Source organism: Schistocerca gregaria, chromosome 1, assembly GCF_023897955.1.
Source record: "Schistocerca gregaria isolate iqSchGreg1 chromosome 1, iqSchGreg1.2, whole genome shotgun sequence".
Classification (NCBI taxonomy): domain Eukaryota; kingdom Metazoa; phylum Arthropoda; class Insecta; order Orthoptera; family Acrididae; genus Schistocerca; species Schistocerca gregaria.
In genome coordinates, this window is record NC_064920.1 from 292,640,804 (window position 1) to 293,786,459 (window position 1,145,656).

General features: G+C 42.3%; 3 protein-coding genes across 13 annotated transcripts; 1 reads left to right on the top strand and 2 right to left on the bottom strand.

The window, feature by feature from the left end:
- The first annotated feature begins 5,242 nt into the window (after positions 1 to 5,242).
- Positions 5,243 to 82,451, top strand: LOC126341671 (beta-1,3-glucosyltransferase). 2 transcript variants are annotated; one of them, XM_050001790.1, is made up of 11 exons: positions 5,243 to 5,533; positions 6,883 to 6,939; positions 26,021 to 26,115; positions 26,204 to 26,280; positions 36,698 to 36,809; positions 36,894 to 37,021; positions 46,107 to 46,287; positions 49,574 to 49,709; positions 49,788 to 49,941; positions 58,265 to 58,538; positions 81,398 to 82,451. In XM_050001790.1, the coding sequence occupies exons 1-11, from the start codon at positions 5,521 to 5,523 to the stop codon at positions 81,554 to 81,556; spliced, it is 1,386 nt and encodes a 461-aa protein (XP_049857747.1). In that variant the 5' UTR covers positions 5,243 to 5,520; the 3' UTR covers positions 81,557 to 82,451. The 2 variants fall into 2 exon arrangements, with proteins under 2 accessions (XP_049857747.1, XP_049857748.1); XM_050001791.1 differs by having other exon boundaries at positions 5,384 to 5,533; positions 26,027 to 26,115.
- Positions 82,452 to 98,605: 16,154 nt separating this feature from the next.
- Positions 98,606 to 630,863, bottom strand: LOC126341697 (carboxypeptidase M). Of its 4 annotated transcripts, none has more exons than XM_050001792.1 (11): positions 630,776 to 630,863; positions 266,631 to 267,028; positions 215,022 to 215,155; positions 196,587 to 196,723; positions 184,392 to 184,579; positions 173,733 to 173,801; positions 147,311 to 147,487; positions 135,681 to 135,799; positions 133,196 to 133,372; positions 128,674 to 128,766; positions 98,606 to 99,271 (listed from the first exon to the last, which is right to left on the bottom strand). In XM_050001792.1, the coding sequence occupies exons 1-11, from the start codon at positions 630,778 to 630,780 to the stop codon at positions 99,110 to 99,112; spliced, it is 1,659 nt and encodes a 552-aa protein (XP_049857749.1). In that variant the 5' UTR covers positions 630,781 to 630,863; the 3' UTR covers positions 98,606 to 99,109. The 4 variants fall into 4 exon arrangements, with proteins under 4 accessions (XP_049857749.1, XP_049857751.1, XP_049857752.1 ...); XM_050001794.1 differs by lacking the exon at positions 630,776 to 630,863 and adding an exon at positions 382,462 to 382,595; XM_050001795.1 differs by lacking the exon at positions 173,733 to 173,801 and having other exon boundaries at positions 630,776 to 630,861.
- A 199,083-nt stretch (positions 630,864 to 829,946) lies between these two features.
- On the bottom strand, positions 829,947 to 1,050,508 carry LOC126341744 (organic cation transporter protein-like). Of its 7 annotated transcripts, none has more exons than XM_050001803.1 (11): positions 1,050,437 to 1,050,508; positions 897,272 to 897,421; positions 877,507 to 877,735; positions 877,325 to 877,428; positions 872,447 to 872,601; positions 869,836 to 870,004; positions 859,899 to 860,126; positions 854,506 to 854,720; positions 848,633 to 848,814; positions 845,003 to 845,139; positions 829,947 to 831,137 (listed from the first exon to the last, which is right to left on the bottom strand). In XM_050001803.1, the coding sequence occupies exons 2-11, from the start codon at positions 897,412 to 897,414 to the stop codon at positions 831,050 to 831,052; spliced, it is 1,650 nt and encodes a 549-aa protein (XP_049857760.1). In that variant the 5' UTR covers positions 897,415 to 897,421; positions 1,050,437 to 1,050,508; the 3' UTR covers positions 829,947 to 831,049. The 7 variants fall into 7 exon arrangements, with proteins under 7 accessions (XP_049857760.1, XP_049857757.1, XP_049857756.1 ...); XM_050001800.1 differs by lacking the exon at positions 1,050,437 to 1,050,508 and adding an exon at positions 960,176 to 960,330; XM_050001799.1 differs by lacking the exon at positions 1,050,437 to 1,050,508 and adding an exon at positions 950,462 to 950,513.
- Positions 1,050,509 to 1,145,656: the final 95,148 nt, after the last annotated feature.

Here is a 1,145,656-nt window from a genome sequence, read left to right on the forward strand (position 1 = left end):
ACACAATTCTCTTGTTGCCATGTTAAAATTTGCTTCTTTTGCCAAAACTCAGCGGAGTTTACGCGGTCTCACCTCACTAACATGTTGTGCAGACGCGATTGTCAGAGAATTCTGAAACAGTGGTTTATTAAGTGAAGAACTAAGGAAAAGTAACATCAGCATAGTTTGGAAAAGCTCATTTTCGATACAAAATAAACGTTCAAAAACTTCAGTTACATTGTTCCAAAACCCATAGCATTTCTCGTTTCGCTAGCAACTTGATGGCCCTTAAAAACTGCACTATTTCTCCGAAAAAGTCTGTAGTTATTGGAATAACACGGTAGACATAAATTTTTGCACAATAACGATATGGAAAAATACTCTCCTCTTTGTGTGTTATCATTTGCCAAAATATCGTTTCGGTATCTGAAATCGTTTATGAGATATGATTACTGTTGTGAGTGTTTCATACTGGCTTTATCGCTGGCGTGAGGCGATCGCCAATGAGTGTGCTACAGCAGATGAACTTTGTCTAGAGTGGTGACAGATGGATACCTCTACCCAAGTCTAAAGTAAAGTTAAATATGTTAGCTTAATTTCATGCACAACATGTTATGTTATATGCACCAAACGAACCTCTGTTTTTCAATGGATATTTTTCCGAATTTCGCGAAGTGTCATACTTTCATGTGAATACCATAATAACTATGGCCATTAAAGAAATGATGGACACACCATTATGAACTTGACATATAAAGCTATAGGTAAAGCACAAACGAAATTCTTTTACCAAATTGTTTCTGTAAAATCATTTATGAAAGACTACAGGATGCGTTCCTCGATTCTGGCATGAGCCTCCCCTTCCAAACAAATCAATGGACTTGCCCAGCGCTTCAGAAGAAAACAGATCACTGTGCATCGGCCATCATATACCGCACAAACCATAGTTACTGATTTTCCAATTCTACAATCAGTTTTTGCTCCCATGTAAACGCAACTGGTTTTGGAACGAACTTGGGCTGCCGCGTTTCGACTTGTATTTAAAAACTTCCGGCTAACATGGATGAAATGACTTTTTGTACAGTGAAGGTTAAGTAGAAATACCGGACTGGGGCTGTTTACACGTCATCTAATTGGAGAGAAACTGTGATTTGCTGACTAAATCATAAATTGTAATAGCTGTTTTCCAGGCGCCATATGTAACTAGGCTAGAAAATCCGCTTCAAACATTAACATGTAAACATGACAGCGAAAAATGGTTTCCGAAATTCGGTTTACGCCTTTTGGAAGATGCGTCACAAGTTTACATAGGGAATGAATCAACATCCATTGGTAACATTGAGATGTTAAACTCAGAAAGAGGATAATGTGTTAGTATTATTCACTGCATAGGTTTGGGAGTAATGTTTTCCAGGATGGAAAAGAAAAGGATAGAAAAAAAGACAAAAGAAGAAAAGGCTAATATCTTTGACATCCTTGGGCAACTTGTAGTACAGTTTTATTCCATGTTAGAAAATGCTGTCTTCAGTTTTATGTACATTCTTTCTTGGTAAAGTGCATTCTAGACATTATTTCATGATCATGTACTGAGCTGTTTTTGCAGGAGGCCTAATTATCAGTGTTATTTTTGATGTGTGCAAGTGATTAGTAAATATACTCAAGAGGTGTAGCTAAAGTCCCTGTTTCAAACAGATCTTTACAGTGAGCACTACTGCCACATTTTATTACTATCTTTATGAAATTTTCCTATTATTTAAAACTGTGCTCATATTTTGTTCACTTGTTTACCAGAAAAGAATTCCATGGCTAAGAACTGAATGAAGATATGAATAGCATGTGACTAAAACAAACTGTGTGTTACAGGCTCATGGCAGTGCTCTAAGGTTATAACAGGTCGTTACTATTTTGTCTGTAAATATCACTGTATGTTTACACCACTTCAGTATAGAATCAATATTCATTCCCAGAAATTTTTAAGGTGTCATCTACACTTAATTTAATAGTGCGTTTTCCCTCTTAAAACCGGTGTTCATGACATTTGTTTCTTTTATGTTGCACTTCACTTTATTGCATATTGGGCAATTGTAAACTTCTTTGAACGTCTCATTTGCTTCTTTTGGGGACGTTTTCATGTGTCCTCAGTATTGCAGTCATCAGCAAGGAGAATTATTTTTTCTTAAAATATTACTGGGAAAGTCATAGATACATGTCAGGAATAGTACTGGTTGTAATACGCTACCCTGAGGAATGCCTATATTAATGTATCTAGATTGTGTTAAGTGTTTCACTTAAAATTTACTTGATGTTTGTGTTGTCGCTGTTGTTTGTGTCCTATTATTTTATTTATTTTATTTTATTGAGAGTTCTATTGATTCTGATAGCAATGTAGTTGCAAGGATATGGAATGAGTCAGTATTTTTACAATGTTAGCAATACAGCAGCACACAATATGGTTAATTCATAACAAGACTCATAGTATCAAAATGCTACACTAGACTAAATAAAAACATATTACATACATCAGAATTAACACTTATGTGTACACATTCGGATTAGCAATATCAGAGTATTTGAGCAACAATATAACATCACTGCAACAAATAGTTTACATTTATACTTACATTGCACGACTAACTCGACTGTATAATAGAAACTTGCTCCTATGCACTAAAAAATTCACTAATTGAATAGAATGACTTTTGTATTAGCTATTCCTTCAGTCTCCTCTTGAACTTTGGCGTTTCAGGAGCAAGACTTTTGATGACACTGGGTAGAGCATTGTAAATTTTGATGCCTCTATAATTTACTCCTTTCTATACAAGAGTATAGTTTGACTGGTTACTATGAAAGTCCTCTGATGACCTGGTGTTGTGACCATGATATTCACTATTGTTTTTGAAGAGAGGGCGGTTTTTATTAATGAAACATACAAACGAGTGTATGTACCAAGATATCATTGTAAATTCCTATAGTCTCCTAAGCAGTTTCTTGCATGAGTGCATTGGTTGCACACCACTCATGATACGTATATCTCTCTTCTGAGCAATGAATTTTTTTTTAGCAAGGGCTGATTGCCCCAAAAGATCATTCCTTAAGTCAAAAGTGCATGGAAATATCCCAAATAAGCAGCTATTATGGCCTCCTTATGTGTGGTCAATGTAATTATGTGTGAGGCAAATATTGCAGAATTTCTAGATCTAGGATATGTTTGGATCAATTTAGTTTGTAGTATATGTACACACCCTGCAACTTAGCTGAGTCGAATTGCTTAATTTGATGTCCATTACATTCTATATGTATATCCCCCCGTTCTTTATGTGCCATGTGAAACTGTACATAATGAGTTTTTTTTTATATTCACAGAGAGTCCATTACAGTTAAAACATTTCAGAATTTCATCAAATACACTGTTCACAGACGTTTTACTGTTGTTCCCTATTGCTTTGTCAACAAGGAGAGAAGTATCGTCAGCAAATAGGCTGAACTTTCTGACTGACGTGGTACATTGTACGAGGTCATTTATAAATACAAGAAACACTAAGTGTCCCAGTACCGAGCCTTGAGGCACTCCAATATTGACTGTACCCCACTTGTATACAGCTGGGATTTGACTACTGTCAGTAATTATTACCCTTTGTTTCCTATCTGTAAGGTAGGATTTAATCCATTTCCCCATTATTCCATTTAACCCATAGTAGTCTGCTTTATTTAGCAGAATTTCGTGGTTGACACAGTCAAAAGATTTGGATAGGTCACATAAGACTCCAGTTGGTGTCAGTTTTCTGTTAAGATATTTGGAAATTTGATTGGTGAAAGTGAAAATAGCGTCATCAATTGACAGACCTTGCCCTGAAACAACTGACATTGACTGAGAATGTTATGGCTGTTCTGGTAATTAACAATTCTCCTGTATACCAGTTTCTCAACGATCTTTAAAAAACTTTTGAGCAGGGATGTTGGACGGTAGTTCGTTACATCAGTTTTTTCACCTTTCTTGAAAAGTGTTTTCACATGGGCATATTTTAATCTAAATGGAACAATACCTCATTTTAGGCATTCATTAAAAACGTGACACAAGACTGCAATGCTTGAGTATCTTAGTTGAAATATTATCAACCCCACAAGAGTTTTTTTGACTTCATCTCTCTGATTGTCTTATTGATCTCACTAGTTGTTGTGGGGGTGATCTGCATCTGGCAAACTCTGGCATTCTTAGTTTTACACAGAAGGGCTATCGCATCATCCACTGAGCATTCACAGCCAATTTTTTCTGCAATTGTTAAAAATGTTTATTGGAGATTATAGCAACTTCCTAAGTTTTTTTTACAATATTTTCATCCTTAATTCATTCTACGACAGTCATGTACTTTACTTTTTTACCGCTGTCCCTTTTTATAACTTTTCAGATGGTTTTTGATTTGTTTAAGAACTTTCAGCATTGCAGCGCGTCAGCAATCGTAATTATCTAAATAAATTATGAATAATCCGCCTCGATTGCGAAAATTCCCGGTCTGATGAAGGCGTGGTTATCCACGTTGAAACCTGGGTAAACACCGGGAATTTTCGCAATCGAGGCGGATTATTCATAATTTATTTTGATTTGTTGTTTATGTTATCAATTTCAGATGTTATGTAGATAGTTTTGGATTTTTTATTACTCTTTTTATAGTATTTCAGTACAATCTAAAGTCCTCCTCTTTGATGGGATCATTAGATAGCCTTAGGGATGCATATAAATGTCTTTTTGTTCTACAGGAAATTCTGATCGATTTAGTAATCCAGCGTTTCCGTTTTGCGGCCCTGGGGCTGTTTCTCAAGATTATTTTTGGAAATACTGTTTTAAACAATGACACAAATTCATTAGAGAACAGATTAACTTTTGCATTACTGTTCCTCTCAATAAAAACAGGGGTCCAGTCGATCATCTGTAAGTGAAGGTAGAAGATTTCTAAGTTATCATTATTGACTGGATTGACAGATTTAAAGGAGTGTTTCGGTTTATCACACAGTTTGATATGATTTACTGTAAGCAGCAGATCATCATGCCAGACCATCATGACAGACCACTAAGAATTTGACTCACAATAATACTACTGCTTCTGTATGTGTACATGAATATATTGTCAATTAGGCTTTTACAAGTACTAATTGCTCTAGTACTACTGACATTAGGTTAAATGTTCCCATCAGGTGCTCTAGTTCTCTTCTGCTGTTGCGGTACTTATAGTTAAGAAGTTAATAATTTCTTGGTAATCACAAAAATAATGTAGCGGGTACATGTTTCCGGGTGATGTAATGGGTGCACATACTATAGTTAACTACCTGTACCGTAGGAAAGTTCTGTGCCTTAAAGTCAGTTTAAAAAAGAGAGACTTGAAACTGCGCTACTAGTTTTCGTTTTCTGTGTGTGCCATCTTTTCGAGTGCAGATCATTGAAAAACCTCGCGAACACAACGGCGTCCGGCGAAAACGTAAACAATGTGAATTGTGAAGTTTTAAGATGTGTTGTAGCAGTTAACTCGTGTAGTCCTGTTAGTGAATATGGCTATTTACGGTATGTGCCCAAGCGTTCGTTCAGTGCTTATGCTGCGGTTATAGAAAAATATAGCTCTCATCGCGTTTATTAGTGGTATCACCAGACTAAGAGCAACGATTCAAGTGTGTTGTTTCTTGTGGCATGACAATACCTGACACATGTAATGTTTGACTGTACTCGTAGAGTCTCACAAAATGTAATGATACCGTGTTAAATAAAAACTTTGTTCATATTTGGAGGTTTTGTTTTCCTTTTTGATTCTGAAATTATATAAAAAAACTGTAATATCTGATTGTGGAAAACCTGTAACAGTGGTCAGTAATATGTACTACAGCAGATGACATATTTAGAGGATACGCCACCAATTATATGAAGTGCCGTCACATTGATGCATTTTCCTTCATAGCAATAAATAGTTGAAGAAGCTGATAGATATGCCGCTGTTTCATTGCTTGTAAGCCGGCTGTTGTGGCAGAGCGGTTCTAGGCGCTTCAGTCTGGAACCGCGCAAACGTTACGGTCGCAGGTTCGAATCCCGCCTGTGGCATGGATGTGTGTGGTGTCCTTAGGTCATTTTAGGTTTAAGTAGTTCTAGGCGACTGATGACCTCAGATGTTTAGCCCCATAGTGCTCATCGCCATTTGAACCATTGCTTGTACTGGGGACACATCACAAAAGTCTGTCCTTAAACTGTTTTGTATATATATCTGTAATGACATCTGCTAAAATTTAGTAGTTGTAAAGCTCCCTTTCAAGCGAACTTTTAATATCTTAATTTTGAAGTAGTTTCTTAATTGTTCTGTTTTTCTAATGGCTTGATATATAAAATAAATGACTGTGGGAAGAAAGGGTAACAATGCTAAAATGCAAAGTTAATGAAGAGGTTTTTGTGTGTGGAAATTTGATTTCTTGTAACATTTGTGATTGTACAGATACCTCAGCAAGCAAAATGTAACCATGTTCATATTTATTAAAGATTTATTTCTTAGTTTCTTAGTATACCCGAGGTATAGTGAGATAAACTGTACAGGAAACATTTACACTTTAGAGACATAAAGGTTTGATGGTAACAAAAGGTTTATAACTTCTCCTATTAATTTCGGTTTGTCTGTTTGAGAAGTTATGTGCCTTCGAGTTCAGGCATAAATTGTTGTTTATCATCATTTAGTTCTCTGGAAGTTGGATTATGCCATTTGTGCTCTGTACTTCAGAGCTGCCACACTCCATTCTGAAAAATAATGCTAGTTGTCTATAACCCAGTCCTGTTTCAGTCAATCAGATTTTTGGAGATACTGTGTTACTTTCTTATGTTCTGTAACACACTTTTCTGAAAACCAATTTGTGTTTTCATCGATATATTTGTTTCAGGTATTCTGACACTTGTTGTGGTACTTCTCAGTGCAGTGACCAGAGCATCTAAACTATGTGAGTTGTCTTCGTAGCATGCATATGGTCATGTTTGTTTAAGATGAGGCTACTACTGTTCCTGCACAGACCATTTAAAAAACTGTATTTGCTTTGCCCCAGAGTATTAATAATGTATGAAACATCAATAAACATTATTGAAACAACTGCCCTGAGATAAACAAAATATATGATATGCAGCAGTAAGTGGAAAAACTGAAATGAACTGCTTTATTATCAGTTGTTAATGGTTGTAATCACAATAAGAAATAGAACTTCTGGAGAGTTCACAATGTTGATCCTAATGTGAACGTGCGGTTCTTGGCGCTACAGTCTGGAGCTGAGAGACCACTACAGTCGCAGGTTCAAATCCTGGCTCGGGCATGGATGTGTTTGATGTCCTTAAGTTAGTTAGGTTTAATTAGTTCTAGGCGACAGATGACCTCAGAAGTTAAGTCGCATAGTGCTCAGATTGGATTTCTGTTTTTCATTTCTGCACTGCTAACGTTGGTTATTGTGTAAGGTAGATGATAGAATAGTACCAATAAATGACTGATCTTTCTCTCTGGCTTAATAATCATTGATGAAAATTGATTTTACCGACAAAAGAGAGATAGGTGAGAGGGATCATTTAAACACATTTTCTCATTCATCATAGTGCTGTGAAATCAATGAAATTCCCTGTCTTATGTTTCTTGTGTTATGCTGACCCAAATATTTTGCATGTTTATTTACATGCATGCTCTGTGAACAGTGACTTCCTTCATTTATGGATGCATCTAGAGCTTATGCAATATGGTTATTTTAGTTTCCCATTTTATTAGTGAATGAAATTCTCTATTTTCTGCTTTGAACTGATTTTTCTACTATTTTCTGCATTGAACTGTTGAGCTACATTGATAATTAATTTTCCAGATAAATGATACATCTGTAATATGTTCTAAACAGTATACCACTCTTGTGAACTACATAATCATGTTTAGTATGGTACTGCAAATTACAGGAGGGAACATACAGATAAAAATAAGGAATGATATTCATTCACCTGCGAATACTACCTAGAAAAAGTGTTACAATGTCTATGAGGGAGTGCACTTGGGTATCTGTGTGTGCGTGAAAGTTTGCACTTGGATTAGAGGAAATAATGACAGCTATTGCTATTTTATGAGCTGTTAGTTTTAGCAGTAGTCTTATTTGTTAATGGCTAAACGAACTAACTTTTTATTTTCGTTTTTTAATTTAAGAAACAGCTGCTCTCTGGGGGGAAAAAAAAATCACAATAATAGCTATAACACTTGTCATCAATCAGTTTGAGAGGAACAGGTCTTAAATTCCCATCAAGTCATCAAAGTGAAGAGTTTCCAAATTTTACCTAAATAACTTAAAGCTAAGTGTCGATCTGAAAAGAACACTTCAATTTCCTAACTTGCCGTTGTTTTATCTGAAACAGCACCATGTCTAATAACTTCACAATTGACCAGTGGGCAAACCTTAATGTATGAATCTGAAAATGGAGTCTGTTTAACTATCACAAAGTAAAAACTGAAAATGCAGAAATGAGAAGTGAGGGTTTAATGGCAATTTAAGCAATTCTTATTCAGACTTTTTGTGTATTCTCTGGCTCAACTGAGGTCAATTCTGGGATGGTTTCATACACAGGGCCACAGCCAATATTCTGTCCTGTCCTGGTCAAAGATGAGGCTGCACTATCTCTAACAACTTCATTGATGACAGGACATTTTCTCCTCCCTTTAGGGTTCAATAATGTGTTAATCACTATGCCTGGATGAGGTATCAGGCTTTGCATTGATGTAATCTGTCAACAACCTAGAACATCTGTTACTAGATTACTTAACAGTTTCATTTCATTGTATCACAACTGTCAAGAACACTTACAAAAGGCAGTAATAACATTTATATACAAAGAAAGGTAAGGCTCAATATATGTAAAATTGCAGCAGTTTTTCTAATGTAGTTTAGTGGAATCCTTGTGTCTCGTGGACAAAGTATGTAAATGAATATAACCTCCATCAATTCACCGTTTGGTTCTCAAAGTGTGGTAAGGATGACTTGACTAAATGGCAGATGAAACATCACTTAATAAGTCAGCAATGCTTACAGGAACAAGGACTCCAATGGAAATCTTTTCTCTTTATTTTGATGATAAATTAACAGATGACATTGTGTTGTACAATAATGTGCACATGAGGAACATTTGTGGATAGCTTGGCATATCTCGTGAAGAGAGCCATCTGCTGTGGGCTGCTAGCCTGCCACGTGTGGTCTGACCCAACTGGGGCTGTCTGCTCACTGGTCCGCAAGCCTGCCTGAGTCCGGTGAACTTGTGGTGGCAATAGGCTGGCCTGTTCTAGCCTATCAATTGCAGCCAACCAATAACTTGCAAACAGTGACCAACCCCAGGCTACAACAATCACTCCATATGGTACATCTGTGTTTGCACTTCAGTGCCCACCTCTTCTAAATCTGGAAGAGTCATAAAATTTTATGTCCTATGCGAGTGTACAGCATAAACTGAGGCTACAAAAGCTATTTTGCTGTAGCTTGCCAGTCACACACTATTTTGGGTTTTTGTACAAAATATGTAACGAAACATAATCTTAAAAAATACATTCTTTATAAAAAACTCATGTTTATTGTAAGCTCTCTGCATCAGATTCAGCATGGAAAAATAATGCATTCAGTCTTCAGTAATGCAAAACAAAATTGTGCCGTTTTACAGTTTGAATGAGAACCACACTAAATAATTGTTTGTAAGTACCGGTAGAATGAATTCTTATTTTAAACACTTGTACTCCTTTTCTTTGAACAGTAAGTCCTGCACAACTAAAATTTTCTCACACTGCGGCAGTAGAAGCAGGAACAGCTAAGTTCCTGTGTGACAACCTACAAAGGGGTCAAAAGGTATGCTGTTGTAATGTGCACTGGGAAAGCAACACATCTCGGCCTGTGTTGTCTTTTTTCCAGTCAGTATTCTATGCTCCAATACATGGCCTTTTCTCAATGAATCTAAAATCACATCAATAAAATAATAAACCTAAAAGAATCCATACTTGTATCACCACTTTGCACACACAAACCAAAATATCTCCTTATGAAATATTTCACAGTGAAGTCCTTAGATAAAAAGTTATTTTTAACTAGATGCATCAGATTCAGATTAACCCCTAAGCCTTCATTGATGGAGGTTATATTTGTTTTTTTTTTTTTTTTTTTTTTTTCCTTTGATTGTTATTTCAATGCTCTTATGAAGGGGTAGGCTAATAGTGAATAAAACTATTCTTTGGCCTGAGATTTTATGTGCTTAAAGGACATTACAAAATACATTAAAAACCCTTGAAAATATTTTTTTTTTCCATACACTTTGGTGAACAATTTTTATAATTGACCCTTTTAGTTGATTTTATATTACAGTTAAAATATAACCAGTGGTGGTAATGGTTGCTGTTATTGTATAATGGTGATGCATCAAAAGGATAATGTCCATGGCGGAGGTGGAATAATGATGATGTCTGTGGGACATTGTGGAACCGCAGGAGGGGAATGGGGGGGGGGGAGGAAATAGTATGATGCTGTAATGCAGAATGTTTTGAGTACAACTGGAAAAATGACTGTCTAATGACTGCTGCAAATTCTGGTGCCCATGGCCACAAAACCTCCCTTCTCCCTGAAGATACTTGCTGCTTTCACTTCAGAGAACCTGTGTTCTCCCACCTCAGCATGTTTTGCTATGCTTTGTTTCCTCACCACCACAGATCCAGTCGCTAGTGCCCAGTAGCAGCATCCTCGTCCGCTCTGCAGCTGAATGCACTGAGTTCCACAATGCACATACAAATGTCCAATGTCAGCTGGCTTATCTTGATGAGTTCTATCATATATTTTGAGACATAGACATACATCCATGTAACACTTCTGTCAGAGACATGGCTCAAACCAAGTATTCCCACTAGCTGATAAATCTAGACAGTTATGTCTTTCTGAGAAACAAGAATTGTACCAGACAAGGGGGTTGAGTTGGAATGTACATACACTCTGATTTATCAACATCCATGCTACACACATCCAACAATAAAGAAGATAAACAAGTGGTGTATACGTTCATAGATATCAAATACCCTGATATGTGTCCTCTGTAAACCTGGTGAAGTAGGCTGGTTTTCCTGCTTCGAAACTGCTTTTACAAGTCTCAAATCGACCTACAAGCATATAGTTATAGCTGGTGACAGTACAGTAGTCCTTCCAGTATAAAATTTAAGAGGATGCTTTCTTCTTCAAATGTGTCATTACTTCAACTTTATCTTACCCGTCATACAAATAGTAATCATAGTCTCAAAGGTATATTTGCAACTAAATCCCTAAACAATGTTGTTCATACCTCTCAAATATCTGCACCTGGCAAGTCTGCCAGTGATATACTCTCATGATATACTCGCTAGAATATCCCAGAAAGAAACAATGGCTGCTCATGTACCTCGGTTTGAAACACATTAATTTATCTTGGCTTGTAACTGAAGGCCAAGAAATAGTTTAAGGGACTGTCTTCTATTCCCTTCTCATACATAAACTAAAACTCCATGGATTTAATAGAAAACCTACTCACCTTTCTGGTGAATATGCTCCCCTACAGGCTGGAAACGTTAGAAAGAAACCCACACCTTGGCTTGGCTAACTGAAGGAGGGAAACAGCTCATGAATCTCAAAGCCTATGCACTTTTTGTTTACAAAATTGCTCCCCACATTTGAAAATCACATTGCTTACATGCAGAAGTGAAACAGAGTCAGTCAAGCTGTGAGAAATGCAAAACTCAGGCATCCCCATACATGAACCGACAACAGAAATAAACCAGCTGTCTTAGAGGGAAATCTGTGTGGTCTTGGTATAGGAAAATTAAAAGCTGCAGCTGATCAAATTGTTTCAACTGGATGACTGAACTGGCACTTCACATTATGGGCAACCAGAATTGAACCACAAATGAAACAAGAGATTCAGCAATAACTTCATGGGGGTAAACAGCTGTAGCCACAAAAAAGCCTATCTAAAGCATGTAACCTGCAATGCCATCAAAAAAAGCCTTAATGCCTATCAGATCACCATTTGCTGGACATGATGGCATCACAATCCAAATGGTGAAGCTTATTATTGGCCCACTACTGCCCATCCTCACATGCATCTTTAACCACACCTTAACCAGGAGTGTCTCCTCTGGGACCTAGGGACATGGACTAGTTAAGCCACTACCAAAAAAGGGTGTTGCCACAGCACCCTCTAATTTTTCCCATTCTTCTTGCACTGTCCAAGGCCTTAGAATATGTACTCCACAACCAGCCAACAAACTATCTAATTACAAACAACCTCCTACATAAATACTAATCTGGTTTACATAAACGTCACAGCACAACATCTGCCGTAATAAAGGTAACAGATGACATGAAGCTTGCCATGCATGCACAAGAGAACTATCACATGCTTTTTAGATTTGAGCAAAGCATTTGACAGGGTCAACTTTGACATTTACTTGCCAAACTTGGCAGTCTAAATTTCGCACCCATTGCAGTGCAATGGTTTTGCTCATACCTGATCTCATGCCAGCAATGCATTGTGTCTAGCACCATAAAGTCACACGGCAGGTAATATCAGACATCCCCCAGGATTTGGTATTATTTCTTATACTCTTTTCATTGTAGGTTGGTGATGTGTCATAAGTTTTGTTCTCCTGTAAATACCACATATGCAGTAATGACCTCCTGAGTGAAAATCCAATAAATCTGAAGACAGCTATCAACAATCTCAACACTGACCTGTGTTCACTATCAAATGGTGTGCAGGATATCAACCCACCTGAAACTCAAGCGGTACTGGTTGTTCATTCTAAGCCCGTTAGCCAGAATAGTCAGGAATACCTACCATCTTTAATCCAAAATGGGACAAGTATCAACTTCTCTCTTTCAGCAAACAGTCTAGGAGTAAAAATAGATGATTATCTAAATTGGACTGAGTGTGTAACTGCAGTGCGAAAGAGGGCTTCAGCGTCTCTACAAGCCCTACAAAAATATAAAAATGTCTTACCTCTTAACCTGAAAGAGAGACTTGTCCAACACTTATACATTCCATTATTGATTACAACGATGTTATCCTGCAAGACCTTTCTCAGGAAAGCTCACAGCACCTGAAACTGATTGTGAATGCCTGTGTTCATTATATCTCTGATCTTCAGCTCTCTGATCATATGTAACCATAATATGCACAGCTAGTCTGGTTGTATCTAGACAAGCACAGAAATTTTCATACCCTATGGCTTATCGAAATAAGCTGTTCCTCTTATCTCTCCTTGGCTCTAATGCTCTTGTCTGAACAACATGGCTGAAACACCCATCCCCATCACAGCAACATCCTTTCTGTCCTACTCCATCATTCAGCTATTTTCTCAAAGTCCTTCTCAGTAGCAGGAACCAAACTCCAGAATAACCTACCGCATTATATTTGAGAACTGAACAACATCTCCAGCTTCAGGAGACAGTTAATGGCTTAGCTACTAAAGTAACATTTATGAGTATCATTGTTCCTATACGCACTCATTACCCTTGTATGTCCTTTCCAACCCGACTTTCCTCATTTCCCAGTATATGTAGCTGGTGAAGTCTCCATAAATTTGCTTTCTCCAGAACTCGCTATTTCATAAAACGTACATTTTGTATGACTATAAATTCTTTTTATATCTGCCACTATTATTATTATTATTTTTATTATTATTATTACTACTGCTATTGCCATACTATTATTACTTCTGTTATTATTACTACCGCTATTGCCATCACTAGTACTGTTATCTCTATTAGTAGCAACAGCAGCAGCGGTACAAGTAGTATCAGTATTGTCTAATCAGTTAATAGTTAGTATTATTTACTCCTATTGTCGCTGTAGACTGTCCGCGCCAGGTTAGCCAAGAGCGCTAATGTGCTGCTTTCTGGACTCAGGTAGGCACGCCAGCCTCAGATCAAATCTGTCCGGCGGTGGATGTGGTTTTTAGGTGGTTTTCCACATCCCACTAGGTGAATACTGGGCTGGTCCCCACGTACCTCCTCAGTTACACAACTTACAGACATCTGAACATGTCCACACTATTCCAAGAGTTACACTAGACGCAGACAGCTCGGGTACACTAATTCCATCCCAGGAGGTACGGGGTAGCAGCAGGAAGGGCGTCCGGCCACCTCTTAACATTAACCTTGCCAAATCCGTTCCTAACCATGCTGACCCTGCAACTGCAGGATAAAGACATAAGTAAAAGAAGCAGCAAAAGAAGATTGTCACTATAGGCACTCAAATCATTATAATACTATTTTTCATATTAAAATAGTTATTTCTAAGGAAACTATGATGTGGAAAAGATGCTATATGTGTGAAACCCTGGTCCGATGTAAAAGAGGATCAGATGGCCCTAATCAGATCAGGTTAAATAAAGAAATAAAATGAGAGTGAAAGATAAAAGTAACCAGATTTGTACCACTGTTCTAAAATTTCAAAAAGTATATGCCACCATTAAAATTGGCGTACTAACGAGGTTTGTACTGGGTTTGAAATATATTGACAGGCAGAAAAGAACACATTATCCTTAATTAAGACACTTTCACAGAGACAGGTAATATTGGTAGCAATCTCAGACTTTTGACAGATGACGAGTTTTGCTATAAGGCACTATTATTCAAGCAAAATTAAAATAACTTACACTTATACATGTAGAAATGTCAACTTAATACTGGTATTGGCAACTTATTCTTCATATAATGAAATATGAAATTTCGCAATTAGTGAGATATTATAGTAGTGTTTGAGTACACAATTAACATGCCGTAACTGAGAGTAAAAGTAGTAGATGATGTAAATGGAATGATCACATAGGCTCAGCTAAAGTTAAAAAAGTGGCAAGCTATAGTGAAAAAGTGCACTTAGCGTATGGAACAGTTTTGTTATGAAACACTTGGATGGCGTGTTCTGAGATGATTTTTAAGTTTTTATGGGAATGCTGTCAGGTTTCTCGAACATTTTCATGCATGTAATTATGTAATGATTGCTGTTTAGTGTATAAAATTGACTGATGGCCATTGTATGTGCTACTATGATCTATAAAGGATCACATTTCCCCCAAATGCAGCTGATTAAATAGGTTATGAAAAGTATGTATCATGACATTTAATGTCTCCTACAGCTATCTGAAATTGGTATTGATACATCTGCCTGAAGAAAGATTTGATGTTAGGAGAAAAACTGCCTCATGGAAGAGGACTGTGGTTTATTTGTCAATAACTATAATATAATGTGAATAGATAAAAATCTCACTTATCAGTTGATGACAGGAGAAACCACAGAAAAATGTGGAAGTGTTTGAACTTTCATAACCAGTGACTTCTACCTTCTGGAAGAAAGATTGAAGGGAAGGGAAGATGGATGAAAGATAAGGACTGGAGAGGTTTAGGATCTGGGAAGAGTTATGGAAAAGTCACTCAGAACTCCAAGTGAGGGGAGACTTTCTGGATGGGATGGAAGGAAAGCTGATTGTTGGTACCTGCAATAGATGAGATTTGAAAATCTGAGAACTTTAAGATGGAAGATAGCACAATAAGCAAGACAAAGATTACTGAAAAAAAGTCAGTTAGAGTCAAAAGCAGTGAAGTGTATTATGGAGCTAAGCATTTCAGAAAATAAACAGTGAAAAATATAAAAGAATGAAGAAAAGGAATAGTTACAGAAATGCTAAGACTTTTGGAATTAATGTAAAGTGGCAAGAACCAGGCGCATTTTGTAAAGCCAGTTCCCACTTGCAGAGTTCTGAGAAACTGGCGTCAGGAGGGAGAATTCAGATGATGCGTGGTGAAGCAGGTGCTGAGGTCATGAGTTTCATTTTGTAGAGCATGCTCTTTAACAGGATATTGTTTGTTGCCAGTACGTAATCTACGTCTATGCCCATTCGTCCTTACTGATCACTTGGTGATAGTCATACCTTTGTAGCGGGTTAAACAGCATTTACATAATAGCTGGTACATAGTGTATCATTTTACAGGTGGCTCTCCTTTTGGTAGAAGATGTTTGTCCAGTCACACAGTTGGTGTTGGTGGAGTTGTGAGGGCGCATCACACAAGTCTTGTAGTAGGGATGGTCACGGGAGCATTAGAGAATTACACCTATGAAGAATTTTTTTCCAATAGCTACTTTGGGGGGTAAAAGTTCTTACTCATATAATAGTACAAATAAAGCTCCTCTTTCTCATCAAGACAAGCCAATCAGAACCAGTCGACCACCATGTCGTCCTCTGCCAGTGCCATCATTCGGATGAGGTATGGTGGTGCATGGGGTCAGCACACCACTTTTCCAGCTGTTGTTGGTTCTCTTGACTGTGGAGTTGCTATTTATCATTCAAGTAGCTCCTCAGCTGGCATCACAAGGCTGAGTGCAACCCATCCCAGTCCTCCACCAGGAAAACATCCATGACATTACTGTGAATTAAACTCCTGCCTTCCACATAACAGCCAGACCTACTGACCACATATATATGTAGGCAGACAACTCTTATGATAGGGCAAGTGGTATTTGAAGGAAAACTGAACTGTCTCCACATTACACATTTTGATTGCCAGGATTTGTTAAGCAAACATCATACATTGACAATATTTCCAAACTTTTACAAAATCACAGCATTTCCTTCATTACAAACACAAGAGCTGTTGGTTTACTCATCTTCATATTTAGCAACCTATATCATATATTGTTCTTCCCCTGATGATAGATTCAGACATAAGGCATGCTACACAGAGGCTATGTAAGAAACAGGTTGCTTCGCTGAGGCTCCATCTTACTGCCTCTTCTATCAAAATATGCACCTCATGGGCATCTTCAATCTTTTTCCCTGTCCATTGTGTGTAATTTGGTTATCAGTTTTAAATTATCACATATTTATCAAGTTTTTTTGGTGTGGAAAGACAGATTAAAAGCGTCAGTAAAATGTTCTCTGGAAGCCCATTCCTTAAAGGACTACAATTCTCTCTCATATGAAAAAGTATTAAAATAAATACAGTGTAAATATGCAGTCATTTCCTGAAATTACTCTTGTATCTCATATTGCAGTCCCTATAAATTTTAACTTTTGCATATACAAATATGTAATGTACTGTTATTTTCTACTTGCTATTATTGTCTACAGAATTACTGTGATATGTGCTCCAACACATTCCTGAACAAAGATATAAAGGGGGGCGGGGGTGTGGACAAAAATATGAAAACACCAGAAACACAACAATTATAATGCCTAATATGATATAGGAAAAGCTTTGGCATTTGAAACATCTTACAGTCATCTCAGCATGGTAAATACAGGTGCTGTATATGGTTTTAAAGGGAATTTTATACCATTCTGCCTGCAGAATAATGGAAGCTTCAGCTAACAATGATGGAGGTAGATAACAATCACATGCCCTTCTCTCTGAAGTAGGCCACAAAGTCTCAGTAATATTAAGATCTGATGACTGATTGCCAGGAGAGATGTGACAAGTCATACTCATGCTCACAAAACCAGTCCTTGATTATGCGAACTGTGTGAATAGGAGCCCTGTTCTCATGGAACACAGCCTCACCATTGGGGAACAGACATTATACCATGGAATGGATCTGATCAGCCAAAATGATCACATAATTCTTGGCAGTAATGTGACTTTGCAGAGTAACCACAGGGTCCATGGAATGCAATGATGTCGTTGCCCAGATCATCACCAAATCCCCACCATGTTTCTTTCTTGGCAGCAAGCAGTCTGCATTGTAGGGTTGGGATGGTACCCACCAGATGTAAACTGGGCCAGAAGTCAGAAACATGCTCCATAGACTAGGTTTTATGATTTGGCATCACGTCGTTTTGATTAGGTCATTTGCATCACTGATGTGTGGTTTTGGAATTCCAGCTTGCCCTGCAAATTCCAGCTTATGAATCTCCATTTGTGATGTTTTAGTGCTACGATTTGTGAGTGCGATATTTAGTTTTGCAATGAGTTTTGCGGCTGTCATTCTCTTATTTCTCACAGAATCTTCTTCAATGACCATCTGTCACAATCACCCAACATGCACTTTCATCCACATATACCGTCTCCATAAATAAAGAGACTTATTTTCAGTGTCATGGTTGCCACTTTATAATGTAATTTAAAAAATAATATATGGTAATAATGAGAGAAATTTTCCAGCATGTCAGACAAGCGCAGTAGGCTGAGCTATGTCTGTAATTTGTAATAACTCCAAAGTACACAGGTGGGCTTCTTGGGTTTTTATATATTGCATTACTACTTGGGATGATGATTCCAACAATTTTTTGTTTGTGAAATAATAGTATATTCTTCCTTCTATGCACATCGAAATTACAAACTTTTTGCTTATTCTCACAACCAAAATGGTTCCCTCCTGCAGGTCTGGGGGTTAGAATAGGCCCAAGGTGTTCCTGCCTGTTCTAAGAGGTGACTAGAAGGGGTCTCACACATTTTGGCCTTTATGTGATGGTCGCCTGTAGGGTTTGAACTCCATTCTTCAAAATTTTCTCAAAGAGCAAGCCAATTGGGGAAGGCCACCTTACATGGTGCTAGTGTCCATAATGCGTTGAGACCTCTCACATACTTCGTTGACGTGGATTTGCACTTCCGCTCATTCTCCAGCAGTTGGGTTAGGTCACCCTCCTGGGTGTGTTTTCCTCCATCCTCTGTGCAGTATCGCTTTCTGCGCTGTCAGTGATAATGGACTTCTTAGCTCGTTTGCACCTGATATCCAGCACGGTAGCCAGTTGGTTGTGGTGGGGCCACTTTGTACCCTGTTGATTGTAGCCCCCTGACCACAGAGGGATCGCTGTATGCCAAGGAATAGATGCCTGTCACCCTGGGGCATCGGGACTCCTGGCAATGGCCATCCTGCCAGGTTGCCTTTGCTGTGGCTGGGTGGTGCCTAAGTGGGAGGCCCGTAGTCGGAGGGGTGGGGGGTGGGGGGGGGGGCATCACAGCAGAAGCATATGCCATGAAGCATAGTACGTCATCTGTTGCTAGTGGTCAAACACCAGCAATCTCTAAGCGGTCAAGGTCTAACTTAAGTGCTAAGAGATATGCCCCCAAATTGTTCTCCCCCCCCCCCTCCCTCTATCCCCCCTTCCCCCACCCCCTGGCCACACCATGGGAGGAACACCAGGCTACGGATGGCAGTGAAGCTTATTCACCCTGGTATCTCGTATGTACGAGAGTTGACAGGGAATCGTTCTTGTCAATGAAACCTTAGTTTTTTGTGGATCGGTTACAGAACAAGTTTGGGGAGATGGAGTGCTTTTCCAAAAGGCAGTCAGGGTCAGTCTTGATCAAAACAGCATCCTCTGCCCAGTCACGGGCACTACTTGCCTTTGAAAAGGTGGGGGATGTTATCATGCCCCATAGAAGCTTAAATATGGTCCAGGGTATCATATTTTACAGGGACCTTCTTTTGCAGTCTGACAATGAGATACACGCCAATTTAGAGTGGAGAGGTGTCCATTTCATCCAGTGTGTCCACCAGGTCCGAGGGATAGTCAGGTTGCCACTGGTGCCTTCATCTTGGCGTTTGACAGGGAACACTACCTGAGAAGGTCTAGTTGATGGTCTACCGCTGTGACGTAAATCCATATATCCCTCCCCCAACGCAGTACTTTAAGTGCCAGAAGTTTGGCCATATGTCTTCCTGCTGTACTTCCAGCGTCACCTGTCGGGATTGTGGATGTTGTTCATATACCAATACTCACTGTGCCTGCCCCCCCCCCCCCCCCCCCAATCTGTGTCAACTATGGAGGGCACCATTCGCCTTGCTCGCCAGACTGCAGGATTCTCCAGAAAGAAAGGAAAATAATGGAATACAAGACCCTGGACCAACTGACCAACACTGAGGCTAAGAGAAAATATGAGAGGCTACATCCTGTGCATATGACATCAACCTATGCCACTACTACAACAACAGTTCTACCATCTTCCAGTCTGCCACGTACAGCTGGCTCTCTGAGCCGTCAGACTCCACCTGACCTGTTGATGGTGGGGGGACGTCAGTCACCACTTCACAGCTGGAGAAGGGATCCCTTGGGTCACTCCCTTCCCAGGATCCTACTGTTGACAAAGATGACACCCGCCTGTGGCTGGCTGAAGCAACCACAGGTAGCTAGTCGTAAGGCTTCACAGTCCTCATCAGTCCCTGAGACTGAATGAGTGAAGCCCTTCCAGCCGGACAAACTTAAGGAGCAGCGAGAGAAACCTAAAAAGAAAAAGACCCTCAAGAACCAAGGCACTGTGGTGGCACCCACACCACCACTACCTACAAGCTCTTTGTCTGTGGATGAGGTGGAGATTCTGGCACCCGCTGAGGACTTAGATCTCACTGGGCCCTCAGACACAATGGATGTCGATCTCACAGATAGTCATCTGGTGGCAGCAGGTGACCCTGAGGCGTAGACTACCTCATTGAGTGTTTCATGCCTTCCCAGTCTCATGATCACGTAATCCTCCAGTGGAACTGCAGCGGTATTTTCCACCACCTGACTGAGCTACGGAAACTGTTAAGCTTTACACTTGCTAACTGCATTACCCTCCAGGAAATCTGGTTTCTGGCAATGCGGTCCCCTGCCCTCCACGGCTATAAGGGATATTACAGAAACTGTAGCGACCATAATAGAGTGTCAGGTGGAGTTTGCATCTATGTTCTGAACTCAGTATGTAGTGAACCTGTGCCCCTTCAAACCCCTCTTAAAGCTGTGGCTATCAGGATAAGGATGACACAGGAAATAACTGTCTGCGATGTATATCTTCCTCCAGATGGTGCAGTACCCTTGAACGTATTAGCTGCACTGATTGAGCAATTTCCTTAACGTTTCCTTCTTTTGGGAGATTTTAACATGCATAACCCCTTGTAGAGTGGCGCCATGCTTACTGGCCGAGGTAGGGAGGTCGAAAATTTACTGTTTCTACTTGACGTCAGGGTGCAGTCATGGCCTCTAGTCCACAGTTTCCAGTTTTCAGTCGCATAGTCATGTGTCATGCATTTCTGTCGGTGTTGCACCATTCATCCTGAACCAGAACTTTACCTTAATGATGATCCACTCACTGTATTGGAGAAATATCAATTCTTAGGACTGGTTTTTTGATGCCCGATTGACTTGGCTACTTCACGTTCGTCAGCTTAAGCAGAAATGCTGGCAGCACCTCAGTGCCCTCCGCTGCATGAGCAACACCAACTGGGGTGCTGATTGCTCTATGCTGGCTCTACAGAGCCCTTGTTTAATTCCTTCTTGACTATGGGAGTCTGGTTTACAGTATGGAGGCATGCTCAGCATTGCATTTATTCGAACCAATGCACTACTGTGGTGTTGTTTGTCTAGAGATGGGAGCTTTTTTAATGAGTCTGGTGACCAGTGTCCTGGTGGAGGCTGGTGTCACTCCATTGAAGGTTAGGCGCACACAACTGCCTGCCAGTTATGTTGTACACATTTGTAGTTCTCCTGCGCATCCATATTACCGTCTCCTTTTCCCAACCACGGTGGTTCATCTCCCACATCAGTGGCCCCAGTCAGGGCTTACGATTGCAGTTTACGTCCAGTCCCTTCTATCTGAACTGGAGTCCTTCCCATTACCACCTCTCCTTGAGGTCCATTCTGGTACACCTCCATTGTGTACACCGAGGGAACTGATTCTTGTGGACCTTTCGCATGGCCCTAAGGACTCCACTAATCCTGCAGCTCTCCGCTATCACTTCCTCCCGATTCTCGACATGTACCGGGGCCATGAAGTGGTTTACACCGATGGCTCTATGGCTGAGAGTCACATAGGCTTTGCATATGTTCATGGAGGACATATTGGACAGCACTACCTTACCAGATGGCTGCAGTGTTTTCACTGCAGAGCTGGTGGCCATATCTTGTGCTCTTGAACACAACTGCTCATGCCCTGGCAAGTCATTTCTCCTGTGTACTGACTAAGCCTACAAGCTATCAACCAGTACTACCTTCACCATCATTTGGTGGCATCCATTCAGGAGTTCATCTATGCCCTGGAAAAGTACTGTCATGCAGTAGCGTTTGTGTGGACCCCAGGACAAGTCGGAATCCCAGGCAACGAGCTTGTTGACAGGCTGGCCAAACAGGTTACGCGGAAACCACTTCTGGAGGTGGGCATCTCTGAAACTGACCTACATTCCATCTTAACACCGCAGGGTGTTTTGGCTTTGGAAGATGGAATGGCATAACAGTACGCACAACAAACTACATGTCATTAAAGAGACTACAAATGTGTGAAGTCTGCCATATGGCCCTCTTGCAGGAAATCAGTTGTCTTCTGCTGGCTCCGCATTGGCCATATGTGGCTAATGCTTGTTTACCTCCTCCATCATGAGGACCCACCTCGGTGTTGCTGTGGCTCACAAATGACAGTCGTCCACCTCTTGCTGTACTGCCCACTTTTAGCCACTCTGCGGCTGACTTATAACTTTCCCAGCACCCTGCCTTTGGTGTTGAGCGACAATGCCTCAACAGCACCTTTAGTTTTGCGTTTTACTTGTGAGTTTGGGTTTTATCATTTGATCTAAGTTTCAGTGTTTGTCCTTTGTCCCTCAGTACTTTTAGGCTGGACGTTTTAATGTGTTGCAGAGTGACTGGCTTCTCCGTTTTATCCTCATGGTTGGCCACCCTTGGTAATCTGCTCACTTGTTTTGATCTCTTCTGCATGTTTCTTGCATGTCTCTGTGATTTTCTTGTATGATTTTATCCATTTTAGTTTTGGTTGCCCTTCTGTCCTTCTTGTGGCTTTCTCCTTTCTTCCAGCTGTTTTATGTGTGTCTCGATTATTTTACTCCCACCCTTGTGGAATTATTTTAATTGGAACAAGGGACCAATGACCTAGCAGTTTGGTCCCTCCCCCCCCTCTTTTAAACCAACCAACCAATCAAAATGGCTACCACCAACTATGCTCTGAAATTAATGTGCATCTACTTTCATTCATTAACATGAGAGCAAGTTCTTCCTCATACTGAGGAACAGGAAAAACATCTTATGTTTTTTAACATTTGAAAATAAAAATACATGACAGTAGGTGTAGGCTCTATGTTCGGCTACCGCTTCACATTTTCATTTTGAAGAAAATGAAAACATAAAAGCAAGAAATGCAAAAGGTACATCACACACATTACGATTTCAGATGATATTTGCCCCACTTTCCCTGTATGGGGTAGAAATCTTCGACATGGTGCCTCTTGAAACACCAAACACTTTTGTTACCTTTGTTTTGGAAGGATCCACTATACAAACAGAAAGGTTTGCCCACATTTGAATTTGGTTAGCTTCAACATAATGCACTCACATTTACACAGAATACCATTCTGACCACAACTGACACTTGCAACACATTTACAGTGTTGCACAGACACCTTTTATGATCAAATACAACAGCACCACCTGCATGCTTGGCTAACAACTGCATTTATCTTCAACCACGCATTTCTCATAGTGTTTCTGTATTTTTGTCCAATCTTTGTATATCACTTGTTACATGTACATAAGTCTTTTAACATGTGGCTGGGAAACATATGCTTTAGGTCATGGTACTTTTGCATTTGTCTCAGTTGAAAGAAACATAGATTTACTCAAAAATAGCAGAACTGTATGTGGTCCACTTATTTGCACGCATGCCTATATGTTGACATCTTTTAGCCAAAGTTATTAACTCCCCAAACAGTGCAATTACATAAATCAGCATGTTTCATGAGCTTATCAGCTTTGTAAATTCGAACTGGTAAAATATCTGCCATACTCATTTAACCAGGTTCTGTGCGATTGTTGATTACTAAAAGTAAATAAAGATGACATTGGTATGAAACCTGAGGATCCTACCACACACATGATGAGGTTTTCAGTGTTTAAATCCACTTTGGCCTTTGGCAATGTGAAGCAGCTCAAAACAATGTGTATTTCTTCAGTGCCTGCATGGCCTTATGAGTAATAGTCATATATTTGTAGTATGATGCTATTATTGGCATTTAGTGTCCTGTACAGTATCTGATCAAAAGTATCTGAGCACACCTATGTAATGTGAAATTGAACAATAGATGCCGTGGGAGGCAGACCTGCCAGTATGAAAGGAGGTGGGAAGTATTGTCTTGTCAACAGAGAATCAGAAATAACAGAATGGGTTGGTCAGGAGAGCACAGTGACTTTGAACATGAAGTGGTCACCTGAGTAACAAATCCATCAGAGGCATTTCAAGGCTTGTAAAGCTGCCCAAGAAGACTGTTGGTAATGTGATTGTGAAGTGGGAAAAGAAACGAACAGCCACAGTTAAAACCAGACCATGCAGACCTAATGTACTGGCACATAGGAACCATCCACCATTGTGGTGGATGGTTGTCAAAGCCTGGATGAAATCAGCTGAAAGAATCACTCATGATTTTCAAACTCCTACCAGTAATCCATCCAGCACATTGACAGTGCATAAGGAATTAAAAAGAATGGGTTATGATGTCCAAGCAACTCCTCATAAGCCTCACGTTTCTGTAATCAGTGCTTAGCAATGTTACACTTAAGAAAATGCTAAATGCAGAGGGATATTAATACATTTTACAGCATTGTGTACTGCCTATAGTAGTGCAACACTTCGTAGATGATGATTGTCTGTATCAGTGTGATAATGCACCTGTTATAAAGTGCCATCTGTGTGGCTTTAGTTTGTTTATGATAACATTCCTTAATTGAACTGACACGCCCAAAATCCCAATCTGAACCAAGTGGAACACCTTTGGGGTGAGTTAGAATGCCAGCTTCCCTCCAGATCCCAGCATCCAAAATCCTTACTTTCTCTGGTTTTGGTTCTTGAGGGAGAATGGGCTGCCATTCCTCCACAGACATTCATATTTCTCATTGTAAGTGTCCCCAGCAGAGAGGAAACCACCAAAAAGACAAGGGATATACTCACCTCATATTAATGTCCACTAATTGGTATCTAGAGACTTTTGGTTAGATAGTGTATATACACAAACCACATGGTTCACATTTTTTTAATAGTACCATATAGGCCTACTGTCCTTTCACATCACTATACTTTTACACATCATACTGATTCTCATTGTTTGGCACCAACCATTCTATTCATGATGGTGGTTTGAAAAGTTCTCACAATCACCACGAGAGGTCAGGCTTAGCGCAACAAGTTGTTCACGTGATATTCATTGGACTGTTGCCTGTAAATATGTACTGCACTAGTGCTCTTGGAAGAGAGCTGTGGTGGTAATGTGGCTGTGTTGTTGTTCCTGCGTAGTGAATTGTGAAGATGGAAAAAATTGAAATTCAAGCAGTGATTAAGTTCTTCGTAAAGGAAGGTAAGAAAGCAAAGGACATTAATGCCGATTTCCAGAATACACTGGGGGCTCTGCACCTTCATATTCAACTGTTGCCAAGCGGACAAATGAATTTAAATTTGGTTGGGTGAGCTTAGATGGTGATCCGCTCAGTGGTAGGCCAAGATGTGTCACTACTCCAAAAATCATTGCAAAAGTGCACAAAATGATTATGGAGGATTGCCAATTGAAAGTGTGTGAAATTGCTCACACTTACCAGATGTCATCTGAAAGGGTATATCACATTTTAATGGAAGAATTAGAAATGAAAAAATTGTCTGCAAGATGGGTGTCACGACTCTTGATGCCCACCTGCACACATGTACCATTGCTATGGCAAAATGACCCAAACTAAGGTATGAATTGTTGCCACACCCAGCTTATTCATCTGATATTACTCGCATCAGACTTCCATCTCTTCCCAAAATTGAAAATTTTTCTTTGTGGTGAAGATTCACTTCAAACGAAGAATTGATAGCCAGAGTTGACAACTGTTTTGCAGGCCTGGAGGAAACTCATTTTTTAAATGGGGTCAAGGCACTGGAGAATCGATTGAGCAAGTGCATTAGTGATATATGTATGTTTTTTCTGTTCCATTCCAAGAACTTTTCAAACCCCCCTCGTATTTATCTAAAATTTTCAAAATGGAGTCATTTATGCAGACATGTTTTCCAGCTGCAGATGAGGTGGTAATTCTTATAATAAGCCAAAAAGATGATCATCACTCAGAAATGGCTAATAATCTCAGAAAATTACTCCAATCTGAGGAGGTTAGTATATAACACTATTGTGAGCAAATGTTGCTAATATTGTGCACAGACGGCGAAATTATGAAGATTAATATATTTTTCTTAACAGCCCAAATTAAAAATCCATCTGATGCACGAAGACTTTGACCATCCTGGAGCATGGACAATTATTCCAGTTTTGAAAGAGTGAGTACTTCCGCTTGTTATTTTAAATAGAAAACAATGTTCTTAAATGTGACAGTGCTCTTGTAAAAGAGAACTTGAGTCAGGTGCAAAAATCAGAAGTGAAATCCAGTCAATTAACATCAGTGTGTAATTGTACATTGTGCTGTTTTATTAATTTATGTATTGTCATTGAACATGAATGTTTTGCATGATTCAGTCATAAATATGACACAGTTGTCCAAATATTAAACTAGTTTACTCTTTTCTATCTAGATACACTATCTAAACTTCAAGTCTAACAAAATTAAACATGAGAGGAACATTGGGAAGAATTTTACCAAGGAGTCTCAATCAAAGAGCAAATTAATTCATTTCATAAAATTATCATGTAACACAGTGAGCTGTATTATACTAATTGTTTTGCAACAAACACTAAATGTATGTGTTAGCAATAATTTTTGCAGTTCAGACAGAAAGTAACAGTAATAATGATACTGACTATGGTTAGTATTCCATCATGGTAAACATAATATTAGGAAATGGGAATGGGGAGACTGCCTGTATACACAAAAAAAGGAATCAAGTTCCAGGCCATAGACATTAATAAGTACTGCACTGAACTGCTCGTTGAATATTGCACTTCAATAATAAACTTGAAAACACAGAAGTTAGCGGTTCTGACAGTGTACAGGCCTCAACATGAAATGCTTTAAACTTCATTAAGTAATTAGAGTGGGTACTAATAACGATCAGTAAAAATGAGTGGTAAGTGATTGTGCCATGGAAATTTCAATATTGATTTAATCTCAGATAGTTCTGATCTAACCATGATGGTCAAATGACACCAATAAGACATCCCCCCCATCCCCACCAGGTTTAGTGAAGAGAGAAGTACAGTTTCACAGAAATATGAATGCTGGTTGGCTCGTTTCACTATTAAGAGAAGCTGAACTTACTGAACAGTGTCATCACAAATACAAAAACTGTTGACTATACACTAAAAGTTCAAAATACCAAGGAAAAAACAAAGATTTTTTAGAACACAAAAGGCACTTTATGTTCGACTCCTTGATGACAATAGCAGCAAAACAGGTGCTTTTAAAATCAAATCTTTTGCCAAGAAATTCATTGAATTCTAACAGTAGCTGAAAACACAAGAACAAAAAAATGGCGCATCTGAAACAGATCAGCTAAAGTTACGTAAATGGGTATTGTATACCTGACCAGTAGCAAACTGTTTTGCCAAATTAACCATTAAAGAGATGAAAAAATTGTTAGGTTAGTAGAGAACAGTAAGTTTTCGTCATGATGGTCCCCAATTCACAGCATCCTCCTTCCACGACTTCCGTCAGGCCAACGGTATCAAGCATATCCATAGCCCCCCTTTCCACCCTTTGTCCAATGGCATGGTGGAGAGGCTTGTCTGCACTTTTAAACATCAATTGACTAAGCCGGTCGACACATCTCCAACCACGTCGGCCCTAACCCTATTTTTGAGCACCTATCGCACTACGCCAATTGACGGACGCAGTCTGGCAGAGCTCCTTCATGGACAACAGCCGTGGACCCTGCTCCATTTGCCATTTGCTGATGCCGTCCTCTCCTGCCCCCACTGCCTGCCCTCACAGCGGTATACGCCTGGCACGGTCCGTGAGTACGGGCGCAAGGCGGGTTGGACACGCGCCACAGTTGTCGCGGCCCATGGGCGGCGTGTGACGTCGGTGCAGACGTCGAAAGGGTTGGAGCGCTGCCATCATAATCAGCTCTGCCCTCATGCTGCCACGCGACTCGTGCCACCGCCTCTTTCCTTACCTCCTTCGGGTACGGACGTGGTCCTCGAGTTACCGTGGTCCTCGAGAACTACTGCTGGGCTGTGTTGTCTAAGTAAAGTAATACATTTGCCAAACACTTCATGTCATCCCATGTACTGGAGAGTCCATCAAATTCTTTGAGCCAATTTGCTGGATCCTGACATGCAGCTGACATGATGCTGTTTTGTAATCTGTCTGTCTCCTGAATATATTTACAGTAGGAATGATGTAAATCATGTATTCCAATTCCTGTCCAGCTTTTGCTTTGCCTAGTTGAAGCTATTGTGATGTAATTTTTTGAAGTACCCAGCATCTGCACTGAGCCATGTCACAATGAAATCTCAAATATGAAGGCACGATCGTCAGTGAATTTCAGTTCTTAGTACTGAAGGCACAATTATTATTGACACCAAAATACAGCCAGAACAGAGCTGAACTCTTCAACACAGAGTGAAGCAGTTTATACAAACATTAAATATTCCAGAATGCTGCTACTCATAGAAACATCAAATATTTGAGAGGATACAAACATGAACATGAAAAACAAAAGGTATGTGAAGAACCTTCCACAAATGATAAATTCTAAAGGACAAATAATTACTACTGGTCTGATTTAAACTGGGAATCCACAGCATATCAAGAAGGAACAGTAACCACTACATCCCACTTCATGTGCCACAGCTTGTGGCAATATTCCACAGAAGCAGCTTACGCTGGCTTCTTCTGCATGTTAATTTATAACTTCTCAAGTGTTCATCAAGAAAATCCTCCTTTATGATGGAATTTACAGAACCCATACATATATAAGAGATTTATAGGAAGGTATATAGGTGAGGTTAATTGGTTTCTCATTAAACTTCTTTTTATTTATTTACTCTCCTTTTTAGTTCTAATTTTATGTCAATTTTAGTACCATCTACTTCCTCCCAAGCCATAAGCACATGAGCATACAGCCATCTCTAATACCCACCACATCATTTACATTCACATCCATGCAAGTTCATGATACAGTTTAAATAACTCGTACATAATCAGGGCTGATGTGATATATTTATACTGTGTTTGTATTAACTGTAAGTGTTGTGGGATTAAAAGTGCATAAAAATATGGCTGCAAACATTTACAGTAAATAAATGATGAAAAAATAATGTAAGAACTGGAAAAATCACATGAAAGTGAACCCATTTGATTCAGAATGCATTGTGCTTTATGGAACATTTGTAACCGAAGGAAGATTTTTTTCAGTTCTACAGTGTCTATCACAGTCATGATCATAAACATTCCACTCAGAGAGAAAATTAAGTGCTATGTTTATGCTCTTTGTTTCCATGAACAGTGCTTGATTCATCACTGGAAGAGAGGAAAGAGAATTATAACTATAGTACACATACTTTCACATTTGTTGGTGCAGATGCACACCATTAAAGTTTGCTTTTATTTATCTGCTGTTAGTGACTAATGACTTTATTTGGAGAATTAATTGTATTCCATTGTTTAAAAGAATAGCATTTGTGGTTTATATCATAGGGAATTTCTTCGGATATTAAACCAAGAAAAGCTCAGCAAAGATCCATTCGTGGAAAATTGGAAATGAGAGTAAAATATTTGAGCAGCTATTATTGGGCTGTTACAGGCAGGCAAGTGGAAGAATTTATAATAAGAGAGGTATAAGTAGAAAAGTATGTAAACATGTAGGTACAGTTGGCTAAATGAGAAGTTATGAATTAACTGGAAAGAAAACTGAAAAAAAAATATATTTAAAATCAGGAAAGAAATATCTGAAGAAAACATAGTCTGTGGTATGAAAAGGAGAAAAAATTGGAAAATTAAGAAGAAAGGATAGGGCAAAACACCAAGAGGGCTATATGAAAAAAAATAAAAGACAGTTATGTACATGCTCTGAGGATCACAATTGTGAGCACAACAGAGAAATTTGTGAATGGAGGAAACAGGTGCAGGGCCCCATTAAAACACGAAGAGATAGCACTGTTTACCAACTAAGACATAGGTCATGAGTTAAACTTTTCTCTTGGAATGTTTTATTAGGATATGAAAATTAACCTAATTACAAGGTGACAGTGTTTGATGTATTGCCAACTTTTCAAGTTAGGGAGAATAGGTATCTACTCTCACTAGGTCCAGATCTAGGAAGGGGAGGAGAAACCAGGGTATCTGCCCCAGGCAGCAATTTCACGGGGCACCAAATTCATATTCTTGAAGAAGCCCTGTTTCACAAAGCACCTCACATCCACTGCACATTGGCCAATCAGTTATTCATATGATTTTGAAACACATCCCATTTGGTTTTTGAACATTACATTACATTAATATTTGTCCCATAGACCATAAATACGACATTTTGTAATAATTTGGAACTTGTCAGTTTAACAAAGCTTTCTTTACACAACACTTTTTTTTTTTTTTAACAGTTACTACTTCATGTCTAAAACTTTATCTATTGAGTAGAAAGAGTTGTCATTCAGAAATTATTTTCATTTGTTTTTAAATGCTGATTGACAATCTGTAAGAACTTTTAATGCTGTTTAAGAAATGACCAAAGATTTTTCGACCAAGCAAGGTGGTGCAGTGGTTAGCACACTGGATTCACATTCAGAAGGACAACTGTTCAATCCCACATCCGGCCATCCTGATTTAGGTTTTCCGTGATTTCCCTAAATCACTCCAGGCAACGGCAAATGTCGGAATGGTTCCTTTCAAAGGATATGGCCGACTTCCATCTCCATCCTTCACTACTCCGATGAGACCGGTGACCTCACTATCTGGTCTCCTCCCCCAAAAAACAACAATCACCAAAGATTTTTGTGGCAACTTAATTCACCCCTTTCTGTGCCAAAATCAGATTTAATGCAGAATTGTGAAGACCACATTCTAAGTTGAATGCTGAACAAAACATAAGTTGATTTTTGAATGCATGAATAGTGTACATGATGTCTCTGCCAGGAGAATGCCCATCACATCTAGAAATAAAAAGCTTCCCCACAGACAAAAGGGGATGGGCTATATGAATTTATCTGAATAAACCATAATGGGTGAATGCTAATCACTTTTCGTTTATTTGGATGATTTAGAGTTCAAATGATGACTGTTGTTATAATTATAAGCGAAATCCATAGATTCAGACTACCAGAGTGAAAATAAATGACTAACAGGAATAGTAAATAAGAAAGAGTACATATTATCTTCTTGGTGCATCCAAGAAATTGAAATTTTGATAGAAAATTTTTGCCAGATCGCTACACTACCAGTTGTACAGTCCCTGGTTAGCAGCCCCTGTAAGTTCTGTTCCCAGAATAGTGTAAAAAAAAGCATTGTATGAACATTTAATAATGTCGAAATGGAGTATAAACATGATATAACTGAACTGTGATGCTGGCAGGGTTAGAGAAGTTAACTGGAGAATATGTTTTGACAATGGCAGGAATAGTTACAGACTTAGTGATGACAAGATTGTTTGGGCAAAGAGGAGAAATGAGGACATCACACAACTTATGTGGAAGAATATGGCGATTCCAAATTTACATAAAAATTTCGTACTACTACTTTTTGATCTCGTACTTGAGAAACTGGAGCTTATGAATAGAATGTGATACTGTCTTCTAACATAAACCTACTACGCATTTCATATTGATACTTCATGAAATATGTTGTCATGTTATTTATGTACTGGGTGAAAATTATTGAACTATATGAAATAAAATCATCAACCTCTGAACGGTTTGCATTAGGACATGCAAACTGCATGGTTGGTCACAGGGCATGATGGGAGTTAGTATGGTTTATCGATGAAGCCCAATTTCATGATTGAGCAGTCTCTTTACTGTCAACGGGTGATTGTGTAGTGTGCAGTGTCCAGTTATGGATTAATCGGTGCGATATTCCTTGAAGGCATCTACATCTACATCTACATGGCTACTCTGCAATTCACATTTAAGTGCTTGGCAGAGAGTTCATCGTACCACAATCATACTATCTCTCTACCATTCCACTCCCTAACAGCGCGCAGGAAAAACGAACATCTAAACCTTTCTGTTCAAGCTCTGATTTCTCTTATTTTATTTTGATGATCATTTCTACCTATGTAGGTTGGGCTCAACAAAATATTTTCGCATTTGGAAGAGAAAGTTGGTGACTGAAATTTCGTAAAAAGATCTTGCCGCGAAAAAAAACGTCTTTGCTGTAATGACTTCCATCCTGATTTGCATATCATATCTGCCACACTCTCTCCCCTATCACGTGATAATACAAAACGAGCTGCCCTTTTTCGCACCTTTTCGATGTCCTCCGTCAATCCCACCTGGTAAGGATCCCACACCGCGCAGCAATATTCTAACAGAGGACGAACAAGTGTAGTGTAAGCTTTCTTTTTAGTGGACTTGTTGCATCTTCTAAGTGTCCTGCCAATGAGACGCAACCTTTGGCTTGCCTTCCTCACAATATTATTTATGTGGTCTTTCCAACTGAAGTTGTTTGTAATTTTAACACCCAGGTACTTAGTTGCAATGACAGCCTTGAGAATTTTACTATTTATCTTGTAACTGAATTCCACTCATGTGGATCACCTCACACTTTTCATTATTTAGCATCAACTGCCACCTGCCACACCATAGAGCAATCTTTTTTAAATCGCTTTGCAACTGATACTGGTCTTCGGATGACCTTACTAGGTGGTAAATTACAGCATCATCTGCGAACAACCTAAGAGAACTGCTCAGATTGTCACCCAGTTCATTTATATGGTTCAGAAACAGCAGAGGTCTCAGGACACTTCCTTGGGGAACACCTGATATCACTTCAGTTTTACTTGATGATTTGCTGTCTATCACTACGAACTGCGACCTTCCTGACAGGAAATCACGAATCCAGTCACACAACTGAGACGATACCCCATAGGCCTGCAGCTTGATTAGAAGTCACTTGTGAGGAACGGTGTCAAAAGCTTTCCGGAAATCTAGAAATACGGAATCAACTTGAGATCCCCTGTCGATAACGGCCATTACTTTGTGCGAATAAAGAGCTAGCTGTGCTGCACAAGAGCGATGTTTTCTGAAACCATGCTGATTACATATCAATAGATCATTTCCTTTGAGGTGATTCATAATGTTTGAATACAGTATATGCTCCAAAACCCTACTGCAAACCAACGTCAATGATATAGGTCTGTAGTTAGATGGATTACTCCTACTACCCTTCTTAAACACTGGTGCGACCTGCACAATTTTCCAATCTTTAGGTACAGATCTATCGGTGAGAGAGCGGTTGTATATGAGTGCTAAGTAGGGAGCTATTGTATCAGCGTAATCTAAAAGGAACCTAATCGATATACAATCTGGACCTGAAGACTTGCCCGTATCAAGCGATTTGAGTTGCTTCACAACCCCTAAGGTATGTACTTCTAAGAAACTCATGCAGGCAGCTGTTCATGTTTCAAATTCTGGAATATTCCATTCGTCTTCCCTGGTGAAGGAATTTCGGAAAACTGCGTTCAATAACTCTGCTTTAGCGGCACAGTTGTCGGTAACATTACCATCGGCACTGCACAGCGAAGGTATTGACTGCATTTTGCCGCTTGTGTGCTTTACATACGACCAGAATTTCTTCAGATTTTCTACCATATTTCAAGACAATGTTTCATTGTGGAACCTATTAAAGGCATCTCGTATTGAAGTCCATGCCAAATATCGCGTGTCTGTAAATTTTAGCTAACCTTCGGGATTTTGCGTTCTTCTGAACTTCGCATGCTTTTTTGTTGCCTCTGCAACAGCGTTCGGACGTGTTTTGTGTATCACGGGGGATCCGTTCCATCTCTTACCAGTTTATGAGGTATGAATCTCTCAATGGCTGTTGCTACTATATCTTTAAATTTGAGCCACATCTTGTCTACATTTGCATAGTCAGTTTGGAAGGAATGGAGATTGTCTTTTAGGAAGGGTTCTAGTGACACTTTATCTGCTTTTTTAAATAAAATTATTTTGCGTTTGTTTCTGGTGGATTTGGAAGAAACAGTATTGAGCCTAGCTACAACGACCTTGTGAGCACTAATCCCTGTATCAGTCATGATGCTCTCTATCAGCTCTGGATTGTTTGTGGCTAAGATTTCAAGTGTGTTTTCGCAACCATTTACAATTCGCGTGGGTTCGCGGACTAACTTCTCAAAATAATTTTTGGAGAAAGCATTTAGGACAATCTCGGAAGATGTTTTCTGCCTATCACCCCTTTTGAACGAGAATTTTTGCCAACATATCGAGGGAAGGTTGAAGTCCCCACCAACTATAACAGTATGAGTGGGGTATTTATTTGTTACGAGACTCAAACTTTCTCTGAACTGTTCCGCAACTATATCATCGAAGTCTGGGGGTCGGTAGAAGGAGCCAATTATTAACTTAATTTGGCTGTTAAGTATAACCTCCACCCATACCAATTCGCACGGAGTATCTACTTCGACTTCACTACAAGATAAACCACAACTGACAGACACAAACACTCCACTACCAATTCTGCCTAATCTATCTTTCCTTAACACCATCTGAGACTTCGTAAAAATTTCTGCAGAACTTATTCCAGGCTTTAGCCAGCTTTCTGTACCTATAACGATTTCAGCTTCTGTGCTTTCTATTAGCGCTTGAAGCTCAGAGACTTTCCCAGCACAACTACAACAATTGACAACTACAATTCTGACTGTTCCTTGATCCAAGCATGTCCTGTATTTGCCATGCACCCTTTGAGATTGCAGCCCACCCCGTACTTTCCCAAGGCCTTCTGACCTAAAAAACCGCCCAGCCCACGCCACACAGCCTCCGCTACCCATGTAGCCGCCAGATGAGTGTAGTGAACTCCTGGCCTGTTCAGCGAAACCCGAAACCCCACCACTCTATGGCACAAGTCAAGGAATCTGCAGCCTCTGATTCAGACCCTCCACCTGGCTCTGCACCAAAGGTCCGCAGTTGGTTCTGTCGATGATGCTGCAGATTGTGAGCTCTGCCTTCATCTCGTAAGCAAGATCGGCAGCCTTCACCAAATCAGATAGCTGCTGGAATCCAGAGAGAATTTCCTCAGATCCAAAGCGACACACGTCATTAGTGTCGACATGTGCCATCACCTGCAGCTAGCTGCACCCTGTGCTCTTCATGGCATCCGGAAGGACCCTTTCCACATCAGGAATGACTCCTCCTGGTATGCACACGGAGTGCACACTGGATTTCTTCCCCTCCTTAGCCGCCATATCCCTAAGGGGCCCCATTACGTGCCTAGCATTGGAGCTCCCAACTACCAATAAGCCCACCTTCTGCAATTGCCCGGACCTTGAAGGCTGAGAATGATCCTCTGAAACAGGGCAGGCAGCTGCATCTGGCTCAGCCAGAGACAGTGCCTGAAACCTGTTTGTCAGACACACCGGGGAAGCTTTCTGATCAGCCTCAGAGGACGTCCTTCGCTGCCTGCCACGCCTTGGAATGATCTCCCAATCAACCACAGGCGAGGGCTCAGCCCCACTGCGGGCAGCCACAGCGGCAGACCGATCTGGGGACAGATGGGACGAGGTTGACATCCCCGTGATACCCAAGTTCGGCTCCTCACAGTGGTGACTACTGAATGGTACGTTAAGGTTTTGGAAGATGATTTCATGCCCATTATTCAAAGTGACTCTGATTGTGACAAGATGTGGTTCATGCAACACGGAGCTTGACCCCACCGAAGCAGGAGAGTGTTTGATGTCCAGGAGGAACACTTTGGGGACTGCATTCTGAATCTGGGGTACCCAGAGGCCACTGGCATGGGCCTCAATTGGCCGCCATAGTCTCCGGACCTGAACACATGCAACTCCTTTCTGTGGGGCTATATTAAAGACAAGGTATACAGCAATAACCCCAAAACCATTGCTGAGCTGAAAACAACCATTCAGGAGCTCAGCAACAGTATCAGTGTTCCGACACTTCAGCAGCTCATTTCCTTGAACATGTTTGTATTGTATAGATAGATGTATAGATAGATGTGGGCTACGAAATGAACATATTTTTGAAAAATCAATGTTTTAAATTTTTTTCATATTTTATCTCAAATGTTCAAAGGGGGGGGGGGGTCAACATTCAAGATCCAGGGGGACTGGCTTTCTCAGAGTGAATCACACCTGACTGAGGTGCATGGAGAATCAGCTGTTGTACCAAAACAGTTGCCATATGTTGCATGGCCTCATTCTACCCCCCCCCCCCCCCCCCCCCCATCCCCCCTTTTCTCACCCCCCCCCCCACCCCCCCCACCCCAAACTGTGCAATTCTGATGAGATGACAAAGACACAATTTCTGTCAAGCTCGTTTTAAAGAAATGGATTTTATTTAACTGACCAGAATGAGAAGGATGGTTAAAAAGTGTCTGTTTGAGACACATATTAGAAAAGTCAGGCTCTCTTTTGTAGTTGAGAGAATGGTGACACACACACATACACACACACACACACACACACACACACACACACACACACACACACACACACACACACACAACACATCAGAAAAATTACTCTATCACACAAACACTCTCTATTTGTTTTGATTTGATCAATGGTTATTCTTGCATTCCCTTGTAATTCAATTTCTTCCTTTTTTTCTTTGCAGCATAAGCATCATTCATGGACATAATAGCTCATGGCTGTTCATCTGTGACAGCAGAACACATATAGTCTTGCCTGCTTTACTGGATCTTCTTAGTCATTACAATTCTTCAGAGGTAAGGCACAAGTTGACATAATATGAAATTCTTATACCATTGGCATTTACTTTGTGTTTTACTTTGCAACTCTTAAACTTTTAGGAAACGTGGATAGGACATGCCTTAGTTGATGAAGAACGTACAATAATTCATCATTTTGCATCCAACGATGGATTCAAATATCCACTTTTTGTTTCTGGATTTGCCATGAGCACTGCACTTTTGAAAAGGTGAGACACCAGAAGTGATACTAATAATGTATTACATTTAGATGTTATAGCAATCTCCTTGTAATAAATTTGGAGGTATATCATCAGCAGTAATTATAGAATTTTGTGTAGTTGCCTTGATTTGAGTGATACTTTTTTCAATGACAGTTCACTATGAGTAAATATTTTTCATTGAATTGCACACAAAATGAAATATGTCACTAACTTTAGGTCTTCTAGCAGCACCTCCTTTACTCTAATTCTTTTCCCCTTGTTCCATCACAATGGCATTACTTTTGACATTAAGTCCACTTATTTACTGGTTTGAGTCTGTTCTGCAAATCTTCGTATTTTGTGCTACTCTTTCCATCCCACTGGCACATTGGTTATTGTCTTGCTGGTTTAGAAAATTGCTATTTGAAGGAGGGCAGCTCGAATTCTAATATGGTGATTGTAACATTGCTGCTTCCAATCAATATGTAGATTAGTTAAAAATTTTACTTATAGATTGCCTTTTCATCAACGACTAAGTTGGGAGCTTCACAAATCATAGAATTTTTAGAGCGGGAAACAATACTTTTATAATTAATAATTTTTTAATAATACTTGAAGAAGTCAAGACTTTTGTTGATTGTTAAAGTCTGTTCAGTGCAGATACACTAGATTCATTGCTTTTTGGATTTTGCTGCATTCTTTAGCAAATCATCCATGTTTACTTTTTTAAATAAAAATCCAACAAATATATCCAGACAATAATCACCTTGTGGTGTTGCTGTTGTTCTTGTTATGTCTGTGCTTGCTACGATATGGGAATTCCTCTTCCACACATCCAGGCAATTTTCTTCATTTATATGTACCAAACAAAAATACCATACAAGCTGCAACTTCTCACAACTAACAGCAACTCCATTAGAACTTCAACTTTTAACTGCTTTGGCCCTTGTATAGGAAAGTAACAGATCATGATGACAAATTATTCTTACTACGAGGGTCATTCAGTAATTAAAGAGAGAAATTGGTTTGGAAAAAAATCATTCATTTTTACAAAACTATACTTTGTCTACTTTTCAACATAATCTTCTTGAACATTTATGCACTTGTTCCAATGGGCTACAAGGGTTTTTATCCTGGCTGCAAAGAACTCTTTATTTTGATGTTTCAATCAATTTCCCACAAACTTTTTCGCAACCTCATTGGCCTGGAACCTGTTCCCACACAATGCCTCCTTCAGTACACAAAACAAATGGAAATCACTAGGTGCTAAATCAGGACTGGAAAGGGGATGAATCAGTATTTCCCAGCCCATTTTGTTGATGGTTTCATGAGTTAGTTGAGCAATATGAGGACGTGCATTGTCTTGCTTGAGTATCACATCTCTCCTCTGAGATCAATGATGTGTTTCTCTCATGGCTGGCTTCACCTTGTTTGAAAGCAAACCCAAGTAGTATTGGCTGTTCATTGTATGCTGCTCTTCAAGATAATCACGAAAAACTGGACCTTCGGCATCCCAAAACACCGTCACAGCTTCAAAAGAAGAAAGAGTTTCTTTTCATAACTGATTATCTTTATGTAGGGAGTGGTCAGTTTTATCTTGATTTCTGTAAAGAAATAAGTGTAACATTTTGTTTTATAGATTTCTTCTTTCATTGTTTTCAGTGTCGCAAAATATCATAAGTTGTGGTACAGCATAATGTCTGATAATGTAACTGAATTTGTTTTAAACATCTCCTTGGACTTTTTTCAGCATTCATTGAGTATTTAGTACAGAAAAGCAGTATTTGTACTATGGTACATAACATGTTTTCAAAGACAATTTTGGAAAATAAAATTTTTTTCTATTAATTCTAAGAAATCTTTACTCTGTCCATTATAGAGTACTTTAGTATACAACCCATTTCATAATTTTGAGAACATAGATCAAGTTCGGTGGTATTTATTATGTTTTTCCTATATAAAGAAAACCCAGCGTTGTGAGACTCCTGTAGATCTTCCACTCTACAAATATGAAAGGAATGAACACAGATACAAAAATGCAACAACATCATAAAAATTACAATATATTGAGTAATTCAGTAAATATCATTTATCACCCACTCCTATATGAAATCTAAGGTTGTTACATTGCACCATCCATATTTAGGTTTTTTTAAATTTTTTGCTTTAAATCTATTGATGCAAATGTTTCCTTCGAAAAAGACACAACCAATATCCCTGCCCATCCTACACATTGTAAGATACTTCAAATTGTTTGAAATGGTATTTCAGACAATTTGTAATTAGGGTGATGATCATGATCAGAAAAACATCATCAGCCATTTATCATGTACAGCTGGGTACTGGCCTCTTCCACATCTCTCTATACATTACAATCTTCAGCTTTCATCAGTAATATTTATCCCGTTTATTTGTTTATCTCATTAATATATCTTCCATTAGTCATCCTGTAGGTCATTTCTACTATCAAGGAATTTATGGTACCGCACTCCGTGGAATTTGAATCCCCGCCAGACGTAATGGACGTCGAAGACCCATAGAGGTCTCTGCACCATTGTGCCGTAAGCTGTGGCGGCGCGCGCCTCCTGGCCCGCTTTTAGTGTGAGGGCGCCACAGTGGAACATGTGGTCCCAGCGGCCAATAGCGGTGCCCCCGATAGCGTACTTAAGTGCCGGCCTCTCGCTCAGCCAGTCAGCCTTATCTTGCTTATGTCAATTTACACCTCACTTTGCACTAGGCTACTTACTTCATGGTTTGTGTACAAGTGTACGTGTTTGTTTCCTTGTGACTCTGTTGTTCGGTCTTGTTGTATTCGTTCTGTCCTTTGTTGGTCGTGTCCGTCTTCTTCTGTTGTGTTGTTGTTTGTGGGCCTCTCCATGGGTCCCGCCACGCTTTTTGTCATTGCTACCCTGCGACCGTCCTGGTCGCAGTTACAACATTTTGTTGACTATGTAAACGGTGGTCGTTGTTTGTATGGAGGCGAAGTTGGTCAGTCTGTTGGAGCAACAGCAGCAGCTCATGCAGCAGCAGCAGCTCCAGTTAGACATCTTACAAAAGTCACTGCAGTTGCGTTACCACACCAGCTTCAGAGTCCTCGGGTGTCTGATGCTTTCCCACGTCCGCCATCATTTCCACCCTTTAATGACGCTAAAGAGGACTGGGAACCTACTTACATAGCCTGAAACAACATTTCACGGCTTTTTAAGTCACAGGCAACTCCTTGCAGCAGTCGTTTTTGTCTTGGGCCTCTCCAGACATGTTATTTCTTCACCGCAAGTTGGCACCATTGTCTGATCCTGTGGCTCTCTCTTTGCAGGAGATCTGCCTTTTGCTGACAAACTACTATTCCCAGCCTCTCGGCTGGAGTTCCACCAGTACCATAAACAGCCTGGTCAATCGTATCATTCCTGGGTTATGGACTTGCAGGGTCTCAGCAGTCGATGCGATTATACGTGCACCAATCAGCAGTGTAAAGCTTCGTATGCGGACTCCCTGATCCGGGATGTGGTGGTTCAGCTGGCTCTCGACCCTGAGGTCCGTACTGCGGCACTGAAACTCGACAACCCCTCCTTGGAAGAGATGTTCCTCAGTAAGAGGAAGGACTCACTCTCTGTTAATGAATGAAAGCAGATGCACATTATTTTAGAGCGTAACTGGTGGTAGCCATTTTGGTTGGTTGGTTTAAAAGTGAGGGGGAGGGACCAAACTGCTTGGTCATCGGTCCCTTGTTACAATTAAAATAATTCCACAAGGGCACCACCTGTCCCACAGGCTCTCCGTGGCCGATGATATCCTTCTGTTTTCCATGGAGTCAGATGCCCACCGGGTGGTCCTCCCTCTGGATTTGCAGCTTCGGGCGCTCCGTTTGTTACACCGTGGGCACGGGGGTATGTCCCGTATGAAAGTTTTGTTTTGCCAGCATGTGTATTGGCCCGGCATTGATGGCGATATTGAGCGCCCGGTCCGTGGGTGTACTGTCCGTGCGCAAGCCCACCCAATCATTTGCACCCTGGCTTGTGCCACGCCGGCCCTGGGATCGCATCCATATCGACTTTGCTGGCCCGTTTTTGGGGTCCATTTGGTTACTCATTGTTGATGCCTACTCCAAATACTGATATGTTGTCTGAATGGCATCCACGGCTACAATCACAGCCCTGGCGCAGGTTCTCACCATTTAGGGTCTGCCCCACACGTTAGTCTCTGATAATGGTCCACAATTCACAGCATCCTCCTTCCACGACTTCTGTCAGGCCAACGGTATCAAGCACATCTGGTAGTCCCCCTTCCCACCGTTCGTCTGATGGTGTGGCGGAGAGCCTTGTCCGCACTTTTAAACAACAGTTGACTAAGGCGGCCGACACATCTCCAACCATGTTGGCCCTCACCCTGTGTTTGAGCACCTATCACACTACGCCAATTGAAAGACGCAGTCCGGCAGAGCTCCTCCATGGGTGACAGCCACAGACCCTGCTCCATTTGCCTTTTTCTGATGCCGTCCTCCCGCCCCCACTCCCAGCCCTCGCAGCGGTGTGCACCTGGCACGGCCGAGTGGGCCCACGAGTACGGGCACAAGGTGGGTTGGACACCCGCCACGGTTGACGCGGCCAATGGGTGGCGTGTGACGTCGGTGCAGATGTCGAAAGGGTGCTGCTACGGGACTCGCGCCGCCGCCGCTTTCCCTACCTCTTTCGGGTACAGGCGTGGTCCTCGAGTCACCGCCCCAGCCCCAGGTTGCCGTCTCCCCACGTGCCTGCCGCCGGCCCTCTCTGCCTCCGGGTGGATCGGCGGCTCCCTCCCCTGCCCTGGATTTTGGATTGGCTCTCAGGGATACCTCAGGCATCCCTTCCTCCCCGCCACTAGCGGTTCATACACCCAGTTCCTCTTCCCACTGCTGGCCACCTCGGCACCGTCTGGAGCATTTCTGCCCCTACGTGCAAGTTTCAGGGGGGAGGTATCTGGTGCCGTGCGCCGCGGAATTTGAATCCGCACCAGACGTCATGGACGTCGAAGACCCATAGAGGTCTCTGCACCATCGCGTCATAAGCTGTGGCGGCGTGCACCTCCTGGCCTGCTTTTAGTGTGAGGGCACCACAGTGGAACACGTGGTCCCAGTGGCCAATAGCATACTTAAGGGCCGGCCTCTCGCTCAGCCAGTCAGTCTTATCTCGCTTGTGTCGGTTTACACCTCACTTTGTGCTACACTGCTTGCTTCCTCGTTCGTGTATGAGTGGACGTGTTTGTTTCCTTGTGACTCTGTTGTCCGCTCTTGTTGTATTCATTCTGTCCTTTGTGGGTCATGTCCATCCTCTTCCATTGTGTTGTTGTTTGTGTGCCTCTCCGCAGGTCCCGCCGCGCTTTCCGTCATTGCTACCCTGCGACCATCCTGGTCGCAGTTACAACAGAATTCAACACACAATCTCCTTAGTCCATCTCACGTCATCTTGTTGGACTCACATTCAGGAGGAGTGACAGTTCTCTGTCTTGCCATCCACTTAAACCAAATGCCAGGATGACTCCTTTGAAAAGGACATGGCCAACTTAGTGTCCCCATCCTTTGCTAATACAAGCTTGTGCTCCATCTCTAATGACCTCATTATCTATGGGACATCAAATTCTACTGTTGTTACCATTATTTTGTCTTGGTGTGTGTTCAGCCTACCTCCATTTCATTTTTGTAGCAGTCACTACTAGGATCTCAACTCATTCCTTTTCTCCTGTCCATTTGCTCATTTAACTGTACCTTTTTGTGATGCCTAACATGGATCTTTCCATTACACACTAGACAGAGCTCAGTTTTTGTACTGTTTGTATGATTAACATCCATTTTTCATTTCCCTATTTTAGTACTGGCAGTATACACTAGATATAGACCTTCTGTTTAGAACCGAGCAAGGTGGCGCAGTGGTTAGACACTGGACTCGCATTCGGGAGGACGACGGTTCGATCCCGTGTCCGGCCATTCTGATTTAGGTTTTCCGTGATTTCCCTAAATCACTCCAGGCAAATGCTGAGATGGTTCCTCTGAAATGGCACGGCTGACTTCCTTCCCCATCCTTCCCTAATCCGATGAGACCGATGACCATGCTGTCTGGTCTCCTTCTCCAAGCAAGCAACCAACCAACCTTCCGTTTAAGGTACAGTGTTAATGTACTTTTGAATGTAGCATTCAGTTTCCCAAATGAAGTTCAAACCATTTTCACACTCTTGTTTATTTCTTTAAGCGTCCATCCACTAGATGTTTTTTTTATTTATTTTTTATTTTGTATACAAATTGATCACATAGTCCTATAATTCAGTTACTAATCTTGATTATTTTTCTCCTGGGATAGGGATTGTCTATTATTTTGGTCTTACAGTAAGTAGCCATCAGTCGAGTTGCCGCATCCTTTGCTGAAATTCTTCTAGGTCATAAGCAAACTGAATGACGTGACCTGAAAATAAAATAAGGTTCAGATAAGATTCATTTATGTGTATTCTTTCTTCAGCCTAGTTTAATGATTTGAAGACTTCGACCAAGCCTGCAGAATATGACCTTGGTGAAATTGAGTAACCTTGCTTGATTACTCCATCATTTCTGGACTTTCATGTCCTTGACATAATTGACTGGAAGCAGTAGATTTCTTGTATGAATACTTTACTGAACTGATGTTTGTGGATTCTGTTTCACAGATTTGGTTTTGACACAGACACTTTCTCATGGTTTACACATCATGTGCAAAGTAGCAACTCATACATTTTTGTTGCTAACTGACAATCTGTAGATTTCTAAAGGCATTTAGTTTTTTCCCTTGTTAAAGGCTTAAGTTTTTTTAGTCAGTTAGCAACGATTATTATATAATCTTATATACAGTTGACAAAAGGCTCGTGGGTCTGGAGTTGTTTACATCTTACCTGCTCCCAGTTGTGTGGAGAACAACAATTACAGCATTGTTCCAACTATCTGGTGTGATCATCTTGTGCAAATGGTTGGTGAATAATTGTGCAGTTTTTGCTATCACCTCTTATTCTTCCACTTTTATTATCTATACTGTTATCCCATAATTCCAAAGAGGTCTTCTTGTTTCCATGCACTTAATTACTTTGTTTATTTCTTATGGTAATACATCCGGAATCCACTTATTCTCATAGTCTATTATTTGAGTGTTCATTTTTCTAGGTGTCTTCTGTAGATTGTTGAAGAAATCTTTAAACACCTTTATGATGATCTTTTATTTCATTGTAGTAATGCCATGTTACTCCCCAGCATAGGTACTTATTTCATTTTCTTCATACTTCAGTTGTTCCTGATTTCTCTCTCTTCTCATTACACTTTCTGATGTTTTCTTTTTAATACTTGTGAATAGTCTTGTTCACATCAGCCAGTTCTGTCTTACTATTTTTCCTCTTCTTTATCTGTTTTCATTCACTAGAACGTTTAACATCTTTTTCTTTCTTCAGTTTCTTCTGCACCTAATTTATTGTGTCAGTGAAACTGGTTTTATGCTTAATAAGTTTAAATGTTTCTTACTTAATGCCCAGTTTAGCATTGCAAGTATTGCATCTTAGTAGCTTGTGTTCGATAGAGACAATGGACTGACCAACACGTCCTTCATGGTTTGTTTGTTGTTTGAAGTACATAGTAAATCTCACTTTAGTTCGCCTAAATCCTTTTCAGTTTGACTTCCTGCCTGAGTAATTCTTGAAAATTATATGTAGGAAGTATATTTGGCTCTCCTCAGCAAATTCCAATAAAATGTCTTATTCCTGGTATAGAATCCAAAATTCCTGCTGAAGAATGTTTTTCCACTCAGATTGCACTTTTGCATTAAATTCACCCATTACTTTTATTTAACTGTTCTTTTTAGCTGCTCATAAATATTTCCAAGATTTTCATCTGGGTGTGTGGTTGTTAGGTATAAACTTGTTCTATTAACAGTGAATCCCTTTTGTTGATTTTTAATACTATCTTGTTGTTCTGCCTGAGATTACTTCTCTAACAACAATTTCATCTTTATATTTATTGTTAATGATAGAATCCATTCCTGAATACCCACCTCAATCTTTGCCTGTACAGTGAAAAGCATTTTCTGACAACAGCTTGATGTGATCCACTTCCTTTCTTCATATCTCTTAGCCCAGTGATATCCACATTATATTATTTACTTCCAATTGTAGTTCCAATATAGTCCCAAGTGCCCTGCACTTTATGTTCCCTCTATGGACTGTGATAAAAGTAATCATGATGTTTTGTTTTAATAAAGGTATAGGCACATCCGAGGCTGGGTGTGTCCTGTGTTAAGAATATACTTGCTGGGTTCCCACAGACCACTACTTCCAATCTGTCTGACCCAGACCAAGACATCCCAGGAGTTTGCACATAGCAATAGTTCCTCCAACAGCCCTATCCACAGTTCACTAACCTGCCATGCTGACATTTTTGTGGGACAGATGTTCAATGCTAAATTTCAGTAGAGTAAGATTTACAGCAGTTACATCCCTCTCCAAAATGCTGAGGCCATACATTCACACAAACAAGTTGCATCCTGAACAGGTGCTGGAAAAGGATCATCTTGTCATGGTTATTCAGAGACAGTCACATATTCAATCAGTTTTCTATTGCAGGAAGTAATGTGATCTGTCTGGAAGGCTGTAGATGTCTCCTTTCCAGACTGGATGCAAAGCAGGCTCCAGAGCTCTGCTTCTGTGACTGCTCACTAGACTGAAGCTTGCTTTGATCACTATCACATTGAGCTGTGGTATGAAGGGCTAACGTACATGGGATGGGACATCAGAGAGGTGAAGTTTTGTGAGACACACTTTGTCTTCTTCGTCTGCTGGGACCTGTCAGACTTGGGAGGCCATACCAGTTACAGTGCCTCTTCCAGTGTAGATCTCAGCTTCATGGGAATGTGAAAACTTCTCAACCCACACTGTCAGTGCTACAATAAAGGAATGTCCCTGTATCATGAAATTAATTGTGTTAAATGTCTTCTTTGGGTGCCATAGAATGCCTGGAAGTCTGTATGCTACAAAAAGACAGTTATATAGACTTGTGTCCTCACCAGCAGCGAGATCTCAAACATGTGATTTTTTAACATTGCATTGTTATAATTCTATTTTGTTTCTCTTGTAGGCTGGGACAGCGGCTTTCTGAAAATGAGACTTACCAACAAAATTTTGCCATTGATGCACAGTATGAGTTAGCTCAGTTTGTGTGGGATGGTGGCAAAGGACCAGCTTTGGTGGATACTCCATTCCTGTGTTCTAAATATCGTTCTATGTGTGCTACATCTCCAAGGCTCATCAGATATTGTGTAAGAACATACTGAGCTATTCAAGTTAGTTTATTATACCACTCAATAAAATGAGAGCAAGTACAATAATTCTGTTCTTGTAACTGGGTAAAGTCAAACACTTCTATTTTAAGCCCAGTGCACACCATTATTAACATGTCATAAATATCACTGTTTGTAATGCCACTTTACAGAAGAAAACAAGTAGCTTCCTCAGATTTCAGTGGGTTCAAATTTAAACGTTTTTATCATATTGTCCTCGTGACTTTCTTGATGATGATATCATTGTTACTCATATTTCCATCTGAGTTCCAGAAGCAGATGTTTTTCCCCCACTGTCTCTATTTTGGAATTTTCATATAAGGTTTTCACTAGTTCCATAAAGTGCTAGAAGTATCCCTGTGAATTCATAATTATAAATAAGTAATTTGTGTGAATGCTCTTGAAGACTTCCAAATCTGTAAGAGGAAGATGCATATGTAGTTTTTGTACTGTCTCTTTTCAGATACATGTTTATAAGCACACAAGAGTGGCACATTATGAAATATGAGACTTTTCAGAGATTCAGATTTTCTAAATCCCCTTTCTATATGCTCATATAACCTTTACATGTTTCAGGTTATCTCACATTTTCATTTGTGAAATGAAGAAGTTTGTCATGTTGAAAGACTTGCTGTTCTAGTAGGTCAGTGTTTGTTTGTCACTTTATAGTGTGTCATGTTGAAAGGCTTAATAATGCCAGTAGGTCAGTGTTTATTAGTCTCTTTTATATGTTCTATTCTCTCAAGGTGATCTGTAAATTTGTTAAGACAAGTCAGGGAACGCAGTGTTGTTTCCATGCATGCAAGTTATTTCTGATTGCAAAAACTATTTGATCTCTTCTTATTGTTGCCCCTTTCTTGGGAAAGGGCAGCATTAGAAACTGTAGAGGTATGGGTAAGGACGAGCACAACAAAAATTTGGGATAGAAAGGTAAACTAATTAGGAACTGTTGCAAGGACACTCTGAAGGAAGGGCACTGATCTGTACAGGAAAGGAAAAACAAATAGATGTAGCATCTGATTTGGTTCAATGACTTCTTAAATGATATGATGAGAGGAAAAATCCTGAAGGAAAATCAGTGATCAGAAAGGGACATGACTAATGATGTGTTATGTGGTTAGTAGAATGAAATGTAAAAACTACAATCACATGGTACAATTTCATTTTGTGTGTGGTTATGTTGCAGAATTGATGCCAATGTCCTAATAAAACACAACTGTAATCTTTTAGGTCTCTCACATAAAGGAAACTAATTATAAGCTGGACTTCGTTGTTAAAAGGTGATACACAACATGAAGGAAGAAATAATCTTAGGACCAAAAGGAGTTCAGTGAAGAAACAATAAGGGGAAAAATGGGCAAATAACTCAAAGAAAGAAAGGAGATGAATGCAAAGATAAAAAATATTGGAGAGAAAGAAAAAGTTTATGAGAAAAAAACTAACATTGAGAAGTGGTACTGATATGGCTGGAATGGGAGAAAAGTTCAGTTTCAGCCTCTATATTTTACATAAAAATAATTTCCATCTGGATTTTACCTCCTATTTATGATAGGAAGCAGAGTTATTTATCTTAACACGGATCATAAAAAATATTACTTAAGATAGGAAACTGGTAATGTCCAGAGATTCAGAACTAAATTAAATTGTTTTTGGTTTAGGACATTTGACATCACTGTTATCATCACAGTTTATTTAAAAACAAGTTATTAGACTTGTGATTCTAAGTGGACAAATTTCTGTTATAATTGTAGCAAACAAAAATCATTGTAAATAAGCAGCCTCCACATAGTGCATAACCATTTCTTCATCATTCGTCAATTTGCTCATGTAATTGGTAAAAGGTTATTATTAGAGGAGCAGCAACTGAATAGCTTAGATGTGTTTAGAATAATCAGTGTCCATTAATTGGATAAAGTTTTTTTATTTAAAATACAGTTATCTCTTCCAAACCAATTGCTCATACATGGATAGTGCACATTTCACTTATTTTCCGTTTTTCCTGGCTTGCATTGTTTTGCTTTCTTGTATGCACTTGCTGTGTGAAACATACTACTTTGACATGAAAGAAATGATGCAATATACATTACTAACCTATTTGCAACTGTGTATTAATACAATGTTGTTTTCCAATGCAGTCTGTATTCTTATGGTGTGACAAGTTTAAACAAAATTAGTCAATGCAGTGACAGTGGACAAGCAGTTTCCTACAGGTCTGTTATTGCACTACACCAGAAAATGTGATTTACAGTGTCTCACACAAATGAAACAATGCTGATGCTGCATAATAGTGTACTTACCAAATATGTTCATTTAGAACTGGTTGCCCATAAAGTAGAAGACAGCTGAATCCATTTTCTTTCATTCATTTTACTATGCAAAAGCTTTTTTTCTAGAAATTTATTGTGCAGCTATTCATTGGCACTGCCTTTTTCACCCATCAGCAGAGTACAGGAACACATACATACTAAATTTCTCATCCAGTGCTACTGACTTTATCAATTTTGATGTAATTTGCTAAGGTCTAAGGATGCTGAGGACAAATAGTCACCACTATTAAGCCACAGCAAACAGTTTCTTAGTAATTTGTGCAGTCTCATTTCTTTCCAGTCAAGGTAGTATACTTTGTGGACTTGCATGTAATCCTTGGTAGAATGTGTGCTTAACTCCACTAGTATCCTTTGGTAATGTTCATTACACTTATCACAATTGAACACTTAAGTTTGTTTGGATTTTCAGACATAGTTCAGATAACACCATACATGCAACATTACAGAATTGGTCTACATGTCGGTTTTATGCAGAAAACATTTTTATAAGGGTTACATCCAAGCTCACAAAATATATGTTTCACACACCATCACCTGTAGAAAATTCAGAAACTAAAGAAACTGCATAAGAAGATCTCATAAGTGGATGTAAACAGCAGAGCCCACAGACTGTGAGTTGAGGAATATCTAAATGTACACATGTAGAAGCTAGCGTAGATGAAGTCACTCCCGGTTCCTAGGAGCACTTTATAATTCTTTTTTATACATTGCCTGTGCCTGAAGAAATATGAACAGTTGCATAGACCATAGAGCTATGAACAGTTGCATAGACCATAGAGCTATGTGGGCAACTGTATATAATGTTAATTATAAGATACAGTGTAATGAATTATCATTTGAATTAAGATAAAAGAATGCTTTCCCTGTGTGTATTTTTTTTAAAAAAAGGTGTTTATTACTGTTCTGAGATTGTGTTTCTTTCCAAAACTCAATTTCAGGGAGATGCTGTTTCAAGAAGTCACATATATTTTGCTATAAAGACTTGCAGTAAGTTCCACAAAGATAGAGTGCCAGTAATTAAGAAAACATGGGGTAAATTCACAGGGTATATGGAATTTTACAGTGATGTAGCAGGTGAGATAAAGTTTTGTCTACTCTATACTGTCTAAACAATACTTGGAGTTAAGAGGCATTATATGTGATGTTCTTCAGATCAGAATATACCCACAATTAATCTTGGAGTACCCAACACAGAAGTTGGCCACTGTGCAAAGACAATGAGTATAATACATAATGTTGCACTTCAGCCACAAAAGTATCCAACTGTGAAATGGATTGTAATAACAGATGATGATACAATATTGAGGTATGTGTATCCAGATCTTCAGTTTAATTAAAATAGCACTTTGTGGAAAGCATTACATTACATAAATTAATTTTGAAATTTTTTTAGCATCAAAATTAATATAAACACAATTTTCCAACTGTGTTTCATATGTTTTACTATTTAATTGTTTCACTACTCATTTGTTACTCTTGCCTCTTGTGCATGGTATTTTGCCAAGCTATGTATGGTTCTTTTTTCCTCCATCAGTCTTCTAACTGGTTTAATGTGACTTACCACAAATTTCTCTCCTATTCCAACCTTTTAGCTTCCTCTACAGTTTTTACATTGTAGAGCCATGGAAGTTATTCTGTGGTGCCTCAACATGCCCTAACATCATTTCCCTTCATCTTGCCAGTGTTTTCCATATATTCCTTGTGGCATCCTCCAGAGATTGTGGTGCCACGCCAGAGTCAGCAATGCAAATCGATACCACAGACATCCCCCTCAGCATAGCAGCCCTCTCATGCTGAGGTCAATATAGTATGTGTTGAGCATGCAAGAGCTCTGCCCCAGTTCCAGACTTTGGCTACACCAGTCAACATCCCCATGTAGGGCAATGGCAGCTAAATGTGGAATTTTGTACTGCGATAGAACTGTTCGTTAACTAGTGCATCAATTCATGCTTTGCTAGTCAATGGCAGCTGTAAATTACCCAGTGCTGTTTTGGGAAAGAACTGTGTTAAGTAAATTTTTCTATTATTTATGTAATAAAGTGAGCTAATACTTAATTTGTTCTAGTTTCATGTCTTCTGCCGGAGGAATTAAAGAACCCATAGTAATGGCTGGACAATGTAGTTCTGTCTGGTCGCATCATTCCTTTCTTTTCTGATTCAGTGGAGAACCACCTCAATCCTTACATTATTAGTTTACCTAATTTTCGTCATTCTTCTGTAGCACATCATTATAAAAGATTCAATTCTCATCTGTTGTGGTTTTCCCACAGTCCACGTTTCACTACCATATGATGCCGTGCTCCAAAAGTACATTCTCAGAAATTTCTTCCTCAAATGAAGGCCTATGTTTATACCATACACTTCTCTTGGCCAGGAATATCCTTATTGCCAGTGCTAGTCTGCTTTTTATGTCCTTCTTGCTCTGTCCATCATGGGTTATTTTGCTGTCTAGATAGCAGAATTCCTTGATTTTTTCACAATCACTAAGTCTGATGTTTGAGCAACATGGATACATGAGCTGTTAAGCTGATTGTGTGATAGTACTCACACCTAACTGTCCTTGCTAGTCTATGAAATTATGTGGATGATATTTTTCCAAAAGTCTCATACATACTATACATAAACTTGAATAGTTGTTTGGTTACGACTTTCCTTAATGATTTTAGAAATTCTGATGGAATTCTTTGTGTTATGTATTAGGTACAATATTATGACAGCTGTATAGTGAGTTACAATATTCTTTACATCTGTCATTATAATACTGTACAATATTACAAATATCCTTGAGACACTCTATGGCTGAACTAGAGTGCCTTTGTATGTTCTTCAGATCATTGTTACCTCCCTAATACCCATGTTTGTCTTTTTCTCTGTTTAGAGACATCCATTCCTCTCCAACTGAACTGCCTGCTATAGCAGTCCTTATCACAGTACCCACATCTTTAGTGAACTTCAAATGTATCTTATCATCCCTTAGAACTTTAGTACGTACTTCCTTCCTCATTTACTCTTCTGCATAATTCTCATGATCTTCAGTCTACTCTTCAGCATTACTAAAAGGTGATCTGAGTTTATATCTGCTCTTGGGTTCACCTTACAATCCAGAATCTGATTTCACAATCTCTGTCTGACAATGATATAATCCAACTGGAATAATCTCAATCTTCAAGTCTTTTCCAAGTATAGCTGCTCCTCTCGTGATTATTGAATAGTGTATTTGCTATAACCAACTGAAATTTATCGTAAAACTCAATTGATCTTCCCCCTCTTTAATTTCTGTTGTTGTTGTGGTCTGCAGTCCAGAGACTAGTTTGATGCAGTTCTCCATGCTTCTCTATCCTGCCCAGGCTTCTTCATCTCTGAGTAATTACTGCAGCGTACATTCCTACTACCAAGCATATATTCTCCTGTAAATCTTTCTTCTATTTCTTCTCCTAAAAGTACATTCCAATCCTCCAAGATCATTAGATTATCATTTCCCTTTACATATATGTATTACCTATTCAATATCCTCATATACATTTTGTCTGCGTTCATCTTCAGCTTGCAACAAGACACGTATACCTGAACTATTGTTTGTTTTGTGTCAAATATGATGATAACAACTCTATCACTGAACTGTTAACAGTAACTCATTCTCTAACCTACCTTCCCATTCACAATGATTCCCACTCCTGTTATACCATTTTCTGCTGCTGTTGATATGACCCTATATTCGTCTTACCAGAAGTCCTTGTCTTCTTACCATTTAAGTTCACTGACTCCCACTGTATATTGTATATGTATGTGCATATTCCTTTTCAGATTTTCTAACATTCAGACTTCTGACATTCCATACCCCAACTCATAGAACATTATCCTTTCATTGTTTATAAAATATTTTTTTCATGGTCACCTCCCACTTGACAGTGATCTGGAATTCTGAATGGGGGTCTAATCTGGAATCCTGTCAATCATCATGGAACTTTTTTCATTTATAGGCCACATACCCTGTGGATACATGTTATTTGTCTTTAATACAGTGGTTTCCATTGCCTTCTGCATCCTCATACTGTTGATCATTGCCGATTCTTTTGCCGTATAGGGGCAGCTTACCTCCCCCAGGGGCAAGAGAATGCCTTGAACCTTTGCAGCTCCTCTGCCATTTGACAAGGTTATTGAATCTTCAGCCATCAACCCATGGCATTTTGGTTACTACTCAAATGTGCTACACCTAGACAACAGGCCTTAGGTAGCCATAAAAACTATCTGTATCAGCAATATAGAAATGTTAATTGGAAGTTCTTGGTAGAAAGTAACACCTCACTGAATAATTTAGGGGCTGAGTCATCAATATGCACATGAATAAGACTTCATTTGCAGTTGGTTCTTGGGGTGACTGGATACCTCAGTGATGGGGCTGGAGCCTTCAGACAAATCCAGAAGACACTTCTAAGAGCATGACACACATTTTGCTAGAATTATTCCCACTACTAACCAACAATTAGCTTTCAGGCCTCACAGAGTGATCACTGAGAGAAGTGGTTTGGTCTTTAACTCCACTGTCCTCAAGGAGGAGAAGTATGTTACTCTCCACAACATGTGACACATCATGAAACCCAGATAAAATTTCATGACATGTTTTGACATCTTATGGTGAGGCTTCAGCTGTTGCCGGCTACACATCTCCAGAGCAGCAAGTTACACATCGGACTTTTCCTGTTTCCTTGGTAGTGTATTTCATAAATCTCATGCATGTTTTTCTCTTTAAGAGATTTAATCTTGTTGTTTTTAATTGTAAATGTAAATTCAGGCAGTCTGTAGTGTAGTTTCCATTTCTTCTGAACAGCAAGTTATAGAGCTCATTAAACCATTCAGAGTCCATTGATCATACATCAGGAGGGTATCAAGTTGCATATTTAGGTTATTTAGGTTTCTCTCTTTTTTCAGTTAGTATTGCTAGGATGGGTAGGATGTGAGAATGGTGTGTGTGGACATAGAAGGAGCTGGCCACGGTCCATGAACAGCTGAATGCAGCTGAATGTGCGTTTGGCTATGGCCGTCCACCTTGAGGTTGCTGCCTCGGGGTGTACAGTGGCAGAGAATTTGGCACATCACATGAGATAGATCAGGCATTGTATGCTTTGCGCAGGTGCTCTTTTGCTGAAGCACCTCATAGAGTACCCAGCATGGTTGGCAATGCATTTGTTTGCACAGAGTGGAGGATCAGTGTGGAGACTAATGGTCTGGCATTGCTTGTTCACTGTGAGATTGAAAAGTCTGCCTTTTCTTGAGCAGGGTCCGAGCAGGCACGCATGGGGAAGAGTGTGTTAGTTATTGGGAACTCCAACATTACATGTGCTACGGAGCCACTAAGGGAGTTAGCATTCAGTGCTGGAAAGAAAGCCAATATGCACTCCTTATATATGACGGGAGGCCTCATCTGAGATATGGTGGAGGCCTTGCCTGCAGTTATCAAGAATCCAGGATGCAGTTTTATGCAAGTTGTGGCTCACATCAGCACCTATCACGTGGGTGCTGAGGCCATCCTCAGTCCATACAGATTGCTAATTGAAGTGTGAAGGCTGCTGGCTTCACACAGGGGCTCAAGTGGTGCTCACATCTTGCAACATTGTTCCCAGAGTTGATCAGGGTAGATTGGTTTGGAGCCAAATGGAGGTCTCAATCAAAGGTTTCGTCAACTCTGTGATGGTCTTGGCAGCAGAATTATGGCCTGCATTAATGTGTAGGGAATTGTAGGATTCCCTTGACAGGCAAAGGGTGCAGTACACAAAGGTACTAGCTGCTCAGGTAGCAGAGTATTTGTGGAATGCATATGGTTTTTTTTAGACTAGGCAGTAGTTCGAGTTACTCCAATAAATAATCATTGGACAGTACACAGATAGCAAAATCACACTGTGTTCAGAGTAAAGGCACTTTGATTGTCAAAATTTTGTCAGTAAATTATCAAAGTATTCATAACATAGTTCCTGAATTTGTAGCCCTCCAGAAACTTCTCATACTCAAATTGTTCTTGGCAGTAGGGGCTGGCTGAAACCTGAATTGGAAAGCTCTGAGATATTTAATGAGTCAGTCAGGGAATGTATATTGAAAAGACAGATTAAACACTGTAGGAGGGGGAGTGTTCATTGCACTCACTCCGTCTTCAGGCCACGAGTGGCCTACCGGGACCATCCAAACACCATGTCAACCTCATTGGAGGATGCGGATAGGAGGAGCGTGGGGTCAGCACACCGCTCTCCCGGCCGTTATGATGGTATTCTTGACCAAAGCCACTACTATTTGGTCGAGTAGCTCCTCAATTGGCATCACGAGGCTGAGTGCACCCCGAAAAATAGCAACAGTGCATGGCGGCCTGGATGCTCACCCATCCAAGTGCTGACCATCCCCGACAGTGCTTAACTTCAGTTATCTCATGGGAACCAGTATATCCACTGCGGCAAGGCCGTTGGTGTTCATTGCAGGTGACAAAAATACTGTTGCTCTTGAGTTTGAATTTGAGTGTGACAGTAAAGTTTATTGGTCATATATAACAGTCTAGATGCAATCAAGTTAATTGTTGAATGTTGTTACCAGACACCCGATTTTGCTGAGACAATTTTAGAGTCATTCAAAGAAAGTCTATGGTCAGTAGTGTACAAATACCCAGATCATGCATTACTAGTTGGAGGTGACTAACCTACTGAATATAGGCTGGGACATCTGTGGGTTTGTTATAGGGGGTAGAGATAGAGAGTCTTGTGAAATACTTTTGGATACTTTTCTGAAAGCTGTCTTGATCAGCTTGTTTGACAGCCCACATGCAAGAGCTTGTAGCTTCAGACAGCTGACCTTATGGATGGCATCAGTATGGAGATGGGGGTTTGGAGAGGTAGTGCTCAAGAGCAGAGAGACCATGGGTATGTGGGATGTTTGTGTAAAGGGATGTAGCATCTATGGTGACAAAAAAGGTTTCAGGTGGGAGAGGAGTGGGAATGGATTTGAGGCGTTCTAGGAAGTGGTTTGTGTCTTTGATGTAGGATGGGAGTCTGCGGGTGATGGGTTGGAGGTGGTCTACCAGAGCTGAGATACTTTCTGTTGGGGCTTTGAAGCCTGCCACAATGGGACGGCCAGGATGGTTCTCTTTGTGGATTTTGGCTAATAGGTAGAAGGTAGGGGTACGTGGCTCAGGTGGAGTGAGTAAGTCTATGGCCTTGTGAAAGACCTTGGATTTTTTAGGATGGAGAGAATGGGATCCTGGATAATAGCTTTGTAGGTTGAGGTGTTGGAGAGTTGACGCAGTCCTTCTGCCACATACTCCACACGGTCAAGTACCACAGTTGTGGAGCATTTATCTGCCAGGAGGATGACAATAGAGTGGTCTGTTTTCAGCTCCTTAATGGCACGGGATTCAGCTGGGGTGATGTTGGGGGTTGTCGGGATGTTCTTCAAGAAGGACTGGGAGGCAACACTGGATGTGAGGAATTCCTGAAATGTCAGCAAGGGATGGTTTGGGGGGAGGGGAGGAGGATCTCTTTGAGAAGGCGGTCGAAACTGTTCTAGACAAGGTTCAACACTGGGTCTAGTATTTGGTGGCTGTGTTTGGATAGTGAAGTGATATTTCCAGTTGAGGTTCTGGGTGAATGAGAGGAGATCCTTAACCAGGGCAGTGTGGTTGAATTTAGGTGTGGGGCTAAAGGTTAAGCCTTTTGATAGAACCGATGTCTCTGGAGGAGAGAGGGATCTGGATGAGAGACCCCTACCTTCTACCTATGACACAAAATCCACAAAGAGAACCATCCTGGCCGTCCCATTGTAGCAGGCTTCAAAGCCCCAACAGAAAGTATCTCAGCTCTGGTAGACCAACACCTCCAACCTATCACTCGCAGACTCCCATCCTACATCAAAGACACAAACCACTTCCTAGAACGCCTCAAATCCATTCCCACTCCTCTCCCACCTGAAACCTTTCTTGTCACCATAGATGCTACATTCCTTTACACAAACATCCCACATACCCATGGTCTCTCTGCCCTTGAGCACTACCTCTCCCAACGCCCACCCGAAGATCTTCCAAAAACCTCGTTCCTCATCACACTTACCAACTTCATCCTCACCCATAATTACTTCACTTTTGAAGGCCAGACCTACAAACAAATCAAGGGAACGGCCATGGGAACCAGGATGGCTCCGTCCTATGCCAACTTCTTCATGGGCCGCATGGAGGAGGCTTTCCTGAAGACCCAACAGCTGCTTCCCCTTGCCTGGTATAGGTTTATAGATGACATCTTTGTGGTCTGGACTGATGGTGAAGTAACACTCCTTAATTTCCTCTATAACCTTAACTCCTTTTCGAATCTGAATTTCACCTGGTCCTTCTCCAAAACCCAAGCCACCTTCCTGAATGTTGACCTTCATCTTGTTGAAGCTCACATCCACACCTCTGTCCATATCAAACCCACAAACAAACAACAGTACCTTCACTTTGACAGCTGCCATCCATTCCACATCTAACGCTCCCTTCCCTACAGTTTAGGTATTCATGGCAAACGTATCTGCTCCAGTGACGAATCCCTCAACAATTACACCAGTAACCTGACCAGTGCTTTCCTCTCCCACAAGTATCCTGCAGACCTTGTCCACAAACAGATCTCCAGTGCAATACATTCCTTCCCGTCCAACAATAATGTTCCTACCCCCAGACCACACAGAAGCATCCCCCTTGTCACCCAGTATTATCCTGGCCTCGAATACATCAACAAATTACTCCACCAGGGATATGACTTTCTCAAGTCAGCCCCTGAAATGAGATCATCGCTTGACAAAATTCTCCCCACACCACCCAGAGTTGCCTTTCATCGCCCCCCTAACCTCTGTAACATTCTTGTTAAACCCTACAATATTCCCAGACTACCTTCTCTACCCAGCAGTTCCTACCCCTGTAACCGACCCCGCTGCAAAACCTGAAAACCTGACCCATTCATCCCCGCCACAACCACCTACTCCAGCCCGACTACTGGTAGAACATACACAATTCAAGCCAGGGCCACATGTGAAACTACACATGTCATTTATCAGCTGACATGCCTGCACTGCACAGCCTTTTACATCGGTATGACAACAACTAAACTGGATGAGCGCATGAACGGACACAGACGAACAGTCCGCCTAGGAGATATCCGATACCCAGTAGCGGAGCATGCCCTCCAGCGTAATTCTTGGGACCTAGGAACCTGCTACACTGTATGTGCCATTTGGCTTCTCCCACCCAACACCAGTCCCTCTGAACTGTGGAGATGGGAACTTGCACTCCAACACATCCTTTCATCCCGCCATCTCCCTGGACTGAACCTACGTTAAACAATCTCATTCCCATTTACTCTTCAGTCTTCTCCTCTTTCCCTTTCCTCTTTAGCCATTCACAACCCTACATTTGATATATGAGCCTACCAGTATCCAAAATGTTTATTAAGATATTTGAAAGATACTGAACCTTGGCAGTGCTATGCTACGTTCATATTAAACTCTTACAGAGCTTGCACTGTTCAATTACACATAATAATACTTCTCTGAAGGTAGCTTAGCTGCTATTTCACATGTGTCATTCCTTTTAATCCTGCTAGTGTCATCATCATAATATATGTTTTCAGTGTCTCTAGGCTACAGGAGCTATTGAGCTGTTTCAAATCAGATGTACCATTCCTGCTGGGAGAAAGATATGGATTTAACATTCATATGCCACATGGAGGCTATAATTATGTGACAGGAGGAGGTGGCATGGTACTCAGCTTAGCAGCTGCACAGCTTATTGCCAAATCTACCAAATGTCAATGTCCTGACATCTCGACACCAGATGATATGTTTCTTGGATCATGTGCCACTAGGCTGGGAATACCAATAATTCACATTCCAGGATTCCACCAGGTTTGTATCCCTGATACTTGTGCTACGCATTGATGAGTGTTGTGGTTATTCACAGCAAAAACACCAGTGCACTGTGTTATTTAAATGTTGTCATAGCAGCTCAGAAATGAATTTAATTCATGTCCAAAATATTTGTAGTTGAAAAGGAAAACTTATTCAGTTTATGAAATGAAGTTGCCACACTAAGACAAATGAGTTTTTCACTTTCTAATTTTGTGCCAACTTGATTTTGAACTGGAAAATATTTTCTTAGAGAAAGAAATTGTTTCCTGGGTCTCATCACTTGACCAAACAACTGTGTTGTAAAAAAGTCTTCTTTAACACACATGAAGTCAGTAATTTACGTTACAGGAATTCACTGGCTTAGTATTTTTAAAATTGTTCCACATTGTGGTAATTTTTTTTCCTAATTTGAACAAAAGAAAGCAGCAAAGTCAGTATAGAATTCCACACAGATTTGTAACTGTGGAAATAATATGATATGAAGCAGCAACACGTCATATAGTTTCTGAATGGTATTTTAAGGTGTTATTTCTGCTGTAAGAGCCACATATCTTGCATTATCTGTGCAGATGTCCTCAGTGAGAATTTCTATGTCACCACACTAACAGCTATCAGCAAGACAGCAAGCACAGGATGGACAAGACTCATGATGTGAAATTTAAAACATTCATGGCATATAGAGTCTCCCATGAAACATCATACTAACTGGCAGATATAAGTAACTTACTGCCATAATATTTCAGTTCAGCATCCTCTGGCCGTCTTCAGGTGTATACTGGTGAAAGTGCACTGAGCTCCCTGTTGAAAACTGCACTGGTGCATGAATGGTATATCGAGTAGTCACTGCACATGTGTTGCTAGAGCCCATGTTTGCCTGCTGCAAGTCTGCATTGCTGGAGCATCCTCCTTGATATCAATTTGACCATCTTCACCTTGGACTTCAGTCATGTCTCCACTGATTTCTTAACAACAAAACTCCAAAAGTTTGAAGGATGACCCACATTTTTTGTATCACTGTATTTCATCAAGTGACCAATCGTATTAAGTAGTTTGCAATAGTGGATTTACTGTCTTAGAGTGTGCCATTTGTGTTCCATGATGTGCTCCTGTACATACATGTCATTTACACTACACAAGGTATCCCAGGGGGAATGGTCATTATTCAGGGGCATGACAAAAACTGTGATTCGAAGCAAAACAGTGTAGTAAACATGGGCTCTAAAATGCATACTGTGAGAGCTATGAACGTTTGTTCAGTAGAAGAGACATGTTTCCTAGTTGTGGAGATGGACATTTTTTTCTTGTTTTAGTCCATACTACCATCTGTCAGAATACTGAAAGAAAAGAGCTTTCAGTAGAAGAGATGGTTTTCAAAGTGCCGAATATGAAAGAGTGCTCATAGTTATTAAGGGCTGATACTTTTGATGGAGGCAAAAAGATCACATTAACCATATGTTTAGTACTTTGGCTATTTTCACAGTAATTTTTCCAAAATATGACAGGTAGGCTGTCGTCTTTCAAAGGGCTCATTCTTTTGCTTGTTGTGCCATTTATATGACTATAGTAATTTCATCTGCTAAATGAATATCCATTTTTTGGGGGCATAATTTGGTAGTATTCCAGTTCTACTTGCAGCATCTGACACTGTAAGGGAAAGGGTCTTCAGAATGACCATTGTTTGTGCTAGAGGATGGCAACTAGTTACCTGCAAATACAGTCTGTATGAGTAGGCTTTTGAAATATTAAATGTCCAAGTGTATAATAAGACACCTAAGAATGGCAAACATCCTCCTTTCTCTACCTCCATAGTAAATGTTGTGTTTTTTATGTATGGGTGTAAATGTTGAAGGTAGTCTCAGATAATATCCAAACCGTTAGGCCAAACTATGAAAATGTCACCATAATATTGTCAAAATACTTTTGTTTTTAAATCTGCTGAGCTGAGTGCAGGCTCTTAAAAATCCACAAGGGAGAAAAGGATTCCTCATGGCAACATCATCAGATTGTTTATAAAACTCATTGTTAAATAAAAGGTACTTTGAGGGGAGAACGACAATGCTGTTATGTCAACACCTAACCTGTTGCTAATGAGACGTAGCAAGTCCACTAAAGGCACTTTTGTAAAAAGGTAAACAACAGCAAAACTGACCAGTAAGTCACTGCTTCACAGCTTAAGTTACTTACGTCAGCTATTAAAAGGAATAGAATTACTTTTATGATGTGGACATTTGCCAATAATGGCCTTGAGTAAGGATACCAAGTGCTTGGACAAATCGTAGATGGCTGTACCAATACTGATCACTATAGGTTGTAGAGACACACCTTCTTTATGGTTTCTAGGCAGTCTGTATAGCCTAGGTGGAACTGAACCATGTGTTTCAGTCTCTTTGGTAGAGAAGTTAAATTCAAAAGTTCTGCTGTTTTTATCCTCACATGATTAATAGCAAACCAGCACTTTTATTAAAAATGCTAGACATACAATGAAACTAACAATTGACAACTGGGAACATAATTCGGAATGATACAAATGAAGAGTTCCTGAGTGAGTTCTTCAAGGAAATTGGAAAGCCACTCATTAATAATTTCAACAATTATTGTGAATAACCATTGACAATCTAAGCCCAGCAGCACATAAATCTCAGAATGAGACTCCTTGAAGGTAGCACAGATCCCAAGTTCAATCAGTGGTATGCTGTCCCAGAATTACAAAGTCTAATGGGGCCAGGGTCAGAGTAGAGGACTAGCTTCTGGTGACTGCTTAGTGGTTCATGGTGGTGCTTCTGCAATGATCCCTGGGACTGATGTTGCAGCTGGAACCACCCAGTCTTTAGCGGACAGTTGCTTAAATATAGATCAGGCAGATGCCTACTTAATTGGGGCTCTGATGGACATGTGATCTGAGCAAGCAAAATAGTTCTCCACCTGTAGTGCCATCAGTGGTGACACTAACACCATGGTGTGGTGATGCTGGTGGCATGAATTTTCTTGGAGCTGTTCATAGGCTTGGTTCTAAATATGTGAGAATCTGTACATCGGCCAGTATGTTTATATGCGTGCAGTGTGCCGTTGCCTGTGCTGCTGCCTATTGTGGATATGTTAGTGCGGCAACCCAATGATCTTGGGTGCAATACCGGTAGATACAGTCACAGGACATTGCAAGTAGGATGCTAGCCAATCTTATGGAACACTAAGTCACACAGTAAAACATTGTTCTTATTCACTTAGTCATCCCATGGTATGAGCGTGGTAACGGTACCTTTGTCCACTTTGCATACTACCACATGTACGTCTGCTCATATGTTTTCCAGTCAGACAATGCATGGAATCCTATTAAAGAAAGACTTCGTGCTCTGCCTGAGCAGCATCATTCTGCAATTTTGCTGTGTGAAGACAGTCAGCCTGATAGTGAGTTGGGTGCCCACAGTAGCACACAGGCCTGTAGCAGACACACATGTGGTCCAGCAGTGTGCACAAAGTGACAACTAGCTGCTTGATACATGCACCGGCATGGTTTGAAACAGCAGAGCTCAATGTTCGTTCATTAGTATATACCTGAAGATGGCCAGAAGACTCTGTGCCAAAATATTGTAGCAGCAATTTATAGACATCTGGTACTTGGCTTGAAATTTCATGGAATAAAACACATGATATCATCACATTTGACCATGGGCAGGTTGTGGGGGTCTCATGCATGGGAGACTCTATCTTTGAGGTTGTGTAGATACTGGTTGCAGTTGTGTCAAAGATACACTGTGAACATCTCAAAGAGAACTGTAACTATCAGAGTCAATATGTAGATGACAGGGATTGTTGTAGACTATTGCAGACAGAAGCAACGGTTGAGACATCTGTTCCTCTTGTTTTAACTCGTGGTGTGATGTTTCTAATTAAGTCCACGGAGACTGCCAGAGAAGGTGTTGTGACTCGCCGATCTTTCAAAGTGCCGCCGTGCAGTTACGCGCATCTTCTACATGCGGCACTGCCTGCCAGCCATGCAGCAGCGGCCATAACTGGACTCGGTTATGATTTGACTGTTAAAGTGTACGCACGTTTTACTCTGTTTACTTGATCTGTGACTTTCATGTATTGCATCTTCCTTGAAATATATTTGTTCAACTTGAAGTTATTCCACTTGGCGACAAGGTAGTGATTTTTCTCTTGCATTATTGACCCACATGTTTCCATTGGTACTTTAGAGCAAGTATTGCAAGGTCTCATAGAACAGCAAATGCTTCTCACAAATGTGATTCGTGATTTCATCTTGGCATCAAATACGGGGCGTCTCTCGTCGTCGTCTCTATCTACTTTTCCCCCTTATGACGAGATGGCGGAAGATTGGTCTGATTATGAAAAATGTCTTCTACAGCACTTCTTGGCATTTCATGTCACAGATGAACAAACATGTAAGTCTCTGTTCCTTTCATGGATTTCACCTCAAATGTATCGGTTGTCGTCGCAATTGGCTCCTTTGAAAGATCCTGCATCTTTGTCCTTTGCTGAAATGTGCTCACTTCTGTCCATCTATTTTCAATAGCAAACACATGTGGTAGCCTCTCGTGTTGCCTTTTATCATTGTCAAAACAACCAAATTAATCCTATTGTGCTTGGGCTGCTAAACTTCACAGCCTCAGTAGAAAGTGTCAATTTGTTACTGAAGTTCACAAAGAATCGTACGTCAATTCCATGGTATGGGATGCAATTATCCGATCAGTGCCCCACAAAGAAGCTAGGCAACATGCCCTTCAGTTGGCAAATCTGACTTTAGATGAAGTCCTATCCATTGCTCAGTCTTTTGAAATTTCTCACACCGCTGGAGCGCAAATAGAGGCATGGGGTGACGTCGGGGAAATACAACCTCTGTGCGATGTTGACGAAGCGTGTGGCGTGTCCCTGCTGGCCGACGTGGCCGCAGTATGCCCCCAAGCACAGCCTCGGCCTAACCATAAACAAACCTCTGAGAAGCTGCACCAAAACTCACGGCAACTTCCTTCATGTCTGCGGTGGTTTATGAAACATTCATGAGAAGATTGTCCACAACGTTGGGCCATGTGTCACAAATGGAAAAAAAAGGGTCATGTGTCATCCGTTTGCACATCCAACTGCATACATAATGTTCATGAACATGACGCTGATTCTGATTCTGTGTTGTCTGTCAATTGTACCTCTTCCCTTTCAGGAAAGTTATTCCTCACTCTCCAAATACTTGGTCGAGATGTTTGCATGCAGGTGGATGCTGGTCCTGCTGCCACTATCATCAATTCTCAGACGTATCTTCAGTTGGGTTCTCCAATACTGTCACCTGTCACTAGACAATTATGGACTTACAATAAACAGAAGATATCTCTCTTGGGACAATTTGATGCTGAGGTATCTTACAAATCTGTCGTTCGCACTGTTCCCATATTTGTGGTCGACCATAGTAGCGCTCAGAATCTTTTTGGTTTCGATGCCTTTTGCATTTCTGGGTTCTCCATAGATGACTGTCAATATCATCTCTGATGCTATTCCTTATGCTCAGTTGGATTCCTTGTCGACGACATTTCTCCTGGGTTAGGCCGTGCAAATGACTTTGAAACTCATATCACGCTCAAAGCCACTGCTCGGCCTAAGTTTTTTTGGGTTCCGCCCATTCCTGTGGCCCTTCGTGATCAGGTCAAACAGGAGCTGGATTGTCTCACTGCTTCAGGGATCTTGCTTCCTGTCACTTCCAGTGAGTGGTCCTCTCCTGTCATTGTCGTTGCTAAGCCAAATGGTGATATTCGTCTCTGTGGCAATTTCAAAGCCACTGTAAATGCTCAGGACCTGAAGAATTGTTCACTAAACTTGCTGGAGGCTAGTATTTTTCTAAACTTGACCTGTCAGAAGCATATCATCAACTTCCTGTCGATGCTGCTTCCTGGCAGTTTCTGGTCCTTAACACACCTTTCAACCTCTATCAATACCAATGATTGCCATTCGGGGTTGCCAGCGCCCCTGCTCTCTTTCAGCGATTCTTGGAACAATTATTGCTCACTGTCCCTGGGTGTGTAAATTACCAGGACGACATTGTTGTCACTGGTTCCACCACTGACAAACATCTCCAAATTCTCGGCACACATTTTCATGTCTTACAGACTGCCGGTCTTAGTGTAATCTTCAGAAATCAAAATTTTTTCAGGCATCTATCACGTACTTGGGGTTTCAACTCTCTCGGGATAGTACTTGTCCGCTTTGGCATACTGGCGCTGCAATCGATGCCCTTCCTCGCCCTACATCTGTTAAGGAACTGCATGCCTTCTTGGGGAAAATAGCGTACTATCACAAGTTTTTACCGTCTGCTGCTTCGGTGGCTCAGCCGTTGAATCTCCTGTTGCATAAACATAAAAATGTGCCTTTTCACTGGTCCGCGTCATGCGATGCGGCTTTCCAGAAATTGAAGACTATGCTGAAACAGGCCCTGTGCCTGGCTACTTATCAACCTGGCCAACATCTTGTTCTTGCCATGGATGCCTCTCAATATGGGGTCGGTGCAGTCCTTGTGCACCATTTTTCTGACAGTTCTGAACAACCCATTGCTTATGCCTCCAAAACGCTCACAGATGCCCAACAAAAGTATTCTCAAATTGAAAAAGAAGCTTTAGCCATTATTTATGCTCTTCATAAGTTTGGTGTTTTTCTCTATGGATCCAAATTGCATCTTGTTACGGATCACAAACCACTTGTTTCCTTGTTTCATCCATTAATGCCACTTCCCGACAAGGCTGCACACCGCTTCCAGCGTTGGGCTCTTTACTTGTCTCATTTCAATTATGAGATTCATTTCCGGCCAACGGCTCAACATGCAAATGCTGATGCACTGTCTTGCCTTCCTATGGGTCCTGATCTGGCATTCGATAAGGACGAAATTTTGCGTTTCCACCCGAATGTTGCCGAGCCGCGAATTGTGGACGGGTTCCCCATCACCGGGGACCGGCTGGTGGCTGCTACGGGTTCTGACCCTACCCTCTCCCGAGTTTTATGCTGTATTCAGAAGGGTTGGCCAGATCGTCCATCCACTAAGACTATGCTTTGCGTTACTGCCTCACGGCTAGGGATGGTGTTATCCTCCTTTCCACTGAAAATGCTTCGCCGCTTGTTGTGGTACCTGTGTCTTTGCGTGCTTCGGTCTTGTGCCTCCTTCACCAAGGGCACTGGGGTGTCTCTCACACAAAATTTCTGGCACACTGTCATGTGTACTGGCACGGCATCGACTTGGAAATCGCACACATGGTCGCTGGCTGCGGCCCTTGTGCATCACAGGGCCACCACCCCGAAGTCGTTTTTGTCACCGTGGCCTTCGCCTGAGAAGCCCTGGGAGCGTATTCTTGCTGACTTCATGGGACCTTTTTTAGGTACATATTTATTTATGTATTTTTATTTATTTATTTAACCTGGCAAGATTAGGGCCATCAGGCCCTCTCTTACATCTAACCAGGCATTCTACTTATTTTACATTCATATGTTTTAGTAGGCATGTTAAATGACATCTAATACAAAAAGTGAAATAAACAATTAGAGAGGTACACCTGGAAAAAAACATTATTGAAAAAGATTTTAGATAGGAGTGCTGGCAGCAGGGAGTATGAGGGAGACGCATGGTGAAGGGAGGAGAAGAATAGAGAGACATGATAAAACATAATTAAGGAAATATAAAGGAAAAGAAGATTGTGTGGCTAATAGAGATAGATGAAGAGGAAGGCATCTCAGGAGCAAGATAGGAGATGCTAGCTTTGCTATTTGACACATGAGAGGATTGGCCTTGTACATTAATTTTGTGGAGAATTTTATGAGGATGATAGTAGGAAATGCTTCAACTTCTTCTTAAAAGCAACAGGAGATTGAATTTTCCTCAAGGTAAGGGGCAGTTTGTTCCAGAGGCGGACAGCGGCAACTGAGAAGGAGTTTGCAAAAGTTTTTGTTTTGTGAGTGGGCACAGTTAGGATACCAGATAAGAGTGACCTTGTGTTTCGATTATGATGGCATGACAAGTTTTTAATCTCTGAAGCAAGGTACTGGGGTGCTTGCGCGACGAGGAGTCGGTGAAGTAGACATAGAGTGTGGTAGTCACGCAGTTTGTCCGGCCACAGCCACCCTAGCTCAGAGTATGAAGCACTAACATGATCATATCGGCGAATGTTGCAGGTGTAACACACACAGGCATTCATGGTTAGCTCTAGCTGTCTTTTGTTTTCACTACTCATGCCTTGTTGAATCATGTCACAATAGTGGAGGTTCGGTAGAACGAGTGCTTGCACGAGCTGGCGTTTCAAGTCCTGTGGAAATATGTTCCGAAACTTTTTGAGAGCATAGAGACAAGCAGACGTCTTTCGGCACACTGCGACTGTATTCTCCGCCCAGTTGAGATGCTTGTCCAAAGTTACACCCAAGTTCTTCACTGTTTTCTGATATGGTATTGGAGTACCGTCGAGCAGAATAGGAGGTAGCCGTTCGCGGAAATCTGGTCTTATTAATTTCTGATGGGCTATTAAGATTTCTTGCGTCTTTTTTGCATTTAATTTAAGCCCCAGGTTTTTCACCCATGTCACTACTGAAGACAGATCATCATTCATCAGAGTGATTGCAGTGTTTACATCTTCAGGTCTGACGCTTAGGTAGAGCTGGAGGTTGTCAGCATAGAAACGATATTTGCAGGAGGACAAAACCGACGAAATATCGTTGACATATAAAGAAAACAAAAGTGGTCCTAAGATTGATCCTTGTGGCACTCCTGAAGAAACATGTTTCCAGGAAGATTTTTCATTTACGCAGACAACACATTGCTGTCTGTCTTTTTAAGTAGCTTTCCAACCATCTCATTGCACTATCAGAGAAATTAAGCTGTTGCATTTTTCTGAGCATTATGTCAAAGTTAACAGTGTCAAAAGCTTTGCTAAAGTCCAGTAGCGTCAATATTGTTGCCTTTCCATTGTCGATGGCATATTTCAGGTCATCAGTTACTTTAATTAGAGCAGTGTTTGTGCTGTGATGTTTACGGAAACCGGATTGAAATTTGTCATATAGACTGAATTCATTCAAGTGTTCAGTGATTTGGTCATGAACAATATATTCAAGTGCTTTGGAAACAGCAGGAAGTATGCTAATTGGTCGGTAATCACTAGGCAGTTGGGGGTTTTCAATCTTAGGGATGGGTCGAATTATGCTTCTTTTCCATGCAGTGGGGTGTATTCCGTTCACAAGGGAAAAATTAAATATGTCAGTTAAGACAGGTACTAAGATATCGGCAACATTCTTAATCGTGGTTATACCGATACTGTCGTTGCCTATTGCATCAGAAGAGATTCTCATTATTGCATTTCTTGCCGTATTTGTTGTTACATGTTTTAGATGGAAGGTATCGTTGTCAGTTATCCTGTTTGGGGATTCTTGTGGACGGTAATTATCAGCCGTGCTGGTATTCAGAGGTGCGGAGAAGAATTCATTTAATTCGTTAGCTGACACATGAAAAGTAGTTTCCGATTTTGCCTTTCCGACCCCCAAGCTACGGAGATTCTTCCATAGAGTCGTGGGTGTCAGATCGCTGCGTACAATGGAGCAAGTGTGCCTGATTTTGGCATTCCGAATGCATTGTTTCACTCTGTTCCATAGCTTTCTATATTCTTCGAAACGCTCGGGTTTCGGATCTGCCTTGAAACGCCTGTGGGCAGCATCCCTATTAGTCATCATTTGACGTAATTCAGCTGTCAGCCATGGAGCAGGAGATTTTCTTACACGGACTGTGCTCACAGTTGCATGTTTGTCATAGAGGGCAGTGAGTTTATCACCAAGTTCATTAATTTTGCCGTCGATTGTAGGTTCTCAGATTATTTGATGCCATGAGATTTCTGAGCAATCGGCTGTTAGAGCGTCAAGGTCAATACGTTTCATGTTCCTATAAGTTATGTAACGCGATTTGATCCTTGGGGGCTGCACAGAGTAGGCCAGGAATATTACATCATGTGCTGAGAGGCCAGGGGCCGATGATTGACCAACATCTCTTACTTTGTCAGTCTGTTTCATTGCGATTACGTCTATAAGAGTATGACTGTGCGCCATATGGTGTGTAGGTTGTAATGGAAGAATGTTCATGCTATTGCAACTAAACAATCTTCTTAGGTTTATTGCGGAGGGAGTGTCTCTTATCAGGTCTATGTTCAAGTCACCCATTACGATGACATGTTCATATTGACACTGAAGTGAATGTAATTCCAACTAGAAGGAACTCATTGAGCTTATTTTTGGCGGCTTGTACACGACGCCAGTCAAGAATTTCCGACTTTGTAAATTTATTTCAATGAACATGAATTCAGCCTCTTTTTCTTCAGCAGGATTTGACGTACATAAGACTTTTGCTTTGAGATCTGTTCGTATATACGCGCCGACCCCGCCAACTCGCTTTTCTGATCTGTCTGCCCTAAGAAATGTGTACCCGGGGAGATGAATAGATGCAGAGGATATGTGTGGTTTCAACCACGTTTCGAATAAGAGGATTACGTGGTAGTTTAGTTGGTTGAAGAGGAGGCTAAGTTCTTCGCAATGCGCAGGTAAAGACTGGATGTTGCAGTGAGCTGCTAAAAGCTCTGACGCGTTCCGCTGAGCAGCCTGGAGTAGGGTGGCAGACTGGTTTGTCCCTTTGTTAGGCACTACCTGCCGCAAGGGGCACTGGCCAGTGTTTCCGCCAAGTGACATAATACAGGGGTGTCCGAGATTTTGCGCGCCCTGTTTGTGACTCCGCGAGTGCCGAAAGAAAGGCGACTGCAAGAGATTTCCTGAGGTTGCGGGAGTATAGAAAATGGATTAGTGGTATCGGTGCAAGGAGAATATGACCAAAATGGTGACGGCTGTGTGTCACTGAGTATCCTATGTCGTAAGAGGAGAAATGTAATTAGTGTATTTGAAACAGCTTAGGGTGGAAATAAGGGAAAGGGGAGTGATATAAGAGGCCGATGCTGCCAGCAGAGAGAAGTAAGCTTAATATTTAATAGATTATCGTAGGAAGCTAGAATTAAATTGAAATTTACTAAAGTGATACTGGTAGTGATTATCGTAGGAAGCTACAATTAGATTTAAATTTGCTAAAGTGATACTGATAGTGATTTTTGTTATAAACAATTTAAACCGAAGAGATGGGTGACTAATGAACTAAAGGAGAGGCTAATAATAGCAATAGAACTATTACAGAATGGAAGAGAATAAACTGAGAAAATGAAAAAAGTATTAGCAGTAACTAAAATTGAGCAATGGTTAGAGCTACAGACACAAAAAAATAGTAAAAAGTTAATACAGTTACAAAAAAATTCGTTGAAGGTACAAATATGAGTATAATTAAAAAGTTAATATGATTACAAGACTATATCTGAGTATAGGGCTGTTACAATTTGCAAATGGTGTTAAGTTTGCACTTTTGGCTCGAGTAGCTTCACTTAATACTATTCAGTTCTGTCATGTTTGTGACTGTCTTCTTTCCAGCTGCTGCCTTAATGATTACTCTGCCATCCTAAGTCCACACATTCTGAAGACCGAAATGGGATATGGCACTGTTTAAAATCTTTAGCCGCTCTTGTGTCAGATCTTCCCTTATTGTAAGCCCTGTCCTTGCTAACTTCTTCTTCTGGCTAAAGATCTCAGCCCTTTTTCGGTACGACACAAATTTCATTATTATTGGACGAGGTTTGGTAGCACCTGGTAGTTTTCGTTCCACTCGATATTGGCTTCTCGTTATTGATGCCTACTCTAACTTTCCTTTCATTGTCCATTGCACATCGCCTACCACCGCGGCAACCACCAATACTCTCGCTCACATTTTCTCTTTGGAATGCCTTCCATCTACGCTTGTTACTGATAATGGTCCGCAATTTGCCTCTTCCGGTTTTGCGGATTTTTGTGCCCGTCATGGCGTCATGCATGTCACAGCCCCTCCATTCCATCCACAATCAAACAGTGAGGCTGAACAACTGGTCCTCACATTTAAGGCTCAGATGAGGAAACTCCTGACTTCTTCTGCTGATGATGCGCTTCTCCAATTTCTGGCTCTTACCGTTTCACCCCCATGGGTGACTACAGCCCATGGGGGTGCTCTTACATGGCCGACAGCCCCGCACACTACTTCATCTTCTGCGGCCTTCCACCTCACGGCCGTGGGTATCTTCGCTTGGCCGGTTCACCACCAACGACCTTGTATGGATACGGGGATATGGCAGGCGGCCAAAGTGGAGTCCTGGCCACATCTTACGACACCGTGGCCAACGCCTGTATGAAATCCAGTCGGACAAGGGTTTTGCAGTGCGTCACTCAGACCAGCTTCGGCCTTGTGTGCCGGCAACACCTGTACCGGATGCCGCTACACCACCTTTGGCTCTAGCTGACGCTCGGAATACTGGAATCTCTCATTACTCACAACAAAGTCCTCTCACCATGATATCAGTGCCAGCACAAGAACTGACACCATCAGGAGATGTGCCCATGCAGAAACCAGATGAACATCATCTGTCGGAGCAACTCTACTCGCCTCCTCCTCCTACGGATGCGGACACATCATCCATGTCTACTGTTATAACAACCGGACTTGCCGCAACGGGCAGATTGGTGCACGGGGCCCTATCTGATTTGACCCCCACGTCTCCTGTCATCTCGACCCGTTATCATTGGGGACACTTCCGTCCATACGGGAAGCCTACTCCTCGAGACTTTATGGCCAGTCAAACAACACCTATGGATGTTAGCAATCTACAGGCCACCTCCATCAAGACCTGTGCAAAAAATTCAAAGGGGGAAGACTGTTGTGACTCGCCGATCTTTCAAAGTGCCACCGTGCAGTTATGCGCATCCTCTACATGCGGCACTGTCTGCCAGCCATGTAGCAGCAGTGCCACCGAAGCGGCCAGCCAGCCAGCCAGCCAGCCAGCCAGCCAGCCAGCCAGCCAGCCAGCCAGCAGCCGCTAGACTTGGACTCAGTTATGATTTGATTGTTAAAGTGTACACGTGTCTTACTCAGTTTACTTGATCTGTGACTTTCATGCATTGTGTCTTCCTTGAAATATATTTGTTCAACTTGCAGTTATTACAGAAGTATATCACCTAATGATGTATGGAAGCTTAAAACAGGACAGCTACAATACCCTTCAAAATGACTTTATGGTAGGAGTGTCAAAATATTACCAATGAGCTGAAAGTAGGTAGTAATGTCTGGAATTCATTAACAGTGGCTATGGGTCACAGTGTAGCAAATTACTCGTGAGTTGTATGTATGCTGGACAGCAACAACTGGTGAGCAACTAAACTGTTCAAATCATATCTTTCCTGTGGGTTAGGGAAGCTACCAGCTTACATGTAAACCCATACATAGTACATGAGCTTCCATTTCTTCTTCTTTAGAGCTCTTGAGGTGTCCTGCATGTACAGCATCACCATTCACTTGCCCGTGACTCATGAACTATGTCAAACTGGTTTGGGGTTGCTCCACAACTGCGATTGCAGTTCTGTGGAATCTCAGGTCCTCTAAATGATTCCCATTGAGAATATATTGCATACCATCATGTGAGATTTGTGTTTCTTTGACTCAACACGAACCAGTCACTGTAAGCTCTGGATGGAGTTTGAGTGTTCATGGATCAAAATGACTATTCAAAGCTTTGTTGTCTCATAGACTGTATGCCTTGATGTATTACCATCATCATTATCGTCATCATCATCACCACCATCATTATCAGGGTGGTGCTACACAATACTACAGTAGGTGTAAGTATAAGGCAATATTCACAGCTGTATTCCCATCATGTAGCAAACGTCTTCAGCTGTTGGCCTAAATGATAAGTTTAAGGTTCAAGGAATGTTGTATTCCATTGTATTTTTTTAGTGGTACTCTTGTCTACAAAAACAGCTTATGCATCTCTCTCTCTCTCTCTCTCTCTCTCTCTCTCTCTCTCTCTCTCTCTCTCTCTCTCTCTCACACACACACACACACACACACACACACACACACACACACACACACATTCTTAATCCCAGAAATCGTGCAGTGGGTTGTTATACTTCTATATGGGACAAGTCACACTTATAATTTGTACAAAGAAACAAATAAGCCGTCTTCTGACCACACACACACACACACACACACACACACACACACACATATATATATATATATATATATATATATATATATATATATATAAAACAGAAAGAAACTTCCACATGGGAAAAATATATTAAAAATAAAGATTCCAAGACTTACCAAGCGGGAAAGCGCCGGCAGACAGGCACATGAACAAAACACACAAACACACACACAAAATTACGAGCTTTCGCAACTGGCAGTTGCTTCGTCAGGAAGGAAGGAAGGAGAGGGAAAAATGAAAGGGTGTGGGTTTTAAGGGAGAGGGTAAGGAGTCATTCCAATCCCGGGAGCGGAAAGACTTCCCTTAGGGGAAAAAAGGACAGGTGTACACTCGCACACACACACACATATCCATCCGCGCATACACAGACACAAGCAGACATATTTAAAGGCAAAGAGTTAAGGGCAGAGATGTCAGTCGAGGCGGAAGTACAGAGGCAAAGAAGTTGTTGAAAGACAGGTGAGGTATGAGCGGCGGCAACTTGAAATTAGCGGAGGTTGAGGCCTGGCGGATATCGAGAAGAGAGGATATACTGAAGGGCGAGTTCCCATCTCCGGAGTTCGGATAGGTTGGTGTTGGTGGGAAGTATCCAGATAACTCGGACGGTGTAACACTGTGCCAAGATGTGCTGGCCGTGCATCAAGGCATGTTTAGCCACAGGGTGATCCTCATTACCAACAAACACTGTCTGCCTGTGTCCATTCATGCGAATGGACAGTTTGTTGCTGGTCATTCCCACATAGAAAGCATCACAGTGCAAGCAGGTCAGTTGGTAGATCACATGGGTGCTTTCACATGTGGCTCTCCCTTTGATTGTGTACACCTTCCGGGTTACAGGACTGGAGTAGGTGGTGGTGGGAGGGTGCATAGGACAGGTTTTACACCGGGGGCGGTTGCAAGGGTAGGAGCCAGAGGGTAGGGGAGGTGGTTTGGGGATTTCATAGGGATGAACCAAGAGGTTACGAAGGTTAGGTGGACGGCGGAAAGACACTCTTGGTGGAGTGGGGAGGATTTCATGAAGGATGGATCTCATTTCGGGGCAGGACTTTAGGAAGTCGTATCCCTGCTGGAGAGCCACATTCAAGGTCTGATCCAGTCCCGGGAAGTATTCTGTTACAAGTGGGGCACTTTTGGGGTTCTTCTGTGAGAGGTTCTGGGTTTGAGGGGATGAGGAAGTGGCTCTGGTTATCTGCTTCTGTACCAGGTTGGGAGGGTAGTTGCGGGATGCGAAAGCTGTTTTCAGGTTGTTGGTGTAATGGTCGAGGGATTCAGGACTGGAGCAGATTCGTTTGCCACGAAGGCCTAGGCTGTAGGGAAGGGACCGTTTGATATGGAATGGGTGGCAGCTGTCATAATGGAGGTACTGTTGCTTGTTGGTGGGTTTGATGTGGACGGATGTGTGCAGCTGGCCATTGGACAGATGGAGGTCAACATCTAGGAAAGTGGCATGGGATTTGGAGTAGGACCAGGTGAATCTGATGGAACCAAAGGAGTTGAGGTTGGAGAGGAAATTCTGGAGTTGTTCTTCACTGTGAGTCCAGATCATGAAGATGTCATCAATAAATCTGTACCAAACTTTGGGTTGGCAGGCTTGGGTAACCAAGAAGGCTTCCTCTAAGCGACCCATAAATAGGTTGGCATACGAGGGGGCCATCCTGGTACCCATGGCTGTTCCCTTTAATTGTTGGTATGTCTGGCCTTCAAAAGTGAAGAAGTTGTCCTTCACCTATACATCGACTCGGCCAATGAACACACCCGTCAACTCCTATCCCAAATCAAAGTCCTCAATCTTTCCTCTCCCGCATCCACACCGGCTGTACATAGCATCCTCCTACAGGCCAACCGCAAATTAGAACAACATGCCACCCTCCACCTCAAAAAACTATCCAATCTCCTGGTTTCCCACCTCCGGAAAGGCAACTCACTCACCCTCCACAACCTTTCCAACAAACCTCAACCTCCTCTCATTGCACACAGACCCAGTCTCTCCCATCTACTCAATCTCCCACTTCCAGCTCCACTCCCCCCAACACCTCAAAATTCTAGTCAACACAATCTGGAACCACAACACCCCAATTCAGTAGTTAACCTTTCCTCCAAACCCCTCTCCCAATCCGAAACCTCTGTCCTATCCAAAGGCCTCACCTTCAGCCCCACTCCCAGGTTCAACCAAACTGCCCTTGTCAAGGATTTACTGTCCTACACTCGTAGTCTCTGCTGGAAATATCACTTTGCCACGAAGAAAAACAATCCTGATCCCACTCCTAATGATCCAACTCCCCAAGACACTATCCAAATTGAACCCTGCCTGCAACAGTTCCGTCCTCCATCACAACGGGACCCACCTCCTCTTCCCCAAAATCACCCTCTCCAAACCTTCCAGGAATTTCTCACTTCCAGCCTTGCCTCTCAATCTTTCTTGAAAAACCTTAATCCTACTCCCAACATCACCACAGCCGAATCCCAGGCTATCCGTGATCTGAAAGCTGACCGATCCATCATCATTCTTCCGGCTGACAAGGGTTCCACGACTGTGGTACTTGATCGTCGGGAGTATGTGGCTGAGGGACTGCGTCAGCTTTCAGACAACTCTACGTACAAAGTTTGCCGAAGTAATCCCATTCCTGATGTCCAGGCGGAGCTTCAAGGAATCCTCAGAACCTTAGGCCCCCTACAAAACCTTTCACCTGACTCCATCAAACTCCTCACCCCACCGTCACCTCGCACTCCTACCTTCTACCTACTTCCTAAAATTCACAAACCCAAACATCCTGGCCGCCCCATTGTAGCTGGTTACCAAGCCCCCACAGAACGTATCTCTGCCTACGTAGATCAACACCTTCAACCCATTACATGCAGTCTCCCATCCTTCATCAAAGACACCAACCACTTTCTCGAACGCCTGGAATCCGTACCCAGTCTGTTACCCCCAGAAACCTTCCTGGTAACCATTGATGCCACTTCCCTATACACAAATATCCCGCACGTCCAGGGCCTCGCTGCAATGGAGCACTTCCTTTCACGCCGATCACCTGCCACCCTACCTAAAACCTCTTTCCTCGTCACCTAGCCAGCTTCATCCTGACCCACAACTTCTTCACTTTTGAAGGCCAGACATACCAACAATTAAAGGGAACAGCCATGGGTACCAGGATGGCCCCCTCGTATGCCAACCTATTTATGGGTCGCTTAGAGGAAGCCTTCTTGGTTACCCAAGCCTGCCAACCCAAAGTTTGGTACAGATTTATTGATGACATCTTCATGATCTGGACTCACAGTGAAGAACAACTCCAGAATTTCCTCTCCAACCTCAACTCCTTTGGTTCCATCAGATTCACCTGGTCCTACTCCAAATCCCATGCCACTTTCCTAGATGTTGACCTCCATCTGTCCAATGGCCAGCTGCACACATCCGTCCACATCAAACCCACCAACAAGCAACAGTACCTCCATTATGACAGCTGCCACCCATTCCATATCAAACGGTCCCTTCCCTACAGCCTAGGCCTTCGTGGCAAACGAATCTGCTCCAGTCCTGAATCCCTCGACCATTACACCAACAACCTGAAAACAGCTTTCGCATCCCGCAACTACCCTCCCAACCTGGTACAGAAGCAGATAACCAGAGCCACTTCCTCATCCCCTCAAACCCAGAACCTCTCACAGAAGAACCCCAAAAGTGCCCCACTTGTAACAGAATACTTCCCGGGACTGGATCAGACCTTGAATGTGGCTCTCCAGCAGGGATACGACTTCCTAAAGTCCTGCCCCGAAATGAGATCCATCCTTCATGAAATCCTCCCCACTCCACCAAGAGTGTCTTTCCGCCGTCCACCTAACCTTCGTAACCTCTTGGTTCATCCCTATGAAATCCCCAAACCACCTCCCCTACCCTCTGGCTCCTACCCTTGCAACCGCCCCCGGTGTAAAACCTGTCCTATGCACCCTCCCACCACCACCTACTCCAGTCCTGTAACCCGGAAGGTGTACACAATCAAAGGGAGAGCCACATGTGAAAGCACCCATGTGATCTACCAACTGACCTGCTTGCACTGTGATGCTTTCTATGTGGGAATGACCAGCAACAAACTGTCCATTCGCATGAATGGACACAGGCAGACAGTGTTTGTTGGTAATGAGGATCACCCTGTGGCTAAACATGCCTTGATGCACGGCCAGCACATCTTGGCACAGTGTTACACCGTCCGAGTTATCTGGATACTTCCCACCAACACCAACCTATCCGAACTCCGGAGATGGGAACTCGCCCTTCAGTATATCCTCTCTTCTCGATATCCGCCAGGCCTCAACCTCCGCTAATTTCAAGTTGCCGCCGCTCATACCTCACCTGTCTTTCAACAACTTCTTTGCCTCTGTACTTCCGCCTCGACTGACATCTCTGCCCTTAACTCTTTGCCTTTAAATATGTCTGCTTGTGTCTGTGTATGCGCGGATGGATATGTGTGTGTGTGTGCGAGTGTACACCTGTCCTTTTTTCCCCTAAGGGAAGTCTTTCCGCTCCCGGGATTGGAATGACTCCTTACCCTCTCCCTTAAAACCCACACCCTTTCATTTTTCCCTCTCCTTCCTTCCTTCCTGACGAAGCAACTGCCAGTTGCGAAAGCTCGTAATTTTGTGTGTGTGTTTGTGTGTTTTGTTCATGTGCCTGTCTGCCGGCGCTTTCCCGCTTGGTAAGTCTTGGAATCTTTATTTTTAATATATATATATATATATATATATATATATATATATATGCACAAGTGATACTACAGGACATTACAGAATTCATATTTCCACGGATACGATTTCAGTTAGTGCCATTCACATTTATATAACACACTCAATATATTTAAATATTCTTCTATGGAGTAAAAGCAGTGATGTGTTAAATATGCCATTCTAAAAGTTTAAACTTCAATATTTGCTTCAATTTTTTTGGAAAATTTCTTATAAAGTTTGATTAACATATGGAATGTACCTTTCTGCCTACAGAAGTGTTGATCTGCATCAAATACAAATTATGAATTCATTAGATATGTTATGTGGTAAGAGCTGTATAGGTGAATCAGTATTTTGCTGCAGAATGGTATTGAACGTGCTGCAATAAACTAGTGCTGAAACCGTGCTTGAAACCTGATTATCAGTATGATTAAAGGTAAAGGAAAATGTGTTGTCTTTCTGGCATCTAGTTGTGACATTATTATTAGCAGTGCTGAAGTAATAATCTGACCCAGAAGGCACAGGATGCACGGAGAATACTGTACCTGTAGTCAGCACTCAGCAAGATAGCAACAAATTAACATATTGTAATCTGCAGTAGATGCTCCATTACCTGCTGGTTTCTCTGTATGATATGAAATTGTCATGTCATTTGATCTGATCTGATCTGATCTGATTCTTAATCCCAGAAATCTTGCAGTGGGTTGTTATACTTGTATATGGGACAAGTCACACTTATAATTTGTACAAAGAAACAAATAAGCCTTCTTCTGACAACACACACACACACACACACACACACAACTCACACTGACACATGACCACTGTCTGTGACTGCTGAGGCCAGTCTGCGAGCAACTACAGATAATGGGAGAAGCAATTCGTGTGGTGGAGATAAGGTGGCACCAAACCAATGGGTTAAGGCTTATGGATCCCAGGAAAGCCCCCTCCAAGCAACTCATGAGAATGTTGGCATAGGAAGGAGCTTTTCTTGTTTCCATGGTCATACCCCTGAGCTGTTTGTACGTCTGCCCCTCAAAGGTGAAGTAGGATTGGTAAGTATAAAGTTGATTAAGGTGAGCAGGAAGATGTCATAGGTTTGGAATCAGGTGAGTGCTGACTGAGGAACTGTTCAGCAGCGGACAGACAACTTACATGGGGGATACTGGTGTTAGGGAGGTGGCATCAGTTGTGATAAGCAAGGTGTGTGGTGGGAGTGGGATGGGCACAGATTTCAGACAATCTAGGAAATGGTTGGTATCTTTAATATAGGATGGAAGTCTTTCTACTGTGGGTTGAAGGTGCTGATCAACTAAGGCAGATAGTTGTTCGATGGGTTTTTTAAAGCCAGCAACTATAGGATGGCAGGATGGTTGGGTTTGTGTATCTTAGGAAGCAGGTAAAAGGTGGAGGTGTGTGGTTTGGGTGGGGTAAGTATTTCTGGTTATCAAGTTGTTAGTCCTTGTGATGGGCCTAAGAGTTTAAGGGGGAGAATGCAGGTCAGTTTAAAGCACAGTGATGGGATTTTCATGGCAAATGCTGTATGTAGAGGTGCCAGACAGCTGGTGTAGATCTTCACTAGGCCTAACTTACTTCTATCAGTTAAGTACCACAGTGGTACAACCTTTGTCTGCAAGGAGGATAATAATGATGTCATCAGCTTTTAGAGAGTACATTGGCTGGAGTGAGGGCAGGTTAGTGTTATGTTGTAGGGACCTGAGGAAGGTTTGTAAAGCAATGCTGGATGTGAGGAATTCTTAGAAGGATTGTAAGGGATTATTTTGAAACAGTGGTAGTGGATAAAATTGGGTTCATGGTCAGAGCTGTTCAAGGTAGAGTTCAAGGTCAGGTTTGCTGTTGGAAAGGTTTTGGGATTGGGTTACAAATTGATATTTACAGTTGACAGTATGTGTGGAGAAAATTAGGTCATTCACCAAAGCAGCACCAGCAAGTTTTCCCTAATGTGGGGTTCTGGGTTACTTTTCTGAACTCTACCCCTTTTCCTAAACCTCTCCAGTTCTTTTCCTTTACACATCTTCCTTCCACTTCAACCCTTCTGCCGGAAGAAAAACCACTGTGTGGGTTGTTGTGCTGCCACATTGTGAGTAGATTTTTTATCTATCCAATTACATTAAATAGCTAAAAATATTATAGTATACAAGAAGACATTTATCCTGGTTATTTTAGATTTACTTTAAAACATTCTCCTGCTGTATAGAAATATTTCTTCTGAAATAATGTTTTTATTTTTGCCTTGAATCCTTGTCCAGTCAACTTTAAGCTTTCAGGTAGCATGTTGTGTAGAAATACTCCCCTACACCTTGCGCTACTGTGTCCCTTCCATAGCCAATGACTAACTACAGATACATGGTCAGAAAGACCAACCTTATGATGCTGAATGTCTTTTTTTTTTAATTGTAAATTTTAAAGAATAGAATGCACCTTTTGTCACTATAAATATTAGGTACTGGTAGGATACTGAGCTCCATAAACAGATGTTTAATGGTGGAGGACAAAGGAGCTTGCCTCATTATCTTAACTATTCTTCACAGTATCTCTTTGTGAGACATCTCAGATGCAATGTAACAAACCAAGGATCTCTTGTCAGAATCTGCTACGGGCTCCACACTTGCTTAATCTGTCACTGATCATTATGCTGATATTTCATGGTGAAGAATTGATTCTGTCTGTATTATGTGTTCAATTCATTTTGAAACTGCTAGGCTGTTGATAATCTTTTTTTCTCATACAACTGTTTGATATAGTTTGCCACAATGATGAATTTTTTTGTAAACATACAACATGAGCCAAAACATTATGACCACTGCCTGCCACGTGGCTGTATGCTGCCTGGTGGTGCTGAGGACACATGATGTGGTAAGAAAAGTATATGAGCAGAGCAGAGATGAATGGGGAATCACTCTAGTGATGACAAGTGGTGCAAATGTGCAAAATCGCTGACATAGGCGACTTTGACAAAAGCCAGATTGTTGTGGCCCAGTGCCTGAGAATGAGCACCTCGGAAACAGTGAAGCTGGTAGGCTGTTTGTGTGCTACTTTTGTAAGCAACTGTGGAAAGTGGTTGAAGATTGCTGAAACCTCGAGCAGGCACAAGATGTTGGACACCCATACCTAATCACAGAACATGATGACAGTGTACAGATCTTGCACAAGCAAAAGTGCTTCGGAGCACCCCGTTCACTGCACAGTGTTGAACATAGTGTTCCACAGTGTAGGACGTCTGTGTGTTCCCATGCTGGCCCAACAACATTATCAATTATGATTAAAGTCAGCATGGGATCTGCGAACTGGACTGCAGATCAATGGGATTGTGTTGCTTTGTGTGATGAATCTCATTTATTGTTAAACCAAGTTGATGGTCATATCCAGAAATGCTATCAACCAGGTGAATGGATGCTTGAAACATGCAGCGTACTGTGGACCCTGGCTGGTGGGACCTTTATTATGTCATGGAAGACATTCACCTGGGCTTCCATGGGACCAGTGGTAGTAATTGAAAGTACCATGACAGCTGTGACTATGTGGAAATTATTAGGGACCACCTGCAACCCATTTTCTTGATGTCTTCCTCAACAGCAAAGTCATTTTCCAGCAGGATAACTGTCCATGTCAAAAGGCGAGAATCATCCTGCAGTGATTTATGGGGTACAATAAGGAACTCATATTGATGTCTTGGTTATTAAATTTAGTTTATTTGAACCCGATGAAACCCAAATGGAATGCCTTCAGGTGCCTGCTCTGCATCCAAAAACCAACTGCCTGTAAATTATGGGTAGCGTGTGACCTGTGCATAGCATCTGGTACCATGAACCTCTGGAAACATAAGAAGTGCTTTTCAAATCCATGGCATGCAGAACCACTCCTGAATTGTGTTGCAGAAATGAATCAACATATTTTTAAGGAGATGGTCATAATGTTTAGTCTCACCAGTGTATATAATAAGGAAAAGACAACCAGCTTTTGAAGTACATTGTTATTTTTCAGGCTCGTGCAGAAGATTACACGACTGATTATATAGAGTCTCATCAGCCCATTTCCTTCCACAAACATTGGCTTATAGACCCTGTACATATATATCGTGAGTGGTTTGCAGCTGCAGATGTGATAGATCCAGCTAGTCAAAAGTTACACACTGAACTGTGATTTTGTGATTATGGTGTCCTATTAATATTTATAGCAAATGTACAGTTACTAATGAAATAAGTCAAAGGCATAAAACATGTGCCACTTTGGAATATGTACCTCTAGGATATTCCACCATTGAAAGACAATGTAAGCTATGAAATTTGTTAGCTGTTTTGTTTTTTCTGTGAACTGACCTGCTTTGGATTTGCCTTTAAAAATGTGTTCTGTGAGTCCACAATATATAATTCTTGTATCATTCTTTACACCCTGAAATTGTATATCTTAACTCTCTGCCCTGCTTTACTTTACAATGATCAGTAATAGTAGCACTGATGCTTTTGTCAATAAATTTTGCTAGATTCAAGGACATGAATCAAAAATTTAACCAACTTGTAATATTTTAATAATTAGTGTATGTAAATGTGAATTTTGTAAATAATGCGTTTGTAGTTTTTAAAATAACTGTTTACGACTATATTTCATTATCACTGTACATGATATAGCTATTTCAATGCATGAACAAACATTATTGTTAAGCTCTTTGGACACAGATTTCTTCAGAGATTGGAGTAATATTTGATGTATGTTAGAATGTCTTATAAATTGATGGTAGAGTATTTTATCAGACTTGTTTTGGATGTTTTTTGCGCATCATTGGTGGTATCTGTATTACAGAAGACAAATATTTCTATAATGTATTATTTGTAACATAGCTTTACGAGTATGTCGTTTACTATGTTCTGTAGTGCAACTTGCCTCATATTTTCCTTTTGTATAAAATTTCCTTGGCATTAAGCTCAGAAAGTTATTTCATACAGCCTAGACCATATGGTATATCTTATGTGTGCAATCCCACTTGGAACATGAAAGTTAATTACGGAAAGTCAGTAATAAAGTTCAGACTTAAACTCTACAGTTATAATGACTTGATTCTTCGAACTTTTGTCATCATCCATAACATGGTAGAGCACTGTTGACATTGTGCAACTTACTGTCACATACTACTTTCAAGCAATATACGTATAATTCATAAATAACATTATTCTCAGGTGAAATAACTAGTACTCTAAAGTGGCTTATTAATTCAACTTTCTGCATAATATGTTATTATAAGTACAGCTTTTCTCAACATGAAAGATGTTTTAGAAATTGCAATACTGTACTAAGCATGGTCCTATTACAAATGAGTTGTTATCGCACTCCTCCAGCCTTTGCATTGACATACCCAGCTAGTTACGGGGGACCTACAGGGGGTATACGAAAATATGGAAACGCCCCAGGAAATTCATGCTTGAACATAATGCAGATGCTAGCCAAGCCTGCAGGTTGTACTTGATCACAAATGGTACCCGTGCAATATCCTCAATATGTGGCAAGTCTCAGTCAAGGCCAGAACAGTGTTGTGTGTAGTTGTGAGTTGTGTCAGAGCTCAGTGGATTTGAATGTGAGAAAATTGTTGATGCTGTTGTGGTAGGTGCATCCATAAACAAAGTAGCCAAAGTTATGAGTGTTTCAAGACACACCTTATCGAAGATTTATAGCACATACAGGGGAAACAGGAAAACATCTTCGCTAAGTCACGACATGGATGAAAGTGTATATTGCGTGATTGTGACATATGGTCCCCAGTGGCCGAGCGGTTCTAGGTGCTTCAGTCTGGAACTGCACAACCGCTACGGTCGCATGTTAAAATCCTGCCTCGGGCATGGATGTGTGTGATGTCCTTAGGTTAGTTAGGTTTAAGTAGTTCTAAGTTCTAGGGGACTGATGACCTCAGCTGTTAAGTCCCATAGTGCTCAGAGCCATTTGAACCAAGGAACTGCAGAGTGAGCTGGAATTCCAAAACTACTCATCAGTGATGCAAATGCCCATAACAGGAAAATTTGGTGCAAAAGTCGTAAAATCTGGGGTACAGAGCCAAGGAAGAATGCCATTTGGACAGATAAGTCTTGTTTAACAATCTTTCAGATTTGTGACTGAGTTTATATTCCAAAAGTGAAGTATGGAAGAGTTCAGTGATGATTTTGACAGCTATATTGGGGTATTCCATGGACCCCATCCTATGGCTACTCTGTGAGGCTGCCAAGGATTATGTGACCATTTTTGATCATCAAGTCCATCCTAATGTTTGTTCCCCAATGGTATTGCTGTGTTCCAAGACAACAGGGTCTCTTTTTACACAGTTCACTTCATCCAGGACTGGTTTTGCAAGCACAAGTATGAATTGTTGCATGTCCTGTGACCATCACATTTCAACATTATTGAACCATTGTGATCTACTTTGAAGAGGAGTGCGTGGTCGCTATCCAACTCTGTCATAGACATTTGAATGTGCTATTGTTTAACAGGAAGAGAGGTATAAGATTCCCTTGAAAACCAAATAAGACCTGTGTTTATCTATTCCAAGATACTTGGAAGCTGTTTTGAATGCCAGTGGTTTTCCTACACTGTATTAGGAATGTGTTGTTTTTTTATGAAGATGGTATTGTCCAAATAACAGATACCATTGGCGATCTTGCAGCTCTTGAAGAACGAAATTACAATGAAATCCATACCATTAGCTGCTTACAGACATTGATAAATATCAACGGGAGCAGTTGAAAATGTGTGCCCCAATCGGCACTCGAACCCAGGATCTCCTGCTTGCATGGCAGATGCTCTATCTGACTGAGCCATTGAGGACACAGAGGATATTGCAACTACAGGGACTTATATCTGGCACCCTACCCATAAGTCCCACATTTCCAACTGACTATCCACACACCATATTTGTAGTGCCCCTGCCAACTAAACTCATTACTCGCAGCAGCCAATCTACCAATTCCTGTTAGAGTTTGAGCAATGTGAGTGCATCCACACTGAAGAAGATCATTGGCTGGTAAGCCGATCTCTATATGAAGATGTTCTTTCTTTCGGCCAATGATCTTCTTCATTGCAGATGCACTCACATTGCTCAAATTCTTACAGGAATCGGTAGATTGGCTGCTGCGAGTAATGAGTATAGTGAGCAGAGGCACTACAAGTATGGTGTGTGGATAGTAAGCTGAAATGTGGGTCTCACAGGGAGTGTACCAGAGATGTGGAGGAGGAGGAGATTAGTGTTTAATGTCCCGTCGACAACGAGGTCATTAGAGACGGAGCGCAAGCTCGGGTGAGGGAAGGATGGGGAAGGAAATTGGCCGTGCCCTTTCAAAGGAACCATCCCGGCATTTGCCTGAAGCGATTTAGGGAAATCATGGAAAACCTAAATCAGAATGTCCGGAGAGGGGATTGAACCGTCGTCCTCCCGAATGCGAGTCCAGCGTGCTAACCACTGCGGCCAGAGATAAGTCCTTGCTGTTGCATTGTCCTCTGTGTCCTCAATGACTCAGTCAGATAGAGCATCTGCCATGTAAACAGGAGATCCTGGGTTCGAGTCCTGGTTGCGGCACACATTTTCAACTTTCCCTGTTGATATTTATCAATGCCTGTAAGCAGCTAATGGTGTGGATTTCATTGTAATTTCATGTTGTGTTTTTGGTGTTTTCATATTTTTGTCCACCTTTGTACTGTTCAACATGGACTTTGAACCATGGTGGAACTCTTGATGGGGGATGAACCTTCATTGCACCAAAAACATTTTCTATGGGTTGGCTTGAAACTTATTCAGTAGAAATACAGTAAAAATCCTTTGGCTACTACTTGACCTTTTCCTCTAGTTTAGCTAAACTACCATACAGTTTCTGGAGCTAAATGTTACAATGCAGTAATTAATACACTGGATTTAAAGCTGAGAAAAGTTGTTTCAGTTATCTATCCAATTATCTTGATTTTTGTGTCCTAAAATCACTTCAAGCAAATTTTAAGATAGTTCCTTGAAGTATACAATAGCTGTTTTTGTTTGGCATCCCTGTCCATTCAGAGCTAGTGCTACAGCACCTTGGCACCTTAAACAGTACCATGACATATGAGTTGTCCACAAATTAGTGGGTTGGTGGGGAGTAGTGGGGTGCACTTACTACCCTCACCCAGAAGCTGAAGAACAGACTTTTTATTCTTTACAGGATCTTGATACACTTCTAGAAGTGATTATCTGTGATTCTGCTAAACATGGAAAATTATGTTGTTTTCTTTGGTGCTGCTGTGTTTTTGAACTAACTTAAGCTCAACATATGTGAGAACCTTTGTAGAACAATATTGAAAGAGAGCCCCCAATGTTTTTTCTGTTGATGTATCGTATCCACTATTGTTGGGGCCAGACTTTTTACATGGAGATTATTAAGTCTCACATGGCAAATCATTGGAGCAGCCCCTGAGGAATGTTATCATGCCATACAGTAGATATGCTTGTTTTAATCACAATGAAACTTTTTTTTTTTTTTTTTTTGCAAAAGTCTCTTGTTTGAAAGGTAAGGCTTGTTTTCTGAAACATTAATGCATGCGTTAGCTCATAGCCCTACGTGTTGCTTTTCTGTGAAAGCTGTAATTTTTCTGATTTATCAGAAAGATACATCATTTAAAACATCTTATAACTTCTGACTCTTCAAGCTTCCCTGATGGATACGTTGTAAATGTTGTGCAAATTCCTCAATATTTCCTTGGAGAAACTGTCTGACACCTTCATGTGACCTTGCTAGCAAGGTTGCAACGCCTGAAGATGTCAGACAGTTGCTCCAAGGAAATATTGTGGAATTTGCACAACCCAATCCAACAGCGAACCTGTGAAGACTATTTACATGTTATAACTTCTTTATTACATTTTTTCTGAATACCTTTAACTTTTCCGATTGTGTAATCAGTTATTTTTTATGCTTCCTGAAACCATTTGTAGTGGCTGGTGAGACCCAGGATTGGCCCTGGGTAGGTGCAACCACGGCCTCTGACTTTACAACAAAAAGTACTCCACATCTTTGTTAATCCTTTCTTGAAGACCTTTAAGTGGTCTTGGAACTGTAATTTAAACGAAACGAGCTTGGTTTTATTACATAGTATGTAAGTTGACTGTAACAGAAGTATTATCTAAGAAGATTCTCAGTGAGGTGATTGATGGGATTAGCTGCATTGGTTGGAGCTGAATGCCAGTGACCGGTATCAATGCCTTCCTGAATGCTACCATTGTTAGACAGCAGACATCACCTTGTTTAATAGGCCTAATGTATTAATTAATAAGATGATTCCAAAATCAATGACACACAACATTTCAGTGATATTTATCTCGACATACCACTTCTGTTCCCGTAGTTGTAGATGGAATCAACAGTGTTATATACTAGTTGACATTAGTATTAGTCGGAAATAATTTGATATTAATTGACATCATTTAGTCTCTATTGATTCACGTAGTCTCATCAAACAAGCTTGAGATTATTCTTAAAGTGCACATATTACATGAGCACAGCATAAAAACACTTTAGAAAAGCATGTGGGATATAGGGCATTCACTATATTTTGTAGTATGATATAGTGATGTACAGTATGGGGCAGCTGATTACCCTGACAGTGATTCTATGCCTCATTGTCAACCTGATAATACTACATCAGTGCAGGCGGTAGTGGAAGTAGTCAGGGCAGAAAAGAGTCCCTTTCCCCCCACCTTCTTTTGTTGAGTGGTACAATGAGAAGCTTAAATACAAGAGAAAGTAAATGACACTCAAAGGACCAAAAGCTGTGCTCCATAATCAGGTGTGATGTTTGAGCCTTTTTCATTAATTTCTAACAGAGAAGATCATATTATTTGCGTCATAAACTGAAACTTTAATTACATAAAATCGCCTTTCCTACATTCATAGTTTAAAAAATGTCTAACAAAACCTGTACTGTGCTGCCCCTTGGAGCCATTTGAGTCTTGGGGATAGCCATTGAATCTCTGGGATATAGTAAGTTTTCTGTGTCTCCTAAAAAAATTTAATTCTTGTTGCATTACACATATACAAAATCACCAACTTTCTGACCTTTGGTACAACTGAGATGCTTCCCCATTTCAAGTACACTTATTATTGACAGAATATTAAATTATAGCTGAAAGAAAGAAAGAAAGTTCAGGGAAACATATATATAATTGATTATAATGTATGAAAAAGGTAGCAGATTCTATATCCCTTCCTTTATAATCACACTAGCGAGTATCTGGTGTTGCCCGACTATGTGTTTATTCCAGTTCTATTAGTCCAACTCCTCCTTCCCCCTCTCTCTGTCTTCCTCCTTCAGCATCCTCTCTGCCAATCTCCTTCTCTCCCCTCTCTCTATCTGCCCCCCCCCCCTCTCCTTCCCCGCGTGCTATCTCAGTTTATCTTTTCCTGGCCTTCTCCTCTCTGCCCCTCTTCTCTCTCTCTCTCTCTCTCTCTCTCTCTCTCTCTCTCTCTCTCTCTCTCTCTCTCTCTCACACACACACACACACACACACACACACACACACACACACGCTGTCTCTCTCTCACCCTCCACCCCTTTCCCTTTCCATCGGCTACATCCTACTCTCTCTGTCTATCTGCTCCACTCCGCTCTCTCATTCCATCTCCTCCTCTTCCCTTTCTCTGCAGATTTTCCCCTCCCTTTCTCTGCCCATCTCCTCACCTTTCCTTCCTCTGCCCATTTCACCCTCCCTCTCTGTCCACGTGCTCCTCCCTCATATCTGTGATCATATCCTCCTCCCCCCTGCCTGTATGTCCATTTCTTCCTTCTCGTTTTATCTCTATGTTATCACTGCAAATCCAATAGGAAGTAGCTGGTCCTCACAATATTTCTTTCCAGATCGTAAGTAATATGTGTAACAAGTTTTGTTACCTGATTCGATTGTTAGGAGGATTCTTTACCTACAGCTTTGCCCACATACACACATCACATATATTTAAAATAGTCCACAGATATTTGTATGCATATTTCACCTGTATCTCTAATAAAATTCACCCTGATATTTCGTTTTCATGTAGTTCATTGTTTATGATGTCATGTCTCTTGAGCAATGTGTCACACAATGATATACTCTTGTAGGTACATTCAGTGGGCAAATGAATACTGTATGTGAAATGTTTTGTGAACAGAGTTAGTATTGAAGAGGTAATAAATTTAAATGTCATGCATGGTGCATCAGTTTTTCTTGTATCTTAGTGATTGAGATGAAGTCATATGTCCTGAACTTTTGTACAACGATATAATTTTGTTGGTACATGAGTCAGTGAATACTGTCTGCAAAAATGTCAAGAATAAATCAGTAGTAGATAAGTAATAACTTAAAAGGTCATGCCTGATGTGGCAGTTTTACTGCATGGACAGGGAAACATTTTCAAATAGTTAATGAATAAAGCATGGTATTCGTGCATTGTGGGTTACTACTTTTTCAGTCCCACTCCCACACCTTTGATAGGCGGGCATATCTTATTCCCTCTGCAATAAGTGATATGTGTACCAGGCTAGGTTCAAATCAGTCCTGTGGCTTAGGAGGAGTTGGGGAACATACATACATACATTTTTATGTTATGTATGGATTTCAAAATCAACTGGTATTCTGAAGTTGCCATTTTCTCATGTTGCCCACAGACAAATATTGACTTGTTCATATAGTGTAATGGACAACTTAGTAGCTTGTGGTACAGGAATGTGACCTACACCTGGATGAAATCCACTTGTTGGTTTAACAATACTGGGCTGGTGTGCTGTCCAGCCTGAGAGTGGTTTTTGAGGTGGTTTCCCAAGCTCATTTAGGCAAATGCTTGTCTGGCCCCCAAATTATGCATCACAAAATATGGTACACAAACAGTTAAAATACACTAAGGCATACAAAAAATGTTACACAATTCACAGATGGATGGTAGACATGAATTGCCTCCCTCATGTTATCTTGATAAATGTGATGTCAGGAAGAGCATCCAGCACACAAAGTTAAATAATAAAATAAAATTGCCAAAATCCTGAACAATTTAAATGACTTAATGCTGCTTGCAGCTGTGATTTTTTTCTTTGTTCATTGTGCAATTGCACAATTTAGGTTTTAACAGTTTTCAAGTATCTTGTTAAATGGAAGCAATGTAGTCAGTGTTTTAGCCATCTGTTAAAAGTTAAATGTAGTAACAAGTCAGAACTTAAAATGTGCTAGAATTAATAAAACTTACTTTACGCATATTAATGGCACATTATTCCATATAAATCTCAACTCTTGATTATATTTAAATAGTGTCCAGTGTCACTGTGTGTAAGAATGCGAGAGTTGTAAGTGTTATAAAATTGATATCACAAGAGCCGTTAGAACACGTGCATGTCACAGTTGTGACATAGATTTCATTTGCTATCCTACTCCACTTACAAACTATGATTGAACAACATTTAATGTGGGCTACAGAAATACTGTTGCAAAGAAGTTGTTCATATACATGTAGGTGCTATACATGAACATACAAAGACAATATGTATTTGGTGTCCATAGATGACACACACAGATGTTTTCCATCATGTGGACTGCAGAGTAATAAGAGAGATAGATTCAATTGAAATAAAAGGCCAAGGTGTATAGTTTCCCAATCAAATGTGCTTTTACATCAATACAATGAAATAAAAAATAAAACTGTAATTTGTCGTTATATGCCTATATGGTTGCCCATATTTGGCTATGTACACTGTCTGGTCAAAAATATCCTGATACATATTTGAGGACATTAATATGATTTTCACCCACCCACTGCCTTTATGAAGACTAGAACTCTGCTGGGGATGCTTTCAATTCTACAAATAATTAGCATGATGCTGAGACAAACAAGCACTGTCTCTGAAATGTTTCTAAACTCCATGTAACACAATGCTGTAAAATGTGTTCGTATCTTTCTGAATTTATCATTTTCATAAGTGCAATAATGGTATCACATCCAAACCATGAAAAACACTGCCATACTGTAAAACTAGCTCCTCTGTACTTTCCATGCAACTCATTTCCAGTCATCCACTGTCCAGTGGCATCAGTCATTACATCACCTCAAGTGTTACTTAGATTCACTACAGAAATGTGTGTTTTATGAGGAGCTGCTCAACCCTTGTGCACTATTATTTTTAACACATTCTGCACAGTCATAGAGCTGAGATTGCTAGTAGTGTTTTGGAGCTCAAATGTGATTCCCTCTTGACTGTTAACAGACAAGATGGCGGCAAATAGTAATGGTAAAGTTCTTAGCTTACACAAAAACTCGTGTTTTGATGGGGAAAAGTGTAAAAAATGTGGAAAAGTACTGAAAACCGGAATCACATGCAAGGAATGTAATAACTCGTATCATTTTCGATGTGCAAAGGTGGACTCATATGTGAAAGAAAATAATGAATTTATAACATGCTGGAACTGTAATCAGTGCTGCATTCAGAATTCAGATAACTGTCATAAAGCAAAAATTTGTGAGTGTAGATGTGAATTATCTGTACTAGTCGGCGATATGGTAAGTGAAATCCAGAGCCTAAAGGCTGAAGTTAATCTCTTAAATAAGAAGTTGTGTGCATTTGAACAACAGCACCTGATGAACGAATGTAGGCCTAAACTAAAAACCAAGGAAAGCTTTCCTGTCGTCGTTACTCAAAACAGGTTTCAAATTCTCGATGAAATAGTGGAACAAGAACAAGTTCAGTCCATGCAAATTAGAAGTAATCCTTCAAGCAGCAAAAAAACTGTCAGTGATAAGTTCAGAAAACACCAAGTCCCAAACTCGTGTGCAAAACGTTAAACTGAATGTAAACAAACCGTCCATGGAAATGGAATCTGTGAAATTACACGCAAGAAATCGTCCCTAGAGAAAAACAGAAGAAACGACTACAATCAGAAACACAAGCAGGGCCAGATGCTATTATATGGAGACAGCCATGGACGTGAAATAGTGCAAAACATCACAAATAAGCAAGACAACTTTGCAGCGGTGGGCCACATCCAGCCTGGAACCCCTCTTTCTGCTGTAGTGAAGCCGTGCATGCAGGATTGTGACTCCTTCTCATCCAATGACTGTGTCATTATAATGGGAGGTTCATATGATGTAGCAAGAAATCAAGCAAATGATGCAATTAGAAATATGAAAATGGTACTGGGTAAGTTAAATGACACTAAAACAATTGTTGTCAACATTCCACAGAGGCATGATCTTATGAAACAGTCTATTGTGAACCGGGAAGTTCATAAAACAAATGACAGGATTAAAGCTCTATGTAGTAAATTTCAGAATGTGTCTCTAGTAGATGTCAGCTATCTAGAAAGGGAGCTGCACACATCTCATGGTTTGCACATGAACAAAAGAGGCAAAAAGATTGTTAGTAGCAAAATTATTGAGGAAGTCAGGCAACATTGTTCACAAAGTGATGAAAAGAAGTCCATTGCCATGGGGTGGTACAACCCACCTCAGCAAAATCTGCCACAACACCAGCCACCGCTGGCAAGCCAGGGAAACTTAAAGCCTGCTGGCCGCATTGCTTGTCCAAAATTATCCTCTAAGGTCCAGCAGGTAAAACTCAGCCTTAAAATCAGACACCAGAATCTTGGTAGTCTTAGAAATAAGCATAATGATCTAGATGTAATTTCACGGATTGACAAACCCAATATATTAGTTGTAACTGAACATTGGTACAATGAAGCTCTGATTAGCATTAGTCAACCATTGTGTATGAAATTCTGCACAGCCTTCTGTAGAAAAGACAAGACTGGGGGAGGTGTAGCAATTTTCACTGTAAATGAAAGTCATTTTAATGTTATTGATGTGAGTACCTTCTGCTTGGAAGGAGTCTCAGAATTTGCTGCAATAAACCTAAAATGGGCAACCTGCAGCAAATACAGATACCTTTTTTGTAAATCTTTCTGACTTGCTTGTATATATAGAGACAACATTTTCTGGGCCAAATGGTGGTCATATAAATATTATAGTTACAGGGGATATAAATATAGATTTATTAACAAATGATGTCAGCACCAAAAAGTTACATTGTCTGTGTGAAGAATTTAACCTGACCCCACTCGTCTTGACGACATAATAACAAACATGACCCACCTATCCCACAGTACATCGGTTTTAAAACTAGCCATCTCAGATCACCATGCAGTACAGCTTAAATTGGAGCTCCATGAGCCCCCCACTGTCACTACAAAGCAACAGTTTGTAACTAAAAGAATAATGTATAATGACAACATAAATAGACTAAACTGCATGCTAGCACAAATAAAATGGTTTGAAAATAATAGCTTTTCATATGATACCTTTGCTACTGACTTCTATTACTGCCTTGATAACACATGCCCAGTTGTAATCACAAAAATGAAACAAACAAAAAATATAAACAAAAATATTTGGGTAAATAGTAATGTCACTGAAGTGAGGGAAAAATTAAAACTACTCCACAGTGCAATGCTGAATAATAGAGAGATTCCTGAGGTAAAGGAAGCCTTCAAAATATATCAAGCACACTATAAGGACTTACTCTCACAGACTAGGAGCAACTATGTTGCAAATAAGCTTCAAAACTCACACAACATAACTGCTGGCATCTGGGCAGTCATAAACAGTTTTAGAACCTGCAATGACAAATCCTGTATGGACTTTACTATTAACCACAATGGAATGCTCATAAAAGACCAACTGGAAATTGCAAATATTTTTAATGAATATTTTTCTTCCATAGGGGAACCCATAAATGACCAACATAAAAAAAATGCACTACAGTTTTAAAGGTAATACATGTGACTATAGTATATATCTAGCCCCCACAAACTGTGCAGAAATGATGGGCATCATTAGCTCTCTAAAACCCTCTAATTCAGCTGGGCATGATGGCCTAAATACTAATGTTTTAAAAGCCTGTAGCCAAAATGTCTCTGTACCTGTGTCTGAAGCAGTCAACAATATAATAGAATCAGGCACCTTTCCAGACAGTCTCAAAATAGCACAGATAACACCCATTTTTAAGAAAGGTGACAACAACAAAATAGAAAACTACAGACCAGTCTCAATCCTTCCTGTCTTTTCCAAAACAGTAGAGAAAGGCATATACAGTAGGATTATAAACTTTCTTAACAAACACAACCTGATGTTCGAAAATCAAAATGGATTCCTAAAAGGTAAATCAACTAGCACTGCAGCTGCTCAACTAATTGAAGAGGTGACAGGGGGTATCGAAAGCAAGGAACATGTGGCAGGTGTATACCTAGACCTGCAAAAAGCCTTTGATTATGTGAACGTTGACATCCTATTAGACAAGCTATGGAAAATGGGCATTAGAGGTGCTGCTTATGACCTAATAAAGTGTTATGTGAGCAATAGAAAACAATTTGTTCTACTTAAAACGAAAAGTGGTGTCTACAAATCAGAGACCGTGCGCATAAAATATGGTGTGTCCCAGGGCTCGGTGATGGGCCCCCTTCTGTTCTTGATCTATGTAAATGATATTAAATACTGTACTATAAATTCCAAAATTGTTCTGTATGCCGATGACACGTCCATTGTACGTAAAAAGGAATCTTGTAATGAACTAGAGGCTGAGTACAATAATGTGACAAAAGAAATTGTTCAGCTTTTTAATGAAAGCCATTTAAATGTAAGCACCAGTAAAACATGTTTGATGGAGTTTAACAAAAGTAGTTTGAATACTGAAATTAAATTATACATGGGCAATGAACTGGTAAAGAAAGAGTCTAGTGTAAAATTCCTTGGCATAACAATCCAAAGCAACCTGAAATAGGACACACATATTGACTCCCTAGCAACTAAGTTGTCAAAAAATATATTTACAATCAGTACTATTAGCAAGTTCTGTAGAGACACCGTAGTCCTAAAGACTGCATACCATGCTCTTTTCTCCTCTCACTTGAACTACGGTATTGAAATTTGGGGGGCAACAACCAAAGCTAATCTAGATAAGCTACTCATTCTTCAAAAAAGGGATGTGAGAATAATCTGTGGAGCAAAATATAGGGAATCTTGTCGCAACTTGTTTCCAACACAGAGGTGTTAATTGTTATAAACACATACATTCTAAAAGCCATATTGCTTGTGAAAAGACTGCATCCAAATACTTATTCAGATTTCCACCAGTACAATACTAGAAATAAAGAAAGATTTTACATTGGCAGCCACAGAACAGCACTTTACGAAAGGGGGCCTCAGTACACAGCTATAAAATTAGCTAATGCACTGCCTTGTGCAGTCATGGCCTTTCCTACAATTAAAGTGAAACATCAACTTAAGCAATTTTTAGTAAAACACCCTTTCTACTCATTAGAAGAGTACCATACTTATATGAAGAACAACAAATGCTTTGTGAAATTATGTGAATAGAAATCAGTAAACATCTTATTGTAATTTTGTTGTAAATTAATGACGTACTCAGAAGAATGTGTCTAGCGTATTGTACAAATAACTTTAATCATTACTGTTTCTTTGTACATGTGCAGTGTACCATTCGATGTTGAATAAAGCTATTATTATTATTATTATTATCTTTGGATTTCAGTGATTTTACTATCAACCTCTGCAATGCTTTAAGATCCCTGTTTATTGGCGTATGAGATCTGGATACCTTTAATCGAATAATATGCATTTATGTCTGGCACCATGATGACCAATGTGCATCCTGTGGCCCTGCAACATCTTGTCACAGAACAAGCTCAATATTGTTGAGAGACACTGAAGTTGCTGTGATACTGATAATGGTCTAAGACCAAAATTAGGGAATTGTACAGTAAATAAAGAAACAACTGACAGCTACAGGTGTAGTATTCAATCATTTAAACAATTCATCACAGCTGCAGACACAGTCTCAATGAAGAACAGATGCTTAATAAGTAGATTATTTACAATCTGTGCAAACCACTGGGGAAAGAAAGAAAGACTCAGAGAAATATTATTTTAATATATTCTAATTTGTATCTTTTATTGAAAAGTTGCCCCTAATTAAATGATAAGCAATTTCAATTTATGGTAGACTGAATTAGGATGCTGTAATGGTATCTGGAATGCTCATATAATTGATAAAACCTGTTGGGTTCGCTCTGCCAGGGTAAACATAAACCACCAATAGTTATGTTTATGGGCAGAGGTTTGAATTTATTCAGTAACTTTGTCTTTCAAAGTCTTTAATAACCTATGTGATTAATATTGCTAAGTTACTCTTTCCAACAGTGTTATTGATCATTGATGTTTGTGTATTGTATTATTCTCTCATTTAAAGTAACCAAATTTTTTTCAGGTGATGGACTCCATGTATAAACATCACTAATGTAGGAAAAGACAGATTGCTACTTACCATAAAGAAGGCACGTCAAGTTGCAGTCAGGCATAACTAAAAGATACTCTCATATAGCTTTTGGCTACAGTGTTCGTGAGTAAAAGAGACACACACATACACAATATTCACACATACACCTGTGTGTGTGTGTGTAGTTTTTACTGGTGAAGGGTGTGGCCAAAAGCTATAGGTGAGTGTCTTTTTCATTGTGCCTGTGTGCAACTTGAGAGGATTTCAAAATTATTTACGTGTGTGTAAATATTGTAAAGTACACCCTTCTCAAAAGACTAAAAGTTTTTTGTGTTTAAATTTGACATACCCATCTTCATTACGGCCATTATCTATCTCCTTAATCATCATCAGTGCATTGTCAAAATGTGTTAATTAGTGCCATGAAATTGTTTTCATTTATTCTAACATTTTTTTGTTACAGTCTATTGTTGCATTGTTTTTATAATGATTACTAGTTACGTTTAAATTTTGAACATCCTCAAATCAAATGCAGTACCAAAGCAATCCATCAGTTTTATGTATTATGTAAAGTCTCCATAAGTCAGCAACATATGCTACAATTCTCTGTTCTTTACAAAGTCTGTAGAAAAATGCTACATAATCTGCCTGGTGACATCCCTAGTGTTCATCAAGATAGTTGGAACTATAATTCATATTAAAATTGTTAACATGGTTTCATCTCTCATACAGCTTTCTACATGTGAAGAATGACAAGTCATTCATTGATTCATATTCCACAGTAAGTTTTGGTAACTTCTGCTATCCCATTGTCACACCCTTCCTTCTTCCCACCAAACTACACTGATTCATATATGGACTCACACTGATGAGTAGTTTAACTCACACTTATTATTTACATTGCCTTATGCGTACCTATGCCCTGTCATTTTTCAAATGTTCTTTGCTTGTCATATTTAGCACTATTTGATGAATTTAACTGTCTGTACTTGAAAATAAAGAGTTTTTGCCTTTACAGCAGCTCGGAAAACATGTTGTCGTACTTACCTCTCTATTCTCTTTAATGCTGTCTTGTCTTATGGTGTCCTCCTGGGTATACACACAAATGTTCATTACATGAGTAACAAGTAACAGCAATTACATTGCTAAACCCTATTTGTGCTAGGTTTTCAATAGTAAGAAAGAAAAGAAAAATATTTTTCAAATTAGAACAAATTAATAGCCAGAAGGGGAAATATGACATACTTTTCTAATAAATAAGTGATAGACTGATCACGTCCTTTAACTTTTTTCATATTGAATGCCGCTATCACATGGGCTTTTCACAATGCATTAAATGGTTTTGACCTGCTAGTGGTCATCAGATTAAAGGTACATTCTGCAAGCAGTTTCCATTGCATTGTCAGAAACCAGGATCATTGAGGTCCAATATATTTCAAATAGCAGTCCACACAGAGTCCAAGTAACAGGAGGGTCACGATAAATCAACAGTAACAGCACATGGTGATACAGATTCATATGCTACAAACAGGCAAGTGTTGCTCTGTCATTGCACTACCAACTATATTCCCCTGGATCATACCATGGTGATGGTGACACTTGCACGTGGAATGAACAGCAAACTAGCAGGCTGGTACATTAACAAATAAAGACTACACTTGCTAATCTCTGTGTTGGATCATTTCAGAGTTTTCAATTTCAAATAAAGATATCAAAGTGGACAAACATATCAGCAATAGTATTGGTTCCTGGCATCAAAATATTTTACAACAGTTTTTGTATTTAATTTAAAGTCTAAAATCAGTCAACTTGATCTGATTTTATGGTAATCAAATATGTGGGTTACTTTCTCATAACAGGCGGTAAGACATCAATCACGCAACGAAAATGTAGCACAAAAATTTTAACACTATATACTTCTTTTCATTCCTTCATCCTTCCATCAGTTTGTTCTTTGTCTCTATACTCATAAAATGTACTCATATTATTCTTTAAGTAAATACTATAAATGAATTGAAGATTCTGTATGCGAAAAATACATAGCATTATTGTCTTTTTTTCTTCATGTTCTCTTTTGAGGGGAATGGAAAAAAAGTTGAGCAATAACTTGTGCATTTCTAATTGAATGGTCAGTGCATCTGACTGCCATGCAGAGGACCTGAGTTCAATTTCTGCTACTTAAAGGGAATTTTCATTAGTGGGAAAACTGGAACAGAGTCGTCTATGCCTCTCAATGTCAACCAAGGAGTATTTGAATGAGAAGTAACAGCTCAAGGTCTGGCAAGCCAACAATAGCTGAGAGATCAGGGTGCTGATACCATGCCACTCCACACCGTATATGAACGATGTCTTACTATAGAGGATGACACAGTGGCTTTTGTTTTAATAAATTATTCAGTCATTCCACAAAATGAGTTTAAATGTTGACTGATTCCAGTTTCCTGCAACCTGCAAAGATATTTAGGTGTGCTTTATGTACATGAGCCAAGTATGGATAATACTTGCAAGGGATTTCAGCACTACAACTTTGAAGTCTAGTATTCAGGCAATTAGAATGTCAGTTACCTCAGATTCTTGAAATACATGCAGGTCTGTGGGAGTCCTTTTGTGAAGCAAGCATGCTCTGCAGTTTGCACAAAATATACAATGGCTAATTCTGAAAATGAATTGATGTGCGTAATGTATAAAGGTGTAATGCATGCATGAAGCAGGTGATAACATATATCGTGCACATTAGGAATAAAAACTGCCTTACCTTTATTTTACCTCAAAATTTAATCATCAGTAATTTACATTGGCTGAAAAAAATCTTCCAGAATTGTTATTGTCACATTCAATTTGTAAAAATGCAGTATAACAACAGGACATTAAGAAAATTGAAAGTGTAAGTAACTGGAATTATTATTTTTAATTGGGGTTCATAAATACAATAATACATAAAAAATATAATACAAACATGTTTTTCCAGAAAGAAATCAGTACATAGAAGTAGGAAGCTGAATTGTCCAGGTTCTGAACAAACTGTTTGCTCAGTACACCATGTGATGCACATCTGTCCCAAAAAAATACTGCTTCTGTGTCCAGAAGAGCAAATGAATTATTTACAATATTCTTTGAGGAGAGAGAATAAGACTAGGACTTACATTCACAATAATAAATTTTGAAAATATTTCCAGACTTAGTTCATAAATAGGGCACCAGTTTTCTCTGGATTTAGTAATCTGTAGAAACACACTTCATGTAAGTATACATATCACTTGTACTTTTGTCATACACAGAACTATGAAGGTGGGATGTACAAAACTTGTAGCAAAATCTTGTCACTTGTTCTTTTGGTATTGTCAAGTATGATGTGGAAACACTTATAGTCAGTGTGAACTTTGAGCCCTCAACTCAGCCAAAGAAATTACTGACAAGGTTGTTGAAACCAGAGCTTATGCTGGAAAGGAAGCCACCACCATTGCTTCCAAGGGGTTTACTGATAGGCCCACTACTTGGGCGGTGAAAGTAGGGTCCTCCAGAATGGTGTGTTGGCCTGTAGAAGTTGTCTTGGCGCTGTAAAAGGTTTGAAGTGATTTGTCATATAAAGAAAATGTGTAGCATACATTCATAATAATTATAATGATGAACACTGTGGTTCCAATTTAAAACTGTAACTAAGAGAAATAATTAATAAGTATTATCATAATGGATAATATCTGATTTACTGCTTAGTTAACACTATAACTGGGCAAACGAAATTATGTACACAACAAAGTGTTACATTAACTTAAACATAAAGACAGGAGAATGCAAGGAGAGAAAGAGTAGGGAAAAATAATGACAGTGGAAAAATTATGAGACGAGTATGTCTTTGTAATCACAACTTGTAGAGAAAGCTCTGGCTCAAGTGGCCAGTTAGAGACACAGTGACAATAAGGAAAGGTTTGTGACAAAAATAATACTGAAGGTCTGTGATTAGTTGTGATCTGCAGTCTTATAAATAGATGTTCCTACAGCATATTTAAGCTTGTCAGAGAACATGCACTAGATCAATGACTGACTATAAAGATAGTTTAAGGGCAATCCTATCAAGTCAGCACATGATTTTACTATCTTGGCAGTAACACCATCATATGCAGGAGAACACAATTTCTTAGTGAACTGTTCCAATTTTTTATCTTCTTATGGACTGTATTTTTAAACTTGCAGTGCCTGCACAACAATGTATAATACACAAGTATATGGTTGTACATTAGTGCTGAACAGCAGTAAGTTGTGAGTAGTCCCATTTGCTACAATTGCACTACTTAAATACATTTCTTATCTTTTTCGTCCTTGTATACATATAGATGAGTAATCTCTTATTTAGTAATGTGTGACTAATCTCTTGATTAAGCCACTGTTCACAGAACTTTATACACTCCTGGAAATGGAAAAAAGAACACATTGACACCGGTGTGTCAGACCCACCATACTTGCTCCGGACACTGCGAGAGGGCTGTACAAGCAATGATCACACGCACGGCACAGTGGACACAACAGGAACCGCGGTGTTGGCCGTCGAATGGCGCTAGCTGCGCAACATTTGTGCACCGCCGCCGTCAGTGTCAGCCAGTTTGCCGTGGCATACGGAGCTCCATCGCAGTCTTTAACACTGGTAGCATGCCGCGACAGCGTGGACGTGAACCGTATGTGCAGTTGACGGACTTTGAGCGAGGGCGTATAGTAGGCATGCGGGAGGCCGGGTGGACGTACCGCCAAATTGCTCAACACGTGGGGCGTGAGGTCTCCACAGTACATCGATGTTGTCGCCAGTGGTCGGCGGAAGGTGCACGTGCCCGTCGACCTGGGACCAGACCGCAGCGACGCACGGATGCACGCCAAGACCGTAGAATCCTACACAGTGCCGTAGGGGACCGCACCGCCACTTCCCAGCAAATTAGGGACACTGTTGCTCCTGGGGTATCGGCGACGACCATTCGCAACCGTCTCCATGAAGCTGGGCTACTGTCCCGCACACCGTTAGGCCATCTTCCGCTCATGCCCCAACATCGTGCAGCCCGCCTCCAGTGGTGTCGTGACAGGCGTGAATGGAGGGACGAATGGAGACGTGTCGCCTTCAGCGATGAGAGTCGCTTCTGCCTTGGTGCCAATGATGGTCGTATGCGTGTTTGGCGCCGTGCAGGTGAGCGCCACAATCAGGACTGCATACGACAGAGGCACACAGGGCCAACACCCGGCATCATGGTGTGGGGAGCGATCTCCTACACTGGCCGTACACCTCTGGTGATCGTCGAGGGGACACTGAATAGTGCACGGTACATCCAAACCGTCATCGAACCCATCGTTCTACCATTCCTAGACCGGCAAGGGAAGTTGCTGTTCCAACAGGACAATGCACGTCCACATGTATCCTGTGCCACCCAACGTGCTCTAGAAGGTGTAAGTCAACTACCCTGGCCAGCAAGATCTCCGGATCTGTCCCCCATTGAGCATGTTTGGGACTGGATGAAGCGTCGTCTCACGCGGTCTGCACGTCCAGCACGAACACTGGTCCAACTGAGGCGCCAGGTGGAAATGGCATGGTAAGCCGTTCCACAGGACTACATCCAGCATCTCTACGATCGTCTCCATGGGAAAATAGCAGCCTGCATTGCTGCGAAAGGTGGATATACACTGTACTAGTGCCGACATTGTGCATGCCCTGTTGCCTGTGTCAATGTGCCTGTGGTTCTGTCAGTGTGATCATGTGATGTATCTGACCCAGGAATGTGTCAATAAAGTTTCCCCTTCCTGGGACAATGAATTCACGGTGTTCTTATTTCAATTTCCAGGAGTGTATTTTACCAAGTAGTTTTGTGATTTTTAAGTGCAGAGGAATAATTAGTTTATCTACAAACAATTTATTTAAAGAGGTATTTAGTGTTTCCAATCTCTACAGAATAATTGGAGTTGAGATTTCCAGTTAGCAAATAACTAATTGTTTGCAAAATAACTATCTCAGTTTAAAGCCCTTCAGTTACTATTTGTAGTCAAAATTTCATTAACTCCAAAAACCTTCTATTCAAAAAGTTACTTGTAATAATAATTTCCACTTCCCAGAAGATATTTTTGCTTTATTTACCTTTAAGTTTGTTTAACTATAAGAAGTAATGTTATAATCTTTTATCCTAATTTTTTCTGATGTGGAAAATACATTTGGTGTCAATTAAGAGAGTGAGTAAATTAGGAAAACTGTGAGCCTAAGAATTTGACATGAAGCTTGGTAAAACCCAACAGATGTATACATGGTGTTAATAAATTGTTCACATAATGATTTTGTTCATAGCTGTAGTTCAACAGCTACAGAGTAATTTCAATAAAAATAACAAGTTAGTCATCAGCTGTACAAAAATATAAATTTATTAGTTTTACAGCTACCTAATACACAGCTAAACCAAATTATTATTTGGTTCACTAGAACACCATCAGCAATAAATTTGACCTTTGTTTCTTTGTGAACTAAACTGTAATTAGAGATTTCACTAATTATTCCTATACATGTATATAAATAATTGGCAACCCCATGATTCTGACACTTGGTTGGAAATAAGTCAGCAGAATCATTCTGTTATGTTATGAGTAATATCCCTGTGTGAACTTCCTTGAGTCAATTCTAAGCAAGCATCAAGTTAAGCAGGCCATACACAATCAAACTTATTTGTCAGATTCATTCTTTTTAATGGACAGGTTTCTCAAACAGCCCCAATACACTGTACATCAGTTTAACCTCACCTTTGAAGCTGACTCTGTTCATGTCATGAAGTATTTTGACATTAGCGTGAATGGCTACCAATTCAGACAAAATATTTCTTGCTTTTACTTTAGCACTGTGTATAAAGAAGAAAAAGAAAACAAGTTGCTGATCAAGTGAATGGTTGAAATTGAGAGAGAAATATACACATGAAAATCTGCTAAAGGATATATTACATTCAGAACCCAATGACAACATGAGCTTTCTCCAAATGGAGAATGAACAAAATATGAACACATGGAATATCAGACCAGCTGTATGACTGCAAACAGAACATAGTTTGTCATTCGCAGTGGAGAGAAATCTCCAGATATAAATTAACTTTGGACATACCCTGAGGGAGTGTTATACAACCATTACTATTCATAATATACATAAATGACCTATTGGGTGACATCAGAAGTTCCATGAGGATTTCTGCAGATGATGCTGTCATATACAGAGAAGCAACACTAGAAACGGCAGGGAAGCCTGCAGAAGTTTAATGTTTGGTGTAAGGATTGGCAGTTGACCCTCAATATAAACATCTATAAAGTATTGCACTTAAAGAGGCAGGAAGATCATTATTGTATGTTTACGCCCTTTCAGAACAGTTGATGGAAGCAGTCACATCCATAAAATATCAAGAAATATAAGTATGTAGCAACTGAAAGCAGAATAACCATATGCAACTAATCACAGGTAAGGCAAATGCCACATTGAGATTCATTCAAATAATCCTTGGTAAGTGTAGTCCACCCACAAAGGAGGTTGATTACATATTCCTTGTTTGATCAATACTTGAATATTGCTGCTAAGTTTGCAATCTGTACCAGACAGGTTTCAGAGAGGAAATAAAGAATATCCCCAGAAGAACAGTGCATTTCATTAAAGATTCATTTAGTGAACCTGAACATGTCACAGATATGCTGAGCAAACTCCAGCTGCAAGGGAAGTGTTCTGCTTCACAGTGCAGTTTACTGTTAAATTTCCAAGAATGAATGTTCCTAGAAAAATCAGCCAATATATTGCTTCCCTCAATGTATATCTCATTACAAGACCATGAAGGTAAAATTAGAGGGATTCAAGCTCATATACAGGCTTACCAACAATCACTCTTTCCAAAAACCATTCATGTTTTGAACAGGAATGGGGGAAATGACAGTGCTACACAAAGCCCCAGTCCACACTTTAGGGTCTCTTGTGGACTGTAGATGTAGAGGTAGATATAGATGTAGATGTATGAAAGTGAAATATGGCCAATAAACAGCGCAGACTGGAAATAACAGAAGCTTCTGAAATGCGGTGCTACGAAGACTACAGGTGATTTGATTCATACTAAGCTGTTGGGCACAAGTAAACAGACCAGGTATAGTGGAGAAACAAAAGTTTATTGAATATAGTTTCCACAAAAAATATTGTCCACCATGAAACGAAAGAAAGGATGATTCTTTAATAAGTGAAACCAAATTAGTGCTAGTCCTATAGTACGTGAAACAATATAAGTGATTGTTCATAAATAACAGAGCCACTTATACTTTCAGAAGCAGAAAGTGAATAAAGAAGTTGTATGCTTGAGCTACAAAAGCTTGAATCAACACAATCTTAAAGTATTGAAGCTGTGCATTAGAAACAGTAAATTAATTTTGTGTAGTCACACACTCTTGAATGAGCAGAGTCTTAAAGTCCTAATAACTTTAGGTTAAAATTGAAAAAATTAGTTTCTCATGTAAGGTTTAAAACCAAAATCTGCTTCAAGCTTCATTCAAGAAGAATAAATACTTAACAGCTATTATGGTGTACTATGCTGAAGAAGCATTGAGAGCCAACAGTAATGAAATATCTAAGCCTGACAAGGATAGAAACTTCCAGCCTAATGCTATCTTGTCAGCTACGGGAACAACAAAACAATTATATCAAGTCTTGATGAGCACCTCGGTGGTCATGTAAGAGTCCCAGCAATTTTCCTGTGAGAGGAAATGGAATCATACATGAAAGATAACTTTATCAAAGAAAGATGATTAAATTATTTACAAAAAATTATTTTTTCACAATTTGTAACAATAATTTATCTGATCTTAAAGTGGAAAGTGAAAATTTTGTGATAAATGCAAACATTTACTCCCAAAGAATTGGAGCTAATTGAATAAAACATTCTCAGTTTTCCAGCTGCATCAATTCGAATAAAATCCTTGAGCTTTTGATGGCCATCTCTGCCATCATCGTCAGGAGTTCACTGACTGCCAGGGCATATAACTGGAGCTAATGTTAGTTCACAGCCACAGCACAAACAAGGTACATTGAAATAACTTGTTAGTTAGGTTATGTTCAAATATTCCGATATTTTTGTAAAAGTAAATATTAAAACAGTTGATGTACAATGTTGCTGTGATGTATTTTTTCACTGCAACAATATAGTCCTTTTCAACAACTATGCAATATGTTGATTTATTATTTGAGTGAATATTACCTGCCATAAATCTGCTACTACTTAACCTGACACTAGATGTTTCATCAGAAGCAAAATTAAAATTCTTAATTTATGTGATTCTTGAGCAAACAGTATTCCCTCTATGTATCACAGTTTACAGTTACCTTAAGCTTTTTATTCAGTTTTGTCTTCGACCCTTGTAATTTTTTCCTATTTTTGCAAATATTCATAGTCTTCAGTTCAGATACTTATGAAAGACAACTGCAATTACCTTCATAGATATTGCACAAGGCTTTTTTTACAGACTTATACAATTTTGTTCTGTCAAGTGAGCAACAGTAATCGAGTCATCCTGGAGCCCACAAATACATAATTGATACTAATGTTACAATAAAGTTCATGACAGACACTACAGTAACTAGAATCATGATTAGCAAAATCACTTATAGTGACCAGTCAAAGTCAAGATCAGTAATACTACACAAGAGATGGTGTAATGAATGTGTTCTAAGAAAATACTGTATTACAATCAATTACTACATATTCCTCTAAACATTATGAATAGAATTACTGCACTGAAATGTTGGCTTGCTACTTACTACGTACCAAGTCAGTCAGTCAATCAACAACAAACATACAATAAATCTTTAAAAAATTTGTAACAATTCTGTTTAAATATTAAAACATTAATACTCTAAGATTTTTGATACTTTGATATAGAGAGTCTATACTGCAAAAGGACTGATAACATAACTGAAATCTTTTTTATATGCTGTACATCAACTGAATTGTGTTAAAAATGATATGTGTCATGTCTTGCAGATATTGTTAGAAAGATATTTTCAAATGTGAACCAAAATTGAACTATAGATACTTATAAAACTGGGAACATATTTACACAAGGAATAACAGAAATAAAATGTGATGAAGCATCACAGGTTGGATACTACTTACAGGTTCAATAGTGTGCTAGACATTAGGGAAGAGAAACGTATCCTCAACCAGTGATGCTGGTGCCACCAGCTGAAAACATAACAGAAGTGCTATGTGCAGTGTGCTATACAGGATTAGTACCAATAGAGCCGTCTAAAACTATTACATGCAAATGTTAGATTACAGTTCACAATACATGTCTATGTGACTACATACACTACATTGTTGGAAAACTTGTGATCACCATGTCACTGACCTGCTATTCATTGTTAATATTGATCACTGTAAAATTAAGTTGTTATTTACAGTCATCATGCCATATAAATATTTATGTGTAATATAAATGCCCAAAATAGACTCTATCTACACAGAGATCAGTCATGCATGTTATACATAATGTTCAGTCAACCTTGCATTTTCTGATCCCAAATAATTTGTTGCTCATGTTATGAACACTAGAGTGCCCAGTCACAAAAGATTTCATCCTGAAGTGAACTAAATGAAATGTGCCTCATCTACACACTTTTAAGTAGAGCTTACACTAGGAATGAAAACTATAACATTGATGTATTCATCTGACACACATTGCATGCAGGACACAGGGCACAGTGCTGTGTGAATGACATATTACTACAAGGGGCAATCAAAAAGCTTCTGTTCAAATGCTGTACTGTCCAGAAGCAGTAAGCCAATCAGGCAAAATTCCTATAAAATCAAAGAAAGCACAGATCCTAGCGTCACAAAATAACATCAAGAAGGTGCTGAGCTGCACCAATGGAAAGAGCGGGAAGTGACACACCTCCAGGAAGACAGAGTCCAGTGTCCCCTGTCAACACTGACTTAACCAGCTGCCCATTGCTGGTCGGGCCCCAGTTCGGTCACAGACCTTGAGAGTATCAGTACCAAGTAATAGGAAGATGATACTTATCCTGTGTTCTGCAAGTAGTAATAGTGTGTCAAAGTAATTGCGTGTAGGAGGCACTGGAAACACATGAAGCGACCTCATAACAATAAGTTAAGTTATGTTTCTTCTGTTAATAGAAATATAGGTTTCTATTAATTTGAAAATATTTTGTACACATGATTTTGGATTCTTGCCCCCAGCCATTGCAACTTCTTTCCTTCATTGTATATGTCAGAGCTAACTCCCACAATAGCTGACACAACACTACCAATGCACTAGTTTGAAGATACTTGATTGCTAAAACATTGTCCTGCTGGATGAAGAAGTCCATAACTACTCGCTGCACATCCTCATCCAACAGGAATTGTCAACTCACCATGGCCTTTTTAAGGGACCAAAGTCATGATAATTACATGGAGACGGATCAGGATTATAGGGTGGGTGCTCAAGTGTCTTTCACTTGAGTTGATGTAACTTCTACTGGCCTCCCTGATAGACCAGCATTTGTGTCGAATTGCCACCACCACAGAACTTGGTGCACCATTCCACAATGGTGGTTTTCAACATACATATTTCCCCATACATGTTCTTGCTTCTCTAATGGATGTCCACTTTTTGATTGCCCCTTATATTATCATTTTTATATGGCTTGTGCAGAGGCAAAGTGATATGGCTTACTCAGTTTATTCATGCAAAGGCCAACACAGCTTTTCATGAAGACTCATAGAGTACAGGAACAGCTACAAAGTGGCACATGTATTAGTTAACTGTATCAAAGGAAAATTCACTTGGGAAAACTATAAAGCTATCTAACAGAAAGACCGGCCAGTAATTACATACAGGAAGTGAGATAATTGGTAGTGCCAATAGAAGAAGTACAAAAACTATCCAGACTTTCATAACTATTAGTTTTTCCTCAAGGAGGAAAGAGGGATAGGTCAGGGGAAGTTAGAAAGAAGACACTGAATGAGAAGGCTCATCTGTTGTTCCTGTGGAACATTTCACCCAATGATTTGTTTTATGTGAACAGTGTATTTAATCTACTAAGTTTCAAGTTTCTTTGCTTTGATTTTGTAGCTCATATCTTCATTTCTGTGATTTACACTTCATATCTTTCAGGATTTTCATTTTTATACTTTGCAATCCACTTCAACCTATCCATCTTTCTTCTTGGAGGCAGAAACTGCTAGTCCTGAAAATCAGGGTAGTTTGTTGTACTATCTGTATCTTTTGACAGTTCTCAGAATTTTATTCTCTGAAGGTAAGTGATGGTCAGTTGTTCCATTACCCAATTTCATGTTAGTCATTTGACTAAGAACACAGACTTTACAGCTTAAGTATATATAATTATAAACTATACTTCTGAAGCTTGTCTTTGTGTAATCAGTCCTGTTTATAGGTCAGTTCTTATTAGGTGTAACATTTACTATAATTCCTCTTTATTCTTTTTAGATGGGTAGTTTGGAACACTATCACACTCTGATAACATTCTTGCTGGATCTGCAGTTGACTCATACAGTATTCTTGACATGAAATTTCAGCAGTCCATCTGGCTGCTATCTTCAGGTGAGATGGGCTGGCCGGTGTGACCGAGTGATTCTAGGCACTTCAGTCTGGAACTGCACGACCGCTATGGTCACAGGTTCGAATCCTGCCTCGGGCATGGATGTGTGTGACGTCCTTAAGTTAGGTTAGATTTAAGTAGTACTGAGTTCTAAGGGACTGATGACCTCAGATGTTAAGTCCCGTAATGCTCAGATCCATTTTTTTGAGAATTCTGTGTGCTAAATCTCTCTGGAACAGCTTCCTACCATAAATAGTGGTCCTTTTATATGTCACAGAAAACCAACAGTACATGCTTCAAAAGCTGTTGCTGCTGCAAGACAGTTGTTTTTTTTAAATATTAGATAAAACAGTTGTCCATATTTTATCTAAAGGATAGCCCATGTCTCTATAATATTATCTGCTAGTCAAACTTCAATTCATTTCTTTAAGAGAAAGTCCTAGTAGCAAGACACAAGAACAACTGTGTATCATCATACATCATTCTCTGTTCCTTGGTTAGACAGTGCTCTGCCTCTGCAGATTCCTCAAATTCTAGTAATTGTGCATGGCAATGGCACTCAATAAATCTGCCATGAATGGTGTAAATTGTCTGGCTGAATTATGTTTTCCCACAGTGGGAAAGGTTTTGTAAGTGGTGCACTTCCTCAATCTTAGATCCTCTTTAACCAAGCCAAGGTGCGCTCCAGTCTTGGTTGGCACACAAAAGAAACTTCTAATATTACATATTTCTAAATACTTCCTGTATTTGAAAATATACTTCCAGCATATGATAGGAAAGCAACAAATCTGCATTTATGTTCTGCTGATTCCAGTGAAGGCCCAAGGCAATTAAAATAATCTGAGAAATGCCTGAGCATGTCTAGCCCATGTGGCCTCACCATTAATATATCATCAATGTTTCTCCAAAAGTAACAGCTTGTGGTATGTGTATTGTTGATTTTCTGTGATATAACAGGGCCACTGTTCCAGTGAGACTGAGCAAACCGTATTTCCATCTGAAGATGGCAGGGAGAAGGGTCACTAAAATGTTTGTCTCAAGCTGACTGATGATCCGACAGCAGACCTGACAAGAATGTAGTCAGTTAGTACAGACCTGACAAGAATATTATCAGTTAATACGCCAGGAAAGTTCACATATCACATGATCATTCTCCATATATAGTTAACTTTCCAGCACTGTTCATAGAAATTTATATCACAGTTGAAATTCATTGATCTGTAGTTCTTGATAGTAAATCTATTCAGCTTAATCTATATTAGATGTGACTTTCCTTTGCCATTTTTGGACGTCTGTTGCTTTTAGTGGTATTGCTCATGGAACTAGTTGTTTTGTCCAAAATGATTTTTTACAATATACTATGTTTCATTTTGTTCATTTTATTATTTTCACAAGTCCCATTTCATGTCTCTTTTGTTCTTATGTATTATTTCTATATTTATGTTCCTACATATCTTTATCAAACTTTCTCAAACTGGCTACATCCTTTGCAGACAATGTCAAGAAATACCTCTCTCTCTCTCTCTCTCTCTCTTTCTCTCTTTCACCCCCCCCCCCCCCCCTCTCTGCTTAGTCAACTCTTTTCTGTAAAGAAAAAAGTGCTTCTCTCCTATATGAAATTTAAAAGTGACCTGTGGCTCAATCTACTGATACTAATTTTTCCTACTTTTTGCATAATGCATCTCTGTCTTTACAGTTGAAGAGCCTAATGTTCCCTGTAAGAGACCCAAATAGGCTATCCAAGATGACGAATCATATTGGTTATGTTTTTGATGGGATGCACATTTATTAAACAAAATTTTAATAAAATATGAAGCAAGTAGTGGTTTTCACTCAGTGCTGTAAATAGACACTGTTGGCAGTCATTCTCAGCTTAATGAACAGATAGTGCACCACCATTTCCAAGGCATATTCTCTATTAAGTGGAGCACTGCTTCATCCAGAGATGTTCTTTTGTTCAATTCTCATTAGTCTCTTTTAGAAGTGAACTCATTTACTGGCAATTTTTGGTCAACATTGAGATTTTAACTGTGTGGTTTACTTTTTTGATGAAGTAGTACATTCAGTCAGATTTTAAAATTATTCAATAATGCAGTAGAGGATGTAGATAGAAGTAAACATGGAAAACCATATTATTAACACTGTGACTGTACAATAAGGACCAACTTATTGTTACTTCCAGCTTTGCAATAAGGCTTCACTTTATTGTAGGATGCACCTTTAAATTTGGTACAGTCATTTACTGTGGATGATTGCTGATTTCAACATTCTCAAAGACAAACAAGAATGTGTACTACTGGGAACAAATCTGAAACAAATAAGTTGTATTCTAGATCTGTTTTACCTAGTATAACTTTGACAGATAATTTTAACAGCAGCAACACTCTTTGCTGCAAGATATGAACTAACAAAAGTATGAAGGACTAGCAACTATATGAAGACATGCATACAACAGATTATGTACAAGCTGACAAAAAAAGCATACTAAGATGAGTAACTACATTGTGTACTGGTACTGTAAATGACAGAATGAATACCATACTCATAAAATTTTTTGTAATGGACAACTTTTCTTCCATGACTGATGATGTTTTGGAAATACTTCTGGGAGAAATCTGTAATTAAAAAACATGGACTTGTTGAACTGTATTTCTGAAAACAATAGATTTCCAATGTCCTTAGAGGCAGCTGGTAGATGGTTGCAGAGGAAGTCAAGTAAAGATGGGAGACAGCCGGAGGACTTCCAGAAAAAGCTACAACTTGAAAGCAAAAGTACATACTTTGTTTTTCTTTGCAATTGCTGTAGGAGCTATAATGAAAAATGTTATGCAGGAACCTATGTTTGTAGGTTACGGAAACAAGACAGAAATGGCTCCTAATTATTAGAGAGTTCAATGTCTCTACAGGAAATAGTGTACACACTGATGCTCAACAGAATGATAAAATGCACATTCTATATCACTAACTGACCACTACTCTTAGGGAATACAGCACAATAGTAGCTTCTTTTGGTGTCAGAAGAGCAACATGTGGCCCTGTGGGGGCATTTCCTGCTGGTGGAAATGTACTAACAAAACACAGGAAATGCTTTGTATTCCTACCAAGTCCAATGCATGCATGGTCATGCCATGTAACCTAGGCAACAGGTACACTTTGTGTGCATGACTAACTCATGCAAGGACGGAAAAGCAAATTTCCAATCCTTTAAAATGGTGACCCATCAGGTAAAGGAACCAATTCTAGCAGAAAACAATGGTACTCCAGAATCACTGGAGCTTGGCATTGGGCTGATAGCCCAACCTGTAAAAATCAGATGTTATGAAATCTTATGAAGATATAGCCAACTTGACCTGTTTAAGATAAACTGTCAGACGGATGTGAGAGGACACAAGGGGAATTGGTATTCAGAACAGGAGCAGTCCATCATTAAACAGGGGAGGACGAGATAATCTTCTACAGAATGCTAAGGCTCACAAAGGGATGTCTTGCCAATGAGGATGATGGTGATATGAGTAGCTTCTTTCAGAGTATACAGTCTTCTACTGTAAAATCAATTTATGTAATGATGCACTGACTTTAAGCATATCATGTTCCCATTCCTGCACATTCAGTTACTGTTTGGTGTACTTTTTATCTTTCAAGTCAGTGCAGCTGTAATATTGTCTGTGAAAATAATACTATCCATTCTTTTGATAATGGAAAATGGAAAGCTTGAAGTAAAGGTAGAACACAACAATAGTAGAAGTGCCGAGTCACTGAGAAATGCATAAACAAGACAAAAAACTTCTCTAGCTTATGGATGCAGCCTTTTTCAAGCCAACATACAACACACACATTTGGCTATACACCAATTTTGCTGAAGGACTTACTAAGGCACTATCCCCCCTCCCATTCCATTCTACGGGGTTACTCTAGAATTGGCTCCTCAGTTTCTCTACCATTCCACTCCCACAGGAAAAACCAACCCTTAAATCTTTCTGTGCAATCTCTGATTTCTCTTATTTTATCACAATGACCATTTCTCACTATGTGGGTTGATGACACTAAACATTTTTCAATTTCAGTGGAGAAAGCTGGTGATTGAGATTTTGTGAAAAGATCTTGCTACAGTAAAAGATGCCTTCGTTTTAATGATTGCCACACCAACTCACTTGTATCCATGACACTCTCTCCCCTATTTCATGACAATACAGAATGAGCTGTGCTTCTTTGGACTTTTTTCGATGTTCCATGTCAATCCTACATGGTAAAGATCTCAAACTGCACAGCAGTACTCTAACAGGGTATGGAGAAGCATAGTATAAGTAGTCTCTTTAGCAGACCTGTTTCATAGTCTAAGTTTTCTGACAATAAAACAGTCGTTGGTTTGCCTTCCCCACTATGTGATAGTTGCAATTTAAGTCATTTGTATATGTAATTCCTAGGTATTTAGTTGAATTGACAGTATTTGAAGCTTTGTGATTTAACATGTACCTGGAATTTGATGCATTTCTTTTCATACTCACTCTTCCTTAATCAGAAAAAAGTGCCAGTTTTTGTACCATACAACTGTCTTATTTGAATCATTCTGCAGCTGGGTTTGATCATTGGATGGCCACTGTGGTCAGAGACAGTATTTATGTGTGTGTGTGTGTGTGTGTGTGTGTGTGTGTGTGTGTGTGTGTGTGTGTGTGTGTGTGTGTGTGTTGTCCTTGTGTGAACATTGGGTAAAGCTTGTGTGAACATGAACATAGGCTTGTTTTCTATTTCAGATGAATGTATTTTGGCCAAAACGTAAAATGTGCAACAATCTCTTCATTGTACCTGCCTGTGAGTCAGTGTCTTCAGTGAGTAGCATTCTATCCTTCTCATAATGTAGTTGTTATTGCATCCTGCACTTTCCATTCACATAAATATAATTATTTGAAAAGAGTAAGAAACAAAAAATTTGCCTAATAGATGCAAATGAGTATCACATCACATGAATGGCAAATAGCAATAAATGATATTAAATTCTAACAGCAATTACTATGGTATGTTTATTCTAATCTTCATGCAGTGATGGAGATATTTATGAAGATATGGCAGAATGTACTCACAGTTTTACCCCAGCTGCTAACATATATTTTATTACATGGTGTGAAATTTTCTTTCTTGATACAGAATGCTTGTTTGTACATTGTTTACTATTTATAATTAGTTATTAAGTTGGCTGGTAAGTCACAGACAGCAATAGTGTTCTGTCTGCTGGTTGGGATATGGGCTTCAGTTCAGTTGTGTTAAATACCAATAATAGTTGAAGAACTTACATACCTTAGTGCTTGAACATAGTTTCCAGACAGTCTTGTGAACCAGCTCGAGTAAATTTGAAGTTGTACCCTCATTTACATTAGAAACACACATGTCAAAAAATTTTAATGCCTGTTTGGAAACTTATTCAATTCAAGGAGAGGAAGTGATAAGTTCATACTGTTACTGTTAGTGTAAGTCTTATTAAATTTTACAGAATGCAATTCAGAGATATAAAGAAAGTGACTCTATGCTACATACAAAATATGCAAATCATTTGGCAATAAAAGAATAATGTTTTGACAGGAACATAAGATAGTGCTAAGACTCTCTGATAATCATAGCTTTAAAAGAAGTTTAGGACTTGAAATGAAAGACTGCAAGTGATATATTGTTGTAGAACAACCATTAAAGAAATGTTGTTGATGAAGGATGGCAGGTAGTTGAAAAAGATAGCAAATGACATACATAAACTGCAGCAAGTGCAGGCATAACACTGGTTATTGCTATTTTGCATAAGTCAAAAATTGCACAGAAATTATTCAGATTATTCATTGTAATTGCTGACTTGTTCTTCCTGGATTACCACAAAGATTCAATGTATTTTTGTTTTTAGTCAGAAACTGTCAAGATGTTTGTCATTAGTTAATAGGTGTTCCCTTTAGTTGTTTGTATATTTGAGAGATATGAATAGTAAAATAGTGAGCCATCTTAGTGAAATGGAATTACTAATAATGGAATGTCTCCACATGTTGTACCACTGTCTTTCTAATGTTATTATGTTCAGTATCTATTGCTACACTGATTTAACAACACTTACACTGATGTTAACATCATGGGTAGGTCAGTTATGAAAATCCATTGTTTCTTACATTTTGATATTTTTTCTGTTAATTAATGAGGTTACAATTCAGTCTTGATATTTGCAGTGCTTTTTATCTTCAATTGCTTTATTCTGAAGCATGTTCAAGTAACAGCATGCACTGCCAGTAGAGTTTAGTAGTCCATGCTGTGTCTTCTGTCATGAATGGGACAATGCAGCTTGAGTAATCTTTTTAGACTGCCAGCATGCCATGAAGGGTCATTCGAAGTGTAGACTGTACACACTTTGTCAATTTACCCTATGAAGTGTTATGAGCACAGGAACTGGCCCACAAACTTGATGCTCACCATTTGTACCTTCACTCACTGCTGTGTCCCACAAAACATTGAAGATCAGGCTCACAGTGATTACTGTGCTCAACAACAGCAGCTGATGATCATTATCTACACATTATGTCTCATATGCATCCTGAACAGAATACAATACAGCTGTGTTTTGCCATTTTAGAGGCAACTGGTAGTCCTGTGTCTACCTGTAGAGCATGAAATAATCTCCATACAATCAATTTAGCCTCTAGGAATACAGCTGTCAAGATGATTTAGTGGTGTGACACATTCAGGAAGGCAGCAGATCCCTGTCTGATCATACAGTGTTTGGTTTTCTGTGATTTTCCAAAATCTCTTAGGTGAACAACAGGATGATTTCTTTGAGGAATCACAGTTGATTTCCTGTCCCATCTTTCCTCACCCTAAGCTCATGGTGCATCTCTAATTATCTTGACATCAACAGGTCTTTAAACCTTAATGTTCCTTCCTTCCTTTTAAAGGAATTCATTATGAAGAAAACTACAAACCCCAGTAGCAGCTTGGTGCATGCAGAAAGTTGTCAATGGTGCACCCAGAATCAAACCTGAGTCAGTGGTATTGGACTCTCTTCACCAGTGAATGCAAGATTTGCATGATGCTTGGTTAATGTCATAGAAGAGTGAAGAGTCATTCAGATAATGCATGTTTGTCTTCTACAGGTGCAGTAGAGATCTACCTGTAAGGCAATTCCAGTCATGGCGCTACTCTTGTACAACAGTCCTAATATTTTTAGCCTCAACAACTTTAACAACTTCAGCCTCCAAAATTCAGATGGTGTGGCAATGATCAACTCCCTTGTCAGCCGTGACAGCATCACAAAGGTGTGTGAAAATAGCATCAGCTTTTTGAGAACTGTCTGGGTGTAGCAAACAACTTTTATAACTGTATTATCTTGGAAGATACTGCCCAGTTGCAATTTTTCGAAGCACAAGAGCAAGATCTCTTATTATCTTTACTTCATCCCTAATGCTGCTCAGATCATGGAACCTTTAAAGGCTCTCAGGTTGAAAAATTTTCGCTCTGTCCGGTCATCTGAACAAAAAATGACTTTCCAGACATTAAGAAAAGGTATAGATTTTTAGTTCTCTTTATTCCTACTAAACCTGTTTTCCTGATGGTGAATGCTTTCTCCTATGGAATGGGGTGGTGCTGTCCTACAAGATTGGTACCATGGGCCACCCAATTGTGTTCACACCGAAACTGATTAGCAAAGCTTAGGTAAATTCTAATCAACTAATCAACTAGAGCATTGCCAAGTTTTGTCAGTGTCATTATGGACAAAAATGTTTTACTGCTAATGGACCGCAAGCCCCTCATCAGGTTATTACACCCAGCCAAACCTGTGCCCGACCGGACAGTGCCAAAATTACAAAAATGGGTGTTTTCCCTGGTCAGTTATCATTATAGATTTTCTATCACGCCACAACACACCATGCTAGTGTGTATACTTTATCTTGTCTTCCTATCAGATCAGATGCAGAACGGATTCTCCTGAGGAAGCTTGCTTCCACATTGACCATGTCAATTAAGCCACCATTGAATCACCATGACCATGGGGCAAAATGGGGCTCCTTTGCCAGTTCATTCAGTGAGGCAGGCCTATGGAAGGATAGGAATTAAGCTTCCCACTGAGTCTCATTGGTTTTGGTTTTTAGAGCAGGATACATTTTCAGTCCAGAATAGAGTTGTGCTCTTACACACACCAAATCAACAGGCCTGGTTGCTGTTCCTGGCATCTCTGTGGCAGGAGAGGTTGGAATTACTTCATAAAAGACATTGAGAAATCATTTGTATGAAGCAATTGGCTAGGTGGCACCACATGTGGCTAGGGATGGACAAGGACATTGAAAACTTGATTGTGCATTACAAGGAGTGCACTGAGAACATACCTGCTCCCCCCTGGCAATTAATTCAACATCAATTTTCCAGGGAAATTTTGGGGTTCACAATGGCTTGTTGTCATGAACACTTTTTTCCAAATTTCCTTAATGTTGACCAGCACAATTCAAGTTTTAGCAACTATATTCTGTCAGGAAGGATTAGCAACCATTGTATCTGGTAAGGGCCCATAACTCATTTCAACAGAATTCGTATCTTTCTGTAATGCTAATGGCACTCCCCCCATATCAGATCAGCAGTTTCCTTATCACAATCTAGCTGTAAAGCAGAGCAATCAACTTGTTTGTACCATCAAAGCATTAAATTCGAAATTAAGGCTGTCTCACTCCAAGGAAAATGCTCTGCTTCTGTTCTTATTGACATATTGTATGATGCACCTTGGAGATATGTTCCTGGCTGAACTTCTACATGGCAGGTCTCACCAGACTACACTGCATCTCCTCTTTCCTCCATATTCTCCAGGTGCTCCTTTGTCCCCCTTGAAATTCCAAGCCTATGCCATGGTGTATTTCAGGGATTTTGGCAGTGGTCATTTGTGGGGACTTGGGATCATAGTCTGACTTGTACGTATACCGAGATGCCCATTGACCAGGACTTGCAAATGTCATCACAGGACTGCTTCCACCAAGACAGCCAGAAGGCACATACCACCTCTGGTTTTTCTTCTGGTTTTTCTAGGGGCCTGTGCAGTGAATCCTGGAATGTGGGTCAACTATGTCTGCACCCAGCTCTTGGTTTAACCTCATCACCCTGCCTCCAGCCCTCCCCACCTTCATCATGGCCCCTCATAGTACACCACAATGGTGAGGCATCTGATGTGGGGGGGAGTGTGGTATCATCAATTTGTACTTCATGATGCGTACTGCCAAATGCCCACAGCTCACAACGTCACACAGCCAATGACCAGCCATTCCTGGTTCATACGTAGTGTAACCAACTATATAGTGCAGGCATAGCCTATGGACATAGTTGCCACCATAGTAATGCAGCAACACCTTGCTCGTGTACCCATGTCAAACAGCAGCATGATGATACTGCACCAATCACACAGTATCACATCATTATAGACTCATTGACACCAGGCATACCCCTACACTGCCAGGCTTTGTAAGTGTATATGGAACCTCATACCAGGCAGTCTCATCTTGGACTTCACTGCTGCTGGTATCCCAATGCCATGCCATTTAGTTTGCCCTCATCTGTATTTCAACTTCACTTGGAAATGGACTATTCAGGGATTTTTACTACTTGCCACTTTAGCCATCAGATTCATCTACTGACTTTGCTGATTCTCATCCCAGTGACAGTGCTAGCTCCATCATTGAAGTGTTGTATGTATCTTCACTTGTAGAGGAATAAACCTTATTGATTACTCATGCCTTCCATTATTTGTTGTTGTCCCATTTACAGATACAATAAATGTTGTGGAGAGCAAGCCTAGAAGAATTCAAGCGTATTATAGCGCATAGGTTTGAGCAACATGTTATAAGTCATTACTCTGCAGCATATTTTGATTTCATGTATGTGCAAAGCTATGCACTTTTGAACAGATATCCTTTATGTTTAAGTTTCATACAGCTTTTTTCCCCATATTCTAAGCCCACATAAGTCTGCAGACTGCAGGTGGTGCAAAAACATTTTTAAGCAGTTTTTGCATTTGTTTTTCAAAAGCACTTTATTAGCAATTTTTCTATTGTGTACTGTCTCAAATATAATACCAGGTTAAGTCCAGTATTCTTCCTCATACTGGTATAATTTAATTTCACGTAAATTATGACAGGTTACATTCTTTAGGAACTTAAAGATGATAAAAGAGTAGGGACTGACTCCACTGTCATGCTTCACTACTGTACACTGAAAAATGTTGAAAAATACATTTTTTCATCTGTACTAAAGAAGAACAGTAAAAAGTGAACTGTATCTTGTAATTTTCTTAAATGTTTTTGTGTATTTACAAAGCAATAAATGAAAGAGAGTAATAAAAGTAGTCGATTAGTATTTCATTATTATTTTTTATTTAAAATGGTAAGAAAAAGGAGTCTTACATTATATATAGACAAATTACAATAAATATAATTATATACCTGAATGGTTTTGGAAATGAAAAAGATCAGAGTATTATAGTTTTCATTTGGTACAATAGGAAGATCACATACAACTATATTTTCATCAGAACTATGCTGCATGTAATGCAATGAAAAAGAGTGTGTTGTGCAGTTCTGAAGTAATCCAATGCAAGATGTGAAACTAAGTATACATTTTGACTGCATGAGATAGTTTGTAGTACTGAGTAAATGCAAAGAAAGACAGGCATGCCGTGAATGAATGTACTGCATAATAAATTTTAGTTGTTCATTTGTACACCTTCTCTTTAAGTTTTCATAAAAGTCACATGCATAGTAACATGAAGATATCATTATGTCATATTAGAAAAAGAATATCAAAACAAAAGAAATTCCACAATGGAAACAATTACCAAGGCAACCTCTCATCTGAAATTAATTGATGGGTGGCACACAGACACATGCAACAGTACAGACATGTCACTAGCTTTCAAGCTACCACTTGTTTTCCATTGTAACTAAACACTTTCACGTAAAACAGAGACAGTGTTTTGGTGTCTGTGTGTTAAGTGCAGCATGAACATGGAAAAACTGTAGTAGTTAAAAAGCTGGTGACATACCTGTGATGTGATGTGTATCTATATGCCACCCTCAGCTTCAGGTAAGTGGTGCCAACCCCATTTTTTGAAAGGAAGTAGAAACATGAAGAAACAGTAAAGATAGGTAAAAGGTATCCTTGTTGTGAAATTCAATTATAGTTTGCCAAACTGAATCATTTAGAAATGTTAACTGCAAAGAGGAGAGATTACCACACAGCTTAGTAATTGAGCAATAATAAAGTGCCCTGATTAGACCCTGTGGATTGAAGAAATGTTCTGAGTTTGGCAGTGTCTTATTTGAAGTACAAGAACAACAGCAGTAGGCTACTATGCAATTAACTTTCACAGAGTTTATAAAAGTCAGGTTAGCTGATCGTTTAGTGTTGGACCACAAAATGCAGAGACAAATGAGTGGACTACAATAAAATGAGAAACAAGGGTGTAACAATTCAATGTATAAAATTAAAAATTAGCAGATAGATAGATAGATAGATAGATAGATAGATAGAGAGAGAGAGAGAGACAGAGAGAGAGAGAGAGAGAGAGAGAGAGAGAAGGAGAGGATGAACCAACACAAGTAGTATTTTAAAAAGCAAGCAGTGTATACAGAACAGGGAAATAAGCACGAATTTGTAGAGAGGACAATGTTTACCATAAACATATGAGAGATAAAACAAACAATCGAAACCCCAGGTTGGATATCAACAATGTAAGGAAGAGATAGATAGCTACTTACCAGAATGATTCTGGTCCGAGCTTCCAGAGTTGGTAGTCATGTGTGCATGAGGTGCTTACTTGTATGAATGAATTGTGTGTGTTTCTCTTTCCTTTTCTGATGAAGGCTGTGGTCAAAAGATAATATGTAAGTGTCTTTTAATTGTGCCTGTCTGCAACCTAATGCGTCACTTTATGGTAAGTAGCAATCTACCTTTTTCTTACATTGTACATGAAAGATAAATTAAATAAAGTGTGAGAAATGCATAACAGCTTGAAAGGAGGAGAAAAACTGAGGAGACATCAATGTCAGCATTAAATGAGATGTATTGGATATTAGTAACAGCTGTAACAATTGAGCCATAAGGGACTAAAGTTGATGGAAATCATTTTGGTGGTGGATAGCATGTCACATTCTTGTGATGATGGGGGACTGATGACCTTAGCTGTTTAGTCCCCCTTAAACATCCCAACAACCACCACCATCTTGTGATGACACACATGACTTTCTTTTAGCTTGCGATTCATGTTCATTTGTCAGAGACATTTCAACAGCATTTTCTCATTTAAAAAGCTGTTGGTTGGTTCTTGATCTTATATTTTCTTCTTGCCCCACTCATTGCTCATTGTGTTAGAACAATTATTTGTCCTTCTGTTTCATCATAAGTACCTTCAGATTTAAATGATCATAATATAACACTTGAAGTTTGTGACAGACTGAAACTGCAGATACAATCAAATCCACATGCAGAATTTTACATTTTCTGAATGTACATTACCATCTGAGGATGGGCTCTCTGTAGATACACAGCTTCCATAGCACCTTTATGTCCATTCTACTGCTCACAGCTCTAGGATGATAAGTAAATCATTTATTGCATTAGCAAGAAACTTATTCTTTGCTGTTTCTTGTCACTGTATGAATGTCACCCATTCTGTGTGTAGTGGGATTTTATACTCTGATTCTGAATGATATTATTTCTGTTGCTACCTTCATACACAATTTCTTTGTTATTGCAGAATATCTTTATCTCATTACTAATAGTTCTAGATTTTGACTATTCAAAATGCAGCATCTACTTCTGAGCACTCTTTATCTTGAGTAAATATGAACACATTTGCATGGTTTCATACTTTTTCGAGGAAGAGCTGACAGACTCAAAAACTCATAGAAACATGTTTTATTTTATTTTATTTTTTTCCAGAGTTGTAGCATAGTAGTAGTAATCAAGTAGCAGCAGGAGAACAAACTTATAAAAGGTATTACATATGCAAGCTTCTTTGGAGCCAGTGGCTCCTTCTTCTGGCATAAGGGTTAACAGAGAAGGAAGAGGGATGAAATAGGACTGGTGAGGTTTAGGAAAGGGGGTAGAATTCAGAATGTCACCCAGAACCCTGGATCTCATCCAACTGGGAGTTCTGGATGATGTTTCCAAATTCTACCCATTTTCCTAAAATTCACCAATCCTTCTACTTCACTCCTCTTTCTTCCTCTTCAATCCTTCTGGCAGAAGAAGGAGCTGGTGGCTCCAAAAGTTTACATACGTAATACATTTTGTGTCTCTTCTCCACCCACCACTTGGTGAGTACATTTTTATCTATCCAATGGATTATATTTTGCAAAAATGTTTATTTTTGTTGATACTGTAACAATACTGATATTGCTTTGTATTTCATTTGTGTTTACACTTGTACAAAATATTTTTTATCTCATGCTACAAGTGAAAAGTATGCTAGTCATGGAGAAGTTTCCTCCATGGAAATGAAAGTGAAAGAGAATGGAACAAAGAGTGTTCTATATAGGTTACCTATTATTATCACCAAGAAAAATGATTTTGATTGAGGACTTAATGTCATGTCTCTCTTCCTCCCACTTATTTTTCTATTATGACTTTTAACTCCTAAAAGCAAACTGCTAATTTTGAAAGCTTGCACAAGGGAGTTTGTATTTCATTTCTTTCATCTTGCCTTTTAACTATCTTTACTGTACCACTCTAAATATTGTCTTATCAAATCAAACTATTACATGCATGGACTGCAATGAATATTTGCTGTCAACCAATCTGATAAAAATATATTCTTGCCAACACAGATACACCTTTGTTATGCATGGTACAAACAAATCTATCTTTGTGCTAATGAAATTCAGATCTGCACAACTAGTTGAGATCTACAGTAATCTCTACAATTACCACTTCCATACTATTCACGATATGTTAAAACTGTAAAATACAAAAAAAGGAACATGAACTCTTTTAATTTTGGTAAGATTAAAATATAATGATTTAAATGAATGACAACGTAGTACCAAAGACAAGTTGTTCCATCAGAGTTACCTGCCCTATCACATTAAAAATTAACATTGTGATCTCACATTAAGTTATATTTTTACAGAAAAAAAGGTTGTCAGTCTTCCGAGAATAAAGCGTACTCACATATTCAAGTTAAAATTAATGTCTAGGCATCATCACAACTCCAAATTAGTGAATATTTCTCTCATTTTGATCCCAGAATTTAGTGGAGAGAATGTGATGAGTTCAAATAAAGCAATCCACATACTAAATTAGATTTAGTCATTTCTGCAAAATTAACATCTATGAGGGAAAGAATTGGAACTATAACATCTGTCATATTTTTAAAATATTATGTTAATGCAATGTTATATACAAGTATGTTATTTCAATGCTAACCATAACAGGCACAAATTTTAGAATAGTACAAGTGCAGTGTGCATCTCATTAATCAAATGTCATAATGGTGACTGTAATTGTGTCTACTGTTTCATTCTTTTTCATTCTTAAATATGTTGACAATGAGTATCTATTGTAGTTGTTTTTCTCTCAATTTCTCCATCCTATTGCTCAATTTTTTTCCCCCACAGTGAATTAACTGTAATTTGTGTGTGTGTGTGTGTGTGTGTGTGTGTGTTTTTTTTTATGAATCTGATTAAATGTTTTTATTGCTTTCTTTCATCATCTTTTTTTGTTAAATTGTGTCTTCTTTCACGTCATACTGGATATAAAATAAATTTCTACTCAACTAGTCTACAGTATATTCTCTACTTAAATGTAGTGGTTGTGTGTTCTAAATATTTTTTGTCATTATTTCATAAAAGGAGAAGCTCAACAAAAGTATTTACAAATTTGATATAAATATACCAGATTTAAAAATTCTGACTTTGTTGTCCTTCACCATTACAAACAGTTTCCATTTTTAATTTTTACATGCATTCCAGCATAAAATTATCAACAAGGCATTTATTCTACATTTCAGTTTACAATTACTGCATCTCTTCTTAAATTTGTTTCACAAAAATATAACAGTTCAAAAATTGTGGTAAGACAACCATTCACTAGCTGTGACGTATTTTAAAATTAGCTTATTACCCGGGACCAGCCCGGGCTGGTGTTGCATGAGCCCTGAGTGCATGTAGGGGTGAATCAACAGTGTGGTGGTGGTCTCAATACAAGGTGGGACTTACAGGACCAGTAGTACACATTTGACTATATGGCTGCAGTATATGCATTTGAGTTCTCATAAGTGGCAGGACACTTAATAAATGTTGCTCACTATGTAGACAACAATTGTGACTGTGATGGCCCTTATGTTACATGAAAATAATATCTAATGAAAATATTTTACCCACCACTTCAAAAAAATACAGTGCAGTCAATTGGTCTACTTTAATATAAGACAGAGTTCATGTATAAGATCACTTGCAGATGAATCAATCATGCAGCAATGAAGGCACATGTGGGATGCTTTTCTCAAGATCAATTATGTGAACTTAATACATAGTTAAAAATTATTTTGCAGGATGTTGGCACCATATAATCATGTAATTGCTATGAGTACCATAAATAAATCAGTAAAAATGGAGAAAATTCTTTGTCTTGGCAGCATACATCCTTATAAAATTAGTGAAAGAAAGTTCCTCACACTGATTCATTATTAGCTCTCTGTACCACATGGTGATGTGTAGACCAGCAATGATGAACTTTTCTTCACTAATTTTATAAGGATGTGTGCTGCCAAGACAAAGAATTTTCTCCATTTTTACTGATTTATTAATGGTACTCATGTTTTTACTAATCTTGCATTACTCCTTCATTTAAAAGGCAACCACTTTACACATATTTCAGTTCCGCTGACCATGCATTTCATTTTGCTCTCTAACTCATATCTGATGTAAACAAACTAATTTAAAGTATTGCTTCTGAAACTTTCTGTGGTACAGAGTTATGATTGCTTTTCAAAATACATATTTCCAATGTAAAAGCACCACTACTGAGAGCAAGAAGCATTGGCAGATAATTTTCTACATGCAGCTGTGAGAGCCCCAAACAATTCTGTAAAATATCGCAAACATGTTACTTAATTTCAGGTACATTCCAGACCTATATATGTATCCCTATAACCCTTTTCATTTGGTGATTAAAACTTTGACTACTGACATAAGCCATGAGCTCTCTTGCATAAGTAGTTAAATAACCTCTGCAAGAGTAGTAAGTGGGCACATAAAAACTATTTTTAAAGCAAAAAGATTCAAGAAAATTGTCAGAAGCCATAAATCACTAGCCAATCATTTGACTACAGGAGAAAACTAGAAAAAGGAACGAGTAGAGATATGGCAGAAGGAAAGTAAGTCACCTACAAAATAGATGCAATATGGAAACACTGCATGACAGAATGAAATTGCAGTACTGAAGTTTAACACTCCATTTTAAGTAATACATAAAAATTAGCCCACTCAACTTTACAAAGTATTAACTATCATGGGTAGAAATGAGTCTGAAGTAGGAAAAAAAAATTAAAAAAATAAAAAAAAAAATGAAAAAGAGAGAGGCTGGAAACAAAAATCAATGTGATGTATAGGACATACAATCATTCTTTATGAGGATAAGTGTATCACCAAAGTATTATCACAAAAAATGCTAATATTTGGCAACACTGCCATTGCATTCCAGTGAAGAATCACTTAATTAAATTTGCTGTCAAGACTATGATTTTCCATAATCAAAGGAGCCAGAAAGACAGATAAAGCACATGAGTGGAAGATGTGACCTGAGATATAAGAAAGAAGTTATAGTAGATGGAAAATAAGAGTAAGATTATCTGAGTGCATCATTGTCCCCTTATGATGTCAAGAAACAGTTGTAAACCTGTCCTATGAAGAAGCGAAAAGATCAAGTTTTTTTGATGAGGTTAGCTTTGTCTAAGACAAAGATCTTTAAATACTCAATACAACTAACTATTAAATTCATTGTCAACAGCTGCATTATCAGTGTAGTGCTTAAAGAATTACCTCATGTTATACTGACCGTATTGATTTTCCATGATAAACTATGTAGCACTGATCTCATTGCTTAGTGAATCACTAGAGTAGGGTTTATCAATTGCTTACTCTGCTAACTAACATTCTTTCATTATATTGTGTTCTGAAAATAGGTCATATATTATATACTGCTGTTTACAGCCTGCAGATAAGGAAAGAAAGAGAGATAACCACAGCAATGACAGCTATATCAAAGCAGAGGTAGAAGAAAAAGTTAACAAACATGTTTAAGAGTGAATAAAACATTTGAAAGATGTATGGAGTACATAATAAATAATGGATATGGCAGAGACATATTTGGGGAACTGGAGCAATAAACCCAAACATTGTGGCCCACTTCCCTCTATTACTGGTGGAATGAAATGGGACACTGTTTGAAGCACAGGACTCACATTCAGGAGGAGTGGGAGTCAAATCACTGTCCTCCCAGCTACATTTACATTTTCTTTGGTTTCTTAGAAAAAACATGGTTGATTTTATAGTCTATCCTCATCAATTCCAAACTTGAGCTTCTTCTCTTATAATTTTATTACCAACAGGATATTTCATTCTAAGCTTTCCTTACTTTGTCCTTCATCTGTTTCTTCCTTTTTTCTGTAATTCATCGAACTTCATCTAATTTCTTTTTGTATGTGTATCAATCATCATGTTCTTTAATTTTTTGCCTCTGCTTTATTTAGAAATAGAGACCAAATGAGTTTTTCCATTCATTAATCACTACAAAATGTTTCTTAGCTGGTTGTCTTTAAACAGGGACAATAAGCAATAATTTTATGTTAGAGCTAATTTTGTCATTATTTTTTATCTATTTTGGTTTTAATTTATAATAGCTCATTCTTATTCCTTGTTCTTTACATCTGCCTTGTTATGCAACAAGAAAGAATAATAAGGAAAGAGAGAACAAAATCTACCAATGAAAGTAAGCACAGTAAGCTTTAAAAGACACTAAATTGTGCCAGAACAGTAATATAATCAAACACTTAGTGTGGAGGATCATGTGACCAACAACAGGCCATGATATGAGTGCCAACTGAAACTGACATATAAAAACATTCTTGCTGAGAAACCTCCACAATGATAGTATGCTCAAGCATTACATGTAAAAATTAGAGAAGACTCTCAGTTAATTTCATTGATGCTTGAATAGTTCTAGCATCATAAAGAAATGTTTTGAGCTATAATTGTTTCTGCGGAGAAGGTATTTCACAACATTAACAGTACACCCACACAAAAAATGAGGTTATATTTAGTAGTTTATCTCAAACCAAATTCTTCAGCATACTGTGAAAAGAAATGAGAGTCATATGCTATAAAGCCTTTGTATATACTGAAGTTTTACTGAAGAATGGAGAAAATACGGTATTTCTTGGTACTTCCATAAAAACCCATATTTCTGAAATTTGTCTGCTTATTGTCTGTTCAAAATATTTTGAGTCCTCTTCGAGAGCATTTTTTCAATTGATCTTCAAAATGACATATACTTCACCCTATATCCTTTGCTATTTCTTCCATATAATCATTCATCCATTTTCCTCTTTAATTATTGTATATTGTTCCAAGTTCCACCTCTGTTTCTGCTGTTGTTTGATGTCTTGTTGAGCTTACAAGATTGATATACCTTGCATTATATCAAGTTTGTCATTATGTTTGTTCTACACATTTAAAAAAAATCATAGTGACATACTCATGCTTTGATAAAAACTGGAAGGAGAAAGCTGAAACCATTTTCATCTTATTCTGCTTTTCATCTATGATTTCTCTACTTATCTTTGTTTTACATACTCTTTCAGTCATTTTACTTAACCAGGCTACAGATTCACCTAACAAGTACGATGCTTTCATGAAATACTGCACATAATTCCAACAAATATTCTCTCTCTCTACCTTTTCTTCATTTCTATCTCCTCATTTTTAAAAAATCTTATCATTGTCTATTCCTTGAGGATATTCCCAACAGAATTTTTGGATATATAATTTGGATGAGTTCTATTTGTGAATTCATGGTTTGTATAATGTCACTAATAAAGAGTTACATAACTTTATGTGTCTCTTGAAGCTGTTGTTTCAAAAATGTATCACATATATCATATAGAGTTACAACTACAACACAAGACTCTTTTCATAGTGCAAGATAAAGGTAACTAATCAATGAAGAGTCCAGCCCAGCATGGATTATTATGATAAATGTTAGAGATGAACTGTGTAAGCCACAGACATGGCATAACAAATGTTATTTTGGTAACATGGAAAGTGAATATGTGAATGGCAAATGAATGTGTGAAGCTGTTCAGTGTACTAGTTGCAGCAGCCTTTGATATAATTCATAGTGCTGATTACTGTCACATCAAAGTTCTGCTGCCAAAATTGTGTCACCTTTGCAGATGATAACTTATTTTTTATTTTTATTTTTATTGTTTTATTTTTGAAATGTAAGGGATTGGCAGCATCCCACAGCAACCTTCACAACCTTCACATTTTCAGTGATCTTTATCCATTTTTCTTCATTTGTGTTGTAACATTTAGTAAACATTATCTGCCATATCTCTTTCAGGCTATCATTTTTCCTCAGTTACTTCTTACCTTAATAAGTTATTACAGTCTACATTTATATAATTATTTTATTGGTGTTCTTATTTTTTCAGCTATCTGTTTATTTATTCTTTTTCTGTGACCCTAAGCTTTTTATTTGTTTATTGATCCATTGACATCGGAACAATTAGAAAGTAAATATTCAGTCTCGTTGCTTGGTCTTCTGATTTTCATATGAGTCCCAGTATGTAACTTGGTGATAGCGGCTGTTTTCAGGAAGCATTCTTTCTCAGCTAACAGATGAACTAACAAAACTTTCTGTCTAAACTTTTGCCTCAGCTTACTAGCTCATCACCATGGCCACCCTTTATATAGAAAAATTATTTTATGCACAATGTCATATTGCTGCAATACAGCAAAGTTGCCTGCATACTGAGCATATTACTGAAGAAACCATGATATGACTAAGATAAATTATGTGCTAAGGCCACTAGACACACCAGGAAAGAAGTGATGGGATGGTAGTAAACGAAATGTTGGTTGGTATTTGCCCCAGCTTTATTTTCATAAGAAGCTGGGCTGTAATATGAGTAAGGTGAAAGACGTAAATCATCTGGTTCTCCCCTGTCACCTCCAGTTGTCACTACACTTCCTGGGAGCCTTGGAGGAGCAGGAGCTGCTGCCACTGCTACACCACTTTGGGTATCACCTTGATAAGGGGGCAATGGTCGTGGAGACCCTTTTCTTTGCAGATTAACAACTGGCCCATCACCTACCTTTGCAGGATGCAATGTAACATTGAGAAGTGTTGGATGCTGTTCCACAACTGTGAATTCTAGCTCACGAGGGATGTAACCATCAGCATAAACCTGAAAAGAAGCATATTATCTTTTAAAAACTATCTTGTTAATAATACAATTCATTTTACTACTGCTTTCACAACTACTGAGTAACAAGTGGAAAATGAAACATTATTTCTATTTTTCCCATGCCTTTGCGGTATCCAATGTTCAAAGTTCTTGTTATTCTCATACACAGGTGTTGTGTACTTTCCGCTGTATGGTAAGAACGAATGTTTTCTAAGATCATGTGTAATCTGCTAAGCAACCTCCATAATGGGTGGTCACTTGATGATGCTTACCAAATTGTTAATTATGCACAAGTGAAGGGACATATCACTGAGAAACATTTAATGTAGTATACAAAATCAGCTTCTTCCTACTGATATGTTCTTTGACTTGTTTCTCATCACTAATGAGAGTCCTTCATGTTGAATGGAGCTCTTGAGAGATTGTGTTGGAGGAACAAATTGACAATTGATCTGTCTTTACCACTATTGTAGCTTTCTGTTATTTTACGAACTCTGTAAATGTCTTTGTGACTTATAGTTGAAACTATGGTTTGTAGTAATTTACCATCTTAGGCTAAATGCTTCATGACTGAGGTTTGAAACTTATGTCATATTTAAATGATATACTCAAGTTACCTTCATTAGCAATGTTACACCTGTATAAAATATCAAGAAGAATAATCAATTTTTGAAAATATAATGTAATTGGACAGATTCAATAGTCTTCTTACCAAGCTTATAAAAGGTATTATGAATGTAAGCTTTTGGAGTCAGTGGCTCCTTCTTTTGGCAGATATGTTGTAAGGGGAGGAAGAGAGGTGAAAGAAAAGGACTGGTGAGTTTTAGAAGAAATAGTAGAGTTCAGGAAAGTCACTCAGAAATCTGGGTCAAGGGAGACTTACTGGATGGGATGAGAAGGGAAGACTGATTGTTGGGGACTGCACCAGATGAGATTACTACTAAATAACTGTGCATAAGTTAACAAGAGCGAAAAACTAAGGGCATTGTATGTGATAGAGGTGGGATGGGGTCAGTGAAAAATGGAAAAGTCAGAAAATGAAATGTGTAGAATACTAAAACAGAGTGAAGAAAGGAAAGTTACTGTGAAGAAATGCTGATACTGGAAAAATTAACATAAATTAAGGCCACATGGGTGGTTAGGACCAAGAACATGTTGTAGTGCCAGTTGTCACCTGTGGAGTTCAGAGAAATGGTGTCTGGATGAAGAATCTGGATGGAAAGTATAGTGAAACTGGCATTGAGTAGTTGTAGTGCATGTTCTGCAACAGGATATTGTGTGCACTCTTTGACTATGTCCATTCACCCTAACTGATAACTTGATCTTAGTCATGATGATGCAAAAGTCCGAACAATATGTACATAAAGCTGGTATATGACATATGCCATTCCACAGGTGGCTCTCCTTTTGACAGTATGTTTTGCCACTTACAAGGCTGGTATATGTGGTGGTAAGAGGATGCTTGGGGTAAGTCTTGCAGGGGATGGTCACAGGAGTAGGAGCCATATGGTAGGGAAATGAGTCCAGAAGGAGCATAGGGTCTGACAAGGATGTTGCGGAGATTGGGAGGGCGATGAAAAGCTATTCTAGGTATGGTGGCAAAATCTCAGACAGAATGGACCCCATTTCAGGGCATGATTTTAGAAAGTTACAGCCTTGTTGAAGTAGCTGATTAATACATTCAAGGTCAGGATAATACTGGGTGACATGTGATGTACTCTTAAGTCATTTTTTTCAAGAGGTCAGTAGTACCAAGGTTGGATGTGATGACTTCACAGGAACTATTCCTTTCTTCACTCTGTTTTTGTTTTTCTACACCTTTCATTTTCTCACCTGTCTATTTTTTGGCGTCCACTTCCCACCTCTATCACATACTATGTACTTAGCTTTTCACTCTTATTAATTTGTGGATGGTGTTTTAGCGGTAATCCCTTTCTTCCAAATGACCCTATCTTCCACCTTTAAGTTCTCAGGTTTTCAAATCTCATCTGGTGCAGTCCCCAACCATCAGTCTCTCCTTCTCATCCCATCTGGTAAGTTTTCTCTGACCCAGAATTATGGATGACTTTTTGAAATTTTATCCCTTTTCCTAAACTTCATAAGTCCTTTTCCTTCATCCCTATTCCTTCAGCTTCAACCCTTCTGCCAGAAGAAGGAGTCAATGACACCTAAAGCTTGCATGTGTAATACCTTTTATATGTGTTCTCCCACCACCAAGTGGTGAGTAGATTTTTTACCAATACAACTGCATTACACGTATATGAAAGGTTTTTCTTGTGTTTGAGATGAAAAGTATAAATATTTGCAACGAATGGAAAGCAGTAAAGTATATCAAAGAATAATGTTTGTATCCCCTGTCACTACTCTTCCTCCATCAACAATAACACTGTTTACCTCCACATTGTTAATGTTTGGTTCCTTTGTACTTTATTAAAATAATCTCAAACCATTTTAAATTATGGAACTTCATAGCAGAAATTATAAATAACTACAGCATAAGCAGAAGTTTGCAATCAAATACAGTATTCTGTTTCAAATCGGTAGTATTCTGGTTGGACCTCTTTAGAAAATATAAGCAAATATTACATTTTGCCTCATAAAATAATATCATTTATAGTTTTTAATAACTAACAGGCATGTCTGTGAAATGGGAAATTTTGAAACCTCCACCAGTGAAATAAATTTATTCATAGAGATGTCGAATAAACACAACTTGAATTTACAATACCTGCAACTTAAAATGACCGTCACTTGAATAGGACATCACAGAGGTGGTCACCATTTTCCTACACACATTTCCATTCTTTTATGGAAGTTAGCCATCACGCCTTGCAGGACTGATGATGGAATTTGATTAACTGTGTCGCAAATTTGATCCTACAGTTTCTGGATGGTATGTGGTGGGTCACTCCAGAAGATCTGAGATTTAAAATGACTCCAAAAGAAGAAATCACATGCCAAATTGTCAAGGGATCTTGGAGGCCAGGAAATGTCCTTATTCTTGGGGATGAGATACCCAGAAAAGACGTTCTGTACTGCATTAATTGAATATTGTGAGACATGGCATGTGGCCCAGCTTATTCAAAGAATATAATTTGCAGTTACAGGAAGATCAGCAAGCTGTTGCACTAAGAAATGGTTCACTATGTGAACATAGCATTCTGTATTCAAAGTAAGAGTATTTCTGTGATCATCTTAAAAAAATTAGGCCCTATGATTCCAAATGATGATATGCTGCACCACACTGACACTTTCTGACTGTGAAGTGATGTATCATGAAGCATTTCAGGATTTACTGTTACAGCAGTAGCAATTTTTATACATGAAATATTAAATGAACTACATGAAGGAGACAAGGTAACAGGCACCTTCCTGGATATGAGTAAAGCTTTTGTTACTGTGAATCATACAATTCTATTCCGTAAATCCTATCTGAAAGACAGAAACAGTGTGTCAAACTAACTTATAAAAGGAATGAACTGTTGGCAACAAGCAAATCAATCCACAAGATACTTCAATATGGTATGCCCCAAGGAAGCATATTGGGGCCTTTACTGTTTCTTGTGTACATTAATGATTTAATTGAACCCCAAAATGCAAGGTTATAAGCTATGCTGATGTGACATCTTTTGTCGGGGCCATGATATGCTACAAATAGTACTGAAATCAATATAATTATCTTACTGCAAATAAGTTAATTATAAATAAAGAGAAGACAGTGACAATGCAATTTAAGCTTAGCGATAGTCAGAACACAAACAGAACTCTATTTACACCTCCATTGGCCCTTAGCTACACAAACAAACACAAATTTTTGGGTATAATTGTTAATGAACACCTGTCATGGAAAGAACATATAGACTATATTTGTAAGAAAATCAGTCCAAATGTGTATCTACTGAAAAAGGGTCTCAGCCTTCCTGGAACATGATAGCTTGAGACAAATATACTTTGGAGTGGTACATCCGCATCACCAGTATAATACTGAGATATGGGATAGGGCACGAGCTGTCTATACAGACAGCATGCTGATGGGACTGAGGCATGACATGCGAGATTTTAATGATCATGAAATGCACACTGCATGCCAACATAGCTATTGTTGTTTTTATAAAATGCCTTCATGGCAACAGTAAGTTGTTCACTTGTTCAGAACACCATCTCGACTAAACATTGATATCAGGATCAGTGGCAATGATTTGTTGCCCAGATAGCACCACTCCCATTTTCTGATTCCTAATGCAACACACTATTTCCAAGGTTGTCAAATTGTCCATTGCACTGCTGCATCTGCTACTTCTGTTCGGTTTGGCATATTACTCACAAAAAGTGGAATAATATTATGTGATTGTCAGCTGTTGATCTTTTAAAAATAACCAGCTTTACCTGAAGTGTTCACATTAATTTCACTTATATAAACATTACTTACTTCTAATTTATATACTCCAGGAAGCAATATTCTCCAGAATTCACCATACTTTGTTGTTTGGAAACCAACATCTCGAGATTTTATTTTTAAAGATGCTTTCTCAATTGGATTGCCATTCTCATCCATAACAAATCCATGAATGCCTCTGTGAGCTTCAGCAAGAAATTTAACGAGTGACTGAAAACAGAAAACAATTAGTAATTATTTAAAATTATCTGATAAATGAAATATTAATTTTTAAACACTGAAGTCTGTAGCTATATATGATCATAGTTACACAAATGTTGATATTATTTTAAACAGATAATATTTGTCTTGGCAGATAACAGATCCCATTTGATAAATGTCTGAGGTGCATGAAAGAAAAAGTGTGAATTTTTAAAACTGGTCCAGCAACAGGGGAGCAGATCAATTTAAGTATGTTGGTACATCAATTATGATTTCAGTTCTGATTCCTGGATATCAGTACTCTTAAACAAGATGCCTGCCTTATTCTGCTGTGCCTTTTTGGAGCCACAGGTTATTGTGACTTTACTACCTAACACAGAGGGTTTAACAGATGTACTTCATATGTTTACTATATTTCAAGTTTAAAATCTAAGAGTATAAATGTTGTTCACTTCCAGTTTACTTATTTATCATTTACACTCATGTCTGGCTAGGAGTCAGTAGAAGTTTTTTTATTAGATGTTTTGGTCTGATGTATATGTCAGTGTCTCACAAACTGTCTCATTATTGTATGACAATATTATGAAAAGGATAGATTGCAACTCACCATACAGTGGAGATGTTGCGTTGGAGACAGGCACAACAATAATTCTTCTGAATTAGACAACGTACACACACACACACACATTCACAGAAATGTAATATGTAACTCTCTCTCTCTCTCTCTCTCTCTCTCTCTCTCTCTCTCTCTCTCTCTCTCTCTCTCTCTCTCACACACACACACACACACACACACACACACACAGACACCACTGTCTCCATGTGACAGGGTGTGTGTGTGTGTGTGTGTGTGTGTGTGTGTGTGTGTGTGTGTGTGTGTGTACGCGCGCGTGCGTGCGAGAGAGAGAGAGAGAGAGAGAGAGAGAGAGAGAGAGAGAGTTGCCTTTGTGTGAATGTGTGTGTGTGTGTACATTGTATAATTCAGAAAGCTTATTGTAGCAGCAGTCTTTTCATTGTGCTTGTCTGCAACTCAGCACCTCCACTATATGGTGAGCAGCAAACCATTCTTTTCATAAGACTGTCACCATTCCATCCTGGTTTTTCCATTGTTTCGTTGTTATACTGATTGCATGTTTACCAAGAGTATTGTTGAAGGTTGATTCATTTCTGGGTGAGGTGTCATATTAGTAAATACACACATTTTCTGTGTTCATGCAAAGAGTCATAGATGCCACATGTACACACTGAAAAATGAAGAACTCTTGACAGGAAGGAGGGAAGGAAGATTGGTGTTTCATGTCCCATTGAAGGCTAGGTTATTAAAGACAAACAGCAAGTTTGGATTCATGAAGGACATCTGTAAATGTATGGTAATGGAATTTAGCATAAATAATTTAGAGAAACTGCAGAAAATTTGAACAGGGATGATCCAATGGGGATCCTAGCTGAACCTTGACCACCCAAGAACAAACTGGTGTGTTACCACTGCAATGCCTATCTCAGAGAAACAGAACACAATTAGTAATTACTGGTGTGTTACCTCTGCAATGCCTATCTCAGAAAAAGAGCTATAAATCATAGTTCTGGAGGAGAAAATTTTCAGAAGACAAGAAATATTATGCTGTAGTTAGGAAAAGTAGACATTGTTGTGAAAAAACACAAGACACAAATTTCAATTAGCCCAATTTGTTTCTCGTAGGAAAGTTGCAGGAAATGTAGTATGGAAAGAGGGAAGATTTTACTGCTAACCATGTAACACAGACCCCTGTATTTTCAAACGCTATTTTGACAAACACTGACATTTTGTGATTCCTACAAATGAAAAAAACTAACTTTTCATAATAAAACATCTTATTATCTTGGACATTCAGTAGTGAATTACAAATAATTTCAACTCAACAGCCTACATTTCCTTATGAATGGTGAAACATGTGACCATTTTGAGAAATAATTAAACAGTCTTCCCAGAATTGTAACTGCAGGTCATAATATAACAGATTTGTGACAAATTGATATAAATTTTTAGGTAATACAGATGGAAGTATAGACTGACATGCTTACTAAAGCACATCTGAAAAATCACAAAAAAGTAAATCACAGCAATTTTGCTCATGATCCTGGTTTTAAATAGACTGCCAAATGGTCAAGCTGGTAAGTCCAACTTGCTACAACTTTTCATTTTCCTTTACCAAATGGAATCTGGTTTCTGTATGTAACATTTTTGTGAGCTACATTTCAGCTCTCTCCTGCTAAGACATCACTGTCTGCATTTATTCAGTGACAAATTTTATAATTACATACTCATAAAATAAATTACCATTCTATTTTCTTCCCAGTAACGAGGCAACTCAGAGGCTCTTGGGTACTTGCAGCAAGATAATTCCAGAGTTATTTCCATGCAACCATACCATACATAGTTGAAGTCCTGCATACCACCTACAAAAGAAATTGTCAAAAAATATAAGCTACTACTATTACTAAAAATTTTAGGGCATTACAGTTGTTGTATGTCTATGTATGCTGCGAACATCAATTTAACCTGAAACTTTTGCAAGTATAAAACATTTAAGAACAATATATAAAATTGAGCATTATTACATGACTGTCTTTTGTTCAAAAATATCTATCTTGTCTTTTCTGTTTACCTTTTTGGGAACAAGAAGAGTTACAGGAAATGTCACAATATTGCCTTTCTGATATGACTTCATTAATAAATTCAGTCAGTTGATCTTATGATGTGTTAACAAACCATGTTTAGTGTTCAGAAGAGTGGCTATCTAACTTGAAGAAAAATTAAAACTCATTAAAGTTAAACTCCAATGCTAGGTTAAAAACACAGAATTCTCTGAGATTTTATGAAATTCTTGAAATTCCTTGAGATTTCCCTGATTTTTCCAAGTAAAATGAGAATTCCAAGTTTTCCAGGTTTCCCAGCCAGTGACAAACCTTTAATTTTCTTTGTGGAGGTGTGTCTTTTGTGAAAGAGGTAGGCCAGACAGTCTCTGCCTAAACTTCAGGTATGGTTAATTAGATAAAGGCGGGAGGATTGGGGGTGAGTGGAATATCGAATGGAAAATATGTTTGCAGACTAGGACTGGGGGACAGTGCCTCTCTGTGAAAGCCTTTGTGACACCTTTAGCATGCTAGACAAGTTCTTGTCTCTCCCAATGTGCTGTCACCAGATGGCCATGCTGTATGGGAGGGATTTTTTGTTGTGGAAGGGATAGCAGCTGTCGATATGTGGGTATTGTTGGTAGTTGGTGCGTTTAATGTGGACAGAGGTGAGGATGGAACCATCAGAGAAGAAGAGATCAATGTCCAGGAAGATGGCCAGCTGGGTTGAGGATGACCATGATGATGGAGACGTTTGTATGGGTGCATGATGGCAAGGTCTTCAGTGCCCATGCAAAGAAAGATGGAGGCAGCTGCCAAGAAAATACCCAGAACAGGAAGATAAAACAGAACACAAAACACAGGTAACAAAGGTTGGAAAACTATGTACATACCCTCACTGAAGCATGGGACAAAGTACCACGTCAGTAGTAAAACATGAATGAAGAAAGTGGTAGAAGGAGCTAAAACAATATAGCAGATGAAAGTGGCTGGCTGACCACGAGGAAAAAAAGGGAGGTGCCAGCCACTCTGCAATACACTAAAATCTCCAGCCTAAAAGTTTAGGCTAGAGTCCAGACACAAAGCAGAACTTTAAAACCCTAGTTACACTCATCTCATCATCAGCTAAAATAGAGGGCAGAGCCCCACTAATTTTTGGTTCTGCCCTTGCATCACAGTATAAAACGCACTCTGTTAAAATGTAGCGGACAGAGATGTGCACACCACAAGCATCACAAAACGGGGGATCCTCCCCCAGTAATAGAGAGCTATGTGTGAGAGGACAGTGCCCAATCTGAAGATGCATGAGAGTCACTTCATCCTGCCTGTGCAACTGGCAGGAGGAACACCATGGCCAAGCTGTTGACTTCACCAACCGCAACTTACTGGCCGTCACCACCAGTCTTTCTTCCTCCCACGACTGCATGCACTTCCAGTGGAGTGCAGAAATGACAACCTGCAAGGGAATAGGACTGTGTGCCACATCCTGACTCTGCAGGCCACCTTGGCAGCCAGATTGGCCTGCTCATTGCCTCATATTCCGACATGACCTGGCACCGAGCAGAATGACACCTGCTTACCCCATCATTGGAGCAAGTACAGTTGGTCATATATCAGTTGTACCATCTCAGCTGGGTACATATTCTGCAATGATTGTAAGGCACTAATGGAGCAGACAAGAAACCAATTGCCCAAACTATAATGCATGTGCTCCAGTGCCTTCAGGATCGTGTGGAGCTCCGCTCCGCGAAAACAGTATATTCATCAGGCAGGTGAATCCTGGTGATATGATCAGGGAACACTACAGAACAGCCAAGGGAATTCCCTTGTTTGGAGACATCATTGTAAATGACTGTACGGTAAAACTGTGATGCACATCTAAAATGTTAGAAAGCAGAGATTGGAATGTAAAAGCTGGCATACTATCTTACTATATTTCTTGAAGTTAGTCAAATCTAAAATAAGTATGTGTCTCTGGTGGCGTCAAGGTGGGAATCTGCTCCAACCTCAATGTAAAACATTAAGACCAGCCACATCCATTGCAAAAAGGCAATCCTGTACACGAATCCCATAGGGCCTTGTTGCTCGTTGCCATTTATGAAAAAGCTGTGCCAGAGGAAGCTGAGCAACTTTATGGTATGGAGGTGTGTATGTTGTGGCCTTTTTTGTATGCCTGGTGCACCATAAGTATCTGTTGCCACATATGGTGGCAGTTCACCAGCCTCTGCACAGAGGCTTGGTATGGGGCTCGTTCTGAATGCCCCAGTGGCCAACCGAATCCCTTAATGGTGCATAAGGTTCAACATCTTCAAATAAGAAGGTGTTGCAGACCCATACACCATTCACCAATAATCAAGCCATGATTGCACAAAAGCCCTGTGAAACTGGAGCAGACAAGTCTTGTCTGTTCCCTATGTACTGTGGCTAAGACATTTTAAAATACTTAAAGCCTTAAGTGACTGTTGTTTCAGATCTCTAAGAATCAGTAACCATGTAAGCTTAGAGTCAAAAATGAGCCCCAGAAAACTCACTATATCTTCAAAAGTGAGGACATTGTCCCTCATCCTCAACTAAAGAAAGTTTAAAATTGAATGAGTACAGAGAAAGAGAACACACACGGACTTCTCAGTGGAAAACTTAAAACCACTCTTCTGCGCCCATTCATCCAAGTGTCTAAGAGTAATTTGCAAATGATGAATTGTCATTGTGAGGCTTGAAGAAGAGCAAAACACAAATAAGTCATTCACAAATGAAGAACACTGTACAGGACTTTTCACTATGGACACAATGCTATTAATAGCTATGGCAAAGACAGTCACACTTAAAACGCCACCTTGAGGGACACCATTCTCCTGTTCAAAGTGATCAGACAGGACATCACCGTCTTGGTATCTAAGATATTGTGGCGAGAGGAAGGACTGAATAGGAATGGGAAGACAACCATGAAAACCCCACTTGTGAAGCAGCTCCAGTATGAGACGGCTCCAAGTGGTATCGTAGGCCTTCTCAATGTCATAAAACACACGTAGAAGTTGATGAAGGCATAAGAAAGCTTGCTGTATAGCCGCCTCCAAGAGGGTAAGGTTATCAAAGGTGGAATGAAACCTCCTGAACCCACACTGAGAGTGACTAAGGAGTTGCCGGGATTCTAAGCTCCAGACAAGGTGACGGTTGACCATTTGCCCCAAGATCTTCCCCATGCAACTAGTGAGGGCAACACTATGGTAACTGCTTGGGCATGTTTGGTCTTTCCCAGGTTTTAAAAGAGGAATTAAAACTGCCTCACGCAATGAGTCAGGAAAGCAACCTGATGCCCAAATGGCATTAAAAAGTGTGAGGAGGATATCTTTGTTGCACCTGGTGAGGTGCCATAGCATATTGTAATGGATCCTGTTGTGACCAGGGATGTGTCACAAGCCACAGGCAATGCATAATGATGCTCCCACATTCAGAATGGGCACTTACAAACTTCATTAGAGGTGCACTGGAAGTCCAAACTACACCTCTCAGCAACTGCCCTATCGTGTCAGAAACCAGGATCCTGACTGGCTGTAGCAGTAACTGTGGCAAAATATGCCGCCATAGTCTGGGCAATGTTGATCCATGTGGAGAGTGCCGTTATTCATTACAGCAGCCATGTGGCACCTCCCTCCTCTTGCAGAAATTCTCCTGATTTTCTCCCACACAATGGAACTTTTGGTGAAACGATTAATGGTGTTCAGGAACTGTTGACACAACCTCTTCTTGCTCTCTCAAATAATTTGGTGACATTTTGCTCTTGCCACCCGAAAGGCTGCAAGATTCTCAGCAGTTGGCTGACACTGGAACCTACGCAGAGCCACCTGGTCCTGATTGCAGAGCGACATTCAGCACTCCACCAAGGGACAGGTTACCTCTTCTGGTGGCCTGTGGACTGTGGAATGGATGCTGCAGTGGCATGGTGGACCATTTTGGTAATATGATCCACCCATACCTCAACATTCACATAGTGTTCGAACTGGGCCAATTGGCTCTTAGGGCCCATGCCGTCTGGCAGGTGAATCCAGATCAAGAAGTGATCACATCCGTGCAGGTCACTGATCACTTTCCATTCAGCACTGCGGGCAAGAGCTAGAGAGCAAAGCAAGAGATCAATGGCAGAGAATGACCCAGTCATTGTGCAGAAGTGAGTGCTCTGTCCTGCATTTAGCAAGTATGCACAGGGTGACAGGATAAGCCTCTCAATTGCTCTAACTCTGGGGATAGGTAATTGCAGAGCCCCAAAGCACACTGTGTGCATTAAAATCACCACAGATGATAATGGGTGGTGGAGCTGTGTAATAAGGTCGGTGTGGGCCTCTTCGTCAAGTGCATCATGCGGGGGCTAGTAAAGGGAACATATTGTCAATGGATGATGTATTTGCACAGACATAGCAATGGCTTAAAAAGCTGTTGCAAGGGAGAGAGGCAAGGAGAGGCAGTCTGTCCTGACGAAAATACCTATGTCTCCTTTAGCTCTCACTCCATCCTGGTCATCCTTTTTGTGGAGTACATAGCCTCATAGCTCAGTGGCATATTATGGATGGAAATAAGTCTCCTGGAGACACAGACACAGTGGTCTACCCTGAGGCAGTAGACATAGTTCCTCCATATGCATCCTGAACCCCTGCAAGTTCCACTGAAGTATGGGAGCCACTAGGAATGGGGTAGCACCTTCATCCTGCCTTTCCAATGAGGTGGGGAGACTGCAGCAGGTGGAGGGGCAGTTCTGGGGCGAGATGATTGCCCCAAACATATGTCATATTCCATCAGCTCTGGGGAAGAATCAGATGAAGCATCAGATAAAATGATATTGACATGGTCAGATGGTTTACCACGTGATTTTACCTGCTGTTGCTGCTTTACAGGAGCTTTTTGCAGTTTGGTGGGCTTTGGTGGAGATGATGTCAGATTGGTAATGGCCATCCTGGACTTCTGAACAGCCTCAGCTGTTGGAGGCACCAGGGGCTGGTCTGAGTTGGCCACTGTACCTTTGTCTGCTACTCAGGTAGCAGCCTTGCTGCCTTGCAAGTGCACTGACATCTGCAGGTACTAGTGCCAACACTCACCACCTGTGTCTGTGTAGAGGCATCTGCTTTAGGAGTAGGCTTCTGAACCATTGCTTTTGGAGTAGGCTTCTGAACCATTGATGCAAAAGATGTAGCAAATGTGGGAGGCTGCATGGAATTTTAAATCTTTTTGGCCTCACCATAGGGATACACTTGGTTGTTTTTATTTCACGGACTTTGAGTTCCTCTAAAAAGATTCAGTAGTCCCTACTCCAAACAGGGTTGTTTCCAGAGCAATTGATACATTTGGCTGCAGACGAGCAACCAACTACTTCATGAGTGGCCTTACCACAGTTCCCACAAGTTGCTTTGCAGTTACACCCTAAGGTGGTATGCCCAAAACAGTGAAATTTAAAGCAGTGCATTGGGGTTGGGAAATAAGGCCTCACACTAAGGTGAAGGAAGCCAGCCTTAACATAGTCATGAAGTTTTGTGGTACTGATGGTCAGGATAAAGGAGTTGGATTTGATATTACCATCAACCCTCTTCATGATCTGCTGCATGTCAGCTATATCTTCCGGAGCCCACTCACATTGCAATTCCTCCTGGGAATGTTGAGTAGATCCTGGCATGTCAAAACAGCCTCACTATAATTCAAGGTGCTATGCAGTTCAGTGTCCATTTCATATTCCCCAAAGCATTTAGCAGTTTGGAGGTTAGCTGCCTGCTAGGAATTGGAAGTTCCCATCAGGGAAGCACTTCACCTATTTTAAAGAGCCACAGATTCCCTCCAAACCCATTTGTATACATTAGGGTGAAACCTTCACAAAACTACCCTCCTCCAGTATGCATTCTGTTACTAGAGACTGGACTTGTCAAAGAAGTGCCGGGGACTGACTACACAAGCCAACTTCATAGACTATGTGTTGCAACCTTCTAGTGGCCCACCTTTTCCACTGGGAGGAGGAAAATAAGATTTTGGAGGATCCATTTCAGTCCCATAAGCAGCTAGGGAAGTAAGGGTGCACTCAGACAGAGCCCCGCATGCCTCAGTAAGCCTTATACAACTGAGGTGTGGCAGGTTCCCCAGAGTTCACCTGCTAATGACTGTTACACCTCAACAGCCATGCATCTCCTCAGCATGCAGCACACCTTGAGACAGAGAGGTTTTTTATAGAGGTTTATTCTGTCTCTGCGATTTGGGTGGTCAAGCCAAGATCCCCGTCCCCTCAGACTCACAACGTTCCACTGCCATGCTGCACAGTGTTCACTGAAGCATGCCCATAGCTTACAATGACAGGAGACTGGAGGCACTTACCAGGCCCCAGCTCAGGAACTCTGGGGTTGCCAAGCCCATACTTTGCAAACGAATGGTGAGCCCCTGAGGGCTGAGGATGACCAGGTGAAATGGATGGTAGAAAAAAGTCTTGACATTGTGAAAGCAATGAAGATGGGGTGTCTTGGCCTTGATTCCAGAACATGAAGATATCATCAATGGACTTGAACCAGACCAGAGATTTGGGTTTTGGGGGCTAGGAAAGTTTCCTCTACGTGGCCCATAAACAGGTTGGCTTGATGAAGGTCATTTAAATACATCAATCCACAATGATCCACATCAGTGTACTTGAGAACTGGCAAGTGTGATGAAATGTGATCATTCCACCATCGTGTGACATTTGCAAGCAATGGGGGTTCAAAAATTAGGTGTACAGGAATCACATGCTCTAAGCCAAAATCACAAATATCAATGGGTGCCCATATATGAACTGCTACTTGCTTGTCATTCATTGGCTCTTGAGCAACACCAACCATTCCTGTCATGCATCATTACTGGTGACAAGAGAGGGTCTCTGTATGCTAACATAAGGAAAAGAAAGGAATGGTTGAGCCCAAACAAAGAAGTAACCTCCATACAAAGACCTACACACATCCACAAAAGATAATGTTATGCATCTGGTGGAACAGGGATGGTGCAGTGTACTACAAATTGATTCCACTGGGTGTAACCATCACTGCTGACATTTATTGTCAACAACTGAAAGGTCTTGCAGATGACCAGGAAGACTTCATGAAGAAATGCTATTCTACAATAATGCCCACCCGCTTTCTTCTAGAATGACAAAAAACACTATACAGTAGTTGGGTTAGGAAGTTGTTCTGTGCCATCATTTTCTCTGTGTTTCATTTCTCTTATCTGGATCTCTTTAACTGTTTTTGAAAGTAAAATGTTACAACTCATATTAAAAACTACATACACAAATTTAAGATTAACAGAGTAAATCCATGAAGATAAGAGTGTAGTAAGTACCAACAATAAAGATGTGTAAATTCTTTGCATATTTTTGGAAAGTGCCAGTGGGCTACAGAAACCTACTTGGATCACTGCTGCCCAGTAAATTAGAAAGATACTGGTCAATGGCAGTGTTTTGATTGGTAATGTATTGTAACTTGACTAGCCTCCTAGACATTAAATTAATGAATTAAATTACTTTGTAAATGAAATAAGTAAGATTCTGATTCTAATACTGATGGATCACTCCTGCCTATCATGTATTGAACAGATTCCAAATGTTCATATATTCTTATCATAACAAGATAATCTGTGTTCATTACATACAAAAATAAGTATGAAGAAATTTAAAACAGATTTATGCATTTAAAAATCCTTGATTAGTGCATCAGTGATTAATGTTATCACTAGGGCCCGGATTTTAATTACCTAAAAAACAGTGAAATATGCAAGCATTTATGACCTAAAACTTACATAAATATGACCTCAAAAAATAAAATATGACTTAATAGAAGTTTATTTAAAGCATTCTTGTTTGTTTATTTAATTTTTAATTCACCATTAAGTAATTCAAAATGCACTTCTCAAAATAATGTAAGTATAGTTCTTTCTTTCTGTAGAGCTTGTGGCTACTTTGCACCTCTTTTTTGAATGCTGAATGTCTTATTTTCTAAACACAAAGTACAGTGAAAAGATCATCTATCAAAACAGTAGAGCAATGTTTTTATTTCTACATAGTATTTAAAGTGTTTCACATTATTTAATACCATATGCCAATCTTCAGTTTCTGCAAAGTTGCACTGGATCACAAGGTGCATTTTCAGGTTTTCCATTGTCAAAGATCTACGGTTGTCGCTGAGGATAGTTTTGTACCTGGAAAAGCTCCTCTCCACTTCACAAGATGTCACTGGAGTGTATTTGAAGGCAGCCAGATCACTGAAGGAGTTCAGCTTTGTTTCAGTACCTTCAAATGTTGCGGCATTCCCTGAAAGGCTTGCACTAATTTTGCACAGTGTAGAATATCCAGGATTCCGTTGGAGAACACTTTGCAATTTGGTTTTCACTTTGTCAGCCACATGACCACGAGCTCGACCCAACTCACTCTGCACATGTTGCACAATACTCAGGGCCTCACATAGCTGAGTGCCAACAGATTCCAGTCGTTTGATGACTTCTGACATCACTGAAAAACAGGCATTGATATATGCCAAGTTTCGAGACAGTGTATCTGTAAAAACTTCTTTCACAATTTTGATAGCACTTGATTCTTCGCTATCAAGCTCACAGAAGATTGTCTTTATTTGGGTGTAGTTGATGCAGTAATACTCAGCAGCATTAAGCCAAGAACCCCATCGTGTAAGAACAGGTTTAGGTGGGAGGGGCATTGAAGGTGCCTGTTCGTTGAATTTCTGCACCCGTAGCGGAGCCTTCACATATATTTTCTTGCCATGACATTAATTTGTCCATGACAGGGTAATATGATCGCACCTCTTCAGCAACTCTGTGCAACACATGTGCAAGGCAAGTGGCGTACACCATACTGGGGTAGAGAATCTGAAGCCCTTTGGCTACATTAGCCATATATGACGCACCATCTGTTACAAGCAGCAAAACATTGTAATTTCTAAGACTTTCCCGGCGATTTGCTGACATCTCATAAAATCGGGTGTACTGCCGGTGGTCCGCGTCTTCCCAACACGATATTTCGACGTCGTAACTCGGCGTCTTCATCAGGTGTTCCCTGAGACTGGTTGGCGAGCTGACCTCGTCCCATATTTATGCCTGGGAGGTGTGTGGTGCTCCCTATGCCGTCCGCGCCCGCTGTGGCCATTTCTGTCAGTAGTATCAGTCTCTAGGCGCTTCCTCTTCGGTCCGCGCCCATTGCGGCTCTCTTCTGAGGTATCGGACATCCCAAGGCGTTCCCTATTGGGTCCGCGCCCGATAGGCGCGATCCTAGCACTATCATGGCTCTGCTCAAGCTCCTTATGCTGTCCGCGACCACAGCGAGTTTCCCTCGGAGCACTTTGCTTTAGGCATGTTGAACAAGGCAAAGACTGTATTCAAACTGGTTACTGGGAACATCTGTGCAACTGCAATGATTATTACAGCAGAAGTCACCTTTGTTGGCTCTGAGAGCGTATTGTCGACTCTAAGTAACAATGTTTTTTGTTCATGAAACAACTGTTGTGGTACACCGATTTTCTGCTACAGTCCTGAGAAATAAAGCTGTGTACTAATTTATCTGCTTATCTTTCATAACAGTTTGTTAAATATCATCTAGTGAGCAACATATTCATTTTCTTATTCATGTGTCCTGTAAGCTACAAGAAAAACGGTATATGCATTTTTGGCAAAAGGTGACGGAAATATGACCTATTATATTAAAAGTTAGCTGCAATATGACCTATTACTTAAATTTGTCGAAATATGACTTTATATGCACAATCAAAATACATTTTTCGACACTAAAATGCCTAGATTTGTGTATAAATTGTTCTAAAATCCACCCTATAGTTCACAAAAAATATGACTCATCATTAAAATCCGGCCTTAGTTATCACACAAATTTTATTCCTGGTTCACATATAACATAACTCAAGCAGTAGATTAATTTAAAGAGTATTGTGCAGATTGCATTTTGCACCCATGTTCATTCTTGAGAAGAAATTTTAAAACAGAACCAAGCACAACACATTTTGAATCAAATTAACCTTTTTTAAATGAAGGAACTATGACACTTTATAGATGTGAAAGATACTCATAACATATTGATTCAAATGGATTATTTTCACAACACAACTTTGGTATAATGCATGTAGCTCATTTTATAAAAATTAATATGGTGTTAAATCTAGAATCACTGAATGATTTAAAAACATTAATTGCTTTGTCATTGCAGAATGTGATCCACAGGAAGTGACAAAATGTCACTTCTTGAATCAAAGATTGCTTGTTCTGTCCAAAGACAGGAAATGGCAGGACTAAATAAGACTGTTCAGGAAATTAGTTAAAAATCAAGTGTGAGCTGGGATACATGAAAACTGCACTCAAGAAAACTGTAGAAAAGATGTTAAATGTATGGGAAAAAATACATCACCTCCCAACATAAATAAAGATCATCAAGGAAGAAAAGGGTATTAAAGTAAAACCAAGGTCATTCCTAATAAAGTGCTGCTTTCACAATATACAGAAATTCTTAGAATCCAACATGACACAATAAGCAGCAGATCGTCTAAACAACATGGGACGTCTGTCCAAATAAATTTATCCACTTATGTTATGTATTTGAATGCATATAAATGGCTAAATGAGTGTAATGTTTACTGTTGTAAAGTTTGGAGCCTATAACTTAAACGAATAATGTGATTACGAAACTGGTGAGTTGAAATATTTCTTCGTTAGCCATGTGTATATGTTCTATTTTTTTAAAATCCCTATTATTTATTTGTTTCCTGGACTTTTAAGTGTGTTTTTCCTCTTGGATTAATGCCTGTTTTGTGATTCAATGTAACTGTTAAATGTATTTCTGAAATATCTATTACTTATGTATCTTCTGAACTCTGTAGTATGTATTTTCTGTCACACTGATTATCATTATGGGAAGTGATGAACACCATCTCTTACATTTAAACATCATAACATTCCCCATCATCGACCATCATATCATCCACTTCAACTTGTCTGTTATTACATGTACTTTCTGTACAAAATATGAGGTACAGGACTGACAAAAATACAGTACAATGCAATACAATATAATGAGAAAGGATAAGAGGATTTCTCTCTGCCTATATCCTCTGACATCTCTCTTATTTGAAGATTCTGGGTGATTTCATTTAATTCCCATGCAAATTTATTTCTCCATATTCTTTTTTCATGTTTGCCAGATAAAGGAACTTCTAGTTTCGAACACTAGTGTCTGTGTTAGCTTTCTGTGTGTTCTCCTGGGAGCACAAATGTTGTTTGATTCAAGCTTCATAATGAGAATATTTCTTTCTATAAGGAATCATCTGTTACCTGTTAGTGGATACCATGCTGCACCATTAGTGATACCACGACTGAACGAAGGTGCACCAGGTTTGCAGGCACCACCTAACCGCATTACAGGGTGGTTCTCAGAGTAAGTAAGAGCCAAATGCCGGAATACATCATCATCTGGTGTTAATGATGGTGTTGATGCATAGCTTTGAAACACTGTAAAAAAAATAACATCACTTGTAATTCAGGAATTTCTTGTAGTTTTTTAAATGTTATAAAAAATAAAGAAATAGTAAGGTTATATTTTGAAAAACTCTTTTGCTCAGTTACAAGTAGTTAAAGTAAGAAATATTCGATTCATTTCTCATCTCAGGAGACAGTTGTGACATCTATTAACAGCTGAACTTGCACAGATTATAAATTGTGGTGTTCCTCAATTTAAAACTATCTAAAAAAGCAGAAAGAGAAATTATAACAGAAAAATGGATACTAGAGATGGTAAATGACATGATGAACAGAACAAAAATTTGAAACTATCATTGCTTAGAGCTAAAACCTTATATACTTTGTCCATTGCACTATTTGGATTACTTATAGTTACTGAAAAAATACCAAATATAGGGCAAGAACTTTAAAACCAGGATTGGCATGATTCAGTTGGAAGGTAAGTTTAGGTACAGACATACATATAGGCTCAACAAAAAATTTAGAAAACCTGAATATTAAATAAGAACTTATAGATGATGGGCTGCCCCGGAAAGAAAGTGACAAGAAAAATACAAGAAATGTGTGAGGTTGAATGGGTAATACCAAAAGAGAAGTATTGTTTATTGCTTATGGGATTTTATACCCTTACCGTAGGAATTAAAGCAAGCACTAATTTCAATGCACGTTTAATCATAAGTCTATTTAACTGCAAATCTATGGATATGTGGGGAATAAGATAGACTGTGTAGGGTAGGGATGGAAAGAACACTGGTAGGTGTATGAAAGCTCACAAGTGAACATATACGAGGCCTGTCTAAAAAGTATCTGACCTTTGGCAAGAAAAAATATTTCGAATACCTGACAGGTTGGGACCTAATCCCCTTCAAAGCAAGCCCCTTGTGCCTGCACACACTCAGCCCACCAAACCTTCCACTGCTGAAAACAACTCTGGAAGTCTTCTTTCGGAATGTTGTTCATCTCTGTTGTTGTGTTCTGCATTGTCTCTTCTCTATTCTCAAAATGGGATCCTTTAGGGACGTCTTCAATTTTGGAAACAACCAAAAGTCACAAGGAGCCATGTCTGTAGAGTAGGGAGGTTGGTGAACGGCTGTAATTCCATGCTTGGCCAAGAAATTTAGGATCAAGCAGGATGAATGTGTGGGGGCATTGTCTTGATGCAGTTGCCAGTTTTTCGTCATCCACATGTCTGGTCTTCCATGCCGAACTACATCACGGAGTCACCAGAGAACATCTTGATAGTAAACATCACCTTGATTTTGCTTCGCACCTGCTGCACTTTCTTCGGCCTTGGAGACTACAGATGCTTCCATTGCGACAAATGTCTTTTGTTCCTGGGTCATACCCATACACCCATGACTCATCTCCAGTTATCATGGTGTTCAGAAAACTAGGATCAGTGTTGGTGGTGTCCAGAAGGTCCTGTGCAATGTCAAAATGGAGGTCTTTTTGTTCCTGTGACAACATCTTGGGCATGAATTTTGCAGCCACTTGGTGAATAATCAAATCATCATGCAAAATTGCATGTGCAGAATCTTTACTCACTCCAACCTATTGGGCAATCTCCCACATGGTCAAACGACAATCTGCCATCACGAAATTTTGCACCCTCTCAAGAACAGCTGTACTTCGAGCAGTTTGGAGCCTGCCAGAATGCTGGTCACTCTCCACTGATGTACAGGCATTTTTTAATTGGTTGAAACATTCCTTAATTTATGTTGCACCCATCACATCTTTTCCAAAAACCTGCTGAATCTTACGAATTGTTTCACTTTTTAGAAGCACCAAGCTTTTAGCAAAATTTGATGCAGTATCTTTGCTCAACACATTCAGCCATCTTGAGAGGATCGGTAATCTGACGAACACATTGTGTAGCACCTCACTGAGTGACTGACAGGAAGGTGGGTACAAAATTCACGCATGGGCATAAAGGTCTCTTCCTTTACTGTGTACATTGGTACTGTGCTATCGTCTCTATTTTGCATGGGAAAATCAAAGGTCGGATACTTTTTAGATAGACCTCAAAGGGTTCTGTGGTTATCTAGTTAAAATATGATGGGAGAAATATGACATGGTAGAGAGAGTTGAGTTCTGCTATGTGATATCTAGAGATTGTATTCTGAATGACAATGTTATCTCGAGAGTGCAAACACATATTGGGTGCAAAGTACAAATAGTCAAACAAGACACAGAAGTCATAGGTTATATTTCAGAGCTTGTTCTGTAAATTGATTATGGAAATTCACAGTGCTAACCATGTCATGTGTCAATTTATACAAATGTCTAATTTTATAACAGCCTTCTTCTTTGCTGGTAAACAATGCATGTGCATATGTGTGTGTGTGTGTGTGTGTGTGTGTGTGTGTGTGTGTGTGTGTGTGTGTGTGTGTGTGTGAGTGTGTCTAGGTGAGTGGGTGGGGGGGGGGGGGGGGCTCTTTCTTCCTTTATTTTATCTTCTGTTTATAATATTTCCATGAAAGATTGACACACTTTTCTGTATATGTTCCTTGCATTGTTAAAAACATTTTTTGCATGTCATTTTCTGTGAGGCTTCACACAAGCTCTGTCATTTTGGAATTCCAGAAGAATGCAAGAAGTCACTCCTCCACTGTCACTAAGTGCATTGGTGTTAATGTAACCTGTCACAGCATAAAGACCCAGTTAAAATAAAAAACAAACATGCAATAATATGCAGATACTACCGTAGCTTAGTGATATAAAGCAGTCTTCCTTCTATGGTGTCAAGGTAGTAGGTCACATCAGTGACAGACCCGGAGTAAATGCTATTGATTGGCTCCAAGAATATCACTATATCTTATGAAGACATTTAAAGGATTATGTGGGTTATGGACATAGTTATAATTATCGACTGGAGTATATGAGAATATTTTATTACCAGGCATAATACAAGGAAGCTGCAGCAATGACTGAGTTGTACATTTGTTGTTACATGACACATATGATTGAATATTGCTGCGAGCAATACTGCAGGCAATGTGGAATAGCAGTTAGCACAGCTGGATGCATGCTGCATGTCCCCAGTTCAAACCTAATCACCAGCAAATATTTTTTATTTAGTATTTATAATTTCTAGAATATTCTAAAAATTTCTTTGTTTGTAATGTTTGCATAGTCTGGAGTATTCAATGTCTGTATAAATAGCAGCATACTCTGTCCAGGAGTCAGTTCTGCCCTTTCTGTAGATTGATTCCATAATGAACATGATTTCACTGCTATGTGTCGTGCTTCATTTGTGTTAATTGCAGTTACAAGATGACACTGTCTGGTGGAGACACTGAGTACATCAAAATATGCATATCACTATGGCTCCAGTTAGTCAACATAAAAGCCACTCCTACACAGACAGGAACCAGTATATAAGTAGTAGATCATTCACAAAGTCCATATATTCAGGAACCCAGCGGATTCTAAAACAGCATTAAGTCAGATCCACTTCAAGCATCCATCAGCGTTTTTCAGAGATGCTAGTCAGGGTCTGAAAGGATTTAAATGAATTGCCAACAAGTGAAATGACATGATGTTTTTGACAAATGTGCACTTTTATTTGTATGGAACAACCCAGCAGTGGTTCAAGAACAAAAAAAAGAAGTTCAATAGCTGAGGTAAATTACACGTCAAGCTGAAGAAAACTTTTGTTGACAATGAACAGCTAGTCCACTTGGCAGAAGAACAGGAGTCAACATCATTAGTGAAATGACACAGTCTTATAAACAGAATGTTTGGGCCCTATGCAACATTGTGAAACTGAATATGACAGAAGTTGACAAGATCTCACACTCAAAAGGCATTGCAGAAGACATGTACCATACTTTTGTGGTAAGGAATGTTAAAACAGAGAAATTTATCAAATGGTGCCAGTATATTGAGGAAATGCAAGAGAAAAGAGTCGGACGAAAGAAGTAAGACTAACTTCCAAACATTCCACGTGGGAAAAATATATCTAAAAACAAAGATGATGTGACTTACCAAATGAAAGCGCTGGCAAGTTGATAGATACACAAACATACACACAGAATTCAAGCTTTCGCAACCAACGGTTGCTTCATCAGGAAAGAGGGAAGGAGAGGGAAAGACGAAAGGATATGGGTTTTAAGGGAGAGGGTAAGGAGACATTCCAATCCCTGGAGCAGAAAGACTTACCTTAGGGGGAAAAAAGGACAAGTATACACTCGCACACACACACATATCCATCCGCACATACACAGTCACAAGCAGACATTTGTAAACGCAAAGAGTTTGGGCAGAGATGTCAGACGAGGTGGAAGTACAGAGGCAAAGATGTTGTTGAAAGACAGGTGAGGTATGAGCGGCGGCAACTTGAAATTAGCGGAGGTTGAGGCCTGGCGGATAACGAGAAGAGAGGATATACTGAAGGGCAAGTTCCCATCTCCAGAGTTCTGACAGGTTGGTGTTAGTGGGAAGTATCCAGATAACCCGGACTGTGTAACACCGTGCCAAGATGTGCTGGCCGTGCACCAAGGTATGTTTATCCACAGGGTGATCCTCATTAGCAACAAACACTGTCTGCCTGTGTCCATTCATGTGAATGGACAGTTTGTTGCTGGTCATTTCCACATAGAAAGCTTCACAGTGTAGCCAGGTTAGTTGGTAAATCATGTGGGTGCTTTCACATCTGGCTCTGCCTTTGATCGTGTACACCTTCCGGGTTACAGTACTGGAGTAGGTGGTGGTGGGAGGGTGCATGGGACAGGTTTTACACCAGAGGCGGTTACAAGGGTAGGAGCCAGGGGGTAGGGAAGATGGTTTGGGGATTTCATAGGGATGAACTAAGAGGTTACGAAGGTTAGGTGGACAGTGGAAAGACACTCTTGGTGGAGTGGGGAGGATTTAATGAAGAATGGATCTCATTTCAGGGCAGCATTTGAGGAAGTCGTATCCCTGCTGGAGAGCCACATTCAGAGTCTGATCCAGTCCCGGAAAGTATCCTGTCACAAGTGGGGCACTTTTGGGGTTCTTCTGTGGGAGGTTCTGGGTTTGAGGGGATGAGGAAGTGGCTCTGGTTATTTGCTTCTGTACCAGGTCGGGAGGGTAGTTGTGGGATGCGAAAGCTGTTTTCAGGTTGTTGGTGTAATGGTTCAGGGCTTCCGGACTGGAGCAGATTCGTTTGCCACGAAGACCTAGGCTGTAAGGAAGGGACCGTTTGATGTGGAATGGGTGGCAGCTGTCATAATGGAGGTACTGTTGCTTGTTGGTGGGTTTGATGTGGATGGACGTGTGAAGCTGGCCATTGGACAGATGGAGGTCAACATCAAGGAAAGTGGCATGGACCAGGTGAATCTGATGGAACCAAAGGAGTTGAGGTTGGAGAGGAAATTATGGAGTTCTTCTTCACTGTGAGTCCAGATCATGAAGATGTCATCAATAAATCTATACCAAACTTTGGGTTGGCAGGCTTGGGTAACCAAGAAGGCTACCTCTAAGCAACCCATGAATAGGTTGGCATACAAGGGGGCCATCTTGGTACCCATGGCTGTTCCCTTTAATTGTTGTTATATCTGGCCTTCAAAAGTGAAGTCGTTGTGGGTCAGGATGAAGCTGGCTGAGGTAATGAAGAAAGAGGTTTTAGGTAGGGTGGCAGGTGATCGGCGTGAAAGGAAGTGCTCCATTGCAGTGAGGCCCTGGATGTGCGGAATATTTGTGATAAGGAAATGGTATCAATGGTTACAAGGATGGTTTCCGGGGGTAACAGATTGGGTAAGGATTCCACGCGTTCGAGAAAGTGGTTGGTGTCTTTGATGAAGGATGGGAGACTGCATGTAATGGGTTGAAGGTGTTGATCTACGTAGGCAGAGATACGTTCTGTGGGGGCTTGGTAACAGCTACAATGGGGAGGCCGGGATGATTGGGTTTGTGAATTTTAGGAAGAAGGTAGAAGGTAGGGGTGCAGGGTGTCAGTGGGGTCAGGAGGTTGATGGAGTCAGGTGAAAGTTTTTGTAGGGGGCCTAAGGTTCTGAGGATTCCTTGAAGCTCTGCCTGGACATCAGGAATGGGATTACCTTGGCAAACTTTGTACGTGGTGTTGTCTGAAAGCTGACGCAGTCCCTCAGCCACATACTCCCAATGATCAAGTACCACGGTCGTAGAACCCTTGTCCGCCGGAAGAATGACGATGGATCGGTTAGCCTTCAGATCACGGATAGCCTGGGCTTCACCAGTGGTGATGTTGGGAGTAGTATTAAGGTTTTTTAAGAAGGATTGAGAGGCAAGGCTGGAAGTCAGAAATTGCTGGAAGGTTTGGAGAGGGTGATTTTGAGGAAGATGAGATGGGTTCCACTGTGACGGAGGACGGAACTGTTCCAGGCAGGGTTCAGTTTGGATAGTGTCTTGGGGAGTTGGATCATTAGGAGTAGGATTAGGATCATTTTTCTTCGTGGCAAAGTTATATTTCCCACAGAGAGTACGAGTGTAGGACAGTAAATCTTTGACAAGGGCTGTTTGGTTGAATCTGGGAGTGAGGCTGAAGGTGAGGCCTTTGGATAGGACAGAGGTTTCTTATTGGGAGAGAGGTTTGGAGGAAAGGTTAACTACTGAATTAGGGTGTTGTGGTTCCAGATTGTGTTGATTGGAATTTTGAGGTTTTGGGGGGAGTGGAGCTGGAAGTGGGAGATTGGGTAGATGGGAGAGACTGGGTCTGTGTGCAATGAGATGAGGTTGAGGTTTGCTGGAAAGGTTGTGAAGGGTGAGTGAGTTGCCTTTCCGGAGAACCAGGAGATTGGATAGTTTTTTGAGGTGGAAGGTGGCATGCTGTTCTAATTTGCAGTTGGCCTGTAGGAGGATGCTGTGAACAGCCGGTGTGGATGTTGGAGAGGAAAGATTGAGGACTTTTATTAAGGATAGGAGTTGACGGGTGTGTTCACTGGCTGAGTTGATGTGTAGCTGAAGGATTAGGTGGGTGACGGCAATGGATTGTTCAGTTTGGAACTGGTATAGGGACTAAGGGAAAGAAGGGTTACAGCCAGAGATGGGAACTTTAAATGTGAGGCTTTAGGGGGTAATGCCAAATGTCAGACAAGCCTGAGAAAATAAAATATGGAAGCATAATCTGGCTAGGGCGAAGGCATGTTTGCGGAGGGAATGTAAATAAAACTTAATGGGGTCGTTGTGGAGGTGTTGTGAGGGTGACATGGTATTAGAAGGTGGAAAGTGTAACATGAGGTTGAAGTGAAAATGAAAATAAAAATATATAGGGAGAGATAAAGGTGAACTAGAAAGCAACTGGAGATCTGGTGTGAAAAAAGGCGTGAAAAAAGGTTGGTAAAAGCTGGGCTATGTTGATCCTGTGGTGAACTTGGGTTGGTAGACAATGATGTGCACAAAGGTTAGGTGGTTGCGTTGCCGCCAAAACACGTTAAAGGGTGGAGAAACTGGGGAAAATTTCGAAAAAACTGCGTGTAAATGTATTAAAAGGAGTGTTTTTGTGGTGGCAGATTATGAAAATGAGGCTAACAATTGCCTGACGAAGAAGTAATGACGTTAAAACCTGTGGTAAGGTGCTAAAAATGATCGGTGATGTGGTAAAAACGGAAATGGAAATAAAGCGAAAGTTATTAGAACTAGCCGAAATGGTTGTTAAATAGGTGAAAGGAACTGTTTGTGAACTGGAAACGGTGGATTTTATAGCAGCGGTAGTGTTGAAAGCGGAAAAAAAATTTTTTTTTGTTATGGTTTGGAAGTGGGTTACTTATTTCATATGTATATATAAAACTGCACATGATGACAGAAGCAGTCTGGGTGGTCGGGTTACAGAGGAGGCTGGGAGGGGGAGGTGCAGTTGGGAGGTTAGATGGAGCTGGGGAGGGGGAGAGAGGTGGGAGTAGGCAGAAAATGAGGGCAGTAAAAAGACTGTATGTACATTGATGGAGTAGAAGGATGTTGTAGTGCTGGAATGGGAACAGGGAAGGGGATAGGTGCATAAAGGACAATTCCCAATGAGAGCTGAGGCCAGCAGGGCTATGAGAATGCAGGATATATTGCAGAAGAATTTCCACCTGTCCAGTTCAGAGAAACAGGTGTTGATAGGTAGAATCCAGATGGCATGGGTTGTGAAGCAGTCATTGAAATGAAGAACGTCATGTTGGACAGTGTGCTTAGTAGCTGGGTGGTCCAGCTGTTTCTTGGCAACAATTTTCCAGTTGCTATTCATGCAAACAGACAACTCTTAGCTTGTAGATCACATCACTGGTTTCACAGGGAGCCCTGCCTTTGATTGGATAGGTGATGGTTGTGACCAGGCTGGAGTAGGTGGTGGTAGGAGGATGTATGGGACAGGTCTTGTATCTAGATATTTTACAAGGATATGAACCATGAGGCAAGAGGCTGGAAGCAGGGGCTGTGTAAGGATGGATTAGGATATTGTGTAGGTTTGTTGGGCCATCAGGCAAATGCTCCTCTGTGGCTGAACAGTCGGACTTTGGCTGATGGGTGACTGGAGAGATGAGGCATGGGAGGTTTGTTTCTGTACAAGGTTGGGAGAGTAATTATGCTCTGTGAAGGTCTCAGTTTGACCCATGGTATATTTTAAGGACTGAACATCACTATATATGTGACATTCATGGATGACTAGGCTGTGTGGAAAGGGACTTCTTGATATGGAATGGGTAGCAGCTGTCAAAGTGGAGGTAATTCAGGTGGTTGATATGGACAGAGGTAATTTTGTAGCCAATCAACTATATGTGAAAGGCATTTTTCGTTGTGACAGAATATTCTCACAAAATTCCAATTACGGACTTTCTCCTCCAAATGCGAAAATATTTTGTTGACACTGACCTACATAGGGAGAAATGATCACCACCTTAAAATAAGGGAAATCTGAGCTTGTACAGAAAGATTTACAGCTGTTTGTTCTTTCTGTATGCTATGTGAGATTGGAATAATAGAGAATTGTGAAGGTGGTTCGATGAACCCTCTTCCAGGCACTTAAATGTGATTTGCAGAGTATCCATGTAGATGTAGATTATAGTTGATCTGTGGGACAAAGCCCATTACTGTACCATGAATGAGTTCACTCCTCAACTCATCTTAGTCATTTCTGTTGCTGTACAGAGGAAACAGTTTCTTGCTTAGGCAATGAATTTAGGAAACATAACTGAGGAGACATTTTATGGAGATGAGACTGCCACAGATGCAAATCCTTTGTGGAAAACAGTTATCAAGAAGTCAGGAAATCTCACTGATGTCATCACTGACAGCTGATTGGTCCAGGTGCTAGACCATTCAGGAGATACTTTCTCTGTAATGTGAAATACTTACCGTCGCCAGCTCAAGAAGACTATATTCTGTGATAAAAAAGCATTTGTGTTGCAGCTCACAAATGGGAAATCTGTCTAGTCAACAGGAGTATGTAGTGCTAGAAAAACAGTACTAGAATATCAGCGGTACACAAAAGGATATGCAGATGCAAGGATTCTGACTGCATTTCAAGGAATACTTTGGTAGAACACAATAGTGTGGATGAAATTTCAGTCATTGCTGAATTAAATGACAGTGCTGCTAATGATAGGGAAGAATCAGCACTACTGAAAATCATTAATGTGTTGAAGAAGGAGGAACCAACCAAAGGAAAATTCCAATTAATAGGTGGAACATTGTCTTAAGAGAAACTATGATCAAATGGGGTGGAAACAGTTACTCACCATCACAGCTTATCCAATAGCTATCATGAAGTATTTCCATGACAACCCAGAGTCTGGTCACCTAAGACTCACGAAGACTCTTAGAATCAGATGCAGGTGTCACTGACCAGGACTCTATCAACACTATGAGGGACACTGTAGGAAGGAATAACAGTAATGGAAACACATGTTGCAATTATCTCCAGGGCATCTGGTACAAATTCCACCTGTAATTCTGTCTGCAACAGTGGCTTTCCACTAGGATGGCTTTGACCTCTTGGCGAGGTTGTTGAAATCAACAAATGGGAAGCAATGGATAAGAGTCTGCACAGACTAAGTCACCTGTTAGGCTGTTACCAAAGCTGTGCCAATTGCTGAAGCTCCAGGAATTACAAGGTTTCTTGTAGAAGACCATTTTGAAGGATGGATGACCCCATATGACAGTCTCTGATAGTGAAAAAGCTCTGCAGTTGAGACTAGCATCAGAAGTATTTTTACGTTGCGACATCACCCGCTGTACGACAGCAGCCTACCACCCACAGATGAATACCATCACAGAATACTTTATTAAGACAGTGACAGATATTCTCTTCATGTGCATTATGTTGAACAGAGTGACTTTCACATGTAACACAGTAAGCAAGAAACTACAGGCTTCACACTGTTCTTTCTCCTTCATGAGTGTGAGGCTGAAACAATAATGGATACACTATTTCTGTTGAAAGTGAATGTTGTTGAGGATGACTATGTGAAATGCCTCATGCCTAGAACTAAAGAAATAGGACAGCAGGCTTGGACACCCAGGAAAAGGGCACAGAGAACTATAACACCAAGCACTGGTCAATGAGATGCAGCCCAGAAAGTTTGATATGGATATTATGCCCATGCGGTAAGTGAGACTATCAGAACAGTAACAATTCTGGTTTTGGCCATACTGTATCCTTCGTTGCATGCTGCATGACATACAATGTTGAGAATTATTGCTCTTCATCAAGAAGACAAAAATCCAAAGACACAATTCATGTCCTCTGGATGAAATCCTGCTACAGTCCTGAGGCACAGGCTTATCATTCAAAAAGAAGAATAAGGCCTGCTTATAATCAAGAAGCTTTGACAGTAGAGGCTATCTTTTATCCTGTGGCAATCAAGAGGCTATGACAACAAAAGTGAGAATCCTCCAGTGCCAACATTCAGAGGATTACTGAAAAGATCTAGATCTAGAATGCCGTAGTGGGCTCCAATGAGAACTTTTGAAACAGTGGGCTGCTTTTTTTCCAGGGGAGGGAGCAATATTGCAAGCTGTCCTTCAAGCAATGTTGAGTAGCTGTTAGCATCATTAATTCACATCTGATCACCAGCAAACTTTTTTTGTTTAGTATTTATCATTTCTATAAGGTTCTCAAAATTTGTTGTGTCTGTCATGTTTGCTTATTCTGAAATATTCAGCATTTGTATGTTTATAGCATCCTCTGTCAACAAGGCAGTTCTATTCTGTCTGTACATTGGGTTCCATGACAAAAATGCTTTCAGTGATAAGTGGTGTACTTCACTGATGACTCCACTTTCATATTTGGACTTGACTATGGTTACAATGTGACAATATGACTTCCCCCATATTGTTAAGAGTCCTCTGTAATAAAAGCTCTTTCGTAGCAACCAGACTGTAAAATAGAAACTGAAAGAGGTGTAGGCACATGCAAGTTGATAACAGCAATATCAACAGAGGGAGAACTGTCTTGTGTATTCAGAATGTTACAAAATGTATATAGTCATATGATATAGAAAAGAATTATTTCACTTACATAGTTGTTAAAAAATTAATGAGATTTGAATTTTGTTATACAGAACCTACATCAACTTGTGCCATTATGAATACATCATATCTCATGCATCTATAGGAAAGTGTGTATTGGGATGACTGACTATCAATAAATTTCAGGTTTCTAAGGTAAAATAGCAACACATGCTAGGATAAGGAAGGGCTACTGTCATACTTGGTTACTCATTAGTAATAGATAACAATGTCATGATTTTTTCCTAACATGCGTTTTCTGTGAGCACAGACTATATATAGTACAATTAGCTTAGGTATAAGTATGGACTAGATTCATAGCCGCAGATGCAGCTACAGCTACTGGATACAGGTGGCACAAAACAGACTTTTTAGGAAATCCAGTCATTTGTACCAGTGCAACATAAGTATAAAACACAGGTGTGTACAATCAAAGAATAAATCTTTTTATATAGTAAGCACATTTCTGGACCTCTTAAACAGCTGACAAGTTGCAATATAATGCATTCAATTGCACTGAGGTGACAAAAGTTATGGGAGAGCAATATGGACATATACAAATGACAGTAGTATCATATACATAAGGCATAAAAGGGCAGTGCACTGATGGAGGTGTTTTTGTACTCAGGTGATTCATGTGAAAAGGTGTCCAACATGATTATGGCTGCACAATGGGAATTAACAGACTTTGAACACAGAATTGTAGTTGGAGCTAGATGCAGGGGATATTCAGTTTTGGAACTTGTTAGTAAATTCGATATTCTGAGATCCACAGTGTCAAGGATGTTCCAAGAATACCAATTTTCTGGCATTACTTCTCACAAGGACAATGCATTGGCTGGCTAATGGCCTTCACTTAATGACTGAGAGCTGTGACGTTTGCACAGAGATGTCAGTGGCTAACAGACAAGCAGCACTGCATGAAATAATCACAGAAAACACTGTGGGATTTACAATGAACATATCCATTATGGTAGTGCACTGAAATCTGGTGTTAATGGGCAATGGCAGCAGATGACTCACATGAGTGCCTTTGCTAACAGCATGGCATCGCCTGCAGTGCCTCTCCTGGGCTTCTGACCATATCAGTTGGATCCTAGATGGCTGGAAAACTACGGTCTGGATTTCACTTGGTAAGAGCTGATGGTCATTCAAGTGTGTAACACACCCCCATGAAGCCACAGATCTAAGCGGTCAACAAGGCACTGTGCAAGCTGGTGGTGGCTCCATAAGGGTGTGGACAGTGTTTAGATGGAATGGATTGGGTCCTCTGGTCCAAATGAACCAATTATTAACTGGAATTGGTTATGTTTGGTTACTTGGAGACCACTTTCAGACATTCATGGATTTCATGTTCCCAAATAATGATGGATTTGTTTTTGACACCGCACCATGCAACCAGGCCACTATTGTTTGCGATTGGTTTGAAGAACATTCTGAAAAATTTAAGTGAATAATATGGCAACCCTGGTTGTCCAACATAAATCCCATTGAACATTTATGGGACATAATCAAGAGGTCAGCTCATGCAAAAAATTGTGCACCAACAACACTTTCCCATTTGTAGATGGCTATAGAGGCAGTGTGGCTCATTATCCTGCACGAGACTTCCAACAACTTGTTGACTTCATGCCATCTTGAGTTGCTGCACTACACTGGGCAAAAGGAGATCCAACATGACATCAGGAGGTATCCTACAACTTTTGTCACTTGAGTGTATGTTTGCTTGAGTACAGAAGCTTCTTTTATTCGTGATTTAATTTACTGGTAAGTTATTACACCCTTTTTTTCAAAACAGGTCATCTGATGATTATTTGGCAATAAACTGAAACTGGTTATGATATAACTGTGTGACCTGAAATAAAAATATGTAATAAAAAAAATGAATGACAGCAAAAATATTCTGTAGTCTAATCTATAGATCATTCAGTATTCAGTGGCTGAGAAACCATATACTGTGCCAGACATAAATTCAATGGAGGAAATTATTGAATAATGAGACAGAACTCTACTTACCTTCAGGAAGAAAAATATTTAGTACTGCCAATACGCACACATAAAAGCAGAGGTACATGAAAAGGGCTTGCTTTTGGAGCCATTAGTTTCTCCCTCAGGAAGTTGGGGTATGTGGGGATAGTGACATAGACTGCAGGATATGAGTGACACACCTTTAGTGAAGATGAGGATCGATTAAGATGAAGGTGGCTCCTAATCTCTCTGATAATTTCCCCTCCATTTGTGTTTACCTTTGTCCTCACTGAAGGTGGGTTTCGCTCATCCTGGGGTCTGTGTTACCAGCCTTTTATTCTTCAACTCATCCCTCTCTCCTACCTTGAGGAAGAAACTAATAGTTTCAAAAGCTAGGACAGTTTCATGTACTTCTACTATTATGTACATACATTGGCTGCACTAAATACTTTGCATCTGAAGGTAAGTATAAATCTGTCTCACAAATAAAACTGTACATGATGCATAACTGTCCAGTCACATTAATGTGATCATTTGTCAAAAGCCTGAATAACGATCTTTTGCAGTGAGAGACGTGCAGCAAAAGAGTCAGTGATGTTCTGGAAAACACTGACAGGGATGTAGAGCCATGCCAACTCTAGTGCCATGGCGAGCTGTGCTAGATTACTCGGCTGAGGATCCATAGCATCAACAGCCTGATCGAGAAGGACTCACAGATATTCAATTGGTTTAAATTTGAGGAGTTTGGTGATGAGGTCAGTATTGTAAACTCATTCTGGAGCTTTTTAAACTAAACACATACACTGCAAGCTGTGTGACATGTTGCATTGTTATTCTGGTAGATGCCTTCATGCTGAGGAAAAACAGGCTGCATGAGGCAGACATGGTCCTCAAGGATAAATGCATACTTGTGTTGATCTGTTATCCATCCTTCCAGAATGCCAAGTTCATCCCATCTGTCCACTGGAGCATAAAATGTGATTCATCTGAAAAGGCCACCTGTCACCACTCAATGGACATTCAGTTATGGTTTGGCATGCAAATTCCAGCCTTCATTAGCAATGAACAACAGTCGGCATGGATGCATGAACCACACACCTGCTGCAGAAGCCAACACATGGCAATGTCCACTGAACGGTTATTGAGGAGACACTGTTGATAGCTCCTTAGTTCATCAGGGCAGTCAGTTTTTCAACAGTTACACATCTATTTGCCTATACATATCCCCACAGTCGTCACTCACCCCTGTCATATACGGCCTGTGGTGCACCATGTACCAGTTTTGGATAGCACCCTTTTACTGTGCACAGTATACTTTTACCACAGCATGATGTAAATGACAGCTGCATTATTTTCTGGATCCCCCAACATGCTTTATATACTCTCCACTGCTATTGCTGCCACCTGCCATCTGTGAATGGCTATTTGCACATTGATCTTGAGCATAGGTGGTAGTAACATTAATGTGACTGCACCATGTAATAATATTATTCTTATTCAGTTCAACATCATAATGACTGCTTCATAATCAGATTTCCTATGTTCAAGCTTTCTGTTTTCACCATTTCTGCTCATTTATATTATCCATCTCACCTTTATGATGAAGTAAAATGAAGTAAAAAGTAAAGTTTATGTTATTTAAAGTAACAAAGTTGCAAAATTCATTACTGTAGTTGGAGCTTTCATGTGACTTCTAAGTAGTTCATTCTTTCAGGCACAATTATGTATTGCAGATGCATATGCAACAGCAATGAGTAAAAATGTAGGCGTATACTATTAAAGAGGTGCAGCTGTGATAACTGCTTCCATAAACTTCTTTAATTGCATATGGCCTATGTTGTTCAAAAATGCCAATTTCAGTTGTCTATAACAAGGTGCTGTAATTTATCATCTCATATAAAAATCAAAAGCTTGTTACAAAAAAATGCTACCTCTTTCTTAAAAATATAATTTAGGTGCTTTTTATTTATATATTTTTTCCAGCCACAATCTCCGGAGCCGTGTGCATAAAACACTGCTATCACGTGTCACTACCTCTGCACTTATTTTTTGTTTCAAATAATAAAGCCTTTTGATTTTGTCATAAGCCTGACTTGGCACTAATTTCATGAGTAGCACAGACGAGGCAGTGACCAAGAAACAAATGATACTATTTATTTAGTTCCAGTAACTGATTAAAAATCTTTAACAGACTATTAAATTTGATCTGCATGGACCATACTTATGTTAGCACACATGAATTAGCATTATTTAGTATAGCCAGGCCTGCAGTTGATTATTATACACCAAAATTATTTACCTGTTAATGTTATATAATCGAAAAAGAGAAATGCAACAACTGAAAATCGTGGATCCTTCAATACCAGCTTTCCTGAATTGTGCAGGTGGGAACACTGCCTGAAATATATCCTAGGTTCCTGAAACTCTCCTGGCCTCAACCTTCATTAGGATGGTTACAACCACCATATAAAGGGAATGCTGAGTCGCAGATAGGCACAATAAAAAGACTGCCAGAAAATGAGCTTTCAGTGAACAAGGCCTTCGTTTTGTGGAAAGATACGCCTACACGAACCTGTACCCATGACTGCACATGAACCCATGCACAAGCACATGCTCGCACACCTGCATGCGCATGCACATACGTGCACACGCATGCCTGCAGTCTCAGGCAACTGAGTGTGGTTTCAGTTGCCAGAGACTGCAGTCATGTGTGTGAGTTGCATTCGCATGAGTGTGTGTATGTGTGTCTATTGTTGACAAAGGCCATTGGCCAAAAGCTTTAAGTGTGAAAATCTTTTTGTTGTGCCTATCTGCAACCCAACATCTCTGTTATATGGTGAGAGGTAACTTTCTTTCTCATAATAATGTTACATTCCATCCTGGATTTCCCATTGTTTGATTTGTACACCAGAGTATTTTATTCAGGAGACATAAGACTGACTCAGAGGATTGGAAACTATGTTGGCTGGAACAATTTATCAATACTTTAATTACTTATATGCATGAGAGTTTTGGTCATTGTGGATCAACCAAATGCACACAAAAGATTCAAGAAAACATCTATTTTTATGATATGGGAAGGAGAGTCAAAAACAAGATTGCCAGCTGTGACTTCTATGTGGCTGTACCCTGCTGGATCAGTCGACTTACAAGAGATCACAGGTGCTGGGAAATGTACTTGAGCATCTGTCAACTACATCAGTGTTGTGAGTGAGATTTGTAAATTGTTAGTGAAGACTGTTAAAGGCAGTGTTATTTCACATAAATGTATGTTTTTTTTAAGGAGGGGATTCACTTCCCAATACATTGTAACTTTAAATCAGTATGTATCTTCTTTTTTTTTTTTAATCAAATGTGAATAAATCTCCTAGGTCTTTGTGTACATAGGTTAGTTGTATGGACAATTAGCAAATAGTGTGGAAGATGTTTATTAGTATAGACAATATAACAAGATGTATGCATATATGTTTTCATACACGGATTTTGGTCCTTAAGCTACACAGTTATGTCATTGTTCAAAGCTATTTATGACTCTGTTTACTCATATTTATCTTGAGTATTGCAATATTGTATCTGATTGGAACTTAATTTGTGGAGAAACTCACACTTAACTCTGTTTTGGGTACCCTGTTCAATGTGACAATATTTTTTCATTTTTTGTCCTTTCTTGAATCAACATATCCTTAAATAGCCTGTCATTGTGAGGTTTTTGAGTTGGCTCACTCATTGTACACTTAGACTCTGAAATTCTTCTCTTCTCTTTTGAAGATTTTGAATGTTTCATAGTATGGATATGAACTTATGATTGGTAATTCTAGTAATTTACCTTGTCTCTGTATTTATTTCTATAGTTTAGTGTTGCAATGTTGTAGTTTTGACCTTGTATCAATTGACAGTATCTTCCACAGATCTGAAAATCTGAGTACTATATCCTGATATATGTATAGATTATGATTTGTATTGTAGATATTTTTCTTATGTTTTCTGTAATATATTATGTATCCGATACTTCTGTACATCTGTAATCTATCTTTCAGCATCATTTCATACACCATTTGGCAAACCTTATTGTCTGTTAGAAAATACTGTAAACACACTGTTTCCAAATTTTGTGAGGGGGATATTGTAAAGGGACACCCTCCTCTAGCATTACCTTTCTTTAACAATAGTAGTCAAAACCAGACATATTTTCGAATCTTGTATAGGTGAACATTCTCTCAGCTGTTTAATTAAATGAATTTCATATGTTTTTGTATACAGTGTATTATATTTCACGCTAAAATGTATAAAAAGAAATTAATTTGTTACAATCGATATGTACTAATGCTCTATGTACAGCTAAAAATTACTCTCATTTTAGAAACATTTGAAATTATGAAATATCTGGTGCACTCAAAATTCCTCTGATCATTATGCAATCTGAAGCTAGTTATTAAATTTATTTCTGGATTCATTTATAAAATAAAGATATAACTTGGTGAAGATTCTTCTTCTGTCAGCAAAGTTTGTAAACTCTTTGGAATATTGTTAGTAATGCAGGATGAGTTAGAGTAGTGGGCATGCCTCTGATGGAATTGGACGTGTTTAAATGTTTGGCAATAACAATGTAAATTTCTGTTTTAATGTGGAGATTGCAAAGACAGCATGACATAGAAGAATGGGATAAAATAAAAGTCATGGAAACAGAAATTACACAGCAGACTTACTTATCTGTTGTCAAACAAAGTTAAAAGATTTAAGGCTCAAGAATCAACACCTAAATGTGATGAACTGCAGCCAAGAATGAGAAAATGAAGATAAGTAATAAAGTTATTTGTACATCTTTCAGCTCTCGGAGCTTCTGAAACAAATCAATTATTACAAAGAGAATGAAAATCAACTGGTGAAGTGAGGGACGGTAAGATTACAGGTGGCATCAATAATGACAAGCAGAGCACCTTGTGGTAAAGGAACAGGAACTGTGGAGAGTTGTTGGAGGAAATGGTTGGTAGCGTTTATGCAGGTGGGGGGGGGGGGGGGGGGGGTTGTGGATAACAGGGTGAAGGTGTTGGTCTACAATAGCATAGTGACCACAAGCAACAGCTTTGATGCCTCATCCAACAGAATCTGAAGATAGGCTTCAGCCAAATCAGGTTTCTAAAAGAATTGACCCCCAGCCAACTTTGGGAGCAACTTCTCCATGTGAGGTAGGAAGTGTGTCTGTGACTGCCTGTGCATTAACAGTGATCTTGAAGTTGCCACAGAGCTGAAGTTGACCAGATGGTTTCTTTTGAATACTAACAGTGTAGCCAATTCACTTGACAAAATCAATCTAATTACTCCCAATAATATTAAGTGATCCATCTCTCTCATTATCTGGTCACATAAGGCTATTACCACCAGCCATGGTCGAAACAAGTGGGGAAAGTAGAGCGTTATAGAGTGACGTGTGCCATGAAATTATTTGCAAAACTTAACCATGGAATCAACAGATCTGAAAGCTCAGAACACATGGAATCCAATTAGTGATTAGGCATTTTGTCAGACACCAGATGCACCACACGTGTGATAGAAAAACCAAAAGTAGCCAAAGCACCTAATCCTAATAGATCTTCAGTACTCACCAAGTAAATAAGAGAATGGACAACTAACTTGTAAACTGTGTCAGCCATGAATTGGCTGAGAATAGGAATCTGCTGTCTGTTACAGCCTACCAAGTGATGCTTGATGTGCACCAATGGTGGGGACCCAAGCCTGGTGTACACCTATCAGTTGGGGAGGGACATATTGGCCCCCATGTCGACTTGTAGGGTTAACGGCTGGTCCATCACTTGCCCTTCAGTGAAAAGTTTGTTCCAGCCTGTAGACAACTGCTAATGAAATGATGAGGTGCATGCTGTCCGCAACAGTAACATCACTCCAAGCCACTAACTGGCAGCCTGTGGCACGGAAGATCTGGACAACTGTGCAACCTTTTTCAATGATGCATCCTCAAATTAAAGGGCATATTAACATACACGGTGTGATCAAAAATATCTGGACACCTGGCTGTAAATGACTTACAAGTTCATGGCACCCTCCATTGGTAATACTGGAATTCAATATGGTGTTGGCCCACCCTTAGCCTTGATGACAGCTTCCAATCTCACAGGCATATGTTCAGTCAGGTGCTGGAAGGTTTCTTTGGGAATGACAGTCCATTCTTCATGGAGTGCTGCACTGAGGAGAGGTATCAATGTCAGTCAGTGAGGCCTGGCATGAAGCCGGCACTCCAAAACATTCCACTCTGTGCAGGTCAGTCCATTACCGGGATGTTATTGTAGGTGTAACCACTCCACCACAGGCTGTACATTATGAACAGGTGTTTGATCATGTTGAAAGATGCAATCACTATCCCTGAACTGCTCATCAACAGTGGGAAACAAGAAGGTACTTAAAACATTAGTGTAGTCCTGAGCTGTGATAGTGCCATGCAAAACAACAAGGGGTGGAAGTCCCCTCCAGGAAAAAAAAGACCACACTATGACACCATCATGTCCGAATTATATTGCTGGCACTACACACACTGGCAGACGATGTACACCAGGCATTTGCCATACCCACACTGTGCCACTGGATTGGCACATTGTGTACTATGATTCGTCACTCCACACAATGTTTTTCCACTGTTCAATTGTCCAATGTTTATGCTCCTTTCACCAAGCGAGGGATCATTTGGCATTTACCGGCGTGATGTGTGGCTTATGAGCAGCCACTCAACCATGAAATCCAAGTGCTCTCACCTCCCGCCTAACTGTCATAGTACCTGCTGTGGATCCAATGCAGTTTGGAATTCCTGTATGATGGTCTGGATAGATGTCTGCCTATTACACATTATGATCCTCTTCAACTGTTGGCACTCTCTGTCAGTCAACAGACTAGAGCTGTCAGTCAACAGAGTAGAGGTTGGCCTCTATGCTTTTGTGCTGTACATGTCCCTTCATGTTTCCACTTCACTATCACATTGGAAATAGTGGGCCTAGGGATGTTTAGGAGTGTGGAAATCTCACATACGGACATATGACACAAGTGACACCCAATCACCTCACCACGTTCAAAGTCTGTGAGTTCCGCGGGGCACCCCATTCTGCTCTCTCACGATGTCTAATGACTACTGAGGTTGCTAATATGGAGTACCTGGCAGTAGGTGGCAACACAGCACACCTAATATGAAAGACATATGTTTTTGGCGGTGTCCAGATACTTTTGATGATGTAGTGTACCTCTTTATCTGGGGCCAATGGTTCCTTGGACCATGCTGTCCATGTTAAGACTCCTGACAGTGATGAACTGACATTTATGACTGATGCCATGAATCTTGGTTACCCAAGCTCAATATGAATCCTGCAATTGTTTGTGACATTGGTGCAATTCAACACACACAGCAACCACATGTGTACTCTTGTGATGATAGGAGAACAGCTAATGACATGTATCATGGCTCTTGCAGAGGAGCTAACTGGTACAATAATGCTTTTGCATACTACACTTGGTGTAGTGGCCCAACCCACATCCACTGTGGATTGTAGATGCAGTTACCCATTGGCTGCTAACCCAACTTAATCTTGATGGTGGTTCCTCAGTGATCAGCAATGGACCATTATGCTCCATTTTTAAAGATAATGGAGCTGTACTTAGGAGGAGCATACAAATTCCCATTCAGCCATCTAGATTTAGGTTTTATGTGCTTTCCCTCTATCAACCAGTTATTAAGAATACCATTGTGACAATAACCATTTCATAATTTTGTGAGAAATCACATTTGATGAATGACTTACATTGTTAAAGATATTTTGCATTAGTCTCATATGCCTTAGTAGGTATCAGTGACAGTCTCGTAAAGTACAACAGCATGATGGAGTCAGCAGAAGAGAGATACTTTATATAATATGTTGTTAAGACTAATAAACATACATGACTGAACTTACATAATTTTACATGATGAATTGACAAGGCAGGAAGTGAATGGTGTGTGGTGACCCATGAAGGGCAAGCAATCTTTACTGTTATTTTATTTTATTTTTCTCCAGGAGGAAAAGAGAACCACATTGTTTGTTACTTTCTTGTCAGAATATAGTATAAATGTGAGGAATGGGTGATTTCACTTCCTGCGTTTTCCCTGGGAAGATCATTGATATTAGAGCTGTGATCCAGTGTGAACCTTGCAGAAATAACCAAGACTAATACTGAACCCAAAATGTATTTGGGAACATCATCATCAGAGGGAGATCAAGAGATGAATACAGATGAATACACTAAGCAGATTCAGAAGGATGTAGGTTGCAGTAGATACTGGGAGACGAAGAAGCTTGCACAGGTTAGAGTAGCATGCATCAAACCAGTCTCAGGACTGAAGACCACAACAAAAACATTGTCAGCACTAATGTCTCAGACTATTTCATGCAGTATGGTGTTCATGATGGGGTGCTCAGTTACATCTCATGAAGTACTGGTGTCAACTTCCAGTCCTGATCAGTATTAGTACTTATTTATTTATGTAACTAGTGACAATATCAGAAAAAAATTGTATGACATTGCTATTCATGTTTCTAACTCAACAAAAAATCTGAAGAATTATTAGATATTGTCAATCAGTTCATTCATTTTGCCATTCCAAGGCATATCTAAGTAACTGTGGATACTTATGGAATGTAGACAGAAATTCAGATGTTTATTTCATTGTCAAATTTGTCACTATCATCATAGATGTGATCTTTTGAGCTGTGCACAATTCTCAATCATAATTGGTGTTGTATGAATATCATCATTCACTGCAACAAATGTATCCAGTGATACTACACACATAAAAAAAAGTTTTGCGTCACCTCAGTTCCTAGAGTTCCGGAACCTGTACAGAAAATTGGAATAGAGATCAATATAAACTTCATTTCTACATTTTTTATTGCTCATAAAAACCATAAATTGCATGTTGTACCACCATACAGCAATACCTTCAGAGGTGGTGGTCCAGATTCCTGTACACACCGGTACCTCTGATACCCAGTAGCACGTCCTCTTGCATTGCTGTGTGCCTGTATTTGTCATGGAATAATATCCATAAGTTCATCAAGGCACTGTTGGTCCAGATTCTCTCATTCCTCAATGGAAATTTGGCATAGATCACTCAGAGTGGTTGGTGGGTCATGTCATTCATAAACAGCCCTTTTAAATCTATCCCAGGCATGCTCAATAGGGTTCATGTCCGGAGAACATGCTAACCACTCTAGTCAACCGATGTCATTATCCTGAAGGAAGTCATTCACAGGATGTGCACGATGAGGGTAAGATTTGTCATCCAAGAAGACAAATGCCTCTCCATTATGCTGCCGATATGGTTGCAGTATCGGTTGGAGGAAGCCATTCATGTATCATACAGCCATTATGGTGCCTTCCATGAACACCAGTGGTGTCCTTGGCCCACATAATGCCACCTCAAAACAGCAGGGCTGCCGCACTTGCTGGACAGTGTGTCTAAGGCATTCAACCTGACCAGGTTGCCTCCAAACACATCTCTGATGACTGTCTGGTTGAAGGCATATGACACTCATCACTGAAGAGAACGTGATGCCAGTAATGAGTGGTCCATTCGGCATGTTGTTGGGCCCACTTGTACTGTGCTGCATGGTGTCATGGATGCAAAGATGAATGTCACCATTGACATTGAGAGTGGAGTTGCACATCATGCAGCCTATCGCACACAGCTTGAGTCGTAATGTGCCATCCTGTAGCTGCACAAAAAGCATTATTCAACATGAGGGCATTGCTGTCAGGCTTCCTCTGAGCCATAATCTGTAGGTGGTGGTTATCCAATGTAGTAGTAGACCTTGGGTGGCCTGAATGAGGCATTTCATTGACAGTTCCTGTCCCTCCGTTTTTCCTCCATGGCCGAACAACATCGCTTTGGTTCACTCCGAGATGCCTGGATACTTATCTTGCTAAGAGCCCTTCATGGCACAAAGTAACAATGCGGACATGAAGAAACTGTGGTGTTGACCGTCTATGCATGGTTGAACTACATACAACATGAGCCATGTATCTCTCTCCTGGTGGAATGACTGGAACTCATCACCTGTCAAACCCCTGCTGTCTACTATGCACTGCTCATGCATGGTTGTTTGCATCTTTGGGCAGGTTTAGGGACATCTCTGAACAGTTAAAAGAACTATGTCTGTGATAAAATATTCACAGTCAATGTCTATCTTCAGGAGTTCTAGGAGCTGAGGTGACGCAAAACTTTTTTTGATGTGTGTATATAGAATACTTTAATAAGGTGGAAACTTTCATGGACACTTCATTAAATGTAGGTTCAGTTCCAGTATGTGCTGATTCTTGATAGTAATCTTCAAAGTTTTTATAATCCTTTGACTTCACATTTGTAAAGCGCATGCAGTATTTAGAGGCAAATATATAAGCTTTATAACTTTTAATAGAATATAGGTACACACCACACGATTACTAACCATAAGTGCAACTTCATGCACTTATTGTAAAAGTACTTGTCCAAACTGAGAATCCAACTAGTGTACATGTGGCCACCACCTGCAACTTTCTATTCACCACATATTCAACAGGTAATGTTCATGCCTATTTAAAATACTGCAATTTTAAAATTTTCCAATAAACATAAGGATAGTTTCTCCAATATGTCAAAATTGCTACTTAGCAAATTTCAAAATTCTTTTCTTAGTGGTTCCCCCCTCTCCCTCTCTCCTGAACACAATTGTCTCTTAGAGTAAAAGATTTCTTAGTGAAACAGCAGTAAAATTAGCAAGTTTTAGCAGTGCTGAAGATATTTTTCATTTTATATTGTTCAAGTACTGAAGGCAATGGAAATTGGACTCAGTGTGTAGTCACAGTTTTATGAAACTTGGTTAGCTTCACCACAAATGTACTTTAACTCTATAGGTGTAGTTTTCGCAAAAACATACAAACAGCCAGATATACAGGGCATTCAGTATTTGTACCCATTTATTCTACAGGTTTATCTTTCCAGCATTGTAGTTCATGACACCTAACAGCTTGAATTTAACAAACAACATATATTTACATCTTCTTGTTTAGCCATTCTCATACATTTTCTTAGTGCCCTCAATATACTACATTCAAATATTGCCGTAAGTTGCCTCAGTTTTTAATTACGATCAACAGAGTAGAGTTATCAATGCCTAACTCTTTACAGATTTTCATTTTCAACCTCTGTCATCTACTATTTTAAGCAAGCCCATCTTTAATTTAAGCAAAACATTGCTCTGTTTTCACTCCAATTTCTCTGCCACTGCACTGGAAAATGGGCTCTTTTGACAATGTCAGTACTCAAAGACAAGCAATATCGTAGGTACAGTAGCAACCATTTTAATTTATTTGGGTCTAATGAAAACAAAAATAAGCTAATAATCCTGGGTGATATTGCAACTGTAAAAAGCAGGAGCGTTATGAGAAACTAAGTCTTTTTTGTTGAGGGAAAAATACATATTATTTTTCTGGGAGCAAACTATCATTTCACAGTAACCTATGTTTCATGCCAAGCGTTTTTGTGTTAAACATTTTTCACTGTAAATAAGTTATTCAGTGGACCCTCTTGCTCTAACAGCACATTTAAATCAAACATAAGGAAAACAGCATTTAGCAAATGCAAAGGCTTACTTTGGTAGAAACAAAAAGAGAAAAAAATCCTTTATTTCTAAGGCTTAAACACAAGAAAACAGACTGATGAACACAGCAGTTTGGTCCCATAGGAACTTATCACTGCCACATGAAGACATTTTAAAACAGCAATAATCAGAACAGCAAACACGTAAATGATTCAAAAATCCATATACTGCAGAAACTGCAACAATCCATCTAGATTCAATGCAGATGTTATAGAGACTGTACAGGTTGAAGCTTGTGGCAGTTAAAATGAAACTAGCAAATAGAAGTGATCTTTTTGAAAAAAATGAAAAAAATTGGCTAAATGGAATTCTTACACTTTCAATTTTGTTCTTTGAACTGAAACAACAAGCACCTAGTCATGTCTAGAGTCCTCTGCTGTAACAAAACTGTTTTAGTAGTTAAGAGTGATCAATATTTCTCTTTGAAAGAGAGGCAAAAGAAACAAAAGAAGCTGTCACTGACTGTTTAAAATATTTCTTTGCTGTCTTCCTTGAAGTTACTTATGGTTTGCTACATTTCGGGAAAGTACATAGATAATTTTGTAATTGATTTACAGACTTCTATATTGTTTTATAAATTATTTAACTTTTGATATAAAAGCTTCTATCAATTTTAAATGAAAGTATTTGAACCCTTTTAGAAAGTTTTTTATCCATTTGCAATTTATATTTAAAAACACATGACCAGAGATAATGCAGAAATAATGTATACCCTGCCAACACAATGTGTGTGTGTGTGTGTGTGTTTGTCTGCCGTTATATACAAGCAAACTGAACATACATGTGTTGATGGATGAAGACAGATAAGGTGAGCTGAATATGATTTTTTTGGAGGCCAGAATTATAAAGCTTTCCAGCAGGTGGAGGTCACACATGTGACGCAAGTAATTTATGGTTTCTAAATGCAGGCAACAACTATCTGAACAATCAGGTGAATGAGTAGGGAAGTCAATATTTTACAACTTTATTAAGCCGCAAACAACATGCTTACAAGGTGGATATCTTAGAATATATAAAAGTTCTCTATAATCAAGAAACCCCAAAAATCAACAAAATCAAAATGAAAGATTTTAGTTATAAATCAGCTTATAGGGTCAATGTACAGTAAGGAGCTTCCTCAACCCATGCACCCATTCTAATGTTTTTGAGCTCACCAGAAGCAAGATACTGATTGCCAGTAACAGCAGCAAGTCCCATTCCAGCATTTTTGATACTGCTGCGGACTGTAAAGGGGTCAAACATTGCACATGTATTCTTTAGAATTTGCCATAAAATTTAGTCATGGAACAGTTTTTTAAAATTTTTTGTGTTGTAAGTAAGTCCTTTCTACAAAAATTCATCAGACAGGAGAGTCAGAAAATACTATTTCCAAAGCAGTGATAATGATGTGATTCTGTGCATTTATTATTAATTTTAGTTTATGTGACATAATTAAATCATGAAAGAAACTGGGTTCAAAACTTTGTAAATGGAGTCCGCATACTGCAAAAAAGACAAGAATTAAGAAACAAAACCTACGTAACAGAAATAGATTTATAAACAAAGTAGATGAAAATCAGTTTATTTATAGCTAAGAGGATCATCTGTCAAGCATAATGCTATGATAATTGCAAGAAACAGAATGTATTTTCAGTGCTGACATCATTCTGTACACAATAAGAGGTGTTACAGGAACTTCTTAACTTCTAAGTATTTGCTATGGCATCCGCAAGGACATCCATATGTGGGGTCAAGGAGGGGCTGTGGCACCACCTCACTCTCAGAAAAAGGAAAAATATAGTGTACTCAGGTATTTTTCCATCAAGAAAATGATTAAAATGTTGGTATTACAAAGATTTTTAATAGGATCAGATCTGGAACTTTTATGTGGCTACTTGTGTCACCATTCATCTTCCAAATATTAAAAATACTCCATACCCCAACATCTAGATCACTTCCCCCCCCCCCCCCCCCCCACCCTTCCTCCCAACAAACTATTGTATGGACACTCTTGAGCATTAGTTCTATTGTACCTCACAGTTAAAAATTACTAAGTTGTTAAACTTGTATCACATTGCACATTTATAAAATTATAGGAACTTATTTTTCATGAAGACAATATATTAATTGTTGTAAAGCTCTCATTCCTTTCCCTAGGGCAGTGGTGAAAGAAAGTATAAAAATTGTTTGTTTTATGTTGATATTCTTTAACTGTCAGGAGTACTGCTGGGTATTGTCTTCTTTGTGTGATATTTTTATGATGGGACTCATTGCTTTCATTGGGCACTACATGAATCTCAGGTCACCTTGGTGAAGGCAACAAGCCACATCATCACAACATAATGTAATGAAGTTGATAATATCTGGCAGCACAGTCAACAACTCAAGAATGTCAGCAAACTCACAGGAAAGCCTGAAAAATTATATCTGTTTTACGTCACTGCTTAGTATGCTAAACTAGGTAATGATCTGTGCTCAACACCATGGAGTCTTTCACTTGAAAAGGGTGTCATCTTTATCCTTTTCTACATGTACAGATGACCAGTTATGAATTTCATTGGCTTGGAGACATTTCAGATGACATCACTTGGCACCAAACATATGAGCTTCACCACTTTTCATATCACCCCATTGTTGCACTTAGTTTCACAACACCCATCTAATTCCTCAGTGGAAGAGATAATCATGTCATTAATCCTTGAGAGAACATGGTAATGTAGGGTATCTTACAACTTGGAATACATACTTAATATGTGGGTTGATCAGTGACATTTCATTTCAAGGCAGTTGTTATTGTTGAGTTCTTCGGTGGAAAGATTGGTTTAATGCAGCTTTCCATGATAGTCTGTCTTGAACAATTGCCTTGGTGGTCTGAAATGATAATTAAATCAACACCTTAAAGCTGTTGACAGGCAACAGGGACAGTTGAAAATGTGTGCCCTGACCGAGACACGAACCCGGGATCTCCTGCTTACATGGCAGATGCTCTACCCACCTGAGCCACCGAGGCCACAAACGATAGTGCGACTGCAGGGATTTATCCCTTGCATGCTCCCCGTCAGACCCACATTCCCACCTTAATGTCCACATGCTACATTCATAGTGCCCCTGCCCATCACACTTATTACTCGCGGCAGACAATCTTACTGAATCCCACATGAGTTCGCCTAACAGAATCAATGGCCATATTTGAAGAAATGCCCAAAGCTGGGATAATGCACTGTTGCAATAGGTTGTGGTCTTTGCCTTTGCACCTCATTCACAAGAAAGGAAAGGATTTATATTTGTGCCATTTTATCTCAAAAATGCCACACATACATGTAAATATTTTGTGGATGAAGTTTTGAAGGAGTCCCCATTTTGCTTCACGCCTTTGATGACTTTCAAGTGTTCTCTCCAAGTGCCCAAGTACACAAATGATGTACAGCAAATGGTCAGTGGCTATATAAGTATGTCATAGTACTGAATGAAGAGAAGTGCATTATTGACAAAGTACACACATCAAAAAAAGTTTTGCATCACTCCAGTTGCAAGTATTCCTGAAGATAGACATTGACTGTGGATATTGTACCACAGACACAGTCTCTTTGACTGTTCAGAGATATCACTCAACATGCCCAAAGATGTAAGCAACCATGTCTGAGCAGCACCTATTAGATGAATGGGGTCCGACAGACGATCAGTTCCATTCATTCCATCAGGAAGGAGGTGCAGGGCTCTTGTTGTATGTAGCTCAACCATGCCTAGATGGTCAATATTGCAGTTTGATTGCATTTTCGTTGTTACTTTGTGCCAGAATCGGCTCTCAGCAAGGAAAGTGTCCAGACATCTTGGAGTGAACCAAAGTGATGTTCGGACATGGGGGAGATCCAGAGAGACAGGAACTATCAATGACATGCTTCACTCAGGCTGCCCAACAGCTACTACTGCAGCGGATGACCACCACCTACAGATTGTGGCTCAGAGGAACCCTGACAGCAATGCCATAATGTTGAATAATGCTTTTCATGCAGCCACAGGACATCATGTTATGACTCAAACTATGCGCAATAGGCTGCATGATGCACAACTTCATTCTCAACATCCATGATAAGATCCATCTTTGCAACCACAACACCATGCAGCGAGGTACAGGTGGGCCCAATAACACGCTGAATGGACCACTCGTTATTGGCATCATGTTCTCTTCAGCAATGAGTGTCACATATGCCTTCAACCAGACAGTCATTGGAGACATGTTTGGAGGCAACCTGGTCAGGGTGAACGCCTTAGACACACTGTCCAGTGAGTGCAGCAGGTGGACGTTCCCTGCCGTTTTGAGGTGGCATTATGTGGGGCCAACGTATGCTGCTGGTGCTCATGGAAGGCACCAGAATGGCTGTATGATCGTGAATGTCTTCCTCCAATCGATACTGCAACCATATTGGCAGCATATTGGTGAGGCATTCATTTTCATGGAGGACAATTCACGCCCCGATCGTGCACATCTTGTGAATGAGTTCCTTCAGGATAATGACATTGCTCGACTGGAGTGGCCAGCATGTTCTCCAGACATGAACCCTATCAAACATGCCTGGGATAGATTGAAAATGGCTGTTTACTGATGATTTGACCCACCAACCACTCTGAGGGATCTATGCTGCATCGAAATTGAGGAGTGGGACGATCTGGACCAACAGCACGTTGATGAACTTGTGGATAGTATGCCATGATGAATACAGGCACGCATCAATGCAAGAGGATGTGCTACTGGTATTAGAGGTACTGGTGTGTACAGGAATCTGGACCACTGCCTCTGAAGGTCTTGCTGTATGGTGGTACAACATGAAATGTGTGGTTTTCATGAGCAATAAAAAGGGGTGGAAATGATGTTTACACTAATCTCTATTCTAATTTTCTGTACAGGCTCTGGAACTCTAGGAACCAAGGTGATGCAAAACTTTGTTTGTTGTGTGTATAAGTAAGCTTCCTGTGACACACAGTTTTGGCAGATGGCATGCATCCATTACCAGGGAAGACAGCAAATCTACAAGTCCTTCTGAAGATGACAGACTACCAATAATTATGATGTTTCCTAGGAATGACCAACTTCTATCATCACCACCTCCCAACAGTGACAGCTACACAAATGCACTCTCAGGACATGATACCAGGATCCCTCAAGTGATCCCCAGGGATGGAAAAAACTTTCTGCAATCTTCAGTTAAGTCTAACTAGTACCATGTTCCTCTCTTGCCACTTGCCATCTGTGCCTCTGGTAATGGTGATAGACCCTATTCAATGGTGATACATGCATACCCTACACCAATAACTGACCAACATTGGCAACCACTGATTTTTTTCCAAAAAGTTGTAACTAGCACAGCAGCAGTGGAGCTTGTGTGACTGCAAACTATTTGCAATTTATGAAGCTGTTCAATATTTCCATACAAAAACTTAAGCTCACTCTGGGACAGTTTCACCATCCATAAACCAGTAGTTTCCATTTTCCAGAATACTAGTTACTAGTGTTCTGTCCTCGCAGTACAGACACACAGATATTGTCAGTTATTTCATGATAACAAAGCCCATGCCTACTACAGTAGTACAAGTTTATATGCCAACTAGCTCTGCAGATGATGAAGAAATTGATGAAATGTATGATGAGATAAAAGAAATTATTCAGGTAGTGAAGGGAGACGAAAATTTAATAGTCATGGGTGACTGGAATTCATCAGTAGGAAAAGGGAGAGAGGGTAACATAGTAGGTGATTATGGATTGGGGATAAGAAATGAAAGAGGAAGCCATCTGGTAGAATTTTGCACAGAGCATAACTTAATCATAGCTAACACTTGGTTCAAGAATCATAAAGGAAGGTTGTATACATGGAAGAATCCTGGAGATACTAAAAGGTATCAGATAGATTATATAATGGTAAGACAGAGACTTAGGAATCAGGTTTTAAATTGTAGGACATTTCCAGTGGCAGATGTGGACTCTGACCACAATCTATTGGTTATGACCTGTAGGTTAAAACTGAAGAAACTGCAAAAAGGTGGGAATTTAAGGACATGGGATCTGGATAAGCTGAAAGAACCAGAGGTTGTACAGAGTTTCAAGGAGAGAATAAGGGAACAATTGACAGGAATGGGGGAAAGAAATACACTAGAAGAAGAATGGGTAGCTCTGAGGGATGAAGTAGTGAAGGCAGCAGACGATAAAGTAGGTAAAAAGACGAGGGCTGCTAGAAATCCTTGGGTAACAGAAGAAATACTGAATTTAATTGATGAAAGGAGAAAATATAAAAATGCAGTAAATGAAGCAGGCAAAAAGGAATACAAATGTCTCAAAAATGAGATCGACAGGACGTGCAAAATGGCTAAGCAGGAATGGCTAGAGGACAAATGTAAGGATGTAGAAGCTTATCTCACTAGGGGTAAGATAGATACTGCCTACAGGAAAATTAAAGAGACCTTTGGAGAGAAGAGAACCACGTGTATGAATATCAAGAGCTCAGATGGCAACCCAGTTCTAAGCAAAGAAGGGAAGGCAGAAAGGTGGAAGGAGTATATAGAAGGTTTATACAAGGGCGATGTACTTGAGGACAATATTATGGAAATGGAAGAGGATGTAGATGAAGACGAAATGGGAGATAAGATACTGTGTGAAGAGTTTGACAGAGCACTGAAAGACCTGAGTCGAAACAAGGCCCCCGGAGTAGACAACATTCCATTAGAACTACTGACGGCCTTGGGAGAGCCAGTCATGACAAAACTCTACCAGTTGGTAAGCAAGATGTATGAGACAGGCGAAATACCCTCAGGCTTCAAGAAGAATATAATAATTCCAATCCCAAAGAAAGCAGTTGCTGACAGATGTGAAAATTACCGAACTATCAGTTTAATAAGTCACAGCTGCAAAATACTAATGCGAATTCTTTACAGACAAATGGAAAAACTGGTAGATGCGGACCTCGGGCAGGATCAGTTTGGATTCCGTAGACATGTTGGAACACGTGAGGCAATACTGACCTTACGACTTATCTTAGAAGAAAGATTAAGAAAAGGCAAACCTACGTTTCTAGCATTTGTAGACTTGGAGAAAGCTTTTGACAATGTTGACTGGAATACTCTCTTTCAAATTCTGAAAGTGGCAGGGGTAAAATACAGGGAGCGAAAGGCTATTTACAATTTGTACAGAAACCAGATGGCAGTCATAAGAGTCGAGGGGCATGAAAGGGAAGCAGTGGTTGGGAAAGGAATGAGACAGGGTTGTAGCCTCTCCCCGATGTTATTCAATCTGTATATTGAGCAAGCAGTAAAGGAAACAAAAGAAAAATTTGGAGTAGGTATTAAAATTCATGGAGAAGAAATAAAAACTTTGAGGTTTGCTGATGACATTGTAATTCTGTCAGAGACGGCAAAGGACATGGAAGAGCAGTTGAACGGAATGGACAGTGTCTTGAAAGGAGGATATAAGATGAACATCAACAAAAGCAAAACGAGGATAATGGAATGTAGTCATATTAAATCGGGTGATGCTGAGGGAATTAGATTAGGAAATGAGACACTTAAATCAGTAAAGGAATTTTGCTATTTGGGGAGCAAAAGAACTGATGATGGTCGAAGTAGAGAGGATATAAAATGTAGACTGGCAATGGCCAGGAAAGCATTTCTGAAGAAGAGAAATTTGTTAACATCAAATATAGATTTATGTATCAGGACGTCGTTTCTGAAAGTATTTGTTTGGAGTGTAGTCATGTATGGAATTGAAACATGGCCAATAACTAGTTTGGACAAGAAGAGAATAGAAGTTTTCGAAATGTGGTGCTACAGAAGAATGCTGAAGATAAGGTGGATAGATCACGTAACTAATGAGGAGGTATTGAATAGGATTGGGGAGAAGAGAAGCTTGTGGCACAACTTGACTAGAAGAAGGGATCGGTTAGTAGGACATGTTTTGAGGCATCAAGGGATCACAAATTTAGCATTGGAGGGCAGAGTGGAGGGTAAAAATCGTAGAGGGAGACCAAGAGATGAATACACTAAGCAGATTCAGAAGGATGTAGGTTGCAGCAAGTACTGGGAGATGAAGAAGCTTGCACACGATAGAGTAGCATGGAGAGCTGCATCAAACCAGTCTCAGGACTGAAGACAACAACAACAACAGAAGTGTACCGCATGAAAGGAGTAGAAAAGATCATGACTGAATACTTTTTTATATCTCTGTTTGGAAAATACGATTGAGTACAAAGAACTCAGGCTGCAGATCCACAACTACTGCATTTATTGGCCAACCCTTCCACAGAACTATTACTCATGCAACTTCTACTGCCAGGTACCAATTTAACACTATAGTGCCTTGTCTCTCAGCAGAAGTCAAGACATTTTGCCTAAACTCCACAAAGCTGCTCTGGATAGCATTCACAATCTATCACACACAAAAGCAAACACTAACTGCTGGTTGATCATTTCGTGCAGCCACAGATTTTTTTTTTAATGTAACTATACATGGGTATTTTTGTTTATTCAGTTTCAGCAATGCAAAATATGATGATATATGCACACGAACATCGAGCTGTTTCAAGGTCAAGCAAAGATTTGCCCACATCCACATTAATCTTGTAGACCTCCTTCCACCTACAAATGACTGAGACATCTTCTGCAACAGTAGACGGATTTCTTTGATGATAACAAGCTATATCCATCATAGACATTTCTGCCAACACAACAGCAAAAATCTTCATCGTCAGCTGGACAGCATGATTGAGTTGTTCCCTCTGTGTCACTACAGATGAGGATTGATAATCTGAATATGTTTTGTTCCAAGAACTGTCCAACTTGTGTGGCATCTAGCATCATCATAGAACAAACTATCATGTTGCCAGCAATGGGATGATACAAATATGGTTGCAGACCCTAAAGACAACTCTCATGTGCCACGATGAAAAATAGTCAGAGACCCTCCTTTTGGTCATTTTACGGCTTCACACAGAGTGCAAGCTAGACATGAGTATATATTTAGGAGAGGTAGTGTGTGTGTGTGTGTGTGTGTGTGTGTGTGTGTGTGTGTGTGTGTAGCTGCTACACTTTCGGGCAGGCTGTCTGACACCTGCATTGCCATCCACGGTAGAAATGCCATAACTCTGAGACCATGTAGCCAAGATTCAACCCCTACCTACTTTGCACCATGGCAAACATCCTGTTCTTGTCCACAAAGTTTTGGACAACAGTATTCACATCATGCTCTCTACATATCTCATCAAATAGTCATTTCCAACATCATACTGGATCCTTCCTAATGTTCTGATAAGACTACACCATACAGATCTAGCAAAAAAGCAGAAATACAAAGGCCAGCATGGGTAACATCTTAACCCCTACAAGACACCATGCTGAAGCCATAAGTCTTACCTTATCAGGAGATAGATGTATAGACATCACCTATGGTTACCACCCTCTTCCATCAGTCAGCAGCCACACCATCATGGCATCCAGCAGCTGCACTGATGTCATAGTTACCAGCCCACACAACAACTGGTTGGCAAATAAAGTTTCAATTTCCTTACATTCCAAGTGCTCTGCATGGTGGGGTAAATGTGTGTGAATAATCAGTACAGTAACTGACTGTAGTGTGTGTTATCTCTTTGAAGTTACTCTCAGTGTCAAATATGTGTGTTTGTTTATGGATGGATATTAGTGTTACTAGAATTACAATGTAATTCTGCATAATTCAGTTCTGTAAATTATTTTATTTGACATATAAGCCTTATCCAGCAGTATTTCTGCATACTTTATCTTAACTACTTTGTCCTGTTTGTGATGCCAGCTGTTTGCATTGTGGCAACTGTTTTCCTATTTCTGTGTGTTTATTTGTATTTAATAAGCCCATTCTATGATAATCAGCATTTATTCTTAATATTCACTTCGTCTTATAAATGTGGAATTCAGCTCTTTCTCTCCCTTTGCCCACATAAATGTACTGGTTTCAAACCTTAGGACTTACAATGAAATAATATTCAACAAGAACATGTGATGAGAAGAATATTATTTTTTGTAGATTATAAGTTAAATTATCCTTTTATCATTTAGACTTGAATAGTTAGAAATTCTGTAAGCCATGCTTAATCAGACATTTAGTACATTTGTTTTGCAGTTTACTGAAAAGTGCTCTTATGCAAGATCTATGGATATCGTGTATTTAAATGGCAAAATGTTTTATGATATTTTATTTTCATAGGTGTCTAAACAGGAGTTTATAGTTATAATTTACATCTGTGCATCTAAACAAAACCAAAAATGTAGTGAATATTACTATAACTCAATACTGCTGTATGCAAAATATCTATGAGTTGACCTAATTAAAGCAAATACACTGGCCAAGTTCAAAAAACAAAAAAATGCTGAGGTTAGTAGCCTTATAATGTTTACGTAATTCACAGTTCAAAATCTCTGATTCATTGGTGCAAGTCAAACTCACCTGCACATAGTGGGGAAGATCTACACATTCCTTTGTGAAGCAAGAATAAAGCATTGAAATTTCAGCATTAATTGTCAACAATAAATTACAAAAAAAAGAACTGAGATTTGAAACAAAATTTTTTGAATTCATAATTTATAAATAATATTATTGATAACTACTATTCTATTTTCCCCTTTTGTTAAAAGAAAATGATTGCCTTGCTGAAGCAGACATTCTGATAGAAGGTGGGTAATAATTTAAAAATAAAGTTATGATTATCTTTAGATTTATTCAATCTTTTATATTTTATTGTGCAATTAAAAATAAATAATTTACTAATGCTCTTTAAATGTTCACTTTTGAGCAGTTATTTTTATTTAACAAAATACATTTGCTAATATTTCTTGCACAACGAAATGCAATTGCATGTATGGGAACTTAAGAGATAATCATCTAACTGAAGGAATAGTATATAATGAATGGATAAATAAAATAAATGATCCTGGACAGTCATCCAAGTCCTAACAACTGTATCCAGACAGCAATTCAGTTACCTAAGATCTGGAACCTAGATCTTTTGACAGTGAACAATTATTATGTGAATGATTGAGTCTGGTTGCAACAGTGTTCTTTACTTTCCCTTCATTTCCCAGCTCCTTGAATGGAATAATCGATAATGTGAATTGTTAGATTACTTGGTCATAGAAAATCCTGTTCTGAATAACTACTGGTATTATATTCTTTGTGCACATTACCTTTAAAATCTGTCTTTCTTAGTAATGTATGATGTTAGAATGTTGAAGATGTATGACAGAGAAAAACAGATTTAATATGTACAGAATAGCTGTATTAACTGAGTAGCAACAATAACTTCAAAATAGAATGTAATACATCATTCTGATGCATTTTAAACATATTGATAATGTTGTACCATTATCTATGATATTTCAAGCATGATTTATTTCTTGAGTACATAAGTTCAAGTCAGTTTATTTTCAGGTACCTAAAATACAATTCTTTTTGCATGTTTATGTCCACACTGACTTCTAAATAAAACTGTAACTGTGCCCTCTAACAAAATGTTTTAAAAGTTAAGAGCCACTGACTTAACCTCCAGGTGGTATTTCTAACATTTCAAAAACAAATTTCTACAGCCTCTGTTTGCCCTTAAAATGTTGCTCTCACACCACATGTGTATACATATTACTGCCCTACGAATAAGAACTTACAGCTAAATTTTGTACTACTGGTATGTGTTGTAGAATGAATGTCTTCTGCTCAAGCACTGTAGCTTTTACTTGAAAAAGTCTAAACTGAAACACACACACACACACACACACACACACACACACACACACACACACCATTAAGTACATGCTACATTAAAACTTACTCGAATTTGGTGTATTGTCAAATGGATAGCTTGCTACAAGTGCCCCTCCATGTAGACCTCCTGATAGCACAAACTGAATCTTAGAGATCCACTCTTTCACTGCATCTGTTTCCGGCTGCCCTCGTTTATTATTCTGCTTGAAATAATCTGGGAAGTTGCGGTTTAAATCAAAGCCTCGTGCATTGTACCTGAAATATTAAATCTCAGTTACTGATTACTGTACTACAATCATAAGGATTTGTATCTTCAAGTGCTTTTAATTGAATTACAACATAAATTTTAAAAGTTGTTCGTTTACAAGTATAAAATACAGCACTTTATAAAGATATTTTCAATCTTTTTGATGAATATTCAAGTGTTAAATATATATTGTAGAACAAGAGTTCTTTACTGATACCTGTAAGAAGCAAGTGTGAAGTTCAGATGGCAAGTAGTGTTGTTTATTTCATTTAACCATTCATTGGAATATACAATAATGTATTACAGTATGCCAATTGTTATAAGTATTAACACTGGAACGAGTTTTATTCCTAATAGTGACAAGGATCATGGTGTGTGAGACACATCAGTAGGCTCTTCATATCAACATTGGGGGTACATTTACATTTTTTCTGTATTCAAACGTCCAGATTTATTGTAAGCTTGTGTGTGTTGCCATAACTTATAAGCAAAATTTTAGATGCTTATTGAAGTACATTAATGCTGAATGGAGTATCCTCAAATATTTTAGTGGATTACCACTTGCACTAGAGTTTGCTGGGCAACATCCAAAAAAGAAAATTATGATTTTGGCCAAATGAGATAATGACAAGTGAATGAGCATACATGCAGATGAACATTATTAATCAGTGTCTTAGTCAAAGATAATTGTTGTACTAGTGTCAACAGATGAAGTCAACATTCATTAGTAAATATAGTTTGATGAACCTCAACCCTGGCATATGAAATCCATCTACAGAAGATGAACAAATACAGCAAACATGCTGCACAGTTTTTCTCGCAACTATAAGCCAAAATTTCTTTAATGCAGTATGTGACTGTGGAATGTCTAGGGATATGTGGAAAGCACTTGAGATTTCTGTACACTTTGAATGTGGACATTTTATGTTAGGCTTTATCATGGCTGTTATTGACATTCAATGAAACAACAAGTTTACTGTTACCAGTCGCCAGTGACTGGTAACAGTAAACTTGTTGTTTCATTTAATTTCTGTACACATTTTAATTTGTGGAATAAAGTAGGGCTTCTGTATGTCTGGATTTTTTTCAGACCCTTTTCGGGCCCTGAAATTTCCATTTGGAAGGAATTTTAAAATTTGTTAAAATTCGGTGATTTTGATTTGCCTTAGTGCAGAGGCAAATTATGCAACAAATTTGCACCACAGTGGTCCATGTTAGCAAAACTGAGTGCTGTAAAACACAGCTGTTAAAGACTCAATATAATGTATGCATCCATTGCATTGTTATGATAGTTACATGTCAGCAAACTTCATGCTGTAGCCAGAATTACCAACCTTGGTGATATAACTATGTTACAACAAGCTTAATTCCATATTCATTACTACATAGAAGTAGCGCAATAGAGCATAAAGGTTTCTACACAGTACTTTCTTGAAACTTCGTAACTATGTTGTGTAATGTATGCCACAGCAGGTGGTTGTTAAGGAGTGGGAAATTCTTTCCCCTGCACAATGTACTGTTTCCTTCTCTCCCCATACCCCTGAGATAAGTTTTACGACATAGTGCACATAAGTTCTCAGTCAGTGTTTGGTTCCAGTTTTGATAGTTAACTGATGTTTGATAAGCTATTAAATTAATGACAAATATCCCTACAAGTGCTGGTTTATTATAAAATTGCAAGAAAAATATGGTATCCTTGTTTTAAATGTGGCAGGGATGAATTCAAAAGTGAGATAAAGGAGGACAAAATTTACAAACACACAGGAGTCTGAAAAACACAAAAGAGCTACCCAAGGAAAAGCATTATCTTCAAAATAAACTGTTTTTCATTAACTCGAGGTGTAAAGAATAAGATGAATTTTGTGCCACTGAAGGCACTTTTGTGTCTCATATTGTGAAGCTTTATAACAGCTGTAAAGCTATGGACTGGACAATTAGGTTGATAAAAATCCCTTATTCCAGATTCCAGTGATGCAAAAACGTTTTAAGTTCTAGAATGGAAACAAAAGCAGTAACAAGCTCAGTATTTGCTCCTAATTCTGTTGAAAGTGTTGCAAGGAGTTTAGAAGATAATGACATAACTTCTTGTGGTATTTCTACTGATAGCAGTAGTGGTAACCATGGACCAGTGAAAATATTCCAAATTGTTATTCACTACTTTTATTAGAAAACTAGTTATTTGCAATCCAATTTAATTAATTTGGATCAATAACCTAATTCAGCTACAGACACTGTCCCTTTATTTTTGGAATGCTCTCCAGAACATGGGGCTCCTGGGTAAATGTATAGTATTCACAGGAGATAGTGGTAACAAACTGTTGGGGGGCTGGTGTTGGGATTCAGAAAGGAAAAACATTTCTTCAAAGCTATAAAAAAACTTTTACAGTAAGAACTTCTGATTGGGGTTAGGTGTTGAGTTTATGTATTCATCAAGATATGGGCACACTGGAGATCGATAGTGAAAGTATAATTTTCAAACAGTTCCAATATTTCCAGAACCATACAGTCTGAACAACTAAACTTCACAAATTTTAAGAATTGCTCCATACTGTATACAGGAAATTGTTATCCTATAGCAAAACTAGGTGGTTATCATTACACCCAGGGGTAGACAGACTTATCTATATGTTCATTACTACAAAGAAGTACCACATTTGAACACAAAGGTTTATACATAGTACTTCCTTCAAACTTCTCTGAAATCATATTTTTTCTCATAATAAAAACCACCTAGAATCACTACTAAGTTATTTGAAAATAAAATTAGCAAGATCTATTTACACCATTTACAAAAACTTGTTAGCGTGTCTCATTCACACACAACATGGTTTGAGAGAAAAACTGATTTGTTTTTTTGAAATCCTTGGAAACTTACTGTGCGTTGATAACAAACTCACTAATTGTGAGGCCAATATGTTTGTGTGAAAAACAGTGAAAGCTCTATTGGACTCTACGAAAGATGTACAGAATATCTGCAGAAGTGATTCATATGAAATGTTTCAATGAATTCTGCTGCCTGAAGATGTTTGTGGGTATAGAATATAAGTGTAACCATGATTACAGTAATCTTCAATATCAGTTGTAGAATTTTGGAACACGTATTATGTTCGAGTATAATGTCTTTTCTGGAGACTAGAAATCTACTCTGTAGGAATCAGCATGGGTTTCGAAAAAGACGATCATGTGAAACCCAGCTCGCGCTATTCGTCCACGAGACTCAGAGGGCCTTAGACACGGGTTCACAGGTAGATGCCGTGTTTCTTGACTTCCGCAAGGTGTTTGACACAGTTCCCCATAGTCGTTTAATGAACAAAGTAAGAGCATACGGACTATCAGATCAATTGGGTGATTGGATTGAGGAGTTCCTAGATAACAGAACGCAGCACGTCATTCTCAATGGAGAGAAGTCTTCCGAAGTAAGAGTGATTTCAGGTGTGCCGCAGGGGAGTGTCATAGGACCGTTGCTATTCACAATATACATAAATGACCTGGTGGATGACATCGGAAGTTCACTGAGGCTTTTTGCAGATGATGCTGTGGTGTATCGAGAGGTTGCAACAATGGAAAATTGTACTGAAATGCAGGAGGATCTGCAGCGAATTGACGCATGGTGCACGGAATGGCAATTGAATCTCAATGTAGCGAAGTGTAATGTGATGCGAATACATAGAAAGATAGGTCCCTTATCATTTAGCTACAAAATAGCAGGTCAGCAACTGGAAGCAGTTAATTCCATAAATTATCTGGGAGTACGCATTAGGAGTGATTTAAAATGGAATGATCATATAAAGTTGATCGTCGGTAAAGCAGATGCCAGACTGAGATTCATTGGAAGAATCCTAAGGAAATGCAATCCGACAACAAAGGAAGTAGGTTACAGTACGCTTGTTCGCCCAATGCTTGAATACTGCTCAGCAGTGTGGGATCCGCACCAGGTGGGGTTGATAGAGGAGATAGAGAAGATCCAACGGAGAGCAGCGCGCTTCGTTACAGGATCATTTAGTAATTGCGAAAGCGTTACGGAGATGATAGATAAACTCCAGTGGAAGACTCTGCAGGAGAGACGCTCAGTAGCTCGGTACGGGCTTTTGTTGAAGTTTCGAGAACATACCTTCACCGAAGAGTCAAGCAGTATATTGCTCCCTCCTACGTATATCTCACGAAGAGACCATGAGGATAAAATCAGAGAGATTAGAGCCCACACAGAAGCATACCGACAGTCCTTCTTTCCACGTACAATACGAGACTGGAATAGAAGGGAGAACCGATAGAGGTACTCAGGGTACCCTCCGCCACACACCGTCAGGTGGCTTGCGGAGTACGGATGTAGATGTAGATGTAGACACAGAATGGGTCATGTATTTTTAGAAATCCAGACATTCTTCCCACTATTTGGAACTGCTTACACTCACTCACCCACTGCATGGACAAGGTCAGCTGCCATGTGGGCTACACTGAAGACCTTATAAGACAAAGAGTTTGTGGTGAGCATTTATCCACTTCAGCAAAAAAGTTTTCTTACTGTAATTTAGTGATGACTCAGGGTTACAGTTCTGTTGAAAATAGAAGAAATCACACCAACTGAAGCAAGTGGGTGAACCACTTTCAGATAAAATGATAATGACCAAATTGTTGTCATCACCAGAGGTACAAATGTTTTCTGTTTAGCATGGGAGTCCATCCCCTTTGAGAAGCCAACACCTAATGAGTTAACTTCAAGATTACTTACTGAGGAAGAGAGAAACAATCAGTTCAATCAGCCAGATATAGCTGTGGCCAGTGTGAGCAGGTAGGACTGTAAAAATAAAGCAAAATGAGAAATGAGAAGCTGCATTTAAGAAAAGAGGTAATCTGACATCAGACTGGAGATTGTTGAAGTTCAAAGAAGGCAAAAGGCTCAGGATGTATATGCCTTGATTTGTATCATACAAGGAGCTGACAAAGAAGTTTATTGGATCATGGATAAAGGTGCTAGTGAGTATATGTGCAATATGAGATACTTGTTTAAGAAACTGGACAGTGTGCAAAGTTCAATCAAAGTTACTGTGGGTAATGGTAAACTTCTTGATGTGACTGGTTGCAGCACTGTAGAATTGTATGCATGGAATGGGTTAAGTTTACCAAAACAGTACTTAGTGGAGTGTTTTTTGTGCCTGAACTGATATTCAATCTGTTTTCAGTAGGAACCATGTTGGACAAAGGCTTATGTTTAGTGTCAAACAAGTAACAATGTGAATTATTGAACACTAAAGGGGAACTATGCATTATATAAACATGTCAATAAAATGTACTGTATGTTGCTTGCCTTAAATGGAACACAATCAGAGCTGTTAGTGGTTGATGTATGCAGGAAAAAACACTATAGTTGACATTAATGACACTGGTAACTTTTCATTGGTCATGAGAGAGAGAGAGAGAGAGAGAGAGAGAGAGAGAGAGAGAGAGAGAGAGAGAGAGAGAGTAATGAACTTTGGTGTGGTACATTTGTCTCAATATGCTGAAGACTGGAGTATTTGGCATCAGAAATTGTGCCATCAGAGCATTACACATGTGAGAGAGTTATTGTCTCGCAGATTTCTTTGAAAAATTTGTCACTTGTGAAGAGTGGAGGATCAAGATATGTTTTGATTTTGTAGAATGATTACTCAGATAATTGTAAAATATTCTTTATTAAACAATAGGATGTGGTTAAAGGGTTGGTCAAGAACAATGCAGAGAGAAACTGGTCTAAAAATTAAAGTTGTAAGGAATGAAAATGGACAGGAGTTTACAAATACTGATTCAGGAACATCTTTGAGTGAAAAGGCCATAACTCTTAAAGAAGCACTATGTACACACCACAGCAAAATGGAAAAGCTAAAAGAGAAATGTGCACCCCTTTGTTGAAGCTAGTCGTTAAATGATTTTCAGAAGGTCCAATCATTTCTGGGCTGAAGCAGTTACCACAGCAGATTGTATTTTAAATCAAACAAGTTCTAGTCCTAAGAGAGATAAAACTCCTTTTGAAACCTTTATGGCACAGAATTATCCTTATAAGAATTGATAATATTTGAGGTTCATGTGTATGCCTTGTCCTAAAGAAAAGAGACTGAAACTAGACCCCAAAACAAGATAGGTTTATTTAGGGTAATTATGCTGATGTGAGCAGCTACAGAATATTTATACCTTCCACAAAGAAAATTGAAGTGCATTGAAATGTAGTTTCTTGCCACCTGCAGTATCTGAAAGGAAGAAGAAAACTTGTGTCCCTGTAATAGAATCAGACATTATTTTTGTGATGAAGAGAACATAGATAATGTTTCAGAATCATATGGGCAGAAAGGTACAGAAATGAGGATTGCAGTTGCAGAAGAAAATAGAAGTCAGCTTAGAGAAGAACTAGAAATAAATGAACATAGAGCAAATGGAGAAGATTCTTTTGAGAATGCGCGTGAAAATATAGATGAGGATGCGAGGCCTTACAATTTAAGAGCCAAGAGGAGTATTCAACCATCCAAATTACTTAGGGGATTTTAAGTTGCGCCTTTTGACAGCACATAATGATGATGACTCAAGCACCTACACTGAACTGATGTCTTGCAGTGATGCTGAAAATTGGAAGGATACCATAGAAGGAGAATCACAAACCCTGGAAGAAAATAATAAATGGAATTATGTATGTAAACCAAATGATTGTAATGTTGTTGACACTATATGGATTTTTCTATGTACAAGAAATGAGAAGGTAATGTTGTTTCTTATAAAGCTCATCTTTTAGCTAAAGGTTTCCAACAAGGAACAACTTATTTGTAAATATGCACTACACTAGAAAAATTAACTTCAGTGTGATTTTTTCTGCATTTCTGCAATGATAATAGCTTACCCATTTATCAGCTGGATGGTTAAAAGGTTTCACCCAAAAGTTGGAATGTTAAATTCCACACAGTAATAACTGGCTTAGGATTTGTAACTAGAGATTTTGAGTATTACTTGTATAATGGTGCAACTGAATTCATTAGCCCAATTAACTGTTGAAAATAAAGGAATGGAGTGTTGATATACCTAAACCAACTTTGGATGAATTTACTTTGGTGAGAAATGAAATGGTTTCCAATATGTGAATAAAACACATAAAATATAATCACCTTACAAAACTATTTAAGCAAAGCTATTTCACAGATGAAGTTGGCACTTGACTTCATTGTTGTGTAGCATGAACAGCCTAACAAAAACACAATGTCATTGTTTTCAACTCTATCTCTGTACAGAGTTTAGAATTTTTTATTTCGCCCTCATACTGCTGTCACAGCAATGTCTTCGAAGGACATCCTTCAGTTTAGAAAAAGGACAGCAATCTCAGGGTACCAATCCTTGACAGTATGTTTCATGTGCTACTGTATTGAATTTCAGCTTCCTTAGCCTACCCACAGGGGGCAGCGAAGTGTGCTTCATAGCCCTGTCATGATTAAACTACATGGTCCATTTATTAATATATGTCACATCAGACTATACTTCAATGCCTTTTTGGTAATGAACTGAGTTTCTTATTGTACCCCATTCCTGGAAATCACTATGTATAACACCATCTGGAATCTAGTAAATAATGCTGATGTCAGGGTTTGGAATTATTTCTTGGTTACTCTTTTCATGCCTCATGTTTGTGTAACAAAGATTCATTTACAATGGCAGTGCTTTGAAGAAGCTCTTCAGACTCATAATATAATAGAAGCTACTGGCAAATTTGTGGTCTGTGACCTTCCATTTCAGATGACAAAAAAACACCCAAAAATAAGTTTTTATTAATAAGCAAAACAATAAGATATCCTATTACTCTTTTGTCAGTATTTCACAGACTGCTGTTTTGTCTAACTGTAGCAAAGATTCACTTACAATGACAGTACTTCAAAGAAGCTCTTCAATCTCATGTAACTTAACAGAAGCTGCCAACAAATTTGTGGTTTGTGACCTTTCATGTCCGATGAAAAAAAAGCTTTTATAAATAAGCAAAACAATAAGATGTCCTACACATGCTCCTGAAATCCTTAATGTAGAAGAAATTTTTCATGGAATGTAATTCGCGAAATCTTGTTTATCAAACAGTTCTTGTGTTCTAACTTGGCTTTCTACAAGCCATATACTTAGTCACTCAGTGATTACGTGAGGAAACTGTTAATGAAAAAAATGCAGATTAGTTTGCGAATCCTGACATAAGCAAAATATACTGTCGAAAAAACTCTATGACTGATGTTGCTTAGATTGCAGTGGTGAACTTCTCACAATCTGTTCCATTTGGGTTGCAATAAGAAAATTAACCTGCACTGTGCCCCAAGTAAGATTGTAGGCACTGGAGGCATGATAGCTAGTTTCATATCCTCGTTTTCTGACATATGAAGCCAATGAAGGCATTATTAAATTAATCTACATTAGGCTTCATTTATTTTCCAGTAAGTATTAGACAAGTCTACATATCTCTAACAATCAAACGATTTCTGCCTCTACTGCCATTTTCTAGTTTTCAATAGCTACAGATAATTTGGAAAGAGGCATGCAAAATCCACATTACATCAGCACATGTACACACATGCATTAGCTACCTGCACGTGTTCTGAAACACTTATTTTCTCCTCTCTTCACTATTTGTGTACTATTGCGTACCTCTCTTTGTCCTTCTCCAATACCTTCTCAAACACCCATTGCTACCAGTGCTTGGAGTTTAAATCTACCTGCCTGTAACTTATCTTTATTATGTTTCACAAAGTGCATTTTTTCTGCCATACCTATTACTATTTCCAGTATTTATATCATGGTTTTCTAAGTGTTGGGTTCTATGTTAGATGTAACATCTATTACAACATGTGTGCTGTAATGAATGCCCCCTGCCAGATAAAGGAAGTGGAGCACCCAGAAAGGGAAGAGGAAACAAAATAAAACTTAATGCATTGAGAGAGTACATGTTATTATTTCACTGATTACCAAATCTAGTCACATTTACAAAGAATTTGGCAGAATGAGCCCACTTCTCAGTGTGTCATTGCACCCCCTTTGGCCTACAAGCATGCACTAATTCAGTTTGGAAGTGGTCGTACAACCATTGTATCCTCTTCTGAGGCAAGCTGGCTCATAACTGTTGTAATTTGTCATTGATAATCTGGATGTTGACACTGGAATGAAGGTGACTTCCGAGTTGATGCCATATATGTTCTATCATAAGTGATCATGTATGATCAGTGATGGTGCAGGCTACGGAGTTACCTCAACATTACACAGAGTTCATATGTGTTGTGTGTGGGCAAGCATTGCTTTGTTGCTATGTGGCACCACAATGCTGATGTGTGAAAGGTAACAACACATGAGGACGCAGGACATCTGTGACGTACAATTGTTCCATCAACTTCCTGAATCACTGCCAGCTGTGACCTGGTAACATACCCGATGGCTCCCCACACAATGATGCCAGGAATGAAACAGCTGAGTCTCTCCAAAACATTTGAAGAATGGAACCTCTCCCATGTCACCACCATATTGGCCAACAATCACCATCCTGTGTTGTGCAGAACTGTGATTCATCACCAAACACAATGCAATGCCATTCATCGGATACTGGCAGAAGTAAAGCTGTGAGTACCAAGCGTGAGTCGTGCTTCGGTAGCTCAGATGGTAGAGCACTTGCCCGCGAAAGGCAAAGGTCCCGAGTTCGAGTCTCGGTTGAGCACACAGTTTTAATCTGCCAGGAAGTTTCATATCAGTGCACACTCCGCTGCAGAGTGAAAATCTCATTCTGTAAACATCCCCCAGGCTGTGGCTAAGCCATATCTCCGCAATATCCTTTCTTTCAGGAGTGCTAGTTCTGCAAGGTTCGCAGGAGAGCTTCTGTATAGTTTGGAAGGTAGGAGACGGATACTGGCAGAAGTAAAGCTGTGAGTACCGAGCGTGAGTCGTGCTTCGGTAGCTCAGATGGTAGAGCACTTGCCCGCGAAAGGCAAAGGTCCCGAGTTCGAGTCTTGGTCGGGCACACAGTTTTAATCTGCCAGGAAGTTTCATATCAGCGCACACTCCGCTGCAGAGTGAAAATCTCATTCTGGAAACGCCCTCCAGGCTGTGGCTAAGCCATATCTCCGCAATATCCTTTCTTTCAGGAGTGCTAGTTCTGCAAGGTTCGCAGGAGAGCTTCTGTAAAGTTTGGAAGGTAGGAGACGGATACTGGCAGAAGTAAAGCTGTGAGTACCGAGCGTGAGTCATGCTTCGGTAGCTCAGATGGTAGAGCACTTGCCCACGAAAGGCAAAGGTCCCGAGTTCGAGTCTCGGTCGGGCACACAGTTTTAATCTGCCAGGAAGTTTCAAAATATAAACTGGTTAATATCTTCAAAAATGATTGGTTGGGGCATGTATATTTCATGCTTCCTTTCCTTCTTCACTCAGTTTTGTGTATTTACAGTAGAAGAAAAATAAAGGGTGTACATAAAGTGAGGGAACACTTTCAATTATTTATTGCACAAGAACTAAACATTGTACAGATGAAATACATGTTGCATTCTGAGGAGAAACTCTATTTTTTTTACAAACATTTGATATGCGAACCATGAATAACCCAGCAGATGTCAACACGGTAATTGAAATCTTGCCTTACTCGTCCCAGCATGGCATCGTCGACTGTAGCAGTCACTTCCCGTATTCTCTCCTGGAGCTCTGCTACATCACATGGTAGAGGCGGTACATTCACCAGATCTTTAACGTGTCCCCACAGAAAAAAAGTCACACAGAGTAAGATCTAGTGATCGTGCAGGCCATTTCATCAAACGGCTGTCCCCTTCTCTAGCATGGTCGACCCATCGATGCAGAAGCTCCGTGTTCAAGTACCAACGAACTTCACGATGAAAATGGGGTGGATCCCCATCTTGCTGAAAGATGAACGGAAGGTCCGATTGAATTTGAGGCATCAGCCATTGCTACACGTTCAAGTAGGAATATCCAGTGACAGTGCTCGGTGAAGAAGAATGGCCTGTACAGTTTTCGACGTGAAGGCACAAAAAACATTTACCTTAGGGGAATCAAGCTCAAATTCAATGCATCATCTGGATGCTTTGTACCCCAGATTCGACAATTATGCCCGTTCACTTTTCCATTAGTGTGAAAAGTGGCTTCGTCGTTAAAAATTAAGTGATCAACAATGCCATTCCCATCCTCATTCAGCTGTCACAACTGCGAACAAAATTCACAACGCTTGTCTTTGTCGTCATCACTGAACTTCTGCACTAGCTCCAATTTGAAGGTTTCATAGACAGCTTCCATTGCAGGACTTTCCACACTGTCATTGGAGCCATTTTGAGTTCACGGGATGCACGACGCACCGATTTCTTTGGACTCCTTATGAGTGTCTCTCGTAAGTGCTCCATATTCAACTTCACTCACACTGGGACGTCCACTTCTCTTTGCTGGGAACGAACACCCCTTCGTAACGATTTTGTGTGCCAGTGGTAAATGGCCTTCCTTGTTGATCGCTTCTTGCCGTACTTGGTTCTAAATATCCGCTGAACAGTTGTAGCACACTTGTTTTTGTCGAACACCAACACACAGAAAGCTCGCTCCACACCTGAACTCGCCATGTTTGCGACTAGCGCTGACTATCGGCAAATTACCAAACTACGCTGTGGCGGTATACATGGAAAAAAAGAAAAAAAAAACGTTCAGGGTTCTCTTCAAAATGACATATGTATGATATCTGTACAATGTTCGGTTCTTGTGCAATAAATAATTAAAAGTGTTCCCAGACTTTATATACACCCTGTATATAACGTGAGATAGTGTATTGTATCAGTGAGACTGTCGTTTGCCTTTATTTTTAAATGACTTTATTTACTGTAAGCGAATATTTCCTCTGACATTTAATCATCAATGAACAGTAGCTTAGAAGTGTGTGAAAAACTGATACTATAACGGAAGATTCATTAGTTTTCGACAAAATAAACAGCATAGCTTCATTCCATAGACAGCTCATACCATGATTTCATAACAGTAAAACAAATGTATGACAGTCACCTCCCCTGGCCGCCGTCACATTGGCCTTCACGAGCCACCTCAAAGCCGTCAGGGTTCATCGATGGCAGGATATGGATGCGTGTGTTGTCCAGCAACCACTTGATGTATGGGTCTGTGTGGTAGCTCGTAACCAGATACTGCAAAAGAACATACGACATTTGTGAACTTGGTTATACAGCAGTTATATGCATCAGTGAAAAATTTAATTAAACTCTGTGGTAAAAAACTTAAATAGCCATCACAATATGATTCACTTTTTGAAGGGCAACTGAACATGGAAGACATCCACAGTTTGCATGGCACAGGGAATCCTAAATGTGTTATTTATGCCAGCCACTGATAACGTGAAAATCTAATGCTCCTCTGTCTACAAAATTGTACACAGATAGCCCAGAAAACTCTGAAGTTTTATTTTATAGTTGACTATACTTAGTTCATCATAAGAATAAACCTGAAACGCGATTATTGGTCAGCAGCCGTAGCTCTCATACATTGCTATTGTTCCGCTCTTGGAAGTAGGTCCAACTTGGGTATTAGATATCTTACTATTATGTCATTGCGAAAGAAACTTTAAGACACTCTGATGTATTAAAAGCCATCAACGTTTTTCTTAATCATACTTTAGCTACGTAATTTGTATTTCAAAAATTGTGTGTAGTCACGGTCTCTCTAAACGCTGCTTGTACTCTGATTGTCTCGTTGCTCATACGTACTGTGAAAATGGTGGGACTGCTTCCTGCTTCGTAGTGAAACACGCGCACGGAACACCGTTAATGGCGAGAAACAAGTTTTTCTTAACGTTATTCACAAAACTGCTAAAAAAAATCAGCTTTGACGTTTTTCAAGAAACACTGTACTAAATATAAGGGAGGGTACTGTAAATGCATGTGTGGCGTAAACGGTAGCGCCGTAAACGTTAATCGTATAAGCTAGCGGGCGGCAGTTAGAAACGCATTGTGTCTGTAATTTTCTATGTTTGGTTTGAATACCTGAATCATTTAAATGTGAAATCTATCAAGTATATGCTAATTAACTCATACTTAACAATTATTTTTCAAGAAAAGTGCACGTCTTCTAGTTTCTAATTACATATCGACTCAAAATTAGGGTTTTCATTAGAAATATACATATTTAACTATCTATATTTTATGAAAGATTGTTGAAGTTAAGAAAACATTACACAACTAAATTTTGTGCAGAAAATTAAAAATCAAATACTGTTTATTTGAATACGCCCATTATTTTGTAGGACAGGTGTTGTCTCACACGAGCCAGAGTGATAAGCATCGTAAATACAAGGAAAACAATAATTTTCGCGGCGTCCAATACACTGAATAAAGGCTGCATTTTTACAATTGTCACCGTAATACTGCAATCTGAACACAATATAACTGATCTGCAGCCAAGTTACGGGCTTCATCGCGAGAAATAATTAGAGATTTAAGCTGCCAAACATACCAGAACTAATGCACGAAGCATTGTGATACATCACTGCTGAATTATGGCGAAATGCAGAACAGCACGTCGTAAAAGAGATGGTGTAAATGCGGATTTTTGATGGCGTGGAATTTTGCTTATTATAGCCTCCTTATCAAGTAGCAATAGAGAAATGTACCTTATTCCTCGGAGTCCGATGTGGGAGGAGTAGGCCTACAGAGATTACCAGACGACTGACTGCAACACTTTCAGTGGCTTCGATATTTAACTAGTTGGGAAATCAGTAGTGCACTTTTACGCCACACATAGCTCATGCAGAAAAATTACCCTTGTTAAAGACAAGAATTTTCATCAGTCTTGTTTTTAACTGCAATACTATGTTAGCTAAAGTCGAGAGCATGTTATGTTTTCCGTCCGATGTATCGCCTGAGCTTTGTCATGTGTTATTCCCTTCTGTCTAAAAATTAAATGACATTCCAAGCTATATTGTTTCTCTGCTCGTCCCTTTTTACGTCTTTTCTGCAACGTTCACATCAGTTTAGGATAGTTGGATCATTTGCATGGCCAATGCTGTCCAAGTTAATTGCGCCGGTAAAACTGCTGCCCTATATCATCGCTGAATTGATGTATGCGTAACGCACAGCATGAAACAGATCCTCGTTATAGTACTTGACTGTACTGGAGACAGCTTCCGCTCCACGTGAAACGAAATCCAATAAGGTTCCACCAAACGTGTAAGAATACGTAGTGTGATGTTTACATGAGGTTTATTCTTACACTCTGCGGGAGGGAGCGACATCACGAGATAAATAGAGCACTTAAGCTGTTTCCATCAGTGTCTTCATCCATATACACTCCTGGAAATTGAAATAAGAACACCGTGAATTCATTGTCCCAGGAAGGGGAAACTTTATTGACACATTCCTGGGGTCAGATACATCACATGATCACACTGACAGAACCACAGGCACATAGACACAGGAAACAGAGCATGCACAATGTCGGCACTAGTACAGTGTATATCCACCTTTCGCAGCAATGCAGGCTGCTATTCTCCCATGGAGACGATCGCAGAGATGCTGGATGTAGTCCTGTGGAACTGCTTGCCATGCCATTTCCACCTGGCGCCTCAGTTGGACCAGCGTTCGTGCTGGACGTGCAGACCGCGTGAGACGACGCTTCATCCAGTCCCAAACATGCTCAATGGGGGACAGATCCGGAGATCTTGCTGGCCAGGGTAGTTGACTTACACCTTCTAGAGCACGTTGGGTGGCACGGGATACATGCGGACGTGCATTGTCCTGTTGGAACAGCAAGTTCCCTTGCCGGTCTAGGAATGGTAGAACGATGGGTTCGATGACGGTTTGGATGTACCGTGCACTATTCAGTGTCCCCTCGACGATCACCAGAGGTGTACGGCCAGTGTAGGAGATCGCTCTCCACACCATGATGGCGGGTGTTGGCTCTTTGTGCCTCGGTCGTATGCAGTCCTGATTGTGGCGCTCACCTGCACGGCGCCAAACACGCATACGACCATCATTGGCACCAAGGCAGAAGCGACTCTCATCGCTGAAGACGACACGTCTCCATTCGTCCCTCCATTCACGCCTGTCGCGACACCATTGGAGGCGGGCTGCACGATGTTGGGGCGTGAGCGGAAGACGGCCTAACGGTGTGCGGGACCGTAGCCCAGCTTCATGGAGACGGTTGCGAATGGTCCTCGCCGATACCCCAGGAGCAACAGTGTCCCTAATTTGCTGGGAAGTGGCGGTGCGGTCCCCTACGGCACTGCGTATGATCCTACGGTCTTGGCGTGCATCCGTGCGTCGCTGCGGTCCGGTCCCAGGTCGACGGGCACGTGCACCTTCCGCCGACCACTGGCGACAACATCGATGTGCTGTGGAGACCTCACGCCCCACGTGTTGAGCAATTCGGCGGTACGTCCACCCGGCCTCCCGCATGCCCACTATACGCCCTCGCTCAAAGTCCGTCAACTGCACATACGGTTCACGTCCACGCTGTCGCGGCATGCTACCAGTGTTAAAGACTGCGATGGAGCTCCGTATGCCACGGCAAACTGGCTGACACTGACGGCGGCGGTGCACAAATGCTGCGCAGCTAGCGCCATTCGACGGCCAACACCGCGGTTCCTGGTGTGTCCGCTGTGCCGTGTGTGTGATCATTGCTTGTACAGCCCTCTCGCAGTGTCCGGAGAAAGTATGGTGGGTCTGACACACCGGTGTCAATGTGTTCTTTTTTCAATTTCCAGGAGTGTATTTCCTATATCACAATTACTAAGTATACCTTAATTTAACATTATCTTACGATGTAGATGAGAACATATTTCTGCAAGAGAAACGCAACTTTTGGAAGTCGTGACAGACCTTTAGTGTGTATATCTGATGAGAAAGTACATACTTACGAAATTCCTAAATGGAGACCTAATACACATAAAGCCTGAAAATTAAAGTTTTTATCATGATACTGTTGATCACATTATTGCCACAGGAAACACAACAGAGTGTGTACTGTGTTCCTATTTTTTGGACCTAAAAAACTTTCTGATTCGAAACCTGGAAGAAGAATATTCGAAATAATTTGTCAACATGCGAAATCAGATTCACATCATTGCAAAGTGCTGCGGCAGGTGAGACAACAAATACTGTTTAAATGAGTAACATGTTAAACAGTTAAAACTATAAGAACGCTCCGTAACCACCAACTTTAACGTATATTTATTAGTCACAAGACAGTTAGGCGCCTTGGTTTCATATTCAGGAGACGACGTAGCTCGTTTGTTCATCAATATAGCTACATTAACACAACAACACGTTATTTTCTGTAGTTTTGTTCTATTTGTGCCTTGTGTTAACGTGGTGAACTCTGCTTCCGTACTTACCACTTTTCAAATTTCAGTACTCAGTCACGAATCGAAGTATCCCCTCCCCCCAACCCGACTATCGCAGAGCCGGCCGGTGTGGCCGAGCGGTTCTAGGCGCTTCAGTTTGGAACCGCGCGACCGCTACGTCGCAGGTTGGAATCCTACCTCTGGCATGGATGTGTGTGATGTCCTTAGGTTAGTTAGGTTTAAGTAGTTCTAAGTTCTAAGGGACTGATGACCTCAGATGTTACGTCCCACAGTGCTCAGAGCCATTTCGACTAACACATTTGGCAGTTTGACCTAAGAGGATATGTAGCTGTAGGAATTTTAATACCGTTTAGAATAGCACGAAAAATTCCTCCAAGTTCAAGGAAATTCCAAGTCTACGACTATGCTGTGTTCCAAGGACACATATCTATAGATCAGAACAGTAAGTCATCCAATGGGATTTATCTAGGAACTTCAACTACATAATGCAAGATTTTCCACGGAAAATTTGTAATAAAGTGTAAAGACACAAAAGTATCTCACTGATTTTGTTACGGATGCCTCTACGTACAAGACATGATGGATTCATAAGAAAATCTGAGACACTCCCATGTCTTTACGTGCTGTAAGTCGGTTTTCCTCGTATCCTGATTCAGTGGCCTTATAAGCTTAATAACAAACGAAGATTAGTTTTAGCGACCACTTGACCACGTTGAAAGTCTCTTCCACTTGTTGTAGCAGTAGAGGAGTAAAGAAAACACGCTGAGGAATACGCTACCAGCCGCATGTCGTGAAGCGGATCACGTATCAGTGACAAGGTTGGTAACTGAGAACATATAGGATCGGCGAATGCAACGGTCAAGTCTGATGTACATCTTCGTAGGCACGAATATGGAAAACAAACCAGAGGAAATCGGCTGGAAACAAAACAGTACCTGACATATGAGAATCTTTGCTGTCACAAAATCGTGTCAGTGTATTATTAACAGTGGTGCCATTCGCAGCCCGTTGCACCCTTAATGGAATAAATAATTACATTCTAGCAACAAGAAAACCCATTGCTTATGAACTGCACTCTGCTGCAGGCGATAAACGACTGTGAAACACAAATTAAAATTGTGCGATTTGTTAGATTCCTTTCACATAAAATTCTGAAGATGATAATTTTGCAGGGTTGACCATTCTCACAAAAGTTGCTGCGTACGGGCCTCCGCAGCAGGCACCAGGTTCAGTGGTTTCTGCACCATCGCTATTCATCGGCGACGAATGCTGGAATTTGCACTCCACTATCGCAACTGGGCGTCCACTGAGCGGCGCAGAGGACCTTTTCAGGTGAATCACTTTTTATACTCCATTTTACAGACGGTCGTTGGCGTGTACGGCTTTGCAAAAATCGTCGGAAGGGTTCAGACCGGAAGAGGGGTGTTACGGTCTGGGGAATGTTTTCATGGCACTCCCTGGATGAATTCGTCATTCTGGAAGGGACATTAGTTTAACACAAGCATGCATCTATCTTTGGGGACACTGTCCACCCTTATAAGCAGTCCGTTTTTCCCTAGCGCTATGGCAGCTACCATCAGGACACTGCAACATGTCACACGCGTGGTTCGAAGAGTACCAGGACGAATTTACCGTACTCCCCTGGACTCCAAACTCCCCAGATTTAAACCCAGTCGAAAATCTGTGAGACTGCTTTGATTGGACTGTTGCTATGATTCCTCAAGCGAGATATCTAGCGCATCTGGTCACAGCATTGGAGTCGGATAGCTCCACATCTTTGTCGGTGCCTCCCCCAGCCTCACTGATTCTGTTCCTGCACGTCAGCGCTTCAAAACGTGATTCTTCAGGCTTTTGACAGATGGTCACATTACTGCTTCTAAGGATGGATTATGCACACAACTGGCCATTAAAATTGCTACACCACGACGATCACGTGCTACAGACGCGAAATTTAACCGACAGGAAGAAGATACTGTGATATGCAAATGACTAGCTTTTCAAAGCATTCACACAAGGTTGGCGCCCGTGGCGACACCTACAACGTGCTGACACGAGGAAAGTTACCAACCGATTTCTGATACACAAACAGCAGTTGACCGGCATTGCCTGCTGAAACGTTGTTGTGATACCTCGTGTAAGGAGGAGAAATGCGTACCATCACGTTTCCTACTTTGATAAAGGTCGGATTGTAGCTTATCGCGATTGCGGTTTATCGTATCGCGAAATTGCTGCTCGCGTTGGTCGAGATCCAATGACTGTTAGCAGAATATGGAATCGGTGGGTTCAGGAGGGTAATATGGAACGCCGTGCTGGATCCCAACGGCCTCGTATTACTAGCAGTCGAGATGACAGATATCTTATCCGCATGGCTGTAACGGATCTTGCAGACACGTCTCGATCCCTGAGTCAACAGATGGGGACGTTTGAAAGACAACAATCATCTGCACGAACTGTTCGACGACGTTTGCAGCAGCATGGACTATCAGCTCGGAGACCATGGCTGTGGTTACCCTTGACGCTGCATGACAGGCAGGAGCGCCTGCGATGGTGTACTCAACTACGAACCTGGGCGCACGAATGGCAAAATGTCATTTTTTCCGATGAATCCAGGTTCTGTTTACAGCATCATGATGGTCGCATCCGTGTTTGGCGACATCGCGGTGAACGCACACGGAAGCGTGTATTCGTCATCGCCATACTGAATTATCACCCGGCGTCATGGTATGGGGTGCCATTGGTTACACGTCTCGGTCATCTCTTGTTCGCATTGACGGCACTTTGAACAGTGGACGTTACATTTCAGATGTGTTTCGACCCGTGGCTCTACCCTTCATTCGATCCCTGCGAAACCCTACATTTCAGCAGGATAATGCATGACCGCATGTTGCAGGTCCTGTACGGGCCTTTCTGGATACAGAAAATGTTCGACTGCTGCCCTGGCCAACACATTCTCCAGATCTCTCACCAATTGAAAACATCTGTTCAATGCTAGGCGAGCAACTGGCTCGTCACAATATGCTACTCACTGCTCTTGATGAACTGTGGTATCGTGTTGAAGCTGTATGGGCAGCTGTACCTGTACACGCCATCCAATCTCTGTTTGACTAAATGTCCAGGCGTATCAAGGCCGTTTCTACGGTCAGAGGTGATTGTTCTGGGTACTGATTTCTCAGGATCTATGCTCCCAAACTGCGTGAAAATGTATTCACATGTCAGTTCTAGTATAATATAGCCTGGTAAAGCGCCGTGCTGTTCAGACAAACGCAGGAATCTACGACGATTTTGTCTTTTTCTATTCTTACAGCAGATAGTGACGTGTCTTTTGAAGTGTGGATCATTTCACTTCTGTTGATAATGGTTAGTAGTCTTGAAGTTCGATGTCTATTTCTTAATGGTGGCTCGTGTATTTGCACTTAGACCAGTGACTATAACGCTGACGTCAATCATAGTCAGATTATAGTTCAGATTACGGGTGAATACTAACACTGAGTGCTGATAATCCGCAGTTCTCAGATTACATTTTATTTGCGAAGTAGAATTATAAATTACCACAGAAACACGCGTGGAGAAATGCAAAGCCTCTAGCGATCATGCAAGCAAGTTATCGGGTCTGCTTTAGTATCAGTGTGTGGGCGGGGACTGTGGATGACAGATTTGTGGGCGGTGCACTTAACCAAACGTATTAACAGTCGCTCTTTATCAACAGTTTCGGCGCGACAAATTCGCCTCGGTATTGGAGAAAGTCACCCGTGTCGGAAGATTACAGGTATGTTGTATACAGGACGGGGAGCCATCGTACTTTCCACGCCTCGTATGACGCAGTCTAACCCACACGCCTCCTGAGATATGAATTAGTCGAGGTGGGACAGTGGCGTCGTATCCCCATTTAGAATCTATCTGATCTTAATGTTTCTAATTTTCTACCAAGGGTTTAATAGCTCTTGATCATGTTGCAGGAGCGTGTGTGGCCAAATCTGAGGGTAGCCATGTTTACGCTGCGAGCTCCTGAGTCTTTGTAAAGGAGGACTCAGGAACTGTGTAAGACGAATGGTAAACACAGAACACCTCCTGTAGTCCCAACAGGGAGATGGCTACCATATGAGAGAATGGCCATTATCTCAACAAGCAAGTTACTTACCTCTGAATATTTTAGTCTTTGTAATGAAGAGTTTTTTGTTCCACAACTTTTCAGCAACTACATCTCCTCCAACACCGTCATGAAAATATTTGTCTTTTGAACTGTGCTTCCACAGAGGGTCTCTGTGCAGTGATACCAGAAGGAAATACACGAGAGTCGCGGTTACGTGGCTACTTTCGCTGACGGGTTCTCTAATCCCGTTCTGAAGCAATCAGAGTAGGGCTTCAGACAGCTTACTCACGTGCCTTCTCACGTTCACGGCTTGGGCGCAGTCAAACTGGCGAACACCAGCAAGTCAGAAGCGAGAGTTCGCTCACGTAGTCCAATCCATGGAAGGAAATGTCTTCAGCCGTGAAACTGGAACGCTACACTACGAGCATTGACCTAATATACTGCGGATCTATTTTCGGCATACGTAATTTCTTCTATATGAAATAAAGAATGGTGAAAGAAAGGGAAGGGATGGGTGGGAATGCGTGACTTTCGGCGGCACAGGGCACTGTAGCAGTGCAGTGGTGCCTAGAACTGAAAATTTGTACCGGTCCGAAACTCGAACCCGGATTTACCGCTTCTCATCGGCGGTTGCCTCAACCGCTTCTGCAACTTGAAGCGGTCCCTGACCCTTACCGCACGCTGCAATGCGGCGTCCCTCGCCCATTAACCTCGCACTCGCTAATTATTGATTTCCGTAGGAGTTTGGACGATATTAGTGCATTCACACTGAAAAAAACAAAACGTGAAGGAGCCGTCGCGCTCTTACATTCATACAAACATAATTTATGTTTATGTATCTATTCGTAAGTTCCCAACGTTGTATGGGAAGGGAACTGAGGCAAGCTAAAACTATGAGGACTGAAACAATTTCGGCGATACGAGCTTTATCAAGCAGACAAAAAAAAAGAAGAAGAAGACGTTTATACTGTATTGATAAACGATTACCCCCGTCCTAATCGAAGGTTAACATTTTAATGGTTTCTAGGGGCAACTAAAATTTGATTTTAATATTGCACACAGCAATCGAATGAATTTAAAGATTTAAAATGTTGTCACAATCTGTTCATCAAGAGGTATAATCTTAAGATGGAGGTTTAACTCAGTAAGACAAGTATTACAATTAGAAACTGGTATTTTTTGTCTTGAGACAGTATGACTCGCGACGTGCAAATTGCCCAGAATATATTCATATGTTATTTTGGGATGAGAGTACTTAACGGTTTGCTGCAAACTTTACTTTACTTTCAAACCCTTACGAAACTTTTTCTCGCTGACTCCTCGCACAAAATGATGAAAGGAAAAAAGTTTATCGCTTGCTGCGTTTTCTCTGTCCATGTAGTAAAACTTCAGCATCAGACATAACGTTTTAATTTAGTTCTTTTTACCATAAACTCTATTCGCAACACATTCTGCAAACAGTAGTCACACATACCACTGAATGTACCTGCAAAATTACGCCACTGTGAGATACTTATTTCAGGACATATGACATCATAAACATTGAGATGTGTGGCACTTATATTCTTATTTACCCTTTTTCAGTTTTAATCTGCAGAGACATATAATCTTGATAGGAGCTTTTCGTACAAAATGAGACAGGAAAAACTTTTAACACCTCTGATAATCTGGTCTGGAGAGAAACATGGAAGTTTTTTAGAAGACGTCATAGTTGCCACGACTACGTAAATTATTTACCTGCACTTACTTCAGTATCGGCTTTATAGCCAACATCAAGTAGCGTGATGCAATAGACTGATCTTTAGCGCATGTCGAATCTCAAAAATCTCCTGTCATGTATATGTGTCATCGTAGTTAAAAATCCAGCAGTAAAAAGAACAGCCACTTAAGCATCGAAAGATGTTAAAAATATTGACTTCGATGTACATTGCCTTACGACTTGGGATTATCATTGACTAGAGATAGAATGGAAGTGCCTGAACGCTGTAAACGATATTCCGTACTATCACATCCGCAGCTCGTGGTCTAGTGGCTAGCGTTGCTGCCTCTGGATCACGGGGTCCCGGGTTCAATTCCCGGCGGGGTTGGGGATTTTCTCTATCCAGGAACTGGGTGTTTGTGTCGTCCTCATCATCATCATCATCATCATCATCATCATCATTTGTGGCAGCGGACTGTGAAAACATTGGACTGTGTAACAATTGGGACTTCGTATGGGCGCTGATGACCGCGCCGTTGAGCGCCCCATAAACCAAAAATCATCATCCTCGTACTATCACACTAGTAGCAAACAGACACAAGCTGTTGTGAAGTACCTTTATAGCCACCGATACTAAAACAAGACAAAATGGAAAAGTACAGCCGGCTGCTGTGGCTGAGCGGCTCTAGGCGCTTCAGTCCGGAACCGCGCTGCTGCTACGGTCGCAGGTTCGAGTCCTGCCTCGGGCATGGATATGTGTGATGTCCTTAGGTTAGTTAGGTTTAAGTAGTTCTAAGTCTAGGGGACTGATGACCTCAGATGTTAAGTACCATAGTGCTTAGAGCCATTTGAACCATTTGAAAAAACTACAACACGTGGAATTTAATATGCAAGTTCCCTTTAATATTAGTTCCCCTTAATATTAGAAACACCGAAGTAGGTTAATTCGCTGTACTGGGTAGCAAAAGAATTCTTTAAACTCAGTTACACTGCTGCCAATTTAAATTGCAGCACTATGAGGGTGGCATGCTCCAGAGGTCAAACTTTTATGATATGTAAATGATTAGCCTTCCAGCACCACCGCGAAAAGTATATGGGCTGTCTTTTTCAGCCTATGGTTGGTTACGAAATGGAAGCCGCAGTGAAAATCAAAACTGTTTTATTTGAAACATTTAACTACACAGTTCAGCTATTTCTCTACATAGGCGCCGCTCCGACTCAGACATATGCCATAGCGTAGACCTGCTTTACAATACTCTCTTCGTGGGAGGCAGTCACGTGTTATTTCCACCAATTCTGTATGCTGCTCTGCAGCTCGTTGTCTGTGCCAAAATGGTGTCCTCATAACCAGCGGTTGTTGTGAGCGAAGTGATGAAAATCAGAGGGATCCAAGTCCAGACAAATACTTCCCATCGTTGCCCCTGCAGCATGCAGCTGAGAATTGTCATGAACATGGAAACACATGACAGTGAGGTTAAGTGGGATGTACGAAATCAGACTAAGCTTCTCAGCAGAATTTTAGAGCCCGGCAGACGCGTGCTTACTGTGCACTCAGAACTGAAAAGTGCATGTCGCGATGGATGGTTATACTAGAGACTCTGCACAACACATCTGCGCAAAGATTCACTGTGGTTTTAATTTTGTGACCGATCGGAGGTTGAAAGAAAAAGCACTCTTGTATGTAGGACTACAGTCATCTGCATTCTGTATGCAAGAAAAGATTAAGCTGTGGGTTTCTTATAAGGAAATCTGTTCGTTTGTGAGAAGATCGTGTTATGCCTCGTGTAAGAATGAGAAACGCCTTCCAACACATATCGGAGTTCGACAGTGCTCGGATCATGGACTGTATCGAGACAGCGATTTCTCGTTCTGCGATATTGTTGCTTGCGTCCGTCATGGTCTGACGACTGCCATGCGGATATACACTGATGAGCGAAAACTTTATGACCACCTGATTAGTAGCTTATTTGATTTGTATAAGAGATCCGACAGTTTGGTGGTAGGCTTGAGGAGGTATGTGGCATTAGATGTCTACGCACAAGTAATGTAACTTTCCTAAACAATGGGCCGCTGGTTTAGGTACGTGGTGATGGTCCCCCCATAGCGACCCATATGGGTTCCATAGGATATACATCAGGTGAATTTGGTAGCCAAGACATCAACGTGAGTGCACTATAATGCTTCTCAAACCACTGTAGCATGGTTCGGGTTCCGAGACGTGGATAATTATACTGCTGAAAGATGACATCAAACATCAAGGGATGCAAGTGGTTCGCAGTTGTCAGCGTGTCTTACACTTCTACCACGGAACACATACCGCGGGGGTTACCCGAGCGGTCTAAGGCGCTGCAGTCATGGACTGTGCAGCTGATCCCGGCGGAGGTTCGAGTCCTCCCTCGGGCATGGGTGTGTGTGTTTGTCTTTAGGATAATTTAGGTTCCGTAGTGTGTAAGCTTAGGCACTGATGACCTTAGCAGTTAAGTCCCATAAGATTTCACATACATTTGAACATTTTTTGAACAGGTCCCATGCAAACGTATGAGAATGTGTCCCATAACATAGTACTGCTTCCACCATCTTGCGTCCATGGCGTGCTGCACGTTTGGAGCCGCCGTTCACTTCGACGACGAGTTTTGTGGAGATGACCTTCGACATAATGTAGCAAAAATTAGCTTCACCCGAAGAGCCGACACGTTTCCACTGATGGCGGTCGAATTCAGATGGTTCCGTGCCCACGGCAGTCGTAATTGCCGTTGTCGTTGGATCAAAATTTGATCACGTGAAGATGTGGAGATCCATGTTCAACAATGTACGATGAACGGTGTGCTCCGAAACACTTTTGCGCGCACCAGAACTGTGCTCTTTCGGCGGAGATGCCACATATCACCATCTACATTGTTGTACAGAGGAGACAAGCCCCACACGGACTAGAGTCCAAGGAGACGGACATATTGTTAGTTTGTCCTCGCATAACTATACAGCCATGTCATATTCTTTAAGTGAGAAATCTGATTCGTTGCCAACAATACACCTGTCCACATAGACCGTGCGACTGTCTGGAGCACCGCGAACAGTTAGTAGGGCGACCTTGGTTGTAGCTTCACTCGGCGCGGCACCAGAGGTGCACCGGCAGCAATGGACATAAGAGTGACCCCACGCCTTCTTTTCAGGCTGGTCGCAGTTCTGTGTACAGCATCACAATGGACTATTTGTCTGTGTAGGCTTCGAGCAGAACAAACATTTCCAGACTACGTTCTTCATCGTTATACAGGCTCAGCACCTGGCTTGATGGTATGGGGATAGCAATGGAGTGCATGAAATTGTCACCTCTGGTTCGATTAGCCGGTAATTTAGACAACAGTCGTAAGGTTTCTGACGTATTATTGCCCAATCTTCGGATCTCCATGACGTTATCTTAAAAAAAAAAGTTCAAATAGCTCTAAGCACTATGGGACTTAACATCTGAGGTCATCAGTCCCATAGACTTAGAACTACTTAAGCCTAACTAACCTAAGGACATCACACACATCCATGCTCGAGGCAGGATTCGAAGCTGCGACCGCAGCAGCAGCGCGGTTCCAGACTGAAGCGCCTAGAACCGATCGGTCACAGTGGCTGGCGAGGCTATCTTCCAACAAGATATCGCAAGATCGTACATTGCTAGTGCAGTCGTGCTCCACATTGATAGAGAATGCGTTTGATTATTGACTTGGCCAACATGTTCTATAGAGCTCTTACCTAGCGAACAAAAATTTGGTCACATGTTACCGAGGGAATGGCACACCACCACTTGACAGCCGCTATGACTGATGATCTCTGACATAGGGCTGAAGGAGCACGGGAGCTGTTATCCAAACTCAGAACGACCCAGTGCCCAGGCAGGCTAGAGTCATTGTTGCTATCAGAGATGAAATATTAGTGTACTAAATTACACTCCATGTATACCTCCCAAATCACCTACAAATTTATTCACTTACCACATACATTCTTCCTTCTGTTTACACACAATAAGTATTATTTTTTGTGTTGATGTGGCTATGAGAATGACTGAGGCATTATGGGTGGGAAGTACCATATTCCAAAGACACAGGAGGTAAATGCCGATCGAAATATCATAGTTGGTTATTGTACTCTGTTCATCTGTACGTGATGTGTATGGTCCGTTTGACCTCCTTGTGTGAGCAACCCTTCTCACACCACCACCGTGCCAGTGGTCTAACCGGGCAAAACCACAGTGGCCTCACTAGCAAACACTCTCCTTGCTGGCAAGTGATAGCGTGTGCGTCACCACAGGTCAACGGCCCTGCAGACCAACTTGCTTCCGCGGGTCACGTGGCTGCAAATAGGTCCATGTGTATTCTGGCACCATTCGGTATTTAGGATCTCCAGGCCAAACTTTTCCTTCGACTCCTCTACGCCTGATGTTGATCACAGAAGTGGTCCATCAATTAGAGCTGTCGCTAAGGAAAACATTGGAACCGTAGATGCCATGCCACTGCCACTTATCGCCGTCGGTGCAACCGCCAGTGGCTACCTCAGTCATCGCTGGGTAGTGACCTTTATTCTGGAGACCGGTAAAAGACTTTGGTATTACAAGTCGCCATTATCGCACGTTGTAACTGTTCGGCTACAGAATGAATTCTACCTTTCCCTTTATCCGTATTGGGGCCATCGGCTCATTTACGAATTTGTCTAAATTCAGTGATTACCAGAACGACTACAAACGGTTCTTGTAATTAATTTACTCGAGCTACGAGCTATTGTTTATGTACTTATTAATAAACTTGTTGCACACTGTTAATTTGGGCTGTATTCTCTTGTTCCTAATCGGTGCAGGACATTTCTGTAGGAACAGAGTCCAACTTCCATCCGAATATAAAGATTGAGTTTTACCAGCATTTTTACTTCACGAAGGGATCGTTTTTTCAAAAAGCCATAGCTGACTTCCTCCGCTCACTTTGTTCACGAAACTACTGCTTTGTCCGTTACAAACTCAACATCGTCAAGACATTTTGACTCTTCTTCCTTTCCAAGGTCCGCTACGAAAGTGTACTGGACCTCCACAAGGCTGACATCACTGAAACTAGACTAGCAGACGTGTATGTAAAACGTCAGTTAAGCGAAGTCTGCAGAAAATCTCACGAGTAACTACACTGAAGGTGGAGATGCAGAAAAGGTATCACCCACCCGGGTATCTGTGCGTGTTTAAGTCCTGCTTCAGGGACAGGGAGGTACGATGGACCCGGAACGAAGTCGCCTGGCGCCTTAACGACGGTGTGTTGGCCAGAGAGGATGTGGCTTTAAGGCGGTTTCCCAAATCCCATCCGGTGAATAACCGGGTGGTATTCACGTCCACCCTAAGTTACACGAGTCGCAAACATTTAGAAGATTTTCGCTTACTTTCACATGAATAGCACTGCACGCAGGCAGATGGGAAACACACATTCCGTTCTGGAGGAGATGGCGTGGCGACAGAAGGGGCATTTGGACAGCCCTTTGGCAAACCATGCCATATCCGCTAAGAACCATGCCGTCCTTGCGCCGATGCGGAGTAATGGCACAAGAAAAAGAAGAGGCCGGAAACGTATCAATTGGCATGATAGGTATGAGGTTACCGATCCAGTGGGCAAAGCGTTCGTTGGTAGACGGTGACCATGGCTGGGACGACATACAGTGGTACGGTCTGTGGGATGTTTTTTGTGTTTTCTCTAGAAGAACTAACCTCTTCATTTGCATAGATCGCACTCCTGGAGGGTTGTAGCTATTGCAAATCCATAAACGCTGATGATCTTTCTTATACCAGAAGTAATCTGACAACCAGACATTGCGACTAGCCGCATAAACAGAAATGTGTAACAGTGGCAAGCAGCTTGATGGAAGGACTTTCGAGTACTCCTTTGACACCTTAATTCTGAACTGTGTATCTGTAGTGCCACAGTGATCTACGAGCTGACTCAATCCCTATTTCTCCATCAGGAAAATATGAACATCTTGACTGCAGCTGCATGTGAGAACGGCCCGGCATCTCATAGAATCATTCAGTGCAGCTGCTTTTGTGGTCAAGTGCACGGATGATCTGTGTGGTACGTGGCAGTCTTTATAATGTTACGGTACAGTATGCTTTGGAAATGTAGTAACTGCTGCAGAGTGTGATATAATTCTATTGAACTCGCCGATTTTCTCAAAAATTCGATATCGATTGGGACCACTTGATCCATTCATAATCGATAGCTTCAGAGGAAAACTCCGTCGTAAACTATGATATAAAATCCTGTGTGATGAAAATTGTTTCTGATGTAATATAACATATACTTTCCCTCATTACATTAGATTGCTTGAAATTACATATCCACTTTTATATCGGTTATTTACTTGTTTTTATTTTCTCAGGTTTCTCCGTGTGGTTCACGTTTCCGCATTTGGTTTCCCTTTTAGAAATTATTCCCAGCCTTACTAACAGCCGGCCGGGTTGGCCGAGTGGTTCTAGGCGCTACAGTCTGGAACCGCGCGACCGCTACGGTCGTAGGTTCGAATCCTGCCTTGGGCATGTTTGTGTGTGTCCTTAGGTTAGTTAGGTTTAAGTAGTTCTAAGTTCTCGGGGACTGATGACCTCAGAAGTTAAGTCCCACAGTGCTCAGAGCCATTTGAGCCTTACTAACAAGTACAGAAGTCACAATTACCTCTTATTCTCTGTGACGTTAAGGGTTTTGTTGAGGCTAGCTTCCATGAAGCAACCCCGAGGAGCCTGATATGAGACCACTGTCAGTTTTAATTCTAACAAGTTTTTAGAAAAGTCTTTTGAAGCAGTTAAGATATTTCAATATAAGCAAGAGATCCAAATACCTCCATCTTGATAGCAAGTTTTATTTAAAAGATGATGTTTTACTTACTATTCATTAATTAGAACATAGATAAAGATACACTAGTAAACATCATAATACTTTGCCGACCAAAACCCAATTTCAGTTTTGCAATCCTCTGATCAAACGGAATCGTTTGATACAATTTACATCAGAATAACAATTTGTGTTATTTTTATTTTGGTATTTTCTAGTGATTTTTATTTCAGTATGTTTTTAGGCCTATAAACACGATTTGCATAGAAACAGAAGCGACAGTTTTCGACGGATTCCGAATGTTGTTTAGATGCACTGAATACCAGAAAAGAAATTAATTTCCGTTGTTGGCTGTAACTTTGTATTTGTTGTGCTACTGACCAGCTTCAAGAATGGCGTTATTATTAGGCACACATGTGTAGTAACATTATGGACCGTGTTGCGTGAGATGTGAGATACAAATCAGTTCGTCGGTTCACATGCAGAGCCACACATCAGCGTAGCATGCTCTTTCTTCAATACAATCGAAAAGACAGTACAGTGTGTGGAAGACCCATGTACATATTGTAACATCCACGTAAAATCACTTTATACACTGTGGGAACTTCAGACAGTACATAGTTAGCATACTGACTGAAGTCATAAGAACCTGTTTTGATTCATGTGAAAGACGCCGTTTTGACATAAATTATTTGAACATCGGACATCATGGAATATGGTTCTGTAACAAATGGATGTTAATTTTGCCCTTCAGTTATACTACACGTGGATCTTCCCCATATTTTACTGTCTTTTCGATGGTATTCAGTAGGAAGGATGCTGATACTGAAGTGCGGCTCCGCACATGAAGTGGCAAATTCATTATCACGTCACATCTGACATTACATGGATCATAATGTTACTACATATGTACTTGATAATGACGACTTAGTCGAAACTGGGCAATAGTACAATAGCAAAAGATAATTTTACGATCTGCAACAGACAATGTTTTCTTTTACGAAATACATCGAGGCAATGGACAAACCAGTCCACATAATTGGGCATCAGCCTAAATTAAAATTCTATGAAACTTATCATTCGTAAGACAAGACGTAATTTTGACGAAGGGCCATGACAATGACGTCAAAAGCCACCAGATTAAAAGATATAGCCCTAGCTCAAGGTGGTAACTTGTGTGGAGAGTTCTGGAGAGTGTTGAGTCAGTTAGGCTGTTGATTCTGATTTTTCGTTTTTCGTAACTAAAATGTTGTCAACACTGACAAAAACAAATGAACGGTATCTTTCTTTTTGTGCTAAACAATAATAAACATTACTCAAAGTTTTTGTTCATTATTGTTGAAAATATCAATAGATCCATAGTTCTGCAACCCTGTAGAAGTAAGTACTTCAATATAAGTGTACCCACGGGAGTCGTGGATTTGAGAATCTGCCGATGGGGGCTCTCTTTTTGTAAAGTAAACACTTAAACACAGTTAGTGTGGTGAACGTGAACGGTACTCACATGGATGAGGTGCAGCATGAGTTCGCGACCCACGGCCTCGTTACCGTGCATGTTGGCCACGTACTTCACGTCCGGTTTTCCAATCATGTGCTCGTACGGCGACGAAGATACCACCATCACCCACAGGTCGCGGTCTGCAACAGGCATAACAGCTCCGTAACATCCTGAACGTGCTAACAAAATTCAAGCTGTCGTACCTGTGTTCCAGTGTACGGTCTCACGGCGATAAATATTAATAAAATTTTCTCAAGCTTCTAGCTGTGTCTACTGGTTAAATATCTACGAATTTACGGGCGGGCGAGGCGCACTAGTCCGACATTGGACTTCGGCAGTGGACATCTAACAATGGGGTGAGATGCACTCATCTGAAAACACATGGATGTTTAACTACTTGATACGGCTATCGCATATAGTTTGTTAGTACACAACTCTTTTTGTTAGATTCAACCCTTTTATGTTGAGACGCCAGGCTTTCAGGCTCCCTAGAAATGTTTCAAATGGATTTTTGTGACTTTTGTGGCTGAAATAACTTCAGTCTCGCCTTCACAACTTTTTGTAAAGCTTTTTCATTTGTGCTAAGAAAAACAGAATCTACATAACAATAGAAACATAGAAAATAAAACATTTTAGAGATTTCGCTGTAGCCATTTAGGGCATATACCTTTTATATCTATCGTCATCGAGGGAAGAACCAAGTTCCCAACCCTAGTCTCCATAGCAGATGTCTTTACTTCATTAAATGTTGCAGAAGCAACAGTCTCGACATCAGGAAATGGAAACTCTCAAAAGCCGGAGATAGCAGTAGATTCTACACAGCCTATTTTCCGTACTATACTTGACTACTACAATGGCTCAACAAACAATGTATCTGTGAACCTCATTTTCATTGTTCTAGTTTATCAGATATTTCAGCTGTAACTGTCGAAATTGTTTTAACAGAAACAGCCTGATTCATATAATTAAACAACGGTATTAAAAGCTAAGTTCGTGATTATGCTTATCACTGCTAAAATAGCAACATAGGAGATGGATAAAAATCGGTCACCACTTACATATATTTTCCAACCGAAGATTGAAAAATGTGTTGATTTTTCCTCGTCGGCATACATAACACTGTTGTGTCTTTTTGTCATTGAGTTAGTAATTTCAAAGGAAAAATGATCGAAATGTTTCCCCTATCTTTCTGTATGCGATAATCCAAGTGAACTTAGGACAGGTAATTTGTTTCTGTTTTTGGTCTTCATTAACCTAACTGCGTAAAAATACTCTTTTTGCAACAGCACTACAATGGATAAAACTTAGCAAGCACCAAACAAATTTGGGGGTTGCAGGAAATATAGGCTTTGAGTCCGCGTTCAATTTAGTCTTCACAAACTTACAAAATTCCGGCGTTCCAGAGTAGATGTCACTCAATAGCTAATTGCTGAAATCCATTGCTAGCTACAATACTTAGAAAATATGCCGCAACTGAGGACAGCGATTGGAAGCTACGAATTTTTGTCGGATCCAGTACTTCCAGAGACTTCTTTACAGGTTCCACAAAAGAGAAACGGAAGAAAATTTGCTGAACCACCTCAGTATAAAAATCTAAGCACATTAGCTTGACCGACTTAATTTCCTAATTCTAAACATTCATTTTTTCAAAGATATCTGCATCTTTGCACCAAAATACATGCCTTCAAGAGAAGGAGGTTGGTTGACCGGGGGGAGGGGACCAAACAGCGAGGTCATCGGTCCCATCGGACGGGGAAGAACGTCTGCCGTGATATTTCAAAAGAACCATCCCGGAATTTGCCTGAAGTGATTTAGGGAAATCACGGAAAACCTAAATTCGAATGGCCGGACGCGGGTTTGAACCGCCGTCCTCCCTAATACGAGTCCAGTGTACTAACCACTGCGCCAACTCGCTCGGTTAAGGACATATATGATCTCTGTACTGTATTTTTTTCCAATCTGACGATTGCAGGTGTTCAGGTTTGACATAGTAGTCAATTAAAGTGAGCAGCGACGATGAAATACTGTCTCTTAATGTAAGCATCTGTGGCTTTTCGGTTTGTGCTTTTTTATTCAGTTGATTGAGAATCGGCAGAACGAATTCTAAAAACTACGCTATATAGCTTATTGCAAGGGCATTTTGGGTTTTGAAGAGTGGTGTCAGGTGTTAGCAGCCGATCTTCTGAATCAGGGTGTGCGAAGAAAAGAACAAGAACATCATATTGCTCTAACACTCGAGAAACTGCCGCCTGGAGGGGCAACCGCCTCGTTTGGCTTGTATGTAGCAAATCTATGCGGCTTCCCCGTCACAAAATCTTTTAACTCCTCCAATGCAGATTTGCGCTAGCGCTAGTTTGAACATAATTAAATGTATATCGAACGAGATCTTCAGGGGTCCTTTGCAATTTTGCGCAAAATTTAGCGGGAACACACATGGAAAGAACTGCGTATGCATTTCACTATGAACAAGTGACAGATGTCTCTTACCAAAAGGGTACACAGGGAATTGTGAATGTCCGTCGTCATACATACTAGCTCCGTTGGCATTGAAGTTTTCCTTATAAGGCATACTGCTGAAACTAAAGTATTCAGTCAGACTGATGTAAAGATTAACAGCATTGCCCTCAGTTATAATCTAAAAGTGCTTCCACTATCCTTCCATGTCCCAGGTCCATTCTAGCGACAACGGACAAATGTTTGGTATACCCGAGATCAGTTGATTCATCAAATTACTGTAAACCTAATTTTTACGAAGCAAATTACATAGCATGTCTTTACTTTTGCTATCTGTAGTATGTTTCCCAATGACAGGGGCCTTTGCTGTTCTACATGTAACTTTCTTCCAATTTCTGAATCAGAACATACTGACTTCATTACTTCATTAATGCAGGCAAATATTCCACAGTGTTGAAAGATACGTTGTTTTCTGCAATAAACGCACAGACCATTATTTACATCTCCTTAACTTTGTTGCCCACTTGTAAGTCCTGAAATAAAAATGAAAGTTTTTTGCCCTGCTACTCTTGCAGCAAATATTTATTTCACTTTCGCGTGCCTTGAAATAAGCAGAATTATAGCCCTTTTTACTACGTTGTACCTAATACTAAAATTTAGCTTCACATTGCAGCTCACTTCTGTAGTTCTGAGTGTACTTTACTCTTTTCTGAGTTCCGGCTGCACTCATTTCCGCGTTTAACTTTCACGAAAACAAAACTGTTTCAAACGTTTGTGTACTAGCCGTAGGGCTAGAAATACGTCAACAACACGCACAACTAGTAGCAAACACAGGCACCTTAGCGGCAGCAGCGGAACGCAGTAATTAGTAATTGTTAGCAATATGTATTGCAATGACAGACCACATCACTTACGTCTTCAAACGCGTTACTCATACCATTTCCAATTCTCAAGACAGTTGACACCAAGTGACACATCTTACCATCTCCAACACTCTACACTGCTTTGACACTATAGCTTTGCAAGCATGTAAGTCATTGTTATCCAAGTTTTTAACGTAAGTCTAGCTAAGAAAGTACAGATACCATGAGATGATGTGAACAGCTTTACTTTACTGGAACCAGTAACGAAGTGGCTACCGGTGAAGCAATAGACGCGAATACGATGAAAGAAAGAGTTTTGCCCTTTTATTTTCTTTTTAGTAGTAGAGCAGTAGATTTTTTAAATAGCAGGAAATCTGCAAAACTAATAGACCTGACGACACTGATTCCAAAACGGATCCTGGATTACATTACAGCGGATAAAGGGTTGTTCGTTAGAGGATAAAAGAAAGAAAGAAGTGAAGATCATACCCATCATTATATTACCATATTATCGGCAGATTAAAAAAAGAAAAAATAACAGTAAACTGTACGGAGAAATTAGAAACCATCACATTGGAAATACGTTGTTGGGAGCACGTCTTGGTTTGTACAAGAAATCTACATATATTTAAACAGTTGCACTCTTAAATACAATTTATCAGTTCCTATTATGTTAATGCATTCAGTTGATAGAGAAACATCATAGATTAGATTACATAAAATTTCAAATATTGCACTACTGTATCTCTACATTAGTGGTTTATAAGCTAGTGGCTTTGTAAACAGTTCAAACTGTTTACAAAGCCAGACCAACAGGCATTACATGCATTGACTAAAAAAGGATAGTGCATTGAGAATGGCTAGTTTCTAGCTGAAATCTAGATCAGCCAATAAAAGTTCCAAAGAACGACTGATAGTTGAAATCTATTATTTACAAATCAAAATAACGGTCGCTGCGTGCAACAGCCTCTAAATGGTGAGTAACCTGATAAAGAAATACGTATTTCAGAATTTTTGGAAATTTAACTCTATGGGGATAAAATAGTGGGTGAAACGGTTTATTGAAAATCATATCATTATTAAAAAACTACTGAAGTATTTAAAAGTAACATCTATTCATTGGTATTTGTCTTCTCGGTTACAAATAAAAAAATTACGTTTCAATATTTTTCGAAACTGAACCCCTAACGAGGTGAAGTAAGGGGTGAGATCTTTACGAAAATATTTTATTATGAAAGCATTCCAAAGCTAAATCTATGAACATTTAAGTTTGACTTCTCAGTCAGAACAAAAAGCACGTGTTTCCCTGTTTTTGGAAATTCAAACCCTATAGGGTGAAACGGGTGGTGAAAGTTTTTCTGGAAATGTTAGACTGTGCAAGCATTTTTGAAGCTAAATCTATAAAAATTGTAATTTGGCTTCTCTGTTGGAAATAAAACATACACATGTCACCGTTTTTGGAAATTCAACCACTGAGGAGGTGAAATAAGGGGTTAAATATTTTATGGAAATATTTCATTGCGAAAGCATTTTTAAAACTAAGTCTTTGAAAATTGGTGTTTGGCTTCTCGGATAGAAACGAAAAAATAAGTGTTTCACTGTTTTTGGAAATAAAACCCGTAAGTGGGTGAAATATGATCAGACTGATTTACTGACTCATTGTCGGCCAGGCCAAACCGCGAAGGACGAAAACTTTGAATTTCGGAGAGGCTGCGGATCTTACACTGTAGATGTCGTTTAAGAATGGCTTGTCCGAAATTGCGCTCCTAAGGAGGAGGGGGGGGGGGGGAGGAATGGGGGATGAAAGGCTTTTTTAACGTGTGATGCTACTGAGGGAAGTTTAAAGCTACAACTACGAAAACTGGTATTAGATATCTCAGTAAGAAAATATGTGTTTCAGCATTTTTGGAAATTCAGCCACCAAGGTAGTAAAATAGTAGGCGAAAATTTTTCGAAAATAAATGATTACTAAAGAACTACTAAAGGATTTTCAAGGCTACATCTATGACAACAGGTGTTTGACTTCTAGGTTAGAAATATGAAAAATCACTTGTTTCTGGAAACTCAACTCATAAGGGTTCATAGGAGATGAAAATCTGTAAGAAAATATTTCATTACATTGAAAAAATTTAAAATTAAATTTAAGAAAATTGGCATTTGACTTTTCGCTTAGATATAAAGAAATATTTGTTAGGGGATGAAAGTTGCTATGGAAATATCTCCACAAGTAAGAGGCATGATGAACAAAAGCTTTGGGCTCCAGCTGCCAGTATCACTTTGTGATCAGAAGTATATTCGGAAAAGGCCATGCTTGTATGGTCTTAATTAGCGTGAAAATCTTACAGGTGTTGCAATTTGTGAACAACATAAAAATTCGATTAAATAAAAACAAAGAAAATCTGTGTAGGCCATACAGTCTACGTAAGCGAAGCAGCAGTCACTAAGCTAGTTTTATTATACAGGGTGACAATAATTGACCTATATGAAAAATAAAAACGCAAATTGGTTACAAACTTCGGCGTACACATACGTTATTCAGCATGTAAACGTCAATTTAGGTTACGACATGTTCGATATTGCTCCTGTCACTGATGATAATGTGGTGCAGACGAATAGCGAAATTCTGCATGATCCGTTGAAGTGTCGGAACATCGATACTATGTCCTCCTGAATGGCTGTTTTCAGCTCGGCAATGGTTTTGGGATTTCTTGCTGTACACCTTCTCTTTTACATAGCCCCACAAAAAGAAGTTGTTTGTGTTCAGACATGGAGAATATGGTGGTCAACCGAGGCCCATGTCAGTGGTCTCTAGGGTAGCCCAGAGCCAGAATGCGGTCCCCGGAGTGCTCCTCCAGGACATCGCACACTCTGCTGCTTCCATGGGGTCGAGCTTCATCTTGCATGAACCACTTCATGTCGACATCTGGGTCACTTTGGATAATGGGGATGAAGTCATCTTCCAAAACCTTCATGACTGTTCGGTAATGACCGTATCATCAAGAAATATCGCTTAGATTATTCTGTGGCTGGACACTGTACACTACACAGTCACCCATTGAGGGAGAAGAGACTTCTCGATCGCGAAATACGGATTCTCAGTCCCCCAAATGCGCCAGTTTTGCTAACTGACGAACCCATTCAAATGCAAGTGGGCTTCGTCGCTAAATAAAACCATATTTGCGTCAAAGTAGTGTTCGTCAAATCTGAGAACAGTGGTGTCGGCGAAACACAACCGCTGTTCCATGACCCAGGGGCTTAATAGCTAATGGGTTTGTAAGTAGGATGTTTAGGTTTTGTTATTGGTAACGCCAAATAGCGCTCTGTATGAAAAATTAATGGCTGTGCTGTGCGCACTCTGTGGCTAGTTTGCATTGTTGTCTGCCATTCTAGTGTTGGGCAGATGGATGTAAACAGTGCGTAGCGTTGCGCAGTTGGAGATGAGCCGCCAGCAGTGGTGGATGTGGGGAGAGAGATGGCGGAGTTTTGAAATTTGTAAGACTGGATGTCATGAACTGCTATATACATTATGACTTTTGAACACTAGTAAGGTAAATACATTGTTTGTTCTCTATCAAAATCTTTCATTTGCTAACTATGCCTATCAGTAGTTAGTGCCTTCAGTAGTTCGAACCTTTTATCTGGCTGGCAGTAGTGGCGCTCGCTGTATTGCAGTAGCTTGAGTAACGAAGATTTTTGTGAGGTAAGTGATTTGTGAAAGGTATAGGTTAATGTTAGTCAGGGCCATTCTTTTGTAGGGATTTTTGAAAGTCAGATTGCGTTGCGCTAAAAAATACTGTGTGTCAGTTTAATCACCGTCTTGTATAACTTTTCAAAGGGGACGTTTCATAGGTTTGATTGTCCGCTACCGGTAGCTGAGTGGTCAGCGCGACAGACTGTCAATCCAAAGGGCCCGGGTTCGATTCCCGGCTGGGTCGGAGATTTTCTCCACTCAGGGACTGGGTGTTGTGTTGTCCTAATCATCATTATTTCATCCCCATCGACGCGCAAGACTTGCAGGCGAACGGTCTACCCGATGGGAGGCCCTCGTCACACGGCATTTCATTTTTCATAGGTTTGAATTTTATATGGGAAGAGATGCAGATCTTCAACAACAATTTGTCGCAGTGTCTGCCTGTTGATTTACACCTGTTGTGCAGCTCGTCTGATCGATTTCCTGGAGCTGCTTTGAACCACAGTTCGGGTCTTCTCGTTTTCTCGTTGTGTTCAGCCATTTTCTCCCTTTTTGGACGGACGAGCGAGATTGCCAACACTGTGATCACGAACACTACCCGTTCTCTCAAACTTGCGAATCAGATTATTGATTTTTACCACACATGGACCGGTTGTCTTCGGCTTTAGCTGGATCACAAACTACCTTTGAGCCGCAGTTGAGCTGTTATTGCTATCATGGCATGCCTTCTCGAGCGCTATACGCTCAGGCACGCTGTACTGTGACACTGCCACGCGCAAATGGCCGACAACAACAAGGTGGGTGCATATGCGCATACTATTCCCATCATGGCCCGCGACCAGCAGTGCAGTTTGAACGTCCTAACGCATACCGTTCAGAAGTTATGACGATTTTATTTAATATAGTGCAATAACTGTCACCTTGTATCTATAGATTCATCCCTCCACAGGAGATGGCAGCAAATATCTGCTCTATAGCTGGAAATGAACTGAAAACAATAAAATTGAGCATAAAATTGCAAATGGATGATATAAAGGTCGAATTGATAGACTGAACGAATGGTATTGATGTACCGGCGGATGTCTGCAATAATGATGGTTGAGTTGGAGTTGTAACGCTGCTGACTGTGTTGATGTTGGAGCTGTTGTGGTTCGACTCAGAGGTTAGATGACTAGCTCTTGGAAGAAAATATCGGATGATATAGGAGTTTAGGTTTGAAAAAGGAAGTGGTATATGATTTCGTAACTGGAGTGAGAGTGTTGGTTTGAGAAGTGACTTTTTTGTGTATGTATTGCGAGGGTCTGAGTGATGGAATATGATCTGCCTGTGCTTGTGAGTGGGGCGATTGTAGGAGGATAGGAATACTGCGCAGGGTGAAATGGGATTGCGATCAGACAAGGCTATCTAAAGGAGAGAGCAAGAGAAAGTGGAGAATGGCAGTCGTTCTGGGGGTATGTGGCTGGGGCATGAAGCTTAAGTACGGGAAAGGGCTGTTGGAGGATGTGGAGTCGTAAACATGTGTTCTTGGATAATAAGTAGATACAATACACCCGGACAGAGTTTACAGTCAGGAAAAGAGAGTCAGGAAAGGAGATTTGTTCGAAATCCGGCTCGTCGTCGCAGAAAACGAATCTAGACGGCTCTTTCCTGGTCTCGCGATCGATTGCGGGAACGGATGGGTTCATTTTCTCCGACAATTTCGCGCAGATTGAAACGAAGTGGTCCATTTTTCAAGGGCCGCCTCGTACAGGGGCTTACGGAGGGCAGACGCGGGTGACCGCCGCGCCGGCTCGCAGCCAACCTCTCCGCACATCACCAGCACATCTACTTCTCTTCTCTAAGCGTGTAATGCGTTAGTACTCGAATTTTATAATTCTAGGCATAAACGCTGCTTACACATGGGGGAAAAGCCTGCTTCTCACGTTGCTTATTGTCTTTCTCTTCCATTACCGACAGTAAAAAAAAAAAAAAAAAAAAAAGAAAAGAAAACACTCCATCATAATTTTAGCGCTTCCTCCAAATCAGCGGTCGTGAAATTGCAGGCTGCGGGCCGCATCTGGCACGAATCAAGCATTCACGTGGCCCACGGTTCTTAGTCGTATTTTATAACAGTATGGATATAGCAACAAACAGCTGAATCCAGAAACGTCAAATGGGGGTTCTTAAGAGAGTAGTTTAGTCGTGCAGTAACAAACGAAATTACTTATACAGACAGAAATATTGTAAGATGTGTTTAATTTTAATTGACGTTACTGAATTCGGTGGTGAGATAACTAAAGTTGGCTGCTTACGTCAGGGCAGGTGGGTAAATGCTGTGGCCACTGCAGAATTAGAGGGTGTGGGAGGGGCAATGTATTATTATTTGTCTCCCAGTACTGAGAACTCATAGATATGTGCGACTCGTACCGGTCAGCTTTATGGTATAAATTTTCGGACGAAAGTAACATGGATTCGTATAAGGGCATTAAGTAGATGATAATCTTAAATGCGATACCTGTTGACACCAAGGAAGGCAGTTATGAAACAAAGCAGTACGTAAAAGAAAACTTACATTTAAATAATTTATCAAACATTTGTGATGGTGTCTCTTATTTAATGTTGCATTTAAATGGTAGTACAAACACGAGTACTACTTTTAATCAAAGGTATTCGCACACATAGCAAACCCAACAACGCTTCACCGTGTAACTGTAGAGCCATAACTTGTAGATCGCTGAGGTTGGCAGCGATCTGAAACAGATCATAGACGAGACGAAGTGTTGTGAATGGTGCCAACTTTTAACGCTCAGTACTGGCCATCTTATTGTGATATTACTACAGCTTGTCTGTTGGAGGCTCATTACGTACTAATTTATGTAGGTTACCACTTGATATTAAGATTGGTACTTTTGCGGCCCGGGTTGCAGCCCTTATATGTCAGTAGTCGTTCTTGAGCAAAATACTTCGACGACCACTGCTCTAACCCCCCCCCCCCCCCCCCCCCCCCCTCGCCACCTACTCGACTCTTGTACTTGTACGAACTTACTAACTTCTTTCTTTCTCTCCGTCACTGAATACCTTATGACTTCCTACATCTCTCGCAAACTAACATCAACCAAACCTATCGCTTCATCTCCGAAGGCCACACAGCCATGTCTGTGTTCTGGGAATTTTCTACGAATTTACAGGATAAGGTTACATTGATTTAAATATTCCATCATTAGTGTTATAATTAATATATTTTTGGAGAAAGGTAATGGCTGATGAGATCTGTTTAATGGCTGTATAAAAAAAATTTGCGGGTTTGCATACTGTTTACACTCAAAAATATGTGATTGATATCTGTTACTGTTATGCCCTGAAATTCATAGTAACGATTATTTTTAACATGTATTCGGTGAAGATGGCTTGAGAATGATCCATGATTAAATCTCGTTCTAATTATGGAACTGATAAACATTTTTTATCCTAACTCTGTGCAACTAAGGCATCGAGGAACCGTTTGGTTGCAATCTAACCTTCAGGTCCTATGGCAGTAATAAGACGTTTTTAAAAGTACCAATTTGAGCGGCGTCTTCTTTAAGCCATCGACTATTTCATTATATTTAATGTTATGTGTCCCTTGATCCAAATAAATGTTACATTTTCCCGAAATTTTCGTTTACCTTTATGGTTTCCATAATATACATTACCAGTGGATTAGTTTTCTTGAGAAGGTCTCATGTTTGTATATCATGGACGAACTAGTTGCAATAAAATAAACGTGTAAGGTTGTGGAAGGAATGTAAATCAGCAAGACAGTTGTAACTTCTGCAGAAAAATTAGGAGTCTCATTGACAAGTGAAATAACGTCCTTGTAACCTTTTCCAGGAGGTTAGTTCAGATTCCTGTTCCCCAACTTCCCCATCCCATATACTTTTCAGAACACTCTCCTCACAAAATCTCACTCAGACTAGCAAAGTGAAGAGCTAGTTTCCATTTTTAACCCCCCTCCACTCACACATACGCAAGACTATGGCCAGTCTTCAGTGTTTAAAAAAGCTGTTCATCGCCACTTGCACAATCGTGGCTTGCGTATCAAGTGTCTGCAACGAATACTATGTGACTACCAGTGTTTACTAAGATTTATGTGTATGCACCTGAATGCAGCACGGATGTGCTGATACGTTTATTTGAGTAAATTGGCTGCTTTCGAGTCGATGTTATTTAGCTACGTTGTGTGCAATGTCTCCGTTGCTATTCAGAGTCATGTTACAGTGTTCAGTCACGTGTGCGTTATTTTTGTCTGCCGCGTTTCATTCTAATTTAACTATTACGTAACTTGGAAGCGAGTACTTACACGTTTCATTGTCTTATCCTTGAATTTTAGTTGCCGGCCGGAGTGGCCGAGCGGTTCTAGGCGCTACAGTCTGGAACCGCGCGACCGCTACGGTCGCAGGTTCGAATCCTGCCACGGGCATGGATGTGTGTGGTGTCCTTAGGTTAGTTAGATTTACGTAGTTCTAAGTTCTAGGGGACTGATGACCTCAGAAGTTAAGTCCCATAGTGCTCAGAGCCATTTGAACCATTTTTCATTTTGAATTTTAGTTGAACTAAGCTGTAATCAGTCCGTTTACATTTGAAATATAATTGTAGGCTTGTTTAGCGGTAACAGAGATATTAACTTTTAAACATATTTCTGTCCTCCAGAAGCTACTTTGTAGACACGCTACTGGCATACAGGACTTGTTGTAGGCCGCATTCGTTATGCTATGGATATGTGTTACAGAACAGAACTGCTTCGCCGCAATGAGTCCTGTCGTTTCTCTGCTGATTGGACGGGTTGGAAAATGGCCCTGCTCTCCCACGGATCAACAGTATCTTGCATTATTTGAAGCAGACAGACTATTACGCATCAGCACAGCCAAGTTGTGTGCATCTTCCCTTCAACTACCAACGCTGTCTGTCATAGAACTTTTTGGAATGACATTTTCTGTCATACTGAGTCGTCCAATGACTTCCACATGTGGCTTACGAAGTTCGAGATCATTATTTCCTCTGGAAATGACAAGCCGGTAGACCTGCTTCTTGCGTTCTTTAGAAGAAACCTCGCAACGACAGGACAAGCAATGAGCGTCCTTTGGGCCTGGGAAGGCTTGCAACTCACCGAAGGACGTTGCAAACGGGACTAAGGACTGACTTATAGTTATACACTGACGAAAAAGGAATTCGTAACACCAAAAAAATAATTAATGTAGCTTAATGAAATTTCGGGAACACATTTGTGTAGGTAACATATTTGAGTGATCAACACTGCAAGATCACAGGTCAATGAAAGCGAGAGATATGCCGTTGCAAATGAGAAATACTTGTACGTTATTAACCGTTGTATTTGCCACTGTTAAATGCAAGCATGCAAACGTGCATGCATTGTGTTGTACAGGTGCCAAATGTCAGGTTGTGGGATGGAATTCCAAGCCTATTGCACTTGGTCGGTCGGTATAGGTACTGTTTCGCTGGTCGTGAATGACGCTGGAGTTGTCGTGCGATGATGTCCCACATGTACTCAATTGGAGACAGGTCTGGTCATAGAGCAGGCCAGGGCAACTTGTCAACACTCTGTAGAGCACGTTGGTTTACAGCAGCGGTGTATGGGCGAGCGTTATCCTGTTGAAAATCACCCCGTGGAAAGCTGTTCATGAATGGCAGCACAGCAGGTCGAACCACCAGACAGACGTACAGATTTGCCATCAGATAGCGTGGGATAATCATAAGATTGCTTCTGCTGCTATACTAAATGGCACTTCAGACCATAGCGCCTATCATGCAGGCTGGTTGGTTGCAACTCCTGACCTGGCCTCCTCCTAACCAATACACGACCTTCCCTGCACCGAGGCAGAACCAGCTTTCATGAGAAAACATAACAGACCTCCACGATCCCGTCCAATAAGCTTTCGTTCGACATTAGTGGAGTCGCAAACGGCGATGGGTTGGTGTCAGTCGAATGCACGCTACAGGGCGTCTGGCTCGAAGCTGTCCTTGAACTAATTGATTTGTAACAGTTCGTTGTGTCACTGTCGTGCTAACTGTTGCTCAAATTACTGCTGCAGATGCAGTACGATGCTCTAGAACCGTACGCCGAACACGATGCTCTTCCCTCTGGGTAGTGCCACGAGCCCCTGGAGCCCGGTCTTTTGCGATCAGCGCTGCCAGGAGCGAAGTATACTGACGACATTCCTGCCAAGTCTTTCTGCAGTATCGCAGAAGAAGCATTCGGCTTCTCGTACCTCTATTACACGACCTCCTTCAAACTCAATGAGCTATTGATAATTGCGTCTTTGCCGCCTTAAAGGCGCTATTGACTAAATCAACCCGCCACGTTCAATTTCAAAGGTAACTAACGCTCACGACCGTTATAGCGTGTATTTAAAGCAAGCCTGATTTGTATTCTCGTAGGGTGCTACTAGCGCCACCCACATGCGACTGGCGCGAAATTTGAATAGACGTCGCTTTTCACACGCAGAAACATGCCTACTAACTTTCGTTTATGTCACATAACTCCATGTTTGGGTTACCACTTTTTTCGCCAGCGTATTTTGTGAGCGAGAAACTGCGCTCGCGGAACTCGTTCATAGACTAAATTGGTGCATTGGGCAAGCACTTTCAGGTTTCATTAGCGAAAGCATTGTCACAGCCTTCAGTACCAAGTGTTCATCGTTTACGTGGGACACAACTTCCGGAAAAAGAAAACTGAATTTCGGAAACCGTGTGTTGCTGTTGTGTTTACACGTTAAGACCTGAAACGCTGTTGTTCTGTTGGTCACGTACCTGGTTTCCAATGCCATCATGCGGCTGACGTCGGTATTTCTCTTTTATCGTGGGTATATACGTCCGCGAAATCATGAATATGTGATTTTGGTCTTTTGGATATGGCCTCTGCGAATCAAATTTTCATGTTTCTGATTCAGTCTGCACAATGTCTGTTTCTCTTCAGTCAAATACCGGAAGAAGACAGTTTCATGCTGAGTGTAATTGAGCCGTGCGTGGCTCGTGTTCCCGCAATCGTGTATTTTACACCCTGTTTTTAATGCACTTCCACCTCACTACGTTAATTTAAAATTTTCTACTGTCACTGAGTTGCTGCTTTGCCTGACCGTGACCGGCGCTAGCAGCGCGTATCGATATATTGTTATATCAGATGGATGAAAATATCAAATGCAAAATAAAATTTGCCAGAACATTTTCGTGCCATTATCAGATGTTACAAATTACACTGTCATCGTCTTCAACGACGAAACTCATTTATCTACCGACATACCGGTAATCTGGAATTGTAGTCTCAGTGGGTGTGCTGCAAGTGGCGTACGACAGCGAGCAAAATATGTCTGGGTGCAGCCAGGTAGCTGTAGTTGTTTGAGCATAATAGTGAGAACCTCGCCACTTTCAAAACAGACCGCCCCTGACGGCAATGCGAGGGCTATCATCGAAAGCTTGGGATTTTATACAAATCTGACAGGGCAAGTTAACTGACAGCTTTTACCCAAGGACTCTTTCGTGAGACTTCGTAGTCATTACAGTTTACAGTTTGCCGTTTTTATTCGAAAACGGGAAATTATTATTCCAAACAGTGATGTAAAATGATATTCTTTCAAGTTGCACGTTAAACAGTACAATGGAAAACAGTATTCTAGCTTCCAGTTTTGTTGATCGGTTTTCAGCTACTTCCTGTGTGGTTACGTCACGCATATTGTAATTTGTTACTGTAGTATTGATTAGTGTTCCTACACATATAAAGAGTCCGCCAGAGAAATGTATCACACTTTAAGGAACGAAAGGTTTTACTTAACTGTTTATTTTGTATTTAATAATTGACCACAGATGTTGTACAACCTTCACTTTAGCACATGGTTACTTTAAATGTTCAAAATGTTCTCCACTGGCGGCTACACATAACAGGACGACGAGCGGTTGCCGCAACTACGTCAGTCAATTTTACAGTAAAGATCGCTGCACACGTCGCTGTAATCTCTTGGAGAAGTTCCTCCAGTTTGCGTCGATAGACGTTACCTTTCACAGTTCCCCACAAGTAAAAGTTCATAGGTGTTAGATCTGGCGACCGTGGAGGGAACTCAATGGACCCTCTTTTTTGTCCAGTCCAACGCCCCGGAAAATTGTCGTCTAGGATAGCTCTCACTGCTAGATGGTAGTGTGGTGGCGCCCTGTCCTGTTGGTAGACCTCTTCATCAGCTCCATAAAGCGCACATATACCTGGGAAAATTGATGTGCGTAGTATTTCCATGTACACTCTCTCTAATGAGAGTCCACGCCATGCATACAACCCTGGTAGATTGACCGCTTTATCCACATAAATATGCAGATTTTCCCGTGCCCAGTACACACAGTTATCCTGATTCACGGTTCCATTAAGTTTAAATTGTGCCTCGTCACTCCACACTACCTTTGTCACAAAATGTTCATCATCAGATACCATTTGCTGATACCATTCGCAAAACTGTATTCGGCTATGAGGATCGTCATCATTATTCGCGTGCAGTAATCGTGGAATCTAAAGATTCCACTTCTCAGCTTTCAGAATTCTTCGTACACTTGTACTGCTAACCCCCACTTCACATGTACATTGCGTAGCAGACATCTGTGGAGGATTAACAAACGTTTCTAACACGAGAGCCGGCGAAGCAGGACTTGTAGCTGTACGCTGTCTCCTTGCTCTTCGTTTGTGAATATCACAAATCGTTCCATGCAATTGAAACTTGTCAATGATGCGTTCAATTGTTAGGTGGGTTGGCGGTTCTCTTTCAAACTCCCCCCTCCACTGACGTTGCTCTTCAGTGGCATTATCAAACCTGAAAAACCACTTCAAAATACATTTTCGTTGCTCGAATGTCAAATGTGCTCCGCCCATCTTGTTTTCTCAATACCGAGACGAAAGTACTAACATCTTTTGAGACAAAGACCATACTACAACACACTCGGACTCAAATCGAACGACAATATCGATATTTCGATAGAGCCAACAAAGAGTGTGTACATTTATCTGACGGACTCTGTATATTCGTCCATTATTTTCGTTTTATCTATCTTACATTTTAAGGGGTCGGCGGAAGAAAGTGTTAACTCTCAGATTAGTAACGATTAATCTGATAACATTTTCTACTGTATATTCGAATAAAGCAAGTGGTGATAGCTAGTAATTACACATGCGCCGAGAGAAAGAAATGTCCTCTGCATAAACTGTTGTATGTTGTTATGTTATTGTAGTTATATTCTTTTCCACGTATTTAACCAAACATACAGTGTTCATAACCTGTAATAACTCAAAATACTCTCTTGTCGGTTAGCGCTTGCTTCCGCCAATCCCATCACATGCTGCAAACCCATGTCACATAAGTTATTTCCTTTGTTTCTCCTTGCATGTTGCTGAATACTTGTCAACGGCATTTCCCAAATTTTCAGAGTCTGTTCAACAACTACAGTTCTTACTTGTATCGTAAAAACATTTTACGTGCTTGCCGTGACAGGATGTAGCTAGAAGATTACATAATCCCTGAACTTGCGCAGGTAGGCAGATGTGAATATCTCGCAGACGAGAAAGCAGTATGCAGCATTGTGGTCGTCCTTGAGATAATTTGGGCTGCATGGTAACCTTGAGCTTGATTTACCAAGGCGCAGAGTCACGAAAAGATACCGATCATTTTTCAGACTGAAGAATTGCAGAACACATTCTATGATTGCTGGTTCACGAAAAGAGGCTGTAAAAGGTGGGCAATAATTCTTAATCTATATGGCAGTGCGACTTAAGTTTAAAATATGAGGAGAACGAAAGCTGCATTGCATTGAGTCTGTCCTACACGCAGTGTTCTTCACGATGTCTGATGATAGGAGGGTATCTATCACGTGTGGGAATGACGTAGCCATGCGAAGACAGTTGTCAGTAGCGTCGACCATAATCGATAGTTATCAACGCATAGTCCTCTTAAATTATATTCTGCTTCATCCTTTGCCCATACTTAAAACGCTATTTTTTCCATATCGAGTTTGGAATGAATCGGGGTGTGCTAACACACAATCTCTGAATCGCAGTTGTGTCCTTTAAAATATTACAAGAAATCATGATCAAAGAACGAAGTTAGACACATACAACTTACTCCCAAGGACATCTGAAATGTAAATATCCTTCCCGGTAATATCATTTTGTTACTATACAGAGCCATACCGACAGTCATTCTTCCTGTGAACCAGCCACACTAGAACAGAGAAGGAAGAGGCTAAAATAATACTTGCACAGTACGTCTTTCACAGCGGAAAATTACTTATAGAATAAGAATGTTTACGCTGATGATTGTGACTATGGTTAAAGATATAACTGCAAATGTATTGGCTCAACTATTTAGTATCTGTCTACTCCCACCAGCAAAGAGCTATGATTTGTTTAAGTCTTTGGTGCCGGTAGATGTCTGACATGGGCTCCAGTTTACTTTTTAATATTCCAAGCTATCATTTGTCACTTTGTCAATACAGCAATGTGATGGATTATCTGAAAACCTAAATCCTTTTTTCTTGTAAGTATACAAATCCTAATATTTCAATATATTTTTCGTTACAATTTTCTTTCCAGTCTTTTAACACACGTGCGAGTTTTGAATGTTTAGTGCATTCACACGGCAATGATATATTTAAAAACCGCAGCCAGGCTCACAGCGGGACTTGAAATCGTGCCCGCTTCAGGAGATGGCGTCGCTGAAAGTAGACGATTTTTTGAAGAAATTAAAAATCTTCTTCGAAAAATTTAAAAACCTTCTTCGGAAAAACTAGAACTCAAAAAATCAAAGTTATTCTTCAACAAAAATAAAATTAAGAAATTTCGTTGTAAAAAATAGACGTTTCTTTGAAAAAACTGAAAATTCTACATCGATTAAACTAAGATTCTTACGCTCCGGGAAAAAACCATGAGGGTGTTAACTGTAACAGGCGCCTGTTCTATTGTACACTGTCCAATGTTGATAGTAAGGCAGTCTTCTTATTCGCCAAGGGCTGCGGACTTCGCTTGTAACGCGTGAGCTACAAAGTGTCCGAGAATAAAACGTATGTATTACTTTTCACCTTTGGAAAGAATTACCGATCCAGAATCAGAACTGTTTTGAGTGTTATATACCGTGAAGCAGATCTGGTTACAAGTCCAAATTTTTCCTCCTCAACTCCAAACGTGGAATTGTTCAGCACAACAGCACAAGCGTATATGTGCTTCGTCGAAGCTGTGGCTCCACATATTTTACTCATCAGCCAATTTTATTTAAAAACAGTTTCCCTTCGTGCTTCACTCATACCTTCTGCTTCACTCATACCTTTTGCTTCAGTCATACCTTCTGCTTCGTACGTCCGTGAGGAGTGATAGATTTTGATTGTTCCACTATGCGTGCTGCCAACTTCTGTTCAGGTGTTTGATACTCTTAAGTTGTGCCTCCACTAAGTAACTTACCTATACATACTGCATATTCGAACCATGCAACGAAATTTATCAAGTTTGTTGAGGGATCTCCACTTTGTGGCTGCAACATGTGCAACGTTTCCCCTTTGGTGATAGAATTTTGTAATTAGAAAGTTTGTTTTACAAAGTGCAGCTGGTTTTTGAACACATAAACTCCTCAATATAAAAGGGTCTTGCTGTAATCTCGAAAGGCACCGTGAAAATATTTCGTTTCCTTACTTTCCACACAGAGGGAGTTCATTACTTCAGTACGGTACTGGTCGACTGAACCTAACGTAGCATTCTCTCGCGCTCATTTGACAACTTTACTCAGTTCAAAGTAACATGGCAGATTTTGTGTGGTAGAACTGCTATAGGAGTTGCTGAAGCTCACTGCGCCTAACTTTTCCTGGAGTCGACTGAGATTTAATTATTTTTTTCCACTTGGTGCCATTATAAAAGTTACTTCAAACCAGTTTCTCGGCAGCTTCAGTTTTCTTGCCCGTCACGTACCGCTCTCTGTCCTTGGTAGTGCGTCCTTCTCATTTTTCCACAACTTTGAAAGATGGAAAATTACGATCTTTTGAGTCGGAAACTTGGACTGAGCTGTGGAAACCATGGATAAACGTTTATCAGCATGGTCGTGTTCGAATTCTAATACTCCTAGTCAACGATTTTTGTTGAGTACTTCAATAATTATACCACCTTTTATACATTTACGTAAACCAAGTTGAATAATTGTTGATCCATAATGAGACATGCCATTCACTCTCCACCCTGGAACAAAGACTGAGTTAGGCTTTTCAGATGAAGCATCACCGACTATCTCAACGATACACCGAATATTGGAGCGTTTTCACTTTCCTGTTTCGACGGCAGTTCGAGATCCAGGAAACAACATGAGGCACGACGAAAATGTATGGAATAAATGGTGTCATGGTAACACTATGACACGAACACAGTGATACGGATGTTTTCTTGTAGGTGTTTCACTTTGTGACTGATTTTAGAATAACATAAAATAATGCGCACTAGGGACCACCATAACCAGTTTCCGACATTTTCTGCTAATTTTGTTATTGTGAACTGAGATCGTGTTTTGTACAGTGTTTGTAAATATTTTAGTTCTACACATTTAAGTGCTGCATGATATATTTAAGCTATTTGGAAGATATAATTAATTCTTCAGTTTATGGGGTAAATCAGCTTAGAAATTTTTTAGGTTAATTTTTTTAATGGATTAAAATGTTCCTTAGAGAGTCAATTTTTAAGATTCATACATATAAAGTGCGCCATAAATGACAAAATATGTTAAATCCGCAATTTACTGCTCGAGGGTATGGTGCTTCCAAACGCTCGACTACAACCAATGTATTGCTGTAATAGTTACCGACGGAAAAGGGGTCCTGTTAGTTTTAGATAGTATCACAGAGGGTATTAATATCAACCTAAAATACCTTTGTCTACAATATTTCTGTTCGTAACATGATTCGTTTATGGCAAACAGTTGGGAAGCCCGTGCTTATCTCGCGTCTGATGAACTTGTCATTTCGCTTGTTTTTTTATACGAAGTGAAACGTGAGCGCTTGAAAATAACAAACAAACGTATTTTTGTGGATAGAAAAGGTTCGAAAAGTAATACTAGTGTTGCACAAAATGCTTCGTTGATAACTGGAGGTAGATAATCGATATAACTTCATCAAAATGAGAGTGCAGAATGAGATTTTCACTCTGCAGCTGAGTGTGCGCTGATATGAAACATCCTGGCAGATTTTTTTTAATCTCATTTTGTTCGTGTTTGTTCGTTGCATCTGCTCGGGGCGGACGTCGTAAGACATTCATTTATGTTCGTTGTTGATCGATTGACTCAGTTTTTTTTATTGCAGAGGGCACGTAACCCTCTGACCGAACACGCCTTTTTCCAGCAATCCAATTTTTTATTATTTTTAGGATGGTCAGGGCGTGGTACACGCCGAAATAGCAGTGGGGTCTCTTCACGGCACTGCCAGTGCATCGAGGCCCAAACCCCTCCCACCCCTTTTTCATGTTCCCTGTTAGGTCATAGCACTAAGTGTGCAGAAATGTTAACACAAAAATTCCCATTCTCCGATGTAAGAAAGACAAAGAAACATCTTCTCTGAGTAGAAAACTAAACTCTGATATATATATATATATATATATATATATATATATATATATATATATATATATATATATATAAACTTAACAATTCTTCTCGAAACACAAAAAAAGTTCCGGAAGCATGGTAATAGTACATAATAATAAGAAACCAAGTAACTTTTAATTTTCTTCTGTTCGTTCTCGTTCAAGGTGTTGTAGTGGTTCCACACATTTAACCAACACCCATTCTTTCAAAAATGATCTTCAGCTTGTTGCCCTAGTGCTTCTCGTGGTTGCGATACGTGCTGAGTTTTGCATATTCACACTTCATGTAAACGCGGAATTCTATCTCGTTGTCCGACCCAAGTGTGTGTATGACATAACTGACATATTTTCCCAGTAACCAGCTAATGGCGTTGGTTTTTAATTTCGGAAAGAATGTCATGTCTGGTCTCAGGAGGAGCGATGGCGTTATTTATTCCGTAGAGGATCTGGTGAGAAAGGCGATTTGTTGCCTGATCCAATTCCAGTTATGCACATTGCCACCACAGGTGAATCTGTGGCTGAGTGTATCCACCAAATTGCATTTTCCACAAAGATGTGTCTGGTTTAAACCGATCCCATATAGTCTCTCGTTGGTGCTGATGGCATTATTAACTGTTTTGTACCATGCGGAAATAGCGTCTGTAATTAGCCCGGTAAAGTTGATGTTCCGCCATACAGCTTTCCAGTCACAATTTGGGAATTTCGTTTAAATTTTGTTTCTACCCTCACTTAACTTCCTTTCAAGTATGATGTCGCGCGCTGTGATACGTGTGTTGCTTCTGATTTCGTCACTTAGATAACTTGCTTCGAGGAAAAAATTCCCCACATACTGCAGACGGGCATTAATCTTTCGCACATCAATCGGTGCTTGCAGGCTATGGGGTGTCACAGCCTCAAAGAGCTTTGCGGTTATACATTGTGGAAGTTCTCTGAGTGTATGGAAAGTCCGTTTGAGGAACAGAGCAGACGCTTTATTGCGAAAATCTACCAAACCGAGGCCCCGGTTTCTGACATCCAGTTCAACGGTAGTCGCACCAACCCTGAATATGTCTCCTCGCCATAAATAATTGGTAACAGTGGACATGTTTCCTTTAGCTACTAGTTTAGGGATTGGAAATACATGCGCAGTGAAATACGCTTTAGACAAAACGCAGGAGTTGATGAATCTGACTTTTTGCACCATGTCCATAGTTCGATGGATGTTCTCCATTACAGCACCATGAACTTTCCTCCTAGTTTTCGTCCAATTAAAAGCAGCCATCCTCATCGGACATGCCATTAAGGTTATTCCCAAAGTTTTATGTTTGTTGTCTTGTTTTGCCCATGCCAGTCGAAGGTGATCTAGGCCCCGTAGATTCAATATTTGACTTTTGTTCTCATTTGCTGTCGCTCCCGACACTAGACAATACCTTTTGATTTCTCTTTCCAGTGTAACTGTCTCCTCCTTATTCCTTTTACAAAGCACACGTCATCAGCATAAGCTCGTATGACAGTTTTCTCACCACTCAATGTTATGCCTGTTAATCTTGCGTGGACAGTGCGGAGGAAGGGCTCTAAAGATACGGAAAATAAAAACATAGATAAGGGACTGCCCTGTGGAACCCCTCGCCTTATCTGTATGGCTTTAGATGTTTGGCCATTGATTGCTATTTTCGCATTTATACCTGTTGCAATATTCCTTAGCATGTTCACAATCTGTGGGTGGAAAGCCATTCTTGACAGCGTCGCAAAGAGGTATCTATGACTAAGGCGGTCAAACGTTTTGTTGAAATCTATAAAGATTAACGCACATTTTATACTTGTGACTGAGGTAATTGCAATGACGTCTCTGTATGCAGATAGACTTTCGAATATCGTTCTGGTCGGAGAACAAGGTTGATGATGACTCAATATTTTGTTGGAAAAGGCAGAGAGTCTTTTGTTGATAATACGCGAAATTATTTTGTAATCAGAATTTAGTAGCAAAAGAGGCCGAAAATTGTTTAGTTGGTTTTGCCTTTACTCTTTGGAATCAGTACTATTTTACTTTCCTTAAAATCTGCAGGGACCGGTTTTCGTTCAGGACCTCATTTGCCATGGAAGTGATCTTGCCCCCAATTATAGACCAGGAGCGGGCATAAAACTCCACAGGGAGGCCATCAAGTCCCGGAAATTTTTTGAGAGGTGAGTTACGCACTGCCTCATGCACTTCATCTTTAGTAATCGGTGACAGGATGCCAGTGTTGTCCGTTCCCGACAACTGTGGACCTAAAATAGTGAGAAAGTCCTCGAGAGCTGCATCTTCCACTGTGGTAGGGGCATATAAGGTTTCAAAGTACCTGTGGACTTCGTCCAGTATTTGTTTCTGGCATGTGAGCCTCGTACCAGCATTCGTCTGGACTTCATCAATTAAAGTTTGACGTCTGTTTTTAGCATGCCGCACCAAGTGATACAGAGAAGCTGTTTCATCGGCTACGACTGATGTGGCTTTTGATTTAATTTTAAGTCCCTCCATCTGTTGCCGTTTAATGCTTAATAACTTGGCGTTTATTTTTTTGATATCATTCAGACAAATTACGTCATCATGGGCCTGTTGATATAAGTCTCTTAAAACCTTATAATAAAACTCCATTGTATTCCTCAACTCCCTGTGCCTCGCTGCACTAAACTGCATGACAACTTTCCGCAGCCTTGGTTTAGCCCTCCTAGTCCACCAGTCAATGACTGTTGGGTGCTTGTCTACTGTGCGGAGGCACATAGTCCACGCTACTCTTATTTCCTGTTCCAGTTCTTCGTCAGTTAAAACAGAGATATTTAAATTCCATTGGCCTCTGAATCGACGGGTTGGCTGTACACTTAAATTAAAGCAAGTTAAAAGTGTACTGAGATCGCTAAAATACACGGGAATAGTTTCAACGGTTAATAAATAATTTTGCAAATTTGGTGATACGTAAATTCTACCTAGTCTGCTGCGGGAGTAGCTGGTTGTATAAGTGAACCCGACTGACGTCGGGTGCTGAAGTTCCCACACATCCTTAAGGTGTAGATCACTTACTAACTTTTTTAACTGTGGCGAGTAGTTGAAGTTGGGTTGTTGACCTTTCTGATTTAAAACACAGTTAAAATCTCCACCTAGTATAGAGGAGACTAGAGGAGACTACCAAAAACCACACTGAGGAGTCTGTGTTACCACACGTAACTCGCACCCTCACCAGCGACGAAGTGGATGAGTTGATGGAGCCCATTACGCGTGGCGAAATCCACGATGCAATCAAAAACGGTGCTCTGAATAAGTCACCCAGTGTCGATGGATTGCCAATAGAATTTTATCGCGCTTTCTTCACACTAATGGCGTCACGGTGGACAATGATGTTTCATGAACTGCTGACGATGGGGAACGCCGTGCCGCCGTCCTTCGTCACGGGAATCATTATACCCATCCACAAACCGACACCCGGTGTGACGACAGCACATTACCGTCTCCTTACTCTGCTTAACGCGGACTGTAAAATTTTTACACGCCTCCTGGCAACGCGATGCCGCAAGGTCCTGCCTAGCATTCTATCCCCGGCTCAGTTAATATACAAACGGCCACAGGAGAATGTCGCGTGCAGACTCCGCGCCGCAGTGGTTGCCATTGATTTTGACAGCGCACTCGTCAAAGTGCGGCATCCTTTTCTGTTCTCCGTGATGAACCGCATGGGTTTTCCACCAGCCTTTATCGACGTAATCCGGCGCCTGTACGGCACCGCCGAATCGCTGATTCAGGTTAATGGCTGTGTGGTGGGACCAGTGGCGATCCGACGTTCCGTACGGCAAGGCTGCCCACTTTCTACCCTACTCTGTACCATCAGCCATCAGCCACTCATCGGGAGTCTGACGAGCCACCTTTCTGGTCTCACTTTGCGACAGCACAAATTTCGATGTCGTGCGTATGCGGACGACCTCCTCCTCCTCTTGATCCGCTCACGGGGTGAAACACACACGGTACTTGATTTGATATCATCGTACGGCACTGCAGAGGGCTAAATCCGCGGCGCTGCCCATTGGACGCGGCCTCTCACACGACGACTTAGCACCTCTCCCGTGTGTACAAAAACTACGATACCTTGGTATCATTTTCACCTCCACCGTGCTCCGCTGCCATCAATTTTCGGCGTGCTCTCCAAACTATCCGCACGACGGTGCGACAAAATCTTCTCCGACGACTCGATTCTTTACAACGTGTCCAATACCTCAATCAACATGTGGCGTTCAGAATGGTCCACATTGCACAGGTCCTCCCGCTGCCATCAACTATTGGACGCAGCCTCCAGGCTGCCTTCGGATACTTCCTTACGGCCGGTACGCTCTTTAAGGTCTGCTACGACGCGCTCACCCTTCCCCCGCGAGCGGGTGGCCTCGGTCTTGTCAATGTGCGACTCCGCGCGGCATCCTTGTACATGTCCACCATGCACAAGCAGTGGCACGGGGGCACCTCCCTTACGCGCAGCTTGCTGGAAATTCTTGTGCCCGCGACCATAACACCCCAAGTACCAGTCGGACACATCAAGCACCATCTTTCGCACATTTCTGATTTCATCGCTGACTTCAGTTTTGCTCACACACACTTACCGACCACGCGTTCTCCTTGACCTAAAGATTTTTACACCCCACTCCTTCGTTCCATATCCAGCAACAATATCGAACTGCGACATCCGTTCACGCGGTGGCCCACGGTTTGGCGTCACATCCACCAGTCTTTTCTTCCCTCCAACGTCCGGGCAACATGGTACCAAGTCGCAAATGAAAAATTCGTCACAAATCATCGTCTTCACGCCATCGGACTAAAGGACTCTCCACTCTGCTCCATTTGCCACCTCATGGATGACAATGTCCATCAACTGACTTGTGGTGCCACCAGTGACGTCTGGAAACTTGCCCGACAGTTCGTTGCCTGCTACCTCCGTGTTCCGCCGGACTCGATTGATCCACGGACTTTTATCCGTCCTGAGAATACTTATTTCCCCGCCACCAAAAATCATGCGATTGTGTGGGTCAAGGGATGGACCATCACCTACATGTATAATGATGGCGACAAATCACGCCTTGATTTCTGGCAGTACTTACAAACAGTGAAGTCGAACAGCGACCGCGCTACCGCGCCTTCTTCGCTGATTACCTACACGCGATCTTTACGTCACCCTCGCTCAGTTGGACGGTGCCACACGCCGACAGCACTCCCGGCCCCGCTGCTGACATCTGAGACCCCTCGCGCTGCTTTCTACATTGTAACCCACAGTGGAGTAGGCGCATGGACACGGGCCTCCTTTCTTTTATACACTACACCAGAAAACACTGGTTTTTCCTTCACTCCACTGTATATTGCTGTACACCTCCTAGCTTCCATCAGTATTATTAGTTTTTTTTCCCTACACCTTGTTCGTAAAAAAAAAAAAATTGCCCACCTTGTACGAGTATCATGTCTTGTGTTATTTTCGCCGGAAGGATGGCATTTTTGTTGTATTTAAGTTTGTACCAATAATCCGCCCGGTGTGCCGGCCGGTCTCGATGTGGCATTTTTATTAGAAAAAAAGATGGTAGAGCACTTGCCCGTGAAAGGCAAAGGTCCCGAGTTCGAGTCTCAGTCGGGCACACACTTTTAATCTGCCAGGAAGTTCCAAAATGAGAGTGTTTGGACATTGGAGAAAAAAGACCAAATGAACGGTGCTGGAATTTTCAAATAAAGGTGTCTTCAGTTTCAATATTAAACAACACGAGTTGTAAATTTAACAGCTGGTTTTTTGAAAACAACATATTCCAAGCTGGCGGGAGCTATAACTCATCAAATATACATGGAATTACATTATACCTTTTTGTAACTTGTGAGTCGGCATTTTTTTCTACCCTAGTACGTAAAATTTTTGTGCTATATTTTAATTTTGATTTTTGTGCGCGTTTTTATAAAGAATTTTTCTTGAAAAAAATTTTATTTCAGAATGCTGCCATTTCGTTAAAAACTATTTTTTAAAAATATTCTTACTTACTGCGTTAGATAATATCATCGCTTTCAAAGCAGTTTTCGAAATTTTGTTCTAGGTTGAAAATTATGGCGTTCAGAGCTTCCAACAACCGTTCTTGCACTACGCGAACGTCTTTCATCGACATCGTGTAGTGTCCTCTGAGTGCAACTTTTTTACTTAACAAATACATAATACAATCTTAAGGGTGTGCAATAAAGGTCTAAAGTCAGTTTTGTAATTTGTTAAAAAAATCATGAATATCAGTTCTAAAACCGAGTGTCTCCAGCATTAACGAGTATTATGGTGAGAAGTTCTGTTTTTTTATTTATTTTTATTAGTTATAAAACATATGGACGTTGAAATCATAATTCATCGGTCGATCACAATCTCGTACCTTGAAACGAAAGGTTTTCTAACTTTGAACATGTGATATTTGCAAATGAATTGATTTTCTTTGATTCTAGTTTTCAATGCATTTCATTTCCAATTGTATTTAACTTGCAACTGTTGTTTGATAAAACCTCTGCTGAATTGTACTCACTTCTTGGTATGTAGTATCGTAATAATGTAACAGATTGACTATTAAATATAGTACTGACGAAAGTTTCTTGTCTGCAACACTTGTAAATTTCAATAGCATATTTGTTCCCAGATACATGAACATTTCGTACATTGGAACACTTTTTTCACACTTTGAAAAATCTTACTTCTCCGGAACGACTTCTGTAGTTTCAGAAAACGGCTGCAAGACAAAAAGTGAATTCCGCTATTCAAAACTGGAATAAGAAAAGATATTAAATTTCTATTACATAAATGGCTAGAGATGGAAGTCTGAAAATTCCAAGATACGATACTCTCTTCAGTTTGAAGTCTCTGGAAAACCGAAGCTGCGAAATAATGCACATCTGTTTGTAGAACGGTTAATGAACTGTATCGAACTGCAAATACTTTTTCTGTGTAATGATCACAGAGTGAATGCAGCTGCTTCTTCTGAATGAATGCAAATTGTCAACCATAAATACCATGAGGTAGTATATAAACAAAGATGGAAGTGTTGGGATTCTGAGACGTTTTAACAAAGACCTGCATGTAGTCTGAGAGTTGACACCGGATATAATTTTGACTTCCTTTTCGTGAGCTAAAAATATTTTCTGAATACATAGAGGTACCCCAAAACATGATACCATAAGAAACAAATTTAAAACGAGTACACAAGATTCCGTGTTTTGCTGTCAGCAGCAGAGGATATTATTCTTACAGACATATAGAGATGAGAGCAGCACTCAATTCTGTACGACATCGTGAATGTGGTACATCTAAGTGAAGTACCTGAGCTTGAACGGCTACAGTTGAGAAAAAATGGTTTCAAAATGCGGAAATACGTCTCCTCTAAGACGCACGCATCAGGGTCATTTGTCTCGAATACTCTGCATTCTAGTACTATCGATGTTAATTAGAGGTTGATTCAAATGGTTCAAATAGTTCTGAGCACTATGGGACTTAACATCTATGGTCATCAGTCCCCTAGAACTTAGAACTTCTTAAACCTAACTAACCTAAGGACAACACACAACACCCATCCATCACGAGGCAGAGAAAATCCCGGACCCCGCCGGGAATCGAACCCGGGCGCGGGAAGCGAGAACGCTACCGCACGACCACGAGATGCGGGCTACAGGTAGACTATAGAAGCTCTAGTCACTGAAGAACCAATACAGTTATGACCAGTTGCTTAGAAGAGACGCATATGATGTACACTAATGGCCATTAAAATTGCTACACCTCGAAGATGACGTGCTTCAGACACGAAATTTAACCGACAGGAAGAAAATGCTGTGATATGCAAATGATTAGCTTTTCAGAGCATTCACACAAGGTTGGCACCGGTGGTGACACCTACAACGTGCTGACATGAGGAAAGTTTCCAACCGATTTCTCATACACAAACAGCAGTTGACCGGCGTTGCCTGGTGAAACATTGTTGTGATGCCTCGAGTAAGGAGAGGAAATGCGTACCATGACGTTTCCGACTTTGATAAAGATCGGATTGTAGCCTATCGCGATTGCGGTTTATCGTACCGCGACATTGCTGCTCGCGTTGGTCGAGATCCAATGACTGTCAGCAGAATATGGAACCGGTGGGTTCAGGAGGGTAATACGGAACGCCGCGCTGGATCCCAACGGCCTCGTATCACTACCAGTCGAGATGACAGGCATCTTATCCGCATGGCTGTAACGGATCGTGCAGCCACGTCTCGATCCATGAGTCAACAGATGGGAACGTTTGCAAGACAACAACCATCTGCACGAACAGTTCGACGACTTTTGCAGCAGCATGGACTATCAGCAAGGAGACCATGGCTGCGGTTATCCTTGATGCTTCAACACAGACAGGACCGCCTGCGATGGTATATTCAACGACGAACCTGGGTGCACGAATGGCAAAACGTCATTTTTGCGGATGAATCCAGGTTCTGTTTATGGCACCATGATGGTAGCATCCGTGTTTGTCGACATCGCGGTTAACTCACATTGGAAGCGAGTATTCGTCACCGCCATACTGGCGTATCACCTGGCGTGATGGTATGGGGTGCCATTGGTTACACGTCTCGGTCACCTCTTGTTCGCACTGACGGCACTTTGAACAGTGGACGTTACATTTCACATGTGTTACGACCCGTGGCTCTACCGTTCATTCGATCCCTGCGAAACCCTACATTTCAGCAGGGTAATGCACGACCGCGTGTTGCAGGTCCTGTACAGGCCTTTGTGGATACAGAAAATGTTCGACTGCTGCCCTTGGCAGCACATCCTCCAGATCTCTCACCAATTGAAAACGTCTGGACATGGTGGCCGAGCAACTGGCTCTTCACAATACGCGTAGTTCGCTCTTTAAGACTATTCGCAGATGATGCACTTGTTTATACCAAAGTATCAATGCCAGAAGATAGTAAGAATTTGAAGAAAGACCTGCAGAGAATTGATGAGTGGCGCAGACTCTGGCTGTTGACCCTGAACGTAAATAAATTTAACATATTGCCCATACATAGGAAAAGAAATCCACTACTGTACAGCTACACTATTGATGACAAACAGCTGGAGACAGTGTCTGCCGTAAAATATCTAGGCGTAACTGTCCAGAGCGACCTTAAGAGGAATGACCATACAAAACAGATAGTGGGAAAAGCAGACACTGGACTCAGATTCATCGGAAGAATCTTAAGGTAATGTAACTCATCCACGAAAGAAGTCGCTCATAAGGCGCTTTTTTGCCCGATTCTTGAGTATTGTACATCTATCTGGAATCCCTAGCAGGTAGGGCTGATAGAGGAGATAGAGAAGATCCAACGAAGAGCAGTGCGTTTCGTCAAGTAATCGTTTAGCTGGCGAGAGAACTTTGAGATGCTGAACAAACTCCACTGGCAGACGTTACAAGAGAGGCGTTGTGCCTCACGGAGAGATTTACTAGCGACAGCACTTTTCAGGAGGAGTCAGACAACACATTACTTCGCCTGCCCCTCTCCCCGGTCACCCCCCCCCCCCCCCCACATACATTTCGCGTATTGCCCACGAGGAGAAAATTCGAGAAATTAGAGCAAATACAGACGATTAGCGACAGTCATTCTTCCCACGCACTATTCGCGAATGGAACAGGATTCGAGGGATCAGATAGTGGAACCGAAAGTAGCCTCCGCCACACACCATTAGGTGGCTTAGGGAGTATGATGTAGATGTAGATGTAGTTGAAATGTGGCAACAGCGTTGCCATCTGTCAGGAATCTACTTACGCTGACTCAGCTATAGTAGACGAGACTGGGGATCGTGGGATCGTGATGGCTGTCAGGAGGTTGTAGCGCCGTTTGCGAGCAGTTGGAGGTTTCGGAGGCGACGGTCGACCGGCGCCATATGGCCGTCGCGGCAGCGAATTACGCCAGTGGCGCGGCGTTCTCCTATTACAAACGCGCAGCGGGGCTAGCCTGGTACTCGTGTTGCCGACGTCGTCCTCAGAGAGCCCTATCTTAACGACGGTTGGCACAACGTGTCCCGAGAGCCATATGTGACCAATAGCGACCGCCAAGCCCCACAATTACGACGGGAAGATCTGAGGCGTTGGCTTCCCCGATAACCATTCACAGCCGAGCGGACTTGACTCACCAGCTCGTCCGTAAGTCGCTCGTCTCTCGAACGAAATCGCCGTCAACCGGATGCTATACCATACCTTACTGGTAACTACGAAGAAGAAATTAGTTGTTGCAATTTTATACAAGCATGGGTTCATGAGGCACAAGTGTGAAACACGCTTGTTTTATTCACACGCGGTATCTTCCAAATAATAAACGCAGCTGAAAAAAATAGATCCTTCTTAGGTTTAAGAGAGTCGTTGTAGAATGTACCTCAAATGTTAATTTTAGCCGAAATACACTGGCGGCAAAAAACTGCAGCACCAGGAAGGAGCTGAGCAACATAAACCGGGACTATAGGGATGAAACGCAACTATCTCCGTTTCTGGGACGAAATAGGCACACCGCATATGTCGGCCAAGTCATCGCCGTTACTCTCTGTGCACATACACACACACACACACACACACACACACACACACACACACACACACACAAACACACACATACATACATACATACCGACATACCGGGTGGTTACGCCTTCAGTGCAGCTACTCACAGAGGTTCAGTGTGGGCTGTACTTATCGTATGCGAAAGATATTGTAATGCGTCAATACGGAAGCAACTTACGCTGGAAAAAATTAGTTACCGTTCTGGCCATCAGATACAAATCTGGCGTTGTGAATGCAAAAATGACGTATAGCAATGTTTATATATGTAATGGATATGAAACAGGACGTGGACAGAAAAGTTCAAAGGATTGAGGCATAATGTTGATATTATTAACAGCTGCTTACACAGTTTGTTCAGTATGAGCACCAGAAATGTCGACTACATGCTACACAGCGCTAGATTTGCACCTGATGGTGAAAATTGGAACAAATTTTTTCCAGCGTAAGACGATCCACATTCCTCATTAACACATTAGAATATGTCCCAAGCTTTGCTGCCGTATGATAATTATAGCCCTCCGAGGACTTTTATGACATACTGTCCCAAAATCAAAATAGTTTCGACCACATCTTCCTGACGAGGATTTTCGAAAGTTCCTTTAGTTGCAATGCAAATGATGAGACTGGCAGTCTCCTCCCAAACATTCCCAAATGAAGCTGTGACTGTACCAGCTTGCCTGGTATGTAGCTGCAAAGTGCTTGAGTCTCCAGTGGGACGTTACTGAAACAGTCGCTGTATCCTTAGAAGTATCCAATGAAAAGTGCTGAAAAAAGTGTCCGCCTCTACCCTGTTCTCTGGGATGGCTGACTAAACTGAGACACTCGTCGGTAATGAGATCGCAAAGCGCGAGTTGCGACAGTTTACTATGCACGGTGTGTGCTGGCGGAACCAGCAGCGCGGCGGCCTCGCGGGCTGCCAACAGGATGTTCGCGGTGGCCCGGTCAGCCGCAAGGATTCCCAGCCTCCACACATCTGCCCGCCGCCCGCGAGCGCCGATCCCAGTCATCTGATACGCGTTTCCTGCTGCAGACGTAGCCCAATACTCTCCCAGGCGGTCCAACACAATGCAAACGTGGCATCTACCCGCAAAAATTAAAAAGGATCTGCAGAGCATTTTAAACAGTATAAAAAAGCAGCAGTGACGGGACTCCATATAAAATAAATTTATTTCTAATATCAAGTCGCAACGTATACTATTAGAGGCGGAAGAGGGGGAACTCAGATGGATGGAGAAGTTCAAACATGTAGGACAGTGGATAGTACCGACCTCTTCTGTGCAAGAGGCATATATATATATATATATATATATATATATATATATATATATATATATATATAAGGCTCACCGCCCACTTGACCCACCTTCTTCTTCTGTGTGCATCCACAGTGCCCGAACTCTTACGAGAATCGGCAACGCGACGCGAGTAATGAGTATAATGGGCGGGGGCACTACGAATGTAGTGCTGGACAATAGGTCGAGAATGTGGTTTTCGCGGGAGGCGTGCCAGAGATAAATCCCTGCAGTCGCGCTATCCTCTGTGTCTTCGGTGGCTCAGATGGATAGTGCGTCTGCCATGTAACCAGGAGATCCCGGGATCGAGTTCCGGTCGGGGCACACATTCTCATCTGTCCCCGTTGGAAGCAGCAAAGGGTTTTCAGTTCATTGTAATTTAGACACCTTTTTTTACGGATCAGATCAACTAACGGCAGTTGCCTATAAGGAGAAATCAATATCAATTAATTCCAAGATACGACATTGCTGAACCGCAGGCTCTATATGTCGCAGAAAGCCTTGGTGTAAGAAGAAAAGGTCGCATAGAGACATTTTAAATAAGAGAGAGATAGATCTTGAGGAAAATCCTAGTCCCGATCGAAGAAAATGGTTAATTCAAGAGACAAGCTGTATACAACGGTAGAAAAGATCACAGACCCAATTCACAGGCGGAGGCTTGTACTCTATGCTATTGCGTATCTAAGTTCTACATGGTTGACAAATAGGATCTTCCGTTAATTTCTCAACAATAGAATCAAGAAGGTGTGATTCTGCGAGGTAGAAAAGGACCTGCAAGTATGGAGGTTATCTACACTGACGGTTAAAAAATTGCAACACCAAGGAGTTGTGATGCATAAACGAAAAATGGTAGACGTGTTTCTACATATGAAAGATGGATTCGATTAACATTTCGCGATAGCTGCATAAGAGTGGCGCTAGTAACGCCACTACGAGGATGCGAATCAGGCTAGCTTTAAATAAACGCTATAACGGTCGTGGACGTCAATTATCTTTGAGGTTGGTCGCGGTGAGTTGATGACAGTCACGCATGTCTTTAAGGCGACAAAGACGCCATTATCAACACCTCACTGAATTTGAACGAGGTTGTGTAAGAGGGCTACGAGGATACGTACGTTTCTTCTGCCATATTGCAGAAAGAATTGGCGGGAATGTAGCCACTGTTCATGATTGCTGACAGCGGTGGTCTGTACGGTCGCAAGAAGACCGGGCTCCCAACAGCCACGTGGCACCACCGAGAGTAAAGACAGTCCTGTTCAGCATACGACAGTGGCGCATCGTACTGCTTGTGCAGCTGCAATGTGAGCGGCAGATGGGACCACAGTGACACAATGAACGTTACAAACTGATTGCTTCAAGAACAGCTCGGAGCCAGATGCCATGCAGAGTGCATTCTACTGACCCCATTTCATTGGTGTCAAGCGAGAACTCATTGCTGCGCAAGATGGTGATTTGCTGTGTTTGCTGATGAAAGCTGGTTCTGCCTCGGTACCAGTCATGGCTGCTTGCCTGTTACAAGGAAACCAGTTGAGGGCTTGCAAACCAACATGTCTGCGTGCCAGGCACACTGAATCTACACCTGAAGTTATGGTCTGGAGTGCCGTTTCGTATGTCAGCAGGAGCACTAACGTGGTTATCCCATACACTAGGACCACAAAATTGTACGATAATCTGGAGATTCGACCTATTATATTACCGTTGATAAACCGCATTCCAGGGTTTTTTGCAAAAGGATAATGCTCGCCCACATTTCGCTGTCGTAACAAAACATGCTCTACAATGTGTCGACATGTCCTTGGCCTGCTCAATCTCCAGATGTCTCCAGTCGAGCACATATGAGGCAACACCGGACGACAATACCAGCATCTTCTACAATCGGCATTAACCGTCGCTATAGTGGCCGGCCGAGTGCAACAAGCATGGAACTAAGTCTACGAAAGTAACATCCGCATTTGTACGACAAAATGCATGACGTTTTCACGCTTGCACTCAACATTCTGGCCATTACACCGGTTAGCATTTGACATTCGAAATGGCTTATCTCGCGCTTACGTTAACGTGTGATCTTGCAGGGTTAATCACTTAAATATATATTTCTGAAATTTCGTTATTCTAATTAATAATTTTTTAGTGTTTTGATCGTTTTCCGTCAGTGTATAGCTGCATTCTGCTGAAGCATAAGCTCAATGAATAACTTGGTTTCCAAGAAAAGTCAAAACTGGTACAACATGGCCTGAAGCAACGAAGGAAAAGCACTTGCAACCAAAGTTAAAGGCCTCGTTGTCCGAGGATGGCCAGTATGAAAAGAAGGAGAGGTAGTACAAAATTTGCAAAAGCGTCATTCTCCAACATCATCCATCGTTGGACAAGCTTTCCAATACGCAGAAAAAAAAAATCGGATGACTAAGAAACAAAGAGCGCGGAGCATCCTTGACATCTTCGTGGCAAGTTAATCGACACATGTTGAAGAGGGGCAAACAAATTTCTCGAAATACATATTCTGAAGACTTTGAACGGTGTGGGCGACGAAATGGGAACTTATGTTGTCATGCAAAACAAGAACGTCGGTTGACAACAGATCTCAGCCTTTCTTTCGAATGCGCACTTCAACTCGTTGCAAAGCGTATCACTGGAACGTTGACCGTTTACTGCTGTTTTCTTTACCACGTTATGTTTCTGAAACGGACCTCGTTCGTTCCAAAAATCTGTGAGTGTCACTACTCCCACCTAGCAATGACAATCCAACATCATATTGCGGCCCCCGTTGTCCCATGCAACATTTGTCCCGCAAATGTTTCAGCTACTATCATACTTTCGGAGTTATTCTAGGTGGCAATAGTTAGCGACTTACCCTGTGTAATGGCAAGACAGATATTTAGGAACCAGATTTGAAATGGAAAACATTTCCAGGAGCAGATGTGGATTTTGATCACAATCTGTTGGTTATGAACGGTAGATTAAAACTGAAGAAACTGCAGAAAGGTGGGAATTCAAGGAGATGGGACCTGGATAAACTGAAAGAGCCAGATGTTGCAGACAGTTTCAGAGAGAGCATTAGGGAACGATGGACAAGGACGGGGGAAAGAAATACTGTAGAAGAAGAATGGGTAACTTTGAGAGATGAAATGGCGAAGGCAGCAGAGGATTAAGTAAGTAAAAAGACGAGGCGTAGTAGAAATCCTTGGGTAACAGAAGAAATATTGAATTTAATTGATGAAAGGAGAAAATATAAAAATGCAGTAAATGAAGTAGGCAAAAAGGAATAAAACGTCTCAAAAACGAGATTGACAGGAAGTGCAAGCAAGGTGCTAGAGGACAAATGTAAGGATGTAGAGGCTTATCTCACTAGGGGTAAGATAGATACAGCCTACAGGAAAATTAAGAGACCTTTGGAGGAAAGAGAGCCACTTGTATGAATATCAAGAGCTCAGATGGAAACCCAGTTCTAAGCAAAGAGGGGAAAGCAGTAAGGTGGAAGGAGTATAGAGAGGGTCTATACAAGGACGATGTACTTAAGGACAATATTGTGGAAATGGAAGAGGATGTAGATGAAGATGAAATGGGAGATACTATACTGCGTGAAGAGTTAGACAGAGCACTGAAAGACCTGAGTCGAAACAAGGACTCGGGAATAGACGATATTCCATTTGAACTACTGACGGCCTTGGGAGAGCCAGCCCTGACAAAACTCTACCATGTGCTGAGCAAGATGTATGAGACAGTCGAAATACCCTCAGACTTCAAGAAGAATATAATAATTCCAATCTCAAAGAAAGCAGGTGTTGACAGGTATGGAAATTACCGATCTATCAGTTTAATAAGTAGCGCCTGCGAAATACTAACACGAATCCTTTACGGAAGAATGGAAAAACTGGTAGAAGAAGGCCTAGGGGAAGATCAGTTTAGATTCAAATGTTGGAACACGTGAGGCAATACTGACCCTACGATTTATCTTAGAAGTTAGGTTAAGGAAACGAAAACCTACCTTTCTAGAAATTGTAGACTTAGAAAAAGCTTTCGACAATGTTGATTGGAATACTCTCTTTCAAATTCTGAAGGTGGCAGGTGTCAAATACAGGAAAGGGAATGCTATTTACAGTTTGTATAGAAACCAGATGGTGGTTATAAGAGTCGAGGGGCATGGAAGGGAAGCAATAGCTGGGAAGTGGGTGAGACAGGATTGTAGCCTATCTCCGATGTCATTCAATGTGTATGTTGAGCAGGCACTAAAGGAAACAAAAGAAAAATTTGGAGTAGAAATTAAAATCCATGGAGAAGAAATAAAAACTTTGAGGTTCGCCGACGACATTGTAATTCTGCCAGAGACAGAAAAGGACCTTAAAATAAACTGCAGCCATGTTTGGATTCGGTCACCTATTTCTCAACTGTGGAAATTGAAATAGTAGACTCCTTATAAACCTTCTACAACTTAAACCATAATTGATGTGAACGTCACCTCCGCCTTGGTCCAAGGAATTTTCATCTTTCCCACGTGAAATTCATTTTGATTTTAAGTAAACTGAAAAGTTGGTGGAAAGGGCCAGAAACAGTCAAGAGATGTCAGGAGTCTAAAAAGACAATATATAAATTAAAACATAAAATGCAAAACAACCATTAACAATTTAAGATGATAAAATTTCATCTTCATCAACATCGTAATTGTTATCGGTCGTTTGATAAACTCCACCTCTAGACCTTATGGATTTGATATGATTGGTAGCATGCTGCTCGTTTATAGTTTCTACTGTGATTTACCCGATGCAGTAGTTCTTCTTCTAAGTATTTTCTTAACTCCCGCAATTCCCCAAAGTTTTTCCTTTGTCGGCTGGCTTGGCTGTTACTTTCTGACCACGAGCTTTACAGTTCAATAATAATTAGGTCTTCTACTCCAGTTTCTTCCTCAATCGCCGGCCGGAGTGGCCGTGTGGTTCTAGGTGCTTCAGTCTGGAACCGCGCGACCGCTACGGTGGCAGGTTCGAATTCTGCCTCGGGCATGGCTGTGTGTGATGTCCTTAGGTTAGTTAGGTTTAAGTAGTTCCAAGTTCTAGGGGACTGATGACCTCAGATGTTAAGTCCCATAGTGCTCAGAACCATTTGAACCGTTTTATCTTCCTCAATGCATTTGTTTGTTATCCTGCCGCTCCTAGTAATTCCTAGAACGCATTTCTCCATAACTCACTGAAAAAACCCTCAGTATTTGAGCGGTTGACACATTCATCGTACCATAAGCCGAAACTAGAAATACACTCCGTTTGCAAACTTTTCGTTTCAGACAAATCCAAAGTTTAATTTCGAAAACCCTATGTTTATTTTGATTGCTTTCCATTTAGTTGCTTTCAATATCTATAAAAACGGATATTCATCAACTGATTTTTTGACTTCATTATAAAGTTTATTATTTCACAGTTACTATTATTATTCACGTTTGGGTCATTCTGAAACACGAAATGTACAGCAAGAGGTATTTTCAGACTTTTATTTTAGCGTTTCTTTCTGCCTATACTACTTCACTCTTTCAGAATGGCCTCTTTCCCTGAGACCAGAGCAAGCTCTTCCGGGCATCTAGGCTTTTTCTGCCAGGCCAGCTGACAAGACGCGAATTTTCTGCGTAAATTTTTTTCTGGCTGATACCTGCTTTCCCAGGTCTTCTTGAACTGCACCGGTCCATTTTTTTTGTTTCTGTCTCAGGTTTAGTGCGACCTTCGTAATATTGCGCAACCTGTCTAGTTAATCTGGTTAATATGCCCACAGGAGTTCAGTCTGCGTTTTTTTCCATATCCGAGTAAATGTTTGTATACTTCTCAATTTCTTTATTTTCTCATAGTCTGATGTTCCTTTTTCCTTCTAATTTGAAAGTAGCATTTTCATGATGAGTTTTCGACATTGCTTTTCGATTGATTCAATGTCTACCTTTCTGTGTTTCAGCCCCATAAAGACACTCTGGTTTGATGACTTTGTTGTAGTGTTCAATTTTGTTTATTTTGAGATACTTTTATTTGTTATAGATAACAATTTTTTGGCCACGAATTTCGTAAGTAATGTTTTCCAGGCCAGTCTCCTGAATGGTTTAGCCTAACTGTTGGGACTGAGAACCGCTCTCCATAATTCCGTATTTAATTTTTTGAATTATGGGTGGCCAGCTCTTTCTAGTAGCGTACTTAATTTTTTCAAATGATTTTTGGACACCTGCAATTTCTACTTATGTTTGTGTTTTTGAATGTTCTCACAAAAAATCGCCATTTCGTCTAAGAAACCTTATCAGTCTATTCTAATATTATTTTACTTTAGCTATAATTTATTTTCAGGGCTGGTTTCTGCTGAGTCGTCAGAAGGGTAGGGTCCCACGGTAAAGTTGGTGTCTCCCGACCCAACCACAGGTCAAAAACAGTCGCTGCCACGAGTAGCACGAATGGGGAGACGCCGACAAAGACACGCCCTCGAGTTGTCCCTTAGGCCGCTGCATTGCAAGTCTACTTACGCCAGAGCGCAGCGCCGCTCGCCCACTGTGACAGCAGCCTCATAGCAGTTCAGGTCCAACAGCGAGCTAGTGTCTTTAGTTACAACAGTGTACTTGAATGCAGAGTTAAACGTAATAAGTGATATTTGACTGTCATGTTAGGTTGAGAACCTTTCTGCGTAGGACAATTATTCAGCAAAAGAACAATAAATAGTTGCGACAACAGCTGTACTATTCAGAAAATGTTCAAATGTGTGTGAAATCTTATGGGACTTAACTTCTAAGGTCATCAGTCCCTAAACTTACACACTACTTTACCTAAATTATCCTAAGAACAAACACACACACGCATGCCCGAGGGAGGACTCGAACCTCCGCCGGAACCAGCCGCAGAGTCCATGACTGCAGCGTCTAAGACCGCTCGGCTAATCCCGGGCGGCAGCTGTACTATTGTTCGATGTATAGAACAGTTTATAATTCAGTGTGTTCCTAAATTATATCATCTGTTATCGTCCACATACGGAAAAGGATGTCTTCTAAAGATAAATATTCACTATTAAAGTGTTTTACTGAAACTGATGGAATGATATTTAAACGTCGTAGTGCTTTCTCGACCTCTTCCAAAAGTTAAAACCGTAGAACTGTCGTCTACGTTTGCTGAAACATATAAATGTTTCAGATAAATTTATTTTACTCGTAGACGAAGATAATCTGCACTTCAGGAAAAAAAATTGTGTTATCAGCAAAATGAAGGTGATTCAGACATATTCCAGTAATAGGCCTACACGATATTTCTCAATTTTTCGTTTATATATAAATTTGCTCCAGGACTTCCGAGGAGGTAAGGAATCACTTTGTTCAACAGGTGGCTTTCCCTCGGTCTCTTCCGTAATTTATTAATCTTCAGAAGGCTGTGTAGCTGGTTGCTGGCTGACGGGTTCAGATAGGTAAGCGGGCGCTAGGGAGGCAACCCGGCTAACGTCCGCGGCATCCCGCGCATAGTTATGGGCCCAGCCACCCGCCCTCACTACACGGCCCACACACGCCACCTATTGGCTGCCAGCCCGCAGACAGTCTTGTGCTTACCCGGGGTCCACCTCGACTGATCCTTAATCCTTTGTGGTATTATAATCAAAAACTTTAGAGGCACACGATTTACAGTCGCCTCTACAAGAAGCGCTTCAAGCGCTGGGCCTCTTTCGCTAGATAACTGAAATCTGGTAAACTGTGCTAAGGCTGACTATTCTGGATGTCGTAGGGCTTGAAGTTCTCTCTATAAACAGTAAGCCTAAATGAAATTACAGCACTTCAACGTGTATACTGTATTTCATCAATTCATATCCATATACGAGGTTGACTGAAAAGTAATTACTCCACTTTCACAACTCTTCAACAGTTGGCAGCATTGGTATGCGGCAGGTACTGGTTTGTTCCGTAGCCTCTTCTCTCAGCTCCAGTTGGTGGGAAGCCCTAGCATTGAACGGTTGTGTTGTTACAGTGTAAAGTATAGAATCCGGCGCAGACGGTCGGTCAATGAGATTTAAGCAACATTGAATTCTTGACAGCACAAGATGCAACCCCAAAGGGGATTCATTGGAGAATGAAAGCAGTTTACGGTGATAGTGTTGATGTGAATACTGTGCGTGGTTGGGCGAGTAAGTTTGAAGATGTTGAGGCGGGAACAGCTGACCTGCGTAACAAACAAGGAGTTGGTCGTCCTGTGACAGCAACCACCGAGTTTCACAAGCAAAATGTTAACAAATTGATTCAGGATGATCGTCGTATTACTCAGAAGGAAATTGCAAGCACAATCGGCATTTCACAAGAACGTGTGGGTCACATTATTGCTTTGCTTGGCTATCGGAAGAACTGTGCAACATGGGTACCCCTGATGCTGACTCCTGAAATGAAAGTGCGCAAACTTGAAATTTGCCCGTAACTCCTCTCGCGTCACTGGAATGAGGATGACGCCTTTCTCCATTCAACTGTGACAGGAGGCGAAACGTGAGTGCACCATTATGCTTCTGATGAAGACGTTGAGAAAACTGTGAGACAGTGGTTGCGGAAACATTGTCGACCTCTTCCGTGAGGGCTTCAGAAAAATTGTTCATCGTTTGCAGACATGTATCGAATTGGTTGGTGATTATGTGGAAAAGTGAATATTGGTAATTAAAGATCACATTCTAAGGATTATTTCTGAGTTTGATTTATTAAAATATTCCCATCCAAATCCAATTAACGAAAGTGGAGGCATTACTTTTCATTCAACCCTCATATCTATACTACACTCCTGGAAATGGAAAAAAGAACACATTGACACCGGTGTGTCAGACCCACCATACTTGCTCCGGACACTGCGAGAGGGCTGTACAAGCAATGATCACACGCACGGCACAGCGGACACACCAGGAACCGCGGTGTTGGCCGTCGAATGGCGCTACCTGCGCAGCATTTGTGCACCGCCGCCGTCAGTGTCAGCCAGTTTGCCGTGGCATACGGAGCTCCATCGCAGTCTTTAACACTGGTAGAATGCCGCGACAGCGTGGACGTGAACTGTATGTGCAGTTGACGGACTTTGAGCGAGGGCGTATAGTGGGCATGCGGGAGGCCGGGTGGACGTACCGCCGAAATGCTCAACACGTGGGGCGTGAGGTCTCAACAGTACATCGATGTTGTCGCCAGTGGTCGGCGGAAAGTGCACGTGCCCGTCGACCTGGGACCGGACCGCAGCGACGCACGGATGCTCGCCAAGACCGTAGGATCCTACGCAGTGCCGTAGGGGACCGCACCGCCACTTCCCAGCAAATTAGGGACACTGTTGCTCCTGGGGTATCGGCGAGGACCATTCGCAACCGTCTCCATGAAGCTGGGCAACGGTCCCGCACACCGTTAGGCCGTCTTCCGCCCACGCCCCAACATCGTGCAGCCCGCCTCCAGTGGTGTCGCGACAGGCGTGAATGGAGGGACGAATGGAGACGTGTCGTCTTCAGCGATGAGAGTCGCTTCTGCCTTGGTGCCAATGATGGTCGTATGTGTGTTTGGCGCCGTGCAGGTGAGCGCCACAATTAGGACTGCATACGACCGAGGCACACAGGGCCAACACCCTGTGGGGAGCGATTTCCTACACTGGCCGTACACCTCTGGTGATCGTCGAGGGGACACTGAATAGTGCACGATACATCCAAACCGTCATCGAACCCATCGTTCTACCATTCCTAGACCGGCAAGGGAACTTGCCGTTCCAACAGGACAATGCACGTCCGCATGTATCCCGTGCCACCCAACGTGCCCTAGAAGGTCAACTACCCTGGCCAGCAAGATCTCCGGATCTGTCCCCCATTGAGCATGTTTGGGACTGGATGAAGCGTCATCTCACGCGGTCTGCACGTCCAGCACCAACGCTGATCCAACTCAGGCGCCAGGTGGAAATGGCATGGCAAGCCGTTCCACAGGACTACATCCAGCATCTCTACGATCGTCTCCATGGGAGAATAGCAGCCTGCATTGCTGCGAAAGGTGGATATACACTGTACTAGTGCCGACATTGTGCATGCTCTGTTGCCTGTGTCTATGTGCCTGTGGTTCTGTCAGTGTGATCGTGTGATGTATCTGACCCCAGGAATGTGTCAATAAAGTTTCCCCTTCCTGGGACGATGAATTCACGGTGTTCTTATTTCAGTTTCCAGGAGTGTATTATACTAAGATAAGTTGGTGCTTAACGTTATTACCAAAAATCTCGAAAAGTTCTTGACAGTTTTACTTCAAATTTTCACACTTTACCGTAATAGTTCCTCGGACGATTATAGGCTACAATTTTTAATATACGTGATATGTAAATATATATAAAATATGTAAATAGGGGTCTGCCGCTGTTGCCGAACGATTCTAGGCGTTTCAGTCCAGAACCGCGCTGCTCCTACGATCGCAGGTTCGAATCGTGCCTCAGGCATGGATGTGTGTGATGTCCTTAGGTTGATTAGTTTTAAGTATTTCTAAGACTAGGATACAGATGACCTCAGATGTTAAGTCCCATAGTGCTTCGAGCTATTTTTTGTAAATAGGGAAGGTTGTTAGCAAACATCTCGAAAAGTTCTTGACTGGTTTACTTGAAATTTTACACGGTACGTTCAGACGGACATAATCTATATCTTTTTTAACATATACGTTGAAAAATATATGTAAGTTTTATTACTATATAAAGACGTGACGTTGCTTAACGTCGTAACCAAAATCTCAAGAAAGTTCCTGACCTATTTAATACATGATGCCCTAATAAATGTCCCGACAGACAGAGGCTACATATTCTATGAATACACTTTACACATAAAAACATTCATATGTTCATGGTGCTACTGAAAAACTTAAAGGGTTAGTAGAGGGTGTCATGAGGAAGAAACGGAGCCTAGGAAACGTCATCCAACGACGCTATAGAGCTTCGAAGTCATAGACAATGGCGCTTGCCGTAGGCCACTCCTCCGGCAGCAAACGTGACTCTGTATGCTGGCGGATAGTAGGCGGAACATCTCGCAGTGTTGTTTGATACTCAGTGACAGCCACGATCACCAGTGGGGAAGACTGAGGTAGTTGCTGCGTAGGCAGGCTTTGTCTCCTATGAATGCAATGCGCTGTTGCCTCGGTGTGTTTTGGACACAGGTTTTCATTCACAGTTTATTTTTCTCATGTGTAGCGAAATACACTGGGTATTTTAGAGGAGAGAAATAAACTGTGGATGGAAACCTGTGTCCGAAACCGCCACCTACCGTGGCAAGAGAGCATCGCATTCATAGCAGACAAGGCCTGTCTTTGCAGCAGTTAGCTCCACCTGTCGATCGTAGCAGTAAGTCGCGATCACTAACAAACAACATTACGAGACGTTCCGTCGGCATACAAAGTCACGTTCCCTATCAAAGGGGTGGCCTAGTTGCAACCCCGGTGCCTGTTCCACAGTCATTTTTAACTACAATATCAGGGAGTTTAAAACCTTTGACAAGTGGTTTTTACCGCATATATTCTGTATAGTTATATATAATTTTAAACAAACAATTGTATTTGCAAATGATTAGATGGTTACTGTGGAGTCTGAACTGTCCGAAACTTTGAAATCCTACCCATTCACAAATTAGAACAATGCGAAATACTGTCAGTGAAGCTACTGTCCTCGCAGATAAAGTAGCTGGAAAGGTCTCTCTGACATCTTGTATAGCAATGATTCCAGTTGATTTATCCATTCGTTTTAAGCGACTTCAGTTCCCAAACAAGGTTTCGTTTGAAATACCAATAAACAAGGCTCAAGAACAGAGTTAAATTGGAAGAGGAAGAATTGGTGGTGAGAGAGGTGGAGGAGAGAAAATGGACCTAGTGGAGAAGGAGGAGATGGACAGAGAGAGGGGGAGGGGGTTCGGAGAGGAAGAGGGGAGAGGAGGAGGGGGACAGAGGGGTGAGGAGGTGACGGACGGAGAGAGGGGGGAGAAAGAGGAGATTAGGACATACATACAATTCCGACACGTATTTAAAAATTGAGGAGCATTGCCAGTTTTGTTAGTATCTGTATATTTATAAAAACTCATTGGATGTATGTGTGTACAGTCCACATCTCCATCTAAACCATTAGATCAGTTTCAACCTAAGTTGATACACCTATGATTTAATATGCAAAAAGAAGCACTGCGGGGCAAGGAAGTACCTAAATACCTTGTACATACATAGATCATCGTTTATATTATTTGTATATTTGTGTAAAAATACTATGGAGGCACTATATCCATATCACCTTTACGGGTGGGTGTGACGGTGAGAAACCTTGACCAGTAAAGATATTCGATAACTACCGGTAATAGTACAGAATCCATAGGTAAACCAATCTTCGGACTGAGGATCACAACAACAACAACAGGCATCAGAAACGCCTGACTCACTGGTGAAAATTTCGATGAGATTTCACATCTAGAGAAGAGGACAGGGGGAAGGTGCAAAGGCAGTAACATAACAGCATAACTCTGTGATGCCTGAAGCAATTCCTACTGAACTAGGGACACGCGATACTTGCTATCTGGACAAAAATCCTGCGACAGTAAGCTCTCTGTTTCACCCCTACTATTGACTGTGGGGGTGAAAAGGGGCTACATAAAAGCCTTACCTCAGAAACGCATGGAACAATTCCATCCAGATCTGGTACATACATGATTCCTCATTTGTTTACAAATGCGGAAGGAGTAAAATACCCCTACTGCTCTTGGGGTGGCGATGTGGATGAGAAGGGACGTCATATAAATATGGTCAAAAACGATTTGCTGTTGTTTCTTTCCTCCGTTTAGTTGGTTCAAATGGCTCTGAGCACTATGCGACTTAACTTCTCAGGTCATCAGTCGCCTAGAACTTAGAATTAATTAAACCTAACTAACCTAAGGACATCAGACACATCCATGCCCGAAGCAGGATTCGAACCTACGACCGTAGCGGTCGCTCGGTTCCGGACTGTAGCGCCTAGAACCGCACGGCCAATCCGGCCGGCTTCGTTTAGTTGATTTGGAATACTTCATGCAAGGTAGATCAAGATGTGGATGTAGGATTGGAGGTTGATCAAGATGTGGCCCGATAGCAGGAATAAGGCGTGAACTAGTACCGAACTTTGAAAGAATGTTGTACGAACGTGAGCTCATTTGTTTTTGTATTATTGTTTGTAATGGAAACAAATATTACTTTTAAAACTGCTCGATTTTTCATTTGAACCAAGACTCTTGCGACCGTCTAAATTCAGAAAAGAAGGAATGTGAGTCTCCGTAAAGAAATTAGGCGCAGTACACACCATGTGAAAAGCATTTGCTCAATTTTCCCACTAAAAAAGTTGAAAGTTGCCCATGACTTTTTTCGTACTTCATATCCACGCAGAATTATAACATTCCTCGGGATTCAGATGACACTGCAGAGCTACAGGTACAGATCAAATATGGGCACAAATGTATGTCAGATTTGTTACATGTTTTGAAATGCATAGAATAAATACAAAACTGAAAACTCAGACTCCACAGTGTGACTCCTTACATACTAACAGTAAAAATTCTCGACCTGTACATAATTTGGTAGAAAATGGAAGTAAAGGAAAGGCAGTTTGGCAACACTGTAATCACAAGCACGACACGTATCTTCGTTTAATGCTGAGTAGCTGCGAGGTCAATTTTGTGCTAAGGCTAAAGTTTTGCGTGGGTGTATTATGAGTAACTTCAGTGAAGTGGTTCAAACACAGATAAATGTAACAACGTTCACATTTAACAAGGGTGATTTGTGTACATGCTGCATCATCTTTACTGTGTCTGCATTGCAACAGTGGAATATCAAAAGCCGCAGTGATTACATTATCAAATGATGCAACAGACGTTTCTCTTTTATCTCCGTGTAGAACAGTGGCCGTGAATCTTTTTTTGGGCGGCTCCTCGCGCCGCATGCTTACGGATCTTGTTATTAAATGGTAACTTATATAAATTAGTACGTGGTGATCCTGTTGTAAGGGTAATTAAAGTTGGCCGCCGGATCCCAGACCCAAGAACTGATCATTAAAAGTATGCGCATTGCGGAACTGTTCTCGTTTTCAAATCACTGCCATTCTTAGCGATTGCAAAATTGTGAGCCTAATTGCCTGACGAAGAGTTGTGTTGCCTGAGTGACATGGTTATTAACTGATTAACAACACAAATTGCACTGATACTGTATAATGCATTTAAATATGAGACACTATCACAAATATTTACTAAATGTTTTAATGTCATTTTTATTCCACTCATTACACTGTTTTACAACAGCCTTCATTGGATTTCATGTTCCTTGGTACAAATATGTCCCGCCTTTGAATATGACCTTCTCCAAAATGTGCACTGACGAATTTGTGTTCCTTTCACTTGAAATTTACACTACAGCAGCTGATCGGTACGAGGCGCACTTGCCCGCGAGCTGTCAATACTGGAAGACAAACAACAAAACGTTACCCCTCTCACATCGTCTGACGCTACAGTGACCCTACTGCCCCAGAACCAAGTAGTCAGCTGTAGTTAGCTACTCTCAGAATTCATCAATCTCTATTAAAATTAAGCACACCTTCACATATTACTGTCTCTATAAATACACTGGTCTCCAAAATTACAGCAACAATTGGAAATTTTGCAAGGCTGCATTTATTTTGACACTAAACAGTATAAACATGTGATAGTAAAGTAGAAACAATGCAAAGAATACAGAATGTAAGCAAGTGCAACAAGCATAACGGCAGACTCAAACTTCTTCGTTTTTCTCCAACTTAAAGGATTTGTGCGCAAATTCTGACAACTCGTTAAAGTGCAGTATGGGTTGTGTCCACCTACGGCAGCATCACAGGTTTGACAACGGTGGGGCAGACTGTGAAAGATGTCATCAATCTCATGTTGAGGCAGTAACGCCCGTTCTCCTGCAGAACTGCTCGCAAATCTTAAAGAATGGTTCGTGAATGAAGACGTGATGGAAACCGTCTCCATAGTGCACCCCAGACATGCTCTATTGGATTGAAATTGGAAGAGCGAGCAGGGGCAACGCAATGTGTGCATCATCTTCCGTTTTCAAGAAAACATCAACCACGCGCGCTCTATGAGGTCGAGCACTATCATCCAGCAGTACGAAGTCTGGGCACACAGCACCTCGTTACAACCGCACGTGAGGTCACATGATTTCGGCACAACACCAGCCAGCAGTTAAACATTGACGTCTCACCCGTACAGTTTCACGGAGAGAAGTTACAGTTATCAAGATAATCCCTGCCCACATCATTACGTATCCTCCTCGATATCGGTCTCTTTCCACAAAGTATGGGTCCCGAAATAGTTTTCCTTCAGTTGTGAATCCTCGGCAGTCACTCTCCAGACGAAATGGGGACATCTGTGAAAAGAACATTGGCCCACTGTTCGATCGTCCAGGTCGCATATTGAGGACTCCACTCTAGACGTTTTCTTCTGTGAAGACGCATAGAGGTACATACAGCAGGTCTCCGACAATAAAGGCCACTCTGCCGAAGCCTTTTGTAGTCCATTTGCCTCGATACAACATGTCCAGTGTATGTTGTGGTCAGATGCCAGTTGCCTTTCAGTACTAAGGCGGTATTGTTGTGCCCTTTCGGCCAAAGAACGGTCCTCTCTGTCTGATGTTACACGTTGTCGGCCCTGCCCTGGTCTTCTTGATAGAGCTTCTGTCTCTATAAAATGTCGCCTCATCCGAGAAACAACAGAACGATTCACGTTAAGCCATTGCGCCACATCAGTTTGCGACTGTCCTGTTTCCATTCTTCCTATTGCCTCCCATCGGACAGAGTTTGGTAGGTGTCTGTAACTATATACGCAGCGATTGCCAATGTATATCATCATTAGCATGGTTGTCCGTTGACCGAAATGCCACCATCCTTGCAGAACATGATCGTACCGGCGTCTGTTACAGGATGTATGATTATATCGTGAGCTATACGCAGAACGCGGAAATAGCGGTTTGTTGCTTTAAATTGGGCTTTGCTACTGAATGCTCTTAACAAGCTCTTAGTGTTAGCAGACATTTTTCCGTTCGGTTATTAGTTACTGGGTGCGTATTATTATAAAATGCGACTGAGAACCGTGGGCCGCAGTAAAACTAATTCGGATCGCAATTAGATGATCACTGGCATAGAAGTTTGTTGTGCTTAGCAGATGTAATATCGATCGGATAACGTGCCACGCAGTTCGTCAGTTTGCAAGCGTACAACATCTTTACAGCATCTAATATAGAGTATGTACAATTGTATCTAAAAATGTATACATCCAGAGGATGCGAGCATTCAATTGTATTTACCGTAACATCCTTGTTGGGAAAACATTCAGAAACCCTACGTAAACAAATATAGAGTTTCCTAGGTAACAGAAATCGATGAGTCGTCGAACAGACTCAACTCTGTGTTTTGAAACAATTTTTATTCGGTTTTAACAGCTATGGAACTGCAAATAAATAAAAAAACTATGACGTAAATTTAGTTTTCGATGTGGTAGTTAAATTATAGTTACTCTTTAAGTTTAGAAGGCACCAATGGTGATACGGTTTTATTCTTATGACTGTATTTAACTTAAATGATAATAGACATTTTTTGCCCTCTACGAGAGGTAGGTGGAATATCGTAGGCTAATTCGCTTTCGGCAACAGCGGGAGTGCTGCAGACGTGTCACGCCAATCCAGAAGTGTAAAGAAGTCAACTGGATTGACCTGACACAGCTGCAGCACTTCTGCCTGCTGTCATGACGAATTAACGCACGTTATCGTAATTTATGGACAGGCTACGTCGCTCTGACAACGATCCTCTAAAGGCGTGCTACGTTACTGTGATGTGTTGATTTCAGGACTACAGACGTACATGAAAGCTTTACGACTATTTTGCTTTCTCTCGATGTGTCCGTTCATTACCCCAAACACAACAACCGTCGACATCAGCAAACAACTGAAACGCTCTTCCGATCGCAGTTGCAGGTTGCCTGTTGAAATCCTTCGAGGGGAAACTAAAATTAGATTTTCAGCACTTCATAATTATCGACCGACTCTAAAATGCTGTAATAATCTACTCATAAGGACGTATAATCTTATGGCAAACATTTAACACAACAACTCGAGTATCAGAGTTAGAAACTATGTATATGTCTCAAGGCAGTGTCACTCACAGCGAAAAGTACTGCGACTGTATTCACCCTGTATTTGAGAATAAGAGCTCATAGCGAGTTCTAACAAAATTTTTACTTAATATCAAATCTTTTCGGAACTTTTTCTCGCTGGCGCGTTTCAAAAAATAAGGAAACGAAAAATAGTTTACCACTTAGTACACTTCCGTTGTTCAGGCAGTAATATTTCAGGCATGATGTTTAATTTTGTTGCTACTTTGCTATAAACCCTATTCGTAACATATTGCTCAGACAGTATCCACATAGTCCACTGAATGCAACTGCAAAATTATGAATGCAACTGCTAAATTATAAAGTTGTACGACGCATAGTTCACGAAATATGACGTCATAAACATTGAGATGTTTGAAAAACGAGCTTTTCTTAAAACTCCACGGAAATTTCCCGGACTATAATCATCCAGAGTAACTCAGCTGTAAAATAATCAGCTGTTTTATAAATGGGAGTTCGAGTCTTCAAATAATAGGGAGATGGAGTGGGGGTGGTGTTATTGGTACGCTATCCGTTGTGGTATTAACAACTTGATTTTTCGATTAACTGAAACTGCAGGCCCTTCTGTTATACTCCATCTGCTCTTTTTCAGCACCTTCAGAGTTCATTACAACCATTTTCCTCTCCCTACCGCAGTGCATTTGCTAGGGAACAGGGAAATTTTCACATTCGTCGCTCCACTGCTGTTACATGAAGTTACAAGTGAAAAAAGCTTTTGACAGTGTACAATGGAACTGGCCGATGGGTATATGAAAGAAGAAAGGAGTAGATTGGAAACAGGTGCGATTGGTGTAGGATCTATATTAACAAAGGAAGTAAGGGTAAGGATTGGAAATGAAGTATCGGAAGGAAGAATTGGAAGGGCTGTTAGATAAGGTTGTGCCTCTCCATTTTATTGGTCCACTTAACCTAGAAGAAATTATCGCCAAATACGTAGAAGGAGAAAGAGGACTCTGTAAAGAGAATATAATGTGTTGTATTTGCTGATGACATGGTATTACTGGCAGAAAGCGAAAGAACTGTAAACAAAATGCTGAAAGATTTGAATAAAGCTTTTGTGGAATATGGGATGAGACACGACACAGCAAAAACCAAGAGTATCGTGTTCGGTAAAAAGAGACTGCAAATACTAAGATAAAAAAATTGTTACCAAAGTAAGAGCATTTAAATGTCTTGGAAGCACTATTAATGAGTATTTCAGATGCCATAACGAAATGAATACTCAGATAAGTACAGTGAAGGAGGCATTCTATAGAAAGAGGAGATTATTATGAGGCAAAGCGGATAAAAGTCTGAGGAAAACCCTAGCCAAATGAATACTCGGATTAGTACAGTGAAGGAGGCATTCTATAGAAAGAGGAGATTATTATGAGGCAAAGCGGATAAAAGTCTGAGAAAAACCCTACCCAAATGTTTTGTCTGAAGTGTTGCACTCTATGGGCACAACCATGGGCGCTGAGACGAGACGAGAAAACAAAAAAGACTACAAACATTTGAAATGTGGATGTGGTGAGACTGGACAGAAAAAAGCTGGAGGAAAAGAGTGAGTAATGAAAGAGTATTGGAAGGAGTTGGTGAGAGGAGAAGTCTGCTGCAGGATATACGAGAAGGCACGAAGAACTGAATGGGACATGGGAATAAGGAAGGAAGAAATACAAGATGACTGACGACATCAAGGGATGCAGAAATTATGCGGACCTGAGGAGGATGGCAGAAGAAAGGAGAGCATGGAGAATTACCACGAACACAGATGATACTGATGACTACTGAAGCGCATTGGCACCTTGTGCGTCGCACTGACTCGTGTAACATCGCTGTCGAACGTCTACTACAGTCAGTCCGTAAACTACGACCCAAGGGAGCTATCGAACGCAATCCATAACTGATTTTATCTAGTAATAAACAAATGGGTTGAGCCATAAAATACCAGAAACGTTTGCTGCCATTTTAAAGCGCTGAAAGGACCAAGTAAAAGAGTGTAAGCGAAGTACTTACTTTGCACAGACTTCCCGATAGAGTAAAGAGCGGTGAGCGTCGGGAACTTGACGGAGGTCATCCGCAGGAATTTGGTCATGCGGTCGTAGTTGTGGTAGCCGAAGTCGAGAGTGTAGTCGCCGTCGTAGTGCTGGCGGTAGGCGGCGCGCACGTGCTCGGGGGCGGTGAGGTCGACGTCCGCGGCGGGGGCGGAGGGGGAGGCGTCGTCTGCGGTGTCGGGGGCGGACACCAGCAGGTCCGGTGCGGCGTCGCCGTGGAAGGCGATACGGCCCGTGCTCTCCGCTGCGGCCGCGACGCCGGCGCCCATCGCCTCCTCGACGGCCCACACCAGCAGGTACACGAACGCCACCAGCACGCACGACGAGAACAGCGTCGACGGGCGCATCGCGTGGCCGCTCCTGCAAAACGTCACCGCAACATGATCACACAAATGATCAAGACACTGCACAAGTAGAGCAGCAGCGACATGAAGTTCTACATCTACACAGGTACTCCGGAAGCAACCGTTTGGCGCTTGGCATAGGGTACTCTGTACAACTAATAGTCATTTCCTATCCTGTTCCCCTCGTAAACAAGAGTGGGAGAAAAACGACTATCTATATGCCTCCGTAGGAGCCTTAATTTCTCACCGAGCGAGGTGGCGCAGTGGTTAGCACACTGGACTCGCATTCGGGAGGACGACGGTTGAGTTCTGCGTCCGGCCATCCTGATTTCACTAAATCCATCCAGGCAAATGCCGAGATGATTCCTTTGAAAGGGCACGACCGACTTCCTTCCTCGTCCTTGCCTAATCCGATGAGACCGATGACCTCGCTATTTCGTCTCTTCCCCCAAACAACCCAACCCAACGCCCTTGATTTCTCGCATCTTATATTCGTGGTCTTTATGCGTAATGTATGTTGGTGGCAGTAGAACTGTTCCGCAGTCAGCTTCAAATATCGATTCTCTAAATTTCTCTAAATTTCCATTCAGGCATCTCCATAACTCTTGCGTGTTGTTCAAACTTTTCGGTAACAAATCTAGCAGCCCGCCACTGAATTGACTCGATCTCTTCCTTTAATTCGATCTGGTACGGATCCCAAACTCTTGGGCAATACTGAGGAATAGGTCTCACCAGCGTCCTGGCACACTTTTCTAAAATTCTACCAATAAGAAGAAGCCGAATATTTACATTCCCTACCACATCCTTTCATGCCCGATCCACTTCATATCGCTTTGAAAAGTTGTGCTCAGAGGTTTAAATGACATGACTGTGTGAAGCAGGAAACTGGTGATGCTGTATCCGAACATTACGCGTTTGTTTTTTCTACTCATTCGCATAACTTACATTTTTCTACATTGAGAGCTAGCTGCATTCACCACACCACCTATAAATTTTATCTAATACATCTTCTACCCTTCTACGATCCCTCATCTTCGACGCCTTACCGCACACCACAGCGCCATTACAAAACGACTGACTGCTGCCCTCGCTGTCCGCCAAATCATTTATGTAGCCGGCCGCTGTGGCAGAGCGGTTCTAGGCGCTTCGATCCGGAACCGCGCTGCTGCTACGGTCGCAGGTTTGAATCCTGCCTCGGGCATGGACGTGTGTGATGTCCTTAGGTTAGTTAGGTTTCAGTAGTTCTAAGTTCTAGGGGACTGATGACCTCAGATGTTAACTCCCATAGTGCTTAGAGCCATATGAACCATTATTCATGTATATAGAGAACAATAGCGGTCTTATCACACTTGCCGGCCGCGGTGGTCTCGCGGTTCTAGGCGCGCAGTCCGGAACCGTGCAACTGCTACGGTCGCAGGTTCGAATCCTGCCTCGGGCATGGATGTGTGTGATGTCCTTAGGATAGTTAGGTTTAAGTAGTTCTAAGTTCTAGGGGACTAATGACCACAGCAGTTGAGTCCCATAGTGCTCAGAGCCATTTGAACCATTTTTTCTTATCACACTTCCCCGGAGCCCTCCTCACAATACTCTTGTCTCTGATGAATACTCGCATCGAGGGCAACATACATATGTGTGAACCTATTCCATATACTCTATCATTGTTAACAGATTTTTGTTCATCATTTTTAGCCACTGTTCCTGAAGAATGCCGATGTGAAAAATAGAAACTGGTGTGCTATTTCTTTACATCGGAAATCACGTTGTTCCATCCACACCACCGTCCCCCCCCCCCCCCTCCCCCTCCACCAGTGCAACCTCACTACTTGTTTCGTGCCACATATAGTTGCTTGTCACAGTCAAAGAGAAAGATTGGACGTGATGGAAAGTTCAAAAGGTATTAAGGCTCCTTCACACAGTGGAAGTAAAATTATGTTCTACTACAATTTCAAAAGTACGGCTTCAAATATTTGCCGAAAATCGTGAAAAAAAAGAAAGACAAATATCTGCACTCGATATTGTAGTGGAGAAAAGGGAAAAATATTTTCGACATGCATATCGATTTTTATCCACAGCCCTACTGTCCATTTCTCGATCATTCTCGTACATCTGAGCTAGAAGTCTGCCTCTAATAAATGCGGCGTCGATGGGAGGTTGGAAGTTTCTTCGGTGTTCTTCCCAGGAACTGGTAACTGTCGAACTGTCGCTGCACAGCCGTGCAGCTGGTCTGTTAGCCAGACGAGTGCCGGCAGAGTGGGTCAGCGCACGTGGGCCGGTATGCGGGGCGAGCAGTTAGCCAGGGGTCAGGAGCAAGGCCGGGCCGCGTGGGCAGAGACGCCGCGGCCCGCCTGCCGCCGCTGCTCTACATAATGCATGTGGCGTGGCTGCGCAGCCGTGGCCACCGACACTGCACGGCGGGGCTCGGTGTAGCGGCAATTACCCGCGGCCAGACCCTACTCCTGACGCCCGGATTCCAAACGCTTTCGACACTGCGCCAGATCTTAGACTAGCCCGTTCGCTGCTACAGACGTGTTCTCGGCATTGTGTGCTGAGTGTGGCTTTGTTGTCGCTGTACTGCTCGTCAAATGTTGCCACCTGTGCTGCGAGACGGCTTCCCGGCCGCTGTGAAATACTTATCATTCGGTTTTAAGATAACTATTCGCTGAAAAAAAACCTGATTTTTTCACATCTTACAGTCAGGTATCTTCGCTCGATGAAGAACTGAATTTCTTTTTCGTTATTAGTTGTAGATACTGCACTGCATTAGATTAGGTAAAACATTGCACGTTATTTTAAAGACTTTGCGGAGGCAAAAGGCTTTGCATAAACTTTGAATATTATTGATTTTTCCAGTGTATGAGATTTGGATAATGTATCGAAATTTTATTTAAAACTGAGAGCAGAACTATATCTCGATTCACTCTCGAGTTAATGATTTTTATAAAAAAAGTGTGTGTGAAAACTTATGGGACTTAACTGCTAAGGTCATCAGTTCCTTAGCTTACACCCTACTTAGCCTAAATTATCCTAAGGACAAAAATACACAGCCATGCCTGCGGGAGGACTCGAATCTCGCCGGGACCAGCCGCCCAGTCCATGACTGCAGCGCCTAAGACTGCTCGGCTAATCCTGCGCGGCTGATTTTTATACCCGACAGATTGTCGACCATGACGCGCGTGTATCCGTCCATGCAAATCGGCAGTTATGGGGTTATAACAGTAGTCACATTTCTTAAACGGTTCAAGATTTCAAAATCAACCTTGTGCAAATGACAGCACGCGAAGAGGCACGTATTTTGGATGATATACACTTGTAACTTTTTTATTCATCGACATATCGAAGCAAATCGTCCGCAGTACTGAGAGATCGGCGGCTCTGGATGCATCCAGACATCAATAGAACTGTAGAAAAACCCAAGTGGTGCGCTTACACACTGCCCGAATACCCAAGAGCAGAGGAGCACAGCAACAAAATGGCTAGTAACAATCCTTTAAACCCCTCATCCCCATTTCTGTTAAGAGTCGATCTCACATGTATAAAACAGCTGCAAACTCTGATTACTTTCCTGATGAGTTAATGTGTTAAGATTTGGCGAGGGGAAGTACGTGAGCTTAAGTTTCGAAAAAGTTTGAAATTATGGTTAAGCTTTGTTAGAAGTACTCATTATGAAACTCTGCATGACTATAGTGTGGCTAAGTTGCGCAAGATTTTAAGCAAAAACTAGTTTTTATGCATCTTATGTTTATGAGGTTATATCTGCTGAATTACGGACATGCAATGACATAATTTTGTGGGTATATTCAGTGATATGTATGGACACTGTCAGAAAACTGTGTTGTGAATAGAATTACGAGGGCTATTCGGAAAGTAAGTAACAATAGGTCGCGAAATGGAAACCACAATGAACATCAAAACTGTTTTATTTGGAACTGTTGCCTACACCTTCCAGCTACTTCTCTACACGGTCGCCGCTCAGACATCAGTCATAGCGTTGTAGCAACTTTACAATTCCCTCGTTATAGAAGACAGCCGCCAGTGCTCTTCGACAATTTTCTACTCTGGACTGCAGCTCGTTGTCTGTGTCAAAATGTTGTCTTCATAGCCAGCGGTGCATTTGAGCAGAGATGAACCTCAGGGGTAGCCAATTACGGACTGTAGTGTGGGTGGTCAAACACTTCCCATCGAGAACGCTGCAGGAGCATCTTCATTACCCCTGCAGAGAGCGGCCGAGAATTGTCGTGTGGCCGGCCGCGGTGGCCGTGCGGTTCTGGCGCTGCAGTCCGGAACCGCGGGACTGCTACGGTCGCAGGTTCGAATCCTGCCTCGGGCATGGATGTTTGTGATGCCCTTAGGATAGGTAGGTTTAAGTAGTTCTACGTTCTAGGGGACTTATGACCTAAGATGTTGAGTCCCATAGTGCTCAGAGCCATTTGAACCATTTGAATTGTCGTGTAGAACGAACCGCATGGCAGTTATGTTATGTGGATTGCATAGATTCAGGCAAAATACTTCTCCAGACCCTCATACTTGGTGGGAGACGCTAATCCCTAGCCATATTTACGTTGACACTGTGAGCTCAGAACTGAAAAGAGCGACATGATGCGATCGACGGGTGTACTAGACACAGTGCCCAACGCATCTGTGCAAAGCTTCATCACATTTTCAATGTATTTTCAGTTTCGCGACCTATCGTTCCTTACTTTCCGAATAACCGTCGTAGTAGTAAAGACATAATAAATTAAAACGTCATGCCTAAAGTTGAATCATTACTGCATGGACAGCGAAAATTTAGTAAGTGCTAAACTTCTTTCCTTTCATTGTTTAATGGAGGGTGCCAGCGAGAATAAATTTCGTAAAAGTTTGGAATGGTGTGTAAAGTTTGTTCGAAGTCACAGAGAGCTCTCACTCTCAAATACTGCATGAAGGCAGTGTGGGTAATTTGGTGCCAAGAGTTACTCTGCCTGAAGACGAAGACAAAGTTTCTAAACTATAATAGTTGTCTTGCAGTCTTTATTGGCGTATGGAGGATTTCTCGGTAGGAAAAATGTAGTATGTTACCAAATAGTCTCAGCTGCCGAGGTCGCTAACACACGCCTTTGCGGTGGAACTCTACTTGGAGATAAGCCACTTTGAATCCTGTTAGTGGATGAAATTTTCACTGCTAGTATTTGACTGGCAAGGGGAGAGAGGTGGTGGCGTGAAATTGCTGACAATTAGTCTTTGCGTGCAAACCTCTCTGCAGTGTCTCATGAAGGAAGGGATTGTGAGACTTGATGAGTGGGAACGTTACGTCCATCGGTCCCCTTGGTACAGTTCGAGCGGAGTACCCAGTGTGCCTGCATTGGGTTTCGCCTTTTCTCTCCTCTCATTACCAGCACTACCACCATCATCGTTACAGAACAGCAACGTAACTCCAACTGTACCCAACTCTCATATATTCACACCGAAAGAGGCCACTGTTTGCGGAGCAAGAAAACCCTTTCCGACTAAGCGGCTGAACGTACCCCTTGAAGCCTACCAGCCAACATTTCAATACCACTTTACTTTAGTAGCATGTTACCATGGATGGAGAGTCATTGACAGGTCTAGAAATAACATCAGGGGCAGGGAACTGTTTTGGTACTCTTGCTGTTAATGGCAAGGCAGACAGTACTAATACTAATCCCACACGTTTCGCAAATAGTGCTGTTACATATAACGAAGTACTCTCTTAAAAAAAACAAAAAAAACTTACTCACTTATAGAGTTAAATATTGATAAGATTTCAAAGTGAAGTAAAGGTTCAGAACTCGCCTTAAAAGTTCAGGAACGTAAAACTGTGTGGGTCCCATACAAATTAGGACAAAGACGGAACATTGAATGTATGCAAGAAACGACAGCACGAATGTTCACAGATTTGTTTGACCCATGAGAGAGCGTCACGGACATTAGCAACCTGAATTGCTAGACACAGAAAGATAATAACTAACTATCACTCGAAAGAGCAAAGTTTCGAGAAAAAAAACCTGCAATGCCCTCACGTATCTCTCCCGTAGGGAGTGTGGAGGCAAGATTAGAATAATTACAGCGCGGAGGTACGTTAGCAATTTTTCTTCCCGCGTTCCATAGCCGAATGAAATGGAAAGAAGTCTTAATAGGTGGTGCAGTGGGAAAGTACCCTGTGCCATGTGCTTCACAGTGGTTTGCTTACCATAAATGTAGACCAAGATACGCTATTGGTTTGATTAAGTTTTTATAAATAGAAGGGAATGCGTTGTGATGAAATGCGAACATTCAACAGAAAAGAAATTAGCATTGAACATGCTCCAAAGAAGGGAAATAGGAAAGGTGCTTGGAAAATGGCACGGGGGTAAATGAAATCGGTTGCAAGAAGTTAGAATGATGAACCCTAGATCATTTCTCCAGCGTTGGGAGTCTGTATCAGGTAGTCCTGATGACAGCCCTTTAACGAATTCATAGACGCACGCCTAAAATCGTAAAAGAACGGTATTGCACAAACGAAAATTTAGCACCGATTCTCAGGTAACAGGGATACCAATATCTGGAAGAATGGCGATGTTATTCTCCCACTGAGCGAGGTGGCAAAGTGATATCTGGACACGCAAGCGTGCCGGCCGCGGTGGTCTCGCGGTTCTAGGCGCGCAGTCCGGAACCGTGCGACTGCTACGGTCGTAGGTTCGAATCCTGCCTCGGGCATGGATGTGTGTGATGTCCTTAGGTTAGTTAGGTTTAAGTAGTTCTAAGTTCTAGGGGACTGATGACCACAGCAGTTGAGTCCCATAGTGCTCAGAGCCATTTGAGCCATTTGAACACGCAAGCGTGAGGCCGACGGTACAAATCACTGGCTGACTACCTAGACCTACGTTTTCCATGATTACCCTTAATCGCTTAAAGTGAATGCCGGGATGGTTCCTGCCGATTTCGGTCCCCAATCCGAACTTGTGCTCTAATGACCTCATCGTCGGTTGGGACGCTAACCCCTAATATTCCATTCTCCCTTCCCTAATATTCCATTCTTCCTTCGCGAAGCCGGACGGAGTATCCGAGCGGTTCTAGACGCTACAGTCTGGAACCGCGCGACCGCTACGGTCGCAGGTCCGAATCCTGCCTCGGGCATAGATGCGTGTGATGTCCTTAGGTTAGTTAGGTTTAATTGGTTCTAAGTTCTAGGGAACTGATGACCTCATAAGTTAAGTTCCATAATGCTCAGAGTCATTTATTCTCGTGGAACCATGTTGAAGGATAAAACCCACAGGGACTGCAAACCTTTGCGAAAAACGGAAAAGTCATTGACACGCGTTACACGCCAGTTTCGGCTTTCAAGGCATTGTTGGGCAAAATTTTGAGTCGATATTCGAGGAAGACTGCGCGATAATTCTGTTTCCATCACTGCACATGAGTATGTCACGAAGGAAGCATGAAAACAAGGACGTGTATCGAATATATGCACAGCCATTTTTTCTTAACTCAGTACGTGAATAGAATAGAAATAATACTTGAAGTATCCTCCGTAACACACTTTACGGGGACTAGCAGAGTATGCTTGTAGATATAGATGTAGGTGGAAATGATGCAATAAGTAACTATTGTTTCGTGATTGTCCATCGGGTTTTGTAGTAGTGATTGCAGAGTGAGATCTCACTCAGACCCTATGGTATTTAGCAGCTTCCTTATGGCGTCAACCCAAGTATTAGATTTATACGATCAGTAAATGGCGATGATAGTCGCTTGTAGACGTCAAAAGCCTAGCTGATCACTGGAATCATTGCGGGACTGAGCCAATCCACATCTTGTGACAATTTCTCTCACTGGGTAATATTTATCTTAATTTACTGACTCGTTGATTGGCATTCTGGTTCTAATCGCTTGAGCCGAAGTTCCAGCCCAAGAAGGAATCGTGGTGTAGACAACTGAATCTGCTTTCCATCGTAGGCACTCAAGAATAAGACTATGTAGCGCAAGCCATTCATGCTGCTGGTAGTTCTTCGGCAGTGGCATACGTTGTATTCCTGACATCAGGCGAAACGGGACTATGAAAATACAAAAATTGTGGAAGATAGCGTGTTTCAAAATGAATACAAGGGATTTAAGGCTTTCAAGAATTTATTACATTCAATTTATAATTATAAATAATACATCGGGTGATAGAGCAACTCACGTAGTTTTGTTTGTGTAACTGTACGCAAAGGGAAGAGTATGGAAAACCCAAGAGTGACTGGAGAATGTGTTGAACGTGTGAGAGTCTTTCACGCGTAGCCGCAGATAATCTGTTCGGAAGGCTAGTCATGAATGAGCAATTCTAGTGATGTGTATGTGGAGACTTTAAAGGGGACTCTTACAACCACATCCTTATCGTTTTTAGTTGTTACATGCTCCATGACTGAAACGTGACAGCTTTGCTCCATGACGACGAAGACTTTATGGATCGTGTCGTCTTCAGTGATGAATCGACATTTCACCTACTTGGAAATACGAACAAACGTAACGTGCGAAACAGGTTGTCAGAAATATCTTTCCTCAAATGGAAGAAGCTGAACCATAGAACTTTTGACCGCTGCCTCACTGGCATAACTCAGTACGCGACTGGTTAAACGGCGATGTAACCGACCGCTGGACTGGACGCAAGGGGCCAAATAACAGAGCTTGTCTTGCATGACCTCCAAGCTCACACACGGTCTCACGCCATGCAGTTTGTACCTTCGGGCGTTGACAAAGCATTATGTGTATGTGCCTCCGCTACCAGCCTATCGACTTGATGTGTGACAGATGGTACTCACATTGAACACTTGAAAGAAAAATCTGTTTGAGTTCGTATTTCATTTGATATACACTGAAGAGAAAAAAAAGGCCCTCGTACACCTGCCTAACAATATAGTGTACGGCCCTTGCGAGCACGCAGAAGTGGCGCAACACGACGTTGCATGGACTCGACTAATGTCTGAAGTAGTTCTGGAGGAGATTGACACCATGACACCATGAATCCTGCAGGGCTGTCCATAAATCCGTACGACGGGGTGGAGGTCTTTTCTGAATATCACGTTACAAGGCATCACAAATATGCTCAACCCAATGTTCATGTCTGCAGAGTTTGGTGGCCAGTGGGTGTGTTTAAACTGAGAAGAGTGTTCCTGGACCCACTCTGTAGCAATTCTGAACGTGTGGGCTGTCGAATTGTCCTGCTTGAATTCCCAAAATCTGTCGGAATGCACAATGGAAATGAATGGATGCATGTGAAAATAAAGTGTGGGAAATCTTATGGGACTTAACTGCTAAGTCATCAGTCCCTAAGCTTACACACTACTTAACCTAAATCATCCTAAGGACAAACACACACACCCATGCCCGAGGGAGGACTCGAACCTCCACTGGAACCAGCCGCACAGTCCATGATTGCAGCGCCCATGACCGCTCGGCTAATCCCGCGCCGCTGATGCATGTGGCCAGACAGGATATTTACGTTCGTGTCACCTGTCAGAGCCGTATCTAGAGGTATCAGTGGTCCCTTATCACACCAACTGCACACACCTCACAACATTACAGAGCCCCAACCAGCCCTGCTGACATGCAGGGTCCATGGATTCATGAGGCTGTCTCCATACCTGTACACGTTTATTCGCTCGATACAATTTGAAAGGAAACTCGTCCGACCAGGTAACATGTTTCTAGTGATCAACAGACCAACGTCGGTGTTGACGGGCCCAGGAGAGGCGTAAAGTTTTGTGTCGTGCAGTCATCAAGGGTACACGAGTGGGCCTTCGGTTCCGAAAGCGCATATCGACGATGTTTCGTTGAATGGTTCGCACGCTGATGGCCAAACATTGAGAAATTGGCATATCTGTCACGTTCAACGATTCTCTTCAGTAGTCGTTAGCCCCGTTCTTGAAGGATGTTTCTCCGGCCGCAACGATGTCGGAGATTTGATGTTTTACCTGATTCCTGATATTCACGGCACACTCGAGAAATGGTCGTACGGGAAAATCTCCATTTCATCGCTACCTCGAAGATGCTGTGTTCCATCGCTCGCGCGCCTACTAAACACCATGCTCAAACTCACTTAAATCTTGATAAGCAGACATTGTAGCAGCAGTATCGAGTCTAACGACTGCACCAGATATTTATTGTCTTATACAGACGTTTCTGACCGCAACGCCGTATTCTGCCTCTTTACATATTTCTATATTTGAATAAGCATTCCTATACTGGTTTCTTTGGTGTTTCAGTGTATTATTTATAATTGTTAATTCAATGTAATAAATGCTACAAAGCTTGAAAACTCGTACGTTTATTTTGAAACACGTTTCACGCTCAAAATGCTAAAAATTTTCGGACGATAATCGCTGGAAAAGCCCACATGCAGACAACTAAACTAAACTGGTTTTAGAAATTATAAACAATGGCGAGAATGAGAAGAAAGTGAGGCATTTAAGTAGGCAGAAGATGACAGATTATGTACATTTATCAACGAAAGTTATTTTTTCCTGGGAATCGTACAACGGAAGTGTTGGATATCGTAGGAGAGGCTTGCTTTTTCGTATTTGGTCGTAGTATCGCCTTGTGTCTATGGTAAGTCTTACGCTAAGGTGGACTGTTTTCGCTTCAGTAGGACGCAATAATATACTGCTCCAGTGTGGCTTTTAGGCAAGCCACAACGCAGTGTTTGCTGCTGCACACACCGGCGACGGCTGTATCAGCTCTGCTAGCGCTCTAGGCTCATAAGACTGGTTTACAGAAACTTCTCTGCAGGGGAGGAAAGCGTGACCGAGCCATTTCTAAGCTGAACTGTGGCGAACCCGCAGGGTGTTTGTAGAGCGCGCCGAACGGGTCGTTGTGCACTGATTGTATCCTGACTGTGAGCCGTCTCGTATATTCTCCCAAAATGGTCATGTTTCTACTTCTACATCTATACTCCGCAAGCCATCTTACGGCGTGTGGTGGAGGGTACTTGCTGTATCAGCGACTCTTCCTCCTTCTCCTCTTCTTGTCACAAATAGTTCGCGAAAACGATTGCTGGTAGGCCTCCACGTCGGCTCGAATCCCTCTGATTTTATCTTCACGATCTTTTTGAGAGATCTGCAAGGTCGGTACGTAGAAGGAAACAATATTTTGGCTGACGCTTCTAGGAATACACGCTATCGTAACTTTAAAAGTAGACCATAAAGGGATGCTGAACGCCTTCCTTGCAGTGTAGTTGGCTGACCTTCTCCGTGACGCTTTCGTGGATAGTAAACGGATCTGTAACGAAACGTGCTGCTCTTCTTTCGATCTTCTTTCTAATTCCTCTATCAATCCTGTCTGGTACGTAACCCAGACTGACTAATATGTAATTCATAATTGGCCTTACCAAACTGTAAGAAATATCTGATAAATATTTCAACCCATAAAAGACCTCTTTAACTATTAGAAACCTGAAGTGTGACATGCGTGTGACTCCTTCTTGAGTAAGAATACAACCGTGGGAAGTGATGTGACAGTTAATTAATGGGAACTTGGATGTAAATGATTAGCCTCTACAACTCGAACGACTGCAAATTTCTGGAATTTCTATCTGTATAGCACTTGGGCCTACAGCTTTAGACAGCAATCTCTGAAACAGGCGTTCTGACTTTTCCTTAAACTACACTGTTTCATCTACGTGGCGTCCGCCCTCGGTAGATGAGTGGCCAGCGCGACATAATGTCAATACTAAGGGCCCGGGTTCGATTCCCGGCTCGGTCGGGGATTTTATCCGCTCAGGGACTGGGTGCTGTGTTGTCCTAATCATCATCATTTCATCCACATCGACGCGCAAGTCGCCGAAGCGGCGTCAAATCGAAAGACATGCACCCGGCGAACGGTCTATCCGACGGGAGGCCCTTGTCACACTTGCGGTGCCAGGACTTCGTATTCTGTTCATTCACTGCTTATTCGCTACATATTACATTTCATTCCATTTTGTTAATTTATCTCTTTTATTATTCTGTTTTTGTTCTCTATTGTACTGTTTTCTGCTCAGGTTTTGCTGATGCCTGCAGGTAAAGACATTATTTCAAACTCCTATCGGGTCTTTTCCTCGGGTCGAAAGGGATGAGATAATCACATGTCTAGTGACAGTATTCTCAGTTTTGAAGTTTTTCTCGAAGAAGTATAAATGAATTTTGCGCCTAGAGGACTGTCACCTCTCAAGTGTTTACGAAAATATACAATAGGTTTTAGTTTCGGCGAAACACATGTTCCTCCGCAGTACAAAAGAAGACATGTCTGCTTGGCAATGTATTTCTGTGGGTATATTTTCAAAGGTTTTGCTGCTACGTGTTTCACTTATTCCTGTGGCCCAGTTATATTCACAGCAAGGCAATGTAAATAGCTTTTCCTTAAGCTATATTTGTTAATATCAATATTACTCTCAATCAATATTACTCTGAGTGATCGTTGTCAGTAAATTATATCACTGAATAAATGTAACCTTATGTTGTTGTTAATATTCCCATCATCTTAAGCAGATGCCTACAAGACAAAGCCTACTGTATGAAAGCGACTCTTGTTGTCAGTTTCTTTTCCGCAATTCTTACTCTGTTGTAAATGAGTTCACCACTAAACTGTATCCTATATGACATACATTAATCAAAATATGCAAAGCCTGTTAACACATTGATTTATAACTATTTGTTCTTATGGAAAACACTAAACGTTTTAGATGGTCTACTTGATAATTTTCCCAGATAATTTTTCTATCAATGTTTACAATTAAAAACGTAAGCGAGTTGATACAAGGCGTCTTTTTACATGTCACAGATGCTGTTTCAAATATTCTGAACAACTTTTCCTCTTGCTTTGGTACATCGGACTGGCGATATGTATCAACTGGAAGCTCACAATTTTCTTTTGTCTTTAATCTGATGGTAACTTTGTCCACACTTAATGTAATTTAACATTCCAGGCCTCCTTCTTCTCCCTGCAATATTTCTTCCTATGACATTTCGTTGCAGGCAATTTCTTTGCAATGTTCTCAGCCAAGATGTTTTCCCCATTCGTATTACTCGTATTTCTACTAATTTTCTTTCCTCTCCTATTCCTAGAAGTTCAGATACTTCATTATTCACCATTTTGTCATCCTCTTTCACTATAAGCGTACTTCTCCTCAACCACATTTCAGAACAAGTACGTATTTTTATCAGTCTTTAGACTGTCCCGTGATTCACTGTCATGTCATAGTACACTCCAGGCAAAAGTGCGAATATCTTTCTTAGTTTTGTTGGAATATATTTGACTGTCAATACACCTTTCACCTTTCTAAAGCTCTTTTACCTATAAATATTCTGCTTTTTATTTCCTCCATACATTGATTCTTATCATTTTGATTATTCTGTATCTACCCTCATTGTATCCTATTTTCCCATTATTACACTCCTCGGCATCTTAAACTGTAGTTCTTACCCTAATTCTGCCGACTTGCTTGATCATCTGTGTACTAAACTGTCTTTGTCTTTTGTTCTCCTAACGCTTTTTCTAAAGCTTTAAATGTTACTTTCCCGTCATACTGAAATATAATAATGAAAAGCGTTAGCGGAAATCACGATCTAGTCTTGCAACTCTCCCAATTCCCGCCTGATCTGTTTTCTTATAACCAATGCTCACTATCATAATTTGTCATGTAGACAGTTCCTCTATCAATCTTCTGTTATGTCAGACTACGCTAATACACTCCTGGAAATGGAAAAAAGAACGCATTGACACCGGTGTGTCAGACCCACCATACTTTCTCCGGACACTGCGAGAGGGCTGTACAAGCAATGATCACACACACGGCACAGCGGACACACCAGGAACCGCGGTGTTGGCCGTCGAGTGGCGCTAGCTGCGCACCATTTGTGCACCGCCGCCGTCAGTGTCAGCCAGTTTGCCGTGGCATACGGAGCTCCATCGCAGTCTTTAACACTGGTAGCATGCCGCGACAGCGTGGACGTGAACCGTATGTGCAGTTGACGGACTTTGAGCGAGGGCGTATAGTGGGCATGCGGGAGGCCGGGTGGACGTACCGCCGAATTGCTCAACACGTGGGGCGTGAGGTCTCCACAGTACATCGATGTTGTCGCCAGTGGTGGGCGGAAGGTGCACGTGCCCGTCGACCTGGGACCGGACCACAGCGACGCACGGATGCACGCCAAGACCGTAGGATCCTACGCAGTGCCGTAGGGGACCGCACCGCCACTTCCCAGCAAATTAGGGACACTGTTGCTCCTGGGGTATCGGCGAGGACCATTCGCAACCGTCTCCATGAAGCTGGGCTACGGTCCCGCACACCGTTAGGCCGTCTTCCGCTCACGCCCCAACATCGTGCAGCCCGCCTCCAGTGGTGTCGCGACAGGCGTGAATGGAGGGACGAATGGAGACGTGTCGTCTTCAGCGATGAGAGTCGCTTCTGCCTTGGTGCCAATGATGGTCGTATGCGTGTTTGGCGCCGTGCAGGTGAGCGCCACAATCAGGACTGCATACGACCGAGGCACACAGGGCCAACACCCGGCATCATGGTGTGGGGAGCGATCTCCTACACTGGCCGTACACCTCTGGTGATCGTCGAGGGGACACTGAATAGTGCACGGTACATCCAAACCGTCATCGAACCCATCGTTCTACCATTCCTAGACCGGCAAGGGAACTTGCTGTTCCAACAGGACAATGCACGTCCGCATGTATCCCGTGCCACCCAACGTGCTCTAGAAGGTGTAAGTCAACTACCCTGGCCAGCAAGATCTCCGCATCTGTCCCCCATTGAGCATGTTTGGGACTGGATGAAGCGTCGTCTCACGCGGTCTGCACGTCCAGCACGAACGCTGGTCCAACTGAGGCGCCAGGTGGAAATGGCATGGTAAGCAGTTCCACAGGACTACATCCAGCATCTCTACGATCGTCTCCATGGGAGAATAGCAGCCTGCATTGCTGCAAAAGGTGGATATACACTGTACTAGTGCCGACATTGTGCATGCTCTGTTGCCTGTGTCTATGTGCCTGTGGTTCTGTCAGTGTGATCATGTGATGTATCTGACCCCAGGAATGTGTCAATAAAGTTCCCCCTTCCTGGGACAATGAATTCACGGTGTTCTTATTTCAATTTCCAGGAGTGTATTTGTCAAAGTGTTCGGGAGCTTATTCCGCTCACCTCCGTCAGACGCCTTTTGTTTACAGTTTTGAACAATGCGATTCAGGCAATGGAAATTGTATTGCACGTGTCATCATCTCGCTATTCTTATATGCACGTGAACCACCACAACGTCCGTAACATGTAATAAGTCCAACAATTCACAACCGACACTCTCCGGAAACGTCACGAAGGGTTCCAGTCGGAAACATTTTTTTTCTCCGTGAGGGATAGGTTACGTCATCAAATTCTAAGAATGCTTTCGCGTAAGAGAAAGAGTCCGTTTGTATAGGAGGCTCTCTGGAATGTCACAATAGTGCCTGAAGCAAAGTCTTTGATCTCACTAACCTAAGGAAGTGTATTTACTTGTTACTGTCGGTAGCAAAGGCGTTGGAGTTGAGGAAACGTAAGCGTGATTTGATTTAGAAGAAAAAAAAAATACAGATCGAACCTACTTCTCACCTTTACCGGTTCACTGTGTTATCCTTGATCGCTGCATTCAGAACTGTGATATGTAAGCCACCCGTGTGCGCTCACACACACACACACACACACACACACACACACACACACACACACACACACGCACACACAGAGAGAGGGAGAGAGAGAGAGAGAGAGAGATAGAGAGAGAGAGAGAGAGAGAGGGCGGGGGGAGAGAAGACGGAAATTAAATTTGCATATTGAGGACAGCTTGGCGTCATTAGAAAAATTTGAATAAAAAGGATTCGAAAGTCACTGAATGAAACGGACCAAACTCGATCGGTGATACTACCATAAAATAAGGGAAGAATGTGGCCATCAGATGCGAGCAAATGTCTTCGTGTGAGCGCTTCGACCAATAACGATAAAAATTATCTGGAAATTATTTTATTTTTAGACTTCTGCATGGTTTTGTTTCAGATTAATCTTAGCTGCTGCCAATCGTCACGATGACCAAGCATTTGTTCTAATTTTTAGTGTCACAATCACTTCAGCTTAATATTAGTGATGTAACTGTATCTAAAAATACTGTTAATGTTAACTGGATCTGGATCAGTAAACTGATACGACTTGTTCTCAATGTGGCGTGAATTTCTGAATTAGATAAATAACTGATGCGGCGAATATTTTTATGTGGTGATATAACAAGTAAGATATCGTAGTGTTTACAAATATATAGATTTTGAATTCAGCTTGAAAAGATAAGCAAGGAACGGTTGGAAAACTATTAGGCATGCAAAAAGCAATTGTAGCTGCAAGTCACATTTCGTCACATAAACAGATACATTGTCAGACATTGTGATATAGTGGGAGAAAATTAAGTCGAAGTAATTTGTAAAAGGAACGATGGTAATGCATGCGAGAAAGAAGTTCAGGGCCCGCATAGAAACTACTTCCCTTTACCCACGCGTGAAACTATCCGTCAAAGACATATGAGAAAGTATACGTTTTTATCTTATGATGCAATTGGCCATTAATTACTATGTGTTTTTATTACATAAGTACATGTCCACCAGTAAGGGATGCATTACGCCAGGCTCTTTGGGTCTTAGTTCCGCATTATGTGATAAGTGGACGGCCACGACAAATATTTGGAATGCTGACGCGAATGTAATGGGTAAAAATAAATCACAAAATAGACGTTCGTAAATTTAAAATCGTTTACAAAGTAAATATGAATAGAATCGCTCTGAGATGCTCTTTAAAACTATTTCTATCTACACTCGATTTTCGGCTCTCAAGGCCATTGTCAGACAACTGTTTGACGTCAAAGATGAGAATATTCTGGAGAACGAATTGTAAAAATTAGATTTTACAGTCGAAAACTTTGTTGAAAACTTGCAGAGAAACTTCTTTGATAATACAAACTTAACAGCAACACAAAATGTTAAACAAAAACATTGAATTGAATATAGAGGACTGAGCAGTTGTGAAATAGAATTTCACTAACTTCAGAACATTTAAACTGAAAGTATGTATAAGGAGTTCAGTGCCTTTTTAAACTACAAATAATTTGAAACCATTATAGAGATACCATGTAACTACTGAGGAACCATGTATTAATTAAAAACAGCAAAGTACACGACACGAAATTAATAAGCGATGTGACTGAGCAGAATGCGTGAAGCAAACAATAAAGAACATGGTCAAGAAAAGAACTACTTTAAGTTTTGATTGATCGCTTGAAACGAAGACGGGACTGTGGATCACATGTTTAATAATTTTTAAGGGTGTTATCGGGTGACGTTTATGCCGCTTTGTTTGCTACAAGGGGCACATGAAACAGCATCAGTTATCGGTCGTCTTCACTGGTTTTCCATACTTTATTTCCTAACTAAATGGAGAGAGCGTGCTGCTGCGGAACTTTCCATTGCTTTCAGCCAAATCCCAGCGAACTAAGATTGGGTCAATGAGATTCGTAATCGGGAATATTTGAGAAAGGATTAAGTTTCAGCATCTGCCTGGTATCCTAGGGAAAGCTTGGTCGGAATTGAGGGACTGCTGCTAAATTGCCGCCCATCCCCCAGAAAAAAAGGTATTCTCAGTAAATGCACTGTTTTTGTTTGTTATAATATTAGTGTAACAAAAAATAATTTTTAACCTGGGTATATCCGCGAACTAATCGACTTAAATATCTAGTTTCCAAAGTTATCAACGAGCATTTTAGTACACAAAACGAATGGAATGTACGAGAAAAGTAGTTTCAATCATTCATTGCTGTGTTTTTCATTATAGGAAATATTGTGACCCATACAAACTCAAATTTTCATTAGCGCTATCTTATTTCCACACATCTGGTTTGATGTGAAATCCTATTTACGTGGTCTGAGAACGGGCTGGTTCCCATACGTGCAGCTTGCAGTATGCTCATTCCCCCAATGACTTGAAACCGTCCTCATTTCACCGAGTAATAACCTAACGTCTCCGGTGGCCTCTTTCTTCTCATGCATACCTAATGATATCGGCCGCTCGTCTCTCAAGAGCTTTCTTTCTTTCAATTCGTAGCCCCTACGAGAGTGTAACGTAGTTTCTTAACGATATTATGTCAAGAGAAGAGCAATGTTTCCCTACAGAGACGCCACTGAGAAACTTATAAATCAGTTATGGAGGCAGTTTATATAAAGATTTTTCGAGTGAGGCATGTGGTTCGCACAGACGGTTGCTGACAACTGGATGCATTATATTAGAGTGTATGGGTCTTAGTTTCCCTTCATGTGGTAAGTGGACAGCCACAGAAACTGTATGAAGTGCTGACACGAATGTAATTGGAAATAGGAAGCTACAAAAATTCGGACGTCCTTAGTCGTATACGAAATAAGCCGAAATTTGAATAGAATTTTCATAAGGTACTTCGTAAATTAATTTGATCTACTGTCGGCTTACAAGGCAATCATCAAACACCTGTCTATTGTTGACAGAGACAATAATGAGTTGCAGAACGATTCATCAATTTCTTGGGCCGTCCACTGAGAAAGATCTCCTTGCACTCTAAAAGGCAGGAAGTACGCCCCTGCTTACGGATGCAGAAGCTGCTGATGTAGGTATGGTTATATCGATAATTTACTTACTCAATAATGAATATAGTAGCTAACGAACATAAAGGTAATGTTATCATCTGTGAACCTAAAACATGGTAGTAACGGGCACGGTTATGCAGTAATAAAATCCGCCTCCTCAGTAACAAAACCGATTATTAATGGGCACGTCGCTGACCTTGAATGGCGTCGAGAAACTGTAAACATGGTGGCTATTATTAGAGCGGGATGCTGACCAGTTTTTGTTAGCGCGGCCTAATATATTCAACAGGCAGCCTGTTTCGACAAGTAGAGCCGCAGTATGAATACTGCGCTGCCTGCCTGGCTTCTTGTGACACAGGACCGGCCTAAAGCAATTCATGGAACAGCCACGGCCCGTTAGAATAATTATGTTCGAACGTGCGCGTCGAGTTTGCTCGCGGAACGTATGTAATTTAAATGTACATGAACATACTCCGGAAATAACTGTGGCGCGTCTTGTAAAAGCCTTTTTATTGTTATTCGTAGGCTTTCATCACTCATTCACTTACGGGGTGATCGAAGAATTAGATTAGATTAGATTAGTACTTATTCCATAGATCATGAATACGACACTCCGTAATGATATGGAACGTGTCAGGTTAATAAAAGGTGTTACATTACACAAAATACTGCATGACACTTAATATTTTTAATTTTTTTCGGTGGGAGTTGGAGAAACTACTCACTTACCATATCCAAAAATTCAGCTCATGAGTAGAAGGAGTTGCCATTAAGAAATTCTTTTAATTTCCTTTTCAAGGCTGTATGGCTATCTGTCAGACTTTTGATGCTATTAGGTTAGTGACCAAAGACTGTTGTGGCAGCATAATTTACCCCCTTCTGAGCCAAAGTTAGATTTAACCTTGAATAGTGAAGATTATCATTTCTCCTAGTGTTGTAGCCATGTACATTGCTATTACTTTTGAATTCGTTCGGATTGTTAATAACAAATTTTATAAGTGAATATATATATTGTGAGGCTACAGTGAAGATCCCTAGCTCTTTAAATAAGGGTCTGCAGGATGATCTTGGATGAGCTCCAGCAATTATTCTGATTACACGCTTTTGTGCAATGGACACTCTTCTACTCAGTGATGAGTTACCCCAGAATATGATGCCATACGAAAATGCCATATGAAAATAGGCGTGATAAGCTAATTTACTGACATGTATATCGCCAAAATTTGCAATGAACCTAAAAGCATAAGTAGCTGAACTCAAGCGTTTCAGCAGATCTTCAGTGTGTTTTTTCCTGTTCAACCCCTCATCAATGCATACACCTAGAAATTTTGAATATTCTATTTCGGCTACCGATATCTGATCGAAGTCTATATTTATTAATGGTGTCATTCCATTTTCTGTGTGGAACTGTATGTACTGTGTTTTGTCAAAGTTCAATGAGAGCCCATTTGCAGAGAACCATTTAATAATTTTCTGAAAACAACGTTTACAATTTCACCATTTAATTCTTGTCTGTTGGTTGTGATAGCTCTACTTGTATCATTGACAAAAATATCAGCTTTGGATCTTCGCGAATATAGAATGGCAAGTCATTAATATATATTAAAAACAGCACAGGACCCAAGACCGAACCTTGCAGCAAATGATTATATCCGAGGCTCCATAAACGTGTCCAACTTTTTCCATATCTTCACGCGAAGTAGTCGATCTACAGTCGTTTACAGGAATCTATCACAGCACTAAGGTAACAAAAGTCATGGAATATCTCCTTATATCATGTCGGAAAACCTTTTCCCCGGCTTTGTGCAGCAACTCGACGTGACATGGACTCAACAAGTCGTTGGAAGTTCCTTGCAGAAATAATGAGCCATGCTGCCTCTGCAGCCGTCCATGACTGCGAAACTGTTGTCGGTGCAGGATTTTGTGTACGACCTGACCTCTCGATTATGACCCATAAATGTTCGATGGGATTCGTGTCGGGTGGTCTGAGTGGCCATACCAGTTGCTCCAATTGCTCGGAAAGTTCTTCAACCAATCGCGAAGTCTTGCCCCGGTGACATGAATTCGCTGTTTGAGAACAAGAAGTACGTGAAAGGCAGCAAATGGTCTCACAGTAGCAGAACAAACCCATTTTCAGTCAATCAGTTCAGTTGGACGAGAGCACCTAGTAAATTCCTTCTAAACACAACCCGCATCATTATGCATCCACCATCAGCCTGCACAATACCTTGATGCAACTTGGGTCTAAGGGTCTTGTGTCTGCGCCACACTCGAACCCCATCATCAGCTCTTACCAACTCAATTCAGGCTACAGTCTATGGTCCAACCGATACGGTCACGAGCCCAGTAGAGGCGCTTCGGGGGATGTCGTGTTGTTAGCGAAGGCACTCGCGTCGCTCATCTGCTTCCATACCCCATTAGCGGCAAATTTCCTAACGGAAACGTTCGTCGCACGTCCTACATTGATTTCTACTTCAAGCAGTGTTGCTTGTCTGTTAGTACCGACAGCTCTACGGAAAAGCCGCTGCACTTGGCCGTTATTTGAAGGCCTTTGGTCACTGGTATTCTCGGCACACTCTTGACACTGTGGATCTCGGAATACTGGATTCTCTATTTCCAAAATGTAATGTCCCGTGTGTCTGGCTCCAACTACCATTCCGCGTTTGGAGTGTGTTAATTTCCGCCGTGCGGCCATAATTACGACGGAAACGTTTCGCACTTGTTACCCAAGTACAAATGACAGCTGCACGAATGCACTGCTCCTTTATGTCTTGTTCACGCGATACATCAGCCATCTATATATGCGCATAACTTTTGTCGCCTCAGCGTAAATCAGAAGCGGTCCGTGATTAAATTTTTTTCGATCTTACCTTTCAGGCCATGAGGATATTAAACAATGGACAATCTTATGAGTATCTGTGATACGGCCTTTTTCAAAGATACGCACACTGTATTTAAAAACACCTAACAAATAAAAGTTTTCGCTTCCGTCGCAACAGATTGAACATGTTTATTCCTCACGATCACAATTCGATGTCTTGTCAGTGTGATGGAACCATGGACCTTATTAATAGATGGATGATGCGTTCCAATGAGACTGTTTCTTCTTTTCACATCCATTTACTTACATCTGACCACACCAGATTTACTACATCGTTCTATGTTACTTTATTGTGAAATGAAATGTCCGAATAGCATATTTCGATGTGAGTCCCCTACTGGAGAGTTCGTCCATCTTGACGCTACTTCGACGACTTGCGCGTCGATGATGGTGAAGACACACACGCACACGCACGCTCGCACACACACACACACACACACACGCACACGCACACACACACACACACACACACACACACACACACAGCTCCGAGGGAAGTAAATCTCCGACCGTGTTGCGAATCGAACCCGGCAACCCGTGATCGAGAATTAGCAAGGCTAACAACGCGACCACGACCTGCTGACTGTCTTACTATAATTTTATATCTCTATCTATACTTAGTGAATCACTGGGAAGCATGAGTGAGGGGGATTTTTGTGGCATTTAGCAAGGTTTTACCCGCTCCATTCATCGATGAAACGTGGAAAAATTTGTTACTAACATTTTTCTTGTCGCAATTTTCTTACTTTATTTCTTTTTGTGATTACGAAGCAGATGTATATTTTTATTTTCATACCTGTGAACCCGTTCTTGAAATTTTCTGCTTACGTTTTCGAAATGTATTACGAAGGAGAAGGAACAAATGAAGATTATGGTTTGACGTTCCATGGACATCGAGGTCCTAGAGACAGAGCACAACCTCGGAATATTTCAAGTAAGGGGAAATCTAATGTGCCGTGCCTTTTCAAAAGAAACATCCAAGGATTTTCCTGGAGCGATTTTGGGAAACCACTGAAAACCTAGTAGACATGTATGGCAGGATGCGGATTTAAACCACCGCCCACCCGAATGCGAGTCCTTTGTGCTAACCTCTGCGCGGCATTGTCCGGTTTGTATAATTCTTTTTATAGCGCTATTCAGCATTTCCCTTAATGAAAACAAGTCTTTAGTTCTTAATACATGCTTAATAGCTTGTTTTATTCCTACCTGACATCGAACACAGGCACGTGAGTAGTCCAGCGGCGCTCGTACAACGAAAAAATGTTCAAATGTGTGTGTGAAATCTTATGGGACTTAACTGCTAAGGACATCAGTCCCTAAGCCTACACAGTACTTAACCTAAGTTATCCTAACGAGAACACACACACACACACACACACACACACACACACACACACACACACACACACACACACATGTCCGAGGGAGGACTCGAACCTCCGCTGGGACCAGCCGCACAGTCCATGACTTCAGCGCCCGAGACCGCTCGGCTAATCCCGCGCGGCGCTCGTACAACGGTTTTGGAAACATCTCTAATGTTGACAATATGCAGTGAACCATTACTCCACCTGCAAATCGTTCCACTTTATGTCCCAAAAGCGTTCATACTCCTCGTGTAATTCTATGATGTGACCGATTGTAGTAGTCAAGTCCAGAAAGTTTCGTATAGTACGCAGCTTCATACTACTCTGTATTAAAACTATTGCCCGTCTTCGCACGATCTTGATGGTTTGGTCAGTCAGACTCGGTATTACAAAATAAATTTGTCATGTTGTATTTCCTCAAAGATAACTTTGTCATCTAGGAAGAGTGGGGTTTTAAATCTTGCCTTATCTGACGTCTCACTAATGTATGTCAACAGAGGTAACGGCTGTGTTATACGTCACTGAGCAGCCCTGGAATTTGTTTTGAGTCCGTGACATTGACTTTAAACATTTTTCGCTTTATACTTTCATTTCGAACACTGTAATATCACCTACAGAATAAAGTATGATAAACTCCTATTTCCATCTGGTTTTTGGGGGGGATTTCTTATGTTTGTGAGGCAATGCTGGAATTAGGAACTGGTATACGCAACTGGGAACCAGCTGGACCACTCCGACTCGCTGGAATCTGTTGCCGATGAACAGAGTTGCCTAGTGGCCCACCCCGCCCAGTTGGGAGGAGAATTAAATTTTCGAAAGAATAAAAAAAAGATAAATGAAACCAAAATGTACCCATAAGTATTTTTTAGACGAAAAGTTATACATCTGTTTTATAAATGTTAACGAAAAGTGTCGTAAAGCAAATGGTGGTGTGCGTCTATAAATTTTGTCGTGGCTCTCATACTGGTCCACAACTCTCATTGAAAGTAGGGTTGGATAATGATAGGCAAAGCGCTTCAGAAGTCTAAACATGACAGTGTCTTTCTACGGTTACTCGCAATTCTTAATACGCTACTTTTCTTCAGTTTTTCTTCAGTCACCTCACAACTGTTACCAAGGCGCCAACGCTACAGTATTGTCCTAGTGAAAGGTAAACGATTGTCAGACAACCTTCTAAGACAGGTAACCAAGAAAATGGCGGCACTAGCGAAATATAGCTACTTTCCACGCATTATTTATTACAATCCCCTGTTGGTGACTGACATAAAAAACAAAATAAATAAATTTAACTATCTCTTTCGCAGGCTGAGAGGGCCTCGTTCTTGTTGTAGTACAGAGTGACTAGTAACATAACATCAGTGGATATAACAAAATGCAGTTGAAAACTACAAATAGATCGCGCTGAAAGAAGCCAGGTACACATGGTCAGCCGACGCTGTTTTGTTGCCAAACAAGCGATGGTCGACCTGTTACGAAGGTCGCCAGGTCGTGAGAACGTCGAATAAGAACAGGACGGAGAGAGAGAGAGCGCGCACGGACTCGCTTGGCTACCACTCTGGCACATTTCGTGCTCTGTTAACGACTAACACTGCTTGCAAGTGGAAATTCTGGATCACCTTGCTCGCAGCCATCTGCTACGCGCCAACATTCAGTGCCGAAAGCCCTGCCACGGCCTCCCAGACAGTGGTGCCAAACGCAGCTATCAATGCGATACTTAAAAACACAGTAGCCTAAAGATGTCTAGCTGAAGCTTTGAGTGAAGCGTAAATGCCTCGACTAATAGTCTTAGATTTTTCCCAAGTCCAACATTCTTGGAGGACATGGAAAATCTTGGCCAGACACTCGTGGGCAAGAGTAAGCAAAGCCTTTAGGTACCTACTACCCAGTTTATTAACTGTTTTATATCCAAAAACACACAAAATGTGTTATGAGGGTTGTCCAGTTGACCAAGGACACCATCCATACTTCTTAAGCTTAGGTTGTGACATGTGATAGCACGCAAAGGGCCGAGTATTTTATTGTTGGTCAATGAACGCAAAGGGTTGAGTGTTTTACTGTATGGCCAACGCTCGTAAGGTTTTCATCTAGCGTGATTTCAATCTATTAATGTTTTAAGGACTTATGTTCTTCTTTCAAGGGTAGAAGCTTTCTTAATATGAGAGTTCGGAATGATATGACTTCTTAAATTTTGATGAGGACTTGTTCTATAGCTTTATTGTAATGTCTGAATGTAGCTATTCAGCACATGACTATTGACAATATTTAGTATCACTCAAATTTTCGACATTTTGTCATTTTCAAGTGTGGTGTGTTGTTAAATCGTCGTGACATTCTGGAAAACAGATTCGAACAGTCTGAATGAATGGTTCCACACAGCTTGTGCATTAGCAGTTTCACAACTACATTAACAGGAACTTGCGTAAAATTAAAGACTACATCCAAAATATACACCGATATGAATCGCTCGTGTTACCAACGTGATGACTGGATTATAGTAGAGGTAAAATTATGATTGGGTGTATACACAGTTTGTCCCAGTTCCATTAGGACTGTGGCTATGAAAAATAATTCATGGATTACGTTCACAAAATCGCTGTATTTATTCAAAATCGCTGAATCAAAACAGAGCTGCAATAGTTTTAAAAGTGTTTTAAAACAGGCACTGAAGTCCTTTTTTGAGTTGCATTTAGTACTTCAGTACAGTTATCATGGATGTCGTTACCTGTGTCATAACGGTGTGCTTGCATTGCGAACTTCAACTTGGGGAACAACCAGAAGTCGACTAGGGCCCTATCGTCGAATACGGTGGGTGGTGCAGGACCAGGACTGTGATACATCTGCTGGCCAAAAACTCGTGCACAGTCTTCGCTTTCTGGGTAGGTGTGCCGCCATGGGAGAGCAACCAGGAACTTGCCTCACGGTATTTGGGTCGAATTCGACGAAATCTCGCCAGCAAACGCTGGAGAACTCAAAAAACTTGATGTTGCCTTACTGCCCCTATTGCCATTTTCCGACGACCGTCAGTCACGTACTGTTACATTTGCGGCCAGGATGCTTGACTTTGTACTCAGGTTTTTGTACCTCCAAGAATCGTAATATTGCAGTTCGCCACTAGATAGCGTTGCAGTTTGGAATTTCACACAAGCGGTCCTAACGGAAGTGGGACAAACTGTGTATTGCGGAGGTAGTTTTTGTTTTCTACAAGCTGATTGCTGCTATTGTGGTTGCCACGTGGCTACACCTCACATGGCGCGTCTATACTTACATCACGACAAGTGGGGCAGGAGGGGTGATTGGGAGAGGGGAAAACAAGGAAGAATACATATGCTCACCAGACACGATATTAGTCGCCTCTGTATTAGAGTACCAGTTAGCTTTGGAGCGCCGAAGATAATCTAAAACTGTTACCAGCCTGTTCCATAAAATTTCGGGCGTGCAGCAGCATAAATTCAGCTTCTTCTTCTAATATTTCGGCTGAATACAATCCAGCCATCTTCAGAGTGAGCCGAGGTGACTAATGTTCCAGCACTTGCTCCGCCCTTATAAACCATTTGGCCAAAGATACACAAAGCACCAGAGACGTTGATAGGCGGCAAATAGGTTTAACATATGCATGGAAATTAAATCTATGGTTGCGCAGTCGACCCACACGGTGATATCGATGTGTCACGGAGCTACACCGTCGCGACGTCTTTGTGATTTAATTACAAAAATTGCCGGATTCCATGATTTGTTCAAGCTGAAGCCGCTATCTCTATTAATTACATTCGTCGCAAACCGAATTTCAATTGCTTCTTTCACTACTGAGTCCCAGAAAGATGTAGTTGAGGCTACAATTTCGACATTGTCGCACCCCATAGTGCCTAGTGTCAATACAATACTCCGCCACCCCTGCACTCACAGGGGACCTTATAAACCCCAGGCTTCCGAATCACCAAATCATCTTTAACGGAACCCAAGAGTGCTGCAGTCTTTGGTGGAGGGCGAAAAATCAATTGCACTTTGTGTTACCTGAGGATCCGTCCTATTTCTGACGAAAGGCTTCTCACGTGTGGTAGGAAAGCCACGGATTTAAAACTTTCCTTGTCTTCTTCCGCTTTTCTTGTGCCCACTGTTGATTTCATTTGTAGTGCCTTACGGATCTGCTGTGGAAAGTACACATTGGCCCCAAAAACTCTTCTCAGGTGTAGAAGCTCGTCCTCCAGACTGCTCGGAGGTTTCGCCTGATTTCATGCAACCCTGCCTATCGTAACTGTCATGCAATTCCTCCCTCGTGATAATTTTCGGCCGCACACTGCAGGCAATGATGACGCTCTTGCAGTGTTTCTGATGGGAAGTGTTTGTTTACCGACCATACAAACCGGAATTGGCTCCCTCTGAGTTTCATCTCTGGTCACCGGCTGTAAACACATCCTGGCACAGACGACCGTAGAGAGCTGGCGGAAAGCACAGGCAGCTGCGTTCTACATCGAGAATACCGGATGTTTGCACAACGCTACGACAAATGTACGAGTATAAGTCGGAGCGACGACTATATAGAGAAGGAGCTAGAAGATGTAGTTAGCTGCTGCAAGTAAACTATTTTTGATTTTCACTGTGGTTTCCATTTCGCGACCGATCGGACATTGAAAACCGATAGGCCTCCTACTTTGGCAGCACTATAATCGTTTTGCGGACAGCATTAGATGCCGGTTCTCTAAGCTTTCTCAATAGAGTTTTGCGAATTGAACGTCATCTTCTCTCCAGGGATTGCCATCTGACTTCACGAAGTGCTTCAATACTCGCGTCTGTTGAGAGAATCTGCCGATAACAAATCTGTCAGTAAGCCACTGTATTGGCTCATTCTCTTCCTTTAATCCGACCTTGTAGGATTACAAACACTGGAACAGCAGTCAAGAATGAGTCACACTTGTGCTCTATAAGCGAGATCCATTATAGATGAGCTATACGTTCTTAAAATTATCTCGTTAAACCGAAGCAGATTATTTGTCTTCCCTACTATCAATATCGCTTTGCGATGTTACGCCTTGATAGTTGATCAATGTGACTCTGGTTAGCAACACACCACAAATACTGTATTCGAACATTACAGCGTTGTTTCTCCTAATCATTTACATTAAACTATATTTTCCAACTTTTACAGCGAGCTGCCATTTACTGCACCATCTAGAAATTCTATCGAACGTCATTCATCCTGCAGCCTCCGACAGTCGCACAATGACGACACTTCCACATTCACTACAGTGTCTTCCGCAAACAGTCGCAGACTGCTTCTCTCCCTATCTGTCAAATCGTTTCAGTATACAGAGAACAAGAATGGTCCTATGACATCTGCCAGAGGCATTCCCCTTCGATACCCTTATCATTGATGAACACACGCCGTGCAGGGCACGATTTGAGAAGACTTAGAGCCACTCACATACTGGGGAATTCCTTAAGCTCGGACCTTCGTGAACAGTCTGCAGGGCTATGTCAAAGGCTTTCAGAAAATGTTTCTACATTTAGAGCAAGCTACTCTAAATGCCCTCTTTGACTACACGATGCTTTCAAAAGGAAGTGAAAGGGAGAGACAGAGAGACAGAGACAGAGAGAGAGGGAGGGAGAGGGAGGGAGAGGGAGAGAGAGAGAGAGAGAGAGAGAGAGAGAGAGAGAGAGAGAGAGAGAGAGAAATTGAAAGGTGGGAGGAGCGAGAGTGGATGGGAGAAAGGCAAGATGGGAGAATAAATGTGATAATGAGGAGCAAGGAGAAGTGTAGAGATCAGCTAATAGTTTTGGGAGTGGGGGCACACGTCGGAGGGGTTGTCTAGCGGCGCCTGCAGCGGTCGATGCGGGGTGACGACCCCTGACATTAACGGACACCCCCCTCCCCTTCCAACACCCTCTCCCCACGCCCCTCTTCCCCGTTAGCCAGTGCAGCGCTCCCGTAGCGCAGATGCATGTTCGCGCCGCGAGGCTACCACTTGGCTGGCAAATTGCGCTGTTTCTCTTCCCGCCCTCTAACAGCTACCGGTCGCTTACCGCGTGTGAATGGTTTCACGCTTCTACCTGTTCGGCCGATTTTTGCATGGTCCGCTGGAGTACCACAGAAACAAAACCTGCCGGCCATCTTTCAGCTACCGTTCGCTCCGACACTTCCTGTCCAAAAGGCTTCTCGCGTCGGGTTATTTCTTACTTCTTCTATAACCTAGCTATCTCTTTGTATACTTCTACAAAAAATAGATTTTTTTGTAGCTGTAATAACGGCAAGTGAAAAATGAACACATACAAAGACGCTAACGTGCTAAGCTTTGACAGAGAGCAGTAAGTTTTACTATCTGTCATGTACATAATGTAGTTGGGTAAGCAAACAAACATTATGATAAATGTACACTACTGGCCATTAAAACTGCTATACCAAGAAGAAATGCAGATGATAAACGGGTATTCATTGGACAAATATATTATACTAGGACTGACATGCCATTACATTTTCACGCAATTTGGATGCATAGATCCTGAGAAATCAGTACCCAGAACAACCACCTCTGGCCGTAGTAACAGCCTTGATACGCTTGGGCATTGAGTCAAACAGAGCTTGGATGGCGTGTACAGGTACAGCTGCCCATGCAGCTTCAACACGATACCACAGTTCATCGAGAGTAGTGACTGACGTATAGTTACGAGCCAGTTGCTCGGCCACCATTGAGCAGACGTTTTCAATTGGGGAGAGATCTGGATAATGTGCTGGCCACGGCAGCAGTCGAACATTTTCTGTATCCAGAAAGACCCGTGCAGGACCTGCAGCATGCGGTCGTGCATTATCCTGTTGAAATGTAGGGTTTCGCAGGGATCGAATGAAGGGTAGAGCCACGGGTCGAAACACATCTGAAATGTAACGTCCACTGTTCAAAGGGCCGTCAGTGCGAACAAGAGGTGACCGAGACGTGTAACCAATGGCACCCCATACCGTCACGCCAGGTGATACGCCAGTATGGCGGTGACGAATACTCGCTTCCAATGTGCGTTCACCGCGATGTCGTCAAACACGGATGCGACCATCATGATGCTGTAAAAAGAACCTGGATTCATCCTAAAAAATGACGTTTTGCAATTCGTGCACCCAGGTTCGTCGTTGAGTACACCATGGCAGGCGCTCCTGTTTGTGATGCACCGTCAAGGGTAACCGCAGCCATGGTCTCCGAGTTGATAGTCCATGCTGCTGCAAACGTCGTCGAACTGTTCGTACAGATGGTTGTTGTCTTGCAAACGTCCCCATCTGTGGACTCAGGGATGGAAACGTGGCTGCAAGATCCGTTACAGCCATGCGGATAAGACGCCTGTCATCTCGACTGCTAGTGATACGAGGCCGTTGGGATCCAGCACGGCGTTCCGTATTACCCTCCTGAACCCACCGATTCCATATTCTACTAACAGTCGTTGGATCTCGATCAACGCGAGCAGCCATGTCGCGATACGATAAACCGCAACCGCGATAGGCGGCAATCCGACCTTTATCAAAGTCGGAAACGTGAGTGTACGCATTTCTCCTCCTTACACGAGGAACCACAACAACGTTTCACCAGGCAACGCCGGTCAACTGCTGTTTGTATATGAGAAATCGGTGGGAAACTTTCCTCATGTCAGCACGTTGTAGGTGTCGCCACCGGCGCCAACCTTGTGTGTATGCTCTGAAAAGCTAATCATTTGCATATCACAGCATTTTCGTCCTGTCGGTTAAATTTCGCGTCTGTAGCACGTCATATTCGTGGTGTAACAATTTTAATGACCAGTAATGTACAATCACTCCTTTGTGAGCTAATTCCAAATTTAACCAGGAACAATGAAGTTCTTTTTTTCTTTTAATACTGAAATTTTGGACACCATTCTTCTTTCTGGACTCTAATTGATTATTTGCGACTAATTTCGCGGGAGAATATGTATCCTGCGACACCGTAGTTAACATACTTTGCCCGTTAAACGTTTGTCTTCGCATGATCCTGTGGGGGAAAACCATATATTCTTCTAAGACACTTTGTTATCCACTGTTTTCCTAAATATAAATTACCCCAGAATATAATTCCATATGATATTACCGAATGAAAACAGTTGCATGCAAAGTATGGTAATTTCCTGATTCATGACTTTCAGAGTTTTCAGTAACACTAAGGGGAAAAGTCACTAACATGAGTTACTTTAGAAGGTCTCAAATGTGCTTCCTATCCTCGGTTGAAATATTCGTCACTATATGTACCCAAAAAATTTTGAAGCTCCTGCCATGGTAACTACGTGCTGGTGATGCTTAAAATTGGTCACTGGTGCTGTGCGCTTTGATGTACAGAACTGAATAAGATGCGTTTTCTTAAAATTAAGAGAGTGATCAACTGCAGAAAACCCGTCAATAATGCTTCTGGACACAGTGTGTACTAGATTCTGTATTGTGAAACTATTGCTATTGATTATATACTTGCGTCATCTACAATAACAAGTAATTGTATTTGATGATTATAAAATTGAACTTCATCAAGATGTATGAGAAACGACAAAGGACGCCATATTAAACCTTGTGAAACTCCATGATTTTCCTACTATGAGAAAAATGAACCCTGTCTCTAGGTGACATGAATTACGAAGTACAACCTTTTTTTTTAGCTATACTGCTAAATATTTGAAACTGTAGCTCATTTACAAAATGTTGTGGTGTACAGCATCATATACAATGGAATATTCACAGGAAGTCCCAACTGATGTTGTTATGTTATTTAATGCTTGTAAAATATGGTAAGTGAATGTCCGGATAGCAAACTCAGTTGACCATCCTGGAATCCAAAGTGTCAGTAACATCATCTATCTACGTTGCTGCCAGCAGTTCTAGGAAGGTAACAATCGTCATACTTTTCGACGTCCGCGGTGTACAGATCCACGCATTGTTGGCAGTCAATCGCATATGTGAGTGCGGGCTCAAACGAAAGAACAGCAATTGGCTGGAGTGTTTCAGTCAGCGACATACAGCAATCGGACCATTAGTGCCTTTGGTGTTTGTTCAGGGCGCACTTCACAGTGCAGGGTTAATCCAGAACATTATTTATCCAGGTCTATTGTGTTATCGCTCCTACCATTTCTTGGAGATATTCTCTTCCAGCATCACACTTAACGTCTTCACACTTCTTGCGATAACAAGTTACTTTCTAAGGAACAGACGGAGCGTAAGGAATTCTCTTTTCACATTGCGCACGCGCTCTCTTTACTCCTATTGATGTTTCACATGTTGTGCAACTACCAGAACAGCCTCTGTCATTGGGTACGGTTAACACATTACTTGATATTTGTTTCTGTGATGATGGCCTTCAATCCGAGGTCTGGTTTGTGCAGCTTTCAGCTCGTGCCGGTCATTACCATATTAACGAGTACTTGATACCTCAGGATGCGTCGTTTAAACAATCCCTTTTCTGAGTCACGTCATTTCTAATGAAAATGAATACATAACTGTGTGACTTGGAAACACGTGCATTATGTGACGATGCGTGAATAGCCTCAAGGTGGGGCGTTCTGCACTAGAGATGAAGAAGGATTTAAACGTATGTCCTGCCATAATTACTCATGTTTTCACGTAGCTCACTAAATGATTAAGATAATTTTCTTCAAGATTGAGTTAGTAATAACGAAAAAGATATTGAAGATGTATATCTGACAGACTTCCTCGTACGCTACCAGCTCACCTCTTATTAAGAACAGCAGTCCCCCCTTGGAGTACGCGGGTTTACTGGTATTTTTTTACAAATTCCAGGTAATAACGGCTTTTACAACAAAAATTATATTTCTCAACGTAATCTCGGTTGCTCAATGAAAATTTTCCATAGATTCCAATTTCAGCTGTCATCGAGAAATAAAGAAACAGCTCTACCCATACAAAACTCTTACCTGCAAACCATTTTTGGAAGCTAGGAAACAAAAAGTTACGTGGCCCGATTTCTGGAGTGTAGGGCCGATGAGGCGCAATTTCCAAGTCCAACTCGTGTATTTTTACCACAACAACAGCCCATTTATGAGCACGCACGATATTGTGGTACAAGAGCTCTTTTTAGGCGAATAGTCTTTGTCGATTCTTCACGAAATTCCTTCTTAAATGGACCAATATTGTCACGTAGTAAGATCCAGTCCATATTTCACTCTTTTTCTAGGAGTCAATCGTGAATATTCCCTGTGCCGTCTAATAAACACTCGGTATCTTCATCGCCGACAAAGCGGTTTTAGCTGTTTGTGATGATATCTTCTTAAGTCATGCAAAGGTGTCTAGAGCCATTCAGACTTCACATAAACTTTTCTAAACGCGATTTTTTATGTTTTTCTTCGAGTGTTTTTTGGTCTGAAGGCACTCAAGGAAAACTCATACATTTCACGCACAGTATTTAAGTCAAAATGTCATTAGGCATTAATATGATATTCCCACGTCCAAAGTATCAAAAAACTAAATAGACCACCTTGGGATCCTGAGTTTTTAGAGCGTTTATTGGGAAAGAGCATGAGAAGGGTGTCCGGTGTTTGCCAGAGAGAAATGGCTACAAGCACTGTGGGACTTAACATCTGGGGTCATCAGTCCCCTCGACTTAGAACTACTTAAACCTAACTAACCTAAGGATATCACACACACCATGCCCGAGGCAGGATTGGAACCTGCGACCGTAGCAGCAGCACGGTTCCAGACTGAAGCGCCTAGAACCGTTCGGTCACAGCGGCCGGCTATTTGCCAGGTATGCAGTGCTCATTCGACCACGTTTAAATTCATTGGTGCGTGGATCCCACGAACTTTTCTCAACTCAGTGTCTTTTATTGTATAAATAATTTTTTTTGATGATGTGCAAGACACACGCTTATCCATTTTTGTAAGGTATGTCGTGGAGCACGTATCTTAACTACAAACTAACATCTCGCCTTTGCATCGTTTCCAACTTTACTTCTTAATATAAAGCTCTCCGCCTTCAGGCCACGAGTGGCCTACGGGGACCATCCGACCGCCGTGTCATCCTCCGTGGAGGATGCGGATAGGAGGGGCGTGCGGTCAGCACAACGCTCTTCCGGTCGTTATAATGATATGCTTGACCGAAGCTGCTACTATTCGGTCGAGTAGCTCCTCAATTGGCATCACGAGGCTGAGTGCACCCCGGAAAATGGTAACAGCACATGGCGGCCTGGATGGTCACCGATCCATGTGCCGACCGCGCCTGACAGCGCTACCGCTCGACACCACTGTAATCGGATATGGCGGTGGTGTGCGGTCAGCGGAATGCTCAGTGCAGGGCCTCTGGCTCTGTCCGGAGCCATTCCTTTTGCGATGTACGTTATTGCGACCACCTTTGGCAGCAGTCATGTACAGCGGCTACATTCCTGCCAAGTCTTTCTGCAATATCGCAGAAGGAGCATTCAACTTCTTGTAACCCTATTATATGACCTCGTTCAAACTGTGAGGTGTCGTATGTAGCGTAACGACCTTCTGGCATTGCGATTTTTTTCCCGTCCGTGCATTTGGTTTGCCACTGCTGGATCCTGACTAGCTGGTGACTGTTTTGTTGAGGACCTAATGTCACCAGTGCCTGTGTGTGGAAAACTGTAAACGTTCCGCGACTATTTACTAGATACTTATATAGACAAAAAGGCACTCTTTCCTCCGTCCACGTGGGCAGAACTAAGCTGCACTAAACAAAGAACCACCAATGATTATAAAAATTTCCACAGCAGGTATAATAGTCAGATCTACTCCTGCAACTCAGATATGTACTGATTTCTTGAGGTACTGAATCAAATTCAAATCCACACTAATACTGCAATCAGTTCCTCAAAAAACACCTAGGACAGGTCTTGATGATGATGATGATTTCTGGTTTGTGGGGTGCTCAACCGCATAGTCATTAGCGCCCAAATTTGTTACACAGTCCAGTCTAGCCAGTGTCACGGATGATGATGATGATGATGATGATGATGATGAAATGACGGCAACACAAACACCCAGTCCCCGGGCAGAGAAAATCTCCAACCGGACCGGGAATCGAACCTGGGACCCAATGACCCAGAGGCCGCAAGGGGCAGGTCTTGGCCAGATTTAAAATTCATGAAGCAACAGGTGTCAAACTTCAAAATGGAAAAATTACAAGATTGCAATATGTGAAATTAGTTCACCATAAAGTGAAAACAGAGACAGTTCGCCTCCACGTGGTGCACCCTCAGTAACGCTACACTACATCTACATCTACATCTACATGGATACTCTGCAAAGTTCCTCGCAGAGGGTTCATCGAACCACCTTCACAATTCGCTGTTATTCCAATCCCGTTTAGCCCGCGAAAAGAATGAACAACTATATCATTCCGTAAGAGCTCTGATTTCCCTTATTTTATTGTGGTGATCGTTCCTCCCTATGTAGGTCGGTGTCTCGGAGGAGAAACTTGGTGATTGGAATTTCGTGAGGAGATTCCGTCGCAACGACAAATGCCTTTCTTTTAACGATTTCCAGCCCAAATTCTGTATCATTTCTGTGACACTCCCATATTTCGCAATAATACAAAACGTGCTGCCTTTCTTTGAACTTTTTCGAAGTACTCCGTCAGTCCTATCTGGTAAGGATCCCACACTGCGCAGCAGTATTCTAAAAGAGGACGGACACGCGTAGTGTAGGCAGTCTCCTTAGTAGGTCTGTTACATTTTCTACGTGTCCTGCCAATAAAACGCAGTCTTTGGTTAGCCTTCCCCCGCAACATTTTCTATGTGTTCCTTCCAGTTTACGTTGTTCGTAATTGTAATACGCAGGTACACTCCTGGAAATGGAAAAAAGAACACATTGACACCGGTGTGTCAGACCCACCATACTTGCTCCGGACACTGCGAGAGGGCTGTACAAGCAATGATCACACGCACGGCACAGCGGACACACCAGAAACCGCGGTGTTGGCCGTCGAATGGCGCTAGCTGCGAAGCATTTGTGCACCGCCGCCGTCAGTGTCAGCCAGTTTGCCGTGGCATACGGAGCTCCATCGCACTAGTAGCATGCCGCGACAGCGTGGACGTGAACCGTATGTGCAGTTGACGGACTTTGAGCGAGGGCGTATAGTGGGCATGCGGGAGGCCGGGTGGACGTACCGCCGAATTGCTCAACACGTGGGGCGTGAGGTCTCCACAGTACATCGATGTTGTCGCCAGTGGTCGGCGGAAGGTGCACGTGCCCGTCGACCTGGGACCGGACAGCAGCGACGCACGGATGCACGCCAAGACCGTAGGATCCTACGCAGTACCGTAGGGGAATGCATCGCCACTTCCCAGCAAATTAGGGACACTGTTGCTCCTGTGGTATCGGCGAGGACCATTCGCAACCGTCTCCATGAAGCTGGGCTACGGTCCCGCACACCGTTAGGCCGTCTTCCGCTCACGCCCCAACATCATGCAGCCCGCCTCCAGTGGTGTCGCGACAGGCGTGAATGGAGGGACGAATGGAGACGTGTTGTCTTCAGCGATGAGAGTCGCTTCTGCCTTGGTGCCAATGATGGTCGTATGCGTGTTTTGCGCCGTGCAGGTGAGCGCCACAATCAGGACTGCATACGACCGAGGCACACAGGGCCAACACCCGGCATCATGGTGTGGGGAGCGATCTCCTACACTAGCCGTACACCTCTGGTTATCGTCGAGGGGACACTGAATAGTGCACGGTACATCCAAACCGTCATCGAACCCATCGTTCTACCATTCCTAGACCGGCAATGGAACTTGCTGTTCCAACAGGACAATGCACGTCCACATGTATCCCGTGCCACCCAACGTGCTCTAGAAGGTGTAAGTCAACTACCCTGGCCAGCAAGATCCACGGATCTGTCCCCAATTGAGCATGTTTGGAACTGGATGAAGCGTCGTCTCACGCGGTCTGCACGTCCAGCACGAACGCTGGTCCAACTGAGGCGCCAGGTGGAAATGGCATGGCAAGCCGTTCCACAGGACTACATCCAGCATCTCTACGATCGTCTCCATGGGAGAATAGCAGCCTGCATTGCTGCAAAAGGTGGATATACACTGTACTAGTGCCGACATTGTGCATGCTCTGTTGCCTGTGTCTGTGTGCCTGTGGTTCTGTCAGTGTGATCATGCGATGTATCTGACCCCAGGAATGTGTCAATAAAGTTTCCCCTTCCTGGGACAATGAATTCACGGTGTTCTTATTTCAATTTCCAGGAGTGTATTTAGTTGAACTTACGGATTTTAGATTAGACTGATTTGTCGTGTAACCGAAGTTTAACGAGTTCCTTTTAGCACTCATGTGGAACTGTTACGGAAAACACTAATTCATATTAAAGAGATTGTAGCATAATCAGAGTCGAAGAAGAAGCAGAAGAGTCTACACGAAACTAAATTTTATACTTTAACATCAGAGGTACTAGCAATGACTAAGAAATACTTAACTATTTCCAAAATGGTAGTAGCTATCACACGTTAGTGGTCGGTTTCAGGTTGCCAAACAACAATGTCTTATTTCCTGTTTTCGTCTTCCTTGGCACTGATGTCATTTACTTCCCAGCTGACAATGTCACGCTGATATCTGCTGGAAAGCAGAGCCTGTGATACCTAAGAATACATATTTGACTGAGTCTGCATGTCATTTATAACTCAGAGGTTGTGGGATGTAGGGGTTCCCGGTTCGACGCACTATTAACTTGTCGCATATACGAGTAATCTCTCATCTTTATGGAAAGAGAAAAGGAGAGAATCGCTGTATTGCTTTGTACGTTGAGATAAGATGTGAGAGAAGTAGCCGAGAAGCTTTAAAATAAAATCGTATCCCCATATTCTGCGTGTGAGTGAGCAATGCTTGAGGTCCCGCGCTGTATTAGTCAGAAGATCTCAGACGAACTGCCGGCCCTGAAAGAACGTATGCTTGCAAGAAAAGTACCTCTAATAGCACGGATAAAAACGGCCAAAAAATTTAAAAAAAATCTGAAATGTGTTATGTTTTGTCATTCAACAAAGCCATTTGACAGAAAAGTCTGCGTTTATACATTTATTTTTTCTCTTGTTCCTTTGTGGCGCATCGGCGCAGGATCAGCATGGTTATAAACAGATTTGGCATGGTTGATTTAAGGTGTGGTTGGATGGATGGCCCGCCTGTCACCACCCATGATTCACTGATACACGGATTCCTTTCTACAGCGACTTGTGCTTTGTGGTCTTTTAATATCGTTTGTACAAAAATGTGTTTTACAGATAGGTGACCTTGTTTGAAGTTATTTTAAACTATTTTTATTCGTTCCTTTGTTGGTATACAACTACAAATCCTAAATAACTATAATGTTTATGGTTAAGATAGTTTGTGAGGTATAGATGATTACGCTTGCTAAAGCAAGGTTCATGATTTACTCGTTGCCGGTATGTACTAAATGCTCCCGCAAAGCAGAGACTAAGCTAGCGTATAGCAATCACGTGTGGTTGTTAACGTAGCAAGTGATACAGAAGTCGCCGTTAAGTCCTATACGCCACTGCTTCCTCTTGCCTCGTGCCAAAGATAAATGGAAATTCTCAGTACTGGAGTTTCAATATAGCAGCCTCGGGTCGAAGCACGCCGTCTTCCAGAAGTATAGAGGCGTCGTTAAACAGCCCGGGCTGGGAAACGTTACGACCTGCCGTTTCAATTTTATGTGGCATAAATAGGAAAAGCTCGCGTAATAACAAATGTTCACACTTTATTTAAACAGACCTATGCACACATTTTTTGTACCAGTCATCCTATTGGTAAATGAAACTGATACGACGATTTTCGACACAGAAGTTTTATAAACTCAAAACACATTCGCTTGAAGCCAAAATGTTGCTTTGGAACTGCCAGGCGCTGGTATGGTATAGCATACTAACTTACATGTTACATTTCTGTCGATAGCGGATGGCTGCATAGTCTCATAGTCTGAATGGTACAAATAACATAAAACACCACGATTGAAAACGAAATAAATGCCTTGTTAACAGTTAATTCCATGTGTGTAGTGAGACTGTTAAGATGCGCTGAAAGCCAGTGTTCAAATTTTATTAACAAGGAGAAATTGATGCAAAAAGTACATTAATTTACTAAACTTCTGATGTAAAGTCACATGTTACAAAAAGTTCAATTTTTACACAAAGATCTGCAATAATCTAGCATACTGACGCGATATGAAAATAACATGTTTAAAAGTATTTCGTAATCTTGCGACACGGCAGTTCTTTAACTTCAAACAATTTTTATAATGTTCAGAGCAGTTCTCTGTAGGCCCTGTGACTTACTATATACACAAAAATAAACTCAATATTCATTAAGCTGTTACAGAATTCAAGAAGAGTTACCTTTAGCCTTTACCTCACGCTCAATTTACTTCTTCACTTCATTTGGACATGTCCATACAGACTACGGCCACCAGTCTTCCTGCAGTGGTACCTTTGATTACCGTCAGTTAAGCGCTGTCGGTCTTGGCTAGCACTTGGATGGGTGACCCCGGGCCTGCCGCGAGCTGTTGGCGAAGGGGATGCACTCATCCATTGCGAGGCCAATGGAGGAGCTACTTGCTTAAGAAGTAAGCTGGAAAATCTGAAAATGTCGGGAGAGCTGGGTGCTGACCGTATGTCTGCATCCAGTGACGCCTGTCGGCTGAGCTCACACGACGGTCGGTCGGTACTGTTGTACATTCCGTGGCTTGTTTGGACGGTGTTTAGACATAGGCTATAGTTTTCACAAATTTGGAAAGCAGTTTGAATGACTCACCTGTAACCCGTTTCAGAAATCAAGTTGGGATTGAAGTGAAGAAATTTACGGAAAAAGCAAAAAATCGAAATTAGAGCGAGATAGACACGAAAATTCCTCCATTACTCTTTCGTATCCTACGTGTCGATATTGTAGGCCCATAAGCCAAGCATTTCAACTTGCATTTAAATCCCCTGTTGCTGAAAGGACCCACGAAGAGAACTGTCACCTTCAAGATGGCTAAGCCACTGAGTGAGATAGTGCAGAACTTACGACGGTGCAATGGACTTGGAGAAGAGCGACGTTTAGGTAGTGTGATTATAATCGCAATGAATCGGTTCAGTGTAGAGCCGAAATGTGTCCTCCAAGGTAACCAAAACATTCTGCCTCCGATGAACTGACTTAGTGCTCCCACTGTAATTACTTCTAAAAAAGCTTAAAGGTATGTTAAAGTTTTTGATATGGTATTAACGATACTAATTGTGAACAGGTTTTTGTGTCCAATTTAGTTTAAGGTGATGAAGTCTTTCGTCAACACAAAGGCAATTGTAGAGCTAAACGCTAGAAAGGCAACTAAACTGTCTGTGATATTCAACTGCATCTGAAGCTATGCGGATATAGCTTATTTTACAAGAGGAAAGCCGACTTGTAGAACACAGAGAGTTACTGGGCGCAAGTGTCGTGCGTCTTGTTGTTCTACCGTGTTCCATTCAGCGAAGGCTACAGACTGGTTCGACGGAGCGAGGGAAAGCGAGTTTACGCTTTGCCGGTGGATTTCGCGAACCAATTGGCTCTGATACGGCAGAGTCTTTTCTTCTGGTTCCATACTCAAGATCCACGTCGCTAGTATCCACCATTACCAGGAACAAAAGCAGCAGCCAGAGTGGAAAGACAATGGGCACCATTATTTTTACGCTGAGCTACACTCACGTACAAACGATACATCCCTCCCCCCACGAACCATGGACCTTGATGCTGGTGGGGAGGCTTGCGTGCCTCAGCGATACAGATGGCCGTACCGTAGGTGCAACCACAGCGGAAGTATCTGTTGAGAGGCCAGACAAACGTGTGGTTCCTGAAGAGGGGCAGGAGCCCTTTTCAGTAGTTGCAGGGTCAACAGTCTGGATGATTGACTGATCTGGCCTTGTAACACTAACCAAAACGGCCTTGCTGTGCTGGAACTGCGAACGGCTGAAAGCAAGGGGAAACTACAGCCGTAATTTTTCCCGAGGGCATGCAGTTTTACTGTATGGTTAAATGATGATGGCGTCCTCTTGGGTAAAATATTCCGGAGGTAAAATAGTCCCCCATTCGGATCTCCGGGCTGGGACTACTCAAGAGGACGTCGTTATCAGGAGAAAGAAAACTGGCGCTCTACGGATCGGAGCGTGGAATGTCTGATCCATTAATCGGGCAGGTAGGTTAGAAAATTTAAAAAGGGAAATGGCTAGGTTAAAAGATATAGTGGGACTTAGTGAAGTTCGGTGGCAGGAGGAACAAGACTTTTGGTCAGGTGAATACAGGGTTATAAATACAAAATCGAATAAGGGTAATGCAGGAGTAGGTTTAATAATGAGTAAAAAAATAGGAGTGCGGGTAAACTACTACAAACAGCATAGTGAACGCATTATTGTGGCCAAGATAGACACGAAGCCCATGCCTACTACAGTAGTACAAGTTTATATGCCAACTGGCTCTGCAGATGATGAAGAAATTGATGAAATGTGTGATGAAATAAAAGAAATTATTCAGGTAGTGAAGGGACGCGAAAATTTAATAGTCATGGGCGACCGGAATTCGAGAGTACGAAAAGGGAGAGAAGAAAACACAGTGGGTGAATATGGATTGGGCGAGAGAAATGAAAGAGGAAGCCGTCTGGTAGAATTTTGCACAGAGCATAACTTAATCATAGCCAACACTTGGTTCAAGAATCATAAAAGGAGGTTGTATACATGGAAGAATCCTGGAGATATTAGAAGGTATCAGATAGTTTATATAATGCCAATACAGAGACTTAGGAACCAGGTTTTAAATTGTAAGACATTTCCAGGGCCAGATGTGGACTCTGACCACAATCTATTGGTTATGAACTGTAGATTAAAACTGAAGAAACTGCAAAAAGGTGGGAATTTAAGGAGATGGGACCTGGATAAACTGAAAGAACCAGAGGTTGTACAGAGTTTCAGGGAGAGCTCAAGGGAACAATTGACAAGAATGGGGGAAAGAAATATAGTAGAAGAAGAATGGGTAGCTTTGAGAGTGAAGTAGTGAAGGCGGCAGAAGATCAAGTAGGTAAAAAGACAAGGCCTAGTAGAAATCCTTGGGTAACAGAAGAAATATTGAATTTAATTGATGAGAGGAGAAAATATAAAAACGCAGTAAATGAAGCAGGCAAAAAGGAATACAAACGTCTCAAAAATGAGATTGACAGGAAGCGCAAAATGGCTAAGCAGGGTTGGCTAGAGGACAAATGTAATGATGTAGAGGCATATCTCACGAGGGGTAAGATAGATACTGCCTACAGAAAGTTAAGGAGACCTTTGGAGAAAATAGAGCTACTTGTATGAATATCAAGAACTCAGATGGAAACCCATTTCTAAGCAAAGAAGAGAAAGCAGAAAGGTGGAAGGAGTATATAGAAGGTCTATACAGGGGCGATTTTCTTGAGGACAATATTATGGAAATGGAAGAGGATTTAGATGAAGATGAAATGGTAGATACTATACTGCGTGAAGAGTTTGACAGAGCACTGAAAGACCTGAGTCGAAACAAGACCCGGGAATAGGCAACATTCCATTGGAACTAATGACGGTCTTGGGAGAGCCAGTCCCGACAAAACTCTACCATCTGGTGAGCATGTTGTATGAGACAGATGAAATACCCTCAGACTTCAAGAAGAATATAATAATTCCAATCTCAAAGAAAGCAGGTGTAGACAGATGTGAAAATTACCGTACTATCAGTTTAATAAGTCACAGCTGCAAAGTACTAACGCGAATTCTTTACAGACGAACGGAAAAATTGGTAGAGGCCGACCTCTGAGAAGATCAGTTTGGATTCCCCAGAAATGTTGGAACACGTGAGGCAATACTGACCCTACGACTTACTTTAGAAAATAGATTAAGGAAAGGCAAACCTACGTTTCTAGCATTTGTAGACTTAGAGATAGCTTTTGACAATGTTGACTGGAATACTCTTTTTCAAATTCTGAAGGTGGCAGGGGTGAAATACAGAGAGCAAAAGGCTATTTACAATTTGTACCGAACCAGATGGCAGTTATAAAGAGTCGATGGACATGAAAGGGAAGCAGCCGTTGGGAAGGGAGTGAGACAGGGTTGTAGCTGACCCTGATATTATTCAATCTGTACATTGAGCAGGCAGTAAAGGAAACAAAAGAAAAATTCGGAATAGGTATTAACATCCATGGAGAAGAAATGAAAACTTTGAGGTTCGTCGATGACATTGTAATTCTGTCAGAGACAACAAAGGACTTGGAAGAGCAGTTGAACGGAATGGACAGTGTCTTGAAAGGAGGATATAAGATGAACATCAACAAAAACAAAGCGAGGATAATGGAATGTAGTCGAATTAAGTCGGGTAATGCTGAGGGAATTAGATTAGGAAATGAGGCACTTAAAGTAGTAAAAGAGTTTTGCTATTTGGGGAGCAAAATAACTGATGATGGTCGAAGTAGAGAGGATATAAAAAGTAGACTGGCAATGGCAAGGAAAGTGTTTCTGAAGAAGAGAAATTTGTTAACATCGAGTATAGATTTAAGTGTCAGGAAGTCGTTTTTGAAAGTATTTGTATGGAGTGTAGCCATGTATGGGAGTGAAACATGGACGATAAATAGTTTGGACAAGAAGAGAATAGAAGCTTTTGAAATGTGGTGCTACAGAAGAATGCTGAAGATTAGATGGGTAGGTCACATAACTAACGAGGAGGTATTGAATTGAATTGGGGAGAAGAGCAGTTTGTGGCACAACTTGACTAGAAGAAGGGACCGGTTGGTAGGACAAGTTCTGAGGCATCAAGGGATCGCAAATTTAGCATTGGAGGGCAGTGTGGTGGATAAGGATCGTAGAGGGAGACCAAGAGATGAATACACTAAGCAGATTCAGAAGGATGTATGTTGCAGTAAGTACTGGGAGATCAAGAAGCTTGCACAGGATAAAGTAGCATGGAGAGCTGCATCAAACCAGCCTCAGGATTGAAGACAACAACAACAACAACAACAACAACAATAATAATAATACATCCTACTGCGTGACTTTGGACATCGTTAAATCCTGCGCTGTAAGTTTACAGTGAGTTGGAGGGAAGGACTGGGGGGCTTGGAGTAACTTTCATGGCTTGGATTTTGTACAACGATAAAGGGGATCCGTGACGGCCTGTAGTTCTTACATTATACTTCGTCTGCTAGGGTCTTGGCTGGAATAAAAGCGTGTCAGTCGTTCATTATTTTATGGGGGTGAAGGACATGGTTGTCGACGATCTGGTAGTCGGTCGGGCGTTATCAAGCAGCGTACAGCGTTGTACTTCTGGGCTCTTCTTGTTATTGATTGTGATCAATTTAGTGAGAATTTTGTGTTAGTTTCATTGTTGATGTTTTTTAGAACGATTTTCATATCACCGTATGGCTTGACAGTTCTTGACAAATATCGTTGTCCTTTCAATTAAGACTTTTGAGTAATTTGCTTGACACCGGCGCACAAGAATTTCCGTATAAATTTATTTCTTGCGTGAGATGGTATCACATAAAGCAATCGTAGAAGGCTACGGTCGCAGGTTCGAATCCTGCCTCGGGCATGGATGTGTGTGATGTCCTTAGGTTGGTTAGGTTTTAGTAGTTCTAAGTTCTAGGGGACTGATGACCGCAGAAGTTAAGTCCCATAGTGATCAGAGCCATTTGAAACACTCGTCCATATCCTTTGCAAGGGAGCTGCTCACTTCCGTAAGAAGTAATATTACTCTCATTTCGACCCGCTTGCGTAATGGACTTTCCATAAACGTTCAGATAGTTGTGGCGGTGAACAATTGTGTTTGTACACTTGCTGCGCTTGACCTACAGGTAAAGATGCCAACCCTGTCTTTCAGGAATCTGGGAGAAGAAATAAGAAATCAAGGGAATCAAATATTTTTATTTAATATAATATTTTTTATAACCTTTGCAGCTTGTATTGACTTTAGAGTAGCAAGAATAAAATCATAATATTCTTTACAAGTGAATTTGAAACTAGCGCAACCTGTATTTCAGATTTCACATGGGATTCATTTAGCCGATTGTCAATTTTCGTTAACAACGCTAAAAACACGCTCAGCGACGGCGATTGTGATGACGTTCGATGGAGTGAAAGTGACGATTGTATTACTTCTTTTCCACAGTCATCTTCACTTTTTAAAAAAATTACCCAACGTCTCCTCTGTTTTACTCGTCACCAGTTCACGAACTTGTCACAATATCCAGTAACCATCGTAAAATTTATCCTTATTTATTGGCATTTTCAAAGGACCATTCTGATCCTGTAATTCGTTTTAGTCAATTTCTTTGTCCATTGTCGAAATGTTCATTTTCTCGTAAACAGCGTCATATTCGTAAAATTTATTTAAATAAGCCAAAAAACGTTCCAAATTTTTGTCTGCATCTTCATTAAAAGTATTTTGATAACTAACCATCAGCTTTCGCAGACATTGCATCGCTCACTGCCCGCACAACTTTTTGTTACTAATTGTGTTTCGAATTTCTGTCATAATAGTATGTAGTGCATCTAATATAGTCACTCTCCAGATTTTTAGTAGAGGCTCCAAAAAGCTGCTTTATGTTGTGAACAAAATAACAGTAGCATAATGGAAGACATTTATCATCTTGAAATGCCTTCCTAATTATTGCTACACATTCATCTTTGCCTTCATTATGAAAATGTTCTCTCAAAACCTGCCAGTTCAAATGAAGTCTGTCTGAAGTTGGAAGCAAAGAGAGCCATTTTGTAGGCACATGAAAACTTCGACTGGAAGAAGCATATTACGGAACTTCCAAACAATTGTGTTCAACTTCTTTTGCTCTTCGTGTAACTGCTGATCTCAGAAACAAACGTATCAACCTCCTGACATATTTTGCATATTTACACTTAATAATGTCGTACGGAATAATTTTAATTTTCTGTGGTAACGGATCACTTAGAAAGGAAGTACTTATCGCACGAAAGACAGCAGTAAGAATAATATGTGGTGCTCTCCCACGGACGTCATGTGGGCAGCTCTTCAAGGAACGAGGCATTTTAACTGCGCCGTCACAAAACATCTTTTGGCTAATTAAATTTGTCATAAATAATCCATCATAATTTGAGGACAGTGATGTACGTACCTACAACACTACAGGGAAAAATGACATTGCCGAGCGGTCTAGGGGCTCTTGTCACTGTCCGCGCGGCTCCCTCCATAGGAGGTTCGAGTCCTCCCTCGGGCATGGGTGTGTGTTGTCCTTGTCGTAAGTTAGTTTAAGTTATATTAAGTAGTGCGTAAGCTTATGGACCGATGACCTCAGCAGTTTGTTCCCATGAGACCTTACCACAAATTTCCAATTTTTCAAAAAATGACCTTTCTTAACCATTGTTATAGCAGTGTGTGTGGCTCGGAGAGCAGTTCAATATGCAGCAGTAAGAATTTTTGATCATTTGCCCAGTAATGTAAAATGTCTGACAGTTAATGAAGCAATGTTCAAATATAATACAAAATATTTTTGTTGGTCAAGTCCTTCAAGTCCACTGACGAATTTCTACTTAAAAACTGACAGCCAGTACTTTTTTTTTTTTTTTTTTTTTTTAAAGGAGCTTGTTTCTAAGATATTTTTTTTAAAGTGTAGTTGCATGAGTAGAAGGGAACTAACAATGTCTTTAGTAATGTTAACACTAGTATATACAATAATATACCTACCCTGTAAAATGACTCGTTACACATCATTTCGATAAAAGAATGATTATAATGATCTATAGAGCATGTAAGTAACTAAGTGCCTCTACAACCGAAACAGCTTCGACAGCACAGCCGTTTTAGTACACAACAGGGGGCTCACAAACATTTATTAAATCTCTTTCCCATTCATGTATTCAAGAAATGCGCAGCAGATCAACAAAACATCTTATGTACAGCAGCGCCTGCGCTTAGTATTGCGTGTCGTGACCTTGCAGTAGGTCGCGCGAGCGCGCGCGCGCGCGCACACACACACACACACACACACACACACACACACACACATCCGGATGCGTCTTCGGTGAAGCAGCAGCAGCGGCAGCTGGAACAGCAGCAAGTGGAGCAGGCCGGCTGATTGACTGCGCCAGTGGGCACGCAGCTCTCAGAAGCGGGTTGGCCGCGACGACGCCGGAACTGTGTGACTTTCACTGACTCAACGCTTGCATCCCCGACTCTAGGAATTACCTCGCGAAAGCTGCAAGGCGGAGGAGAGCGCGATTCCTGTGAACAGTTTCACACCCACTATCCCTCTGACTAAGATACGAAGGGAACATTCCTCCGTTCCTTCATAAATGTTGTGAAGCAGCTGTTAGTTTCTCATTATACGCCATAGACCCTCGAAATCCTACAGTCCACTGATTTCAAATTTTCCCCATTACCAAGTCAAATATACGATTGTTTTCTTAGCCAGCACGCTGCAGTAGAAATGTGGTCGCCGGCCGGAGTGGCTGAGCGGTTCTAGGCGCTACAGTCTGGAATCGCACGACCGCTACGGTGCAGGTTCGAATCCTGTCTCGGGCATGGATGTGTGTGATGTCCTTAGGTTAGTTAGGTTTAAGTAGTTCTAAGTTCTAGTGGACTGATGACCTCAGAAGTTAATTCCCATAGTGCTCAGAGCCATTTGAACCATTTTTAGAAATGTGGTCGCTTTGAGCTGCATTTATTCTCATGCAGTACTGCTGGATGAAACGTGTTTCAAGAATGGACAAAAAGTCCTGTCACACTTTGTACTCTGAAGGCACAGTCACAAGCTTGCCGGAAAGGACATTGATAACCCCAGTGCGCACGCACAGATGTAGCATTAAGCCTTCACGGGTGGTACAGCGACGGAGAAACGTGCTCAACTGCACGCTGCACTACCTCTAGGTGAGCATAAGGCAGTCGCGACCAGTGAGACGCTTGTCTGAAGCGAAGTTCGCACGGAAACGTGGATATCTACATCTACATCTACATCTACATCCATACTCCGCAAGCCACCTGACGGTGTGTGTCGGAGGGTACCCTGAGTACCTCTATCGGTTCTCCCTTCTATTCCAGTCTCGTATTGTACGTGGAAAGAAGGATTGTCGGTATGCTTCTGTGTGGGCTCTAATCTCTCTGATTTTATCCTCATGGTCTCTTCGCGAGATATACGTAGGAGGGAGCAATATACTGCTTGACTCTTCGGTGAAGGTATGTTCACGAAACTTTAACAAAAGCCCGTACCGAGCTACTGAGCGTCTCTCATGCAGAGTCTTCCACTGGAGTTTATCTATCATCTCCGTAACGCTTTCGCAATTACTAAATGATCCTGTAACGAAGCGCGCTGCTCTCCGTTGGATCTTCTCTATCTCTTCTATCAATCCTACCTGGTGCGGATCCCACACTGCTGAGCTGTATTCAAGCATTGGGCGAACAAGCGTACTGTAACCTACTTCCTTTGTTGTCGGATTGCATTTCCTTAAGATTCTTCCAATGAATCTCAGTCTGGCATCTGCTTTACCGACGATCAACTTTATATGATCATTCCATTTTAAATCACTCCTAATGAGTACTCCCAGATAATTTATGGAATTAACTACTTCCAGTTGCTGACATGCTATTTTGTAGCTAAATGATAAGGGACCTATCTTTCTATGTATTCGCATCACATTACACTTGTCTACATTGAGATTCAATTGCCATTCCGTGCACCATGCGTCAATTCGCTGCAGATCCTCCTGCATTTCAGTACAATTTTCCATTGTTGCAACCTCTCGATACACCACAGCATCATCTGCAAAAAGCCTCAGTGAACTTCCGATGTCATCCACCAGGTCATTTATGTATATTGTGAATAGCAACGGTCCTATGACACTCCCCTGGGGCACACCTGAAATCACTCTTACTTCGGAAGACTTCTCTCCATTGAGAATGACATGCTGCGTTCTGTTATCTAGGAACTCCTCAATCCAATCACACAATTGATCTGATAGTCCGTATGCTCTTACTTTGTTCATTAAACGACTGTGGGGAACTGTGTCAAACGCCTTGCGGAAGTCAAGAAACACGGCATCTACCTGTGAACCCGTGTCTAAGGCCCTCTGAGTCTCGTGGACGAATAGCGAGAGCTGGGTTTCACACGACCGTCTTTTTCGAAACCCATGCTGATTCCTACAGAGTAGATTTCTAGTCTCCAGAAAAGACATTATACTCGAACATAATACGTGTTCCAAAATTCTACAACTGATCGACGTTAGAGATATAGGTCTATAGTTCTGCACATCTGTTTGACGTCCCTTCTTGAAAACGGGGATGACCTGTGCCCTTTTCCAATCCTTTGGAACCCTTCGCTCTTCTAGAGACCTACGGTACACCGCTGCAAGAAGGGGGGCAAGTTCCTTCGCGTACTCTGTGTAAAATCGAACTGGTATTCCATCAGGACCAGCGGCCTTTCCTCTTTTGAGCGATTTTAATTGTTTCTCTATCCCTCTGTCGTCTATTTCGATATCTACCATTTTGTCAACTGTGCGACAATCTAGAGAAGGAACTACAGTGCAGTCTTCCTCTGTGAAACAGCTTTGGAAGACGACATTTAGTAATTCGGCCTTTAGTCTGTCATCCTCTGTTTCAGTACCATTTTGGTCACAGAGTGTCTGGACATTTTGTTTTGATCCACCTACCGCTTTGACATAGGACCAAAATTTCTTAGGATTTTCTGCCAAGTCAGTACATAGAACTTTACTTTCGAATTCATTGAAAGCCTCTCGCATAGCCCTCCTCACACTGCATTTCGCTTCGCGTAATTTTTGTTTGTCTGCAAGGCAAGGATAAACGTAAGGACGAGGCAGAGTGACAAAAGGGGGCTATGGTCTTTGGCTCTATCCATGGCCATACAGTGTGTGAAGTTACTGGATTTGTTGGTGACTGCTCAACGTGTCTACAGGCAGTGGTGTCACACATGTGGGCACGAAACACGACGTCAGAATTATGGTCCGTAAAAGATCTTACATTCTACATTCGTATGTGGCATGAATGTAGAATCACAGAACAGGAAGTGATCCACATCATTCAAACGCTCAAAAACAACAAGGCAGCAGGCGAGGACCAGATATCAGCAGAGATGTTAAAAGAGGGCGGAAGCAAACTACACAAAGAAATTTATAACCTTATCACAGTGATCTGGAAAACTGAAACACTGCCGAAAAACTGCAATAATTTGTCCAATAGAAAGGAAAGAAACAGAATGGAAAGTGACAATTACAGAGGAATCAGTTTGCTGAACGTAACATACAAAATCCGCTCAATGATTATTCTGGAAAATTTTAAATCTTACGCAGAAAACATTATTCAAGATTACCAGGCTGAATTTTGAAAAAACCGTTCCACAACTGATAATTTGTTTACTATACAACAGATCTTTGAGAAATACTGGGAATTTAACAAAAACATCCACTGTCTCTTCATTGTCTTCCAGCATGACTACGACAGCATCCACAGAAGTAGCCTCTACAACGCATTACGAGAATTTAGTATACCCAGTAAAATCATTAGGATGATACAACTATGCGTGGATGGCTCCCAGGCAGCAGTGAAGTTCAGAGGATCCATATCCCCCACCTTTCGAATTAAGACAGGCTTACGACAGGGAGACGCTCTTACATGCGTCCTCTTCACCCTTGCATTTGAGAAAGTGGTTCGGAAGAGCAATTTACATCTATACAATGGTCTCCGATTCGAACATAATGAAGTAAAACTCCTGGCTTATGCAGATGATATAGTGTTGCTGAGTGAAACTGAAGAAGAATTGAAAGACATGAACAGATCTCTCAGGCACAGTACCAGCAAGATGAGGCTTTTGATTAACCAAGAGAAAACCGAATACATGGAAATATGTCGAGTCACAAACCCAAATCCTTACTTTCAAATTGACCAGCATTCTAAATTCAGAAAAGTTGTCCAGTTTAAATACCTTCGATCACGTTTGAACAGTAAAAATATCATAACAATGGATATAAATGACAGAATATCCTCAGGGTCAAGATATCTGTACTGACTAAGCAATCCACTAAAAAGTAAAGCTTTGTCAATGACCACAAAGATGAAGATATGCAACACTATCATCTGCCCTGTACTACTGCACTGTTCAGAAAGCTGGACACTTACAAAGAATGAAAGAGAAAAACTGAATGTTTTCGAAAGAAAAGTAATGAGAAAAATCTGGGGACCTGTGTTGGAAAATGGTGCATGGAGAATTCGAAAGAACAATGAAATTTATCAGTTAATGAAGTAACCCACTATCATTCAGAAATTAAAAAGTAGGAGACTGCAATGGGTTGGACATGTGGCTAGAACGAAAAACAACAGAATCACCAAGAAAGCATTTGAAGGAACTCTCCTGGCTACAAGACCATTGGGCCGACCCCGAACAGGGTGGAAAGAGGACATAGAAAGGACATCAGAGCATTAGGACTTTTGTACAGAGTGGAGAGAGGCTGCGAGAGATAGAATGCGGTAGAAGCAGATCGTTGATGAAGCGCGTTATCTACAGGGCCTGTGATCGCTGAGAAGAGAGAGAGGGAGAAAATATGCTGACTGAGAGGGATCAGAGACGCGTTTCACGGCTTGTGAATCAAAGTGGGTTCCAAACCCGACAGGAATTGCTGTACGCATTGAATGAAGGTCCATCCCAAGCTGTTAACGAGCGAATATTGCGACAGGAGCCGCATGTAATGAACATCTGGAATAGGTCAGGTCGCAAGAGGCCATTGCACACACAGGTACATAGCGACGACAACAGCAAAGTTCGTCGGGCTGCAAGAATATGCGACTGGTTTTCTGAACACTATCCACCCCATTACATCTCGAGTGGCCTGAAAAATCGTCTGACTTAACCCCACAGGATATCTATGGGACATGGAGGAGCGTGTAAAACATCAGCAACCCCTAAATTTGATGGAACAGCACGATCAAATGCTCAGCAAGTAGCTTAACGTGTATGCGACGTACCTGCACAACCTTCTGGTCTCACTTCCTGACCAAATCCAGGCGATTGTAAAATTTACGGACATAATTACACAGCATTAAATGATGCTTGTAATGATTTTCCATAAGATCACCAGGGGAAAATTAGTCACCTAGTGAGCATGCACAGATGAATCCTTTAAGCTCAACCGCGTGCCCACAGCCTCTACGTGAGCATAAGTCATTAGCGAATGGTACTTTTGTTCGGTAGGCTTTCATGGCATAAAGCAGTACTAATATCTGCCATCACTATTTAAATTTGTTAAGAGAAATGAGTTTGTTGTGAGCATATTCTTTAGTTGTGAGTTTCATTTATCTGGAACGTGCCACATATCACTTTGGGAATTCCGGAAAATAAGACTATAGAGGCATTTTAGGTGTGTCGTTGCAGAATAGTGCCGAAAATTAAGTTGACTCATAATATAAGAAGTGAGAAAGTCTTTCGCAGCAGGTCTCTAAAAGGGTGTAGCGTTCCAAAAGATTGTGAAAGGGCAGAGGTCATCCCCGTTTCCAAGAACGGGCGTCGAACAGATGTGCAGAACTATAGACCTATATCTCTAACGTGGATCAGTTGTACAATTTTGGAACACGCATTATCTTCGAGTACAATGACATTTCTGGAGGCTAGAAATCTGTAGGAATCAGCATGGGTTTCGAAAAAGACGATAGTGTGAAACCCAGTTCCAGCTATTCGTCCCCGAGACTCAGAGGGCCATTGACACGGTGTTTCTTGATTTCCGCAAGGCGTTTAATACAGTTCTCCACAGTTGTTTAATGAACAAAGTAAGAGCATATGGATTATCAGATCAATTGTATGATTGGATTGAAGAGTTCCTAGATAACAGAACGCGGCATGTCCATTCTTAATGGAGAGAAGTCTTCCGAAGGAAAAGTGATTTCAGGTGCGCCGCAGGGGAATGTCGTAGGACCGTTGCTATTCACAATATATGTAAATGACCTTGTGGATAACATCGGAATTTCACCGAGACTCTTTGCCGATGATACTGTAGTATATCGAGAGATTGTAACAATGGAAAATTGTACTGAAATGCAGAGGCTCTGCAACGAATTGACGCCTAGTGCAAGGAATGGCAAGTGAATCTCAATGTAGACAAGTGTAATGTACTGCGAATACATAGAAATAAAGATCCTTTATCATTTAGCTACAATATAGCAGGTCAGCAGCTGTAAGCAGTTAATTCCATAAATTATCTGGGAAGAGGCAGTAGGAGTGATTTAAAATGGAATGGCCATATAAAATTAATCTTCGGTAAAGCAGATGCTAGACTGAGATTCATTGGAAGAGTCCTAAGGAAATGCAGTCCGAAAACAAAGGAAGTTGGTTACAGTACACTTGTTCGCTCACTGCTTGAATACTGCTCACCTGTGTGGGATCCGCACCAGATAGGGTTGACAGAAGAGAGAGAGAAGATCCAACGGAGAGCAGCGTGCTTCGTTACAGGATCATTTAGTAATCGCGAAAGCGTTATGGAGATGACAGATAAACTCCAGTAGAAGACTCTGCAAGAAAGACGCTCAGTAGCTCGGTACGGGCTTTTGTTGAAGTTTCGAGAACATACCTTCACAGAGGAGTCAAGCAGTATATTGCTCCCTCCTACGTATATCTAGCGAAGAGACCATGAGGATAAAATCAGAGAGATTAGAGCCCACACAGTGGCACACCGACAATGCTTCTTTCCACGAACAGTACGAGACTGGAATAGAAGGGAGAACCGAGAGAGGTACTCAAGGTACCCTCCGCCACACACCGTCAGGTGGTTGCGGAGTATGGATGTAAATGTAGATCTGAGAGGAAATTAGTATTTGTAAAACACCGACAAGCCTGGGAAGGAACGAAGATGAGGCTTTGACCACTCGTCGCTGGTGTGATTTAAAGATGGAGAATTGGGAATGATATCGGTGTCTGCTCTTGAAAGGAATCGTCTCAACACTTGCCTTAAGTGATTAAGGGCAACCACGAAAAACGTAAATCTGGATAGTTGGACAGCGATTCGAACCATCGTTTTTCCGATTATGAGACCATCGTTTGCCCACTGCGGGACCTCGCTAGGTCTACTAGCCGAAGAAGGGATAATACGATAGCGAGGGCGAAAAGATCATCGATGCTCTTGATGCTACTCGATTGAAGTAGGCTGTAATGACACATTTTATCCCTTAGTAATAGCCATCGAAACGAAACATCTGTCCTGTTTGAAACGCAAGCTAGAATTAATTCCGGTTGAAATACTTCACCAGGCAATGCGTATTTTCATGTAGTCGTTTGTTATAAGCTAACTACTAAAATGCCTAAGTTGTACTGGTCTAAGTAAAATAAAACAATAATTCAAATTATACTGGAATTTCCTTTAGCCGTGAAAATGCAGGTACAAAGGACGCGTTCCACTTAGATTATGAACTCGAACCCCAGTGTAAATGCATATTGCACCCATCACTGGAGTCAAACTTATTCTCGTGACACATACTGTTATCATAAAAGGTGTATTTAATATAACAGGCACATATCTGACTCATATTAATTAGGCAGTACCGAAAGAGGCTTCCGAATTTTCTCACAGAAGTCCCTGTTTGCAGAAAGCGAATTGAGATTTTTACCTTGCATTCAAGCGTTTCGTGAGATGGTATGAAGGAATTATATCAGGCAAAGGTCAGTGACTATCGGCACTCCGTTTAAGAAGCGACACGGCAGCGGGGAAAGGTCAGGGTCGGATGGCGAGGTGGCTCAGTGAAATCTGCTTGCGAACGTACTTCCGGGCGCTCACCGCTGCTTGTCACGCTAGCCTCGGTTGCGAGTCTGCCGGGGTCATCACGGCAGCTGCTTTGAACATAAAGGCTTCCAGTTTCACTGTCATCAGGTATTCCGGTGACTCGAAGCTTGTGACTACTTCTGAAGTCTACGCCGCTGAATCGTGGCATTTCAAGGACTATGGTGCCGACGATCTTGCCCCTTTAAATACTTCAGTTCTCGCCAGATACCGACATTAAGCAGCGTCGAACGTGGCTGGTAATTGGATGGATAATCGGCTGCATATGCTACGTGCTGTTGCCTTTACGTAGCGTCTCACGAAGTGAGCGCGTGTGACACTGTTGATGGTGATGTGTGTCCGTCAGATGAGGACGTTACTCACGACGGCCCTCTTGGTGCTATTCGAGAGGAGCAGGCTGTGTTCCGGCACGGCGGTTGAACCTCTCCCTTCTCTCACCATCATACAACACCAATCTACACATACCTATTACAGTCACATATACTTAAACACACAACTCTTACACATCGCTAAGGACTTTGAGACTCAGTCCAGCACACAATTTCATATAAGCGTACACTCGCCTGCAGAATGAAAATTCATTCTGGAAACATCTCCTGGGCTGTGGCTAAGCCACGTCTCTGCAATATCCTTTCCTTCAGGAGAACTAGTCCCCCCATGGTTTGCAGGAGAACTACTGTGAAGTTTCGGAGGTAGGTAGGTGAAGAACTGGCGGTAGTAAAGCTGTGAGGACGGATCGTGAGTCATGCTCGAGTAGCTCAGTCGGTAGAGCAATTGAATGTGGAAGGCTAAGTTCCTGAGTTCGAGTAACGAACTCCATAGAGTTTTAATCTGCCAGGAAGTTTCACCCTCTTGTTGTGGTCGTCAGTCCAAAGGCTGGTTTGATGCAGCTCTCCATGCCAGTCTGTTCTACACAAGCTTCTTCGTCTCTGATAACTACTGCACCCTTCATCGATTTGAACTTGCTTGCTGTATTCCTGTCTTTGTCTCCCCCTACAAGTACCCCCCCCCCCCTCCCGAGTGGTTCTAGGCGCTTCAGTCTGGAACCGTGCGACCGCTACGGTCGTAGGTTCGAATCCTGCCTCAGGCATGGATGTGTGTGATGTCCTTAGGTTAGTTAGGTTCTAGGGGGACTGATCACCTCAGATGTTAAGTCCCATAGTACTCCGAGCCATTTCAACCATTTTGAACACCTCCCCCCATTTTCCTTCAATATCGAACTGACAATTTCTTGATGCATCAGGATGTGTTCCGTCAACCGATACCTTCTTTAAGACAAATTACGCCATGAATTTATTTTTCCCTCAATTCGATTCAATACTCCCTCATTAGTTACTCGAACTACCTATCCAAACTACAGCACTCTTTTCTGCTTGTCTGAGCTGTTGATCGTCCACGTTTCACTTCTGTACATGGTTAAATTGGAGAAAAATCATTTCAAAAAAAACTCCTAACGTTTATATTTATATTACACGTTAAGAAATTCGTGTTTCTCAGAAATTATTTTCTTGCTATCGCCATTCTGCATTTTGTATACTCTCTCTGCCCATCTTCATTTATTTTACTGCCCAAATAGCAAAATTCGACTACTGCTTTTAATGTATCATTCTTTGACCTGCTTCTCTCAGCATCACCTGATTTAATTCGACTACATTCCATTACCACTGTTTTACTTTTGTTTATGTTCGTCTTATAATCTATTGCAAATTCTTTGCGTTAACGGCAGTCTTATTTCTGTACGAGCTGTAAATAACCCTTCGTTCCCTGTATTTGTGCCTGCTACCTTCGAAGACAACAGCCCTTCCGATCAGGCTCCTGAGCACTTTCTTTTTCTCTTACTCGAAATCCTTATCTCACTTCTATGAAATACGTTTCCGATCCTCGTGCTTTGACTTTCTTTCATTACATCGGTATCCGTAACGCCTTTCAGATGGTTTTCCGCCCGGAAGGTAGTGCAGCATTTGAGGGCTCAGGTGTCGCCTAAGCTGTGGTGGCCACTTAGCCAGCAGGCGGGGATACACGGAGGCAGAATAGGGCTCGTCGCAGCCACACAGCCGCCGCTGCTTGCTGCACGAGTCCCACGTCGCCCGCCTCTTGTCACGACAGCCGCCAGATTACAGCCGGACGAAACGGCACAGCTGCCGGAAACTTGTTCATTTCTTCCTCTCCGTCGTGCTGTATCCGTATGAAACTCAGAGAGAGGACTTTACTGGCTCCCGGCGGGACAGCGCCGGCACTCTGAAGTGTATGTGATGAAAGAATGCCGAGGGGAAGGCAATTTCAACGGCCACGCTGCGAAAGGGCTCGTAGGGAAAGCGAAGCTGATGAGACGCACGGGGCTGTAAACCCGGACATTTACAGACAGAGGAGCTTGCAAGGTGCTGGTCGTCGGAAGTGAAGAGAATATGTAAAGAACAATGTACTATAAGCAAATAGGTTCAAGAATTAAATATCCGAAATGAAAGCAGACAGCCTTATCTAACACGAGTTCTCCGCATAAAGAATTCAGCAGCGGTAAAAACAGCAAGTAAATCATTTAGTTATGACCAACTCCGCCCAAACACTTTTTGTGCTCTCTGTATCCTTTCCAACATATGCAAGACAGTGTAGTGTGAAACATCCCCTTAGAAAAATTATAAATGACTGTGTTTAAACTGACACACAATATTTTTAGCGCTACGCAATCTGACTTTCAAAAATCCCTACAAAAGAATGGCCCTGACTAACAATATCCTATACCTTTCATGAATCACTTACCTCACAAAAATCTTTGTTACTCAAACTACTGCAATACAGCGTGCGCCAATACTGCCAGCTGAATAAAAGATTCTAACTACTGAAGGCACTAACTACTGATAGGCATAGTTAGCAAATGAAAGATCTTGATGGAGAACAAACAATGTATTTACCTTAATAGTGTTCAAAAGTCATAATATCTATGAATCAGTTCATGATATCCAGTATTACAAATTTTCTCTCTCTGGCGGACACACGTCCAGATCGTCCGCTCTTAAAATTCTGCCATCTCTCTCCCTACATCCACCACTGCTGGCGGCTCACCTCCAACTGCGCAACGTTACGCGCTGTTCACATCCAACTGCCCAACACTACAATAGCGACTATTCGAACAATGCCAACCAGGCACATACTTCACACAGCACAGTCAGTGATTTTCATACAGAGCGCTACGTGGCGTTACCAACATAAAAACCTAAAGAGCCTACTTACAAGTGATGCTTTCTTGTAGAAAGCAGATATTATTAGTACCATGGCTGTGTGAACGTGTCAGAATGTGGAAGCTTTAAAATACATTTCGTGTTTGTTATTACGAAGCCAAGAGAGAGAGAGAGAGAGAGAGAGAGAGAGAGAGAGAGAGAGAGAGAGGTCGGGGGAATGGGGGAAGAGAGAAAGAAATAATCTGTCGTAAGTTTGCCGAATTATGGAACAAAAACTTTTCTATTTCAGTTACTCCTCAAAACCATTAACGAGACCACTGCAGCAAAACAGTGAAATCTCTAAGATCCTTACGATGATGATTCGTAATAAATCCAAAATCGGTAATAGTTTGATTTACGAGGTCAATCCGGAAAGTAAGGTCATATGCGTCACAAAATTCGATGAAGCCTTGCGCAGACGGGTTGGTCAGTGTCTCTAAGATGCCTGTCATCGCGTCACGTCGCTCTTTTCAGTTCTGAGCACACAGTGAGCACGTCAAGATACCTAGAACAATAATATCTCTCATCAAGTATGAGTGAACATTGGGAGGTTGTGCCTGATTTAATGCAAACCCACATAACGTACCTGTCATGTATTATCTTATTCGTCACAATTCTTGACCGCACACTGCAGGTATAATGAGAACGCCATGTATAATTTTCGATGCGAAGTGTTCGATCACTCACCATACAGCCCGGCTCACTCTGATTTCATCTCTCCTCAGATGACCCGCTGCCTATAAACACAATTTGGCACAGACAACGAACTGCAGACCAACGTAGGCAAGTGGCCTAAAGCGCAGGCGGCTGCCTTCATGACGAATGTATTGGAAAGTTGGTACAACGATACGACTAAAGTCTAAGTCGGGGCGACTACTGCGGAGAGAAATACCTGGATGGCGCAGGAAGCTGTTGCAAATAAAACACTTCCGATTTTCACTGTGCCTTGAATTTTGCGAGCAACAGGATCTTACTTTCCGAATAGCCCTTGTAAATAAACTTTTTAACTATATTTGTGGCAAGTTGCTGTTTTAAATTATAAGTCTTACAGTATCCAGTCTCGTTACTGCGACCGTCTGCCAAAACTCTGAGTAAAAAACTTTGGCAGCGTGGACCACTACGAGATATGCAGGAAGAGGGTCAGTGAGGTTCTATGTTTCTCGGTTGAGGATCCGTGGCATGAACAGCCCGATCGAGACGATCCCACAGATTCTCGATTGGGTTTAAATAGGGGGAGTGTGGTGACCAGGGGAGTACGGTAAACGCATCTTGGTGCTCTGCGAATCATGCACGTACATTGCGCGCTGTGCGACACGTCTCATTGTCCTGCTGATAGATGCCATTGTGCAGAGAAGAAGTAAACTGCATGTAGGGGTGGACATGGTCTCCAAGGATAGATGCATACAAGTGTTGATCCATTGTGTCTTCCGGAATGACGAGATAGGAAATGCAACAGAAATATTCCCCAGACCATAACGCTCCGTCCTCCAACCGGAATCCATCCGATGGCTGTTACACACTATTTGTTTTCAGGTGTTTCACACCGCACACTCCAATGGCCATCTGACCGATGGCGCATAGAACGTGATTCTTCTGGAAAGGCCACCCAGTGTACATCCAGTTGAGGTATTGTCGTGAAAATTCCCGCCCCCCCCCCCTCCCCCCTCCCCCCTCCCGTTGCTATGAACAGCAGTCAGCATGGTTGCATGAACTAGAACCCTGCTGTGGAGGCCGATTCACAACAGGCTTCGTTGGACACTGTTGTTGAGGAGACACTGTTGGCAGCATCTTGATTCATCCGAGTGATCAGTTTCTCGACAGTTGCACGTCTCTTCGCCCTTACACATCTCCACAGCCATCCTTCACCCCTTGGTGGAGCACTGTCGCCTCGGCGCCGGTTTTGGATAGCGCCACTTTGCCAGGCACAGTATAATTTAACCATGGCGGCACAAACTTGGTCGCTTCCAAAACGCTTCTGCTATTGGCCCGAAAGCAAATGTTCATGCCCTTTTCGATGTCAGATAAATCGCCCAGTTTCGATTTTACAACAACTGCTTTGTTTTGGCGTCCCCGCCGACACGCAATATATACCTCCTACGTCTAGTGCTGCCACCTACCGTCTGTGAATGGTTATTGCACGTTGACGCGAACGTAGGCGGTGGTCATATTAATGTGAGCGGACAGTGTATAATTAGTATAGTGACTTTTACATGACGATCATTAAATGTGCTTCGTACAATGCCTCTTGATCTCTACAGAACTTTAGAAACAGAAAAATGGCCACATGAATGACCATATGAAAAGATTCAAGTAAATCAATTATGAAAAACAAACTAGCTGAAGCAAAGAGCGTTTTTCAAGAAAGGGCATTGAAAAAGGCATCGAAAATTAGGAATGCACTTGTTGTATCTGGGATTCACTGTCATAAAAAACTTTCTGAAGGGCATCGTCTTTACGCCAGTGGCTGTTAAAAGTTTTTATTATACACTATTGCAATTTCGGCCTTAGGCCATTATCAAGTGATATTACGGCTTACATACAAATATGTGTGCTTACGTTTCGTTGACATGGCTTAAAGCCGTAATATCACTTGATAATGGCGTAAGTCCGAAATTGCAATAGTGTATAATAAAAAAATAGTCACTGGCGTAAAGATAATGTCCTTCAGAAGATTAGAAAGCAACGTTCTGGAATTCTAAGCCTGTAGAACATCAGCAAATAAAAATGAGGTTTCCAATAACTTGAAATGAAAAAGAGAATAAAAAAATTGAACTTCTTCCTTGCAGGAAGGTCAAACTAAAAATAACTGAAATATGAGGTGAATGGAGAATTATTAGTAAGAGTTCATCAGGTTGAAGGATAAATTACCAGAAAAGGATTAGTTAGAACTGACACAGCGGTGAAAGTACAAAACGTAGATAAAAGAAAGTGCTGCGATATGACACCTAGTAGCTAAGCGAAGACTGATAGACCAGTAGAATGTAAGACTTCGCCAAACAAGACAGTCATACAACTTTGAAGCAACGAAAATCAGTTGACTCGTTCTCATGCTCTAAATGGAGAGTTCTAAATATTTTAGTGTTCTTAAAATGTGCATTTGATGTACAGAGATGTGTTGTCTGCTGTCTTTCACACGGGAGCACGTTGACCGCTTTTGGTGTCGCCAGTGATCTGGGGCGTCACCAGTCCTAGACGGACGTGCCACTATCGTAGCCTTTCTGCATCTCAGATACTGGCGGGGCGCTTGTGGGTCAGGAGGAAGGCGACTACTTCTGCACATCCGGTGCGGGGACTTCCGGCGTGGGAGAGCAAAGACCGCACGAGTCGCGGCGTTCGATTTGACAACTGCCACCTGCTCAGTCAGGGAGTCTTCCGTGGCATACGGTAAATACAGGCCTGAGCGCATCTCTGCGTGACGTCATAAGTGTAGTGTTAATGGCCACCGACACAAACGCTTGACGCCTGAGGCTCAAAATTCTTTGACCAAACTACGTCACTGGAGCTATTCTTACACGACTGTAAAATTTTTCGTCATACTTGTTTGGGAGTGGAGGCTGAACAGTTAATCACCTGTATAACAGTAAAAGTTGGCGGCGAGCGCATATCCTGAAAAGGACGAGAAATGGAAAGGATTGTGAGGGAAACGGTGGATGGTGACAGGAGGATCTCGAAGTCTTTACTAGAATTTGCATCGTGAGCTGAAGTGCCAGGAGATAAGGAACAATGAAAATTATTTGAGAATGGGCGAACAAACATTTCAGTTTGTCCTGAGGAAAGTGTCTTGTCATATTTTCATACATTGTATTCATTAAAGTAATGCCATTTCTTAATTTCGTTGATGATAATCGATGTTATTGGAAAGCCTGCAACTGTGTCATTCACGATTTTAATAATGAACACTGCACTAGTAACGTGTTTTTTCACGTTTAATACCGATATGACGCGTTTCGAGAATTTATTCTCATTATTAAGAGGAAATATTTACGTAGATACTGTATTTTAGGTGGTGTTTGTATGTGTGTTGTTTGGCCTCTCCAGCCAAGTGTTGTGTTTTTACGGTTTACTACAATATGACAGTTATGTCTTGTCTGATTTTCCAAAATTTCAAATAAAATATCTGAGTAAATATTTGTAATTGATCACGAAGATCCTTTTATATTTTGTATTCTGGATCAAATAAAGGTTCGCGCTTAGTAACAGCGGTAATTTACCAAATCACCGAACTTCAGCTAGATATCTGTATATTCAGGTAGGCTGTAGGATAAATAAAGGACTAGTCAGCGATAAGTCATATACAAAAGAAAAAAGAAAAATGTGGAGAGATTCTCTACATTGTTAAATAATCTATGCAGCGTAGGAGGAGCACGAATTCCTTAAACTACTGAAAAGGGGTTTGTATAATAGGTTAAGTACAAAGTCCATGCATCGTTTTTTTTTTATTTTGAATATTTTCTACACAGGCATATGACCATTTCACAATGCTGTAACGAGTTTATACCATCCAACGGTCATAAAAGCCTGTCAATAGAGGGGAAGACAAAGAACCCAATTTATAAAAGCTGTTAAGTACATCTCTTCCTAATAATAACAAAAATTGGGCAAGTGCGAATACGACTCGCGCTCTGAGGGTTGCAAACAAATTTAATTAATTTTTTTACAGGTAGTTCGCCCGTCCCGGAAATTGAGATTTTTGATAATTTTTTGCTTCTAATCGAGATTGATACTAGCAAGACATTGGCTCCGAGTATTCCAAGACTTTCGAGAATGTCTTAAGGTTGAAGTAGGATAACAAGCACTCATGGGCGGAGGAGCGGACATTCTCTTGCCCTTGGAATGGGAAACAGTCCCTAAGGATAGAAGAGACAGCAAAGGGCAGCGGCATGAGGATGCAGGAGGCAATGGAAATCAATGGTTAAAAACAAATAATGTAGATCCACGGGATACGTGTGTAATGACGATCACTCCATTCGCAAAAGATTCCGGTCTAGTCCCCCATTCGGATCTCCGGGAGGGTACTACCAAGGGGTTGGTGAGCATGAGAAAAGACTATATAACCCACGAAAGGATAACGGTCTACGCGTCAAGGCTTGGGATGTCAGAATTTGAAAACAGTGCTGAAGCTAGAAAACCTCAAAAGGGAAATGCTAAGGCTCAATCTAGGTGTAGTGGGGGTCAGCGAAATGAAATGGAAAGAAGACAAGGATTTCTGGTCAGATGAGAATAGGGTAATATTATCATCAGCACAAAATGCGACAACGATTGTAGGATTCATTTTAATATAAAGGTAGGACAGAGAGTGTGTTACTGTGAACAGTTCAGTAATGGGGCTGCTCTCACCAGAAAAGACAGCAAACCAACACCGACAATGATAGTTCAGGTGTACTTGTCGACATCGGAAACTAAAGTTTAAGAGATAGAGAAAGTATATGAGGGTTACTGAACGGGTAATTCAATTTACAAAGGGAAATGAAAATCTAATAGTCATGGGGAATTGGAATGCCATTGTAGGGGAAGGATTAAAATAATGGGTTACGGGAGAATGTGGTCTCCGTACTAGGAATGAGAAAAAAGAATGACTAAGTTCTGCAAGATATTCCGAAATCAGATAATGGATTGTAAGGCCTATCCAGGAATAAAAATGGTTCAAATGGCTCTGAGCACTATCAGACTTAACATCTGTGGTCATCAGTCCCCTAGAACTTAGAACTACTTAAACCTAACTAACCTAAGGACATCACACACATCCATGCCCGAGGCAGGATTCGACCCTGCGGCAGTACTGCTCACGCGGTTCCAGACTGTAGTGCCTAGAACCGCTCGGCCACTTCGGCCGGCAAAACGACTATTCATGCTGGTGTGCAGAATGTATGAGTCTGGAGACATACCATCCGCCTTTTGGAAAAACATGATCCACACAATGCCGAAGACTGCACGAAATGATAAATGCAGAAATTATTCAACAATGAGCTTAACAGCTCATGCTTCCAAGTTGCTGACAAGAATAATATACAGAAGAACGTAAAAGAAAATTGAGGATGTTAGATTTCGGCTTTAAGAAAGGTAAAGGCACCAGAGAGGCAATTCTGACGTAGCAGTTGATAGCGGAACCAAGGCTGAAGGAAAAGTCAAACCACGTTCATAGCATTTCTCGACCTGGAGAAAGCTTTCGACAATAGGAAATAGTGCAACATGTTCAAGTTTCTGGGAAAAATAAGGGTAATCTGTAAGGAGAAACGGATAATATACAATATGTACGAGAGCCAAGAGGGAATAATATGAGTGGAAGATGAAAAAATAAGTGCTCGGATTAAAAAGGGTGTAAGGCAGGGATTGTTCAATTTATGCAGCGAAGAAGCAGTGATGGAAATAAAAGACAGATTCAAGAGTGGAATTGAAATTCAAGGTGAAAGGATATATATGACAAGATTCGCAGGTGATATTGCTCTACCCAGTGAAAGTGAAGAATTACAAGATGAGCTGAATGGACTGAACAGCCTAAAGAGTATAGGATATGGACTGAGAGTGAATCGAAGAAAGATGAAAGTAGTGAGAAGTAGCCGAGAAACGCAGCAAAATAACCCATGACGGACTTGGCAAGGAGGACAGCAAAAGAAGACTAGCTCTTCCTTTCCAAGCGAAGTCTACTACTGTCGAACATAGGCCTTAAGTTGAGGAAGAAATTTCTGAGAATGTTCGTTTGGAACACTACGTAGTGTAGTAGTGGAACATTTACTGTGGGGAAACCAGAAACGAAGAGAATCGAAACCTTTGACATGTGGTACTACAGAGGAATATTGAAAATAAGATGGACTGATAAGGTAAGGAATGTGAAGGTTTTCCGCAGAATCGGAGAGGACAGAAATATATGGAAAACACCAACAAGGAGAAGGGCCAGGATGGCAGAACATCTGTTAATACATCACGGAATAACTTCCATGGTACTAGAAGGAGCTGTAGAAGGTAAAAACTGTAGGGAAAGACAGACGTTGTATACATCCAGCAGATAACTGAGGACGTAGGTTGCAATTGCTACTCTGAGATGAAGAGGTTGGCACAAGAGACGAATTAGTGGCGGGCAGCATCAAACTAGTCAGAACACACACACACACACACACACACACACACACACACACACACACACACACACACAAAAAGATGGTAGCAGATGAAAAAAAATTTCTTTCCTGTGATGTAATTACAATATAACAATTTTCTGATTTTTTTCTTTATTTGTTCCGTGAAACATAGCTTTTAGCCCAAATTAAGGATTCTAAGGGAAGTACCCTATAGGGTTTGAGCAGCGAGTTTTCGAATATCAAAATATGTTACAAAAATGCCCATTCTTTCGATTGAAGTGACTTAGAGGCTTCAATTTTTTACAGCGCCAAGGGACTCTAGGCCTTAGTATGTGACATAAAGTTCATCTTGATATCCCTATCGGTTACTGAAGAAGACAGCCAGACGTACAACGAAGTGAGCCTATAAGATATACGTTTTTTCCGATTCATGTATAGGACCGTAAAAGTAACAAAAATGTACCTACAGGCCGATTCTGCAAGTGGTGATGTTATTATTAGTGATTTTGTTGCTAAAGTCATGAAAGCAATGAGACACGACATTTTAAACACTTTTTAAAAACATAAAAGAATATAAATGTATAAAGACGCTTATTAGCACTCAGGCGGAAATGACAGCGATCTTCCAGGTTTCAGCGAGTGACGGTGGCGAAGGAAGTAGGTCACGTCGTAAGATGGACCAGCTGTCGAATTTTAATCGCGCGCTTGAGGGCCGCGTTAATACTTGAAGCGCGCCTCATCGAGGCTCGAGTTCGCCTGCAATGAGGCTCCGGCGCCAAGTTGGCTGTCGACAGCATAAATATTAATGGCCGCTGGAGGACCGGCCCAGCTGGAAGCGCCGTCTACGTGCATGCCATTAGGGCCGGTACAATATTTAGCAGGCACACGGCGGCCGACGTGCAACTGGCAGTGGAGGTTAATTGATTGCACACTGTGATGTATGAACTGTAATAACTTCTTCTACATCCATTCACTTAATAATAACAATAATAATAATAATAATATTGTGGTTATTATTACTATTCAACTATAGACATGTTCTACGAAGTTACGCAATGTGGAAAACTCCGTAACCGTGTATTAAATGAACAGTTGCAACCTGTCTCTAAATATTTGTTTTTAAGAGATTCTTGGCTCGTCTATAAGGCTTATCTTATGATTAGTGCAGCAATGTGTTCGTCATTGGTGTTCTTTCACTGTGGAGAAAAATCGAATGTAATGAACTGGGTAGCAATTACTGCTGAATATTAAACTACTGCACAAAACGTGTATGACTGTTGTTAAAATTTCACAAAAAAAACCTTCTGTCAGATTTGAGGGCGATTTTGATAAGTCACTGATGTTCAGTTAGACTTCAATATCGATGTCTAAAATCGATGAACAATAATAGTCGGCCAGAGCAATCGCGCTGTCAGCTACTTTTTTAACATCGATGTTAAATGACGGATTCGTGTAATGGCGTGAAAAGTAACATACAAATACATTTAATGTATTTATTATTTAATAAATACGACGATAATTGGCATTACATGTACCCCGAACTTTTGTCTGCAGAATGTATAAATAATATTTTTGGGTAAAGTCGCTCCTTCAGTCTATCGCATAGTTGACAGAGAAAATATCCAGCTTCTAAGAATAGTTTCTCAGAAGATGTATAGGCTATACAGCTCAAACAGTTATCTGGTTTACGCAACTTTGGATAGGTAGTTATGGTGTGATTTCACGTGTCTAATGAATCTTGCTGAAGCTCCACGCGACCTTTCAGATAACAAGTGAGATGTGATGGTAGGTCCGTTTTCCTCCCGATTTACAATTTTCATGTGCTGTTTCATAATTTCCAATCCATAAATCAAATATGGCTTCTTTGATTTCTGTAACATTCGGAGGCATATGGAGAGTGATTTTCTCTCCGTCTGCGAGTGGAACACGAAAGGAAGTTACTAGTTCTGGTACAAGGTACCCTCCAGTATACATCATATGTTGGCTCGAGGAGTATGTATGTAGATGTAGAATGTTCATGCCCCTCCCCCCCCCCCCCCCCCCCCGTTCCTCATCGCATCAACCCATATCTACATATAAGAAGTCGCGTCGGGGATGTGTTGTTCTGGTGACAGTATGAAACCCGTTCTGAAAAATATTAGTTCAAATGGCGAATTAACTGCGGGCAGAGTTAACAAGTAGCCTTTTCCCGCCGTCATCGTAGGTCGATATTTTGCCTTCATTAGCGATATCACGAAATTGCAGAGGCTTTAGTAACATCACTGAAATATCGATGTTCAACACGTTGACAGCCGCACTCACAGTGGTGAATGATCCAACGACAGACCACGTTACGGCGTCACTCGTGACGATCTTCTGATGCTGTAGGCGGGGTCTTGGCAGCCAACGAGTTAAGCTTCCAACAACGATATTTTGTAAATACAGATGGTCATTGAACATTGAGGCAGGTAACACTTCTCTGCAAACGGTGCAAGTAATAATTATGCTGTACTCTACAATACACAAGGTATAAGCCGGCCGTTGTGGCCCAGCGGTTCTAGGCGCTTCAGTCCAGAACCACTAGGCTGCTACTGTCGCAGGTTCGAATCCTGCCTCGGGCATGGGTGTGTGTGATGTCCTTAGTTTAGTTAAGTTTACTTAGTTCTAAGTCTAGGGGACTGATGACCTCAGATAATTTCCATAGCCATTTGAACCATTTTTAACAGGGTATAAACTATGTTGACAATGTACCACGGTGGCGTAGAGAAAATCGAGACGAAAAATTTGATGTGGGACACTTGTGGTCTATCAGTTCGGGAAACAACTTCAGATTAGTCAATAAAAGCCACCTAAGCCACAGTGAAAGCGCGTTGAGGTTTTAAATATTCTCTCGCTCTTATTGTGCATACTGTTAGCCCTAGAGAAAAAATGAATAGGACCTTTTTTTGCAGGATTTTTAATTTAGTTTAGTTTTCACCGGGAAACGTTATCACTAGAGGCCTCGATTTTCGAGTTGCTCAAGAGAAACGTACAAAAGTGATCTCCAAAAGCAGCCCCACCCTGACATCCGCTCCCACCCCCTCCTCCTCCCAGGCTATTCCACTAACGTAATTAATTTTAAAAAAGAAAAAGAATCTTCGGAAACTACATGCAAACCCTAATTACGTTTACAGTTCGATCTAAATTTAACCCTTACAAGCAAGAAGGATAGAGAAATTGTCGATTTTATGGTGTTAAAGTTCACAAAATTGTGAGGCAAAATTTACACAAACGTCAATTTTACAATTTGAAATTACACCAATAAGCCTGTGGCGTAATAATCACTGAACAGAGAACGTCGAATATGGGGAATCATTCGCATAGTCTCAAATTATTGTACAGTGGTAGGATGGAATGCCATGAACAACATATTAGAAATCCTGACCAGGGGAGGGGTGGGTGAGTGTAGGGGTGGGGAAGCATTATATGGTTTTATCGATAATTCGTAAACTACAGCCTCTAGCAAAAAAGTTAAAGTACGTAAATTTCCTAGAAAAAAAGGTCGTATTAGTTTTTCGCTGGGACCAATATTTTTGCGCAAAGAGAGAGAGAGAACACCGAAAATATCGTGTGACGCGCATGAGCTGTACTTAAGGCTTTTTTGTAGGCCAATTTCAGGTAATTTTCCTAACTAATGTGCTATTGTTCGCTTCGATTTGCTCCATCTCACTGAGATCCGTTGTAGGCAGTTGCTGTTCACGCCATGTATAATTCCAGATCTTGGAAAAGAGCGCTCTATTCTTACATTAAACGTTTTATCGATGTAACTTTGAAGAGACGACGACATACAGCATTTAAATATCTCATGGCCACCAGAGTGTATACTTGATAAAAACGAGGCAGTTAAATAACTGGGAAATCTACTAACAAATAATTTCAGTTACTTCGCCAAAATACTTTTCGAAGCACGGCTAGATCGTCAGGGCTTTAGCTGTTATCGAAGGATCAGATTACGAAACCCTGGCGATCTAGCTGTGTACTCGAATATTCTTTGGCTAAGAAATTAAAAGACTATAGACAGATTTTATTAGCAAGTTTTTAGATACTTTTCAAAAAGCATGATTTGGCATATTAGCTGTATGTCATTTCTTTATTGAAATGTATCAATAAAGAAGAAACAAACCGTATAGCTATTGTACCAAAATTAAGATTTTTTAATTTTTTTGTCCAAGGGTCTGCTCTTGACACGTGAACATGCATTGTGAGAAAATATATTCTAATTTGGCCCTCCATCGGTCCGCGTTTGGCGTCGGATTATATCCACGTCATTATCAGGTTCGTTAAAATTAGTTTCGATATATTGCCAGGCATTCTCGTAATTTTCCTACGGTGCTATTTTTGTGAACGAGGTAGTGAAACCTCACTGATATATCAGTTGACATATTGTCTAAATTCTAGAAATTTTCCGATAGTCATTTTGTGTTTTCCACAGTTTCATAATGTAAACACATATTAATGAGGATGGCGTTTATCTGTGCCTAGGAGCATAGGACGGAAAGGTTGAATGATTGCTTAAACAACTTCATTAGCGCTTGCTTGCTTATAGGCAGAAGATTTAGCTTTTTACAAAAGTCTTAATCTCCAATACTAACGAAATGTTCACTGCTAGGCAAGAACAACAGATGAACTACTTACACGACAGGTAGAGGTTGCGATTTGTAAAAGCGGACATCAAAGGTCGGGAGGGGATTGTGTTAGCGACACACCCGCCCATACTGACGAGTAGCCGCTTAAGCACGAAATGACATAGTAGTCGGTCGTGATAATCTGTACCCGTCGCTGAATAGTTCTAAGAAGAATCATCTACCGTAATAAACAAAGTTTATAATTACATCGAAAAGTTCGTAGCTAGAAAGAAACAGCAACCTGAATTAAATTAAAAACCACTATTTAAAACGGTTGTGAATCCTACCTCTCCGCTCATGTCATCCAACCAAAATAAAGTTAAGTGAGGTTCCCGGCAAACTGATTTTACGAGCAGAATGGAATTGCAGTACATAAGATGAAACTCAACTCTACCAGTAAAAGTTAAGACGTTTTCAAGAATGTTTACTGAGTACTTTGAGCCGGCCGGTGTGGCCGTGCAGATCTAGGCGCTTCAGTCTGGAACCGCGTGACCGCTACGGTCGCAGGTTCGAATCCTGCCCCGGGCATGGATGTGTGTGATGTCCTTAGGTTAGTTAGGTTTAAGTAGTTCTAAGTTCTAGGGGACTGATGACCACATATGTTAAGTCCCACAGTGCTCAGAGCCATTTGAGTACTTTGATACAAGGGAGAGTCGTGGTGGTTCATTACAAACTATAAAATTATAAATGAATTATTGTTATTAATTGTTAATTAAGTATTAATTTAAAAATTATAAATAACAGAGTGATTATGATTTATTCGATTTCTTCTTTTTCTTTCCCATGCACGTATTAAATGAATTCACCCTTTCGGATCAACAAGGTGCGCCATCTCTTCCGTGGTCTTCCCCTTCGTCTTGTCCATTCAGTTTAGTACCCAAGATATTGTTTCGGAAGACCATTTCCACGCATTCTATCTTCGGGTTCCCACTACATGTTTAAGTTTAGAGTTTTCTTCTTGTGCATTGAATCAGCTTATATTTAATTTATAAAGTCTTAATTTCTGAAGCGATCTTCAGTGGTGCACCATTTAACACTACGAATAAATCCCATTCCGCAGACTGAATTTTGCTCATATGCTTTTGAGTCGCAACCCAGGTTTCAGATCTATAGGGCATAGTAGGTACTGCCATGGCTTCGTAAAACTCCATCCGCGTCTCTTTCATGGCTAATTTCTAATTGTTCCACAGATTGCGATAAATTTTAATATCTTATTATCAGTTTCATTCTTAAAATGGCTTCCTAAGTCACAGTCGAGATACTGAAAGTGGTTTGCTTGACCCAGTATTACATTAATTATTATAATTTTAGATCTTGTAGGCCATTTTTTCTTGAACGTCGTAATCTTTGCTTTATTCATCCAGATGTTAATTTTATATTTAGAAGCAAACAAATGAAGTCGATAAAAGCGTCTTTGAATATTATCTTTCTTTTCCTGAATTATTATTTGATCAATAACTTTTGAAAACATTACTGGAAAATAACAGCGATCTGATAGCTAATTAAAATACTAATCATTCTCGATCGCAAGGCTTTATTAAAAATTAAAAATTAATAATCTCACGTGTGGTTATTAATTTTTAATACAGCCTTGCCGTCAAGACTGATTAGTATTTGAATTTATTATTTGATCGTTTGCGTATAGTAGAGTATTAAAGCGTTTCTCCCTGTTGATCTGTATACCATAGGTGATATTTTGTTTCCAAGTAGTAAATTGCCGTAGCTGTGCTGGGAAAGAAGCAGAACTTTAAGAGCTAACAGAAAACACGGATGCTCAAATCGTGGCTAAAGCCGGAGATAAGTTTAACGGTAAGTTTTACAAAGGACTTAATAGTGCTCAGAGATAATGGATTGAAATCAGTTGGTGGTGGCGTGTTGCTGTTATAAGTAGCTTTTCTCTTAGAGATAGACACTATGAATGGAGGTTATACTTGATAATCGGAATACATTAGTAATTGGTTAATTTTTCTGCCCCTGACTCAAACGACTGTAAGTTCTAAGTCGATGTTTAACATAAAACGTCGTCCAAAATCATGCTGAATGCTTTGAAAATTATTTGAACAATTTTATATATATATATATATATATATATATATATATATATATATATATATATATATATATATATATATATATATATGCGTTTAAAATCTACTTGATGCCTTCCTAAGAAAAAATCTCCATTCCTTTCGAACTAACTACGTAACCGTAATGCATATATGGCTTAAAATAAAAGAAATTGTATCGAAAGTAATTGATTTATACCAAATAAATTACTAAGAGATGGAACTGACCCTTCTGTATCACACAATACAGGGCAGAACATTGTTGCGGAAGCAATAAAAAATAACATGCCAAATTTAAAAGAACGCAAAGTCACGAAGATTGTCAGAGTTTTGCAGAAGCTCGAAATTTAGCGCGAATTCAATGCCAGGTGCTTTTAATAGTTTCCACAATGAAACTCTGTCTTGAAACCTGGAAGAAAATCTAAACAGATTCTGGTTGTACGTAAAGTACGCCAATGGCAAGATACAATCTATACCTTGATTGCGGGTTAAAACTGATGATAGCGACACTAAAGCGGAATTACTAAATGCTGTTTTCCGAAATTCCTTAAAAAAAGGAAGAGCAAGAAATATTCCAGAATTAGAATGAAGAACTGCTGTCAAAATGAATAATTTAGAAATAGATGTCCTCTGTGCACCGAAGCAGTTTAAAGCACTTAATAAAGGCAAAACTTTCGGGCCAGACTGCATACCACTCAGGTTCCTTTCAGAGTATATTGACAGACTAGCGCCATACTTTGCAATCATATACGATCGTTTGCACGGTGAAAGATCCGAACCAAAACAATGGAAAGTTGCACAGGTCACAGCCATTTTACTCAAGACCGGAAACAGGACTAATTTGCTGAATTACAAAACCATATCACAGACGTCGATTTGCAGTTGGATTTTGGAACATATACTTATTTTTTTATTTGCAACATGCTCCATTACAACTTTTTGTAAGACTACATGGTTCAAACGGCCCTGAGCACTATGACACTTAACATCTGAGGTTATCAGTCCCCTAGACTTAGAACTACTTAAACTTAACTAACTTAAGGACATCACACACATCCATGCCCGAGGCAGGGTTCGATCATGCGAACATGGCTGTCGCACGGTTCAGCACTGAAGTGCCTATAACCGCTCGGCCACCACGGCCGGCAATAATACATGGAGATGTGTGTGTGTGTGTGTGTGTGTGTGTGTGTGTGTGTGTGTGTGTGTGGAATGTAGTGTAATGTTTGTGTTAAATGATGATGATGACGATAATGATGATGATTATGATGATAAGAGATGGGAGAGGATGAAACCCGTTGCCGGCATATTGCCTACTCGTCACGAATAGCAACAAGGGGACCGCGTAGGTTAACGTCAACTGTGTCACGTGTTCCCAACTCATGAGACACCAAGGAGACGTTTGATATTGTAAGTAGGCTGTTTAGGTTTTTGCATTGGTAACGCCACGTAGCGCTCTGTATGAAAATTACTGGCTGTGCTGTGTGCAATCTGTGGCTGGTTGGCATTGTTGGAATATACGCTATTGTAGTGTTGGGCAGTTGGTTGTTAACAGCGCGTAGCGTTGCGCAGTTGGAGGTGAGCCCCCAGCAGTGGTGGATGTGAGGAGTCAGATGGCGGAGTTTTGAGAGCGTATGATCTGGACGTGTGTCCATCAGAGACAGTAAATTTGTACGACTGGATGTCATGAACTGATATATATATTACGACTTTTGAACACTATTAAGGTAAATACATTGTTTGTTCATTATCAGAATCTTTCATTTGCTAACTATGCCTATCAGTAGTTAGTGACTTCAGTAGTTAGAATCTTTTATTTAGCTGGCAGTATTGGCGCTCTCTGTATTGCAGTAGTTTGAGTAACGAAGATTTTTGTGAGGTAAGTGATTCATGATAGGTAGAGGTTATTGTTAGTCAGGGCCATTCTTTTATAGGGATAATTAAAAGTCAGATTGCGTTGAGCTAAAAATATTGTGTGCCAGTTTAGTGTTGATCAGATTAAGTAAAGAGAGTAATCTCTGAGTACGTTCAGTTTTGCTCAGCTGTTTGAAAAGCAAGTAATATAAGAGGTTTATCAGCACAGTCATTCAAAAAATTTTCTAAGGGGACGTTTCAATATTTAAACCAGGGCATTGGTGATCAGGAACTATGCTCCACCATAGGCTTTTCCATTGCTGGGTAAATATTGTCAGTGAAAATTTTTTCCCACCTCCAGTATTCGAGTTGGCTAACCACTGAGTCAAGAACCACCACAAAAGCGTGCGTTAGCGACTATTTTTTTCTCCTCCCCATTCAGATGCCTTTTTTTCTCAGGATACATTATTTTCTAAACAGGAAAGGGAAGTATAAACTTGATTTACAAAACAACCAATTACGAAATTAGCAGGTAACGTCAGAAAATACAAACGGGGGAAACGGACCGTTCCTTTTAAGAAGACGGAAGAAAGGAGTTATGGGATACGAGTTTGTGTAGGTCGCCTCCGGCTCGATGGCAGGGTGGAGGCGGAGTGGTCGAAGACAGGTGGCCTGAACAAGGCGTCTCCACCCCCACCAACAAACCGGATTGTTCTTCAACAGTGGGAAGCAAGAAGGTGCATAAGACACCAATGTAGGCCTGCGCTGTGATAGTGCCACGCAAAACAAATTGGAAATTTGTAGTGGTTAGTTCTTATGGGACCAAACTGCTGAGGTCATCGGTCTCAAAGCTTACGCATTACTTAATCTAACTCAAACTAACTTACGCTAAGGACAACATACACACCCATGCCTGAGGGAGGACTCGAACCTCCGACGGGGGTAGCCACGCGAACCGTGACAAGCCGCCTTAAGCTGCACGGTTACCCCGAGCGGCACGCAAAACAACAAGGGGTGCAATCCGCTTCGATCAAAAACACGACCACAGCATAAGACCACCGCCTCCGAATTTCACTGTTGGCACTACACACGCTGGCAAATGACTCACCTGACATTCGCAATACCCACACCCTGCTATCGGATCGCTACATTGTGTGCCGTGATTCGTACTCCACACTATATTTTTCCACTGTTTACGCTCCTTACACCAAGCGAGACATCGTTTGGCATTTACCAGCGTGGTTGTGCGGCTTATGAGCAGCTGCTCGATCATGAAATCCAAGTTTTCTCACCTCTCGCCTGTCATAGTACTTGCAGTGGATCCTGATGCAGTCTGGAGTTCCTGTGTTGATGGTCTGGATAGGTGTCTGCCTATTACACATTAGTCAACTCGCGAGATCAGCCCTGTACGCTTTTGTGCTGTACGTGTCCCTTCACGTTTCCACTTCACTATCACATCAGAAACAGTGGACCTAGGGATGTTTAGCAGTGTGGAAATTAAGTGTACAGACGTATGACACAAGTGACATCCAATGAACTGACCACGTTCGAAGTCCATAAGTTCCGCGGAGCACCCCATTCTGCTATCTCGCGATGTCTAATGGCTACTGAGGTCGCTGGTAAGGGGTACCTGGCAGTAGGTGGCAGCAAAATGCAAGTGATATGAAGAATGTATGTTTTTGGGGGTGTCTGGATACTTTTGATCACATAGTGTACCTGGAAATGGCCGGCCGTTGTGGCCGAGCGGTTCTAGGCGCTTCAGTCTGGAACTACGCGACCGCTACGGTCGCAGGTTCTAATCCTGCCTCAGGCTTGGATGTGTGTGATCTCCTTAGGTTAGTTAGGTTTAAATAGTTCTAAGTTCTAGGGGACTGATGACCTCAGATGTTAAGTCCCATAGTGCTCAGAGCCATTTGAACCATTTATTTTTTTGTACCTGGAAATGTTTTATTGTTTTTTACAGACATAACGTTTCTACACTGCACATCGTGGACTTGGCGCTAAAGGCATAAACATTGTAGACAAGAGATCAACTGTCGTACTTCCTAAGACTGCTGTCGGAGTATCTCTTCCCAGAGCATAGGCGGAAGTTTCGATAGCCGAACTAAGCGTCGCAGCGCGCCGCTCGCATATTCTCGCCAGCAGTGAAACTTGCAAACGAGGCAGGCAACGCAGCATTGGTGATTGCCTGGACCCGTGCTGCTTAGTGAAAGTCGTCCAGTCCTTCAAGACTGCAGCAAGTGCATAACTGCACGCTCTGCTGTACCCGGCACATTTTCAAGACCCGCTACCGGTCCACGGTTTCAGTGTCTAAAGGCAATGCGTGATCGCTGTAATCGTTCTTCTGTATTTTGTATCTGTCCTTATCAGTTGTTGATAATGTTCATGTTTCCATACACCAATAGATCTTATCTTTTATGTTTTTTCTTGTCCACCCTCCCTCTCCCCATCACCAGATGGATTCCTTTCCTTCGATGCTGTCTACTTATCTTAAAGGGACCGCCGCCTATTTTCAACGTCAACGTGCAATATTAACTCTCAGGCAGCAGGTGGCACCACTAGCATTGAAGGGTATATAAAGCAGTACGAGGGGACGTTGAAAACAGTGCAGTCGTTGTAGTATTGCCGAAACGGAGCGATTTATCTGACCTTCCGAAAGGGCACGATCATTGGCTTTCGGGCCAAGAGTGGAAGCATTTCCGAGACCGCTAAATGTGTAAAAATGTTCGATTGCCGCCATGGTTGAAGGATATCGTGCATAGCAACATGGCTCCATTCAAAAACATCGCCGAAATAACTGTATTTCACCACGTCCCGTAGATTACAGGGATAATGTGGATGCGCGAATAGACGTGCAGATGTTGAGCAACTGACCACCCATATGACCCAAGAGGCTACCAGCACTGACTCCTCAACGACCTTTTAATGGATGTTGATGCGTATGGCCTCTGCAGAAAGTGCTTGGTTCATGCAAAGCTGCTCATCGCCGACGAAGACTGGAATTCGCATGCCAACATCGCAAATGGACATCCGCTGAGTGGCGACGGGAGGTCTTTTCCAGTGAATCATGTTTGCCTCTCAATTGTAAATACGGTCGTTGGTGTGTAGCACGCTGCAATAGTCGTCGTAAGGGTCCAGGTGAGTGTTGTGGTTTAGCGAATTTTTTTTGTGGCATTGCCTGCCTGGGTGTTCTCGTCATTCTGAAAGACATAATGATCAACACAACCATGTATCTATCCTTTGGGAGCATGTCCACTCCTACATCCAGTTCGTTTTCTCTCTGCACAATGGCGTCAACCAGCAGGACAATGCAACGTGTCACATTGCTCGCACTGTACGTGCGTGTCTCTAAGAGCACCAGAATGAGTTTCTAGTACTCTCCTGACCACCAGACTCACAGGATTTATACAAAGTCGAGAATTTACGGGACCATCTCGATCGGTGTGTTCGCGCCATTGGTCCTCAACCGAGAAACGTAGTGCAGCTGGCCACGCCATTGGAGTCCGAATGGCTCCACATCCCCGTCAGCACCTTCCAGAACCTCACTGGCTTCCCGTACGTCTCGTAACAGTCGGCGCTGCAAAAGTGTAATTACTCCGACTCCTAATATGTTACTAGCCATAATCGTGTTACAGTGGTTTGAGGAGCATAATAGTGAATTTCCGTTGATGTCTTGGTCTCCAAATTGGCCTGATCTAAACCCGATGGAACACATCAGGGCCGCTATTGGGCGCCAGCTCCACGCTCACAAACTGCCGAGTTCTGATTTGCGGAAACTGTGTGACCAGTGCGACATACCTCCGGAAATCTACCAAAGATTTATCAAATTTGTGCCACACCATTTGGCTGCTGTGTTGCGTTCCAAATGTGAACCAACAGGTCTCCGTGTTTTAGCTCATCAGTGTGTATTTGTAAAAACTTTTGTGTTTAAATAAATGTGCAAACTATTTTGCCTTCTTTTGAATTGTTGCTATGAGGTTGCTTCCTTTCAAAACATCTTGAATAGATTGTCTTTCTGTCTTGCTGGACTTGGTTAGACTTCCCGAAGTCATATTTTTGTCCATAATCAGCAATTTCCACCATTCTGAGCCATACAGATGCACACTTCAAACGACTGTCTAGAGTAACCGTTTCTTTCTTCTCTATACTAAACGATTTGTTGACTAATAGTTTTCTCAATTACTGAAAATATATTTTTCTGTTGGTATATTTTTTGTTTCTCATGCAACACTGGTTGTCGCCTGTAACCAATGAACCAAAATAACAATATTAATCATTCGAGAATGGAATTTTCACTCTGCAGCGGAGTGTGCGGTGATATGAAACTCCCTCGCAGATTAAAACTGTGTGCCGGACCTAGACTCGAACTCGTGAACTTTGCCTTTCGTGGACAAGTGCTCTACCAACTGAGCTACCCAAGCACGATTCAGGCCCCTCCCAACAGCTTTACTTCTGCCAGTACCTCGTCTGCTACCTTCCACACTCCACAGAATTTCATAATAATACGGATTCCCTGTACATAACGGGTTCAATAGATCTAAACTATGCAGAATTTCGGTACATTCGTAAATATACTCCACCACAAAAATAGAAAACGATGTTGGAGACTGAGATTTGAGTTGAAGGGAAGGAAAAAGTGGAAGATCACGTTTTAACGCCGCGTCGACGACGTCATTATAGACGGAGTACAAGTTCGGATTACGAAAGGATGGAGAACGGTCTCAGGTTTCACTTTAAGAGATTTACTAGCGCAACTAAAAATAAAATTCAGGATGATCGGATGTGCACTGTCCAATTTTTTACCACCTCGGTCGGTGCCGGGGCGGTATAGGAATTTTAGCAACAGTGATTCCAAAACGCAAGATAAATACAACAAAGTCTTATTGATATGAGTGTGAATTATCCGGCTTGCGTATTATCATTTCACAGTTGGCCATTATTGAAAAAGGAACCGTATTTTCGTTTAGAGTACAAATTTCTGGTTGTGAAAACGTAGATGACGATCTCTATGAACCCTGACTTGAGCAGCTCTGTGAGGCGGATAAGGACAGAGAACGAATACCAAACGTTCGAGGAACCCGTAATGCGTACTGCCCAGTCACACTAATGTGACCACTTGTCTAAAGCCTGATAACAACCTTTTGCAGCACGGACGTGCAGAAAGATAGTCAGTGAGGTTCTGGGAGGTACCGATAGAGATGGGGAGCCACGCCGACTCCAGTGCCGCGCCAGCTGCGCTATGTTTCTCGGTTTGAGGATCCATGGTCTCCCGGGATTTAGATCCAGATAACTGGATTTAAATCCGGGGAGTTTGGTGGCCAGGAGAGAACGGTAAACTCGTCGTGGTGTTCTTCGAACCACGCACGTACATTGTGACCTGTGGACAAGTTGCGTTATCCTGCTGGCAGATGCCATCGTGCCGAGAAAAACAAACTGCGTGTAGGGCTTGACATGGTCCCCAATGATAGATGCTTACATATCTTGATACATTGTGCCTTACAGAAAGACGAGATCACCCAGAGACTGCCACAAAAACATTCCCCAGACCATAGAGCTCCCTCCTCCGGCCTGAACCCTTTTGACGATTGCTGCAGGGTATTTGCTTTCAGACGTTTCATGCTACACAAGCCAACAACCATCTGTCATTTGAAAAAGCCACCTGCCGCCGATCAGTCAGCGCCATGTTCCGGACCTGGTGTGTGAATTTTAGCCTTCGTCGCCGACGAACAATAGTCAGTGTGGATGCCTGAACCAGGCGGCTACTGCGGTTGCCCATACGCATTAAGTTTCGCTGAACGGTCGCTGAGGAGACACTGTTGGTAGTGTAGGTTGCTCATCAGTTGCATGCCGATTCGCCTGTGCACCTCTCTGTCCGCATCAGTCGTTCACCGCTGTCACCGCAGTTGCCTCGGCGCCGGTTTTGAACAGCGTCATTTTGCGATGCACGGTTTAGTTTAACCCACGGCGGCACGCGACAGTTTACAGACATAGCCGTTTAGGAAATGCCTCCACCGTTGGGCCGAAAGCGAATGATCATGCCCTTCTGGACGGTAGATAAGTCACTCCGTTGTCGCATTGCGACAATGGCTGCACTGTTTTACGCGTCTCTCCGGTACGCTTTATATACCCTCCACGTCTCGTGTTTCCACCAGCCGTCTGAGTGGTTATTGCACGTTGACGTGAAATACAGGCGATGGTCACAGTGTGACTGGAACGTGTATCCACTGCTAAAAATCTCACAAGGGCACCGAACCTATTCATCATCACCGATTTCCTCCAAATCTATGGTATATACAGGGATTAGGCAGAAACGGAAGTGACAGAAGTGTGAGCTACAGAAGGCCAAGCGTTTAGAAAAAACTTCGTTTTTGGCGCTGGTCAGGAGTGACATGAGCAGTTTGTGTTAGGTTAGTTTCCAGGCGAAGGTCGGCGCAGCGGAAAGGCTGCAGAGCGATAAGCCGGAGGACGTGGGCTCGAGCCCCTACGCATAAACTTTCTTCAATTTTTACGTTACTTACATTGCAAATAAAAACAATATATTGTATTTTTTATATTTTCGTAAAAGCCATGAAAAACAAAAGCAAAGGAAAATTTGGGATTGTAAATAATTTTCCAGGAAGGGATTGTAAGGCATACGCGAGAACACGAGAAATTCGTGTATAAAATTCGATACTTTTGTTATTTTACGGCTAATGTTTTACACGTGCTGTGGTGATATTCACCGTATAGACAGGAAAGGCAGCAATTTTCTCAACATATTGTGCACATTGTAAACGTTGCATTTTTACAATTGCATGGTTGTTTTAAGGTTTCTATAGAAAATCAAACCTGCTTTATAAGAATTTTTAACATCATAAATTAGTATGTAAAAAATTTGCCTCAGTAGCGTCCGCGCCTAACGACCGCTTTCCACGAAGTGAGGCCGGGGCTGTTCTTCAGCTAAGTAACGTAGCTTGACATGGTACCACGGTACTTTAGCTTTTTATGTTTGACCTTGCCTTACTCTGGCATGTATTCTTTATTTTATGCTTCTGAAGAAGGCTAGATTACTCTAGGTGAAACCTGGGTAATGATCAGTAACATTTCGCCACTGAGGCGGATTTTTTGACATATTAAACCTGATTTATATTCATAAAATGTTCTCTCTCATCGCACTGTTTGGCAGTGAATCATACGTAATGCATCATTTTATAAAACACTGGCGAAGATAGCTCATGATGTACAATGAAATGTATTTTGATACAGTCTTCTCGGGATGTGATGTCTTTCATCTTCTCTGTGAGATAAGAAAAGTTTTATAGTTGATTGATCAAATTCTTTCTCTGACGATAAAAAGAGACATCGGAATGTCGCATCAGCGTAGTGAATTTGGGGGACACATTTTAATACTGCAAAGTGACATTCCTTCTTCAACTTGAAAAATCTCGTCGTACAATTACCGATTTGTTTGTGTTCCACAAGAATCATTTAACAAAATAAGTTTGTTCTCCTACACGCAGGACTTCACCACATCAATCAAAAAATTTTCGTATGAGGCTGTTTCACGTTTCCTGGGTTTTGACGAAGTAATGACAACATTCCTACATTTCGCTGTGTATTCATCCACCGTCTTTTCAGTCCACTCTTGTAGGAATACGTATTACACTGTTGGTAGTAATTTTGCAGAAATGTTTATAGCATATTTCAGTGTTCAAATGTGTGCGAAATCTAATGGGACTTAACTGCTAAGGTCATCAGTCCCTAAGCTTACACACTACTTAACCTAAATTATCCTAAGGACAAACACACACACCCATGCCCGAGGGAGGACTCGAACCTCCGCCGCACAGTCCATAACTGCAGCGCCTTTGACCGCTCGGCTAATCCCGCAAGGCATATTTCAGTGTATACTAGTGAGTTACTTAGTCCATTTTCGGTTTATTTGCAGCATAGCTAACGTAAAATTTTAAAAAAAATCCACCTAGCGACTCGATCTCACGACCTTCAGATTTCCCTCTATATTCTTTCTGCTGCTGCTACCGCTGCGCGCCAACTTCGCTAACATAAAAGGCTCACGCGTCACTTGACCAGCGCCAAAAATGCTATTTTTTCCAAACGCTTGGCCGTGTGACGCTCCTGCTTCTGCCATTTTCTTTTCTGTGCAAGTCCTGCCATACATCATAAATTTGGTAGAAATTGGTGGTAACGAGTAGGCACCGTCCTTTGGCAGTATGTCTGAAATGTAACAGGTTAAGACGTCCTGACACAGAAGTGGTGACAAAGAGCAACGCACCGTGACCGAACTGTGGCAGAGTAGCGAGTCTGACCGCAGCGTTACGAGGGGTAATAACTCTCACCCAAGTAGTCAAGCAAGCAAAACATGAGCGAAAGTCGCAAGGCCTGCGGAAGGTATAATGGGCAGTGACCCGTTGCAGCGGAGACTCTGTCTGATGAGTTCTCGCGAGCGGGTCGCGGGTCGTCACGGCACGCTGGTCTGCGTCGACTCGTTCCAGGTGGCGCCGCGGCAACTGGGTCAGCGGCGGTTATCCAGGTTAACTAACGGCCCGCCACGGAATGCCCGGGACGGTACAGTTGCTGCCGCCTGCCCCGGCGCTCAGACCGCGTACCAAACTCCACACTGGGCGCGCAACCCAATCTGTCCAGCATCAGACCGGGTGCGGACGCTGTATCAACGACTCAGACGTCTAAACACTAGGCTGCAGCTTGACGCGAGGACAGAGAACACTAAACGGTCACGCATTATACACTACGTAGGTAAGAGCCAGTACTTAAACTGACATATAATGACTGTGAAAAATTACAATGACGGAAAAAATCGCAATACCAAAAAAATAATATACAAAATTCTGTCTAAAGCCCTACTAAACCGCGCAGAACCTCAGCTGGATTGAAAACTAGGCGAGTACCAAGGTGGGTTCAGAAAAGGTCGATCATGCGTAGAACAAATCCTTAACTTGAAAAACTCTATGAAATATTTACATAGTACTTCAAACAAAAGTTATGTCATCACGTTTGTCGACTTTAAAAAAGCATATGACAGTATAGACCGAGAATCCCTTTTTGAAGTATTAGCAGAATTTGGACTAGATCAAAAGACAACAAACATCATAAAAGAAACACTCACGGAGACTAAATCCAAAGTAAAATTTATGGGAGAATTGAGCACAGAATTTGAAATAGACACAGGAGTACGACAAGGGGATGTACTGCCCCAGTGCTCTTCAATTGTGCTCTTGAAAAAGTTGTTAGAGAATGGAGGAAAGCTGGTGCACCAGCACACAGACTGGGACCAAGACATGAGGGCACAGAATTAGACGGTTTAGCATTTGCTGATGACATGGCACTGATCGCACAAGACATTACCGATGCACACAAACAGTTAGAATTATTACAAGAGCAGGCAGCCAACATTGGATTACAAATTTCATTCGAAAAAACAAAATTTATGACACATCAAAGATGAACCTTCTGACCTCAAAATTGGTAATAATCTCATCTCTCGAGTAAAAGAATTTAAATATTTAGGTGAACGGATTGCAGAAAATTGTAATGAAAAGAAATCTGTCAGATCAAGAGTCCAGAAAATGGAGACGGCGTTTCAGTTCACAAAAAACATTTACAACAAAAAGAGTCTCTCGTGGAACTGCAAAATACGACACTACACCACAGTAATTAAACCCGAAGCTCTCTACGAATCTGAGATACTAAACCTTCAACACAGAACACTAAAAGAGGAATTAGAAGTGAAAGAACGTAAAATAATGAGGAAAATCCTAGAACTAAAGATGGTGTGCATTATCCAAAACCCAATGCGGAAATATATAAAAATATCTCCAAAATAACAGACACAATGCGCATGAGAAGAATCCAATTCATGGGGTATTTAGAAAGAATGGACTCAAACTGGTTAACGCACAAAATCCATACATTTTTAAATAACAAAACTACAAGACCGAACTCTTACAAATAGACGGAAAAAGACCTGTGAGAATTAGGGTCTCCAAATCTACGTGATATAAATGAAATCAGAAAAATCACAAACACACGGGGTTTTGAGGAAGAAGAAAGAAAAACTAACCGGCATACGTGATCTACGCAACGAAATCTAGCCCATTCGTTGTTTATGAAGAAATACTGGGCGAAAAGGAAGGCCAACAAATGTTGGTCCTAAGTGATCCATACGCGAGGAAAAAGAAGAAGATATATGAAGAGTAATCAAATTTCTCTTATACATATAAAAGTGATTAACACTGAAAGATCACAGGTTAATGTAAGTGCGAGACAAGCCACTGCTAAAGTGAAATAATGGTGCGTTGATAACCACTGCAACCGCCAGAGTGTTGAATGCAAGCATGCAAACGTGAATGTTGTATAGGTGCCGGATGTCAGTTTGTGCGCTGGAGTTCCATGCCTGTTTCACTTCGTCGGTCAATATAGGAACGGCTAATGCTGGTTATGGATGACGCTGGAGTTGTCGTCCGATAATGTCCCATATATGCTCGATTGGAGACAGGTCCTGTAATCGTAGAGGCCAAGGCAATCTGTCGACACTCTGTACAGTACGTTGGGTTACAACAGCGGTATGTGGGCGAGCGGTGTACTTATTGGAAAACAACCTCTGGACTCCTGTTCAAAAAACATCTTCAAATGTGTGTGAAGTCTTATGGAACTTAACTGCTAAGGTCATCAGTCCCTAAGCTTACACAAGGACACAGAGAATAGTGCGACTGCAGTAACGTATCTCTGTCACGCCTCCAGTGAGACCTACATTCCGAACTTATTGTCGCGCACTATATTCATAGTGCCCCTGCCCATAATACTCATTACTCGTGGCTTTAGTGCCAATTCCCGTAAGAGTTCTGGCACTGTTTGTGAATCCGCACAGAAGAAGATGGTCAAATGGCCGGTGAGCATTAACTATAGTGTGTAGCATGCAGAAGGGTTGGCTGTAGGCTCTCAACTGGCGTCCTCCTAATCAACACACGGTCATCATTGGCACTGAGGCAGAACCAGCTTTCATCACAAAACACAACAGACGTTACTCTGCACTCCAGTGAGCTCTCGTTTGAAGCGACTGAAGTCGAAAACGGCAGTGGTTTGGGGTCAGTGGGATGCTCGTGAAAGGGCGTCTGTCTCGGAGCTGTCCTTTAAGTAATAGATTTGTAGGAGTTCGGTGTGTATACTGTGGTGCCAACTGTTGCTCACCCCTTTGACGAGATGCAGTACGATGCGCCGGAGACACACGCAGAAAACGATGGTCTTCCCTTTCGGCAGTGCCACGTGTCCATCTGGAGCCTTCTCACGACCGCTCCTGCCAGCAATCGTGTACAGTGGTTACATTGCTGCCGAGTCTTTCCAATACATCGCAGAAGCCACGTCCAGCTTCTCGTAGACATATCACACAACTTCGTTAAAACTCAGTGCGGGGTTGATAATGGCCTCTTCGTTACATAAAAGGCATTGTTGACTAACACCAACTCAACAGGTCCAATCTCGAAGGTAACTAACGCTCACGACCGTTACAGCATGTAATGAAAGAAACCTGATCAGCATCCTTATAGTGGCTCAAGTAGCGCCGCTCTTATGCGACTGGCACGAAATGCGACTGGCACATCTTTCATATGTAGAAACACGCCTGACAACTTCCGTTTATGTCATACAAATGCTTTCTGGTACTGCGATTTCTTTTCCGTCCTAATATAAGGGTTCAGAGAACATGTTAATGTTAGTGAATTAAATCCCTCAGCATTTAGTTCTCACCTAAAAAATGGAAGCATTTTGTTAATGACATCACTAAGAGCATCAATTTTCTTCTTCACAAGACACAAAAACGTAGATTATTAAACAGCCTATAAGATATTGAGATTTATATTCGTATGTCGAAACTCCCTTACAATATCCTTAATGAACAGACAAAGTCTCGAAACGAGATGAATATACAAAACTTGAACATTGTTTCAACTGAACAGATTCAGGTTAGAGTTCCTTCGGTTTCCTGCATATACAGCTGACCTATTTGACATCAAGTGTTCGTTCACAATTCAGATCCAGTTCCGAGTTGACAAACTCGTTATATAGTACATACATATATTGTATGATATCCATCTTATTCGGTATGCTGTTCCTGACAGCTAATATCAGTTTTTAATCTCTTGCTGTATATTACTGACTGATATTTTATATATTCTACACTCATATACTATCAAAAAAAACGGTATTTATTACATACCAGTAAGTGAGTGCATGTCACAGATGTCTTCAGATATGCTCTCAGGAATAACAAGAGACATGTGATATAGAGTCTTTGGTCTATCTGCCATTTTCTGCGAACGTAATATCTAGTGTGAAAAGGAAATGCCACCATTTAACATTTGACAGCTGTAACAGATACGCACGACGAAGTGTGTACTGTGAGGTAGGATAGATGATATATCCTAGTGTTGTTAGATAGATTTGGTAATGATTAGATTTTAAAGATAGGTTATTTACGTTTCCTGTATCACCTCGATTTTGACATCGCAGGGAATTTATAATTGATTAGCCTGTCATTTGACATCGAGGTACATAATACGGAAGTAAACTTATTTTTATATTGTTATGTTGTAGACATGCAGCTCATGGTGTTAACAAGATGTCTTTTAACAAAGACCCAAAGATTATGCGTTGATCATTTCAAGTAGGAATCGCGGTTCTAGCGACTGAGGGACATTATCACTGAATCTACATCTATAGTCTGCAAACCACTGTGATGTGCATGACAGCGGGTACTTTCCATTGTGCTACTTTTTAAGACTTCTTATGGTCCCATTTGCATATGGAACTCTGGCAGTATGATTGCTTGAATGCCTTCTTTGCACGTTGTAATTAGTCTAATACCGGCTTTGCCATTCCAAGGGAATCGGTACGTAGGGTTTTGCTTAACCTCTCAGTGTTGACAACTGAAACTTTATTTAGGCTTTCGCTTGGTAGTTGGCGTCTGTCCTCAAGCGTGTACCAGTTCACTGTTTTCAGCATCTCCGTGACGCTCTCCCGTGGGTCAAACAAACCGGTAACCATACGCGCTACCCTTTCTTGTATGCGTTCAATATTCCATCAATGTCTTTTGGGGTCATTCCGATTTGTATTCCTACACATTATTCCCAGATGTTTACATGAGTTGACTGACTATAGTGGCGATTTATGGATACTGCAGCATTTTGTGAAGTGCACGGCCTTACGTATGAGAACACGTAAATCGAATTTCCAACATTTGCATCACTATGATATCAGAATCTGACGATATTTGTTCAGTTTTATGCAGTCGTTACTTCACCAGAGACAACTGCATCGTCTTCAAGAAACTTGAGGAAACTACTGAAATTATCAGCCATGTCATTAATGTACAACATGGATATTAGCGATTCCTGGAGCATTCCTGAGGTTACTTCTACTTCTGCTGATGATTATCCCACTAATAGGACTTACTGCTTCCTCCTTACCAAGACATACTCATGCCAGTCACAAATTTCGTTTGATACTCCAAAATAATCATACTTTCATTTACTTTCGGTGGTGTGGTACAGAGTCAATTGCTTTCGGGAGTCAAGAACTACTGTGTCTACCCGACTACTTTGATTAATGATTTTCAGGGTGTCACATGAGAAAAGCGCAAGCTACGTTTCGCACAATCGTAGCTTTCGGAATTAATGCTGTTTGGCACGGAAGAGCTAATTTTGTTAGATAACTTCGTTGACACCTCTTGTAGACAGGTACACTCGGTGATTTCTTCCAACTTGTTTGACATTTACGATATATTATGGTCAAATCCTGTGTAAAATTTGATAGGGATTTTATTGAACCTAGGAGTTTTTTTGAATTTTAGCCATTTCATCTGTTTCTTAACGCCTCTGGCACTAATATCTATATTACTCAGGAGACTGACAGGGATCGTACTTTTGGAACTTCCTCTGCAAAGGAATATTTAGAAATGGAGTTCAAGTAGTGCATAGTATTAATAAGTTGAGGCTCCGATACACAATACGAATTGTCAAGACTGTTTTATGTGAGGGGGGGGGGGGGGGTTCCGTTCGGGAGGGGGCAGGCATCGGATGGCAAAATTTGTGCTAACTGAAAAACAAGACCAGAGACGAAACTGAGTTAACATTGCATTTTCACCCAGTTCTGAGCTAAGTTGAAAGTTTTAAGTCTCCCATATCTTAATAACGTATCAGTTCGTCGCCTTCTTTCAGTGAAATGAAACGGTGCGTATAAAAAAAAATCTTAAATTTTTTGGTTGAGGCGTTGATGATAGTACAATATTATACCAAGATTTACTTTCTGCAGTACTGAAAACATCACAAATTGGTTAAAGCCTTCATTTGTTTTGTCCTATCAATGTGAACTGTTTTAATGCTAATGTTTCAGTTCACATGAACACTTTACGTACGAGCACGCTGTGGACAGAGATGCTTTTACGTCGATATTTTCATAATTGTAACCACGTTGCAAGATGACTCTCGCGCTCATTGCGAGTACATCCGCATGCATAAAGTTACCGGTGGATGTGTAGCTCAAAGTAATGAAGGCTAACAACCTTTGAATAAAAAAAAATCAACCGCTTGTTTGTACTTGTATGTGGACTGGCCACAGGAATAAATAATAATTTAAATAAAACTTTTTAATGTAATAAGTTTCTAAAATGGACTGAAAAGAATGAAATAATTTCTCCTAGCCCCATATAGTTTCCTGTTTCCTAACCCCATACAGACCAGAGAATCCTGAAAATATATGATTGTAAATTTTTAATAGCTATGACAATACTTGTAAAATTTAAAAACTGATGCATGAATAGCTCACCGAAGTCGCTAACAATTTTATTGCAGTCAGAATGATGTGAGATGTTGTGATATTTTTTTAACGGTAGCTACTGTCTTCACCCCTCACTATTATCTATGAGCTACGAGAAAGTATTTAACAGCTATTTAGACCGTTTCAAAAACATGTTGTATTAAACAGTATTTTGTTTAAATTATTAATTTCTACTTTTTAGTATTGTGTATGTGAAATTTGTCAATGAAATGTTCTGAAAAGATTACAGCAGAGACATATGATAAATTTCAAGTTTATTTTAATTTCTCTCCATCTGAATCAACCAAGATGTCCCCTCCTCCTACATCTATCTTCGAAATGGGCGTGAAGATAAAAATTATAGAGAATCAAGTTCACAGGGAGGATTACCAGCAATCGTTCTTACCGCGAAACATTCGCGAATGGAATAATAAAAGGAGAAAATTGTAGTGGTGCACACAGTACTCTCCACCACATGCATAGACAAAAAAGCGAGTTAATATTGCACTGTTACGGGCTGTTCTCTAAGTCATCGGAAAGTTGGCTTGAAATTTTGTGGGCAAAGCGAACCAAAGTCCGCAGGCTATTGGCGGAACACTTAGAAGATGCAACAGATCTACTAAAGAGACTACCTACACTACGCTTGTTCGTCCTCTTCTGGAATACTCATGCGCGATATAGAATCATTATCAGGGAGGATTGACGAAGGAGATCGAAAAAGTCCAAAGAAGGACAGTTCGTTTTGCACCACCGCGAAATAGGGGAGAAAATGCCATGAATATGATACACGAGTTGGGGTGGCAATAATTAAAACAAAGGCATTTCTCGTCGCGCCGAGCTCTTTTCCCGAAATTCCTGCATTATAACGCTACTGATGTAAGTGTAACTGAAAACGGGGAACTGGATCTTATAGGAGAAAAACTGGGAAATTATTAACTGTTCTCTTAATAAATTACATGGGAACTGTAGTGATTTCAGAAAAGAAGCCAGTTTCTGTTTTGTAAGGGAGGGGCTGAAAGCACAACGATCCTTCATAAGCACTCTCTGTTGCACGACGACGTTGCTGTAACTAAACTACGGCAAATGCCTGGTGTTATTTGCAGATTCTGTTTTGTGCCGTCGCGCTTTAGGGGAATCCGGTCTCCGTCAAGGATGACGCTTCACCGCAAAGGTAATTTTTTTCTCTTTTTTCGTCATGACGTCAGCAGTTATCTTCTTCTCACACCGTGACCGCAGTTCTCAGTGCCAGACTTTCTTGCAACCGAAACTAACGAAGCGCGCATCGGAGCATCAACTATGTCACTGAACCGCTGCTCCAAAAACTGAACAAAGGCCCATTACTGCAAAGTGGTTTCCTGCCAGACGAGAAGAGCATATTTTTTTCCGTCAGTCTGTGATCAGTCAGTGACGCGACAGGAACGGCACCAAAAAAATTCCAACTTTTTCAAACGTTGAATTTTTGTTTCATTTTTCCATCCTAATCACAAAACACTCTTAGATACAATCACCGTTTTCCGTTAGTAATTTCCAGTTTCAAATCGAATGCTTATGTCAAAAAGATTCCTCAAAGACGTTCATATCGGCTGACTGATCATTCTACTAGAAAATTGCCCATGTAACCTCTTAATATCACAATGGAGCTTATGGAGCAAACATGACACTGGACTAACTTTCAGTACTGCCCTATTTTCACGAGAAAAAGCAACGCGCATTTGTGTATTGTTCATCAGCCTTGCGGGCTAACAACACCGTTATCAAACTATTACCGAGCGCAAAACATCCGAAGTCTTATTGTTCTCGTGACTGTCACGAAATCGTACATAAATAAAGAAGTGCGCCTTGTCCTTTGCATAGTGTGTTAACTGCCACAGTAACTTCGTGATCTCAGCTGTTCTCTAGAACACACAAACCGCAAGAGGACTGCATTTTGCTAGCTGTGGTTGCGTAAAGTATTAAGTCAAGGTTTCCTAGAGATCAGCTGTACTTAGGTTGCGTCTTATTATCGGAAATATTTTGAAGAAGTCTATATTAATGTAGAGTTCACGTCGTCGTAATAGAACAAATTTAATATCACAGAAATGAGATGCGGTATTGCTGTCAAGCTTTCAACGGCAAAATTCATAGTCTTCGGTCGTCATCTGTATAAAGCAGTTCCATAACAGTTAATATACAGCAAGAGTTCTTTCAAGTATACGAAGTATGTGATCTAAGAAAATCTGGTCAAATGCTTAGAAATCCATTTCCATACTGAAGAAGAGTGGCGAAACATCAACAGTTTAAAGACTGTTCCATACTGAGAATTTCATTCGCAGGTTACATCAAACGAGGATAAAGTAGTGTTGTCGGCCCGAATTATTATACGGTGGAGAAAACTTGAAAGTTGAAGTCTGATTCCATTAAAGTACATGAAGTTTTTGAAACAGATATCAACGTACTTTAAAAATCACGAAACTCGCAAGACAATAGACACTAATATTGTGAGGTAGCTGTAAATAGCCATGAACTCTTGCCTCTGATTAATCAGAAGCAAATCGGATACTTCGACCACATTATGAAAGAATAAAAGTATCATTGTCTGTTGTCAGTAGTGCAAGCGTAGTGCCGGACAAAGGAAACATACTGGTTGTAAATCCTAAAGAAGTTGACAAGCTCTTCCATGTGCCGCATAATCGACCAGCTTACGTGAAGTTCAACGTCAATGTTCACTGTGTAAATTCAGCACATGAGGCAGAAGACGTTGAAAAAGAAAAAGATGTTATCTTTTCGTGGAATAGGAGAACTTACTAGAGCTGGGAAATTAAAAAATGAAGATAACCAAATGAAACAAGTGCTTTTCTTACACGCGCATGGGCTGTGAAGTGTTTTCTCTATCAACTGTTTATGTGACTTATAGTCTAGGAGTCAGAATAAGTGTCAGAAAAAATACAGGATGCTACATTCGACCAAGCAAATAGTGTGATGGGTTGGGGGCATTGGTTTCTCTTATGGATACTAGAAAATCTGCTCATTCTAGCGTGAAATATAATTTACGATACGGCGCCCCAAGAAAGGCAGTCAAGGGAAAGTTCCATGTCTTACAATGCCAAAGCTAAATTATCAAACTTTGTGATCCTTTATAATCGGCAGTTAAGACAACAACTTTCCATTATTAAGGAATTTAATTCTCTAGGTCTACAGAACTCGAATTACACTAAAACTTGCAATATGAGGCGTGTTACGATATTTTTCTCAACCACTTAAATTTTCTGGCACAATGTTGTAATTAACTGAGCATATAAAAACGACACAGTATATTTTAACTATTCTAGTTGCGAATGTGTTGCGTCTTACTCCTGGCGTGGAGGGAAAATTACTCGTACTTTTTAAGACAATGGGTCATTTACAACAAAAAATGGTTCAAATGGCTCTGAGCACTATGGGGCTTAACATCGTAGGTCATCAGTCCCCTAGAACTTAGAACTACTTAAACTTAACTAACCTAAGGACATCACACAAATCCAGGCCCGAGGCAGGATCCGAACCTGCGACCGTAGCAGTGCCGCGGTTCCGGACTGCAGCGCCTAGATCCGCACGGCCACCGCGGCCGGCTACAGTTGTCACGGCCTATATTCTGTTTCCTCTTCACTGTCACAATCGTCCATAGCTTGTCTTATTCTTTACTTCCTTTCTTCTTTTACCATTTGCTGAGCAGCAAACTCTGCTTGGGGTGCGCTGAGAGCATCCAGTTCTTGCAGTCCTGTAGCTGTGTTCTAACCTATTCTCACCCTTAACATATCCAGAACCTTCAGTCTTTTATTGTTCCACCGTAAAATAGTACTACAGCATCAGACACTGCTACTTTTACAGTCATGCGCGTAACAAAAACTTTTTAGGCGCACAGCATTAGATACCATTATTGAAAAACTTTTCACATTCTGGGTCTTCTGACGCAAACATTTCCTAAGTAGCTCTGAATCAGCCGAATCTTTGAATATAGCTTTGATTGCCTCCATTACAGCCAAAGGAAGAGAATATTTGAGTAAATGCATGAAGGTTACCATAAAATACAATTTTTTCTATTCTTACACCAAGTACTACGTGTTGTGATTACTAAAACATTATTCTGGTTATTTACATTTACTTCACTGTTTGCATGCGTGTTTTCTATAATTTCATGCGCAAATTCAGACCTCATATATCTGTTACCCACAAATTTGTGTTTATTTTACCCTTAATCGTTCTTTGTACGTATAAGAGAACAATATAAGTAAATACGCTACAGAAATAGTTAGTTATCATGTTATTTTCTAACAAACTAGTGCCAAGAAACAACGGACAGATTTCTTTATTCGTAATTCCAACTTTTGAGGGGAAACAGTAGCATCAATGGGAATTCGCAGCCTCCTAGCCCGTGTGGTTTCCAAGGTATGACTGTTCAACACTGACAGTGTATACAAAGTGCTGAAATTATTATTTTCAGTCATGTGTAATATTAAAAAAATACTATTTGAAGGTGTTAGAATTGTCTGTTTTTAATGTAAATCATACCAAAATGTTCAGGTGAGTCCGAAGAACATTATGGAATAGAAAATAGGAATTATCAGATTTCATCTTGCAGCAGTGGATTCACCGGTTCCTGTGAGATCACTAAAGTTAAGCGCGGGTGTGGTCGGCACTTGGATGGGTGACAATCCAGGTCGCTGTTGGCTGTTGCCATTTTTCGGGGTGCACTCAGCCTCGTGATGCCAATTGAGGAGCTACTCGAGCGAATAGTAGTGGCTTTGGTGAAGAAAACCATCATAACGACCGGGGGAGCGGTGTGCTGACCACTCGCCGCTTCTGTCCCCATCCTACTCTGAGGATGACATGGCGGTCGGATGGTCCCCGCTAGGCCACTTGTGGCCTGAAGACGGAGTGCTTTTTTTTTTCGCCGAAACTGACATACACTCTCCCCTTCAATGTGGGGCAGATTTTTATAAGAATAAGATGGACTAAGAAAAAGAGACATGATCTGTGAACACAAATTTGAGTGGGATTAGTACCATTTCTAAAATAATAATGGCAACATTTATATGCCATTTTCTTTTCATTTTTTCCAAAATTCGCACAGAAACATTTGAGAATCCGACGTGACATTATTAAACAACGTCTTTAATATTTTACAGCTCCAGATCTTCTCATAACTAATTTAGTGACTCTTAATTAATTTTAAATAAATCAGCTTCTCGTTCAGTCTGGTACAGTGGCCTCTATATACCATTTGCGTGCACTTCTTTCACTGGCGGAATCGAATGCTCTAAAAAATAGCGTATTTCTCTGCAGAAGAGAAAACATAAGAAGGCAGGTATATATACACATTTAATTCTCATCTATTTCTTTACGTAATCTAGGCTGGAACTTATTCAATTACTACTACATATTTTATTAAAAGCTTTCTACAGAATTACGATGGTAAGCAGAAAACGTGCAAGCTATTAAAATACGTGTGATGCATAGTCCAAAGAGCGCCTAAATGATTGCAGCAGATATTTTGAGGCACGATTAGTCTCTTCGACTTAGCAAAACGTGAATGTTAACTCTCCAGGAAACTGACGAAATCATTAGCAACCAGTATCTGATACTCTTTAAACCAATTTTAATACTGCACATACATAAATGCAGTACGTCGGTCGCTTTGTGGGTCTGCCACTAGATCTTGCTCCCCGCGAGTTAACGCAATGATTAAGTGACTTTTTTTTCGTTTTTTGAAGGCGTGATTTAGATATCGTTTGGTTCTTCTTAATTGCTTTAAGCGATTGCTGCGAAGGGTTGCTTGAGAAGTGCTGAAGCTAGTTCTCTATCGCACCCTCATGAAGCTGAGTATGTGCTTCGTCTCTAGTTATGACGTTAACGATCTATTCCTTCCCTTCCTAGACAGCTGGCGCAAAAGCTCAGCAACTTTTTCCAGTCAAATTACACTAACGAAAGCCTAACACCAGCAACACTTACATTGTCTTCTTCTGTGACAAACGCGATAAGGCCATCACAATTTGACAAACGCGGCCAATGCAGCAACAATGACTTAACGTCGTATGCCGCGAAGACTGAGTAAAACAGTATCAGTATGAGATACAGTACGATACAGAGGAATAATTTTCTTTTCACGCTGCATAATTTTGACCAGAAGATGTATTTACACGCCATCAAAAACATCAACGATTCGCTTCTGTATTGGATGGTTGTTTAAGACCTAGTCATTCCTATACACAAGAAATGAGCTCCGAGGGAAAAGATGCGGAGATACTGCACTGCCGTTGTGGACAAGGCCCTAGGGAATTTGCTTGCTATTGCCTTTCTCCGAGATGTTACCAAGTGTTACGTATATACCTGTGTCTCTTTTAGATGACTGGGCTGAGTGCTTGTAAAGCGTAGTTGTGTGTCTGTGTTAGTACGGATGAAGGGAAGAGAGAGGGTGAAACACGGCGCTACCGTACAGCCTGCCCCTCTGGAATGAGACCAAGGGGACCGATTCGCGTAACGTCTCCATAAATGAACAGACTACCTTCAACAGCACCACATGCCTCACTCCATGAGACTCTGCTGGTAGGATTTGAATTTAATTCAGGATATTGGCACAAGTTCTGCTGATCAGGAACTTTACCTGCCTTCTTTTCGCCAGCCGAATACTTGCGATGAAAATTTTTTGCAAGATCCGAATTTGAACAGCGTCCGTCCTAGTCGAGCACCAGTGAACAGCTGTGTGTTATCGGTCTCAGCTGTGGAGACGGTTACTGTCTGAAAACAAATATACGATAAAGACAGGCATGTAGTCACACCCGATGCTGCCGCGGGTCCTAATTTGTAGACGTCAGTGGGTTTTCCTCAGCAGAACATTTGTTACCAGGAAACATGAAACCACTCTCAGAATAGTGACAGCCGCTGATATGCAGGACTGAACTTTTCCTTTCATTATATAAACTAACATAAAGTAGGCCGCAGATAGAATGGTCAGTATTCAGAAATGTGACAGGAACGCTCATTTGAAGCAGATATGTCTTGTTCTCAACGTTTCCGAGATAAAACACACCTTATGTAGCCTGTTTTTGGACTAAAGGAGCATTTATCGCACTCGCTGGTTTGATCGTGACGGAACGGTTAATTGGCTACTAAGATTGCCAGACCCTGCGGCATTAGATTTTTTTTTATAGTGTTGGATGAAGTCTGAAGCGTACAAGACAAAGGTGAATACGCGAAATTAGCTGTTTGTTCGATCACTGAGACTGCTGCCCTCCTTGGGGAACGTGCAGAGGTAATCAGATTAGCAACACATGCTCCAGCGAAAAAAAAAAGGTTCAAATGGCTCTGAGCACCATGGGACTTAACTTATGAGGTCATCAGTCCCCTAGAACTTAGAACTACTTAAACCTAACTAAGGTAAGGATATCACAAACATCCATGCCCGAGGCAGGATTCGAACCTGCGTCCGTAGCGGTCGCGCGGTTCCAGACTGAGGCGCCTAGAACCGCTCGGCCACTCCGGGCGGCGTTCCTGTGAAACTGCACAGATGCACTGAAGATGACGGTAGGATATTCGAACATTAATTATGCACTGTGCAATAGCTGTATTATGACGTGAACGATGATACTTAGGTGAATGTGTTAAAATATTTATTTTTCAATCGATGCTTTGTAAAACGCATGTAATAATGTTTGCTAACGGTTGTTAAAGTACTGAATAACACAGTAAGTAACAATGTGCATTAAATGTTTTCCACCACGGAAACCATTCGGAGAAGGGCGTATGTCTATATGAAGTACTTTGCTGAATATTGACTGTTCCTCCTGGGAGCAAATATTTAGTTGCCCCAAGAGGACAGAAGGAACTAGAAAAGGAAGTACAAAGATAGATAATCGATTCATATAATCCCTTGTAGACCCGAAAAGCAACACAGCACAACGGAAAAGGTGTTGTAATGATATTAGGTGTTCCAATTCCCGCATGGTGTACATTTACTGTAGTTTCCGCACATCTGTCGTGATATTTCCTTAAATGTGTTCTTTTCTCATTTTTCTTCAACTGACCTACTGCCAACTCTTTAGTGCTCCCATCGCCGGTGGTATTTTAGTCACTTATCAAAGATCCACTAGGAATTGCGCGTAGCTGACGAAGGTATAATCGGAACCATGTTGAGCCTTGAACTTTACAATCGTTTGCAGAGTGCAGGCCGGCCGGGGTGGCCGAGCGGTTCTAGGCGCTACAGTCTGGAACCGCGCGACCGCTACAGTCGCAGGTTCGAATCCTGCCTCGGTCATGGATGTGTGTGATGTCCTTAGGTTAGTTAGGTTTAAGTAGTTCTAAGTTCTAGGGGACTGATGGCCTTAGAAGTTAAGCACCTTAGTGCTCAGATCCATTTGAACCATTTTTTGCAGAGTGCAGTTGTAGATCTAGAGATACCGAAGCATTCATTAGTCGTAAACAGTTCTGAAAATCAAAATAAAGTTTACTGTCATACGATACGCTAATTACAGGAAAATGGTGGTGGGTGTCACAGGGAATATAACACAGCTCATATCGTACTTTACAGTTCAATCTTGACATTGCTGTCTGTTTCACTTTAATTACAAAGATATGAAAAAAATTGATACCGTCTAAATTTAAAACATTTAATATGGAATAAAGTATCTTGGTTCATTTTTTACAAAAAAATTCAAGAAAATAACAGTAGAAGGTAATTCAGTGGACATCTAGTCCTCTACCCCCCCTAACAACTGTTGTTCAGAGAGTGTAAACAATTGACGCGATCTCAAAGACATAACATCTGCCGCTGTGGGAACTATTTGTGATAAACATGAGCCGGAATCGTGCTTGAAAGTATAACCAGCTAACTGCCTAGGCGGTTGCTGTTCGCTGACAGCCAAGGCCGCTGACGCGGCAGTCTGGCCGCGATTGCAGGTAGCTAGCCGGCAACGCCTCACGGCCTCTGAGGTCAACGTCGCCGACGCCACCTATTTCCTCATGCCTGTCTTTGGCGATAACAGCTCCCACGGAGCCTTCGTAAGTTGGAAGCAGCGTCTCTGCGTACAGTTCTTGTCAAAATACACTCACATCAACTTCACCAAGGAATAAGGGCTGCACGTCTCTTTGATTATCGCTACGCCGCAAGGTTTTCGGTCTCTTTGAAGGCGAACGGACTGTCGCTTCCAGAAGGTGACGAGTTGTCGGGGCTGTTGTCTCTGATCAATGCCGCTGCCTCAGAACGCAGATGTCTGGAGTTCGAATGCGTGGATTTTAAATGAACTGTTACTACGTTTTTTATCTAAATGTAAAATGTGGAATATCAAATATGCAAATAAAAAGTAAATTAAATCTTATGAGGAGATTTAAATATGACTGTACTGCAACAATGTGATAACAGTAAGCATCTTAATACAGCAAGAGCTAAGACAATTACAAGATGAGTGATACGAGTAGATGCGTCAGACCTGCATGAAACCGTTAAAAAAAATGGCAACCCTAGAAGACTGTGTCAGTGGGAATGTAAATATTTAGAAATTCATTTCAATCGCAGTAAGTAAGTTTATTTTATATAATGATATTTTCTTTATGTTATTTTCATTTCATAGTCTGCCATTGAAACACCCCCGTTTAATTCCTTATTGGGTTTTGAGTAATTTACCGAAGCCGTCAAACAGTTAATTATTATGATTATATGACCGTGTGCTTAATGGAAGAAAGGCTATCGGTTTTTCTGCTGGTTTCGGGGGTATTTCAACAGAGTGCGGCTGTTCTGCGATTGAATAGTGGAAATGATAGAAAGTTTGTCTATTATTAAGGTCCACAAAGGTTGCGATGTGCAGACTAATATATATTTCCTACTAACACACAAATACTGAGGCAGTTGCTACCTTCGCCTTACACATCTAATTACGATTATAACTGTTATTGGTTGCTGATTTTAGGTATTTCGTCACACGCAATACTGATGGTTAACATTCCCAAGAATCCTCACTGCAATCCATGGTTGTTGCTGGCCGACGCGGTTGACGCGAAACACGTAATTCGGCACTTGTCACTTTCTGTTTCATATCACTCGCGAATCGGTATTAGTGAGGGTCAACCCCACGACGATCAGGGGGACGTGCTCACTCGTCATACTCCGGTGAATTTTATTCGACCACCATTCTTGCCCGTCTTTCCCGCACTCCTTTTCACTCGACACTCTCCAGTACTACTCTGCACTCGACACTCGTCTCAGTGCCTACTGCTTCACTCGACAATCGACTTCTGTCTACTATCGACCTGGGCGTCGGATACTAGCATCTATGTTCGTGGTATCACGGATCCCTTACACAATACAGTTTATATTAAGTTACCTAGAGACTGTCACACTATAGTACTATAGCATAAACATATGACAGAGATTTCTTCCCACACGTATCTCAAGTTATCAGTACAACTCTTCATTTTGCTCGTATTTTACAGTATCTTCTATCTAAAACGTTGAAATCCTTATCAAAACGAACATTTTCTAATGAAGAGATACCAATTCTCATCCATTTCTTTGCAGTTTGTGTCATATTGTAATGAAGAATACCTAACTGTGTTTAAGGGACCATTTTTGAATTTTCCTGAATTAATTTATGACATGATGGAAAATCTGGAACAGTACAGTGAGGCAACAATGGTATTTGCCCAGTGCCTCAAACAAAACAATGAATGAAGAGATAATTATTAGAACACCGTTATGATTTACTGCCAAGAGCTGCTGATAATATTGCTTTATTTAACGACCAGTTTCAGTCCACAGACCATCGTCAGATTCCTGTATACCTACTGAAAGAACATATAAACAGCATTCAAAGATTAACCTGTCACAACCATTTTAATTGATGTAAATTTAACGAAAACCCACACTTTATAAAATGTCACACTCCATATGGCATTTACAGCATCATATTAGATGTTATAAAGTCACTGGCATTATATAATAAAATCATGAATCCGTCATTGGAGATAAGAGTGCCACACTCAGAATAATTTAATCAACTATGAACGAAGCGTACCATAAAAATACAGTTATATCGCACTTGTTCATGGTTATCAGTTCTCACTTAGTAATATAAATTACTTACATCGTCATTCATAAAATGTGGCAGACAGAGCATTTATTCATGCTTCATCAACAATGTGCGTTAGCGCAAGTATTTTAAGATAGGCTATATTCACTGGAATCGTATATTTCCCCCGGACACTCTGTATAAGTCAAGAAGTCGTAAATGAGCAAATATTTAGTTGCTCCAAGAGGAAAGAAGATGGACGCAGACGTCTAGATCATCTATGGTTCTACTGGTAAACAGTGACCAGCAGTCCAGTCGGCAATATGTAAAGTGTCTCCGTTCCTAGTGCTAATATTGACTGTTGATGTGGCATGAATAAGTGCTTCGTCTGGCATAGTTTACGAGTGCGAGGTAATTTTGGTTATTATTTGACACGAGGCAACTATATCTAAATGCGATGGATGTATGTTTTATGATATGTTCTATTCGTAGTTGGTTACATTATTCTTTGTGTAGACCCCTTTCTCCAGTGACGAAATCATGGACAGTGCTATGTGACGTCAATGATTTTATAACACTTTGTATGATGTTGCAGATGCCTTCGTGTGACTTTATGAAATTTTATTACATGTGGATTTTCGTCAACATTTACATCAGCTAACAGGATTGACTCAATTTAAGTTTTTTGTGCTCTTTATTTCTTCTTTCAGTTGGTTTACACGAACCTGAGGATCTGCTGACAGAAGCTGGTTTATCATTAAAAATAAATTTTATTCTCAGCTTTCGGCGATAAATCATGTTCTTCAAATATTTATTAGCTGTGGCGCACCACTATCTGAAAATCACTTGGGTAATTATTAGTAACTTAATAAGCAATTATTAATTTCTAACTGAGAAATGAAGATTTAGCTGAATGTATTCAAATCATAACGATCAAGTTATGAATTTCAATTTTAATAATGGATTTGACTTGTTTATTTTCCGCGTCCGTTCAGACATGCAGTTTACAAACATTTTCGGCCGAGATGGCTTTGTTACTAACTTTTAAAAACAGTTTTGTTGAGTTCAAGGTTCAACCATTAGACATCAACGCAGCAAGTGGCCAGAGCCTTGCCGTTTGCTCCAACTACGAAGACACTCTGCTACGATCGAGGCACTCCGTTACTGCATGTTGGTCTTGTCCGCCTAGCATTCCCACCCTCAACCTGTACAGCGTGTCCACACACTGGAGGGCGTCCGAAGTGCCCAGCTCTCCTCCCCCCCCCCCCCCCCCCACTTGATTACAGATGCTCCTGGTGGACACCTGCGCTGTTAATAGGAAGCTTATCGTGGAGCGTAGACATCTCCCAGTTGTTTTTCACTCCATGGGTGGGGTAGCGTTTATGTCTTGTCCACATTTGTGTCGCAATCCACTCCAAATTGTTTACTGCCTGGCCACCATCTACGCTCTTCATTAGAACCACGAATTCGTCAGCAAACACACTCATCCCGAACTGACATAAGCAGAAGTTGTAGGTTGGCTTCCCCTGTTCTTCTCTCCAGGGTCTCGACGAAGGCCTTGGCTTCGGAGTTGGTGCAGTTTTACTCGATCCACTGCAACACCTATGGATATTTCTGACGCGTGCATTTCTCGAATAATTCCTTTCGTTTCGCCACGTATAGTAATCACTCCAATTCTCTATTTTTAACGCGTCTGTGTCTCGCTATCAGCTTCCGATAGCTAGAACAAGGAGTCTGATTCAGTTTATGTTCTTCCTCAGTGAAATTCAAACTTCGATTCGTCACCTCTGCATCACCAGAGCGTATGGTCTGCTTGTGTTGCATGTACTTTAGTTCGCAAGGCTAAGGATGATTCTCGACGTTCATGTTCGACGGTCCTTCTGAGACAGGCGGGATTACACAGATGCGTTCAATCTAGCATTCACTCCTTGAGTTGCAGTTCGGACTGGTCGTTCTGTACCACACTGTTATAAACTCGCTTTCTTAGATCGCGGCTATTTGCTTCAAAGACTTTATGACAGAAAAGACACCTTTCTTCATCAGTTGTGGACATTTAATAAGAACAGCAGTGGACGCTACAATTTCTCTTACAGTTAACGTTATCGCTAGTCTGAATAAAGTATATCGTACTAAATAAGCGAATTTACTGGAATGAAAATCCTTCCAATTAGCGAAGTAATATCAATTTTTTATTTCATTCTAGTTATATGTCAAGCAGTGAATGACCGATCCTATTCTATGCAAGTTATTCAGTTGCCACAGTTCTTCCAGATATTTTTTCTATTTAAAGGATATGAACGTAATGAGCGAGTGATAAATGTCGTTTCGTTACATGGCAAACATTCATGAGAACATCGCCAAAGTGTAGCGAGAGGAAATTACTTTCTTTTAATCACCGAGATACAAGGAAATCGCGGGAACATCACAATTACTAATGTTACTTCACTATTGTATCCCGCAGAATCGGATGTTGCGTCCACGGGAAATAAGCAACAAAGTTAGAATCATGCACAAAACTATTTCAGGGGGAATGAAACCGTTTTCCGAAAAAGTTACCCCATGTGTAATCCAATAAACTTCATATGAATAGCATCATACGGCGAGTGAAGTATTACAAATAACAAAGTCTACAAATAACATAAATGTTTAAACGACTTAATCTGTGCACTTGGAAATATAGAATACAGTGCATTTGTTTGGCAGTACTGCCAAGGTCACGTATAATCTGAAAATTTACAAAATATAAAAGTTTTGTACCCATGGTGACCACAAACTTTCAATAACGTTAATTTAAAATTAGTTATTTATCATTGATACATCGCTGTAAAGGTCACATAGTCTGAACAGATTATGTTACAAACATCGCCTTTCAATTATGTAAGTCAGCATCAAAATTCAAGGGGTAAAGTACAAGAAACAAATTAATAATTACTGATGCTTATGAAGATAACGTATTACAGAAATGTTGGGCGAAAAAGTGCTCATCTCTGCATTTACCTCTAAAATGTAGACTTCAGCGAATGTATTTTCTAAAGTAGCACATCACCTGCCTCAGTTATTCAAATTCCTCCTCGTGCTTCCATTATCAACATCTACATTAATTAATTAATTCATTTACATACTTGACAGCTCTTTATCCCGCTCAAGGACGATTTTTAACCCTCTGCTGACTCCATAGTCAACATTTACGCGGTTCTTGGAAGAGTACTGTGTGAGCCACGGAAGAAACAAGTGTTCTGATTGCTCGTGGGAGGATGGCTTTTACGTACAATAGGTGAGCGAACAAACATTATATCGCCACCTTAATTACTGATTTTACATTTTTCTACATTAAACATGACAAAAATTTGCTACGCAACCTTAGCAATACACTATGAATATAGATAGTTAACATTTCAGGATAAATAATCGGGTGCACTAAAATGTGAATGAAATGAGTGCTTTATTTCAGGAAAACGTCGAAAATAAAGAATTTCTTTATCTTGAAGAGACTATCTATGTTTTCTCACCAGTCGTTAAAATAATATACAGAGTATTTGAAGAAATGACTTATCGTATCGGTCAAAACTAGAAGAAAAGTACTTGTAATTATACATTTTGAAACTAATAGCTGTTTGGATGTCGGCCCCTTTGCTTAGGAGGTGTAATGGGTAGTATTCAATCAGGTAGGAAGATTCACAAGACATTGTATAGTAAATTACCACAGTACACAAATGTGGACAGATGTTTACGTGAAATACGGTATAGTTTGTTTCGAATATTCCCACAACTTGCGGCACGGTCCTTCCTTTTATTTTTCTTCAGCAGAACTAGCGCTCCATCTCTAAAGACCGGGATGCAGCTCAAACGCTGAGTTCTCACATTCCTTACTCCCTTTCTGTAACAGGGAATTTAAGAAAGAATGAGGAAGAAATAGGAGGACCAGAAACATCTCATATTATCTGCCCGGTTTTTTAAAATGAAAAATGAACAGGTCATTCGTTTTTTATATAGCTCACTTGATAATTAAACTTTTCCTAAAATTCTTTGCTTGTAGTTGGACAGTTCTACCAGTTATTACAGAACTGTGGAAACAGTCTCTTTCTCAATGCAAATTACTTGGTACGCTACATTCTGATGTTTGGCAACAAAAGTAGAAATAGAAGCAAAAGAGCTCGCCGGTCAGATCAAACGAGGTTGCAGGAACTAAGAGGTGCATATTAATTTCGTGAAAGGGCCCGCCAAACATATGGGAGCGGAAACGTCTTTGAAAGAGTTTCCGGCCGGCTGACCTGTTCATCACACGGCACTGTTTGTCGTGACAGATGCGTCCTACATCTACTGCTATGCGGATGTGTGAATCATAGTGACGTTTTTAGAAAATTAATTGCCTCCACAATTTGATGTTATGTTTCTATTTATTTATATCGCGAGCTATATTGTTATGGCATGGTGAGTATTATATGTAAAAATAATGGTCCACGTTTTTCATCCAAGGAAAAACCATAGTGTGCGCCTACACCTAAAAAATAAACATTACTAAATATAAACATGACTATCTGGTACAAAGGTTAAACCCAATTTTACAACTGGATGCTTGAAGTCGAGCACTGAGTGAAAGGATCAGAAAGAGCCTATGCTAATAGTAGCAGATGGTAAATTTGTTTTTATTAAACCACGAACTTCACCAATCACGTTATATATACACTGTCATTCACAATAATGTGACAACCTGTCAAAAACTTGAATAAACACTTTTTGCAGCGCGAAACACTGCGAGTCGTGCAGGAAGGAAGTCAACGAGGTTCTGAAAGGTTTCTCGGTTGACGATCCATGGTGCGAACATCCTGGTCGAGTTGGTCATATAGCTACTTGATTGAGTCTAAATCCAGGACGTTTGTTGGCCAGAGGAGTACTGTAAACTCAGCCAGGTGTTCTTTGAACCATGCACTCGAGCTGTGTGACACATTCCATTATTCTGCTGATAGATGCCATCGGGCTCAGGAGGAACAACCTGCATGTAGGGATGGACATGTTCGCCACAGGCAAATGCATATAAGTGTTGGTCCATTACCCTTCTAGAATGACGAAAATATTCTCCAAATCACATGCTCCCTCTTCCTGTCTGGACTTTTCTGACGATTATTGCAGGGCGTTTGTCTAGACGTTTCACGCTGTACAGGGCAACGGCCATCTGTCCAATGGAGCATAAAACGTGATTTATCTGCAAATTCCACCTGTCGCCACTCAGCGGTACTGACATGCAGATTTCAACCCTCATCGGCGATGAACAGCATGGTTGGATGAACCAGGCTTCAGCTGTGGGGGCCCATGCTCATCAACGTTCGCTGAACATTCGTTGAAGAGACACTGTTGGTAGCCCCATGGTTCACTTGGGCAGTCAGTTGCTGAATAGCTGCGTGTCTATTCGTCCATACACATCTGTGCAGTCCTTATTCACTCTAGTCATCTATGGCCCATGGTGCACTAGAGTTGCTTCAGCACCCATTTTGAATAGCACAGTTTTGCCATGCGCAGGTACTATAACCACAGTGGCACGCGAAAAGTTTACAGATTTAATTGTTCAAATGGCTCTGAGCACTATGGGACTTAACATCTATGGTCATCAGTCACCTAGAACTTAGAACTACTTAAACCTAACTAACCTAAGGACATCACACAACACCCAGCCATCACGAGGTAGAGAAAATCCCTGACCCCGCCGGGAATCGAACCCGGCCGTGGGAAGCGAGAACGCTACCGCACGACCACGAGATGCGGGCAGATTTAGTTGTTTCGGAAATACTTCAAACATCGGCCCAAAAGCCAATATTCATGTCCTCCTGGACGTTAGATAAATCGCTCCGTTCACGCATTTCGACAACGACTGCACTCTTTTCCGCGTCGCCCCGGCACTCTTTATATACCCTCTACTGATACTGCTGCCACCTGCCGTTTGTGAGTGGTTATTGCCATTGACGTCGAACACAGGCGGTGGTCACATTGGAAATGAAATGAGCATATGGCATTGTTGGCCGGGAGGCCCCATGTGGGGAGTTTGGTCATCGTATTGCAAGTCCTTTTCAGTTGACGCCACTTCGGTGACTTGCAGGTCGGTGGTCACGTTAATGTGACTGGATCGTACACATTGCAACAAGAATAAATAATCGGTCCAAACTTTTCTTATTTAAGAAATTCATTTATTATTTCTTACTTCTCAGAAAGATATGGAAACCAGGAGGTACAGTACCAGTTTTTCACCGTTTCGGGCAGGAATTGTTCCCTAGATTGTTCTCACCACAGGTATTGGTTAGCTACCTATGTCATGGCTGATTGGAAACACTCCACTAGTGCCCCCCTCCCCTCCAAATTCTATAAGTCCCTCCAAATCCTCGAGTGACATGCACTCTGCCTCACCTTCCGTATACACCTCCCATACCCCACATGGATCCTCTATGACCTGATTCCTTTCCCCCATCTGCTCCTTTTCCTCGAAGATGTCCATGACCTCTACACCTCCCGCCGACTTGATCCCCCTCATCCCGTGGTTGCTCCTCTGTTCTCAACCCCCGTCCACTGCCGCACCTTCACTATTGTTTCCCCCCTACCCTCCACCTCTACATCTTTCATCTCCTTGCCCGAGGTGGCTACCATCAACTCCCCCTCCTGGATGATGCCCTCTCTCCCTCCATTTATCCCTCCTATCAACTATGATCCTCACCTCCCCCTCCCTCTGTCCTTTTCGCAGGCTCCTTCTCTCCTCCCCTTCCATTGTGTTTTTTTTCCACCCAACCACTCCTTGACTCCATTCTCCCCCCCCCCCCCCCCCGAGTCCATTTTCTTTCCCCTCCACTGTCTTCCCCAGTCCTTTCTCGCATCCGGCCTGCCCCCCCTTTTTTCTGTGCCCTCTCCCTCCATTGGCTCCCCCCTTTTCTTTTTCCCCCCTCATCTGTCCGGGTCCTCCTCCACCCCCCCCCCCCCCATACTCAAGTGCCTTTGCAATCTGTAGTGCAGTGTTTTGCGTGAGTGTTCAGTGTCGTGCGTCCCCTTTTTAAAGTGCTGTGAACAGATACCAGATTGTCGCTGTGTTTTTTTTAATTGTGCCTGTCTATTTGCTCATAATCAGCATCACTGACCTCTTTGTTTTTTATGTTTTCTTCACAACTTTTTCGTCATGTACTAATTTTTAACGGTCGCCGTTTTATCACTTCTGTTTATTGTTATATGTCCTAATTTTTTTTAACTTTATCTAGCCGGCTGGAGTGGGCGTGCGGTTCTGGGCGCTACAGTCTGGAACCGAGCGACCGCTACGGTCGCAGGTTCGAATCCTGCCTCGGGCATGGATGTGTGTGATGTTTAATTAGTTCTAAGTTCTAGGCGACTGATGACCTGAGAAGTTAAGTCGCATAGTGCTCAGAGCCGTTTTTTTGTAGGCTGCAGAGCGTCGTATTACGCTGCTCTCTCTCCCCCCCCCCCCCCCCCCCCACCTCTGGGGAGGAATCGAAATACATTAAGAAAAAAAAAAGAAACACTCCACTAATAAGCTAAGACAGTGAAAGGTCAGCTCTTTGGAAAACAGAAATTAATTCTAATCAGATAGATATGTAGCAAAATAATATCGCGTTTAAGTATATTATGCTTCACGTACGACACTTAAGTCTTTGTGGTGTTATAGAAGAACTAGTTCCGTCGTAGGCACACTGGTCGTGCATACAATGCCTGTCTCTTGGAACGTGTGGCAGGTGGCGTATCAGTTTTACCCGAGCACCTAGGCAAGATAGGAGCGGCTTTGAAAAGAAGTCTGGGAAAATAGTTAAGGCATTTAGAACCGCTCGGCCACCCCGGTCGGCGAACTAGAACAACAATCGACATTGGAGTTCCGAAAATTATCAGCCACGACAAGATATGTATAAACAAGATATGCCATATGATACAAGATATGTGATATGTATACTGCAAATCATTTTTTCAGGTATCCATCAACTAAAGGGAAAGACTACGTTTCTTTCATACAAGACAAAAGAGTCCACACAACCAATGGATTTACCAGAGTATTAAAAGATGTTTTAGTGCGAGAAAGGTGCAACGATTTTCAGGGACTTCTTTCTCCCCCCCCCCCCCCCTTCCTCCATCCCTCAAAGCCACTGATACACTGGCTACCGCATAGTCCGCGCACTAGGTCCGAGCTTATGCGGCGATCGGTGCTTACGAGGGATGCAGCAGTTATCCTGAGACATGAAACGCCCTGTATTATGAACCAAGGACTGAATGCCAATGCCGGAAAACTTGAAATTAAGTTTATGTGACTAGCCATTATCAAGCACTGAGCAGTTGCCGAATGTTTCTTTGACAGACCGGCTCACCAGTTTAAAGCGGAACAGGGGGCCGAATATGCCGCTGTAGCCATTTGCTTTGTTGGCTTCTTTTCTTGCCGATAGGACAGTGCACGAATGTTTATTCAACGCGATGCTTCAATTAGTATCGAAATTAAGAGTGGGGGAAGAGACAACTTCATGGAAGATTCTCACACTAAGAAGGTAGGAGGCAATCCATATAAATCTGAACTACTTCAGTGGGGCATAATTTCCCTCCCAGAGCTCGCAGAAACGGGAAAATAGTTATAATGATATCACTAGTTCTGGGAGAATTAAAGTACCGCCCGTTGTCAGCAAGCTGATTGTTGCTTCTGTTCATGAGGTCCTTTGTCCGGTATAAATAATACGCTTACTCGGCTCGTGCTGGTAAGGTAGTCTTGTACGTCGCGGTTTTGCAAGTCTGTGAGTGGAACAAGGAAATAAATGATTCGTTCGCATTCTTTATCTGGGCAGAAACATGCAGAACAGCTTAGAGAGAGTGTTGTTATTGTGAAATGATATCGGAAGGCCGGCTCATTGGTTTCAACACAACGGGCATTTCGGAGAGAATTCAATGCGCGCGATTTCTAACAATGGAAACGATTTTGTGGACTGTAAGGAAACAAGAGACAACTGGTGTACTAAACGGTGACGGTGGGAAACACAGTCCATCAGTGAGTGCAGAGATTCCTGATAATGTTAGAAAACACTTAAAGAACTCTCCAAGGAAATCGTTGGGTCAATTGAGCTAGAATACATGCATTTCATATGGTCCATGTCAGAGAGCGGCGAAGAAATCTGCATTGCGACCAGAGTGCACATGATTCTAGCAGTGCAAGAAACAATGTGTGATAAAAAAATTCGTTACCATCGATGCTTACACGGGTTTCTTATTCAACGTCCGCACTTGTCTCCATAACTTGGTATATGGATGAGGCGTCGTTGCATCTTTCAGTTTACATCAAAACACAAAACAGTAGACACTGTGCTGGTGTATGCCCCCATATCATCCCCGAAACACCATTTCATGCTTGAAAGAGATGAGTGTGGTGCGCGGTGTGACCTTCTGTAATTGTTAGTCCAATTTTCTGTGATATGACGGTAGACACTACGGTTTATACGGGCATCTTCAGTAGACTTGCGGAGCAGCTGGATGACGTGGAACTTCCAGGTTATTTCCAGCAACTTGGTGCAACGTGAAACACGTTTAACGCTTCCCTGAAACTTGTAACCAGTTTGTTTGGTGACCTAATAATCTCAAAACAAAAAAAAACAAAAAAATGTGGCTCCCCGATCACCTGACCTAACACCTCCGGGTTTTTTCTTGCGGGAGTATCTTAAAAGCCGAGTAAACAAGAACAGAACAGGGACAGCTGCAGAAGTCCGCGAGGCCATTACACACGAAACAAGCAAAATTGGCGAGGATACACTTCACATCGCCTCGGAATATGATGAACGAGTACAGTTGTGCATCGATGCCGGTGGAGGACACTTCCAAGACTTGATGTGAGGGATTTGTACCTATGTATGTAATCTCCAAATCGTGTATTATCACTCCCCAAAATTGCAAATGCTTCCCATTATAGGTTCGAATGTTTTGACTCAATGAAGTAGTTCAGGTATATAAACACTCGTGCTCAAAAATTAAGGATAATGCTGATACATGGTGAAACAACGCTCTGGTGGGCGGTTTGCGGTTTAAATCACCTCGATGTATGACCATGCGGTGCATCTGACCTGCGGTCGTCGCACGGTGGCGCTGGCAGCTGTCCACATACGCAGAGGTGTGTTGGTGCATGTCAGAGTACGGTGCAGTGAATCAGTGGGCAGACGTTTCCAGACGTGCTAATGGTGACTGTGTGTTGAAAATGGCTCAAATAACACATATTGATGACTTTATGAGGGGTAGAATACAAGGGAGACTGAAGGCTGGTCAAACACAGCAGGTTGTAGCACGGGCGCTCCGTGTGCCACGAAGTGTGATCTCAAGATTATGGCAACGATTCCAGCAGACAGAGAACGTGTCCAGGTGCTACAGTACGGGACGTCCACAGTGTACAACACCACAAGAAGACCGATATCTCACCATCAGTGCCCGCAGACGGCCACGGAGTACTACAGGTGGCCTTGCTCGGGATCTTACCGCAACCACTGGAATAGTTGTCTCCAGACACTCAGTCTACAAACGACTGAACAGACATGCTTTATTCGCCCGGAGACCTGCAAGGTGCATTCCACTGAGCTCTGGTCATAGGAGAGCCCGTAAGATCTGGTGTGAAGAACACAGTACATGGTCATTGGAACAGGTTATGTTCACGGACGAGTCCAGGTATTGTCCGAACAATGATTCTTGCCTGGTTTTCATCTGGCGTGAACCAGGAACCAGATACCAACAGCTTAATGTCCTTGAAAGAGACCTCTGTGGAGGTCTTGGTTTCATGGTGTGATGCGGAATTATGATTGGTGCACGTACTCCCCTGCATGTCTTTGACAGTGGAACTATAACAGGTCAGGTGTAGCGGGACGTAATTTTGAACCAGTATGTCCGCGTTTTCAGGGGTGGAGTGGGCCCCACCGTCCTCCTGATGGATGATAACGCACGGCCCCACCGAGCTGCCATCGTGAAGGAATACCTTGAAACAGCAGATACCAGGCGAATGGCGTGGCCTGCCTGTTCTCCAGACCTAAACCCCATCGAGCAAGTCTGGGATGTTCTCGGTCGACGTATCGCTGCACGTCCTCAAACCCCTAGGACACTTCAAGAGCTCCGACAGGCACTGTTGCAAGAATGGGAGGCTACACCCCAGCAGCTGCTCGACCATCTGATCCAGAGTATGCCAACCCAGTGTGCTGCCTGTGTACGTGTACATGGTGATCATATCCCATAATGATGTCGGGGTACACGCACAGGAAACAGTGGCGTTTTGTAGCACATGTATTTCGGTACGGTTTTCTCAACTTATCACCAATACTGTGTTTTCCCTATGTGCCTATGCTATTAGCGCGAGTTTTGTGTAGTGTCGCGTTGTGTGGCACCACATTCTGCAATTATCCTTAATTTATGAGCATGAGTGTAGATGCTGCGACATGAAGTAGTAAGACACGGGGAACAGCGTCAAACTAGACTGCTAACTTGAAGCACCTGTTAAGTAGGCAGCCTTCGAACAGTCACGGAAAAAGGTGAGCCAGTGACATTGTCTGGCGTAGGTACTGAACTGGTGAGTACAGGCTACAGCTGGCGGCGGCGGCGGTGCAGTTGCCCCGTGGACACACCCGGGCCCGCGCGGGCGGTGGCCCGTCCGACCCGTCTAGAAAGGCCGCAGCCAGGCGGCGACACACTTAGGCCTCAGCTCGCCGCTTTTCTCCCGCGAGTGCTTACTCACCGGAGAAAGACCCAGAAAAATCGGAAGCTAACGGTCGTCACGGAACCCTCCCTCAGCTCCTGAAACTCACTGCAACGACTCCTCTCCCTATTCCGACCGGCAAATTTTACTGAACGCTGTCTTACGTATCTCAGAAATCGAAAACTTGAGATTTCGTCGGTGAATTGTTGACAGCACATAAAGAACGCTCTACATTGGCAGACGCATTGTCCAGTGGAATTTGATGTAACGCTTATCGAATATCATGCTAACAGTTTTCATCCTACCTAACGGTGACGGAACATTGGAGGCATCACGGAAACTAAGGTGGCTCAGAGCAATGGTGTAGTTGACATCTTAATGTAATGAGTTGCTTCTCATGACTTTTCAAAATTAAACACAGACCACAGAAGGGCTCGTTGCGCCATTGTATAGGGAGGAGTCCATTATTATTTCAGAAGTAATCGCCGTAACTGTTAACATATTTACCTCTCTGTGAGACGTAGTAGTCAATGGCTTCATGGAGAATAGTGTTCGCTCTTGCCTACGGAACCATGAATGTAACCAGGCGTGCTCCTCTTCGTCCGAAACCTTTCTTCAGGGCTGCACAAATAAGTAACGGGGAGAGATAGAGACTGTATGGAGGATGCGTCAGGGTTTCCCAGCGAATCTTCCGTAGCGTAGTCGAAACAATCTTGACAACGTATGAGGCCGTTCAAGAATGTTTCGAGAGAGCTGCAGAAGTTTAGGAGGCAAGTCCTTACATGTCCTGCATACAGCCCGATCTCATCCCTTACGATTTCCGTACTTTTGGAAAGGAAGACATTCAGGGCCGTCGATTAGTTTCGGACGAAGAGGTACACTCCTTGGTTCCTAGGCAACAGATTTTTTTCTCCATGAAGCCGCTGACGGTGTTGTCCCACAATGGAAAAATGTATTAACAGTAATGGCGTCTACTTTTGAAATAATAAAGAGTTTACTTTTTTCCATGTGTCTCGTTTTCACTTGACTTCCCTTTATAGAAGGCGATCGATTTCGATGTAGCAGGACAATGTAACTCTCCAACGCCCTCCAAAAAATTTGTGCTGGATTCGACTTTTAGAAAATTCCGCTTCAATTGTGCTGTATTCGTCGAGTAAATTAACATTTCACATGTGGGAGGACAATGCTGCGTTCAGACAGCAATTAGCAGACATTATTGTTCTCAACAATGATGGCATCGTGAATCTTTTATCAGCTGAATCCTTCTCTAAGAGCAAGGGGTGAGCATGGAAATATGTTAGCAAGTCCTGCAGCATCAGCTACTGTAGCAAGAGTTCTCCTCCTAAATGTCCTGTTGGTGTTTTCTGAATAAAGTTTACTTAATGCGTGAAAGAAGGCTAACTTCTCTCTCCTAGATCTTATCAACTAGCAGAAGTTTTGGACAATTTAGGGCTGCTGTCTCATCTGACAATGTATTTATCGTACTTTCCTTGGAATTGTATGGACAGTGTCATCCACACTCTAGCCGTTCTGATTCATGTTACAGATTCAATCCGCCGCGTCCGTGATTTGAAAGGAGAAATTGATAATTTTGGGTGGAATATGGCACCCAACGCCGTGCACATTAAGTTACTGACTTATATTTAAAAGCAGTTCATTCGTGCTCTACAGAAAGTACGGATTTAATGCAATGGTTTGGTCTCCCAAAGAGACATTGCTGCTTCGACACCTATAGAAAAGCTTATATTGCAGTAAGGTATTTTACTACATGCAAAGAAACATATTTTATCGCCTAACGAACAGTATAGTACAAGTCACTATAAAGGGAAAGGAATTCTGCGTCTTACATATAGTCTGGCTCTGTGACCTAAATCCAGTTTACCGTGATATATCTCTCCCCCTTTCAGACAAAGAACCTGAATAAAACATAGATGAAAGAAATATTTTTCAGCACTGTGTATTACATAGACGGTACCATTTTCAAAAAATAGGAACGGCTAGGAACGCTTAGCAAATACTTAATGATAAAAATGACACTGTACTTCAGCGACAAGCTGACACGTTAAGGAAGACATACACCCGAAGAAAAAAGAATCACGCTCATGTTCTAAATTATATATTTCCAGTAACTGCCATTAAAAGAGTAATTCAAGAACTTCCAATGCAAATCTCTCTATAGACATTGAAGTTAGTGATAAGAGCAGTATTTGAACAATGCGTAAAAGCCTTTCAGGGGATTTTCAGAAGGAACTACTTAAACCTAGTCTTACTGAAATCTTGTCAATTGAATTGTTAGCAAAGGAATTGTCCACGAGAACCTACTGTTAGATTTCGCCGGAATAACCTTAATAAAGAAGTTTCAAGTAGTTGTTTAGTAGGTCAATGATTGTGATTTCTCGTTCACAATTTTCAAATTTGATGTTGTACACCGTGAAAAGCGGGTTGTTAGTACTTCAGGACCCTGTATAGACATGATTTACTGTCGCTTAGCTTATGGGCTGTGAAAATGTATAGACACTGAGACAGTACTTGTGTTAGTAATGCTGTACTAGTTTAGAAAGTATCAGACTAAATAGCAAATAAAATTTAATACAGTAAATGTATTCGCAGTTGGGAATGCGGACATCTTCCACCTGTAGAATTTAATGACGGCAGTAAAGTTTTGTGCCAGACCGGGATTCGAACCTGCATTTCCCGCTTGTCGCTAGGAAGAGGAGATTAGTTTTTACCGTACCGTCGACAAGGAGGTCATAAGAGACGCAGAACAAGTGCGGAGCAGGGAAGGATGTGGAAGGAAATCGGCCGTGCCCTTTCAAAGGAACCATAACGGCATTTTCCAGAAGCAATTTAGGAAAATCACGGAAAACCTAAATCAGGATGGCCGCACGAGGGTTTGAACCGTTGTGCTCCCGAGTGCGAGTCCCGTGTGCTAACCACTGCGCCACATCACTCCGTGCTTGTCGCGAGCAGTCGCCTTAACTACCGGGTGATCAAAAAGTCAGTATAAATTTGAAAACTTAATAAACCATGGAATAATGTAGACAGAGAGGTAAAATTTGACACACATGCTTGGAATGACATGGGGTTTTATTAGAACAAAAAAATCCACCCCATATTGCTAGACGCTTGAAAGATCTCTTGCTCGCGTCGTTTGGTGATGATCGTGTGCTCAGCCGCCACTTTCGTCATGCTTGGCCTCCCAGGTGCCCAGACCTCAGTCCGTGCGATTATTGGCTTTGGGGTTACCTGAAGTCGCAAGTGTATCGATCGACATCTCTAGGGATGCGGAAAGACAACATCCGGCGCCAATGCTGCACCATAACTCCGGATATGCTTTACAGTGTTGTTCACAACATTATTCCTCGACTACAGCTATTGTTGAGGAATGATGGTGGACATATTGAGAATTTCCTGTAAAGAACATCATCTTTGCTTTGTCTTACTTTGTTATGCTAATTGCTGTGCAGCTGGTCCCGGCGGAGGTTCGAGTCCTCCCTTGGGCATGGGCGTTTGTCCTTAGGATAATTTAGGTTAAGTAGTGTGTAAGCTTAGGGACTGATGGCCTTAGCAGTTAAATCCCATAAGATTTCACATACATTTGAACATTTTTTGTTATGCTAATTATTGCTATTCTGATCAGATGAAGCGCCATCTGTCGGACATTTTTTTTAACTTTTGTGTTTTTTTGGTTCTAATAAAACCCCATGTCATTCCAATCATGTGTGACAATTTGGTCGTCTCTATCTACATTATTCCGTGATTTATTCAGTTTTCAAATTGCGTTGATCACCCGGTATTTCGATCAGTGCCGATCTTCCATATGTCGTCGCTCGTGTGTCATTAACCAGTGCTCGTACACTTACTGTAACTCCCGTACAGGGAAGACATTTAATCGTAAGTCGCTAGTCTGGTATCGGCGGAAAAAAACGATATTGCAGTGCCTACTTTTGTGCGAAGTACGATGCAATGTTTCTTCGGAGAGGCATGCATGTCCGATGGAACTTCATACAAAAGCAGGCACTGCAATATCGTAATATTTTACACCTTAGAATCGTATATCAGGGCATACAGTAGTTGCAGGAAGGCTTAGGACTCTGTAGCCAATTCAGGTCTCTCCGGTCATCTCGTCCGTCAAATTCGCAACACCCTAGAGATGTCCGCTTCACGAAAAGGTGCCGCGGGCATCTCAGCTAGTGACGGTAGACGAACTCTGTTACAAACGTCTCACCCTAACCAACAATACTTCACAGTCAAGTGGGAATCCAAGCAGCTAGCACGTCCAACATCAACGCTCGCAGCACCCGACACCGTTAACTAGACCACGGAAATGTAAGTGTTCAGATATTCCGGTATACCAGTGGAATCGAAGCGCCAAGCATTGGAGTAGTTTGAAAAGGAATATGACGCCGCATAACGATTCGGAAAATTTTATCATTCACGGAAATACCGTGCGGGAAAATGAGCGATGACGCAACCGCCGATGGCGTACCTGAGACTGTTACGTTTCTCCAGCGCGCAGGCCGTTCCCCACTGTGTCGGCGATACCAGCAGCGGACGTGACGGGCTCGCTACTGCTCGGCGGCCGGCGGACAACTGAGTGAGCGGACGCGTACCTGCGGCGGAGGCCAGCTGATCGCGGTGCGCTGGACGCCCCTCCACCAGCCACCAGCCCGCAGCTCGCCGCGACGCCCCACTTTTGCGGTAAGCAACGGCACGCGACGCCTCACGAGCTTCATCGGGATGATAGTCCGATCTACAGTAGGCGTCAACGGATCGTCAGTAGAGGAGTGTTCACATTGGGCAAAACGTCAGCACGACCTCACGTTACTTACAAGAGGACCGTACGAGCTTCCCCTTACCTACTTCATGAATATTGACATAATTTGTAGGGCAGGACTTCAATGTACGCTAACAGAAAGACGCAACTCTCAACTGTTCTCGACAAACGCGAGTTTCTGAAAATGTTAGGCGTACTTATATGCTTCGTACGGTCGCTAGTCTTCAAGGAGTCTGCAACCGAGCCAAAAAATGGTTCAAATGGCTCTGAGCACTAAGGGACATAACGATCAGTCCCCTACAACTTAGAACTACTTAAATCGACGTAACCTAAGGACATCGCCGGCCGGGGTGGCCGAGTGGTTCTAGGTGCTACAGTCTGGAACCGCGCAACCGCTACGGTCGCAGGTTCGAATCCTGCCTCGCGCACGGATGTGTGTGACGTCCTTAGGTTATTTAGGTTTAAGTAGTTCTAAGTTCTAGGGGACTGATGACCTTAGAAGTTAAGTCCCATAGTGCTCAGAGCCATTTGAAGCAACCTAAGGACATCACACACATCCATGCCCGAGGCAGGATTCGAATCTGCGACCGTAGCAGTCGCGCGGTTCCGGGCTGAAGCGCTTATAACCGCTCGGCTACATCGGCCGGCTGCAACCGAGTCAACTGAGGCCGTACGTGCTTAGTGCCATAACCGCCAGGTCTCTGGATCGAAACTCGCTATTGGTATTTCTGTTTCTTTTTACTTTTTTTGTCAGTTATCTGCACAAATAGACGGTGATATGCTTCGATATGCATGGGGCACAGTAAAATTGTGTGATGATCGAGAGTAGTTTATGATTGTAAACCAAGTTTTTTTGGAAAAAGACCAGTCGTTCCCAAGCGCCTTGAGAAAGGTGATCCGTTGATGGAAAACTTTGATTATATTTAAAATTAATAAAATTTAGAAAACAAGAAAATTTGTTTTACTCAGTAATTATTTCAATTTTAAATCATAACTAATAACAGAGAAATCACAATAAAATTTACGAAATAATTGGTATCATCAAAATGTCGAAAAATGCCAAGTTATTAATATTTCTTCGTGGGGGAGTTATACACTTCCCGCGGAAAACCAGTCTACATTCTAGACACAATGAAAAAACCATGCAAGTGCAGAAACTCGTCGTTCACTATACGTGCTATATATCGTAAATAATTACCGTATTCCGTGTTTCTACGATCACTATCCTGATTCGTGCAGTGCTCAACGGGTTACATATTACACTTGCAACCAATGTAAGTACAACAATGTAAATAACTGACTATACCGATCTCATTGAAAGTCCTAGTGTATGATTTTTTTAAATTTACGATCTCATGAAGAAAAAAACTTTCCCCCTTTTTTATATTAAATATTAGGAAGATAGTAAATTAATAATTAAATATTGGTAATTTTTACAGTCATGAGAAATCTGTTGTTAGAATTCCTGTTGGATGAAAAAAAAGTATTGGCAGCGAGATCCGATCTAGAGACCTGGCGCGTGTCAAACAAAGGATTTACTCACTCGGGTGCGGCCTAGTTGAGTACTAGCGACCTTACAAAGTACATGATCACGCCCGAAATTTTAAATTCGGTTTTGTCGGAAACGGGGCAGAGTTGCGTCTTCCTGTTTACAAACGTAGAAGCCCTAGTCATGTCCTACACACCCTGTCAATATGATTTAAAATTGATGAGGGAAAGTTCGGACGACCCCTTTGTTAGCACAGTACATTCGTAGTAAAACAAGTCGTAATCTGCTCATACAGGACAAAAAATTAATCATAAATCCCTCCCCCCCCCCCCCCCCAAGGAGTCATCACACTAATACTGGGTAATATCGTCTCCTGCCTCGGAAACGGCCTCGAGTCATGATAGTAACATTTTATATCACCTGGTTACAAACAGGCCCTAACTTTTTGAATTAGTTACTGTAGAAGACGGAATCAGTGATCCCTGGGTACGGCTGTAAGTAGTATTAAAAAGAAAAGTAGTGTCGTATCTCCCAGAGATCACATCAAATTCTGAAACGCGAATCAATATCACAGACATAAGAGAGGGCTCGCCACAGTCCACAACGACGTATGAGAGGTGCTATGGAAGACTACGCCTTCCTGACTTATGAAGCAATCCTGTGGCAGAGAAGTTAAACGAAATTAAGTAAATCTTTCATTCGTTTATCTTTTTAAAGTGAACTAATATTTGATACGTTGTTGCATGATAAGCCTTCTCCAAGAATAATTACAGAACCCACAGTTGCGTTGGCCGAAAGTAATTTCGCCCAGTCACAACAAGTAGGATGATATTTCTGTTTGGCATATGCGACACGAAACAAACTTCAGATTATTTGAGCTACCAACAAGAAAGATCAGCCTCTGAACGAATGCGGTATTTTTTCACTTAGCCTGTTATTTATTCAAACCGTTTTCGTCGTATCACATAATGTGAATACACCGTCAGTTTTATGCGTATGACACCTTTCTCTAGGCGGCTGTCCTTTCGCACCATCGTGTTATCATTTCGTTAAGGTAACGTACTATTTTTATGTACAGCTAACCATTGGATAATTGTTCAAAAAATCCGAAATAGTTGTGAAACAATGAGAAATTTACACAAATTACAGCCTAAGAGGAAAAATGAGTCATTCATTTAATAAATTTATGTTTGCGGCATCCTCAATGAAGAAGTTGAATATTCCTCTGAGACTGAAAAAGTCGTCTGTAAATGATGGTGTACAATACGACTTAAACGGGTATGGAACGAGAGAAATTGTTACGGTTTGAGAAAGACCCGACGTGGTTGGAGGGCCTTGTTAGAAGCTGCTACCAAAGGAAAGAGAGCTTTGCTGCAGATCTGAACGTAGCCAAAGCCTCACAGACAAAGTGAGGCCGCACCGAAACCGAGAATTAGAAAAAAAAATGCCGAAATACTAAGGCATCTTTCCAAAACTGGCAAAGACTGAACTGTGGTTCCTACTTTAAATCTTCACAAGAGCGTTAAAATGGCAGGTATAGAAACACGTGAGCGCGGGATAAGGAATCAACTGGACACGGCCAACAGAGGGAAAACGACTGGACTTGATAGGATATCTGTAGGAGTCTACACGCTGTATACGACACAACTTGCTCCTCTTCTAGAATCGGTGTAACGTTAGCCGTTGTAGCAGCGAAGTGGTTTTAGGGATTGGAAAAATGTGCAGACCAATCCAGTTTTCAAGATAGGTCATAGACCTATCTTGTTGCCGTCAGTATCATGTAGAATTTTAGATCACGTATTATGCTCACTTTTTATGAAATTACTGGAAACCGAAAATTTCATCTGTAGGAATGACCATTCATAAGGCAACAAAAAACCGTGTGACACCCAGATCGCTCTGTTCGTCCAGGAGGTCTGGAAGACACAGTTGACCTAATTCACAGCGTGTCCCTTGACTTCCGGAAGGTGTGAGATACAGTTTCGCACTTCCGTCTAATGAAAAAGATACTAACGTACGAAATATCAGGTCAGTTATGTGATTCGATTGAGGAGTTCCTTCCAAACAAAACGCAGCGTGTCACTCTGAACTGAGAGAAATCTTGAGACGTAAAATTAACTTCGGCAACATACAGACGAGTTGTTATAGCACCATTCCTGGTCACAGTATATGTGTATGATCTATTGGACAACGTCGAAAGCTCCGTGAGGCTGTCTGAAAATATACATAGAAACCGCAACAATAGAAAATCCAAGCGAAATGCAGTTAAACATGCATATGATCGAGACCTGATGCAGTGATTTTCCCTTGACCCTCAACATAAAGGAATGTAACGTATCGCGCATAAATAGACGAAAGGACCCATAATTGTATGTTACACGATTGCATAACAATCACTCGTAGCAGTGACATTCTTTAAACATCTGTGAATATACGTACGGAGCGATTTGAATTGGAACTATCACTCAAAAGGCAGACTGAAATTAATTGCAGAAATCTTCGTGGGGTGTAGTCCATTCACGAAGGAGACGGCTAACAAAACCCTCGTGCAATTGATATTTAAATATTGCTCGCCAGTCTCGGACCAGTGCCAGGTACTATTGATAAATAGACAATATCCAAAGAAGAGCACCGCGCTTCGACACCGTTTCGACTGGCGTAAGGGGTTGTCAAATGCAAACGAGATGAATGGAAAAAAGTAAGTAACCTGTTTAGTATTTCAAAAATTATAGCTCTAACCGTTTATTCTTCTATGAGAAAGTACGACCAAGGCCTTCATAGAAAGATGTTTGCGGTTGGCTACGGAATCATGATTCTACCCAGGCGTGAACCTCTTCGTCAGGAGCGAATCGACGGCCACGAACGTCTTTCCTGAGAGCTCCAGAATTATAGAAATCGCACGGGGACGGAAGGAGACTGCATAGAGGATGTGTAAGGGTTTCGCAGTGAAACTTTCGCAGTGTAGTCGAAAAAACCTGGGTAACATGTGGGTGGACACCATCCTGCAATAGTGAGACGCCCGTCCGTCAACAATCCTGTGCGCTTGGACTTGCAGTTCTTTCAGTGTCCTCGTGCCGCTCTAAGTTAATTCTGGCGCCATATTCCAGAAAACCAAAGGCAGCGGGCCCACATTTTTCCAAGGTTGTTTGTGCCCTTCAGACTATATGTAGAGCGAATACTAGTCCACAATGAACAATGGGACTTCTCCACAAATTGATAATTTTTTGGCTTTTAGGGACGCTCCCACACAGCCATCTCAGCATCGATCCCGGGACAGATAATTTTCCAGTATCAATATCGAAAACAGGCAAAAATGGTTGACATTCTCGATACATTTTCAGGCAGACAAACTTTCGAAATTACAGTAGTTACAATTGTTAACAAAAGATGGCGCTGCGGTCTGGGAAACTCTATAGTACGATATTTTCCACATATCCACCATGCGTAGCAATAATATGGCGTAGTCTCTGAATGAAATTACCCGAAACCTTTGACAACGTGTCTGGCTGAATGGCTTCACATGCAGATGAGATGTACTGCTTCAGCTGTTCAATTGTTTCTGGATTCTGGCGGTACACCTGGTCTTTTAAGTGTCCCCACAGAAAGAAGTCATAGGGGTTCATGTCTGGCGAATAGGGAGGCCACGCCGCCTCCTGTATGTTTCGGATAGCCCAAAGCAATCACACGATCATCGAAATATTCATTCAGGCAATTAAAGAAGTCGGCCGTGCGATGTGGCCGCGCACCATCCTGCATAAACCACGAGGTGTTCGCAGTGTCGTCTAAGGCAGTTTGTACCGCCACAAATTCACGAAGAATGTCCAGATAGCGTGATGCAGTAATCGTTTCGGATCTGAAAAATGGGCCAATGATTCCTTTGGAAGAAATGGCGGCCCAGACCAGTACTTTTTGAGGATGCAATGACGATGGGACTGCAACATGGGGGTTTTCGGTTCCCCATATGCGCCAGTGCTGTTTATTGACGAAGCCGTCCAGGTAAAAATAAGCTTCGTGAGTAAACCAAATGCTGCCCACATGCATATCGCCGTCATCAATCCTGTGCACTATATAGTTAGCGAATGTCTCTCGTGCAGCAATGGTAGCGGCGCAGAGGGGTTGCCGCGTTTGAATTTTGTATGGATAGAGATGTAAAACTCTGGCGCATGAGACGATACGTGGACGTTGGCGTCATTTGGACCGCAGCTGCAACACGGCGAACGGAAACCCGAGGCAGCTGTTGGATCACCTGGTGCTCTAGCTGCGCGTTGCCCTCTGTGGTTGCCGTACGCGGTCGCCCTACCTTTCCAGCACGTTCATCCGTCACGTTCCCAGTCCGTTGAAATTTTTCAAACAGATCCTTTATTGTATCGCTTTTCGGTCCTTTGGTTACATTAAACCTCCGTTGAAAACTTCGTCTTGTTGCAACAACACTGTGTTCTAGGCGTTGGAATTCCAACACCAGAAAAGTCCTCTGTTCTAAGGAATAAACCATGTTGTCCACAGCACACTTGCACGTTGTGAACAGCACACGCTTACAGCACAAAGACGACGTACAGAAAGGCGCACCCAGAGACTGCGTTGTCTTCTATATCTTACACATCACTTGCAGCGCCATCTGTTGTTGAAAATTGTAACTACTGTAATTTCGAAAGTTTGTCCGCCTGAAAATGTACTGTTGTCCCAAGCATATTGCAACAAACGGTGTATTTCTACCGCTGCTCGTTTAGTTTTTATTGCCGTTTCAAATATACCGGTCATTTTTGAAACACCCTGTACATAATTCCGTTTGCACGGAACCCTCAGTGCCTATTCGCTCTAGGCCAATTTTTTATGTATCTGGTCCTACGAACAGCTGTGGGTTGAAACCTCAACACTGAATTCCACAATCAACCTCTGGAACAGGTGTTGTACACATGAGCAGTGTTTGCCAATTTAGGGATGACGCAAGCTGCTTGCTCCGCGAAAGTTTCATGTGTAGTAGTTTTCTACAGTTCTTCTCTGGTAACAACTTAACTCAGAACTCTCACTCGTTGGCAGTGAAATACCACAATTTTGTATTATTTTGATCATAAAGACATCGTCATAAGAAACTGAGTTCACGTAAGATGTTTAGTTCCAAAGATTTCTTGTGTTTTTGTGTTCGATCTACAATCAATTCGTCGCAAATTTTTACCTGTATACCATACATAATAAACAACGAAATTAAACGAATGTGTGAGAACCATTACTTATATCAGTAACTTCGCTGATATATTTCTGAAGTGTCAGCTGAACAAGAATTCAGCGTTGCAAGTGCACAATACGTGGAGGAAACATGTAATGGCCGGCCGATTTGGCCAAGCGGTTCTAGGCGCTATAGTCTGGAACCGCGCGACTGCTACGGTCGCAGGTTTGAACCCTGACCCGGGCAGGATGCGTGTGATGTCCTCAGGTTAGTTAGGTTTAAGTAGTTCGATCTTCTAAGGGACTGATGACCTCAGAAGTTAAGTCCCATAGTGCTCAGAGCCATTTAAACCATTTTTTGGAACATGTAATGATATTTAGAATTTGAATCGAGTGGAGAGTCTAATCAGAAAGTGATGGCGCACGATGAGTAATAAATTCAGGTTACATCCCGGTTTTGGCACAAATTTAGATTTGTAATTGCAAATGTTTTAGTTTTGAATTATTATTCCATAATTTGTTGAAATTATTCTCCGTCCCAACAGGCCTCATGCGTATGTGTGTGTGTATGTGTGTGTGTGTGTGTGTGTGTGTGTGTGTGTGTGTTTTGGGCTTACGGGCGCTCAATACCAAGGTTATAAGCACCTAACAGGCCTCGTAAGGTTCAATAGTACCAACCGACCGCCGTGTTATCCTCAGCCGACAGCCACCGCTGGTGCGGATATGGAGGAGCATGTGGTCAGCACATCGTTCTCCCGACCATTGTCAGTTGTGACGGAGCCACTACTCACAAGCAGCTCCTCAATTGGCCTCACACGGGCCGAATGCACTGCGCTCGGCAGATCCAGACGGTGACACATCCATATTCCAGACAGGCCCCACAGAGCTTAATTTCGTGGTGTGATGGGGACCGCTGTTACTACCGCGGCAAGGACGTAGGCATTGGAATCGTTGCATACATTAAACAAGGTAGCGTAAAAAAAATCGATAATGCTTTCAGTATGAGGGAGAGACAGTGGAAGGAATATACACTATTGGCCATTAAAATTGCTGCACCACGAAGATGACGTGCTACAGGTGCGCAATTTAACAGACAAGAAGAAGATGCTGTGATATGCAAATGATTAGCTTTTCAGAGCATTCACACAAGGTTGGCGCTGGTGGCGACACCTACAACATGCTGACATGGGGAAAGTTTCCAACCAATTTCTCATACACAAACAGCAGTTGACCGGCGTTGCCTGGTGAAACTTTGTTGTGATGCCTCATTTAAGGAGGAGAAATGCGTACCATCACGTTTTCGGCTTTGATAAAGGTCGGATTGTAGCCTATCGCGATTTCCGTTTATCGTATCGCGACATTGCTGCCCGCGTTGGTCGAGATCCAATGAGTGTTAGCAGAATATGGAATCGGTTGGTTCAGGAGGGTAATACGGAACGTCGTGCTCGATCCCAACGGCCTCGTATCACTAGCAGTCGAGATGACAGGCGTCTTAGCCGCATGGCTGTAACGGATCGTGCAGCCACGCCTCGATCCCTGAGTCAACAGATGGCGACGTTTCCACGACAACAACCATCTGCACGAACAGTTCGACGACGTTTGCAGCAGCATGAACTATCAGTTCGGAGACCACGGCTGAGGTTACCCTTGACGCTGCATGACAGACAGGAGCGCCTGCAATGGTGTACTCAACGACCAACCTGAGTGCACGAATAGCAAAACGTCATTTTTTCGGATGAATGCAGGTTCTGTTTACAGCATCATGATGGTTGCATCTGTGTTTGGCGACATCGCGATGAACGCACGTTGGAAGCGTGTATTCGCCATCGACATACTGGCGTATCACCTGGAATGATGGTATGGGGTGCTATTGGTTACCCGTCTCCGTCACCTCTTGTTCGCATTGACGGCACTTTGAACAGTGGACGTTACATTTCAGATGTGTTACGACCCGTGGTTCTACCTTTCATTCGATCCTTGCGAAACCCTACATTTCAGCAGGATAATGTACGACCGCATGTTGCAGGTACTGTACGGGCATTTCTGGATACAGAAGATGTTCGACAGCTGCCCTGGCCAGCACATTCTCCAGATCTCTCACCAATTGAAAACGTTTGGTCAATGGTGGCCGAACAACTGGCTCGTCACAATACGCCAGTCAGTACTCGTGATGAACTGTGGAGTCGTGTTGAAGCTGCATGGGCAGCTCTACGTGTACACGCCTTCCAAGCTGTGTTTGACTCAATGCCCAGGCGTTTCAAGACCGTTATTACGGCCAGATGTGATTGTTCTGGGTACTGATTTCTCAGAATCTGTGCACCCAAATTGTGTGAAAATGTAATCACAGGTTAGTTCTAGTATAATATATTTGTCCAATGAATACCCGTTTATCATCTGCATTTCTTCTTGGTGTAACAATTTTAATGGCCAGTAGTGTAATCTGTCAATACAATGTCCGCAGGCTGTCTATATTTAGAATTTTTGAGCCGTGGCGACTGCCGCTGGTTATGTTCCACTTGCGTCGCTGATCTCGATACTCGTCTCGTCTTGTATCACTGACTGTTCCGCCTTTGGTTTTCCGGCTTGGCGTGTGGCCGGGATCTCTCTCCGGTCGGTGTTCGACGATGCAACCTTGTTTTGAAAGGAAGCCCTCGTCTCCATCCGCTGTGCATGGGCCTCGCCGTTTGGCAGCGCGCCGGATGTACGGTGCTGATTAGTCGGAGCCTTTGCGGGCGAAACGGTGGCGGGTCCGTCGTTTCATTTATATATTAAGAGAGGTTACCTTTTTATAACCTTATTGCTTCTGGAAGTTATAAACATTATACTAGTGGTTCAGATAACAACCGTCATTCTTATTTAATGTAAGTTTTAATTATTTGCATTTTGTTGGGGAACGTTGTAACCCTTGCTGTCATTTCTGTTTGGTGAGGTTTTCAACTCCGTTTTCTCCTTTTTTGGCCACCTTGTGTTTTAGTATGAGAATGTTTGGACTGTGGACTATTATGTGGCCGGTTCAGTTTTATAAAATTTTTATTTTTCTCTTGTTTCCAAGAAGTTTTGTGATTTTTATAGCTGTATAAATTTGACTTCTTTCAAATTAATAGTTTAATTAAATTCTTAATTGTGTTAATGTAATTCAGTCTGTGAAAAATAAATGTGTGTTGCACCAGTAAAAAAAAAAAGAAAAGAAAAAAGGGGGAAAGGGGTAGACGGTTAAGCCATTTGTAATTTCTTTTGATTCTGTAATGTTGTAATAATGAAATTGGTCCTGTAGTCAAAATTAAAATTATGTACAACCACAAGTTTTTCCATCATCAAAGATCCCTAGCTTCCTATTTCCTTGATGATGTAGTTGCTGAACAGTTCAGAGAAAATTTGAGTCTCGTAACAAATAAACACCCCACTCATACGGTTATAGTTGTGGAGACTTCAACCTTCCCTCGATATGTTGGCAAAAATACTTGTTCAAAACCGATGGAAGGCAGAAAACATCTTCCGAGATTGTCCTAAATGCTTTCTCCGAAAATTATTTCGAGCAGTTAGTCCACGAACCCACGTGAATTGTAAATGGTTGCGAAAACACACTTGACCTCTTAGCCACAAGCAATCCTGAGCTAATAGAGAGCATCATGACTGATACAGGGATTAGTGATCACAAGGTCGTTGTAGCTAGGCTCAATACTGTTTCTTCCAAATCCACCAGAAACAAACGCAAAATAATTTTATTTAAAAAAGCAGATAAAGTGTCACTAGAACCCTTCCTAAAAGACAATCTCCATTCCTTCCGAACTGACTATGCTTATGTAGACGAGATGTGGCTCAAATTCAAAGATATAGTAGCAACAGCCATTGAGAGATTCATACCTCATAAATTGGTAAGAGATGGAACGGATGCCCCGTGGTACACAAAACAGGTCCGAATGCTGTTGAAGAGGCAAGGGAAAAAGCATGCAAAGTTCAGAAGAACGCGAAATCCCGAAGATTGGCTAAAATTTACAGACGCGCGAAATTTGGCACGGACTTCAATGCGAGATGCCTTTAATAGGTTCCACAACGAAATATTGTCTCGAAATTTGGTAGAAAATCCGAAGAAATTCTGGTCGTATGTAAAGTACACAAGCGGCAAGACGCAGTCAATACCTTCGCTGCGCAGTGCCGATGGTACTGTTATCGACGACTGTGCCGCTAAAGCGGAGTTATTGAACGCAGTTTTCCGAAATTCCTTCACCAGGGTAGACGAATGGAATATTCCAGAATTTGAAACACGAACATCTGCTAGCATGAGTTTCTTAGAAGTAGATAACTTAGGGGTTGCGAAGCAACTCAAATCGCTTGATACGGGCAAGTCTTCAGGTCCAGATTGTATACCGATTAGGTTCCTTTCAGGTTACGCTGATACTATAGCTCCCTACTTAGCACTCGCTCACCGATAGATCTGTACCTACAGATTGGAAAATTGCGCAGGTCGCACCAGTGTTCAAGAAGGGTAGTAGGAGTAATCCATCGAATTACAGACCTATATCATTGACGTCGGTTTGCAGTAGGGTTTTGGAGCACATACTGTATTCTAACATTATGAATCAGCTCGAAGGAAACGATCTATTGATACGTAATTAGCATGGTTTCAGAAAACATCCTTCTTGTGCAACGCAGCTAGCTCTTTATTCGCACGAAGTAATGGCCGCTATCGACAGGGGATCTCAAGTTGATTCCGTATTTCTAGATTTCCGGAAAGCTTTTGACACCGTTCCTCACAAGTGACTTCTAATCAAGCTGCGGGGCTACGGGGTATCGTCTCAGTTGTGCGACTGGATTTGTGATTTCCTGTCAGGAAGGTCGCAGTTCGTAGTAATAGACGGCAAATCATCGAGTAAAACTGAAGTGATATCAAGTGTCCTCCAGGGAAGCGTCCTGGGACCTCTGCTGTTCCTGATCTATATAAATGACCTGGGTGACAATCTGAGCACTTCTCTTAGGTTGTTCGCATATGATACTGTAATTTACCGTCTAGTAAGGTCATCCGAAGACCAGTATCAGTTGCAAAGCGATTTAGAAAAGATTTCCTTATGGTGTGGCAGGTGGCAGTTGACGCTAAATATCGAAAAGTGTGAGGTGATCTACAAGAGTTCCAAAAGAATTCCGTTGGAATTCCATTACTCTATAAATAGTACAATTCTCAAGGCTGTCAATTCAACTAAGTACCTGCGTGTTAAAATTACGAACAACTTCAGTTGGAAAGACCACATAGACAATATTGTAGGGAAGGCGTGCCAAAGGTTGCGTTTCATTGGCAGGACACTTAGAAGATTCAACAAGTCCACTAAAGAGACAGCTTACACTACACTCGTTCGTCCTCTGTTAGAATATTGCTGTGCGATGTGGGATCCTTACCAGGTGGGATTGACGGAGGACATCGAAAGGGTGCAAAAAAGGGCAGCTCGTTTTGTATTATCACGTAATATGGGAGAGAGTGTGGCAGATATGATACGTGAGTTGGGATGGAAGTCATTAAAGCAAAGACGTTTTTCGTCGCGGCGAGATCTATTTACGAAATTTCAGTCATCAACTTTCTCTTCCGAATGCGAAAATATTTTGTTGAGCTTAACCTACATAGGTAGGAATGATCATCGAATTAAAATAAGAGAAATCAGAGCTCGAACAGAAAGGTTTAGGTGTTTGTTTGTCCCGCTCGCTGTTCGGGAGTGGAATGGTAGAGAGATAGTATAATTGTGGTTCGATGAACCCTCTGCCAAGCACTTAAATGTGAATTGCAGAGTAATCATTTAGATGTAGATGTAGAGTAGCTGTGTAATTTGAGCCGTGACTGCAGTTGAGCCGGTTCGAACACGAAAAAACCGGTGCAACCGCGCCGCGCTCTTTCCACATACTGAACTGTATTTCTGCAACGCACGATCCTCCACCGGCAGTCCACGTGCCTACAAACGCACTAATTAGCCATGTCGCGGTCAAACCACCACCATTATGACACCAATCTTGTATTTACACAACTTGAGAGCCAGTTTGTGCTAGATCACGTAACTGCCAATCAAACTAAGTACAGTTACGTTGCCGCTGTGTTGAATGAAGAAATAGCTAAGAAAGTAGAGATCCGATCGGTACTCAGCCTCTGCAAAGGTCTTAATCATACGCCTGAAAAAGCCAAAAGGAAAGCGTCTAGAAAAGTACTTAGGAGTTAGGTGACCACCCCTCTTCGCAGTTGCCCCACCGCCTGCGGACTCTAGCAAATAACGCCTTCAACAAAGACATTCTACGGAACATACGGGTGCCGCGCCTACCACCAGATGCGCAGAAGGTACTAACAGCATGCGCCGGCGATCTTGACGCACTAGCACAAACTGCAGACCATATCGCAGATATGTACCCGTCCACAAGTGGAGCAGCTATTTGCCCATAGTCAGACAATACCCTCGCATCATTGCAAACACAAACCGCTGAACTTGCTGCAAGTCGCTGCTCTGCAAACACAGCGTTGCAGTCGCCGATCACAGCGCCGTCGCTCACTGAGAAAACGCAACGGATCGCCTTCGGCAGCAAATGTTTGTTCGTACCGTAGGCGGTTTGCCTTTGATGAGCGGAAATAAAGACCCCCGTGTGATATAGGAAACATGCCCGGGAGTCAGTAATGGCAGCGACTGGGCCTCCGAACGGCAGCCGTCGACTGTTTGTCGCGTATAACTACACAATAAGGCAATTGCTATTGGACGCAGAAGTCGACATATCGGAGTACCCATCTTCCCGTCTGCCTTATTGCAACAGTGACGAGTGATGTCTCTCTGGCCCCAACGGTTCTACAACCCAGACGTCTGGTCCTGTGTCATTGTCACTAAACTTAGGCCTCCGTCGCAAGTTAGAGTGGCAATTCGTCGTGGCAGATGTGGTGCACCCTACCTTCAGAGCATACTTTTTGTCATTTTACGAAGTAGTATTTGTTTGGAAGTTCACACGACCGGTTTCGGCCTTTATATTAGGCCACAATCAGGTTATGGTGTAGACAAGCAACTTCAAATGGGCTTTACAAGGCAATGCAAGACTTGCATAGTCCACCTCAAGGAAGAGCTGCTAGAAGCCATAACTGTTCGTGACAACTAATTTTCGACGTCAGGAAATTTCGACGTTGCATGATTTGTCTCACCCTAGAGTCTGTGGTATGACAAGCCTGGATAACACTTTCGCTGCGGCGTCGGTGCAGGCGCGCAACTCTCCAGTGCGGCCCGGCAACGTGCGAGTGCAGGCCGGTAACGCTCGAATGCTGGCCGCTAACACTCCGAAACGGCAGGTACCGCTCGTAGCCGACGCTTCTAAGCACACCTGAGCTACAGGATGACGTCAAGACCTTGTAAGTTCTATACTCACTTAATGATGACACCTTAAATGCATTACTTCAAATAAGCTTCGTATGTATTGTGGTCATGTTTTAAAGTCTGTTTGGTGTCTGACACCTATAGGGGCCACAGGAGTCATTCAAATGTTCGTGATTTGTTGATAATGCAACAAAAAATACAATTCAAACAAGCAACAAATCCACTGCATCTATTGATAAATCTCTTCCCGGGTAATACACTTGAGACATTCTCGTGTTAAAATAACCCAATACAGGTCGTATCTTATATAAATGGTCGTCTGTTTTCGGGTTTCCTGGAAGTGAATTTTTTGAAAAATGCAGAGAGCGTAATATTATCAAATACCGGCCTCTGCTTATAGTCATCGCTATTCCTCTATTCTCAAACAGCGGTTCCTTCTTCCAGTAGTCTTATAATCGCGGATATTTAACGTTACCCATATGTAACGATAACCCAGGAGAACTAGTAATTCGCCTACACGTAGAGGTTTCCATTTACAGACCCTAGATCCCTCTTTTGGATTTTAGCTCAGCAATATGTTGACTGCGTTATCGTTCGTTTCGTCAACTACAAGTTGCAACACTTCGTCTGTTACCAATAATCTGAAGAAATCCATAGGAGAACTGCCAGCAGGATGAATTTGCAAAATCCTTCCTTCGTAAATGGGTGATAGTGCATATTATGTGGTTCTTTATGCCAGGACTCACCTGGGTTATCTCCGTGTGACAGGTCGGGCTCTTTTTCGTCGTCGATTTCCTCCCAACCGTCGTGGTCCGTATCTTCAGATTCGGAACTGTCACGGAACAGATTCGAAAGCTGTGCTTCCACGCTATCATCACTGTGCAATTCTTCTGCAGCCTCTAAATGTCAATCTCCGTGGTATGCCTCGTCCTCACTACACAGAAAGTCACTGTCGTCTAGAACACTGAGTAACTGTTCCTCTGTCAATTTAACACTTTTCCTGCTCCTTTTCACATTGGAAGGTCCAGGTGTCGGGCCATTAACCGCCATTACGAACAATATACGTTCGATAACTGACGACACAAAACAATAGTTTAGACGCTTTGATGCTAGCTTAGACACTGCAACTAGACTGATTGTGAGTAATCCGACAGCCGCACTGGCTCATGGCTTGTAGTGACGCTTATAAGCGTCAGCCGCAGCGAAAGTGTTAAGGGAGATTTTGTGTGGCCAAATACAGTAAAAGCCTGTAAGTAATATGTGTACCAGTGTGTAGTATATCAACGAAATAAGATCATTCGCCATGTCAGTGCAACCCACTGTAAATTTATCCCATCAAACCAACGGTTCGGCTACGTACACCTAGACACAGTCAGAGCTTTAGAACCCTCTGAAGAGTACACTTGCAGCCTAACTGCCATTGACCATTTCCCTCGTTGACTTAAAGTTTTACCCATGGTTGATCTTTCCGTGGCCACGCCCGGGTTCCCGGGTTCGATTCCCGGCGGGGTCAGGGATTTTCTCTGCCTCGTGATGACTGGGTGTTGTGTGCTGTCCTTAGGTTAGTTAGGTTTAAGTAGTTCTAAGTTCTAGGGGACTGATGACCATAGCTGTTAAGTCCCATAGTGCTCAGAGCCATTTCCGTGGCACCCTAGACATACGTACCGACGGCACCAAGCACAACTTATTCGTCATGCAATTTGCATCGAGTTCAGCCTCTACAGCGCAGATGACATGAAACTTCACAAGCCCGGAACTCTGTGGGCAGACCACACAGAGGGCGTCAACAGCACTCCAGTCACGTCACCAGGCAGCGTATACCGCGATGGTACTGGGAGTTGACAAACAGCACCTCTTCATGCATCCAACATGTCACGTGCTGAAAATAGCCTGTACATATCTATCAACGAGGCGGCTGTTTAGGTCTACACACGAGCTCTGGAGAGCAATTCTGTTGCAGCAAGCATCCATAAGAGCTCCACTACTCCGCACCAAGGGCTGGGCTATCGCCGTCTCCTCTGCTGGGACCCTTAAGTGATCGGCAGCGTGTTCGTTGAGACATGGTACAGTTAGACTGTTGTTTTTCTAGCCGACAAGATAGTTCAGACTGGAAGTTCCTATTCTTCTCGAACTTAGACATTTCAGTACTGTTGGCTCTCAATACTTCTTCAGCGAAGTGCACCAAAAGGGTTGTTGAGTGTTTACTTTTATTGACTGAAAGCTGGATTTCGACTGTGGCCTTACACCTGAAAGGAGACCTTATTTTCCCGGTTTAACTTGTAGGTATTAGGACTGCTCATTAAAGAGTGTGTGATACAGAAACTTAATTCACCGTTTCTGACGTAAAGCTCTTAATAATTTAGAGTTGTGTTCAGTGAATACTGTATAACTCTTTCAAATGTCGTGTAACTTATTTATTTGTGATTCTGATAGCCTACGTGCCTCCGTTACGAACCATAATTTGTTTTGTTTTACTTACCGAAGAACCATCCGTTCTTTTGTTTAACTCTGGAAAATATATTTGTGGAAACTGTGCTCAAGAAGCTTTTGTTTGTTCTCTGTACCTAGGCTGTTTAATTATGCCCACCAGGTAGCGAATACATCAGACATCACGGCCTGAAAGATTGCAACAACATGCTTTTGCTGATGGATGGATCGTTACGGAGTAGACCTTCGTATTACCAATGACCGAGGCAGGCAATTTGAACCTTATCTATTTAAAGGACTCGCCGTTTTGTACTTCGGAAACGCGGCCAATTGTCCTCTTGTGCCTCCGCTCGCACATCAAGGAAGATCTAAAAGCTACAGCGGCAATTCTCGTCTACGGTCAACCATTTGGACTGACTGGTGAGCTCCTCGGCGTCAAATAGAATGATCTAATCGAAACATCAGGCATTGTCCACCATATGCGCTCTCAGTGCGGCAGGTACGTCCTTTTGCGCCGAGAGATCAACAAAATAGCCGTCCTTTGATCGATACTGACCTTTGGAAATGGACCAAGCGTTTATTCAACACGAAGTTATGTAGAAGCATCTGCAGCCACCGTATGATGGCCCGTATCCGGTCATCAGCAGCGATGAAAAAAAGTGTAAATTGATGTTATGGGTACTCCAACAAATATAATCTCATTGACCGCCTTAAACCAGATTTCCGCACTTTCTACGACGGTACTAGCGAATCACCTGATTGACGTACCACGTACATGACAGAGCCGCCCGCCGCTCCGCCGCGACGGCCATCGGACATCAACCCTGATCCTGATGACTCAACGACAGCCTTGACAGAACCTGTTTCACTCGATGTGGACGGCACGTCCGCTTCAACAGAAGCACTTAGGTCGGTGAGTGACGTGTTTAAGCCGCAAAATGCTTAAGCTCCACAACATCACCACTGACACATGTTTATTCAAAAAAATGGTTCAAATGGCTCTGAGCACTATGGGACTTAACATCTGTGGTCATCAGTCCCCTAGAAATTAGAACTACTTAAACCTAACTAACCTAAGCACATCACACACATCCATACCCGAGGCAGGACTCGAACCTGCGACCGTAGTGGTCACACAGCTCCAGACTGAAGCGCCTAGAACCCCACGGCCACACCGGACGGCACATGTTTATTCTTCGTTTTACGTAACTATTGCTTGGCTTTGTCTTTCGATGTTTTCTCGGGCTGTTGTGTGTTGTTGTTTGTTATGTTATTAAATGCTGCCAATAAAGTAAACCTATTTAGACTCCAACAATGTAATTACTCGTAATTATGAGAAAATTATAGTGGTTGACTGCAAATATTATTTCACTAAATGTAATATGCGCATCTAAGCACAGAACTAATCTAAGAGAATATCTTTGAAAAATTAACTACAATTCGCATACTTTTGTCACTACCATCACATTAAAGTTTTGTTTCTCCACTCTACCTTAGTCTCTTTTTCTTTAATGATTTTACGCAATATTAAAAAAAATGAATCTCCCATGATCATTAAGCTGTAGTACAGAGCAAAAAGACTCATTGTAATCAGTTGTTGTATTATTCACTAGCAACATAATGAATGAATTAATAAATATTTTTCTTGTTTTTTTGACGAAGACTATATAAAATTTTAGCCATTTTCCTTTCATTATTATTTTTAATAGATAGCTAATATCATGTATAATGATTTTACGATGGTTGATAGACCTAACCTGAAATAAGTTGTAGGTTGCCGATCGTTAATCTAGTAGCGTAACAGTGCCAAAGCGGCTGAGTAATTTTCTATGAGTTTGTTCATTAGATAACTTTTGCTGCTGCTACTTAGTATTTTTTGTTCGTTTCTTCGCTGTACAGCACGTTTCGGGAAATGATTCTTTTCAAGGGTGTTTTTTCGTGTATTACGGCATATGTGCGTGATGTTTTCGATCTGAGAGGCGCTGCTTTTATCCAATCAACGAAGACCAAAGGTCGACTGGCGAAAATCCGTGTAGTCGCAAATTTTGTACAGTGGTAAAGGGGAGTATCAATACAGCATACTAAAAATTCTGATAGGCGGGGTGTGAACATGAAGGTGACGGGTGAGAGAGAAGGGGCATTTAAAGATCTCTGTTTTATGTTTATCTTGAATATCTGCATAACAGCGGATTGCAGTGAAAATGTTTCCCAGTAGAAAATGAAGCCGAGCGGAGTGAGCCCGCAATTTGAAGCGCCATGTTACGGATTGCGCGCCCCCTCCTGCCGGAGTTTCGAGTCCTCCCCCGCTCATGGGTGTGTGTGTTGTTCTTAGCATAAGATAGTCTAAGTTAGTTTAAGTAGGGTATAAGTCTAGGGACCGATGCCCTCAGCACTTTGGTCTCTTAGGAATTCACACACATTTCAACAAAATAAAACAGCATTAAATTTCTTACGAAAGAACTGTCTATTTCTTTCTCAAGACTAATAGCATTCGCGTTGCCGGGGATTGAAAAATCACAGATTATTAAAACTGTGTTTTAATGATATAAAACTGTTAGTCCAATATCGAGCAGAGCGCGGAAAAAACGGACGCGTATATGGTTCCGTGTGAGCTTCGATTTCAAATGTATAATGTACAAAGTTGCTGACGCCGCCATCTTACTTCACCAAACGTCAGTGTCCAGGATGCAGCTTTTCTAGTGTAGTAACCTATGTCTGTACTTAATTTGAATCATTGTATGTTATATACCAGGTACTTATTTCTATGTGCCACTATTTTACTTTGCTTCTTAAGGATACTATCGAAGCGTCTAAAGCCACATTCAGATTCGTAATTGGATACTTTATCTCCACGTTTTTATTTTGTGAATGTACCGCTAGTTCTTCTAACAGATCCTTATTAAATCTCTTTTTTACAATCTTTATTTATTCAGTGCAGTGCTCTAACATTTGGCTGTATTGTGTATGTTTGTGGGTTGTGCATGGTTCAAATGATTCAAATGGCTCTGAGCACTATGGGACTTAGCATATGAGGTCATCAGTCCCCTAGAACTTAGAACTACTTAAACCTAACTAACCTAAGGACATCACACACATGCATTCCCGAGGCAGGATTCGAACCTGCGACCGTAGCGGTCGCTTGGTTCTAAACTGTAGCGCCTAGAACCGCTCGGCCACTCCATCCGGCTACATATGATTAATTATTTCCCTCTAAAATATTAGTTTCATATGTGAAGCAAAGATAATGAAAATCAAACTCTTGATGAACGACAGGAGAAGGGCTACTAGTTGGAAAAAAAGCTTTTCTTATAAGTTTGGGAAATGGTTTTATGTCCACTGCTAATAACGTCCGGAATACAACCGAGTTTCACGTTCGAGGGATGTGAATGCTGTACAGAGGCACGTTGTCGGAAGCATTGCATCGACGACTAGCGGTTGTTTGAAGAAAAAAAAAATAAAAAAAGGTAAGAAAATATGGGTGGCATTGTAACAGCTACTGAATTATGTTCATTGCAGTTACTACTGATATTTTTTGAAGACTGGCAGGAAAGCTATTTTTACGAGCGCAGTCTTGTAATATTATAGGAAGAATATATAATGTTTTTAGTTCAGTAATCAGTGGTTTATTTTCCAAGTGAAATGAAATGAAAATATCCCCGCTTTATTTTCAATAATTCTGCTCAATTTTCAGTTTTTTAAAAGCACTTCGTGGAGTTGAGACAAAAATTTATTCTGGTTTTTACATTTTGCGTTCAGTTTTCACTTAAACGGCTCTGGTAGCGCCGGAACATTATTTAAAGAAGGTAAATGCTAAATCTTGTGCCTCAGTTTTGGTTCTTACACTGGTACCGTGAATTTTCCGAGAATTTTTTAAATTTGGGTCCCTTATTGGGATGTTCAAATGAGACAAACTGTAAGAATTTCACTAATCTTTAGCGCTCTGGATGTGAGGACAACAATTAATTTTCAAATAAATTCAAGTCTCATTTTTAAGTAAGAGAGCAGCAACACTAACGGATTATAATGACCTTATTTAGAAAGTGTAGTAACTAGACATTTTTGTGTGGTGCGAGTGTGTGTGAATGTCTGTCTGTGTGTAGAATCTAATGTGCTCAGCACGGAAATAAATACTTATTTATCGATTGTTCCGTCACTTTATGGTTGAATAAAGAGTAAACTGTTTTTCTACAGATTTTTGTTTATTTCGTCTTCGGCTTATTGGACTATCTTTAGGAAACAACTGACAAGGAACTCCAGTTCCTACATAGTGAACATTATAAACAAAGATACAATCCTTTTACTCAGAATATTGTGCACCAAACTTGTTTTAATGTTGTAAATCATACTTCACGCAATGGATAGCATTAAACTAAATAATTAAACTACAAACATTACAGTATTATATGTTAAATGGTTAGAATGCTACAGTTTGTGAGGTCGTGACACTGGCTGAGAAACTGTCACACTGAGTACTTTTCATTTATGTTGTGCACCAAACATGTTTTTCAACACTGTAAAATATATTTTACGCAACGGACAATATTAAAAAGAATAAATACTTAAAATACCCAATATTACGGTGTTACAGGTTATAAGCTTGTAATGCATAAGTTTGTGAGGTCGTAACATTGGTTGGGAACTGACTGAGCACTAGTAATTTAAAATTGTAAAACATGTTTGTTGCACAGCACAAGTGACTAGTGATCAGTTAAGACAGCTCTAAACCAATGTCACGACCTCACAAACCTTAGCACTATAACCATATAACGTATAATACTGTCATATTGTCAAGTTTAATTATTTATTGAGTTTAACATGGTCTATTGAGTTAAGTGTAATTTAAAACGTTAAAAACAAGTTTGATGCGCAACATTTTGAGCATACGGATTATATCTTTGTTTATAGTGGTTGGTTACCTAAGAACTAGTATTCCTTACGGACGCTAGTCAGTTGTTTCCTGGACATGGCCCAGTAACCCTAAATTGTAGTTATAAATAAACAAAAATCAGTCGAACAATAACAGTTTACTTGTTATTCCGCCTTACATAAAAAAGAAACACTTTTTAAATAATATATAAGCAAATGATGATTCAGATTACACCAGAAAAATATTCTCTGCATGAAAGAATTGTATATATTCTCTATGGGTGATCACAGCATTATGTCTGTTGAATGTATGTGAAACGTCTTTATGACTATTTGTTAGTGTACGTTTGTTGCTTTCAACGAGTAGTGTGCGTTGTCAATTGTGGTATGCTTTCCCGACTAAGTAGACTACTAGGAAACCGTAAGTACGAATTTTCTCTAAATTCGCCATCAATTACGCACAAAGATTCAAAATCCATTACAACAGTGCTCATATTTATAACAGACAGTGCAGTAAAGGCAACAGAATAATGCGGCACCACACATCGGAAACATCACACATGAATGCCTTAATACACGAGGAAACTCACTTGAAAATGGGAATAATTTCCTGGACCGCGACCTGCATGAAATTAATGGAAGAAAATCTTGACTGACGGAAGAAATAGTTGTTTTATGAATAGAACTTTTACAAACCACATCTAATAGCTACTATAAATATCAAAATTTATATTTTTTACGTCTCCACAATCAGAACTTTTGGAACACGTGAATTTGAGATAGTTGAGGATAGATGTACTGTAGTTCGCATAAGCGTAGAGCAAACTGGCGAAACGTCACTCTTTCGGCATACTGCCAGCGTGCGCGCTGCCACAGTCAGAAAGGAAGTTTGGCTATGCTTATTACTTCTCGTAAAACGTGGACCACGTATGAATCGCACAGAACCTAAAGTAAATTATTAAAAAATGTGAACTGAAAGAGGATCACTTCTGTCAGCTGTAGCATGATACTGAGCACAATCAGCGGCGACGAAAATGTGTACCTGGCCGGGATTCGAACAGCTGCGCGATCTGCGTGGCGTCTCTTCTTCCTAAGGAACGGACACCATGCATTAAAATATTAAAAAATGAACTTTAAGCTTCAGAGTTCTGTGGATAACGAGTTCATTACAGCCGAAAGAGCAGTTCAGACTGTGTAGCGCTGCGAAAGGTATCGGTCGTGACATTGTCCAAGAAACCATCCGGGCATTGGGGAATCTAAATGTTCTGAAGGTATTAGACCAGGGTCAAATTTTTTTTGAGCCTAATTTTTTTATTGACTTACTGCATGGGGTCCAGTGCATCCAAGGGCTCGAAGGCAACCGATGCAATACCGTAGTAGTTACTGAAGGTCCTGTTAGTTTCGGACAAGATCACAGAGGGCATTAGTATCAACTAAAATACTTTTTTTTAAATGACTTCATAATGATTTTGGATGGCATTCTCTTCAGTTGACAGTTTCGGCCTTATGCCATTTTAAAGTATAAGTATCTAACAGGGAAGCATCGCACATTGGATGTATTAGTAACACTTATGAGCTTAACATATAAACAAGTCACATTTCAAAATATGCTAGCATTATCATAACTTATTTTATGGACGATTCTTTAACAGCATATCACGTCATGTACGTTCTTGCCTCTATGACTGCTTACAATTGTTGCAAAATAAATTACAAGCCGTTTTTCGCGCTATTTAAGGAGCGCGTTACTTTGAGCAGGTGTTACAAAGCACTTCTACTCCTATATGAGGTAGATGTTTTTAACTTAATTGTACTAGGACGACTATAGTTATTTTACAGTAATTTGTTAATTAAGCTATATATATATCTTTGTGCTCAGTTATACGTACTTAATTACCATTCATCACTGGTGTATACATGACTTATGTAATTTCCTTAAAATAGTGTGAAATATTTGTTCTCCTCTAGGTCGTACCATGTCATTTTTGAAGAAATGTGACAAAGATCTCATATGTAAAGTTTAGAGCAGTACTCTAATGAAACAGCACTGAAATCCCTGAAAATCTTATACAGTCTATGGTTCTATATCGCTTCGTCACAGAACTGGTAAAACGTTGTCTAGGAGTTTTCCATTTCGCAGGTCTTTTTGTTCATTTAAAACTCTGTCTGAGTGGTCTTTTAACGGATGTAAATTTGTTTCTTCCATCTCATTCATGATTTTAGCTTTCTGTAAATTATGTAATATTTGTAGTGATTTATCAGTATTATTTATTTAAGAGTGCAGCAAAGGTGGTTGGCCCGTTGTTGCTTACTGTGGTGTGTACTTTAAATCGCGTGCTAACTTTCGTTCTTGTTTGCCCAATGCAAAATATTGAGCACCCTTCACAGTTAATTCTGTAGATGCCAACAAAGCTCTGTTTTGAGTTGGCAGTTGATGGTTGGAGTGCTGACACATTATCTGGATATCCAGTAATGCTGGCAATTGATGTGTTATGCATGGGGATCATATCAACCCGTATCGTATCAAAAACAGCCTGAAGATGACGCCCTGAAGTGTTGAAACTGGTAGCGACAAAATAAAATAAAATCATAAGGACGGCTGTAGGTGTTTTTATTTATTTGTCACGATAGTAAACGGCCGTCGTACCAGAGACCTTCTGCTGGATTAATTGTAGTTCTACTATTTACTATACTTCTGTTTAAATGACATTTACATTTTTAATTTTATTGATAATATCGTAACAACTTTTTATAGTGTTTTCTTTTTGTACGTGTAATATTCCGTAAGGAATATACTGAGTTTCTTAATAATAGCATGTGCCATGCACCTCTGTTTATTGTATTTATCTTGCGCTGGGCACGTAATAGTAAACAGTCTGAAGGCATTTCTTTATCTCGAGTCTGTTTAATTTGTCATTTCGCTTGTTTTTTTTATATGAAGTAAAACGTGAGTGCTTTAAAATGAGAAACATATTTACGCAGATAGAAAAGATCGAAAAATAATCCCAATCGTGCAAAGATTTTTCGATTGCTAAACAAGAGGCAGATAATCGATATAATTTCATCAAAATGAGGGTTCTAGACAACGGTGGAAGAAACGGCCAACTCTTCGATTCTGGCATTTCCGTTTAAAGGTTTGTTGAATTTCAATATATAAAAAACACACGCACACACAAGTTGAAACTTTAAAGGCTAAATTTTTCACAACATTTTTCAAGTTGGTATGAGCTATACTTCGTGAACCATACATGTAGTTGTATTATATCTTTTTGTTACTTGTGGGTCAGGTGTTTTTTCTACTTCAGTACGTAGGATTTTAGCGATATATATAATTTTGATTTTTTGTGCTCGTTTTTTATAGCGACTTTTTGTCAAAAAAATTGAGTTTTATTTCAGAGTGCCGCCATTCTGTTAAAAAACATTTCTAAAAAAATATCCGTACGTACCACGTTAGACAATATCATCAGTTTCAAAACAGTTTTTGAAATGTTGTTCTAGGTTGAAAACTGTGGTGTCCATAGCTCCCACCAACAGCCCTCCCACTCCGAGAAGACCTTTCGTCGATGTCGTGTAGGGTCCTTTTGATGAAAGTTCTTTTTTACATAAAAAATACGTAACACAATATTAAGTCAGTTTTGCAATTTGTTTAGGAGTTTAACGAAAAAGATCATTTATATCTGTTCCAAAATCGAGCGTTACCCTGGTTCCACCCATTAACAGCACATTTGCTTCATCAGTAGTGCAATTGTATATTTATTCGCTGCCGGTTTCACTTATATGAACCATCTTTACGGAGGTAAAGCAGTGTAGATCAAATGATCAGAAATACATTTTCGTCAAATACGACACGAAGAGAAATATACATGATCAAGCGAGGATTCGAGCCCCGTTCCTCTCGATTAGAGGGATCTTGCTCTATCGAAAGAGAACAAACGTTAGTCCGTTTACTTCCATAAGCAAGTGTCCCAAAGTTCGCAGCATGAGCAAACACATTATTCGATGCATGTAACTAAGACTTCATATTAGAAGATCTTAGCACATTTTTTTATCATCTCAGGTGCTGTACATAATCGGGATTATTATTCTGGATGGCTTCTATATGGAGATATCGTTTTGTAAAATAAGACTCACAGACATATAAAAGTTTATTGCGAATCATTTGTACGAAAATTATCAACAAAATGTAATTTAGTGGCGGCAGGTCCATGTGTTGTTCCAGAATTGTCCCCTTTGTGAAACAAATAAGTGTTGGACAACATGTTAAAAAATCCTGAAAGGTGGTAGGAGGGCATCCTGCTCAATACACTAGGTAAGGGCAAAGGATAAGAGACAACACAACCTTGTTAATCTGCGAGGTGTGTTAGACCTGGTATAGTCTCGCCTCGTCGAATCACAGCAGAGACAATTAAATGAGCGTAGCACAGAAAAAGGACAATTTCATTGCGACTCTAAAATTTCAAAGATGATATCTATAGTACAGTCTGATACCTATGCCAAGTGTACGTAAAGATATCGCCTGACGGGATTCAGTTTTCAAATAATCTTGGCATGCAGAATTTTGGTGTGATTTACTTATCCATAATTATGAAGGAAGGGCACGATGCAAACAAAAGTAGTGTTTCATTGCATAAAATATCTTACGTTGCAGATTTTCCGGATTATGCCGTAGACTGGTGGGGTTTGGAGTTCGTAATTCATCAGAGGTCTACTACACGAAGGGGGGGGGGGGGGGGGGGGGGAGCTACACGGGTAGCAGGGGTTGTGTGGAATTGTCTGGGCGGGCTTTTAGATTTGAGGGTCTCGAGGAAGAGCAGAGTAGGATTCAGTCTCCAAGCGTGTAGCATGAACACAGGAATAGGATAGACATAGTAACAATCAGTATTGTAGTTATAAACTGTCGTAGATGTGTTGGGAAAGAACCAGAGCTTCAAACACTAGAAAATGTGCATGCTGAACTGTCACCAGTTGAAGGTGGCAGTGAAGATGCTAAATGTGTGCTACAGCTAAAGACTGAATATCATTCCTCATTCTATGAATGCTGTAATTTATGATTGCAATTATCTATCACCTTATTTATGTCATTTCATTGTAAGCTAGCCATTTTTGTTACTGTTTTCGTGGAATTGGCTAAAAAAACATTAAATGAAAGCACTGAAGTTCAACCATTATAGGTACCGAAATCTGGCTAAAGGTGTAAATAAGTTCAACCGAAATTATTACAAAGAACCTAACGCGGTTCAGGAAGGATAGATTAAATATAGGTGGCGGAGTGCTTGTTGCTGTTAGAAGTAGTTTTTCTTTTAGCGATGCTGAAGTCGAAGATTCCAGTGAGTTATTATGGGGAGAGGTTATGTTTGACAACTGGAATAAATTAATAACTGGCACCTTTTATCGAGCCCCCTCCCCACAACTCAGATGATTCATTTGCTAAACAGTTCAAAGAAAACTTCAGTATCATGTTAAACAGCTACCCCACTCATACAGTTACAGCTGGTCGTAACTTCTCTCTAGCCCCGACATGTTGGCGAAAATACATGTTCAGAGCCGATGGAACGTATAAAACATTGTCAGAAATTACTCTAAATGCTTTCTCCAAAAATTATTCTGAGCAATTAGTTCAGGAACACACTTAAGTGTAAATGATGGCGAAAAATTACTTGATCTCTTAGAAACAAACAGTCCTCAGCAGATATGGAGCATCACGTCGGATACGGGGATTAGTCACGACAAGTTCATTTTAGCGAGACTGACCACCACAACACCCAAATCCAACGAAAGGAAAGGCAAAATTTATCTCTTTGAAAAAGCAGCAAAAAATCGATTTGCTTCTTCCTGAGAGACAGCCCCCACTCTTTCCCAATTAACTATGTTAGTGAAGACCGGAGTGTCTTAAATTCAATGAAATATATTGAGAGATTCATACCGAATGAATTAATAAAATCCTTTTAATGAAACACCGTAGACTGCTTTATTCCTCTAACGTAACAGGCATGTAAAATACGTCATTGCTCAGTTTCGGTCTTAGGCCATTTTTCAAATGTCTGCAGTATAATACAAAAAGTACATCAAATAGGCAAGACATATTAGTGAACCTCATCATGCTTGCGTATAACAATCGTTGTTTAAATTATTTACATGATATTGGTGACGTGCGTGCCACATTTCAAAAAAATTTTTCATTATATGTGGAGATATCATTTGAACAAAATACTGAGGCTGTGGCCCTATACATCAAGAAATTATTAAGTTAATAAAAGAGGGTACTGATCAATCACGCTACGCAAAAAGATCAGGAAACTGTTGCAGAAGCAACGAAAAAACCACGCCGAATTTAAAAGAACACAAAATCTCCAAGATTGGCGATGTTTTAATGAAGCTCGAAACTTACCGCAGATTTCAACACGATATGCTTTTAATAATTCCCACTACGAAACTGTGTTTCGAAATCTGTTATCAAATCGAAAATATTTCTAGTTGTATATTAAGTACACCAGCGGCAAGATAAAATCTATACGTTCACTGCGGGATACCAGCAGTAATATTACCGACGACAGAGCCACTAAAGCTGAGTTATTAAAGAAAATTTTCCAAAGTCCTTCACCAAAGAAGACGAAGCTAATATTCCAGAAATCGAATCAAAAACAACATTGATAACTTAGAAGTAGGTATCTTCGGTGTAGAGCATCAGTTTAAAGCACTTAACAAAGGCAAGTCTTCGTGCCCAGACTGCATACCAATCAGATTCGTTTCAGAGTATGCTGATTCAATAGACCCATACTTGATAATCATATAAAGCCGCTAACTCGACGAATGATCCATACCAAAAGACTGCAAAGTCATAGAAGTCACACCCAATAACGGAAGTAAGAGTAATCCTTTGAACTGCAGAGCCATATCACTTAAGTCTAATTGCAATAGGACTCTGGAACATATACTGTGTTCGAACATCATGAATTATCTCGAATCTCAAGCACGCAACTAGCTCTTATTCGCACCAAGTAATGAGTGTTAACGACAGGTGATGTCAAATTTATTCCAATATTTCCAGGAGGGTTTTGACACCTTCCTCACGAGACACTTATAATCAAATTTTTTCCCTATAGAGTATCGCTTCAGTATTTCGAATGGATTCGTAATTTCCTGCCAGAGAGGTCACGGTACGTAGAATCTAAGGAAAATCTTCGTGTAAAACAGAAATGATATCCGGTGTTCTCCAAGGAAATTTATAGACCCTCTGCAGCTCCTGATGTACATGAACTATTTAGGAGACGATCTGAGCAGCCATATAATATAGTCTTCATTTGATGTGGTCATTTATTGACTAGGAAAGTCATCAGAAGAACAAAACCAACTGCAAAATGAGTTAGACACGATATTCGTTTGGTGCGACAAAAGACACTTGAGTCTGTATAAGGAAAAGTGTGAGGTCATCCACTTCGAAAAGAAATCGGTTAAATTTCGGTTGCATGAGAAATCGCACAAATTTAAAGGCTATCAACTGGACTAAGTAACTAGGAATTTAATTACAAACAACTTAAACTGGAACGATTACATAGATAATGTTGTAGGGTAGGGAAACCAAAGACAGCATTTTATTGGGAACACTTAGAAGATACAATAAGTCTGCTAAAGAGACTGCCTACCCTATACTTGTTCGCCGTATGCTACAATTCTGCCATGGGGTATGCGATCCATACCAGATAGGTTTGATGAAAGACATCGAAAAAGCCCAAGGAACAGCACCTCATTTTAGATTACCGCGAAATAGAGGAGAGACATTATGAAACGTCCCCTTAGAAAAATTATACAAGACTTTGCTTAAGCTGACACACATTATTTTTTAGCGCAACGTAATCTGACTTTCAATAATCCCTACAAAAGAATGGCCCTGACTATCATTAACCAATAAGTTTCACAAATCACTTACCTCACCAAAAATCTTAGTTGCTCGGACTACTGCAATACAGCGAGTGCCACTACTGCCAGCTAAATAAAAGATTTAAACTACTGAAGGCACTAACTACTAATAGTCATAGTTAGCGAATGAAGGATTTTAATACAGAACAAACAATGTATTTACCTTAATAGTCTTACAAATTTAAAAACTCCGCCATCTCTTTCCCCACATCCACCACTGCTGCACTGCTGGCGGCTCGCCTCCAACTGCGCAACGCTACGCGCTGTTCACATCCAGCTGCCCAACGCTACAATGGCGAGTATTACAACAATGCCAACCAGCCAAAGACTGCACACAGCACAGCCAGTGATCTTCATACAGAGCGCTACGTGGCGTTACCAATAAATAAATAAAAAAAAAAAACAAACAGCCTACTTACAATATGATAAGAAAATTGTGATGGCAATCATTAACACGAAGCCTTTTCCCGTTGGGGCTACATCGTTTCACGAAATTTCGGTCACCAACTTTCTTCTCTGAATGTGAAAATATTTTATTGTCGCCGTCCTACAAAAGGAGAAATAATAATCGTAGTAAATCAAAGCTCGTCCAGAAATGCTCAGTTTTCTCACGCGCTCTTACTGAGTGGAACGGAAGAGGGTCTACAGATGGTTCAAAGGACCCTCTGCCAGCACTTAAGTGTGTACTGTAGAGTAGTGATGTAGATGTATGTTTTAAAAATTTTATTAGTGAGACTTTGCAATTAGCGTAGGGATATACTAGGGGCAGCGTCAGGGTAGCTACAGAAAGGGTTAATTTTCAGTTTGCTATAATAATGAAATAAATATATAATCCATATCACTCGGATGCACAAACCCGCCATCTATCAATTATTCTCTGTTGTTGTTAAATGAATCAAAACGTTTTGCACACCAAAAATTTCGTAGATTTCTTACAGATCGCTTCTTTAAAGAAACAACAGATGAAGATAAAGGAAATTAATGAAAATGAAATTGAGGAAATATTTAGTCTTTGTACTTTAATACATGACTGCATCCAGGTATCAAGTAAAATCTCTGTCTCCTACAACTGCAGTGTCTTTTATTTTTCCGTCTCCGATGATGGTGCTAACGATGAGACGATGAACTATAATTTTTTCTATATTTATATAGGGTGTTACAAAAAGGTACGGCCAAACTTTCAGGAAACATTCCTCACACACAAAGAAAGAAAATATGTTATGTGGACATGTGTCCGGAAACGCTTATTTTCCATGTTAGAGCTCATTTTATTACTTCTCTTCAAATCACGTTAATCATGGAATGGAAACACACATCAACAGAACGTACCAGGGTGACTTCAAACACTTTGTTACAGGAAATGTTCAAAATGTCCTCCGTTAGCGAGGATATATGCATCCACCCTCCGTCGCATGAAATTCCTGATGCGCTGATGCAGCCCTGGAGAATGGCGTATTGGATCACAGACGTCCACAATACGAGCACGAAAAGTCTCTACATTTGGTACCGGGGTTGCGTAGACAAGAACTTTCAAATGCCCCCATAAATGAAAGTCAAGAGGGTTGAGGTCAGGAGAGCGTGGAGACCATGGAAATGGTCCGCCTCTACCAATCCATCGGTCACTGAATCTGTTGTTGAGAAGCGTACGAACACTTCGACTGAAATGTGCAGGAGCTCCATCGTGCATTAACCACATGCTGTGTCGTACTTGTAAAGGCACGTGTTCTACCAGCACACGTAGAGTATCCCGTATGAAATCATGATAACGTGCTCCATTGAGCGTAGGTGGAAGAACATGGGGGCCAATCAAGACATTACCAACAATGCCTGACCAAACGTTCACAGAAAATCTGTGTTGATGACGTGATTGCACAACTGCGTGCGGATTCTCTTCAGCCCACACGTGTGATTGTGAAAATTTACAATTTGATCACGTTGGAATGAAGCCTCATCCGTAAAGAGAACATTTGCACTGAAATGAGGATTGACACATTGTTGGATGAACCATTCGCAGAAGTGTACCCGTGGAGAACAATCAGCTGCTGATAGTGCCTGCACACGCTGTACATGGTACGGAAACAACTGGTTCTCTCGTAGCACTCTCCATACAGTGACGTGGTCAACGTTACCTTGTACAGCAGCAACGTCTCTGACGCTGAAATTACGGTTATCGTCAACTGCACGAAGAATTGCCTCGTCCATTGCAGGTGTCCTCGTCGTTCTAGGTCTTCCCCAGTCGCGAGTCACAGGTTGGAATGTTCCGTGCTCCCTAAGGCGCTGATCAATTGCTTCTAACGTCTTCCTGTCGCGACACCTTCGTTCTGGAAATCTGTCTCGATACAAACGTACCGCGCCACGGCTATTGCCCCGTGCTAATCCATACATCAAATGGGCGTCTTCCAACTACGCATTTGTAAACATTGCACTGACTGGAAAACCACGTTCGTGATGAACAATAACCTGTTGATGCTACGTACTGATGTGCTTGATGCTAGTACTGTAGAGCTCTGAGTCGCATGTCAACACAAGCACCGAAGTTAACATTACCTTCCTTCAACTGGGCCAACTGGTGGAGAATAGAAGAAGTACAGTACATACTGAAGAAACTAAAATGAGCTCTAAGATGGAAATTATGCGTTTCCGGACACATGTCCACATAACATCTTTTCTTTATTTGTGTGTGAGGAACGTTTCCTGAAAGTTTGACCGTACCTTTTTGTAACACCCTGTATTTGTACTGCACGTATTTTCAGGCAGGTGTTCTGCTCAGATGTACCTAAATTTTCTGCAGATGTAGGCCTATATAATTTTTATACAGGGTGAAGAAAAATTCGCCCTCTCAGACTTCGCAGCGCGATTCCTCACATGCTAGCAATACAAAAATGTCTGTCACAAAATTTCGTCCCGCGAATATTTCCGGCAGTAAATCGACGTTAAAGATTGCAAGTCTGGCAACACTGTAATCGCCTGCATATATTAACGACATAGGAGACAATATGAGTAGCCGTCTTTGATTGTTTGCAGATGATGCTGTCATTTACCGTCTTGTAAAGTCATCAGATGATCAAAACGAATTGAAAAATGATTTAAGTAAGATATCTGTATGGTGCGAAAAGTGGCAATTGACCCTGAAGAAAGAAAAGTGTGAGGTTATTCACACGAGTACTAAAAGAAATCAGCTAAATTTCGATTACGCGGTAAGTCACACTAATCTGAGGGCTGTAAATTCATCTAAATACTTAGGGATGACACTTACAAATAACTTAAATTGGAACAATCACATAGAAAATTTTGTGGGTAGAGCAAACCAAAGACTGCGATTCATTGGCAGAACACTTAGAAGGGGCAACAGGTCTACCCAAGATACTGCTTACACTACTCTTGTCCGCCCTATTCTGTAGTATTGCTGTGCGGTCTGGGATCCGCATCAGGTGGGACTAACGGATGACATCGAAAAAGTACAAAGATGGGCAGCTCGTTTTGTATTATCGCGAAATAGAGGAGATAGTGTCTCAGACACGATACGGGAATTGGAGTGGCAATCATTAAAACAAAGGCGTTTTTCGTTGCGATTGGATCTTCTCATGAAATTTCAATCACCAGTTTTCTCCTCCTAATGCAAAAACATTCTGTTGACACCCTCCTACACAGGGAGAAATAATCATCACGATAAAATAAGAGGAATCAGGGCCCGCACAGAAAAATTTAAGTGCTCGTTTTTCCCGCGCGCCGTTCGAGAGTGGAACGGTAGAGAGACAGCATGAAGGTGGTTCACTGAATCCTCTGCCAGGCACTTTATTGTGAATAGCAGAGTAATCACGTAGGTGTATAGATCAGCATCCAGGACTGGTGCTGTGCAGCTGATGAAGTGGCTAGCATTTTGGGTTAGCATGCAGGAAGTCAAGGGCTCTATACTCGGTCTAGGCGTATTTGCTTTTATTTACTAAACACAGTTTTCGTGGTACGATATCTGGTATCTTAATCGTCATACAGCGATTACCATGGGTCTTCTAGGAAACATTTGCACTTAATACTACGAACACAGAACTGGAAGTACAATCGTTTTCACTGGTTAGCTTTTAAGGAAGCGTTTTCCACGTCGTGGCCGCGAATTGTTTCACACTATTGTACCTACTAGAATCCAAACCTGTTTTCTATATATCCTTCCCCAATGGTCCCATCGATTAGTACCAACCATTATTCTTGCTACACTGAGGTTCATTATATCGCTTTATGGCCTTACGTCACCAGTAGGGCTAGCAACATGATTTGCAAATAATTTCCAAACATGTAGCATGTAAATGTCATATGATTACGGCTTAATAAATGGTGTATACTACAGTATTATGAGGTAGAATGAAATTAGCAAGTAAAAACCAATACGCCTCGTCCCAGGATCGAACCCTCGATGCTAAACGAAAATGCTAGCCGCTGCACCAACTACACAGCTATGCTGACAGCGATAGTTACCGTACAGTGATTACGGTGTTGCCAGAATGCCATTCTCAAACGTCCATTTACTGCTGGAAATATGCGTGGGACGAAATTCTGTGACACACATTTTTGTAATGGTAGTACGTGAGGCATCGCACTGCGAAGTCGGAGTGCGCGAATTTTCTTCACCCTGTATAAGTAGAGACTGAAAAAGTGACAGGGGTTGAGTAACGTTCTGACTCCTGAACTGTGTGATACTACACCTCTTCTTTCCCTGATGTGTTATTAGTAACTGGCCTTCAGATGTGTGGATATAATAAGCATAGTTGATGCAGACTATGCTCAGGAATAGAATGTTATAGCAAGTCACTCTGTGGAGACCAGAAACTCTGGATTCACAGCAAATAGACTGATACTTTCCTTAGCGTAACTAAGAGATGGGAGTATTTATGTTAGGCGAATGACGGAAGAAAATACACTCATGCTCATAAATTAGGATAATGCTGATACATGGTGAAACAACTCACTGGTGGGCGGTTTGCGGGTTTAAATCACCTAGGGGTACGATAATGCGTTGCATTTGACCTGCGGTCGTCTCACGGTGGCGCTGGCTGCAGTCTACATACGTAGAGGAGCGTTGGTGCATGTCAGAGTACGATGCAGCGAGTAAGTGTGCAGACGTTTTCAGACGTGCTAATGGTGACTGTGCGTTGAAAATGGCTCAAAGAACACATATTGATGACGTTATGAGGGGTAGAATACTAGGGCGTCTGAAGGCTGGTCAAACACGCAGGTCGTAGCACGGATCCTCCGTGTGCCTCAAAGTGTGATCTCAAGATTATGGCAACGATTCTAGCAGACAGGAAACGTGTCGAGGCGCTACAGTATGGGACGTCCACAGTGTACAATACCACAAGAAGACCGATATATCACTATCAGTGCCCGCAGACAGCCACGGAGTACTGCAGGTAGCCTTGCTCGGGACCTCACCGCAGCAGCCACTGGAACAGTTGTCTCCAGACTCACAGTCTGCAGACGACTGAACAACATGGTTTATATGCCCGGAGACCTGCAAGGTGCATTCCTATGACCCCTGGTCACAGGAGAGCCCGTAAAACCTAGTGTTAAGAACACAGTACATGTTCACTGGAACAGTGGTCTCAGGTTATGTTCACGGACGAGTCCAGGTATAGTCTGAACAGTGATTCTCGCGGGTTCTCATCTGGCGTGAACCAGGAACCAGAGACCAACCCCTTAATGTCCTCGAAAGGGACCTGTATGGAGGTCGTGGTTTGATGGTGTGGGGTTGGATTATGATTGGTGCACGTACACCCCTGCATGTCGTTGACAGAGGAACTATAACAGGTCAGGCGTATCGGGATGTCATTTTGCACCAGTATGTCTGCCTTTTTCAGGGGTGCAGTGGGTCCGACCTTCCTCCTGATGGATGATAACGCACGGCCCCACCGAGCTGCCATAGTGGAGGTGTACCTTGAAACAGAAGATATCAGGCCAATGGCGTGGCCTGCCTGTTCTCCAGACCTAAACCCCATTGAGCACGTCTGAGATGCTCTCGGTCGACGTATCGCTGCACGTCTTCAAACCCCTACGGCACTTCAGGAGCTCCGACAGTCACTGGTGCAAGAATGGGAGGCTATACCCCATCAGCTGCTCGATCACCTTATCCAGAGAATGCCAACCCGTTGTGCGGCCTGTGTACGCGTGCATGGTGATAATATCCCATATTGATGTCGGGGTTCATGCGCAAGAAAACAGTGGCGATTTGTAGCACATGTGTTTCGGGACGGTTTTCTCAACTTATCACCAATACCGTGGACTTGCAGATGTGTGTCGTGTGTGTTCCCTATGTGCCTATGCTATTAGCGCCAGTTTTATGTAGTGCCACCTTGTGTGGCCCCACATTCTGCAGTTACCCTTAATTTATGAGCATGAGTGTAATACGACAAACTTCCTATCGTTAAAGTTCGGGCTAGCTCACAGAGCTGTGCAACATTTTTATGTTATTCTTTTGAGACTGTCGTTCTCCAACCGAATGTAGTGCAGACATACTAGGTGTCGGAACTCCTAAGATGTCATTAACTAACAAATATGTCTTCCTTGATAGCAAGGTTCCGTTTACTATTGCTGTCTCAACCTAAATAACATGTGGATGAACTTCTACATCGTTCCCCCTCTACTTTAGCTTTATCGAGCGCCTGCGTAGGATTGTTTTGTAAGACAGTTACCGATCAATTTTATTCTCTCTTCGCCCATCCCTGATGCTCGTGTGAATGTGCAATAACTGCTGCAGTGTACGACGAAATTGGGAATACACTGAAGTGACGTAAGTCATGCGATTTGCACATGAACAAGTGGCGGCAGCGCACTGGCGGAACTGCCTTTTGTACTGATATGATTCATGTGAAAAGTTTCCGACGTGATTGCAGCCGCACGGCTGGCAGCTGTGGCCGAGCGGGTCTATGCGCTTCAGTCTGGAACCGCGTTGGTGCTACGGTCGCAGGTTAGAATCCTGCCTCGGGCATGGATGTGTGTGATGTCCTTAGGTTAGTTAGGTTTAAGTAGTTCTAGGGGACTGATGACCTCAGAAGTTAAGTCCCATAGTGCTCAGAGCCATTTGAACAGCCGTACGACTGGAATTAACAGACTTTCAACAAGGGATGGTAGCTGGAGCTAGACGCATAGGACATTCTATTACGTAAATCGTTGAGAAATTCAATATTCGAAGATCCACAGAGTCAAGAGTGTGCCGAGAATGCCAAATTTCGGGCGCTACCTCTCACCATGGACAACGCAATGGCAATGGCCTTCACTTTAGAGACCAAGTGCAGCGGCTTTCGCGCAGAGTTGTATCAGAGCTAACAGACAAACACCACTGCATGAACTTATCGCTGAAATAAATGTAGGTTGTACCACTCGAGTGCCTTTGTCTGCAGCGCCTCTCCTGGGGTAATGACCATATCGGTAGGATGCTAGACTACTGGAAAACGGTAGCATTATTCAGAACAGTCCAGATTTCAGTTGGTAAGATCTGATGATAAGAGTTCGAGTGTGGCGCAGACTTCACGAAGCCACGGACTCGAGTTGTTAACAAAGCACTATGCAAGCTGCTGGCGGCTCCACAAGAGTGTGTGCTGTGTTTGCATGAAGTGAACTGGGTCCTCTGGCCCAGTTGAACCTATCATTGACTGGAAATGTTTATGTTCGCCTACCTGGAGACCATTTGCAGCCATTCATGGCCTTCATGTTCCCAAACAACGATAGAATTTTATGCATGACGTAATTGTTCGTAATTGGTTTGAGGTACCGGACATTAGCGAAAGATAAAAAAAAAGGTCTGAGCACTATGGGACTAAACTTCTGAGGGGACAGTCCCCTAGAACTTAGAACTACTTAAACATAACTAACCTAAGGACATCACACACATCCATGCTCGAGGCAGGATTCGAACCTGCGACCGTAGCGGTACCGCGATTCCAGACTGTTGCGCTTAGAACCGCTCGGCCACCATGGCCGACAATCGAAAGATCAGTTCGTACACAAAACAATGCACCAGCAACACTCTCGTAATTCTGGACGGCTGCAGAGACAACATAATATTTCTGCAGGAAACTTTCAACGATTCGCCGAGTCCATGGCATGTCGGGCTGCTGTCCTATACCGGGAAAAACGAGCTCTGACACGAGATTAGGAGATATTCCTTGGCTTTTTCCACCTCAGTTTATTTTGTTTTAAGCAGTTCACGGGGTGTTACTTTCAAACTCACGGGTTGTCTCGGATGCAAACGTTGGAACTTCGTAGGGTTTCAGCGAAGAACTAACTGGTCGTCTGAAGTTGATGACGTAGGCTGTTGGTTGAAGATTACAGTGCTGGGGCACGTTGCTTGGTTCTTCCTCGAACAGTTAACATCATCGCCCAATCCGGCCCGCGATTGGTTTCAGTCGGGCCAGTGGAAGAAACCCGTGATGCTTGCATTATACTCCTCCCGGATATTCGCCATTTTGTTGTTTGTATTTTTCCAGTTTCTGTATAATACAGCCGATAAAATAGCTTAAGTTCAAGGGAATTAGAGTGTTAAACTTTTTAAAACTAACAAAGAAATGATGCGTTAATTTGTTTGGCATTATAGAAAGAACTCACTTATGGCCGATCAGTTATCAAAAGTATTTTTGGATAAATATTTAAAAACGTATTTTATAATAGTATTTGTTGATATACAGAAATTTTCAAATGCTGTAATGAGCAGTTCAGCAAATGGGTTTGCCTGTCTCATTGCCGTATTTTCTTTTTTGTTTTTGTTTCTCGTATTAAAATTGGCAAATAATTCTTGTCCGTTGTGGACGTATGAGAACATTGGAACTGTACTCAGTTAGTCTTTCCCCTGTCTCATTTCTAGCTCTAAGCCCATATTTTCCCGTGAGTGTATTCCATCTCCTCGACATTTATTACGAGGGCGTTCCGAGAAGTAATGCCTTCGTATTTCTTGAACTTTTTTACATAAGACAACCGCCATTAATATTCTACATCTTTATTCTTCATGCGAATACATTTCTCGCAGTCAGAAATCCAGGTTGTTAATAACGCCACTATAGAATGTTTAACTTTCTTGACGGAGTTACAACCTCACTTCTGCCCGCACCGCTTCATCACTATCAAAGTGAAGTATTCGAAAGGGTCCTTTAAGTTTTGGAAACAGTTGAAAATCGGATACATCCAAGTCGCGACTATAGGAGAATGATCGATGAAGTGAACCCAAATCGTCGGATTGTTGCAGATGTCGCAGCGTTCGTATTTTGTCTGGTATTGTCATGCTGAGGAGAGGATACTCCGTGTGTGGATGAACTTTTCAAATTCGAAACTCGATTGCAGCACGCCGTTTCTCACGCACCGTTACGTAACATGCCGCCATGTTACACGCTGTAATTCGGAATCTCTAGCAGCAGAGGGCTACAAATATCAAGACATGAAGCATAAAGATGTAGAACACTAATAACATGTGTTTTATTTTAAAAGTTTTAAAAGTTTGCACTTAAAAAATTTGGAGGCATTACTGTTCAGCATGCCCTTGCATGTAAAAGAGTGTAACTGACAGCATTCTCATGTCTAAAATATACGCCAAAAAGACTTCAGCAATACGATGCTTATGTCAATTGTCACCATGTTATTTTATTGTCTAAGACACATACGAACAATAACTTGCAGTATTCCCAAATCTGAACTATCCTATGACTGTCCAAAATACGTGTAGCATGCAATGATGTAATACTTGATAGTTCCTTCAAGACTAAGCGAGGCATTGTTACTTGTGGTACAAAAACGTTGTATTATTTATCAAAAATAATTAAGATCACACACACAGTGATTGTGTCAGCGATATTTCCATGTCAGAATACGCAAAGGGCGTAATTATAGTGTTTTAGTAAACTGTATGTCAAGAAATATATTAACAACACACCGGTAATGTGTCAATATTAATTTTTTAACAGTTTCGTGTCGTTGCGTAAATGGTCGTTTCAATCTATTAAGACAGCAGCAAAACGTGGTAAACAAGATAAAGGGTGTAAAAATGCTTCCTTTTTTGTAACTAATGTCAGTGTGTTTGTACACGTTCTAGAAAAAGCAGTATTGCAACTAGCTATTCAAGAGCTCACCCAGAAGCGGCAAAGACCATCTATGCGGCGGTAGGCTGACAAAAGCAACGAGCGCCAGAGATCATCCTGAGCGAGCTGGCAGCTATACAACGAATCGACAGCGACATTAAATTATACGTTGATTGTTAAAGAATAATGGTAGCGTCCTGCGTCTGTCTATATTTATGGTTCAGCTATGGTTTTGTGGAAAGAAGCACTTAGTCACTATGGAGGAGCAGAAGACTACCTGAGCTTGAGTCGGTAAGATGACTGTTGTGTTTCTGCAGGTGGGTAGAGACACGTTTACGTGGTTCGCTATCGATACTTTCCTAGTAGAATTGGATATCGATTATCAAGAGAGTCGTAGATTTTGCGTGAATTTTCTTAGAAAGGTTTCGGAAGCTTGTAATGAGTGAATTTAGATTTTTAAATGAAATATTAGATAATGCAGTAAGGATACTAGGGTGTAATCAGTGGAATTGTTTCATGAATTTCATTTCAAACTAGCTCCTCGTAATTTTGTTTTGTACTTGATCTGTAGTCAAGCGGTCTTTGAGCGATGGGCTCCGTCAGTTTGAAGATTGGTAGTTGTGTGTCGTAGGTAAATGAAAGTTTGAGTGACATCAGCTGTGTCTGACGAGAACCGGTTTTATTGCCTATGGTAGTCAGTTGCACACGCCAAAGGGTTTGGGTGTTGCGTGTAGTTTGCAGATTTTAGACAACCACACTTTAAGGTAGTTGAGTATTAACTGTTTGTGTAGATTTGTGGAGGAAGTGTTACTACGAGGTAGTAACTTGTTGTATACTGTGGACTATTTAATAATCGAGCGCCGTTCGTAAGTTTTTATTGATCGTAGGATCAAGTGCAGGAACAAACGGACTGAAAGTAGACTCTGATCACCAGTGTATTTAGCCCGTTCTCATTATTAGTATTACAGAGATTCCCTTGTCCCAACTGAACCATATGAATATGGAAAATCCAACTGCTACTATTATTCTAGCAGTACGTAGCGAGTGACATTGAATTAGATTTGTAGTGGGTATGCGAGAAGTTAGCAACTGAAATGGCTGAGTTTTTGAAAATCTGACTTTAAGTTGAGCTTGAAAGTGGTGTTGTAGCGTAGGATTTAAGCTGTGTTTTCTTAGTTAGTATTATTATTTCTATCTCGTTCAGTGTGGGTATTAGATTTGTGGTCACTGACTAACATCAACGTTTTCATACGTAAAAATCTGATCCATTTTAAAGAGTTAAAATATTCTTTGATTCTTTAAAATTAAAACCAACAAGGCACCGTATTATCATTTTACTCAATATTCTAAATAAAAATAAAAAGAATAATACAATTTTGAACATAGAAAAGAGAAGGGGAAAAACTGAAAGTTTAGTGATCTTACGTATAACAATTAGAGCAAGCACGCTCCAATCAGCAATATAATATAAATAAATGAATGGCGAGTCTTTAAAACTAAAGTTGAGAAATATTTTATCAAAGTTTAACGACGCGAAGCTTTCTATTTGTAATTTCCTGAGTGGTATCATTGGAATTACAGGTAAAAGTATATTTTTTTGAAAACTATAAACCAATACGTAAAGATTTACTTACGAAAGAATTCTGATTTAGTATAGATGACTATATTTAAACATTATTAGCTGAGTTATCGCTAATCAGAGGATGTAAATAACTGTTGTTTATTTCCGCAATAACAAATATAGCCGGCCGAAGTGGACGAGCGGTTCTAGTTAAGTCCCATAGCGCTCAGAGCCATTTCAACCATAATAAATATATTTTTGTCCTGAGAGGCCAACTGCTTTATAAAAGTAATTAAATGCAGAACCTTTGTTTACATTTTGGAATGTGTAAGTGCTGTAATTAAGAATTGGTATTTATTAACCGAAATAATTTAATTATGAATGCAACGATGTTATTATCTGAGTAACAAGTTAAGCAGTGTCAATATTACGTGGTAGAGTACGACTCTCAAGTATTATATTCATGAATGATAATCTGTACGGTACACTCTTTTGTGGCGTGTTGATGATCTCTATGGTAATGTCCAAGAATGGTTGCCTATTGAAGTCGCGTGGTACAAACGATACATATCGAACTTGGGAAGCTAAATCGATCATGCGACTCTGGTGGCGGGCGTTATGAGTATATTTATAGTGGCCACTTCAGCAACGACAAAAGAAGAGCCTTACAAAATTACTTGTAATTACAAAGGAGACGACTTACCTTACTCGAAGTTGGTGTTGATGTCATGTGAAAGTCCATAAGTACATTTAATATATACTCTACGGGAACAATTCCCTTTTTGCTACAGCCTGGGTAAACTCTGCCAATATCAATGCAATAGAAGTATTACGCTGGTCTGGATGGATAATTTGCAAGAGTCGAACCATGTGTTCTTCCTGATACTCGTTTGTTTTCCGCACTGTCCGCAGTGAAATTGTGATGGTATTCAAGCATCGAAACTCTTCTTACGGAGTTTTGCACACTTCGCACCACCACAGTGTACAGAGACCCACCTTTCCTCTTCCAGCAGTACTCTATACTTGCTACAAAAAGTGAAACAATTTGCTACGCTGGATGAGCATGGAATTAGATTTTTCCATGTGAAAGAATCCGCCAAAGACTCATCAAGAACACCAGACGTCCCAGTCACTATCGATATAAATCATCTGAGTTTCCCTAGCGACTCACAAATAATTCGCAGAGGTATCTAACTTATAGCAAATAAGGAAAGGACGGAAAACAGATAAAAATGACGATCTCAAACTTTTAAACATGGCTGAAGCAGTAACTGCTGAAAATTTTCACGGTAAATGATAACAGCCAAACAGTTTGGCTGTTATCATTTAACATGAAAAAATGACATCACAAATAATTTATCATAGCGCCCGCCACCAAAGTAGCATGATCGTTTAGGATCGCACGTTCGATACGTATCGTTTCGACCCCGCGACATCGATAGGCAATAGTTCTTGGAAAATACAATCTCAATACATATTTATTAACTCAAAAATTCCGTGGGGTAGTTACCATATTGTAGTGCTGGAAAGCTTATTTACCAATTCGATTATATACACGTGTGCCGATTGCTTTCTGAACTGTTTTCGCACTGTTTCGAAGAACCTATTATCTACTGAAAGGTTAAACTGAGACCCATTGCGGCTCTGTACGAATTATTAGCAATTTATTGCATCTATATATTTTTATCGTTTTGCTGACGCCTGAACGTTTTATCAGGGTTAGATATGTGGATACTCGTAGGTGGCAATTAATTATTGTTGCTTGAAAACTACACTACTGGCCATTAAAATTGCTACACCACGAAGATGACGTGTTACTGATGCGAAATTTAACATACAGGAAGAAAATGCCGTGATATGCAAATGATAAGCTTTTCAAGGTTGGCGCCGGTGGCAACACCTACAACGTGCTGACTTGCGGAAAGTTTCCAACCAATTTCTCATTCACAATCAGCAGTTGACCGGCGTTGCCTGGTGAAACGTTGTTGTGATGCCTCGAGTAAGTAGGATAAATTCGTACCATCGGGTTTCCGACTTTGATAAATGTCGCATTGTAGCCTATCGCGATTGCAGTTTATCCTATAGCGACATTGCTGCGTTGGTCGAGATCCAAAGACTGTTAGCAGAATATGGGATCGGTGGGTTCAGGAGTGTAATACGGAACGCCGTGCTGGATCCCAACGGCCTTAGTATCACTAGCAGTCGAGATGACAGGCATCTTATCCACATTGCTGTAACGGATCGTGCAGCTCCGTCTCGATCCCTGAGTCAATAGATGGGGACGTTTGCAAGACAACAACCATCTGCACGAACAGTTCGACGACGTTTGCAGCAGCATTGACTATCAGCTCGGAGACCGGGCTGCGGTTACCCTTGACGCTGCATCACAGGGAGGAGGGACTGCGATAGTGTACTCAAAGACGAAACTGGGTGCAAGAATGGCAAAATCTCATTTTTTCGGATGAATCCAGATTCTGCTTACAGCATCATGTTGGTCGCATCTGTGTTTGGCGACATTGCAGTGAACGCACGTTGGAAGCGTGTATTCGCCATCGACATACTGGCGTATTACCCGGCGTGATGGTATGGGGTGCCATTGGTTACACGTCTCGGTCACCTCTTGTTCGCGTTGACGGCACTTTGAACAGTGTCCGTTACATTTAAGATGTGTTACGACCCGTGGCTCTACCCTTCATTCGATCACTACGAAACCCTACATTTCAGCAGGGTAATGCACAACCGCATTTACAGGTCCTGCACGGGCCTCTCTGGATACAGAAAGTGTTCGACTGCTGCACTGGCCAGCATATTCTCCAGATCTCTCACCAATTAAAAACGTCTGGTCAATGGTGGCCGAGCAACTGGCTCGTCACAATACGCCAGTCACTACTCTTGATGAACTGTGGTATCGTGTTGAAGCTGCATGGGCAGCTGTACCTGTACACGCCATCCAAGCTCTGTTTGACTCAATGCCCAAGCGTATCAAGGCCGTTAGTACGGCCAGAGGTGGTTGTTCTGGGTACTGATTTCTCAGCATTTATGCAGCCAAATTACGTGAAAAGGTAATCACATGTCAGTTCTAATATAATATATTTGTCCAATGTATACCCGTTTATCATCTGCATTTCTTCTTGGTGTAGCAATTTTAATGCCCAGTAGTGTATTTCTGAGCTAACTGAAGAAAAGCGGGAGTTTCTATTGTGGAACAGTAGTGTTCTATCTTTGCTATTATACACTCCTGGAAATGGAAAAAAGAACACATTGACACCGGTGTGTCGGACCCACCATACTTGCTCCGGACACTGCGAGAGGGCTGTACAAGCAATGATCACACGCACGGCACAGCGGACACACCAGGAACCGCGGTGTTGGCCGTCGAATGGCGCTAGCTGCGCAGCATTTGTGCACCGCCGCCGTCAGTGTCAGCCAGTTTGCCGTGGCATACGGAGCTCCATCGCAGTCTTTAACACTGGTAGCATGCCGCAACAGCGTGGACGTGAACCGTATGTGCAGCTGACGGACTTTGAGCGAGGGCGTATAGTGGGCATGCGGGAGGCCGGGTGGACGTACCGCCGAATTGCTCAACACGTGGGGCGTGAGGTCTCCACAGTACATCGATGTTGTCGCCAGTGGTCGGCGGAAGGTGCACGTGCCCGTCGACCTGGGACCGGACCGCAGCGACGCACGGATGCACGCCAAGACCGTAGGATCCTACGCAGTGCCGTAGGGGACCGCACCGCCACTTCCCAGCAAATTAGGGACACTGTTGCTCCTGGGGTATCGGCGAGGACCATTCGCAACCGTCTCCATGAAGCTGGGCTACGGTCCCGCACACCGTTAGGCCGTCTTCCGCTCACGCCCCAACATCGTGCAGCCCGCCTCCAGTGGTGTCGCGACAGGCGTGAATGGAGGGACGAATGGAGACGTGTCGCCTTCACAGATGGGAGTCGCTTCTGCCTTGGTGCCAATGATGGTCGTATGCGTGTTTGGCGCCGTGCAGGTGAGCGCCACAATCAGGACTGCATACGACCGAGGCACACAGGGCCAACACCCGGCATCATGGTGTGGGGAGCGATCTCCTACACTGGCTGTACACCTCTGGTGATCGTCGAGGGGACACTGAATAGTGCACGGTACATCCAAACCGTCATCGAACCCATCGTTTTACCATTCCTAGACCGGCAAGGGAACTTGCTGTTCCAACAGGACAATGCACGTCCGCATGTATCCCGTGCCACCCAACGTGCTCTAGAAGGTGTAAGTCAACTACCCTGGCCAGCAAGATCTCCGGATCTGTCCCCCATTGAGCATGTTTGGGACTGGATGAAGCGTCGTCTCACGCGGTCTGCACGTCCAGCACGAACGCTGGTCCAACTGAGGCGCCAGGTGGAAATGGCATGGCAAGCCGTTCCACAGGACTACATCCAGCATCTCTACGATCGTCTCCATGGGAGAATAGCAGCCTGCATTGCTGCGAAAGGTGGATATACACTGTAATAGTGCCGACATTGTGCATGCTCTGTTGCCTGTGTCTATGTGCCTGTGGTTCTGTCAGTGTGATCATGCGATGTATCTGACCCCAGGAATGTGTCAATAAAGTTTCCCCTTCCTGAGACAATGAATTCACGGTGTTCTTATTTCAATTTCCAGGCGTGTATTAAGTGTACTTCTGTTCTAAATACAAGAGAATATATTCGTTAAGATTCTCTCCACATAAAAAGCGATGTTTTGACGCATTCCAGTTCTGGTTTGCGTGAAGTGACGTTCCAGCAAGCTAAGGAACTAAGAGAGAACGGAATTTCTATTTGTTCCTGGTGAAAAGCTATGCCCAACTTATAGAACAGAGGTTACAGAATATAGGAAACGAAACAAACGAACTTCTTTATGGGATACTAGTGGAGCTACAGGCGTGACTATTCAGCCTGTATAAAAAATATCTAGACACATGACACATATTTTGACCAGCTAAACTACATTCTGTTTCTCGTCACAGGAGGGATGCAATAGCCAAACTGGAGTCTGCAACGGACGCCTTACAAAATAAACATTCACGTGTTTACGACGTTGAATTGAGAGGGAAATATGAACATGCAGATAAGTACATGAACAGAAAGTAATTCATTTTGATACATCAATGAAATAAATAACAGAGAAAATGAAACATTTCAATAATCGAGAAGAAATTCAACTTTTGTGCTAGAGTCTTGGAATCGACAAAAAGTATGTGAAATATTTCAAGTCTCTGAATAGGTAGGTTACGGACGTACTCTTTTGGAACAAAAGGGAATTTTATCACTGCCTGAACAACAAAGAGGAAAGATATTACCACATTTGTATTACCACATTTATATTTGTGTGATGAAAATTCTAGAATAATGGCAGGAAAGAAAGACAAAGTGAGCATCATGAAAAATCAGCAGAGACGACTGGTTTCCAATAAAAGTTCATGTCCATGCTAACTGCTACGTTCCTTGTGTGTACGATTCCTTCTGGTATCTAGGTATTGTTTTAAGAGTGGATGAGGAGGAAAGTGTTGCAACGGCTAAATTTATACATCCACATGGGCCATCATCACCATTTTATAGATCTAAAAATGGCACATTCTCCCACATTTTACGTCAGGTAGAAATCAACACAATGACAGAGTGTGCTTACAGCCTAAGCCAAGTCTCTTCTAGATTGATGGAAGAAAAGTGGTCCTTGTTTCAGAGTGAACTGGATGTGCTGAGAGACGCTTTATGGATCACAGAGTTGCTAAGTGGTTCGTGGTTTTATTGTAAAATCGATTGGCAGTCGACCTACAATATGCCTAATCGGTTGTAAAGCTGAGGCTGACTGCAGTGATTAGGTTCTAGTGAATGACATATCTGGACGATATGTATGAAGGGCTTGGAGCTGTTTACTGACAAGTCACATTTTTTACATATACATCATTTCTGGTAAATATACCAAGGCAGGCAATCACAACTTACAATGCACTCTTCTGAACAGATTTGCATTTTGTGGCATGTCATTGTCTCTCCCCAAATATATCATATTATAATTTAATTTTTAAATTTATAGTTTTAAAATACAAAATTAACGTCTGAAGAAACCCTTGTGTTTGCTGTTGTACGTCTTTGTTAGAAACAGAGGTTCTGCTTATTTCTCCCCTTTTCAGTTTTCTAAATAAAGTATTTATCCCCTCATATCCCTATCTTCAGCCGCGCGGTGTAGCCGCGCGGTCTAGGCTGTCTTGCCCCGGTTTGTGAGGCTCCCCCCACCGGAGGTTCGAGTCCTCCCTCGAGCATGGTTTAAATGGCTCTGAACACTATGGGACTTAACATCTGTGGTCATCAGTCCCCTAGAACTACTTAAACTTAACTAACCTAAGGACATCACACACATCCATGCCCGAGGCAAGATTTGAACCTGCGACCGTAGCAGCCGCGCGGTTCCGGACTGAGCGCCGGCCGGCTCCCTCGAGCATGGATGTGTGTGTTGTTCTTAGCGTAAATTGGTTAAGTTAGATTAAGTACTGAGTAAGTCTAGAGACCGATGAAGTCAGTAGTTTGGTCCCTCAGGAACTTACCACAAATTTCCTTTCCTTTCGTTGTGTTCAATTATTTTCTCTTTGTGGAACATGTGAAATAAATCGTTACATTTCGGAAGGAGCAACATAAAAAATTTTGAATTTTTTTCTTTTTAAAATCAATTAAATAAAAAACACACATATATGTATTGTCTTTCCAATAATTTTACCTCCATTTATGACGAATAGTCAATGCTCATTCCATAATTTTAGAATAATTTACATGGAAACTGATGTCATTTAAACTACTTTTAAAGTTTTTAAATGAATTGTGTAGCACATTGAATTTGATTCCATTACTATCAATGTAATTAAGGCACTATTACAAAACGTGGCCAAAATCCATGACATTATACAGGGTGATTAGTTAGTGTTAACTTTAAAATGCTCTACAAATAAAACCACTGGTTAGAATGCAACTGAATATTATCGGAGAAGGGGGAAACGTATGGTAGAAGAAAAAAAATCGTGTGAAAATTGATCAATAGATGGTTCTGTATGTGACACAATATGTAAATGAAAATACCTGTCATGCGCCGCCCATTGAAGTTAATATAAACACGCCGTGTACACGGGTTTACCTCCTATCTAGTCTGTGACGTGGCGCCATGACTGTCTCAATGCAGGAACGCGATCTGCTTGTAAAGCTGTATTACATGAATGATGACTGTGCACACGTCGCTCTGCAGAAATTCCGGACACTGAAGGGTTTGAAAAAGGCTTTGGTTCGATGACTGCCGTGGGTCTGGAGAAAATGATTCGGCAATTCGAAAAGATTGGTTTTTTAGGTGTGCAACCTGATAGAGGAATAAACGAATTGATTCGACGTCAGTGGAAGCAGTGGCAACAGCAATGCAGGAGGAGACGAGTGGTGGTGTGCAAACGTGTAGTGCACGGAGAATTGCCCGAACATTGGACATAGCCGTGAGCACGGTGCGTAAAATCTTACAAAACTTCCTTCTTTGCTATCCATTCAAAACTACCCATGTGCGCGAGTTGCTTCCTGTTGACTTGCCAGCAAGAGAGACCTTTGCTTTACAATTTATTGCTCGCATGGAAGTGGACATTGATCGGCCGTGGAAGATATTGTGGACAGATCAAGCCCACTTCCATCTTACAGGACATGTCAATACACAGAATTGTCGAATATGGGCAACGAAAAATCCACACGCAAACCGACCAGTACCACTTCATCCTGAAAAGGTCACAGTGTGGTGCGGGTTTACGGCATCATTTATCAGAGGGCCATATTTTTTCGAAGAGACAGGTGCTTCCGGTCGTGTTACCTGTACCGTCACTGGTAAGCGCTATCAGTGTCCATTGCGCAACCACGTCGTTCCAGGTCTCCAACAGCATAGATGGGTGGATGGGATCATTTTTATGCTAGATGGCGCACATCCGCACATTGTAAATACAATTAAGCAGCTGCTGAAGCGCCATTTCGGAAAAGTTAGATTTATCAGCCGCCATTTGGCTACAGCCTGTCCGTTCCGATCACCTGATCTTAATCCGCGTGACTTCTGGCTGTGGGACTATCTGAAAGATGTTGTGTTCAGTGTTCCGGCTGCAAACTTAGCTGCACTGAAGGCACGCATTGAGCAATATATTCTGAATGTGACCCGGGAAACACTTCGATCAGTTTTGGAACTTGCTGTTCCTCGATTTCAGCTTGTTGCAGAAAACGGTGCACAGCATATTGAACATGTTTTGCGCCAGTCACAAGGAAATTAATAATCCGATATGATTTTTATTGATGCTTTTTATGCAGTTTTTGGCGTTAGGAAAATTAAAAACCGATGTGAAGACGTAATCGTGTTCTTAGATTTCTTCATAGAAGTCGAGAAAGAAGCAGAACTGCGTGGAGGGCCCTCTCTACCAGCGTTACACGCCCCTAAGTAAGAGCCTTCTCAGGATTATACTTTCATCCGATTCTCATGGTCCACCTGAAGAACGCAGTTTTGCTGGCTTGTATTGACAACTCCGACTGAGCTGTGGACCTGCGCTTTTACTAGCTTGCGGGACGAAAGGGAGGTTAATATTTGAACTATATCGTAGTCACAAGGGATTCTCACAGGCCAAGAACGAGGGGAGGAATACGCCATGAGTTACTTCAAAAACCATTTATGGTAGTTGCCTTAAATAAGTTATGGTAACCATAGGCCAGCTAAATCAAGATTTCGGTGTGCTTATATGAATCCCGCCCCTGTTTAACACAATTACAGCTTCTTACGTACTGCAGAACCTCCCTCGGTGGGGAACTCGAGAAAAAATTGCCACCAATTAGTCTATGTAGCTATTAAAATGTAGCTACAAGATATATTTTCATCACGATCGTCAATATCTAGCCTTAAATGATGTTTCAAGTTATATCACATCTGCCTCCTCAGCTACATAGGTACATACATAGTCCTTCAAACACACTTCGGGATTAATGGTATCGCCTCATCGCAACGTTTGGGCTCAGAAACTACTTTCAACTGTAACGTTCCTTTGACTCGCCCTTAAAGAAACCGTGAGAAATTGCGCTACACATTGCGCCGTTGCCTAAGAACGAAACGTTTATAAGCGAACGCAGTTCAATAATAGTCACTGCTACATTCACGAGATAGTCTTCTCTGCAATCCTTGAGACAGTGTTAAAATTGCAACTACTCCCAGAATCTATGATAAATACATTGAAGCGACGTAACTGCATACAGAAAAATTCCGAGATCTCACCACTGGATTGAAAAACACTAAAAACCGTTGCAAAAATGAAGTGTTTTCGTTTCGCAAACGCTAAAATCAACGTGGCAGTTGTTCGGGTTGTCTTTGTCAGCCAACCACAGCACAGGAGACGTGACTTCTTCAGCCAATCACAACACAGGACACGTGACCGAGGCGTCACACACTACATATATTAATTTCTTAGGCGTGCTATTAGTTCCCAACCTAAACACATTCTCAGTCACGTGTATTGTGCTATGACTCGATAATGAGGTCACGTAATGGTTGAGAGAAGCAAACCGAGCAGCTGCCATGCTGACTTCATTGTTTGCCAAGTTATCATGACGTATTTGGAGGTTTCCGTATTTATAATCGCGTGTTACGAAAATAAGCCTTTTCAACGCCACACCGCATTAAAAACCTCTCCAAAAAGTGTGATTGTTTGGACTGTTTGCTGAGCTAAAGTGTCGGGAAATGTGACATTGATTTAAAGACCCTTTAATAACGTATCTGCTGAAAGTTGTTATACTGCCTCCAGCTGGTTCCATTCAGTTTCCGTAGAAATCTTCTCAATGGGAAGGAGAAGATTAGTAGTAGTTTTAAGCTATTTACGTCAAGAGTCGTAAGACTGCCTAATACGAGGCATCCACTTGCCAATCACACGCGCGTTCCATAAGCCTCATGCGCGCTAACAAACACCAGCAAAACGGATAAGAATTCCACGCTCGCGCTTGGAGACACGCTTGAAAATCCTTGTAAGTCGTATGCATGGAACAGCAACTTTCTCAGTCGCTGCGGATCAGCAAATTCCAACATCGGGAATCAAAAGCATTTTCTGAGAAGCGTCGCCGACCAACGAGGCCCACAACATGCCTACAGGTTGAGGCATCACTAGGAGACCACCCGACTGCGTACTGCAGATCTATCTGTAGCGTGTGTCTTACAGGAAAGTTTAACAGTTGTAGCTAATCCTTGTATTGGAAACGTTTCTAGGAGCACTTCAATTAACTTCGAGCGCATAGATATGTAATAGTAACAACTCTGTGTGTAGCTATTGTAAAAATTTTCTGAATTACTTAGTTCCATCATAGTGTATTAAGACTTAATGCTTAATGCATTTAAAAACAATAAAAAAGTTCCGATATAGAAATGCGTGCACTGGACATTTTCACAGTTTCTCAAATGTTGGTTACATTCAATTACTTTTGAACGTAATATTTGTGTAATAGAGTGGAAAAATTGCAATATTGACAAATGTAGGGCTATTCGAGATGCAAAATTACAATGTTGGAAAAAATTAAATTATTCCGAAAAAAACAGTTAACGTTTTATTAATTTAAATATTGTGACAGAGTATACATCTCTACACAATATATTACCTCCGCTCCGAAATTCAAATTAAAATCGTTATCAAATTCCGTCAGAATTACTTTGATGGCTGTGTTCCTAAAGCCGTGGGTTTTTCAGATACTTTATGCAAGTATTCTCGTAGTACGTTCTTCCACAAGGTTTCCAATTATTTGCAGACAAAAGCAGCCCTTCTACGTCTTTCTGCGATCTGACAAATAATGATATGCTGACAATTTGAGTAAAGCAACTTGGGTTTGTACCTTCAAAGTAACACTCGCAGGTTCTAAAACGAGCTAAGCCGACGACGGTTCAATCCCGTCTCCGGCCATCCTGATTTAGGTTTTCCGTGATTTCCTTAAATCGTTTCAGGCAAATGCCGGGATGGTTCCTTTGAAAGGGGACGGACGATTTCCTTCCCCATCCTTCCCTAACCCGAGATTGCGCTCCGTCTCTAATGACCTCGTTGTCGACGGGACGTTAAAGACCACTAACCTAACCCCGAGCTAAACCCATGGATATAAATGTGTGACAAAGAAATGTGCCAAATAAATGGAAACCATTGAGATTTTCAGTCCACTCTGAATCTTCAGCTGTAAATTAGAAATACGGAAGATATTTGTTGATTTATCAAATCGAATGAACTCCATGACATTTGAAACCACAAGTAGAATTGTCTTTTACGATGTCAATGCGACTGCTTCATGAGTCGTCTGCTAAAGGTGTTGGTACCTACATATTACATCTGCTACAACCTCAAATGGCTTCTCCATACAGTAACAAAATCAAAATGGATATCATTCATAATTTGTGAAGAACACACAATTTTCCCGATAGGGTTATGATTGATGACGCGCATTGACTGTCACTTCAGAAGAGGTATTAATGCATTCGTAGTCCCCTTTTTGAAAACATCATACGAGTGCCTGAGACATGTTTATTCTAAAATTGTGGAAGAGATGAAATATTATGATCAGGGAATCTCATGTGGTCTCTTATGGGTGAGTTATAAGTGCTTCTCCCTGTGCAATAACAACTATTGCTTAATCGTAACATTTTGGTCTGGTTTTATGTTGTCCTCGGCTTGTTCGTATCTTATGGAACTTCCGTTATTTCTAAATACAGATTAAACCGATAATTTCTGCAATTTTTAATTAAAAAATGTAATTTTTACCTCCCCACCACAAGATAAATTAAATCACTACTTATTGTACAAATATGTGTTCCTCAGTCTCATCATCTTCTTCTTTTTGGAAACAGTTTTCTAAAGACCTTTCCCTTCCTATGTGATCCGTGACATCAATTCACGTCACACAGTATTTGAAAAACTTTGTTTGAAATACTCAATGTCACAGATTTTCCAGTTTCATATCTGTCTACGCTGTTCACGTCGTGTAAATCAGTTGGCAAGTTGGTACCAGTAATTTTTACATCACCAAAATTTCTATATTTTCGTGTGTATATTGTCAGTTTTTTCCTACAGTCAACTCTATTGCACATCCCTTGTACATGTCTTCCTTCTATTCTGGTTTTGATACTTCGAAGTTACTCATGATTTCATGTTCTAGCTAACTTTTCGAAGTTACTCATGATTTCATGTTCTAGCTAACTTTTCGAAGTTACTCATGATTTCATGTTCTAGCTAACTTCAGGCTAATTTATTTAGCCATAACACTGAGGTGAAAAATGTCATCGGATGCCTCCCAATGTCATGCCGGACTTCCATTTGCGAGGCGTAGTGCAGCAGTTCAACACGGCTTTAACTCAACAAGTCACTGGGTGTCCCCTGGAAAAACATTGAGCCATACTGCGTCTATAGCCGTGCAAAATTGCGAAAATATAGTCGGTACAGCATTTTGCGCACGAAATGACCTCTGCATTATGCCCTATAAAAGTTCGATGGGACCCCGTGTCAGGTGAAATGGGTGGCCAAGACATTCTCTCGAATTATCTAGACTGTTCTTCAAACCAACGGCGAACAATTGTGACCTATGGTATGGCGCATTGTGACTCACGAAAATTACATCGTTATTTTGGAAAATAAAGTCTATGAATGACTGAAAATGGTCTCCAAGAAGCCGAACATAAACATTTCCAGTCAGTGATCGATTCAGTTGGATCAGAGGACTCAGTCCACTCCATGTGAATACACCCCACAACATTATGAAGCCCCCACTAGCTTGCACAATGCCTTATTGACAACTTGAGTCCATGGCTTGGTGGGGTCTCTGTCACACTCAAACCCTACCATCAGCTCTTACCAAATGAGATCTGGACTCACTTGACTAGGGCACGGTTTTCTAGTCGTCAATGGTGCAACCGATATGGTCACAAGCCCAGGAGGGGCGCTGCAGTCAGTGTCGTGCTGTTAGCAAAGGCACTGGCCTCGGTTGTCGACCTGAGCTAGTACTTTTCGACACTAGTCCGTCACAACATTACTATTGTGTACCCGTTAGTAACATTGAAGCGGTTTGCCTTTCACGCTCCTTTAGATGCAAACTGTTTGGTCATCAGTATCGACAATAAATGACGATTAATTGCAGAAACTGCATTCGATGTGCCCCGGTTCATGACTTTTGCGCAACCATTGCCTTTGAACACTGCAACACTCTTCGATTAATGGTACAAAACCTATGGGCCTACGTCCAGAGAGAATACCATCATAGTAAAGAGTCTGGACACTGCGTAAGCTGCTTGCGTTCGCTGCTTTTGATTTGCCCTCTGCTGACAATTGAGGCGTGATGTGAACAAGAGACTCGATTGAGGCGGCCGTAGTCGTTCTTGGAAGACGCTTCCCTAGTCTTCTTAGAATACTTTCTGTTGCTTGAAAGCTAGTTCACTTCTGCTTCTGACTTGCGCTCTGCCACCAATAGAGACGTGACGCAAGCAAGAGACTCGATCGAGGTGACTGTAACCATTCGTGGAAGACGCTACAGTGCTCTTCTTAGAATACCTTCTGTTACTTGAAAGCTAGTTCACTCCGTGACATTTACTACCTCACACAACTACTTGCACGCTTCTCTTTACCAATGGCTCTCTAAGTCGCGTAAGTAGAAGTGTTCAGTAGGTATCTGATTCAGTTTTATTAAGCTAGCTCAATACCTCCTTCACTAATTCACGAAAACTTACCCAGAATCTACTGAATACTTCTACTACCGTCAATTTTTTTAAATTCTAACTCACTTATCTTCGTGAAAAAAAACATATATTCTATAATAAATTACTTAGAAAATTAAGAAAAATGAATATTTTTCTTATCATGTTCACTTTTTATTATAAAAATGTATTGTTTTCGTACAAAAGGTGAATGTAAGAAAATAAATAAAAATGGTCTGATCCTCACCCAAAATATTTCTAATTCTTTCTTCTTGAACAGTTATAAGATTTTTATGAACAATTGTTTGCAAATGTTTATGAGATAAGACTTGTTTGCTGTTCTACGACAAGCAACTTTAGTTTTCTGGTAATATTTTTTACATTCCTTATAAATCCAACAATACCTACCTGTTCGATACTTATCTTTAAGAAATTCATTAATATTCCTTTTTTATTCAGACAGTCACCACACAACTTTAGTTGTTTAGTATTGTCCGTTAAAAGATTATAAAATTTAATAGGAAAAATTAAACTTTTAGAAAGTTCAAATAGGCAAACAAATCACTTTATTTTACTTCCTGCTACCCCAGTTTCAGCTACTTTTTTAATTTTTCTACTTTTTAACCTTTTTAAATTCTAGCTACTTTCACACAAATATTGGAGAGATTATCTACACAAATGTAGAGCGAAAATTAAAAGATTTTAAGCGAATTACACAAACATTATGTGATAATAGCATGGTAGTTAAAATTACATATGTAATGCACTGTAAAAAAGATGCAGGCAAAATAAAAAATCGTTAAGAAAGAAATTTTGTTCCACAAAACAACGATCAACTGAAGTATTTCTTCTGCTACCCATGGCTTCTTCGCAGTTACCTTCTTTGTACCTATGTTTTCCTTTCCAACATCTGTGATGGCCCTTTTTAGAGATGTCCATTCCTCTTCAACTGTACTGCCTACTGAGCTATTCCTTATTGCTATATATGTAGCCTTAGAGAACTTCAAGTGTATTTCGTCATTCCTTAGTACTTCCGTATACCACTTCTTTGCGTATTGATTCTTGCTGAATAATGTCTTAAACTTCAGCCTACTCTTCATCACTACTATATTGTGATCTGAATCTAGATCTGTTGCTGGGTATGCCTTACAATCCACTATCTGATTTCGGAATCTCTGTCTGACCATGATGTAATCTAACTGAAATCTTCCTGCATCACCTTACCTTTTCCAAAAGTACCTTCTCCTCTTGTGATTCTTGAACAGGGTATTCGCTATTACCAGCTGAAACTTGTTGCAGAAGTCAAATAGTCTTTCTCCTCTCTCATTTCTTGTCCCAAGCCGATATTCCCTGTAATCTTTTTTTCATCTCCTTCCCCTACGACTGTATTTCAGTTCCCTATGACTATTGATTTACATCCCCCTTTGTATACTGCATTACCCTTTCACTATCCTCATACACTTTCTCTCTCTCATCATCTTTAGGTTGCGACGTCGGCATGTATACCGGAACTATCGTTATCGGTGTTGGTTTGCTGTCGATTCTGATAAGAACAACTTTGTCACTGAACTGTTCACAGAAACTCACTCTCTGCCCTACCTTCCTATTTATAACGAATCCTACTCCTGTTATACCATTTTCTGCTGATGTTCAAATTATCCTACATTCATCTGACCAGAAATCCTTGTCTTGTTTCCACTTCACTTCACTGACCCCTACTATGTCTGGATTGAGCCTTTGAATTTCCCTTTTCAGATTTTCTAGTTTCCCTAACACGTTCAAGTTTCTGACATTCCACGCCCTGACATGTAGAACGTTATCCTTCCGTTAATTAGTCAATCTTTTTCTCATGGTAACCTCCCCGTTGGCAGTCCCCTCCCGGAGATTCCTTATGTTAGCAAAAAACCATCATTCCTCGTCACCAGTAACGATACAGGATAGGAATGGTCGGTGTTGTTCACGGGCCAGTAGATGAGATGCAAGCAGAGATACATATACTCGTGTGCCTAACTGCCGAGTTTTGTGATTTGGCTTAGAGCATGCGGTACCCATACACTCGATTTTGTAGCCTTCCCCACAGCATGCAAATGTCGCACGATGGTAGAATGATAACAGTTCGTCACATTTACCAGTTCTCGATTTCACTGACGTGAATCAATGTGGATTCAAGAGTGTAAAAGATCTTCATCAAACCTCTAAAGCCTTTCTGAACGTGGAAAGTCATTAAGGTCAAAACGATCCCGCGCTCTGTCCAATGGCATTATCTCCATACACTGACAGTGTTACCGGGTGCCTCCGCTGCTGTCATCCCTTTAATGAACTTAGACAGAAGAAAATGTAGGAATTTATCCGGTTTATCCACTTGGAACTCGATTTTCTAGCGCCCCAACTCTACTCACTATCTCCAAACGACAAGATGACAATATGTGTACTCAAATAGCAACAGTGAACTATAAATCTACATCTACATCTACATGAATACTCTACAAATCACATTTAAGAGCCTGCAGAGGGTTCATCGAACCACCTTCACAATTCTCTCTCATTCCAATCTCGTATAGCGCGCGGGAAGAATGAACACCTATATCTTTCCGAACGAGCTCTGATTTCCCTTATTTTATCGTGACGATCGTTCCGCCCTTTGTAGGTCGGTGTCAACTAAATATTTTCACATTCGGAGGAGATAGTTGGTGGTTGGAATTTCGTGAGAAGATTCCGTCGCAACGAAAAACGCCTTTCTTTTAATAATGTCCATCCCAAATCCTGTATCATTTCTGTGATACGCTAATACAAAACGTGCTGGCTTTCTTTGAACTTTTTCGATGTACTCAGTCAGTCCTATCTGGTAAGGATCTCACACCGCGCAGCAGTATTCTAAAAGAGGGCGGACAAGCGTAGTGTAGGCAGTCTCCTTAGTAGGTCTGTTACATTTTCTAAGTGTCCTGCCAATAAAACGCAGCCTTTGGTTAGGCTTCCCCACAACACTTTCTATGTGTTGTTTCCAATTTCAGTTGTTCGTAATTGTAATACCTAGGTATTTAGTTGAATTTACTGTTTTTAGATTAGATTGATTTATCGTGTAACCGAAGTTTAACGAGTTCCTTTTAGTACTCATGTGGATGACCTCACACTTTTCGTTATTTAGGGTCAACTGCCACTTTTAGCACCATTCGGATATCTTTTCTAAATCGTTTTGCAGTTTGTTCTGGTCTTCTGATGACTTTATTAGTAGATAAACGACAACGTCATCTGCAAACAACCGAAGACGGGTGCTCAGATTGTCTCCCAAATAGTTTATATAGATAAGGAACAGCAAATGGCCTGTAACACTACTTTGGGGAACGCCAGAAATCACTTCTGTTTTACTCGATGAGTTACCGTCAATTACTACGAACTGTGACCTCTCTGACAGGAAATCGCAAATCCAGTCATATAACTGAGACAATATTCCATAAACACGCAATTTTACCACAAGCCGCTTGTGTGGTACAGTGTCAAATGCCTTCCCGAAAACCAGGAATACGGAATCTATCTGAAATCCCTTGTCAGTAGCACTCAGCACTTCATGTGAATAAAGAACTAGTTGTGTTTCACAGGAACGATTTTTTCTAAACCCATGTTGACTGTGTGTCAATAGACCATTTCGTTCAAGGTAATTCAAAATGTTCGAACACAATATTATGTTCTAAAATCCTGCTGCATATCGACGTTAACGATATGGGCCTTTAATTTAGTGGATTACTTCTACTACCTTTCTTGAATGTTGGTGTGACCTGTGCAACTTTCCAGTCTTTGATACGGATCTTTCGTCGAGCGAACGGTTTTCTCCGAAAGGAACCCAATTAGTATACAGTCTGGACCAGAAGACTTGCTTTTATTAAGTGATTTGAGTTGCTTCACTACTCCGAGGATATTTACTTCTACATTACTCATGACAATCGATAAATAAAGGAATAGCAATCGCAATACCATCTCGCAAAACAAAAAAGATTCGAAACTATACATCACCCTAATATAAGACCATTATTAAACGCGGTGGTTTGCGGCTGAGTACAGAGTGAAAAACGGACATAGAGGGTGCGACAAACGAGGTACGAAAACGGCGTTAATGGGGATAGGACGTCAAACGAGCCAACTTGGAGCAAGAGGGCCGCAGCAGGACATTTTAATTTCTACTGTGTATACTTTTACAAATAAGTTCATAAAACTCTGTCAGAATGACCAGGAAGAATTCAGGCTTCACACTCATAGCAGTGAAAGTTCAAAAACATAGCAAAATAACTTTTTCTTCATGTGAAATTTCATCACTTTTTCACTTACTATTGGCTGCATTTGTTGCTGTAGGTACACTTTTATTCATAAGCAAGAGAGATTCTTCGATGAATTTTGCACAGCATACAAACCATACTTACAGGTATACGAAACTCTAGAATTTTCCAAATCTATTAACACCTGTGGTAAAAATTGAGATAATTAACTATCAAATTTGAGTTTTTTTCAGAGCATGAAGTTTAAAATGTATCAGCTCACTCATTTTATCATAAATTAAATGAACTGTTCCAAGTCGACCCGTTTGAAGTCTTACCGCCACTTAAACGGTGATGGACCTGTGACGTCACAGCCAGCATCACTGTTACGTAAGGAGAAGCGCGACATTATGGCAGTCCAACGCTTGACAATGCCCGAGGAGCACTCGGCCGAAAGGTTGTGGATGTGTAAACACTTGACGCAGCTGGAAGCACGATAAAGTTTTGTTCTGATCCAAACACTCATGGGACCTCACAGCTGGCGTAATTTGTTAAGAGGGGCGTTCAAATAGCAATGCAACACATTCTTTTTTCTCGGGAAAATTCGGTTGAAAAATGCAAAATTTGTTGTGGGATATGGCTGAATATTCCCGCTTCAGTGAATACATTTCCTGTAGGTGGCATCGCCATAGATAACCTTCAAAATTTCGTCTGCGATGGAGGTGCTTTCCAAGCAGAAATCTGTCATTGAGATTCTTTTGGCGGAAAATAAGAGCATCGCAGATATTAATAGGCCCTTGCAGAATGCGTACAGAGACCTAGTAGTGAACAAAAGCAGACCGAGTCGTTGGGATAGGTGAACGTCATCTTCCGCGTGCAGGTCTACCGCACACAGCTGTAGCTCCTGCAATGTTGAAACGTGTGGACACTCTCATTCGACGTACCTGCTGACACACTCGTCCACCTATCCTATTAGCAAAGCGGGTTCCTCGCCGCGAAAGAGATGACAGTGAAGAACAACGAAGGACCATCTGAACTGAATTGTTTGCTCGTATGTGGGCGATGGGGAGGTTTCTGATACCGCAAGACGTTGGCTCCGGAGGCCAGGAGAGTACTACCATTTGAGCTTGCAGGCCCTCACAGTAAGGTGGCGCAAGGCCATCGCATGCGACAGAGATCATGTTGAAGAATAGGGTTTTGTGACCAAAAGAGTGGGGAATAATCTGACGTACTGGAATACTGAGTAAAACTAACATGTTTTCAGAAAAAAATACGTGGCATTTCTTACCGGTTGCCTGCTGTATTCAATATTCGTCTTAATGTTTCGTGAAACCAGGCAGCGAGGAACTGTCAGTAATAATCTACGAAAGTTAAAAAGGCGGTCAAGAAGGCTAGGAGAGTATTCTTACCAGAAAGAGCAGATAAGCAGCTATCATCCCACTTAGTAAATGAATCGACTTCATTTACTTCCGGTACGATGGACATGGAGGAAATATGGGCAAATTTTAAACACATTGTAAATCACGCATTGGAAAAGTATGTGCCGAAAAAGTGGGTTACGGACGGAAAAGACCCACCGTGGTTTAACAGCGCAATTCGGAGAATGCTCGGGAAGCTATAACAGTTGCACTCGCGGTACAAGAAAGATCGGGAGAATGAGGAGAGGCAAAAGTTAGTAGAGATTCGTGCTGCTGTAAAAAGAGCGACGCGCGAAGCATACAACCACTACCACCGTCATACCTTGGCAAAAGATCTTGCTGAAAACTCAAGGAAATTCTGGTCTTACGTAAAATCGGTAAGCGGGCCGAAGGCTTCCATCCAGTCACTCACTGATCAGTCTGGCCTGGCAACGGAAGACATCCAAACGAAAGCTGAAATTTGAAATATAACATTTGAGAAATCTTTCACGCAGAAGGATCGTACAAACATACCGCCGTTAGAGTCTCGTACAGATTCCCGTATGGAGGATATAGTGATAGACATCCCTGGGGTTGTGAAGCAGTTGAATGGGTTGAAAAAAATAAATCGCCAGGTCCTGATGGGATTCCAATTCGGTTTTACAGAGAGTACTCTACTGCATTGGCTCCTTACTTAGCTTGCATTTATCGCGAATCTCTTGCCCAACGTAAAGTCCCGGACGACTGGAAAAAAGCGCAGGTGACGCCTGTATATAAGTAGGGTAGAAGGACGGATCCTCAAAATTACAGACCAATATTCTTAACATCGGTTTGTTGAAGGATTCTCGAACATATTCTCAGTTAGAATATAATAAATTCCCTTGAGACAGAAAAGTAGCTGTCCATGCATCAGCACGGCTTTAGAAAGCATCGCTCCTGCGAAACGCAACTCGCCCTTTTTGACATATCTTGCGAACCATTGATAAAGGGTACCAGTCGGATGCCATATTCCTTGACTTCCGGAAAGCGTTTGACTCGGTGCCCCACTGCAGACTCCTAACTAAGGTACGAGCATATAGGATTGGTTCCCAAATATGTGAGTGGCTCGAAGACTTCTTAAGTAGTAGAACCCAGTACGTTGTCCTCGAGGGTGAGTGTTCATCGGAGGTGAGGGTATCATCTGGAGTGTCCCAGGGAACTGTGGTAGGTCCGATGTTTTCTATCTACATAAATGATCTTTTGGATAGGGTGTATCGCAATGTGCGGCTGTTAGCTGATAATGCTATGGTGTACGGGAAGGTGTCGTCGTTGAGTGACTGTAGGAGGATACAAGATAACTTGGACAGAATTTGGAATTGGTGTAAAGAATGGCAGCTAACTGTAAATATAGATAAATGTAAATTAATCCAGATGAATAGGAAAAAGAATCCCGTAATGTTTGAATACTCCATTAGCAGTGTAGCGCTTGACACAGTCACGTCGATGAAATATTTGGGCGTAGCATTACAGAGCGATATGAAGTGTGACAAGCATGTAATGGCAGTTGTGGGGAAGGCGGATGGTCGTCTTCGGTTCATTGGTAGAATTTTGGGAAGATGTGGTTCATCTGTAAAGGAGACCGCTTATAAAACACTAATAGACCTATTCCTGAGTACTGCTCGAGCGTTTGGGATCCCTATCAGGTCGGATTGAGGAAGGACATAGAAGCAATTCAGAGGCGGGCTGCTAGATTTGTTACTGGTAGGTTTGATCATCACGCGAGTGTTACGGAAATGCTTCAGCAACTCGGGTGGGAGTCTCTGGAGGAAAGGACGCGTTCTTTTCGTGAATCGCTACAGAGGAAATTTAGAGAACCAGCATTTGAGGCTGATTGCAGTACAATTTACTGCCGCCAACTTACATTCCGCAGAAAGATCACAAAGATAACAGAGATTAGGGCTCGTACAGAGGCATATAGGCAGTCATTTTTCCCTCGTTCTGTTTGGGAGTGGAACAGGGAGAGAAGATGCTAGTTGTGGTACAAGGTACCCTCCGCCACGCACCGTATGTATGTAGATGTAGAAGGGGGCAACACTACCAACTTACCGGTTTCACTATTACACATGCACGAGTCACCCTGTGTAGCCAATCGCTGTTTCTTCTTTTTTTTTCGCGACCGGTCGTTAATTCAGAAGCGCGCCCCGTAATAACAAGCGTCCGCAGTGATATCGGGAAATGAAGTGCAGCCGCGGCTGCTAATGTCCGCCTGGCCCTGCCTACCTGCACGGCTTTTCCCGGTCCTCCCTGCGTTTCTTTTTTTCCCCCCGCGTCCTGCCCGTGGCTTCCCGTTAGAGCCTCGGCCGTATCCGGCTTCGGCCGGGCTCCGTTTTTGCGGCAGTCCGGGACCGCCTGCCTCCCCCGCTCCTCGCTCACTTCCCATAAATCTCGCCCCGGCTCTCAGCTCTCTTCGTAGTGAAGCCCGCTACAGGTCCCCAGCACAAACAGCGACGGAACGCGAGCGATAGCCACCAGATAGCGAGCTCTGGAAGCCTGAGGGACCAAGTCCCGTTACTAGGGATAAAAACTAAAAGGCAGTTTTAGTCGCGATTGCTTCTCCGTCTGCCTTTTAAGGGTTGAGGGGCGAGGCGCCGTGAACCTCGTAGAGATGGCTAGTCAGCAGAAAACAAGTTTTTACATGGGACGTCGTCCTCCACTGGAAACAGACAACTAGTCTCGTGTTCTGCTTCACTATGACTCTCAGCAGCAAGAATAATAATGTAACAGTTAGCATTTTCTACTACAGTAGCCGGCCGGGGTGGCCGAGCGGTTCTAGGCGCTATAGTCTGGAACCGCTACGGTCGCAGGTTCGAATCCTGCCTCGGGCATGGATTTGTGTGATGTACTTAGGTTAGTTAGGTTTAAGTAGTTCTACGTTCTAGGGGACTGATGACCTCAGAAGTTAAGTCCCATAGTGGTCAGAGCCATTTGAACCATTTCTACTACAGTACCAGCTCCCCTCCCCCCCCCCCCTCCAACACACACACACACACACACACACACACACACACACACACACACACACACACACACACATGCATATACAGTGAGATGACAAAAGTCATGCGGGGGCACCTCCTAATACCGTGTAGGCCTTCCTTTTGCCCGGCGTATTGTCATGCCCGTTTGCTTGCTTGCTTTCAATATTCTGGCGGTTACGCCGGTTATTCATGTAGCAGCATTTCATATTTGTAATAGCTTATCTCGTCCATACATTAACCTGTATCTTGCATCTACATCTACATTCATACTCCGCAAGCCACCTGACGGTGTGTGCCAGAGTGTACCTTGAGTACCTCTATCGGCTCTCTCTTCTATTCCAGTCTCGTATTGATCGTGGAAAGAAGGATTGTCGGTATGCCTCTGTGTGGGCTCTAATCTCTCTGATTTTATCCTCATGGTCTCTTCGCGAGATATACGTAGGAGGGAGCGATATACTGCTTGACTCCTCGGTGAAGATATGTTCTCGAAACTTCAACAAAAGCCGTGCCGAGCTACTGAGCATCTCTCCTGCAGCGTCTTCCACTGGAGTTTATCTATCATCTCCGTAACGGTAACGCTTTAGCGATTACTAAATGTAACCTACTTCCTTTGTTTTCAGATTACATTTCCTTAGGATTCTTCCAATGAATCTGTCTGGCATCTGTTTTACCGACGATCAACTTTATATGATCATTCCATTTTAAATCACTCCTAATGCGTACTCCCAGATAATGTATGAAATTAACTACTTCCAGTTGCTGACCTGCTATGTTGTAGCTAAATGATAAGGGATCTTTCTTTATATGTATTCGCAGAGGATTACCTGAAACCATAAAATTATTTTGACCATAAGAGAACTGGTTTTCAGAAATTTCTGAAAGCCTTTTCACACCACAGTCGCAGTGTTCCACATCCACAATGGATAAAAGTCTCATAAGAGAACTGTCATACTTCTGCCATAGGAATACGAATGCATTTCAATCACATTTAGTTTGAAGTGCTTGTCTGCAATAGTAGGGCAACGCTACACTGAGATGACGATACTCACAGGATACCTCCTAATATCGTGTCGGACGACGTTTGCCCGGCTTCGTGCAGTAACTTGACGTAGCCTTGACTCAACAAGCCGCTGCAAGTCCCCTGCAGAAACAATGATCAACACTGCCTCTCTCTGTCCATAATTACGAAAGTTTTGCCGGTGCAGGATTTTGTCAGCAAACAGACCACTCGATTATGTTCTGTAAATGAAACTTCCTGGCAGATTAAAACTGTGTGCCAGACCGAGAGTCGAACTCGGGACCCTTGCCTTCAGATTTAATCTGCCAGGAAGTTTCATATCAGCACACACTCCGCTGTAGTGGGAAAATCTCATTAATATTCAGTAAATGGTCTATGGGATACATCACTGGTGATCTGTGTGGCCGACTCATTAGTCCAAATTGTCCAGAATGTTCCGACACGGCACATTTTATCAAAGGTACTCGCGTTAGTCATATGCTACCGCACCCCATTGACGCCAATAAGTTTGTTTGTGTGGCCATCCTCCGCAGCAAGCATATAAATACTTGTCTTGTAAATAAAACTGCCTTTTCCTGCTGCTAGTTACTTTATTTATCCCATACGCGTTTCGCCTTCTCCTGTTCTAACACATCATCAGTGGGATCTATAGCGATACAGTTTTGTTAGTTTTAGATTATCAAATAATTCAGTTCGCGATTTTTTTCTAAAATAAGTAATTACTTACGATTTGCTGATCTGCGTTTCCTCACATCTGGTCTGGAGGTCGTTCTACCACTTTTATCACATCTTTGTGTTTTCGCCTACCACAAACTGTTCACCATGTTTCTCACTCTTGTTTGTGGTGGACTATTGTTCTTTTGTCACTCGATACAACTATTTCGTCGTACAGTTTCATTTGGTGCTGTAGTCACAGTGACCTCCAACCATGTGAGATCAAACTTTCTGTGTACGAATGGGAGACCTCTGGCACCATGCTCTCACACTTTCATTCATTTCAAGCGAAACATTTTGAGATATTTCAACTGAGTTGTTAATATTTTATGCTACTATATCTATGTTGTCCGTAAGTTTTACAGAGCAATGCCTGACATATGATGATAGTGACGTGATCTGCTCATAAGGCGAGTTCTTCGACACCAGTCAGAATTCTTCAGTCCTCCCGATTTTTCCGCTGCTTTTCGTATCTCCCTCTTGATATCGTCAATTACCTAGTTTCTTCTTATTTTTATCCCATTTCTAGCCAACACTCCGTCTAGTGTGTCCTTTACCTCACAGTCTCTTCTCACCCAGCATCCTAGCCGTTATTTTCCCCTTCCTCTTACTTGCTTCCAATATTGGTCTTTTCTCATGTATCTTGTGTAACTCAATATCATTCCTTATTTTCTCTGTTCATTGCACACCTTTCATACTTCTCGAAATATACTAATCAAGACCTCCCTCTAAGCATTTTCTCTCAGACTGACATAATGTCCATGCGAGGCAGCACTCCGTACAAAACACATCACTAATCTTTTCCGCATTCTCTTATTTAACGGACCACAGAAAATTCCAATCCGTTATAAAACATTTCTTTAGTAATATATATCTTTTTTTTATTGCTTGATTAAATGTATAACTATTTATTTTGGCTCATAGGCAGCTCGTGGTATTAGTTTATTCCACAAATTTTCATTTTTGTGTTCCTTGACTGTCCTTATAGAAATAAGAAACCTAAACATTTGCCTCAGTTCTATTCAAATTTATCTCCATCCTGTATGCTTCATAGCGGATGTCCAATTCCTTTAACGTACTGTTAATTTCTTCTTCATTTTCACTTCGCAGTATCATGTCAACAGCAAGTCTTTTACATGTATATGATTATTCTTACTTCTGCTGTCACATCACTTTTATCAATTTTTAGATAACTCACCGAATCAGATTTTAAACAAGGTAAGTGAAAGTCAGCAGCCCTTTCGTAATTTAAATTCTTTCTGACATATCATCTCCTACCTTCCCTGTATTATGTACCAGATGGTAAAACATATTCAAAATTACACGTGCCACGATCATCGTACACAAAAACTCCTCACCAGTTGCAAGCGGCCTAACCTCTTCTGAGAAAGAATTGCAGGCTGAGAGCACTTTCGCCGATATCTGGAAACGCAAACGTTTACACAAGTTTTTTTCTCGACTTCAAGGAAAAGTACTTTTAACATTTTTGCAGTGCGTGGAGAAATGAAGGTGACACTTTCTTCTAGACTGTCGCTCTACGTTTACCCCAGTTTTTGTTGTCCTGTAAATATCTTAGATATTGTACAGGACACGGAGAAAAATTTAGAAAAATTTAGGCTACTGATTTTAGCAAATAAAGTTACAGAACCAACAGGTTTTGCTGAGAATTAGAAGTCACATAATTACTGCTGTTATCTATCAATGGTTAGCCTCACGTCGTCAGTTACGTTGATTAAGGAAATGCCGTGTATCGATGTTTACAGTTTACAGAGTTTCAGCACGAAACTTCCTGCTTGTTTAAAGATGCGAGCTCGAACTTGGAACCTGCCTTTCGTAAGTAATGTCTTTACCGACTGAGCTTTCCAAGCAAGATTGACGATCTTCCGTCCCAGTTTTGCTTTGACCAAAACCTCTTTTCTTCATTCCAAACTTCGCAGAAGTCCTAGATAGCTTTCGATACTAGACCTTCTGGAAGAAACGGTAGCTGCAACACATGGGATCCTTTTCTGGATGTACGAGGGCTATTCGGTAAGTAACGATCGGTCGAGAATGGAAACCACAGTGAAAATAAGATGAAGTATTGAACAGGTGTGTTGGGCAGTGTCTCTAGTATACCCGTCGATCGCGTTACGTCGTTCTTTTCAGTTCTGATCACAGAGGGAGCACATAAAGACACCTAGAACAATAGTGTCTCCCGCCGTATAGGAGGGCCTGGTGAGAAATTTCGCTATGCAGCCAACATTACATAACTGTCATGCGGTTTCTTCTTAATTCTCATCCGCATTCTGCAGGGGCAATGTAGATGCTTCTGCATCGTTTTGAGTTGGAAGTGTTTGATTACCCACAATACAACCCATAATTTTCTCCCTCTGAATTTCATCTCTGCTCACATGAACCGTTGCCTATGAAGACGACATTTTAGTACAGACAACGAGTTATAGGCCAGCGTAGAGAACTGGCGGAAAGCACTGGCGGCTACCTTCTATAACGTGGGTATTGGAAAGTTAGTACAACGCTATGACAAATATCGTAGTCGTAACGGCGACTATAAGGTAAGTAGCTGGAAGGTGGAGCTAACTGTTGCAAATAAAACAGTTTTGATTTTTACTGTGGTTTCCATTTCGCGACCTATCATTCCTTACTTGCCGAATAGCCCTCGTATCCTTCACTCTGCAACCGAGTGTGTGCCAATCTGAAACTCTTACGGACTTAAGCTGTCAGCCGCACTGGGACATGTACCCGGAATATTGTCTTTTGCGGACAAAATTCTTAAGGACTGAACTATAGAGGTTTCGGATCCGAATTCTGGTCCGACAGACAGTTTTAATGTGCTGAATATTTTCAAATCAGTGCAAGCTCCACTGCAGAGTGAAAGATTCATATTTGATTTTAAGCGATCGGTAAACTATTGTTCGCGAGTGGTTCTTCTACACTAAATTTGCAACGTTTGTGCATCTGTGCACTTATCAGCTACAACGTTTTAACAATTGTCGATGTTATACATCGGCAGTTTATACTGCGAGGGCAGCTCGTCGGAGACATCTACGGGAAAAGAGCTAATCTCGGCTGAAAGGCCTGCTGACCGAGGAAGCAGGTGTGAGTTTCCGCGCCGTTAGGTGCTACGCGGCGCGTGTCGGGCGTCTAAATTCCCACACTCCGGGCCACTTTACGCGCCAGGGTGGCGGCCTCATCCATAAGTGATGAGCGGGGGCGGCAGAGGAGTGTAACGAGGTCAGGGGAGACGGCTGCGGGGGCGGACTTGAGGGGTAGACTGTGGCGCGGGTCAAGGTCGGCGCACCGCTGGCGCGGCCTTCGCCTGTTTGCGCGGCCACGGTGTGAGCGAGGCCGTCGAGCCGGTGGCCAGACTGCCAGGGGCAGACCGTACCTACGGCTACAGTACACTGGCGGCCGTTAAATCTGAAACATCATGGAGGCGACTTCCAACAAAACTCAAATGAAGTGTACTACATACTTTGATATGCAAAGGATTAGCATTCCAGCACAACCGCATGAAGCAAGCAAGAGTAACGCCATCTCTAATCTGTATATAAGGAAAATTACGCAGTAGATTTCCATTCAGGTATCTAGCGTTGTTTGTTCTGAGAAGATTGTGCTATGTCTTGTGTAAGAAGGAGAAACCAATTACAGTACTATTCTGGATTAGAAAGCACTGGGATCGTGACATCTTTAACTTTTGTAGTCCTTAGTTGTGTATACTAATACGTAATATTTATAATTGTTTTTCTTTTGGACCGTCTAATTGTAATTGAATTACACATATTTTTTGTGCCATATGTGTTTCGCCTTTATTTTTTACAAGGCATTTTCATTGGCGTGGATTGTGTACATATTTTTGTTTATTATTATTATAATTATTGTCGTATGCTTCAATTACAGTAATGCACACTTAGCAAAACAAAGAAATATATATATATATATATATATATATATATATATATATATATATATATATGTGTGTGTGTGTGTGTGTGTGTGTGTGTGCGTGAAATTATATATAGTACACAAGTTTTAAAACGGCTCAGACTACACTCGGATCCAGCGGAGTGCCTCGTGGGATGCTTGATGGAGCTTCTCAGTGCCACCAGGGAAGCGTCTGATTGGACAGTCATTCACAATGTGGCTCATTGTTTGGGTCTCACCATAGTCACACAGTCACTTGAAAAACCCCACTTGTGCATGTAGTATTTGCACCTATCCTCTTCGGTCCAATATCTGTTTAGCTGGACCCACACCTCCCTTGGTTGGTGGAAGCCTGGAACTGGAACTGTTGGATTGTCTAGAAGTTCATGTTTTTGGGTTCTTGTAGTTTGCCACTCACGTTTCCACTCTGTGTCCTGGTCGAATCCTGTGGATAGCATTTGGACTCTCATTTCATATGCTGGTCTTATAGATTTGAGGCGTTTCCTGCAAATAAAGATCGAGTTGTTTTCAGAAATTTGCTGACAGAGGTTGTAAAGAGCAGCCTTTCGACGGAGGTCTGGCGGACAGATGTTTGAAAGCACTGGTAGTCAGCAAGTAGGTGTAGACCGGACTGTACCACTAATTACTCTCATAACTAAGTTCAGTTGGGCGCCTACTTTCGCTACGTGGGTGCTTCGGAGCCAAACTGGTGCGCAGTATTCTGTTGCAGAGTATATCAGTGCAAGGGATGCTCCTCGGAGAACTGATGTGGTTGCTCCCCATGTACTGCCTGCCAGCTTTCTCACAAGGTTCACTCATGTTTATACCTTCTTGGCCAAGTTGGAAAGATGTTTTTTGTATGTTAAAGTTCTGTCCAGAGTGACTACCAGGTATTTTAGGTTTCGTTGTATCTGACTGTGCCAAGAGCCCCGAACTGTGGACTGATCTTTGCTGACGAAAGGCGATTAGAGAGGTGAAACAGGCTTACCTCGGTTTTAGAAACGTTTGGTCTCAGTCGCCATGTCTCAGAATACTCATAAAGTTTAGTAAGGTTGTTAGTTAGGTGTTCACTCTGACATGAAATTGCCAGGTCATCTGCATATTGAAATTTCCGGCAGGTCAAATTCGGCAGGTCAACTTGTAAGGTGTCAGGAAAATCCAACACCTTCCATGAAAACCCTGACATAATAAGCACATCTACTAGTATGTCACATAGCTCCGAATACATCGTGACATTAAATTAACCAAAGTAATACGAGCAACGAGTGAGCAAATGGAATACCACAGACTAACACAAGATTGCCTAAATGCATGTCGTACCTTCCCACCATGAGGGAGACGCAGTTCTGAGGGGAGAAACGAGGACAGAAGCCGAGAGCAGAACCGTGTTAAGCTAGAAGGCCCTACGATAAGGGACGGACACCCACGTCTCCAGCTAACCACTAGGGCTCACCACTCGCACGTTTTAGCGTGAGACTTTTTCGCGTCTCAGGTATGTCAAGGACCACCCCCCAGCCCATGTTAAAAGCTAGAGCCCTCCAGAAAAACAGTATAGATCTTACGATAACACAAAAAGGGCCACTACCACCCACAAGTTTTAGCGTGATACTTTTTCGTGTCTAAGGTACGTCAAGGACCGCCCCCCCCAGCCCATGTTAAAAGATAGAGCCCTCCAGAAGAACAGTATAGATCTTACGATAACGCTAAAAAGGACCACACTAGCTGCAGGTTTTAGCGTGAGACTTTTTAGCGTCTCTCTTACGTTGCAAACTTTAAAAACATTGCCCCACAACGAAAAGTGTACCGTTTCCCATTGGATAGACAGAATTTTTGTAGGCGGAGCTTAAGGTTAACATTGAGACCCTGATTGGTCAGATGAAAACATAGCCAGATAGTTTTTTTAAACTAACTTCGGTAAATTGTAGTAAGGAGAAGTTAGAGGAGAGTTAGTTCCGAGACGGCGAGCTGGATGGCTGGTGCGCCGGCCGCTGTCGCCCTGACGCTGCCTAAACACCGACAAGGTAATGAACGCACGCGATGCCGCATTTTTGAGCGCGTAAGGCTTCACTCAGAACTGCAGAAGACTCATTTGTTACACCCCTTTTTTGCGTAATACTAGTGTCGATCGTTAATTAAAACTCATGGTGTTCACATTTGCCACTTGAAGAAAAGATCTGGAACGCGATGATTTTTCTTTTATATAGTTATTGAGAAGCCACATCAGCCACTGTAATTTACGACAAGTTAAATAAGTAATTAAAGATAATTGAGGGCCACTGTAGACCATTTTGATAGTTGTAGACCATTTTGATAGTTTTCTCTTTTGTGAAACTTAAATTAAACCGAGATTATAGATGTGATATGGCATAGGTCATCCTTCGATCGATTGTAGAACTTGGAAACCCATTCACGGAATATTCGTTCATATTTTTGTTGAACGCAGTTGGTTTTTACCATCCTGTATTAAAACATTTCCTTTTATCAATAGTGCAATTTATAAACGATGTTTTGTGAGTAGAATAAAATTTCCAATGGTAAACTTAACTGCTTTTTCGACGTTATTTTACTAGCTAACTAAAAATAGGAAAGCCTTGTACCCTTTCCACTAAATTTAGTTAGTATTAAGATTCTTTTACAGGGAGTGCAGTGGAGCTGACGCTGAGATCATTTAATATTTGGTTATATCATCGCTAGTCTCACTGAACTCTTCTGAATTCTACATGTCATGTGTGGTCTGGTGTCTGCTTACCAGCAACAGGTCCCAGGTTCAAACTAGTTAATTCCCTAAAAAACACACCCAGAGCGTCGTTGCGCGAAAGTGGTAGGGAGACACGATATATAGAACAAACTGACACCACCATGAATGTTTAGAAACTGTGTAGAGATTGAATAACACTGGTGCAAGAACAGAGCCTTGAGGTAATCCGTTATTGAGTACATGCCATCTGCTTTTCTCTTCTCCTTGATGTACTTTAAACCGCCTATTGCGTAACATGTTACTTAAGAGGTTGCCTAGACTTTTGCAAGGTATTACTCTCAAAAATTTCAATAATAGGCCCTCGCACCACACCGTGTCATAAGCTGCTGACAGATCAGTGAACACAACTCCAGTTTTGAGTTTCTTTTGGTATCCAGATTCTATGTGAGTAGTCAAGGAGAGCATTTGTTCACAGCAGCTTCTATAAGGTGTGAATCCAGTTTGTTCAGGTGGTATCATAGCATTAATTAGATCTTGGATTCGGTTTGGAATCATTCTTTCCGATAGTCTGTAAGCACAGCTAAGTAGAGATATTGGGCGTAAGTGTTCTGCAGCTGTTCCCTCTTTCCCTGGCTTCCTGATAGCTATAATGTTTGCTCTTTTAAATGTTTTGGGTAATGTTTCTGTACGAAGAATTTCGTTAAAAAGGCAAACTAGCCAGTTTCGCGTTACCGGTCCACTGTGGACCAAAAATTCGGGCTGAAGGCCATCTTCACGTGCAGCTTTTCTACATTTCATATGCTTAAGGACTGTCTCCAATTCAGTAAATGGAGAAGAGAATTCCGGGTTATGTTGCAGAGATTTCTTGACTTCCATAAGCTCCCTCTTTACTTGCCGAAGATTTGCTTTATCTGTTGGGACATTTTTGTTTATACTATTTTTGTTTATACTATTTGATTTACATTTAGGACGTTGTATTGTTTAGAAGTTAAATATACTACATCCTAAATGTAATCTAAATAGTGTAAACAAAAAAATGTCCTCATTCCACGCCAATGATTATGCCTTACAAAAGATAAAGGCGAAAAGCGTATGGCACAACAATTGTTTCATCCATTTGTAATTAAATTGTACAGAAGTAAAAATTTTCGGTGTACCATAATACCAAGATCGTGGTCTATCAACACGGCAGCTTAGTGTACCTCGATTGATGTTGCTCGTGTTGGAAAGGGGCCATGACTGTCATGCGAAAATGGAATCGGAGGGTTCATGGAGTGTCACGTGTACTGGGGTTCCACAAAAATGCTTGCTACAAATGCTTGCTTGAACATAAATGCAGGTGCTAGCGAAACTGTTCAGTCTCGCTTACTCCCATCTCTTGTAGAATCTTATGGACACAAACGTAATGCGACCTGCTCCATCCCAAACAGCACGGGTGCCAAAAGCACTGATCAAGCGAAACTGAAGTTGTTCTTTCTCCGTATGCTATCTTGAAAGCCTTATATCAAAGCAATCATCAAATTCCAGCATTTCCTGACTTGCGAAAAGTATCTGACGCAGTGCCACATCAACGTTTATTAACAAAAGTACAATCACGTGGGCTATCAAAAAAACTTCTGACTGGTCTGAGCGTTTTCTAGAAGGGAGGACGAAACATGTTATCTTGGATGGGAAGTCATCGGCAAGTGTGGGAGTAACATCAGGCGTGTCCCAGGAAAATGTGTTGCACCCTTTGCTGTTCATATTGCCTCGTATTGATGACCTGCGGACAATATTAATAACAACCTCTGGCAACTTGCTTTCATTTTCGGAGATGTAAAACTGAGCATTTCACGAAACGCATTACGCCATGTCTACAGTATTTGTGAGTCGTCTGACAGCCTCTACCCTCTTGTTGCCCAAAGTTCGTTCATTAATATTTGGAGTAACTTTGAAACTTGGGCGACCGATCACATTTTCACAGCACTTGTCATAAGGCAGTGACATACTGCAGCGAGTTACAGGGTCAGTCGAGCTTAGATAACCAGTTCTTTTCATAATAAAAATATAAATTTTTTTCGTTGCTTTTCTATGTTGCGTATTGATGGCTCGTTGTGCATTTCCTTTCTATGGTTTATGTTTTTATAATCGTCTAGAGGATGATCGAGTTGATGTTTCAATCGAGTTGATGTTTCGATAATAATATGAGTTATGGTGGACTTCCTGCAGAATTACACATATATTTGCAAATATTTCACTTCACAATACAAATCAATAAAACAAAAATAACTTGTTCTCCATCCTCGTTCTTCAAACTCGTACAACTAGCGGCCCAAAAGAACAAAGATTTTTCTCTAAGAAAATTTTGGGGAAATAATTTCATAAACAAAATGGAATTAATTGTCGACCTTTTTTTAGTAGTCCATAATTGTTGTGGTTGGCAGGAGAGCCAACCCGTATAACTAAAGGAGGCCGAAATGCACGCGTTTTAGCTCACGCAGGCTGGCGTGAGGTCTGGAACATGGCAAGGGAATTAGACTTGAGAAAAACGGACGTAGCTGGTGGAATACTTAATTTTAATCCCTTAATGACGAACGTCGCTCTTGACATTACATGATTTACAATATCAATAGAAACTGATCATGGCGCCTTGCTAGGTCGTAGCAAATAACGTAGCTGGAGGCTATGCTAACTATCGTCTCGGCAAATGAGAGCGTAGAAGTCAGTGAACCATCGCTAGCAAAGTCGGCTGTAGAACTCGAGCGAGTGCTAGGAAGTCTCTCTCTAGACCTGCCGTGTGGCGGCGCTCTGTCTGCAATCACTGATAGTGGCGACACTCGGGTCCGACGTATACTACCGGACCGCGGCCGATTTAAAGGCTACCACCTAGCAAGTGTGGTGTCTGGCGGTGACACCACAATAATCATCATTGTAATTACATTATGTATTTATAAATGTTGACATTTAAACATTTTCACATGGCTTTGTAGTTGTGAATTTTTGGCTTTTACGTCTTCAACGCCATAGCGTTCGCTTCATGTAACCCAAGATCGGACAGTACATTTATCGGACTATAACCAGTTTTATTACATTCACAACTGGAATCTGTCAGTTTAGACAAATATCCAGTTGCGTGATCTTGAAATAAATCGATCACACAGGCTCATTCATAGGTAAAGCAAGTGGCAGACTGTAGTTCATTGGCAGGATATACAAAGCATACGACATAGAAACCAGCCGAGCGACCCACACTAGATTATCGCCCAAACGCATAGTACCCACAACCAAACAGGACTCAAAAGGAATACTGAACGTGTACAGAGACAGGCATCTCGTACAATCACAGGCTTGTTTGACTCGTGGAAGAATATAATGGAAATATTGAAAATTCTGAACCGCCAGTCGTTCGAAGACAGATGAAAACGATCTCGCGTCGTCTTACTTACAAAGGAGGAAGGTAGGAATATACTTCAAGTATTGTTTCTGTATGGAACATGGAGGCACAATTACACTTATTACATCGCGTAAATAGGTATTTATGCAGTACTTACGCTCCATACATGAAGGGCCATATGTATATTCTTCCCGTTTATCCATATTCACAGTGTATCTTGTCAGAGGCAGTGATTTGGTAAGGAATACAGAATAGTGAGTGTCCTACCTGACCAGAAATGTATATCTAGATGGAACATATGGCTCTTTAGGCAAAGAAGGGGAAACATTGCTAGTCTACTTGCATGGCCCGTTTATAATAGGAAACATCGTGTGAGATATTGCCTAGTGTAGTTTTTACCCGGTTCCCGAGGCTGATTTCATCATGTCGTTGTTGATGATGTAAATTACCTTTGATCTCTTACCGGGTGGATGCTACGTTTCCTTGAACCTTCATACAGAGGTGAATATTTTTACCGAGCGACGTGGCGCGGTGGTTATCACACTGGATTCATATTCTGTCGGATGTTGGTTCAAATCAGCGTCATGCCTTACTTATTTAGATATTCCGTGACTACCTTAAAACGCTCCAGGCAAATGCCGTGATGGTTCCTTCGAACGACCTCGGCCGCTTCCCTTCCCTATCATAGAGGTATTCCAAGCTTGTGATACGACTCCAATGACATTGGTGTCGACAGTACGTTAAACCCCAATCTTGCTTCCAGTTCTTCTAAATTTTTTGTGTTACTATTCCAAGCAATAGTCGGTAATCAGGTAAACATGTTGCTAGTAGCAACGACCTTGATGGCCAGTTCAGTAATTGTTGTCGTTCAAAGGTTCATCTCTATTAGTATTAATATAACAGCATTTGTGAAACAATGAAGTCTTTTCCACGACCTATCCTTTTTAAAAGGAAGTAAAAGTGTCTGCATGTATTTCCTCCAGCAGTACGATAGCCAGAAGGTCGTGCGATGGAGTCCTTCTGCCGAAACGCTTTTTTCTTCAATTTTAAGTTCTTATGTTACTTATACTGCAAATAAACCGAAACAGCGCTCAATACATTGTGTTTATTAATATTTTCACAAAAGGCACGAAAAGGAAAAGAAAAGGAAAATTAAGGATTGTAAATAAATTTTGAGGAAGGGACAGTAAAGCGTACACAGGAAGTTCGTACATAAAATTGAATAGTTTTATTGTTTTACAGTTGATGATTTACAAGTGCTGTGGTCATACATACAAATATTATAAATCGGAAAGTAACTCTGTTTGTTGCGCTTTCACGATACAATCGCAGAACCGACTTTGATAAAATGTGGTATGGAGATAGCTTGAACGACGAGGAGGAATACAGACCGCTTTAGAAAGTGTGTACATCACATACTTACTGATTTGAAGAATATAACGCGAAATATGAAACAATAATTACTCTTTGAAAAAGCTACTTACTGAAATGAAACTTTCTGGCAGATCAAACCTGTGCGCAAGACCGAGACTCGAATTCGGTACATTTGCTATTTTTTCTTTTCTTCTTTTACGGGTACAGCCATGGAAGGGACGGCGGGGAGGGCAGAGAGTGGGCAGCGGTCGTAATCCGACGCATGGCCACAGTGTCCCACCCTTGCCCGGCACGGTATCAGGGATAGTAAAGGGAAATCAATTGCGGGACTTCTTATTTATTTATTGATTTTTTATTTACTTATTTTAGTATAAATTTGTAATTTGTATTCACTTCGTATCACAACAAAAATAAATGTACCTAGCATCGCATAGTGCTCTGAGTAAACAAAACAATATCTCGGTACTTTCCTACACGGAGTTAATATATATGGGTAAAACCAAAAAAAGTGTTTCGTACACGATGCAGAAGGGTGTGTCGCTACTCTCCTTAGGCTTCTTCATCCAGGTACGTCTTCATGTATGTCGTATGTTATTCCACCGATAATTGGACATAGTCTTATCAGCTCAGTCAATGGGTATCTTCTCCTACCTTTTGATGACCCAGCTGCGTGGAAAGTCGCGTAGAGCACTCCCTAAGTAACTAGAAAAATATGATCCGTATTTTGGGTTCAGTACGATCATGCAATGACGTTTTTGTTGGTTCGAAAAGTAGGATACATCTTTAGGTCCACAGTGAAATAAGTATTGTACAGCATGTCCAAGGATCCACGTGACTGCGTTGGTTTTGGTGCGCGGAAAATACGTTCATCCGGAAATAGTAGAAACCGAGGTGCGGTGTGTTCCAGAGACAGTCGTAGAAAATAGGACAAAATTTGTCGCACTAAGCGCCCTACGGTGCTCGTCCGTGTCCGGTATTCCGCAGCCTACACATACAGGCGATTCCGCCATATTTATCTTGTGGAGGCGAGATCAGGTTTACCATTGACTGTGATGTACCATGTGGATCAGACGTCTGTATCCAGTGTAACCGCGTGTATCGCCCGCCACACCACCTTCCAATTAACCTGTGGGTCTTTTGCCTCCACGATGTTTGGCGGACGCCTCTGCTCTACGACATGATATATATCCCGTGCCGACGCCTGTTTCGTCGGTGGTACTGTGATACAGACGTAACTCTGTTCAATATATATATGTACCCGAAGTAGTAGAAGGGTGGGGGCACAGGGGAGTGGGGGCATAGGGGAGGGCGGAGCTAAAGACTCCAGCAGCAAACCTGTGGTGGCGCCACAGCCTGATGTGCGAGCTGACAAACAGGGCCACAGGGCTGTCCTGGACATGGACGAGGCCAAGGCGTCCCCTTTCTGGAGGGAGGGTCAGCGACTCATAACTGACTTTTAAGAGCATGCCTTTACTGACGTAGGCTCCGAATGCCGTTAATAGACGTCGAGTAATGAGTAACGATATTGGAGGGACACGTGCTATGTGTGGAAGGCGCGATGCGAGGAATCGTTGACGAAGTGTGTCCTTTGAAGAATGGTGAGGGTCCGCAGACGAAGGTTGAAGATCTGGACCCGAATTTGTTGTAATATGCGTCGGTAGTTAAGGACCGCAGTGCGCTGTCGTCGTGAAACTCTTTTCCAAGACATTTGATAGTGCTACTAAGCTGCAGGGAGTCGACGCACGCTGCCGTCAACCCGTGTCCTATGGCTATGGCGACCGATTTGGTGACGTTAAGACAGCTGCTGGAAGCCACACCGTACGTGGTAATCCATTCTAGTGCGCTGATTACATCGTCGCGATTGAGGAACACGAGAACCAGGTCCTCTGCATATGCTGTGCAGCGAAATGTGACGTCACGTGATACCGGTGAGGCGTTGACGGAGGACACAGAGGAGTAGTTCCAGTGCCAGAGCATAGAGTAACGTCGACAAGGGGAAGCCTTGACGCACGGATCGGAAAATCGGGAGGGACTGCGAGAGACGCCCGTTAACGAGCACTTTGGAAGTCGCTCCTCAGAGGAGGCGCATCACGACGTCTTTGAATTGTTGTGGGTATTGCATGTGTTGGAGACGGGACGTTAGGTACGCGTGATCCACTCGATCAAAATCTTGGCTAAAATATAGTGACGCCAGCGCTCCCGGGATGCGGCGTGCCCTGGCAAGGGTTAGTATGTCACGGTATCGACACAGTGGTGCGTGGATGTTGTTGATACCTCCTAGGGAAGTCTGATCTGGTGAGATGACGTAAGGTAGGGTCGGTCGTAGACCGTTTGCTAATAGTCTGATAAAAAACTTCATGTCGCAGTTGACGAGTGTTAGCGGGAGGTAATCTTGTATTCGAGCCCCACCTTTAGGTTTGTGAACCGGTATAATTATTAATTCTACGAAGGTCGTGAGGAGCGGCACGGCGGGGGACGTAAGCTCCCGACAGATGTCTGTCAACTTGGGAACCAGTAAATACTGGAAAGTTCTATGAAACTCCACAGGGAGTCCGTCGGGGCCAGGAGACTTATTCGCCGCTCCTTTACTCATGGCGTCGATAACTTCTTCCGTAATGTCTTTCAATAATTCAGATTGTAAATCCTGTGGGACAATGCCGTAAACCAGTTGTGAGACATCTGTCACCGTCGTCCGGTCGGAACATTGAGCAGAATAAAGTCGTGCGTAATGGTCGAAGAAGGCTCCATCAATATCGCGTTGTGTGGTGTGATGACGGCCGTCCTCAGTGGTGACGGCGTGTATCAGCTCCCGTCTTCGCAGTGTACTTTCTCGAATAACGTGGTACACGGTGAGCCGTTCCGTTGCGTGTCTGTCATGTGCTCGCGCTCGGACGATCGTTCCTTCGAGGTGTCGGCACATATGGGCTACGATCTGTGCCTTCGCACCCTGTACTGTCATCTGTAGTTCCGGTGTGGGTGGCAAGGAGGCGCATTCGTGAAGGACGGTGGAATAAAAATCGAGTGCCTGCCGCCTCCAAGCAGCAGTCTAACGACCATACGTAATAAAGGTTCTCCGTAGGGCCGGCTTGGCGCAGTTTAACCATCAACTAATCGATGTAGGATACGTCGGGAGGCGGCGGACGCACGAACTCCACGTGTCTTCGATGGCGCGTCGACAATCCGGAGAAGCGAGATGAGCAAGGTTTAATTTCCAGGGGTGTTGGCTGCGCCACACCCGTTGGCGACGGAGGCTGGTGGCACACATATATAGGATTCGTGATCAGAAAAGGCTACTGGCCACACCTCCGCGTCACTCACCGTTGCCGCGAGTGAACGGGAGACGTATATCCTATCGATGTGACTAGACGAGTGTATCCCGGTCGATTTCCTCGGGCATATTCCCATGTATCTAGCAGCTGGAGATCGCTGATGAGTGTCCCAAGTTCGGGCACGGTGACTGGCGCGGCAGCTGATCTTTAGGTGCTTGGGTGCTATTGATATCGCCCCCCTAATACCAAATAATCGTGCCTGCCCTGAAAAAACGGTGCTATTACTTCTGTCGAGAAGAGCGATCGGTCGCGACGGCCATTTCTTCCGGAAGGCGTGTACACATTGCTAAACTGGACGCCTAGCACCGTTACGGCCATTCCTCTAGCGTCGGGGAGATATCGAACTTCGTTCACCTCGAGGCCCTGTGTAAGGAAAACTGCGACTCCACTGTTAGTTGGCAAGGCGTTGGACACATGAGCCTTATAACCATACATACCCGGGAAATCAGCGACGAAGCCTTCTTGGAAAAAGACAATGTCAACGTCTGCTGCACTGAGCACGTCTTGGAGCAGAGGAAACTTCTTACGTGTCCGAATGGTGTTAATATTGATGGTGGCTAAGCGATAGATCTGTAAATCGTCTCCTGCAGTGGGGGCCGCCATCAGCATCGACGTAAAAGGTGGGACCAGTAATCTGCAGGCCGCGTCTGCACCGTCATCTGTTGCTACTCGGGAGGGGCCGAGGTGTAGGAGGAGAGACCCCTCTCCTCATCCACAACACCGGGCGTGGAACGGTCTTCAATGTCTTCCGCCCAAGGTCCGTAAGTTAACGGTGGCTGCTGTAGAACTCTTGTGATGTGAGTGACTGAGGGTAAACCGGCAGTTGTTTCCGATTGTGTACCAAGGCGGGCGCTGTGCTTAGGATCTGTTTGTCTGAGAGAGCGGAAACGGGTTTTTCGAAATCAGACAAAGTGGCAGTGAGGTCGATCCCGTTCCATCCATTTTTCTCGTCTCGTTGCCCGTCGTGTCGTCAACTGGAGAAGACGTCCACTGGAGGCAATCGTCTGAGGCTGTGCTACGTCGCTTTTTATGTTTTCTCGGTGATCTTTGTTTGCGGACTTGGGATTCTGTTTCTGAAATATTTTGTGGTTCCCACATCGCATCCCCTTCAGGGAGAAAAGGAGAGGTCGGTACAATCTTAGCGTCGAGTTCCATTCTCTCGTCTGAATCTTCGTTGAAGTCGATGGGCGGCTTTCTGCAATATCCGTGGACTCCGTAATGTTGTTGGTCAATCTATGACTGGCGACAGTTGTGCTTCCTAACGCTTCCTGTCTTCCAAATGGTCTTTCGTCTGCCATGATGGTCGACCGTTGTCACCCCTGCGTAACTGAGGGGGAGGGCTGTGAGCGTAGGAGGTGGTGCCATGTCATGCAATGGGATTTGTGTAACCCGACTTTGAATATACGCCGAGCGTACATGACCCTCCTGGCCACAACCAGAACAAATACGAGGCTGTCCATCGTACATTACGATTAGTCGACATCCACCTATGGCTATGTAGGATGTCAAGTGGTTCTTTAATTCAATTTTGGCTTGTCGAACGCCGTTGAGGGCCTGATATGTCTCGAAGGTGTTGAATTTTTCGGCCACGTGGGTAATTACCGTCTCATACGGGAGGAAAGCTGAAGTAAATACGTCGGGTGGCACTTCGAATGGGAGCTCGAAGACTCTTAGTGTGCGTAATCAAATGGTTCACATGGCTCTGAGCACTATGGGACTTAACGTCTATGGTCATCAGTCCCCTAGAACTTAGAAGTACGTAAACCTAAACTAACCTAAGGACATCACACAACGCCCAGTCATCACGATGCAGAGAAAATCCCTAACCCCGCCGGGAATCGAAGCCGGGCGTGGGAAGCGAGAACGCTACCGCACGATGTGCGTAATCCTAGTCCTGCATGGTCAACGGTAACCTCCCCGATGTAACCATCGGAGTGTTTGAACTTGAGAGTGTTCGCACACCTGTTCACAACTGCGTGACATAACATGTCATCGACCACCTTGACGTAAACGATGCTACTTGTGATGGATATTTGGATACCGATGATGTGCTGTGGTGGTATTTGAACTTCGTCACGTTGAATCGTTCGGATTCAAAGGCTCCTGGTGTTTCGTAGTCGGACTGGGAGCTGATCTTGATGGTAGATTTTCTGTACGAATGGCCCATAGCGACTCAATGTCATCGGACGCGAGTACTAGCTGCGACGAGGAGGTAAACAGTGCGCACACGCGACTTTGCGGACGGGACGCAAACAAGACGTCCTCGCCGCTCACCGACCGAAAGCAGACTGTGCCTTTCATGGGCAAGTGCTCTACCATCTGAGCTACCCAAGCACGGCTCACGACACCTCTTCGCAGCTTCAATTCCGCCAGTATCTCGTCTCGTACCTCCGAAATTTCACAGACGCTCTTCTGCGACGGGTCGTGTTCGTGCTTGGGTAACTCAGATAGAGCCGGCACGGTAGCTCAGCGTGTTCGCTCAGAGGGTCAGTCACCCATTGTAATAAAAAAACTGAGTTCTTGGATCGACGATGAATTTGAACGTGGGACATCCGCCCCGAACAAATAGAACGAACAAAATGAGATAAAAAAAGATGGTAGAGCATTTGCCCGCGAAAGGTCAGTCCATGGAACTGTTTCACGCCGCTGTGCATATTAAAAATAGAGAACTGGAGAGATCTGCAGTCACTGAACACAACTTCACAAAATACCATAAATAATTTGACAGTTAATATTAAGTGCATCCCAGTTTTTACCTCTTTTAATTACCTGAAACACCGTTCACCCACGGTGCCGCACAAATAAAATAAACGGAAGAGGTTAAGCCAAAAATACACCCTCGCACATCAGAAACCATAGGAATTTTTGGATGTCTTCCCCTTTCTTGGCAACGGCCTTGCCGCAGTGGATATGGCGGTTCCCGTGAGATCACTGAAGTTAGGCGCTGTCGGGCGTGGTCGGCACTTGGATGGGTGATTATCCAGGCCGCGATGCCCTGTTGCCATTTTTCGGGGTGCACTCATCCTCGTGATGCCTTTTGAGGAGCTACTCGACCGAATAGTAGCGGCTTCGGTCAAGAATACCATCATAACGACCGGGAGAGCGGTGTGCTGACCACACGCCCCTCCTATCCGCATCCTCCACTGAGGATGACACGGCGGTCGGAAGGTCCCGGTAGGCCACTCGTGGCCTGAAGACGGAATGAGTGGTTCCCCTTTCTTATTAACGTTTTCAATGTTGTGAAAGAGATATTCGGGCGGTGTTACTTACCTAAAATTTCAGCCTTTCAGTCCCAGGACATTTTAATTAAGGGTTTTTAACACCGCTCAGTTTTGTAATGGAGTACGACGTTTTCCGGACTCAGTGTCCTTTTCCGGAAACACGGTCTCATTTCCTTATTAAGCTTAATTCCTGGGTTCTAATGTGCGTAACTGCAACATAGTGTCCAGTATGTGCTCCATTACCACTGATCACTTGAACTGAAAAATTCGGAAGAGATCGTAAAATAATACCTGTCTTTATTTAATTCACGCACGCACTGGAATTCGCACGTGTCTCGAAAGAGAAAAGAGGGGGTATATGCGAGATGGAGAGGGGTTGGGAGAGAGAGGAAGAGGACGGGGGAGATGACGGCTACTGCCGCAGTGAGGCTGGTCGGGACGGAAGCTGGGCGGCTGAGGTCCGGCTTATTACGGCGGCGCGGGCCACGTAATGAGGGCGAGTCATTAGCAGGCGTACAATGGCGCCGTCCGTCTCCCTGCAGGTGCGTCGCGGGGGCTGCGCCGGCGAAGCGCCCCCTCCCGCCGGCCACGGCGCCGTAATTACGGGGCTGCTCCGGGAACAAGCCGCCCGCCGAGGACGTTGCTGGACCTGCTCTCGGCGAATTACCGGCGAGCTGGCGCGGTTATTAGCGTGCTCGACTCGCAGTTGGGAGGATGACGGTTCAAAGCCGCTTCCGGCTGGCCAAATTCAGGATTTTCGTGATTTTCTCGCTCCAGGCAAAAGCAGTGATGTTTCCTTTGTGAGGGCACGGCCGAGTTCCTCCACCATCCACTAAAACAATCCGAACTTGTGCCCCGTCTCTAATGACCTCGATGTCGACGAGACGTTAAACCATAATCTCCGTTCCTTCCTTTTCCCTGCTGTTGTCTACATAGTTCCGCGTAGTCAGCGCGTACACAACTTTCCCACTAGAGCGCGCCCCGCTAAGCACAGCATCGCAGTCGCAGCGCTCGTCCGTCTCCGCCCTACGAGATGGCGCTGCCTTAGAGACGGACCAAATTCTGATTCCGCCAATGCGCGTATTAATATGTAATGCAGCCAATGAGATTGCTGCTAACGTAGAACCTTTTCTCCTCGTGGATCACACTCGTGCAGTGATACCTGAACGTGCGAGGTATTATAACGAGTGTACAGACCTCCAATTAGTCAGTCTGCCTTAGTCTGCAGCAGTCTGTACCAGTCTGCATTAGTCTGTACCAGTATATAGTCAAGTTTCAGTCTGCACCTGATAAGCTTACCATATTCCTGTACCTTTTCTCTCCGCGGATCACACTCGCGCAGTGATACCTGAACGTGCGAGGTGTTATAACGAGTGTACAGACCTCCGATTACTTAGTCTGCATTAGTCTAATAAGATTACCGTATTCCTGTACATAGCCATGAAGATAAATGAATAGACACTTTGTCAAGTATCAGAGATATGTGAGAATAAGATTAACGTACCAAAGGAACTTCAGATTGGCAATTGTAAACAGCATCCAGAATCAAGTTTCGTAATGTCTATGCTTTTTATTATTTTAATAAATGCGTCTGAAAATTAATCAAGTTTTGTTTAAAGTTGGTCACCGTCAATCTGCTACTCTAAGCGTGCAAGTGGCATTTCTATTGTCTGACCTAATGGCAGAAGATGGTGATGATGGTGGTTAGTGTTTAACGTCCCGTCGACAACGAGGTCATTAGAGACGGAGCGCAAGCTCGGGTTAGGGAAGGATTGGGAAGGAAATCGGCCGTGCCCTTTCAAAGGAACCATCCCGGAATTTGCCTGAAACGATTAGGGAAATCACAGAAAACCTAAATCAGGATGGCCGGAGACGGGATTGAACCGTCGTCCTCCTGAATGGCAGAAGATACATCACGATAAGACCACGAGGCATATTGCTGACACTCGCCTGCTTCGCTAGAGCGATAAGTCAAATAATCTGATGGTGTGTGTACCGAAGATCTTACAGTACGCACACCACACCAGCGAATTAATGGTGTCCTCTGCAGTCCCGCGACCGCTGAAATCTGATCTTCTCCCTATCTCTCACTCCTGTGACCGCACGGCTACAACTGTTTAGTTTGGTAAATCCATAAGAAAGCAAACTGGATTATATGCTGGCAGACTGTGGCAGTTGATCACTTTCTGTTGATAAGTAGGATGAACATTAAATTTCAGAAGGTATGTAGATTAGCTAAGCAGGCTACATACTATGATGTAAGTAAATGAAATGAGACAGAGTGTAAAAGAAAATACGAGTAGATACCAGCAGAAGCCATAAGCACAAATGGGGGATAGGTAGGAGGTGTGATATCATCTACAACCAGTCTCAAATTAACGAAACGGTAAACAGATTCCGAAATTCTAAGAAAATGGAAGAGGTCAGACTAAGTGCGGTTCAAACAAGTATTCCAGCAGCTGACTGAAGAGAGAAGCTTAGCTGGGAAGAGCTGTTTAGAAAATATGAAGTATCCGGAGTTAAAAGACAAGTATACCAGAATCAGGCAGGATTCGGAAATAAGGCAGGACAAATTTAAATATTACAAGGAGCTAATAAAAAAAAGTCGAGGAAGACTTTATCCGTCACAGGACAAGACTAATGTACCGAAAAGTATACAAACCAATGTAAGGAAAGGGAAACATTTATTAAAGATACACAGTGGAAGGTCATCACAAATTACACTGAAGTAGAAAGACGATAGGCAGAGTACTTTGCACAATTGCTGAACTTTGATGACCCCAAATGGCTCAAATGGCTCTGAGCACTATGGGACTTACCATCTATGGTCATCAATCCCCTAGAACTTAGAACTACTTAAACCTAACTAACCCAAGGACATCACACAACACCCAGCCATCACGAGGCAGAGAAAATCCCTAACCCCGCCGGGAATCGAACCCGGGAACCCGGGCGTGGGAAGCGAGAACGCTACCGCACGATCACGAGATGGGGGCGTGATGACCCCATTGACTCTCTTTCATGTGCAGTACCAGCATCGTAGACAGCAAAGTAGTGGCTCCCAGTAAAGGAGACATATGACAAATAATCGGAAACCTAAGAAACATTAAGACTTTCTGTAAAGATCAAACTTCAGGAGAGCTAATAATGAACGGAGTACAAGTACTGGCTAAAATAATAACGAAACTGTAAAAGAAACTTCTGGAATTGAGAGATTGCCTGACGTCTGAAAACTCGCTGTAATCTGATGTAGAAACCTATTGCAGAGTAAAGGTCGGTAGAGAAATTTCAAAACATTTTGAGCTCTGAATTCGTCATAGCCAAGGAAACAGATTTTTTCCAATACTTTTAAATTTAATTTTAGAAAAGATAGGCAGAGGAATTAGAAAGTTAAACCCAGCTAGAATAAGACTGAGTAATAACATAATAAATCGGCTTGCATATGCGGACGAAGTTGTTCTAATAAACGACAGCAAAGAGAACCCCCACCTCACGACAAGTAATTACAGAAATACGAGGTGCATTCAAGTTCTAAGGCCTCCGATTTTTTTTCTCCGGTCTGGAAAGAGATAGAAACATGCGCATTGTTTTAAAATGAGGCCGCGTTCATTGTCAATACTTCCCAGAGATGGCAGTACCGCACAGCAGATGGAATTTTACCGCCAGCGGCGACAATGAGAACTGTTTTAAATACTTAAAATGGCGACGTTTTCCTTACTTGAACAGCGTGCAATCATTCGTTTTCTGAATTTGCGTGGTGTGAAACCAATTGAAATTCATCGACAGTTGAAGGAGACATGTGGTGATGGAGTTATGGATGTGTCGAAAGTGCGTTCGTGGGTGCGACAGTTTAATGAAGGCAGGACATCGTGTGACAACATACCAAAACAACCTCGGGCTCGCACAAGCCGGTCTGACGACATGATCGAGAAAATGGAGAGAATTGTTGTGGGGGATCGCCGAATGACTGTTGAACAGATCGCCTCCAGAGTTGGCATTTCTGTGGGTTCTGTGCAAACAATCCTGCATGGCGACCTGAAAATGCGAAAAGTGTCATCCAGGTGGGTGCCACGAATGCTGACGGACGACCACATGGCTGCCCGTGTGGCATGTTGCCAAGCAATGTTGACGCTCAACGACAGCATGAATGGGACTTTCTTTTCGTCGGTTGCGATAATGGATGAGACGTGGATGCCATTTTTCAATCGAGAAATAAAGCACCAGTCAGCTCAATGGAAGCACACAGATTCACCGCCACCAAAAAAAAAATTCGAGTAACCGCCAGTGCTGAAAAATTGATGGTGTCCATGTTCTGGGACAGTGAGGGCGTAATCCTTACCCATTGCGTTCCAAAGGGCACTACGGTAACAGGTGCATCCTACGAAAATGTTTTGAAGAACAAATTCCTTCCTGCACTGCAACAAAAACGTCCGGGAAGGGCTGCGCGTGTGCTGTTTCACCAAGACAACGCTCCCGCACATCGAGCTAACGTTACGCAACAGTTTCTTCGTGATAACAACTTTGAAGTGATTCCTCATGCTCCCCACTCACCTGACCTGGCTCCTAGTGACTTTTGGTTTTTTCCAACAATGAAAGACCTCACCGTGGCCGTTCATTCACCATCCGTGCTGCTATTGCCTCAGCGATTTTCCAGTGGTCAAAACAGACTCCTAAAGAAGCCTTCGCCGCTGCGATGGAATCATGGCGTCAGCGTTGTGAAAAATGTGTACGTCTGCAGGGCGATTACGTCGAGAAGTAACGCCAGTTTCATCGATTTCGGGTGAGTAGTTAATTAGAAAAAAAAGTCGGAGGCCTTAGAACTTGAATGCACCTCGTATTACAGGAGAAGCACGGTTGCAAATCAACGAGGAGACAACTGGGTACATGCTCGTGAGCAAATCACCCAATGATGGTACCCAGTTGACAGTTAATGAATTACTTTTAAAAGAATAGACAGATTTAAATTCCTAAGAAGCATTTTAGCGAATACATTAGAATCGAAACTGAGATTGAGGCAATGCCTACAGCGGCAAATAGGGCATATTCTGGCTTACTGAACGTACTGCTCAGTAGATAAGTGTAGGGATGTTTTAAAATCAGACTATATCAGAGTACCATTCTTCCACTAGCTCTCCATAGGTTTGAAACATTTACATTAAGGAAAATGGATGAAAAAGTGATATTAAGGAAAATATTTGGGCCAAAGAGGGACACCTAGTCACAGGAGTGAAGGCTATTAATCAGGAATTTGCAGACCTGTACTCACTAGCTGATATTGGGCGAAAGGTGAAGAAGAAAAGATTGACGTAGGCGGCACATTTAATTGCGAAGGAAGATGAAAGTCTACCGCGAGCAGCATTCTCAGGATCCATGGATGGCAGAAGGGGCCAAGGAACACCACAGACAAGATAGGAGAATGACATCGACAGGGGTATGGAGGCGGTGGGCCTGAGAAAAAGAGAGTGGCACACGAAAGCCAAGAACAGAAATGATTGGAGGAGAAATACAGATACAGAGAAGGGAAGATTAAGTGTTCGTGCGTGAAGCTGTCAATGTCTCCTAAAGCATCCACCGCGAATAGCTTGTTTTTGTTTTTGGTTTTCCCTTGGTTCTCCTGTTGTTTACTACAGAAGTTGTGCGGTGGTGACTATTGCTGGTGTGGCGGTTTGAGTATCTGAAGCGGTCCTCATCAGATAGTGATGGTCACCATGATATATTCTGTCTGCTTCGCGTCAATGTTCTCGTATTTTTCAAGGAAAATAATTCGAGATTGTTCTATAATGTTCTCGAGATTTTACGAAAATTCTCGAATGACAATAAAAATTTTCGAACGTTCTAGAATGCAATGTGAAAGCGGTACATATCACCTTTATCTACAGTGCTGCAAAATCGTCTTAACCTATGAAATGTCCAAGGTGGTAAAGACACAGCAACAATTCGTCATAAACGTGTATCCGCTTGTAGAGAGAAACTACGTAAAGAAAGAGTGGTTGTGTGAGAGTACAATTTGAACAACAAAAATGAAATAGTTTTCCAACCGTATCAGAAGATACAGAATATGGTTCCAATACAGAATATTTAAATCCAGCGAAAGAATGATGAATCACGACGAAAGCTTAAACTTCGTGACACAGTTCCTAAATTCATACAACGTTCCGGTATACTTTTGAAAACAAGCTCCTAAACAGTATCAAAGAGTCGGAATATTGACTGGGAAAGAGAAAAGGTAATCACTACTCATACCGCGAATCCCATTCAATTCAATTAACTTACCATTCGGCTTTAAAGATTCAAATTTCCAGTAATATTAGCATAAATTACGACTACCAATATAGTGCAAGGGAAAACAGTCCTATATTGTGTAGTAAATGGAAAAGAATCGTGTTGCTCACATGGACAACAGTATGAAGTGAGTTCACGTGTTAGACAATCACAATTGTACTTTGTCTTTGTACCCAAACTAACACCAAATGTAATTTATGAAACCTACTTTGAATAAGGTACTTGCAATAAAAATAAGATGATTAATGGCACATTTGTTTCCCATTCAAAAAGCATTTGGAAAACAAAATCAAGTGAAGTAGGCCTTTTCCAAGTAGTCAGTACATATTGCATATTTGTAATGCTTTAATAGTGAATGCAGTAGGCTGCACGTTACATTTAGCAACAACAGTGTAATACCAAGTACTAATCAATGAACAACAAGCGTTTAGGACTTCTCGTCTTATTATCCGCCTGTCAAAGTCGCCTAATGTGAGGACACCCTTTCAACGCTCCTGTATATATACAGGGTGAGTCACCTAACGTTACCGCTGGATATATTTCGCAAACTACATCAAATACTGACGAACCGATTGTACAGACCGAACGTGAGGAGAGGGGCTAGTGTAATTGTTTAATACAAACCATACAAAAATGCACGGAAGTATGTTTTTTAACACAAACATACGTTTTTATGAATGGAACCACATTAGTTTTGTTAGCACATTTGAACATATAAACAAACACGTAATCAGTGCCGTTTGTTGCATTGTAAAATGTTAATTACATCCGAAGATATTGTAACCTAAAGTTGACGCTTGAAACCTCCGACGTTCAGTTGCGTGTTGTAACAAACACGGGCCACGGTCGGCGAGCAACATCTGCAGGGACATGTTTACGACGACGACCGTATTTACGAGTGTGGCTGAAGTGCATTGTTGTGGTTTGGTCTAGCTGTCGCAGAGTCCGCATGTAGTGCTTGCTGCTATTGTTATTCTGCATTCGCCTCCGCACGCAGACCAATTGTAGTACACCGTGTTACCAGACGTCTTTGATAGTGTAGTGTTGTAGGAACTGTGACCATGGTGTATTCGAACTCTGAAAAGCCGGAGATGATACTCATCTATGGAGAGTGTCGACGAAATGCACCTTAAGCCTGCAGGGTGTATGCAGAACGGTACCCGGGCAGAGAGCATCCAACGTGCCGCACATTGCAAAACAATCACCGCCAACTGTATGCAACAGGTATGGTCGTAGCACTCTAACGGGTCCGTAACAGGCCCGTCACAGGAGAAGCGGGTGCAGTTGGTTTTATTAGCTGCTGTTGCCATGAACCCACACATGAGTACACGGGACATTGCGAGAGCCGGTGGACAGAGTCAAAGTAGTGTCATGCACATACTGCATCGTCACCGCTTTCACCCGTTTCATGTGTCGCTACATCAGCAATTACATGCTGATGACTTTAATCATCGAGTGCAATTCTGTCAATGGGCATTAACAGAGAATGCGTTGCAGTTCTACCTGTTTACCGATGAAGCGGGTTTCACAAACCACGGGGCAGTGAATCTACGGAACATGCATTTCTGGTCCGTGGACAATCCTCGCTGGCTCAGACAGGTAGAGCGACAGCGACCGTGAACTGTAAATGTATGGTACGGAATCATTGGCGACCACCTCATTGGTCCTCACTTCATTGCAGGAGCCCAAACAGCTGCAATATACATCGCGTTTCTACAGAATGATCTGCCAACGTTGATCGAAAATGTCCCACTGGAAATGCGTCGACGTATGTGGTATCAGCATGATGGTGCACCTGCACATTCCGCAATTAACACTAGGCTGACGCCCTTCGACGGGCGTTTCATAGGATATGGAGGACGCATAAATTGGCCAGCCCGTTCTCCTTATCTTACACCTCTGGACCTCTTTCTGTGGGGTACGTTGAATGAGAATGTGTACCGTGATGTGCCTACAACCCCAGAGGATATGGAACAACGTATTGTGGCAGCCTGCGGCGACATTACACCAGATGTACTGCGGCGTGTACGACATTCATTACGCCAGAGATTGCAATTGTGTGCAGCAAATGATGGCCACCACATTGAACATCTATTGGCCTGACATGTCGGGACACACTCTTTTCCACTCCGTAATTGAAAACGGAAACCACGTGTGTACGTGTACCTCACCCCTCATGGTAATGTACATGTGCGTCAGTGAAAAAGACCAATAAAAAGGTGTTAGCATGTGGACGTAATGTGCTGTTCCAGTCTCTTCTGTACCTAAGGTCCATCACCGTTCCCTTTGGGTCGCTACGTAATTCGGTGCTCTCCGATACACACGATCGAACAGCGGAGGAGTGGTACTCAAGCGTCAACTTTAGGTTACAATATCTCCGGATGTAATTAACATTTTACAATGCAACAAACGGCAATGATTACGAATTTGTTTATATGTTAAGATGTGCTAACAAAACTAACGGGGTTGCATTTAAAAAAACGTAGGTTTGTGTTAAAAACCATACTTCCGTGCAAATTTTTATGGTTTGTATTAACCAATTACACTAGACCCTCTCCTCACGTTCGGTCTGTGGAATCGATTCGTCAGTATTTGATGTGGCTTACGAAATATATCCAGCCGTAATGTTAGGTGACTCATCCTGTCTATATACCAAAGGAATTTTCACTCGCAGTTAAACCACGTAACCTTTTAGTGAGACCCATTCATTCAGTTCAGAAAAATGGACATGCCTCATTGGCCTGCGATATTTGAAGATGTTACCACCGAAAACAGTTGAAATATATTAGGTAAATGACTGCTGTGCGATAAACCACGCGTCTAACCACTTGAAGATCCAGTCGAGAGGTTGGAGAAATAACTCAGAAACGTGCCACAGGGAACCACACGTGACTTGTATTGTAGCATGTCTCATTATACTGCGGCCTTTGGCACCATACCGCGAGAGGTGACTGTACGACCTACTGAACTTCGTACTTTGCTCTGGCGTTGTGTTGGACAACATTTACATTTCACATTAGTGTCCGTGTTGTTCTGATTTCATTGACAGTAGATAGCTCGCAGCTCGCAACGGTTGCTCGACTTTTGTTTTTATAAATAGTAAGTTGATGAATAGTTCATCTGACAGCTAAGCTACAGGCTACGACATTAAGTTACCGATATGTGAAAAGCATGAAACACTGAGATAAAGTCATAGAGGAGGGAATAGCTGGTAGAAAGTACTAAGTGTAAAAGACGAAAGAAGCGGAGTACTTTTAGAGCTTCTGATAACTACAACGTGAACACCGGAAAAAATCATAAGAGACGAAAGTCTGCTAGGAGAGACAGGCTGAAAAGACAAACTTTTCGGAACCTATTACCAAAGCATCTATAGCCGTGGACACAGATTCGGATAATAGCAAAGTAATAATTGATATAAATTTAGAAGCCAACTGAATAAAGAGCTGTATGTCGAAAATTGGTCACTGCTATATTGAGCAAAAGTGAGACAATTTAGAATTTCTCAGGTGCTACCAGACTTTTGTATAGTAATGAAACAGAAAAGGATTGAGCTACAATGACGAACGAAATGAGGTAATAGAAACCAAGCAACGATAGATAGGAAAAGCCACTGGTGCAGCGTATAAAGAAAGCAGAAAGTACAAGGAAGTATATAATGCGAAGGCCTTAAGAGTTAGGGATTAAGCCAGCAAGAACTATAAAGTATTACAATGGGAATGAGTGACAAGTAAAAGCGCACAAATTGAAAAATTAATTGTGGTTGTAGAAACTGTTGCGATATCCAGATAAATCTCTGGATGTAACAGGAAAAGCAGGACGGCGATATGTTTGTATGTCGAGAAAATACGTGTCAACGCAAGTGACACGATTGAACTTATACGACCACTAAATGATCTGAACTCAAGCAAGTCACCAGAAATCGAAAGATATTAGCACACTCCTGACTGAGTAGTGTCCCAGAGAAATTAAACTGGTTAAGCATGGTTAAGCATCAATAAGACTTTCAAAGCGACTTTAGTCGACCCCCTCTTGGTCCCAGCATTACAACTTGTATCTGTACGTGACGTTGCTCTCCGGAAACTCTTTCTGAAGAAAAAAGAAAGGCCAGTTGCGTCTTATTTGACACTGCCCATTAATTTACACGGTGCAGCCACATTAATGTGACCACCACCTACGTTCGAAGTCATTGTGGAATAACCGAATAACCACTCACAGACGGCAGGTGGCAGCAGTAGTAGAGGTTACATAAAGTGTGTTGGGAGGACGCGGAAAACAATGCAGTCGTTGACGTATTGAGGAAACGGAGCGATTTATCTGACCGGTTAAAGAATACCGTGCATGGTAAAACAGCGCTATCCAAAACCAACCCCGAGACAACTGCATTGCAAAAAATGTTCAAATGTGTGTTAAATCATGGGACTTACCTGCTAAGGTCATCAGTCCCTAAGCTTACACACTACTTAACCTAAATTATCCTGCGGACAAACACACACACACACACACACACACACACACACACACACACACACACACACACACACACATGCCCGAGGGAGGACTCGAACCTCTCCCGCGATCAGCCACTGAGTCCATGACTGCAGCGCCTCAGACAGCTCGGCAACTGCATTGCAACACGGGCCATATATGGCAGGTGTGAACGACGGTGACGGAGATGTTTATGGGCGAGTAGAAGTGCAACTGTTGAGCAACTGACCGCGCTGATGAACCAAAGGGCAACCAACAGTGTCTCATCAAAAACTGTTCAGCGAACGTTGCTGCTTATGGGTCTCCGCAGCAGGCACCAGGTTCACGTACCCGTTCTGCCTGCTGCCCATCGGAAGGGTGGACGTCAACTGGGTGGCGACAGCGGGCCTTTTCAGATGAATCACATTGGCGTCTACAGCGTGAAACGTCTGAAAGCAAACCCGGGTGGAGTGTTATGGTCTAAAGAATTTCTTCAAAGATTTCCCTGGGTGATCTCGTCATTCTGGAAGCCACAATGGGTCAGTACAGCTATGCTCCTGTCCTTGAGGACGGCGTCCACCCCCGCATGCAGCTTCGTTTTTTTTTCCTCTCTCTCCGCGCGATGACAGTTACTAACAGGACATGTAACGTGTCACACAGCTCGTAGAGCCCGTGCGTCGTTCGAAGAGAACCAGGATGACCTTACGGTACCTCTCTGTTCACCAAATTCCCCGGATGTAAGCCTACCTCGACCGGGCTGTACGCGCCAAAGATCCTCAACCGAGATACTTAGCGCAGCTGGCTACGACACTGGAGTCGGTAAGGCTCCAAATCGCTGTTGGTACGTTCCAGAAGCTCAATCATTTTCTTCACGCAGCGGCCAGCACTATAAATTGTGGCTCTTCAGGCTTTTGACAGGTGTTCACATTATGTGACTAGTCAGTATATTAAGCTTCCAGCTGTGAGGGGGATCTTGCCAGCAGATGTCCAACAGGACTAGTAAAACTATTCGGTAATGAGTCAAACATTCAGTTTGATGACTGTTACACTATCAGACACGCATACCATAGTGAACGTGCCCAGGCGTATGACACTAGCGTCATGATGCCTTTATCAACAGGGGAAGAGGGACAGAATAGCGTACAGAGATCTGTACACTCTGCAAACCATTGTTAAGTACCTGGCAGAGGGTACTTTCCATTCTAAAAGGTATTAGGGTTTCTTCTCATTCCATTCTTGTACGGCACGTGGAAAGGGGACATGAGTAAGAAAAACTAACCCGTAATGTCCAAATACAGTATTACTAGTGTACTGGTTGACACAGTCACGTCTATTAAATACCTAGGCGTAAGGGTGCGAAGCAGTGGGAAAGGGTACGAGCACATAAGGACTGTAGTGCTTAACGCGAATGGTCGACTGCGGTTAATTGGGAGTATTTTGGAAAAGTGTGGTTCGTCCGTAAAGGAGACAGCATTGAGGACATTATTGCGACCCGTTGTTGAGAACTGTGTAAGTGTTTGGCATCCGCACTAAGTTAGATTAAAAGAAGATATCGAAGTAGTTCGGAGAAGGTATGCTAGATTTGTTACCAGTAGGTTTGAGCAACAGCAGATATTGCGCATATGCTTCGGAAAGTCGAATGCGAGTTATTGGAGGGAGGGTGAGGTTCTTCACGAGGAGCACTATTGAGAAAATTTAGAGAGACTTCATTTGAAGCTGACTGTAGAGCGATTCTACTGCTGCTATCATAAATTTCGCTTTAGGGCCAAGAAGATAAGATTAGAGAGATCAGGGGTCGTACGGAGGCATGTAGATAGTGGTTTTTCGCTCGCTCTGTTTACGAATGGAACGAAAAAAGAAATGATTAGGAGTGGTACAGGTACCCTCCGCCACCCACCAACGGTGGCTTGCGGAGTGTGTATGTAGATGCAGAAGACTGTTAAATGTCCCTGAGCGCTCTGTGATTAATGAAATCTTTTATTATCGGCCCCTACGGGAGCGATAGGTAAGAGGATTGTGGTATATTCATAGATTTATCACTTAAGGGGAGGTTTACAATCTTTTGGTTAAAAAAAAACGATTTCTTTTAAATTACATTCTTGGATCCCTAAAAGTGTTTAGAATCCATCGCTGAAACCGTTTTTCCGAATATGGAACGGAAATGTTTGTTATTCGCGGTTGAGCAAAAAAATGCACCTGGATGAAATCGGCCTTTTTTACGCATCAGTTTTTCGGAGGACGAGTTAGTGCACCGGTGCTTAGGAGGAAACACAAAATTCATAAGAAAGTTTGGACGCATGTGTTTGGAAGTTAGCCCCGAAGCATTTCCATTCTGGTGCGAAGACTGTGGAGATTGCGACATTCCTGGCAGAGAGCAGCTTCAACAAAGGGTATTCAGCAATTCTGAAGACCATGACAACGATGGACGTCACCCTGGGACTCTACTCAACGCAGTTCGCCAGGCATTCGGACGACCACCGGATTCAAGCGGCCGAAGAGCGCTTGTCACAGGCATTACGAACGGCTCTGGAGCAGCGCAGAGGGGCCCAGATCGAGCTGAAAGCCCTTTATGAGGAAGAGGAAGGACTAGTTTATGGACCCGGAATAGCAGATTGAACGAAAGTTGCACCCTAATATTGCATTTATATGTAGTCAAAACTTCAAACGTGTTTTCTCGAAATGACTTTTTTTTATCGCGCGGTATGGTAGCTTCAAATCTGCTGAACCGATTGGCATCATTCTTTGTTTCCGACGAAGCTAACTAAATTGTCTAGGAGTTCTACCACTTTCATTCCGATCCATGAACTATAAATATTTTTACTTGGCCGACGAAGTCGAAAAATCGATGAAAACCCCTATTTTTTTAAATAGCCGCCATTTTGTTTCCTATGGTCCAAATAACTTAAGCGAGGTACAACTCCTAAAGAATCTTATATACTTCGCTAACGTCAACTCAGTTTTGATTTCAGACGAGCTGGCTGACCTGTGACATACCGCGCTTGGAGATTTACATAGAAATTTTTTTCGTTCCGATAGCACTTCCGCCTTCGTTCTTCGACATTTCCGGTCGACAAAATTCCAGTTTGTAGAGGAAATATCAATAAACATTTTGACCAAATTTGACATTGATGTCTATAACACATCCAAAGAAAAACATTCTCAAAGAACATGCTTTTTTTGGGCCAAAGATAGTAAACTTCCCTTAATATTACTTCATGTGACACTGTAAGCGGGCTTTTGCGGTATAATGGCGTCTATCTTCAAGCGTTTGAGCGTCCAGTTTTACCTGTGTCCGTGGCACTCTCCCGCGGATAAAATAAACCTTTGACCATTCGTGCTGTCCTTGTTCATATACGCTGATTACCGAGTGTTTGTCCTATTTGACACTGGTCCCACACACTACAGCATTCTCTAGACTTCACCGCAGGACTCTTTTGTAAGTACCGTCCACAGATCAGTAACAGACACTGTCAGTCTTACGAAGGCAGTTAACAGCAGGAAAGAAACGTTGATGTAATTTACAGTATAGTTTGTGGATACGTTCAGGACTGTATTGTAATACACAGCATAATATAAGTTGTCTGGTAATTCATTTGGGAATTTAATTTTCACGAATAGAAATTACTTATTATACAAATAAAGTATTATAAGTAATCTCTCTTATATAAAAATCACCGACTATTGGAATAAAAACATGTTGCTGCCTACTTGGTCGCCGAAGCAGGAAGAATTTTAGTATACAGTATGTGAAACAAATGACAAAAATACGTTATGGACTCAGATTCCATCCAGTATGAGGCTAGGAAGATGTGAATAAAAGAAAGATGCTGGTATTTATAGCCGACACAGATAGCAAGGGCACCCCGCTGCAGCAACTATTTATCGCGAAGAAACTAGCATTAAAGTGAGAAGACAAGAACGAGGTTACAAAATTGCGCATTAATGGCGCATGTGTAAGGCGAACTGCTGAGCGGCAATCTGAAGTTGTCTGCCGCAAGAGATGCCCTGTAATTGCGTCTCTGCTTCCCTAGAGGAGTGCGCGAGAGTTAGCGTCTAACTTGAGCTGGGATTCGTCCATCGGGAGCAGCTGGGGTGGTTCCCTCACCACTTAGTGCCGCGGACTTTGGCCAGGACAGCTCTTGTGCTCCCCTGGCATACCACACACTACCTCGTCACGTTTCTCTCTCTCTCTGTGTCTCTCATCATAACCTACTTCTCGTTTTGTGGAGCATATCAGAGTAGCAGCATCACGACGTAAAAACAACGACAAGTGTAAAGAAATACAAATTTCGGTACCAGTGAATCGTACTGCTGTAGCTTTCGTACTCCGTAATCCATCAGTGACTGCTCTTTGATTGGAGAGAAATCCAATTCTGGTTTACTGGCAGCCTATCGATAACAATTTGTCACAATCCGAACAGCATTCAGCAATGAAAGTCATCAATCGTCCGTTGTGACCTGTTTTATAGTAGCCATTATATACAGGGTGCCTCTATTAAGAGCCATCAGGACCGAACGAGGTGGCACAATGGTTAGCACACTGGACTCACATTCGGGAGGACGACGGTTCAAATCCGCAGTCTGGCCATCCTGATTTAGGTTTTCCGCGATTTCCTTAAATCACTTCAGGCAAATGCTGGGACGGTTCCTTTGAAAGGGCACGGCCGACTTCCTTCGCCATCATTCCCAATCCGATTGGACCGCTGTTTGGTCCCCTCCCACCAAATCAACCAACCAACCAAGAGACATCAGGCAGTTTTTTTCTGTTGTTTCGGCAGGTATTTTTAATTTTCTTTTTGCTATGTGTAACTGGCGTCAATCCAAATAAATACCGCTCATCATGTCTTTTATACGACGCCCCCTTGACAATAAAAACTTTGAGGTATCAAAAAATAAACGTTAAATTTTAGTTACACCTCAAGTCGCACAAATTCAAAGGTTGTCTATTCAGTGAAGTACCAGGGATTGCAATTATGAACAACTTCAACTGGAACGATCACACAAAAAATGTTGTGGGAAAGGCCAACTAAAGATTGCATTTTATTGTCAGAACCTTTAGAAAATGCAACTGAATCTGTTACGTAAACTGCCTACAGTACGCTTGTCCGTCCTTTTCTGGAGTAATGCTGAGCAGAGTGGAGACCTTATCAGCTGAGATTGACGAGGACCTTCGAAGAAGTTCACTGACGGGCATCTCGTTTTCTATTATCGCGAAATAGGGGAGAGATTGTCAACGATACGATACGTGAGTTGGGGTGGCACTCATTAAAACGAAAATGTTTATCGCTGCGTCAAGATCTTTTCACGAAATTTCAATCACTAGCTTCCTCCTCCGAATACGAAAATATTTCCTTGGATTCCACCTACAAAGGGAGAAAGGATCATCTTGATAAAATAAGAGGAATCAGAGCTCATAGCGAAAGTTTAGGCGTTCATTTTTCCCACTTGCAATGCGAGAGTGGAAAGATCGAGAAATACCCTAGAAGTGAGTCTATGAACCCTCTGCCAAGTACTTGAGTGTCAATTACAGAGTCGTCATGTAGATGGAGGTTGTTTGTGTCAATAAAAGAAAAGGTTACACTGGAACATACAGAATTTATTGTCTTTTATTAGACCTCACCAAGTCTAGCTTGTTCATTCAACACCTCCATTTAGCTAATGACAGCATACAACGCTATGGCATTCGGGAGGACGACGGTTCAATCCCGCGTCTGGCCATCCTGATTTAGGTTTTCCGTGATTTCCCTGAATCGCTCCAGGCAAATGCCGGGATGGTTCCTTTGAAAGGGCACGGCCGACTTCCTTCCTCGTCCTTCGCTAATCCGATGAGACCGATGACCTCGCAGTCTGGTCTCCTCCCCGAAACAACCCAACCTAGCCTTGCACACCGAGCAGACTCGCACTCTCTAAAACTCCGACACTGGTTTATACGACGGGCAGCTTCAGTAGAATTTCTTGGCCACGCACTGTAACGCGCTAGCAGACTCTTTCAACATTCTTAGAACATCGCCCCACAGAGTCTACGGCGGAGTTCTTACACCCTTGAGGTCTGTACATTAATGACTTCCTTCAGAGAGCTCACAGACACGCCACGAAACATTCTGATCTTATAGACAGTCAACCCAGGAGCAGAATGCAGGTATTTCCATTCGCCGTTTACCGCTCCCACTATTAGCACAATTCTGATTTCTACCACGTCTCTTCAAAAAAGTGTGTTTGCAATAGATGGTGGAAAATGCCTAGCCAGTACACTGGTCCTCAACCATAACTCATTTAAAAGGCACAAAGGAATAAAAGTCCATTTTATGGAAGTTGAACAAAGCTCCCTTACCCCTGATATAGGAAGCTGCCTCTAGCATCAAAAATACGTAAAGGATGTGCTCAGGTGTGTTGCCAGGAATGCTGTGTTACGGCAGTAGCTCATAGTGAATTATTTTTTCTAAAGAGAAAGTAATAAAACATTATTTAAGTCTAAGCTGTCACAAAGTACGGCAAACAATTTATCTTTCGTTAATGCTGAATACGATATCCACGTTGCAATTATAGTTATTGTGAACGATTTTGCGAGTACTAAAGATCAGAAAATACATTTTCTGTAAATATTTATGTTATTATAAAAATAGAATGTTTCAGTGTCGAAAGTGTGATAATAAATGAAGATTGAACAACATGTGTTTTTTGGTCATTCTAAAACATAACTAATATCCGAATAATTTTTGATTACTAGGGTGAATTAGCTAGTAAATCAGGCTTCAAAGTAGGCTGAGGCTCGCATGCAGGCGACAGATTGGGTAGGACCCTCCCTGTGCCTGAGACACGTACAGAACAGTCATTTGCAGTCTAGACTAGGCTCCATTATCTGAGCTAAGCACTTTGAGCTTTCGCGATTTGTCTCCACTAAAGAATGTTTGTGCCTTTTGAGTGGTGATCGGGATCCCAACCAACAGAAAACTGCCGGCTGGAGTGGCCGAGTGGTTCTAGGCGCTTCAGTTTGGAACCGCGCGACCGCTACGGTCGCAGGTTCGAATCCTGCCTCGGGCCTGGATGTGTGTGATGTCCTTAGGTTAGTTAGGTTTAAGCAGTTCTAAGTTCTAGGGGACTGGTGACCTCAGATATTAAGTCCCATAGTGCTCAGAGCCATTTGAACCATTTGAACAGAAAACTTCACCGGTGTCTTTGAGACGCTACAGTTCGAATGGGAACTCGCATCTGTTTGTTTCTGATCCTGCTCTCGGCTGGTTGGCTTTCAGTGTGCTGCAGTTTGAGTACTGCAGTGCCCAACAGCTTAGCTGGTTGGTAACGTGCTTGCCTCCCATGCACTGGACCCGAGTTCGATTCCCGGCCGGGTTGCAGATTTTCTCCTCTCGGGAACTGCGTGTTGTGTTGTCCTCATCGTCGGCCGCAAGTTTCCCAATGTGGCGCCGACTGAAATGGGATTTGCACTTGGCGGGCGAACCCGACTGTGACATCCCTACCAAAAATGCCATACGATCAACTCATTTCAGTACTGTAGTGATGAAAATCCTTGGTGACATTAGTACATTTATTTGCTACAGTTATTAGTAGGCGATGAGCAGGTTATTTCAGTCATGTGTTATAGACATTCGCATAATGTTTTGCAATAATTACTCAAACAGAACTTACAATGAATTCTAACGTGAAATAGTGTCTTTGCGGGTAACGACACAAAGACTCATGGATTGCACACTTTTCGTGCAATGAACGCTGCTTTGTATGGTCTAGTAATTTCTTTTCAATCCGTTATGTTACAGATTCAAATTTATCATTCTATCCCTCGTTACAAGTAGTTTATTGACTTGCTAGAAGTCGTGTCTTACGAACGTGTAATTTTGTTACCTTTTTCAAGAATTTCAATTCATTTTGTACTACCTAAAAACAAATGAGGCCTTTGGAAATTGTCTGCTCTGTTTAGAGAATAATATACAAGTTATTTGTGACATTTCTCTGAATTTCGCCGTCGTCTTGCGAAGACCTTTTGCTGTAGGCTTTGTCATACGAATGATTAGCTAAGTGATTAGTCCAGCGCCACCATTACAGCCAATTAAGAACAAATTTCGCATCTCTGCATGAAATTACATGTGTAGAAAGATAGGTCACTGGACGTTGTGCAGGAATGCTGATGACTTCAGAAGACTATGCATTGTGTTCTTGTATAATAGTGATATATTACAAAGGACGTAAGACAGTGAGGCGTCTCTGTTTTCAATATAATGCCGAAATTTTTTCTTAAATTACTTCATGACGTTATTGGTTAAATGAAACTTTTAATTATTCTTTTCGAGTCTAAATGGAGTGATTACAAATACGAGGAAACAATTATTGCTCTGCTTTTGGCTATAACCTTGAAGTATGTATAGTATGCAAGTTCTGGACAGGTTTTAATGTGTTATTACCTACAATCTGATGTTGCAATGTATAGATACGTACATTCGTTTCTGTTGCGCTTATATTAAGTGTGTGTGCCTGTGACACTATTTCGTTAATCATTCGTGGTGAGATCGCGTTTTCAGTTTATACAGGGCATAGATATTCATATCTTAATCGATCAGGACTTTACACTTTGAGCGCCATATTACTTTGGTTTCAGTGTCCGAAAGAATTACGTGCCCGTAATATTTCGGGCACAAATCTTAGTGAGGACTTCTATTCCAGTAACATTAGGGACTTCGCATTCGCCACTAAAGTGGAATTCCCGAAATATTATAGGCACGGCATTCTTTCCAAAATTGAAGGCAACGTAATATTACGGACATGACATTCGAAATATTATATGCTTGTGTTAACAGCTCGTTCTTACGTCGAATCATACACTTGACATGAGCCACAAGTTTAAGTTGCACATAGAAAACTTCGAGAAAAAAATCTTCTAGAATAGCGAGTTGCGAAGGTCACAGGACTTATGGAAGAATGAAATTCTTTAATGTATCCAGAATACTGCAACTCTCTGTGAAACAATTGTTTCAATAACTCGTAAGTGCATTAATGAGTAGGGTCCATCTTATAAAGAAACTTTTATTCGCAAACATGATAAAATAATTTTAATCACTGCGAAATTCAAGTATTTACTATGGAAATAGCTGTTCTGTAGTAAGTGTTGTAACTAATTAATCCGAATAAATTACTTAATTCTCCAGAACAAACTGTGTGTCAACCTGAGATTTGAATATTATTAACGCAGTATGAAATGAAACGTGGTAGGCATAAATCAATCACGACGACCTTACGGTAATTTTCGGGTGTCCGACTGTAGGATAACCGTTTCCTGACCGCGCCCTTCACCTAGTGAGGGGTCGACACTGAGGACGCCAGTGGCAGTTAACCCGTTTCCAAAAGACGGGAACTATTCTCCGTCTGGAGAAAAAGGGCATACCGTCGTGCAATCCAGCTAAATGGTAGTGGTCTGGACCAAACCTGCTGCCTTCAAAGACGGGTAATTTCCATGCGCTCTACATGCTTACAAACGCTAGTGAAGAAGAAGAAGCAACAACTTAACGTTCATTCACACACTTATATAGTACATCAGTTTAAAAATAGCCTCTCTTCTCCAGAACACAAATTTCATAACAGTTAAACAGTTAATCCGATCCGCTCATGGATCCGCCAATTAATGTTTCCTTGCGTCAAACTTGTACCTCATTGGTTGGTTGGTTGATTGATTTTTTTTGTGGGGGGGGGGGAGGAGGAGGACACCAAAGGGCGAGGAGCGAGGTCATCGGTCCCATCGGATTAGGGGAGGACGGGGAAGGAAATCGGCCGTGCCCTTTCAAAGGGACCATCCAGGCATTTGCCCGAAGCGATGTAGGCAAATCACGGAAAACCTGAATTAGGAAGGTCGGATGAGGGATTGAACCGCCGTCCTCCTGAGTGCTAGTCCAGGGTGCTAACCACTGCGCCACCTCGCTCGGTATTTGTACCTCGTATGGAATAAGGAATATTTTTTTACAGAATCGAAAGATTTCTACAGAACAACTCAGTGACGAAAACGTAGGCACGCAGCTGTGATACCGTGAGCTGGATTAGGACTGGTAGCGTGCCCCCACGACTGCTTTACTTCCCTGCTAGTGCTTCCACAATTCATAGCGCGGCCCTGCTCTCCGGACAGACCACCTGTCAGAATGGCGGCTGCTGTCGGCATTGAGCTCAGAATATTTAAGCAGCAGCGGCCTGCCGAGGGGGCAGCAACAAGTACAGCCCCCTTGTTGTCGGCCACTCCAGAGATATGCAGAAGATAGGTATGCCCTGAATAAAACACGGGTTATCTTTCTGCATCTGGATATTTACACTGACGTAACTCTACCAGTTTGGTAGAGTACAGTAATATTTAAACTGACAGAAACCGATCGCTGTGACTTCGACTGATAGATAAGTATTTTGGCCAGTAATTACCAACGAGACAGATGCCTAAAAAATACCATCTTCCCACCCACAATGTTGTTAAAGAGAAGACTAACCAAAAGTGTCCTAGGTCCATACCAACAGCAAATCTATAAGAAAACGTGGCTTAAAACCCTAATCTTCATTTCCTTTACGAGAGAAGGCGTCTTTTTTAAGATAACTGTTCAGCGTCCTCTTACACTATAGAGACCATAGGCAATAGACTCTAGAAATAACCCTGCCTTCCAAGACATAAAATGGCACATAAAACTTCACGTGTAAAGTATATGCTTCTTGTATCAAGGGCAAAGAAACTGATCTCTGCTACACTAAACAAATACCTGCCCGAAACTTTACGAGAGAAGCCGTAAATGGTATGACTGGCAATTGTACCAACAACTGACAGTCGTCCAACTTACGTAGATATTACCCTCAGTTAGACTGATATTTCTGTAAATTGATAAACATAAGATACCTTCTGGATTGTTACTAGACGAATTAGTCTGATTGGGCTACCAAAAAGACTAGAAGACGACAGAAAAATCCATCGAAAACTATTGTGGAAAGTAAAGAACTATACATGCGATCTTGGCTTAAAAAGTTTTTTTACCAAACCATTCTGCAATGTAACTTAAGCGATTTTTATCAACTAAGAGAAATCTAATTCTTTATATCTAGTCCCTCTCAAATGCCTATTCAGCGTCTTTACCACAGTTTAGTTCTTCACTAATCATTCCTCTAAAATATTACGATAAAAACTATTTTAATCTGTTGCCTTTGTTTGTGTACGAGGTTTTTTTTTTCAGCATGACAAACACACATATAATTTATTCATTAAGGGTTATCCGTGTTTCGGTTGTTGATTTCTTATTATTGATTCCTTACTCCTATAAGCATCAGAATAATGTATTCCCTGTTCATATATTAATGTTATTCTGCGAAGCAGTGGGCTAACCGCACGATGTTCGTGTAACCAATACTGTGATTCTTCAGAAGCAACATTGCAAAAAAATGGTTCAAATGGCTCTGAGCACTATGCGACTTCACTTCTGAGGTCATCAGTCGCCTAGAACTTAAAACTAATTAAACTTAACTATCCTAAGGACGTCACACACGTCCATGCCCGAGGCAGGATTCGAACCTGCGACCGTAGCGGTCACGCGGTTCCAGACTGTAGCGCCTAGAACTGCACGGCCACTCCGGCCGGTGCAACACTACAGTTAACAGACTATAATAACGCCTGTGGCGAGACTGTGTATGTTAAACAGTGATTGCAGTGCAGCAAGTATAAGAACAGCTTCACCAGCTACAGAGATAGGAGAGTGGTAGTGATGAGGACTGAGGATTGGGAGCCCGCATCTCGTGGTCGTGCGGTGGCGTTCTCGCTTCCCACGACCGGGTTCTCGGGTTCGATTCCCGGCGGGGTCAGGACTCCGCCTCGTGATGACAGGGTGTTGGGTGATGTCCTTAGGTTAGTTAGGTTTAAGTGGTTCTAAGTTCTAGGGGACTGATGACCATAGATGTTAAGTCCCATAGAGCTCAGAGCCTTTTGAACAATTTTTGAGGATTGGGAAGAGGGGGTGATGAGAGAGGCGTGGCTGTAGATGACAAGGAGTAGCTGGTACTGGGATCCATAAATTTGAAAGGAAAAGGGACTGGAGAGCGACAGTTAAGAGAAAAAGACCGAGGAGTGGCATGGAAAGAGGGCGAGGAGGGAGCCTGGGAGAGAGGGAGGGTGTGGATGGAGTGGGGTGGATTCAGAGTTAGTAGGATGGGTATAAGCCAGGGTAGAGTACGTGGACCGGGAGAGGGAGATGGTTGAAATTCCTTTCGGAGAGGACATGGAGGGTATGCACGTGGAGTGTTGGTAGGATTTGTAGGTAGAGTGCGGCAGCACACTAGGATTGGAAAGGAGAGGGACGGTATTGTTGTAGTCGAGTTTGCAGGTGGTGTAGGCTTATGAAGAATAAGGAGCAGAAAGTTAGTAAAATTTGTCTTATTTAAAAAGCTTTAAGAATTTTCACATAAAAATTTCGGAGCCATTGCTTTTCAGCACGCCCCTGTATTTCAACATCAACAGACACAGTAACTAACAAAACCTGTGGGGTGAGTCATTAAAATTAAGGTATCAAAAGATTTTGAGAAGTACTCATATCTCAAGGAAACAGAAAAGACCAAAATAAAAGTATGGCGCGCACCTTCAAGATAGCACTATTCAGATTCTACAAGATGGAGCTGTTGCCAGTCAAACAGGCTACAGCTCTTGTTTTCCATAATGATAACCCCAATTTTTAATTTTGTATTGTGTTCCACGAAGTAAAAAATGAATAACGTTGTAATGAAACATTCTTTTTTTTCCAAGTGAGCCACAAAATCTAAGTTCTAAGAACGTATGGTCGGACACATGATTTCAGTTGTGCCATCAATACCCAATGGGAGGGGCTGTCTTTATGAATATGATAATACCGAACAGGGCATTATTCGATGTTGCTCTCAGTTTGTATTTACTCATTCTTCTGGAACATAATACTATAAGGAGGCTTTCATTACAGGATTTCCAGTTAATGTTGTTGCTGTGGTCTTCAGCCTGTAGGATATTTTGATGCTGCTCTTCACACTAGTTTATGCTGTGCAAGTGTGCAAGCCTCTTCGTGTCTGCATAACTACTGAAAAATACATCCACTTGACCCTGCTTGCTACAGTCAATCCTAAGTCTCCCTCAACAATCATTAAACCCCTTCCCCTCATAAATACGCATACAGTTCCCTCCGTTGCCGAATTGATCATTCCATGATACCTCAATAGTATCCAAATAACTAAGTCCCTTTTGTTTAGTCAACTTATGCAACAAATTTTTTTCTCTCAATTTTAGTCAGTACCTCTTCACTAATTATACACTCCTGGAAATTGAAATAAGAACACCGTGAATTCATTGTCCCAGGAAGGGGAAACTTTATTGACACATTCCTGGGGTCAGATACATCACATGATCACACTGACAGAACCACAGGCTCATAGACACAGGCAACAGAGCTTGCACAATGTCGGCACTAGTACAGTGTATATCCACCTTTCGCAGCAATGCAGGCTGCTATTCTCCCATGGAGACGATCGTAGAGATCCTAGTCCTGTGGAACGGCTTGCCATGCCATTTCCACCTGGCGCCTCAGTTGGACCAGCGTTCGTGCTGGACGTGCAGACCGCATGAGACGACGCTTCATGCAGTCCCAAACATGCTCAATGGGGGGCAGATCCGGAGATCTTGCTGGCCAGGGTAGTTTACTTACACCTTCTAGAGCACGTTGGGTGGCACGGGATACATGCGGACGTGCATTGTCCTGTTGGAACAGCAAGTTCCCTTGTCGGTCTAGGAATGGTAGAACGATGGGTTCGATGACGGTTTGGATGTACCGTGCACTATTCAGTGTCCCCTCGACGATCACCAGAGGTGTACGGCCAGTGTAGGAGATCGCTCCCCACACCATGATGCCGGGTGTTGGCCCTGTGTGCCTCGGTCGTATGCAGTCCTGATTACGGCGCTCACCTGCACGGCGCCAAACACGCATACGACCATCATTGGCACCAAGGCAGAAGCGACTCTCATCGCTGAAGACGACACGTCTCCATTCGTCCCTCCATTCACGCCTGTCGCGACACCACTGGAGGCGGGCTGCACGATGTTGGGGCGTGAGCGGAAGACGGCCTAACGGTGTGCGTGACCGTAGCCCAGCTTCATGGAGACGGTTGCGAATGGTTCTCGCCGATACCCCAGGAGCAACAGTGTCCCTAATTTGCTGGGAAGTGGCGGTGCGGTCCCCTACGGCACTGCGTAGGATCCTACGGTCTTGGCGTGCATCCGTGCGTCGCTGCGGTCCGGTCCCAGGTCGACGGGCACGTGCACCTTCCGCCGACCACTGGCGACAACATCGATGTACTGTGGAGACCTCACGCCCCACGTGTTGAGCAATTCGGCGGTACGTCCACCCGGCCTCCCGCATGCCCACTATACGCCCTCGCTCAAAGTCCGTCAACTGCACATACGGTTCACGTCCACGCTGTCGCGGCATGCTACCAGTGTTAAAGACTGCGATGGAGCTCCGTATGCCACGGCAAACTGGCTGACACTGACGGCGGCGGTGCACAAATGCTGCGCAGCTAGCGCCTTTCGACGGCCAACACCGCGGTTCCTGGTGTGTCCGCTGTGCCGTGCGTGTGATCATTGCTTGTACAACCCTCTCGCAGTGTCCGGAGCAAGTATGGTGGGTCAGACACACCGGTGTCAATGTGTTCTTTTTTCCATTTCCAGGAGTGTATGATCTAATCTTCAGCATTCCCCTTGCAAATACCTACACGTAGAGATTCTTTTTCTGGTTATACTTTAGGCTGTGTTGTATAATGCCATCTTAAGGCCGGCTTTCATAAACACATTCTGCTGAGTTTGAAGGTATTTTGAGTTATGGTGAATCTGGAAGAAATATCACAAATCTTATTACCTGTTAAATTAACGGTATACTGCAGGGATGACGTTTCGTGCTTCCTTTTACTGCCCTTGTGCAAGAGTTCACCATTAGTGGGTGCGCAAATTAAAGATAATGGCACGTAAAACGGTACCAGGGACATATGATATTGTAGTGATAGCTGCTTTTGCTGTAAACCCTCTCGTAAGTTCCCAATATGGTTCTCGTGATTCTGAAATATGACAGCATGATGTTTAAAGAATTTTAAGTCGTCATAAATTTTACATCTATCATATTTCGTTGCATCAGAATATTAACTTAGATGATTTTCATATCCGCCTCGTATTTTGTCAATGGGCTTGTGAGCAAGTAGAAGTGAATCTATATTTTTTGCGCAATTTATTGTCCTTAGATAAAATATCTCTTTCTCTTTTCCATTCCTTCGTCAGACTATTTCTTAGATAAATCAAAGTATTAGGTACCTGAGTAATGTTAATGTTATTTAATGACGAATACCAACCCAATATCAAAGAAATGATTGCTATAGTGAAGATTGAATATGTTTCGCATCTAATTTCAGTAGAGAGAAAGGAAATCGATCACAGGAAAGGAAAGGAAATGGTATATGCAGAGCGGGAGAGTGAGGGTATGGCTGTACAAGCGCTGCTTTAATTTCCGATGGATATAACCTGAAGCGGCCATTCTCGGTCCTGAGGGCCTCCTTTCTGTCTGGAGAGACCCACCCTAAACAAGTGTGGCGCGCAGGGCGTTAGGAGGTTCTTTGTTCTCCTGGAGGAACAGCCGGGGCATTAGCAGGCGGTAAGCCGCCTGCAGAGTCCGCCCCTGAACGCCTGCCTCTGCCGTCGAGTCAATGCAGCAAGGCGGCCTCTCTCTCAGATAGCGGAACAAAACTTACACAGCGGCACTGTAGAAGTGTAAGGAGCGCGGGCTCACTGTCTAGTCATGTTCTTTCTCTCGTGTTATTTCACCCCCCCCCCCCCCCCCCCCCCCCGCGCCCTACAATGGTCGACGGGAAGAGCGCTGTTGTCGTGATAAAAATCCGTTCTTCAGCCAGAGACATTTAAAAATATAACAAGATGGAATGAAACATCAAAAATGTGTTAAATTACAGACTCAGAATGACTTAAAATATTCAGAACTTCCTTTCAGTTTTCTTCTGAGGGGACAGGTGCCATACCATCTAACGTTTAAAAATGATTTTTTCACATGCACTATAAAGATGTAATTTTTGTAATAGCATGGTAGGTATGTTTGACACGGTTTTTCAAAAGAATTTGAATAAGACTCTTTGTGGTGGGAAACAGTAACAAAAACTTTTTCACGTTTGTTGGTACTGATCTTCTATTTTCTGACGTGTTACAGTCAGTTTCCAGTTACATAAACGTTTTCATCAGCAGCATGTCGTGTGCTCCAGCACCGCACAAGTAAATTTGAATATGTAAATCCACTTTTATGTTGACGACATGCTATTAGCGTATTTTTGCCATCGAAATCACATAAATGTGGCACTAAATACTGAAATATTTTTGTGCATTACTGGTTCTGACGACATACTACTGACGAATCTGTAAGTGACTGGAAACGTCAGCCACCTGAAGATGGACGTCAATGCCCGAAATCGGCAATGGCTCTGAAATAAAAACATTTTAAAAGTATTTGTGGCTGGTTACGCACCAAGAATCATCAGAGTTCATTATTCTCGAAAATTATCGTATGAAACAGAATCAAGTGCATGTAGTAGGGTAATATCCAACTATGAGAAAGTGTTCTATAGAAATATTATCTGTGGAATTACTGAGAAGTTTGAATGGCAGATTTTTTTTTCCAGAGAAAATGACACGACAAACCAATGTAAATATATATTTAGAAGATAAAATAGAATACTTACAATTACTTTAGATGAGTTCGTCATATTTAAAAGAAATGTCTTTCATTTTACTACACAAAAACAGAATGTTCGTAATTTCATAATCGCAAATTCGAATTATGTTTATGATATAAATAAGTGCTTTCTAATTTACAATGTTCCACAATCTTGTTTTCCACAGAAGTGTAATGATCAATTTAACTATAAGCATCGACTGCTCAGAGCACAAAATCCAGCTGGAGTGTATATATTCTCCATCTACATCTACATGACTATTCTACAACTCACACTTCAGTTTCTGGCAGAGGGTTCATCGAACCACTTTCACTCTGTTTGTCTACCGAACTCTCGTACAGCGCGTGGGAAAAACTAACACTTAAATATTCCCGTGCGAGCTCAGGCTTCTCTTATGTTATTACAGTGACATTTCTCCCCATTTACGAGTAGGTGGGTATCAAAAAAACATTTTTCGCATTCAGAGGAGAAATCTGGAGATTGAAATTTCGTAAAACGATCTCGTCGCTACGGAAAACGTCATTGTTTTAATGGTTACCGCCCCAACTCGTGTATCATATACGTGACACTCTCTCCCCTATTTCGCGATAATACAAAACCAGCTGCCTTTCGTGGAACCTTTTTCGATGTCCTCTGATAACCTTATCTGGTAAGAACCCCATACCGCACAGCAATACTCTGAGAACAGACAAGCTTAGTGTAAGCTGTCTATTTAGTGTATTTGTTGCATCTTCTAAGCGTTTTACCAATAAAACGTAGTCTTTGGTTCGCTCGTCCTCACCGCATTATCAATGTGATCAATTCAGTTTAAGTTACTCGTAATTGTTATTCCTGGGTATTTAGTGGAATTGATGCCTCTAGTGTAATGAGCGTCGTGTTTTATCGTGAACCGAAATAGCCATATTGATTACCTCACACTTCATTATTTAGGACCACATGCGATATTTCGTACCATACAGATATCTTGTCTAAATCATTATACAATTGGGTTCGATCTTCGAATAACTTTAATAGACGGCAAATGACAGCACCATCTGCAAATAATCTGAGATGGCTGCCCATTCCGTCTCCTAAATCATTTAGATAGATTAGAAAGAGGACCTATAAAACTTCCTTAGGGAACGCCTGATATCACTTGTTCTACTAGATTACTTTTCGTAAATTACTAAGAACCGTTAATTTTCTGACAGGAAACCACGCGTCCAGGAGGACAACTTGAGCAATACTGCATAGACAACAATTTGAATAGAAGCCGTTTGTGAGGAACGATATCAAAAGCCTTTTGAAAATCTAGAAATATGGAATCAATTAGAGATCCCATGTCGACAATATTCATTACTTCGTGAGAGTGAAGAGCTAGTTGTGTTGCAAATAATATTTTCGGAATTTTGCTGATTGTATGTCAATGCATAGTTTTCTTCGAGGTAATTCACAATGTTAGAACACTGTATATGTTCCAAAATCCTATTACAAAGCGACATCAGCGATAACGGTCTATAATTCAGTGGGTTGCTCCTATTTCCTGTCTTAAGTATTGATGTGACTTGGGCAAGTACCCGGTCTTAAGGTACCGATCTTTCGTCAAGCGAGCGATTGTGCATGACTGATAAGCACGCAGCTATTGTATCAGCAATCTCTGAAAGGAATCCAACTGCTACAAAATCCGGACTGGAACACTTGTCTATAAAAAGTGGTTTAAGCTGCTTTGCTACACCGACGATATCACAGCTCTAAGTTACTCATGTTGGCAGCGGTTCCTGATTCGAATTCTGGACTATTGACTTCGCCTTCTTTGGTGAAAAAATTTCGGAAAACGGGATTTAGTAACTCCGCCTTAGTAGCACCGTCATCGGAAACATTAACAAAGCTATCGTGCGGTGAAATATTGATTGTGACTTGCCGCTGGTTTACTTTACATACGACCAGAATCTGTTCGGATTTTCTGCCATTCTTCGTTGTGGAAACGTCCTAGTTTGGTTTGATGCATTCATATATAGTATGCCCCTTATAACTGGATTATGTTTGTACTTTTAATAGAATTGGACCATTTTTGCAAAACAGTAATGTGATATAAAAATATTTCAATAAGATGCCTTCACTGCGATTTGAGTTACACCTAATATAAATATAAAGCTAACTGGTTGTACCCTCATTGCTTAATTTATGGTGGGATTTTTGTAACTTCATATAGTCCTATGTTGTAATTAGACAATAAGTTACTAAGTGTTTGGAATATCTCTGAACTTGTAACTTAAGCTCTTTGGACAGCAGCACTAATAGACTAGGCATGTTGTTTCAGGTACCTCAATGTTTACACTGCAAGACAGAGGAAATGTTAGTTACAGCTCTTTTTGTAACAGATAATTTCAGAATGAGTGGTAACAGGAGTCATGAAATACCAGTTGAATAGATTTTTGTAAGTTTCATATAATAAAGTGACACTCCCTGTGCACAATACATGTATAATGTATGAGGAAACTTTTATCAGTCACTAATTGTAGTCTTGTATATGCTTTATGTAGAGGAAAGAAGAATAAAGTGGCCACGCTAGGAGGAGTGACGACTGCTTATTTGATGTCTTCAACAATGTTGCTTCCTACCAGAAAATGGCCAAATTAGTGTAATCGAAACCATCAGCATTGTCTGTGCCGTTGACAAAGGAAGTTTACCCGCTGATCTTTCTGTAAAAACGTTTACGTTTTTCGATAGTTTGATGTACGGCAAGTCACTCAATTACTTTACTTTTTTCACTTTTATTAAAGCAATAGGTTTTTGTGATATAACGGTTGACTTAATGCCTTTTGACTTAGAAAAATAAGTCACTGTCGTTTCCTTTGGTTGTATTGCCTCGCTTGTGAACCACTGTTACAAACATGGCCTCCGATCGGTAAAATTGACCACGGTAAGCATCGAGAAAAATTGCCCACTTTCCTCTGCCGATTGCCATTATTCCCGACAGTTCAGTTAAGGGTTGTTTATCTCAATGAAAATTAGCTAATTGCATATTTTATGCATAGTGTAACAACTGAAATCAAGGAAACACAAATTGTTTTATACACAAAACTTGTTTTCGTTACTCTGCTCTTCTCCAAGGGTTTTCAAGCGCTTCAAAATGCCAGGAGAATACATCTGGAAAACAGAGCAACTAATATGGGAACCTGTTATGATCCAAAAGAAGATACTTCGAAGCCGCTACTTCAGCTGATACAGGTTTGCTGTAACTTTTTTAGTGTGCATATTTGTAGGAGGAAATCTCATTCCCCCTTTCGTAATCTTCTCTAGGGCAAAAACGAAGTTTGAACATAAAAATAGGACTCAGCTAGGAACCGAATTCAAGTGCCATCATAGGGTGTAGATGAAGAGTGATTTTTGTTTTTGGATTGGTTTGAACATTTTTTAAAACAAGCAAAACGAACTGCTCAGGATCCAGTTCTACTAATCTTTGATGATCACTCTGCGCATACCAAGAACATGGGTTTCATTCATATGGCCAAAGAAAATCATACAAATGTTGCGTGCTTGCCCCACACTGTACCCACAGGCTCGACCCCTTGGTTGTGGCTTTCATATTTCCTTTTAAAACCTTCTAAATAAAGGTTTATGAAAATTTCTTCGCAATAATCCAAGAAGAACTGTTACACAGTTTCAAATAAGTGCGCTCTTAGATTAAGCGTTTCTTCGTGCAGCCATTCCAGTGACAGCAATCAATGTCTTTAGATAGTGGTGGAATTTTTCATGTAGACCCTAACGTGTTTACCGCTGAAGATTATACTGCAGCTGAGGTTTCTGATATTCCTTTGGATAGATAGATGGGTAGATATCCAGCCATCACTGGACCTGCAGCCCACGCACTGCTTCCACAAATTGTCTACATTCCTCCCTCTTTTGTGCCCGGTTCCTCCAGGTGTCTTCAATCCTTAGGACTGCTAGGTCCTTCGCCAGGTCGTCCATCCAGCGCTGCCTTGGTCGTCCAATGGAGCGTTTGGTTTTTGGTTTCCCCTCGAGTGCCATCTTCGCCTGTCTTCCATCTGGCATACGGGCTACATGACCCTCCCATTTTACTCTTTTGCTCTTTACCTTCTGTAGGATAGTTGGTTGTCGCATCAGAAGGTAGATTTCCTTGTTTTTCCGACTCCTCCATTCTCCGTTATCTAAAACTGGTCCCCATATCTTCCTCATTCCTCTTCTTTCAAATATTAATAGTTTTTCCTTTTCTAGCTTAGACATACTCTATGTTTCTGAACCGTACATTACTCTGGGCATATCACTGCGTTGTAGATTTTCATCTGAGTGTTCACTGAGATCGATTTAGAGCCGACACTCACTGAGGAAATGCATGCATTTCATTCCCACTGCTATTCTTTCCTTGATGACCATTCTTATGTTGTCCGTGATAAACCAAGATCCCAAGTATTTGAACCGGCGTCCTCTCTTGAACCTCTTGCCATCTATCTCAAGAAATTCTTCCTGCTCTTGTCTTCTTCCTAATTGTGTAAACTCTGTTTTGTCTTGATTAACTTTCAGCCCTACCTTCTTTGCATAATTGTGCATTTTATGGCGCATTCCTTTCAACTCATGCTTTGATTCACTTAGTAGTACTACGTCATCTGCATATGCGAGACAGTTGAAGTTACGGTCCATCTGTGCTCCAGCCCACTCATGTTGCTTACCTTTTTATTACTTTCTCTAAGATGACATTGAACAGAACACGTGAGAGAGCATCTCCTTGTCTGAGGCTTGTCTCAATCTCGAATGTTTCTGATGTGGCTCCTCGGAAACGTACTGCTGCCTTTGACCCTTCCAAACAAGCTTGCACCATTCTCACTAGCTTTTCAGAGATTCTGAAGTCACGCATAGCGTTGTATAGGCTATTCCTGTGCATGCTGTCATATGCAAGTTGAAAATAGACGAACAGGCTGTAGATATCTTTATCATATTCCCAGTGTTGTTCAAACAATTGTCTTAGTGTGAAAATGTGATCTATTGTCGATCGGTTTGGCCGAAAGCCAGCTTGGTTCTCCTGTGTGTTGTTCTCTATGACTGGTTGCAGTTTCCTGAGGATAATGGCGGACAGTACCGTATACCGCTACATTTAACAAGATGATTCCTCTGTAGTCACTACATTCCATTTTGCTTCCCTTTTGTATATTGGGCATATTGTAGCCATTTTACATTCTTCTGGCAGTGTCTCCTTCTCCCATATCAACGGGATCAGTTCATATATAAGTGTAAGTTCTCACCTCCCTCCTTGATTAATTCTGATGTTATTCTGTCCTCCCCTGGGGCTTTGTTGTTTGTGAGTCCTTTGATTGCGATCTTTACGTCTTCTTCACTAACGTCCCATTCTTCTTCATCTTTCCTTTCCTCCGTAGTACAGCAGGCAACGTGTCATCTGGGTCTGGGCGATTCAACAGTACTGAGAAGTATTCTTTCCATCTTCTACAATTCTTTCCATCTTTCTGCAATTCTTTCCTTGTCATTTAACAAGTAGCCGCTCTTATCTCTAATGAAAAAAGTTGGGCTCTGAAACTCACGTTCCGATTTTTTTTGTATTGGAAGAATTGCATTGATTCTTGTTTTGGCTCTCTGCCTAAACATGTTCTAGCAAACTGGTTGGATATATTCTCTTCTCTGCTCTTAGGATTCGCTTTGTCTCCCTTCTGATGTTGATAAAATGTTCCCTTTTCTGCTCCTTCTCCCTGTCAGCTAGCCACTTCTCCCTCATCTTCCTTCTCTTTTCTGTATCCTTCTGGCATGTCTCGTTGAACCATTTCCTCTTCTTTACTATCTTCTTTCTTTCCAATACATCCTCCGCTACACTTAGTACCGTGGACTTTATTTCTTTCCACTTTTCCTCCACGTCCTCTCTTACTTCCAGGATTTCTAGGATCTCAAAACGGTTTCTGATTTCTATAGCATATGTTCTTTAATGGCACTTTCTCGTAGTTTACCAACATTCAAAGCAAGCTGTAGTGTTCCCTACTTCTTATGCATGTAGGTGAACATGAGTTTAAGCCTGCACACAATGAGGAAGTGGTCTGACGCCCAGTTGGATGCTCTATACGACCTGCGTCCATGACTCTAAGGCCATAGCGCTGGTCCCTCAAGATGTGATCTGTCTGGTTGGTGGTTCTTCCATCCGAAGAGCACCATGTTCCCATAGGTATTCTTCCTTTGGATACGGGCACTAATATTGCGCCTTGTTCAAATATTGGTTCCTCTCGTTGCGAAATTGCTGAGTCTTTTGCAAGTGCTGGTCGTTCTGAGCGCCAAACTGCTGTGTCTTTTACAAATAGGTGTACTGGTTCATTTCCGGAATCAACTTACGAGCTGCCTTCAACAGCAGGCTGCCTTTAGATTATAGGCGATAAGTCTTATCCAAGAGATGGTTCCCTCAGCGTCCGACCACTGAAGAACGTCCCTATGCATATCCAACCGGTGCGTTACACATAAACTCAAAGGATGTAACAGCTTTGCCTAAGAAACAGAATGCTGGTCAAAAGCAAACTGAGAATAAGAAAAGAAAGACTGTCATAACCACTTCAAACCTTTACTAAAGAATGTTGGCTGAGACTAAAAGAAAGAAAGATGAAAAGCTTTTAACGGAAAAAAGGAAGTTCGGAGAAAAACAAACAGATAAGACCAATATTCTACTATGTAAAGCAACATAACAAGATAATAAGCTAAAATTGGGACCAAACGCTAAGAGAGTTTCTGCTACAACGAAATTTTTTCGAGAAGAAGTGGAAAAAGAAGATTTCACTGATAAGGACAGTAACACAGACTGCTTTTATTGGAAGGAAGCGTTTTGTATAGCTAAAGAAAATGAAGGTTAGATGTCAGAGCTCTAAACGCTGGGCTCATGAACTGTGTGCAGGAAGTGCTAATTTTGAACATGACTTAATATTGTTTCTGAGCGGATAAACTGTGAATGAATTACACTAAAAGAGTAACCCATATTAGTTGTTGATTTCTCTATTTACTTCATCAGCTATAATTAATATTTCTAAATTTTTAAGCTTTTTGTGCCAACAATGTGTTGTAACACGTTTTTTTTTTTACCCGATTGCAGTTTTACATGGTAAAACGTGCGCTGGCATTCTGCTGAGCGCATCTTCTGGAAGCTTTATTGATCCCTCTATAATTTTTCTTGAATATCTGTTTTGTTCCACAAATTAGCTAGTTGTATAATTCATGTAAGCACTGTCTGCAGTAGCGTCACTGGAGTGCCATATTGTCGGCATCTTAGTTGTTGCTGCACCTCAGTCTGCTAATCAATGTTGTATAAATGCAAGAATCCTGTTGGAATATGTAATAAGTGATACAGTGCTGCAGTGCGGGCTGTATACATTTCAGGATGCTGAAACAATGTAGGCATGTTATTAGTCAGTGCACTCGTGGAGTTTGCTGAAAAAATAATGGTTCCAGTTTTAGTCACCAGGTGAAAATATGGCGCTGTAAGCGGTCATAATGTGAAATATTTCCTGCTTTGAGGTCAGCATGCTTCCTGTTTGTCACTTCCCTACGCCTGTTGACTTCTTCTATGAAGTGACTGTTGGTGCAAAGCGTTAAGAAAGTTGATGTTTCCCTTACGAAACGCAATGGCTATTGAAAAGAAAGATTGTGCACTGCTGACACAAAGTTGTTCTATCAGAACGCCAGTATTAGCAGCGCTGCACTGTGGGAATATCGCCGACAGAAATAACTGAAAAGAGGGTGCATGTCAATAAATAGGGTAGAGCATATGATCAAGAAACTTTAAAAGCGGATGAATTAGATGGTGCAGCAAGGAGACGGAGGTGGCCTATTGCCATGGTTGTTGAAGAAGTTGCTGTAGCCACAGCCTACCGTGCAGCACGTGCCTAAAATTCTGCAGCCAGTACTCAAGCTGTGTCACAGGAATTCTCTTTGCACTGGTCACAGTTCAAAACATTTTTCGGTACCTTTTAAACAGATGTCCCTACAAAATTCAGAATGTGCTCCAAATGAAGGCCCAAGGTCGGTCATAATGTCGTGGCATTGCTCTTCGTTTTTTGGCAGGTATTGAGATGAATGACGCGTGGCCTAGAAGTATTATTTGGATTGACGAGGTTCATTTTACTCTTCACGGTGCCATCAATGCACAGAAACTGTCACATATTGGGTTGTTCCCCACCACATGCTGTGCAGGAACATCAACTGCACTCAGATTATGTGACTTTGTTGTGTTGTTTCACAAGCTCCTTCATTCTCGGTACGGTTTTCATCGAGGAGATGGTACCTCGCGGGACTGTTAGGCTAATGTTACTTAAGAAACGATAGATAACACACATGACATTATCGACAGTATTTGCATACACTATCGATGTATCGATTAACTATAGATTCTTTTGTGGAAGTATTTCTAATGAAAAATAACTTTCTACGAATTTCTCACTGTTTAAAATATAATAATACAAGATATGCAAATTTTGTTTTATAAAAATAAGATATTTAATAACTGTCCATTAGTCTGCTGCTTAAAATGCAACATTACAAGATAAGAAAATTTTGTTTCATAAAAAGTAAAGTACTTAAATTCTTCTCCTTTAGTCTGTTGTGTTTTTCATTAATTATTTCTCCTACCTTGGAGAAAACTCTCTCTGCAGGAACTGAAGTCACTGGACAGCTCAAATATTCTGTGGCCGTTACACACAACACGCTATTAGATTTTGCCCAAAATTCTAATACACAGCCTGCTTGTCTATTACAGGTTTTTCCAAATATTGACTTGGGTCAATTATGGTATCACTGATTGGCGTAACGACATCGACGTTACGCTGTTAGTGATTGGGCGAAAAAGTAATTCATCCGTTGTCAAACTGATAAACGTATCAGTAGTCGTATTAACACTGCTCATGGATGCTTCAGTTCCAGGTATTATTATACAATGAAGGCTTTCACGACCGGATGTTTCAGCTGCTAAGAATTTTTCCGGGTTGCATGGCCGTGTTCCACGAACTCTTCAATCCCTGGTGTTTTGTCCAAGGCTACGTTGGACATCTTTGGAGGTGCTCCTGGTTGTGCTGGCTGAGTCTTGCCATCAGTCGGCACAATGGCCACACATTATGAAAAAAAATATTAAATCCATCTGATTTCCGGTTTGGCGACATCTAAAAGATCATATTTGTCAGTGACGTTTCTGGACTCTTCCTGACCTGAAGGATAGCATACGACAACATATCGCTCTATTACACTGGATTAACTGCGAACAACTGCCGACCACGCTGTGTTGCGGATGTTACTGAGTCGGGAGACAATACTGAACACATGGTGTAACTTGTGACCCTATCCTAACAAACGTGCCACATCCACCATTATCATGTGCTTGATCGTTTCCCCCTTTCCCTGCACCCACATCACATTTTGACTTCTTACAGCGCCACATTTTCATACCGTGGTATAAAGTGGAACTACTATTTATTCAGCAGATTCGGTGACCGCACCGATTGATGAAGATGTTTAAGCGTCCTCCTATGTATACAGCCCACAATGCAGCACTAGCAACACCGTCAGTTTCACTACAACCACTAGGTATAAGTGATGATTTCTGACTGCCCTGTTTTGTAGCTTTGGCGCACTTTGTATTCCACTATCTTAACGGCAGAATGCCTCTCTTTTACTTCTTAAGCCTTGAAGACAGGTCATCATAAGCTGAAATTAATTAACAGTTGCATAAGATTATGGTTGTTGTTGTGGTCTTCAGTCCAGAGACTGGTTTGATGCAGCTCTCCATGCTACTCTATCCTGTGCAAGCTTCTTCATCTCTCAGTACCTACTGCAACCTATATCCTTCTGAATCTGTTTAGTGTATTCATCTCTTGGTCTCCCTTTACGATTCTTACCTCCACGCTTCCCTCCAATAATAAGTTGGTGATCCCTTGATGTCTCAGAATATTACCTACCAACCGATCCATTCTTCTACTCAAGTTGTGCCACAAACTCCTCTTCTCTCCAATTCTATTCAGTACCTCCTCATTAGTTATGTGATCTACCCATCTAATCTTAGGCATTCTTCTGTAACACCACATTTCGAAAGCTTCTATTCTCTTCTTGTATAAACTATTTATCGTCCACGCTTCACTTCCATACAAGGCTACACTCGATACAAATACTTTCAGAAACGACTTCCTGACACTTAAATATATACTCGATGTTAACAAATTTCTCTTCTTCAGAAACGCTTTCTTTGCCATTGCCATTCTACAGTTTATATCCTCTCTACTTCGACCATCATCAGTTATTTTGCTCCCCAAATAGCAAATCTCCTTTACTACTTAGGGCGTCTCATTTCCTAATCTAATTCCTGCAGCATTACTCGATTTAATTCGACTATATTCCATTTTCCTCGTTTCACTTTTGTTGATGTTCATCTTATATCCTCCTTTCAAGACACTGTCCATTCCATTCAGCTGCTCTTACAAGTCCTTTGCTGTCTCTGACAGAATTACAATGTCATCGGCGAACCTGAAAGTTTTTATTTCTTCTCCGTGGATTTTAATTTCTACTCCGAATTTTTCTTTTGTTTCCTTCACTGCTTGTTCAATATACAGATTGAATAACATCGGGGAGAGGCTACAACCCTGTCTCACTCCCTTCCCAACCACTGCTTCCCTTTCATGCTTCTTATAGCTGCCATCTGGTTTCTGTACAAATTGTAAATAGCCTTTCGCTTCCTGTATTTTACCCCTGTCATCTTCAGAATTTGAATGAGAGTATTCCAGTCAACGTTGTCAAAACCTTTCTCTAAGTCTACAAATGCTAGAAACGTAGGTTTGCCATTCCTTAATCGATTTTCTAAGATAAGTCGTAGGGTCAGTTTTGTCTCACGTGTTTCAACATTTCTATGGAATCCAAACTGATCTTCCCCGAGGTCGGCTTCTACCAGTTTTTCCATTCGTCTGTAAAGAATTCGCGTTAGTATTTTGCAGCTGTGACTTATTAAACTGATAGTTCGGGAATTTTCACATCTGTCAACACCTGCTTTCTTTGGGATTGGAATTATTATATTCTTCTTGAAGTCTGGGGGTATTTCGCCTGTCTCATACATCTTGCTCAATAGATGGTACAGTTTTTTCAGGACTGGCTCTCCCAACACTGTCAGTATTTCTAGTGGAATGATGTCTATTCCCGGGGCCTTGTTTCGACTTAGGTATTTCAGTGCTCTGTCAAACTCTTCACGCAGCATCATATCTCCTATTTCATCTTCATCTACATCCTCTTCCATTTCCATAATATTGTCCTCAAGTCCATCGCCATTGTATAGACCCTCTACATACTCCTTCCACCTTTCCGCTTTCCCTTCTTTGCTTAGAACTGGGTTTCCATCTGAGCTCTTGATATTCATGCGCAAGTGGTTCTCCTTTCTCCAAAGGTCTCTTTAATTTTCCTGTAGCTAATATTTATCTTACCCCTAGTGATATGCGCGTCTACATCCTTACATTTGTCCACTAGCCATCCCTGCTTAGCCATTTTGCTCTTCCTGTCGATCTCATTTTTGAGACGTTTGTATTCCTTTTTGCCTGCTTCATTTACTGCATTTTTATATTTTCTCCGTTCATCAATTAAATTCAACATTTCTTCTGTTACCCAAAGGATTTCTATTAGCCCTCGTCTTTTTACCTACTTGAACGTCTGCTGCCTTCACTATTTCACCCCACAAAGCTACCCATTCTTCTTCTACCGTATTTCTTTTCCCAATTCTTGTCAATGGTTCCTTAATACTTTCCCTGAAGCTCTCTACAACCTCTGGTTCTTTCAGTTTATCCAGGTCCCATCTTACAAATTCCCACCTTTTTGCAGTTTCTTCAGTTTTAATCTACAGTTCTTAACCAATAGATTGTGATCAGGGTTCACATCTGCCCCTGGAAATGTCTTACAATTTAAAACCTGGTACCTGATTCTCTGTCTTACCATTATACAGTGTATCTGAGACCTTCCAGTATCTCCAGGCTTCTTCCATGTGTACAAACTTCATTTACCAAGTGTTAGCTATGATTAAGTTATGCTCTGTGCAAAATTCTAGCAGGCGGCTTGCTCTTTCATTCCTTAATCCCAGTCCATATTCACCTACTACGTTTCTTTCTCTTCCTTTTCCTACTATCGAGTTCCAGTCACCCATGACAATTAAATTTTCGTCTCCCTTCACTATCTGAATAATTTCTTTTATCACATCATACATTTCATCAATTTCTTCGTCATCTCCGGAGCTAGTTGGCATATAAACTTGTACTCCTATGGTAGGCGTGGGCTTCGTATCTATCCTGGCCACAATAATGCTTTCACTATGCTGTTGGTAGTAGCTTACCCGGATTTATATTGTCCTATTCATTATTAAACCTACTCCTGCATTACCTCTGTTTGATTTTGTATTTATAACCCTGTATTCACCTGACCAAAAGTCTTGTTTCTCCTGCCACCGAACTTCTCTAATTCCCACTATATCTAACTTTAACCTATTGATTTCCCTTTTTAAATTTTCTAACATACCTGCCCGATTAAGGGATCTGACATTCCACTCTCCGATCCGTAGAACGCCAGTTTTCTATCTCCTGATAACAACGCCATCTTGAGTAGCCCCCGCCCGGAGATCCGAATAGGGGACTATTTTTCCTCCGGAATATTTTACCCAAGAGGACGCCATCACCATTTAACCATACAGTAAAGCCGCATGCTCTCGGGAAAAATTACGGCTGTAGTTTCCCCTTGCTTTCAGCCGTTCGCAGTACCAGCACAGCAAGGCTGTTTCAGTTAGTGTTACAAGGCCAGATCAGTCAATCATCCAGACTTGCTCCTGCAACTACTTAAAAGGCTGCTGCCCCTCTTCAGGAACCACACATTTGTCTGGCCTCTCAACAGCTACTCCTCCGTTGTGGTTGCACCTACGGTACGGCTACCTGTGTCGCTGAGGCACGCAAGGCTCCCCAACAACGGCAAGGTCCGTGGTTCATGGGGGGCGGGGGGGGGGGGGGGGGGGGGGAGGGGAGGAGATTATTATGGTCTGAAACTAAAATAAAGATGTAAAGTGCTGCCCCTAATTTAGATAACTGTACGTATCAATTTCAGCAGGACAATCCCTAACAAAATGTGGTAAGGAAAGCGTAAGCTATCTTCGGAAAATGACATGTGCCATTGCTTCCTTGGCCTGTACTTTCGCCTGACAGCCGACATTTAGAGGCTTCAATAGCAGACATACTCAACTCTCACATTTAAAGGTAATACGCAATCCTATCAAATCTCTGATAGAAGTCTCGTATCAGTTACAAACGCCCTGCTTGGTGTGACAGTTTTGACAATATATGGTATTTATTGTTCAGTGGTATATGCGATGATAAACTGTAAATATTTCCGTCGTATTCAGTAGCTGTTTGGTGTTCCTTGAACTTTGTCATTAGCTGCTTCAGCAGCTACAGGGAACCACGGGCGGGCTGTGTCACTCGCCACGTCCAGCGACCTCTCCAGAGGTCGGCACTGCCCCGGGAGGGCCGCTAACGAGGCGTCGCGCAGCCGAGCACTGGCCAAACACGGCGCCCCTACCGGAGGCGCCTCGCTCCCAGCGCCGCCTATTCACCTACGCAGGTTCGTTACCGTCGGACAAAGGGGGAGAGCGTTCCTCCTACATGTATCCTGGTGACAAGGCGCGAAAGCCAATTCAGATGCCCGGGCTGCTACAGACCTCAGTTACAACGCTGTGTGAAAGACTCAAAGAAGCTTTCCATCACGTAAAAACCTCGAACATAGTTTTCATTTCTCATCGTACATTATGGTCCGTATTTGGCAATCACACAGACATACTAAACCTACAGGGAACTTACAAATGTAAGAGTTTACTTCAGTATTACCCGACAAAGCGCACAGGTTACCTAGCCGTGGTGTTTATGTATAGTGTACACTATAGCACTCTTACATGTGAAGTCCTGTCACACGCTGCACGTCTAAAGTCGCTACTGAATGAAGTGTCCACTTGTAACAGATACAGAATCTACAGTACGCCGAGGTGTGCCGCCTACACTACTGGCCACTAAAATTGCTACACCACGAAGATGACGTGCTACAGACGCGAAATTTAACCGACGGGAAAAAGATGCTGTGATATGCAAATGATTAGTTTTCAGAGCATTCACACAATGTTGGCGATAGTGGCGACACCTACAACGTGCTGACGTGAGGAAAGTTTCCAACCGATTTCTCATACACAAACAGCAGTTGACCATCGTTGCCTGGTGAAACGTGGTGATGCCTCGTGTAAGGAGGAGAAATGCGAGCCATCACGTTTCCGACTTTGATAAAGGTCGAATTGTAGCCTATCGCGATTGCGGTTTATCGTATAGCGACATTGCTGCTCGTGTTGGTCGAGATCCAATGACTGTTAGCAGAATATGGAATCGGTGGGTTCAGGAGGGTAATACGAAATGCCGTGCTGGATCCCAACGGCCTCGTATCATTACCAGTCGAGATGACAGGCATCTTATCTGCATGGCTGTAACGGATCGTGCAGCCACGTCTCGATCCCTGTGTCAACAGACGGGGACGTTTGCAAGACAACAACCATCTGCATGAACAGTTCGACGACGTTTGCAGCAGCATGGACTATCAGCTCGGAGACCATGGCTGCGGTTACCCTTGACGCTGCATCTCAGACAGGAGCGCCTGCGATGGTGTACTCAACGACGAACGTGCGTGCACGAATGGCAAAATCTTCATTTTTTCGGATGAATCCAGGTTCTGTTTACTGCATCATGATGGTCGCATCCGTGTTTGGCGACATTGCAGTGAACGCACTTTGGAAGCGTGTATTCGTCATCGCCAAACAGCCGTATCACCCGGCGTGTGGTATTGGGTGCCATTAGTTACACGTCTCGGTCACCTCTTGTTTGCATTGACGGCACTTTGAACAGTGGACGTTACATTTCAGATGTGTTACGGCCCGTGGTTCTACCCTTAATTCGATCCCTGCGAAACCCTACATTTCAGCAGGATAATGCACGACCACATGTTGAAGGTCCTGTACAGGCCTTTCTGGATACAGAAAATGTCGACTGCTGCCCTGGCCACCACATTCTCCAGATCTCTCACCAATTGAAAACGTCTGGTCAACGGTGGCTGAGGAACTGGCTCGTCACAATACGCCAATCACTACTCTTGATGAAGTGTGGTATCGTGTTGAAGCTGCATGGGCAGCTGTACCTGTACACACCATCCAAGGTCTGTTTGACTCAATGGCCAGGCGTACCGAGGCCGTTATTACGGCCAGAGGTGGTTGTTCTGAGTAGTGATTTCTCAGGACCTATGCACCCTAATTGCGTGAAATCACATGTCAGATCTAGTATAATATATTTGTCCAATGAATACCCGTTTATTATCTGCATTTTTTCTAGGTGTATCAATTTTAATGGCCAGTAGTGTACTATCCTGTCGGACTTACTTTTACTCAGCGTATTAAAGCAAGTAAACGTGACATGGACACAACATGTCGTTGGGAATGCCTTGCAGAAAGTTTCAGCCATGCTGCGTCTATGGCCGTTCGTAATTGCGGAAGTATTGGCGCTGAAGGATTTTGTGCACAAATTTCTCTCTCGATATGTCCCAGACACGTTCTGTGGGATTCATGTCGGGCGATCTAGATGCCAATTCAATCTCTCGAATTGTCCAGAATCTTCTTCAGACCAGTCACAAACAGCCCGCTTACATCGTACGTTCTCATCCATACAAAGTTCATCGTTGTTTGAGAACCTGAAGTCCACGAATGGCTGAAAATAGTCTCTAAGTAGCAGAACATAACCATTTTCAGTCAATGATCGGTTCACCTGGTTCAGAGGACACACTCCGTTCCTTATAAACACAACCCACACCATTATGGAGCCACCACCAGCTTGCACACTGCTTTGTTGATAACCTGAGTCCGTGGCTTCGTGTGATTTGCACCTCACTCGAACTCCATCATCAGCTCTTACCAGCTTACATTAGCTGTTACCAACTGAAATCGGAACTCATCCGACTAGGCCACGATTTTCCAGTAATCTAGGATCCATCCGGTATGGTTACGAGCCCGGGAGAGGTCCTGCAGGCGAAATCGTGCTGTTAGCAAAGGGACTTGGGTCGAGTGTCTGCTGCCGTATCCCATTAAGGCCCAATTTCGCCGCACTGTACCAGCGTGTATGTTCGTCATACGTCCCACGTTCGTTTATGCGGTTATTTGTGTTCTGTGTCTGTTATCGCTGACAACCCTACGCCAACGCCGCAGCACTTGGTCTTTAAGTGAAGGGCGTCGGCCACAGCGTTGTGGCTGAGCGGTTCTAGGCGCTGCAGTCCGGAACCGCGCTGCTGCTACTTTCGCAGGTTCGAATCCTGCATCGGGCAAGGATGTGTGTGGTGTCCTTAGGTTAGTTAGGTTTAATAGTTCCAAGTCTAGGGTACTGATGACCTCAGATGTTATGTCCCACAGTGCTTTGAGCCATTTGAGCTTGCAACAGGAAAGTTGACACGCAACGTCTATTTATTAACAGCAAAAGCATGAGCCATTATTTATTAGGGTTATAGGGCCATGTGCTTCATCTATTACGACTGCGGATCTTACTTCTGTCAAGATTTCAAATCGCTTCTATATTATTTCGGTCTAAATTCGGCATTATGTCAATAGGTAGGGAACAATTTTATTACAAAATTTTGTCAGTGGAATAAAGACGAGAATGTTGTTGCTCCTTAATTAATGCCAAAAATTTCAGCTTTCGTTGTCTCTACATATTTTTAATTTTTACTGCTCATTTCTACCCGACAGTCCAAAGTTTTCGTATTTTCGTCGTAGAAGTGACCACGAAAGATAACTGCATTCACATTAATAAAACCTGTTTTTTGGCAATTATCTTTCCACACCGTCCGTCTGCAATATTTATTCACACTGTAATGTGTAATGGAAAAAAACACGGACCACTTTAATTTTGTCGTGAAAAGTAGATTTTATTATGCTCTTTTTACAAGCATGTTCTCTCACCCACATGACACCTTCACTTGAGCAGAAAGTCAAATTCCGTTGATAGAGACTAACAAAGAAATTCTGAAAAAGACTGTTCCAACACCAATTCTGTGAGACAAAGGCTTTGAAGGTTCTGCAGAGGCCGTTTCCTTTGCATTTTACTTGGTTCCACTTTGGGGCAGATACTTAAATCCTGCTCCACTCGACATGCTGTCCCTTCTTCTGTAATTTCTACACAACTGAGATATTCAGCTTCCGCTCTCCAACATTGACTTGCACCTTCTGTCTCTTTTTCTGTCTGGACTTTTTCATTGTCGGTAAAATTAATGAAATTAGCAACAGGTTATTGTGTTTTCCAGAAACAGTCGTGTAACGTATGCAGATTCATAATGAAAGACCCATTTGATCATAATATTTTATTAACCCCGAAGAATATGATAAACAGCAGTTCTAGTGATCTTAGTAAATGACTAATGCAACCTTATTCTTCTTTTACTCTGGTTTCGAATTTGCTTGCCTTTTTGGAGTGAGGGAATGTTGACAGCGTTCTGAGCGGTGGAAAAAGCACACAGGTGACCAGGAACAATTGAGTCGGCCACTAACTCTGGTGCCAATTTGCAGAAGACCTGAAGAGAGAGAGGCAGGGGTTAATAGCTTACTGGCCTACAGCCATGCTTTTCTATTGCTGTGTTAGGACATGCACCTTTGTTCTGAATGAACACAAATAGGATATCCCAGAGTACAAACTCCTGGTGAAAACGTTTTACAACGTGAGAGTGGAGTGAGAAGGTTCGCCTATTAGCAGGAGTTAGTATTTTGCTCAAATGAGGGGAAAAGTAACTGTTTTTACAAAGAACACTGGATACCAGAGATAAGTAACTCGAGTACGAACTGGTTTCCCGCCGTTTTGGGCCTGTGAAAACGCGAGGTAATGCTGAACGAATTGACTATGCAAAAACAAGTGTTTACGCAATATAAGAACCGCCAGCATTGGCTAATGCGAAGAAACTGTAAATTAGAGAGAGAAACGGGACGGTGACGACAAAGATTGCCTCATTGGTCACAAAGAGTTAGGTAGAGAGAGAGAGAGAGAGAGAGAGAGAGAGAGAGAGAGAGAGAGAGAGAGTGAAGTGACTTTTTTATGTGGAAGAGGGTAGCACGAACGTTATTGGTTAAGCACCTGGAGGAAGGCGACTCTTTTTTTTCAAGGAGCATTTTTACTGCTCAGCGCTCGGAAGAGTAGGAGCCTAGCCAATCTAAGTTTAGTAAGAGAGACAAAATACAGCAATGCGAGGTTTCCTATTAATTAATATTCTATCAGAAATAGCTCGATCTTCAGAAGCCTACACTGCCAAACTTCCACGATGAGAGCCACCATCGATTCCCCTGGAATGCCGCGCCACTTGAGCCGATAAATTGTGGGCCTAGAAAAATTTCAGGCGCATCTGCACCTGGTCCCTGGCAAGGGTGGTTGCTTCCACCACTGACTGATTCTGCAGCCACTTCTGCCTCCATCTGCAGTATTATGCTTAGATCGAGCTGCAACGACGAGATGATGTGTAGGGATACAAAAGCCATTTTATAGTAATTCGGTTGCTTCAAATTTCACTCTGAAGGCTTGTATTTTAACGCCAATGGACAGTCTGCTTGCAACTCAGAGCACAGAAGTGACATTTTCTTTCTATAGAATTATCTCTTTGCAATTAACATATCTACGATTACTGGGTACTTTGCGGCTACGATTAATTCACTTGCGCGATCATTGGCGTATTTCCCTTGACTCCTATGTCAGATATGCTAAGGCCTTAGTAATGTCGTCACTATTTGTCATTTGTTTTGTCAACAGTTTTATCGAACTAAATCAAAGTAATTGTGATTCGAGTCTCACTTGGTAGTCATAATTTTTCCCAGTCATTGTTCTGGAGGGCACCCTAATATTACTGGTGCATATGCTTGGCTGCCTTGCAGTTTTAAAACCAAGCTACCTTGCAGCGGATTCCCACGGAAGTTTTTCCGCGATTGCTTTTTATGATCACTTTTCACGTTCACACTGCGACGTAACAACGCGCTCTACTTTGAATTGGAATGTGACTAAGCCAAGTCACGTGACCAAGTTAGATCCTGCTACGGCCGGTTTACAACTTCATCTTGCGAGTGCACTAGTGACCTTCAAGCAGTATATTTCTCCCTCCTACGTATATCTCGCGAAGAGACCATGAGGATAAAATCAGAGAGATTAGAGCCCACACAGAAGCATACCGACAATCCTTCTTTCCACGTGCAATACGAGACTGGAATAGAAGGGAGAACCGATAGAGGTACTCAGGGTACCCTCCGCCACACACCGTCAGGTGGCTTGCGGAGTATGGATGTAGATGTAGATGTAGATGTAGACCTGTAGCCAAGAGACAGTTCTTCTTACCTGTTTTGTTGTAGCTGCTCATCACTTAACGTTACAACACATCTTAGAGGATTAATGACGAATGGCGAGGAGTTTCATATGGTGAGGTGGAAGCTCTTGTTGACGCTTTTGTTCAAAAATGGTTCAAATGGCTCTAAGCACTATGCGACTTAACATCTGAGGTCAACAGTCCCTTAGACTTACAAGTACTTAAACGTATCTAACCTATCGACATCACACACATCCATGCCCGAGACAGGGTTCCGAACCTGCGACCGTAGCAGCAGCGCGGTGCCGGACTGAAGCGCCTAGAACCGCTCGGCCACAGCGGCCGGCGACGTTTTTGGTTTAGAGTTGTTGTATGTCTTGTTTTTTTCATTATATGTTTTACCTCTTCTACTACCAGTCCCTTTGTTGGCACTGAAATTTGTGTTTACCGACTTTTCTTGTTGTCTTATTCAGTATTCAGTATTCCGTTTACCGTTGTTTCCCATTACATGTTTGCGTTTATGTCGTGCTTAGGCCCCTTTTACAGTTACTTTAATAAACTTGGAGCCTTTCAGTTAACTTACAGTTCATGCTAATCTGATTATAAAGATAAAACGTGCAGGAATTTTAAAACTAGATATTCCGAGCAACTCAAATCCTTAAGTAGTGTCGGCATTCAATCAGCTTTCGCTTGTTGTCTTACAGAGGAAAATCCTCGTTCAAATAGTATTGAAGCTTACCTGTAGGTCGTCAGAGAAAACAGTAATTTACACCAAAAACATACAATAGAGGAGTACTACTACATATGAAATTAGTAAGACAAGTAATGAAACTTTTAATTGATTACACAACATTAAGTACTGGAACACTGTTTCATGACCAAGTGAGCAGCGAAAACAGCGTCTCTAGATGAATATTGGACGTAAATATTGTCCCAAATGTCATCTTGTGTGTGACAACGTGTGGTACCAAGTGAAAATGAAGTGTAATAGCTGTGAGAACCATTGTATGTATTATAACTAACAGAAAAAACGCACCAATGATGTGCGACAGGACAGGAAACGTAATTACAGGAGAAACACGACCACAACTCTTCGAAAAATTATTTTAAAGCTATTAACTCATTACAAAAGTTCCGTCTGCTTGGGAGATGACATGCTGTCAAGCCATGAAAAGATATAAAAGCAAACCGACCTGAACTAACCCATTTACACAATTAATGTAGTCTCACGTGAATACCAAAATTAAATAACAAGTGAACATGTTAAACGTTTTAGACCTACAAAGGAAAAACAACAATGAATTTTGTATATTATTCTCACAAAAACAATAGACTCACAGAAGATAACATATAGACGCCTTTTGATCACTTTTAGCAGCATCCAGCATCTGAATTCAATTAGCAAAACTTCACTACCTATTTTAGCTAAAACTGCATCATCTACTCGTCTTTCCGCCATTTTCAGAAGGAAGTTACAATGGATTGCAACACTGGTGTATAATTTCAAAGAACATCTATACTCTTCGTCTGAAGACGAGCCATATTGTCCTGCGAATACTAACGGGACGTTGAATAAAAAGGAATACCACAGGCTGAATGGTCTATGATCCACTCAAACCACCCCACTTTAAATGTACCCTCTAAGACAAAACCCAGACCGATGCACCACGAAAAAATTAGCCTGATGGGATGGGAATCGGTGATGGGTCTTGCTACGAAATGAAATGCTACCTCAGATCGTCACTCTTGGTTGTCTGGCCGTATAGCGGGCGACAGTCAGGTCGACATCCCGACGCTGTCTGGGACGTCTATTGGTACGTCTTCAGCCTGCAATCTCACTGAATGGAGTAAAATTGTCTTCAGTGATGAGTCCTCCTTCGAACTGAGCTCCGATGACCGACTGGAAACGCCCTGGACAGCGGTGGGATACCAATCCGACTGTCGCTCGCCGTACGACCCGACAACCAGGAGTGATGATCTGGGGTGGCATTTCATTTCGTAGTAAGACCCCGTCAGGCAGGCCGTTCGCCAGGTGCCGGTCTTTCAATCTGACGCCAGTCTGGCGACCTACAGTCGATTAGGGTGATAGGATGATGATGAGGACAGCACAACACTCAGTCCCTGGGCGGAGAAAATTCTCCGACCCAGCCGAGAATTGAACCAGGGCCCAGAGGATGGACAATCTCTCACTTGCTTGTGCAACAGCGATCTGACCCCTTCTTTGTGCTTATTAATTTAAGTGGTATATATCTCTCAAGTACCGTCGATACTTCTTCTGTGGCTACCACATGCACCCAATTTAGTGCATATGTGCGATTTCAGGAACTAGATCGCGTCACACGCTATTGAGAAATCGCAGCTGTTTCCGAGCAACGGTAAGCAGTATTGCACGAAGAAGCGGCTCATAGACCATCAGCGACCACGCTAGTTACATATCATGCCTGCCAGCGCAGAACATCTCCTGTATATGCCTGTTGTTAGAACACTCCGTATATGCCTGGGTGTACGCCATTAGCATTACAATTCCACATTCATCCAGAATTTCCGTGTAGAACTTGCACTTAAGAATTTTTTTTTTCAAACGAACTAGTGTTAAAAGCTGTTATGCCATCGGTTTTACACTCTGAAAATACAGTTGTTATGCAACTACGTGTGCAACATCTCAGCAGATACCGATGTGAACGGAACTGTGTAAATATATTAATGCAGTAAATTGTCTCGCTTCCGACATTTTCGATCAAATATATATGTACTTACTGCTGCTATTTTTACAGTAAATGCTAAGCATGTCCACATTTCGCCTTTGTCAATTGTAACCAGACGCAAAACGTGGTGCGATACACCGAAATGTCAGAAAATAATTGGTAGAGTTAGCTCCTTGACGTAAAGATAACACATCTCCTTTGCAGTAATTGTATAGCTGTCGTAAACACGATTAGGGACACTGCCTCAACTAGAAACAAAGACAAACTTTTACTACCCAATGATAGTCAATACGCGCGTAAAGGTTTCAATAAATGGTGAAGTGAGATGCATCGACGCTGCAGTGTATGTGACATCATAGTATATTCCGCAAAATGGCAAAATGGTGGTTAACATTTACGGTGTCTGTGAATTCTACAGAACATTAGTTCTCTAGGCGAATTGTGTGTATACTGGACCTAAAAATGGTAGTCAATGTGAACATAATTAATGCCTTTTGCATCCAGCGCCGAATCAGTAGAGACTCTCGCCGTGTGCGGGCGTGCATTATCTTGCTGAATTGTAAGCCGAGGATAGTTTGCTACGATGGGGAGAATATCGTCGGCGTGCCGCTGGCCTGTAAGGGTGCTGCGGATGGCAACCAAATGCCTAGCCATACGATTAAATAAATAAGCCGGCCGCAGTGGCCGAGCAGTTCTAGGCCCTTCAGTCTGGAACCGCGCGGCCGGTACGGTCGCATGTTCGAATCCTGCCTCGGGCATGGGTGTGTGTGATGTCCTTAGGTTAGTTAGGTTTAAGTAGTTCTAAGTTCTAGGGGACTGATGATCTCACGTGTTAAGTCCCATAGTGCTCAGAGCCAGTTTAGCCATTTTGCAGAAGCAACGAAAAAAGCATGCCAAATTTAAAAGAACGCAAAATCCCTAAGATTGGGAAAGTTTTACAGAAGTTCGAAATATAGTACGTACTTCAATGCGAGATGCTTTTAATAATTTCCACAACGAAATTCTGTCTCGAAATCTGGCAGGAAACCCAAAGAGACTCTGGTCATACATAAAGTTCACCAGCGGCAAGATGCAATCAACACCTTCACTGCGCGACAATAACGCTGAAGTCATTGATGACAGTGCCACTAAAGCAGAGTTATTAAACACTACTTTACGAAACTCCTTCACCAAAGAAGACGAACTAAATATTCCTGAATTCCAATCAAGAACAACTGCCAAGATGAGAAACATAGAAGTAAATATCCTCGGTGTACAAATCAGCTTAAATCACTAAATAATGGCAAGGCCTCCTGTCCAGATTGTATACCAGTCAGGCTCCTCTCAGAGTATGCTGATAAAATAGCTCCGTATTTAGCAATTATATACAACCACTCACTCACAGAAAGATCCGTGCCTAAAGACTGGAAAATTTCTCAAGTCACACCAATACCCAGAAAGGGAAGTAGGCGTAATCGGCTGAATTACAGGCCTGTATCACTAACGTCGATTTGCAGTAGGGTTTTAGAACATATACTGTATTCGAACATTATGAAGTACCTGGAAGAAAACGATTTATTGACATATATTCAACACTGATTCAGAAAAATATCGTTCTTGTGAAACACAACTAGCTCTTCATACTCATGAAGTAATAAGTGCTATCGACAGGAGATGTCAAATTGATTGCATATTTTTAGATTTCCAAGAGGCTTTCGACATCGTTCGTCACAAGCGTCTTCTAACCAAACTGCATGTCTACGGAGTATCGCCTCAATTGTGTGACTGGTTTCGTGATTTCCTGTCAGAAAGGTCGCAGTTCGTAGTAATCGACGGAAAGTCATCATGTAAAACAGAAGTAATATCCGGCGTTCTCCAAGGAAGTGTTATAGGCCCTCTATTGTTCCTGATCTATATTAACGACACAGGAGACAACCTGACAAGCCCTCTTAGATTGTTTGCAGATGATGCTGTCATTCACCGTCTTGTGAAGTCATTAGATGACCAAAACAAGTTGGAAAATGATGTAGATAAGATAACTATGTGGTGCGAAAAGTCGCAATTGACCCTGAATAAAGAAAACTGTGAAGATATTCACATGAGTTCTAAAACAAATCCCCTGAATTTCCATTACGCCATAAGTCACACAACTCTGAAGGCTGTAAATACAACTAAATACTTAAGAATTACAATTAGAAATAAGATAAATTGGAACGCTCACATAGATAAGGTTGTGGGTAGAGCCAAGCAATGACTGCGACTCATTAGCAGGACACTTAGAAGATGCAACATGTCTAGTAAAGAGACTGCTTACACCACGCTTGTCTGCCCCATTCTGGAGTATTGCCGTGCGGTATGGGATCCGCATCAGGTGGGACTGATGGATGACATCGGAAAAGTAAAAAGAGTGGCAGCTCGTTTTGTATTATCGCGAAATAGGGGAAATAGTGCCACCGCCATGATGCGTGAATTGGAGTGGCAATCATTAAAACAAAGGCGTTTCCGTTGCGACGGGATCTTCTCACGCAATTTCAATCACCAGTATTCTTCTCCGGCTGCTAAAACGTTCTGTTGGCACCCAACTACATAGGGGGAAATGATCATAACGATAAAATAAGATAAATCAGGGCTCGCACAGAAAAATTTAAGTGCTCGTTTTACCCACGCGCCTTTCGAGGGTGGAACGGCAGAGAGACTGCTTGAAGATGGTTCATTGAACGCTCTGCCAGGCACTTTCTTGTAAATAGCAGAGTAATCATGTAGATGTAGAAGTGAAAGGTGGAAAGTGAGCTCTGCCAGTCGGTGCATGGTAAGCTAACTCATGTCTCATGTTAAGCGGGAGATCTGGGTTCGAGAACCGGTCAAGCACAGATTTTCCCTTGTTACCATTGAATCATTTCAGTTCTCAAGTGTGGCTAACATAATTGAAAATCTTTAAATCAGTATTTGTATGATAGCTATCTTACATAAAGTGTGTCGTCCTTTGGATTCGCCAAAAAGAACCGAGACTACATATATAATATACATCTATAACCCACATCTATTTGTGTCTGAAAGTAAATAGTTTTATCCTTCCAAAAAAAAAAGTTTCTTGAGCACATTAACGTACAGAACTAATATAGATCACGAGACCGGCTATTTGCGATTTAAAATTAGGCATTTGAGTCAAATATTAGGGTAAATACTTCGGTGTGCAAAAGTTAAGGACGAAGAAACTTTCGTATGATGTATCACTGCCAAGAAACACAGCTCGATGAAAGTTGGACCATGCATAGCTACAGTATAATATAGAAGGTAAATGAAAGACATACACAGTGAGATGAACTAAATGACAATTTTTTCTACCACCACAATTCATAATGATTTCCTGAACATTACAAAAGCCAGGTCATGGTTCCTTATAGGGTTTGTGATCGCCACGGATGGCAATAAACGCTTTGCGACGCCCTCCCAAACAGGCCACAAGGTTGGTAAGGAGTTTTTGTGGCAGGACGTTCCATTAGTACACCAGCACACTTGACAGATGCTGGGTGGAAGCTGTGCAAGTCGACATGCTGCAGTACATCTTCCCAACGTATCCCACCGGTGCTCGATGCAATTTAAGTCGGGGAAACGGGCAGGCCAGTCTATTAAATGAACATTCTCCCGTTTCAAGAGCCCGTCCAACCGCGCTGTTCAATGCAATCACACACTGTCACCCATGAAAATTAAGCCAGGGCTGAACACACCCCTGATAAGACGCACGTAGGCAAGCAATATCTTGTCCCTACAACGTTGATCGCTGAGTGTACGACGTTGAAAGATTTGGAGGTCACTACGCCGATGGGACATTATGCCTCCCCACACCACAACTCCTTCGACCGCGATGTTCGAGAATGTTGGTCGTTTCCTTATACGGCGAGAGAAGCGAACACGTATTGCACCCAGGAAAATTATCGCATATGGTTGGTTTGGTCGTCCGGGCGTTACGGTGTGTTGAGGCATAATGTTGCATGTCGCACTGACCTCCAAACGGTACGCTCACTGCTCAGTATTGTCTTGACACTGTACTTCTTGCCGGTGTGCGCCTTTTCAGGGGTGTATTCGACCCTGATCTCATTTTTATGGGCAACAATGAGCGACCACATCGAGCTGAGTAGATGGAGCAGCGCATACAAAATATGGTTCAAATGGCTCTGAACACTATGGGACTTAACATCTGAGGTGAGCAGTCCCCTAGAACTTAGAACTGCTTAAACCTAACTAACCTAAGGACATGACACACATCCGTGCCAGAGGCAGGATTCGAACCTGCGACTGTAGCGGTCGCGCGGTTCCAGACTGAAGCGCCTAGAACCGCTCGGCCACACAGGCCGGCCAGCACATGCAACGAGACGATGTTCGCTAATTGACACTCCTTCCCATTCTCCCGATTTAAATCCCGTCGAGCAAGAGTGGGATGTGTTCGGATGACGTCATTCAGGACGTCCACGTGCACCAACGACCAGCCAGCAACTGTCAGTCGCACCGGTGGAGGAACGGAACGCCCTACAACAAGAACTAGTTACCTATCATGTGACCATCATGTGAACACGTTTCAGGGCACGCATTGCCGTCCGTGGAGATCACAAACACAATTAAGAACCATATCCTGCCATTTGTAATGCCAAGGAGGCATCGTAACCGCAGTGTCTTTAGTGTCATTGTTGTCTTTGAACAGAAGTTTAATTTCTGTGCATCTCATTGATTGTTTATTTCAGTTAATTTCTCTTCTATACCGGAGCAGTTCTTCCTGTGTATGGTCCACGTTTCATCGAGATTCTTACCTAGCAGTTAGACGTCATGCGAAAGTTACTTTTGTCCTTACGTTTCGCACACCAGTGTCGTTATGGTAAGAAATATTTCAAGTTCAGTTGTTGGACAGCTCCTGATTCAATAGAAGATACCTAGCTAGCAGCACTCGTTCCGTTGTGTGGTGCAGAAGTATTTTAAGAAACATTGTCGTGTCAACTGATAAACGTAAATGCACAGCTGCTTCGACTGGACTGCGTCACGTACCGAGGTTGACATTATGCTACGTTTAAGTAATACGAGTGTTCTAGAAAAAAATTGCAAGATAACCGAGTACGATGGTTTGTTCACGGGCTACGTGCAGCAGATGGCACAATGACGAATACAGCTTAAGAGGTGAAAGCGGATGGGAAGAGACGTTATCTAGTCCTGAATAGATGTATTGTACAGATAATGGCTATAAATCCGTACACCAACTTGGTTCAAGGCTGTACCCAACAGTTGTATAGAACGGACGAAGCCACTTCTTGCAAGAAACGCTAAGGAAGAAAGAGGAGGAATATTGCAGAAATCATGTGAATGTACATTGCGTAAGACACTGGCCTTGCATTCGTGCGGAGCCTGTTTCAAATTCATATCTTGCCTTAGGTTTCCTGCCATTTCCCTATATCATTTAATACGAATGTCGGAATGGTTCATTTTAAGTGGACGTGGTCTATTTCGTTATCTGTCCTTGTCCAACTTGAGCTTATGATCCGTATCTGCCGACCTCAAAGGACACAGGATAAAAATCCATAAGCTATACTCCATTGTAGGCACACGCTTAGTACAGCATGGGCGAAGAAGATGTGGTGATTCATCCCTGACAGCTACAAAAACTGATAACTTTGGCATACAAGGTAGGCCCGGCCCCCTCGTGCTCTGTGACGTCATCTGCTCCCGCCACAGCTGTCGCACGCTAAAGGCCAGAATCTCTTGGACGTCTGCAGAACGGAGACGACGTCACTGTCAGATTTTGATGTGTCCACACTACACAGAACTTCAAAAGAAGGCTACATCGTGTAGCCCAGCACCGAAGGGTGAAAGTGAGGTTATGAGTTACATCTGCGGTTGGAAAAATCAGGTTCAGAGCTGGTGGTCTAGTGGCTAGTGTTGCTGCCTCTGGATCACGGAGTCCTGGCTTCAATTCCAGGACGGGTTGAGGATTTTCTCTGCCGGGGAGCTGGGTGTTTGTGTTGTCCTCATCATTTCATCATCATCATCATTCGTGACAGTGGCTAGATTGGACTGTGTAAAAATTGGGTCTTTGTACGGGCGCTGATGACCGCGCAATTGAGCGCCTCTCAAACCAAACATCATCATCATCATCGTGGAAAAATCAGTTTACACAATAGTGTTATAATAAAGGAAGTAGTAATATTAAAGTTTATTAAACTGCCAAAGCAAGATTTAAAGATTTATAGCTTATGTCCTTGACTATGTGTATATGGTAAATTGCTAACAAGTAAATCAAGAGGAAACGTGAATTCAAAACTTTTAGAAACATCGAAATTTATTTGCTGCAGAATATACGTACATACATCACATCAAACAATATTCAGAAGACATATATAGAGCCTTCTTACCTAAGTGATCGTATGTTTTTGCTAAGGAACAACTGAATTAACGAAGAATTGTATTTTTCTCCTTTTACAGAGCTAACAGTTTCTTTATCCAGGTATTGTACTAGGGCGTGCTGAGATGTACTAGCTCCGAATTTCTTTTGTGGAAATTTTAAAAGCTTACTAAAAATGAAATTTTATTAACGTTCCAAATCTTTTTTCTTCATGGCAACATATTTATTTTCCACTATATTCACTCTGGTGACGAACACATTTGTTGCAAATGGAGACCAGTTTGTTGAATCCGTTACAGTCGCATATGTAACGCTGTTGACTAAGCCACAAACTCACATCAGCTTGCTAGGTTTCATCACTACACAAATAAAGTCCTCTACGGTTCATATAGCTCGGAGCACTATGGGACTTAACATCTATGGTCAGCAGTCACCTAGAACTTAAAACTACTTAAACCTAACTAACCTAAGGACAGCACACAACACCCAGCCATCACGAAGCAGAGAAAATCCCTGACCCCGCCGGGAATCGAACCCGGGAACCCGGGCGTGGGAAGCGAGAACGCTACCGCACGACCCAAGTCCTCTAAGGCTTTAATATTTTGAAACAGATGAAAATGAGATGGTGCCAAATCGGAACTGTATGGAGGATGACTGATGAAAGAGACCCTAAGGCCTAGGACTGTTGCAGATATCGCAGTGCTTGTGTGTACTCTGGAAGTGTCAAGCTGAGGAGGAAGGTGCTCCATGTATGGACGAATACTTCGAATTCGTGCTTTCAGTTTTCTGAGAGTCTGTCACGCACCGCCATAGTTACGTTACACACCGCCACGCTACATTCTACAGTTCGGAGCTCACTATTATAAGAGGGTCGCAACTTGCGTCAGCATGACATGAACCGATATTGAAAACAGAACCCAAAATTCGGAGGTATTAGGTTTCAGTATTAATTCGTAAATCCTAACTCATTTTCCCCCTGTAAAAATCTGGCCACTTTAGTGCAAAAACACTAAAACGAAAAAAATGAAAGTCCGCTGGGAACCATTGCAACGAAAACAAAGTAAATAGTAAAATTAAGAAGACACAAACGCCTATAGCCTGCTCTTTCAACGTGAGTGAGACCGTCGAAAATGACTAATTTCCAATGTTAGCGGATGACCAATCGTTCCCTTACCAATGCAAAAGTCAAAAATTTCTTCCTGAGAAATCTTGACGCTCACGTCTCATTACGTCTTGTCCCACTCTGTTGTGTACAGTACATTACATTTATCGTTTACCATGGATCCCTTGGAGTGGAGTCTCTGTAATGTGGAAAGAGTCAAAGGCTTTTTGTTCTTTTCTTTTTTTAACTTAGATACAGGGATATTGTTGTACAATTCTAGTGCAGACAGAGTTATGTGCTATAATCCTTGTGAAGATATTGATCAATGGAGTAGAAGGAGTTGGCCAACAGGAAGTTCTTTAGTTCATTCTGAAACTGATCTTTATCACTTACAAGACATTTTCTATGCTCTGGTAAGTTTTTGAATATGAGTAGCCATATATTTGACTCCTTTTTGTACTAATGTTAAGTTTTTGTAGTCCTTATACAGATTGTTTTTGGTTCTCGTATTATAATCATGTTTTGCACTATATTGTGTAAAAAGAGACATTTTGGAAATGACAGCGTTGCGCTTACTGGCTGAACAAATGTTTTGACTTTCTGAGTCGACCTTAAATGACTTTCCTGCTCATGTGTGATTTCACGTTTCCTCTGTTACGTTCTGTGCTACTTTGCTCATATAAAGAGAACATCCTGTCAGTCCCAAGAGTCACTGGTTTTACTCCCGAAGACACTGGTGGTCTTAACAGTCAAAAGGTAGAGGTTCTTGTTCTATTTGTAGTCTTTCGAAACTGAAAGAAGGTTATGTTTCCACATTACATTCGGATAAAATCCAAATTACCGCATCCAACACTGTCGCCACTCGTGAAACTGGCGAGGATCCCACTATTATGTCCAGGGGACAGCACCTGATAGGCTAGATAACGTCACAGAGATAGCGCACCCAGAGGTGCTGCGCTCTGCGAACATAGATTAAGTTTGTCTAGAAATGATCTCTATGCTTTCTAACTACTTTCTGAGTGTAGAAGTGCTGATTCCTGCCGCCTGCATCGTCCGCCATTTTGAAGTCTGCCAAAACATTTCGGCCAATCCGTACGTGATGAATGACTATTTTCCTATTTGATAAGCACTATAACAGTGACTGAACAGGGAGTTATCATATCAGCATGAGATTGCAATACTTCAGTAGAAGAGTCGTACACAACCAGAATAATTGCTTTCTTCAAGCCTCCTGTGACTTTACAAACTCTCTGGTTTTGTTCCTGTAAATGGTAAAATAAAATTTATTCATCCAGAAATATTTTATGCTCTTTGTATCTTTACTGTGTATATGGTGCAGAAAATTGATAAGAATTTGCGACACACTTCCTGAATTTGTTATCTGTTGCCTTATGCTTTTATCTGTACTGACAAAGTAGACCACATGTAGCACACACAAGTGCAGATAATTTTCCTGGAAACTCGATATTTAATGACATTTTGAAATAAATACATCACAATTCTAGTATGTGTGTCTATGACATTAAGCCTTTCATTATTAATTTTTGATGAGTGAAAAACATTAATAATCTGTTATTTTAATTAATGCTGTTGTCAGAAGTAACAAGGTGAAAGAAAATAAAATTCTTGCCGTTTAGTTTCCCAACGTAGAGGGACTTACGATTCCGACTGCTAATTTAATATGTGACCTATACGTCCCAGTGCTAACGAAATGAATGATCATCCCGTACTTTCATTTACGATTTATATATTTTCAGAAAAACACTTTGATCTTATTTGTTGTTGTTGTGGTCTTCAGTCCTAAGACTGGTTTGATGCAACTCTCCAAGCTACTCTATCCTGTGCTAGCTGCTTCATCTCTCAGTACCTGGTGCAACTTACATCCCTATGAATCTACTTAGTGTATTCATCTCTTGGTGTCCCTCTACGTTTTTTATCCACCACGCCCCCGCCCCCCAATACTAAACTGGTGATCCCTTGATGCCTTGAACATGTCCTGCCAACCGATCTCTTCTTCTTGTCAATTTGTACCACAAACTCCTGTTCTCCCCAATTCTATTCAATACTTCCTCATTAGTTATGTGATCTACCCATCTAATCTTCAGCATTCATCTGTAGCACCACATTTAGAAAGCTTCTATTCTCTTCTTGTCCAAACTATTTATCGTCCACGTTTCACTCCCATACATGGCTACACTCCATACAAATACTTTCAGAAACAACTTCCAGACACTTAAATCTATACTCGATGTTAACAAATTTCTCTTCTTCAGAAACGCTTTCGTTGCCACTGCCAGTCTAAATTTTATATCCTCTCTACTTCGACCATCATCAGTTACTTTGCTCCCCAAATAGCAAAACTCCAATACTACTTTAAGTGTCTCATTTCCTAATCTAATTCCCTTAGCATCACCCGACTTAATTCTACTACATTCCATTATCCTCGTTTTGCTTTTGTTGATGTTCATCTTATATCCTCCTTTCAAGACACTGTCCATTCCGTTCAATTTCACTTCCGAGTCCTTTGCTGTCTCTGACAGAATTACAATGTCATCGGCGAACCTCAAAGTTTTTATTTCTTCTCTGAATTTTTCTTCTGTTTCCTTTACTGCTTGCTCAATATACAGATTAAATAACATCGTGGATAGGCTACAACGCTGTCTAACTCCCTTTCCAACCACTGCTTCCCTTTCATGTCCCTCGACTCTTATAACTGCCATCTGGTTTCTGTACAAATTGTAAATAGCCTTTCACTCCCTGTATTTTACCCCTGCCACCTTCAGAATTTGAAAGAGAGTATTCCAGTCAAGGATCTTATTTATGATTAGAGATATTTGAAATATCGGTAAATTATTCCCAATGCTAAGCTCTTTAGCATTACATGCATATTAGAGTCTCTCATGTGAGAATGACATAGATCTCTCTGCTTGTGACTCTGTGTATGACAGAATTTACACAAAATTTCCGGAGTGATACGCTGCAATAACGTGCAGGAAATTCCCACTTGTTCTCCGACACTTATCCTTGACATGCGACCCATTCGTAGCGAAAGAGTTAAATAGTAATACGAACGCTTGGAAGCAGTGCATCACTTCAGATGTCAAATACCGATCTATAAAATTGTACAAGGATCTACTGAACAGAAGTAGCTCCGACTTTTCAATCTGTTCTCAATTTCGGTTGAGGTGTTGCATGACATGCCCATTACACAATCGACTTTCCCGCTTTGCTGACGGAAGTTGCAGCCCTCTGCCGCTAGACGGCTCCGAATTGTACCTTATAACATGTCCATGTGTAACGTAGCTATGTCAGTGCGTGAGAAACTGTCAGAAAATTGATAGCACGAATTCGAAGAATTCGTCCACCCATGGAGACTCTCACCTTCAGCATTTCAATGCTAGAGCACCCATGAGCGCTGCGACAAGCTGATGCCTTGAATTCATTGTGTCACTGATCGTCCTCTTTACAGTCCCGACTCGATGATGATGATGATGATGATGATGTTTGGTTTGTGGGGCGCTCAACTCCGCGGTTATCAGCGTCCGTACCAACCTTTACTCAGCCCAGTCTCGTCACATTCATGAATGATGAGGACAACACAAGCACCCAGTCATCTCGAGGCAGGTGAAAATCCCTGACCCCGCCGGGAATCGAACCTGAGACCCCGTGCTCGGGAAGCGAGAACGCGATCGCGAGACCACGAGCTGCGGACCCCGACTCGGAACCACCCGATTTGCATCTGTTTCCAAAGCGTAAAGAACACGTTCGAGGACTTCACTTTGATAGTGACGGTGCCTTGCAAGCAGAGGTGAGGTTATTGCACCGTCAACAAAATCAATCATACTACTGTGACTGCAGTGACTGTATCAGTAAATTGGTCTCTCATTGGGAGAAATGTGCGCGTCGTTATGGCAACTACGTAGATATCAAAAATAAAGATGTAGAATGCTAACAAAGTTTGATTCATTAAAAAGCTTTAAGAGTTTTCACATAAAAAATTCGGAGGCACAATTTTTAACATCATTTTACACTTAATAAATATTTCCTTTCTTCATATTTAATACTTAAATGTATTGGCATGTCTGAGGAAACGATCTCAACTTAGTGCAAGAACTGTCTCCATTGTTTAGAATCCTTGATTTTACGAATGAAACGTAACCGTTTTGCTAGTATAATACTTAATTTATTGGTTTTTGCTGCATCTCATTTCGTTCTTTTGTACGACAACGAAGTTCATGAATAAAAAACTAAACTCCGTCCACGAAGGGCTCAAAAGGTCAAACGGTACTGACCGACCGCCATGTCATCCTCAGACGATAGGCGTCACAGGATGCGAGTATGGAGGACTATGTAGTCAGCACACCGTTTTCCCAGCCGTTGTCAGTTTACGACAGCTGACTTCTCAGTCAACTTGCTCCTCAGTTTACCTCAGACGGCCTGAGTGCGCCCCACTTGCCAGCAAAACTCGGCAGACCAGACGTTTCATCAACCGAGTACTAGCTAAGTCCGACAGCGCTTAACTTCGTTAATCTGAAGGAAACCAGTGATAGCAATGCCGCAAGACCGTTGGAATACAGGAATAAAGCCCTACTGAAGTAAGCAGTATCAAGTTTCTCCTCAGCCTGTCAATGTCAGAACACAGGAGATTTTTGAAATGATACACCAGAACTGTCACCGATTTTTCACTAGTCTTCAAACGGTTCACCTTTTTTCTTCTCTAGAAATCTGAAATGTAAGATGTAATATGGTCATGAAGGCACCAAATGAGAAATTATTAGCTTTTGAATTCTCGTTACACTTCGCGTCCGCCATATATAAGTTCGGCATCAGAAGATGCATGAGGATCTGTGGCTGCCACTCTTTCACAGCCGGAGTTTGATATGTAGTTCACATAGAGATCACTGCTTTAATGTCGGTTGCAGAGCCACCATTCATATCTAAAGTATCAGAAATCTTAATAAAGTCTATGTGAAGTTTTTAACAAGTGCTCGCTTCGCGTGCTGCTATTCTGCTGTATTGAAGTTAACATCACATAGTATTTCATTTCCACCACTACCCTGATCATAATAGTCAGAATCGTGAGCCAGAATTCTCGTATGTTCCCTGTTCTGATTTCTCAAAAATTACTGTACGTAAGGACGTCACCTCACGATGCGCCATCTGCGTGGTGCAAACGTGGCAATCAGATGTCGTCCTCTGTCATAAAAGAGGGAGCCACGCCAGTTTCACGACACCCAGACTTTGCTCCGTGATCTTCATCAGAGGCTATCATTCAGAGCTCGTGATTTTATGCCAATTTGGCGCTGACAGTTGACCGAGAACTTTTTATCAAAAGACACGGTCACGAAATCCTTTGTAGCCGTACTACCGAAATTTAGTCGCTATGTCGGGATAGTTTCTTCAAAAATGATCGCAGAAGATTCTGTGTGTGATCCTTGCCAAAACAGAGCATCTGCTCCATTTCTAGTGATATCGAAGTAAACGGGGAGTGCCATCCAAGTTTTCGTTCCGTCTGATATCGCTGCAGCTTTTGCTTCTGTATGCGTATCGGATAACGGGGAGTAAAAGAGAAGTTAGAGTTGAAGCGGCTTATCAGCGAGGACGTGCGCCAGAGGTGCAGAGCACCAATTTGCGCGCCTGCCACGGGTCCTCGAGTATCGAGCGCCGGTGCACCTCGGCACTTGAGCCGCCGCCGCCGCCTCCGTGGAGGAGGCGTCCGCCGCTTAACGGCTTGCCGGCTGCCGGCTGGTGGCTGGAGGCGCGGCCGCCCCCCGGGATCCGGCTATCGATCGCCTCCGAGCCGCCTCCGGATTTCCTCGCGTCCGTCTCCTCCGACACTTCTACGTCGCAGGCTGACGAAGGCGAGCCTTTCGCGTGGTGGGTCCCCGAGGGTAAAAACAGGCAATCCGGAAGGACATAATTTCACGTACTGAATTACGCACATCATTTACGCAAGTTTCGTCTGGTGATGACGTCATTGGTGTCAAGAAATGAACGCCGACCCAGTGAGTGACGAGCTCGTGATTTTGCGTTTGCCGTTACAGGCCTGTCATTAAAGACAACTTGCGGGCAGTCGAACAGTTGTGACCAGATGAAACTACATCTGTCCGAAAGTAAATGTGGGTTCCTTGAGTACTCTCTGAGATGGTTTGTATTTAACTACAACATATGAAATACTGGATCACTTTGTTACACAACTGAATAAAAGATTTATTTTCACAGTTCTTTGCCGCAGGGGAGATTAGAATATTTACAACTGTCATCGACTGTGAGAGCATCACTTGCTGCATGGAACGTTCAGCACATCACGACATGTTCCACTTTGACTTCGACTAACACTGTCCTACTAGATGATGTTGAGCACTGAAGCTGAGGTCACAAACTCTTGTATGTCCGATACTATATTGACCTCAGTGTGATGCGCTGCTATGCTGAGGGGAGAGGCGTGCTCTGTTGGGGCGCCGCCTCCTACAGGTCTTTGCAATGTCGCTAATGTTTGTGTTATCGACTCGCTTTACCGCGATCACTGGACCATACCACACAAACTCCTCTTCTGTAACTCCTGCCTCCTCCCCCCTCCCCCTCTGGGACAAGGTGCGTTAGAGTCAGAGTAGGCAAAATACATTAGAAACTTACATTTAAGAAAACTCTGAAGCACTGTCCTTGTATTAAACGTACTAACTTCTCTCTTAACACATTACCTATTACAATTATTAAAGTTTTACTGGTTATTAAAACGTACTGTTATGGATTTTCTTGAGAAATCCAACGTTTCGTCGCTGTCAGCGGAGTGCAAATGGTTCAAATGGCTCTGAGCACTATGGGACTTAAATTCTGAGGTAATCAGTCCCCTAGAACTTGGAACCACTTAAACCTAACTAACCTAAGGACATGCCCGAGGGAGGATTCGAAACTGCGATCGTAGCGGTCCCGCGGTTCCAGACTGTAGCGCCTAGAACCGCTCGGCTACCCCGGCCGGCCCAGCGGAGTGCATTTTCAGGGGGAAAGATGTCTTCAGTTTACTGCCCTTACCGTCCCCCTCAGCCCCATTGTTCGCAGAGACGTGAGGCATGTTGTTAAAATGCCTTAACCCCCCCCCCTCCCCCCTCCACAGCCCCTAAAGAATCTTCGGTCTGCCGAAGACCGGACAAAATGTCGCAATTATCAAGTAAATACATCTGATCACCGCTCAAGACACCGGAAAATTTCAATAACTAACATTTGCGGTCGTGAAACCTTACATTATATCAGAATAACAATTTCTTCTTTTCAAACATTTATGCAAAGCATCATTTCTTCTTGCAACATTTTTCTCTTCATTTTCCTACGTTCTTGCTTATTCTCAACTCCTCTTTACTTTACATCTTTTTCTGACTTTATTTACAATCGATTTCGAAGCAACAAAAGGTTCACCCAAACCGTTTAGCATTATTATCGATGGCATACATGTACATTCTGTTAATGTACCCCAGTATCCTCTAGTCTGGTAACTATATGTGTGACGTGATGCTTTACTACTCCTGAATTGAGATGAAAAAAAAAAAAAAAAACGAGTCCTGAAGTGCATCCATAGTGCTGAATGACAACGATATTGAATAGACTTCACCTTCATTTGTATTAAACCAACACACTTGTCCGTGGGTTCGTAATATTAGGTTTCACTACATTAGATTATTCGACCGATGTTGGAAATATCTTCAAAAAATCTGAGCGGAGAAGTTCTATCCATGACATTGAGAGCTACCACTAAATCTACGTTTATGTGGAACTATGCGTTAAAAGTTAAAAATAAAAGAAATTATGACAAACGAGCTTGAGACGTCGTTTACAAGGGGTTGTAAACCTTTAAGAAATGTTTCAAAAATTCTTTTATAGGCAATATATTGTTGAGCAGTCATTGAGTCTGTACGTATTTGCTTATATAAAATACCTCAGATACGTTTTGTGTGTTTCACCTATATAAACTTTGTTGCTAGATATTTATGCCAAAGGTAGACAATCGAACTCGATTGCAAAATACAGAGTTGCTTTGTCGTCTTATTACAGAAAAAGTAAATAGTTTTACTTCCATTAATCGACACATCATGCGCTTTTGCTATACAATGATGTTTATTTCTTCTAGGTAGCTGTGTTACAAAGATGAATGTCATATGATGGACAAAAATTTCAGATGAAGGAAATATGAGATAAACAGTGCGCGTATGATGGCTGCTGCTTCCATTTAAATATAAAAAATATATATGTATTGGTTGCAATATTTTACTTGCACAGTTAAAAGAAAGTTAAAGAAGTTTTATGAGTGTCAGATAAGCATTGGTCATCTCCTCCACTATCTACGATTAACATTTTTTATTTCTAATGATAGGCTGTAGTATTCACTTCTTAACCTTATTCCTGCGATGACAGTAGCTAATATGCAGCCTGAAAGGCGCTGGCATATGATGTAGTTATTAAAAATATTAAATAATTTATGCTTTGTAACTATTTGTACTCAGTTGCAGAATTTATGAATAAATATTACGTCTGGGTGGTTGTGTTACATTTATTAAATGTTATTGTGGATTAAAATTCAAATTAAAGTCAGATTACATATGTAGCCATGTTTTCACAGAAAAAATGTATGTTGTTGGCAAACCTAACGACTCATTTCACATCACAGCACCTGGTCGCCAATATGGCCCATGGGGCATGCAGAAAACTGATTAGGTAATTAACTAACATTACTGCAAACGCGAAATGAGCTTGTTTCACACAGTGCCTTTCAACAGTGGGCTGCAAAACGTTAAAGTTTTTGTTTCAAACATGTCCTCCAAAGACGGTGGCGAAATACCGGCTTAGTTTTCCATCTATTTCTACGTAATCAGGCTTCATCGATGTGACATACCACGGCAAGCCTATCCTGCTGAAGTACCCAAGTATCCTCTAGTACGGTCTCCTACATACAAATAACGAAAAATTACTGATCCTGTCTTTCCTATACTAGTGACACCGAAACCTTACTGAACGTTTCTGGCAGCACCAATCCTATGACGTCATTTAGGGACTTCGTCGGTGACGACTTCGCTCACATTGTTACTCGGGCGACCATTCGTCCTGTATGTCAGTGAAAACTTCGTGAACAAGTAAACTGCTTGTTCCCTTACGATGCTGACGTTCAGATGGTTCAGTTGTAATACGAAAAGATAAAAGATTATGCTCGTATGTAAGTTAATTGTCAAGGGAAGCTACCACTGAAGCTCAGTTACTTAATCAGTTTCTATGTTCCAAGTATCAAAGTTGTGACATCTTGCTGTGATGCAGAATTTGTTAGCTAATTTCTAAGAATAATATGTTACCTACTTATTCCGTGATAACAGATTGTTCGTATTACGTACGAAGTAGTCGAAATTAAATTTATTAATACATACGTACACGCGTGTTCTACGAAATACAAAGAGCTGTCAAGAAAATTAAAACTGTTTTTAACGACTGTTAGCATTTGCAATTATCAGGGAATTTTTCGAATAACCGCATAAGTTGCTCCTTACTACTCCAAAATAAGTTTAAGTCATGAATAATTTTGAAAGCTGTTGTATTTATGAACGGTTCTTTTATTTTCAGAGCGTGAACACCTGTTACGGAGAAAATTGGCAGGAGCATAAATAAATCATGACGCGATAGTTAGCTCACTCATTTTTTTTAAAGACTGTCTACAGAATGTCCATCACGTGTCGTACGTACTGAACTCTTACTTGCAATGAATGCTTTGTTTGTAATCGTTGAATTTCTACAACATATTTATTATTTGCTCGATATTAATAAACCGAAATACATTAAATAAGCTAAATTTGTAACCGTTCAAAATCTGCAGTGATACAAAGCTAAAGAATTTAACCGTACAAGAACATCGGTAGCGCTTAGCTTCCAGTTATATTTGTTCACCGTGCATAGATACCAAAACCGAAACTTCCCATCTTACTTTTTTTGTTTGTATTGTAGATACAGCTGTGTCGGCCTTGTCTTCAAAATTTCCATGATGACTTCTTTCGCTGGTTCATCTCAGATGATCTTAATTACGATCCTCACTAAACGAGAAATATAAAAATTTTCTCTTTGAACGTAGGCGTCACGTTTACCTTCTCTTTTTCTCCTCAGATCCCATGATGGGACGTCATTCTTCTCTAACTACGACAAACATTTAATTTATGGCAAAGTTTACAGGCCAGATACTTATCCCGAAAAAAAAAACAAAAAAGCACACCTGATTACGCATTCTACATGTAGTAGTACTGTATTTATAGTATGTACGACATTTTTTTTTAAACAGCTTACTAAATATGTAACAAAACGCAAATGAAAACGTCAATCGATTTTTCACAATATTACAACGACCGAAATTTTGAATCCTCAAATAATCATTCTTTCATGTAACTAACTGCTAATAATGAGAATGAAATAAACGCTAATAAAGTGACACCTAATCGGAACAGGAAGAATAATTCATATCACTGATTCCTTGCTATTAAACATGAACAAATTTTATCTAAAATGTGTGTCCAATCAACGCTACGAAATTCTTCTTTGTTCCCATCAAGACACTTAGAAAATTTAACAAAAATATGAGGACTACAATGAAAACAAAAAGACATCTACATTGTAAAATACAAAAACTACGGATAAAGCAGTTATAAAACTTATCTTGTTGCACCGCAGCTGTATCGTCAAATGTCCGTCATAAATAGACCAGCGATTTGAGGAAAAAAAAGAACAGTTGAACATTGTGGCTCTGATGTGTTACGCAATAATATTATAATCCGCCCTGTCTGACAAGAGCGTACATTACTGCACGTCAAACGGAACAATATTTTTAACTCCAGGAGAGAATAAAAATACTGTGACAAAGTGCCCTTACATCACGTGTATTACATTTACGGGTATTACGTGCTTTCTAGATCTTGGTATGAGCCTACATAAAAGTCAAACAAGACGAACTATTTAAGTGATAATATCGGTTCGTTTAGTCTGAAAAACTATTAACATAGCCCTACTAAATTTGGAGACTTGGTACCCAAAGATTTCCATAAAAAAGCAGTAAGTTAATCTATTTTATACATTTCTGTATTGTGATGTCGCAAAGTAATTTGTCTCAAACAGCATGCATCTATTGAGAAAACGCGAATACCGAGAACTTCATTCTGTTGGAGACTCATTCGTAAGTCCGGCTACTGCGCACAGGTTTAACCAATCAGAAAGAGTCATAACGGATTACAATCTACTAGACTACAGAGTGGAAGATTCAGTCAGAAGGCTGAAAATATTGCTCTAGGCAACTTACTCTGTTTCGTAGACAGTTTTCCATTTAAAATCTATTTGCAGGTGTATTGTAGATTCCGTTTCTTGACAAATTTACGCGTGCCTCGTTAATAGCAACGCAGAGTGCAATACTAAGATGCTTATTTCTACTACTGGGCTCAAGTTGGTTTCATTTTGACATCTGTAAACGATTAACACAAATTTAAATGAATCAAAAATTTAAATAAGTGTTGTTTAAGAGATCTATAAAGTCACAATAATATGAGTCGCGCAAGTGATCTATGGAACAAAGTATTAAATGGTTTACTTAGTTCCTCACTTATCAAACTATTTGAGACGTGTGGAAAATGTACTAGAGTCAATTGTGGAATATCCTCTAAACGAGCTGACTGCACATCAAGTACCTTCATTACTGTTGTCTTTGCTCTATTACGTGTCCTTGTGGCTCGGGTAAAGTACATTTAAATTGTTTGGTAGTGTTGTAAATGGATGGGGGAGTCCTCATTGGTATAAAAAAAATTAAAATAATTTTAGAATAGAATAAACGCGATACCAGAAGGCTTTAGAACAAGGTAAAGCTGAAATTTAAAATAAAAATGTCGAACTACCCAAATCCTCTATTTGGGAAAATTCTGAAACCGAAGAAACAAACATGGAATCTCTTTTGCCCTAAATCAGCACCATTACCGTTATGTGGCATGCTTTCTGAATGAGTTCAGGATAAACATATTTTTTCAGAAACACGAGAAAGCTTTTGTTACTGTTCGTTCTGTTCTTCCTCAGAAAATTATTTTTAAAAAATTTTTAATTTTAAAAACAAAAATCTCGTGCTATCCAAATCTTCTATTTGGGCAAATGCTGAAACCAAAGAAACGAACTGGAATCTCTTTTTGCACATTAGCCCCGTACCCTTGCAGCCTATGTGGCATGCTTTCTGAATGAGTTCAGGATAAACAACTTTTTTCAAAAACAACGAGGCAAAGGCTTTTTGTTATTGTTAGTTTTATTCTTTCCCAGAAAATTGTTTTTAAAATCTATACACTTTTCTACATCTTTGGATCGATTCTGGAAAATTGCATTATGATGTTGGTACATCAAAAACATAGCTTTGGAAGAAATCAGTCGATTGTGGAGGTGATGAAAATTTTCGTTCGGTCAGTGAACCCCCGATTATTTAAAGAATCGAACTCCCATACTTAAAACAGTTTCAGACTTTTGATTACTTTACAAATGCGTTAATGTGTCAAATATTTGATGTTAAACAAGGAAACGAAGGAAAGTTTCGCAATGGTTTCAAATTATGTGTCAAGTTTATGTGCAAGTCACTGAGTGCTCTCATTAGCAAAAAATGGATGAATATAGTCACTGTAATTGGCGCGCTGTGAGTTTTACTGTCTCAAGACGTACACACGGTTTCTGTGATATTTGTCTTACTGAGTTGAACTTTCCCAATACGATTACATCTCTTAAAGCGTGGATTATGTGAGCACTTTTAAATTCGTTCACTATTCATATGAAATACTGAACATATTTTTTTGCCTCAGGAAGTCATTAGATGGGCAACCAGCAAGTGATCAAAGAAAGTCGTTAGCCGATATATGACATGAATTCCGGAATGAGCTATTAATTCGATGTTATTTTCTTTATCAAAAAATGATCAATTTTGATCAGGAATAATTGCGTATCGTTTTCGCTTTTTTTTTTCTCAATTGAAGACATGAGACAAACAAGTTGTTATATACCATTCATTATTGACTGTTATTCAGACATTTACAGTACAAAGCAATAGTCGCGACATTTCGATTGTAACCAAAGGAAGGAGTGACCATGTTCTGGGAGGTATTCCGAGAGTGAACCGCTTTTGTTGGTTTCGATTCATCGTGGAATACCCAAACTTATTGGCTGCTGCTTAATTTGAGGCTGTTACGAACAAAAATGGTGTATAATGTAATTTATGCACTTCGTCGATCGAATTATGCGGAATCCATGGGTAAAGATCGTTTCCACAGCTTAATGCTCTTGCAAAATCGAATATACTGCAGTTTCCTGAATGCGTAATTATGCTTCTATCTCACGATAAGTTTCATGCCAATTCATTTCAATCATAATAAGAATTCAGTGTGGCTCAATAGCCAGATGCAAGTCTTTCAATTGGACGCCACTTCAGAAGCTTGCCTGTCTTTAAACTACCCCAGTTACCCAACCGGAGAAGTGGGACCTGCAGTTTAAGGTGTTCGTGATGACTTCTCACAGCGCTGAGCATGGAGTCTAGATTAAAAGAATACTGAAAATTTCGTGGTCGTATCGGGATTCGATCCCGTGACCTGTCAGTTTCCAGTCATGAGCTTTATCACCTTTTTGGTCGGCATTTGGTCTGGGCGGTCGTTGGATCCCAACCCCTCAAGTTTATCGCTGAATAATTCACTCAAGCTTTTGTTATTACGGAGGGCAGCCAGCCCTCTGACGGAATACGCTGAGCTACCGCCCGGCCCGGCCCTTCAATCACGAGCAGTAACCGATTTTAGTCGACCTTCACGAAATTCGTGGCTGTCTGAACCTCGACCACGATGAAGCTCTGCAACAAATTGAAAACAGTAGTTCCTCAATGTGGCTGATTACCGGGAGTTGAACAAAGCCGTGTGAAGTACTGCTTATGAGTTAAGCCTTTATGAAAATCGTAAAAATTATCCGACGAAAACATTCAAGTGAAAGGTGTCATCCTACGGTAGGACTGATAAATTTTATGTTTGATTTTTTTTTGGTTGCACCCATTTTTGCGAATCGGTAGATGACTGAGCAAATTTATAGCAATCTGTTTGTATGAATCATGAATAATGATAATGATTTTGAAGATCCTGCAGATGACATCAATATCATCTTATCGTCTTATCTATCGATCTAAACTGCATATTTATTTATTAAAATGAACTGCAGATGCTGATTGTCAGTAAGTGTTTAAGGAGACGGAACAGCTAAGTTCATTAGTCTTCTAGTAAGCCGTCGCCGCCTCCCCCCCCCCCCCCCCCCCCCCACTTCAGACGAAGCAAGTCTGTGTGCAAGAGTGAGGAAATGTTCTAAATGATATGAAACGTGTATCTGGGAACCAACCCGGTATTCACATAGTAGGATGTGGGAAACTCCTTAAAAACTACACTGAACCCTATTCGTTAGTTCACTAGGGGGATTCGATTAGGGGCTAGCATGCGTCACCATCCCGGAAGTGGGATAAAATTTAACTGCGCTTCTCCACAAAAGAAACGGATGTGCCGCGGAACAGGAGGTCTGGGAAGTTGCCTCCAGGCTGCAGGCGTGCTCCCAGATAAAGGGGCGAATTCTGAATGAAAGTCTACCCCGACCGATCAGCAGCAGGTTGCAACTGTCAGCTACGCCGCTTCGTAGCTATGGCGCCAGGCAGTCGTGTGCGGCTACAGGCCTTACAGTTGCGCATGTCGTTTGGCATGGAAAGGGTGACTTTGTAAAGTGCTAGGTCTTGGAACAACGCAGTGAGTCCAGCTAATGCAAAAAAAAAATTGTTTTACTAGCCGCTATCCCTGTTAAAAGAGCTCCTGGTAGTGTGATTCCGCCGACAGGCCTTTCGAGAAAGCTGGAGGAAGACATGCTGGCAAAACATAGAGGCCGGCCGCGGTGGTCTAGCGGTTCTAGGCGGTCAGTCCGGAACCGCGCGACTGCTACGGTCGCAGGTTCGAATCCTGCCTCGGGCATGGATGTTTGTGATGTCCTTAGGTTAGTTAGGTTTAAGTCGTTCTAAGTTCTAGGGGACTGATGACCGCAGATGTTAAGTCCCATAGTGCTCAGAGCCATTTGGACCATTTTTGAAAACACAGGGCTCTTACTGTTTTCACATGCGAAAGCTACGCTGCAGACTCTGTTTAAGGTTTCCCCCCCTTTTGTAGAGGAGTAATGGCTCCATATCGATGGAAAACCACGTGAACAACAAATTTTTTTCTCTTATTGCGAGAAAACACCTCATTGGGTGGCTTAAGAAATATCCGTTAGGTGGGATAACCGAGCTCAGTTACTAAAAATTGTCAATGTAAAATCTTTGACCGAGGCTACGATATGGTCTCAAATTTTGGCATTGAATTTATCGCAAATGTCATTTCTGCTACTCCTTACTTTCGTCTTCCTTCGGTTCAGTCTGAATCCTTATTCTGTACTCATTAGACTGTTCATTCCATTCAACACATAATTTGAGTCTTCTTCACTTTTGCCGACGGCAGCAACGTCATCAGCGAGTCTAGTCATTAATATGCTTTTGTCCTGAATTTTGATTCCACTCCTGAACTTTTCTATTATTTCCGTCATTGCTTCTCCAGCGTGTACAGTGTATTCGTAAATTCTCGTTACAGCCTTCTAGGACTTGTAGAAGGAGTGAGTACATAATATTTTGAATTCTACATGAGCGGAAACGTACCATTTCCGTACTACAGACGTTTGGAAACTTGTTCGCCAGGCATCTTTGCAATAGAGTTGTCATGGTGGGCGATGCATATGTCGGAATGGATTATGTCATTTGACGTGTATCCCACATCTCACCTGTTTCGAGGCACATTCACGTGTCTGTGAATGTTAAAGGCAGTATGGAGTGTTGGAGGTGGTATGGATGTAGTTGCTGCTCATCCACAGGATACCAAACGGTGCACCCACTGCACGCGCAATTGCTCGTGTACAAGTAGACGGCTCCTCCTTAACATGATGCAACACGGCCTCTTCCTATTGGAGTGTGGCGTCTCCTTAGAGGACTCACTCAGCTGACAGTGAAAGTACCCCTTACTCGAAACCGTTGCGTAGTTGTAGCGAAAAGGATATGCAAAACGATCTTGATCAAGGCGACAAGCAGCTCTTCCATTACCGTAGGCTTCACCATTCAGAAGGATCAAGTCAGTGTACTCTGCAAACGTGTACTCATCCATGTTGGTCTAACACTCACAGACACGTGACTGAGGCTCAGGCCACGTCACAGATGTAGGATAGATGTCAAATGACATCAGTCCATCCGACGTAATTAGCGCCCCCCCCCCCCCCCCCCCCCCCCAGCCTATGATTAACATCTCGCAAACATGTTTTAAAACCGTTTCCGGACACAGGTTCGTATTCAAAATATTATGTACTCACTCCCATCTACAAGTCCTTGAAGTTTGTAATGGGAATTTCCGAATACCTGTATAAGACGCAGTTAGATGAAAAAGAGGCAGACGGAAATAAGTAAGCAAACTGTTTAGTAATTCAAAAGTAATCACCATAACTGTTAATGTATTTATCCTGCCGTAAGACAAGACGGTCAGTGCATTCATGGGAAAATACTTGCGGTTGCCTACGGAACCTTGTTTTACCCAGGGCTCGTCCGAAGCAAACCGAGGGCCACGAGTGTCTTTCTCCAGGGCTCCGAAAATTTGGAAATCTTGTGGTAATAGTTTGAGAAACTTTGCAGAAATTTAAGCATGCCATCAAGTCCAGACACCTAGGAGTTTTGACAAACGCCGTTATCTACATGGATATTCTACAAATCACATTTGAGTGCCTGGCAGAGGGTCATCGAACCACCTTCACAATTCTCTATTGTTCCAATCTCGTATAGCGCGCGGAAGGAATGAACACCTATATCTTTCCGTAGGAGCTCTGATTTCCCTTATTTTATCGTGGTGATCGTTCCTCCGTATGTAGGTCGTTGTCAACAAAATATTTTCGGATTCGGAGGAGAAAGGTTGGTGATTGGAATTTCGTGAGAAGATTCCGTCGCGACGAAAAACGCCTTTCTTTTAATGATGTCCAGCCCAAATCCTGTATCATTTCTGTGACACTCTCTCCCATATTTCGCGATAATACAAAACGTGATACCTTTCTTTGAACTTTTTTGATGTACTTCGTCAGTCCTATCAGATAAGGATCCCACACCGCACAGCAGTATTCTAAAAGAGGACGGACAAGCGTAGTGTAGGCAGTCTCCTTAGTAGGTCTGTTATATTTTCAATGTCCTGCCAATAAAACGCAGTCTTTGGTTAGCCTTCCCCACAACATTTTCTACGTGTTCCTTCCAATTTAAGTTGTTCGTAATTGTAACACCTAGGTATTTAGTTGAATTTACGGCTTTTAGATTAGACTAATTTATCGTGTACCCGAAGTTTAACGAGTTCCTTTTAGCACTCATGTAGATGACCTCACACTTTTCGTTATTTAGTGTCAACTGCCACTTTTCTCACCATTCCAATTTCTTTTCTTATTCTGCTGCAGATAACGCCCGCCCACATCTTTACTGCAGAAGCTCCGCTGGGAAGGCCTTACGCACCCTCCAAACAGTCCTGATCTGTTTTCACAAGATATCCATATTTTTGAAGCTCTGAGGAAATATATTCGTGGCCGTCGGTCTCCTTCGGATGAGGAGGTGCACTTCTGAGCACAGTCAAGGTTCCATATGCAACCACAAACATTTTTCGATATAGGCGTTGACTGTCTTGTCTCATAGTGGGATAAATGTATCAACAGTCGCTTCGATTACTTTTGAAATAATAATTAACTTAGTTTCCCATCTGCCTCGTTCTCATTTGACTGCCCTTTATAGATTTAACTGGAGCGGTGAAAGACTGCACCCTTATCTTACACCGTTTTAACTCGAGCACCTCGCTCTTAGCATTTCATTATTATTGTTACTTCTTGGTTCTTGTACGTAACGTATAATACTCATCTTTGCCGATAGTCTCCCTCCATTTTTCTCAGAATTTCGAATATTTTGAAACATTTCACACTGTTGACTGTTTATTTCTAAATGACAAATCGTATGAAAGTTACCCGATTTTCTTAAGTCTTGCTTCAATTAACAAACAATTCTCTGGCGTTTTTACCTTTACTAAAGGCGAACTGATCTTCATCTAAAAGACCCTCAATTTTCTTTTTCATTCTTCTGTGTATTACCCGGTTTTTGTCAATAATTTGACTGTATGAGTTCTTAAGCTGATTGTGCTTTACTTCTCGCACTTTTCTGCCCTTACTATTTTCGGGACTGAGAGAAGGAATTTTTCCGAATGTCCAATTTATGTCTCCAAGTTCACAGATTCTACACACCAACTTAAAAAATCGTGTCGTTGCCATTTTCCCGAACGATTTCATAAGTTCCGAAGGAACATTATCTGTCACTTCCGTCTTATGTATTCGCTACTGTTTCAAATTTTTACTAAACACTGATTCTAATACTCGATGCCTTACGTGACATAGTGTTGTATTCTTGTCTTTCCATGCACGTTTTTGTATTTTCACCTTTCCTCGATCAGTTGAAGTATTTCTTCTGTTACCCAAGGTTTCTTCGCAGTTATCATCGTTGTCCCTATGTTTGTCCAACTTCCGTGACTGCCCTTTTCAGAAATGTCCATTCTTCTTTTAGTTGTACTGCCTTCTGTAGTATTCATTACCGCAGATCTGTATCCTCAGAGCACTTCAGACTCTACTCATCGTTCCTTAGTACTTCCGTATTGTACTTCTTTCCTCATATGTTCTTCCTGACGTTCTCTTAAGGGGAGAGGGAGAGGGAGGGGGCGGGGGAGGGGCAGTGGTAGGACGTCAAACGGGCCGACCAGGGGTGGAACAGGCACCAAAGGACACCTTAATTTCCACGGTCCAGACTTTTCCAAATAAATTCATAAAACTTTGTCAGCATGACCAGAAAAGATTCAGAATTCGCACTCATAGCAGTGGAAGTTCAATCACATAACAAAATAAATTTTCTGTACATGTTAAATTTCATCATTTTTCACTTATAGTTGGCTGCATTTGTTATTAAAAGTACACTTTTCTTCATAAAGAAGAGAGATTCTTCGATGTATTCTGCACAGCATAAAAATCATACTTTCAGGTGTATGAAACTCTAAAATTCATTTAATTTATGAAAAAATGAATAAGCTGTTACATTTTAAACTTCATGTTTAGAAAAAAACTAAAATTTTATAGTTAATTATCTCAATTTTTCCACAGTTTTTAATAGATTTGGAAAATTCTAAAGTTTTGCATTAAGGGGTTTGTGTTTAATAAGAATACCAAGTTTGAAGTAATAGGATATTTATTTTGAATGTTACATGTACCTACGTACAGAAATTTGTGTTTCGCGGAAAGTGGCCATTAAAGTTTGTGCTTGTTTTGCCATTCTTTTAGAACAGTCCATCACCATAACCATGTTACTTTTCATTTTCTAAATTAATTTTCTTCCTTTTGAAATTCCTATGATGCACTCTTCTTGATTTTATCCCCTCCAAAAATGATTTATCTGCTTTCACTACTCGCTCTCCGTCTATCATCTTTGATGCACTTCACTCCGAGCTTAATTCCCATTTTCTCTACAACATATTTACTGCTTTACTCACCACCATTAACGCATGAAACTGCGTCATAAACACCAACGGCAAGCGCATTTCTTCCCATAAAAATGGTTTTTGGCAATCTTTCCCAACCACACTGGTTACAACTTTCATTTGGGTTTTGGGTACCGACATGAAGACATTCCTTCAATAACTTTTCATTTGCAAGGTCCCTGCATATAGGTTTGATAGCTTCCATTACAGCGGTTGGTAGAGTGTTTCTGTGATGATATTTGTCAATTACATATGACAGAAGAATGCTGTGCAATGGGGTGTGGCGCTGCATCTTGTTACACTTAAGACCAAATAACGTGGCTTATAATCTCACAAGTATATATGTTTTATACATCAAACTATTCAGGAAGAAGTGCGCTTCAAAATAGGCATATTTTTGAAAAATGGATTTCTTTTAAATTTTTGACGTCCTACCCCCATTAAGGGGGGACGACTCTTCGTCGTCGCTAAATTGTGAGCTGGGTCTATATCAGCTCCTGGGTTTGCCTTACAATCCAATTTATGTTTTCGAAATCTCAGTCTATGATACAATCCAGCTTCAAGTTTTCTGTCTCTCCAGGTGCTTTCCAGGTAAACCTTCTCCACTTATGATTTTTGAGCGGCGTATTCGCTTTACTACCTGAAACATAGGTTTCTCCTCTTTAATTCTTACTACAAAGCTCACATTCTTTCGCATTTCTTTCTACTACTCCTTCCGCAGTCACAATGTTTGAACCGGTCGTGATTATTAGATTCTCATCTCCCTGAATTACGCCTTCAATATCGTCACATACTTTCTCTGTCTATGTCTCTTTTGCTTGTGCCATCGACATGCATACGTGAACTATTATTATTGATGTTGGTTTGTTATCAATTCTTATGAGAATAACTCTGTCACTGAACTGTTCACAGTACCACACTCACTGCTCAACGTTCCTACACATGATAAATCCTACTCATGTTACACCACTTTCTACCGCTGGTCGTATTACCCTATATTCGTCTGACCAGAAATACTTATATTCTTTCTGTTTCACTTTATTGATCCCTACTATATCTAGATTGACACATACTCTTCAGTTTTGTACTTTCGCTCCGACTCGTAGAATGCTACCCTTTCATTGTTTATTCAGTCTTTTCCTCATGCCTATTTCCCACCCTCGGTAGCCACTTTCCGGAGATCCGACTGGAGGACAAATACAGATTATTTTTCCAATGGAAAGATCATTATGACACTTTTCACATGTCTTACTCATACACGTTATGTGTCTTTAACGCAGTAGTTTCCATACAGTTTATTAGTATTGTTTCTTCCGCTTTTTTGGGGCAATGTACTTACCCAAGAGAAAGAGACTGTCTCGAAACTCCCCCGCTCCTCCGTCATCTTCTGACAATGCCGTTGGCAGAACGAAAGTGATTCCTAGTACCGAAAATTTTCTACCGGAAGTGCTGGAGATGTTTATTCAAAATGCAAACCGTGGCCGTGTTAGAACACGGGACATTGTACTTGTTGATTCAAATTCTAAAATGCAGTCTGTAAACCCGAGATACTTTCGCTATGGATAGTTTTATCTATCTTGTTGATTGTACATTATTTGGATTTTTCCATTGATTTGTCCTGCTCATTAGGGGAATAAATGTCCTGCAGAATATAGAAGACAAGCAAAACCAGTGTTCATTTACAGAAATTAAAAACTGAAGGTGCAAAAGTTTTTCCATTTACTTTTCCGTTCGGAAAGGATCATTGTTAGTGAACCTACGGAGACGGAAACTATAACTCTTACATAGCACAAAATTTGTAAGCATAAAGATCCTTTTCTACCGGTATCTACCAGTACGATTAATTTTAATTCCCATTAATTGAAGTTGCTATTTTTTCATACATTTCTACAATACATCTTCCATTAGAGCCATGTTGCCTTGTATTCAGACTCGATTCAGATGTATCTCAAACGATTTGTTTTCCATTTAGTTTACCTTGTCACGGAATGGCACGAACACTTTTGAAACAAGTTTTATTCTAGCCATCTTGTCGTTGGCCATGGTCGCTTTTCTCTTGTAGTGATTGATGTCGGGGACTTCTGCTGGAGCACGTCAGTCTACGGCGACGCTGCATGTTGGCAGGTCCCATAATGTCTACTGATGCAGTCTTCTTCAGTTAGTCTGAACTGCCACAGATACAGAGGTGATGAAAGTCGTGGGATAGCAATATGAACATATATAGATGATGGTAGTACCGCGTACACAAGGTATAAAAGGGCAGTGCAACGGTGGGGCTGTCATTTTTACCGAGGTGATCACGTGATTCTATCCGAAACAACAGGAATTTACAGACGTTGAAATATGAATGGTAGTTGGAGCTAGACGCATGGGATATTCCATTTCGGAAATCGTTAGGGGATTTAATATTCCGAGATCCACAGTGTCAAGAGTGGGTCGTGAATACCAAATTTCAGGCATTACCTCTCACCAAGGACAACACAGTGGCCGACTGCCTTCACTTAACGTCCGAGAGCAGGGCGTACGCGTAGAGTTGTCAGTGCTACCAGACAAGCAACACTGAGTTAAGTGACAGCACAAATCAATGTGGGGCGTACGACGAACGTATCCGTTAGGAGAGTGCGGGGAAAATTTGCGTTAATGAACTATGGCAGCAGACGCCCGACGCTGGTGCCTTTGCTAACAGCACGACGTCGCCGGCAGCGATTCTCCTGGGCTCGTGACCATATCAGCAAGACACTAGACGACTGGAAAACCGTGATCTGGTCATAAGAGCCCCGACTGCAATTGGTGATAGCCAATGTTAGGATTCGAGTATAGTGCAGACCCCACAAAGCCACGGACTCAAGTTGTTAACAAGGCACTGAGCAAGTTGGTGGTGGCTCCATAATGCCTAGGCTGTGTTTACATGCAGTGGATTGGGTCCTCTGGTCCCACTAAACCGATCGTTTACTGGAAATGGTTTTGTTCGACTATTTGGAGACCATCTGCAGCCGTTCATTGACTTTATGTTCTCAAACAACGATCTTATGTCACTGGGTCACAATTCTTCGCGATTCGTGTGAAGGACATTCTGGATAGTTCGAGCCACCCACATCGCTCGATATGAATCCTATAGAACGTGTATGGAACAAAATCCAGAGGTCAGTTCGTGCGCAAAATCCTGCACCGGCAACACTTTCGCAATTATGGACGATTATAGAGGTAACATTGCTCAGTATTTCTGCAGTGGGCTTCCAACAGCTAGCTGACTCCATACCAAGTCGAGCTGCTGCGCTATGCCGAGCAAAAGGAGGTTAGACACGATATTGGGAGGTATCCCAATATCGTGTATACCTACACTGAGATGGGCACATAAAAATCAATTTCCAACCTATTTTTGATTATTGTTCCTAGCAAGTTGGATTGATAGAAGAGAGAGAGAGAGAATAGAGACAAGAGCCTACGAAGGGCGGTGGCTTTCGTCACAGGATCGGTGCGAAAGCGTTACGTGATTACATGTAGTTCTACATCGCTGACGTCAGTCTCTTGTAGGATTATGGAACTTATTGAGCGCCCACACGTTTGCTGTTTCTGGAGTACATAACTCTTACCTAAAAACATAAAAGTGGATTCCGTAAATAGAGATGTTGATAAGCCCGTCTCGTTCAGTTCGTTCTTGATACACAGACAGCAGTAGACGCCCCCTGGTTGACGCCGTGCTCCTCGACTTCCGCAGGGCACTGGATGTAATTCCGCGCTGTCGTTTAGTGAATGAAATTCAGTACTAGCGAGTGTCGCACTAGATTTTCGACTGGATTCAGGTCTTCCTAAAAGACAGAGCTCAGTATGCTATTCTGAACGGGATAAGATAAACGCATGTAGAAGTAATTTCTGGAGTACCCCAACCGCATGTTATGGGGCCGCAATTATTATATATGCAAATAATGTAGTAGATAACGTCGTAAGTCCTATGAAGCTTTTTGCAGACGATACTGTTGTCTGTACAAAATTTGCAACGTTAGAATAGCATAGAACAATGCAAAACTACCTCCAGATGTTCGACGACTGGTGGAGGAACTATTGGGTAAGTTTAATAGGAAATTAGACTATTGGTGAAACATCATTGGTAACAGTAACAACTGTAAAATACATAGGAGTGACCTAATGTGTAATAAGCACATACTATTATTGAACAATTTGGAAAAAAACGAAAATCAATTACAAAACTACAGCGTGCACACACTTTATGGAACATGTAAACGTCACTACACTGATTCAGATTTAAGTTACGACGTTGCCGATATGCCTGCCATCATTGGCGATGATGTGGCACAGACGAGTAGCGAAATTCTACATGACGTGTTGAAGTGTGGGAACATCTATAGTGTCTATGAGCTCCTGAACGGCTTTTTTTTAGGTGAGCAATGGTTTTGGGGTTATTTCTGTACATCTTGTCATTAATATAGCCCCACAAAAAGGAGTCGCATGTGTTCAAATCCGGAGAATATGGCGGCCAATCGACGCCCATGCCAGTGGCCTCTGGGTGCCCCAGAGCCAGAATGCGGTCCTCAAAGTGCTCCTCCAGGACATCTAACACTCTGTTGCTAAGATGGGGTCGAGCTCCGTCCTGCATGAAGCACCTGTAATCAAAATCAGGGTCACTTTGGATAATAGGGATGAAGTCATCTTCCACAACCTTCACGTACCGTTCGGTAGTCATCGTGCCATCAAGGAATATCGCACTGATTATTTCGTGACTGGATATAGCACACTAAACAGTCAATCGTTGATGGTGAAGAGACTTTTCTGTCGCGAAAATGTGCCAATTTTCCTTATTGACGAACCCATCCAAATGACAGTGGGCTACACGTGCGCATGGGTATACTGATTCCCACCACTCCCCGCGGCCAACCGTGCAGTTGGAACATCCTAACACGAACCGTTCAGAAGTTATGGCGATTTTATTTCATATAGTTCAATAGCTCTTGCACTGTAAAAAAACTGTAGGAAAAATATATGCCAGACTGAGAATGATAAGGATATGCAATTTAGCTTACAAAACACTTGTTCACCGGTTCTTGAGAATTATTAACCAGTCTGAGACCTTTAGGAAGTATAGTTGACACAAGAAAGGAGAGACGAGCGGCAATTTTCGTCTTGGTATCGTTTGGTATGCGTTTGAGCGTTACGGAGATACTCAACAGGATCCCGTTGCAGTCGGTAGGGGAGAGGTGTTGTGTATCAGTGAGAAAGTTATTGTTCAAATACTGACTGCGTACGTTCGAAGAAGAGTTGAGCAACGAATTACTTCCTCCCACATTCGTCTCGAAGAAAATTAGAGACATGAGAGGTGTGTCAATATTAATTCCGCGTGTCATTACGCAATGGAACAGGGAAAGAGATAGGGGTGGGAAGAGCACTGTCCACCACATACCGTAAGGTGGATTGCGTAATGTAGATGTACATGTAGGTAAGCTCGAGGTTCGAGTACAAGCCGCTGTAAGACTTGAGAACTGTTTACGGCAAATCGACAGTGTCAACAGTTTCTGACCACACGCCACTATCCAGCTGATCTAGCTGTCCGCCGAGTACGAGAGGGGTAGCTTAGCGGCTAGCGCACTGAACTCTCAATCCCTCGGAGGACGACGTTTCGAACCTGCTTCCAGCCATCCTGATTTAGGTTTTCCATAATTTCCCTAAATCGCTTGAGGGAAACGCCGGAATGGTTCCCTCGAAAGGGCGCGGGCGCGTTATTTCTCCATATTTCCGTATTCCAAGCCTGTTGCTCCGGTCTCTAATGACTTAGTTGTCGACGGGATATTAATCAGTAATCTCCTAGTAATCCTATCCGGCGACTAATAATAATAAAAGTGTGAAATAGTTTTTCTTCGCGTTCACAGCATTATAAGGACAGTGCCTGGAAATCACTTTCCTAAAGCAGTATCATACAATTGTAAATTCTCGAGAAAATCGCCTTCGAAAATTAGATGGTTTCCGACCGCTGTTAACCGAGAAACATCTGGCAGCGAATGACGTGTTTAATATATTCTCAATTGCGAATATGGACTTCCATAAGCTATAGAATGAAATGGCGACATTGAAAATTTGTGCCAGACCCGGACGCGAACTCGAATTTCCCGCCTGTCCAGAGCAATCGCCTTATCATTTAGATATCCATGTACAACTTGCGGCCACACTCAAACTTCCACATGTCGTCAGCCATGCGTCTACAACCTGTACGTCTATTACAGATATTTCCGTACGGATGAGACATTTTACTTGAAAGTCACCTTCCCGATGTCGGCGGATAGATACGAAATTGTAGTGCCTGTGTGAATATGAGTTACGATGCTTTGTCGTCATCCCATTCTACGGTTGATGGTTGTCCGTATTCGAAATTACGGATACATTAAATGCATTTCTTAACAGTTGTCGACGTCGCAGTGCATGGCTGTCCAAAGGAACTTCACATCGTAATTCAGAACAACACAGACACTGCAATATCATAAGGACATGTTTGTCGGTAGCTAGGTCTGCCTTCGGCAGTGCTACGGCACGGACGTCTGTTTACGTCCCTGCCGGAGTAGTTCGCGCTCGCGCTGTTGTTTACCTCTTCGGAGTACTCGCGCGTTTAGACGACTCGATACAGAATGGCACATGCATACCGAAAGTCGACTCTCAAGATTAGTTTTTCGAATGTATATGCGAGACCGAAAGCCTACGAAATAGTAAGGTTCCTACGAGACGAAGTTAAACTTGACTACAACGAACTTATCGGAATCCACCTCTCCATAGTGAGCAGTGTCGTTTACGTCAAGCTGATTAACGATGCAGTATGTGACAGAATCATCCGAGATACTAAACATGGACTCAAATTTCGTCACTCTGATGGACATGTTGGAGAAGTAACTATTGATCATGCAGGACTGGGCTTACGAAACATACGCATTTTCGAACTTCCCTTCGAGGTTCCGTCTGACTTGGTCATTGACGCCTTACGCCCGTATGGAAGAGTGCTCAGCCACGTTCAGGAAAAATGGTCCAACTTCACGACTTACCCCGTTCTCAATGGGGTGCGTCAAATCAGAATAGAACTGACACAACATGTACCCTCGTACTTGTTCATCGGCGGATGCAGAGCTATAGTCATCTACGATGGACAACCCAAAACATGCTCAGGATGCGGGAAAGAGGGCCACGTGCGTTCCGAATGTATGCAGCGGAGGATAGTCCAAGTTCCAAATGGCGAACCTGTACCTACGTCCACGTTGACACCGGTGCCACTAACGTATGCGGACGCATTCCGAACAGATCCCATCCCGAAGAATGACCAGGTACAGAATCCTGACAGTTTACGGCAACCGACTGCAGCAGAGACCGCATCCAGTGACGAAACGACGCACACTTCTGCCGCTCCGGCGCCGACGACGCCCTTAACCGAGCGGAAAGGATCGGTAGGAGATATGTAAATTGATCCTGCGGTTGTGCCGACAGCTGCTTTCGTCCCTGAGCACCGGGAGTCACTTCCGCACTCGGATACGGAGGCGCACACGCGGAAACAACGGTCGCCGAAGCGCCACAAGAAACGACGGCTAGCTCCGTCGGATACCTGCTTACTGCAGTCCATGTCAGACGATCTTGGGTGTAACGTCGATACAGTGCATCCGGAGGCGCAACGGGAGGTTCTACCCCCCACACAGCAGTACGACGTGAATCACGCTAGACAGGGCTTGAATACACACACACCGGACGGAAAGCCGACGGAAGGAGACCCTCCACCCACTGCAGCAACGCCACCGCCTTCGGTCAGCCCGGCCGGAGAGACGCGACGGGAGCTGGACCTCCAGCACAGTAACTGGGCCGACGAATCCGATGCTGACCCACGCACTGACGACGCACCCGCAATGGCGAGTGCTGCGTCCACCGGATGTTAACCGCGCAGAAGATGCAGATTGACGCACAGACAGCAGGTCACCGGGCAGCAGCACACAAATTAACATAAGCGTTCATGTGCGCTTTACGCACTGAGGAACAGCGGCAGGCATATCGAACAGCCTCTATTAATATTAATACGATCAGAACGCCTGTAAAATTGCAATTATTACGAGACATGTTGCAGGCGTCAGACGTCGACATCGTTCTGCTGCAGGAAGTATGTGTTGAGAGCTTCCCCGACCTCTATGAGTACGATACGTACATTACACCTACTACCGACGGCGGCAGCGGAACAGCGATAGTGGCATAGTAGCCGAGGACGTGGTGTACCTGCCGTCAGCGCGGGGACTGGCTCTCACAGTGCTGGGAGTACGGGTCGTTAACATTTACGCACCGTCGGGGTCCGACAGGCGGCGCGACCGATCCCGATTATACGCAGAGGAGATTGCACCACTATTCTTAGGTCGATATGAAAATGTCTTATTTGGAGGCGACTTCAACTGCGTGCTCGCACCAAAGGATCAACACCCACGTTATACTTCATGCCCGGAGCTGCGACAACTCATACAGGACATGAATCTCATTGATACATGGGAGAAGATACATGGCGACAGACGTGGATACACCTACGTCACGAGTCACTCTGCAAGTCGGCTCGATCGCATTTACGTAACACGTCGTCTCGAACCTGCGATCCTCGATGCGGAATTGTGGCCTGTCGCCTTTTCAGATCACATATCATATATTTGCACGGTCTCCCTGAGTCGCCAACAAGTTTGGAGGAGTCGCAGTGTTTGGAAACTGAATACAGCACACCTCAGGGAACCTGAGTGCAGACGCATAGTCGAAGATGCTTGGCACGTGTGTGAACGACGCCTCCCGACATATCCGACGACGTTGCAGTGGTGGCTGGAATGCGTTAAGCCTGCATTGCGCCGAGCGTTAATTGCATACGGAAGAGAGCAGATGATGTGGAGGCGACACACGACGGAATTTTATTTCACGATGCTCCGCGAACTTTCTGTACAAGCACCTTCACAGGAGCGTCGAGCCGGTATAAAACGAGCACAGGCCCAAATAATTTCCATAACGCGCCGCCGTCTGGAGGGAGTCGCAATCCGTGCAAGGGCCTTTGAACGAGTCCGTGGAGAATCACCGTCGATGTATCACGTTATCAGAGAAAAACAACGTAGCCGCAGAACCTTAATACAGACGGTCGTACTGCCAGATGGTCGCCGCATGACAACGCAAAAAGACATTGCCAACGCTTTCGTGGAACACTACGGTCATCTCTATGAAGAAGCGGAACACGATCAGCCAGCCTTTCAGGAGGTCCGACGAACGCTCTCCGCGTGTCTCGACGAGCCGGCCAACCTGGAGTTAACAGGTGAAATCACAGGTGACGACGTAATGGAAGCGATTGATAAGGGAGCGTCGCACAAATCGCCGGGGCCCGACGGGTTTCCGTTAGAGTTCTATCGTACATTTAAAGATCTCATGATTCCACGATGGACTGCCATGTACTGCGAATTGATGTCTCCCAACGTGCCTCTTCCACCCGCCTTCGTGGAAGGAATGATCATCCCCATCCACAAACCATCTGGCGGCACAGGGATACAGGCCTACCGGCCACTGACCCTTCTTAATTGCGACTACAAGATCTACGCCAGGATACTTGCAGCACGTTTTAAACGCGTAATACGTCAAGTGATTTCACTCGAGCAAACCCAGCTAGGAGGAGACAGCAATATACAAACGGCACTCAGTGACTACCGCGATGTTATCGCACTGGCATCAACATGTCGTCTCCGGGGTGTACTGGTATCGATAGACTTCGATCGCGCATTTGACAGGCTGAGTCATCCTTATCTCACGGACGTTATGACAAAAATGAAGTTTCCGGAAAGTTTTGTCACCGTCGTTATGAGACTACTCCACGGAGCCGCATCCAAAGTGCTCATCAACGGACGCTTGGTGGGGCCCATCACCATCTCACGATCGGTCAGACAAGGGTGCCCGCTGTCAACGATATTGTATGCCATCGCCGTCGAGCCGCTGCTCTGCGGGCTCCGGAATCGACTCCAAGGAATGACGATAAGGCACAACAAGTTTATATGCCGAACATACGCAGATGACCTAGTGTTTTTAGCACGGTCAGGAGACGAGGCAAGAGCCTCCTTGCATTGGATTAATTTGTATTGTATGGCTACGGGAAGTCGCCTGAACATGGCAAAGTCGGGAGCGATGAACATCGGGAGAGGACTCCCGACAGGAAGTGAAGCACCATTACAGCCGATCAACAAGATGAAATGCCTAGGAATTATCTTCACTACAGACGTTCGACGCTCGGCGGCACTAAGTTACAGACATCTTCTGCAAACAATTCGTGCGAGTGTCCGAAGTCACAGGTTAAGGGCACTGGATATGATACAACGGGTCACCTTTGCCAACACTTATCTAGCCTCTCGCATCCCCCACCTGGCACAAGTTCTTCCTATGCCGGTGGTGCTGGCCCGCCGAATCCTGGCGGCACTAGGATATTTTGTGAGCACGGGTCTGCTTTTTAAGGTAGGATACGAAACCCTCACCCTTCCTCGTAGTCGTGGAGGTCTTGGACTAGTCCACGTACGCGACCGAGCAGTGGCTATTTATGTAACCACAATAATAAAGATGTGGACACGACACCAGACAAGTCTGACGGGCACCTTGATAGACGAACTCGCTCCACCTTCTCGTTCGGCTCCGGTAGCGGTGGCTCACATCTCACCATCGCTTACCCATATGCGAACCTTTTTTGTGGAACACAGTTATGTACATATGGAACTACCGACTACCAGGACGGCAACGGCACGTGATATATATCACATCTTAACTCGACGACGACCGAACAATGCCGTAGAGCGCCGCCAACCAACAGTTACGTGGTCAGTGGTATGGCGTACAGTGCACCATCCACACCTTGATACGGGAACGCGCGCACTGTGGTATCAGGTGGTAAATGGGAAATACGTGACTCGTTCCAGGTTGCATACAATTCATATGGCGGACGAGCCACTGTGTCCGCAGTGCAATGTTATAGACACAGAGGAGCATCGCCTGATATGCGGTCCTTCGGCGGACGTATGGTGTTTGGTCAAAAAAAATGATCGCCTTCCTCCTTCGGGTGGGGCCGCAAACAGTAGAACCACGCACATTACTTCTCCCAGATAGGACATATTATCCCCGAACAAAGACAAACGCAGTGACTTGGATTCGAGGTTTGACTGTACGTTATCTTTTCCGAGACGGCAGTAAGAATGTGCTTGACTTCTGGGCCTTATTACAGGAACATCACTCACAGCTTATGAGACATCCGAGATATAGAACATATTACGCAAATTTTTTAGGGAGTGCCTTGCTTGATCCCCCACCCAGTTGGGGTGTCCCGGGTAGAAGAATGTAATTATTACCTATAAGTATTAGTACAAGAAAGGACCAGGACAGTGGAGAGGATCCACAAACACACGTGAAGACGTACCCGACACCAACGCGAGGTATGACGGGATTAGCGAGGTACGCGCCTGAAAGAGGAACGTAGACCGTTGTTGTTTTGTCCTGACGCAAGCAGGACTTTTTTTTTTTCAAACTTATGTAAAAAAAACGGTGGACAGTCCACTTATTTACGTTTCCCAGAAAAAATTTATGTTATGAAGTCATCGTCTGCTATATTAAAAAAAATGCTTGAAGCAGTTTATGTTTGTTATTGCAAAAAAAAAAGTGATCAGCGAAAAAAAAAAAGTTGGTTAGTGCACTTGCCCGCGATAGGCAAAGGTCCAGAGTTCGAGTCTCGATTTTAAATAAAAAAAAAAAAGTGCGTAACGTATCAGTCTAGTAATCGTAAAGACGCTGGTTCGAATCCCGTTTGTAAGAAACTTTTGTTACTTTTAGGATTGGGTTGGTGAGTTTAAAGGGACCAAACGATGAGGTATCAGTCGCTATTACCTTTATTTCGGTTCCATAATTACTAACAAATCAAAATGATAATTAGCTAACAAAGAGTTAAAATTTATCACTTTCATTTGTAATTATTTACAGCAACAAGACGCCAGTATTCACAACAAATGAAAATGTAGGACAAAAATGCGAAACATCAAATAGGAAATAAAATCCTTATTATTTCTACAGATTGAATGATACACACTGAAGCGCCAAAGAAACTGGTATAGACATGCGTATTCAAATATAAAAATAAATAAACAGGCACAATTCGGCCCTGCGGTCGGCACCTCCTACACAAGACAATAAGTGTCTGACGCCGTTGTTAGATGGGTTACTACTGCTACGATAGCAGGTTATCAAGAAGTAACTGAGTTTGAACGTCGTGTTATAGTCGGTGCACGAGCGACAGGACACAGTATCTCCTAGGTAGCGTTCAAGTGGGGATTTTCTCATACGACTTCAGGTGTGTACCGTGAACATCAGGAATCTGGTAAAACATCACGCCCCCGACATCACTGCGGCCGGAGAAAGATACTGCAAGAATGGGACCAACGACGACTGTAAAGAACCGTTCAACGTGACACAAGTCGAGCCCTTCCGTAAATTGTTGCAGATTTCATTGCTGGGCCATCAAAAAGTGTCAGCGTGCAAACCATTCAACGAAACATCATCGAGATGGCCTTTGGAGCCGAAGGCCCACTCGTGTACCCTGGATTGCTGTACGACACAAAGCTTTGCGCCTCGCCTGGGCCCGTCAACACCGACATTGGACTGTTGATGACTGGAAACATGTTTCCTTGTCGGACGAGTCTCGATTAAAATAGCGGATGAACGCGTATGGGTATGGAGATAATCTCATGAATCCAGGGACCCTGGATATCAGCAGGGGACTGTTTAAGCTGGTGGAGGCTCTGTGATGGTATGGGACGAGTACAGCGGGACCCCTGATACGCCTAGATACGACCCCGATAGGTAACACGTACGTAAACATTCTGTCTTTTCACCTGTATCCATTCAGAGGGCCATAGACACGGGTTCCCAAATACACTCCTGGAAATTAAAATAAGAATACCGTGAATTCATTGTCCCAGGAAGGGGTAACTTTATTGACACATTCCTGGGGTCAGATACATCACATGATCACACTGACAGAACCACAGGCACATAGCCACAGGCAACAGAGCATGCACAATGTCGGCAATAGTACAGTGTATATCCACCTTTCGCAGCAATGCAGGCTGCTATTCTGCCATGGAGACGATCGTAGAGATGCTGGATGTAGTCCTGTGGAACGGCTTCCCATGTCATTTCCACCTGGCGCCTCAGTTGGACCATCGTTCGTGCTGGACGTGCAGACCGCGTGAGACGACGCTTCATCCAGTCCCAAACATGCTCAATGGGGGACAGATCCGGAGATCTTGCTGGCCAGGGTAGTTGACTTACACCTTCTAGAGCACGTTGGGTGGCACGGGATACATGCGGACGTGCATTGTCCTGTTGGAACAGCAAGTTCCCTTGCCGGTCTAGGAATGGTAGAACGATGGGTTCGATGACGGTTTGGATGTACCGTGCACTATTCAGTGTCCCCTCGACGATCACCAGAGGTGTACGGCCAGTGTAGGAGATCGCTCCCCACACCATGATGCCGGGTGTTGGCCCTGTGTCCCTCGGTCGTATGCGGTCCTGATTGTGGCGCTCACCTGCACGGCGCCAAACACGCATACGACCATCATTGGCACCAAGGCAGAAGCGACTCTCATCGCTGAAGACGAAATGTCTCCATTCGTCCCTCCATTCACGCCTATCGCGACACCACTGGAGGCGGGCTGCACGATATTGGGGCGTGAGCGGAAGACGGCCTAACGGTGTGCGGGACCGTAGCCCAGCTTCATGGAGACGGTTGCGAATGGTCCTCGCCGATACCCCAGGAGCAACAGTGTCCCTAATTTGCTGGGAAGTGGCGGTGCGGTCCCCTACGGCACTGCATAGGATCCTACGGTCTTGGCGTGCATCCGTGCGTCGCTGCGGTCCGGTCCCAGGTTGACGGGCACGTGCACCTTCCGCCAACCACTGGCGACAACATCAATGTACTGTGAAGACCTCACGCCCCACGTGTTGAGCAATTCGGCGGTACGTCCACCCGGCCTCCCGCATGCACACTATACGCCATCGCTCAAAGTCCGTCAATTGCACATACGGTTCACGTCCACGCTGTCGCGGCATGCTACCAGTGTTAAAGACTGCGATGGAGCTCTGTATGCCACGGCAAACTGGTTGACACTGACGGCGGCGGTGCACAAATGCTGCGCAGCTAGCGCCATTCGACGGCCAACCCTGCGGTTCCTGGGGTGTCCGCTGTGCCGTGCGTGTGATCATTGCTTGTACAGCCCTCTCGCAGTGTCCGGAGCAAGTATGGTGGGTCTGACACACCGGTGTCAATGTGTTCTTTTTTCCATTTCGAGGAGTTTAAATGCTGCGTTTCTTGACTTCCGCAAGGCGTTTGATACAGATCCCAACAGTCGTTTAATGAACAAAGTAAGAGCATATGGACCAACAGACCTGGACTGAAGGGTTCCTAGATAACAGAACGCAGCACGTCGTTCTCAATGAAGAGACGTCTGCCGAAGTAAGAGTGATTTCAGGTGTGCCGCAGGTGAGTGTCGTAAGACCGTTGCTATTCACAATATATATAAATGACCTTGTGGATAACAACGGAAGTTCACTGAGGCTCTTTGCGGATGATACTGTAGTATATCGAGAGATTGTAACAATGGAAAATTGTACTGAAATGCAGAGGCTCTGCAACGAATTGACGTATGGTGCAAGGAATGGCAAGTGAACCTCAATGTAGACAAGCGTAATGTGCTGCGAATACATAGAAAGAAAGATCCTTTATCATTTATCTACAATAAATGAGGTCAGCAACTGGAAGGAGTTAATTCAGTTACCTGGGAGTAGGCATTAGGGGTGATTTAAAATGGAATGACCATATAAAATTAATCGTCGGTAAAGCAGATGCCAGACTGATATTCATTGGAAGAATCCTAAGGAAATGCAGTCCGAAAACAAAAGAAGTAGTTTACAGTACACTTGTTCGCCCACTGCTTGAATACTGGTCACCTGTATGGGATCCGTACCAGATAGGGTTGATAAAAGAGATAGAGAAGATCCAACGGAGAGCAATGCACTTCATTACAGGATCATTTAGTAATGGCGAAAGCGCCACGGAGAAGATAGATAAACTCCAGTGGAAGACTCTGCAAGAGAGACGCTCAGTTGATCGGTAGGGGCTTTTGTTGAAGTTTCGAGAAGATACCTTCATCGAGGAGTCAAGCAGTATATTGCTCCCTCCTACGTATATGTCGCGAAGAGACCATGAGGATAAAATCAGAGAGATTGTAGCCCTCACAGAGCCATACCGACAATCCCTTCTTCCCACGAACAATACGAGACTGGAATAGGAGGGAAAACGGATAGAGGTACTCGAGGTACCCTCCGCCACACACCGTCAGGTGGCTTGCGGAATATGGATGTAGATGTAGATGACCATTGTGCATTCTGAAGGACTTGAGCAATTCCAGCAGGAGATTGCGACACCCCACACGTCCGGGATTGCTACAGATTGGCTGCTGGAACACTCTTCTGATTTTAAACACTTCCGCTGGCCACCAATCTCCCCAGACGTGAAAATCATTGAGCATATCTGGGATGACTTGCAACGTGCAGTTCAGAAGAGATCTCCACCCCCCTCGTACTCTTATGAACGGACATCCCCGCAGGATTCATGCTGTGTTAATTCGCTCCGATACTACATCAGACGTTAGTCGAGTCAATGCCACGTCATGTTGCGGCACTTCTGCGTGCTCGTGTGGGCCCTACACGATATTAAGTATGTGTACCAGTTTCTTTGGCTCTTTAGTGCAATTGATGAGTATCTCTTTTTCGATTCAGAATAAAGTTTTTTACTTGGCTATCAAATTTTAATTTATTTTAATGAAATTAGTAATTACAAGTAAAATTTTGCTGTTAGTAAAAATTATGATTATTAGTTAATTAACATTTACATTTGTTAATAAACACGGAAATCGCCGCCCGGGGTGGCCTTCCGGTTCTAGGCGCTGCAGTCTTAACCACGTGACCGCTACGGTCGCAGGTTCGAATCCTGCCTCGGGCATGGATGTGTGTGATGTCCTTAGGTTTAAGTAGTTCTAAGTTCTAGGGTACTGATGACCTTAGAAGTTAAGTCCCATAGTGCTCAGAGCCATTTGAACCCCAAACACGGAATTTAAATGAAAGTAAAGAGAGGAACTTCCGAGGAGGTTCCGGCCAATAAGTAGTTATTAGGCTACGCACTAATAGCGTGGTTAGAACCAGTGATCTTACGATTACACACCTCGTATGCTACGCGCTCAGCTACCGACCGAGCGAGGTGGCCCAGTGGTTAGCACACTGGACTCGCATCCTGGAGGACGGCGGTTCAATCCCGCGTCCGGCCATTCTGATTTAGGCTTTTCGTGATTTCCCTCAGCTGCCGACGGATCCGGTCTTGTCAGCTACCTACAACTATTTTAATTGGCCCGAAACGTTTAGCACTTAACAGTGGGCAATTTTCCATGGAGAATTTTTCGAGGAAATTTGAGAACTCCGTCGTACTGCTTTAGGAGACTAATGTCCGAGCACCGATATTCGTTTAAGAAGAAAATGGGATAGTGCCAGTCCGTAAAGTCTCCTTATTACAGCCTGTGTCGTCAGGTGTCCCTGCGGTCTCCGGCCTCTGCTGCCTTGGTGCTACCTCACACCGGCCGGTGTGACGAGACGGGCCACCGCGTGTGTACCCTTGGTGGTCCCAACCGCGGCTGCACCGCCGCACGACTACAAGGCGACCGCTTCGATCGCTAAAAAGCAATAACGGCGCTCAGCTCGCGCCGCGCTCCATGCTCTCACTATAGAAGGCGCGCGGCTGACGTCACGCGGGAAGAATGGCCAGGAGGCGATCCGGCGCTTTTCTGCTGTCCGTCAGCGCCGGGCCGCTCTGCCGTCTGCCTTTGTCCCGCCGTCGATGGAACCAGTGTTACGCGCCTGGGCTTCTAACCGAACAAGGCACACAGTCGGTCTCGCGTTCTGTGATATACAGACTGACTCGGTTTGTTCTTCATTCTTTACTCAGCTCACAATACAAGCCCTGAAGCGAATGGCAAATATGTAACTAACGAGCTACGGTACAGTGAATTCGCTTGGAGAGACACTGGATGGATTTTACACCACAGCCGTATGGGGTTGATGGAGGAAGGGAGATGGATTTCTTGTGTCCTCTGTATAGTTATTGGGTAAAGTAGAAAACTTAAGGTTTGAATGATTTAAAAATGCACCGTCAGTCTTGTTGTTGTCGTCTTCAGTCCTGAGAGTGGTTTGATGCAGCTCTCCAGGCTACTCTATCCTGTGCAAGCTTCTTCATCTCCCAGTTCCTACTGCAACCTACATCTTTCTGAATCTGCTTAGTATATTCATCTCTTGGTCTCCCTCTACGATTTCTACTCTCCACGCTGCCCTCCAATACTAAATTCGTGATCCCTACTCCGAACTTTTCTTTTGTTTCCTTTACTGCTTACTCAATATACAGATTGAATAACATTGGCGAGAGGCTACAACCCTGTCTCACTCACTTCCCAACCAATGCTTCCCTTTCGTGCCCCTCGACTCTTATAACTGCCATCTCGTTTCTGTACAAATTGTAAATAGCCTTTCGCTCCCTGTATTTTACCTCTACCACCTTCAGAATCTGAAAGAGAGTATTCCAGTCAAGGAACTTACTTATGATTAGAGATATTTGAAATTTCGGTAGATATTAGAGTCTCTCATGTGAGAGTGGCCCTCGGAAGGCTGTCAGTAGTTCTAATGGATTGTTGTCTACTCCCGGGCCTTGTTTCGACTTAGGTCTTTCAGTGCTCTGTTAAACTCTTCAAATGTTTCAAATGGCTCTGAGCACTATGGGACTTAACAGCTATGGTCATCAGTCCCCTGGAACTTAGAACTACTTAAACCTAACTCACCTAAGAACTACACACAACAACCAGCCACCACAAGGCAGAGAAAATCCCTGACCCCGCCGGGAATCGAACCCGGGCGCGGGAAGCGAGAACGCTACCGTACGTCCACGAGATGCGGGCGTGTCAAACTCTTCCCGCAGTATCATATCTCCCATTTCATCTTCATCTACATCGCCTTCCATTTCCATAATTTTGTCCTCAAGAACATCGCCCCTGTATAGACCCTCTATGTACTCCTTCCACCTTTCTGCTTTCCCTTATTTGCTTAGAACTGGGTTTCCATCTGAGCACCGTCAGTATGTATAACAAATACCGATTTCTTATGTATTCAGCGTGTCCAGTATGGTAGGAAAAAAACGTGTCGAAATTTGTACATGATTTGGCGGTATACAAGATGTGAATTTTAGTGCTCAGAGCCTATAACGCTGAAACTCAGTGTCGTAAGTACATCTCATCTACTTGATTTCATGAGTTAAGAACCGTTTTTCGTAACTATATGCAATTATGAATTTTTCAGTAATTAGTGTTTATGAAAATATAATGTATGATGAAACACAAAGCAAGAAATAATTATGTCAAGTCGTTACAGTAAACACGCTCTGAGTATCACGAAAACTGATTTATTTATCTTCCGAGTAACAACATCACTGAAGCGAGGGCAAGTAGTCGCAGAAGTGAGCACAGAGGCGATCTGCGAAGTATGTCAGGTGAGGTACAGACAAGTATGTTGTGAAGCAAATGCCAAATTGAGATTGTGAGTGAAATGGTGTTACAATATGTGGCAAGGCAAAATATAAGTGAATGAGCACGTTTGTGCGCACAGGATATGGTCGCAAGAAGATTTTTGAGCTAATGTGTGTGGACCAAATTTACTCGAGCTGCTGGCTGATCAAGAAGAGCCTATCGCCAATAATGAATTTCATTGGAAGCGCTACATCGCACAACAAGCAACTCATCAAAAAGTAGGATCCAACCAGTATTTTGATAGCTCTGTAATAGACATGACATGGTAACAGTAACTTTTTTGGAACGTTGGAGTGCGTTTATTCGAAGCCTGAGTGTTGCGAGTGAAACTTTAGAATATGGACCCAATTCGTTAACCATCAGCAGAGTACTAAGTACCTCACCACAACGTTCGAAAGACTCATGAGTGAAAGAGCGAGTTAAAAGAAAACAAATTCAGTCAAATGTACATTTAATTCTAAATTAAGTAATTGCTGTAACAAAACGCTGTAATAACTACAGTTATTCATATACACTAAGGTTACAAAAGTCATAGGATAGCAAGACACAGATTGTGATATTATAGCGTACATAACGTATAAAAGGGGAGTGCATTCGCGGAGGAGTCATTTATGTTCAGGTGAGTCTTTTGAAAAGGTTCCCGACGTAATTACGGCCGCACGACGGGAATTAACAGATTTTGAACGCAGATTGGTAGTTGGAGATAGATGCGTGGGACACTCGTCAGGGAATTCTATCTTCCGAGTTCCACAGTGTCAAGAATGTGCTGAGAGTACCAAATTTCAGGCATTACCTCTCGCCACGGACAACGCAGTGGCCGGCGGCCTCCACTTAACGACCTAGAGCAGCACGTTTGCTTAGCGTTGTCAGTGCAACAGACAAGCGACGCTGCGGGAAATTATGGAAAAAATCAACGTGGGATGTAGCACGAAAGTATCCGTTAGTACAGTGCGCCGATATCTGTCGTTAATGGGTTATGGTAGCAGGCGACCGACACGAGTGCCTTTGCTAACAGCACGGCACCGCCTGCTGAGCCTCTCCTGGGCTCGTGACCATATCGGTTGGATCCAAGAGGAGTGGAAAACTGTAGTCGGATTAGAGTCCCGATTTCAGCTGGTAAGAGCTGTTGGTAGGATTCGAGTGTGGCGCAAACCTCGCGGAGCCAAGGATACAAGTTGTCGACAACGCACTGCCCCAGCTGGTGGTGGCTCCGTAAGACACAGATGAATAGCGCGACTGCAGGGACTTATCCCTTGCACGCTTCCCGTGAGTCCCACATTCCCAACTGTCCACAATCTAGATACGTAATGTACGTAATAGATATTTGGCCATCCACTCATTACTCGAAGTCGCGCTGTTCATCTATATCCTCGGTGGCTCAGATGGATAGAGCGTCTCCCATGTAAGCAGCAGATCCTGAGTTCGAGTCCCGGTCGGGGCACACATTTTCAGTTGTCCCCATCGAGATATATTAACAACACCTGTCGGCAACTGAGGGTTTCAATTATTATTATTTGCTCTAGAGAAACTGCACGGTCATCAATGGTATCTATTCTTTCGAGAACAATTACTATCTTCATATATCATTATGACTTCCTGTGAAAAGCCTCAATACCCATCTTTTGCACTGCGGACTGCTGTCATACGTGCAGGAAGAGTGTCAATGAGATTTCGGGTCGTACCTATGGAGATGTCGAGCTATGCCGATTCTAATACCATGGCAAGCTGCGCTAGATCTCTAAGTTCAGGGCCGGCCAGTATGGCCAAGCGGTTCTAGGCGCTTCAGTCTGGAACTGCGCAACCGCTACGATCGCAGGTTCGAATCCTGCCTCGGGTATGGATGTGCGTGATGTCCTTAGGTTAGTTAAGCTAAAGTAGTTCTAAGTTTCAGGGGACTGATGACCGCAGATGTTAAGTCCCTTAGTGTTCAGAGTCATTTGAACCATTTTCTGTGCGGCTGGTCCCGGCGGAGGTTCGAGTCCTCCGCCGGGCATGGGTGTGTGTGTGTTTGTCCTTAGGATAATTTAGGTTAAGTAGTGTGTAAGCTTAGGGACTGATGACCTTAGCAGTTAAGTGCCACAAGATTTCACACACATTTGATTTTTGAACCATTTTTCTAAGTTCAGGATTCATGGCGCTATCTATGTGGCCCTGTAGATTTTGGATTGGGTTTAAATCTGGCGAGCTTGGTGGCCAGGTAGTACGGTGAACTCTTCTTTGAGCTCTTCGATCCACGCAAGTACACTGAAAGTTGTGTGACACGTTCTATTGTCTTGCTGGTAGATGCCATGCAGAGCAAAAGCAACATGCATTTAGGGGTGGATTTGGTCCCCAAGGACAGGTGCGTACTTCTCTTCCAGAATGGCGGGATCTCTCAGGCAATGCTGCGAAAACATTCCCCAGACCACAAAATTCCTTCCTCTGCCCTGGACCCTTCCAACTATTGTCGCTGGGTGTTTGCTTTCAGACATTCCACGCTGTACAGGCCAACGGCCGTCTGCCCGATGAAGAATAAAACACGATTGGTCTGAAAAGGCCACCTGTCACCACTCGGTGGTCGTTCAGCTGCGATATTGACGTGCAAATTCCAAAACTCATCCGATGAACGGCAGTCAGCATGGGTACATGAATAGGGCGACTGCTGCAGAGGGCCAAACCTAGTAACGTCCACTGAACGGTCGTTGAGGAGACACTGCTCGTATTCCCTTGGTTCATCTGGGAGTCAGCTACTCAACAGTTGCACATCTATTCACCGGCACGCATCAAGGCAGCAGTCGTTCACCCCCGACATCTGTAACTGGACAGATACCTCGGCGCCAACTTTTGGATTGCGCCATTTTGCTGTGCACGCTACACTTTAACCTTGGTATCACGCGAACAGGTTACAAACTTAGCCATTTCCGAAAAGCTTCCATCCTTGGCCCGAAGCCAAAGATCATGCCCTTTTGGACGTCAGACAAATAGCTTTGTTGTCGCATTACGACTACGACTGCACTTGTTTTTTTCTTTTCTTTTTTTTCAGCGGCACGCTTTATATACCCCACTGTTAGTGCAGCCACCTTCTGTCTGTAAGTGGTTATTGCACAGTGACGTGGAACGTAGGCGACAGTTACGTTAATGCGATTGGGCCATGTAAAACTGATTGTCCGCTGCCACTGATTTGATGGATTAAAATTGTTAAACATTGCTTAAAGAAAAATCTGACTAATTCTAAAAGTAATTCATCTCTCTTGTGAGGCGATAATAGCGCCATAGTCGGTCACAGTGGAAAGTATCGGGACACAGACCAAGGACAGTGCCATAGAAGCCATCTGTGGTAAGGATGCAGTTCGCAGTTCTAAAACGTTGGTTGGATGCTGTTGGCTCAGCATCAGTTGACACGATTCAAATGGCGTTTGAGGTTCTGCATCTTGCTTCGTATCTCAGAGGAAAAGCAACCATCTACTGGATAAAGAAAGGATGATCATACAAAATAAACACTTGTGATTCGAAAAGATGGTCGATTCTTCATCAAACAGTGTATTATGAATTTACACGAAGAGAGGTGGAACTCATATGCTACGGAAAAGTGGCTGTATTTTTTCTCCCCAAAAGTCTGCAAGGAACTCCTTATGGTACCAACGTCAAACACTGGTCTCCTTCATTTCCTGAAAGGACATTATTTATAGCGCGAACATTTATGTACAACCAACGGGTGAAATGTTCGTGGTAGCATTTCAGTGAGCTAGGGTTTCTCGACCTTGAGATACGGGCCTTACGCTGTCAAACGTTTTATCAAAACCCATCAACCTATTTATTTACTAATCTTAATAATTAAAAATGGTTCAAATGGCTCTGAGCACTATGCGACTTCTGAGTTCATCAGTCGCCTAGAACTTAGAACTAATTAAACCTAACTAAGGACATCACACACATCCATGCCCGAGGCAGAATTCGAACCTGCGACCGTAGCGGTCACTCGGCTCCAGACTGCAGCGCCTAGAACCGCACGACCACTCTGGCCGGCCTTAGTAAACAGTTAGGTAATTAACGTGGACCATGCTCTTCTACATTACATTTTTCAAATACACATTTTCATTGTTATTTCTTCAAGCACCTAGTATACTTTTTGACTTCGTTTGTCTGAGAAACATATAATTTAACAGTGATAGTGAAAACATCGATCTTTTGGGGGCAGTTGCTATCAGTCATGGGCGATCTGACGTTGATAACGAACTTGAAAACAGCATTCACAAAGTGCGATATGGTCTTGAATTGAACAGTGACCCGAATATAGAATAAATTTCCTTTACTTCACGTCTATGGTCGCAAATTTTTTGTCATCACACTAGCGTTTTCTTCAGATTTGTTTTATGCAAAGATGTTCTAATATACTGTATCCATAACGAAAACGTCGTCGATGATCTGCCGATACCGCACATCGCTCGGCTAGCGCCATCATATTTCCACCTAAGTATTTTTGTCTGCACGATATGATTCGAGAGTGATTTAGGGAAACCGGTGGTAATCCATCTCAAGGTAACTGGATGGGGAACCCCTCTCGGAGTATAATCAAGAGGAGCGGCGTTCAAATCCCAGTCCTGCTACCCAGATTTACGTTAGCACTGGTTTTTCTATATAGCTTAATGTAAACGCCGTGATGCTTCCTTTGGAAAGATCACGTTTAATTTCCTTCACCACACATGTGCAGTCCGAGCCTGAGCTCCACCTCCAGCGACGTCGACGGTACGCTGACCTTATTTCGGTCCTTTCATCTACTTCTTACTGTGATTCGTTTGAATATGGTAAGCGTGTCACCAATCGAGACAGTGGGACGCACTCCTTCTTGCAACCAGCTAGTTTTAAACTAACGAAAAGTTTGACAATAAAATAATGTAACGGCAATTTTTTGTTTTCCTTTTCTTAATTTTTCTGCTCACTGAAAGAGAATGGACTAGCGAATGTTTTGTTTGTGGAACGTTTTTTTTCTTTTCTTTTTTTTTTCAATTCCGTACGAGTAAAACATTAATACGAACCGCAGAACGTGGTGCAGCAGAACGAAACTGGGACGGCGAACCGCTTCTTCATTGAAACACAGGAGCCTGTATTATTCTTCCGACGAACAATTTTCGTTTGTGGCTTTACAATGTGGCGGCCCGACCCGCCTCGCCAGGGGGTGTTATTTTAATTCTCGCAGCGCCTTCGATCGCCGGCGAATCGGCTCACCGTGCCTGTGGCTCCTCTGATGGCGCCATTGTCTGGCAGGGTGGGTCTGAGTGGCCAGCGGCTGTCTGTAGTGGCTGGACGAGCTGACTCTGCCGCTGACGCTACGGTCAACACACCAGCGCGGATTGACTCTCCCCGCCAGCCGGATTTATCGTTACTGTGGCAGCTGGCAGCCCAATAGGGAGAAAATGGTGGGTGGTCACAATTGTTCCCCCCCACCCCTTCTCCCCGTCATGCATCCATCCAAACCATCTAACAACCGCATTCACTTTTAACATTCCCCAGATTCCTAAGAGAGCTTTAGAAATAACATACAGGTAGTGAAACAAAGCAGTTACAATGTGGACATGTTGCAGTACGTCTACCCATTGCATCCCATGCTCTATAGGATTTAAGTCGGGTGAGTGTCTAAGCTAGTCCTTTCACCGAATATCCTCTCGTTTAAGAACGCTACCGCCTGACTTCTTGATGCTATTGCGCATTATCATCCTTAAAAATGAAGAGAGGACCGGATGTACCCCTGAAAAGACGCAGGTGTGGATGGAGCAGAGTGTTACTGCAACGTCGGCCTGTGACTGTGTCGCGTATGTTGTGTAATACTCCTGACATGAAAGATCCGGAAAAGTAAGAAGGTGACATACCAGACATGCTATAGACCGTCTTACTGACAAATGTCTTGGTCGTATTTGATTATGGCTCTTAACCTACATATATACTCCGCTAGTCACCAAGGCACAATTCGTGCAAAAGTCATATCCCCCCCCCCCCCCCTCCTCACCTCTGTTACACTTGCGGATCGCGCGAGGGAAAAACGACTGTCTAAACGCCTCAGTATGAGCTCTTATTTCCCTTATCTTTTAATGAGGATCATCACGCGGTTTGAAAGTTGGTGCTTCTAATATTTGCTCTACATCCTCGGTGAAGATTGGATTTCGGAATTTAGTGAGCAGCCCCTTCTGTTTAGCGCGTCGTCTATCTGCAAGTGTGTCCCACTTCAAACTTTCTATGAGATTTGTAACGCTCTCGCGATAGCTAAATGTACCAGTCACGAGTCTTGCGCTCTTCTTTGGACCTTCTCAATCAATTGAATCAGACCCAACTGGTATGGGTCCCATACAGACGAACAATACTCTAAGACTGGACGAACTAACGTATTGTAAGCTATTTCCTTTGTTGAAGGACTGCATCGCTTCAGGATTCTACCAATAAATCGCAATCCAGAGTTCGCCTTACCCGTTACTTGTATAATCTGATCATTCCATTTGAGATCATTTCAAATAGTCACACCCAGATACTTGACTGATGTTACCGCTTACAAAGACTGATCACTTATTTTGTACTCATACATTAATGGGGATTTTCGCCTTGTTATACGCAGTAGGTTACACTTACTAATATCGAGAGATAACTGCCAGTCGCCGCGCAGGATTAGCCGAGCGGTCTAAGGCGCTGCAGTCATGGACTGTGCGGCTGGTCCCGGCAGAGGTTCGAGTCCTCTCTCGGGCATGGGTGTGTGTGTTTGTCCTTAGGATAATTTAGGTTAAGTAGTGTGTAAGCTTAGGTTCAAATGGTTCAAATGGCTCTGAGCACTATGGGACTTAACATCTATGGTCATCAGTCCCCTAGAACTTAGAACTACTTAAACCTAACTAACCTAAGGACAGGACACAACACTCAGTCATCACGAGGCAGAGAAAATCCCTGACCCCACCGGGAATCGAACCCGGGCGTGGGAAGCGAGAACTCTACCGCACGACCACGAGCTGCGGACTGTAAGCTTAGGGACTGATGACCTTTGCAGTCCCATAAGATTTCACACACATTTGAACATTTTTTTGAACTGCCAGTCATTACACCACGCATTTATTTTCTGCAAATCCTCATTGATTTGTTCACAACCTTCGTGTGATTCTACTTTCATGCAGACTACAGCACCATCGGCAAACAGTCTAAGGCCGCAGTCAATACCATCAACCAGATCGTTTATGTAAATCGTAAAAAGCAGAGGACCTATTACGCTGCCCTGGGGCACACCTGAAGTTACTCTTGTTTCTGTTGAAGTTACCCCGTTCAGGACGACACTCTGCTCCCTCTCTGTTAGAAAACTTTCTATCCAACCTCATATGTCATTGGATAGACCGTAAGCGCGCACGTCTTGTAGTAAGCGACAGTGAGGAACTCAGTTGAACCCCTTTAGAAAGTCGAGAAATATGGCATCAACCTGGGAGCCGGTATCTAGAGCCTGTTGTAAATCGTGCACAAAGAGGTCCAGCTGTGTCTCGCATGACCGCTGTTTCTTAAAACCGTGCTGGTTTCTGCAGATGGGATTCTCAGAGTCTAGAAAACAAAATATGTTCCATGATTATACAACAAATCGATGTCAGTGAAACTGGCCGGTAATTATGTGCATCCGATTTTTTACACTTTTTATAGATTGCTATGACCTGGGCCTTCTTCCAGTCCAGTGGAACTTTCCGCCGTCCCAAGGATCTCTGATAGATGACGGATAAGAATGGTGCTATGTTTGTAACATAGTCAACATAAAATCTTGCGGAGATGTCGTCTGCGCCAGATGTCTCACTGGGGTCTAAGGATCTTAACTGTTTTACAATCCCAGATACACTAAACAATATGTCAGCCATCCTTTCGTTTGTTCGATAATTGAAAGGGGGAATGGTGCTGCAATCCTCTACCGTAAACGACTTTTTGAAAGCTAGGTTTAGAATTTCGCTCTTCTGTTTATGATCATCAGTTACATTACCCGTACTGTCAGCAAGAGAAGTTATTGAATTATTTGTAGCGTTCATAGATTTTACGTACGACCAAAATTTTTGGGCTTATTTTTAGAACCTGCAGATAAAATATTGCTTTCAAATTCGTTAAAAAGCACTAAAAATTCAGAAAAGAAAAATGAAAATTCGTTGGTAGAAACAAATAGTTATAAAAAAATTAAAAAATTTAAAATAAAGAGAAGAAATAAAAATATTTCAAGCATTTTGTTACGAAAGTCTTCATCTATTACTCATAGTGATCATTTCATATCAACTCCTGTTCCTGTTCATGCTTTAAATCTGCCACAGTTAGGTTCGTTGAGGGTGAATGAGCATGCTTAGATTACCTGTGTGAGAAGAACAGTTTTAAAAAATTGCACAATTCCAACAGAAACGAATAACAAGAAAAAAATATATTGTGTGCAGATCTCTATTCCCGGTGACTACATTGAACGTTTCCTAACCGGCTCTACTTTTTACTTTATGACCCTTTCCTGGCAAAAATTCGTTTCTTTTTTTAACAAAAATGTTTTTACTCATGCTTGGTTTCTTCGTTTTTTATAATTCTAAGTGATCCTTAAATAAAGTAGGGAAATATGCTTTTTTTCTGGGTGAGATGTCCCCATTTATCAAAATTTCTTTCAGTATTCTAAATTATACTTGATTATATTTCAAAAATTAAAAATTATGATTAGATTATAATTTTTAAACATAAATAATTTTTTAAATTTCAGTTTCCAAGACTGTAAGGCACACATGCCGACGTGTCCTCTACAAACATAACCGTTCCACTTCTAAGGCCGTGTCCTGCGTGAGCGACAGAAGCGACCGACAGCGAGCGACATCTGGATACGGGACAGCCCAGCGACAAGCAGCAGCATCTGGCGAAAAGCTCGGGTGTCCTCCGCGCTAGAGACCATCTCTCGCTACAAGATGGCTGCTTAGAGCCAGCCAGCTGTTTCTATAAAACGGCGCCCCTAAACTGTAGAATACTGTAGCTGGAGGCAAAGGCGACAAATTTAGATTTATTTTAGAAAATAAAGCGAAAAGGAGTACTGTTCATGAGATTTACAAAGGGAGGAATCTGCATGAAGAATTTCACGATTTATATCATCAGCTATGAGGATCACCAGAGAAATTCTTCGAATACAACTGAATGAGCACAGGAGCAGTCGACTATCTCATCAATAAATTAAAGACAAACGTTTTTTACGTGATCAAGAACTTTTAACAGCCGATAAGTGCGAAAGAATGACTGCCTACCGTAAATACACAGATGGAGTGCAGAAAACAATAGCTAGCCGCGGTATAACGGTAGTGTGAAGGTTTCTGATTACGGCTTCGAAATGGTCCTGGGTTCGATTCCAGGTACTTTACCTGACTCAGTTACAGTTCTGTATACTGTATACTGTTTACACTGCATCGCTAAGTAAATTTTGAAGTCTTACCAAAGTGCTTTATCTTTAAGTGTATACAGACCTAGCCCAGTATATCACACACATTAAATTCCTAATAAATTACAATGAACCACCATGAAATTTTACAGATATTTCATATCACATACATTAAATTCCTAATAAATTACAATGAATAACCATCAAATTTTACAGATATTTGATGCTGTGAACGTAATTCATCACAGCCACTGTTAAGACTAAGCGTTTCAGTTAACCTGAATAGTCTGTAAAGGTAAATCAGACAAAATGTTGGAAAAGAAAGTCAAATGTTTTGTGAAATGATATCACTAAAAGTATGAAATAAGAAAGATTAGGGAAACGTTTGGTGCGCCTCATTTTCTATTAATTGTTTCGAGCATCATTCGAAGGCATGTGGAACGTTTCACTGATCTATTTATTTCTTTTACACAGATCATTTCATAAAATATTTGACCGATTTCTTTCATTTTTTATTTTCAAGTTTTATTCAGAAAGCGTGATCTTACTGAGTCCTCGTTTGCCTTCCTAAGTCTTCTGTTCTCGAAAATCCTAACTCTGGTACTTGATTCGAAGGAAGCCTTTTTGACTTTTAAATACCGCACCAATGTATCTTTTTATGTGCAAAATAGCTAGGCTAGGTCTTGAACAGAAGAAATTTTTGACACTTCATTTACATAGCTTGGCAGTAGCTTTTCGTAAAATATTTCAATTTTCCCTCAACTGATTAATTAAGTTTTCCTTAATTACCATGTTACTTTCGAGCATTTCAATATTTTTCATGTTAACTAGACCTCGCGCTGGTCATTTTGATACCCCGTTTGCCTGTTTCTCTCTCTCTTTGTTTGGCTATTAAAATTCGGACAAAACCTCATGATGTAATTTATAGGGAGTTCTGTTTTCGCTCTGCTCACATGTTTACAGAAACTTATCGAGTGTTAATCATACAATAAAATAGACCTTTCTGGGTGCAGTCATTTCCAAAAAATGTCGTTTCGATATCTTGAACTGCTTATGAGATACGACGATTTTTATGACCACTTGATTCCCAAAGCGCAGGAAAGGATTCGGACGCGCCTCAAGCAACCCTTCCGCGGATATAACAACCAATATAGATTTCATTCCGGTCTCAACTGTATATACAATTTAGACATATAGGTTACGTTAGATACGCAATAATATATGGCCTTAAATGAACTATACGGAGAGTCTACGCAGTGCGATTTCACCTCTGCAAATCTTAAAAATTCCGTGCGGCCATGTACTGTTTCGTGCAGCACAGTAATTATGACGATTAACGAAAAGAAATTGACACCTTTAACGAGCAAAGATGCCAAGCTATAAGATGCGGAAGAGTCAAATTTTTTCATCAAATACTTTTCTTAAAATCGGATGATAAGTATTTCATAGCTGCCGTCGCGTCCGCTCCACTGCTTCGCGGAGAAGACATGTGGATGTCGCTCTGTGTCGCGGGTGCCGCAGCGACAAGATTCAAACACGTTTGAATTCAAACATCGCTAGTTGCAGCGGAAGACAGGCATCAACACAGATGTCGCTCACGTGGGACACGTCTGTAATTATACCTGCGGTTGTGTTTTGTCGCCTGAAGCTGTCGCGCTCTGTCGGTCACTTCTGTCGCTTACATAGTACGACGCAGAAGCAAACACGGCAGCTGACTTGAAATAACCATGAAGAGTGGTAAATGCAGCCTTCACATATTACTTTCATTTTTTTTGTACCATTGATGACTAATTAGAGTCGAAATCGGTTATTTGTCACACACCAACAAATGAGATCCAGGCTTTTGTGAATAAAATAGTTCTTTTCAAATAGACGGCGTGCTCCAGACTGACAATGTCAAGCTTTACATTTTATACCAACTCAGCTGAACCCTGCAGAAATCTGGCACATGAGGGAAAGTTAGGTGCAAGTAGGTGAAACGAAGTTTTGGCGAATTCGAGCAGACGTTTAAAAAAATGGAAAGCCGAGGAATGAAATTAGAGAAATAATTCGTGAGCAACTCCTGCAAGAGAAGTTAAAGGACAGTAGTTTAAAATAGTGAAGAGAGTGATTGAGAAAAGGTTGCTTAGAAAGATTCATTAGATGCAGACACAAGACCAGAGACCAAGGTGAAAGCCAGCCGAGGGACAAGTGGTTAAAAGCAGAAGGATGCAGAAAGAATAGCGAAGATGAGGCATAGTAGCGACAGTTCTTCTGAAGACGGCAGAAGTTAAAGTGGCTTATAGGCCAAGGAGATACAGTTGGTGAAGGGAAAAGCTACACAACATGAAAGCTGCCAACACACATTAATGTACTGGCGATCGACCAGGAGAAAAGTAGGTCTAATCCTGGTAGTGATATTAATTTTCGATACCAGTATTACATATATACTGGCAGCTGAGTTGGTGTTATGAAGTTCCTGAGCATCTGGTCTTTCACCAATGTTCAGAATTAAACCGTATGACGACGCACTATCTGTGGCTTTTTTGTGGTGGTAGGTACGTCAGATAAAGACGTTAATTTCGGCTGTCCTCTGTGTGCTACACGAAAATATAGACTTCGTGCAAGCACCGGAGTAAATCCTGAACGATTCTTTTATACATATATATAAAAGGAATTTAGCGTTCAGCGCACGCAGCGCCAGCGACAGCGTTTTTCCGATGTTACCGTGAGTCATGAGCCAACGCATCACTATCCCGACCGTTGTCAGCTTTTCCAGCCTTGGAACCGATACTTCTCATTCAAGAAGCTTCGTAACTGCTCATACGAGATGAGCGCACCCAGGTCTTCTCCTCCAACCAAGCAAAAATTGCTGCCGTTACTAGGAGCTGAACTGCGGTCCTCCTACATGGCAGTCCGGCACGCTAATCGTTCAGATATGGAGATAGTCTACTCCTCCAACATACACATTCAACAGAACTAAGCAGTGACACATGGCACGCCTACCCTTTTAGACATCTAAGCAGTAGATTTATATCATGACTCTACGAAAAATATTTCAGGAAGAGAACGGCAAACCATCTCCGACTTTGCTTAGGACCGCAATGTGTGATTTTCCCCCATCGCCCACTACTTGCGTATGGAATTCATAGTGACCCAGAGGGACTAAACAAAGACCTACAACTAATGTGGATGTTATTATGAGTAAATCTGAAGAAAACAGGACAGAAAGGAGTCCAATGAAACAATTCTAGTAGGACTGTGAACTCCCGGTAACTTCTTCACAACAATCAGTACAGACAAATCACAGATTTGATATTTGATATAGTGGTGTTGGTTAGTGTTTAACGTCCCGTCGACAACGAGGTTATTAGAGACGGAGCGGAAGCTCGGGTTAGGGAAGGATTGGGAAGGAAATCGGCCGTGCCCTTTCAAAGGAACCATCCCGGCATTTGCCTGAAACGATTTAGGGAAATCACGGAAAACCTAAATCAGGATGGCCGGAGACGGGATTGAACCGTCGTCCTCCCGAATGCGAGTCCAATGTGCTAACCACTGCGCCACCTCGCTCGGTGATATTTGATATAATTTTCCGTGGTAAGACATACTGAAAAGAAAGAGAAACAAAGAATAACATTCATAAGAGAATATTTGTGGTGTATGAGGACGTTAGGAAAATTGCACTTTGTGTGCAAAGTCGATTCCATAATAGGTCACGACGATCGAATAATTTCTTGTCTTACCTTTTCGACCCTAAAGAAGTTCACAAACTCGACAAGTCTTCATATAAACAAGTGAAGCAAACATCTTTACAAAAATAGTGACTATGTTTATTCTACAGTTGTTATGTTAGTATTTGCCGCTATAGTCACGCTGTTCAGGAAAAGGTACATTGTATTCTGTAACACACGTGTTTCTACACAGGAGATATCTAGAGCAGGAAGAACTGGTGCGGAAACAAATAGAACGAACTTCCATCATACATATTTAGTCGACTTTGTACCAGAGTACTCGCAGAAATCCACTGAGAACATATGGGTATCGCAAAATAAAACTGGCCCACATGATATTTGATGTACGTTAAGACACAGCTTAACCGAACTTTGGCATTTCCATACCTGTGGAACATGTTTTTAAAATTTCATCCCGCGAGAGCTTATTTTCAGCGCAGAAAGAATCCATACCGCAGATAAAGAATGGTATGGGAAAAATGATGGCTTTTCAGTTGGAGGTCGCGACACAACGTGCCCGCAGAACGTGACAGACAGGGATTTTGACTGGAGTGACAGAAACCGGAGTATCATACCGCCAGACTGTACGACAGTTGTCTATAGTGCGATGACTGCAGAGCGGTTGGTGATGACAGGGACTCAGAATAACAATGTGACAAAGAAAGTAGTCACGGGTCCTTCCAGAAGGATTGCACCTCGAGAAGTACGTATGATTGTTCGACTGGCTCTGACGAATACAGGGATGATAACAGCTGAAATCCTTACAGTATATAGACCTACAGGCAATGTATCGGGAACGGATTAATGGAAATTGGATTGATGTCTCAAGTTGCCACAGGTATTTACTACCGACACTATACCGCAGACAAGAGACTCCCACGGTGTAGAACGTCAGTCAACTGGCATTTTATGGTGTTCAACTGTGAATTTCGCTTCTGTTTGCTGCAGTCACATCGATAACAATATTTCTGAATGTGACCTCAGGAAACGTTACAAGAAGCAGCGATTCCTAAAATTCGTTGAATTTGACAAGAACAGACTTGATAACTGTTGAAGGGAGGCTGAATGCTCGCTAGTAGGCAAGAATAATAAACCATCCCCTTTTATCATACTCTTCGTGACCGTGACCGTGACCAAATTGCAAATTCCAGCAAGATAATTCAGGTCCCTACACTGGAGTCCACATATCGAAAGCTGTATGGATAATGGCTGGACTGCCCAGTCCTATGGCTGTTTCAGGAACGGCGAAGTATTCCTCAAGATGAATTTCGGAGACTGGTTGCTTCCATGCCACAACGAATGCAACAGCGTCTTCGTGCCTATGATGGTCACACCACATACTGATGTTCATGATGGACGCCAGTTCCGAACTGAATGATAGTTTAACCATTTAATACTCGCTATGGGATGAAGATTTGCACAAAGTTTGATAAATATCGATTTGGTGTGTCAGGTTATAATACCTACCCATTCCGTCAGTGTCCTATTTACCAATGGCGAAAATAAAATTGACTTACCCTCTTTGCCTATATAATTGTCTTTCACTCGTTGTAGTGTTGTACCGCTTGCTTATCAGTCAGTTTCCTTTTGCGGTAAATATAGAGCTGCTTCCTCCAGATTTGCTTAATACAACTTTTAGCCTGTAAGTAAAAAGACCTTCTTAAAAGAACAGCGCAGGGGTGGTGGAAGTTCCACTGCCTAACTCCCTTACCACTTACAGGTCAAGGCCCAGAAAACTCCCACTGCCTTACCCCGTCCCCTCTTTGGAGTTCAGACCCTCGATTCTTCCGATTAGAGCCCTTGGGGACAGGCATGTATTGGGTACCACCTAGCTGCTAACTCAGCATCGATAGCTGTACAGTGAGCAAGTGAAATGTAAAATCTGTTGTTCCCAAATGGCCCGCCGGCCGGGATGGCCATGCGGTTCTAGGCGCTACAGACTGAAATCGCGTGACCGCTACGGTCGAAGGTTCGAATCTTGCCTCGGGCATGGATATATGTGTTGTCCTTAGGTTAGTTAGGTTTAAGTAGTTCTAAGTTCTAGGGGACTGATGACCTTAGAAGTTAAGTCTCATAGTGCTCAGAGCCAACCCAAATGGCCAGACCTACCTACTGTGGAGCCCAGCCACCCTCAGGCTCACCAGGTTTTGTCCAGCTACATTCGAGTTAGCCATAGGTTCTTAGCCATATGCCAAGACAAAGACGTCTGGGAGTTCAAGATATAATGTTTGCTGCTACTATAGATGCATTTGGTCTCACGCCTTTAGCCCTGATATACCGAGGATAGTATGTTCCAAGCAGTTTTATAGCCAATCATTATGCAACCTGCCGAGGGGCTGCACCGTATCCCTCAAACGAAACTCGTATACTGGACCACATGTGGCCCAACACCTCAAACGAATTCCCTTCCAATTGCCCCACGTTTCCCAGGTCGGTATTCGTATTGGTAACGTTATTCTCACTGCTGTCGAGAACGCTTTGGCCTGTACCCGTCGCACCTCTGATTAATGCAGCCGAATGCCCGTTGCCAACTCTGTAGGAATTGGTTGTTCTGGGTATTTTAATGGGTAAACTCCGTGCAGTCCACCAAGAGCGCCGTGAGGACAATTGAGGTGCGTAATTCAAGAAGTGACTGGAGTCGTACGCAAACCACGTATCCCAACTAACACTGCGCCCAACGACGTGCTGGGCAGAAAATGAAATTGTTGTTGGTGACCATGTTACTGCTCAGTCGGACGAAGGCACTACTCGAAGCTTCATCTCACTCATGCAAGCACCACGTCTCCCTTACCTTTCGAGGAGCATGGTCGGCGAATGTACAGGACCTCCACAGCGCACACGTTAACAGCTGGCAGCCGCTCAGTGGGAGGTGAACGACCGGCGAGCTGCTGTCGACTGGCTGCTGCCGCCTCTGGTTGACGCGCTGCGCAGTGCGGCCCTCATTTTCCGGCCGGATGCCGTCCAGTCCGTCTGTCCGGCTGTCCGACAGGCCCGCAGCCGTGCGGAAGTAATTTTGTTTCAGCGCTCTGCGGCGCGGAAGTGCTGACACGTTACACAGCGCCGAGACCTCACCTAAATTACGTCCGAATGTCAAAATTGATATTTATACCTACCGTGTAGGGTCCCAACAAGGCGCGGCACCTGACAGTTGAATTGCGCGAAAGACATTTCCGCCAACGCTGTCTCGGTGGTAAGCGTCTAGACGCTGTTGTTACACAGGGGCGCCCTCAGCACCAGAGGAGACTAGCGGGACAGCTGTAGGTGTCTACGCAGCGGTGGAGATCCGTGCCAACTCGTATCCGCCGGCGACAAATTGTCTCACGTATCGCCGCGATCTTTCGCCTTAAAATGAAACAGCGGCAGGACAATGGTTACCGAAGCCAGTGTAAAAAAATAGCTATGAAACGAGCGTATCGCCCAGGAGGCCCCTATTCGGGGAAGTTCGGCCGCCAATTGCAAGTCTTATTTCATTCGACGCCACATTGGGCGACTTGAGCGCTGGTGGTGAGGATGAAGTGATGATTAGGACAACACAACACCCAGTCCCCGAGAGCAGAAAATCTCCAACCTGGTCGGGAATCCAACCCGGGCCCGCTTGCATGGAGGCGAGCACGTTACCACCCAGCTAAGCAGATGGACATAGCTATATGTTCACTATTTATAATACGACTGCCGGTTGAAAACGGGCAGTCCATAAATTTAACCCTTTCAGTGACAAAAAGGTTCAGGGAAATTCAGTTCGCTGAGGAATGAAATAAAAAGAAAGTGCAGGGAAGCTAAGACGAAATGGCTCAAGAAAAATATGAAGAAATCGAAAAAGAAATGATCGTCCGAACGACTTACTCAGCATATAGCAAAGTCAAAACAACGTTCGGTTAAATTAAAAGGAGGGTGTTAGCATCAAGAGTACAACGGGAATTCCACAGTTAAATGCAACAGAGAGAGCGGATGTGGAAAGAGTACGTTGAAGGCGTCTATGAAGAGGAAGGAAGATTTGTCTGATGTAAGAAGAAATAAAAGTCAACTTAGAGGAGGTAGGGCGTCCAGTATTAGAATTACAATTTAAGAGAGCTTTGGAGGATTTAAGAACAAATACGGCAGAACGGATAGATAACATTCAATCAGAATTTTTAAAGTCATTGAACTAGCTGGCAACAAATCGACTAATCACGTTGGTGTGTGGAATGTTTGAGTCTGGCGACATAGCATCTGATTTTCGGAAAAATATCACCCACTCATTTCCCAAGACTGCGAGAGCTGAGAAATGCAAGAATTATCGAACCATAAGCTTAACAGCTCATGCAACCGAGTTGCTGGGAAGATTAATATGCAAAAGAATGGAAAAGAAAATTGAGGATGTTTTACATAACGATTAATTTGGCTTTAACAAACGTGAATGCATCAGAGAGGCATTTTGGACGTTGCGGTTAAAAATGGGAGCAAGACTACAGAAAAATCAGGACACTTTCATAGGATTTGTCGACCTGGGAAAAAGCGTTCGACAGTGTAAAATGGAGCAAGATGTTCGAAATTTTGATAAAAATAGGGGTAAGCTATAGGGAAGGGCGGGTAATACACAATATGTTCGAGAGCCAAGAGCGAATAAAAAAAGTGGACGACCAAGAACGAAGTGCGCGGATTAAAAATGAGGTAAGACAAGAATATAGTCTTTTGCCCCTACTGTTCAATCTGTGCATGGAAGAAGCAATGATGGAAATAAAAGAAAGACTCAGGAGTGGAATTACAATTCAAGGTGAAAGGATACCAATGATTGATTCGCTGAAGACATTGCTATCCTGATTGAAAGTGAAGAAGAATTACATGATCTATTGAATGGAATGAACAGTCTAATGAATACAGAATACGAACTGAGATTAAATCGAAGAAAGATGAAAGTAATGAGAAGTAGCAGAATTGAGAACAGCTAGAAACTTAACATCAGAATTGATGATCACGAAATAGATGAAGTTAACGAATTCTGCTACCTAGGCAGCAAAATAACCAAAGAAAGAGGGAGCAAGGAGGACATCAAAAGCAGTTTCGCACAGGAAAAAAGGCCTTCCTGGCCGAGAGAAGTCTACTAGTATCAAACATAGGTCTTAATTTTAAGAATAAATTCCTGATAATGTATGTTTAGAGCACAGCATTGTGTGGCAGTGAAACATGGACTGTGGGAAAACCGGAACAGAAGAGAATCAAAGCGTTTGAGATGTGGTGCTACAGACGAATGTTGAAAATTAAATGGACCGATAGAGTAAGAAACGAGGAGAGTCTGCACAGAATCGGAGAGAAAATGAATATGTGGGAAACACTGACAAGGAGAAGAGACTGGATGATAGAACATCTATTAAGACATGGCGGAATGACTTCCATGGTATTAGAGAGAGCTGTAGAGAGTAAAATCTGTAGAGGAAGACAGCGATTGGAATACACCCAGCAAATATTTGAGGACGTAGGTTGCAAGTGAGATGAAGACGATAGCAGAGGAAATTAATTCGTGGCGGGGTGCATCAGACTAGTCAGAAGACTGATCACTAAAATAAAAAAAGTGGCGAAATATTTCACCCAGCGTAACAACACGTCAATATGTACTTTTCGGGAACAGTGACGACTCAGTTAACCCCGATTATTTAAAGAGTAGAGCTCCCATGTATGTAAATCAGCTTCAATCGTCTGATTACAAAAGAGTTAATGTGTTAAGTATCTGAAGTTAAATATGTAAGTGAGAAATGTTTAGCAAAGGTTGTAATAATGCTTATAATATGTTGGAATTCGCAAAGTACTCTCTTTAAGAAGCAGTGGATGATCACAAGGTGATTCAGAATTTCGTGTTGAAGAGGGCACCCAGAACAGTAATATTTGTTAATAAACTCATGTCTGGAAAAGCGCCATTTCGAAGGTAAACGACTTCGAAGGAACGTAGAGGACGTGTATCAACTGACTCCTGCTTGCGGGAACTACAACATATGCTCGAAGTGGCGATCATGACTTCCTTTTTCACAAAATGCACCTGCGAAAAATATTTACCTACACACGATCCAGAAGTCCTGGAGTGTCTTCAGTTACCTGCGTTCTACCATTACACGAGCAGGGGATTGTCTTTTAACTCCACTGAAGTCTCAAAGTAATACGCTATATGTAGCATCGCAGGGAAAGATCAAGAGACCTGAAATCGAGCGACCGTGGTGGCCAACGAGTCGGTACAACGCTACCTTTCCGGCTGTCGCCGAATGTTTGGTGAAGGTGCTGGCGCTCCATCATGCTGGAACCACAAAGTCCGACGGATGTGCAATGCCACAGTCTCCAAGTGCTGCACTCCAGTACGTCTTGCAGAAAGGCAAAAGGAGCTGTAACTCACTGGACGGGGTGCTAGAATATTCGAGCCAGTCAGACGACCATGGGTGATACGAACTCGCACATTAGTACCGCAACGACGTTGAAATCCATTGGGACGTGCGGCACGAGGGTTTTTGAGATGGTTTACCAGGCCTTCGTTTGTACAACGCACTTTACCTGTGAAAACAATTATCAGATGGTCCGGAACCGCGCGACTGCTACGGTCGCAGGTTCGAATCCTGCCTCGGGCATGGATGTGTGTGATGTCCTTAGGTTAGTTAGGTTTAAGTAGTTCTAAGTTCTAGGGGACTGATGACCTTAGAAGTTAAGTCCCATAGTGCTCAGAGCCATCTGATGGTAGTCTGGAACGTCGACACAACGATGTAAGAACGATGCGCACTACTCGGCAGGTGACGCAGAATCAGCTGGATTCAACGTCGGCATTTGGGTGAAGTTTCTGTTCATGGAGAACTCGCCAGACGCTGTTCTGGGAAAGATCGACGGAACATGTGATGCTGCGGGTACTCGTCTATTGGTTCTGGTCGACCAGTTGAAGGACGTCTTCTTCCACATCTACAGTGTGGTGTGTCCGAATACGACCATAATCTGTCCTATCAACGTCGAAGATGTCAGCTTCCCGAAGCCGTTCTTCTAATCTTGTTAAATATCATGTGATGGAAGCGCACATCTCTGAAATCTTTGGCTGGTCCTGGCGGAGGTTCGAGTCCTCCCTCGGGCATGGGTGTGTGTGTGTTTCTTCTTAGGATAATTTAGGTTAAGTAGTGTGAGAGTTTAGGGACTGATGACCTTAGCAGTTAAGTCCCATGATATTTCACACACATTTGAACATTTTTTTGAAATCTTTCTTGATAGAGGTGTTGTGCTTCCCGATCGTTTCATCCACTGCTACCGCAGATGATCAATGTGTCGGTGATTTCTACCATTCTATATAATTCACGGCCTTTCTTGATCAGTCAGTGGCAACTGATGTACATCCGCTTCAAATCATTGGGTTGTTCTCTGATGGCGTCACATAAGACATCACGTGACATGAGACACCGACCTCTCTGTCAATGTGTATATCTTCCATGGCACAAAGTCGTTTATTTCCCTAACTGGGCACTTCTGAAAGTTGATTTATTGCCAAAGATTCCGATCTTTTGAGCCCTCTGCAACACCTATAACTGTGTAATAGGAATTCCGAATTACTCTGTATAGTATGGGCAATTTGCGCTCCATTTTAAGTAAAAACAAGTTTCTCTCGCATCCCATTGACTATGATGTCGTATCTCTTTAAACATGTGACGTATAACGATATAATTTTGCAGGTACATTCAGTGATAGATCTAGATACTGTCCGTAACATATGTTGGGAGTACAGCCGGCAGGGGTGTCCGAGCGGTTCTAGGCGCTATTGTCTGGAACCTCGCAACCGCTACGGTTGCAGGTTAGTATCCTCCCTCGGCCATGGATGTGTGTGATGTCCTTAGGTTAGGTAGGTTTAAGTAGTTCTAAATTCTAGGGGACTGATGACCTCAACAGTTAAGTCCCTTAGTGTTCAGAGCCATTTGAACCTTTTTTTGGGAGTATAATTAGTAGTGAAGAAGTAATAAAATGTCATGTTTGACTGTATGAACAACGGTAATGTACTAAGTCTTAAACTTTTATTGTTGTGGGTGCTAGCGAGAGAAAGTGTAGTAAGGTTTGCAACTATGTGTAAAGTTTGCTGGAAGTCATCAAACGCTCTCATTCTCAAACACTGGATGAATAAAGTCTGCATATTTGCGTGTCGTCAGTTACGCTGCCTTAAGACAAATACACAGTTCCCAACCGTGATACTTATGTTATTTTCTTCAATTTTTAACATAAAATTATACACTGATGAGTCACAGAAACTGGTGCACTCGCCTAATATCGTGTAGGGGCCGCGCGAGCACGCAGAAGTGTCACAGAACGACGTTGCATGGACTCGACTAATGCCTGAAGCTGTGCTGGAGGAAACTGACAACATATGAATCCGACAGGGCTGTCCATAAATCCGTAAGAGTACGAGGGTGTGGAGATCTCTTCTGAACAGCACGTTGCAAGGCATCCCAGATATGCTCAATAATGTTTGGTGGCCAGAGGAAGTGTTTAAACTCAGAAGAGTGTTCCTGGAGCCACACTATAGCAATTCTGGACGCGTTGGGGTGTCGCATTTTACTGCTGGAATTGCCCAAGTCCGTCAGAATGAACAATGGGCAGGAATAGACGCTTGGTGATAAGACAGGATGGACGTACGTGTCACCTGTCAGAGTCGTATCTAGACGCATCAGGGATCCCATATCACTCCAACTGCACACTTCCCACACCATTGCAGAGCCTCCACCAACTTGAAGAGTCCCCTGCTGACATGCAGCGTCCATGGATTCATGATGTTGTATCCATACCCGTACACGTCCATCCGTTCGATACAATTTAAAACGAAACTCGTCCGACGAGGCAACATGTTTCCAGTCATCAACAGTCCAATGTCGGTGTTTACGAGCCCAAGCGAGACGTAAAGCTTTATGCCGTGCAGTCATCAAGCGTACACGAGTGGGCCTCAGGCTCCAAAAGCCCATATCGATGACGTTTCGTTGAATGTTTCGCACGCTGACACTTGTTGATGGCCCAGCACTGAAATCTGCAGCAAGCTGCGGAAGGGTCGCACTTCTGCTACATCGAACGGTTCTCTTCAGTCGTCGTTGGTCCCGTTCTTGCAGTGTCTTTTTCCGGCAGCAGCAATGTCGGGGATGTGATGTTTTATTGGATTCTGATGTTCACGGTACAGTCGTGAAATGCTCTTATGAAAAAATCCCCTTTCATCGCTACCTGATGCTGTGTCCCATCACCCGTGAGCCGATTGTAACATCACGTTCAAGCTCACTTAAATCTTGATAACCTGCCGTAGTAGCAGCAGTCTAACGACTGCGCTAGACACTTGTTGCCGACCGCAACGCCGTATTCTGCCTGTTTACATATCTCTGTATTTGAATACGCATGCCTATACCAGTATCTTTGGCACTTCAGAGTACTTCCTAATGAGTACATAATGACAGCACTTTAAAGTATTAAATTCATTTAATAACCATGCGAAATAATGAAAACAATTTTCCTTCGACTGGAATCCGTTTGCTAGAGAACCTGAAACTGGTTGCGGTAGCTTCGTAATATAGTCTAAATAAAACTGCTCGATTTATTATTTATTTCTAAGTTTACCGTGAGTTACGAGGAGATAAAAATTCATAGCAAAAAATTAGGGGCACAAAATCTATGCTAAAAATTTGAAACAATCTCTAGGAAATTAACAAAGACAATTTCCGTTAATAATCGTTTGCTCGTAAGAGGACTGGCGCTCTCAGCGAGCTTTAGATCAAGTTTATAAATCCATTTTTTCAGCCACCTAAATATGAGAGTCGGTTTCATCAGTTCTATGACATGCTTCTTCAAGCACAGGTTAACAATATATGCAATTTGCTGCGTCTGTCCGAGGCGTTTTGGTGCAGTGGACACTTTGTAACCCAGAGTAACATCACTTACTGCAGTAGTGTTTAAAACTGTAGAAATAGTGGCTACATCATCTTCTTCAAATTCTGACCCTTCTCCGTGCATTTTTGTAGCCTCTTCCCAGCATTTAATTACACGATCAACCAGAATCTTATCTATTATGGAACTAAGACACCACCATGAAGCTACTCTCACAGATCTAATACAAATTTTCTCGACCGCTAATAAGATTGAAATATCTAACTGAAAACGAACCAAAAATGAGTAAACACTATGGTTGTTGCATTCAAATACTTGCGTAAACCGTTTTCGATAAGTACATATTTCCAGGAATAATCCTACATGTGGTTTGTTAATGGAAATTATTTATATTATCTCAACGGCTAACATTATCTAAACAATTCTTGAAACAATATTATCTACAATGTTCCTTTTTCATTAGGAGAAGGATTTCATATAATATAATCAGTAAAACGGGGTTGTGACTAGGAACAGAATTAACGACGACCTATTTGCTGATAGTAAGGCGCGGAATTAAATTAGCTGCAAATATGCTCACAAACGACTCCCGTATTGATTTAATACGTCTTAATGTACGAAACGTTACCATTAATTGAACTTACAGTTGTTTATATCACAAGAGGAAATCTACAGGTGACAAATTCTAGGTGGACACAAAACCAGACTGGTACTTCAAAGGTTATCGGTAAATATTCATATCGTTACTCATTTGTTGGACTGTATCTCACACCTACCGGTTGAGAAATATGAAGATGGTGTTAATGCTTATCAGAGAAACTTACGTTGACCCACTGGATACTGGCAGTTGTGGGAGAGATCTGGACATCTTACTGCACAGATTGTAAAATGCCGGTGGTCCTTACATTCCCAGTCCATCAAAGCTAATTGCGGGTTAGGACACTCCCATAAGATCTAGAGTTTAAATTTCTACTGTGCGCAAAGTTAAATGAATAACGCGAAATTACGGCCTTCAGCATAGACTCCAAGTGGGAAATATGCTTAATACGAATACGAATGACGTTCGTCATTTTTAACTGTTTTCCGTCTTATCCTTTAGTTGCTTTAAATTCGTGGAGGTATGACGAATGACGTTATTTGACTGGAATAATTTAGTTGCACATAATTTACTATGATTAAAAGTACCTCCCTGAACACTGGTTACTTGCATCTAGCTTGATATAGTGAAGGAACCAAACAGAAACACTGATTAGTTAAATACTCAGATTTATTCCGAAACACGCCAATTAACGACATATAAATTCAGCTATGAAAATTGTGAGAATTTTATTTCCAAACTCAGGTGTAAGTTGAAGTGGATAACAGTGTTACTTGCCCATCTATGAATTTATTACACACATCAAAAAAGATTTTGCATCATCCCGGTTCCCAGAACTACTGAAGACAGACGTTGAGTGTGGATACTGTACCAAAGACACAGTCCTTTTGACTGTTAAGAGATGTCACTAAACCTGCCAAAAGATGTAAGCAAGCATGCATGAGCAGCGCCTATTAGACGGAGGGGGTCCGACAGCCGATCAGCTCCAGTTGTTCCACCAGGAAGAGGGAACATGGCTCTTGCTGTCGGTAGTTTAACCATGGTTAGACGGTCAATGCCGCGGTTAAATCGCGTCCGCATTGTTACTTTGTGCCAGAAAGGGCTCTCAACAAGGGGAATGTCCTCGCAGCGAACCAAAGCGATGTTGTTCGTACATGGTGGAGATACAGAGAGACAGGAACTGTCGATGACACGCCTCTTTCAGGCCGCCCAAGGGCTATTACTGCAGTGGATGACCGCTATCTACGTATTATGGCTCGGAGGAATCCTGTCGCAAAGCGAAGATGTTGCAGGCCCAACCATTATGCAACGTCAAGTTGATCCGTCCTCTATAGCGACTGCAGACGGATTCCATCCTGACATTCCCAACCGAAGTGCAAGATGATGCGGACACTTCTCCGACGAAACCCGATACTAATGCGTACACCTCTGTGTCCAAACCCCTAGTTATCAGGGCGCTCACTTACGCCCTCGAAATTCCTTCCTGCCAAAACAATGCTTGTTGCCAACTGCAAAATTAGGAATAACTGCTGCCCAATCACGAGGTATCCCTCCAACCAGACAAACTCACCAAAATGGCGCGTCGCCTTCAGACCCAATCACTAGAACATTTCCCATACGACCAAAAAACACTGACTTCAGAGCTGTGCTCATGACATCACATATTATTACGCAAGTACCGAGTTCTCTCGACTATTTCACAGAGGCTTTGTGAAATAAAGAAAGAGCCGCTACGAGGCTAGGCAGGCACTGTTCCCTGCAGCTCGCGCTTTCTACAGCCGGTAGACGGCTAGCTTTAAAGGGTGTCTGCAGAACACGGGAAGACGCTCCCCCCTCTTGCACTCCAAATCACTCTGCTCTCCAGCCGGACGGGCATTAACCTGTGCGGTCGTAAAGGTGAAAAATAGCTTACCCCCTCGCGACCGGCTTTCCGGCCTTCGTCCCCAGATTTCACAACCCAGGTGGCCGGTCTTAGCACCCGGCTGCTCTCATTTGATTGTCGCGTTCCCAGCTCGTCGTTTCAAATCCAATGCGCTGTTTATTTCCAGGTGCACCAGAAACTTTCACAAAGCAGTGAGCCCATCACTGTGTTAATAAAGGAAGGAAATGACAGTTATGTAGAGCACTGTACTCCCAGTCACCGTGATTCCAACTTATTAATAAACTTTCTCATACCAATTTCTCCAGTTGTCAGTCTCTGAATTACAAAATCACGCTAATTTTGCTAGAAACGGCATGCAAAAATGACTGTCTCATTTCAATTGGAGTACCTCAAGCTGAGAGGCACATGCCACGTGTAGACGAATCTTGTCCGTTGAAAAATGGCGTCATTATACTGTCGTGTGAGAGGTGACACATGAGGACGCAGAATGTCAGTGATGTGTGGCTGTGCCAACAGAGTTCCCTCGACCACGAAGAGCAGGGATATTAATACACAGCCTATGGTTCCCCACACTTTGACGCCAGGAACAACATTGCCGTAACTCTCTGAACAATTGGAAGAATACGACCTTCACCAGATCTCTCCCATACTCATCGACGATGGTCATCCGTGGTAGTACAGGACCGCTGTCATCACGGAACACGGTGCAGTTCTTTCTGCTGATGGCATCACTCTTAATGCACCCGTTTCAGGTTTAGTGTTAATGGCAGCCAAAGCATTTGACGACAATTGCCTAAAGCAACCGGCCAAATGGGAGCTCACAGTGAGGTCCTTTTCAAACTCCGCCAAGGGCTAATAATGCAGTCTCAGACGAGTTCATCTTCGTCTCCTTCACCACGATGTTTTAACAAATAACTGCGGAACAGTAGAAAAGCATGCAGTTGGGACGGGATTGGTTCCCCTTTTTGGGAAGAAGAGATGCGGAAAGGAATACTGAAAATGTAAAGGTATCAAAGATGTTAAGAATGTACACATGCGTCTCGCCCTGCTTTTCAGATAGTATCGGAATGAAAGCTTATGCGTGGATCGCAACCTCAGACGTGTCGTGACTGGTGTAGGAATGCGACTGCTGCACAAAAAGGACCAATACTGACCCCACAGTGTTATCTGGGATCACCATTTACCATTTCCTGGGCGCTGAGCTGTGAGCAAGACTTTCGCTCATAAGGCTTTCTTTCAGACACCGTCATCCTATATAATGAACGGTCTTTCTTGATCGGTCAGTGGTAAATGTTGCACATGCGCTCTAAATCGTTGGGTTATTCTCTGATGACATGTGAGATCACGCACATAAGACATCACGTGACAGGAGACACTGACTTCTCTGTCAATGTGTATATCTTCCATCGCACAAAGTCATTTATTTCCCTAACTGGGCACTTCTGAAAGCGGGTTTACTATCAAATATTCCGATCTTTTAAGTCCAAACTAACCAGCTGCGACCATTAGACTTGGTGCCAATGTTAGTTCTCCTCTGCAATACTTTTTCCTAACAATGGATGATTTGTCGGTGACCTTGGGTATAACAGTATACATTTTGACTTTTCAACAGACAATTCACCTTGAAAGCAAACTCGTCGTAGCTTTCAGTCGCAGAAAGAGGGGGAAATCAATTATGCCACGTCAGGAGAAAACGGGGCGAGGTGGAGAAAACTGATAGCGTAACGAGGCACCATGTATGTGTCTTTTGCAGAACGTGATCAGTCTTGGAACACAGCAGGTATCGACCATTGTCACGTCCAAAATGTCGTAATGAATGCTGAAAAGTTATCGATGACTAATTTTCATTCTTTACACTTTCACCTCGATTTTGATGCGCCGATCTTGTCTAGTCTTGATATTGTCGGTCATTTACAGAAAAATGGTCCTCCACACTGCATACGTCAGCGCCGTCTACCCTCTGTGTCGTGTGATAATGCTTTATTACCGTACACTACCACTAACTCAGCATGACAACCAGCAGTGTTGTTCTCATTCAAACACTGGAAACGATTACACCACTATATTACAGTTCATCAATGGACTGCGGCACTTTGTTCCTGTATCATCTGCCAGCGTGCCGTGACACTGTAGCGTGGGGAATTCAATGTGTGCCAGAACTACACAGATATAACGGCAACTGAACAAAAAAAAATAACTTAACTTTATTTTTAGAGGTGACAATCATAACTTTTGATTGCCCATTATAGTGTAGCACCGATGTTTAAGTCCGAGCCGCCGGGGTGGCCTAGCGGTTCTAGGCGCTAGTCTGGAACCGCACATACCGCTAAGATCGCAGGTTCGAATCCTGCCTCGGGTATGGGTGTGTGTGATGTTCTTAGGTTAGTTAGGTTTAAGTAGTTCTAAGTTCTAGGGGACTAATGACCTCAGAAGTTAAGTCCCATAGAGCTCAGAGCCATTTTTTTAGGTCCGACTCAGGGTATTATGATGCTGAGGTATGTAGGTTACAACGACCTTATACCTCTCTTGGTTCCTGAAGAAAGGAAAAGAGAGAGTCGGCCAATGTGGCAGAGCGGTTCTAGGCGCTTCAGTCGGAAGCGCGCTACTGCTACGGTTGCAGGTTCGAATCCTGCCTCGGGCATGGATGTGTGTGCTATCCTTAGGTTAGTTAGGTTTAAGTAGTTCTAAGTCTAGGAGACTGATGACCTCAGATGTTAAGTCCCATAGTGCTCAGAGCAGTTTTGAAGGAAAGGAGATCATTAAGGAATGAGCACACGGGATCGGAAAGGACAGAGAGGGGAAATGGCAGTAGCTTTTCCGAAGGAACCAACCTGTTAGTTGCTGATTCAGATTAACCACGGAGAACCTAAATCCGGATAGCTGGACAGGGTTTTAAGCCCATACCATGAATGTACCAGATTACGGGTTTGGTGTCCTAAACAGTGCAACTGAAAACTGAACACATACGACACTTCTAAAATATAATGCGTAACCCTCTTTCATCTTTCTTACATTACCGTAAAGCTGTCTACATGTACATCCACATCAACATAAATACTTCGTAAGCCACTGCACGATGCATGGTGGAGGGTACGCTGTACCACAAGTAGTCGTTTCCTTTCCTGTTCCACTCGCAGATAAAGAGAGGGAAGAACAACTATCTATATGCCTCCATATGAGACCTAATTTCTCGTATCTTATCTTTGTGGTACCTGTTGTTGTTGTTGTTGTGGTCTTCAGTCCTGAGACTGGTTTGATGCAGCTCTCCAAGCTATTCTATCCTGTGCAAGCTTCTTCATATCCCAGTACCTACTGCAGCCTACATTCTTCTGAATCTGCTTAGTGTATTCATCTCGTGGTCTCCCTCTACGATTTTTGCCCTCCACGGTGCCATCCAATACTAAATTGGCGATCCCTCGATGTCTCAGAACATGTTCTACCAACCGATCCCTTCTTCTGGTCAAGTTGTGCCACAAACTTCTCTTCTCCCCAATCCTATTCAATACTTCCTCATTAGTTATGTTATCTACCCATATAATCTTCAGCATTCTTCTGTAGCACCACATTTCGAAAGCTTCTATTCTCTTCCTTTTCAAACTATATATCCTCCATGTTTCACTTCCATACATGGCTACACTCCATACAAATACTTTCAGAAATATCTTCCTTACACTTAAATCTATACTCGATGTTAACAAATTTCTCTTCTTCAGAAACGCTTTCCTTGGCATTACCAGTCTACATTTTATATCCTCTCTACTTCGACCATCATCAGTTATTTTGCTCCCCAAATAGCAAAACTCCTTTACTACTTTAAGTGTCTCATCTCCTAATCAAATTCCCTTAGCATCATCCGACTTAATTCGATTACATTCCATTATTCTCGTTTTGCTTTTGTTGATGTTCATCTTACACCCTCCTTTCAAGACACTGTCCATTCCGTTCAGCTGCTCTTCCAAGTCCTTTGCTGTCTCTGACAGAATTACAATGTCATCGGCGAACCTCAAAGTTTTTATTTCTTCTCCATGGATTTTAATACCTACTCCGAATTTTTCTTTTGTTTCCTTTATTGCTTGCTCAATATACAGATTGAATAACATCGGGGAGAGACTACAACCCTTTCTCACTACCTTCACAAACACTGCTTCCCTTTCATGTCCCTCGACTCTTATAACTGTCATCTGCTTTCTGTACAAATTGTAAATAGCCTTTCGCTCCATGTATTTTACCCCTGCCACCTTTACAATTTGAAAGAGAGTATTCCAGTCAACATTGTCAAAAGCTTTCTCGAAGTCTAAAAATGCTAGAAACGCTGGTTTGCCTTTCCTTAATCTTTCTTCTAAAATAAGTCGTAGAGTCAGTATTGCCTCACGTGTTCCAACATTTCTACGGAATCCAAACTGATCTTCCCCGAGGTCGGCTTCTATCATTTTCTCCATTCGTCTGTAAAGAATTCGCGTTAGTATTTTGCAGCTGTGACTTATTAAACTGATAGTTCGGTAATTTTCACATCTGTCAGCACCTGCTTTCTTTGGGATTGGAATTATTATATTCTTCTTGAAGTCTGACGGTATTTCGCCTGTCTCATACATCTTGCTCACCAGATGGTTGACTTTTGTCAGGACTGGCTCTCCCAAGGCTGTCAGTAGTTCTAATGGAATGTTGTCTACTCCGGGGGCCTTGTTTCGACTCAAGTCTTTCAGTGCTCTGTCAAACTCTTTACGCAGTATGAAATCTCCCATTTCATCTTTATCTACATCCTCTTCCATTTTCATAATATTGTCCTCAAGTACGTCGCCCTTGTATAGCCCTCTATATACTCCTTCCACCTTTCTGCTTTCCCTTCTTTGCTTAGAACTGGGTTTCCATCAAAGCTCTTGATATTCATGCAAGTGGTTCTCCTTTCTCCAAAGGTCTCTTTAATTTTCCTGTAAGCAGTATCTATTTTACCCCTAGTGGGATAGGCCTCAACATCCTTACATATGTCCTCTAGCCATACCTGCTTAGCTATTTCGCACTTCTTGTCGATAGCATTTTTGAGACGTTTGTATTCCTTTTTGCCTGCTTCATTTACTGCATTTTTATATTTTCTCCTTTCATCAATTAAATTCAATATTTCTTCTGTTACCCAAGGGTTTCTAGCAGCCCTCGTCTTTTTACCTATTTGGTGCTCTGCTGCCTTCACTATTTCATCGCTCAATGCTACCCATTCGTCTTCTACTGTATTTCTTTCCCCCATTTCTGTCAATTGTTCCCTTATGCTCTCCCTGAAACTCAGTACAACCTCTCGTTTAGTCAGTTTGTCCAGGTCCCATCTCCTTAAATTCCCACCTTTTTGCAGTTTCTTCAGTTTTAATCTACAGTTCATAAACAATAGATTGTGGTCAGAGTCCACTTCTGCCCCTGGAAATGTTTTACAATTTAAAACCTGGTTCCTAAATCTCTGTCTTACCATTATATAATCTATCTGATACCTTCTGGTATCTCCAGGATCTTCCATGTATACAACCTTCTTTCATGATTCTTGAACCAAGTGTTAGCTATGATTAAGTTATGCTCTGCGCAAAATTCTACCAGACGGCCTCCTCTTTCATTTCTTAGCCCCAATCCATATCCACCTACTATGTTTCCTTCTCTCCCTTTTCCTACTGACGAATTCCAGTCACCCATGACTACTAAATTTTCGTCTCCCTTCACTACCTGAATAATTTCTTTTATCTCATCACACATTTCATCAATTTCTTCATCATCTGCAGAGCTAGTTGGCATATAAACTTGTAGTGGTACCTATGCGGAACATATGTTGGCGGCAGTAGGATCGTTCTCCAGTCAGCTTCAAATGCCGGTTCCCTGAACTTTCTCAGTAATGTTCTTCGAAATGAATATCTTCTTCCCTCCAGGGATTTCCACTTGAGTTCCCGAAGCATATCCGCAACTCTTGCATGCTGGTCAAATCTACCGGTAACAAATCTAGCAGCTCACCTCTGAACTTCTTCGACGTCTTCTCTCAATGCGGCCTGGTGCTCATCCCACACACTCGAGCAGTAGTCGAGACTAGGTCGCTCTAGCGCCTTATATGCGGTCTTCTTTATAGACGAACCACTTATTTCTAAAATTCTCCAAATAAACTGAAGTCGACCATTTGCCTTCCCTACCATAAGCCTCACATACTTGTTCCATTATGTATTGCTTTGCAACGTTACTCCCAGATATTTATATGACTTGACTGTGTCAAGCAAGGCACTAGCAATGCTGTATCCAAACATTACGGGTTTGTTTTTCCTACCCATCTGCATTAACTTACATCTCTACATTTAGATACAGCTGACATTAATCACACCAACTAGATATTATGCCTAGGTCATCTCGTATCATTCTGTAAACCACAGCACAATCAGGGAACAACCGCAGACTGCTGCGCACCCTGTCCGCCAGATCATTTATGTATACAGAAAATAGCAACGGTCCTGTCACACTTCTCTGGGGCATCCCTGATATTACCCCTGTCTCTGATGAATACTCGAGATCGTGGACAACATACTGGGTTCTATTACTTAAGAAGTCTTCGAGGCCACCGAACGAGGTGACGCAGTGGTTAGCACACTGGACTCGCATTCGGGAGGACGACGGGTCAAACCCGCATCCGGCCACCCTGATTTAGGTTTTCCATGATTTCGCTAAATCGCTTCAGGCAAATGCTGGTATGGTTCCCCTGAAAGGGCACAGCCGACTTCCTTCTCTAATCCGATGGGACCCATGACCTCGCTGTTGCCGGCCGAAGGATCCAAGCGGCTGCTAAGGTCGCAGGTTCGAATCCTGCCTCGGTCATGGATGTGTGTGATGTCCTTAGGTTAGTTAGGTTTAGGTAATTCTAAGTCTAGGAGACTGATGACCTCAGATGTTAAGTCCCATAGTGCTCAGAGCCATTTGAACCTCGCTGTTTGGTCGCTTCCCCCAAATCAACCAACCAATCTTAGAGTCCGTCACACCCCTGAGTGCCTATTCGTACACTTGTACCCTCGTTAACAGTCTGCAGTTGGGCACCGTATCGAATACTTTGCAGAAATCTAGAAATATGGAATCTGTTTGGTGCCCTTCACCTCTAGTTCACACTATATCATGTGAGAAAAGAGCGAGCTGGGTTTCGCACGGGCGATGGTTTGTGAAGCTGTGTTGACTCGTGGACATGATCGTCTCGGTCTCTTGAAAATTTATTATATTTGAATTCAGAATATGCTTTAGAATTCTGCAACAATCCGATGTTAAGGATATTCGTCCGTAATTATGCGGGTCTGTTATTTTACCCTACTTATGGACAGGAGTCACCTGCGCTTTTTTCCAGTCGCTTGATACTTTGCGCTGGTGGATAAGTGCAAACGAAATAAGAGGCCTATGACGTACAGTACTCTTTGTAAATCCGAATCGGGATTCCATCAGCGCAGGGCGACTTATTTCTTTCCAACTCTTTCAGTTGTTTCTCTACGCCAGGTATGCTTATCGCTATGTCATCCATACAGGACTCTGTACTATGGTCAAACGACGGCACGTTTGTACAGCTCTCCCGCGTTAACTAATTTTTAAAGGCGGAATTTAAAACTTCGGTCTTCCTTTTGCTATCTTCCACTGCCAAACCGGAATGAGTAACGAGTGACTGGATGGAAGCTTTAGACACGCTTAGCGACTTTACATAGGACCAATATGCAACTGGGATAATGTAGTGCACAGACGACCAGGATTACATAAATTGCTCTTCAGGGTTTTCAGCGACACTTAGTCGAACATCAACACCAATCCTATATTGATAATGATGAGGCAGTATCTTCTCCGACAAGCATTAGAGAAAGCACCATTGGTCTACAGCGACAGTTGTCTTCTTGATACATACAGGGCGGCACAGTAAATGTGTTACCAATGTTTTCTTTCACAATTTACGACGCACATTACATATCCCGCTGGTATCTCTACAGCAGTACCAGCTGAGCTTGGAAAAATAAATGAGTTACGAAATGGCGTGTAATTCACGATACTGCCGCTAGGAGACTAGTAAGGAGCAATGGCTGACAATGGAAGACTGACGACACAGCAACGATCGGCAATTGTGTTACATTTTCATGAAACGAAATGCCTTGTTGTGAATCAGAGTCGTTTTCGACAACAGTTTAACACACGATGGGTCCCTCGCAAGAAGACCATCCACAGGTTGCACGATAAATTTGTACAGGAAGGAACAGTATTGGAAGCGAAGCGACCTCGGCCTGAGCCTGTTTGTTCGCTGTAGAATATTGAAGCGGTACGAGTTGCTGTACAGAGAAGTCCCGGGAAATCGTGTAGAAAGGCAGCAGTGCAACTGGGAATATCCAGACGCTCCGTTCAACACATTCTTAAAAGTGACCTCCATATGTACCCATACAAGATGACCTGTGCACAGAAGCTCACTGATGAACACAAGCAGCAGACACTACTGTTTGTTCAGTGGGTGGAGGATAGGAAAGAAAACCTCAACAATATTTGGTTTTCAGACGAGGTGCATTTTCATTTAGACAGTGTCGTTAACAAACAAAATGTACGCTTTTGGGCCATTGAAAACCTACTTTTGCTTCATGAACGACAACATTATGATCCGAGGACTACAGCGTGGGCAGAAATTTCCAGTCACAGACTTATTGGACCTTTTTTTCTTTGAAGAAACTGTGAACAGCCAGCGTTATTTGAGCATGCTTCGCAATAGCTTCATTCCACAGCTTCTTGCCATTGCCTTGCCTTTCAACACGCAGTGGTTCATGCAAGATGGAGCAAGGCCACATCCTGCAAATACTGTGTTGGAGTTTTTACACGACCATTTCGACATGCAGATCATTTCACTCAGGTTTCCAGGACGGACAAAATTGGCTCCTCAATAGTCCAGATCTCAATCCATGTGACTTTTTTCTTTGGTGGTAGCTAAAGGAAAAAAAATTCCCGAAACTTCCACGTGATTTAATGGAGCTTAGAAGACTTATTCTTCAAGCTTGCAGGGAAGTTACGGAAAACATGTGCCGTAGGTTAATCACTAACTTCTGTGTTCGTTTGAAGGAAGTTAGGAAACGAAATGGTGGACATATTGAGCATGTACTGAGTTTGAACAAATCTCCATGGACGGCTCTTCATTGTAATATATGTTCCTTTCAGATTGTATTGACAATAAAGTTTATATTCAAAAACAAAATGGTAACACATTTCGTGCGCCACCCTGTATGACGATAATTTATTTATTTATTTATTTATTTATTTATGTATTTATTTTACCTGGCAAGATAATATCCGCCCTGCGACTGTATTTTAACTAGATAAGGTCTTATAAAATCCAGAAATTGTTGTCCAGCACCTATTCACTATTATGAACTCCTAATCATAAAATTTCAGTGCCCATAACCTTTGTGAATAACGAAATTTTATTTGTTGTGCGTTCTAAGATCACATGTTCAAATTTGTAGGTCATTTGGGGCTACATAGGGTGCGACATTCAGTAAGGACACCAGCGGTCTCTGGTGGCAACATGGCTCTAACACGTCTAGGCATCGAACTGCGGTTGGATGGCATTCCATATGCCAAAACTGGTCGACTGTAGCGGCTGGCGAATGGGTTAACACAACATTCTGGATCGCAATAATATTTTATTAATGACCGTTTCCGGCTTTATGTAGAAGTTATTTTCAGCAAATGACTGCTGTAAGAACAAGAGTAGTTGAGTTAAAGGAAGTTTGATGAGTATGACGTCAGAGTAATGTATAATGAAGTAGCAACGTAGCATTTACCCGTCTGGCTGCTGACGGCGGCTCCTCGGGCGCTCTCGCGGCAGCAAAACCCTAAACTGCTGGCTGACGGCTGCACAGCCGCGGGTTAAATACTGCGCAGATTTTGAGCCGAAAAGGGATTACATCAGCTCCAGCCAATGGTAAACCCTTCACTAAATGTGAGATATTACAAAATAAGTTATCGTGAACTAAGTACGAAAATATAAATTGGGAAACAGTTACAGTACAGACGGAGATAAGCTGAAGGGCCACCTAGTACTTAGCACTGGTACGAATTATAACGATGTCCTTCTTAATAATACGCAGGAAATACGGAACAGAATAAAAAGAAATTTTATTTTCATATACGAGCTGAAACAATATAACTTACAACTAGCGATTAATTGCATTAAGTGATGAAAATACTAAAATTATAGATATCCCCGTATTATTGCTAAGCAGTGACCTTAAGTGTATTCTCGAAGTGACGTCATTGTCAAGGTAACACAGAGAACAAGACAGCAGCTAAGAAATCACAGAAGAACACACAGAGGCGTCGACTATAGTCATAGGAACGATACAAAAAAATGATTTCAATGGCTCTAAGCACTATGGGACTTAACATCTGAGGTCATCAGTCCCCTTGACTTAGAACTACTTAAACCTAACGAACCTAAGGACATCACACACATCCATGCCCGGGGCCGGATTCGAAACTGCGACCGTAGCAGCAGCGTGGTTCCCGACAGAAGAGCCTAGAACCGCTAGGCCACAGCAGCCGGCTAGTAACGGTACAAGTCGCTATATTCACAGACGTTTGCGTGTACGACCCATGAGAGGAGTTTCTGGAAAACTGAGAAACATCGTTACCACATGACGGCGTGTAGTTCGTAAAAGTGAATATGAGCAGAATATGTCTATACAGGGTGTTACAAAAAGGTACGGCCAAACTTTTAGGAAACATTCCTCACACACAAATCAAGAAAAGATGTTATGTGGACATGTGTCCGGAAACGCTTACTTTTCATGTTAGAGCTCATTTTAGTTTCGTCAGTATGTACTGTACTTCCGCGATTCACTGCCAGTTGGCCCAATTGAAGGAAGGTAATGTTGACTTCGGTGCTTGTGTTGACATGCGACTCATTGCTCTACAGTACTAGCATCAAGCACATCAGTAGGTAGCATCAACAGGTTAGTGTTCATCACGAACGTGGTATTGCAGTCAGTGCAATGTTTACAAATCCGGAGTTGGCAGATGCCCTTTGATGTGTGGATTAGTGCGGGGCAATAGCCGTGGCGCGGTACGTTTCTATCGAGACAGATTTTCAGAACGAAGGTGTCCCGACAGGAAGACGTTCGAAGCAATTGATCGGCGTCTTAGGGAGCACGGAACATTCCAGCCTATGACTCGCAACTGGGGAAGACCTAGCACCTGCAATGGACGAGGCAATTCTTCGTGCAGTTGACGATAACCCTTATGTCAGCGTCAGAGAAGTTGCTGCTGTACAAGGTAACGTTGACCACGTCACTGTATGGAGAGTGCTACGGGAGAACCAGTTGTTTCCGTACCATGTACAGCGTGTGAAGGCACTATCAGCAGCTGATTGGCCTCCACGGGTACACTTCTGCAAATGGTTCATCCAACAACGTGTCAATCCTCACTTCAGTGCAAATGTTGTCTTTACGGATGAGGCTTCATTCCAACGTGATCAAATTGCAAATTTTCACACTCAACATGTATGGGCTGACGAGAATCCGCACGCAATTGTGCAATCACGTCATCAACACAGATTTTCTGTGAACGTTTGGGCAGGCATTGTTGGTGATGTCTTATTGGGCCCCATGTTCTTCCACCTACGCTCAATGCAGAACGTTATCATGATTTCATACGGGATACTCTACCTGTGCTGCTAGAACATGTTCCTTTACAAGTACGGCACAACATGTGGTTCATGCGCGATGGAGCTCCTGCACATTTCAGTCGAAGTGTTCGTACGCTTCTCAACAACAGATTCGGTGACCGATGGATTGGTAGAGGCGGATCTGTTGTTGAGAAGCGCACAATCACCTTTTTGTAACACCCTGTATATTGGCATTACGTTGTACATAATACAACGACAAGCCAGGTACGGTACTAAGTAAAATTTGACAAGAATCTTACAAGATCAGCGTATAACTATTACACGATGGCCTCTAATGATACTAGTAAGTTCTAAAGTGGACGCTGTTGCCATGTTGCCATGGTGACCAAAATGGCAGTAAGGAAATCAGTGAAATACACACGGAGAGGCCGACTTTAGCCATGGTAACGAAAGGTAGTTGATACCTTGAAAGAAGTTTGAGAGGACGACTAATGACATGGGTTACTAGGAAAGTAAACCAGCGTATATACAATGTTATCATATTACGGCATACCATTAACAAATATTAAATTTTAACAGAGTATTTGACGATAATAAAAACAGACGAACCTTGTTTTAATAGTAGTTACACATGTCAGTATTTAAAATACTGCTAGTCCTCGGCAAGCGATGACCGGATATCTTCAGTGAATGAGAGATCTAGAAAACTAGCCAGCGAGGGCAACAGCTAAACACCCCTCTATATCGATGTAGGTCATTACAACAGGAGAAACCTGAATTCTTGCGCTATCTTGTAGAAAGATAACGCCTACGGAAATCTGGAAAACAGGTTTTCCCCACTGGTCCTACCACGTTAGAAATGTAACAGCTGTTTTCCAAATGCCAGCCATATGATTCAAAAGTTATCGTGTTGCGTAAGCGGTAGCACTCCATACCATTGCGTCATGTACTAGGCCCTAGGTTGATGAGACGTATGCAGTTTGGGAACATTGGTACCCCTTGGAGGCTCCAAACTTGGATAGGTCCACTGAGATGCCGTCCAGTGTTGTCGCCGGGCGTACAGCTGTCGGAGTGTGTCCATCTGCTGCCACTGAAATGGTCGACGTTCTGACTGGCAAAGGAACTCCAGTCGACTTCACACAGTTTGATACTTTATGGTTAAAACTTTCCAATTTTGAGATCTAAATGTTGAAAAGTTATTAACGTTTCATTTTTAGTGTAATGTTCTCAGGTTTTTAATTCTTTTAAGGTTTTAACCACTAATAACGAGATAAATAATATCCAAGTTTTTAAGTATTTTATATGTTTTAAAGTGTTACGTATAATGTTTCAAAGTGATTCTGAGGCTTGGGCATTAATAAATGAGGGTTAAAATTATTAAATACATTTTTAAAGTAGTTACGTGTGCTTTACTTTTACAAAGTTCTACGATTTAATCTCTTACCAATTTGTGTGGCAAGGTGTTTGAATACCCAGGTTTTTATTATTTGAGGTTGTAATTAAATCCAGAATCTATTAACGTAAATGGTACAGCGATGTAAGCTAGTCTCAATAGTACAGTTAGCGTAGACTGGAATTGCGTGTAGTACTGCAGAACGTAAAGAATGTGAATTTAAAGTGTAAAAATTGAACCATAGTACTTTAATGACTACAGTCTCATGTAATTACGATGGATAATTGAGTTTATAAGACACTTTCAAGCTATAAACCCAGAAGTATGTACTAAAACTAACAGTTAAATAATTAGAAACTTAAAATTTATACGCGAGCATTATATAATCACAGACAATTGGCTCACATTTCTTTTACAACTTGTTCTTCTTACTTTGTTTTAACTTGCGTATTGCTATGATTGTTTTTTATAAGTCAATACCTTTCAAGAAGTTTTGGAACATTGTCATAGGAAAAAGCCATCTTTATAATATTATAACTTATTTCAATACATACACAATCGTAATCACATTTAAGTTGTTTACTTTTATTTTCAGATACCCGGTTTCGATCTTCTGAGAGGTCACCTACAGATCTTACATTCCTTGATGACTGCATAAACCTCTGTAATAATGCAGGTCTATTATTGCAGGCATGGAGAACAATGTCCAGATGTACCTGCTACACGCCGACGGTTCCTGCAGTCACGAAGAATGTAAAAGCTGAAGATGATCTCTTAGAAGATCGAAAATGGTCATCTGAAATTAAAAATAAACATCTTACATGCTCTCAGTGTTTGTGTGCTGATATAAGTTATAACACCAGTTATATTTATTTCAATAAAGTAAATGAAGCTGTAAACAATGGCTGAAACAGAGGGTACACTGGTGCACTTCCACGTACTGGGACTCGAGCAGTGGCACACAGAGCAGGTTTTCACTGTGTGGCAGCTAAGAAACCAGCCTCTGTGAAGTATAACCCGTCAAATGTATAAAGATGGCGGGTTGAAAAAGAGTGGCATTATTGAAAAAAGAAATGTGTCCGTGCGGATATTCAGAATGTTCATATGTGCGCGAATTCCTAAGGGACCAAACTGTTGTGGTCATCGGTCCCTAGAGTTACACACTGCTTAAACTAACTTAGTCTAACTTATGCTAAGAACAACACCACTCCCATGCCCGAGGGGGACTCGAACCTCCGGCGGCAGCGGCCGAGCTATCCGTGACATGGCGCCTCAAACCGCGCGGTCGCCTCGCGTGTCCCGTCCGGATACTTGTCTTGTTGCAAACGAGCCAACTCCCTCATTGAAGATACATGGCTGTATGATCGTTAACGGACGAGGTAACAAAATGTATGTCCTCTCGGGCGCTAGTCGCCTAAGGTCGCTGGGAAGCTGCATGGGGTCGAGTATGACCCTCCTGAATCCACTGTTGTGGGATTCTGACCAACGCGAGCAGCAACGTCGCAGTGCGAAACACCGAAGTCTCGATAGACCACGATGTCTGTTACCACTGTCAAATTTCGACACGTGTTGCTAGACGTTTCTCTTATTTACGTAATGCATAACACGATAATTTCGCAGAACAGCCAACAATAAAATGCGATTTCTGAGTGAGAAATAAAGTGTGCATTTTTTCCGTATGTACGATATGAAAAGGGCACAAGTCCTACCTACGTTTTGCGTTTACACTTGATTACTGGGGGTGTAAGAAATTATGCTGTGGATATTCTCTTGCTACTTCCACCTTTCAGGACTTTCAGGCTGTAATAAGGCCGGCCACGGCAGTCGAGGCGCGCAAGCAGACGCCCACACCGTGGCGCTGCACTCAGCTCGTAGAGTGGCGGCGCCCCGGCTGACAGCCCCTAACTCCTCACAGTGCACGGGTCTCTAGCCCGTCACCGCTGCATACACTAGCTGGATCCCACAGTCCCCGCCTAATGTGAATTCCTGGTTCCTACTGCGTGTCTCGCAGGCAGCCACCAACACTGAAACGGAAAGTAAAACTGTGCTCATCTTCTTGCTTAAGCACTCAAGTCTTGGTGCCTTTACTGACTCAAATGATTTTATACGCTGATGAGCCAGAACATTTTGACCGCCAACCTAGCAACGATATCAATTCATCCAGGTGGGAGCAGCGTTACCTGGCAAGAAATTACTGGTAGCCAGACACACGCATGTTGTACACTCCTGGAAATGGAAAAAAGAACACATTGCTCCGGACACTGCGAGAAGGCTGTACAAGCTATGATCACACGTACGGCACAGTGGACACACCAGGAACCGCGGTGTTGGCCGTCGAATGGCGATAGCTGCGCAGCATTTGTGCACCGCCGCCGTCAGTGTCAGCCAGTTTGCCGTGGCATACGGAGCTCCATCGCAGTCTTTAACACTGGTAGCATACCGCGACAGCGTGGACGTGAACCGTATGTGCAGTTGACGGACTTTGAGCGAGGGCATAAAGTGGGCATGCGGGAGGCCGGGTGGACGTACCGCCTAATTGCTCAACACGTGGGGCGTGAGGTCTCCACAGTACATCGATGTTGTCGCCAGTGGTCGGCGGAAGGTGCACGTGCCCGTCGACCTGGGACCGGACCGCAGCGACGCACAGATGCACGCCAAGACCGTAGGATCCTACGCAGTGCCGTAGGGGACCGCACCGCCACTTCCCAGCAAATTAGGGACCCTGTTACTCCTGGGGTATCGGCGAGGACCATTCGCAACCGTCTCCATGAAGCTGGGCAACGGTCCCGCACACCATTAGGCCGTCTTCCGCTCACGCCCCAACATCGTGCAGCCCGCCTCCAGTGGTGTCGCGACAGGCGTGAATGGAGGGACGAATGGAGACGTGTCGTCTTCAGCGATGAGAGTCGCTTCTGCCTTGGTGCCAATGATGGTTGTATGTGTTTGGCGCCGTGCAGGTGAGCGCCACAATCAGGACTGCATACGACCGAGGCACACAGGGCCAACACCCGGCATCATGGTGTGGGGAGCGATCTCCTACACTGGCCGTACACCTCTGGTAATCGTCGAGGGGACACTGAATAGTGCACGGTACATCCAAACCGTCATCGAACCCATCGTTCTACCATTCGTAGACCGGCAAGGGAACTTGCTCTTCCAACAGGACAATGCACGGCCGCATGTATACCGTGCCACCCAACGTGCTCTAGAAGGTGTAAGTCAACTACCCTGGGCAGCAAGATCTCCGGATCTGTCCCCCATTGAGCATGTTTGGGACTGGATGAAGCGTCGTCTCACGCGGTTTGCACGTCCAGCACGAACGCTGGTCCAACTGAGGCGCCAGGTGGAAATGGCATGGCAAGCCGTTCCACAGGACTACATCCAGCATCTCTACGATCGTCTCCATGGGAGAATAGCAGCCTGAATTGCTGCGAAAGGTGGATATACACTGTACTAGTGCCGACATTGTGCATGCTCTGTTGCCTGTGTCTATGTGCCTGTGGTTCTGTCAGTGTGATCATGTGATGTATATGACCCCAGGAATGTGTCAATAAAGTTTCCCCTTCCTGGGACAATGAATTCACGGTGTTCTTATTTCAATTTCCAGGAGTGTATGTAGTACCTCGCGGTTTGAGACGCCCTATCACGGACTGCGCGGCTGCTTTCGCCGGAGCTTCGAGTCCTCCCTTTTGCATGGATGTGTGTGTTGTTCTTAGCATAAGTTAGTTTAAATAGTGTGTAAGTCTAAGGACCGATGACCTCAGCAGTTTGGTCCCTTAGGAATTCACACCCATCTGAACGTTTTTTTTTTTTTTTCTTGTAGTATCAATGAGAGCGCTGTTCTTGTGTAGAATGGGGAAGGCGCGCGATCTTTCTGAGTTTGAGTTTGACTGAAGGCAGTTTGTGATGGCCCGGAGGCTCCGCACGAGCGTTTCGGTAACTTCAAGACTTGTCAGGTGTTCTAGGAGTTTGTGGTGAGTGTCTTCGAAACCTGGCAAAACCGAGTTGAAACTGCGTCCAGTCGTCGTGGGGTTGTATGGCCACCCCTCATTACAGATGTCGGACTTCGTACGATAGACAAACTGGTAAAACACGACAGGCAGTGAACTGTGGCCGAACTAACATCAGACTTTAATGTTGTGCAGAATACAACTGTGTCTATGTCTGAACCCACCGAATCCTCCTAGCGATGGGCCTCCGCAGCTGACGACCCACTCATGTGCCAATACTCACAACACAACATCGGTAACTACGACTGAAATAGGCACATGTCCATCGTCACTGGACGTTGGCGCAGTGGGAGATCGTTGCAAGGCCTGATGAATTCGGATACCTTCTCCATCATGCCCATCGTCACTGGACGTTGGCGCAGTGGGAGATCGTTGCAAGGGCTGATGAATCCGGATACCTTCTTCATCATGCCCATCGTCACATGACGTTGGCGCAGTGGGAGATCGTTGCAAGGCCTGATGAATGCCGATACCTTCTTCATCATGCCAATGGAAGAGCGCGAATCCGTAGTCTTCCACGGCAACGACTCTTTGACACATGTACTGCGGGACGAAGACAAGTTAGCTACGGCTCCATTATGCTCTGTGGGACATTCACGTGGGTATCCATAGGTTCAGTGCACCTCGTGCAAGGCACCATGAAGGACAAGGAATATAGTTCACTGGCTGTAGTCTAAGTACACCCCTTCATGACGAACATGTATTACGACGAGAGTGACTTTTTTCAGCAAGAAAATGCGCCATATCACAAGATCAGGAGTAAGATGGAGTGATTCGATCGACACAGTGGCTAGTTCCAATTGATGCGCTGACCCACCAACTCGCCAGATCTGATCCTATTGGAACGCATGTGCAACGCAGCTGGCTCTTTATTCCTATGAAGTAATGAGTGCTGTCGACATGGCATCTCAGATCGATTTCATATTCCTAGATTTCCAGAAGGCTTCTGATACCGTTCCTCACAAGCGACTATTATGGCTCTGAGCACTATGGAACTTAGAAGTACCTAAACCTAACCAACCTAAGGACATCACACATATCCATGCCCGAGGCAGGATTCGAACCTGCGACCGTAGCAGTCGCGCGGTTACGGACTGAGCGCCTTAACCGCGAGACCACCGCGGCCGGCAAGCGACTATTAATCAAATTGCGTAATATGGAGTATCGTCCCAGTTGTGTGACTGGATTCGTGATTTCCTCTCAGAGAGGTCACAGTTCATAGCGATGGAAGGTAAATCATAGAGTAGAACAGAAGCGATATCTGGCGTTCCGCAAAGTAGTGTCATGGGCCTCTGCTGTTCCTGATTTACATAAATGATTTGGGTGATGATCTGAGCAGCCTCCTTAGATTGTTTGCAGATGACGCTGTAATTTACCGTCTAGTAAAATCATCAGACGATCATTCCAATTACAAAATTATCTAGAGAGAATTTCTGTATGGTGCGAAAACTGGCAATTGGCACTAAACATAGAAAAGTGCGGGGTCATCCACATGGGTACTAAAAGAAACGCGATAAATTTTGGGTATACGATAAATCGCTATCATTTCAACTAAATACCTAGGAATTACAATTACGAGCAACTTAAATCGGAAAGACCACATAGATAATATTGTGGGGAAGGCGAAACAGAGACTGCACTTTATTGGCTGAACACTTAGAAGATACGACAAACCCACTGTGGAGACAGCCTACATTACACTTGTCCGTCCTCTACTGAAATATTGCTGCGCGGTGTGGGATCTTTATCAGGTAGGATTCACGGAGGACATCGAAGAAGTGCAAAGAAGGGCAACTCGTTTTGTGTTATCGCGCAATAGGGGTGAGAGTGTCACTGATATGATACGCGAGTTGGGGTGGCAGTCACTGAAACAAAGGCGGTCTTCTTTGCGGCGAGATCTATTTACGAAATTTCAATCGCCAACTTTCTCTTCCGAATGTGAAAATATTTTGATGACACCCACCTATTAAGGAAGAAAGGATCTTCTTAATAAAATAAGAGAAATCAGAGCTCGAACGGAAAGATTTAGTTGTTCCTTTTCCCCACGCGCCATTCGAGAGTGGAATGGTAGAGAAGTAGTATGAAAATGGTTCGATGAACTCTCTGCCAGGCACTTAAGTGTTAATTGCAGAGTAACCATGTAGATGTAGATGTAGAACGCGTCTCAGACGTGATAGAAAGTCAGAGATAATTCACCCCAATCCCGGGAATTTACGGGTAGTAAGTGACTTGTGTGATTAGGTGTGGTGCTAACTCCCTCTATCGACCTACCAAGACCTCATTGCTTCTATGCCACGACGCGTCGCTGCTGTTATCGTTGCCAAATATGGACATACCGACTATTAGGTGGGCCGTTATAATGTTCTGGCTGATTTGTGCATGGTTTTCCATCTTGATCACGTGGAATGCCCGCCCGGCCCCAAAAATTTCCTCCTTTTAATCGAAGAAAACAACAGGTAGCATTTGAATAACGTTCATACATTTTGGAACCATATTCTACACCGGAATATTAAAGTGGTACCCTTTCTTGGACGTGATATCGGCAATATAATCGAGTCAAATAACGGCCCTATTGGTAAATTTCGGATGCCTCTCACATTTTATAAACAGCAGGAGTAACCGTACGATGTAGTATTAAATGAAAGGAGCACCTGAAAGCAATATCATATAACGTGAATGGAGTATTAGAGCCACAGGAAAAATTATAAGAGATCGCAGTGGAGCTGTTGAGAATGCGCATACAGTTTTCTAATGCAATCAGATTTGCAGTGCAACTGCAGTGTTTTAGGCCCTTGACAAGCAGTCCAGTCAAGAAGAGAACAGACGCTTTAAAAACACGGTGCCACAGAGGTATGCTGATGACTGAATGGGTAAATCGAATAACTAATGAAAAGGTACTGAATCGAACTGTGATAAAAAGAATTTTTTGGAAGAAATCGACTAAAGACGGGATTAGGTGATTGGAAAAATCTAGAGGCATCAATGTAAAGTCAACCTGGTAGTGGAGGGAAGTGTGGGAGTAAATATTGTGTAGGACGACCAAGACACTAATACAGAAAACAGCTTCAGATGCATGTAGGTTGCAGCAATTGTTCATAGACTAAGAGGCTAGGACAAGACAGACTAGCATAGAGAGCAGCACGAAACCATCCTTCAGACTGAAAACAACAACAACAACAAACAACATCAATCAAGTTTTCCTGACGGAAGGTGTCGAATTCGGAGACACGCTGATTTTTGTCGATGTGGCCAGTATGAAATGCAACGGAGGTGGTCGGAAAACCTACGTGGTGAAGCACTGGAAGGAACACTCGAAACACTGTTTGGTAGACAACCGATATTCGAGATAAAAATGGCTCTGAGCACCATGGGACTTAAGATCTATGGTCATCAGTCCCCTAGAACTACTTAAACCCAAGTAACCTAAGGACATCACACAACACCCATTCATCACGAGGCAGAGAAAATCCCTGACCCCGCCAGGAATCGAACCCGGGAACCCGGGATATTCGAGATAGTTTGTGATCAAACCAACTGCCTCTGTCGTACATGTTGCGGAGAGACCGTGACAGTAAGATAGATTAACTGTCAGGTAGGCATACCTGGCACTGTTCGATCGTTTCGTGTATCACAACAGAACAAATAATATATTCTCCGTTCTACAGCGTACAGCGCTTTTTAGTGTATATTGTTTGTTGCGAAAAACTTTCCATAAATTGTAAATAATAAAAGCATACATAAATAAAAAATGACAACGAAAAAAAGTGCCTCTCTCCGCAACGTAACTATTCTGGAGAAGAGAGCGAAATACCACACAATATAAATTTTGATCACTTCCCTTGTGAACTTGAGGTACTGGTGACAATGGAAACGACTTAAAAAGAAAATTTAAATAGTTTTTGCCTGATTACAGTTTCTGCTCTACTGTCCAATTTCAGAAAAGCTAATAATTGTATTTGTTGTTTCCGGCTCAAACTTTAAATGTAGGTTAACTAAAACTTACTCATATAAGGGGCGAGTATTTAGCCATATTTCCAATGAGAAGTTACGGTAGCTATAAAATAATTAACTCTCATACGACGCAGCGAGATACTAGAAACATGTTTCACAGAATGTGGAAATTGCTAATTCTTGAAAAAAGTGTGCTTGTAGGCGTGCTTGGAGCTATTTCTGTTTACCTATAGTCATAGCGACGCTTCTCACCGACTGGACACACGATCACTTAACTCAGTAGAGGAGATTGCTGGCGCCAAGTACCTTTGCACTGACGTCCGTAACTTCTTTGGGCAGCGTGAGATAGAATCAGAGAATACGGGTAGGTCACGCGGTCTTTAGTAGGATCCCAGACTGAATTCACGCAACAACACCTGTGTAGTGTCAGCGATCATTTCACAGCTCGGTGTTTACGTGTCCATATTTTGGGTAATACGGAATGTTACAGGCTGGCTGTGGCTATAAAGATGCTGTGTATTAACATTCGGATGAGTAATTTAATTTTTTGTTTTATTGGTCGAAGCATCCTACTTTAATGCATTCCACCTGACAAAACGAGAACTGAAGCACCTAAAAGTTGAGGAGCAATCGAAACGAAACTTGATGAGTTGTGAAGGTATGTGACGTTACTTCACTGATTACAGTATCGAGTCAAATTTACAAAGAATGACGTTCAACGCCCTCTGGCGAGGATCGAAGCACAGAGTAGGTGTGGAGGGATGTCATAACGGCGTTTTATCTTCTCCTGAGCAAATTGGCCCATAACTGTTGTAATGGTCCTTGAGTTTTCTCATGTACATCACTCAGAAATTCCTTCTCAGAGAATTGCAATTCCAATAACTTAAATATCCGCTGATAGTGCGAATGTTTGCGAATTAACTTTGCATTAGACCATATCTTCAATGTGCTTCATTACTTTCCCAGGTTTGCGTATTTGTATGTGGTCGCATATGTATTGTGTAGGGCCTTAAATGAACGCATTTCGTACTTGTATCTGTACCTGCGCTGAGGCATACTGTCGCTTGATTTTCGCTTCATAATCCCTTGGGGCACAAGGTGTGTAAATATGTGGGTAGTGTGATTGATTCATCTAAAAAATATGAATATTAATCATATAGGCTGATCGCTTATTTTATTTTAGTGTTTTCGGTAGAAATAAGGAACATATACGAGTGTATATTTCTAGAGGTATCGGTAAACTTCAGCGGCGCCACATCATTCAAGAAGCGAGGTAAGATTTGCAAAGGTAAGCATAGCTATGAACAGTGTTGATGAAGATCAGGTTTGTAAAAGCTCTTCAACTTAGATTTTCTAATGCACCACACACTCTCTGTAAGATAGCTATCTTGCCAAGAAATTGTTTCTTCCACTGGTTATGTGCCCTCATAGTTCTGAAAATGTAAAGTATAATCATCTGAAGGTAAAAATCACATTGTGAAATGCGTAATGTAATATTGAAGGAATTATAAACATTTATTCCTGGCTATTCTATCTCACAGGTGGCATTTGAAGATCAATGTGCTAAAACTAAGCAATCTTTTAGAATTAGCCAGAAGTGCTATTTCAGTAAGAAAGAGCCTGTTATCAGACGATAAATCCGATGGACACCCTTTCACAATGAATGTGCGGATACGAGAGATATTCGGAAAGTAGGTTCCGATTCGGCGCAAGATGGAAAACACAGTGAAAATTTGATGAAGTTTTGCACAGATGCAATGCGGGCTCTTTTCAGTTCTGAGCTCACAGTGAGAACGTAAAGATGGCTAGAAAGTAGTGTCTCCCGGCAAGTATGAGAGCCTGGTGAATGATTTCGCCTGAAGCTATGCAGTTCACATCGCGTAACAATTCTCGGCCGCACTCTGTAGGGACAATGAAGACGCTCCTGCAGCATTTCCGATGGCAAGTGGCAAGTGCTTGACCGCCCACAATACAGACCCCTGAAGTTCATCTCTACTCACAGGACCGCTGGCTGTGAAGACAACCTTTTGGCACAGACAGCGAGCTACAGACCAGCGTAGAGGATTGGCGGGAAGCACAGGCGGCTGCCTTCTATGACGATGATATTGGAAAGTTCGTCAAACTGTTGCACATAATACATGTTCGATTTTTACACTGGTTTCCATTCCGCGACCCATCGGACATTACTTTCCCGATAGGCTTTGTATTTTAACTGATACAAAACACTGCTACTCGCATGTGGAAAGATGAGAATGGTATTTATTCTCAAGTCAGAAAACGACAAATACATAGGTTGACAGTCAAAGAAGGAAATGGAATAATTAGACTACAAAAATACTGTAAGTTTATATCACATGTGATCAGAATTTCGCTACCTCCAAGGCATTCGAGGTTACACGACTAATATCGTTTCCTGTACAGGGCGTTGAGCACAGAAGACATTGAAGCACGTGGCTCGTGGTTTCCGCTTGTCCACATACACGGCATGTGTAACCAACATTGAAGCCACATTTCTTCACATTTTCCTCGGACTGTCTTAATCCGGGCAGTATTCTGTTTAGCGACTTCCATACCAATCCGGTTCCATTGTGCCCAGGGGCGTTGCTGCTCAGCGGAGTCAAGGTATTGTTTCCTTCCACACTTCCAGCGTCGGTTTACCGGGAGCTACGATAAGCCCCTTAGATGACCGTAGGAAACTCTTCCTGGACCTCAGCCTTTGAGGAGGAAGGGAATGCCCATGAAACGGGTGTTCTGCTCGACTCTGAAGTCTCGTCTTACCAGCAGCCACTTCTCTGTGTACAGAGGATGGCGCTACTCCAGCTACGATGGAGTCGACTAAAAAAGCTCCCTAACAGCGCTGTTGCCAGCACTCAACTGCTAAAGCAAAACAGCTGCAGCCGAAATAATAGCCGTGTATCGAGATGCGACAAACTGAGGCGTTGCCATACGGACATATCTTCCATGAAAACATGTAACAAATCGCGTTATGTGATTGCTTGAGGTATACGAGCAAAGTAGCTGCGCAAAACCCTTTGCAACGGTCAGGGAGCTTCTTTCGCCGATCTACTACAGGTAATAAAGTTTGCATTCTCAAGCTGGCGTGAGGTAACCCGTAATCAGCCTACATTATCTGATCAAAAGTATCCAGGCACCCCTATGTAATGTGAAATTCATCACTAGACGTCACATAAGGCGGACCTGCCAGTATAAAAGGAGGGGGGGACTATTGTCAGTAGAGAGCCGGTAACAACACTATGGGTCGGTCGTGAGAGTTCAGTGGCTTCGAACGTGGACAAGTCACTGAATGGCACCTGAGTATACTAACGGATTCATCAAGGATATTTCATCATTTCTAAAGCTGGCAGGCCGACTGTAGGTGATGTGACTGTGAAGTGGAAACAGCCATAGCTAAAGCGTCCAGCATCATATCTTCTCTACTTCTTTGTTTAGACTCTTGAGAAAGAATGGAAAACCATTCTTCCAGAGACGTACAGGCATCTCACTGAATGTGTTCTCACCAGAGGTTAAGCCGTCATAAATAGATATCCTCGGTGTAGCAAAGCAGCTTAAATCACTTAACAAAGGAAAGGCCTCCTGTCCAGATTGTATACCAGTCAAGTTTCTTTCACAGTATGCTGATACAATACTCCATATTTAGCAATTACATTCAACCGCTGGCTCACAGAAAGATCCGCACATAAAGACTGGAAAATTGTGCAAGTCACACCGATACCCAAAAAGGGAAATGCGAGTAACCCGCTGAATTACAAGCCCTTGTCACTAATGTCGATTTGCAGAAGGATTTTGAAACATAGGCTGTGTTCGAACATTATGAATTACCTCGAAGAAAACGATTTATTGATCCATAGTCAGCACGGACTCAGAAAATATCGTCCTAATGAAACACAATTACCTCTTTATACTCATGAAGTAATGAGTGCTATCGACAGGGGATGTCAAATTGATTCCACATTTTTGGATTTCCGACTTTCGACACCGTTCCTCACAAGCGTCTTCTAACCAAACTGAGTGCCTATTGAATATCGCCTCAGTTGTGCGATTGGATTCGTGATTTCCTATCAGGAAGATCAGAGTTCGTAGTAATAGACGGGAAGTTATCGAGTATAACAGAAATAACATCCGGCGTTTCCCAAGGAAGTGTTATAGGCCCTCTATCGTTCCTGATCTATATTAACGACATAGGAGACAACCTGAGTAGCCGTCTTAGATTGTTTGCAGATGATGCTGTCATTTACTGTCTAGTAAAGTCATCAGATAACCAAAACGAATTGCAAAATGATATAGATAAGATAGCCGTATGGCGCGAAAAGTGGCAATTGACCCTGAAAAAAAAAGTGTGGAGTTATTCAGATGAGTGCTAAAACAAATCGGCTAAATTTCGATTAAGCGATGAGTCACGCAAGCCCGAAGGCTCTAAATTCAACTAAATAATTAGGGATTACATTTACAAATAACGTAAATTGGAACGATGACATATATAATGCTGTGGGCAGAGCAAATCAAAGACTGCGATTCACTGGCAGAACAGTTAAAAGGTGCAACAGGTCTACTAAAGAGACTGCTTACACCACGCTTGTCCGCCCTATTCTGGAGTATTTCTGTGCGGTGTGGGACCCGCATCAGGTGGGACTGACGGATGACATAGAAAAAGGACAAAGAAGGGCGGCTCGTTTTACATTATCACGAATTAGGGGAGATAGTGCCATAGACATGATACGTGAATTGGAGTGGCAGTTATTAGAACAAAGGCGTTTTTCGTTGCGACGGGATCTTCTCATGAAGTTTCAATACTCGGTTTTCTCCTCCGACTGCGAAAACATTTAGTTGGCAGACACCTACATAGGGAGAAACAAGCATCACGATAAGATAATAGGAATCAGGGCTTGCACACTAAAATTTAAGTGCTCGTTTTTCCCGCGCACTTTTGAGAGTGGAACGGTAAGGAGACAGCTTGAAGGTGTTTCATTGAACCCTCTGCCAGGCAATTTATTGTGAATAGCAGAGTAATCACGTAGATGTAGTTGCAGACGTAGAGCCGGCCCTTGTGACCGAGCGGTTCTAGGCGCTTCAGTCTGGAACCACTCTGCTACTACGGTCGCAGGTTCGAATCCTGCCTCGGGCATGGATGGGTGTGATGTCCTTAGGTTAGTTAGGTTTAAGTAGTTCTAAGTCTAGAGGACTGATGACCTCAGCTGTTAAGTCCCATGGTGGTTACAGACGTATTAACCGTAGACGTGGATAGAGGGATGCATAGACACACCCCACATTGTTGTTGACTAATAGGTGTCCAGATACTTTTGATCAGATAATGCTTATGTTTCATTGAACGCTGTATAATTGTGTCTGGTGTAAGATGATCTGTACCAGTTATAACGGATCTTTTACGTTGGGATAAATTTATTTCATTTTTGTTAGATGTTTTCGTTAAATAGCTGAATAAATTGTAATTAGGAATAATTTAATTAAGCAGAATAGCGAAGATAAAGTCAAAGAGATGTTCATTGGGCGGACATTGTCGTAATGTAACGTCATTGCGTTGTTCGGTTGTTAAAACAAGTCGTTTGTGTTCCGTTCCGTGCGCGTATCTGAAAGGAATTAATTCGGGGACTAGAATTAACTGTCACATAATAGTTACGATTCCATGATATGACAAAAAGGGTTAACGTCAGTGTTAATTTGAATTGTGAGCGACAGGATTACTTTTGACAGATACGTAAAAACAGACGTAACGAAAGTTGTTCCCACATCATCCTTGAACGTGACCTTTTATTTAATTAACGATTGTGGGCTCATTAAAAGCTATTATGATTTGGATCAATCCCTCTTTCCTCCTACATAGTGATCATTCATTTACATTTACGTCATGAGAAACAGGATTATTAATAAAAGAGATCTTAAATGACAATTACATGTTATTGCGTTAGTGGGGGACCGACGTAATATCTCTGAAATGACATTCATATATAATTTGTGTTATATACTGGACTCAGGAAGTAAATTGAAATCAGTGAACATTTGATACTGAGACTATAGAAGCAGAAACACTTAAGGTTTCTGTTCTCTAAAATGGCAAAATAGGTACTAACTTTAACTCAATAGTCGACATTATGTATTGCAAAGACATTAGCATTTCATACTTATTTTGACGACGCGCTGTTAAACAGAGAAACGTTGAGTCTCTGTACGAGCAATAAAATTAAATCTAAAAACATAAGTAATAACGGCGAACTCCGCTTTAACAAATTGTATTGCGTGTCGTCATCGGGCAATAACTGCCCAACCCTGGAGACTTGCGTGGTGAAATTAGAAGTCGGGCATATAAAACAAACTTAAAAATCAATTCAAGCTGCAATGGAGTCGGCACAACACGACGTGGGCAGTTAAACAGTCCGAAGAGGACTGTTTGGCAAAAGGAAAACGCGGTGTCATTGTTGATTCCCGGGTTGCTGGAGGATGTGACCTCGTTTTGACCCTGCCAGTCCTGAATCAGATTGTTTCGTGTGGAGATTTTAATTTTGTTGTTATTACATTAGCGTGTAGACGTAGGTGAACGGTGAATGCGGTTGTCGCATTTTCCCCGACCCGCGCCACATCCCCTGTGCACGAGGGCTCGTCGGCTGGTAGTCGCATTACGGCCGTCCCGCTGGTTTTGTTAGCAGCACGGGCCGAGGGTCAGAGGCGTCGCCGATATGTGGGTCAGCAGGGCGGCCTCACGCGTCAGCGGCAGCTGCCGAATGGAATCCCGGCGGCAGGCGGCAGGCGGCAGGCGGCAGGCGGCAGGTGCGGTCGAAGCCAGCGGCGTAGGTCGCGGTCGACGTTCGTGTGCGCTACACCAACGGGTCGCCGCTACTCGCGCACAGGATGTTCTCTCGGATGGAGAATCGTCGACAGATGTATAAGTAACCACGTACGTGTCCTAGGACTGCTTGCTTTTCGTGTTATATACCGGTTGATCAAAAAGTCACTATAAATTTGAAAACTTAATAAAGCACGGAATAATAGAGAGGTAAAAATTGACACACATGCTTGGAATGACATGTGGTTTTATTAGAACCGGAAAAAAATTCGCAAAATGTCCTACAGATGGCGCTGGACAGCAAAACGTCAGTGACTGCGCATGACAATCGTGTATAAAAGGAGCTGTAATGAGAATCAGATGCGCCAGCAGTCGCAGCATGTTGAAGTTACCTGAAAAGGCGCTTTTAGTGAAGCTGTATTATCAGAATGGGGAATGTGCTAGTTCAGCGTTACGATCCTATCGCCATAGGAAGGGGATTCGAACGGGTAAAGGTCCGTTGACAAATGCAGCTGTGGCGAGAATGATTTCGAACTTCGAAGCCACGGGTTGTTTAGACGACAGAGCCCGTAGTGCCCGACCGAGCACAAAGTGTAATGTTGCTGAGACAGTTCAGGAAGAAATGGAGACGGTAGCGGGTTTCGTCTATGCACGGGGAAGTCAGCGCTCGTGCAGTCGCACGTCGCACCGGCATTCCATACACTACTGTTTGGTTAGCACTGAGGCGTACCCTCCGATGCTATCCGTACAAAATCCATTGGCATCATGAACTGTTACCTGGCGATTTAGTGAAGCGGAGGGCATTTGCGGTGTGGGCGTTTCAAAAGATGCAGGAAGATGACGATTGGTTGAGTAACGTGTTGTGGTCCGACCAAGCTCATTTCACGCTCCGAGGGTCTGTCCCACAACTGCAGAATTTGGGCTACAGAAAATCCTAGAACTGTCCTGGAAACTCCATTGCACGACGAGAAAGTCACGGTATGCGCTGGATTTACCACATCTACCGTTATCGAGCCTTTTTTCTTCGAGGAAATGCGTGATTCTGGTTTTGTAACTGCTACCGCGACGGCTGAGAGGTACGCCGATATGTTACAGAATCGCATCATCCCCAGCGTGGCTGATAAACACCTTCTGGAACGTACGATGTTTATGCAGGATGGCGCTCCACCCCATATTGCTAGACGCGTGAAAGATCTCTTGCGCTCGTCGTTTGGTGATGATCGTGTGCTCAGCCGCCACTTTCGTCATGCTTGGCCTCCCAGGTCCCCAAACCTCAGTCCGTGTGATTATTGGCTTTGGGGTTGCCTGAAGTCGCAACTGTATCGTGATCGACCGACATCTCTAGGGATGCTGAAAGACAACATCTGACGCCAATGCCTCACCATAACTCCGGACATGCTTTACAGTGCTGTTCACAAAATTATTCCTCGACTACTTTCTGATCACCCAGTATTAATGATCTTGCAGACCATACTAGTAGTAACTTCGACTTTTCGCACATGATGAACTCATCTATAATCAAACGGGACCTGAAAAGCGTTGCGCAGATTTTTAGTCTGATACTGATAAGATTTCAAAGTGGTGCATAAATTCGCAACTGATGTAAATGTGAAGAAATGAAAAATTTGTCGTAATTGTCGCTTTACACGAATTAGGCATATGCCTGTTTGTGTTCACAAGGTTCATATCCATCGCTTCGTTGGTCGAGCTACGTCCCTCCTCCCTTCTGTGTTGTAGGTCATGATTTTCTATGGCAGTCTTTTATCTTTCATTCTATTCGCACATTGCTTCCACCTCTCTCTTTATTCAGTTATTTCATTAACAGCAAGTACATTCAGCTCATTTCGAACATTTTCATCCTTTGTTAAATCTCTTCTTGTGCAGTCCTTTACTTTCCTCAGTAACATCAGATCTGATTCTTGTATTTTACTATCATCTTTATTTTTATTTATGCCCCCTCTTACACACTGCAATAATGGTGTCACCCAGTTTTATAAAATGTAATTTCTATATCTTTTCAAGATTTGTAATGAAGTGTTCTGATTATTATTCGACATTTTGTTTGAAATTTATGTAGATTTTTGTATATATATCAGCGTCCCTGTTAGAACTAGTGTCACAGCCCAAATATTAAAAACGTTACATCACTTGGATTATTTTGTTCTTAATTACTATTTTTACTTCGTTGTCAATTACAATTTTCGAGCATACTGGATATTTACATTGAAATGTCAGGACATTCAACTCATATAATGAAACTTGTTGATTCTATTATGTACTAGTAATAATTGGTTTAGCCGATGTACTGCTAACTGGAGGTCGTCTTCAATTGCTTCTATTGTTACTTTATCACCTGTGAATTATAATGCACTTAGATTAGTCTGTTTTCTAATTTAATTCCTGGATAGTTTCACAGTTCACGTTGATCAGATGACGGTCCATTGAAACCAGGCTATGTAGGGACAGGTCCGTGCGAGATGACACGTTCCTTTTTAGCGCTTAACCCGGAAGTCTTCAGTCTTTCAATTTGAAGGGAAGGTAGGAGTTGTATTAAGTTCAGTGTCTTCGTCTACAGTTCTTTTACGGGAGTAAATTTGTTTGATATGGTATTACTAGCATGAAATGAGTGCGAAAATACTGCCAGCTCCATTAACTAATTTACTTTACAATTTGCGGTTGTATAAATTAGCTGCGTGTTAAAAGACCAGAACCAGCTATCATGCAGTATTTTTCCGTGCTCCTGGGGGTACCTATCATATAAAGTCGTCGGCAAGACTTATTAAATTATTGTTTGAACATTTATTTGAAATAGCACCAGAAGCAGAAATTGCCATTTGTGATACCTCTATTTTATTTGTCTGGGCCTCCTCTGCAGCCAAAATACAGTGTATAGATTTCAGCAGTCCTTTAAAACTCTGTAAATGTCAGCTGTCAATCTCACTCACGCTTTCACAAAAATTGAAATATCCTTTACGATATTCGTCCTCTCAGTCCTTCGTCTTGTCATGTATGTATGTATGTATGTGTGTATGCATGGAACTGGGGACCTAGAAACGACGGAGAGGCTTCGTCCCCGTCGTAGCCCCGAGTGGTACACAACCCCACAACAGGTACAGCTGTACACTCACCCCACCGTCTCCACACACCGAACCCAGGGATATTGTGCGTTTCGAACCCAGCCCCCCCTCCCCCCTGGGGAACGTCTCATTTCAGACGAGTGTAACACCAATGATAGAGTGATTGTGGTGTACGCGTACATGGAGACAGTGTTTGCACAGCAATCGCCGACATAGTGTAACTGAGGCGGAATAAGGGGAAGCAGGCTGCATTCGCTGAGTCAGGTGGAAAACCGCCTTAAAAACTATCCACAGAGTCTGAAAATGCAAGGTGAGGAGGGGGGGGGGGGAAGGGGGGGGGAGGGGGAGGGTTTTTCGCGCGGGATGCCAAAGTCCCTGTTAATCCCTGTTATTGACCCTAATCATGGACTGTAGGAAGACCAGAATAGAAGAGGATCGGAAAAAATGTAGTGCTACAGAAGAATGTTGAAGATGATGTGGATTGATAAGGTCAGAAATTGAGAGATTCTCCTCAGAATCGACGAGGAAAGAAATATATGGAAAACACTGGCAAGAAGAAGGAACAGAATGCTAGGACAGCTGTTAAGGTATCTGCAAATAGCCTTCCTGATGCTAGCGGGAGCTGTAGAGGCCAAAATTGTAGAGAGAGATAGAGATTGAGATACATCCAATAATTAATTGAGGACGCCGGTTGGAAGGGCTACACTGAGAGAAACAGAGGGATCAGGAGAGGAATTCGGAATTCGTGACAGACCGCTTCAAGCCAATCAGAAGACTAATAAGAAAAAGATACCTTTCATGGTTATCTCGCGGACAGGGAGACACGGTGATACATGATTCAGGGGGCCTTATCCTTCCTTGTCTATCTCACAGAAACACATCCACCACGGGTCTGAACGGTGCCCTCTTGGCAAGTGATGTAGTCTCACACTGCTGTTTTTTTTTTTTTTTTGTCATCAGTCTTCTGATTGGTTTTATGGTGGCCGCCACAAATTCCTCTCCTGTGCTAACCTCTTCATCTCAGAGTAATACTTGTAACAATTAGAGGCAGTACCTCCATCCAGTGTGTTCACCACGAGGTCCAGAGTCCTTCTGACCGAGTACACAGTACCGCCACCAGAGGGAGCCATCATACCCCCTGTGATGTAATCCGAGATGGCGGTCTGAAGGGGGAAAATAATGGGAAAAGGACTCAGCCTGTTCTGGGCTGCTGAAGAAAGGAAGGAGTGTACTTTATTTTTGCAACAATTTACTTAGGGACGGTTTGACATAGTATATTTATTACACTGATACAAAACACTCACTCTGATGTGCTTGCGTTGTGGCCGAACGGTTCTAGGTGCTTCAGTCCGGAACCGCGCTGCTGCTGCGGTCGCAGGTTCGAATCCTGCCTCGGACATGAATGTGTGTGATGTCCTTAGGTTAGCTAGGTTTAAGTAATTCTAAGTCTAGGGGACTGACCTCAGATGTTAAGTCCCATAGTCCCACAGAGCCATTTGAACCATTTTTTGATGTGCTTGGGGTCAAAATACACATTTTACAGACCTGCAAACTACTCGTAAATAATGCAGTACACTGATATACAAACCCGCGAACAACTGGTAAATTACCGAAATAATGCTAGACACAGCATACAGACATGCATGCAACTAATAAATTGTCAAAAAGTAATGAATGTGTAACGCTATGCAAACACACTCACAACACTTAAACAGCCGAAAATAATACAGTGCATAAACACCCATTGCATGTAAAAAACACTTTCGAACTATCATCAACTGTGACGCATCGTAGGCTCCAACGCGCATGGGTCGATGCCAATGCCGCGAGCCACTGCCGCTGCTGATGGCAGCCAGCATGTGAAAGTCGCATCTACAGTTAGAGTTCTTCGAGGATTATACTGACGTCACAGAACTCCAACGTGTGCACGCACTGCCCACTGCCCGCTGTCCACTGGACCCCACGGGACGCTACCACACAGCTCCCAGGAGTCGGGATGCACCGGAGGCCTGCGAGAAGTGACAACGCGGCCGTCAGCTGCTGAGCCACGCTCAGGTGTCTGTTCAGGTCCCGCAAGCATGAGGTGTAGATCATCATTTTCATACTTGACACCTGAGAAATTCCTGTCGAAATATGTGTTCACCTGGGCACTGTTGCTGGCGTGATCACACATAACTGCAGTGCAGGCCCACTGCAGAGAGAGATGTTTGCGTAGCAGCTAAATGGTTCTCAGTGTTATACTGATATCATATGTCTACGTAAATAACACGCAAGTAACCTCTCTGGACGCGCTATAGAAGTCTGTTCCAGAACAACATCAACTGATTTCTCCATAGCACTCTGAACGCTACAGCCCGTTCGTCACTGGATTTACCCATCAAACTGCTCCTGCTGCTGGTGTGGGAGCACCATCCGCCATTGTTTTCTGCAGACAAGACTTTAAGCAGTAAAACTATTTTGTACAGATCGCCATATTGCACTGACAGTTAAAACCTGCAAAAGTGGTATACAGATGATCAAATATGGAAAGACTGTTCCTCAGTTCCACTGCTCTTCCACTGAGGACGGAAGCTTGAATATTAGAGTGCGAAACCAATCTCGAACCCGACAATAAATCACCATGTACTGTGTCGATGTAGTAAACATACAGTTCGTATCCTGCACCACGCAAAAACGCCCCTTTTGCTTCATTCAGATGGCTATTGACCGCCAGACACTCATACATATACCGCAAAGACAGACAGCACTGTACATAGTCCTAGCAGCACTACATAATTTCCTCCACCTGACGGTCACAAGTCACCTGATTCTGACGCATGACCAGAGGGCCCTCGGTGGACTGGAGTCACTCTCCGGACTGTTGTACAAATGTGGACTCGTTTCTACACCAATCTTCAGACTACGGGGAACACAAGAACACAGAATTTCGCACATGGTTTGCCAGAATAGTGTACCATTTACCCGATACTTTTCGACATCAAGCACATAGTAATATAGTTTGCATAGCAGTATCGATTGTGCAACATAATTCGAAGATATAGACTGGAAATTATTTAGCTAGAAACCCGAAACTATAGCTAGGTGTAGCGTGCTGTAAACCACTGAGTAACTAAAAACGTATCCCATCTGCGAAGACCTTTACATGAAAACCCGAAAAAATAGAGGAAACTGATATTTCCGCTCACGAATACCGATGTCAGTGATGTAACAGATTCCAAATCATCCCTATAACTTACAAAGTCAACGAAGGTGTTTTGCGTGTCTAGAGAACCAGCAAACATGTCTCCCGCCTGCCTTTCACCTGCTAGACGCTCACACCACGATCGACGTTATCTCAACTACATAAAGGACCGGAATTGGCAATCACACGTCCATACTGAATCTTCTCAAATTTCCACGTCATCACGAAAGCTGTCAAACACATGCCAAGTATTAGTTCGCAATTCGGCCGTCTGGGTAGAATCCTGCATCCCAACAGGTCTCTCCATTCGGACAGCTCCCAATGTTAGCAATGAATGTGAATCATTCCCGCGACAGGCAACCGGTGCTATGCGCCATGCACCCCCAGTCAAAGAACCATCCTAAAAAACCAGTCACATATATATTTCATCACTATACTTACTATTAAATATTACGATCATGGTCTCAGTTTAACGACATTCGACAATGAGCGAAGTATTGGAAATGCACTTTGCTGACAGGTGTCTATTTGCAGGGTGCAAATAGAAATACCTGTACCATTCTTAAGACTTGACATATTCTCCCCTTTGCTGTCACAGTATTCCACGTCAAATCCATACCTTCCTTAAGACTGGACATAGTCATTTCCTTTACACATGTCAGAACACAAACTACATACTTTAAAAGCCTGATGCTCAAGGTGAACCTATCACGCATCCCCTACTACTAAGTATAATACTTCGTGAATAACTGATTGCTGGCAATACGAAATAATACTGACCGAAAATCAACGATGAGTGGACATGTCTTATAAGTTTTTCTTGCGAGTGGTACCAATGTGTCTTAGGAAGAGAAGTGTAATCGTCTTACAAACCTATAGATGTCAAAAAAACTTGACCATATTACTATCACAAGTGGTCTTGGCTCTTCAGGTGCACACAGGTATCCAAGTTAAAAGCTATACTGGCTTTACAAATCGAGGTATGGTATTACCTACGAATGAAGTGGTTTTTCCAGACTAATACCGTGACACTGAATATAGACTGTGATCGCCAAAGTGTATATTATCAGACCAACAGTGCAGCTACACATCGCCGATGCTGCAACCCTGTAATAAAATTATCTAATTTAGAGAGTGGTTCACCTAATTAACATGGTATGAAACCGGTATTTGTAACTCCCTCACGCCGCCGCTAGATATTTCTGCAGTATTTCTAACGCATTCTGTCTCAATGCCATGTCAGAGGTTCAGTGTTATAGCGAGTGGTTTATGGGCAATGGTTGATTGAGAAGGATCACAAATAGTAGATAGTGTGCTGATTGAGGTCGTAAGGAATGTACACTAGCTTTCTAGATCTAAAATGCTACACTTTCTGATATAAATGATGTCTATGATTTGGAATGAAGTCTTTCCATTCAGCCACATACCTGTGTTGTATATGATGGAGAATACTTTAAATGATTACAGGCACTACTTAATCATATTTCTGGCACTCTCATATCTCGAAACGAGTCACCTTTTACGAACCTATCTCATATAGTAAAATTACGGATAATCCCTATGCTTCTCGCAACTGCTGCCATTTCGGCAATAATGAGCGTGTGATCGTTCCAATTGAGCAGAAGTCGGAGAGAGCTATATCCACAACCATCTACAATCCGTGTAGGAACAGAGTGGACCCACATTTTTGTGACAGGACTGTGTTGTGACCATTCAGTGGAAACGGGAGCAAGCTGTCGTAGCTCCACCAACAGTGTACGATGTGTAAAGTCATTGCCGAGCGAAGCCTGCTCCTGCAACATGAGGTAGTTTAAAAGACAGAACGGGAACTGGGAGAAGGACGAGGATCTTGCTACTCCATTGTGGAGCGTCCCCAAACTTAATAGAGATACTGCTGTCCGAAGCAGACCCGCATCCCTCAGGGCCCATTCACAACTATCAGCCCAACATCCTATCTTCGTTATTCTGTACCGTCCAACAGAGAAAAATTATGAACTATAAAAGCTACACTAACTTCATCCAATAGAGAATTCCACAAAATTTTTAGCACATCTCTCTCCTCACACATATCGGAAACAAATACCATCTATATGCTGGCGCTGAGCACATGTGACGATCCTATTAAACATACAGGTATTGATGCATTGCACAGACCAGTGTAAAGTTGTAGCACCTGTACTGCAGGTGGATGACCGTAGCCCACAACTATACAATAAGTCTCAAGAGACACTCCCTGTGATCCTGTGTCGTTGTTGGGAACATTGATTTTTCTGCTGTAACACGCTTTGTACACTACGAAATATTTTGTTTTTCTGCCACGACTTCGAGGTTCGTGTCAGGTTCTAAACTGACATTAACATTTTCCATTGCTTCTCACAGAAAACTAGATGTTGCACGGTGTGAATCATGTTGTTACTGCTGCTACCACAACACACCACACACACAGGATGATTTTAAATAAAAGACAGTTATAACACAAGGAAACTGGAAGACTTTGGCGGCGTTGTGGAGTTTCCAAAATGCTGTTCGAAAGTGACTGATGACCTCTACATTTAAACTCATCTGTCACAGTGACGGAACAGATGATGGCTCTGCATCCTGTTTCTACTGATTCCCCTTATTGGAGTCATGGACACGATTACTGTTTTGGTGCTAGCCATTTTGAAAAGGTGTTGCCCCCCCCCCCCCCCCCCCACCACCACCACCACCACCAAAACTCTTTCTCCAACTCAAACAACGATGTCAGGCAACCATTATGTGGTAACCATCAGCGTACCAGTGAATGGATGGGATGGAAAAGACATCGTCGATGTAATGTAATAATAAACATCACAGTAGACATTGCGAACAATTTTATCAGTTTACAGAAATTTCAACACTGACCAGAGCGCCGACAGCATGTTTCCCAATTACAGTAAAGTAGCTAAACTGCCCCTTCTCTACTTTGCGAGTATCATTGTGAATGTAGATAGGTGACTGTGCAGAACGTCCATTCATTGTTAATTCTCGAACACATACATCATCAAAGCACACCAGACAGTGCTCTTCCTATTTCTAGCATCTCGAGCATAGTGCTTAATTGACGATCTATCTCTATGCGGATGGGAATCACAGAGCATTCTTTGCAGTCTTAGAATAGAATTAGGGACTGAAAGGCCCCCCGCTATGTCTTTGGCCAGCCTGCCCTGCAACACTATTACCGATTTAATATGCAGCTGACCAGCAGTAGAACGCTACATTCTGTGTCTCGTGAATGATTGGAGCTATCCGAGTCCTCGTCCATCCAAGTACACAAGATTTCTCCAGATGCGCCCATGTCGAGGATGTTAGCACCCCTTATTGTTGTATAGTAACAAATTTGAAAGTGTTGTGATAGCAGATGGTTAAGAAAAACAAGAAACGGCTGATTTTTGTGCATGTTGGAGCTCCAGACGTATGGAGTTCGAAGTATTTTTACGTAAATCAAGCAAGCTATCAACTCTAAACTATTTCAAGTCTCTTCACATGCTAAAAATGCGGAATATGTGGGGTGGTGGAGAGTGAATGCAATCGAGTACTGTGCTTTACTACGCCTCCCGATCAGTGCATCCGGGCTAGGTGTCGGCAGCTGTACTACATTTACAAGAGATTTTAGAACACAGGAAGGGACGTCATGCCATGAACGCATGGGTAGAAGTGACATCCAAAAATCGATAGACTTGCAGGGAAATTGAGGATGTACTTGTGTGTCTTTTGTTTGGTGCAGAATAATTCTTGTACTTGTGAGTGTGTATGTGACAGCAAGAGGAATACGAGAAAACGTTGACGTGGAAGCAGCGGCAACCACGGAAACCATCATGTTTTTTGTCGAGTTAGCATTCCGCTGTATGTCTTTTGAGGTAATAGTGATACACATGAATTGACTGTTGTCTTTGATGCTTTTCTAAAAAACAGAGAACCATCTGCCTCTAAACTTACTTGCATCTGCGTTAAAGGAAGACATTAGGTGGATGGAATGGTCGGTTGAGATGGAGTTCTAACGACGTATAATTTAATGGTAGAGATAGAGAGAAAGAGGGGGTGGGGGTGGGGGGAGAAGTAGCTGCACGTCATATGACCATTTTTTCCAGATGTTCTGTCAGGATGCATCAGTTGTGTGGCATAGCCTGCATTCGACTCATGTATAACCACGTGTTCTGTGTGGGTCTTAGAGCAGTGTCTACTTGCGATCGTTAACAGTAAACCTGTCGGTCATCAGAGGACTTCCATCTCATGTGTGATGAAACGTTACGCATTACTCTAAACGAACTATGATTTATGTGATGTACTCCATTCCCCTATTGCATCTTGGGTATAATATCACGACTTCAGTTTTATAACTGGGATGATTGTAAGTCAGGGATAGGTTTTTCTGAGGCACTGCAATCCCCGTGTATACTTTTGCTTGACAGATATTCTGTTTACAGAGTTAGTGGCGGCATGACGTGTAATTTGACGTGTCAAAAGCCGCTGCTAGCGTTTATCGTCTTCTTTCTAAGACGTATTCTCTGTTACTAATGATCATTTTGAATAGAATTGATGCAGGCTTAGTATAATTTCTGAACCATGATCGGATATGAACAGTGGACGCTATACATCTCTGGAAAGCTACATTTTGCTTCTATCACACAGAATCGAAATTTTAAGGAAGTGGTTTCTTCATTTTGCGGTTCGATACCATAGTTTATCGTAGAGAAACCGGGACGAGGGATGTATGCCATGCACTGTAAATATATTTCTTTCATTGGAATATTAAAAGCGTAACATTCCATACAACTAAAAGGTAGGAAACTGAAGCGATGTAACATTATAACCTGTTTTAAGTGCGGAATATTGTAGCCTTATGAGTGCTTGTGTTTATGTTCTCTCTTCACCAATACCTTCCAGGTACTGATCTTAGACTCTAGAACAATAGAGTCGATAGCGTGCTTGATTTACGTAAAAATGCTTCGAATTCCATGCATCTGGAGCTCCAACGTGCACAAAAATCAACCGTTTCTTGTTCTTCTTAACCATCTGCTATCACAGCATCTTAAAATATGTTACTATACACCGGTAAGGAGTGCTAACATCCGCGACATGGGCGCATATGGATAAATCTTGTGTACTTGGATGGACGAGGACTCGGCCAGCTCCAATCATTCACGAGACACAGAATGTAGCGTTCTACTGATGGCCAGCTGCAGATTAAATCGGTAATAGTGCTGCAGGGCAGGCTGGTCAAAGACATAGCGGGGGGCCTTTCAGTCCCTAATTCTATTCTAAGACTGCAAAGAATGCTCTGTGATTCCCATCCGCATAGAGATAGATCGTCATTTATGCCCTATGCTCGAGGTGCTAGAAATATGAAGAGCACTGTCTGGTATACTCTGGTGATGTATGTGTTCAAGAATTAACATTGAATGGACGTACCACACAGTCACCTCTTGGCGTATGGAATGACACTCGCAAAGTAGAGAAGGGGCAGTTTAGCTATTATACTGAAATTGGGGAACATGCTGTCACATCAATGGCCAATGTTGAAATTACGGTAAAATTGATAAAATTGTTTACATTATCAACTGTGATGCTTATTATTACAGTACATCGACGGTGTCTTTTCCATTCCATAAACTCACTGGTACGCTGTTGGTTACCACATAGTAACTGACTGACATTGCTTGTTTGAGTTTGAGAAAGAGTTTTGGTGGAAGGGCAACACTTTCTGGGAATGGCCAGCACTGAAACAATCATCATGTTCATGACTCCAGTATGAGGAATCAGTCGAACCAGAATGCAGAGCCATCAGCTATTCCGTCACTGTGACAGATGAGTTTAAATGTAGAGGTCGTCAATCACCTTCGGCCAGCAATTTGAAAAATCTCCACAACGCCGCCAAACTCCTTCAGTTTCCTTGTGTTGTAACTGTCTTTTATTTAAAATCATCCTGTGTGTGTGGTGTGTTGTGGTAGCAGCAGTAACAACATGATTCACACCATGCAGCATCCAGCTTTCTGTGAGGAGCAATCGATCAGAACGTGTTAATGTCAGTTTAGAACATGATACGGATTTCGAAGTCATTAAGAAGAACAAAATGTATGGCAGTGTACGAAGCATGTTACAGCTGAAAAAGTAATGTTTCAAATAACGACACAGGATCACAGGGAGTGTCTCTTGAGACTTATTGTATAGTTGTGGGCTACGGTCATCACCCTGCAGTACAGGTGATGCAACTTTACACTGGTCTGTGCAATGCATCCATACCTGTAAGTTTAATAGGATCGTGAGATGTGCTCAGTGCCAGCAGATAGATGGTATTTGTTTCCGATATGTGTGAGGAGAGAGATGTGGTAAAAATTTTGTGGAATTCTCTATTGGATGAAGTTAGTGCAGCTTTTCTAGTTCATAATTTTTCTCTGTTGGACGGTACAGAATAACGAAGATAGGATGTTGGGCTGATAGTTGTGAATGGGCCCTGAGGGATGCGGATCTGCTTCGGACAGCAGTATCTCTATTAAGTTTGGGGACGCTCCACAATGCAGTAGCAAGATCCTCGTCCTTCTCCCAGTTCCCGCACTGTCTTTTAAACTACCTCGTGTTGCAGGAGCAGGCTTCGTTTGGCACTGACACCGTTGGCGGAGCTACAACACCTTGTTCTACTGAATGGTCACAGCACGGTCCTGTCGCACTAACTCAGGTCACTCTGTTTCAACATGGATTGTACAAGGTTGTAGATACAACTGTCTCTGACTTCTGCTCGGTTATGACTTAAATTGGAACGATCATACGCGCAAAACTGCAGAAATGGCAGCAGTTGCAAGAGGCTTAGGGACTATCTGAAATTTTACTGTATCAGACAGGATCGTAAAAGGTGACCCGTTTCGAGATATGAGAGTGCCAGAAAAATGATTCACTAGTGGCTATAATCATTAAAGGAATTCTCCATTGGATACAACACAGGCATGTGGTTGAATGGAAAGACTTGATTCCAAACCATAGACGTCATTTCTACCAGAAAGCGTAGCTCCACAGATCTGGAAAGCTAGTGTACATTTCTTACGACCTCAATCAGCACATCATCTACTCTTCGTGATCCTTCTCAATCAAAAGCGCAATCTGCAAGGTTGGCTAGTATCTGCGTTTATGTTCTAACATTTCTCGTCCTGTTACCATATTTTATTCAGTTTTTGTACTGTCTTGAATATTTGGGTTGACACCAGAGTTAAGAGTACTGTTAATGCAAAAGTATGCCTCGTTCTGGGTGCTAACATTATTCAGAAGCCTCGTTTCGATATCTCGAGCCATTTACTAAATAAAGAGCTTCTTACGTCGTATGAGTCTCAAGCTGTGTATGGTTATTTACGTGAGATAGCGATAAATATCCTCAAGGATGTACGATTTTTTCTTATGCAGTACTGTGGTTTACATTTCTCATTGGATGTGTTGGAGCACATATAGCCGGCTCGAGTTGAAGGAAAATGTAACAGCAAGAATAAGGGATCCACGCGTGCCGGGCGGTGCCCACAGGTCGAGGGCTGGTTTAAACAGGAAGGCAGTTATGCTGGTATAAATTGTCTGAACAGTCTGCTACCGACTGTTCCTGTCAGCTTAGAGGAATTTTTATATTTGTCGTAAGCTTGTACAGAGTATTCTCTAATATCACGTCACGTGCTGGCCTCCCGTGAATACTGCTTATAGCTTCGACTACCCTGTATTTTGATGGAAAAAAAACTTGACAAAATTTGAGTTTCAAATGACTCTGAGCACTAAGGGACTTAACATCTGAGGTCATCAGTCCCATAGAACTTAGAACTACTTAAACCTAACTAACCTAAGGACATCACACACATCCATGCCCGAGGCAGGGTTCGAACCTGCGACCGTAGCGGTCGCGCGGTTCCAGACTGTAGCGCCTAGAACCGCTCGGCCACACCGGCCGGCACAAAATTTGAGGGACAACAGCTTTTGAAACTGGTTCCTTCCTGTCAAATTAGCAACACATAACTGACATGTAACAAATATTTTTATATATATTTTTATGGCGGGAGTAAGGTTTCAACTAAAATGTAATAAAATAACCATTCTAAGTGTAAATAACGGTAGGATAAGAAGGTCAGATGACGTGTCACTGAGATACAACAGTAAACACTCATGTAATCGAATGTTCACTAATTAATAAAAATAAAATACAAGTCTTAATGAACCGTGATGGAGCCATGATGGAGGATGCAGCAATCTGGGCTTCAAAAGAAAGCACCGTGTTCTGTTTTCTGTCCCGAGCGTAAGTACAGGAAAATTTAGCTATGACGGCGAATATCTAATCTAGTAGTATACTTGAACACCAACAAAATATCTTGACCCTAGTTTGAAGGCAAGGAGAATATTTATAACTCAAAATACATAACATATTTCCCTCCATTCGCACAGTGACTTTGAGATTTACACTCAATTTTGCTTATTTCCGGTTACGTAAGTACACAGGGCTTTAAATTTAATTTTCTTAAAATGATGTAGTGCGGAAGCTCAGTAGAAACCAGTAATTCATTGGACTGTAATCGAATTATAATGAAGAACAAAAAGTTTCTTGTTAGAAGTGCATACAATGGAAATTATGGATGGGAAGCAATGATCACGAATTTTCACTAGGATTCAAACATCATGAGAAAGCTTTTGATTCGGTTTCGGTAAAGTATGGGAGAAACAAAGCACTGATTCAACCAATTTGAAAAATGTATAGGGTGAAAGCCACCTCCACAGACAAAATTTCGAATGTTTTTCATAGGTATTTACTAAGTTTTTTGGTTTCAGGGAACCGTGGTCTCCGATGACTCGTTACAGGGAGATATTATAATTATGCTTCATTCAAATTTCTGACCCAGGTACCTTGCTTTCTGTGGAAAAATTTATGTTTTTGTTAAATTCAGTTAGAAATGTGATGCAGCTTAACTCAGTCAAGATATTTTAAAGCATGGTTTGTATGATGCAAGCTACATATCCTTTTATTTTATGAAATTCGTTGTAGTCGGCAGAAAAACATAGCAAAAATATATAGCTAAAACGAGCTGTCGCATTAGTGAAGGCTACAAATGTCGAAATATTGGACAGAAAGGGATAAAAATCTGAGAGAGCCATCACACACTGGAAGTGTGTATTGGACGCTAGCTATGAGGTTTGCGGTAACCCAATGGCAGCTCCAGCTGTTCATTGGTATGTTGCGATGATCATTTTCTGCTAGTGACTAGTCATCTCCACCTTCTATGAATATCTACAAGATAGGAGCCTCTTCACAACAGCTACATCTGGATCACATAATGGTGTACAATCGTACTAGAAGGTGAGCAGAATTGACTGCAGCATTAAAGATAGAATATTTCATGTATGCTAGATGACGGGTACTGACTAACTGAAACCGCTCATGGTAACATTCTTCTTGCAACTAGAGCTGCTATTATAAAAACACAGAACTACCATTTAAGACCATAAATACAGGTGTCCGAAATCAAATGAAGTTTAATGCTGGATTAATGTCATGGTAAATAAATTTCGTTCTTTACCAATTTTTGCGATTACGAAAATAACACGTGCTTTCTTCCATATTTTACGCATACGTCCCTGTAACACTTGTCCCTTAATTACTCTTGTACTTTGGCTAAAATTTCCATTGTCGTCGTTTTCCTTATCATATTTTCTACTCTGACGAAACCGCCAAAATATTTCCTATCCCTGGAAGAATTCATCGTTTCACAATAGCTTTTAGGAAAGCTGTAAGTGCGTCTTAATTTCAGCGATGCGTTGAAAACACAATTAAATGAAGTAGCATTTCAGTAGGTCCAAGGGAATGACTGAAAACTGATCTTCACTGACGTTAACTCTGAATAGTAATGATGTGCTGTATAAGGAGAGCAAACAACTCGTTACAGGTTGCAAAATATTATATGTGCTACAGGTTTCGTTATCGATCCATAAACGAGACGCCGAGATGAACTTGTATACAAACAGAAATTTTCCAGAGGAAAATTGTGTTCTGTAGGTTCTAAAAGGTAGGAATATCATCATTCTTCAGCGTATGGGTTGTGTAAGTTTCGTCTAAGATATACGATCTGGACTGAATAGACTTGGCATGTTTGTCTCATGGCGAGAAATCGTCAGCAGGTGCGAAACCAGGCAGCTGCAACAAGGACAGTAACCCGAGACAGTTCTGCAGCCAGCGCTGCAACTGCACGCAGCGACCTGTCTCTTTTCGCAGCTTGCAGCTCGGCAGCGCCAAGTGGGAGCCTGGCGTTGCTTGGCGGGTTGCGGCAGACCTAGGCGCCCTACGGCCGCAGCTGTGGCTGAGGCTAGGCGACTCACCGCATGCCGGCAGCGGGGCGGCGGCGGCGGCGGCGGCGGCGCTGCAGTCGCGTGGCCAGCCGGGCCTCGCTCGCCCGACCACTGCCACCAGCCACTGGCTGACGTCACGGGCCCGGCGTCCGCCACGGCCCGCGCATGCGCACTTCGCGCACTCGCGCTGCCCCGTACCCCGCAACCAGGCAAGCATTCCCCTACACCTTATGCATACGGATCCTCTTCCACCAGCATGCAACAGTGTGCTATCCTTGAAATCACCAATCTTTAAACTATTCAGTAACATCTACACTCACATTTACAACACACATACACAATTCAAGTACACTACTGGCCATTAAAATTGCTACACCACGAAGATGACATGCTACAGACGCGAAATTTAACCGACAGGGAGAACATGTTGTGATATGCAAATGATTAGCTTTTCAGAGCATTCACACAAAGTTGGCGCAGGTGCAGACACCTACAACGTGCTGACATGAGGAAAGTTTCCAACCGATTTCTCATACACAAACAGCAGTTGACCGGCGTTGCCTGGTGAAACGTTGTGTGATGCGTCGTGTAAGGAGGAGAAATGCGTACCATCACGTTTCCGACTTTGATAAAGGTCGGATTGTAGCCTATCGCGATTGTGGTTTATCGTATCGCGACATTGCTGCTCGCGTTGGTCGAGATCCATTGACTGTTAGCAGAATATGGAATCGGTGGGTTCAGAATGGTAATACGGAACGCCGTGCTGGTTCCCAACGGCCTTGTATCACTAGCAGTCGAGATGACAAGCATCTTATCCGCATGGCTGTAACGGATCGTGCAACCACGTCTCGATCTCTGAGTCAACAGATGGGGACGTTTGCAACACAACAACCATCTGCACGAACAGTCCGACCACGTTTGCAGCAGCATTGACTGTCAACCCGGAGACCATGGCTGCGGTTACCCTTGACGCTGCATCACAGGCAGGAACGCCTGCGATGGTGTACTCAACGACGAACTTGGATGCATGAATATCAAAACGTCATTTTCTTTTCGGATGAATCCAGGTTTTGTTTACAGCATCATGATGGTCGCATCCGTGTTTGGCGACATTGCGATAACCGCACATTGGAAGCGTGTATTCGTAATCGGAATACTGTCGTATCACCCGGTGTGACGGTATGGGGTGCCATTGGTTACACGTCTCGGTCACCTCTTGTTCGCACTGACGGCACTTTGAACAGTGGACGTTACATTTCAGATGGGTTACGACCCGTGGCTCTACCCTTCATTCGATCCCTGCGAAACCCTACATTTCAGCAGGATAATGCACGTACGCATGTTGCAGGTCCTGTACGGGCCTTTCTGGATACAGAAAATGTTCGACTGCTGCCCTGGCCAGCACATTCTCCATATTTCTCACCAACTGAAAACGTCTGGTCAATGGTGGCCGAGCAACTGGCTCGTCACAACTCTACTCTTGATGCACTGTGGTATCGTGTTGAAGCTGCATGGGCAACTGTACGTGTAGACGCCATTCAAGCTCTGTTTGAGTCAATGCCCAGGCGTATCAAGGCCATTATTACGGCCAGAGGTGGTTGTTCTGGGTACTGATTTCTCAGGATCTATGCACCCAACTTGCGCGAAAATGTAATCACATGTGAGTTCTAGTATAGTATATTTGTCCAATGAATACCAGTTTATCATCTGCATTTCTTCTTGGTGTAGCAATTTTAATGGCCAGTAGTGTACATAATACACTGCCGACAAAAAAATAGTACGCCCTTTTAAAGGTTATGAATTCACTCAAGATTTATTGCTGTAATAGTGCATATGGAATACAAGAAATGATTACATTTACAGATCAATAGTACAAGCACTCTGAGGTACCCATGCTTAAACTTCCATATTAGTGCATGGGGTAGCCTTCATGAGCGGCAATGCAGGTGCTGATATCCAGTCGGTCGTACAGATTGCGAATGCTGTCCTGGGGTACGTTATTCCACGACTGCTCGACTTGTTCACGTCGTTCTGTAAGAGTTGTTGGTTGAGAAGCCGCACGAGTCGCTTCTCGTCCCATCAAACCCCACACGTGCTCGTTTACTGATAAGTCCGTAGATGGATCTCGCCAAGGAAGTTGCTGCACGTCTTGCAAAACACGCTTAGTTCCATGGGCAGTGTGTGTGCGGGCATTGTCCTGCTGGAACTGGAACAACGCATCATCTTCCTTTCACAAGAACGAAACAGTAGTGGGTCCAACAACATTCTGCATACACTGAGCAGCAGTTAGTGTTCCTTCTAGAAACGCCAAAGGTCAACGAGGGTTGTAGTTTATCGTACCCCAGACCATAAGGCCAGCGTGTCTTGGACAATTGCACGCTATGAAATAGCGCTCAGCAGGTCTAAGTCGTACGTGCAAATGACCATCACTTGTGGCAGGTAGAATCTGCCTTCATTGCTGAGGACCATGGCCCACCATTACATCTCCCAAGTGATAGCACCAGCCAAGGAGTGCACCTCGATCCTGTGGTGTGAGTGGAAGATGGGCCCATTGCTAATAACCAGTTTGCAGCAGTTCTTGTCAACACGTCTGGTCTCACAAGTGCTCTTATCTCTGCTGTGGTAGCTGTAGAATCTGCCACTGCTCCCCTTACAATACGACGATCCTACCACCCGTCTGTGTAGCGCGGACATCCAGAACCTCATCTACGGCTGTGAGAATGCTTGCGTGGCCACCTCCAATATGTGTGTTAGTTCTCTGAAAGCACCATTTCACCACTCGGAAGGCCACCCCTTTTAAACTTCCTCATTTCCCTGTAGAAAGCACGTGGTTCAAATGGTTCAAATGGCTCTGAGCACTATGGGACTCAACTGCTGTGGTCAACAGTCCCCTAGAACTTAGAACTACTTAAACCTAACTAACCTAAGGACATCACACACAACCATGCCCGAGGCAGGATTCGAACCTGCGACCGTAGCAGTCGCACGGTTCCGGGCTGCGCGCCTAGAACCGCGAGACCACCGCGGCCGGCAAGCACGTGTGAAGGAAGCACATAGGAGCACTGTGGCATGGTTGCCCGCTTGCTTCACACGCTTGAACCACACTGAGCTTCCTGATTGTGTGCATTTCCTATTAAAGGGTAGACACAGCTGGTGCTCTGGTAACTATGCCACTGCGCTATATGTTGAGAGACGGCGTTGGTTCAAATGGCTCTAAGCACCATGGGCCTTAACATCTGAGGTCATCAGTCCGCTAGGACTTAGAACTACTTAAATCTGACTAACCTAGGGTCATCACACACCCATGCATGAGACAGGACTGGAACCTGCGACCGTAGCGGTCACGCGGTTCCAGACTGAAGCGCCTAGAATTGCTCGACCACAGCGCAGACGGCGTTGAAACCATTACCGGCACATCTACCACCCCGAGGTGTCAAATTCCGTCATCGGACCAATATCGACATGTGTACTATGTTTTTTCCAGCCGTGTATTTCAAATTTTTATCTGGAGGGGCGTTCTCAATGAAGGACGCTGTCCCAGAATCAAATTAAAACATTTCCAGTCTCCCAGTTCTAACCAAAGTTCTTGGAAGTTTTTCCTTGGTTATCGTGTGAGTGCCAGAAATGGTAATGCTTCCCATTTATTCACAACTGGGAACCAACTTTTTCCCATCAGTTTGTCTGTTAACAGGCGGAATGGAACGTGACTCTTCAATGACCCATACCTCAAACAGCGTGCCTCATTCCTAGGAACGTAGAATAACAAGATTTACTAAATCAACAAAGCAACTCACAGTTTTATCACATAATTTCCTCAAAGTCATTGATCAAGGCAGTCAGGAAGCTGCAGCATTTCAAGACTACTGAAAAGCAATTGACTCAGTACCACACAAATCTTTCTTGTCGAAAGTATGATCGTATGGGGTACATAGCAAACCAAACCTTTCACAGGTAATGCAGTTATCTATAATGATACACTGCCTGAAAAAAGTTGTACGAACGTTCAGTCGGATCTTAAGATTTCGAAGTGGTGAAAAGACTGGCAACTTGCTTTGAATGTTCATAAATATAAAATTTTGCACTTAAGAAAGCCATAGTTCTTAGCTGATAAAAGACTTCAGTTCATTGGTAGAACATTAGAAAAATGCCATCAGTATACAGAAACAGCTAGCAAAACACCGGTATGAGCATTCTTAGAATATTGCTCAAGTGCGTCAGACCCGTACCAAATGGGACTAACACGAAATTCTGGACGGATACAAAGAAAGGCAGCAGGTATGGTCACAGGTTTGTTTGTCCCAAGGAAGAGCGTCATTGAGAGGCTGTAGGAAATATAGTGGCTATTGCTAGCATTTAGTCACAAACTATAGTCAAAGAACACATAGTACGTTTCATGAAACAACATTAAGTGATGAATATAGGAATGTATTACAATCTCCCATAAATTGCTCTCATAGAGACCGCAAAGACTAGTTTAGGCATTTAACCCTTTGAGTCCAAAAAATGAAAAACATATTATTTTAATATTTTTCATGGAAGTAAACTTTATTATCGTAGTAATCAATTAATACAAGTTTCAAGACACAACTCTGACTACAAAGACTAGGTTAGGCACTATCCCTTTGGGTCCAAACAACATGAAAAAAATTAATTTAATACTTTTCACAAAAGTATCAATTGTTATCATAGTAAGCAACGAATACAAGAAGAAATTGGCAAAAGTAAACAGTTAATTACTTTAGAACCACTAGCACATACAGTTTTCAACCGCCCATCATTTCATATGTATATTTGAAAGCGATTTTGCATTATTTAGACACAGTCCACCGTCTCGGAACTCCCATGAACTCGATATGCATAAAACAAACTATAGCCCTAAATAATTACCAAAAATGGGCCTAATTTTTTTCGTTTGGAGATCATTCTTAAAAACACTAGTGTAAACTCCAATTTATGTTACAATAACTTCAGATATACAACCTTCACTGTCAATGATCTCCTGAATATTATCACTAGAAACTCCGCGCCGACTGTTACTCTGATCTGTGTAAACGACTGTTACAATGCACCACATTCGTATAAGTACCTCATTGTACCATTATACATCTCAGTCCTGCAATAGCATCGGCAGTTTCATTCGAAAGGCACTGATACTTCAAAACTGAATTAATACAGTGGTGGTTTGATGCAAAAACCGCTGGTACTCAAAGGCTTAAGCAATCATACTTACCATGCTCAATCCAGGAGTGGAACGGAAAAACTATAATAACTGATACAATGGGGAGTACCGTCTGCCATACATTTCACAGCGTTCTGGGAGGATGGGGGTATATGAAAGTAGATGTATATGTAGAAATAGCTGTAGGTGTAAATGCTATCATATCTATAGCACTGTTTGATCCCTGAAAAGGTTTTTATCGTCACCTTTTTCCAGGTAATTTCTGTCTTAGCCATTAAACTCAAAGGAATTTGTCATAGTTTTGTTCTCCATCGGGAATGCTTTGCTTGATCTAGAATCTTCCTCAAACAATTAGCGACATGTAAGAAGACACTAATCGACAAATTATTAAATCGGAACACGAATACGCAATCGGATTTTTGGACCTGGGGAGTACATCTCTGAACATATTAATCTGATGCAATCATTATATAAGTCACAGGTATACAAAATCCATATAAGAAAACACAAGTTACCGAAAGCTACAAACTCTTGTCAACACTAATGGCTAATATTCAAAACGGTGTCTAGTTATAAAGTTCAGAAGAACAAAATATTTTAGCTGTTTCGGAAACGTTGTGTATTTGATATTAGAAAACGTAATATAAAGGATGTGATTCAATACATAGAATTGAGTGCTCCTTACAGATCTCCACAAGCTATAAAAGTATTCTGTGACTTCGTATAAAAGTATTCTATTCAAACAATGAACTATAAGAAGCAATAAGTGCAAGGTTTTGGGAATTACGGATAGATCGCAACGCTGATTTGAAAACAGATGCCGAGAGTTATTGTAGGGCCTGGGTTCAGTAATGTCAGCAACAGGTTTGAGTACTGCTGAGTGTAAAATGAAGAGACTAGTTCATTCTACGTATTTCAATTGATTAATCAGTTATGCGGGAACTCAGATTACAGGGACAGTATTTTTATAATACAGAAGCGTATTATATCTGGTATTAATTCTAGGACAACCTTCTTCAGAAACTTGAAATTTTGGCAACTGTTCCCCGCTATAGGAAAAAACTTTCACCGTTTTTCGAAAACTGCCTGCGCTGTAGATCCTGTCGTATACAATCTTTTGCCTGCCTAATTTTATTTAAATAACTTGCAACACGTCTTTTCCCAAGCCAAATCCACTAATTTATACAAATATTTCTAGCTCAAAAACCAACATCACCCGCAGTTAACGGGATACTCATGTTGAATTAATATTCTTTTAATAAACATAACCCTTCTTCTTTGGTGTTCGATGGTTTACTACGCCAGATATAATCTTCGTATCGGGGCTACTGACAGACTTATGAGTAATGCCTATGTCAGAACACGTTACTACAGCTCGCGCCCTCGTGTTCAAATACGAACTACATCAGGGGTTAGACAAATTCACTAAGAATTAATTTCAAAAGATTGTTGCTTCGCTGTCTGTTACAGTATGAAATAATGTCTCGGAAGTAATCTCTGAGACATACAACTATCAGAGCAAACCAAGCCTCCAGGGAACACCTGATCGTTCTCCTTACAAATTAAATGTGTCGTAACGCACTCCTAGCTATAAACCCTTTCGAGTGTTGTATGCGGATCTAAGAATACGAGTTAACCTAGGAGAAATAACATCGTGGATATATCATTTAGAAAGACCTTTCACATTTATGGTTGCTCACACGTTTATGCAATATCTTTCAAATTGGAGATTCAGATGAGTAGCTAGATTCTGTGTTTATAGGGTCTTGTAAAGAATTTGACATATACTACTGACTGAAAATGACATTGGCGTATTTCATATCTCCGTAAATATGCGATTCCTTTGCAAATTTTTGACTGGTACAATGGATTACGCCATCCTCGGCAGAGCTTACTGACCGAGAACAGAGTTAATACGGCAACTGTAGCATGGAAATGACAGCACAGCTTATCTACAAATGACACCAAAAAAATCGACGTATTGCAGGAGTAGCTGGAATAAAAAATAGAGGATAAGAGCCTACGATTAAGCAACGACGCTACAGTCTATCGAGAACGTCGGGTGTCAACGCGTAGTGGTACGCTAGCCGAGTAGCACTGTTTGCCACCTTTGACAGTGGCCAGTATATCTGTCAATTGAGATCCTTTAACTGTGAGACATGTTTACAAAATTTGAAAATTTTCTACGTAGAAAGGAACAGACATAAAAATACAAATGTAGAATAAAAATATAAAGACCAGTTCTTAAATCGGCTATGCTACTATTACTGAAGCTAACGATAAAGGGAAACTAAAAATTAAATCACAGATAATTTTCGAAGTGTCTCAATCCAGCATTGCAGCTCCCATTACACTTGAGTACTTTCGACTTACATACTTACAATCTAGGCCCTCATCTTGTTGCACTGTGTCTTCAAATACTACACGCTTGGACTGTCAGCGGAGATAAAATCTAGGAGGTTGAAGTCATGTGCCTGTCCCCATATTCTCGATTTCTGTATAGTCGTGTTGTCGGCCGCGGTGACCGAGCTGTTCTAGGCGCTACAGTCTGGAACCGCGCGACCGCTACGGTCGCATGTTCCAATCCTACCTCGGGCATGGATGTCTGTGATGTCCTTAGGTTAGTTAGGTTTTAAGTAGTTCTAAGTTCTAGGGGACTGATGACTTCAGTTGTTAAGCCCCATAGTGCTCAGAGCCATTTGAACCATATAGTCGTATTAGGGATTAACACATTGGTTACTATCGTCACTTTGTTCCTCTTAGACATCCTTTACAGTCTTATATAATCATATGGATATCTTATATAATCACCGAGCGAGGTGGCGCAGTGGTTAGCACACTGGACTCGCATTCGGCAGGACGACGGTTCAATCCCGTCTCCAGCCATCCTGATTTAGGTTTTCCGTGATTTCCCTAAATCGTTTCAGGCAAATGCCGGGATGGTTCCTTTGAAAGGGCACGGCCGATTTCCTTCCCAATCCTTCCCTAACCCGAGCTTGTGCTCCGTCTCTAATGACCTCGTTGTCGACGGGACGTTAAACACTAACCACCACCACCTCTTATATAATCGTATGGATATTATTTAGAAACACCCTAATTCAAATGAACTATCAGTGTTTCCCTCTGAGACGGTTGCCTCTGAACGCTGTTGACTACCTGGAAGCAATCGCTTTCTTTCTGTTACCAATGAGCTTCTCACTAACGTATGTGAAGGTCTGTTGTTTCAGCTTTGATGTGCATTCCGTCATGGAAGTAACTGTAGGGAGACTCATGACGACTTATGTAAAACTTCTATTTTTTCCGTAATCAATACTAGCATGCCTTGTCTGTGGATGAATGCTAGGTAGTAACGAATGAATATCAGGAAACATCCAATAATATTCTATTTGACATAAATAATATGTCAGTGGCCTCAGTAACTTTGATTAAATATCTACATGTGACTGCGAACCGAATGGACGCCGGAAGTTGCAGCAACTGTAAGTTTATTTTAGGTGAAAAGAGTCGTGTGAAAGTTTAGAAGGGTGAAAAAAGGCCTCCGATTTATTTTGAGAAATGTATTTTCCAGTGGTTTTCGCCCCCTCGTACTTTGTTTGCCTCCACGTTATATCTAACTTCTGACTTAGTCTTTGCTGAGAAACTAAAAATCTTTAAGAATACTCTCACGTTTTTAAAAAAAATTAAACATGTTACTGTTAAGTAGCATGCGGGCAGACAAACAACAAGAGGAATTCGAAATTTGTGGAGCTGTAAGTAATGGACTGAAAACCAGCATTAGTACTAGGAAAGAACGTGGTAAAGAAAAAAACAATCAAAACTGCAGAACCGGACTCATATATGATATTGGTAACATATTTAAATCGATGAAGGCTGACTGATTATCTCAGGAGGAAAAGAAAACAAGGCACGGAATGTAAAAACGTAGGCTGCGGAGAAGGATTAGCTGAATGTATAAAACAAAATGTACATGATCGAAAATATTGACTTCCACAGAACACAGAAATAGCAAAGATGGAAAATGGCGCGTGATATGCATAAAAATCATTTAAATTACTAATGTAATTTTTATTTCAAATGATGAAATTTTCGCCTAGTCTGAAGTTAAGGACCATCTCTTTGCACAGTATCTATGTCAATCTCTACACTTGTACATTCCTATTAGTCCCTCGCCAACACTTTTCTTTTCGCACGTTTTAATCATTATCACATTTATCGATAATGGGATCAGTTTATTTTATTGACCTTACCGGTACTGGATCTTGTTACACACATCTACAAAAAACGCATCTTAGGTTCTTACATAAAACGGATATTGGTATAATATTTGTTCTTAACAGTTGTATCTTCTTCTTTCTTTTCGTAAATGTCATGCCACATTTAGGTGAAGAGATCATGTGACCTCGTAAGAGCGACGTTACGTGCTGCGAATAGGAAAATCCTTTGAACTAAGCAACTTTGAGAACGGACAGATTTTTGTAGAGCGGCACTTTGCAACGAGTGTCGCGGGAAGTGTGACTGGTCGACTGATGCACATGCTATTGTCGTGTGCATCTGTGGGAAGTAGTCGGAGGAAGGTGAAGCTGTGAGAAGGCGACAACAGGTTGGACGTCCACGCCTCAACACAAAAATTGGAGGTCTGTGGTTTGTCAGCTCTGTAGCGCTCTGTAGTGAAGGGAGAGACAGAGATCTCCAGTTGGTAAATCTGACGGCAAAGTAGACTGTTAGAGCAATCATCACTGTCTCGGAGCAGCGTACATATGAGTCTCCGCATCAGACGACCTGTACTTGTTCCCTCGCTGGTCTAAGGGCTGGGATACACTTGAGAGACTTTTGCCCTCAGACAGCTTGGTACTATCAGATTGTACTCGCAGAATAGTTTACACTAGGGACAAATTTTCACTGTAGCTACTGTCTGTTAGGTCCTTGCTAGTACTTTCTACAAGTGAGAAGTTTGCGAGAGCAGATGTCGGAAGCGTTTACACACAGCGCGGTGCGTGTGTCTGTGACAGCTGAGAGGTCACTCTGTCATAGTCCTGTGCGCGGAGGAGGAGGTTGCCATGGAAGAGCATTGTGTTTCAGCTCCACATTTAATACTTTTTATCGGAAAGAAAAAACCTAAAAGGCAATGTTCGTGTTGGATAAGAGAGCAGATTAGGTAGTGGGATGGTTCTGGAGCATGCAACAATATCGTTGAATAGCTTGTGATGGGATATTCACAATAATATTGAAATTTTAAGAGATTGATAGCAGTAGAGATGGAAGAAATACTATTATAATCGGACACTGAATTCCCATTTTCGATGCTACATACATCAAAAGAGTTTTGCATCACACCGGTTTCCAGAACTCTTGAAGACAGAAGTTGACTGTGGATATTGTATCACAGACACAGTCACTTTCACTGTTCAGAGATGTCAGTAAACCCGCCCAAAGATGTAAACAACCATGCATGAGCAGCGCCTATTAGACAGAGGGGGTCCGACAGCCGATCAGTTCGAGTCATTCTACCACGAAGGAGGTACATGGCTCGTATTGTCTGTAGTTAAACGATCCCTAGACGGTCAATACCGCCGTTCGATCGCGTCCGCATTGTTACTTTGAGCCGGGAAGGGCTCTAAACAAAAGGAAGTATCCAGGCGTCTCGGAGTGCACCAAAGTGATATTCGGACATGGATGAGAGAAAGAGAGGCAGGAACTGGCAATGACAAGCGTCGCTCAGTCCGCCCAAGGGCTAATACTGCAGTGGATGACCACAACCTACGGATTATGGCTAGGAGGAACCGTGACAGCAACGCCACCATGTTGAATAATGCTTTTCGTGCAGCCACAGGTCGTCGTGTTACGACTCAAACTGTGTGCAATAGACTGCACGATGTGCAACTTCACTCCCGACGTCCATGGTGAGATCCATCTTTGAAACTACGACACCATGTGCGCGGTACAGATGGGCCCAACAACATGTCGAATGGACTGCTCAGGATTAGCACCATGTTCTCTTCACCGATGGGTGTTGCATATGCCTTCAACCAGACAATCGTCAGATACGTGTTTGGAGGCAACCCGGTCAGGCTGAACGCCTTAGACACACTGTCCAGTGAGTCCAGCGAGGTGGAGGTTCCGTGGTGTTTCGGGGTGGCATAGTGTGGTTCCGGCGTACGCCGCTGGTGGTCATGGTAGGCGCAGTAACGGTGTTGGATACGTGAATGCCATCCTCCGACCGATAGGGCCACGATATCGGCAGAATATTGGCGAGGCATTTGTCTTCATGGACAACAATTTGCGCTCTGATCTGCACATCCTGTGAATGACTTCCTTCGGGGTAACTATATCGCTCGACTAGAGTGGCCAGCATGTTCTCTGGACATGATCCCTATGGCACATGCCTGGAATAGATTGAAAAGGGTTGTTTATGGACGACGCGATCCACTAACCACTCTGAGGGCTCTATGCCTAATTGTCATTGAGGAATGGGACAAACTGGACCAACAGTTCCTTGACGGACTTGTCGATAGGATGCCACGACAAATACAGGCAAGCATCAATGCAAGAGGACGTGCTACTTGGTATCTGAGGTAACGGTGTGTACAGCAAACTGGACCACCCGCTCTGATGGTCTCGCTGTATTGTGGTACAACATGCACTGTGTTATTCTAATGAGCAATAATTAGGGCGGAAATGATATTTATGTTGATGTTTATTCCAATTTTCTGTACAGGTTCCGAAACTCTCGAAACCGAGGTGATGCCGGCCCGTGTGACCGAGCGGTTCTAGGCGCTTCAGTCTGGAACCGTGCGACCGCTACAGTCGCAGGTTCGAATCCTGCCTCGGTCATGAATGTGTGTGATGTCATTAGGATAGTTAGGTAGTTCTAAGTTCTAGGGGACTGATGATCTGAGATGTCAAGTCCCATAGTGCTCAGAGCCATTTGAACCATTTGAATTTGAACCGAGGTGATGAAAACATTTTTGATATGTGTATTATGCGTAAATCCATTAATGTTGAAAACTCCTCGTGAAACTAATCTTTCTAGCATCAGCTACGTATATTCTCTTTAATGTTTGGTAAAGTAACGATTACCACTAAATAACATTACATCAATTACATCCTGATACCCATAGGCGTTCAACAGCCAAACAGGTCGGACATCTGATAAATGAAGCTCTTCTGGAAATACATTTTTAGAAAGTTTCCTACATTTACGTCTACATCATACTACGCAACCCACCTAATGGTGTGTGGCGGAGGGCACTTTCGGTACCACAATCTGATCCCTGCAATCCTGTTATTGTCGGTAAGCCTCTGCATTGGCTCTAATTTCTCGAATTTTCTCCAAGTGGTCAGTACGTGAGATGTATGTGGGGGGGGGGGGGGGGGGAAGTATATGTTGTCTGACACCTCCTGAAAAGTGCTGTCCCGAAATTTTAATAGTAAATCTCTCCGTGACGTACAACGCCTCTCTTGTAACGTCTGTCAGTGGACTTTTAGCATCTCCGTAACACTCTCTCGACAGCTAAACGACCCCGTGACGAAACGCGCAGCTCTTCTTTTGATCTTCTCTATCTTATCTATCAGATAAATAAACCATACTGAAGAATCAGGCGAACAAGCGCCTCATAAGACGTTCCTTTGGTGGATGAGCTACATTTCCTTAATATTCTTCCTACAATCTGAGTTTGGTGTCTACTTCCCCCACTATCTGTTTTATGTGGTCATTCCACTTAAGGTCACTATGGATAGTTACGCCTGGATATTTTACGGCAGTTGCTGTCGCCAACTGTTTATCGTCAATAGTGTAGCTGTACAGTAGTGGATTTATTTTCCTGTTGATTTTTACATATTGACTTACGGAACCAGTCGTAAAATTCTGAAGGTCTGTTTTTCAACACCCTATATGATAATGCAGTCAAAAATATCATGTCATATAAAACTATATCTGTATTAGCTGAAGTTAAATGGCAATTTTCCTAATATCAGAACAATGTCTTTCAAACATAGCTTTACTTTTTCCTGTATGTTAATTAATCTATGTTATAAAAATACTTACCTGATTTCTTGCATTGTGGACATACTGGTAAATTTCTTCTGTGGAGATGTTAAAAACTGTAATCATTTCAGCCAACAAATTTTGCTTCTTATCCCAGTTCCCGTGTTCCAGTAACTGTACATTCAATAACACTGGCCTTTCCTCGTACGAACTAATTAAATATCCAACTAAGTTCTGAGTCCACTTCCTGCAAGCTTTGTTCATTACTTTATTTGCCGACACAGCCCTAACATTCACCCACAATGCCTGTCGATCGAAACAGCAGTCTCTTATGTTCCGGCAAAGCTGTTACAAATATATAGAGCGGCCTGTTGCAGTGACAATATGGCGCAGCGGATAGCACACTAGTTATTCACTCAGATTTTTCGAATAAACGTTGGATCGAGTCTCATCAGTAACAATTTATTTTCGTTGTGGCACAAAACACGAAATTTTGTGAGTACTTTTATTTAATGTTTGCGTGGGAACGACAAAATGTAGTAGCAAGTTGTGGTAGCGTGCAAACTGCGAAATACGGAACAAATCTGGGACGCAATATGGGAGCTCAGCACTCTCCAAATACTCTCAGCTCTCGGAAAATGGCGGCGTAGCTTTTTCCCCTGAGAGCTATGACGAGCAGCACTCGGAAGATGAATGTTGCCGACTACACGAGAGGTCTAAACTCGCAGCGCGCAACTGTTTGAGATCCTCCTCCACTCTGGAACACTGACGGCCAGCTGACTCTCTGTAATGTTTACACGACACGTATTACTCCCAAGAGCTCTCCGAGAGTGAATCACTCTCACGTGCCTACCTCGCTTAACGATGTCGTCAGTTACTCATACAGTTACGTATAGTGTGCACGGAATCATCTAGATTGGAGTGTGTATCTCGGCTACGGAGGCAAGTAACGTCCCAATGTCCTTAAAGTTATTAAGAGACGGTGTACAAACTTTGATTTGACAAGCATGAGGAAGAAAATCAAACTTGGTATTTCCAAAAAAACCATTCCAACATTTGCCTGAAATGATCTATGGTAATCACGGAAACGATAAAGGTGGATTGGATTTCAAGTCCAATCTGAGAGCTGGTCTAATTCTGCCTCAGTATCACAGCGACGTTTCTCTTATACCATTCAAGGATGTTGTACTGTTGACCTCTTAAAACAAATAAAAATTAGCTTCATAACTGATAATATATCGTTGCTACTGCCGTCAACCTCTTAGGTAACAAATGTATAACTCTCACTAAATGTCATCAATTTTACAGAACATTTATGTAGCAGCTGCAGTTTGCAAAACTTCTTGAATGTATATAGGATTCATTAAATCACTTCACTGTATTCATCCTGTTGATTAATGGAAGTGAGACGTGGGACTTAGGGAAAACAGGAAAGGTGTGGACGGGGCCTAATCAGTTACCGTTGGTTGCACAGAAAACACATACACTTTTCTTAAAAAAAATATACTCTCAACAATAATTTTCAAAAGATGTTACTACACTGGCGCCTTATTAGGAGAATTGCAAGTTTTTGTCGGCTGAAGGCCACAAGCAATGTTACATACAATCAATGGCTGAAGGCCTGATTAAGAAGGTACAAAATTATTCGTTGGCTTAAGGCCAGAAGCAATTTCAAAAATACACAACGGCTGAAGGCCTGAATTACCAATAAGGCGGACAATTCCACGTTAAAAATACCAAAAACCGTTTTAACAATCTTAACAACTGTAACAAGTTATAGTGACGGCTGAAGGCCTTATCAGGACAGAACTAAAACTATTTGGTGGCTGAAAGCCACAAGCAATGTTATAACCAATTAACGTCTGAAAGCGAGCAGCAGTTTCAGAATACACAAAGGCTGAAGGCCTCAATTAAAAGTGAGGAAGGCAGATACGCATTAACAAATACTAAGATATTTTCTTCTTAACAATCAAAACGGTAACAAGCTATAGTAGCGGCTGAAGGCCTTATTGAGAAAAAATTGCAAATTACTGGTCGGCTGAATGCCACAAGCAACGTTACACACAATCGACGGCTTAAGGCCTGATTAAGAATGTTGAAAATTATTCGTGGGCTGAAGGCCACAAGCAATTTCAGAATACACAGGGGCTGATGGCCTGAATCACAAATAAGGTGGACAATTACACTTTAAAAATACTAAAACCCTTTCTAATAATCTTATTAACTTGTAAGATGCTATAGTGACGGCTGAAGGCCTCACTAAAACAGGATTGAAAATTAATTGTCAGCTGAAAGCCACAAGCAATGTTACAAACAATCAATGGCTGAAGGCCTGATTAAGAAAGGAATCAAAATTATTGGTGGCTGAAGGCCATAAGCAATTTTCAGAATACGCAACGGCTGAAGGCCTAAATTACTAGTAAGGAAGGCAGTTGCATGTTAAAATACTGAAACCTTTCTAAAACAAATTAACTGTAATAGGCTACAGTGACGGCTGCAGGCCTTATTAAGAGAAAATTGAAAATAATTTGTCAGCTGAAGGCCACAAGAAGTGTTACAAATAATTAACGGCTGAAGGCTGGAATGACAAATAGGGAAGGCAATAACATGTTAAAACCTTATGGTAAATTTTAAACAATTATGACAACTTGTCCAAAAAAACGGAGTTATCCACAGACAGTGCTCCCTGGACAGACCTGAGGAAGGTGACTACAGCTGTATAAGCGGTGAGTCAGCCAAGAGTTGTTCTCACGTAACAAGATGGCAACTCACACTACGGGTAGCTTAAGCGCCGACCGACCGACTAACCAATCCTCCTAACGTCCGATCCCCGGTACAACGATGGAATATTTTGATGCAGAGGAGAAGAGACGGACAGCACCACGTCTTCAGAAACGCACCCAAGGTTGAAAGAAGCACTAGAACCAAGGTAGACCTCCCAAAAACATATTCACAGTACAATTCAAGAGGCTGTCGAGCTACACACCGTTTCGGACAGCATCACCACGACGAGGAAAGGTGCACTGCCAGGAAAGTACACTAACCTTCAGGGCAGGTAACTGGGGCGTTAGCGACCATAAGGCAGAAAATACCGCTGGTTGCACTTCACTAATAAGAATAATACTAAATCCAAACTAACACCAAGGAGTAGTAGGCGGCTAATAGCTTCCGCCAACCAGACTCCACTTGTTGCGGTTGGTCTCACCGACCCTGGGAGCAGCAACACGCAAACAACAGAGAGATTCCAAACAGTGGAGTTTTCAGTACTGGACACAGTTCACTCAACTTCAGACGTCCTGGGTTCGGTCGTCGGCTACAGCCTGCACGCCGCCAGCGGTCCCGCCTCCCCTCACGCTGCGGACCACCTCGCTGCTCCGTCCCAAGCCGAACTGACACACACGACGACCCAGAATACTAGCCGTGGCACCAAAGATAGTACCACAGTACTGGCTATCGATAACCGCTGCTGCTGCCACTCACGGGCAAACAATACTAGCAACTCATTGGCAGCATTAACACAAGAAGGAATCGAGACGCCTCTACTACTATTGCTCGACGTCAAGTTATGAACGGCATAATGCGAGCCGCACAAGACTCAGGAAGTAACTTCAAGTATTATGTGGCTCTTAGCACTAATAACTGTTTGAAAGAAATTAATTTCCTGAATTGGCTGTTTTTACGTCCATTTTATTTTTATTTTGTATACTATGACATTTCAGCTGTGTAGCCATTTTCAAACAGCTACATACGTATAATAAAAATGTAATCAGAACACAAGATTCAAAGTACGCTTTGGTTATCACCAGAATTAAAAGAGCATTTTAAATGATAACCCGTTAAACGTATATTGCAGCAAGGGTGGCACGGTTTTGTTCTGATAACAAGGTCGGCACCACTCTGGCTCACTGAGCAGCTGACTAGAGATTGACGTGGCTCCCTCTTGTGGTGTCGGTGATGTCGCGTGGCTCAGCGCAGTGAACGTGACTTCGCTGTGAGCCGAAGACAGCGTTGTCAGCTGCAGAGTGGGAGAGGCAAGGGCCACCAGCAGTGGAGGTAGCCCCGTGTCCTGTCGGTCGAAATAAGGATTTAAATATTAGGAAGTCTTTTCTGAAAATATCTGCGTTGAGTGTAGCCATGTATGGAAGTGGAACATGGACGAAAAATGGTTCAAATGGGTCTAAGCACCATGGGACTTAACATCTGAGGTCATCAGTCCCATAGACTTAGAACTACTTAAACCTAACCTAAGGATATCACACACATCCATGCCCGAGGCAGGATTCGAACTTGCGAACGTAGCAGCAGCGCGGTTCCGCACTGAAGCACCTAGAACCGCTCGGCCACAACGGCCGGCTAAACATTGACGATAAACAGTTTATACAAGAAGAGAATAGAAGCTTTTGAACTGTGGTGCTGCAGAAGAATGCTGAAGATTAGATGGACAGATTACGTAACTAATGAGGAGGTACTGAAAAGAATTGAGGAGACAAGAAATTTGTGGCTCAACTTGACCAAAAGAAGGGATCGGTTGATAGAACACATTCTGAGACATCAAGAGATCACCAATTTAGTACTGGAAGGAAGTGTGTGTAAGTGTGTGAGAGGGAGCGAGAGAATCGAAGAGGGAATCCAAGAGAGCAATGCAGTAAGCAGACTCAGAAGTCTGTAGTTTGCAGTAATTATTTGGAGATGAAGAGGCTCGCACAGGTTAGATCAACATGGAGGGCTGCATCAAATCAGTCTTGGGACTGAAGAGCACAACAACAACATAGTATACACTTTATGCTCTGAAACGTGTGCCTCGCTGATTTTGAAATGGCTCTGAGCACTATGGGACTTAACTTCTGAGGTCATCAGTCCCCTAGAAATAAGAACTACTTAAACCTAACTAACATAAGGACATCACACACATCCGTGCCCGAGGCAGGATTCTAACCTGCGACCTTAGCGGTCGCGTGCTTCCAGACTGTAGCGCCTAGAACCACTCGGTCACTCTGGCCAGCTCGCTGGTTTTGTGTGGGCGGGTGTAGCTTCCATTTCGGGCATTTTGGACATTTAATTCTGTGACCCACAGCCTTGCCGCAGTGGTAATAGCGATTCTCGTCAGATCACCGAGTTGAGCGCTGTTGGCGTTGGCTGGCACTTGGATGGGTCAACGTCTTGGGTCTGCCGATCGCTGTAGGCAAGCGGGTTGCACTCAGCCCTCGTGAGGCCAATTTACGAGCTATTTGACTGAGAAGTTGCGGCACCGGCCTCGTAAACTGACAACGATCGGGAAAGCTGTGTGATGACCACATGCCCCTCCATGTTCATATCCAGTGACGCCTATGAGCGGCTGGTCCCGGCAGAGGTTCGAGTCCGCCCTCGGGCATGGGTGTGTGTGTTTGTCCTTAGGATAATTTAGGTTAAGTAGTGTGTAACCTTAGGGACTGATGAACTTAGAAGTTAATTCCCATACGATTTCACACACATTTGAACATTTTTGATTTGACGCCTGTGAACTGAGGATGACAGGGCGTTCGATCGATGTCGTTGGGCTTTCAAGACCTGTTCGAGCGTAGTTTACGTGACTGTATGATCCTCAAGTATATAGGTTAGCAACTACAGTGGAAGATTTATTTTCGGTGAGCTACTGTAAGCAGCTGTCTGCTGATTCTGCCCTCGCCTGCCTGGAGTGACTGAACTGTTGTTGGTAACGTGTTGTCAGATGAACTGACCTTTATTTATCATGTTACATACCGCAGTGAAAGTAAATTTTATTGCTCGTTAAGGGTAAATACTATTTTAAATCAGTCCCTAGTGGCCAGCGGGGGATGATTTGGCTTATTACATGTTGTTATTAAACGTACGTCTTTGTGAGAGGTTTCGGTTCTGTTTAAGCCGTTTGGCACCGCCAGGGAGTGGAACCTTAAATTGATGTTCTTAACATGTTGTTGTGTCCTGCGTCTAACACTATACTATTTCAGGAAAACCTTTCAGTGATGTCTAATTTGGTGTGTGAAATAAATGAATGATTTTTCAGCCAAAATCATGAATACTGAAACCAGGTGAACTTTTAAAAGCACGCACATTGAGCAAGATCAATTGGAATCTAAACCCGGAACACTGAACTCCATCAAGGAAAGATTTCTCTTTTGTCAGTTTCTGCAATTATTTTCACGTTCTGTCTATAAGTTTCTTTTGTAACTATTAATCTATGTATTAAAAACATGTTTATGCACAGGTTTTTCAAGTTAAGATCACTATGTACTGTCGAGAGGTTTGAGTGAATTGTTTGTTAGCCATGTTTCTCCGTAGTGTTTCAAGGTATTGTTCCTGGCGTTGAAATTATGATTCTCAAGTTGTCTTATTATTTCAATAAATGTCCAGGATTTGTATTTGGTACTCTACTCTGTCAATCGACCCTAGCCTTCTTTCCTTATGCCCAGTTGTACCACAAAATAATTTCATGGCAGTGCGTGGTTGACCTGATATACAAGGAAGCAAAATAAAAATTGAGCATTATGTAAGTACAGGTAAATTGGTAGGTAGTTTACAGTTAAAAACTTCATGACTGGGCTTGAGAGCAGTAACTGTGATATCCTGTCCTGCAGAAATACTATCACATTGCTAAACCATTTACCATTGTGAGGCAGCATTGAACTGTGCCAGCGAAACCTGGGACAAACAAGTGATAGGTAAACGCGAATGGACTGATATGTTCCGTGTGTTTTCTATGTTATCTAAGACATTAATATGAATGTTAGCAAGGTAAGGAAGGATTATTTTCCTATGGCGCTGCGGTCGCTTCGTACTCGTCTACTCTTTCGCTCTCACTGAAGTATGCAGAGTTGTAAGACTAGCCATATCTCATGGTTGCGCAAGATAAGTATACCATCTTGCTGCTGTAAAATATCCCGGAAAAGGCGAAATAACAAATTGTCCGTATGGGTGGCCTTTAACGAAGCTGTGTCTTCTCAGACTGTGGAAGGTATAGGACGAAAATTAATTGATGCAAAGCACATAAATGCAAATGTGTTCCATTAGAGGGAGAGTGATGCGAGGAATACTTTTCATGCTACAGAGCGCGCTTCAGACTAAAAACATACAAATTTTGACCAGTGCAAACAAAATGGTTGTACTCCAGTTTATGCCTCATGCAGCTTGAAAAATCATATGTACTGCATTAAATGAAAACTGTGCGCAGACCAATGTCACTGTTATATCCCTGAGGCCAAAAAGGGCCTTATTTCTGTATTCTTTTCTGCATGTAAATACATACTCCTCAAGCCACCGTACAGTGCGTGGGGGAGGGTACCCTGTACCACTACTGGTAATTTTCTTTCCTGTTCCATTCGCAAATAGAGCCAGGGAAAAACGATTATCTATATGCCTCCTTATGCCTCCTAATTCTCATACCTTATCTTCGTGATCCTTACGCGTAATACATGTTGGTGACAGTAGAGTCGTTCAGCAGTCAGATCAAAGGCGAGTTCTCAAATTCTCTCAACAGTGCTCCTTGGAAAGGAGGTCGCTCTCCTTGCAGGGATTCCCATTTGAGTTCCCGAAGCATCTCCGTTATGTTGTTCGAACCTACCACTAACAGATCTAGCATCTCCGTTATGTTGTTCGAACCTACCACTAACAGATCTAGCAGCCCGTCTCTGAATTGTCTCGATGTTCTCCTTCCAACGGACCTGGTACGCGTCCAAACACTCGAGCAGAATTCAAGAATAGGTGGCACAACGGTCTCCTTCACAGACGAGCCACACATTCTTAAAATTCTCCCAATAAACCGAAGTTGATCATTCGCTTTCCCTACCACAATCATCACATGCTCGATTCATTTCATTTCGCTTTGCATCGTTCCGCTAAGATATTTTAACGATGTGACTGATGCTGTATCCGAATATCACAGCTTTGTTTTACCTACTCACACGCATAAACTTACCTTTTCCTACAGTTAGAGCTACCTGCCATTCAGAACAGCAAGCGGAAATTTTGTTCAGATGTGTGTGAAATCTTATGGGACTTAACTGCTAAGGTCATCAGTCCCTAAGCTTACACACTACTTAAACTAAATGACACTAAGGACAAACACACACACACACCCATGCCCGAGGGAGGACTCGAACCTCCTCAGGGACCAGCCGCACAGTCCATGACTGAAGCGCCTGAGACCGCTCGCCTTATCCCGCGCGGCAGGAAATTTTGTCTATGTCATCTTGTATCCTCCAACAGTCACTTAACTTCGACACCTTACCGTACAGAAAAGTGTCATCAGAAAACAACAGCAGAATGCTGGCCACACCATCCGCCAAATCATCTATCTATATAGAGTATAACAGCGGTCCTATCACACTTCCCTAGAGCAATCCTGTTGAAACCCTTATCTCTGATGAACACTCACCGTCAAAGACTTTTCGGAAATGTAGCAATATGGAATCTGCCTGTTGTCTTTCATACATAGTTCGCAGTGTAGCATGTGAGTAAAGGTCAAGCTGAATTTCACACGAGCGATACTTTCTAAAACCGTGGTTATTCATTTAGCATAAGCTTTTCGGTCTGCAGGAAATTATTATACTCGAACTTAGAATATGTTCAAGAATTCTACGGCAAATCTATGTTAAGGATAATGGTCTGTAATTTTATGGATTCTTTCTTTTACCCTTTTTCTAAGTATATTTAAGAGACGCCTCTGCCTTTTTCCAGTCGGTTAGGACTTTCTGCTGGGCGAGAGATTCGCAATAAATGCAAGCTTGGTAAGGGACCAGTGGCATCAACATGCGTTTATTGGCAAACAGCGGAGTGACTTGCTTATAATTTATTTATACTGTATATCTGTTTCGAAAACTGTTATAAATTAATTTAATAATAAGTCTCTAGTTAGAGACTGTACTTCATCTTCATGTCACGTTTGCTACTACCGTCGTTACAGACTCGGTAACACGCCGAAAGTGTGTATTTGTCAGCGTATTTGTTAGAGATTCTCTGAATAGGTATTAAACATTAAAATTAATTTACAGCAGGCATCTAAAATGTTTTATGTATATAATACGCGATCAAAAAGGTTCTTTACAAGTCCAGTCCAAAATCATAGCTGCTTGTTGTATATCCTCGTCCAAAAGGAATCATCGGTCCTTCAAGGCCTCTTTAAGGTACCGATGGTGTGATATTCGCATGGGGAGAGATTAGGACTATAGAGGGGTCTATTATAGTATTCGATTTCACTTGTCGACTTCGAGCAATGACATCATACCTAAGGCAGAGGCGCTACATAGAGTCAGTCTTTGAAAGCAACTGATCATATTCGTAAACAAACGAATGTAGCATAAAATAAAATCACAAACACAGTTCACTTGATTAATTACTTAGCCACAAATTATACCGACAAGAATTAAAGGTAACTAAAATAAATAACGACAGAAAAAGACAATTATACATGTCCAAAATAGATTATTATTGTAATTTATACGAGTAAGAAAAGCACAGAGAACCTTTAAATCGAGTACTGTATAGCGTATGGTAAAGTCATAATATTATGAAAGAGCGTTAATTTGTATACTTATTGTTGATTCTACCGGAACGAGTACACAAGTAACGAAAACTGACAAAAAATAGGTTGTAACAAATACTGGAATCGGCAACTGGAACTGACCTACATAGGTTAATTTTAGTTACCAATTCTAACAACGCCACGGCTCGTTATTTAGATCGTTCTAACAAGAAGTGCGTGCACTGAAGTGTTACCGGATTTCTACTTATGATATTACTATCTCCATTCATATTAGTTCTCAGATCAATCAGAAATGTAGAAATCCTACAAAAACGTAATACACAGATTTACTGCAAAAACGACCAAAATTATGATAGTTATTGATACCAATAGTCTTTATTTTTCGTAGATATCAATTTGTAATTTAGTGGTTTTTCTTTTAGTGTTTAATGTGTCAGTTTCTCCACATTTTATGCTGCTCTTTTGTGCTTGTTGTCATTCATTTAATTTTCACGTTTTTCTAACACATTTCTCTTCGCCCAAAGCCCCATTTTCCTGCGCTTCTCCAGTTAGATTCAATAATTAATGTAAAATTAACGATATTTTATAACAGTATGACTTCACCGTGCACTTTACTCTAATGCAATTTAAGGGTTCTCTGTGCTTTTCTGATCGCGTAAATTACGAGAATGCTTCTTACCAGACATGAAAATTTGTTTTTATTTCTTGTTCTTAATTATTTTCGTTATCTTCAGTTCGTTTCCGCATAATTCATGACTAAGTAAATAACTGCGTGGACGTGATTGTAATTTTATCGTATGCTACATTCGTTTGTTTTGCGAGTATGATCGGTTGCTTTCATAGGCTGCCTTAGGTATGACGTCATTGCTCAAAGCCGACGAGTGGAAACGGACACTAGAATTTACGCCTATAGGGTGGGTGAGTGTCCCAGATGAGGCAGGCCTCACAGATCGACCGGCGTCTTGTGTCAAATCGTGACTAGCCACGAACCTGGAGCACCATTCCACAACGGTGGTTTTCGACATATTTCCCCATACATATTCTTCGAGAGTCTCTACCATTGTTTGTCCGTCAGCTGAGAAAAAATAAGAGACAGCACGTTGGTGCTGTTTGGACGCATTTGATAATAACGTCGCTGTAGTTTGCGTTTCCGCAGTTCACGCACATTGGAAAGACAATGCACTCCGTCTTCAGGCCACAAGTGGCCCATCGGAACCATCCGACCGCCGTGTCATCCTCAGTTGAGGATGCGGATAGGAGGGGCGTGTTGTCAGCACACCGTTCTCCCGGTCGTTGTGGTGGTGTTCTTTGACCGGAGCCGCTACTATTCGGTCCAGTAGCTCCTCAATTGGCATCACGAGGCTGAGTGCACCCCGAAAAATGGCAATAGTGCGTGGCGGCCCGGACAGTCAACCATCCAAGTGCCAGCCGTGCCCGACAGCGCTTAACTTCGGTGATCTCAAGGGAACCGGTGTATCAACCGCGGCAAGACGGTTGCCTTGGAAAGACAATAATGCCACATTAATCCATTGTCGAAATGCTGGTACTTATACGCCCGCATCGGAGTCGCTGCAGCAACTCCATCAGACGGAAACTTTTTGGTCGCCCCCCTTATACATATACATCTATATAGAAGAATAAATAGAATAATTATCACTCTAACCGATCAGTAATTATAATGTCGAATGTATAAAAATCGTCATGCCCACTGGTTTCTCATGTTATTTAGGCAGGTCGGAAATTTTGTGATATTTCAACGTGACTTTCCGATTGGCTACAGAGCCAAAACAAGAATAGTAATTTACAGTTTAATGGCGGAGACTATTTTGTAAAGGTTGCGTATGTAGCGGAAATGCCGCGAGTCCGCGGCTGTACTTGCGAACTCGTGTATTCGTTCCCCTTTATGAGCTAGTCGTGTCCACGTGCACCTGAAAACCAACAGCAGTGACAAGCCGGCAGCGACGGAGACACGCGAGTCGAACGTAGGAGCACACGGAGACGGTGAGTTCGAAGATGACGTCACAGCGCATACTGGCGAGTGTAAAGAAAGTATACGAAACTAATACACTGACGGAAAAAAAGTCGCGACATTAAGAAGGAACTGTGGGACGCAAAAGAAAGTTGGCAGGTGTGTTTCTTCGTTTGAAAGATAAAGCGTGTTCCAATGTCGCACCAGTCGCACAAGAGTGGCGCTGGTAGCCCCACTACGAGGATGCAAATCAGGTTTAAATACAAGCTTTAACGGTCGAGAGCGTTAGCTGCGCTTGAGATTGCATGTGGTGAGTTCATGTTACTCAAGAATGCGTTTAAGGCGGCAAAGGCGTCATATCGACACCGCACGGCGCTTGAACGAGGTCGTGTAAAAAGGGGTACGAGAAGGTGGAAGTTTCCTCTGCGACATTGCAGAAAGATTTGGCAGGGATGTAGGCCGCGTACATGACTACTGGTGGTGATGGTCACGAGAATGTACGCTCCCAAGAAGACTGGGCTACGGACATCCACGTGCCACTAAGTATGGCTGTGGCGCATCGTACTGCATCTACAGCAGCAATTGGAGCGGCAGTTGGCTCCACAGTGACACAAAGAACTGTTACAGATCAGTTACTTCACGAACAGCTCCCAACCGGAAGCCCTGTAGCGCACGTTCCACAGACCCCAAACCACAGCCATTTACGCTTTAAGTACTGTCAAACGAGAGCTCATTGGAGGGCAGGGTGGAGGTCAGTTGCATTTTCTGACAAAAGAAGTTTGTTCTTCCGTGTCACTGATGGCCGTGTATCGGTTAAAAGGAGGCCATTTGAGGGATGAGGGCCTGAACCAGCCTGCCACACTGTGTCTACACCTAGAGTTTTGGTGTGTCGTGCGACTTCGTATGACAGCACGAGCGCTCTCGGAGTTGTCGCATGCACCTTGACTGAAACTTTTACATTAAATTGGTGATTCGACCTGTTGAGCTTCCGCTGATGAACAGCATGCAAGGGGAAGTTTTCTAACAGGATAACGCTCGCTGACATACTACTATTGTTGCCCAACATGCTCTACAAAGTATCGACATGTTGTATTGGCCTGCTCGATCACAAGACCTGACTGCAATCGAGCACATCGTCGGACGACAACAGCAAAGTCATCCATAACCAGCGTTAGCCGTCCCTGTATTGACCGATCAAGTTCAACGAGCATGGAACTCCAACCTACAAACTGTATCCGGTCCCTAAAAACGTAATGTATGCTTGCATTCAACATTGTGGCGGTGACATTTTTTTTAATATACCAGCATTTCACTTTTGTAATGGCTTATCTCGGCCTTACCTTAACCTCTGAACTTTCAATGTTGATCACTTAAACACGTTACCTACACAAACTTTCCGTCAGTGTATTTGCTAACTGCAATCGCCAAGCACTTCACGGTGGTTTGTAGCATATGGATGTAGATGTTATTTGTCATCAGTGTTGGTGAAATTATTGAATATCTTGTGCTGATACCCTTTGTGGACCGCCGGGCACTGTTTATTGGGGGGCGCTGAGCACCAAAGTTCACGTCAACAACAGCAAGACTTCATAACAGATGGGTGAAAATGTGGGCGCAGTCGCATCGCTAACAGGCTCGTCGCGCAGCCAGCTAGGATGAAACCTCGTGTACAGTTCTTACTCTGTACACTCGCTACTAGTCATACTTGTTCTTTTTATTTGCTGATGTGTTATTTACGTACCTGTCTATGCTGTTACTTTCCACAGAGCCATGACCTGCTTTTATTTCAAAATTTTATTTATACCTGTTTCCCAGTATCGTGTCTCTCTATGTAATTGAAAGCTGTTCGTGCCGATTGTTTCTCTTGTATTTGCTGTTCTCATTCAACCAGTACTCCACACGCCTCTGTAGGCGAGGTCACTGACGCATGACTGTATGGTGACTTCCGACTTGGAGATAAGTTGGTTCGAATCCAGATATTTTCACTTGCGGCATTTGTCAAGGGGGGGGGGGGGATACGTGGTGGCGTAAGGATTCTAACCACCAGTCTTTGCGCCAATATGATCTATTAAATTCGAAACTTTCCTCAGTGTCTCACGAAGCGAGGGCACGTGACACTGTTGATGGTGATCCACCCGTCGGACTGTAACGTTGAGATTGGTGTCCCCTATTGGTGTTATTCGACACAAATACACATGCGATACAACTCTCACGTATTATATCTCAGTGCCTCTGTTATTCCGAATTACAATGCAACGTTCATTTGTACATGCAAGCGTGTCCGAAGGAACCTTGCATCGAATTCGGAATAACACAGGCACTGAGATATCGTATTTATCTGCCGAGAATGGGCAAGCGACTTTCAAGTACGACGTCTTACCTATACGGTAATTACATAATGAATGTACGAGTACCAGATGTAGACACATGGTTGACGACATATGGAAGTTTATGTATGCCAGAGGGTCGTGCCGGATAGCCAATTGGTACTGAACCGTAGCTCTAGCGCAATGAGTTGAGTCACACATTCACAAACATATTTTCAAAAGAAGGTAAGACGACCGCTTGCGATAAGCGGGAAATCCGGGTTCTAGTCCTGATCCAGCACAAATTTTCACTGTCGTCATTCCATTAGGCAGCAGATGGTTGCCCATATTCGCAGCTGTGAATACAATTTTTGTAAATCTCACTTAGCCGGAAGAAAGTGGGCCAAAGTGCGCAGAGGTGAAACGTCCTTGCCGACTGGTGTCTGGAATCATCCTATGGGAGATCGCAGCCAACAAAGCCATACGACATTTCTAATTTAACTTGTGTTCCTACAAGTTGCTTTGGTTATCCAGAAATTTTGCAAATTGAATAAAATCCACAGTGTCTGTTACATCAGAGAGGAAGGACATACTTTGAGTGGGCCATATCACAGCCCGTTCATGTAAATATCATTTATTATACTTCGTTTTAAAATCAGTGTAGCAGCTTAGTTTTCTGCTATCTTTTAGCATAATTCTATCCTGTGCTAGCAGGAACAACTGTAAAGACAAGTTATTTTTTTTTCTCACGTCAGCAACCTCTTTCCACATCAGACTCTGTAATACCTGCATGAAGTTGCCATCGTTTCTGTATAAATTCGTGGAAAATCCGCACTGAGTCTTGTTCAAACAAGTCCTGTAACCTGGCGTAGTGTACAGCAACAGTCTTCCCATCTTTTTAGCGCCTTTCGGTTTCCCAAGCACTCTACAGATATTTTAGCAATTTTCCCATTTGTCCAGCGCTCCCATAGCCAGTAAATAAAGAAAAAATAAAATAAAATAAAAAAGAGGCAACCCCAGCAGATATAATTTTTTCTGGACACACTTTATGGGGATGCCGCGGCGAGTAACTCATAACAGTCAAAAGATTTCATTCTCAAATGTGTCTCACTTTAATGATGACTTTGGCGTCATCTTGTCTGATACTGAACTCGTACCTCCCTTTCCTGCCAAAATTATGAAACACTGCACCAAAAGATTTAATACTTGGAAACAATATTACGAAAACAACTATAAACAAAGTAGTGCGCTCTACTTTCGTTTTAATTGTAATATGCAAGACAATATTTTATTCAGAACAATATTCACGACAACAATGTGTGAGGAATTTGAGCGACCATTCTCGTGGTATTAATAAAAAGGACTTCATCTATACTAAAATAATAATAAATAATTATTATCAGTGACTTAATTTTGTGAAAATAAAATCTCATACAATACTTATAAAAAAATATAATGAAAATCTTTTGTTATCTATGATTCTTCTAGAATAATCCTCCTTCTTCGAACTGTTGTAATGGTCGGACGTGATTGATGTCTCGTAAGACAGAGGTCTGTCAAAAACTGTATTATGTTGTTAATTAATATTTGAAAAATAGAGTTTCTATGTGATTTAAATGAATTTTTTTCGTTTAAATCTTTATTTTATTGTAATTCTCGTCCTACATAAATGTTAAGTTTTCTGATCAGCTACAAAGGAGCGCAGCCATTAGCGCTATTGATCTATAGCGCGGTTTATTGGTAAATACCGAATAATATAGCGATTAACATTGGTCTGGAACCGAGCGACCGCTACGGACGCAGGTTCGAATCCTGCCTCGGGCATGGATGTGTGTGATGTCCTTGGGTTAGTTTGGTTTAATTAGTTCTAAGTTCTAGGTGGCTGATGACGTCAGAAGCTAAGTCGCATAGTGCTCAGAGCCATTTGAACCATTTTTTTGATTAACATTGAGAAATATTTTTAAATGTTCATGCATTTAGTGACGGTACAACAAGATTTAATATATGTTATTTGATAGTAGTAAAACAGGGCCTGAAGCAGAATCGATAAGTGATTGTCTTATGTTAGTCGCCATCTTAGTGAAATATTGCAGCGGCAGTGCTAGTAGCACCCCCTGGGTGCTTATGTTCAGCGGTGCGTGGTTTACTGACAATGTGTGGAGCAAAGTGCTTGCGTTCTCAAACATCAGTGCATACAAGAATTTGGTAAGTTTAGCGCTACGATCTATTTCTGGCGGAAATTTAATTACTTGGTTTGCAAAATGTATAGGTGATTCTCATGTTTCTTCTGTTTAGGAATGATGGTTTTTTAACTGTAAGTGCGATGTGCCATTAGAGCTGTGAATCATTTTCGATCGGTTGTAGTAGCGTGTACTGAACCACGATCTGTTTGGTTTGAAGGTCTAGCGCTGTTGGCTAATAGTCAGTTCGATTTCACAGAAAATTCTTCTAGCAGTACTTGTAGAACGGTTTCAAGTGTTATTTAGGACTAGAGGCACTTAGCAACGTCACGTTACAGAGAATTGATGTTTTCTTTGGTATACAAGGTGTTTGTTTTATCGCCTTAAGCTTTGTCGCCATAGTGTGTCAGAGAGAAACTTCCAGGGAGTATGTCAGACGCTGTAGGATAATGCTCACAGACCAGTACAGAAGGAATCCTGCGTTCAAACCTCTTCCGCCCGACGACGGTGGTGCACTGAGGTTTCGGGAGATGGATGCACAACAGCTGGCATCGTATTCGCATATATGGTCCCTTCCTAACCGGCGCACACGTGAAGCTGTCAAGTCCTGACTGGCATGATTCCGGGTATGACTGTAAGCGGCCGATGGCGTGATCACAAAGTCTTTCTTTTTGCCAGGGGTTGCGGTGAGTGTTTTAAGGGACCTTTTTCCACAAATTGCATTGTTTTGTACAGTTGGTCAATTTGATGAGATATTTCCACCAAATTTTCACGAGCAGCATCAACCAAAAGTGCCTCAATGCTTCTGGGAGACTGATGGGTTGTGGGGTCGATGCAATAAGGACTTTGACCTAACTGTATCAATATCCATCAACAGGATGTGATGTGACATTGTAAGAGTGGAGGTAGCACTATTCAGCTATTTCCCACCAGGTAGGAGCCCCATCTCTCGCAAAACTAATTAAATAAAGTATATGCAATTTTAACTGAACAGTATATTATTATGTCGATCGACATTGATTTGAATTTCGCGTATGAGATCCTTTCTCTCCAGGACCTCAACACAGAATGTCTTTTTCCCACCAGTGTCCAGATGGGTAGAGGAGGGTAAAGTGTGGGAGGTAAGGGCTGGGGGATTTCCCAGGAGGGAAAAAGTGGCTCAGAACTGAACTGGGGAGGAGTGACAAAAAAATGTATCACTTTACCCAGGCAGAGGGGAAGGAGAGAGGAGGAGGGGAGGGTGAGAGTGCGATGTTCTCAGAAGAATGTATTATCCTCAGGAGGTCATAAATCAACTCCCATGGGATCATAAATCAGTTAGCATAACAATAGGTCAAGGAGGAGAGGTTGTGGTTGTTTAAATGGTTCAAATGGCTCTGAGCACTATGGGACTCAACGTCTGAGGTCATTAGTCCCCTAGAACTTAGAACTAGTTAAACCTAACTAACCTAAGGACATCACACACATCCAAGCCAGAGGCAGGATTCGAAACTGCGACCGTAGCGGTCTCGTGGTTCCAGACTGCAGCGCCTAGAACCGCAAGGCCATTTTGGCTGGCGGTTGTTTAATTGATCAGTTTAATTAATTACCATATCGGCTTGATATAAAAAGTCGCAGAATTCTCTTTGTCCCACTGCTTGCTGGATCAAAGACAATTGCCATCTGTTCCTTCAGGTATGTCCAAAAGAACAAGCATCGAATATGCACTAATAGGTTGCAGTGGCCCACTGATCCTTCCTGTGCAGGTGCACAACACATGCAAATTCTCACAGGAATGAGCAAGCCACTGCAAGCAGTGAGGATAAAGGTCAAGGGCACTAAGTCATTTGTGTGTGTGTATGTCGAAAATTTCAGTCAGGCAGCAACCATGTCCAGATGGCTCAGGAGGACAAGGCGACTGTCCATTAGAAATGGAAAACTCTGGGTTCGAGTCCCGGACCAGCACGAATTTTCAACTTTTCCCACTGATGTATTTCAATGCCCAATGACAGATAATGTCTTCCTTTTCCCTGTATCACATTCACATATGGCTGCATGACGAAAATTGGTGTTTATTCTTCCAGACATGTCCGAAAGAACAGATACTGCATTATTATACAATAGCAGTCACCTGGTGGCCTACATTACCAGGCGTTCTGGGAAATCGCCCTCCACCACACAGCAAGGGTCTTCAGATCTCAGGTTAAACTGTCGTCTAGGGGCACCTCCCCAGTCTGATACTAGAAAATTATCCCTATTGGGATGTTCTCAAGATTCGGTCAATTTTCCAGCCTAGTACTACATGCAAATTAATTACTCAGAGTTATATTTACTTTATGGATTTTATATTCTTTGACTTAATCCAGGCAATCATCTGTATCACCATTTTTAATTCAGTGTTTAAATTAATCCAGAAAAAAGAAAGCTCTAACCATCACAGATCTATGAATAATTAATAATCAGAACGAAACCAGTCTGTCAAAGCTATGAATAATTAATAATCGGAATGAAACCAGTCTGTCATCAGCCCAACGTGAGAGAGAAATATTTATCCTTCACATATTACACACCATTCCATAAAATGCTTCCACCGTTGTTGGCCAGTGCCGGTGGCTAAAATTGAGGGGTGTGGGGGAGGGTCCTGGACCAGCGACAGTGATCGCCTTAGGCATATGAGGCCATTCTGCGAGCGACATTGGGAGGAGGTCGTCTTGCGAATGCACTTGGCTAGTTGAAGAATAGCCACCTTGCCCAGAGCCTTGGAGGCAATGGAAGGCTCGTTCGACCTATACCTGAGTATTGCTCATCAGTGTGGGATCCGTACCAGGTCGGGTTGACAGAGAAGATCAAAAGAAGAGCCGCTGGTTTCGTCACAGGATTATTTGATAAGCGTGATAGCGTAACGGAGATGTTTAGCAAACTCAAGTGGCAGACTCTGCAAGAGAGGCGCTCTGCATCGAGGTGTAGCTTGCTGTCCAGGTTTCGAGAGGGTGCGCTTCTGGATGAGGTATCGAATATATTGCTTCCCCCTGCTTATACCTCCCGAAGAGGTCACGAATGTAAAATTAGAGAGATTAGAGCGCGCACGGAGGCCTTCCGGCAGTCGTTCTTCCCGCGAACCATTCGCGACTGGAACAGGAAAAGGAGGTAATGACAGAGGCACGTAAAGTGCCCTCGGCCACACACCGTTGGGTGGCTTGCGGAATATAAATGTAGATGTAGATGAAGAGTAGGGTTTAACATATGTCTAAAATAAAGGTCATTAGAGATGGAGCACAAGCTTGGAATATTGCGTGGGCCGATAAGGAAACTGGACATGTCTTTTCAAGAGAGAAAAAAAAACCACCTGGGTACATGCCTGGAGCGATTTAGGTGGTGTGTAATAAGAACAATGCTGCTGTCATGGACTCCTGCAAGCTATGCGATGGGGCGTATAGACAAGAGCGTCCAGAACGCATGCAGCGATGACATATGAGACGTCTAACTTGCTAGAGACGAGTTGCACTAAAAGTTTGACGGAGGTTAAGAAACATAGAATCAGCCACGGACTCCCGCAGGCGTTGGGACGAAAGTAGACTCAAACGTCCGAAGAATGCACGCAGGGACGGCGTATGACACATCTGTCTAGTTGACGAAAAATTGGCCGTCGTAGAAAACATGTTCCGGACTTTATGAAAGATCCTTATAAACTGCGGACTAGCAGTTCTTGGATAAAGCACAGACATGAGCATGTCTGAGTCTCATGCAAAGACGGCTCTTACAAAAAAGTGAGTCTATTGTGGGGCTGGATTCACAACAACTATGGCTGTAGTGAAGCGTCAGAACAATGTGTTGAATTGATTGTCGCCGGGTCTGAGAATGGCCACAACAGAGAACAGGCGAGAAAATGTAAACTGTCGAAACACCTACCAGACCATGTAATACTGGAAATTTCCACCTTGCACTGGGAGGCATAGTCGCGAACGGTGATCAGTCTTTGCAGCTTTTGCCCCCAAATGACAACGCTTATGGGACGAAAAATTCCTGCAATCTGTGAACTAAGACGAAGCAGGAGTTGTGAAAGTATAGTCTGTGAGACAGTCTGAAAGCAAGAGAACACAGAGGCACGTTTACCCTTTGCCTATTCACTCTGTTGACTGATTGTGATAGTAGCGTCACTTGGCAAGGATGGCTGCTACTCAGAGAAACGCATACTGCTTATTATAACACGTGTACAATGGGGAAGGCGAGCGATCTACCTGAGTTCAAATGTTCAGATGTGTGTAAAATCTTATGGGACTTAACTGCTAAGGTCATCAGTCCCTAAGCTTACACACTAGTTAACCTTTATTATTCTAAGGACAAACACACACACCCATGCCCAAGGGAGGACTCGAACCTCCGCCGGGACCAGTCGCACAGTCCATGACTGCAAACCCTTAGACCGCGGCTTACCTGAGCTCGATCGAGGACAGATTGTAATGGCCGGGAAGTTCGGCAGTATTACTTCGGAAACTGCAGATGTCAGGCGTTTGAGGAGTGCTGTGATGACTCTCTCCAACACGTCGTGAAGAGAAGGTGAGACCATGTCCAGACGTCGTGGGATTGGGCGGCCACTTCTCATTACACATGTCAGACGTCGTAGCCTGGGCAGACTGGTAAAACAGGACAGATGGCGAACTATAGCGGCTCTAACAGACTTTCATGCTAGGCAGAGCACAAGTGTACTTGAACACAAAGTGCACTGAACACTCCTAACGATAGGCCAATGCAGCCGACGAACCATACAGGTGCCAATGTTAACACCACCCCCGCAACTACGACTGGAATGGGCACGTAATCATCCGCGCTGGAATTTGGCGCAGTGACAGAGCGTTGCATGGTCTGATAGATTCCGATACCTTCTTCATCAAGCCGATGAGAGGGAGTGAATCCGTCGCCCTCCTGAGGAACAGCTCTTTGACACCGGTACGGCGGGACGGAGACCAGCTTGCGGCCGCTCCATTATTCTCTGGGGAACATTCAGGTGGGCATCAATGGGTCCAGTGGAGCTCGTGCAAGGTACTTTGACCACGAAGGAGAATCATGCACTGTTTGCAGGCAACATACACCCCTTCATGACGATCTTGTTTCCCGACGGCAGTGGCAATTTCCGATAATACACTCCTGAAAATTGAAATAAGAACACCGTGAATTCATTGTCCCAGGAAGGGGAAGCTTTATTGACACATTCCTGGTGTCAGATACATCACATGATCACACTGACAGAACCACAGGCACATAGACACACGCAACAGAGCATGCACAATGTCGGCAGAAGTACAGTGTATATCCACCTTTCGCAGCAATGCAGGCTGCTATTCTCCCATGGAGACGATCGTAGAGATGCTGGATGTAGTCCTGTGGAACGGCTTGCCATGCCATTTCCACCTGGCGCCTCAGTTCGTGCTGGACGTGCAGACCGCGTGAGACGACGCTTCATCCAGTCCCAAACATGCTCAATGGGGGACAGATCCAGAGATCTTGCTGGCCAGGGTAGTTGACTTACACCTTCTAGAGCACGTTGGATGGCACGGGATACATGCGGACGTGCACTGTCCTGTTGGAACAGCAAGTTCCCTTGCCGGTCTAGGAATGGTAGAACGATGGGTTCGATGACGGTTTGGATGTACCGTGCACTATTCAGTGTCCCCTCGACGATCACCAGAGGTGTACGGCCAGTGTAGGAGATCGCTCCCCACACCATCATGCTGGGTGTTGGCCCTGTGTGCCTCGGTCGTATGCAGTCCTGATTGTGGCGGTCACCTGCACGGCGCCAAACACGCATACGACCATCATTGGCACCAAGGCAGAAGCGACTCTCATCGCTGAAGACGACACGTCTCCATTCGTCCCTCCATTCACGCCTGTCGCGACACCACTGGAGGCGGGCTGCACGATGTTGGGGCGTGAGCGGAAGACGGCCTAACGGTGTGCGGGACCGTAGCCCAGCTTCATGGAGACGGTTGCGAATGGTCCTCGCCGATACCCCAGGAGCAACAGTGTCCCTAATTTGCTGGGAAGTGGCGGTGGGGTCCCCTACGGCACTGCGTAGGATCCTACGGTCTTGGCGTGCATCTTTGCGTCTCTGCGGTCCGGTCCCAGGTCGACGGGCACATGCACCTTCCGCTGACCACTGGCGACAACATCGATGTACTGTGAAGACCTCATGCCCCACGTGTTGAGCAATTCGGCGGTACGTCCACCCGGCCTCCCGCATGCCCACTATACGCCCTCGCTCAAAGTCCGTCAACTGCACATACGGTTCACGTCCACGCTGTCACGGCATGCTACCAGTGTTAAAGACTGCGATGGAGCTTCGTATGGCACGGCAAACTGGCTGACACTGACGGCGGCGGTGCACAAATGCTGCGCAGTTAGCGCCATTCGACGGCCAACACCGCGGTTCCTGGTGTGTCCGCTGTGCCGTGCGTGTGATCATTGCTTGTACAGCCCTCTCACAGTGTCCGGAGCAAGTATGGTGGGTCTGACACACCTGTGTCAATGTGTTCTTTTTTCCATTTCCAGGAGTGTATAATGCGCCATGCCACAAAGCCAAGAGTGTGGTGGTGTGGTTCGAGGAACACAGTGGCGAGTTCCAATTGAAATGCTGCCCCCCATCCCCCCAAACTCGCCAGATCTGAACCCGCTCGAACACATCTGGGATGTGATTGAACGTGGCGTGGGAGCTCATGGCCCGCCTCCCCGGAATTCACGGGAATTAGGTGACGTGTGTGCACATGTGGTGCCAAATCCCACCAGCGACCTACCAAGGCCTCATTGCTTTCATGCTACGACCGGTGATGGGATGGCGAGGCGCGGAGACTCGAGAGCACCGAGAATTCCTCGAGCCTCTAGTTCTCGAGCAATTCTCGAGAAGCTCACGAGGAACGGCTCGGCGGCATGTGCCGCTGCGCGCCAGTTGGCTGCGACAACATACGCCCCGCCGCTGTTGTTTTCTTAGTTGAATGCCGCTGGTAGACAAATACGCTCGCTGCTCGCTGTGCCCGTAACTATTATGTCTCAGGTTTCATTCGAGTGAAGTTGTTATTCAAATCGATATTGACACTCGAAAACGAACATCATGGTGCTGGCAATACTTTACGGAGGATGGGAATAACGTTACTTGCAACATTTATCGTAAAAATCTCCGTAATGTATCAAAAAATACAATGGGCATGATTAGACATCTTAAAATGCACAATTTATCGAGCAATAAAACAGCGACGTCTGTGGATACAGAGGCTCATTCTTCCACTAGTGCGAGGCAGACAAAATATCCAGGTACGTATGGTACAAAAGGTGAATTCCGTGCAAAAGCGGTCCTCCACGCTTAAAACATTGATTTTTTTAATCGTACTCCGATAACATACAACATACCCCATAATCAAACCTATACTATCCTAGCTTTTGCAAGATACGAAATGTAATTTTATTGGACTAGTTGTCGTGCATAACGTATCCCCTTGCAGGAACACTGATCTAAATCTTACGTTTCTCTTCATAGAGGGAAGTAAACGGCAACAACAGCTACATGAAGCAGTAGTGGCCGTGATAACAGACGATTTTCAACCGCTTCCATTCGTCGAGGGCACTGGTTTTCGACGTTTTGTTTCACTGCTAGACCCACAATACTCGATACCAATTCGAAAAAAGTTGCGCCCCCTGATTGAGGACGATTACCATAAACAGAAAGAGGCTGTAAACTTAACCGTGGAAGACTACTTGTGTTTCTTTAACGACCAATATTTGGACCACACTCAATAGTGAGGCATATATTGCTTGTAACTGGTCATTTCATTAACACTAATTGGTGTCTGAAAGCTTTAGCTCTCGAGATATTCCATTTCTCGGAAACGCATGCAGCGCTAAATATTAGTGAGGCATTAGATAACGTGATTTAAAAATGGAACATTGAAAACAAAGTTGTAAGCATCACAACTGACAACGCCAGTAACATGACGGCACCTGTACAACTTCATCAGAGTGGCAACATAGATATGCAACATGTGTCTTGTTTAGCACACACCATCAATTTAGTTGTGAAAAGTTCTTTGAAGAGCAACAGTGAGCTATGCATAATGCGGGAAAAGGTCAGAAAAATTGTTAGCTATTTTAAAACAAGTTGCAATGCTAATGAAAAACTCCATGAGGTCCAGGATTTAATGAAAAAACCTGTTCATAAATTGATTCAGGAAACCGAAACTCGATGGAATAGTATGTTTTATATGCTACAACGTCTAGTGGAGCAAAAGGAATGCATTGCGATCTGTTTATCATCTTTGTATTCAGGTGTAGAGAACCTCACAGCTGACGTGTGGCGAATTTTGAGCAAATGTTTGTGTGTACTGGAGCCATTTGAATTGGTAACAAGTGAAATCTCAACTGAAAACTATACCTCTCTTTCGAACGCTATTCCAACAATCAGATAGCTAATCCTAACCTTATGCAATGGGAAATGGGCTATCACGACAGCGTAAGAGCTGCAGCAACATCTGCACAGCTCACTAATAGCCCGGCTAGGATTACTAGAAACAAAGTACATGCCGTTGCCACAGTTCTCTGCCCAAGATTCAAAAGTTACCATTTACGAATCCCATTCATTCAAAACATGCCGTTGCAAGCCTAATTCCAGAGTGCACAAACGTGGTAGAGACCATACCATCTACTCATTCGCCTGCTAACGACACTAACCACGGATACCATTTCGTACAAAACGCCAGTAGTTCCTTATGGGCTTCTTCCGATGAAGAGGTTTCCAATAAAAATCTAATGAAAAGCGATTGTGATAGCATAGACCTGAACTACAACGATATTTGGAAGAACCGTACCTACATGCACGGATAATCCTTTACACCACTGAAAAAAAATGAAAACAGTCACCCAGGTCTAGCTGTCGTGGCAAAAAAATATGTTCCAATACCTGCAACTTCTGTTCCCAGTGAAAGAATATTTTCGGAAACAGGACTACTTATAAACAAATAAAGAAGCAGACTAAAAGGCCAATTGGTTAATAAAATCATATTTCTAAACAAAAATCGACAGCAGCGCAGCAATGGGATGTAAAAATGCCTTCTACTGTACAACTTTTGTTTACTTTCTTTCTCCAGTAAGTGAACGCATGTACGCAGTTTCTGTATATAAAAAGCTATAGCACTTCTCTTTTACGTTTAAGCATGCATGCATACATGCAGGATGTACAATGTAATTTATTTTGTAAGAATAAAGCTTCTGTTCATGTGAATTTTGTGGTTTGTTTTAAACAACAATTCTACGATTATTGTCTTATGAGACATATACTAATACTTCAGTACACATTAATAACAGTAGTACAGTTGATATCAATCATAGAATTTCAAAGTATTCCGTTCACGCATGTACGACGAGTACGACCGCTGTGGCTCCGTGCTTCGCGTACTGAAGGTTTGCACAATTTCTCAGAGAGCGCAGCATGTCAACTTCTCGAGCGTACCCGAGACATTCTCGAAAAATTGCCTTCGAGTCGCGCGTTTCTCTAGCGCGATCATAGCCCATCCCCTAGCTACGACGCGTCGCCGCTGTTATCCGTGAATACAGACTATTAAGTAGGTGGTCATAATGTTCTGACGGATAAGTGCAATAGGGCTGCCGTTCACGAGCTGTAATGTGAATCTTGCCAAAACCACTAGATTTGTTAGCCAGATCGTGATTTCATCTCGTGTTTCAGGGGGAAAACTAATGCTAGCAATTAAAAAACCTTAGGATGCCAGCTTAGAGACAATAACCAAGTTTTGCAGTCTGTTCATGAAAGAATGTAAAATATTACATTCTTCATCGATTGGCACCACACACGATATCTTCGAAGAAAACTGACATCTTTTCACACCACAAAAATTAATCAAATCTCCTTGTAAATGAAAAAAGGGCTTAATGCATAAATAGGTTTTTTCCCTCTTTGACGACCATTTGAACTGTGGACGTCTGTAGAGTCATTAAACAGTGCTTTGTTGGAATTTACTTACTCGTTTTAGTCTTTTTCAAGTTATAGGCGATACCTGTATTTTAAACATTTTATTTCATGTTGTACAGTATGTCCGAAGAGGAATGGTCAGTATTCCAGAATATGACGGCCCCAGGGGGCTCAAGGTTGTTTCGTTAGTACGTGGGTGGCGTACACGGGGCCCCGAGCTACTGCAGCCAATAATTCCTTTCCCGGCTGCATTTCCTTCACCCAGCACTCCCTCCCTCCTTCCCTCCGTCCCTCCCACCCTCTCCTCACTCCTTCCCTATTGGTCCCCCCTTTTCCTCTCTCGGCGTTCTGATTTATGTCGACCTAGCTATCCACCTGATTTCCTCTATTGGTTGCAATTTTGCTCCTTTTGCCTGTTCTTTCATCCTTTTTTTGGCGTTTAGGTACCTGCTTTCAAAATTTACTGATTTTAGTGTGAGCCATTTCGGACAGAACTCCCACCCTAGCAGCTACAGTGTGAATTCCTCTCCCCCCTTCCTTTTCCTCTCCCTTCTGCACTGTAGGCCCCTTCCACCCTGCTAGGTCACAAGGCACTCGTAGCCAGTCCGTGTGGTGAGGCAGTTATGTACTCATATGGATAAGCCCCCTGACAACACAGGGATCACACTACTGATAACTGAGCTGTTCCCTCCCCATGTATTAAGAGGAGTAGTTGCTTATCTTCTTGGAGCATCGGAACTCCTGGCGACAGCTACTGTGCCAGACGGCCTTTCCTGTGGCTAGGTGGTGCTCATGGGGAAAGCCACTGGTCAGAGTGGGTGCTTTTAGGGTGGATGCTTGGCGCATGAAGCGTATCAAGCTGCAAAAATCTGGCCGTTCTGAAATGACTGTCTCTTTGAATGGTGAAGGATCATTGAATGCTACTTGGTATAACCCAGCACATTCCCTTTCCTATCTACACCATGGGAGGAAGGGCAAGCTCGCCTTCTTGGGATCTCCGCAATACCTCGTCTGTACTAGGACGGATGCGGACACATTCACCGTCACAAAGCCATTGGTTTTCGTGGAGAATATCGAGAACACGCTTGGTGAAGTGGAGTCTCTCAGTAAGATGCAGTCGGGCTCCCTGTTGATAAAAGCTTATTCTGTGATCCAAGCCACAGCTCTCCATGCCTTGATCGCCTTGGCAATGTCCCAGTGCATATTATGCCTCATCAATTTATGATTGTGATCCGGGGAGGACCTCATCCTGCGTGCTAAACCTCGGGCGGCGTGGCGTTCATTTTGTTTGACGTGTGCAGAAGGGTCGCAAAAACAACTCCACTGATCCTGTCGCCTTCATTCCATCTTTCGAGGGTGATACCCTCACAGAGAAGGTCAAGGTTATGTGCTTCAAACGTGACGTGAAGCTATCCACCCCTCCACCTATTATTTGCTTTTGGTGCTTGCGTTTTGGACATACATCTTCCCACTGTATGGCGGACCCCGTTTGGTGACTGTGGCCACCCAATCCATGAGGGAAGCCCTTGAGTTCCGCCACTTGTGTGTGTCAAGTGTGCTGACCGCCACTTCTCTCGCTCGATGGATTGCCGAGCTTAGAAAAGAAGATCCAAGATTACAAGTCCCTAGATCACCTTTCTTATGCTCAGGCTCCACAAAAGTATGAGAGACTCCAACAAGTGTCACTAACTTCAGCTTTTGCCTCTGTTACGTCATTTTCTCCTTCTACCTCTTCTTTACCCCAGCCCTGTCCCCCTCTCCACCCCCCATCCCCTGCAGCTCCCACGACCTCCCATCAAGGAGTGCCCCCTTCTTCGGCATCTGCCAGCGATTGGGCTCCCTCCCAGGACCCCTTTCCCCAGCGTCTCTATGGCCAGAAGGCTCTTACCAACACTTGGCCACGAAACACATCATCTGTGCACCCCAAGATCACCCATTCTCTTTTGGTTCCAGATCTAGCAGAAGCCTGTACTCCCCTGTGCGCTGCCCTCCTCCACCTCTGGAAGAGAAGAAACATAAATCCCAAGACAAGGCACCCCCAGTGCCCCCAGAGGTTCTATCTCCCCTCTCACCACCTGACATCTTATTTATGGATGTCACCCCAACCTTGTAAGTGACAACCACTGACCGAGTGACCTGACCTCCTCTTTGGCTTCTTCATGTTTAACCTGGACTCATGCCACACGATCATCCAGTGGAGTTTCAACGGATACTAGCGCCACCTACCGCAAGTGCAACGTCTCGTCTTCTCCTATTCAGCATTCTGTCTTCACGAAACGTATCTCCAACATTTCGTGGCTATCGGGCGTTCTGTCAGAACCGTGCTGACCCTGGGGTAGCATATAGTGGAGTCTGCACTTTGGTTCGCTCCGATGTCATTACTGACTGGATCCCCCTACATACCTATTTGGAAGTGATGGTGGATCGAGTGCAAATGACCCCAGAATCACCATTTGCAATGTCTATCTCCCTCCAGGTAGGTCACTTCCTTATGTTGCCTTAATCCAGCAACTTCCGCTTCCGTTTCTCCTCCTTAGGGACTCCAGTGCCCATCATCCAATGTGGGGGAGTGCCACTTCAATGGATAGAGGTATCCTACCTGTATCCAATTTATCACGGACCTCGATTTCTCTCTCCTCAATGATGGTTCCCCTACCCACTTCAGAACTGCTCATGGCAACTTCACCACTATCAATCTCACGAATTCCTCCCCTACCTTCATGGCTTCCCTTCATTGGTCATCCCATGATGACCTATATGACAGTGACCACTTTCTGGTGATTCTATCATTCCCCTGCTGCCGCCAAACAGACAGGCCCCCGCATTGGTCATTCCGCAGGGCCAATTGGACTTTATATACACCTGCTGTGCATCTCGACACCTCTCTCTCGAATTCCATTGATGGAGACGTGCAAGGCGTCTCTGCCACTATTCTTCACGATGCTGGCACTGCTTTCCCCCTATCCATAGGTCCCCTCGTCGTCGGCCAGTACCGTGGTGGACCAAGGATGTCGCAGTCGCTGTACAGGACCGCCAACGGACGCTGCAGCGATTTAAGCGACACCCTTCATAGACCACCTTCCTTGCTTTTAAGCGTCTCCGTGATAAGGCTCATTACCTTAAGCGTAGTAAAAAGGAATGCCGGGGATTTTTTGAGTATGCCTCTTCTTCGCAGGTTTTGTCAATCTCTGTAGCCTTCTGGGCCGCCAGCGACAGTCAACTGTCCATGGTCTGAACTTCCAATGTGCTCTGTGCACCGAACCATTGGGCCTTGCAGAACACATCGTGTTACACTTTGCGACTGCATCATCGTCCTCTTCCTAACGTACTGCCTTTCTCCAGCAGAAATGCAGAGTTGAACAGCCCCCCCCCCCTCCCCCTCTGTTTCATCCTGTACCATCCTGAGTCCTATAAAGCACCCTTCACTGAATGGGAATTGGTGTAGGCTCTTAGCTCTTCACGAGCTTCCTTAAGAGGTATGAACACTTCATATTTGATACTGTGTGACAAAGCTCTTCCACTACAAGCTCTTCGCTTTCCGTTTCTTGAGAGGTGTTACTATGGCTCAAAAGAAGGGAAAAGGTCCAGTACACAATGGGCTGTAAGGAGTATAGCGTTAGGCCTGTGAGCACTTATTCGTCTTCGCTGAAGGGAAACGCATTTACCGTCCTGAACAAGTGCTTCTAGTTCTTAAGGTATGCGTATTAGAGCCTATGTTTACTAGACAAATATTTCTTGTTTTGGTCCATACCACCACTTTCCAATATACGGAGAGCAGAGAGCCTGGATCAGAAGAGATTTTTTTCATAGTATCGAAGATAGAATGCTCATTGCTTATAGCTCTTAACGTATGCATTTTAGAGACCATAATTACTAGATTGTTGCTGTCATACATCTGAATACTGACTATTCCTCCTGGGAATTCCTGCAGATTCAGAATATTTCATTCCTTAACTCTGTCAACTCGAATTGTAAGAATATTTGTAACTTCCTTGGAAATCTTTTGGACACCTACACATTACATTTTGTGTTCGGCGCTGAGCGCGTGATGAGCCGTAGTTCTGTAGTCACGGATATGGCTATGTTTTCTTTCATTTGAGATGAGATGCGGCATCCCATTGGTGTCACTAACGAAACTGCAATTACTGATTCGTGCTTTATTGTTTAACGCGATGACTGATTACCATGAAGTTGCAAGTGTAACTTGCTACTAAGCCATAAATATCTACCGTTCCTTTTAAGCTTAATATCATTCATTGCTCTCTTGCTTTCCACAATATTTAATGCTTTGTTTTTAATTATTTACTATTTTGAGTGTCATGTACTACTCTTTTCCAATAGATTGGTTGAAATTTGCATACTGAATATGTCATATGTGTGATTTCGTACTTTCAATCCCAGCAGCTTGAAGGGTCTTCTTAGTAGGAATCTGTAACTACAATGATTCAGAAATTTTTGTAATTGTAATGGCAATCACGAAGTTACAAACATTTCGTGTTATTAGACCGTAAACGGCAGCAGTTACTTGTAATCGTAACGTTCCTACTCCCTTCCTGCCACATTTTTATCATTTCTGTTTATTGATTTCTTTGCAGTTTATATTTTGCCATGTAACACTAGATCAATGTTTTGGTTAAAATTTATATATCGAACTATTTCGATTTGTTTCATTTCCTACTTTCAAATTCCAGCCGCTTTTGAATGTTGCAGTTACGACGTTGTTAGTACAGTTTTGTTCCTTTACTAACAATTTTCTTAAATATATAAGTTAAATTTTATTTGTACGTACTTTAAAGAAGTATTTGTTGTATAATAATTATGGCAGATGATGTAGACATTAGTGTCTCTAACGGCACCTACCGTTACAAGTCTTTACCTAGTGTCACGTCGAACAGCTCATGTCACTTGGACACTGACGGTAATAAAGAATGGAGAAGGAAGCAACAATAGTCAATATTTATTTTACTACGTATGTTTCTCAGCTTCATTATGTTCTTTGAACTTTTTTTGTTTGTTTGTTTGGCGTTTGAGTGTGTACTCAATTTAGCCATCGGCAACACAGTGACAATGTACACATAATTGAATAAACAAATACAGAAATGCATATTTACAAGAATAAAAAGCTTAACTGTTACAGCTTTGTACATAATGTTTCAAAAATTGAATTGAAATGAATTGAATCAGAAAATAATTAAAAGTGTCTTGGCTTACAATTCACACCAATTCTGAAATATCTTCATCAGCAAGACATATTTATAATTTACGTACACCATTAAAACCTACAGACTGTGACCCAGTACTCTTGATGAAGTTAACTATCACTTTATATAGACGAACGTCTTTAGTACCCAAAAGAGAGGAAGCTGATTGAGGAAGATGGTAGCCCATACTCAGCAATGTCTTCAGAAAGACCAACCGTTCACGGTCAAATTTGGGGCACATAAATAAGATGCGGTTGACATCAGCTTCCGACTCAGGATCACACTCACATGCTGGTGAACTGTAAACGTTGATCCGATGTAGATGTTGTGGGAAAGAGGCATGATTGAAGCGGAGTCTTATGATGGTAGAAATCGTGGATCGGTCCAGATGTGTCCTCATGAATCACGGCTGTGAAGGAATCCGAGGTTATACCTTTTAATGTCGTGTCCTGTATTGTGTGATTCATGGCACTAACCCTTTGGTGGGCTTTTTCCAAACTGCGTCATGAGATGATGAAAGAAATTATTGTGCCAATAAATACAAGTGTTTTACCTTTTAAAATCAGTGACGTTAGATAACACACCGCAAGCTTTAGTATCAGCCATTTCGACTGCCGACTCGCACAGTAAGTTAGCGTGCGGAGAATAGATGTAAATGTTGATTGTAATATTGAGCAAAGATCGCTGCAGTGACATTTATCACATAAAAATTTTTACGTGGCGGTAAGAAGATGTAATAACGACTGCTTTTAGGCAGTCTTCTTTTATTGGAGGTAAGGAGCGCTCAATTCCAGACCTGGGCAGCAAGCGGAGATCTAACGGAGGGCGTTGCCGAGAAACGCAATTTCGAAGCATTCCGACTACATCAGTTTCCGCGCCGGCGGCTCGGGCTGTGAGATTGCCTGCCGCCGCCCCGTCGGCAAACTCGTCCCCCGCAGGCGAAAATTAATTCTGCTGCCATCTGTGACGTGCGGGCTTCCCTGTAAGTTGGCAGCCGACTGGCCCGTCACCTCGGCGCGCCGGCTCGGCTTCCACTTGTCGGGACGGGGCGCTGCTTCCGCCGCTAATGGCTGCGTCACGCCACTCCGTCTAAAGCGATGCTCTCTTGTCACACTGCTCTGCAGTTGCTTCGGGAGACAGATATCGCTTCGCCAGTCAATTCCATTACGTATGTGGAGGAAGACGTGACAACGTTGCGGATAATGAACCCCATCCCCCCCCCCCCCCCCCCCAACTCCACACTTCGGCTTATGACGTCACATCTACTACCATCCACTACTCCGATACCTCATCGCTAACGGCCCTCAGACCGGCTCGATCATTTCATTTATTTACATTGGTATGCAAAACTTAAGGACGAAAGTCATTTTCGCATGCTGTGTCACTGCCAAGAAACATGAAACGTCCCCCTCGAAAAATTTATGAATGACTGCTGATAAACCTCTTACATTATTTGAGCATAACTTAACGTACTCAGACATTATTCTCTTTACCTATTCTGATCAACACTAAACTGACACACAATATTTTTAGCGCAACGCAATCTGACTTTTAATAATCCCTACAAAAAAATTGGCCCTGACTAACAATAACCTACACCTTTCATGAATCACTTACCTCACAAAAATCTTCGTTACTCAAACTACTGCAACGCAGCGTCCGCCAATACTGCCAGCTAAATAAAAGATTCTAACTACTGAAGTCACTAACTACTGATAGGCATAGTTAGCAAATGAAAGATTTTGATAGAGAACAAACAATGTATTTACCTTAATAGTGTTCAAAAGTCATTATATATAAGGTATAGGTTATTGTTAGTCAGAGCCATTCTTTTGTAGGGATTATTAAAAGTCAGATTGCGTTGCGCTATATATATATATATATATATATATATATATATATATATATATATATATATATATATATTCTGACAGACACACGTCCTGATCGTCTGATCTCACAATTCTGCCATCTCTCTCCCTACATCCACCACTGCTGGCGGCTCACTTCCAACTGCGCAACGCTACGTGCTGTTCACATCCAATCGTCCGACACTACAATAGAGAATATTCCAACAATGCCCACCAGCCACAGATTGCACACAGCACAGTCAGTGATTTTCATACAGACTGCTACGTGGCGCTAGCACATAAAAAGCTAAACAGTCTACCTACAAACCTTACGAGGGCTGTTGGGCGCTTATAACATCGGTATTGAGGGCGTAAGCCCCAAATACACACACACACACACACAAATATACTTTCTCCGATAGTGAACTGATTTCCTCAGTGTGTTTTTCTGAACCAAGTTTCAGAATGTCCATTTGTGTTGAAATCGTATCTACTGTGTCTTTTAAGTTTTCCTGACTTCTTGCAAGTTGCGTAACCGAATTGGTAGATGCAACTGAGTCAATTTTACCTTGCAAGGTGTCGTGGTTTTCATGAAAAATAGTTTGCAGTTCTTTTATGGCTGCTTCGTGATTCTGTAACGCATTGTCATGACGCGAAAAAATAGGTTGAAAATGCTCACAAACTTGTGTTTTTACGTCATTACTGACTTTTCGACATTTATATTCGATTTTAAGTAACTCTGCAGTCAAATCTTCACGTGTTTGTTCAAGCGTTTGTTCCATTGAGTCTAACTTTTGAAGCTGTTGTTGTGTTTGTCTCTGGTGTTGTTCCATTTTATCAAACTTTTGAAGATTTTGTTCCATTGTGTCTAACTTTTACTGTGTTTATCTCTGATTTTGTTTCATTTGTTGCATTAATTGCAATAATAATGTATTAGTTTCTGGAATCTGTTTGTCTATGCTTTTTGGCAGTGCATTTCCACCGGCAACATTCACATTTTGACAAGCAAAAAATGTGTCTTGACGCATTTGAGAAAATGGTGAGGATCCAAAACCTGAATCTCCAGTATTTGCAAGATTGTGTACTGTCATTCCGCATTCCTGAGCCGAGCTGTTGCCAACCGATCGATCGATAATGCTTCCCTGTTCACTAATTGTGTCACTGTATACACCATTATTTGCCGCCCGCTCCATTTCCCTATGCACAATTACCAAATTACTATGTTGAACATTAGTTAATTCATTACACGGTGGCGCTAACACACTGCTTTCGTCTTCATTGTCATTTCTCAGTTTACTATGGAGCCTAGTATTACGTTTTTCACACGCCATAAGTGTCACAATATTTCACACGATAACACAGAAAGGCACAATTTGAAGAGCAAAAATAAGAAAACACATTAACACAGCATTGACAATAATATATAGTTAATCGCAAGCGCAGCTGCGAAATACTTGGTGCAAATCTACATGCATGCAACAACTGTTTTACTGTACAACAATGAAAGACTGCAACTACAAAGGAGATTCTCTCTACAATTAAGCGCTGGCAATAAACAAAAGCTACACTAATTACACAAACTAAATAAAAAAGTCACTAACTACTGATAGTTCATGACATCCAGTCTTACAAATTTACCGTCTCTGATGGACATAAGTCCAGATCATCCGCTCTCAAAACTCCGCCATCTCACTCCCCACATCCACCACTGCTGGCGGCTCACCTCCAACTGCGCAACGCTAAGCGCTGTGCACATCCAGCTGCCCAACACTACAATGGCGAACATTCCAACAATGCCAACCAACCACAGACTGCGCACAGCGCAGCCAGTGATTTCCATACAGAGCACTACGTGGCGTTACCATCATAAAAACCTAAGCAGCCTGCTTACAAAACATACAATGACGAGAAATAATCCCTACATCAAGAAATAATTAATGTAGAATAATAAAATTTCAGGAATACATTTGTCTAGGTAACATATTTAAGTTATTACCGTTACAAGATATCAGGATAATGCAAGCAGGAGCAAAGCCGTTGAAAATGTAAAATTGTGAAATGCTGGTACATTAATAACCAGTGACACCGCCAGAATGTTGAATTCAAGCATGCACAGGTGCATGCATTGTGTCGTACAGCTGCCAAAAGTCAGTCTGTGGAATGGAGTTCTATGCCTGTTAGACATCGACCGTCAATACAGGTACAGTTCGTGCTGATTGGGGACGATACTGGAGTTGTCATCCGATGACGTTTCGTACATTCTCGATTGGAGACAGATCTGGTGTCGGAGTGGAAACAGTAACATGGCAATACTCCGTCGGGCATTTTGGGCCACAGCAACGATATGTGGACGAGCGTTATCCTGTTGGAAAACACCACCTGGATTGCTGTTCATGAACAGCAGCACAACAGATCGAAAAAACACACTGCCGTTCTAACATTCAGCGTGGTGTCTGTTTGTTCTATATTGTGTCTCCCTACCACTTTCGCGCAACGACGCTCTGAGCGTGTTTTTTAGGGAATTGACTAGTTTGAACCTGGGACCTGTTGCTGGTAAGGAGACGCCAGACCACACATGACATGTAGAATTCAGAAGAGTTCAGTGAGACTAGCGATGATATAACCAAATACTTAATGATTTCAGCGTCAGCTCCACTGCACTCCCTGTAAAAGAATCTTAATACTAACTAAATTCAGTGGAAGGGGTTCAAGGCTTCCCTATTTTTAGTTAGCTGGTAAAATAACGTCGAAAAAGCAGTTAAGTTTACCATTGGAAATTTTATTCTACTCACAAAACATTGTTTATAAATTGCACTATTGATAAAAGGAAATGTTTTAATACAGGATGGTAAAAACCAACAGCATTCAACACAAATGTGAACGAATATTCCCTGAATGGGTTTCCAAGTTCTACAATGGATTGAAGGATGACCTATGCCACATCACATCTATAATCTAGGCTTAAATTAAGTTTCACAAAAGAGAAAACTATCAAAATGGTCTACAGTGACCTTCAATTATTTTTAATTATTTATCTAACTTGTCGTAAATTACAGTGGTTGATGTGGCTTCTCAATAACTATATAACAGAAAAATCATCGCATTTCAGATTTTTGCTTCAAGTGTCAAATGTGAACACCATGAGCTTTAATTGACCGATCTACACTAGTATTACGTAAAAACGGGGATGTAACAGATGAGACTTCTGCAGTTCTGAGTGAAGCTTTATGCGCAGTTATGCGGCATTGCGTGCATTCATTACCTTGTCGGTGTTCGTCAGGGGGCAGCGGGCAGCACAGCTCCGCTCACCTCGCCGTCTCAGAAGCAACTCTCTCCTAACTTCTCTTTACTACAATTTACGGAAGTTGGTTTAAAAAAACTATCTGGCTGTGTTTTCATTTGACCAATCAGGGTCTCAATGTTAACCCTAAGCTCCGCATACAAAAATTCCGTCTATCCAATGAGAAACGTTATACTTTTCATGGTGGGGCAATGTTTTTAAAGTTTGCAACGTAACAGAGGCGCGAAAAAGTCTCACGCTAAAACTGCAGCTGGTGTGGTCCTTTTAGTGTTATCGTAAGATCTATACTGTTCTTCTGGAAGGCTCTCCCTTTTAACATGGGCTGGGGGGTGGTCCTGACGTAACAGAGACGCGAAAAAGTCTCACGCTAAAACTTGCTGCTGGTGTGGCCCTTTTTGTGTTATCGTAAGATCTGGAGAGCTCTAGCTTTTAACATGGGCTGGGGGGTGGTCCTAGCTGTTATCTGCCGACGTGGGTGTCTGTCCCTTCCAGCTTAACACAGTTCCGCTCTCGGCTTCTCGTTTCTCCCCTCGGAACTGCGTCTGGTGGGAAGGTATAACATGCATTTAGGCATTCTTGTGTTAGTCTGTGGTATTCCATTTGCTCACTCATTACTCGCATTACTTTGGTTAATTTAATGTCACGATTTATTCAGAGCTATGTGACGTACTACTGGATTTGCTTATCATGTCAGTGTTTTCATGGAAGGTGTTGTATTTGCCTGACACCTTACATATCACTACCCTTCTAACGTAACTTTTGCACTGAAGTTAGGCAATGATTGAATCGTTGTCTAAGCCAGTCAAAAATTATTCTGTTATCTAAATTTTGTTGCCTACTGTTCAGCCACGTTCTTCTGTTCTATGCTAGTTTGTATTACTAATTTGTATTTTTATATTATTCCACATTATTATCAAAAATATGTTAATATTGACAAGGGAAGAATATTTTTATTCTATTATTATTTTTTAATTATTTCCTTTCTTTATTTAATTGTGAAGTTTGTTTTTTAAGAAGTTTGTTATCGAAAGTGTGGAGTCTTTCACATCGATTTTCTTAGAAATATTGTTTTTATAAATGTAGTAATTCAGTAAAATCTGTTCCTAACACATTTTCTAAATATCATGTACAAGTAAAATGTTTTTGTTTCTAGACACTCATTTCAACATTGTTACACTAACAAATAAGAATTATTTCCAATAATTGCTTTGACACAGAAATATACATACACAAGTATTGAGATATTATCCTAACAAATGGTATAAATGTTTAAAAAAGGGAAACATTCAAGAAGATAATTTTTTATTCTTTGATTTTATAAGGAGAAAATAAGTAAAATATAGTAATTCTTTTATTTTTATCAGGAGAAAATAAGTGGAATATAGTTTTAGTGTTTATTATGCCTTACTTTTGTTCTTTATATACTGCCCATTACAGAACTAATGACTTATTTTTATCGATAGTCTATTTTTTCTTAAGTTCATAGTCGATGACTTATTTTGTAGTTTATTAGCTGTCTGGCGTGCTTAACTTATTGAGTTTCTCACACATTTCTTTTGCACAATTCCTACATCACATAATTTGATTTCACTCATTCACACAATCCTATGAATGTTTAAGCATGAGGTTGGCGAATGTTTTTGCACAAAGGTGATGGACTTGAGCGAGAGGGGTGTGGGCAAGTATTTGATGTACAGCTACGTTCGTCGTTCCTTATTGGCTTTGCAAGTGTGTGTTGCTGTTGTGGAGTTCCCATAATGGAATGGAGCTGTGAGTGCAGAATATCGTGGTTTACTGGCTTTGTATGCGTAAAAGTCATCGTTGTGTGTCATTGAAAGCAGTCGTCTTTCATTGTAATACTTCGCAGACGACTAGTTTACAATAGGATAGGGATTTGGGAAGGTACGTCGTCTATTCTTCACCCATCTTCTTTCTTGAAATTCGCGAATCTTCAACTTCTGTTCTTCCTGCTTTTTCTATGCTTCTTACCTTCTTGGTTCTTATCTGGGCAGGATATGGAAATATTTATTGATAACTAGTCGCTTTGAAGTTCTCCTCCTAGTAACAGTTTGATAAATGGTTTGAACATGTCATTTCTACTTTGTGGATGTTTTCTTCAGTTTAGTGCATCAGCGTGCTGTTTAATAGCGGTAGTGTGACTTTTACACACATTTTTTGCCAGTGGAGGCTTGCCCAAGCCGTCTTCTCGTCGCGCCGTTTTTTGCTTGATTCGTTGATTTGGGGCGTCCCGGGGTTTATGAGCGGTGAAAGTACAGTGTTTGCTTGTCAGTCCCTGCACCGGTCCCTTCTGTGTTCCGCCACTCTGTGGTACCATGTTCTGTCCCAGCAGGGTTCCGCCACCCTGTGGTTCAGCAGATATGCAGCCCATTTCAGCTATAAGGGCCTTCTGTTGGTCTTGCAGTCCTTTCCCTTCTCTCGATGCTTCTGCCTTGTACGGATCGTGGCTTGCTAATTACTTCCTTTCCTCTCTTGATACTTCTTGTGTTGCAACTTGTGGGTGGTTGCATCTGGTCTTTCCTGGAGTTTTTTCAATGGTTCTTACAAAAAGTTTTACTTATAATCATCTAACATATGTCTAGTACCTACATTGTTTTACGCCTTCTTAAAAAGCTTTACAAATTTCGCCGCCCTTTCCATGTTACAATTCTAAGATATTTTGAGTCTTAACTTCTAAAAGAATCCTCAAATTCGTTTTTTATTTTTGTGTAGTGGATTGGTGTATAGCATTTTAGTATTTCATGCCATTAGACTATCTACACTTCATCCCTTCACCTTAATCTATGGTTGTATCGGTGTTATTATTGAAACTACTTTCTTTTTCCCACGTTCCTCTCTCTTCATTCTTCTTTCTCCTGACGATCTTTTCTTATACATAATCTTGAAATATTGTGCTGTTTATTTGCTAGTAATAATATTAATCTTCAAACTTGTACTAAAAGTGTTTAATACTGCCAGACTTAGGTAAATGTACCTCTGCTTGATCTTGTAAAATACTCTCTAATTCTCTTTTACTATGTTCCAAAATACCTTGAACTTCTTGAAATTTTTCGTCGATTTCTTTATGGACTTCTAACATGAGTTGAGACGATTCCCCCTTTTGCGCATACCATTCTAATTCTTCATCCTCTTTATCTCGTGTCATTCTTAATTGTTTGTTTATAACTGGTATTTCTTCTAATTTTAGTTTTTGCTCAAAGAGAAGTGTAACATTCCCGAATGTTACGCTACCTTTCCCCAATTCTATTATCGCTCGTCTCTCATTTAAAAAATCTGCACCTATAATCAAATCTATAGTTAGTTTAGGTATAATCACGAAGTTGGCTTCGATGTTTTGACCTTGACACGAAAGAGTTAACCTTGTTTGTCTCGTAACTTCCGCAGCATTGTTTCTAATAGGACCTCTTACTTTAATCTTACGTGTTTTCAGAACTGGCAATTCCTCATTGGCATTACACTGTATGAATAAATTTTCTGATATCGCAGTCAGTTTACTTCCGCTATCAATTACAATATTGACGGGGACATGCTTTACCATGGCCTTCACAATTGGTTGAATTTGAAAGGGTTGGTTCTGTTCTTCTTCTTCTTGCATCAACGAATCCTCCACTGAATCATATATGAGTCTTTTTAGGAATTTCCCTTGTGAATTCGAACTTTCTGTAGGATAAGCTTCGACTGCTACTTCTCTCTCTTTTATTTCCTCTTCTTTATTTCTTCCTTCATTTACGCTTTCTTCAATATCCTCTACTTTTTCCTCATCCTCGTCTATCTTCTCCTTCTTCGTCGCTACTTCCACATAATAGCATCATACTTCCTTCACTATATACGTTGGGTTGTGTACCCACTCGTAACTTATTTTCAACTTCTGTCGACTGCTCATTATCCTCATTGAATTCGCTTTCCCTGGTTTCCATCTCAAATAGCTCTGCAATACTCATTACTTCGTCCTTTCCTCCTACATTCGTTGTGCACGCCTCTGGTAATTCATCTTCCTCGTCAGTATTCTCCCAATTAATTTCGTCCCAACACGATATTGTTATTTTCTCGTCTTCGTTTTCATCTGGTCCCTGCGGATTTGTTTCTTCCTTCTTCTCTTCTCGTGATAAGATTTTTCCTTCTCTGTTTAAGGTGCTGCAATGGTCCTGGATCGGTGCGTCATTCTCTTTGGTATGGGCGCTTAGTTGTCAATTCGAACGTTTATCGGGGTTTGGTGGTCTTACCTCCACCTCTTCTATCTGTATTCTCTTTTCTTGTTCAGTCTATTGATAGTGGTTTCTTTGTTGATAATTTGTCGGTCTATTGGTTATCCAGTACCCGTTCCGGTTGTCGTTATTCCCTCTGTAATAGTTGTTGCCGTTCCTGGGTGAATTATAGTTATTGCCATATTCTCTTCTAAATCCATAACTGGTTCTTTGTTGAAATCTATTGTCGTTTCTTGGTGCGAAGTTATCAAGTGGTTCGTAATTGCTTTTTGCTTTCATTTTCACGTGCGCTTCGTCTTTTTCTTGCGTCATCTTCCGAAAATATGAACTCTAGTTCTCTTAGAATACCTTTAAATGCTTCGACGTCATTGCCTCCGCGACCTACTAATGATTGCTGGTATTTCAATGGTAACTTCATCGCGCATAATTTAATCCACTCTCCGTCACTGTATGGTACATCTAAGCATTGATTTTTGTTTGCCATTACTTCGAAAAATTTCATGGGATACTTCTCTCCTGAATTTTCAAAATGTGGGTTCTGTAATAATTCGTACTTCACTCAGTTCTGTGCAATATCGTGAGAGAAACTTCTCTCTGAAATCTTCGTACGATCGGCATGTCGCTGTAACATTCTGCATGATTTCTGCGACTCTTACTGACATGTGTGCATATATAAAGTCTAATTTGTGTGCTAGCGTTTAGTATTCTGGTAATCCTACTCGGAATTGATCAATAAAAGTTCGTGGATGTAATGAGTTTCCTTCTCGAAAGTGTTGAAATTTTCTGACTGTGAGGAAATGATCGTTGTCGTACTTCGTCATAGTTCCATATGGAATTCGTGATTCTTCACCACTTTTGTTTCTGATCATTTCTCCCATCGTTCTTTCCGGTTGTGGTAGATCTATTGGATATTGTCCACTGTATCCTTCGCCTACCCTTGCGCAGTATCGTTGGAGTGGTACGCAATAATTTTCTTCCATTGGTTGTTAACGTGTAGCTGAATGCATTGCACTGTACTCTTCGCGACCTGGCTTTCCATTGTCAGGTATTGGTTCGGTATCTTGTCTGGCTAATCTTGCTGCTTCATTGCACGATCCAAACTGTCTTGAAACATACATTTGTGGTTCCGCATGTGTTTGTGATGACGTTTGTTCATCAAGAATTTCGAAACGTGTTTGTTGCTGTGCAGGCTGTCTGATTTGACGTATGTTACTTTCCACCTGTGGGTGGAATCGCAAATGCGTAATATCTTCGTTAATTGCTTGTTTTTCCGATGCTGTTACAGATACGGATGTGGTTGCAGACTCTGTGCTTGTTCGATCCTGTTCACTGCGGTCTTCAACGGTTTGCAACAACTCTGTTCGCAATTTCTGAAATTGTCGCTTCGTTTACGCTTCTATTTTGACTATGCGGTTATCATATCTTTTCAGCGCATCTTTTGTGATACGTTTGTGTAACACACTGTTTTCAACAACTTCAGGCGCTATACCTGCTGCTTGTCTAGTAATTTCGTTTATCTGTTTCTCTAGTTTTTTTACTTCTCCCTGGGTGTAATGATTTGATCTCGTCCTGAATGTCATTACTCAATGTTTGTACGTACGCTTGTACCTTGTCAATGTCTGTTCTCAATTGATTGTGACCTGTTATTAAGTTTCCTATCACTTCTCGAGATTCTTTTGCCTTTTCTTCATTATGACTTAGGTGTAACAGAATTTTTTTTTTGTTTTGTTCTTTAATCGCACGCATTTGTCTCGTGGTTTCTGCATTCTGAATTTGAATTCGGTTCGCTATGTCTTTACTTTGCCTTGTCATGGTTTCTGTAGTTTGTTGTAATAATTCTGCCAGATTGGTGGGTCCTATTGCGTTTTCTTCCGACGTCCTACGCTCTGTGTTTTCGCCCAAGTGTTGGTTCGCAACCGATTGCATTGAACTGTGCTGTGACACGTTTCTGCTCGCATTCCTTGTCCTCTGTGGTGAGGGAGCTCTGATTACTTGTACAATGGGTTCTACGTATTCAAGACGCAAGTTAGAATCCTCATTGACTGTCCCTCTACTTTCCTGCTCCTCTGTCGTATGCTATCTTACGTTTTCTATGCCTTGGCGTACATTATCCTCGTTATGGTGCGTTATATGTCCTATTTACCCGCGATACTGCATCGTCTGTTGTACTGTCCTCTATTCTCTGTCCATTTTCAAGCTGGGTCTCTACCTCAATTCAGTCAAGGTTTCGATTTGCCATTGCTAATCTTTCCGAATCCCTTATTTTCTGTTTTAAAAGCAATTCACGCGCCCTACTTCGCATCAACATGCGCTCATACGACCTCACGAGTTTCATAAACTATTTGCACACACGACTTGAAAATCCATTCACTTACTTCTTCGGTCAGAACCAACTTGTCAACGATGTATCCGCCGCCTGTGCACTTGCATTGAGGGAAAACTCAATTCTAACAATTTTTAAACTTCATAACTCAATTTTGCTACTATTTTCAACTATTTATGCCTTATGAAAAAATTTTATTACGAAAAATTTTTAACTCGATATTTTTCTGACCTAGTTAGGCATGTGGTCGACCTTCAATCATGGTATTTTACCATCCTAGCAGGGTCGCAATTTTCTAACATTCTGCATGGTGCGTGTTTGTTCTGTATCGTGTCTCCCTACCACTTTCGCGCAACGACGCTCTGAGCGTGTTTTTTAGGGAATTGACTAGTTTGAAACTGGGACCTGTTGCTGGTAAGGAGACGCCAGACCACACATGACATGTAGAGTTCAGAAGAGTTCAGTGAGACTAGCGATGATATAACCAAATACTTAATGATTTCAGCGTCAGCTCCACTGCACTCCCTGTAAAAGAATCTTAATACTAACTAAATTCAGTGGAAGGGGTTCAAGGCTTCCCTATTTTTAGTTAGCTGGTAAAATAACGTCGAAAAAGCAGTTAAGTTTACCATTGGAAATTTTATTCTACTCACAAAACATTGTTTATAAATTGCACTATTGATAAAAGGAAATGTTTTAATACAGGATGGTAAAAACCAACAGCATTCAACACAAATGTGAACGAATATTCCCTGAATGGGTTTCCAAGTTCTACAATGGATTGAAGGATGACCTATGCCACATCACATCTATAATCTAGGCTTAAATTAAGTTTCACAAAAGAGAAAACTATCAAAATGGTCTACAGTGCCCTTCAATTATTTTTAATTATTTATCTAACTTGTCGTAAATTACAGTGGCTGATGTGGCTTCTCAATAACTATATAACAGAAAAATCATCGCATTTCAGATTTTTGCTTCAAGTGTCAAATGTGAACACCATGAGCTTTAATTGACCGATCTACACTAGTATTACGTAAAAACGGGGATGTAACAGATGAGACTTCTGCAGTTCTGAGTGAAGCCTTATGCGCAGTTATGTAGCATCACGTGCGTTCATTACCTTGTCGGTGTTCGTCAGGGGGCGGCGGGCAGCACAGCTCCGCTCACCTCGCTGTCTCAGAAGCAACTCTCTCCTAACTTCTCTTTACTACAATTTACGGAAGTTGGTTTAAAAAAAACTATCTGGCTGTGTTTTCATTTGACCAATCAGGGTCTCAATGTTAACCCTAAGCTCCGCATACAAAAATTCTGTCTATCCAATGAGAAATGTTATAGTTTTCATGGTGGGGCAATGTTTTTAAAGTTTGCAACGTAACAGAGGCGCGAAAAGTCTCAAGCTAAAACTTGCAGCTGGTGTGGACCTTTTAGTGTTATCGTAAGATCTATACTGTTCTTCTGGAGGGATCTATCTTTTAACGTGGGCTGGGGGGTGGTCCTGACGTAACAGAGACGCGAAAAAGTCTCACGCTAAAACTTGCTGCTGGTGTGGCCCTTTTTGTGTTATCGTAAGATCTGGAGGGCTCTGGCTTTTAACATGGGCTGGGGGGTGGTCCTAGCGGTTATGTGGGGACTTGGGTGTCTGTCCCTTATCATAGGGCCCTCCAGCTTAACACGGTTCTGCTCTCGGCTTCTCGTTTCTCCCCTCGGAACTGCGTCTGTGTCACGGTGGGAAGGTATGACATGCATTTAGGCATTCTTGTGTTAGTCTGTCGTATTCCATTTGCTCACTCGTTACTCGTATTACTTTGGTTAATTTAATGTCACGATTTAAACGGAGCTATGAGACATACTACTGGATTTGCTTATCATGTCAGGGTTTTCATGGAAGGTGTTGTATTTGCCTGACACCTTACAGCGTACAAATTTGCTGTCAGGGTGCATGGCATAACCACGGGAATGCTCCTGCTTTCATACGAAATCGAACTGCAGACCACAGGTACCAAACGAGGTGGTGCAGTGGTTAGCACACTGGACTCGCATTCGGAAGGATGACAGTTCAACACGGCCATCCTTATTTAGGTTTACCGTGATTCCCCTACGTCGCTTCAGGCAAATTTCGAGATGGTTCCTTCCAAAGTGCACGGCCGAGTTCCTTCCCTATCCTTACCTAATCCGATAGGACCAATGACCTCACTGCTTGGTGCTCTTCCCCCCAAATCAACCAACCAACCAGACTATAGGTCCAGTGTGTCTTGGCAGCAGACACGTTGGTTATAGGCGCTCACCTGACCTCCTCCTAACAAACACCAAGGTGGAAACGGCATTAATCAGAAAACATGACAGGCCTCCACTTCGTCTTTCAATAAGCTCACTCTTGACACCACTGAACTCATAAATGGCGGTGGCTTGGGCTCAGTAGGGCATCCGCTACATGGTCTCTGACTCAGAACTGTCCTTGAAGTAACCGATTTGTAACAGTTCGTTTATGTCACTGTGGCGTCAAGTCTTGCTCGAATTGCTGCTGCAGACACAGTACGACGCACGACAGTCACAAGCGAACATGTTAGTATTCCTTTTCGGTAGTGTCACGTGACCGACCGCAACCAGGTCTTCTTGTGACTGCACCTTCCCGTGACCACCGCTGCCAGCAGTCATGTACTATGGCTTCATTACTGCAAAATCGTTCTACAGTAGTGAGGAAGGAACAACCTGTTGTGGCTGTGCCCTCTTGTAATGTTTTATGGTTCCTAGCTGGATTAGGAGATGGTCGTATGACAGATGGGCGGGCGGCTGGTTTCCTCTCACAACAACACAGAATCCACACATGATTACAATACACTTTATACAGAAACCGAGTAGTTAACTACAGCGATTTCCAATCTGAACGTCCGTGGTTAACACGAAGCAAATAGCATGTAATAATTCTTGAATCTTGTCCGTGTCAATATCATGACCATATATAATGACTAACGTTCCCTCACAGTTAGCTAAGGTACGAGGCGACGACTATCACTGTGGAAGACTGGGCCACAGTGCGACGTGTCGAGATGCATTTGGAACGGAGATTGAGACTGAGCAATTGAGACTGAGCGACTGAGACAGCTTGGTCGCAGGCCGCGACTTATATGCACGCTGTCCAGCGAGCGTTATAGGCGCATAGCCTGTGGGCGTATCTTGATCTTCTCTTGTCGGAGGCGCCCCTAGTTCAGCGCCTGCATACAATGTTTCCTTGTGCCGACCCGTGTGCTGGCGAAGGCGTACGCCAGCACTTTTGCATTTTCCTCCCCTCTCCCACCCATCTCCCAGGAGCGACTCCGCACCGTTGTCGTGAGATGCGGACGACAATAGGGAGGGAGGCTGGAAGCTGGCTGTAGGGCTGGGAGCCGTAGCTGCGAACGACGGCGTACTCCCGACCGTACCCCGCCATCAGACTTGGGAGAGCAGAGGAACGTCCTTCCGAAAACACTACTCATGGTACACGTCCAGTCCTGAGGGCCTCTCCTGGGGCAATGACGGCGACGGCGATGGAGCGTCCAAGTCCACAGGGTCGGACAGCGTCGACGGCGGATCTGAGGACGCCACGTGCGTTGCGGCACCACTGGGCGGCTGCGAAGGCCGCGTGGTCAAATCAAATGTTCAAATGTTTGTCAAATCTTATGGGACTTAACTGCTAAGGTCATCAGTCCCTAAGCTTACAAACTACTTAACCTGAAGTATCCTAAGGAGCCGGCCGCTGTGGCCGAGCGGTTCTAGGTGCATCAGTCGGGAACCGCGCTGCTGCTACGGTCGCAGGTTCGAATCCTACCTCGGGCATGGATGTGTGTGATGTCCTTAGGTTGGTTCGCTTTTAAGTAGTTCTAAGTCTAGGGGACTGATGACCTCAGATGTTAAGTCCCATAGTGCTCAGAGCCACATGAACCATTTTGTATCCTAAGGACAAACACACGCATCCATGCCCGAGGGAGGATTCGAACTTCCGCCGGGACCAGCCGCACAGTCTATGACTGCAACGCCTGAGACCGCTCGGCTAATCCCCACATGGTCCCGTGAAGCCGTGAGTCTGGGGGAAGAAAAGCAGCTGAATCACCGGGCAAACGACAAACGTCGCCGGGACAGTAGCTCAGCGTGATCGGCCAGAGGGTTAGCACCCTTCTGTAATAAAAAAAACTGAGCTAATCGATCAACAACGAACTTAAACGGATGTCTCACGATGTCCGCCCCGAGCAGATGCAACGAACAAAAGTGAACAGAATGATTTTAAAAAACCAAAAAAAAATAAAAAATAAAAGAAACACACACACACGCGAAATTGATTCTGGTGACGCCGCTGCAAACCATTGCGACCTGCAATTAGATACATATATGTGCCAATGCGTTTCAGGGCCTCGCCTCGCTCCCAGCGCTGACGTCGTCCAAAAACCATGTAAAGAACAAGATCACGTGGTGCAAAGCGATGCTTGCAGACTGTCGGTGGCGCCGGATGCGGTGGGTAGAGCAAGTGAAGCAGCGTCCGATGGCGGCGGCCACGCAAAAGTTCCGCCGGTGACGGTTCGTCATTTGGGTAGGAGCGATAGGTAGCGAGAGAGGGTTGCAGCTCCTGTTCCTGTGTGTGGGAGGTGCGAAGCTTAGCCATGCGTTGTTTAAAAGTGCGTACGAAGCGTTCTGCTTCTCCGATGGACTGGGGTGTGAAACGAAACACTTGTTAGATGACGAATACCATTTTGTTCACAGGACTGTTCAAAGTCATGTGACGTGAACTGAGGTGCGTTGTCCCTAACAATGACTTCAATGCAAAAGATTGAGGACAGCACCTGAGTTGTGCTATGTGACGTGGTAGAGTTCATAGGCACCCCAAACCGAAAGGTTGCCAAAATAGTCTACCTCAATAAGCCAACGAGTGTTCCAGAATGGTCCTGCAAAGTCAATATGCACTCGCTGCCATGGCGATTGTGTCTTAGGCCAAGTTGCGAAAGTCTGTGGCGGAGCTGATAGATTGTCCGCGCATGCGCGACACTGTGACGTCATCAATTTAACGTGGGCGTCCATGCCTTGCCAAATAAGGTGCCAGCGCGCTAACTGTTTAGTGCGAACAATTCCCCAATGTAATTGGTGAAACAGGTGTGACGTCCTTTTGCAGCAATGTGGAAATGGGCACATGCGATGTTCACTGTCAGATCGTACTAAGATCGCACTCTGTAGTACTGAAAGGTTATATCTACGAGCAAAATATCCGTGCACTACTGAGTTCTGAATGTTGTGCAGTGAGCGAGGCCAAGACCTGCGAATGTAATGGAACAAAGGTTTTAGATCAGGGTCCGCTTCCGTGGACTGTGCAATTTTTCTGTAATTCAGTAGCAAAGATTGCAGCAATTCAGAGTCCTGCGCACTGATCCGGCAACAAGATGTGTCAGAGGAATCAAAATCAGACTCGGGGCCAATCGGAAAGCGGGAAATGGCGTCATCATTGCCATGCTGAGCCGTAGGTCTGTACACAATTTCGTATTGATACTGGGATAGAAGCAAAGCCCAACGTTGCAATTTTTAGGTGGTACGTGTACGAACCGGCTTTGACGGATGAACCAAGGACTGCAAATGCTTGTGATCCGTCACTAAACAATACTTGCGACCAAACAGATAGTCACGCCATGCACAATAGCGAGAGCTTCTTTTTCGATTTGTGAATAACTGCACTGAGTTTTAGTTAACTAAAAATGGTTCAAACGGCTCTGGACACTATGGGAGTTACCTTCTGAGGTCATCAGTCCCCTAGATTTTTTTTTTTTTTTTTTTTTTTGTCATCAGTCTACTGACTGGATTGATGCGGCCCGCCACGAATTCCTTTTCTGTGTTAACCTCTTCATCTCAGAGTAGCACTTGCAACCTACGTCCTCAATTATTTGCTTGACGTATTCCAATCTCTGTCTTCCTCTACAGTTTTTGCACTCTACAGCTCCCTCTAGTACTATGGAAGTCATTCCCTCATGTCTTAGCAGATGTCCTATCATCCTGTCCCTTCTTTTTATCAGTGTTTTCCACATATTCCTTTCCTCTCCGATTCTGCGTAGAACCTCCTCATTCCTTACCTTATCAGTCCACCTAATTTTCAACGTTCGTCTATAGCACCACATCTCAAATGCTTCGATTCTCTTCTGTTCCGGTTTTCCCACAGTCCATGTTTCACTACCATACAATGCTGTACTCCAGACGTACATCCTCAGAAATTTCATCCTCAAATTAAGGCCGGTATTTGATATTAGTAGACTTCTCTTGGCCAGAAATGCCTTTTTTGCCATAGCGAGTCTGCTTTTGATGTCTTCCTTGCTCCGTCCGTTGTTGGTTATTTTACTGCCTAGGTAGCAGAATTCATTAACTTCATTGACTTCGTGACCACCAAACTTGATGTTAAGTTTCTCGCTGTTCTCATTTCTACTACTTCTCTTTACCTTCGTCTTTCTCCGATTTACTCTAAAACCATACTGTGTACTCATTAGACTGTTCATTCCGTGCAGCAGATCATTTAATTCTTCTTCACTTTCACTCAGGATAGCAATGTCATCAGCGAATCGTATCATTGATATCCTTTCACCTCGTATTTTAATTCCACTCCTGAACCTTTATTTTATTTCCATCATTGCTTCCTCGATGTACAGATTGAAGAGTAGGGGCGAAAGGCTACAGCCTTGTCTTACTCCTTTCTTAATACGAGCACTTCGTTCTTGTTCGTCCACTCTTATTATTCCCTCTTGGTTGTTGTACATATTGTATATGACCCGTCTCTCCCTATAGCTTACCCCTACTTTTTTTCAGAATCTCGAACAGCTTGCACCATTTTATATTGTCGAACGCTTTTCCCAGGTCGACACATCCTATGAACGTTTCTTGATTTTTCTTTAGCCTTGCTTCCATTATTAGCCGTAACGTCAGAATTGCCTCTCTCGTGCCTTTACTTTTCCTAAAGCCAAACTGATCGTCACCTAGCGCATTATCAATGTTCTTTTCCATTATTCTGTATATTATTCTTGTAAGCAGCTTCGATGCATGAGCTGTCAAGCTGATTGTGCGATAATTCTCGTACTTGTCAGCTCTTGCCGCCTTCGGAATTGTGTGGATGATGCTCTTCCAAAAGCCAGATGGTACGTCGCCAGACTCTTTTTGTAACATCCTGTATTTATTTCATATATTTCATTAAAATTTGTTGCAAATAATACATCCCTGTTACCAAACAGTAGCACAGTAAATAGCATCAGTACTAGGAAACATTCCTCACACAAATAAAGAAAAGATGTTACGTGGACATGTGTCCGGAAACGCTTAATTTCCATGTTAGAGCTCATTTTAGGTTCGTCAGTATGTAGTGTACTTCCTCGATTCACTGCCAGTTGGCCCAATTGAAGGAAGGTAATGTTGACTTCGGTGCTTGTGTTGACATGCGACTCATTGCTCTACAGTACTAGCATCAAGCACATCAGTAGGTAGCATCAACAGGTTAGTGTTCATCACGAACGTGGTTTTGCAGTCAGTGCAATGTTTACAAATGCGGAGTTGGCAGATGCCCATTTGATGTATGGATTAGCACGGGGCAATAGCCGTGGCGAGGTACGTTTGCATCGAGACAGATTTCCAGAACGAAGGTGTCCCAACAGGAAGACATTCGAAGCAATTGATCGGCGTCTTAGGGAACACGGAACATTCCAGACTATGACTCGCGACTGGGGAAGACCTAGAACGACGAGGATACCTGCAATGTACGAGGCAATTCTTCGTGCAGTTGACGATAACCGTAATGTCGGCGTCAGAGAAGTAACTGCTGTACAAGGTAACGTTGACCACGTCACTGTATGGAGAGTGCTACGGGAGAACCAGTTGTTTCCGTACCTTGTACAGCGAGTGCAGGCACTATCAGCAGCTGATTGGCCTCCACGTGTACACTTCTGCGAATGGTTCATCCAACAACGTGTCAATCCTCATTTCAGTGCAAATGTTCTCTTTACGGATGAGGCTTCATTCCAATGTGATCAAATTGTAAATTTTCACAATCAACATATGTGGGCTGACGAGAATCCGCACTCAATTGTGCAATCACGTCATCAACAGAGATTTTCTGTGAACGTTTGAGCAGGTATTGTTGGTGATGTCTTGATTGGGCCCCATGTTCTTCCACCTACGCTCAATGGAGCACGTTATCATGATTTCATACGGGATACTCTACGTGAGCTGCTAGAACATGTGCCTTTACAAGTACGACAAAACATGTGGTTCATGCACGATGGAGCTCCTGCACATTTCAGTCGAAGTGTTCGTACGCTTCTCAACAACAGATTCGGTGACCGATGGATTGGTAGAGGCGCACCAGTTCCATGTCCTCCACGCTCTCCTGACCTCAACCCTCTTGACTTTCATTTATGGGGGCATTTGAAAGCTCTTGTCTACGCAACCCCGGTACCAAATGTAGAGACTCTTCGTGCTCGTATTGTGGACGGATGTGATACAATACGCCATTCTCCAGGGGCGGAATCAGAGCATCAGGAATTCTCTGCGAAGGAGGGTGGATGCATGTATCCTCGCTAACGGAGGACATTTTGAACATTTCCTGTAACAAAGTGTTTGAAGTCACGCTGCTACGATCTGTTGCTGTGTGTTTCCATTCCATTAATGTGATTTGAAGAGAAGTAATAAAATAAGCTTTAACATGGAAAGTAAGCGTTTCCGGACACATGTCCACATAACATATTTTCTTTCTTTGTGTGTGAGGAATGTTTCCTGAAAGTTTGGCCGTACCTTTTTGTAATACCCTGTGTACTGAGAAGCAGTGATTAGAATACAAAGTTCGTTGAACAGGTTTCTATAAGATGTTCTTGAATCTTCACCACAAGTGATCCTTACCACAATATTTTGCACCCTAAAAACTCTTGCTCGGTCTGAAGATTTACCCCCGAATATGATCCCGTATGACATAACAAGGCCCGCATCTCGTGGTCGTGAGGTAGCGTTCTCGCCTCCCACGCTCGGGTTCCCGGGTTCGATTCCCGGCGGGGTCATGGATTTTCTCTGCCTCGTGATGGCTGGGTGTTGTGTGCTGTCCTTAGGTTAGTTAGGTTTAAGTAGTTCTAAGTTCTAGGGGACTGATGACCATAGATGTTAAATCCTATAGTGCTCAGAGCCATTCGAACCATTTTTTTGACATAACAGAATGAAAGTAAGCGAAGTCTCCAATTTTTTTTTTTTTTTTTTTTTTTTTTTTTTTTTTTTTTTTTTTTTTTTTTTTTGTATTTGTATCTCTTACATCTGACATCATTCTCACTGCAAATACAGCGTCCAGCTCAAAGAGCATCAATTGTTAGTCTATCTCCTGCATCACATCTTTTAGTTCCACTTAGGTAGCCCAGTCCCCTAATGAATGTTGTGGCACTGGTTCCCTCAGTTGGCGTTCGCTAGTTCCCGCAAACGGTGGGGTGAGGAGAGGTGAGAGGGGTGCTTATCCTGCTACATAGTAGCACCTATCTCGTCGCCATGTGTCTGGTGTTCTGGGTCCGCCAGCGGCAGCTGCTTGACGGAAGTGGCAGCATGTAATCAGTCCCGCAGTGTCGGAATGGGGTCGTTCATGTCCTCCGGCTGCGCACCTCTCTCGTGCAGCCCTTTTGTGGACAGCCACCTCTTGTTTCGCCGTTTAGGAGAATTATGCTTGCACTGGCAGGTCTCTGTATCGGACATGGGTCGAGGGTCGGTATGATCTTCTTGCACCTCCGCTTCCACATCGGGAGAAGGGGAACGACTCCCTCATCACTTGCTCCCGACGTCGATGCGTTGTGGGGTGACGGGACTTACAAGCTGCTGTATCAAATGCGACTCCTGCAGTATAGGATCGGAAGCGGAACTCACGGTCACCTAAGACGATGGCCTCCACATATCGCCCCCAGGCAATACAAGTGACAGATGCCGAAAAACTGCAGTTTTTAATCCACTTATACTATTCCAATGTAAGCTTTATAGAAATCTTTAAGTTAGTTTTTCTCAAGTACTGCATTTTTGTATTGTGTCACTGTTCATCCGTGGTGTGATACGTGAGAGGGGTGGACGTCAACTGCCGCGTTAGTGTCTGTTCTGTTAGAGGTACGTCTCTGAAGGCAGCCCGAGCGAACATGTCCTTGTCCGCAACTTTATCAGGTCCTCGGTTGTCCGTCAGATGACGATCGAGTGACATCCACCGATGAATACAGATGACAGTATATGTTTTCGGTTCAAAAATAGTTCAAATGGCTCTGAGCACTATGGGACTTAACTTCTTAGGTCATCAGTCCCCTAGAACTTAGAACTAATTGAACCTAACTAACCTACGGACATCACATACATCCATGACCGAGGCAGGATTCGAACCTGCGACCGTAGCAGTCGCTCAGTTTCGGACTGAAGCGCCTAGAACCGCTCGGCCACAAAGACCGGCTATGTTTTAAAAGTTCAATACGAATTTGACGGACTCCACTAAGTGAAGGATAAGTTTCGAAAGTTCTCCATTTTTGCTCCTCATGGCTAAGAAGTAAGAAATGTGCCATACGACCGTAGAGCTTCTATGACCAGAGCGGCGGGGCGTTCGATAACGTGAATGGTTCGAAATTGCTGGCCACTGTGAGTTACCGCCATCACATTCACGTTTTTCTCAGAATGGCAAAATGGACGCCAGCGGCGGATTTGCATAGGAGCTGTGACGTATAAATTTTCTGTATATACATTTTCGGTGCCTACAGTGTCAAGTCTTTCAGTGTCACACAATTTTTTTTAAAGGGGATCACTTATGAATATTTCCGTGGCTTCGCCCCTCAAATTTCTCCATTATATCCCAAAATTGTCGTCTGATGTAGTACAAACTGAAAAAATAAATTCCTTTTAAAGCACAGTTTTGTGCATAATTTATATTCAAAATCTTACACCTGTGTCACAGATCAAATCCTACATCGAGAATACTTTACACAAGTTTAAGGGAAGAAATGCTTCCGATAATTATTACAGTATTTGAAGAACATCAAAATATGAACAGGCTGACATCAGCAAACAGTACATGAGACTATGTTAATCAATTCATCTGTAAAAAGCTAGGGAGCATATTATTAGCAAAATGAGAAATATGCAAAAGTGAAATGGCAAAATGACCACTTCAATTGGGAGTAAATCAAAACAATCAGTAGGGATGAAAGAGCACAATAACATGAGCCATTAACGAATAAGAGCTAAGCAACTAAGCAAATAAGAGAATAGGCAAAAATGAGATGCCAACAAAATGAGAACTGGCCGAAGAATGCACTCCTAGCGCTCGCGGCGGCGTCTAGCGGCCCGTACGCAAGTTGTGCGATTGCTGTCGCAGGTCGACCCTTAATCTGTGATGTTACAGAGCCTATCTCAAGCCGCTTCGTCTACGAACTTGAGGTAAACGGTGCTGGAGGCAATGGACATTTGAATTCCTAGCAGATCTTGTGGTTGGAAGCGCACCCCGTTACACAAAATGTATTCGATTCACGAGCTTTGGATTCAGTGCATTGCACATCAACATAAGCTTGATCGTCGGCTTTGCGTACGAAAGAGCTATCGTGTTGCGAGTCGATCTAAATAACGCTACTACACAACGCCGCGTGTAAGTAAATAAACGCTCTAGCGGATCTTCGCTCGGAGCGTTAAGAACGTTGGCGTTTCTACGCAGCCTAAGGCCGGCTGGCCCCTGGACCACCGTATTTATCTACTCCATAGGAAGAATTACATGTAAAGGAGAGTGTTACCAGTATGCAACTGGCATCATAATGAGCAATCACTCCATCGAACCAAAGTTGTCGTAGCCCCGAATTTACTCCAACAAAAATTAATAGAAGTTGTAGTGCTCAGTAAAATAGCGATCTCTTGACACATAAAAAGTTGAAATGAAACAGCTGAAGCAATAAGAAACTTTGAAGAAAATATTCATCACATGTCATCGTCATCATTACAGAGTAAAGTCTAATAGCAGGCAAAGGACGACAAACTACGGGCGGCCGGTGTGGCCGTGCGGTTCTAGGCACTTCAGTCTGTAACCGTGTGATCGCTACGGTCGCAGGTTCGAATTCTGCCTCGGGCATGGACGTGTGTGATGTCCTTAGGTTAGTTAGGTTTAAGTAGCTCTAAGTTCTAGGGGACTGATGACCTCAGCTGTTAAGTCCCATAGTGCTCAGAGCCATTTGAACCATTTTTTGAGAAACTACGAATGAGAAGCACTCCGTCGGTCATACCGCAGCAAATGACTTCGCAAATCCATCCAGTCATGTGGAAATATGTGCACAGAGGTTCACTGAGAAAGTTCCCTCGTGAGTAGCCAAATATCATTAATGCGGTACTAATTAAATGAAATATCACCGCGAGGACTCTAAAATCAGATTATATCTGACTGAAACTACATATTCTCCACTTTTGGTTGAAGTCGGACCGAAGCAGCACTTACCCTCGCTAGGCGTGGATCCACCAATCCAATGTCCAGAGTGACGAAAAACACTGCTTCTATCTCCTGCGGGTGCCTCGCAGAAAAGAGCACGCCTAAACTAGCAACGGTCAAGCAAGACATGTGACTTCTTGTCACCATATGATGTGAGAGGAGATCGCCCTCGCAAACCGCTTTCTCTGAAGAAATTTAAACTAACTGCTAACGGTCGGGCGAGGCGCCCGAGCTGTTGCAGTCTTATGAACATGCTGGAGACGGCCCTCGGGAATCCCTCTGCCCTGAGTAAACTCTAACTAATTGACAAGAATCATCTTTTTCTTCTATCCCCTTACCTACGCGGAGTTGGCATGGTTATTATCGGATTTGGCATTGTTAATAGCCAGATTCCATACCTGTCGCCATGCCAGTTCTCGCTGAGGACGGAATTTATGTACTCCAAGTGTCTGCGTGTTGTGTTATCAACATGAAAACGTGCGACCATTTTCTGAATGTTTGCGAATCATGAAAGTGATGCGGGATGTAGCAACCTCGTCCAGGCACACCGATGCTGGTCGTTTAATCGCCAGACGAATTCGACCCGTGGCAGGCGCGCTTGCCCGAATCCCGGAACTGGCATGCTAACATGCACGGCTGTCCGGTCGGGTGAAATTACTGACCGATGTGAAACATGAATTGCTGTCTTCGTTACATGGCGACAGTTTTATTTCTTATTAAAATAAAATTGCTCAGACATTGCCTATGCAAGAGTTTACCGGAAGTTGACGGATAGGAGAAGGCCAATTACGATTACTTCTGCTATTATTTCACTTCCCTGCGCTGCGCTATACGTAACCACTGCAGCGAAATAAATATAAAACGAAACGAGTCAGTGACAATAAAAGTCGGCCTCGTTTCACCGCGTCTACAAAGTGACGTACCACTCGCTGTCGTATCACAGGGCGTAAAAACAGTCAAAGACCCGAGCTGAGTGTCGCGTATTATTAATGGCAGTCACTTTCAAACCCGACAGGAACTGCTGCTGATGTTGAATGCATCACACATAGTTTCCTAGCGAACATAGCGAAGGGAACTGTTTGCAGAGTACATATGCGGTTGAGTACCTCGCGAAGGCCATTGACCACTGGGGTGTTTGAAGCTGCACGTAATCAGTGGGACAAACATCACAAACTGGAGAGCAGCCGACTCGGAGATTGCAGAGTGGTCTGACGAACCGAGCGATGTTCGTTGTGTCCATCATACTTTACTCGCTTTCGGGACACAGTGGTTCAAGTCTGTGTCCAGCTATCCAGATATACATTAATGATCCAAAACATTATGATCACCTGCGTAATAGTTTGTTTGTCCATCTTTGGAACGAAATACATCACTGTTTCTGCGTGTAAGGGATCCAACAGTTTCTTAGAAGGTTTTAGGACGTATGTAGCATTAGATTTCTACGCACACGTCATGTAATTTGCGTAAATGACTGGCCGCTAATTCACCTAAGCGATGATGCGGAACAACAGCGACCCGTGTCGGTTCAAATGTGTGTGGATTCCTATGGGAGCTAACTGCTGAGGTTGTCGGTCCCCATACTTACACACTACTTAGACTAACTTAAACTAACTTATGTTAAGAACAACACACACACACCCATGCCCGGGGCAGGACTCAAACCTCCTGCGGGAGGGGCCGCGCAGTCCGTGACATGGGGCCTCAAACCGCGTGGCTACTTCGCGCGACGCTTGTGGTTCCATAGGATTTACATCAAGCGAATTTGGTCGCCGAGATATCAACGTGCACTCAGTACAATGAGCCTCAAAACGCTGTAGCACGGTTCCGGCTCCGAAACACGGACAATTATACTGCCGAAAGATGACGGCGCCGTCGGGAAAGACATCAAGCATGAAGGGATGCAGGTGATTCGCAGCTGTCAGTGTGTCTTCGATTACTACCACACGTGCCAAGCAACGCAGGGAAAGTGTCTTACAGCTTAATACTGCTCCCACCAGCCTGCGCACGTGGCGATGGGGCGCGCTGCATTTTTCGAGCCGCCGTTCACCTCGATGACGGCGTTTGTGGAGGCGACCACCGAAGTTGCATAGCAACAATGTGATTCACCCGAAGATCCGATACGTTTCCTCTGATAGACGTTCGAGTCCCGATGGTCCCGTGGCCACTGCAATCGTAGTTGACGTTGTCGTTGCGTCAACACTTAACATGTAGGGGTGGTCTGCTGCGGAACTCCATGTTCAACAATGTACGATTAGATATGTGCTTCGAAACACTTGTATGTACACCAGCATTGCGCTCTTTCAGTAGAGATGCCACAATCACCATCTGACCTAGTTTACAGACCAGACAAGTCTCCGAACACCGCGTTCTGTGAAGATGGTTCAAATAGCTCTGAGCACTATGGGACTTAAGATCTGAGGTCATCAGTCCCCTAGAACTTAGAACTACTTAAACCTAACTAACCTAAGGACAGCACACACATCCATGCCCGAGGCAGGATTCGAACCTGCGACCGTAACGGTCGCACGGTTCCAGAATGAAGCGCCTAGAACCGCTTGGCCACACCGGCCGGTAGTTTCACTGTCCACCTGCTTCTTTCCGTAGATGCTCATGACTGTAGCTCGTGGAGATTCGATTAGCTTCCCCACTTCTGAGATGCTCGTTCACAGCCTCTGCGTGATAATAATTTGCCCTTTTTCAAAGTCGCTCATCTCAATGGATTTCCCCATTTGCATCCTGTATCTTAACTAAGCTGACCCCTGTCTGTTTCTGCTCAGCTTACATACGTTTGTTACCGCGTCACGTGCCCGCAACGCCAACAGCCGGTAACCAACGTCGTGTCAGGCAGTGATCATAATGGTTCGGGTGATCAGTGTAGATTTCCCGTGATTTCCCTAAATCGCTCCAGGCAATTGCCGGGATGGTTCCTTTGAAAAGGCACGGACGATTTCCTTCTCCATCCTTGAAACAATCCGAGCTTGTACTCCGTCTCTCATGACCTCGATGTCAACTGGACGTCGAATTCTAGTTTTCTTCCCTTCTTTGGCCCAGCGACTCGCTGTTTCGGCTCTTCTGAAATGATGCAACATGTCGAGAGCACAGGTGTCCCAATGATGCGTGTGTGGAGGGTGTAATTCAGTCTAGAGGTGGCGCTGTGATGTTCTGCTAGTGCCTTTCGTAACATGAGGTGAGTCCGCTCATACAATTTGCCGTCAGCATAAACCATTGTCAGTATTCTTGATGATGAGGTGTGGCTGTATGTTCTAGATCTTCATCATGAGTATGATGGGAACATTCCTACCTTCCAAGTTGACATAGCTGACCGTTTACGTTTCTGATGACAAATTCTCAAGTATTCTATAACATCTCGCCAAATCACATTAATCCCATACAAAATTTTAGAGTCTATTTAGGACAGCGGGCGAACCTCATGAATGATCGTCCGCATCCCCCCCCCCCCCCTCCACCCCTCTACGGTATGTAATCGCCAATAAGTAGCTTCAGCGGGAATACCTGAAGAAACAAATGGTCTCTCTTTCTAATCTAAGGAAGCTATTATCACGGCTAGAAGCGGTTTTGAATGGTATTAGCCAGACGTCAGCTGGTAGAGACAAATTTTTGTCTATGGTGTTTAATACACCGCAATCTCATACGGACAGTATTTACTGAATTACGCATGTCGAGATACTAAGTTCCTACTATAAAGTGGTCGTGTTAGTATGTTTGGTGATTAATAAACAACTTTTCAATAGTTTTGAGTTCGATTTTGTAAGAATTTTTTGTCCTTCCTATACTCCTACATAAAATTAAGCTGATGGTTTTTCCTCCCATAGCTTAGATACCGGGTACGTTCCTGATTCACCCATTATTATACTTTTTATGTCATACACTTATTCATCTACAATCTCTGCCTGCTGACTGGTGATACAGGGCAAGGTTCCACCTGTGGCACTAGGGCACAGCAGGACGCAGTGGAAACGAGGTTGCGGCCTCTTTGTTAGATGTTATCGTATATGTATTTAATAGTAATAGAAGTCCCGCAGGTTTAGATATTCCCTGCATAAAGGAATGTCATGTGGAACGAGTCCGATATAAATTGTGACACACTCAATGTTCCGATGCAGCCTTTGGCCAAGAAACATCCATGGGCTTCGGAAAATGACATATCAGTAGGAACTTGTTTAAACACAGAAGACTTTACGCGAACATCTGACTGCAACAAACTTTTTGTTAAAAGTTATGTGATCGGAAATCAGTTTCTATGGTCCCATAAAAAAATTGGTTCAAATGGCTGTGAGCACTATGGGACTTAACATCTGAGGTCATCAGTCCCCTAGAACTTAGAACTACTTAAACCTAACTAACCTAAGTACACCACACAACACCCAGTCATCACGAGGCAGAGAAAATCCCTGACCTGCAGGGAATCGAACCCGGGAACCCAGGCGTGGGAAGCAAGAACGCTACGGCACGACCACGAGCTGCGGACCCTATGGTCCCATCACCAGCTCTAAATCACAACATACTAATTCTTTAAAAAAATATTCCAGTTCCTCGCGATTATACTGTTATGAAAGCTTATTGCAATTCACATAGTTTGTACGGTAAAAGAGCAGCTGAATTTTAGTTGTAATCGTGTTGTGTACATTTATATACGTAAAAACTGTAGGTAACCGACTTCGTCAATACTAGGTGACAATTTTTTATCGTTGCTTCGCTTTATAAACTGTGTATGAAAGCCTTGTTCTCGATGTTCATAGGTTCCACCAGAAAGTATACTGAATAACATTTTTTGGGTGATTCTCCTCATTTAGGTATTTGCAATCATCAGAAACATTTTAAATTAGTCTTTTTCAGCTATTCCTTTATCTGCCTTCGTTAAGTGTACTGCAAAGAGAGACAATTTAGTGAGCACAGAAAATAAGAGAGCTGATTTATAGTTGCGAACGTCTGACTATGGAGGAAATATAGTTACATTCACATTTTCGTTATTCCTGTTAGGATTTTGCTGCAGGCTGTACGTTTCACTACTTCTCTGACCGGTGAATACTGGGCGGTTACAAAAAATCTGATAACGTCAGAGCAGGGTAGGGAACGTCGAATCGAGCGAACTTTTCCGAACAAGCGCTGGCCCTAAATGCACCGTTGTAGAACTACGCCCATAAAACGGTAGACAATCAGCGTCGAGTTTGCGGAAGTTTGTCGGGTAGGCGAACATGTCTGAAGCGGCGACAATCCCTCGCAACATGCCAGAAATTTTCGAGGGAGTACAGCAATCATTCCTACGAAGGTCTCAATTTTATTGTGATATTGGAGGTAGAAATTTCGAGCTTTTGCTGTAAAACTTTCATTTCAGAGAAAAAAGTGTATACAATTATTATTTTTTTCATTTCCACCATTGTCTCAGTTCACATTTACTGATTTTCTGTACTTCTTGGAATAAAAGTCCATTCATACTCTCTCGACATAAGCAAAAATTAAACATGTAGCCTTTAGGTTTAATTATTCGCACTACTGTACCTTACGGCACCACATGTTGGCTATCATTCTGCAGTACTGTTTCCATTATTGCAGCTTATTACTAATGGGAGTCAGATGTGTTTAGCGTAATTTATTTAACTGGCAAACTGTAACGAATAAACATCATATAAAACTCACATCTAACATAACGTATCATGGATAGGAATTTAAACTCTCCTCAGATTTGACTGTTCTGCTGAGCTTATTATTTTCGGCTACGTTATTTGGTACCTGTGCTGTGTACCATAGTAGATCTTAGCTGGAACACGTTAATTTAAATGTACACACTTCGGCGTGCTCGTCGGTGATTGGCTGTCGTTTTATGACTATCTCCAGAACGATGCATTTCCGCCTTACGATTATTTGAAAAATTTTGTTTAATACGACGTCCTCTATCCTGTTCTCACTTTATTATGGCCTTTTTTTCCAGCCTGTATTCATTTAACATTAGTTGAAGTACCCGGCTTCGCTCAAAGAGTTGATATGAGATTGAGTGGTAGTTGGAATAAAAGGGTAAAGTTTAAAGTGTAAGAAGTAAAAGAAATTATTGGTAAAATATTCTAACCATTTGCAATACTTGTTTGTAACAACATTTTTCATTTTGTTATCCGGGATATCATAACATCTTGAGTGTATCTGTGCGTGCCTCTCAGACCTTCTATGTATGACTAGGGTTAGATTCGAGGATACTTATTCTCGTCTAAAAACCGGCTCTGCGTTGCGTAAACCACCTTCTGATACTCAGTCATATGAAAACGATACCGTCGCTACCACCTATCTTGTGGAAGTGATGTGAAGTTTCCAGATGGAAATGCATCACTGACATTAGACATCGTTTGTCCCATGTTACTGGTGGCCTCTCTACCATAGCATTTCTTCCCATTTTTCTTACCTTGCATTATATTCTTTTTCTTTAAGTTCAGGGGTAAGGTCGGAAGCGCCAAAACTGGAAATGAGGATGTATGTTGTGTTGTTTTCAATGTCTGCAAATCCGTTTATTTATAGCCTTTCGTGCGATGATTTACAGAGAAGGTTCATCCACATTCCAAGAGATGCAGCTTAACTAACATCTGTGTTACATTCATAAAATGAACATCGTTGCCTCTCCTTATTTATGAAATACTGAGAGCTGATAGCACATCTAATATCAAGATATTTTGAAACTTGATCCAGAAGCTATTTGAGAAATTGTATATGCAGACGCTGCCAAGAGATACAGTATACAAAGTATAGCTGTCGAGAGATACAGTATACAGGATGGTCCATTGTTCGTGACCGGGACAAATATCTCACGAAATAAGCGTCAAACGAAAAAACTACAAAGAACGAAACTTGTCTAGCTTGAAGGGGGAAACCAGATGGTGCATTGATTGGCCCGCTGGATGGTGCTGCCATAGGTCAAACGGATATCAACTGCATTTTTTTTAACTAGGAACCCCCATTTTTTTATTACATATTCGTGTAGTACGTAAAGAAAAATGAATGTTGCAGTTGGACCACTTTTTTCGCTTTGTGATAGATAGCGCTGTAACAGTCACAAACATATGGCTCACAATTTTAGACGAACAGTTGGTAACAGCTTGGTTTCTTAAATTAAAATACAGAACGTAGGTATGTTTGAACACTTTATTTGTGAACCTATCATTTCTGAGAACGCATGCTGTTACAGCGTGATAAACTATAAATATCATATTAATGCAATAAATGCTCAAAATGATGTCCGTCAACCTCAATGCATTTGACAATACGTGTAACGACATTCCCCTCAACAGCGAATAGTTCGCCTTCCGTAATGTTCGCACATGCATTGACAATGCGCTGACACATGTTGTTAGGCTCACGGTAGCAAATATCCTTCAACTTGCCCCACAATCCACCTGTCATGAAATCTGCTATTCGTTATCGCTTCAACCGCACGCGAGCTATGTGCTGGACATCCATCATGTTGGAAGTACATCGCCATTCTGTCATGCAGTGAAACATCTTCCAGTAACATCGGTAGAACATTACGTAGGGAATCAGCATACATTGCACCATTTAGATTGCCATCGATAAAATAGGGGCCAATTATCCTTCCTCCCATAATGCTTCACCATACATTAACCCGCCAAGGTCGCTGATGTTCCACTTGTCGCAGCCATCGTGGATTTTCCATAGCGCAATAGTGCATATTATGCCGGTTTATGTTACCGCTGTTGGTGAATGACGCTTCGTCGCTAAATAGAACGCGTGGAAATAATCTTTCATCGTCCCGTAATTTCTCTTGGGCGCAATGGTAGAACTGTACACGACGTTCAAAGACGCCGCCATTTATTCCTGGTGCATGGAAATATGGTACGGGTACAATCGATGTTGATGTAGCATTCTCAACACCGACGTTTTTGAGATTCCCGATTCTCGCGCAATCTGTCTGCTAGTGGTGTGCGGATTAGCCGCAACAGAAGCTAAAACACCTACTTGGGCATCATTTGTTGCAGGTCGTGGTTGATGTCTCACATGTGGCTTAACGCTTCCTGTTTCAAAAATGGCTCTAAGCACTATGGGACTTAACATCTGAGGTCGTCAGTCCCCTAGAACTTAGAAGTACTTAAACCGAACTAACCTAAGGACATCACACTCATCCATGCCCAAGGGTGGATTCGAACCTGCGACCGTAGCGGTCGCGCGGTTCCAGACCTTCCTGTTTCATTAAATAACGTAACTATCCGGTGAACGGTATGGACCTTTGGATGATGTCTTCCAGGATACCGAGCAGTATACATAGCACACGCCCGCAGGGCATTTTGATCACAATAGCCATACATCAACACGATATCGACCTTTTCCGCAATTGGTAAACGGTCCATTTTAACACGGATAAGTTGCTGGAATATCTTGCACTGCTGCATATAACAAAGTTCTACATGGTGCCAGCACCTGACCCTGACCTGAAATATTTATCATCAATTTTAATGGGTTGGTGTCACTGCCTGGTGCCTGCTGTGCTACAGCAAACTTCTGCGATGTGACCTTTGTTAAACACTTACAACACTCATATCCATTATGTGGACATCTCCATTTGTGATGCTAGGAAAACCAGTCTGATCAACTGAGAAGCAAAAATGTAGCAGTGTAAATGGCACTAGGTACAAGCACAAGATTGACTAGAACACTGCTAAGTGGTCATCGCTGAACTTCTTTACCACTTTAGAGCCTGTTACGGAAACCCAAACAGGGTGGAGTTCCTCCACGCCCACACCAGCGTGATGGCCAACACAAAAGGTCTACTGCCATCTCTGCATATTGGTTAGTTTTCACTAAGTGAGGTCTCACAGGATGTGGGTAATGCGATGTTTACATAAGTCTGCTTATGATTAATCATTAACACGCACTCACCTGAAGATAGATTGGGTCAGTAGTTGAACAAAGAGTATGAGTTTGAAGGGCACAGGAAAAAAAAGTGCCAAGGCAAGGGCCCAGGGAAAAAAACCTCTGCAATAGTTGGGTCACATTGTAAGAGCAGTAGCCGTTTTCTTACTACCTTAGACAGGTCATGCAGAGGTAGATTTTGTTAGTAGGGGGTAACATGCAGGCAGATACCTTTGCTATTGTGAAGCAGTGTTACTCGCCATCTGCAGTTGGATACAGGTGTTGGCTTCTCAATCAGCATCAGCATACCTGTAACAGTTGGGTTCATCATCTGTTGGTGTGCAGTAGGTCATATATTGGATAATTGGTGTAGGGTAGCATTGGCGGTTTGTTTGTGTGTTAGTTTGTGAGCTTTCAGCTTCCATGGGGTAGCCTGTTCGTCAGCTGTGATAGCAGTTGGCATATCCAGTCAGTATGGCTTATGTGCAGGGGCTTGCCGATGTTGTTGCTTGTGAGTCTGTCTTAGCTTGCCATAGATGGTTATGCCCTAGCTAGCAATGTCTTTGGCCACTTTTGCTTCCACTTGTGGTTGAGATCATAGTTTCTCATAGTAAGGACCGTTCGAGCATCTTGAGTTCCTGTTTATGGAAACCCAATGCACTGTGTTGTTATGACTTTGTGCCAGATGTGGAATGTGGAAGTCCACTGGCAAAAGTTTCTTGTGCTACATCCAAAATTTCAACTACACGTGCAAATCAACCATGAAGGAGTTAGCCTGTCAGAAAGCCTGTGTGTGGATATCCTTAATATTCTAATTTAGTGGACAAGCGAATCACTACATCCACATGTGATTTACCACCCTCACATGTAAATCCACAATCTAAGATGCATAACTTACAGCACGTGATTTGCGATGTTGTAAGAATTGTAGCCTTGCCAGTACTACACGTATTTTGTTGGAAAAATCTGCTGATAGTAAAGATAATATATCAGACAACTGTAACACCTACAGATTAGACAAGGGGCTAAATTCTGAACCAAGTGATATAACTGAGGACTCTTAGAGACCAAAAAGGGCTGTTGGTGATCGGGAGGTTTAATCTCCCATGCCTGCAAATGCAGTGCAAAGTGTTTTTGATAAACTTCCCATTCTTCTTGAGCCAAAAAAAAAAGGTTCAAATGGCTCTGAGCACTATGGGACTCAACTGCTGTGGTCATTAGTCCCCTAGAACTTAGAACTACTTAAACCTAACTAACCTAAGGACATCACACACATCCATGCCCGAGGCAGGATTCGAACCTGCGACCGTAGCAGTCGCACGGTTCCGGACTGCGCGCCTAGAACCGCGAGACCACGGCGGCCGGCTCTTGAGCCTCGTTAAATGACTGAAATACTGGACTGGCTGGCTGTGGCTGTGACTGTTGCAGAGGTGAACTAGTTAGGTACTTGATCAAGTTGTGATGACAGTTTAGATATTTCTGCCAAAGATCGAGAAATCGGACATCCTTAGTAGCGTTTGGTGACCCAAAACTATGACCATTTCATTGCCAATGTTATAATTGTCACTTAGGATCAACAATGCTTACAGAATACAGTTAACTTCTGTAACAATAAATAAAAATTGTCTATTCGTCCATAAACCAAACAGTAATAGTTCTCAGTGATATGTTCATCTGAGCCACAACATAAGTTAATGTGACATACTTCTTGATTAAGTTGAATAAAGTCCATTCCCCTACTTACCTGATAAGCATACATTTAGTAATCAATGTTCCATTAAGACTAGTAGTGATGTAAATCACAAGTTCACAATTCATAGCACTTGGTAGGACATGTTCTGAGGCATCAAGGTATCACCGATTTAGTATTGTAGGGCAGCGTGGAGGGTAAAAATCGTAGAGGAAGACCAAGAGATGAATGCGCTAAACAGATTCAAAAGGATGTAGGTTGCAGTAGGTACTGGGTGATGAAGAAGCTTGCACAGGACAGAGTAGCATGGAGAGATGTATCAAACCAGTCTCAGGACTGAAGACTACAACAACAACAATGTATCACGAAGCAAATACCGTCCACGCTGGCGGAATGTCACGTGATACCACGTACTTACACGTTTGTGACTATTACAGCGCCATCTATCACAAAGCAAAAAACGTGATCCAGCTAAAACATTCATATTTCTTTACGTACTACACGAATATGTAATAAAAAATGGGGGTTAATATTTTTAAAAACGCAGTTGATATCCGTTTGACCTATGGCAGTACCATCCAGCGGACCAACCGTAGCCCCATCTGGTTTCCCCCTCCAAGCTAGACTTGTTTCGTTCTTTGCAGTTTTTTTGGTCGATGCTTATTTCGTGAGATATTTGGCCCGGTCAATATCAATGGACCATCCTGTATACATTGCAGGTTTTGTAAAGATTCAAACACTGGTAAGCAACAATGTTGAACGACTTTTAATGAAAGTCTTCTTTCAGAAGAACCGCTTCAGACAAGGGAAGAGCTCGTGTTTACCGAAAGGGCTTACAGAAGAAAGGAGTAGTCCGTTTTAGTGAAACAGCTGAACAAGGGGCCCCATCACCCAGAAGTTATGGTACCAGCTGAGGAACTTCAGCAGGATCTTTTAAGCTCTTATCATGCAAATTCAGAAGTTCTACGGACACGTGAGAGGAGAGGAGAGAACACGGTAGTAAAGACAGTGATGGATGGAGAAGCTAAACGAACGAGATCACTAGGACGGCCGAGAACGAGATGGAAGGATAATACCATGGGAGACATGCAGATACTGAGTCTGGAAGATGAAGATGAAGGTGCAGAAGGCTGCAATGAACGATGCCAAGGACCGGCTGCAGTTTTTGTGGCCAGTGTAAGAAAGTAAATAAATATCTAGTAACGTAGATCTTCAAAGATACACAGTAGGAAATGGGTACCGTACTGCTTCTTTTAACTTGGGAGACAAGGCAATTACCATGCTTAATAAGCAAAGTAACGACTCTGTGCTGTTGCCTGGAGCAAATAAAAACTTTTGAGTGTGCAACCAATATGAAAAACATTTCAACTATCTTTTCTTAAAACCAAGGTCTCCATTACCTTTCACACCAACCAGTATTTGGAACAATGTACCTGGTACGGTGTAATGCTATCCAGCAATGATTTCGACTCTTTTTTGAAACTGTTGCATAAACAACATCCACCTTGTCAGTCAGCAGTGCATCAGTTTGCATTAGAGTTGCGAAACTACCGAACGCTACTGTGAACTATTTTATGTGAGCTTAGACTACGGTAGTTTTCCTAGCAGCCCAGGTCAGTAAAGGCTGTAACCGCGTTACCTGTACGCTAGATGCGTTACCTCATTTCGATCGCTCTGTTTGCGAATGCGATCAGCTTTTTTCTACATTCCTTTAGAAATCACAAGCGGTAAACAGTATAGAAACTGAGTGAGGATGTGTAAATGTGCACTTAACCTCCGGTACATTGTTCTTCTACATAATTATTCTCCTGTCTGTTACTTAAAAATAAAAAGTATTTACAGCAAAATTGAAAATTCCAATGTTTAATTTAAATTTTATTCGAAACTTGTTGATTTGTAACGTGAAACGGAGGGATGTTATAGTTGAAGTAGAAAAAATACAGGTTTACCATGTAGCACAAGAAAACGAAATTTCCTTAAAAAATTAAAAGAACGCAAACAAAACCGTACCAAATATTGCTTCAGTATTGCGTAGAGTTCATATAAAACATGTTTCTGTCATTCATGAACAACTTCACACTTATCAATAATCACAGGATAGTGATAAAGGACATTCTATTGAGTTCAAAGTAACAACTATGTAAGTTTTTTACGTTTGTACATGTAAACTGTACTTCCTTGTAAAGTAATTGTTTTGGTTACAAAAAAGCGCAGAAGTTCACGTGGTCAATGAATGTTTGTTACTTAAAAATGGAATTGACATTTTGTAGGGATATAATGTACACAATGAACGATGCGCGGTTCTAATTATATGCAGAACAAACAGTTCTTCACACACATTCATTTGTGTTTCTTTCCCTACCAGTGCTACCAATTCTACAGGTGATCCTACAATTTATTGCGTCATTTATGTACTGAACGAAAACTACCGAACCACATTTCATGCTTCTGAAATAAACTTCTGTCTGCTGTATATGAAGCAAAGCAGCAACACGAGCGACCGGTTTAGAGGGTGCAAACCATTTCTTCAGACGTACTGCTACAAGATATAAAAACGTGCTATCGACCCTACCCTAATAATCTACGCTCTGTGACAACCATATGACATACTCGCATGTCAGTAAAACATTTAAGCCACGATACGGGAGTGAGGGAGACTCAAGCTCCGCTGAGTAAAACACTGTTATTACAACAAGCGGGGCGACATAGTTGAAAAACCAGCATGTTTAAAGCGCGTTACCTACAATGAAAAATTGCAGGCCGAAGTGACCGAGCGGTTCTAGGCGCTTCAGCCTGGAACCGCGCGACCGCTACGGTCGCAGATTCGAATCCTGCCTCGGGCATGGATGTGTGTGTGATGTCCTTAGGTTAGTTAGGTTTAAGTAGTTCTAACTTCTATGGGGCTGATGGCCTCAGAAGTTAAGTCTCATAGTGCTCAGAGCCGTACAATGAAAAAGCAAAATAAGAAAACAGGAAAAGGTAAACGCGCCAGCTAGCAACATCGAAAGGTCGTGGTTAAGAAAACTCGCTTCATACCAGGAATCGGCGGACAACCGTCCAACCGCCTCGCCGTGCAGGGCCTCACTGATAGTCAATGTGCTCATGTGTGTCACGGTAAAGCTCTGCAAATCACGGAGGGCATTAGCACCACCACTCACATAGCGGTGAAAATTAAAAACACTTTCGTGCGTACCCTGTATCACGGGAATGATTGAGGCCCCCATTACATAGCACATCCTTGTAAAATACTTCAGCTTAAGAAACGTTAAACCAAATAGCCCAGACGCAAGGGCACATAACAACAATTGCAGTACTCGTATACTGTAATGTCTTAACTCCACCTGACTATTAAGAATGTTTTCGCGGATACAGCATTAGACTCAGCATAATTTCAATCTCTTCCAGAATGTTTAAGGTCTGGCCCCTTACTTCTCTTAGTAGGGCTTTCAAACTATTAGCTACACCTGTTATGGAGTGCCCAGAATCACGTCAGTGGCTACTTAAAGTAGACTTCGTATGCCTCAGACTCTGGTGTTCTCGGAAAGTAATACCAAACCCTTTGCTACTCCACCCCAAATACCTGGCAGGACAAATATCGCAGCTGCTGCAATATATACCTGTAATGTGTTACGTTTCATAAGCTACCTTCTCTTTATTCACAAGTCTCTGGCCAACATTATGTCGAATACAGAACGCTGGCTTTACCTTTCTTGCCCTTAACTTTTTGCCTTCTTTGTGTGAAACCGGGCCATAGTATGGTATCCTGTGGTAACTAATGAACTCGTCTTCCTCTTCGTCCAACCTCCGCAGTGTGACATCGTTATCGTTTGACCTCTGTGTATTCCTAGCGAATTCTTTTTTAAGCAGTATACCATTATCGATATTCATTATATCATTCGAATAGTGTCCACTTACATCTGCAATGTGCAGAGTACACTGAAATTCTCTATCATGTGCCCCTTTACACAAGAATATACTGTGAAGCCGGTACAAAACTGATCTAAATACTGGCACCTTGTACGCAGGGAGGAGATCAGAAGTGCGATGTATAAGAGTGTCCGTCATGCTGGCCTTTCTAAAAATCTCATACTCAACCCTTGTATCCTGTAAGGAAATTTTTAGGCCTAAGTAAAGAAGCCATCCTCCTTGTCTGTGTTCTATGGTAAATTGCATCTTTTCATATATCGCATTCACTTAATCAACAAAATCACAGAATTCCGCTTTATAACCGTTGTACAGTAACAATATGTCGTCGACGTATCTGCACCATAGTACAGTTTTACTCGCATAGGTCGGAAGTAGAGCACCAATATCACTTTCAAACTTAGTCATAAATATATTAGCAACGCAATTTGACAGCGGGGATCCCCAGACCAGGTCACGTTTCTGAATAATTGTAGCTGAACATAGTACTGAGGAGCCAGAGGGCATCGTCAATCTCACCTGCAGTACGTCCTCTGTAATTCCTCAAGATATGACCAATCATGTCCTGCACATTGTCGCCGGAATGCTAGAGTAGCGATACGCCGCGTAACATGATATAAATGATATTGAATAACTTCGCAAATATACCCAAACTGACGTCGTAACGAAATAAATATTATCGCAGAAAAATAATAAAGACTATGTAGTCAATTAATGTGATCTGCGAATGTAATTGCAATCTCTGTTCTTTTGCAAAAAGATCGCTCTCTCTTCCCTTTTGCTTCTGCGTACTGTAAAAAGACGAGGTACGAAATCTTGTAAGTTTCATGCAATATTTAGCCTAACTATAATCAAATATTACTTGAAAGTGTCGCAAATGTTTTTCTGTAGTAGCACCTATATTCATGAAGTGATAGAGTTCAATACTTCATGGAAATTTTACAGGGGAACATTGGTGCAGAGGTCAGCATCATTGTTCTAAATGATAACTGCCCAGAGTCGTAATAAATATCTTAGTATTCGTTAATTTTGACAAGGAAAAATGAATGTAAAAGTACGATAATTCTCTTGGTTAGCGGTTCTTCCTTTGAAACAGTAAAAGTGATCAGTTTTTGCAGTATTGAATCATATTTGAGTAATGAGAGTTCAGTAAATTTTTCGATGCCGGCTAAATGAAACTGCGAGAATCTCCTTAGCCTTGCGTCTTCATAAAACGAAAATCAAGAATGTACGGGTGTCTTTCAATACAAAAACATCGTGTCGGGTAAACTAAAACTGCGAGAAGTACCACAACTGAGTCACTGACGTAAATAAATTTCCAGTTGTGAAGCAGGCAGAATAACACTAACTCCAACTTTTCATAACATATAGATACCAATACATTAAGAACCACCACACTAGCCTACATATTTTTTTATATCTAATGATGCCATATGTGTATATTCATATCTGACAGCTTATTAATTAATTGTTCTCTCTTTCGAATACTGAAGTTACTTGGGTGGGGATAACGCTCATTTAGATATTTTGCCAGAGCTTTGTCACTCTGATGTCCAACCCTCTCTCTTGCATTAACAATAGGTCTCACGGGAGCCCCATTCTCACCTACCTTAATCGTGGATCTGAGCCTAGGTACCACGCGGGGTAGCCGCGCGGTCTCGGGCGCCTTGTCATGGTCCACGCGGCTTCCTCCGTTGGAGGTTTGAGTCCTCCATCGGGCATGGGTGTGTGTGCCGTCCTTAGCGTAATTTAGTTTAAGTTAGATTAAGTAGTGGGTAAGCTTAGTGACCGATTACCTCACCAGTTTGGTCCCACAAGACCTACCACAAATTTCCAAAATTTTCAGGCTAGGTGCTCAACAGTTCATGTGAACTAGGTTATTAATTTTAGACTTCTCAGGGAAATCTTAGTTTCTTTTAAGTTCCTTTTTAATACACTCCTGGAAATTGAAATAAGAACACCGTGAATTCATTGTCCCAGGAAGGGGAAACTTTATTGACATATTCCTGGGGTCAGATACATCACATGATCTCACTGACAGAACCACAGGCACATAGACACAGGCAACACAGCATGCACAATGTCGGCACTAGTACAGTGTATATCCACCTTTCGCAGCAATGCAGCCTGCTATTCTCCCATGGAGACGATCGTAGAGATGCTGGATGTAGTCCTGTGGAACGGCTTGCCATGCCATTTCCACCTGGCGCCTCAGTTGGACCAGCGTTCGTGCTGGACGTGCAGACCGCGTGAGACGACGCTTCATCCAGTCCCAAACATGCTCAATGGGGGACAGATCCGGAGATCTTGCTGGCCAGGGTAGTTGACTTACACCTTCTAGAGCACGTTGGGTGGCACGGGATACATGCGGACGTGCATTGTCCTGTTGGAACAGCAAGTTCCCTTGCCGGTCTAGGAATGGTAGAACGATGGGTTCGATGACGGTTTGGATGTACCGTGCACTATTCAGTGTCCCCTCAACGATCACCAGAGGTGTACGGCCAGTGTAGGAGATCGCTCCCCACACCATGATGCCGGGTGTTGGCCCTGTGTGCCTCGGTCGTATGCAGTCCTGATTGTGGCGCTCACCTGCACGGCGCCAAACACGCATACGACCATCATTGGCACCAAGGCAAAAGCGACTCTCATCGCTGAAGACGACACGTCTCCATTCGTCCCTCCATTCACGCCTGTCGCGACACCACTGGAGGCGGGCTGCACGATGTTGGGGCGTGAGCGGAAGACGGCCTAACGGTGTGCGGGACCGTAGCCCAGCTTCATGGAGACGGTTGCGAATGGTCCTCGCCGATACCCCAGGAGCAACAGTGTCCCTAATTTGCTGGGAAGTGGCGATGCGGTCCCCTACGGCACTGCGTAGGATCCTACGGTCTTGGCGTGCATCCGTGCGTCGCTGTGGTCCGGTCCCAGGTCGACGGGCACGTGCACCTTACGCCGACCACTGGCGACAACATCGATGTACTGTGGAGACCTCACGCCCCACGTGTTGAGCAATTCGGCGGTACGTCCACCCGGCCTCCCGCATGCCCACTATACGCCCTCGCTCAAAGTCCGTCAACTGCACATACGGTTCACGTCCACGCTGTCGCGGCATGCTACTAGTGTTAAAGACTGCGATGGAACTCCGTATGCCACGGCAAACTAGCTGACACTGACGGCGGCGGTGCACAAATGCTGCGCAGCTAGCGCCATTCGACGGCCAACACCGCGGTTCCTGGTGTGTCCGCTGTGCCGTGCGTGTGATCATTGCTTGTACAGCCCTCTCGCAGTGTCCGGAGCAAGTATGGTGGATCTGACACACCGGTGTCAATGTGTTCTTTTTTCCATTTCCAGGAGTGTATATCAACGTATTTAGTAGTAGAATCCCGAACAAACTCTTCAAACTGATATTTCATGAAGAACTGGTGGACTTTCCCCACGTACTGATATTCTTCTGCAATAACTATGGCTCTTATCAGATAGGACAATTTGTGCTTTATTTTCTACTAACTTCTTATTAACGCTCTTGAGAGTTCCGTCCTCACCTTAATCACAATATGTTCCTGGTACCCTATCCAACCCTTGATCACTCCTGCGCGCGACCTCGTTACTATTATTAACTCCGACAGTGATTGCATTGCGGTTTGCAGAGGTGAGTTTTACACCATCTAACGTCGCGACTGTGAGTGCAATCATCGTTCTTACATGCTGTTGCATGATAGTGAGTCAGATCTTTTCTCAACAAATTATTTTCCTTGTCACTAAACGTAATGTTTGTATAGTTTCTTATCCGAGGATAAACGTTAAAACCATATCCTGTTCGCAAATACGTCTCATCCTTTTTATCCTGTACACTCATCCCACCCAACGTATTTTCATGAGTGCAAGCTATTTTGTTCTTAAGACTATTGGTAACGGACTCAACTGCCTCACGCCCACTGTTTACTATTTATCATATTCGCAAGTTCTAAATGTGCCACATACATACCCCTATTAACGTAATCACTTAGGGCGTACAAGCGACGGATCTCTTTCCTGATGTAGTTGAATATAGTGTCTCTTAAGCTTTTTGCAGGTCATGCCGCTCGTTTGTTAAATAAATGCCTAATATACATAGATGCAACCCTACTTTTTAAACATATCTTGTTAAAAGCAATATTAGCTTTCACTTTAACCAACGATTCCTTCCATTTCAATAGACGGAAATGCGCCGATACGCTGCATAACGGAGGCCTCAATCTTTCCCATGGTATTGAAAATGCGCGAAAATGTTTGTAAATTTCACCGTTACTTATGGTGGCGCTAGTGCCCTTTCGTGACACAAATGGGCACATTGACTAGCACTGTGATCAAGCACGGCGAGGCAGTTGGAGGGTTGCTGCCCGCCGCTTCCTGATGTGAAGTAAGTTTTCTTAACCATAGCCTTTCGATGTTGCTAGTTGGGACTTTTACCTTTTTTTTGTTTTCTTATTTCGCTCTTTTATTGTAGATAACGCGATTTTAACACTCCAGTTTTCCAACTGGTCAATTTGAACTACGAGGTGCGACAATAAAGTAATGAGACTGATTTTCTTTGCAAGATGTGGCAACCCTGCAGGCTAGCGTAGGCACAATATCTTTGACCTTGGTCTATAAGCTGCTTCTAGTCCAAGCGGCACACCGTTGCAACTACTCAGTCGTGAGTTGTGCTGTAATAAGTTAACACGTGTTTTTGTCTCTCGTCACCACATAATATTGTGAAGCGGTATGCCATTTTTTGCGTTAAATTGGGGAAAACGCTATGACAACTTACAGTAAGCTTCAGAAGGCTTTTGGAGAAGAGGTTATGTCAAGAGCTCAAAGGGATCACCCAGACCAAAAAAAGCTCGCATGTCAAAGTCAAAAGTGAAATGCATGCTTGTGTGTTTCTTTGATTCCAAGGGAACTGTTCATAAAGAGTGGGTGCCTCCTGGACAAACAGTTAACCAATATTAGTACAAAGAAATTTTATAAAGACTTCGTAAATGAGTTCCTCGTGTCTGTGCCAACATTGCTGATAATTGGATTCTGTATCACGACAATGCGCTATCCCATACTGCTCTATTAGTACAGCAATTTTTAACGTCCAAACAAATTTCAGTACTACCACATCTACCTTATTCACCAGACGTGTCTCCGTGCGACTTTTTTCTATTTCCAAGAGTCAAAACGGCGGTCAAGGGACACCATTTCCAAACAACACAGGATGTCCAAAAAGCTTTGATGAGGGTCTTAGTGGATATTGCAGAAGATGAGTTCCAGAAATGTTACCATCAATGACAAAAACGGTGAAAAAAGTGTGTGCAATCAGAAGGGAACTACTTTGAAGGAGAAAACACTAAACTTGGACTAAAACGGTAAGCAACATCTTGTTTTCACATCAGTCTCATTACTTTATGGTCGCACCTCGTATTACGCCCTGCTTATTGTAAGTAACAGAATTTCATTTTGAGAAGCTTAACTCTCCCTTCTTCCCTTATCGGGTCTTAAATGTTGTACTGATGTTTGAGTATGGCATATTGGTTGATACAGAGTACAGATTATTGGGAGAGGTATGTATTTACCATAATGTCGATAGTACGTTTCCTATCTTGTAGATATACGACTGAAGATGTGGTTTGAAGTCACTAAACTGGTCGTGTACCTGCAGAAGTTCATACGCAGCTGAAAGCTGTTTATGTCAGAAATATGCATCACTTCAGCTGCGTTTGCCCTTAACAGGAAACTATTAGTATTGAACAGTAGTTCTGGTCGAATACTACTCTAGCCTGCACCCATCCAAATCTGTCATAGCGTTAAGGACACCAGGTACACTACAGATTTATGTCGGCCTAAGGAAATGAGCCCTCGTAATGTCACTATCTCAATACTGTACTGGCGTTTCTCCTATCATTTTCAAACGGAACTAAACAAAAAATAACAAAAGAAACTGTAACACAAAAGAACTATCACACACGATTACGTTCATGTTACAGAGCTGGTTTCATCTTTTTGAGTACCATATGTCCGATTCACTAAGAAAACGTTATGCAGATGTAATGTAATTCTAATAAATTATCCAAATGAGTCCCTGGCAGCTCAGTTAGAGGAGAGGTAGACTATAACACGAAAATAGAACCAATATTGTGCTTACACTACGCTGACTATTGGCCTCTAGAATCAATTACAAACGTCAAATATCTCGGGGTATCAGATGACAAAAGCCTAATTGAAACGCACACGCATAGATGCATGGTGTTTCAGGAGGAGTATTAAACATAGTAGGCGGTAGTACTAGAGAACAACATTTTTTATTGGTCACAGAGATACAGCTGGTTACACAGATAAGTTTCGTTTCGAATGGTGTTACTGCACTTGCTACGGGATCATTTGTCGATTTTCGTTCTTGTTTTTTTTTTTTTTTTTTTTAAGTTCAAGTTGTCGAATTGTGCTTACGTACACATAATCGAATTTTTCAACTCTGATTATGACTTTGATTTACTGACCAACTCTGCTGTATCGTTCAAGCGTGCTGTAGGCATTTACAAACGTTGAGTGCGCCGAGATATGCACCGGGAAACGGACACCGAACTGTATTCGACTTGACTTATGTTATTAATCGGGCCAACGGCTTCTGGGAAGTGTAGTAAACGAAGCAATAAAAATCAAAGTATCCGAGAACACCATCGGTAACGACGGTGGATTGCAGCCGAGCACGGCCTGGGATTCCGTGATTCGAGAGCTGAAGAGGGCGCGGCTGTCGCGAAACCAAATCATCGCTATGTATGGTTCCGGACTTGGCACTTGTGACGTCAATGGCGACGATGCTGTTATGTATAAGCACGGCAGAGCCATCCACACGCTTGTGAACCACTTGACAATGGCAGAGGTGAAAGCTCGTAGGCAGTTCAATCGCTTGACTGTGCTTGAAACCCGAGAATATTTCATTAAGTATTTTTAAGCCACATACATTCTCCCGACATTTCTTATTATGTTTTACTGATGATGCTGTTAAAAAGTCCTCTATCGGTGGTAACACAGCGTGTGCATCGCTGCTGACCATACAGATACACATGTTTCGTTCGCCACTGGAATCAGTACAGGAAAATTAGCCCGAAAAAAGGCAGCGCTGGCTAATAAATAACAACAAGCTGGAAATAATTTTAATCCACTTTAGGCACAGCAAACGACAGTGAAATCAGTTTGCGACGATTTCTGGCTTGAGCTAAACTTTTGAGGTACAAAGTGTTTCGCTTATAACTCGAAAACGATCTATCCAACAGAAACTTTTAAAAACGGCAAAACGGAAAATCGTAAAATTTCACGTATAATGACCTCTTAGCAGTTAAAATCGGGTCAAGCGATTGGCCACAACAGACTGTCAACGATCGAAAATTTTCATCAATTAGGTGGAAAAGTGAGTGGTGCTCATATTCCAATGTCTGAAACTCCTCGGAGTGAAAAATGTCGGGCATGGATGTGTGTGATGTCCTTAGATTAGTTAGGTTTAAGTAGTTCTAAGTTCTAGGGGACTGATGACCACAGATGTTAAGTCCCATAGTACTCAGAGCCATTTGAACCATTTGAAAAATGTCATTGATGAAAGTTATAAAGAATCAATTTCTGCGTAAAAAGAAATCCTACATTCGAAGAATCACTCATTCCTTAGGAAACAATTTCCTCAGGTAGTTCATGCACTTTTTGCGGTATCGATAGCTACGATGCCACAACGTAGGTGCGCTCTACTAGATTGGCATTAAGACGCCGACACCGACGATAGCGCCCTCTAGCCGGCGCTATGCAGCTCTACGAGTGCCGCTTCAGATTCTACGCATTTGATGCCGAGCAGACGACCAAGCAACATTCTTCCTATTTCATAGTGGCGAGCCACTACTTGTAACTTGTAACTTGATGTACAGTTTCGCACCTGCCTGCTCATCTCAGCCAAAGTTAAGTAAAACCACTTTTAATTGCAGTACCCCGAGTGTTCTACCTCACCTGCTTCTCCTAGCTCCCTAGCTCGCTAGCTCCTCCTAGCTCCCGCGCGGCACCCGTTCCCCAGCGGAATTTCTACATGGCCGCGCCCATCGGTCGCTCCTGCAGCTTTTGCATCTGCCGCCGCGCGCTCCCACTGCTTCGCGTTGTTCTGGCTTGGTGCCGCACGATTTGGTGTTCTATCGCGTTTTCTCTGGCAGGCAGCGCTGGAGCAGGGGCGCATTCTTCGCCAGATTGGCCGCACTTTATTTGTCATTTCTGGTCCCTCCGGCACTGTCAAGTGACACCGGAACCAGATCAGTTTGTGCCGTCCTCGGTTTTCTGCCGCTGGTTGTTTTCTGACAGAATTGGAGGCTTCGCGGCTTCCGCCAGCTCAGCCCACGACTCCACTGACGCCGCCTCCGCCGCTCGCGCCTCCGCTGCGGGTGGGCCTGCAGTCGTCGCCCCTGCCGGTCCGGTCACCTGCACTGGACAGACGCCTCTTACCGCCGCCACCGTCCCATCTCCAGCGCCGCCGTCGCCGTCACCGCCGTGTACCTCCGTGGTGCCGGAACCGATGGACGCTGAGGCTGCCGTCACGCCGCCTCCGTCGTCGCCAGTGGAGGTCGTTGCTCCGCCTCCTTATCCGAACATACCCAGTGGCGGTGGGCGGCCTGGGCAGGTTTTCCACGGGGTGTTTTCCTCGCCCCTTGTGATGAATTCGGGGACGAGGGTGGACAGCGCGCCCCGGCAGTTCTGCTGTCCCCCTCCTCAGTTGCGCAGCCCCTGGGTCCATCCACCGCACGTGGGAAGCCCTACTCAACGACGGCTTGCCGTTTCAGGGGGGAGGGATGTAGTGTCGATAGCTATGATGCCACAACGTAGGTGCGCTCTGCTAGTTTGGCACTATGACACCGACACCGACGACAGCGCCCTCTAGCCGGCGCTGTACTGCTCTACAAGCGGTGCTACAGATTCTACCCATTTTATGCCGAGCAGACGACCAAGCAACATTGTTCCTATTTCATAGTGGCGAGCTACTACTTGTAACTTTATAACTTGATGTACAGTTTCGCACCTACCAGCTCATCTCAGCCAAAGTTAAGAAAAACCATTTTTAATTGCAGTACCGTGAGTGTAATTCTGTCAGAGACAGCAAAGGACTTGAAAGAGTAGTTGAACGGAATGGACAATGTCTTGAAGGGAGGATATAAGATGAAGATCAACAAAAGCAAAACGAGGATAATAGAATGTAGTCGAATTAAGTCGGGCGATGCTGAGGGAATTAGATTAGGAAATCATACACATAAAGTAGTGAAGGTGTTTTGCTATTTGGGGAGCAAAGTAACTGATGATGGTCGAAGTAGAGAGGATGTAAAATGTAGACTGGCAATGGCAAGGAAAGCGTTTCTGAGGAAGAGAAATTTGTTAACATCGCGTATAGATTTAAATGTCAGGAAGTCGTTTCTGAAAGTATTTGTATGGAGTGTAGCCTTGTATGGAAGTGAAACATGGACGATAAATAGTTTGGACAAGAAGATAATAGAAGCCTTTGAAATGTGGTGCTACAGAAGAATGCTGAAGATTATATGGGTAGATAACATAACTAATGAGGAAGTATTGAATAGGATTGGGGAGAAGAGGAGTTTGTGGCACAACTTGACAAGAACAAGGGATCGGTTGGTAGGACATGTTCTGAGGCATCAAGGGATCACCAATTTAGTATTGGAGGGCAGCGTGGAGGGTAAAAATCGGAGACCAAGAGATGAATACACCAAACAGATTCAGAAGAATGTAGGCTGCAGTACGTATTGGGAGATGAAGAAGCTTGCACAGGATAGAGTAGCATGGAGAGCTGCATCAAACCAGTCTCAGGACTGAAGACCACAACAACAACAACCATGAGTGTTCTACCTCACCTGCTCCTCATAGCTCCCTACATTCGGCCTACCCTTCATTCACAGGAGCAGACCCACGCGCCACCTTCCAAGTGCGATACAAAACTTTTCAGGAATAAAGGAAAACTAGGCGCGCAGTCCGGAACCGTGCGACTGCTACGGTCGCAGGTTTGAATCCTGCCTCGGGCATGGATGTGTGTGATGTCCTTAGGTTAGTTACGTTTAAGTAGTTCTAAGTTCTAGGAGACTGATGACCACAGCAGTTAAGTCCCATAGTGCTCAGAGCCATTTGAACCAAAAAAGGAAAACAGTTCATCATTGTTCCACACAACTCAGTATGAGAGGCACCTGCTGTCAAGGATGAAGTCTGTGTAGCTTATGATTTTAACAATGACTGGAATGAACAGTCTAAAGATGTCTGATTTTCTTATCTTCCGCATTATTCCGTCGACATCAAAAAAAGGTAATGGATATAGGAGTGACTCAAAGGTGAAATATGACTTGAGCAGTTTGGTAGAATCTCTGCGAAGACTTTTAGTACGTACTTATCTGGACATGTGTGCATAATGTATCTCCTATGGTTTATGAAGTAGCTTATATATAATGAGGTGCATTAAGCATTCACTTGTTGGTTAAGGTTCAGCTGCATTGTCATGTACTCCGATATTAAAACAATAATCGCAAGTATTACGCGCAAATTACTTTCCCCCGACTGATTTAAGCAATGAGGAGTGAAGTATTGCTCTGATTGCACTGGAGACTTACAACAGCTTTCCGTACATCACAAAGGCTAACAATTAACTTCAACTGGAAATTAATGATGGAAAAGAAAGTGTGGAAACAGAACCTGTGCATACGATATTGACGGTTTAAACGAATTTTTAAAAAGGTCTGGAAAATAATAAAGACAACGGGTGCAACGATTCACTTTAAAAAGACGGGTTCAATAAGATGGCTACACAAAAGGACAGGTTTTGTATAAGGATATTAATAAATTCTAAAGATCCGACCGGTCTGTGGATACACTCCCTGTCACTACAATCCATGTCGAGTGGAACATCGCGACAAACTCTTATCTCAACAACAGATTGATTCATACAATTTACTGATTCTTCCCTAAATGGGAACAGGGTATAAAATTGTTGAGGTGCCTACCAACGGCCGGCCGGTGTGACCGAGCGGTTCTAGGCGCTTCAGTCTCGAACCGCGTGACCGTTACTGTCGCAGGTTCGAATCCTGCCTGGTGCATGGATGTGTGTGATGTCTTTAGGTTAGTTAGGTGTAAGTAGTTCTAAGTTCTGGGGGACTGATGACCTCAGGTGTTAAGTCCCATGGTGCTCAGAGCCATTTTTGAGCCTACCAACGCCATTTATCTTACAGTAATAGTTCAGGCTTTGGACTATCTGGAGTTGCACTTCATGTACCATGATAACCAACTTGTTGATTTTCGCGGAGAGGAAATCATTGTGCGGCTACATCTAAAGGAGTACCAGCAGTGACCTCGAACGTGCAGAGACCCAGAAGCGGCGGCGGCGGCAGCCTCTTACCAGCCGGGACCTGTTGGAGACAGGAGGGACTACCCTTAACTTGGCGAACCGGAAGCGTCAGTGGCGAGCTTCAACCTGTCAGGGGTCGCAGCATCCGCGTATTGTCAATGAAAAGAGGACGGGCGTAAGGCGTAAAATCAAAGTGCACAATGCAGCATTTCACAATAGAACAGCAAGGTGACACTCGTGCAAACTACGAGTGTCTTTAGTCAGTAGGTCTGAAGCCGCACAGTGACGTCGTTCGATATAACTAGCCTGGTGGGATATAAAAAGTGAATTGTACGCCAGGAATACTTCTTGCATAAACCTTACGAATCAGGCACATTTAACAAGAACGATAAAATTGTCATCTAACACCAAGACTCTTTAAACCTCCCATGCAAGAGTTTCATATATACTGATGGATCATTTACGAGAAGAGACGGTACTGCCACAGTGGCATCGAACCTTTCAAGTAATGTTTTAGCGCTTCTGTTTCATGAGATACGATATGAAATTAGTGGGGTCGAGACTGACCATACACGCAATTTAGGCATAACATCAAGTCTCGAAATGTATGTCTCTGCATCTCCATCGGATCTCAGCGACTTAGAAAAAGCTGGAATGGTCCATAGACGAGCCACTGGCTAGAACAGTGTAAGAGTACAAGAGATTTATTGCGTATATATCCTTAAACTTGCTTATGGGTTGCTTTGAGGACATGGAACGAATTGGTCTGAATGCTAAACAGGAACATATTCTGATACGGAGTGCAACGGATAGCAGCTCATTTCTTCAAGGAGGTCAAGACGAGAAAGAGATCACCATCGATAAACCAATATGGAAATGCCAAGCATCACTGTATCGGATGAGCAGCGTTTGAAGATTTTAAAAGTTCTGGATGCTGATGTGTTTATGCCATTATCTTTCCGTTCATGTGAGGTTTTCACGTACCCAGTGCTACCGACTGGAAGCAGACAAATGTGGTCTGTTAAAACCTCCGCTCAACTTGAGACACCGAAATTCATCATACTTGCTTTTCAGACGAACAGAGGAGGGAATTACGAAATGATACCATCACATTTGGTAATTCCAGGTTAACTAATGCCAGAGTCTACCCGAACTCCGAATTCTACCCATATAATAATTTACACATGTAGTGAGATGAAAATGTATCCAGTCTAGCGTATGACATGTATGTGAGGTTCCATGCTTCATACTACGAAGAAGAAGGATGTCTACTCAGTGCATGGAAATTCAAGGAGCTGGCGCTAATCATCGTAATAAACTGCTGAAAATAGAACGACATTATTAAATCTGGACCCATAGGTGTACGAATTGAATCTGAATCTTCAGCAAATTACACACTGCAGCATATGCTCTATTGCTACATGACTGTGTGATTTACTATTGCCCCGTCGCCGGTGTTGCGCAACGAGCTATATAAATGAACAAGTGGTGCGCCATATCTAGAGCATTCCACAATGGCATCTCAAGGTGTGAACATCACTGCAGACTCTCAGGGTTTCTATGATGATGAACATAGGCAGTTAATATTTAAAGATGTTGTATTCATAGCATACACAGAAGATGTCTGAATACTAGAGACATTCTAGCAAACATTGCATCACCTAGGTCTTTCAAGGATGTGAAGTGCGCTAAAACATGGAACAATGCAACGTGGTTAACACATTTATACCATGGAATTCACTGGGATGATTTTGGCATACACTATACAGATATGATGATATCGCTTCTGTTATTCGACCATAAGGATACTATCTCGTATGTGAAGGGGAAGGAGTAGATCGCATGAATGCATCGAATCCTGAAGTTTGCTGCTATTCAAGACCAGTAGTTCTATGGATGCCCAGCTCTCCATCAACTCAAACCAAAAAAGAAGACATGTGAAAAATGGTGTTGCTGTGTCTTCTTATGAAAATGTAACATTACTTTTAATTTGGATGAAAAATAAATAATTTCTTTTTTTTACCTCACAATCTGTATATGACTTCTCTTCACTCTGTTCCCACTTTGTTAGTTTGCAACTTAGCCCAGATACTATATCTGTGTTTTTTTACGCACAGGAGATATAATTTTAGAGAAATTTGCTATATGACTTCGGAAGTGGACATAGTCATGGGCCTCCTGATTACATAAGCCAATTCATACCGCACAATAGGCATAATTCCGTGCAACCATTCAATATATTTTGTTATCTTCCATGTTAAACTTGAACTGCATGTTCAAAACTAATGTCATTTTTGTCCTGTACATGCTTTAAATGTACAATTGGGATAGTTTTTTTGAAGAACATTAACAAAGATGAATGGTAACAACTTTTTCAATTTTTTGAGTTATCACAGATACAGTTTGGTTCTTGAGTTAACCATTCAATTCTTGAGATTACAACTTGGTTCTTGAGATTACAATTTGTATCTTTTGCACATAGTACTTTTTTAACGATAACAAAAAAATTCACTGGTCGAAATATTTATACTTTTCATATACATACAGGATGGAGTAAAATTGTGACACGAAATTTTAACCCTGGATAGCTAATGCCAGTAGGAACAAAACTTATTAATGTTGTGTAGGTCGACAACGCACAATTTTAGAACTACGGAATCTTGGCGCCACGCGCTCCGATTGGCCTGTTGCCGGATGCTCTGGACAACACATGAATGCTTTGACTGACAGAGATCGCAATGTATCCAAGGCGGCACCATGCTTGGTGTTAGCACGCTAGCCATCCACTCTGGGGGTCTGGGGGTGGATCCACCGAGGTTCCGACACATCCATTGCAGTTTCGTAATAAACCACACTCGAAACAAACCCGTCAACAGCTGTTAGTTCACGTGCAAAAAGTCTTTCACAAATTGTATAGGCCCCGAAAAGGGCGTTTTTTGTTGCTAGTACAGTGTTTGCTTAAAGCAGGTAGTGAACTGGCGACCCTCTGACGCGACACAAGATTGGTAACGCCGAACGGTGTTTTGCCGAAATCTTTCAAACGTTCCTTGCATTGCCCTGATGTGACTGGCAGCATGTTGAATGCAATCCATTAATTTCTCTTCGTTTCTAGATGGTTCGCGTCCTGGTGGGTGAACTAGAACCTTGAAGAATCCCCACAGAAAAATAGTGGGGTGAGGTCTGGTGATTGGAGGGGCCATTCCCTTTAAGCACCTCTGCCAATAACCCGTCCGTCGAAGTGTTCATTAAATATCCGCACACAGCACAACTGTTATGTGTGGGCGAGATCTCTAGCAACACGTTGCAGAAACAACTGGCAAAACCCTAGCCTGTGTTCATATTCCGCCACAGGATTTAGGTCTTTGACAGAGCGGAAACTAAATGGGGGCTGGCCAACATCCCTCAAAACTTCCCATACTAATAGATCAGCGACCCCCATGTTGTGTCCAAATGCTCGAAAACCTGTCGTAGGTGCTACCTCCAAGCGCGCGAGCACAGTCTCTTCAAATGCAGCATCCCGTAGTGCTCGAGGTCTTCCAGTAGCGCCATGATATCCCGCTAACGAACCTGTTTCACCAAGTTGCCAGTGAATTGCTGTAAACATTGCGGATGTTGGTGACGTCTCGCTGGGTACCGTTCTTCATACAGCCATCAAGCTTCATGCACATTACCATCGGCTAGTCCATGCTTACTGTATGACGAAATCGCAGGTGACGTGTGTGTGCTCCAACGCGAAGCTTACGTGTGAATGTCCCTGACATGAGGTAGAGGCGAACGGCAAGATCTATTCGACACGTGTGAGTACTATCACGTTGGGGCAGTGACCCAGCGAGGGACGTTTGTATGTGTGAACCAACAGCCATAGCACTGCCCGTCAACCAACGAATGGCAACATGGCATTCCCACAGCCAATCGGAGCGCGTGGCGCTAAATTTCTGTAGTTTAAAAATGGTGCGTTGTCGACCTGTACAACATTAACAAGTTTTGTTCCTACTGGTATCAGCTATCCAGGGTTAAAATTTCGTGACAGTTTTTTCCACACACACACACACACACATACACTAAAAACTAAAGCGGAGTACTTTTATTCTTACACTACAGCAAGCCCAATAGTAGCAGTTACATGGATGAACAACAATAATTCTGAAGGGCTGTGAACTAGGTACACTTAAAAACTAATCTGACGAACAGCTCGTGGCAGGTGAAACTTGAGAGCTATTCCATTTACAAATCTACCTGACACAAAAAAACAGAACCCTAGATGTACGGGACACAAGATTTACACTTGTTTCTCCGTGGTACACATTTTTTAAAGATTGTATACATTTTTATTATATTCATCAGCACATACAATGTGCGTATTTATATTTCCATTATTTAGCACACATGGTGTGTATACATATTTATATCAGTGTACACAGTACACACATAGTGTGCATAAATAAATATTTACACCACGCACATGCATACACACACACACACACACACACACACACACACACAGTCATTTATACTGTGATAAAAGGATCATAATATTCTTTATCATTTACGCCCAGTCTCACTGTCTCCCTCTCCCTCGTAGTCCCCGTTCCCTCTATAGCAGACCGACCGCTGCGACAGAGTGGTTCTAGACGCTTCAGTCTGGAACCGCGCGACCGCTTTGGCCACAGGTTCAAATTCTGCCTCGCGCATGGATGTGTGTGATGTCCTTAGGTTTAAGTCTAGGTGACTGATGATCTCAGATGTTAAGTCCCATAGTGCTTGGAGCCTCTATAGCAAATAGTGTGAGCTTTAATCGCGTCATCCCAACTGATCCCTTTATCATCATGAGACAACAGGTCGTCTTTAGATTGCAGCACAGTGTACTCCTCGTGTCCTCTAGATCGAATGCTAGTTGGCCGCAACATGTGCTGCGGCTGTGGCGGAGCACCACAAACATGAATGAATGGACACTGCAATTAATCCTCAGTAGAAAGGGCTCTTGATGTCACATGATGCACACGCTTAGCTCACGTTTGGGTGGCACCTTACAATGTGCGATATGCATACATTTTTGCTCAGAGACCTACAGACTCCACAAATGGCAATTCATTGGCCTCATCTTTCGCAAGTCCATCAACCTTCTTGTTCTGTGAAACAATACCATAGAGATTATCGGCCATGTTTGAGCACGTGTCGAATTCATTACTGTGGTACCTCACTCCTCCATATGGATCGCAGTTCATCACCCAACAGGCTACCTGTATCCAAATAAAGTAATTTAGGATCTGCAAAATGAGGTTTCGCAAACTCATAATGAAAGTGGCACACGTGGAGTTTGAATAGGTCTCGTGTGCACATCCCCACATAAATAGGTTTCGTAAACTCTAGTTCAACCTTCGCCATCTCCACAGCAACAAAGTTCTCATTGAATACTGTGACCCATTTAAAACTTGGTTTGGCAATACATTTTCTTAGGTTCCAACGCCTATCCCATTCGGTTATAATAAAAATTTCACCCCATTCCCTCACATTCTCCATTGTTCTTGTAGAGTCTTTATACCAGGGGAAGCAAGGGATAAGACATTGTTATGGGTAGTCGGTATCCTCTTTCTACAACCCAAATGCACACATGGATTAATACAGTTTCTTATTTACTTGTACTGTATACTTAACATGAAGAGAGTCCCTGTGTTACGGTACAAGCTCATCAGTAATAGTCTTCTTGCAGACAATGTCAGTAATTTTGCTACAGTCACAATCTGGGCACTACATACTGGCATAGCCTGTGCTGAATGTGCTGCTCCGCGAATGAATGACACACGCCAACCTGGAGCACTGAGTCAAGTCAGAGAGTTAGTCTGCTCTGCGAATGTCTTGACAGATGCCAAAATGGAGTGCGAGTTAGTGAGGCCTCCAGTCAGCGGCAGCTACCTAAATACTTGCTGTCAAGAGGGCGATGGTGGAGTGTCGCTTGTCGTGGCCTCTCTCATGATAGGCGCGCTTGATTCAGTGCTTACTACCGATCTTCGCGCTACATCTTTGCCGACAGCTTACACCAGCACAGTTCTACCGAAAATTTGAATTATTCATCAATTTAAAAATTCTTTCTTGAAGGTACATCTTGCACGACCGCCCAGCATTTTATTCAAATTAATATAGTTCTTCAACCAGGGGAATTGCTTGAAGGAGATGGTGTGAATGATTCTAACCAGCTCCATCCCCAACCTGAGACACTGTTGGAGATTACGATAGTGAATAATGTATCTCCACTTATTTCTCAGGGTTTTCATACGTTTTAGGGTGGAGCCTCCTCGTGAAATTAGTTGCTCTGGACTAAGCACCAAATTGGCGTGCGCATAATGCAATTAAATAGGGTATGTGAGTTCGGCCTCCACCCCATACCCTACCTCAGAATGAGCCATCATCCCCTTGATTTTTCCACTTAATCCCTTGCATTCATCTTCAGTCTACCCAGTTGGCAGTGATTGTTGAATGGTGTGCCCATATAAGTTATTGACATCCAAGTACGTGATGTTGCTTGAATCAGAGGATGCATTAAGCCTCTGACCCATACGTGGGATATTTGACTTTACGTGCCTACAGACGAACTGCCAAAGCCCCCCCCCCCCCTCCCCGCCCATGTATCGTCAAAGAAAAGAAGCGTGTCAGTATCGGTCAATAGTTCGATGCTGCGCTTCATTTTATTGATCATAGCTACTGAGGACAACCCAGATTCTGTCTAATAAAAGATGGGATCCAGAGAATGAGTGGTCATGCATAGACACTGGAATTTCTCGAAAACATCCGTGAGCAAGTGCACATCTGTGTCCTTATAAAGTTACGCATACTCTCCTAAAGTGGAGGTGTTGAATTTCCGCCAGACATTCATTTATGTTGGGTAGCCTGGTTTCGTTGAGTTTTGCCATACTATCCACATACTCGTATGGGAACACCCGCTTCCTAACCACAAGTTGAAAGTTTCCCGCCGGCCGAGGTGGCCGACCGGTTCTAGGCGCTACAGTCTGGAACCGCGCAACTGCTACGGTCGCAGGTTCGAATCCTGCCTCGGGCACGGATGTGTGTGATGTCCTTAGGTTAGTTAGGTTTAAGTAGTTCTAATTCTAGGGGACTGATGACCTCAGATGTTGAGTCCCATAGTGCTTAGAGCCATTTGAACCATTTGAAAGTTTCCCTCGTTGGTAAATGCAGCTCAACTAATGTGCATATCCTCCATAAATAGTGTTTCAACGAGTTTCTGTAGTGGTGCCTGCATAAAACGTAGCTAGTCAAGAAAGAGGATCGTAGTTCTCGGCGTCATTCGTCTGGAGAATGAAATATATTTCTCGTCGCTCTCAGCGAGGACACTGAACTGATTTTTCTCCATCCCGAAGTCAGTCAAGTAATCAACAAGGAAGTGTGCGTCATACCCGCTTAAACTATGAAAGGAAACGGTTATGTGCCTCCGTAACTGGTACGTAAAATTGCATGTACTATGAGCTTCACCACGGAACATCCCCATAAGATGACAGTGATCCCGACGAGGAGTTCCCGCTTTTCTGTCCAACGACAGCCCACAAATATGGCAGACAGCTGTGTTGTGGTACAAATCTTCCTCCTCCTTCGATTTGGTCATTGGAACGTTGTTGCTGTAAAGCTTATCAGTCCCCCATGAAAGTTTTTCAAGCTCAGTGAGAAGCCAAACCGTAGGAGCATCCCCGGCATGAGATTCGTAGCGGATATGACTTGAATCATAGGACAATAAAATTTGGAATGTAGCCGCATATGGTGCGCGTTTTTCTGTGGAAGTAGTATGTGAGTCTGGGGGTTCACGTTCACAATGGGTCGCAGGAGCGAGGAGGCATTCAAAGTCCGAGTACGCCACAAACGAGCACCACTCATAGGGGGTGTAATACGAGTAACACGTACCGGGTCTTGGAACTGCAGTCTACTAGATTCTTTGCCAATTACAGTAAACTCTTCCCGAACAGGCCATGAAGGCCCAACGGTACCGAGCGGCCGCCGTATCACCCTCAGCCCATAGGCGTCACTAGATGCGGATATGGAGGGTCACGTGGTCAGCACACCGCACTTCCGGCCGTATGTCATTTTCCGAGAGCGTTTACTAATAACTTCTCTCAGGAAAAGGCATTAAAACACTTCAAGCAAATATGATCTTTACACTTGTACTTAGTTAACTGAGAGAATAAAAGTCGGTATATGTCTTTGATCCAAACATAGTGATAATTGCCTCTCTCTTTATTTTTCTCATTGGACAATACTAGAATGAAACTTCCTGGCAGATTAAAACTGTGTGCCGGACCCAGACTTGAACTCGGGACCTTTGCCTTTCGCGGGCAAGTGCTCTACCATCTGAGCTAGCGAAGCACGACTCAGGGCCCGTACTCACAGCTTTACAACTGCCAGTACCTCGTCTCCTACCTTCCAAACTTTACAGAAGCTCTCCTGCGAACCATTCAGGACTATCACTCCTGAAAGAAAGGATATTGCGGAGACATGGCTTACCCACAGTCTGGGGGATGTTTCCAGAATGAGATTTTCACTCTGCAGCGGAGTGTGCGCTGATATGAAACTTCCTGGCAGATTAAAACTGTGTGTCGGACCGAAACTCGAACTCGGGACCTCTCCCAGGAAGTTTCATGTCAGCGCACACTCCGCTGCGAAGTGAAAATCTCATTCTGGAACAGCAGAATTTTTACAGGCATCTTACGCTAACGAATTTTGAAAAATGGGGGGAGAAGACAATTATATGCTCGTTCTCCTCATCTGACCTGCGTTTCTCCAGGCTATAACCATAAATCGATAATCCGGTATTCTGCGACTCAAATTTAGATATGTCCTGGGAACTCGATACCGTCAAAGTTGTAACACTTATGAATGTCGACGTATCTACCAGATCCAAATGTGTGCTGCAGATGATCCCAATAATTGTAATTTCTTTCGGAAACAAATCCGGTCGGTTTTAGTTTCGACATTAATACATGTCTTCTGATCTGCTATATCTTTAGCAAGCTTGATATAACTGGAGCTTTCATTTACCAGATCACAGACAAGATTATGGATGTCAATGTTTAGTAATGCAGCTGAGTACTTCCATCTCAGATAAGCAGTCCAGTATAGCACTTGATGTGGACTCACGAAACCAGTCAGGCGAGTGATGTGCTCCGCTTTTTCACGTCGTTTTCCTCCCAATGATAGTAAATACTTGTCTCTTCAATGCCTGAGGCTTTTTTTGGTGTGTGTTTGTGGGGGGGACGAGAGTTCGATACATAGGGCAGTTCTGCATTTAATGGCGGGATACAGTGGATCATTAAGAAACTTGAGGAGCGCCGTTTCCAGAACGGGGGGGGAGGTACACTTCCAGAAACCCTGCAGGGTCTCGGTACCCTCCAGTTGGATTCTCGATCCTAGAGAACCAGATTCGCTCCTCAAAGGCGTCCGCAATCACCAAGTATTCTAACTTTGGTATGGTGTTACTGATCTGATGTCCTTCACTAAAAGAACTGGAGAGGAATCTGCCACTAGCCACAGGATTACTACTGCTATCACTATAACTACAAGTAGTCAATGACGATGGTGCTACTGTGCTGATGGCTGTCGTGTAGAGGTGCAGGGAGCTGCAGATGCCTTGCAAATAAGAACATTGGACAGGTGGGTGGCGGGGGGGGGGGGGGGGGGGGGGAGAGGAGATTAAGCATAGGCCCAGTGTGAGCAACCTGGCTGCGGCTGCAACTGTGGACACGGTTCTAACCACAACCCTGAACCAGTTGCTGGAGAGAGGGTGGACCATGGAAGCCAGAGCGGAGCAGGTGTAGGGGCGGGGGCCATCAGCAGCGGCAGCTGCAGCGACGGCTGTGGTTGTGGTGGCTTGCACTGTGTCAACTTCCCGTGCAGTGATAAGGACTGTCTTACATGGTGGAGCGTGCTGCGCAGGAACCACCCATGGTACTTGCACCACTGCATATTGCGGAAATGCTGGTGCTCTAAAAAAAAAAAGTGAGACTTCACTACACAATTCCACACATCGTCTTCTGCTGCAATGAAATAACAATACTCGTTAATTGTAGGCAGAGTGAGTACGTATTACCTATATCGCTCCGGCTCTGTGACATATCTCTGCGGTCATCCGGCACCTTCTCTTGATGACGCAGCTCCCTCTCCATCTCCTCCACCCATGCAGGCACCTCCTCACCTCAACCACTGTGGATCAATCGATCAAGGTCTTCGAAATCACCTACAACAACAACATACTGATTTAATAAAAAATAACGTACCCACACCAAACGAAGAAAAAATTTGGCGACCGAAAATGTACTTACACGATAGCTGTGATGCGGATCGCATCACAGACTCTGTTCCTCCCTCTTCCTGCTCCTTCAAATCATTTACAACAGGAACCAAGAATATGCAACATATTTTGCGTATAGAATGAAATTTTTGTCTGAGCGCAACATATCATCTATACATATAGTACTATGAAGAGGAAAATATATACTAATTACAATGCTGCTGATGCTGTTGCTGGCCTTCAGCAGCCAGGTCATCAATTGTCCGCTGGATGTATACTGAAACAATACGACGTCATGTATTCAATTTTACAGACTTTTTAGTGAAAAAGTTACACTCATCGATTTTGATCCTCGAAATCATGAACAACAGCAAAGACTCACTGACCACTAAATAACAGCAGCAGCAGCATATTATATATGAAGAAGAAGAAATATATTACTCACGATGCCGCTGCTGCTACTGTCACTGTAAGTCTCCACTTCCAACTCATCCATAATGTGGTTAATGTGTGCAGAACCCACAAGAAAGAAAATCTGAATACTCATCCTACGACACTTTTTTTACCTTCGGAATCTGAACACACACGGATCTGATACTACGAAACTGTTTTAACGAAAATATACTTCGAAATCTAAACATACACTCATCTGATACAGCGAAACTTTTTTACGAAAATATTCATTACGAAACCCGATCTGGTGTTATGAAATTAAATGTGTGATTACCTGGTAGTTTTCATTTCTGTGTCAGTATTGGTCAATTGCCGCCACTGGCACTCTCACAGCTGCTGCATGAAAAACGCTCCATCTTTCGAGCAAACTTATGATTAACACACACACGATCGAGGATAAGACAATCGAGCTGATACCGCTATTGACGATAGCAGAATGAGGATGGGAGTGGAGTGGATGGCATTTACACTACTGGCCATTAAATCGGCTACACCACGAAGATGACGTGCTACAGAAGCGAAATTTAACCACAGGAAGAAAATGCTGTGATATGCATTGAGAGCATTCACACAAGGTTGGCGACGGTGGCGACATCTACAAAGTGCTGACATGAGGATCGTTTCCAACCGATTTCTCATACAGAAATGGTAGTTGACCGGCGTTGCCTGGTGAAACGTTGTTGTGATGCTTCCTATAAGGAGGAGAAATCCGTACCATCACGTTTCCGACTTTGATAAAGGTCGGATTGTAGCCTAACGCGATTGCGGTTTATCGTATTGCGACATTGCTGCTCGCGTTGATTGCGATCCAACGACTGTTAGCAGAATATGGAATCGGTGGGTTCAGGAGGGTAATACGGAACGCCGTGCTGGATCCCAACGGCCTCGTATCACTAGCAGTCGATATGACAGGCATCTTATCAGCATGGCTGTAACGGATCGTGCAGCCACGTTTCGATCCCTGAGTCAACAGATGGGAACGTTTGCAAGACAACAACCATCTGCACGAACAGTTCGACGACGTTTGCAGCAGCATGGACTATCAACTCGGAGACCATGGCTGTGGTTGCCCTTGACGCTGCATCACAAACAGGAGCGCCTGCGATGGTGTACTCAACGACGAACCTGGGTGCACGACTGGCAAAACGTCACTTTTTCGGATGAATCCAGGTTCTGTTTACAGCATCGTGATGGTCGCATCCGTGTTTGACGACATCGCGGTGAACGCACATTGGAATCGTGTATTCGTCATCGCCATACTGCCGTATTATCTGGCGTTATGGTATGGGGTGCCACTGGTTACACGTTTCGGTCACCTCTTGTTCGCATTGATGGCACTTTGAACAGTGGACGTTACATTTCAGATGTGTTACGACCCGTGGCTCTATCCTTCATTCGATCCCTGCTAAACCCCACATTTCAGAAGCATAATGCACGACCGCATGTTGCAGGTCCTGTACGGGCCTTTCTGGATACAGAAAATGTTCGAATGCTGCCCTGGCCAGCACATTCTAAAGATGTGTCACCGATTGAAAACGTCTGGTCAATGGTGGCCGATCAACTGGCTCGTCACAATACGCCAGTCACTACTCTTGATGAACTGTGGTATCGTGTTGAAGCTGCATGGGCAGCTGTACCTGTACACGCCATCCAAGCTCTGTTTGACTTAATGTCCAGGTGTATCAAGGCCATTATTACGGCCAGAGGTGGTTGTTCTGGGTACCGATTTCTCAGGATCTATGCACCCAAATTGCGTGATAATGTAATGACATGTCAGTTCTAGTATAATATATTTGTCCAATGGATACCCGTTTATCATCTGCATTTCTTCTTGGTGTAGCAATTTTAATGGCCAGTGGTGTATATACCTTCACTGACTCAGCGTTAGCCGCTAGGAATGCAATATTCTTAGGAGGGATGAAAACCTCCGCCTGCGTATTTGGTCATGCACAAACAGGAAGTAGCCACTTGAGAGAGAGTGGAGGAACGCCGACTTCTGTTTTAGGGTCGCTGCAGTGTTCACGTCCCGCGACGCTCGAGACGCCTCCTGCGTGAGTGAATAGTGAATTACTGGTCAGTATGCATTTGGGTGCCTTCGTGACCCTGTGGACCGTGGGCAATGCATGGAGAAGGTGCCAGAAGTATCTTCCACATATTGCTTTCAATCATCATGTCACCTACAAGTGGGGTGACGTGGCTATTAATTCAAATGTTTGAGAATTCCTAAGGGACCAAACTGCTGAGATCATCGCAACCTAAATTACACACTACTTAAACTAACTTATCCTACGAATAACACGCACGCCCATCCCCGAGGGAGGACTCGAACCTCTGGCGGGAGGGGTCGCGCAATTCGTGACATGTCGCCTCAAACCGGGCGGCCACACTGCGCGGCTATTAATTCCTGTTGTTCTTGTTTCAGTACGCCTGTTTGTATCGCACACATTCTCCAAATTGCATCTATTGGCTTTGACCCTTGGTTATATGTTCCAGCGTGGGCATCAACCGGTATTGTAACAAGTTTCCCACGATATTATTAGCCGGTATATTTTCACTTTTCTTTTGTTAAGCTTGTTTGTAATCAGTCAGATGAAAGCTTTCCCCTTTACATTTTGCGGCTGCCTATAAACGTATGGTTGTCCTCTACCGCGGTTAACGGACTCGAATATGGACGTTTTACAGGGAGAGCATGCTTTGTTACTAAAAGAAACTGACTATGTCACCTAAAACGAACCCTAGTCTCTTATCAAAGTTTCTCAATTTTTAAAACTATGAAAATTGTCAATTTGAAACAAAAACATCACCAGTCACGTTACTTCATTTTATTGTCGTTCAGACAAATTATGCATGACTCGACTGCACATGACAACTTCTTACATAATCGAAAGAACGACTATGCTGCTCTTAGCGCGATACCAACAGAGTTCGGGCACTGTTGATGTTAAATGGCAAGACAAAGTTGTGCTCTGCAAGGAGTATGATTTATCACCCTCTAATACCAAAGATGACATTTCTCCTTATAGCTGAGGTAATACTAGGTATTATTGGTAATGGCTGAAGTAAGGGCGTCAATAACACTGTACGGCATAGTTCATCAAATTTACAGAAACGATAAAGCACGCCTGACTCCGACGAAACAATGACAAACTTTTCAGCATTTTGTTTCTAAGTTTTCTCAACGTTCTCGGTGTAGACTGCTAGAACTGGAATTGGCAGTGGCTTCTTAGGTTGTTTTCTTTCAAGTCTATTGTTACTTATGGTGGAATGTATCCGTGTAATGGGTTTTCCTCACTGAACAATGTAGAGCCCTTTACCGGTAGGTTATTCATTACAACTTTATTGAATCAACAGGAAAGAAGTATAGCAAGCTGATTAACGTTCCATAAAAGCGAATGTATCCGTCTCTTCTTATCGAAATCAAGTAACTTTCAACGTTTGGAGACATTAGACACGTTACAGATTTCCGTAAAATTGCTTGTAGTTTGGCTCCAGTAAGTTGCTCTTATCAAATACATTTCGCAATTCTCTTTCGCGATCCCGAGTGGTCATGTGCACAGAAAACTTTTCCCGTCCGACTAGATCGTGTGCTTTTACGCTCTTTATAAGGTACAAAGGCTGCTCAGATGCGCCGTTTTCCCAACATAGCTTTCAGTGGGGTTCCAGGTTCATGTACTCGTACATTCATCTACTCTTCAAGTACTTACTAGGACTGCTAACACTGTCCTTAAAACAGGGAATGAAATATGATCTCCACCAAGTTTTACAATGAATGAAGTTCTTTGTTCGCTTTCGTACACACGGCAAGTACAGGTACCCTTCAACAGAGAACCTGATTATCCGAGTGCAGTTAATCTGTGAACTGTTCAGGAATTTTAAAAAATTTGAAAAGATTCTTGAAACAGTGTTATAATTGGAATGAAAATTATTGATTGCAATACACTATTACGCATGTAATTAATGTTTTACCGCCGTAAAATGATGCCGGCCACGATCCTACCGTCAACCATCCTTGAAATATTTTTCCGCTGTTTCCCATTTCATCGCCAGGTACATGCCCCCATTCTGCCATCGTAGCATCATATGTGTTTCATTACCCCTTTGCCTGTGAGCTAAAGATAGATAATTCTCAACTCGTGTAATACTATAATGAAATAAATTACTTTTCTTCTTTTTAGGCACTCACCTTCAGAATTCTTAATCTCTGTTAGGAAATGAAATCATACTCTCCAACAGAAATCCATTGTTCGTCGATTTTTTCGAGCTGCTGACGGGTTTCAGTAATACTGTAGATTTTATAATGGTCCTTTGACAATGTGTCTTAACCTATAGCATGTGATCAAAAATCCGGACACCTAAAGTGGACGTTAATATAGGCTGCACCCGCCCTGCACCTACATGACGGCCTGAACTGTACTGGTGACTTGTTCCGTGAGGTGTCTGAGTGGCTGTGGAGCAACGCCCTTTCTTTCTCTAGAGCCGAACCCAGGGGAGATAGAGATATAGGACGCTGTGATCAGCTTGAAATGCCCCTGATGCGTTTGGTACTTTTGTTTTACCCATGACTAGTCCATCTATGAAGTCAATGAGCTCTCCTCGCCGTCTCGTTTTACTGTTATGGGCTCTCTACTGACAACACACTACTGCCCGCTTCCGTTTACGCCTACGAGACCGTCTCTCGTGACGTCTAGGGGTCAATTCCGCATTATTGCCACCTCTGGATCTGCGGGGTCAGCGCGGCTGAATGCGAACCGAAGAGACCTGGGTTCCATTCCCGGCCGGGTCGGAGATTTTCGCTGCTTAGGGACTTCGTATCTACATCTACATCTACATGCTACTCTGCAAGCCACCTGACGGTGTGTGGCGGAGGGTACCTTGAGTACCTCTATCGGTTCTCCCATCTATTCCAGTCTCGTATTGTTCGTGGAAAGAAGGACTGTCGGTGTGCCTCTGTGTGGGCTCTAATCTCTCTGATTTTACCCTCATGGTCTCTTCATGAGATATACGAAGGAGGGAGCAATATACTGCTTGACTCCTCGGTGAAGGTATGTTCTCTAAACTTCAACAAAAGCCAGTACCGAGCTACTGAGCGTCTCTCTTGCAGAGTCTTCCACTGGAGTTACCCTTACATTCGTATCGTCAATACTAACACGCAAGTCGCCTCGTATCGCTTTTCCACTGTTGAGTTGGCTGTATGGGCACAAACCGAAAGCAAATAAATTTAAATGAATAAAAAGAATTCCTTCTTACATAGGGGTCTCCGGATATTTTTGATCAGATAGCGTAAATCACATTCCTTAATTTTATGAATGATTTACATGTGTTAGTAAGCTGACAGATAAACGCAAACGTACTGTTCTAGCTCTCTTAAACAAATCGTTGGATAACTAAAACATCCGCGAGTTATTAAATAGCGATTGCTCTGAGCCCGAATTGGAGTAGCTAAGTGATACAATGAACAATGAAAGTTTGGTGGAGAATAGAGAGCGAAAACGAGGCGATCAGGGAACCTGTTATCACGCACTCCGAGCCACTAAAACTTGACTATCTTTGATTGAAGTACGCAACATGAAATTCATTTGATTATACCAAAGTTTTAGCTCTGTAGAAAATGACAACTGTGATCAGGAAAAAGAAAGAAAGAAAATTGAAGTCATACGAAATACATCGTGTTTTAGCTTACTTTTATAAATAAGTTCTCATGTCTCTGCGAGCAAAGTGTATGTAATGCACTGGGCTTTGAAATGTGACATGTAATATCTTTTACAAATATAATAATTTGCAGCTTTGAGAAGAAACATTTGTATTCTGGATTATCCATGTTTTCCGGTTATCCGTGCAGACTTGGATTCTCATTAAACCAGAGAATCTAACGCTTGCTATATTACAGTCTATCTCAATGTCGATAGTAAAACATTCTCCTCATTGATGCCTGTTTTGCTATAGTTCTCCATCGCGACAGAAAAGTAAAGTCTTATAGTATGAATGGCTGGGAGACCCAGAAGGGTAGGTTCAGCCGCCTCTGGACTGGAAGGGTTTTCCCTATTCTTCGCTTGCATAGGCACCTTTTCTTCGCGAAGTACGAGATCCGTGTGCGTAAGTGTATCTGCGAAATGTAGCAAACGGTAATGAAAGTCTGTGTAGCTTAATGTCATGCTGGTGTTAGGGATGATGAGAGAAGCGAAAGCGCGAAGCCCGGTCCCGGCACATATCCCACTCCTCTCGAAAAGCACTAAGGAGACCCACCGAGCTTAACGTCCTTACCCGACGGACGGATTACCATCAAGAGCGCCACATGACGTCACTTCATGAGACACTGCGGAGACGTCTGTAATTTAATCCAGGGCGTTGGTGCAAAGGAACTTTTATGGCATCACGTCTCCTCCTCTTGTCGGCCAAATACTGGCTGAGAGAATTTCATCCACCAACAGGAATTCAACCTTTTTTTCGTTTCTTCCCGCCTTCGACTACGGATTATGTTCAATTTAGTAACCTACTTGTATATTTTTAAGGATTCTCCGTAGTCTTTAAAACAAATACAGTGTCAGTCTATTGCACTACGGAAACTAGTTGTAGAAACAGCAGTATCAGAATGCTGTTTTATCCAGGATTATTCCACTCATATTTGTTGGAAGTTTTCTCCCAGGATCAACTGTCTATTTCTTGAGATGTGGTTCAGACCACCAATCTTTTAATATCTTGCAACTGGTCAATGTTAATTTCCCTTTATCGCGCCTGATTCTCGCGTTCGATGTTATTGGGACTGAGACTAAAGTTGTTGCTGTCGGCCACTTTCGCGGTATACAGGAAAGAAATGCGGCCGTAGATTCTCCTAGTCCGCGGCACCTACTCCTCTCTGCCGTGTTATCGTTTGAAACCAACATCTAAGTCACGTGACGAAGGGAAAATTTCGTAGTTTCTCTCATTATGTAGCATGCGAAGTGGAGCCATTAGATACCGTTTTTCTCTTTTATAGCTGAATGGGGTATTAATTTTAATAATCGAACGACATGTTGTATTAGCATAAATCATGGCCAGTCGGTGTGGCCGAGCGGTTCTAGGCGCTTCAGTCTGGAACCGCGCAAACCGCTACAGTTGCATGTTCGAATCCTGCCTCTGGCATGGATGTGTGTGATGTCCTTAGGTTGGTTAGGTTTAATAATTCTAAGTTCTAGGGGACTGATGACCTCAGATGTTAAGTACCATAGTGCTCAGAGCCATTTGAACCATAACTCATGTAGCAGTATAGTTAACCCAGTTTCTCCGTAATTCTCAATATTAATGCGAATACTTGATGCCAGGTGAAAGGATAAAAAACAGTCTAAAACAGTGAAATGACAATTCTTTCCGTTTTACAAGCTGTAGAATTAAAATTCTGTTTATGTTGCGCCCAGAATCATTTAGTTCCCGTTGTCACAGGAGTACAAGACGAAACATCAGTTTGACCGAAAGCATTTTGTTTTCTGGAAAGACACGTGCAATGTTTTATTGTGCTTTTATACACTACTGGCCATTAGAATTGCTATACCAAGAAGAAATGCAGCTGATAAGCGGGTATTCATTGCTCAAATATTTTATACTAGAACTCACATGTGATTACATTTTCACGCAATTTGTGTGCATAGATCCTGAGAAATCAGTATCCAGAACAACGACCTCTGGCCATAATAACAGCCTTCATACGCATGGCGTGCACAGGTACAGCTGCCCATGCAGTTTCAACACGATACCACAGTTCATCAAGAGTAGTGACTGGCGTATTGTGACGAGCCAGTTGCTCGGCTACCATTGACCAGACGTTTTCAACTGGTGAGAGATCTGGAGAATGTGCTTGCCTGGACAGGGATCCATTTTCTGTATCCAGAATGGCCCGTACAGGACCTGCAACATGAGGTCGTACATTATCCTTCTGAAATGTGGGGTTTAGCAGGGATCGAATGAAGGGTAGAGCCACGGGTCGTAACACATCTGAAATGCAACGTCCACTGTTCAAGGTGCCGTCAATGCGAACAAGAGGTGACCGAGACGTGTAACCATTGGCACCCCACACCATCACACCGGGTGATACGCCAGTATGGCGATGACGATTAGCCGGCCGGTGTGGCCGTGCGATTCTAGGCGCCTCAATCTGAAACCGCGTGACCGCTACGGTCGCAGGTTCGAATCCTGCCTCGGGCATGGATGTGTGTGATGTCCTTAGGTTGGTTAAGTTTGAGTAGTTCTACGTTCTAGGGGACTGATGACAACAGATGTTAAGTCCCATAGTGCTCAGAGCCATTTGAACCATTTTTTTTTTATGACGAATACACCCTTCCAATGTGCGTTCACCGCTATGTCTCCAAACACGGATGCGACCATCATGATGCTGTAAACAGAACCTAGAGTCATCCGAAAAAATGACGTTTTGCCATTCGTACACCCAGGTTCGTCGTTGAGTACGCCATCGCAGGTGCTTCTGTCTTTGATGCAGCGTCAAGGGTATCTCCGAGCTGATAGTCCATGTAAGTAAGCTGTTTAGGTTTTTTTATTGGTAACACCAACGCCACGTAGCGCTCTGTATAAAAATCACTGGCTATGCCGTGTGCAGTCTGTGGCTGGTTTGCATTGTTGTCTGCCATTGTAGTGTTGGGCAGCGGCAGCTGGATGCTAACAGCGCGTAGCGTTGCGCAGTTGGAGGTGAGCCGCCAGCAGTGGTGGACGTGGGTACAGAGATGGCGGAGTTTTGAAATTTGTGAGAATTGGTGTCATGAACTGATATATATATTATGACTATTAAGGTTTTGAAATTATTGGAAGAAGCTACAACGATTTTGAGAATTTGACTGAGGTGTTATGATGTTATTATGATGACTGTGTATTAAGCTGTTGAGGTATGTTTATGATCAATAAGCTGATGCTATACGAGGAATTTGATTATTCTATGTATCTGTTATGATGAAATATTGAAGAAGTGTCGACGAATATGTGTATATGTAATAAGGTAAGGAATAACGAGTAGTGGTTAGGGACTCTGGTTTGTGAAAAAGGATGTTGGAAACCAAGAATCGTACTTTAAGAGTTATGAAATGTGTGTATACGCGTGAATGTATCACAAGGCTGCCAAAAATTTTTGGACACTGTTATATTAATAGAATTTTGTTTCTACAGATGTGTAACGCAAATTCTTGACCTGTGAAATTTTTTACATGAGACTGCCACTGTAGCGGAAACTGGTGTCGTAAATATTTCGTTAAGACAGTTAAGTGACCACCTGCACGTAATGCGTCGTGGGCACCCAGCTGCGCGACAACCACCTGACAAAAGAAAGCCATTAGTGTGTGCCTTTCAGAGGCACAGGTAAAAAAAAAAAAAAAAAAAAAAAGGCCATTATCCTCTCTATTGACAGTCCTTTGTAGAAAGCACCGCAAATACGACACGCTCATTACTGAGAAAGATACTTACATCTGACACCTGATTATAACAAACGTCTTTCTACGAAAGTTGAGAGAATTCTACTAACTTATAAAATGTCACATGACTATTGAATGATATTTTTATGCTTTGTCCATAGTTGCTTATTTCATTTGATATCTGTTTTCCAGCTGTGTTGCAGCTTTGGTTTTATAAAATTAAATGCATTTGCTAATGTGAACACTTTCTGTCGACAGATCTATTAAATAATTATTTTATGATCCACATTCTGCGAAAAAGGAGCTCTTGGAATGGAAAGAGCAATAAGAAGCGACTAATAACAGTAACTGTATATATAATTTTCTTTTCAAGTACTTGGTAATTTATTTCATTGAATAAGTAGTGGTGCACCATTTTAATTACATAGACATTAAGATGTGAATACACATTTCCCTTATCTGCGTTGTTGTCTTCAGTGTACTATTTTTTTCTGCTTGTGGGTTTGTCATGTTTAGGTATAAGTTATTACATTTATTGCTGCTTGCTTTGCTTACCTGCACCTTTTTTTTCATTGCTGTTTGTATTAATTGTTTTGTGCTGCTGCATTGCCTCATCCCTTAGTTAAGCATCTGAGCTCAGTAGATTTAAGTTAGCTTAAGAGGTGGTAGCCTATATAAGAGAATGAGTTGTGATGAATTTGAAGAAATGCACTGAGAGGTTATAGTAGAAATGTACAGATAGCAGGTATAGATAGGACTCTTTGGAAATAATGAAGAACAAAGGGAGATCTCCGAGAAGTAAAGAAAGTTTTGTTTGCAAAGTACTGCAGTAAAACAAACCCTGTCCTTTCGTTTTGTGTTGTCCCACTATGTGTTTGTGTACCCTTGTGTATTTGTTTTCTTCCTGTCTCTGTGTGCTGTTTCATAGAATTTTTTCTCTTCTAATACTAAGCTACATGCACTATGATGAGGAATACTGTTATCCTCAAATATAACTTGCATTAATAACATGTTATTTACTTTCGTAAACATGTTTACACATAATTTATTCTGTTTTGTTCTAATGCTCATGTGTGAAGTTGATGTTTCAAAAGTTATTCTGATCTTTTATGTATGTACTTATGTCGTAATTTTTGTAACACTGATGTATTTGTTATTTCGATTCTTTTGTAAAGCGTATACTACTGCAAATGTTATCTGTATTGTTATGTTCTTTAAAGATGTATTTTGTACCTTTGTTATTGCATTCTTATGTTATAAAATTGTAATTGACACCAGTTCATCAAATTAAGTAACTTATAAATTACATTTCACTGCACACGTTTCTGTTGGTCATAGTATATGGACAATATGTGAGAAGTAGGGACTGATAGTGTTTGCACGTGTGTTAATAATTCAGTAAGGGAGTGGATAACAGCATTGCTGGTTCTAAGGACATTTCAAAAACAATTTTTGTGAGTGCACAAGTGGTGGTTATGGACTTGCTATATTATCCGCAAGACTCTTCAATGGTGATTGTGCACCTGCACAGTCAAACAGATGGCTGCTGGCCATCTCTACAAGGACTACAGTGGGTCTACACCTTTGACGACCCACCGATACCATTATTTCTACAAGGACTGCAATGGGTCTGCACCTCTGGTGGCCCACCAATACCGTAATCTCTACCAGGACTACAGTGGGTCTGCTCTCTGATGACCTACCTACCGATAGTCTTCAACGTCGACTGACTCTGCTGTGGCCCATTACCTGTCTGCATGTCAAGAGTCAGCACTGTCTTTCGTTGGAAGGACAACACTACTTCTTCAAGACTGCTTAGAAATCCACTACTTCCAAGTGCAGTTTTCTTTTACTACTCAGACTTTGAGAAAAACACTGCAATTTTACTTTGATGAATGATCAGGACTGTCTTTATGGACTGTGAGAAAATTTTAGCTTTTGACTAACATTGTATCGATAAGTGTGTGCATTTCATTTCTTTGTCATTGTAATTATGAAAAAAATTTTCAAATCTGTACTGGCCACTGCCCAAAACAATTTGTAAATTTTTTTGTGGGGAGCATGGGGGCTATGTAAGTAAGCTGTTTAGGTTTTTTTATTGGTGACACCAACGCCACGTAGCGCTCTGTATAAAAATCACTGGCTATGCCGTGTGCAGTCTGTGGCTGGTTTGCATTGTTGTCTGCCATTGTAGTGTTGGGCAGCGGCAGCTGGATGCTAACAGCGCGTAGCGTTGCGCAGTTGGAGGTGAGCCGCCAGCAGTGGTGGACGTGGGTAGAGAGATGGCGGAGTTTTGAAATTTGTAAGAATTGGTGTCACGAACTGATTTATATATTATGAATATTAAGGTAAATACATTGTCTGTTCTGTATTAAAATCTTTCATTTTCTAACTATGCCTGTCAGTAGTTAGTGCCTTCAGTAGTTTGAATATTTTATTTAGCTGGCAGTAGTGGTGCTCGCTGTATTGCAGTAGCTTGAGTAACGAAGATTTTTGTGAGGTAAGTGATTTGTGAAACGTATAGGTTAATGTTACTCAGGGCCATTCTTTCGTAGGGATTTTTGAAAGTCAGATTGCGTTGCGCTAAAAAATATTGTGTTTCAGTTTAAGCACAGTCTTGTAATAATTTTTCTAAGGGGACGTTTCATCCATGCTGCTGCAAACATCGTCGAACTGTTCAAGCAGTTGGTTGTTGTCTTGCAAACGTCCCTATCTGTTGACTCAGGGATCGAGACGTGGCTGCACGATCGGTTACAGCCATGCAGATAATGTGTGTGTCATCTCGACTGCTAGTAATAGGAGGCCGTTGGGATCCAGCACGGCGTTCCGTATTACCCTCCTGAACCCACCGATTCCATATTCTACCTACAGTCGTTGGATCGCTATCAACGCGAGCAGCAATGTCGCGATACGATAAACCGCAATCGCGATAGGCTACAATCCAACCGTTATCAAAGTCGGAAACGTGATGATACGCATTTCTCCTCGTTACACGAGGCATCACAACAACGTTTCACCAGGCAACCCCGGTACACTGCTGTTTGTGTATGAGAAATCGGTTGGAAACTTTCCTCGTGTCAGCACGTTGTAGATGTCGCAACCGGCGCCAACCTTGTGTGAATGCTCTGAACAGCTAATCATTTGCATATCACAGCATCTTTTTCCTGTCGGTTAAATTTCGCGTCTGTAGCACGTCATCTTCGTGGTGTAGCAATTTTAATGGCCAGTAGTGTAAAAAATTACATCCATTACTATTGGTAATGCCCGATAAATACAAAATAAGCGTTTCTATTTTATGACTTCAGTCCAATACACGTGCCGAAACTATATCAAGTTAAGAAGTATAATACGACGGCATACTAAAAAGTAATACCTCCGATTTTTTTCTTTTCTCAATATCGGTTGAGGTATTACATATAATGCATGCTACCCGGTCGACTTTCTCTCTTGGCTGACGCAAGTTGCAACCCTCTGCCGCTAGACGACTCACTGTAGAGTGTAACACGCCGGCGTACAACGGTGCGTGGAAACAGCGTGCAATTATTCGAAGAGTTCGTCCACACATGGAGCACCCTCTCCTTCAGCATGACAGCTGCAGACCACACACGGGGGGCGGTCACTTCTGCAACAAACCGACGCCTTGGTTTCACTGCCATGAGTCATTCTCCATACAGTACTGACTTGGCCCCAACCGATTTTCATCTGTTTCAAATTCAGTGAACGCCTTCGAGAACTTCACTTTGGCAAAGTTGAGATTGTGGCTCCTTCAACAAAGTATGAACATATAGGGCTGTCTTTGGGGGAAGTGTATTCAAATGGTTCAAATGGGTCTGAGCACTATGGGACTTAACATCTGAGGTCATCAGTCCCCTAGAACTTAGAACTACTTAAACCTAACTAACCTAAGGACATTACACATATCCATGCCCGAGGCAGGATTCGAACCTGCGACCGTAGCGGTCGTGCGGTTCCAGACGTAAGCGCCTAGAACCGCTCGGCCACCCTGGGCGGCGGAAGTGTTTTCTCCGCCTAGGTGACTATGTTGAGAAAGAGATTTGTAAAGATGAAGAACAAAAGTGTAGAATGTTGATAACGTTGGTTTTACTTAAAAATCTATAAGAGTTTTTACATAAAAAATTCATAGGCATTAATTTTCTGCACGCCATCGTTTACTAGCAGACTTTGATTAAAGAGAAAATTCTCACGAGTTCGATATTAACATTCTGTTTCACCAAATCTCCGAGATTCAGCCGTATTTTAGATCTGAAGACAAACACACATTATAATTTTCAAAAAAGTGTTCGCAAAATTTCGCTTCGTATTCTTAAAATAACTTTACCTGTAGAACAAAACACTTCTTCCTTTCACATACCTTTCGGTGCAAACAACTTTGTACCACATTTCTGTAATGAAGGAACTTTTACTGAAAGTACTAGAATTAAGATAACCATAGGCTGGGCAGTATTTCTAGAACTCATCTGCAATTGGATATCGGTACTAGTCAGTTGATCAAAATGTTTGTTACAATACAATGCCGTCAGGCGCAGTTTATATCGTTTGTATTATGCAAACACACTGGAAGAGTTAGTAATGTAATTCAGTAGTAGCGAAAATGAGAGAAGAAAATCAGATTGTTTACTTTACAATCAGATTTTTTACTTGTAAAGCTCGTGTAGCGTCACATATGAGTACTTTTTCTAGTTGTATTAAGGGGGATAGGACGTCAAACGGTCCGACTTGGAGCAGGAGAGGCACCACAGGGCATTTTATTTTCTACTGTCTATACTTTTACAAATAAATTCATAAAACTTTGTCAGCATGACCAGGAAGGATTCAGTATTCACACTCGTGGCAGTGGAAGTGCAAAAATATAACAAAATAATTTTTTTACATATGAAATTTCATCTCTTATTTCACTTACTGTTGGCTGCATTTGTTGCTATAGGTACATTTTTCTTCACAAGTAAGAGAGATTCTTTGATGAATTTTGCACAGCGTACAAACCATACTTACAGGTGTATCAAACTCTAGAATTTTCCAACTCTATTAAAAACTGTGATAAAAATTGAGATAATTAACTACAAAAGTTGTTTTTTTCTAGACATAAAGTTTAAAACGTAACAGCTCATTCATTTTTTCATAAATTAAATAGATTCTAGAGTTTCAGACACCTGTAACTATGGTTTGTATGCTGTGCAAAATTCGTCGAACAGTCTCTCTTACTTATGAAGAAAACTATACCTATAGCATCAAATGCAGCCAATACTAAGTGAAAAAAGATGAAAAAAAATTATTTTGTTATGTTTTAGAAATTCCGCTGCTACGAGTGTGAATCCTGAATCCTTCCTGGTCATGTTGACAAAGTTTTATGAATTTACTTGCAAAAGTATAGTCAGTGGAAATTAAAATGTCCTCTGATGCCTCTCCTGCTCCAAGTCAGCCCGTTTGACGTCCTACCCCTCTGAAGTAAATAATTCTGTATGGTGGCACCCGTGAGACGTGCGACTGCTAGAGGCGGCCGCCCTGCTGCCTGGTAGGCTCCAGCAGCTGCAGAGCAGAGGCGCGTCCGAGGTGGGTTAGGAGGACGGCCCGCGCGCTGATGAGTGCCTTTTATCCACCCCACACGAGTGCCATCGGAAATCGAAGTTTGTTGCTCCCCGTCAGAACAAACTCCTTCCGTCCGCCCCTTCTTCCCTCCAACAGCTGACGCTGGTCTTGTACTGCAAGAAAAACGCATTACATCTAACTTCCTTCTCCTATCGCGCCTTTTATCTGGCTTGTCCGGCATCGAGCTTCCAGCCATTTTCTGGAGCGATAACAGAATGTCTTAGACGTGTTCCACTTAGCAGTGAGCTGAACTAATCCACTTTCTCAGCCCATTAAGCGATGGACTAATAATCTGTACGTTATGCGTACAACCGCAGAGATCGTGTAGTTAACGCCCTAACGATGAACTCTTCCAATGTTTCCTTCATGACAGACGAAGATACAATAAACAGATATCACAGAGCACCAGATACCATAACGATAACCAGATGAAACAATGAAATCCAAAATTAAATAACATTCACTCTTTCTAATCACTTATAGGTCATGACCTGAACTGAAGCACCCGCACCAGAATGAAGTGTGGTAATTCAGTTGCAGTTATGGTTCGTCGGATTACAGCTGGATGTGATTAAATAACAAATTTAAATCTATTTCTTTCAAGTTGAAATTTACCAATGAGTTGAGGAATAATTGCTTCGGAAATTAGAATTAAAATGATAATATTTCTGAAAATAGAATAAAAGTGCGTTGTTAGAATTATACAGGGTGTCCCAAAAAGAAGGGCCCGATTTTGAATAGAATAATTTATTAGGAAGAAGTGCTTAACACCAAGAAATTGCACATTAAATTACTCAGAAAAGACAGAAGATTATAAAAATCCATCATAAATGTTCAATATGTCCTCCATTGACTGCACAGACAACATGTAGCCGATAGCCGAATTCATCCCAAACTTAGCGTAAGGTGCCCTCTGTCACTGAACCTACAGCAGCTGATATTCTGGTTTTCAGTTCATCAATATCACGAGGTAAGGGAGGAACGTAAACACATTGTTTAACATATCCGCACAGGAAGAAATACATGGTGTTAAGTCGGGGGTCCTAGGAGGCCAAGAGTGTAAAGCCTGGCCTCGCGGTCCTGTGCGCCCTGTCCAGCGTCTAGGCATGTTGCCATTGAGGAAACTGCGCACTTTGTTGTGCCAGTGCGGTGGTGCTCCATCTTTCTGATAGACAAAATTGTCAGAGTCAAGTTGTGGGAATAACCAGTTCCGTAGCATTGCAAGATATGATTGTCCTGTTACGGCTTCTTCCTCAAAATGTAGGGTCCATAAACCCTGTTTGCGAAACAGCACAAAAAACGTTCACTTTTGGTAAATCACGTTCGTGTTCAATTGTTTCATGAGGATTTTCGAGCCCCCATATACGAACATTATGACGGTGAACCTAACCGCTAATATGAAAAGTTGCCTCATCGCTGAATATCAACCGCGACATAAAAGTGTAATCTCCCATGTCCACGCTCCAGGTCAGCGCTCTTAGTGCCATCTAGATGACTTTTTCTGAAACTCTAGTCCATGCCCATTACATCTAGCGCTCTTTCAGTTACCTAGTGACAGTTGTCTCAATATTATTACAAGTTAAAATCGTGTCATTCTTTTTGGGACACCCTGTATATTATGTTAGACTTGAAAAGCACGGTTTTGAGTTTTTTTAAAGCTTGGTATTGGCACATTTATTTCAGTACACACACTCATTGATGTTCTTTACCGTTATTAACTGTGCTCGCCTCACAAAAAATAACAAAGCTTGGTATTCGATAATGGTTTCGCAACATATGTGCTCATTATCGTCCTGTCCTTTATCACCGAGTGAGGTGGCGCAGTTGTTAGCACACTGGACTCGCAGTAAGGAGAGCTAGTTCAAATCCGCTTTCGGCCATCCTGATTTAGATTTTCCATGATTTCCTTAATTCGCTTCAGGCAAATTCCGGGATGATTTCTATGAGAGGGCACGTCCGACTTCCTTCCCCATCCTTCCCTAACCGCTGGTACCGATGACCTCGCTGTTTCAAATGGCTCTGAGCATTATGGGACTTAACTTCTAAGGTCACCAGTCCCCTAGAACTTAGAACTGCTTAAACCTAACTAACCTAAGGACATCACACACATCCATGCCCGAGGCGGGATTCGAACCTGCGACCGTAACGCCTGCGACTGTAGCGCCTAGAACCGCTCAGCCACCACTGCCGGCCCTCGCTGTTTCGTCCCCTCCCCTGAATCAACCAACCATCTTGTCCTTTACCGTTACCAATGTTTTCATTGTTTTCATTTTCTCAAGCAAAATGTACAAACTGTGATTCTAATTGTACGATTAAAAACAGTCTGTCCAACACCTTCAAGGGTTTAACATTAGAATACAGGACAGGTAAACCTATCTATATACACGTAAATTATTCAGCAAGATATCAGAGGTCATTAAACATAGTTTCTGTAAACCAGAGGCTTTAAGAGTAAATCAGCGAATATTCTGCTGGTCAGCTCGTGCTGTATTAGAGAGTTTCCTCACATAAATTCTGAAACATTATAGTTTCGTTGTAATTTAGGTGTAATTTAGCAGTACTTTAATCATTTAATCATTCTCATTTTCACTTAATAGGTTAGGCTTTGAGCCTGTTGATTCTTCATAGATTGCCTGCCTTTTTAAAAAAAAAAGATATCCCTGCTTCTCGTTTTCTTGCAGGTTTATAAGCTCCTATTAATGTCGGAAATCGTACATTGTCTATCCTCTGAACTTGTACACGCAAAATGTTGTAGTATTTCCTTTATTTATCTCCACTCGGTTCTACTGATTGCTTCTCATAAATTACATTTCTACACTTTCTCTTAAACTCGACTTCATTTTATAGCTACGAAGCATTCATCTCCATGAAAAGATACAACGATCTTTTTTTTTTAATTGCTCTAGTTTCTAATGTACATTCTTTGTAACGTGCTATGCATTATACAACATATAAGTTTATTATTTATTTTAAGTAGTAATTTTCTCAATTAAAGCTACAAGTCTTCTCTTACCAGTCCCAGTTCATTTCACTGGTTCTTCATAAGAACTTCCAGGATTACGGGAGAGAATTGCACGAAAACTACAAGAGGTGCAGAAATCAGCCACATTTCAGTGTATAGAGCTCTCCAAGTTTGAATCTCACTTTACAGGTGCTCAATGCTGACACTGTCCGTGATGTGGCAAACGTCAGAATATGTGTAAGAGAACGTATGCGCAATTCACTGAAGTTGTTACTGCCTGGGAAGACACAATGGCAGTAGCCCACTTCAGAAAGTTTTTCATTGGGATGTCTAATTGCAGGCATTAACTAATTTGAGGTGAGAGTACACAGTGAATGATTTGTCTACATATTCTGAAATTCATGTCTCCTGGAGCAACTATGTCATGACGCATATTATGAATCGAAACTCAAGGAGGTGCTCTCCACTGATTTGTGTATTTTTTGCGGTCTTGTAGTTTTCGCAGAATCTTCTTTTGAAATCCTAGAGGTACTCGTGAATAAGCCTGTATTTTCACCGTATCGTTCAGGTTTACTGAGAAAAGTGCGCGTGCAGTGTAGCGCTGTGTATTTGTTGGGAGGAAAGAGAGCATGAAATCTTCATTATTCCTCTCACACAGAATTAAGCGAGATATTTCGCCACTATCCGATGGAGAGGTAGTAGAGAGACTTGGTCTTCCTGGGACTCTGTGTTGTTGTCAAATCTCCATCAGCCCCTCCCACAATCCCCCTCCCACACCAACCCTTCTTCCCAACCTCATCCCATCTAGACCATCTGTTCTCTTTCTGGAAAACTGTACGAAATTCAAAAGCGAGATGAGAGAGTGCCCTACTAGTTGGAGATACTGGCAGAGCTTTCATGGTTTCCAGATGTTTCCCAAGATAACACCGAGCGAGGTGGCATTGCAGTTGCACACTGGACTCTGATTTCTGAGGACAATATTTCAAATACGCGTCATCCAGCCATCCAGATTTAGATTTTCACATGATTTCCTGCACTTATCCAGGCAAATTCCAGAATGGTTCCTTTGGAATGGCACAGCCAATATCCTTCCTCATCCTTGATACACTCCAAGCTTGTGCTGCTTCTGTTATGACATCACTGTTGATGGGATGTTGTTGTTGTCTTCAGTCCTGAGACTGGTTTGATGCAGCTCTCCATGCTACTCTATCCTGTGCAAGCTTCTTCATCTCCCAGTACCTACTGCAACCTACATCCTTCTGAATCTGCTTAGTGTATTCATCTCTTGGTCTCCCTCTACGATTTTTACCCTCCACGCTGCCCTCCAATACTAAACTGGTGATCCCTTGATGCCTCAGCTTACTTTGTTATGGCACAAACTGCTGTACAGTTCTTCCCATCCCTCGTCTGTTATCTCCACATTCACATCTTGGTGAACATTTTCAACTTTCATGTTAAACTCGAATCTCCCTTCCTTTTACAAGATGGCAAAACTAATCCTTAAGGAGAGAGGGTCATTGGGCAACCCAAGATAGCAGACTCTACGATGTCACAGTTAGAGATAGTGGATCCAAGATTCTGAAACTAGCTCACCTGGGGAATCCAAGATCCAATGTAACAGATGTAGCGCAGTTGTAAAATCCAAGACGGCGGCCTCTACGATGTCATAATCCAAGCCAATGGAACTGGCCTACTTTCCCTCAAAGTTATGCAGTAATTTTATCCTTCTCATATCATCCTACCTCAGTACTTTGTTTAGTGCTAGTAGCGAGGGGGTTATGTGTATATAAGATGTAGCAGTTGGTTCATCTTGCTCATTCGTATCACAAGACCGCGAGTGAGTCGAAATGCATCAATGTGGGCCTAGCACTAAGCCTAGATTTTGAAGTTAAGGTGAAAGTTGAAAATGTTCACCAAGACGTGAATGTGGAGATAACAGACGAGGGATGGGAAGAACTCCACAGCAGTTTGTGTCATAACAAAGTAAGCTCAGTCACAGTGAACCATCTCTAAATATTGCCATCAGAACCATCACTGTATCCACTTTCAATATTGTAACATGCCTCTTCCAATAGAGTTTATACAATGGCTCATCCATTCGACAGATGTTAGTCATTTATGGATGGAACTCAAAAAGCATGCAGTATTTGAATGCAATTGACTATTATTTGATTCCTAAACAACTGATAACCAGTTGATGTGATATTTCGCACAGCTTTCACAAGTTACCTCTAGCGCTTCAGAGTGAAGTTTTTATTACTAACTATGGACGTCGTTATGAGCAAAGTGATTTCAGTGGGCAACATCAAACTAATGGACCTTCTGTAAGTCTTTCAAAAATACGACATGTGATATATTAGAAAAAATTTGTTCCACAATATTTATGACAATAGAGCTTGGTAGATTTTGTGAAAACACCAGCATTTTGCAATCATCATTCTCTTTTAAAAGAGATGAGTTCAAAGTACTGAAAAACAGTTCATTGTTCATAACCTTTAGCATATATTCGTTACCTCACTTGAATTAACAACTGATACTATCACTCTGTGTTTATTACATATAGAATCAAATATGATAACCTTATTCATATTCAGTAGTATCTGTTATGACTGTATCAGTGACAGTGGTGAATGGATGTAGATTCCAATGTATTTTTCTTCTATTCCCGGCGCAGAGATACGGTAATTCTTAAACAGAGAAGGTATAGACCTACATTTTGTGCAGTAAGGAATGCCATCACCGTAGAGACTATTCGACAGTTGAGGAGGAACGAAATTCGTATTGGGAGATTATGTAATTCAACGTGCTCTACACAAAGTACCAAACTGCAGTGTATGTGGACAGCATCTACGAAGAAATATGGATCGACTTAATAGAGTTAGTGTGTTTGACACTATAACCTTCGTATAAAATGGTCGCTCAACATTATGATGCATGGTAATATGTATGAAACTACAATTTCATACGTAAACTGAACTACGTTCTTTCTGAAGCATTTTCTTACGTTAAACAATATGTAATAGTTTGTAAAACATGTCTAATAGTCATGCGTATGTGTTTTCCCTATAAAATTCCTTTTATACTAATGCAACACGTAGTAAGCCCCATGACTGAGTGGCCCTCATATGACGGTATCGTCTAGTGACCTGGCTGTGTTATATGTAACACGAAGAATTTAAATAATTTATTTTTAGTGATTCTATCTTATAGTACCTAGTCGACAACGTAAACAAGGTGGAAGACTTGTTACGATTATTAACGTAGAGTGGGAGAAGAAAATGAAGAAAAACTAACGTAAAGATTGAACGTTTCGTTGGACGCAAAATCATTTAGAGATGGAAGACCAGCCTTCAAACGAAATCATTATTATAATTTGCAGTTTCTTCTGTGCAGGAGTAAAGCATTTATTTTAGGGACCAGAAGCAAAATTAAAGCATAGAAGCAAAACTTCGCAGTAATTAACAGATATATCAGCAACGGAATAATGGGAAACTAAATATCTCTCAGTAACCACTTGGTGAGAATCGGCGGTAATGTTGTGACCATGTCGAAGAATATGAGGCAACATACGTAAAAAGTATTATAGAAAAAGATTGTGATGAAGAAGAGGCGAAACAATGCAGGAAAGCAAGCGAGCTTAATTAGTGTGAAAAGAAGAAGAAGAAGATGATGATGATGATGATGATGATGATAATGATGATGATAAGAAACTGACAAAATAGGCAGCATTCAATAGAAACTATCTACAGACAAAAATAAAGTATCTGTTGATCGAATGGGGATAGCTGGTAACTGTTGTTTCTGACTGACTATTCTGGTAGAAATTGAATGAAAGTTGATAGAAACAAGAGATTATCACCAATTCAGTTCATAGATCTGGCCTTTACGTTTACATGAGAACTGTTCAACGACTTTTTATGTTTAAAAAAACTCACATTTTGTAGAGCTGTGTATGAATAGGGTAGTCAGAGGTAAAGCCTCGCTATTTTACGTTTTTCTCGTATTGGGAGAATTCTAGGGATTGTAGTTCTTCTGTAAAGGAGACCGTGTAAAGAAGACATGCGCGACCCATTCTTCAGTACTGCTCGAGTGCGCGAGACCCTCAACAGGTCGGAGTAAAGGAACAACTCGAAGCAATCCAAAGGCGTGCTGCTAGATTTCTTGCAGTTAGGTTCGTTCAGCAAGCGAGTGTTACAGGAGTGCTCCGTGAAATGAAATGGGAACTCTTGGAGAGCAAAAGAAATTATTTTAGCAAAATGGTACTGTGAAATTTTTAGGAACCGGCTTTCGCGGTAGGCCGCATAACGATCCTACTGCCACCAACTTACATCTCACCTACTGATCTCTAAGAAAAAATAAGAGAAATGAGGGCTCATAAGGAAGCATATTGATAGTCGTTTTTTCTCTCACTCCATTTTCGAGTGCAACAGGGAAAGGAATGACTAGCAATTGTACAAGGTACCGTCCACCATGTACTTTATGGTTGCTTGCAATTGTGTACGTAGATACAGCCTTCAAAAAAGAAGCTACGTTTTGCTGGAGGAATATTTTCTGTTTGAATATCCAAGCCTTCTTCTTTCGGTTCGGATGTTGATGATCATGATGGCTATTCTTCTCTTGTTGGAGCAGCACGGAGTAGTTCTGTTGAGGACGTACTGAACCAGCATCTAAGGTCCTCAAACCACGATATTTGTCATCTTCCAGGACCTCTTTTGCTGTTGATTTCCCCTTGCACTACTTTTTGTAGCAAATCATATCTATTTGTATTCCACGTGATATTTCCTAGATACTACAACTTTTCACTATCTTGACAAATTCAGATGTAGCGTTCATTCTTCTCAAAACTTCTATGTTTGTATTCTCAGGATCCGCTTATAAAGCCACAATTCAAAGGCTCCAGCTTCTTTTCCATGTTTTTTTTTAAGGTTCATGTCTCTATACCACATAGGAGGACAACATATACATACCAGTGAAAAAGTATGAGTTTTTTTCTTAAAGTTAGGTTATGGCTTTTGAAGACAGCACTCATTTTCTGAAACACGTTTCTTGCTTTCCCGACGCAAATCTTGATTTCTTGCGAGTAACCCCTAAACTCTTTTCTTATGGTTCCAAGGCATATATTTTGTTTACCCCTTCCTATAGCTCTTTAGCCTATGACTAAGCTTACTCCTGTAATATTTTCCCTACTTACGCCAATGAGTTTTGTCTTTGCGGTGTTTTATTTCAAACCAATACTGACAGATAACTCTTACAGCTCTATCCATTAATAATTGTAACGCTTTGTTAGTGTTATCAAATACAATAGTATCATCAACATATCGAATGTTGTTCAATCTTATTCCATTTATCACAATTTCTTCTTCTACTTTTTCCAGGGATCTTTTAATATGAATTATATATATATATATATATATATATATATATATATATATATATATATATATATATATATATATATACTATGGATGACAAAATACTTCGCTATTTTAAAATCCTGCCGCGCGGTTAAAGGCGCCATGTCACGGATTGCGCGGCCTTCCCGCTTGATGTTCGAGTCCTCCCTCGGGCATGGATGTGTGTGTTGTTCTTGGCATAAGTTAGTTTAAGTGGTGTGTAAGTCTAGGGACCGATTACATCGGCAGTTTAGTCCTTTAGGAATTCATACACATTCCAACATTTCTTAACACCCTGAGAATTTTGATTGTTTCGATGTATTCCCCATCAATATGTAACACCGCTGTTTGATTCAAGTACAGGTTCTTGGTGATTCGCAGATCTCTTTCCTCCATTCCGTTACCTCTCATAATCTCCATCAATTTGGCGTGTCTCACTCTATCAAAAGCCTTCTGGCAAAAGCCTTAGGCAAGCAATTACATATTTATTTACGTCCCTACCTCTCTGAAACAATACTTGTACACTGAACAGGGCTTCTCTCGTACCCATGGCGTTAACAAACCCAAACTGTTTAGGAGCTATCTGTTCCTCACATTGTCTATATACAGGATGACAATTATTGAACTATGTGAAATAAAATCGTCATAACTTCAGAACGGTTTATGTTACGACGTTCAGATTGCACGGTTGACCGCGGGACAGTATGGGAATTTGTATGGTTTGGTTTAGCGACGAAGCTCACTTTCATTTGGATGCTTTCGTCAATAAGCAAAATTGGCGTATTTGTGGGGCTGAGAATCCGCATTTCGCGACCAAGAATCTCTTCACCCCCAACGGGTGACTGTGTGGTATGCAATGTCCAGCCACGGAATAATCTGTGCGATATTTCTTGATGACAAGCTGCATACCGAATGGTGCGTGAAGGGTTTGGAGGATGATTTCGTCCCCATTATCCAAAGTGACTCTGATTTCGACAAGATGTGGTTCATGCGAGACGAAACTCGACTCCATCGAAGCAGGAGAGTGTTTAATGTCCTGAAATAGTATTTTGGGGACCGCATTCTGGCTCTGGGATACCCAGGTGCCACTGCCACAAGCCTCGATTGGTCGCCATATTCTCCAGATCTGAACACATGCGACTCCTTTTTGTGGGGCTATATTAAAGACAAGGTGTACAGCAATAACCTCTAAACCATTGCTGAGATGCAAACAGTCATTCAGGAGGTCATCGACAGCATCGATGTTCCGACACATCAGTGAATCTCACAAAATCTTGCTATTCCTCAGCGCCACACATCGCCAATGATGGCAGCCATATCGAACATTTCATAACCTAAATCCGAATATTTGTAGCGACGTTTACATGTTGAGTGAAGTTTGTGCACGCCGTAGTTTGTAACTAATATACTTTATTTAATTAAGTTCAATAATTGTCACCGTGCATTCTTCTGTGTATCACCCGCAAAAACAATTTGAAGATAGGGCTCATTAAGCTTATCGTACGATAATTTCCGCACCCTTTCGCATTTGGTTTTTTGGGCAGAGTAATAAACACTGCTTTCAGCCACTCCAATGGAGTGTTTCCAGATATGTAAATTTGAATGAAAATTTTGGTTAATCATTTTACACGATATTCATCCATAAATTTCAAGAACTCTGCTTCTGCTTTATCTGGTCCCAAAGACTTTCCATCCTTCATCTGATTGATGACTGTTTGAACCTCCACTTCTATTATATCAGTACCGCTTCTTTCATTTGTGCTTGAATTAAAAGCACATATATTATCATTAAATTAATTTTCTATATTTTTTCCCGCCTTCTTCTTGTCTTCTAATTTCACCATCAAGTTCCCTTCTTCATTCACTAGTTTTCCACTAATGGTCTTCCTGAATTTCCCTGTTATTTCTTTGACTTCCTTGCGTGCATTCAAACTATCATATTTACTTTAATAAAACTAGATTTCCTCGCACTGCTTCACTTTTTAATTTTCTTTCGCCTCTCTTATTTTTCTACTGATGTCCTTATTTATGTTTATATATTTCGTTGGGTTTCCCTTATTTAATCTCCTTTCCTCCATTAGATTCAATATGTCATCCGTCATCCATGACTACCTCTTCTTTCCTTCTGGTTTCACGTACTTTTCTTTTATTTGCTGTACAGCTTCCTGTAGCTTGTTCAATTCCAAATTGGCACTGGTACTTGTGATGTCTTCTATGTTAATCGCCAACTTGAGTTCTGTTTGTATGTTCTGTTTTACTATCAAGTCTCTCATTTTCCTCAAATTATAGTTCTGCTTTTTCATTCTCTTCACTCTCTTCATTCCAACTTTAAAATCTCGTACAATCTGTGTGTGATCAGAGTTTACGTCTGCTCCTGGGTATGTTTTTACTGACGTAAATCTGTTCCCGAAACGTTTATTTAATAGTATGAAACGAATCTGATTTCTCACTCATTCGCCAGATCTGTCCCTTGGAGACTTTTATATATTCAGTCTTCTAGACGGAAGTTTAAACCAGGTGTTCATAATCACACACAGCAAAATTTTCATGATCATCGCCTCTAGAATTCGTCTGTCCCAGTCCAAGTGGTCCTACCTTGTCTCTACTTTCGAATTAAAATCTCCCATCACAACCGTCAACTCGTGTTTGTTAAGTGTTCTCATAATTTTGATTATGTTATCATAAAATTCTTTTATCCTTTCATCTTCCTTGTTCGTTATAGGGGGATACACTTTTACTTATATCATTAGGGCTACCACCCAGCTGCACACTATGCGGGCTGATACAGGTATGAAACTTTTGAGATGTCTCACTAGATTTGCTGATTGTATTACACCGACCCCACGCTCATATTTCCCGTCTGCTCTCTCTGAGTATAGCACTGTGTTCGGCCATTGCATCTCGCTATCTCTATTCCCATCCTATCCATTTCTTGAATTATGTTATGGATTTTCCCTCCTTGCCTCAATGATTTTACATTCCACGTTGCCACTTTTATTTTTTCTTGCCATTTGATTTTCTTCATATCGGTACTAACAACTGTTCCTCCCAGCGATCCGACAGAGGAACTTACTCCGGATGCTAATTTCACCATGAGCATAGCCATGATAATTACTAGAACATGCCATAAGGTGTTTAATGTAGTCGTTGACCATTGAGTTCTACATCCTTGTGCCGTTGACCGTCTTCATAGTTACTGCGCCCTTAGCGCCAGTTTCCCAACTCTGGGCAACATATTGCCCAAACCTTAATCCTCTATTGGCAAGAAAGAGTCCCGGAAGTGATTCGGTAGCCAGAGGTTCGTCAGTGTAAGTAGGGCACAACAAATGCATGTGACGATGGCATTTGAGTGGAAATTACTCCTTGCGCACCTAGTGACGCTCTAAGGGTGAATCACTTGATTCTGCAAGAAAATGTACACTGAAATGAACACAGCCAGCCTCAGTGAGTTACTTGGATACGTGAGACATCAGATTTTACTGCTGCAAACCATGAATCGCGTAACAATTTTTTTTTTGTTTCTTTTTGACCAAATTTCACACGTACGCACCAAGCAGTCTTTTTTATGTCAGCTACCTCAAGTGATTGGTTGCGGATGTTTCATAGTAATTTTTGTAATTCTTTACCGTATTAGATGTTCTTTTTGCGAATACTCTTATTGAATATTTTTGTTATTTTTTACAGTTATGGTCTGACATTAGTTTATTTTACAGGAAAATGTATTTCGTATTATATATTAGCGTGTAAGAGCAAATAACTGCACTGTCATGGATCCTTCGGCTAATCAGCAAAAATAGTAATTTTGCTCTTTAATAAATTAATTATATGTTCCATTAACCAGATTAAAAATTATGCCACTGTAGCTAATTAATTCTATTTCTTTTTGGCTGTTATGCGGCTGGGGGCGAAGAAAATTTATTCTGAAGATTAAAAGACACTGCGTTCAGAGCGAATGTTCTGCAGCTTCAGTCCATAATTGCGTTGGGTTACCTTCGAACTGTTTCAAATGAGCGCAAGTGAAGACAGTTGACACGGAACTATCCACGAAAGGAACGTACTGAGCGAAATTAAATGATAGAACAAAATCTGAGCATCCGTCGTCGGTTGTTTGCAGATGACGCTGTCGTTTATCGACTAATAAAGTCATCAGAAGGTCAAAACAAACTGCAAAACGATTTAGAAAAAATATCTGAATGGTGCGAAAAGTGGCAGTTGACCCTGAATAATAAAACGTGTGAGGTCATCCACATGAGTGCTAAAAGGAACTTGTTAAACTTCGGCTACACGATAAATCAGTCTTATCTAAAAGCCGTAAATTCAACTAAATACCTAGGTATTACAATTACAAACAACTTAAATTGGAAGGGGCACATAGAAAATGTTGTGGGGAAGGCTAAGCAAAGACTGCGTTTTATTGGAAGGACATTTAGAAACTGTAACAGACCTACTAATGAGAGAGTATCACAGAAATGATACAGAATTTGAGCTGGAAATCTTTAAAAGAAAGGCATTTTTCGTTGCGACGGAATCTTCTCACGAAATTCCAATCAACAACTTTCTCCTCCGAATGCGAAAATATTTTGTTGACACATAGGGAGTAACGATCACCACGATAAAATAAGGGAAATCAGAACTCGTACCGAAAGATATAGGTGCTCGTTCTTTCTGCGCGCTATACGAGTTTGAAATAGAACTGTGAAGGTGGTTCGATGAACCCTCTGCCAGGCACTTAAATGCGATTTTCAGAGTATCCATGTAGATGTAGATAGATGTAGATAACAGATATTCTAACCGTATTTTTGCTTTCCAAGCAATTTTTCCACCCAGCCTTTATAACTTTTAATCTGTGGAACACAATATTGTATCTATCTTCCTTTATCAAACCTCAGCTCATGTGCTGCATATATTCCTGTAGCAGATCAAACTCTTAATAGTCTGCTCACGAGGGTGATTTGATACATCTGATATACAGTACAGTAAGTGAGACATATACGCAAAAACTGAAAGTAGGGAGCAGGGGCATAAATGCGTAGATATTAATTTACGGGACAAATTACTTCTTCATTAAACAAAATATTCTTACTTCAACACAACGTTTTATGATTACAAACCAGAAAAACGTCACAAGAATCGAATTTGGAGAATAGGACGGTTTAGAAACCGGTTCCAAGCCCAAAGTGTTCGCTGTTGTCTCGGAAACGTCCGATGTGTGAGCAGGTGCATTTTCATGGTCCAGCAACGCACCTTTGCAAGCGTATCTTGATCGCTATCAACTTAAACAACTATGTAGACTTTCTAATAACGCTTAGTGTTACGAGAGAGTCACAGATTTACTCTAACTAACGGTGCACTTCCGGGTGTACAGCCGAGTTGGTTGGAGACCAGGCAGAGCGTACACTTAACAGCAAGTGTCGCAGCACCTGAAAAAGACGATTAGTCAATCGTAGGAATGTAGTGAGTAAAAAGGGAACTACAACTTAACTGAACAAACCAGAAGCACAACATTAATCAATCACGCCGAGAAAACCTCTGAGATCACTGTTTAATCTGCTCCAAACATTTACGATGATGCACAATAATTCTGAAACAAATACGAGGCAAAGACAAAACGGTCTCAATTTTTTCGGTCGTTTTCAGCTTCGATAACCCACAGTTTCAACGTCATTTTCATTTCTCAAATGTAATGGTCGACCCAGGTCTAGCCAACAGTTACGTAAGTTCTGTAAGTCCTGTCCTTTTCAAGTTTTCCACACACGAGACTGGAATCATTCTTAGGGCGCTTTTAAGCTGGGTCAACAACGGAGGCTACCATTAAAAACCTTCTTCCGTCGCACAGCTATAGTGACGATATTGTCGAGCCGTTTATACACTGATGCGCCAAAGAAACAGGTAAATACAGAAATACGTAAAGAGGCAGGATACGGCGCCAACTGCTGTGGCCGACGGGTTCTAGGCACTCCAGTCTGGAACTGCGCTGTTGCTACGGTCGCAGGTTCGAATCCTGCCTCGGGCGTGGATGTGTGTGATGTCCTTAGGTTAGTTAGGTTTAAGTAGTTCTAAGTCTAGAGAATTGAAGACCTCAGATGTTAAGTCCCATAGTGCTTTGAGCCATTTGAACCAGAATACGGTGCTGCGGTCGCCAACGCCTAAATAAGACAAGTGTCTGGCGCAGTTGTTAGATCGGTCACTGCTGCTACAATGGCAGGTTTTCAAGATTTAAGTGAGTTTGAACGTCATGTTAAATCGGAACGCGAGGGATGGGACACAGCATCTCCGAGATAGCGATGAAGTGGGAATTTTACCGTACGGCCATTTCACGAGTGTACCGTGAATATAAAGAATCCGGCAAAACATCAAATCTCCGACATTGCTGTGGCCGGAAGAAGATGCTGTAAGAACGGGACCAACGACGACAGAAGAGAATCGTTCAGCGTGACAAAAGTGTAACCCTTTCGCAAATTGCAGCAGATTTCAGTGCTGGGCCATCAACAAGTGTCAGCGTGAGAACGATTCAATGAAACGTCATCGATATGGGCTTTCGGAGCCGGAGGCCCACTAGTGTACCCTTCATTGCGTCACGCCACGATGCCTTACGGCTCGCCTGCACCCGTTAATACCGGAATTGGCCTGTTGATGACTGGAAACATGTTGCCTGGTCGGACGAGTTTCGTCTCAAATTGGATCGAGCGGATGGACGCATCCGCACTGAGGAAGATATTGGCCGGTAATCCTTATCTATATGAAGATGGTCTCTGTTCTTTCGGGTCCGCAGCTCGTGGTCGTGCGGTAGCGTTCTCGCTTCCCACGCCCAGGTTCCCGGGTTCGATTCCCGGTGGGGTCAGGGATTTTCTCTGCCCCGTGGTGACTAGGTGTTGTGTGTTGTGCTTAGGTTAGTTAGGTTTAAGTAGTTCTAAGTTCTAGGGGACTGATGACCACAGATATTAAATCCAATAGTGCTCAGAGCCATTTGTTCTTTCGGATATGTACTCAGTGGCTCAGTATTGCCGGCACCGTAGCTCAGAGTGTTTGGTCAGAGGGTTAGCAGCCCTCTATAATAAAAAACTGAGTGAACAGATCAATGATGACCTTGAACAGGTGTCATGGGACGTCCGTCCCGAGCAAACGCAACAAACAATATTCAACAAAATGAGATAGGCAAAACAAAAACCGTTAACTGTCCCCGATGATAATTATCAACGCCTGTAATCAGCTAATGGTCTGGATTTCATTGTAATTTCATTAATGCAAGATCACCAATGGTATCTGTTCTTTCGGACGTATATTCAAATACCACCTATGAAGTCCACGCACAAAATGTCTAAACTCGGCCAGTGTTGTGAGTCTTATAGAAACAGAACGTAAATGTACTGAAGGAAGAAAGAATACAAGCCTGTGTGTGCAGTTTTTATCTACGTACGAAACGTATGAAGTGAAAAGAGACACAGCAAACCATAAATAAGAAAAAAGTTTGAATAACGATGTCTGAACTGGTACAGAAAATGGCGCATTCAGTTGCTGTTTTTCGAGGCGATACATTCTACCCCTATAGGTGGTGCTAGGGCACTGGAATCGTATTCCTAGGGAGTGGGATATGAATTTCCACGCGAACTCTCTTATTTATAGCCAGCCGGTGTGGCCGAGCGGTTCTAGGCGCTTCAGTCTGGAACCGCGCGACCGCTACGGTCGCAGGTTCGAATCCTGCCTCGGGCATGGATGTGTGTGATGTCCTTAGGTTAGTTAGGTTTAAGTAGTTCTAAGTTCTAGGGGACTGATGACCTCAGGTGGCAAGTCCGACAGTGCTCAGAGCCATTTCTTATTTATACTTAATGGTACTTCTGTAAATCACTTAAGATGAATGCCATGACTCTTACTTCAGCAAGAAGCAGATTGATTTCCTTTTTCACCTTTGTCCTGATAAGCTAATGCCCAAGCTGTACTAACCACGATGGCCTGACGTTAAACGTTAGCTTCTTCCGTTTCTTTTTTTCTTTTTCATTTATTTAATCAGCCTCCCGCTGGCGAAGGCTGACCGGCAATACGACGATCTTCAGCGACAATCCGTTAAAGAATCTATATATTAAAAAAAAATCTATATATTAAAAAAAAGATAAAATTGTTTTCGTTTTGACTATTGGGATCTCACATTGACGATTTTGTAAAATAAACACAGATAAATTTAAACATTTCACTGTACTAAAATTGAAAGTACCCGCACAAGAAGGCGATTATTTGAGAAGGAGCTATGATGTCGCTAGATGGTGTAAGATGTAGTGTATCTGGGAATGAGTGTAATATTGGATGGTAGGTGTTTGAAAAATAGGGGATTTGCACAGTGTAGTTAGGACGAAACACAGCTCATGGATACGAGGAGAAACGACGAACAGAGGCTGGGAAATTAAAAAGAGGCTCCGATGTGGGGAAGGATAAGAGTAGGATAGACTGGGTAGGAAAGGAAAATGTTAACACAAGTACCACTGCGTGGGAGAGCGAGTCTGCTAAAAATCCTTACTGTGACGATATGGAGAGTGTGTAGATATAGGATCAGTGGAACTGCTCAGTATGGGCACAGAAGAACACCAGGATTCGAATTAGAGGAAAAACAATGGGTGTTCTGAAGTGGAGTTTGCAGGACATGCAGGATATGTGGAGGTGACCACTTTGTGTGATGAAAGTTGGGAGGGAGGAGGGGAGGGAGGGTGGTTTTGCAATGTCGAACAATTCTTGAAGAGGGGAATGAAAGGAACTGGAGATCAAGACACAGTGTGCCACTTCAAGGAACTGATGAGAGTGATAAAACTTACATGGAGTAGATATCAGAGCCACATTGGCGTAGCTGAGGATGGAACGAATCGAGGCTTCGTAGATGTGGACGATGATGGAGGCGCGCAATCCCCACATTCGGCCGGTTAATAGCTTTAGTTTCTTATGGGTTTTCTCTTTTATGTTTATTGGGTAGGACTTCCACGCTATATTAGACCGAGGTATTTTAGTGTCTCTTCAGTTTTTCATGGTACAATCTGTCTCATCGTAATAGGTAACGCAGTTCACATACGAGAATAACACTTACAGATGGAGTAAGAATGAAAATAATTCCGGAGCACGTTGTTCATAACCCGAAACGTATTTCTCGGAGGTATCGTTCTAAGCAACTGCTGAGTATTCCGGGGACCGTGGCAATGGCGGCCTCCGCCGGTCGCAATTATATTATGCAGAACAATCAGAAATGCAGCAGCGAATTGCTTTGACTTCCAAATCAGTCGGACGTAGTTACACCGCAACCAGGAGGCAACATACACAGGCCGTGATTGCGCGCGCGACCGCTAGGAGTGCTGGTATCGATCGCGGAGGTGTGCAGTCTGTGCGGTGGCTAGGCTGTGTAATGAAGTGAGCGGGATTTGCACGACGGACGGTCGCTACAAGAGCAGGAAGCGGCATCTTTTTTAGTTCTGGCATAGACTGTAGGCTAGGGGCACAGGTGAAGAGGTAGTTCTCTACCTTCCCCTTAGTATTTTCGAAGGAGTTTTCAGATTTTCTATTCAGAATAGGTCCACATAAAACCCAAAGACTGAACAGACTCGAATTCCAGCTTTCCCTCCAACTCCATCTTAACCAGTTCCTCTTGGTTCAAAAAAATGGTTCAAATGGCTCTCAGCACTATGCGACTTAATTTCTGAGGTCATCAGTCGCCTAGAACTTAGAACTAATTAAACCTAACTAACCTAATGACATCACACACATCCATGCCCGAGGCAGGATTCGAACCTGCGGCCGTAGCCGTCGCTCGGCTCCAGACTGTAGCGCCCAGAACCGCACGGCCACTCCGGCCGGCAGTTCCTCCTGGTCTAATCAGTGGCTCCTAAAGATAAACCCCTCCAAAACACATAAGACGAACCATGCATAGTTTCTGTATCCATGATTCTTAGCTGACCATTTACATTTTACAACCATACCATCCTATCCAGTTTTAAGTAATAGATATCGGACTAACGCTCGACCAGCAACTAACATGGAAACCTCACCTACAACTACGCCAACAAAAAACCCGCAATAGGTTTAAACTACTAACAGATCGAACGTGGGAACTGCAACTCTTCACTGTGTTCCACTCCTGTGAAACATCGATTCGCCCTATCCTCTTCTGCGCCCTTGTTGCCTGGATTTCCATTCCCCCAGCTACCGCTCCCTCAAAATCCTACATCATACACTCCACCTTGCTTTCCACTACAGTTTACTATCCCCTATGTGGATCCTCTACCATCAAATTCTCACCACTTATCAGCCACACTGAACAGCTGTGCATACCCTGTACTATCCGAAAACTGTAGTAGAACCGTGAAAGACGATCTCTGGCAGTTGCAGTGGGCTTTGTATGGCTGATTTGCGTGTCTGCCCCAACCAATCATGCAATACAATTGTGTATATGTCTCAATTGCAATGCCTCATTTTTGTCGCATATCTATGGACGACTATCGTTTCGACCTTGAGCCGTCTGCGGTTCAAGATGAAGGCTAGATTTAACACTGCTTGCTACCAGCGATATTCATTCGACGACACTGCTATAGATTCCATTTTCCCATTGTTTGCCTGTGACCACCTATACCGGTAAGCTGCTGCGCCTATACCAACACACCCTATCATCTCTACCCCTGCACACGCTCCATATCCTATCTCAATGCAACTTCAGCCGACTCTCTCTCTAACCTAATGAAGTATGCCTCGGTAGTTATCCATCTTACCCACGATCTCACTCTGCACCAGGGCTCCATCATCCCACTCCATCTTCCCTCCATCTTTCTCCTCGGTGATCCTGCCCACACAGTAAACTCGTCCTCACGTTCTGTTTTCCTTTTTCTATCCCAACTCGTACGTTCATCTCTGGAGAAACTATACGGAGGACTCCTATATTTTCAACTACAACCTATAGAACATCTTACTCCCTCCCAAAATCTTTTACTTTGCAGTGTGGGCTTTTCAACATTTTAATGAAAGTGCAGTGCTCATTTTCAAAAGAAGGACGCCGTTTTGCAACGTGTTCTAATTACATATTTCTGCTTGTGTCTTTACCTTCTAGCGTTTCTACTTTAATTAAATACGACAAAGACAATCAACAGCTTAATCGCCAACAAACTCTATCTTTTTACAGGTTTGTAAATTTTTTCACCTTTTATTCATATTTGTTTCGTTTACTTTAGCACCTTTGGCTGAAGAGTGGATTGTCGCATCACTGGCAACCCATTCTTATTCCATAAGGAGCGAGGGTGATGAAATATCAGTGCGGGCTTTGGTGACTGTTTTTGTGATTATCAAAAAATTCAACTTAAATGACTTTTTACTGTATTGACTTAGAATCTTGAATTTTTTACATCGCCAAGGGACCGTAGACCATGGTGTTTGATACAAAATTCAACTGTGCCCGTACCTCAGAAGAAGAGGTCCTACCAGATGTGGAGGATGATGGGGGTATGCAATTTCCTTGTTCGACCGGTTTATAGTTTTGGTTTCTTTTGGGCCTTCTGTTTGACGGTTATTAGGTAGGACCGCCGCGTTATTTTACGGTCGACGTTAGTCCTAGATATTTCATTGTGTCTTCGGTTTTTATGGTACATCCTGTCTCATCAAGAGTACAATGGGAATTCCACCGTTAAATACCGAGGAGAGAGCGGATAGGTGAAAAGAGTACACTGAAGGCCTCTATGAAGGGAAGAACTTGCTCATGAAGTGCTAGAAATAGAAACAGCGGTCGACAGAAAACAGCCAGGGGCTCCAGAATTAGGATCAGAATTTAAAAGAGTTTTGGACGAATTCAGATCAAATAAGACAGAAAGGATAGATAAGTCTATCGGAATTTGTGAAATCTTCTGAAGAAGTGGCAACAAACAACTATAGAATGTATGAGACTGGAAATACATCAGCAGACTTTCGGAAATACAGCATTCAAGCAATCCCGAAAATAGCAACAGCCGACAAGTGCGAGAATTATCACATGATCAGAGTAAAGCTCATGCTTCCAAGTTGCTAACAAGAATATAAACCGAAGAACGGAAAAGAAAACTGAGGTTCTATTAGACGACAGTTAGTTTGGCTCTAGGAAAGGAAAAGGCATGACAGAGGCAGTTCTGAAGTTGGCGCTTGATAATGGAAACAACGTTGAAGCAAAATCTGGACACGTTCATAGCATTCAGCGACCAAGAATAAGCGTTCGAAAATGTAAAATGGTGCAAGATATTCGAAATTCTGAGAAAAATATAAATAACCTTCAGGGAAAGACGAGTAATATGCAGTAGGTACAAGAACTAAGAGGGAAAATACGATTGGAAGACAAAGAACAAACTGCTCGAATTTAAGGTGATGTAAGACAGGGAGGAAGTCATTCGTTTCCACTGTTCAATGTATACATCGAAGAAGCAATGACGTAAATAAAAAAAGGGTTCAAGAGTAGGACTATAATTCAGAACGAAAGGATATCAATGATAAGGTTCGCTGATGATCTTGCTGTCCTCAGTGAATGTGAAGAAGAATTACAGTATCTAATGGATGTAATGAACAGTCTAATGAGTACGTAATATGGATCGTGAATAAACCAGAAAAAGACAATGATAATGATATTTAGCAGAAATAGTAATAGCGAGAAACCTAACATTAAAATTGGGGTTACGAAGTACACAAAATTAAGGAATTCTGCTACCTTGGAAGCAAAATTACCCATAACGGATGAAGTAAAGAAAACATGAAAAGAAGACTAGCAAAGGGAAAGAGGATATTCCTAGCAAACATAAGTCTATAGGTATCTAACATACTTCTAAATCTGAGGAGGAAATTTGGATAATGCACATTTGGAAGGTAACATTGTTGGTAGTGAATCATGAACAGTGAGAAAACCGTGACAGAAGAGAGTCTCAGTGTTTGACATCTGGTGTTGGAGGAAAGTGTTGAAAATTAGTTGGACTGGTGAGGTAAGGAATGAGGGGGTTCTCCGTAGAACCGGCGAAGGAAGGGAAGACAGGTATTAAGAGGTGGACAGAGAGACTGACGGACAATCCTGTAGGAGTTCCGTTTCTACCGGCGGGGGTACGGAAACCTACGGAGAAAAGAAATACGTGACTCGTGGCGCACCACACGTGCAATACAACTGTGGCACCTCCTGAGCAAGTTGCCGACTTATCTCCTATAGACATACACAAACAGATGCAAGCGTCGACACAACCTGCTCTCACATATTCTACTCTGGCACGCAATTTTCCCAGCCCTGAATGAAATTAATTTCCCCCATGGTTCAAACAAACTTCTTAGAGGGGTAGGTAGCCCTTCGTTGCAAATCAGCTTCTGAAACTGCAAAACTACTCCCAAATAATTCCATATTATCTCACCCTGGACGAAAAGAACCGAGCTCTAAAACTGACACTTCTTGATTGAGAAGGAAATGAAAACTAGCAAAATCAAAATTATGGATGCACCGAAATTTTTCGTTTGAAGCTGAGAATTTCTGAGCGTGCTTCACTGATTGATACCTTTCCTTTCAATTAAATTTGTTAGATATATACCTTTAAAATTAGTTTATTATTCATCAAAGTCTTTTAATTATGGTTGCGATGAATTATTAGGTGATCAAAATATATATATAGATTGTTTGTTTATTTAATTAGTTTCGTGCCACGGCATTTCAGTCAACTTGTCCTCATCCGCTCCACCCCTTTCGTGTCAGTAAATTTAATTCATTTGAAATCTACTACTGTGGAGTCCTCGAGCAATCGTCAGCGCAACACCACTGCAATGAGTTCCCAAGTAACTTATACAGTTTTTAGTTTGTCCCAAAACTAGAAAAAGCAATTATCTTAATATTTCTACTTCTCTTCTTTTGTGTCGCCTTAAATAACAAAACACTGTCGAGACATATTATCATTATCGTGTCCTAATTTGACGTATACAGTCTGTAACTCATGGCGTAGACCAATATCTATATCTACATGCATGTTCCACAAACAACTGTATGGTGCATGGTGGAGGATACCTTGTACTATCACTAGTCATTTCCTTTCCTATTCCACTAGCAGATAGAGCGAAGGAAAAACGACTACCCATACGCCTCCGAACGATTCGTAATTTCTGTTATCTTCATGGTCCTTATGCAAATGTACATTAGTGGCAGAAGAATCATTCTGCAGTAAGCTTCAAATTCCGATTCTCTAAATTTTCTCAGTAGTGTTCCCTCCAATGATTCCCATTTGAGTTCACGAAGGATCTCTGAAATACGAAATGATCGGTAACAAATCTGGCAACCAGCTTCTGAACTGCTTCAATGTCTTCCTTTAATCCAAACTGGAGTGGATCCCAAACACTCGAACAGTACTCAAGAATGGATCGCACTAGTGTTTTATACGCGGCCTCCTTTACAGGTGAACCACACGTTCCTAAAATTCCCCCAATAAACCGAAGTCGACCATTTGCCTTTCCCACCATCGTCCTCATGTGTCTGTTCCATGTAATATCGCTTTGCAACCTTACACCTAGAAATTATTCTGACGTGAGGTGTTGTCAAGCTGCATACTACTAATGCTGTATTCGAATATTACTGGATTGTTTTTCTTATTCATCTGCAATAACTCACATTTCACTACATTTAAAGCAAGCTGCCATTCATCATAGCAACCAGAAATTTTGTCTAAGTCGTCTTGTATCCTCCTAGTCACTCAACGAAGACATCTTCCCGTACATCACCCCATCATCAGCAAATAGCCGCAGATTTCTGCTCACCCTGTCCGTCAGATCATTTATGTATACTGGATGTTCAGAAACAGTCTGACAAACTCTTAAGAACGTTTCAGGGAGAGAAAAAAATCGATACACGGTGGCGTTTTGGAGTTAATTAGCGTTGAAGTTAGCCACTCAGGCTGTTGCGCGCGCGAATTCAGGTGGCCCGCCAGATAAAATTAGCACTAGTTCTCATAGCGTAGATGATAGGGCACCAGGCTACCCAGCCCTTGCCTCGCTTTCGATCCTTACTACCGTTCCACATCCAAGACTACGTTTGGCGACACCGTTTCCTGGCTGGCCACTTGAATTTGCGCTAATTAACTAGGAAACAACGTAACGTATCGAGTTTTTTTCTTAACAATAATTTTTCAACACAATCTTAAAGCTTTTCAGACTGTTTCTGATCACTATTTTTAGAAAATAAGAGCCCTCCTGTCGCTCTTTCCTGTGACACTGTTGACGATAACCTTGTCTCTGACGAATGTGTAACACTCAAACAGCTGTATATCTGGTCTGACAGGCTGTCTGGATCCATCCCGCTCAATTCTGCCATCTATGAAGAAATCGAACTGTTTGAATTTCAAGAATGGCTTTCAGGCCAAGGACAGGGGCTGTATTTGCGAAACGTCAGCAGCCGTTGTAATAAATCCCTTTGAAAAAATGAAAAATACGATACTGCGTGAAGAGAAACTAGTTTACTACAGCGTATCGGATACAGATACAAATTAAACCAGAGGTAATGTTATTCATGTGTATCACAACAATTCAGCGAACTCTGCTGCGTGTGAGGCTCGGGGACAGACGAACAGAACATAAATCCATGCCAACGACCCGTCTCCGAGGAAAAACACTTTGATCTGCATGTCTACTGCCTGGTGATGTAAAATGTAAATGTCGCATTGCGTTGTCAGCTTGGGTATCCCACGTGACAGCTTCAGCCACCCAACGGAGAGGGGGTTCTTCCACCGCGCACATTGGCCCCATTCCTTGAGGATGTGAGAGAGTTGTGTCGCATGGGTATTTGTGGAGTGTAGGCGAGAGAAATGGATGCCTGTACAGTGTAGTGATATGTTAATGTTGTCTGAGGTGAGAGAAGCAAGAGGGTGAAACCCGGTGCTGCGACATAGCCTGCTTCTCACGAGTACACTAAGGTGACTGCCGGGTCACCATCAACGATATCACATGGCCTCACTTCATGAGACTCTGCGGAGAGTTATGGATTTTAATTCAGTACATTGGCGCAAAGACTTATGATGAAAGACTTTACGCCACCAACTCTCCTCATCTTGCCGGCCAGGTCCTGCCACTGAAAGCTTCAGACACTATCAGATTTCACACCGACTTGCCTCAGAATCGAACACCACCGCATAGGTGTGCGTCAGCGAACTCGGCTTCGCAGGTGCAGGTCTTGTTACATTCGCCGCCACATAGGACGACCTGGGCGTCGGATGAGGATGAAATGATGATGAAGACAACACAACACCCAGTCCTTGCGCTAAGAAAATCCCCGACTCAGCCGGGAATCCAACCCGGGCCTCTTAGAACGGCTGTCCGTCACGCTGACCATTCAGCTATCGGGGCGGACACTCTTTTAATGAAGAACGCCTTAAATAGTAAGCGTTTCCAAAATTTCGGTACTAGTATCATAAATATTTTTAACTTTTCATTATTATTTATATATTACAGATAGGTATGTTTACAGTGTGGAGGCAGGGTACGGCAAAGTAAGTTTCTAGGCGAACTAAAATATCGTTAAAAAACCAGCAAAAGGAAGGTCGCACTCGATGTTACTTATAACAATCGTCGTAATTAACAAAGAATATTGTTCTAGGACGAACAATAGAAATGCAAAACAAAATTTAAGTAAATCAGTGAGAACTTTGACGATCCATCTCATTAACAAGCTTGTTACGATCAGCTGTATTCTAAGATCGTGCTTAACATTTTTTAACTTGTCCTTGCGTTTACTTCTCGTGAAAGTAGCGCGGAAAACGTTCCCCATACAAATCGATAGTGATACGTCCTATCATCATTTATAATACTGTATTTTATAACAAGGGAAGTTGAATGAAAAAAAACTAGAAATTCACAACCTTTAGCTCCTTCAAATTACGTTTTGGAGCTCTGTATAAACTCCAATAAACTCCCGTTTCCTGCGGAATTAATCTCCTAGTTTTCACTCATGTGAGCAAGAAACGGATCCCTGATAAAACCTTTTCTGAAAGTGTTTATGTAACCTCTGTAGACAATTTCTAAAATCTGTGTATGATGTTAAATAAAGTTAATGGATGTTAACGTTATTACTATCGTAAATGTAGGTGCATTCCGGAGACTGGAAATATACCATAGTTACCGTTTGACAAAGGCAGTTTCCCATTACTATAATTTCTTCAGCATAGTTTGTTTTACTTTGACAATTTGTTTCACGAGACCTGTTTGCATTGTTGGCGATACAAACAAAATTTTCCGACAGAAGGGAAAGACAAGCAAAAGACTTTTCTCTATTAAGTATTTCACATAGATGATTTTAAGACGCGAGTTAGTAAACAGTAGATATTTAAATACTAGGAAGACAGATATTTAGGACTAAACAGACTATCCGCATTGGTGTGCGGCTCAAGGAGCTATGTAGAAATCACCATTTGTTTTATTTTTTATTTTTTATTTTTTTATCGACGTGTTTCACGAAAAATCTCTACAAAACCACTTCTGGGACTCACGCTGCCTATTGTGAGAAGAATTTCAGCTGGATCACGTAATGACCTATCACAAAATACAAAAGAAGTCATGCAGCTCAAACTCCTCAAAGATCAAGACGGAGATTCTGTAAACTATAAAATTTTAAACATTCACAACCCGGAAATGTCACACTTATTAAAGTATTTCAAGCTGTCATGTTGCGAACGAAGGAATTTGTTTGAGAAACCCAATGTTTCTTCCTCATCTGCTGGCGAGATCAAGGTGTGAGGGAGGAGAGAGGTTGGTAGAACGTAAAGGTAACATTAAAACGGAAGAACGCAATCGATCAGCTGTCACGGAACACGATTTGCAGCCAGAAGACCGTCAGATTCAATTTCAGGAAGCTCAGGTCCCGGCTGTCAGCAGCGGGTATTTGACAGTTTATATATAGAGACTATTGCGGTTATTAAACGCACCAATCATTTTTTAGGACGAAGGTGTAAAACAGAGTAGTATCTGAATTCCGGTGCTGACGAAAATGTGCACCAGTCTTCCACTGGGCCGCGCGGGTATTAGCCGAGCGGTCTGAGGCGCGTGCAGTCATGGATTGTGCGGCTGGTCCTGGCGGAGGTTCGAGTCCTCCTTCGGGCATGGTTGTGTGTGTTTGTCCTTAGGATAATTTAGGTTAAGTAGTTCAAAAAATGACTCTGAGCACTATGGGACTTAACATCTAATGTCATCAGTCCCCTAGAACTTAGAACTACTTAAACCTGACTAACCTAACGACATCACACACATCCATGCCCGAGGCAGGAATCGAACCTGCGACCGCAGCGGTCGCGCGGTTCCAGACTGTAGCGCCACTCCGGCCGGCGGGTTAAGTAGTGTGTAAGCTTATGGACTGATGACCTTAGCAGTTAAGTCCCATAAGATTTCACACACATTTGAACATTTTTCTTCCACTGGACAGTGATATTAATAACAACAACCAATAATGGCTAATTGCACGCGAGTTTTGAAGGCTTGTGCCGTCACGCCTCTACACGGAAACGACTACTGTGGTCAGTGGCGATCTAGTGAATGTAACAGACATTGATAAAATTTGTAACTCTCTCTGAGGATACCCTCCACAGATAGGGAGAAGTTAAGTTTCTCTGAGAAATTCATTGGAGCACTGCGTAATAGCCCGGAATATTTAATAAGTGTGATTTTGATCGTTACCCGACAAAATTCTCTTTAGGCCTACACCTGATTCCAGAAAGCAGAAAACACAAAATGGTGTTCCAAAACGTATATTCGGTGTACAGAGCATCAAAGGCAATGGAAAGTTTACAAACTGAACAGAAAGTTCGAAAGCTCAAAATTTGCAGCTACTACAGTCAGGGCTTTGTATAAACAACAAAAAGCATCAAAGATCAGAACACAAGTGCTTCTTGTACAGAGGAATACAAACAGTAGAAAGCATCGAAAACCAGAACACAAGGGCACAGTGAACAGACGAAAGAAAAATAATTCAAGAAATTACTAAACAACATTAAAAACAAAACTGATCTAATACCATTGCTGCAGGTCAAAGACAAAATTGGGGAAATATCCTATACCAATAATTAAACTTGTGAAATGATCGCTGAATACTTTTCTAAATTACTTACCTGTGAAAAATCACCATAAATCAATTTCACTTTTATCAAGCAAAATTCGGAACCATCGAAAATACATGGATTAAACTAGATAAGTGAATCTCTGATAAATAACAAAGCTTCAGCAGTAAACCTTTCACTGCAGACCTGTGTAAAATGCAGGAGAGAATTTCATTACAAAACTCGATGAAATTGGTATGAAATATGATGAACAGAAAAAATCCGTGACGAGTGAGGAAATCGCATGTTTGCTACACAATAAAGGGATTAAAACAAACCCAAATTGATATCATGGTATCTGACCACGTTCAGTTACCTACCAATAGCTGCCCAAAGCTCTCTTCAACTGAGCAGAGTCACGACTATGTCCTCAACTCGGTGAATAGCGGTATGGATTCAGAAAAGGGCGAGCGTGTGTAGAACAAATTCTTAACCTTAAGAATTCAATGAAGTATTCCCGCAACACATTAAACAAGCGGTATGTCGTCACATCGATAAAAAAAAGACGACAGTCAATGGATTATGTCAAGTAATGAAGGATTGCCTGCTTTCATTTTTAATTAATTCAGTCATGAGTGTATTGCATGCACTATTGCCTAAATGAGAAGAGACTAGGCACTAGGGCAGTATGACATTTAATAAAGCGGGTGGAGAGTGATTGCGTACTGCTTGCCTCGGAATGTAGTTGCTATAGGTAAGAAGATGTGGAGGGTCTTTCTTTCCTCGCGTTATCTTGAGAACTGTTTGTACTTGGCACTGTGTGGTGAGAAACATGCTGTTCGGTGAGTCATCGCAGCGACGAATTAAGTGGCCGCTGTTATGAGAAGGTGAAAGTGCAGGGATCCAGCAAGAATGCCTGGGGCAGAGCGGGATCCGATCTCAGGAGTGGGGAGCAGGAGACCCGTGTCGACCAAGAGTCGGCCGGGAACGTCCTGCTGTTGATGCACGATCGAGCATTGTCCAAAAATATAGCCACAGCTCTTTTTTACAACCTTCAGGCTTTTTTTATTGAGGGAAGCACATCTGCTCTGCTTGTAAAACAACTGAAATAGTCCCACCCTGCTGAGTTCCCAACGTTGTGACGCCACCACAGCCGGTGTATTTCTAGAGCCTTTTAGTATCTCATGCCAAGCAATTTGCAGGGTGCGCAAAAAAATTTGTGTCATGACTGGAAATCAGCGGGTGGCGTTAGACGATGTGCCTTGGGCGAATGTATTTATTTATTTATTTATTGTGGTGAGCCTCTCGATGGGGAGGGAGTGATTTTGTCCATCTCGTGGAGGGACGGTATGCACTGGAATACGTTTATACGGCTGGCGCAGAGAGTGGAGCTGTTAATGAAATATCGATATATGATTACATTTTCCATAGAGATATCGATATGGATCGGCCACATCCTTTACAACGTTATATAGATATCAAGACTGCAATATTGAGAGCCGAATTTTTATTTTACATTATATTTTCTCGCAATTTTTGGAAAATATTTGAATTTTTTTTTAATTGTAGGAGGATAATAGGAGCCTTACAACTTGTTGAGCTTTCATCACGTCCAATCTTACTGTCTTTGACTGTGTGAATCAAGTATATGTAGCACAAAATAAGGACTCTTGGGGAGGGGGGGGGGGGGGGGGGGGGTTGTCGGTGTAAATGGAATAGTGAAATAGCAAGATATTCGACATGAAAAAAAAAACAGCACATTAGTTTTCTTCAGTTCAACATTCTTCAAAAAGCGTTGCTGATAATGAGTAACTAAAACCTGAATGACAAGATTAGTAACTGTGGTGGGCGGAGACGTGTAAGGAAAGATGCTAATGTAATCGGTGCTCGATACTACGAACAAGAACTGCAACGTTTAGCTGCACCACTCACTTTCGACACTACAATTGCTAGGTCGCTGACATCTACATAAACGGGGAAAAAAAGAAGGAAGTCAACTTGAAGTGTTTCGGACAAATCCGATATGTGACGAAACCCAACGATGGACTTATCAGACATGTGACTACGAAGGCTTTCCCGGCGTAATAATTGATAATATTCTTCTAGGGTATGCAGCCGGATCATAACGTCTTCATGACACAATATTTCCGCGGTCCAACTGGCCGCCATCTTCAGGTGAGAGTGCTGGTGCACGATCTCGCCGGAACTGACTTCCCAGCGCAAGCGGGGGCCCCTATATAGGCCGCAGAAGACCCACAACGCGTGCGCGAGAAGGTGCCGTAACTGCCCTCTAGCGCAGTAGACATACCCCGCCGCCAGTGATGGAAACAGGCGAAATCTAGATATCGCTGTCAAAAATTAAAAAATAAAATAATTTAAAAAATTTATTCCGACAATAGAACTACAGACCGTTGTTTTTTAATGTCAGATCTAAACATTCATGGTGGTGTCTGATTGTACTATATCGTGTCTCCCTACCATTTTCGCGCAACGACGCTCTGAGCGTGTTTTTTAGGGAATTAACTAGTTTGAACCTGGGACCTGCTGCTGGTAAGGAGACGCCAGACCACACATGACATGTAGAATTCAGAAGAGTTCAGTGAGACTAGCGATGATATAACCGAATACTAAATGATCTCAGCGTCAGCTCCACTGCACTCCCTGTAAAAGAATCTTAATTCTAACTAAATATAGTGGAAAGGGTTCAAGGCTTTCCTATTTTTAGTTAGCTGGTAAAATAACGTCGGAAAAGCAGTTAAGTTTACCATTGGAAATTTATTCTAATCACAAAACATCGTTTATAAATTGCACTATTGATAAAAGGAAATGTTTTAATACAGGATGGTAAAAACCAACAGCGTTCAACAAAAATGTGAACGAATATTCCCTAAATGGGTTTCCAAGTTCTACAATCGATCGAAGGATGACCTATACCAGATCACATCTATAATCTAGGTTTAATTTAAGTTTCACAAAAGAGAAAACTATCAAAATGGTCTACAGTGACCCTCAATTATCTTTAATAACTTATCTAACTTGTCGTAAATTACAGTGGCTGATGTGGCTTCTCAATAACTATATAAAAGAAAAATCATCGCGTTTCAGATCTGTTCTTCAAGTGGCAAATGTGAACACCATGAGTTTTAATTAACGATCGACACTAGTATTACGCAAAAACGGGATGTAACAGATGAGACTTCTGCAGTTCTGAGTGAAGCCTTATGCGCTCAAAGATGCGGCATCGCGTGCGTTCATTACCTTGTCGGTGTTTAGGCAGCGTCAGGGCGGCAGCGGCCGGCGCACCAGCCATCCAGCTCGCCGTCTCGGAACCAACTCTCCACTCTAACTTCTCCTTACTACAATTTACCGAAGTTAGTTTAAAAAAGCTATCTGGCTGTGTTTTCATCTGACCAATCAGGGTCTCAATGTTAACCTTACGCTCCGCCTACAAAAATTCTGTCTATCCAATGGGAAATGTTATACTTTTCGTGGTGGGGCAATGTTTTTAAAGTTTGCAACCTAACAGAGACGCTAAAAAGTCTCACGCTAAAACCTGCAGCTAGTGTGGTCCTTTTAGCGTTATCGTGAGATCTATACTGCTCTTCTGGAGGGCTCTATCTTTTAACATGGGCTGGGGAGTGATCCTAATGTAACAGACACGCGAAAAAGTCTCACGCTAAAACTTGCGGGTGGTAGTGGCCCTTTTTGTGTTATCGTAAGATCTATACTGCTTTTCTGGAGGGCTCTAGCTTTTAACATGGGCTGGGGGTTGTCCTTGACATACCTGAGACGCGAAAAAGCCTGACGCTAAAACGTGCGGGTTGTATAGTTGTACAGGTAGGCGTGGGTGCCCTGCCCCTCCCCACGGTTCTGCTCTCGGCTTCTGTCCTCGTTTCTCCCCTCGGAACTGCGTCTGCCTCACGGTGGGAAGGTACGACATGCATTTAGGCATTCTTGTGTTAGTCTGTGGTATTCCATTTGCTCACTCGTTACTCGTATTACTTTGGTTAATTTAATGTCACAATTTATTCGGAGCTATGTGACATACTACTGGATTTGCTTATCATGTCAGGGTTTTCATGTAAGGTGTTGGATTTCCCTGACACCTTACACAGATAACACTGGGTCCCAAGTCTTACTTAAAAGAAAACCCTTGTCTCTATTAATAAGATTGTCAGATAACCGAATTTCTATGGATTCTTTTAAAATACAGTCCCAATAGCGAGATGCAGGGGCAAACATTTGTGTCTCGTCATATAGTATTCTGTGTCCCTCGGTGAGACAGTGTTCCGCCACTGCAGACTTCTCAGGTTGAAGCAGCCTTGTGTGCCGCTGATGCTCAACACATCGCTCCTTAATGGTCCGGATTGTCTGACCAATATAAGCCTTTCCACAATGGCAAGGGATCTTGTACACACCGGGCTTCCTCAAACCCAAGTCATCCTTAACAGAGCCAAGGAACGCTCTAATCTTGGCTGGCGGACGAAAAATACTTTTGATGTGATATCTTTTCAGAATCCTTCCTATCTTCGAGGAAATGCTCCCAGCAAAAGGCAGAAAAGCTACCGATTTGCAGGTATCTTCTGGTGGTTCAGGCGAAGGCCCAAACTGGAAAGCACGACGGATCTGTTTATCTGTATAGCCATTCTGCTTGAACACAATCTTAAGATGGTCCAATTCTTGTGTCAAGCTTTCTCCATCTGAAATGGCATAAGCTCTTCTCGCCAACGTCCGCAGGACCCCCGTACGCTGGAACGATGGATGACAGCTAGCAGTATGTAAGTAACGGTCCGTGTGCGTAGGCTTTCGATAAACGCTCTGTCCCAGTGTCCCATCATCCTTTCTGTACACCAGAACATCCAGAAACGGAAGCTTTCCATCATTTTCCACCTCCATGGTAAATTTGATGCTAGGATGTAGGGAACTGAAATGATCTAGGAGGCGGTCCAGAGCATCTCTCCTATGAAGCCACACCATAAACGTATCGTCAACGTACCTCCAAAAACAGGTTGGTTTTAAGGACGCCGTCTTCAGCGCCATGTCCTCAAAATCTTCCATAAAAAGATTGGCGACTATTGGGGACAAAGGGCTCCCCATAGCCACTCCGTCAGTCTGTTCAAAATATTTGTCACTGAATAAAAAGTACGTCGACGTTAACACTTGGTAACAAAGCCTGGTTGTTTCCTCATCCAGTTTCTCACCAATTAATTGCAAGGATTCTTCCAGAGGAACCCGGGTAAAAAGCGACACGACATCAAAGCTCATAAGCAAATCCGGGACTAAGAGACAAGGACTTCAATCTCTGAATAAACACCATAGAATTGGAAATGTGATGTTCGCATTTACCGACGTGACGGCCAAGAACAGATGCTAAATACTTGGCTAGATTGTAGGTAGGAGCACCCAAATTACTCACGATCGGACGGAGCGGGACCCCTTTCTTATGAATCTTGGGTAGACCGTATAATCTCGGTGGCACGGCAGCACCAGGACGAAGTTTTTTGAGAACGTCGTCAGGTAAAGAACTCTTCCTCAACAGTGAAAGCGTCTTCCGTTTTATCCGTTCAGTTGGGTCGTCCTGCAATGTTCTGTATGCTGAGTCTTCAAGTAAGAGATCCATCTTTCCCAGATAGTCATCACGTGACAGAAGAACAGTTGCGTTGCCTTTGTCCACTGGTAGAACTATAAGATCTTCGTCTTCTCTAATGGACCGGACGGCTGCCCTTTCGAGAGAGGAGATGTTACTCCGTGGAGACGGCGCCCGCGGCAATGTATGTGAGACCTCTTGCCTAATCACTTCAGCTTGATCCTGCGAAAAGCTGGACACTGCTTGTTCGACTGCGCAGATGAATTCGGTGATAGGCACATTCCTCGGTGTAGGGGCAAAATTCAGGCCTTTCTCCAACACTGACAGCGTGGCGTCGTCCAATTCTTTATTCGTGAGGTTAATCACTGTCCGTCGACGGGTGTCGTCATCAGATATCATGGGTTGAGAACAAAGCCGTTGAAACTTCGAAAACTGTTCCTTGACGGCGCTCCTATGCGTCCAATCTGATAGTGCCCAAGAAGAACCCATTCCCAAGATGCATCCAACAGCAGCGACGATAACTCCAAGTGCAAGAAAAGTAAATCCTTGGATATGAGATCCAGTTGTCTTCGAGTGAAGCGAATGCGCTCCTTGACTAAGGCGAAACTGGCACGCTTCTTGATGTTGTTGGCCGTTTTCGTATCAATAAAATGCACAAATCTAGCAAACTTAGGTATTACTCTTCCATCACGGCATCTCAGCAAAAAGGCGAGGGCACTCAGCAACTTGACAGGCCTAAAATGTATATACATGTACTAGTAACTTTAAAGCATTTGCAGTATTCATCAGTATTTGTGGACTATCAGCAATTGATTACCATGTCAATATTTTGAGGTAAAAATCATAAATAATTTATGTTCCCTTACGAAGAGACAACAATATTTTTCCATGCGACAGCCACGAATAATATTTCCTCATGCTTAAATTAACCAAAGATAACCTGTGATGTTTAGCTTTTCGATACATCACGTACACATTTTAAGGGTAACATTTTGAACTGTAAGGTGTTTCTATAGTATATATCTCACTATAGGAGTTTCCTGTATAATTCCCCTCCCCCCTCCTTTGGATAGATGCCACAAAACCAGTGTATTTAGGCAGTAAATTGGCTCCCAACGCGACGCCCGACTCAGTTATATTCTTTTCCTCAGAATGAGGAGGTACTGAATAGAACTGGGGAGAGGAGGAGCTTCTGGCACAACTTGACTAGAAGAAGGGATCGGTTGGTAGGACATGTTATGAGACATCGAGGGATCACCAATTTAGTATTGGAGGGCAGCGTGGAGGGTAAAAATTGTAGAGTGAGACCAAGAGATGAATACACTAAGCAGATTCAGAAGGATGTAGGCTGCAGTAGGTACTGGGATATGAAGAAGCTTGCACAGGATAGAGTGACATGGAGAGCTGCATGAAACCAGTCTCAGGACTGAAGACGACAACAACAGAATTAGATTTAGCACATTGAACCGCGTTGCCGTGGGGCCCAATAAAACCTTGTTAACATTTCAATATTTGTATGTATTGTAACATTTGATTTGTTCTTTTTCATGTTCATAAAACTGAACATCACATGAAATCTGAGGGAATGATCATGAACGCTCCGAGCAACTGAAGAAAGAAAATAAATAATTTGTGGAATAAGACTTGAAAGTTCGACGTCGCAGCCTATATCTGGGGAGACGCATCCGCTTAATATTACAGGTAAGGAAACGGTTCCGTGGACTCCCAAGCTTCAAGATATTAAGCAATATGTACCTGGGGCCATACAAAAAAATTTTGTAATTAATGGCTGAAGTTAAGTAGTTTTTGCTGAATGCGCACAATCAGTAATGAAAAACGAGTAAAGTATTTCTGCCACAGAAGTATAAAGGTAGCGTTATTGCACAAAAATGAGTAATTCCTGTGGAGAAGTGTATAATCAGCTTTACAATATTGTACAGTTTTAAAGTTTGTTTCAAGAATTAATTGTAGTTTTCAAAAATAACTGAATATTTTCTGTTTGTTAGTTAGGCTATTATGGAATCTGTTACTGTGTGATACTTTGTATACAGCCATTGTTTGTTTTAGTCTTTTATAGGAGGAAGTAGCATTGTTTTAAGTATGGGTGGACCCCGTAGGAAGGATAAAGCAAAAACAGACGCCCCATCAGAGGTCGAGGTAAGCGAAGATGCGCAAGATTGTCCATTTACCAAACTTGATGGGGAAGGTGACTCGGTAGTACAAAATTTGGAACCCGAAGTCACGAGAACAGAAAATGTGCTGCCTGCATCTAGCGCTGAGAAGCTGGAAAAGCATACAGGCGCCTGATGAACTGACGTTCAAGGCAAAAGAGAGACGGTTGTGGCTACAGCTGATGATGTACTGTCGCTGCCGGTGCCTGCAAACGATTTTGTTTCGTTCTTCCTAGCTAAGCTTGACCAAAGGAAACGTCAAAGGGAAGAAAGGGAAAGGCAGAGAAACTGGAAAAGGAGGAAAGGAAAACAGTAAAAGAGACAGAGAGAGAACAGACTGAAGCAGAAAGGGACAATCATTTTGTTGATAATATCAGTAAAATCTTTGATGATAGTGATAAGGCTGTTATTGCTTATCTTAAAAAAGAAGTGGATAGCTGGCGTGATCAAGTTGCGGGATTGGTTAGCCAGAGCAAAGATATGTAAAAAAAAAAAAGGTGGAAGACCTTGGCTCGATAGTGGCTAAACTTGACAAGTGAGCAGCAGGCACTGGAGACGCAAGTCAAGACACTCACTATCAATGTAGATGAATTGTCTAATAGTATCGAGAGTAAGGCGGAAGAGGAGGTAATAATTGCCTTGCATAGATTAAATATCGGTATAGAACGAGAAAGCAAGGATTCGAACTCTCGACTATCGCCGGAATTAAACGAAATGAAGCAGCGCATTTCAGCTTTGGAGAAAGATGGCAAGCAAAAAAAAAAAAAAAAAAAAAAAATACCAAATGTTGGCTATCGGTAAGCAACGTACCGATAATTACTGTAAACAGTTACGTCGCGAGAATACTGGCAAATACAGTCTGTGCAATCGGGAGGTATTGCTGGTGCCACGGAAATTGGTGTGATACCAACCATTGCGCAAGAAAAACACAAAGAGTCACTGGTTCAGCATAGAAGTTCCAAACGCTCACAGAGGAGCAGAAATCAGGGCACCCCTTGGTAGTCATTAAAAGTCTCAGGAATGTTTTACCCGTTTCATGGACGGAACTACAGGAAATAGGATTTGTCGTTTCCTTCATAAATGGTGACGCGACTTTACGAGCGATGGAGGTTGCCGATACGTGTCAAACGTATGCGGAGTTTGGAAAGATGTTCCTACCAGGCTTCTGGTCTGTCTGTGTTCAGGAAAGACTAAGAAAACAAGTCTATAATACCGAACCATACAATACGATGCAAAGAAACCTCCGAAAATATTTCGAGATGTACGTACATAAAACCCAGTATTGAGACGAGCCCACTTTACCAAGAGATTTTTTCCGCTTATTGAAAGGGACGTTGCCAATCTCGATACGCGAGAAACCGCTCCATGTCTCTCTCATGGACCTCAAGCAGTTTACGACTACCATAGACTCAATCGATCTGACACAGGAAGACACAAAGCAGAGTGACTTCGGAAACCGTGGAGGAGAACAAAATAGCAACCATAAGCAACGATACCACAATAGTGATAGCTCACGAAAGAGAGGTTACTCAAGAGGTAATGATTACCACGCTGATAGCAATGCAAACAAACAAAATGGGCAGTGTAATCAATCAGGGTGCAACACTATTAGCAATGCGAATAGAGCCGGCCGCTGTGGCCGAGCGGTTCTAAGCGCTTCAGTCCGGAACCACGCTGCTGCTACGGCCTCGGGCGTAGATGTGTGTAACGTCCTTAGGTTAGTTAGGTTTAAGTAGTTCTAAGTCTAGAGGACTGACGATCTCAGATGTTAAGTCCCATAGTGCTTAGAGCCATTTGAATCATTTGAATGCGAATAGATCTCGGAGTAAAAACCTGTGCCTGTTACCAGCAACAGTGAAAGAACTGAGACATCGCATAACAGCAACTGAGAAAGCTATAACTCAAGAAATGTTCGCTGCAGTGTGGGAACAATTTGAATACAGTATTTACATACGTTGTGCATCTCAAGAAGGGAATATTCAACACACATGAAAAACTTTTTGAATTTCCCATTCATCAAAAAACAAAATTCATTGTTTATGTTTATTAGTTTCAGAAATACAGACATGCCAATTGAATGATTTTTTTGATACACCCTGTATACTACTTTCTCCTCGTACAACGTACGAACTGTGTGAGAAAAAATACACAGTAATTGTGAACGCCAAAGAAGCGATCGTAATATGGGGACATTCCAGTGAATAATAAGAAAATTCTGCGTCTTTCTGCGGACGAAAACTGGACTTATCCACAGTGACCGACAGAGAAATAACTCTGAACAGTGATAAAGCCTGTTTAGTGTATATACCTCTATACGTTAAAGGCATACTACCGTTACAGGTGAAATTTCCATACAAATACATTAACTGTGAAGTACTAACTGTCAAACAGTGTACTTCGTTTACGGCAGCAAGCCGCATGTTATTACGAAACAGCTGACAGGTGCACCAGCATGAAAATGTAAACCCACTAAGTTTCCTCATTCTGTGTAGAACGCTGACCACAGTGAATACATGCAAGCCGGCCGCGGTGGCCGTGCGGTTCTGGCGCTGCAGTCCGGAACCGCGGGGCTGCTACGGTCGCAGGTTCGAATCCTGCCTCGGGCATGGGTGTTTGTGATGTCCTTAGGTTAGTTAGGTTTAAGTAGTTCTAGGGGACTTATGACCTAAAATGTTGAGTCCCATATTGCTCAGAGCCATTTGAACCATTTTTTTGAATACATGCAAGTGAAAATTATTGTGAATCACACCACAAGATGTAGTATTTCGCAAGACTGTAATTACAGCGAGAAGCCTACGACGTGTGTGTTTAAAAGTACTGGGCTAGTGGCGGTCAACACAATACACAGAAACAATTTTTGACATTACATGGATGGCTGGAAAGTGAATGACTAATAACAATTCCCTATTTCCAGCTCTCATGTTGTCCGCCCCCGGCAGCTGAGTGGTCAGCGCAACTGAATGTCAATCTTAAGGACCCGGGTTCGATTCTCGGCTAGAACGGAGATTTTATCCGTTCAGGGCTGTGTTGTCCTAATCATCATCATTTCATCCCCATCGACGTGCAGGTCGCCGAAGTGGCGTCAAACCGAAAGACTTGCACCCGGCGAACGGTCTACCAGACGGGAGGCCCTAGTCACAAGACATTTACAATTTAGCTGTCATGTTAACATCTGTGTGTGATGACGAAGTTGATACTCGTTCGACTGTTACTTCATGTTCGCATACGCGGGATGTGCCAACGGAGAAGGCATGCCGACAATCACAGCAGATCGACGCGAGGGGCTGAGTTCGCTCCTCACACTACAATGCGCTGAAGTTCATCAGCCGCCAAGCAGACTTTGCTCCTCTTGCCAACACTGTGCGGTAGTCCATCGGCCATCGACCTGTCAACAGGGAACTCCTAACCACCACGCCACTACACTTGCGGAAGAGTCTCAGTCTACAATGCGCAAGAGTGTTCAAATAAATTGTATTAACCAAAATAGTACATTGAAAAAACTGTTAAGCGTGTCGGCGAAATATTTTCAAAACTTTACTCTTGTAGAGGAAAATTATTTTTTTTTAATTTGCAAATGTGTGTTTATAAAATAATGAATACAGTTTGCTTGTATAAGGCAGTTGTAAAATGAAAAAGACAATTTTATTTCATTGTAGAGTCATTAAAAGTAAATTTTTATGTCTTCATAACTGCTATTTGAGAGTAGACTAACCTAAACTATCACTCGTATTTATAAGCACTATTATTTTCTTACGAAACCTCAAGTAAGAACAGTTTGAAAACTTCGGGAGTGATTTTTACATCTTGGTCTTTCCCGCGCCTGTGACCCTGATGGAGTATAAGCCATGGTCTACCAGGAGTTGTTTATTAGGATCAAGCTGTTCCCATTTGAAACAAAATGAGGAGCTAGCAGTAGACGAAGAAATACCAATGACCGTCAAATAATATCGCCGTTATCACATAATATTTGTGAGACGTTGTGTAGTGCAAGTGGTAAAAGGTGTGTTTAAACCTTAAACATCGCTACATGGGAAATACCAGTACACAAATAGAACTTTGGTCCAGATATCCCGGGGGGCCACTGTACTGATACCTAGTGACGACATTAAATAAAGTAAACATTCATATTTGCTGAAATATTTTTGACTATACCCAAAGATTTTGACAGAGATGTGCATAAAAAAAGGAACTAAATTTAAGAATAATGTTGATACGATCGGCATAGAAATTGTATAATAATAAAGAAACTCTTTGTTCTATTAAATAGTGTGAAAACTAATGTTTTTTTAAAATTGTTCAAGGATAAATAATTCACTATGAGGTTTCTCTTGTTCTGGAATGCACGCAACGGTCGACCATTGAGCATAATAATTTATTGATTTTTAAAATAGATTATGGAAAGAGTTATTACTGTTTCATTTAAGTAGACAGGCCTTTCCCATGCAGGAAGTAGTAACTTTTTAATTTTCAGTGAGTGCAGCAGCGCGGGAAGATCACGCCAATGAAAGTCATTGTTCGCCTCTATTACTGGCTTTAATATTTCTTTTCTTCTTAACAGGCCTCATATGTATATATTAGTAACTTTAAGGCCGTTTCAAGGCAGACGATTACCATTTCGAAAGCAATATTTTGAGGTAAAAAATAATAAATAATTTAGGTTTCCTTACCAAGAGACAAAAATATTTCCCCACATGGCAACCACGAATAATAACATTGTCTCAGGCTTAAGTTTATCAAAAATACCCTGAGATGTTTAGCTTAGCTATAGATCACGTAAACATTTGACTGGTAACATTTTAAGGAGCCTCACACCACACACCCATAGCAAGACTCTGCTCGTTATTTAAAACAACGTTATTTTAATTAAAGAATCAGAGCAGATTTCAGTATATTGCCCCCGCTTGTAACTAGAATCCTATTTTTTTCTGTAGTATATATTTCACCATAGAATTTTTCAGCAGAATTTTCCCCTCGCTAGGACGGATGCCATAAAAGCAGTGCATTTAGGCACCAGTACAATACACTTCAGATTTGCAGCAGCGAACACAGAGTTACGCGCGGGAGGCAGTTGTGTACAGTGAGCGACTTTGCTGCCCGGCACGTTTGGAATTTTCCAGTTGTTTCATCACCCTCTGCAGCATGTTCGTTGTTTAGTTTACGCGTGTACCATACTCTTCCAGTTTAATTACTTGCATTCACTGTCATTCACTATAGAAACTATCATATAGCGTTACTGTTGATACTCAGAAAAAATGAAGGCATCATGCATTGAGTTCCACCCCTTCACACTGACTTGGTCAGCCTTACTGGCACTGATACATTTTGATACAGACGTTTTCAACTTCATACTTTTTGGGTTTCAATATCAAATTACAATTGCAATTTAATCAATAAGTCTGTTGTCATGCAGAATAACATTTTATTTTGTATAAATTAGTATACCTTATCACTTAACTTTTTTTTTTTTTTCTTTTTCTGTGGAGCCGGCCGGGCTGGCTGAGTGGTTCTAGGCGCTACAGTCTGGAACCGCTCGACCGCTACGGTCGCAGGTTCGAATCCTGCCTCGGGCATGGATGTGTGTGATGTCCTTAGGTTAGTTAGGTTTAAGTAGTTCTAAGTTCTAGGGGACTGATGACCTCAGAAGTTAAATCCCATAGTGGTCAGAGCCATTTTTTCTGTGGGACATAAAATGTTATCACAAGTTTCCCAACTTAGGATTCAATATTGGGGCCACAAATTATACTTTTTTTTTTTTTTTAAATTCGTGTTTACGTAGTCTTCTGGACGTAGATTAAAGTAGTGTTCTTTAAGGGTGGCTCTGTGGTGGGGGTCATTACAGGGCAGAAATGAATCACACATGATTCACCTGTTAACATAGCTCTGGGCACCTTGTATAAATTGATGCACCTTGTAACAGGATTGATCACAAATTAAAACATACTGTCAGAATGAGATTTTCACTCTGTAGTGGAGTGTGCACTGATATGAAACTTCCTGGCAGATTAAAACTGTGTGTCGGACCGAGACTCGAACTCGGGACCTTTGCCTTCCACGGGCATGTGCTCTAACATACTGATTCGCAGTCAGATAAGATCATTGTCATATTTTCCATCAGTTTAATAGTTCGTTTTTAAAAACAATAAAAGTATATATTTATATCAGTAGTCTTTGTTGTATGATTGCTGGCGGAAAGGCGGATTCTCTATGTATATGTTTGTCAGGACAATGTGTGTGTGTGTGAGGCATAGTTTGGCAATTGATTTCATTTAAGTGCTGATTATTTTAGATAGTAGCTTAATGAGAACAAGGAGCAAAGTGAATTTAGTACTGGGGCAGAATAAAAGCAAATGTTTTAATGACATGGAGCATAGTCAGAACATAGATGAAGGTGAGACCAGAGAGGAGATGGTTAACTGCGCATTAAACAGTCAGGCACAAGCGTAGGCAATATGGAGGGAGCAGCACCAGATTGCAGGAAATTGAATTTGGGTGAAGATGCAGTCTATTTTCGATATATTGATGCTGCAGTAAAAATAATAAATGTTCTGGTAGGGGATTAGGACAGGTGGGTCACATTATCAAAGTGCGATTCTGCATAGCGTTCATGTGGCTCGGCACCACAGGAAAAAAAAACGCTCAGACGCATAATGTCCTAAAATTCTTAAAGTAGGTAGAAGAGAGAAGGCAGAAATAACCTAAGACCTCAGAAAAGACGAAGCAAAAAGATGCTCATATAACTTGAGAAACAGATTGACATAAAATGTGGAAGTAATAGAAAGAAATAGGAAGAGTGAATTTAAGGAATTCATAAAAAGTTTGACAGAAGACATGAACAGAATCAAAGGAGAGGTAATGGAAGTTGAGACGATGACCACTGAGGAATATAAGTAGCAACTAGAGCCAAGAAAGATGCACAAGTAGGCAGGATAGAGGCGAGCGGACCCAAGAAAGATATGCGAAAAGGCAGGAATTATTCTAAGCTAGCCCACAATGCTGGAATTCAAATTAAGAAAGTTATAGCCACACTGCAAGAACAAGATCATAAAATAGTGGAGAAAACACGAGATAAAATATCAAAGAACTTGGAAAGAATAGTCAAGATAGACATAAAACAAATATAAATTAATAACAATGTTAAAGAAACAAGCAGCAAGTAAAGGAGGTGCAATATCAAGTGGAAAAACGATCCAGAGAGAACAGGGACTGTCTAAAATGAGTGGAGTGGGAAATAAGAATGGGAGGATCATAATCCAACATAACACAGCCTGCGCATGAAGTAGAGTCCCCACATGCATCACCCACAACTATCTGGACCAAAAGCGGTGAGCCACGAATGGAGACCGACCAGTCTCACAATTGTGTACCACCCAGACAGGAGATTAGAGGATTCAAAACAGAAAAGAGAACTCTATAAATGCTAAAGAGAACATGGCATTCAACTACAAACACTTTTTATTGAGCGGAACTTCCAAAGTTATTGGCCTAGTGAGAATACACAACATCTAAAGGCTTAGACCACCATCCTGGCCATTAGAATATCAATTAGAGTTTATTTGTGAACTCATGGAATGGTTGGCAGCAGAAATAATGCAAAATATTGGGACCCCCTGCACATCAAGTAAGGCATTCAAAGAAGCTTTCCTCATCAGATATTGGTCGCATGAGATGCAGCATTGGACTAAAGCAGAACTTATGATGTGTAGAAATTTTGATTCATCAGAATTCAGAAGCCCAGTCAAACTTTTCAAGTCTTTGGTTAAGAAGAATCAGTTTCTGGACACACCGTGTAATACAAGTGAAATAATCAGCTTATATGAAGCTACCCATAAACTCAAGTCCAAATCCAAAGGCAGAGTTGTTGGCGAAGCACAACATCTAGAATCAAAAACACATTTATTACTGACAAGAAAGTACAGCCAGAGCAGAACTGGCCTACATGGCGAGCGCAGTTATTTGTACAAATATCCAACGTTCCAGAATACAATTATTTATACAACTGTAAAATATTCCAAATATAAAAACACAGGATATTTCAAGAACCTTCCAGAAATGGTAAGTAATAAATAATGAATTACTGCTGGTGGACATGTTTGAATCAGTGACCTATAGCTCACCAGCCAGCAACATCAACAACACCGAATGCCTCAGAGATCCATCTCCTGGTGAAATAGCGACTCCCTGTATCAGAAACCTGCATATGAGCCATCTACAGCACCGTGGACCTAGATTCTGTCAATAGTTCTCTGATGAAGGCACTTACAGATAATCACATCTGAATGTTTTAATACATCCTCTTCATTATGATGAGCATCAAAGATAGCCACTTCCATAAAAGATTTGTGACTGTTGACTGAATCTTCAGTTTCTTTAAACCTTCCATCATTGATCTGTGCCTCTGCACTGTAGTATGGCTTAGAATCGAGGACACTGAAAAGATCCTTGCTCTTTTGTCCTCTTGATGAAGGGTTATAATCCTTAACATTAAATGTGACCTCTAACAAGCGACAAAGGATATTTTGTGGGCCAAAGTAGCACTTTAGTGACATTTCTGATAGCTCCAGTTCCAGCACAGGTGTAAAAATCCATACTGAGTTCCCTGAGATGTATGTCACTGCCTGAGCTTGGCATTACAGCATTCTCAGCTTTTCTCCAAAACACTCAAGGCCCATATGCAAGCCATCTGTATTGCTTCTTTGGTCCTGGGGATGATGTGTTTCACATAGTCATCTTGAGTATTCTCCCACTCAAATGGGAACCGTGTTCGATTGTTATTCCTGCCTTATGAATTCGAGGCAGAAAGAACAGTGTGAACTTGTAGTGTCTTGCTTCACAGTGTTGTGTGCAAATGTCATGATGAGCAGTGCTGTATCTCACTCTCTCTATTCAGTGTCAGTATACATTGAGAGCATATCTACAAACATCTTCTGTGAGGCCACTTGTTTGTGGATGGTATGCAGTTGTCATCCTGTTGGTGATGGCACAACATAAAAGTTTTCCATGGTGAGAGACCATGACTTTGGGTGCTCCATGCTTCAAAATGATGTCTTCTACAAGTGGCTTTACAATTTCTGGAGCTTCAGTAGGCAGTGACAATAAAGCAAGTGACATAGTCAGTGCAAACTGTTATCATCTGATTCCCATTTATAAACTTCAGGAAGCTTCCAAGAGATCAATTTCTGTTTGGGAGAAATGACTAAATGGCTGTTAGCTGCTGAAGGCTAAATAAATAAACAAATAAATTCAATGTGATACCGCAGGTGGGATTGGTATCAGATGCCCCGGAGGTAACAGCAGCACATGCTTACGTGGTTAGCATTCCTTACAGTGGCTGACATGATATCTAGCAGGTTCATAGAGACCTGGCCAGCATCTGATTTGGTCTAGAGTTTTCACGTATCTCAGGTGACCAGTGACCTGGTGTTGGAGCATCGTGAAAATACCCCAGGATCACTGGCCACAGATGAGCTGGGATGACAATCCGCAAATGATCATATTTGCTATTATTCAATGCTCCATTTAATAACTGGAATCTTTGTGTGGTTGGTTCCTTGGCCTTCAAGACTTCTATGATTTCCAGCAATGTTGGATCTTCCCTCTATTCAGCATCAATGTCATTAAATGCAGTGATGACTGAAACTTCACCCATCTGATGAGTTCTGTCAAGGGTTCCTTGAAAAGCAATCAGTGACCTTGTGTTTACATCTGTTTTTTTTTTTTTTATACCATTGTGACATTGCACTTCTGAAGCTTCAGTGTCCATCTTGTAAGTTTACCAGGAGGCTCCTTCAGCATAGAGAATGGAGATCTATTAGAGCAGTTTTGCCAAATAAATACAACCAGAACCTACTGATGGCTCAAACAACTGCAAGACCCTCTTTCTTGGTTGGACTGTAGTCCTTCTCAGACATGGCGGGTACTCTAGAAGCATGTTGTTGTTGTTGTTGTCTTCAGTCCTGAGACTGGTTTGATGCAGCTCTCCATGTTACTCTTTCCTGTGCAAGCATCTTCATCTCCCAGTACCTACTGCAACCTACATCCTTCTGAATCTGCTTAGTGTATTCATCTCTTGGTCTCCCTCTACGATTTTTACCCTCCACGCTGCCCTCCAATACTAAATTGGTGATCCCTTGATGCCTCAGAACATGTCCTACCAACCGATCCCTTCTTCTGGTCAAGTTGTGCCACAAACTTCTCTTCTCCCCAATCCTATTCAATACTTCCTCATTAGTTACGTGATCTACCCATCTAATCTCCAGCATTCTTCTGTAGCACCACATTTCAAAAGCTTCTATTCTCTTCTTGTCCAAACTATTTATCATCCATGTTTCACTTCCACTCCAAACAAATACTTTCAGAAACGACTTCCTGATACATAAATCTATATTCGATGTTAACAAATTTCTCTTCTTCAGAAACACTTTCCTTGCCATTGCCAGTCTACATTTTATATCCTCTCTACTTCGACCATCATCAGTTATTTTACTTCCTAAATAGCAAAACACCTTTACTACTTTAAGTGTCTCATTTCCTAATCTAATTCCCTCAGCATCACCCGTTATAATTTGACTACATACCATTATCCTCGTTTTGCTTTTGTTGATGTTCATCTTATATCCTCCTTTCAAGACACTGTCCATTTCGTTCAACTGCTCTTCCAAGTCCTTTGCCGTCTCTGACAGAATTACAATGTCATCGGCGAACCTCAAAGTTTTTACTTCTTCTCCATGAATTTTAATACCTACTCCAAATTTTTCTTTTGTTTCCTTTACTGCTGGCTCAATATACAGATTGAATAACATCGGGGAGAGGCTACAACCCTGTCTCACTCCTTTTCCAACCACTGCTTCCCTTTCATACCCCTCGACTCTTATGACTGCCATCTGGTTTCTGAACAAATTGTAAATAGCCTTTCGCTCCTTGTACTTTACCCCTGCCACCTTCAGAATTTGAAAGAGAGTATTCCAGTCAACATTGTCAAAAGCTTTCTCCAAGTCTACAAATGCTAGAAACGTAGGTTTGCCGTTTCTTAATCTTTCTTCTAAAATAAGTCGTAAGGTCAGTATTGCTTCACGTGTTCCAACATTTCTACGGAATCCAAACTGATCCTCCCCGAGGTCCGCATCTACCAGTTTTTCCATTCGTCTGTAAAGAATTCGCGTTAATATTTTGCAGCTGTGACTTATTTAACTGATAGTTCGGTAATTTTCACACCTGTCAGCACCTGCTTTCTTTGGGATTGGAATTATTATATTGTTCTTGAAGTCTGAGGGTATTTCGCCTGTCTCGTACATCTTGCTCACCAGCTGGTAGAGTTTTGTTATGACTGGCTCTCCCAAGGCCGTCAGTAGTTCTAATGGAATGTTGCCTACTCCGGGGGCCCTGTTTTGACTCAGGTCTTTCAGTGCTCTGTCAAACTCTTCACGCAGTATCTTATCTCCCATTTCGTCTTCATTTACATCCTCTTCCATTTCCATAATATTGTCCTCAAGTACATCGCCCTTGTACAAACCTTCTATACACTCCTTCCACCTTTCTGCCTTCCCTTCTTAGCTTAGAAATGGGTCGCCATCTGAGCTCTTGATATTCATACATGTGGTTCTCTTCTCTCCAAAGGTCTCTTTAATTTTCCTGTAGGCAGTATCTATCTTACCCCTAGTGAGATAAGCTTCTACATCCTTACATTTGTCCTCTAGCCATCCCTGCTTAGCCATTTTGCACTTCCTGTTGATCTCATTTTTGAGACGTTTGTATTCCTTTTTTCCTGCTTCATTTACTGCATTTTTATATTTTCTCTTTTCATCAATTAAATTCAATATTTCTTCAGTTACCCAAGGATTTCTAGCAGCCCTCGTCTTTTTACCTACTTTATCCTCTGCGGCCTTCACTATTTCATCCCTCAGAGCTACCCATTCTTCTTCTACTGTTTTTCTTTCCCCCATTCCTGTCAATTGTTCCCTTATGCTCTCCTTGAAACTCTGTATAACCTCTAGTTCTTTCAGCTTATCCAGATCCCATGTCCTTAAATTGCCACCTTTTTGCAGTTTCTTCAGTTTTAATCTACAGGTCATAACCAAGAGATTGTGGTCAGAGTCCACATCTGCCCCTGGAAATGTCTTACAATTTAAAACCTGGTTCCTAAATCTCTGTCTTACCATTATATAATCTATCTGATACCTTTTAGTATCTCCAGGATTCTTCCATGTATACAACCTTCTTTTATGATTCTTGAACCAAGTGTTAGCTATGATTAAGTTATGCTCTGTGCAAAATTCTACCAGACGGCTTCCTCTTTCATTTCTTAGCCCCAATCCATAATCACCTACTATGTTTCCTTCTCTCCCTTTTCCTACTGACGAATTCCAGTCACCCATGACTATTAAATTTTCATCTCCCTTCACTACCTGAATAATTTCCTTTATCTCATCATACATTTCTTCAATTTCTTCGTCATCTGCAGAGCTAGTTGGCATATAAACTTGTACCACTTTAGTAGGCATGGGCTTTGTGTCTATCTTGGCCACAATAATGTGTTCACTATGCTGTTTGTAGTAGCTTACCTGCACTCCTATTTTTTTTATTCATTATTAAACCTACTCCTGCATTACCCCTATTTGATTTTGTATTTATAACCCTGTATTCACCTGACCAAAAGTCTTGTTCCTCCTGCCACCAAACTTCACTAATTCCCACTATATCTAACTTTAACCTATCCATTTCCCTTTTTAAATTTTCTAACTTACCTGCCCGATTAAGGGATCTGACATTCCACGCTCCGATCCGTAGAACGCCAGTTTTATTTATCCTGATAACGACGTCCTCCTGAGTAGTCCCCGCCCGGAGATCCGAATGGGGGTCTATTTTACCTCCAGAATATTTTACCCAAGAGGACATCATCATCATTTAATCATACAGTAAAGCTGCATGTCCTCGGGAAAAATTACGGCTGTAGTTTCCCTTTGCTTTCAGCCATTCGCAGTACCAGCACAGCAAGGCATAAGCTATTATATTTCCAGTAACTTCCAGAATCTGCATAAGAACTGCCCCTCCCATAACCACTAACATCAATGAGAAGTTCTGCCTCAGCTAGAGCTGTAGAATATATTAGCAACTCATTAATGGCAAGGAAATATTTTTCTTGTGGCTTGTTCCAGGATGTTTAGTTTCTCCCTGTGGTAGCTCTTCAAGGGACATTCCATGGTACAAAAGTCCTTTGTGAATAATGCACAATGTGACAAACTCTGAACTCGTAGAGGCCATCAAGAGTTATGTAGGCAGTTCTTTTGTCAGTCAGCCTCTTCAACTCCGATTTATCAGTAACCTGTTTGCATGTCCACATTTGAGAAATATCTCGCTCCTTTTGGGCAATCAGGGTGTCATCAACGTGCAGCAATGGATAGACATCATTTTTTATGATTTTGTTCAGTCATTGTTAGTCAAGTATAGATGCCATGTGCCACGTTCCTTCTTCACAAAATCCATTATAGAGGATCTCTGAAGGTTTAATGATTTCATCTTGGAGCATCTTCTCCGCTTCTTTCTGGATTATCTGAGGTTCGACCAGTAACACTGTAAGAACACTGGCTAATTGATGGGTGATCCTGTGTTGATACAATGTTTTATCACAGGCTGCTTGGTCTTGCTTTCCTCCATTCTAGATTTGAAGGTATCTGAAATTTTACACAGAATAGCTGTTAGTCAGATCAGACCCTGTTGTAAATTCAATAGTAGCTTCCTCCGCTGCATTGTCTATACTGATGGCAGCCCTTACTGGGCTTGTTCGGCTGCAATTATTCACATACCTACAGGAACGAGTTGTTGCTGGTCATGACAAATGATAATCCAAAGTTCCCCTTGATCACCCACAATGCTTACTTCATCTGTGGCATCTAGATTCCTTTTGCAAGCCTGTATAGCTTTTTGCAGTAGATAAAAGTGTCACATCTCTTGACTGATGACTGTAACTTGTCTCATTGATGATGGTGGGATAACAACATCCTCAGTGGCAAACAACCACTCATAGCAATCTTTGTTATGTGTACTGTTGGATTAACTTCATCCATCTGGAGCTCTAATTCTCCACAGTCTATGATTGCTTTTGATGCCTGCAAGAAGTCCCATCTAAGGATATCATGCTATATTCTGTAAAAATGATGAATTTGAAGGACTGTGTTCCATCATTGATAGTTATTCCTATTTTGCATTTCCAGACAATAGATTCTTTTAACTGCTGGCAAAAAGCATTCAACATTAGCATAAAAAGAAGTTCCTACAGTAGCTAACAACTGGACTGACTGGCTGTCAACAAAGCTACTGATGGGAGTTCCAGTCAGTTTGGTAATTGCCGTCTTTGGAAGATTTACATCTGTGATGGCCGCACCTCCATAGAAAGTCCCCTCACTTACTTTTCCTGAATTCAACAGTTACATGAATGGCTGGTATCTCTGTACAGCAACAGGGAATGGCTATAGCATTTTTGGGAGTTACCTCATGCCAGGAACAGAGATGAGCTTTGGCCCATAAATTAACTATAATCATCTGCAGTTGGCTGGTCTGAGTAAGACTGTTGTGGTGGTTGACATCTTTCAGCCTAGCAGTTGTGGAACACTTGTCTTCTTTTTTTAAGCAGCGCATGTATCCATGGTAGTCATGTGTTTTCTTCCATCCTCCAAATGTCTGTTCTTTTATTGGGTATTTCACTTGGTAGAGGAGTTTGTTGTGCCTTTGTCAGTTAGATGCTTCCTTCTTTCTCAGCCTCACTTAATTAATAACATGATCTGGATAATATTTAACATGATGAGCATCTAGCACAAACACTCTTGCAAGAAACAACTTTTGAGCAATGGTTTTAATTCTCATTAATAACATCTTTTTTATTCATTCATCATAATATATTTGTATTGTCAATGTAAAAACACTAACTTTGGTTGCTCACACGCACAAGTGTGATTTAATGCTGCAAATACAACCAGGCAAAAGCTAATACATTTTTCATATTCTTCCTACAATACAATGCAATATCTTCTTTTAATAATCATCAGAGGTCACTGTGCCAATGATGACCTCTTTCAGCTTGGCACTGCTGTCAGCTGCATGCATGAGGTTACAAGCTTTCAGTGACAGTGCACCTTGTAGCAGCAAGTCCATTGCAGTTGCTCCAGTGCCCTTGAACAGAAGGAAACAACAGTTCACAAAACACATTATTTTGAACATGGAACTATAGACATCACAGATATACTCATTTTTTATATTACAACCCCATACAGGTTAAATATGGTTTCTTTAACATGAATATGTTCCAGCGTACCGACAAGGGGCAGTGCGAAGAAGAACGCAAGAGCAGAGAAAGCTGTGAGATGACATCAGCCAATAGAATACTGACTTTGACATCACCATGACAGGAGCAGCTGCTACAAGAAGAGAATATAAGTGCTGCTCCTGCTAGCCTTGGCCGGACAGTAGAAGGTGGACAGTAGCGAAGGCACTACCAGAGAGACCTAGAAGAGCAGCGATATTGACAATAGCAATAACTTATGAGTGAACGTAATTAATGTGTATGGACATTGTAATTAGCAAAGGACTTCGATTATTTACATGTCGACATTTGCTTGTGACTCAGAGTTAAGTATTTTAAATTTACTTTATTTTAATAAAAACCATTAATGTGGTTTACTTGAATTGTATAGATATCTGAGAAAGCACCATCCTTTAGGCACCCCATAAGAAATGAGTGGGCAGGACCCCATATAATATTACATACTTTGCATATCCAGAGTTCTTACCACAAAAACCATGCATCAAACCAAGTCATTGAAGGAAGGTAGTGCTGGCCTAGGATGTGCTATATTTTCTCATGACTTTCAGCACACAACTACTGAGGTTCCCTTCATTGTTCTCAACCCACTGCTCACCTGTACCATCGAAAGTAAGAGTATACATTTCCCAAATTCATCATACCAACTCACTTGTTATATACGGTGAGTTAGCTAAATCCTTTCAATCATTTTATCAGGTTGCAGTGGCCCAGTGTAATGTTAAGCATTTTTGTGGACTTACTTGTTGAAGAATGCTGGTTCTGCTTTTTGTAGTGCTGATGTCTTCTGCTAGCACCAGACACTTATCCAAAGACTTCACTGCTAGGAAAGGGAAATTTTCACTCTCTCGCTCTCTCTCTTCTTATTTAAAAAATACACTACTTGTGGAATATCATTCAATGCATCCGAACATATTTATTTCCACTTTGTACAAAAAAACAACTTAACTTTATGATGTAATCCCACACATTACTGGGCACCCAAGATCAGTTACTTACACATTTTTGAACACAATGAATACATCAGCTTTTACCACGGCTGATGACTATCCATGTCCAGTCCATGTACTCTCAACAGCAGTTCAATGTCTAATAAACAGTCACTATTTGGAGTCACTCCACTTGTTTTTCAAGAATACAAAGCTACATCACTCTTTCCAGCCAGCCACAGTGCTTCTGGGCCATTTGTTTATTCTTGGCAGGTCGCACTGAACACTTGCCAGTGCCGACGAATTATCTCCCTTCCAGTTTCACCTGCACAAACAATAAATGGGTGCACTATCCCATGCTCATTCTTATGCCCTGCTTTAAAATAATGTGTGTTCAAAATGACTGGAACACAAGTGTCTCCAGACTTTTGTAAAATTCTGGGGCACTACAAGGTCCAGACCAGACTCTGTGGAAAGCTCTGATGGATACCTGATATGCAGATGACCTGCAGCCATTTGAAATCCATCTGTTTCTTAAATATATGGCTCTTAGGTAAGATGTACTGCTTTGCATTTTGGTGCCTGTCCATATAGGCAATGGCTATTACATTGCCTGGTAATGTATAGGTTTTGAAGCAGCCAGCATCTCTACCAAATAATATCATGGCAAAATCACAATAAAGTCCAAATCTGAAGGCTGGGTCATCAGTGAAGTCCAATACTTAGAACTGAAAGCATGTTCATTACTGAAAAAAATGGATAGAACAAAAGTGATCTCCTAGAAAAAAAAGTGCAGTTATTTATTTATATGACTGGTATTCAAAAATTCTAGTATTTTTATAAGCATTGAATATTCCAGATATATAAACATAAGATATTTCAGGGTCCTTCCAGAAACAATAAATGCAAAATAACAAAGAATTGCTGGTGGTCAGGTTTCAGTAAGTGGCCTGCAGCACACCAGTCAGCAGAGCAAACCACTACAACACACTGAATGGACGAGAGCTTTGTTACACAATGATTAGGTGTTGCAGAAGCTTCCATTGTGATCACATAAGTCTGAATGATGATGAAGAAAGTGGTAGACCCTCTGTGTGAGGGAGGCTCCTTTGCTTATAGACCAGCAGATCACATTGGAGCACTTAGTGGGAAAAATCAAAAACAGTCTTGGATCAGTTATAAACATCTTGCACAACATTTTGAACATGACAGAACTCACCACACGTGGGATTCCACAATGGCATAGACTTATCCAAAATGCCTGCCAAACCTGTTGTGTCATGGTGTACATAACCTTCAAATGGTTCAAATGGCTCTGAGCACCATGGGATTTAACTTCTGAGGTCATCAGTCCTCTAGAACTTAGAACTACTTAAACCTAACCAACCTCAGGACATCACAAACATCCATGCCCGAGGCAGGATTCGTACCCGCGACCGTAGAAGTCATGCGGTTCCAGACTGAAGCACCTAGAACTGCTCAACCACAGCAGCTGGCTTTGTACATAACCTTATTTACCTGTGCTACACTGCTATCGGTGGCTGCACCTCCATCAAACCTAGCTGAAAAATGACTGACTCAAGTAGGCAATTTCAAATGATGTAGTCCACACGAAGTTTACAGTTCAGATAATTTAACAGCATTTTCATATCAAACCGTCTATGATTTATAGCCAGACTGAGTTTCATCTACATAAATTACACACAGATAAATGGTTAGCCACATACTACATTCGGTTTATGTCCTGAAATATGAGTGTTCATGTGCAGTAACCTAACAATGAAGTAATTAAACACAGTTATTAAATTGTGACAAGTAAATAATTCACACAATCATTGAATAAAGTTCTCAAATCACTGTCCTTGAAATCTAGCAACCATATTAATACAACAACTGATGTGCACATTCAGTAACTATTGGAAGTAATAGTGTTCATATTCTAATACTATTCTCATAGTTAGCTAAAGGCATTATTGAAGATCAACACAGTTCATGAAATCAATTACTAGTTCACAGTCGGTCATTAAAAATAGTAACTGAATAGACTATTGGATACAAAATTTAGATAAAATAAATACATGTTCCAACTTATAACATATGCTAAAGTGTCTGTAGTGCATTCCCCATTTTGGTGGACATAGATCTTCTACCTTTTACAGCCTTCTGCAAACCCACTAAAATTACTTCCTATAGCCTAGCTTTTATAATATTCCAATAACTAGAACTACCTTGATCTGTTGTTTTTTGCTGGATTTTTACAAGTTACAATTACAAATTTACATTCCTGATTAACTGAATGGTTGAGAGAGATCCTTTTGGATGAGAACTTTTAGGTGCAACAGTAATTGGTGCTGGGTTATGTAATCTAGTTTGCCAAACAATGGAGTTGTGCTTCAGTAACAATGTTTTAACTAAGAATGCAGAATGCTAATTACTCTGAAACTAAATGGGTGCAAAAGTTTACCAAGTCTGCAACATTAACTGTATAAATACTTCACTTACATTTGATCTACTTTATCAGAAAGTTAGTAGTTGGGTATGTGTTCACGTATGAACAATGATAATGAGTTCCAAAATTACTGGTAATTGTGGTTAGCACAATTTTAAAGCAATTTAGTTATACTTACGAATTTCAGTTAACAAAAAGAATGTAATGAGTTAAGTTGGATAATCCCTTAGTGTGTATTCAAGATTTTTGCTACAGTGCAAATGCCATGTAAGTGACGATCTCAGAGATATTTGCAAAATAAATAAATAAATAAAAATAAGAATTTTTTGGGAAGAAAAACACAACAGAGAGAAAAAGTCCACTTCTTTGTCACAATTTCCTTAGCTTCCTGTTCTGCTTGGACAAATTTTGGATGAGTTACTATGAGCCTGAGATGAAGCAGAAAAGCAAGCAATATAAACATAGGGATTTACCATCACCAAAAATGTTGAAGAATGACCCAATATCAGGAAAGGTGATGTAGAGCATTTTTTAGGCTGCTGTTGTGTGATGCAAGCATGTTATACTCATAATGACAAACTATTGCCGGAGCATACTACCAAAATCTTCTGAAAATATTGCAAAATGTTGTCAAGGCAAAACATCACAGGAGGCTGTTCAAGGGAGCATTTCTGCTTGATAGTGATATCCCAGCTCATTCTGCACTGGACTCAGTCACACATGCTGCTTCTTTGAGTTTTCAAATTTTGCTTAGTACAAAATACTTTAATTTTAATAGCTTTAATTTCCTTTCAGATATACTGCTATAAGAGTTGAATCATTTTGTAGAATTGTCTTTGTTACCATAATATTCTCATTAACTTAAAAGAATGTTATGATATAAACAGTAAAATGTTTTTAACCGATCACAAAATATTTCAGTATCCTGTGACAATGAATCAAGTCCATTGTCACTGTATCTGCAAATAACATTCTCAGTATCAGATTCAAGCTCCATAATGATATCCATTACTGTAGGAGGAGAATTTTATATGTGATAGCAGGTTACAGCCTGACAGCTTGGCTGATTTAAATGTGCATGAGTGTTTGAGAGTGGGCCTGTGACCCTGAAACTAACAGTAAAGAAACAAAAATAAGTAAATAAAACTCTAGCCATTTAGCTATTGTTTTCCGAAAGAATCTGACCACACTTTCTTTAAACCAATAATTTTGAGATTACTGAAGCCATTTTCCTGAACTCTTTATCCACATCATGGCAGCAGCAGTCAACCTTTATAAACAATTATTCATACTTCAAACCATTTTGCAGTTTCCCTTATCTCAGCCTGCACATCTGAGTGTTATCTTTTTCAAATTTTTCTCCTATCCTGTAACTTTTTTTATCAGGTAGTTCCTAAGACACTAAAAAGAAGTGATTGGTTCCAAATGTCTAAGGTATTTGCCTCTTAACATTTATTCAAAAACTGGTGTATAGAAGTAGTTAATAAGCCTCTCCAATTTGTGATCCTCTCAGCCGCAAGTGCAATTGGCCTTTGGGCCATTCAGTAAGTTCAGGGACTTACATATGGATATTAGTACCTCATACTTTTCAGTACAGCTCACTCTCATGTTGTACTATGAACCACTAATTCCTGAAGATGTTTTAGAGCCATCTAATAACATCTAATCATCCTGTACAAATGCTGTGCTTGGCAGTATTCCTTTTAAGAAATACTTGAGACCCAACAAATTTTCCTTAGCTCCCATCTGATTCCACCATCCTTAATTTCCAGAAAACATTCAATGCTGTACCATATTAATAACTGATAACCATATTACGATCATATGAGTATCTTCACAAAAATATGATTGCCTCAAAGAAAAGAAATTGGTGCACCTATATTTGGTGGTGAATGTTTAACAGAAACAAAAGTTACAATACTTATGTTCATGGAAGCAAAATAGAACTGCTAAAGATACGAAGAGCCAGCAGCACTATCAGATTGTTTGCTGGCTTTTCACTGCTTATAGTAAAGTACTGTAACTGGATGCTCATAAGAAAATGCAGAAAAACTTTGATAGTAGCTCTGCATGGTGAAATTAATGACAGCACCCTATTAATATGGACAAATGCAAAAGAATGCCCAAAAAAGGGGAGATCTGATAGTACCCAATTAGAAGACCACTGCTAAACTTCTGAAGTACATCACACCATCTAAATATCTGCAGGTAATAGTAAGAAGCAATGTGAAGTGGACCAAATATTCAAAATCAGTGGTAGGGAAGGCAAATGGAATACTTAGATTCACTGTAGGAGTGAATCTGAGAAAGAAGTTCTTGAGAACTGCTCCAGCATTTAAGGCACTTATCAAGTAGACATGACAGCAGACATTTGACAGATTCAGAGATGCAGAGCTAGGATCACAATGGGCCAATGTAACCTGTACCAAAATGCCACTGAGATACTCAGAAATCTTCAGAAGAAAGATAGTCTTGAACTTCCAAACCCCTATTAGGAGAATTTAGTGAATCGATATTTGAGGAAGGCTGTGATAATTTTGCAGCATTGATAGTATATGTTGTATGAATAGCAACAGTAGTAGGAGTACTAGCAGTAGTAGTAGTAGTAGTAGTAGTAGTATGTTATTAGAAATGTCAAGTTAGTACAGCTTTCAAACTACGTTAACTTTAGATACAAAAATACAAGAAAAAACTTTTTTCATGAGACATATTATGGCATGTACAGAGGCAGACTAACAAATGTATGAAGAACTTTTCACCATCACTGTAAAGTGTATCTTACATTGGCTACAGAGTAGTACTGACCTTAGGCTGCAGCTTGAAAGCTGCTACTTGATTATAGTCCTTGTACTTCATACAGTTCACCAATCTCTACCAAAAATACTGACAATACCTGTGAGTGTTATTTGTCTATCTACATGAATTTTCATAGATCAGCATTTTTACAGAAATATTTTCACCATGGCAGCTACCATATAAATACTGCTCCTCATTCTCATCTTGAAGAGCTTTCAACATAATGCAGTACTGAAATAAAATGTTTCAAAGAATGGCAAAACATATTCTACAATAAATTTCACTGTTAATATTTCTGACAACATCTCTCATTACACATTGTAATCTCCTCCTCCTCCCCTCTTCCATCTATTGTCCACATTAAACAATACCCAGTCTAAGTTATGAATCACCAAAGTCTATTATGGAGATCTTAGAGGAGTGGATATTATAATAAACTTTCCAGTTTACTTAGCCTGTCATGTTGAGATGGCTCCAGTTCTTCTTGACTAGGAGCCTGATTCTTGAAGCTGAAAATCTAACATCAGGTCCTCATGGTTGGTGTGAACTACATAAATTTGAAGATTGACACTGCAGAATTTTTATGTAAATATATTTTCCACTGACTCTCTCACATTTTAGTATATCAACAGTTTTTTTTCACATTAACAAAGCCAAAATTACATTATTCGAACCTATTGTACAAAAATATGTCCAATCACAACAGGGGCAAGCTCACTCTGTGGGAATAACAGCATTCCAAAGGGTTTACAATTTTTCTTAGCAAAAGAATTCATACTGGTTTTTGTTACATTATTAATTTCGATCATTATTTCATAAATGAATTCAGAAATAAATATAATAAACAATACAGGATTGCATAATTAATAACAGAAAATTTAAGTGTGCAAATAATGCATAATTTCAAATGTTCCTAAAAAAAATAATTTTTAACCATCCATTCAGAACTATTACTTGTCAATTAAAACATCAAAACTAAAGTATTTTATACAGTAATTCCTTTTCATAAATTTTAGCTTGAAATATAACATACTTTGTATAAAATTTCATGGAAGTTTTCAGAAAAGCAACTGAGATAATACTGACCTGTCCAAAATTTGAATAATAATACCGGTATTGACAACTACTGCTGAGGAAACGTAATGCTAGAGGAGGATATCCTGTTAGAACATCACCTTTACATTATATGGAAACAATGCATTTACAGTATTTTGTGACCTACTATAAGGTTTGCCAAAAAGATAGAATATGGACTGTCAGAGTTAAATTCCAAAATTACATGAAAATTTTAGGTTTTATGATCACCACTTCCCTATGAACATAATTATAGGTTAGCTTACAAAAAACTGCAAATGGTATAGAAGGAAATATATAGTCTAGCACCTGAGAAATTTCTGATTACAACAGAGTTCTTCTTGCTTATAATTTGTCTATACTCTAAATAAGTGTGAAATCTGAGTAGTGAAATGGCAAAATTAATGTATGGTGACAGTTTCCAAAATTATGGACAACATTCACATTAAGTTGCTCTAACTTATCTAGCTTCCTACAGAATGGTCTAATCAAGAGCAACCTTTAACTCTCTTTCAGTGTTGAACCAAATGATTTTAAGTCTCTGTTAGTGTTATGTAAAAATGAATAATAAAATATTACAGAAAAATGTTACCATAATAACCTAATTTAAATGAACATAATAGGAAAATGAAACATTGTTCCTACAAACATAGTAAATACCACAAGTATAAGCATATTAACCATCAGAGAGTTCAGATGTATAGAAGTATCTGATACATTATATATTAACTGCAAGAATATTGATAATACCAGTTTATAGGTCTCAATAACAAATATACTTAATGTTGAATGATCTCTCTGAGTGAGAGTAACAGTATTATAAGCTTTGTATATAGAAACCTAGGAGATGCACTTACTGTTGATAAACAAATACTTGCTGAGTCTTGTGATAAGAAAATTCATTGAAATGTATGACTACTAACCTAACAGTGCCTAATTTTATCAGATTATGATAATGTTTTACAACATGGTTCATAGAACGTACTCCTGAACTTTTTAAGTTTTCAAATTTCTGTGTCAAACATAACAAATCATCAGTCATAGAACACCAACCTTCCACAGCATTATATGCAAATCAAACAAGATTTAAATTTTCATAACATATTCGGACGTTAATCCCCCTACTTGAAAAAACACACATTTATGTGGAATAACACTGTTGATAGCAGTGACTTCTTTTCTAAACAGATAGTTCCCTGAAATTTATATAAATACAAAAATTTTGCATATAGGATAATTTCTAGGCTACCAATTTACAAATTTCAGTCACAAGACTAATGTAGTTGACAGATGCATGAGTACATAACCCAGTACCTATGATCTCTTGGAAGTCAACTGGACCAACGAGGGTGCAACCATACAGGAGTGTGGGAGTGGATCCCCCACATCTTTCAGTTTCCTCCCTAGATTTCGCATCACACCCTCTAACAGATAGGTAACTTCCTGTCAAGCTTGCACATCAAATCCTGAAACATTGTTTTATGTACTAAGTATGCTGTTCAATACCCCCCCACATCACATGACATATTTTTGGCCTATCTATATTGAAAAAAAAGTATTCAGGGCTTACATCAGAATGGATTAAAAAGTGTTCACACATACAGTACATTAATAAACAGAGCTAAATGCAATGAAGAAATGCACTAGTAAGGTAATATACATATACAATAAAGATGTCTCAAACATTCACTTGGCAGTTAGCAGATATTAAGATATTATGTACACAAGCTGGACTGCACTGATGCAGCATCTGACAAATGCCCACAAATAAGATATTGACCATAGCCCAAAATGTACTGACAAGAATTCTGTGTTTGACATACACATGTGTTTGGTTTGCACATATGAAATTGCTAGATACTATTCCTAATGTTTAGAGTACACACGAATAAAATGAGTCTTCACTCAATTTTCCACAACACCCACAACTTTACCCAAAAGAGTTCCTGACAATTCAATTAAATCACTTTCTGCGGAGAACAAAAGAATAATAATAATATTTAACACTAACAGCATTCTAAAATCAGAAATCTGTCACTATATCTTTAATGAAATTGTCACATTTCAAAATCATAAAATGTTCTACCTGTTCAGTCACATGGCATACATGTATCAAAATCTAAAGCATAAATCTATTACATAACAGAAATAACAGAATTATATAGTTGTATGAACCTGCAAATATAGTGTGGCATACACTTAAACTCAGTAAATAGCCAAGATAGAACTTTAGAAAACACATCATCTTACATACTACATTCCTGACAAAGGAAAAAAAAAATTGATATCTAAGGATCTTGTCTATAAGCTTTCAGTTCAGTGACACTCTGTAATCCAAACAATTTCTCAGATGCATGATACACAAGTCTGTATGCATTAGCATGTGGGTTTTCAAGCATTTTGAATGGTCCTATATAAATATCCAAGAATTTCATTATCTAAGATGTCAACACTTAAGATTTCTCTTTGGCTTTCACCAACATAGGAACTCTTACCTCAAACTTAGAAAATCTGCCTTTACCATCATGTCTCTACTTTCTCCCATCCCCCTGCTTTTTCATCATTTCCCTGACATACTCTTCTCTCTTGTGGTGACAGAATTTTACATAGTGGAAACTCAACATTCTCAGAAATAAAGCTAGCTGGTCTCTGATTAAACACGATTCGAAATGGTGAAAACCTATTGTATAATACTGTAAGCTCTTCATGATATCCTCAAAATCACTGACATAATCTGTCCAACTGGAGAATATGCCTATTTTTGCATGATCAACTAAGTCTTTCCAAGTTTGTGATGTAAACTGAGAGCCACTGTCAGATGAAATCGTTTTAGGAATAGCCACCTGATGAAAATATGTTTTTTCAAACTTAGAAGTGATTTGCTTACTGGTAAGTTTCTTAAGAGGAAACAGCCTTACGAACTTCAAAAATACATCAACCACCACAAAAACATAACAAAATCCATTTTTAGGCAAAGGTCTATAGATGTATACAAACACGTGGTCTAGATTACTATTAGGCAGTATGTTCTGTATTTGACCTCTACTTGTTTGGTTACTTACCTTTGCTCTTTGACATCTGTCACAGCTGGCATTCTTTTTCTTGACTCTTCTCCCCATGTTATAAAAATATATGTTTTCCTGAATATTTTGTGTACATTTGTTGGTCTGCAGTGATCAAAACTCTCATGTATCAATACATTGTTCTGGTCAACATAGTTCCCAATCATCTGAGTCAGTTTTATGTCTCCTGAATAAAATACCCTTACATACCTTATAATACTGTTCAGTCTTTTCTCCTCCTTTCGTACCCACATACTCTAAACCAATTTCCAATTTTAATCATGATTTTGATACCTGCAAATGCCATTGCAAATTTTCAAGATCTCTTTTTCTTCTTTCATGCCTTTGAAGTGCGAAAGTCTAAACTCTTTCTCTTCTTCTCCAAAGTTATGTAAAAAGTTATGTAAAAGATGAGTCACTCCCTAAAGATAGCCTAGACAAAGCATCAGCAACTACATTGTCTGTGCCCTTAATATACAGGGTGCCACATGATAAGCCACCAATTGAATTTTGATCCTACAAGTATACTATTGGGTCAATAGCTTTCAAATTGTGCATTCAACTTCTTGCAGCTCATGGAAATTATACCAGATATCATTGCCAGTTCATCACTTCCATTGAGAGTCAGTCATTTCATTTTGCTACAATGGCAGACAAAGGATAGTTGACCATCACACAAAAGACAAAGACTATTTACTGTTCATGGCGACAAACAGCATTACATTGATACAGAGAAGATTTCATGCTCATTCTGGAACATGGTGGGCTCCCAGCCCACAGACAATATGCAGATTACATCAAAGATTTGGAGGTACTGGATCTGTTTTGGAGTGCCAGCGGCCTACAAGCACGTACTGTATGTCTGCTAGAAAACATTGGATCAGTTTGAGTGGCTTTGACTCATAGTTTGAATAATTAAGAAGAGGAGCCAGTGCCAAGTTGGGAATTTCACACTGACCTGTACAAAGAATTATTCCATCCAACCTTCACTTCCATCCATACGAAATAACCATGGAGCATAAGCTTACTGCGAGAAGTAATGAGCAGAGACTGCAGTTTGCAAGGTGGGCAATCAAGCAAGACCAAGAGGCAGTGCTACAAAACACACGGTTTTCTGACAAAGCTTATTTTTACATGAATGATGTTGTGAACAAACAAAATGTTCAGTTCTGGGCACATGAACCTCTGTGAATAATCCACACGAAAGACACCTACAGGGAGAAAGTGTGCATGCGGGTCATGATGTCAAGCCACGGAATCATTGATCTGTTCTTCTTCAATACTACAGTAACCAGTGAATGCTATTTACACATGCTGTGAAACCAGTGCTTTCCTCAATTCGTGGCCTCATGTCTTTAATTGCAGACTCAATGGTTCATGCAGGATGGAGCACGCCCCTATACTGCCAACATTGTGCTTGATTTCCTGTATGAAAGACTTGGCCTTGGGGTACTGTCAAACAGAGTTCTAGAATGTTATGCAGGAGGAGGAATGTGGCTGCCCCACAGCCTGAACATTAACCCATTTGACTTCTTCCTTTGGGGGGCTCCTTAAAGAGAAGGTGTACCACAGAAAACCCGAAAATGCAGTGCAACTTAGGACCATCATTGTGGAATTATGCCAGACCATTCCAGAATATTCGTGTCAGAGAGTCATCACAAATGTACATGTGTGACTTGAAGAAGTTGTAAACCATAACAGCTGTAATATTGAACATGTGATTCATTAGAATGTATTTCCAAGCCATATTCTTTACTTCCACATCAATAAATTACAAATCTTGTCAACAACAAATGTGTTATTCATGAAACAAATGAGGTGACTTATTGTTCACCACTGTGTATCTGATCTCATAACTGAACTGCTGTAAAAACAATGCCCAACAATTATTCTGTTATGGTACAGCTTACACTCCTGGAGATAACATAATGTTTTGTGATCAGTATAGATGATGACTTCATGACATAGTAAATAATTTTTAAACTTGTTGAATGCCCAATGTACAGCCAAAAGCTCTTTCTCAGTCACAATGTATGTCTTTTCATGCTTCTGTAATACTCTACTAACAAATGAAGTGGCCTGTCTTTAACAATACCTTCAACTTCAACCTCCTGAAATAAATGAGCACCCAAACCAACATCACTACTGTCTGTCATAATACAAAAAGGAAGAGACAAATCTGGTCTGAACAATATCTGAGTTTGACACAACTGCACTTTAATCTCATGAAAAACATCCTGACATTCCTGATTCCAATCCCAAACAGTGTTCTTCTTCAAAACTTCACATAGACGTGAAGCATTCAAAGCTTGGCTACTACTAAATTTTCTATAGAATCCAATGAACCTAAAAACTGATTTAAGCTGTTTTTTGTTGCAAGGAGCAGAAAATTAGCAATACTATCAAATTTCTCTTTATCAGGTACTATTCCTTTCTCAGATATAACATGTCCTTTTTCCTCACCAAATTTACGCTTACCCATTTTCAAAGTCATTCTTCTTGATGCTAAGTTTGAAAACACATCTCCACAGTTCCAAATGTTGTTCCCAAGTCTTTTCAGTGACCCAAATGTCATCAATACACACAATTAATTTTGAACTCACTTCACTTTCCAAGACAAACTCCAGAGATCTTATGAATTCAGCTACAGATACATTCAGCCCAAAAGGCATCACACAGTATTGAAAATGCTTACCTCCATACAAAAATGCAGTATTCTTTCTAGAATTAATTTCAAGTGGAATCTGGTGAAATCCAGAGTTCAAGACCAAACTACTCATGAATTTTACATAATCAAATTTGTGTAACAGCATGTCCATGTTCCCAGGATAGTAGTTCTCTCTGATAAGAAACTTATTAAGATGTCTAAAACAATTCTCACTCCACCAGTTCTCTTGTATATACATATGTATTGAACTGGGGACCTAGAAACTCCCCACATTTCCATTTTATGAATTTCTTTCTCTACATCTTTCCTTTTTGAAAATGGTATACTATATGCATATAGAAAGAAAGTTTGATGATCTCTAAGGTAAAACATGCACTGATAATCTTTCACTTTCCCTGGACTTTCACTGAACACATTCCTAAACTCCAGTAACAAATTTCTAAGTTGTTCCTTTTGTTGATCATTAAGAATTTTAGCTTCCCTCAATTTAGAATCTACTACACTTTCAAAATCTTGATTCTCAGTTTCATCAAAATTTGTATTGTCATAAAAAATCTTGTATTAACCTTGGTTCACAATGTTTTGCAAATAGTTACAACTTTTACCACAGTTTAGAATACAGAAGTTAGTTTTCACATAATTATTACTTTTTGGTTCCAAAATAAAAAATGCTTTAGTACTCCATCCAAAACAAGCCTCAACTTTCACTATCCAATCCATAGCAAGAATTATATTTTCTTCCAGACTAGGGATTACTAAGCATCCATGTTCAAAGGTCTTGTCTTCTATCCTAAAAGTTAAAAGTACCTGAGATTTTACCAATTTGCTATGCTTATCTGTAGCTCATCTTATCTTTACACCTAAATGGACAGTTCCATGAAAATCTTACAGTACTTAATCTTGTCACTAAATTGTTCAGACATACCACAAATCAGGCTACTTGTCTCAATCAAACAGTTGCCTTTCCACTGATCAATCTTAATTTTAATGTAAGGACATCCAAAATCTGAATCATCCAGTCTGTTGCCAGACACTTCATGCAAAATATCACTTTCAATATCATCAAATGCTCCATCCACACAGTCTTCACAATGTCTTATCATATTTACTGGTATCATAGCATAACTTTGATTACTCATTTTGTCAGGTAATGACTGAACACAATGAATAGATTCCATGGAACAACTAACATCACTTTCTACAGAAGAAGCACAAAACTCATTACTATTAAAATTACACTTCCTGCCTAGATCCTCTTCCACTTCATTCCACCATTTGGGATACAAATTCTGACTGAGCTCAGATAACTTATTCCAGAATGCACCTTTATCTAAGTTATCATCAATCTGGTCGCAAACAAACTTCAAAAAGTATTCACCTTTATCTGCCAGGCTCATAGATACCTCACCTTCACTGTTTTGATCATTACTCTGCATATCATTAATGAAAAACTATGACCATCACTTACAAAATCAAATACATCACACCTTCTCTGCATTGTCAACATCATTTACAAATAAGTCTGAAACTTCTTAAACTCCACAAATATTTTATACTCATTATCATCATATTCCTCCAAAATTACTTCATCAACAACATCAATGACAATACAGGTCTCATTTCTATCAAAGTCTCTTAGCTCACATTTGCAATAAGCCACCAGTCTCAGACTTACCAACCTCAGTTACTTCACAGCTCTCATTCACATCTACATCAAAAATACCACCTAGTGGATGTCCAGTACAGCCATGACCTGATTTACACACATCAACAACACTATTTTCTGTCCAAGAGAAAAAGCCACTAAGACATACTACACAAAAATTCTCACTACTCTCACATTCTGGTTTGTGATTAGCACTTATATCACCATACATAAACATAATATCCCAAAACTTTTGATCAAAACATAAATGAGAAATCTGATATTCCTTCTGTTCAATTTCAGATTCAGGTGCCACATCACTAACACTGTTATTACTGTCTAATTGCAAGTGTAACTTAGGGGTCCTGTGGTTATTATGTTTAATCAGCCCAAAGCCATTGATCTTCATTGAAGCAAACTGCCATTTCCCCAGTAATTACTTCTGTGATCATGTATTCTATTAAAATGCCAATAGTTATTCCCATTATTCCTATCCTGCTGCTGTTCGGAATTCCTCACTCTATTGTTACTCTGATCCTGATGGAAGTTCCCATTATCTCTGTTTCTCTGATTACCCCCATTGCAATTTCCATTGTTCCTATTATTATGGTACATACTCCTTGCCGCTGCCCTATCCAGCATGTCAACGTAACATAAAAACTGTTCAAGACTACTGCCCTATCAGGTGTGTCAACATAACATAAAAACTGATCAAGAAAATCATCAGGTCCATGTAACAAATCCCACTGCAGTGTTTCTGGTAATCTCCTTTTAAGTGTATCAATCAAGGTCATTTTGTCCAATGGTTTGACAAGATGTGTTAATTTTTTAAGTTGGTTCTTACAAAACTCTTTCAAAGTGCTGTGGTATCAATATTCTTCCAATTAGGACCATTCAAAAATTCACTTTTGATTCTCCTCTGTTCTTCCAACCAAAATTTATTTAAAAATCTTAACTCAAAACTCTGATATGTTTCCCAGTGACTTAAATTCAAATTTACCCATGATGGAGCTTTGCCTCCAATAATTACTTTAACAAATTATTTTTTGATTCATGTCTGACAGCAGTGCAGAAAATCTGCTGGATGTAAATTATCTGAAGGAAAAATTTTGATAGGAGTGTTGAACTAACAAAGATTTTTGTTAATACAGTTTTCCTGAATTGCTGAATTTTTTTCATCTAAAACAGTTACTTTAATCTGGATTTTGTTTTCAACATTTAAAATTTTTTTATTTAAATTGGTGACATTTTGTTGGGTGTTAACCCCCAACTCACACAGTTTTTCCACTATGGCCTTGAAATCTGATGCCATCAACATCCTTTAATTATTTTGCTGACTCAGCTACTAACTCATTTTCTAAAACAATAAATTTATTTTCTAAAACATCAACTTTTTCACTGATACTTTTTAACCCCTCTGATAACCCATTTTTTAACTCTGAAACTTGATTACTAAGTTAACCTATTTGATCTTGTACCCTGTCCATTTTACTATTGTTTTCTGTTCTTATTTCAGTTAAATAGTCATTAACTGAACTAAATTTGCTATTGTTATCTGTTCTTATTTCAGATAACTGATCATTAACTGCACTAAATTGCTACTGTTATCTGTCTTCATTTCCTCTAGTTTTGCTAAAATTAACTGCAAAACATCAATTAACTGCAAAACATCAGCCTTTACTGTTTCTTTACTGTCTATGATTTCAACCTGCTCAAACATATTCTGACTGGATCTTGCAACTTCCATTTTAACCTCATTTTTGCTTTTATCCCTATTTATTTAGTTAACAAAGATGTGAGTCCACAAACAAATTAACTTCACAAATAGTTTGTACTTATCATTCCTTTTTGATGTCCCTGGTTGTAGCTGTAAAGTCCTCCTCACTTTCATTAGATCTGGTGCATCGGTATTGGTAGTGCATCATTACTATTGGCATAAAGATCCTTTGTTGAGCAGCCATCAGTTTTGCTCCATGTGATCAAAAATTTATTCATTAGGAAATTTCAAAAATCAATGAAATAAAACAATTTCTGCAACAGACAAAACTTCATTATTAGTCAATTAATCATGGATGATGCCTACACTTGTAATCTCCACCTCCTTCCTTCTTCCAGCTACTGTTCACATTAAACAACACCCAGTCCAAATAATTAATAAGCAAAGTCATTCATGAATATTTGAGAGAAGTGAAGATTACAATAAACTTTCCAGTTTACTTAGCCTGTCATGTTGAGATGGCTCCAGTTCTTCTTGACTAGGGGTCTGATTCTTGAAGCTGAAAATCTCAGGTCCTCATGGTTGGTGTGAACTACACAAATTTGAAGATTATTGTTGCAGAATTTTTATGTAAACATATTTTCCACTGACTCTCTCACATTTTAGTATATCATACAGTTTTTATTTTTTTATTTTTCACATTAACAAAGTCAAAATTACATTGTTCCCACCTATTGTACAAAAATATGTCCTATCACATCAGAGGCAAGCTTATGACTCCCTCACTCTGTGGATATAACAATATTCCATAGGGTTTACAATTTTTCTTAACAAAGGAATTCCTACCGGTTTTGTTTTTTTTACATTATTAATTTCGATCATTATTTCATAAATGAATTCAGAAATAGTAAACAGTACAGGATTGTGTAACTGATAATAGAGATTTTAAGTGTGCAAATAATCCATAATTTCAAATGTTCCTAATAAAAATAATTTTAACTGTACATTCAAAACTATTACTTACTGATTATAACATCAAAACTAAAATATTATAAAAGTAATTCCTTTTCATAAATTTTAGCTTGAAATATGACATACTGTGTATAAAATTTTATGAAAGTTTTCAGAAAGCAACTGTGATAATATTGACCTGTCCAATATTCAAAATATAATATGGGTATTGACAACTACTGTTGAGGAAAAGTAATGCTAGATGAATATGTCCCATTACAACATAGACAAAGTACATGAGTTTGTATTAATACAACCCTGTTTCAAGAGGTTTGGTATTGAGAGTCTTTGTATGCACATGAAATAACTCCGCTGCTTCTAATTGTAAAAATTACACTTAGTTTCCATTAGTAGCAACATATCTTTAACAGAATACTCTCCATACCACCTCAGCCAACAGCTACACCAGAACAAAAAACAAATAATGTCCTTTAATTTATAATATGACTTGGGAGATCTCTTTTTATTTGCTGTGGAGAACTTGTCACTTAGATCAGTGCTCACATTTTAATATGACTGGCTCTGCTTCTTGTTGACAGTTCCATATTGTTGTCTAACAACAGATTCTCAGTTTTCATGTGTCCCCTGGTGGCCAAACTGCACGATAATCCTGGGTGTGGTGTGGGGCAGTAGTGGAGTGGGTGGACTGCTGTGGCCTATTGTGGGATTGTGAACTGCAGGTCCCCAGTTCATTACACAATGCAATACCTTCTGCCACTACCCCAGATGTGCTCTGTGGGATTCATACTTGAAGATAGTTAGCCACTCAATATATTATAATATTTTCTGTTAAAGATGTCAAGTCAAATGATAAACTGTGTGCACCTTAGCATTGCCTTCTCATATTAAACCATCATCTGTTGTCTGGACATTAATATTTATGTAAACATCAAGGAAGTCCCCATACTGTCAGTTCCACATGGAAAGACATGAAGTTTTGGGCAGCTATATAAAAATTTATGATGCATGATTATGGGTTCCAGATTCTCGTCAAATCTGAACATGTCTGCCATCACTCTAAGAGTTTCACTGGGACTTATCTAGGGAAAATGGTCCGCTTTTGATTTTCAGCTCAGTGTACATGTGTATTTACAAGACAAATCCATCCTCTCATGACGAGCCTGAGCACATGTGAGCTTACCTGAGTTATTGTAACAGATACTGGTGACAATTCCTGCACTGCAGAAGTAACACATTATTGCAGTAGCAAATAAATACCTATTTCTCTTGCTGCTGAAGTAAAACTTTGACTTGCAAATTACTGACTGCACAAGATTATCTTACAGAATTTTATATCCTTTCTACTTCAGCCATCAGTTTCTTGCTGCTCAAATAGCAAAATTCATATACAATTAGGATTTACATTACTAATGTAATTCACTCATCAACACTGATTTAATTCAATTTCATTCCATTACCCTTGTTTTACTTTTGTTGGTATGCACCTTATTACCTTTTTTCAAGAAGATATCACTTCCATTCAGCTGCTCTTCCAAGTTCTTTGCCATCTCTGATTGAATCACAATGTCATCAGCAAAGCTCCAGGTTTTTATTGTTCTCCCTTAACTTTAATTCTGTTTCCAAAGCTTGCCTTGGTTTCCTTCACAGTTTGCTTTGTGTACAGATGGAATAACATCAGGAATAGGTTACAACACTGTCCCACTCCCTTCCAACTAGCACTTCTCTTTCATGTCCTTTGACTTTTATAACTGCAATCCGATTCGAGTGTAAGTTTTAGATAATGTTTTTCCCTCTGTATTTTATACCTGCTACCTTCATAATTTCATTTGGTGTATTTCAGTCACATTGACAAAAGATTTTTGTTAGTCTACACATGCTATAAATATAGGTTTGCCTTTGTTCAGTTTATCTAATAAGCTAAATCTTAGGATCAATATTGCTTCTCATGGTTCTACTTTCCTCTAGAATCCAAACTGATATTCCCTGAGCATAAATTTAATTTTTTCATTCTACTGTACCTAATTGGTATCACTATTTTATAACCATTACTTATTAAAGTAACAGTCAACCTTCCACCACCTGCTTTTTATTTATTGTAATTATTACAGTCATCTTGAAGTATGAGAATATTTCACCTGTCTCATATATCTTGCACACTAACAACACTTTTGTCATGACTCATTCTTCCCTTTATATATTTGTTCCACCTTTAAGCTTTTACTTCTTTGCTTAGTACTGGCTTGCCTTTGAGCTCTCTATATTCATTCAATTGCTTCTATTTTATCCATTTTTGGGCAGCATCACTGTTCCCTGAAGTTATGCATGATTCAACAGGCTTCTAGTTCATTTCTGTTCACCTGCTTTATTTGTTATTCTCTTATATTTTCTTCTTTTGTGAATCAAATGCAATATCTGTTGTATTATCCAAGGATTTTTAGTTGGCTTTTCTTTTTGTCTATTTAATCCTCTATTGCCTTCACTGTTTTATCTCTAAAATATACTTATTTGTTTTCTATCACATTTCTTTGTTCACTTTCATCAATTGTTGCCTAATGCCTCCTTTTAAACCCTAAACAACCTCTATTCTTTAAATTTATCCAGGTCCCATCACCTTTATTTCCCACCTGTTTGCAGTCTCTTACTGAATCATGGTCATAGTCTACATTTGGACCTAGATTTGTTTTGGTTTAAGAATTTCTGGCTTACTATCATTATAATCTATCTGAAACTTTCTGTTGTCTCCAGATATCTGTCAAGTCTGCAACATTCTTTCATGATTGTTAAACAAAAATGGTTGCAATGATTAAATTATATTCTGCGCAAAATTTTGCTGGGTGGCATCCCTTCATTCTCTTCCCTCCCATCCATGAACTATTAAATTTAACATTCTTGTTCTCTTCCTCTTCCCCTTCCCCTTCCCCTTCCAGCCACCCATCACACTTACTTTTTTCTCCCTTGACTATCTAAATAATTTGTTTTATCTCGGTCTATATTCTTTCAATCTCATAATCCTCCATGGAGCATAAACACTTGTATCATTGTATTGGTTTCATGTCTGCCTTGCTTACAATAATGTGTTCACTATGTTGTTCGTAGCAGCTTGCCAATATTCCCATTTCCTTATTAATTATTAGACCTAAACCTGCAGTGTCCATTTTTGATGTATTTTTAATCCTGTACACACCTGAGCACGAGTTCTTTCCTTATTGCCACTACAGTTCGCTAATTCTCATAATATCTAAATTCAGCTTTTTCTGTTCCCTTTTTAAATCATCTAACCTTTCTTCCCAGTTAGCAGAGCTATGATTTCATGATCTGACAAGTAACAAACATCATGTTAGTTTCACAGTAAATAATGAAATGGTATTGAGGTTTCACAACAAATGTTTGTTGATATTCTGACTTCCTTCACATTGATGAAATGAAATGTCATGTGACAATGGCCTCCCGTCGGGTAGACCGTTCGCCTGGTGCAAGTCTTTCGATTTGATGCCACTTCGGTGACTTGCGCGTCGATGGGGATGAAATGATGATGATTAGGACTACACAACACCCAGTCCCTGAGTGGAGAAAATTTCCGACACAGCCGGGAATCGAACCCGGGCCCTTTGGATTGACCGTCTGTCGTGCTGACCACTCAGCTACCGGGGCGGACACCTTCACATTGGTACTGAATTGATATGCCTATATGTCAAAATCTTTAGCATCAAAAAAGACCAGAATTAATGTCATCTCACATGCTTTACATACTGGAATGTAAATAATTTAGGAGTAAAGAAGATCAGCCAATTACAGGGAATGTGGAATCATGGTATGGGTAAATATGTAGACTGCAAGAACACTACTGCTTACCTATACTTTGTGGTTAATCACAGTGGAACATTAATACAATGAGATTTCAATAGCCTTGTGTAGAGCATTCCAAACAATTGCAAACCATGCACTACTCTCTGCAGTGGGCATATTCCTTACCAACTATTGGCAGCCTGCATGTTTGACAACATGCATTTATTACTCCAATTCTTGTCACTGGATATTATACTGTTATGATTGAACCCCTGCTCCCAGTGGATATAAAAGTGCAAGTTCTTACAAAATAAAAGTTATAATTCTTGAAACACAATGTTTATGAATCATGCAATGTACTAATAACCCCTTGCGTCTGCCCTGTTCTAGGTTCGATTCTTGGGCCAGTTGGAGATTTTCTCTACTTGGGGTTTGGATACTGTGTTGTGTTCATCATCATCATCATCAACATGCAACTCACCCAATGCAAAATCAGCTGGAAAGACTTGCAACTCAGTGGCCAAAGAGCCTGAAGTGGGGACTCCTGGCCATCAATTCCATGTGATCATTTCCTTTCATAACGTCCTAACAGTTTTCTACTACCTCAAATGTACACTGATGGTTATTAAAATTGCAGTACCAGGAACCACTGCAAGTGACAAAATTTTATATATTATACATATAAAGTCTAGCAAAAACAGTACATTATTAAATTTGTGTGTGATTTGATGATTCACAGGGTGCAAAACGTTTTTACATCCCACAGCTCAGAACAACATTGTGGTGTGAAATCTAATACATCACCTGTCAGAAAAATGTGCTAACCTAGTATTTCTTCCTGACACACAGTTACAAAATTGCTCAGTTTTTAAGTTTTGTTTTTATCCACACACACGGAAAAATTTTGCATATTTGGTGCTATTTATCTTTCTGTTTTTCTTAAAATTGAAGTAATTTCATGCTTATCCTCATTCAAATGAAATAAGAATCAGTAAACTAAAGTGTTTTAAGCAAGATAATTAAACAAAACTTTTACATATTTATTTACGCATGTGTTCAACAGTGCACTCTACTCACTGAGGAAGCAGTGATGGAAATAAAAGAAAGGTTCAAGAGTGGAATTAAAATTTAAGGTGGAATGATATGATTGATAAGATTTTGCAGATGACATAGCTATCCTCATTGAAAGTGAGGATGAATTACAGGATCTGCTGAATGGAATGAACAACCTACTGAATGCAAAACATGGATTGAAAGTAAGTCAAAGAAAGGCAAGAATAATGACAAGTATCAGTAATGAGACATTTGTTTTTCTTTTTAATTTCAACTGTTACAACTGTTTCTGCATGTATGTGTGTCACAGTTACCCCAGTAATTTACAGAAATAATGTTTTTACTGTCCAATGGCTGAATAAAATTTGTGTTAATGTTATGTCAAAAGCTTCCACAGTGCAAAAAATTTAGAAACTAAAAATTTTTGTGTAGAGCAACATATGGAAGCATGTGCCACTGAACTTAAACTAAATGATGGCACTTTCATAATTGTAACAGTGTATAGGTCCCCCTCAGGGAATTTCCAGCTATTTCTAGAAAACTTGGATGCTTTGTTGTGCTATCTGTCAGACAGGGGGAAGCAAATTATCATTTGTGGGGATTTCAATGTTGATTCCCTGAAAGAGTGTAATAGGAAGAATGACCTTTTAGTATTACTCAGTTCTTTCAATTTGAGCTCCGTCATTGATTTTCCTACTCGGATAACAAAGAACAGCAGTACATTGATAGATAACTTTTTTATAGACCAAGATAAGTTTAAGGACATAAATGCTTATCCTGTTGAGAATGGTCTTTCAGATCATAGTGCACAGCTTGTTACAGTACATGACATAGCTCCATGCAGTATAATAAATCAGACTTTCAAAGCAGTGTGTTCAATTAACAATATAAATATTGCAAACTTTAGGGAAAGCCTACAGCAGCTAGACTGGGATGAAGTGTATAAGGAACCCGATGCAAACTTGAAATATAACTTATTTCACAATACATTTTTAAGGGTATTTGAAAATTGTTTTCCCAAGAAAATAGTTAAACATAATTCCAAGAAAACATATAAAAAACCTTGGCTAACTAAAGGAATAAGAATATCTTGCAACCGTAAAAGAGAACTGTATCTAACAGCAAGAGGGAGTACTGACCCCGAAATTGTTCAATATTATAAAAACTATTGTGCGGTACTAAGAAAAGTTATTAAAAAGTCCAGAAGCATGTGTATCATGTCTGAGATCAGTAACTCTGATAATAAAATTAAAGCGATTTGGAATATTATTGAAAGGGAAACAGGGCAACCAAGAGCACAGGAAGACTTTAGTGCAATAAAACTGAATGACAAGTGCACTAACAAACAATCAGAAATTGAAAATATTTTGAATAATCATTTTTTAAATGTTGTGGAGAAAATAGGATCTAGATCTTCACTAGAAGAGGCAAGGCTATTAATAGAAGAGGCCATACCTGCGCAGTTTGAAACAACTGTAATTCCACCAACCTCTCCCTCTGAAGTCATTAAAATAATAAACTCACTGAAAAGTAAAAGCTCTTACGGAATTGATGGCATTTCCAGCAAAGTACTTAAAGCTTGTTCCCCACAGATAAGTAGGATTCTCAGCCACGTATGTAATAGCTCTTTGGAGCAGGGTGTTTTCCCTGATAGACTGAAATATGCCATTGTAAAACCATTGCATAAAAAGGGGGATACGTCGGACGTCAACAACTACCGCCCAATCTCTCTTCTGACAGGTCTATCAAAAATTTTTGAGAAAGTAATGTATTCAAGAGTAGCCTCCCATATTTGTAAAAATAAAGTACTAACAAAATGTCAGTTTGGTTTTCAGAAAGGCTTTTCAACAGAAAATGCTATATATGCTTTCACTGATCAAATATTAAATGCTCTGAATAACCGGACATCACCCATTGGTATTTTTTGTGATCTCTCAAAGACCTTTGATTGTGTAAATCATGGAATTCTTTTAGATAAGCTAAATCATTATGGTTTGAGTGGGGCAGTGCACAAATGGTTTAATTCATACTTAACTGGAAGAATGCAGAAAGTTGAAATAAGTGGTTCGTGTAATGTTAAAACAACAGCTGATTCCTCAAACTGGGGTGCTATCAAGCACGGGGTCCCACAGGGTTCGGTCTTAGGTCCTTTACTGTTCTTGATATACATTAATGACTTACCATTCCACATTGATGAAGATGCAAAGTTAGTTCTTTTTGCTGATGATACAAGTATAGTAATAACATCCAAAAACCAAGAACTAAGTGATGTAATTGTAAATGATGTTTTTCACAAAATTATTAAGTGGTTCTCAGCAAACGGACTCTCTTTAAATTTTGATAAAACACAGTATATACAGTTCCGTACAGTAAATGGCACAACTCCAGTAATAAATATAGAATTTGAACAGAAGTCTGTAGCTAAGGTAGAATTTTCAAAATTTTTATGTGTGTCCATTGATGAGAGGTTAAACTGGAAGCAACACATTGATGGTCTGCTGAAACGTCTGAGTTCAGCTACGTATGCTATTAGGGTTATTGCAAATTTTGGTGATAAGAATCTCAGTAAATTAGCTTACTATGCCTACTTTCATTCACTGCTTTCGTATGGCATCATATTCTGGGGTAATTCATCGTTGAGTAGAAAAGTATTCATTGCACAAAAACGTGTAATCAGAATAATTGCGGGAGCCCACCCACGGTCACCCTGCAGACATCTATTTAAGGATCCTCACAGTAACCTCACAGTATATATATTCCCTTATGAAATTTGTTGATAATAATCCAACCCAATTCAAAAGTAATAGCAGTGTGCATACCTATAACACCAGGAGAAAGGATGATCTTCACTATGCAGGGTTAAATCTGACTTTGGCACAGAAAGGGGTAAATTATGCTGCCACAAAAGTCTTTGGGCACCTACCAAACAGCATCAAAAGCCTGACAGATAGCCAACTAACATTTAAAAATAAATTAAAAGAATTTCTAGATGACAACTCCTTCTACTCATTGGCTGAATTTTTAGATATAAACAAAGTAAAAAAAAAAAAAAAAAAAAAAAAAAAAAAAACCTTAATCATTAGTGTCATGCAATATTTTGTGTAATGTAATTTCTTGTACAGACATCTTTTATTAACCTGACACGTTCCACATCATTACGAAGTGTCGTATTCATGATCTATGGAACAAGTATTAATCTAATCTAATCTTACACAGAATGTACTGCTCATATCACTGTTAGAAGTTATCAGGAGCAGCAGAAAGTTTCCAAGAAGGGTATAAAAATGTTTTTCCTCCTGCGAACAAAATCACTTTGTGACCAGCTCATGTGTAGTGTATGTATTTTTAGGGTCCATTGTTAATGGCAGCACTCTAGAAGAATGCACTGCAGCAGCACTATAAGTTGGATGTTGAGTTAGGTATTTAATAATAAAAAGCCAGTGTGTTGTTGTCAAAAAGCAATATGTCAGTCACAAAATTGCCCAGTTTTGTGGTACCACTAAAGTGTTTGGTTGTCAGGTTGTTCATGGAAAATTATACCATTTCCTTGCTTCGTGTGCTTCAACATTGTTTTGTAATCACAGTGGATGTGAAACTTTATAGAACATTGCCAAAATAGAATACCTAATCTTTTCTCTGTCACTATATTGTGAAGCCTTTAATGACATGCAAAAAGGGACAGTTGCAACCCTGTTGAATAATAAATAATGTAGAACTATGCCTGACTGGTTCCCATTCCCGATCCCCACAAAAACAGCTCTTTCACTTGTTGACACCTTAAGTTCATCAGTAAGTTTGCATTTGACCTGTCAAGGCTTACTGAGACTGACTTCAGTTTTACATAGCAGAGTGATTATAGTACAGGAGGAATAGCATAGCCATGCTATTCTGGTACTGTAAGTGTATTCATTCACCTATACTTTATCTGTGAGCCGAAATACCAAAAAATAAAAATTTCTGTGCCTGGTGAGAGGAGAAACAGTGAAATATTAAGGTTGAAAAGGTGTTTGGATCTTCTTAAACTATATATTTCCCAAAGTATACCAACACCAGCCATGTATGACATCCAGCCATAAATTTAGGAGTGCTGTGGTCCAGTTGCCATGTCTACACAATAACACGTCAGGCATGGGAGATGGCCATTTTTGTTGGGTCCTGGGCAGTTAAAAGTTGGTTCCACCAGCCAGTTTGTTAGCTGTTTCTGAATGTTCCCTGCATCCATATTAACACTAATAGTATTAAATGATGCACTTTGATACACTATGAAATATGCATACTTTTAAGATATGACAGTAATTTACTTTGAGAAAAATATTGGTTGGCTAACAATCAAATGTTGAAGATCTAAAAAGCTTTGTGCACTTCCTGTTTATTTATTTCTTATGGCATGACAAATTCTCAGGTTCAACTAATAAGTTATATAAAAAATTGAATGTTTGGAAGCTTGCTAACTCTCGGATAAATTTCTGTAGGCACCTGTGAACATTGCTGTGATAGGCAGCCTCAAAATCCTGTCTCACAACATATTACACTCAGATTCCTCTATGTGGTCAGTCATTCACACAGCAGTAATGTGTTCACTCTTTTCTTAGCTGTTACCTTTTATGTTGCAACCATTCTGCATGGCAGCTATGATATATTTACAGTTCTTTGCATGCTGGATGTTACATCTAGGACATAGTTGTTTTTCTTAGTAGTTAACAAGGGCTTCACACTATTAAGTGGTGTGTTATTCTGCTACATGAGCTGTCCCACCACTCTGTCATGAAACATGTGACACAGTTACAGTTCTCAGTGTGTTGTGTACTCGTGTGAACATTCCTGTACTGTGTGTTTTATAAAAATGTGATACATACACTTCATCTACATCAATACTCTGCAAGCCATTTGATGGTGCACGGTAGAGGGTACACTTGGTACCACAAACTGATCCCCCAATCCCTTTCCCTCTTCCATTTGAAAGTAACACATGGGAAGTATGATTGTTGGTAAACCTCCATATTAGCTCTAAATTCTCAAACTTTTTTCATTGTGGTTATTTTGCAAGACATATGTGGGAGAAGTAATATGTTGTCTGACTGTCCTTGGAATGTACAGTCTTGTAATTTAAATAATAAACCTCTCCGCAATACATGATGCCTTTCTTGTAGTATGTCACTGAAATTTTTTGAGTATCTCTGTAATGCTCTCTTATAAACTAAATGATTCTGTGACAAAATACTCAACTCTTTGATGAATCTTCTCTCTCTTCCATTAATTATAGCCAGTAGGGGTTCCAGACTGAGACAGTACTTATGAACTGGTTGAACAAGTGTTTTGTAAGCCACATCTGTCATGGATTAGTTACATTTACTGAATATTCTTCCTATGAATCTCAGCCTGGCAGTTGCTTTTCCCCCAGTTTGTTTTATGTGGTCATTCTACTTAAGACTGCACCACATGGTTATTCCTGAATACTTTACAGTAGACACTGTTTCTAGGAATTTGTTGTCAGTAGATTAGTTGAACAGTAGTAGATTTTTTCCTTCTATGTATGCACAATATGTCACATTTATTTGCATTCAGGGTCAACTGCCAGTCCCTGCACCATTAATCTGTCCTGTACAAGTCTTCCTGCAAATCCCAACAGTCATTTGGTATTCTACCTTCTTACGGACAACCACATCAACTGCAAACAGCCTCATGCTTCTGACATTTTCTACTAGATCATTTATATGTATCATTAATAGTCACTGTCCTTTCACACTCTCTTAAGTTACTTCTGAAGTTACCTTTATCTCTGTCAGTTTTGTTCTGTTAAGAGCAACTTTAGGATGTGTGTGCAGAGTAGTCTTGAATCTAGTCACAAATTTGATCTGTTACTTAGTTAGCTCATATGTTTTTCTCTAGATGGCAGTGTGTAACTTTGAAGTAAATAATTTTTTGTGTACCAAAGAGTTTGATTTAAATGTAACCTCTAATTTGTTGAAGTGAGAGTGGATACAGTGTATAGAATGTTAAATAAATCCTTAATGAAATAAAATTTAAGGTGGGTGCCTGAACTACATAAAACACTTGGAAAACATTGCTACACTAATGTTAACTATTTTGCTTGTTTCAGCACACTTCATGGCCTGTGTTAAACATGTTAAACAATAAGAAGAACAATGGTAAATTGTGAAAGTGTTTTGAGGTTTTAGTACAAGTGGTACTGGATACACTTCCCACTATAATCAATATACATTGCCTGTTCTGGATTTTTTCAATGTTTGTGCATGATAGGGCAGTGTGTAAGTTCTGTTTGGAACACTATTTTTTCACCTTGGGGACTGTTTGGGATGTAGGGTTGGAGGATATCAGTGGTCATTCTCTGCCTCCTGTTGGATACACCCTTGAAATATTACAAATCAACTTCATGTCTACACATTTTCTTTATGTCACAGCACATTTATGCTAAAAAACTACAGAACAGTGTCTGAATCATCTGAAGGAATTACCGAAAAATGTATCAATAATAGAAAACTTTGCAGATTACAAAACGAAGGCAAATTTAAAATTAATTTTCACTATTTAAAAATAGTGTGTTACAGTCTCATTTCTGAATGGTATAGGAAGATGTGAGAGGGCAGTGAATTATCTAAATCCAAGTAATTAAATTTTCTCTGTTACAAAAAGATTTATTTTGTATAAATATATTTACATTTATCAGTGATTACAAACACAAAATTGTGAACTTGTAAACAAAGTTCATAACTTACACACTCAAAGACAAAAAAAATTCTAAAATTGTTGATTTCCAGAATTAGAAATCAAATTTCTTCTCCGTTTAATGATGAAAAGTGTACACAGTTAATTAATATGAGATTTACATCAACCAATGGCAGCTCAGCATAATACATGGTAGGTCTATTTGTACAATCACCTAATAATGTTCACAACATTGGTATCATAGATAGAAAACACATCAGAATATTTACAAGAATGGAGTTTACAGGAAGAACAGTTAGTAATAATTCTGAGGGTTAATTGTATGAAGCTAACAAATTAGCTAAGATCACTAATTTGTTAGATGTAGATATGAGAAATGAAGCTTTCAAATATTGAAGGAATAGGTGTGTGATATGAGATAAAGGTGTCACAAAAAATAAACTGTCAGGGAAGCAGACAAAAACAAGATCAAGAAATGGGAAAATGCATCTGAAACAATGACAGATGAGTAATGAATGAATTCAGATTCTAGAATTACCTAGCAATATTAGTAGTTTGTGTACTAATGGATCAAATATTAGATTTTTCTGTACTCTTAATCTCTCAAGCATTTGAGATCTAAATGTGATAAATAAGCCACTGTGAAAAATTGGAGATAACCTCTCCTCTTAAATAAATTACCTGTTGGGATGAAAATTATTTGTATGAAGGATGATATTTGCTTGCTGATGAAACTAATTATGTATTAACTACATAAATTCTGACTAATTAATGTGCTACAGAAGCTGTCTCTGGTAACAACTTTAATACTTCACTATAAAGCTACATGTAGAGATTAAGCTTAGTACATAACATGCCCAAGCTACTGCAGTCTGTCAAAATTACATGTGGAAAACAATTCATCTTGCACTGACTGCACATTACTTACTACTCCCTGAATTGTGCTGTATATACATATACAAACTTTCATATCATGTAATCAGTCTTACTCAATGCTCTTTTGCAATTCAAGTTCTCTCTACTACCATACTTCCAAGTGACAAGCATCATGTGTGTCTTTTTATTATTAGAATTGCTTTAGAACTTTTCTTAGCTGTCTCTGCTGGTGCCTTTTCGATATCTTCTGTTGCTTTCCTATAAAAGAATGAAATCATCATTATTAATTTTTATGTAGGTTACCTCCTGGCTACATAACAAATTATGCTAACAGATGCTTCCTAAAACTACTGTTACACAGTACTGTAAATCAATAAATGAATGAACTTTAAGAACATAGGTAATTACAGTTACTTACAAATTGGTTTCAAGGTGTGTGAAAAAAGTTATGAGACTGACAACATTGTTAGAGATTTGGCAATGCAGTGTTGTTTTACTTGTGAAGACCAGTGTTTTCATCCCTTCCAGGTGCTCATTCTGAGTTTCAGTTCTGTACAGCCATAAAGTGATTTTTTAAAGAGCTATCAATGAAGCTGTGTTTTTGTTGTATTTTACAAAAATGGAACAGCAGAGTTTAGAGCAACATTATACCATCAAGTATAATAATTTTACAAGAAAATAATGCTCAAAAATCTTTAGTGCATGATAGTAATGTCTTGTGATTCTCTTGAGTTCAACATCTCACTCATCATGAGAGGATGACGACTCAGTTTTTCAGGTGGACTGAGTAGAGGACATGTTGAGTGTGGGAAACAGTGGAACACTTATGCTTGAGAGTCAGTTTTCCAAATGTAATCAGTAATGTTTGTCGGTTTAGGTGGGTTGGATGGGTGGGGTTATTTTATGATTATGTTGTGGAGGAACCATTTTGTTGCAGTTGTTTTGAGTTGTTGTGTGTGATTGAGTTTTGTTTATTTTCTGATTTTTATTTGTTGGTAGATTTTTGTTTTTGGGGGAGGGTGAATAAGGGGAGGGGCGGGGGTTGGAGTTGGTAGGTTGTGGGTAGGTTTGGAGTTTGTTTTGTGCGTGTGCGTGTTTTCTTTTGGGTCTATCGTGTGCATGTTGTAATGCTCTGTGGGGTTTTTCCATGTGTTGTTAGGTCGGTGTTATTTATTGTAGGTGTACGTGTTTGATGTTTTGGTATCATCACTTGTGGTTGATTTATGTAACTTAAGGGTAGTATCTGATTCCAAATATTTTGGTATCATAGGTGAAAGGAATTGTCCGATTCCAATGTGTCATCTTAGGTCTGTGTGTTTTGGCATCATCAGTTGCAGTTTACCTATATAAGTCAAGGGAAGGGTCCGATTTCAATTTTTTTTTAATTTTTTTTTTTTTTTTTTTTTTTTTTTTCGGTATTGATAGTTGCTGTGTGATTGAAATTTTTGTGTGTAGGTTTTTATTCTGTGGTATCAACAATTGCAGGTGAGCTATGTATGCGAAGGGAAGTGATCGATTCCTGTGGATATTGTAAGTGTAGCAGAATTTGGGAATTTTGTGTTGTTTTTATGTCATCATTTTGTGTGATTTTGCATGGTGATGTGTGTCTGTATTTGTTTACATTTAGTTTGTCCCCACCCAAAAGCCCCCAATTTCCCATGTTGATCCTGTTAGTTTGATTATATTTTGGAAGTTAGGTGTGTTTGTTGTTTTTATATGTATTTTTCTGTTTGTTCTCATGTTTATGCAATGATGTCATAGGCGCCATACTAGAGACATTGAGAATAGTCATTTCCACCATATTGGTGACGTCATGGGTCAAAATATATGAGTGGAATCAGATGCCTCTGTAATCCCATAATTCTTCTCACCCTCTATACAGAAATGGAACGGGAAGAGACTCTTATGACTGGTACAATGGCATGTAGTCTCTGCCAAGCAGTTCATTCTGGTTTGCAGTGTATAAATGCAGATGCAGATGTAGATTTATATGCCCTCTCAACATATATATATATAATGTGAAACAACAACAAAAAAATTATAGATACTGGTTAGAGATAAAAGAGTCTCGTGAGGAGAATCTTGAGTTTCTTGTGAAAGTCAGTTTTGAAGTATAATGCTAAAGCAGTGATGAACTATACTAATACTGACACTAATGTACTAAAAGTGAACTTACTTGTAGCTCAGAATAATAAAGTGTTTCAAAAGTTTCAGAAAGTAAGCTCAAAAAAGATTTACTTGAACAAGTGCAGTGATTCCTTTAGGGACAGCAGTCCCTTAATGCAAGTGCCTCAATAACTTTAAAATGAATCCTTTGTAAGTGGTTGCAGAACAATCTCTCTTGAACCAGGAGCTGTAATTCTACCAAATGTAATCAGTACCCATTTAAGTTCCACTGCAACACAGAAGGCACTCTGGGAATAATTTATTAGTGATGGTTATCGTTGTCCTCCTTCCTTGGTAAAGGCAACTTACCCAAGAAGTCAGGAGCAACATTAGGTAATACCTGGGTCTCTGGTTTCACCATGTGAATATCTATGTCTTTGACCATTGAAAGGGAAAGGGCTCACTAGTCCAAAGGCTTAGCTGCTACTTTCTTCAATTTCAAACAATTTTTTGTGTGGAATTTTCCTTAATTATGGGAGGAGCTGCTTGCTTGGGTAGTGGAGCGGTATTTGGATGAGGTTCTAAATCCATCATCAATGGATTCTGAAAGATTTCAGGTTCAGGTATAGCTTCCCAATGCAACACACATTTGTAGCTTACAAGAAGTTTCAGAACAGTGCATAGTTTGCATCTTGCTTGAAGAGTCTGCAATTTCAGTTCTTCACTATCTCTGTGAGACACTCCCATGGATTAAACAAACCTGTTACATTTGTGCTGCCGTCCTCTGTATATGTTCAATATCCCCTGTTAGTCCTATCTGGTATGGGTCTTGTACACTTGAGCAATATTCTAAGATGGGAATATTGTTTGCAAGGTCATTAATATAAAACATGAATGGATAAAGGTCACAACACACTTCCTTGGGCAACATCTGAACTTTCTTCTACAGCTGACATTGACTCTCCATCCAAGATAAGATGCTGTGTCCTCCCTACCGAAAAGTCATCAATCCAGTCACCATTTCTCATTATACAACATATGATCATACTTTTGGCAATAAGCATAGGTGTGGTACTGAGTCAAATGCTATCTGTAAATCGTGAAACACTGCATCTACCTGGTTGCCTTGGCCAAAACCTTTAGAGCATCATGTGAGGAAAATGCGAGCTGAGTTTCACATGATTTGTTTTTTAAACCCATGCTGGTTGGCGTTGAGGAGGGCATTCTGTTCAAGATACCTCATTATGTTTGAGCTCAGAATATGTTCTAAGATTCTACAGTAAATCCATGTCAAGGATATTGGATTGTAGGTTTGTGGACCACTTCTACTGCCCTTCTTTTAAATGGGTGTAACCTGTGCCTTTTCAAAGAACTAAGCACAGTTTTTTTTTTTTTTTGTTTGAGGAATCTACCATAGGTAATAGCGATGGTTCTAATGGTGCCATGAAGTTAGCTCAAATAAAAATGAGGATCCCATACCATATATTTGGTCATTGCCAGTGTACCTGTGATGTAGGCAGTTTTGGAAGTGGAATATCCATCTGAGGATGATTTACCCACATTATAATATAAATAGCCAAAAACATTCAAAGAGGTGAATTGTGCTTTTTATCATATCGTACTACATGCTGTCAAACTAATCAAATTCAAAACCAAAGGGCTTTATGGGGTTCACTAAGTTGTTTTACAAATTTTATAGCAGAGAAAGGTTATAAGACATTAGTTTTACTACAGAAAAGAGTATTAGAAAAATGAAATTTTGTGGTTACTTTGTGAGTGCACAAAAACAGTGCCAAATAATTTAAGCCTATCTCAGTTGTAACCATCGTATACAAAATAGTATAAAACTTCATAAACAAGCAAGCATACTGTATGGTTCTTTCCAAAGTAACAAAACCTTAGATGAATTGTAAGTTGCCTTTACATCTCATCTGCCAATAGTAAAAGCAAGGAAAATCTTTATGAACAGCATTTGTTGAGGGTATGGTGGGAGGTCACTGTTCTGCAACACATGAATTTTAAGCTTTTAACTCTGGACAACACTGAAGACAATTCTCTCAGATTATTTGAGTGCAGCTAAAGCAACAAACTACAGACATTTTATGGAAATAAGCAGAGATCACAATTACTTATAAAAATATGAACTCATCAAGGATCTGTTCTTGGATTTTTCCTATTAATTACCTATGTTAGACCACACAAAAACAAAGGAAGTTTTCATTAAACTTAAGATTATCAGAAGTACAATAAAACAGTTATACTACAAACCTCTATCTATAGCTCGCACAGGGATTGTGATGATAAGATTAGAATATTTACTGCACGCACAGATGCATTCACACACTCATTCTTCTCACACTCCATATGTGAATAACAGGAAGAAACTCTAATAACTGGTACAATGGGACACACACACTGCCATGTACTTCACAGTGGTTTACATCATGTAGATGTAGATATGGATATAAATGTAGATGTCTGGAAATTCCCATTACAAAATTCTGGGACTTTTAGAGAGGAGTGAGTACATAATATTTTGGAAAACTGCCCATGTCCAGAAATGTAGCATTTATGTGCTACAATGGTTTCAATTCAGATGTTTAATTCATCCATTTCTGCTTAAGGAACTGAGGTATGTATGATGCAGTACAATTATTATATAGCAATTTGAAGGGAAACATAACGAAACATCTATTTATCACTTAAGCACATGAATTTCTATTAACAGTTAAAAATTACATACTGTAAAAGCAGTATGCTGGATTCTTTTTTTAAAATAATATAAACACGTAATGTTTAAATGTTAATACAAACAGAGCACAATTCAATTACCCAAGCAGAAGTGTATGAACTTTTGGGGACGAAACACTGTGGAGTCACACAGAACAATGTTGCTGTCCTGAGGTAGCTCAACTAACCTCTCTAGATGTGCTGTTAGTTCACTCTGATCAGTGTTTATGACAACATGCTTTGTACCTTGTAGGACATTAAAATATATTTGTATGGAATTGTACAACCTGTTAGTAATTGTTATACATAGCTACTATCCTGAGTGCCACACCTCCCACAATGGTGACTGTAAAATTTCAACCATATCATGTTTAAAATGTAAAATCTCCCACACCGGTCGATTGTCTTACAATGACACAGCTATCAATTCAGCCATTTCCTGCTCCAAGGAACATCACTCATCTCTTTGTTAATGCCAGTGAATTCCATGAACTTTCCAGTCCTCAGTTTGGTATAATTTCACCAAAACCTGGGTGTAGTGTCTGATCCAACAGTTTGTAGTGAACCACCAACAATGCTTCCATTGTTTCCACATCTACCAGGCCAGGCTCATGCTGCTTCACACCAAACTGGCCAACAAAATTTCAAATTCTCAGTGTGACCAGTGCCCGATGACCATTTGCCTACAATTCTGCTATGACAATGAAAGTAATTCCAGGCGATCTATGGCTTTCCATGCCATTCAGTACATGTAGTGCTCCAAATGGCCACATGGGAGATAATGACACTTATTCCTCAGAAGACTCTTGTACTGCCAGTGAATCTGTGTGCATTAACATCGCCAGTGTTTTGGAAAATTATACAGGTCATAATTGCTCAACAGTGCCTCCCTCCCTCCCCCAATAAACAATCCTGAAATTTTTCTAACTATTTACTGTCTCCCATATGAAATAACATAGGTTCAAGTGATCTTCTAAGAAGTAAAAGTGAGCTACCCAATGTGGACTGTGTTGACATGCAGTATTTGCCCATGTGATCTGTGGCGTGGCATCACTCAGGTGCCACGGTGATGGTGGTGGCATCTGCACCAGATGCCCCAAATTCACTTGGAGCCATCACCACTATGTGTGATGCACACACACTGCAGCTCCTCCATGCATGTGCAATGCCCAGATGCAGCAAAACTATGTTACCAAATTCATTACCTCATGAGCATACCATATACTCACAGCATCTGGCAGCTCCCATGGACTAGCACTTTGCACCACCATACTGCTGGTCATGCCCACATTCACGCTCAGCTAACATCTAACTCACCACACACATCTTCATCTCATGATGAACGTGATCCTCCCTAATGCTTCCACTCCTATCACACCTATTGTGCCAAGTTTCTCTTCACTGCTTTACAACACACCACTACCTAATGCTTCCACGCTTGTCGCACCTACTGTGCCATGTATCTCTTAGCCATTTTATGATGCCATGTATACCACACTAGGCAATGCCCTTCTTATGATGGGGTGAGCCTCACATTACCATGGCCCTTACCATTCCACATGTCCTTAGCTGAAACTCCCTCTGTTGAAAATGGACTTAGCTATTCTGTGGTACACTCTTAGTGAGTGCATAGTGCAGTCTGCAGGTATCACTGAGGACAATGACAAATTTTCAGTACTTCTCAACCACCTCAGTGGTAACACCAACCTCATTAGTGACTTTCTGCTTGATGTGCCCACACAAACAAACAAGTATGAGACTGTCAAGGCACTTCTGCTTCAGTGCCTATCCCACTTGCAAGAGCAACAACTTCATCTAGTGTCCAAGTGAAACCTCACTCTCTCACAATACAACTTCCATGCTAGGGTGCAAGCTTCACCTGCAAATTGATACTAACCTCTTCCCAGATTGTACACTGTGGCCTTTGTGGATCTTAAAAGTATGGGGGAGCATTCAAACAGTGATGCTTGAGCTGATGCTCTGCCAGCACTCTCGGCCACTACTTTGCACCTCCAATCATGCAGATGCCGGCCATGTGACACCTATCTGGACTTGCCGAACCTTTTTGAGCTATCACCTGAGAGCTGCTCTGTACAGTCTCCCATGTGAAGAACATAAACAAATGCCTACAGTGCAGACTACCACCAGTGTGCCTCTGCCTGGTCACTGACCTGTGCCTGCCCGTCAGAACAATGCAAGTTGGCTGGGCACTATGCAGCCCATGTGCAATGCCTATGTTGGTTACACAATTACTCTGGCACTGACATGCTGCACTGACATGCTGCACTGTAGGCAGCCTTGCTCATACTCAGCATGATCTTGCACTGTGATACTAGTGCACATTGTCGTTCAGCCTCTTCAAGTAGGCAAATCACTGCTTCCTGGTAGCATCTGCAGGTCTCATCTATGACCAGATAGCTCTCGCCTCTTCGTTATCATGCACAACTGATTTCTTACCTTCTAGTCAACACCAGAGCCAATGTCATCATGACTCCATCATCTCTCGCTCCTGCTACACTTTCATCATCACCCATGAAATTGTATGCAGCTAATGACTCCATGATGCTGGTGACTGGCACAGCCTCCATCAACCTCTATCTCAATAGCCACCCATCTATGCTTTGGATGTTCTTTGTGGCTGGAATGATGGAACCTGTCTTAGGACCTGACTTACTCAGACACTACCACTTACTTCCAGACCTGTACTGCATTCTGCTCCTGAACCTCTATGGCCAACAGCCAATCAGCATCAAGATCTGAGACTCCCCTCCTGCCAACGATATGCCACCATCTCTTACTTCACTGTCAGACACATCTCTTGATCTTATCTTGAAATGTCAAATGTTCCTGGAAGAGCTTTGCATGACCTCTGTCATTCACTTTAAACACTGGGGTTCCAGCTTGGGTATGAGAGCAACCAATGACCCCCTCCACTCTCCCATGGCCAAAACATTTACCGAGCTTCATATGACTCAACAGAAACTCGCCATTCTGCAACATCAACACCCACTGTACAATAACTAAAACAGTAGATCGTGCTCAAAATAAGTCTGTCAACTGCCATTACCAAATTGCGCTCACCCAGCCACATCCAGTGTTATTGACAGTGCCCCCATGACGGAGTTGTCCATTGATGATGGTGTTACTACAACACCTAAGTGCTGTGCCCTCAGTCCCCACTTCATGCCAGCCCATCTGGCCACAGACTATTTACACCATCCATGACAGGACAGTTTGTCTTATCAACACCACCCCCAGCCTGCTCATCCACCAACACCCTCACCTCATCGCCTATCTCCCCACAAACACAAAGTGGCAAAAGCCGCTACTGACAAACACTTGTGTGCTGGTATTGTACAGCCATCTGATGGTGCCTGTGCCTCTCCTATCAAGTTCATCCTCAAAAAGGATACTACTATGAGATTGTGTGGCAATTATCAGTACCTCAATGCCCAGACTCTAATAGACAGCTACCATGTACCAAACTTACACAACTTCACACACTAACTTTCTGGTGCCATCATATTTAGTGTTGTTGATAGTAGAAGGGCCTATTTACAGACACCTACGGCTGAAGAGTATATATCAACTACTGCAATAATCATGCCGTACTGTCATTGCAAGTTCTTATTTATGTTGTATGGGTTAAAAATGTGGCACAGACCTGGCAGAAGTTTATTGATAGCCTCCTATTTAACATGTTGTCCTGCTATGATTACCTCGATGAACCAATAATTTTCTCACTGTCTCTCGATGAACATGTAATTCATTTATGAACAATGTTGGATGTGTTAGGAGTACATGGTGTCATAATTAATAAAGGCAAGTGCCAACTGTGGAAATCAAGTGTCACCTTCATTGGACATCAGTTGACACTTGAGGGATATGCCCCAAGCCAGAGAAATGGAAACAAATCTTCCTTCTCCTTTCTGCCATCCCCTTCGGATTATCAAGAACTATGACATTTCCTGGGAGTCATCAACTTTTACAGGCATTCTCTCCCACATGCTGCTGAAGCACACTTGTCTCCACCTGAGCCACCGCATGGCAAGAACATCACCAGAAAATGATACCCGACGTGAACCCATGAAATGCAAACAGCCTTCCACAAGGTAAAATCTAACCTCACACAAGCTGTCACCCTGACCCTTCCATTACTGGACACACTCCTCATGATCATTGCAGATGCCAGTGACTGTGTGATTGGCATGGTACTGCACCAAGAGATCACTGGTGCAATACACTGCTGCATCTCCTCTTGCGAAAGGTGACCAATACTCAGAATGGTCCACATTTGATAGAGACCTCTTGCCATCCATCTATGAGGTGATTTGCTATTTCCAAGATGACACTGAAGGATGCCCACTAACCATTTACACTGATGACAAGCCTCTTGCAGACACTACCAAAAACCCTTCTGTTAACACCACACCGAGGCTCCTTTCACCATCTCAACCTGGTCTCACAATTTACCAACGACATTAGATGCACCCAAGGTGCAGCAAATATAATCATGGACTAACCATCTTGCTTGACAGTCATATATACTTAGCTGACTTTGATCTACTCACTGACAAGGGCCAAAGACCCCAACCTGCAAGACACTGGGCTACAACTAAAACAGTGCACACTACCAGGAGTCACCAAACCTTGTTTGGTGTAATGTGTCACATGAGAAGATAAACCAATTGTCCTGCAATCCTCTTGGAAAACAGTGTCAAACTTGCCACACAATCTTGCACATCCCAGAGTGCATCCCACACTCAAATTAGTCACAGAATGCTTCATCTGAGCTAACATCAAGCACAATTGCACGGTATGGACCAAGGCCTGTATCCCCTGTCAACAGGTAAAGGTAGGATGCCCCACTCAGCTCCACTTTTGGAAATTCCCTATCACAAAAGAGCAATTTCAACAAGGTCATATTGATTTAGCCATGCCACTCCCCAAGTCGCAGGGTTCAAAGTACATCCATGACTGACCATAGGATGCATTGGGTTGAGGCCACCCAGTTACCAGACACTTTACATCTACATCTATCTATATTTATACTCCACAAGCCACCCAATGGTGTGTGGCAGAGGGTACTTACTGTGCCACTGGATTACTTCCTTTTCCTGTTCCAGTTGTGTATGGTTCGTGGGAAGAAAGACTGCCAAAAAGCCTCCATGCACGCTCGAATCTCTCTAATTTTACATTCATGATCTCCTTGGAAGGTATAAGTATGGGGAAGCAATACATTCTCATCCAGAAACGCATCCTCTCGAAACCTGGACAGCAAGCTACTCCGAGATGCAGAGTGCCTCTCTTGCAGAGTCTGCCACTTGAGTTTGCTAAACAGCTCCATAACGCTATCACGCTTACCATATAACCCTGTGACGAAATGCGTCGCTCTTCTTTTGACCTTCTCTATCTCCTCTGTCAACCCAGCCTGGTACGGATTCCACACTAATGAGCAATACTCAAGTATAGGTCGAACGAGTGTTTTGTAAGCCACCTCCTTTGTTGATGGACTACATTTTCTAATGACTTTTCCAATGAATCTGAACCTGGCACCTGCCTTACCAACAATTAATTTTATATGATCATTCCACTTCAAATTGTTCCGTATGCATACTCCCAGAAGTAACTGCTACCAGTGTTCGTTCTGCTATCATATAATCATACAATAAAGGATCCTTCTTTCTAATTATTCGCAATACATTACATTTGTCTATGTTAAGGGTCAGTTGCCACTCCCTGCTCCAAGTGCCTATCTGCTACAGATCTTCCTGCACTTCGATGCAATTTTCTAATGCTGCAACTTCTCTGTATACTACAGCATCATCCACAGAAAGCCACATGGAACTTCTGACACTATCTACTAGGTCATTTATATATATTGTGAAAAGCAATGGTCCCATAACACTCCCCTGTGGCATGCCAGAGGTTACTTTAAGGTCTGTAGACGTCTCTCCATCGAGATCAACATTCTGTGTTCTATTTGCTGAAAACTCTTCAATCCAGCCACACAGCTGGTCTGATATTCTGTAGGCTCTTACTTTGTTTATCAGGCGACAGTGCAGAACTGTATCGAATGCCTTCTGGAAGTCAAGGAAAATGGCATCTGCCTGGGAAACAGTATCTAATATTTTCTGGGTCTCATGAAGAAATAAAGCGAATTGGGTCTCACACGATCGCTGTTTCCGGAATCCATGTTGATTCCTACAGAGTAGATTCTGGGTTTCGAGAAATGACATTATAAGTTAGCAAAAACCATGTTCTAAAATTCTGCAACAGATCAATGTCAGAGATATAGACCTATAGTTTTGCGCATCTGCTCGACAACTTTTCTTGAAAACTGGAACTACCTGTGCTCTTTTCCAGTCATTTGGAACCTTCCATTCCTCTAAAGACTTGCGGTACATGGCTGTTAGAAGTTGATGTAAGGGGAAACACAAAGACAAGAGTGCTTAACAATCCCACCCTCGCAAAAAAGCTCCGAGATTGGGCGAACTTTGAAGACGAAGGTGCAATTTGAGATCGGGACATATCTCAGGGTTAATCCATGACTGAGGTCTTGAAATGCTATATTCTCAAATAAAAATCACACTGCATATCACAACAGGTGGAATGGAGAACAAAAAACAGATTTTTTGTTGTGTTATAGTTATGTTGACTCAAAGCACATTGGGTACTGGTAGCTGAATCTAAATCTTTTAAGGGGTCAGTTATACTGTTTTTATAGTTTAAATTATCAATTTACTTAGAACTTCCTAATTTGCTTATTATTTATCATTTTTTTCCACATTTCAAAAATATACTTGTTTGAGAGACCACACTTTGGTTCAAAGATTAGTTTCATGCAGCTCTCTGCAATAGTCTCTCCTGTGCAAATCTTTCCACCTCTCTACATCCACTTGAACCTGCTCATTGTTTTCATGTCTTAATTTTACTGTACAACCAGATTTCCTCCATTACCAAATTACCTATTTCTAGATGCTTCTGAATCTGTCGCAGCAACCTATATGTTCTTTTAGTCCTGTGCATGGTGGGTGGTCAGACTGAGTGCAAGTGTTTTTTGGAAGGTTTAGTGAAATTTAAATTTTTTAATTTCTCTTTTAATTTTTCACTGTTCTTGTGAACAGCAATCCCACACAGGTTGCTGCTGATAGGGGACACACTTCCAGAGCATCATTGATGGAGGGACACCAGGTATTACACACAACTATTTGAAATCAGTTGATATGTGATGGGGTAACAATAGATATTCTGGCAAGGGGGTTAGCAGAGTGCTACTCTGACAAACAAGAGCCAGATATTACAGAGACTATTTGTTTATGTTATGACAAAAAATCAGTGAAGACTTTGAGACTTTTGCCGATCAGATACTGGCTGTATACTGCCGCATGTATGTGTTGTGAACAAATGCTGTGTTAATGAAGTATAACTTGAAGAGGCTGATACCAGAGCTAGTGATGGATTCATTTGTGTAGTTGACAGAGTTGCCAGGGCCTTTGCAACTGGATTGCAAGGTTCATTTGTCCTATGTCACTGACAACAGATCAAGGATGGAAATTTAAGTCAAACTTATTCAGTGAACTGTGCGAACTTTGCATGTGCCATTGTTTCCATATGACTGCTTACCACCCACAGTCAAAGGGACTATGGAATAATGGCACTACATGTTCAAGGCAGCATTGATCTTCCACTGGCAGACATGGACAAATGCCTTGTCCTAGTTGCTTCTGAGAATTAGGAGTGGTTATAAACAAGATTTGAATGCTTCTCTGGCTGAGGTCCTATGTGGTGAGCCACTGTCTCCCTGCACAATTTATCACCCAAGTTGTAGCAACACTGGACCATGACCTGCCAGAACTAGCACAGCGAGTGCATGAGCATAGATGGAACATCCACGTGCCGTCACACAAAGATCATGCAAAGCCCATCTCCCTGCCCTCCCAACCCATTCCTACAAAGGCCCATATCACGTAGTCACACAGGACACCAACACAATTGTCATTATCATTTCAGGAAAAATGACTACAGTGTCCTTAAACAGAATGCAGCCTGCATGGACTTCAGCCGACTGCCTGGCGGCATGCCCTGCATTGGTGCCTTTGCAGCCAACACACGCTCATTTCAGAGCACAACTAAATATTAGTGACTTTCTGATGGAAGATATGAATGTCACCCTATGTGACTCAGTGTTAGTCATCTCCACCTGTTTTTCAGGTAGGCAGGCAGGCAGGCCTCAGTGTAGTCTCCAGGTCAATCAGACATGCTAAACTCCTGCCCTCTTTCATCTATACAGAAGGTGTAACATCTTGCTTCATCACTCATGGAGCCCTCATTGTCATAGCCCCTGTATATGCTGCTCCCACCACCAATTCCAGGATAATGCCACCTTTACTGCTACCTCACAAGCCTCTAATCATCATGCTAGGTACACTGCCCCCATCACCGATGATATCACATTTTCTGCTGTCACCACACAATCTGCACCGCATTACTATCCCCCTTTCCTGAGCCTTTGGTAGCTCCTCCCACTTTGCACTTTGGAAGCGCACCATGCCTGCTGGTGCACCTCTCCAATAATGACATTTCGGCAATTAATGCCTCCACCACATCAACATCCTGTCAGTGCACACAGGTTTCTCCCACATGCTCCACACTACAAGGGGGTTGGGTGGTGTTGTCTGTGGGCATGTAACTCAATGGAGTTACTTGGATCAATATCACTGCCCTGAGATAGCTCAGCTAACCTCTCTGAACCTGCAGTTAATTCTCTACAAATACTTGTATATAATACAAGAAATGGCCACTGTCTGAATTTACATTCTTTAAGACAGTTCCTTGTCTGTAACTGCTTTAAGTATCTGAACATATCTGCAATATAGGCACTGTTACGCACCCACAGCATCCTTCCTCTGTCTCCAACAAAAGATGTGATATCTGATGCTCTCTAAAGGAATCACCTAGCTACATGATAAATATGATTGTCAATTTGTGATTGGTCAATACAGGTTGCCAGACAGGTTACATGAAGCCAGTCTAGAACAAGCTGCCAAGAAAGGTGGGGGTCTTCTAAGTGTAATGCAATAATTATTGTGTGGTGGCCTTCCAATTTTTATTTATTTAATTTCATCAATATCTTCTTCCTCTATGCCCAAAAGTATGCATCCTAACAACATTTCACTTGATGTACAATTCTAGCTACAACTCATTTCTGTGTAAGGAGGACTGTGCCATTAATTTGTGCGTGAGGGTTCAGAGATTTTTATGAGAACCTGGAGTGCTATACTCACATGCCAAACTTCTCTCCCTCCTCAATTGTGTCAGGGAGGGTCTTGTTGAGTGTCTCTGGCAGCAGCAGTGCCAGAACTCCAGCCATAAGTGTCAGCACACCGAACAGCAGCTGTGGAAGCGGAGCCCACACACCTGCCTGTTGGAAAAGATCCATGCTGAAATTATAGGTGGAACTATCTCCAACACATGATTAGTCTGGACAGAAATCTCTGAAAAGACTTAAAAACAGTTTATTCACACACAGCACATGTATCCTGTTCTTGGACCTCCTCTCTAAGGAACCTCTTGTTTGTACTGCCCAAATTTTGAAGGAAATGTGTTGGAAATGACAATATGGTTTAAAATTATGCTTGCATGACTATGCAGCTCTGAATATAAGAGGTAACAGATGATCTCAAATGTTTGAAGATTACATTCATCATGAATCTGTTTTATTAAATCATAACATAACATTTACGAATTAGCAAAATAGATTTATTTCACATTATGTCCCAATCTAATCTGCTTTGCTTTATTGCAATCTTGTGCCATTGTATTGTCAACAGAGATTGTTTGCATTATATTGTTAACCAAGCTTGCCTAAAAATCATTTGTTGATATTCTCTTACATGAAATGAAGTAAGCCACAAAGCTGAAAAGCCATACACCCTGAATTCGTTTGAATTAATGTTAGTGATAACATAGCTTATTTAGTGCTTTCAGCAACTAATGTTATTATTTCTGTCTCAAGAAAAATTGAAAACATGGAACCATGGTTACCTTACTCTTCTCACTTTTAGTAAAAACAAGAGTAAGGAAAACTTAGTTATTTTGTTATTTGTAATATTTACAAAGCCTAAATAAGAAGAGACCCAAAATTTGTATCTCTGTTTTATGATGGAGCTTCCCCTTATTTGTGAGAAGCATTCTAGTGCTTAAATTAGTGAAATAAAATTTTATTAGATGCCATATTCGCATTTTATATCCAACTAAAATTTGTTTTAAGTATGAGTACATATTGCTGAATAGTGGCTGAACAGTTCTTCAGTACTGTGTGTCCTGTACAACCTTAAACTGGACCTGAAAAGAATAGGGTGGTTCCACAGTTCTGTGAACAATACTCTGGGGACCTTAAATGCTAGTTTTTAAATGATCATTCTCTACCATAAGATGGGGATTGTTTGTCATCTGACCTACTATGGACTTCAGTTCTTCTGAGTCAAATTCCAGTGAATTTTCTTTTTCTTATTATGAACTTTTATTATTGACTTATGAACTTACATTCTTAACTCAACCTTGCAAATGAGAAACGATTTTATGCTTAATCCAGTTAATTGGGGTTAGGTGTTACTGGTAGGCCAACTCCATGTACAAGGATACCTCTTTCCTCTCACAGCTGCCCTGTTTTGATGTTGAGACTGCCACTTTGTTGTTGTTGTTGTTGTTGTTGTTGTATGGTTGTTGATCACCCTGAGTGCCAACATTCATAACAGTTTTTTTGAAGGCCAAATCTAATGCAGACCTTTTTAAAAATCCATGTTTTCATAGTTTTCCTCTTTTCTTGTGATGGTTCCATGGTAAGTAGAAATTGTAATTATTCAGCATGTAACAGGTGATAGATGGAGTGAACAGTGCGGGCAACAACTCGTGGTGGCAGACCTTGTAGATAGGGAATGGCTTCTTGTCTGGTGCAGTGATTGTTATTGTAGTGAATTGGCACCATTCTGATTATCAAGCTGAGTATTATTTTACGTTTTTCAAATTTCTCCAAGCTTTCATGAGCATCTAGTTCATTGCACATGTCGCAGATATCTATCCTGATCAAGTGTATGCCTGCTAGTTTTTCATTGGTCAGTAACATCCTGTTACCAACTTTGTGCCATGTACTGCTGACTTCTGTTGATAAGTGCATTGTGACTGTTTCCATGTGATTTTTTATGGTAATGTTGAAATTTTGACTCAGTGCTGTTCTTGACTGGATTTCCTGTGACTGCGTCATATTTTATCTCTAGTCTCCTTTCTGTGATTGGGAGCATGTCCTACAGTGAAGTTCTTCTGCTGCATTGTCACACCTAGGTGGGTGTAAATGGATGCTGTTTTGGACTCAGGTCCATATTTGACAAATGAGACGACTGTCTGACTGGCCTGGCAGTATTTGTTTCCTATGATATTAGAGGCCTTGAGTATCAGCAGAGCAGTGCACTTCTATATGAAATCGATTAGGCTGTGACCTCCTCCTAGTTTTGAAGTGTATGTGGCATATGCAACCTTCAATAGTTCTCCTTGTAACACAAGCCAGGTGGGCACTTTACCATAGCTCAACCCAGTTCCTTGGGCAGATTTAGTAATATGGGACATGAATGAAGCCTTTGAAAGTAAATATATTTATTAGCTTAAACTCCTATCAGTGTTAGATTTCTTGTTGAGTTTGCTGTACTTAGTGCTCTGGTAGAATATAGTTTTGTGCACCAGTTGTCAGTCACCATTTGTTGAATGTTGGCTTGGACATGATGGTCTGCAGTGCCATTTCTTTTCATATCAGGACCCCTTTACTTGTTATCTGCGCGATCCTTGCAGCACTGTAGCAGCTTGATGATCCTAGACTTCCACTTCCGTAAGATAATGCCAAACTGCATATGGTGACAGTTTCTACTGCTTCTCTTCAAGCTTTCCAAACCTTACTTTATCCAGCAAGGTCGCCAGATCGCTTCAAAACTGAGAGCTGTCCAACCAGCTCGGGATTTTGAAGATCTAAAGCACCAACTGGACAGAATTTGGCACGATATCCCTCAGGACAACATCCAATAACTCTTCCAATCAAGGTCAAGTCGAATAACTGCCTGCATAGGGGCCAATGTATCACGTACTTGCTCAATTTGTGAAGCTCTTTCTCTCGAATCCAATTTTCTTGAAATTTTAACCATTTGGTTATATATAAACGTACACCACATGTAACATTCCCTGCCACATACACACAAATCTTTCATGTTGCGCCTTTTCTGTGTTCTGACTGTTATAAACACAAATGGACAACTCATGAGGGAATCCGGATGTCATTTATATGTATTGAATTATCAGCCTAATTGGTTGTCTGCTTAATTGAAAATTATATGTAAATACATTTTATTCGCAAAAGACGGCGTGATTCTGAAGCAGGTCATGTTTGACACCAAGGGAATGAGGTCACAAGCCACAAGAGCAAGTCTCAGCTGAATGTGGGCAGTTGTATAGACAGTTTTCGAGAATATTGAGCTGATTAGGCTAATGATTCTGATTTTTCGATTTTATTAAATAATACATTGGCAACACTGATCAAGCAAGATGTCGTTTTTTTTTTTTTTCAATCGAGCAATAACAAACACTACTTGTAGTTTTGGTTTTCGATTTTTAAGTTAAAGAACAAATCCGTAAAAAAAGAAAATTGAAAAGGAGGCACTGGACCTGAACTACCAACGACCACAGGATGGAGACATGGAGTATATCACAGGAGTTGTCGAGCTGAGTATCTGATGAAGAGCTCACTTTTTGTGAAGAGTGCAACAAAACACAGGTAGGCCTCAACACAGAATAAATAGAAATTAAGAAAGGAATTCAGACAGGAGAGCTGTGGGGACGGAAGACTGGGCCACGCGGTTGGCAGGCGCGCTCACCAGCAAGTTGAGGTAGGGCGCGATGATGCCGCCGACGCGTGCACACATGGAGCTGGTGCCCAGCGCCGCGTTGCGGATGACGGTGGGGAACTGCTCCGTCGTGAAGATGTACACCGTGCCGTACGATGCGGTCACTGCCAGCTTGCCCGCCATCACCAGCGTTATCTTCAGCCACAGAGCATCTGCAACCCGGAGACCCGCGTCAATGCACTCATCACACCTCGCACCTCCCACCTTCCGGCGTCAAGGACGTAGCAATATTATCACCCTCCATATGGCCCTGATCAAGCACCTAGTGATAAATTGTTCTTGCACTTAAAGAGGGTCAGCACTTCGAGGTAGATCACGACGTTCAGACGTCAGTTCGGGATTGATTTTAAAAAAAAGAGGCTGAGGTTTCTATGAGGATGGATTTCAGAAGCTGGTCCTGCAATACAATAAGGACCTTAACACAGTTGCAAATTACTTTGAAAATTCGATTAAGCTCAAGGCTTCCTTGTTATAACAAACATGATGTAATATTGTTTAAAATTTTATTTTAAAACTATACTTATTTACAATATGTACAGAAACCAGATGGCAGTTATAAGAGTCGAGGAACATGAAAGGGAAGCAGTGGTTGGGAAGGGAGTGAGACAGGATTGTAGCCTATCCGCGATGTTATTCAATCTGTATATTGAGCAAGCAGTAACGAAAACAAAAGAAAAATTCGGAGTAGGTATCAAAATCCACGGAGAAGAAATAAAACTTTGAGGTTCGCCGGTGACATTGTAATTCTGTCAGAGACAGCAAAGGACTTGGAAGAGCAGTTGAAGGGAATGGATAGTGTCTTGAAAGGAGGATATAAGATGAACATCAACAAAATCAAAATGAGGATAATGGAATGTAGTCAAATTAAGTAGGGTGATGCTGAGGGAATTAGATTAGGAAATGAGACACTTAAAGTAATAAATTAGTTTTGTTATTTGGGGAGCAAAACAACTGACAATGGTCGAAGTAGAGAGGATATAAATGTAGACTGGCAATGGCAAGGAAAGCGTTTCTGAAGAAGAGAAATTTGCTGACATCAAGTATCGAGTTAAGTGCCAGGAAGTTGTTTCTGAAAGTATTTGTATGGAATGTGGCCATGTATGGAAGTGAAACGTGAACGATTAATAGTTTAGACAAGAAGAGAATAGAAGCTTTCGAAATGTGGTGCTACAGAAGAATGTTGAAGATTCGGTGGGTAGATCACATAACTAATGAGGAGGTATTGAACAGAATTGGGGAGGAGTTTGTGGTACAACTTGACAAGAAGAAGGGACCGGTTGGTAGGACATATTCTGAAGCATCAAGGGATAACCAATTTAGTATTGGAGGGCAGCGTGGAGGGTAAAAATCGTAGAGGGAGACTAAGAGATGAATACACTAAACAGATTCAGAAAAATGTAGGTTGCAGTAGGTACTGGGAGATGAAGAAGCTTGCACAGGATAGAGTAGCCTCAAACCAGTCTCAGGACTGAAGACAACAACAACAACAACAACAACAACAACTTACGTTCAAATATTCCTCGCATTATTTGTCAAAGTTTATGTAGTCATAAGTGACTGAACTAGTGGTGGTTGTTGTATAGGAGGGAGTGCACTCATGTATACACAAAGATCTGAACATTTCTGCCTGTGCTTATCTGGGACATTACCGGTCTTTGCACTGGCCAGTGGAGGGACAGTCGACTGGACGATGAGCCACAACAAAGTCTACAACCAGTAAACTCAGTCACTCCACACCCATTAGTGTGTGAAGAATCCAACTCTTTATACAGAACAACTTCAAACGTCTGATTACTTCTTAAGTGAGTTGATGTGTTCTAGGTTCGATGTTAAGCATATAAGCGGTAAGAAATGTGCAAAAGGCTTGAAACTGCATTTGAAGTCTGATGGAATTCGCTAACTGCCCTCATTATTGAACATTAGATAAGTGAAGTCCCGGTAATTTGCACTCGGTTCTAAGCAAAACTAATTTTTCATGCATCTGTGTTTATGACGCCATATCTCGCGAAATGTGTCTCACACAATTGATATAATTCTGCACATACATTCAGTGCTATACAAGGATACTGTCCACAGAAGTGTTGCGAACATGATTAGTATCAAAGAACTGTTACAGTAGAACTCCTGACTGATGCTAAATTTTTATACTGGATTACTATTGTCTGAGTAATTTGCTCCTTGTGTGTTTCTCTGTGAGACTTGCACACAGTATCTAACAGTTATACTAATCTCACTGAGTTAGGGTTTATCAGCAGCTTATACCTCTTAATGAGCAGATTATGACAGCAATTTGAATTATTAAATTCGGTTTATAATTATATAAAATACTGAAAATCAATTTTTGTTGACCCTGGAGGCCGTTAGATAGGCAATCTGCTGCTGGAAATGTGCACAATGAACAATGTTGGCTGATTAGCAGTATAGATCATACCAAGTGATGGTGTCTGGCACGTGGTACAATCCGGCTTCGAGGATGTACTATGCATAACTCTAATTGGGGAAACTGCCACTGACAACATGGGAGGCTTACCAACAATAATTATTCCCATGCACTATTCACGAGTGGAACAGGGTTGGAGGGATCAAATAGTTGTACGAGGAAGTACCCTCCGCCACACACCATAAGGTGGCTTGCGGAGTATGATGTAGATGTAGACAAAGTCAATTACAATGTGCAAGAATGTTTTGTTGATAGGAATCACGTCGACTATGGCAGAGTCCAAATGTGGGGATGCAGATCATAATGCAATCAATCACTCGCCCAATCAATCACTCGCCCAATCAATCACTCGCCCAATCAATCACTCGCCCAATCAATCACTCGCCCAATCAATCACTCGCCCAATCAATCACTCGCCCAATCAATCACTCGCCCAATCAATCACTCGCCCAATCAATCACTCGCCCAATCAATCACTCGCCCAATCAATCACTCGCCCAATCAATCACTCGCCCAATCAATCACTCGCCCAATCAATCACTCGCCCAATCAATCACTCGCCCAATCAATCACTCGCCCAATCAACCAGACATTACTAAGGCATACAGGTTAACGTAGAACCATCAACAATCTGTTGGCTGCGGAAACCATCGCCCCCACATGTGGGTACAGGAACACAGCCAAGGCAAGGTCGAGACAAAGAAAAAAATTGGAATATGCTAATTACAGGGATAAGATTACATCGAATTCCACATGTGGTAGTGAACCCACTTGTTAATAGGGCAATGTTTAAGCTGGTGGGGTAACCGCGATATTTTCCTGCAGGAGATATTTACAGTGGATAGAAAGCAAGCTCGGCGATATTATAGGTGCCATAATTAACCCCCTCCACCATAGAACAATTTAAAAAATAAAAATGGTACAAGCATTTGTATTTTTGCATACATCAATTTTCAAATTTCAGAACGAGCTTTTGGAGGATAAAATAGCATGAAAAATAAAAATCTCGAAAAATAGCAAGTAATTCAAAAATTGCAAGTAATTCAAAAATTTACAAGCTACATCTAAATTTAAAAAAAATTGTCTTCAGACCTGTGTTCACAACCAAATGGTTAGTGAGATACTACTGATGATTATTATTATTGCACACTTTGATTTTATGTCGTGTAAATATTGTTAATGTTATGGAAATTTGTTGCTATCATAGTTCTTAAATTAATTGCATGATAAGCACTTGCCAAATTTTCGAACATATTCTTTCGTTTGCACTGTACTCTGCTAAATCTCATTCTAGTGCAGACATTGGCGTAATGCAGAAACTGAGCGATTTATCTGACGACCTAAAGGGGATGATCATTAGCTTTCGGAATAAGGATGGAACCACTTTCCAAATGGCGTAGACCGTGAACTGTTTGCGTGTCGCCATGGATAAACTATGCCAGGCTCGGCATAATGGCCTTATCCAAAACTGGCGCTGACGCAAAAACAGTGCACCACAGGCCACAGATAACATAGATCATTGTACATTTGGAAAAACCAAGAAGAGAGATATGTGATATGAAAAGGTAGCTTTCGTGATCCAACATTTTCCTTAAGACAGACGAAACTGATGTTCGGTCGATGTTCTGTTTCCGAGAATGCTGAGAACATATTGTGCTACACTTCGTGGATTTCTGCTCTTTCCATTTCACAGCGCTCACCCACAGAGATCCTCGAATGGACCAATAGGACATCCAAAGTCAAATGGCAGAAATGAAACCACTACAGTAAAAGTAAACAGCGCAACCAAAAGTGAAGCATATAAAAAATTTTGCTCGAACGAGTCCACTTACAAATGAAATGTGATTGATTTACACTTAAACCTATAATCAGAATTATTGATACTCGCGTAAATCACGTAAGATGGCTTTTCCGACGAAAAAGTCCACCAAAAACTAAAGTCTAGGCCAGATGACAAAGCGAACGCCAGCTTCACATTTGTAACATCATGACAACTCGCATTATTATACCCCCACAGTGTTGGCGTCTCAGTCTGGATGAGTAGCACATTTTGCAATGTTGCTTACGAGTACTGTAACTTCTTAGGCGACTAGTCAGTGTGTTGATGGCCTTGTAAGGAGAAACCGGTTACCGAAATGAATTAATGGTTCAAATGGCTCTGAGTACTATGGGACTTAACATCTGAGGCCATGAGGTCATCAGTCCCCTAGAACTTAGAACTACTTAAAGCTAATTAACGTAAGGACATCAGACAGATCCATGCCCGAGGCAGGATTCGAACCTGCGACCGTAGCGGTCGCGCGGTTCCAAACAGCAGCACCTAGCACCGCTCGGTCACTGCGGCCGGCGAAATGAATTAATCCTATACAAAATAGGCAATATGGTGTTTTTCATTCATTCTCTTACGTTGCTCCTTAATGCTTGCAGATACGGTCATAAGCAACATTTAAGGACCAAGGTAACTTTCGCATAATGTGTCACTTCCATGTAACAAACCGATGGAACTTGGATCATACATACACTGTCCAGTCACATTGCGGCCCTCTGTCAAAAGCCTAAATAACAACATTAGCCAATGGGGACGTGCAGGAGGAGTGTCAATGAGGTCCGGGGAGGTGCCTAGGATGTGGAGCCACGCCGACTCCAGTCCAGTGGTCAACTGCCCTAGGTTCTTCAGTTGAGGATCAATGGTGCAAGCAGCCCAATCGAGGTGGCGCCATAGATTTTCTATTGACTTTGCGTTAGGGGAGTTTGATAGCGAGATGAGTATGGTGCCCTCATCCTGGTGCTCTTAGAACCAAGCATGCACACTGCGAGCTGTGTGACAATTTGCATTGTCCTGCTGGCAGAGGCATAAAGATGTAAAGTTTAATGGCAAGCTAAAAGGAATAGGAAAAGGAAAAGTGAAATTACACTAAAAGAAGCGGATAATGAGTGAAGAAAGATCACTATTACGCAGCAATGACTGAATGGTGTCTAACCGAAAAAAATAGGTGTTTACGATCTTGTGTATTTCTTTCACGACGCTGATCAGGTGATGTCTGACAACAGTCTCGTGGGCCCAAAACCGGTTAACTGAAGAAATTAATCCTGTGGAACATATACAGTACTGTCCTTTTCATTTATTATTACGCTGTTCCACCAAGAAGGAACGGAAGAACCAATAAAACAATGTAAGAGAGTTTGTTGCTGTGTTTTTATGTTTGCAGCCTCAATTTCAGCGCTTGTAGTCTGTATTTGTGAAGGGGCACGTGATGTGTAGATACAAAGTACGTTCCAGAACTATCCCGCTGCGCGTGCATTTCACATTTTGGATGCAAATCGTTTGCACGCCGGATCTTTGTTGCCAGAAGACCCCCCGGTCCTCGCACGCGGGCACTGCTGAGCGTGGCTGGGGCCTGACCTTCGGGCACAGCAGTGGTGAGCAGCAGCACGGCGCCGCCGGCCAGCATGCTGCCGCACAGGATGCTCTTGCGGCCCCAGCGGTTCAGCGTCAGCAGCAGGAACGTGTAGGCCGGGATCTCGACCGCGCCGCAGATGAAGAAGTTGAGGTACTCGTTGCCGCCCAGGCTGGAGGTGTTCCAAGACAGCCCGTAGTACGTCACGTTGTTCACGAACCTGCAGCACCACGGCAGCCGCTCAGCTTGCATTTCGCACTGGTCAAGTACAAGTAACAGCAGAGCATTTGCTGTAGGCAGTTAGTTTGTCACTTAACTCTCGATCAGAATTTCTAATCGTATTTCGCTGCTTTTCTTATTCTTCGATACCACCAACCACGGTTCGTCACATGAAACAAAAAATATGTCATTAAGGAGGCTACTTTTAACACCGCTTCTTACGAACCTTCCCAAGATCGCCAAGTCCAGAGACGCGTGCGTGGGCGGCCTCAGAAGCATAACACACAGAGTCGGTTAGGAATATATTCGTTTCTACAAAATCCTAAATTTCTTTAAAGTTCAAAATGGTCCAAATGGCTCTGATCACTATGGGACTTAACATCTGACGTCATCAGTCCCCTAGAACTTCTTAAACCTAACTAACCTAAGGCCATCACACACATCCATGCCCGAGGCAGAATTCGAACCTGCGACCGTAGTAGTCACGCGATTCCGGACTGACGCGCCTAGAACCGCTCGGCCACACCGGCCGGTTCTTGAAAGTTCTTCATTCATTGCTCTCAAATTTTGATACAACGTTTAATTTTGTTAAACGCGTTTTCATATATTTAATATGTCAGTAAATATATAGTATGCAACGGGAAAAGTTATTACGCAAAATCTCGAAAAGTTCTTGACTGATTTACTCCAACCTTTTACACAATGCTCTAATGACCATTCGGGCAGACACAGACTATATATCTTTAAAGTATGTAACCTATAAAATACCTATACACAGATCAAAACAAGTTTTGCATCAGCTCGGTTCCTAGAGAACCTGTACACAAGATTGGAACAGAGATCAATATAAACACCAGTTCTGCCCTTTTTATTGCTCGTAAAAACCGCACATTGCATGTTGTACCACTATACAGCGAGGCCTTCAGACGTGGTGGTCCAGATTGCAGTATACACAGGTACCTCTAATACCCAGTAGCACGTCCTTTTGCATTGTTGCATGCTTGTATTCGTCGAGGCATACTATCCACTAGTTCATCAAAGCACTGTTGGTCCAGATTGCCCCACTTCTCATCGGAGAATCGGCGTAGATCCCTCAGAGTGGTTGGTGGGTCACGTCGTCCATAAACAGCCCCGGGCATCTTCCGTAGGGTTCATGTCAGGAGAACACGCTGGCCACTCTAGTCGAGCGATGTCGTCCTCCTGAAGGAAGTGATTCACAAGATGTGCACGATGAGAGCCGAATTGTCGCCCAAGAAGACGAGTGCCTCGGCAATATTCTACCGATATAGTTGCACTATCGGTCGGAGGATGGCATTCACGTATCGTATAGCCGTTGCGGCGCCTTCCGTGGCCACCAGCGGCGTACGTCGGCCTCACATAATCCCACCCCAAAACAGCAGGGAACTTCCACCTTGCTGCACTCATTCATCCTGACAGGGTTGCCTCCAAACACGTCTCCGACGATTGTGTGGTCGAAGGCTTATGCCACACTCATCGGTGAAGAGAACGCGATGCCAATCCTGAGCGGTCCTTTCGGCATGTTGGGCCCATCTCTACCGCACTGCATGGTGTCGTAGTTGCAAAGATGGACCTCACCATGGACTTCAGGAGCCAAGTTGCGCATCATGCAGCCTATCGCGCACGCGACGTGCTGTGGCAGCACGAAAAGCATAATTCAACATGGTGGCGTTGGTGTCAGGGTTCCTCCAAGCCATAATCCATAGCTAGCGGTCATCCACTGTAGTAGTAGCACTTGGGCGGCCTCAGCGAGGCATGTCATCGACAGCTCCAGTCTCTCTGTATCTCCTCCATGTCCGAACAAAATCGCTTTGGTTCACTCCGAGACGCCTGGACACTTCCCTTGTTGAAAGCCCTTCCAGGCACAAAGTAACAATGCGGACGCGATGAAACCGCGGTATTGACCGTCTATGCATGGTTGAACTACAGACAACACGACCTGTATACCTCCTTCCTGGTGGAATGACTGGAACTGATCGGCTGTCCGACACCCCCGTCTAATAGGCGCTGCTGATGCATGGTTGTTTACATCTTTGGTCTGGTTTAATGACACCTCTGAATAGTCAAAGGGACTTTGTCTGTGATACAATATCCACAGTCAACACGTCTTCAGGGATTCTGGGAAATGGGGTGATGAAAAACTTTTTTTATGTGTGTATATACAATATGTAATAGTGAAATGTTATTTGCATACAGGAAAATTGTATTTATGGCTTATCGGCTTGTGATTTGAATACTACTACAGAATCTGAATTTGCAATAACAATAAACAAAACTCAAAATCAGTGAGAGGGGGGAAGAGGAGATCTATACAGGGGTGGGAGGAAATGGAATGAGGAAGTTCGAAGGAGGAGATTAGAACGTACATCCAATTCTCGCACATATTAGAAACATGTGCTTTCTCTTTACTTTCTTTTCCATTTATCCAGACCGAGGCACAGCGACGCGTGTCCGGGAACAAATAGTGAACAACAAATCAGGTGACGAAGTCAGGATGCTTTATCAATTAGCAACCTGACGGCGTATCCATAATTTACCTATTAATTTTATTTGGAGATACTAAAAATTCAGTCGCGAGTTAAACCATTGAAGAAATTTTTAACAGAAAAGCAGCGTTACGAAAATGATTCCTAACGTACTGAGGAACCGGAATCTGGAAACATTTCGGTTGCCGTCATTTTGTGATAAATTAATAAATTACTCAGTGTCAACATCCGTTAAAAACTGCTCAAGTTTTACTTGGCGTCGTCTTGTTCGTGAGAGGCGTAGGGAAACAGTGTAAACCAACTCTCCTACTATTGGGACTGTGCCAGTAAAGGAAACGCCTATGAGAAAAAGAACGTGCTCAGATATATACCTCGGCCACCAACGCAAATGGCGTTTTTTTAAGTCTGAAGACTACCAGATTGTGATGCCACCCTGGGCATAGAAGGTCTGACCGACGCCTCGTTCGCCTCAATCTGTGTGAACTTCGAGACGAACCATCAGCTGCCGCTGTCGTCACCGTTCGTGACCACCCCTTGTAGGCACTGAGTGCCATGCAGAAGCAGCAGTTATCTGTTCATTAGTTTGGACAGAGCGTAGCAATGTTATTCGTTTCGTGCATCGTTTCATTTACGTGGTCAGCCCGAGGATCTCTCATTTTGACAGCTCACCAAAAGCGCCAGATATGCGGTAAGAGTCACCAAAATGTCAACGAACTCCCCTTGCGAACGATGCGATCCGTCCCGAGACATACGCTTCTTCCAACCGCAGTCACGAAGTTCCTTCCCTCCCTCCATTTCCTTCCCTCCCACTTCAATCCTGCTGAATTTCAGTTGCTTCCTGTGGTTCCACAGGGCCCCGCAGCTGCACTCATCACTCCATCTTCGTCAGAACCATGACTATTCTCATACATTTACAGCATCACCTTTACACCATAGGAACATTCACATTATCATCAGTAATTTCATTTTTAGTGTGATATAAAGTAATCTACAAAGTTTTTAAAAGTGATCAATAATGTCCACCAATATGTTTTTCAAAGTCTTTAGTTAATCATCGTTTAGAAATCTTAAATATCGTCCACCAAAGCAATTTAAAAAAAAAATCGTCACTCAATCTGTTTTTACATAATACTGCAAGCTTCCTGTGTAATCCGCTGTCAGCCCGCCCCTTCGTGGAGAGTTGAAATAACAATAAAGGAAAATAGAATAGGGTAGGGCGGGGCTAGTTGAGCGTAAGGGTACATTGGGAAAACTAAATATCTCGGAAACTCTTCACCACATGCTAATGCATCAAATTGCGGAAAGAAGCGGTCGTGGGAGGGAACATCGCGCGACCGGCAGTGGCGACTTGTCGATTGAGTGAAGTACACGCGTGCATTGTTTATTTTGTGATCATAAAGTAAAATAATCGTAAACCAGAATATTTGTTCTGCACTAGTCAAACGTTATCCGTTTTCAATCAGGTAAGTGTTAAACTTACATAAATTTAGTATATTTTTGTTATGTATAAAAATTTTGGATGTAATTCTGTTGTTTCATAACCTCACTTTTATTTTTGTACTGTATTAAACCCGGGATGTAAACACGACGGAGAGGCTTCGTCCCGCCGTAGCCCTCGGTGGTTCACAACCCCACAACAGGCCACAGCAGTCCACCCACAACAGGGTTATTATGCGGTTCGACCCCTAGTGGACCCACCGCCCCTTGGGAACGTCTCATACCGGACGAGTCAACCCCAAATGTTTGCATGGTAGAGTAATTATACTGTACACATACGTGGAGACGGTGTTTGCGCAGCAATCGCCAACACAGTGTAACTGAGGCGGAATAAGGGGAACCAGCCCGCATTCGCCGAGGTATGTGGAAAACCGCCTTAAAAACCATCCACACGTTGGCCGGCACACCGGACTTGGCACTAATCCATCAGGCGGATTCGCGCAGGGAACCGGCACGCCTTCCCGCTCGGGAAGCAGCGCGTTAGACCGCGCGGCTAGCCGGGGGGATTGGATTGGGGTTAGTTGAGCAATAGTTGCTGAACCAAATCCTTTGACTTAGAACGAAAGTAATCTGGTTTCCCGGATAATTACATAAACATTCAAGTCAGAAAATAGTTCAAATGGCTCTGCGCACTATGGGACTTAACTTCTGAGGTCATCAGTCCCCTATAACTTAGAACTACTTAAACCTAAATAACCTAGAGACATCACACATATGCCTGCCCGAGGCAGGATTCGAACCTGCGTCCGTAGCGGTCGCGTGGTTCCAGACTGAAGGGCCTAGAACCACTCGGCCACTCAGGCCGGCCATTCAAGTCAGATTTTGAATGGAAAGACTGAGTCTAATCCAAAAGTTAGTCTTACGATACGTTAATACGCGACAATAGCGGAACACTCATTGAAAACGCTGTTTTTATTCAAAGAGATACGACTTGGATACTTAGTATATTTTATAGAGTCATTCCATTGTAAAAGACTTCCAGGATAAAAGCTAGCTGTGTGTTATGTAAACAAATGGGCTAGTTACCATGACATCAAGTGACTTCCACAGTGATAAGGAGGAGGAAGAGGAAGGTTGGGAGTTACGGAGGAGGCTGAGGAGGTCGGTGGCGAAGATCGGAAGGTAGAGGAAGAGGGAGATGGAGAGGTGGATGAGACGTAATAAAGATAACTGCGAACCAGTTAAAGAAGATGTTGAGCGCGCGGCGCCGCATGTTGGGGTAGCGCATGAGGTCGAGCAGCGAGGGCTGCCTGGCGTCCTTGGGCGGCTTCTCTGCGGGCAGCATGCGCTCCAGCAGGGCGTCCGGGGGCGCGACGCCGTTCACCGCCGCGACGCGCCGCAGCATCTGCTTCGCCTCCTCCGGCCGGCCCTGCGTCAGCAGCCAGCGCGCAGACTCCGGCACGAACCTGCGGCAGCCGGCGGCCGGCACGTCTCACCTTCCGTCCGCAAGGATTCACAAACAGAACACAGTACGTTCTCGCCAACTCCGTGCTCAACAGATTTTAGCTCTGAAATACTACCACCTTGAAAATTCGGGGATTAATCTGTATAGTTTCGCCTTTATTGCATTCTTTTCAATTTCCTCACTGTAAGCTCCACAAACAAATGAAACTGGTTTCTCGGAACTCTCATTACAATTTTTCATCAAACGCATTACCACAGTTACACAAATTAAAGCAAGCTAGTTTGTAGATGGTAAACATCTTGTGTCTCAAAGAAACGCAACATAGTACTTGACTTGTTTGTTCAGTGTATAATAACGTCACTTCTGTTAAGACGGGAAAGTTGCAGAAGACTGAACACTTCGTTGAACAACTACTCATGGTTGGGATTCACAGTCATATAATATTTCTTAAAAGACATCATAGTCGCCGTTGACTGTATAAAATATTTATTCTTACTATTGCAATTTCGGTCTTATGGCCATTTTCAAGTAACACTGCAAAGTTACCTAAACACAAAAATACAAAAGTGAAGGACAGGCTGTATATACATAATTAAGTAAACATTTTTATTAAGAATGTAGCTCAATTATAAAAATTGGAGATAAATGTACATTACTTACATTCTGTCAGATAATAAAACTATCGTCAAAATGCAGCCTTTTGACTTTGAGAGTCCCACAAGATCCGATGAGTAAGACACTTATTACATCGTAATATGTTCTTAAATATATACTGAACTGTCGATGTTACCATCGTTCTAATAATCTATCACGCATACAAGTTCAGGTGCACTGACAACATTTGGAGCTAAGTCAGTTGGCGTGAAAATACATTTACTAAAGATACTGCCTGTGCACGTAGCAAAGATAGTGCACACCAAGGATACAACTTATAAGCTTTATAAAGTAAAGTATTCATCTGTCGACATCATACACCTTACTAAATAGTGCTATGATTGTAATGGGCAGTAGGATAGGATGGGAATATTTATTTATAACATAATAGGGAATAATACTTGTGTTATCCGTTAATAGGCTCTCACATTGACTTTAGAGCTCATAAATGAGATGAAGATAGAGCTCTGATGTACAATACTTTGTAAACGTATAAATTTTACGAATATAAATGGCGTAAAACGCTCGCCAGCAATCCAATTCACTTTGCAGCACCACAAATTTTGACAAAACATCACAATGCCTCCGCACAATCACTTAATGCATCCTTCAACGAGGCTCTATTTTAGTAAACAGGACTAAGTAAATATGTATACTACTCCATCGAAATTGTTTAAAATGTTTTCGGTAAGTGTCTAAAATAACTGTACAATTCTATGAATTACTGTTGAAGTAGATTGATACAATAAATCATAAGCTTCGGATACAATGAAATGTCGAGGCTACATTTCATTTATAAAACATACAAAAATGAAATACATTGGAGTATGCTTTTCTTCCCTCGTTATAGTCCATAAATTTTTCTTTACAGTAAAATCAGTAATCTGGCGTAATAAGTGTCGTACTCATCGGATCTTGTGGGACTCTCAAAGTCAAAAGGCTGCATTTTGACGATAGTTTTATATTCTGACAGAATGTAAGTATGTACATTTATCTCCAATTTTTATAATTGAGCTACTTTCTTAATAAAAATGATTATGTTTATACACCCTGTGCTTCACTTTTGTATATTTGTGTTTAGGTAACTTTGCAGTGTTACTTGAAAATGGCCAGAAGGCCACAATTGCAATAGTAACAAATATTTTACACAGTCAACGGCGACTATGAGGTCTTTTAATAAACTTCGTTGAAGGTTTCCTGTAATGATTTCCATCATCATGTAATACCTTCCGTACGTATACTGGTGCTAATTTTCTCCCTAACGCACGGTTCGTTCATGATTTGACTTAAACTTACAGTCTGCGCGAATCAATAGTGAGTAGCTAAACCGTAGGTCACACAAGTCAAGAAAGTCACTCCTATGATTTGCATCCATTATCGTAAAATCTTACACCTTTGACAGTGAACACAAGTTTAATTGTGCAAATTTGGTTTCAAGAGCGTTATCGTTGAAAATTCAAATGCTGATCTAACAATGACGGACATATGCTAAACTGAGAATAGAAATGGCAATAATTATCGATTTCGACCTATTTAAGTTTCGCCCGCTAATTTAAGAATATTCCGTATCTTTCGAAGGACGAATTTCAGAAAGAACATCCTCTTTTAGGTGGGTAAATCCGATAGATATGTCCGTAGATATGTCAGTAGAACAGCAACACTATTTAATACGGTGCGGTAAATATGTCAAACAACAACTAATACTATATACTGAGTCAAAAATATTTCACCCTTATAGTCAACAAAAATCTGCCGGATTTGAGGCCGCATTGTCATGTGTAAAATTCCGACATTTCGGCGACTTTTGCAAGGCGCCTTGCTCAGGGTGTATTGCAGCCAGTAGCAATACACCCTGAGGAAGGCGCCATGCAACAGGTGACAATGCGGCCTCAAACCCAGAAGAATTTTATTGATTGTGACAACGGCAGCGGAAGCCTGCCTTTACATTTCACCCTCCTGTTTAATTGAAGTAAAGCTACAATTTGTTATTCGCTTTACGATTTACGTGTACTGCGTTTCATAGGTCATCCTGCAGTCCAGATGCAATTGCAAATGTCGTTTAGGATTTTACAGCCGAAAGCGAATTATTTACAACAGATCCTTTTTGTCAGTGTCTATCGAGGATTAGCGAAGTTTCATTGACTTCTCATTTGAACAATTGCAAGCCCGTGTCTCGTCATTGGTTATGCGGATGTAGGTATGTGTAGGACGTGGAACAGGGAAATGTTCTTTAGTTACGATCGTCAGGAGATTTCTCAGCAGAAATCGTTGCTTGCAAGATATTAAAATTAGCATTACTGCCACAGCTTAAATGTACCGAAATTTTGTTCACTTTTGTGGCACTCAGAAGTGGAGGTGACTTTTCTTTTCCTTTTCTCATGTCCACATGCACTTGCCAAATAAGCTACGTAACTGCAGAATGTACCTATTTTCAGCAATTATTTTTATCTGTCAACAGTTTGAATGAGTATCATCTCACACAGTGAATGGTCTAATTTCTCTCTCACTGCAAATGTCATTCAGAATTGCTCATCCTACATTGCTAGGCTAGCGGTTGTTTTTATTGCCAGCTGTTAGTAGGTTTTTGCAACAAGTGCTATCACGTGAGACTGAAATAAGTAGTGTGCCAAACTGACCAATATGTAGTTGTGATAGATCGGTCGGAAATTGACTATGTATGTCATGACATATTGCATCGTAAGTTGCAAAACAGTATACAATCAGCTATGCTAAGTCCGCGGTGGAGTGTGACATTGCTTAGAATTGGTGGACGGTTGTCGACAACAAACTATTTCAAGTCACAATAACGTATAGATAATATAACCACAGTCCTTCGCAGGAGTGAACTCCACCTTTTGGCGTTTCTGGCGCATGACGTGACAAGGGAAGTATGTAAACGGAGCAGAGCAGAATGGGGAAACATTCTAGCGGTGATATGGGCCGCAAATAGAAAAACTCACTTAACAGTGTCTTCGGCAAAGGGCAGATTGTTATGGCCTGGCGTCTGGGAACGGAAACTGAAAAGCTGGTCAGCTATTCGCGTGCTGCTGCCGTGAACATCAATAGGAACAGGTTGAAGGACGGTGGAAACATGAGTAGGTGACAAGGTACTGGACGGTCACGTCTCATCACTAACGTAGAGGTCACAGACTTGCCCGCTCAGCGGAGTAGGATAGGCGTAGATCCGTGGCAGATCTGTCATCAGAGTATATGTTTCAGAACAGCGCACACTGTTGAACATGGGGCTGCTACCAGTTCTCATAGTGTGGTCTTATTTGTTTTGGCTCATCAGCATAAATATTTAATGTACAGTGTAGCAATGATGTAGTGCCCAGAAAGCCAAACGAATACATACAGACGGCATTTTCACAGCATGCTTCATTTATGCAACTGAAAATATTTTACTGACGTCAACACAAGATTGCGAGAGACTGGGTAACGACACAGAGATATAAACGGGGTGCTAAACAGCATATGGCAAGCTGCTGCTGGGCCATGTGGGAGAATCTCTATCAATCTACCGGTGGTGTGCACACTTGGAGGGAGACCCCCAGGAGAGTGATGAATGAGCTGCAATTACACCACCATTGTAAATAACATGTGAAAGCGCTGTGACTAAGTAATTTTGGGCCTACAGTTCAGATCTGTCAATGAATGAACAGCCTCTGTGCTAGAGAGTAATGAACGCTGCAAGGAAATTTTGTTTCACTCCCACCAACTCAGATTCGTCTTTGGTAATTACGCTGTGGACAGCTCTTCACTAGAGACTACACTACGCGAAAGCAGACGAGGCCTCTTTGTCTGTGACAGTGTTTTCGAACTTTCATTGACGCTCACGAAAATCCATTCATCACACTCGTCTCCAGTCAGTAGCATTGGTTATCACTTTTTTCAGATGGAGTTAGGTAATTTTATATCATGGAATCTATCTCCTGCTGTCTCGCTTTACTTATTCGTGTTACCCGGTATTCAGTCCGCGACGCTGCAACTGTTGGATATCTTACCTCCTCGTATTCTCAGTCACGTGACTTTCACAGCGACAGTGCACCAAACTACATCGATGTTGACTTCAGAGCACCTCGACGACAAGTCTAATCGTTGAACTGGAAGTGGAGGTGGAGGTGGAGGTCCTATCCCAGAATCAGTGCAATCACCGTATTTCAGTCCTCTAGATTTTCCCATAATGTAACTTCATGACGTTGGTGTTTGAAATCCTAGTCGAAACTGATAAGGAAATGTTTTTGCTTAATAGTCGCCAGGGTATTTGACAAAATATGGCAAAATTTTATGTGCCCTTGTAATACTTGTATTCGGGCTGTTGGACGGCACTATGACGAATTTTTTTGACCTGAGATTTAGTCCTTGCCTAGCTTCTAATTGCTTATGCAAAAATAAAAAAGAAACAGAAAAACACACACAGTTACTGCAAAATCTTGTCTCAAAATATCCATTTTGGGTCCCATACCACTTGCGTAATTTTTCTCCTTATTTTAATATCTGGAAGCGCTGTTGATACAAACCTGCCAGACGCAGATATGCAAAAGGGGAGTGGGGAGGGGGGAGGGAGGGGAGGGGGGTGCGATGGTCTCTCGCCAGCACTGTCAAACAGATATGAATCATGGGGCACACTTCGGCAGTGTAAGTGATGTAATGGGACTACACCTATGCTGTTTGTTATTGTGTTCCACCAGATGGTCCAACAACGATGAACGCGGCAAGGAAATTTTGTTTTCTCTCACGAACTCAGATTCGTCTTTGGTAATTACGCTGTGGACGGCTCTTCGCTAGAAAAAAAAATGGTTCAAATGGCTCTGAGCACTATGGGACTGAACTTATGTGGTCATCAGTCCCCTAGAACTTAGAACTACTTAAATCTAACTAACCTAAGGACATCACACACATCCATGCCCGAGGCAGGATTCGAACCTGCGACCGTAGCAGTCGCGCGGTTCCGGACTGCTCTTCGCTAGAGACTACACTACGCAAAAGAATTAATCGACCACTTTTCAGACCCCCGTAACTGCTCCGAATTGCGACGCTTAAGTTTGAAATTTTGCTCACAGGTGCGTACAACCGTCCTGTGTAATGATACAAAAGTGTAGTGCCCTGCGACGTCACCCACTGGCCTCGACGACGATTGAAACAGCAAAGTGTTGGCACGTGCGAAAAGAAGGTCAAACCTAAGAAGCTTATGTGACGCTTAAGCGGGTTAATGATGACACACTGGCACCCATCAGACGATGGGTAGGTAGTGACATGCCCTCTTACCCAAGTGTCGCCCTTTCTTCTGACGCCTCTAAGATGAAGATCAGAACCGGGACGCCCGGCATTGAAATCGCGCGGTTTTCTTAGGAGTAGCCGAGGAAAACATTCCACATTGACCGCCGCTCAGAATCGGTGCGAAATGGTCACAGCTGACGGCACAAACGGCGTCAATGAAACCACCCTTCTCTCTGGGATGATGATTGCCACATAACTCACTGTCAAAAAAAAAAAATAATAATAATAAAATAAAATAAAAAAAAGGACGTTCCTGGTGAGATCCTTAACAGGACGACGTTCATGACAAACTTTGACACAGCTGATAATCTTGGACGTTTCAACCCTTCTCTAGGGTCATTGGGAGGCTTCATTCCAATTGAACATGATCGCATCCCCTTTGTAAAACAGTGCGACTGCAATTTTTGCTCTCTTACACAGGTTGGGACCACTGGGGACCACTCAAAATCATTCAACGAAATCTGAACGTGATCTGAGGCAGCAACAGATGTTTTTGCTTTCCCAGCCCTCCTGTTTTGCGCCCTGCTATGGCATGATCATGGAAGGGTGGTGCGAGACTGGCTCAAGCAAAGGTCCCCTCTAACATCCTCAGTAAAGCAAAACTTTCTATGACCTCCTGCCCCCCACCTTTACTGAGAATTTTAAAAACTTGCGTGTATTAAGGCAACGCGTGAAGTAGTCTGAGGCGCTGGAATCAAAGGGGTTTCTAATAGTTGCTGCCTGCTGGCGCCTAGGTTTACTTCACATGTTCGCTCTGTAAAGGCATATTCTTAAAATTCTCAATGAACAAGGGCCGCTGCCACCGAGGGTACTGCCGAATTGGAGGCTCTTAGCGGGACACTTTGCCGTTGTATCCACGCATGAGTCTAGGCCGCACCCTCTTCTGGCCACGCCACAGAAGAGAGCAGATCAGGCGATCTGAAAAAAACTGTAAGCATCCTTCGATGCTCCGATTGGCGTTCGAAGTGCGTCGGATGATTTCGAAAGATCCCTAGTGTTTCCGACCGAGACACAAGGGGTAACACTGCACTTCAAAGGGGTGAAATCATGTCCATTCGGGATGCAGGCCCAAAATGTCCCTAAAGAAGGGTTTAAATGTCCGAACCTGTCAGCAGAGTCTAAGGTTGTCAAGAACGATTTCCTGTTACTCACTGCACTGTGAACTGTCGTTTTAGACATCGAAATGTGTGGTAATCCTTGCCCTAGCGGAAAAGGGGGGAGGGGGGTTCATTGGCGCTCTTTATACCGCCCCATGAGGCCTTTTCGTGTGTGTTCTGAGCGGTGGTGCGTCTAGAATACTTTTCTCGGCCACTCCTGAGAAAACTGCGCGATTTCAACGCTGGTGGTCGCGGTTCTGACCTCCATCGCACAGGCGTCAAAAGAAAAGGGTGACATGTTGGCAGGATGGGATGTGACGACCCCCACCGTCTGACACATCCACGGTGACTTTGGGTAGAGAGGTGATGAAAATTGCTGCCACATTAGTGACACATTAAGCCACCCTAAACGTCACCAACGTCTGAGCTGTGGCCTGTTTTTCGCAATGGTCGACACCTTGGTGTTTGCAGCGTCGTCGAGCTCGTGGATGACGTCACAGTGGGAGGCAGTGGCAGGTTTCGGAAAAATGTGATCCTGTGATTCCGTTGACAATGGTATGTGAGCCAACATTAGGTTGTCGAGTGAGTTCAGTGATCAATCCTGACATTTATTGCAACCTGTCTTCATACAATAAAATGAGACTGTGAGCTAACATAAAGGGTTATCTATAAGTATAACCGGGGTTCCAGAAAGCGACTGCGCAAAAACTACAAGACATACAGAAAAATGCTACAAACAGTGAATAGAGCATCTATCCAATTTTTCGATTCGTAATGTTTACCATACCGTAGTTTCACTAGGGCGCAGTCGTCTCATTACATTTAGACAAGTCATCCTCTCCATGCTGTTACGTTAAGTTAGCTCACGTGTGTAGATAGGCAAGCCAAGGGATAGATTTCCATGCGGGTTGCTGTCACGCTATCCCAGACAATTCGTGTCAGTCACTTATATGCGTTTTACTCGCTTCTTGACATTTGCCGCATCACAGTATCCATTATGAGTACTTGTCAGTTAAAAACTCTGAGGACAGCTCTATCCACTGATGCGTGTACTTAATGTACGCTAGAGTTTTCACGTAGTCGTCTTTCAAAAAAGTTTTAGAACATCATGCATACAAGAACCCACATTCAGGCATCATATTTCAACGCCCTTGAGGAGACCATTCAAAGACAGAAATGCCTGCTTCACTTCACTATTTGTTATACCTAGCTGAATACTGGCATTTCCTGGGTACATATGTATTCAGATCTTCCATTAGTCCTCTTCCTCCTCCTCCTCCTCCTCCTCTCCCATCTACTCCTCCCCCCCCCTCACCCCTTCTGTCTTTCCGTCTCCCCCCCCCCCCCTTTTCTCTCCACGTTATCACACCCATCCCGTTAGGAGGCTGGTGGTTTCTACCCACACAGGATTTTTTTCCATATCGTAACTAATGTGTGTACCAAATTTGATTTAAATCGTGCCAGGGGTTTAGGACGAGCTTTTTACCTGTAGCTTTGTCCGCGTACGCGTATGTCAAATTTATTTCACATGCATTTAAAATATTTCGTACGTAATTGAACACACATCTCACCAACATCTCTAGCTCATTTCGCACTACAGTTTTCTTTTTATGCAGCTCAAGATTTATGTCGTATCTCCAGAAGTATGTGTCGTACAGTGATATATTTTTGTAGGTACATCCACTGGTATATATGTCTACCGTCTGAAGTATGTTGCGAATAGATTTGGTAGTAAGGAAGTAATAAAAATTAAACGTAATGCATGGTTCAAATCGCTCGAAGTACTATGGGACTTAACATCTGAGGTCATCAGTCCCCTAGACTACTTAAACCTAACTAACCTAAGGACATAACACACATCCATGCCCGAGGCAGGATTCGAACTTGCGACCGTAGCAGCAGCGCGGTTCCGGAGTGAAGCGCCTAGAACCGCTCGACCACAGCGGCCGGCAGTAGTTCATGATGCGGCAGTTTCACTGCATTAACAGAGAATACGTAGTAACCGATAAAGATTTTTTCCTTTCATCAAGAGAGAGTTTCGTACAGGTTTGAAGTTATGTGTAATGTTTGTTGCAAGTCAAATACTGCACGAATAACGTCTGGGCATTTGCGCGTCATTGCTTACGTTACTTTCTCACCCGCGCCCCTTTGATAGATAAGTTGTTCTTAGCTGTATTGAAATTATTTCCAGATAGTACGTGATGTGTGGTAAGTTTGGCTGAATTGGTCCAATGCTTTAGGAGATGTGGAACATATATGTACATGAATTTTTATGACTTTATGTACCGTATAGGGATGTATGTATACTGTGTTTTACTCAAAGTAACTTCAAGGTCCGTATCTTTTTCTACTTTAAGATTACAGTGCTTTGGAAGGCCTGGTCCAATAGCAGGGAGGATGCCGTTGCCTTCCTCTGATCTTCGAAGTGACTTACCCACCCAGATACATAAGGGACTAGCGTGGTCTCCAACAACGGTGGTACATTATCAAACGTTGGCAGAGATCGAAGATCTGAAAAGTGAGACGAATCCTGGAACTGACCGAGGATCGAACCCGCGACAATTGGATATGCCTGGCACTTTACCACTGAGCCACCGAGTCTGACAAGCGACGAATCGTCATTGTTGTGCCCCGGTCCACCCCCTACGTTGGGATAAACGCAGACGTGAGGGTGCTCACCACCAGTAGGAGAGGAAGAGGATGCCGGGCGCGGTGAGCGCCACCTGGAGCAGCCGCCAGTCGCGGATGCAGTAGGCGATCGCGGCGGTCAGCATGTAGCCCAGCGTGAAGAAGGTCTGGCAGCCCACGCCCGCCAGCGTCCGCTTGCTCGGCCCCACCATCTCCATCGCTGCAACACCAACCGATGCCGGCGCTCCCTTTAGACCAGGCAACCGACTGCAGGATCGATATAGTCGCGGCGTGGGCTGGCGAAGACGTGGCCTCTTCCTCAGTAGCTGCAGGATTGCTCTCCTCCACGAGTTGGCAACGCCGTATGTCAACGCCGAAGTCAATGTCGATCAGAAACCTCGCCGTTTTGAGTCCATCCCTCAGGTCAGCGACAGAAAGTGTCTGCTCCGCACAGCGGCTTCCCAGTTTCCATGGTGGGTCCAGGTGGCGGCACACTTTGGTCCAGTATCTTCCAGAAGAGTTTTCAGTAGATCCAATTAGCTGTTTAGACAAGAAATTATAAAATTTCCACGGGTGTAGAAGAATCCAAATCACGCACAGCGTTGCCTGCGTTAATCCAATTTTCATCCAAGACTGATAAGGCTGGGCTGAATCATATTTGCTTATTCAGAACTGTTGCACAATCACTAGTTCTGAAAGTTGTGGATTCGCCTTTTATTCCAGGTCACATTTACAGATAGTTAACAGAAAGTAAGGAAAGAGACCGAGTTCAATATCTCCATAGGACGGGGTCCTAGATGTTGGAAAATGAAGGGCCATATTTAACGTCCATTCGACGAAAAGGCCGTTGGACACCGAGAAAGGCTTGGAAAATACGAGGGAGGTGAAGGCTACCAGCTGAGACATTTTTTGAAGGAACCTTCCCGACACTGGCCACAGTCGGTTTAGGGAAATAACTGAAACCTTAAATCTGTGTGATTCGATGCGAGTTTTGAACCGCAGTCCTACTGAATGTACGTCAAGTTTGTTAACCACTGGTCGGTTTCGCTCCCTAACTCAGTTGGAGGCATCCAGAAGCAAGTGAGAGTAATGGAAGAACAACTGACGGTTACCATAGTGGGCTATTTGACAGACGTACCCCGACATTCTCTTGTAGTGGTTTTCGGAGAACCTGTATTATCAAGGTGGCTTGGCTAGGATTTAAAAACAACTTCTCTTAAAGAGCAGTAGGATCTCTTAACTACTGAGATTATTCTCATCTTAACGTAAGCTTTAAGAAGTAACCAGTCTCTGAATAGTATATGCATTCGTACTGTAAAGTCCGTCTGTTAGCTCAGAAGGAATACTATAAGGAATACTATATTTTCGCACACATTTCGTGACAAGCATTTGTAACGTTTGCACATTCTATTAAATGTACACCAATTGTCATAAGAAGATAACTCATTGGTCCGAGATCTGTCACAACGTCTGGGTACATCTACGCACCTTCCATAAATTTTTCGGACCAAAACCTGGTCAGCAGCGTTAGTGATAGCGTCGTGAGAGTTTTGTCCTTCCGCTACTAAGGCAACAAGCTTCGCCTATTTCATGACTTCCGCCATCAAATTCCCTGATTGTTTAAGCGATTTAGCATACCGGTAATTTGTTCTAGATGTAACGATTTCTGTAATTTGTCTCGTTCTACTGATGCAATAAAAGTCAGTACAGTGTGGAACACACACACACACACACACACACACACACACACACACACACACCATTGTTTCGAGGCGACGAATGAAAATTTGTAACAAGGCTGGATATGGAACCTAGGTCTTCTGCTTACCAGGTAGATGCGATAACCACTACGCCAACGGGGTGCAGTGCCTTTCCACAGTCCAAATTTCCATTCACGCGTCTGCCCACTTTGGTATTCCCCTAAACTCGAGCAAGATTGCAGAAGCTCTCCAACTGTATTGGAATAGAACCTCAACATCGGCCGAACAGTGGGACCCCGACTGAAGCCCAGGTAGAGTTGCTTCGATCAAATGAAACTAACAATGGCGTTCGATTTTAGGGAGAACACGAAAGTGGGCTAATGCCTGAATGGCAATTTGAATTGAGGAGGGAGGCACGCTAGAATAGTCCGTGCAGTTATTCAAATCCACTGTGCCAGGGTGGCGCCGTGCGTTGCGCATCGGTCTAGTAGAGCACGGGACCCGTGGGGGTCGAATCCCAATCTTGGTACAAATTTTCGTTCTTCGCTTCAGTCTTCATATAAACATCATTGATGCTTGAAACTAAAAAGGTCTCTGGGACCGTATAGTTCAATTTGAAAAAAATACAAGAACTTCCAATCCCCAGTTTCTGACTGGCGTTTTTGGGAGGTTTTCCTTGATTGTCAGGCAAATGTGAGGACTGGTGATCCCCCCTCAAGTATTCCATGTCCTCTGCCCCAACTCCGTGATGTGATTTGACTGGAAAGAACCAAACGCTCTATAACATCCCTCATTTCATACTCCTGTACGGATTGTTTGTGAAACTACATTAGGGAAGGCACTCTACAGGAGGAACTTATCTTTGATCTACTAATTTTACTGTTTAGGATAAAGCTGGAATTAGATCAGAGAAACTTTATCATTTCTGGTGTCAGTAAGGTAAGGCACTACTGGGTACTAACCGAGCACGTATGCGACGAGGAAGACGCCGGATGACGTCATACCGATGATGAGCCGCATGAAGGCGAACGAGTAGTACTCTGGCGCGCCGGCCACCATGAAGCCGGCGGTCACCTGCAGCACCAGCGACACGAGGAACACCTTGCGACGGCCGTACCTGCAAATATAGTTTCGTCTCACGGCTGCGTCACCAGGAGCGTGACTCTGCAAAGTCTTCAGTTACGTTCTATATTTTCCGAAGTGTTACACGTACGAATATGACTGACGCATGAATAGAACCATGAACTGCCCAGATTGCGTTACCGTGCAGTGCCTTGAGAATGTGGCATCAAACCAAGAAAATAAGTTTTGAGTGTTGGATTCTACAAGATGTTTACCTGTTACAACTGTGCAGTGTGCATTGAATAGGAACTGCGGAAGAGAATGGCCATGTAAAAACACCATAGTGTATTGGTATCGACAATATAGGGACACTGGTTGTCTGTAAACAGCAACCTAGTGGCCGACCAAGTGTGCCAGAAGCCATATGCAGAGCGCGAGGATAAGTTTCGTACACACTCAAGCAAACTACGCACATTATTTTGCGACGGTGCCTATAAATTTGCATCACAACACAGGAAGCACTTGAGGATGGACATTTCGCCTCCAGGTTGATATTTAGTGACGAAGCAACCTCCCATTTATCTGGAAAAGGTAATCGCCACAATATAAATGTGTAGGATACTGAATATCCTCATGAAAAAAAAAAGGATTGGGAAGGAGGTTGGCCGTGCCCTTTCAGAAGAACCATCCCGGCATTTGCCTGGAGTGATTTAGGGAAATAACGGAAAACGTAAATCAGGATGTCCGGACGCGGGATTGAACCGTCGTCCTCCCGAATGCGAGTCCAGTGTCTAACCACTGCGCCACCTTGCTCGGTAGTCCCCTAGATTTAGAACTACTAAGACCTAACTAACGTAAGGACATCACACACACCACGCCTGAGGCAGGATTCTAACCTGCGACCGTAGCAGGCGCGCGGTTCCGGCCTGAAGCGCTTAGAACCGATCGGTCACAGCGGCCGGCCATCCGCATGAAACTGACGCATGAACGAGATTTGGGAAGGCGCTGTATGGGCCGTTTTTCTTCTGCAAAGAGACTGTGATAGGTATCTCTCACCTTAACACATTTCTGTTGCTGTTGTTTTCAAACTGACTGCTGAAATCGAGAATTTCACCTCCAATCAAGGTGGGGCGCTCCCTCACTGGAGCATCCGTGTTCGTCGCTTCATAAACGACGAACTTAAGCATTTTTGGTACGGGCATAGTGGTGAAGATGACGAGGCTCTGTTTCCTTAGCCCCCCAGGTCACCTGACCTAACGCGTTGTGCCATTTTCCCTTTGGGGTTCCATTAAGGGCCGTGTTTACATATCGGCACTGCCAACAAGCCGGCCTGTGTGGCAGAGCGGTTCTAGGCACTTCAGTCTGTAACCGCGCTACCGTTACGGTCGCAGATTCGAATCCTGCCTCGGGCATGGATGTGTGTGATGTCCTTAGGTTAGTTAGGTTTAAGTAGTTTTAAGTTCTAGGGGACTGATGATCTCAGATGTTAAGTCCCATAGTGCTCAGAGCCATTTGAACCATTTGAACTGCCAACAACACTGGAACAGCTCAAAGAATGCATCATTGTTGCTGTGCTGACCATTTATAGGATGTTGCTTCATAAGGCATGGAAGGAAGGTAACTACCGCCTGCACGTGTTTCGTGTAACCAGAGCGGCACTCTTAGAACATCTGTGGAGTGCAAAATGCAAACTTGGTGGGTTTACAGTTCTACTCATGCAGCAATCAAATTTGTACATCTAATTTTTGCGAAAATACTGAGCTCTAGAAACTAATAAATCATTTATAGTATAAATTAAATTTCCTTTTCTTTATGTCTGTGGCCACAAATTTTTTGTCACTTATAGTAGTTACAGTAGTTAACATATTTTAGAGATAGGGCAACCGCAGCTACAGTTTCATATGGTAAATGCAATCTTCCACACTGGCTGATAAACTTTTAGTAAGAGTCACAACTGGTTTCCCATAATTGGGGATTTTCTTCATTTTGCAGGTTTTTCTTGTTTTTAAAGTCATGGTGTGACAAAAAGAATGCTTAGAAACAAGTCCAACCGTTCAATGCCGAAATCAAACCAACAGCACGCTAAAAGCGTTTGTCTATGATTAAACTGACTGGGATCGCGCTACACCATGCCGTAGATATCATTGTAGAGTGTACGGCGGTACACTTCTGTGATGTCTACGGCGTGGTGTAGCGCGAATCCAGTCAGATTAATAATTTTAAAAAACCGCTTTTAGCGTGCTATTGGTTCAAATGGCTCTGAGCACTATGGGACTCAACTGCTGTGGTCATTAGTCCCCTAGAACTTAGAACTACTTAAACCTAACTAACCTAAGGACATCATGCACATCCATGCCCGAGGCAGGATTCGAACCTGCGACCGTAGCAGTCATACGGTTCCGGACTGCGCGCCTAGAACCGCGAGACCACCGCGGCCGGCTGCTATTGGTTTGATCTTGACGATGAACGATGGGGCGTGTCTCTATGCTTTCCATTTGCCGCGCCACGACTACTTAAAAAATTGAATAATCGCCTGAAAATGCATCTCCAACGATGCGGAACTGATCGTGACTTTATTAATAAAGTATTTTATCAGCCAGTGCGGAAGATTTTATTCACCATCACAATAGTAATCAATAGCGTGAATAACGTGCCAATTATGTTTGCTTCAAATATTCTTTTTCTTAGTTCCAAAATTCTTTGTTGACCAGTGAAGTTTTGTCGTTGATGTGGCTTAGTCGCGACATCATCGGAGATCACAGTAAAGGAAACTATAGACACACGAATTGTCTTTCGATATATAACGTTTCAATCTACACCACTCGTACATAGTCCAGTGGTGGTGTATTTGCACAATAAAGACCGAACGAGATGCTGGAGCACGTTAGTCAGTTAAAATTATCATGTTGATTTTATTACTGGATTGGTGAATAGGTTCGCAGCGTTTTTCAATAACTTTGACGGACACAACAGATACACGTAGCAGAGGCTTCATTCGTCAATAATATATTCTCCTTCACTATTTACGACAGCCTGCCAACGCTGGGGTAACTTTCAGATTCCACCTCAGTAGAAAGCACGTGATTTTTAGGCGAAAAACTCTTTGAACCATGCTTGGAGTGCATTTTTGTCCAGATAGGGAAGCTCCACGAAGGTGTTTCGATAGAGAGCGGAAAACGTGAAAATCTAAGGGCGCAAGATCGGGTAAATAAGGTGGGTGTGAAATGACTTCTGATCCCAGCTTCTTTATAGCGGTTTGTATCAGTCTAACAGAATGCGGACGGTCACTGTAGAGGAGTAGCGTCACTCCATGCAGTCTTCCTGGCCGTTGTTCTTCCATTGCCTCTGCAAGACCTCAGTTGTTCACAGAAAGTCAGCAGTGATGGTTACGTCTCAGGGAAGCAGTTCGTGGTACGACACACAGTAGCTGTTTGACCAGACGCTTAACATTATCTTCTGTGGATGTGCGTAGACCACTGAGCTGCTTTTTTGGTCTCAACCGTTCCTTTCTTTTTCTTACGTTAGCATAAAGACACCATTTCTCGTCACCAGTATCGATACAGAGTAGGAGAGGTCGGTGGTGTTCACGAGCGATTCATGATCAGCAAGCAGAAATGCACACAAGGCCACCCGCTGATTTTCGTGATTTTGGCCAAGAACATGTGGTACCCATACACCGAGCTTTTTAATCTTTTGTATGCAAATGTCGCACGTTGATGGAATTATAATAGTTCATCACATTGCCGGTCCTCGAGTACACTAACGTGGATCATTGTGGATCAAATGCATTTTTAAGCGATCTTCTTCAAGCCGCGAAGGTCTTCCTGAACGTGGAGAGCCACTAACGTCAAAACGATCCTCCTCAAAACGAGAAAAACAGTTTCTTGTCGTGCTCTGTCGAATGATATTATCCTCATACCCGTCAGAAATGTTACTGGCAACATCCACTGCTGTCACCCCTCTATTGATTTCAGATAACCAAATATGCTGGAAATCTTCCAATTTCTCCACTTGGCATTCCACTTTCTAGTATCCACAGCTCCGCTATCTGTAAATGAAAAAATAACAATATCTAGACTCAAAGAGCAACAGTGAACAGCCAAAAAAATGACAATCGATAAATATCCGCATATCAACCGCAATACCAACGTGAAAAAAACTACGAACTTGTACAATAGGCATAATTAGTCACTGGTTTGAGTAAGATGAAATGGCAATGACCCATGTACGCGTTGTTACCGCATAATCTTGTCATTTCGAACAGATGGTGAAGCCGGATTATGTCTGAATGCCGTATGAATTAACCGATTCGGCGTTTAAACAATTAACGGGTTCAAATGGCTCCGAGCACTATGAGACTTAACTTCTGAGGTCATCAGTCCCCTATAACTTAGAACTACTTAAAACTAACTAACCTAAGGACATCACACGAATCCATGGCCGAGGCAGGATTCGAACCTGCGACCGTAGCGGTCGCGCGGTTCCAGACTGTAGCGCCTAGAACCGCTCGTCCACCACTTTCGGCTAATTAACGATATCCACATGCTACACCATGTACCGTAGAGGAAGTAGATCATATTGTATCGAATATACATGTGAAAATGTGATACACTGCACGAGATTATAATTTGGAATTCCTGAACAAAATAATGACGCTGGTGCCTGAAAGACGTCCGACGTAATGAGAGCACGCAACACTGCTGGCGGTGGATGACGCTACACAGTAGACAGCGCTCTGCCATGTCCAGACTTCAGTACAGCTTAGCGAATGCACTCACTTGTCGGACAGGGCACCGAACGTCACTGCTCCCAGGAGAACTCCCAGCATGACGCACGCGTCTGCGGTCGCTCGCAGCCACTCCCTGCCGCACACCAGGTCCCACTGCAACACGATACACGGACGCCTGAGGCCAGGAAAACACGTGACACTGTAGTACGCGGGTATCAGTGGGGTACTCACGTCGGTGGTCGCGCTGCTGGAGATCTGCGAGGTGTCGTAGACGTAGGACTCGCAGGGCACGGAGACGTTCGAGGGCACGCCGTACTCGAAATACTCCGCCTCGAAGTCTGCGTCGAGGCGTCGGCAGGAGGACCAGGCGTCGGCGCGCTCGTCCCAGGGCAGCGTCATGTTGACCAGCGCCGCCGGCAGCGAGTACTCCGGGTCGGGACCCTCGTACGGCAGCCGGCACCTGCGCAGGTTCAGCGTGCGTCCCCACTACTACCACAGTCTTGCACGGGTATTCGACCGCATGATCGTGTGTGTGTGTGTGTGTGTGTGTGTGTGTGTGTGTGTGTGTGTGTGTGTGTCGTTACAAACGAGCTTTTTCAATTTTTGGAAATCTGCGGTTATCTAATCGGTTACACATTTCTACTACCAGGTGTCAATAATCGATCGTGATGAAACTTGTGCGGAAATGGGGCAAAGTAATGTTTTTTCCTCACTTGTGCTCAATTAGACGTAAGGGGTAAAACATCCCGAAAGGCAATTTGGCATAGTAGATGTGAGGAGAATATCTATGAAACAATTATATATATACACTACTGGCCATTAAAATTGCTACACCACGAAGATGACGTGCTACAGACGCGAAATTTAAACGACAGCACGAAGATGCTGTGATATGCAAATGATTAGCTTTTCAGACCATTCACACAAGGTTGGCGCTGGTGGCGACACCTACAACGTGCTGACATGAGGAAAGTTTGCAATCGATTTCTCATACACAAACAGCAGTTGACGGGCGTTGCCTGGTGAAACGTTGTTGTGATGCCTCTCCTAAGGAGGGGAAATGCGAACCATCACGTTTCCGACTTTGATAAAGGTCGAATTGTAGCCTATCGCGATTGCGGTTTATCATATCGCGACGTTGCTCCTCGCGTTGGTCGAGATCCAATGACTGTTAGCAGAATACGGAATCGGTGGGCTCAGGAGGTAACGGAACACCACGCTGGATCCCAACGGCCTCGTACGCCTAGCAGTCGAGATGACAGGCATCTTGTCCAAGATGACAGGCGTCTCGATCCCTGAGTCAACAGATGGGGACGTTTGCAAGCCAACAACCATCTGCATATCAAAATATTCATTATTAGTGTAGTTATTTATTTTGCTTGTTTTGAATTGTTTGATTACGTTTTATATCATTTTTTTGTTGGAAGGAGTCTGAGAGAAGATTTTCAGATCTACACTGAAGCGCCGAAGAAACACTATAGGCACGTGCATTCAGATACAAAGATGAAAACAGGCAAAATACGGCCCTGCGGTAGTAACTCCTGTTATAAGACAACAACTGTCTATGGCAGCTGTTAGGTCGGTTACTGCTGCTACAAAGGCACGTTATCAAGATTTGAGTGAGTTTGAACGCGCTGTTATAGTCGGTGCACGAGCAATAGGACATAGCATCTGCGGGGTGGCGATGAAGGAGTGATTTTCCCGTACGATCATTTCGCGAGTGTCCCGTGAATATCATGAATCCCGGAAAACCTCAAATCTCCGACATCATTGCGGCCGGAAAAAGATCCTGAAAGAGCGGGATCTTCGGCGACTGAAGAGAATAGTTCAACGTGACAGAAGTGCAATTCTTTCGAAAATTGCTCCAGATTTCAATGTTGGGCCACCAACAAGCGCCAGCGAGCGAACCAATCAACTAAACATCGTTGATATGGGCTTTCGTAGCCGACGGCCCACTCGTATACCCTTGATGACTGCACGACACAGCTTTACGCCTCGTCTGAGTCCGTCAACATCGATATTGGACTGCTGACGACTGGAAACATGTTACCTGTTCGTAAGAGTCTCGTTTCAAATTGTATCGAGCGGGTGGATGTGTACGAGGATGAAGACTGCTTCACGAATCCATGGACCCTGCATGCTAGCAGGGGACTGTTCAAGCCGGTGGAGGTTCTGTAACGGTGTGCGGTGTGTGCAGTTAGAGTGATATGGGACCCCTGACACGTCTTGATACGAGTCTGACAGGTGACACATATGCAAGTATTGTGTGTGATCACCTGGATCCATTCATGTCCATTGTTCATTCCGACAGACTTGGGCAAGTCCAGCACGACAATTCGACACACCACGCGTCCAGAATTCCTACGGAGTGGCTCCAGGAAAACTGTTCTGAGTTTAAACACCTCCGCTTATCACCAAGCTCTAAAGACATGAAAATTATTGAGCAGATCTCGGATGCCCTGCGGCGTGCTGTGTTCAGAAGAGATCTCCACCCTATCGTACTCTTACTGATTTATATACAGCCTTGCATGATTCATGGTATCAGTTCCCTCAAGCACTAGTTCAGACGTTAGTCGAGTCCATCCCACGCCGTGTTGCGCCACTTCTGCTAGCTCGCGGGATCCCTACACGATATTAGGCAGGCGTACCAGTTCTTTGGCTCTTCAGTGCACTTCTGATGAATGACTTTTGTGATAATCTCCGCCTGAGAATAGATACAAATAAGCGGTAGTCACCAGTACATAATTATTTTCACCAACGCTTACCAGTGTACTGATATACGCCGGATACAAATCAGGATATTTAGAAGATCACCTGTTACAGTTTGAAATCCTGCTTAAGTTTGTTCTCCACTATGCAAATTATGTGAAGAAATTTCTTTCATTTTATGTACGTCGGGTAAGAAAATTTTGTGTGTTAAGCTTTTGTTTACAGATCATTGTTTCAGTTATTTTCTATCATAATGAGTTATTTTCAATTAATAAAGTTTATGTATATGAAATGGTAAACAATAGCAAACAGTGAGTGAAAAACGTTAAATAATTTAAAACATAAAATAAATTTAACTCAAATAAATACCACCACCAACAATCAATGTTAAGATATTTTAGTTACGTTTTTTGAAAGCACTCTTCCAGCACACTGTGTACAGCTTATTTTCCGAAAATGCTATTTCAGAAACCAGCCTTATTACACATCCATTTATGTAGTTTGAAAGCTACTTTATGTATGTTGTAACAAAAGTATTCAGTTTGCAAACTTAAAGCTGGTAGGATATTTTGGAAACTTTGAAATGTTTACAAAAACAGATTATACAATTTTCAAGAACGTTTCAGTTTATGAGAAACGTATCTTATCTTTTCCCTTCAAACCTAACGTGCGAAATTACCTCTCAGGATGTGTTTCATCCCATAAAAATTAAACTGGACACAAAACAAAAACACGTATTGTATTACTGTGCCCCTCTATACAGCTGCCTAGTTACAACAATATCGTTTATTGACATTTGGGTACGTTCCCTTGTAAGTACCAACCGTTTATAATTAAAGTCCTGATTTTCTACTGTTTCAGCGCGGACTGTGTACATCGCAGGATGCTTAAGTACCTTAATCGGTGCGCTAGCGGAGTAAGCTGAAAAAAATAGTTTCACTTTCTGCCAACAGGTAATAATACGGCGCTATAAGCAGTCAGAACGTGAAATGTTTCCTGTTTTTATATCAGTAGGCTGTTTGTCGGCTGTCAGTGTTCTCAGTACCAGTGACGTTCTCAGTACCATTTCAGCCTATCTTAGCCTTCCATTCACCGTCCCAACAACTGACATCCCATATTCTTTCGTTTTCGTATAGCTTTTGATTATTATTTACAAATATTTAAATGATGCGACAGCTCCAGAACTTTACACGTCATCCGGTAATCGTGTACTACCGTCCTTTTGCCTTTTTAATGTGAACGTTATGAAACGTCCCCTTAGAAAAATTAATGAATTACTGTGCTGATAAAGCCCTTACGTTATTTGATTTTCAAATAGCTGAGCAAAACTGAACGTACTTCAGACATTTCTCTCTTTACTTATTCTGATCATCACTAAACTGACACACAATATTTACAGCGCAACGCAATCTGACTTTCAAAAATCCCTACAAAAGTATGGCCCTGACTAACAATAATCTATACCTTTCATCAATCACTTACCTCACAAAAATCTTCGTTGCTCGAACTACTGTAATACAGCGAGCGCCACTACTGCCAGCTAAATAAAAGATTCCAACTACTGAAGGCACTAACTACTGATTTGCATAGTTAGCAAATGACAGATTTTGATCGAGAGCAAACAACGTATTTACCTTAATAGTGTTCAAAAGTCAGTATATATATATAGCAGTTCATGACATCCAGTCTTACACATTTACTGTCTCTGATGGACACACGTCCAGATCATCCGCTCTCAAAACTCCGCCAATTCTCTCCCCACATCCACCACTGCTGGCGGCTCACCTCCAACTGCACAACGGTACGCGCTGTTAACATCCAACTGACCAACACTACAATGGCGAACATTCCAACAATACCAACCAGCCACAGACTGCACACAGCACAGCCAGTGATTTTCATACAGAGCACTACATGGCGTTACCAACATAAAAACCTAAACAGCCTACTTACAGTTAATCTACTTATTTATCGGCCTTAGTTACACCAATAGAGCCAGGATAAACACACAATATCACAGAAAGTTAAAGCAAACTGGAATTCGTTGGTGAATAGCACAGATAACGTTATCAGCAGTTAAAATATGTGATGACGATGACCATTGGTTTGTGGTCAACTGCGCGGTCATCAGCGCCCGTACACCTTCCCAATCTGTACTCATTCCATTCTAGCCAATTTCATGAATGATGATGGAATAATGAGAACAACACAAACATCCAGTCCCCGGGCAGAGAAATTCCCGAACCGGGCCGGGAATCGAACCCGGGACCCCGTGATCCAGAGGTAGCAATGCTAGCCACTACACCACGAGCTGCGCACGCAGTTAAAAATAACACGAACAGATATACACTAAAGTGATAAAAGTCGTGGGGTACCTCCTAATATTTTGTCGGACCTCTTTTTGCACGACGTAGTGCAACAACTCGATGTTGCGTGGACTCAATGTGTCATTGAAAGTCCCGTGCAAAAATACGGAGCCATGCTTCCATAATTGCGGAAGTGTTTCAGCTGCAGGATGTTGTACTGAGCTGACATATCTGTGTGTCCCATAAATGTCCGGTGGCATTCGTGTTGGGCGATTTGGGTGGCCAAATCATTTGCTCGAATTGTCCCAAATGTTCTGAGATGGCGTATTGTCATCCACAAAAATTCCATCGTTGTTCGAGAACGTGAAGTCCATGAATGGCTGTACATGCTCTCCAGGTAGCCGAGGGTATCCATTTCCAGTCTATCATCAGTTCAATTGGACCAGAGCACGCTGTCCATTACATGTACACACAACCGACTTCATTATGGAGCCAGGAACAGCTTATACAGTGCCTTGTTGACATCCTAGGTCCATGGCTTTGTGGTGTCTACGCCACACACTAACCCTACCATCAGCTCTTAACAACTGAAATCTGGATTCATCTGACCAGCCATGGTTTTCAGTCGTCTAAACGACATGACCACGAGTCCAGGAGAGACGCTCCAGCGATGTCGTGGTGTTAACAAAGGCACTCGGGTTGGCCGTACGCTACCATAGCCCATTAACGCCAAGTTTCGCCACACTGTTCGTCTTACGTCTCACATTGATTTCTGTGGTTATTTCACGCAGTGTTGCTCATCTGTTAGCACTGACAACTCCGCACAAATTCCGCTGCTCTCAGTCATTAAGTGAAGGCCGTCGGCCTCTGCGTTTTCCGCGATGAGAGGTAATTCTTGAAAAGTGCTATTATCGTTATTTTCTTGACACTGTAGACGTCAGAATACTGAATTCCCTTGTAAGATGGCAAGAACTATGCCCCTTACATGAAGTCATTAAAGATCAACTAAATCACGTTGAGCGAACAGTAGGGCTGAACTAACATGACTGACAAGGTACAGTGCATCTTATAGAGGGTATAGTATGGACATATTGGAATAATTAATGTCAGGTGATGGTTTTAAAGTAATTCACTCGACATGAAAACTCTGTGGAAACGCGTCGATTTACTGGAGGCTAGTTTATCCCAGGGAAGTATACAGAGTTGACCGTGGACGGCTGGGGAGCGGCGAAGGGAAGCGACAATAGGCAGCTTAGGGCGGCTCAAGCTCTGAGGAAGCGGTAACGAGGTGTGGCCTCCAGCTGCTTTAAGATGAGTGACCGTGAGTGGGTGGGTGGTTGACCCCATACTGGTGTACCGAGAAGCAGATGGAGAACTTGTACGCTTGTTGATAAATGTCCATTGTCGCATTTTCAGTAAAACGTGCGAGTAAGCTGCATAAAGCTACAGAGGAGCAATCAACAGAAGCGTGTTCGTGACTATAGCAACTTCACGCTGAATTCACGGTCCGCAGAGTCTGAAGTAAATCAGGTGAAGAGCGACAGAATGAAATACGCCGGCCTCTGATGGGAACATAGGACCGAGAAATTTGAAGTACTCTCCTGGGAATCAGAATTCCGGAAAAATTGGTGTTTTGTGCAGACGCTAACCTTGGTGGGTGGCCTGGGAGGAGGTAAATAGCAGAAGTTGAGAGGAAGGGAAATTTTGTGGGAATTTGTTCACTTCCCAGAGCAGGCATTGGTCGGTGCCGGGAAGCGACGCATAATTAACGCGACTTGCGCTGCAATTGGCGTAAGTGATTTTGCTGTAGGGGAAACCTAGGCGAAGAGCGGACTGGGAGAAGTCCCCGTAGAGATCTTCCGTTCCCAGCTTGCCTAGAGTGTGGACGTGGTGTTCTTTACTCAGCTTGCCTGAGAAAGATTGAGCACCTCTGCAGTTTAGGACTTAGCAAACGGAACGATTGAGCTTGGAGACAGGAAGTTTTGGTTCAGCTATGTACTGAGCAAGATAGCTAGGAGTGAAGAGACGAGCGCAGCCTTGCAGCACCACGAGGTCGGCCGACGTCCGCACTATGACGCAGCTCCGCCACACTGTATTCGGTGAATTTGCGCCCGCTCCGGCCACTGATTAATTTGTTCGATCATGTCTGCAAAGTTTCCACGAGGGTTTCATGGGCCGTGTACTGTAGAATTCTTCTCGCACTTTGCATTACGCCTGGGTCAGTAGATAGGAATTACTTTTGAGTTGTGCGCGTTACTCTACGCAAACGCAATTTATTACCACTGCCTGGTAGGAGAGTCATGTAATGTGATGATTGAAGGTTGTGAGTTAAAATAAATTTGTGCTAATCGACTGCATCTGTTTTCAATCAAGTAGTTGAAATCCCAAGTCATTTTCTTAATTTTATGTTCAACATTTGCATCTGTGCACCCCCTTTTAATTAAAAGTGATCAATTCTAAATCAATTAATGTCAACACTGTCACCGCAGTTTAATCAGGAGTCACAGGGCCTTATTACTTTCTTTGCGTTATCCGATATTGCGGCAGTTTTGCACTCTCCGTTGATCTGTTAGTCAATTAGCTGGGGTGAACACACGCCAAAACCAGATAAGTGATGGGTGGCGTGTTACACCCTAACAATTTACGAAATGGAACGTCCCTCTGTGTTCAGAGTGTTAATTCCTGTCGTGGAGCCAGAATCCCGTCGTAAACCTTTTCACATGAATTATCTGATCAGAAATGACGTCTCTTCTAATGCACTGCCCTTTTATACATTATGTGCGCGATACTACCGCCACTGTATACATGCAGTCACTGTCCCACGACTTCTGTCATGAGGTCACATTTCGGCATACCATTGAGCTTTCAGTAGATGGGCTTGGTCTTGTTTGTACCAGGTCCCCTTAAGCATTTCTTCGGTCTAACACATTGTTCCATTAGTTTTTGGCCATGTCTCTAGCTACTGCAAGAGGTCATCCACTGGGATGAATCGCTCTTGGACGCCACTTGTCTTTCCGTCCTTATCCTTACAGCATTATCTTGCATTTAACGACATTTAGAAAGTGGTGTCAGTCGTTACATCATGTACATTAACTAATTCGTTTTTCATTCCCTTACAGATGTCCAATGTCGATACTTCATTATAGATAGTAACATTATCGCAAAAGAGCAGGAAGAGCTGTTTGATGGATATTGGTAACATCAGCGTTCCTATGTTGTGTACCTGGAACACACGATGTTCGTTTCGTTTCAGTTGAATATTCGTCAGTCAACATAGCATATTGGCTCTTATCAGTCCAAACTCCATCGAGCCGGTCGCGTTCCTAGGAAGACACTACTACTGCACCTTGATTATTACAGAGAGTCTAACCATCCAGCGGCAATCTAGGAATACGAAGTTTACAGTGCTGGAGTGATTCTGCTGCTTGCGAGATGTCTTTGTTAGGAAAACTAGCTGTGTTTCGCACGCTGATTCTATACAGGTAACATTAATATGTTTGAGTTCGGAATGCGCTCTGTGCTTCTGCATTACTAGAAATTTCAGGGTATTGCTGCGTAATCGTGTGCCGTTTAGTATCCTTACGCGTGAAGTCAAATATAGAATTTAATATTTGGTATTTCTATCTATTGTGTAAGTTTCAAGAACAGCTCGTCCGTGTCATACTGGATCAAAGGTTAATATTCCCATTCTGCCTTAAGCAGTGTTTACAAGATATCAAATTCAGGGTGCTATTTAATGTCTACTCCTAATCTGTAAAACACCGGTTATTAACCTAAGTCCAACATCAGTAGTTACACTTGTTCAAGTGAGTTTGCAGTGAGGTTAATGTTGGACCGCGCTGGACCTATTGTTTCTGCTTGCTGGTATGATCTTTACACCGAAGGAAAATGACTGATCGACTTGTACGACTTCTTGTATAATCCCTAATTCGAGTTTTATCCAACTTTCAGTTTCTTATATTTGTAGGTACGTGTGACATCTTTTTGCAAAAAACTGAGTTTCGTCCGCAGCTCATGGTTGTGCGGTAGCGTTCTCGCTGCCCACGCCAGGGTTCCCGGGTTCGATTCCCGGCGGGGTCAGGGATTTTCTTTGCCTCGTGATGACTGGGTGTTGTGTGATGTCCTTTGGTTAGTTAAGTTTAAGTAGTTCTAAGTTCTAGGGGATTGATGACCATAGATGTTAAGTCCCATAGTGCTGAAAGCCATTTGAACCAAGAACTGAGTTTCGAGAATTTTCTGCGGGAACTTCCGCTAGTAACTGCTAGTATTTTAATATTCTCTCCAAATATTCTATATCAGTCACTTTGAGTAATTGTTTCCTCTGATGGAAGGTGTTCGTTTGTCAATAATCCAAACCAAAAATTATAATGCTCCACTGTATTGCACTCAACGCGGTGGGCCACGTAATATTTACATTTACATCTACATCTACACGTAAGTGCTTGGCAGAGCATTCATCGAACCACCTCCACAATAATTCTCTGTTATTCCAAACTCGAACAACGCGCAGTAAAAAACGAACACCTATATCTTTCCATGCGAGCTCTAATTTCCACTACTTTATGATGATGAAAATCGTCAATGCATATGTACTTCAAAAGAGGACGGACAAGCGTGAAGATGATGATGGGTTTGTAGGGCGCTCAACTGCACTGTCATCAGCCCCAGTTACTACACAGCCCAATTCTTTTTTTTCACAGTCCAATCGAGTCCCCGGGCAGAGAATATCGCCAACCTGGGAGACAAGCGTAGTGTAGGCAGTCTCTTCAGTAGATCTGTTACATTTTCTAAGTGTTCTACCAATAATGCGCAGTCTTTAGTTTGTCTCCCCAACAACGTTTCCTATGTGTTATTTCCAATTTAAGTTGTTCGTAATTGTAATGCCTAGGTATTTAGTTGAATTTACGGCCTTTAGATTTGATTGATTTACCGTGTAACCGAAGTTTAACGGGATACTTATCTGAGAACGGACAAGACAATGGCAAACCATCTTCCTTAAGATCTTACGTAGAATAGGAAGAGTGCTTCCTGTAGGGGTCCCAACCCTAATAGCTTCAGTAAGGGACTAATATTGAAATTATGTTTGAGAAGAAGCCACAGGAGGTCAACAGCTGTTCCACCAACTCCGTATTTCAAATTGGGAACGATGCGCATAACTGGATGGTTTGCAGTATCGAAATAAATAATTTTATGCTACTGTGTACGAGTAAAGATTTCAAAATAATGTATGTCCAAATGTGGAACCAAAAGAACCAATATAAAAACGTGTCGTTATTCAGCCTTTTAGTGATTGTTATGGCAGACTGTACCGAACATAGGAACGCTGCGTTATATTAGTACTACTGCAGTTACTAGACAACTATTCCGTCTTTATCAATCGTACGGATCTTCGTCACGAGTGTCTAATATGCTTGGGAAAAACAGGCAGAGCGACAGCGGTAGCTAGATGTGTTTGTGTTTATCCGTTTAGGCAGTTTACACCGCCTCGTTGTGAAGCATTATGCATAATTCAGGACTGCTGCCCGTCTTCGCAATTGAATAATGAGTCTCCTCTCAATTGTCAGCTAGCGATTCATCAGCTCCCGGCCCTCTTAAAGCGGTCACGCTGTACGAGGTAGTTCCGCGGAAAAACACAGCACTCTTACTAAGGAATAACCTACTTAATTTACAAGGTACACTGTATTATGAGTCTAGTCACCACCACTACAAACCAGTTAGCCAACCAAATAGATCAGAACCCAGTGACAGCACGATAAAAAATAAATTACGGCGCAAGGTAGGCAAATAAGGGTAAGTAGGAACAAATTTTACTCCACAAGACTTTTGTGTAGTAAGAGTAACAACATACTGCATCATATGATAGCCGCGAACAAAGTAGGTTTAATTCCCATAACTCATAATAATGCACGTTTTTAGCCTTCGTCCAACGCGACATCATTCATTGTAATCTTTAAGAACTATAACGAGCCGTACATTGGGTTGACTACTGCATATTCATTCCCAGAATTGATCCAGTTTACAAGATGTCGGCAGGTACTTCCGCTAAACTGAGTGGATTTACTCTGTCGAAACAGGTCAGTGCAGTATGTTTACCGACAGTCTCCGCGATGTTGAAGACTAACATGGCTTTTTGCAACATGTCACAAACGATAGTGTAGTGGTAGTTTTACTTCGTTCAAACTAACGGATGAGACTTTTACTAAAGTCATTTCTGCCCGCAATAGCAAGCACCTTAGTATTTCTTTAGTTCAGAGCGGATGTGCGAAACAAGATATTCTGGAAATTTACTTTTTATGTATTTGTCTCATCTGGAGGAAGGAAGATTAGGGTTTTCTATACAATGATCCCAACCGAAGTGGTTTATAAATGCAATCCCTAGACGTTTCGTTGAATAGAAGGCTTTATGTTAGTGTAATTTATTACGTAGCCGAAATCTAACGAACTTTTTTATAGTACTTATGTCGAGCACCTCACATTTCTTGTTTTGGTTCATTTGCCACTTATAACGCCATACAGGCATCTTTGTATAAATTTTGCAATTCGCCTTGAACTTGCGATGACTTTTTTAGTCGATGTTCTGCAAACAGTCTAAGAGTACTGCTCAGATTGTAACCTACATCGTTTATACAGATCACGAACGGTAAGGGGCCTTTAACACTTTTTTTGGGGACCCTAGGTAACATTTCTGTTTCATTTTACTTCCCGCCAATTATTACGAATGCTGACAAAAATCATGGAATCAGTAGCACAACTTGGACAATACTCTGCACGCACGTAATTTGATCAGAAGCCACTTGAGAGGAACGGTGTCAAAAGCTTCCTGGAAAAACTAAATGTCACATAGCATACATAGCTGGAAAATACACGGAGTGGGTTCAGTTTCCTAGAGGAAGAGGTTTTCTTCCTTCAGGGACTTTCGCCCTTTTCGCTGCTGGTATGTGAGTTGTGTCGCGTGTGTATTTGTGGAGTGGTGATGAGGGTAATGGTCGAGTGTGTGGTGTGGTGTGTGACTATGAGAGAAAGGACAGGGTGAAATCTGGCGCCGGCGAATAGCACCAAGGGGGCCGCCGTGCTTGACATCGCACATCGCTACATTGTCAAGAGTGTCACATGCCGTCACTTCTTGAGATACTGTGGACACGTTTAGAATTCCATCCAGTACATTGGTGTATATATCGATGATCAGAAACTTCAAATCAATACCGCTCCTCCCCTTGTTAGCGGATTACAGCAGCATCAGTGTTCCGCCTAAAGGCAGGTTATCACATGGTAGTTCTCCAGGCTGTCCGGTCTTCTGCCATCCTCTTCAGGTCTGCATAATTTCCTCTTCCCTTTATGTCGTCTATCATCTTGTATCTCCTTCTTCCTCTCAGTCTTCTCCCACAAACCAATCCTTCCAAAGCATCTACAAGCAAGCACTCCCTTCTCAATGAATGTCCTAACCAGTTCTTTTTCCTTTCTCTTACAACCTTCAGCAGACATCATCTCTCACCAACCTTTTCCAATACTCTTTCATTACTCACTCTTTCCATCCAGCATATTCTCTCCATTCTCCTCCACATCCACACCTCAAATGCTTCTAACCTTTTTCCATCCTCTCGTCTCAGTGTCCATGTTTCTGCCCCATATAGTGCCACACGCCAGACAAAACATTTGCCAAGCCTTTTCCTTAATCCTTTATCTAATTTGCCACATAAGAGTCTTCTCTTTCTGTTGAATGCCTCCTTCGCTATGGCAATTCGAGTTTTCACCTCCTGGTGACATCTCAAGTCTTCAGTTGTTGTGCTTCCGAGCTATTTAAATTCACTTACTTGACTAATGGCAGATTGTCCGATTTTAATATTGGACAGTCTGCGTCTTGTACTAATAACCATACTCTTCGTTTTTGCTGTGTTTATTTGCATCCCATATTCCACACAAGCTTCATTCAGATCATTCAGCATGTTATTCACTGTCCGCTCACTTTCTGCCACTAATACCATGTCATCAGCAAATCTTACACATTCTATTCTCTTTCCACCAATACATATTCCTCTTTTCTCATCTAAGTTTTTCGCAACAATCTCTTCAAGGTATACGTTAAATAACAGTGGGGAAAGGCAACAATCTTGTCTAACACCTCGTCCAATGCTGCTTCCTTCTGACATTTCGTTTCCAATCCTTATCCTTACTTTCTGGTGAAATATAGATGTAAAATATTCCGGAGCGGAATACTGGCAGGGAAAATTTCAATTACCACCAGGGTTCGAAGCGACATACCTCTGAGAAGAGCCACAAATACGAGTGCGGTAGTGACCTCAGCTACGAAGTCTTTTAGCTTTCTGGAAATCTGAAAATATATATTTAACTCACTTAACACATCCTCAGTCGACAATACACATTACTTCGTATGAAAAAAGGGCCAGTTCCCACTCAAAAAAGATTTCCTGAAGCCGTGCTGCCTGTGTGTTTTTTTCCTTTTTGTACAATTTATGCCTTATTGTAGCAACTCAGGCTCATAATAACCATTCAAAGTGACAATCGCCGGCCGTGGTGGCCGAGCTGATCTAGGCGCTACAGTCTGGAACCGCGCGACCGCTGCGTGGGCAGGTTCGAATCCTGCATCGGGCATGGGTGTGTGTGATGTCCTTAGATTAGTTGGGTTTAAGTAGTTCTAAGTTTTAGATGACTGATGATCTCAGAAGTAAAGTCCCATAGAGCTCAGAGCCATTTGGACCAAAGTGACAATCATTTGTCTCAGTGGATGCATTTCATTATATACGATTGACAGCACTTTACTCTAGGCTCAAAATACTCTTAGTTTAGTTTTGCCTCTCTGCATTCGGTCGGCTGTGATACGCCTCTAACTGCTGCCCCAAGAGTGCTTTTTTTATACTGTGGGTTTTTATTTTTTACTTTTTTTTAAAGAAGCACCTCACGGTTATCTATTTGTTCGCCCATGTGATCCAAGACCATCATCCCAAATTCTGCTACGAGAAAAAATTCTGTGTCAAGTACCTACCTTAGCTCCTTGGGGCTTGCGCGAACCGCTTTCTAGTACGTGATTTTACGCTGGTAAATCTCTTCCATTCAACGTGATGACTATTGTGAAACTACTCACTATATATTCTTTCGGCTTTTCAGGCGCTAGATCCTGCTGACTAAACATTGAATGGTCAGCTGCACCATGGTTACATCAAGGACGAATGTGTACCTCTTCTCTATATAAAAAAAAAATATCAGCGTCATTGAGACAGTCACTTGAAGGCACTTGTTCGTCATGAAACGTAAAGAGATTACAAACAAATGTCACATATGCACTGCTCACCCATGACTCCTTATCGATTGAAATGTTCATTTATGACAATTCCTTGTTTCAAGAATTCAGTTCAGAATGTTGTTTCCCTTCCTGTCGTCGCGGCGTCATCGTTTTTAGTCAGAAAACTCGTTAGCTGCAGTTCTCTACGCTGTTCTACCCTGAGTAAGACTCGTCTCTTCGTAGCTCTCGCTGTATACACGCATTTGACTTATTTACTATTATCAAGTATTGATTCCTCTGTAGATTGTTTACCTTCCACACTTCCCTCCACCAGCAAATTAGCTTTTCTCAGATGTTTCAGGATGAGTTCCATCAACTGATCTCTTCTTTCAATCAAGTTGTGCCACAAAAATATATTTTCTCCACAATTCTGTTCAGCACCTCTTCACTAGTTATTCGATCTACTCAGCTAATCTTCCTTCTCTAGTATCACGCCTCAAAAATTTTTGTTTGCTTTTGTAAACTACACTGAAGCGCCAAAGAAACTGATAAAGGCATGCGTATTCAAATACAGAGACATGTAAACAGGCACAATACGACGCTATGGTCGGCAGCGCCTGTATAAGACAACAAGTGTCTAGCGCAGTTATTAGATCGGTTACTGCTGCTAAAATGGCAGGTTATCAAGTGGATGGAAGTGGGGATTTTCCAGTACGACCATTTCACGATTGTACGGTGAATATCAGGAATCCATAAAAACATCAAATCTTCGACCGGAAAAAGATCCTGCAAGAGCGGGATCAATGACGACTGAACAGAGTCGTTCAACGTGACTTGAAGTGCAGCCATTCCGCAAATTGCTCCAAATTTCAATGCTGGGGCACCAACAAGTGTCAGTGTACGAACTATTCAACGAAACTTCGCGATATGGGCTTTAGGAGCCGAAGGCCCACTCGTGTACTCTTGACTGCACGACACAAAGCTTTACGCCTCGTCCGAATCCGCCAACATCTACATTGGACCGTTGAGGAGTGGAAACATGTTACCTGATCGGACGAGTATCGTTTCAAATTGTATCGAGCGGATGGACGTTAAAGAGTATAGAGACATCATGAATCCATGGACCCTGCATGTCAGCAGTGGACTATTCAAGTTGGGGGAGTATCTGTAATGGTGTGGCGCGTGTGCAGCTGGAATGATATGGGACCCATTATACGAGTCTAACAAGTGATACGCATGCAAGCAAATAGTGCGTCTGATCACTTGCGTCCATTAAAGTCCATTGTGTTTTCCGACGGACTTGGTCAATTCCAGCAGGACAATGCATCACTCCACACGTCCAGAATTGCTGTAGAGTGTCTCCAGGAACACACTTCTGAGTTTAAACACCTCTGCTGGCTCCTAAACTCTCCCTACTTGGACACTGTTCAGCATATCTGGGACGCCTTGCAACGTGCTTTTCACAAGAGATCTCCACCCCTCGTACTCTTGCGGATTTATGGACAGCCTCTCAAGATTCATGGCGTCAGTTCCTTCTAGCACTACTTCAGACGTAAGTCGAGTCTATGCCACCTCTTGTTACGGCACTTCTGCGGCTCGAGGGGGTCCTAGACGTTATTAGGCAGTTTCTTTGGCTCTTCAGTGTATTTACCGTACACCTTTACCCTTCTGTACGGAAGTGCAGTACAAGAAAATACCTTCAGTGAAGACTTTCTAACAAATTTATATTGGTTTTTAACAGAGCTTTCTTTTTCAGAAACGCTCTTCTGCCTGTCGCTAGTCTGCTTTTTAAACACTCTCTGCTTGAGCCATCTCAATTTTCTTTACTGACATGATAGTAAAACTCTTATTATTTTTTAATGTCTCGTTTCCTATTTCAATTCCTTCAGCATCGCTTGATTTAATTCGTCTACATTGTAATAACAAACACTTATCAAGACACTAACAATTCCGTTAAACGGTTCTAACGTGTGTAGCTGTCTATGACAAAATGTCGCTGGGAAATGTACAGTTTATTTATTCTCCTTAAAATTTGATTCCCTTTCTAACTTTGCTCTTTAGTTTCCTTTACTGCTTACGCAGTGTATAAATTGAACAACACTGGGGACAACCTTCAACGTGTCTCACTACCTTTTCAACTACTGCCCTTATAAGATATTCCACAGGCTGTGAAACTTCGATCCTAAAAGTTTGGAACACTTTGTACGGTGATATAACCATTAGAACGAACGTAACGCACCCTTGTACGTATATTGTCTCGTCTTTAAAACAGACACGCAATTTTAGTATAGTGGTGTGCACGTAAAAACGCAGGTGGTGTGGTAATTCAGCCAATTGCACCACTCTCCGTAGGGTGCCTATCAGGTCCTTCTAGACAATGTTGATCTTCATATCAGTTTCAAATACAGTGTCGCTAGTGTCGACAAAAATGGCGAAACACACACAACACATGGTCGGATGTTAATGTTATTTTGTACATTTACACACTGTCGACGCATGGGTAAATCGAAGTAAGCGTTCTCCGTGAAAGGTATAAATGTCACTGTAGTGCTTTAGTTTTGTTTGTGCTTGGTGTTGTGACCAGGTCTGGTGGGGCACTTAAGATGTATGAACGTTAAGTGCTGTGTGACCGCTCTGAAGGGCACAGACACGTGTAGTCGCATAACATGACGCTGTCAGCGCCTGACAAAAGTTCAAAACAGGCCTCGTTGTTGATCTCTATTTTGCCGACTGGTCGAATCGTGCAATATCGAAGTTTATGGGGCAGTCATATGTGACAGCGACCCGATGTGGACAGCATGGGAAGAATCCCGTCAGCATGTCTGACCACATCAAGAGAAAAATCACCATATTTTGCATCAAGCACATGGTAATCCCTTCAACATCTGTGCTCGCCACCCGAGAGCAAGTAATGGTTCTCTGTAACATTCTGTATCAGCCTGCACCATTGATCGGAAACCAGCAGCAGCCAACGAAAGAACTGCCGTCCCCTGCATAGGCTGCTGTTGACACCATAATACAAATGGCTGCGTTTAGAGTAGAGTTGTGACAGGGGAGCATGGACTGCTGATGAAGGGCGTTGCATTGTGGTCAATAATGAATTTTGTTTCCGCATTACCATATGTGGCCATCGTAGGCGATTATGGTAGGAACCTGGGGAGAATTCCCATTTTTCCATTGTCTTGGAGAGGCACAGAGATGTTACTGCTAACGTCACGGTGCAGGGAGCCATCGGAAATGACTTTAGAACATGGCTCGCAGTCATTGAGGGAACTCTGACGGCATCACAGCACGTCACAGGTATGTCGCGTCCTTATGCGTTACTTCTCACGTGACAGGATCGTGATGCCATTTTTCAACAGCACAATGCTTGTTCAAACATGGCACTAACAGATGTGTGGGTGATGTTGAGGTATTCCGGGGCCAGGAATCTCCCCAGTAGAACAAGTGTGAACCAACTCCGAAGTCAACTGCGTCCCCAGTGGCAGCATCTGGGATCTCGAGGTCCAGTTGCACCAGTTGAGGGCCACCTTGTCACGGGAGGCTACAACGACTTCGCAACACCCTTCCCAAACCTATCACCGCGTCCAGGCCTGAGTGACTGCAACGTCATTCTGGGGAGCAGATTCATAGTAGCGAGGTCTTTGCAAGTCTGACAATTTTGTAATCGGTGAAACAACTCTTACGCTCTCAAACCGTGAAGTTGCACTTCGTTTTCTCCTCCCCTTCTGGGTGCTACACCTTTTTTTTCTGTCGGCAAATGCATGTTGAAGTTAATAAACTCTATAGTGTTCATTAGGAGTGACGTAAAGCAAACACGACGAACATTAATAAGCTACAGCGACTGTTTTGATGATATTGGGTCTGGAGGGCGCTCCACTGCGCGGTCATCAGCGCCCGTAAAAAGTCCCAATTGTTACACAGTCTAATTTTTTTTTTCGCAGTCCAGTCTAGCCACTGTCACGAATGATGATGATGGAATGATGAGGACAACACGAACACCCAGTCCCCAGGCAGAGAAAATGGCCAACCCGGCCAGGAATCGAACCCGAGACTCCGTGATCCAAAGGCAGCAACGCTAGCCACTAGACCATGAGCTGCGGACAGCGACTCTTTTCATAGTACAGAGATTTACCTAGGGAGATTTACAAGCAGAAACAATGGTCCGTAGTGATGCTTATCCCGGGGCTGCCATTTAGCAGGAATTTGAAGGGCTAGAGAGTAAGGTGTGGGCAAGAGAGAGTACAATGACGTTTCGAAGTACGAAAGCGGTTTGGCAAGTCTGAAAAATTTCCAACAAATAATGTTATATTTATGTTGTGTTACCATGGCTGGCAAGCTTAATTATTCCAATGATCTTATAAAGATTTTCAACAATGTACAGCGTACAGTTCATCGTTGACAGCAGTCTGAATTGATCAGTAGTCGACAGCGATTGAAAATGGAGTAACGGAGTTTTGTGCTGTTACTAAACAGTTTTATTTGACGGGCTGGACTTCCAGAGGAAGAATAACAAAATTGGATGAAGCTCACACAGACTGTGCACCATCATTGAAGACCATTTACTTTGGATTAATTAATTTAAACGTGACCGGATACGCACCGAAGGCCAAGCTCGGCCCGGCCGTCCAGTTGAAGTAAGGACGAAGGAACCATTGACAAAATGCGTGATATGACAATGCAAGACCGCCGAATAAAAATTCGTGAGATGAATTTAGGCGTCTGAGCTGGGGGGTACATAACGTCCCGTACGGAGAATTTGCTACGAAGAAGTTGTGCGTGAGGTGGGTGCCGCGATTGCTCACAGTCGAACGAAAGCGCGTAAGGTCCAACTTTTCAACATTGTGTCTGGCAGTCAAAACGGTGGACAAAGGCTGGTGAAAGTGCACCGAAGAAGCAAACATTTTGTCTGTCGGTGAGGATAGCCAAGGAATAATTTTCGCGGATTACCTGAAAAAGGCAGAGTCTTAACTGGACCGTATTAAGCTTCATTGTTGTATCGTCTGAAACTTGCGTTGGCTGAAGAAAGACCAAGATTGGCACGAAAAGAAGTGCTCTTTGATCAGGATAATGCACCATCCCCCTTATCAGCAACAACAACGGTGGAAGTTCACGAATCGGCTTTGAATTGGTTTCTCATCCCTTCCCTATTCGCCTGACTTAGCCCCCAAGTGATCTCTTCCTGTTCCCTAACTTGAAACTTTGGCTTGGTTGAAAAAAAGTTTCATCATGTAAGAAAGTGACAGTTGTAAAAAATGGCTCTAAGCCCTGTGGGACTTAACAACTGAGGTCATCAGTCTCCTAGAACTCAGAACTACTTAAACCTAACTAACCTAAGGACATCATACAACATCCATGCCCGAGGTAGGACTCGAACCTGCGACCGTAGCAGTAGCGCGGTTCCAGACTGAAGCGCCTAGAACCGCTCGGTCACCGTGGCCGGCGAAGTGATAGTTGTAATCAACCAGTATTTTGCATCGTCTGACAGAAACTATGTTTCTATGGGATGAAAAAGCTGGCGGATTGGTGAGCCAAGTGTGTGTCCCTCAAAGGTGACTATGTCGGGAAGAAAGCGAGTCGTTTAGAAAACGAAACATTTTCCTTGCCTTTTTACCAGACTTATCAGACTACCCTCATTCGACGGGCCTCTTTGCGCAGACCGCACCACGCAGCCGCCTTCTCGCTTGCACACCACAGTAGCCTACGGAACAGCTGCTATGAGTGGGTGAGGCAGGGCGCTTACCTGTGGAGAGGCTTGGCTTGCAGGAAGACGCCGGACAGCTTGTGCAGGGCGCAGGAGATGGCGGGCAGGCACAGCAGCAGGTAGATGCGCCGCTGGTAGCGGCCGAACTCGCCCAGCCGGCTCAACACCATCTCGTACGTCATGGCGCCGCTGAAACACGCATCCGGGCAGTTTATCAACACCTGTACAGTTATCAAGTCGTCCTCGCGTACTCCGTATAACGGATCTTTTACGTTGGGATAAATTTATTTTATTTTTTGTTAGATGTTTTCCTTAAATAGCTGAATAAATTGTAATTAGGAATAATTTAATTAAGCAGAGTAGAAAAGATAAAGTCAAAGAGATGTTCATTGGGCGGACATTGTCTTAATGTAACGTCATTGCGTTGTTCGATTGTAAAACAAGTCGTTTGTGTTCCGTTCTGATGTTCGGTCGTGCGCGTATCTGAAAGGAATTAATTCGGGGACTATAATAAACTTTCACATAATAGTTGCGATTCGATGTTCCGACAAAAGGGGTTATCGTCAGTGTTAATCTGAATTGTGGGCGACAGGATTAGTTTTGCCAGATACGTGAAAACGGACGTAACGAAAGTTGTTCGCATATCATCCTTGAACGTGACTTTATTTAATTAACGATTGCGGGCTCATTAAAAGCTATTATCTCATGATTAGGATCAATCCCTGTTTCCTCCTAGATAGTGATCATTCACTAACATTTACGTCATAAGAAAAAGGATTATTAATAAAAGTGATGTTAAATGACAATTATGTGTTATTTCGTTAGTGTGGAACGGACGTAAAATCTCTGAAATGACATTGATATATAATTTGTGCTAAATACTGAACTGAGATACGAATCAAATTGAAATTAATGAACATTTCATACTGAGACTATAGAAGCAGAAGCGCTTAAGGTTTGTCTTCTCTAAAATGGCAAAATAGGTAAGAACTTTAACTCAATAGTCGACAGTATGTATTGCAATGACATTAGCATTTCATACTTATTTTCACGACGCGCTGTTAAACAAAGGAAAGTTGAGTCTCTGTACGAGTAATAAAATTAAATCTAAAAACATAATGAATAACGGTGAACTCCGATTTAACAAACTGTATTGCGCGTCGTGTTCGGGCAATAACTGCTCAACCCTGGAGACTTGTGTGGTGCAATTAGAAGTCGGGCATATGAAACAAACTTAAAAATCCGTTCAAGCTACAGTGGAATCGGCACAACACCACGTCGGCAGTTATATCCGTCATATCGAAATTAGAGGATCGACAAGAAATAGTAACACCAAAAAGAACGGACCACCACTCCTAATACGGAGAACAGTTGGCGTTCGAAACAGCCTGCAGTCGTCGTGGAATGGATAAAGACAGGTCCTGTATGGTTTTAAGGGGGAATCTTGTACCATCCTTAGGGAAAAACAGTGGCATGTTCAGGTAAAGATGATGGTTAGCAATTACCCACACTTCTCTCCAAAGTAGACCACAAAGGGCGAATACTGTTGAGATCTGGTGGGTATGGTGGCTAGAAGAGTTGCGCCAATGCATCCTCGTGCTTACAAAACCAGTCCTGGATGATGCAAACTGTGTAAACGGGTGCCCTCTCTTACTGGAACACCGTAGAGGAATAAAAGTTGTACCATGGACCTGGTTACCCAAAATGGTAATATAATCCTTGGCAGTATCGGGACTTTGCAGAGTAGCTACGGAGACCATGGAATACCAGATAGCACTGTCCAAATTATCACCGAACCCCCGCTATGCTTCACTGTTGGGACATAAACTCGGCCAGAAATTGGAAACTTCGTCAGTTCTGCGGTGGCTCTTGCAGCTGTCGTCCTTTTATTTTTCGTTACAAACTGGTTCAGTGATTGTCAGTCACGATTACTCAATACACACTTTCGTCCGCGTTGTGACTTAGTGGCTGACGTCTTTTCACTTTCCCTGTTTGCGATATAGACTTCGATATGGTGCCTCTTCAAATAAGCGACACTTCCACTTCATTGGTTACGAACTCACACAACGTAGAAGCAACAACAATTTACCCACGTCTGAATCCACTTACTCCGTTCCGAAGTAATATACTCAACTACACAGAATGCTATTCTGACCACGACTGACTCTTGCAAGGTATAAAAGACATGGACAGGCGCCGTTTGTGGTCAAATAGAACAGGGCAATGTGCTGACTTGGCTGGCACCTGCATTTACATTCAAACATACATTTCTCGCGGTGTTATCGTATTATTGCCCAATTTCTGTATATTTTAATCTCTTTACTGGAAACACTACATTATACTAGTCATATTCCATTAATCCCGCAGGAAATGGTGTCTGAGATGTGGAAAGAGGTCAAACGTGTAACATACATTTATTTTAAGCGGGGTACAATTAGTTCATTAACAGTACGAAAGATTATTCTACATTTATGAGTGTCTCGGTCAATAACGAAAGAGTCTGCAGTCATGGACTGTGCGGCCGGTCCCGGCGGAGGTTCGAGTCCTCCCTCGGGCATGGGTGTATGTGTTTGTCCTTAGGATAATTAAGATGAAGTAGGGTGTAAGCTTAGGGACTGATGACCTTAGCAGTTAAGTCCCATAAGATTTCACACACATTTGAACATTTTGGAAAGTGTCTGCAGGCGCACCGAGAACGCTCGCTTTTCCGAAGCCGTGGGTCTTCCGTCGGTGGTTCTCTCTCCTCCTCTGACGCACGGCTAGCGAGAGGTTGGGTACTCTCATCCCGGAACTATTATGTTGCTTAGGAGTGCGAGATGCGTATTTAATGTGGAGCAGGGCATTATGATCAGTCAGCACATACTTTGGTCCGCGTTCTGACTTAGCGGATAATGCTTTCCGCCTTCAGTGTATGCGGTATAAATCTTGGGGAAGGTGCCTCTTTAATCACCGAACACTTCGTCTGTCTTGGTTACGGAAGAATCCATGTTAGGGATGGACCAAAACGTGAAATTCAAGGAATCGAGAACAAAAAGCAATGAAATCCACGTCCGAGTAGTTTTACTAGTACAACGGTCGCCCCTTTTGTTTTTTCTTCATTATTCGTGTGTAGGAACGCCCCTTTATACACTTAAAATGCCATTCTAAATACTAACAATCCACTGTAGTGATACTAACAGCAACGGACTAGAACCGTGTGTTTAGGCGTTTTATCAATGGGCCTAGTGACACTGATATCTGTCGTTTTCGACGTATATGACCCTCTTCCTACAGGCTCGCACGCCTATAAGTATTTCAGGGCAATCTTATCCTGTTTGTATATCCAAAGAGTAAGTAGCATACGTAAAAAAAAGTCTGGCTTATAGGTGCCCCAACCCTCCTGGAGATACGCAGAAATATAAACGCATACACCAATTTAAAATGAGTTCGCACTGCAAAAGAACGCATCAAATATTTGAGCTATTTTGGTCAGAACTAGTTTTCATGAATGAACAGATCAATCTTAAATCTGATTATAGCTGAATATCCGTTTGATGTAATAGACTCCGTAATCAACTACGGAACCTACTACAATCCAGAGGCACTGTGATATCCACACGGCCCCGAACATTGTGACCAGTGAGCTCCTATGTCTAACAACTGTCAGAGACTGCGTTTAATCCGCAGAAAATAATTCGAGACCACAGAGGAGGAGGTGGAGGAGATCAGAGTGTAACGTCCCGTTAACAACGAGGTCTAATGAGCACAAGCTCGGATTAGGGAAGGATGGGGAAAGAAATCTGCCGTGCCCTTTCCAAGGAACCATGCCGAAATTCACCTAATGCGATTTAGGGAAATCACGGAAATCCTAAATCAGGATGACCGGATGCGGGTTTGAACCGTTGTCCTCCCGAATGCGAGGACATTATGCTAACTACTGCGCCACCGCGTTCGGTTAGAGACACAGACTTAATTTTTCTTTATCGCTGACGTCTTCTACTTTTTTCTACAACGTTCACCTGTCCTCTCGGCAGAGCATGGCCATTTCACTCCGCCTCCAGTTGCAGCTGCTCAGGTAAATAGACGTGCCTGCTACGACGTCCGGTTTTTCAGTCACTTGAAAGTTTAATTTTGATGGATACTGTTTTACATTAGCCTTGATCATCAGGTATTAACTTAGCTGTATACTAAACAAGTTGGGGAGTCACTTTTATTAAAAAAAAAAGGTAATTAATCGTTTTACGTTTCCTAATTGTAGTGATTGTTAGAACTAACTTTACTGACAATTTTATGTTTTATGCCGACAATAACAGTCCATGGTAAGAGCTTGCATCCGTAGGACGAATCTAAGCTAAGGCATACGACTATATTGCGGAAAGATACTTAAGTGTATTCCAACACTACTTGTGTGTGTGTGTCCGGAAGAGACATAATTTCGATACGTGGACGACAACGCACGGGATACCAATATGTTCCAAAACGTATAGCGATTTTTGTGTGTGTTGTACCTCGGCTTCTAATGGTTAGAGAGATAAGGGGTTCAGTGTTTTGGATAGCCCTTGGCTTAGCGAAAATTTATATGCCTATCCGAAGAACAAGAGCACTGTAGCTACCCTACAGCAAACTGTCAAAATTTAGACATTACGCACAGCCTCTAACCCGCAGACTGAGCCAATAGGTTCGTTCTTTTGCATTGTTGTGGTCCAGGTTTTCCCTTAGGCAGCTTATGAAATATGCATTTGTTCAATGGCGGTTCCTGACAGAACCGCAAAAAAGTACGGAAGTACCAATAATGGGAGCAAACACTTCCACGATTTCTCTTCATGGCAGGTCGTCGAAATTATTCCCGTATGTTCTTAAGGAGATATTTTCGGATAAACTGAACTTGTTTCAGTATCATTATTCGTTATCGAGACCCAGAGGTTCAAAGTAATCGTTCTTATGCACGTAATATCCGGTCTGAGGTGTAAATGTAGCTTTAAATGACCTGGTTAACACATGGCAAGGGTTCTAGGGTCACCGCATGGGCTGAGGCCACCATACTATGTTTTGAATCAGCAGTTTTTCCACCAAGAAAATTTCATGACGACTAAAAAATATGCCCAAAGTGGTACTGCAGCGACAAAAAATGGGCTAAAAAGGATCCTAACACGCCTGAAAAGAACTTAAAATGATCGCCAAAAATTATGTAATTATTTAATGACTGCAAAGTCATTAAATTATTTCTAATAACGTTTTTACTCTTAACGTACGAACCATAAGCCGAGTGTTTTCGATGGAATGCAGTCTGCAGCAAAGTATCCGGAAAAACTGCAAAACTGTGTTAACCTAATATTAAGTGTAATGATGAGGCAGTTGGTAATCCAATTTTCCGTCAGCATCTTTCTAACAGGAGCATATTCGCCATTTTTTGTGCTGCGGTAAGAGCATTTTTTGGGTGGTTCCCCTTTCCGAGCTAAAGCAGGGCATGTCTTATGAAAAAAAACTTTATAGGACATTAACATGTGGATAATTTACTGATATAAAAATGAAATAACACAAAACTAGTTTCATACTTCAGATTGGATTTAACGTGCACAAAAATTTTGAATTTGTTCAGCACTGCCAAAACATGGGGTTTCCAGAATCCATCCGATGATAACAGACATTTTACAGCACATTTATCCACACTCAGTCACTTTATAAACTACGTTTTCGCCTCACACCAGATATTACGTGCGTATTTTACGTGTGCAATTAGGAAATGGATAAAGAAAATTTTCAAGATTGTTCAAGATCAGTATCTTACAAATACACGCAAAAATGGCAGCCTTTTGGTGTGGAAAGCCGTCTTGGCATCCGCGGATCGGTTTTAGAATTTTCTTAGGAATCATCCATGAACTAAATGTTACTTCCATAAACCCCTCAAGGCGTACCATAGACCACATATAATATAAAAAGAACCAATTAGTTTGCTCCATTTGCCTAAGCTGAAGGTGGTGTGTAATGTTCAAACTCTGACCCTGTACTGTACGATAGTTACAGGAAGACGATCCTTCTATTTGATATAGAAAAGTTCCTTAGCCCAAGAGCTCCCGAAAACATTTGACCCTACCTTTCTGTCACCAATAGAACCCGAGGAATTAGTCTCTGAATAATCCTGTTTTTAAGCGCCGTGTTTTGGAACGCATAAGGTAGTGCATGTTGTCGCATGCATGCCGATTGGGGAAACATATGACGCACGTCATCTGCTGTACATGATTTCGAACGTCATTCATAGGCACATAAAATGTTCTCTAATCTACTTTATTTCTTATGGTTATACAAAGAATTTCACGAAACATATAACCGATGTCAGGTTTTTTTTATTTTCAAGTTTTTTTTTCAGATAATATGATCGTACTGACATCTCATTTGGTTTCCTAGTCATTTCTGTTCCCAAAACGTCTTAAATTTAATACTCGAATCGAAGAAAGCCTTTTTGATTGTTAAATATCACGCCAATGCAACTTTTTATGCTCAAAGTAGTTAGGCTTTGAAGAGATGAACTTTTTGACACTTCGTTTATGCAGCAAACAGCAGCTGTATGTGAAATATTTGAATTTCCTTCAAATATCTAAGTCTTCTTAATCACCGTGGTTGCTTTAAAGCAATTAATTTGTTTCAAAAATAGTCAATTTTATACCTATCTGTTATTTCCCACTCTTTGCGTAGCTATGAATCTTCGGATAGTGAAACATAGTGTAATTTACGGCGAGTGTTGTTCTTGCTCCGCTCAAATTTTGATCAAAAAGAGCCAACTGAGGACTGAATTCTAGAGATTTGTCTTTTAGGCAGTCACCCAATTAGGTCTGAACACTTCTGTGACATTTATTTTGGCAAAATGTCCAAAAGCTCCTTGCAGCTTGTTGCAGTTTGCCGTGGGTAATCTTTCATACATTACAATCGCTTAGCTGCGTCACTTGATCAGTAAGATTCCATAGCGCGCTAGGTGTATTAAGAATTTCATTGAATCCTAAGAAAGTATGCTCCTGCTATACAGTGTAGCTCCTCAGATTCAAGCAGGTAGAGTCATACTGACAAAAATTTTAAAACATATGAAAGACCGCGGTGTCAAACGAATTCACAATGAGAGTCAGAAAGATTTTATCATCTTTCCTTCCTCGTCATGAACAAATCTTAATAAAATGTTTAATTTACCATGTACAGAATGCAGGTTCGTTCACGTGGTGTACTACAATGCTCACAACCCTCATCGCACAAATAGATAAGACAGTCGAAATGTATCGGAGTTTACTACTAAACGCCACAATTACACGTAAAAGCGTCTACGCACGTGCCAATTTATCGGACGGCCTACCCGAAAGTTCAGTGAGTTTATGTTCTACGAGATTCCGGTTGGGTTTCTATAGAGAAAAAGTATGGTTTACTTTGGATAAACCGAGTGGAAGCTGTGGGCAAAGGAGTGGCTAATACAAAGAAATAAACTCACTTACACTCCGTTACTCAAGGGACTGGGAGTCTATGATTATCTCAGCTATCTAAGAATGGACGAAACCTGCATTTTGGAGCTCCTGAACATGACCAAGCCATTCTTAACGAGAAAGCCCACAGACGTGAGAGAGGCTATAGGCTGCGAGGAGAGGCTGCTAGCTACGTTACGGCTTCTATCCGCTGGGAGAAGTTAAGAGAACTTCAAATTCAGTGTTTTTGCATCCCCACAGCGACTAACATGATTCCAGACACTTGAAAAAATTATTTATAGTTGCCTAAGGAATACTTCATGGTAAAGCAAAATAAATGAAAAATAATTATATAAATTTTATTTATTTACGTATGTAGCATAAAATACGTCCCTGTAAATTTAAGAAACTCGTTGCAAAGTAGAAGATAGACTACAAACGGTGGTGGTCACATCTAATAAATACAACTGTTAGAAATGTAAAAAATCCCGCACTTTGCTCTTCATAGCAAAAGGCTTGGATATAGGCTGGATGTTAACACAACAATGAAGCAGTTATAGTTTATGAACAAATAACCGTCGACCTTCTGTATTTAGGTTTTTGGACTTTAAATGAAATCTAAGATCTAATCTGTCCGTATTTCTGCTTTTAGATTTCATTTTCGATGAGTATCGGAAATTAAAACTAGAAAGAAAAACACAAAAGGTTTCTTTATAAAATATATATCTTTTACAATCTTAATGTACCGCATGAAACCATAGTGAATTCATTAAAAAAGGAAATAAGCGCTTCATTTCTTGCATCTCTATTGCTAAACTCCTCTCACTACGTGCCCCACAAACATCTGAAGTCTTCAGCTTTCTGAAGAAACTTCTCCTCGCACTCTATAATGTATGTTAGAACAGCATTTAATACGCTCGCAGTGACAGAAGACGGATCTTTGCTGGGCGGTTCTCACGACTCATTTTGTAGAGGACGATTGGGTGGGGCGTGGAGGGGGGGGGGGGGGGGGTGCTGTTGGGCGTTGCTTCCCGAACGAAATCCCGACAAGAAAAGCGGTCGGTGTCGGCTGGCCAAAACGGGTACAGACGTCCAGTTTGTCATTTCATTCGGTCGGTGCGTGTGTAGGAGCCTTTAGACTTCGATATCGTATCAGACAAGACATAAGAGAACAACTCTAAGTGGGTAAGGTAAAATTGTGCGCCGTTCCCTGCAGGAAAAATAAAATCCAGTTAAATGGTTACATAGAGTGTCTCGATTTCCCTAGTCTCACGAACTCTACCGAAGGCAGAGAGGAGAAAATACAAGAAAGAATCACCTACACCTGTTCAGTAGTGTCCTTGGGCAATGGTAGACACCATTCGTTCCATGTGGCACGTGTAAGGAAAGTCTCTTGCAAACGAAGTTAAATGAATGAGATTTTAAGCTAAGGTAGCAAGGTGGCGAACTTCTGACCTTTCTTTAATTCTCAGCCTGGAACTCGCGGCAGAATATTCTTGCAAGCAATTACGAAATATCGTACTAAAAAAGTATTCTGAATGTAGAGATATCTATACTGAACATTTAAAGAAATTGTCTTGAATCATGATGAAAATTATATTATTTGTGATCTACAGCTGAACAACGTAAGGAACTTACAGCGCATATGGGAAAAGGACACATCTAAAAAATGGATGCATCTACACATACAAGGCGACAAGCCATTGCGTAGTTTTTGCTATTACTGAAAGGCAAACATGAATGTCTGGTCGCAATAGTAACACATTACATCCGTGCGTCCTGAAACAGCCACGTCACCTATTTGTACTGGAACACGTCGTGTAATGTCTCATTTTATACTACACTGACAAGATGAAGTCATCCTAAGTCGTTCTGGTTAAAAACAGAATTAGGATATCGGCTTGGACTCTACTGAATCACAGAGGCATTAAACGGACAAAGAGAGAAGTACTAAAATGTAAGAAGATATTTCAATAATATGTGGAAAACTGCAACAATGGAAGTACTTTGTAAATAACTGTTTACATATACACCTAATGATATGGTGAAATCGTTAAAAATATTGCCTTCAAATATACGAGTATCGATGGTAAACTATGATCACTCTCTACCGTAATCTGCACAATGTGATTCTGAACTTCATCAGTTCATTCAGAAATATTAGTAAATTTAATCACACCTCTGCAAAGGCTATCGTCGTATTAAGGAAACTTCTAGTTTCGTCGCTGGTCAGAAAAACTGTACGTTGTGAGTGTTAGCTACATCTTTTCAGCAGTGGGTAAAACTGCTTATCATAATTGCATTTACGCTACTTACAAGAATGTACCAACAGTTTATTTTCAGAAAAGAAGCTGCTGCAATATTGAGATATTCTATACCATTAAAAACTCCAAGGTAGAGCAACACACGTTCATGGAAGCCTGCAAACGAATCGAAGTGAATAAGCTGTTTTCTTGCTACTACTTTTGACTAGTAGTTGCTTTGATGCCAAATAACTAGTCTTGAAGACATAACACACTATGCTACGAACAAAATGTAAACGACAATGGTGGTGGGAAAAAGGCGCCTTTCTACTGTAATTTCAGAAATGAAAAAAAAGAAAATAATTAACAACCGAACACTCAATATTCGGTCAAAAAAACCTGCAAGAATCTGCGGAAGGAAGTTAGGCTTTAGTAATGGAAGCAACAGACGACACTTTACGTCTTGAAAATAAAGCTAATGTAGAAAAGAAGTATCTGAAAACTGAAAGGATGAAGTTCAAATGGCTCTGAGCACTATGGAACTTAACATCTGAGCCCCCTAGAATTTAGAACTACTTAAACCTCACAGATCAATGCCCGAGATAGGATTCGAACCTGCGACCGTAGCAGTCGCACGGTTCCGGACTGAAGCGCCTAGAACCACTCTGCCGGCACGGCCGGCGAAAGGATTAAGTGTCTTCGATACGAATCCTCGGCTTTGACCTGTGACGTATATAATATGACGACTGTAACGATGTTATTGGTGATTTTCTTTAACATCAGTTAAGTCAGATCAGTCTGCCACCACAACCAAGTGCTTTTTCTTTTCTCATTTGTTGGCTTCGCCGACTAACTACTAAGCTATGAATATGTGCATTAAAAGATGACATGACAGCAGATATTAACATTAAGTCACTGGCCAAAGACGACGACGTGCGTCTAACATTCTTCTTGACCCAATTAAATCATCATCCTGGACTTTTTTTACGAGTGAAGATCCACGTAAGTCGCAAACAATCTCTCTCTCTCTCTCTCTCTCTCTCTCTCTCTCTCTCTCTCTCTCTCTTTCCCAAATCCACAACATTAAATTTCAACCTTTCTCGGCAAATTTCCCCGAAGGAATCTTTCCGTGTTATTAGTGGAGCTATAGTCCGGTCATGATGTGTAGCTTCTTCAGATCATGAGCAAGAAACTCGCAGAGTCGCTATATCACGAGGAAGTAGTTGCTAAATACCTCGTCAGCCTGTATTAATGCAGTAGCTATGAAGTGGCCCACACCACTGTGATTGAGGAGCGCCTCACGGGGGCGGACTTACGACTCTGCGGCTACGGCGTCGGAGGTGAAGCTCATGGTGGGTCGCCGGACCGCGACGCACTGGCCAGCAGTCGCCGCGAGCTACTCAGCGCTGCACGGCCAACGAGGCCTAAGCGTCGCTTTGTCCTCGAGGCAATATTCGCGCCGCCACAATCACTCGGTGCAGGCAGGCACGCCGGGGCGAAACCCAGGCCACGTGTGTGCCGTCCCGCTGCAGACGGCCCTCTCCGCCCGGTAGCAGGGAAGTGACAGGAATGCGATCATCCCAAGTCCAAATAAGAAGCACTAACACACGAGAAGACGAAAATAAAAGGCCCAGCAAATGCTGCACACAGCAACTGAGTGCTTCGTTTCTAAAGGACCCCGCTCCCGCCGGAGGTTCGAATCCTCCCTCGTGTGTGTGTGTGTGTGTGTGTGTGTGTGTGTGTGTGTGTGTGTGTGTGTGTGTGTGTGTGTGTCGTTCGTAGCATAAGTTAGTTTAAATAGAGTGTAAGTTTAGGGACCGATGACTTCAATAGGAATTCACACATTTTCTAAAGGCCCTCGCCAACCGACCGACCTATCGACAAATTTTTCGTGTGTAGGTTCTTTGGCCAATCGACCGACTAGTTATTCTTGTCGGGATGTCGATCGGGTATCAATATGCGACAGCCGCCCCTCTCTTCCACGCCACCCAAGAAACTGTGCCGTGTGTAGGTAGGGCAGTCGTACCAACCGCCCAACAACAGTTGGTCTTTGTCACTTCGAGCAGGATTAAATGCTGGTCTAATATGCCAAGAGTGTGAGAAGGACGAAACTTTAACGACAAAGTTTCACGAGAAATCTGAAACACGTCGTGGAGTCTAGCAGTAGAGATCCAAAAAATGAGGCACTTGTTTCGCTTTTGCAACTAATAAGTTTCGTATGATACAGAGAGCAAAAGATGCCTAGATTTCGGTTTCTAGGTTTTATTTCCGGAAATCTAAAAACTAAAATGCAGAAACACTTGATCCTAAATTTCATTTCCGTATTTCGTCGGAAGCAAAATGTGAAAACGGAAATATAGACTGTCAATAGGCGTTTATTCGTAAAATATCTTTGTTTCATCGTTATAAGTATTAAAATACAGCCTATAACCACGTCTTCCTATAAAGAGAAAAATGTGGGGCATTTTTTTCACAGTTGCAACAGCTGCTGAAAGCTTAATTTCTTACGTATGTATTTTAATTATTAGATGATGTGCGCCACTACAATTTGCAGTCTTTCTTCTTCTAATTTGAAATATGTTTCTTGAACTTATCGTGGCATCTTTTACGCTGCATAAATAAATGAATAAAATATACTTCAGTATCTTTTGTCTTATTTAGTCTGCTTTGCCATGCTCCGTTTCCTCACGTTGCAGGTTTCTGGGTTTATTTTAGATAGTTGTGGGTATACAAAGCACTGAATTTGAGCTTCTGCCAATGGCCAGAAACTAATGTAGCAAACAATCTTTACACGCAGCTTTTACCTTCTCTCATGACTATAGTCTTTATTGCTAAGAATGGCTTGATGATATTCAGCAGCTCCGAAATGCATCCTTTATTCTCTCTTAGATAATTACGAAAACCATCGGCTTCAGCTCCTTAAGTAACAGAGGATGAGTGACTTTACTTTCTTTCCATTAGCTACTTATTTGGCCACAGCTCTCTCTCCGCTTTTTCTGGACTTTTTACCTATAAACCACCCAAGGCAAACCCCAGCTTTTGTTTTTTTTTTTGGCAAAACTAAGCAGGATCTCGTAGAAAATGAACTCAGTTAAATTAAGGTAAACAAAACGCAACAATCTGGCAGCGCCGTAATCGTCGAGTGTAGTCGGTCGGAATGTGTGTTGGCTACCAATGAATCGGTCGGTCGGTCGGCCGATAAATTGGTTCGTGTGTAGGGGCTTTAAAATTTTAAATTATGGCGCGCAACTCTTCAGCAGTACAGCCCCGTACCTCCGCAGACATAAAAATCACAAGCTTCAATTTTGTAAAATTTGTGATATACTTACAATGAGGTTTTCTTAAAATACAGTTTCGAAATTCAAGTTTTTAAAATATAATTTGTTATCACAATAATAGAACCACAATATTAACTGTAAGCAACAGATTCTACTGTCAGTTCCTGTAAAAGCGTCGCTTTGCTCTCTAGTTCTACTCGATACATAGCGGCACATGTGACCATGACGTCATGTTTTCAACTGCTGACTGCTACACACGCACACGCACACGCACAGAGAGAGAGAGCGAGAGAGAGAGAGAGAGAGAGAGAGAGAGAGAGTAATGTATCAGTATAAAGTGAACAGGCAGAAAGTGAGACGAGCAGCTAATCAAAGAAATGTCTATGCGTTTAGTAGATACCATCTTTCGGATTAAAGGTAGCTCTAGAATTTTATCAGTTAAGAAGAACACTGAGATGGTTGATTCAGAAAGAATGTCCATTCATTCCTGTACTCTTGTTCGGCTGACACCGACGCCAGCGAAAAATAAACTGAACGTACCGTCTGCAGTTCCAGATTTGCCCTCTACGAGTGAAGCTAGAAGAATGTAATGTTTTTATTGAACTGCACTTTATCTAACGCTAAAGCCCAACTCTACTGCAAAGAGTAAGACAAATAAAAGAAAAGAAGGTATACAAATGTACGCGGAATCCACCATATTGCAAAGACATATTCCATGCCGGTATAGCTAGACCGCTATCTGCTGGATTTTTATTGCGAGGGTTTACTCTAATAGTTATATTCACTAGTGCAGGACGCCGGACTTCCTGTTATAACGTACAGGTTCCCCGCACGTCCGAAGCATGTGAATGAAAAGACACGATAGTTAATTTTCGTTCTTGTTTGTAGTAATGTGTGTTGCTATAAAAGTAAGATAATTGGCAAATCCTAGAATTAACTGGTGAAACCTAAGATTATCATTGCGGTGCTGTAAAAGTCTCAAATTTTTCATTATATGCTTAGATTTCGAACTTTTGCCAAGAGATATTGGTGAATCTCTTAGGATTAACCAATGCAAACTGGTAGAAGCTGGATCGAAGACTCCCTTCTCCGTCGTCCAGGTTTCATTGTTGCCAATTTTGTGTTCAGTTAAGTTTATTTGTTGGCAATCATGAGTTCTCAGTCAGCTCACCGGTGCACAGTTCCAGCAAGTGTCGAGCATCGTGCGTACGGTCATCTCTGCGACTCGTTTTAGTGGTGTTTCTTCTGCAGCTTTGCTGCATTAGAATGAGTGATGTTATGCGTAACAGATTTTACGAACTTTTAAGTGAATTAGTGAATAAGAAAAAGGACAATTTTTATGTAACTGATGGGCAATATAATATTCTGTTAAGTGAAGTGAAAAATGCAAATATCTTTTCCAATAAAAAATCTCTTCATTACACACATTTGAATCGACATGATGTTCTCAGTAACGGAGATGAAGAGAAGCTCACAGCACCGCTGTCTGCTGCAAAAGAAGAAATTCATTATTACGTTCGTTCTGATCAGCCGTTTAATGTACTAAATGAGGCCAACATTGCTATAGGTCAACACGGATAATTGTGGAACTGAATAGTCAGTACAAGAATGTGACTGTTGAATCAGTCTTACTTATTTGAGATTATGTGAATCATGTCAGAAAAAGCAAAAAACATTGAAAAGGACAAGTGTTCAGAAAGGGCAATTGCTTAAAAAAGCGCTCAACTAAAAAATGTTTGTTTAAATCGGCTTCCATATTATGTACTTCGACATGCCATAATAGTCAGCTTTGTTGTAACAAAATTTAACGTTCACAAGGTAACATTTTTAACTACATTTTTCACTACTATGGAACATTGCTCATTATAATCACATTGGAACTCAAGAATGTTTAAAATACATAAATTTGCAATAAATACAACCTATTTCAATAAACTGATAAGTTTTTTTTTTTTTTTTTAACTGAATACGGTTGCACCAGTTGGTATGGGTACATCCTAAGATTTAGTAACGACTCTTGATAAAAGTTCTGAATATATGCATATAATAAGAAAGTTCTGAGTTTTACCACACCGTGGAGCCGCGCTGAGTGGCCGCGCGGTTTGAGACGCCATGTCGCGGACTGCATGGCCCCTCACGCCGGGGGTTCGACTCCTCCCTCGGACATGAGCGCGCGCATGTGTATGTGTAGGTGTTGTTCTTAGCATAAGTTAGTTTAGGTAGTTTGTAAGTCTAGGGACCGATGACCTGAGCAGTTTGGTCCCTTAGAAATTGAGACACACACACACACACACACACACACACACACACACACACACACACACCTTGATGGTAAGTCTTAGGTTTCACCAGTTAATTCTAGGATTTATCAGTCATTTTACACTCACATGTGTACCGGATCCCTGAGTGGGTACGTATTGCTTAATTCTTCGAAGACAAATCCATCTGAAAAATTTATAGACTGTGGCGTAAACGTCTTAAAATGGTGTACCTGTCTCTGCCATCAAGGGAATAAAGGAAGCATAAGATGAAAGAGAAAAAAACTAACTTGAAAAAAGAGATACGGAAAAAGGAGAGAAGCAGAAAGAAACATACAAGTTAGAAAGACAGTGTTCTAACTTGTACGTTTCTTTCTGCTTCTGTTATTTACTTTCATCATTCCAAACAGTGAAAGGAGGAAAAATTCTTTCATATGTTGTCTCCTTCCAGACCCTCTTAATAGCACCTTGACAATAGTATGTTGACGGGCAATGGAAGAAAGGAAAATTAAAAGAAGAAGAAGAAGAAACGAACAACTGCGAGTAGAACTCTAGCTCTGAGGGTTCCGTACGAGCTTAATTATCTTTATAGACAGTTCATCTGTAGATTTTGGTGAGTGAATTAGCGAATATGAAAACAAGTGACATAACTGGCCGCCCTCTTGATTCCATCAACTTACAGACTTAAATGTTTTACACAGCTAAAGGCCCATAGACCTACCTTAATATTTGACAAATTTCAACTTGATACCTGTATCCGTTGCTGGAGGAAAGGAGTCTTAACATATGGACAACAAAGTACACTAGAGCAGTGTTTGTATAGCTGGATGCAATGTTCCTTCGGACATCCGCACAGGTGTTACTAACGATCGGCAGCCATATTAAGTTATAGAAAGTACTCTCAGTCTGCGAGTACGGCTACACAACAGCTATACACTTTACTAGAATTTCCCACTTTTCGCGAGCACTCGCCTTAATCACTTCAGCTACGTGACGAGAAAAAAAGTCTCCCCCTGTGCAGGGATCACGTGTTATGCGAGGACTATGGGAAGTAGACACTACGACATATGAAGGTTTGGGTCGGTCCTGGAAGCGCTCTCGGATAGCTGAAGTACTTACGGTGATCGCTCATGACAAGCGGAAAATCCTGATATGCGTCCCAATCAGACACAAATTTCTGATTGTTCCTAGCAAATTGTATAGTTCTTGCGCAACCGTATGGGCAAACTGCGAGCACATTTTATTGGAACAACTAAGTGATCCTCTAAGGGCTCCGCTTTTACCGACAGAGGTGCGCAACCGAAAAAAATTGCTAACTATTACACTACTGGACATTAAAATTGCTAAGCCACGAGGATGAAATGCTACAGACGCGAAATTTAACCGACTGGAAAAAGATGCTGTGATATGCAAGTGATTAGTTTTTCACAGCATTCACACAAGGCTGGCGCCGGTGGCGTCACCTACAACGTGCTGACATGAGGAAAGTTTCCAACCTAGTTCTCATACACGAACAGCAGTTGAGCGGCGTTGCCTGATGAAACGTTGTTGTGATGCCTCATGTAAGGAGGAGAAATGCGTACCATAACGTTTCCGAATTTGATAAAGGTCGGATTGTAGCCTATCGCGATTGCGGTTTATCGTATCGCGACATTGCTGCTCGCGTTGGTCGAGATGCAATGACTGTTAGCAGAATATGGAATCGGTGGGTTCAGGAGGGTGATACGGAACGCCGTGATGGGTCCCAACGGCCTCGTATCACTAGCAGTCGAGATGACAGGCATCTTATCCGCATGGCTGTAACGTTTGCAAGACAACAACCACCTGCACGAACAGTTCGACGACATTTGCAGCAGCATGAACTATCGGCTCGGAGACCATGGCTGCGATTACCCTTGACGCTGCATCACAGACACGAGCGCCTGCGATGGTGTACTCAATGACGAACCTGGGTTCACGAATGGCAAACGCCATTTTTTCTGATGAATCAAGGTTCTGTTTACATCATCATGATGGTCGCATCCGTGTTTGGCGACATCGCGATGAACGCACATTGGAAGCGTGTATTCGTCATCGCCATACTGGCGTATCACCCGGCGTGATGGTATGGGGTGCCATTGGTTACACGTCTCCGTCACCTCTTGTTCGCACTGACGGCAATTTGAACAGTGGGCGTTACATTTCAGATGTGTTACGACCCGTGGATCTACCCTTCATTCGATCCCTGCGAAACCCTACGTTTCAGTAGGATAATGCAGGACCGCATGTTGCATGTCCTGTACGGGCCTTTCTGGATACAGAAAGTTTTCGACTGCTGCCCTGGACAGCACGTTCTCCAGATCTCTCACCAATTGAAAACGTCTGATCAATGATGGCCGAGCAACTGGCTCGTCACAATACGCCAGTCACTACTCTTGATTAACTGTGGTATCGTGTTGAAGCTGCATGGGCAGCTGTACCTGTGCACGCCATCAAAGATCTGTTTGACTCCATGCCCAAGCGTATAATAGCCGTTATTTCGGCCAGAGGTGGTTGTTCTGGGTACTGATTTCTCAGGATCTATGCGCCCAAATTGCGTGAAAATGTAATCACATGTCAGTTCTAGTATAATATATTTGTCCAATGAATACCCGTTTATCACCTGCGTTTCTTCTTGGTGTAATGGCCAGTAGTGTATATGCTTCCACACGAGCTCCAATTGCCCTTATTTTATTTTGGTGATCACTTCTTCGCGCCGTGTCGCGAAGTCGAGTCCTGCCCGTGCTGTGGGGCCAGGTCGAGACCGCACCGTCTGCCGGGCACCGCCTGCCCACGGCGCGAGGGCGCACCCACACGGCGCCGTGCTGGGATGGCATCACTCCTCAGGCCCCATCCTTGACATTACGGAGCGTCTCACAGCCGCTCCGCGATGAACTAACACGGTCCTTACTCGGCTTGCATTCGTCGCGAATCTGTCACCCAGCTCACAGTTCCGTGTGACTTGGAGAGAGAGAGAGAGAGAGAGAGAGAGAGAGAGAGAGAGAGAGCAGATGACTCCCGTATGTAAGGAGGGTACAAGAACGGAACCGCAAAATTACAGAGCAATATCCGTAACGCCGGGTTGCTGCAGCGTTCCTGAATACATTCCAAGTCCGAATGCAATAAATTTTCTTAAGTTAGAAAAGCTTCTTGGCATAGCTGAGCTTGCCCCTTCCTCTCACGGTAATCCTACGAACTATGGATGAAGGGAAACAGACATCCTAGACTTCCGGAAAACTTTCGTCACACTCGCCCGCTGTAAACAGGCTCCCACGTATGTGATGCCTCGAAGTCTTTAGGAAATAGAAAACTCTACATTATCCGTGTTCATCAGACATAAGAGTCGTCAAGGGCATTTTTGTTCCGTTTCTGAAAATATTGGTAATTTCGATTTTGTAATGTGTAGCTGCTGTCAGTCCAGATAAATGCTGCCCATCACGCTTTTCATCGACGCCCAGGGTCAACGGAAAGAGTCGGTTTATTTCCCATTATAAACAAAATGACTTTTTAAGGGACAGACCGTCAATCCAAAGGGCCCGGGTTCGATTCCCGGCTGGGTCGGAGATTTTCTCCACCCAGGGACTGGGTGTTGTGTTGTCCTGATCATCATCATCTCATCCCCATCGACGCGCAAGTCGCCGAAGTGGCGTCAAATCGAAAGACTTGCACCAGGCGAACGGTCTAACCGACGGGAGGCCCTCGTCACACGACATTTCATTTATACCACAGCCGGCCGCGGTGGTCTCGCGGTTCTAGGCGCGCAGCCCGGAACCGTGCGATGGCTACGGTCGCAGGTTCGAATCCTGCCTCGGGCATGGATGTGTGTGATGTTTAAGTAGTTCTAAGTTCTAGGGGACTGATGAGCACAGCAGTTGAGTCCCATAGTGCTCAGAGCCATTTGAACCATTTTTTTGAATAACCACAGAGACAGCGCCACCCTGGCCCGTGGTGAGTGCTACCACTATTCATCAGAGCTGGTCAGTCGCTGCTGGACCACTGGTTATTCTTAGTGTTTTACTGTTCCTATTAATACATATCGATAAAATAAATGTCGCACTAGATTAAAGTGGGACCGCTCCATCGAGGGGCACGTAAAATTCCGCTTTAAAAATTATTTTGTTTGTAACAGGAAACAAACTCTTTTGACACTGGGCGTCCCATGAAAGACTCTATGAGCGGTATTTGTTCAGGCTGACTTTGGCCACACACTGAAAAAACCAAATTTCAGGTACCTGCCGAAACACTAGAGGAAAGTCAGCCTGACAACTCTTAGAGGGAACACCCTGCGTAGATACATGAACAGAGATGTAGTGTGAGAAGAAACCTGCGACAGTTTGGTAATAACGCTGTCATGCACGGGAAAGCATCGTCGTTGAGTGATTGTAGAAGGATTCAAAATCACTGAGACAGAGTTTATATTTGCAGTGATGAATGGAAGCTTGTTCTAAGGGTAGAGAAATCTAAGATAATGCAATTCAGTATGAAAAACAATCTTATAATTTTCGAATGCAGTATTAGTGATGTGACGTCGATTAAATATTTAATCGTAACTTTACAAAGGAGATGAAACGACCACCCGTACGTGCTGTCGTAGGGGCGGGGGGCGCAAATGGTCGACTTCGATTTATCGGGAAAATAAAGTGTAGCTCATCTATAAAGGCCCCTTCTTGAGTACTGCTTCAGTGTTTGGGATCCTCCTCAGATCGGATTAAAGGAAAACAGAGGCATTTCAGACGCATGCTGTTAGATTTATTACCAGTAACTTCGATCAACAAGCTGTTATTACGGAATTGCCCCTCGAACACGAGTGGGAACCCCTGGAGGAAAGAAGACGTTCTTTTCGCGACACGCTGCTGCGAAAGCATGGACAACCGGCATTTCAGACTGACTGCAGAACGACTCTCCTGTCTCTAAAGCACATTTCTGTGAGGACCGTGAAGGTAAGAGTCATTAGAGTTCGGACGGATGCTCACAGGCAATCCCGTTTCCCTCGCTCCATTTGCAAAGGAGTTGGAAAGGGAATGTCTTGCAGTGGTACTTTATTCCTTTCGCCATGTACCATATGGTCTTACCCGCATCTAATAGATGCAAGACCATTTCAGCTGCAGGATTTTCGTAAAATAAATGCGGGATTTGGCATGAGAATTACTCAGTTTATAGACCAAAACGTAATTACCATCATGAAAGAATAACGTGGAATTTATGTAAACATTACTAGTTAAATGACTTTTGTCTGAACACCAAAACCTCGAAAAATTTAAAGAAAGAGATCGTTCCCACCAGGCTATTGTTTTAAGCGAGTACGTTATTCAGCACTACTAGCTAGTTTCAAGCTTATTGTCATTCACAAGTGCACCTGCAAAAATAATAGAGTCCCAAAATTAAATTTATCTAAACTAGAGACACTCTACAGCAGCAATAAACTTAACTTTTTCTCAGAGACTTACTCTGACTAGTTATATAGGCGTGGATGCGTAATCTTCGTAAACAGAATAAAACATAATCGCACGCCATGCCCACTACATGAATCGAGATATATAATACGAATTTATTGCCTCTGAAGAGAGACAGCGATACACATGATTCAGTCAAGCAGGCTAATCAATAGCAAGCTGGAAAACCGTCATGGCTGCAAATAATAATAATAATAATAATAATAATAATAATAATAATAACGAGTTAATAACGCGACGTTAGGCAGAAAGCCTAAAGTCGCACAGGAGGGACAATAATACCACAACACGTGGAGATCTGGACCAGAACTGACGCGCAAAGTGTTCGACTGACACATTCTGTCCCACGTCTACGACGTGACGTCACGGTCCCAACTGTTTTTTTGCGTGCTGGCGGTTTCGCGTCGCCACTTCCCTCGCCTCACATTACAAACCACACTCGTGGCAGGTCTAGCTGTACGGGTTACGGACACCGGTACAAACCAGCTAACACCTCAAGAGTAAATGAAATTGTGACAAATCTCTGGCGATGCCTTTCTGAAAATCTGTTCTCACGCCTTTCCAGAATATTTTAACATCGCTTTTAATGAACTATGTCATTGCCATGAGACTGCTACTATTACTGAAAAAATCCTTTGCGAGTTCAGATGACAGGTTGGTTTTGTATCTTCTTTCATGGAATGCGTGAACACTGACAGTCGCCAAGCTGGAAACTATTTACGTTTTGAAGAAGACATAGCAGAGGTTCTAATATTTCATTAACGTGACATATGCAAGAAACGGAAGGTTGGAGTGACACTGCATCTATAAAGTTACATTTTTATATTCTAAAGGTCTGATTTCTTTTGGTCTGAGTGCAGGCATGTACCCGACGAATAGTTTATATATCTATAGAAACGGCGCTACATGTACTGTTCAGCTGTAAGAAAGATGAGTCATCAAATTCTTCATTCAAAAAGTTGTCGAGAAAACCATTGCTTGTTGTTGTCTTTCAGCTTTTGGCGGCACATGTCGCAATTTACAATCTTCACTTTGGTATTTATCCATCGTGCTTCAAAAACTTTAATTGTTCCTTCGTTCAATGTGCCCTCAGATAAAGTGAAATAGTCGTTCTTCTCCATATTTTTGTCGTTCGTTCCTTCCTGTAAACAAAATTAGCCTGTCACTTATCTCACAAGTGAGTTTAAGGGATTCCGCATACATATTCTTTTTTCAAGCTACACTAACCATTTTTTGCTGTCACAAATAACACCTATACTTCAAACTAAGGAGTCATTTGCATTTACTGCTGTAACATTAGCATTGGTCTGAAGCGTTAAGATTTCCTCAATCGTTAAAACCATACTGAACCATTCTTTATGTTCCTCACGAGTAAAAGCGCAGGGGAAAAACAGATCGAAAATCGAAGAAATATGTTTGCTAGATAGAAAAACGAGGACATCATTTACGTCTACATCTATATGGATACTCTGCAAATCACATTTAAATGTCTGGCAGAGGGTTCATCGAACCACCTTCACAATTCTCTATTATTCCGATCTTGTATATTTAGGAGCATACAAAAAGGTATCTCAGATGTTGACGTATCTAAAGACTACAGAAGCTGATGTCGCTGGAGAAACATAACCATGTAACAGGCAACACTAGGTATCAGATGCAGAAGAGTTGCAAATGAGTTTTTATTGATGTGTGGCGTCTGTTCTTTCAACGTTTCCGAGAAAACAGACACCATCTTGTCCAGTAGTCATTATGAATTAAGATGCAAAGGAATTACAGACCTTGGCTACCAGTGGACGCTGATTTAAGTGAATGGGAATAGCTGAAAGTCTTTTTGCCGGACTGGGATTCGAACCTGAGTCTCCTAACTACTAGGCAGATGTCCTGAGCACCATGGCATCCGGACACAGCGGTCATCGCATCTGCACGGGCTACCCAAGTAAGTCTCCCGTCACACCCTAATTCTCAACTCATCCACACTAATGGAGTTATCCTTGCTCATTATTCTTATTATTTGTGGCACTTTTTCGATTCCCATAACAGTTCGAGCCTAGTGTGCATCCGCAGATCATTGGCCATCCTTGCGTTAATTATATATACGTGGTGTCGGTTCTTTCAGAAATACCTTGAGGTATCTATTGTACAGAGAGATGGGGTTTTATGGGTAAATGACTTTGACAGTTAGTACAACAGACACTTTCTGCGTATTCTGAAACCATTTTTATGCGGATTGATACTATCCTAGTTTCTCAAAATCGCTCATTGAGGGGGTGGCGTCTTCGAAAAGTACAATGCCGATATACTTCCCCGTCCATCCCCAGTCCGCAGTTGTGCTTCGTCTCTAATGACGTTGTCGTCGACTGCTTGTTTACTTAATCTTACATTGTTTGAATTACTGCGCCCAAGTAACTAGTTAATTAAGACGACGACACGCATTTGGTGACTTGTGTAAAGTTAGAATACGTAGTGTGTAACACTTTAAATAATCTCCAGCAGAATCGTTCTTCTGCAAAAGACAAGTGCTTTTATTCATCATGGTTCACTTAACAAGAACACTTAATATCTTGTAAATCGTTAAAGACATCTCAACAGTAGTTTCGACATTGTAACATTACTCTTACTTTTGCGCCCCATAAGCACATTATGCAGTGTGCAAGGCAGTAGAATCTACTTCGGCTGGAGAGGTTTTCAAATCATCAGTCAGCCATTCAATATCGATTCCTCATGATTCCTCTAAATCATTACAGACGTACAAAGAACACTGAAATTTTAACAATTGAGCTACAGTCGTGTAAGTAAGTACTAGAGGCGAACAGCTGTGACTATGTAAGCAATACGAAACGTGTATAATATAACACTTGTCAAGAAGTACGAAATGTGTGGGCCATACGGCGAATATAAAATTCCAATAAAAAAGGAGACATATTGTTGGCAAAGGAATACTAAAGGCACTTTTAAAATACGAATTGTAAGTTTTCAACGGTTTTCAATAGTTGTTGAAGCGAAAAGTGCAGTGGTGAAGTCTTAATATTTGCAAAGTAATAATTCAGTCCATTTATGCTCTGCGGTGCAGTCTGCACCGGTCGAGATAATTGACCCTGAATAAAAAAAAAAGTGTGAAGTTATTCACATGAGTACTAAAAGAAATCAGCTAAATTTCGATTGTGCGATAAGTCACTCAAATATGAAGGCTCTAAATTCAACTAAATACTTAGGGATTACAATTACAAATAACCTAAATTGGAACGATCGCGTAGATAATGTTGTGGGTAGAGCACATCAAAGACTGCGATTCATTGGCAGAACACTACTAAAGAGACTGCTTACACCACACTTGTCCGCCCTATTCTGAAGTATTGCTGTGCGGTGTGTGATCCTCATCAGATGGGACTAACGAATGACATCGAAAAAGTTCAAAGAAGGACAGCTCGTTTTGTATTATCGTGAAGAAGAGGAGATAGTGCCACAGACATAATACGTGAATTGGAGTGGCAATCATTAAAACAAAGGCGCTTTTTATTGCGACGGGATCTTCTGTTGGCAACCACCTACATCGGAAGAAATGATCATCACGATAAAACAAGAGAAATCAGGGCTCGTGCAGTAAAATTTAAGTGCTCGATTTTCCTGCGCGCCGTTCGAGAGTGGAACGGTAGACAGACAGCTCGAGGGTGGTTCATTGAACCCTCTGCCAGGCACTTTATTGTGAATATCAGAGTAATCGCGTAGATGTAGATCTAATAAAACTTTACGACCAACACTGCGACGGGTGGGGTCACAACTGTTTCTATGCGCTCTCAAATAGCTGTAGAATGAACATAATTTACTTTTGAAAAGGATATTCAGTATTTCAATAGCTACAGTCGTTTACTGTTTTAAACGAACAGTAAAAAAATCGTCCCCTTGTGCACTATCCTTTTCCAGTAAAGTTTTATCAAATATTGAAGTGCTTACAATATATTATCATCCATGGTACTTCCTACACTGGAGACGGAAAATTTTGCACCGCTTATCTCTGTTATATTGAACATTTAATTCACATTGCGATAACTATCAATGGATTTTTGTTCATACGAGACATGGCTCGGCAAAGTAATTATTGTTGACTTTTTTATGGAATTATTTGTAAGAGTGGATACAAAAACGAATACCACGAAAAACTCTTAGAGCTTATTTCTAGTCTCAATTCTTAAATAACTGCTCCAGTTCTATATTTCTGTAGATAGTTGGGAAGAACCCGGATCTTAAAACAAACTGGTCAATGTTTAATCAGCAGAATTTCCCGCAATGCGTGCACTTAATCCAAAGGTTGGAAGAACGAAGCATTGAATCGACGCTATGAATATCGAGGGAATCCGGGGGACGATAGTTAGAGCACTACGTGGAAGTAATTTCTCTCACCAAAGCCAGCAAAAGTTGTACTGCCTCACCAAATTCTCTCTCACCCAGATTTTGGAAACGGGATTAATTCAGTTAAACTCTGCGATTAGCTTATGGGACTTGGTGGAATAGTGTTATGGTAAGCTTTCAGTATTATTCCGTAGTTGCAATATGACCGTGTACTTTCCATTGTGCCTTTTGTAAAACGCTAGTAGCCATGGAAAGGCGGCCATGCATAACGAATCGCACCAACATGAGATAGGAAATGAGAGCAAACAAGGCGGCAACAACTACGAGAAAAGAAGAGGAAGAAGAATGAACAGGACGAAGAAGAGGAAAAGCTTGGCGACATGTGTTTCTGCGGACGTGCGTCACGTCACGTTTTATTACGTCATAGGCGTGACGCATCCGAATGGTGAAAGGGGATGTATTAGCTTACCCGCGGGGCGCTGTTACCAATGTGGCCACCAACCGTTAGCTGTCAAGAGCTGCCGCAGTTGCGCCCACACCACATGACTTGATCACCGTAACACTTTAAACACTTCCCGCTCGAGTCATCGTACTCCTTGACAAGCGAAGACGGCTGTAATTGAGGTCGTTTCACTCTGCCATCTCTCTAGCATAGTCTCTAGCAACATTACAATAACTCGCCTCAAACTTCATCAGTAAAAGTGACTTATGAAAGCAATAAAAAATATAGGTATTCAAGGATAGATCTGTAACCCAATATTGGCCCTCCAACCATACAATTCGTGACCAGGATGGCACTGAAACCGAGGACGATACAAAAGAGGCCGAAATACTAAAGGTCTTTTCTAAAGCTGACAGAGGAAAATCGCACTATAGTACTTCCTTTAAGTCTTCACACTAACGACGAAATGGCTGATACAGAAATAAGTTACCGTGGGAGAGGAAAGCAATTGAAATCACTCAAAGGAGGGAAGACCACTGGACATGATGTAATATCAATCCGATTCTACATAGAATATGCGGAAGAACTTACCCATCTACTAGTAGCAATGTACGGTAGATCTTTGGAGGAGCGAAATGTTCCTGATGATTGGAAAAAAGCAAAGGTCATTCCCGTTCCCAAGGAGGGTCGTCGAACGGACGCGCAAAACTATAGGTCTTTCTCTTCGATGTGGTCTGCCGTAGAATTTTATAACATGTTGTATGCTCGAGTATTATGACGTATCTGGAAGCCGAAAATATCCCCTGAGGGAAACGACATTGATTCCGAAGACAACGCTTTTGTGAAACCCGGCACGCTCTGTTCGTCCACGAGACCCAGAACACAGTAGACTCTGCTGCGCAGATAGATGCCGCGTTCTTTGACTTCAAGAACGCATTCGAGACCAACACTACCGCCTAATAAACAAAATACGAGCTTACGGAATATCAGATCAACTGTGTGAGTGGGTTGAAGAGTTGCTGGTAAATAGAACACAGCATGTCATGCTAAACGGAGAGAAGTATTCAGACTCAGAAATAACTTCTCCGACGCTAGAAAATTGTAGCAAAATGCAGGAAGAGCTGCAGACGAGAGACCCTTGGTGCAGGAAGTGACAATTGATTCTCAACATAAACAAGTGTAACGTATTACGAATATAGAGAGAGGAAGACCTTTTATTGTATGATCACACAGTTACAGAACGATCACTGGAAGAAATTATCTCCATGTAATAAGGAGTGTACCCAAGGAGTGATTTGAAATGATACGATCACATGAAATTAATCGCGAGTAAGGCAGATGCTTTACTCGTTCGACCAATATTGAATATTGCTCATCAGTATGGAATCTATACCAGGTAGGATTGATAGGGGAAATAGAGAAGATCAAAAATGGTTCAAATGGCTCTGAGCACTATGGGACTCAACTTCTGAGGTCATTAGTCCCCTAGAACTTAGAACTAGTTAAACCTAACTAACCTAAGGACATCACACACATCCATGCCCGAGGCAGGATTCGAACCTGCGACCGTAGCGGTCTCGCGGTTCCAGACTGCAGCGCCTAGAACCGCACGGCCACTTCGTCCGACTAGAGAAGATCCAAAGAAGAGCAGCGCGTTTCGTTACAGGTTTATTTAGTAACTACAAAAGCGCCACAGAGATGATCAACCAGATCCAGTGGCAGACGTTGCAAGAGAGGCGTTCTGCATCACTGTGTGGTTTATTGTTAAACTTCCGAGAGCGTACTTACCTAGAACAGGCAACCAACTTATTACTTCCCCCAACGTATATCTCACGAAAACATTTTGGGATAGAATTAGAGAGATTCGAGCCCACACGAAGGCTTACCAGCAACCGTCCTTCCAGCAAACTAATTCGCGACTGGAAAAGGACAATAGGAATTGACAACAGTACGCAAAGTATCGTCCACCACACACCAAAAGGTGGCTTGCGAGGTGCAGATACACTGACAGTATTAACATGGAAACAGTGACAGCAAAAAGACAAAACGGAAACATTCATTGCGTCAGCAGACAACGAAATAAATTAGATCTAGCAGGTAGAGTTCAGGTGGGTGCGTTATTGTAAGTCTCGACTACTAGAAATCCTTTGATGCAGTTACGCATCGTCGTATTAGAAACAAAATATTTGTGTACGGTATATCCGGAGAGGTGCGAGATTGTATTGAAGAATTTCAGTCGCAAACTTTCTCCTCTGAATGCGAAAATACTTTATCATCTCTATCCTATCTAGGGAGAAGTGATCATAGTAATAAAATAAGAGAAATCATACAGAAAGAATTGTGTTTATTTTTTCCACGTGCTTTTAGTGAATGGAACGGTAGGCGAATAGTCTAAAGGTGGTTCGATGAACCCTCTGCCAGGTACTCAAGTGTGAACAGCTGAGTGAACATGTAGATGTACTGTAGATTTAGATACAGAGAAGAGAATTCAGTGTGCCTTTCTCAATGGAGAGGCCTCACCATAAGCGAAAGTAGCACTTGAGGTACCTCAAGATAGAATTTTTGGTCCGCTGTTGTTGGTGATGTATATGAGTTAACCAGCGTGTAATACCCGCAACCCTATGAGGCTGTGTGAGGACGAGGTAGTGGACCTGACTTGGTTAGGACCTTGTTATGAAACGCCAGAGACTTACAATTAATCACTGTCTGGTGCAAAGACCAACAGCTAGCCCTCAACAAAAGTAAATGTAACCTACTGCGCCTCAATAGACGAGAGGATTGGTTATAAGTTTCCTTTAATTTACATCTATGGTCACAATCTTTTCTGTTTAACAGATTACCGATTTCGGTCTTTAATGACCATCATTAGATCTGCAGCAAAAATGGGAAAAATATAAATACACTCGCAAACTGTATACAGCTTAAGAACAATACATAGAGCATATTGAAAAGTACTACTGACAAAATTTACATTTGTGCGCTTTAAATGTGAAGAGGCATAACTGTCTCATAAAAACAAAGTCCTAATGCACTGTAGCCATAGTGGCATAGTCAACTGTTAAATGCGGAATCAGCACCAGCATCGTCAAATACATATAAATCACATCACATGCACGAGTCATGTTGTCAGTAAAACTACTGTTTAAAACAAGCTGCCGTACAGTAGCCACAAGATGTTTGTGTAGTAAGTTGACCAGATGTCAGCTTGTTTTGAACAGTAGTTTTACTGACAACATGACTCGTGCATGTGATGTGATTTATATGTATTTGACGATGCTGGTGCTGAATCCGCATTTAACAGTTGACTATGCCACTATGGCTGCAGTGCATTAGGACTTTGTTCTTATGAGACAGGCATGCTTCTTCACATTTAAAGCGCACAAATGTAAATTTTGTCAGTAGTACTTTTCAATATGCTCTATGTATTGTTCTTAAGCTGTATACAGTTTGCGAGTGTATTTATATTTTTCCCATTTTTGCTGAATATCTGATGATGGTCATTAAAGACAGAAACGGGTAATCTGTTAAACAGAAAAGATTGTGACCATAGACGTAAATTAAAGGAAACTTATTATATATACAGGTCACTGTTTTTTTGCGAAGATGTTGCAGCTTGGCATTGGTTATAATTTGACTTCATTATCTCAGATAAATCACTGGGAGAACTCAACTGCAAGTTTATAGTAGTTGGTGCACTAGACTACTTTAATGTAAAACCGACCAAATAAACTTAACTATTGAGGAATAAGATTTGAGACACTGATTTATTGGAAGAATTCTGAGGAAGTGTAATTCACCCACAAAAGAGGTCGCTTACAAAATCCTTGTTCGACCAGTTACTGTCTGGTTCCCTTCCCATTTTGGATTTACAAAAGAAATAGTTCATAGAACGTATGACGTTTCTATCAGAAACGACACGTTCACAGGACCAGTGACATTGCCAGTAGCAGCAGCGCCTAGGGTAAACAATTGACTCCACAAGCGCAGATTGTAGCGCCAGCAGTAGCCGCAACCTCCAATGAGCTAACGACTCGAGAACGATACTATTTAAAAAGTTCAATTTTTGGAAACCCAAAACTTGTGAAATCTCAGTAATCAAAGGCTGAACGGGAGTCATACTAAGGAGAACTGGAAAGAGAATTGAAGAAAATTCTATGGAAGACCGGTTCGGTTTCAGAAACAGCGAAGGAACATGAGATGTTACAGGTGTGAGGATAACCTGAGAAAGAATAATAGAAATTGTTAAATAGGAGCTACATATCTCTAGAAATGGTTCTCAGGCGAGATGTCAGATGTGAAATTCCCACAGTATGTCATCTGTGCAACTGACCGATATCTTCAGGCGCAACGAACGTACTACTGAGCTGTGAAACAAGCCTCATATTTTATGTCATCCTAAGTAGAAAACGCGCAGGTGTGACGGTGACAAATTCGGTGACCAATAGCGAAGATTTCTTGATCGGTAGCGGGAGATACAGAGGCGCCAGCTGTCGAACAGTCAACCAAGAGCTTCGCAGCACCCTCAAAAACTGTTTGTGATTCATAATACGCCGTGCTGTCAGTCGCCCCGCGCTCTGCATCGGGAGCGATATACGTGTCCGCTCTGTCCCGTCCTCTTCGTTGACATCTGACTATTTATGTTACCACCAAAGCTTCATGCCTTATGTGACCAGTTAGTTCCTCTTTGTGGTCGCTGTGTTTTTACCGTGGCGAGTGCTGGATCCCATGCTGTGCTACTTTGGCATCCTGTGAGTCTGTTTAGCAGATAAGTCGAATATCCACTGCATCTTTAGTAACGCTGTCCCAATGGGCTTTCTACGAGAGAATTGTAGACATATTGTGTCCCGCACTGAGTCAATGGTAGGCCACTGGCTGGTCTAGGCATCTATGCCGTCGACGTTCGGCTCATCTGTTTCCCACGGCGCGACGAGTTTGTCCATTGTAGGACGTCCCACTGTTACATAGATTCTTATAGACAGCAAAGATTGTCCTTCAGTGAGCCTAGAAGAGCTTTACGTTTCGTTGACGGGCTGAGGACGCAGTTCATGTTTTTTCAGTAATCTTTCTGTTTTCGGAGAAACACCGCCAGCGTCTGGCAAGACGATCGTTCGTCTTCGTTCTTCACTTGCTTCCAGTTCCTCACTCACTCGTGCTGGGTGTAAGGCACGGTGAATCTGTCGTTCGGAGTATCCACTGTGCAAGAAAACAGTATGGAAGTGGTATAGCTCGTCGGATAAGCTTCCTGAGACCAATATGGCTCTCGTTCTGTGAACCAACGCCCTAAGCACACCACTTCATTGTGAAGGATAATAACAGCTGGTGGCCTGTGAGCTTAAGTCTGGATGAGTAGGTTTAGGGTACACAGTGTGACGCAAGATCCATCGTCTTCTCTGTGCACCCACACGTCCAGAAATGGTAGTTGGACGTTTTTCTCAATCTTCAATGCAAACTTGAGAAGTTCTCGAGATATTCGTTGTCTTTCGGTCATGGTATCCTTGTTTAGAACGTGATATGCAAAATCTTCCAATAGCTGGTTCATCTTGCTTAAGTACCCCGAATGACAGTTACATGACCTCCATCCGCCAGTAAGCTCGCGATATGAGGATCATGACGTAGAGATTGAAACGCTGACCTACTGCATCTGAGATGTTTGTTAAAATCGCAGCGATCACAAAGGGTAACTGTCGGTCATACAAGGGGTGATGCTTTGGTGGTAGTCAACTGGATGTTAATCCCTAAATTTCCTTCTTTCTTCAGTTCGGTCCGGTGGCAACGTAGGTAGGTGACAACGGCGAGGGTGATGACACGCCAGCGGTGACGCGTGCATCAGCAAAGGGCTGCTGACAGAGGGCGTTGGGGTGACATACGGCAACGCACGTTTATGAATGACAGACAGCCTTTGCCGAAGTTCTTGGATCATCGTTCAATAGGTGGTGAAGTGTTATTTCTAGCTACCGATTAAGAACTCTTTGCTACTGGCCATCGAATTTTGCGCCTTAGTGTCTGTGCGTTTTATATTTGGACTGGCATAATAGGTAGCATTCTCTGCTGTGTGTTCGCCGCACCTGAAGATGTTGGTCATTTGCGCCAATGAAATATTGTGCGAATTTCACAACGACATCTGACGTGTCTCTGAAGAACCATTTCTGCAAGTAGTTCGTCTGCAAAACATGAAGCTACACAGATGTGTATTTGTTTAATCGAGTAGCAGAAGGCATTCGATGAAGTTAACTGGAGTACAGTGCTGAGAATTTTAAGAGAGACTGCTATTGGCTAGAAAGACAGGACGTTGATGAAGTAGATGCATACAAAGCAGAAAGTGACATTAGTGAATTAAGAGGCGGAAGAGATGAGCAATGAAAGCATTGCAAGGCAAGGATGCTCTGTCGCAGAAGCTGCTAGACATACATGGAGAGGAGCTAGTAGCTATGGCCATAGAGGAAGCAGCAGGGATTGTAATAGAAGGAGAAAGGATAAAGACTACAAAATACGCGGATGGTCAAGCACTGCTGGCGGAATCAGAAAAGGAGCTGCAGCAGACGCTGAATAGTACTGCAAAAAGGGCCAAGGAGTATGAAATGATAAATACAGGAAAGCCAAAAGTGACGAGAATAAGTAAGAAGGAAGCGCAAGTTAACATATTCTTGTACAAAAAAACAGAACGAGTAAAATCCTTTGTGTACTAGGGAGGATTAATCAAATGGAACAGAACCTGTGAGGAAGAAATAAGGAGGAGGATGATAGACTGTGAAAAGGTGAAACAATTACAAACATCTAACAGAATTTCAACGAAGCTGAGGGAAAGACTTCCTAAATGTTGTGTCTGTAGTACAGTGTTATACAGCAGTGTGTGTGGTCCTAATGCACAGACCACACACCGACCAGCGCCGCGGCACGAAATGGCATCAAGAAGGTGCTGAACCGCATGTCAATGGTAAGAGCGGGCAGCGTCACAGCTTCATGAGGAGACAGTTCAGTGCCCCTGTCAACGCTGCCTTAACCAGCGACCCTTCACTAGTCGGCGCCAGTTCACTCGCAGCCTTCAAGAGCACCAGCACTAAGTAATAGGAAGGCGATACTTAGCCTGCGTCCTGCTAGTAGTAATAGTAACTGCACGTAGGAGGCACAGTAGGTACAGGAAGCAACTTGTGTTTCTTTTCTTTTTAGAAATAAAGTGTCCTGTTAACTAGAAAGTTAAATGTACAGATCATTTTCCGGCCACCGCAATTTCTCTCCTCCCTTATTTCTGTCGGTGCTGATTCCCACAGTAGGCGACACAACAGAGTGAATAGTGGACAGTTAAAAAGAAAAAAAAAGAAGAAAGGTGTTTAGAAAGCTTTGGAATGTGGCTTCGGAGAAGAATGCTTAAGGTGTAAAGAACTGACTGACTTGGGAATGAAGAAGTAATGAATAAAATAGGAGAAGAAAGAAGCTTACAGTAAGTGATCAGATATAGAATAAATCTTGACCGGGATATACACCGCATAGGAACTGTCTGCAACGAAGAATGACAGAGGGAAATTTGAAAGGAAGGAAGGGAAGACGTAGGTAGAGAACTGAGGCGAGGACATCATTAGAAATGGCCAAAGGTGCGAACAGACGAAAGAAGATTCTCAGAACAGTACACAGTAGACAATCTCCAGTTGGAACCTATCGTAAGAGAGAGAGATACTAAAGAAGAAGAAATAATGAATGGTGATCGTATTCTGAAACGAGCGGTTACGATGACGTTAGAATTCAAAATCGCTACCGCTTGTCTGTTACTGTAGTGGGGCGTTGCACTCCAGAAGTATCTGGTGTAGGACGCAATGTACACTACTGGCCATTAAAATTGCTACACCAAGAAGAAATTTAGAAGATAAACGGGTATTCATTGTACAAATATATTATACTATGACTGATATGTGATTACATTCTCACGCAATTTGGGTGCATCGATCCTGAGAAATCAGTACCCACAACAACCACCTCTGGCCGTAATAACGGCCTTAATACGCCTGGGCATTGAGTCAGAGCTTGGATGGCGTGTACAGGTACAGCTCCCCATGCAGCTTCAACACGAAACCACAGTTCATCAAGAGTAGTGACCGGCGTATTGTGACGAGCCAGTTGCTCGGCCACCATTGACCAGACGATTTCGATCGCTGAGAGATCTGGAGAGTGTGCTGGTCAGGGCAACAGTCTAACAGTTTCTGTATCCAGAAAGGCCCGTACAGGACCTGCAACATGCGGTCGTGCATTATCCTGCTGAAATGTAGGGTTTCGCAGGGAGCGAATGAACGCTAGAGCCATGGGTCGTAACACATCTGAGATGTAATGTCCACTGTTCCAAGTGCCACCAATGCGAACAGGAGGTGACCGAGACGTGTAACCAATTGCACCCCATACCATCACGCCGTGATACGTCAGTATGGCGATGACGAATACACGCTTATAATGTGCGTTCACCGCGATGTCGCCAAACACGGATGCGGTCATCACGATGCTGTAAACAGAACCTGGATTCATCCGAAAAAATGACGTTTTGCCATTCATGCACCTAGGTTCGTCGTTGAGTAAACCGTCACAGGCGTTCCTGTCTGTGATGCAGCGTCAAGGGTAACCACAGCCATGGTCTCCGAGCTGGAAGTCCATGCTGCTGCTAACGTCGTCGAACTGTTCGTGCAGATGGTTCTAGTCTTGCAAACGTTCCCATCTGTTGACTCAGGGATCGAGACGTGGCTGCACGATCCGTTAAGCCGTGCGGATAAGATGCCTGTCAACTCGACTGCTCATGATACGAGGCCGCTGGGATCCAGCACTGCGTTCCGTATCATATTCTGTTAACAGTCATTGGATCTCGACCAACGCGAGCAGCAATGTAGTGATACGATAATCTGCAATCGCGATAGGCTACAATCCGACCTTTATCAAAGTAGGAAACGTGATCGTACGCATTTCTCCTCCTTACACGAGGCATCACAATAACGTTTCACCTGTCAACGCCGGCCAACTGCTGTTTGTGTATGAGAAATCGGTTGGAAACTTTCCTCATGTCAGCACGTTGTAGGTGTCGCCTCCGGCGCCAGCCTTGTGTGAATCCTCTGAAAAGCTAATAATTTGCATATCACAGCATCTTCTTCCTGTCGGTTAAATTTCGCGTCTGTAGCACGTCATCTTCGAGGTGTAGCAGTTTTAATGGCCAGTAGCGTAGTTGAGTGTTGGTCTCCGTAAGCAGGAAAACGGATTACTTAAGTTAGATAGTTCACTCTGTACTGTAAGTGTAAGTAAAATCAAGTGAAGAATATCCCATGTTATTTTGGTGATGCAGTTATGCCGATTTCGTTGATCTTGTGATTGTAGATTGAATTTTCACTCTACAGCGGAATGTGCGCTGATCTGAAACTTCTTGGCTGATTAAAACTGTGTGCCGGACCGTGTCTGGAACATGTGACCGTTCTCCTTCGCGGGCGACTGCCCTAATGACTCAGCCACCCAAACAAGACAGACGACGACCCTTCCCCCGCTCCATCTCCGAACACCGGTGCGGGATGTCGCAGAATGTTGTAAGGAATCCATTACCTGTTCTCGGATGGCGGGCGCATAAATGAAGGGGCTACTACATGCCTGGTGCACAATAGGGCGATAGTCCCTTGTCGTGGTCAGACCTGCCCGACCGGAACACTGGCGACAAACAAGCTCGCCTTCACGTATATCCATGCAGTCGAACAGCAGACTGATTCTGCCGCCTCAGAATGCTCCAAAAATATTGCGCGGTTCTACCTGCGAGTTGAATGGAGACCCACACGCTTTCAAACTCTGTCAGGTGTTCATAATGCTGTCTCGCATGAACACGCAGCATCTCCGTGTCCTTCATAGCGGTCACCCAATACTGAGTATTCAGGCTCCTTGTGTAACCTACCAGGTCTGGTAACCACTAGGACTCTTGATTTTTTTTTAATTTTCACGGTAAATTATAGCAGCCAAACAGTTGCAGGATAAAGATTTATTGAAATCCTTGACCACGGTGTCGGTGTATCTAAATACACGTTCATCAGAACCAAAAATACACATGGACAGGAAGACACCTTCATTAGCACAAAACTTAGCACCATAACTGAGACAGAAGAAAAAACACACACTTACAGCTTTAAGTAACCATGGAAATTACCAAAGTATTACAAGCGCAAAAACTTTTGGTCACTTACTAAAATCACATCCTGCACTGAAGATACATAAAACAAGCGTGCCAAAAGCGTCGTCAGTAGTTAAAATTAAAGTATCACCTCCATCTGTACAACATAATTCCGAAGAGATGGTCAATGCGAACACAGCATATTATCAGTATTTAGCCTGAGAGCTAGCGTTAAGAGGATGTGGAAGCACGATGGCAGACAGTTTCACCGAGAGACGGCACTTGTGGTATGCGCGAGACACTCGTCCAATTTAAAACCCAGGGATACATACTGATGCGCATCAAAATTTTAAAGGTTGTGCTAGTTCAAACCCTCTGTCTTAATAAAAAAAACATCTCAAAACCATTTAAAACAACTACACCAATAGAAAATATGAACGACAATTTGCCTGTGTCCTAGTGTCAAGCAGGTGAAGCTTGTGCTAAGGTACACGTCTAACAAGAGAGGGCACTCGTGTTACGAGCGAGAATCTCGCGCAAATTAAAGACCAGGATACACACTAGCGAAAACGAAGAAAATGTTGTAGTAAATCGAAACCATCTGTCGACAAGAATAAAAAATGTAACAATAATTTAAACCACACATACACATCGAAAACAGCGAACAACAATCATCAAAATACGTAAAATCCCAACAAGGCATCTCACCAACATCAACAGACAAGAAAACTAGCTTGTAGTCAGCCGGAATAGAGCAACAAGGGGTTTGAAACTATCCCAAAAAATTGTGTTTCTGAACTGCACCTGTTCGTTAAGAATTAATCTATCCTTCTGAGATAGATGTTTGAAAATTTCTAACTCCTCGAACATGTCCAGCCTTTAAGCGTACTCAGTTCGTGTAGCGTTTCTGCGTCATACAGTTTACGTGGCGTAAGCTGTAAGAGCAATAGATGCTCAGCAATCGTGGAATTGTACACGTTTTCCGCATTTTTACCTAGAATGTGCTCTTTATATCTTACTTTAACAGGTCTACCTGTCTGTCCAACGTAATAGTTGGGGGAGTCGTTACAAGTAATTTTGTTAACTCCGGATTTAGTGCCAAGTTCTTCCCGTGCCTAAATAGTATGAATCATTCTTTGTTGTAAGCTATTATTTACCGAAAAGGCAACTCTGTAAGCGTGTTGCTTCTGTAGAAGTCTCCTTATCTTGTATGGTACGATCCCCAAAAATGAAATAGAATGAAAGTTATTACCCTCACTCTTTATCGTCCTGTTATCTCCTAAGGCTGAACATTTTACAGCTGTTTTTTCCTAATAGTTTGGTCAATTAACATAGGGTCGTATCCTTTGTTAGTAGGTATGGATTTTACTACAGACATTTCTTTTTCTAAACAATCATGTTATAAAGATTTTTTTTTTAAATCTCGGGAATCTTATGTATCGATATTTAAAAAGTATCACCGCCACTCGCTATATCATCAATAATTATCGATATATCGACGGGAAAAGTGCCGATGCACCGGAAAAAAGGGTCGGCTGCATATCGTAAATGTACTGCCGGGTTTTAAAGCTTTTTGTTTAAGTATTGATTTATTATTAGATATATTGTACATGAACTAACTAGAAGCCTGGAAACAATGCACGTTTGCCCTTTTCGATTACCACTTTGCTAACAATGGTAAGTGTAGGAAAGTGCCACAATAAAAGGTGTCCGATGGGTCCGTGGTTCGGTTCATAACATATCTTTTTTCTGAAACACTTCATGTCGATTTTCCTGGTATCTCTTTCTTACAAACACCAGCGAGCTAACAGTTTTGTCAAAATTGCTTGGTGAAGTTCAACGTTACAGTTTCTGTGGCTAGCACCAAACGCCGATTACGTCAGCATTTTCCCTCACACGTCTCCGTCCACAGCAAACACCGATCTTATCATTTAGATTTTTGTTCTTCAGTTTCATCAACTATTTCTGAAGAATTCCGATGTGAAGGCATAGCACATTAGTAGCGTTAAAAATTGTTTTTAACGCAACTGGTGTGCTATTTTTTTCACATCGAATATATTTTTGTTCCATTCCCCCGAATGCATTCGGACTACTAGTTTGTGCCATCTGTATTTGCTACACACAGTGAAAGAGAGGGAGTGGACGTGATGAAGCTCAAAAAGTAGTAAGGCTCTTTCACAAAGTTAAAGTTAAATTATGTTTTACTACTATTCCAAAAGAAGAACTTTAAATATTTATCGAAAATTACGAAAAAATATAAAACTATCTGCACTCGATATTGCCATTTCGATATCGATATGTCGGTGACAAAAGTGTCGCCGATAAATCGATATTTTATCAACAGCCCCAGTAACCACGCAAAACACGAACAGTAATGCACTCTGCTGGTGGTTCTACGTATGTCAGTGAATTGTAACTAATCATTTATATTTGGTGATACTGTGTACATCTACGAAGTTACGTTAACATCCGACTAGGTTTTCTCGGTGCTTCACTTTTTTTTTTTTTTTTTGGCACACGTGTGTGTGTGTGTGTGAGTGTGTGTGTGTGTGTGTGTGTGTGAGCGCGCGGGGGGGGGGGGAGGGGGGGGGGAATTGGGACGTGTGAGTAAGTTATTTCCTTGCTCATTTTCCCCCCTTTTTCCTTTATCCTTCATTCTTTAGCTTCCAGATAATAGCCTGGACAAGGAATACAATCAATCATCTCTCTCTGAAATACTTCCATTCAGAGGTTAATTATAGAAGTAACAAGACCGGAACACACCGTGTCATGCTTCTCATTCATTTCTCTCTATTTGCGCTCTAACGACTCAGTAAGAGCTATGACGTACAAGCTTCTCGTCTTTGCACTTTCCTAGCTTGTTTGAGCACAAGCAGTGAGCAAAATCAAGGGAAATCTCTCTCAACTTTCCGTGCTTTGTCTCTAAGGCAACAAATTGAGAAGCTTCTGTGAGTCAATACTTATGCAACTGTTTGATGGCTGCACTGGTTTCCGTTGACGAGTCGTTATCAATGAACAAATTAAGAACACGCTCTGCTGGCAACAGATCGAGACTATGGAGTGAACGTGACGTGCTGCGGCGTATCGGCAGTACCAAACCGAATCTGTTACGCGACTTCAGTACACCATGGTTTGTTTTTGTTTTATGCCGAGAATGAAAATTTACTGTTGTACTTATTCGTACTGTTTTTACACTTTTCTGTGATAGAAACAGTACTGGTGACTGATTGTTGCTACAGCAGATGTAAATAGAAATAGTATGAATGAGGAAAAGATCCTTTTCACAGATAAGTACCGCAAGGGTCTAATTATAATGATCATTCTAGTGCGAGACAATTTCGAGGTGCAGTATAATAAAGTGATAATTTCACAATGTTAATTTGTGTGACTGTGCGGACATATACAACGAGGCAAGTGCTAGATATATTCGATACTGTGCCCCTGTGATATCGGGCAATCCGTTGAAAGTACACATATTTCAAACAATTTTCAACAGCAGATTGTATTTACATGTAACAATGTGAATTATATCTAACGAATTAAAAAGATATCAAACTCACCGTGCTTATTTTAATCACAACAGTGAATGTACGAGGTACATATGACGTGAAGAATCAGTGTTTGCGGTATATATTTTGGACTTCCTGAGGTGAACGCATCACCAGAAAATAAAAAGTAAAAATTTCGTCCTCAATAATATTTCACACTATAAGAAGTCTCTGATTTTCTGCCTCTCATAGCTCAAAATCTGATGTTTTGGGGACACCTTCACTCTTTTGTACTAGGAATCAATTTTTAGTTGCTGGCGTTGCATCGTTTATTAAAGCGGCTAACTGCAAATCTAAGCCTAAAAAATAGCGGTAAATATCCTTCTATTCTCGTATCAAGAAACTTAATGGCACTTTAACTGTAACGCTTGTCGCAAACGAGCGAAATCAACTTGCATTTATCTCTTCAAAGCTTCAAGCCAAGTTCATACAGATAAGATGTCTATAAAACGCATTTAGAAATTCTGGAGTAAACAAACCAACAAACACACACGCATTTACGACTTTGGGCAGTCAGGTATGCATGACAAATGCATGCGCCACGCAACAAATGTCCTTACCTTCTTCCGCTCCGAATACTGGGTCGCCGAACCTTTTATAGATGTAGGTACATCTTAACTTAGATCAAAGCTATTTAGTTGTTTCACACAAAAGAAATGAGACAGAAAACATTAACTTCAAACCAACTTAAATATGAAATGGAGGAATTTTGGAATTCAAGGGTAGTATGACGCCTTGTTACTTTTAAGTCGCAATGAAATAAACCGATCCACACAAATTTAGATACTCCACGAAAAATTCGTAAAATTTGTAGTAAACACAGAAATCATAGTTCTTGGCATGTGTCTTCTCAAATTATGAGTCCTCCAGTGTATAGACTCATGGACGTCACGTTCTATTCCTACAAATGCCTCACAAATAAGAAGTTCACCAGAATCCACTTTTGCTGCTTTCGCTATTTTTACACCAGGAAGACGTCTTATGTCGCATTCATCCCCTTTGTACAGCTTGTGTATCCGATGTATGAAATCAGTTCCGCTCTCGAGTAGGCAGGCGTAGAAGCTTCCAGACCGGCCGTGTGCTTCCGTGTGTCTTTCCCCTCTGGCAGCGGCTGGCTCAGGAACTCGTGCTATCATCTCGTGCAAGCGCTTACCGTGATAAGCTCCGCGGCAGGTACGGAAATCTGATTGCCGGTACAAAAAGAAGTAATTACTTTAACAGGACGAGCTGTTAAAGCTAAGATAACAGTTTTCACAGTAGGAAACGACGATAAACAAACACATAACTCAATTCCATGGTAGGTTTGCTATAATTGCAGATAATTGTTTAAAAACTTAGGCACACGTCGCAGCACTGTGAAAAAATATGAAAGTTCGAACTTTGCATTTGTTCGGGGTGGATGTCCCATGATACCCGTTCCATTCATCGTTGATCCATTCACTTAGCTCTTTTTATTACAGAGCGCAGCTAACCCTTTCACCGAACTCACTGAGCTACCTCTCCGGCTCCACTGGGCCATCCCTGTACAGTGCTTATGCAACGGCACTGACTACTCTAGCACGCCTCCCCTCAAAAAAGGCTCAAATGGCTCTGAGCACTATGGGACTTAACTTCTGAGGTCTTCAGTCCGCCAGAACTTAGAACTACTTAAACCTAACAACCTAACGATATCACACGCACACACCCGTGCCCGAGGCATGATTCGAACCTGCGACCGTAGCGGTCGCGCGGTTCCAGACTGTAGCGCCTAGAACCGCTTGGCCGCCGCGGCCGGCGCCTCCCCTCAGACCTAATTCTCAACTTCTCCATACGCTAGTGATACAGTGCCTTTTGCCCATTACCCGCGGCATTCCGACCATTCCCTTAAGAGTTCGAACTTTGGTGTGACATCTTCAGTGCGGGCCGCATCAAACAAAACTGAGGAAGAAAAAAAAAAAAAGAAAAAAAAAAGTGGAGCACGAGGCTATTCAGCCTTCGGCTCCTGTTCGATGCTTGTTGTCCCAGGTGCATTTGTTGTATCGCTATCGCTCTCTTGTTTAGTTTTCGGAAACTAAACGACAAACACTTTTGGCGATGCCATCTCTGCAGGCCGTTTGAATACGTGTGCGGGACTGTCTGTTCGGCTAACTTCAGTGCTAGTAACTCGGACACGGCGCAGTGTATCAAATTTCCTGGACTACTTTTTCTCAGTATAACCTACCTTGCAACACCCTTACAAGCTTTCCAGCCTCTTTCCAGCCACCTTGCATATAAGCTTACGAAATCACACGCTTTATAATCATTCGATACGTATGCACGCAACATCTACGAGCGGAACGGCGTCATTTCCGCCGTGACGTGGCCAGGCAGGACGGGTGCAGCAGCCGGCGTGACGTGCTGTTAAGAAGTCACTGGTGACGCGAGGAGGCCCGTTAAGGCCGCGGCAGGGCCCTCTGCGGGAAAGAGTATCAAGGACGGCCGCAACCGCGTCTTCGCGGGCGGTGACCTTGGGCGCCGGCTTGCATTCCGTATGCAGAGCAGCCAGCCAGCGGCTGCCGCCAACGCCGTGTTTACACCTCCATACAGCTAACTCGTCAGCTAGCTAGCCTACCTCCGCTTCGAAACATTGTAGAGGATCTTCACAAAGACTGTGAGCGACAGACTGCGCCACAAACATAAACCTTATAACATTTGCCTTGACCTCAATTATTGTAATAACAGGGTGACAACCGATTTCCATTGACTAGCTGGCAACCTCAGATCTACAACAACAAACGGAATAATTGCCCTCCAATTAGTGTAAAAGCCTCGACAGCATTTAAACACACTCCCAATTTTCACAAAACATTAAAATTACTTAAAAATCTTACACTATTTACACTATAATTGGTTCATAAATACAGTTTTAACCATTACAACGTCATTACTAGTAACAAATTTTCAATATTCAAAGAATTGTCACAACATGACTATTAGTATATAAAACCAGTAGAAGAGTAATCGCTACGTGGAGTTGTCCACGACTGTGGTATGCCAGTTATAACTAATAGCTGGTGCACAAGGACCCACAGTTACAATTTTGCGATATAAACAGAAAGAAACAAAGTTACAGACAAGTACGAAAAAGTACATCAAACTGGTAATTCCCCATATCAATATTAAATTCAGAAATAGTGTCAGTGTTACATGCATCGTGGTTATAATTAAACTTTCGTTAGTTGAGAGAGACCCTCATGAAAAACGTGTGGTCGTAGGACAAAAAAACTTTGTGCAAACATTTGTAAGGGCATGCGGAAGAGAAATAACGAGTAAACCGTTGAAAGAAACATTCCATATGATAAGGTAACATTTGTTAACTACGTACCATGTTTAAGTTCCAAATTACAAATATTGCTCAGTGTCACGATGATCTACATCCACGACAGCCCGTAGTCGCGGTAGATACCATTTCACAATAATTGGTTCAAATGACTCTGAGCACTATGGGACTTAACATCTGAGGTCATCAGTCCCCTAGAACTTAGAACTACTTAAACCTAACTAACAGAAGGACATTACATGCATCCAAGCCCGAGGCAGGATTCGAACCTGCGACCGTAGCGGCAGCGCAGTTCCAGACTGAAGCGCCTAGAACCGCTCGGCCACACTGCCGACCCACAATAATTATTCGAAGCACTTTTCGAACAGTGGACCAGAGAATGTTCAGTTGTCGTGACATAGCCCGTTCGCTTCTTGAAGATTGCGCAGTGCGTCCAGCATTCTCAATAATGGTAACAGTAACTTCAACAGCAACAATTCTCAAATCGCCATTTAATTCGAACTTCTTGTTTGCGTTCTTCGAACTCGATGCAGACACAGTCCCTTTCGGTATTCTTTTACTGCGTCGATACTCGCTCAGAGCATTGGCACTATTGCTGTTATTTGGTGAAACCCTTCTCACCTAGTCCAGACACATGGCGATTGTCTGCAACTGTAATGTTTAGGTTTCAATGCTACGTCCCCAACTCAGTACCGGTGCCCAATGGCAAATCATTACACTTCACAGTACTAACAATACAAATACTACAGTGCAGATTCTGAACATCATTACTACAAAGTTAGGTAGCTATACGATATATAGTTTTCCGCTTAAACTGCCTCAAGTAGCGGGAACGCAATTATAACCACCCTGTAAATGAATGGATCTAATTATATGACTATTTAAACGAAAGGATAAACCAAGAAATGAATAGATCTAATTATGAGATTATTTAAAACAAAGGATAACAAAGAAATGCATATGCTATATTTTGAATAAATGAGAAATATTGAGGATCGTGCTTCAAATTAAAATTAAAATGTTTGTACTTTGTTCCACAACTTCATAAGTGTCATCAAAACATTAGTTCTTTACGTTTGTTTCTCGTAATTTAACTGTGTCCCTTCGTCCTCCACTTCTTGTTGTATTAACACGCAAACCACGATCAGTCACGGGCAGTGACTAGTCTCCTACTGCTTTTCCACATTAAAACTCTTATTCTGACCAATCTTCTTACATTGGCAACGTACACTTAGTAACGATGTTTTCCTGGTTAACATTGTATTTAGGTACAATTATAGCCTAAGAATGGTAATTTTTTATTTCTAACGTTTTAACACTTTCCTTTAAAAAAGTATGTGTTTAACAACTGTTAGGAGGTTTTACTTAGAGGGAATTATTCTATTTCCTGCGGTAGACCTGAGGATACTTGCTAGTTAACGAAAACCGGTTGTCAGCTAGTCTTTATTACAACATAATGCCATGGAGACCGTTAAAATGTATAGTAAGTAATACAGATCCCTGCGTACTGCCCCAACGCCCCCCCCCCCCCTCCCCCTCACCTGAAAATACCACGTCTTAAAAATTAGCATTATTCATTTAATACATCTCATTGATGCGAAATATCGCCATAATGCAATGGAACTCAAATTTTGCAGGTGCAAACACTTTCTTTTTTTCGCTTCACTGCCTGCGCCCATAACCCTTCAAGGAGTCAATTAATTCCTAAGTGTCTTTACATCATCTTGTTTGTCTTCACATCTGTACTCTGCAAACCACTGTGAAGTGCTTGACACATAGTACTTACCACTGTAACATATATTAAGGTTTCTTCCCATTACATTCGCCTTTGGGGCGCTACAAGAATTATTCCTTCAATGCCACTACGCGTGCTGTAATTTGTCTAATCTTCCCTTCAATATTGTAGTCGATACGTAGGGGGTTGTAGTATTCCTTGGTTGCTCACTTAATACTTGAAACGTTGGAAGTAGGTTTCCGATGGAGTTTGCGTCTGTCTAGGGGTGTACCAATTCAAATTTTTCAGCACCTCTTCCTTGGACCAAACCAACTTGTGACCATTCGCGATGTTCTCCTGTGAATACGTTCAGTATCCCCTACATGGCATGGGTCCCACACACTTGAAAAATATTCTAGGATGGGTTGCACGTATGTTGTGTCAACAATATCCTTTGTACACGGATTTGTTTCCACAGTATCCTGCCGATGAACCGAAATCTAGAACTTGCTTTACCTACGAACTGAGCCTAGGCAATCATTCTACGTATGTCCGCTCATATTGTTACACACGCATATTTGTACGAGTTCACTGATTTCAGATGTGGCTCACTGATATAGTATTTTCTGTGTTATGAAGAGCGCAATCTCACATTTCTTGACATGCAAAGGAAGTTTCTATTCTTTGCATCATACTGATATTTTATCGAGGTCTGACTAACTCAACAGTCGTGCAGCTTTTTTACAGAGACTACTTCATGAAACAAAACGTCATCTACAAAATTCTGAAGTTACTCAACATTTTGCATGAACTATTAAAGTTTTCTTTAACAGCAGTGTGGCTGAGAATGAGAGCTATCATTTTTATGTTAGGTACTTTTATCTGTCTAAAGTGCTGACTTAATTCACGTCTTCAACAATATTTTGACTGGAATCACACTAGCTCTTTTCACTGACTCTCCGTTGCATCTGTATTTCGGCTACCTGCAACTATGCCCGCCCCCCCCCCCCCCCCCCCCCTCAGCCACCGCCCAACTGCGTCGTACTTTCTAAGCACTTACACTAGCAGAGGACTTCCTTGTCTCAGGTCCTGCAAGATATGCTGCAGTTTTCGATGTGTAGTCTTGCATTCAGAAAAAAATAATTTCGGAATAGCACATAAATAATATCGTTTAAATATTGAAACTTTTTCCTTCGATATTTGCTAGAGATTTCCGATCACTGTTGGCCACTGCTACTAGACATTAGATAGTAATATCTTTTTTAAAAGATGTCTACGTGTAAGAAAGCTATTTGCAGAGGTGTAGCTCTTAGTTGTACAAACGAAAAGTATACTATCCGACTTGGAGCACTTCTTAGGAACCTCGTTACGAACCATTTTTCACAGACAGTACTCAAATTGGGATGGGTCGCAATAAATCCATCCTAATTTGTTGCATACCGGGAATACCTTCTTTCCACTCTCTTTTATAGTGAAACAAGAGGGGAGTTTTGAGATCACAAAACGATTACGTTGACTGAACTAACCCGAAAGGAGTTTTTTCCCTGTGATAAAGTTCAATGTTAATAAACGAACTCGTTACGGAAGTTGACGCTTATCTTCTCCAACTCTTAATTAATCCATCTTTGTGAAGGGTGTCACACTGACGAGCAATAATCAGAGATCGATCGCTCGTTTATTTCGTAAGGTATGTTTTTCGTGGACGAGTTATATGTCATTACTTATCTGTCAATGAATCTGAACCTGTAATCTATTTTCCTACTTCACGTCCCATTTCAGTTTGTTTTCAAATGTTATGTCAAAAAATTTTACAGTTTTATAACTCCAATACAGGACCCTAACATTAATGCTAAACTTGTTAAATGGAATGAGTAGTCTGCCGAGTCCATAATGTGGATTAAGAGTGAACCAAAGGAAGTCATACGTATTCAACACTAGCAGAAAAAAGATTTGCTGCAAACGTATCAAAATGGGGATCTCACAGCGAACGAAGTTAAGAAATTCTGGTAATTTCAAGCAAAATAACACAAGACGAAGGAAGCTAGAACAAGCAATGACAGAATTCATAAGGACTTTTTCCGACAAAGTTGGTAGCATTGTTTCCAAGGACACGGTATTGGCAGAAGAACGCACGGTCTTTTGTCTCAGGCAGCTGGAACTCTTTTTCGGGTGCTATGTTGAGACGAGTGTCTTTCTGAAACCCGCCAGTTGCGAAGTTAGAAGCGTTATATTATTTCTTCTTCCAAAGGGAAACGCACCGTTCCAGATTTGTAACGAAATCAAAACCGTTCATGAGAATGGTGTGACGAATCATACTAATGTGTGCAAGTGGTGTCGCTAGCTTAAAGCTGGCGAAACTAACGTTCACGACCAAGAAATGAGTGGGCGTCCCTCAATCGTGATTGATGAGATGCTGACGTTGATCAAAAAATGATTCGTGACGGCTGTCGATTGACTTTGGATGAGATGAACGCACTGATTCCATAAATCTCCAAACCCCTTCTTCATGAAATCGTTACTGAGACACTTAGTTTTTGATAACTATGTGCGCATCATCACGGGAATGTCTCTAGCTTTTCGAACTGGAAGTTCCTTGACACTGTTCTGACCAGTGGCGAGACGTGGGTGACCCACGACACCGTTGTTTCGGACCGAAAAAAATCATGGCCTCCGTCTTTTGCGGCCGTAGATCGGTTCTCCTCATTGCCCATGGGGGATAACAGTTAACCCTGCGCGGTGCTGTGAAACCCTACAAAACTGCGGAGACCCGTACAGAACAAAAGAAATTGTATTTTAGCGAAGGGAGTGTTCTTGTTGCACAACAATACAAGTCCCCACACTGCCAACGCCATATCCATAATGGATAAAACATTTAGCACACTCATTCCCTCAGTTGAGACATCGCTGACCACGACACTCTGAGCCTTATCTGGCGTCTTCAGATTTTCATCTTTACTCCTCTCTGAACGTGTTTATAGGTGGAAAAAGGTTTTGTACCGACGATGAGGCAGAGATTGCCATTAAGAACGAATGCAATAACGTCGATAATGGGCTAGATATGCAACTGTAAATTTGTGAATTTTCTCATAAATATATTGCTTTTTCGATTTTTAAACTAGTGGTATCCTTAACTTCTGGACATGCGTCGTAGTATCAAATGGAATTACGGCTTTTGAGGAAACCGTACAGGAGAGGGAGGGAGGGAGGGAGGGAGAGAGGGAGGGAGAGAGAGAGAGAGAGAGAGAGAGAGAGAGAGAGAGAGAGAGAGAGAGAGAGAGAATCGAAGTTGAAAATCAAGAGGACTAACGGAATCTCTGCAGAATCGACGCGGGAAGGAATATATTATGAGCACCAACTATAATGTAGGGTCGTAAGATGTATGTGTTAAGGACTAACTTCCATGGGTACTCGTACAGAAATAAAACAGTGAGTCAGCGATTTTGATATAGACAAATAACTGAGTTGACTGAATGCAAGAGCCACTCTCAGGCAAATGAAGAGACTAATACGGATAAGATAATCGTGGCAAGCCGCATCCAACTAAAAGGCTGCTTGCATAAAAAAAGACCAATAGTCACCTGTATTTAGTTTCGCCATTTTACTACAGTTTCCGGTGTGGCAAGTTCCGTACGTTGATCATTATCAACTGCGTACAGCGTCACGGAACCTCCATTAGACCAGGTTATACTTACACCGTGAACGATAACGGTTCTCTAACACTCCTTTGGAGTACTTCCGAAGTTACTTTTACATCTGGCGAGTTCACCAACAAGAGAACTCCGCGGTGAGTTCTGTCTGCTACAAAGTCTGATTCGAGCCACAGAACTGGTCCTACAATCGGTAAGCTTGCATTTGTTCACTAAACGACTGTGCCAAATGTTTTAGGATGCCTTCAGTGAGTCATTGCTATCTAAGCCCCTTTGGAAATGATAGACGAACAGAGCGAACTAATTTACACAAGATCTCTGTTTGCGGAATCCATTTTCATTCCTATAAAGGAGACCTTTATTTCAAGAGAGGTTATAATATACTAGGATACCCCTGTTTCAGAACTGGTGTAACTGATATAGGTCTTTAATTGTGGGTACATGCATCTCTCCAACCATCCTGTAATTTAAGACAAGTAGGCTACCAACTAAGTTAGATTACGGATCCCATAATTACAGTCAAAGTAAATTACTATTGCTCTTTCACCCAGTCACATAAACGGCGCAGAATGTGGAGAATATTACTTTAAAGCACTATCGCAGCCTCAAGGAAATGGGTTGCCTCTGGATACGGTTTCCAATCAATATCTACCCGGCAATGGCTACAGATCCTTAAAGTTTGTTACGAATATTTAGAAGCTCATGTTACAGCAGGTGTGATGACATATCCACAGATTTGGTCTGTTCTATGCGCTGATGCTACGGGAATTTACTAACTTATCCGGCTTTAGCGAAGAGCACATTGTTTTTAGATTTGCAGCAACTGGGATCTAGTCACCATTAATATGTAAGTACGTAGACCTCTATAGAGTCAGGCGACAAAGACTTATCTGGGTACGGTAACGCGACATTTTGTAACAAAGTGTCTAATCCAGTGACAGATATTTTACTGTGGTCTGACGTGATACCGTTAAATTGCTAATGACTAAGAAGAATCATTAAAAAATGTGGACCTCAGTTAGTGGCCACTATGTAAATCAAAATAGGGGACAATGCACGGTTCAACCGAAGTCATAGCTTAAGTGTAAAAAGGTTCTTGAGTTTAAGATTCCTTAAACGTCGTTTCAGATATGGGGCGTTTGCAGACTGTCCGTTCTTTGTCATTACTGACGGCACGAAAATGTCAGTAGCGACTGCTGTGGAGGTGAAATGCCTGTCTCCGTGAATATGTCACACATCAATAGCTTTGTCAGCCGAAAATCTCCTCTAACTTCACAAAGGAAAAATCAAGAAGTCGTACTGCCAAACCATTCTTGTACCAGTGTCTATATCGGTGCGAGTGAATCGCTAAAATCCTAAAGGTGCCATATACAGATATACTCGTATTATCAGGTCGTGAAAGGAACTAACTGAATAGCTCACTTCTTAACCCTAGAGTACCGAAGTCTCTTAAGCATATAATTTATCATTGTAATTGGAATACTATGACGATAATGCACATCTACGAGGAGAATCAGAACTGATGTAGAGTACTATCTCCTTTTATCACTGCTGAAATATCTTTTGAGCTTCAAGGTAAGTCTACCTCCAACAAAAATCATTCCTGGAATAATACTTTCCAGGATTTTTAAAACATCAAGCGAAATTCACTCCGCTGGTTCACATGCGATCTGAGACGTCATTAAGACAATAAGATGGATTAGGCGCCTATTACAGAAGCCACTGTCATACAGAAAATCTCGCAAAATGCAGGACTGCACTGACTAATCGTTGACAGACAAAATCAATGGTATCAAAGGCGACACCTCTCTGAGAACATAATTATGGGGATGAAGGGAAAATGGAAATAAGAGAGGAGATATTGAAGCGTGCAGAAAATGCTTAACAGGAGAAGCAACAAGTTCGAGGGAAACGTGCTAAGGGCGTCCAGATATAGTTTCGTGACACTGGAACGAACAGTAGGGAGGTAACATTGTATCAACATTAGTTTAGGCTACGCGAAATAGATCGTCTAGGGTGTTGGACGTATCATGTTGAGAAACATGATGGCATCAGCTAAAAACAAGGGGGGGGGGGGGGGGGGGAAACGGGGACCTTATGAAGTCAGTTGTCAGACTGATGCATCATTAGATTAGTGGTATGAATGATGGCCAAAAAGAAATTAGGATGTAGCACGGTGTAACATTGTTTATGAATATGAAATAGAACAACTACATTGCTGAAATAGTTGTAAGTAAAGGGGTTACATTCCTCGGAAAGCCTCTTATTTCGTGAAATGTTCAAAAAATCAGAACATTGGTTTACGCAAATGACAGTAACGGAGATACGTGGTTTTGTTATGCGCTTAATACTCTTGTATCAACCAAGATACTGAAGCAAGTATGATCATTTAAATGGAATGGTTCGCTTTTTCTAAAAGTTTTCAAAAGGTGTTAGCACAGTGATATAATGCTTGTTAATGTTGGTGCTGAAAATTCTCGCAGACGTATCGGAGAGTTATAAAATTAAAAGGCAATGCACCGGGAATCGGCTGTTGCTCTTTAAACACTGCCTTGTGTGACTTTCGTACTTGGCTTCGTTGTTCTCGCGTCCACACAATTGACACAGTTTTCTCGAACACCTGGTACGCTTACAAAAACTCCAGCCAAACAGTATCAGTAAAAAGTTCTCGGTTAACTTGCCGCCTCAAATTTTGATAAAATCCAGAGCTTTCAGTGATTGTCCCCACCATCGTCATCAGGGTCTAAGGCTAGCTATCGTGAACCTGCAGAGTCCCCAGTTTTATGACAGATGACGGCCCCTGGTGGCTAGGTTACGTCCTAAGATTATCAGGGGGATGGTTCCTATTGAGATAGCGCCCTCTGCGTCCACAGATTACGTCGGTATTTTATCCGAATTTCATTCGGCATGTGAATCGTGAATTTTCCATCCATAAACTCCGTCGCGAAAGGCGTCGTATCTAATTCGTATGAACTAGACCACCCCATCCCACCTGAGTACTATCATTTACCGTAGAATTCTTTTCGATGGAACGACAATGAATATCAATCACGTGCAAAGTAGCAAGAATGGATAATTAAATTTATAGAAGCAGAGAGAGAGCAAACTTAACATTACAGGCTGTAACAATAGTCGGCAACTATCTTTAATGAACCGCTCGGGCAGCTCATGATGTTTTAAACCAAAAAGAAACGTAAAGCAGTCACGGTGAAAACCCTGTACGGAGGAACTAAAGGGATCAACCTTCAGAAATGAATACGGTAAGGTTGAAGATTGTCACCTTATTTACTCAATCTGTATGCAGAGCAAATTACGAGGTGTACCGTGTTAGATGATGAAACCGGAATGAAAATATCTGACATAAATACAAATAACTTTATAAATGCAGATGATAGTATCCTGATGGCAGAAGATGAAGAAGAGTGAAGGTGAAGAAGGAAGTTCAAAAGTTGATCTGATGCTGAATGTCAAGAAAACGATAAAAAATGGCAGCTACACTTATCACTTGAAGTCACCTAGGACAAGAAACAATGGAGATAGTCTATGTTCAGTTATCTCGAACTCAGATTTCTGCTGCTGGTGACTGTAGACAAGAAATCAAGAGGCGCTTTTAATTTGTAGAAAGGCAGCGTCAAATATTGACAATGTTTTCAGGAGTCAAGGCATAACTTCAGCAACAAAGATCCGTACAGTAATAGCTATGGTATTTCAAGTTGTGACGTACGGATGTGAGATCGGCGTAGAACAGACTTCTTTTAACGATGGTGCTGGGGGAAACTGCTTAGCGTCACAGGAACCTCAATGCGAACATGTAGGTCAGTATTATAGTGTATTAAACCAGATGGCTCCTTGTGAGATCTGATACTGACATGAAGACTGTACGTGAAGTTCAGAGCAGAAAAGTATGTCTACCAAAGCAGTTCGACACAACTCTCGAAATTCTCGAGAAAATCGACTTTTAAGTTTACCGATCGTGTTTAATTCACTAAAGGTAGAACAGTTTTCCTGTGGGGATTGTGGGCGTGTGATAGAATGCTCGGCTGCTGCTTGGGGGCCGAGGGTGCCGTTCCCAGCTGATGCAAATTTTTAAACTAAAATGCACGTAGTACGAGTATTTTCATGAAGAGCAAAATACATAAACGTGAAAGAAATCGGTAGCTCTCAAGATCGGTAATCGCAGGTTCGAGTCTCATTTCGGCCATAACTTTTTTCGTTTATCTTTCTCGCTCAGTTAGATTACCTATGTCGTTTAAATATATAATGATTAGCGTATATATATATAACCATCATCATGAACTAATAGTGAAGTGCTTACTGTACCTTTTGTAAAAACACGTATGAGACAAATACTGTTACCTACCTCCGCTCTGGTATCGAGGTTTCCCTCAGCTAACATATAATTATCATAAAAATTATAATCAGATGTGCTAATTAGCATATATTTGGCGAATTTTATATTTAAACGACGAGGATATTCTAACTGAACGAAAAAAGTAATGACCCAAATGAGACTGGAACCAGCGATCCAGCGTTTACCAGTCTTGAGAGCAGCCGATATTTCCATATTTCTCTTCACGACAAGGTCACATAACATGCGATTTTGTTTAAAAATTTGCATTGGTAAGTACTAGAAGCCGAATACCACACTTGGCAGTCAATCTACCACACAGACACAACGCCTATCAAGAAACTGCTTTAGGTTTAGTGAATTAAATAAGATTGGAAATTTTAAAAATCAGTTCTCTCCGCAATTCCTTAGAATTGCAACGAACAGCATTTGGTATTTGATATTTGAGTGCTGAACTTCACGTACCATGAATATAAAAAGTTACGAAACTCCACTTGTCATATGGTGTACTTTGTGGAACAAAAACTGACCTATTTGGAGCAAGCCATAAGATGACGTGATTCGTTGGAAAAGACAAGACGTTAATGCTGCGGAAGATCGAAGAGACAAGAAGAAAAAGGCGGCGAAGGCTGAAATGGATCGAAGGCATCGCGGAAGTAATGAATTCCAACATGGTAATCTACGGAGAAAGTGGAGAGAGAGAGAGAGAGAGAGAGAGAGAGAGAGAGAGGGTGGGAGGGAAGGGCGCAGAGAGAGAGAGAGAGAGAGAGAGAGAGAGAGAGAGAGAGAGAAGGGAAGAGGGGAGGGGGGCAGAGGGAGACTACCTTATCTCATCCCCTCCTATTACGAGTCTAGGACTTACCAGCTACGGAACTTCGCTCTTAGAATACGAGGACGGGCAGCGAAGACTGACAATCATTTATGAGATCGTGAGAGAAAGCTGCAGAAATCTCAGAACAGCTATCTGAAAACAGACGCGAATTATCTCGGACTGAAGAGGAAGGGTGGCCCCCGCGCCCCTCCAAGCAAACCCGCCCGAGACCGGAGGCGGTATCTCGCCGCTACCGGCCACGCAGCCACTCACTCCCGTACGCACCTACCTGCTTCGGAGCGCGCCCGCCAAAGACAGACGTGGCGAGGAAGCAGGCCGCCTCAACGTGGCAGTGGCTAGATGCGCCTAGCAATATAGGCCGCCCCCACGCCGCGTGGTGGGGCAGGGCGCGGCCGACATCGGCAGGCATACAAAGAGGCGAGGTAAGGCGAGCGGCGCGGCGGCCAGAACCAGTTCCGTGCCGCTCTGCCAGGGGGGATGCATTCACGCCGAGCGCCGAGGACTCGCCGTGAGCTCCCCACAAGCCCGACACTACTGCATACAGTGGCTGGACCAATGCGTTCCGTAGCGATTAGCCTTTTCCGTGCAGTGGGCGTAAACCAGAGCTAACGATATCATACGTCAGCTTTGGCCACTGACATCATAATCTCCGAAACGCAACACAAACACGAATCCAAATTGGTATTTTGTCAAAAACTGACATTCTGACACCGTGTGTGCGCATGTTGAAGAGTGATTCCTTCAATGAAGAAGACAGCAACCAGCCATTATCGACAATATTATTTATTCACATAAATAATTCCGTAACCGGTTTATCTTGAGATGAATGTTCACTTCGTGATGCACATATTTTAAAGTTTACAAAGTTCTTGGCTCTTTATTGAACCCTAGTGGTGAAAGATTCGTGGGATGTTGATACCCTACAGTATTAAATGTTATATGGAAAGACCTATTTAAACATAACGATTGAACACAATGTAAATAATTCTTCAAGGCTGAGAAGCTGTAATCGGCTGAAAAAAAAAAGTGGAGTTCGTTGTGGAACATTAAGGAATATTCTCGCTTCAGACCCTACAGTTTCGTGAACTGCCGATAGATTGGGGCACTGTGCACAGCCTTCATAATAGCATGTGTAACGGAGGCGCTTGTAGAATATCTGCAGAGACCTGGCAGTGAACAAAAGCACAGCGAGTCGTTGGGTTATTCACAATTTGTACAGAGTCAAGGTACACGAAAGAGAGGCAGTAGTTAAGAAAGTAATAAGATACTATTGTAACCTATACCACATGTTATTGAATATATACAATGAGCAAACAGAAAATTTACTGATGGTAGCCAAAGTAGAAAAAGTGAAGCACCCAGAAGTAGAGAAGGAAAAGAAATAAAATTTTATGAGTCGAGTGCGTGTGTGATATGATGCAGAGTAAAATCTATGAATAACTGGGCCTTATGAACCAATGAAATTGCACCTCCTGTGACATGCATGAATGCGTTGATTCTATTGGATATGGCGTCATATGAGAGTTATATTATCTCCTGAGGCAAGCTGGTCGACTACTGTCGTAACTGCTACTTGATATCATGGATATTGGCACTGCGACAGTATTGAGGTCCGATATGGTCCACGCCTGTTCTGGGGATCTTGTTTGCCATGGGAGTACCTCAACCATCTCGACAGGTCATAGATATACAGGGTGGTCCACTGATAGTGACCGGGCCAAATATCTCACGAAATAAGCATCAAACGAAAAAACCACCAAGAACTAAACTGGTCTACCTTGAAGGGGGAAACCAGATGGCGCTATGGTTGTCCCGCTAGATGGCACTGCCATAGGTCAAACGGATATCAACTGCGTTTTTTTTTTTAAAAGAACCCCCATTTTTTATTACATACGTAAAGAAATATGAATGTTTTAGTTGGACCACTTTTTTCGCTTTGTGATACATGCCGCTGTAATAGTCACAAACGTGTAAGTACGTGCTATCACGTAACATTCCGCCAGTGCGGATGGTATTTGCTTCTTGATACATTATCCGTGTTAAAATGGACCGTTTACTAATTGCGAAAAGGACGATATTGTGTTGATCTATGGCTATTGCGATCAAAATGCCCAAGGCGCGTGTGCTATGTATGCTGCTCGGTATCCTGGACGACATCATCCAAGTGTCTGGACCATTCGCCGGATAGTTACGTTATTTAAGGTATCAGGAAGTGTTCAGCCACATTTGAAACGTCACCCACGACCTGCAACAAATGATGATGCCGAAGTAGGTGTTTTCGCTGCAGTCACGGCTATTCCCCACATCAGTAGCAGACAAACTGCGCGATAATCTGGAATCTCAAAAACGTCGGTGTTGAGAATGCTACATCAACATCGATTGCATCTGTACCATATTTTTGTACACCAGGAATTGCATGGCAACCACTTTGAACGTCGTGTGCAGTTCTGCCACTGGGATCAAGAGAAATTACGGGACGATGACAGATTTTTTGCACGCGTTCTATTTAGCGACGAAGCTTCATTCACCAGCAGCGGTAAAGTAAACCGGCATAGTATACACTACTGAGCAACGGAAAATCCACGATGGCTGCGACAAGTGGAACATCAGCGACCTTGGCGGGTTAATGTATGGTGCGGCATTATGGGAGGAAGGATAATTGGCTCCCATTTTATCGATGGCAATCTTATGTATGCTGATTTCCTAAGTAATGTTCTAACGATGTTACTACAAGATGTTTCACTGCATGACAGAATGGCGATGTACTACCAACATGATGGTTGTCCGGCACATAGCACGCGTGCGGTTGAAGCGATATTGAATAGCATATTTCATAACAGGTGGCCCACACGTTCATCGGATCTGACGTCCCCGGATTTCTTTCTGTGGGGAAAGTTGAAGGGTATTTGCTATCGTGATCCACCGACAACGCCTAACAACATGCGTCAGGGCCAGTTCCATCGCACCTGAAGCTGACAAGTACCTGCTTCGTTAATATGCTGTGCAGCTCGCACAATAGCATCCGGTGCCATACCAGTTAACTTTTAAATCACTTGTCAAATTAGTCACTGCGTTCTCCAAAATGTTTAGTAAATCGTCTTGGCCAGCACGATCACCAGACGTAAACCCACTGAAGCACGTGTTGAATGCTGACTTTAACTGCTCTCCAGGTCTCCGTCATACTTGCGGTCGGGGGGGGGGGGGGGGGGGGGCGGCGGCACGGGGGTAGTGCAGAACGGCGATTCATCGCTGAACACTATGCGACGCCATTCCTCAGCAGGCCATGCATCCCGCTCGCAGCTGCACCGCTCGGAACGCAGCTGTTGTGTTGTGTTGTGTCACTAGCACGGGCGGCAGTTCATTAGTCTAGCTGCTGCTAGTCTTTGACCAATGGCGCGAGATGACAAAATGTTTCACGGAGACCATTACTTGTTCTCGGACCGCACACGTAGATGCGGAGGACTTCCGATGTGCTTGGTGCACGAAACGGTGATGCTCCCTTGTAGATGTCACATGTGATCGTCCACAACTTTGGCGATGAGAATGCCTGCCCTTACGTTCCCATACAGTATACTATCAGGACACTGTCAGATACGAATGCCCTACAAATCTGGATACTGCACAATTCGACCATTTAACCAAATGGCGATCCACAATGAGATCCCCTCCAAACAGTTTCAAGTACTGCTCAAGCTATCTCACATCTCCCTGTCCTTCACAGTGGTCACTCAACACTTCTCACTGTTCGTCCTCTTATATGCCCTACCAGGCCCGGTAACAACACTGAACATGAACGACACGAATGCACTTTCGCAGAGATTTGCAGCTCTAATCGTTTACAAATTTCTCTATGGTGCGTACGTGTACGAAGTTATACAGACCATATCTTCCGAGTGCTGCATTTCTTTTTGTAAGGTAGTGTATTTTAAGGGTGCAAGGGGAAACAAATATTGCGCATAGTTCGTCATAGAGTGCAAAATCAATGAGGGCTGTTTTGGAGTTGTTATTTCCTGGTAGACAATCTAGGTTTATTTTGAATTTTGAAAGTGTGTAATAGAGATGTGGTGTGCAAAAACGGCCTATAACCACTAAAATGTATTTATGTTATCACTTACCTATGCAGTACAAGCATCCACGTAACTGTCGTCTGTTTCCACCCAGTGACACAGGTATCCCAGAATAAAATACAGCGGTACTTATAAATCGCCTACGTCTTCCTGATTTAAATAAATCTATGTAATGATGGACAAACAATACTCCTAAACAGGCGGTGGAAAGGTCAGTGAAAATGACTGGACGTAGTTTTCTGAGGCAAGTGTTTTTCGTTTATTATTTTGTGCTAAACTAATTTTTGTTACTGTCGCCTTCAGTCCGCTGCCAAGTTTGATGTCGTGCTTCAAGCTTTTCTATCCTCTTCATCTTTGCATAACTACTGCAGCCTACATCCACTTTAACCTCCTTACTGAAGTGAAGCGTTTATCTCCCCCTACAAATCCCATCCTCCTGTCCCTTTTATCGGTAGCTGTCCTTAGTGATTCGAATATCCAAAACAAGTATGTCTTCCCTAATGGGATTCATATGAGCACACCCCTTGTCAAACGGAATAGATCAATGCAACTTAGCGATCTGATAACTGATACCCGCAGACCAATCAACTGTATTCTTAGACATCATAATTATCGATGTACTTCCATTTACTTGTTCCTCTTTCAGTGCAATATGTCGTTCTGTATCGAGGTTTAAAGTACGGATATGTTAGTCTGTAAGTTGCTAGTTCTGTTTATGAGAGACTAACAAAACAACAGTAATGATACGAGTTCAGGTCTAAAGGGAAGTCGCTTGTCTCATTGGAGTAACTTGCAGGTCATCTGCGTGAAAAAAAGTGTAGTCGATGGTAACCGCGGTCAAAGCGATTAAGGAAGACCCGGTTCATTACAACAGATGTGAGTGTCTATCTAGAGTGACTACGATAGTACATTCTTTTGCTGTTTCAGATAACAGAGGGGAATGACTAAGAATGCTGAGTGAGTAGGTAAAAATATTTGTACATTACGGTTATCACTTTATTGTACTGATTCTTATACTATTAAATATCCACGGAAGTGATTGTACATGAAAGACCAACTAGTTACAAAGTAGTCATTGGACCGAAACTAGTGACACACTTACTCCAGCGCTGATCATACGATAACGTCATATAAAGTTTTTTTCTTCGTATTGCTTTCTCCAACTTGTTTCTCTACCACGCTTCAGGCAAAGAACGGAGATGTTTTGTGTAAAGATCAATCTAGGCCACCAAGATCTGCAAATTTTGTGCCGCGCGGTTTCAGGCGCCGTGTCACGGATTGCGCGGCCACTACCGCCGGAGGTTCGAGTCCTCTCTCGGGCACGTGTGTGTGTGTGTGTGTGTGTGTGTGTGTGTGTGTGTGTGTGTGTGTGTGTGTGTGTGTGTGTGTGTGTGTGTGTGTGTCCGCAGTTTGGTCGCTTAGGAATTTTACACATATTTGAATATTTTTTGCAAATTTTGTACGCGAGGATGACGGCTGAAATCTGAGCGCACAGTCGCAGAACTAAGCATGCTGCCCTGGTCCACGGTGGCTGTTTCATAACTTAAGATCAAGGATTGTCAGCAGCAGTTAACAAACCACACCTCAGTTTAATGAAATTATCACTGTCCTGCATGACACATAGAAGATTCGAAAGTGTGCCTCCGTTACGAGAATAGCCCCAGAGGTAATATATCTCTGGTGTTTTGGTTGTCAGCAGGTAACGTGCAGATTTCAAAATGAATTTCACTCTGCAGCGGAGTGAACACTGATCTGAAACTTCCTAGCGAGTTGAAACTGTGTACTGGACTGCACCTCGAACCTGGGATCTCTGCCTTTGTGGGCAAGTGCTGCACCGATTGAGCTATCCAAGCGTGATTCACGACCCGCCCTCAAAGCTTCACTTCCGTCAGTACCTCTTCTCCTATTTTTCAAACTTGACAGAAGCTCTCCTGCATGCCTTGCGGAACTAAAACTGCTGAAAGAAAGAATATTGCGGAGACATGGCTCAGCCACAACCTAGAATGGGACCTTGCTGTTCATGGTGCACGAGTTTTATTCGGAAAGTAAGGTCCGATCGCTCGCTAAATGGAAACCAAATTGAAAATCAAAAACGTTTCATTTTCAACAGTTAGCTACACCTTCCAGTAACTTCTCTACATATTCGCGGCTCCTATTAACAAATTTGTCGTAGCGCCGTAGTAACTTTCAAACACCCTCCTCATGGAAGGCAGCCGCTTCTACCTACCGCCAGTTCTCTATGCTTGTCTGCAGCTCATTGGCTTTGCCAAAACGTTTCCATAGCCAGCTGTTCACGTGAGCAGAGATGAGAATCAGAGGGAACCAATTTCGGGCTGCGTGATAGCTGATCAAACACTTTCTATCGAAAACGCTGCAGGAGTGTCTGCTCTGCTCCATGTGCTGAATGTGCGTTCATAACTGGAAAGATGGACGTAACGCGATCGACGGCCATTCTAGAGACACTGCCCAACACCTCTGTGCAAAGGTTCATCGGATTTTCATTGTGGTGTCCATTTCGCTACTGATCTTACCTTATTTTCGAGTAATCATCGTATATTAATGACGCTGTAAACAATATAGCGGCAGTCTAGGGTTTTCGATGATGATGTAGTTACTGTATCTATACTGAAGTACTCTCTGAGGAAAAAAAGCTGCACAAATATCCAGTGTGATATTGGTAAGATATCAAAGTCTTACAAAGATTGCCAACTTGCATTAAATGTTCAGAAATGTAAAATTATGTATTTCGCAGAAACACAAAACATAGTAGAATGAAGAGAAGCAGAAGATTAGTGTTTAATGTCCCGTCGACAACGATGTCATTAGAGACAGAGCACAAGCTTCGATTCGGAAAGGATGGGGAAGGCAACCGGATGTACCCTTTCAAAGGAACCATCCCGGCATTTACCTCAGCCATTCAGGGAAACCACGGAAAACCTACTCGTAAATCAGGATAGCCGAACGCGGGTTTGAACTGTCGGCCTCCGAAATTCATGCTCAGTGGGCTAACCACTGCAACACCTCGCTCGGCGCCCGCAGCTCGTAGTTTAGTGGCTAGCGTTGCTGCCTTTGGATCACGGGGTCCCGGGTTCGGTTTTCGGCCGGGTTGGGGATTTTCTCCGTCCGGAGCCAGGGTGTGTGTGTTGTCCTCGTCATTTCACCATCTTTCATTAAAATGGCGAGATTGGACTGAGTAAAGATTGGGAATGTGTACGGGCGCGGATAATCGCGCAGTTGAGCGCCCCACTAACCAAATTTTATCATCGCGTCGCTCGGCTGGCGAAACATAGCATCATATAACAACAGTATCAATGAGTCACAATTGGGATCGATCAACTGTTACAAGTACCTGAGTATAACAACATGTAAGGATATGAAATTGGACGATCACGTAGTCAGTCATAGCTGAGTCATGTGGAAGACTTCGTTTCATTGGTAGAATACTAGGGAAATATAACTAGTTTACAAAGGAGATTGTCTATAAGTCACTAGTGCGGACCATTCTAGAACAGCGCTGTAGCGTTTGGGATCCGTGCTAAACAGAAGTAACAAGGGATATTGAACGTATACAGAGAGGTACAGCACGAATGGTCTCAGAAGTGAGGCATGAGAGAGAGAGAGAGAGAGAGAGAGAGAGAGAGAGAGAGAGAGAGAGAGAGGCTGAAGAAAATGCACTGACAAACACTTGAAGATAAACGAGAATTATCCCGAAAACCTGCTTACAAAGTTTCAAGAACCAGCTTTAAATGATTAATCAAGCAATATACTACACCCCCTTCTGAACTGCTTGCTCCCTGGGGGTTCGTCAGGATAAGACAGAAAGAGGCATTTAAACTGTCAAAATCAAATGGTTCAAATGGCTGTGAGCACAATGGGACTGAACTTCTGAGGTCATCAGTCCCCTAGAACTTAGAACTACTTAAACCTAACTAACCTAAGGACATCACACACATCCCTGCCCGAGGCAGGATGCGAATCTGCGACCGTAGCGGTCACGCGGTTCCAGACTGAAGCGCCTAGAACCGCACGACCACTCTGGCCAGCTAAAAAGTAGTAGCAATAATGCCGCAACATAACGGATGTACGTCACATAGCGTTCCCCGCTGTAGCTAATAGCTGAAGGTCAGTCGAAGCGGAGCAGTGAGTGGCGACGGCCGTGTTTGAGTCAGCTACACTGTGTACTGTTTGAAAGTGCGCAAGGACAGTTCGACCGCCCTAACAAAACAATATGTTTATGAAACACGAACAACTTGCGCGGATCAAGACTGAAGAGCACGCGCTCGAAGCACGCAACAGTGTTTCCATCTGTCTCCGCATCCCATCACCCTTCATGACCATGCATGAAGCCACACGGCGAACACTATGCAGGAGCTCCCGCTAACATGGGTGTGTAAAATAGTGAGACATCCGCGTATTCACCCAATATGAGTCCCTTGTGATTAAGACCTACTCGCCAAAATGCTCTTCGTGGTATGGGTCGCAACGTATGTGAAGACTTCATCCGTGCCATAGGGCTGTCCTTCCAAGACATCGATAGAGATGCATGCGCTGATGGTGTAGCCGCCTTCCATCTCTGTGAGGGAAGGTGATTGAGATATGGGATCATTATACTGGGGGCATGTAATACGGTGAACGTCTTCGGTAATGTCTGATTTGATAGTGTTGCCACTACTTTTTAACCGACCTATGTACATTGAGCTGACTCAGTAAGAATGCTTAAGCGTTCCATTCCAGAAGTATAGTCTGAATGCCTGTGAAATTCAGTAACAACGGGCAATGTACTGTAACCTCGATGAAGACAGACGGCTTCGTGTGAGGTGGTTGGAAAGCACGAAATAAATTCCACTCGTGTAGGCAATATGCCAAAGTGCGTAACCATTTAGCCGTGAATCGTATGGTGGCTCATAGTCCAGATGTTTTGCAACATCTAGTGCCTGAAAGCATCGAAGAATCAAAGTTCTGAAATAAGGTGTGATAACGCAAGAACCTCCAGGAGATCAATGTCACAAGGAGGAACATTCTGTAGCCAATTTCGCGAATGACGACGAAATGAGGAGGACAACACAAACACCCAAACCCCGGACAGAGAATATTCCCAACCTGGCCAGGAATCGAACCTGAGACTCTGTGCTCCAAAGTTAGCAACGCTAGTCACTTGACCACGAGCTGCTTGTCCGTCCGAACAAAACGGGTAGACGTATAAAGTTGACATTTGCGTCTCATACTAAGGTCTATAGTTCCTTACTGCTTTAAAAAAGTTAAACTAAGTCAATGCAATCAAAAGATACGCTCATTTATGTTACATATTTTGCTACTCGCAAACTCATTGAAACCTATGGTGTACTTCTCCTTGACCTAAAATAGTGACATATGGAAGACGCAAGGTTTGAAAGTAAAAGTAAAGGATAGGGATCCATTTTTTTTTCTTCAAGGACAGACAGTGTTGTACCACGGGAAGCTCGTATTAAATGATTTGTTCTGAGGCAGTTACTTGCGTGGTAATGTCGTCATCTGACAGGCTTTCTAGCTCAAAGTGGTACAAACCAAAAGTGGACACGTAGTTTATAACGCGTAACGCCTGCCAGATAGTAGTATTTTGAAATTTCTCGCTGCAGATCACTCAGTATCAGCTTTTGGTGATATATAAGAGCCTTTCTTACTACAAATCGGAACTGTGGGTCATAGCTTAAAGAATAATTTTATTTGTACAAAAATGTTTCCCCTCTGCATAATATTCATCCCTTTCATCGAAGAGCACTTTAGACAGCTGCCAACAAACAAGTGGACGTTCGACAATCGCAAGACTAATCTTACCAGCACTCATGTGACAGAGTTACCCGCTGCCTCATAGAAATTTGCTTAAGTCGTCGCTCCGGCAAGCGGCCCTTTGTGCATGCGCGCCGTGCGCTGTTTACCTTTTGATCCGAGCCGCCTTCTTCCGTCCACACTGCTGGCTGCCAGATCGCTGACAGAGATCAGGGCGGTCACCGCGGCGTATCCGGTAAGCGCGAGATAAGTGGGTGTCGCCGGTGGGGAACGGCGCCAACGGGATTTGCCTCGCCTCGCAAGAAACGAACCGTCTCACTGAGTGCTCAACTCGCTGTCAACCGGCTTTTAATAGGAGCTTAGCGCTCACCGCGCTTGGCTTATCTCTATCTGCTCTCTTGTTCTGTGGATATAGGCACAAATACTGTACCGTGTTGACCGCCCTTCGGTCTCGTCTTCGTTGACATCGTCTGCAACATTCGATGATTCACTATAATTTTTCCATCTCCTGCAGTCTATCTTGCCCTCCTCTCCTCTTATTCTCTACTGACGCGTCCTAGTTGCTTTGACTGTCCCCCATAAACAGACCATTTATAATGTAGTTTGTGAACAAACTTCGTGTCACAGATTTTATCAGAATTCTCGGCATATGAGATTGCGCGCACCGGCGGTTAATGTGAGAGGGAGAGAATAACGTCCGTCGCAGCACGTTTATCGTCATTTCTCTGAACAAAAGAAATGAATGGCGAAGGGAGGTGGGGGGGGGGGGGGGGTGAAACAAAACTCGCACTTTTCTTCATACGACATCCTGAATGCCATTGATTAAGACCTTCAGTTAAGAACAGGATTTAAAAACTTCCAAAAAGTATCTGTGACTGGATTGAGGACTTCTTGACAGGGAAACTGCTGCATTTCAAAGGAGATGGAGAGTCATCTAAGGATGTAGAAGTAACTTCGGGCATGCCCCATCGTAGTGTGCAGGGGACTCTTCCAGTTCATATCATGTATTAATCACCCGGCAGAGAATATTAACATTAATCCCACACTACGTGAACTTCATAAGCCGAAATAATGTAGTAGCCTATGGCTACAACATCAGTCGTAACTGTACTCAGTCAACTCATACAAATGCAACAATATGTAAGAATGTGAAATGGAACTATCACATAGGCCCAGTCGTAGGTAAAACAGGTTGCAGACTGCGTTCCAGTGGCAGAATACTGGAGAAATTCAACCACTCTTAAAAGAGGTTGATTACAGAATACTTGTGCGACGCTCCCTATGACGTTGCTCATGTGTGTAGAATAGCACTATCGGGGATATTGAACGGATACAAATAAGGTTAACAGGTTTGATTGACTCCTAGGAGAGGTTTTCTTTAATGGGGACTTCATCAGGATTACGTGCACCACGACCGCCTAAGGTACAAATTCAGCTCTGTGAGTTGTACATTCGGTCTGACAAGTACTGTTCACTGACACATGCAGATATTGCAATTTTACTGCTTGTATTTGTAAGTCCACAGGGTTTTAATACTAGCACTTACGATGGGCACGCAGTGGTTCAAATCGATTTGCAACAGAAATAAAGATTTCTTCTTCAACAACCAACCCTGTTCCTCCTTGGTTTATTACAGGAGAGTGTCACGGAAAGGCTTGTAGACACAACCCTCATTGTCCGAGAAAGCCAGCTCACAAAGTTTCAAAAAACAGCCTTAGGTGTTGAATCTAAGAATATGCAACAACCCCCCTGTGTATCGCTGCTTTAGTGATCAAAAGGACAAGATTGGACTAATTGCAGCATCCACAGAGGCGTTTATAAAATTGTTATTCCCGTGCTCCATGTTTAATTGAACGGGAAGAAGCACTAATAAACGGTACAATGAGATATAACCTCTGTCGTGCACTTCACAGTATTTGCAGAGTATAGATGTAGAAGTAGAGCACGTCCCGGCCCGTTGCTCAGACTGTGGCAGATGGCGTATCGGTTTTACACAAACGAAAATCGTTGTGCCATTTAGTACTTCGGAGGGCTGAGTCAGAAGCATCTTGGCAGTGGTGTGTCGGTGTAATAAGTTATGACTTCTGCATTAAAGATGTAGAGATAGAAACAGGTGAAGTCAACAGAAATCGGATACAAACTTTTTCTCGGATAACTAGGGACGAATATTTGAAAACAATTCGCAATACACAACAAGAAATATAAATAAATCTGATGGGAAATGATGTAATTTTAGCACGATCAGTCAGTCTGGATGTTTATCTCTGTAAAGTGAAATGAAAGTTAAAACACCTGCTAACGTATCTTTTTCACTTCATTTACGCAACCAGGTTCGGTGGGCCATTACGCAATCTTTAGGACCCTTGACCGACAAATTGGATCATGTGAGGTCATAACATGAGCCAGTATTAAATAAACGGTATCCGTAGATCTCTGGCATATACCCCACTATCCCTTCGTTCATCAACTGACGACACGGAATAGTGTCGTGCAAACCAGAGATCAGAGGACACAGTTTATGTAATATTACTCTTTGTTATGACTGCACACAAGATTGGATTCCTCCCAAGTTACGTTGAGCAAGTTTCAATGTAAAAGGGACGGCTGCAGGGGTTTTAATTTTTATTTCATCTTAGACAGTAGAGGTCCTTGTAACGATCTATTACAAGGACAGCAATGTAAAATTCTTGCAACTAAAGAACATAAAACTTAATTTTTTGAACTAAAGTGAATCGCTTTCTTTATTTAAATTTCTAAAGTCTGAAAATAACTTTAAAAAAGCTGGTAAGTCTGCATAGCAATAAAAGCATCATAACAGAGCTGCCGGCCAATCCGAAGTCCAGTCCCATTAACATAACTATATTTTCCGAGAGAATTTTCTGCAGTTGTAGGATTCACAAAGGATCTCAAATTAGCAGGTGTGTTGGTGCGGACCGCAATGTTCACCTCATTCTTCGCTCTTTTTTTAGTTGTTCTACTACCAGGTCTCTGCAGAACGGAATTGCGTTTTCGTCCCCATTCTTAGCCTAGTCTATCCAGTTTAAGCCTCTTTATCTTTGTTTGATTACTGCATCCTACATCCAGGTTCAAGTGACGGTTACACACACACACACACACACACACACACACACACACACACACACACACACACACACAGGCGCGCGCGCGCGCGCGTGAGAAACACACACAAACATTACTTCATTATTATTACGTCTTGTTAATAGTTTACAAACCACGCTGAAATTTACCAGTTTATGCGTTAAATAACGTCTGGATACTGTGTGTATTCCACTATTGCATGTTAGTAACGTAAAGTAATTAATTTAGTTTGTTCGCACCACAATTACGTCATACAATACGTTTTGTAAATGCCAACAAGTTTTATCTGTGATGATGGTTACGCATCAGGACAGTGCATTAAGCTACTTTCAGCAGAAACTGCAACGAACGTCTTTTCATAAATACGTGTGGACAGGCAAGTTTCGTGTTTTCACCTATTTTCAGTCGGCATAAAACGTTTCATTAAAACAACGTACTTAAAGAATTAAAGGCTGCAGCGTTGAAAATGCAGCAAACACAAATTTTGTGCTAATGACGATATGAATTTATTACACCAACTTAAGATCGCTGAAAGCCCGAAACGCGTTTTGGCATACACAAAGTTACATAAAAAATTAATGGTTGCTGCATTTCATTAAAGAATATATTTAATTAATGATATATATTTTTCAAGCTGTTCTTTTACTAGCTTTATGGGTACTACGTTAAGAAATGTCACAAACATGTGGGATTCCCTGCTTAAATTCTTGTAAACAATACCTATACATACTCACTTGCAGCTGTCAAACGTTTATGCAAAGGTTAAACCTCTCTGACTTTCTGTCTTACAACCTTTCATTGCACTGATCCCTCAGAAAGCTAATTCGTCAACCTTATCACTTTAATGTTGGATTATCCCAACCAGGCTGCGCAGAACAAACGAAACTTTTGCGAAAGTCTATGTTGATTCTCAGAAGTCTTGTATTTCCTCGTGAATTTTATAATGAACATTTTTTAGTTGAACGCATTTTCTGTTTTTGCTGTTTTCTGTCTATTTTTTGCTGCAGAACAATAAAAACAAATTGTACTAAGACTCCACTGCATAATTTTCCTACTTACTATCTCTTAACGCTACAAAGACAACCTCTTTCATCGCCCTACTGACTTGGGGTTAAGGTACCGAGCTCTGAAAAGCACAAAAATGCACTGAATTATGAAAAGGCACAATTGCGTGGAAGAATATCACGTTCGGAAAAATAGTATGCACTGCTCAAGAAAAGGTGATACATTTCATTTATAACTGGTGCGTATGGAAGTACAACTCCTGAATACTGGTGAAAGGAATCCTTCGAAGGCTCTTAGCAATAGGTGGTGGTTTTCATCAACAGTCGTAAGCTGTGGGAGTCATATCACTGATTGTTTTTACAGGACGTTTGGATGGCTGACCATCAGTTAGGAGTATACAATGTTTCTCCATCAAGCGTCCATCGTATTTGAAGGTTAACTGCATTAAAATAATACACTCCTGGAAATTGAAATAAGAACACCGTGAATTCATTGTCCCAGGAAGGGGAAACTTTATTGACACATTCCTGGGGTCACATACATCACACACAGGCAACAGAGCATGCACAATGTCGGCACTAGTGCAGTGTATATCCACCTTTCGCAGCAATGCAGGCTGCTATTCTCCCATGGAGACGATCGTAGAGATGCTGGATGTAGTCCTGTGGAACGGCTTGCCATGCCATTTCCACCTGGCGCCTCAGTTGGACCAGCGTTCGTGCTGGACGTGCAGACCGCGTGAGACGACGCTTCATCCAGTCCCAAACATGCTCAATGGGGGACAGATCCGGAGATCTTGCTGGCCAGGGTAGTTGACTTACACCTTCCAGAGCACGTTGGGTGGCACGAGATACATGCGGACGTGCATTGTCCTGTTGGAACAGCAAGTTCCCTTGCCGGTCTAGGAATGGTAGAACGATGGGTTCGATGACGGTTTGGATGTACCGTGCACTATTCAGTGTCCCCTCGACGATCACCAGAGGTGTACGGCCAGTGTAGGAGATCGCTCCCCCCACCATGATGCCGGGTGTTGGCCCTGTGTGCCTCGGTCGTATGCAGTCCTGATTGTGGCGCTCACCTGCACGGCGCCAAACACGCACACGACCATCATTGGCACCAAGGCAGAAGCGACTCTCATCGCTGAAGACGACACGTCTCCATTCGTCCCTCCATTCACGCTTGTCGCGACACCACTGGAGGCGGGCTGCACGATGTTGGGACGTGAGCGGAAGACGGCCTAACGGTGTGCGGGACCGTAGCCCAGCTTCATGGAGACGGTTGCGAATGGTCCTCGCCGATACCCCAGGAGCAACAGTGTCCCTAATTTGCTGGGAAGTGGCTGTGCGGTCCCCTACGACACTGCGTAGGATCCTACGGTCTTGGCGTGCATCCGTGCGTCGCTGCGGTCCGGTCCCAGGTCGACGGGCACGTGCACCTTCCGCCGACCACTGGCGACAACATCGATGTACTGTGGAGACCTCACGCCCCACGTGTTGAGCAATTCGGCGGTACGTCCACCCGGCCTCCCGCATGCCCACTATACGCCCTCGCTCAAAGTCCGTCAACTGCACATACGGTTCACGTCCACGCTGTCGCGGCATGCTACCAGTGTTGAAGACTGCGATGGAGCTCCGTATGCCACGGCAAACTGGCTGACACTGACGGCGGCGGTGCACAAATGCTGCGCAGCTAGCGCCATTCGACGGCCAACACCGCGGTTCCTGGTGTGTTCGCTGTGCCGTGCGTGTGATCATTGCTTGTACAGCCCTCTCGCAGTGTCCGGAGCAAGTATGGTGGGTCTGACACACCGGTGTCAATGTGTTCTTTTTTCCATTTCCAGGATAAACTATTCTAAATTGAGAGGTACCTTTGTGAGTAACGTCCCAGTTAAAGTCTTTAAAGAGAGAGGTAATGTAGTTATAGTCTCAGTCTGAACAGCGTTGTGTCTTACACTCACAATACATACAACGTCAAGGTTCTCAGCAGTGCTATAGGCGTTGACAGACAATGTCGGCAGACGAACATGCCAGATTCATTGAAACAGTTGAAAAATTGCTATATCTTTTAAATGGAAAAATGTTTTCTCATTCTCATTTCGTGCATACAGTTTTTCAACTACTTTATTTACACATATGATGGAAAGAGAATATGTCTGATGTGGTGGGGAGTTTGGATCTGGTAGCGATAAGATGCTGGGCAAACAATGCTCAAATGTTTCATCCTTTGTTTTTTTTTTAATTTTATGTAAATACGGTTTCTCAAATCTAGCAAACACGTAACAAGTCGCTGCAGAGGCACATACTCATTTAGAGAAAAAAAACACTTCTTTTGAATGATACTTTTTTCTCCTGAAACATTTAAGGAAATACACATTTAAAAGAGAATCAAAGAGCCAGATTCAGAGGCATGTGCACCCTGTTTCGAAAGACAATTACAAGGAGCTTTTAATACCAAGATTAGAACGAAGTAAATACGAAAATCCTTCCGCACGGGTCCCGAAAGCCAAACGGTACCGACCAACTACAATGTCATCCTAAGCCGATAGGCGCCACTGGATGGATCGAGCGTGTGAGGACTGAGGTGAGGGACGCGAATGGTCGACTTCGGTTTATTGGGAGAAGTTTCGGAGAGTTTCGTGTACGTGTAAAGAAGGCCGCATATAGGACGCTGGTGCGAACTATTCTTGGAGACTGCGCAAGTGTTTGGGAACCGTATCAGGTCGGGTTGAAGGTAGACATCGAAGCATTTCTGAGGCGGCCTACTAGATCTGTTACTCGAAGGTTCGAACAACACTTCAGTGTTATGGAGGTGCTTCGGGAACTCAAATGGGAATCATCAGAGGGAAGGTGGCGATCCTTTCGAGAAACACTATTGAGAAAATTTACAGAACCGGCATTTGAAGCTGATTTCCGAATGATTCTACTGACGCCAACATACACTGGGCGTAATGAACACGAAGATACTGTAAGATACAAGAAATGTGGGTTCATACGGAGGAATGTAAGTAGTCTTTTTTTCCCTCGCACTATTTGCGAATGGAAGAGAGTGCTCTCCGCCATGCACCGTACGGTGGTTTGTCGAGTATCGACGTAGATGTGGATAAGGAGGGACATGCAGTCAGCAGTTAGTTTTCGTGACTGGAGGTGTTACAACAATCACCATCAACATTTAAATAAAAATCTTTTAGATTTCCAAAATACGAGGAAGTGATGAAAAAGCTTCTGATTTTTTTTCTGATCCCCGTATCGGTTCCGGTTTTACATGTCATGCGTGTTAACCGGTCGACTTTCATATTTCGGTGATACAAGTTGCAACCCTTTACACCACTGGAGGGATTCGAATTGTCGCGTGTAACATGGCGGTGCGTAAGGCAGCTATGTTGATGCGTGATAACTCAGAAAACTGAAAGCAAGAATTCGAACAGTTCGTGCACACATGGAGCACTATCTCCTTCAGCAGACAACGCCAGACCACACACGAGCGTTGCGACATCTACAACAATTCGACGGCTTGGGTTCGCTGTCATCGATCAACCTCCATTTAGTCCAGTCTTGGCCCTGTGCGATTTTCATCAGTTTCCAAAACTTAAAGAACACCTTCGAGAACTTTACTTTGTTAGTGGTGAAGATATGCAAGCAAAGCTGAGGCTGTGGCCCCGCCAAGAAAGTCAAAAATTCTACAGCGACAGTACAAAGAAACTGGTGTCTCGTTGGGAGAAATGTATTCGTCGCTAGGGCAACTTGAGAAATCAACACTCTGTAAACAGGTGACAGCAAAGTAGAATCACTTTAATGAAAACAATGTAAACAACTGCTACATGAAGAACAGTAGAACAACATGTTCTTCATTTTTTCCAACTTAACAGAGTTGCACGCACATTCTGAAAACTGGTTAATGTGCTCGCCATAGAGTGTGACCGCCTCTGGGATGGACCATGCTGTGAATAACGTCATGAATGTCTTGTTGAGACAATAACGCCCATTCTTCCTGCGGAGCCGCTCGCAAGTCTTTGAGAGTGGTGGGTGGATGCTGACTTGATGCAACCCGTCTCCCAACCTCCATCCCCGACATTCTTAATGGGATTCAGATCGGGAGAGCGAGAAGGCCACCCCATGTCTGCAGTATCATCTGTTCCTCAGAGAACATCAACCACTCGTGCTCTAAGATGTCTAGCATTATTGTCTATCAGTACGAAGTCTGGGAGCGCAGTACCTCGAAACAACCGTACATCAGGTCCCAAGTCGTCCTCAGGGTAACTGAAAGCAGTTAAACCTTTCCGATTCACCTGTACAATTTCACGAATAGTGGTCAACATAATTCCTGCCCAAACAGTTCCTTCCTCGATATCGGTCTCTTTCCACGATGTTCTGCGTCTCGATATCGTGTTCCAAGTTCCTTTCAGTTGCGAATCCGTCGAGAATCACTCTCCAGACCAAATCTGAACACATCTGTGAAAATATGTTCGACTGTTTAGACGGCATGTTGATGACTCCATTCTAGATATTCCCTCTGTAAAGATGCGTCAGAGGCACACGTACAGCAGGTTTCCAGCGATAAAGGCCACTGTTGAAGCCCTCTGTACTCAGTCTCTATACAACACGTCCAGTGGATGCTGCGAAGTCAGATGCCAGTTGCTACACAGTACTAAGGCGGTACCGTCGTGCTTTTACAGGCAAATAACTGTTCTCTATTTCTGAGATCACACGTGGTCTGCCCTTCCCTGGTCTCCGTGATACAGTTTCGGTCTCTATAAACTGTCGCCACATACGAGAAACAACAGAACGGTTCACGTTAAGCCATCGAGCTACATGAGTTTGCACTGGAGGGCTGTAGGAAGAATGGAAACAGGACATTTGCAGATAGTCTTGTAGGTGTCTTCTCTGTGCCATATTGCAACATCTGTGAGTGTGGGACTACCCGACAAACACTACTCCGTTTGATAGATGCCCCGACGTCATCGTTGGCATGGTATTCCGTTGGCCGAAATGCCATCTTTCGTGGGGAACACGATCGTACGGACATGTGTTGACAGTTTGTATGACTATATCGTGAATTGAACACAGGACGGGAAAACAGCCGTTTGTCGCTTTAACTTTGGACACCGGTCTACGTAGGCAAAAGGCGCAAAGATGGAGAAGGTCTCTAAAGTTTATTTATTGAAAAAGCCTTAAGAAAAAAAAGTGTTCAAATGAGTGTGAATTCCTAAGGGACCAAACTGCTGAGGTCATGGGTCCCTAGACTTACACACTACTTAAACTAACTTATGCTAAGAACAACACACATATACACACCCACGCCCGAGGGAGGACTCGAACCTCCGGCGCGAGGGGCCGCGCAGTCCGTGACAGGGCGCCTCAAACCACGCGGCCTCTCCGCGCGGCAAGCTTTAAGAGCGTTCACGTGAAAAAGTCGGAGACATTACCTTCGAGCACACTGTCGTATTCAGCTCAGGTAATCTTTCAAATCCAAATTTTTAAATGAGTAAATTACCACAAAGCAAAAAGGCAAACGCTGTGATAAACAATTTCATAGCACTGTTAAAAGGAAGCTCAAATTTAATTCGTTAATCACGGTACGGTTATTGACTTGAGCTCATGTCACCCATCAGACAGTTGATTGCTTCAACATACACAGAATATTCGTTAGAACTATATTATACAGGAACAAATCACAGATTGCAAGTGAGTGCAGGTCCTGAGAACAAGAGAAAATGTGTCTGTTTAGCTCACAGAAGCAAATAGACAGATCTACATACAAAAATTTTAAAACATATTGTACAGCTGATGATTCAGAATGAAGTTCAAATATGATTCTAAAGAATCAATGAATGCTTTAAATACAAAAAGTATAGAACTAGAGCCACCCAGAGTGCGGAGCCCTTTACAAATGCCATAAAAATAACTCAGGCATGTTCGGATTACCAAGGCTGCTGACGCAGCTTTAAAAGCCAGACCAAAAAACGGCCCCTAGCGAGAGCTACACATGATATAGGCATGAACCCAAAACAATTCTTAGTTGCAAGGGCTCACCAAATAACTGACTTCTGCAAATCGTATCCAACAATCACACGCAAACGATGTGCCAACCATTTGTTTCTATGCTGGACCCCAAAGGCAAAAGAAATACTGGCTGAACCATAGCTGTCAAACAAGGCATCAGAAATGGGGGGGGGGGGGGGGGCTGTAGACTCAAGCCCCGCCCGTGCAGGCAGAGGGAGGCCTATTACGCGACCGCGTTCGAACTCCGTGAGTTGTTTATATTGGCGTCTTTGTCGCCTTAAAGCCATTTTTGGCCAACATCAACTCACCATGTCCAACCTAAAAGGTAACTAACGCTCACGACAGTTATAGCGTGTATTTAAAGCAAGGCTGATTTGCATTCTCGTAGTGGCACTACTAGCATCACTCTTGGGCGAGTGGCGAGGAATTTGAAGAGACATCATTCACATGTAGAAACACGCCTACCAACGTTCGTTTAGGTCACATAACTCTTTCTTGGGGTTGCGTGTTTTTGTTTTTTCTTCTGGTCTGTGTTGTTGTTGTGGTCTTCAGTCCTGAGACCACAACAACAACACAGACCAGAAGAAAAAACAAAAACACGCAACCCCAACTGGTTTGATGCAGATCTCCATGCTACTCTATCCTGTGAAATCTTCTTCATCTCCCAGTACCTGCTGCAACCTACATCCTTCTGAATCTGTTTAGTGTATTCAAATCTTGGTCTCCCTCTACGATTTTTACCCTCCACGCTGCCGTCCAATGCTAAATTTGTGATCCCTTGATGCCTCAGAACATGTCCTACCAATCGGTCCCCCCTTCTTGTCAAGTTGTGCCACAAAATCCTCTTCTTCCCAATTGTATTCAATACCTCGTCATTACTAATGTGATCTACGAATCTAATCTTCAGCATTCTTCTGTAGCACCACATTTCGAAAGCTTCTATTCTCTTCCTGTCCAAACTATTTATTGTCCATGTTTCACTTCCATACATGGCTACACTCCATACAAATACTTTCAGAAACGACTTCCTGACATTTAAATCTATACTCGATGTTAACAAATTTCTCTTCGTCAGAAACGCTTTCCTTGCCATTGCCAGTCTACACTTTATATCCTCTCCACTTTGACCATCATCAGTTATTTTGCTCCCCAAATAGCAAAACTCCTTTACTACTTTAAGTGTCTCATTTCCTAATCTAATTCCCTCATCATCACCCGACTGAATTCGACTACATTCCATTATCGTCATTTTGCTTTTGTTGATGTTCATCTTATATCCTCCATTCAAGACACTATCCATTCCGTTTAACTGCTCTTCTAAGTCCTTTACTGTCTCTAACAGAATTACAATGTCATCGGCGAACTTCAAAGTTTTTGTGTCTTCTCCATGGATTTTAATACCTACTCCGAACTATTCTTTTGTTTCCTTTACTGCTTCCTCAATATACAGATTGAAAAACATCGGGGAGTGACTACAACCCTGTCTCACTCCCTTCCCAACCAATGCCTCCCTTTCACACCTCTCGACTCTTACAACTGTCATCCGCTTTCTGTTCAAATTGTAAATAGCCTTTCGCTCCCTGTATTTTACCCCTGCCACCTTCAGAATTTGAAAGAGAGTATGCCAGTCAACATTGTCGAAAGCTTTCTCTAAGTCTGCAAACGATAGATACGTAGGTTTACCTTTCCTCAATCTATTTTCTAAGACAAGTCGTAGGGACAGTATTGCCTCACGTGCTCCAACATTTCTACGGAATCCAAGCTGATCTTCCCCGAGGTCGGCTTCTACTAGTTTTTCCATTCGTCTGTAAAGAATTCGCGTTAGTATTTTGCAGTTGTGACTTATTAAACTGATAGTTCGGTAATTTTCACATCTGTCAACACCTGCTTTCTTTGGGATTGGAACTATTATATTCTTCTTGAAATCCGACGGTATTTTGCGTATCTCATACATCTTGCTCACCAGATGGTAGAGTTTTGTCAGGACTGGCTCTCCCAAGGCCGTCAATAGTTCTAATGGAATGTTGTCTACTCCCGGGGCCTTGTTTCGACTCAGGTCTTTCAGTGCTCTGTCAAACTCTTCACGCAGAATTGTATCTCCCATTTCATCTTTATCTACATCCTCTTCCATTTCCATAATATTGTCCTCAAGTACATCGCCCTTGTATAGACTCTCTATATACTCTTTCCACCTTTCTGCTTTCCCTTCTTTTCTTAGAAATGGGTTTCCATCAAAGCTGTTGATATTCATGCAATTGGTTCTCTTTTCTCCAAAGGTCTCTTTAATTTTCCTATAGGCAGTATCTATCTTTCCCCTAGTGAGATAAGCCTCTACATCCTTACATTTGTCCTGCTTAGCCATTTTGCACTTCCTGTCCATATCATTTTTGAGACGCCTGTATTCCTTTTTGCCTTCATTTACTGCGTTTTTATATTTTCTCCTTTTATCAATGAAATTCAATATTTCGTCTGTTACCCAAGGGTTTCTACTAGCCCTCGTCTTTTTACCTATTTGATCCTCTGCTGCCTTCACTATTTCATCTCTCAAAGCTACCCATTCTTCTTCTACTGTATTTATTTCTGCCATTCCTGTCAATTGTTCCCTTATGCTCTCCCTGAAACCCTGTACAACCTCTGGTTCTTCCAGTTTATCCAGGTCCCATCTCCTTAAATTCCCACCGTTTTGCAGTTTCTTCAGTTTTAATCTACAGGTCATAGCCAAGAGATTGTGGTCAGAGTCCACATCTGCCCCTGGAAATGTCTTATAATTTAAAACCTGGTTCCTAAATCTCTGTCTTACGATTATATAATCTATCTGAAAGCTTCCAGTATCTCCAGGGTTCTTCCATGTATACAACCTCCTTTCATGATTCTTAAAGCAAGTGTCAGCTATGATTAAGTTATGCTCTGCGCAAAATTCTACCAGGTGGCTTCCTCTCATTTCCTAGCCCCAAATCCATATTCACCTACTATGTTTCCTTCTCTCCCTTTTCCTACTCTTGAATTTCAGTCACCCATGACTATTAAATTTTCGTCTCCCTTCACTACCCGAATAATTTCTTTTATCTCATGATACATTTAATCAATTTCTTCATCATCTGCGGACCTATTTGGCATATAAACTTGTTCTACTGTAGTAGACGTGGGCTTCGTGTCTATCTTGGCCACAATGATGCGTTCACTTTACTGTTTGAAGTATCTTACCCGTACTCCTATTTTTTTATTCATTATTAAACCTACTCCTTATCTATGTATAATAATAAAATCTTTGTGCAATGTAATGTATTCAGATCAAAGTATCCGAGTCATAATCGTATCACTGAAAATACTTCAACGCGAGAAATGACTTGTGACCTGATGTTTTTAGTTTAAAACGACCGATTGTAAGTATATCCGAGATATTGACAAGTACTTTCTGATATTTTACGCCTATTCTAGTTCATTTCGAGAACTACTTTACGTATTTCACTCATTTTAATAATTCAAAACTAGGCACGATGTTTTACATCCTTGCACATCTGCTGATATTTATTTTTATACGGAACCTTCTGACTTTACCCCTGCGCCTGTATCTTGCTTGTACCTATTACGTTTCTCTTTCGCAACTGTAAAATTTAATTCTCTCCCTTGATGCTTTCTTCTTTACGTGCAAATGTTAACCTACAGCTAGCAAATGTTCCATTACACTAAGCACAGAACTCAATTCCTATTCACTTTCAGCTACCTCTGCTGTCTTCGTCAATGAATCTTATTGGTCTAATTTTCTGTCTGCGACAAACGACAACAGTTCTTTAATACCCCTTTCAGTCAACAAATGAACATACTGCTTCCAGAATGAGATTTTCACTTTGCAGCGGAGTGTACGATGATATGAAACCTCCTAGCAGATTTAAACTGTGTTCCGGACCGAGACTCGAACTCGGGAACTTTGTCTTTCCCAGGCAAGTGCTCTACCATTGCTCGCGGAAGGCAAAGTTCCCGAGTTCGAGTCTCGGTGTAGCACACACTTTTAATTTGCCAGGAAGTTTCAAACATAATGGGTGACAGTGAAATTGCCTAACGGGAACATCTTTCCTTTTCTTGAGTCCTAATACAAATGTCACTGCAGAATTTTAATTCACTTTGAAGACAGAGTAGGTTTCCATTTCCCTGCCTGAAAAAGGAAAAACATTTTATTTCACCCCAGATTATAAACCGCGTTTCCATATTTTTTGCGTCGTAGTACTCTCATAAATATGCTACCATTTCGAATGCGCCTCTCCGCAACATGTGTAGAATACGCAACCGTTTCGCGGTGTTTTTATTCATGTCAGCCGCCTGCAGTAAACAGAGGAAGAACGCTTTCTTTGATCAAATCTAAGGTGAAGAGGTAGAGATTTGGTCAAATACACCTGACGAAAAGCAACACCTGACGAAAAGCAACACCTGACGAAAAGCAACACCTGACGAAAAGCAACACCTGACGAAAAGCAACACCTGACGAAAAGCAACACCTGACGAAAAGCAACACCTGACGAAAAGCAACACCTGACGAAAAGCAACACCTGACGAAAAGCAACACTTGACGAAAAGCAACACTTGACGAAAAGCAACACTTGACGAAAAGCAACACTTGACGAAAAGCAACACTTGACGAAAAGCAACACTTGACGAAAACTTCCTTGTTACACTATGTCAACTAAATTTGAAAAATTGTTTTCAAAGAAACCTGATTGTGTAATACTGGCCTCGCGGGTGAGGTGTTTACAGTTACTCTCAGTGATGTCTAACTGGCGGTGCATAGGTTATTTCAGTTATGTATTGTAAATATTATCACAGTTATACTAGGATCACTCTACACACAGAATTTGCCATTGTATACTTTAGTGTCATGAAACGAAGGTTTTTAGTGGACTCACTTTTCGTGAAAAGTTGATTTTAGCATCTGGTGGTATATTTTCAACCCATCATGTTATGGATTCAAACTTATCGTCCTCTCCTCCATTACAATGATTTTTTATTTTGCTGGAAGTTGTGTATTGACAATACGTAATATCCTTACTCCGTTCCAGAGACTTATTAACTGCATCGAGTGGGCTTTGTCAATGTCTGCACCGTTTTAAGAACAATATATACATACATTTTGTACATTTTCCCTGAATGAATTCGTTTAATCCAAGTCATTTCATTCATCATCTTCGGGCTGTCGTGGTGCCATCTTGTATACACTTCTTACTGGATATGTTTACACATATTGCTGAGGTATAACATGAACAGTTAACTGAATTAATTGCATGCTACCATTGCAAACCATTAGCACTAAACATTCTGTTCTTTACATGGATTAAAGTTACAAATGAAGTAAGCGAAGTTGTCGGATGCTCTTCTGGAAGTACAATAAGGTAATGTGTTTGAATAAGCATACTTTTCCGGCCTAAATCAGTAGTTATAGATACGAGGAATCATTTTCACTGCACGGCTTTTGACTATAAGCTCTAAGCATACACAACTGTATAATCTTTGGACAAGTTCTTGTGTTTAATGTTTAAATATTTAGCTATGCTAATTATATTTCCGTTGCATCTACATTTCTAAGTTGTTTTCTGGAACATAAATACTCATACTTTACTGTACGGCTTACTAGTTCAGAGCTTCATTTAACTGCTCAAGGTGATAGTTCACGTATTACACAACACAAACCTTAAGAACTGATCACTTACAACAAAAAGTAAAACATTTAATGCTTCCATGACAATTACAAATCATTTAGGGGTATACGACATACGGAGGTACAATATGGTATTACAAATCACTTACGGGTATGTGGACGCACAATACGATGCCATGAAGCGTTCTTGGTAACAGAGAAATTCTGAACGTACTGATAGATACAGTAAGCTATTACAGCATGTATTTAGCGTTAATGTAAAATGCAAGCAAGCAAAGTACTAATAGGCCAAGTTCCTTTGCAGATAACCCAGTGTCAGCCTCTTCACAAGTTTTGTCGACTGACTGTACTAGAACGTCTCTAAAATCATTAATTTTAAGTGTCTCTGGCTTTCATCTTTACACAGTGTTTACTTCTCGAAAGCTCTCAGTTATTTTTGTGAGACATGTCGTAAATGATTATTTAGTGCAGAGGAGAGATTCTGGATATCATTGGCTTCCCTAATACAATGTTATTTTTTGGCACACACACACTTTTATTGCTTCCGTTACCTGTAATAATGGATAGGAGGCTAGGAGACAGCGGAAATCACTTTCTCAGTGGCTTTGATGAAGTGGCTACAGCGAAGTAACAGAAAACCACTCTAAGAATAATATATAACTAAGGAGCAAAAAGAAACGGAAAATATCTGCAGTTTATAGACACTAATGAGAAAAGTGACCCACAGTGTGAAGCAGAGTACTTATTAGTTCCGCCATTTTAAGTTAAAGACAAGAAAAAGTGACTGTGAATGCATTTTCTTTTACAGTTCATAATTTGTTTCACTAGCAGTGCCCTATTTGCCTAAGCAGTCTTCTCAGTGTATTGCACTTAACGTCCATGTTTTCTTCTCTGCCTTTGATGAAGCTAAAAAAAAGATTAGGGATTCATCTTAAGTAACCCGCTCGGATAGCTGCACACGTTATCACGCCGCTTCTGGCATTCGAGGAACCTGCATGGTGTTTTTAGTCGTTTCCCACATCTCACCGATTTGGTACCCACATCACGCCCCAGCTACACGTTTCACAAGTATTTCGAAAACGTTCTCACACTTCCACACGGGATCACACTAGATGCAGACAAACGGAAGTTGCGTCCTGGTGTGAAGGACTGCCAACAGGAAGGGAATACGGTCGCCCTCCTACCATTATCACTGCCAAATGTCGATTAACAAGACGACCCGAAGCATATACGGGTTATAGCCAGGAAAAGGAAGAGTAGATTCACCTGAATGATTTCGTGAAAGTCTATTTCTTCCAATTTGTTATGAAAAAGTAGTATTAATGTAACATAATTATTCGCCTGTATTAATTAAAGTAGTGTAAAATAGTGCAATAACAGAACTATAATTAATGCAAGATGGGAACTTCAAAGCATTATAAAACTCTAGGATGCGTGGTAAGACAGGACACCACTTCTTACCTGGATACGTACAAAGATAGTTCTGTAGCGCAACGAAACAAATTTGCTATATGATGACAAAACAGAAAATCTCTAAAGTAAAAAATTAACACGTGTGACAAACTACACAATAATGTGACGCATAAGGGGAAACTGTTTTCATTTATTTGTTCATTTTTTCACTTATTTATTCATTTGCTTACTTGAAAAGACGCTCAAAGATTACTAATGATGGAGTAATTACAAGAAAACCTACATCGTTGTGTGATCCAAAAAAAAAAACACCATTGCGTGAATCGCTGTACCAATTCACTCTATTTGTCAAAGAAAAACTCACTGAATGTTAATCTATAACTTCATAGATATGTGAGCGCTGTCACAATAACCGGTCGCAAAACATTTACATGACTATCGCTACAATGAGAGGCAAACTCCAACAGCTGGCAATGGTTTATCTGCCTGGACGACTTGAGTGATTTATGGAGGCAAAGTTAAGAACTTTGATTAGGCGTTCATTGAGAAACGTAGCGTCCAGTTACTCATATATTAATGAACTCATACAATTATGTATTGACTGTTACCTTATCTGAGATTCAATGAAATTAGTTCATGGTAAGTTATCACTCAGTTGCATATATTATTTTTGAGAGCAAGGACATACCCAACGTCAAATAAAAACTTGAAAAAACTATAACAGAATTAAGAAATGTATGAATACGAAAAAACAGAAACGGTATTTGATACCAGATAGTCAATTAGTAATAACAATGTTGAGCTAATTTTACGCAAAGTATGTATTACAACCTTCACATTACGACGATCCAAGCAGAATGTGTGTTAATGACCGACTTTCCATCCACGTTTCAGAAACTAGCAACAGTCATGGATTAAAATGTCTATTTTGCATTCATTGCTACGCAGGTGTGTAGCGATTTTCAAATGACTGTACAGTACAAGCTATCAAGAAACTGACATACTTGGGTTATAGTCGAAGCATTCATCAATTCACACGATGATAAAAGAAACCTGGGGGTTGGCCGGGCATTACTGATAAAGACGTAATACCAAGTGTATCTTGAATAGCTGTGACGTAGCGCAACACTTGGGAGAATGATATCGTACTTTATTTTACAGGGTGTACACGGTTAAGCTGTCAAAATTATGGAGATGGTACCTCTCGGTGTGCTTTAAAAACAAAACAAAAAGTCTAATGGAATGTCGTATCAGGTTCTTTATTTTTGTATTTTTAAAACACAGATATTTGTAAGTCTGATAGTAGACGCATTCCTGTTTACATTGCGATCTCACGGCACACGACCTTGCTTTTGTATGACCGACATCGACTTGGCGGTCAGAGAAAGGTAACTTCTGAACCAGACAAATGTAAACATTGGACGTCTAGAACGACGAGGCGTGGCGGCTAGATACTAGCGAAACAAACAATGTAAACATTCAGCGGGTTGTCAAGAACGTGTAATTTGTTTTACGTAAACAATAAATTAAGTACAACTTCACGTTTTCTCTTTTACAAATTGACTGTAACGAAGGTCGTGGTAGTAAAGAAAAGCTAACATCAAAATAAATGTGTTTCACTTAGTACGAAATCAACCAATTACCACGTAAATTGTTGTGCGTTTATTATAATCAACTGTTTCCTCTTTTTTAAAGCAGTGCCATAACAAAAATTAAATTCAGATTATTTTCCTTTCCTACAACAGTACCATAGCGAAAATGAAGCATTAGTTTGTTTCCTGTTATATCAATACTATAAGCAGTGTTCCAAACGCCTACCATTCGATTTGACATATGCTTCATTACGGCGAACTCAGTTTAGCCGCACTCAGACACACACACACACACACACACACACACACACACACACACACACACCTTTAAGGTATTGGCAGCATCGAAAACCGTCTGCCTAAGTTCGTCCACATTATTTATTTGCTGAACATAAATAAGTTTTTTTCATATGGCCTCAAAAGTAAAAGTCCAGTGGATTTAAATCAGGCTTGCGTGCTGGCCATCGACGTGGATCGAAACGTCCAATCCATCATCCCGGAAATCGGCTATTTAAAAATCTTCGTCCTCTGTGACCAATGTGGGGTGGAACGCCATCGTGGAGGAACCACTTGTTATAGCAAATGGTTAACGATATGTTTTCTAATGAAGTTGGTAGCAATGTTTCCTCTAGAAAGGTTCGGTAATTGTTGCCAGTCAATCGTGCAGGTAAAATTTAAGGTCCAATACTGCAGTCATCGATTATACCCGCCCATACATTTACGGAAAAGAGGCGCTGAAAATTTGTTGCTACTACCTGGCGCGGATTGTGTACACTCCAACTGTGCGTGTACTGGAAACTAATTATTCCGTCGCAAGCGAAACACGCTTCAAGGACAGATTGTCCCACTCCTCAACGGTGAATCGGCGTAGATCCCTCAGAACGGTTGGTGGGTCACGTCGTCCATAAACGGTCCTTTTCCAATATATGCCATGCATGTTGGGTAGGGTTCATGTCTGAAGAACATACTGGCCACTCTAGTCGAGCGATGCCGTTATCCTGAAGGAAGTCATTCACAAGATGTGCACGCTGGGGCAAGAATCGTTGTCCATGAAGACGAATGCCTCGCCAGTATGCTGCCGATATGGTTGCACTATCGGTCGGAGGATGGCATTCACGTGTCGTACAGCCGTTACGGCGCCTTCCATAACCACCAGCGGCGTACGTCGGCCCCACATAATGTCACCCCAAAACACCAGCGAACCTCCACCTTGCTGCACTCCCTGGACACTGTGTTTAAAGTGTTCAGCCTGACCGGGCTGCCTCCAAACACGTCTTCGACGGTTGTCTGCCTGAAGGCATATGCGACACTTGTCTGTGAGGAGCACATGATGCCAATCCTTAGCGGTCCATTTGGCATGTTGTTGGGCCCACCTGTACTGCACTGCATGGTGTCGTGGTTGCAAAGATGGACCTCTGCATGGACGTCTGGAGTGAAGTTGTGCATCATGCAGCCTATTGCGCTCAATTGAAACACGACGTCCTGTGGCTGCACGAAAAGCATCATTCAACATGGTGGCGTTGCTGTCAGGATTCATCCGTAGGTAGCGCTCATCCACTGCAGAGTAGCCCTTGGGCGGCCTGAGCGAGACATGTCATCAACAGTTCCTATCCCTCTGTATCTCCTCCATGTACGAACAACGCTTAAAGTTCACTCCGAGACGCCTGGACACTTGCCTTGTTGAGAGCCCTTCCTGGCACAAAGTAACAATGCGGACGCATTCGACCGTCTAGGCATGGTTGAACTATAGACAGCACGAGCCGTTTACCTCCTTCCTGATGTAATGACTGGAACTGATCGGCAGTCGAACCTCCTCCGTCTAATAGGCGCTGTTCACGCATGGTTGTTCACATCTTTGGCCGGGTTTAGTGACAAGTCTGAACAGTCCAAAGGGACTACGTCTGTGATTTAAAAAAAAAAATGGTTCAAATGGCTCTGAGCACTATGGGACTTAACATCTGAGGTCATCAGTTCCCTAGAACTTAGAACTACTTAAACCTAACTAACCTGAGGACATCACACACATCCATGCCCGAGGCAGGATTCTAACCTGCGACCGTAGCAGTGAGGCGGTTCCAGACTGATGCGCCTAGAACCGCTCGGCCACCGCGGCCGGCGCTTTGATAAAGTATCAACAGTTAACTTCCAACTTCAGGAGTCCTGGGTACCAGGGTGAGGCAAAACTTTTTTTTTCTGGTGTATGTATAAAGTAAATCAGATTTGTGTATGTCTATGTGCGCAGTAATGCCTTTCTAGTTTTCACCGATGTGACGAAACACATGGGGTAGCGATATACCTATACAGAGGGTGTTAGTTTCGCGAACACACGGTATAAAAGGGCAGTGCTTTGGCGGAGTTGTCATTTGTACTTTTCGCTGATGCATTCCTTGCGTAGTCAGGGGCCACCAACGTACGTGTATCTTACGACTCACCTTCACATACTAAATGGATACCTTCTCCGAAGGGCCTAAACTTCTGTATAAAAAATTTAAAAGTTGTTAGTCAAACCCAGATGTGAGGACTGAAGATAAGTAATCTAAATACGATGTATAAAAAAATGAAGTAAGGAGAAAGGTTGTTCCTAGGACATTGATTACGGCCTATGTTGTCAGCAGGTAATCTATCGTACAGATAGAGCCCGAAAAAACACATCGGGTAGCAATATAATCAGAGAGTAAGATAACAGCACAGGAGAGGAATAAGTACTGCAATGGCTTGAGGCTCAATGCTCGCTTTGCACGTACTCACAGATGAGTTGTGACATCTCTGAGAGTGTCTCGCTCCTCGAGAATACATGTATCAGTTCATCACGTTTGATGTGATGCGTGGTGCCATCAGCCATCATACTCAATGTGAGAGGTGTTTGTAATCAAGCTCGACGGCCACCAGTTGTCTGAGGCTGATCACTGGAGAGGCCAAGTCCAGTCGCCACCAGGCTCTCTCCTCCATTAGGCAGATTTGGCAGTGGTACCGCGGCTACTGCTGGCAAACGGATACACGCAATCTCGCGTCGCGTACGTGCCGCCGTATCGGGTTCCCCGCGGGTTGCTCACCGAGGAAAACGAGAGTCATATGGCACTGTTGGGTGGGAGACCGTGAGGGATCGTTCGGTCGCTTAATACGAAATGATTTACTTCCTCTGCGCGTGATGGTCCCTTTCCACGCGGCGTGTGAGCGTTTTTACGTGAATCTGTTCAGTGAAAGTGACTAATGAGAAGTCTACTGCGCTGTCATGTTAATGATGTATTATGATAAGAGAACGTAGAGTATGGAGAGTAAGAACCTGGGTCCAGCACTCGGCCTACTCTCCCAGAAAGCCACCGAGCTTCAGGTCTCCTTTCGGTTGGCGGGTCATCAGCAGTGCGACGTGGTGTTCCTCCACGACAACGCCGAGAGATTTGGACTTTAATTCACGACGCTGCCGCAAGATGTAGTTGTCAGGAGCTTTACGCATCGTGTCCTCCCATTGCTGGTGGTGAGATTTTCTTTCACCGCTAGGATTCGAAACTGCAACCTCCGTCCGAGTCAGTGACTACTGCACAAGAATGCATTACTGGCGTTGTGGAGCACAGATCTTATATCTCTTCACAGATGGTTGAAAAATCGAGCGTACAGCCAATAAACGTACAGCCCAAAACGACAGTGCAACGTTCTTTGCCTTACATTAAGAGATCAGTAGAAGCAGGGACGCTCGTGGAGATCCTGAACCACTGTTGTTAGCAATAAGAGGATGGATAATGTGAAAAGAAAGAAAAGAAGAAGAAGAACGTACATTGCGTTCGTAGATTTGGAGTCGCCTCTACGTCGTCGCCGCCGTTGACATCGTCGATATAATTTAAAGCAAGGCTTAATTCTTTCAGGCACAGGGATATGAGAAATTTCGATCCTTATCCCACAAGACTTCTTTCTTGAACCATTTAAAAAACTCGTGAAAAGTTGTGTAATTACATTAGAATAAGGACATTAACATACATTATGATGTTTTGAAAAACAGTTTTTCCGAGGACAGTGGTGGTACATTGTGTGTATCAACAGCCTTCAAGTTACGTGGCAGTATTGGATGTACGATTTATTCTTGCAGAAATAGAGGAATCTGCCACGTGTAACACTTCAAGCAGTGTGGTAGCCTTGGAAGCAAGACTGGTTTTTCATCCTAAGCAGAGAGGTACCTGGTACACAAAACATCCACTTGGATGAGATGGCCTTCTGAATTTGCCACCGACCATAGAAATGGTATTAACTTGTACAGCTTATCATAGCTCTGCTCATCTGCTTTGATATGCAGCTCACATGTATTCTGGGTCGTCATCACTACGTTCAAAAATGTTCAAATGTGCGTGAAATCTTATGGGACTTAACTGCTAAGGTCATCAGTCCCTAAGCTTACACACTATTTAACCTAAATTATCCTAAGGGCAAACACATACACCCATGCCAGAGAGAGGACTAGAACCTCCGCCGGGACCAGCCGCACAGTGCATGACTGCAGCGCCCCCAGACCACTTGGCTAATCCCGCGCGGCTCTCTACGATCTACATCTTCTTCTGATGAACACTGACCTCAAGTATTTCAGAAGGGAATATTGCCATTGCCTCATTATTCAGTACTTGCCTACAGTGATTCATTAGAAACAAACTGAAAATAATGTTTTGAATTACATATATGAAGTTAATTTACCTATCATGCAATTTTACTGCCGGAACAACGCGCCAAATGTTTAATAGTATTCGATGTTCCACACAATATCTAATGTAGTCGAGGAACGTTCATAGAAGTTTATACATATTTTAAACTGAATTATTCTTGAAATAGCAGAACATTTCTAAGACGCTTGAAATCTATGACGTTTCTGAATATATAGAAGTCATTATCTTGCGTGTAATAAAAAAACTAATCTACAATACATCACAAAGACGAAACCAATTACGCACTCGGTCGCAGTGGGCGAAAACCAAGAACTCTGTACATGCAATGGGAAGATTACTGCTGTAGGTGAACTTTACGGAGCAACGCTACTTCTGAGATTTCTCGGTCGTAGTCGGATCCACCACATTAAGTACAGTGGATGGTTCGAAAAGATAAATTCTTGCTGGATGAGTCAGAACATCCCAATTAAGTATTACGTTTTTTGCAGCACCATGTATTTAAGTAAGGCGGAGTGGTGGTACACATGTTGTACCACGTACATTAAAAGAATTAACAACTCGCTGCGTGAGTACTCGCGTCTGCTCATGCTCTTGCTCGCGAGCAAAGCAGTTACGGTGTGATGGGGAGCGAGGGAAATTTTCGAGAATCAGGAGGCCAACTGTGAAATAGCGCAGGATCAGTTTTGACAGCGGTGCCATCTAATAGCAGCAGTGACGACTAGGTATTTTGTAACACCGGCAGTAACTTCGTACTTCTATCCGCAGTGCTAAGAACTAAATGTTTCCACACAAAAAGATCACTTTGCAAAATGTTTAGTACATCACAAGACACTGAATAATTTCATGCAGTTCAATTTTCAAAAGCACTACATGTCTTACCATGTCGAAGAATACGGAAACTGAAAATGTGTAGGACTTGGGGGTATACTAGAGATTTTAAAACTTAAAAGGAGGCGCTCTGATGAAGAGGGAGAAAAATCCAATGAGTGCATTGTTCGGATGACCTACGAATCTACACTACTTTTATCAAAACTCTAGCGCCCTGTCACGGATGAGGATTTAATAAAGGAATACTTGGTTGTCCCAGATGAAGAGGTAGAACAGTTTCGCGTGGTGGCGTTGTGAAACACGACAGTCATGAATCCCAAAGAGGTTATGGCTGACGACGTTCGGAGTCAGCTTGCAAAATCTTTGTAAAAAGTTTTTTTGCATATTCGTTATCGCTCTATGAAAATGCGGATGCTGTAGATATGACATTTTTAGCAGCGTTGAAGGAATTGTAGGAAATGTAGGTCTGTCATGAAACTTGTTTGTGTGCTTACAGAGGAAACACCAGTCTTGTCCGGAAATGAAGCAGCAGTTGTGGCGCAACTGAATGGGAAAATGAAAACGCATCAGTGCCCAATTCGCGCTGATCTCCAGCTTGGAGTACAGCGACTGATTTGCAGAGCGAGAGGCACTATAAAAAACAGTCTAGATTTGTCCAGGTATTTCCATCAGTATCTATTTCCTCGTTTACAGATGTATCCGCACGGCTCGCCAGCCTGTTCCCTGTGACGATGGTGAGGGGTTCAGTACTCGCTGATTGAAGGACATCGCTCACCGTCTGCTCGCGGAGCTCGTTTGCTGTGAGGCCCTGATTTGAACGTAACGTGTTGTCGCTAGAACGGGTATTCGCTAATGTGTTGTCCACTTCATTTCTAAATAATCTTCGCCCATTGTTACCTCCAACAAATCCTTTTTCTGTTGGCCTCCTCTTTGTTTTCGTTGCTCTAGTTTCTCCTTCCGACATCTCTTTCAAAACTTTATCATATCTAAATAAATGTCCAAAAAGGTTTTTTCTATTTTTAATTTTGCTACGAGGTCTATCTCCTCATCGGTCTCTTACGAAATATCTTCACTGGATTTTCTCCCCGTCCAGATGGTCGTCACTGGCCTTCCGGCGAGATACTTTCTTATTCCTGCTAAGCGTTTTCCGCCTGTCTTCAACTGTGCCCAGCTTTTCAACCATACTGGAGCACATCTTGACAAATTCTTCATTTTCTTTTGTTCACTAGCTGTTGTCTCCTTTTATTGAAGTAATAATTGGTCCAGTCACATTAATGTGACCACAGCATATGTTCGACGTTAACCTGCAATAACCACTTGAAGACGGCAAGTGGCAGCCCAAGAAATGATGGGTATGTGAAGCGTATCGGGGGACGCGGACAGCAAAATGTTCAAATGGCTCTAAGCACTATGGGACTTAACATCTGAGGTCATCAGTCCCCTAGAACTACTTAAACCTAAATAACCTAAGGACAACACACACATCCATGCCCGGGGCAGGATTCGAGCCTGAGACCGTAGCGGTCGCGCGGTTCCAGACTGAAGCACCTAGAACCGCTCGGCCACACCTGCCGGCTGCGGACAACAGTGCTGTCGTTGTCTTAATGCGGAAGGGGACTGATTTACCTGACGTCCAAAAGGGGAAGATAATTCGCTTTTGGGTCAAAGGTGGAACCGTTTCCGAAACGGCTGAGTTTGTAAACCATTGACATGTCGCTTTTGTTTAGTATACCGTGCAAGGCAAAATAACGGTTGGTTGGTTGGTTGCTTGGGGAAGGAGACCAGACAGCGTGGTCATCGGTCTCATAAGATTAGGGAAGGATGGGGAAGGAAGTCGGCCGTGCCCTTTCAGAGGAACCATCCCGGCATTTGCCTGGAGTGATTTAGGGAAATCATGGAAAACCTAAATCAGGATGGCCGGACGCGGGATTGAAACGTCGTCCTCCCGAATGCGAGTCCAGTGTCTAACCACTGCGCCACCTCGATCGGTACAAAATTACGCAATCCAAAACTGGCGCCGAGGTAACTATAGTGAACCACGGGGCATAGATGGCGGCGGCAGCAGCAGCAGCAGCTGCTGCTGCAGCAGCAGCGAAGATGTGTACTAGCGAAAAGACTTAACTGTTTAGTGACCGACCGCCTATTCAGTGGTTCCCAACAGGTGGTCCGCGGACCCCCAGGGGTCCGACAGCTATGCCAGAGGAGTCCGCATGATGCTATTAGAATAAAAAAATATATTAAATGTATTTCGTATGATAACAGATTTTTTGTTTTGACCGCTTCTTACATGAGCAGAGCTTTAGCGAACGCAAACTTCTGCGTCTAGCGTCTTCCTAGAGCCAACTGACACTAGCACACTCTAGCGCAAAACTAGAATTAGATAGAGGCAAATAGTTCTGCTGTATGCCGTTAGACTGCGCGATTTGAAGACAAAGATTTTGAGCAATAATAAAAAATTTAACAATAACAATTATGGCTAAATTGAAAAAGTTTTAAGCTCAGTATTTTTTCAGTAATGAATGTCAATGTTTTTCCTAAGTTCGAAAAATAGAAAACGTTAAAAAGACAATTTGAGTTTTTTAGGTGCTTGATACTGTGATATGACAAGGTACCAATCATGCTCGATGAGGGGGGTCCTCGAGAAAATTTTGTTGGGAACCCCTGGTCTATATGAACCAAGAGCCTACCAATAGTGTCTCGTCGACGAGCGTTCAGCGAACTTTGCTGCATACTGGCCTCCATAACAGGCACCTGGTTCATGAACGCATGCTGACTGCTTTTCATCGGTGACGAAGGCTGGAATTTGCATGCCAGTACTGCAGCTGGACGCCCACTGGGTGACCGAAGGGTTCACGCTGGAGTAGGGAGCATTATGGTCTGTGGAATGTTTCAGTGGTATTCCCTGGGTGATCTCGTCAGTCTGGAAGGCACAACTGATCGACAGAAGTATGTATCTATCCGTGGGGACCATTTCCACCCCTGTATGCAGTTTGCTTTTCCTCGGCACGATGGCTTCTATCAGCAGGACAATGCAACACGTCAAACAGCTCGCATCGTTCCAAGAGACTCAGGACGAGTTTACTGTGCTCCCCTGGCCACCAGATTCCCCGGATCTGAAACCAAACGAGAATCTTTGGAACCAATTCGATCGGGCCGTTCGCGCATTGGATCCTCAGCCGAAAAACATATCGCAGCTGGCCACGACACTGGAGTCGGAATGACTCCACACCCCTTTCGCTACCTTCTGGCACCTCACTGACTCTTTTCTGCACTTTCTGCGGCCCGCGCAGGGAAAGGTGGTTATTCAGGCTCTTCACAGGTGATAATGTCAAAATAACAAAATTTATTAATTGTTCGTATTTTATTACTTTAAATTTTCTTGTCATGTGTTCTCATTCTTGATTTTCTTACTATCACAATTTTAATATTACCCTAATTTTCCGTCGTTTCTTGGAAGATCACATTAACATTGAATTATTACTATTACTATTATTACTATTATACTTTCTTTTCTTACACATTATATCTGGTCAAAAATGGAAAGTGACGCGGACCTTGATCAAGCGTGACTTCCTTTTAACTGTACGGAATATGTTACATTGCATTTAGGAACTTTCGGGTAATTGAACATGTATCAATAATTACAGATTTCTGTAGTTGTATATATAAGTTTGAACGTAGCTGTATTGCGTTGATGTACTGGTGGATATTGTGTGGTATGACTCCTGTAGTTGATAGTATAATTGGTATAATGTCAACTTTATCCTGATGCCATATGTCTTTGACTTCCTCAGCCAGTTCGATGTATTTTTCAATTTTTTCTCCTGTTTTCTTCTGTATATTTGTTGTATTGGGTATGGATATTTCGATGAATTGTGTTAATTTCTTCTTTTTATTGGTGAGTATGATGTCAGGTTTGTTACGTGGTGTTGTTTTATCTGTTATAATGGTTCTGTTCCAGTATAATTTGTATTCATCATTCTCCAGCACATTTTGTTGTGCATACTTGTATGTGGGAACGTGTTATTATTATTAATATATTACATTTGTAACGTAAATGCTTCATATTACTTGCAGTTTCACTTATTAAGACAATATCATCTATCTTATGTAGTGAATGGGAATCCCGTTCACTGTAACTGCAGATTTTCCTTCGAAGATTCTCTTAACTTTCTCGTTGAAAATGTGAAACAAGATAATTTGGAGCGGAATTTCATATTGTGGAATAGAATATAATGGTTTTCTTCGTTACGTTCTGTGTTAACTACAGAGGTAGAAGAATAATCCATTCTAATTATGCGAAGCAGACTCGAGTAGTCGGCTCTAAAGAAACGGTACCACGGGCGAAGACTATGAAAGCTATGAGACAGGGTTGCTCTTTTTCACCACTTGTATTTAACTTGTGTTTTGAAGAGGCAGAGAAGGAAATAAGGATGTGGTTTGTTACTGATATAGTGTAAGCATGATGACCTCACCGAAAGTGAACGCGGAATTCAGGAGGGTGCTTAATTAAATGGAGCCCCACGTGATGGCTGCAGTATGTACATATACAAAAATAAAACTGTGGTAATGGATCATTCTGGCATATAAAGACTGCGTGCTGCACCCGACTCTGACGCGGAACCTTCGTCTTGCCGAGTGTGTATCAGAAACTACTTACGAACGAACCAACCTTCACAGCTTCGCTTTGCCATACCTCATCTCCTTCCTTCTAAGTATCACAGTAGCTCTCCTGAATACCATGGGAGAGAAGTTAATGCAGAGAAAGCATTGCCCACCAGAAGCAAGGTTTCGGATTCGAATCCCGGTCCGGCACGCGAGTTTTACTTTGCAGCGAAGTTATAAAGCAGCGCACACTCGGATGCAGACAGAGAGACTGATTCTTGAAATTAAACTACAGGGTGCACAGTGAAGAGACATGGTGTGTGGCTAAATGATAAACTTCGAGAAGAAAATCTTAAAAAGAGGAATCAATTTTCTTATCGAAAAGTGGAAAAGTAAAAAAAAAATGCAGTACTTAAATAGAATCGGTGGTGAGCTCCGCAGCAAGTGTATGGGCCATAGACGTGCACGAGTGACCAATAGGACATCAGTGAGGCGTGGACAAAGGAGTGTACTACTCAGGCTGTTGGAGGCACTCCATATTACCTCAATAGATGCGCTGTGTGTGGCGCTGGGTTTCTTCCTGGTAGACCTAACGATCAGATATCGGGCCACATGCTACTGGTTAGACACGACAGTATCAGGGGGGAAAAAACAGGGGAAGACAACACAAACGTCAACTAAACACTTAGCGACTGGATGTCTGGCTTCGGGAGAGGGACAAATGTGATAAAGGGTGCAGGCTGTACACCATTTGCCCGAACATCAGTGAAAGGTTACGAATAAATCATGCCAGTCCTGTACCTGGCATTGTTCATTTTCTGATTAGTTAAGGATTATATCCAGCGCTCTTGCAGCGGGTCTTACTTTCGACGGACAGCAACTGCCAGTGCAGGAAACATGGGTCCCCTGAACACAATGTACTGTACTTTGAGTGGTACTCACTTAAATGGCGAAAAGTAACAGGAATCACAATGAACACTGCAACACACATTGAGGGCCTCATAAAAATGGAGACATCTAAAGAAACTAACACAGCACATGTCCAACACAGAACACGGCATCTATAAATATATGGCAGCGAAGCAGCCGACAAAGACACGATTATGTTAGTCCAGATGAGGACTCCACTACGACGGACTTAGCACCGACACAGAGGGTATAATATACAAAGAGCAACAGGTAGACACTGAAGTTAAAGGTGAAACCAGGGAGACTTGCGTTGTCACATAAACATCGACAGTAGTTGTGCCAGGGCCACGTTAAACCTGTTATTATAATGACACTGATTTTTAGCACATAATGTAAGTTAAAACAAGGGGACACACACGATACACAACACACATCAATAGTAATTCTTTATCACGTAGTACACAAACACCATGTAGAACCTGGAATGAAGTAGAGTACCATGTCAACCTACCTAAGCAACCAACCTTGGGAGACATTACATAGGGATTTCGGGGTCGAGATCATATTCCGAGGCCTCCTCCATGGGCAGCGCAGTGAAGGAATATCTACTACTGAACAAATCCTATCGCCTTATCTCTCTTCTTAAAACAAAATCTTTTTCTTTTATAATTTCCTATTTGCAATGTCGTGTGCAACAGTTTTGTAGGTACGTAAAATACAGCTGTTATTTACGCAAAAAAAGAGTAAGCTAATCTTCAGCGAGATTCCACCACCTCGCGGTGCTGCAAGGGCAACGAAGCCCGCGGCCTCAGTTGCGTAGCGTAAGGGCTGCGCGGTGGGTGCCTTTGATTCCGGTTACATATACTGAGTGGAGCACATCTGTGTGCACAACACTTACTAAATGGCGTGCCCTAATTTCAGAATGGAAAACAAAAATTAAGTATACTCAAGAATTGCGTAACACAAAAGGGGTGTCTATAAAAAGAAACTACTAACATCCAAAAAACTTAAACGCTGAAACCAGAAAATGATTCGTTAAAAGTCGTGTTCAGAACACAGATCTGCAAACGAGTGAAACTTCGAAAATGGGGAAAACAAAAATCAGTCGATTAGAAGCATCTGATGAGTGGTGTTACAGGAGGCCGTTGAAGATCTTATGAACTGACCAAATAAGGATCGATGCCGTCTTGCAATGACAATAAATGTAACGAGATAGTTGTGCGCATGTAAAGATGTGAGTCTATGCTAAACTTGCGTCACCCTAACCCACCCTAGTTATCCGAACGGGGAGAGGTGTCTTATAGTTTAACGTGAAATCAGAACCACATGTCTCACCTGGCGAATCTTCATTTCACTGAGAAATGAATATTAGGTTAAAATCAGACCGGAAAAAAGCGTAGTCCGACTGAAATTCGACATCCAGACTTTCCTGTTTCCAGGTTGTTGCCAGAACACCAGAGCTGTCAACTGTTGCAGAAAACTGTATTTGAAGGGTCGATGGACGGAAATAATAGCTGGGGGGTCTGTTAAATATGAATACATAGGGCATATCGTCCATGATGTATGTAACAGTTGTTCTGAAATGAGAAGCGTCATAGCTACGAAGCTACAACAATGGAGAATAACATGAAGGTGGTGTAAGGGTTTTCTGATTTCGTCCATTAAAAAATGTAGATGAATGGAATAACCATCTTCATCTCTCCAGCCATCTCCTCCTTTTCAACATTTTCATAGACAGAGCGTCGAAACATTATTGGAGGCAGCCCTTTTCGTGGAGTTAGAGAGACAGAAGTCTGCTATGTAGTTTTGAACCAATTAGTAGCCAATGTTTGATGGCGTGTTGTTAAAGATATACCAGAGATCGTGTAATTTGTAATTCTCATGTGAAGAACACGCCACAATCTAAAGTTACGCGAGCACTGACTTATTAATTCGGTTTTGTAAAAGTACAGTCTACTAGGGAGAGGAGGCTAAGACGTCTAAGTGAGCTGAAAGAATTCGCCATTAAATCAGGTAGACAATTAAGCTTTTTTAATTCTCATTACAAGCAGATATTTCCAATATTTGATAAGCTGACTTGTTCAGATTATCGTCTTAAATAAATACGACGTAGACTGGACGCTCCGAATGAACTGATGATGAACAGGGACTTCGAATTACGCTGGTTCTATTAACATTCTTTGCCGGTAAACGCAAAAATATAGCTGAAAAGTGCAGCGGTGACGTACTGACGTCTTGTGGCAACCAAATTCTCTTTTAAGTAAGCAGAGCATTATAATTCAATGTTTATTTGCTTATAGTGACTCAGGAGGGCATCCGTAAATAGCTTGAAGGAGCTGTTCTCTGAACAGCATTGTGGACATTGAAAAAATGTATGTCAATTCCTATGGCACCAAACTGCTGAGGTCATCGGTCCGTAGACTTACAAGCTGCTTAAGCTATCTTGTGCTAGGAACAAGACACACACACACACACACACACACACACACACACACACACACAGACACACACACACACACACACACACACACACACACACACATGCCCGAGGGCGGACTCTAGCCTCCTGCGGGAGGGACCGCACAATAAGTGAGAGTGGACATTGACTGCAGCTTAGAAGAGAGCTCTATTATTTGCTGACATCCTTTCCTTCGATCTGAGAATTGCGACTAGGTACCACAAAAAGTTTACGTATGGCCCTTCTTAGCAGAGGTTTCTAGATGGCAGGTGGCCGATAAAACTGAAGGGAGCCGGAGTATTTTTACGTCGGGTATCGTGTGTTAAGATTTCTTGTTTCGGTGCCAGCGGGCTAACCGAGGGCCGACGGCAGACGAGTCTCGAGATTCCAGCACCGCGCTGCGGCTATTTCCGTGGGCGGTTTGTGTCAACGCAGGACAACTGGAAACAAAAGCGCCAGCTGAAGGTCCTGCCACGGGAACGCACTCCGTGCACATGTCCCCCTTACCATATACTGCGCAAGCCACTGACCAGTGTTGGCGGAGTGTACTGCCTACCGGTATTGGCAGTTGTCTCCCCTAGCCTATTTGTCTACTGATAGAGACGTAAATAAATAAATCGCCTATTGTTACAAAACTGGTGGAAGCCCGTCTGTTTTACCCCACTTCGGTAGTTTGCGTGTTTATTTCGCTGCATGTTTATTCTAAGGGACTTCTTATTTAGCCTGACGAGGCTGAGTGCACCCCGTTCCACACGTGTCCGCAAAAAAAGTGGCCACTGGGAGAACAACCTGGGATCAAACCGGAAACGGTAACCATTGGACAATGGAGGCGGCAGGGAGGGTAGCGAGACTGTGGACCCCAGTTATTATCTTATTCTCACGATCTCCAAGCGGGAAATATTATGGTTACAGCGGAATACTTTCATAGTTATATCGAACACACATTCCGTAAGTTTTCCGAAGAGAGTTTAGCGAAAACTACGTCGAAGTTTGTCCAGAGATTCCCCTCACTTTCCTAGTATCGAGTGGCTCTGTTAGACTGTCGTATTGACCATATTGTCTTTTTACGATCCTTTTACTAAACGCAAATTAGTAAGAGTGACCCCTCTACTAGATTTAAGTGAACGTGACTGTGCCTCTAAAAGATTAAAGAAATCGGACCATCGACTTTATTTTCAAACACTGCATTCTATAGAACTGTAAACAGGATTCGAGTTCGTTAAGAAATAGGAGTAGAATGTTAAGAGGATAAACGACGACAGTCTCCAGTCCAAATTGGACAAATATTTTCTGAGCAGTTGTCAACAACTTTTTTTCTTTACACTCAGAACTCATAAAATTTAAACTCCTAACGCTGACATCCGGCAAGTACCTGTTGGCAACATCAATCACTCACAACTTCTAAAAAGCTCCCTGCTGTTAAGCACGAACAAAGTAATAAAACTTTTCAGGTAACTACGTTTACTAATTAATCAGCTTAATAAACAAAACGCTTCTTTGATGAGAATTAACCAACCACCGATCAACAAAATTTCTAAAATATGGGTACCATAGGACTATGATATCATTCAAAGATATATTTAGTACTTTTCATACACACAAACGCACAGCACATACGCTAAATTTTGTAGCACTCATTTAAGAAAAATTAATGTCAATAGTATGAAAAGTCAAACTATTTTCTGCAGCAGTGCCTTTCAAACTCATCTCAGAATTTTACTCTTTTTTGTGTAACTTCACATTTATGGGTACTATCAAACTTTCGGGACCAGGAACAGGTTCGTAACACAGGTTAGGTGACTTAAGTCAGTGATTTTCTCATTGAAGATGAACATCGAATTTGACAAATGTATTAACACTGTCATGAAATGACAGATTCATGGACCGTTACAAGTCTAAATAACCTGTAATTCCCTGGAGGCGTCGAAGAGAGAAACTGCGGCGGTGGTGTTCAGTCTTGGCACTTCATACATGTTCTTTTCAGTCTGAGACACTTTAGAAAATTCCACATTATTCCACGTTACAATGCGTTGAAAATACTTCCATTTGATGCTGCTGTATAAAATTGCTAAATGATTTTGCTTCACTTTTCACTCCAGCATGTTCAGAGTTCGGCAGCTAGCTACTGACACTCATAAGTTCTCTTCGAGGCATGCCCTCACGCCTTTTCCTTTGACATGTTATCACCTTTCATATACAGAGGGACTTCTTTTTACCTTTTCCTTCCCAACCATTGCAATTCAAAGAATCGACTCCGTACGCAGGAATTAACGAAACGACAAATCACGCACACGCACACGCGCACACGCACACGCAGAGAGAGAGAGAGAGAGAGAGAGAGAGAGAGAGAGAGAGAGAGAGATTACTGTGTATGTCTCACACACACAGTGCACTGGTGGAGCTGTCATTTGTCTCTCACCGAATACATGTTGTTGTTGTTGTGGTCTTCACTCCTGAGACTGGTTTGATGCAGCTCTCCATGCTACTCTATCCTGTGCAAGTCTCTTCATCTCCCAGTACCCACTGCAACCTACATCCTTCTGAATCTGCGTAGTGTAGTCATCTGTTGGTCTCCCTCTACGATTTTTACCCTCCACTCTGCCCTCCAATACTAAATTGGCGATCCCTTGATGCCTCAGAACATGTCCTACCAACCGATTCCTGCTTCTGGTCAAGTTGTGCCACGAACTTCTCTTCTCCCCAATCCTATTCAATACTTCCTTATTAGTTATGTGATATACCCATCTAATTTTCAGCATTCTTCTGTAGCATCAATTTTCGAAAGCTTCTATTCTCTTCTTGTCTAAACTATTTATCGTCCATGTTTCAATTCCATATATGGCTACACTCCATACAAATACTTTCAGAAATGACTTCCTGACACTTAAATCTATAGTCGATGTTAACAAATTTCTCTTCTTCAGAAACGCTTTCCTTGCCATTGCCAGTCTACATTTTATATCCTCTCTACTTCGACTATCATCAGTTATTTTGCTTCTCAAATAGCAAAACCCCTTTACTACTTTAAGCGTCTCGTTTCCTAATCTAATACCCTCAACATCACCCGACTTAATTCGACTACATTCCATTATCCTAGTTTTGCTTTTGTTGATGTTCATCATATATCCTCCTTTCAAGACACTATCCATTCCGTTCAACTGCTCTCCAAGTCCTTTGCTGTCTCTGACAGAATTACAATGTCATCGGCGAACCTCAAAGTTTTTATTTCTTCCCCATGGATTTTAATACCTACTCTGAATTTTTCTTTTGTTTTCTTCACTGCTTGCTCAATATACAGATTGAATAACATCGGGGAGAGGCTACAACCCTGTCTTACTCCCTTCCCAACAACTGCTTCCCTTTCATGTCGCTCGACTCTTATGACTGCCATCTGGTTTCTGTACAAATTGTAAATAGCCTTTCACTCCCTGTATTTTACCCCTGCCATCTTTAGAATTTGAAAGAGAGTATTCCAGTCAACATAGTCAAAAGCTTTCTCTAAGTGTACGAATGCAAGAAACGTAGGTTTGTCTTTCCTTAATCTTTCTTCTAAGATAAGTCGTAAGGTCAGTATTGCCTCAAGTGTTCCAGTGTTTCTACGGAATCCAAACTGATCTTCCCCGAGGTCGGCTTCTACTAGTTTTTCCATTCGTCTGTAAGGAATTCGTGTTAGTATTTTGCAACTGTGGCTTATTAAACTGATTGTTCGGTAATTTTCACATCTGTCAACACCTGCTTTCTTTGGGATTGGAATTATTATATTCTTCTTGAAGTCTGCGGGTATTTCGCCTGTTTCATACATCTTGTTCACCAGATGGTAGAGTTTTGTCAGGACTGTCTCTCCCAAGGCCGTCAGTAGTTCCAATGGAATGTTGTCTACTCCCGAGGGCCTTGTTTCGACTCAGGTCTTTCAGTGCTCTGTCAAACTCTTCACGCAGTATCGTATCTCACATTTCATCTTCATCTACATCCGCTTCCATTTCCATAATATTGTGCTCAACTACATCGCCCTTGTATAGACCCTCTATATACTCCTTCCACCTTTCTGCTTTCCCTTCTTTGCTTAGAACTGGGTTTCCATCTGAGCTCTTGATGTTCATAAAGTTGTTCTTTTATCTCCAAAGGTCTCTTTAATTTTCCTGTAGGCAGTATCTATCTTTCCCCTTGTGAGATAAGCCTCTACATCCTTACATTTGTCCTCTAACCATCCCTGCTTAGCTATTTTGCACTTCCTGTCGATCTCATTTTTGATACGTCTGTATTCCTTTTTGCCTGCTTCATTTACTGCATTTTTATATTTCCTCCTTTCATCAATTAAATTAAATATTTCTTCTGTTACTCAAGGATTTCTACTAGCCCTCGTCTTTTTACCTACTTGATCCTCTGCTGCCTTCACTACTTCATCCCTCAAAGCTACCCATTCTTCTTCTTCTACTGTATTTCTTTCCCCCATTCCTGTTACTTGCTCCCTTATGCTCTCCCAGAAACTCTGTACTCTTTCAGTTTATCCATGTCCCACCTCCTTAAATTCCCACCTTTTTGCAATTTCTTCAGTTTTAATCTACAGTTCATAACCAATAGATTGTGGTCAGAGTCCACATCTGCCCCTGGAAATGTCTTACAATTTAAAACCTGGTTCCTAAATCTCTGTCTTACCATTATATAATATATCTGAAACCTGTCAGTATCCCCAGGCTTCTTCCATGTATACAGCCTTCTTTTATGATTCTTGAACCAGGTGTTACCTATGATTAAGTTGGGCTCTGTGCAAAATTCTACCAGGCGGCTTCCTCTCATTTCTTTGCCCCAGTCCATATTCACCTACTACATTTCCTTCTTTCCCTTTTCCTACTACCGAATTCCAGTCACCCATGACTATTAAATTTTCGTCTCCCTTCACTATCTGAATAATTTCTTTTATTTCATCATACATTTCTTCAATTTCTTCGTCATCTGCAGTACTGCTTGTACTGCTGTAGTAGGTGTGGGCTTCGTATCTATCTTGGCCACAATGATGGGTTCACTATGCTGTTTGTAGTAGCTTACCCGCATTCCTATTTTCCTATTCATTATTAAACCTACTCCTGCATTACCCCTATTTGATTTTGTGTTTATAACCCTGTAGTCACCTGACCAGAGGTCTTGTTCCTCCTGCCAACCAACTTCACTAATTCCCACTATATCTAACTTTAACCTGTCCATTTTCCCTTTTCTAACCTACCTGCCCGATTAAGGGATCTGACATTCCACGCTCCAATCAGTAGAACGCCAGTTTTCTTTCTCCTGATAAAGACATCCTTTTGAGTAGTCCCCGCCCGGAGATCCGAATGGGGGACTATTTTACCTCCGGAATATTGTACCCAAGAAGACGCCATCATCATTTAATCATACAGCAAAGCTGCATGCCCTCGGGAAAAATTACGGCCGTAGCTTCCCCTTGCTTTCAGCCGTTGCAGTACCAGCACAGCAAGGCCGTTATGGTTAATGTTACAAGGCCAGATCAGTCAATCATCCAGACTGTTGCCCTTGCAACTACTGTAAAGGCTACTGCCCCTCTTCAGGAACCACACATTTGTCTGGGCTCTCAACAGATACCCCTCCGTTGTGGTTGAACCTACGGTACGGCTATCTGTATCGCTGAGGCACGCAAGCCTCCCCACCAACGGCAAGGTCCATGGTTCATGAAGGGAGGACCAAATACATATGGAGTATGATTGGACGAAAACTGACTAGTGTGACTTGGCAACCAACAACTCTTACAGAAATATATGAACAGGTGGAACAGTTCTAGCAGGGGTGGCATAACGTATCCCAGTAACATCGACTGGATGCCAGAGACAGCGCCTGCAATGCCACTTGTGGAGGCTACACCACGTACAATTATGGGTGCTTCAGAATGGGTCGATACTTGATACCTCAGAAACACTTGTGCTATTCATCTGCAAATTTAATCATTTCATGTACTTCATATTCACTATTGCAACGATAAATACTGGATGGATTGGAAACCTCTAAAAGAGTTTACTACTTTTTTCCGGCTGTGTATTTGTAGTTACTCATGTCTCTCCCTGTACATAGCACACAAAGTATACACGTGTTAAACCCACATCGAGGAACTCGCTTTAGGACCAACTTCGCTGCTCCAAGGGCTCGAAACTCGGCTGGAAGAGCTTTAAGATGACGGCATTATCACTAAACGGCCAAAACAATAACATGATGACATAGCAGCACACTGTACCATCAACACGAACGTAACAGTGAAGCCTTGACAGGCATCAAATTAGTGTATCAAACGTGATTTGAAGAAGAAATATTCTCTCTTGACAGGTGTGTCAGTATCAAGTGACGGAAACGTTAAATGTTAAACTTTTTAAAAGACTAAATAATTAAGACTAACAATGAGCAGTACGTGGTGTTTGAAAACATGTCTGTCACCTTAGTTAAAGTTAATCCTATGGGATCAATATACGATAAGGTAAAGGCAAGTCCGTAATGGACAATCGGCCAGACGTCATGTAGAGTGCAGTCCTATCGGCCGCGGTACTAGGAAGGGGGCCGGGGGAGGGGGGTGGCAGACTCCCCTCTTCAGCCTCCCATTATTCCGGTAAAGATCCACGATAGTCATTCTGATAGGAGGCCGAGTGAATCTGTGACCTTTCTGGAGAGAATGGAACAAGGAGAACACCCCTATCCGGGTCCTCCAGCAGTCCAGTTCTCTAGCCGCTAGGTCACCACAATCCTCTCAGTATCAGATAACTGTATCGACATAAGAGTTTCATAGAAGCAGTGTAACAACATACTGTGTTACTAGTATCCACACATTCCTATTTGAAGGTGATGTTAAGTAATATTTTCTGAATAAGGGGTGGGTAACATACCCATAAATTTGTTGAAGGACAATGTGAAGTTTTCCACCCTGGCTATTTTTTTACAAGTAATCAGTTTATTGAGTCTTGCACAAGTGGCCAATTTTGGCCTTGCACGCCATTTCCAAGTGCAGTAGGCTCGACACCTGTATGACTGTAATTGACCAATCGTTCAAGATATAATAAACGTTATTTTTTTAAAAAATCGAGGCGGAAAACTTCAGAATGACCGTTAAGTAATATCTTTTACTGCATCTACCTACCAGGTCAGTTGGACAATGCTAATAGTGTTATTGGGCGCGTGTTTTTGAAGAGAGATGCAAAATCTTATCTACCTACCTTACACAGGTTTTTCATAGTTTTCGTAGATCACGTTATGTTAATGTGTAAATGATTTGTTCAAGAACACTGCGCATTTCTTCCCAACGAGGCTATTAACAGCGTCTCCAATGAGGTCGCTTCCCTAATGCGACAGTAAACTCTAACGTTTCTCGGTTTTATGTCTCCTGTTTATGAAACAGTGCTGTATTTGTCAAGCTCTCGGGTTTTTCCAGAATTGATTTTCACAAAATCTGAATAAATTTAATAACGTAAATATCAGTAATTAGGAAATTACGAGACTTTTCTAGACAGCTTCGATAATGAGGGACAGTGCAGTAGAAAGCTACTTTCACAAAACCTTTGCTCAGTGAACAGAGCGAACCACTGAACAGCTGGGCGTACGTAGCGTGAAAGAAAACTTCCTGCGAAAGCCAAAGGTTCATGTTTGTGTCCTGCTCAGAAAAGCGCTCTTGATATGTCACACAGTTTGATAATTCATACACTCGATATCATTTCTAACAGACTTATTTTAAAATAGTACTTCGTTAAACACTGCGTTTCTAGCATTGCTCACTGTGTGCATTACAAAAGTGAATACACCACATGCATCATGATTTTTTAAAAAAAGAAGACGTATCATTCACTGTTACGCATAACATGGTCATCAATGTACACGACCCTGGATAATGTTTCCACAGACCACACAGACCCACAGCTGTTTCCTGCACACACTCGTACACATGTGGCGAGATGCAAACAGCTGTGGGTCTGGTTTGTGGGTCGGTGCTTGAACGCGTCACTTCTTAGGTCGTGCAGGCACTTAGCTTTTTATACTCATCAGGGGACCTCGATTCACGGGTACCGTTGCGGCCAGCGTCACCTACGAAGTTCACAGTCATCTTCCAAGGTCAAGTATCCGAGAAACGTACCCGCCAGTATAAAAGGAGAGACTGTTGTGTTGTCAATATATAACCTGTAACAGTAGGATGGATCGTTGAGGAGAGCTCATGAACTGCGTGCTAATGAACTGTTCATAGTGAGCTAAAGTTAAAGTCTGCTCCTGAATCTATCTACTACGCCGTGATACTACGGCCGTACCTTCACTACCCCTGTGTTTTGTAGTTCGCGCTCGTCGTCCACAGATAATAAGCTCTAATCTTCCTTACTTCCCACTTTCCTGTGTGTGACCTCGCCTCTGATCAAGGTTACTATTTTTAGACAGCGACTGACGCTCTGGCTCCGCTAGAGTTCATCAAACTGGTAAGTTATCTTTGCATCGTGTCAGGATGATTTGATAATTAACTCTCCTCGAATGGCCTCTAAACCATTAATTATACGATTTTGGAAAATTATCACTCAATAGACACAAATCATAAGTCTTAAACACACGTTGCCGACGGTGAAACTCGTCTTTCAGCTAACTGTTGGACACTTGCAGCACAAACATTTACCAGGTGAACGAAAAGTGAAACCATTTCCGGAAGTCATTAGCGCCAAGTTCGCAACAGGTCTTTAATATTTTGAAACTGCTACACTCCTGGAAATTGAAATAAGAACACCGTGAATTCATTGTCCCAGGAAGGGGAAACTTTATTGACACATTCCTGGGGTCAGATACATCACATGATCACACTGACAGAACCACAGGCACATAGACACAGGCAACAGAGCATGCACAATGTCGGCACTAGTACAGTCTATATCCACCTTTCGCAGCAATGCAGGCTGCTCAATGGGGGACAGATGCGGAGATCTTGCTGGCCAGGGTAGTTGACTTACACCTTCTAGAGCACGTTGGGTGGCACGGGGTACATGCGGACGTGCATTGTCCTGTTGGAACAGCAAGTTCCCTTGCCAGTCTAGGAATGGTAGAACGATGGGTTCGATGACGGTTTGGATGTACCGTGCACTATTCAGTGTCCCCTCGACGATCACCAGAGGTGTACGGCCAGTGTAGGAGATCGCTCCCCACACCATGATGCCGGGTGTTGGCCCTGTGTGCCTCGGTCGTATGCAGTCCTGATTGTGGCGCTCACCTGCACGGCGCCAAACATGCATACGACCATCATTGGCACCAAGGCAGAAGCTACTCTCATCGCTGAAGACGACACGTCTCCATTCGTCCCTCCATTCACGCCTGTCGCGATACCACTGGAGGCGGGCAGCACGATGTTGGGACGTGAGCGGAAGACGGCCTAACGGTGTACGGGACCGTAGCCGAGCTTCATGGAGACGGTTGCGAATGGTCCTCGCCGATACCCGAGGAGCAACAGTGTCCCTAATTTGCTGGGAAGTGGCGGTGCGGTCCCCTACGGCACTGTGTAGGATCCTACGGTCTTGGCGTGCATCCGTGCGTCGCTGCGGTCCGGTCCCAGGTCGACGGGCACGTGCACCTTCCGCCGACCACTGGCGACAACATCGATGTACTGTGGAGACCTCACGCCCCACGTGTTGAGCAATTCGGCGGTACGTCCACCCGGCCTCCCGCATGCCCACTATACGCCCTCGCTCAAAGTCCGTCAACTGCACATACGGTTCACGTCCACGCTGTCGCGGCATGCTACCAGTGTTAAAGACTGCGATGGAGCTCCGTATGCCACGGCAAACTGGCTGACACTGACTGCGGCGGTGCACAAATGCTGCGCAGCTAGCGCCATTCGACGGCCAACACCGCGGTTCCTGGTGTGTCCGCTGTGCCGTGAGTGTGATCATTGCTTGTACAGCCCTCTCGCAGTGTCCGGAGCAAGTATGGTGGGTCTGACACACCGGTGTCAATGTGTTCTTTTTTCCATTTCCAGGAGTGTGTGTTGCATAAATGAGAATTACTTAAAAAATTTGAAACCGGTACTTTTTTTTAAATTTGTGGTAAGGTCTTATGGAACCAAACTGCTGAGGTCATCGGTCCTTAAGCCTACACATTACTTAATCTAACTTAGTCTAAGGACAAAACACACACACACACACACACACATACACACACACACATGCCCGAAGGAGGACTCGAACCCCCGACGGGGCGAGCCGTAAGGGGCATGACAAGGCGCCTCATTCGAAACAGGAAGCAGAAAAATTGCATTAAAGCCAGACACGTTAGAAACACCCAGTGAGGATGTGGGAACAGTGCTAGCAAAGGAGAAAAACCTTGAAATAATTCTGGAAGAGATACATATTCTTCCTTTTCTCATAGAAGACAAAGAAATCAAAATCTTTTTGAATGTTAGCTACCAACTACATATTTATTTCTCAACAGCCACCCTGGCAACAAACACACTCCCAACGAGAGACAATTTATTGACACGATCACCATAGTTTGACTTTATTGATGGAGCACGAACACCAGTAGTAGGGAGAGGGGGGGGGGGATCAGGACACCTTTGGTATCAAATTGATATGCAGATTAATTAAATTGATGAATGCTTAACGCCGAAACCTCACCCACCCCCAGATGATGTCATTGATTTTTTTCAGCCTGCACGTTTTGTCCCAGCCCCCTCCCCCCTCCCCACCCCCCCACCCTCTCCCTCCTCCAACCTACCCTACAGGCGGGAATTTCGAATATTGGCTGGAATTTCTTTGTCCCAGGGCAGGGCCGCATCCCACCCCAACCCACACCCGATACCCAATAATTGGCGGGACATTTAAATTTATGGTTCCCTTTCTGGGACTTGATTCCTGATTATACTGGATGGAAGGCTCAAGTGAACCCCCCCAACACATGGAAACTATCCAGATGCAGGAGAGGAAGGTTAGGTTAGGTTAGCGTACGTCATTTATTTTGGTCGGCAAACTGACGCAAACATCAGTCCTAATTACACAATCATAAAAATTGAGACTAGTTACACTACTCTATGTATAGTAGTGGATGGCCTAAAATCTGAATACAGCTCAAAAATTGACGATGTCATACAACTAGTGTTATCCGAATGAGAGAAAATTTCGCAATAGCACTCTGAACTAGTGACAGACACTCAAACTTTACCCATCACCTACAAGCTGGCGGGTAAGAAAGGCTGGGATATAAGGTACTATCTTTATTCCTTTTGGCAGGGAATACGTTCGACTGATGAGATGCAGATGTTGGACAGAGAGGAGTTTAACAATGTATTACCGTTAAGCATACAGCTGAGGACAGTATATATCGTTGTTAGACGTCAAAGTTTGCTACAGATATTTACTCAAAAACCAGCCTGCAGCCCAGGTAACCGTAGGCAATACACGATACCACAACCGATGGAAAAAAAGCGCCACAGTTCTGTTTACACTTCGAAACTGTCGTGATAAAACCAGCACTCACAATGTGACACATGTACTGGGGAAAATCGTTGTCCTAAAAGACTGCAGAGGCGGCGGTAGTTGAATGTGCTTTAACTTGATGTACAAACTATCTAAAATCGAGGCTCCTCATCCCTTACCTCTCTCTCTCTCTCTCTCTCTCTCTCTCTCTCTCTCTCTCTCTCTCTCACTCCCTCCACCTACCTACATGGAGGACACCGGCTTCTTCAAATGGCCAGCTGCTCTGCAAAGTGCTTTGCTGTTTTTCTGTAGCCCCAATTCTACCTCTCAGCAGTCACACCAGGCCCTCCGCTGTCACTCATGGAATACGGCCTGCCTTGAGGCACAAAAGGGAAATTTAACAGCACCACTCCACCCCTCCGGAAAATGCTGTAGATGGCTTTTTCAAAAGTTTGCTGCTTGTAAAATAGGAAGCCTTCCACCTAAAGCGACCGCAGTGTCTTCAGTACATTGCACTCTGGCGAGCATACTGCTGGGCGATCTGCATGATCGACGCCGCCAAAAGCTATACGTACAATAGAGGGCGACACTGACATTCCTCACAGAACAAAAACATCATAAAAGAGGGTTATCCCAATCGTGGGTTGTTTGTCTAAAGGGACAGCCGCGACCTCTAAGGGAACTCTGACACTACGCCATTCTGAACACGGGACTATTACATTTGGATTTAACATCAACGTAAGTCATATAATAAGCCATCTATTAAAGAAGGAAAACACAATCACGATGATAAGAAATGTCCTCTTTCCACGAAAACAGGCAGTCCGTTTTCTTTTAGTTTTATGAGCAAATTCGGTATAGTTTTTACATTCAACTGCAGGATGCAATTCACATCTCACTATTTTGCGACATCCAGCGAAGTGCACCGCCGCTGATCACAGATGACCACATGTGTATTACAAACATTTCAGACACGTGAAATAACATTAGAGAACACAATCTTTCACGCCATTAGCTCACATGTCGGAAAAAACACAATCATTTTACAATCGACAGCAACAATTTATAATTCAAGAGGATGTAGCTGTTTTGTACATTATGATAGGTCTCATTTTACCACTGCGGTTCTATATCATACAGGCGTTTATAATACAAATCGTGAGTCTGTCTTGTAACAGAACCTCACCTCTTCTAACATGTCTTAAGTTTCTGTCATAGGGCAGCAAATTCTTGCTTTCTAATTTTAAGCAATTTGATCATCACAACCTGTTTCCACCCAATCTACCCACATGTCACGGGAAAAAAAAATCCTCAACATGCTACAATTCAAGTGGTGTCTACTTTATAATTTCTATGTTCGAAATTGGGTCCACCAGCGGGAAGAACTCTTCTTGGTAAAAGGGATTCCGTAAGCATTCAATATTTAGTGGGGGCTATTGTAAAGGGGATAACATTGATGTTGGCAAATAGATCGAAGTCCTCTCCAAAAATCAGAAATTTCCGATATTTTTAGGGTTACATACCTCAGTCGGTAGAAACGGAACCCTGTAAAACCTCCTTGTCTGTCTGTCTATCCGTCTGCTTAGCCCGTCTTCTCTGAGGAACTGTTAGACGTATTTATGTCAAATTCTAAGGTCTACGGTCTATTGGCGGAGTAAAAAGTTTGATGTAACTCAATGTAGCCAAAAACTACGACCATTTATGCCACATCTTTTGATGCCTGAAAACTCATCAAGCCCTATAGATGATTTGTCTATAGCCTATACATAATATGGTCTGTGTGGAACTCTCAGAGCATGAATCCTGCCCGCACTTGTCCGTTTTTTGCCCCCACACCTCGCATTCTGAAAGTTTTCTGGATAAAAACTAACAGTAAGCGCAATGCGAGTTATGCATTTCACCAATTTCTTTGGATGAAGTTCCTAGATCATCCACAGATTACGAAAAGAAATTCTTTTATTTTCTCTTACACGATAAATCACGTAAGCCTAAAAACTGTGTCATTTTAGCTAAATACCTATAAATTACAAACAACCGAAATTTGAACCATCACTCAGATAATGTTGTGGAGGGAGGCAAACCAAAGACTGCATTTTATTGGCAGAACTTAGAAGATGTAACAAGTCTATTAAAGAGGCTACCTACAATACGTTTGTTCGTACTCCGCTGGATCATCGTTGTGCCTTAAGTGATCCTTATCAGACAGCTGATAACCACGCAAAGCAAGACCTTATCAGGCAGGATTGACAGAGGACATCGAAAAAGTATAAATGATGGCAGCTCGTTGTGTGTTAACAAATCGGAGTTCGTATAAAAATATTTAAGCGTTCGTTTTCGAAGAATCCTCTTCCAGGCACTTAAAAGTGTGAGGCAGAATAGTGATGCAGATGTAGATGACACGAACGATAAAAGGAGGTCCTCTTGCTAATATCTGGTATTGGAAGCGACGCCAAATATTCTACGTGAGCACGTGACGCATCTCAACTGAAAAGGTAGTGAGTAGATTGGCGTACGTCTGGGGGCCTTGTTAGCAAAGCAACTACATCTACATCTACATGGATATTCTGCAAATCACATTTAAGTGTCTGGCAGAGGGTTCATCGAACCACCTACACAATTCTCTATTATCCCAATGTCGTATAGCGTGCGCAAAGAACGAACACCTGTATCTCTCCGTACGGGCTCTGATTTCCCTTATTTTAACGTGGTGATCATTTCTCCCTATGTGGGTCGGTATCAACAAAATATTTTAGCAATCGGAGGAGGAAGTTGGTGAGAAGATTCCGTCGCAACAAAAAACTCCTTTCTTTAAAGACGTCCAGTTCAAAGCCTCTATCATTTCAGTGACACTCTCTCCCATACTTCGCGATAATACAAAACGTGCTGCCCTTCTTTGAACTTTTTCGATGTACTCCGTCAGTCCTACCTGCTAAGGACCCAACACCGCGCAACAGTATTCTAAAAGAGGACGGACAAACGTCTCCTTAGTAGGTCTGTTACATTTTCTAAGTGTCTTGCCAATAAAACGAAGTCTTTGGTTAGCCTCCCCTAACAACATTATCTATGAGTTCCTTCCAATTTAAGCTGTTTTTAATTCCTAGGTATATAGTTGAATTTACGACCTTTATATTTGACTGCCTCCCCATGAACCATGGACCTTGCCGTTGGTGGGGAGGCTTGCGTGCCTCAGCGATACAGATGGCCGTACCGTAGGTGCAACCACAACGGAGGGGTATCTGTTGAGAGGCCAGACAAACGTGTGGTTCCTGGAGAGGGGCAGCAGCCTTTTCAGTAGTTGCAGGGGCAACAGTCTGGATGATTGACTGATCTGGCCTTGCAACATTAACCAAAACGGCCTTGCTGTGCTGGTACTGCGAACGGCTGAAAGCAAGGGGAAACTACAGCCGTAATTTTTCCCGAGGACATGCAGCTTTACTGTATGATTAAATGATGATGGCATCCTCTTGGGTAAAATATTCCGGAGGTAAAATAGTCCCCCATTCGGATCTCCGGGCGGGGACTACTCAGGAGGATGTCGTTATCAGGAGAAAGAAAACTGGCGTTCTACGGATCGGAGCGTGGAATGTCAGATCCCTTAATCGGGCAGGTAGGTTAGAAAATTTAAAAAGGGAAATGGATAGGTTAAAGTTAGATATAGTGGGAATTAGTGAAGTTCGGTGGCAGGAGGAACAAGACTTCTGGTCAGGTGACTACAGGGTTGTAAACACAAAATCAAATAGGGGTAATGCAGGAGTAGGTTTAATAATGAATAGGAAAATAGGAATGCGGGTAAGCTACTACAAACAGCATAGTGAACGCATTATTGTGGCCAAGATAGACACGAAGCCCACGTCTACTACAGTAGTACAAGTTTATATGCCAAATAGGTCCGCAGATGATGAAGAAGTTGATGAAATGTTTGATGAGATAAAAGAAATTATTCAGGTAGTGAAGGGAGACGAAAATTTAATAGACATGGGTTACTGAAATTCAAGAGTAGGAAAAGGGAGAGAAGGAAACATAGTAGGTGAATATGGATTTGGGGCTAAGAAATGAAAGAGGAAGCCGCCTAGTAGAATTTTGCACAGAGCACAACTTAATCATAGCTAACACTTGGTTTAAGAATCATGAAAGAAGGTTGTATACGTGGAAGAACCCTGGAGATACTAAAAGGTATCAGATAGATTATATAATAGTAAGACAGAGATTTAGGAACCAGGTTTTAAGTTGTAAGACATTTCCAGGGGCAGATGTGGACTCTGACCACAATCTATTGGTTATGACCTGTAGATTAAAACTGAAAAAACTGCAAAAATGTGGGAAATTAAGGAGATGGGACCTGGATAAACTGAAAGAACCAGAGGTTGTACAGAGTTTCAGGGAGAGCATAAGGGAACAATTGACAGGAATAGGGGAAAAAAATACAGTAGAAGAAGAATGGGTAGCTCTGAGGGATGTAGTAGTGAAGGCAGCAGAGGATAAAGTAGGTACAAAGACGAGGGCTGCTAGAAATCCTTGGGTAACAGAAGAAATATTGAATTTAATTGATGAAAGGAGAAAATATAAAAATGCAGTAAATGAAGCAGGCAAAAAGGAATACAAACGTCTCAAAAATGAGATCGACAGGAAGTGCAAAATGGCTAAACAGGGATGGCTAGAGGACAAATGTAAGGATGTAGAAGCTTATCTCACTAGGGGTAAGATAGATACTGCCTACAGGAAAATTAAAGAGACCTTTGGAGAGAAGAGAACCACGTGTATGAATATCAAGAGCTCAGATGGCAGCCCAGTTCTAAGCAAAGAAGGGAAGGCAGAAAGGTGGAAGGAGTATATAGAAGGTTTATACAAGGGCGATGTACTTGAGGACAATATTATGGAAATGTAAGAGGATGTAGATGAAGACGAAATGGGAGATACGATACTGCGTGAAGAGTTCGACAGAGCACTGAAAGACCTGAGTCGAAACAAGGCCCCTGGAGTAGACAACATTCCATTAGAACTACTGACGGCCTTGGAACAACCAGTCCTGACAAAACTCTATCAGCTGGTGAGCAAGATGTATGAGACAGGCGAAATACCCTCAGACTTCAAGAAGAATATAATAATTCCAATCCCAAAAAAAGCAGGTGCTGACAGATGTGAAAATTACCGAACTATCAGTTTAATAAGCCACGGCTGCAAAATACTAACGCGAATTCTTTAAAGACGAATGGAAAAACTGGTAGATGCAGATCTCGGGGAGGATCAGTTTGGATTCCGTCGAAATGTTGGAACACGTGAGGCAATACTGTCCTTACGACTTATCTTAGAAGAAAGATTAAGAAAAGGTAAACCTACGTTTCTAGCATTTGTAGACTTAGAGAAAGCTTTTGACAATGTTGACTGGAATACTCTTTTTCAAATTCTAAAGGTGGCAGGGGTAAAATACAGGGAGCGAAAGGCTATTTATAATTTGTACAGAAACCAGATGGCAGTCATAAGAGTCGAGGGGCATGAAAGGGAAGCAGTGGTTGGGAAAGGAGTGAGACAGGGTTGTAGCCTCTCCCCGATGTTATTCAATCTGTATATTGAGCAAGCAGTAAAGGAAACAAAAGAAAAATTTGGAGTAGGTATTAAAATTCATGGAGACGAAGTAAAAACTTTGAGGTTCGCCGATGACATTGTAATTCTGTCAGAGACGGCAAAGGACTTGGAAGAGCAGTTGAATGGAATGGACAGTGTCTTGAAAGGAGGATATAAGATGAACATTAACAAAAGCAAAACGAGAATAATGGAATGTAGTCAAATTAAATCGGGTGATGCTGAGGGAATTAGATTAGGAAATGAGACACTTCAAGTAGTAAAGGAGTTTTGCTATTTAGGAAGTAAAATAACTGATGATGGTCGAATTAGAGAGGATATAAAATGTAGACTGGCAATGGCAAGGAAAGCGTTTCTGAAGAAGATAAATTTGTTAACATCGAATATCGATTTATGTATCAGGAAGTCGTTTCTGAAAGTATTTGTTTGGAGTGTAGCCATGTATGGAAGTGAAACATGGACGATAACTAGTTTGGACAAGAAGAGAATAGAAGCTTTCGAAATGTGGTGCTACAGAAGAATACTGAAGATAAGGTGGATAGAGCACGTAACTAATGAGGAGGTATTGAATAGGATTGGGGAGAAGAGAAGTTTGTGGCACAACTTGACTAGAAGAAGGGATCGGTTTGTAGGACATGTTTTGAGGCATCAAGGGATCACAAATTTAGCATTGGAGGGCAGCGTGGAGGGTAAAAATCGTAGAGGGAGACCGAGAGATGAGTACACTAAGCAGATTCAGAAGGATGTAGGTTGCAGTAGGTACTGGGAGATGAAGCAGCTTGCACAGGATAGAGTAGCATGGAGAGCTGCATCAAACCAGTCTCAGGACTGAAGACAACAACAACAACAACAACAACAACATATTTGACTGATTTATCGTGTAACCGAAGTTTAACGGACTCCTTTTAGCACTCATGTGGATGACCTCTCACTTTTCATCATTTAGGATCAATTGCCAGTTTTCGCACCATTCAGATATCTTTTCTAAATCATTTTGAAGTTTTTTTTCATCTTCTGATGACTTTATTAGTCGATAAATGACAGCGCCATCTGCAAACAACGCAAGACAGCTGCTCAGATTGTTCCCCAAATCGTTTATATAGATAAGGAACAGCAAAGGGCCTATAAGACTATCTTGGGGAACGCCAGAAATCACTTCTGTTTTACTCGATGACTTTCCGTCAATTGCTACGAACTCTCACGTCTCTGACAGGGAATCACAAATCCAGTCACATAACAGACGATATTCGATAAGCACGCAATTTCTCTACAAGCCGCTCGTGTGGTACAGTGTGAAAAGCCTTCCGCAAATCCAGAAGTATGGAGTCGATCTGAAATCGCTTGTCAATAGCAGTCAGCACTTCATGCTAATAAAGAGCTAGTTGTGTTTCCTAAGAACGATGTTCCCTAAACCCATATTGACAGTGTAACACTACTGACAAGCGTACGCAGTTTAGAGGACAGTGGCCAACGACAAGTTGTAACAGTGTGCTAACAATTCCAACGGGGCAGCCTGCTCAACTGTAAATGACATTGCCGTGTAGCATTCCATTAATCTTCCTTTCTGTTCGAGAGCAGCGCTTGCCTTGAGGTGATTTTTGATCGATAAGACTACTCACCTACAAGATTTATTGTAATCCGACAGGCTACGTAATCCAGATACATGTTTCAGGCAGATTAGAGGACGTCTCTCGTCTGTCACAACTACGCGCTGACAGCTTGTTGGTTGTGAACCCGAGACATGTGGCGAACACGAATATTTCACGTGTAAGCAGCTTTCCGACATTTTCAGCAGTTTTCTGACGGACGGCGCAGTCACTTGCCATACTTCACCATGTGCAGATCACGAGTGTTTCACCCACTGCTGATCTTTGCCAGGAGGCCACCGCGTCCTTTATTGAAAAATAACCTAATTTGGCTACTCTTGGAGCTTAATATTCGGAGACACGGCTTTCTTCCCAAGGGGACACTGAATCTTGGCCTGTGCGAAGCACCGTTCAAGACTGCAACCAATTATCTTCGACTTCACGCCCGAATGAAAGGCCCACAGACTGAATTCTGACAGGCTGGATGTGAGATTTTGTTTTGATAGTTGCTGAAACACGGTAATAAACTGCTACCAAGTTGTAAGGCGAATTAATCCCACTCATCACTGATCCTCCAGCTCATCCCAAATGCACTGCCGGGAAAACGATCCAACACGTTCAAGGACGAGGTCATTTTATTGACAAGTGACGTGACACGTAGTTAATCATTGTGGGATTATATGATAAATTCAGTCCAAGTGAAACACAGACGTCACATTGAAGTGTGCCATAAAAGCCGAATCAATATATGGTGTACCCTCTCACCCCCCCCCCCCCCCCTTCCTCCCTCACTCCACCCTCTAGTGGTAACTTAGAAATGTATTCTCAAATGCAAACGATTATGAAAGTGACGAGTGGCATCCTTCGATAGATTGTCCCAAACATCTTGCGTCTTTATTTTGAAATTCGGCAGTTGTTCTTGCAGGCTCTGGAGAGGACGTTGCTTCCCAGCAGGCACATTTGGACATACAAAGGCAAGGTGCAGTCTCAGTCCAATGTCAGCATCCGCTCTCCATCGCATACTCATGATAGCGCGCAACATATTAGTAGACTTTTCTCAGTTTACGGCAGCTTGCGTAATGCTAGTTTTTCATTAAGGTTTGAAGTCCAAGATATTTGACTGCAGTCTTGAGCGGTAGTTCGTACGGCCCATGTTTCAGGTTCTCCTTGGGAAGACGCGTGTGTGTGTGTGTGTGTGTGTGTGTGTGTGTGTGTGTGTGTGTGTATGTATGTGTGTGTGTGTGTGTGTATGTATGTGTGTGTGTGTGTATGTATGTGTGTGTGTGTCTTCGGAAACATATATTTCTTGCCAGCTCTTTCTGTACACAGCTCAGGAGATTTACTGGTCCATACGTGTTTACTTCATTAGCTGGTTTACCGTGTTTCGTGACGTCTTCAATTCCGGGATATCAATTCTTTCGTTTTGAATGCTATTAAAAAGTCACATATATGGACCCGTCATTTCAACGTTAACTATTAGGTTTACAACTTTGCTTCGGCCGTTTTGCAATAGACGGCAGTAGCGGCAAGTGGGGTTCAGGTGGTTGGTCATAGATGAAAACAATAAGCTTAGGCATCTTTCAACATAATGCCATAAAAATATTAGTCGATTTGTTATTTCATCATAAGGTTATTCTCGATTAAGTACGTCAACTAGCGTACCCATTTATCGCCATTTGGAGGAAGTCTTTATTTTCTGCCTTAATATGAAGAAATCAGCGGCTGTGGCTCTTAAAATGCTGATAAGACCATTGGCGAGGGAACTATTAGTGGAAGAACGTGTAGAGAAGGTTTTCAACTCCTTAAAAAAAAAAAAAAAAATAGCTCTGAGCACTAAGCGACTTAACTTCTGAGGTCAACAGTCGCCTAGAACTTAGAACTATTTAAACCTAACTAACCTAAGGACATCACACACATCCATGCCCTAGGCAGTATTCGAACCTGCGACCGTAGCGGTCGCGCCGTTCCAGACTGAAGCGCCTAGAACCGCAACCAACGCCTTAAGAACGGTGATTTTGATGTCCAAGACCGGCACGGCGGTGGAAGACAGAATGTTTCCGTAGCTACTGAAACCGACGAAGACAATCACAGGACATCATTATCGAAAGCAATTGATGCGTTCGAGCGCAGCACTGAAAGACAAACGGCCACAATACAGCGATAGACACGTAAAAGTAATTTTGCAGTAGGTCAGTGTTCGACCCCATGTCGCAAAACCCGTCACAATATACATGGAAACATTGAAATGTGAAGTCCTATCCCTCCCGCAGTATTCTCCGTGCGTTGCCCTCTGTGACTACGGTCGCAGGTCTGTCTTCCGCCGCCATGCCGGTCTTGAACATCAGAATCACCGTTCTTAAGGAGTTGGCGCGGTTCTAGGCACTTCAGTCTGGAACCGCGCGACCGCTACGGTCGCAGGTTCGAATCCTGCCTGGCTGACTAGTACTTCCAATCATATTAACAAGTGAAAAACTGAATCGATTCATCGATCCCCACAAAAGACGCCCAGTTCTTCCTCCACGGCATTCGTGTGCAATCCAAAAGATGGGAAAACGTAGTTGCCAGCGATCGGCAATACCACGATTCATAATTTTTGTGTAAGTTTTTCACAATAAAGCCCGAAATCCTAGAAAAAATGGAGGAAGCAAAGTTGTAGACCTAGTAATACAGCACATGGTAATGTTGTCCCGAACAACAGTGTTCTGTTGAGCTCTAACGGCAAATCATTCGTTCAGGAAACGCTCTCCTCCGTCTGGCGCCAAACGTTTCACGAATTCATCAGTAATATTAACATATTTGACTTCAGAACAGCATAAATCACTCGGAAGCAAATATACAATTACAAAAATTTAATTTTTTTTTTAAGTTTTCTATATATAGACTCAAACGCATTCAACATTAAAAATTTTTTTTACAAAGAGATGACCAGTTTCGGTAGGTTAACTATCATCTTAAAATCACATGTAGTGTTATAAATGCAACTGGCACTGTACAACACAGTTGCACAGTCCATAACATTCTTTTTCACGTAAAATCTTTTACATTCCGGTACAGTATTGTGACAGAAATGGAAACAAAGATACTACGAGTTTGTGCGGCAAATCCCATTACAGCTACTGACGGCAACGAGAATAATTACAAAGATGTTTCACTGGTTAGAAATATTTTTTATTCGGAATCACTGTTGCTGCAGACGTAGGTCTACGCTTAATACATTGCCAGATGGTTGGGCAGGGTATATTTTTGTCAAGGTCGTTACGGAAGTTCATCCCTGCAGGTTTTTTCTTATTTTTTTAATAGTCACTTTCCTTTTGACTGCAGTCCATTGAAGGTTATGTAATTTCCTTGCGAAGTGTGTCTTCTCGGCTACCAAATCCTTGAATTTTATATGGGTTTCCTGTCCATATGAGAAGTGCACTCCCCCTTATCGACAGTCTCTGTCGGATCTGACTACACTAAATAAATGAAACAGAAATTGTTTATTTGACATTAACCGCGTTTCAGATATCGCACGTACTGATGTCTATTAAGGCGTAGAAGCGTAGGAGACTTTTCACCTTTTATGGAACGAGCGTTCCAGTGCGCTATACTGAACAATTGTAACATCCTGAAGCCTATGGAGCTGCGGTGGATGTAAGTTGTTTCCTTTCAGAATAGCGTGAACTCTGACATCCACAAGTTTTGCACTTATTTTCTAGTACCGAATACCCTTTCCTGTTCAGTTCTCTGCTGCAACGATAGTGTCTCCACCTGATCTCTATCTGATTCATTATTGCTTCTTGAATTGTTAAAAATTTGATGCCTCTCATTGGTTTACGTAGCCCGGCGTTGATGAAGCACGTGCTATCTGTTGAAGCGGCAAACTTGTGGGAAAACTGTTTGTTTCATACCGTGGTTTCGTGTTGTCAGGGTGTATCATACGACTTGCTATACAAGGATGAGAACGTACTCATGTCTGGAATGACGCCAACTTCTATGATTTCGTCTGCGCACGCCACGAAATTTACTTGTCAGTATGTTATGCCTTCTGATGCTGGTTAATTTTCCGTGTCTTCTGATACACTTCACGTAAGGTTCAACATAAAAGTGTAAAGAGCGCGCGGGCGAGCGTTCCTTACGCCGAAACAGGAAAAAACGTTCGCGCGAATATACACTATGTTGTCAAAAGTATCCGGACTCCAGAGTGCAAATGACTTACAAGTTCGTGAAACAGCCCATTGGTAATGCTGAAATTCAATATGGTGCTAACCCACCCTTAGCAATGATGGCAACTTCCACTCTCGCAGACATACGTTCAATTAGGTACTAGAAGGTTTCTTGAGGAATGGCAGCCCATTCTTCACGGAGTGCTATACTGAGGAGAGGTATCAATGAAGTTCGGTGAGGCCTGGCACGAAGACGGCTTTCAAAACATCCCAAAAGTGTTCTATAAGGTCAGGTCTCTGTGCAGGCCAGTCCATTGTAGGGATGCTATTGTCGTGTAACCACTCCGCCACAGGCCGTGCATTATGAACAGGTGCTCGATCGTGTTGAAAGATTCAATCGGCATTCCCGAATTTCTCTCCAACAGATACTTAAAACATCAATGTAGGCCTGTGCTGTGATAGTGCCACGTAAAACAACAAGGGGTGCACTCCCCCTCCATGAAAAACACGATCACACTATAACACCACCGTTTCCGAATTCTACTGTTGGCACTACACACGCTGGCAGATGTTTACCGGGCATCCGTCATACCCCACCCTGCCATCGTATCACCACATTGTGTACCGTGATTCGTCACTCTACCCAATGTTTCTCCACTGTTTAATTGTCCGATGTTTACGCTCCTTACACCAAGCGAGGCGTCGTTTGGCATTTACCGGCGTGATGTGTGGCTTATGAGCAGCCGCTCGACCATGAAATACAAGTTTTTTCACCACCCGCCTAACTGTCATAGCACTTGCAGTGTATCCTGAGACGGTTTGCAATTGCTTTGTGATGGTCTCGATAGATGTCTGCCTATTACACACTCTGACCCTCTTCAACTTTCGGCGTCTGTGTCAGCCAACAGACGAGATAGGCCTGTAGTTTCTTGTGCTGTACATGTCCCTTCACGTTTCCACTTCACTATCACATCGGAAAAAGTGGACCTGGGGATGTTTAGGAGTGTGAAAATCTCGCGTACAGACGTATGACAAGTGGCACCCAATCACCTGACCACGTTCGAAGTCCGTGAGTTCCGCGGAGCACCACATTCTGCTCTTTCACGATATCTAATGACTTTTGAGGTGGCTGATATGGAGTACCTAGCAGTAGGTAGCAGCACAATGCACCTAACATGAAAAACGTATGTATTTGAGAGTGTCCGGGTACTTCTGATTACAGAGTATGTCCGAAAAATCAGTTTTCGAGTTATTGATAAAACTTCACAATTTAGGTGACCGGATCTCAACACTTATGCTCATAGTAAATGTTCCTTTTGCTTCTAAACACGCATGCACTCGCCGAATCAAGGACTGTCTTACCCTTTCAAATGCTCCTTGACAGTTTCGAGCGGTTTTCGCAGGTTTCCGTAACACGTAGATGAGTTTCGGCATTGTGTGGTCTGTTGCATAGACGAATTGTTTGAGATACCCCGAAGACGATAATCCAGATGACTGAGTTCGGGCTGAGCTCGCATGCCATGGAATTGGTCATCCTCTTCCTGTCCATTCGTCATGGGGTGTACCAGCCAGTGCAACTCGTACACTGACACAAAAATGTGCTGGAACTCCACCATGCATATACCACGTTTCTTCTTATTTGCAGAGAGATAGCTTCTAGTAGGTATTAAAGAGTGTTCTGAATAAATTTCCTGTAGACACCAACTGCAGGACGTACTGGGAGAACGTATGGCCCAGACACCTGCAGTTCCAACCTACACAATCTTAAAATGATGCGGATGTTTATCCGTTCTTCACGCTGTCGGAGCAGTTTACTTTCGGCATGTTGAAGGAGACAGTTCGTATTCAAAGTGAATAGTGTTACCACGAAGTTTATTACGTGGAAGCCACGTCTGGTGGCTTCGAGAGCCGGCTGTTTACAATGCGCAACAATGTCTTACGTCAGCGAACCGGTTGGTGTGTTATGCTGCTTATCTGCTGTAGTCTTGTAGTCATCAAGTAGTAATGTGATGGTATCACCCGAAGCACTGTCATTTTTTATTCTTGTGTCGTCAAAGATACGAGACATACATGCATTTTTGATCAAAGAGGGTTGAAGTATGACCTTTTACGGTCTATGTTGGCATAAATATAACCTATCACTAAAAAACTGTAAATATGACTTTATAAGCGCAATAAAAACACATTTTTCAACTCTGCTATACCTGGAATCATGTACTAATTGTGCACCCTGTAGTTCAGGAGAAAGATATGACCTATTATTAAAATCCGGACCCCACCTAAGATAAATAAAATTCCATTGGGTACGCCGAAGTCCCCCATCGTCCCCTAAGTATCGCAGTATTTCTTTCCAGTGGGTACCGTGACGCCAGAATGTGATCTGGTGGGCAGGCCTTAGACTTCATTTCCTCTTCTAAGCGATTACGCATCAGGCCGCGCCAACGCCGAAAGTTAGCGCCTGACAGGGCGAGGCCTAGATGCATTTACTATTGGTCACTAGGCTGGAAAAATGAGTTTTGTACTTCAGAAAAAAGTCCGAATGCTACAGACACTGAAAATGTTGGGAAAAGTCGCATTTCTAGGCTGTTCACTCAGTCTAATATTCTCCTGACTAATATGGCTTAATTAGGACGACCAGACAAGACACTGAGAATGCCTCCTTTCTGTAGATCAGTGACCGCCAAACCGTCGATCGCGAGCGAATTTTTGGTCGATCGCGATAACGCTCAGGTTGAACAACGAGGACTGCTCCACTAACCTCAGACCGTTCTCACAACTGCTGCTTTCTGCCGTGTAACCGCCACTGTTAATTGACCTCTAAGAAGATAAAATTCCAGTGAAGCTGGAGTCGATTCTCAAAAAAGATTTATTTTTATATTCGTTTCCTTCAAGTTTTGAAAATATTTAGCGTCTTGTTGTTAAAGAAAAATAGCCAATTTGGGTCCAGATTGTCCTCAAAGTTGTAAACCCACGTGGTGTTTGTAACATATAACATGGTAATGTGTGGTTGCCTAACATCTCCGCAATGGAATTCTCACATTAACCAACGATTACAATGATTAAAATGGCACTGCCGCTGATAACCTACGCCTAGGTATTTCCATAAAATGAAATACCGTGTTGTGATTTTACTTTCGTTCAGCAAATCAAACCAGTTATTCCTATCGTGATGCTAGTAGAATCTAACACAATTTAGATAATATATATTATTTGTTATCAAAAAAATATACAGAGTGCAAAAATTGTGTAAATATTAAGTGCACAGTGTTTTACTCCAGCCTAAATGTAATGTTGAGATTTTCAGGATATATGGTTGACTTTCTTTAGACTGCACCCCCGTTCGTTAGATGAACACTAAGTTCTCCGATACTGATAAGTGGTGAGAAACGTGAGTCCTACACCCTGACTTGCACTATCAGAAAAAGCTCAGTGGACAACCAAATGGAACTCAACACATTTACTGTGAGTGTTTCCTTATCCGTCGAACCGAAGCACGAATCACCTATTGAAGTACAGACAGCAGCTATACTGCATCGGTATTCTGTTGGCTGGGACGTTGGCCGTTGTGGAAATGAAGGCATATTGCATAACTGCAACACTCTGCCTACACAGTGGATACAATACGCCGTTCGCAAACTCTTAGGGCTGAAATTACCTCTGTACGAGGCACAACAGGAAACAAGATTTCTGTTGTTCACTAGGCAGGAACCGAAATTCGACTCAAATATTTTTCTGTAAAGAAGCACTTCCATGTGCGTAAGACCCCGCACAGAGATGAAGAATCTTCACTAGATTCAACCGAATAACAACTCTGTTCTCGTGCTCCTTGTTGTAGAATCAACGCTTCTCAAAATATAACCACCAAAAGCTCCCCTGTTGGTCCCAAGAGGGAAGTTTCTTCGATCGATCCCATCAGGGAAGTGGGTCTCAATGTTGCTCACCTGCTCCCTCCTGGATCCGTGGTGTCTAAGTTTGCACTCAGGCGATGAATCCCAGTGGCCGTTAAAAAAAACATTACCTCCCACTACATGGGACATGAATCAGCCAGCCAATCGCCTTAAGCGCTTACTCCATTGAGAAAATTTTCTGGAAGTTTCCATTTCACCTCCCACATCCTTAGCACTCTGCCAATGAAATACGAATCTCTTTTCCTTTGGGAAATTCATTTTCACTTAAAAAAGATTTTTTCGCCTTGTTCCGCCCCCGATGATCTTCCACCAGATATGTTATTCCGAAATTTTTTCCGGCCCACCAGATTGCAAACTCCCACCCGCAATGTCTGTGCTATGGAGGTTCAGCGGCACTTCGGCGTTGTAAGCAACCTCCTAGCTCTGTTCTCGCTCAGGGCAGTAAATATCCGCCCCTGTGGAAAAACAACTCTCTTCCCAGTTCTTTAGCCGAAAGCGGCTTCTGACAAATGTCTTGCCCATATCGCTCTTTGTGTCAGTGTTCGGCTCTAGCTCCCAGACATGCAGTAGTACACAAATAGTTCATTTGTGGTCTAGCCAGTACCAGCCAACGAAATGATTAATAATTCGATTGTGCGTCGTCAACAGTGAACTACCGTAAATATAAACTGAAAAATGGTTCAAATGGCTCTGAGCACTATGGGACTCAACTGCTGTGGTCATCAGTCCCCTAGAACTTAGAACTACTTAAACCTAACTAACCTAAGGACATCACACACATCCATGCCTGAGGCAGGATTCGAACCTGCGACCGTAGCAGTCGCACGGTTCCGGACTGCGCGCTTGGAAACCGCGAGACCACCGCGGCCGGCTATAAACTGAAAATAATTTACATAATACGAAATGTAAGGTGGCAAAATCTTACTACCTTACGAAGTTAGTGCAACGTTCAGCTCTACGTATCTGTGTAAAAGGTAAGGAAAGTGACTTATGAACTGTTCGACCAGTGTTTCGAATGGTAGCCACTACCAACTTTCGCGATATTAAAAAACTTGGTAGTTGCACAAGACTTCACAGACCGAGGTCACTAAAAAAGCGTTTCATTGGATGACCGATTTCGACGGAGCTATGTTGTCATCGTCGGATCGTATGCTTTAAAACATTACAAGTTACAACATATTGTCCATCACTGATGCACGCCGTTTCACATTGCATATACACTTCCCACTATCATGAATATCACGATAAATCGGCATGTCAAAAAGTAAAATTGCTGTGCACAGACATAAAAGTAACTATACTGCGCAGATTACATGTGTTCATGCTCACCAGCAGCTGCCGACTCAGCCGGTGATGAACATTGACACTTATCGGTACAATGCAGTTATTATGTTTGTACACAGTAATTTTATATTTGACATGCCGACGTGTGGTGATCTTCATGATAGTCGGAATGTATATGCAATGTGAAACGTCTTACAACAATGATGGACAATATGTTGTAATCTTCAGAAACACAAGAGCTGCCGATAATAGCGTAGCTGCATTGAAATCGGTCATCCAATAAAATGCTTTTTTAGTAACCTTGGCTTGTAAAATTTTCATTAGTTACCTAACTTTGCAAATTGCTCCCATGCTGACAGTGTCAGGAATATACAGGGTGATTCAAAAAGAATACCACAACTTTAAAAATGTGTATTTAATGAAAGAAACATAATATAACCTTCTGTTATACATCATTACAAAGAGTATTTAAAAAGGTTTTTTTTTCACTCAAAAAGTTCAGAGATGCTCATTGGCCCCCTCCAGACACTCGAGCAATATCAACCCGATACTCCAACTCGTTCCACACTCTCTGTAGCATATCAGGCGTAACAGTTTGGATAGCTGCTGTTATTTCTCGTTTCAAATCATCAGTGGTGGCTGGGAGAGGTGGCCGAAACACCATATCCTTAACATACCCCCATTAAAAAAAAGAAATCGCAGGGGGTAAGATCAGGGCTTCTTAGAGGCCAGTGATGAAGTGCTCTGTCACGGGCTGCCTGGCGGCCGATCCATCGCCTCGGGTAGTTGACGTTCAGGTAGTTGCGGACAGATAAGTGCCAATGTAGTGGCGCTCCATCCTGCTGAAATATGAATTGTTGTGCTTCTTGTTGGAACTGAGGGAACAGCCAATTCTCTAACATCTCCAGATACTGTAGTCCAGTTACAGTAGCACCTTCGAAGAAAAAGGGACCAAAAACTTTATTGGCTGAAATGGCACAGAAAACGTTCACCTTAGGCGAGTCACGTTCATACTGAGTTGTCTCCCGCGGATTCTCAGTGCCCCATATAGAGGCATTGTGACGGTTGACTTTCCCGTTAGTGTGGAAAGTTGCTTCATCACTAAACACAATCTTTGAAACGAAAGATTCATCTGTTTCCATTTGAGCAAGGATAAAACCACAGAAATCTATTCTTTTGATCTTATCAGCTGCAGACAGTGCTTCAACCAATTTCAGACGATAAGGTTTCATAACTAACCTTTTTCGTAGGACTCTCTATACAGTTGATTGTGGAATTTGCAGTTCTCTGCTAGCTCTGCGAGTCGATTCACTTCTGCCGTACTCAATAACACAAAAAGCTTTCTGCTGAGCGGTCGCCATCTTAGCATCAACTGACGCTGACGCCTAGTCAACAGCGCCTCAAGCGAACAAATGTACAACTAAATGAAACTTTATAGCTCCCTTAGTTCGCCGAAATATAGTGCTTAGCTCTGCCTTTTGTCGTTGCAGAGTTTTAAATTCCTAAAGTTGTGGTATTCTCTTTGAATCACCCTGTATATTAAAAACTTGAAGAAAAAAGGCGTCCCATCCTTCACATTAATAGATTGCGTAAAAAATGGTTCTTACATTTGTAATTTACTACTAACTACATTTCTCTTATGTTCAGTTTTAGTCTATTCTTCTTCTACACACACACACACACACACACACACACACACACACACACACTACTGGCCATTAAAATTACTACACCAAGAAGAAATGCAGATGATAAACGGGTATTCATTGGACAAATATATTATACTATAACTGACATGTGATTACATTTCCAGGCAATTTGGGTGCATAGATCACGAGAAATCAGTGACCAGAACAACCACCCTTGGCCGTAATAACGGCCTTGATACGCCTGGGCATTGAGTCAAACAGAGCTTGGATGGCGTGTACAGGTACAGCTGCCCATGCAGCTTCAACACAGTTCATCAAGAGTAGTGACTGGCGTATTGTGACGAGCCAGTTGACCGGCCACCATTGACCAGACGTTTTCAATTGGTGAGAGATCTGGAGAATGTGCTGGACAGGGCAGCAGTCGAACATTTTCTGTATTTAGAAAGGCCCATGCAGGACCTGCAACATGCGGTCGTGCATTATCCTGCTGAAATGTAGGGTTTCGCAGGGATCGAATGATGGGTAAAGCCACGGGTCGTAACACGTCTGAGATGTAACGTCCACTGTTCAAAGTGCCATCAATGCGAACAAGAGGTGACCGAGACGCGTAACCAAGGCACTCCATACCACCACGCTCGTTGATACGCCAGTATGGTGATGAAGAATACACGCTTCCAATATGCGTTCACCGCGATGTCGCCAAACACGGATGCGATAATCATGATGCTGTAAACAGAACCTGGATTCATCCGAAAAATGACGTTTTGCCATTCGTGCACACAGGTTCGTTGTTGAGTATACCATCGCAGGCGCTCTTGTCTGTGATGCAGCGTCAAGCATAACCGCAGCCATGGTCTCCGAGCTGATAGTCCATGCTGCTACAAACGTCGTCGAACTGTTTGTGGAGATGTTTGGTGCCTTGAAAACGTCTCCATCTGTTGACTCAGAGATCGAGACGTGGCTGCACGATCCGCTACAGCCATGTGGATAAGATGCCTGTCATCTCGACTGCTAGTGATACGAGGCCGTTGGGACCCACCACGGCGTTCGTATCACCCTCCTGAACCCACCGATTCCATATTCTGCTAACAGTCATTGGATCTCGACCAACGCGAGCAGCAATGTCGCGATACGATAAACCGCAATCGCGATATGCTACAATCCGACATTTAACAAAGTCGGAAACGTGATGATACGCATTTCTCCTCCTTACACGAGGCATCACAACAACGTTTCACCAGGCAACGCCGGTCAACTGCTGTTTGTGTATGAGAAATCGGTTGGAAACTTTCCTCATGTCAGCAGGTTGTAGGTGTCGCCACCGGCGCCAACCTTGTGTGAATGCTCTGAAAAGCTAATCATTTGCCTATCACAGCATCATCTTCTTGTCGGTTAAATTTCGCGTCTGTAGGATGTCATCTTCGTGGTGTAGCAATTTTAATGGCCAGTAGTATATATAACTGTAGGATATAAAAAGTCTACGGTAGCTCAGAAGCTTCGTGGTTTTGGCGACTAATGGGGTGTACACTATAGGGAAACTTTTAGATTGTCGTTGAATGGAACTCCCGTTAGGAGTATGGCGCCTCTGTGTTTTGTGTTGGTAGGCGTCCATCGGTGAGCGTAGGCTCATGACTTTTAATGAAGACGCAGTGACAAACAGCGGGCAGATGCTTGATGCGACTCAACGAGACACGGCGCGGCGGCAGGGACAGCCTGAGTGGCGGCTGCGACGCCCGGACTGACGGGTTATTTTCTCGTCCCTAGCTGGGGTCGCGCCACAGCTCACCACGGGATGCGGCAGCTTTTAACTCAACTGAAGGACTACGTATCGTGTACATAGGTCGTTCCTCAACCTAACTAAAACGGCAGCCCCAGTCTTGTAAGACATAAGGCGACAACGTCTGGTCGATATCGAGGTCATTCAAACGCAGGGTTGGGTAGAAATCTCTGCAATTATAACAATAAGAATGAAATATGCATGGTGTAAACGCACACATTTGGAAGCACGTGATACTACACAGTCCAGTCACAGTAATGTAACAACAATCTACGACTGATGTCAACGCAGTGATCTCAATGAAAATGGGATACACAACTCCTGTGATTTGAATCCTTGGAAATCGTGACGATCAATTTTTGTTAGGTTCGCAACTCCGTACGTATAGGTCGTGTTGTTGTTGTGCATTCGTGAGCGATTTATTAAGTTTGCGAAGCTATAATGGTGAAATATTGTGTAGCATATGGCTGTAAAGAACTCCAGAGGAAAGGCAGTGGAGTTTAGTTCATACGTATGTTATATTTTTGTTCAGAACTATAATTTCTGCCGCACTGTATTTAATGTATAAATTGCACTACTGCAGACGGTATTTCTTGAATTCAGTTCTGCATTTGCCTCTTGTTTATGCAGGTTTCCATTTTCTCGTCCGGAAATTCCGAAAATATGGGGTGCAAGCAATTTGTAGAGACAAGTGGTCAACTACTGCATACAGTACGATATGCACCAGACACTTTACCGAAAATTGCTATCAATTGAGGCCAGGAGCATCATTAAGACTGTTAAAAGAAGTTGCCACCCCATCCGTCTTTGACTTTTCGAAACATATGCAAAAAAAGATGACTGCAAGGCGACAGTTGATTCGTAAAGAACCTGCTAGTACTCAAGCAAGTTAAATTATAATTGTATAGGCCTAAACAAAAACAATCATCAATAGGCCTACATTTATAATTATTGTTTTAAAATTGCTTATGAAGGTTTTATAATTTTGAACTGTTGTGATGTATGCAAAATTACGATGACCTTTCTTGCATTATGTAAACCACGCAGGTGTACAACTGGAAACGTCTCCTGAAGCAGTTGCTGAAAATAAAGGAATTCAGGCAAACTTCCTTTCACCAACAAAAACAAATTTAAGAAAGAAGATAATAAGATTGCAAATTGCTGTAGGCCGACGAAACAAAAAGATTGCGACAATGGCACAGCTGATCAATGAACTTAAAAAAAAAGGACACGTGAACATAGAATCACTTTAATGATTATTTTAGTATGAAAACTGGTTAATCGAAATACATTAAATCTGAAAAATCTGCCTCAACCTGTTTAGAGATAAATCGCGAAATATAAAAACTGTCCTAGCCCCACCCACTCTCTGCATAGTGCATTTTATATCGAATGAAGACCGTCAAACTTTTAACGAAACATGTAATAATATTTACAATCAAATTACAGAATTGCTGTGTCTTCAAGAAAGTTTTGCTTTATAGTTTTTCAGTTGATAATGTGAAGAGAATATTTTTACATAGTACACTACCGTTCTTTATTTTCTGTAGGTATTTAATGCTTCCTGTTCAAATAATTGCCAGACTGAGCAGTCAGGAATGTAAAAAATACAAAATTCAGATAAAATGCGATGTTTTGTGCCCATTATAATGGCAAAATAAAAAATTTTACTCGTCTGCTTGTGGAACGGCTGTATACTGACAGTTGGATAGCGAGAGGCAGATATACGTTCAGCAAACATGGCGGCCAAAGATGTCGAGCGTCACGACTTCGTAACACACAGTGCTGCCTCCAGATTATTTTCTTTGAGCTCACTGTGTCAACGTGAGAGAATTACTCACCAGCGGTGGCAGCACTAACGGTGGAGGGTATATCAAGCGCGTCGGGGGAGGGGGGGGGGGGGGGGGACGCGGAAAACAATGCATTCGTCGTATTGCAGAAATGGAGCTATTTATCTGACGTCCAAAAAGAATTATCATTGGCTTTGCAACCAAGGGCGGCAGCACTTCGCAACGGCTACGTTTGGAAAATGTTCGCGTTCGACGTGGTAAAAGTCTTCCGTGCATAGGAAAATGTCGCCTCCAAAACCGGCGCGGAGACAATTGTGGTGCACTACAGACCATAGATGACAGAGGTGAACGACGGCTGCAGAGATGTGTACAGGCTAACAGATGTGCAACTGGTGAACCTCAGAACGCCCCGATTAACTACGGGGCTACTAACATTGTCTCCTAAATGGCCGTTCAGCGAACGTCACTACATATGGGCCTCTGCAACAGGCGCCTGGGTCATGCACCCTTGCTGCCTGCTGTTCATCGGCGTCGAAGGCTAGAACTTGCAAGCCAAGAGCGCAGTCAGATGTCCATTGCTGATGACAGGTGGCCTTTTCAGATGAATCACGTTTGATACTCCATCGGACAGATGGCAAACACCCTGTAACAATTATCCGAAGTGTCCAGGCTGGAGGAGGCGAGCAATATGGTCTGGCGAATGTTTCTGTGGCATTCGGTAGCTGATGTCGTCGGCCTGTAAGGCGCAATAGCCCAACATAGTTAGATAACCTGGGGACCACATCCGCCACTACATCCAGTTTTTATTTTTCCGTGGCACGATTGCACCTAACAGCGGGACAATGCACCATATCACACGGCTCGCAGTGTACGTGCGTCGTTCGAAGAGCACTGGTTTGAGTTTACCCTACTGCTCTGGCCAATAAACTCCCCGAATTTATACCCAATCGAGAATCTCTGGGACCACCTGGATCGGGTTGTTGCGCCTCAACTGAGAAACCTAGCGCAGCTAACCACAACGCCGGAGTTGGCGTGGCTCCACATCCCTGAGTGACCTTCCAGAACTTGCTGTTCAAGGCATGCTTCCAATGGAGGTTGGCCTGCAGCTGTTCAGTACTGAGGAATCTGGCTAATTCTTTTTATTTCATCCACGTCTCTGTTTCATTGACATTGTTTGCTTTGTTTTAGGGCGCAAAAACAATTAAGGTCATAGCGCCCATGTCAGAACTGTATAATACGAGGACGAAAAATGAGTTAAAAGCGACGGCATGTTAAGCCCAATCGACGGAAGGAAAGACAGCTAAAAACAGACAATCTTGAAGAAAGGGTCATAAAATACGCCATAAAGACAAGGGATGTCCTGAACTGAAGATTAAATGTCTTTCGCCATATCGCTACGACGGATAAAAAGCAAAACGCGGTCGACAGGCCCCGCATCGTTCGCTAAACCGGCCGATAAGTCAGACGGCACACATAAAAGATAACGTAAGTGGTTAAAAAAAGGACATTCCCTCAGGAAATAGCGAACCGAAAAGTTTAATTGCAATGAGCACAACGTGGCAGGATATCACCCCTTAGCAAATGGCGTTGGCCTAAAAGACAGTGCGCAATACGCAACCTCGCGGCGAGAGAGCCGAGAGGAGGTCGGCCAAGCCGCTGGGAGAGGTTTAATTCCTCGGAGCTTGTTCCCATGAAGAGAAGACCAGTGGTGATCCCAGAGTGACACCAGCTGCTGACAGCCGGTAACACAGAGATTATAGGACGGAATGGAAGAACTAGCGGGCCGAGGTACGAGGACTGCAGCCTCGGCAGCAGCGTCAGTGGCCTCGTTTCTTGTCAGACCGACGTGACCAGGGACCAACATAAACATCACAGCGGCTCCATCAAGAGTGAGCATGTGAAATCTTTCCTGGGCCCATTGCGGTAATGGACAGAGTGTGTGCAGCACACAGAGGCTCTGAAGGACAGAGAGTCGAAGAAGATGACAATTAAAAAGCTTGTGTCGCCGGATGTACTTCGTGGCCTGATACAGGGCAGAGAGCTCCGCAGTGTTCCAGAAGCCTATACCGAAAATCGTCGATGCCAGTGACGAAGGCATACCCGATACCACGGTCGTTCCGTGAGCCATCAGTGTACGCAAAGGTACTATTGCCAGTTCCCGCGCGAAGTTGGACAAACTTACGGCGATAGAGGGAGTGGGGAGTAGTGTCCTTAAGAAGTTGCATTGATAAAGTCGGCTGTAGTGGTTACCGGTTTTGGGCTGACACGGCAATTCCCAAACTACAAACCTTGCTCTTAACTGTAATTATTCACACAACATGGTGCCAAAAGACACAGCGAAGTATACAGTGGGCAACGAGTACCCTCATTGAGCTTAGCCTGTGTGTTCGTTGCAACTGACTGACCAGAACCTCATTAAATTTCTCTCTGCACGCCTCGCAACGATCCGAGTTGCAAAAATGTTATTTAGTCTTCCTACAGGTGGTCAAATTAACATGCAAGTAAGTCCCAGGAAACATAGGACCGCAAACGAATCGCTCGTAGTTACCGGCCGCGAATAACTTGTTCTGTGTGAACGTTGTCTTAGTTAGGGAGAGGTTACTATATTGTACTACATTACGAAAAGTTATTAGAGATACTTTGGTGCAAGTGCAGCTGTCTTTAATGAACGCAAAAACAGCTGCACGACTGTACTCGCATTTAAAGGAGGTGTTCAAAGTGTCGTCTCTGAATCCAGATGCATGCCTATACCTGTCGCTGCAATTAGTTTCAAATCCTCTCAGACATGCCTGGATCATTTCGAAATTCTTGACGAGATTGACCACTCTCCGCTCCAATTCTCCAACCGTGTTAGACGGAGTGACGTATGCTACCCATTTAAGATGGTACCGAACACAGGAATCCATGGGGCTCAGATAAGGTGATCTTGGAGGCTACGGTACAGGCCCTCCGCGCCCAATCCATCTTTTGTCATACCGACGCGTTAGATATCACCATAGCAGCAAAATGTCCCGGTGTTACATCTCACATGTGCCACATCCTCAGGATTAAATCTTCGGGAACATCCTTACATAATGCTGCAAGATGATGTCGCAGAAACCGAATGTAATTGCGTCCACTGTGTGTGTTTGTTACCAAACGGCTAAGTGTAATGATGACCTAGTACCCCTATCCGCACATTCAATGACAAAACTCGCTTATGTAGACACTTCTGCACATGATGTGCGTTGGAGTCTAGATGATTCCTAATTGTGAAAATTAAACTCACGATCATGAGTGAACAATGCTTCACCTGTAAATAAAATGTTATTAACAAACTTAGTTTGCCTACAGCTTTTCGTTGCATCCATTGTCAGAACGTTAGTTTAGGAACAAAATTCGCCTATTAAGACAGTGAACTTGTTTGAGGTGGTACAGGTACATCACACTGCGATGCATTTTTCTCCGAATACTACTGTGGCTCATTCCAGGAATGTGTGTGGCATATCTCAGTTTTGGAGATATCTAGAAAGTGTTCGACGGTTTACAGCACCAAATTTTCAAGCGCACACGTAATTCATGCGGATCTACCTGTTCCAACAGCATGTTGTAAACCCCTTATCTTTTCGGAGGCGTTGACGTACCCTTACAAACGATCGACTCTTGGGGTGCCTTGGGGCACGGTATGCTTCACGGTAGAAGCGTACAGCCTCTCGTGTATTGCAGTTAACCCTAACATATGTGAAAAGCAAATCCGTGTACTCCTGCATACTGTAATGTTCCAAGTTGCCACCAACACTCGTACAACATAGCTGACGCTCCGAAAACAATTGAAGACTGTGGCGCTGAATACTGTACTGTCTTAGCCGTTCTGTTTAGAACTCCACGTCTCGACAATGCAAACAAAGACAACGTCACTATATGGCATGCGTTGTTCACACAGAATCATGTCATGTATCTGTTAACCACAAAGTCGCAGTAAACTGGCAAATGGTTCGTTTGCAGACCTACGTTCGCTGAGGTTTTGCCCCCAATATGATGTACTTTCAACTGCAAATTTTTTACGTCATTAACTTTGATACAATCTTTGAAAAACGTCATCGAACAACTGTCTGTGGGCAGAAATACTGCTGATATGCAAAAAGAGTGATTGTGAAAAATCCAAAAGAAAGAACGGAAAGCAACCACGAAAATGTTGGTCCATTTATAGTATAGGAGCGTACAGGCTAAGAGCGAATCAGGAAATTGAAAAGTATACCAATATATCTTCAGCTATAAAAAAAGGACTCTAGAAATCTAAAGGTACATTAAAAGAATGCAACATACCAGATTAACAAGATAAGTTGTGCAATTCTACGAAACTGACAGCTAAGTAAAAATTCAAACAATGAAATGGTTCGGTGCATTAAAAGATCTGAAAGAAGCAGAAGTAACAACTTCATAAACTAGAAAAAAATACAGAGAAAATGCACGTATGGTCAGCTGGACTTGCAGAACAAAAAACCAAGATGGCCGGAACTGGTTGGTCTGACTAGCGGAAAAGTCCCATTCTGAGAGAGTGAAAGCAGTATGGGCGCGAAGTAAATCTGACGTAAGACACTGAAGAATACCTCTCGTTGTATTCCAGGGCTACTCAAACGTGAATAACAACAATAGCAATAATAAAATGAGGTTTTTTTTCAAGGTCCGATTGGTTGTGAAATTAAAACCATAGTGAAATTCCAACAAAGATTTGCGCAGATGCGTTGTGCAGTTCTCCATTATGCCCTTCTCTTTCGTCACACCCAACTTCTTATTTCCGAGAGCACGGTGAGCAAATAACGTTACCTAGAACAACAGATTCTCGCGCCAAGAGTGAAGTACGTTCTGTCATTCGATTTCTTCATCCAGAAGGTTTCCGCCAGATCTCACGCAACCCACATAATGTGCCTCTAAAGCATGACAGAAGTGCAGCAACGTTGCAGGAATTCACTGCAGCCATAACAAAGACACTCCTGCAGTCTTTTTCCATGAGAAGCGTTTCATCAAACACCATACATCCTGGTCATGACTCCCTCTGACTTTCATCTCTGCTCACATGAATCGCTGGCTATGAGGACAGCATTTTGGTATAGTCAACAAGCTGCAGACCTGCCGAGGGGATTGGCACGAGGTGGCTGCTGCCTTCTATGACGAGGGTATTGGAAAGTTGGTACAACGCTACGACTGATTTCTAAGTAGGAGCGGTGTCTATGTAAAGATGTAGCTGGAACCTGTAGCTAGAAGTTGCAAATAAAACATTTTTGCTTTTCACTGTGGTTTCCATTTCGCGACCTATCAGAGCTTGTAACAATAAAATATTTTGATACCAGAATAATAATATTTTAGTATGAGTCCCAAGAATATCGAGTACAGAGGAAGACATCTGAAACGCATTCGTACAGTTACTGGAAGAGTACTTTGGCCATGTTACTGATTTAATAACTACTGTAGCAACGAAGTATCACAACTTACGTAATATAAAAATTACGAGTATTTCACTTAGCACTGCGATTATGAAGAAAGTTGAAAGAAAATTAACCTGCGAGCGTGAGAACGAGGAGAGGATCGCTGTTTCTTTGTCATTTGCATCTACCTTACGGAAGTTTATCCTTCTGCAGTTTGTTCTTAGTAGCAGCGAAGTTGTTCTGTCGTAGCTTAGTGAGCTTGCCGTGGTTTTCCTGTGGACTGTCGACCGTGTCTGATTTGTTGGAGGCAGTAGGTTCGGACGGCTTATGTGTCGGCTCCTTCAGATGACTGGAATGTTCGCTGCACGTAACACGCAAGCCAGCTGACGCGAGCAAGAAACTGAAAATTATCCTGTGTTTAACACAGCTTGTAATTTTCTGTGAGCCCTCATCATTTTAGGGACTCTTTGTTTTTACACTACTTTCTTCTCTGTAAATTAGCTGAGAGAGTTAGAAAACCTGTGTATTGAAAGTTGCGTCCCAGTATTGGTTCAGAGTCGCGGAGTGTAAGCGCAATACCCGTTATAAAACAAATCTTTGATGATGTAATACGAGCGAATGCAATGCTCATTTTCTTTGATTTCTTAATATTTGAGTTTCGTCACTGTGCACAAATACAACGTCGTCACAGTTAGAATCTTAGATGTTCACTAGGTTATGTTTATAATTGGTGGGTCGCCTAACCATGGAAAATCTATATAAAAACGTAAAGAATCTTGGAATCAGAGTCAACGTGAACGATTTTTGTATTACTTCCCTGAATAGCCCAAACCGCAACATTTTAATGATCATCACTAGCTTCGGCTAAGTCATCAGCCATCTTGAGATCAATTATAAAATCAGTGCAGTGTCTAATCACAAGACTGAGTAAGGACACACATTTATTTGCTCTAGTAACTGACAAAAATCGTAATAAAAATTAATAGAGAACAAAGTTATCTAAAATCCAAATCGAAAATCAAGCGCCAACACTGTAGGGAGGCATCTAGAGGTGTTGACTGCATGAATTCAACAAGATGTGTGCACAAATTACACTCAGGTGACAAAAGTCATGCGATACCTCCTAATATCGTGTCAGACCTACTTTTGTCCGGCATAATGCAGCAACTCGCCGTGGCATGGACTCGAGTAGCTGGCAGTCCCCTGCAGATATACTGAGGGGTGCTGCCTCTATAGCCGTATAGAACTGCAGAAGTTTTGCCGGTGGAGGGTTTTGTGCAGGAACTGATCTCTCGATTATGCCCCATAAATGTTCGATGGGATTCATGTCAGGTGATCTGAATAGTCAAGTCAGTCTCTCCAATCGTCCAGAATGTTCTTCAAACCGACCACTAACAATTGTGGCCCGATGGCAGGAAGCATTGTCATCCATAAACATTCCATTGTTACTTGGGAACATTATGTCCATGAATGGCTGCAAGCTGAATCCGAGTAGGCGAATGTAATCATTTTCAGTTAATGACCTGACCATTCCATGTAAACATAGTCCACATCATTATGCAGACGCCACCAATTTGCAGACTGCATTGTTGACAACTTGAGCCCATGGCTCCGTGGGGTCTGGGACACATTTGAGTCTTACTATTAGATCTTAGCAATAAAAAACGGGGCATCTGACCAGGCCACGGTTTTCCAGTCGTCTAGGATGCAACCGACATGGTCACGAACCCGGAAGAGGCTCTGCAGGTGATGTCGTCCTGTTAGTAAAGGCACTCTGATCAGACGTCTGCTGCCATAGCCCATTAATGCTCAATTTCGCCGCATTGTCTTAACAGATACGTTCATTTCATTTCCCACATTGATCTCTGCGGTTATTTCACTTCGTGTTGCTTGACTTAGCACCGACAACTCGTTACGTGAAGGCCACTGCACTGTCCATGGTGTTAGGTAATGCCTGCAATTTGGTATTCTCAGCACACTCTGGACACCGTGGATATCTAATATTGAATTCTCTAACGATATCCGAACTAGAATGTCCCAGCCGTCTAGCTCCAACTACCAATCCGCTTTCAAAGTCTGATAATTCCCGTCGTATGGCCATAATCACATTAGACACCCTTTCATATAAAGCACCTGAGTACAAATACCACCGCTAGTGCACTGTCTCTTTAAACCTTGTGTACTCGATACCTAACGTCATTTTTTGTGTGTGCATATCGCTACCCCATGACCGTTGTCTCCTCTGCGTATAACCAATTTAAGCAACACAATTTACGTGGCAAACTGAACAACTAACGAGCTGCTCCGAACATGAATCACGCTACCGCAGTTGCAATACTTACATTTTCCAAAATCAGTAACCCATGCGCCCATCAGCACCAAACGACGCCCGAGAGACAGCGGGCGGAAGGAAACACGTTTCTAGTGGCGAAAAAAAGCAAGGCTTCAAAGTACATGTGCTCAGTAAACTTTGAATAAAATTATCCCTAAATGGTGTTAAAAATGAATCTATATTGTTGGTTAGTGATGTATGACAGTAATGACACAATAAGTAAAAATATAAGCACTCTACTAAAATATTTTGCAGGTTCATGACCGCTGAACAACAAAGACTCCTTCCCCTTTAAAGCCTTTTTGATCTGGGCCAGAGGTCATTCATACTTCTATGTCTAGAAACCACTGCCGTCTGTGTTTCTTTGACCCCATAAGTAGAATACGTTTGCAACACTCTCTATACGATACGTATTTTTGTAATGAATTTGTTTCCTTTCGCTAAGTATGCTGTGTTGAATAAATGTCAAAGCGAGACTGGGTCGTTGTCCCTATACTTCGCAGACAATGCGATGTCAGCTGCGCTATTCAATCCTCCTCCTGAGTCAAGCTCCGTCCGGCAAAGGTGGAACATCACGCATCGAAAGGTTGACGTTCGAATTCATGTCAGCCTGGCGCAGTTTCTAAATTTTCAATTCACAATATGTGTATTTATTTATTACTTTTGTATTTATAGTATGTGTGTGTTCATTCGTAACAAATACATATTCAGGAGAGATTTCAAAATAACTTTTATTGTATATTAGGTAAGCACTTGGAGGATCAAGTGCTTAAAGCACTTGGAGGATATCTAAAAAATTTTTCAAATACCTTGAGCACTATGGGACTTAACATCGGAGGTGATCAACCCCTAGAACTTAGAACTACTTAAACGTAACTAACCTAAGGACATCACACACATCCATGCCTGAGGCAGGGTTCGAACCTGCGACCGTTGCGGTTGCGCGGTTCTAGACAAGCGCCTAGAACCGCTCGGCCACACCGGCCGGCATACCCATATCTAGAAAGCAATTTAATTAGTTACTATATATTGTGTGTTCACCTGAAGATGAGATTATGAAATTACTCCTAGAAAAACAATGCATATTAATTAGGTTATAACAAAAGACTTGACACGAATATCATTAAGTTACGAATAGAAATAAAGTGGGTAATGGAAACAAAACTTATCAGGCTGTTACGGGTAAGTTTTGCGATATCTTGCTTGTACTTCGAGCAACAAATCATGGCTAATATGATAATGTGGAGAGAACTGTCTGCATAACTTTGAAAGAGATTTGTAAGATCAGTATAAACGAACGTCAGGACGTAGCTGCCATCAATACGATAACGGTGACTGGAAATCCCGAGACTGTCGGCACCTGTTTGGTAAGAGCAGGAGCCTACATCGTGTTGACGGAAGACTGTGCGGTGGCATAATCCATTGTCACGGTTGACAACGTCATGCGGAGTCACGGAGCGTTCGATCGATTCATCGCCTGCGATAACATCTGGGTCACCAACCAGATAGGCTCGGATTAACGATAACCGTAACTCAACCGTCGGTATCGGGCCAACAATGGAAGAAGATGGAGCAACCTGGGGCGCTGTTAATCGCACGACTTTGAATAGCGCGGTCTCAGAAAATGCGACACAACCGGCCGGTCACATCTGCAAACAGTGACACCGAAATCAGCAGTTTGTGGGGAAAGTAATGTTAGCGCTGGTGGTTCTTACTTGTGGTCAGGAAAAAAAAGGGAAAAACTTTCTGATGAGACTAATTAAAATGAAACGGCAGTTAGTGGATCATGCAGCAGCGAATGGCCTTTAGACGAACTAATTACGTCCTTTGGCATCAGAAAGAACCGTGAGAGTGACGTCGGCAAATAAAGGCTCAACAGATATTTAAGAGTTGCACGATGGGGGTGTGGGTTTTATGTTGGGTATTGTGGGGGAAGTCGAAGAACCATCCCGACCATTAGTGAAGGTATGTAAGGAAACGGTGAGATACGTGCCAAATTAGTATTCTACTAGTTCAAATCGATATTGATATTATTCTGCGCTTTCGAAGAGTTAGACTGCACTGCACTATTAATGTTTGACGTCAATGTCTCTGTTCCACTAAGTTCAAATGGTTGAAATGGCTCTGAGCACTATGGGACTTAACATCTGAGGTCATCAGTCCCCTAGAACTTGGAACTACTTAAACCTAACTAACCTAAGGACATCACACACATCCATGCCCGAGGCAGGATTGGAACCTGCGATCGTGGCGGTCGAGCAGTACCAGACTGAAGCGCCTACAACCTCTCGGCCACAACGGCCGGTCAAAAAGGTCTCGCTTCAAACGCAGTTTGTGTAAGATTTATTGATGACAGATCATATATGGATAGGCGTCAACAAATACAACACTGGAAAAGACCCAGCGAGTGTCAAAACAAAGTTAGCGAATGTTTTCGCAAACCATAGAGAGCGAATTAGGCATTACTAAGCTGGAGTGCGTGGAAGATTTGTTCCCAATTTGTGGGATGTAGAACAAAACACGAATTGAAACAGATTTCACTGAAACGGGTTACGGTGTTCATCTTTTATGCAAACCATCACTACGCAAGGGATTGGCGTGGAGCTTTTAATATCGGTAAGTGTAGTAGATTAAAAGTCGTCGAGACGTAGAATATTGTGTAAGTCACAAAATGGCGTATGTTCTGACTCATATATGCAGGACAGTAATACAATTGTAACATATGACATGGGTCCTCAAGTTTAATTCTGCCAGATTTTATTGAAATTAATACAGGGCGAGCATTAAGTCTTTTCCTAATCACAAAAAATTGTTTCTAAGAAAATATGCTAAATACAGCTGTGCGATTTGTTGCAGATCGTAGCTACTTCCGTATTTCTATGCAGTTTCCTAGAAATGGTAGCTTAATTCCACGTTTTTATAGATACACCTTTATACCTTTACGTTGCGCATCAGTTACAGGCATTTCAACCATAGACAGCATTTCAACAAGACGTTGCGCAGCCACAGGGGCTTTATTCGTTCGCTAGTCCTTGTGTGACACCTTTCGGGACAGATGGATCGGTAGATCCGGTCTAATACGGCCTTCAAGTCCATGCCAATTAACAAGTTTTTGCTTCTTTTCTTCGGTTGCGGTAAGAGTAAAACGTTCAGTCCAACAATTCCTTAGGAGATGTTGGCAAAAACATGACAAATTTAGTATCTCCTAGACGTTCTGCAGGCACATTTGGCACTCGTATCAGAAAAAAAGGAAATAATCTTATGGCATCGTTGGCCGGGAGGCCCCTATTCGGGGATGTTCGGCCGCTAAGTGCAAGTCTTATTTCATTCGAAGCCAGTGAGGAGGATGAAATGATGAGGACAACACAACACCCGGTCCCCGAGAGTAGAAAATCGCCAACGGGGCAGGGAATCGAACCCAGGCCCACTCGCATGTGAGGCGAGCACGTTACCACCCAGCTAAGCAGGCGGACGTTCCTTCGAAACAACTTGGTTGCGGTCAGGGAAGGATCTTATGCTGACCGTTTACTTTGTATGTGGATTTAAAAGGATACTTCTTTCATAAATGAAATAATATTCTATAATAAATCACAAAAATTTCTGTTTCCGTTATTTGTTAATCAATATGAATGAACTAATCTGTATCGTATTACCAAAAACTTAATTAGAACCTAAGCAAATATTTTTCTGAAATTGATGGGTAATACATTAAAATTTCGAAGACAATCAAATTACATCTCTTGGGAACTTAACCATAAATATTTATTGTAGAACAATAATTTCAAAATTGTTTCATGTCAAAAAGAAGATCGCATTGGAGTATCTGTCAATTACGATTCTTTTGTATCAATTCCTTGTTTTTGGCGCCAGAATTGCCAGACGCGATACCTTGTGAAAGGTAGTTCTTCGTTTGAGTGCAAGATGATAAATTATAAGTGAGATCTCATGGAGAGGTGGAAGTAAAAACGGATTAAAATAAAATAAATCTTTCAGTTTCAAGATTATGTAATGGATTTTGTGTGAAGAATGAACTACGAAATGGAAAATGTAGTGGCAGATGTAGACAATTGGAAGTTTGATTTTCAACATTATAATGAAAATCCGATTCCTCCGATTCTTGCAATTTTTGCGCACATTTCTGAAGCCGAGGTAAGAAGATTTAAGTCTGACTACCATAATGCAGCTAAATCATATGAGTGCTCAGCTAGAAAATCACTGTGGTTGCCAAACTATTCTACTCTAGAACACTAATGTACAAACCATTGTTTAACTTGCTTGTGACTGTAAGTGCAGTGTATTGGCCGGTCACCAAATGACGGTTTGTCCCCGAGTGCAACGGCCTGGGTACATTAAATTTCAACGTGCATTGAAAGTGCAGTATGTTTCGGCCAGTGCCAATATCAGCTCTCGCTAAATTTTTGATCGTCATCGAAAATGGGCAATGTGAACTACTTAGAAAACAAATAAAAAAATTTTATTTTATGTTTCGCTACGGTTGCCGGTTCGAATCTTGCCTCGGGCATGGATGTGTGTGATGTCTTTAGGTTAGTTAGGTTCAAGTAGTTCTGAGTTATAGGGGACTGATGACCTCAGAAGTTAAGTCCCATAGTGCTGAGAACCATCTGAACCATTTTTATTTGATGTTTGTTTTGTGCTATGGTGCCACTTATCGAGCTTCCCAAGCGCATCTTTATTTTCACATTGCCTCGATTACTGCACACGGCCCACATGCATGCGTTACGTACTGTGCAAGCAGACCATCAAACAAGTATCTTCTCACTGAATTGCTGATGCGTGGACTTCCATCTCAGATGTGGGACAGTGTGCTTAGTGCAGTGCCATGTAGAAAGACTCGTACATATTAATGACGGCATACTTCCGACTTTCAATGATAAAGGAAGTAAACAAGAAATGCTAGTTGTAATTGCAGACCAGTGCTACCCGTGTTATGTCCACACGCGTTTTGTTTTGGAAGATTCTTGCATCTGTCAGATCACACTTACTACGAATATGTAAGGGTTTGTTGTTGACTAGAGTCATCCATTACGAAAATTACATTTCCTAATGAAAAACGACCACGTGAATGCTATCTTCAACTCGCAGCCTTTACCGTGTCCGCCAAGTATTCCCAATGTACAGAGAAATGGGTATTATCGGATTCGCAGTCGGTATTCTTGAGTGTATGGAACAAAGTGGTATCGGTAGTTTCGCCCCCTTTTTTTCCCTCTAACGAGGGCTCCTCGATGTGCCTAGGGAACAGGACAACGATTTTGAGTCTCTCAGACGGAACGTAAGTCTACTTAAAGAAATTTCTAGAGAGATTATCACATCGTTTGAAAGCAGGGTGTTACTCGAGCGGTGACTGCTGGAGATTTTCCGAGACTATCCAGAATAATTAAAGAAAAAAATTAATGCAGTCAGAACGAATTATTGACTTTTTACGCATTTTCACACAGTCTTACACATACCCCATGGGAATTACATAGTCTTTACCCCACAGAAAACGCACCATTTTCATAAAACAATGATAGTAACTGCTTTTGTACAGATTGTCGCTTCTCAGGCTCGAAAGCTAATAAGAAACCTCAACCATAAACTATATGGTCTGCCGAAATTATTTACAGCTAAACAAATAGTTCATATAAGAAAACTTTTTCAGATTGGCTTTTTCTCCTTTTCATTATGGATTTGCCATCTTATTCACACCGTACTTCTTGTACTTGTAGTAAGTTACTTACGTCTGTAGTTAAAATGTCACTGTAATTTTTCTGAGTTGGTCATTGCCATTTCTAAGGTTAGGTATCACTTACTTGGATGTTTCATTTGTTTGAGGAAGTGCCCGGAGCGCTCTTTGTATTGTCTGCAGCACATCAGTGTTTCTAGTCTTCGATATGTTGGTCTAGGACGCAAATTACGGGAAATACAGAATCATGGCGGTGTTGGGAGGATTGTGTGGTTTTTCGGTTTACAGCTGCACGATACTCGAGATTCATGCACACGAAATAATTTTGTGCAAGTTTCCGCCTTCTGCCGCTTCAGCTGTTAAGTGTGTGCAAAGCAACATCTCAGCTATTGTTAAGACTATTTCCGCTGCGAGTTACGTTCAGCGATCAGCACAGGAAACAGCTCAACCTGGATCTCTCAAAAGGAAAATAAGTTTATTACTTACCACAGTTTTCGCTGGTCATGCTGTAAATCTTCAGCATTCGGTTTGACCTTTTAATTTATTACTTCTCTCCTACACTGATCTCAACTTATTTTGCAGATAGTGTCCACATATACATCTGAATCTACCTGCAAAATCATACTACTTTACGACGTACAGTTCAACAGATATGGAATCGTAAACATTGAGATGCATGATAAACTAGCTTTTGCTTAGAAAAGAGCGTAATTCACGCAGACTGTGCACATCCAGTTTTCGATAACGACAGCACTTAGCGTCTTCCAACTATCTTTGAACAGAAGTCCAAATCTTCACTAAACTTTTTCTCGATTACATGTTTAACGTCAGATATCTAAGACATTAATTCTTCTGCAAAGTAATCAGATGTCTGTAGCTGTTCTGAGCAGGAGGTTCAAATGGCTCTGAGCACTTTGGGACTTAACTTTTGAGGTCATCGGTCTCCTAGAACTTAGAACTACTTAAACCTAACCTAAGGACATCACACACGTCCATGCCCGAGGCAGGATTCGAACATGCGACAGTAGCAGAAGCGCGGTTCCGGACTGAAGCGCGGTTCCGGACTGAAGCGCCTAGAACCGCTCGGCCACAAATCCGGCTGAGGAGGGTATTTGTGTTAAACGTCCGGCCGACAATGAGTCATTAGAGACGGAGAACAAGCTCGGATTAGTTAAGGAAGGGGAAGGAAAGCGGCAGTGCCCTTTCGAAGGAACTATCCTGGCATTGTCTTAAGCCATTTAGGAAAGTCACGGACAACAAATCAGGATGGCCGGACGCGGGTTTGAACCGTCGTCCTCCCGTTAGCGAGTGCAGAATTTTAACCACTGCGCTACCTCGCTCGGTTGTAGCTGTTTTATGCATGGGAGTTCTATCCATTAAAGATTCGGGCGCTTACTGCTATCTCAGAAACACTTCTTTCGATATCAAAAGGTGGTGGTTTACTTCAAATTATGTATGATCTTTTTTGATCCTGCGGAATTATGTCGTAATTGCTACTTACACTACTACCAGTTCCCTTGATTCAGTCAGTCCAAAAATTCGTTCACGGTGTTCGTTCTTTTCGTTTTTGGACAGACGTGTATTTCTTGTTAACGTTTAATGTTATTTTGCCATCGGTGTCATGAAATAAGTCCGTTGATGCTCAAGTCCCAACAATCGGAGGAGTCTCATTACACTTAACAGTGGTAATGTGAAAGCAAAAATAATCACGGAAGTCTTCGCCTTAAATGTAAAGCCAGCGTTCATAAGAGTGCTTTTACGGATCCGTTGATACTAAGAGAGCTGATGCCTTATAAGGAAGGAAATGAGTTTAAGGTGAGGACAACACAGAAGTGCTATTAATTGTCATGTTCAAGCAATGGAGCTCGGTATGCTAAACGAAAGAACCACCATAAGAAAAAGAAATTATGGTTTGAAATACATTCTATGAGAAAAAAAAAATAAAAGAATAAAACGACGCGACACAAAGAAATTATCTGAATTAGACGAAAATCGATAGACGTGAAGTATATGTACAAACAAAAGATTGAAATTTCCAGAAAAACTGAATAATTTCCTCAACAGAAAGAGCTTCGCAAATTGAGCAAATTAATAACACGTTGGTCCTCTTCTGGCCCTTATGCAAGCAGTTTTTCTGCTTAGCACTGATTGACAGAGTTTTTCGGTGTCATGAGGAATATTGGACGAAAATCTGTCCACTTGTCGCATTGAATCGTCAAAATCACGATGTAGTTGGAGAGCCCTTCCCACAACACTCGAAATGTTAATAGGGGAAAAAATCCGGCGATCTTCCTGTCTAAGTTAGGGTTTGGTAAGCACTGAGGCAAGCAGTAGAAACCCTCGCTGTGTGCGGGCGAACATTATCTTGCTACAGTGTGAGCCTAGGATGGCCTGTGATGAACGGCAACGAAAGGGGGCGTACCGTCCACGTACCGCTGTGCTGTAAATGTGCCGTGGATGACGCCTCTTCGCTGGCCATCGGGGCCCATCACTGAAGAGAATATTACTCCAGGCACTGAGACTCCAGGGCGAAAGCGTGTCCGGAGACGCCCTGGACAGCGATAGGATACCAGCTGACTGTCGCCCACCATAAGGTCCGACAACCAGAAGCGGTGGTCTGGGTGCCACTTCGTTTCAAACCAGGACCTCTTCTGTTATCGCCTGCACACTTACAGAACAGCGGTACGTTGACGATACTCTACAAGCCGTTTTGTTGCCCTTCATGGCAAGCCATTCTGGGCTTACATTTCAGCAAGATAATGCCCACCCACACACGGCGTGAGTTTCTACGGCTTGTCATGCTTGCTAAACCCTACTTTGGGCAGCAAAATCGGTGGATCTCTCCTCAATTCAGAAAGTTCGTAGCATCATGGTTCTGATCATTATGGGACGTAACATCTGAGGTCATCAGTCCCCTAGAACTTAGAACTACTTAAACCTAACTAACCTAAGGACATCACATACATCCATGCCCCAGGCAGGATTCGAACCTGCGACCGTAGTGGTCACGCGGTTCCAGAATAAAAGCGCCTAGAACCGCACGGCCACACCGGCAGGCAAACCGAATAACCGCTTGCCGAAGGACCAGAGCTGCACCAAGGCGTTACTGATTTGCTCAATTTGTGAAACTCTCTCTTGAAGAGATCATTCAGTTTTTCTGAAAGAAATCTTTTGCTTGTGTGTACATATACTTCATACACATCCCCATTCGGATTATTCCTTTATTTTCTTAGAGTGTGTAAGTTCATTTCATGTACTAGTATCACTGATTTGCTTTCGAGTATCAATGTGTTCGTGACTATGGCGTCAGTTTCTCGCATCCAGGTTCAAATGTTAGTTTTTCAAAGCAAATTTACTCTATATACACTACTGGCCATTAAAACTGCTACACCAAGAAGATGACGTGCTACAGACGCGAAATTTAACCGACAGGAAGAAGATTCTGTGATATGCAAATGATTAGTTCTTCAGAGCATTCACACAAGGTTGGCGCCGGTGGGGATACCTACAACGTGCATGAAGAAAGTTTCCACCGATTTCTCATACACAAACACCAATTGACCAGCGTTGCCTGGTGAAATGTTGTGATGCCTCATGTAAGAAGGAGAAATGCCTACCATCACGTTTCCGAATTTGATAAAGGTCGACTTATAGCGTATCGCGAGTGTGGTTTATCGTATCGCGACACTGCTGCTCGTGTTGGTTGAGATCCAATGACTGTTAGCAGAATATGCAATCGCTGGGTTCAGGAGGGTGATACGTAACGCCGTGCTGGATCCCAACGGCCTCGTATCACTAGCAGTCGAGATGACAGGCATCTTATCCCCTTGGCTGTAACGGATCGTGCAGCCACGTCTCGATCCCTGAGTCAACAGATAGAGACGTTTGCAAGACAACAACCATCTGCACAAACAGTTCGACGACGTTTGCAGCAGCATGGGCTATCAGCTCGGAGACCTGGCTGCGGTTACCCTTGACGCTGCATCACAGACAAGAGCGCCTGCGATGGTGTACTCAACGACGAACCTGGGTGCACGAATGGCAAAACGTCATTTTTTCGGATGAATCCAGGTTCTGTTTACAGCATCATGATGATTGCATCCGTGTTTGGCGACATCGCGGTGAACGTACATTGGAAGCGTGTATTCGTCATCGCCATACTGGCGTATCACCCGGCGTGATGGTACGGGGTGCCATTGGTTACACGTCTGTCACCTCTTGTTCGCATTGACGGCACTTTGAACAGTGGACGTTACATTTCAAATGCTTTACGACCCATGGATCTACCCTTCATTCAATCCCTGCGAAACCCCACATTTAAGCAGGATAATGCACGACCGCATGTTGCAGATCCTGTATGGGCCTTTCTGGATACAGAAAATGTTCGACTGCTGCCCTGGCCAGCACATTCTCCAGATCTCTCACCAACTGAAAACGTCTGGTCAATGGTGGCCGAGCATCTGGCTCGTCACAATACACGAGTCACTTGGTGAACTGTGGTATCGTGTTGAAGCTGCATGGGCAGCTGTACCTGTACACGCCATCCAAGCTCTGTTTGACTCAATGCCCAGGCGTATCAAGGCCGTTATTACGGACAAGGGTGGTTGTTCTGGTTACTGATTTCTCATGATATATGCGCCCAAATTGCGTGGAAATGTAATCACATGTCAGTTCTAGTATAATATATTTGTCCAATGAATACCCGTTTATCATCTGCATTTCTTCTTGGTTTAGCAATTTTAATGGCCAGTAGATAACGAAATTGGACTAGTATGAAACTATGATAAACTTTATAGAACTTACAATAATTACCTACAGAATTAAACTTCTTTATAGTATCTTATTAAAATAATAAATTACAATCTGTAGTGGCAGCAGCCTGCAGAAAGTCAGTTAATAAAATCCTCTCTGTTACTGGGCCCGTCTGCTTAATGTCTTCGAAATCTAAGGAGCAGAAGCGCTATACTTTCATTACAACATACGTTGTGGAGGGCTGTGAAGGAAGCGAAGAGGACACAGTATTATATTTTGCATTGGGTGTTCGACCATCACGACGGAATCGAACTGAGGACTGCGGCGACGCCAAGCTATGACAGAGGGCGGTTGTAGAAGCACAAGTGTGCCTTCGTCCAGAAGACCATTGGCACTTAACAATAACCTGGAACACCCAACCAAATCACCCCCTGACAGTCAACTTCTTCGCCGTTCTGCCAACTACCCTAACATATCGGCGATTGAAGTTGATTGTTCCTTGTAGTCACTTGTTATATGGCCCTTCAGTGTCCTTCAACGTAAGAGTGAACATAGTGTTTGATAGAATCAGCCTGTCAACCTTAGTGTCGCCAGTCAGCACATTTATGCGCCAGAAGGGAAAAAAAAACTAACGCACATGATGTTCAGTCGCTAGTCGAAACCTAATAATCAATTGTGCGGCCAATACAAGCATACTTCAGCTCTCAGTAACTGCGTGAAAAATTGCTTTTGTGCTCTTGAATTTATCGCATAGGTCAGTTTCAAATACTTACCAAAACTATTGTTCGTCATATTTATCGTATTCCATTTTTTTCCTTGTTCATTAAGTTCTTTATTACACTCAAGTGAAACATGATGTGGAAGTAGTGGGTTTGTCAAATAATCAACCTGCAAAATGTCTTAGAGGAGATGATTATCCGTTCTTTAAAAAAGGACGTTTATACGTTGCTGAAATGACATTTTCTCGAGGCGACCGCGATGGTTACGATATTCAGTTTATTTCCCGATCGATTTCGCAATACAAGCCATTTTCAAGTGCTTCTAAAGTGATGTAAGCAAATGACAATCAATAATCAAACCCCGACATGTTTAAGTATTCAATGCTGTCAAATTTCATGCCTGTAAACCCGGTCATCAAAAGGAACACATGATATTGTGCTGCTTGATAGCCGTTTGACGAAAATTAGTCGTTTCATAAGAAAAATGCGACTGGCAACAAGCAAAGATATTATACACAGTGTTCGCTGCAAGATCGGACACTGTGGTGTGCGCTAACGTTAGGCTATTCGGCTCTGTTTTGTCGCGCTCGAAGTGTCTGCAGAGTTGTAACCCACCCCTGTTCGAAAACGAAGTAGGCGGCTCAACTTTAACGCTCGGGCTAGAAGAACGTAGCATTAATAGCACACACTTCTAGACTGCACTCTAAGACACTGCAGACCATTAACCGGGGATTTTGAGATATACGCCAGGATTGTGGCACGTAGCTATTTACAGGTAGTACGCTGTGCCACCTCTTACATTCGGTGCGGGGCACCTACAGGATCGGAAGTTTAACAACACGGTGTTCGTTGGTGAGTCACTGATTTTTCCACGAGACCACAGGCAAGTGGATTTTTTAATTCTTTGTATTTGTGGTGTGTGAATTTCAGAACTCAAATACCCATCCCCTTCGATGCAACTCTCAAAGATTCACAAGAAAATAGACTGAAATTTTCCGGCCATTTGTAATACGCTGAAATAGATTGTTTCCGACAAGCTGCATGTGTCTGTGATATAGTGCTCGCTTGCTAGGGTAATAACGGTAGCGGGCCGTGAGAGGGAGTGTCTGTGGCAGATTATTTGCCTGACTTGTGGGGGCGTAGGTTCGAGTCCTGGCAGAAAGAAATTTTTAAACAAAGATGCATGTTCTGAAAGCATTTCTGTGAAGCGTACAATATATGGAAATTGAAAAACAATCGGTAGCACTTCAGGCTGTAAACTACTGGATTGAGCCTAGTTTGTCGTATTTACGTTCAGTAAATCAAAGCAACAGATCGTCAAAGTGATAACTCAGAATAATAATAATAGTGTATGCTAGCACCTGTAATTACTAGTAACATACACTGTTTTTGACATATTACGAGTAGTGTATAATGAGCACGTTTCATGCATCAGACAGAAGTATTTAATCTATGTATTTTCTGTAGAGTCTTTGTATGTCTCGAGCCTAAAGCAAAGTTAGAGGTACTAAGTGATAATTAAATTGCAACTACTCAGATGCCCAGTATGGCACCGAAAATCGACATATCTGCTAATGTGGAACCGGTTTAATTTGGAAAAAAAAAATTGTTCCAATGAAATGAAATGTCGTGTGACGAGGGCCTCCCGTCCAGTTACACAGTGCAAATCTGGCGCTGTAAAGCATTTCGGCTGCGTCTCCTGTGATCATGCTGAATAAATTAAGTGGTGGCTAATAATTAAAACAAAATTATGCCTTTCTCGTTTGTTTGACTCTCTACCCACATCCCGTTCCTAGGACACTACATATGGAAACATTTATATACGTCTTTCTTTCACCGGCTAGATAGGTGCCTGGTGGTCAAACCTGGAACTAATTTTTTCCAGCGTAAATAGGTTCCTCATTAACACACTTGAAAATCTACCAAGTTTCGCTGTCATACGATAATTACATCCTACACCGCACTTCTGCGAGTAGTTGCATTTTAATTATAACCACACGATACACTAATTCTGAAGACAGTTATTGAAGGTACGACTTTTCCTGACACCTAACGTGTCACTAGTCGAAGGCCGTCCTGGCAGTAAATAGTGTTAACTGCCGCCGCTTTTTAATAACCTTATGTTTCTGCAGCTACGGTACAACTTTTTGTCTGATATTAATCAAGGATAAAAACAATTTTTTCAAGAGCGCGTGTGCACAAGTGAAGCACGATAGAGTTTTATAAAACGTTTCCAGTCGTTATAACGCAAATGCTTGTTTATAACAAGGAACGTAAGTAATCTGCAATTGTGACCCCTTCTGACGATTGGACGATAGCACGCCGTTCTTAAAAACCTAGCAACACGTGAAATATACCTAAGAAAACACACAAAAACTATTCTCCAACAAGGCTCTAAATGAATAACCACCTTAATCTGCCAGCAAAGACCGCGTTAGGAAGTCTAGAAACACGAAAAAACCTCCGATTATGCGTCTTCACGGAAAACGCACTTTTCTACTCGCATACACGGTATTTGATGCTAGGTATAAGGAGACTGAACCATTATGCTTCACCATTACGCGACTGTTCTAACTCCTCGAAAGGATGGAGTGTTGAACCAATGTCTAATTCTCGCAAACCCAAAAATTTTAGTACAAAATTTCGGCAAGGAAAGGGTGGGCAACGACTTTCATCAGTACCTCATCTCAATTACATCATGTCCGTGACTAATAATGCGGTTTTATAACATTTCTACTTATTTAGGAGAAGCTGCTATAACTTCCCATCGTTGCCTACATGGAAAACAAACAGCATACCCTCCGCAAATAACGGCAATGTAACATTTAACTCTTTTCGCGTTGATTTCGTCTTTCTTGGTGTTCAAAATGTTATTGAGCCTGTACTGGATGGACGTTTTGCAATAAACGTGCTTACCTACGCAATATGGAATCAGGTTTGCTGCTGGATCGGATATTTGGGCAAGAAGCATCACATAAGTTATCTAACACTGAAGTATCTGGTGTAACAGAACCTCTATTGTTCATGTTAAATTTTGAGATAACATAGTGTTAGTTGAAATCTGACTTTTCTCCGTTGGTCCGATTAAGAAATACTGCCTAGGAGAAGCTTCTAGTAATACCAGGTTTCGGCAAAATATAATGGTAATGTTAAGGTTTTCCTTTAAATCTTATTGTAGAGAAATAGATTGTGAATCCTTGAGTTTTTTTAACGCAATCTTACTAAACCACAGTCACGATCGTAAAACACACACACACACACACACACACACACACACACACACACACACCTACCTGGTAGTAACAGTGCACAGAGAGATGAAATTTAACGACCATATTAGGCAAATGACAAGCTAAGATTGACTAGTAGTATAATGGTAAACTTCAGCGCCTCTGTAGCTCAATTGTCTCGAATCCCGATACTAACAGATTTTTTGCTTGGTTGGAGGACTGGAACGATACACACAGCTTCGTGATGCGAGCTGAAGAGCTACTTGAGTGATAAATAGCGTTTCCAGCTTCCCCATACCCCTCCATATTGCACCCGCATGATCACATTGGAAAAAATGACACGGTGGTTGCCCTGCTTCGACAGGCCCGTCTCAGCCAGAATGTGGAACTGTGATTTGTTAGTGGCGATACAAAATAGGACTAAACGGTGACATCGAGTGTCCGTAAAAAACAAAAAAAATGGAGGCGCGAATGGTCAGAAGTCTGACGGGCGAGAGAGTTAGAAAATTATTCTAAAAACAGAACTGGTAGTATACGCCGCACATCTCGCAATGATCTGCTTTCGCTGCACAAACTACGAATGTCGTCCTGTCCTCTAGGTATTTATCCTATACTGATCGTGAAGGTAAAACTAGGTAAACAGCAACTCGCACACAGGCGTACAAGCACTCGTTCTTCCCATATAGGTTGTCACCCATTAATGGAACATGAAAAATATATGGTATAATAGTAGCCTCTGCCACGCACTTCATAGTAGTTTGCACAGTATAGAGGTAAATTACGGTATGGAAACATCGACAAGCGACGATCACGTTTGTCGGTGAGTTAGTCCATCATTTACGTAATTTGTGTAGCCATTTGCTACCGAGTTGGGTGCTGAAGCGACAACACCGAGGACTTCCATTCGGAGAGAATGGTGTTCGTATCCCTACAGTCCATCAAAATTTAATGTATCCTGGTTTTTCTGTATCAGTTAAGGCGAAAGTAATGTTATTCTTCCGAAAAGGATACAGTAGCTATCTGCTCCGTCCTTTTATTCGATTTCTCCATTTCTAGCTACCTCGCAGTCTACAAACCGTAAGCTAACAAAATGTATATTTCTATAACATCTGCAGTACTTCTAGGTAATCGGATTTCCTTCATTTTGAAGCCACTGGTAAGTGCACCGCGTGTAGAGTCTGAATTTAAATCTTGGGAGGCACAAACCGGTCGTGAGGCGTCGTTCATGTTGTATTAATGTCTTGTGTTTGAACAGCTCAACGAAGATGAAATTTTAACAGCTCAGGTCGTAGGAAAGTGAGACGTAACTTTGCAACCACATTTCAGCGTCATCACCCTAATGTCCGTGCCGGGCCTGACTTCCAATTCTCGAGATAGAATTAGCTGCTGCTCCCTATATCTCCACCGGTTTTGTTCAAGAAGAGAAGTTCGATTCATGGCTTAGTTCTGTGTGTAACGATATTCGGTTGTCAAACTTTATATATTACAACCAGGACTGTTTCGCAAATATTCATGAGGAGAACGACCACCTGCTTCTGCGCAAATAACCTTTTAAAACTGTTCATTTCCTTTTTAAAGCTTTCGATTAAGTAGTTAAGTATTTTAATAGTAGCTAGAGAAATACGTTAATGTAACAGGTACCCGAATTTATCACGAGACGGAGATTTTCTTGACAGGCAGAGCACGAGAAGCCGTTCTCTACGAAAAGTATCAACAAACCCAGAGGTAGCTTCGGTTCTCAGGAGAGCACAATATGACGATCATTGCCCTCACTGTGTGTTATTTGATAACAGTGTAATCTGTAGCCTTCCGTACTTGGGATTAGGCATAAATAAAATTCCCCGAACATTCAGTCAAATTCAACTTTCTGCAATAACTTGTGACAAACTGTGGACAGAGAAATGTTTAATGTTACGAATTTCACTAAACGAAGTGTGGCAGCATTGTCTACGGGCCTAATAAGTCTATTGCTGTATTCTGTCAAAGATGTTCGAGTGACATAACCGATGGCTACGTATAAGTCCAAGACACGGGAAGGTGTCACGAAAAATTATAAAAATGTGCTAACAGTTGCCTAAACAAATCCACCCATGCTCCAAAAACTTGAATTTTTTTTTACATACAAATGCTTTTCAAAATTATTTTTCCCAAAACGTACGAGGCACTAAAAATAGTTTAGAAATCGTTTGTTCTTTAATGCGCATCGTATGTGCTTCTTCCTGTGGTATTCATTAATACATACTTTGAACTACCTGGAGGATGTATATTCATTAGTAGTGCCCTCTACTACGCTATTCTGTTGTTTTGTCTGTCGAGTTATGTAAACTAACTTGAATTTTAACACAAGCAATACAAATTTTTAGAACAAGGTTCCTCGGCTGTTTGAAGTTGCGCGATTCCATGCGCTGTTCACATTGCTTGCAAAACGCTGAGAGACAAGCCTTCTCACAGACCCATAACAAACTAGTATCACGGAGTGCTGAAATAGAAACATTCGCGTTTTCAGGTAGGAAAAACGTGCTTCTAACCACGTTTTGATCCGAGAAAGATCACTTAGAGATCGGACCTAATATGTCAGGCCAAACAAAATAATGCACTCTTGTCATAACGTATATTGGGAAATAGCTCAACTGTATAAGTTCCTTTCCCAGTTTCAGCAGCAAGATATAGCCAGCACTTTAATGTGAAGAAACTATTTCGAAAGTTCGTTCACGCCTGTTGCTCGAGTGATATTATTGGCCGCGGCAGCAGTTTATTTCAGGTATAGGTACGCTCAATTTCGTTCTGATTCTACCATCTGCTTTGCTGTACTAGAAAAATACAGTAGAAAGTTTCGTAATTTTAACTATACCCACAGGGACGCGGACCACGCTAAATGGAGCGACAACGTTAGTGGGTAGTATGGGTACAGCACAGCGCCAACAGACCGCTACCGCAGCTGGCGGTTACCTGACTCGTGTGGCGATAGGACGGCGTCTGAGTCGGCAACTGGCGCACGCTCGCAGCGACACCAGCGGAAGTATCGTCAACTAGTACGCTGCCGCAGTCCTTTTTATCGCTGGCGCTTCGTTACGTCATGGGTCGCCGCGGCGCCTCCTGCGAACACACATTCGAGGGAATCATAATCAGTTTCTTCAACCAGCGCTGAACATGCCTTACCATACGATACCTCAAATATAGGACTCATATTAAAATGATAGTGCAATATGAACAGATTCAACAGTTATATGTATAGTTGTCATTCATTTCGGAGTTTTCCCGTACTTAACAATACCGTGACTTTAGCTAACTCGTCGGTTTGCCAAGAACGCACACTTTTCATCGGATTTGCTGTATGTGTTTGACTGCAGGCAACGGACATTCTTAAAAATGAATATCTATTCTAATCAAATGCATTCATTTGTCACTTTGTTTCGGGGGAAAGAAACCGTAAAATTTAATGCTGCGTCGAATCAAGGTCGTAAGAGACGAATCAGAAGTTCCACAGAATGATGAGAACGAAGTGATCGTGGATTGCATCTACGTTAGCTAGGAGAGAACAGTTTCAGAGTTCTGACAGTACCTATGTAAAAAAAAAAGTATATCCAACCTACGAAATGCCAAATAGTGATATGAAAAGGGATCATGGGATATTTGAAGACGTAAGATGATACCATACTTTTATATGGTACGGACTGGAAAGGGCCACAGCCAGGCACTTTTCCAATTTTCAACTCTCTCTCTCTCTCTATCTCTATCTCTCTCTCTCTCTCTCTCTCTCTCTCTCTCTCTCTCTTTCTCCCCTTACTCCTAACGAATACTACAGCAGCACTGCCTAAAACCTGTGCCTCCTCACTAGTTAACTCTGTAAACGAGTTCGATTTGCAAGTTCAGTGTGAATATCAAGTGTGATGCCCCAGTACTTTCTCTAGGCATCTAAAAGGTAGCTGCCACACACGTTTTCAATTTTTTGAAATGATGCCAATGTACTCTAAGCTTCTCGAATGGCGTAAACAATAAATTTATCAGAGAGGGGTTGTTAACACACTAGTAAGCAAGGACGGAGCTTTCAATATGAGCATGGCTTTGTATCCAGCAGTTTATAAATAGTTAATCCATTCTAGCTATAGGTTCCGCCAATGCACACAACGTTTTGGGTAATGAGATTGCCGACCTTCTTGCTAAGGAAATGTTGATGTCACGTATAGAAAACTATACGCAGGTTCCAGATGAGGATCTGTTACAGATTTACAGGAAGAGGACTCTGGCATAGTGAGAGAAAGAATGTCAAGCTTCCCATAAAACTGAAGGAAAATACTATGTGCAAATAACACCAGTGCTACCAAATAGGCCACGATACCATGGACCTTGGAAATTTTCAGTTACCACTGCGCGGCTGAAGTTTAACTGCCGTCGATATGCACAGTACCTCCTATCCGCATCCTCATCTGAGGATGACACGGCGGTCGGACGGTCCAGATGGGCCACTTGTGGCCTGAAGACGGAGTGCTTTTTACACCTTATATGCATATTACCTTCTGCACTTTGTGATTACGGCAAAGTGGAAGACACAAATCACTTTTTTTTTTGGACGCGTCAACTGGTAGTACGTCACATCCAAGTTGCTAAGGAATTTAGTGAGCAATAAATACTAGTTATCAACATCTACTCCAACATTATTAGCAACCATAGACTTTGCAGTGCATAAAGAACTTTACTCCTTCCTAGAGGAAGCGAAAACAGAGATATAACTGGCGTAATTGCTGGTCCCAGCCAGTATATCATTTCCAGTTGCTTTTGCCTTTGTTTTATGTCATCATCATTAATAGCTGATTGTATCAATTTGCTTTTCTATCGCTATCTATCTATCTATTGTGTGTCATTTTGATTTACTTACGAAAATGGCTCTATCTGGAATACTCAAAATGAAAAAAAAGAACTTCCGGCCAAAGCAGAATAGGTACATTATAATTTAACACCCGTCGACGACAGAGGAGAAGGGTGGAATGAGGGAAGGGGGTTCGCAAAGAATTATGCTTGGCACGTGACACAGAAAAACTCGCTGCGAGAGTGGAAGACGAGACTGGAAGAATGTCTGGCACAATTTTTTTTTTTAAACAGAACGATATTGTGTTGATGGGAAAAGTGATTGATGTTTTATAGATTTGTTTTTATTTATTTCTAAGTTCGAACACAATCACAGAACATTTTTCAGTAACACATTGAATCATATCTTGACATGACCAATCTAGGCCGATCTGTAGAGTATGGTAACATGACCAAGCAACCACTTTATTGGATCACCAGTTTTGAATTTTTAGAACATATTATCCATCAATATTATAAATCGCTTCACACTGCGTATTCACTCCCCACTGCCGTGAAAAGCACCATACATTGGCATACCAAATGTTAAAAGTATTATTTACAAACATATATATATATATATATATATATATATATATATATATATATAACTATATTGCGCTGACTGCAATTGTTCATGTTCACTAGTGTTCTTGTTCACTATAAGCTGGAAGTTGCCAGCTGGTAGTGAGTGAACTTGACCACTCGCAGTCGTACAATATAGTTATGTTTATGTTTGTACATAATACCTTACATTTGTCATGCCAATTTTCAAGTGGGCAGTGCATATGCAGTGTGAAGCGATTTGTAGCATTGATGGATAATATGTTGTAAAAATTCAAAAGATCTGATGACAGCATAGCTCTATCGAAACTGGTCATCCAAAAGGAACGTTCTTAGCGATCTTGGCTTGTGAAGCTTACTTCAGTTACCATACACTGAATCATATGTCACAGGCAACATAACGATTCTGAATGTGGACACTGTATGGCTGTATGAAAGAAATAAAAAGAACTTAAATGAAGTAAGCTACTGATAGTATCAGGGAAATAAGTATTCCCGTCCATGTCCTAGTGTCTGTTGGAGTACCGATAGGTAGCACTTCTAAAAGTGGCCATACGGACCCACTGACGAAGACGAGTAGCTCAGTCGTCGAAATACTGTGCATTTATCAACCCAGAAGCATTGGCATTTTAAAATAACACACGGTATAGAGGCATCATCTCTTGAAATATCGCCGGCCGTTGTGGCCGAGCGGTTCTAGGTGCTTCAGTCCGGAACCCCGGCGCTGCTACGGTCGCAGGTTCGAATCCTGCCTCGGGCATGGATGTGTGTGATGTTCTTAGGTTAGTTAGGTTTTCGTAGTTCTAAGTGTAGGGGACTGATGACTTCAGATGTTAAGTCCCATAGTGCTTAGAGGCATTTGAACCATTTGAATATTGAGATATCGCCGCGCTGACTGGCCGCGCGGTTTGTAGCGCCATGCACGGATTGCACGCCCCCTGCCGCCAGAGGTTCGCGTCATCCCTCGTGCAGGGGTCTGTGTGTTGTTCTTAGCGTAAGTTAAAGTTACTTCAAGTAGTGTGTAAGTCTAGGGACTGATGACCTCATCAGTTTGGTCCTTTAGGAATTCATACACATTTGAACATTTCTTGAGATATTACACGTCCAGATTTATAAAACCTTTACCTCTTTTCATCTTTATTATAATCAGTGTTCCGTTATTGATTCACAACAATACAAGATGGTCAGAAACAGGTTGTAAAAATTTTGTTAAGTTGTTGTGGGCGGGGGGGGGGGGCGGTGTTGTGCTGAAAAATAGTCGTTTGGAAAAAAAATTCCATACTCAGCGCCGTTTTCTAGTTAATTAACACTGAATTTAGCCAACCAGGCCGTCGCGCGCAGATTCAAGGGCCCGCCAGATACAATTACTGTCAGTTGTCCTCACAGAGTAGACGACAGCGCACGAGACTGGTCAGCCTTTGGTTTGGGTTCGATCCTTACTGTCGCCCCGTGTCCAATTTTTGTATCGCTCTGTTGTTGGGTTTTAGGAAACCAAACGAAGAAAATGTATGGTGACACGGTCTCTGGCGGCCCACTTGAATTTGCGAGCGCAACATCCTGACTGGCTGACTTCAATGGTAATTATCTCGGAATAGACGCTACGTATCGAATTTTTTTCTTAACAATTATTTCTCATCGCACCCTGCCCTGCAACACCCTTACAAGCTTCTCAAACTGTTTCTGACCACCCTACATGTCTCTCACACTTGCTAAGAAATTCTCATGTGGCGACCCATATTTACATCTCCCAAAGTCGCTAATGAAATTCTGGATAGGTTCTTTTGAAATGGACAAGGCCTGTTTCGTTTCTCGCCCTATCTAAACAGAATCTCTTCTACTGACCCCATTTTCGACGAAAGTGTAACCCTAATCTTCCTCATTATCGGGTGATATCCGTAACACTCTTCTTATCACTCTACCAGCTGGGCCCTACAACAAATGGGAACTACTTCTTCTGTATTGTATACAATGTTTCCTAAAAGTGCATTACCGATCACGAATTATGTGGGTTCTGGAGGTTTCACTATTGTTTATGAATTGACACAACTCTACACCAACATTTACAACTTTATTCTGCAAAACAACTGTAAAGTGCACGGCAGAGGGTACATCCCATTGCGCCACTTCTTAGGTCTTTTTTCGTTTCCATTTGTGTACAGTCCGAGAGAAAAATAGTTGGTTAAGTGCCTCTTTGGGCGTTGTAGATAACAGTCCCTTAGCGGACTCTAAGGGACGTTATGTCTGGGCTGCAGTACATTCTTAGATATCTCTGTTAACGTTCGTTTTTGAACCTTTCTCAGTATGCTTTCGAGGGATGTTCGGGGTACATCTTCGTCTGGCAGTCTAGGGTTTCCAGCATCTCCGTGATGCTTTCCCATGTGACAGGAAAACTTGTCACGATTCGTGCTGCCCTTCTCTGTATAAGTTCAAGATCCCCTGTTAGTCCTACTTGGTAAGAGTATGACACACTTGAGCAATACTTTAGGAGTGTTCGCACGACTGCTTTGTAAGCAATCTCCTTTGCAGACTGATTGTATTTTCCCAGCACCCTACCAATGAAGCGAAGTCTGGCATCTGCTTTACCTACGACTGAGCGTATATGCTAATTCCATTTCAGATCCCTTCAAATTATTATACACAGGCTTTTGTATGACTTGACCGATTTTAATTATGACCTATCGATACTGTTTTCAGACGATACTACCATTTGTAGTCCTGTGTAGTGAACATTTTTATATTTCTGAACATTTAAAGCAAGTTGCAGTTACGGCACCACTGTGGAAGCCTATCAAGATCTGACCCACAACTTGTGCAACGTATTTGATTGTAACCATCCTCTTGTCGGTTTACTAGTTCCCCGTGAGATGGCTCGGCGCTAGTCTCGAATTCTTAAAGTTAACTTTGCCCTAGGACTGGCGCTCTGTGTAAGAAAAGTGTGTCAAGGACTCGTTACCGCTTTGACATGGCGTAAACAATTGAGACTCGCGCCAGCTCCAGGTCAGGATGACTTAGATACAACAAAAACAAATCGTGGCGAAAAGCGTCTAACAATATTTTTGCTGGTTTACTAGTACTTAACTGTCCAAAATATGGTTTATAATTTTCGAATCAATCAACGACACCCGAACGGAAAATTATCGTAATTTTGTTCGGCTGTAAGGGGATAACTTTCAACATATGCTCAATATTCAGTAGTATGACAGAAATGATCATTCGAGACGTTACGACGTACGAGCACTTGGTCGTCTTCGCTACTGTTAAACACATGTCTTCTACTCATAAGCTCTTAAGATATGCGATTTACTGCCAATGTTTACCAGACATTTTTTGTTTTTTTGCTCCATACTACTTCCTCCAAGAATATAGAAAGTAAAGATACTGTGTTAGATGAGATTTGTTTCACAGTATTGAAGATGAATAAGCGCTCAAAGGCTCTTAAGTTAGGCATTTTACATTTCTTGATTACTACACTTTCTTGCTTTGAATTATGTTTCCTCTCGTATCGCTCAATATTGACCATTCCTCTTGGAACACCTAGTATCTCAATAATATAGTAAGATATGGCTGCATCGCTTACTTGGAGAGTACTTCTCGTACCACTATTATTTTCGCCTTTACCTGTCCCATTCGCGAATGGCACATGGGAAGAATGATTGTCGGTCAAGCTCTAATTTATCGGATTTTCTCGTTGTGGCTGTTTTGTGAGACGTTGTGGGAGGAAACAAAATGTTCCCTGACTCTTCCCAGAACGTGCTCTCTCAGAATTTCAATAGCAAATCTCTCTTTGATGCACAACAGCTCTGTTCGTAGCGTCTGCCATTGAACTTTGTTGAACGTCCCTGTAAAGAAACGCTCACGCACCGGCTAAACGATTACGAGACGAAGCGTGCCGACTATCTCTTCTACTAATCCAGCCTGGTGAGGGTGTCAGACTGATTAACAATACCCAATCATCTGTCGAATAAGTGTTTTGAAGTCAATCCTTTCATCGGTGAATTATACTTCTTTAAGATTCTTCCAGTGAATCAGTTTGGCACCTGCTTTTCTTGCAATCCACTCGGTCGAAGGAGTTACGAAAACATGTTTGCTGATTTGAGAGCACTGCTGATCTTTCTCACCCTTGTGCAGTACCAGCACTCTGTTACCCGGCTTGCATCAAGGCTTCCGTCTGCCCGTTCCTCTCTCTACTGCTTCTCAATCTCTGAGGGAGTGAATGAAGGAAGAATATGGTTTAAACTCCCGTCGGTGATGATGCCACACACGAGCACTAGCGAGGTCAGAATGGAAAACGAACTCGGACATGTCTTTTTCAAAAGAACTATCGTGAGAATCGTCGTAAGTCATTTAGGGAAATCACGGAAAACCGAAATCTGGGTGACCAGACGGGCATTTGAACTACAGTATCAGTGACTAATAAGAACCGTATATAAAGTGTCGTGAGGACGCGGCAAAAGTATGTCGTCGTAATGCGGAAGCGGAGTGATTTATCTGACGACCAAAAGGGCATGATCACTGGCTTTCGGGCCAAGGTGAAGGCATTTCCATAACAGCTAACTTTGTAAAGAGTTCGCGTGCCACCGTGGTTAAAGCAGGAATGGCTCTACCAACATTGTCTCCTCAACGACCGTTCAGTGAACGCTGTTGCGTATGGGCTCCTGCAGAAGGGCCTGGTCCACGAACCCACGCTGACTGCTGTTCATCGTCGACGAATAACGGGAATCGAACCCGGGTCCCCTTGCATGGTAACGGGTAACGCTACCGCTGCGCTACTGAGACGAACTTCTGCTACGGAAAATGAACTGCTATGTTTTGCAGCGGTAGCAGTCGATCTCCGTGTCTCCACGAGTACTGTCAAAAAAAAGAAGGAAATCTTTATTTATTAAGCTTCTTTCGAAATGCTTTTCTTAGGAACTGTAGATTACTTTACAGAATACAATACATTTTCACTGACTTGTGACCCGTGTACATCTTTCAGTGCGCTCACGTAAATCGCTTTCATTTAATAGTCTTCAGTTCCTTTATACTGTATTAGTCTTATTGTTTAACTGCAAGTATTTACATAATTTGTTTGCAATCTAGATTTGTGTATATAATTGTTTACAGTAGGAGCATTGCTGATTATCATTACTTTTGCTATAAATCATTGCATGAGAGAGAGTTAAATTATATGAAATAACAACTACAGTATTAAAGATTTGCTTTAAACATTTAAATTAAAATGTCCACTTAATGTCATGGTTTGCCATTCTGCTTAGAACTTAGGAACATTGATAATGCGTGTGGTTCGTAAATAGCTCAAAATCATCAGCTGGGAGCCCGTGTATTGCGACAGTTACCATGAACTTCTCATTAACTCTATTTCTACAACACAAACTTCAAAAGGCTAATCGCAGCAAAATCTGACAGTGTCAGTATTTTTGTAATTGTATAATTCATACTATAAATGGCGACAGACCACAACTTCAGTTGCTCTTTGTTCGTCGTCCCTAAATAACTATAAATTTTAACGTAAATTTCTTACTCAACAAGGAAAGCGAAACAAAACAACACAACCACGGTTAATACGGAGACAAACGAATCGCAGCTGAGCATTCTCACACGTAGCATGCGATTCATGAAACTGCGTAGGAATTCAGAGTCATCAACAATCGATCGCTGCGATCTGCCCACATTCATGCTATCTGTGGACAGTTTCCATGGCTTGGCGGAGGATCAGTGCGATTCGTAGTTCGTGTGTTGAGCCCCTTACAATTAATCGTTTCTCAATATATGTTTTCTGTGAGTAGACGGCTGCTCTGTGAAGAATTTGAAATTTCCGCTTGCCAATCATAATTTTCGATGTCTCAGGTGCTGTTATCTGTTGACGATAGTCACAATCACTTTGTCTTCCTATGTTTCAAGATATTACTCACAGAATGCGCTTCCATCGACAGGCACATAGAGCACTGCCGGCAAAAGCGCCCTCAGCGCCAGTCGGTTACTTCTCCATCTACATCTACATGATTACTCTGCAATTCACAATTAAGTGCCTGGCAGAGAGTTTGTCGAACCATCTTTAAGCTTCTTCTCGAACAGCGCGCGGGAAAAACGAACGCATAAATCCTTACATTTTATACACAAATAACCCGAAAAGAAATTTGCAGTTTATTTTTCATTCTTGATTTTTCTATTATGTTAAATAAGTTTATTTTGTTTTTCACTTTAGTGAGTTTCTCTCAACATTCCTATTCGTAACAACACACAATGGACGATATAAAAAATAAATAAACTAAAAAAATATGTTGCGCTTTCTTCTGAAACGTGTTATACCATGTCAGGACAAAATACTCCGCTCTTGAAGATATATAACAAACAAGAATCTGATTTTAGCATGCGAGAAGTCTTATCGCCACTTAGAGGTATCGACGTCGGGAGTGTGTCAGTTTTGTCTTTTAGAAGCCACTAACCGATAACCTAAACCACTCGCGGAAATGAGATACTCCAGCTATAAAATTAAAACCCGATGTAAATGCACGACAAATTTAAGAGTTTGGCTACACATCCCCTTTAGGCGATTGGGATGCGTATCGCCTCACTGCCTCCGCAGTTCAAAATCACATTGAGGTACTGAGAACATGCTGACGGTGACATTTGGTACAGTTTTAGCTCATAATATCAATGTGTAACTCCATGTGTAAAGGTCCGTCTTGATCACATGAACTATACTATTAGAATTGTCGGTTTCGGCCATTGCCATCTTCAGAGCTCTTACAAATAGAATAACGGTGGCGCAAAATCTAAGTCCATTTAGCTAAAAGAATTTCTACAACAGGCTTAATGATACACAAAAAAAATTTGATACATATCTGCCGATCACACCTTATCACTACAGATGACAGGAGTCTGCGCCGCATGGCGCCCTGCTACCAAACGTTAGTCCAGTCTATTAAACGTTGCCTCATCGTCGATCGGAGGAAAGTATGGGGAGAGAAATTATCAAAGATCCAGTAGATATGTAGAGGAAAAAAAGAGACACTATGGTCAATTGAAGCTTGAAGGTATACAGAGTAGAATTTTCGAGTCTAAAGGCTAAAACTCTTGGGACGAAAGGAAAAGACTCGTTTACAAATGCTAGTACTCATCTGCCTGAATTTTTAGACATTGTTTCAATCAAAATAATTTTACAAGCATTTGATTCCATACCGAAGACGTGGCCTCCTTTCACTTTTTTAGATAAGACGTAATAGTCACTTGACTGTAGACCAATTTTCTGATGAAGGAAAACGTCAGAAGACACAGATGTGATCGGACGTCTTGGTCTTTAAAGGAAATGTGCACGGAATCCCAATGAGTGCACTGGGGAAGTGCTTAAGACACACATGTAAAATACGTGGTCTATGTGAAATATCTAAATGTTAGAAAAGCTAATAGAATGTATAACAAAAATATGGGAATTGTGAGTCAGCCTTGATGGAAAAGATGTTTTTTATTTGTTTGTTTATTTATTCCACAAATTAGTTTCAGCGACAAATATCACCATCATCAGTGAGTTCTTTAAATCTAAAACACGTAGAAAATGGCATAGTTACACAAACACTGTAACACAGTATTACATTTGTATTGCTTGTTTTCTTTTTAATATAGTTTTCTGTGGATACTTTCTTACTACCTTATGCATTGTAAGTTATAGCATGTTTTTAAGAATTGTTGTCGCTGTTGGCGGCATATTGTCTATGCTTTTTCTGTTGCCGTTTTTCTCGCTACACATCATGTTACCTCAACTTATTCTTTGGTAATTTGTGGTAAGTTCCTATGGGAGCAAACTGCTAAAGTCATCGTTCCTTAGTCTTAACACTAATTAATGTAACTGATTCGAACTTACGCTAAGGACATCACATACACCCATTCCAGAGGGAGGACTCGAACCTCCGGCGGGGGGATCTGCGCGAACAGCGAGGAGGCGCCCTAGACCGCACGGCTACCCCGCGCGGCTATCTGCAACTGTGTGAGCGGCTGTTAGAAAACAAATACTAAAACGTGAATTTAACGTATGTCATCATCATAGAAATGGGACTGCGGTAGTGTTGTGGATACAGTTTTGGTGTGTACTAGGCTGTTAGTCTGTCGTGTACTCACGTTCGTTGGACGACATGCAGATAATTTTATACACAGAAAAACAAAACTTTCACACTTCGTTTATGATTCAGAAATACTGTGCCAACTTGCTGCTCGGGTGTGTCGCGAGAGCTATATCGCATGTTGCGAGAAGGCTATGAAAACTGTAGCGAGAGTTCTAATGACTTCTGTTCCTTATTTCTGTCTCTGTGTGTGATGGGGAAGCGGTTCTTTTGCATGTGTATGCTTTCTGTTCTGAGTCCTGGGTCAGTTCTCTCAGAGCGGTAAAGATGGGGTTTTGCATAAAGGCGGACTCACAATTCCATAGTGTTGTCCTTATATGCAAACACGGACGAAATGGAAGAGTTCCAATGTAAAGAACGTATAACCTTTATTGAAGGATTAGTTTCTGTCGCACGATCATTCTCCAGTCTAAATGGAATCCAAAAACAAACACACACCGCCATAAAAGACCTTGAATGCCCAATGGTACCGACCGGCCGCCGTGTCACCTTCAGCCCATAGGCGTCACCGGATGTGCATACAGAGGGACATTTCAGGACACAGCTCTCGTGGCCGGTGCCGGTTTCCGTGAGCGGCGCCGCTATTTCTCAAACAAGTAGCTCCTCAACTTGCCTCACAATGTTTGAGAGCACCTCGTTTGCCAACAGCAGTCGACAGACCTAGACTGTGACCTATACAGGTGCTGGCCGCCCGCATCTCGTGGTCGTGCGGTAGCGTTCTTGCTTCCCACGCCCAGGTTCCCGTGTTCGATTCCCGGCATAGTCAGTGATTTTCTCTGCCTCGTGATGGCTGGGTGCTGTGTGCTGTCCTTAGGTTAGTTAGGTTTAAGTAGTTCTAAGTTCTAGGGGACTGATGACCATAGATGTTAAGTCCCATAGTCCTCAGAGCCATTTGAACCAAGTGCTGGCCAAGCCCGACAGCGCTGAACTTCGATGATCTGACGGGAAGGCGGCAAACAAGGCCGTAGGCCTAAATGGGATACATTATATCCAATTAACAAATGAGAGTACGTACACTATCTGAACAAAAGTATATGGACGTCTAGTGGATAATAACATGGAGTGCGACCGATCGCTGCGCGGGGTAGCCGCCAGGTTTAGAGCGTCTTGCCACGGTTCGCGCGGCTCCGCCCGTTGGAGGTTCGAGTCCTCCCTCGGGCATGGGTGTATGTGTTGTACTTAGCGCTAGTCTGAGTTAGATGAAGTAGTGCGTAAGCTTGGGGACCTATGACCTCTGCAGTTTGTTGCCAGAAGATCTTAACAAATTTCCATTTTTTTTTCTTTTTTTTGCGACCGCTCTTCGTGTTTATGAGGGGCTGAACTCTGCTGAGCTCGTGATCAGTGAGGTGTCTGGCTGTCTGCGGGGGAATGGTAGCCATTTCTTCGTCAAAAGCCGACAGTGGGGAATGCAGTGAGTTCTAACTCATGCCAAAGGTGTTCCATTGAATCCAAGGCCTCTTGGCAGGCCATTCCATCCCAGGAATGACATTGCCCACAAATAGCTGCCTCCTCGCATGTGGTGCTTTATGACAGGGTGCACTGTCATACCGATGCAGTTATCTTTCCGAACTGTTCCTCTGTTGTACACGGTACATAATACTGCAGCACGTGTTCATAAACAGCACGTTTTCTTAAGAGCAATAAGGAGACCACATCTTGACTCGAAAAAGACATCCATACTATAGCACAAGCTGCTATGTATTTAATTGTTGCCACTACACAAAATGGCAAATAACTTTCTCCAGACATTTGCCCACCACAAACCGTTCCATCGGATTGCCTCATCGTAAAGCGAGATTTATCACTTCAAGCCCCTCGTTTCCAGTTATCCACCGACCAGTGGCGTCGTTCTTTACGCCATCTCAAGCGTCGCTAGGTATGGCCTTCAGAGACAAGTGGCTTATGAAGAGCTGCTCGACAAGTGTACCTTGTTCTGTTTAGCTCCTTATGCTCACTGGACTGCTGGTGGCACTTTGGAACTCGCGAGTAATTCCTGTTGCTGATTTCATGCGATTTTTGTACAACCACCCTCTGCAACGCTCGACGGTCCCTGTCCGGCAGTATATGATGTCTGCGTGGTATTGGTTTAGCTGTGGATGTTCCTTCAAGTTTACACCTCACAATCATAGTGAGACTTGGACAGCGTTGGAAAGGTTAAAATGTCCCTGTCGACGTGGGCGGTTTTAGAAAGTTTGAAATATGCCTGATGGATTTTTTACTTACCTGATATCCAAGAAAGAGTCCACGTTTGAAGCCACTAAGGTCTCCTGACTGACCCATTCTGCATTGCGGCTTCTCTACTTCTCGACACAATAATCCCAGCTTCCTTTTATACTGGTGGTTCTACCTCTCATTACATAAGGGTGTCTGGATACTTTTGACCAGACAGTGTACACCACATTCCTTGTTTTTCTCTAAGTTACGTATTGTTTACATGTGTCAGGAAGATCACACATAAGCGCAAACGCGCTGAAAACATCAGCGAGCTATTACGAGAGAGTGCTGAAAAGTAACGCCTCCGAATTTTTAATGTGAAAATGAATAAAGCTTCTTAGGTAAAACATATATTATTCATTTTCTACATCTTTATTCTTCGTGCCTACATATCTATTTCCGAACATAGGCACTTTGGCGACGAACACATTCTCGCTACGAGACACCTTTTTGTTGATACGATCATTGTAGAATATTTCACTTCGTTGGCGAAGCCACATCCTGACCTCTGCTTACGAAAGCCATCTTGGGAAAGGAGATGAATGATGTAGAGGTGGAGGGTAGGTGGGACACAATGGTGAAGACAAAGCAGTGGTTGGGGGTTGGAGAGGAGAGGAGCAAATGGGAATGAGAGGGACAAGTCTGCGAGGGACTTCTACAATCTGGCATAGCAGAGTATGTGACAGATCAAGGATTTGTAGGTGTGGAGGATCGTAGAGGGGCCCCATGTCTGGCCAGAAAGGAGTTTAAGGAGATGGAGGAAGTTGTGAGCTTTGTATTGGATAGAGCAGAGATGAGGGGTTCAGGCAAGGTGACAGTCAGTGGTGAGTCCAAGGCAGGTGTGGGTGGGGGAGAGGCAGACAGGAATGGGCGCAGATGGCAAGGGAAAAATCAAGGAGCCAGATGAAGGGAGTGGTACAACCTACAATGATTGCCTGCGCCTTGGAAGGACTGACTTTTAGCAGCCACTGGTTACACCATATGGCAAAATGGTCAAGATGATTCTGAAGAAGGCGTTGGGATCATTGAACGATAGGAGCGAGGGCAAGGAAGGTGGTGTTATTGGCATACTTCAGGAGGTGGACTGAAAGGGGGGGGGGGCATATCTGCTGTGTACAGGAGGAAGAGGAGAGGGAAGAGGACAGAGCACACCCACGCAGAGGTAGACAGTGTGGGAATCAGTGTTATGGACGGTGTGACATAGGAGCAGTGGTGAGAGAGGAAGTAGGCAATCAGACAGGAGTAATTGACAGGAAGGGCGTAGGTCTGAAGTTTAAACAGAATACCCAGATGCCATACTCAGTCGTAGGCCTATTTGAGGTCTAGGGATACAAAAATGGCGGAGCGATGAGAGTTAAGCTGGACTGAGAGGAGATGGGTGAGATATAGGAGTTGATTGTCGACAGGGAAGGAAGATCAAATATCACATTGGGTGTTGGGAAGGAGGTGGTGTTGGTGGAGGTGGGGATGGATGTGCCAGGTAAGAATGGATTCTAAGAGCTTGCTGAACACCAAGGTGAGACACATAGGGCAATAGGAAGAGTCATCCGATGGAGGCTTGTTAGGTTTAGGTTTAGGTTTTCCACAGGTTAGGGTGGAAGTCGGTGGCAGGAATTACGTTGTAGAGGGCGGAGAGGACTGCAAGGAAGGGGAGAGGGCAGTGTTTGAGGTGGCGGTAGGTAATGCGGTCGTGGCTGGGGGCAGTGTTGTGTTTAGTGTGAAGTGTGTGGATGATATCCTGTGTAGTAATGGGAGTGTTGAGTTCCGATGGTGGTGTGTGACCCAAGAACTGGAAGCTAGGAGCAAGGGGAGGAGTGGAAGTATCTGTACGTTCGATGACGTCAGGGAAGAATAAATAATCAAAAAGGCGATCATCTGGAATCGAAAAGACTTGGGATAGGTGGGAGGCGAAGTGGTTGGCCTTGCTGAGGTTGTCAGGAAAGGGACGGTCATCATAGAGGAAAGGATATTGCGGCGTAGGACGTTCCCAGTAAGGCGGTGGAAAGCTGACCAATACTTGAAGAGTTTATTGGGAGCGTGGCGTTGAGTTGTGTGTATGCCTGTCGCCAGGCACGGCGTTTCTTCGCAGTAAGCATGTTGCGGATGTGTCGTAATTGCGGGCGGCGAGTGAGTGTGTCCCGGTCACGACTTGTGTTCGCCAAGTCGGTACTGAATGGAAAATGAGCGATGACACCAAATCGAAGGTGTTGGATTGTTGCAGCGAGCATTATCATGGAGCAGGAAAGGGTGTTCCGTGTGTGGACGAACTCTTCGAATTTGTAAGTCGATTACAGTACGCAGTTTCTCACGCACTGATAGTTCGTTACACACCGCCATGTTACACGCCACAGTTCGGATCCCTCTAGCGGCAGAGGGCAGCAAATATGTAGACGCGATGAATGAAGATTTAGAACGTTAATAACGTTTGTTTTATTTAAAAAGTTCTAAAGGGCACCACTTTTCAGCTCACCCTCGTATACCACACAATACATTACTTGACTGTAGTAGAAAAAGGCTCTCACTTCTGAAATGCTATTTATCTTAGATGAAATGAATGTGGGGATGAAGTTCTATCTGTAACATCGACAGTATGAGATAAACGCAATATTTCTTGACGCTACGATTCAGGGTTGGTTCAGAGGATGACTGCGTAAAAACCACAAGACATACAAAAAAAAAAAGAAAAGAAGAAGAAACAGATCGGTGGGCAGAGCTTCTCTCCAAGTCTTTGTTCGCTATACATGCCGTGAGGGTTTTCACTAGGGGCCAGGCGTGTCATAAATGTCCGCGGATCACCCGCTCCGTACTATCTCACCGGACCAGTTAGAATCCGCAAATAGGCAACCGAATGAACAGATTTCAAAAACGTACCATGTCCCGCCTTCCCAACTAATTTGTATCAGCAACTTCAATGAATCGCATGCACATATTGACGTTTTCCGTGTCACAAACTGTGTCCATACTGACCACATACACTGAGGTGACAAAAATCATGGGATAGCGATATGTACATATACAGAAGGCGCTAATGTCACATACACAAGGTGTAGAACGGTAATACATTGGCAGGGCCGTCATTTGTACTCAAATGATTCCTGCGTAAAGGTTTCCCACGTGATTATGGCCACACGACGGGAATTAACAGTCTTTGAACGGAAAATGGTAGTTAGAGCCCCACACATGAAACATTTCTTTTCGGGAATCGTTAGGGAATTTTGTATTCAGAGATTCACAGCGTCAAGAGTGGGCCGAGAGTACCAAATTTCAAGCATTACCTCTCACCACCGACAACGTAGTGACCGACGGCCTTCACTTAACGACCGAGAGCAGAGGCATTTACGTAGAGCCGTGAGGGCTAACGAACAAGCAACTCCGTAAAATATGACAGTGCAACGAAATATGGCGTTTACGGGCTGTAACAGCACAGGACCGGCGCCAGTGTCTTTGCTCACAACACGACACCGCCTGCAGCGCCTGTCCTGAGCTAGTGACCGTATCGGTTGGAGTCTAGACGACTGAAAAACCACGGCTTGGTCAACTGATTTCAGCCGGTAAGGGCTGATGATAGTATTCGAGTGCGATGGAGAGCCCCGAAGCTATGGAACCAACTTGACAAGCTGACGATGGTTCCATAATGGTGTGGGCTGTGTTCACATGGAATTAACTGGGTCCTCTGGTTAAACTGAACCGATCATTGACTAGAAGTGTTCGCCTACTTGGAGACTATCAGTACCCATTCATGAAATTACATTCGCAATTATGAACGGCTTTACGGGCAGCGCGGTTCAATACTTCTGTAGGGGGCTTCTTACTTCTTGTTGAGTCCATGCCACGTCGAGTTGCTGAGTTGCTGCACTACGCTGGAGAAAATGAGGTCCGATACGATATTAGGGGATATCCCATGACTTTTATCACCTCAGTTTATAATGTAAGTTAAAGCCTTGGAGAGATGTTCTTTCCACCGATATGGCCTGCTTTTGTACATATGTCTTCAGGTCCTTGCTGGCTTGTCTTCTGAAAAACTGAAGGTACTTACGAATAACCTTGTATTGTTTGATTCCATGTGTCATATACAGATCTGTCAACTTCCGAAAATGGACACATAATCGTAATGAGGAATCGTGACGTATGAATATTCAACTGTTTGTATCACTTCTAGTTCTTAACTCAAGAGATACGACTCAGTGTTAACACATGTGACTGGAGATCAAGGTGATAATGGGTCGAAGCTCAGTCTTGTTGAAAATCGAATTCTTTTGAGTCTTTGGTAAATTGAGGAAAAACCCGTTGTCCCAAAATGTCCAAGTATGTTATTCCACTAACAAGTCTCTCCGTTAGAGACAATGGTCCATACACTTCCTTGTGTGATTAAGCACACAACAGATTTAGATTCTTTAAACCAGTTTTCCTACGTTTCACAAAGATTTTGCGGATCTCATATGCGAACGTTGTGTCTATTTACTTTTCACTAAAATAAAACTGCTTCGTCGATTACAATTAATAATAATAATGTCGTGTGACTAGGGCCTCCCATCGGGTAGACCGTTCGCCTGGTGCAAGTCTTTCGATTTGATTAGAACAACACAATACCCAGTCCCTGAGCGGAGAAAATCTCCTACCCAGCCGGGAATCGAACCCAGGCCCTGAGGATTGACATTCTGTCGCGCTGACCACTCACCTACCGGGGGCCGACGTCGATTAAGATTAAGTGCAGGAGAATGTTTCATCCTCCATTTTGCTTACAAGGCGTCACAGAATTCAATACACTTAGTAGTAAATGCAATGTACAGTAGGTTCCAGGGCACTTCGGCCTTGAAATGACCTCCAATGTGATCAAGTGATTGTCACATGATCATTATCATGCACGATGTAATAAGTGACACTGACATAGGATATCATCGCCCTTATCAGTGATGTCACTAATCATTAAAATCGGTTATTCGATCAATTAATTAAATAAATTTAAAAAATCCAACTAACTCAATTATCCTTTACACTCCCCCCCCCCTCTACCCCCTCACCAACCAACCACAGTGGGCGGTCACAGTGTAATTCTAAACCTAAAATTCAAGGTGGCAGAACTAACCCAACAGTGGTAGTGGGAAACTGAAAACCCTCTCCCCCTCCTCGCCGTTGTTCCTTGCCCCAACCAGTCATAGCACATTATTAAAAACGTCAAGGCAAATCAACAAAATTCACAATGCTGACATAGACCAGCTGTACTGGTGGGAAATTAAAAATCATATCCCACTACCCTATCTCTAATTAATCAGAGAGAGGCATTAAAAATTAAACAGCCAATAGTACGAAATTTAAAAGCACCCTTCGCTCCACTTCCCACCCAATCACATCAAAGCGTCAAAAATGAAACAGCCGATCGGGAACCTCAAGTGTGCCTTATACCACTACCATGACCCTTCACATTCCTCTTTCCTGTCATTTAAAGTGCAGTATTAATATGATGCATAAAATGACATCAGTCTGCATTCCTTCCATGATATTTATACAAAACTGCATAAACACACACTGCTTCAAGTAACACCTCCTTGTCCTCTCCTCCAATCAGAGACACCATTAAAATGAAAGAGACAATTATAGCGTAGCCCCAAAGTATACGAGCGACATGCATTATTTATGAAAATAATATGTCACATACTTGGAATAGCAGAACTACGTAAGAGGAAAAATTCAGAGACGTTGTCATTACTAACATCAAAATATCATTCATTTACTGCCTCACCAGTCACATTGCTACATTTTATCGGAACATATACAGGGTCCATTGATCGTGACCGGGCCAAATATCTCACGAAATAAGCGTCAAACTAAAAAACTACGAAGAACGAAATTTGTCTAGCTTGAAGGGGGAAACCAGATGGCGCTATGTTTGGCCCGCTAGATGGCGCTGCCATGAGTCAAACGGATATCAAATGAGTTTTTTTTAAATAGGAACCCCCATTTTTATTACATATTCTTGTATGAATGTCTTAGTTGGACCACTTTTTTCGCTTTGTGATAGATGGCGCTGTAATAGTCACAAACATATGACTAACAATTTTAGATGAACAGTTGGTAACAGGTAGGTTTTTAAAATTAAAATACAGATCGTAGCTACATTGAACTGGTAGAAGCCGACCTCGGGTAAGATCAGTTGGAATTCCGGAGAAATATAGGAACACGCGAGGCAATACTGGCTCTACGATTTATCTTAGAAGATAGGTTAAGGAAAGTAAAACCTACGATTTTAACATTTGTAGACTTAGAGACAGCTTTTGAAAATGTTGTCTGGAATATTCTCTTTCAAATACTAAAGGTGACAGGCGTTAAATACAGGAAGCGAAAAGCTGTTTACAGTTTGTACAGTAACCAGACTGCAGTTATAAGAGTCGAGGGGCCCGGAAGGGAAGTGGTGGTTGAGAAGGGAGTGAAACAGGATTGTGGCCCATTCTCGATGTTATTCAATCTGTCTATCGACCAAGCAGTAAAGGAAACAAAAAAAATTGGAATAGGAATTAAATTCCAGGGAGAAGAAATAAAAACTTTGAGGTTTTCCGGTGACATTGTAATTCTGTGAGAGACAGCAACGGTCCTGGAAGAGCAGTTGAACTGAATGGACAGTAACTTGAAAAGAGAATATAGAGGATAATAGAATGTAGTCGAATTAAATCAGTTGAGGCTGAGGGGATCAGATTAGGAAGTGAGGTACTTGGAGTAGTAAATGTGTTTTGCTATTTCGGAAGCAAAATAACTGATGAGGGTAGAAATAAGGAGGATATAAAATGTAGACTAACAATGGCAAGAAAAGCGTTTCTGAAGTAGAGAAATTTGTTAACATCGAGTATAGATTTAAGTGCAGGAAGTCCATTCTGTAAGTTTTTGTATGCAGTGTAGCCATGTATGGAAGTGAAACATGGACGATAAACAGTTTGAAAAAGAAGGGAATATAATCTTTTGAAATCTGGTGGTACAGAACAATGCTGAAGGTTAGATCGGTAGATCGCGTAACTAATGAGGAGGTACTGAATAAAGCTGGAAAGAAGAGAAATTTGTGATGAAACTTGACTAGAAGAAGGGATCGGTTGGTGGGAAACATTCTGAGGCAACAAGGGGTTGCCGGTCAGGCACTGCAAGGAAGCGTGGGGGTAAAAATTGTAGAGGGAGACCAAGAGATGAGTTCAGTAAGGGATGTTGTCTGAAGTAGTTACTCGGGGATAAAGAGACTTGCACACTATAGAGTAGCATGGAGAGCTGCATCAAACCAGTCTTTGAAATATAAACCACAACAACAACAATTGTCAAAGATGAGTAAACACTATTCTACAAAAATTTAAAAAACGCGAAATAAACCAATTTCTGGTTCTAGCTGATTTTGCTTGCTTTCACCAACAGAAGGCAGCATTCAAAGACAAATTTATGGACCTTACTTAATGTAAGACACTACCTAGATTTAAATTAATTATTTTCCACATTTAGCATGCTTACATCATGTGTCACAATTTTATTTTCGATATTCACACATATCCATCAAACTCACCTCTATACAACATGACTGTGAGGGAGAGTGAAGATAACGTATCACTAGAAAAATATAACCCTTGACAATTATTGCGCGTGATTCCGGCGTAGTTGAGAATAAGTACAAATAGTACCGTAGTGTAAGGTTCAAGTTACTTATTTCGTCTGCGACGCTTGTCAAGTGTCACAGTACTCTGAAATGTCAGCGAAAAAGCGTCAGCACTGCAAGAAACTGTAATGTTCACGTTAAAACGGTATCTAAATACGTAAAGGGTATTCGACATGATGCTGTGTATTGTCATCGCCAATTTAGGAAGGAGCAATTACAATGTAACACCAGATAAATTCAACTGCACGTTCAAATCCTGCCTCGGGCATGGATGTGTGTGATGTCCTTAGGTTAGTTAGGTTTAAGTAGTTCTAAGTTCTAGGGGACTGATGACCTCAGATGTTAAGTGCCGTAGTGCTCAGAGCCCTTTGAACAACTATTTTTTTTCAACTGCAGATCTAACTTAAAATCCACTTAAATTACTCTGCCATCCAATACTCGTCGAAAGTGCGGCACCCTTTGCAAGAAAATTAAATAGTGTGTATAGCTCGTTGAAAAAAACACAACTTGTCATTTACACTCCTGGAAATTGAAATAAGAACACCGTGAATTCATTGTCCCACGAAGGGGAAACTTTATTGACACATTCCTGGGGTCAGACACATCACATGATCACACTGACAGAACCACAGGCACATACACACAGGCAACAGAGCATGCACAATGTCGGCACTAGTACAGTGTATATCCACCTTTCCCAGCAATGCAGGCTGCTATTCTCCCATGGAGACGATCGTAGAGATGCTGGATGTAGTCCTGTGGAACGGCTTGCCATGCCATTTCCACCTGGCGCCTCAGTTGGACCAGCGTTCGTGCTGGACGTGCAGACCGCGTGAGACGACGCTTCATCCAGTCCCAAACATGCTCAATGGGGGACAGATCCGGAGATCTTGCTGGCCAGGGTAGTTGACTTACACCTTCTAGAGCACGTTGGGTGGCACGGGATACATGCGGACGTGCATTGTCCTGTTGGAACAGCAAGTTCCCTTGCCGATCTAGGAATGGTAGAACGATGGGTTCGGTGACGGTTTGGATGTACCGTGCACTATTCAGTGTCCCCTCGACGATCACCAGTGGTGTACGGCCAGTGTAGGAGATCGCTCCCCACACCATGATGCCGGGTGTTGGCCCTGTGTGCCTCGGTCGTATGCAGTCCTGATTGTGGCGCTCACCTGCACGGCGCCAAACACGCATACGACCATCATTGGCACCAAGGCAGAAGCGACTCTCATCGCTGAAGACGACACGTCTCCATTCGTCCCTCCATTCACGCCTGTCGCGACACCACTGGAGGCGGGCTTCACGATGTTGGGGCGTGAGCGGAAGACGGCCTAACGGTGTGCGGGACCGCAGCCCAGCTTCATGGAGACGGTTGCGAATGGTCCTCGCCGATACCCCAGGAGCAACAGTGTTCCTAATTTGCTGGTAAGTGGCGGTGCGGTCCCCTACGGCACTGCGTAGGATCCTACGGTCTTGGCGGGCATCCGTGCGTCACTGCGGTCCGGTCCCAGGTAGATGGGCACGTGCACCTTCCGCCGACCACTGGCGACAACATCGATGTACTGTGGAGACCTCACGCCCCACGTGTTGAGCAATTCGGCGGTACGTCCACCCGGCCTCCCGCATGCCCACTATACGCCCTCGCTCAAAGTCCGTCAACTGCACATACGGTTCACGTCCACACTGTCGCGGCATGCTACCAGTGTTAAAGACTGCGATGGAGCTCCGTATGCCACGGCAAACTGGCTGACACTGACTGCGGCGGTGCCCAAATGCTGCGCAGCTAGCGCCATTCGACGGCCAACACCGCGGTTCCTGGTGTGTCCGCTGTGCCGTGCGTGTGATCATTGCTTGTACAGCCCTCTCGCAGTGTCCGGAGCAAGTATGGTGGGTCTGACACACCGGTGTCAATGTGTTCTTTTTTCCATTTCCAGGAGTGTATTTAGAGCGCTACTGCAGATCTTATTTCCGAGATGAATCAAAGTAAACAATGACAACATTTTACGATAAGAATTACGTGTTTCCTTCACCATCTTACTTAGTTCACGTAAGACTTAATTTTCAGCCTTTCACATTATTTTCCGTAAGGCGAAGCGTCTCGTCAGTAGATATTATTTTGCCTGCTTCATTCACTGCATTTTTATATTTCGTTAACATATGGATTGTTGCCCAACCCTTTTGAAGCCAGCCAAAAACCTAATGACTCCATCAATTCATTCTGCCTCATATCTGCTGGTGATTTGTCGGACAGTGTCTTCCAATTGTGAACGTTATCCATTTCATCTTTATCGTCGTCCGAAGGCGTGCTGAAAAGTAACGCCTCCGAATTTTTAATAAAAAATCTTAAAGCTTTTTAAATAAAACAAACGTTATTAACATTCTACATCTTCATTCTTCGTATCTACATATTTGTAGCCATCTACTGCTTTGTTGTTGTTCTGGTCTTCAGTCCCGAGACTCCGTGCTACTCTATCCTGTGCAAGCTTCCTCATCTCCCAGTACCTACTGCAACCCACATCCTTCTGAATCTGCTTAGTGTATACATCTCTTGGTTTCCCTCTACGATTTTTACACTCCACGCTGCCCTCCAATACTAAACTGGTGATCCCTTGATGCCCCAGAACATGTACTACCAACCGATCCCTTCTTCTAGTCAAGTTGTGCCACAAGCTCCTCTTCTCCCCAATTATATTCAGTACCTCCTCATTAGTTATGTGATCTACCCATCTAATCTTCAGCATTCGTCTGTAGCACCACATTTCGAAAGCTTCTATTCTCTTCTTGTCCAAACTATTTATCGTTTACGTTTCACTTCCATACATGGCTACATTTCATACAAATACATTCAGAAACGACTTTCTGACACTTAAATCTATACCTGATGTTAACAAATTTCTCTTCTTCAGAAACGCTTTCCTTGCCATTGCCGGTCTACATTTTATATCCTCTCTACTTCGACCATCACCAGTTATTTTGCTGCCTAAATAGCAAAACTCCTTTACTACTTTAAGTGTCTCATTTCCTAATCTAATTCCCTCAGCATCAGCAGACTTAATTCGACTACATTCCATTATCCTCGTTTTGCTTTTGTTGATGTTCATTTTATATCCTCCATTCAAGACACTATCCATTCCGTTTAACTGCTCTTCTAAGTCCTTTACTGACTCTGACAGAATTACAATGTCATCGGCGAACTTCAAAGTTTTTGTTTCTTCTCCATGGATTTTAATACCTACTCCGAACTTTTCTTTTGTTTCCTTTACTGCTTGCCCAATATACAGATTGAATAACATCGGGGTGAGGCTACAACCCTGTCTCACTCCCTTCCCAACCACTGCTTCCCTTTCATGCCCCTCGATTCTTATAACTGCCATCTGGTTTCTGTACAAATTGTAAATAGCCTTTCGTTGCCTGTATTTTACCCCTGTCACCTTTAGAATTTGAAAAAGAGTATTCCAGTCAACATTGTCAAAAGCTTTCTCTAAGTTTACAAATGCTAGAAACGTAGGTTTGCCTTTCCTTAATCTGTCTTCTAAGATAAGTCGTAAGGTCAGTATTGCCTCACGTGTTCCAACATTTCTACGGAATCCAAACTGATCTTCCCCGAGGTCGGATTCTACTAGTTTTTCCATTAGTCTGTAAAGAATTCGCGTTAGTATTTTGCAGCTGTGACACACTAAACTGATAGTTCGGTAATTTTCACGTCTGTCAACACGTGCTTTCTTTGGGATTGGAATTATTATATTCTTCTTGAAGGCTGAGGGTACTTCGCCTGTCTCATACATCTTGCTCACCAAATGGTAGAGTTTTGTCAGGACTGGCTCCCCCAAGGCCGTCAGTAGTTCTAATGGAATGTTGTCTACTCCGGGGCCTTGTTTCCACTCAGGTCTTTCAGTGCTCCATCAAACTCTTCACGCAGTATCGTATCTCCCATTTGATCTTCAGCTACATCCTCTTCCATTTCCATAATATTGTCCTCAAGTACATCGCCCTTGTATAGACCCTCTATATGTTCTTCCACCTTTCTTCTTTCTCTTCTTTGCTTAGAACTGGGTTTACATCTGAGCTCTTCATATTCATACAAGTTGTTCTCTTTTCTCCATAGGTCTCTTTAGTTTTCCTGTAGGCAGTATCTATCTTACCCCTAGCGAGATAAGCCTCTACATCCTTACATTTGTCCTCTAGCCATCCCTGGTTAGCCATTTTGCACTTCCTGTCAATCTCATTTTTGAGATGTTTGTATTCCTTTTTGCCTGCTTCATTCACTACATTTTTATATTTTCTCCTTACATCAATGAAATTCAATATTTCTTGTGTTACCCAAGGATTTCTACAAGCCCTCATATTTTTACCTACTTGATCCTCTGCTGCCTTCACTACTTCATCCCTCCAAGTTACCCATTCCTCTTCTATTGTATATCTTTCCCCCATTCCTGTCAATTTTTCCATTATACTCTCTCTGAAACTCTGTACAATCTCTGGTTCAGTCAGTTTATCCAGATCCCATCTCCTTAAATTCCCACATGCTGCTATAGGGCACCAAATTGTAGCACCAAACATTGCGGTGTGAAACGTAACTGTGTCGGTGCGTGAGAAAAGGCAGACAGTAATCGAGTTTCGAATTCGAAGAGTTCGTCCACACGTGGAGCACTCTCTCCTTCAGCACGGCAATGTCAGATCGCACACTAGCGCTGCGACATGCAGCAGTCAGATGTCTTTGGTTTACAGTCATCGATCACCATTACAATACCGACTGGGCTCCATCCAATTTTCATCTGTTTCCAAAACTTAAAGAACTCCTTCAAAGACTTCACTCTGATAGTGATGAAGTGGTGCAAGCAGAGGTGAGAATCCTCAGGAAAACGGCAGTTGAGTAGGGAAGGAAGTCAGGGTAGTGCACCACGTTTATCAAATCGTATGGTATACGTTCAGAGTTTTTGAATCATATACGGAGTAGAAATACGGGAAGTTGCTGACAATAATAAGGCCAATTAAATCACACCACTCAATCTTTCGGCTAATGATACATCAACCTCTTGAGATGTTCAAGAAAGAGTAGACAGTTTCGGTTGCAAAATGATTTTTTATTTATTTAATTTGCGACGCGTTTCATTCTCACAGCAGCATCATCGGACATAGGGTAAAAACATTCGAGAACCACTGGCAAGTGCACAGAAGGTCCCGCAATCACCAAAAATGGCTCATCCCCCAGTAAAAAATACAGGACACATCCACCAGTGTTTACCCGTATTCGCCCTTAACACGACGCAAGAAATGTTTACAACAAATGCCAGGTGTAAAGCGTCCTTGTGGCATATGTTTACGGCTTCTGCTACAGAGCACTAGTGTAAGAGTTAGAAATTTTTGGTAAGGTGTTATGGGACCAAACTGTGGAGGTCATCGGTCCCTAAGCCTACACACTATTTAATCTTACTTAAACTAACTTACGCTATAGACAACACACACACCCATGTCCGAGGGAGGACACGAACCTCCAATGGGGGAAGCCGCACGGAGCATGAAAGACGTCCTAGACCGCGCGGCTACCCTGCGCGGCAGTTAGAAGCGTTAGCTGTCCTATTTGCCCTGGAAAATTTCAAGTTTCACTTAATGCGTAAACGATTTAGTTTTGAGATTGCTAACCAAGCTCTTAGTTGGGTTTTACGTAGACCTCATAGGAGAGGTCGCTTAGCAACGGGACTATAAGGATCTCTGCATTTCAGTTCGATGTTAAACAATAGGGGATATGGACAACGCAGTTGTGGATAGCACTAGCTTGGACAGGAGGATGCAGAAGACGGGAAAATAGAAGCTGGTGCTCACTATTCTGTGAAGCCGTCGAGCAAGAGAGTAATGAGCAGGCTGTTAATACCATATTGTCGGGGTTACCAGTCCTTTTCGGTGACTTAAGCACCTACCTAACTCAGGAGTGTTGCTTCTATGATATTAAGCAGAAGCTAGAGGGGCATGATAGTAAACCTTTGGTTGAGATGGGAGGGAGACAGGGCTCTGGCCTATCTCCGACGCTATTCAATCTATACATTGAGCAAGCAGTAAAGGAAACAAAAGAAAAATTTGGAGTAGGAAATAAAGTTCAGTAGTAAGAAATAAAAACTTTGAGGTTTGCCGATGACATTGTAATTCTATCACAGACAGCAAAGGAGTTGGAAAAGCAGTTGAGCGGAATGGATATGGTCTTGAAAGGAGGATATAAGATGAACATCGTAAAAAGCAAAATAAGAATAATGGAATGCAGTCGAGCTAAATCGGGTGATGCTGAGGCAATTAGATTACGAAACGACACACTTAAAATAGCAGAAGAGTTTCGCTATTTGGGTAGCAAAATAACTGACAATGACCGAGGTATACAGGATATAAAGTGTAGGATGGCAATGGCAAGAAAAGACTTTTTAAAGAAGAGAAATTTGTTAAGATCGAATACAGACTTATGGCTACCTTTCAGAAAAATACCTTCAGAAAAGAAGGTGCTTGTCTGGAGTGTAGCCATGTATAGAGGTTAAACATGGAGGATTAACAGATTCGACAAGAAAATAACAGAAATTTTTTAAATGGGGAGCTACAGAAGAATGTCGGTTAGACCGTCAGCGCCAGAGCACCTCGAGTTCCTCCCGCTGCTAAGGCGAATACACTGTTTTTATGTTACATATTTTTACGAGCTTCAAACAGGAGCGGCTTATTTTCAGTTATCTGTGTAGTTACTAGTTTATTTTTGCAATTTCTTGCGTGTTTGAGCGCTTACTAGGCACATCCTTTTATTATAACAACATTGTAGCGTACAGTACCGCCATTGTTATCGACCCTTGTATCGACCCTCGTATCATACAGGCTTTTGTTTGTTTTGGTTAGAACAGATCAGTGTTGGTTAGACCGTCAGTGAGAGAGCTCGAGTTCTTGCTGCTAATAAGACGAGTACACCGTTCATTTTTATATACTTTTACGAGCTTCAAACAGGAGCGACTTTAGTGATGGATACGATAGGAAATGTGATTGCTGTATACAGATGCGAGCTGAGTTGGTGACCCTCCGCTCACAGCTCCAGGCGGTGTTCGCTTCCGTCAGACTGCTTGAGGCTGCTGCCAAGGGGTATCACTGTGGGGAGTCGGATGAGGGATCCGAGGGACGTCGAGCACGCCCCACGTGTCCTCCTATCGGTCCACTGGTGCGGCCGCCCAGGCTACTGCCTGCACTGAAGTTGACCCTTATCCGTGGTCTAGTGGGAGATCATTCCAAAGTCTGGCAGGCAACGAAAGGCTTTCCAATGGGCCGATCCTAGGGTCTCCCCCGTTAGTTTGACGAACAGGTTTCGTGCGTTATCTGTGGCTGAAGAAGTCTCTGAGCTGGATGCAGTCGTTCACACTGTTGCAGAGAAAGCTTCTCGGCCTGCAGGGACTGTGCGTTAACATAGGGTGGGTTTGATGGTAATTGGGAGCTCCAACGTTAGGAGCGTAATGGGGCCTTTTAGGAACATGGCTGTCAAGGAGGGGAAGGAAGCCAGTGCGCACTCCGTGTGCATACCGGTAAGAGACATTCCGGATGTGGAAAGGGTGCTTCCGGATGCCATGAGGAGTACAGGGTGCAGCCAATTGCAGGTGGTGGCACATGCCGGTACCAATGATGTGTGTCGCTTTGGATCGGAGGAGGTTATCTCTGGTTTCGTGTGGCTAGTGGAAATGGTAAAGACTGCCACTCTTGTATGATTTCATGCTTTCCCGGCGAAATACTGACATTCTGGAGTAGTCGGGTGTTCTGCCGGATGTTCGTGTCAAACTTGCACAAATTTCGACAGTGTGCCTCACTGTCTTCCTCAGGTGCTTCCTGGAACTAGTCCCTGTTTGGAACGCGTCCAGTATTTATGCCTAGGTGTTAGGCGTTCCATGTGCGTTCCGCGCCGAGTCCTCTGCTCTGTGATTGGTCCATTCCCGAGAGGGTGTGTCTGGTTGGCGCCTGGTGCTCCCTCCGCCGTCCGCGCCGCGGCAGGCGCTCCCTCCACCGTCCGCGCCGCGGCAGGCCAGTCGCTACGGGGATGTCGACGCACGCAAATGACGCGGTTACTAGCTGCACCGGTGCTACCGAGGCTGCTGCGGCTGCGGCTGCGGCTGAGAAGAGCTTGGCCTTACTGAAAGGTCTCATACCAGACAGTGGGCAAGCGAGCATGGACGTGGACGTGGACGTGACCTCGAGTGGTCGGGAGGAGGTCACGCACACGCACCGCCGGGATGCGGACGCGACCGCAAGGAAGCGCCCCGCTGCTGATAGAGCTGAGGCATCAGCAAAGAAACCGGCCGCCTCGAAGGGCAAGGCGCCTAGGACGCGTACTAAGAAGAAGGCGTCACAGGTGGGCACCAAGGCCGCCACTGGCGACCGCTGCTCCACCGACGACGGCTTCCAGGTACCGAGCAGGAAGCACACTGCCAGGGCAGCAGAGCTCACACGAGCTCCCCCGCTAGAGACAACCAATAGGTATGCCACTGTCACGGACGCGCCGGAAGACGTGAGCATCGAACAACCGGCTAGGCCAAAGACCCGTGCTCCTCCTCCCATCGTCGTCAGATGGACGGCTGATTTCAAAAGCTTTCAACAGCTCTTGAAAAGTAGGGTGCAGGGCAACTTTATTCTTAAAACTGCGGGCAGGGACACATATAAGGTCACTGTCAAAGATACAGAGGACTATGTGACTCTCATGAAAGTGTTTGGGGAAATGGGCGTGCCCAACTACACTCACTCTACAGAGCCACTGAAACTGCTCAAGGTGGTTTTCCGCAGACTCCCATTTAAAATGGACCCGGACCACCTAAAAGAGGAGTTAGAGGAATTAGGTTATGGTGTCAGGGCTGTCTCTCGCATGAAGACGCCCGGAACAAATGAGCAGATGCCACTATTCCAGGTAATACTAGTGGATAATGCTGAGAATAGGAAAATATTTCAACTGACAACAGTTGCAAATATTCGTAATGTGCTTGTGGAACGATTTCGCGGCAGGGGTAGAAGGGCACAGTGCTACCAGTGCCAAGGACTAAACCATGTCGCGAGATGGTGCAGTATGCCGGCCAAGTGTGTAAAATGTGCAGGCCCGCATCAGAGCCGTGACTGTAAACAGACACAGGACGTAAAACCTAAGTGCTGTAACTGTGCACAGGAGCATGTTGCCAGCTATCGTGGCTGTGCAACGTTTAAGAAGGCGGACGCTAAACAGCGTGCCAACAATGCTCCGGCCAAACGGGTGACCCCTGGCCTTAGTTTTAGCCAAATCGCGAGGGGAAAGGCTGCCGCACCTGCCACTCAGGCTAAATCGGCACGACCGCGTCAGGTTAGCGATGCTATCAGAACACGCCCGCGTGCCGAGGTTGAAAACGTCGGCCAGCGGGCTGATGTGAGTGACGCTCGCCCCGTCGCAAAGGAAGTCGTTCCCGGGCGCGGACGGCAGAGAACAGAGAGAGAGCGGCTCGCGCCAGCCAATCAGAACGCAGCACAGCAGAGCGAAACGGAGCCGGCAGCTGTAGCCGCCCACGGGAGCGGACGGCAGATAGAGCAGCCGATCGTATCTGCAACCTCAGCAAGCCAGGAGACTCCTGCAGATTTGCAAGCTGAGCTTTGCTCGCTTCTCAGAACTGTCAAGGAGATGCTCGTGCAATTACCGCAGCTCTTGATTGCTGCAGTGCAGACGGCTCTAGCAGCCGGCCACCAACAGGTTTCCATGCAAAACCATGAATAATACACCACTTCATGGCTTGACAGTTTGCGCATGGAATGCAAACGGCATAAGAACACAGGCTGGTGAGTTCCGCCAATTTCTGTATGACGAGGCAGTAGACATCTGTCTCGTCTGCGAAACACACCTAAAGCCAGGAGTCAACGTTCGTGCAGCAAACTACACTTGCTACCGAACAGATAGGTTAACGGCTGGGGGAGGTACTGCAGTATATATCAAAACCTCTCTCAAGCACCATTTAGTACAAGTGCCTCAGCTTGCTACGATTGAGGCCACTGCTGTAGCAGTACAAACCTCAGAGGGTCAGATCACTTTTGTGGCAGCCTACCGACCGCCTAGGGGACTCCTGAATCCCGCTGACTTCGCGACACTGATGAACCTTCGTGGGAAACTCTTTGTCGCCGGAGACTTAAACGCGAAACACGCGGAGTGGCATTCAAGAGTCACTAATACTAGTGGACGACGCCTACTACGTGTAGTACGGCAGCACAATGGGATCGTGGTGGGCCCCTATGACCCAACCATCTATCCCCACAACAGAGGCCTAGCTGACGTACTCGATGTGGCGGTGGTGAGGGGTATCGGACACCTCATTACTGCCACTACGCGGTGCGCACTATCGTCGGATCATGTCCCCGTGGTTTTTGACATTGATCTCCAGGGAACAGAGCCACCACAATGGCGTAGACAGCTTCGCAGGGTGGATTGGGAGCGATATCGGGAAAGTATACTTGACGATCTCGATACCGTTCCTCACCCACGTGATGTAGGAGCTGATGAGATGATACGACGGCTCGCTGAGGTTGCGCTACAAGCTGTAGACGCAGCAACACCGAGGGGACCACGCAGGCCGCCTGAATGTTCGCGCCAGCTCCCTCCTGATATTCTGGAAGCCATACGCCACAAAAATAGGGTTTTCAGAGAATGGCAAATCACGAGGCAAGCCGCCACTAAACGTCGCCTCAACCAACTCAGACGCGAGATTAAAGTGGCGGTTGAAAACCATCGCAATAGAGAGTGGGCAGGGAGGGTGGCCATGCTCCGCCTTGATGATGGCTCTGCCTGGCAGACGACTAAGAGGCTTCTCAGGAAAGGGCAGCGTATACCTCCGCTACAAGTTGGTGGGGAGGTGGTTTGCGAACCAGACGCCAAGGCTAGCGCCCTGGCTGACACGTTTGCAGCCAACTTCACGCCTGTAGCGGACATCATAGACGCAGCACATGTACAACTCGTGCACGAGCGTCTGCCTGTATTCCTGGCAGCAGAGGCAGCTCCAGAGGACGAGATAGCTGCTATCACTGAGGAGGAGGTTGAATACCAACTGCGAACCCTAAACACCAGGAAAGCCGGTGGCAGTGACAGAGTGGAGGCAGTTATGCTACGGCAGCTCCCCCCTCCTGCTATCCAGCCGCTCACCGAGCTATTCAACCATGTGCTGCGAACTGGGGACTACCCCTCTGTATGGAAACATGCAGAGGTGGTAGCCATCCCAAAGTCAGGGAAGGATGCAAGGCTGCCGCAAAACTACCGACCTATTAGCCTCCTCCCAGTAATGTCAAAGGTCTTTGAGCGGATTTATGCCCAACGACTTCTAGCTCATGTAAACCGCGAGTTGCTCATGCCTCCCGAACAGTTCGGTTTTCGGCAGGGGCATAGTACACAGCAACAGCTCTTGAGGTTAGTAGAAGATGCGATGGGTGCCCTGGAGCGCCGGGAGTATTCTGGGGCGATACTCCTTGACGTCTCCAGGGCCTTCGACAGCGTGTGGCATGAGGGCCTCCTATTCAAACTTTTTGAACTGGGGGTACCGACGCCACATGTGAAACTCATTGCATCCTACCTGCAAAATCGTACTTTTAGTGTCCGCGCCGGTGACGGAGTATCCACTAATAGGCCTGTTCGTGCGGGAGTACCACAGGGATCCGTCCTTGGCCCCCTGTTGTACACCCTGTACACGTCAGATGTACCTAGGACGCAGAGAGTGTCGCTAGCACTATATGCGGACGACACCGCCCTCTACGCACGATGCCTCAAGGTTAATATCCTTCGTCGTCGCCTACAAGAGGCGTGCGACGTATTGGGAGCTTGGGCAACAAAATGGCGCCTGAAATTTAACGCCACAAAAAGCCAGGCAATTATTATTACACGTCGCCGGATACCAAGAGATCTTCAACCAGTGCAGATCATGGGAGGCCCCATCCCATGGTCTCGCACTGTTAAGTATCTGGGCGTGACTTTAGACCGGCACCTCACATGGGGACCACATGTCACAGAGGTTAGGGGCAGAGTCTTAGGACGCTTACGCGAACTCTACCCTGTACTAAATCCACAGTCCACGCTTCCCACACACTGCGGCATTACGCTATATCTAGCACTGATCAGGCCAGTGCTGGAATACGCGGCCGTAGTGTGGGGAAATGCCGCCGACTGCCATATCAAGCGGTTACAAGGCCTACAAGGTAAGGTCCTGCGCCTTGCCATGCACCTCCCGCGGGACTTCCCCACCAGGGACCTGCATGACGTCACAGGGATCCCCATGATTAGGGATCGCTTCAAACTGCTGGCGCGGCAGTTCTATGAACTGTCGTCCCAGTCAGACAACAGGTTAATAGCAAACCTGGGTACCCAGGAGCACAGGAGGGGGACCACACGATGGCCCGACATGCTTCGGCAGTAATCGCCAGTGGAAACACTCACGACCACTGTTGGAGCAAATTCAGACACACTACACACGCACACAACACTCATGTGACACATAGGACACACACAACACGTTAGGCCATCAGAGACACAAATACAATTAGGATAAACAGGAATAACAATTGGGTTTAGCCTGTAAAACCACAGGGCACTTAGGATGTCCCTTAGGTTAAGAGTCGCTCGCTCGCTCGCTCGACGCGTACAGACCACGTTAGCTGCGCTCCGGAGGGGACTGACCGCCGCGCGGTGGGGCTTGCCCCGCCGCCGGCCCCGTCAGTCACTCCACTTACGACGACCAGGAAAAGGAGGAGGGGAAATGATCTGCTGACGGCCACGGCGAGGAACTTGGACTACGATATGGATTATTCGACAGATGTTTCGACTGAAGATGATACTACTCGGCATTCTACTGCGTCTGCCACGCAGTACCGCCGAAAACGAAGCGACCCAGGACCTGCAACTCAGCCTGCAGCGGCCACGGACGACGGTTTCGTCAGACCACCGCGGAAAAAACAAGCCAAGAAGCAGCAGCCAGAGGCAACCACTTCACTACCGCTAAGCAACCGTTATGACGTCATCCAAGATGGCGGGACGGCGGCCGCGGACGATGCAGCACAGCAGCAACCGCAACAACAAGAACAACAACAACAACAGCCACTGCAGCAGCAACAACAACAGTCTACGAGGATACCGCCGATTGTTTTGCAGTATCCTAACTCTTACAAGGAACTGTACGACTGGCTGAAGAGTAATTTGAAACAACCTTTTACGGCAAAACAGGCTGGCGGCGACAAGTTAAAACTTTCTGTTGCCACTACTGACGACTATATGACGGTCATGGACATGGCTGGGGCGCGCGGGATACCAAGTTACACCTTCCCTATGGTGCGGCCACCGAAGCTGAAGATCGTCCTGCGTGGAGTTGTGCAGTCTCTCTCCAATGAAGATGTCAAGGACGAATTGGCGGAACTTGGCTTCCATGCTTCCATCGTGGACTACCACAAGATGCCTGGCACGAACAAGAGATCTGGACTTCGCGTCGTCATCCTGCCAGACACGCCTGATAATCGGAAGATCTTCAATGTGACCCGACTCTGTGCCTTGTCTATCACTGTCGAATCACTACGAAAATCTCGTGGTGTTACGCAGTGCTTCAGATGTCAAGGGTTCAATCATGTGGCTCGACACTGCACCATGCCCTTTGTGTGTGTGAAATGTGGCGGGCCTCATGACAGCCGACTGTGCCCTGTGCCGAAACAAGACCCAGCTAAGTGTGGTCTCTGCGGAGGAAATCATACAACTAACTTCCGATCGTGCCCCAAGCACAAGGAAGCTAGTCGTCGGCGATGCGGGCTCCCTCCGCTTACTGCCAAGGAGAGGAATAGGAGGACCAACGTCGTCCGAGGTATCGCAGCGAGCTCTCGCGGTGCTGCAGTATTTCCACAGGAACAAGTGCCGCCGCTGCAGAGTCGCAATGCGGCTCCCCAGCAACGCCGTTCGACTCCCTACGTCATTCGGCACGACGCTGCCCCTTCAGCGTCGCCTAAGGACGGTTTTGTGGCTGATACAGCTGCTTTCCCGACTGCTCCCAGATGGCCCTCTACTGTGCCTGACCACCAGCAGCGTCGTACGTCTCCAGCTGATTCCACTGATCTTGTTGACCTGCTCAAAACCATGATGACTGCAGTAACCGAGATGAGTAGAGCTATCCAGGCTCTCCCCACGACTCTTGCAGCAACTGTGGAGGCCACGATTCGAAGTGTCATTCGACCGGCGAGCGGCTCTACCACACATCAACATGAATAGAGCGCGTCGTTTTGAAGATCTTCGCATTGTCACTTACAATGCTGATGGGCTGTATCACGATCTCCAAGAAGTCAAGCACTTTCTTGTGGACCATAACATCGACATCATGATGGTCACCGAGACGCACCTGAAGCCTGCTCTAAGGGCAAACATCTCCAACTACAGCTGCCATTGTACTGATCGCCTGACGCGAGGGGGCGGCACGGCCATCTATATCAAACGTTCCATACAGCATTACGCTGTCCCTCTTCCAGCCCTTCGGCAGATGGAAGCCACGGCTGTCGCAGTTGAGACGTCGGCGGGGCTCATCACCTTCATCTGCGTTTATCGTCCGCCGAAATATCATCTGGACGCTGACGATGCCGCAGTGCTGCTCCGGCTCCCTGGCAAGCTCTTCCTTGCTGGGGACTTCAATGCTAAGCATGCGGCGTGGAATTCTCTCCACACCACCTACAGCGGCAGACGACTTCTCCAGGTCCTTGAACGCGCGAATGCCTACGCCTGTGGCCCTGAGGAGCTGACGTGCTATCCCTCCAGAGGCACGCCGGACGTCCTAGACATCGCCATCACGAAGGGATTGCACCAGTTTCAGACGGCTGACGTCATTCACGAGTTAAACTCCAACCACCTGCCTGTCCTGTTCGACTTGGCGGTCGGCGCTACCGCCAGGCCACGGAAGTACAACCTCCGCCGCACGGACTGGGAAGCATATCGCACCGACATCACGGCCATGCTGGCACCCCATCTCGACGCGGATCCTCCTGCTGTCGATGCTGGCATGGCAGTTTTTACTGATGCCGTCGCAGCTGCTCTGCACTCGTCAACTCCGCCATCGCGCGGCCCCTCTCGCCCGCGCCCAGGACTGTCTGCCGATATCCTCGACCTCATCAAAGCCCGGAACCGCCTACTCAAGGAATGGCGCTTAACTCGCAATGTGGAGCTTAAGCGAAGGATCAATCAGTTCTGCCGGGACATCAAGGCCGCCACAATTGAGTACCGGAATAGCCAATGGGCGCAGAAGCTCGAATCGTTCACTCCTGATCCTGATGCATGGGACACGGTGCGGTTTTTCACCAAGAGGAGGGCCACTATTCCACCTTTGGAAGCTGCAGCTGGAGTGGCATACACACCGTCGGATAAGGCCAACGCCCTCGCCGACGTTTTTCAGGAGAACTTCCTTCCGGTAGCGGATCCCATTGACGCCCAGCATGTGCAACACGTCGAAGGCAGCCTTGCGGCGTATCTTACTGCAGAGGACGCAGATGACCGCCTTCCACCTATTACCACCGACGAAGTCTCTTCCTGTATACGGGCCTTGGGCACCAACAAAGCACCGGAAGCGGACGACATACCAGGAAGGGCGCTTAAGGAACTCCCTCATGCAGCGTTTACCTATCTCGCGCAGCTCTTCAACATTATACTTCAACTGCAGGTTTATCCTGCGGCGTGGAAGCACGCTATCATTGTGGCTGTCCCCAAGCCGGGACGCAACAGGAAAAATCCGCTTCATTACCGGCCGATCAGCCTCCTGCCACAGTTAAGCAAGATCTTTGAAGGGCTGCTACTTCATCGCCTGAAGCGGATTATTGATCGCCGGCAGCTGCTACCCCCGGAACAGTTTGGGTTCCGCAGCGGGCACTCCGCGACACTTCAACTCATTCGCGTGGTTGAAGAAATTAAGAAGGCCTTCAAACACAGGGAATATTGTGGGGCCCTGTTCCTTGATGTCAGTAAGGCTTTCGACAGCGTCTGGCATGATGGGCTACTCTGGAAGCTGACTCTGCAGGGATTCCCACGATCTGTCATCAAGCTGCTCCGTTCCTACCTGCAAGGACGGACCTTCGCTGTTCGCATCGATGATGCCCTCTCCACGGTTCGACCCATTGCTGCTTTCGTGCCGCAGGGTTCGGTGTTGGGCCCCACACTCTATTCCCTGTACACGTCTGACCTCCCTCAGCCTCCACGCATAGAACTGGCCATCTACGCTGACGACACCGCTCTCTTCACGCGGAGCCGCTGGTCCCAAGCTCTGTATTGACGCCTCCAGGACGCCTGTGCCGCCCTTGAAACCTGGGCCACCCTTTGGCGCGTTGGATTCAATGCTAGGAAGACTCAAGCTGTCATCTTCACCAGGAAACGGGTTAAGCCTCCAGACCACCAGCTTCTGCTCTTTGGTGAAGCTATCCAGTGGACGACGTCGGCCACCTATCTTGGGGTAACCATGGACAGCCAACTCATCTGGCACTTACAGGTAGCCAATGTTCGCCGGAAGGTGGATCAACGACTAGGAATGTTGTACCCACTCATTAATGAACGGTCTTCCCTGTCCATCAACAACGGGCTCCCGATATACCGGATGTTCATCCGTCCAGTCATGGATTATGCCTGTGCTGCATGGGGTAATGCGGCAAACCGCCATCTCCACCGCCTCCAAGCGCTCCAAAATAAAGCGCTCCGAAGAATTTTTCATGTGCACCCGCAGTTCCCATCACGGTACCTCCATGACGCGGCGTCGGAACTCGAGGTCCTCGCCAGATTTCAAGCAACAGCACGCAAGATTTATCACCAGGTCGCCGCCTCTGCTAATCCCCTATTGCGGGCGCTCGGAGCTCCTTCGGATGACAGAGATGTGTATAAAAACCCTGTTGCGCTGCTAAACAGGTAACAAGCACTTAGCCTGAAGCGCGGCTAAACAAACCAGAAACCCAGGATGCAATGACCTATCCCACACATAACGAAGACATACACAACTCCTGAAGTCTATCTACTTCCTATCCATCGAAGCCGTAGGAAATGCCTTCGGGTAAAAGCTACCTTGCCTCACTTGCAGTAGTTCGAAGACGTGGACTGGAGCCGCGGCAGGCGCTTTCTCCGCCGTCCGCGCCACGGCAGGCGCTTCCTCCACCGTCTGCGACCTGCTAGGTTTGGCGGTCGGCGCTGCCTCTAGACCGCGGAAGTACAACCTCCGCCGCACGGACTGGGAAGCATATCGCACCGACATCACGGCCATGCTGGCACCCCATCTCGACGCGGCTCCTCCCGCAGTCGATGCTGGCATGGCAGGTTTTACTGATGCCGTCGCAGCTGCTCTGCACTCGTCAACTCCGCCGTCACGCGGCCCCTCTCGCCCACACCCAGGACTGTCTGCAGATATCCTCGACCTCATCAAAGCCCGGAACCGCCTACTCAAGGAATGGCACTTAACTCGCAATGTGGAGCTCAAGCGAAGGATCAATCAGTTCCGCCGGGACATCAAGGCCGCCACTATTGAGTACCGGAATAGCCAATGGGCGCAGAAGCTCGAATCGTTCACTCCCGATCCTGATGCATGGGACACGGTGCGGTTTTTCACCAAGAGGAGGGCGACTATTCCACCTTTGGACGCTGCAGCTGGAGTGGCATACACACCGTCGGATAAGGCCATCGCCCTCGCCGACGTTTTTCAGGAGAACTTCCTTCCGGTAGCGGATCCCATTGACGCCCAGCATGTGCGACACGTCGAAGGCAGCCTTGCAGCATATCTTACTGCAGAGGACGCAGATGACCGACTTCCACTTATTACCACGGACGAAGTCTCTTCCTGTATACGGGCCTTGGGTGCCAACAAAGCCCCGGGAGCGGACGACATACCAGGAAGGGCGCTTAAGGAACTCCCTCATGCTGCGTTTGCCTATCTCGCGCTGCTCTTCAACCTCATTCTTCAACTGCAGATTTATCCTGCGGCGTGGAAGCACGCTATCATTGTGGCTGTCCCCAAGCCGGGACGCAACACGAAAAATCCACTTCATTACCAGCCGATCAGCCTCCTGCCGCAGTTAAGCAAGATCTTTGAACGGCTGCTACTTCATCGCCTCAAGCGGATTATCGAGCGCCGGCAGCTGCTACCCCCAGAACAGTTTGGGTTCCGCAGCGGGCACTCTGCGACACTGCAACTCATACGCGTGGTTGAAGAAATTACGAAGGCCTTCAACAACAAGGAATATTGTGGGGCCCTGTTCCTTGATGTAAGTAAGGCTTTCGACAGCGTCTGGCATGATGGGCTACTCTGGAAGCTGACTCTGCAGGGATTCCCGCGATCTGTCATCAGGCTGCTCCGTTCCTACCTGCACGGACGGACCTTCGCTGTTCGCATCGATGATGCCCTCTCCACGGTTCGACCCATCGCTGCTGGCGTGCCGCAGGGATCGGTGTTGGGCCCCACACTCTATTCCCTGTACACGTCTGACCTCCCTCGGCCTCCACGCATCGAACGGGCCATCTACGCTGACAACACCGCTCTCTTCACGCGGAGCCGCTGGTCCCAAGCGCTGTATCGACGCCTCCAGGACGCCTGTGCCGCCCTTGAAACCTGGGCCACCCTTTGGCGCATTGGATTCAACGCTCGGAAGACTCAAGCTGTCGTCTTCACCAGGAAACGAGTTAAACCTCCAGACCACCAGCTTCTGCTCTTTGGTGAAGCTATCCAGTGGACGACGTCGGCCACCTATCTTGGGGTAACCATGGACAGCCAACTCATCTGGCACTTACAGGTAGCCAATGTTCGCCGGAAGGTGGATCAACGACTAGGAATGTTGTACCCACTCATTAATGAACGGTCTTCCCTGTCCATCAACAACGGGCTCCTGATATACCGGATGTTCATCCGTCCAGTCATGGATTATGCCTGTGCTGCATGGGGTAATGCGGCAAACCGCCATCTCCACCGCCTCCAAGCGCTCCAAAATAAAGCGCTCCGAAGGATTTTTCATGTGCACCCGCAGTTCCCATCACGGTACCTCCATGACGCGGCGTCAGAACTAGAGGTCCTCTCCAGGTTTCAAGCAACAGCGCGCAAGATTTATCACCAGGTCGCCGCCTCTGCTAATCCCCTCCTGCGGGCGCTCGGAGCTCCTTCGGATGACAGAGATGTGTATAAAAACCCTGTTGCGCTGTTAAACAGGTAACAAGCACTTAGCCTGAAGCGCGGCTAAACAAACCAGAAACCCAGGATGCAATGACCTATCCACAAATAACAAAGACACACTCAACTCCTGAAGCCTATCTCCTTCCTACCCATCGAAGCAGTAGTAAATGCCTTCGGGTAAATGCTACCTTGCCTCACTTGCAGTAGTTCGAAGACGTGGACTGGAGACCTGCTAGGTGCTCTCCCAGTCGTTTTTCGTTGAGATTTTAGTAGCTCCAGTGCTGGGTTCCATGCAGCACTAAGTTGATATCCAGTGTCACGGTTGATGAGATTTTCACTGATCTTAATCTCAATGGATTCTTTTATGACACTGTCCCAGAATCTCGGCGTCTGTGTTACTATTCTGGTGTTGTTGTAGTCCATGGCGTGGCCAAGTTCTAGGCAGTGTTCAGCCACTGCTGATTTCGTAGCTTGTCCCAATCTGGTGTGCCTTTGGTGTTCCTTGCACCTGATTTGAATCGTCCTGGTGGTCTGGCCTATGTATGCCAACCCACACTGGCATGGTATGCTGTAGATTCCTGGCCTCTGTAGTCCCAGGTCGTCCTTAGTATTGCCCAATAGTGCACCGATCTTCGTGGTTGGGCAGAATATTCTCTTGATGTTGTGTTTGGCCAAAATTCTGCTGATTTTGGCAGATACTGGCCCTGCATATGGGAGGCAATACTAAGGACGACCTGGGACTACAGAGGCCAGGAATCTACAGCATACCATGCCAGTGTGGGTTGGCATACATAGGCCAGACCACCAGGACGGTTCAAATCAGGTGCAAGGAACACCAAAGGCACACCAGATTGGGACAAGCTACGAAATCAGCAGTGGCTGAACACTGCCTAGAACTTGGCCACGCCATGGACTACAACAACACCAGAATAGTAACACAGACGCCGAGATTCTGGGACAGTGTCATAAAAGAATCCATTGAGATTAAGATCAGTGAAAATCTCATCAACCGTGACACTGGATATCAACTTAGTGCTGCATGGGACCCAGCACTGGAGCTTCTAAAATCTCAACGAAAAACGACTGGGAGAGCACCTAGCAGGTCCCGGTCCGCATCATCAGAGTGTCTTCAACTTAGGAAATGTAGTGTTTACCAAGGAGGCATTTACGACTAACAGCAGATTTATATAAGGAAAGAAGGGACATCACTTTCATTCATATGTCAGCATGCAGGCGGTGGAGAAATCGGAATTACAAGAAGAGAGCTATACTTTGCACCTTAGCGAGTAAGTATCGCACTGGGCCGCTTATAGCGGTCTCTGTCATCAGACGGGGCACCGAGTCTCCGGATGAGTGGATTTGCAGAGTCCCCAGCAGAACGATACAGAAGTCTGGCCTGGCGTTGGAAACGAGCCAGAACATATTCCTCTTGAGCTGCCTCGTGGAGAAAGCGAGATGGGAACGTGGCAGGAACGTGAAAAATACGGCGGAGGGCCTTGTTTTGTAGCTGTTGAAGGCGATGAATATGCTTAGTGGCGGCGTTGCCCCAGACAGCGCTGGCGTAATCCATCACAGGGCGGATAAAGAGGCGGTAGACGAGAAGCCCGTTCCTCACGGAGAGAGCAGAACGTTCATTGAGGAGGGGGTAGAAGGCCCCCAGACGTTGGTGCACTTTAAGGCGGACAGCCACTGCCTGCTGTTGCCACGTCAGTTGACGGTCCATAATGACCCCCAGGTAGGTGGCGGCGTCGGTCCACTCAATGTCCACACCAAACAGGCGGATCGGCTGGACTTGCGGCGAGCGTCGTCTGGTGAAAATGACGGCCTGGCTCTTGAGGGCATTAAAGGAGACTCGCGATCTCGTCGCCCACGTCTCGAGGTCAGAGCATGCATCCTGCAACCGACAGTGGAGAGCTGCTGGCCAGCGGCTACGTGTGTAGAGAAGGGTGTCGTCAGCGTACAGGGCCCTCTCGACGCGGGGAGACCGAGGGAGGTCCGACGTGTAGATGGAATACGACGTGGGGCCCAGGACAGAGCCCTGCGGAACGCCAGCCGTTATCAGCCGAGTCGAGGACAGGGCGTCGCCTATCCGCACCTGAAAGCGGCGTCCCTGCAAGTACGAGGCGAGGAGATGGACGATCTTCTTCGGGAAGCCCAAGTCCTTGAGTTTATACAGCAGCCCGCAATGCCACACACTATCAAACGCCTTCGAGACATCCAAGAAGATGGCGCCGCAGAACTCCCTATTGTTGAAGCCGAGGGTAATTTCCTCCACCACACGGATCAACTGGTGGCAGGTGGAATGCCCCTTCCGAAAGCCAAACTGTTCAGGCGGAAGAATGCGTCGGTCGTCCAGGAAGTCCCGTAAGGGGCGCAGCAGAAGCCTCTCGAAGACTTTGCTGAGGTGAGGCAGCAGGCTGATAGGCCTGTAGTTGCGAGGATCCTGACGGGGTTTACCCGGTTTAGGAACAGCCACAACAATCGCACGCCGCCAAGCTGTTGGGTAAGTGGACGTCCGGATGATGCTGGTGAAGATAGTGGCCAGAATCATGAAAGCGATGTGCGGCAATTCCTTCAGGACCCTCACAGGAACGTCGTCAGCACCCGGCGCCTTGGTCAACGATAAGGCAGCAACGGTGGACTTGATTTCCGCCAGAGTGATGGGAACGAGCAGATCGTCCTCCTCGCCAGTGTCTTCCGCCAAGTACGTGGCCATAGCCCCCTCCACGTGGTGAACATGCTGCAGATCGATGGGGTCATCGATGGGGCGAAAATTCGCCTCAAAGACGTCGGCCAACGCGTTGGCCTTGTCTAAAGGTGCATAAGCGACGCCGGCAGGAACGTCCAGAGGAGGAACGGTGGCCTTCCGTTTGGTGAAAAACCTCACACCGTCCCAGGAGTGGGCATCTGGTGTGAAGGAGGATAGCTGTGACGCCCATTGACGATTCTTATGTTCAATGATGGCGGACTTGATGGTCCGGCGGAGAAAGTTGACATGCCGCTTCAGGTGAGGGTCCCGTGTAAGCCGCCAGTCCTTGAACAGCCGATTTCGCTCACGGATGAGATCGAGGATGTCCGGCGGAAGACCAGGCCGTGGCGGTGGAGATCGTCGAGGGCGCGGCGTGGAAGAATCCAAAGCATTCCCCACAGCGGCGGTGAATTCATCAACCGCCCAGTCCACGTCGCGAGCGTCGTCCTCAGGGTGAAGATGAACAGAATTCGTGAGGCGGGCACGGAAACGGTCCCAGTCCGTCCTCTTGAGGTCCCGACGAGCAGGCTGTGACGATGGGGTAACAGCAAGCCTGAAGAGGACAGGGACGTGATCTGAATTCAGCGCATGGATTGACTCCGCTGTGAGAAACTGCCGCAGCCCTTTGGTGATTGCAAAGTCCAGGACATCCGGAGCGCCCCTGGATGGAAAACAGGTGGGAGTGTCTGGCCCACAGGCATAGGCGTCCACCTGGTCCAGGACGCGAAGAAGTCGCCGGCCATTATGCGTCGTGGTGATAGAGTTCCACGCGGCGTGCTTTGCATTGAGATCGCCTGCGACAAAGAGCCTGCCACGAACTTGGAGCAGCGCTCGGGCTTCATCCATGTTGAGAGGTCCACGTGGCGGACGATAGGCCGCGATGAAAGTCACGAGGCCGGCAGAGGTCTCAACCGCGACCGCCGTCGTCTCAAAGGTCTGGAGCGGCGGCGTGGGTGCAGCATAGTGACGAATACTGGCCTTGACATAGATGGCAGTGCCGCCCCCAGCCGTCAGGCGGTCAGTACGGTAGCACCGGTAGTTAGCAATGTTGGCCCGGAGTGCAGGCTTTAGATGGGTCTCCGTGACAAGGCAGAGATCCACGTCATGGTCAAGAAGGAACTGCCGCAGGTCCAGGAGGTCGTGATAGAGGCCGTTGGCATTGTAAGTAACAATGCAGAGATCCTCCAGGCGTCAAATCTGGCCATGCTGGGTAGAGGGTGCTTCGCTGGTTGCACGTAGTGCTCCTCGAACGGTCGCCTCGACCGCGGCTGCAATAGTAGCTGGGAGTGCGTGAATGGCCTTGGTCATCTCCGCAAGAGCAGCAAGCATCGTGTGAAGAAGAGTCTTCACGTCACAGTCGGCATCGTGGGGTTGACTCCCGGAGGGGTGCTGACGTCCAGCATCCGGAAGGCGACGCGGTGGTAACGCCGGAAAAGAAGTCTGCGACAGGTCCAAACCAGGAGCAAGAGCGGGGTTCTGAACCCCACCCCTGGCGACATCGGCAGCCGTAGGGCGCTGCAGGACGTAGGCTCGGCGCCGCTCCATCAAGGTAGGCGGCTGTGCGCGAGAGTCTGCTGCCTCCCGTGTAGACGTTACGGTGTTCTTAGTGGTGCCTCGCGGTGAGCGGCGCTTGGCGTTCAACGGTGGTAACCCACGCTGGCGCCGACTGGCCTCCTTGTACCTAGCAGGTCTCCAGTCCACGTCTTCAAACTACTGCAAGTGAGGCAAGGTAGCTTTTACCCGAAGGCATTTACTACGGCTTTGATGGATAGGAAGTAGATTGACTTCAGGAGTGGTGTATGTCTTCGTTATGTGTGGGATAGGTCATTGCATCCTGGGTTTCTGGTTTGTTTAGCCGCGCTTCAGGCTAAGTGCTTGTTACCTGTTTAGCAGCGCAACAGGGTTTTTGTACACATCTCTGTCGTCCGAAGGAGCTCCGAGCGCCCCCAATATGGGATTAGCAGAGGCGGCGACTTGGTGATAAATCTTGCGTGCTGTTGCTTGAAATCTGACGAGGACCTCGAGTTCCGACGCCGCGTCATGGAGGTACCGTGATGGGAACTGCGGGTGCACATGAAAAATTCTTCGGAGCGCTTTATTTTGGAGCGCTTGGAGGCGGTGGAGATGGCGGTTTGCCGCATTACCCCATGCAGCACAGGCATAATCCATGACTGGACGGATGAACATCCGGTATATCAGGAGCCCGTTGTTGATGGACAGGGAAGACCGTTCATTAATGAGTGGGTACAACATTCCCAGTCGTTGATCCACCTTCCGGCGAACATTGGCTACCTGTAAGTGCCAGATGAGTTGGCTGTCCGTGGTTACCCCAAGATAGGTGGCTGACGGCGTCCACTGGATAGCATCACCAAAGAGCAGAAGCTGGTGGTCTGGAGGCTTAACCCGTTTCCTGGTGAAGATGACAGCTTGAGTCTTCCTAGCGTTGAATCCAACGTGCCAAAGGGTGGCCCAGGTTTCAAGGGCGGCACAGGCGTCCTGGAGGCGTCGATACAGCGCTTGGGACCAGCGGCTCCGCGTGAAGAGAGCAGTATCGTCAGCGTAGATGGCCAGTTCTATGCGTGGAGGCCGAGGGAGGTCAGACGTGTACAGGGAATAGAGTGTGGGGCCCAACACCGAACCCTGCGGCACGCCAGCAGCGATGGGTCGAACCGTGGAGAGGGCATCATCGATGCGAACAGCGAAGGTCCGTCCTTGCAGGTAGGAACGGAGCAGCTTGATGACAGATCGCGGGAATCCCTGCAGAGTCAGTTTCCATAGTAGCCCATCATGCCAGACGCTGTCGAAAGCCTTACTGACATCAAGAAACAGGGCCCCACAATATTCCCTGTGTTTGAAGGCCTTCGTAATTTCTTCAACCACGCGAATGAGTTGAAGTGTCGCGGAGTGCCCGCTGCGGAACCCAAACTGTTCCGGGGGTAGCAGCTGCCGGCGATCAATAATCCGCTTGAGGCGATGAAGTAGCAGCCGTTCAAAGACCTTGCTTAACTGCGGCAGGAGGCTGATCGGCCGGTAATGAAGCGGATTTTTCCTGTTGCGTCCCGGCTTGGGGACAGCCACAATGATAGCGTGCTTCCACGCCGCAGGATAAACCTGCAGTTGAAGTATAATGTTGAAGAACAGCGCGAGATAGGTAAACGCTGCATGAGGGAGTTCCTTAAGTGCCCTTCCTGGTATGTCGTCCGCTCCCGGTGCTTTGTTGGTGCCCAAGGCCCGTATACAGGAAGAGACTTCGTCGGTGGTAATAGGTGGAAGGCGGTCATCTGCGTCCTCTGCAGTAAGATACGCCGCAAGGCTGCCTTCGACGTGTTGCACATGCTGGGCGTCAATGGGATCTGCTACCGGAAGGAAGTTCTCCTGAAAAACGTCGGCGAGGGCGTTGGCCTTATCCGACGGTGTGTATGCCACTCCAGCTGCAGCGTCCAAAGGTGGAATAGTGGCCCTCCTCTTGGTGAAAAACCGCACCGTGTCCCATGCATCAGGATCAGGAGTGAACGATTCGAGCTTCTGCGCCCATTGGCTATTCCGGTACTCAATTGTGGCGGCCTTGATGTCCCGGCCGAACTGATTGATCCTTCGCTTAAGCTCCACATTGCGAGTTAAGCGCCATTCCTTGAGTAGGCGGTTCCTGGCTTTGATGAGGTCGAGGATATCGGCAGACAGTCCTGGGCGCGGGCGAGAGGGGCCGCGCGATGGCGGAGTTGACGAGTGCAGAGCAGCTGCGACGGCATCAGTAAAAACTGCCATGCCAGCATCGACAGCAGGAGGATCAGCGTCCAGATGGGGCGCCAGCATGGCCGTGATGTCGGTGCGATATGCTTCCCAGTCCGTACGGCGGAGGTTGTACTTCCGCGGCCTGGCGGTAGCGCCGACCGCCAAGTCGAACAGGACAGGCAGGTGGTTGGAGTTTAACTCGTGAATGACGTCAGCCGTCAGAAACTGGTGCAATCCCTTCGTGATGGCGATGTCGAGGATGTCCGGCGTGCCCCTGGAGGGATAGCACGTCGGGTCCTCAGGGCCACAGGCATAGGCATTCGCGCGTTCAAGGACCTGGAGAAGTCGTCTGCCGCTGTAGGTGGTGTGGAGAGAATTCCACGCCGCATGCTTAGCATTGAAGTCCCCAGCAAGGAAGAGCTTGCCAGGGAGCCGGAGCAGCGCTGCGGCATCGTCAGCGTCCAGATGATATTTCGGCGGACGATAAACGCAGATGAAGGTGATGAGCCCCGCCGACGTCTCAACTGCGACAGCCGTGGCTTCCATCTGCCGAAGGGCTGGAAGAGGGACAGCGTAATGCTGTATGGAACGTTTGATATAGATGGCCGTGCCGCCCCCTCGCGTCAGGCGATCAGTACGATGGCAGCTGTAGTTGGAGATGTTTCCCTTAGAGCAGGCTTCAGGTGCGTCTCGGTGACCATCATGATGTCGATGTTATGGTCCACAAGAAAGTGCTTGACTTCTTGGAGATCGTGATACAGCCCATCAGCATTGTAAGTGACAATGCGAAGATCTTCAAAACGACGCGCTCTATTCATGTTGATGTGTGGTAGAGCCGCTCGCCGGTCGAAGGACACTTCGAATCGTGGCCTCCACAGTTGCTGCAAGAGTCGTGGGGAGAGCCTGGATAGCTCTACTCATCTCGGTTACTGCAGTCATCATGGTCTTGAGCAGGTCAACAAGATCAGTGGAATCAGCTGGAGACGTACGACGCTGCTGGCGGTCAGGCGCAGTAGAGGGCCATCTGGGAGCAGTCGGGAAAGCAGCTGTATCAGCCACAAAACCGTCCTTAGGCGACGCTGAAGGGGCAGCGTCGTGCCGAATGACGTAGGGAGTCGAACGGCGTTGCTGGGGAGCCGCATTGCGACTCTGCAGCGGCGGCACTTGTTCCCGTGGAAATACTGCAGCGCCGCGAGAGCTTGCTGGGATACCTCGGACGACGTTGGTCCTCCTATTCCTCTCCTTGGCATTAAGCGGAGGGAGCCCGCGTTGCCGACGACTAGCTTCCTTGTGCTTGGGGCACGATCGGAAGTTAGTTGTATGATTTCCTCCGCAGAGACCACACTTAGCTGGGTCTTGTTTCGGCACAGGGCACAGTCGGCTGTCATGAGGCCCACCACATTTCACACACACAAAGGGCATGGTGCAGTGTCGAGCCACATGATTGAACCCTTGACATCTGAAGCACTGCGTAACACCACGAGATTTTCGTAGTGATTCGACAGTGATAGACAAGGCACAGAGTCGGGTCACATTGAAGATCTTCCGATTATCAGGCGTGTCTGGCAGGATGACGACGCGAAGTCCAGATCTCTTGTTCGTGCCAGGCATCTTGTGGTAGTCCACGATGGAAGCATGGAAGCCAAGTTCCGCCAATTCGTCCTTGACATCTTCATTGGAGAGAGACTGCACAACTCCACGCAGGACGATCTTCAGCGTCAGTGGCCGCACCATAGGGAAGGTGTAACTTGGTATCCCGCGCGCCCCAGCCATGTCCATGACCGTCATATAGTCGTCAGTAGTGGCAACAGAAAGTTTTAACTTGTCGCCGCCAGCCTGTTTTGCCGTAAAAGGTTGTTTCAAATTACTCTTCAGCCAGTCGTACAGTTCCTTGTAAGAGTTAGGATACTGCAAAACAATCGGCGGTATCCTCGTAGACTGCTGTTGTTGCTGCTGCAGTGGCTGTTGTTGTTGTTGTTCTTGTTGTTGCGGTTGCTGCTGTGCTGCATCGTCCGCGGCCGCCGTCCCGCCATCTTGGATGACGTCATAACGGTTGCTTAGCGGTAGTGAAGTGGTTGCCTCTGGCTGCTGCTTCTTGGCTTGTTTTTTCCGCGGTGGTCTGACGAAACCGTCGTCCGTGGCCGCTGCAGGCTGAATTGCAGGTCCTGGGTCGCTTCGTTTTCGGCGGTACTGCGTGGCAGACGCAGTAGAATGCCGAGTAGTATCATCTTCAGTCGAAACATCTGTCGAATAATCCATATCGTAGTCCAAGTTCCTCGCCGTGGCCGTCAGCAGATCATTTCCCCTCCTCCTTTGCCTGGTCGTCGTACGTGGAGTGACTGACGGGGCCGGGTGCGGGGCAAGCCCCACCGCGCGGCGGTCAGTCCCCTCCGGAGCGCAGCTAACGTGGTCTGTACGCGTCGACATCCCCGTAGCGACTGGTGACCTAGCAGGTCGCAGACGGCGGAGGAAGCGCCTGCCGCGGCGCGGACGGCGGAGGGAGCGCCTGCCGCGGCGCGGACGGCGGAGGGAGCACCAGGCGCCAACCAGACACACCCTCTCGGGAATGGACCAATCACAGAGCAGAGGACTCGGCGCGGACCGCACATGGAACGCCTAACACCTAGGCATAAATACTGGACGCGTTCCAAACAGGGACAAGTCCCAGGAAGCACCTGAGGAAGACAGTGAGGCACACTGTCGAAATATTGTGCAAGTTTGACACGAACATCCGGCAGAACACCCGACTACTCCAGAATGTCACTGCCACTCTTGCTTGCGAGACTAAGGCGGAACTCACCATCTGCAGCATCGTTGATAGAACTGACTGTGATCCTTTGGTGCAGAGCCGAGTGAAGGGTCTGAGTCAGAGGGTCAGGCGGTTCCGTGACCGTGTAGGCTGCTGATTCCTTGACTAGCGCCATCGGGTGGTGGGTTTCCGGGTTCCGCTTAATAGGTCAGGAGTCCACTACACACAGGAAGCGGCTACAAATGCAGCGAGGGCTGTGTTGAAGGGATTGGGCAATTTTTTAAGGTTAGAGGGTCTCAGGAAACCACAGAAAGGGCGTCCGCCTAAAAGGGGGCAGGTAAAACACAGTAAGGTAGTTGTAGAAACGATCGGTATTGTAGTTGTAAATTGTCGTAGCTGTTTTGGGAAAGAACCAGAGCTACAAGCCCTAATAGAAAGCACTGAAGCTCAAATAGTTGACGCTAAATAACGAAAAGTGTGAGATGATCCACATGAGTTCCAAAAGAACTCCGTTGGAATTCGATTACTCGATAAATAGTACAATTCTCAAGGCTGTCAATTCAACTAAGTACCTGGGTGTTAAAATTACGAACAACTTCAGTTGGAAGGACCACATAGATAATATTGTCGGGAAGGCGAGCCAAAGGTTGCGTTTCATTGGCAGGACACTTAGAAGATGCAACAAGTCCACTAAAGAGAGAGCTTACACTACACTCGTTCGTCCTCTGTTAGAATATTGCTGCGCGGTGTGGGATCCTTACCAGGTGGGATTGACGGAGGACATCGAGAGGGTGCAAAGAAGGGCAGCTCGTTTTGTATTATCGCGTTATAGAGGAGAGAGTGTGGCAGATATGATACACGAGTTGGGATGGAAGTCATTACAGCATAGACGTTTTTCGTCGCGGCGAGAGCTTTTTACGAAATTTCAGTCACCAACTTTCTCTTCCGAATGCGAAAATATTTTGTTGAGCCCAACCTACATAGGTAGGAATGATCATCAAAATAAAATAAGAGAAATCAGAGCTCGAACAGAAAGGTTTAGGTGTTCGTTTTTCCCGCTCGCTGTTCGGGAGTGGAATAGTAGAGAGATAGTATGATTGTGGTTCGATGAACCCTCTGCCAAGCACTTAAATGTGAATTGCAGAGTAGTCATGTAGATGTAGATATACAAAAAGCTGGCTAAACCTGGAAATAAGTTCAGCCGAATTTTTTTCAGGGGACTTAACAATGTTCAGAAAGGATAGATTAAATACAGTTGGTGGTGGAGTATTTATTGCTGTCAGAAGTAGTTTACTTTGTAGTGAAATTGAAGTAGATAATTCCTGCGAGATAGTACGGGTAGAGGTTATACTTAACAATCGGACTAAACTATTAACTGGATTGTTTTAGCGACCATCGACTCAGAAGATATAGTTGCTGAATAGTTTAAAAAAACTTGTGTCTCATTTCAAATAAGCACCCCACTCATAAAATTACAGTAGGTTATGACTTCAGTCCACCTTCGATATTCTGAAAAAATTATACATAAAACGTCCTCCGAAATTTTACTGAATGCTTTCTTAGAAAATTATTTTAAACAATTAGTTTATGAGCCCACTCGAAGCGATAATGGTTGCGAAAGCATACTTCACATCCTAGCAACAATTAATCCTGACGAATAGGGAGTATCATGACGAGTACAGGGATTGGCGACCACAAGGCAGTTGCTGCTAGACTGCATACAGTAATACCCACAACCATCAAATACAAACGTAAAGTACATATATTTTAAAAAGCTGATAAAGTGCTTTTAACTCATTTGTAAGAGACAGTCTCCACTCCTACCTATCTGATTATGAAAGCGTAGAAAAGATGTGGAATGATTTCAAAGAGATAGTATCGAGAGCAATTGAGAGATATATACCACATAAATTAATAAGTGATGGTACTGATCCCCCATGGTACACAAAACGGGTCAGATCGCTGTTGCAGAAGCAACGAAAAATGCGTGGCAAATTTAAAAGGAAGCAAAATCCCCAAGAGTGGCAAAGTTTTGCAGAAGTTCGAAAGATAGAGCTTACTTCAATGCGAGATACTTTTCATAATTTCCACAACGAAACTCTGTCTCGGAATCTGGCAGAAAACCAAAGAGATTCTGGTCATATATAAAGCAAACCAGTGGCAAGACGCAATCAATACCTTCACTGCGCAATAACAACGGTGAAGTCACAGATGACAGTGCCACTAAAAGCAGAGTTATTAAACACGGTTTTCCGAAACTCCTTCACCAGAGAAGACGAAGCAAAAATTTCTGAATTCCAGTCAAGAACAACAGCCAAGATGAGAAACATAGAAGCATATATCCTCGGTGAAGCAAAGCAGCTTAAATCACTTAATAAAGGAAAGGCTTCCGGTCCTCATTGTACACCAGTCAGTTTCCTTTCAGAATGTGCTTATGCAATAGCTCCACATTTATCAAAAATGGCTCTGAGCACTATGGGACTTAACTTCTGAGGTCATCAGTCCCCTAGAACTACTTAAACCTAACTAACCTAAGGACATCACACACATCCATACTCGAGGCAGGATTCGAACCTGCGACCGTAGCGGTCCCGCGGTTCCAGACTGTAGCACCTAGAACCGCTAGGCCACCTGGCCGGCCCATATTTATAAATTATATACAACGGCTCGCTCACAGAAAAATCCGTACCTAAAGACTGGAAAATCGCTCAAGTCACACTAATGCCCAAAAAGGGAAGTAGGAGTAATCCGCTGAACTACAGACCCATATCACTAAAGTCGATTTGCAGTAGGGTTTTGGAACATATACTGTGTTCGAATATTATGAATTACCTCGAAGAAAACGATTTATTGACACATAGCCCAGATTCAGAAAATATCGTTCTTGTGAAACACAACTAGCTCTTTATACTCATGAAGTAATGAGTGCTCTCGACAGGGGATGTCAAATTGATTCCAAATTTTTAGGTTTCCCGCTTTCGACACCGTTAATCACAAGCGTCTTCTAACCAAACCTATTGAATATCACCTCAGGTGTGCCAGCTGGATTCGTGATTTCCTGTCAGAAGGGTCACAGTTCGTAGTAATAGACGGAAATTCATCGAGTAAAACAGAAGCAATATCCGGCGTCTCCCAAGGATGTGTTATAAACCCTCTATTGTTCCTGACTGTGTGCAGATGATACTGTCATTTGCCGTTTTGTAAAGTCACCCGATGACAAAAATGAATTTCAAAATGATTTAGGTAAGATATCCGTATGGTACGAAAAGTGGCAATTGACCCGGAATAAAGAAAAGTGTGAAGTTATTCACATAAGTACTAAAAGAAATCCGCAAAATTTCGATTACACAATAAGTCACACAAATCTGAAGGCTGTAAAAATGGTTCAAATGGCTCTGAGCACTATGGGACTTAACAGCTGTGGTCATCAGTCCCCTAGAACTTAGAACTACTTAAATCTAACTAACCTAAGGACATGAGACACATCCATGCCCGAGGCAGGATTCGAACCTGCGACCGTAGCAGTCACACGGTTCCGGACTGCGCGCCTAGAACCGCGAGACCACCGCGGCCGGCAAGGCTGTGAATTCAACTAAATACTTAGGGATTACAATTACAAATAACCTAAATTGGAACGATGATGTTGTGGGTAGAGCTAATCAAACACTGCGATTCATTGGCAGAATACTTAAATGATGCAACAGGCCTACTAAAAAGACTGCTTACACCACGCTTGTCCGCCCTATTCTGGAGTATTGCTGTGCAGTGTAGCATCCACATCAGGTGGGACTGACGGCTGACATGGAAAAAGTTCGAAGAAGGGCAGCTCATTTTGTATTATCGCGAAATAGAGGAGATAGTGCCCTAGACATGATATGTGACTTGGAGTGGCTAGCATTAAAACATAGGCGTTCTGCGTTGCGACGGGATCTTCTCAGTAAATTCCAATCACCAGTTTTCTCCTCCAATTGCGAAAACATATTGTTGGCACCCATTTACATAGGAAGAAATGATCATCATGAGAAAATAAGAGACATCAGGGCTTGCACAGTAAAATTTAAGAGCTCAGTTTTCCCACTCGTCGATCGAGGATGGAACGGTAGAGAGACAGCTTGAAAATGGTTCATTGAACCCTTTGCCAGGCACTTTATTGTGAATAGCAGAGTAATCACGTAGATGTAGATGTAGAACACTGGAGATAACATGGGTAGATCACTTAGCTAATGGGGAGGTAATGAATACATCTGTAGGAAGAGAAATTTGTGGTACAACTTGGTTACAAGAAGGAATCAATTGATACGACACATTCTGAGACATCAAGGGACCGCCAATTTAGTACTTGAGGAAAGTGTGGAGGTTAAAAACCGTAGAGGGTGACCAAGAGATGAAATACAGTAAGGATTTTCAGAAGGATGTAAGCTGCAGTAGTTAATCAGAAATGAAGAAGCTCATACAGCATAGAGTAGACTGGAGAGCTGCATCAAACCAGTCTTCGGACTGAAGACCACAACAACAACAGAGAGCGGACAGCAGCTGAAGTCGTATTGCACCAAGAAGGGCATAGTTTCTTATACTGATAGAAAGGTTAAAACAATACTTCCAGAACATTTTGTGCCAGAGGTTTTTAAATGTTATCAGTATTCTTCCATGGGTGGGTGGTTAGGAACTTTTAAAACCAGGGTAAAGATAAAAGAATATTTTACTTGGAAAGGCGTGGACCAGGGAATTAAGAGAGAGATCAGCAACTGTGAGATATGCAAAATATACAAACCTAGTCACAATCAGGTCTGGACTTTTTAACTCAGCGTAGAAAAGAGAAACACTGGTCGCAACACCGTTAAAACATCACAGAATACGACTATAAGTAGGAATGCAAAGAAAGGTAGGAAGATATCTCTGCTTAGTAAGAGGAACAAATAAACATATTTCGATGGTAAGCAAAAAACCACCGTACCTCCATTTTGTTAAATTTTGCAGGTGAAGCAAAAACTGCTTCTTAAGAAATAGTTGTACAGAAAGTTGCTACATGTGTAACTGTATAGTAGAAGCCTAGTTATTGACATGTTAGAGAACTAACTGCATCTACTTTCAGATCTCTCTTTGATTATGGAGCTAGTGGTTACAGGAATTACGAATTTTCACAGACAGATAAAGCTAGAAGGTTTCATTGCCTACCATCAGGTTTTAGATTACGTGAGTGTTCAACATAAAAAAATCATCTCTAGGACGAAAATGTTGAGAATCAATGGTCAATGCTGAAGAATATTATACATTACGCCATAAAGAGGTATGTGCCCGAAGTTGTGAGGAGTGGAAAATACCTGCTGTAGTTCAATAGCCGTGTCAGAAAGCTGCTACGAAAGGAAAGAGAACTTTACTGCAAATTGTAACGTTGTTGTTGTTGTTGTTGTTGTTGTTGTTGTTGTTGTTGTGGTCTTCAGTCCTGAGACTGGTCTGATGCAGCTCTCCGTGCTACTCTATCCTGTACCAGCTTCTTCATCCCTCACTAACTACTGCAACCTACATCTTCTGAATCTGCTTAGTGTATTCATCCCTTGGTCTCAATCTACGATTTTTACCCTCCACGCTGCCCTCCAATACTAAATTGGTGATCCCTTGATGACTTAGAACATGTCCTACCAACCGATCCCTTCTTCTAGTTAAGGTGTGCCACAAATTTCTCTTCTCCCTAATTCTATTCAGTATCTCCTCATTAGTTATGTGGTCTACCCATCCAATCTTCAGCATTCTTCTGTAGCACCACATTTCGAAAGCATCTATTCTCTTCTTGTCCAAACTATTTATCGTTTACGTTTCACTTCCATACATGGCCACACTCCACACAAATACTTTCAGAAACGACTTCTTGACACTTGAATCTATACTCGATGCTAACAAATTTCTCTTCTTCAGAAACGCTTTCCTTGCCATTGCCAGTCTACATTTTATATCCTCTCTACTTCGACCACCATCACTTATTTTGCTCCCTAAATAGCAAAATTCCTTTACTACTTTAAGTATCTCATTTCCTAATCTAATTCCCTCAGCATCACCCGACTTAATTCGACTACATTCCATTATCCTCGTTTTTGCTTTTGTTGATGTTCATCTTATATCCTCCTTTCGAGACACTGTTCATTCCGTTCAGCCTCTCTTCCAGGTCCTTTGCTGTCTCTGACAGAATTACAATGTCATCGGCAAAACTCAAAGTTTTTATTTCTCCTCCATGGATTTTAATTCCTACTCCGAATATTTCTTTTGTTTCCTTTACTGCTTGTTCAATATACAGATTGAATAACATCGGGGATAGGCTACAACCCTGTCTCACTCCCTTCCCAACCACTGTTTCCATTTCATGCCCCTCGACTCTTATAACTGCCATCTGGTGTCTTTACAAATTGTAAGTAGCCTTTCGCTCCCTGTATTTTACCCCTGCCACCTTCAGAATTTGAAAGAGAGTATTTCAGTCAACATTGTCCAAAGGTTTCTCTAAGTCTACAAATGCTATAAACATAGGTTTGCCTTTCCTTAATCTATTTTCTAAGATAACCCTTGTATAGACCCTCTATGTACTCCTTCCACCTTTCTGCTTTTTCTTCTTTGCTTAGGACTGGGTTTCTATCTGAGCTCTTGATATTCATACCAGTGGCTCTCTTTTCTCCAAAGGACTCTTTCATTTTCCTGTAGGCGGTATCTCTCTTATCACTAGTGAGATATGCCTCTACATTCTTACATTGGTCCTCTAGCCATCCCTGCTTAGCCATTTTGCACTTCCTGTCGATCTCATTTTTGAGACGTTTGTATTCCTTTTTGTCTGCTTCATTTACTGAATTTTTATATTTTCTACTTTCATCAATTAAATTCAATATATCTTCTGTTACCCAAGGATTTCTACTAGCCCTCGTCTTTTTACCTACTTGATACTCTGCTGCCTTCACTATTTCATCCCTCAAAGCTACCTATTCTTCGTCTAGTGTATTTCTTTCCCCCATTCCTTTCAATCGTTCCCTAATGCTCTCCCTGAAACCCTCTACAACCTCTGGTTCTTTCAGTTTATCCAGATACCATATCCTTAAATTCCCACCTTTTTGCAGTTTCTTCAGGTTTAATCTATAGCTCATAACCAATAGATTGTGATTAGAGTCCACATCTGCCCCTGGAAATGTCTTACAATTTAAGACCTGGTTCCTAAACCTGTGTCTTACCATTACATAATGTATCTGAAACCTTCCAGTTCCTCCAGGCCTCTTCCATGTATATAACTTTCTTTTATGATTCTTAAACGAAGTTTTAGCTATGATTAATAGTCAACACAAACTTAACGGAACCTAAATTAACTAAGGACAGCAATGTGTGAAGCGTTCAATGATATGTAAGATTCTATGTTCTGACTAGTCAGAAAATCCTAAGAAGTTTTGGTCTTACGTTAAATCAGTTAACGAATCGAAGCCATCTGTTCAGACACTCTATGACTATAATGGATACGAAACGAAGGATGACAAAGAGAAAGCTGAAACACTAAAAACCTTTCTCCAAACGTTTGTCACTGAGAAATATCCTACTGTGATTCCTGCTTTAAATAGTCGCATAAATGTGAAAATATCAGATCTTTATATAACTGACCAGGGAATAGAAAAGCAACTTAAATCACTAAGCAGAGAAAATATCGTTGAACATAATGGGATGCCAGTATGCTTGTACACAGATTATGCATAAGAGCTTATTCCTCTACTAGCAGCATTGTACTGCAGTCGCAGGAGGGGCAAAGTGTTCCTAATGATTGGAAACAAACACAGGAAGGTCTCGATTTCAAGAGAGGTCGTCGAACATCTGCACGAAATAATAGGCGTATATCTCCATTGACCGCCTGTTGTACCTTTGGAACATGTTTTATGCTCGCTTGTTACTACGTTCCTGGAGACCGGAAATATCCTTTGTGCGAGACATGAGTTCCGAAGACAATGATCGCGTGCTCGTCCTCGTATCAGCTGCCTGCAGATTTTGAATCAACTGCTCAGCCCGTTACTGAGAAAGTCAACATGTGACGTCGAGAATTGTTGACCCGATAGCGCTTGCGCTTCAGAATCGGCCGATCGACAGTCGGTGGGGCTTAAGGCCCCAACTACGACACGGCACACGGAAACAGACTTTAGGAGGTATTCTGCTTCAGTTACAGCCAGTAGGACAACATGGAGATGGAGCACCTTACCTACGATACCAAGAGCTAACGTTCCGAAGTCTGGCGGAGATTTCTTGAAGCCACCGTGGAAGAAGCAAGCTAGGTAAACTGAAGGAAGGCACCTACACAATCTGCACCAGAAACAAATAATTCATTCGACGCTTTACAGGACGAAGAACCAGTCGAACATGATACCAGCACTGAAAAATAGCAGCAACAACAGCTGCAGAAGATTCAGCCCAGAGTACTGCAGTACTCTGATACTTACACGAAATTGAACAGCTCGCTAGGGAAGGACAGTGCAAGTCATTTCACCGCTAAGAAGAGCCTGTAATGTCCCCACAGAAAATACCCTCTACCACGCACCAATTAATCATTTTCAATCAAACCATCCACATTCATTCACTTTGGAAAAGTTATCTGATCTGATTTTCTCGTAATATATGCGGCGACAGCTCGACGACGCCAAAGTATTTTCTAGTGCGTTTATTCTTGGAAATAACAGAGATGCATATATGCATTCTCCACGGTTGTTAGAGTGGTAACTAGGACAGCTTCTGGAGTATCTGTTGAGGGATTGACGTGTTTCTGAGGGATACGTATTCTGCTTTTCTTCTCGCTAAAGCGAGCCAATTACATTTGTGCCGCTAGCGGTTTGTTTGAAGAGAAAGGGACTGTAAAAGGAAAATAATTAAGGCGTGGAATCACCGGAGATCTGGACATATAATGGAGATAGATTTAATACACAATTTCCTCCATAAATAAGGTTTGTGACTTTTTTGTTCTGGAGTGAATGAACGAATGAGTTTTGTCTGAATCATTTGATGATCACGTTGGCCCTGAAATTAGTGGGGAAGTTTCAGCTGTGTCGAAGTAAGCCTGCAATCACTGAGTCTGTGTTAAGTCGTCCAAAAAGGCTTCGTACACATCTGGAATTCGCAATCTTTCGTAAAAGGAACAAATTGTCCAAACGATTGAGTCTCCCGACTGACTGTAGTGTTTAACAGTAATAATAAATGTAAAGATCTCTTACAGCAAACCAGCCGCTGATTACCAAGACGAAGGACTCCACCAAAGATCCTATTTGGCTGATTCCACGTAATGAAATATTATATTAAAAACTGTACATAGATAAAAGAGAGAAAGAGAGAGAGCGAATCAAAATAGAGATAATACTAATAATCCTCCATTAATCTAATTTTTCGCCTGTCTCGTCACGGATCAGCCAAGAAATGGGAGCGCCTTACTTTACTGTATAGATTTATGTGTGAAGGTGAAGGGATCTTAAAGGAAACAGATACACGTCTATACAGACAAGACATTACACAGAGATAGTGGCTAGCTGCATTCATCATCTATTCTTAGATAAAGAGACTGCAGCTTATTATCCGAACATTTAAAAATGTTAAAAGCCGAAGAGATCCCATGTTAAACGCTCTTGATAGAGTAGCCCAAATTGATTAGGACTGTCGTCAAAGGCATCCTTAAGACTATCCAATACGCCAACTTGAAATAAAAGCTAGAAGCAAGGGGATATTACGCCACAGTCACCGATTGGCTCAGAATTCTAGGCTCACAGAAGACCTCGCAGAAGAATCGTTATCCTACCAGACACAGAGCAGTACGGACGAATACCCCACATGCAAAGATTTTACAGTATTCTGGTTTACTTTGAAAAATTACTTTCTATCAGAGGTCCCAACCAACTTCGTAGGTATCAAGAACTGTATGCCGCCAAGAGGTGTGAAATGCAGCCAAGGACACAACAGAGGACAATGTCCAGCTGGCTGATGCTACTGCAGAGGCAAATATCCAACCAGTTACAGATATTTAAACTAAAAAAAACCATAAAGGCTGGTCTTCCGCCACTCAAACCAAAGGAAGCTATCCACAAGGTAGTCAACGATGACCACCAGCCTAAAATAATCTTCGCAACATCACGCAGCAACCAACAGACGAAGCCTCTCCTTATGGAGCGACGCTCTGTCTGGATCAGGTCGGACGAGTTAGCTTCTGGTGTCGTCAGAAGCGTACCTGCTGCATCTCCAGCAGAACAGAGGACCACCAATGAGCAACAGACGAGACAGCAACCCCACGTAGTGCCAGTGACCATGACAGAGCATCCAGGCATCGCCAAATTGGTATACGCACTTCGACAAACTGTCACAGAAATTAAGAAAAGCCTTGCCACCCTTCCAGCAATCATCGTCGCGGCCGTACAAGAAGCCGTCAGAAATATGACAACGATAATCATCGGAATTACCGACATCAGAAATGCCCAGAACTAGACCAATAGAGGACATCACGTTCGCGACATGGAACGCCAATGGCATACAGCACCAACCGCAGGAATTCACGCAATTCTTGCAGGACGAGAATGTCGATACTTGTCTCATTTCCGAGACTCATTTAAAACCAGCACTATGAGCTAACGTAGCAAATTATACGTGCTATCGCGCCGACCGCCCCACAGCCAGGCATGGAACCGCAGTTTATATCAAGAACTCGCTCCGCCACTACGCTGCACCGATGCCGCCGTTACAAGCCATAGAGACCACCTCCGTCGCTGTGGAGGGAAGACAGTCATCACCTTCATAGCGGTCTATAGGCCACCTAAACGACACATGGCAGAAGAGAACGCAACGAACATACTTCAATTAGAGGAATAAAGTGCATCATCGCTGGCGACCTCAATGCTAAGCACACGGTATTGCACCGCATGTTGATTGATCACCCGCAGTGTCCACGCCTTGCTAAGACCGGTATTACACTGTCAAATTTCTTTGTCCAATATCTTTGTCAAAGAAATTTGATAGTGTAATAGGGAACTTTGTCAAACATCGTCAAATATTTGATCAAATCTAGGGCCTCGCTGTAGTTTTGACCAAAGAAGTCGCTTGTCTTCTGTTCTCTGCAATGTGACATGTTACCACGTGGAGCACTAGCATCGCTGAGCGTTCTGTCATCTGTAGTGTTTTTACAAACATTGCCGGTAAATACAGTTGGTGTGTACTGACAAATACAAAACTAACAGAGATGTATGAAGCTGATGAGGCGCCTTACAGCGTGAGGCACCCTGAATACAACCTAACTCTCTCCTGTAGCAGGGTACTGGAGTGTTTCAGTGAGCCTGTCTTCTGCATATGTAAGGGTTCTTAAGTGAATATTGTGCTTTGTGTTATGACGATACACTTCACTGAGCACATACAGAAATCTATGTGCAGCCAGTCTTAAGTAACTGATGTACGACTCGACGTCCTCCACTATCAGCTCACGTAACAAGTTTTGTTGAATGCTTTTATCGTGTCGTCGTAAAATCCACGGCTTCACCCAGATATGTTTCCTTTTTTTCCCCCGCTTCTCTTCGGCAAGTGCACACAGTGCAATTGTGGTACATGCAACTGCTGCGGTTAATAACAAGTTGTTGTTGTCAGCCATCTTGAACTATGACGAAAAATATGATGACAGTGTAATACCCCTTTTTAGCGCCACATCAAAGATCTTTGTCAAATATATTTGAGGAATATTTGATCACAACTTTGATAAAATCTTTGACCAAGAAATTTGATACCGGCCTAAGACCAGCTAAACGCCCACAGGTGCAAATTTGTGCATCTGATGAAGCCACCCACCTAATGGAAATAAACCAGCTTCTTTGACATCAGCAGCAGCAAGGGATCCCAGAAGTTACTGAAGCAAAGGTAATCCATGCACTCTCCTCTTATCACCTCACTGTGGTATTTTCGACAGCGAGTCAACTCACCCTAGCTGCTAGCCACGTTAGCAACACGAAGACAAACTGGAATGACTATTGTCGACAGCCACAACGAAAGTCAGAAGGCCGTACGGTGGAAGCTGACATGAGTCTACTCTGCTGCTACACAGTTGAAGTTGTAGGTGTGAGAAAAGGTGGCGGAGTACTAAATATTTAACTAAATATTTTAATTTGGCCCTGTATATCTGACATAAACAAATCATCACCCACCAAAACAATGATGAAGGAATTCATTTGACTACGAAATTAGACAACGATCTCAAGTAACTCAGTTTATTACACGTAAAATTAAAAGGCCTGGTTTAAAAATCACTGACAATAATAAGCTAATGCATTGGAAAATATGGAAAAGTGATCTAAAATTTGTTTCAGATTTTTATTTAATCGTGTCCAAGCCATACACAACCCACATATTACATACACACACAAATACAAATACAATACACATATGTATAAATAAAACAAACCCAAAATGGGGAGTCACATTACAATATAAAGACAAACACAGTATATATATCATATCACGTCCCGCCAAAATTCAGCGCATTTAACTCCCACTGCCGTAGCGTTTGCCAGATCTTCTTTCCTGCACATTTCCCCCATGTTGCTGCATTCCAGGAGGTGGTCCATTGTTTGGGTCTGTCCGCACTGGCACGTGTCCGTCCCGCCTCGGTGTCCCCATCTACACATGTTTACGTTGCATCTGCCCACCCCAGTTCGTAGGCGGTTGAGGGATCTCCATAATGGCCATTTTAGTTCATTTCCAGAGGCCAATTGTTCGTTGGGTGGGATTAGAGGTGCCTGGTCTCCCGTAGGCAGTGTTGCTTGCCATTTTGACAGTCTGGCCTTTTGTTTTGAGGTCTCGAGCGGTTGAACTGAGGGGAGGAAACTCCGTCTTGATTTGAGACGTGTGTGTGGAGGGTTTTGTCCCAAGAGAGGATGGCGCTGGTGGCGCAGCTACTTGAGCCGCTCTGCTTCGCTTGCTATAGCTCGTCTAATGTTGGGTGGAGCTACGCCAGTAAGCAAATAAAATTGGCTAACCGGGGTGGGTCTTTGGCATCCCGTGATTACGCGACAGGCATCGGTCAGCAGAGGATCCACTCGTTTCGCATGCGCTGATCTTTCCCAAACTGCGGCAGCGTATTCAGCAACCGAGTAGCAGAGTGCAAGTGCCGACGTGCGTAAATTATGTGGATCGGCACCCCATTTTGTGGAGGTGAGCTTACTCAGGAGGTTGTTTCTTGTTTATAGTTTGCCCCTGACCTTGTCTACATGATGTCTGTAAGTAAGTGTGCGATCAAGGATGACGCCTAAATAACAAGATGAACATGTATCTGGATTAAACATTTGCGTTCGTGGAGTACTGCTGACCTCCGAACACACACAGTTCACTAAGAACCAGTCTCTGTAGTCCCAACACAACTTGGAAATATAGTCTGTATTGTGTGATGGTGGTGGTGATGGTGGTTAGTGTTTAACGTCCCGTCGACAACGAGGTCATTAGAGACGGAGTGCAAGCTCGGGTTAGGGAAGGATTGGGAAGGAAATCGGCAGTGCCCTTTCAAAGGAACCATCCCGCCATTTGCCTGAAACGATTTAGGGAAATCACGGGCAACCTAAATCAGGATGGTTGGAGACGGGATTGAACCGTCGTCCTCCCGAATGCGAGTCCAGTGTGATAACCACCTCGCTCGGTGTATTGTGTGAGTTTGGGTGTCCGGCACCAAGGTGGTTTTCTTTAAAAGCACTGCCACAGAATGTTACCTTCGTCTGTTGGACTGCCCAGCCTGACTGTCCGCCGTGGCCCTCCGCACGTCTGCGAGCGGTATTTCCGCGAATTCTACTGGGGCTGGTTCCCTGCCGGTGTTATTACCCCTACAGAGCACGTCTTGCTGTAAGTAGGTGAGGATTGGAAATCGCTGGTACTGATTCATATTTCAGTTTCCGAGCCGGCCGGAGTGGCCGTGCGGTTTTAGGCGCTACAGCCTGGAACCGAACGAACGCTACGGTCGCAGGTTCGAATCCTGCCTCGGGCATGGATGTGTGTGACGTCCTTGGGTTAGTTATGTTTAATTAGTTCTAAGTTCTAGGCGACTGATGACCTCAGAAGTTAAGTTGCATAGTGCTCAGAGCCATTTGAACTATTTCCGATGGAGATTAATTTATTCCGATTTGATTTGACTCTTTCTTTTGGGTTTTACATAAGTTACGGGACAGTTTGGAAAAAACGGTCATGTTACACAGACAAGGAGCAAAACGACGAACAGAAGCAACACCACGAGACATTCTGTGACTTATGCGAGAGAAACAAGGAATGGTGCTTTGTGAAACAGTGATATGTGAAGACCAGAGTGAATCTGTCCCATTGTCAAATCGGGGCAGCCCAAACTGAGTTTCGCATGTAAGATGGACACATAAGGTGGCCTCACTTCAATCTGGCGCCTCAGCATGGGATCTTGCCCATTTCACAAAGGGATGGTCCCATATCCCCCATTAACAACTACTGCTGGACAACCATACGCTCCAGAACACAAGGTAACAGCTGTAGCCAATACTCTGGAAAACAACTTCAAGCCCTTGATGGGGCCACTCAACCCTGCACACGTTCAGCTGGTGGAGGAACGACTTCACATTTAGCTCTCAGCTGAAACTGCAAACATAGAATGAGAGATTGCAACTACCACAGACCAGGAAGGTCGATACTTTCTCCAATGCATGACAACCAAGAAGGTGCCAGGGCACTAGCAAGTTAAAGCAAATTCCGGCAGTAGGTTTTACATACAGGGTATTTCACAGTTCATGTTACACACTGCCAGATGTTACAGAGTGGACGTTGTAGATCTGGTTTTACATGGGAACCCATGTTCAGAAACGACATTCAATGACGCTAGAGAGCGTCAAAGTTACAGGGGCAGGCGCCGAAAAAATATAATGTGTGTACAGCGTCATTCCGTGTTGCTGTTGCAAACTTTCAAGGATGATGGAGAAGGGTAAATGTATCAATTTGGGTTAAGGGTCCCTGTACCGGGATCGAACTAGTAAAAAATTATAAGCGAAAACTTTTGTGATACATTTGATAGTGGAATACATGTACCGGTAGTGTTGTAGCTAGGATAGTAGGGTAGACAACTTTCGGAGATGGTAGTATCGACCAAAACAATAAAAAATGTACAGTAAACATGGGCTCTAAAATGCATGCCTTAAGGGCTATGAGCGCTTGTTGATTAGAGGAAATGTGAACTATAGGTTTCCTTGTAATAGGTTAAGATAGTCTGTCCATAGTCGGAGAAATGCATGGACATACTGCCTACAACAGGAGCTTGTGTAGTAGAACATCATGGAATTTAAATGAACCTATGGACTGACGACACATTTGTCCGTTCACAGATTCAGTACTTTCATCCAGCCAGACGACACAAGGTTTATTGTGTGCACAAAAACACTCAAAATTAAGATATTTTATTATACTGTTTCGCATAAAACGGATCTTCCTTTCAAATGTGTATTATATTATGTCGGTCAGCTTACAGTGCTATCGATTTCGGAGTTAGCGTTTATGGGACAACAGTTTCGGGGGACTCAAGATTAATGGGCTGCACTTTTAAGTTTTTTGTAGGCTTGCTGTTAAATGCACTTAGAGACTGAGTCCGGGACAATTTGATGGGATTTCAAGACTGTTGGTAGTGCAGAGCATTTGGAACAGGTGTCTGACGATGGGATCCAGGGGCCCCGAAATCTACTGCATTCTGAAGAGGAGAAAGAGATAAAAATACAACTGCAAAGAAAATCTGTTTCATACGATTTCAGACTATTTCTATCAAAAATTTGCATGAAATCTGGTATTCATTTCCTACGGCGCTCACTGACAACGGTCGTTTAGGGCCTACCAGCATCACAGGCTGTAGAGCGTTTCTATGAAAGTAATCACAGCCCGGTTTGTGTTGTCTGTGTTGTTACATACTGTATTTCATTTTGTCACTACATTTTATCGCATTTTGCAGGTAATAACTGTCCGGATTACTTCTTGATTATATCAGTCAGTGTACATTATCTTGTTTGGGCTGTCGACTGAGCTCTGTAATGTCTTGTATATTCTCTGCATTTCATCGTGGGTAGAAATTATATCTTTAAATAAAGATTAAAGTAGTAAATTCGACTAGTAATCCAGATATGAGATTACGTAAAATCACAGATAAAGATCAAATTTACACCTCTGTCTACCTTATGTTTTCCCTTCGTTAGAGGAAGACGATTTCTATCAATTTTTTAGACTTTAATTCCACCTTCAGAGAGAAGGACACGCAAATGGTGTTCAGTCTCCATTGCATCGATCTATACAATCAAGCTGATCTATTTGGAATTCATTAAGTCTGACTGAATTAATTATGATAAGATCTAGAGTCGTAAAAGATTAGACGTCGATCTTTCAAACGTTGCTGTGTGGAGAAGAATAAAAAGGAAAAGGTGTATCAAATATTGTTATCATTATTTTACAATTACGTACTACTGAAAGGTAAGTCCCCAGATCCTGTCTGTATAGTTGTTGTTGTGGTCTTCAGTCCTGAGACTGGTTTGATGCAGCTCTCCATTGCGTGGTCCTAATTGCTTTTATAACAACTGCCCCACTTTTAATTGCCTTTCCTCGGGCCCATGGAACGGAAATTAAAACTTCCATTGTATCAGGGATGGACGTTATAGTTGTTCTCATTCCTTACTAAATTAATGTAAGCTATAGTACAAATCAGCTACAGATAACGAAATAACGTTATTCATTCGCGTATACAGTGCCATTTGTCCTCAGCAGCTTTCGTTTTGTCGGTATATATTGAATGAGATGTAATGTTTAGATATTCTTAGAGATTTTCTTTTTTAAATTTTGTGCTGTCTCTTCTTTACACGTCGAAGCCAGACGCGTTTCATCACTTTCAGATGCTAAAATTCTGAAAGAGCCAGTTCACAGAACCTGTGGCATATTTGTTGTCAGTGATATATCGTTTTACTCACCACTTTTTGTTCCATTTTGTTGACCGACATTACGAGAAGAAACTGTACGTAGTTGTCTTTCCATCGACATTTTAGGGACGGCTTCGTAATTTTCGTCTGATTGACGCGTGATAGTGACGACTGCGACTAAAAAAATTCATAACGATGGTGCTGAGGATTCCATAGTCAGACGCAACAGGGAGCACAGTTTGTGAGCAGTAAGTCTTGCTCCAGCACGTCTTGTCGTTGACAGGATGTGACGTCACCAGTACCCAAACAGAGTGGAGTGCGGACGGCCTACGGCTAGGAACCGCTCCTAACCGGACAGCCGGGTGCGTGGTTGTGGCAGTTACATCCTTCGTCACAGGTTGCCATTACAGCTGAGCTACAGTAGTCCAGTAGCACCCCTTTAAGCTAGGTTGCTACATTTCACGTACTTTTTTTTTTTTTTTTGGGTCGTCAGTCTTCTGACTGGTTTGATGCGGAACGCCACGAATTCCAACACCTACGTTTCAGAGCAGCAACTGCTCTCCATGTCCTCAATTATTTGCTGGATGTATTACAATATCTGTTCTCTCTCACAGTTCTTAACCTCTGCACTTCCCACCAGTTGCATGGAGGTTATTTCCTGATGCCTTAGCACATTTTAAGGATCTGTTCCTGCTTTTTGTCAGCGTTTTCCATGTGTTCCTTCTTCGTCGATTCTGCGAAGGAACTCCTCATTCCTTATGTTATTAGTCCATCTGATTTTCAACATACTTCTGTAGCACTACATTTCAAACATCGCAATTGACTTCTATTTTTTCTAAATTTTACCGACGGCTATTTTGACCGTTCTACATATTCAGTCAGTCCCTCCGCCGATCAGGTTTTTAGCGATTTTTTCACGTTTTTCCGGAGGCCATTTCGCCTTTGCTGCTCAGCACTTTCTATTTGTTTCATACCTAAGTGATTTTATTGCTGTATTCTTGTCTTTCAGTGAACATTTTTGTACTTCCTCCTTCCACCGATCAGTTGAAGTATTTCTTCTGTTACCCAAGATTTCTTCGGAAGTCACCTTCCTTGTGCCTATGTCTGACTGTGCAAAATCTGCGAACGTCCTTTTTAGAAATGTCTACTCCTGTTCAACTGAACTGCCTACCGTGATATTCCTTATCGCAGAGCAAACATCTTCAGCAAACTTCAGACTCGTCTCATCGATCCGCATTTCTTCAGTACCCCCTTCCTTCCACACTGTTTCTTCCGTACTAATCTCTTAAACTTCATTTTACTCTTCATCATTACTAAATTACGATACGATCCTAAATCTGCTCCTGGGTAGGCCTTACATTCCAATATCTGATTTGGGAACCTCTATCTAAGCATGATGTAATGCAACAGGAATCTTCCCTTGTCTCCAGGACTTTCCCAAGAATATATCTCTTACTCTTGTGATTCTCGAATAAAGTATTCGCTATTACCATCTGAAATGTATTGCAAGACTCAGTTAGTCTTTCTCCTCTCTCATCCGTAATCCCTATTTCATATTCTCTCGTAATCCTCCCCCTAAGATCGCGTTCCAATTCCGATGCTTATTAGATTTTCTTCGTCTTTCATATGCTGAATTTCCTATTCAACATCCTCAGATACTTTCTCTGTCTCTTCATTACTGCTCACGAGGTCGTCATGTGTATCTGATTATCGTTGTCGGCGTCGATATGCTGTTAAATCTAATGAGAACAACCCTATCACTGAACTGTTCACAGTAGCTCAATCTCTGACCTACATTTCCATTCATAACGAATCCTACTCGCTTAGTAACATTTTCTGCAGTTGATATTACCGTATATTCGTCTGACCGGAAACATCTTCCTTCCATTTCACTTGGCTGACACCCACTGTACCTGGACTGAGCCTTTGCATTTCCTTTCTAGGATTCTCTAGCTTTCCTACTACGTTCAAACTTCGGGCATTCCAATCTCCGACTTGTAGAATGTTATCCCATTGATGATTTTTCCCCCTTGACAGTTCCTTCCTAGAAATCTGAAGGGGGACTAATCCAGAATTTTTTGCCAGTCATCATGACACTTTTTCAATGATAGGCCATGTTCTGTGAATATACGTTATGTATCTTTAATGCAGTGGTTTCCATTGCCTTCTGCATCGTCAAGCCGATTATCATTCCTGATTCTTCCACGTTTTTCGAAAAGTTTCCCATCTCAAGGGCAAGAGAGTGCCTATAACCTCAGTTCGCTCCTCCGCCCTCTTTGACAAGGCCGTTGGCAATTGACTTCGTGTGCTGCAAGTCTTAGGCCGCCATTGCTGGTGGTTTTTATACTAAATTTAAGCAGTGGTTGGGTTCTAATGCATGACTGAGTACATTTTGATTCTTAACTATTCGAGTTTTTGAATGCCTCATGCCTAGACTTAACTGCTATTTCACAGTCAGCCTTACACCAACGGTATTTTTGTTTCTTTCGACGCGGAATTGAATTTTGTGCTGTTTTGATTAACTTTTCTTTTAGGCTTTGCCAGTTGTTGGATCGTCTTTTGTCAAGTTATTTTGTTAGAGTCTGGGTTGCTTTAGCAATCTCAAATTTTGGGATAGCATTTTTTGTTTTGAAGGGTTTATGAGGTTGAAGATTTCCTTTTATTTGCGTTAAATAATGGTCAGAATCAATATTAGCTCCTTTCCTAACTTGGACATTTAAAATTTCTTTGTAGTTATGGTATGAAATTGCTACATGAGCTATCTGAAATTCCCCAATAAATGTATTGGATGCCAGCCAAGTTTTTGTTTTGTTTAGAAGGGCTCTTTTTAAAATGTGTTCACGTGATATGAAGGTTAAAATTTTTGCACGTTTCAACAAGTCTTTGGTCATTTTGGTTTGTCCATTTATGCGCAGGTATCCACTCATCGTTTTCTTATTTTTTTTCTCTTTGCTTAATTGAGCATTAAAATCGCCCATTAAAATTTTACATGGCTTGAGGCAAGTTTCGAGATGATGCTTTCTAACATTTCTCAAGCTTCATAAACTTCTTCAGTTTTTTTTCTTTTTTTTACGGTTATCCTCATTGACTGGCATATGGGTTTAATTAAAGTGTATGCTTTATTTGCGCATTTAAGAGAAATTGTCATTAGTTTATTATTAATGGGTTTTACCTCCGTTATTGATTTTAAAATATTTTTGGAGACTGCAAAAGCAGTTCCCAGAGGTGGTGTATTATTAAGGTTTTTTATCAGTTTTAAAAAGACGATAATTTCCGAAATCGATGGTGTTATTGTCCGTCATTTGTGTCTCTTGAAGTACCAAAATTTGAATCTTCTGTTCTTTTAATGTATTTTCCACAATATGAAATTTACTTGGTTGCAAAAGTGTTTGTACGTTAAGTGTTGCAAAAAATGTGTTTGTTTTAGTTTTAAGGTTGCCAGAGGACTCCGACTCCATCTTTGGATCACATTGCATTTTAAATTGGCCGCCCCAGAATCCGAAAGACTAGTTGCACCATTGTTACTAACGATGGATTGACCACTTGGGGTAACACTGTGATTATCAAAATCATCCATGATGATTGTTCCTGGAATCAGGTGGGGTTGAGTAGACTCATTGAGTGAACACAGAATCTTAAGACTGAAAGCGTTAGACCAGAATACAAATTTCAGCCGCACCACTGGTGAACAGACACTGACCACTTTGCCACTTGTTACAAGATAGACGAAAAGTGGACCTGGTTTTGTTTTAGCTTGGTCCAGGACTGCTTATTCGGTATTCCCAGCTGTCCACCATATCTGATGGAATTCATATCCACCAACTGTGACCCGTCCAGTACCCTAGGCAAGATCGGCTTCTTAAACTTACACATCATAAAAAGCTAGTATAAAATGTCAGTGAAAGGCAAGATTCATAATCGATGTTTGGTGTGCTATGTATTCTTGTTCTTATCTGCGAGGGGAAGTACTAGAGACAATCAATATATGGTCAGTTTAATCACGTTAACATAAAGAGCCTGCAGTTTTCGTGATATATTTCAGATATTTCTTTTTACAATAACTTACGAAGAAATTGTTTTACGTTTTTGCCTGGTATTTTTTCCTGTGAGTACGTTCGCGGATTATAAAGTCCACCCATAAAGATAAACCCGCAGTCAAACAAGTGAAAAATGTCCTGTGTTAAATGTAGCTACATATGAACAAAATGAGTAATTATTCTTTTTTAATTATCGTAAGTAAACAGTGGACGAGTAAGTTAGCATATTAGAGTATGCTTCTCTTCCTCTGCAGGATGGGCGCAGAACGTGCAAAGATTGTAAAGAACAATTTCGATATCTCTATGCAGTTTTGTTCAACTTTTTTCGTGTTGTCACCGTAGCCTGAAGATGAGAATTGTGCTTCGAAACACGTTGCTTTATTAAATACACTCATGCTCATAAATTAAGGATAATGCTGATACATGGTGAAACAACGCTCTGGTGGGCGGTTTGCTAGTTTAAATCATCTCGGGGTATGACCGTGCGGTGCATTTGACCTGCGGTAGTCGCATGGTGGCGCTGGCAGCAGTCCACATACGCAGAGGTGTGTTGGTGCACGTCAGAGTACGGTGCAGCGAGTAAGTGTGCAGACGTTTTTGGACGTGCTAATGGTGACTGTGTGTTGAAAATGGTTCAAAGAACACTTATTGATGACGTTATGAGGGGTAGAATTCTAGGGCGACTGGAGGCTAGTCAAACACAGCAGGTCGTAGCACGAGCCGTCCGTGTGACACAAAGTGTGATCTCAAGATTATGGCAACGATACCACCAGACAGGAAACGTGTCCAGGCACTACAGTACAGGCAGTGTACAACACCACAAGAAGACCGATATCGAACCATCAGTGCCTGCAGACAGCCACAGAGCACTGCAGGTAGCCTTGCTCGGGACCTTATCACAACCACTGGAACATTTGTCTCCAGACACACAGTCTACAGACGACTGAACAGACATGTTTTATTCGCCCGGAAACCTGCAAGGTGTATTCCACTGATCCCTGGTCACAGGAGCGCCCATAAAGCCTCGTGTCAAGAACACAGTACATGGTCATTGGAACAGTAGTCCCAAGTTACATTCACGGACAAGTCCAGGTATAGTTTGAACAGTGATTCTCGCCGAGTTTTCATCTGGTGTGAACCAGGAACCAACCTGTATGGTTTGATGGTGTGGCGTGGGATTATGATTGGTGTACATACACCCCTGCATGTCATTGACAGAGGAACTGTAACAGGTCAGGTGTATCGGGACGTCATATTGCACCAGTATGTCTGCCTTTTCAGTCGTGCAGTGGGTCCCACCTTCCTCCTGATGGATGATAACGCACAGCCCCACCGAACTGCCATCATGGAGGAGAACCTTGAAACAGAAGATATCAGGTAAATGGAGTGGCCTTCCTGTTCTCCAGACCTAAACCCCATCCAGCACGCCTGGAACGCTCTCGGTCGACGTATCGCTGCATGTCTTCAAACCCCTATGACACTTCAGGAGCTCCGATAGGCACTGGTGCAAGAATGGGAGGCTATTCCCCAGCAGCTGCTCGACCACCTGATCCAGAGCATGCCAACCCGTTGTGCAGCCTGTGTACATGTGCATGATGATCATATCCCTTGCTGGCCGGTGTGGCCGTGCGGTTCTAGGTGCTTCAGTCTGGAACCGTGTGACTGCTACGGTCGCAGATCCGAACCCTGCCTCGGGCATGGATGTGTGTGATGTCGTTAGGTTAGTAAGGATTAAGTAGTTCCAAGTTCTAGGGGACTAATGACCACAGATGTTAAGTCCCATACTGCTCAGAGCCATTTGAACCATTTTTGAATCATATCCCTTACTGATGTTGGGGTACATGGGCAGGAAACAGTGGCGTTTTGTTGCACATGTGTTTCGGGACGGTTTTCCCAACTTATCACAAACACTGTGGACTTACAGATCTGTGTTGTGTGTGTTCGCTATTTGCCTATGCTATTAGTGCCAGTTTTGTGTAGTGCCACGTTGTGTGGCACCACATTCTGCAATTATCCTTAATTTATGAGCATGAGTGTAGTATGAGCCAACCTGCGAGGTTAGCCGAGAGTGCTAATGCGCTACTTCCTGGACTCGGGTAGGCGCAATGGCCCCGTATCGAATCCGCCCGGCGGATTACCGACGTCAGTCGGTGTGCCCGCAAGCCTGGATGTGGTTTTTAGGCGGTTTTCCACATCCCGCTAGGTGAATACTGGGGTGGTCCCCACGTTCCTCCTCTGTCACACGACTCACAGACATCTGAACACGTTCGCACTACTCCACGACTTACACTCGACGCAGGCAGCAGGGGTACACTAATTACGTCCCAGGGGGTACGGAGTGTCAGCAGGAAGGGCATCCGGTCACCCCTTTCCACTAACCTTGCCAAATCCGTTGCTAACAATGCCGACCCTGCGTTAATGCGGGACATGGCACCAGTGAAAGAAAGAAAAAAAGTGTAGTATAAGCAAGTCGACAGAAGTTTGCGTCTGGTAGCATCTCTGAGAATCCTTTGCAGGATGTGTTCGGCTGCAATGTTGACAGAGCGGGGCAATAGTCTGCCTGTTTTGAACTCATTTGTTTCCTTTTCGGGTGTAGGGCCGTAGCAAGGGGAAAAGACGACAGCCCGAGGACCGAGCCACGTGCTCGGTTGCCGCGTGACGGCGGCGGCTGTGATATTGGCGCGACGATGCTGGGAAAATCGGTCAGTGCCCTTGGCCGCAGCGATAAGCCGCGGAGGCGCCCTGCCTCGGTATATAAGCTGCTCTTCGCTGACAGTCGGGCTTTCCATCGCCGGGGAGAACGACTCGGTAAACAGACGCGTCGGCCGCTCGTGGCCATCCGATCGTCCACTCTCGAGAACAGTCACATCGTTCAGTTGATTCGCGGCGTGGCGCTCTATCGGGACATTGGCAGCAGGAAAAGTACATCCATATAGATGAATTCTTCTCGTGTCGTGGCCGGGCGATAACTTCGTACTGTAATAACTTTCTGCCAGGACTCGTCTGAACAGGACGAATAGTAAATTTATCGAACCGGTACTTTAAGAGGGTTCCGCCACTCGGGTCAATGACACCAGATTCCGTTCGTCGTAAGTCTTTAACAAGGAAGTAAACATTGCGCTGGATATTCCTTCGCGTTTTTAGTTACCTCAGTGGAGTCTCCTCTCTGCGTAACTTAAATCACGCCCGATGGAGTATAGTCGCGTCCGTACAAAATGAGGTCTACAATACGGTTGTGCTGCAGTCCCGTAGGTCGGACATCGCATTGCCGATTGGTGTGTATGTGTTTCGTAAAAACGATGGACGGCAGACAAACAGTATAAATTGAAATCCCATCGATACAGTACGGGAGAACGGTCTACATCTATAATCCGCAAGCCACCTGTCGGTGTGTGGTGGAGGGTACTTTGTAGAACAGTATCATTTCCCGCTTTTCCTGTACCAGTCGCGTATGAATCGTGGGAAGAACGATTATTGGTAAGCCTGCGTGTGGTCTGGTATCTATCTAATATTATCTTAATTGTCCTATCCTGAGATTGGACTTGGTTGAGCATCTCTGTGACGCTTTAGCGCACGCCAGATGAAGCTGTAACGAAATGTGCTGCTCTTCTTTGGATCTTCTCTATTTTCTCTATCAATTCTATCTGGTACGGGCTCCAGACTGATGAGCAGCATTCAAATTTTGGTCAAACGATTGTTTTACAAGCTACTTCCTTTGTTGAAGAACTGCATTTCGTGGGTATTCTTCCAATGAATCTCAGTCTGGCGTCTACCTCACCTCTTCCACTTCTAATCGCTCCGTACGCATATTTCTAGATATTTCACAGAAGTAATTGCTTCCAGTGACTGTTCTGCAATCGAATAATCATTCAGTAAAGAGTCATTGTGTTTATGTATTCGTAACACGTCACATTTGTTTATGTTAAGGGTCAATTGCTGCTCCCTGCACCAAACATCATCCTCTGAGGGTTCTCCTGTATTACGCCACAATTTTCCAGCGTTGCTATTTCCCTATGTATTACGCCACAATTTTCCAGCGTTGCTATTTCCCTATATACGATAGCATCATCAATGAAAAGCGTCATTAAACTTCCGATGTTGTCTACTAGCTCATTTATCTATATTATGAAAAGTAATACTTCCTTGGAACACGCCAGTAGTCGTTTTTAGGCTACTTCTGAAGACTTCTCTCCTTTCAGAATGACATGATGTATTCTGTTTGTTAGAAACTCTTCGATCCAATCACACAATTGGTTTGATATTCCGTATGCTCAGATCTTCTTCATTAGGCGGCAACTGTATCAAACGCTTTCCGGAAGGTGCCGGTATCAGCTTGCTTTCTGGATCTCGTGGACGAACAGAGCGAGTTGGGTTTAACGCGATCGTTGTTTTCGGAACCCATGTTGATTCCACAGGGGGATTTTTAGTCTTCAGATATGTCACAGCACGCGAACATAAAACGTGTTGCAAAATTCTACATGAGACCGATGTCAAGGCTATACGCCTATAGTTTTATGTGCCTGTTCGACGACCCTTGTTGAAAACGTTACTGATCGGTGTGAAAGAAATAATATGTGTAAAATTCTGTATTTCTCGAATCTGCCATATCTGTAGCGACAGATTTTTTTTCTAAGACCCACTTGAAGATATCAACCGCAGTCTGTTCCTCGATGTTATTAACGGCTTTCCGCGTCTACGTTTAACTGCAAAACACGAATCAACTTCACACGTTTTCACGTAACATGGGAACAATAAGAGCACACGCGGGAAAAGAAAACGACTGCCCGGTCTGATTTGAAATGAGAACTATACGTGTTTGGCAAGAACGGTGATGAGTTTCAGTGCCTTACCGTGTCATTCACGCTAAAATGACAACGAAATAATTGAAACGAGAATGGGACCTTATTCCAGTGGTGCACTGCCATCGCTTACCGTTTGAGTACATTATGTTTGAATTTACAATGAACAAAGTATTTCTGCACGGTTCACCCGTAGACAAATATTTTCTAACTAGTTCGAACCTTCGTTATCAGAGCCAAGCACAGCCCGTAAGTCGAGAGAAGACCTCCTGGGCTTGACGCGGCTGTTTCTTGCGCCTATCACAACCAGTTACGTAACGACTTACGTCTCCATGAAAACGCCTCTCTGTCGCGGCAGTTAAATGCGGCTATGGCTCTCAAGCAGTACTGAAGGCAGTCTTTAGCACCTTCGAGTTCGGAAGCTGGCTGCAATACTGCCTGCTGTCAGGGATCTTCGTTTCACCTACTGAGTACAGCAACTGTACAGTGTAGTCATTTCATCTGCACGATTTATCGATTACTTTCTTAACTGTTGGACTCCAACCAAATTATGAACAGCACAACGGTGGCCCGACGCACGCGACACACTTCTGGGACAGTCTAACAAAAGAGTCAGTCGAGATTAAAGTGATGGATAATTTAATTAACGAGGAAAGGTCCTTCAAGTAAAGCATGAGATCCGGCGTTCAATTTGATTAAGTCGCGCCGGGAAACATAATTGCTTTTTCACTGCCCAAAGATAAGAGCCTATTGGTCGTTTTTTGATAGCTTTGCGACATTTTACTTAGCCTAGTTATTACATTTGTTACGGTCGGAAACAGTCTTTTGGTTCGACTTAAATCTCTGTGAGACACTTTTGACGTGAAAACGTACATTCGCTCGTCTGTCTAACGGTTTTGTGTGACACAGTGCCGCCATATTTGAATTACTAATAACAACGAGACTAACAATGCGCAAGCAACGGCTGAGTGCACAACGGGTGCGTTATCTCTATATGTGTCTGTCGAACAGTATTTGTTTTGCGTGTGACGTTGTATAAGTGTGTGCGGGCACATGATTGTTACGAATTACTTTATGTAAAGCTATACACTGGTGTAGCTAGGAAACGCAATTAGGTATGATATTGATTCAGATGTCATTGTAAGTAGCTTGGGGATTACTACGAGGACCAAAAGGGACTTATTAAACTCGAGAGTTACGACATTGTCGAAAAGGAAATGAAAAAACGCCGCAAAGCGATTGCGTAGCTGACCCGTCGGGCGTAAAGCGGCCAGCGACCTTCCAAACGTCTGCCGATAACGTGCAGGCGTCGTTGGAAGGCAGAAAAAAAACAGTGATAATACAGACAGATTGTTTGTAAAGTAACAGTCAGACGAATATGTACCGCGACGACCGAATATCGTCGTTTTGTCAGCCGACTGTGACCCGTCGGCTATCAATGTGCGAATATCGATGGAGGGTGCTACGGTAGACTGTGGTCGTAGTGGTACACCCGTTGTATTAAAGAGGTTGATACTTGAATAACATACTAATACGAAAAACTCCTTACAATTTTCTCCCAACGTTTTCACGAAAAATCTCCGCTGCGGATCCGAATTGCGCCTACAGTTACCTTTTTCATGTCATATTGTGCCTGTCATAGTGCCACACGTGAGAGCAACAAATTGCATCGTTATTGTTGTCTTTTCTTTCAGTCTGGGAAACGAAACGAAGAGACAGCGAACTGCCCACGTGTAAAAATATACGTGTTCGTACAACACAAAAGGTGAGAAACATAAAAACCAGGGCAGGAAATCGCGGCTATCAGTAACGGTTACCAACACGAGAGAAAAGTTGAATGGAGTGAACAAAAAGCAAGTCCCACTGGATTATCTGTTACTTAGTATTCGAAGAATTTAATATTTTTGAGTCATGCCGTCGAAGCCTGTGGGCAATTGTTGCGCCTGAATATGTAGCATTCGCATTATTATTTAATGAAAATCGGATCCCAGTTGTAAATAACGCATAGAGCACATCGCTGCAAACTGTTAGATAGGCACAAGTGAGAGTACGAATCACTTCACGCCTCAAGCAGCTTGCTATCAGCGCGCAAGTGTCATGAAACAAGCAACAGATGCCGTGTCAAAAATAAGATCATAGGCTTATATAGTTCACACTCAGAATGGTGTACGGTATTAACATAACTTCGTGTCCCTTGTAATGTAAGCTACAGCTTCGTAGTTTTTAGCACTTAGTCATTTTTTGTTATTTTCCCAAACGTTTCGGCGCGTTTATAGACGCAAAGATCAACGAGAGCAGAATTGCCCTGTAGACGTATCGTGCAAAGGTGCTGGAATGTTTCTATGGTTGTTACTGAAGATGTGATGCTATAAAAGTGTACATTCAATTGGAGGTTTTATTCTATGTTTATCGTATACAGTTTCTAATGCAGATTGGAAAAAAAACTGTCACTAACCTCTGAATCGTCTGTATGCTGTTTATGGGGTTTATCCATTTGCATACTGTGTACCGATAACTGAGGCGCAAAACGGGAATCAGGGCCTTTCACTCGCGTAAATACAGAATAGTAGTCAATTATGATGAAAGCAAAACTGACTCAAGGCTAGAATGCGGGATCGAAATTTGCTGTCGCAACACTGTTATAGCGGTGACTGATTTCCATAAATGTTAGAAAATGAGTTATAATGATTGCCCTCATAGAGCTTTCTAAGTAAGTCTTCAAATCATTGACGTTTTAGTTACCGTCGAAATCTACTCTAGCAAGTGGTTGAAATGCCAGTTCCTAGATATATTTTTTTTTTTTTTTGAACAAAATCGAGTGCCCGAATCACTTTGCCTGTGCCAGGTGTTGCTTTAAAATAAATCTCAACGACTTTGCCATTGACTGCTTCACGAGTGTAATGAATCCCATAATACTTATTCTGAACTTCAATGAATGGCAGCAGGAATAAAGTAGTTTCATTCATTCAGTATGCAATGTATGAGTATCTGTGTAGTTCACATGGCAGATCCAAGTACTATTCTAATTACTGTAAAAATTAATTTCATTTTCCAAAAATATTTATTTAGATAAAATAATTATTTAAATACTAGGAAGTGCCTTAAAATTCTAGTTCTGTTCTTTCAAGATGAAATTAGGAGCTTCTTGATGCCTGTACATTTGTAACTGTAACACAAATTGAAACAAGAACTCTAATTTTAAAAAGTGGTTCTCAGTTTCATTGTATTGAAGACTGTGCTATTACTAACACAATATGTCTGATGCAATGACAGACAATATGATTTTCTGTAGAAGAACACATTCCTTGTAACTTACTGTTGTATGAACTAGCCTCTGCTGTTGTTCACAAGAGGCTTCTGCTGAATCTGTGAACTACTCTACACCTGTCTGTGACATATGGGCTTCAGTCAAATTCACTTTAGATTACTGTATAGTGAAAGTAAGGCCCTATAAAAATAATATTCTATTTGAAGTTAAAATACTCACTTTTTTGAAGTTCCTTTGTTTGTGCCATATGTAAATGTTCAGTTTCAAATTGAACTAATAAGCAATGTACCCATATGACGTTTGGAAGTTCCAGTAATGATAACGCAAAATTGCTGTGGAACTTGTAAAATTTACATATTAAACATCAGTAATATAATGTACACAACAAACACACACACTGAATAAATAATCAAAACCAAGAGAAATAGTGACAGATCGTTTTATTAATTTGCATTATTGCTGAGGCTCAATATTATCAACGTGAAACAATAATAAAACAAAACACATTTTTGTGCCAACTGTTACAGCTGATGTTTGCTTTATGTTTGTGTTCCACACAGTCACTCTTGTATTAATAACTAAGTATCTTAATATAAAAACTGATGGCCTGTTGGCTGCCAGTATGCTTTATCTGTTTGTTTTAGAAGCCACTGCTATCAACAGAGACGCCACGTGCTGCACGGCTGAGGCAGTGAACAATCTTACTAGCTCATGGCCTGATGAACTGGGGAGGACCTCTGACCGTTGACATCATCAGTCAAATGAGTCCACACCATTCCGAAACTTAATGTTTTGAAAAGAAAAAGTCTTCCATCGTTTCCAGGAAACAGTTGTGCAGCTACTTCATCAGACTTTGTTGTTTGACTGCAGACCCTATCGATGAACTTCTTACTTTCTTGATTAGTATACTGCTGCCAGTGAATTAACTTATAATCTTTCCTTTAGCTCTACTGATTATTAGCTTACAAATAAAAGTGCAATATGAAGGCAGTTGTAAATTCCAGCAAATGCAACATTCTTATCCTGCAGAACAGTTACAGGCAGGAACTCTCCACTTTTACCTCAAATCAAAAGAATGATTATAACCACCTCCACAGAAGAAGAACAATATACATCAGTGGATCCACTGATGTACACTATTTTTGTCCTGTAATTATGGTTGTAGTAACTGAAATCAGCAGAGAATAAATGTACAATTGTACAGCTAATGGCACTCATGCTTTTTTCAAAATATTTAACAGCTGTAGCCAGTCATGTATGAAAAGTTCTATCACAAAAGAGGAAGTTTAAGGCAGCTGTTATGGAAAATAAATTATGGGCTTCCACAAATTTAGAATATTTTATAAATTTCGTAACACTATTTTCTTTTGTCTTTGCATAGCTTTATAAACAGGGCACTAGCTTGTGAGACAGAAACATGACCCACACCCAGGGCAGAATCTGTGTGTCAGATTGAGTGTCGGTGTGGAATGCTGGCCACCCTGAATGTGGTTTGTAGATAGTTATTCATACTCATTTACACTGGGTTAGTCTCAATATTTAACTCAGAAAATATGATACATAAACAGTTATAAAATAACACAAAGAATAAAGTTTGCATGATTCACAGCACACACAACTTTCCTCCCTTAGGTTAACTGATAACAGAATACAAGAAGACCTTTTGACCACAAAATTAAAGTAAAAGTTAGAACTTCCATGTAGAAAATAGCTTTGGATTACATTACAAATAAGTTAACGTGTTACATATTGACATTAAGTGGGTAATTTAGAAGAGGTATTAAATTAAGTTTGTTTGGAAATCGCTAAGTGCTCTCATTATCAAACATCAGATGAGCATAGTGTGGGTAAAAGCTAGTTTTTCATACATCTAAATGTTTGATGTCCTATCTCCCGAACTGGCACATATAGTCATATAATTTTTCAGGTACATTACGTGATATAGATGGGCACTGTGTGTGAACTTGTTGGCAAATAAAGCACACTGTAAAGAAGTAATACATTAAAATGTCATACCTAATGCTGAATTTTTTACTGCATGAACAGCAAAAATGTAGTAGGCAGTAAACTTTTTCCCTTTCATAATTTGGGGAGGGGGTTTGTGTCAGCAAGAGAAATTTTGTAAAGGTTGGAAATTATGTACAAATACAAGTCATTAAGTGGTCTCGTTCTCAAATACTAGATGAATGTAGTCTAGGTATTTGCGTGCCCTGAGTTACACTGCCACAAAACAAAGACACAGTTTCTAACTGTAATACTTGTCTTGCTGTATTAAACCATTAACATAATACCTCTTAATAAGAAGACTATGACACCATTTTAAATTCATCAATAATTATGTAAAATATTAAAATTAAAATTTTTGTTGCTCTTGGGGACTGTTAGATAGGTAACCTGCAACTGGAGTGGATGCCATAACCCGGGTTAGTCATTTGGTACTGTAGATAACATAATACTGAAGAGTGAAGAGCACTTAAGAAGAAAGTAAAGCACTATAAAATAAAACAAAAATCTGGAAAAAGTTGTAAAATGTTTTGTCTGCAACTAAGAGATAGATCAGAGGAACTTTTGACACACCTGATTTGCTGTACAATTCCAAGCATCATTCAATGGTGCATCAAATGTTACTCAATCTATTTTATTTCTTACTTACAGACAAATGATCACAAAACATTGGATCATTCTCTTTTTTTTTTTTTCTTCCAACTATTGTTCAGGAAGTGCGATCTTACTGACTCCTCATTTGCTTTCCTAGTGTCTTCTGTTCTCAAAATGTGCAGTATTTAATTCTTGGTTTGAAGGAAACCATTCTGACAGTTAAATATTGACTGCTTCAGTGTAATTTTGTATGGGCAAAATAGAGGGAAATTTGAAATGATATATTTTTTAACGCTTCATTTATAGCAGCTAGCAGCAGTAGCTTGTGAAATATTACAGTTTTACCTCTAATCACTAATTAAGTTCTTTTAATCACCTTCATTATTTTCAAGTATCGAAGAGTCCCGCTTGTCCAAACCCTAGTAATCCGAACATTTGGTTAATCCGAACATGAGAAATGTTAGTCTAAGTATGGAAAACTGTGCAGTAAACTGCTGTACATACACACTATTTTAATTTACCCAGTACAGTAAACATGTATTAGAAAAATTGGCAAGAAAACATTAGGTTTAAACAATGCATAACAATGAAAGAAAAGCTGTCAAACTTACTAAAATACAGCGGACATTTTGTCCCTACTTTTTCAATGACTCAGTCATTGTATTTTGGCATAATGAAGACAGTCTGATATATGATGCATAGTTGCGCAATTGTCTCATAAACATCAAATCAGCAGGTGTAGCCGTGAGCTGTTGCTCCAAATAATGTAGCGCGAGATCAAGGGCTTCTGCTGCGTCACTGTGTGGCACCAGCTCTCCTTTGTTGCTTTCAGGCTTATTGTCACTTCTGTCACAGCACTACACTTCTTACTGGTCTTGAGTCAGAGCAGCAACTAAATCAGCATCAGTAAGGTTCTCCACACATGCCCCATCCGCTGCCATCCACTCATCTCACATCCATGGATTGTCTGTGTTATTTATAGTAGATTTTCCTCTTCATTTTCAACTAGATTGTTCTGAAATTCAAGAGATGTACACTTTTTTCCCCACAATTTTCTCAGAGTATTTTCTGAAATATTCTGCCATGCCTGAGTGGCCCAATAAACAACATCTTTCACATTGGTCTTTTTTATTTTGTCCACTAAAGGTATGCTATCATCTTGGATCAGCATTCTTAAAAATTGTTTTCTGTAAATCAGTTTTAATGTTTGCGGTACACCCTGGTCCATGGGCTGTAGAAGTGGTGTAACATTCAGCGTCAAAAACTTTGCCACAATTTCTCCATCACATAATTCCTCAGTCTGGGGTGAGATGGCGCATTATCAATCAAAAGGATTGCATGGGGAGACAAATTATTTTCCTTAGAAAACCGTTGAACAGAGGTGACAAACTGGCTGTGAAACCATTCTTTCAACAGCTTACCATCCATCCATGCTTTTTTCTGGTTGAGGTAATATATGAGCAGGGACTTCATGTTGCATCGTTTAAAAGCTCTGGGCCTTGCAGATTTGCTGATCAGCATTAAAGGCAGCTTGTGGTTACCAGCTGTGTTGCTGCATGCTAATAAGGTCACATGATCTTTGCACATTTTAAAAACCAGGAGCATGGTCTTCTGTTTTTGATGCCAGGCTTTTTGTTGGCAATGCCCTATAATTAAGGCCAGTCTCGTCAGCATTATAAATTTGTTGGGGAGAATACTTTCCCTCTCTTATCATTTTTTCAAACTCAGCCAAGTATTCCTTTGCTGCATCACAGTCAGAAGAAAGCTTCTCTCCAGTAATTGTTAGATGAATGATTCCATGACGTTTTTTGAATCTGTCCAACCAACCCATACTTGCACTAAAAGATTCATCACCATTCAGTAAACATGCAGGTAAATAGCCCTCTCCTGAACCAGTGCTCCACTCAAAGGAGTTCCCCTTTTTCTTTCCTGCGTAAACCAAAGGAAAAGAGCTTCATCCACTTTATTGTACTGCGACTGTTTCAAGGTCTGCCGAATTTCGAGTGTTTTTCTCAAAGACATTGCATAGGACTGTTCAAGCTTCACTTGGTTCTTCTTCCAATCACAAATGGTTGTTTTACCAACACCCAGTTCCGTTGCCAGTTTTAGTTACATTCTCACCATTGTCTATCTGCTTCAAAGCATTCAGTTTTTCTTTGAGAGTTAACGTTGTATGTTTCTGTTTACTCATGACAAAAATATGTACACCACTACACCTGAACGAATACAATACGACTTTTATGTGTGCCAGCGATCGATAACTAACATAACCAAGTGCTTTGCGAGCCAACTGGCAGTGCACTGACCTGAGACACTACAACAGACTCAACAATGCACAACAACAAGGGCACAGAGTGAGAGTGAGCCATTGTTCCCACACCTGTTCCATTTGTTACCATGGTGTACCTACTTATCTGCTCCGTATACTTCATTCTAGAAACTCATCACCATAATTCCGGCTAATCCAAACATATCAGTAAATTTGGACAGGAGCCTATTGTGTTATTCGTAGGAATTCTTGTTTTTGCTCCACTAAAATATTTGACCAAGAAAATAAAAACAAAGTTAGTTCCATGCCCTGTAGATCATATTTGTAGTAAATTTTATGATGTGTAGTAGGTAAATTTATATGGCTACACTAAGGATGGGAAAAACTTACCGGTTAAAACTGCTACTGGTATTTTAGCTCTGAATAAACAACATGTTTTGATATTTGTCTGGCCTCTGTTATAATGGGTGCTTTTTTTTTAGTTTTTGCTCATGAGGGGGCAAAAAAAACAAAACATCAGTTAGCCATAGCAGCAGTGTTAAAATTTTTCATTTTTAAATGAAGAATATTAAAAAAGGAATAACTTTTATTCGGAGAATTTGCATAGGTTTGAAATAGTGCGTTGTTATAAAAAATGGGGGAAATGATCAGTGCTGCACATGGGATAAGAATTGTACAGCATTGCTGAGATGATAATGTCCCTGTTACCTTGTGTTGTGGTTTAAGGTATGCATGTATGTGCTGCAAGCGAGACTTGCCTCCATCTGGTGTACACAGTAGTTTCTCGCTGTCATCACCAGACATCTGCTGTATTGCAGATTGGCACCAACCCTACTCTGGAAATATTTTTACAAAATGAAGTAGCAATGGCATTTGATGCTTCATTTGCTTTAAAACATTAAAGATTTGTCTGCCATTTTTATAAAACGATAAAAGAGAAAAAAAATTATGGTAACAGTAGTAAATTATAAACTTAGCAGCAGTTCATCCATTGTATACAATAAAATCAAAAAGTAGCTGAACTGTTGCCTATATTTACATAGTATACGTTCATCTGCTTTTAGCCCAAGAAAATGGGCACATTAACACAAAAAACAGAGATATTCGAACTGTTTTCACCATTTAGCAGTGACTATTCATAATGCCCAAATAACGGTTATCCACAGTTACAAAATGGTTTTTGAGCAGAGTTTGAAAAAAAATAGAATCAGCAGGAGAATGCAAGCAATTTTTTGTAGTATTCAAGCACTTATTACTTTTTGAGAAAAGCAGCAAATGGTGGATGGACTAAGTTTTCTTTTAGTTCCCTATTTAGTATTTTGGTTCTGTGTATCTTGAAACTGAGAGAACCAAAATTTTGTAGTCTTTGTTCAATTCATATATATATATATATATATATATATATATAAACAGGAATAAAAAATCGAAAATTGGTTGTTTCAGGAACAGGTTATTTTGAGCGATTTTAACAGTCATCTTAAATTGGCATAGAAAAAAAAAAAAAACTATATAACCAAAATCCAATTGTTTCAGTGACAATCACCATCCCCCTAGGCAACATACGGATTGTTTATAGGTTTATCAACAATGAAGAGAAAGATAAGATGACAACTTACTAAAGAAGACATGTCAAGTTTACACGTGTGTGTGTGTGCGTGTGTGTGTGTGTGTGTGTGTGGGTGTGTGTGTTTACTGATGTAGTACGTGGCCAAAAGCTAAATGTGAGTGTATTTATAATTGTGCCTGTCTGCAACTTGACGTGTCTTCTTTTCTATAAGTAGCAATCTACCTTTTCCCACATTGTTGATATTCCTACCTTGAATTTCCATTTTTTATAGATTTGTATTTGACTTCTTATTTCTATTCAAGAATTCATCCATGGTATAGAGAAAGCTGTTAAAAAGAAACAAATTTACGTTGAAAACATTTGTGATGGCTCTCAGACATTTTATTTTTATGAAAAGATTGTCAAAGAGTTTTAAGCCATGTATTTCACTCCTTTGTGAGCCAAAATTTCACTCACTGTAGGAAAGTGCAGACCATTATTCCTTCTAGTACTGTATGTGTAATACCTCCATTACTCTCAAACTGCAGTAGATTTTTGATAAGGTTCATTAATGAATAAATTATCACTGAGACTGCAGTTAGCATTCCCAGTTGCTTAAACTCAAGACCCATCACCTGATCGACAGACAACAGCATTCCCTCACTATGAGGCCTGCCCTTTGATGATCAAATGAAATTGTGCCTCATTGTGAGGCCCATTAAATGACAGCCTAATGAATGTGTGCCCATACTAAGAGATGAAAGAAAATTTTTAAGCTATTCGAAATTGTCAACATTTTTTTTTTTTTTTCTTTTTTGGTCATCAGTCTACTGACTGGTTTGATGCGGCCCGCCACGAATTCCTTTCCTGTGCTAACCTCTTCATCTCAGAGTAGCAATTGCAACCTACATCCTCAATTATTTGCTTGACATATTCCAATCTCTGTTTTCCTCTGCAGTTTTTACCCTCTACAGTTCCCTCTAGTACCATGGAAGTCATTCCCTCATGTCTTAGCAGATGTCCTATCATCCTGTCCCTTCTCCTTATCAGCGTTTTCCACATATTCCTTTCCTCTCCGATTCTGCGTAGAACCTCCTCATTCCTTACCTTATCAGTCCACTTAATTTTCAACATTCGTCTATAGCACCAGATCTCAAATGCTTCGATTCTCTTCTGTTCCGGTTTTCCCACAGTCCATGTTTCACTACCATACAGTGCTGTACTCCAGACGTACATTCTCAGAAATTTCTTCCTCAAATTAAGGCCGGTATTTGATATTAGTAGACTTCTCTTGGCCAGAAATGCCTTTTATGCCATAGCGAGTCTGCTTTTGATGTCTTCCTTGCTCCGTCCGTCATTGGTTATTTTACTGCCTAGGTAGCAGAATTCCTTAACTTCATTGACTTCGCAACCATCAATCCTGATGTTCAGTTTCTCGCTATTCTCATTACTACTACTTCTCATTACCTTCGTCTTTCTCCGATTTACTGTCAAACCATACTGTATACTCATTAGACTGTTCATTCCGTTCAGCAGATCATTTAATTCTTCTTCACTTTCACTCAGGATAGCAATGTCATCAGCGAATCGTATCATTGATATCCTTTCACCTTGTATTTTAATTCCACTCCTGAACCTTTCTTTTATTTCCATCATTGCTTCCTCAATGTACAGATTGAAGAGTAGGGGCGAAAGGCTACAGCCTTGTCGTATACCCTTCTTAATATGAGCACTTCGTTCTTGATCGTTCACTCTTATTATTCCCTCTTGGTTGTTGTACATATTGTATATGACCCGTCTCTCCCTATAGCTTACCCCTGCTTTTTTCAGTATCTCGAACAGCTTGCACCATTTTATATTGTCGAATGCTTTTTCCAGGTCGACAAATCCTATGAAAGTGTCTTGATTTTTCTTTAGCCTTGCTTCCATTATTAGCCGTAACGTCAGAATTGCCTCTCTCGTGCCTTTACTTTTCCTAAAGCCAAACTGATCGTCACCTAGCGCATTCTCAATTTTCTTTTCCATTCTTCTGTATATTATTCTTGTAAGCAGCTTCGATGCATGAGCTGTTAAGCTGATTGTGCGATAATTCTCGCACTTGTCAGCTCTTTCCGTCTTCGGAATTGTGTGGATGATGCTTTTCCGAAAGTCAGATGGTACGTCGCCAGACTCATATATACTACACACCAACGTGAATAGTCATTTTGTTGCCTCTTCCCCTAATGATTTTAGAAATTCTGATGGAATGTTATCTATCCCTTCTGCCTTATTTGACTGTAAGTCCTCCAAAGCTCTTTTAAATTCTGATTCTAATACTGGATCCCCCATCTCTTCTAAATCGACTCCTGTTTCTTCTTCTATCACATGAGACAAATCTTCACCCTCATAGAGGCTTTCAATGTATTCTTTCCACCTATCTGCTCTCTCCTCTGCATTTAACAGTGGAATTACCGTTTCACTCTTAATGTTACCACCGTTGCTTTTAATGTCACCAAAGGTTGTTTTGACTTTCCTATATGCTGAGGTGTCCTTCCGACAATCATATCTTTTTCGATGTCTTCACATTTTTCCTGCAGCCATTTTGTCTTAGCTTCCCTGCACTTCCTATTTATTTCATTACTCAGCGACTTGTATTTCTGTATTCCTGATTTTCCCGGAACATGTTTGTACTTCCTCCTTTCATCAATCAACTGAAGTATTTCTTCTGTTACCCATGGTTTCTTTGCAGTTACCTTCTTTGTACCTATGCTTTCCTTCCCAACTTCTGTTTTGGCCCTTTTTAGAGATGTCCATTCGTCTTCAACTGTACTGCCTACTGCGCTATTCCTTATTGCTGTATCTATAGCTTTAGAGAACTTCAAACGTATCTCGTCATTCCTTAGAACTTCCGTATCCCACTTCTTTGCATATTGATTCTTCCTGACTAATCTCTTGAACTTCAGCCTACTCTTCATCACTACTATATTGTGATCTGAGTCTATATCTGCTCCTGGGTACGCCTTACAATCCAGTATCTGAATTCGGAATCTCTGTCTGACCATGATGTAATCTAATTGAAATCTTCCCATATCTCCCGGCCTTTTCCAAGTATACCTCCTCCTCTTGTGATTCTTGAACAGGGTATTCGCTATTACTAGCTGAAACTTGTTACAGAACTCAATTAGTCTTTCTCCTCTTTCATTCCTTGTCCCGAGGCCATATTCTCCTGTAACCTTTTCTTCTACTCCTTCCCCTACAACTGCTTTCCAGTTGCCCATGACTATTAGATTTTCGTCCCCCTTTACATACTGCATTACCCTTTCAATATCCTCATACACTTTCTCTATCTGTTCACCTTCAGCTTGCGACGTCGGCATGTATACCTGAACTATCGTTGTCGGTGTTGGTCTGCTGTCGATTCTGATTAGAACATCCTGGTCACTGAACTGTTCACATTAACACACCCTCTGCCCTACCTTCCTATTCATAACGAATCCTACACCTGTTATACCATTTTCTGCTGCTGTTGATATTACCTGATACTCATCTGACCAGAAATCCTTGTCTTCCTTCTACTTCACTTCACTGACCCCTACTATATCTAGATTGAGCCTTTGCATTTCCCTTTTCAGATTTTCTAGTTTCCCTACCACGTTCATGCTTCTGACATTCCACGCCCCGACTCGTAGAACGTTATCCTTTTGTTGATTATTCAATCTTTTTCTCATGGTAACCTCCCCCTTGGCAGTCCCCTCCCGGAGATCCGAATGGGGGACTGTTCCGGAATCTTTTGCCAATGGAGAGATCATCATGACACTTCTTCAACTACAGGCCACATGTCCTGTGGATACACGTTACGTGTCTTTAATGCAGTGGTTTCCATTGCCTTCTGCATCCTCATGTCGTTGATCATTGCTGATTCTTCCGCCTTTAGGGGCAATTTCCCACCCCTAGGACAAGAGAGTGCCCAAAACCTCTATCCTCTCCTCCGCCCTCTTTGACAAGGCCATTGGCAGAATGAGGCTGACTTCTTATGCCGGAAGTCTTCGACCGCCAATTCTGATTATTTATCAAAATTTAGGCTGTGGCGGGGATCAAACCCGGGACCGAAGACGTTTTGATTATGAATCAAAGACACTACCCCTAGACCACAGGTACTACCATATTGTCAACATAGTGGTACAAAATGTAACCCAGCCAGTCAAAATTTCTGTTTCTTATGCCCTGTTTTCTTCGATTTTCTGGTGATGTCTTTGAGTGAAGTAACATATATTCAGAACTCCTTTGTTGAAGTAATGAATCCCAGTCACATTTCTCTTACATTTTCTTCTATTTCTGTAGTCTCAGTTAGTAATGAAATGAAACAATAAAATTACAGCTATAATAATGTAATGATATATTTATAAAATAAAATGGAATATCAATAATTATGTAGAAAATAGTGGAAAAGCATTTTTTGGTTTTTGAGCATAGCTGGATGTTCCTTTTAAGAGTGCTGTAGCAACACACACCTACTTGCCTTTGGTATGTATGTAAAATTAAAACCATATTTCATGTCAAAAGTGATAAGCAGTAATTTATAAGCTATAAATAACGATCTACAGAAACACATACTTCTAACATAGATAGCACCACTCCAATGCTCAGATCTAAAGAAAGAATGGGAAACACGTACTTTATTTCATTGCCTCTGGTTACACGTAGTGCATCCTCTCACTGACATATTACTTTCGTATACAGTAGAGCTCAATTGTGTGGAACATTCCATACTATGTGAATTCATACAATGTTAATATCAATGGCGTTGAAGGTTAATACCCCTGTAAGATGTACGTGTGTCAACCCACATACAATTCTAATTATTTTCTTTTGCGCTGTAAACAGTTTTTGCTGAAGTTGGAAGGTATCAGTGTCTTAAAAGTTTGTAATCTGTAGAGTACCATTAAATGAAAATATGGTAACTTACTGGTTTCCCAAAGTTTGCCGTTACTCTTTTGAGAACAATGGCTAAGTCTAAACATTTTAACACGTCTGCTATGTGGTCTATCTATTTTTAAGTTTTTGTCAATATGTACGTCCAAGAACTTAGAACTGTGTGTTACTTTTGTTGGTACATCACTTTAATGTTTTGAAAAGTTTAATGCAAGCTCATTTATTTAATTAATGAACACACTGTCTGTTGTAGGCTGTATTGTGCTTTATTAAAATAGTGTTATTAGCTCATTTCGACCATGATCCATTATCGAGAACCTAAAATAAACCAACATGGAAGAATGTTACATGCATGCATGAGTTATACATGATGATCCATGAAGACATGTAATGTTCTTCCACATTGGTTTATTTGAGGAGTTTGATCATGGCTCACAGTCAAAATTAGCTAATAACATGATTTTAATACAGCCTACAACAGACAATGGATTCTTTTGTTAAACACTTAGAGGCTGTGGCTCACCACAGAAGAAAAGCTCTTCAGAGCTCATTTGCTTAACAAATAGGCAATATCTTTAGCAAAAGCATATTTTACTATTTTTCCTGTGATAGTTCTTTGCTTGACAACAATGCTTGTATCATCTGCTTAGGACTAATTATGTGGTGTTGTTGTGGTCTTCAGTTCATAGACTGGTATTACACAGCTCTCCATGCCACTCCATCCTGTGCAAACTTCTTCATCTCCCAGTACCTACTGCAACCTACATTCTTCTGAATCTGCTTGAAGTATTCATCTCTTGGTCTCCCTCTACAATTTTTATCCTCCACGCTGCCCTCCAATACTAAATTGGTGATTCCTTGATGCCTCAGAATGTACCCTACCAACTGATCTCTTCTTCTAGTCAAGTTGTGCCCCAAACTCCTCCTCTCCCCAATTATATTCAGTACCTCCTCATTAGTTATGTGACCTACCCATCTAATATTCAGCATTCTTCTGTAGCACCACATATCGAAAGCTTCTGTTCTCTTCTTGCCTAAACTATTTATCATCTATGTTTCACTTCCATACATGGCTACACTCCATACAAATACTTTCAGGAATGAACATCTTCCTGACACTTAAATCTATACTCAATGTTAACAAATCTCTCTTGTTCAGAAATGATTTCCTTGTCATTACCAGTCTAAATTTTATATCCTCTCTACTTCGACCATCATAAGTTATTTTGCTCCCCAAATATCAAAACTCATCTACTACTTTAAGCATCTCATTTACTGATCTAATTCCCTCAGCTTCACCCAACTTAATTTGACTACATTTGCTTTTGTTGATGTTCATCTTATATCCTCCTTTCAGGACACTGTCCATGCCACTCAATTGCTTTTCCAACTCCTTTGCTGTCTCTGATAGAATTACAATGTCATTGGCAAACCTCAAAGTTTTTATTTCTTCTCCGTGGATTTTAATTCATACTCCAAATTTTTCTTTTATTTCCTTTACTGCTTGCTCAATATACAGACTCAATAACATCGGAGATGGGCTACAACCGTGTCTCACTCCCTTCTCAACCACTGCTTCCTTTTCATGCTCCTCGACTCATAACTGCCATTTGGTTACTGTACAAATTGTAAGTAGCTTTTTGGTCCCTGTATATTATCCCTACCACATTCAGAATTTGAAAGTAAGTATTCCAGGCAACATTGTCAAAAGCTTTCTCTATGTCTACAAGTGCTAAGATAAAGTAAGTCATACAATTAGTATTGCCTCAATTGTGCCAACATTTCTATGGATTCCAAACTGATCTTCTCCGAGGTCAGCTTCTACCAGTTTTTTCTATTTGCCTGTAAAGAATTCATGTTTGTATTTTGCAACTGTGACTTATTAAACTGATAGTTCGGTAATTTTGACATCTGTCAAACACGTGCTTTCTTTGGGATTGGAATTATTATGTTCTTCTTGAAGTCTGAGGGAATTTTGCCTGTCTCGTACATCTTGCTCAGCATATGGTAGAGTTTTGTCAGGACTGGCTCTCCCGAGGCCGTCAGTAGTTCTAATGGAATGTTGTCTACTCCCGGGGCCTTGTTTCGACTCAGGTGTTTCAGTGCTCTGTCAAACTCTTCACGCAGTATCATATCTCCAATTTCATCTCCATCTACATCCTCTTCCAATTCCATAATATTGCCGTCAAGTACATCGCCCTTGTATATACCCTCTATATACTCCTTCCATCTTTCTGCTTTCCCTTCTTTGTATAGGACTGGTTTTCCATCTGGTCTCTATCTCTATATGTAACTTAAACCTATCCATTTCTCTTTTCTAAATTTTCTTACCTTCCTGCCCAGATAAGGGGGTCTGACGTTCCACACTCCAATCTGCAGAAGGCCAGTTTTGTTTCCCGATACGCCGTCCTCCGAAGTAGTCCCCACCTGGAGATCCAAATGAGTAACTATTTTACCCAAGAGGACGCCATCATCTTTAACCATACAGTAAACCTGCATGCCTTTGGGGAAATCCTTCTGGGAGGAAAGACATGGGGCGTAGTCCAGTGAGTGCAGTTAGAGATCCCAGCAGAGGGTAGCGAGACGCATGCCAACCGGCAATCCCACCTGTGGGCTGGTGTTAGGAGGGCGACACCCCTCATTGACGAAGAGCACAGGGTATACAGGATGGTCAGGGAATTGGCGAATGGCAACTGCATAACAAACAAGGAGTTGGCTCCGTCAGATGTGTAGGGGGGGAATCCCTGCTTCTGTAAGGAGACTATCAACAGGGCTAGTGCGAAAGGCACCAATAGCCAGACGCACTCCACAATGATGGACAGGGCGAAGGAGTTTCAAAGTGGAAGGAGCTGCTGAGTCTTAAACCTGAATACCATAATCGAGTCTGGACAAAACCAGAGCACAGTAAAGATGGAGAAGAGTGTAACAGTCTGCACCCCAAGATGTGTAGGCCAGGAGGTGGAGAGCATTAAGCTTTCGCCTGCATGTGGTCTTTAGGTGGCGAATGTTGGGCAGCGATGTCAGCTTTTTATCAAGAATAAGGCCTAAGAAACGGGTCTATGCTCGTTGCCTAAGTCAAGTTTTAGATCGGGGTGTACTGTGGGTCAACAACAAAAGTTCATAACCTGCGATTTGGAGGAGGAAAACTGGAAACCATGGGTGGTGGCCCACGTAGAGGCCCATCGGATGGCACCTTGGAGCTGATGCTCAGCAGAAGCTGAGTGGGAGCTGCACCAGATTCAAAAATCGTCAACATACAACGCCGGTGTAATCAGAAGACCAACAGAGGTCACAAGCCCATTTATGGCAATGAGGAAGAGCATGACACTTAGCACAGAACCCTGTGGGATACCATTCTCCTGAAACTAAGAGGTGCCGAGTGAAGTTCCAACTCAAACCTGAAAGAGTCGGTAAGATAAAAACTTGCAGATAAAAATCAGAAGGGGATCATGGAAGCCTCAGCCATGTCATACGCCTTTTGTAGGTCAAAAAACACTGTGACAAGGTGCTGGCAATGATCAAAAGCCTGTCGGATGGCCGATTCCAATCGGAGTAAATGGTCAGTTGGAGATCGCCCTGCCCGGAAGCCACACTGATATTGTGACGAAAGGCCCTGAGATTCAAGTACCCAACATAATCTGGAGTTGACCATCCTTTCAAGCAGTTTACAAAGCACATTAGTAAGGCTAATGCTAAAGTAGCTGTCAAGAGATGTTGGGATTTTCCCAGGCTTAAGGATGGGGATAACTATACTGTCTCGTCATTGTGACAGAAAAGCACTCTTGAGGCAGATGTTACTGAAGACCCGAGGAGCTCTTGCCTCTGGGGATGTCCAAGTGTTGAATCATCTGATTGTGAATGGAGCCTGGGCCTGTGGCTGTGTCTCATGAAGAGACAAGAGGCTGCACCAATTCCCATTCAGTGACAGGAGCATTGTAGGGCTAAACGCTGTGTGGGATGAAATGGAGGGGGTCAGTTCAACTTTGCAATTCTGCTGGAGAAAGGCAGGAGGATAGGAAGCAGACGACGATGCCATCACAAAGTGTGTCGTGTAAGGACCAATGGATCAGTGCACAGAGCTCCTTGGATGTACAGACCATGGACATTTGACTGTTGCTGGCGACCCAGAACACTATGGACCTTCGACCAAACCTGCGATAAAGAGGCATATACCCCAGGGAGGAAACATAGTGCTCCCAGCATTACTTTTTATTCCACTTAATAATGTAACGAGCCTTAGCAGGAAGACTTTTAAAAGTGAGGAGGTTGGTCTGGGAGGGGTGTCGCTTAAACCACTGCAGCACCCATCAGTGGTCCTGGACAGCGATTCCGACGTCCTTGGTCCACCACGGTACCACCCTATGATGAGGGAGCCCTGTGGGTAGGGGGACAGCAGCGCCAGCAGCATGAAGAAGAGTGGCAGAGGTGCCATGCACAGCTTCATCAATGGAATTCGAGAGGGAGGTATCAAAGGGGACAGCAGACATGTATAAAGGCCAATTGGCCCTGCGGAAAGCCCAACATGGGACCTGTCTGCCTGGCAACAGCAGGGAAATGAAAGTGTCACTGGGAAGTGGTCACTGTCACAAAGGTTGTTATGGGATGACCAATGTAGGGAAGCCACAAGGGCAGGGGAGGAGATCGCGAGATTGATAGCAGAGAAGATGCCATGAGCGGCACTCAAGTGTGTAGGGGAACCATTGTTGAGGAGAGAGAATTCGAAGTCCGTGATAAGTTGGTCAATTAGGATACATCGGCCATTGATGTAACACTCCCCCACAGTGAATGGTGGGCACTGAAAAGGAGGAGAAACGGGGGTGGGAGTTGCTGAAGTAAGGTAGGTAGTGCAAGATAAGCATCTGGCCTACCTGGAGGGAGGTAGACACTGCAAACAGTGATTGTCAGAGTCGTTTGCATTCTAACTGCTATCACTTCCAAGGTGGTACGTTTAGGGATCCAGTCACTAAGTACATCTGAGCGAACCACCATGCAAACCCCACTAGATGCTATCCCAGGGGCAGCATGGTTCCAACAGAATGCCTGATAGCCATGTAAAGTGGGAGACTGGTCATCATGAAAATGCATCAAGACAGAACTCAGAATAAGAGGAGACTAGACGTTGCATTTTTGTTAGGTGACAATAGTAGCCGTTGCAGTTCCACTGGATGATAGTGTGGCACGAGTCCAAGGTAGGAACAAAGGAGCTGAGGAGGAGGTCAGGTCACTTGGTCAGTAGTTGTCATCGACAATGATGGGGTGACATCCATAAATGTAAGGCTCAGGTTGCAAGAGGGGAATTGGCACAACTGAGGGTGCCAGAGATGCCTTCTCTTGGGATTTATGTTTCTTCTTCTTCGCTTTCTGAGGTGGAGGACAGGACACAAGGGAAGTACAGGTGTCTGCTAGATCGGGAACCGTAAAAGGGCGGGCAACCTTGGGGCCAACAGATGATGCGCCTCATGGCAGAGTGGTGGTAACAGTCTTCTGACCGGAGATACGCCATGGAGAGGGTTCCCGGGAGGGCGCCCAGTCACTGGCAGATGCCTAACAAGGGGGTCACTTCATCGGCTAGGATGGGGGGGTGACCCCCTGACGAGAGGTCATGGACACGGCAGAGGAGGAGGGGAGAGTGGGGCAGGGATGGGGTAAAGACGAGGGAGTATGAGTAGGAGGAGGAGGAGGAGGAGGAGGAGTAGGAAAGGAAGAAACAGAGGTAAAAGTGGAAGATAGTGACACTGGATGGAGTCTCTCATACTTTTGGCGAGCCTCAGCGTAAGACAGGTGATCCAAGGACTTATATTTTTGTATCTTCTTTTCTCTCTTTTAAGCCAAGCAGTCCGGTGAGCGAGGGGAGGTTAGCACAATTAACACACACAGGCGGCAGAACACAAGGGGTTCCCTCATGGACGGGGTGGCCACAGTCACCACACAAAGGATCTACCGTACAGCGGGAAGACATATGCCCTAAACGGACACAATGAATGCATCTCATAGATGGAGTGATGTATTGCTTCATGTCACATCTGTATCCCCCTCGAAAGCCAGTATTGGTGGGGTTGTCTTTGCAACCCTTCTGCACACGTCGAACAAAATGAACGCCA

Bases quoted from the DNA above. Each gene is read 5' to 3' on its own strand.
- LOC126341671 (XM_050001790.1), top strand. The intron at 6,940-26,020 runs GTGAGTTGTCTT...CATGTTTTCCAG, and splicing joins GACCAGAGCATCTAAACTAT to CTGCAGATGAGGTGGTAATT. The intron at 49,710-49,787 runs GTGAGATAAAGT...GATGTTCTTCAG, and splicing joins ATTTTACAGTGATGTAGCAG to ATCAGAATATACCCACAATT.
- LOC126341697 (XM_050001792.1), bottom strand. The intron at 196,724-215,021 runs GTGAGTACCGTT...GTTCTTTTGCAG, and splicing joins TCATGCTGCACCTCATCCAT to TATCTGGTTACGAGCTACCA. The intron at 128,767-133,195 runs GTAAGTAATGTT...GCTTCTTTTCAG, and splicing joins CTGGAGTATATAAATTAGAA to GTTTATGCTGATGGTTACAT.
- LOC126341744 (XM_050001797.1), bottom strand. From the start codon at position 908,247: ATGAGCTTCACCTCCGACGCCGTAGCCGCAGAGTC. The intron at 897,422-908,212 runs GTAAGTCCGCCC...TGCGTGTTTCAG, and splicing joins GACGCCGTAGCCGCAGAGTC to CGGCGCCATGACGTACGAGA. The intron at 848,815-854,505 runs GTCAGGCCCCAG...TCCGGGTTGCAG, and splicing joins CACCACTGCTGTGCCCGAAG to ATGCTCTGTGGCTGAAGATA.